The sequence below is a fragment of the Lasioglossum baleicum genome, chromosome 6 (genome assembly GCF_051020765.1).
Source record: "Lasioglossum baleicum chromosome 6, iyLasBale1, whole genome shotgun sequence".
Lineage (NCBI taxonomy): Eukaryota > Metazoa > Arthropoda > Insecta > Hymenoptera > Halictidae > Lasioglossum > Lasioglossum baleicum.
In genome coordinates, this window is record NC_134934.1 from 9,917,193 (window position 1) to 10,840,232 (window position 923,040).

At 41.5% G+C, this 923,040-nt stretch overlaps 95 protein-coding genes, 4 long non-coding RNA genes and 4 other non-coding genes across 248 annotated transcripts; 51 read left to right on the plus strand and 52 right to left on the minus strand.

Moving 5' to 3' along the window:
- Positions 1–6,005: 6,005 nt before the first annotated feature.
- Positions 6,006–26,597, minus strand: Bugz (Bub3 interacting GLEBS and Zinc finger domain protein). Of its 2 annotated transcripts, none has more exons than XR_013009166.1 (6): positions 26,411–26,597; positions 25,116–25,242; positions 24,581–24,945; positions 24,061–24,394; positions 21,786–23,576; positions 6,006–18,377 (listed from the first exon to the last, which is right to left on the minus strand). XR_013009166.1 is itself a non-coding variant. In XM_076426329.1 (6 exons), the coding sequence occupies exons 1-6, from the start codon at positions 26,449–26,451 to the stop codon at positions 18,268–18,270; spliced, it is 1,377 nt and encodes a 458-aa protein (XP_076282444.1). In that variant the 5' UTR covers positions 26,452–26,597; the 3' UTR covers positions 6,006–18,267. The 2 variants fall into 2 exon arrangements, 1 of the variants encoding a protein (XP_076282444.1); XM_076426329.1 differs by having other exon boundaries at positions 23,177–23,576.
- Positions 26,598–27,513: 916 nt separating this feature from the next.
- Positions 27,514–36,004, plus strand: LOC143209993 (inositol hexakisphosphate kinase 1-like). Of its 2 annotated transcripts, none has more exons than XM_076426390.1 (9): positions 27,514–28,002; positions 28,386–28,512; positions 28,896–29,019; positions 29,835–29,914; positions 30,009–30,184; positions 30,411–30,616; positions 30,806–31,084; positions 34,196–34,465; positions 35,406–36,004. In XM_076426390.1, exons 1-9 carry the CDS (start codon positions 27,874–27,876, stop codon positions 35,623–35,625), a joined length of 1,611 nt encoding a protein of 536 aa, XP_076282505.1. In that variant the 5' UTR covers positions 27,514–27,873; the 3' UTR covers positions 35,626–36,004. The 2 variants fall into 2 exon arrangements, with proteins under 2 accessions (XP_076282505.1, XP_076282504.1); XM_076426389.1 differs by having other exon boundaries at positions 27,515–28,002; positions 34,193–34,465.
- Positions 36,005–37,751: 1,747 nt separating this feature from the next.
- LOC143209989 (kinesin-like protein KIF11) lies at positions 37,752–44,645 on the plus strand. Of its 2 annotated transcripts, XM_076426380.1 has the most exons (16): positions 37,752–37,908; positions 37,995–38,145; positions 39,651–39,803; positions 39,880–40,040; positions 40,588–40,737; positions 40,802–41,038; positions 41,137–41,512; positions 41,579–41,850; positions 41,925–42,064; positions 42,124–42,242; positions 42,324–42,665; positions 42,722–42,937; positions 43,003–43,182; positions 43,266–43,488; positions 43,556–44,477; positions 44,562–44,645. In XM_076426380.1, exons 1-15 carry the CDS (start codon positions 37,841–37,843, stop codon positions 43,657–43,659), a joined length of 2,892 nt encoding a protein of 963 aa, XP_076282495.1. In that variant the 5' UTR covers positions 37,752–37,840; the 3' UTR covers positions 43,660–44,477; positions 44,562–44,645. The 2 variants fall into 2 exon arrangements, with proteins under 2 accessions (XP_076282495.1, XP_076282496.1); XM_076426381.1 differs by lacking the exons at positions 37,752–37,908; positions 37,995–38,145; positions 44,562–44,645 and adding an exon at positions 39,098–39,272 and having other exon boundaries at positions 43,556–43,780.
- Positions 44,368–47,639, plus strand: LOC143209992 (myotubularin-related protein 9). Its single transcript, XM_076426388.1, has 8 exons — positions 44,368–44,502; positions 44,585–44,849; positions 44,970–45,135; positions 45,221–45,513; positions 45,624–45,727; positions 46,424–46,728; positions 46,802–47,125; positions 47,236–47,639. Exons 2-8 carry the CDS (start codon positions 44,691–44,693, stop codon positions 47,634–47,636), a joined length of 1,752 nt encoding a protein of 583 aa, XP_076282503.1. The 5' UTR covers positions 44,368–44,502; positions 44,585–44,690; the 3' UTR covers positions 47,637–47,639.
- Positions 47,640–50,268: 2,629 nt separating this feature from the next.
- On the plus strand, positions 50,269–56,570 carry LOC143209991 (uncharacterized). Of its 3 annotated transcripts, none has more exons than XM_076426387.1 (10): positions 50,269–50,491; positions 50,788–51,097; positions 51,166–51,404; positions 51,755–52,106; positions 52,183–52,386; positions 52,459–52,882; positions 52,999–53,085; positions 54,082–54,522; positions 54,569–54,777; positions 55,782–56,570. In XM_076426387.1, exons 2-10 carry the CDS (start codon positions 50,798–50,800, stop codon positions 56,028–56,030), a joined length of 2,505 nt encoding a protein of 834 aa, XP_076282502.1. In that variant the 5' UTR covers positions 50,269–50,491; positions 50,788–50,797; the 3' UTR covers positions 56,031–56,570. The 3 variants fall into 3 exon arrangements, with proteins under 3 accessions (XP_076282502.1, XP_076282500.1, XP_076282501.1); XM_076426385.1 differs by having other exon boundaries at positions 50,270–50,491; positions 52,948–53,085; XM_076426386.1 differs by having other exon boundaries at positions 50,272–50,491; positions 52,948–53,085; positions 54,584–54,777; positions 55,782–56,490.
- A 127-nt stretch (positions 56,571–56,697) lies between these two features.
- On the plus strand, positions 56,698–58,930 carry Dnaaf3 (Dynein axonemal assembly factor 3). The gene is made up of 6 exons (XM_076426391.1): positions 56,698–56,951; positions 57,038–57,227; positions 57,304–57,474; positions 57,532–57,711; positions 58,198–58,432; positions 58,517–58,930. Exons 1-6 carry the CDS (start codon positions 56,705–56,707, stop codon positions 58,814–58,816), a joined length of 1,323 nt encoding a protein of 440 aa, XP_076282506.1. The 5' UTR covers positions 56,698–56,704; the 3' UTR covers positions 58,817–58,930.
- Positions 58,931–59,354: 424 nt separating this feature from the next.
- On the plus strand, positions 59,355–70,264 carry Nsd (Nuclear receptor binding SET domain protein). Of its 4 annotated transcripts, XM_076426378.1 has the most exons (14): positions 59,355–59,985; positions 60,157–60,442; positions 61,812–62,218; positions 62,302–63,016; positions 63,232–63,398; positions 63,490–63,808; positions 64,734–64,956; positions 65,061–65,256; positions 65,608–66,037; positions 66,123–66,378; positions 66,979–67,199; positions 67,447–67,670; positions 69,382–69,460; positions 69,847–69,980. In XM_076426378.1, the coding sequence occupies exons 1-13, from the start codon at positions 59,770–59,772 to the stop codon at positions 69,415–69,417; spliced, it is 3,696 nt and encodes a 1,231-aa protein (XP_076282493.1). In that variant the 5' UTR covers positions 59,355–59,769; the 3' UTR covers positions 69,418–69,460; positions 69,847–69,980. The 4 variants fall into 4 exon arrangements, with proteins under 4 accessions (XP_076282493.1, XP_076282492.1, XP_076282491.1 ...); XM_076426377.1 differs by lacking the exon at positions 69,382–69,460 and having other exon boundaries at positions 59,355–59,917; positions 69,847–70,264; XM_076426376.1 differs by lacking the exon at positions 69,382–69,460 and having other exon boundaries at positions 59,356–59,985; positions 69,847–70,264.
- On the minus strand, positions 69,546–87,306 carry Tmem63 (transmembrane protein 63). Of its 4 annotated transcripts, none has more exons than XM_076426383.1 (12): positions 81,142–81,696; positions 78,896–79,028; positions 78,534–78,751; positions 78,180–78,456; positions 77,456–77,559; positions 76,284–76,476; positions 75,906–76,020; positions 75,571–75,767; positions 75,131–75,457; positions 74,312–74,587; positions 73,611–73,844; positions 69,546–73,162 (listed from the first exon to the last, which is right to left on the minus strand). In XM_076426383.1, exons 1-12 carry the CDS (start codon positions 81,150–81,152, stop codon positions 72,959–72,961), a joined length of 2,289 nt encoding a protein of 762 aa, XP_076282498.1. In that variant the 5' UTR covers positions 81,153–81,696; the 3' UTR covers positions 69,546–72,958. The 4 variants fall into 4 exon arrangements, 2 of the variants coding, with proteins under 2 accessions (XP_076282498.1, XP_076282499.1); XM_076426384.1 differs by lacking the exon at positions 81,142–81,696 and adding an exon at positions 80,469–80,748; XR_013009171.1 differs by lacking the exons at positions 69,546–73,162; positions 73,611–73,844; positions 74,312–74,587; ... (6 more) ...; positions 78,534–78,751; positions 81,142–81,696 and adding exons at positions 81,736–83,399; positions 83,451–83,795; positions 84,184–84,421; positions 84,507–85,187; positions 85,502–87,306 and having other exon boundaries at positions 78,999–79,028.
- On the plus strand, positions 81,291–91,626 carry LOC143209996 (uncharacterized). 3 transcript variants are annotated; one of them, XM_076426395.1, is made up of 7 exons: positions 87,425–88,036; positions 88,132–88,337; positions 89,166–89,464; positions 89,915–90,025; positions 90,112–90,232; positions 90,322–90,481; positions 90,593–91,626. In XM_076426395.1, the coding sequence occupies exons 2-7, from the start codon at positions 88,335–88,337 to the stop codon at positions 90,802–90,804; spliced, it is 906 nt and encodes a 301-aa protein (XP_076282510.1). In that variant the 5' UTR covers positions 87,425–88,036; positions 88,132–88,334; the 3' UTR covers positions 90,805–91,626. The 3 variants fall into 3 exon arrangements, with proteins under 3 accessions (XP_076282507.1, XP_076282510.1, XP_076282508.1); XM_076426393.1 differs by having other exon boundaries at positions 87,425–88,006; XM_076426392.1 differs by lacking the exons at positions 87,425–88,036; positions 88,132–88,337 and adding an exon at positions 81,291–81,359.
- A 23,809-nt stretch (positions 91,627–115,435) lies between these two features.
- LOC143209669 (uncharacterized) lies at positions 115,436–139,327 on the plus strand. Of its 2 annotated transcripts, XR_013009126.1 has the most exons (4): positions 115,436–133,599; positions 136,713–136,798; positions 136,901–137,022; positions 137,147–139,327. XR_013009126.1 is itself a non-coding variant. In XM_076425648.1 (3 exons), the coding sequence occupies exons 1-3, from the start codon at positions 133,167–133,169 to the stop codon at positions 136,946–136,948; spliced, it is 567 nt and encodes a 188-aa protein (XP_076281763.1). In that variant the 5' UTR covers positions 115,436–133,166; the 3' UTR covers positions 136,949–139,327. The 2 variants fall into 2 exon arrangements, 1 of the variants encoding a protein (XP_076281763.1); XM_076425648.1 differs by having other exon boundaries at positions 136,901–139,327.
- Positions 139,328–147,542: 8,215 nt separating this feature from the next.
- On the plus strand, positions 147,543–167,408 carry LOC143209657 (cAMP-dependent protein kinase catalytic subunit PRKX-like). Of its 2 annotated transcripts, XM_076425615.1 has the most exons (10): positions 147,543–148,698; positions 157,324–157,486; positions 157,869–158,132; positions 163,764–164,018; positions 164,107–164,260; positions 164,337–164,414; positions 165,163–165,387; positions 166,149–166,324; positions 166,594–166,697; positions 166,769–167,408. In XM_076425615.1, the coding sequence occupies exons 1-10, from the start codon at positions 148,608–148,610 to the stop codon at positions 166,936–166,938; spliced, it is 1,680 nt and encodes a 559-aa protein (XP_076281730.1). In that variant the 5' UTR covers positions 147,543–148,607; the 3' UTR covers positions 166,939–167,408. The 2 variants fall into 2 exon arrangements, with proteins under 2 accessions (XP_076281730.1, XP_076281731.1); XM_076425616.1 differs by lacking the exons at positions 163,764–164,018; positions 164,107–164,260; positions 164,337–164,414; ... (2 more) ...; positions 166,594–166,697; positions 166,769–167,408 and adding exons at positions 160,039–160,369; positions 161,556–162,478 and having other exon boundaries at positions 147,571–148,698.
- On the minus strand, positions 165,649–172,702 carry LOC143209674 (uncharacterized). Of its 2 annotated transcripts, XR_013009132.1 has the most exons (5): positions 171,946–172,702; positions 171,070–171,229; positions 169,647–170,172; positions 167,817–169,468; positions 165,649–167,274 (listed from the first exon to the last, which is right to left on the minus strand). It is a non-coding gene; the product is annotated as an uncharacterized LOC143209674 (long non-coding RNA). The 2 variants fall into 2 exon arrangements; XR_013009131.1 differs by having other exon boundaries at positions 165,651–167,274; positions 167,817–170,172.
- A 2,201-nt stretch (positions 172,703–174,903) lies between these two features.
- On the minus strand, positions 174,904–188,908 carry LOC143209661 (carbohydrate sulfotransferase 11). Of its 5 annotated transcripts, none has more exons than XM_076425623.1 (5): positions 188,777–188,908; positions 181,718–182,109; positions 180,110–180,397; positions 179,439–179,671; positions 174,904–179,354 (listed from the first exon to the last, which is right to left on the minus strand). In XM_076425623.1, the coding sequence occupies exons 1-5, from the start codon at positions 188,904–188,906 to the stop codon at positions 179,189–179,191; spliced, it is 1,209 nt and encodes a 402-aa protein (XP_076281738.1). In that variant the 5' UTR covers positions 188,907–188,908; the 3' UTR covers positions 174,904–179,188. The 5 variants fall into 5 exon arrangements, with proteins under 5 accessions (XP_076281738.1, XP_076281739.1, XP_076281742.1 ...); XM_076425624.1 differs by lacking the exon at positions 188,777–188,908 and adding an exon at positions 183,218–187,371; XM_076425627.1 differs by lacking the exon at positions 188,777–188,908 and adding an exon at positions 185,130–187,144 and having other exon boundaries at positions 174,905–179,354.
- LOC143209665 (inactive hydroxysteroid dehydrogenase-like protein 1) lies at positions 175,451–192,431 on the plus strand. Of its 6 annotated transcripts, none has more exons than XM_076425636.1 (5): positions 175,451–175,610; positions 189,348–189,508; positions 189,581–189,817; positions 191,080–191,423; positions 192,096–192,431. In XM_076425636.1, the coding sequence occupies exons 2-5, from the start codon at positions 189,352–189,354 to the stop codon at positions 192,303–192,305; spliced, it is 948 nt and encodes a 315-aa protein (XP_076281751.1). In that variant the 5' UTR covers positions 175,451–175,610; positions 189,348–189,351; the 3' UTR covers positions 192,306–192,431. The 6 variants fall into 6 exon arrangements, with proteins under 6 accessions (XP_076281751.1, XP_076281753.1, XP_076281755.1 ...); XM_076425638.1 differs by having other exon boundaries at positions 175,457–175,625; XM_076425640.1 differs by lacking the exon at positions 175,451–175,610 and adding an exon at positions 181,700–181,952.
- Positions 192,432–192,728: 297 nt separating this feature from the next.
- On the plus strand, positions 192,729–200,625 carry Crc (bZIP transcription factor crc). 3 transcript variants are annotated; one of them, XM_076425628.1, is made up of 3 exons: positions 192,729–192,889; positions 193,936–194,250; positions 199,218–200,625. In XM_076425628.1, exons 2-3 carry the CDS (start codon positions 194,031–194,033, stop codon positions 200,084–200,086), a joined length of 1,089 nt encoding a protein of 362 aa, XP_076281743.1. In that variant the 5' UTR covers positions 192,729–192,889; positions 193,936–194,030; the 3' UTR covers positions 200,087–200,625. The 3 variants fall into 3 exon arrangements, with proteins under 3 accessions (XP_076281743.1, XP_076281744.1, XP_076281745.1); XM_076425629.1 differs by lacking the exon at positions 192,729–192,889 and adding an exon at positions 194,322–194,526 and having other exon boundaries at positions 194,116–194,250; XM_076425630.1 differs by lacking the exons at positions 192,729–192,889; positions 193,936–194,250 and adding an exon at positions 194,659–196,427.
- Positions 200,105–207,973, minus strand: LOC143209659 (putative E3 ubiquitin-protein ligase RNF144A). 2 transcript variants are annotated; one of them, XM_076425620.1, is made up of 5 exons: positions 207,813–207,973; positions 205,884–206,453; positions 205,651–205,813; positions 205,240–205,562; positions 200,105–205,133 (listed from the first exon to the last, which is right to left on the minus strand). In XM_076425620.1, exons 1-5 carry the CDS (start codon positions 207,840–207,842, stop codon positions 204,897–204,899), a joined length of 1,323 nt encoding a protein of 440 aa, XP_076281735.1. In that variant the 5' UTR covers positions 207,843–207,973; the 3' UTR covers positions 200,105–204,896. The 2 variants fall into 2 exon arrangements, with proteins under 2 accessions (XP_076281735.1, XP_076281736.1); XM_076425621.1 differs by lacking the exon at positions 207,813–207,973 and adding an exon at positions 207,071–207,805.
- Positions 207,974–208,203: 230 nt separating this feature from the next.
- On the minus strand, positions 208,204–219,360 carry Wde (Fibronectin-III type domain-containing protein windei). Of its 7 annotated transcripts, XM_076425585.1 has the most exons (15): positions 219,128–219,349; positions 215,773–216,103; positions 215,518–215,631; positions 213,679–215,139; positions 212,386–212,750; positions 212,050–212,310; positions 211,636–211,971; positions 211,397–211,547; positions 211,094–211,278; positions 210,927–211,016; positions 210,154–210,211; positions 210,006–210,079; positions 209,821–209,923; positions 209,579–209,748; positions 208,220–209,495 (listed from the first exon to the last, which is right to left on the minus strand). In XM_076425585.1, exons 2-15 carry the CDS (start codon positions 216,023–216,025, stop codon positions 209,400–209,402), a joined length of 3,717 nt encoding a protein of 1,238 aa, XP_076281700.1. In that variant the 5' UTR covers positions 216,026–216,103; positions 219,128–219,349; the 3' UTR covers positions 208,220–209,399. The 7 variants fall into 7 exon arrangements, with proteins under 7 accessions (XP_076281696.1, XP_076281698.1, XP_076281697.1 ...); XM_076425581.1 differs by having other exon boundaries at positions 208,204–209,495; positions 213,679–215,631; positions 219,128–219,360; XM_076425583.1 differs by lacking the exon at positions 219,128–219,349 and adding an exon at positions 216,606–219,102 and having other exon boundaries at positions 208,204–209,495; positions 213,679–215,631.
- Positions 219,361–221,625: 2,265 nt separating this feature from the next.
- On the plus strand, positions 221,626–226,899 carry Cka (Connector of kinase to AP-1). Its single transcript, XM_076425598.1, has 11 exons — positions 221,626–222,189; positions 223,182–223,285; positions 223,374–223,559; positions 223,638–223,830; positions 223,933–224,076; positions 224,162–224,282; positions 224,404–224,540; positions 224,654–224,832; positions 224,916–225,253; positions 225,567–225,878; positions 225,953–226,899. Exons 1-11 carry the CDS (start codon positions 221,923–221,925, stop codon positions 226,120–226,122), a joined length of 2,151 nt encoding a protein of 716 aa, XP_076281713.1. The 5' UTR covers positions 221,626–221,922; the 3' UTR covers positions 226,123–226,899.
- A 155-nt stretch (positions 226,900–227,054) lies between these two features.
- Positions 227,055–230,539, plus strand: Red (LysM peptidoglycan-binding domain-containing protein red). Of its 4 annotated transcripts, XR_013009125.1 has the most exons (6): positions 227,323–227,461; positions 227,676–227,957; positions 228,057–228,203; positions 228,264–228,403; positions 228,481–228,870; positions 228,974–230,539. XR_013009125.1 is itself a non-coding variant. In XM_076425644.1 (5 exons), exons 2-5 carry the CDS (start codon positions 227,781–227,783, stop codon positions 228,719–228,721), a joined length of 705 nt encoding a protein of 234 aa, XP_076281759.1. In that variant the 5' UTR covers positions 227,055–227,316; positions 227,676–227,780; the 3' UTR covers positions 228,722–230,539. The 4 variants fall into 4 exon arrangements, 3 of the variants coding, with proteins under 3 accessions (XP_076281759.1, XP_076281758.1, XP_076281760.1); XM_076425644.1 differs by lacking the exon at positions 227,323–227,461 and adding an exon at positions 227,055–227,316 and having other exon boundaries at positions 228,481–230,539; XM_076425643.1 differs by having other exon boundaries at positions 228,481–230,539.
- A 290-nt stretch (positions 230,540–230,829) lies between these two features.
- LOC143209671 (E3 ubiquitin-protein ligase RNF180-like) lies at positions 230,830–231,466 on the minus strand. The gene is made up of 2 exons (XM_076425651.1): positions 231,278–231,466; positions 230,830–231,120 (listed from the first exon to the last, which is right to left on the minus strand). The coding sequence occupies exons 1-2, from the start codon at positions 231,464–231,466 to the stop codon at positions 230,968–230,970; spliced, it is 342 nt and encodes a 113-aa protein (XP_076281766.1). The 3' UTR covers positions 230,830–230,967.
- Positions 231,182–232,841, minus strand: Bet3 (blocked early in transport 3). Its single transcript, XM_076425649.1, has 3 exons — positions 232,701–232,841; positions 231,975–232,472; positions 231,182–231,469 (listed from the first exon to the last, which is right to left on the minus strand). The coding sequence occupies exons 1-2, from the start codon at positions 232,737–232,739 to the stop codon at positions 231,975–231,977; spliced, it is 537 nt and encodes a 178-aa protein (XP_076281764.1). The 5' UTR covers positions 232,740–232,841; the 3' UTR covers positions 231,182–231,469.
- A 60-nt stretch (positions 232,842–232,901) lies between these two features.
- On the minus strand, positions 232,902–235,336 carry Pdss2 (Decaprenyl diphosphate synthase subunit 2). Its single transcript, XM_076425622.1, has 5 exons — positions 234,569–235,336; positions 234,358–234,486; positions 234,093–234,294; positions 233,423–233,845; positions 232,902–233,345 (listed from the first exon to the last, which is right to left on the minus strand). The coding sequence occupies exons 1-5, from the start codon at positions 234,952–234,954 to the stop codon at positions 233,187–233,189; spliced, it is 1,299 nt and encodes a 432-aa protein (XP_076281737.1). The 5' UTR covers positions 234,955–235,336; the 3' UTR covers positions 232,902–233,186.
- A 1,553-nt stretch (positions 235,337–236,889) lies between these two features.
- On the plus strand, positions 236,890–242,423 carry Abcb7 (ATP binding cassette subfamily B member 7). 2 transcript variants are annotated; one of them, XM_076425597.1, is made up of 12 exons: positions 236,890–237,256; positions 239,060–239,180; positions 239,250–239,311; positions 239,379–239,586; positions 239,668–239,834; positions 240,103–240,381; positions 240,464–240,638; positions 240,716–240,873; positions 240,942–241,105; positions 241,193–241,322; positions 241,405–241,680; positions 242,172–242,423. In XM_076425597.1, the coding sequence occupies exons 1-12, from the start codon at positions 237,080–237,082 to the stop codon at positions 242,421–242,423; spliced, it is 2,169 nt and encodes a 722-aa protein (XP_076281712.1). In that variant the 5' UTR covers positions 236,890–237,079. The 2 variants fall into 2 exon arrangements, with proteins under 2 accessions (XP_076281712.1, XP_076281711.1); XM_076425596.1 differs by having other exon boundaries at positions 236,893–237,256; positions 239,060–239,311.
- On the plus strand, positions 242,308–246,897 carry LOC143209652 (uncharacterized). Of its 3 annotated transcripts, XM_076425592.1 has the most exons (10): positions 242,308–242,449; positions 243,271–243,390; positions 243,591–243,700; positions 243,780–243,931; positions 244,054–244,272; positions 244,350–244,469; positions 244,541–244,776; positions 244,852–244,921; positions 245,005–245,462; positions 245,559–246,897. In XM_076425592.1, the coding sequence occupies exons 2-10, from the start codon at positions 243,329–243,331 to the stop codon at positions 246,685–246,687; spliced, it is 2,556 nt and encodes an 851-aa protein (XP_076281707.1). In that variant the 5' UTR covers positions 242,308–242,449; positions 243,271–243,328; the 3' UTR covers positions 246,688–246,897. The 3 variants fall into 3 exon arrangements, with proteins under 3 accessions (XP_076281707.1, XP_076281708.1, XP_076281710.1); XM_076425593.1 differs by lacking the exons at positions 242,308–242,449; positions 243,271–243,390 and having other exon boundaries at positions 243,785–243,931; XM_076425595.1 differs by lacking the exons at positions 242,308–242,449; positions 243,271–243,390; positions 243,591–243,700 and having other exon boundaries at positions 243,834–243,968.
- A 305-nt stretch (positions 246,898–247,202) lies between these two features.
- On the plus strand, positions 247,203–253,666 carry LOC143209651 (uncharacterized). 2 transcript variants are annotated; one of them, XM_076425591.1, is made up of 7 exons: positions 247,203–247,458; positions 248,382–248,762; positions 248,845–249,227; positions 249,658–249,769; positions 249,837–250,281; positions 250,627–251,570; positions 251,641–251,803. In XM_076425591.1, the coding sequence occupies exons 1-7, from the start codon at positions 247,410–247,412 to the stop codon at positions 251,655–251,657; spliced, it is 2,331 nt and encodes a 776-aa protein (XP_076281706.1). In that variant the 5' UTR covers positions 247,203–247,409; the 3' UTR covers positions 251,658–251,803. The 2 variants fall into 2 exon arrangements, with proteins under 2 accessions (XP_076281706.1, XP_076281705.1); XM_076425590.1 differs by having other exon boundaries at positions 250,627–253,666.
- A 485-nt stretch (positions 253,667–254,151) lies between these two features.
- Positions 254,152–257,396, minus strand: Rasp (protein-cysteine N-palmitoyltransferase Rasp). Of its 2 annotated transcripts, XM_076425619.1 has the most exons (7): positions 256,921–257,378; positions 256,314–256,495; positions 255,810–256,238; positions 255,588–255,728; positions 255,070–255,287; positions 254,648–254,982; positions 254,155–254,477 (listed from the first exon to the last, which is right to left on the minus strand). In XM_076425619.1, exons 1-7 carry the CDS (start codon positions 257,036–257,038, stop codon positions 254,383–254,385), a joined length of 1,518 nt encoding a protein of 505 aa, XP_076281734.1. In that variant the 5' UTR covers positions 257,039–257,378; the 3' UTR covers positions 254,155–254,382. The 2 variants fall into 2 exon arrangements, with proteins under 2 accessions (XP_076281732.1, XP_076281734.1); XM_076425617.1 differs by having other exon boundaries at positions 254,152–254,477; positions 255,810–256,495; positions 256,921–257,396.
- Positions 257,397–257,460: 64 nt separating this feature from the next.
- LOC143209655 (uncharacterized) lies at positions 257,461–272,843 on the minus strand. 13 transcript variants are annotated; one of them, XM_076425602.1, is made up of 10 exons: positions 271,733–271,971; positions 271,290–271,553; positions 270,608–271,197; positions 270,081–270,461; positions 269,738–269,905; positions 268,184–268,379; positions 258,247–258,390; positions 258,019–258,162; positions 257,759–257,939; positions 257,463–257,679 (listed from the first exon to the last, which is right to left on the minus strand). In XM_076425602.1, the coding sequence occupies exons 3-10, from the start codon at positions 271,190–271,192 to the stop codon at positions 257,562–257,564; spliced, it is 1,917 nt and encodes a 638-aa protein (XP_076281717.1). In that variant the 5' UTR covers positions 271,193–271,197; positions 271,290–271,553; positions 271,733–271,971; the 3' UTR covers positions 257,463–257,561. The 13 variants fall into 13 exon arrangements, with proteins under 13 accessions (XP_076281720.1, XP_076281721.1, XP_076281717.1 ...); XM_076425605.1 differs by lacking the exon at positions 271,290–271,553 and having other exon boundaries at positions 257,461–257,679; positions 270,414–270,461; positions 271,733–271,974; XM_076425603.1 differs by lacking the exons at positions 271,290–271,553; positions 271,733–271,971 and adding an exon at positions 272,729–272,843.
- LOC143209673 (uncharacterized) lies at positions 259,726–263,624 on the plus strand. Of its 4 annotated transcripts, none has more exons than XR_013009130.1 (5): positions 259,726–259,968; positions 260,131–260,283; positions 260,790–260,931; positions 261,040–261,651; positions 261,736–263,624. It is a non-coding gene; the product is annotated as an uncharacterized LOC143209673 (long non-coding RNA). The 4 variants fall into 4 exon arrangements; XR_013009129.1 differs by having other exon boundaries at positions 259,783–259,968; positions 261,587–261,651; XR_013009128.1 differs by having other exon boundaries at positions 259,728–259,887; positions 260,131–260,931; positions 261,587–261,651.
- Positions 264,793–265,404, plus strand: LOC143209672 (uncharacterized). The gene is made up of 2 exons (XM_076425652.1): positions 264,793–265,078; positions 265,202–265,404. The coding sequence occupies exons 1-2, from the start codon at positions 264,958–264,960 to the stop codon at positions 265,402–265,404; spliced, it is 324 nt and encodes a 107-aa protein (XP_076281767.1). The 5' UTR covers positions 264,793–264,957.
- On the plus strand, positions 272,630–274,711 carry Spase25 (Signal peptidase complex subunit Spase25). Of its 2 annotated transcripts, none has more exons than XM_076425646.1 (3): positions 272,630–273,375; positions 273,958–274,262; positions 274,344–274,711. In XM_076425646.1, exons 1-3 carry the CDS (start codon positions 273,346–273,348, stop codon positions 274,585–274,587), a joined length of 579 nt encoding a protein of 192 aa, XP_076281761.1. In that variant the 5' UTR covers positions 272,630–273,345; the 3' UTR covers positions 274,588–274,711. The 2 variants fall into 2 exon arrangements, with proteins under 2 accessions (XP_076281761.1, XP_076281762.1); XM_076425647.1 differs by lacking the exon at positions 272,630–273,375 and adding an exon at positions 273,417–273,658.
- Positions 274,702–282,564, minus strand: Smc3 (structural maintenance of chromosomes 3). Its single transcript, XM_076425588.1, has 19 exons — positions 282,406–282,564; positions 281,495–281,570; positions 281,241–281,419; positions 281,010–281,168; positions 280,783–280,942; positions 280,224–280,509; positions 279,986–280,160; positions 279,800–279,913; positions 279,152–279,402; positions 278,937–279,080; positions 278,564–278,875; positions 278,156–278,467; positions 277,878–278,079; positions 277,516–277,806; positions 277,185–277,447; positions 276,934–277,099; positions 276,718–276,856; positions 275,703–275,940; positions 274,702–275,627 (listed from the first exon to the last, which is right to left on the minus strand). Exons 1-19 carry the CDS (start codon positions 282,418–282,420, stop codon positions 275,501–275,503), a joined length of 3,609 nt encoding a protein of 1,202 aa, XP_076281703.1. The 5' UTR covers positions 282,421–282,564; the 3' UTR covers positions 274,702–275,500.
- A 129-nt stretch (positions 282,565–282,693) lies between these two features.
- Positions 282,694–284,430, minus strand: Rpii33 (RNA polymerase III subunit RpII33). Its single transcript, XM_076425641.1, has 5 exons — positions 284,206–284,430; positions 283,751–283,895; positions 283,470–283,677; positions 283,013–283,219; positions 282,694–282,957 (listed from the first exon to the last, which is right to left on the minus strand). Exons 1-5 carry the CDS (start codon positions 284,289–284,291, stop codon positions 282,773–282,775), a joined length of 831 nt encoding a protein of 276 aa, XP_076281756.1. The 5' UTR covers positions 284,292–284,430; the 3' UTR covers positions 282,694–282,772.
- A 625-nt stretch (positions 284,431–285,055) lies between these two features.
- Positions 285,056–344,926, minus strand: LOC143209664 (reticulocalbin-2). Of its 3 annotated transcripts, none has more exons than XM_076425634.1 (5): positions 344,586–344,926; positions 286,808–287,048; positions 286,568–286,715; positions 285,931–286,386; positions 285,056–285,845 (listed from the first exon to the last, which is right to left on the minus strand). In XM_076425634.1, exons 2-5 carry the CDS (start codon positions 287,025–287,027, stop codon positions 285,674–285,676), a joined length of 996 nt encoding a protein of 331 aa, XP_076281749.1. In that variant the 5' UTR covers positions 287,028–287,048; positions 344,586–344,926; the 3' UTR covers positions 285,056–285,673. The 3 variants fall into 3 exon arrangements, with proteins under 3 accessions (XP_076281749.1, XP_076281746.1, XP_076281748.1); XM_076425631.1 differs by lacking the exon at positions 344,586–344,926 and adding an exon at positions 287,562–288,031; XM_076425633.1 differs by lacking the exon at positions 344,586–344,926 and adding an exon at positions 287,299–287,483.
- Positions 290,585–345,894, plus strand: LOC143209656 (uncharacterized). 2 transcript variants are annotated; one of them, XR_013009124.1, is made up of 5 exons: positions 290,585–293,348; positions 335,376–335,586; positions 336,378–336,503; positions 338,729–340,233; positions 340,342–345,894. XR_013009124.1 is itself a non-coding variant. In XM_076425614.1 (4 exons), exons 1-4 carry the CDS (start codon positions 293,319–293,321, stop codon positions 340,084–340,086), a joined length of 1,725 nt encoding a protein of 574 aa, XP_076281729.1. In that variant the 5' UTR covers positions 290,585–293,318; the 3' UTR covers positions 340,087–345,892. The 2 variants fall into 2 exon arrangements, 1 of the variants encoding a protein (XP_076281729.1); XM_076425614.1 differs by having other exon boundaries at positions 338,729–345,892.
- A 32,676-nt stretch (positions 345,895–378,570) lies between these two features.
- LOC143210028 (uncharacterized) lies at positions 378,571–403,182 on the plus strand. Of its 7 annotated transcripts, XM_076426456.1 has the most exons (12): positions 382,872–384,322; positions 385,126–385,236; positions 387,202–387,353; positions 388,144–388,210; positions 389,115–389,359; positions 390,362–390,677; positions 395,647–396,115; positions 398,097–398,402; positions 399,199–399,257; positions 400,473–400,645; positions 401,625–401,787; positions 402,530–402,993. In XM_076426456.1, exons 2-12 carry the CDS (start codon positions 385,138–385,140, stop codon positions 402,584–402,586), a joined length of 2,106 nt encoding a protein of 701 aa, XP_076282571.1. In that variant the 5' UTR covers positions 382,872–384,322; positions 385,126–385,137; the 3' UTR covers positions 402,587–402,993. The 7 variants fall into 7 exon arrangements, 5 of the variants coding, with proteins under 5 accessions (XP_076282570.1, XP_076282569.1, XP_076282571.1 ...); XM_076426457.1 differs by lacking the exon at positions 401,625–401,787 and having other exon boundaries at positions 402,530–403,182; XR_013009177.1 differs by lacking the exons at positions 399,199–399,257; positions 401,625–401,787.
- Positions 378,994–382,728, plus strand: LOC143210032 (gastrulation defective protein 1 homolog). The gene is made up of 2 exons (XM_076426469.1): positions 378,994–380,164; positions 380,533–382,728. Exon 2 carries the CDS (start codon positions 380,546–380,548, stop codon positions 382,535–382,537), a length of 1,992 nt encoding a protein of 663 aa, XP_076282584.1. The 5' UTR covers positions 378,994–380,164; positions 380,533–380,545; the 3' UTR covers positions 382,538–382,728.
- A 4,100-nt stretch (positions 403,183–407,282) lies between the features above and the next one.
- On the plus strand, positions 407,283–457,086 carry LOC143210030 (PDZ and LIM domain protein Zasp). Of its 10 annotated transcripts, none has more exons than XM_076426459.1 (17): positions 407,284–407,855; positions 432,449–432,600; positions 433,470–433,638; positions 434,511–434,647; positions 434,723–434,823; positions 436,569–436,785; positions 438,989–439,174; positions 439,390–439,489; positions 441,417–441,563; positions 443,088–443,141; positions 444,543–444,681; positions 445,576–445,620; positions 451,833–451,983; positions 453,104–453,290; positions 453,501–453,621; positions 453,727–453,842; positions 454,873–457,086. In XM_076426459.1, exons 1-17 carry the CDS (start codon positions 407,751–407,753, stop codon positions 454,948–454,950), a joined length of 2,205 nt encoding a protein of 734 aa, XP_076282574.1. In that variant the 5' UTR covers positions 407,284–407,750; the 3' UTR covers positions 454,951–457,086. The 10 variants fall into 10 exon arrangements, with proteins under 10 accessions (XP_076282578.1, XP_076282574.1, XP_076282576.1 ...); XM_076426460.1 differs by lacking the exon at positions 436,569–436,785 and adding an exon at positions 435,603–435,813 and having other exon boundaries at positions 407,287–407,855; XM_076426466.1 differs by lacking the exon at positions 407,284–407,855 and adding an exon at positions 424,226–424,365.
- Positions 421,020–424,191, minus strand: LOC143210046 (uncharacterized). Its single transcript, XR_013009178.1, has 3 exons — positions 423,840–424,191; positions 423,445–423,773; positions 421,020–423,117 (listed from the first exon to the last, which is right to left on the minus strand). It is a non-coding gene; the product is annotated as an uncharacterized LOC143210046 (long non-coding RNA).
- Positions 436,780–438,995, minus strand: LOC143210044 (uncharacterized). The gene is made up of 2 exons (XM_076426486.1): positions 438,804–438,995; positions 436,780–438,273 (listed from the first exon to the last, which is right to left on the minus strand). The coding sequence occupies exons 1-2, from the start codon at positions 438,853–438,855 to the stop codon at positions 437,687–437,689; spliced, it is 639 nt and encodes a 212-aa protein (XP_076282601.1). The 5' UTR covers positions 438,856–438,995; the 3' UTR covers positions 436,780–437,686.
- A 2,285-nt stretch (positions 457,087–459,371) lies between the features above and the next one.
- On the plus strand, positions 459,372–468,841 carry LOC143210033 (putative tubulin polyglutamylase TTLL2). The gene is made up of 10 exons (XM_076426470.1): positions 459,372–460,569; positions 460,667–460,807; positions 463,130–463,252; positions 463,461–463,564; positions 463,641–463,773; positions 463,850–464,126; positions 464,256–464,458; positions 464,545–464,808; positions 464,879–465,180; positions 465,260–468,841. Exons 2-10 carry the CDS (start codon positions 460,730–460,732, stop codon positions 465,378–465,380), a joined length of 1,605 nt encoding a protein of 534 aa, XP_076282585.1. The 5' UTR covers positions 459,372–460,569; positions 460,667–460,729; the 3' UTR covers positions 465,381–468,841.
- Positions 465,939–468,316, minus strand: Rps4 (ribosomal protein S4). Its single transcript, XM_076426480.1, has 6 exons — positions 468,176–468,316; positions 467,469–467,727; positions 466,876–466,973; positions 466,613–466,784; positions 466,386–466,515; positions 465,939–466,121 (listed from the first exon to the last, which is right to left on the minus strand). The coding sequence occupies exons 1-6, from the start codon at positions 468,176–468,178 to the stop codon at positions 465,995–465,997; spliced, it is 789 nt and encodes a 262-aa protein (XP_076282595.1). The 5' UTR covers positions 468,179–468,316; the 3' UTR covers positions 465,939–465,994.
- Positions 467,300–467,440, minus strand: LOC143210157 (small nucleolar RNA SNORA16B/SNORA16A family). The gene has a single exon (XR_013009197.1). It is a non-coding gene; the product is annotated as a small nucleolar RNA SNORA16B/SNORA16A family (small nucleolar RNA).
- On the minus strand, positions 468,504–470,074 carry Dera (deoxyribose-phosphate aldolase). The gene is made up of 5 exons (XM_076426479.1): positions 469,876–470,074; positions 469,578–469,756; positions 469,342–469,474; positions 468,881–469,260; positions 468,504–468,791 (listed from the first exon to the last, which is right to left on the minus strand). The coding sequence occupies exons 1-5, from the start codon at positions 469,898–469,900 to the stop codon at positions 468,627–468,629; spliced, it is 882 nt and encodes a 293-aa protein (XP_076282594.1). The 5' UTR covers positions 469,901–470,074; the 3' UTR covers positions 468,504–468,626.
- Tfiiealpha (transcription factor IIEalpha) lies at positions 469,714–484,611 on the plus strand. Its single transcript, XM_076426471.1, has 8 exons — positions 469,714–470,012; positions 475,395–475,561; positions 475,658–475,824; positions 476,028–476,156; positions 476,240–476,466; positions 476,543–476,747; positions 476,821–477,049; positions 477,136–484,611. The coding sequence occupies exons 1-8, from the start codon at positions 469,942–469,944 to the stop codon at positions 477,309–477,311; spliced, it is 1,371 nt and encodes a 456-aa protein (XP_076282586.1). The 5' UTR covers positions 469,714–469,941; the 3' UTR covers positions 477,312–484,611.
- Positions 470,378–472,925, minus strand: LOC143210035 (putative ATPase N2B). Of its 2 annotated transcripts, none has more exons than XM_076426475.1 (8): positions 472,722–472,925; positions 472,254–472,629; positions 471,759–471,944; positions 471,443–471,684; positions 471,197–471,365; positions 470,977–471,117; positions 470,779–470,898; positions 470,378–470,706 (listed from the first exon to the last, which is right to left on the minus strand). In XM_076426475.1, exons 2-8 carry the CDS (start codon positions 472,626–472,628, stop codon positions 470,584–470,586), a joined length of 1,356 nt encoding a protein of 451 aa, XP_076282590.1. In that variant the 5' UTR covers position 472,629; positions 472,722–472,925; the 3' UTR covers positions 470,378–470,583. The 2 variants fall into 2 exon arrangements, with proteins under 2 accessions (XP_076282590.1, XP_076282589.1); XM_076426474.1 differs by having other exon boundaries at positions 472,254–472,644; positions 472,722–472,922.
- Positions 473,766–475,055, minus strand: LOC143210043 (rab-like protein 3). Of its 2 annotated transcripts, none has more exons than XM_076426484.1 (5): positions 474,915–475,055; positions 474,443–474,652; positions 474,223–474,356; positions 474,024–474,137; positions 473,766–473,960 (listed from the first exon to the last, which is right to left on the minus strand). In XM_076426484.1, the coding sequence occupies exons 1-5, from the start codon at positions 474,958–474,960 to the stop codon at positions 473,781–473,783; spliced, it is 684 nt and encodes a 227-aa protein (XP_076282599.1). In that variant the 5' UTR covers positions 474,961–475,055; the 3' UTR covers positions 473,766–473,780. The 2 variants fall into 2 exon arrangements, with proteins under 2 accessions (XP_076282599.1, XP_076282598.1); XM_076426483.1 differs by having other exon boundaries at positions 474,208–474,356.
- Positions 477,789–480,441, minus strand: Arr2 (arrestin 2). The gene is made up of 7 exons (XM_076426476.1): positions 480,124–480,441; positions 479,732–479,853; positions 479,343–479,642; positions 478,865–479,092; positions 478,608–478,796; positions 478,364–478,532; positions 477,789–478,277 (listed from the first exon to the last, which is right to left on the minus strand). Exons 1-7 carry the CDS (start codon positions 480,266–480,268, stop codon positions 478,135–478,137), a joined length of 1,296 nt encoding a protein of 431 aa, XP_076282591.1. The 5' UTR covers positions 480,269–480,441; the 3' UTR covers positions 477,789–478,134.
- Positions 482,525–484,532, minus strand: Akirin (akirin). The gene is made up of 5 exons (XM_076426487.1): positions 484,355–484,532; positions 483,260–483,459; positions 482,986–483,148; positions 482,835–482,891; positions 482,525–482,719 (listed from the first exon to the last, which is right to left on the minus strand). The coding sequence occupies exons 1-4, from the start codon at positions 484,530–484,532 to the stop codon at positions 482,881–482,883; spliced, it is 552 nt and encodes a 183-aa protein (XP_076282602.1). The 3' UTR covers positions 482,525–482,719; positions 482,835–482,880.
- A 984-nt stretch (positions 484,612–485,595) lies between the features above and the next one.
- On the plus strand, positions 485,596–488,666 carry LOC143210042 (acyl-protein thioesterase 2-like). 2 transcript variants are annotated; one of them, XM_076426481.1, is made up of 8 exons: positions 485,596–485,909; positions 486,071–486,147; positions 486,454–486,485; positions 486,569–486,634; positions 486,708–486,755; positions 487,526–487,772; positions 487,853–488,017; positions 488,080–488,666. In XM_076426481.1, exons 1-8 carry the CDS (start codon positions 485,846–485,848, stop codon positions 488,131–488,133), a joined length of 753 nt encoding a protein of 250 aa, XP_076282596.1. In that variant the 5' UTR covers positions 485,596–485,845; the 3' UTR covers positions 488,134–488,666. The 2 variants fall into 2 exon arrangements, with proteins under 2 accessions (XP_076282596.1, XP_076282597.1); XM_076426482.1 differs by having other exon boundaries at positions 485,835–485,868.
- A 6-nt stretch (positions 488,667–488,672) lies between these two features.
- Positions 488,673–493,800, minus strand: Pigeon (gamma-secretase activating protein pigeon). Of its 2 annotated transcripts, XM_076426452.1 has the most exons (10): positions 493,287–493,795; positions 493,028–493,164; positions 492,660–492,963; positions 492,328–492,590; positions 490,869–492,025; positions 490,385–490,726; positions 490,107–490,321; positions 489,824–490,027; positions 489,681–489,752; positions 488,673–489,611 (listed from the first exon to the last, which is right to left on the minus strand). In XM_076426452.1, the coding sequence occupies exons 1-10, from the start codon at positions 493,342–493,344 to the stop codon at positions 489,541–489,543; spliced, it is 2,823 nt and encodes a 940-aa protein (XP_076282567.1). In that variant the 5' UTR covers positions 493,345–493,795; the 3' UTR covers positions 488,673–489,540. The 2 variants fall into 2 exon arrangements, with proteins under 2 accessions (XP_076282567.1, XP_076282566.1); XM_076426451.1 differs by having other exon boundaries at positions 488,673–489,752; positions 493,287–493,800.
- Positions 493,801–495,187: 1,387 nt separating this feature from the next.
- Positions 495,188–510,610, plus strand: Hey (Hairy/E(spl)-related with YRPW motif). The gene is made up of 3 exons (XM_076426477.1): positions 495,188–503,590; positions 504,583–504,797; positions 508,515–510,610. The coding sequence occupies exons 1-3, from the start codon at positions 502,986–502,988 to the stop codon at positions 508,949–508,951; spliced, it is 1,257 nt and encodes a 418-aa protein (XP_076282592.1). The 5' UTR covers positions 495,188–502,985; the 3' UTR covers positions 508,952–510,610.
- A 775-nt stretch (positions 510,611–511,385) lies between these two features.
- On the minus strand, positions 511,386–519,637 carry LOC143210038 (uncharacterized). Its single transcript, XM_076426478.1, has 2 exons — positions 517,470–519,637; positions 511,386–513,999 (listed from the first exon to the last, which is right to left on the minus strand). Exons 1-2 carry the CDS (start codon positions 518,097–518,099, stop codon positions 513,745–513,747), a joined length of 885 nt encoding a protein of 294 aa, XP_076282593.1. The 5' UTR covers positions 518,100–519,637; the 3' UTR covers positions 511,386–513,744.
- Positions 519,638–519,675: 38 nt separating this feature from the next.
- LOC143210026 (uncharacterized) lies at positions 519,676–529,863 on the minus strand. The gene is made up of 3 exons (XM_076426450.1): positions 529,662–529,863; positions 529,384–529,593; positions 519,676–528,516 (listed from the first exon to the last, which is right to left on the minus strand). Exons 1-3 carry the CDS (start codon positions 529,759–529,761, stop codon positions 524,618–524,620), a joined length of 4,209 nt encoding a protein of 1,402 aa, XP_076282565.1. The 5' UTR covers positions 529,762–529,863; the 3' UTR covers positions 519,676–524,617.
- A 1,899-nt stretch (positions 529,864–531,762) lies between these two features.
- Positions 531,763–534,785, minus strand: Tram (translocating chain-associated membrane protein 1). Its single transcript, XM_076426512.1, has 7 exons — positions 534,478–534,785; positions 533,731–533,907; positions 533,351–533,466; positions 533,064–533,276; positions 532,867–532,976; positions 532,499–532,786; positions 531,763–532,410 (listed from the first exon to the last, which is right to left on the minus strand). The coding sequence occupies exons 1-7, from the start codon at positions 534,607–534,609 to the stop codon at positions 532,313–532,315; spliced, it is 1,134 nt and encodes a 377-aa protein (XP_076282627.1). The 5' UTR covers positions 534,610–534,785; the 3' UTR covers positions 531,763–532,312.
- A 1,108-nt stretch (positions 534,786–535,893) lies between these two features.
- On the minus strand, positions 535,894–547,921 carry Pfk (ATP-dependent 6-phosphofructokinase). Of its 8 annotated transcripts, XM_076426499.1 has the most exons (18): positions 547,763–547,921; positions 546,247–546,364; positions 546,014–546,165; positions 545,751–545,940; positions 545,233–545,443; positions 543,995–544,103; positions 543,171–543,359; positions 542,904–543,094; positions 542,744–542,819; positions 542,564–542,590; positions 542,433–542,453; positions 542,124–542,225; positions 541,847–542,053; positions 540,891–541,043; positions 540,303–540,627; positions 540,002–540,224; positions 539,403–539,584; positions 535,894–536,482 (listed from the first exon to the last, which is right to left on the minus strand). In XM_076426499.1, exons 2-17 carry the CDS (start codon positions 546,338–546,340, stop codon positions 539,440–539,442), a joined length of 2,415 nt encoding a protein of 804 aa, XP_076282614.1. In that variant the 5' UTR covers positions 546,341–546,364; positions 547,763–547,921; the 3' UTR covers positions 535,894–536,482; positions 539,403–539,439. The 8 variants fall into 8 exon arrangements, with proteins under 8 accessions (XP_076282614.1, XP_076282613.1, XP_076282615.1 ...); XM_076426498.1 differs by having other exon boundaries at positions 535,894–539,584; XM_076426500.1 differs by lacking the exon at positions 543,995–544,103 and adding an exon at positions 544,934–545,042 and having other exon boundaries at positions 535,894–539,584.
- A 5,677-nt stretch (positions 547,922–553,598) lies between these two features.
- 14-3-3zeta (tyrosine 3-monooxygenase/tryptophan 5-monooxygenase activation protein zeta) lies at positions 553,599–583,743 on the minus strand. Of its 3 annotated transcripts, none has more exons than XM_076426533.1 (5): positions 583,586–583,743; positions 562,737–563,044; positions 560,491–560,614; positions 559,039–559,202; positions 553,599–557,346 (listed from the first exon to the last, which is right to left on the minus strand). In XM_076426533.1, exons 2-5 carry the CDS (start codon positions 563,034–563,036, stop codon positions 557,191–557,193), a joined length of 744 nt encoding a protein of 247 aa, XP_076282648.1. In that variant the 5' UTR covers positions 563,037–563,044; positions 583,586–583,743; the 3' UTR covers positions 553,599–557,190. The 3 variants fall into 3 exon arrangements, with proteins under 3 accessions (XP_076282648.1, XP_076282649.1, XP_076282647.1); XM_076426534.1 differs by lacking the exons at positions 559,039–559,202; positions 583,586–583,743 and adding exons at positions 558,608–558,771; positions 569,741–569,998; XM_076426532.1 differs by lacking the exon at positions 583,586–583,743 and adding an exon at positions 569,741–569,989.
- A 298-nt stretch (positions 583,744–584,041) lies between these two features.
- Positions 584,042–585,494, plus strand: Rplp0-like (ribosomal protein LP0-like). Its single transcript, XM_076426535.1, has 4 exons — positions 584,042–584,201; positions 584,558–584,862; positions 584,930–585,166; positions 585,240–585,494. The coding sequence occupies exons 1-4, from the start codon at positions 584,174–584,176 to the stop codon at positions 585,396–585,398; spliced, it is 729 nt and encodes a 242-aa protein (XP_076282650.1). The 5' UTR covers positions 584,042–584,173; the 3' UTR covers positions 585,399–585,494.
- Positions 584,078–634,845, minus strand: Lpin (phosphatidate phosphatase LPIN). Of its 5 annotated transcripts, XR_013009179.1 has the most exons (12): positions 603,578–603,716; positions 596,967–597,829; positions 595,891–596,880; positions 595,524–595,663; positions 595,252–595,451; positions 595,000–595,179; positions 593,787–594,320; positions 593,133–593,464; positions 592,345–592,848; positions 591,467–591,570; positions 590,501–591,072; positions 589,275–589,415 (listed from the first exon to the last, which is right to left on the minus strand). XR_013009179.1 is itself a non-coding variant. In XM_076426489.1 (11 exons), the coding sequence occupies exons 2-11, from the start codon at positions 597,153–597,155 to the stop codon at positions 589,262–589,264; spliced, it is 3,327 nt and encodes a 1,108-aa protein (XP_076282604.1). In that variant the 5' UTR covers positions 597,156–597,829; positions 634,628–634,845; the 3' UTR covers positions 584,078–589,261. The 5 variants fall into 5 exon arrangements, 4 of the variants coding, with proteins under 4 accessions (XP_076282604.1, XP_076282605.1, XP_076282603.1 ...); XM_076426489.1 differs by lacking the exons at positions 590,501–591,072; positions 603,578–603,716 and adding an exon at positions 634,628–634,845 and having other exon boundaries at positions 584,078–589,415; XM_076426490.1 differs by lacking the exon at positions 590,501–591,072 and having other exon boundaries at positions 584,078–589,415; positions 595,000–595,176.
- Positions 602,359–607,068, plus strand: LOC143210061 (uncharacterized). The gene is made up of 2 exons (XM_076426531.1): positions 602,359–603,893; positions 606,722–607,068. Exons 1-2 carry the CDS (start codon positions 603,340–603,342, stop codon positions 606,939–606,941), a joined length of 774 nt encoding a protein of 257 aa, XP_076282646.1. The 5' UTR covers positions 602,359–603,339; the 3' UTR covers positions 606,942–607,068.
- Positions 607,081–617,554, plus strand: LOC143210058 (uncharacterized). 13 transcript variants are annotated; one of them, XM_076426528.1, is made up of 7 exons: positions 607,081–607,320; positions 607,855–608,100; positions 608,827–608,860; positions 609,214–609,358; positions 609,967–610,116; positions 610,214–610,365; positions 610,442–615,229. In XM_076426528.1, exons 4-7 carry the CDS (start codon positions 609,284–609,286, stop codon positions 610,740–610,742), a joined length of 678 nt encoding a protein of 225 aa, XP_076282643.1. In that variant the 5' UTR covers positions 607,081–607,320; positions 607,855–608,100; positions 608,827–608,860; positions 609,214–609,283; the 3' UTR covers positions 610,743–615,229. The 13 variants fall into 13 exon arrangements, with proteins under 13 accessions (XP_076282643.1, XP_076282641.1, XP_076282634.1 ...); XM_076426526.1 differs by lacking the exons at positions 607,855–608,100; positions 610,214–610,365; positions 610,442–615,229 and adding exons at positions 616,109–616,260; positions 616,337–617,184; XM_076426519.1 differs by having other exon boundaries at positions 607,824–608,860.
- On the plus strand, positions 618,679–622,888 carry LOC143210052 (uncharacterized). The gene is made up of 2 exons (XM_076426510.1): positions 618,679–620,328; positions 621,963–622,888. Exons 1-2 carry the CDS (start codon positions 619,656–619,658, stop codon positions 622,802–622,804), a joined length of 1,515 nt encoding a protein of 504 aa, XP_076282625.1. The 5' UTR covers positions 618,679–619,655; the 3' UTR covers positions 622,805–622,888.
- Positions 623,019–634,449, plus strand: LOC143210057 (uncharacterized). The gene is made up of 3 exons (XM_076426516.1): positions 623,019–623,671; positions 625,855–627,791; positions 630,471–634,449. The coding sequence occupies exons 2-3, from the start codon at positions 627,375–627,377 to the stop codon at positions 630,912–630,914; spliced, it is 861 nt and encodes a 286-aa protein (XP_076282631.1). The 5' UTR covers positions 623,019–623,671; positions 625,855–627,374; the 3' UTR covers positions 630,915–634,449.
- Positions 633,958–634,039, plus strand: Trnas-gcu (transfer RNA serine (anticodon GCU)). The gene has a single exon. It is a non-coding gene; the product is annotated as a tRNA-Ser (tRNA).
- Positions 634,846–637,907: 3,062 nt separating the features above from the next.
- Trnak-cuu (transfer RNA lysine (anticodon CUU)) lies at positions 637,908–637,980 on the plus strand. Its single transcript has one exon. It is a non-coding gene; the product is annotated as a tRNA-Lys (tRNA).
- An 821-nt stretch (positions 637,981–638,801) lies between these two features.
- On the minus strand, positions 638,802–638,875 carry Trnan-guu (transfer RNA asparagine (anticodon GUU)). Its single transcript has one exon. It is a non-coding gene; the product is annotated as a tRNA-Asn (tRNA).
- Positions 638,876–647,631: 8,756 nt separating this feature from the next.
- Positions 647,632–663,734, plus strand: LOC143209277 (uncharacterized). Its single transcript, XM_076424691.1, has 26 exons — positions 647,632–647,949; positions 648,049–648,376; positions 649,828–650,334; positions 651,452–651,858; positions 652,018–652,698; positions 652,786–653,191; positions 653,588–654,492; positions 655,016–655,185; positions 655,266–655,485; positions 655,851–656,082; positions 656,486–656,541; positions 656,921–656,990; positions 658,689–658,864; positions 658,974–659,073; positions 659,156–659,284; positions 659,352–659,518; positions 659,593–659,746; positions 659,830–660,235; positions 660,312–660,588; positions 660,658–660,839; positions 661,089–661,536; positions 661,833–662,025; positions 662,102–662,247; positions 662,312–662,435; positions 662,540–662,902; positions 662,973–663,734. Exons 2-26 carry the CDS (start codon positions 648,227–648,229, stop codon positions 663,678–663,680), a joined length of 7,377 nt encoding a protein of 2,458 aa, XP_076280806.1. The 5' UTR covers positions 647,632–647,949; positions 648,049–648,226; the 3' UTR covers positions 663,681–663,734.
- On the minus strand, positions 654,460–658,551 carry LOC143210066 (CXXC motif containing zinc binding protein). Its single transcript, XM_076426538.1, has one exon. The coding sequence runs from the start codon at positions 658,212–658,214 to the stop codon at positions 657,729–657,731; it is 486 nt and encodes a 161-aa protein (XP_076282653.1). The 5' UTR covers positions 658,215–658,551; the 3' UTR covers positions 654,460–657,728.
- A 159-nt stretch (positions 663,735–663,893) lies between the features above and the next one.
- On the minus strand, positions 663,894–666,725 carry Obp11 (odorant binding protein 11). Its single transcript, XM_076426537.1, has 5 exons — positions 665,197–666,725; positions 664,514–664,602; positions 664,230–664,335; positions 664,094–664,158; positions 663,894–664,028 (listed from the first exon to the last, which is right to left on the minus strand). The coding sequence occupies exons 1-5, from the start codon at positions 665,429–665,431 to the stop codon at positions 664,011–664,013; spliced, it is 513 nt and encodes a 170-aa protein (XP_076282652.1). The 5' UTR covers positions 665,432–666,725; the 3' UTR covers positions 663,894–664,010.
- A 150-nt stretch (positions 666,726–666,875) lies between these two features.
- Obp10 (odorant binding protein 10) lies at positions 666,876–670,319 on the minus strand. Of its 3 annotated transcripts, XM_076426540.1 has the most exons (7): positions 670,110–670,319; positions 669,307–669,644; positions 668,544–668,631; positions 668,410–668,462; positions 667,646–667,802; positions 667,178–667,242; positions 666,876–667,101 (listed from the first exon to the last, which is right to left on the minus strand). In XM_076426540.1, exons 2-7 carry the CDS (start codon positions 669,373–669,375, stop codon positions 667,084–667,086), a joined length of 450 nt encoding a protein of 149 aa, XP_076282655.1. In that variant the 5' UTR covers positions 669,376–669,644; positions 670,110–670,319; the 3' UTR covers positions 666,876–667,083. The 3 variants fall into 3 exon arrangements, with proteins under 3 accessions (XP_076282655.1, XP_076282656.1, XP_076282654.1); XM_076426541.1 differs by lacking the exon at positions 670,110–670,319 and having other exon boundaries at positions 667,658–667,802; positions 669,307–669,783; XM_076426539.1 differs by lacking the exon at positions 670,110–670,319 and having other exon boundaries at positions 669,307–669,783.
- A 1,957-nt stretch (positions 670,320–672,276) lies between these two features.
- On the plus strand, positions 672,277–682,833 carry LOC143210050 (uncharacterized). The gene is made up of 10 exons (XM_076426507.1): positions 672,277–672,460; positions 672,531–672,799; positions 672,870–673,284; positions 673,356–673,841; positions 673,933–674,183; positions 674,268–674,515; positions 674,608–678,413; positions 681,197–681,703; positions 681,765–682,377; positions 682,467–682,833. Exons 1-7 carry the CDS (start codon positions 672,347–672,349, stop codon positions 674,928–674,930), a joined length of 2,106 nt encoding a protein of 701 aa, XP_076282622.1. The 5' UTR covers positions 672,277–672,346; the 3' UTR covers positions 674,931–678,413; positions 681,197–681,703; positions 681,765–682,377; positions 682,467–682,833.
- Bcs1 (mitochondrial chaperone BCS1) lies at positions 673,726–678,008 on the minus strand. The gene is made up of 7 exons (XM_076426511.1): positions 677,873–678,008; positions 677,602–677,793; positions 677,338–677,477; positions 677,077–677,271; positions 676,769–677,002; positions 676,138–676,308; positions 673,726–676,040 (listed from the first exon to the last, which is right to left on the minus strand). Exons 1-7 carry the CDS (start codon positions 678,001–678,003, stop codon positions 675,826–675,828), a joined length of 1,278 nt encoding a protein of 425 aa, XP_076282626.1. The 5' UTR covers positions 678,004–678,008; the 3' UTR covers positions 673,726–675,825.
- Positions 682,834–683,829: 996 nt separating the features above from the next.
- LOC143210048 (uncharacterized) lies at positions 683,830–695,535 on the plus strand. Of its 5 annotated transcripts, none has more exons than XM_076426495.1 (16): positions 683,830–683,965; positions 686,051–686,189; positions 686,510–686,536; positions 687,218–687,414; positions 687,484–687,625; positions 688,147–688,243; positions 688,985–689,179; positions 689,349–689,501; positions 689,889–690,168; positions 690,228–690,500; positions 690,560–690,770; positions 690,871–691,055; positions 691,186–691,478; positions 692,302–692,541; positions 693,534–693,716; positions 694,116–695,535. In XM_076426495.1, the coding sequence occupies exons 2-16, from the start codon at positions 686,059–686,061 to the stop codon at positions 694,272–694,274; spliced, it is 2,766 nt and encodes a 921-aa protein (XP_076282610.1). In that variant the 5' UTR covers positions 683,830–683,965; positions 686,051–686,058; the 3' UTR covers positions 694,275–695,535. The 5 variants fall into 5 exon arrangements, with proteins under 5 accessions (XP_076282610.1, XP_076282611.1, XP_076282608.1 ...); XM_076426496.1 differs by having other exon boundaries at positions 683,839–683,974; XM_076426493.1 differs by lacking the exon at positions 683,830–683,965 and adding an exon at positions 684,488–685,155.
- On the minus strand, positions 694,774–697,420 carry Csn6 (COP9 signalosome subunit 6). Of its 2 annotated transcripts, none has more exons than XM_076426514.1 (6): positions 697,206–697,420; positions 696,655–696,918; positions 696,293–696,576; positions 696,056–696,221; positions 695,775–695,968; positions 694,774–695,683 (listed from the first exon to the last, which is right to left on the minus strand). In XM_076426514.1, exons 2-6 carry the CDS (start codon positions 696,887–696,889, stop codon positions 695,540–695,542), a joined length of 1,023 nt encoding a protein of 340 aa, XP_076282629.1. In that variant the 5' UTR covers positions 696,890–696,918; positions 697,206–697,420; the 3' UTR covers positions 694,774–695,539. The 2 variants fall into 2 exon arrangements, with proteins under 2 accessions (XP_076282629.1, XP_076282628.1); XM_076426513.1 differs by having other exon boundaries at positions 697,169–697,420.
- Positions 697,421–697,485: 65 nt separating this feature from the next.
- Positions 697,486–699,829, plus strand: LOC143210069 (uncharacterized). The gene is made up of 2 exons (XR_013009182.1): positions 697,486–697,826; positions 697,880–699,829. It is a non-coding gene; the product is annotated as an uncharacterized LOC143210069 (long non-coding RNA).
- A 2,210-nt stretch (positions 699,830–702,039) lies between these two features.
- On the plus strand, positions 702,040–704,225 carry LOC143210064 (stromal cell-derived factor 2). The gene is made up of 5 exons (XM_076426536.1): positions 702,040–702,962; positions 703,214–703,409; positions 703,482–703,730; positions 703,805–704,005; positions 704,087–704,225. Exons 1-4 carry the CDS (start codon positions 702,887–702,889, stop codon positions 703,971–703,973), a joined length of 690 nt encoding a protein of 229 aa, XP_076282651.1. The 5' UTR covers positions 702,040–702,886; the 3' UTR covers positions 703,974–704,005; positions 704,087–704,225.
- Positions 704,226–704,291: 66 nt separating this feature from the next.
- LOC143210060 (uncharacterized) lies at positions 704,292–706,858 on the minus strand. Its single transcript, XM_076426530.1, has 2 exons — positions 705,645–706,858; positions 704,292–705,528 (listed from the first exon to the last, which is right to left on the minus strand). Exon 2 carries the CDS (start codon positions 705,445–705,447, stop codon positions 704,644–704,646), a length of 804 nt encoding a protein of 267 aa, XP_076282645.1. The 5' UTR covers positions 705,448–705,528; positions 705,645–706,858; the 3' UTR covers positions 704,292–704,643.
- Positions 706,859–707,009: 151 nt separating this feature from the next.
- Naprt (nicotinate phosphoribosyltransferase) lies at positions 707,010–715,566 on the minus strand. 2 transcript variants are annotated; one of them, XM_076426508.1, is made up of 11 exons: positions 714,577–715,556; positions 713,929–714,099; positions 713,610–713,736; positions 713,184–713,395; positions 712,469–712,587; positions 712,197–712,390; positions 710,411–710,596; positions 709,312–709,537; positions 708,527–708,847; positions 708,322–708,450; positions 707,010–708,242 (listed from the first exon to the last, which is right to left on the minus strand). In XM_076426508.1, exons 1-11 carry the CDS (start codon positions 714,644–714,646, stop codon positions 708,165–708,167), a joined length of 1,833 nt encoding a protein of 610 aa, XP_076282623.1. In that variant the 5' UTR covers positions 714,647–715,556; the 3' UTR covers positions 707,010–708,164. The 2 variants fall into 2 exon arrangements, with proteins under 2 accessions (XP_076282623.1, XP_076282624.1); XM_076426509.1 differs by lacking the exon at positions 710,411–710,596 and having other exon boundaries at positions 714,577–715,566.
- A 6,188-nt stretch (positions 715,567–721,754) lies between these two features.
- On the minus strand, positions 721,755–729,029 carry LOC143210133 (uncharacterized). 7 transcript variants are annotated; one of them, XM_076426695.1, is made up of 6 exons: positions 728,894–729,029; positions 728,266–728,770; positions 725,748–725,987; positions 725,450–725,697; positions 724,432–724,815; positions 721,755–724,324 (listed from the first exon to the last, which is right to left on the minus strand). In XM_076426695.1, exons 2-6 carry the CDS (start codon positions 728,338–728,340, stop codon positions 723,979–723,981), a joined length of 1,293 nt encoding a protein of 430 aa, XP_076282810.1. In that variant the 5' UTR covers positions 728,341–728,770; positions 728,894–729,029; the 3' UTR covers positions 721,755–723,978. The 7 variants fall into 7 exon arrangements, with proteins under 7 accessions (XP_076282810.1, XP_076282809.1, XP_076282807.1 ...); XM_076426694.1 differs by lacking the exon at positions 728,894–729,029 and having other exon boundaries at positions 728,266–728,428; positions 728,613–728,806; XM_076426692.1 differs by lacking the exons at positions 728,266–728,770; positions 728,894–729,029 and adding an exon at positions 727,249–728,205 and having other exon boundaries at positions 721,756–724,324.
- On the minus strand, positions 728,945–730,081 carry Bug22 (cilia- and flagella-associated protein 20). The gene is made up of 2 exons (XM_076426699.1): positions 729,460–730,081; positions 728,945–729,396 (listed from the first exon to the last, which is right to left on the minus strand). The coding sequence occupies exons 1-2, from the start codon at positions 729,733–729,735 to the stop codon at positions 729,091–729,093; spliced, it is 582 nt and encodes a 193-aa protein (XP_076282814.1). The 5' UTR covers positions 729,736–730,081; the 3' UTR covers positions 728,945–729,090.
- An 89-nt stretch (positions 730,082–730,170) lies between these two features.
- On the minus strand, positions 730,171–737,829 carry Stau (double-stranded RNA-binding protein Staufen). Its single transcript, XM_076426690.1, has 9 exons — positions 737,641–737,829; positions 737,110–737,184; positions 736,811–737,019; positions 736,194–736,736; positions 735,858–736,066; positions 735,446–735,778; positions 734,859–735,378; positions 734,293–734,501; positions 730,171–734,220 (listed from the first exon to the last, which is right to left on the minus strand). Exons 2-9 carry the CDS (start codon positions 737,160–737,162, stop codon positions 733,966–733,968), a joined length of 2,331 nt encoding a protein of 776 aa, XP_076282805.1. The 5' UTR covers positions 737,163–737,184; positions 737,641–737,829; the 3' UTR covers positions 730,171–733,965.
- Positions 737,830–739,055: 1,226 nt separating this feature from the next.
- Ints6 (integrator complex subunit 6) lies at positions 739,056–748,564 on the minus strand. Of its 2 annotated transcripts, XM_076425310.1 has the most exons (10): positions 748,043–748,105; positions 747,696–747,773; positions 747,058–747,126; positions 746,431–746,670; positions 745,905–746,085; positions 745,093–745,823; positions 744,744–745,019; positions 744,328–744,661; positions 743,410–744,237; positions 739,056–743,307 (listed from the first exon to the last, which is right to left on the minus strand). In XM_076425310.1, the coding sequence occupies exons 3-10, from the start codon at positions 747,103–747,105 to the stop codon at positions 743,099–743,101; spliced, it is 2,847 nt and encodes a 948-aa protein (XP_076281425.1). In that variant the 5' UTR covers positions 747,106–747,126; positions 747,696–747,773; positions 748,043–748,105; the 3' UTR covers positions 739,056–743,098. The 2 variants fall into 2 exon arrangements, with proteins under 2 accessions (XP_076281425.1, XP_076281424.1); XM_076425309.1 differs by lacking the exon at positions 747,058–747,126 and having other exon boundaries at positions 748,043–748,564.
- A 118-nt stretch (positions 748,565–748,682) lies between these two features.
- LOC143209546 (deoxyribodipyrimidine photo-lyase) lies at positions 748,683–753,368 on the plus strand. 3 transcript variants are annotated; one of them, XM_076425330.1, is made up of 8 exons: positions 748,683–748,819; positions 749,083–749,405; positions 751,424–751,551; positions 751,619–751,745; positions 751,867–752,195; positions 752,255–752,805; positions 752,874–753,115; positions 753,202–753,368. In XM_076425330.1, exons 3-8 carry the CDS (start codon positions 751,477–751,479, stop codon positions 753,366–753,368), a joined length of 1,491 nt encoding a protein of 496 aa, XP_076281445.1. In that variant the 5' UTR covers positions 748,683–748,819; positions 749,083–749,405; positions 751,424–751,476. The 3 variants fall into 3 exon arrangements, with proteins under 3 accessions (XP_076281445.1, XP_076281446.1, XP_076281447.1); XM_076425332.1 differs by lacking the exons at positions 748,683–748,819; positions 749,083–749,405 and having other exon boundaries at positions 751,411–751,551; positions 752,255–752,461; positions 752,651–752,805; XM_076425331.1 differs by lacking the exons at positions 748,683–748,819; positions 749,083–749,405 and having other exon boundaries at positions 749,807–751,551; positions 751,623–751,745.
- Positions 752,469–804,286, minus strand: LOC143209541 (uncharacterized). Of its 5 annotated transcripts, none has more exons than XM_076425317.1 (10): positions 804,145–804,286; positions 802,977–803,225; positions 802,372–802,734; positions 801,954–802,293; positions 801,763–801,887; positions 801,631–801,690; positions 762,281–762,486; positions 761,461–761,660; positions 753,923–754,167; positions 752,469–753,838 (listed from the first exon to the last, which is right to left on the minus strand). In XM_076425317.1, exons 2-10 carry the CDS (start codon positions 803,211–803,213, stop codon positions 753,518–753,520), a joined length of 2,097 nt encoding a protein of 698 aa, XP_076281432.1. In that variant the 5' UTR covers positions 803,214–803,225; positions 804,145–804,286; the 3' UTR covers positions 752,469–753,517. The 5 variants fall into 5 exon arrangements, with proteins under 5 accessions (XP_076281432.1, XP_076281429.1, XP_076281433.1 ...); XM_076425314.1 differs by lacking the exon at positions 804,145–804,286 and adding an exon at positions 803,412–803,687; XM_076425318.1 differs by lacking the exon at positions 804,145–804,286 and adding an exon at positions 803,336–803,687.
- Positions 754,477–755,480, plus strand: Kune (claudin). Its single transcript, XM_076425350.1, has 2 exons — positions 754,477–754,641; positions 754,811–755,480. The coding sequence occupies exons 1-2, from the start codon at positions 754,506–754,508 to the stop codon at positions 755,311–755,313; spliced, it is 639 nt and encodes a 212-aa protein (XP_076281465.1). The 5' UTR covers positions 754,477–754,505; the 3' UTR covers positions 755,314–755,480.
- On the plus strand, positions 757,869–759,394 carry Sinu (claudin family member sinuous). The gene is made up of 2 exons (XM_076425347.1): positions 757,869–758,314; positions 758,387–759,394. The coding sequence occupies exons 1-2, from the start codon at positions 758,038–758,040 to the stop codon at positions 758,773–758,775; spliced, it is 666 nt and encodes a 221-aa protein (XP_076281462.1). The 5' UTR covers positions 757,869–758,037; the 3' UTR covers positions 758,776–759,394.
- Pck (Claudin superfamily protein pickel) lies at positions 759,566–761,443 on the plus strand. Its single transcript, XM_076425345.1, has 4 exons — positions 759,566–759,723; positions 759,818–759,884; positions 759,960–760,297; positions 760,737–761,443. Exons 1-4 carry the CDS (start codon positions 759,687–759,689, stop codon positions 760,997–760,999), a joined length of 705 nt encoding a protein of 234 aa, XP_076281460.1. The 5' UTR covers positions 759,566–759,686; the 3' UTR covers positions 761,000–761,443.
- LOC143209545 (uncharacterized) lies at positions 764,349–801,605 on the plus strand. 3 transcript variants are annotated; one of them, XR_013009106.1, is made up of 5 exons: positions 764,349–765,109; positions 777,257–778,404; positions 785,259–785,742; positions 790,280–790,643; positions 795,628–801,605. XR_013009106.1 is itself a non-coding variant. In XM_076425328.1 (4 exons), the coding sequence occupies exons 2-4, from the start codon at positions 777,634–777,636 to the stop codon at positions 790,564–790,566; spliced, it is 1,542 nt and encodes a 513-aa protein (XP_076281443.1). In that variant the 5' UTR covers positions 764,349–765,109; positions 777,257–777,633; the 3' UTR covers positions 790,567–801,605. The 3 variants fall into 3 exon arrangements, 2 of the variants coding, with proteins under 2 accessions (XP_076281443.1, XP_076281444.1); XM_076425328.1 differs by having other exon boundaries at positions 790,280–801,605; XM_076425329.1 differs by having other exon boundaries at positions 764,351–765,109; positions 785,289–785,742; positions 790,280–801,605.
- A 1,295-nt stretch (positions 804,287–805,581) lies between the features above and the next one.
- Positions 805,582–806,797, plus strand: Hacd1 (3-hydroxyacyl-CoA dehydratase 1). Its single transcript, XM_076425346.1, has 5 exons — positions 805,582–805,798; positions 805,878–805,995; positions 806,050–806,282; positions 806,365–806,546; positions 806,630–806,797. The coding sequence occupies exons 1-5, from the start codon at positions 805,728–805,730 to the stop codon at positions 806,707–806,709; spliced, it is 684 nt and encodes a 227-aa protein (XP_076281461.1). The 5' UTR covers positions 805,582–805,727; the 3' UTR covers positions 806,710–806,797.
- A 431-nt stretch (positions 806,798–807,228) lies between these two features.
- Positions 807,229–814,926, plus strand: Sirt2 (Sirtuin 2). 2 transcript variants are annotated; one of them, XM_076425342.1, is made up of 8 exons: positions 807,515–807,529; positions 807,937–807,992; positions 808,552–808,797; positions 808,873–809,229; positions 809,298–809,493; positions 809,566–809,758; positions 809,841–809,933; positions 811,207–814,926. In XM_076425342.1, the coding sequence occupies exons 3-7, from the start codon at positions 808,617–808,619 to the stop codon at positions 809,907–809,909; spliced, it is 996 nt and encodes a 331-aa protein (XP_076281457.1). In that variant the 5' UTR covers positions 807,515–807,529; positions 807,937–807,992; positions 808,552–808,616; the 3' UTR covers positions 809,910–809,933; positions 811,207–814,926. The 2 variants fall into 2 exon arrangements, with proteins under 2 accessions (XP_076281455.1, XP_076281457.1); XM_076425340.1 differs by lacking the exon at positions 807,937–807,992 and having other exon boundaries at positions 807,229–807,529.
- Positions 809,832–816,825, minus strand: LOC143209539 (putative 2-oxoadipate dehydrogenase complex component E1 homolog). Its single transcript, XM_076425311.1, has 12 exons — positions 815,996–816,825; positions 814,294–814,589; positions 813,996–814,215; positions 813,110–813,681; positions 812,670–812,827; positions 812,333–812,600; positions 811,582–811,798; positions 811,080–811,492; positions 810,879–810,999; positions 810,619–810,807; positions 810,457–810,542; positions 809,832–810,379 (listed from the first exon to the last, which is right to left on the minus strand). Exons 1-12 carry the CDS (start codon positions 816,264–816,266, stop codon positions 810,272–810,274), a joined length of 2,919 nt encoding a protein of 972 aa, XP_076281426.1. The 5' UTR covers positions 816,267–816,825; the 3' UTR covers positions 809,832–810,271.
- A 4,610-nt stretch (positions 816,826–821,435) lies between these two features.
- Positions 821,436–828,537, minus strand: LOC143209540 (uncharacterized). The gene is made up of 10 exons (XM_076425312.1): positions 828,084–828,537; positions 825,916–826,332; positions 825,775–825,825; positions 825,636–825,695; positions 825,510–825,572; positions 825,371–825,418; positions 825,044–825,304; positions 824,513–824,837; positions 823,428–823,869; positions 821,436–822,499 (listed from the first exon to the last, which is right to left on the minus strand). The coding sequence occupies exons 1-10, from the start codon at positions 828,379–828,381 to the stop codon at positions 822,266–822,268; spliced, it is 2,199 nt and encodes a 732-aa protein (XP_076281427.1). The 5' UTR covers positions 828,382–828,537; the 3' UTR covers positions 821,436–822,265.
- On the minus strand, positions 828,478–831,019 carry LOC143209559 (uncharacterized). 2 transcript variants are annotated; one of them, XR_013009107.1, is made up of 4 exons: positions 830,543–831,019; positions 829,578–829,864; positions 829,217–829,447; positions 828,478–828,598 (listed from the first exon to the last, which is right to left on the minus strand). XR_013009107.1 is itself a non-coding variant. In XM_076425351.1 (3 exons), exons 1-3 carry the CDS (start codon positions 830,658–830,660, stop codon positions 829,310–829,312), a joined length of 543 nt encoding a protein of 180 aa, XP_076281466.1. In that variant the 5' UTR covers positions 830,661–831,019; the 3' UTR covers positions 828,873–829,309. The 2 variants fall into 2 exon arrangements, 1 of the variants encoding a protein (XP_076281466.1); XM_076425351.1 differs by lacking the exon at positions 828,478–828,598 and having other exon boundaries at positions 828,873–829,447.
- Positions 831,020–831,161: 142 nt separating this feature from the next.
- LOC143209560 (uncharacterized) lies at positions 831,162–836,640 on the minus strand. 4 transcript variants are annotated; one of them, XM_076425354.1, is made up of 2 exons: positions 836,247–836,640; positions 831,162–832,185 (listed from the first exon to the last, which is right to left on the minus strand). In XM_076425354.1, the coding sequence occupies exons 1-2, from the start codon at positions 836,292–836,294 to the stop codon at positions 831,859–831,861; spliced, it is 375 nt and encodes a 124-aa protein (XP_076281469.1). In that variant the 5' UTR covers positions 836,295–836,640; the 3' UTR covers positions 831,162–831,858. The 4 variants fall into 4 exon arrangements, with proteins under 4 accessions (XP_076281469.1, XP_076281468.1, XP_076281467.1 ...); XM_076425353.1 differs by lacking the exon at positions 836,247–836,640 and adding an exon at positions 835,528–836,184; XM_076425352.1 differs by lacking the exon at positions 836,247–836,640 and adding an exon at positions 833,880–835,445.
- Positions 836,641–837,224: 584 nt separating this feature from the next.
- On the minus strand, positions 837,225–838,908 carry LOC143209561 (acylphosphatase-1). Its single transcript, XM_076425356.1, has 4 exons — positions 838,783–838,908; positions 838,683–838,699; positions 837,681–837,790; positions 837,225–837,611 (listed from the first exon to the last, which is right to left on the minus strand). The coding sequence occupies exons 1-4, from the start codon at positions 838,829–838,831 to the stop codon at positions 837,497–837,499; spliced, it is 291 nt and encodes a 96-aa protein (XP_076281471.1). The 5' UTR covers positions 838,832–838,908; the 3' UTR covers positions 837,225–837,496.
- Positions 838,906–872,660, plus strand: LOC143209549 (cell growth regulator with RING finger domain protein 1). 5 transcript variants are annotated; one of them, XM_076425338.1, is made up of 6 exons: positions 838,906–839,048; positions 850,528–850,685; positions 867,494–867,665; positions 868,360–868,501; positions 869,298–869,405; positions 870,306–872,660. In XM_076425338.1, exons 2-6 carry the CDS (start codon positions 850,532–850,534, stop codon positions 870,759–870,761), a joined length of 1,032 nt encoding a protein of 343 aa, XP_076281453.1. In that variant the 5' UTR covers positions 838,906–839,048; positions 850,528–850,531; the 3' UTR covers positions 870,762–872,660. The 5 variants fall into 5 exon arrangements, with proteins under 5 accessions (XP_076281453.1, XP_076281450.1, XP_076281451.1 ...); XM_076425335.1 differs by lacking the exon at positions 838,906–839,048 and adding an exon at positions 839,400–840,575; XM_076425336.1 differs by lacking the exon at positions 838,906–839,048 and adding an exon at positions 839,400–840,575 and having other exon boundaries at positions 868,363–868,501.
- A 1,145-nt stretch (positions 872,661–873,805) lies between these two features.
- Spec2 (CDC42 small effector protein Spec2) lies at positions 873,806–877,236 on the plus strand. 2 transcript variants are annotated; one of them, XM_076425357.1, is made up of 3 exons: positions 873,806–874,427; positions 875,567–875,860; positions 875,934–877,236. In XM_076425357.1, exons 2-3 carry the CDS (start codon positions 875,606–875,608, stop codon positions 875,940–875,942), a joined length of 264 nt encoding a protein of 87 aa, XP_076281472.1. In that variant the 5' UTR covers positions 873,806–874,427; positions 875,567–875,605; the 3' UTR covers positions 875,943–877,236. The 2 variants fall into 2 exon arrangements, with proteins under 2 accessions (XP_076281472.1, XP_076281473.1); XM_076425358.1 differs by lacking the exon at positions 873,806–874,427 and adding an exon at positions 874,467–874,775.
- A 4,207-nt stretch (positions 877,237–881,443) lies between these two features.
- On the minus strand, positions 881,444–889,826 carry LOC143209553 (uncharacterized). The gene is made up of 6 exons (XM_076425344.1): positions 887,829–889,826; positions 883,262–883,487; positions 882,393–882,577; positions 882,000–882,059; positions 881,811–881,914; positions 881,444–881,737 (listed from the first exon to the last, which is right to left on the minus strand). The coding sequence occupies exons 1-6, from the start codon at positions 887,889–887,891 to the stop codon at positions 881,518–881,520; spliced, it is 858 nt and encodes a 285-aa protein (XP_076281459.1). The 5' UTR covers positions 887,892–889,826; the 3' UTR covers positions 881,444–881,517.
- Positions 889,827–890,093: 267 nt separating this feature from the next.
- On the plus strand, positions 890,094–893,383 carry LOC143209548 (tubulin epsilon and delta complex protein 1). 2 transcript variants are annotated; one of them, XM_076425333.1, is made up of 5 exons: positions 890,094–890,733; positions 890,834–890,918; positions 891,002–891,231; positions 891,854–892,291; positions 892,442–893,383. In XM_076425333.1, exons 1-5 carry the CDS (start codon positions 890,614–890,616, stop codon positions 892,778–892,780), a joined length of 1,212 nt encoding a protein of 403 aa, XP_076281448.1. In that variant the 5' UTR covers positions 890,094–890,613; the 3' UTR covers positions 892,781–893,383. The 2 variants fall into 2 exon arrangements, with proteins under 2 accessions (XP_076281448.1, XP_076281449.1); XM_076425334.1 differs by having other exon boundaries at positions 890,099–890,733; positions 891,854–892,195; positions 892,442–893,382.
- A 722-nt stretch (positions 893,384–894,105) lies between these two features.
- On the minus strand, positions 894,106–894,765 carry LOC143209557 (ninjurin-A). The gene has a single exon (XM_076425348.1). It carries the CDS (start codon positions 894,763–894,765, stop codon positions 894,106–894,108), a length of 660 nt encoding a protein of 219 aa, XP_076281463.1.
- A 1,705-nt stretch (positions 894,766–896,470) lies between these two features.
- LOC143209552 (uncharacterized) lies at positions 896,471–897,526 on the plus strand. Its single transcript, XM_076425343.1, is given in 1 exon segment — positions 896,471–897,526. A coding segment is annotated over 1 exon segment (1,056 nt).
- Positions 897,527–897,905: 379 nt separating this feature from the next.
- Positions 897,906–902,035, minus strand: LOC143209564 (potassium/sodium hyperpolarization-activated cyclic nucleotide-gated channel 1). Its single transcript, XM_076425359.1, has 9 exons — positions 901,925–902,035; positions 901,171–901,409; positions 900,399–900,614; positions 900,153–900,315; positions 899,949–900,082; positions 898,900–899,087; positions 898,624–898,829; positions 898,343–898,552; positions 897,906–898,217 (listed from the first exon to the last, which is right to left on the minus strand). The coding sequence occupies exons 1-9, from the start codon at positions 901,973–901,975 to the stop codon at positions 897,906–897,908; spliced, it is 1,719 nt and encodes a 572-aa protein (XP_076281474.1). The 5' UTR covers positions 901,976–902,035.
- Positions 902,036–903,566: 1,531 nt separating this feature from the next.
- LOC143209544 (uncharacterized) lies at positions 903,567–908,954 on the plus strand. The gene is made up of 6 exons (XM_076425326.1): positions 903,567–903,652; positions 903,706–903,775; positions 903,857–904,867; positions 905,049–905,450; positions 905,535–905,678; positions 905,929–908,954. Exons 2-6 carry the CDS (start codon positions 903,728–903,730, stop codon positions 906,160–906,162), a joined length of 1,839 nt encoding a protein of 612 aa, XP_076281441.1. The 5' UTR covers positions 903,567–903,652; positions 903,706–903,727; the 3' UTR covers positions 906,163–908,954.
- LOC143209542 (heat shock factor protein) lies at positions 908,750–921,935 on the minus strand. Of its 7 annotated transcripts, none has more exons than XM_076425320.1 (12): positions 921,687–921,934; positions 920,967–921,075; positions 920,759–920,883; positions 920,365–920,697; positions 919,579–919,661; positions 919,315–919,503; positions 918,632–918,694; positions 917,003–917,566; positions 916,077–916,182; positions 915,576–915,687; positions 915,247–915,491; positions 908,750–911,504 (listed from the first exon to the last, which is right to left on the minus strand). In XM_076425320.1, exons 1-11 carry the CDS (start codon positions 921,789–921,791, stop codon positions 915,262–915,264), a joined length of 2,019 nt encoding a protein of 672 aa, XP_076281435.1. In that variant the 5' UTR covers positions 921,792–921,934; the 3' UTR covers positions 908,750–911,504; positions 915,247–915,261. The 7 variants fall into 7 exon arrangements, with proteins under 7 accessions (XP_076281435.1, XP_076281436.1, XP_076281434.1 ...); XM_076425321.1 differs by having other exon boundaries at positions 908,750–913,623; XM_076425319.1 differs by having other exon boundaries at positions 908,750–913,669.
- Between the last annotated feature and the right edge of the window lie 1,105 nt (positions 921,936–923,040).

Below are 923,040 nucleotides of genomic sequence, written 5' to 3' on the forward strand. Positions count from 1 at the left end.
AACTTATATTATCTTGTAGACGCAAATTCTTCCTTTGAAAAAGGTTCAAAACGGAACCGAAACGTTAGGAAAGAAGAGAAGTTTTTTGCAAAAAATTGTTAGATTTACTAAATGATCGAAACGGTAGCGCCGAAAGCATCATTAAATTAAATATCTAACATTTACGATCGATATTTGAGATTACTTTATATGCAATATAAAGGTTAGAAAACGAACTCTGCCAAAAAAAAATCAATTGTTAAATCAAAAAAATTAACAGTAAATTTTCCATGTACTTCTACTACTTGCATCTATTTCTTTTCTTAATAAATAATTGTAGTGTGCTCCGAATAATACAACAGTATTTTCGAATCATTTAAACAGTTTTGCTATTTTTTCATCGCCATTTTATCTGCTCACTGTTGTCACAGATACATAGAATCCAGAGTCTACTTACAAGTGACAAGGTAAATTCAATTTCAGTGGAGAACGTTGTCACAGTTCCGAACGGCAAAAAAGAAGTAGAACTTGAATACATTATTTCCACGTTCTAATAGCCTTCTTACATTCATTTACATATATTACCTATTACAGTCTTCCTCGTTTACAAATTAAATATATGTATGTAAATACAAACTTTCCAAGGCTTCAATACGATTTTCCTTTAAGGAATTTTTAACTCGACAAATTCCGAGCCTAATGCGAAGTTTAGCATGGATTTGCGACTTAATTTGACATGGATTTGCGACTGGAAACTTTAAACTAGGGGTTGCCAGAAATGTTTTATCCAAATATAGAAGAAGTAGTGAAAACTGCAATTATGTATACAGGGTGTCCCACGCAACTGGAACAGGCTGTACCTCCTAAACGGTCGGAAATAGAGGAAAATGTCATAAGAAAAAGTTGAATGGCATCAGACGGTGTATACTACGAAACTAATTTTATGCACTTTTGTGCATCGGTGCATCAGAAAAATGCAACTGCACTTTTAAAAAAAATGGAAACCTACATTTTTGACTGCACCAATCGATGCAGTTTGTTGTGCTCTACATAAAAGTACTAACATACTTATGCCGTAAACTTATTCGTTAAGAAGTTATCGAAGCTAAAAGTCCTATTTGACGGCATGATAATTTCGGAATGAATTCCACCGATTTTATAGAAACGGTCCACCGTGCGACGATCGAAACGACATGTTTGCGCGCGTGATTAATAAAAACGAGCGTCTCGTTCGCTCGACAATAAGAAATTGTGCAACAAAGGCAGAGAACAGAGCAGCGAATGTCCCACGGGAAACTGCGGGAGAAAAAAGGTAATGCAAAATCTAACGCGAAGTGTGAAGGAAAAGTTAATTGTAAACTGATTTATCAGTATGTTAGTTCACTTCCCTTCAGCGTAAATTTCAAGAGAAAGTTCTGAGAGCCACTGAACCTAAGATTGTATGCAAAATGTAACGGTAGGCGATTGTTCTCCGTGAGATCCTCCTGTTATTTGCTGTACGATCTAAACCATCGGTTCGTGAATCCCGATTCGCGCTCATCAGTCCAAGTAATCGTGTGGTTTACCACTAAAAATAAGTTTCTCAGGCGTTCGGTCATCTCGTAAATAATATGCGATGTTCCCGACACTATCGGTTTCGTTACACGGAAACATATCTCGGGAGATTGTAGATCATTATAAAACAAGTCAAACACGATTTTGAACGGGACTTTTCGAGCTAAACTGTTCTGAAACCAGCCCTTTATGGATCGGATAGCACACGACGTCCTGAAGACGTCCATTTTACGTTTATTTCAGATCTGAAAGTCTTACATCCTCAAATAATCTAGCAGTATTAGCATTATAAGACGAGTCGAACACGATTTTGAACGGGACTTTTCTAGCTAAACAGTTCTGAAACCAGCCCTTTATGGATCGGATAGCACACGACGACGTCTTGGAGACGTCCATTTTACTTTTATTTCAGGTCTGAAAGTCTTACGTCCTCAAATAATCTAGCAGTACAATTAACATTGGTCTTATTTGTTCGAGTTGTAGCGTTTTTTCTTCAATTTCAATTCCAATTTCAACTCCAATTTCAATTTCTAGTTTGTGATTTTAATCGTTATTGTAATTTCATTCTTTTATTACTTTTATTGTGATTTTAATTGCAAGTGTTATTTTTATCACACTTTTTATGTCAATTCCACATCCGTTCTTCTGATAAAGCTACAATATTTTTGTATAATCTATTTTTACTCTTCCCTTCTTTTACTTTAATAAACATTTATGCATCTTTAAGACTTCTTAGATGTACTTTATTAGCTGTGTATACTCTATGCAGATATGCACAAGTTGCATGAGTATTCTCGGATAGCTCACGTCATATTGAAAGACGATATGTGTACGTGTATTGACACAGATAATGGTATAATAAATTCCAATCGTTCATGGAGTAGTTCAAGGTCAATTCCGTGAGTCAGTTCCTGGTAGATTATGATCAGTAGAACCTGAAAAGTTAGTTACAATTAGACTGCAGATGTCTATGCAACTTTACGATATTATACGCTGCTTTATACCATCCGGAATCGAAACTTGTTTACTTCATTCACGTTCTTGAATCCATTTCTAGGCTGACTCGAAACGTTAGATTATAAACCGTGGGTGTTGATACAAAATAAAAATTGTCTGCATCAATTATAAGAGATAAGAGGACAGCATTTTTATAAAATTCGTACATTTTTATTTTTTACGAACAAGCTAAGTTTCTTGTCTAGTTTGATGTAAAATTAAAAAGGTATGTATTGGATAAGACCCCACGGAGGGGTTCCGTAGATCTTTTCACGCTGTTTTCAAATCTGGTCTCAAAATTTGTCTACGACCTCAGGATTTTGTAAGAAATCGATTTTCGTGAACAATCGAATTTTGAAATGAAAATTCGAAAATAAAATTATGATATTTATTCATAGGTTTATTGAAAAACATGATAAGTCGGCCTAAAAATGGCGAGAAGTAATAGAACAGAATGGAAAATATGTTATTGAGCAAGTCTCCATGTATAAATATCCTAATTTTATGTTTGAGTAATAATTTAAAAACGCTACGAACTTTCGTTCGAACCAAATAGTTTAGAAGTAATCTAGGTGGCACACTTAGCTGAACCACCCTGTATTTCTACGAGCAGGTTCGACTTTAGACATCGTAGCGACGAGAAGTATGGTTGCGCGATTTCGAGGTCGATTGGACAGACCATATTATGAGACTTGCTTTCACTTTCGTGATCGCTCCTATCCTAGTCCTAGACGGTTTTGCGTTCAAACACGGAATGCATTATTGTACCGTTCCCTGGTACTATAGTAGAAGGATATCTCGATGGCATCATTACGATCCGAGACGTTATGCCATCAAATTCATTAAATCTTAATGAGTCACAACATCATCTGTTTATGCATGATCTGAATCATTCGTTTCCGCGTTTAGGAGACGGATCGATTCCGTGATTCTCTGATAAAACGTTAGCTTGTCTCGTATTGTAAATTAACAATGGAATATGTTACCTATGGAATAGGTTCCAAATTTCCAAATGGTTACAAATCATATATTTTCTAGTGTTTTTCTCAATCGCAACATCGTGTAAGATAAAGTACAAAAATAAATTGGTCCAATTCGTAACTGTAAACACAGAATAATTGAATGGTGTGATTTTATCTCCAACTGATTAAAATTATTGAGAGGGGAATGCATTTTCATTTGTTGCTTGCTATTAGCCTCAAATTTCTCAAAAACTGTGCGTCTAGGAGAAAAATTAAGGACAGATTCGGAATCAGCGCACAAAACTCTATAAGAATTGCATAGTCAGAATCGAAATCCCAAAAGAAAATTGAAATTTGTTGTTAATAATTATTAGACAATAGAACTATCGCAAAAAGATACCTGAAAATCGTTTATTAAATAATAAGAGAAATTATTGAATTGCAGTTGTCGAAATGAGAAATCTGTTGGTGCCCGATTAAAATTACTATTAAACGATTTGTTAAAAAATAGTTGTAGATCTTAGTTGTAAATCATAGATATTTAAACGACTGTTAAATAAACATCATTAGGTAAAGTGTTAAAAAGCTCGATTAAGAAAATAAAATAATTAGAAACTGAAATTTTTTTCATTGTACGTGGTTTTCAATCATTCTAACACCCGCAATATTGATATAAATACAAAATATATAAATATATAATTCATTAATGAAGGTAAAATTTAATACTCTGCTTATCATATACACTCTAAATACTATGATAATAATAAATAATATTAATTTGTATACATACCTTATTTTCGGCACTTCCTGGCATCTTATCTCTAATCAAACCCAACTGTGCTAACATTGGGATTCAGAAATTTCAATTGGGAGATTTTTATTTTACAGTAAGCAGCATAACTGATTCCACACACTTTAAATCAGAATAACTTTTATATGAATGGACCAAACGACTTGAATTTCTCTGGAAGGCTAGAAGAATTAGTTTAGTAAATGACGTCTAACAAATAAGTTGAAAAATTGCATTTGGTCGGAATTGTGAAAAACAATAGTAAAAATTGATTTAGCTGGTCCAATAACGAAAATTTAAAAAATGCGTTCTGTCAACCGCTATAAATACGCTCTGAAAATTTCATTGAAATTGGTTAATTGGTTCACGAATTATAAACGATCGAAAATGGTAAAACTTGCCACTTTATAGTGCACTAGAAATTACCACTTTTGATCGTTTATAACTCGCAAACCAATTAACTAATTTCAATGAAATTTTCAGAGCTTATATAATTTATGCCAGTCAACAAAACACATGTTTTGAATTTTCGTTATTGGCTCAGCTAAAAAAGTTGTAAAAATCAATTTTTACTATTGTTCTTCACAATTCCGTCCAAATGCATTTTTCCAACATATTTTTTACACATCATTTACTAAACTAATTCTCCTAGCCTCACAGTTGACAACACAATTGAAGTCGTTTGATCCATTCATAAAAAAGTTGTTCTGATTTAAAGTGTGTGGAATCAGTTATGCTCCTTATTGTACGTATATTTTATTTATTTTATATTAGGGTCGAGCACTGGCAATGGAGTAGAAGACTGTCGACTTAAACAAGTGTTCACAGATCGTGACTATAACAATGACAATCTACAATAACGAATTCCTTATTTCTATCTCATAAATAGACTGCGGATCTTAATGCATTTACGAAGAAATTAATTGGATGAAATATAAAACAGTGAGGAATATGAAACATCCAAGAATATTGTTACGTTGTTCTCACCGTAAAAAGACTATGAAGGGGTGAAATTAATTTTTATTTCACTACTGGTGCCCACAATCGATCCACAATATTTTTATTTTGCAAAAAGATCCGCAGTCTACTCATAAACAACTCGAATTGTTAAGCACCAAGTTTTAGCTACCAGCACTCCGTTCACCTAATAACCTTTGCGGCATTCACGATCTGCCTGATCTTTCCACTGAAATATTTGGTCTCTTCTCTTGCACAAACGAAGAATATCGAGAAACATGGTGCTCAACTCGATTCTAATATAGAATTTAAATTAAAATTAAAAAAATAGTAATAAAAGCTTAGTATTGTAGGTATATACATAATATTAAGATTTCATTTTAAATATATGTGAAATTTTTAATTAAATCCCGCATTTTCGAGAACAGAAATAAATATTTTAAAAAGTGTACGAAGAAAAACGTTTATGAAAGTCTTAAATTAATTAATTTTAGATTAGTTAAGAGTACAAAATAGTACAATTCCTTACAAAATACAAAATCGATATAATTGGTGCGACTTATAATTATATCGGCGATCAGATCAAGGGTAATTGTTTAAGAAATACAAAAAAAAAAGATAAGCTTTATCGCGCTTAACATCATCATTTCGAGTTCAATATGCATGTGAAGAATTTGAGAATCACTATAATTCAGGATTGAATAGTTCATCGTGGGACAACTGAACTGAGAATCATCTTAACCGCGATTTAGCTTGACCAAACCAATGTTACTAAACAATTTTTATTTATTGATCGTGTTTCAACAAAGTACAGGTGTAAGTATCACCCTTTCTCATTTTTCTAGGACATTATTGTCCCTTCTGCTCAAGGGCAGTCGGCTGAAAACAACAATGTTGTTGAAGAGTAGAGACTACTGCTAATTTCCTTAAGCGGTCCGCGCAAGAATAAAGTGCGACCTAAAATTAGTGTTTCCAATACTTGCATCATAAAATATCTATTTTCAAATATTACACGTGAAAACTAAAATAGTAGAACACAATTTCACTATCGTTATAATTTATCGCGAACATGATGTCTACTACACGTAATAAAAAAGATTATAAAACCCCCAAGAAAATAAAAACAATACATTATCACGACGATAACTAGCTGCACCAAAAATTATATAAATCTTTAATTGATTTATCATTTTAAAAATAGTATTTACCATTTCTTCGTTTAGCCCTAGAACGACACGGGATTTCAATAATTGTTTTCCAACATGGATTCTGTAATACAGGGTGTCTTAAAAATGTCGGAGGAAGGGGTGGTTCCTTAGGTCATTTGAAGTAACTCTTTCGTTTGCGAACATGTTCCTCGAGTGTTTTTCGTTAATAACTTTTTAACAAAGCATAATTTAATTTGGCTCAACCAGTAATTGTGAAAGGAGTAATTGCAATTACTTAACACGATTACAGTAATTGTAATTGAGTCTAACAATTACTTCAGTGTAATTGTTCTTTTTAACTACTAATTTTTATGTGTTGGACCATTTAACCGTTTTCTTATTGTACTTATAGTCCACTTTTGCACATGTAATTGAAGATGTAAATAAATACTAATGTAATTAATTACTGCCCAACTCTGCCCGATAAGCGTCTTCCCATCAGTGTCGCCAGATCGAGGAAATCGAGGGGAATACACTATCTGATAATACAAGACCAGTCTACGCCATGGGCACCGTGGTCTGCGGTCTTAGTAGGGGACGTTGGAGTGTGCTCATGGTGCTCAAACGGGATAGCGGAAGGGGAAAAGGAAGAGAGGAAAAAACAACCGGTTTCGGTTATTTCTGGCGACACTGCTTCCCATCCCGTCCCAAGCATCATCGGGTTTCGGGACTTCCCGTGATTTCGCACGCCACTACTCTGAACACATTTTTCATAAATCTGCAATTTTAATCCCCCTTTTTCCGATGAAACTAGTATTGTATAATTTACTACATATACAGTCAGGAGCATAACTGATTCCACACATTTTAAACCAGAATAACTTTTATATGAATGGACCAAACGACTTTAATTTCTCTGTAAGGCTAGAAGAATTAGTTTAGTAAATGACGTCTAATAAATAAATTGAAAAAATGCACTTGGACGGAATTGTGAAAAACAATACTAAAAATTGATTTTTACAACTTTTTTAGCTGGTCCAATCACGATAATTCAAAAGATGTGTTTCGTCAACTGGTATAAATTATACACGCTCTGAAAATTTCACTGAAATTGATTAATTGGTTTGCGAGTTATAAATCAAAAGTGGTAATTTCTAGTGCACCATAAAGTGGCAAGTTTTATCATTTCTGATCGTTTATAATACGCAAACCAATTAACCGATTTCAATGAAATTTCCAGAGCGTACATGATTTATACCAGTTGACAAAACACATTTTTAAAATTTTTAAAATCAATTTTTAGTATTATTTTTCACAATTCTGACCAAATGCATTTTTTCAACTTATTCGTTAGACGCAGGGCCGCTCTAAGGGGGGTGGGGGCAACCCGGACATTTGTCCGGGCGCCATTCTGGCTGTAACTGTGAGAAAAATATTTATGTGTTAAATACCCAATAGAAAATTTGCTTTTATTAAAATTTAAATGAAATGATTTTATTTAAGATAAAAAATATGTACCTTTATTTTTTAAATATATATATATTCTTAAGGGTTGGCAATTTGTCTTTTTGTCCGAGGCGACGTAACCGCTAGAGCGGGTGCTGATTAGACGTCATTTACTAAACTAATTCTTCTAGCCTTGCAGAGAAATTGAAGTCGTTTGGTCCGTTCATATAAAAGTTATTCTGATTCAAAGTGTGTGGAATCAATTATGTCCTTACTGTACATGCATACAGAGTGATTTAGCTCTCTAAGGATGCCACCTAAATTACGTGTATAAACTATTTAGTACATGAGAAAATGGTCGAAACGAAACTTGTACATCTTGAAGAGCATCACACAACAGAATAATTAGTTTCTTCTATATTTTGCTTTTCATCGAGATCTAAAAATCAATGTGTAACTCAAGATGTCCTTTGCACCTCAATAAGAAAGTAATATATCAAACAATTAACCATACAATTATCGTTTCAACCATTTCTTCAAATTTCATCGAATAGTTCACGCGTAATTTAGGTGGCACACTTATACAACAATCTCGCCCCGTACATGTATACGTATAAGAAATGATCGTGCCGTTCTAGGGGTAAGACGAACATATGTACAAACGATTCACCATAGAAAAAGTTGTACTGTCAATGGCTTTGCATACAATCGTCTGAAATAAATATACAAAGACTAGAGACAATTCTACAGACAGAATTCCGCGCGTACTAAAATCCTGAAACGATCACCACGAGAAAATAAATAAACACGATCCGTTCGACTGATTGACAGGTAGCACTTAATTCCCGATAGTTCGAGCCGCCGAATTAAAGATATATTAGAATAATAAAAGAGCCACCGCGTTACCGGTTCCTCGAGCAAAGCGACCCCCACGAGCGAATCGTGCATCCGCTGTCACCAAGTGGAAAGACATTATTAGCGTAAGAAGGAACAGGATAATGAAGGGTCCTTGCGCAACGTAAGATACAGATGTATCGATATACACACAGAGCCAGCTAAGCATTCTACGAACGATCGAACTGCCGAACGAGAGCGCCGATATCCGACTGGATGTTCCCCTCTTATGCATCCCGAGGAACTTGAAAAGCCGAACATAACCTCGAAAAAACGATCGAACAACAAGTAACCATACATATATAACACATATATACATGTATATGTATTATATATATAAGTACTTCAGCAAATCAACAGTCCGCGAAACAGTCGGAGAAATTAAAATTGACGCCGGTGATTTCGTTGAAAACAGAATGAATCCTCTCGTTCCAACGTTTCGAACGATCGAGTCGGTTAATACAATTTACCCGCGACTCATTACTCATTACGATTAATATTGTTTCTCGGTCCAGCCACGCGTCCCTGCAGTCAAGGAGTATTAAACTTCCCGATTTTCTCACAGTTTGCTCGCAGAGAGTTTGATCACCGTACTTCCCTGTCGACAAACCGCGCGGCTACAATTTATCGAGAAGGAACGCCGAGTTCCGTGTGTGCATCGAACTTATGGTTGAAAATGTGTCGAAATATTTGATATCCCGTTGGGTTACAGGGGCCAGAATTTATTCGGCCATCGACAGACGAGAAATCGTATCGTCACAGAACCTGAAAAATCGGGAAGCTACCATATACCTCGACCATAGGACGGTAGGTCCAAACAATCGCCTGCCTTCAGGCAAGGGACCGAAAAGGTCCAACAGCGGTCAGAGCTGTGATTGGTTGAAACAATATGTGGCTATCGCCCGTCATTCTGGGAGAACGTACAGTAACATGCAGCCTTGCGCTAAAATATATAATGTATATCAAACCAAGAGAAAAACGAGAATGTAGGAAAAGAATGAAAGTGGTTGACCAACGGACTCCCGCAACGTTCTCGACGACTGGCTAAAACAGTCTACACACACACACACACGGTGCTCAATAACAGTGTACATAGTTGTTCCTTTGATATATAATAATTATTATAGAGAATTGTATGTAACCGACGAACCTTTTCTTCTCGAGCGAGATTTTTCCCAGAACGACAGGCTACGCCCAATCTTTCGAGCTTTCCACAGAACGTCTTTATTCGAAACAAGTTGATAATGTGACACTCAATAAATAACAGAATTTCTACATGTCCAATTCTGCCATCGGATTGTCTTGCCGAATCTCCGAGGAGAACGAGAGGAAAGCTTCGGCGGAGAAATGTCTGCGCCATCTCTGACAATCTCGATGGGTCGAGAAGTGGCTACCTTTCTGCCCCGGATCATTTTCTCACATTCTTTTACTTTTTCGGATCATTTTACAAAGAAGAAACGGATCGCCGTCAATCACGGTGCGTTATGGTGTGCCGACTTCCCTCAGAAAACTGTGACAGATGAGTAGTAATTCTCTGGCCGCCGCCAGACGGCGCATGGATCGTAGGTACCGTGCGCCGCATAGTGTGTAAGTTTGACCTAACTCGATTCAAAATCAAAGAACTTTCGATAGAAATGAGGTAGAGCGATGCATTTTTTTTCAATTAAAGCTGAAACTTTGCAGAATATGGGAAAATAGGGAGATTACGGTACGAACGGTTTTTAACCTTGAGAAAATTCGTTGAACTTGCATAATTTCAAGAGAATGTGGTTTCTCCGTTACCGCGGGCGAAAAAATTTGTTTTTTAACATGCCATATATCATTTCCCGTAGATTTTTTCACGCTGATTTCAAATCTGGTCTCGAAATTTGTATACGATCTCTGGTTTTTTCAAGAAATCGATTTTTGTGACAAGAAATTAATGAAATCATGTTTTCGTTGAAATGATTTCTTGACACAAAAATCGATTTCTTGAAAAAACCAGAGATCGTATACAAATTTCGAGACCAGATTTGAAATCAGCGTAAAAAAATCTACTGGAAATGATATATTGCAAAAATTAAAAAAATTTTTTTCGCCCGTGGTAACGGAGAAACCACATTTTCTTGAAATTGTGCAAGTTCAACGTATTTTCTCAAGGTTAAAAACCGTTCGTACCGTAATCTCCATAATTATCCCATATTCTGCAAAGTTTCAGCTTTAATTTTTTAAAAAATTCATCGCTCTACCTCATTTCTATCGAAAGTTCTTTGATTTTGAATCGAGTTAGGTCAAACTTACCCACTGTGCGCCGCCTGGCGGCGGCCAGAGAATTACTACCCATCCACCACAAAACGTCAACGTTACAAAGACGCTAAGTCGGCACACACCTGTATAATGCACCGTGCATCGTCGAGAAACAATTCGGAGAGCGATCTCCCGCGGTGCGCGAAACAAACGACACGATTCGGAAAGACAACCTCTGAAAATGAAGTATACTCATAACGATGGTGTAGTTTTTTTTAGGTACGTACACGTGTTGTACGGCACGGTATGCTGTTTCATAATTTTTCTCGAAGTACTGGTAGAAGTCGAGTGAAAGAATAGACAAACAGGGTGCCTACTGAGGTAAACCTTCAACGGAGAGAAAGAAGATTCGCACACGTACTTCGTGCGTGCTCTCACGATCGAACGGCTGATTTTAGAACAGTACGATTCGTAAACTCATTTGCGTTTTGTTTTCTTTTTGTTTTTTTTCGTCAAACGAGCACAGAAGGTCTCGTTGACTTTAGTCGCAGCCTCCTCTTGCACCGTCTTCGCCACACTTTCGCAATACGGTAACACGTGCCGACTTCCATTCGTCTGAAAGCATGAAACGTATGAAAAGTTCGAGCTTCGGCGATTGAAATTTCCCGGGAGCAAAATTTCGATCACCGTCCACCTAACGAGATAGTGATTGGTACAAATGTCTTTGCTCTTTCTCTTTTTGTTGTTCTCTCTCTCGTGTCACGTAATTCCTCGCAGACTATATACTTAGGATCGCAATATACATATCAACATGAACAATTACTACGGTCAACTTTTAGCGTCTCATTTTGCTCTATCAATAGACACCCTGAGAAAGAAACAGAACGATAGAAAAAGAAAACGATTTAGAACGACAGTGGAGAAGACGAGAAAGGAGGGGGGAGAAGAGAAGTTGTTCTTTCCAAGGGATGCTGTGGTAGAGTCTTTCTTTCTTTCTTTTTTTTCTTTGTGTATGTCCGATCGTAGAATCCGATTTTTTCGATTGAAAACGTCAAACCGGACGAGCTCACAAGTGTCTTGCCACGCGACAGAGTTAGTCTCGAGTGAAGTTGAACGAAACGACAAACTCCTCGAACGGCAATTGTGCTCCACAATCGGATTAGAAGAAAAAAGGTCGGGCACAGGATAAAGTAAAGAAAATGGCGTGAGTCGAGTGTAGAGAGAGCTGGTGTCAGATTTTGTAAGCACCCTCTGTACTTACCACTCACTCATGCGTCGCCAACATGTTCCTTGCAAAGGAAGAAGGCTTTCTCGGATCGAATCGGTTACTACTGCTTAGCGGCCGACAACAAATAGTCGTTGCAATTCAGATTAAAAGAGATTTCAAGCTACAATCGATTGTGACAGGTCGATCGAACTACGTCGAAGTGCAAATAAAATGATAGAGGTAGACATTGCCGAACAGTGTTCCAATATCGTGCAGCATTTTTCGTACGATGGATGGCCGCTAGAGGCACTGCGCGGAAAAAACAGTAACGTATCTATGAAAAAACTTCAGGACGTGTCCTACATATAAACAAATGCACATGTTATACGTTCATTTTTCAGAATCAAATCATACAAATCTTTTCAAATTCTTTGGGGTGCTCAAGGTACACCATTTTATCGAGGAGCTCACAATACTGAGACTGCAAGCGCCTCTAGCGGCCATCCATCGTACGGAAAATGCTGCACGATATCGGAACACTGTTGCCGAATCATTCGTGGCGCAATTGTAATTCAATCTCATGGTATAATAGCAATAGTTGTCCTTACAAGAAATATTATTCCAGCGAGAAAGTCAAATATATCAAATAAAATCGTTCTTTCTCGATACGGATGAAAAATGTACGTTTGTTAAGTTCTGTATGACGCGTCACACCCTCCGTCTAAATTCGTTGTCAAGAAAGATTGGTCAAATTTCACTTCCTGCGTTCTTATTGCTTGTCATATAAATGCAACGGCGGCACGCTGTTGAAACGTAATCGCATCCTTCGTTTCGTCGAGTAATTCTTGCGTTTTTAGACTATTACGCGCTATGAGCGCTTATTATTGGTACTTTATTATTTATTCTTGCATTTAATGTAACTATGCTACGTTGACTACGCCTAACCTTTCGATCGTAAAAAATCTAACATTATAGAAGATCCTTATCACGTTATAGATAACTTTACGTCGTTTATATGGATAAATGAAAGATTCTTTCTACAACAGAGAAGCACTACGTTCCTCCTCGATATAGTTCGATAGGTTATGATGTAAGACTTACATTCGGAATTGGTAAATTTATATAAAAATGCTAAAAAGTAATAAATTTTTAGCCAATAATTACTCGATATGCTTCTTAAGTTATCAAATACGAACGTTTCAAAAGAATGACTGATCGCGACAATAAAAGTACATACGTTATTCTGTGGACAGAAACATGACTGATGATTATTGTGTATATACGTTATACGTTAATATTAAAGAGGTTAATTGATTGACGTGTTGGGATAGCATATGTCCGAGTAGCAAAATATTAGAACGTTGCACGTCCTCTTCATTGCGATCTAGGGCGGAAAGGTTCGAATTTGCAAGGCCCGAAAGATGTTGGAAGAGTAGCTTTCGCTTTAGGCAATGGCGAAACGCTAAACGCAGCTATCTGTAACGAAGACGAAGCAGTACAGAAATGTTTAGATTCAGGAGTGCGAAGGACCTTCGTGTCTGTAGTTCACGACTCAAATGCATGACAGACTTGAAAGAATTAGACTCTGTGATTTGTGGATCCAGACTTCCGTATTCGTGGGCCAGAACTCGAAGCATTGATGGCAGATAGATTTGTAAATAAAACTCCAGAATGAGAAACTCCTAAACAGAGAAAGCATACCATGAGCATAGTCAGAAGTAAGAGTTATACCAGTTGTTTAAAACATTTGTTATGCATAGAGATATGGTATACTTAAGATCAACCCCCGGAACCTAACCTAACACTATGTCGCTACTCTTATCTTATGAGATTAGACCATAACAATTACATGGGCACGTCTTGGTTCGATGAAACCGTTTTTGAGGTTAACCTGAACTGCAGCAAAGCCATCGCCAAGTATTTGGACGAGAAATTCCCAAATTGCATGTAGGTTGTTTACCCCGGTAATACCCTAAATAGTGCCCTATTGCCGTCTTGCAACTCGGAACCCTCCGGCTGTCCGGGGATTTTGAGAAAAATGAAAAATAGATCAGGTCTGGGACTTCTCGTTTAAACACGTTGCAGCATTTTATAATCGTGAGGATTCAGAGACGCCTGTTTCTTAATAACGGGCCATCCGTAGTGAAATTCTGATTCTAACTCTTATCAAAAGCATACATCTTGACAAAATTGTCCGGAAAATGTATCCAAGAGAAAATACAACTCCTTGAAGAAAAGAAGCGCTCGAAGACGCCGATGGCGGTTCTACTAGTTGAAGGACAAGCGAGAAGTGATATAGAATCATATCTTATTAATATTAACGATATCAATAACCATAAAATGACAAGAAGTTAAATTTCGGTGAATTCGCATTATTTCATTCCTCTATCATTTTGTTTACACCCTCCGTCAGCGAAGCTTCTGGGTTTAGAATCGTTCCATGTGCGAAGTCTAAAATGATGTTTTAGACCTACTGTAAAGCTGAATGCAGCATTCAAAATTTAAATAAACACTTAAAACTATATTTCAGAGGTTCGCCCTGTTTTTCAATTGTAATCGTGTTTCTATTTTTCGTCTGAAAGCTCTTAGTTACGAATTAATGATGTGGCAACATTTAAGTTGGTGCAATAAAATGTTCCTGAACGAAATTCAATTGAAGATGAACTATCCGATTATTTGTGTACCCATTGTTCTGGCCATTACGAGCAACGTGGAAATTTATTCTAATGTGAACTTAAGAAATAATATATAAGACCGTAGTTCACAAAGTACATCTCAGTTAATGTCTGAATCTACAAAAATCCGATGTGCCATTTACCTATTGAAGCGGGCTGACATTTTTCATAGTTAACGATATCTTATCATAATTGCTAACTTAAAACTTTCTCAGATCCAAACTTTTTCGATATTTTTATACAAAAGCGTAATCTATGCATGTAGCAAACGCATGTCTTTTTATATGTTACACATTTCATAGTTTGAATTAAATATCAATGATCGATATACATTTAATAAATATTTCGATTTAAAATCATAAGGAAAATTGCAGAATTGTAATGCCTTTATAAAGGCTGATTATAATTTTTCAATGCATTATCTGTTTTGAACAGGTTCTGCATTAAAGACGTAATAGACAATAAAATAAAAAGATAGATTTGTAAAACAGAATATTGTTTTCTCCACCTAGAATTATTAAAGAGATGATATTTTAAAATCATCAACGTTCGGTATCCATTCAATATACAATTTGTTAAAATATACAATAATTTAGAAGAGTTTTTTGAAGCTTAAGTCGTCATTTCTCAATTATTCCAAAATTATAATTATAATAACATTGATTCTCGCCACGTGGATATAAATTTCGAAAATACATAAACAATTTGAAAAAATTGTGCACGCGTTACACAGTCGAACACGTAACTATTACACAATAATTACGCTGCTGTGATTATGGAAAATAATTCAATGAAATAAACGTATACTGTTTTGTTGAATTTAGAAATATTTAAAGTCACATAAATATATGCATTCAATAAGATAAATATAAAGATACACTTCGAACTTTTTCGTAAAAATACAAATCGATATCTTTGCAGCATTCTGCTCGTATTTAATTTTTGACGACTACAACTTTCAACTAGAAACAAAAGTAAAGTCATGGTTGATTCATACTCGTTAAACTTTTTATTTATACCACTGAAGGAACTGTTCCTTGATGTCTGGATTAGGACTTGAAACAGTGAAGAGACCATTCCACATTATAATAATATAGTTAACAGTAAGTACAGACCATTAAAAACAGGAGAAAGTATATTTTCAACTGGGTATCGTAGCAGGTCGAATGTGTAGCCAATTAATTAATCATCTAATCATTAAGTCCGCATAAAGTTCATGAGAAATTTCTTCCAAACGATTATTTCATCTTACTATACGTTGCTAATACTTGCCCTGGTCTCAGGCTGTTTCTTAGTCTCAATTTCATTGCACCAACGTAACTAATATTACATTCTTGAATAACAAAGTCAGTTGCAATTGATAAACAAGGCAGAATGAAACATACGTTTTCATAGGTTTATTTAGTTGTTTGTATGTGCTGAATCCAGCTTTGACACGACTGCAATTTATTATGTTATATCCTGTACACTTGCTAGAAGAGATATAGTCGAATTTCGCTTACACTCGTTGGCTTCCAAATAGGTTATGTACGATTTCGTGTATAATGAGCACAGGCGTATTTTAGAATCATTCTTCGGTCCACGTAACAGAATTATTAAAGATTTCTCAAAGAGAAGTAAATGACCGTAAATAGTAAAGATACTACAGAAAGATGATGAAAATAGATATTCGTAATTATCTACTGTACAAAAGAATTACTATGCGTCTTATGTTCCAACAATTACCGATAATTTTACGCTTTTTTACAATTTTATTATTACTAGACTGAGAATGTTTCTGCAAAATAAAAATCTTCTGTGTCAATAGCAAGAAATAGAAAACACATAAAAATGTATTTCTTTTCTTACTAACTTTACTGTGGCCAAAATAATTCCCCTACTTATTTTCGTCATAAATGCATAAACAAATCTGCAGTCTAATTATAACAATTAAATCTTGTTTTAAATAAATAAGAAATATTTATGAAATTTCTTGCATAGCATCGAAGTATTTTTTACCCTTAACAAATACATTTTCGAACGCTGTATCATACATGTGTCGCTCAAACTCACTTGCCTGACATTTTTCTAAATTTCCTGTAAACTTTCTGTGCTGTTTAAACGTGCAGTTGCGAGTTCACACTATATCTCTTCTAATTACTCAAAATATGTGTACACATAATGCTCCGGATACTCTCGATGACAACAAGAAGTATCCGAGCACAGTGTACTGCGATCTTTAACATATTATATCTTGTAAGACAAAATATACTCTAAATTTTCGTTGAATAAACGTCCTTTAGTAGGTACGTGGAAATGTAAATTGACCGCGCAAAAGCAAGCCGATTCGATCTGAAGCGTTAACAAAATAAAAGTTGTGACAAACTAACCTGAGGCGACAGAATATTCACACTGCAGCTACCAGTATCAAACATATTTTTCCGTAAAGTAGAATCGAACTTGCCTGTATTCTATCTCATCAAATGTATTGAACATCGATCAAGTGAGCACGGGAGATGTTGAAGCGAATTTCGTTTCCAGCTGCAGTGTGAAGGGCCACCTTTCCGCAATCGCGTCTCTCCAAGAGAACACTGGTGCAGAGGCTGAGAAACAGCGAGTGGAAACGGTCTACCACGAAATAATATAGGACAAAGGTAGATTATTACAAGTGTTCACTCTACTTAAGACTTACCGATCGAAAGATTCACAAACATCTTTCAAGACTGACTCGATATATTTGTATCACAACAAGTAACGTAAAATTCTTAGCGTACGACTTTGCAACAATACACAACGCCTGCATCAGCAGTTTCGCTCGATACAGCCACAATCAACGAGACAATAGTCACGATCGTTGTATAAAACTACAACTTTCAATAGCAGGTACACAGATAATATTAATATTAATTAAAGATCGATAAAAGGGGTCGTAAAACTCGAGATCCCTATTGCACCTTCCGAGCGAACAACAAAATTATCCGTTTCACCGGATGGCGAAACCCCCGAATTGTACGTTGCTCGTCCAGCGTATTGTATCAAACTCCTTTGGGGCGTAAAGGAACTCATTTAGCATGGCTATGTATCTCGTGCATGTAAAAAATCTAATTTCATCGTTTTCGTTTCCGTTTTTTAGGGTCAGCCGATCAAGGAAGGAGAGAACTTTTTAGCCGACCGTTTCCACTGCACCTGGTAAACCCTCTCAGGCATTGACGTGATGTGTTTTGCAATGACATATAATTAAAAAAACAAAGATTTTGCTAACTTCGTGTAAACTTCGTGGGAGAAGATGCGTCAAGTGCAGCCGCGGCCGATCAACGAAGTGTGTCCACGCGAACTAACATGTTTTACGCGTGCTTCTTCCCTCTTCTCAGTCAGGTCCGGACCCTAATAAAATTTAGGGGCGGGCCCAAAGCACGAAGTGCAGTGGCGGGTTGGGCCCGTCCATTGGAGGTGATCATCTGAAGCGTGGGTGCATCATCGGAGCCAACATGGGCGCACCAGGAAAACCCATTGGGGTTGCGAATGCAGGGTGCATCGCGCCCGGTGGTAACGCTCCTATCATACCTGCAAACCACAATACGTCATAAATAAATACACCCGTATAACATTGTCCCTCCAATTTCTCTCCATTGTTTTCTTATTACTTTCTTTTGCTTTTTGTTTTGATCTTTTCCGAACAATCTTTATATATAGTCCTCATATAAATATATATATATACTTACGTCGCAAAGAATGAGATAGTTAAAACATAAACAAATAAAACTCTGAGTGTGTGTGTGTACGTGTATTTCGAATGCATACAATTGCTCTCTCCTGTTTGTTCCCTCTGTCTTCTTGTTTCTCGTGTCACGAGATTTGTGTAAACCCCCCTCGACCCCCACCCGATTTTCATTTCTTTTTCGAGATCGCACGTTGTTCAGTAGATAAGTCGCGAAGATCAACAAACGAGACGTTAGGTTAGAATGTACTGCGAAATCGTTTGCATGTCTTTCAATGCACTCTGGAACTGATCCAGAGAGTCATTCGAAACGGGAAATTGCCTGACAGCCGACCGATGGAGTTTTCGCGAGTGAAGTTTCAAAAGCAAGTGTTCCCTTTTCACAAGAAACCAAGGAGTCGAACTTCTCTATACTATTCCGTTCGTCTACTTATCTGAAGTAGTGACAGGTGATTGAGAAAATAGAAAGAAACGTTATACGATGTGATGTACCCACGGAGCATTATACAGGTGTGCCGACTAACCTTAGAAAACTGTGATAGATGGGTAGTAATTCTCTGGCCGCCGCCAGAAGGCGCATGGCCCAGAGAATTACTTGATTACTACCCATCTATCACAAAACGTCAACGTTACAGAGATGCCAAGTCGGCACACCTGTATAATGCACCGTGGATGTACCTACCCATAAATAAATGAAAGAATAAAATAGTATTCGGTAAAATGTATATTCAAAATGACGTCAAACCTTTTTGAACCGAGCACATGTCGTATCTGCTGGAAGGACGTGCTCTTTTCGAAATCGATGTAATGATAGAGACTCGAGTTTTCCTAGGTCTACAGTATACACCCGCAAGGGTTTTTTTTTATCATTAGCAGCCCACCTACGTTCTATCTAGCAACTTTATCAATGCGAATTGCCAAACTGTAATAAGGTATTGAGCTCAGCATGCAGTGTGCCGCATATGCAATACAGGTCACAACAAACGGACAAAATGTGATATCACACAAAACCTCACACCATACAAAAAAAAAGAAATTCATTCGAGATATATATATGTGTACGTTCTCTCATGATCCAAAAGCAAATCGCTCGGCTGCCAGCCGATCTTCCTAGACATTGTTCCGAAATAACTTTTGAGAGATAAAAACAAAGATACATCGATCGACAACATAAGCCAGGAATACTGTTAGATTCTTTTCTTGTGCATATTCTGATTCCATGTGAATTGCAGAAATAATTACAGAATATTCGATTAAACCTTATTCTGGCATTGTTACTTCGCAGACTGATTGCGATAGCTGATAATTGATTAAGTTAAATTTCGATTGTAATTGTCATTTCCTTGTTTATCAATATATTAAAGTAGATACTTTCTGTGTTAAATATATGCAGTTGGGCAGTATTTAAATACTTCTCGCCTCGGCTCTACCACGCCATCTCTGTACTACGATATGGAGTAACGAATAAACCATTAACCAACCATTAAAATTATTTAAATACCGATTGGAATTAAAGATACTACATACTTTTTATTGGTTATTCGACTTTTATTTAAATAATCTTGTATTCGCCGAGAATGTATTCGATGAATACAAGATTATTTAAATAAAAGTCGAATAAAAGATACTTTTGTATTCGAACCTTCGAATAACGAATACAAATTTTGTATCTTTTATTCGTTATTCGAAATTTGTATTTAAATACAATTTAAAGACAATGTATTTAAATACAATTTCTGCCCAACACTGGATATATGAGACAAAGAAATGATTACTGTTATGCGTCTACGTTAAACGTTCTAGGCTTGTTTACCATGGATTCGCTCAATTTCTTTGGAATCGCGCCTACGACATAAAAGCTTGTCTATGGTGTGAGGACAATACATTACATTTGTTCTTGTTGCAAGTTTCCTTTAATGTTACGATGTATACCGCAAGAAGGACGGCGGCAATGGAAAATAATCCCTTCCCTCTTCCAGTTCTTAGTATTTGTAAGAATTTTTGTAGCACAAGTAATACGTATTTTTGCAAAATCGTCTTAAGGAGTCTCATACACCCAGCACAATCTTCATTGCAGAAAAATAATTTTTTTTACGGAGCACTCGTTACGTGCATCCTGAACTATGTACTTTTATCTATGAATCTTGCGCATTTTCATGAAAAAGACAATTAAATGAAAGACGCAGCTACAAATTTCCTGAAATGAATTTTATAGAAGTGTTCTTTCGTATTTGATTGTTTTATGCGAAATAGAACAAAATGTTCATAGCTTTGAAACTATTAATTTCTAAAACATGCGATTCTTAACCTGAAAATCATTCATTCTTTAATTCAAAAATGCAATAATTTCTTTTTCGAAAATAGACACTTTGATAACTTTATGAACTTTCAAGTAATACATGACAAATATAATTCAAGACTGATCCTACCAACATGCGAACATCTTTCTGGAACGTTGACTTTCCTTTTTATACATTCTGATGTATGAGGCCCATTAACGGAAGTTTAACTTACGAGTTACCATTTGGTAACAATTGAGATGATCAATTCCTAATACAAAGAAGGAAGAGACAGTTCTATTGTTATCAGAGCGATGCAAGATTTCCAAAATGATAAATTTCGAACGACTGTCAGTACCGTGCCCAAAAAGCGGTTTCTCACTACTTGTACCACAACACCAGGATTTCAAGCTATATATATAAGTAATATGAAGAGACAGGATAACACTTTTGGCGAGGTAATGGCGAGTGTACTATAAGAAAAGTATGATTTAGTGGAGAGACAGTGTGTGTAAAGAAGCTAATGAAACGAAAAAGTAAAAAAAGGAATTATATGTACGATAAACCAGCCGAGCGGCCGAAAATCGATTTTCATAGTAGTGGTTTTATCCATTAAGAGATACATACATATATATGTAAACATAGTGTGTGTATATATATGTATATATTATATACGTGTACGTATTTATACGAAATATAATATTATTCATATATACACGCTATATATACATACATATTGGGTTGGCAAATAAGTTCGTTCGGTTTTTTAGGCTGGAATAAATCACAAAAACCGAACGAATTTATTTGCCAAACCCAATACATACATATATGTATAGTATGTGAATATATACGTAAACCTACGTAAAAAGAGAAGAATCGCGAATTATATATATTGCAAATTGAAAAGCAGGCATATTATATGTTTCGCGATCGTTAAAAAAAAATATAAATCTAGCGTAATCGTGCTTCTGGTACCGAGTACTTTAGTTTCGAGAGAAGGCATTTCACGTCCAAAGGGTCGTGATGTGTCCAAAATCAAAGTGTGGCTGTCCGGCGTTGAAGGAATCAGAACAGATGCAATATCGCTGGCCGCTCGACCCACCTGCCCAGTGACAATAATATAAATATACAGAAATTTATATGTATGCGTATATATGTATATATAATATATACATACACACATATAAATATGTGTATTAACGTGACAATGATGATAATAATAATAATAATCATAATCATAATAATAATAATAATCATAATAATAACAGTAATTAATAATTAATAAGAATAATAATAAGTATAACACGATGTGTATATATATATACATTATATATATACACATATATGGGCTGTATATATATATATGTATATATAGGCCACGTCACCGCATGCTAATTGCTAAGGACCAACCTTGTTGCGCTTGTATAAAACACAGTTTTAGTAACCAGACTGGGTTCGTTCGACACTCACCGAGGAGTGACTGGGCACCCTGGAAACGCACCGTTAAAGCATAAACGTACAAAAAACACGCTGTCACAAATTCTGGCATACAGGTGAATCCTGAGCGTGCTAGTATTTGAACAGTCATACTCTCCTTTTTCCCCTTTTTGCTTTCTCTCTCTTCGTACAGTTTCGAGATCTGAATATCTTTTGCGGGCCACATGAAAAACTGATTCTCTTTGATGAAAGTATATCTCTATCGCTCGCAGTCATCCGTATAACTTACGACTAGCCATCGGGGGCAAACCTAATTTTTATTGCCGCAGGAACGGGCAAGGGTTGCTTAGCGAATGGATGAAGTGCAAAGGTATAGTATACTATATGAATGCCGGATGAAAAACATTTCTGTCTCGATGATAGATCTATATCTATACTCTATATTTACGGTAAATGAATCGTATAAAGTTCAAGCTTTCGGATGTTGTTACCACTAAACAAAATATCTGTCCAATTTGGAAACGTTCAAGTCTCTTTACATTAGATCTAACAGAATTATTGTGATATTACAACCGACGAATAAAAATATGCTATGTATGCATTGGCTGTTACCTAATTCCGGCACTTCGATCTTAAAATACACATGTGTATGTGTTCTGAAGCATGAGACACATGTTTTTCTCGAATAGGAAAATAAATATAAAACCGTGAAGCTGTCGAGCTTGAGGAAGCGGAGTAACAATACATTTAAAAAAGCATAATTGAAGTTTCTTTGAAATGCTTCAAATGTTTCTGTATTGAAATACTGTCACGCGAGCATGTATAAAAGTGTTTAGAGTGGCTTAGACACTTATATTCGTATATAAATGGATCATGATGGAATGCTCTCATTGGAATGGGAATAAACACGTAAAATTATAATGACTTACCTGGTGGCAGGCCCATGGGGGGCGGTCGCATCATGTTACCTCCATGAATCAGGGCGGGTGCAGCTAAGGTCATAGTGGGTCGCATGAGTGGTGCCATCAAAGCGACAGAGCTAACAGGCATTGCAGCTGATGCAGGAACCATAACCGCTTGTGGGGGTCTCTGAAATCTCTGCTGTTGTTGAAGAGCATTTAACGCTGCCTGTTGCCTCTGTTGCTGATCCTGAAACGCAGCGGCTGCATTTGCAGCGGCGGCTGCTTGTTGTTGTTGTTGCTGTTGCTGCTGTTGTTGCTGCTGCTGCTGTTGTAACGCAGCAACTTGCTGACTAGCTTCAACCTGTGCATTGCGCGCTTCTTCGCTTTGCCGTCGTTGATATTTTGGAAGTCTTGCTCTAATTTCCTCCTGAAATACAAAATATTTCGTTTATTCGATTTCCAAGTTTCCAAATACAGTAACTCTCTTTCACAGCCGTTGATACAGTTCTACGACGAAGTGGCGAGCTTCTATGCATATCATATTAACAACGATTTTAATTCAATTTAAGAAATGTTCTCGTTTGTATTTATTACGTCCAAATCGTTCTCAATTTGAAACAATAGGTGATGTGATATGAACCGTTTGCTCTCGTAAGGGGTCAGCTGTTCTACCCACGTTATAGCAAACCACCAACGCATAACCTAATTACTGGGGAGTGCAAAAGGTTAACAAACTGAGCCTCGAGATAAGGACAGTCGTAAGTAGAAATTCGGAATTGATGTTGCAGCTCTTATGTCCTTACAATTAAACATGACAATTCAATTAAGACAGTTCAATCAAAGCCGATTTGCATCAGAGTCGCTAACTGTGAAAGAGTAAGACGTGTGTTAGTAGTGACGTGTCAACTCACTAGACTTAGATCCTCTGGTGGATGAATGATTTTAATGGCAGCACTAGTAGTTGCTATAAGATTTACTTTCTGATCATTTCCAATATTATTACTACTGGTGGTATTACTATCAGCATTACTGTAAGCAGGGAATGTTGGTTTAACTGGTCCTATCGATCCACCAGCTACCGATGTGATTGGTTTGAAATCTGTGCCCAAAGGAGAAGTCACAGCTGTGGATGCTGCCGTTGAAACAGCTGCAGCACTTGGAAATAATGGGCGTGACGGTGGAATAGACGCACCTGACACTGGTGGTTGTATACCTGGAGGCATGCTTGGCATACCGGGCATCATGCTACAAAAAAACAAGATATAACTGATTATGTCTACATTTCTATTTTTGTTTCTTCTACTAACAGTAGTACAGTATTGTGTTTGAAAGTTTTAAATTTGTATTTACCTAACTTGCATTAAATTAATATCACAAAAGTTATTTCTTCTTTCACGTTGTCTGCTTTTGGAAGAAAAAAAATATACATACCCAGGTCCCATGAAAGGTGGACCTACAGGACCCATAGGTCCCATCATATGGTGCATGGGTGGTGGGAACTGACCCATTGGTGGCATACCAGGATGAGCTGCCATACCTGGCATTACACCTTGCATCATATTTGAACCAGTCGGCATCGCTCCTGGTGCAGAACCCAACAAACCCTCCGGTTTCGTCTTTTTCCTAACTGGTTCGTCTTCGCCGGAACTTGGCGAACCCGGTCTGCCTCCGTTTCTTTGCCTTTCATGTTCCTTCGCATCGCTCGGCGGTATGCCCTCCATGCCATAAATTTCTATTTCAATATTACTACGATTGGGCAATGAATTTGGAACCTTGTCTATTGCTTCTTTGTGCACCTGAAACATTTTAAAACAATAGTTAATTACGTTTTAGGTTCAACACGTTCCATGCCACGTGTACCACCAGTGGTACACGTTAAACGTGATCTTCAAGTCATAAAAAATAGCTTGGCACGGAACGTGTTAAGTTTAGTATGAAGTTCTTTTCTAACTAAAAAGTTCATTACCTGCATACAGTGTATACTGAGTCCTGGTCCCGTATAAAGCTTTTTATGACAAATATGACACTTGAAGTGTTTCGCTTTTTGGTGTTGAATCAGAATTTTCTCATCCTCAAATTCTCGATTACAGTACCTTTGGAAATTTATGTTAAGGAAACTTACACAATTTAAGAATAGTTTCTATGATACTCCACTTTATGATTGGTGTTATATGGAAACACAAGTAATTTAAAAATGTAGTGTTTGGTAATATAATAACATTTTTACAATAGTATCTTGTGTATACAAAATATAAAATTTATCTTGAGTAAAACATGAATAAAAAGTTATACACGAGATAACATATACAATAATATTAATTAATATGGTTTGTTAACAATGAAAACTACTAAAACTCAATACAAAGGAAAACTATTTATATTGTGTACTCTTTGTGTTAAACAATTCTATATGAACAACATTTAAGCATTATAGATATATCAAAGTCATTCTAGATAAATAAGTATTTGAGTAAGCCATGAAAAGAATGCGTTTAAGATTTTTATAGCTGTATGTATTACTTCTTAATTGAGTAAGCGTAGAAAATTATATGAACTTATTGCAACGTATTTCCATTAAATAATGTAATTTTTATTTGATTTATTTCAATCGAGTGCTCACACTTAGCTAATAAAATGGCTTAATTCTATTATTAATTCCAAGAGAAAAGAATAACTGAGATATTTGACTCTATAAAAGTTACGATGATACATATAATACCATTTGTACTATATACGGTGGATTCATTAGCCTCATAGTAGCGTTGCAAAGGTGTTAAATTGTTTGAAACACGTGAAAAAAGTTTCACTGAACATAATATTAGTAATTTAATATTTTGATACTTTATCGACTAATATTAGTAATCTATTTTAAGAATTCTGGATGTATTTAAAAGATTGCATATTATACAAACAGAAATGATTGGGTTAAAGAATTATGATTTCTAAATAAAGATCTCTTGTAATACCATACAAATTACAGTTGAGTATAGTTACTAACGAAATATTGATTTCCCAAAGAATCAGTCATTCTAGCTCATTCAATACATTTGTCGCGGTTAAAAAAATATATTCCATAATACAATAACGATTTTCAATCCAGAAATAAGATACAGTAATATAGACAATGTAAAACCTACTACGGCACGCAAATATTTTTAAACAAACTACAATAAAATAACAGAAATAATGACCGTGATTTATGTTCTAAAAATACAGTTACGTAAAGTATCCCCAAAAAAAGGGTGTTTTGGAAAAGGATACCAACACCAGGGCCTCGATTGCTTCTTCTTTTTGCGTCCCATTCTGTCTTGACGGCTCTCAACAATTCGAAATCAGCAAAAATATGCCAATTAATAACGTTTTACATCTACGTAATATGAATTGAAGTGGCAACTAGCTGCACCACACACACACACATAAAAACCGATAATGCAAAATGGCGACTGCATCTTTTCCGTATTTGACGGAAGGAGCTATAGCCAATAGTATTGCGTGGAAGTTTCTAAACAGTTTCTAAACTTCAGCAGGGACATTGAAACGTTACTATTGTATTTTGTCATCACTGGCTTGTATCGTCACTTTTCAGGTATCATAGTGCACTCTCTTGTGAAAGAATCTTCTGTGATTCATCGCATATGCGTATCTAATATTTTCGCGTACCCTTATATGTTATTCAATTAAATATTAGTAGCTCTGGTATTAGTAGAATGTGACTATCAACAACTGAAAATAAACCACATCTAAACATCGTGGTCCCAGATAAAGTTTCTTTTTATTATGATCAATCACTTAGGGTTTAGGGCTTATTTCGATGAAAGTGGACTTTCTCTTGTAAGATGATTTTTCGACCACTAGCGATCCCCTACCATCGTGCACATTGTCGCAATTGGCCGAAGAATCATCTTCAAATTAGAGCAGCATATACAAGAGTGCTCACGCCCGGGGGTTCGTAGGAACCTATGTATACCATGGTTCTGTTCCATGCTAAACCTGAGAATGCTCTGTCTCTGTCTATACTGGTCTATACGTCTATACTCTATACTGACAAAAATGGTCGCGTAAAAGTGTGTGTGAGCACTCTCATATCCATATCCTCTCTACATATACATTTTGCCTAACCATCTAGCCATCATCTGGCGCACGAACGGTATTTTAATCGTTGATAGACGTACATATAAATAGGCGATGTTCTTGTACCATTATTTTAAATAAGTGGAAAGTAAAATAGACCAATGAAAGATCGATCTTATGTTCCGCTCTTGCAATGGGGAATGAATAGTATGCTCCAGTATGCTCAAAAAAAAAGGTCCGCGTTTCGATTTATTTTTTAACATATGTTTAGTCGGCGCTTGGACACCAGATGTCGCAATATCCTCATAATTTCCGCAAGTTCCACGCATGTCCTTCGATGCAAGAATTTGCATCCCCAGCCGTTGCAGACAGCTGATCCGATGATATCCTAATGTGCTACACCGCATATTGTTGATTGTGCAAAAGTGTCCAATTGTGAAAAAACATTTTTAACAATACGACGTGTTTTTCACATCCGCCCTTAAAAATTTTATGTTAGTCACCGCATGGTAGAACGCGCGAAAACAATGTATCGCTGAAATCGTTTGTGAACGTTAGATGGATGCGAAACGTATTGAGAAACACAGAAGCAGAAACCTTGTAATTCATTCGTGTCGCTTCGATACTCGTTTATTAGATCACAGTAAGCGGTTATGGTATATTTGTCGGCTGTCTGGGGCATGGGAGAGACTAAATCACAGTGCCATAACACAACAAACAGTTCTTCCTCCTTTCTTCAGGAGAATGACGAAGAAGTCGCGTTGTTACCACTCACGAATCAGGTGAGTATCCGTGCTTCCTGCGCCATTGTTTCAATAAATTTATGCCCCAGATTTTCATCGGTATATTACAGCTGTAATGTTCAATCTATGTTTGTTGTGATCGAGACTTGTATAGTCATCGTTTGATTAAATTACAAATCATACGAATACGTGAGCGTTTAAGTATATCTCGTGACTAAGTTTTTACTGTTATTGCACTTCCAAGAAAAAACGAATTAGCATACTACAAAAGTGAAATCATCACAGATAGATATGCACATGTATAATTACGTTCTTACTTTCTCAAATTCGTTATATTGTAAATACATCAATAGCACATTCACAAGAAACACATTATTTTGCAATACTTATCTTTTTTTTTGCAAAATTCATGTTTCCCATAGGTTGGTGGACATACAAGATTGCTCTTGCTCAACCAGAACACTATTTGTAAACCACTGAACTCCAGGGAACTTGATTTTTATCAAAACATTCCACAAGATATACAAATCTTTGTCCCAAAATTTAAAGGTAAGTTTATTTATAATCATTCCTCCACAACTTTTTTTACAGTTTTTCTTTTATTCTTTTCCTTGTTACCATATGTACTTATACTTAAAAATATATTGAGAAATGATGCAATCTTTATTGATATTTTCATTGTGTTCATAAACTTATTGTTTGATGTATTGGGTTGGTAAATAAAATCTTTTTTTTATACTGTGTTCATATTATGATACTAAAGTAATTGTATATCATTATACATATATATTTCTGATATATTACGAATACAAGACTTTATTTTGACAACCCATTACAATCGATTGCTCTGTCTAAACTGTTTCCACACACACACACAAGGTGGTACAGTTAATATATTTCTGCACTTACTGTTTGTTTCATGAATTTGATAGGTGTTATGCAAACATCCAATAGTGAGGAAGTGAAATTGGAAAAACGATACAGCCCCAGCTTTAGGGAACAAGACAGTAGGCAAGGACATAGTTCAACTAAACGAAAGAGAGACGATGTTCTCAGGTATAATCTTTAGAAAAATTATCAAAATTAATTCAAACACATGGAATATTTTAATCTGTATAGGGACTAAATAATCCTTCGTATCACAGCACATACAGTGACTTCCATTAATATTCGGACGCCCTAAAAAACGCGATAATCTTTTTAATATTGGACTATACGATTCAAACTTTTTTTGGAAGCTAGAGCACTTAGTTCACTACAGGATGTGAAAAGAAATTTTTTCGAAAATTGCGATTGGTCGGAATTGTAGACGAAATACTAAAAGATCCATTTTACACCTTTTTTATGTGGGCCAATATTGAAAATTTAAAAAATACGTTTTGTAGATCTGTTTCAATTAAACATATCCTGAAAATTTCGTCAAAATCGGTCGACGTTGCAATGAGCTACAAGCGTTTAAAGATGGTAAAAATTGCAGATTTTCACGATTTTCGGCCTATAACAGCAGTAAATCTAAGAATTCTTACTTCTTTCAATGACTGTCATTTTTCCCCGCATCAACCGATGAAACTTTCACAATGCATATAACCCACACAGATCTACAAAACATATTTTTCAAAATTTCAATATAGGCCCGCATAAAAAAGTTGTAAAGTGCAACATTTAGTATTTCCTCTACAATTCCGGTCAAATGCAATTTTTGAAAAAATTTCTTTTCACATCCTGTAGTAAACTAATTGCTCTAGCTTTCCAAAAAAGTTCAAATCGCATAGTCCAATATTTGAAAAGTTACGGTGTTTTTAAGAGTGTCCGAATATTAGTGGGAGTCACTGTATACTTGACCGACGAGTCTACCTTTATTCTTCTTTTAGAATGAAAATTCACCGAGAAAACACCTTAGTGGGAATACCAAGGCCAGGAGTGCATTTGGATAACACACCTAATAGACAGTGTATGTACTACATTCCGTACAAGTCAAAAAAGTTTATACATTTGTAATTTGTTGTCTATAAATAGTTATATCATTCGTTTATACCAAACTACAGATTTTCTATTATTGGAGAATATAACATCGCGATATACGCACCCATGTATATTGGATTTGAAAATGGGGACCAGGCAGCACGGCGATGATGCGTCTGCCGAGAAACGCAGCCACCAAATTGCAAAATGTGCTGCCAGCACATCAGCCTCGTTAGGTGTACGATTATGTGGAATGCAGGTTTGTTGGACTATGTACTATTGTTTAATACTCGTAAAGTGTTTGACATACACATGACAAAGTGCTTGGAGAATCTCATATGTTAAAAAGAATGAAGTAAACATATGAGAGTCCTTAATTTGTAACATACAATGAACGTAGTCACTTAGTAGGATGAAAAGTCATGATGTTAGCAATAGTAGGAACAATAATGATGTTCATATAATAAAAGCAAAACTTATTATAGGTGTATCAAGCCGATGCCAGCCACTATATTAAGCGAGATAAGTATTGGGGTAGAGAACTGAACGAAGAAGGTTTCAAAGCAGCATTATACAGCTTCTTCCATAACGGTTATCGTTTGAGAACGTTAGTTATTGAAAAAGTTGTGTCCCAATTGGAACAGTTACGACGCGCGATCGAAAGACAAAGCAGCTATCGATTTTATTCGTGGTAACTACGACTAAATATAAATTATTAGAATAGAATGAAATGATTAAGTGTGTTCTTGTATTTAAAACTTGAAACGTTCGATGCTGACGATGTAAGAGAAGAAGTATTTTTTCATTACTATATAAATATTTGAACAGAAACTCTCACATAAAAGACTGCCATAGCTAATTGTTTTAAATATTTTCTTAGCTCGTTACTAGTTGTATACGAAGGATATCAAATAAATGATTTTTCGGGGCTGAATCATTCGCCGTCCACATTACAAACAGAAGAAGAATCAACCAATTCTAGTTTCGTCGATGACGTTGCTCATAATTCAGAAGTATGCTACGATGCAGATACAAGTAACAGTTCCACAGACTACAATCTTTCAATTCAGGAGGAAATTAGTCAAGCAACTTTACACAAAGGATTTGGTGAAGCAGCCGCAAGAGGGGCCAAGAATACCGCCATTTTCTATCCCGCAAGGTTTGTGATCAGCTATTTTTATTTTGTTTACTGACCGATTGTAGACTTCGTCGATAATTTTCTACAGATAAGGACGAAAACATTGGACGAAAATCGGTCGTTCTGTTTCGATTTGACACATTTTTCGGGAGACAAAGAAAATCTTTAGTCCATATGTAAAAGTATTATCATCCGGTAATGTTACGGTAATGATTCCATCGGTATAATCGATTCAAAATCTTTGAAGTATCAAGTGCCTTTTTCTCGAAAACTAATGGATTCAAATCAAAATTCGATCCAGAGGTTAGGACTATTTAACACATTGACTGCTGAGCGAAATATAAATGTATATATATTTGATAATACTATACTTGAGTTTATATAACTTGGTATTGATTTTCGACTATCGAATAAATGTACAATACTTATTTGTTCATATATGACTCGGCACAGAACGACCCAAATTAAATTCCTATCGTTGTGATGCTGTCGTATTGACCTTGTCAAACCTAACGTGTAGATAAAGTTTTCTAATCTCTTTAGTGTCGCGTCTCTTTTAAAATGGCTGGATGAAAATGACTACATTTGTATCCCATCCTGGTGCCAGAGCGTTAATTTTCTATTACTTTGTTCCGTTATGCGGTCGCTCTTTCATTCACCGATTCATTCATGCACCTAAATCTAATGTATTACAGCATTAGGAATCTAATTACCTTTTTTCTATTATTCAGCAACTGCGATTACATGCATTTCGTGTTCGTTTGTTAACGTCTATAAAATTATCTATCAAATCTATGCGTTCAACCCTTCGATATTTTGAATGAAAACGGGAACAACTGGTGAAGTAGATCTAATCTTTTTTATCATGTCAATGTTTTGACTTCGAGCAAAGTACAGAATCGAGTTTAATTGAAACACACAGTTTCCTATCAATCTTATTTACCGAACGAAAAACAAATTCAACGGAGATCGATAAAACAAAGAGTACACGCGAACCTTTATCGATCGCATCTCTAAATATAACATGCTCTATCAGAACATCGGAGGGTTTACTATGAAAGGTAAAAAAAAGTAAAGTTGTTACAATGATTTTAGTACAATTACCGGCTTATTTCAAACGCTTTTTGTTAACAACTCGGTTTAGAGGAAATATCGCACCCTCAGTACTTTAGCGTACTAACATGAACAAATCTCTATCAGCATTGATGAGTTTGTAAGAGATATTTGTAACAGGTTCTCTGCTGTTTGTAAATCATGTAGCAATGTGTACTTTGCTGGCTCGTAGCGAAACGTTTACGAACAATTAGGTCATCGGGTGCGAAATAAGAAATCTTTTGAGGAATCTCGATCGTTAGATCGCAGGTCGTCTTACGATCCGTCTTCGTACGAAAAGAATGTGTCGAACTCGAACGGTTTCTTGTTTGTTTATAACTGCGGCTGCATGTACCTACAGAAAATTCTTGTCTATCATGTAAACAGATGTTTACCGTAGAGTTCTACATCTGCGTGAAAGAAAAGAGATACGTACACGTATGATTATTTGTAAACATAATCGATTAACTTTGTAAGCTCATACGTAATATTTAAGTTGATACACTAATGAATTGACAGTGCGATGTTTTCCTAGTTTAAGCATGTATATTTCTGTGTACCGTCACTTTTTAGAAAACTGCTCTTTATTACGGCCGAACTATAATAAAGCGCGGCAATACCAGTCCCTAATCGAGCCCGAACAGTTTCTTACTAGGGGAGGATCAGAGCTGAAAGTGGTGGATTTCAAAATCCTTTCGTAGGTATACTGTTGCTCATGCGTAGAGTTACAGCTCTACAAAAGTTACTGGGTGCAAATATTTATGAATTAAGGAGAGAGAAAAAGGTTAATGGGACATTTAAAATTGTTTGGGGCAGTCGAGTCACGAGCGTGAATATAATACACAAATACACGTATACTACACATAGCTATAAGTGCCTAGTTCATTCTCTCCATGAACTCGGAACGATTCGCCTTTTCTTTTCAAATAATTACTGTAGTTTTAACATTACACAACGAATCAAACCAGAGCATACACGACGAACCAAACAAGAGTATACAAGACGTTCAGTAAGTGGTGGATTTCTTATGAAAGAGTGAGTGAGTGAAAGAGAGGGAGAGAGAGAGAGAAAGGAAGAAAATATCAAAATACAGTTTGTTCCGTTAAATATCTTCTTTCTGCTTAATGCACAGCACACGTATCATCTCGTGAGAATAGTAAAAAAAACGAAATGATTTTTGTAATTCTTAGGAAAGACACTATAATACCAGTAATGTCTTTCCTAAGATTGGGAAACGTGCTTAAAAAAAAGACAAATAAATTTTCATCGACATATATGCTTTTGACGAATACAGTAACGTTCGAAACACGATAAAGACTTCTCGTTAAAATAAGGGAAAGTAAATGGAAACGCAGATAAGGCATGTGTATGCATCAGTTTATTATTGTTGTTGAGACAATAAAGCGTTCTGTGATTACAATTTCACGTGCTCGTTCGAGCGATTTTCATGCAACGATGTCACTGTAAATTAGAAACCTTATTTGCAGAAACCCATCATTTACTTTGCATCCTGTATAGAGAGATATAAACGTTTTCTTTTATTCGAAAATATATGTGATCTGCAGGGCCTGCATGCCCGCGCTACGGTTTGGGCAGTTAAAAGGGTTGTTAGTAGATGGTAAGAGGTCATACATTGTACCATGTGGCATCTAAACGACGAAGGTGCGTAAACATTTCATCGCGTGTCACCTCGTGCCGTGCAAAAACTGCAAAAAGAGAAATTCTCGTTGGTCACGGTAAAAAATCGTTTCGAAAGATCAATTTACAGAAATAACCGGTATACTCGCGTAGATCGACGTAAATCTCTAATTTTCGAAATTCTACGCGTCTGTTATCTAAGAGCACAGACGCATCTCCTCGAGAGAAGTTCGAAGACAATTATAGGCCTAACGAAAACGCAAAGATGTGATTTTTTTACGCACCCCCGTATATTTTTAATACATTCTAATTACATATCCTATTCAGTTATCGCAAGTAAGTGAGCAAAGGAACGTTGTTAATAATGATGACTTTTATGTCATGAACTCATAATCATAGCAGCGAGGAGACTGTTTTCGACGAATCTAGCGACAGCTTGATCGACACAGTGCTTCAAACTCCCAGATACGAACAGTGGATGATTTATGGCAGCTCGAACGACGAATTTTGTTTTGAGCAAAGCTCGGATATCGCGGAGGGCACTAGTTCCGACACGGAAGTTAGATCGGATAGCGGACCAAAAAGACAAAGGCACGAAAATCGACTGCTTCGTCTTTACGAGAACGAGGAGAGAGTGGAGGAAGATGTCGAGTGTGACAGCATATCGAACAGGTCAGGGACAGTCCATGTACAAAGTACGGTCTTGATATGCAGTCTTGTTCCGTTATAAGGCGAAGGCTCGGGACCGTCTTTCGCCATATTTTGGGCCAGGGTCTCCCACTTTACTCTTCCCCTCTTCTACGACGCCATACCCCTATTTCTGGCGTGTATCCCCACGATACGAACAATCGTTTATATGACAATCTTTATATGAACAAAACTAATGTAATCATTTTTTCGTTGAAATGATTTGATAACCCACTAGTTTGAAGGTAGTTTTGTTCACAAAAATCGATTTCTTGCAAAATCCTGAGGTCGTAGACGAATTTTGAGACCAGAGTTGAAATCAGCGTGAAAAAATCTACGGGAAATGATGTATAGCATGTTAAAAAAAAATATTTTCCGCGCGTGGTAACGGAGAAACCGCATTTTCTTGAAATTGTGAAAGTTTTTTTTCACAGACGAATTTTCTCAAGGTTAAAAAACGTTCGTACCATAATCTCAGCTTTAATTTTAAAAAAATTTCATCGCTCTACCTCATTTCTATCGAAAGTCCTTTGATTTTGAATCGAGTTTGGTCGAAAGTTCCCACTGTGGCGGCGTTGGTGGGCTTTCTAGGAACGCTGGCGGGGGCTGTCGACTGGTGACCCTCCGCGACGAAGGACACCGGCCCGCCCCGAGTGGAACTTAGCTTCAAACACCGCCGCTTTATATCGGAATAAGACTAAATCTGTCTCCAGACTCCAGATTCCAAAAAAAAGTGGAAGCTTGGACTGGCTTTTATTTAATTTAACAAGACGTGACTTTCGTCATCGATTATAAGAAAAGCTTCTTTTTATTTTCTCTTTAATGCATTAATTAATAATCAACTATATTAGTTTTTTTTATTTTATTCTATATTCTTCTATTGTCGTACATGCTACATTATAACAGTCAACTATTTTATTCATAGGTACTCGTCTTGTTCCTATCGGACTAAAAATAAGCAAAAATCTCAAGAAGCGCTCGTCGACGTAAGAATGATCGATTTCGCTCATACAACTTTCGTACACGGCTCGTCAACCATGGCTTGCAATTCGAACTCAACAGTGCATCAAGGTCCGGATTGCAGTTTTCTGACAGGTCTTGACAGTTTAAAGCGACTTCTCCTGGAAATCCTGACCGAGGGTTGAAGAAGCGCCCGGAGAAGCTCTACATATTCGTATCTAAATGACGAGAAACATTGAATATTGTCTTGATAATAGAGCAACAGACAAAAATAAAAACAAACCACCACCAACCGAAACGATAAAGTGGACAAAGTGTTTCGTTTGTGCCGAGGACACTAACAACGAAATTCTGATCCTAAAACGCGATTGGTTTTTGTGTAACTGATCTGTACATATTTTCACTGTAGTATTTTATGTTGCGGAGTACTATAAGTATGCGAGGTATATATGTATAGAAACATACGATGATATCGTGTACATTTTGTGCGCGAATCGTGTCTTAAGAGTATTGTATGAGATTCCTAAAACAAAAAAAGGAAATATAGAACGAATCTTAAACACATTTCGGCTTTTTCTATTCCACTCATACCAAGAATTGAAACCTTAGATCTAAGTATTACGACTCATATAAGTTTAAAATTTTATTGCATCATGATATCTCGATTCCTATACACCGTCTGTGAACGTAAATACAATACTCATAATACAGATACAAGTACACGAACTACTTCCTAATAAGCTTTCTAAGTCTGGACAACTTAATTGATTGGTCTGCTTAAATGGACTTTAAAAATATAACGACTTAATTGATTTGGTGAGTATCGATTTTGCTTTCTAGCATTCAATATATATTTATCCGGAATAATGTATTCCTGTAAGAATTTGTAAACTTTTAAAAACTTAAAATGAAGGTAAAGGATAGGACTTTATGACAGGAGTATTTAGGATTTAAAAAAAATGTGAAATCATGTCGAATGATTCAGAAACTCCAATCGTTATGCGTCGGCAACTAGATAGACAAACAAGCCAACCAGCGCAGAAGGCTCTGGTTCAAGGATGACGCGGCGCGTACAAATGTTTTCAGTATTCAGCCCAAGTCCGTCTCAGCCCTGGACTCGACGCTTCATCAGGAAGAACGATGGCCAAGGGACGTCTTCACCTATTAGTAAGTACCCAGTCAGCCAGGCCTTTTTCGAGGTTTCGAGGTTGAAAAAATTATTTTGTAATAGCCCAATCCTTCCCGAATAAAACAAAAAAGAATGTAGCTCCATCGGACAAACAGTTCCCGAGATAAAAATTCGTAAGCGAGGTCCGTTTTCGCCGAAATGGGCAAAAATTGAAAACTTTGAAGGCCTGCCATTTCTAAAAAAATTCGAAACCGGCAAAATGATGACTTAAACCCCCCCTAATTTCTCATGGACTACAACATATTTCATTTAGAACAAAATCGACGATGGTGCCTGCAAAAAGTGATCGATTCGGCATGGAATGACCCATGTACTCTAGTACTCTCCTCCTTTTCCCCTTCCACTATCCCATTCCAGCGCCATAAGCACAGTGTCGCCAGATGAGGGGAATCACATAACCCGCAATGATACAGAGAGTATTTCAACGCAAAGAACATTTGGAAAAAGTGTACAGAAAAAAATTTCTTCTATAAAAACGTACACTTTTGTTGTTTATAAAGTCCCAAGAGCCAAATTGCAAAAAAGGGCTCTGTACTGGACCCCGCAACAATGCAGAGAATATTTCAACACAAAGAGCATAAAAAATATTGCTTCTTCGCTAAATGCAGCCCGCCCGCGTGATCAAAAAGATCAAGCTGTTTCATATTCTCTGTCAGTGTCTTTCCTGCGAGAAACATATCTGCTTCTCTGTCTTCTCGAACAACATTTTAACTCTTTGAACAAAAAGGAGAATATAATATAAGATAATTTAAACTATATGTAATTCCTTAGGATATTTGTAACTGTAATTTGGACTATGGGAAGACGGAATTGGAAAATGAAACTGAAATCAAAACAATGTCACTCGAGAATCGAAACATTACTTATTGTTTATATATAATCAAAAATGAAATAAATGAATAATCCAAAAATTATTAAGATTTCCTCCCCTCCTACTCTTATGCTTTCAATATTTATCATTGATATTATTATAACAATTCCATGCATATTTTACGCGACACAAGCGATCTCTGTTGTAAATATCGTGAAGCGGCCAATTTAAACTCCGCGAAAAAACGTTTGTATAAGGCCAGAGAGGTATATGCGCAGGTATATGCTACACGTTAGTAGACCGGAGTTAGAGTTAGAACGTAGTTAGAACGGAGAGTGATTAAGAGTGAAAGTGATTGAGATATAACGAGAGAGTGATTGAAATATTCAATTCCGTGAAGATGAATGATACGCGTAACGGGAAAAAAAGGAGGAAGAAAATGCGTATACAAGTTTTCGTTCGTGTCAGGTAATTGTCCATCAATCTGTTGGCCGTTCACCAGATTTTACTTTAAGATACAGTGTTATTATTAATGTTATTTTGTATCATATTAGACCGATCAACGATGTTGAAAGGGCTGGAAAGTCGGTTACAGTGGTATCGGCTACACTATCCAACAAAGAATTAGTCGTTCGGGAGAAACCGTGCGATAAACGTATGAAGAAATTCGAATTTGACAGAGTATTTGGAGCTTCTTCGAAACAGGTACGCCCGCATGCTTTTGATAATGATATCGTGTGAACATTATTGTTGATGGGTCTAACGATTCCGGAGTTTATGCATTTATAACAAAAATGAGCGCGTACAATTTAAAACGGTGAAAATATTAAAAGACTTTTTCACCACATTAAAATTATTAACGAAGAATATATGTTCGGGATTCAAATCGAGGAGTTTACCGGTCGATTGAGATCCACTGGCAAACGTCCCTCTTTATGGGTTTTCCCTATATGTCTCAGGACGCGTGAAGAACACACGCTGTTTGTTATTATTTTCGACGCCGCGTTCGCGACGGCTCGCTGTTGTGACGTGACTCGTAAGCCACCTCCATTTGAATCGCGAAACAATCGACTCTGCGACAGTGTTGCTAGATGGTACGGGAAAACTCGCGCATGCGCGACGATTCCAGCGTCACTGAAGTACGAAATCGGGCACCTTGGTTGCCCCGCATAGCTTCGCACAATCTTTTCTTCTCGATTTTCAAACATAACGTTTAACATGAGTATGTTATATTAAAATTTGATGTGTATGTACATGTAATATATAAATATATTCTAATTGTATATATACAGTAACGGACAAAAGTTTAAGACCGCTCTAAAGAAAACTTGCCCCACAAGCTACGGACTGTAGAACGCAGATACGTTCCTGGATTCGCCGCGCATGCGGGAGTTTTCCCGTACCATCTAGCAACACTGCTCTGCGATCGATCTGCGCCAATCGCGTAACACCGCGTTCGCCGAATCGGCGTCTTTTGGGGACCACCAGGGCGAAGCGAATTCTCATTCTGATTAATCTGATTCACACATTCGCGCTCATCGCTGTTCGATTACCATTTGTATTTTTTACGCTATTCTCATTCGCTTTTCTGGGACTAGCTCACTTGTTCAGTACATTGCAACAGTGATGCCAGAAATGCGCAACATTTCATGCGCATGCGCGACGATTAGACTCACGAAGTATAGTATGATTCTCGATGAAATGGGGTACCTTGAGCACCCCGCAGAATTTTAAAAAATTTATATGATTTGATTCTGAAAAATGAATGCATAACAAGTGTATTTGTGTATATATTGAAACTCGTAAGACACGTCCTGGAGTCTTTTTGTCCGGTAGAGATTGTTTCAGTATATTCCTGCCAATATAACTGCTTCACCTCATCATAGATACGTTACTGTTTGTCGCGCATTTCTGGCATCACTGAATTGTAATCTCAAATTACAAATATCTTTAATAAAGTGACGTGCGTATTCAAGCGAAATCATTGGAAATCATGCAGTTCTCCGCGAGTTTCATTTACTCTCCGTTCCGTGAACTTCACAACTTCCTCGCGCGTCCAAATCTGGGCGATCCCGGCTGATTCCGATCGTCGGTCGAAGCCGAACAATATAAATTTATATTCAGCAAACTTTTTATTTTGCATAAACATTGATAAACATTCGGAGTCTATTGATGGTATAATACGTCAGTGATTCGTGATAAATCTTCAGATCGAAGTATACAATGCAGTCGTCCGACCATTGCTGGAAGAAGTCTTGGCTGGATATAATTGCACAGTACTTGCTTATGGCCAAACAGGTACTGGAAAGACATTCACCATGGAAACATTCGATAATTCTAATTCAGTGCTAAATTGGCAAGCGGTAAATACAAATGATCCACTGTCTTCCTTTTCATTACAAATTTCTGTAGAACATCTAAATATGTAATGTAATACAGGATACCAATGCTGGGTTTATACCACGCTCTTTAAGTCACTTGTTCGACGAACTTAGTAACTCGAGGGTACAAGAATACTCGGTCAGAGTTAGCTACTTAGAACTCTATAATGAGGAAGTGTATGATCTATTGTCTGCGAACAATAGGGCTGCCAAAATAAGGTAACTCTTTTGGTCGACAAGAAAGTAATTTCGATATTTTAAGGTGAAATAAAACCGAATTTCTTTATTTAAACGATGAACTTTAATCAATAAGATATTTCCTTATCTATCTTTTTGGACAAAAGATTATCGAACAAAAGGGAAAATATCTTATTCATTAAAGTTCATTGCTCGAAGAAAAAATTTGGGCTCTCTATTTCACCATAACACTTTGATCGCCCAGCGTAATTCGGCTAAGTTTCCCGCAGGGCTCAAATCCGACCGTCGGTATACAGACCGTAAACACAGCGAAAAGCGAGAATTCATGTTGTATATCCTATATATAAAATCCTATTTTTAATTAACTCGAACAAGAAAAGCTTCGAGGCCCCCACGGAATCATACCCATCACCCAGATATGGGTGACGTGGCGATCAATATGTTAAAATACCGTAATTACTTTCTTGCCAACCCAATGTATCTATATTTCTATATTTCTATATTTCATCTATATTTCTCAATGCTTTCGCTTGATTAAATACATATATTGTCTGTGGTGTTTCAAAAGGATATACGAAGATTCCACCAAAAAGGGAGCGGTAATAGTAAATGGTTTAGAAGAAGCGACTGTATATAATAAGAGCGATGTATATGCAATCCTTCAAAAAGGATCAGAAAAGCGACAGACAGCAGCTACATTGATGAACACCAATTCGAGGTTTGTATTAGATTTAACTATGTAGAATTTCTGCTTGTCTAATGTTTTCATTGTTTATTTTCAGTCGATCTCATACAATATTTTGCATCACTGTTCACATAAAAGAGAACACCGTTCACGGAGAAGAACTCTTGAAGACAGGGAAATTGAATCTAGTGGATTTAGCAGGTAGTGAAAATATTGCAAAATCCGGAGCCGTGCATAGAAGAGCACGGGAAGCAGGCAACATCAATCAATCACTGTTAACTTTGGGACGAGTGATAACAGCGCTCGTAGAAAATACTTCACATATTCCTTACCGGTACTGCATTCTACTATAGAAACTAGTGGTGTGCAAGATCCTGGGTTGTCCCGAAACCCGAAGCTTGATTGATGATATATATTTCTTGAAATGTGCAGAGAATCAAAGCTGACGCGGCTGCTGCAAGACTCTTTGGGTGGTCGTACAAGGACTTCGATAATCGCTACAGTGTCTCCTGCTAGCGTGAATCTTGAAGAAACATTGTCCACGTTGGACTATGCGCATCGAGCGAAGAATATCACGAACCGGCCAGAGATTAATCAAAAGTTCTCGAAGAAAGCATTGGTTCAACAATATATGGAGGAAATTGAAAAATTGAAAAAAGATTTGTCCGCAACCCGCGATCGCAACGGCACATATTTGGATCCGGAAAATTACAATGAGATGCAGTCGTTGATAGATTTTCAGAACAAAGAGATAGAGGACAAATTAAATCATATTAAAGCGATGGAGAACACTTTGCATTACAAAGAGGTAAATAGAAAAATTAATAATGGTATACCACACAGTATTCTTTGTTCACCATATCAATTACTGCAGAAAATATTTAACGATTTGAAATCGGAAAACTCTGAGCAAGGGAATGAGTTGTTGAATACAAAGATTCAATTGGAAATTATGAGGCACACGTTATTGAATGCAACATCGCGTTTGGCGATCTCGGAACAAGAGAAAGAAGAACAAAAGCACCTTGTGGAGAAACATGCGTCTACCGAAAGTGTCCTTCTATCGCAAGTAGAATCAGTTTTAGAAGTCGTTAACACAGCCGCTACGGATGTGCATAAACTCCACGAGAAAATTTCTCGAAAAACGTAAGTTGCAATTTGAAACTCGGAATGCAAATGACCGTAGTAAGGCATGAAAAATGAATGGCACGTGTTCACAGGGAAATAGGACAACGGAATAGCGCTCTTGGTCAACGAACTAAACGTAATATAAAAGAATGTTGCAGGAAAGTTGAAGCCGATCTTTCAACACATACGAAAAAAATAACACAATTGTGTCAATCTTTGAATTCCTATATTAGTAAGTATTATTTATAATGGAAGGAGGTGCAGCTTGGCATTAATTTTGTCTGTTTTTAGATGAACAAGCACTTTCGCTCGTTGAACACATTGACAAATCTATTCAAGATATTTCCACTAATTTTGTTGATCCAATTACAAATTCGACTGATAAATTAGCACGACACGCAGAAGATTCTGTAAGCGATTAAATAAATGGAATTCACATGTTTTGGATTAGTGAAAATGTGGTTTTTTAGACAATTATGCACTTTTTCCAGCACTCGAGGTACCAGGAATTGTTTAAAAAGGAACTTGAGAATGTGGCTACCATGACCGAGCAGGCGTGTAACATAAACAACGATTGTTCCATCAAAGCAAAGAGATTACAACACGTGATAGACAACCAAATAGCCGAAAACTTGAAAAATTTGGAAACAAGAGTTTCTCAAAAGATCGATAATATAACACAAACTGCTATGAGATTTATGAGTTTAATTTCGCAGGCATCGATGAACGAGCGCGATCTTTTAAATAGAAATATTCAGGATATCAGGACGAATGTTGAAGATATTCGACAAAGTGAAAGTAGCGTTATGCAGATGCGATGTAACTTTGCGAAGGTACGTACTTTATCAAATTGATTAAGTGTTATGTTTTGAATGCTTCAAACTTACAGATGATGGAAGAATTACAAAAGAGCTTCAGTCAGCTGCAAACCGAAGCATCAAAAAATCATTCATCAGTTTGCGATACATTGAGCAACATCGATGAAACGTGTGATATTATAAATTATGAACATTCAAATACATGTAGAGTAAAAGCGGAAAAAGGAAATTGTATACAAGAAAAGTTACAAATAATGAAACAAACGGTCTCGGAAGAAACAGAGAAGGTAATCTGTAGTTAGCTTTGCATTTTTTACTTGGATAATTTCAAACTGTTTTATATAATATATAGATGAGGAGAATATCGCAAGATTCAGTTGCTGATGCCAAGGCGCTCATCAGCGAATTCCAAGCAAGCTTAGAAAATCATTGTGACACGTTCACGAAGTACCAGAATTGCGTGGAACGCAGTATGACAGAGATACAACGCAAAATGAACGAAGATAAAAGTCTCATTCTATCACTAATCAATGTAAGCTTTAACGCTGTATAAATTTAATCTGATCGTACACTACTGTTGTTAATCCTAAATTTTCCATGTTTATAATATTATAGGATGTATTTACGGTAGTTAATAACGCAGGCAATGAACGTACGAGATCCTTAAACAGTTTAAGAACAGCATTCGTAAGGGCTTGCAGCGAAATGAATGAAACACTGAAAACTGGAAATCTAAATTTTGAAGACACAAAAAATCAAATTATTGCGGAGTTGACAGCGATCCGCGATCGAGTTGACAAATTCTTCGTCGAAGATTTGTATCGTGATATTCCTACAGGTACGTCCTCATTTTTTTATTGGTTCACGCTTAAAGGATTATTTATTAATCTGATCGAAAATTACAGGTCAAACTCCCGTGAAGAAAACCTTTCAATACTCTAAAAACCTTGCTAAAACATCTCCACCGGAACGTATACTCCAAAAGTACAGAGAAATGCTCAATGAATAGTACCCGTATAGTAACATTTATTTATTATATTTTTATTAAAATGACTGTATAAAATAGATATAGATGTACTCCATAGAATATATTAGAAATCCCTATAATTGATTAAAGATAGTACAACTTATATCACACCAGTCATCTATGCTTTCTACCGCATCAAAACATTTTTTGCATATCGTTTTCATGTGTTTCAAGCACATCTTTTTGTGACATTTACAACAATCTGATCCAATCAGCTGCGCATTCGTATCTACGCCACCGCATTCCTTCCAGGGAGCTTCTCATCTCATCACGGTATTTACACGTTTCATATTGTAAGTTTTTTGGTGAAAAATAAAGAATATTAGTTACAAGTCCCTGTACATGAATAAAATAAACATTTTTCATATCATAGTAAAAGAGGTGGCGCGAGAATTTAATGCCACCTCCTTTGCTATCATATTCTCCTAGTAAAAAGCCGAAATTTTTCGAAAATAATCGCACTCCCCTCCCCACCAACTCGTCAATTAGAAAGAGAGCGCCTTACGACCACAACAGGCTCTCTCTCACTCTTTATACCCCGGCCGCCATGGCAGGCTTCAACGCAGTCTATTTATCTCCAAGTCTACGATTTGGAGTCAAGTATATACAAGTTCAGAACCATAGACAGAAAATTGCGGTGCACGCACGAGACGTGACGAGACGTCTGCATAAATTTCAAGTCTGTGCTATCAGTGATGTTTGTGTATATAATGTATAATGTATTGTAGTATAGGGTGTATGTGATATGAAGTAAACAAGAACGTGGCGAACGACATTTCTCGTTTTGAGCTAATACCGAAGTATATCTTATTAAAAAGATACATTGTAAAAAGATAATTAAAGAGTCTGTAAGGTTTGCCGTTAATACTTGTACAAATTTACAGTTGTTATATTCCAATTCATCTAGGAAAACTTCTACAATGGCTTTGTGAAACACTCGCATTAGGTTATGCAAAGCTGTCACAACATTTGTACTTCTTTTGAAATCGCCAAGTATCTGATCGAAGTACATAATGGAACAACTTAGTGACTTCATATTAATCCCAAAACTCGATAATGTCATACTAATAGATAAGACTGAAGGAAGTAATAAATCCATTGATGGAACATTGTGTATTAGTATTCATCATCTAATCTGGTCGTCGCGACAAGAGTCGCGACCAGAGCTTTGGGTATAATTTATAAAAAATTATTTAACATATATAATTATGATTATTTGAAATGGAAATTCATCAACTTTAGATAGAAATATTCACAAGATTCTGCAACGATTTTTCTAATATATTTTTTAGCTATTGTATCGAAACATTGATCTTGTAGAGAAAAAATTAAATACTCAAAGCCAGGGTGGAAGTATTACATTAAAATGCAAAGACTTCCGGATTCTTCAACTAGATATTAATTCAGTAGATGATTTAACGAGTGTTGCTTTATCCATAGAAAAATTAACCACCCAAGGTAAAAAAATTTAATTTCTCGTATAATATAAAAATCAATATTTTATTGAAAAACTAGCAACTTTTATATTTTCATTTTATTCCAGAACAAGCTTTACAATATCCTTTTTTCAATAGACCGCAAGCTATCAGTAATATTAATGTACAAATAGAGGATGGATGGACTGCGTTTGCTCCTGTTTCTGAGTGGTCTAAATTATTAACTGCCCATGCGGACGAATGGCGTATTAGTTATTTAAATAAAGAATACAATGTTTGCAATTCTTATCCTTCCGCTGTTATAGTACCTCGTCATGTAGATGATAAAGTTATAATAGCCTCTGCTAATTTTAGAGATGGTGGAAGATTTCCTGTTCTATGTTACAGGCATTCTGGAGGGGTATGATATTAAATAGACAGAGTATTAAAGTTATAAAAAGTAACAAAGTGTAATAAAAAGAAGTATATACATTATATATATATTTAACAAGGTATTAACCAATGTTGCAGAGTATTCTATTGAGAAGTAGCCAACCAATGTGTGGTATTATTGGAAAAAGGTGCAAAGAGGATGAAAGATTATTAAATGCAGTGTTAGGACCAGGTAGACGTGGGTAAATATAGAATTTTTCAATTACATATATAGTAATATACAGGGTTGGTCCACCTAAATACGGCCACCTAAATATCTCTTCCAATTGTAGGGGTACAAAAAATATTTTGTGTACTATTTGAATGGTTTGAAGGAATCATTATATTACAAACAATATTTTTTTCGAAAGGTCATTTTTTTCGGAGTTATTGAGGTCATCGATGTTTTTTGATACATAACTAGATTTTAATTTTAATGCACCGTGTAACTGATCGAAAAATACATTCACATATGTATAATAACATGACCGTCGCCGGCTTGCAACGTCACAAACTTTAATTTTCGAAGATCAAGGTCATTTCAAGGTCACGTTATTGTTATTATACATATCTGAATGTATTTTTCGATCAGTTACCCGATGCAATAAAATAAAAATGTAGTTATGTATCAAAAAACATCGATGACCTTGATAACTCCGAAAAAAATGACCTTCGGAAAAAATATTGTTTGCGATATAATGGTTCCTTCGAACCATTCAAATAGTACACAAAATATTTTTTGCACCCCCACAATTGGAGGAGATATGTAGGTGGCCGTATTTAGGTGGACCACCCTTATAATTTAGAGATATTAATAAATTGGTAAAGCGATTTTTATCAGCAATAGAAAGATTATTTTCAGTCTTAATCCTGTTATTAATATATGCTTTTTCCAATAGTTATATAGTAGATACAAGGTCGGTTAGCCAAGCTCAAAGTTCTAAAGCCAAAGGAGGCGGTACAGAAATTGACGCTGCTTATCCACAATGGCGAAAAGTGCACAAAGCAGTACCACGCCCAAATGATTTAGCAGATAGTTTTTTTAAATTGATAGAAGCTTGTAACGATGTAACATATTCTACTTCTCAGTGGCTCTCGAGACTTGATAACAGTGGATGGTTATCTGCTGTACAAAGTGCTTTAAACGCTGCTTGCGTAACTGCTCAATGTCTTCATCAAGAAATTGCAGCTGTATTAGTTCATGGTACGAGATCTACAAAGATTAATTATGATTCTTGTAGTATTTCTTTTAATTATATTTGTTACATTTTAAACAGGAAATGCTGGTAGAGATTCTACTTTAGTGGTAACGAGTTTAGCTCAAACAATATTAAATCCTGACTGCAGAACAGTGCGCGGTCTTCAGGCTTTAATTGAACGTGAATGGATACAAGCAGGCCATCAATTTTTCAACCGTACACGTCACGGACCGTACTATCCAGCAAATTCGCAAAATTCAGTGCACGGTCCAACATTTCTTCTTTTCCTAGATTGCCTTTACCAGCTACATTATCAATTTCAATTTAGCTTCGAGTACACAGTAGAATTATTAAGTGAATTGTACAACAACGCATATTGTTCCGATTATGGAACATTCCTAGGTATGCATATATCAACACATACATCTCTCTCTCTCTCTCTCTCTTTGTGTGTACATAATATAATTCTACGTTTATGTTTCATTAATAGCTTTTTTTTATTGATATTTCAGGCAATTCAGAAGCAGAAAGAGTGAGTCTTCGACTATCAGAACGTACATGTAGTTTATGGTCATACGTAAATCAACCAGAAGTATTAGAAAAATGGATAAATCCTTTGTACGAGCCAAATCCTGGAGTTATTTGGCCTAGTGTTGCACCGATTAGTATCCAATTATGGAAAGAACTTTACCTTTCTTGCACAAATATTGCTCCGTGGAAAGGTTTACTGCCTTGCATAAAGCAAATAAAACAGAATCATGTAGCAGTAAGGAAAGTTGCCGGTCAATTGCGAATTCAAATCAAACAAGCAATAGAAAAAATGCATTTAGATGCCGACGCAACTTGTGAAGTAGAAACTCAGGATGAACATACCTGCATAGAAGAATTAACTCTAGAATCTCAAAGTACCTGATACTTAGGTTATATATACTGAAAGAAGGTACATTTATGTTATAAGTCGCATTGTCGACCTGACTTTATTTACAATACAAAATCAGTACATTAAAATTCATCTTGTCACACATCACAAATTTAAACAATCTCATTTGCATTTTATATTTCTCAAAATCCTTGAAACATTTTTATGATAATATTGTGTAAATACAAATATATAAATGTAAATATATGTATCTACATATGCCATGTTCCATTACAAATACCATTGTCGTTTAAATTTGTATATAGCCTATATAGCCATATATGTACTGGCACATATTAATCTTCCATTTGTGACATTATTTATTGAGTAATCCTTTGATTAACATAACAGAGTATTGAGAGGGAAAACAAATAAAATCCACGCAATTTCTTTTATTTGAACAGTATTATATTACTATTGGGTTGGCAAATAAGTTCGTTCCGTTTTTTACAATGAAATAAATCACAAAAACCGAACGAACTTATTTGCCAACCCAATACATAAATATTTAAACAAATTTACATAAATAGTTTCATGTTTATTCTCATGTTAGGTTGCTCATATATTTGAATGGTTTTGTTCAAAAACAATAATTTTTGAGAATATATATATATATATGTATATATATATAGATAAAATTTAATTATTATCACAAATATAAAAGACAGAAGATAAATTGGGGAGGGGAGTACGCGTGGCAGGTGTTTCCTTCAGACACAAAAAGACAAACGAGTTCAGCAGCCATTGGTTGAGAAAATGTGTATATCTAAAAATTAGAATGAAATGCCATAAATTTTAAGGTTCAGATTTATATATAAAGAACATAAATATATTAAAATAATTTTAATTTAAGTAACCGCGCTATCGACGTTAGTAGTAAAAGAAAATCCGAAAACTTTGTTACTCAGTGTGTATTCAATATGATAAATATGAAAATTATAACTGAATTTCTATTGTTTACCTTGATGAATCCCGGTGAAATATTTATGACAAAAGGGAGATGTCTTGCCAATTTTTTACGGATTCGAAGAATTTGATTTTGAGTGTCAGTATCCCTGGATGAGTGTAGATCTAGTCACGAATAGAATTAAAAGAACGTGGACTAAATTCAAACCCATCCAGGGCCACTGACCGATTCAGTTTCTTATCCTTTAACTGATGTAGTATAAATTACAAATTATCAAAAATATATGTATTTATATACTCTGACTGAAATTAAATGAGAAAAGTACGAGCTTAGCTACCGACGCTCTCACAAGGTACATAAAACGTAGCGGATTGATGCGCTTGAAAATGGAATTGCAGAAGCGCGGGTAGGGGAATCAGGATCGGGATAAGGGACAGGATTGGTATATAAATACAATGTAAATAGTGTACCTATATAGTACCAGAGAGTATTCTGCAGTGTTCTGATAGTACCTATCCTCTCTGATAATACTCCATAATACCAGAGAGGATAATCTCTGATAATACTCTCTACCCTTCCTATGGAACGAGGGAAAAGACTTTCTCAACGTACCGAAATTATATTATGTTACAAAGAAGTGACAAAGAAGTCATAGCAGTTTATACATCCAAGTTAGCGTCTGTGTGGCACAGTATTTAAAATAATTACGTGTGTTTTTCATAAAATTTTAATTAATTTAAATATCTACGTATGATTCTAAGAGATCTTATAAGAAATTAGTACATTGTTTATTTAGAATAAGAACGAAACTGATGTAAACAATGGCGGTGTATCACGTGATCGTGTTTTGGTTCATTTCGTTCTGCACAGGTGGGTATTTTCGATTCCTTTGAGTAAATGTTCCCCTAACGAAAAACACTATGGCGATGGCATTGGCCGAGCTGGAATCCGTCTGCTGTTGCCGCGCCCTGATTGGTCCGTGTTTTTCTCGTTTTTCCAGGATTGCAAGGGTGCGGGATGCGCGTTCTCATTTCTCGATAATACAAAAATGGGGTTTTTCAATAGTCAAAAACGCTATATAAAAGATTGATCTAGGCCGCTATTGCCCTCAAAAGTCCTATCTTTTCGTTTACGAGGCGTAATTTGCATTATTCGGAAGCATACAACGATGCACATGAGAACATTTTCCTCACAGAAAAAAGTTACTTCAAATGATCTCAGGGATAACCACTGATCACCACTATCAAGGAAGTACAGCATTTTTGGGACATGGATCAGTGATTTGGACATTTGGAGCACATAAAAATGGAAGAGACGGCGTGGTTAAAAACATACAATACATCACGTACAATATGTATATGCATTGGCGCGCGTGGGTGATAGCCCGTCAAAACATAGGATATGGGAGAATTAAACACGAAAATGTTAGTCCATATGGACTGTAGATTTATGATTTCCTGCCCCAAGGCCCCAAGTAGTCCAAGACTCCAACTCGTCCTGGGTAAAAGTGAAATTGGAGTAGCTTGGTCCCCTAATTTGATACGCCATGAATTTCCTTTGAGAACTTTATCTTTATCTCCTCAATTTAGTCTAAATTTTACAGAGATTATATTAGACTGTATTAGACTAAGCAATGAAATTTGAAAATAAATATTGTATTGTTGTATTTGAAATTTTCCTTTCTCCCGTTGGTACTACTGCAGGGAATTGCATATAACGTTATCATAACTAAGTTCGCGCGGTCGCGCAACACTATATATACCTGTACTGTGCTATGCTTACACTAAGCGCTACAAACTTCTGTACTTATGAAAAAGGTGCTTTTCTGCTTGTGCAATGTTTGTTTCGAGGAACATCAATGAAACAGAAGTATTTTGAAAATGCCATATGCATATATTTAAGTAAAACACTAATGGTCGTACGGTGTTACATTTTTTTAAAGGTGCGTATAGTTTCCTCACGGTATTTTGAGAAAACGCATTAATTTAAAATAAAGAAAACTATTGTGATTTTTCTCATCGGAAAGTTCTTCGATCTGTTGGTAATCCAACCGTCGTAGCATTGTCATTATCCGTATTGTTATGACATCTCTAACGAAGTCATAATAAAATTGTGTAACCTCGAAATATTTCGCAGCATTTTTAAGTCATCTATTATAACATCTCTATATAAACGAATCAAATTAGGGTAGAATTTAAGTTATTATGATTTTTCTTCTATTAAAAAATTCATTTTCAGAGTACCAGTTATGAATACAACGATAAGTTCTGTAGAAAGTGGCGGTGATAAACGTCTACCAGAAACAAGTATGCAAAATGTTGCACAAAATCTAACTACGATGCAAAGTGCGCAGAATGTACAAAGTGTTGTGCAAAGTAATATACAAAATATTCAGTCCACGCAAACTATAGTGGGTTCGATTGGAACGCCCAGCAATCATGTAGGTAAATCAATATCGATGGATACAAATCCGAAGTTACCTCTAATGAAACCTGTGGTACCGTCCGGTACCACGTCAACTTCAGAAAGTAATAAAATAACAACAACGGTAAGGAAAATATTTACAAATGTGTATAAATGTTAGATCATAATAAAATGTATTTGTTTGTTTTATAGCTTTGTTCTGTAGGATCCACAGTAAGGATAATCTCTCCAAGCATGTTAAGTACGGTGGAGCGTCAAAATCCACCACCAGCGCAACAGCTGTTACAGCAAACGCAGCAGGTAACGAGTATGCCTGCGACTTATCATGTACCGAGAGGACCAGCTGCGGTAGCTAATATATCTGCTCCGAGATCGACAGTAGCTACTCCTATTGTCAGAGCAAATACAGGACAAACTGTTCCAACAACAAGGTCAGGGTAAATACATATGTACGTGTTGGGTTGGAACGAAAGAGAGAGTTCGTAGCGTTTGTAAATTAAAATTGAAAGCTAAAATTCAGATATTTATTCGTAGATTTATTCAATAACATATTTTCCATTCTGTTCTATTACTTCGTGCCATTTTCGAGGTAATTTCTCGTGTTATTGAACAATTAATTTTATCTGTAACGAATTTTCTTTCCAACCCAATATGTATTAAATAATTTTATGAACATGTCAGCGATACGAAATCTATTACTAAGATTTGAAAAAGTGCCACTTCATTGTAATATATATTTATTATGTAGTGTAACAACGTATTTTATTTGTTACATGTTTAGAATCAATACAACTATCTCGAACCCTCAATGGCAACCTAAAACAACGTCCGTTGTATATGCTCAACCTCAGAGGCATCCTACACCTCCAGTGGGTCGAGTTTCAAGACCGCCGTCCACTGTGTACACCAGTCAACAGCCTCGTTTAATTACGCCAACAGGTCAAGGAAGGTCCGTACAAGCCACAATGGTAACTGGAGTTCCTGGCACTCCCTCCAGATTGATAGCACCTGTTCTTCAAACAAATAATAGTATTACAAGACTGCCCGTCTCGCAAAGTAGACTACCTACACCTCAAGCGACGAATGTATCGCAGACTACGCAATCTGGCAGACCTTCTGCTCAAACTATTCAAGTAAATCATTATACTTATTGACCATTAAGATTACCGAATGACATTTTTCTTTATAAATTCTTTGTAAAAATTATAGCCCAATCAACCAAACAGATCTCTAAGTACTCCCGGTACAGTTAATCGCATAGCTGTGTCAACACCTATGGTTGGAACTGCGAGTAGAATAAGTGGTACAGCTTCGGTAACTGTTCAACCAACAGTGGCGCGACAATTATCGATAAACACAGTGGCTGGGCCATCAGCTGCCACTGTAAGTCGAATTGTCATTCCATCCCAACAAGTAGGTATCGAAAAGCGAGACTGATATCAAATACTTTAATTGACTATTGAATAAAATAAATCTGCACTTCAGGTCCAACAACAACAACAACAACAACCGCAACCGCAACAGCAAGCAACTCCACGTGTAGTTCAAACAGTAACATCTTTATCAAATATCAGTACAGTATCACGAGTAATTACTACAGCAGCAAGTACATCAAATGTAACAAGAATATCACAACCAACGCCAACCACAGTTGCTAGAATTGCTGGGATGTCCCTACATCCTTTGCCTCTAGCACCTGCAAGAGCTACCACCTCCGCGCCTGTTAAAACAGTGCAAGCTCAAAATGTCGGGCCTACTGTTCAGATTAAACCTTCCCAGCAATCTGGCTTACGAGTGTCCTCAGCTAGTAGTACGAACAATAATTCGAACACTATACCTGCTCAACCTGTTCAAGGACAGTATATACATCCACCCCATACCACCACATACTATTCCTTTGAACCGACAGGTAATTTGTGATTGTTGTTTTTGCCTATGCTTTTGAAACAAACTTACATTGATGCTGTTACGTAGGAACATATTCTCAATATCGACAAACACCAGTAAGATTACTTGTTGAACCAGGGTACGATGAACCGCATACCAAGCCAAACGCATCTCCACGACCAAGTATACTTAGAAAAAGGGATCACGATAATTCGCCTGTCAAAGGTACACGAAAATATGAAATTACTAGAGTTGGTCATTCCATGCGAAATCGATCACTTTTTGCAGGCACCATCGTCGATTTTGTTCTAAATGAAATATGTTGTAGTCCATGTGAAATTAGGGGGGGTTTAAGTCATTATTTTGCCGGTTTCGAATTTTTTTTGAAATAGCAGGTCTTCAAAGTTTTCAATTTTTGCCCATTTTGGCGAAAACGGGCCTCACTTATGAATTTTTATCTCGGGAACTGTTTGTCCGATTGAGCTACATTCTTTTTTGTTTTATTCGGAAAGGATTGGGCTAGTACGAAATAATTTTTTCAACCTCGAAAATCAACTTTATAATGTCGAAAAATTTAAACAAATCCTTTTTTTACGTTTTTTTCGATGAAGGGTCGGAGTGATTTAAATTTTGAAAAAATATGGTTACATTCCTTGAAGTTTCCCCTCTAAAATGAGCCCTTTAATATTGTTCTCCATGTACAACATTTTGAAGGGGAAACTTCAAGGAAAATAACCATATTTTTTTCAAAATTTATATCACTCTGGCCTCTTATCGAAAAAAACGTGAAAAAAGAATGTGTTTAAATTTTTCGACATTATAAAGTTGATTTTCGAGGTTGAAAAAATTATTTCGTAATAGCCCAATCTTTTCCGAATAAAACAAAAAAGAATGTAGCTCAATCGGACAAACAGTTCCCGAGATAAAAATTTCTAAGCAAGGCCCGTTTTCGCTGAAATGGGCAAAAATTAAAAAACTTTAAAGACCTGCCATTTCAAAAAAAATTCGAAACCGGCAAAATGCTGACTTAAACCCCCCCTTAATTTCACATGGACTACAGCATATTTCGTTTAGAACAAAATCGACGATGGTGCCTGCAAAAAGTGATCGATTTGGCATGGAATGACCCTAGAATAATTTTTATTTTCTCTTTTCACTGCATTCATCATCTTGCCGGATCTTTTGTAGAAACAGATGACAATTACCATTACATATTTTTAGGTGTTGCAAAGAATTTGGTTCCTGTACTTACATCTTTACCACCTGTTACAACATCCAGCCCTCCTTGTTCGCCAAGGGGAGATCAAGATGGTGGAGGCTGCCAAAGTTCAGGATCTACGACGGTTTCGGCGACATCATCGCCAGGATTGGATGAAGAACCAGAACAGTCTAGAATCCCGATGAATCCAACGGTAGAAATGTCTCCGCGAAAGAAACCTAGAAAACAGCAACTTACCAGTGTAGAATTAACGGAATCACGATGTACAGAAGAAGAAATGCAGTTTATCACGGAAGAAAGAATGAAGAAAGACATTAAAGATGAGCCGAAAGAAAAATCGTCTGATAAAAGACAGATTTCCAGTACGCAACGCGACGTCATCAAATCACCTACACAACAGACGACCGTTACAATACGAACGCGACCTACGCCTAGTTTATTAGGTTTGTAAGGGAGAAGGGTGATACTGTTATGTATGACAAAACATAGTTTTTCTTTTTACAGGACCATCCTGGAAGAATAGATGGAGTAGTAGACTTCATCATTACAGGAGACCAAGCGAAGTCCGACCTCGCGAAGAAAGACGGCCAACTGTTGCAGAGATAGCACAACAAAAACATGTATTACAAAAGCTAAATGGTTGGAAGGTGTATCATCTTACAGCACAGATGGAAGATATTGCTGATCTTGAGAAACAAGTATGTTGAAGTTGATATACACTAGTGTGCAAAAGAAAAAAGCACCCAGTATAATTATAAGATATAATGACAAACAATATCTTTATGTAGAAATTGTATTGTACAATGATTGGTATACAGTGACTCCCACTAATATTCGGACACTCTTAAAAACACCGTAACTTTTCAAATATTGGACTATGCGATTTGAACTTTTTTGGAAAGTTAGAGCAATTAGTTTACGACAGGATGTGAAAAGAAATTTTTTCAAAAATTGCATTTGACCGGAATTGTAGAGGAAATACTAAATGTTGCATTTTACAACTTTTTTATGCGGGCCTATATTGAAATTTTGAAAAATATGTTTTGTAGATCTGTGTGGGTTATACGCATTGTGAAAGTTTCATCGAAATCGGTTGATGCGGGGAAAAATGACAATCATTGAAAGATGTAAGAATTCTTAGATTTACTGCTGATATAGGCCGAAAATCGTGAAAATCTGCAATTTTTACCATCTTTACATTGCAACGTCTACCGATTTTGACGAAATTTTCAGGATATGTTTAATTGAAACAGATCTACAAAACGTATTTTTGAAATTTTCAATATAGGCCCACAGAAAAAAGTTGTAAAATGGATCTTTTAGTATTTTCTCTACAATTCCGACCAATTGCAATTTTCGAAAAAATTTCTTTTCACATCCTGTAGTGAACTAAGTGCTCTAGCCTCCGAAAAAAGTTTGAATCGTATAGTACAATATTAAAAAGATTATCGCGTTTTTTAGAGCGTCCGAATATTAATGGGAGTCACTGTATTGCATTTAAAGTGTTAGATAATCCGCAATAACACATATTCTCAGAACTATTCAATTAAATAGCGGAATCCTTCTTCAAACTTACCGTGTTCCTATTTGCTTTTTTACGCTTTTCTATTAAATATGGCCGGGTGCTTCTTTCTTTCGCACAGCAGTGTATCAGCATTGATAACGATAAAACGATCGATTATAATTCGTTCCGTTTATACAGGTGCATGAGAAATTGAAAACAACATTAACAATGCTCGAATCGCAGCAGAACGTCAGGAATAGACAAGACGATGGGCTCGAACGTGTAAACGAACTAATTAAAGGAAATATGCAACGTAGTAGCTTAATTAGCGAAGGAATGAATGAAGCGCGGACACAGCTTATTGCTATATTCCAACATAAAGGACCTATTACCGATATTTTACAACGATGCGGTAACAAACGGGCTCAAAAGAAGCGAGACAAATGAGCTAGTTTTTAGCGCATTGAAATCAAATTAAAATGAATATGTTTCTAAGAAAAAACCTTGCGGAGACGAGGTTCGGAACAGAATTATTTTTATCTGTGTCACAGAATCTATATTATAGAAGTAAAATAAATGATTTTATAAGTCTATGACACGATTGTCGCTAAACATGTTTATACTTTATTATTATACAAATCTACGACTTTTTATTTTAATATAATACTTCTTCTATTTGTTGAAATGTCCTTTTACATTTTGTCGTGTTATATAAGTGTGTGCGCGTCTGCGTGAATGATGATGCGTATGTGTATATACATATAGACGTTATACGTGTATATACTTTTAAATGTTCTACCACGTAATTGTTAAAAAATACTTCAAGAAGAAAATTATAGAAACGCGTGAAAGTTTTAACATAAGAATGAAATAAACAAAGGTTAATATTCGTACTATAAAATGCAGAATATACGGTTTATTTTATGTACTATTTCGTACATATACGTGTACTATACGACATGGTACCACTACCAGGGAAGAATGTATGTTACCATGGTAACAACATATTCTGAAATCTTTACTTAGTAGAAAGAGTAGTCTTGTAGTCTTGTTTAAAGTTTAAACTTGCAGTATTTACAAAAGATAATAGCTCACTGAAAATTTGTTAATAGTATATCGATATGTGGTGGGGATACAGTCCCGCATTAGACATACAGCTCGAAGTGAATAAACGTGAGATTAACTTTCCAGGTGAAGGTCTCGAAGTATTAATCGTAGGTGCTGGCGATGCAAGACATATTGTGAAGACATTGGCATCATCTTACTTGCACGATCATTGTGCTATTACATATAATGTAATTGAACCAACACTGGAACAAATTGGTAGATCTATTCTCTTATTAAGCACTTGTTTAGATAAAAATCTAGGTATGTATGCAAGATTTTCAAACATAACGAGCTATGATATTCCTTCTTAATGACATTTTTGAATATAAAAATTGGATACACTTAAGGGTTACAAGAAGCAACTCGATATTACTTGGAAATATTTGGCAATACACTTGTAAGACCAGCAACAGCCAAATACTTGGGGAAGCTTTCGAGCACTTTGACAAATATACCAACAGGTACAGTCAATTGTCCATGGTTAAATTTGGAGAAATTTAAACATAAGGATAAAGATCAAATAGAAGGAATTTTCAAGTAAGTTTAATTAAACGAATATAGATTTCTTTAATGCTTTACAAGTTTTATCTTCCTTTGTAATACGTTCTACAAGATTCTGGGAGCGTGCAACATGCGAAAATGTTCCCATTGTGGAATATTGGGATAAAAGAGTTAGAAAGTTGTTAAAAACAAGATATGATTATCGCAACGGTGTTTTCGACTGGGATTATCATATGGTTCTGAAGTCTCGTGATGTCCCAAACTTAACTTTACAAGAATATAGGTAATAAATTTAGTGTAAAATATTGTCTGTCACGTGATTTATTCATTTCAAAACTAGATTCTGGAGAAACAATGGTATTGCATTCACCTGGCTAGAAGGTGAACCTGTTAGAAGCAATCCAACGTTATTGAGTAATATAATACAATACGGACCTGGCTTTGTGCATTATGCTTATTTAGGAGATATAGCAAATGGTCCCTTTTATACGTGGCTCTTGGAAAATTCAAACCACAATCGGTAAGATTTATTCTATATTTTTTGCTACAGTAGCGGACAAAAGTTTAAGACCGCTCTAAAGAAGACGATAATTTTTTTAATATTGTACTATACGATTTGAACTTTTCTGGGAAGCTAGAGCAATTAGTTTACTAAAGGATGTGAAAAGAAATTTTTTCAAAAATTGCAATTGATCGGTATCGTTGAAAAAATACTAACAGTTGAATTTTTAACTTTTTTATGTGGGTCTATATCGAAAATTTAAAAAGTACATTTTGTAGATCTGTGTGAATGAGCTACAAACGTTTAAAGATGGTAAAAATTGCAGATTTTCACGATTTTCGGCGATAAACTAATTGCTCTAGCTTCCCAAAAAAGTTCAAATCGTATAGTACAATATTAAAAAAGTCATCGTCTTCTTTAGAGCGGTCTTAAACTTTTGTCCGCTGCTGTATATGCTAATTTAGTTTTCATTTTATATATTATATTACAAATATTATAATTTAGTAAATACAGAGCAACTGATGTAGCTGAACTGGAAGTAATGAGATGTATTCATGAAATCAAAACGAAAGAACCATTGTGCGAAGAGTTGTTTGCATCGCATAGAGATTCCTCCATTTTAAATGGCACATTAGTAATTGATCCACCTAATAACGAAATGGAACAAGAATCATGGAAAAGAGAAAGAACTAAACAAAACAAGGAAAATATATCTTGGATAGACATTGAGAATCATAAGGTGTTGTATATAATAAAAAAATTTAATAAATGCAGCATACATATATGTATTGTTATTCTTTAAAATTTATAAAATACTTTTTAGGTCGTTTTTCATCCCATAACATCCATAGAGGTATTCAAACACAAAACCGGTTATGCCAACAAGTTAGACTTTTTATGGATAGCACATAATATGTTAAAAGAATTACCTAATCTTACTCCACTGTTAAAAAAAGGAGCAATTGTAGTAATTGAACTGCGAAAATATATGACAGAATTACGAGAGGAAGATTTACAGAATTTCGTGAAAGAAGTGAAGAATAACGCAGACAACTGTGGATTGCGTGAAATTGTTCATATAGATGCTAAAAAGCATTGTATTGCTAAATTTTGCAAAACTTAGACAATCGTAAATATAATAATAAAGTTTCCATCCCTCTCCTTCCCTCTTTCTCTCTTAATCTTCTTCTGTATTTAACACTTTAAACTGTGATTAATAAAACATGCTGTAATTTAATATTATTTGTAAATATTCTTTCAAGTTTGGTATTATAAATATATATAGATAAAGTATATTAAATAGAACGTTACAAACGTTCGTTAAAAATATGTTTATATAACTAAATAATATAAAAATTGTTCGATAATAATCATGCGAATAATTACTTCACATACAATTGCATATTATTTTAGCAATACATAAATAAATGGGTAAATAAACAAATACAATCCAATATTGATGTGCAAGATATGTGTATTCAATTTCGCCCAGAAATAATTTAATATACCATAATGTATTTATAAATTGAATACAATGACACAGTAAATTTTAGATTAATTAAAAAATCTGTGCTACTGAAATAATATATTGAACAATATTGAAATATGTAATATTATTGAGAAAACAAAAATCACCAAACGCTGCTATCATAGTGAAAAATTAAACGCAGCGTGGTTATGAGAATTACCCAAATTCGCGGGAAACGCTTTCGTTCCTGATTGTTCCTGATCAGAGATCTGCTAGGTTCAGTTCTAATTTTTTAATACTAGGTAGTACAATTAAATAATTAACATAAGAAAAGTTATATTTTAATGAGAAGTGCAGTTCAAATAGAATACCACTGTTCCACAGCGGTAACGATACGTGCCGTTTTTCTGTAATATGAAGTAACCCTTGAAAATCGGCCATGGCAGCTATTTTCAGCGATAGTGGAAATTGTTTTCATTGAGTGAGCTCATACAAATACAAGTTCTCAAGTTTATATCGCTCTAGCTGTTGAAGAAGTGTGCAAGGTTTTTTAATATCGAATTATCGCCCATCCTGGATATCGGAAATGTTGAATTAATTAAGAAGCTATGAGCTCTATCAACAGTGTGAACAGTAAGGTGAACGTAATTACTGAATCAAGATTCGACGACTGTAGTAATAATTTGGACGCAACGAGAAACGGTTTCGAGCATGATAAAAAGGACTTCAATACCAAAACTAATACGACTTCATCAGGTAAAAGTCGTTATGGTAGAACCATAAAACCTAAATCTCCCAAAAATGTGGTTGATGATTCTCCAAAGGCATGTTATACTTTTTTAAAATCTATTATCATTTCTCTCGTTATAAGTTTATAAAAGTTCTCAACAAACCATTATGATGTTGAATGTCGTAATATTTCGTATTTTTACGTATACTTTTTACGCGAATGATGCATAAATTATTTATGACGCATAAATATTTATGTATTATAGAGTTCCAAGATGCTGAAAGCACGAAAACATAGGAATTTATCTAATAGTAGCAATGACAGTGTGGATGAAAATAATGCAACCAACGACATGGGCGACACAAGCGATTCTTCCAGTTTAAGCAACAGTTTAAGCACCATTGATGAGCATTCTCCGAAAGCGATCGATACACCTGTAGAATGCAGTTGGATATTGGGCCAACTAGCGTGGGCTCGTGTCGGTAATTTTCCATTTTGGCCTTGTGTAGTAACATTGGATCCAATTTTAAGGGTGTACCATAGACTGAAAGGTAAATCTGCATACTTATTAGGCTGTCGCATATATGCTACTGTGCAAAAGAAAGAAGCACCCGGCCATATTTAATAGAAAAGCGTAAAGAATCAAATAAGAACACGGTAAGTTTTGAAAAAGGATTCCGCTGTTTAATCGAATAGTTCTGAGAATATGTATGTGTTATTGCGGATTATCTAATACTTTAACACTATGATCGCCACGGAATGCTTCCGTGGGGGCCCCGTCACCCAAATATGGGTGATGTTCTTCTTGTTCGAGTTAATTAAGAATATGATCTTATATATAGGATATACAACATGAATTCTCGTTTTTCGCTGTGTTTACGTTCTGTGTACCGACGGTCGGATTTGGGCCCCGTGGGAAACTTAGCCGAATTACGCTGGGCGATCAAAGTGTTAAATGTAATAGATCAATCATTGTACAATATAATTTCTACATAAAGATATTGTTTGTCATTATATCATATAATTATACTGGATGCTTCTTTCTTTTGCACAGTAGCGTACTGCGTAGATTTATTGATAGAAGTACAGCTTGTTAAATCTAGCTGTGCGGCTGAATATCCCCCGCAAGGGGAAATCTCCCCGCTGCGCAATGGTAGGTAGGCGGAACCTCGGAACTGATCGTCACCTGTTAAACGATGCACGTGGCGACAGTTCAGTTAAAAAGTAAAGTGACACAAGTGTATTCACACACAAACATAAACAGTTGTTTTCTATGTTTACTGCTGTAAGAAGTAATGGACAGTACGCACTTTTGACGAGGTGTGGACCTTACCGTTCATATCTTGAATTCTTCTCTCGTCAAGCGCGGTCTCTGTTTTTGTCTGCGCATTCCTAAGTTTTGGTCAACCGCACAGCTAGATTCGACAAGCTGTAATCAATATATTTCACAAGTGAAACTAGACATCGGAATTTAAATTGATGATAGGATTTTAAGGATTAACTTTGTAGCTCAAAGCAATCTGTAATAAATCTACAGACTGTCATAGTAGTTCTTGATCGAAATGCTTTATAACATTTGCATTCTAAAGTTGAACACTTCATATGCAACAACCTAATTCATATAGTTCGTTTAAGTATATTCCATGTTTTTCATTTGATTCTTTAACCTTTAACTACCTGCGCTGGTGTAAAAAGTACACCAATACAATAATATATGTACTGTCCAGAGCACGAGAGAAAACTAGCGGGAGGGGAACGAGGCAAGAGGAATGCAGAGGCAATCTTCTTAGCCCCTTCCCTGCCTGCTAGTTTTCTCTCGTGCTCCGCACAGTACTCAGTCACATAATTATTAAGCATAAAATGAACAATACAATTCAATGCTTATAAAATGTAATAAATATAAGAAATCTGTTTAACCAGCTACTGGTAGATCGCAGATATTAATGGTACACGTTCGATACTTTGGAGATAAAGGACGCCACAGTTGGGTCTCCTCAAATTCTATGATACCATTCACTAATTTTGCTGACTTCAAGAAACTGTCAGAATCGTTGACAGCAGAAGTGAAGAAGAGAGACGCTAAATATGCCGCTGCATTTGTTGTAAAGCCTGGAATTAAATTTAAGTGGGAAAGCGCAATAGAAGAAGCTAATGAGGTTCAAGCGATGAGCAATGAAGACAGGGCTAACATTTTCAAACCGAAAGAGAAAAATACAAAAAGCAGATCTCCAAAATCGATTTTATCAGATGACAAAGATAAAGCTAACAAAAGAAAGTATTCGAATGACTCCAGTGAACCCGACGTTAAACGTGTCAAGCAGGAAAACGTGAGTGTACGAATAAAATTAAGACGGAACGGAACATTTCTATAATGCTACTATTATTATTGTTTAATGTTATGGTATTGCAGGTATACAGGCTAGAAAAAACAGATGGAACGACATCTAAAGCACAGAAGTTCACGGAGAATGGTAAAAGTAATTCTAGACTTAATTCTGATACACCTCCGCTGTCTCCTCTGAGTCAACGAGATTCCAATGACGAAGTTTCCATTGTACAGAAAGTGGAATTTAAGGCGGAAGAGGATGTAGATGGTGTGTTCGATGTTTATTACGAACGGAACAGAGATATGTTGGAAGATGAACATCCTGATGCGTCAGAAGAAGATATAAAAAAATACTTACAGAAAACTTGGGATTCGATGAACGCTTCTTTTCGTAAAAAGTATCGGGCGTACGTAACGTCGGACACTTCTAACGCTCACGTCAAAGAAAATTTGTCGAATCAAGAAGATTTATCGTTGGATATGGAATCGAACACGAAGGAGACTAAAAGGTCCAAGATCAAAGTCGAGAAAGAAGAGATGATTGTGGCAGAAACTAAAAGAAGTAGACCGTACAATCTCTTTAAAGGAATGAAACAGGAAAAGGTTTGTCAAATATGTGAGAAAACTGGGAAGTTGACGAGATGTAAAGGACCTTGTTATTCATATTTCCATTTATCCTGTGTGAAACCTGGCGAATCCAGTCCAGAGCATTCTATCGATGAGAGTACAATGGACGATAAGATTCTTGACGACGTGAAACAAGTGAAACAAAACAATGTAGACGAGGACCAAAGTAGCGGTATTGACATTAGAATGAGAATTATCACTAGACTGCGGATTTTATGCATAAAAAGGATTTACGAGAAGGAACGAAATTTTGTTTCGACCCCAATGTCTTGTAACGGACGCAAACAATCTTCATTTTGCACAAAGATTCGCAGTCTACATGTTACATTTATCGAGTAAATTTCAGTTATTAACATTTAATAACATGAGTGTTCTGTTCAATTTTAGGTAAAACTGACGATCAAGAAGATGAATTATTTAAATGCATAGATTGTTTGTCAGGCGTAGCACCTGCTTGTTTTATATGTAACGAAAGGGAAGGTGACAGAATAAGGTGTACCGTTATTGCCTGTGGGAAACATTATCATTCATCCTGTTTAAGATCGTGGCCGCAGGTAACAACATCAATAACAATTTTACATACTTCTTCCAATATAATTGTACACAATGCATATCCGGTTATGAACACTTTTTACTTGTCATCAGTCTCATTGGCAAGGAGGTCGATTAACTTGTCCGTATCACATGTGTCACACATGCAGTTCGGATAATCCCCAGGATAGTCATTCAAGAACTCCAAATGAAAAGTTGGCACGATGCGTACGATGTCCTTCGTCTTACCATACATCTACTTCTTGCTTGCCTGCTGGTTCGGTAATCTTAACTGGCAGCCAAATAGTATGTCCGAAGCATTATCAAGCACCACATCCACCTGTAAACGCAGCGTGGTGCTTCCTATGCACGAGGGGTGGAAGTCTCATCTGCTGTGACACGTGTCCAACCTCCTTCCACTTAGAGTGCCTGGGTAATTCATTTTATATTTAACAAAAGCAATAGCAATTCTAATTATTAGACTGCAGATCTTTATGCAATTTATGACGTCTGAAAATGTTCGAAAGATGCTGGAATGTAAAATTCGATAGAAAATAAGATTTCATTCAATTCCACTTTTTAAAAATTTCCCTACAAAGATTGGTAATTGCACATAAATATCCGTAGTCTACTAATTATAATGACTATTTATGGAGGTAGAGTATTCTCTCCGTAACTCCGTAAAAAGGAGCGACGCTTATGGAGAGAATACTGCACAGTGTAATAAATAGACACCGGATGTTTATGCAAAATAAAAGGTTTGTGCATCAATTGCAAGATGCAGGAGCTAACGAAAATAAGGAGCTGCAGGAGCTATGAAAATAATATATTAATACTCTTAAAGTCTTTTAATATTTTCACTGTTTCAAATTGCACTTTTGTTATAAATGCATAAAATCCGGAGTCTAGTAACAAATGAAGGAATAACGAATAAAATGTCATCCATTCTTCGTTATTCAAATAGTGCCTAATTCTGGTAGTATTTCACGACGATGGTGATATGATAGCAGCAAACATAGTACAGTAAAGTCGCGATCTAGCTCCCTGAGGATCTCCACGATCACTGTCCCTTCGCCTACCCCTTCCACCGGGGGGTCAAGAAGCTCGAGCTGCCGCGCGGTCCGTGTTTACATGCTGTCCTATTCTATGTTCAGTATCCTTTGTACTTTCGGCACGATCGGCGCGGTCGATGCAGTCATAAAAAGAATAGTTTCCCTACACGATCTCTGTCCCTGTGCTCGGGCTTTAATGTAGTATTTATATTTGAAATAGTAGCGGGTACGTGCGACAGTAATATCGTTAATACATGAATGTATTTACATCAGCTTAACGTGTACTATAAATAACGACAACTTTAGGAATAGATGCGCCTGATGGTGCATTCATCTGTGAAGACTGTGAGACGGGCAGGCTGCCTTTATACGGAGAAATTGTTTGGGTTAAACTCGGTAATTATCGCTGGTGGCCATCCCGTATTTGTTATCCACATCAAATTCCTGAAAATATAGGAGCCATACCCCACAGCCCCGGAAAATTTTGTGTGATGTTTTTAGGATCGAACAATTATTATTGGGTACATAGGTAAGCGTTTTGCGTTTGTCAAAAATCAAAAAACTGATAAAATACTTACAAAATATGATGATCGATCGTTTATATTATGCTTCCGTTATTTCCTTTTTTTTTAGGGGTCGTGCTTTTCTTTATCAAGATGGCGATGCAAATATAAAACCATCAATTGGTAAAAAGAATAACAGAAATGATACTTATCGAAAAGCGCTGGAGGAAGCGAATAATATTCACCAGAGTTTGAAGATTGAAAGGGCTGCTGCTAAAGATCATGGCCCCCGAGGATTGAAACCTCCGCCTTATGTTAAATTGAAAGTAAAGATTCTTTTAAATATTTTTCTGCATGTCAAAAAATAGGCTATTGCACTTCAAGTTACTTTTCTCTGACTTTTACTCTGAAAAATGTTGGCGTTGTCCATCAAACGTATATGCAACTTGTTTTAGCATCTATCGTTCGAGTCTCCGGATGTTTATACAAAATAAAAAGTTTGTGCATCAATTGCGAGACACAGGAGCTAAATATAAATTTATATTCTTCATTAATAATTTTAACGTGGTGAAAATAATATATTAATACTCCTAAAGTCTTTTAATATTTTCACTGTTTTAAATTGCTCTTGCTCGTTTTCGTTATAAATGCATAACTCTATATGTCAACATTTCCAGGTAAACAAACCAGTCGGTAACGTGAAGCCGGCAGAAGTGGAAAGTATCGTCGCTTGCGATTGCAGCGCAGCGTGGGATATTCCGTGCGCGCCTGGAACGGATTGCCTAAATCGAATATTATTAGTTGAATGCAGTCCTGGTATTTGTCCGGCTGGTGTAAAATGTAACAACCAGGCATTCGTGAGAAGACAATATCCTGCCATGGAACCATTTCACACTGCTGCCCGCGGGTGGGGTCTTAGAAGTTTAGAGCACATTAAAGCGGGCCAGTTTGTTATCGAGTATGTAGGCGAAGTTATAGACGAAGCTGAGTACAAACGACGGCTGCATAGGAAAAAAGAATTAAAGAACGAGAATTTTTATTTTTTAACCATAGATAATAATAGAATGATAGATGCTGAGCCAAAGGGGAATTTAAGTCGATTTATGAGTAAGTATCTTGCGTCTTTATTCAAATACATCGATATAGAAAGGATGAATTTATATTTCATACATTTCTCTTTCCGGAATTGTAGATCATTCGTGTTCGCCAAATTGTGAGACTCAGAAATGGACGGTGAACGGAGACACGCGTATAGGTCTGTTTGCGTTATGCGATATAGAACCTGGTGAAGAATTAACTTTTAATTATAATTTAGCTTGCGACGGAGAAACTCGAAAGCCCTGCTTGTGCGGCGCACCGAATTGTAGTGGATTTATAGGTTTGAAAGTACAAAAATCGCAGGCGACAACACCGTCGATACCTCATAAGAAAATCAAGCGTCACAGGAGGTAAATAATACATGTACAGTAGCGGACAAAAGTTTAAGACCGCTCTAAAGAAGACGATAACTTTTTTAATATTGTACTATACGATTTGAACTTTTTTGGGAAGCTAGATCTGTGTGAATTAAACATATTCTGAAAATTTCGTCAAAATCGGTCGACGTTGCAACGAGCTACAAACATTTAAAGATGGTAAAAATTGCAGAGTTTCAAGATTTTCGGCAATAAATCGGACAGATCTACAAAACGTATTTAATCAATTTTCAATATAGGACCACATAAAAAAGTTAAAAATTCAAGTTTTAGTATTTTTTCAACGATTCTGATCGATTGCAATTTTTGAAAAAATTTCTTTTCACATCCTTTAGTAAACTAATTGCTCTAGCTTCCCAAAAAGGTTCAAATGGTATAGTATAATATTAAAAAAGTTATCGTCTTCTTTAGAGCGGTCTTAAGCTTTCACTCGCTACTGTATATTCTCAGAACTATTTAATTAAACAGTCCGTAGTTAAATTGTCCGTAGCGTTAAATATACCCGGTTCCGTTGATCCCGCGCACACAATTCTCCGCTGTCCAATGGTTAATAATCGGAACAATTGTTTGCAGATCAAGGAAACACATGGCATGTTGGGGCTGTGGACAAGAAATCGAGAAGATTGAAGACTATGTGGTTTGCGACCAGAAAACATGTAACAAGAAGTATCATAAAACTTGTGTGGTCATCGACGACGTAGACTCCAGATTCAGTTGTCCTTGGCATCATTGCGCAGAATGCGGACGTAGAACATCTGCACATTGCTCTTTCTGCAGCTCTGCTTTTTGTCAAGGTAGTACATATTTATTATAATATGTAGACTGCGGATGTTTATGCAATTTCCAATTTTTATAGACAAATTTTAAGAAAGTGCAATGAAATAAAATCTTGTTTCTAGTGGGAACAGCCTTTGTAGATCGAAAACAAACAAAAATCGTACTAAATTCTCTAGAATTTTTTGAAAATTCGCAGTCTAATATACTTTTAAGAATCTACTCTTGTCGAGATATAATTAATAATACTATTAATGCTGTTGACAGTGCATTTAGAGGGAAATTTATACGAGTACAGCGAGAAGGGTGGTTTCGTTTGCAAGCTGCATGAAAACACGGACACGCAAAAATCATCCGTCGAGGACGAGAAAGATTATTCGGACGACACCGAAACGGACAGAGAATATTCGTCTACCGGCTCCAGTAGTCCACTGTTGACATTGGAGAAACCTGTGCCCCGAGAACCATCACCAAGAGTTTCCATAGTAGAGGTGAGATGATATCCTGTAGTGAGAGGTATCCGCGTGGCAAGTTATAAGGAAAAACAAGCAATGCAGTGCAGTGCAACTATTTGGATGCCCATCCCAAGCTTTGTTCATTCTAGAATCATTCTTTCTTCCCCTTTAGATCATTTACATTTGACACGTATAGCACGTTTTAGCGATAAATTTGCATTGGTGGTGGTATAGCATGATCAAATTTTACATAGAATATTATGTATCTCGGAATAGTAGAATGTTTGGGGGCTTTTTTTCCCCAATTGCGATAGTTAATCCGTGTAAAGGAGTAGATATGAATTCTCAAAATATATACTCTACACTCTACGGAGACGTATTCCTATTCATTTCCTAATGTATTTAGATTCAAAACACGCAACGTGTATTTCTTTCAATAACACACTCTTTCCTAAATTCTGAAAATTTCGATTGGAAATGACCAGAGTTGGGCAGTATTTAAATACTTCTGTACCACTTGAAATGTAGACGGGCTTGAATTGGGCAAATAGAGTAAATAAAAATTATTTAAATACCTATTGGAATAAGCGATACATAACTTTTGGTAAATATGTTTCTTCTATCGATCGTATTTGCTGATAATAAATTTTTAAATCTTTTCGGCGCAACAGTTCGATCGTTTATTACGAATTATAAAGCAACTTTGCTAATTGTCAAACAAAACTAGGATCGAAACGTTGATTTTGTTTGACAATTAGCGAAGTTGCTTTATAATTCGTGATAAACGATCGAACCGTTGCGCCAAAAACATTTAAAAACTTATTATACATAACTTTTATTCGTTATTCGAAGGTTCGAATAAAAAACTATCTTTCATTCGACGTTTATTTAAATAATTTTGTAAGCGGATGTACTCGAAGCTTCGAATACAATTTGTAACTATTATTCATTGAATACATTCTCGACAAGATTATTTAAATGAAAGTCGAATAAAAGATACTTTTGTATTCGAAGCTTCGAACAACAAATACAAATTTTGTATCTTTTATTCGTTATTCGAAATTTGTATTTAAATACAATTTAACCCTTAAATGCACGATATTTTATTTACAGTTTCTATTTATCAAACATTACTAAAAAAGAGTGTATATTAAGGGAAAAAATCACATCTTTGTGAAAATGTTTTTTTATTACAAAATTTAAAAATTATGTTGCCATATTTGAGGTTAGAAAATCTACGACGCATGAATGGCGCGCATCGTATACAAAATACAAATACAATGTGAGCGGTTTGTTGCCTTGTGACTACAAATGCGTAAAAAGCATCCAAACGTTCCCTACAGTGAATGTAGAGCCAGAAAATCCATTTAAGGGTTAAAGACAATGTATTTAAATACAATTGTATTAATTTTTGCCCATCACTGGAAATGACATTCTACTTATTGAAAGAAATTCAAATTCATTGAAATCGTATTCACTAGTGTAACTGGCTTTAACTCTATTCTACATTGTTAGTAGGCTCTGATTTTAGTTGACGGTGTATTGGGTACATGAATGTTGTTTAATAAGTTAGCGAGACTACTCTACTGCAACAAAATGTGATTATCGATGCACTTCTATACAGACAATATGGCTGTTGATATTCTTCGTTAGTCGATAGTTCTGAAAGAGAAAAAAAACGAGAGATTAATGATAATTCACGTTTCACTATTCTTTTTTTTTTTTAATTATTTTTCATTGTTCCCAGCATCCTCTCCCTGACATTGGCAGTAGTGAGAAGTAGTAGCAAACAAACAAACATGTTCTGTTTAAGTTTATACGTTCAAGTGAGTGTACAAATTTGCTATTACCTATTTGGATTTCTTCTAAAATATATAATAATGTAATTTTAGTAAGAAAAACAAATTTGCTGTTAACAAATTATTTATTTATCGTTTTATTTACTCGTGCAATTTTACAAATGTATCGGTGAGTAAACCATTCTGTTTTGTTTTTTTAACACAATAAATACTTTAAAGTATGCCGTTGTTATAGATACAATTTTTATTATGGGGATTCGCGTAGTTTATTGCACTATAATGCACGCAACTTGGCTGTCAGACAGTTTATCTTCGAATTCGAACAGATATATCTGATTGTTTCCCCGTTATGTTCATGTATCATATATGAATTTTGATGGGGCGATCTTCCTAAACGGTAATGTGACTCGTAGGTTTATCCCAGCAGCGACGAAAGCGAAGAATCTCAAAAGGAGGACGGCGAAGATAATATACAGCCTAAAGATTTGATGCAATGCGAATACGGTACGAAAAGAAAAGCATTGTATCAATTGTCTCCAAGACTGAGAAAGAAGAGAAATCAGGTAGAAGAGTTGAATAATCTTACTTCTAGTCAACTGGAAGCCATAATCGGTGGTAGTTTAATCGAATGAATTCATTTTTTATCACGAAACAGACTCACGTAGTACTGTAAATCATTTTGTAGCTTCCATGAAAGGTCGCAGCGCGAAACGTTGTAAGATAACATTATATGGAATGACACTCATTCCATGTCAAGTAGGTTAAATAATCATTTTTATTGAAATATGACTATCTCATACAGAAAAACAAGTTTAATTTTTTAAATAATAATTGTACTACGTATACTTCTGCGGTAAGCACCATGACAATAGCAGATTGTGTGCTTAATACATTCATCCAGTTACTTGTAACACATTTGTCTGCTTCTCTTTTCGTATAACATCATACCTCGTAGATCAGACCTGATTTTTAAGAGTGATCGAGAATATCTCGAGTACATACATTTTTATTTATCACTTACGCATACATGTTCATGTATAAAACGTAGGAGACGTGTATACATACTCATCAACATTATTTACCTCGTCAGATTGACATGGAATGTTTCTGTTCGTTCGCAGTAATTATGTATTTTAGTTTTCTCAGAGTATGTATGTGCGCGCGTGACTGCGTGTGCCTGGGCGTGTGCGTGTGTGTATTAAAGTATTTAACATTGAAAGGTGTGGCATATTAATTCACTGCCTTGTCTTAGTTTAATTCAAACTCCAGCACGGACGAAGTCTCGAGGGCCCAATGTTTAATTTCGTAATTATTCAGACGCCAATTATGGTAGACCTGGTTTGAAATTGTTCGGTCTCCGTTTACATCCTTATTCCATATAATGTATATGGACAATTCGCATCGATCGAGTGACATTTCCTTCACCGTTGAAGCAATTGTATATCTTTACACACTGCCTTGTACATTTAAAAAACGTTTATATCACGTAGGATATGTTTACTTTTAAGAGTACTCTAGTATTAAGACGTCGAGTAAAAACAATAATCAATATCTAATATTATGCGGTGAGATGACGTTCAATTGTCGTTCGAATTTCGATCGTAAGTTCGTTTGAAAGAATCGTACCTGTTCTTTTTGTCGCGTTAAACCTCGACGATGTGTGTAACGAGTAGAAGAACAGTTACTTTAGAACTTAGAACATCGTTTAATTGTGAATCGAAGTGATATCAATTTGTCAATAGCGTTTCTATCTATGTATTTAAAATCATACATACAAATAAGTGTATCGTTGATGGAGATTCAAGATGAAAGTTTGGTACACCCGAAAAAGAAACTTGGTAGTTATTTACGATAGGGGATTCCTCACCGATTTCAACCTGATCTTGCAATATTTCATTAACGTGTTACCGCTGGACGACTTTGGTTTGCGAGATATTTGCGGAAAATTCTTGGGATGACTATAGGGAACTCTACCTTTTTCCAATAGCTAAATCCCCTCTTTAAGGCGGAGGAGGGGCCCTGCCCCTCCCCAAATCTAACGAGAATTCGTTCAAAATGTTAAACACCGCGGAAAGTTAGATCTATATATGTAGCTATTTGAAAAGAATATTGGTTTAGATATGAGTTAGATTTGGCGTCGGTCTTTCGGACTAACTCAAAGGGCCAGACTGTGATGACTGGAAAAAGAATAATGTAGAGTATACGAGAAGTATTTACGCTGTTGTGTGTAAAAGAAAGAAGCATCCGGCCATATTTAATATAAAAAAGAAATCAGATAAGAACACAGTAAATTTTGAAGAAGGATTCCGCTGTTTAATTGAATAGTTTTGAGAACACGTGTTATTGCGGATTATCTAATACTTTAAATGCAATAAATTAATCATTGTACGATACAATTTCTACATAAAGATATTGTTTCTCATTGTATCTTATAATTTATATTGCTTCTTTCTTTTGCACAGTAGTGTATGTCGTGTTGTTGATCAGAAAACTGACTCTGTGCAGTAGCAACAGGTCGTTGCAAATATCTCGGAAACGGAGATTGTCTGGCAGTAACATGTATGTTCAAAATTATGCCCCGAACAACATATTTCAAGGTCAGAGAAATCGGCAAGAAATCCCCTATCGTAAATAATTAGTAAAAGTTTCTGCAACACAAGCGAAAACTCTATTTACACTACTTGACAGTCTTTATTACATGCTTAGTACGAATTTATTAACTTAAAGTACAGTAAAAAGTTCTTTTAGACAAGTGGACAAAAATGCATATAATGTTCCCATATGGACTGCATTTCTGATTATTTATACAATCGTAACTTTTTGACGTTTCTTTCTTTCTATGTACCTCGCATATTGTGGTATGATATTTGTTGAGATATTTATTTAAAGTATTTTGTTCACGACGAATGACCAAAATCGTTCGAAAATCTGCACTAAAGACGAAACGGTTAATGTAATCCAGCATTAAGTGAACTCGAATTTCGTTCATTAGCAATAACGATGAAATTTTACTTATTTAAAATACGTAGAATCGAATAGACAAAATGATTAGCATTAGAGAAGATACTTTATGTAACAACGGAATAATATAGCTTTTTACGAAAACTTATCTGGTAAATAATAGGAAATTTAAATAGATTTTAATGTCAACCACCATTGTTATCGTTGTTATTATTATGACAATTAAATAATACTTTACTTTACTTTTTCAACTAGTATAAGTACAAATTAGCTAGTATCAAATTACCTTCTTCGCGGCGGGTAATCCAGTCAGAATCTTTTCACATGTTTGTAAACAGAAAATGACATACTGGTGTTTGTACAATTTCCATGTAGATTCATATAACAAGCGAGAGATTCATATAACAAACGAGTACAGTTTCGTTCTTGAACCACGCTTATCGTGTTTTACGTATTCAACATATCACAAAGCATGGAATTTCAATATAAACTAGTTGCAGCATATATTATGTTCCATTGCGATTATATATCAAATTGCTTTAATGCACGCACCAGCTGCAGTAATCATGCTGTCGATTCTCTACTGTAGTCCTGATAAAGCTTCGGACTCTCCTGTAGCGGAGAATCACTGATCCTTATTAAATTAGGCATGTTGTGATCTGAACTTGACCCGGCAGACACAGTTTCTTCTTGAGAAAGTTGTTTGTCGCGCAGCACAGGCGCAACGAAATTTTGTCCACCCGACAAATCTCGCTTTACGGCTTGTGTCTGCGAAAGAAATTTTACGTTCAGCGATACCTCGTAATGTCTCAAGATAAACAAGCGCGACAATAATTGCAATAATTCTCGACCAGTGTTCCGATATCGCGCATCGTTTTTCGTACGATGGATGGCCGCTAGAGGCGCTTGCAGCCTCAGTAACGTAAGCTTCTCGATAAAATGGGGTACCTTGAGCACCCCGCAGAATTTGAAAAGGTTTGTATGATTTGATTCTGAGAAATGAATGTATAACATGTGCATTTCTGTATATTTTGTAACTTGTAGGACACGTCCTGAAGTTTTCTAGTCCGGAACAGATTGTTTCGGTACTTCCGCGCCAATATAACTGTCTCCAGACGCAGGGCGTACGGCTCCACTACCTCGTCATCATAGATACGTTACTGTTTTTTCCGCGCAGCGCTTCTAGCGGCCATCCATCGTACTATATCGACTGTACCTTGGATTTCGACGAAGGCAAAGTGGCCCCCGTCACAAGACCCAAAATGCTTGCTGCAAGACCACTAAGTTGTACAGCAGCTAACGGTGCCAAGCCTCTTCTTACTAGACCTAAAGCCAGTAACGCGGCTTGAGCCAAAATTGGAGCAGCTCCGGTGGCGCTTGCCGCTGCCCCTGCTAACTGGCCTCCGCCAACACTCGGCCCGTACACGAAGCATAAGTTATGCCTATCCACCTATCCATCGTCAAACATAATACACGTATTTAATAACAGCGCATTTGTCTGCCGCCAGAGTTAAGGGTGTAGATCTGGCTCGAGCGAGAGTGCGGTGGCACACTCACACCGCTAGACACTGTATACGTCTCGCTAATGCACATTTGGGGCCCCTACGTAGTCTCAATCGCTAGATAAAAGATCAATCTAGCGCGCGAGATCGCCAAACTGGCCTACTTTTGCGTTTTCGAGGCGTAATTTGCATTATTCGGCAGCATGTAGCGAAGCCGCGAGAAGCATTGAGCGGCGCGACAGTGCTGCCACTGTTTCGTGACGGTGGCAGCACTGTCGCGCCGCTCAATGCTTCTCGCACCCTTGCAATCTCGTGTACGTATACAGTGTCTAGCGGTGTTGAGTGTGCCACCGCACTCTCGCTCGAGCCGGATCTACACCCTTAACGAATTTCAATGCAAAACGTTCAAACATACCAAATGTTTTACTACAAGATATAGCAGCCCAAAAGGAGTAATTAGTGGACAGGCTAAACTGTACACCGTTGTCATTGTAAAAACTAGGACTAACCAGGCATAATGAGCACCCAACGGAAATTCCCATAACACTGCTTTTCTAACGTGTACTCTTTCTGCTCTACTTCGAGCTAGACAGAGTCTGATTGTGTACATTGCTAATTCTGGGAATCTGACCAATTCCAACCCACTTCCAAGTAGGGCCGCAGTAATCACATAATTTACAAACAGAGCGCCCTGTAAACATGAAAGATCTTAAATTAGAACCAAATATACACTACCGTCCATAAGTATTTGACTTGAAATAATGCATCCCAATGTAACTTTTGCCGGGAACGAAACTGATGGACGAAAACCATTTTTATGCAAGATAACGATCCTAAACATAGTGCAAAAGTGTGTCAAAATTATTTAAAGCGATTCTGATTGAGAAACTGTGGGATGAAATGGATCGAAAGTTAAAAATATAGTGTTAAAATCAGAGGAACAATTGTGGACTTGATTAGAAAGTGCTTCAGAAACATTAAGAAAGCTCGTTGCTAGGTTGCCTCGAATTGTAAACACTCAAATCGGAGACAAAATCAAAGAACTTTCCATTGACCTTTACTTCTTTCTTTGCTAGGAAATTTTAATTAATTTTTGTAGACATTACCTAGTGAATAAACTAAAAAAATTCAAGCCACTCAGTTCAATTTTAAAAAAGTTATTAGTTTTTAAAGGGTGTCCACTTAATTTTGTTGAAACGCGTTAAATTGCTTATATAGGTGAACGTAACTGTACCTGATCCGGCAAAAATACACAATCCCATCTGCCTGTATCATTCGCTGGATTTACAGTCCACTCTAAAAATGCCTGGGCACTAGTTAATCCTAAACTAGGTAATATGAGAACCATCAACAGTAACAAAAGTAATGTTTTCGTCATTACTGCCCGATTTAAACTGCTCCTAGTCCAGTGTCTAACTAGTGACTCGCTTCTTGCCACTAATACCGGCATTAAAGCAGCAACACTAATCAGTAGTACAGTTGGAAGGAAAGATGAGAGTACTGGACTTAAGTTCATAATCTCTCCTGTAACTGGTAATTTGTTCACAGAAGATACTATTACCTGAAACCAAACCATTACAATTGTTACATTGCAGTGTCGACAAGCCTGAAACCAGCATTCAATGCACATCCAGACGTTTCACAGTGCTGATACATTGGCTGAAAATTACTTACAGCTGGCGTAGTAAGAAAGAATAGTATAATACCCAGAGCGAAATTGATTAAAACAGCATTCAAATACCAACATGATCTTGGTATACTCAAGTGTTCCCACACAATATCAGATGGCGTTGGTGCATAATCTACAACCCACTTTATGCTAGGTGAAGAGCGCAACTGTTTACGCATCGTTTTAGCCGCGCCAGGTGTACCTTTCAATTGTAATGACCAATGTTACTATACTCTTGTCGTTCCATTAAAAAGAATTAACATGTATGTATAAAATAATTGATTATTTTTATCGCATTGAGAAGCAATACAATTCGCTATTTTTAAAATAAAGTGTATACCTAAAGTCACAAAGGCAATACCCAAAGGTTTCTCCAACGACAACTGTTTCTCCTGTTCAACCAGCGCGGTTAATCTTATTTCTTCGTTCATGTAAAATTTATGAGCCTCGATTTTCTAGAAAAACAAATTTTACTTTTATCCTCAAGTTCATTACTACACTGCGGATCTTTATGCAACATAAAAATGTTCTGCATTGATCGTGGGAACCAGGAATAAAATAAAAATTGATTTGACTTTGTTACATTAAAGACAACATTACGATATTCTTAAATTCTTCTAATCCTCTTTACTGTTTTATATTTCACCCAATCAATTTCTTCATAAATGCATCATTATCCGCAGTCTATTCATTACTATAAATTTAATGAATCGCTTACATATTTGCAGCAGCAACCAATCACTTGGCCACATGAATATGGATACATTGTTAATGGGTCCCTCTTCTTCGCATAATTTTCACAATATAATCGTGCTTGTTCGGCACAATCCCTTTCTACGTTCAACGCCGAAAGTCGCTTGATATCATAAGCCAATTTCACATCTTCGATAGTTAGAGTGGGAAATGCCTCTCTGCAGACAACAATAATAGTATACAGGGTGAGTCTCATAACATGACAATCTCAAATAACTCATAAGTTATTTGTTGTATGAAGAAAATGTTCAAACAAATGTTGCATGGTTCCTAGGGGGAAGGTCACCTTCAGTTTTTTAAATAGAATGCCCAATATCTTTGCTCGAACTCGGTTGAAGCACAAAATTCTGCGTAAAATGTATTGATTTTCATATATTCGGGACTTTCGTTTCGTTTCGGGGCTTCCCGGGATCTCGCACACCACTAACTAACTTCTATTTAGGTATATAAGTACCCAATCAGCAGAGCCTGGCACAGCCTACCACCTGACCCAGCCTGCAGAGCCCCTGACCTGCAGATTACGGGCAAACACAACGCTTGGAGCTGCTCGAGGCCTGTGCGCACCAATGTGCCGCATATCACCTGCAGAAACTCGAGCCCAGGGCCTGCCGGCCGGGCCGGGATTCAGCCTGTTTTTGAGAGGGCAGCACGGTCACACTAATGTGGCCAATCAGGCCGATGCCAGTACATATACAAAACACAAGGCGGGTCGTATGAATGTGGCAGAAGTCGTTAAAGTAAACAAAATAAGGCTTTTGAGGGCGATTGCTGCCTAGATTGATCTTTTATCTGGCGTTTTTGACTACTGAAAAACCCCGTGTTTGTATTTTCACGAAATGAGAACGCAAATCCCGCATCCTTGCAATCTTGCAAATGGGCAGAATACTGGCCCGGCCTGCAGGCCCTGGGCACGAGTTTCTGCAGGTGGTATGCGTACATTGGCGCGCACAGGGGCCCGGCCAAAATCGAGCCGGTATGCTATCTGGGTACATTGACAATATTATTAACGTCTAGGGGCCGCTTAAGAACCATGAATCCTGTTTTCGTACAACAAATAACTTACGAGTTATTTGAGATCGTCACTTTCCATTTGTGGTAATAAATATTGTATTCGTTTTTAAATAAAAATTGACATACTTAAAGTATTCGGTAAGGGTGTCTTCCTTGCATTGATGTTTTGGTATTTCTGTTATCAACAGTGTTCTAGCGGCCAGCTCGCCACCGTGTTTAGCTTCTCGCACCTAAATATGTACCATGTAATTTTTGTTATTCGATTCTTTACAATATACGTATATATTATTATGAAGAATCAATAATTAATTAACCCTCATCCGTTCCTCGTGTTTCAAATGAAACGAAACGATTTATAATTAACTTTGTGAGGATCAAATAATAAATATCTGCACAATGTGTTGCTCGCACATCCGCATTTCTCAGTATCATTCGCACGTGTTCGACTTCACTTTGTTTCAATCTTATCGTTCTTACCTTTATCTCGCTACAAAGAGAAGAACGAAGAGAATACGTATCGACTCTTCTTCTTTTCTCCAAGTTCACGCCAACTTTTGATATTCAAAGCTATAATTGTCGTGTAATTATTACAAAACAATGAATTATCCGTCAAAGGACTTGAAAAACCGTGAAAATGATGTGTGTCAGAATGACACATCAGGGTTTTTTTTTGTAATAAATGTTGTCACATTCTTTCGTCGCATGTTTTGCTATTAACAATGCTAAATATATTTAGTTTATGTTTAAAAAAGCCTACAAATGGCAGAACGACGTCCTCCTTTACATGAAAAATGTGTCGAATTGACACGAGGGACGGATGAGGGTTCAGTTTATATACCTAATATCATACCTTTTTCAAGAAACGCTTCATAATGAAACCACCGACTGGTAAATAAGCCAAAATGAGTATCGAGTGCACCCAAATCCATGCAGATGTTGGATCTAAGTTTGACAATGTTGTGTGACCAAATGATGCGGTATCTCCTTGCAAGTTACCATGAAAATTAATTGGTAATGCTACGCATAAAGCTACGATAACCATCATACCAGTTAAGGCAATTAAATGACGCTCGAATGATATGTACAACAAGCCATCAGGTCCTGCCCGTTTTAATAGCTCTTCATCGCTAAAATCATAATCGAAAAATATCATTTTGAATTAACAACATGTCTGTACACTTTAAACACACTACGTTATACTTACGTCACTCTGAATGCTGTAACTAGCCATGAGAGAAAACCTCTATCTACCTGAGAAAGCTGTGAGTTAACTGAATTTTCTATACATATTACATCTGTGTCTCTACCCTCGTTATCTCCATAAAATAGTTCCATCCACCTCTCGTCTGTTTTGTTGAGTAGCGCGAGGCGTCCATAATTCCATGCCTTCTTGCGTAATAAACCAAACAAAACGACAAGTATCTGTAACAACAACGAGTATTATTAATTTGTTTGATTGAAGTGCCTCATTTTTTATGTCTAATATCATTAACGTACGATAATACTTATATGATAATACTAGACATATAATAATAGATAAACAATGTACATAAATGTAATTCTTACCGCAAATCCAATCAAATTTAGCATCAAATTTTCGGGAATGCCTGCATAAAGATCAGTTATAAGTGTTGTGTTGTGCCTTGGTATTGGAATGCACTTATCTGAATTTGGAGGTGGAGCGTCAGACACGCTAGAGCTGAAATTTCATAAAAATAGTATCATAAGGAGTCCTTATTAAGCCTTAACTGGGCGCATGGGGTCTATTTGACACCGAGTGGTATAAAATAGTACGTAACTTTTTCAGGCGCGCCCAGTTAAGGGTTAAATTTACAGATTTAAAAAGAATCTGCTGTTTAACACAGACCTGGGCAATGCTGGCTCGAAAAACACACGTTGCTGTTTCTCTCCTTCCATAGCAACATGTGTTTTTTGAGCCAGCGTCGCCCAGGTCTGGTTTAACACGTATCGGCTATTCTAAATCTATGTACGAGCACTTACGCAATGTCAATGAAAAAATGATTTTAACATCGGTACGATCTAACGTTTGTGTTTCATATTTTATTTGAATATATAATGAATAAAACAAGATATTGTATTGGCCAATAAATCATATCTGATTTCTTGATAAGAAAATATTTGTTATTTTTAGCCTTTAGTTATTCGCATGGGGTCATGGTAATTAAGTAATGTAAAGAAATAATTAATTAGAACTAAGTTGTTTTATCTTGATTGAAACATTATTATATTGGTAAATATATTTCTTCTATCGATCGTATTTGCTAATAATACATTTTTTAATGTTTTCGGCGCAACGGTTCGATCGTTTATTACGGATTATAATAAACGTAAACGAACTGTTTTGCGCCGAAAACATTTAAAAATTTATTATTATTATGTTGGGGTCCTACAAGAAGCCATACGAGCAATTTTGCATAAATCGAGGTGCGAGTAACTAAAAGGCTATTTGTAATACATAAATATACATAATCTAACAATTGAGATTCTAAATAAATATAATTTAAGGGAACCCTCTCTCTCATTCCATTAGTTTTTATATTTATATTGGTTTGAATATGAACAACAAGATGTATTTTTATGCAATTATACTTTTTTATTATCGCAAAGATAACAATAAAATACAAACAACAAAAACATTGTCTGATATATACACATATATATATATATATATATGAATAAGACTTTGTATTTTATATAATATTTGTTTTGTGTAGAATGTGTCATAATAATGTGTTTCTATACATTCACAAAATAGTTCTTTCAAATTAATTGTCATTCTTACATATGGAAGTAATATTTTTAACTTTCTCTTTGTTTCTCTGACAGTTTTTGTATTTGTAAAAACATGTATGTACAATACGTTTTTAATAATCTTGGATTATTGTCCTAAGTCAACACTGTCAGTCAGTGATACACAGTATAACAACAGTATAAATATGTCAACAAATCAATGTCATTGAAAAATTCATACACATAGTTTCGTATTATAGCAGATCTGTCATCATACGTATTTACATATATTTTAAATTCAACTAAATATTTTGTTTTATTGTTTTATACTCTCATTGATCCATAAGTTTATTTCTGTTGGTAAAAATAACCCTATTACACCACTCACTTTCTTTTATTGCGTATTCTTTTGCAAACATAAGTCTTTTGTTTCGATTAATTTCATCGTCGTCTCATTTATATATAGATTTTCAAATTATTCGCCCATTGTTAGTTTTATATGATTGGAACACAAATCACGGATTTTTCGGAAATAAAATCTTGATAAGAATAATAACAGACACTTCAACGAGTAATCCATTGTAAATTGAAATTTCACCAAACAAAAACAATCTGAACTTTTCTCCTGGAATACTTTGGTTGAATTTAATAAATGCAGTAGATAAGAAAATTCGAAATTGAGAATTTTAGTACATGTATTATTATCGCTGTCCTTTTTTTCTATTACTTGAATAACCATATGCAATGAATGCATAACAATATGTTTTTAGAACTTCTTTGTTTATTCTGCATGTAAATATATTAAAACAGAGTAGAAAGGTCAGATTAAGTTGTATATCGATCAATATCAATGTCCTAATATTCATGCAGCTGACAACGCATACGACGTCAAAACGTCGCCCTTTTTAAGTGTGCTAATTAGGACTGATAAAGACACTAAAATAGTAATTGTGTTCAATACGTGCCACGGGACGAATACCTTTACTATAAAATGCAAATCTACGTATATATTAGTAATAAAACAGTTATTTTTCGAAAAATCGAACATTTCTTATACTTACATGTAATCCATGCTTATGATCTTTATATTAGAACATGACTGTTAGATAAATACAAAGGCACATGTTAGCAACTTCGTCGATTTGACGCATCGTACGCGAATATACTATTGCTTACAAGCACTTGCCAGTGTGCGACTTAGTTAGTCTAACCTAACCTGAGTGCTATGATTACGACGAAAGATAACGCAATCTTAGATCAACCAGGTTTCACCACTGACGTGAGATTTGTTTGTTTACATATTTGAACTGTTTCCATAAGTTAGAACTGATCATTCAAAATACGACTCTTTGAAAAGCATGCGTGATATAGCATTTATAATAAAGAACAAAATGACTTGATAAATATAAATGTTCACGAGCCCGCTCAGACCAGGTGATCATCTTTTGTACACACGTATATATAATCTTCGATTTTTATGAAACTGCATGTGTTTGTAGGACTCGAAAAAAAGAGATGTTGAATTCCTCGATATTAATTAAATTTTTCGAGTTTATAAGGGTCAAAAGTTTAGGAAGAACTTATTGTAGTCCGTTACAAAATGCTAACGCAGAACAAAATTTATCACTCTAAATTTACCGGTAATTAAAATATACCTATTTCTACCGAAACCAGACTCAGACAAAATGACTGGTCTTTATGTTGCCAGATAAGATGTAAGGTGCGCGATAACATTTCATAACAAAAACATCAAAAAATCTATCTAAATATAATCAACGGTTTCAGATATTGCGTATTTTGCAAGATTTCTGGCGCATGCGCGGCGATTTTAGCCTCAGTAAAGTAAAATTCTCGATAAAATGAGGTACCTTGAACACCCGGTAACACTACCTTGTCATCATAATATAGATACGTTACTGTTTTGGACGCGCATGCGCGAGAAATCCTGCACAATATCTCGCCATTCACCAAAGATACTTTTCCACTTGGAAAGGTATCAGTCAAAATGACTGGTATTGGTATAAGTAGCCATGATACGATATTATTTTGATTCTGTATAAATAAAACAAAAAGAAAATTCATTATATTACACCTTTAGTTATCGCTGTAAAAGTCATCACATCATTGCGGAAGAAAAATGTAACATAAAGTAGAAATTTCAGAATGAAATCGTAAAACCAGTCATTTTGACTGGCGTGGTAGATCTACCGTTAAAAAAGTGTCGAATTACTATATTTCAGGCAATTTATTGCTTGCGCAACTCGGTGTGCTACTGCACATGGGCTGCCACATATTCTACCAGAGCGGATATGAGAGCTTACGCCCGAGATTTTCTGCCTTCATTTTTGTCAGTATATGTATATAGACAGAGATAGATTATAGATCATAAATCATAGCCCAATATGTCCTATACCCACTTTTAGCATGCTAAAGATTTATCATAAATCAATAATATATTCCAATACTTTTACAAATTACTATTGCAATAAAAAAAATATTTCGAGATGAAGAAGAATGCCGAGGCAAACAAGTTGTATACAACAATATTTTCAAGCGTATCATTACTAATATTAGTATCTGTGACTAAGCTGCTGTTAATAGGTATTTATTAACTAGTGCTCACTTGAATTAAACACAAAGGAAAACTTATCAGATGCTTCATGGAATCGGTAATCTGCAGCAATAAAAATTTGACAACTGTAAATATGTTTCACAATTAAAAGTTTATAATTCGTAATAAACGATCGAACCGTTGCGCCGAAAACATTAAAAAATTTATTAAAAGTTACACTGTTATGAGTGGTACGTTTAAAATTAAATTTTAAACGTAAATTACGTTGAAAGTGTAATCACTTTGTATGTAATGACTGATATCATATTATACACAAAAAATGTTATCTCTTTGTAAAATGAATTAATCATCTTCGATCAACACCGGTTTTATATCTTACTTGTTGTAATCTATTTATTGAGAAAGTTAATATTAAATCAGCTTTGTTCAGAAATTTCAAGAGAGCTGAAATATCGGTTACTTTTGTTCAAGGAAATAGACGAGAATAGTGCGTAACAATGTACAATAATATTTAATTTGATATATAATACAGAAATTAGAAATTAATTGCTATTAGATACATTTACATTTAATATGTATAAAGCCAGAGTTGGGCAAAATTCGTATTTGTATTTAAATACAAATTTTGCCCAACTCTGTATAAGGCTAACCAAATGTGCATAATTGTATAAAAAGATATTCTGTTTACAGTCCGCTTTTGATATTAAATCAAATAATATTAAATAATATGTATAAAGCCAGAGTTGGGCAAAATTCGTATTTGTATTTAAATACAAATTTTGCCCAACTCTGTATAAGGCTAACCAAATGTACATAATTGTATAAAAAGATATTCTGTTTGCAGTCCGCTTTTGATATTAAATCAAAATACCTCGACGCTTATGATCGTTGATACTGATCAAACGGTTGCAGTTCCCCTGTTGTGATACAATCTAATACCCAAGACTCTTTTAAACCATTTCCATCAATTATAATTTTCGCAGTTTCTGGACGTTCAGTAATATGACCACCTGCAGTTTTTACAAGATCTTTCAACACATTGTGTGGAGGTGTTGTACATTTTCCAATGTACAAATTTCCACAGGCGGCAAACAATTCAGGAACGTACGAAGTTCCGAATAATTGTCTATCCTTACGGTTTTCCTAAAAATATAGTAAAATTTATGTTTTTTACTAAATAGAGGGGAGTTGTTGTTCGCTCGCTTCGCGTCAATAATGTAAATTTCTATTGAAATATTGTTTAAAAGCTGCGACGTTCTACTGAAATATTAATTAAAAGCTACGACGTTCGTTTTTTTGTTGTATTGAAACATGATTCTAAAAGCTTTTCCCGAATTTTCCATTTTTCCGCGATACTTTTCCAATTTTTCTTATCCTATAACCTAGTTCGGACTAATACGAACATTTTAAAAAAATAATTAGCTAAATCGGTCCAGCCGTTCTCAAGTTATGCGCTTACCAACGAACAGTATTTGACTTTTATTTATATAGATAGATATACAACATTGTATGTTTTTATATTTATACGTACCAGTACTGCTTTTGAGAAGTGCGTCAATTCATATCCTTCTGGATTCAACCATGTACTGTTTTCTAACGATTTCAAAACCCATTCAAGGCTGACAAGCCAACAGCCACGTATGATTCCATGTAGCATGTTTATTGTTCGCACACCCGTGGTTACAACATGCGTTGTTCGTTTTGTAACGGTTGATTCAATTTTTGCATGACCCAGAGCTTTCACAACGCTTTTAACGGTATTTTTATCGCTAGACAAAAAAGATGTATGTAACATTTAACGAACATGTGTGAAAAGAGAGTTGCAAAAAAGGTTTGAGGAAAAATGGTTCTTACTCGTTACACAAACCAGTCATGACTAGACTTATTCTTCGTACATTTTTATTTCTTAGTTGTGTCGCGGATCGTTTCTTCAATGATTGAAAATCGTTCAAAGAATTCCTACGTGAAACACGGGTATGCTCCTCGATACAATTGTCTCTACTCTCCTGTAATCTCCTTAAAATATCATCGTTAGCGGTCAATTTTTTAACAACGATCTTTTTACTAATAACTTTCCTAGGTTTTCTTTTCTGTATTTTTTCATCACGGGCAACGGAATTATCATTTTCTAATGCTAACTGATCGCCGCTTTTTCCATCGCTGTGTTCTACACTTCTGCGCTTGCTCACTGCATTCAGTTTATTGTTTGCATCCTGTTTCTTCTTCCTTTTGTTACGTTTCTTTCTTAATATTTGAGGTGGTACATTTTCATTTTCCACCGGGGAAAATGTTAATAATTCCGAAGTTTCGCGTAAAGGCAATAACTTTTTTTTACCCCTTTTTTTCGACGAGATCATCGTAGAATCTTTTGCATCTTGAATTTTTAATTCGCTTTCGTCAGTTGATTCCCTTATAATTATTGATTTTTGTAATTCTGCACAGGGATGCAAAGAGGAATTATCCAATATTATAGATTCACTTCTACTTTTCCCTTTGTCGTATGATTTTCTATGTTCTTTGGGTGTACCTTGTTCCCTATAACATGGAAGATTAAAAAGAATATAACATGATTTGTATATAAAGTCTTTAAAATAGTGCAAGTACTGACTACCCGGGTACAATCATCACAATCATCAGAAACCCTCACAATCGTCAGAAAAATATCTCGTTTCACGATTCACTCGAAATATATATTTTCGTATGATATACTAAAACAATTAAACAATTCATTTCCTGAATTAGATATTCTTGCTTTTAAGTTAAAATACAAATTTCCAGTTGTAAAAAACATATGTAACAGCAAATGTATGTAATAGCTCTACTTTAAAAGGAGAAATATTTATACTCACATAGAAGATAATTTACTGCTAGAAGAATTTACTTCGATAGCATTTCCATTGTTGTTAATAATGCGGGAGCATACTACATTTTGTTTCAATCGAGTTTTTAATAAAACTGAATGAGACGTTGGATAAGGAGTAGCTTCGATATAGCTTCTACTGTCTTGAACTTCATCCGATATTATTTTAATTTTGGAAGCAACATTAGACCGACGATCTCTATATATTGTATCATTTCTCGTTCCTTGAGGTTTTATTAATTCAGTGTTCTCCACTCGAACTGAATTAGTACTATCAACTTTTTCTTCCATATGTCTGCTTTCATTTATCATACTATTCAACTTCGACATACTTCTAGTAATATTATTCTCCCGTGAACATAATTTGTTTGGAGCGTCTAAAGATGTATTCATTTGTAACGAAGTACTAATTGTACTTTGCTTCGTTCCTTCTAAAATTGTTGAGTAAATACCTCTCTCCTGCTTATTTCTTAAGCTCTTATTACTATTTTCCGCTGTAGGTTCTTTACGTTTGGATATATCTATATTTTGATTATCTTTACTCGATCCGTTGATAGATGTGTTTACAGCCAGAGAAGTCTGCGAGGTTCTTGTACGGTGTTCTTCGAAAGTAGTATTTTCTTTGTCGAACTGTGTTTTGCTAGTCTGCTGAACAGCCAAAGAATTTCTCTTATTATTTAATACACATTCTTGTTGAATATGTGTTATTTCCATAGACACTGTATCTTTCTTTGTCATAGAATGGGAAGGTGAATCGTTAATGTCATGGTCTGTTTCTGAATTTGTATCTAACGTTTCATCCTGTATCATTGTAGAACAACCAATAGGTACTGCTATTAATATACTATCATCTTGTGATACATTTAAATTTGGAGGGCATTTATCTTTGGATGTAACAGAACAATTAGTTCTGTTATTAACAGCTGCCAAATTCGAAATATCAACCGTTCGGTTGCTATTAACTGGCGCAGCGATATTGCTATGTATTTTGTTTTTTGTATTCTGCAAGCAGTCTTCGGAATCGAATAATCGTCTTTTATTCAAAGTACATTGTTTCCTTTGTTTCCTAACATTTTTACTTTTGTGTTTATCCTTCGGTGTGCTGTCGATACATTGATCGAGGTTGTTGCTTAGAACCGCTTGAGTTTTAACAGACAGCTCGTTCTGTCTATCGAATATCTGTGTGGTCTTAGCTAAAATAACTTGCTTCAATATTTCACAACTTTTATCTAAACTCACAGCGTCATTTCTTATTCTTTTCAAAGTTGTACTTAGACATTTCAAAGGAACATTCTGATGAGCTACGTCGCTAATATTGTCGACAGACGCCTGTCTATCTCTAAAACTTCTGTATCTTCTGATTCTTTGGGTTCTATTAGAACCGATTGCAGGCGAAGGTACCTTATCGGTACATTCAACGTTTGTTTGCCTGAGCGATCCATTTCCAGAATCTGTTAAATTCGACGAACAACTTAAATTGACAGCTAATGAACTATCCTGATGTCGAAGGCTATCACTTTCATCAGACACGTGTGTTGTTACAATTCTGTGTTTATCCGGATTCATCGTTCACTGCTTTATGAATAATAGTTCGAAGAAAACTTTTCACAATTGAAAACTACATCTACTATGATTTTTAATGTCACATTTTGATAAAATTCTCATTCTGTTAGGAATGGAGTGCATCAAAACATAACGGCGGCTTGGTTGATCACGTGATCGAAATTTCATTGGTCTCACGTGTGTATATGATGAAGTTCGTACATGCAATCTGATTGGTTGTTAGACGCACGTATCTTTGTGATTGGTCGAAGCATTAGCATCAACGAATCAGATTACGCTACAGCCAGAATTCAACAAAGTAAAATTCCCCGTAGGCAGAAAAATGCATTGCATGTTGCCATGTTGCATGCAGTGTTCCGATATGGTCCAAAATTTCTCGCGCATGCGCGGGCAAAACAGTAACGTATCTATGATGACGAGGTAGTGGAGCCCTGCGCTCTGCGCCCTAGGACAGTTATATTGACGCGAAAGTACCGAAACAATCTGCTCCGGACAAAAAAACTTCAGAACGTGTCCTACAAGTTACAAAATATACACAAATACACATGTTATACATTCATTTTTCAGAATCAAATCATACAAATCTTCTAAAATTCTGCGGGGTGCTCAAGGTACCTCATTTTATTGAGAATCTTACTTTACTGAGGCTGAAAGCGCCACCGTCGCGCGAGAAATCTTGGACCATATTGGACCATATTCAACCATTTCAGCCATATTCAACCATATTGGAACTGATTAAAACACTGTCTCTGGCATCACTTTGCATTTTGCACGCACAATCTGTATGGATTTTCAGTCTGTGAATCTGTGAATCGAGTGTCTACCAGTGATAAGATCACCACATTATAATGCACCTTAGACCATATACACGTCGACCATAACCGTGTTAATTTTTATCATTGGAGTCATCGACACACACGAACACAAACAGGTGAAAATACGACCATGCAACTTTCACGCGGTATTTACATCTCGAATAATGCTAATGCAGGCGTTACTGTCACTTTCAAGCCTTATAACTTGAAAAATATTTAAGGAAATAATGTTTTATTATAGCGTTTTGGAACTGCAATTATGATATTATAAACAGAGACTGAGGACTATTGTCGGTGCCATAAATTATTAATTATAATTGTCACTTTCTACGTGTCCATCACCATTGACAATACACATTTGTATTGATCTTCGATATTGATCTCCAATATCGATCTGCACGCGAGCGGAATTTACTACATACTGCTACATACTGACTTGACTGCATGGTAGGTATCCATAGGTAACAGTTAGAGACATTCGAATTTATTAAACAGGCACACAACACACTAAAAGGATTGAACAAAACAGTCACACTAAAAGAAAAGAACTGAAGTAGTACATACGTTAACAGAACTAAATGGAACAGTACAATGATTAAACAGAAATAATAATAACTTTGAACTAAGAATTCAGATACTTCGACTTCTTCACTCACTGAATGCACGTCTCAAACTAATTTGTCGATCATGAAAGAACTAATGAAAACAGCACGTGGAAAATAAGTTTGAACTTTGTTTATAATATTGAGTCTAATCGCAGTAATGTAGTACTGACTCATTCGACGCCACTCAACAGTGGTTGTTAGCTGTTGGCTGTCGGACAACCAACTCATTGTCAGAATAATATCATATAGCACCTTTTTGTGCTATTTGCACATTTATAGCACATTTAAGAAAAGTAGATTGATCTTTAGATCTCCTCCGCTATTCCACCCACGAGAAAACAATTAATACTACGTAATACTATGTGTTTGGTTTGACGTAGCCCGTCAAACCAAACAACTTTTGTACAAACACTTTTTTGACAATGACAATGCCTTCCGAGATATCCTACTGTTCTCACTTAAACAGGACACTCTGTATTATACAAATTACAAAATTACATTTAAAAGAAATATATTCTATTCTATAAACTTCTGTAAACAACCACGTTTACATTAATCAAAGTTAATATAATTAAATATACTACAGAGAGAAGAACTTCATTTCTATTCATTTAAAATCAAAATGAATACATATATGTATCCAATGTTTTTCAATGTTCATATATTTCAGGAGTTTCAACGCCCGAAAAGGGTGATAAAGAGGCCGAAGAAGTACCTTACGACACCTTCAGAGGACGAGCCTCTGCCAAAGAGGTGGATACCGGTCACAGTGGAGGTCGACGAGGAGGTCGACGAGGTGGTTGACGAGGAAGTTGACCACCTCGAAGGGTCGCTCCTCGATATGGAGGGCGAAGAGCCAGAGAGCCCACCACCCACTCCTCACCCCCGCTCCCAAGCCCCTGTACAACCCTGTTCACCTCCCTCGTCGCCTCTTCCCACTGAGGAACTAATCATGCAAATGTGGGAATGGTAATTTGCATATTTAATTTTAAATTCAGAAATAATTATAATTATATATAGCTTGTGTCAAATCTAGCTGTGCGGCTGAATGTCCTCCGCAAGGGGAAATGACCCCGCTGCGCAATGGTAAATAGGTGGAACTTCGCAACGATAGAGAACTGATCGTCATCTGTCAAACGATGCACGTGGCGACAGTTCAGTTAAAAAGTAAAGTGACACAAGTGTATTCACACAAACATATAAACAGTTGTTTTGTATGTTTACTGCTGTAAGAAATAATGGACAGTACGTACTTTTGACGAGGTGTGTACCTTACCGTTCATATGTTGCATCCTTCTCTCGACGAGTGTGGTCTTTGTTTTTGTCTGCGCATTCCTAAGTTTTGGTCAATCGCACAGCCAGATTTGACAAGCTGTACTTATTATATTATATATAGTGTAATGTTTGTTTTTGGTTTAGCATGCAACAGTCCGCTGAACGGGAAAACCGTTATATCGAAAACCAGGAACGACTTCTGCGGAAGCAGGAGCAACTGCAGGAGTCCGTGGCCCGCTTGGACGAGAAGCTGGAGTGAGTATGATGTCATCCTAAGAATTTGTTGAAATGATCTTTAATGGGAAGATGGTTCATTTATTAATTTTCCTTTGCTCCCACAGGGGGCTACGTCGAATTGCAACGGCGGCAGAGCAGTGGGAGCGGCCGAACAACTTACCTCTGCGCTCCATAGAGGATGTAGGCCGTTTTGAGAGTTGTCCTGCAGATGAGTACGACAGTGTCGTAAGTATATATTGTAATACAGATATATAATAAAAGTAAATATATCAAATTTATTAATATACGAACTAATGCTTATTTTCTTTTTTTAGGTTGGGTACCTAGCCCAAGTGGGAGGGCACTCTTTGAGACAGATGGTGAATGCCTCTTTCAAAGAGGTCTTCACCGACAATGTGGCAGCCTCATACACGTGGTCGGGTGCCCATGGGACCCGACCACTGTACCGGACGCGGATAATATACGCCATATATGGTAAGCATTGTACATAATTGATTTAGTTTAATCTCACTATTAATTTTGTGTTTATCTTGATTAATTTATTGTATAGTATTATATTTATCTTGATTTAAATTAATGTTACAGCCGCAGCGAAGCGGAGCAGAGAATTCACCACGACGAAACGGGATTTCGGGAAGACGGCGAGACTGGCGCTTAAAGCGGCGAAGCAGCGGATCCGACAACGGCCTGTGCGTGTAGTACCGCCCATCCCCGCGAAACGCATTAGGAAAACCGAAATTATTACCCGAACAATCGGGGCGAGGGTGCAGGGGAGTCCATTAAAATACGAGTACTAGTTTTTGATATACCAACCAATTTTAACCTTGTTCTTGACATGTTTTGACAAGGTCGTCGTCTTGAATGACCCTGACTTTGGAAAAATTAGCGACAACACGGTTTGTTAAGGAGTTATTAGCGAAAAACACGGACCAATTCAGAGCGCGGCTACAGCAAACGTCCCGCTTAGCGTGGCGTCGCCGTTGGCCAAGCCAGAATCAATCCGCTGTAGCCGCGCTCTGATTGGTCCGTGTTTTTCGTTAATAACTCATAAACAAAGCCGCGGACACCATTTTTGCAAAGGCAAACATCGCATCAAATGATCTTAGTTGAAGGAATTTTGTGACACACTCTATATATTAAAATCGTACCACAATTATACATCCTTAGGTATAGTTATTCCTTTTTCACTTTATCATTATAAGAGGAAAGAAATATTGAAACTATTCTATACAATTTATTTTGCAATACAGTTATAACTAAAACCGATGAAAGAACTTTTAATGTTAGAGATTATATGAAGAAATCACTGTATATATACATTTGTATTGTCACATCAACATAAATATCGTTAAATAAATAAGTTTGGATTACGTAGCAAGTACTAATTTAGTAACTCGTATTTTCAGTTACAATCGGAAAAATGTATAGCAAATATAAAAACTAAATGTACTTGTGGAAGTTTGTTAAAAATATCAACAATGCGAGAAACATGATTGCATAACTATTGAATAACTGCGTAGAAATATCAGATATTATTACATTAAGATTATAAAGTTGATTTGATGTGTAAGATATAAATACAAAATGAAAAACTATTAATATAAAATTATTCGAAATAATTTCAGTGTAATTTTGTAATTAACAAAAATCGTCACACTCTTAACAATAATATAAGTGTACGTGAAGCTGTTTATGCTCGTGAATCTATTACTTTACATTACTGTAGTAAATACTTCATAATTTTTACCATTCAAATACACGCCCCATACACATTTGTAATCTTCAGTAAACCCATTGTAAACCATACCTCCACCATAGCCTACTATTGCCCCTACGTTCCTTTCCAACGCGCCCGCAAGCTACACTCAGACCGTGGATGGTTAAATATTCAATGAAATTGTTATTCAAGGGCTAAAAAAATTGGTGGGTGTATACTGGAGAATCCTCTGTGTCTGTATTGTACAATAAAGATAATTTATTCATGCAAAATGAAAAATATTGGGTATTCATTACAGCAGCAAATGATTCGTGCCGCTTTTCCCATAAGACGCAATGTTAATTCCGGCACGAATTATTTGCGCTTAGTATACGTACTTACAGCGCCATCTAGCGGCAAAACGCTCAAACTGTTAGCCAAATGTTACCGACAGAGACTATATCTCGTCTGTGCTAATTACACCTAAATGCATCAACTATCGGTAAGATCGGGCGCGACACCGAAGTGGAGTTGGTAAATGATGTTTGCGAGCGCAGCATTCTACGTTACCCGAGGATGGCGCAATTGAACATTTTCGAAAAAAGATTTCTTAATATTTTAATTGTCATTTTCTACCTAGGTCTGGGTTAGTTTTGGGTCAGATTTCGATGTGATTATATTTAGTTTTTTATTACACGTAATCCCTGTACGGTAGAAAATGACACTAAAATGAAGACATTCTTTTTCGAGTCGCCAAAAATCAAAAGTCGCAAAGTGAATCTACGTGTAAAATTCTAGCTAAAGAGTAACAGTTATTTCGTAGCTCGCTAAGTAATTTCTCCAAATTTAAATAACAAGTCGCGTAAGATAATTCGGTAACGATTGATAAATATAAATAAATAAATCTCCATTACATAATTGAAACCTGTAAATATCTATTTCAGTTGTCCCCGATATAAATATCATCGCACGCAGGGACATTTGTCCGGGGCGCCATTTTGGCTGTAACTATGAGAAAAATATTGATGCGTTAAATACCCAATTAATAGAAAATTTGCTTTTATTAAAATAAATGCTTTTATTAAAATTTCAATAAAATGATTTTATTTTTATTGTAGATCAAAAATATGTACCTTTATTTAAAAAATATGTACATATTCTTAAGGGGCGGCAATTTGTCTTTTTGTCCGGGGCGACGTAACCGCTAGAGCGGGCGCTGCAGGGTCTCTGTTTATCAGTCGAGTGTATAATAAAGTCAAACTATAGAATCCAATTTCAGAAATCTATCAAAATCTACGTAAATATCCAGTTCAAATTCGTTCTAAAACTGCGCTGATAGACGACTGTTTCTAGGATCTTCGATCTTCCTACAAAAAATCTTTCAAACAAAACAACAAAGAAGTTGCGTGAAACAAGTAATCGCGGGATCGCGGTTGTCGCAAACAGGCGGCGCGAGCGGCCGCGATGGAAACGCGTTAACAAACAGACGAACAGATATGCCTGAGAGTTCTGCGGCCTATTAAATGTAAATGAGAAAAAGTTGAACGAGCGACAAGCGGTGGTCTCGAAATAAAAAGATGCTCGTTGCAGAGATCGCAGGACCGAACCGATTCCTTTTTGAATCGCTCCATTGTCTTATCTGGTTGGCCGGGCGCCGCGCCGGTTGAAAAAGGGTGCGTCGCAAGACGTGAGAAAACGCGTTTCTCGCGGCAGATCGAAGCACTTTTAATTAACAGCGTTATAATCCATTCTCATGTACGGAAAGCCGGTCGTCAGCTGCTCCCCTTGCCCCCGTCCCCGCGGGGTTCGCTCAGTATACCGTGAAAAGGAAGGATACTTAGGAAATCAGCGTTACGAAGTAAACCCAGCAGAGCGTGAACGGGGGGTCCTACGACACAGGATGTTCTCCTACCTTCCGTGTCTTTCGAGCTGGCAGCCCTCCTACCGTAATATCGTCTATTCGTGGAAAGATACTGACAGAGTGCCGTTCCGAACAATGGCGGAAACTTGTAAATACGTGTGAACCCACCGAGAATTCGTCCGACGAGCCGACGACACTGGAAAAGCAATCGTAAACTCTACTTTGCTCGAACAGCTTGGCCGTTCAACCACCCACGAAGCCATATAGGCTTTGCGAATCTATTTCACCCTTTTGCAAATCGATTTCGCCCATTAAGAATATTTAAAATCAATTGTTTTAGACATACGTCTAAAACACGTCTTTCGTTTACTTAATTAGACAGGCGTGAACGGTGTGATTTTATTGCGGGAGAAACATAAGACTATATGTACTCCATATACGCTTAAATATGTATATCTTATCATATAGGTAGGAGTAAAGCAATAAATTTATGAGGTTAAAATTAATAGTATTATAGGTATTTATATGTACTTTCATTTTAAATATTTTAAACGCAGTTTTCATACATCATAAAGTGAATGAATTGGTAATTAATTATTTGATATACATCTTTGATTTACGTTTGATTTTATATTTTTACAAAAATTTACTTGAGAGTACTGTATTTGCAAAAGGGTGAATTTGGAGTACCTTTTGTCAACCCCTATTAGATCACGAAGTTAACCTCCCTTTTTAATTCTCGCACTCTTCTCGGAAATAACTGCACTAAAAATCCTAGCGTAAATAGAGGTCCATTGTCGTTTCACACTGTGAAACAGCCAATTGCAATTCGAATTTAATTTCACAACTTCAAGAAATCCATCGTGCGTCACGAACAGAGAGAAATCAGACATTTCACAGTATGTATCAGTATGTACCGGGAAACTGAAAATGGGCGAACGTTCATCGCGGGGAACCACGAACCACGGTGTATTATAGAGATGTTTGGACTTTTCTCGGAAAGGTGTGATAGATAGAGGTTAGTTGGTTAGTTCGCTGTAGAGAACCAGAGAACTAACCTCTATCTATCACAAAACTTCAACCTTACAGAGGTGCTTAGTCGTAACACCTCTATAAAAATTGATAGAACTTTCCGAATCGAATTTATTGTTGGTGAACACTATAAAAACGACTACAGCAGAACAGTCCAAAGGTGCGAACACACTGGCAAGTAGATTGTGACGTTTTTTGCGGGAGCGACTCTCGTGACATGTGTAAACGTCTCTGAGACAGCGGCCAGCAACAAGTGACAACAAGTTCGACTCACTTGCGACGTTTGCTTTCGAAGAGCCGAGCAATATACATATGTATTTGTAATATCTAAACTGCGGTTTTTAATAAATATTCGCATTGTGTCAGGGCCGGCCTTCTCTATAAAGGGACTTGGGTGCAAGAAACCATTTGGGGCCCCATATATTTTGTAAAGTAAAAAAAAATTTACAAACACGACATACAGGGTGAGTCCGAAGAAACAGATCACCTAAATATCTCCGTTACTTTTCGTTGTACAAAAAAGCTTCTTAGGACAAAGTTTCACTGTTTGAAGGGCCACATGTAACGGTGTAACGGAAAAATTTTCAAGGTCATTTTTTTTTACAAGATATCAAGGTCATCGATATTTTTTTGAATGGAATGAGGTATTTTTTAATACATCAATCGATGCAGCTAGACATACGTTATAAAAAAGTACTAACCCATGTATGTCGAAAAGTTAGTAGTTCAGGAGATATTTAAATTTAAATAACTCTGAAACACCATTACTGTCGTACTAAAACGTTAGCGTTTACTTGCTAGTGTAAATTGAAGAGTTGAAATTGTGAAATTGAAAAATTGACGTTGAAATTGAAAAATTGAAATGGAAGAGTTGAAGGGTTCATATTGAAATTGACGTTGAAATGGAAAAATTGATGTTGAAATTGAAATTGAAGAGTTGAAATTAACGAATTGAAATTGAGAAATTGAAGTTGAAATTGAAAAATTGACGTTGTAATTGAAAAATTGAAATGGAAGAGTTGAAATTGAAAAATTGAAGTTGAAAATGAAATGGGGCCCTGTCAATCGCGGGGCCCTGTCAATCGCGGGGCCCTGTCAATCGCGGGGCCCCGGTTTATAGCATCCGCCGCATCCCCCAGATGGCCGGCCCTGCATCGTGTATCCGAACCTTGACGAAAGCTTTAAAGAATGCGGAAAACGCAGGCAGACGAGAGCATCCTGGTTGAAACTATCAGATTCGGCCTAGTGCGTTTTCCAGGACAGCGGTAAGGTGTTAACCGTCGGAACCGCTCGTCATTTGTTCGCCGTTTAATTGCCATTGGGAAAATCTTAATTAATTAATACAGGAGAATAGACAATCCAGCTGCGTAAAGGTAACAATTACCAGGTTAGAGAGGCGGCAGACACAATGTGTCATTAAATCTGCAGGTTGGCTTTTATTCCGTGATCGTTGAGCTGGTGGTATCTGCGCCGCGTGTAACGGTACCGTCCAAATTAGGCGACCGTTGCGTGGTACCCTCTAACAAACGCCGGTTTTTGTTAATCGGCCGGGTTCTTCCATCGTCAAACCGTGACTTTGCGCGGACACGGTTTGCTGGTGCCCATTACCGGAAACAGTAAATCGTTTCCTCCTAAATTACGGAGGCGAGAAACCACGGGCGAGAAGGCCTCTCGATGCCGAGGGATAGATTACTCGGAAGAATCATTTACGGGCGCGAGCATCGGCCGCTTATGGTAGTCGGGATTACATCGGGGGAAAGAGGGAGGGAGAGGCGATGTATCAACGGCCGTGGATCGTAGACCCGATTAATCCAATATTTCGCTATTACAATTGTAAATTCGTATCTGCGCCGGGAAGAACGCGATCGTCGCGATAATTGGCGCGCACCTCTCCATGCTCGGCGGTGGCATAATGGCGGCGGCGCTTGGAAAAACGAGCGGTCTCGTTGCATAAAGATTGCTGAATAAATATCTAGGAAACGGGTAAGGAGCGAGGGGGCGGGGAGAGTCTGAAGTTGGCCGGACGGACGGAAAAAAAGAGAGGTAGAAGCAAATTAGAACACTTCTTAGGAAAGTGCATGCCGTGACAAAGCCGTGTTCGAGGCACGAGCTATCGCGAGTCGCTTCGGTACCCCCGAGCGGGTACGCGAAAACCAGCTCCTTAGATAGAAGAGGAGGAACATGGCCGATCCGACGCGACGGGAGGAAAAAAAAGGTAGAACGAGGACGGAACGAAGGGGCACGCAGAGACGTGGAAAGGAACAATGACTCGCGGTGGTGCTCCGGCGTTTATAGGGCCGTATCGGCCGACAGTGGGGTGAGTCGAGCTCGTAATTAGTCATAGTGCGATGCGCTAACAGCGGCACTCTGCAAGAGTGAGCCTCGCTCGTTCGTTCCTTCGTGCGCCGCTACGGCTACGGACTAACCTCGGAAGCTCGGCTAAATCATCTATTGGGTGGCGCAAAAGTACGTCTTCGCACACCTATCTGCCGATGCGCGATCCGTGGATCCGTGTACTCGAATCAGGGATTCTAACCCGACGCCTAACCCTAACCCAAACCCGGTTAACCAAGGAAGGTTACTGTAACCCGCTGTAACCCATGACGCGAATATACGGGCACACGTATATCAAAATACACGGATAATACACTTGTACCCGTATATTTCGATACACGTGACCACGTGTATTTCAGTACACGTGTATATCCGTGTATTATCCCCTTGCCGTACCATTTTCTTTACAGTTACAGTGATCAAAACGTTCTTGTCCCCCGAAGTGTCGTAGAAGGGAAAAGAAAATTTATATTTCTTGTATATGGCTACATTTATTTTAATTCTTAAATATTCATTGCTAGACTGCGGATATTTATGCGAGATAAAAATTGTCTGCGTCGATTACAAGCCACGGGAACCAAATAAAAAATTCTTTCTTCTTTTAATTATCTTATTAAGCTGAAACTAATACACCGATGTCCTTAGATCGTTTTAATATGTCCACTGCTTTAAATCGTAAATGTCTGTTTTTCTCATAAATGCATAAAATCCGCAGTCTATTTATTACGAATCAAATTTTATTTCATCTAAAAAGAAACACCTAACAATCATATTTGTTAAAATATTCACGGCGAGTCTGACTCGTTAAAGTACGGCAAGGGGTTGAATAGTATCTCCGGACTTCTGCACGGATTATATTAATTACACGGTGTATTCTTTTAAAACACGTGAAATGGGTATTTCTACTAGTTCACTTGTCGTTCGAAATCTGTAGAAACGAATTTTAGGGTGGTTATTGTAGATCGTAAAGCAAATTTGACAAACTCAATTTATCGACGGAAAAATGAATTTTCAAGCCCGGGGAAGTAATTCCGTCGCCAAATATGGGCGACGAGGCAATCAATCTTGTGAAAGACCATAAGGCAAGTTCTTTACCTTGAAAAATCAAAGTTGTTCTCGCGTTCACCCATTTCTGGAGATTCTTGAATACGCTGCAGGAAGAGTTGTCCGCTGAAGGGGTTGAAGGATTCTGAAGGAAGAAATATATATATACGAATCATTCAAAAATATGCGAGTACAGACAGAACAAGAATATCGATGAAATTAACCCTTTGCACTGCGAGCTGATTGAATGAAGCTGCATTATGAAACTAACAATATAAATATGTTTAGTAATCGATCGAATCTAAACGAATTGGATAATGTCAGCAATATTTGGGATAATTATTATTATTACTGAGGTCCTTTTGTACAAATGTTCACAGTTGTTTAGTAGAACTGATAAAACCAAAAAGAAACATAACAAAAAAGAAATTCTTAACCTAAAATTTACATAAAAAGGGACAAGCGCGAAACTAAACAAATACATCCCATTCAATATGATAATTTAAAATTGAAATAATTTACTAATAATTAAAGTAGAGGGGGGAGAATAATTGAAAGTAAATATAAGATTATTATTAAAGTAATAAAACATATAATATTATTCTAATCCTCTCAAATAATATTAATTCTATATAAATATTCCGTGGTCGATTATACTCTTGTAATCACCATGTTTAATAATGTTGTATAGCAATTTTTAATGGCGTGTCGGAGTCGGCGTACTCGACTGCTAAGGGTTAAGAAAATCTTCGCGACACAATGGATTGTTCCGCGGAAAAGTATTCCCGGAGAACAGTTTTCTTTCACCCAAGTTAACGAGAACGTGCGTCGCGAGGACGTTTCCAGGTTGTTAGAACGCGTAGGAATCGCGACCGACGACCATCCGCGCTATTCTCGGTTCACGTAGACTCAATTATGAGACTCCTAGCGATCCGTTAGTTAGGATAAGCATAAATCAAGCCCCGTTCGCGGCAGATGCGACTGCCGAGGCCCGTTACGCGTGCAGCAAGTCCTTTGATCGAGGTGTTTCGCGACCGAGCATCTGTCGCGACGCGAACCTGTAAAGTGAATTTCAGCTTGCGACATTCGACGGCGCACAGTGGGACTTTTCGTCTAAATCGGGGACAAAATCAAAGAAGTTTCGATAGAAATGAAGTAGAGCGATGAAATTGTTTTTAAATCAAAGCTGAAACTTGGCAGAATATGGGAAAAATAGGAAGATTATGGTACGAACGTTTTTTAACCTTGAGAAAATTCGTTAAACATGTAGAAATCGATTTTGCAATATCCTGAGGCCGTAGACAAATTTTGAGACCAGATTTGAAATCAGCGTGAAAAAGTCCACAGGAAATGAGATGTAGCATGTTAAAAAAGAAATTTTTCCGCACGTGTTATTGAAAAAACTGCAATTTTCTTGAAATTGTGAAAGTTTAACGAATTTTCTCAACGTTAAAAAACGTTCGTACAATAATCTCCCTATTTTCCCATATTCTGTCAAGTTTCAGCTGTAATTTAAAAAAAATTTCATCGCTCTACCTCATTTCTATCGAAAGTTCTTTGATTTTGTCTCCGATTTGGACGAAAGGTCCCACTGTGCGGCGCTTCTACCAAAACTAATGCGCTTTATAAATACATCGAACGCGACTTGCAATGCCGCTCTAACTTTAGTGCGAAATACTCGAATCCATTAGCCGAAACGCGTTCTTTATTTCCCGTTCGCGCTGGGATATAATCTCTATACGCTGTATAGATTAGGTTAACTGTAAAAAGAACGAACGGAACGCATGAACCTTGTGGTAATTTTATGTAACATACTTTTTTTCTTGAGATTATAACGACATAAAATTTCTATTTCACTTCAGTGCGCTACAATTCGGACAGAAAATTTTTTTATTGCATAAAGATCATCTGTCTGGCTGTCCTTAAGGTCTTCACAGTTTTTTATGACTAGACTGCGGATGTTTATGCAGTTTTTAATCGTTGAATCAAATTTCAAGAAAGTGGGAACTAATAAATAATGATAGCAGCCATTGCAGATCTGGAATAAATAAAAATCGTACTCAATTCCGTAGAATCTTATATTCTAGCATTTCTACAAAGTTGTTAGAGGCCATATAAATGCATAAAGATGCGCAGTCTATCACCCTTAGCTTACCGTATCCATTAACCTTTTACACCCCATATAATTAGGGTATCCGTTGTTAGTGGACTGCAACGTGGGCAGTACAGGTGGCCTCTTCGAGGGCAGAGGGGGCTAACGAGGGAATAATATCTCATTCAACCTGCTGTTTAATAAACTTTCGCGAAGTTGCATTCTATCGTCAGCGTCTAATTAAATGTATTGGGTTGGCAACTAAGTTCGTTCGGTTTTTGTGATTTATACCAATGTAAAAAACCGAACGAACTTATTTGCCAACCGAATAATTTCGACGTCTGCGTGTCGTCCTCTATACAGATGTAGATTTCAATTAACTAACCTCGAAGAGCGATTGAGCCGTCGAGGAGGACGTCGCGTTTCCCGAAGAGGAAGTCGTCTGGGAGACGTTGCATTTCCCGACGTTCTTCCCCCGGGTTGGCCACCGGTGGACTTCAAGGACACCCCGTAGACACGCACCTGCAACGCGAAAGACACCACCTCCTTGGCGCGTCGTCTCCGGCCACGGAGGGTTGCAGAGCAGCCGGTGGTTCGTCCGTGCGCGGCAGAATCTGACGAAGGGAAGGTGGTAATCGTGGGGGGAAGGAGAAACAAAGAGGGAGAAAGAGGTGGAGAGTGCTGGTTCGGTTCTTCCCCGGAGAAAAGAAGAAAGATAGAGAGAGAGAGAGAGAGAGAGGGAGATGGAAAAGAGCGGCAGAGCGAAGCCACAGGCGGCCAGCCGTGTCTCCGGCGAACTCGGTCGCGGCAGCTCTCTTGCCAATCCCGGCATTTCCACTTCTATGTGTGTTTATGCACCTCCGACATGCCTGTCGTGTACCCATCGACCATGGGCTCCACTTACGTCGAGCACACATCACGCGCGATGTGTGTTCTCTCTACCAGCGAACAAACGACCGTGCGCGGTGCCGCTGACCTTTTCCTCGCTGCCGCCGATGCCGATGGAAAGCACGCGCGGAAAAATATCCGCTTCCCCGAGACAACGCCGCCCTCGGAAACCTGCGAATATTTCTAAACCGAACCCAGACATCGGGGAACGCGTCCGTTCCCCAGGAAAACGGAACAGTCGCTGATTAACTCCGGGGAAATTCGTTCCACGCGGTGGCCCGGCCTCTTTTCCGACTCGCAGCCCGTTCCACAAAACAGTTTTACTTCGGGGAAACTCCTGCCGTTAGCGCGACTTCGATGCGTTGTAGCGCGTGCGCTTTTTGAAGTGAAACTTCTTTGCCTGAGGGGGCTACAATTTTCTAGCGTTACGGAAGTGACGAAATTTCGCGGATAATTAATCAACGTTTCGATCCTAGTTTGGATCTCTTTCAAGATTTATTTGAATCGCGTCTGTAAATTAAGTATGTTATAGTAATTTTGCAAAAACAGAAATATTGAATGATTGAATGTAAGAAATATTGTTCATAAAGACACACTCACTTGCTTTGGGGAATATCAAATTTATGATAAATGTGCGACACGTGTGTCGCGTGCGTCGTACATGCTTGTTGTCAAGATACTGATGTACGAACGTATTTGAAACCGATCTAGGTTATATCAATCGATGTAAGGCGGTAAATTTGAATGACGCGATTCAAATAAATCTTGAAAAAGATCCAAACTAGGATCGAAACGTTGATTTTGTTTGACGATTAGCAAAGTTGCTTTATAATTCGTAATAAACGATCGAACCGTTGCGCCGAAAACATTTAAAAATTTATTATCAGCAAATACGATCGATAGAAGAAACATATTAACCTGGAATAGTTTGACAAGTAACATTTTCATAATTATAATAATTTATTAACTTTAAAGACTTTTCATTGGTGAACTTTCAAGATTGTAGAATGTAAAATGAAGCCTTGGCTACATTCCCATTTCAGTTTTATGCAGGTTCGATGCTTAAATTGTTAGTTATTAACAAATTTTAGAGAAGTGGTATGTTATGTATGTCTGTCCTTATCGCACAGTTCGGCCCTCCTTGTCTTACGCATTATGGGAACTTCCGAAACAATCAGCCCGCGCAACAATTGTTAATAACTAATTAACCAGAGTTAATTTGTGAACATTTACAATTGGATAACATAGAATTAACCTCCAGCTACTTTCGCATGCAGTTTCTCATCGGATTTTGTTCCGACTGAAAGATTTATAAACAATTATTCAAACCCTTGTTCTAAACTAACCTGAAAAATGTGGACTGATGTCAGGTAAGTAAAAAAACATACGCGTGTGGAAAACCACGCGCGGCAGAAGTGCAACTTCTTGCAGTCTAGTAGTGTTTAGAAGCAAATTAAGATTGGAAATGGTAAATAATCCTAATGAAGCGACGACAAGATCAGAAACAACTCTCGATGCAGTATTTGCAAGACATTTAGAGAAAATTGAATCAAGAATATTTATATCATATTTTAGCTATCACACAAGCCAATTGTTTCAATGATAGAATCGTAGAAAATCATAGAAAAAATAATGAACGATCAAAATTTGCGACGCAAAGAAGGAGGGCGTATAGAAAATGCTATGAACTATGTCTCTTTCTTTCCCATACGCTCTCCTTCCTTGCGTCGTAAATTTTGATCCTTAATTATTTTTTCTATGATTTTCTATGATTCTATCATTGAAACAATTGGCTTGCGATAGCTGCAATATGATATTGTTACGATGAAGTTGCCTTTCTCCTGTGATATTCTGAAGTTATCACAGAGATCGAGTGAAGTCGCCTGTCAGATCGATATTGCGGTATCCGGACAACGAGTTTGTTGATAAGAAGAAGAGAGATGTTAGATCCTCTCGAGTGATTGAGACGAAAGCACACATTATCGATTGTTCTCCTTCTATTGTACATTTAATAAAGTTATAGTTTCGTTTATTATTATTATGTGTTCTCCGGCAAGACCACGCCGAAGCCTTCGCAACATTGGTGTCAGAAGTGGGATTACGGGAGATAGCACCGCAACAACATCCACTTCGGGAGTAGAAGCGATGATGTTGCAGACGCTTTTCGAAGCCCTCCAGAGGAACATTTCGGGGCAGTTTCAAGAGCAGCAGAAGATCTCGGAACAGAGATGGGAACAGGAGAGGACCCGGTTTGAAGAGACGGAAGCAGCAAACAGGGCCGCTCAAGCTGCGAGGGAAGCTGCCTTGGAAGGACGTTTCGGGATCCTGGAGGCTCAGTGTCAGGTGCTCTCGCAAAATCTACACACGCTTGTACAGCCGCGATTAATTAACTCTACCGAGAACCGTGAACCTCAAAATGAAAATATATCTGTTCTTAACGGGTCTACGTTTCCGGTCCTTCCGCTTTCGCAGCAGGATCCTCCGCGCGATACGGTGGGCGGGTTTCGTAGTGTTTCAGAGTTAGGATATACCGTGAAACCGCCTAAATTCGACGGTAAAGCTTCGTGGGAAGAATATCGGATTCAGTTTGACACGATAGCTCGCGCGAATAGATGGGATGAACCGAGGAAAGCTTTGGCCTTAGTTGCATCTTTGGAGGGCCCTGCTCGAGGAGTGTTGACTTCTCTTTCTGTGGATAAACAGAATGACTTCCAGACGATAGTTTCGGCATTAGAGTTCCGTTATGGGATAAAAAATTTTCGAAATTTAAGTTACGTGAAGTTTCAAAATTACAGGCAACGGAAAGGGGAGTCGATTTCTGAGTTGGCGGCAGAAATTGAGAGGCTTGCTCAAGCTGCATTTGACGAATGCCCTTTCGAAAGTAGGGACAAACTCGCGGCCTCTCAATTTGTAGCAGCATTGGCCAACGAGGAGATCAAGCGAATATTGAGACTCGGTGGTTTTACATCTCTGAGGGCAACGGTTATTAGAGCCCTAGAGATTGAAGCTGTTGAGTCCATTACTGAAACCATTCGCAACAATATAAATATTCTTGATTCAATTTTCTCTAAATGTCGTGCAAATACTGCATCGAGACTTGCTTCTGATCTTGTCGTCGCTTCGTTAGGATTATTTACCATTTCCAATCTTAATTTACTTCTAAACACTACTAGACTGCAAGAAGTTTCATTTAATCGTCGAATCTTCACGTCTCCGTTCGTTGAACGAACGGGTGAACAAGTTCGCCGATCTTCTACACGAAACATGCATGAAAATTCGTAATAATTCGACTCGACGATAACTCGTCGAACCACTCGACTCGGGCGTACGCTGTTCGCAGCCCCGGAGATTAAAAAGCGTCGCGCGTTTTTCCGTTCGCGCGAGAGGATCATTTACGAGCCCGTGATGAAGTTGTTCCGTATCTCTGGGGATATCTGCAGCTCCCAGGATCCCTCGGCATATATAGGGTGTCCCAAAATTCGTGAAAATCCCGAAAGGGGGTGGTTCCTGAGACCATTTCAAGCGACATTTTCCTTTGCAAAAATGTTATCCGCGGCTTTGTTTAGGAGTTATTAACGAAAAACACGGACCAATCAGAGCGCGACCTAGACATGAGTTGGGACAGTCGGCCCGGCGCGCCAGCTGTCTATTGGCCGACTGTCCCAACTCATGTCTAGGTCGCGCTCTGATTGGTCCGTGTTTTTCGTTAATAACTCCTAAACAAAGCCGCGGATAACATTTTTGCAAAGGAAAATGTCGCTTGAAATGGTCTCAGGAACCACCCCCTTTCGGGATTTTCACGAATTTTGGGACACCCTGTATTTTCGAAAACGACGCGAGCTTGGCCGGTCGAGTAAAAGAAGAAAGGAAGGTGGAACACCCCGTGACTCGAGCACAGGCCTCGTCGAAGTAATCGGGTATTGCTAGCACGGTTTCCGCGGATGATCAATCGAAAGCATCAAGAGCGAGGAGAGCCGGTTTACTGACAAGATTAAGATACAGCTCGGCCGCAGGCGTAGTAATTTGTAGACGCTTCGGCTGTTGCTAGTATCTGGTAGTTAAGAGGAGATCGAGGTTATACGAGGTTTCATCGGACAAGTGTCCAGGTAGAGAGTTATCGTGAAACGGGCTGCTGAGGATTCGGGACTGAGAATGAGTCCAGGTTCTGGTCGATCGATCCCGAACGAAAACGACGACGTACGGTACCGGGTGAGACAACGGTGTCGAATTGGCTCGGGGAAGAGCCACGGAAGGACAGCGTGTCAAATAAAGCGATTTCTTTCCGGGCCCGCTATCTCATTTCGCAGCTGCGGGCTTCACCTGCGAAACGGTCCGTTGCCTGTAAAGCCATCGGTGCGCGCTCGCTACAGGTCTTACCTGTTGAAGCGAGCCAAACACCGAGCGTCGTCCAACACCTGTTACAGTGGGCCTCCGATGAGTCAGGTTTTCCGTTCGCTGCGGATTCACCGGTGTTGACATTAAACGAACGTATCGTAATCCAAACGGTCTCGCCTCTCCACGGGAAAACGAACGAATTTACAATCCGAATACTCGATTCGATGGTTTGCCTCAAGTGAATTGCTGGAAACGACCGGCAATTCCCGAATCAATGAATTTTCCTTACAGAGACATCAATCTTTTTCTTAACGCCGGATTAAACTTAACACTTTACCTACCGGAAGCCTATTAATAGGATTTTCAATAATTGTGTTGTACCAAAAGAAAGCATAGAAATTTCTTTTACATTGCAATCTCAAATTGAAACTATTAGATGACGTTTATTGTGGGCGACTTGTTAGCTCACAATATGAGAATTGCTGTTGCTGTTGAAGGTTCCATTAAAAAGTGTTTAGTCATGTAACCATAGATTTTTCAAAATCATGCAATAATCACCGGTCGATAATGTGTTAAGTGGCGTTAGTTTTATAAGAACCATTTTTAAGTAGTTCAACGTGGCAAAGACGTTATTTAAAATGTTGTACGGTACCTATAATTCCAACAAGTTCGCAACTATTCCGATCCCAGTTAATGTACCAATAAAATACTGTTCACGCTGGATAAAAAGTTAATTAAAAAATATCAAGTGGCACCAGTTTTATAAGAACTATTTTGAAGTAGTTCAACGTGGCTCAGACATTTTTTAAAATGTTATACGGGGCCCGTGATTCGAGCAGAACCTATCCAAAATGTCCACAACTATTTCGATCCCAGTATAAAATACTGTTCACACTGGATAAACGTTAATTAACGAATATCAAGTAGCGCTAGCTTTATAAGAACCATTTTTAAGTAGTTCAAAGTGGCAAAGACGGTTTTTAAAATGTTATACGGGGCCTGTGATTCGAGCAGAACCTATCCAAAATGTCCACAATTATTTCGATCCCAGTATAAAATACTGTTCACACTGGATAAACGTTAATTAACGAATATCAAGTAGCGCTAGCTTTATAAGAACCATTTTGAAGTAGTTCAAAGTGGCAAAGACGGTTTTTAAAATGTTGTACGGGGCTTGTGTGACTCGAGCAGAACCTATCGAAAAACCACGCGCGGCAGAAGTGAAACTTCTTGCGGTGTAGTAATGTTTAGAAATAAATTAAGATTGGAAATGGTAAATAATCCTAATGAAGCGACGACAAGATCAGGAACAACTCTCGATGCATTCTCGATGAATGAAGAATCTTTATATCATATTTCAGCTATCACAAGCCAATTGTTTCAATGATAGAATCATAGAAAATCATAGAAAAAATAATGAACGATCAAAATTTGCGACGCAAGGAAGGAGAGCGTACGGGAAAGAAAGAGACATAGTTCACATACGCTCTAGTGGCGCTAGTTTTTTTATACAAACCATTTTTAAATAGTTCAACGTTTGGCAAAGACATTTTTAAAAAAGTTGTACGGGGCCCGTGGCTCTTTCGATCCCAGGAAAACTGTAGTTCGTCTCTTCGAATTCGACGCCACGCCAAAAGATAACGAAACAATACGAAGTCAGCTCGAGTGTTTGCGGATTAAGGAATTCCGCAGACTCGGAATCGGCTTTCGTGGGGCCACACGCGAGCATGTTTGCCAAGGGATTCGAGTGGTATCGTTGGGTCAGGGTCGGGGACCATCGCGCGCGATAGCCGACTTCCGTCAGCCCGTACGGTCGACAAAGAGGAATTTGTAATGCGGCGGAAATGTTGTTCCCAGAGGGGTAAAGCTGTAAACGCGGCCCGTCACGTACGTATCGCATCCACAAAGGGAAGTATCCCCTTGGAAACGCATAAATACACGGTGGCCACGGATTCGTCGGGTTCCCGGTGTCCCATCGGGAACGGGACTGCTCGGCGAACAACATCGCGTCGTCGCCGACCGAAATGCGTTAACATTCGGGCCGCGTCTTCTTCCAGGTCATAAAGAAATTACTACGGCTGATCCACAGAGGCTGTCGGTCTCACGACCGGTCACCGCCGCACGATCAGATATTTCCCCTTGAAACGCGGTGAAAATATGTACTTAGTACTTTCATTTTAAAAAATGTATTAATCAGAAAATGGCTACAATGAATATAATTACTGGACTGCGAATCTTCATGCAAAATTAAAATGTTCTGCGTTGATTGTGGGAAGCAGGAGTAAAATAAACATTGATTTCATTCCTCAATTACTTCATGCATGTACAAAGTGTATCAAATTAAGTATTTGACGTACATCTTTATCATTTTTTTACAGAAACTTGAATTCAGATAGCGCAACCAGTAATTTATGGCTAGACCGCGGATTCTATGCATTTATGACAAAAATGGGCACGTACAATTTAAAACAGTGGAGATATTAAAAAGATTTAAGGCCACCAGTGTATTAGTTTCACCTTAATAAGATAATTAAAAGAAGAATGACATTTTTATTTGACTCCTGTGTCTTACAATCAATGCAAACATTTTTTCTTTTGCATAAAGTTCCGCAGTCTAGTTATGGCGGCTGGTGTCAGCCTAGAATCCTACCTAGAATCTTACTAGATTTTGGGTCGAAAATATGGGTCCCGTACTTAACGTTGTTTGACCTTATTTAAGCAAATTGTGGGCTGCGTGAGGGCTCGTTTTAAAGAGGAAGGTTAAACGCAGCGCGCTTTTCTCATCTCATAAGTCAAAAAAGTCTTTTAGAGACAGAAAATGCATTGAAATCTGCGGGGTTTTTTTCCTAGATTTTTTCTCTACTTTGGGCCCTCATATTATTAGTTATTAACATCATCTCGTTAACCTCGTGAGAAAAGCGCGCTGCGTCTAACCTTCCTCTTTCGAATGAGCCCTCACCCAGCCCACAATTTGCTTAAATAAGGTCAAACAACGTTCAGTACGGGACCCATATTTTCGACCCAAAATCTAGTAAGATTCTAGGTATTTTCTAGTTACAAATCGAGCCTATACTAGCCCCTTAAGTACTCCACTGTGCACCATTGAATCTCTGACGAGAACCATGGAAACACGGAGAACACGTGGAAATCCTCCACGAACCGATATTATTTCCAGATAATAGCTGCGTGTGTGCACGGCCGTCGACTCCTAAATTAAACGTGCGAGATCCGGTGGGCCGTTAAGCGTCCCGCGACGTCGACGTGCTACAGTTAATCAGGGGATGAAGGGATCCGGGGTGTCACGGATCCTTATCTGACACCGTCAAGAGTTTCGGCCGCAAAACCGACCGGGTCCAGGGCACTGTTCCGCCGAGTTTCCGTCGGTACCGGTGCACCGGTTACCCGTTTTCGGCGTCGCGGCCACGGAATATCAGATGAGAGATAGTCGTTAGATAAGTGGCCGTCACGGGACCGGGAAACCAGTTTTCGTACGTAACGATTATAGGCGGACGGATGAGTTCACGTGGCACTCGCGAAGATAACTCACCGGACTCAGCCTCTTTCTTTTCTTTTTATCCCGGTGACAGAACGTCCAACGGACCGAGATCCCGTGGGTTGATGTCGCCGCGGACCCGAGCAAACGGACTTCTGTCGTTTCATTCTCGTGGTCGCGACTTATGGTTTAATTCCTCGCGGCCGACGCACAGTGGCCGAGACACCGATGTTTTTGGACAAAAATCTGCCGACAACTCAGGTTTTCATCGATTCAATTGGAATTCTTTTTAAAATGTTCGTAGTGGTCTATACTTTGATGACGTGCTGCGCGAAAATCGTTAACTGTCACAAGAAATCAAGAATCTTTATCTACAAAACCCAATAACTCCGATACTTCATTCGCCCATACCATAAATTTGCATGTCCCAGCTGAGTTGCCGACACTTCTCAAGCCTAAACCCTAAACCGCACAATTTTAAACTGTAAATCTGGCCCTGAGAATTACCAATTGAATAGATTTTAGGGTTAAGAAGTGTCGGCAACTCAGCTGGGACATGCACGAACGATGACCAGCTCGTTCGATGAAAATCTCTGTCCACCAAGCGAAACTTTAATATTAGGAACAGGAAAAAGTCGCTGGGTGCCAGATGTGGTGTGTGGTCGACCAATTCGAAGTGCAATTGAAGTGTGAGCACGTGCGTTGTCTTGATGGAACAGCAATTTCTTTATAAAAACACTGACGTCGCCTGTCACGAACAACTGAGCGTCCAAAATGCCTGAAATTTTTACAGGCTTCATTCAAAGCCAATAGTACCTACAAAGCTAGTACCAGTGACGTAATCTTCATGTTGAGGCCCTAAGTCGAGCAAACTGCGAAGAACGTAGCACCTCTGCTATAACTGTGACTCGGCAGTCCCGCCGCTACGACAGTTACGGAGAGGCTACACGGTACGACTACTTGGAGGCGCAAGCGAATCGTGGGTTAATCGAAACTACTCCTGACGGAAAAACCGGATGAAAGTTGACAAAGCCCCGCGCGCAAAAGTCGCAAGCTCCAGCGTGCACAGAACACGAGCACGATAGACCAGTCGCGAACCTCGTGTTCTTTCTTTTTCGAATCGAATTCGTTTCGCGGCGTCTCGTGTTGCATCCTCGAGCATTAAAGCCGCATTACCCGACTCCCGTGAGTACAGGGACGCTGTCTCGAGAATAGACTCTCGGCGAAGGAGCTTTCTTCGGGGCCGCGCGACACGCCGGGTTCTCGAGGTGGTGGCGCGATGGAAACCAGTTTCTCGTGAAAAGCGACTACGCAGTGTACATGAGTGTACGGAGCGCACAGGCTCCGCTCCGAGGATAAGGAGTATAGGCCAGAAGAAGGAGGACTCGTCCAGACATAATATCGCGTCTCGAATTCCCCTGGTTTTATTTATACCATCATCGCGCCGAGCTCGTCTGCTCTTGTCGCGCGTGCGTTTTCCTCGGTCGCCGAACAGCATATGGCCGGATCGATCAGCCGAGGACCTGTAGCCCGGAACACCTGTCCGAAAAACACGAGGCGCGCGCTCGTAACGTTTACCTCGATGCCCGCGAGATCCGTCGCTTTGGCGAACGGCCAGACCTTTCGACGGTTTTTCCAACCCGGCTGCCGACAGGATAACGTATCGTATCGTATCGTCCCGGTTCGCCGTTTTGGCGATGCTCCAAACACCCGCGGATTCGCGCAAACATCGCGACACCCTTCTTCTTTTGTTTAAGGGCGGTGGGGAAATTAGTCCATTCAATGAATGCTCTTAAGGGGGGTGTAGAGGGAAATGGAAGGAACACAATTTTTAACTTTGGGACTTTGTTTGGATTAGTTACGGGGTAAACATACTAAAAGTCCCTACTCTTAGAAGGTGAGCGGGGTGCAGGAGGACACGCAGAAGGTCCCCTTTTTCGGTTTTTCGCTTATATCTCGGAAACTATGCGTCCAAGCGATAAGACCATTCTATACAAAATTAAAGCAGACAATATGTGCCATAAGATTGACTCTATTCAGTTTTTCGCTAGGACGCATAGTTTCCGAGATATCCGCGCCCAAAGTTCACTAATTGTGCCGAAGAGTTCTTTTTCACAATTAGTGAACTTTGAGCGCGGATATCTCGGAAACTATGCGTCCTAGCAAGAAGACCATTCTATACAAGATTAAAGCTGACAATATGTGCCATAAGATTGACTCTATTCAGTTTTTCGCTAGGACGCATAGTTTCCGAGATATCCGCGCTCAAAGTTCACTAATTGTGCTGAAGAGTTCTTTTTCACAATTAGTGAACTTTGAGCGCGGATATCTCGGAAACTATGCGAGATAGCGAAAAACTGAATCAAATCAATCTTGTGGCACATTTTGTCAGTTTTAATTTTGAATAGAATGGTCTTATCGCTAGGACGCATAGTTTCCGAGATATAAGCAGAAAACCGAAAGAGGGGACCTTCTATGTGCCCTCCTGCACTCCGCTCAACTCCTAGGAGTGGGGACTTTTAGTATGTTTACCTCCTAACTAGTCCAAACAAAGACCCAAAGTTAAAAATTGTGTTCCTTCCATTTCCCCCTACAACTTTTCGTTGACTGGACTAAATGCATTTTACGCACAGCCTCCCCTCCAGATGGCGGTCGGGGGGTAGTGTGGGGCTCACCTTGCCTGAGAAAAACAAGAAATGAAGGCATACCCACTAAAATCCCACCGCCCAGGGGCCCCTTGGCCTCCAGTACTCCAGCCAGAGACTATAAACACTTCCGTTGGCCCGCTTTTCGCAATTCTACACGAAAGTCTGTCCTCCGGAGCCACTCCTGTTCTTTTATACGCTTTTATATCCCGACACCTATCACCTAACAGACTCGGGTTTCCGCGAACGACGACCAGCGTCCTTGACTCATTGTCGATGCAATAACGCGTGTCCAACGACGCCCGACGACGTCAGACCAGAGATAACCCGCTTGTACGTACAACGAATTCGACGCTTTTAATTGCAGGGTGTAACGTTACCCGTGAATCACCGGCACAGCTGCTACGAGGCCGCGACTATTGTTACGATAACACGTGTTGCTCGTGGACAGCACTCCTGATGCGTCAGGTTGTTTAGCCTGCCGTCGCGGGATTGGGAAGGGGTTGAGACTGAATTTGATTTATGTCGCAGTAGCACATTGACAAGAAACCGTTTTTCCGATGCACTTGTTTCCAGGGGATGAATGCTTAGATAAATAAGTGGGCTTTTGTTTGTGCAAGATGAACCATTACAATGGTGTGAATTCTTCTACTAGGTTCTTGAAATTCGATGCTTTTGTGTACTGTTGTTAGACTGAGGATCTGTATGCAAAGTAAATTGCAACAAACTCGAGTGAATTAGAAATTTGTTTTCTTTCTTAGTACATATGTTTAAATTCTTCTGATCTGTTTTGACTGTGTTAAATTACACCTACTCGTGTTTGTCGTAAATGCATAAAATCCGCAGTTCTAGTTATTATTATTATTATTATTATTATATGCGGACCGAGGTCTTTTTATACAAATGTTTACAGCTGTTTACGGTAGAACTGATAAAAACGAAAAGAAACATAACAAAACAAAGTCTCAACCTAAAAATGCTGCACTCTCTCTCGAGCATGATTTCATAAAAGCGCGTTATTGTAATGCGAAGTAGTCGACTGATGCTTTTAAAACGTGTTAAACGCGTCGTTGAAGCCATGTTTGCTTGAGATTGAAAAGTATATTAGCACCCGGAGAAGAACGATGGGACATGATATGAAAGCTGCTATGTACAAGCGAATTACTCGTTCGTCGATATTATAGTGAAATATATTACGATAATATATCAGATCTTAATTAAAACGTCAAATAACCTGAAGAACGACTCGGCAAGGAACGTGTTAAAGCATCGAGTTCAAAAGAACCCAGGCATCGTCGCCGAAGGGTTAATAAATGCAACAGTTCCCGCCTAGTTAGCATAAGATGTACGTTGCAACTACTATCGAGGGGGAAAAAGGTCTAGCAAAATGTCGCTTTCCCAAAGGTGCTGTTAAATTATTCATTCAATCAACAATCGAAGATGATGTAAGTGATCAGTCCCTCGATTTCAATAACCACGGTGGACTCGTGTTGAGACTACCTAGGGTGCGCATCGCAACTGTTGTGGACGCAGCAACCTGTTCTCAGCGTTTCTAGCCGTCCTTTCCAGAATCTCTCGTTTTTCAGATTGACTCTCGGACTGCAATAGGCATGATATAGTCATTCCCATTGATATTCGGACGCTTTAAAAAAAAACGATAACGTTTTTCAGATGTTAGAGCAATTAGTTCACTACACGATGTGAAGAGGTACAGTAAGGAACATAACTTTAGATCAGAACAACTTTTTTATGAATGGACCAAACGATTTCAATTTCTCTGTAAGGCTACAAGAATTAGTTTAGTAAATGATGTGTAAAAAAATATCTTGAAAAAATGTATTTGGACGGAATTGTGAAGAACAATAGTAAAAATTGATTTTCACAACTTTTTTAGCTGGGTCAATAACGAAAATTCAAAAGATGTGTCTGGTCAACTGGTATAATAAATTATATATATACGTTCTGGAAATTTCATTGAAATTGGTTAATTGGTTTGCGAATTATAAACGATCAAAAGTGGTAATTTTTAGTGTACCATAAAGTGGCAAGTTTGACCATTTTTGATCGTTTATAATTCTTAAACCAATTAACCAATTTGTTTATTTCACAATTAATGGAATTATTTATGAGCAAGTATTATAATAAGAATTCTTGTCATTTTTGTAAGGTAACCACGTGCCCGTTTTTTACTTTGTATAGTTTTATATTTATTGTATGATTTTACTTTCAAATGAAGTTTATTTCAACGTCAACCAACGCGACTGTTGCGTGTTCCTTTTATGTATATGTCTGGAAAAGTAACTTATTGACGACAGCATTATGCGATTTTGTTGTGAAAATGTGGTAATTAATTAACGTGCTAGTCGTTCATGGTAAAAAGAACTACAAAATCGAGATAACAATCTTGTAAATGGGAAACGTGAATGACCATAATATGGAAACTTAATCGAATACAGAACTGGGGAAAATAGTATTTTAAATAGTAAATAGTAAATAATCCCATTTATTTTACAGTGTCCGTACAACTTTGAAAATAAAATATTTTATTTGATGCAGTAATGTTTGAAAATAAAATATTTTATTTGTTGCAGTAATTTTTGAAAATAGTATTTGAAAATAGTATTTTATTTTAAGAATATTTTGAAAATATTTGGAGTTTGTCTTCATATTCAATTTCAATTTTAAATATTATTGCTCAAAATAATGGTTCGCATTCAATAGATTTCTGAGTATAAATAGTTTCCTGGTGATAAGATACACTGTATGTTTATCGACAAATCTCAGTAGGTAAATGCTGTGAACTGAAGTGGATATACGCAGTAATAACAGCAACAAAAAAATAAAACGAAAATGTGGCAAATGACATAGTTTCTTATATTAACTACCATTTCTTCTTGAAATTATTGCTAAAATAAGAAATATTAAATAAGTAATGCGATTTCTGAAAGTATTAGGTATATAACGATGCAAAAAATAAAATATTTTGTCTTTCAGATTATGAAAACAGAAACATTTTACTTTGCGTTTCAGATTATTAAAATAGAAATATTTCATTTTGTGGATGAAATTGTTAAAATTGACCTATTTTATTTTGAGGTTCAGATTGTTCAAATAGAAATATTTTATTTCGAGGTTCAGATTGTTCAAATAGAAATATTTTATTACGAGGTTCAGATAGTTAAACTAAAATACTATTTTCTTTAAGCAAAATAAAATCTGAAATATTAAATAGTGTTCGATGCCGTCGCAACCAAAATCGCGATAGTCCAGCGACCAGCTCGGCGAAGATGAGCACCGCTGTTTACGCCGTTTCGGTGTCGCAAATACACCTAGAATATTCGAACGAAGACAACCGTTTAGGTCACTTTTTTTGCGTGACGTTATTATCATAAATCGTGCCCGCGGTTTATATAGTCATTCCGCGAGTGTCTTGTACTCATATCAGGCCTCGCGAGAAACCAAATAAACTAATCGTTGTGAAACATTCAAAAGTGAACTTTTCTTCACAACACGTGGCAACCATCTCGCAGTCTCCTCATCCGAATCCAACCAGCTTCCAACCGAAACAAATAGTATTTCAAATATTTTTTCCGCCAAATAATGCCCACCTCTGAATAAAATACATTGGGTATACAAAATTGCGTTCGTTCAACGTCGCTGCTAAAAAAAAACGGAACTTTCATACGCAACAACGCTAACAATTCGAAGTAACCGAGTTGAAGATTCGGAGTGTCCCGGGTCAATTAAACTCGGAGTATCGTAGTCTCGAGGTGCGACCGATTCCGCGGCCTTCCAATTTCTGGCTTCGGCGTCGCTTCCGCTTTTAGCCGGGCGACGACGACGCCGCGCGACGTCGTTCTGGCGTTTTCGATATAAATCTGTCTCTCCTGCGCGGATGTCCCGTCGGCGAACGCGGACATTCCTGGCGTCGCGATTTAAAGCTGACGACGACGGTTATCCCGCGATCCGAGACCGGGCTTCGGTTTAAGCCTCGCGGTTTAGAGCGGAGGAATTCGAGTCCCAACCATCTGCCCTAGCACCGAGCTCTAGTACTCGGATGCTCGGTTCCCCTTTACCTGCCATTCCCCTTGTCCTCTCCTTCTTCTGGCTCTTCCCGTTCTTATATACCTTCGTCCTGTCTCCTTTCCGCCAGGATTCCCTCTCCTCTCCCTCTCACCTGCGCTCTTTCGTCGCTCCGTTCCCCTGGTATCCTCTCGTCTCTAAGGCCAGCGTTACGGTGCTGAATGTCCGGTTAATGCACCTGCGTACTCCGTGGCTCGCGAGCGGAACACCATGAAGCGGAGAAGACAGAGGAGAAAAGAAGGAACGCGGGGAGAATAGAACGTCGGAGGACAATCAAGGCGCTACACGTCGCTACCGATCACGAGAGGGAACGAGACGCGAATCGAGGAGGGAAACGGAAGAAGGGCGACAGAACCACGTGGACCGGCCCCGAGAGATCAGGGTCCGAACGGGACAGAAGGACAACAGGTCGACATTCATCGGTCGCGCGAAGGTACCGCACAAAAACGAACCTTATTTCTTCCTTTATTAAACTTGTCCACGGTCGGCGTCGTTTCCATCCGCGGCCGGAAATCGGATCTAAAGTATTCTAAAGTCATCTCTATCGGTCGGTACCTGTCCTCTTCTATTAGGTGTACGAATAAGTTCGCTGCCTTCCGAGCATACTTCTGATTTTTATTTATTCCGAAGTAATCGCCTTACTTACTTTCTATACACTTCTCCCAGCTTTCGGGAAGCTGGCGAATCCCGTTCCTATAAAAAGACGGTGGTGTTTCGATTGGATAAACTCATTAACGCTTGTGTGGACCGCCTCGAGAGATCTGAAGTCTCAGCGTGAGCAACACTGAAGTGTTGTAGCGACCGAAAAAGGTGATAATCAGTAAAGAAATGACTTCCAGCGCTGTCATGCAACAAAGTCACTTGCCTAGCTCCACTGCCGGTAAAAGGCCTTTATTATTTATCGTTACCGATTAACGTAAATGTATGCAGCGCGTTTAGTATCACAATCGAATACATGTAAAGGCACCGAACTGATTCGTACACCGAACAACTTCCTGCATTTTTGCTCGGCTACGTGGCGTTCGGTCGAACGCGATAGGCAAAGATTCTTCTGCTAATTCTCGCCGCGCGTCGTCTCCCTCTGTTCCAGCTCCTTCCTATTTCTCTTCCTTCTCCTCCTCTTCTTCTTCTTCTTCTTCTCCTTCCTTCCACCACTACTTCGCCGGCTCCACCGTGCACCAATTCATAAAATCCCTGGAGCGAGCCTAAGCGCTCCACTAACTCCGTCGACGAGTCGCTGACCTCGGGATTCAGCGGTGCGCATCAGCTGCATTTCTCCGTGCACATAGACCAGTCGCGCTGCGATGGTCATGGTAATCTCGAAGGAATAAGGAACGTAGCGCGCGCGCGCGCGCGAGTGCATGAGCACGTCGGCGAAACGACGAGACACGCCACTGAAAAAACGACGAGGAAACAAAAGGACAAACGCGCCGGAAAATTATGAACCCGCTGGGATGCGCCGATCAATCGGCAAGAAAGCACCGGCGCGAGAGCAGGATGATTAGGGAAAATGGCTTCGCAGGCTCGGCGTGCCTGGCATCTTCCTGCCAGGTGACGTTCTCTGCCCGGCACGGGCCTATCTTATCGATTCGCCATGATTTTGCACGGATGAACGACAATCTCTTCGCCGGCCACGCTCGAATCCGATTTTTACCGAGCGTAATGTCCTCTATCTAGATATCGGACCGGGACGGAGTGGGAAACATTTTCCGATTGGATCTGCAACAAATCAACCTTCGATTCGCGACGCCGTAGGGCCCGCTTTAGAACATCATCTGTTGCCTGATGATTAAATCTAATTCGAAGGCTGTTCAAGCACTCCCGAGTCGAATTTCGAAGCTTCGATTTCAGAAACTTCGAAGTTCCGAAGTTTCGAAGTTTCGAAGACTTTCTTTTCATTTAGTCTGCGATATCCGATCTCACCGAATTTAATAAAATTCATTAAATTTTTTTATTATTATTATTATTATATACGGACCGAGGAATTTTGTTTGCAAAGTATTATTTTTTAAGTACATTCGTGATATGATCCCGAAATTTATTAATAGAATGCACTCTTTTAAATTTAATTTAATTACGAAAAATCAAAACAGAAAGTTCAGTGTCAGTCACCGGTGACTGAAAGTTAATATTTTTATTTATAAAAAATCGTGACATGGTATGGTACTCATAAGTTACAACTTCATACGTTTCGAAGACTTTGAAATTTCGAGCACTTGGAAGACTTCGAAGCTTCGGAACTTCGAAACTTCGAAGTTCCCTTCGTTCCTTCGAAAAAGTTACAGCCCTACTTCCGACCCTTCGCCGCGGAACATTTTTATGCAGATATCTTGCAAATTCGAGCGATTCAGAGATAGTAGCCAATTAACGAAGAAAACTTGCCTGTAATTACGATGTCAGTGAGCTCCTGACGGTACGTTGCTGAATAAATTTACCTAATGGATGCTGTTAATCAAGACAAAGGTCGGAGTTGTTCGCACGGCGCGTTTAAATAATAAAGAAACTAAGTGGTTCTAATGCCACTTGCGCAATCTTCAAAAGCTTCCGTTTTCTGGTGGTCAAGCGCGTCTTCTCGCCAGGTAGCAACCGCTTCAATGGCGATTATGTATTTGCTGATCTTCGTGCGTTTATGGCACGTGTCTTCGAAAGTGCAGAGAAAATTTTCTGTTATTCCCGAGTCTTTTAAATGGAGTAGAGTCTGGAATACCTGTCCACTGGATCGAAGTCAATTTCTGTAGCCAGTTATTAGAAACAAGAGGTTCCCCGTCCTGTTTTTGATAATCGAGCGATGGGATCTCGGAGGAACCAAAGCGACGAGGTCAGTGACCAGGACCACGGTCGAGAAACAGTGAAATTGATGAGTAGACTGCGGATTTCACGCACTTATGGCGAAAATGAATAGGTGTAATTTGAAAGAGTGAATTCATTGGAAGAATTAGAAAATACTCTTACATTATTTTCAACCTGTCAAGCATATTACAGTCCTCGACGAAATAATAAGACACTTAGCATATTTTTAAATTTCTTATATTTAAAGGATATATAGCAAAATTAGAGAAAGATATGTATACACGGTCTCACATGAATTCGACAAAAGTATAAGACACTAACAGAAAAATGTTTGATTAAGCAAATAGAAATAAAAAATTAATAGTTTGTGATACCTCCCTCGAATTGAATTACGTCTAGTGATCGCTTTCGGATAGTTTTATAGAACTTTTCGATTCGGTTTTGTTCTAAATGTGTCCAATTGTGATTTATACTTTCTTTTAGTTCATTTACGTTATTATATTGTCTCCCATTCGCGTAGAATCGTCTTGATAAATCTCCCCACACATTTTCTTTAATATTTAAATCGGGAGAACGAGCGAGCCATTCCAAAATATTGATATTTTTTGAAGAGAAGGATTGTTTCACAGATTTTGCAGTATGGATTGCTGCATTATCCTGTTGAAAAATATAGTCACACCGCGTGATACGAGTTGCAGGCTTGTTTAACTGATCTGTTATTACTTTAATATATTTATTACTATTCATCCGACAAAAAATGTGTGCCAAAAAATTCGAAGATACAGATTTGCCAGCATTACTTGCTGAAAATCCACGTCAAACATTTAAAGAACTGTCAATTGAATTAAACGTCGATCGATCTACTGTTGGAAAACGTTTACACGTTATGGGTATGGTTTGTACGCTTTTTTTCAACAAAAACGGGCGGAAACTTATTCCCATACCCAATACATACCCAAAGAAATAAATTTGGTAAATAATTCCTCGGAGAAGTATATCTTTACAGTATATCTTTATATTAGAAAAACTAGTGTAAACCTAGTGTCAAAAAAACGCGAATCAACAGATAAACAGTGTATCATCAATACCAGATTGTAATTGTTAATGAAATTCTAATTAATTCTTCGTAAAAACACATATTAGAATATTCAAAGCTTTTCCCTTGCATGGCTCTTGCAATTAACATGTTGATTTCGCAACATGCAAATAAATTCTGGAAATATTTGTGTAATTAATAGAACACTGGCTGAATATACCACCATCATCTAAAAATCTAGAACAAAATATAGTTGCGGAGTGCACAGATAAATGTTCTCTAAATAAATATTGGATTGGCAAATAAGTTCGTTCGGTTGTTGCGATTTCTTCCACTCTAAAAAATCGAACGAACTTATTTGCCAACCCAATAAATGTTTCATTGATGGCATTATTCATATGAAAATCAGTTTAAAAGTTCTAAACACAGTATCAACAAAGAAAATAAATGTCTATTTCACTCCAGTTCGTTGCATATCTCGCATGAAGATCCTTTGTCTATCGATCGGTAAGAGGCGATGGTTAAACGTCGTTTATTCGTTAATAACCGCGGTGTCGCGTTGCGATTCCTCGTTGGAACGTGAAACAATCTGGTATCGAGGCCGCCAATTACCGGGACAATTAGCGGCGATGTTAATTCGTTGAAACGTGCGAACATCGTTCCCGCGGACCGAGAAGACTCGAGGATGTTGTGCTCCTTTCAGGATGTTTAACGGCGGCGTGCCTCGAATGAAATAATAACAGCGTGGCTCGGACAAAAAGGGGAACGACGTCGTCGGCGGCGGCGGCGGTGGCGTCGGGAATGGTACCTGCGCGCGTCCTGGTACAAATGGGCCGAATGTCGTCGGCGGAGAAGGACACGGTCAGCAGGGTGAATGAAAGAAAAAACCGGGGAATCGTCTGTCGTAATTAGGGCTGTAACTTTTCCGAAGCTTCGAAGTTTCGAAGTTCCGAAGATTTTTGATAAATAAAAATATTAACTTTCAGTCACCGGTGACTGACACTGAACTTTCCGTTTTTGCTTTTTCGTAATTAAATTAAATTTAAAAGAGTGCATTCTATTAATAAATTTCGGGATCATATATCACGAATGTACTTAAAAACTAATACTTTGCAAACAAAATTTTAATGAGTTTTATTAAATTCGGTGAAATCGGATATCGCGGACTAAATGAAAAGAAAGGCAAGACAGGCTTGGCGCTTGACAAAACTCACGTATTCAGTAGGACTGTAACTTTCCTTCGAAACTTCGAAACTTCGAAACTTCGAAACTTCGGAACTTCGAAGCTTCGAAATCTTCGACCTTCGAAGGAAAGTTACAGCCCTAGTCGTAATCCGTGGGCATCGAAAGCCCGAGCTCGGCTAACAAACTCGCGGCGGCCGGTTTTCCGCCGCGGTGTTCCGAAGCCACCGTGTAAATTCTATCAAAGTCTATCCGAGTGTACGCGGCGCGCGGTGCGATCATGCCCCACTCCGTTGCCCGGTTACACGTGAAAAGTCACGCTCTGCTGGATTCGAGTATAGTTAGCTTCTAATACACCGGGTGGCTCGTCCGAATCGTGAAGAATTCTTTCTCGGGACGGCGGAAACCCGGCTGACGGAGGCTCGGCGCGTTACCGTGGCAAAGGAACGGTAAAAAGCCGGCGAGAAGATGCTCGCGAGAGCAGCAGGATCGTTTGGGTTCGCGAACCCGCGAGAGAAGACGATTTCATCAGCCGATCGACATTTTATTGGCGGCGTAAAGCCGCGGGGCCGAGCGTTATTAAATAAACCGTGGAAACGCGTTCCCACGAGGAACGCGGCGCGGCGAGGCCGTTCGACCGGCACCGTACTATGGTTCGGTGCACGTGAAATCGTCGGTGCCGCGTAAATAGTCCGCCATATTAATTCCGGCGGTGCGCGTTCCGAAACGGCAGAGATCCTGTTGCAATTACGGGAATAGGCGCCGAGAGCGCGGATCGCGGGGCCTTTTCGCTTGAGTCCGGGGGACTGAGGCGAGGGTCGGCGTTCTTCGAGCCGTTCGAGAGGAGCCGCAACCCTCGGAATAGCTGCGGGCAGACCTCGGGACGTATTTTCGCGTCGGAGGCTCGTTGCCGGACAAAAGGAGACGTCGCGAACGCACACGGCGCGCAGCGGCTGGCGGCGAAAATCTGGCGTCGGGCCGGTGCCACGTGCCCGGACTCGCATCGGGCGCCGAACATTCGTTTCGATCGTCCGGGGCCCGTTTCACCGGAAAACCAGGGCCCCCTTACTTCTCGATCACTGTGTAAGAGCGTGGACGTGTGAGAGTGTGTACCCTCTACACAGAGAGACTCTCGCTCCGGGTTTCGCTATGCCTTGCTAGCCTATTCGCCCATTCCAAGCCGTGAGTCACACACCACAACACCACATCCAGGTACTCTCTCTCCTCGTCTCTCCCACCTTGATCGTTCCCCTCCGTTTCTCTCTCTCTCTCTCTCTCCCCCTTCCCGGTTCCCTCGGCTTCTCCCATCGGTGGAGACCGTTCCCTTCCCCTGGCCCCCGTGCCTCACCTGTGGCTCGTTCCTGCGGCCGCAGGGGCCGCAGGCTGACTCCCCAGGTCGACTGACTGAGCTGACTGTCTCTACGGCTCGCTGGCTCCGCGTAGCCACCCAGCCGGTCGCGGCCAGCCAGCCACCTTCCTTCTCCTGCGTGTGTACCGCAGGTCGGCTTCGGAGTTTACCTGGCGTTACCTGCCAGCCTGCAGCCTCAGTTCACTCACGTCACTTCGAGCAACCGGTTCGCGGAGTCCTCCCGGCTGCGCTCCTACAACTTTAAAAGCCTTCCTTCTCTCGAACCTGCCTCCTTTTTTCCTTTATAAGCACGTAACCGCTCGTCTGATCTTCTTCCTCTTCTTCCTCGCCAGTCTCTCTCTCTCTGTCTTTGCCGACCCTCTTCGCTTTTCTCCTTCTTCTTCTTCGATATCTTCCTGTTCTTCTTCTTCTACCTCTTCTGTCGCTGCTGCCTTGACTTCTTCCCCGTCTGCTGCCGATTCCAACGCCGCCGCCGCCGCCGCCGCCACCGATGATGCTGCCGATGCTGTTTGCTGCTGGTTCCCCGTATTCGCGTGACGTTTTCATCGACGGAACGATGTAACCCGGCCTCGCGGTCACCGCTACGTAGAATATCACACGGCCGTAGCTGAAAGGAATCGTGCGCCTCTTCGGTCTAGTTGCTAGAGCCTGCTCGAAGCAGAGCTCGAATGTGGACGCTGAAAACCGGGCAACAGTGCAACGTTGATGGGAGTCTCTCGCAAGCCGAAGGTATCACCGCTCCGGTGAGAGAGCGAGAGAAAGACAGAGCGTCAGAGAGAAACAGAGAGAGAGAGAGAGAGAAAGAAAGAGAGAAGGGAAGGGACCGGAGAAGAGGTCGTTACCAATGGCGATCGGTACCGAGAGCATCATCCGAGTCCAACGACACCGGTTCAGGTATCAGGAATTATTCTTCTACAGGTATCGCACAACAATTATTTACTCTTTCCGCCTCGACTAACATTCTTTCGGGTTTGTAGTTCTGTCGGAAATTCTTTCAAAGGTCACTTCGGTGGTATTAGACAGCTCGGATTATTGTAGATCGCTTTCGAAATGCACGCGGTTCGCGATCGGATCGTTATTGCGAGCCGATCGGGGTTCCCATTCCCTCGAAGTGCCGCGCTCGCCGAGTCTAAATGTCGTGAAGTTTTTATCGATAGCGGCGATCACCGCGCCGCGGGTGAAATCTATTTGGTTCGAGGGGGCTGGCTCGAGGGGGGCGCACGATCGGTTCGTTCTCAACGGTTTCTCTTTCTTGTGTGTGCCCAAGATTTTCATCGGGTCACTGTCCTCGCTACGGTCACCGTTATTCCCCGGCTCTCCGACCTCGCCACACGAAAAAACATCGCGCCACGCTCGCCGGATTGCGCAACGACCGTCGATCGGAACGGATTGTTTGCGGAACAGGCCGCGCGCGCGAACTCGTCCCACCACCACACCGACGTTGTTCTCGTTCGTCGAATAATCACCCCGAGTCGTTTCCATCCGTGAAGAGGTTTCGAGAGACGGAGAATCAAACAACGAGTCTCCTCGTCGAGGAAATCGATCGCGACCGGTTATTAGCATACCATCATCGCGCGTTAGCTTTCACGCGGCGCGGTATCCCGGAATGCAGAGAGCAGGCGCGATCTATCGATTTATCAGCCGTTAAGAATTCACCCGCGTAACACGAGCAAGGCAGGCAGCCGCGCGAGCGCGATCACCGAGAACTGTGTCATGATTTAATACGGTTTCGAAAGTCCGCGAGCCAAGCCGGTGTCTCGTATCCAGTGGCTCGAGGCTCGTTCGGAATTTTATTGTTTCCAAGCCGGGGCCTCTCTCGGCTTCCTCTACGTTCCTCCCCCGCCTAATCGTGTCGCCCTTCTGTCTCCGCTGTCTCGCTCCCTACGGCCTAGATACGTCGGTGTCCCTCAAATCTTTCTGTCACCGGGACCCCACCAATTTCTCTCTTTCCCTTTCTCCTTTTTCCTCGACGAATTTTTCCTCGTTCGGCCAACTCTTTTTTCTTCGCCAACCACCGTGTATTGCGATCGATAAACCTCGATAAGATATCGCCTCGAGTGGTGGGAACCCGCGGCCATCTATCCATGTCGGTCCGTTCCTCGCAGAAACGCCTCTCGGGCTCGCGGAAAACGATCGCAACCGAAATCTCTGTGTAATCCGTGCGGCCGATCCGCGGGCGGGTTTCGTAAGCGATTGCGCAACGGTGTTGCACGCGGAAAATAACTACCGGCAAGAAACGCGCTGCAGTTTCGACGAAGGTCAGTAAAAGAAACGGAACGGGGAGCGTGTGTACTATGCGACCGACTCGCGATAAACAGGACGCGTGACGAACTAACGGCCACGCTAACGCAATGACGCCGTGCGATTATTACATGGACGACCACGGCGACGCGCGCCGCGGTTTTTCTGCGGAATCACGTGCCATCGATTCGATTCGAGCGTCTATCGGAAAACGTGCCGGAACGCGCGGCGAATCGCTCGCCACCGGACAGGGGGAGTCCACGATCGACGTACTTCACCCTTTTAAAACGGCGCGGCGCGATTCGGGAACGGTGTTCTACTCGGTTTCGGTTTCCCAAGTAGATAGCAGCTTGCGCTGTGCGTACTGCTTCGAAATTATTAGGAACATGATCGTTTAGAACAGGCCTGGCCAACCTAAATGGTTTCGCGAGCCGCACTTTAGGTAAACATGCTTTTAAAAAATGTAAGACAAGTACAAACATGAAGAAAACTTGATTGTTAGACAACCCGCGGCAGAATGTTTCCGATCGGAGGCATTGATACGGATTTTCGAGGAAACATTCACAATTTAGATGTATAATATATTACTTTATGGAGTTAAAACTGATGGGAAATGAAAAGGGGCTTATTGAAGAACGAAAAACAACAAAATAACATAAGCTTCCATTTATTATAACAAAGAAACGTGGAAATAAACAAAATGTTACAGGGAAGAAAGTTTCCGATTCGATATACACTGTCCAACACCAAAATTGTTGAACAATTACTGTTACATGATTCTTATAGAGTCTTTTGCGCTGATTCCGAATCTGCCCTTAATTTTTTCTCTAGACGCACAGTTTTTGAGGAACTTGATTTTGAAAAAAAACATATTTTTCAACTTTAAGCAAATATTGTGATGTTATTATAAAAGATATTGGATTGTTCGTTGCAGCAAAAGATTCTGTAGACTTTCCTGAATACAGTGATACCCAATATTAATACATTATGAATGTTTAAACATGTTTAAACAATCGTTAAAGATGGAGAGACACCACTTTTGCACTAATTGTTGAAAATATTTTTCAGTTTATCTTAAAAGATAAGGGTCCAGCGTAAAATCTAACTATACCACTCGATAGAGCAGACTTTTATCTTGAGAAGCCACCTAATAAATGGAAGCTAATGTTATTTTGTTGTTTTTCATTCTTCAATAAGCCCCTTTTCTTTTCCCATCAGTTTTAACCCCATAAAGTAATATTTTATACTTCTAAACTGTGAACGTTTTCTCTAAAATCCGTATCAATGCCTCCGATCGGAAACATTCTGCCACGGGGTGTACTATGATTCAATGTAATTAACTATCGAGTCTTAATTAATGAGAAATATTTGCTTATCCTTTTCTTTCACTTAATCTTTGTAAATCTATATTTATGTTCGACGTTGCACATCTTTTGTTAGTTGGTTTTCTAAATTGGCATCGGTTAATGAAGCACGCGATAAACTCTTTGGAAATTTAATGTTGAATATGTGAATCCAAAAGCACTTACAACTCGTTGTGCAAAATATCTCAAGTTGGAATATCTCTCGGATGCAATATATAAGTATTGCAAAAATTAATTATTACTGTGGACGCACAAAAATTTGTTTCATTTCATTGTTGCACGCTGTAACTCAATTATATCGAAGATATCAAATATAGAACTGGAGTTTGTAGTCGCACTTGCGTATTGTAACAATGACTCTTTATTTATTTAATAGTTTTTGAATACATACAACGAGAAACAAAAGTTTCAATAGGAATATAAAATCGCCCGGCGGGCCGCGTATTGGCCAGGCCTGATTTAGAACGCTGAACGAAGTAGAGTTCCCATCGTTAAGGATTAGTAAAGTTGTTTTTTGGATTGCAAGGGTGCGGGATAGATAAAAGACCGATCTAGGCCGAGATCGCCCTCAAAAGTGCTATTTTCTGACGTTTACAAGGCGTAATTGGTTGCAGCTTTATGAAAATTCGCCTTTATGCTTTCGTCTAATGCAAATTACGCCTCTTGAACGTAAAAATAGGACTTTCGAGGACGATCGCGGCCCAGATTAAACTTTAATCCCTATTTGCAATCCTGGAAAAACGAATCTACTCCTCAAAGCATGTATTTCGGGCGTGGGCCGTGTCCTAGAGGAATTATATTTTTCCAAGACTCCCTCATGAAGCTACTTGGGAAAATAATTGCTCCAGGCTCGCGCCCGAAAGCCCGAAATGTCTGATTTCCGCCGAGGAGACTCGTGCAACAGGCTTCCGACGAACACGCGAATCTCCGAAGAATTTTTCTGTAGGATGGAGCTGTCCGCCTCGACAGAGTAGAAACTCGCGTAGCCTGAAAACTTTTCCACCGGCACGGATGAACGGAAAGCCTCGATCCTCCTGGGAACAGGTCGATGGCGCAGGGGTACGAAGTGAAACCGACGACGGTTTTCTACACGACTCCGCGGTATAACCAGTTTCGAACACGTATTTATTACAGCTTTTCCTTATTTGCTTTCAGTCACCGGGAGCTAATCTTCATTATAAACGGCGCGGCCGAGAAACCTAGGTTTTGTCTCCTGCGCGTCTTGCTAGAGAGGCTGCGAAGGCACTGCGCACACACACTCCTCGAAATAATTAGACGATATCGCGGCTAACGAAACGCCGAGTCGGGTCCCGTGCCTCCAGAAAGAAAGGAACAAGAGGCTTCTGGAAGGAATTGCCGGTAATTGCCGGGCATAAATGTCAACGATCGTTGGCGAGTGCCACGAGCGTTCGATTCGGCGACTATTGGAATATGGGTATATAAAACTATTACACTCTTTGTGTGGAAAGAAAACTATTTATTCGAAAACGGTTTATCAGAGACAAACGTCGGGAATGAAAGAAAGAAACGTCGCGAATGAGGAACGCTCAGGTCAAAAAGAGAAAAGCAATGGTCATGGAACAACCGAAGATCGAGGGTCAAGAGCCGATTCTTGATTGATAGATTGATCTTGTTCTTTATTTATGAGATAAATTCCAACAGCGACTGTCCTCGCAGCATAAATATCGACTGGGCTAGTTGAATTTATTGTTTTATTAGGCGAACGTCTCGCAAGAGGTGTCGCTCCGAGATATACAGCGCGGTAAATCATTTTTTACTGGGTTCTACGGTATTCCTGGTCTTTCGGTAATGATATTTGCTCTGATATCGGGATCCAGGCTTCTACGACCCTATGTAACCGGAGAGAAGATACCACTTTTTCTCAAGGTTTCTTTCCAGAAAGTTGAATTGGAAAGTTTAGTGGAATTAGATTATTTCTTAGGAGAAGAAGGAAGTTTTTTTCTTTTTTATTGAGAAAATCTCGTAAGAGATTTGTTACGTTTGGTATAAACAAAACCAAAGTACACAGAGTTTCCTTCTTGTTTCTTCTTGAACGCGCGGGTTACAGATTTTTATGGACGACAGTATACAGATATATGGAGACAGGCTTTGACTTCGGAGGCAGCTGAAGTCTTAACTTGAAGAGATTGTTCAACAGTAATGATTAGACTGCGGAGTTTTATGCATTTATGACAAAAATGGAGACGTACCATTTAAAGCAGTGGACATATTCAAAATATTTAAAAACAATAATGTTTTAGTCTCAGTTTAATAGGATAATTAAAAGAAGAATACAATTTTCAATTGGCTCCTGTGACCTGCAAATCGATGCAAACATTTTTTAGTTTGCATAAAGATCCGCAGTCTAGTAATGATCTTTGAATATCATACATACTACACTCGTCCTTTGGGACGAGTTTCATATATTTGAAATTATATATACACCTAGGGTTGTCAATGATACCGATATGAGCGAGAGAGAGCCAGCGAGATGGTAATGATCGAGAGGATAACATTAAACCAATGAAGCCACGAAAGCATTCGAACGCTCTTTACAACAGAATTACTTTTTTATAATTGTACCAAACGACCTGATTTTTTCTAATCAATTAGAAGCATTGATTTACGAAATGATATGCAAAAAAGATTTTAGGGGCCAAGTCTCCTTCATTAAGAGGCCAAATAAAACTGTTGAACAATCTCTTCAAGTTAAGACTTCAGCTGCCTCTGAAGTCAAAGCCTGTCTCCATACATATGTATACAGTGATTCCCATTAATATTCGGACGCTCTAAAAAACGTGATAATCTTTTTAATATTGGGCTATACGATTCAAACTTTTTTTCGGAAGCTAGAGCACTTGATTCACTACAGAATGTGAAAAGAAATTTTGTTCGGAAATTGCAATTGGTCGGAATTGTAGAGAAAACACTAAAAGCTCCATTTCACAACTTTTTTCTGTGGGCCTATATTGAAAATTTAAAAAATACGTTTTGTAGATCTGTTTCAATTAAACATATCCTGAAAATTTCGTCAAGATCGGTCGACGTTGCAACGAGCTACAAGCGTTTAAAGATGGTAAAAATTGCAGATTTTCACGATTTTCGGCTTATAACAGCAGTCAATCTAAGAATTCTTACATCTTTCAATGACTGTCATTTTTCCCCGCATCAACCGATTTCGATGAAACTTTCACAATGCATATAACCCACACAGATCTACGAAACATATTTTTCAAAATTTCAATATAGGCCCGCATGAAAAAGTTGTAAAATGCAACATTTAGTATTTCCTCTACAATTCCGGTCAAATGGAATTTTTGAAAAAATTTCTTTTCACATCCTGTAATAAACTAATTGCTCTAGCTTTCCGAAAATGTTCAAATCGCATAGTCCAATATTTGAAAAGTTACGGTGTTTTTAAGAGTGTATCTGTATACACTGTCGTTCATAAAAAAATCTGTAACCTGCGCGTTTAAGAAGAAACAAGAAGGGAACTCTGTGTACTTTGGTTATGTTTGTACCAAACGTTGTAATAAATCTCCTACGATCTTTCCTCAATAAAAAAAAAATGGAGCTGTGACGAAAGAATAACAGTGACTATTAAGCCGACGCGGCGGCCGATCAGTTTCGGAGAACTCGTAAAAGAAAACTAGACAAACGTCGAAAAAGGTGGAACCAGAAAAGCGCCGCGTGAAAAGTCGATAACGAGCGACCCACATCGGTGTTCCTCGCTGCGAGGATGATAGCGTCGCCCTTAGCCAATAAAGATAATCCCCGTGACGTTGGCCGCGAAGAAATCCCGGCGTCGCGTCGCTGTTCCACGCCTTCGGCTGTGTGTAATTGCTCGGCTGGTCGTCTAAAGTCTAACTTAAGCCGTGAAACCAAACGACATTGTGTCCTGGGACAGAGTAGAGAGGTGGAGGGGGGGCCTGTTATTTCCATGCCGGCCGCGTGTCCCGATGTTTCGAATAAGGCGTGAGAACCGGAATGATAGCATGACCGGAAGAGCGGCTTGAGAACTCAACTCGGGAGACTTGCAGATAGTCGGTTGAAGAATCGCAGGTATATATACGCGGCGCGCTGAGAAGATTCGAATCGTGAGAACCAGACGGGAAAACGCGCACGCCGCGCGCCGGGTTCCCTTGCATACCAGAGCTCTCTGAGTCTTTCGAACGAATCGGCTACCGAGAGCGGTTTTCCGATCGGATTTTCCTCCTCGACGTCGAGGGAGGACAACAGAACGAGAGAGAGAGAGAGGGAGAGCCGAACAAATAATCCGGGTAATGAGTCTCTGGATGAACCTCTGAACCGTGACGTAATTGATTGTTTAGCGCAATGACAGTGCGCTATCGGATGGCTCTGCCCGAGGCGGAACCGTGGGAAATCGTGATTATGCTTCGTGGAGCGAGCAGAATCTGCGGGGGGAGAACGTGGAAGAAAATGAGAAGCTTTGGGACGAGAAAACGCGGGGGAGCCTGTCTAATTCGGGCCAATCAGGACTCCTGAATGATCCGAGTAAATCGAAAAATCTCTGAACTGAGGTAGAGATGGGAGAGAGAGAGAGAAGGCGCTGGTGGAACGGTGGGAAATCGTTGGAATCGAAGGACAGGCGTGGAGAACGGTCGGCGAGCAAATCGTGGCAGATCCAGCGGACACGGCTTCCGGGAAGGATCGTCGTTCCGTGACGGAAGAGCAAGAAACGGGGAAGAAACCGTCGACATACCCGAGTCATGAATTATCCTCGAAGAATCTCCTTCTTTTCGTCGGGTTCTTGCATACTCGGAGACGTGGTATTCGCAAAGTGCCACAGGTTTTTCAGCCCCGGTTGATTTATAGCTCTCGGACACGGTCAGCGAGTCCGGACGGCTGGGTGTTAACTATAACATTGTATAACCGGCCGTTCACTCGTCGAATGTGATATATATCGGATCCGTCGAACGAAATCGGGAGATCGTCGTGCAAGTCTGGGGATCGGTTCGGGTTTGGATTCTGTAAATGGCACTGGAAGAATTCACGGAGGATTTTAGTAACGGACCCGTGGAGCTCCCGTGTCATACACAGCGTCCGGCCCTGCAACACGATCGAACCGTCCCCGGTTCGCGAACCACAGAGCCATCGGCATCGGTCTGGAAACACGAAACACACCGAAAGGTCGGAGGTGCTAGCGTGATCGACGCGATCCTCCGCGCCGCCGCGTTGCACCGCTCGAGAACGCTTGCCGATTCCGGAAATCACGCTGGCCGAGCATCAACCGCAATCATAAGTACTGCGCACTGGCCTGCGCAAATCTTCAGCGCCGATTCTCCACGTACGTAAACCCACACCAAAGCTCGAACGTGTTCGGGAACGCTCGCGTATTCGGTGAAAGGTAATTTCGAACGAGTACTCGCGGTTTCAGGAAGAAACAGACCATTGTTCGACCCTCTCGGTCCCTCCCGTCGGTTCGACACACTTTTCCTACCTTCTTAACCCTTCGGGGACGACATCGGTACATCGTACCGACTACGGATGGGATCGAGTACCTCGCGAACAGGTTCGAACTAAGATTGATTGAATTCCAACTCTCTATAAGTAAATATGTTTCTTCTATCGATCGTATTTGCTGATAATAAATTTTTAAATGTTTTCGGCGCAAAACGATTCGGCTTTGCTAATTGTCAAACAGAATCAACGTTCCGATCCCAGTTTGGATCTTTTTCAAGATTTGTTTGAATCACGTCTGTAAATTAAATATGTTGTTGTAATTTTGGAAAAAAAACAGAAATATTAAATGATTGATTGTAAGCAAAATTGTTCATAAAGACACACTCTCTATAAGTACTTCAAAAGAGAACAATAACAAGGAAGGACTCCAAGTGTTCGACGTCGATTGTGATAATTATTTGTGAGATGATGGTATATGGATTCCTAATTATGTATGCAAAATATTAGGTGTAGTTAATCAATAGTTTTGAAGATATAATCAATTAAAGTTTCATACCTTCGTAGTTTTCGAAGTTCCATTAGCCGTGTAAGCAGATCGCGTGAATTTCAATTGTTCATATCTTTAAAACTATTGAGTAACTACACGTAATATTTTGCATACATAATTAGAGATCCATATACCAGCATCTCACAAAAAATTATCGAAGTCGGACACTTGGGGTCTTTCCTTCGTGAGAATACTTGAACCTATGCCGGACAGTTTCGAACCTTTTACAAGTACTTTGGTAAACGGAAATAATACTTGCAAGTATGTTCGAATCTTGGTCGAACAGATTCGAAACTTTTATGAGATATCGTACCGGAAATTTCTCTGATTTGACCGCTATTAGCAGATCAGCAGATGCTACGATATAAATATAAAGACAGATTTAAAAATCTATAATAGAATCTCGTATTTGATTTATGTGTTCAAACAGTGTTTCAATTATTTTACAAACCCATTAATGTCGGTATGGGAAGATTGTTTTGTTATACGTCCTATTCGGTATAAGTCCAAATATCAGGAACGGATTAAGGTCGTATACCGGGGTACCACTGTATTTAAATATTGATTATACACGGTCAAATTAATTTTATTAGACACGAGACACTTTCGTAGTTTATCATTTATTTTCTAGAATTTGAACATGGCTATGGAAAATATCAAAGAGTCTGAATCGCCAACAGGATACAGCAACGTCCCCAACATAATGCAACAGAATGTTGCAGGGAGAATTTTTCGAATTTCCGAGTTTCGGATCATTCGCCTGTCACCTCTTTCTATTCGCCAGCTTTGCAGAAAAACGAACGTCCAAGTAAGAAATTCTGAGAGGTGCTGCTAATTCCTTTGTTTATCTAGTCGATTTTAAACGAAGTGGCTGAAGCTTGCTTGGCTTCGATTCACATCTTATCGCCGAAAGACTAACAAAATCATTCCCCCTCGTAGAATTAGACGTTGCTAGATCTACGATCTCCGTCGGCTCCGTCATTAGAAATGCATAGCACGCCTCCGTAATTTACGGAGTCCCTCGCGCAAACGCGCAACGTAATTTATCACCGGTACGGGTCCCAGCAAGTCGAACAGAAAACGCTAGCTCTACCCCGCATCACGGAGTCTCTGCTTTATCGTGTTCCACGTGAACGCATAACATCCGGCCGGCCGATTAACCGTTTTATTGTGCCTCGTGTAACGCCGATCGGAACGACACGGAACCGTGCCAATGGCCGAATGACTTAACGATTCGCGTAACGATCGACGGGATCCACGAGGAATCTGTTCGTCCTCGGCGATAAGGGATCGTTAGGGTATCCGGGGTCCAACGTGGCGCATTCCGGGCCTGCGATAACCGCCGAATCACACAGAATGGTGAATCAGCGAGGCTAGCCGCGTGGCGAATCGTTTTGCCAGGATTGCAAGGATGCGGGATGCGCCTTCTCATTTCTCGATAATACAAAGATGCGGCTTCTAAGTAGTCGAAAAGGCTAGATAAAAGATCAATCCAGGCCGCGATCGCCCTCAAGAGTCGTATCTTTACGTTTAAGACTCGTAATTTGCATTTTTTCATAAAGCTGCGACAGCTACATGCTGCCGAATAATGCAAATTACGCCCGGTAATCGTAAAAATAGGACTTTTCAGGGAAACAGCGGTCTAAATCTTTGAAAACCCGCATCTTTGTATTACCAAGAAATGAGAAGGCGCATCCCGAACCATGGAATTCTGGAAACGAGTCTGCCGCCTTAATGGCCGGGCGAAAAAGCCGGGCAGCTTTTTCGCGATAACGTTTATGTTCACGGTTGATTTCTCGCGAACTCGCGAGCAGTGCACGTGGCGAGTCTGTTCGCGGCCTGGCAACAGCCGAGGCGACCTTCCCCGACGAGGATGCGCACGAGAGCCACACGAGGATGAGGGACAACGGCCCACAGCCGCACATTTGTCGGGCAAAATGTCCGTCCAGGAAGAGGAGAGGCAAGGGCGGAGTGTGACGAGAGAGAGGGAGAGAGAGAGAGAGAGAGGTGCGTACCCAACCGGAAACGAAGCCCGAGCCACGAGAAGAAAGTGTCGGGGAAAAAGGCTGCGACGGGCCCTCGGATCGATTCGCGACGCACAGCCAAGTACGCAACACCTGTCGCGACACGGCACAGGTAAGTGCATTCTTCCTTTCATTGTCACCCCGGAAACCCGGGAAACGACGGGGAATTCGTTTTACAGCATATTTCCACGCGTCATCCCATTACCAGGGACCTTCGCCTCCTGGAGATTAGGGAGAACGCGTGTAATTGTGCCCGATGAATAATGGCTGGGCTCTTTTTTGACTGTGGAGTCTGAACTATTGACACGGTCCACGTAGAACTCGCCGGAAAAGTTGATCGTTCGAACCTGGAAAGTCATCGTGTTCGATGGGGTTTCTATGGTCGTAGAGTTTTGGGGGATAATTAGTCCTGAAAGTGGGGGGTCGTCTACTTTAGTGTGCCACTAAATGTAGGCTGTCGATTAGGGATGGGATCAAGTTCAATATGTACTCACGAATCCGAGTCAAGTTCAATAACCGAGTTTCCATGGGTTTCGATTACTACTTAAGGATGTTCTGGGTATATAAAATTAATGCCATTAATTAATGCGATTACTATAGTTTGGGTTCGATTCACTTCACTGTTTAAGAATTACAGCAACTTAAAGTTTGCACATTTTAACACGTCTTCTCTTCTGGAGAATTCATAAAATTCCACTTGAAACCCTATTCAAACCTTGAAAAAACGCACAACTAGAAACTCCAAAAGAAAATACACTCAAAAACAAAAATATACTCGTGAGTGGCTTTCATTGCCAATATATTGATGGATTTCGAATTTCTTGTACTTTTGCCTCCCATTGTACCTCCAGAACATTCCATTGATCATACTTGAAAAGTATTCATTGTATACAAGTAGTTTATCGATCCTCGGAATAAGTACTTACAAGTTTCGAAAAGATAAGTATCTTGGAAATCAAAACTGCATAGTAGATTTCAAGCACTTTCTTTATTAAATTCGTAACTATTTAAGAATAATATTTCATTTGCAATACTTGGTTTTATCCTATTTCTTTTTTCATCCATGATATTTCTTGCTTTTGAAAAAACTCTTTCTGAAGGTACAGAAAAGTGGCCATTATACAAGGATAGTCACGTGTAATTTTTGATAAAATGAGGTACTTGATTGACTTCCACGTCAAAATAATAACGGGGCTTTTTTGCGTTCTAAATATTGTGATTTTAGATAATTTTCCACTTCTAACACAGCAGTATACGTCGAGTATACCTGTTTGCGAGGTACTTGATCCCATCCCTACTGTCGATCATTTTGATGGACCGAGTTAGGTAAGCAAATGAAATTGATAAAATCTGAACTTGAGGGATAGAAGACCCATCAACGTGGTATTCTAACGGATATAATTCATACTTTTAGCAAATATGTCAAAGTCTTATTGGTATTACCCGGTTTTGTTGAACAATTACTATAGCTTACAGTATTTTACAGACGCAAAATATCTCTTGAAAATGGTCCACGTTTAGATCGAAACGTCGAGAACAATTTAAATTGCAAAATTGATCGAACCTGTAGCGTCGAAATCATTAAATTGTTTATTTGCACTATCTACGATCGACATAAAGGAAAATTCATCATGAATGGCGGAAAATTAATAATTAACGATTAATTGAATGTTGGTAATTTTCTAATCCGTATCCTCCGAATGTTCTAAATTCTCTTTGGAGTAATTAGTTTCGGACTAACTACTAGTCAGTCTCTTTCGAAACGCGTGTCACCGTGTTCAGACCGCTACGAAATTTTAGTTGGTCGGCGGAGAGTATCGCGGACGAATGATAATGCGGACGTTTGATTACCTGTTGCATCACACCTGTTGCTGGCCGTGCTCGGGCCACGTGACGACGACAGTGGCCGTGAAAAGATTTTCTCGATTGTCACAGCTACGCTCGCTGTATCGATCGCGCGTGGTCAAGCATGAACGACCGGAAATGTCGGTGTCAATGTATCGTGCCGGCCCGCCGAAGGCATTAAACAATATACCACGCCGCTCTCTAATTTACATACACGCACGCATCACCAGCCATGGGGGTAAAACGCCGTCGGAACTGTGCGACGCTTCTAATAAAACTTGTTTCTCCATATCGTGAGCCGTGGAACACGATCGCGGTTTCCGTTAGCGGCGAGAAGCGGGCGTCCAGTAAATCAACCATCGCCTATTCCCCATTGATTTTCTAACTTGAACTTGGGGTTGCTTATCTGGCGATGCAGGCGAGGGCATGGTTAACACGAAACGTCCGTGTCGCGGTATCTCCCCCGTCGAATAATTGATACGGTAATATGCTGGTAAGTCCAGCCATCTGTCCGCTGCACGTTTTACACAATTCCGGGGGCCCGCGCCATCTTGATCGTTACAAAACCGAAAGTATCCCATCCGTCTGAATCCGAAAACTGTTCTTTCACCGCCACGCGGGTATAATCCACGTAGAAAGGAGCTAAGAATACGAAATTGTTTAACGCGCGTGTCGGAGTAGCAGCAAACAAGATGGCGTAGATGTTATCCGCGCGTCCACGTCACACTGGCGTTAGTCCAACAACTATTTTTCAATGAATCTTCTGCTTTTTCCTTTCTATAACTAGTTATCGTAATAACGAGAGCTATTTATACTTTGTTTTCGACGTTCGGATAGAACTTTTTCGCCTCCGCGCCCACAAGATGGCCGAACGTCGTGGACAAATAGGAAAGACGGAATATCGGGGACTCGCAGGGACGAATTTTTCAATGAATCTTGTGCTTTTTCCTTTCTATAACTAGTTATCGTAATAACGAGACCTATTTATACTTTGTTTTCGCCGTTCGGATAGAACTTTTTCGCCTCCGCGCCCACAAGATGGCCGAACGTCGTGGATAAATGAGAAAGACGGAATATCGGGGACTCGCAGGGACGGATTTTTCAATGAATCTTCTGCTTTTTCCTTTCTATAACTAGTTATCGTGATAACGAGAGCTATTTAAACTTTGTTTTCGACGTTCGGATAGAACTTTTTCGCCTCCGCGCCCACAAGATGGCGGAACGTCGTAGATAAATAGGAAAGACGGAATATATCTGGGACGGATCTTTGACCCCACCGAGTAAATAATATTTTCGATCCTCGGTGTCGATAAAGCACCTCGCCGTTTGATCGTGCTCGCGCGCGTCCTCCCAGGAATCTCTCGATCTCATTGTTCGTAGCCAGCAGGGCAGAAAGCGGCGCTTCCGGTTTCAAGTTGGCTTGCGCACGACGGACGGACAGGCCTGGTTGCATCCTGACCGTCCAGGTAAACACCTGCGCCATATTTCACGGGTAAAAGGATCAAGGTCGGGAAGGAGCGAACGCCTGTTTCGGGTGTCCGTTACATTCCACTGTGTTTTTTTCGCAGGGGCCGTTCTCCTCCATTGTGAGACCGACGCGGCATAGCCGAGAATAATTGGCCGCGCGGATAACCGAAGGAAACAAGCGAAAATTACGCCTCGGAAAAGGTTTCCCGCGCGCGGTCGCCAGGTACGTAACCACGGGAACATAACTGTTCTCTCTTCTCTTTGCCTGTCTTTCTCTCTGTCTCTCTCTCTCTCCTCGACTAAGCAGGTTTACGGTCAATATAGTCAACGTCAATTATTTTTTACAGGCTCGGGACAGCAGCTCCATTATCCTCCACGGAAAATTGTCGCTCCACCGGAACCGGAAGTCGCCGTGGGACCGCTCGGAGGAAACTTGAAAATATCAAGCGCGAGCGAACAAACTGCGACACGGTCGTTCGTCTCGAATCCCATGGGAACCACTGCTCGACGACACGCACCTAAACGCGCGCGTTTTCCGTTTGCGTGCGAACGACCACGCTGTCGTGTTACTAGAAATTACAAGAAAGTCATTTCGGTATTTTTAGGCGAAATAAAAGCTATTTTGTTATTCAAACAATGAACTTTAATCGATAAGATGTTTTCCGCTTTGTTCGATGATCTTCTGCCACCTTTCTGGAAGGTTTACAACATTCTTCGAATGGTAATTGACCATTTACTGATGACTAGACTGCGGATTTTTATGTAAAATAAAATTTTTATACGTCTATTGCAATCTGTAGGAGCTAAGTAAACATTTATTTTGCTCATTAACAATTTTGATACGGTACTAATAGTATACCTACACTGTTAAATTCTTTTGATCTGTTTATGGTTTAGAATCACACCTACTCATTTTTGCCATAAATGCATAAAATCCGCAGTCTACGGATGACGAAGGAATTATGAAGCTTTAATCAATACTTTACTCGAACTTTTTAATCAATGAGATATTTTCCATTTTGTTCGATGATCTTCTGCCACCTTTCTGGAAGGTTTACAAAATTCTTCGAAGACTAATTGAACGTTCACTGATGACGAAGGGATTATGAAGCTTTAATCAATACTTTACTTGAACTTTGTTCGATGATCTTTTCACCTTCCTGGAAGGTTTACAAAATTCTTCGAATGGTAATTGACCATTTACTGATGACGGGGGAATTATGAAGCAAGCAGAAAGATGGCAAAAGATCGTCGAACAAGATGGAAAACATTTTATTCATTAAAGTTCATTGCTCGAGTAAAAAAATTGGGGTTTCTCATTTCACCGTAAAACACCGTAATTACTTTCTTGCCAACCCAATAGTACATATTCCGTCCCTCGCCGCGTCGGTGACTCGCTCGAAGCGTCACGTCGCTTGCACCGCATTTCCCGCGAACAATAAAATATGGTAGGGCGTAAAATTCCGCGAACCACCGGTTCTCTCTCGACCGGGTCTATCAACCGTTTCATACATATTGCATGGAATTGCAAACGGCCTGTACACGCCTTTGCGACGCCGCCGCTTCGCAGCCTATGAAAATATCGTATGAACGCGGCGTTTAATCGCGAAACGATATCGGACACCGATGATCGAAATTAACTATTCATCGTCTGTTCGCGCCTATCCGCTTCCGAGCACGTGTGCTATCCACACAGGAACCCGCCCATGGCTACAGGATAGTCAGAGTTTTATGAATCACGAGAGCTATCTTGCTGGTGAGTAACGCGTCGCGTCGATACCATGACAATTATGTTAGAGATACAGTATTTCATTGATAATTGTCTCTGACACGGGTCTGTCCAAGGACAATTATCTGCCAGGTATACTATTCTCTGACTTCGTCGCCTAGAAGTGTAAACGTAACTGATCCATAACGAAACTTCTGTATTTTTCATTATTTATTGATGGGACTTTGACTAACATATTCGTGGCATTTTTCTAATGAAAATTATACCAAATATGATATATTTTCAATTGTATTTACTTGTGTAATGGACGATGAAAGTTTTGGACGCGAAGAAGGACAGCGTATGGGAAAGAAAGAGACGCGGAAAGTCGCAGCGCGCCGGCACAGTTCAAAGAACTTTCCATTACGTTGTTCCTCCTTGCGTTCGAAACTTTCATCATCCATTACAAAAGTAAATATCATCGGAATTATATCATGTTTGGTATTGTTTTTATTAGAAAAATGCCACGAATATGTCGGTGAAAGTTCCATAAAAAAATAATGAAAAATAAAGAAGTTTTGTCATTGGATTAGTGTGGTCTCTCACCGATATACCCGAGCCGTATGATATAATACTTCTCGGCGACCGAGAAATCTCGAGCTTGTTGGCCCATCGAGGGGGTACACCCCCCAGGAGTGGGGATAGTTCTGGGCAGAGTTGTGCTAATTCAATTACATTGTAATTCAATTACGTAATTGAATTATATTGTATTTCAATTAATAGTAATTGAATTATATTGTATTTCAATTAATAGAGTAATTGAATTATATTGTATTTCAATTAATAGTAATTGAATTATATTGTATTTCAATTACCAAGTATTTTAATCTCAGATGTGTAATTGATATACAATATAATTGAAATACCATATAATTGAAATACCATATAATTGAAATACCATATAATTGAAATACAATGTATAATTGAAATACAATATAATTGAAATACAATGCATAATTCAAATACAACATAATTCAAATACAGCTTTCCAAATTATAGCCCAGAACTTTGAAAAAGTGCGATATATTTTTATGTTTTTCTTTCATATACTTGTTTAGTGTCTATGCGGCGTAGTTTCTATTCCTCGTCCTCGTTCATACATAGTACGTAACGTTATTTATGTAATTTAATCACGAAGTATTTTATAATTGTACTCCATTGCAATTACGATTGTAATTTACATTGTAATTAATTACAATTACATTGTAATTTAATTGAATGAAGATCTGAATTATAAATTACAATATAACTGAATTACAATGTAATTCAATTACTTTGTAATTATAATTCTGGAGTAATTCAATTGTAATTCTGCACAGCTCTGGTTCTGGGACACTTATCGGCCGGTCTATTTAACACTAAACCTGCCACGAGGGGATAAATGACGCATTTTAGATTTTGTTTTACAATTATTGAAATTAGTCGGTAGGCTTAGCGTTAAACGAACACATTCCGAGAGTAACTTTTAGAACAACCTAATATATTAGTGAACAAGTGAATAAGTGTATCCTCAATACACGTCCCAAACCGTGATCTCCAATGACAATGGAGAAAGGTGTGCGTCAGACGAATCCTTCACCTTTTTATTCCGCCTCGAAGAGCGAGAGAGAAAGGCGGAGAACGTTCCTTTCGAACATATTGTCACGCGCGGCGTATTAACGAGTCATTTGCGCGGCCTTTCACCGACGATTGATCCGAAGAGGAACGATCCTCTCCGATTAAGAAATCGCGCCCGCGCCTAGATCGTTCGGCTGAAAATAACAATCGTCCAGAGAAGCGAGACTCCCTCGAACACACACGATCTCGCCGTGTCCAAACGTTTGCGCTTTGATACGCATCCAGAAGCCGTGGGCGAAACCACGGACGTCATTCGAACTTGCAGCTTCCTCGACGGACCGTCCTTGACGGGCAAGCCGTGTTTCTGCGGGGGCAAATTGTACGCTCTTCCGTCAGTGTCAATGCCGAGACAGCGAGGTATTATTCGTCCCGCTACCGTATTACTCCTCGTGGCCTGGAGATGCGCCGGACAGCCATTTTCTACGAGTAATATGCGACAATCTCGATGTCTTCTTCGAGACGGGACACTCTAGAACGCTCTGTTACTCCGACCTTGCGGATTTCTGCGTTAATCATTCGGATAGGGATCGAGTCTGACAGAGAGCCGACATGTGTATCGAATATTCCTATTCTCTTTCGTTTGCGGCGGAATATATAAAATATTGGGTTGGCAAATAAGTTCGTTCGGTTTTTTAGAGTGGATTAAAACACGAAAACCGAACGAACTTATTTGCCAACCCAATAATATTCGTCCGAGATTATACAATGCAGGGTGAACCACAGGGTCCCATGGAAATCATCGACACAGATTTCTCCGACACGGTTTTCACCGACATTTCATTAATTTTTTATTTATTAATCAATTAATTCAAGAATACTCGGTTTCATATTTCGTTTTTCCACTGATTTTCATTCAATCCACATTAATTAATTAATAAATAAAAAATTAATGAAATGTTGTCGGTGAAAACCGTGTCGGATTATTCTGTTATCAGCAGTCCGATCGAAAATGTATTTATGGCAATTTTTTCGTACAAAAGAAATAAAAAATGCAATTTCTTATGTTATGATCAGACTGCGGATCTTTATGCATTTATGAAGAAATTGGCTGAGTGAAATACATATAAAACAGTAAGAGATATAAAAAATTCAAGAATGTTCTAATGTTGCTTTTAATGTAACAAGGTCGTTAAGGGGATGAAATCAATTTTTATGTTATTCCTGCTTCCCACAATCAATGCAAAGCATTTTTATTTTGCATAAAGATCCGCAGTCTAGTTATGATAGTTACCGAATTCGCCTTGAAATCCTCTAACAGATAGGCGTAGAAAGATGATAGGTGTAATTGCAAAAAATTGAAGGTGACCTTGAGGAATCACGAAAAAGAAGAGTTGATAAAAAATTTGCTATAATCACGTGAAAGAGAGAGAGCTCCCTTGAAACCATGCTATACCTGATAGAAACATTTTCTGCTAATAACAGAGTAATGTCTACTGGTCACGATTCGTGGTTCACCCTGTACTGAATGATCATAAATTTCTAATTAAATAAATCGCTTGGCATGGCACAGCTGCGAAACGATTTGTACGCGAGGGGATGAAGAAAAACGAACGGCGCACATGACGATTTATTTCCGGCGACGTTTTTTACGGAGCAACGTCTATGGACAATAAAGTACGATTCTTCAATGCCGATACGGAACAAGCGACGATAAATAGATTTTTTCGAAATGTTCCTTAAGCGATAGCGAGGGAAGATCACGTGTCCCCACCTTCGCGTCTCTCTAAAGTTAATCTCGAGGCGGATAAATATTGACGTACCGAGCGAAATCAGAGATTGCGTCGGTAAATATATCAACGACTTCGAGTAGTTCGAGTGGACAGGGTATTACGAGTGTCGGACGTCTACAGAGGCGAACAAAGATATCGCGGATTGACTGAAATACGGCTGCAATCACAGTCCGTCCCGCGGTCTTGGGCATTCAAGAAAGATGGTAGACAAGAACCGAAGCAGCGCCCGGCACAGGACTGCGACGATGCAATGTAGATTTTTATTTATTCGAGCTGTTACGATCGACTCATTAACCGTACTCCATCGCGGTCTCTTCTTGCCGATTAAGGGGGTAGACAGTGGCGCGTTACCCTATGGCCAACTTGCAAAAGGGGGAACCAAGCAAAACGGGGCCCCGAACACAAACCGAGATCCAAGATCCAGATTCTACGTTTTTCTCTCATAAAGTTATTTAGTTGGGCTTAGGGGCCCCGAAACTCTATACTTTGCCCAGGGCCCCAACTAGTTATAACGCGCTACTGGTGGCAGACTCGTTTTTCCAGGATCGCAAGGGTGCGGGATGCACCTTCTCATTTCTCGATAATGCAAAGATGGGCTTTTTAAAAGATCAATCTAGGCCGCGATCGCCCTCAGAAGTCCTATTTTACCACGTTTTTATTAGCTCGCTTTCTTGTCTGTCTGTTTGTTTGTTTGTTCGGTACAAATTTTGCAATTGATTTTAAACTAATTTACGTTTATGAGGCGTAATTTGCATTATTTAGGAGCATAAAGCTGCGCGTGTACAGTGGGTGTACAAAGTATTCGTACACCTTTTGAAAACTAATAACTTTTTTTATAATTGTACCAAACGACCTGATTTTGTTTTAATCAATTAGAAGATTTGGTTTACGAAACGATATGCAAACAAGATTTTCCAGAAATTATAATTTACAAGGTTACATGCAAAAATGAAAAAGGGATTTTTTAAAACTTTTTTATTTGGGCCCTCAATGAAAATTTAAAATATACAGGGTAGTACCTGCGATAGTCTGACAAAAAAATATTTCCAACTTTTGTTGGATTGGATTTTCGTTATTAGCCCAGCTAAAAACATTGTAAAAATCAATTTTTACTATTGTTTTTCACAAATCCGTCCAAATGCATTTTTTCAACATATTTTTTTACACATCATTTACTAAAATAATTCTTCTAGCCTTACAGAGAAATTGAAGTCGTTTGGCCCATTCATTAAAAAGTTGTTCTGATTTCAAGTGTATGGAATCCGTTATGCTTCTTACTGTGTGTAGCACTTTTAACTACTGAAAAACCCCATCTTTGTATTATCGAGAAATGAGAAGTATCATCCCGCACCCCCTTGCAATCCTAGAAACGAGCAATCCCCTCTTAACTTTATGAGAGGAATTACGAGCCTTCGCTAGCGGCCGCCGCGGAAATAAAGACTCGCTAGGACGAAGTGACTATTTTCAGGCACTGAAAGTGGAACGGCTCGGAGATGCCGTGGTTTTTTCACACGAACTCGAAAATATTATAGCAGTCGACGTTTGTCTGACTGTGAAAATTATACTATTTTGTACGTTTGATATTCCGAGATTGATATTTGAGCGTCGCCTAGAGATTTCGATAGCACATCATATTCCCCGAATTCCAGTATCAGTCACAATAAAATTAAACTGTAAATCTTACGTCCATTTTAAAGATTTGATATTCTGGAATTAACTTCGATATCTGAATTCTCGGAAACATCAGGATTTTAAAATTGAATCACGAACCTTTCCTCGGTTTGTACATTTGAAATTGTGGGAATGACTTTGACACGTGAGCGTCGCCGACAGTTCTCGACATATCATATATTATTCCTCGAATTTGGGAATTGTCCGGTTCGGTCGCGATTCCAGGATTTGCAAATCGGGTCGGGACTATGTTAAAATTAAATCGTGAACCTTTCCTCGGTTCGTACGTTTGATATTGTGGGAATGACTTTGATATGTGAGCGTCGCCGACAGTTCTCGACATCACATATTTTTCCTCGAATTTGGGAATTGTCCGGTTCCAGGATTCGCGAATCCGCTCGAGACTGTACTAAAATTAAACTGTAGACCTTTCGTCCGTTTTGTAGATTTGATATTCTAGAATCAACTTTGATATTTGAATATTCGGAAACATATTCCGTGAATTTCGAACGTTCTCCGGTATCATGGACCTTTTAGATTTCTGGTTCAGACTTAAAATGAAGCCGCGGATTCTTTACGATCTCGCGCGTTTGACATTTTCGGATTAACTTCGACATTTTGTCAGGTGGAGTTTTCGTGAGCGTTTACCAAACGTTCCCTGTCGTTTACATGATCGATTTATCAGGATTGTAACCGTTCGGTATTTCGACTCGTGACCTATTCGGAGCGATAGACGGCACGTTCGCAAAGAAAACAGCGAGATTTCAGGAAATTGCGTCCAGTTGTTATACGTAAATTCAAGTTTCGATCTTGGCAACGGACGTGTCTACGAAACTGCCTGCCGGAAGCTATTATTTTCATTTTGGCTGCTAATGACCGACCGCTGCGAAGACCGAGACCGCGTCGAGAAACGACGTCCTCTGGACACAATAATACCATCGACGTTGATTAGGTTGTGCAACGGAACGGTCGACCGTTTGTCTCGCGGACGATCAACGATCTAATCAAAATAATAATTGCATAATAGCACGGATTGACGAGCAGTGATCTCGATCCCCCGCGCTTGCTGCCGATAATACGATCCGCGCGCCGGTGTGCCATTATTATTAGAAACGTAAATATTAAAGTACGGGCATCATCGTTATTTATAGCTGTTGCACGATATTCGCAAAGCGAAATACAAGAACTCGCATCCCGCGTCCAGCATCAAGGTTCCTCGACACGGTCCAAGATCGAGGAGATGACGACCCCGGCCATTTAAATCGACACCGAAAACGAAGAATTACGGATCGCGCGTATCGAACATGTTGTCAACAATGCAGGGTGCATTTAACCCTTTGCACTCGAAGCAATTTTAACTCGAAAATCAAGACATTCCTTTCAACCCAGATCATTTTTATTCTATGTAATCTTTTTTACATTGTGCAGATCAAATTTAACCAGTTCTCTCATATAACAGTTGAGCTTTTCACAATTTATAAAAAACAGACGAATTTAATAATATCAAAACTGTTTTGAATAATGGTGTGGCAATTTTTACTGGCGCCTCACACTCGCCATTCGAGTGCAAAGGCTTAACCCTTGCTGTATTTTAACGACTCAGACTCGTCACGAAGATTTTGACAAAGTCTAACAAATATGAATGATGTTGTGTGTGTCTTTTTAGATGAAATAAAATTTGATTCGTTTGTAATCGATATTTAAGCATCAAAATAAATGTAGCCATACAAGAAATATCAATTTTCTTTTCTCTTCTACGACATTTTTGGAGATGAAGAAAATGGTACTTGTCTGACTGAGCATATCAAGAAACAACATTTTCGGAATTATAATGTTAATTTCCTTTAGCTTCTTCTCAAAGCTGTCAACGTCGCATTGAATTAAATATTGTTTACGCACCTTTCTGCTGATGTACATTGTTTTAAAGAACCAGGGCAGATTGCGTAACGTTGATTATGTCTTACAGCGTCTCTTCCAAAAAGGTTGAAACCGAGCGAAAAGTGCCAAGCCAATTTGCCCGAGCCAATTGCTGTAGATGTATTTGGTAATTCGATGCTATTTACAAAGTGTCTCGCAGAGCCATGAGTTTCATTTTTCAGATATAGTCCGAAAGTGCATCTGTAACAGATAAACGAAACTGATGCATTAGTTTGGATCTGTTCGGTGACGTGTCTTGGACCAGATGTGTTTTTGAGAGGATCGGAATTAGGGAGACTTCATTTGGTATTAAGCAGTGTTGGGCAAATTTTATTTGAAATGATAAATAAACGTGTGATTTTAATTGCAAATAATAACTAAACTTTTTATTTAAATGAAAGCAATTTAGGTAATTCCAAAAGTGATCTATTTATTAATTCTTATTTGCATATAAAAGATTATTTATTATTTGGATTGAGGTAGAAATCAAATAAATAATTTTTGGTCTTCGCTTATTTCTTGTATTTTGCTATAGCAACCTTTTCAGGTATACCGCCAATGGGCAGAGCTGGGGAAAATATATTATTTTAAATAGTTCTTATAGTTCTTTCTTCCCTCAATAATTTTGATAGATGAGAAAGCATAAATATATACAACTTCAATTTTCAAAATGTTCCTACAATTTTGAATTTCATCTACTCAATTCTGCTGTAAACGCATGAAGATCCGCAGTCTACGACCGACTGAACATATCCTTAGAATATTTGCGACCTGACTCTTCTCTACCAGGGCCCGCTCTAGCGGTTACGACGCCCCGGGCAAAAAGACACATTGCCGCCCCTTAAGAACAGTGGCGCACCCAGGATTTAAGCACCGAGTTGAACAAAATGACCATTTTCTTTTTTACCACGTTTTTATTAGCTCGCTTTCTTGTTTGTTTGTCTGTTCGGTGGCAAATTTTGCAATTGATTTCAGCAAAAATGTCAACGGTAGCCTGAAATTTTCTATTAATTGAGTATTTAAAACATCAATATTTCTCTCACACTTATACAGCCAAAATGACGCCCCTATATTTCGATATTTTGCCGCCTCGGGCGAATGCCCGGGTTGTCCCCCCTAGAGCGGGCCTTGTCTCCACCCATGACCCAGCGACATCTCCGAAGATTCAAGAGTTCATATCGACAAAGGTCTAGGAGCTGGTTGAGGCTGCTGGAGTGATGCGATAGGTGTGCATCGGTGGCGCGTCGACAGGGAAGTGCATCTGGACAGAGGCCAGGTTCAAAAATACTTGGAATTTCGACGGATCTGCCGATGATCCTCGACCACTTCGCGGCTCCGGTGGCTCTAGCTGCTGCGACTGGTTCCCCACGGGTTCTCACGGGAATGAGAGCCGGTCGGGATCTAATATTCCCGCGGGTTCCGCGAATCATCACTATTTCTGTTGTTGGCAGTGGAGAGCCACGTGTGTCTCTCTCCGGGTCTCGCGACCTGCCACCCTCGTCCGATCGAATAAAGCCCGGCGGCCCGCGTAGTCCACCCACAACCTCCGACTCGTAGGCCTGTGTAAAAATTGCGGGCAACGTCATCGCGTCTCGCTGATTCACGAAATCGAATTCGGGGCCGAGGGCGAATCACGAGTAACCTTCGGACGCGCGCGCGCGAGCGCGGACGTTTCTAACGGGTCCCTCGGCGACGCACGACGACGACAACGAATCGTCCCGTTCGCCTCTCTCGGTTCCCCTGTATTTTTAAATCGCCGGAGACTCGCGAATCTTCCGCGATCGCCGCGCTATAAATCACCGCGGTCTCGCGGCTCGGACGGGGACCTCGAGTTACACGCTCGGTCAGAGTTCTCTCTCCGCGAGACGGAGGAAGCGAGGAGAGCGCGGGTCTGAAAACGCGGCTACTCCGAGAGATGGCCGGGAGAGAGAGAGAGAGCGAGAGACTGTCTGGTGGGAGTGAAACCGCGCGGTGAAAAGGGATGGAGGGGTCAAGGGGGCGAGAGAAGGGGGCGAGAGAAGGATAGACAGCGTTTTGAGACCCCTCGGTGACCAGTTTAGTTCTGCTTGGCATTCGAACCTAACCGCACGAGAGATCATGTGACAGTAGTCACCGAGGATCCTCCGAGCAGATCCAGGATCTCGGGTTCAACCTTGAAGGAGAAACCGGGCGCTATCGGGACGAGATGAACGGACGGTTTTTCCTGTCACGGTGATATCGCTGTCGGATCGTCGCGTTTCCTTCTCGCGACAGTTGTTTCTCCTCGCCGGTGTGATCGATCTCCGAATCTGACGTTTCCGCGCGGCAACGAGCAGGAAGTGCGCCGTAAAAGGTAGCACGGCGAGAGCACAGAGTCTCTCTCTCCTTATTCCGTGATCACCGTCGGGAATGACCGGCTGCGATGCTGCACAGCCGATGCTGGCTCGAAGACACGTTACAGCGCGCAACACGTGCGCTCCGATCTGGATCAACAAACACGACGGCGGCGGTCGCTGCGTGAAAACGTTGCACGTTGTGTAGGTTTTCGCCGGTTGAAACGCAGGAAAGTGTTGCGGGCGGTTCGGCTGCACGCATCGAATGACACTTGTGAAATCGACGCACACATTTCCGCCGGTCGGCGAGCAGAAGGGTCGTTGACAGCGCGGTCGGCTACGCCGACGAAGCGTGTACAACCGGTGCGGTGCCTCGCTGCTGCTCTGCTGTTGTCGTTGCCACATCGTCGCATCGAATCGAATTGTGCCTCGCCTCTCGCCGCACCCCCGGAAGAAGAAGGAGAGTGTTCCAGTTCGAAGGCAGACCGGGTCACCAGGGTTTTCGCGGCCGCTTCCGGTTCTATCTTGGCGGTTGCTCGTTTCGGAACGGGTCCGCGAGGCCTCCTCACGGTGGAACGGAACGGGACGCGTCGGGAAAGGTCGCGAGCAGCCAGATATGAGGTCGTCCCGCCGGTACACGGGCTAAGAATACACCGCGAGAGTGGATCGTTGAACCGGGGCCTTCCTTCCTTTCTTTCCACGTGTCTCGGCGGGCCGAGGGAAATAAATCAGAAACTTTCTCCAAGCTTCGGCCCCCGTCCACTTCGCTCTTCGCCAGTGCTCTTCGTAAACTATGTCGGGAGACACCACGTCCGACGAGGAGGGATCGCAGGAGGACTCGCCGCGCTACGACGTCGACGATCTGGAGATCATCAAGACCATAGGTGAGCACCCTCTCTCTTTCTCTCTCTCTGGAAACCAATCGCTCCGTCTTTCTCTCTCTCTATCTCTCTTTCCGTGTTCGATGACCCGGCTTTCTATTAGCTCCACAAATTGATTTCTTCGCCTCTTCTCTCGGCTCTGTTATTCATTACGGTAGACGTAAAATTACTGTGTATCTACAGGGTGTCCCAGCTAACTTGACCACCTTGAATATCTTTGTTGTTTTTAAAGATACGTCAAATGTCTGCAGGACAAAGTTGAATGGTAAAATGCGGCTCATACGATACCAAAAGGGTTTTTGTTTTTATGTAATTTTTTTTAGGGATATTATGAAGGTCACCTTCATTTTTTTTAATGGAATGAGGTTTTTTTTAATGCAACAATCGATGCAGCTGGACATTCGTTATGAAAAAGTACTAAACTATGTATGTCGAAAAGTTAGTAGTTCAGGAGATATTTCAATTTGGAAAACTATAAAACACCATTACTGTAGTAAATAAACGTTAACGTGTCTTAGTACGAATTAGTTTAGTAAATGACGACTAATAAATAAGTTGAAAAAATGCATTTGGTCGGAATTGTGAAAAACAATACTGAAAATCGATTTTTACAACTTTTTTAGCTGGCTCAATAACGAAAATTTAAAAAATGTGTTTTGTCAACTGGTATAAATTATGTTACGCTCTGATAATCTCATTGAAATTGGTTAATTGGTATTGCCATGAAAGTATTGAAACGTCCTTTAAAACAGAATAACTTTTTTATAATCGTACCAAACGACCTGAGTTTTTACAATCAATTAGAAGCATTGAAAAAAATGAAGAAAGGCATTTTTTAAAACTTTTTTACATGGCCACTTAATGAAGGATGCTTGGCCCCTGAAGTCTTTTTTGCATATCATCTCGTAAACCAATTTCTTCTAATTGATTATAAAAAATCAAGTCATTTGGTACAATTATAAAAAAGTTGTTCTGCTTTAAAGTGTGTGGAATCAGTTATGCTCCTTACTGTATAGTATACAGTCTTTTTAAACAAGTTTTCGGTCGCGGAGTCTACTGTACGTTGTCCCAGAAGTAGTCTTGGCTAGCCAGTAGCCAGCCTTCCTGAAAATAAATTGCTTCAGCGGTTCAGAAGTACGGGACGCGTCAAAATGACGCGTAGCTTCAATTTACGTGATTATTGAGATCCTAGATATATGCATCCATCAGGCATCATTCCTTCGAATCTCTCCGAAAAAATTAAAGAAATTAAAGGAAAGCTGTATTACTTGTGGGACGACCCAATATTTGCAAACAATCGAAATTGCAAGTCGCTTTCTATTGTATACACTACTGTGCAAAAGAAAGAAGCACCCAGTATAACTATAAGATATAATGACAAACAATATCTTTATGTAGAAATTGTATTGTACAATACAAAGATTTATATTGCACTTCGAGTATTAGATTATTGATAATTAAACTACTAAATTAAAGAAGAAAGAAGCACCCAGTATAATTATAAGATATAATCACAAACAATATCTTTATGTAGAAATTGAATTGTACAATGATTGATTTATTGCACTACAAGTATTAAATTATTGATAATTAAGCTACTGAATTAAACAGCGGAATCCTTTCTCAAAACTTGCTGTGTTCTTATCTGATTTTTTACGCTTTTCTATTAAATATGGCCGGGTGCTTCGTTTTCTTTGCACAGCAGTGTATGTTTACTCCGCCTCACAGCCATGTAACGAATCTCCTCTTGAAAGAACTGCTCTTCTTCTATTTCTTCAACGAAACAGCGTTGAAAGCAACGAAACAGCTGATGATCCAAGGAAGCTAAGTCCGAGTAAACTCTATAAGGAAACTTTCCAGCTCAACGAATACACGACTTCCTTGCTTACTTTGCTGATTTATGCAAGCCACTGGAAATTGCTCGTTGGGACGTTTCGAAAGCTACTCTTGCATTTGTCGATATAATTCTCGACAATGTCGAATGTTCTTGAACTGAAGAAAATTTCTAGAAACGTTCTTCAATTAACACTTCACCTACTGGAAGCCTATTTAATACGATTTTTCATCATTGTGCTGTGCCGAAAGAAAGCATAGAAATTTTCTTTTACATTGCAATCTTGAATGAAACTATTAGATGTCGTTATTGAGGGTGACTTGTTAGTTCACAATGAAAGTTGCTGTTGCTGTTGAAAGTTCCATTAAAAAGTGTTTAGCCATGTACCACAGATTTTTCAAAATTATGCAATCATCACCGGTCGGTAATGTGTAACCCTTTGCACTCGAATGGCGAGTCTGAGGCGCCACTAAAAATTGCCGTACCATTATTCGAAACAGTTTTAACATTATTAAATTTGTCTATATTCTATAAATTGTAAAAAGCTCAACTGTTATATATAAGAAAACAGGTTCAATTTGATGTGTACAATGTAAAAAAGATTATATAGTACAAAAATGATGTGGGTTGAAACAAATATCTTGATTTTGGAATTCAAATTGCTTCGAGTGCAAAGGGTTAAATTAGAAAAACAACGCAGAAGCGCAGAAGAAATATACTATCGCTTAGACTACACTTTTCCCCATTTGCAGAATGGTTCGAATTTCGAATAGAATTATAATCGATCAGTTGCGGGAATCGCGAATAAATTTGTACGCTCAATATTTCTCTTGAGGCTGTGTCGTAGCCTCCTCTCGCGATCGGAGTATGGAGGATATTTATTTGTCTTATCTCGATTCGTTTTACCGTTGAGATCGGTTTGATCGACGAGCCACGAGCGGCAAGATTCATTATAAACAACAGTCGATTAAATTTCGCTGGGAATTTCGATTTTTTCAGAGACTTTCTCGTCGGAGGATGGGCGCATTGACAAGCGACGCGTATATGGGTCGCGATGATTTTCAAGGAAAAGTTAATTAGAGACTCGAACGAAAGGGACCGACTCTCCGTACGAGTGTAATTGGAGTAGAAATTTTTTCAAATTATTAGCATCCGATTGAATCCACGAAAGAGAATCGAACGGTACACCGTTGTTCTCGGCTGTTGCGTTCACCTAACTACACTGTCCAACATCTTTGTTCCCTAATTTACTGTTGGCTCCTTCTTTTAGAGTTTTTTGCGCTGATTCCGAATCTGTCCTTAATTTCTAACTAACTACACTGTCCAACACCATTCCCTAATTACTAGACTGCGGATCTTTATGCAAAATAAAAATTTTCTATCTGAATTGCAACAAACTAGAGTGAAATAGAAAGTTATTTTCTTTTTTAATATGTTTAATAGGCTGAAAATAATACAACAGATTTTTATTTTAGTACAGATTTTATTTTAATGCAACAGTTTTCCTGTTTTAGATTACACCTACTCATTTTTGTTATAAATGCATCAAATCCGCAGTCTACTAATTACTGCTGGGTCCTTCCTATAGAGTTTTTTGCGCTGATTCCGAATCTGTCCTTAATTTTTCTCCTATACGCACAGTTTTTGAGGAACATGGCTTGGAAAAAAAAAATTTCAAGAATTCTTTTCTTTAATAAATAATTGTAGTCATGTTGATTATTTATTTATCACTATATATTTTCTATTTAATAACATTATAGCTGACGCCAAGGCGAATCCTATTTACTGTGGTCTTTAAGTTTTGAAATAATGGTGAAATTAGGCGTGAACAGGTAACGCGTCGATCTGGCCCGCTGCGCGACGCTCGCAATCACGGGAAATGAAATTCGGTCGCGAATTGCGCGAAAGATGGAAGAAGAAGACTCGGCAGTTCCCGGGAGAGACCGTAATTCGGTGGAATGAATGTTTCCCACGGCGTAATCTTCTCGTTCTCGAGGAAAATGTCAGAGACGAGCCGAGAGGCGAACTACCCTCGAAGCGGGGAAGTGGGCCACTGGAGAGTGAGAGGCCACCGAGTGTATATTTAACTGCTCGTTAAGTCAGAGTTACACGAGACTCTCGATCAGTAAACTGCAGGTGTTCCGTTGGTGGTTTTTCAAACATTCCGAGGCGTCTTGCGAAATAATTATTTATACGAAACGGCACCGATAAGAGCGCGAACGAAATCAATGCGACAGAGAAAATCGCGAGGAGCCAGAACCACCGATACAAAATTATTAACGGGTTTCCACGATATGTTTCCGAGAGCGTCCCGATTTCCTCAGCTCCGAACACACAACGAGCTGTGCCGTTAATCCGCGAATAATCGGCGATCTTGAGAACACGGACGCAGAAATAAATCTTCGCCGGTGAACGTTGGTCCTTTATCGCTCCGTTTACTCCGGGCTCGCTTAGCTTGGATCCAATCGTAAAACAGCACGGCCGGCGAAGATCGATCAGGACAGATGCGCTCTGCCAGCTTCCTCGAGACGTAAAACAAGTTTTGGATGCGCACCAACATCATCTCGTGTGCCTGCTCGTAAAGAAAAAGTCGAACGATCGAGCAGGAAGCGGCTGGCGATATTCGAGCAGAAGGAACCTTGGCGAAGGGATGAACGAACGGGGTTGAGAGAAATATCGGGTGAACAGGTGTCGATACTCTTCGTCTTCGTCGATCGAGTACTCGTCAGAGTTGGGCATTCATCGATTAAAATTTTAATCATGATTGATTGATTAATGTGTACGATTGAAGAAAGAAATCGCCGAAAAATCGACGATTGATTCAATCGATTGATGAAGTTAATCGTCAATCGTTGAAAAATAGGCGAATGATTCAATCGATTGATGGAGTTAATCGTCAATCTTTGATTAAATGAAGAAATCGTCGAAAAATCGGCGATTGATTCAATCGATTGATGAAGCTAATCGTCAATCGTTGATTAAATGAAGAAATCGTCGAAAAATCGGCGATTGATTCAATCGATTGATGAAGTTAATCGCCTCACGGTCTATCCATAAATTGTAATAAGAAGGAAGAGAGAACGTATCTGATTATTGTCGTGAACTCAATTTGTCAATCCTTCCTTTGGAAAGGTAAAATCGAAGACAGATGGAACAAGATCAACTTTCAAATCCCGTTTCACAGAGACTGCCAGAGGCCACATGTTGGAACGTTTCCAAAAAGTTCTGTAAAAATTGACCAAACCGTATCCACGTGTGTCGTTTCAGTATGTAATTATCGGTGTCCAATTAAAATCGAGATCGGAGATCTGTTTTTTGGGTTAATCTGGACGAAAGAGTCGCTTAGTCGATCGGAAAGACTGGCGGCAGCGCTGACAATCGGCCAATTACGGCCAATTAAAAACTTGTCGGAAGATTTGGTGAAGTTACGAGCTGCTTCCTTTCGAAAGAATGGTCGTGTCGTGACAGTTTAACGATACTGGCGTCGTTAACAGGAAAGAAACCGTGGCTTCCAGACGAAGACGCGGCGAGAAGAAGACCGACGACGTCTGGGACCTTGAGGGGCTCGTAAACGAAGTCGGTTGCAGCAATTACGCAAATTTCGGCCGGCCAGTGGAACGGTTTAAGAACAATTTCAGCCCGGAAACGGCTCCTCGTCGGTTTTATCATTGACACCTGTTCCCCGATCGTCTGGGAAGCGTCGAGCGGCGTTGGCCACGCTCGCTCTCGCGCGATTTCCCTTCCGATTCGGCCGTTGCCAATTTCTGCCGGGAATCACAATGTCGGTATGCGTGTGTGTGTGGACGAGAGATACGGAGAAGGAGGACGATGTCACGTCCCTGATAAAACGCGACGCAACTCAGGGCCAATTTGCCGGTTAAGGCCCGCTACTAACGCAACGGAATTCCGGTTCAGCTGAAACGCGTCCACTCGCGTTTGTTTAACGTGCGACGACTATAATTTTCACCGCGTTTTCTGCTAACATCGAACATGGAGGTGTACCGAAACAAGCATAGAACATTTGTCCATTTTGTATATAAATACTATTGTTGCGAACAAAGAACAGATTTACACGAGGCAGATTTGTTACATCCTTTGCCGATTTTAGAGAAAATCCTGAAAAGTTCGTCAATTACGTTCGAATGAGTGTTTACTAGGGGTGTGCGAGATTCCCGTAAAATATCCGGGATTCCTTTAAGTGTAGTGGGCCTAATTCGGGCGGCGCGGTGCGGCGCCGAACGCGAACTACAAACGGACCCCTCTTAATTGGTCGCGCTACGACGAGCAGAGACCCCAGGCCCCACAGTCACCTGCATTTCGTGGGAAAAGTGCATTAAACAGACCGGACAGATTGCACGCTAGCTAGAGAGAGCGTCGGTAATTAACGATCGCGCCGAGCGATCTGCGACACGCGTGTAACCCCTTTCCTCGGGACGCGTCACGCCGGAACAATTTGCACTTGACTCCGAACGAGACGCCGATCATTGCGTGATCGGAAGTCTGGGATACGAGCCGGTTAATCGGCTCGCTCTCGATTAAATTAACTACCCGATACACTCTACTTCTTTTGAAGAAGCGCGCGCCCCTGTTTCGAGAAACACGGAAACGCTCTGACACTTTGTTCACCCTTTGGACTCGAAGGAGTTTTAATTGAAGACGTTTCTTTCAACTCAGATCATTGTAGTCGTTTTTACATCGTGCCCATTTAATAACTTATTAATAGACTGCGGATTTTATGCATTTATGACCACAATGGGTACATACAATTTAAAACAGTGGAGGCATTAAAAAGATTTAAGGCCACCGGTGTATTAGTTTTACCTGAATAAGGTAATTAAAAGAAGAGTGAAATTTTTATTTGGGTCCTATGTCTTGCAATCAATGCAAACATTTTTTATTTTGCACGAAGATCCGCAGTCTACTTATTAATATTGAAACTGTTTCGGAAAACACGGAAACGGTCTGACACTTTGTTCACCCTTTGGACTTGAAGCAATTTTAAATCGAAAATCAAGACGTTGTTTTCAACCCACATCATGTTCATTGTATGTAGTCTTTTTTACATCGTGTACAATTAATAAATTTATTAATATTAAGACTGTTTCGAAAAACCCGGAAACGCTCCGACACTTTATTCAGCCTTTGGACTCGAAGCAATTTTAATTCGAAAATCAAGACTTTTTTTCAATCCACATCGTGTTCATTCTATGTAGTCTTTTTTACATCGTTTACATTTAATAATTGAATAGTATTAAACCTGTTTCGAATAATGATACAATTTTTCGGTTCGCATTTTGAATAACTAAGTTCCAAACAGGTTTTCATTATGCAATCCATAAAATGAAGGGAAATATGATTTCTCGAGGTCTATGCTCAATAAATTGAACAATCTGTGATCAAAATGATATAGTAGTCGCGATACAGTGAGAACAGGAAAATAGCTGCATAAATTGCAATATCATGCCGTTTATCATGCATAATGTTAATTATTTCTAGGTATTTTGCCAGTGTAGAAGCTAGTTCACCGATTATTAATGTTACCTCGTGTAGCAAAGTAGGATCTAGATCCATTTGATTAAAATTGACGAGCTTTTAAAAGGTCGGAACGTTTAAATACCGATGAAAATTGATCTAACCATGACTGTTATGAAATTGTGAAAAGCGTCTCCACCTCGTAAGAATTAAATAAATACTAACCCCTTGCCCTACGATTTATTTTACGATTTCAGTGATTAGAACCGTTTTTGTAGTTTGTAGTTTCTTGAAAAAGGTGAAAAATATCTATTGTATGCCTACATGTTCTCCAATAACATTAATCCAAAACCAAAATAGAATTTCACATCTCGGTTTAAAGGAAATGAATAATATTCGGACGCTCTAAAAAAGGCGATAAGTTTTTTAAGATTGTACTATACGATTTTAACTTTTTTGGGAAAAAGCTAGAGCAATTAGTTTACTGCAGGCTGTGGAAAGAAACTTTTTCAAAAATTGCAATTGATCGGAATTATCCGCAAAACGTATTTTTTAAATTTCCAATACAGGCCCACATAAAAACGTCGTAAAATGCAACTTTTAGTATTTTTTCTACAATTCCGGTCAATTGCAATTTTTGACAAAATTTCTTTCCACATCCTGTATTAAACTAATTGCTCTAGCTTCCCAAAAAAGTTCAAGTTGTATAGTACAATATTAAAAAGGTGATCGTCTATTTTAGAGCGTCCGAATATTAGTTCGGGTCACTGTACTTGTGTGACAAGAGATATTTATCTTTGTGAATGAGATTACTCTAAAATATTAAACATAGTCAACCTGGAAACATTATCTGATCGAAGAATAGTATCCGCGCGCGACCAGAGCTTTATTTTTCATTTGATAAATAATAATACAGATTGTCCCGCACTCCTGAGGCAAATCAATTTCTACGTACCTGAACGTGTTTCGAGAACGAGAGCAGGATTTCAAACAATGAAATCCAAATCCACATATGGAGTAATAAATTCTTTAAATCGCATTATTGCAATTTTATGCGATTATTTTAATTGCACGTTACAGGCATTCAAAAGAAAACTACGTAATTTTTTCGTTTCGCGCTTGTCCGTTCTTATGTAAATTTTTGGTTAATGCTTTGTTTTTGTTATGTTTCTTTTTGTTTTTATCAGTTCTACTGTAAACAACTGTAAGCATTTGTATAAAAGTATCTCGGTCCGTATATAATAATAATAACAATATTGTAGGGCAAGGGGTTAGAATAAACTCATCGAAATAATAAAACTAACGATACGATACCTTTGCAGGGACCGGAACCTTCGGCAGAGTGGTCCTGTGCAGGCACCAAGGGACGCCATTGGCCCTGAAGATCCTGTCGATGGTGGACGTGATCAGGCTGAAGCAAGTGGAGCACGTGCGCAACGAGATCACTGTGCTGAAAGAAGTAAATCATCCCTTCATCGTGAACATGTACGTGTTGCATCCTCCTTTCTCCAGACTGGAGATCCGATAAACCTTGATTCCGAAAAATTATTCCTCGACGATAAATCGCCGAGATTTCGCCGTGCACCGCGAGAGGAAACGTATATCGACTGTACACGCACGCCTAATTAAGAAAGTGCCGCGTTTCTCGGTCGAACCGAAGAAATTGTAGAAAAGAAAGCGTAACTAAAACCGACGAGAGTGATACTTGCCGATCCAATTGCGAACGATTTGCGTCGTTTGCAATCCGATCAGCAGCTGTCGTAGAGAGAAACCGTCGACGTCGACGTTCCCTTCAAAGCTGAATCGATTCGAAAAATTGTTCGAACAAATCCTCGGACGAATTCAATGAACGTTCGATCGTTTTCAGGCTGTGGAGCGGAAGGGACGAAGCGAGAGTGTACATGCTGCTGGAATTCGTGGCCGGAGGCGAGCTTTTCTCCTACCTGAGGGCAGCTGGTAGATTTTCTGGGCCCACCAGCTGTTTCTATGCCGCGGAGATCGTCTGCGCGTTGGAATACCTTCACAGCAAACACATCGTTTACCGAGATCTAAAGCCCGAGAACCTTCTCCTCGACAGCCAAGGCCACCTAAAAATCACCGACTTCGGCTTCTCCAAGAAGCTCACCGACAGGTATTTAGAACCACGGTGTATTATGTATATGTAGAAGTGTTCGGACTTCCCTCAGAAAAGTGTGACAGATAGAGGTTAGTTCTCTGGTTGCCGCCAGATGGCATATTGGACAGGTTCAAAAAGCTCTTTCATGACATATTCAGCACTCAGTAGAGTGTGCCACTCAATATATATTATTGAGTGGCACATATACCTTAGCATGGGCTACATGGACACGCTGCTACACACAATCTCATTCACACACGTACATGAAAGCTTGAACCTGCCCGATATGTCATCTAGCGACGAACTAACCTCTATCTGTCACAAAACGTCAACCTTATTTACAGAGGTGTGCTCAGTGATGCCAGAAATGCGCAACATTTCACACGCATGCGCGATAAACAGTACCGTATCTATGTAAAGTAGCAGAGCCCTGAGGCAGTTATATTGGCAGGAATGTACCGAAACAATCTGTACCGGACAAAAAGACGTGTACTACGAGTTACAAAATATACACAAATACACTTGTTATACATTCATTTTTTGGAATCAAATCATATAAACTTTTTAAAGTTCTGCGGGGTGCTCAAGGTACCCCATTTCATCGAGGATCTTATTATACTGAGGCTAATCGCCGCGCATGCGCGTGAAATGTTGCGCATTTCTAGCATCACTGCCTATAAGAAGAAGAAGTGCTTATTGTTAGTCGTAACCGTGGGTAGAACTTGGTAGAACTGTAGAACGGAGCACGCGTTCTCTCGGAGACACCTTCCAAAGATGGGGTCCGTCAGTAGTGTAAAGTGCTACATAGATAAAAGATCAATCTAGGTCGCAATCACCCCCAAAAGCCCTATTTTCACGTTTACGAGGCGTAATAGCATTATTTGGCAGCGTAAATTGCATTATTCGGAAACATAAAGGCGTGTAGTTGTTTTCATAAAGCTGCGACAGCTACATGCTGCCGAATAATGCAAATTGCTATAGGCGTGCGGGACCAGGACGGGATTTCCGAATATATTTGGGTTTCTCGTTAACTTTGTAGGATCTCTGATACTGTACGGAATCTTTTAATATTGTTTTTTAGTCTTTATCTATGCTACAAGAGTCTTTTTGAGGGAGACACAGAAGTTTAAATCTTTTATCTAGCGTTTCTCACTACCGCAGAACACCATCACATGCATTATCGAGAAATGAGAAGGCGCATCCCGCACCCTTGCAGTCCTGGAAACGAGTCTACCCCCTTAATAATAGACCACCCCGTTATCTACCGACCTCGCCGTACAGCAGAGAAATTACCATTGTTCGTACTATGGCTACGCGACCGATGTACGCGTTAAAGCGATAACAGGATCGATGTGAACAGGCCAATACATATTTTCTTTACTCCGTCATTACCATTCACCTTGACATTCAACACGGAATGTACAGGGTGTATAATAAGTAATGGTTATCCGTCCTAGGGGTGAACCTCTGCATCGGTGGACCGGTGGACATTTGTAAGAGAAACCGGAGATGTAGATTCATCCCTAGGAGGGAGAACCATTACTTTTTATACACCCTGTACACCGTGCCGACAAGTACGCTGCTCGTACTTGAAATAATAATGCAGCGAACCCGATCGTATCTGTTCGCGTCCGAACGTACGGTTTTATCGTTACTCCCCGCACGACTATTTCTTTGATTGCCAGGAAAAACTTGCCGCATGTCACAATTGCAAAACATTTCAATTGAGCTTCACAGTATAGGATTTACGTCTTTACCAGAAGAAAAGTCATGAAAATAAATTCGAAAGGCTCAAAAAAAGCATTCTTCCTGACAACCACAGATTCAATCGTGTAGAACAGTGTAGAATGAACGTCGATTGTATTATTATAGCGAAAGAAAAATGAATGTTCTGTAGTGTAAAGCATCGTCGTATTCGTAGAACGTGGACGCTGTGCGGAACGCCCGAATATTTGGCGCCGGAGATCATTCAGAGCAAGGGACACAATAAGGCTGTGGATTGGTGGGCTCTAGGAGTCCTTATCTACGAGATGCTGGCTGGGTTCCCGCCATTTTTCGATGATAATCCGTTTGGCATCTATGAGAAAATACTGAGCGGCAGGATAGAGTGGCCGAAACACATGGACCCCATTGCCAAGGACCTAATTAAGAAGCTGCTCGTCGCAGACAGGACCAAGAGGCTGGGTAACATGAGGCAGGGTGCTGACGACGTGAAGAGGCACCGGTGGTTCAAGCTGGTCGAGTGGCCACTGGTAATTTATCAGCTTTATTGTATACAGTAAGAAGCATAACTGATTCCACACACTTTAAATCAGAACAACTTTTTTATAAATGGACTAAACGACTTCAATTTCTCTGTAAGGCTAGAAGAATTAGTTTAGTAAATGACGTCTAATAAATAAGTTGAAAAAATGCATTTGGTCGGAATTGTGACAAACAATACTGAAAATTGATTTTTACAACTTTTTTAAAATGTGTTTTGTCAACTGGTATAAATTATATACGCTCTGAAAATTTCATTGAAATTGGTTAACTGGTTTACGAATTATAAACGATCAAAAACGGTAAAACTCGCCACTTTATGGTACACTAGAAATTACCACTTTTGATCGTTTATAATTCGCAAAACAATCAACCAATGTTCTGAAAATTTCATTCAAATTGGTTAATTGGTTTACGAGTTATAAACGATGAAAAGTGGTAAAAATTCCGAAAATCTAGGAAAATCGCGATTTTTACCACTTTGATCGTTTATAACTCGTAAACCAATTAACCAATTTCAATAAAATTTTCAGAACGTGCTTATATAGTTCATACAAGTTAACCAAACACATCTTTTAAATTTTTGTTATTAGCCCAGCCAGTAAAGCTTTAAAAATCAATGTTTACTATTGTTTTTCACAATTCCGTCCGAATGCATTTTTCCAACATATTTTTTACACATCATTTACTAAACTAATTCCTCTAGCCTTACAAAAAAATTGAAGTTATTTGGTCCATTCACAAAAAAGTTGTTCTGATTTATAGTGTGTGGAATCAGTTATGCTCCTTACTGTATATCGTGGCACGAATGTATGTGTTAATACCATTAAAACTGCTCGAGCTAGAAAGCTGAGGTTTCGACTGCGGATTTTATGCATTCATGACAAAAATGAGTAGGTGCAATTGAAAACAACAAGATTAAAAGAGTTCAACAGTCTCGAAATACTATTTCGACCATATCAAAATTATTAACGAACAAACTAAATATTTACTATGCTCCTGAAGACTGCAGTTGATGTATAAAAATGTTATTTTCCATAAAGATCTGCAGTCCACTGATGTTACGTAAAAATAGTACCTTCCAACATCTACAAAATGGAGAACGATGTCCACAAACACAAATATCTACTTTTAGTAGAAGTACACAATTGTAATTCGCGTTGTTAATGTCAACAGGTAACTCAGAGGGCCCTGAACCCACCGATAAGGCCCCGAATAAAGGCCCCAGGCGATGCAAGCTGTTTCGACGACTACCCAGAAACCGATTGGCGATCGCAGCCTCCATTGCCGCCGGAACAACTAGCGCTGTTTCAAGACTTCTGATGAATCATTAGAAACATTTGTTTCCGACACGGACTACCTGTTGAAAATACTGTAGATCGTCTAAATAGATCGCGTCAACGGCGTCTGTACAAAATGGCGGTCGCGCGTCACTTCTGCGTTCTACTCTGTACATAGTCCTTTTTCTATTTCGTTTTGCGTTATTTATTTGTACGCGACGCGTAGCGTGGGCGCCTCGGTTGTTTTTCTTTCTAATTGTTGAGACGAGATACTGTAAATAAGAATCGAGAACAGGAGCGTGATGGACCGAAGGACAGAACAGGGTTCTATCTCGATGGAGACGTTTGATACGTAATGTTTCTTTCTAATGTCTACGGGACAAAGAGTGTTAACAGATCTATATATATATACATACATATAATATAATTTTGTAAGACACGCGTGTCTAGTATTGTTACAAACGTGTACATGTGATACAGATTGTTAATTAATTAAACCGTGCACTTTTTTCCAATGTCAAGCCTGACGTTCCGTATCGCGATTCGTCGTCGACGGTGAATCACGGAGAATCGATGTTCCTCTTCCCGCTTGCAAAGCCGATAAAAGACTGATAAGATCTGGCCGTGGACGTGCGAGGCGGCTCTGTGATTAATTTTCAAAAGGCCCGTGAATTATTGATACCGAAAACCGGACACGCGACGAGTTCCCGGCAAAACGCGACTTTCTACGCCGAAGGAAGTCAGTTGTCTGGCGATCATCAACTCGGAAGGTTCGATCGCCGGAAACCGTATGCTCGCGATGTAAAGGGCGGTCCCCGAGCTGCGAAGATGCCAAGAAAATTCTCCAGTAAAAATCATCAGTTCGTCCGTAATATCCAGGGCGATTTTAAACGTCGAATCGGCACGACGGTGAACGTCATCGACGTCGAGCCCGCGAAGGAAACCGGTTCCTTGAAGAATGTAGAGACAATTCCCACGAACAGGGACATCCTGAACGACTTCTTGGAGAGCACCTCCATCCACGGTCTACAATACTTCGGGAAAACCGACGTGAAAGTCGGAGTTTTCGGCAAGATCCTATGGACCTTCACCATGCTCGCCGGATTCGCGTGTACGCGACGATTATAATTCGCGAACTCCACGGTTTTCGAGGTTAACGAATAAGCGAGCGTATTCGTTTCAGGTTCCACCGTTATGGTGATACAGTTTCTGAATCGTTACAACGAGAACCCGACCAACACGTTCATTAAATCGTTTGATAACCCGATATTCGAGGCGCCGTTCCCGGCGGTTACGCTGTGCCCGTTGTCGCCGATCCCTTTAGACAGACAGCTGAAGGTCCTCGACGGCATCAACATACCCGCGAACATGTCCATGGAGGCTGTGATGCATCTTCTGAAGTATGTACAGAATCAATGGACACGGGGGTAGACTCGTTTTTCCAGGATTGCAAGAGTGCAGGATGGATGCGCCTTCTCGTTTCTCGATAATGCAAAGATGAAAGATCAATCTAGGCCACGATCGCCCTCAAAAGATCTACGGGGTGTCCCAAAATTCGTTCAACAGCCGAAAATGGGAGGTTCCTGAGATCATTTGAAGCAATATTTTCCTTTGCAAAAATGTTATCCGCGACTTTGTTTAGGAGTTATTAGCGAAAAACACAGACCAATCAGAGCGCGACCTAGACGCGAGTTGCCACTGGTTGCCACAGTCGGCCAATAGACAGTTGGCGCGTCATGACTACTGTGCCAACTCGTGTCTAGGTCGCGCTCTGATTGGTCCGTGTTTCTTGTTAATAACTTCTTAACAAAGCCGCGGATAACATTTTTGCAAAGGAAAATATTGCTTTTGGGACTAATTGGGAATAATGCAAAATTACGCCTCGTAGACGAAAAAATAGGACTTTTGAGGGCAATAGCGCCCTAGATCGATCGTTTATCTAGCGCTTTTGACTACTGAAAACCCCCATTTTTGTATTATCCACAAATGAGAAGGCGAACCCATCACCCTCGCAATCCTAGCAACGAGTCTACCTCCTTAATGAAACTCCTTTAGAAGGTAAAGCAAGATGAAAATGGTGGTATTGATTGTGCTCGACACACAGATACGGTCACTTTATTACGTATCCGTACGCGATGGAAAGTTACGAGGAGGATGAGCTGGCTGAACTATTGAAGGCGAATCATTGGACTATCGCAGACTTCTTAAAGATCGTGGAGCCTTGCGAGGATATTTTCGAGGCGTGCTGGTGGAGCAGCGAAAAAATCGATTGCGGGAAATCGTTAGTGCTCTCTCACAGTTCCTACGGATTCTGTTGCTCCTTTAACTATCTTCTCGAAGAATTCGTGGGCCGCGACAAGCAAGTATCTCCGTCCCCTGTTGTTCTCTTCCTCCTCGAACTTTGCAAGCTTTACAGACATGTCTTATTTTTCTCCGATGACGTTCAGGAATCAGCCAACCCCGAAACCCATTCGATCTGTTGACTATGGGCGCAGGAGCGGTCTAAAAGTTTTAATAAACAGGCGGATACTTAACACCGATGCCGTTACAAACCAGTCGTTCCAATCTGCCAAGTCGATCTCGAACAACGACGGCATAGCGGTACGATGAATATATAATATTCTAACAACTAGAATTATCTCGAAGAAATGGAGAAATTGATTGAGAATTGAAACAGGTACTCATCCATCACAGCCTCGATTTCCCAGGACTCAACACTGATTTGTACATTCTCCAGAAGAACGACGAGTTGCAGGTAACAATAATCGAATTTCCATTTTCATAGTTTCATAGTAAAATTAAGACAAGGGAGAAAATCGTCCTCCTTGTACTTGGTCAAAATAGAATGGGGCCAGCGGCCCCACCGACAATTTTTATTAATATTATGTGGAAAACAATGGCTGTAGGTTAGTTTTAGGTTGAAAGATAACCCTCTAAAATTTTAAGTCGCTAACCCTTCGTATAAGGATGATATGAGGGTAAATACCCTTAACTGTATCATTTTTTTTCTCGGTTGTTAATTAAGATATTCAGATAAAAGAAAAACGAAAATACTCGAACTTACCTCCTTCATATCATACATTTTTTTTAGAGAAACATCATTTAATTTTTTAGGGGTGGGAATTGCAAGCAACCCTTCGACTGACCACTTCCACAAAATTCAAGAACAATGTTCTGTTGCTTATCTAACGTGTAAAAAAGTTTAAAGATGGTCGGATTGGTGGAACATAGTTAAATATTGAAAAACAAATAAAATTACGTCATTGTAATTTTCTATGCGAAAAAAACAAGAAACTTTTGTCTGAAACATCTTTTTCAAGAAATGCCATTTTATGTCCTTTATGTAACCTTCAAAATAAGTCTTGGCGAAATAATTTTGCGATTGTATAAAGTTTCGCGGCCAAGTGATTGCCTCGCGAAGCGGCCGGCTCGTTAGAAAAGAAAGTTCGAGCTTCATATTGAAATAAGTCATGTGACTCCGGACTCTCAAATGTTCTGTATAGATCCACGTGAATCCAACGGTGAGCGGAGCGTCGAAAGACCTGTATCAACGCAGCAGGGAAGGCAAAGTCGTCCCGCTTTGTGTCCGCAACGCCGATGCCCTTGAATACTTCCCCGTCTACACGTACGCGAACTGCTACGCGAACTGCAGAGTGAAGGCGATGATCAAGATCTGCGGATGCCTGCCGTTCATCTACGAACACTTGGTCGCTTACCATCATATCACCGTAAATGCTCCTTCTGAATACAGTATTTTATCGATAAAAGTCCCCAACACGCAGGGTCTTTTACACGCCAGGGATACTAGTTTTACCGAACGCAGAGAAGGACAGCCGAGCTCGAGAAACTTTTTTATTTTCCATTATTTTTTTATGGAACTTTCACCAACATATTCGTGGCATTTTTCTAATGCAAAAGGAGACCAAACACGATATAATTTCAACTGTATTTAGTGGTTTAATCGACGATGAAAGTTTCAGGCGCAAGGAAGGACAGCGTATGTGAAAGAAAGGGACGCAGGGAATCACGTACGCTGTTCTTCCTAGCGTTCAAAACTTTCATCGTCCATTACACAAGTAAATTTCATGGGAATTATATCATATTTGGTATCATTTTGCATGGGAGAAATGCCACGAATATGTTGGTGAAAAACTATTAAAAAATAATGAAAAATACTGAGTGACAAGAAATTTCTTATTATAATTCTATCAAATTGACGAATTTTGAAAAACCAAATAATGACAACCATAACATGGGCCTTTAGTATTCATATATTTATGAAGTTTCGAAATGGCTTCGAATTTCGAAATTTCTTGTCACCCTGTAAAGAAGTATGGGTCATACTTCTCGGCGACCGAGGCCTCTCGAGTTTCATGGCCCCTCAAGAGGGACATTTATCGGCCAGACATTTGGGACATTTATGAATAAAATACTGTATCGTCTCTCCGAACAATTTCCGGATCGCATACAACAGCCGCGCGAATTTCAGCCGTGCGAAATCGAAGGCCTGACCTGCATCCAAAAGAACGCCAAGCAGATAAGTATCATCAGAGACGTTCAGCAGCCGAATTTGACCTGCTCCTGTCAGACGCCCTGCGAGGAAGTCGTTTACACTGGCCTTCCCGTCACGGTCGATCTCACACACTCGCAGGCCGCGACTAGCTAGTGAGTCCACATCAAAAATTACCATTTTCAGGACGATCAAAACATGTCCGAATCAATTTTCAAACGAAAGTCCAGCTGCCCCGAATTTCTATCATTCGCCAAGTTGCCAATCTGAAGTAATTGAGATGAAGTGGACAAGTGGTTCCACAGAAACGACAATACGGTAACCGTTGAAAGACCTTTTTATTGCGGCGCGTTTTACAAATTCAGTTACTGTTCATTCGGCCAGACAATTACGCGATTAGATATCTCCAGTGCATCTGTTTCAGTAAAAACGTGACGAGCGGCGACGCTATTTTGAGAGTGTTCATGCTCTCGCAAGTTTTCGTGACTATGGAGACCGTGTCAGCGGCGGACGAGGTTTATCTGTTGGGTAAAGAACTTTTAAAAACCGTCTCTCGCAAGATTGCAGCTCGACTAGTTTGTTCTGGTTGTTGGTTACAGCGTCGATAGGCGGGATATTCAGCCTGTTCCTGGGCTGCAGTTTCCTCAGTGTTGTGGAGATCCTCTATTACGTCAAGCTGTTCTGCCACGCTGTCTATCTGCGTCGGAAAAAAGAATCGTCCGCGAAGAGCTACGAGGACTACGGGGACACCAGACGGAGTATTTATTAATCGACAGGAAATCAATAGAAACGAGTTTCTCCCACGGATACGCTAAACGTGTTTCCTTTCCCTTCCCTCGCCGCCATTTCAACGACGCGCGACGGCTGGTTCTGTTCTCGCGCGCCGATGGAATCGAATCGGATCGGATCGACCCGTTACACCAGTTCGGGCAATCTATTGTGTAACGCGGCCAGCCGAGAATTCTGGAGCAAATTAGATCTATTTCGATCGATTACTGGAACGCCGCGGAGACGTTCGCATATGTAAAAACATTTAACGGTCCTGTGTTTCCGCTTTGAAGTCCGAGCATCGGCGACTTTCCTTGTCGCCTCGTCACGAGGAGAACTAGAATAAATTTACTAATTTATACTCTAATATATTAAATCTTTCTCGTAAATTTCATAATAAATTTACTAATTTATATTATAATTTAAAATTTTCCCTCAATTTTAAATTTTATAATAGATTTACTAATTTACATTTTAATTTTAACCTCTCCTTTTAAATTGTATAATAAATTTACTAATTTATATTATAATTTAAATTTTCCCTTAATTCTAAATTTTATAATAAATTTAATTTACAATTTTCTCCAAAACGAAGCAAAAACGATCAAATCTCTAAAAGACTTTTTGTCTTAGTTTTTCGGTCCCCTACACGCCCCTGAAGTTTTGCCATTTAACTTCGGGACACCCTGTATATTTAATTATTATACGCAAAATTCTTTTCATGGAAAGAATGTTGTCCATCGCGAATTCTTTTCAAGAGTGTTACATGTCACATTCACGAAATTTTCAGGGACCCGACCCGATCCGACCTCTTCCCGATATTTCGATCACAATATCAATTCAAGTAGAAAAGGTTTTTATTTTTCATTCTTTCCTTACCAATGTAATCCGCGCGTGTACCGAGAAACTGGTTTATGCGTTCATTGCTAACTAGGTGCAGCGTGGGTTTCTTCCGATCGTTTCCGAGACCGGAAACGGACGTTCCTTCCCGCTCAGGATGGCGAAACGACGGGGCCTCACTCGTAACTCTGAATTCTCGGTCGGCCGATCGGCGGCGCCGTTTCTCACAGGAAAATGGAGAACGAATGTAACACTTTGTCGCGGTTTATTTTTAAGCGAGCACAGATATTCAGGGCATTCGGAGTATCAAATAAATCGGTAATCCGATCCCCGGTGTGTACCAGCCACTAGTGGATTACGTAACGGCGAATCTGTTGGTTTTTACGCCGCGTGCAGCAGCGGGACGATAGCGAGATAGAAGCGATCCTCATAACGTCTATTTTCGGGGCTGCTATCGAAAACACCGATTTAGTTCTCCGCGTACGCCGAACGTTGCAAACCGTACACCACCGATCGAAACAGCTGGAGGAGCACCGTCTATTTTCAACGGCACGCCCACGCACTTTCCTCGCGCGATCGGACCCATCGTGTTCGCTCGTCCTCGCGAGACACCTCCATTCGCTTTTTTAACTGGAGACCTTAAATCGTGACCGCGAGAAGCAGTTTTTCAACGCGTTTATGACAGCTTGACGGCCGTGCCCGTTACTTCTGCGAGAAAACGTCCGCGCCAGGCGGTCGGAACGCGACTTTGCGTATTTATGAAAAACGACGCGGCGTCCTTTGATCTTCCGCCGTCCACTCGTCCTGTAACTACTATTATTTTTCATCGTCTTACACGTCGCTCGGCCTCGGTTCTTTTTTGTGCGCACGCTGGCAAAACCGATGATTCGCTCGGCAAATCAGCGGAATCGGTTAGTCGACACAGCTGACTAAAATTGTATTAGCGCTCTACTTACCGGTTGTCACCTTAAAAATCGAAGATTGACGATCTACAATTTTTTTGATGGACTCTTCAATGGCGATGGATAGACAGCAGGGTCTTATACCGACTCTTATCCGCTGTCTCTCTCTAAAGCGTTAATTCGCAAAAGCGAAATCAAGAGTACCAGCAGCTGTTTCCGAAATGAATTGTTTTGCTAGCCTCTCGGGGAACTCGCGTGGCCGCTTACAAGCCGAATCGTTCACAACAAAAGAGCACGTGCTATGTAGGGTAACTGCACCAGTGAATGAACATTTAAAAAATTGTTCAGGAAGATATTTTATTCAAAAGAAAAATATGTGAATTAAAGGAATCTCATATATGCCAAATGGCTCACTATACTTCATTTGTCAAAAATAAATGAACACAAATAAAATGAAATTATTATTATTACATTTCTTTATTAAACGTTAAATAAAAAATATGAAAAATACCAGTCAATGATCACTACATTCTAGTAATTGAACAATGATGGTTCAATGAATGAAGAAAATTACTAAACAATATTCTTCTATTTATTTAACTCTTTAATTACGAAAAATCCCCTAGAATTAATTTTCTTTGGCTCCGTTATCTTTGTTAAAACATTCTGTCTCTTGTACCAAACCGTATCTGGAATCTCTGGCCATTCCCGTACCTTTCCTTTTTCACATTCTACCATTGTTGTCACTTCATGAACACTCTGTTAATTGACTGGGCTCTGAGTGATATCCTGGACCAGTGAATAGACACAACGAATTTTTAACGAAATATTCATTTTATAGCTATTTTTGTGATTTATATTCAATATTTAAACCCTCGTACATCTATTATTGTTAGTAACTTTTATCTCATGCGTAAAAGAAAAGTATAAAAACTCGTGTGTAAAAGAAAAGGTCGTGTACACATACCTTACTAGTTTTAGCTCTGTTGCACACATTCAACGCGCTTGGTGAAAATAGGCCATCTTAGAAACTAATGGTCAATTAACCAATATAAACCAATAGGAATACAGCTACGAAAAAGAGTCATATATTCCAAGAGTCATTATCGCTAGTATGCCGTGCGGCTTAAAGTTTGTTGAAATATACAAAAGCGTTCATTTACTGGTGCCCGTTTATTCACCGCGTGAATAAACCCTACCGCTACGAAAAGCAAGCGATTGTCCACACAGAAAACACGTCGAACTCCGTCGAATTCACAGAATCACGGTACAGGTAGAAAGCAAACAAGCTTCGCCGTTATGCAACCAAGTTGGAAAGCAGCGGAAACGCGGATGTTTGAACGGAGTACACCAGTTTCGTTCATTTCGCAGACTCTTTAATAGAAAACTGTGGAATTAACGCGGACAGATTGAAACGTGAGGAGGAAGAGCCGGCCAAGGTGTGTCCCGAAGACGTCCGTACGTTCGCGTGCTCCTCTCGTGTCTCTTCACTCCTAGAATCAATAAGAATAATTACATTCTCCGACAGCGGTTGACGGTTACCGTCGCGGTGAACGCGAACGCGCGTTTGTCACGGGGATTTCAACGATGAGCGTCGGAATAAGAAGCGACGCGACCCACTATGGGCCAAACCGACGAAATCTGCGGCAAAATCAAAGAACTTTCGATAGAAATGAGATAGAGCGATGAAATTTTTTTTAAATGAAAGCTGAAACACTGCAGAATATGGGATAATTATGGAGATTGTGGTACGAACGTTTTTTAACCTTGAAAGAATTCGTTAAACTTGCACAATTTCAAGAAAATTGTGGTTTCTCCACTATCACGCGCGGAAAAAAATTTTTTTCAACGTGCGATACATCATTTCCCGTAGATTTCTTCACGCTGATTTTAAGTAAACGTTCAAATACTTCATTATGATTATTTTTAATGTGTTTTTATATATGAGAATACAATATTCCTTCAAAAACTAGTGGGTTTACCGAATCATTTCAACGAAAAAATGATTTCGTAAGTTGTGTTCGCAAAAATCGATTTCTTGCAAAATCCTGAGGTCGTGGATAAATTTTGAAACCAGATTTGAAATCAGCGTGAAAAAATCTACGGGAAATGATGTGTCGCATGTTAAAAAAAATTGTTCTCACAATTTTCTTGAAACTGTGCAAGTTTAACGAATTCTTTCAAGGTTAAAAAACGTTCGTACCACAATCTCCATAATTATACCATATTCTGCGAAGTTTCAGCTTTCATTTAAAAAAAATTGCATCGCTCTATCTCGTTTCTGTCGAAAGTTCTTTGATTTTGACGCAGATTTCGTCGGTTTGGCCCGTAGTGCGACACCGAGGAAGCTGTCAGAAAAAGGAGACAGGCGCGCCGAGCCTCGAACGTACCATTTCAAGGAATGTACTCTGAAGTTGTTAAAACAACCCCGCGTAGAGTAGCCAGAGAGAGATCAGCAAAAGGATCAGGATGAAGTACGTGGTGAGGATGTTCCTCGTCTCGTGGGCCGGCTGCGGCATTGCTCGGGGGTCGCGCGGGCGGTTCACGGCACTGCGGGCGACAGAAAAATTTCTGTTTGTAATTACCGGGATTCGATGAATCCTAACTTTGACGAACGACCATCCCGACGAGCATCCTCTACCAACCCTTTGCACTCGGAGCTATTTTACCTCGAAAATGAAACATTTCTTCCGACCCAGACTAATTCAGAATGAAATTGACATAATACCTCGTGGAATATTAGAACGTTTAGCAATTAGTTAGGCCCCAACATATATTTAATCGTGTAAACAATATTTTGAATAATGGCTGAAGTTTAAGTGAATGTTTAAGTGACGATAAAACAGCCTTGAATTGACGGTGTCAAATTGACACAGTGATAAAGAAAATCGATAAAATAACAAATTGATCAGCTAGCATTTTACATCTGAGGTTTTCCGGTCATGTGTGTTCGCATTGAAAAATTCACGAAGTTTCTAAACGAAATTTACCTAGAAACTGTGTGAAATTGAGGGACGGTGAGGGTTGAAATAAACGATAAATAGACTGCGGATTTTATGCATTTATGACAAAAATGAGGAGGTGTAATTTAAAATAGCAAAAACATTAGGATAAACATACTATTTTATTCTTTTCGACCTATTAAACATGGCAGGGAAGAAAATAAATAAATACTTCACTCCAGTTTGTTGCAATTCAGGTAAGAAAATGTTATTTTGCGTAAAGATCCGCAGTCTAATGATAAAGCACACAAGTGCGCTACTCACAGGACAATGGTCGTTCTCCTGGTTAATCAATGTTTCCGTCGTCGAGCGATTTCAACGTATTCGAAGGAAACGATATCGTGAGAGCGTGTAACGATTTGAAGATCGATCGCTTCAAGTCGGCTCGAGGAGATCGAGCAAGCACCGCGCCACTTTGCGTCCGATCTTCGACTAGATCACTCAACGCAGGATCCGCGATGATCCCGAAATTCCTCCAGGAACCCTGTCGGACCCCCACCCGGGCAGTTGTACACACCACGTTGCACCTTCCCTTGTAACTTCTGCTCCAGGATTGGTAGCCCAGGTCCCACCATCGGTCGCTGATGCGAAACCGACAAGTTCCGCCACCTCGGGTTATATTAAGCATCGTGAATGTTGGTTAGAGCTTCGGTGGAAAAAGCAACGCGATCGATCCGCGATCCAACTTGTCGAAAAGACGACCGCGGGTTCAGGGTCGTCGGGCGACGTAAACACTCCGGCGATCTCGCACGAATTGATGGGGTCGCTCCAAGGTTCTCCGTTCTCTTGATGGAAATCAGAAAGGACGATTTTCTGCAGAAGACGTCACTTGCGATCGTGTCTACTCGTCGGAGGATACTGCGTTTCTAGTTTTCAGTTGTGAATCCTGTCGTTGCCAGGAAAAATATTGAATCGCACCCCGGCGAGAACAATGACATAACTCGAGAAATAACGATTTTGAGGTTGAAACAATGATAGATGCGTTTAATTGGCCTCTGCGTGTTAGAGAAGCGTCATATTTCTAACTCCTAATTGAATTGCAACAGGGTAATTACTTTATTTTAGAGCTAGTTCAATCTGTAGTGGCAAGAACAGTGTCACTTTAGAGTTGACATCATTTTTATGTATGTGCCTTTTTTTCGCTTTTTTTACCACGCTTATATTAGTTTGCCGTCTCGACGTTGTCGTTGTTGTATGCGTCAAATCTTGTAATCAAATTTTAAACCACTTCCCGATGATCTAGAGACCTTGAAACCTTAAACATAGCTCAGAACTGGATGACAATGAAGTAAAAAACAAATTTTAAAAGAAACTGTGCGTCCAGGAGAAAGAAAAATTGTAATATTAACCGTCACAACTCGCCGCGCGACGCTCGGCGTGCGTCATCGCGTTCAGCGATCCCCACTCCGCGCGCCAGCGCTCCCCACTCCACTACGCGTTCCCATTCCGACTCATCCCCACTCCACTGACCCATTTCGCACCGAAGGAACTCATTGTCAGTGTGGTGTTCCGTTCATTCAGTTCCATTTCGGACAATTTCGTTATCAAAGACACTTTAAATTTAACATGTACAATCATGATACTTGTATGTTACTATAGGAATAACAATATTTTATGATTCGTAATATGAACCTATATTTTTCAAGCGTGAAACTTTCCATTTCCGAGCGTTCGAATACTTTCGTGACTCACTGTACGTGACATGCGACGCTCTTTCTGACAACCGCAGAATTATACATTTCACAGGATCTGCGTGTTCTCTGAAATTTTGTCACGCATTTTAGAAGGTGAAAGATCACAGGGGAAAATGAAGGGTTGACAATGTTAGTAAACACTAATGATAAGAGATAAGCGCTTCGTAGAAGAACGCGTAATTCTTTAATGCGGAGATTATGTAAAATGATTATGTAAAATGCGGTCTGAAACTATTCAAACTGTTCATACAGCGACGCGGTCGATAAGTAACAAACGAACCGTGCTCTCCAGGACAGCTAATTTAATTATGAAATAACACAGAGCCCATCAATGTCAACGTTAACAGGCCGAAATGGAAAACGCTTCTTATTTTTAAACGAAGATCCTCCAGATCACACCCACGCGACGAATTTGGATCCAAGACAGAATTCACGTGTGGCGCCACGATATTTTTCACGTGACCAAATATAACAGTGGAATTCACTTTTAACAATGGTTGTTCGAAGAATTTAAAAACCCGGTCGAAGCAATGTCAGATCGTTTTGGATCCCTTTGTTAGCGCTCGAGCAATGGACTCTACTGTTGCAATCTCTTACGCATATCCGTTTTTCTGTTTCTAACGATTTATCTGACGATGCTTCCATTTGTATCAACACTCTCCAACAATTAACGTCCAGCATAATTTCACCATTCTTTCTTAACATTTCTTCCGACATAATTCCATTCTTTATGATTTTTGTCATTTGTAACCGACTTCGAAAAAGGAGGAGGTTACTCAATTCAATCTTTTTTTCTGTGTATGTTCATCGATTACACCAATCGGAACGAAATCTTTTGCATCTAGTAGAGTATGTCCCCGGGGTGGTGCCGTGAAAAAAGGATTTTGCATTTTTTTATTCCTTACAATTTTATTTGCGAAAAATGAACTATTTCACCGATTACTCCGAGATGGATGGACCAATCAGGACGAAACCTTCTGCATTTTGTAGGGTATGTCTCCCAGTTGGTCCCTTGAAAACAAATTTTGCATTTTTTCATTCTTTGCGGTTTTTATTGCAGAGGAGGTTGATTGTGCTTTTTAGGCCGAGCGGCCTGGCGTCTCCGCCATAATTTAGGAAAACCCCCCGTGTGGGGTATCGTCGGAAAGGGCGCGACGTACCGTCTTAGAATCGAACGTCGTTTTCAAATTTTTGCGTACTTTCGGGGGCGTGCGCCCTTCGACGCCTCCGAATTCTTCGAAAACGTGTCATAGATTCAGCGCAATCTATTGTAGAACGAATTTTTGTATGCGTGCGACTTAAAATATTTTCCTGCAAGGAATTGATAGAGTTTTTGCGAGTTCCGTTTGACATTTGTATAGAACGATTATTTATTTTTTGCGTGCGAATATTCTCTGTGGAAGAATAGATTTTGATACACTGTAAGTTTCGATTAACATAGTATTTATTCATTGACTCCATTTTGTACATAGCTTGGACGCAGTAAGAAATAAATTAAGAACGGTTTTTGTTGCAAATTAACCAATAAGAACGAAAAACCACCGTATGGTGTTCTACAAATTTTGCTCGTCCCACTAAAAACTGTGAAATAAGAAAATTTTAGAAGAAAAAATTAAACCGCCTTCAATAAAACGCACTAAAAAATTAGATGTTAACCTCATAAAATACTGTAAATGTTTCTTAATTGATTAGATACCAACATATTTAATAATATCGAAATTTCTAGCAGATATTATCTACTGAATAGTGTTATCAGCGTACGATTCATTAAGGTCGTACACTTTAAACTCTGTTCTGATTTGCGGTTCGTTCATCTCAGGACCGTGCTTATAGTGCCCGGTGCCCTCCCTTCCGATTCCAGCATCCAGCTTCACGAATAAGAATCGCGTTTCCAATTCATTTTCTTGTAGGACTAATTGACGATTCCATTTGCACTTTATCTTACTTTTTCATCGAACCATTAGAATATCGAGCAGGTTTTTATGGAACGACGTCAGACAATTATCATATTTTTGTTACTATGTTACTAATATCGTCGTCCCTGGACGAACTCGACGACTAGAACATAAATCTCAGTGAATAGCTGGGGCCACGAAGTCACGGAGGCATGCAGTGATAACCGCGCTTTCCTCGTCGAAAACCAATAGACCCTCGTGTTGAGGACAGTCAAACGTTAGAACTACAAGATCGTCGGGGAAGTGCCTGTAAAATCGACTTTCGTTCAACCAGTTTCCGGTAAGCCTATACTCGGTGGGTATTACCCACGCGGCTATTTCCCCTGTTATTACCGGAACTATAAGAATAGCCATGGTTTACTGTGCCGTATTTCGAACGCGAGCATTCCGACCAGCGATAAATTACGTCCACGACAATGTCTGTAACGTGGGAGGATCGATAGAACGTAGGATCCTCTGCGAAGCAGCGCGCGGTAGTAAATTCATCGTAATTTTGTTATTCCCGTGTAGTGTGTGTTAACGACGTTAGAAAATCTATTAGTACTAAATCTACCGAGCCTCAAAAGTAACAAGATTGATTTTATTTAGACTTTGTGCGGCTCCTATTGTAATACGTGCACTACTAAAGATATCTATACAATCATTTCTCGTGAAATCAGTTCTATTACTTTTCTAATTGTGAAATGGAAAACCTGAAACCGGTCATTTTTACCGGTGTTGGTAGGTTTAGTGTTAAGGTGGTAGTCTCTCTCGTTTTTCCAGTATTGCAAAGGGGCGGGATGCGCTTTCTTATTTCTCGATAATGCAAGGATGGAGTTTTTTAGTAGACATAAGCGGTAGATAAAAGATCAATCTTAACGTGGGAGGATCGATAGAACGGAGGATACTCTGCGAAGCAGCGCGCGGTAGTAAATTGATCGTAATTTTGTTATTCCCGTGTAGTGTGTGTTAACGACGTTAGAAAATCTATTAGCACTAAATCTACCGAGCCTCAAAAGTTACTCTGATTCCCTTATAAAAATGACAAGATTGATTTTATTTACACTTTGTGCGGCTCCTATTGTAATACGTGCACTACTAAAGATATCTATACAATCGTTTCTCATGAAATCAGTTTTATTACGTTTTATACGTTTTCTTCTAATTTTTAGAAAAAATCAATTTTACTTCAATTATCGAATGCCGTATTTTGTCATTGAAATAATGGTCATTGAAAAGCTCCGCGACAGTACGTAAGAGTACGTGTGTCATATTGACACACAGGGACTCTTTCGTAACAAATTCGACTTGCAGTTTTGACATCATTATTTTCCACGAACAATGCTAAGCATATGTGTTTCGCATTAAAAAAATAAAAGTCCCACAGTTTCTCAGTGCTCAGTGTGGTTGGAAGTAAAACGGCCGGCCTTTAGAAGGTGACCGTGTGTCCACTCCGTGAAAATAATGTTTCGCCGCGGACCGGAGTGCATTTCGGGGATGTTTACACGGCCGTATAAATCGAACGTTCGCGAGTCCTTCGATTTGATTGATGGGCCGGTTATTTTGGTCGGCGACGGTACGCGCTTCGAAACGTTTCGCGTTTGATTAGGCCGCGGGAGCGGCTCTTCTCTTCAGCAGACGTGAACGTCGTCCATCATTTCCAGGCCTTCGTCTAATTTTAACGTCCAAAGCAAATATTAGCTGCGATGGACAATGTACGGGATCTGTTTCGTTGCGTAAAGCCACTTCCGCGACGCGTGGCTTTAAACACCTGTAGAGGATCGTGGAGATTCTTGGGTCGGGGTGTTTACTATAAATATAATCGGAAATAACGCACGGGGGATTGCAGAAAATATGTTTTGTTTCTTATTCCAACATTGGATCACACGATATTCGCGTCGATGAGATACAAAGACTCTCTCGATAGAGACGTCACGTCGTCGCGTCCCGCTGGTAACTCGATTGAACCGCATAGACGCGGATTACAAACAGATCAAGGACCATTTAAAGAATACATTATCAAAGGTTTGTACGTGTTCATGGCGCATGGCTGCGCGAATATGGCGAGCTAGCACGATTAACATGCATCTCCGACGAGGCGTCAGACGCATATATTAAAAATATGTAGCGGCACGCATAAATATTGAACACCCGGAGGTCTCGCGGAGTCTGGGAACACCTCCCGCTGACACGAACGGAAACGTTTCTACCCGATTCTACCGGCACGAACGTACTTACAGCTCGTTTTATTTTTGTTCCTGGGTTAGGGTGCAGTTATAATGGAGCGACGAGCATCGATGATAGCGGCGCGGTGAAAAGAAACCAACATACGTGACAACATTTCGACACATACTAAAGAAAAAGTACATATGTATTTTCTTTGTTTTTCTTTTTTTTCACCGCACAGCTCACCTCGCTGCTCCACTATAACTTTACACTTACGTCGGGGTGTACAGGCTACATTTTTAACTCGATGTACAGGGCGAACCACGAATCGTGACCAGTATAGATTATTCTGAAATTATCAGTCCGATCGGAAATGTTTTTATCAAGTACAGCATGGTTTCGACAGAGCTTTCACGTGAATATAACAAATTTTTCGCCAACTCTTCTGTTCCATGATTTCTCAAGGTCACCTTCAATTTTCTGCAGATACTCCTATCATTTTTTACGCCTGTCTGGTAGTGTTAGAGGATTTCAGTGCATTGTTACGACGTCGCGTTCGCAACGTCTCGCAATCGTTAGCCGTAAATCACCTTGCTTTGAATCCCGAAACAATCGATTTGGTAGGCGATCCACGCCAATCGCGCGACACCACATTGGCCGAATCAATGCCTATTTAAGGATCCTCCTTCGTCGGAGGATTCATATCTATGAGTATTCATATCTAAGGATCTATCTTTCTGTATTCTCGCGCCTTATTCTATACCTAAAGATAATAAAGTTATTTGTATTTGTACATTTAAACATGTTTAAACAATCATAATGTATTAATATTTGATATCACTGTACTCGGCAAAGTCTACAGAATCTCTTGCTGTAAAGAACAATTCAATATCTTTCATAATAACACCACAATATTTGTTTAAAGTTGATAAATATGTTTTCTTTTCAAAGTCATGTTTCTCAAAAACTGTGCGTCCAGGCAAAAATTAAGAACAGATTCGGAATCAATGGAACTTTGGTGTTGGACAGTGTAATCAATAAATCTTTTCATTAAATAAGCACTTGCACCTTCCCGCGGAGCACAATTTGAGAAACCCTGGCGTAAAGTATACGTACAAATTTATCAGGATCTATTAAAACGTATGACCATTACTTTCTATACGCCCTGTACAATAAGAATAATAAGAAATACGACGTACCCGAGACGCATTTATACATCATCGGGCTAAACTAGCGTCGCCCAGCTAACTTCTAATTAATCTCGCTTACATTCCAACATTTTCTGCAAATGCATAAAGATCCGCAGCCTACTAATTACGCATCGTTCAACATAAAGGCGATCTCGAAGTAACACGCGCGCGTAGTACGCAGTACGCGCATGTTTGAAAGATCTGTGCGAGGCAGCAGGAAAAAACGATACGACGGGTCGCGACGTTCATTCGACTAACGGCCGGGGCTCGGCGTTTTCCTTATCCTACGGCCTACGGTGTTCTAATGACTCAGAGAACAGACACTTGACGTATCTGCATGTACGACACAAGGGGACCCGTTTGAATAAAAGGCGGGGACGCTTGCTTATCTGTAACAGGGTTTGCGTAACTAACAGATGCCGCTGCCGCGGTAAACACTTACATACATCGATTTCCTATATACAACGATTCGCGTAATTACCATCAGTATTCATTACATCGTAGAGTTCTCAGGAAAACGGAGTCATGCCAGGGAAAATCCGAGCACTTCCTCCAGCGAGTAATCGAACAGCTTTAAGTCTAGTTTGTACATGTTCGCCAGCGTTCGGAGCTGTTTGTACGTCAGCGTCGAGTAGTATCTCTCCAGCTTGCTCGACGTTGGCTCGCTGCTCAGCGGTTTCGCCGGAAAGCTGCAAAAAATCATCGATCTTATTTATTGCAAGACGAAAACGAAGATGTTTCTTATAAGTCTGACAATTTAGGAAGAAACTCACTTGATTTCGACGCCGATTCGTTCCAGAACCTCGGTGGCGTCCTCGACCAAGCTCTCGTACTTGCTAACGAGGTTGTAATTAACTAAGCACGGCTGGCACAGCTCGTAGATCGGATTCCAATGCTCGTTTCGGGTTTCGTTCGACGAATCGTCCGTGACGAACTCGACGAACTCGCGGAATGTAACGTCGTCGCCATTTCTCAAAGACTCCTCGGTTGCGTTCTGCCTGTACCTCTGAAAACAAACTCATCGTTCAAAGTTTGCTCTACAAGTAACGAGAGGAGAACGTCGCACGGTGGGGTATTTGCCCGATTTCAGCGGCCACAGCTAGTTCAAAAGTCGCTCAATATTGAAACTGCTGTGTAACTTTGCTAAAATTTATCCAAATTTGATGAAAAAAACAACCATTTTAAAGCTTGAGATTTCTACTTTTTGTACTGTATGCCGTTTTTACTGAAACGGATGTTTTGAATGCGAAATTTGTCCATGAAGAGGAGCGTATCGGATTGTAAAGTTTGTAGCTATTTTTCAATCAAGAACTGCGGATTATAATCAATATTTTAACGTTGTTCGTCTATTTTATGTACACTACTTCAATTTTTAAAATTGAATTTTGATCGCTGAAATCGGGCAAATACCCCACTGTGCGTCGCGTCGCGTCGGTTCTCTAACCTTGACGATCTTCTTCCCGAAGCGAGACTGAAAGTACATCGAACTCTTCTTGTGTTTCGCCTCGAGCTTGTTCCTGTAGGCGGACAGCAGCCTTTCCAATGGATGCCTGACTACTATCAACTTATCGTATGTCGTTAACATTCGTTCGATCTCGGGCAACGTGTAGTTGCTCAGCCGTTGGAAAGTGCTCTGCGAGTGGGCTTGGTCGGCAGGTATCTCCAAGGGATCGTTGCCTGGCCATTTCCCAGTGGCAACCATCAGAACACGTTTCCAGTTCGTGCAGGCGACCTTACGAATGAACACACGAAAATAAATCTTTTAGTTTTTACTTGACGGCGAGCCCCGTCGCGGCGTTTCGCAAACTAAACGGCGCGTAATCTATGTTTCGATCACCTACTCAGCTGTTGCGAAAACAACTGCAACGGTTCGCTCGATTCTCGGCGTCGATAAAACCCGGGGCGATCGACTTCTGCTCGCTGCACGTTCACAAAGAGTCAAGGACTCGCTTCGGTTCTGATACGCGAGCTAACGCGCTGCTGAATTTTATTGAATTTCCCGAGCAACAGTGACTTTTTATGGAGGTAATCTGATCCGACTGCGACTGTGTCGAATCGAGACGAAGAGACTAATTCGTAGACTGTGGATCTTTATTCATTTAAAAGATGTTGGCAAATTTTAATGAATGAATTAATAACTATTAAAATCATTAAGGGTAGAAGTAATATACAACCTAACAAAAACATCCTGTAAACAGGAGCCATGTTCCTATGGCCGTAAAAACTTGCGAGATCCAACAAAATACGGCCAATTTCGGTCTTCGATACATTGAATTTGGATTTTGTCTTGCAGATTAGAAAAGCATTGTTTTTCTTTGATACCTACTTGGTAATTGATGAAGTTTCAACAAAAATTGATGAAATCCCAACAAAAACATCCTGTAAACAGGAGCCAAATTCGTTAGCTTAGAAATACCTCTTGCAATACTGAAAAAAGCGTTTGTAAAAATTAGTTTAAAAGAACGCTATTTAATTGTTAAAGAGTTACATGGAGTGATAAATTATTCGAACTTGGCCGCTACTGAAACACCTTTTATGGCCATTGGTTTAAAGAATAACGGCCTCTAAAAAACGGCTAAGTTGTTTCGTGCAAAAAGAGGTAGAACTTGGCTGTTTTATATTCATACAAAAAAAAAGATTAATATACATAGAATGGAATGGTCCTGGGTCGAAAGAAATGTTTAATTTCCGAGTTAAAATAGCTCCGAGTGCAAAAGATTAAGAAAAATGGTGTCGTTCAAGTTCCAAAGGCGTTTTCGATCGTGATTCCCGATATTGTCGGCGAAGCAAGATCGATCGGAACGTCCACGGTCAATTTTCAAAAGTCATTATGACGACTTTCGAGGATTGGTCGCAAGCAATTATCTCTCTCCCCTCCTCCTTCGCGGCCGAAAACCGTTGACTTCTGCACTTTCGGCAGTAAAACGCTTAATCGCGACAATTAATCGGCAGTTCCCGACGTGTTCCTTAATTAGAATCGCAGTTTTTATTGCCGTGAAACCGTGGCAGCGAGCTTTCGTTTCTCTGGTTTTCTCGGTTAATCGTGTGGTACCTTGGGCACGTAGCAATAAAGGAGCTCGTGCTGTTCGTCGACGAGAATATTCCTGAAGGATTCCGGGTCCGAGACCTCGTTAGCGGTGTCCAAATCGCCGAGGACCTCCTCGCAGTTATATTGCAACCTCTCCTGCCGTTCGACAAGGGCAGATCTCGCCAGAGCATTCGGCCCTGTCCACGAATACATGAAATTATCCGCCTCGAAGAGTCGCCTCATATCATCGTTCGTCAAGGTACGCTCTCCTACCGCGTTCCCGGTCGCAATAGAGACCGACACGCTGAGGATAAGTAGAACTGTTCCCCGAACACTGCATCCTGTCATCGTCCTTCCTGCCCACCCGGGACATTGAATTATTTTCTTGCTGGGAGACAGTTGTTTACGAACGGTTCCTGCGGGATCAAGAAAAACGTTCAATCAATTGTTGTGTGCCGGATACTTGATACATTTCGTTAGGTACAATTTCTAAACGAAATACGATAGATGTTAGGGTGGATTTATAGTGGAGCTGCGAGCATCGATGATAGCGGCGCGGTGAAAACAAACCAACATTCGTGACAACATTTCGACACATACTAAAGAAAAAGTACGTATGTATTTTCTTTGTTTTTCTTTTTTTTCCCCGCACAGCTCACCTCGCTGCTCCACTGTAAACTTAGTTGTATAAACCAGTGCTCCCCAACCTTTTTATCGCCGCGGACCGATCAACGTTTGATAATTTTGCCACGGCCCGCTGAGCGGGGGGTGGACGTTGATTGTTTATATTTTAGATTGTTTTGATTTAATAATTTTAATTTAATTGTATTTAAATAATTGTATTTAATGTTCCTTGGGCGGCCCGGTTTGATCCACGGGCTGGTACCGGTCCGCGGCCCGGGGGTTGGGGACCACTGGTATAAACTAACAGAAGCCAACTAAACGTACAGAAGCGAATGAGAATGAGAATAAGAATACTCGCGAGGAACCGAATTCAGCGGAAGATATAGGCTTTCTGGTCCTGTAAGGTGGGGGTTGTTATCGTCTAAGGGTCAGTAAGGAATGAATCATGGGGAATGAAGTTCGGGGATCGGTAATAGTAGACAGAATGACGAACTGATGATAGACAAACTGAAACGCTCAGATTACACGAGTGATTACTAATGCTAGAGAAAGTCTTATCGCTGGTATACAACACAATAAAGCATCCACAGTTTGTTCTAAAATAATTCCAATTATCAATCGTAAATGCGTTATGCTTCTTACTGTATCTACATCATTTGTATAACCTATCTCATTTTCTTTACTTCAACAAGCAGTGCTCTATGACCGTATAAACTTGCAGCCATGTTTAATAAATAGACTGCGGATCTCTATGCAAAATAAAAAACATTTGCATTGATTGCTGGACACAGGAACCAAATAAAAATGGTATTCATCTTCTAATAATCCTATTAAGCTGAAACTAATACATCGATGTCCTCAAATACTTTTAACATGTCCACTGCTTTAAATTGTACGTACCCATTTTTGTCATAAATGCATAAAATCCGCAGTCTATTAATAAATAAAGGTCGACCCAACATTCCAGAAAAGTTGCCTCAAAGCTTTAGAAGCGTAAGAACCGATCGATGTCCTTGCTCAGTCCATGGAATCTATCACCATTGCTCGGCTCGATTCGCTATACTGATAATGCCTTGCACACTTGTAAACAAATACCGCCTGGCGTCGGTCGATCAAGATATACACGAGGAAAACTAGTATATTCCACTCTATTTTCCTGGTTGTACGCGTGAAAAACAAGTGTACACGCACACGGTCGATCGTCGTCCATCGATCATTCACGGGGGAAGCCTCTCGATTCACGGTTTTCCATTGACATTAACATAAACAGAGAGCTTTGTAAATCGATTCGATTCGACGGGAGAAATACGAGCGAGCGGGAGAGGTCTCTCAATTAAACGTTTATTGGTGTCAATTCAGTCGGCTGGGTTACGTGTGTGTTTCTGAGTGACACAAATTCGCGGCTGTTGTGGGAAACATTCTCGGAACGATTTGTGAATTAACTGACGGGGAGAGAGGAAGGAAGGGGATCGGACAATCGGATCTTGAGCGGTTGGCTCTCCCGCGAGCGGCGCTAATTAAACGCCTCCGAAGTGGCTTTTAAATGGACGGGGCGCGTTTCGTGCTCGGATATGTAGAACAGACTTTTCTTTTAATAGCCGAGCGCGCTGGACGCCCGATACGCGTTGATTTCAGGTCAACGATTCGAACGGCGAACAGATCGAATGATTTCCAGAAGCGGGGCGATACACAGCGACGCGAGAAAAAAGAAAAAGAACGACGGCGACGACGCACAGTGGGTTGAAATGCGAAAAACGCGGACGAAAATAATTTCTGAAGCTATTTCCAAGTTTAAATTAATAAAAATGGTATCGTTTTATAGATTTTGAGGTGCTGAATTCAAATTAACAATCCGATTTTGTTTAATTCCAAACCCATAAAAGTTATATAAGGTTTTTTAGAAACGGTTTTCTCGAATTGGGACGTATATGTTATTAATTGTTTTATTATTAATAATGGTAGGTATATTTTGAAGCTATTATATACTAAATTCTGTATAATTTACTTGATGTTAATCTTCTGCTTTCAATAGCTGTAGCACTTCTTCGAAATTTTCGGAATATGTTTAATTGACACAGATCTACAAAACGTATATTTTAAATTTTCAATATAGGCCCACATAAAACAGTTAGAAAATCTCATACGTGTAAATCTCATACGTGTATTAAGTTAAAACGTACTAAATGAAACGATATTCGAAAAGATTCAGGAGAAGACAAGCTCATGAATGTTTATTGAACTTCAGCATTTAATTGTGGAATATAGATATGGAATTTTGGAAAATGATGCCTCATTTATCTACTAACAAGTTAATAATACAATTTTACATTTTGTCGTTTAGTCAGAGAAATGACTTTCGTCCGCGTTTCTCGCGTTTCAACCCACTGTGCGACGTTCGATTTCGAGAGAGAAAAAAAGAAGAGTATGGAATTCTACGGCCGTGCAGGAAACGTGACCATGGAGGACCGTGATAACAGTAGTATCACAACACGCGTTGCGAAACCAATAATCCCCTACGCTGATCGTTATACATAGATTGTAGAGGATCCGTATCAAAAAAACTATATGTAATCGCAGTAGCGTTGCTCTGCTACATATTGTATAATATTCTGTAAGCCGTTTCGTAATATGTACCGGGGTCTGCTTGACAAACATATTCGCGCGATAAACATCTCTCGGCGGGATAAAGAACAAGCGTTTGTTGTCGAAACTCACTTGGATTATCTCGGTGGAACGATAGCCCATTAGAAGAGCCGCTTAAACGAGTAAAATCTGCGAACGCGTACGATTACGATACACCGATCGCTGTTACCACGAATCACAGACACTTTTCAACGACGAGGTAGTCCAGCTTCGATTCGGGACCGCTGAATGCTCATCAATGACTCGCTGAATCGGCTCGGGAACATGGTCGATGTGGCCGACCTTGTCCGATCGCTAATGAATGAACAACCTTACAGCACATTAGCGTGCTCCATCGCTCTCCTCCAACGGCGGATCATCCTCGGTAACCTCCCGACCGACGCGTAACCTTCGCCCGGCCAGTATCACTTCTGTCCGGCCGCGAAGAATGGTGTGTATAATACAGTATAATAGGTGTTGGAGAATTCAATTCGCCGGTGACGACGCTACGACAACTGAATCGCGATAGTCGATGCCCGATTACGCAACGCTGGAGGAATTCGCCGGACAATTGACCCGCTCTCTCGCCTGACCCTTGCACTGGAAGAACGTCCGATAAAGAGGGAAGCTAGATATCGATGACGACGCGGAGATCACAATCCCGGAAAAACAATGTCACCGAATACGGTCGTCGGCGACACGCGTGACCAACGGCGCGCGATCGTTCAACCGACCGAGCAAAATCGTGTCCCACTATCCTTGAATCACGGCGAGACGACGGGAAACTCACCTGGCGTGGGCAGCAGCGTCGGACCACGAAGCGGACTGTCAAAATCTACGTGGCATCGGGGCCAGTTCGATGTAATCGTTCACGGTGATCCTCTTCTCACCAGTTCTGGAGTCGATTCGACAGAAGCCAGGTCTCCCAACCCGAAAATAGCCAGGATCGAGAAAATTGCCCGAGATCAGCCGGGTAAATCGGGCACACGCGCACGCTGGCACACGGCTGGAACACCGCCGCGAGTCGATGGGCAGAGTCCGGCTATTGCCTTGTCTCGGGGACCTTCTGACATAAGAATGGAACGTGGTGCCAGTTTGTAGAAGTGAAAGAAGCTGCGCGCGCCACCGGACATTGCATCTTCGTTTCTTCAGCAGGGACTCGCCTCGATCTTCCTTCTCCACCTGTTCCCGCTCCTGAGCTTGCTCGTCCGCGCTCCAAACGCCAGGCGAAATTCGAACAACGACGCCGCCGAACCCGCCCGTCGGGTAACAGACTGGTTTTACATATCGTCCCGAGGTGACATTCCTGAATGACTGATCAGAAAACCGCGGGTACGTCGTGAACCGAGTCATTTTCGGCGCCGAAAACAACTAGCCGAGCCATTAACGCTCTCCGGCACGCAGGAACGACGTGTGTCCTTCGACACCGAGCTGACTCGAATGCGAAAAATAGTTTCGATCGACAGCTTCTCCAACTTGTAGAATTTCGTGTCCCGAACGTGTTGTTTCTATTTTATTTTATTTTCTGCAGTTAAATTACGCTGCTCCTCGTCTTCAAGAAACGAAGAAGAGAGTGTTGTATTCAGAGACTTATATTCGGAGAGCGAATTTCACGCACTCGTTCGTTGCTCCTCCTCTTTTTCTCGCCAAACGATTTGTGAGAATCATCGAATGCTTTACGAGTACAACACCGCAATTTTGCTCGAGCACTCGCAACGTGCGAATCTAACAATGGGAGACTGTTCACTCGAGTTGATCCACTTTCCAAGTTATCGCTAACTTCACCTACGTCATAAGCTGTCCATTGTGCTGAATATTTTTGCGGCGAGATAAACACTGAATTGCGTTGTTTTACTGGATTTTTCCAAACTAGGGACGAACTGCATTCTTTACGGTCTTCTGTTCTGCGACCTTCGGCAATCGGGAAGCTTCTCGCGATTGTATCTCCGAATGTTACGAGGCGAGGGATGGCGGATGAGCGTGGCCGATGTCTGTTTCACCACCGGGTCGCCATTAGATGGAAGTTTGTAAACTAGCCGGTGCCTGTTTCGTCACCGGGTGTCACAGGATGAGTTATTGTGAACTAGCCGATGTTTGTTTCACCGCTGAGTCACCACTAGATAGAAAATCGTAATCTAGCCGATGCCTGTTTCACCATCGGATGTCACAGGATCTCGGTAAGGTATTTGGAAGATCGGATTTCGTCACTCTTTGAAGATTTGTAGATAAAGCGGTGAAGGTTTATCGAAATGAGGGAATTGCTAGCTACCGGAGTTCTGAAGGATGTGGAAATGATATTAAAGATTCTCAGATGTCTTATATCAAAAAGTACAATGTATTCAATAGTACTGATGGTAGGGATTGCAATACCGGACTAAAAATACAATACCGGTATTCGATATTTTTTAAACGTTGTACCGGTATTAGGAATTTTCATGAAGGTACAAAAACACAGTTGTTTAATAGAAAAAAAACATTAACTAATTTATTGACTTCATACTTTTGAAATGTGATTGTAAAAAACATAATGCATCTATTGGACTGTCATTAAGCCTTGAACGTATTTTTCTGCACAAATTTTACCTGCAGTTGAAAATGCTCTTTCCGCATCCACGCTGGTTGGTGGTACTGTTAATAATGAGCGATATACTTTCTCTAAATATTTGCCTCGAGATGTCCTTCATCTTCCAACAACTCGGTCTCTCGTCTGACGGTTTTGGATAAATCTATTTTTTGTATTATTGTTCGTGGCAATTTTTTTACTTATAGCTAATTGTAATTTCTTCTCGGGAGACAATTCTTTTCCGATATTAACATCCACATCATCTTCAACGAATTCTTCTGGATAGGTTTGTGTTTGGTTTTCATAAATGTTTTTGTGGAAATTGACGACGAACTTAATTAAATTTAACCTTGTTAGCTTCTTTTCTTCCTTTCCGTTTCCTTTTTTGAAGTCGTTATAATTATGTAAATACCCTAAAATATTTTCTAGTTCGCTATGCCTTCCCTGTATACGAATTTTCAATGCACTGTATAATTCCTCAGACAGTGGCGTGTCCTAATCTTTAAGTGATAGCAACATAAAATTTATTGCTGCATTCGCTGTTAATAAGTTGGAATCCTTCCGACATAATGCTTCCACAGCCAGCTTTATTGGAATCAGAGCTGATACAGTTTTCGATATTAAATCGAATTCACTATCGGAAAAATTAATTTGTAAATTTAAGTCAATTAATGCTTTCTGAGAATTGGATTTTTAAAAAAAAAATATATTCAGGATATAACGGAGTGTACACTTTCCACCTTTAAATATAAGAAATTTAAAAATATACTAGGTGTGTCTTATTACTATTTCGTCGAGGACTGTATGTACTTTCCCATAAGAGGAAAGCTGTTCATTTGGGCATGTGAGCCTTCTGCATGAACACGTGGTTCCGAGAAAGGAGTAAACGTCACGTAGACAACGCCTCCGTACGTACCAAAGACAGTTCTCCCTAGTTATGAAAGAAATACCTTGAAATTAATGTTGCTTGGTTTGAGGGACCTTTATTTTGGTCGTCCCCGAAACGCATGCAAATCGTTCCACTCGCAATCCCGATTCGGTAATTCCGACCGAACGCGTATCGCCGGAGCTAGCGGAGCTGAAATACGGCAAACTGCCAGAGGATCCTCGGCCAGTGAGTGAAAGCAGTTCGCTGTTTGCTATTAATTAAGGGCGAACGTGCACGAGACGATCGGCAGGGGACAGTTTCGTGCGCGTGTATAAAGAGCCTCATCCGAAACTGCGCTGACCAATTACTTCATAGCTCGCGTGACGACTAGAGAAAGTATCCTTACCTTCGAGCACCATCTGTGCCGTCCGCTTGCCCTGTATGACTTTAGTCTTGCTTTGGCTTTCGTCGGTAGACCATCCCATGAAAACAGACGACGGGCTGGTGAAAATCAAGCGGGCCGAGAGCAAAACCATGAATCGCGCTCTCTCTTGAACATGTGATATTGCGATCTAAAACAACACTGGCAACTGAGACGCGCACCTGTTCACGCATCCCCGAGTGATCCGAAATTACTGAAAGCATCTAAGTAACACATTGTCTCCTTGCTTCGCCTATAGTGGCAGAAAACCGTCTACCGATATGATACCGCATCCGTTGATACAACACTCGTCGCGCAACAACAAAAATCACTCGACGCAACTTTTTCTTGTACGTCTGGTTAACGGTCGAGGATTACCCATTGTTTATCGGGGATTACTATTGAGAGTATTGTTTTTCGCGGAAAATAACCGGCCCGTAATCTCGCGTCCTTCGACCGTTCGTTTGGATAACAGTGCCGGGAAATTCGTTAGCGATAAACCGCGAATACCGTGGAGGTCGTAGGTAAATTCAGAGAAAAGAACTCTTCGTTCTAGAAAAATGGTGCCGCAATTGGCGTTGTGGTTGCTGCTGGCCTTCGTCGTTCTCTGGCTGCTTCAGTACGTCATTAGAATCGCCGAGTCTGTCTGGGAAGTTCTTCTGCCGATCTTTGACAGAACGCCGGTCGACCTGAAAACGAGATTCGGCGAATGGGCTGGTGAGTAACTTCGTCGATAGCTTCGCGAGGTGTCGCGAGGACTCTTTTGAAAGATCGTCGTTGAAATGACAGTGGTGACTGGCTCGACCGACGGAATCGGCAAGGCTTACTCGATAGAATTGGCTAGTCGAGGTGTGAATCTGGTGTTGATCAGCCGAACCTTGGAGAAATTGGAGAGGACCAGGGATGAGATTATGCGGGAGAACCCGGGGATCGAGGTGAAGATCATCGTGGCGGATTTCTGCAAAGGGAGAGAGATCTACGAGAAGCTGAAGGAACAGTTGGAGGACATCCCCGTCGGGATCTTAGGTAATAATTCAGGGTTAGAAGGTTCGTCGACAATCCATTTCACCGACGCTGTTTTTGTCGTCACGTCGAAAGAAAGTTACTGTCGGTCAAATCATGTCTAATGAAAACAGTGTCGGTGAAATGGATCGTCGACGAACCAAGGGCAACCTGTAATTGATGCGCTCTCGGGAAGTGGAACGCGAATGCGTGCGAGAGTGATTACTAGACTGCGGATCTTTATGCAAAATAAAGATATGGTGCATCGATTGTGGGAACCAGTAGTTAAATAAAAATTAATTTCACCTCTTAATAGTCTTTTTACGGTGAGAACAACGTAACAATGTTCTTGGACTTTTCATATCCTTCACTGTTTTATATTTCGTCCAGTTAATTTCTTCATAAATGCATAAAGATCCGCAGTCTAGTGATTACCGTGGGTGAGTTCGAAGTTGAGGGGTTTGAATGGGAAATGCAGGCTGGCGGAGAGTAAGAGGTGTGAATTTGTATTTTCGTTGTGGGTGAGCTCGAAAAGCTGAGGAGTTTGAATGGGAATGCAGGCTAGCGGAGAGTAAGAGGTGTGAATTTGTGTTTTCGTTGAGGATAAGTTCGAAAAGTTGAGGGGTTTGAATGGGAAATGCAGGCTGGCGGAGAGTAAGAGGTGTGAATTTGTATTTTCGTTGTGGGTGAGCTCGAAAAGCTGAGGAGTTTGAATGGGAATGCAGGCTAGCGGAGAGTAAGAGGTGTGAATTTGTGTTTTCGTTGAGGATAAGTTCGAAAAGTTGAGGGGTTTGAATGGGAATTTAGACTAGCGGAGAGTAGGAGGTGTCAATTTGTGTTTTCATTGTGGGTGAGCTCGAAAAGCTGAGGAGTTTGAATGGGAATGCAGGCTAGCGGAGAGTAAGAGGTGTGAATTTGTGTTTTCGTTGTGGGTGAGTTCGAAGTTGAGGGGTTTAAATGGGAATGCAGGCTGGCGGAGAGTAAGAGGTGTCAATTTGTGTTTTCGTTGTGGGTGAGCTCGAAAAGCTGAGGAGTTTGAATGGGAATGCAGGCTGGCGGAGAGTAAGAGGTGTGAATTTGTGTTTTCGTTGAGGATAAGTTCGAAAAGTTGAGGGGTTTCAATGAGAATGCAGGCTGGCTGAGAGTAAGAGGTGTGAATTTGTGTTTACGTTGAGGATAAGTTCGAAAAGTCGAGGAGCTTGAATGAGAATTTAGGCTGGCGGAGGTGTTAGCGCGAGAAAGTGCCGCGACACAAAGTTGATTATCGCCCGGCGTGTAATTTCCAGTGAACAACGTCGGCATGCAGTACAGCTACCCGATGTACCTCGGCGAAGTCCCGGAGAACGATCTGTGGGACATCATCTCGTTAAACGTCGGCGCTACCACGCTGATGACACGGATGCTCATCGGGAAAATGCAAAAACGTGGGAAGGGCGCTATCGTGAACATCTCGTCTGGTTCCGAGCTGCAACCGTTGCCTTTGATGACCGTTTACGCAGCGACGAAAGCGTACGTCGGCAGCTTCACGGAGGCCATCAGAAGCGAGTACTCCAGGTTCGGATTGACAGTGCAACACCTGACGCCGTTCTTCGTCAATACGAAGATGAACGCGTTCAGCAACAAGCTGCAGGTAACACGCGAAGCCTCGCAACTGCGCACCACGTAATTGTCCGCCGCCGGTAATTATTGATTCGCTTGGAGAGTCGGATCGGAATTGAATTAGCAGATGAATTGGGTAAATGGAATGTTGGGCGTTCAAGGCTCCACTTTATATCCTGAAAACATTAAATTTAATGGTTTGAGCGTAAACAAAGGTGTCGGCTACATCGGCAAATATTTATTTTGCGTTAAGCTAGTTACTTTATTGAATGAAAATTGATTTATGTTGGAATAATATAAGGTTAACCCCTTGCCCTACGATTCATTTTACGGTTTCAGCGATCAAAATCTTTTTATAGCTCGTAATTTCCTAAAAAAGGAGAAAATTTATATCTATTGTGCATGCCTACATGTTCTCCAATAACTATACTTTAAAAGGAAATTAATAACATACATATTTATTAGACTCTGTTCTGAATCTTCATCATGAGTCTGACACGATTTTGTTGATTGTAGGGTAAGGGGTCAAGTAGCTCTGTTTCAAGGATTGCAAGGGTGCCGACGCGCCTTCTCATTTCTCGATAATGCATACGATGGGGTTTTTCAGTAGTCAAGAGCGTTAGATAAAAGATTTCTACATATAGCTGTCGCAACTTTATCTCCAGCGCTACATCTCTACTCATAGAATTGACTGTCGTTGCAGGTGTCCAGCATTCTCGTGCCGAACGCAACGACTTATGCGAAAAATGCGATCAACACCCTCGGGAAACTGAACACCAGTACCGGTTATTGGGCCCACGGGATCCAGAAGATCTTCACGTTGAGTGCGCCAGTGCATATCAGAACGAAAGTCGGATTATTCATAAGTCAGGTTTTCAGGAATGATTATCTCACACAAAATAAAAATAATTAAAGAGGTATGTAGACTATGCGTGTATGTGTAACAATTAATAAACATTTTGTCAATACCAAATTATATTATATATTATAAATAATAATATATCTACTAAATGTACAATTAATAAAGTAGTGAACCATTTATTTTTTAAATTCATTCACTTTCCCCTCGACTGGTACACGAAATCGATTCTATATTTAATAAATTGTTTTGCAACAGATTTTCCGATCGACTTCGTGTAAATTTATTTATACAATTCCTGCATAATAGTTCTGATCGTTTCCGTGGTTTTCTCAGCGAGAAAGTAGCACACGAAACGACCGCGATATGCGAGTTACACGCGAATTCCAACTTTCACGGTGTCTGCGCAGAAGATCCGCGAAATCGGCTCGAACTGAGCACCCTTGCGTACGCATTCCCGGATCACGTGACCCGAGCGGTCAAATTCTCGATAGAAGGTGACGCTTATTCTCCATCCATGCTTCGCAAGGGAAAGACGTTGAAATTTTCTACACGTTTCTCACGACGAGCAAGATGAGTCAATAGTCCACGAGCGGCTTGCACACGCAAGTGTGCCGACACAACAATCTAACCATGGAGTAAGTATTGTTCAATAACCTTAAGGGCTGCAAATTGGTTCTTTTCGAATAGCAGAGTGTGTGTGTGTGCACGGTGTCGGGTCTGCCATTTTGTGAATCATCATTCCGCGCTTACGTCCGCGAGTGACGCTATCACCGAACAATGAATTTCGCTACTCATTATACTACGATGCCAGTTTCGCATATTGTTCACGATAACCAAACTTTCGGGACACTCGAACTGCGAATACATTCGACAAATTTCACCAGACGACATGTGTCGGTGTTGCGTCATTATAGGTTGCAGTTTCTCGTGTGAATATTCTCCGCGAACATTGCTATTTACAACGAGATGAATCGCTTGTAAGTTACATAATGTAACTGGAAAACAACGCGCTTATTTGGCTCGCTTTGAAATTTCCGAACAGTTCGTTCCATTCGCAATCTCCGGTTTATGAATTCTATGTGAATAATTCATTTTTCTGATTTGGATGATCGACACGTTGATTAGCAGCCATAGAAATACCTTAACAATTAAGAAATCTAATTGTTAATCACACGACGAAGCGATAGAAGTCGCAATCCTTCTGCTTAACTTAGATATTTTATTTTCGAGCAGTTTATTTCATTCGCCGTCTCCGGTTTATGAATTCTATGTGAATAATTCATTTTTCTGATTTGGATGATCGACACGTTGATTAGCAGCCATAGAAATACCTTAACAATTAAGAAATCTAATTGTTAATCACACAATGAAGTGATAGAAGTCGCAGTCCTTTTGCTTAACTTAGATATTTTATTTTCAAGCAGTTTATTTCATTCGCCGTCTCCGGTTTATGAATTCTATGTGAATAATTCATTTTTCTTCGTTGCATGTTGTTTCCCGGTTAAACGCAGTGTATCGGAGATGCGAATGATCAATATGTTGACTAACAGCCATAGAAATACCTCTATTGTAATCGTTGTTAATCGCACAGTAGTTGATGCATCGAGGATTGGAGATCCTTTCGCTTACACGGCTATTTTGTATTTACATTTGTCTAACTGTAGTTTTTTTGCATTTTCAGAGCCAATATGGCGCTCGCTTCGAGCTACGTCGCACAGACGACACAAATTTCTTTTCATTATTTATTGATACCTCTTGATTGGGACCGTGTCAACAATGTCAGCTGGTCAGGATCAAGGGATGTGGATGTGGAAGCTGGAGCCGGTGTCCCCTAGTGGGACTCTACCGGCTGATGTAGAAGATGACTGGCTTCTATTCGATGATAAGTCTGTAGAGCCTACTAAAAATGTTGAACCTGTTATGTACGAGGAGCACCCCACCCGAGCACAAGTTGCTACGAAACTTTTAGAAGAGTTGGACGAATGGATTAAAGAAGGTGAGCACTTCCAGAATTCTCTAATTAATCGTGTTGATATCTATATATAAATCTTCATGATTTTCTTCAAGGATGAAAATGGATAGTTTTATTGAGTACTGTTGCAAAGAACCGTTCTATCATACAATATTTGTATATAGATATTAAACAAGCTTCTTAACACAGCAAGTAGACGTTAATTCCGGTAGAAAAGCATGCTGGGATTTGCACAAGATCATCGGCAATGTATCAAGGAATTCGCGAAAGGTCACCGCGAATGCAAGAAACATTTATCAGGTGACCTTTCCTATCACAAACTTGCATTACAATCCCAACGCAAATACAAAAAACAGTAACCATTGCAGATTTGTACGTAGGAAGTACAAGATTCGTGGTATAATCGAAAGCAAGTGTTATTTATACAAGAGAGAGAAATAGGTTAAAATTTATTCTATATGTACCATGAGTTTCGCGACGCCCTGTGCAAATCTGTGACGATTTATATGTGTATATAATTTCTGTAGAAGCAGTAAAAACATAGTTGCTAAATTGGTACGATCGCGAGAAGCGTATAAATATTTCCCACTAATCTGTCTCGCGATCTGAAAAGCATTGCGCTCGATTTATATATGAAATAATGTTTGCGATAGGCTTGCAGTTACTCGAACTGCAGTATACGTGCGCACAGGCATCGGAACTGGCTGGGGATTGAAAAGTTTGATGTACTCGCGTTGGCATGATTCTAAGATTATCACCGCTGCATGGCGTCCGAGGCGAAGCAATAGACACTGCGGTCTCGATATATCTTTAAATATCAAACTGCGTAAAAGTAGGCGAACACTTGCGGCTCCGTTCTTACGCATGCATCGATTAAGACAGTGTCCCCCGGGTTTTCGAAGCTCTACATATACGAAAAGGACAGAGGCTAACGTTCAACGCATTTTATCGGACAGCATTCTCGATATACCCGGTATCGCTTTCATTCTTCCCGCTTCCTCCAGCGTGTATCTCATTTTTCTTTCTTCCTCTTTCTTTTTCTGAAAAAGAGAGTGGGACAAACTGGTTAACCTCTATACAAACTGCTTTGGCCGAAGGCCGATAGGGGAATGACGTGTGTTTAGTTGCGTCGGAGTAGGGGCGGCAGAGGGGAAAGTCCAAAGATAAGCAGGAGTGGTCTCTCGGCAGTATTGCAAACTGATCGTACGATTCCGTCGATTAGTCTTCGTCACGAGTCGACTTTCTGACGATACGCGATCGTTTTCCGGGCGCCGTCGCGCATTGTTGTTGTTACAAACGTGGAAATTTATATCTCCTCCGTTCGGCTGATTGTGTCGCGCCGAGTGCCACCAGGGAGTCGTGACTTCGTGGCCCGAACAAATCTGCTAAATGTAGCAGCTAACGAGCGACTTTACTGTGCGTGTCAGTGATCCCGACGCTTGGAAAATATCAAACGAGTCCAGTTGATCTATGGTGAACCGTATGCTGCGTTGTGTTTCGCTACTGTAAACACGGTACCTCCGCCAACGATCTATCGATCGACATTCGGAGCGTAATTTTCGCTCCCCCAACATACGTTAGCGTGTTTACACGTGTCCACGGGAGATCTGTATCGATCACGGGGATCGAAAGCTGCAGCGATCACTTTGGAATTGAACTCTCGCTATATATACCGTTACACGGGAAATATTCTTCGATAGATTGTGAACGATTTGCCGATTGATGTAAAGTGATTGGTGAAGTGCGTAACATTCATGGACGTCTAGTTTGAAATCGAGCCGCGACCAGAGCGAAAGAAAAAAGAAGCGGATCGGAGCAAAGGGGCAATAAAACGATACTGGCATTTTTAAAAGTGTTGCGTGAAAGCGACGAATTGTCTCGATGCCCGAGTGTGCTAATGTTGTATGATAGCATGCAGTTCGCATATCGCTACACGTGGAACCGAGAGATCATTGTCAATTCCCAGAAATTAGTAAAAAGACGTTGAGCCTCGTGTCCGTACCTGGTGGACTTTTGGCTGCTTCACATTGATCATATACACCGTACCCGTGCATCAAGAACATTATTTTCCCCACTTTTCTCTCCGCCTATACATATATATATATTTCTCTTATTATTATATACACATATATTGCTCTTTAAATAAAAAAAGGTTCACGAAAACACGCTACACATGATAATGGCTGCTATATGTTACAGCGGTACGTTTCCTTTCGCTTTACAACAGTTCTTCCCCTCTCTTTCTAGCATTCACTTCGACTGAAAAATATCTTTATTACGCATATCAAAGCACTGTTACCACATTGTTCGCATTATCGTACCGTGTAACTGGATCGCAACGTTACTAAATATATTCCTGTCAAATTATATGCTCGGGTTTAACTTAACTTTTTCCATATATTCGTGCGCGCATTAAAGACTCGATTGCAAGGATGCGGGATGCCCCTTTTCATTCCTCGATAATTCTAAGATGGGGTTTTTCAGGGCCTGTTCTAGGGGGGCAGCCCGGAGATTTGTCCATGACAAAATTGGATGTCGTTACGCCCCGTAAACGTAAAAATAGGTTGACTTTTTATCTAACGCTTTTGACTACTTAAAAACCCCATCTTTGCAGTCCTGGAAAAACGAGTCTACCCACTTAAATTTCCCTCGCGTATCGAAACCAATAGAATACTTGTAATACGTACCAAAAGCTTGAGGGAGGCAGTCCCAAACATTTTCAATTATGTGTACAGGATGTCACAAAATTATGTCGCAGACACCATAGCACGATTCTACACCCCAGATTTAGTCGAAAATGACATGAAGAACCCCCACAAAATTGATCTTAAACGAGAAAAACAAGGTTTAAATATAACAGTTTTTTAGATTCAACACTTTTAATGTTTTTCACGTTCAAGATCAATTTTGCGGGGGGTTCCTCATGCCGTTTTCGACTAAATTGAGGGTGTAGAATCGCGCTACGGTGTCCGCGACATTTATTTTGTGACACCTTGTATATACAATGAATTAAAAATCTGCGGAAAAATTGATTCTAAATATATATATAGCACACAGATTAACGTTTATTGCCCTGCTATTTAGTGAATATACTATTACTGGGAATTCGTAACACACGCTTGCAGATATAATTGTACTATGTACTTATATAAATCTTTATATTTAAAAAAATTCTTATCTAACCCCTTGCCCTCTGCATTTAAATGCAGATAACTTCCATATTTGAAGCCTGATCAAAGTTTCACCGAGAAATAGGTTAGGGGTAGTTTATCAGACATTAAATGTGTAACGTATTGGAACGAAATTGCAATGCATGGAAAAAGTTTTGAAAGAATCGATTATATTTATGTGAAAGATTTGAACATATTTTTATTGAACAATTTTGTTTTTCTAAATTTACGATCTTGTTTTGAATAAAAATTTCGAATTTTACTGCTGTCCGATAACTATAGACAGCGGATCTTTATGCAAAATAAAAATGGAGATTTGTTTTCTTTCTCGATACGTTTACGCGGTTGAAAATAATACAATAGTATTTTGAAATTCTTCTATTTTCAGTTCCACCTTCCGATTTTCGTCAGAAATGCATAAAATCCGCTGTCTACCGATAACCTAAATATCAGACTGTGTTCTAAATAATGTATTATACAAGTATCGATTGCAGCAAGAGTGTTAGTAGCCAAAGAAATTGCAAATCGAGAACTTGTTTTTCTAGTTGAGCTGCTAACGTCCATGAAATTATATATACATCAATGTACCACTCCTACTTATTGTTCATGCGAGACAAGTAAAAGTACTGTTAACTTCTATTCTGATATAAATTGTTCAAAATACAGAAAATCTTATTGATACCGTTTCAATAAAACATGTTCACACACAATCTATAGGATCTACTATAAATATATACAGTGGGTAACGAAAGTATTCGAACGCCTTTTGAAACAGAATAACTTTTTTATAATTGTACCCAACGACCTGATTTTTTATAATCAATTGGAAGCATTGGTTTATGAAATGATATGCAAAAAAGATTTTCCAAAAAATTATAATTTACAAGGTTACGTGCAAAAATAAAAATGGCATTTTTTTAACTTTTTTATTAGGGCCCTTAAAAAATTTTAGAATATATGTGTTGTAGATCTGTGTTAGTTATACACATGCTGAAAATTAACATACACACGTGCTACAAGCGATTAAAAATGTTGAAAATCGTAGTTTTACACGACTTTTGATCAGTTTTCGGCAATAAATCGTGAAAATCTGCCATTTTTACCATCTTTAAACGTTTGTAGCTCATTGCAACGTCGCGTCGACCGATTTTGACGAAATTTTCAGAATATGTTTAATTGACACGGATCTACAAAACGTATTTTTTAAATTTTCAACATAGGCCCACATGAAAAAGTTAAAAATTCAACTTTTAGTATTTTTTCAACAATTCCGATCAATTGCAATTTTTGAAAAAATTTCTTTCCACATCCTTTAGTAAACTAATTGCTCTAGCTTCCCAAGAAAGTTCAAATCCGATAGTGCAATATTTAAAAAGTTATCGTTTTCTTTAGAGCGGTCTTAAACTTTTGTCCGCTGCGTATTTTAAATTTTCATTAAGGGCCGAAATAAAAAAAGTTTTAAAAAATGCCTTTTCTATTTTCGCATGTAACCTCGTAAATTATAATTTTTGGAGAATCTTTTTTGCACATCATTTCATAAACCAATGCTTCTAATTGTTTATAAAAAATCAGATCGTTTGGTACAGTCATAAAAAAGTTATTCTGTTTTAAAGGGCGTTCGAATACTTCCGTTACCCACAGTATATCACTGGAATCTGATAATGTGGTATCAATGTTTTGTTCGATATAAAATCTGAGATCAGTTAATTAATGATCGACGTTTTCCAACGTCGATTGTTCTCTGTACTTCCTTATCTTTTAATACTGAACGACCAATATTTATTTACATTTTTAAAAACAACAAAACTTTCCTTTTTTCAGAACCTTTTTCCGATTGGTTGGAAGAGAAGATAGAATTGCCCATTTTCGAGGAATTACCAGGTCCTGAGAATGTACATCTGAAGCCAACCACGTACAACGAAATTACAAAGATCCCTCAGCAAGATGATACCCAAACGCTGCTGCAAGAGTTCGAAACTGTTCTGGGAGATGTGGAAGCTTGCCATCAAATAGTCCCCACGTCCAGCTCCACGCTAACACCACCACAATCACCACCGCCACTGCCACCGCCGCATAAACCGTTAAGCGTGGACACCCAATTACTCATTACTTTACAACCTGTACAGCCATTATACTCGAATCATCAGTCTATGTACGATGTAGTGGTCCCCGAGGAAAAAACGTACACCAATGAAGTTGTACCTATACAGTGGAATCCAAAAAGTATAGCAATAGATCCGTTGAACACAGACGTCGCGCACGACTTGGCCGTGGTCGATGAATATGTGCGGTTGCAAACCGAAGATATTCCGCCGTCTAGTCCGTGCACCAGTTCAGGTGGTAGTTACACATCGTCGGAAGATTCCGTAGACGATCCAGATTGGATATTTGAAACCGAAAGAAAATGTACAAAACACTCGACAGGCTCCTCGGCCAGGAGCCGCCAGAAACCGTACTCGCGGCCAACCGTGGAGGACAAAAAGGTCCGTAAAAAAGAACAAAACAAGAATGCGGCAACGCGTTACAGGCAGAAGAAAAAACAGGAGATCAAAGAAATATTGGGAGAAGAACAGGAGCTCGCGGATCACAACGACAAACTGAAGAATCAAGTAAAAGACTTGCAGCGAGAGATTGGGTATTTAAAAGGGTTGATGAGAGACTTGTTTAAAGCGAAGGGTCTGATGAAATAATCCGTTCGCCAGCCACCGTTATGTTTAATCGTTTTTATTAAATTTATTAATCATACTTTTTCTCGACACTAACTATTTTACAATGGTCCTAATAATATGTATAGCAATACATAGACTTAGATTACTGATTGTTATTCCCTCTCTCTTCTTTTTTTTTTTATATCTAGCAACGTATCCGAACATAAATCTAAAGTCTATCACAGCTTCTTAGTAGGACTACAGAACTATCATCGTGTAATCCATAAATGTATACGCGCACCATCTCCTGATTTACCGATGGTCCATTTTTTTAAGATCAGCGAGAGTAAGATGCATTAAATCACCAAAGAATTTACGAGGTATGCAGCCCTATGAAACTCTCTGCCGAGTGGAAACTCTTGTTGTTGCTGAGAATTCCGCGTGCGATCTAATGCATCTTAACTGACACAAATTTCTCTTTTCATTCCAAGCAATTCTAACCCAATCAAGTTATAAGTTTTATTACAAAACAAAAATATTGTATTAGAAAAATAATAAATGGGTTATTGTGTAATAAACAACGACGTTATTGTCAGAAACCTCCCTGTTTTTTCGCTCCCTAACAACTTTTTAAAGATCGAAATTGCATCCGTCGTGTGAAACGGTTTTTCTGCGGGAAAGGAAAACCAAACGACTACCCTTAGAAACGACAATTCTGTATAAATTTCTAGTACGAAAAGTATCCCGAATATATTTTCCTTTAATAACAATAAATTACATTTCTTCAACTTTCACCGTTCTATCAGTGGTTCGTCCATGAAAACCGTAAGTATATGCAATCTTTTTACGTTAGTAATAACAGAACCGTGTTTATTACGCAAATCATATGAATTTACAAACCTATTGTTCATTGATAATCTTTATAAAGACTCGCAGTGGATACTAAAATCGTATAAATGATAAAACAATGAAATTTCATGTATGCAAGTTTCAATTCATTTCGTATCCGTGTGAAACTGATTGAATATAATTGCTTACGTTTGCGGAACCTGCGTGATCCGATCGCACATGTGATGTCTCGAAAATATATCGTAGAACATATTGCAGTGGGAAAGTTACGTAATAGAATTTCTGTAACGTTAATTACCTGAAGAACTATCTACTAATTTTACGATAGTGTACAGCTAGGACAATAGCAAATCACTTGCTATCTTAATTTTCTAGTATGACTTTAAACCTGTTATATTTCTTTAAGTTACATGATTACGCATTTTCAAATGACTTCTATGCGTAGATCGCATCAAACAGTTACAAGTATTTACATATACATTCTTATATATGTATAGTTTAAGGATGTGTTATCATCGTACACGTATATATATGCATTTTTGTAAACATATACACAAACGTGCGTACAATGTATGTACATTCACATGTACATATTTACATTATATGAACATATAAATATACATGTGTATATATATACGTATATATATACAACTAAGTCGTTATTTACACACAATTGTTTTGAATAGTACGTGTAATTTAGATACCTGCTCGAAAAACTTATTACGTCTCGTACGGTTTATTTGATTTCTCATTTTTCGTTTTATTACGAGTAAACTATTTAATATGTATCACTCGATTAGACAATTATATATTTATATGTGTATATACGCGTACGCGTACAATCAACGAAAAAATATTTTTGTACCGTTAACATCGAACATGATTTAAGTTTATATGAAGTTTATATTATTTTTTTCTCTCCTTTTCGAATGAAAAAAATACATACAGTGAGTCACAAAATTATTCGCTCACTGAAATAATCAGGCAACGCAGGGTATTTTTGAATTCTTTTATTTGGATATGCATAGCTCAAAGTTGAATTCAACAGAATCGTGAAAAAAAATTGCGGAATTTTCATTTATTATTAGTAGACTGCGGATTTTATGCAGTCATGACAAAAATGGGCACGTACAATTTAAAGCAGTGGACGAATTAAGAAGATTTAAGGACATCAGTGTATTAATTTCAGCTGAATAAGACAATTAAAGGAAGAAAGAAATTTCTATTTGGCTCCTTTGTCTTGCAAACAGTGCAAACATTTTTTATTTGGCATGAAGATCTGCAGTCTAATTATTAGAGAAATATGAGTTTTAAGAAATCTTGACGGTTTTTCACTCCACGAAATTATTTGCTCATTTTATATTAACTATTATTATAACGATATTAACACTTTACCTACCGGGAGCCTGTTAATAGGGTTTTCAATAATTGTGCTGTGCCAAAAGAAAGCATAGAAATTTTCTTTTACGTTGCAATCTTAAATATAACTATTAGATGATGTTATTGAGGGTGACTTGTTAGTTCCCAATGAAAATTGCTGTTGCTATTGAAGGTTCCATTAAAAATCGATTTGGCCGGGCCCCTGTGCGCGCCAATGTGCGCATACCACCTGCCAGTGATGCCAGAATGAGGTTGAAACCAACCTCATTTCCCCCTCCAGGCTCTCCACCTTTATCCCCTTCCACTATCCTATTCCACCGTTCAGTCCCTATCACGCACGCGCAACGTGTCACATATTACTCTGGTCATCAGAGAGGGGGTACTTGTGTTCCCCGCGATTTCTTTTCGATTACCCCTGTCTGGTAACACTGCCACCTGCAGAAACTCGAGCACAGGGCCTGCAAGCCGGCCCGGTATTCTGCCCATTTGCAAGATTGCAAGGATGCGGGATTTGCGTTCTCATTTCGTGAAAATACAAACACGGAGTTTTTCAGTAGTCAAAAACGCCAGATAAAAGATCAATCTAGGCAGTAATCGGCCTCAAAAGTCTTATTTTTTTACTTTAACGACTTCTGCCTCATTCATACGACCCGCTTTGTGTTCTGTATACTGGCATCGGCCTGATTGGCCATATTAGTGCGACCGTGTTGCCCTCTCAAAAACAGGCTGAATCCCGGCCCGGCCTGCAGGCCCTGGGCTCGAGTTTCTGCAGGGGCCCGTCCAAAATCGAGCTGCCTGGGCCTCGAGCAGCTCCAAGCGTTGTTTTTTCTACCCATTGTAACGAATTCTTGAAAATCAAAGAAATAGATGAAAATAGATCCTTGCTGAGCGATTGTTTACGTTATACTGACTCTTTTTAGCAACTATTGGAAACAAATGCCTCTCAGAGTCTCAGAAAAACCGTCAAGATTTCTTAAAACTCATATTTCTCTAATAATAAATAGACAGCGGATCTCTATGCAAAATAAAAATTTTCTACGTGAATTTCAACAATCTGGAGTGAAATAGAAATTTGTTTTCTTTCGTAATATGTTTAATCGGTTAAAACTAACATAACAGTATGTTTAAATTCTTCTAATATTTTCACTGTTTTAAATTACACCTACTCATTTTCGCCATAAATGCATAAAATCCGCTGTCTAATAATAAATGAAAATTTCGCAGTTTTTTTTACGATTCTGTTGAATTCAACTTTTGAGCTATGTATATCCAAATAAAAAATTGAAAAATACCCTGCGTTACCTGATCATTTCGTACATCTTTGCCGCATCAGCGAGTGAGCGAATAATTTTGTGACTAACTGTATATACTTAATTCAGTATAGCGCATGATTATTATCAAAAAATGGTTTGCAGTATTATTTCTTAATTATGTAATTTTATTCATTAAACGTTATATCATACTGCTCTCTTTTCACTATATCCTCGATCTACAGTCTATTACGAATTCGAAAAGTTGAATTTCAATAGCATTACAACATGTACAGAATAATGTTCTTTTAAATGAAGAAGTCATTCATATAATAATTCTACAATTAATAGTAAATATATTAAATATCTATTAAGAATGGAATTTACAAGTATTCTAGATTTTACATTCTTTTTTGCAGATTCCACCGTAGAACTTATACATTCTACTCTCTATTCTTCGTACTTGTCTATAATAATGTACATGTAATATACATGTACACGTAATATACATGTTATAGAACAAGCATTCACAAAGAAAACAGTACGGACAAGTTGTGCTATGCAACCGATTTTGTTAATAATTTTTTCGTCGAAATTGTGCCTCTATCTTGAGGTCTCAGAACAGACATACATATAGATATACATTGTTCAGGCGTAAAAACGAAAAGAACATTAAAAGTACATGAAAATAATGATCGAGTATATAACAATTTTCGTACTATTGCAAAGCAAATTATGTAAGTATAAAAAAAGAGAAACTGTACAGTAAAGAAAAAGAATCATATTTTTTACGTGGCAGTACGTTCAGCGGGGATAGAACTTTCTGGAATGTTGTACGCGAAGTTCGTGAACATTTGCAATTCGGTTGATCGAACGTGTTTAAATGTAAAAATGTGAGTAATGCCTGATCCAACTAGAAGATCATCGTTGCCTTTCAAAATCTACCTTAACGACTCTCGAGAAACAATGAAGTATTAAGTAGCTTTCAGTAAACTTTGTAAGTTTCTTACTTAACGATAATCACGCTATAAATATATATACACCTAGGTGAAAATATTTCTGTAAACTCGAAGTCAACACAGTCGAAGTACCCTTTAATAAAAAAAATAAAGAACAAAACGTAACATCCATAGATAATAGTACAAAAAAGAAGAACGCAAACCCCTCTCACAAAAGTAAAAACGCTTTAAAAATGTATTCGATATATTAAGATATATATATATTATATATATATATTATAGAATTTTTCGATTCAATGTATATCTATTGTATAAGTCGCCGATCACATATTCGCATGTTGAGTAATATAATTTAAAAACTGTTTATCATACTGAAGAGAAACAACAGGAGATATCGGAAAACTTTTAGAGTTTCTATGTTGCGGTATCACCTTCTTCCTGTTCGAGTCTAGAAGAGCCACAAACACGACATTTACAACAGACAATACAAGGCGCAGCCAATAAAAGTAACGGCGATGCAAGAAGCAAGAGTAACCCAAATCCAGCAAAAATTCCAATGACTTGTGTTCTGTGCCAAATGACCGACGCACGCGAATGACCCAATTTATTTTTACATGGTCCTTTGTCGTAATGTCGCAATAAAAAGTCGTCCTGTTGTATTCATATAATTATTGAAATTGAATAAATTTTCCAGAAAGAATAGTTAATATCACTATCATTCTCAATGTATATATATATTGTAAATAATTATACTTACATCTAAGGAAGCTAAACAATACCAGCAAAAAACATGTTTACACCTCTTGCACATCATTTGAGCACATCCTTCGTCCTTTTCAATAGGTACAGAACACATGGGACAGCATTTAATATGGTCACCATCGAATGGTATACCTAATGAAAGATCAGAACAAGGACCGTTGTGCCAAGACTCTCTACATATAGAACAAAAGTCTATAGAGCAATTAGGACAATGAACAGGCCCAACAGCGGTTCCGTTCGAGCCAGGAGCATTTATCGAACATATCGTTTCGCAACCTGCACGTGGACACCAGGCACGTGCTTTATCCATAGACACATCTGTAAGATACAATAATAAAATTGTTAGATTATCTTATCAACACTTATGCACTGATACATAACAACTTGTACGCTCGACGTTACTCACCTCTATTCAATCGAAACTTGTGATGTTTTTCCATAAGTTCCGGAGTAACCAGGCTCGCTATTTCTTTTACAGAAAGTATCGATCCGTGGTCGCATTGCGCGTCGGGACAACTAATTTCGTACGCGCCTTCTTCAATTTCAAACTCGACGTACGCTTTCATACACTATAACACAACAATATATGCAATACAGTCCATTTAATAAACTTTCTAACAGGAGAAGAATAGTACTTACATCTTTACAATAGGAACAACCACAGCCTTCTATTTTAAACGTTTTAGAAAGAGAAATTTCAACAAGACATAATTTACAAAAAAGACATCCGAGCACTTGCTGAGAGCCTGCCGGAACAAAATTGCCCGCGGCCAAACTATAACGTGAACTGGAAGCCAGCGACAACAAACTGGAGCAACGAGAACATACTCGACTGCGATTTATAGGTCTGCCCTCCAAAGCGGAAGTGCTCAAACCTACTGCAGTTTCGCATTTCCTTAATACGCCTGGACCCAAGCTTAACCAGCTACTACCGCGAGCTTCCAAACTTGCGCTGCTCTCGGGTCTAAGTAAAGGTGAATCTACCCCTTTTCCCAATGTTGTTCTTTCCGTCAGGGAAAGATTGACCACGCTCGCCTCTTTGCGTAACAAAGGTAATCTGACTCCGGTTAGTTTATTCGACTTTTCAGCCTTTTTCTGATTGGTAGTAATTTTGGTAGAAGGGTTTACAGATGTCACGGAGCTGGTAGCAGTACCCATATCCATTAGCGGAGCTCGTCGAACGACGAGCGAATGTAGGCTGGGCATCCCCTAATTATCAATCAAAATTTCACCGCCAGTTTCAGACAAAAGCCTATGTTTATCAGGTTTTCCTAAACAGTGCGCAACTGTGCTTGCTATTTAACAAATGACATAGACAAGTCATAAGAACTGGACATGTCACACCCACAAAATGATTTGCCACTGCACAGTTGTATTCATTCATTATGGCATAACTTCCGAATATTTCCTATATTTCGTTCTCTCTTTTTTCATATTATTACGTTTACGACAATTATACCTCGTGTAATTTCAAGGTGATTAGAAACGATATCGATTTCTATTAAACAGTTACGACACAACGTTCACAAAAATATTTGCATTTCAATACGAAACTGTTGACACACACGAGCAGTTCTTTTTACTTTGAATCTTGAAAAATTCATGCTTTTCCAATAGTTGACCGAACAATCGAAATAATAGCGAACAATGTACGAACATGTATGTATATATGTATATGTAACTCGGAACGGATTGTTTAATCGGTAACGGAACAACTGAAAAATATTATATTCGTCGTTCCCGAGCAATATTTATTTATGTTGTGCTTGTCAATCCGTGATATGTCGCGAAAGTAAGAAAATTGCTACGTAATATTTCACACATACTCATTATCCAAAGGAATGTGTATCTATTGACAATTCGATCATTCCGTCGGGATGCGCTTCGATTTTATGCCTCTTTCTTTTGTTTTTCTAATTTCACGGACTGTTCGTGTCCTATGTCACAAAGTGCAGCAAACAGTGTACACAAATTACCGACTAAACTACTTCCGCCCCCACTTTGCTTCACACTTTTTCACAGAGTATCGGAAAAAAAGATTATCACTCTACGTCTGCACGGTGTGTGATATCTTTACAGAAATCGTATTTGTTTTGTGTTTGACATAAATGCACACACGTATCCTTGTGACTCACTAACGCGTATGAGAAACACAGGATAGAGCCAGTCCAGTGACAAATATATTATATACAACATGAAATTCGGAATTGTCACGGATTAAAAATAATTCGAACGCTAGGAAACTTTGTTCTAATAACGGCGAGAGTAAGTAACAATTTTGTATTCATTGGTTATTTTCTATTGCTCGTGCAATGTGCAGGTATCGGGTTTGGAAACAACACGACAACATTTTATTGCTTGTTTATAATGTGTATATATATACTATATGTATATATAGATGTGGTTTTCCCTTTAATTATTCAATATTGTTACCAATGCGATCCATAAATTTAGCAATACAACCGACATTTCGACAGCTATCGCTTTATAAGTCTCCGAGGTTTTGTGCAAATGATATCATTCGTTTAAATAGTTTACAGAATCTGAGGATTATAGAAAATTTCTCACCGGTTCATGTTTTGTGCTTGCTATACACATCGCAATCGCTAAATTAATTATAACGAAATCAAGATTATTAAAACTTCACATATATATGTATGCACAATTCACATTCACAGAATTCGACGTTCCCCGTTGCTGCAGTTATAATACGATGTGTGCACAAAAGAGCGGGAAATTTAATTTTGTACCGCGTTAACGGCGCACTTCTTCATTTATTAAATTGATTAATAATTAGGTATTATTCAGGAATGCAAAAGCAGTTTAATGTTGGTAGAAATCTCGGCGTAGTCGTTCTTGTTAAAATTTTAATAAATTAATCTCTAAACACCGAAAATATGAAGAGTTACATTAGGAATTGTTCTTCGAGAATAATTTATCTAAGAAATGAATAATCACTTTATTATACAATTTTATCACACAAAAATGATTAGTAAAACTTAAAAATATTAGATAATTATGCTACAAATTGTGTATATACTCTGATTACAGATGCTGGAAATCAGAACATACAAATTTTAAATATATACAATCTACTAATTTCATTGCCTTTTTTTTCTTCTTTTGTATAGTTGAATTCTGCGTATAGTGTATATTATCGTTCAACACTTAAAGTTTATTACAATTGTATCAAAAATTGAGCAAATTATGTATCAGCGAGACTCGTCGATCAAAAGAACAAGGAGAGTAAATTAAAGTTAGTGAGAAAGTAAGGAGATATATATATATATATATATACATATATATATAGAGGCGTTATTCGTACGTAACGTAAGGAAGCAGCATTTTATGAACACACTTTTTAATGAATAATATTAATATCAGACTTTCAAGCAATTCCGTATTTGTCTTTAATTGTAGCAGTCTTTACAAGTTGTGAGAATGTGAAAATAATTGCTAAAGAAATTCTTGTTGACTAGAGTATTTTCTGTACTTTCGTACAAACATAGATTTTTTCCCACCACGTTACTGCCATTCGTTAATGTTCTTCGTTTATGTACGTATATATCGTATCGAATACACGAAATTTTAAACATTCATATCGTTATAAGTAATTATTGTATGCTACTGGATGACACGCGAATAATACTTCATGAATCATGGCACGAAATATTTATAAAAATTCGTATATTGCAATTTTCATAAGCGAAACAGAATGGTGAACTATATGTACATTGTCACAAGTAATATTTTTATATATTTTTTCCTTTCTTTTGAGTTTATAAATAAAGGCGTATAAAAAAGGAGCAAGAAAAATATGTTCAGTTACAGTCGCAATAATAATTACTAGTAATTGTAGAACAGTAATCGCTTATAATTAAACAAATACTTACTACTAAACAACAAATTCATTTGCATGTATACTCTATACAACATATACTTCTAAATTACAAATACTTCTTGAATATTTTTTCTTCTTCATTAAATGTATCTTACACATACTAATCGAAAGTTAAATAATACATGTTCGTAAATTAAAAATAATAATTTAGAAGGCAGCATAGAACTTGTTGTTATATGAGTCATGACTTGTTATATTATAGCTGTGCGTTAAAAGTAAGATGGATAACATTAACTTAGTGTTGGTCGTATATTTTATAAAGAAATATTGCCAGGTGTACTATATTGTCCTTTTCGGGAATGTGTGTCAACTGCTCGAACTGCGAAGTAATAATTATTGCCTTCGGAAAACTGTGAAGATAAACGATTGATAATAAACATTATCAATAACAGTGAATACAGTAAACGTAAAAAGTAATAACTATTCTAATTACTTGCGTAAGAGTGCACGCCATGGGCAATGGTAAAGCTCGAACATCTCCTACTTTTTTCCACAACGATGTGGCAGCAGAAATACCGTTAACTTCTTGGTATGCATATAGTTGATAACTAACAATATCTGCATACTTATCAGACAAATTCATATTCCAAGAGAGTACGATACCTACACGATCAACATAAATATTTATGATTCTCGGCATTTTCTTATTGATCCTCTCAATCATTGTTTACGTACCATTGGCGACCTTAGAAATTTTTAGAGACGGAGCCGGTGGCGGGAGTTTCCATGCAGGATTATTCATAGCGTAATTTCGTGTATCGGGTAGAGGAGCTGGATGCTGAAACGCGTCGTAATAAAATGTAACAAATTGATTCGTGTAAATCAAATAAAATCAGCGATCTACAGAAAAAGTACAATACCTTGCTCAATTGTATATTTGAAGGAGCCGCAGTTGTTAGTACTCTGACTGTTCCGTTTGCTACCGTCGATATTCCTGCAAAAGTAAGGTGCAATTCAGCGCTGCTCGCGATTTATAATCGATATTATTATATAATATCATTTACATACCAGTTTTGTACGTCAATGTTGGAAACGAAGTTCTATTACACGAAGTCACCGGCCGTATCTAGAAATACAAAGTCTTGTTATGCGATTACAAAACTATTTTAGGCCTCGTACAGAGTAGAACATTTCGACGAACGGCGATCGGAACGGATTTGTGCTATTTCCAGATTTTCCAAAGAAATACAGAAATTGTTGGCAGTTAATTGAGTTGTAATTTCAGGTCTGTACGAAGCATTTTAAGGACATCAGATTCGAGATTAAATGACTTGAATTTTTGGAGTCGTTATGACATTTCGACGAACGGCGCCACGAACGCCGCCGCGCGCATTTCGGCGCGCACGAACCCGAGCGGGTGGTACTTACAAATCTGTCGGGACGGGAATTTTTCTTGGGATCGGAATCCCGAAAATTCACGGGAAACCCGAATATTCTCGGAAAAAATGTATCGTAGAATCATATAAAGACGAACATTCATCTCCAAAAATTCAAGTCATTTAATCTCGAATCTGATGTCCTTAAAATGCTTCGTACAGACCTGAACATTACAACTCGATAAACTGCCAACATTTTCTGTATTTCTTTGTGTAGTATACGCCGCTGCAGCTCCCATAGTTGTTCGCAAGAAAATCTGGAAATAGCACAAATCCGTTCCGATCGCCGTTCGTCGAAATGTGCGGTTCGCGGCGCTGTTCGTCGAAATGTTCTAGTCTGTACGAGGCCTTACGCGTCGAAACTTTTCCGCTGGTTTGCATAGAAAAATATTGAATTCGTTTTACCGTTGCGGAGTTCGGTGCTATTTGTAATAGTCTTGTCGGGCCTACACCACTTTGCATCACGTACGCTAACCGGGGAGCGTTCATATTATTCTAAAAAAAAAATCAATTTACAACGAACATTCACATCGTACCGATTGTCAATAACCACGTATTATTTGTTTACATACTACTAAGGCAGTAGGTGTCGGTTGGCTAGCAGGTTGTACTACTCTTATACTAGGAGGTTGATTCGTTATAGCTACATTTCCAGGGATTGTTTGGATTACCCTTTGGAAACAGGTTTGTGTTTTTTGTGCTAAACTGATCTGCTGTTCAGTTATTGTGTTTGTAACTACCGGTGTACTGGTAGCACCTGCAAATGATAAAGTTTTTCTTGAAAATATCACGTATACATATTTACGAAACAGTATCATAAGCGTTTAATACTTTTTAATTGATTGTGGTAATTTATTCGGTAATATTTCTTATACCTTTACTTTTCTCTTCTTCGTCCGTCAGATCTATCAGATCATTTGTCCTCGGTTTAGCGATATTCACTGTGGTATTCTGACGACTCAGTTGATTCGAGAACTTCCCGTTTAGAACTATAGTTTGTTGTGGTTGTTGTGGCGGCAGTGGCGACTACAATAAGTATAAAAATAGATGTTTGTGTCACGATATGATTGAAGCGAGATGTACAAGTACAATAACAAACATTGTAAGTACTTACACTGGATATCATTTGTTGAACGTTAGATTGATTCGGTAATTGTAAAGAATGCTGTGCCTCCATCGGCTTAGCTACAACTAAAGCTGCAGGAGTTACGGTAGGCATAATGTTTGGAGATTGAGTATGACTTTGCGATACCGCAACACTCGGAGCCGGTACTGTTTCAATTCGCCTCGGAGGTCTCACTTTCACTCCCCTTCTTGGACTTGTTGAAATGTTAAGAGGAGCTTCGGGGGCAGACGTATTTAACGGAGTACTATTGTTGCTTGGAACGTTCGCCGCGGATTTGATAGCAGCGTTCTGTTGTAATTGCCGCAAACACTGCATTCCATGGTCCTACTCAAGAGTAATAGTTAATCATAATGTCCAGCAATAATTAGAAATCGTGTAAGAAATAATTGTTTTGGTGTATACCGTTATAAAGTTAACTTGTAATCCGACGGATCTATTGATTTTAATCGGCGGGACAGGTTTGTCGTTATTAGCACGCCGATCTGCAGCGTTGCGACTTAAAACCATCTCGAAATCCTTGATTTGCTTGGCCATTTGTTGACATTTTGCGCGCGTTACCTCCTGGTTTCTTTCCGATATACGCGCTTGTTCTCTCAATTTTCCGATTTCGTCGCGCATTGTAATCGTTTCAACAATTTTTTGTATCAGAAGTTCTTCTAGTTCCTTAAAGAATTTATCAGTATAAGAATGTATTCGACTAATATTAGTAACTCTGAAATTCGAATATTTTCAACGTACTTCCTGTTTCAATTTCGGCAATTTCTCCTTGAAATCTCTTTGGAAAAATTTGTTAACATAATCGAGTTGCTTAATATTTTCGGAATCATTCTCTTTCGACGATAATTCGTCGGACAACGAGTCGTTGTTTATTTTGATTTTCTTTACACTACCATTCACTATTATATTATCCAGATCGGAACAGCTACGTTTTAAAGACGGCGGGGATAGAGATCGTGCATCTTGATTTACCTTATGATTAATAATTACAAACTTTTCTGAACTATCGCTAGACTCCAAATCACTGTCGTGATTCAAGAATTTCTTTCGTATGATTTCTTCCGCATTCTTGGCAGTTTTTCTCTTTTGCCTTCCACTTTCTCTAACTGTAACAAAATATCGTAATAGCAACTATATCATTAAAACAAACATTGAATAATTACGATTAAACGACTATAGATCCATACGTGTAAAGAGCAACATAATCTTATCTCCGTAAGAGTCATAGATGCCCAATAACGACGCATAGCACAAATCAACATTTCAGGAAAAAACTTCCATGCATAATCAAAATCCATTAATCACCAATAGAATTTTAGTTATCAAAATTTATTGCCTAAAAAAAAGTGTACTACACTCTCTCTGTGAGAGTGTACACATTCTCAGACATGCATTTTGATTGTCGGTTTGATTTCGTAAATAGTTACAAGTTGAAGGAGTGAGAACAAAAAAAATGAATATGAAAGATTTCTTTAAATTTAACGATATCGTTTGATAATACATTCCAATTTCTTCGACAAATGACAAAGAAGAATTGAATATTAGACTGCAGATTTTATGCATTTATGACAAAAATGGGTACATACAATTTAAAACAGTGGACATGTTAAAAATATTTAAGGGCATCGATGTATTAGTTTCACCTTGATAAGATAATTAAAAGAAGAATGAATTTGTCATTTGGCTCCTGTGTCTTGCAATCAATGCGAACATTTTCTTATTTTTCATAAAGATCTGCATTCTAATTATAATAGAAGAAACATGCAATGTATACTGTATAATATTTGTATGATACAATGTTGAAAGAAGATGCAAAAGAAAGCAAGCTAGCAATATAGAAATAAATCTGAATTCTACAATTCTTAAGATCAGTCATGTAAAGGGCGACGCTGGCTCGAAAAACACATGTTGCTGCTACTCCATTGTCGGAGCGGATGTGGTGGGGACTGTCTTACTGAGCAAGAGAAGGTGAGAAGCAGCAACATGTGTTTCTCGAGCCAGCGTCGCCCAGGTCTGACGTAAAGCATGCCCTACCTTGCTTATCTTCTTCCGAAACAGCTTCTTGTGCTGCCGCGATCATTTTTTTTGTTCGCCTTCTCCTTCTTTGAGTATTTACGGGAACTTCAACCTTTTTCTCACTAACATCACTATCGATTACTTTAGTAGCGAGACCTAATGAATCGTTTCGCAATTCAACGCTAGATAAATCAGTTTCGTCCAATGTGGATACCTTGTTTTCAGTTTGTGCCGAGCAATTTATTATAGGGCTCCCTTTGTTTACAGATTTTACGTTCTCCTCGGTGACGCTATCATTTTGTTCCTGAAGCTTAGTATTACTTAGACGATCATCAGAAACAAGTAGTTCGAGCAATTTAGAATTTGTACTATTATCACTATAATTGAGTCCATCTTTATCACATGTTTCGCCATTAACAAGTGGCTCAACTATTGTATTATTTTCTTTCGCTTCGATTTCCTTATTACCTTCTCTGATATTTCGATCGTCTAGTATAGCATCATCCGTCTTGGGGCTATGAGTTTCAACGATTTCATTCGATTGCGTATCTTGTATAGACGTGTTATTGGTATCCGTTAAAATTTCTTCTTCGTGGCTCGTCACTTCCTCGATTACTATTAATTCATCATTATTTTTTGTACTCTCTTCGAGCGGCTGATTTTCACTTATTTCTATTGTTTCCATAATTTCTATACACTGCTGATTTGCAATAACTTCATTATCCTTCGCTTCACAAGCCTGTTTGGTTTCTTTGCTTTCATCCAGATCTAATTTGGCTGTGGCATTATCCTTTTTATTATTTTCATTATCCGCTTCAATAAATTCTACGTCTTCGTCGTCAGACCAACTTTTACGGCCATCGGTTAATAACTTTGCCAGTATATTAAAATTACTAGAACTCTGTGAACCGTTGCAATCTAACTGTTCGTTACCTGTGTCAGTATTTTCTTTCTTCGCATTACCTTCTTTAGTTTCATTTTGGGGAGTTGTTAAAGGACTTTTAATTTCTTTGTTAGAGGACTCATTTACCATGTCAGTTTTAATAAATACATTATTTTTACATTCCGCATCATTATCTTCCGATTCCGCGTCGTTATTTTTCGATTCCGCATCATTATCTTTAGATTCCGCATCGTTATTTCTAGATTCCGCATCGTTATCTTTCGATTCCGCATCATTATCCTTACATTCCGCATCGGACAGATTTTCCGAATTTCCGTGGGCATTTCTCGTTTCATTTCCCAGCTTCGTAGAATCTTTAACACGATCGTTGTCGGCAACAATTCCTTTCTTTAAATCTCCAATGTTATTATCGTCCGAGATTTCAATCGATGATTTACTCGAATCATCGTTGTTCTGCTCGTTACCGATTGGAGTTTTATCAACTAATTCACGATTTATTTCAATGTCATTTTTAACAGCACGGCTTTCATCCTTGATGCTGGTGTCAGCTTCAGTTCTTGAAGATATGTTTGCATCTGAAGGAGATATAACATTTTGGTAAACATCACTCTTAGCATTAAATCTCTTCGTAGGAGAAGGTTTGAAAGTTCTCATTTCTTCTCTATAATCTTTACACTTGTTAAATGAATTAAACATTCCGTTGCCTCTTCTTTGTTTAAAAGGAACGAATGCATTGTGAAATCTAGTATTGTAATCGTATGGATTTCGAAATTGTCCTCTAGGTGCCGAATACCAATGTCTGACATAAGGAAAATGATAGGGAAACTCATAATTTGGCCATGGATAGCGAGGCATGACATTAATGGACATTAGTGGCCTCGTCAATCCATTTCGATTTCTTTTGGTATCCTTTGCACGACGTGTTAATACTTTGTCACCCATCGAAACATTACCTGAACGAAGTTCCTCTTCCATTCTTTTCCTCGAAGGAGATGTGTCATTCTTCGTTTCATTTTTTTCAGGAACAGCAGAAGCTCGCACATCTTCATTTTTTCCAGATGTAACCTCTGCAATCCAAGTTATCAAAAATAAATGTTTTTCTTATTGTACATATTATATACGATTGGTCGGCGAACTATCACGGAGATGCAATACTACATGTTAACGCTTCTACGTTCTATACGAATGTACAGAATAGCTTAGCTTACCCATTTTCATAATTTCTGGCTTATTTCCTTTTTTGTCTAAGACAGATGTTAAAATGTCATCTGGTTCAGCCTCATCGTCGGAAAATCTTAAACGCATACTATCATCCGACAGATCGTCGTCCACATCGTCACCTCCGTATAATAATTCATCTTCTTTTTCTTTCGATAATTCATCAATATGATGTGCATTGATACAAGACAACGAACGAATAGAATCAGTACTATGTACAGAATCACTTCTTAATGCCTCCATTGTAAAAAAAGGTAAGATATGCAAGAGACAGTGTGTCACAGGTCACCCATTTATCTCCAAAAATTAATATCTTTTGATCTGTAAGTGATCACTATGTATGAGATAATATTATTTCAGAGAATACCGTGTGTTTAAAAATGTTTTCGAATACATTAGTTTCAGATATAGTAAATATGTCAACAACAAATGTCTTCGTTTAATTTTTTAATTGATTAATAGATTTATACATAGTTTGCAAGATTACAAAACATATTTCGTACAGCATCGTGTGTTTGATACAAAAAACTTAAAAATAAAATTAATCTTTTTAAATTAATTGTGTGGGATAACGTTATAAATAAAAGTTTTTTATTACAATACCATGTTTTGATATATTATCATAAAATTTTTGCAGTGTTTTCGAATAAATGATCGAGCGAGAAAAAAAAGAAAAAGGGACACGCTTAGATAAGCTTAATGAAATAAATATTCACTATCAAGAAAAACAAAGCCGCTAAACATTATAAACCTACAGAGCATCCAAATCGATGTAGCTCGCTTGATGTCATAACTCTTTTCATTTAACTAAAATATAACTCACGTAGAAAAGTGATTACGCTGTGCTAACCACAATTTCCGCGTTACGATCTCAGTTACAGAATCAAGTTTTCTTTTTAACATAGATCAAGATAATATACAATTTGGGCCCCTCGATGACGCGCCAACGTGAGTCGTCCCTGGCCCATAAGTACTCAACTAACAAAAATGGCGGACTAAAGTTGTATATCTAAGACAGTTACTGTATTAAGTAACACGTGTATTCCATTGCCGAATCAATGGATATCCAACGTTATTGTTTAAATCAGAAAAATCAACATCAGCTCTTTATTCGTAGCATCATTGAAAAGATATGTCGAGTACGTCGTATCACCAACATATACAAGAAGTGAAAAATTTTGAACGGGATAAAAAATTCAATGAATACCAAATCAAGAATAAATATGCACAACACAAATAGTTCCAATGAACAACCACGTTGAAAAGACTGGAAAAATAAATACAATTTTTACTACACGGAGATTTATGCAAGTTCAGAAAGGCGGGATTCTCGGAGAACTAGTCTATTGAACGAGTACAGCCGAACATAGGCCCCGACATGCGTCCTCACGAAAATCAACGAGTGCACACGACGTCGTCCAATATGGCGGTCGTGATTCGCCCCCAGCTAAACTAATTTACGATATATTCAAGCAAATAAATTCAAATATATAATGCCCCCATGTTAGAAACATTCGCGTCAACAGTAAAACCCTGAATGATAATCTTATCTTTTACTTCAAAGCTAATTCGATACTTGAAATCACAAAAAGGTCACGCTTACTGCTTCCCCCACCTCTGTTCTATCCTTACACTACTCTCCGCTGCTAATATTAACCGCAGTACAGTAGAAATATTAATGTTTTTTCTTACCAATACTAATAGTTGTACCGTTCATTCGTTCGTAATCAAAAAATGAGTAGGTTAGAAACAAAAAATGATTATAAATTTTCGATTCGTATAATTATGTAAATACATTTTTTCTCTGCGACTATTTTTAGCTTTTACATCATATGTCCTTACAATACAAGAATTTTGAACATTTTTGTATATTACTCGATGTGACGTTTGAATGTTGGTAATTTGTTTTTCAAACAAATTGCGCGTGAGAAATTTAAGGAAATGTTCATTAAATATTTTTTTCTAAATTGCAAGAGCTCATATTGAACGTTTGATAAATAGCCCCACCCCTTTTCTTTCTGCGCTAACTGGCAAGGTCAACGTGCGTCACGATGGTAATACAAGATGTTTCTTTTATGAGTGGGAGACTTGTACAACGTACAACTCACAATATCACTCAATACATGAAATTTAAGATATCAAAAATTGATTCTATCGATCATATTCTGATAGATCGTACCACGGATTTTTTGTTAATAATTAGGAAAAAAAATTATTTTGTTGTGTAATTCAAATTAATGGAGTTATGCATTTATACATAATTATTTCCAAAATACAGTACGAAAGGCATTAAATATTTTTTGTTACATTGCATTCCGTGAAATATGTAAGACTCTTTATTATGCAGTAAACTAAGTAACAATAATTCAATTAACGTATATATGTGTGTATGCATATATGTATTTATAGCTAAGACTATATATCACATATCCGAACGTTCTTTTGTTAGTGTTTAACACATGCGCGGTGAATTCTGCTTATGCGCGAATGCATTGCGTGTGGGACTCAAAAACTATTCAACTCTTATTTCGATTACAGAAACAGTATTTTGTACATGAAGTCTAAATATTTATATATTGTTTTGGTTGGAACTACGTGTATACTAAACAAATGCATTAACAACAATTATTTATATCTTCATAAAATTTTTAATTCATAATTTTTCATTTAACCTTATCACGCAAATGTTTACTTTTTTTTATCCGAAGTAAAATCTCATCTACTGTCAAGGACAGTGATCAAAATATTTCCTCTTTAAATAGCCTAGCTATATATTTAATTGTGTGGGCATTATTCAAATTTTTTATTTAACGTTCAAAATATCTTTTCTATCTCTAAGCAATATTAATTTTTCATTTTACGTCGAAATCGAAATAAAATAAATTGAAATTTAATGTTTTAAGTTCGCTTTCATTTTGTATTGCAAGACAACAAAATGGCGCGCGTCAGCTATAGAAAATGGCAGCTTTTCGTATACATAGTAGATGATGTATGTAAAGGCCTTGTTAGTTACATTTGGGACTTTGGGCCCAAAATTTTTATTATGCAAATCACGGCATGTAAACAGGTTTCTGATTTCTACTGTTTTTCTCGTTAATTGACATGCAATGTATTTGACATAAGAGTAATATTATCTTTCGTTCAAAACAATGAAAAATCTCAAATTGTTAACCTTGTTTATCGAACGATTAACGGAGAATCTTTTGGCATCGATTTTTCAGATGATTCCGAGTTACTCGGTTTCACTATTTGAACCTTACTGTAATTCGGAGCAGTACAACAAAATGACCCCACTACTGAAGTGTGACATGTAAATATGTATACACAATTGATGGACTTACGTACAGTTATAATGCAGAAGTTCTTCAATCGGTGATGCACATGTTCTTTGACTTACAAAAATACGTTATATTTGCGATAAATGCCAGAAACGAGGATACACTGTGATACCCGTTCATCGAGTATCTGCAACAGCGCAACCTAAACAAGCGAAGAGCAACGTTGCCACTTTTATTCGTGGCCGTTAGCATACACGGGACATATGGGAAGGGTCAAATTTTGATTTGAACTGGTCGAATTTTGGATTGCACCATCTACCGAGACACGAATTCTACATTAATCTACGGATTATTAATATTATTAAACAGAAAATGGTAAGAATTATCGACCTACATTGATAGTGTGGTTCGCATTTCAGAAATTTCAGTAACGCATGCGCCGTGATGCAAAATACCTTCAGAACTTGTAATATTAGCTGTAATATGCAAAATACTTCTGTGTAAAGTCGAAAATACACTATTTGAGTAAATATATCAACAAGGTGTGACCTCGGTAACAATTTAGCTAACTAATTAACTTTCTTCTATTAAGAATTGCTGCTTTTATTTTTTGTTCTGCGTAAATATATGACGATTACACGACCTTGTCATTTGATCTCTCAAGATTTTTAATAACGTAATATTTACTGTTCATGCTACGAGCAGTTTAGGTTCGGATAATATATATCGTCGAAATGTAGGAGGAAATTATTTATTTAAATATATTTCAAATATTATATTAGCTTCGTATAAAAGATTTTTAAAAATAGCAGCATTGTGAATATATTAAATTGTTATATTATATTAGAAGGATATTTTCTGTATGTGTTTATAGAAAACAGATATTCAAGGATAATAAAAACATACACACACCTCTCATGATAAAGAAAAAAAATCAATTTTCAAAAAACAGATTTTGAAAATCTTGAAAACCCTGAAACGTATTAAAAATACAGAAAATAAAGGTATATTTTATTTGTTATAATTTTATTCGGGTATTTTTTTTTATATATATAGTATGTATAAAACACGTGTAGTTATTTGGATATAACATTTTTATTGTACATATACACATATTAAATACGTGGACGTGGACGTGTATCTTTTTTTAAAATCCTATTCTTTTCACAGATTTTTATAAATACAAGTGTATTCTGTCAAAAGAGATAAGTGCACGTAGATGGCGACACTTACAATACGTCTGTCCACTGCTAAGTATCTACATTGTAGGTACATAATATAAGTACATACAATTTGTATTATTCTAGCATAATACAAAATATATTTATGCCTTTAACAACTTACTAATAGAATAGTTTTGTTTCCTTGAATATAAACGATTGCATTTTCTTATGCTTATAAGGGTTAATCACATAAATTGTTTAAAAATAGATACTACATCTAAGATACTATCCACAAAATGTATTATTAATACCGTCCCGCTTATTGTTTAACATGTAATCATAACAGATCGTGCATATCGTTGAATTTTTAGTTGAAAATCAATCTTACAGAAGTATGAATGCTACATGTTGAGTGGTAAACAGAAGTAAATTATATTTTCAGTATCGGGGTACATCAATGTTTACGAAACAATGTATTCAAAATGTTCAATGAAAATTTGGATTTCATTTTGTAATGCAATGGAGAACAATTTTATGATCTCAGCATAATGGATTAAAAACTATTCATAGAAGTTTGTACTGTATCAATTTCAAGGTAAAGTTTGTATAGGAGTGCAATAGAGAACTCCTTAATACACTTTACATGAATGATGGAAGTAAGTAGGGCTCTGAAGATATGCAAGAAAGGGAATAATACCTATCCGCTACAGTGAAAGCCCTTTTATCTGAAATCCATTTACTGGAACATTTTTGTGACTATCCAAATAAATGAACTCTAAATAGACTATTTTGCTCTAGCCAAGTAGTACAGAGCGTCACTTCAATTACATGAACATCTGATACAAAACGAATACAATCCTAAATTAAAGAAAGAACAAAATGATAAAATCATAAAAGAGAAGATGCAAATACAGGAGAAGGAAGAAACAGAAACAATAAGATAGTGATAATGAATCAATTAGTTTCTAGACTATAAAAATAGCTATAAAATGATTAAAAGTACAACCATGGTTGTGAAGCAGATTTAAGTAATTTTTAAAATTTAGTATAGCTCTAAAACTATCAAATGAAAATAGATAATTCTATGTGTAATTAACAAATCGCATGTTGTGTATATATATATGTATCATTATATATTTTATATCAATTTTTTATGTTGAATAAACAATAAAAAATATATTCATCTTTGTCATCTTATTCTTGAAATAAGTAAAAACCTTAATTTACCATGATTTATCAAATTGAATATTTTCATAAGTCACTCGTAAATTGGTAAATATTGCAATGTTGCTATAATCCGCGGAATGAACTAGATACGTGATTGAATCCACTTATCTGAACGTGAACTTCGGTTATCTGAATGAAAAGTCAGAAGAAGAAGTGGGGGAAATCAGTGGACTCCTATTATATGAACGTCCTAGGTATATAAACTGTTTGTCCCCCGACGGGTTCATATAAATGGAGTTGAAAAGTGTTATTTTAAAAGTGTTGTACAAAGCTTACAAGGTTTCTCGGTGAACAATTAACGAGCGACGAAAGTTTTCCAAATAGTATATCGGTTTTATTGGAATCTAATACGCCCGCATGCGTATTAATTACTTCTTTTCGCGAACTCGATCGAAATACATTATCCGACGGGAGAGCACTCTTTGGGCTCCAGAGGAAAGAAAAGTTGTTGTAATGGCTGCCGTGTCATGAAATGAAGGTACCAGGACGGTTTTGTCGTTCCACGATGGAGGATAACTCCAGTTCTACGTCTCAAAACCATAATGGACAAGAATCTAGTGGTACGAACGCTCCGCTGACAAATAATAAATTTCAAGGGTGTTACAGTGACAGCAATAGCGATGCCAAGGAACAAAAACCACAATACACTATGCCTGGCATTCTACATTTCATTCAGCATGAATGGGCTCGCTTCGAACTTGAAAGATCGCAATGGGAACTTGACAGAGCAGAATTCCAGGTATAATTTTCACCTGTTCTCGAAATCCTTAGGAATACGTTAGCAAATCGAACGGAATACGTTGCCAAATACGTTAGCAAAATCGAACCAATGCAGGTGCTCTTTTATAGAAAAGGATAATTTCTTTATATATCGTGGTAGGGAGTGAGAGGAACTTGTAATTATATTAATTTACATTCATTTCACTGTAAAAAAAACCTGTATAAACTTTATTGTACTCTATTCAGTTTCCTAGTTATATTTCTATTCTTTTGACTCGATTTTTCATCGCTTCTCAATACAGACGTATTTGTGATGTTTGAATTTGGTTGAAGGCTAAACTTGTTTACATTTTTTAACCGTACGTCTGACGAAAGGGCATTACACACAGTTTTAAGTAAATCGTTTGAGACAACACATCGGAGATGAAAGTTTTGTCATAATGAAACCTGTTACAAAGTGCGTTCAAGATGCGATAATTTCCTTATCAAAAAACAGAATTTCAAAGAAGTGGAGTACGAAAAATATGCAGTGTCACGGTCAAGTGTGCAAAGAATTGAAAGAAATAATTTTAGCGAAATATCCAGAAATATCTGGATCGTGCTCGAGTCGACCGAAGGATACAAAATTACGGACGAAGTATTAAGATCGTTTTAACTTATCACTTTTTGTACTGTGCAAAATTGAGTCGTAAAAATAATTGTTTAACTAGAAAACTATTTGTCTCCCTCTAATCCCCTTTCTTCTCATTGTCACTTCATCTATCACAGTGGTGAGCAACCCGCGGCGTATTGTGAGCCAAAAGTGGAAACACAAGACTACCGCAACCGGCAACGAACGCAATATTAAATACTTTGTTGCGTCGCGCTGTGCCAGATTCCGGCGGGCCGCAGGCAGTTTGCTAGCAGGCCAGCGGGTTGCTCATCACTGATCTATCGTATGATGGAAACATTGTCATCGTATAATTGTACTATCTTTCGATCAAATTAATTGCAATACCTATGTATTCATAGGCCAGGATAGCTTTTTTACAAGGAGAAAGGAAAGGACAAGAGAAATTAAAAAATGATCTAGTAAGAAGAATAAAAATGTTAGAATATGCATTGAAACAAGAAAGGTGAGACAATCCTCGTGCATGTACTCGTTACGAACTCTCGTTGCTATTAATTTTCTAACTGTACAAACACGTTTCGCTACTTTTGCAGAGCAAGGTATCACAAGCTGAAATATGGAACTGATTTGGTGATTCAGGGAGACGTAAAGCCTCCTGTTTATGAAGAAGGTGGTAGTACTTGCGTTAACTCCGAAGTTGGAGGAGATGGCGACGGGGAAGCTCCGTTTACTTCAGTCAGCAACATTAGTTGGAGACAAGGTCGCCAAATTTTGAGACAGTAAGCGAATAACATTAGAAATATTGCGTATAACGAGTAGCAGCAACTACATCGCTGTATCTGGAACGTTCATTTCAGATATTTACAAGAGATTGGCTACACCGATACAATAATAGATGTACGATCGAACAGAGTGAGATCTTTACTTGGCTTAAATAATAATACAGACTCGGAAGATATGAATCCTCCTGCTCTAAATGGCAATGAACCATCAAATAAACCAATTCGAATTGAAACCAGCATCCGCAACTTTCCAAAAACAAAAGATGAGGTAAACTCTCTTTTTACAAGAATGGAATTATAGCTTCCGATGATTCTATATCTTTCTGTGTCTAAATTAATTTAATGACACGCATTGCTTGAACATTAACAGACAGAAGAAATAATGGTAGACACAGAAGCAGCTTTTATGGAAAAATTTGAGCTCCTGGCTCGGCAAGAAATGGATATAGAAGAGGAAGAAGGAGATGTAGAGGATGACTCTTACGATACAAACATTGCACTCAAGACAAATAAAGTATTACAGAGTTTTTTTATTCTTATTGTTCTCTAGTGGAAAACTACATGCTCTTTTATTAAAAATATTATATTTATTCTCTCAGTCATCTATGCTGTTAAATGAAGATGTTGATGCAGAGGCCGAAGAAGTACTAAATGAATTAAACCTTCTCACAGAAATCGAAGAATCACCAGCAAGTTCTGTCCATTTAGAAACATATACAAGTAATTATAGTCTCTTGACCTTCGAGTCTTGGCGTCGTTTATATTTTTACTATGCATCTCTAATTCGATAGATGCGTTATTAAAGATAACAACGTAATAATGTAGCAATCTACTTTTCTAGGTGACAGAATCTTCACAGATTTTCAAAAAAGTATACAACCAGATCTAAGGTGTCCAATTAAAGAAGGAGATTCCACATTGGAATTGGGGGAATTAGAACTATTGTGCGTTAACAATGAAGTAGAAACATCATACGATGTGAGCTATACTATTTACCTTTTCGCTTGTTTACTTTATATAATAAATCTACATACATAGAGACATCTCTTGTAGTTTTATTAAGTATTAAGATCAGGTATTTATTTCTATAGATGGTAGCCACGACGAAAGAAAGTTTCAGAAAAACTTGGAACGCAAAATATACGTTACGATCTCACTTCGATGCTGTTCGAGCACTCGTCTTCCATCCCACAGAAGCTGTTCTCATAACCGCAAGCGATGACCATACTCTCAAATTATGGAACCTTCACAAGACTTTACCTGCGAAGAAGTATAATATATGGAATTTCATGTGAATTTGATTTTTTACAACTATATTCGGATAATCTAAACACTTGTTCGTCTGGATTTCAGATCAGCTTCGTTAGATGTCGAACCACTGTATACATTCAGATCGCATACCGGTCCAGTTCTATGTTTAGCTATGTGTAGTACAGGAAATCAATGTTATAGCGGTGGTTTAGACGGTATGATTCATTGTTGGACACTACCATCGGCTAACATAGATCCGTATGATTCCTATGAACCAAGTGTCCTTAGCCAAACATTAAAGGGACACACAAACGCAGTTTGGGGTTTAAGTATGTATCAACCACGGTCGCAATTGTTATCGATTAGCGCCGATGGAACTGTAAAATTATGGAGTCCGCAGAGCAAGTCTCCCCTGCTTCATACATATATCTCTGAACAAGGTGGGCTACCCTTGTTAACATAACAATTTACTCTTTTCACCGAGGTTAACCCCTTGCCCTACAATATCGAGTCAGAGACGTGATTACTCATTTTCTTTAAATCCAAATAAAGTTCTATTTTGGTTTTGTTAATTTACAGCAATTAGAGAACATATAAGCATATACAATAGATATACATTTGCTTCTTTTTTTAAAGGAATTACGAACTACGAAAAAGTTCTGAAATCGTAAAATAAATCGTAGTGCAAGGGATTAAACAACATAATAATATTTTCGAAAAATTGTATGTGTGTATATACGTGTCTCTTTGTAGATGGCATACCAACTTCAGTAGATTTCATTAGAGACGAACCCCATAAGTTAGTGGTAGCTTACGAAGGAGCGTGTGTGGTGTTCGATACAGAGACTGGTGAAAGCGTGGCTCGTCTCGAAGTCAATGAAACAAAAGGTTTCAATCGTGTCGTGGCTCATCCAACATTACCATTAGTCGTTGCTGCACACGAGGATCGACATATTCGATTTTACGATCATCGAACGGCTACTCTTGCTCATGCCATGGTTGCTCATTTGGACGCGGTCACTAGTCTTGCTGTAGATCCTCATGGTTTATATTTACTTTCAGGAAGTGAGTAATCGAAACGTAGAAGATTGTCGGAAAGTGATGATATTTAATACAAACTGGATAATTCATGATTGTAGGTCACGATTGCAGTATAAGATTATGGAATATGGATAATAAGACTTGTGTTCAGGAGATAACAGCACACCGTAAGAAGTTTGACGAAAGTATATTAGACGTAGCATTTCATCCATCGCGACCTTTTATAGCGAGCGCAGGAGCCGATGCTCTTGCCAAAGTGTATGTGTGAGATGTAAATTAAGGTGCACCATTTCTACTATCGACATGCATCGGATGGAACAGATTTTTGTACTCATTCTTTCTAGGTAGTTTTACCTGCACGTGTTACACTTCCAATTTTGTTGTAACTTATATTGCTCTACTTTCTAAAGTATCATCTTAGAGAATACCAGATTCGGGCATATTAGATATATAGCCGTGTTAAACGAAAAGAGATAATGAAATTTGCACATAACCCTTGTCCGCGTAAATTGATGAGAAGGAACAATAAAAATTCGAATATAAAAACGCTGCATATTGATGAGATCTTTATTAAGTAGCTAACATTATTTGGAATAGCGGAAAGGGGCTCCGTCTTGTAGAATATTAGTTAACATAGTTCTGAATAATTAGACAAAGAACAAATACCCCTTTACCCAGAATCCAGGAAGCATACTGCCGCAGTAGCATAATATTTATCCCTATGTTAACTATTTATTACCAATATTACAGTTACTGTTGCACAGCTACTGGAGATTGATACGTATTACGTGAGGATAAAACTTGTCCCGAAATAAAATATATCAATTAGTCTCCCATTACATAATTTTTATACCGCCTTACATATTTATCAAGGTTGGTATATAGTAACAACAGAAAAAAAGCAGCAACAACAACAACAACAATAATAATAATAACCATACATTAAATAATGTAAGACATAATATTAATAACAGTAAATTATAACTGTGTGTTTCTCTGTAATATATTGTATTTAAAAATAGATGAACTGTGTAACGTACTATAATCGGCATGTTTTTATTAAAAATTGAATTCCATTTCTATACATATACATATATTTTCCTTAAACGAGTGAAGATAATCGGGAACTACTTTACAAGAAAGTTCGATATTAAAGATATATTTTATCGCACTCTTTCAAATAGTATATCTATCCACCGCGTTTCTTTCGTGCGATCGCGCGTTATGTAATAAGATTAAGCAATAACGAAGAAAGCGATTGTATTTATTCCTTACGCGTTTGTAAAAGTCTACAGAACCGTTTTGCTTCGATATTGCACGATTCTAAATAGCGCTAAAAACGTGACGTACTGTTTAAATAATTCCTCGAAACTGTGCATTCATATTCAAATAATGTGATAGTATGTTTGCGTGTAACGCCCTTTAACTATCCAATCAAAACGAGGCTGGCACTATCATTCAGGTTAAAGAACATCTATAGACTATTATCACGTTGATTAGTTGAGCAGGCATTCGCAGTGAAATCGCAACAAAAGTTTTCTATTGTGACTAAACCTATGATATTGTAAAATACGATTATTACAAGAAATATAAGTTGAAGTAAATATGTACGTGTCTTCCATTTATTTTCAAACATAATTTTAGTATTTATTTTAGAAAGTGTAATTATAGAATTTGTGAAACATGTAGTTTATACACGGTTAATAACAATCATTCTTCGATTTTCCGCAATGTGTAATAATACTGTAAAGACTGCTCGTAAAAACATTAATGTTTTCAATGTAAATCGCATTACTGACTTTTTCTTAATATGTTTGTCAGGATTTGTGGTTATGTCGCTTCAGTTGCATTTCTCTTTCGCGGATATTAAAAAGTGATATGTTCGTTGAACTTCTTAAACGCCTGCATTATTTCGCAAATTGAAAAATGGAACGAAATGGTGCACGAGAAATGGAAGAACGAATGTGTATAAGGGACAGTGGTAAAACGTTAAAAAAATATGGTAGTACAGTCAAACATGTTATACGAACTGAAAATTTAATAAAGCATGCTGTATCAGCAACCGATACGCTTCAAGGAATTGCTCTAAAATACGGAGTTACAGTATGAATTCATTATATCCTATTCTACAATATTTACTACATGCGATAGTACGAAACCGATGATTTCACTTGTGTATGTTTTATCTTTTTATTCTTCTAGACCGAACAAATAAGAAGGGTCAATAGATTATGGGCCTCCGACAGTTTATTCTTAAGGGAACATTTACTCGTTCCTGTCAATTTGGAAAGTCCTTTGTCGCTAAACATCGATAATACTAACGCAACCGAACAAAATACAGCTCAAAGCGTAAATATCATTTTTATCAAACTAGTCCTAAGGTGTTACTTCGCTTTATATCAAGATCAGATGTACTTTCAGGTTTCTAGTCCATCCTCGATAGCGTCGTCTATAGATGACGATAGTTCGGTTAATGATTTTTTAGCTAAAATGGATTCTTCGATAGCCAATGCTAAAAGGGAAGTAAGACGTACTCAGGGGAGTAGCGAGTAAGTTGTTAAGACGTTCCGTTTATGTGGTATATTAGTTCCTATACTTTTCAAATATACTTTTCGTTGCTCTTTAGATTTTGCGCCGATGGCAACGATACCTGTACACAGCGACATAGAGTGCCTACTAAGTTACGTAATTCCTTTCCTATGTCTTCAAATGCGCATACAATATCCTCTCCGTCGGAACTAGCGAGACCATCATCCTCCAGCGATATGCATAATTTTCCAACTGCTGTGGTTATGACTCAAGGCAGAAAAGTGAAAACATCGCTACAAAGACTTCAACAGCAACAGGACGAAATATTCCAGTTGTAGCGACTAAACGATACTGGACTGTAATATGTTCGAAAATTGACAGTGTCATTAAAGAGCTTGAAGAAATATTTATTGGAATACTGAATAACGTGTTGGAAATAATAGGAGATTATTTCATGTGCAAAAATTGGTTGATCCAGAATTAATATGTAAGTTGTACTCTCAATCCTTCTTATAAACTGTCTAACGTACTTTAACTTCTAACAGAGAACGTTTTGTAAAATGTAACGCTGACAATTTGTATTCTTATAGTCTTCAGACTATCAGCAATGGATCAACTAACTCTCATATTGTCCAAGCATATTTTTGAAATATTTCCACCAGTATTTCTTAGAGGACCATATGTGCCTTTAACCCGAATCAATTGTGCAATAAATCCGACATTATTCTTTTTGTAATGCCTATGAAAGTTTACCTTTTTCATCATTTAGAAAAGTAAATATTTCCCATTCGAAAATGTTTTATGAAAATGCACATGCGGCGATTATTCGTAATTATTAGAATCGAGTACAATGATCTTTCCTTTTTTTTGTTGCTAATATTATGCTATACAGAATGACGCGAACGAACTGTAATTTAATAGATAAATTGTAATCGAACGTTAATACTCTATTATACTTTTCTCTGGTCTTCCTAACAGAATGCTCTTAATATAATTTCACTATATATACCTTATTTTGTTCCTAAAAAACTGAAATACTAATTTAGGCAAATGAATACAACTTCGATATTAAATTACTACTGTTCATGTTAGTAATAATAAAACCATTGAAATTCGTCCACTTAGTTCATCGATACAGAATTTTTATGTAAAACGTATAATATATTCATATGCGAATATTTATAAAGAAAAATATAACGATTCGAACTATTAATTTTGTAATTATATGTTGACGATCGTTACGCAAAATTTAATATATTAGAAAATTTAAAGATGTTGCACAAATCCATTTTTGTGGCATAGATCATAATTCTAAATAATTAAGAAATTGTTTTTTTATAGTAAGAAAATAATCTTTTTATTTTCGAGGCTAATAACAGTCTTTGAACGGTTCAGTTAACTTCGTGAAAAACTTCTGAAAATTTGTCGAATTTTCCGGATCCTAAATTCCTTGTAATTTCTTTCATTTCGAATTATAGAAATTTGCTGTTATTACCGTTAATAAAGATTTTATGCAAGAAAATACAGTACCTGTTAATGTTGTCTATATTTAATATATTTTTCATTGTTATATTGTGAATGTTACTTATTGGTAATACGCATTGTCTGTTTTATTATTGTTATATTCCGTACATTATAGTAATGTACTTACATATTCTTAAGAGCAGCTGAAGCTACCGCAAACAATTGAAAGAATAAGTTCGGTTTAACAAGTAACAAAATTTATTTTTGAATACTTTGAAACGAGAAGCGAAGAAAGGAATTTTAAAAAGTTCATCGTAAATGTATATGCAATATGGTCTAACTTATTTTTTCACTTTGTTATGAATTCATAACAATTCATTCAAGTCAGTTTTAATGCTATGCATTAATAGTTTAATTATAACATATAGATTAAGTAGGAATTCTCTTGCGAATACGATATAAATTACCAATTGTACTTTAGCGTACGGTAGCAACTGTTGTGTACATATATACAATGTACACTGGCAACTTTTATAACCGTTTGCGTTATACGCATGCATTCATATGTGTATATATGATATATATATGAATCATAAATGTATAAAACTTATAAGAAATATTTAAGCTGTTATGGATATGTGTAAAATAAATGTCTATTCATAAAAATATACGTATACGTATGCAATAAACAACTTTTAAAATATAAACACATTGAACAAAAATTGCTGATATAGTTTACAAAAGTCGTGTGAAAAATGTTTGAATTCATGGTACATATATTTATTGTCAAAATGTGTGTTTAATGTTATGCCATTATTGTTGTATTCATATTAAAAATTTTATATAGATCTACACAAACATACACACTCATATATATACATATAAATATATAATATATATATTTCATAAAAGTCTCGCGCAATACGAATAAATGAATATAAAAGATTATAAGAAATAAGCCAATAAACGAAAAACAATTACTATTTCTATTCAATGTTGTGCGAATGTAATATACCTATGATAACTACAATCTTTATTACATTTTTTATGTTATTTATTTATTTTATATATATATATTTGATTCTCACATCTTTCGAACTTTATGTTTTATTATTATTATTCACTTGTGTGAAATGTCTACTTTACTGTTAGTTATTCTAACAGGGAGTGTTATAAATTGACCACAGTTGCATTTTTGTTCATTTACAAAGTTAAACGAACCTATGCGATTATTACAATACGGACAATTTAGTCTACCCTTGGTCCATGATTCCTGTAACAAATGCATATTATATTATGCGGGCTTTTCTTAAGAATTTTCCGAATTGCATATATCATTTTTAATTAATGTACATTTATTCTTTACATAGTGTAGTATATATATATCATATGTTTAAACGAATTGTCATAAATACTCATGTAAATTTTACTTGATTTACAATATCTGCAATCCATTTTGGCATATTTTCTGTAGCTATGTACGAAGAAGATTCTGAATCATTTGTACTGCCACATCCTATATCCGTAGAATTCTGTTTTATTTCACCGTGAGAAGTTAATAGCTGTATTGGTTCTTTGTTGAATAGATCTTTCCTACAATGTTTGCATTTCATTTCCATTATCTGTAAAAATGTTAGAACATTCCCTTACAAAATATATTATCGATGTGATTTGTATTTACAGTGTTTAAAACTTTTCGAGGTTATAAACTTAACCCTACATTATTCGCGTCAACGAGAATATAAATAAATATATGTATTTACACGTGTAACAGAGGTTGAACATATTAATTATAAAAAATTAGACAAGTAGTAGATATTATTACATACTATTTTTTGTACCGTTTGTAATTTACCAAGAAAACATGTACATAAATAAAAAGCAAAATGTAATTCTAACAGAATGACATGAAATCCATATAATTCTCTCTCTCTCTGATATAAATGATAAATATAGTTCTGCGTCACATCATAAAATATGTAGTACATATGTGTACTATTTTAAATGACTATTTCTCTTCAATCTATCAGTCTTATGTACTATTAATCATAGAGATTCAGCCACTTAATTAAATAAAGATGTTTAACTTTACCACAATGGTTTATTATTTGAATACAATAAGCTTACTTAATCTTCTCCCGCTGGAATGGCATCCTCCAGTCTTTTAATGAACTTCACACGCAATTCATTTACATTGTCGTTCTTAAGTTGATCCTGTACAAACCAGCAGGCGATCTCCATTTGTACCATTTCGCAAGCTCCTCTTAAAATTCCGATTAATATATTACAATATTTTAGATTGAAACAATGGTCCGGCAATTCTACAAATTCTGTCAACGGATTCGCTTCGAAACATAAAGAGAATTCATCTCCGGCGGCGCTCCAGTTTGTAATCGTTGGGGTAATACCCAAAAATATTTTGAAGCCAGTTTGTATTTTCTCAGCTGTGTCTCTAAAGTCGTAACATCGACCAGATCCAGTACGAGCTAGGAAATCTTCGATCAAACGAATCCCCATATTGTAGCCCATTCTTTCTAGTTGTTTATTGACGTCTTCTACATTTTCGTAGTCCTTTAACAACTGGGCTACCAATGCGCCATACGTCAACGTGAATAATTCAGAGTTCTGAAATGATTATATTATTTAAAACTTTCGATACAGATGATTATCTATTTTTCAATCAAATCGATACAGTTACACGACCTATTTATGTGCCATCGATTCAACATAACCTTATTCACAATCTCGATAATAACTTTTCGATATTACTGGATGACACACACAGCACAAGTTAGTAATATAAATCTGAACTGAATCGTGGATATTTATAATGTACATTTGTAGTAAACTTACAACTTTCTTTGAGTCCAATTTCGTTCCTGTTCGTGACATGTTTACAAATATGAGTAGCTCACTATACTATAGAGTTGACAGAACAGTATATGTGTTATATATATAGTAGAAACAATTTATCGATCTACAATGCCGATTGATTACGTTGGGTATTATAGTCAAATATATATATATAATATATATAATAATAAAGACAGGTAGTTGTTATGACAATAAAAATTTATTCAAACACCATTTAATATAAAATGTATCACCTTTGTTATTTTCTCATAATATATATCTTATAAATAATTTATGAGTATCCTTGAACAATATTGCAAGACCTCCCATCGTGATTACACAGAAGACTTAATTATTTATGCTTTATTTTATGTATAAACTTTACACGTCCGTGTATGACTAATGATAAAATCGGAAACTTAACATAGGACGGAGTCCTTAAACTGATCTTTGGGCAATTACATGAAGTCTAGATGTTGCGTGTCGTTATTCAGACTCTTCCATGGCTGCTATAATATTGTACAACGCTGTCCTCGCATCGCTTTTCTCGAATACGCTTAAAACTTCCATTGCCCTTTGTGAATGTCGTTTTTGCAATTGCTTTGTCAATTCGACTCCTGGCCCCATCAAGACGATTTTGTATACCTGCATTCAAATTGTTTATAATTATATAATATAATATACAATGTTATCCGATTATTAATATTCATATATATATCTACCTTCTCATAATCTACATCGTTCACAGATTCTAAACCCTTATCAATTTCAGCTAGAATCGATGGGTCGTGTTCGATATGAAACATAACTGGAGCAGAACATAGACTGAACGTTACGCTTTGATCTTTCGTAATAAACGGACTCAAATCCAAATAAGCTTGCCAAGCTAATGCTAAATGTTTTCCAAAGTTGTAACCCTGCTCCTGTATTTCGTCGCTATGTCCAGCCAGTTTCAATGTGCCTTTACATGATTTCCCGAGTAATGCACCGGCGCTTAGTACATTTCTTAAAGTCCATTCCTCCACTGCGTAATCTGCACGATCTTCGGGCGGTAGAGAAGGCAAAGGATTATTCTGGCTATCTCTGCGTCCTATAAATTCCGCTTCGGCCAGGTCTCTTACAGCGCTAGACATTAATTCTACGATCTAAAGAAAATTATGCTATAATAACAAGCTTACACTCTTAAGAATCATAACCAGACTGCATATCTTTATGCATTTATGGCAAAATTGAGTAGATGAAATGTAAAATCGTTGAAAAATTAAAAAAAAATAAAGTTAAGCGAATAAAGTGAACTTCAGTTTAAGTGAAATTAAAATCATTAAGGAAAGAAACAACATTCAATTCAAAGATCCGCAGTCTAATCGTAGCATAAAGTTTTTATGCACATACTTCCTGATTACGTAGATTAGCCAACTCCGCGCAAGAATTAGCTAATAAATAATCTCCGCTTAGCAGCGCAATTTTGTTACCAACATTCATATCGTTCAATTCTGAAGTTTCTAAATTAAGACCGGGTCCTATATTTATTAGTCCTTTATGAACGAGATGACTTGTGCGTATCATTTCAGTGACTTCGGCCAATGCTCGCTGGCTAAAATACGATTCGGTAAGAATTTTCTTCGATTTTGCTTATATTTTATTTTAAACGTCATACCTATGTAATACACCAGCAGCTTTGTCTTCTTCCATGTCATCTACGTTTAAGTGACCAGCAGCTTTTGAAATTAATAATACTATAAGACCCCATGCTTGCATATTATTACGTCCATTAAAGATAACGCTTCTGTTAACAGTTAAGATGTTGTTACGTAAGAAAGAAAGTAAAATTATATTAATGTAGTACATATACATATCTGAAGTCTTACTTGGCTGTCTTTAATAAAGGATGATTCGATCCCACTAATTTTCTCAGATGCAGCGCTACGTTTGCGATTTCATCGCTTAGAAGCCACCGCAAGCTCAAAAATGACGTTGGATATCCAACAATTTTCTCCGCTTCTGAGACAGCTTTGTTCCAGTCGGGCTTTTGGTTCCCAGCAAGTTTAGCTTCTACCTTATTGTATTGTTGTAAACGAAATCTATTTTCTGTACAAGTGTGTATATTTCTGTGTGCTGCACAGTACACCCTGCGATCGGTGCACGAAACAGATCTGGCGATATTTCCATTTTTCAAAAAAGTAAAAGCAATTCTGTTCGTGGACATTTTATACCGTACACACCCGTGGACTATGTTTTCTCGCAACATTAACATTAGTGACGCATGCAACAGGTATAACGTACATGATTGACGTTTCAAAACTTTTACTTTTGACCTTATTTTCGGAAGAAAGCACACGCGATCCAACCTTGATCAAACAGTTATATAGTTCTCCGCGTTATGATGATTCTTGGAAGACGCATTCTCTATTTACTTTATACTATTTGTGCGAAGCTCCATGGTTCATCAATGAAAATGCTATTGCATTTGAACGTGTTTATTTTGGTTGTGTAAAAAATTGAGTGCAATTGAGTGTATCAACATATAGAGTGCTTACGAAGATAATATTGTAGATACATGTATATATATATGTGTAGTTAATCTGTACAATTGTGCGCATTTCTATGATCCTTGATGGGCGCTATCGACTAAAAACTATCGATTTAGTCGATAGTACCCTGCCCTGATAACCAAATTCTCGATTTTTGCCAGGGATTCTCCGCGCGTATTAGTAGCTATTTTTGCCGTCTAATAGCGGAGGGCAATAGCAGAAGGCAAATTGAAGGCAGCCAGCCGGCCGAAGCTGAATTTGTTTAAGAGGGCAGTACCGTCGCGTCTACTGATCTGATTGGCTAATATCGTTTTACAGGGCCGCATCGTCGGCGAGGGTAGTTCGCACTGATGTGGCAGATGTCAGCAGCGAAGTAATCGAGCGCACGAGGAAGAAGATCGATCGACACCAATCGATACGATCAGCGTGTCGTTCGGAATAACGCATACGGTCGTGCGCAGGCGCGGCAGCTCCCCACTACGCACAGATGCACATTTTGTGCACATGCAAATTTTACTTATTCTCATATTTATGTTATTTTTCTTAGACTGCGGATCTTTATGCGAAATAAAAATTGTCCGCATAGATTGCAAGAGATGGAAACTATAAAAATTGCATTGCCATACCATTTTCTCTACAGTTCAATTTCAATTCATTACATTTCGAAATTTATTGAAATGTGTTTATGGAAAAAAAGTGTCGTTCGACGGAAAAGAAAATTTATATTTTTTGTATGACTACTATACACTTATTTTAATGTTTAAATATTAATAATTTTAAATTCAGACTACTCAATATCAGAAGGGATAATAAATGAATGAAGTAGGAAATAATAAATATTATATTTTTTCATTTAGTTTGATTATTTTTCTTTATTAGTCAACTATTAGTCAAATTTTTACAAACCTTGACTTGCGCGAACACAGAAGATGATTTGCAGGACAAATCTGATAAACAGGTTCTGGAAGATCAGCTTTTCTTCGTAACTCCTCCCGTGAATCGCTCGAGTACAGTGCTGCTCTCACCGCATTTCTTCTTGGTTGAAAATGGTTGAAAAGAGGATTGTCTTATTATACAGACCTGCACAGACCTGGGCGACGCTGGCTCGAAAAATACATGTTGCTGTTGCTGCTTCTCACCAAAGAGGACTGAAGAGGACTAATCCCAACTAATCCTGACTAATCCTCTTTGCTTCTCACCTTCTCTTGCTCAGTAACACTCAATTACACTCAGTAAGACAGTTCCAGTCCCCACGTCATCCACTCCGACAAAGGAGTTGCAGGCTGCAACAGGCTGCAACTTGCAGCAACATGTGTTTTTCGAGCCAGCGTCGCCCAGATCTGTTATTATATTCGCCAATCACATCATCACATCAGTACGACTCGACGGTACTGCCCTCTTAAACAAATTCAGCTTCGGCCGGCTGGCTGCCTTCAATTTGCCTTCAATTTGCCTTCAATTTGCCTTCTGCTATTGCCCTCCGCTATTAGACGACAAAAATAGCTACTAATACGCGCGGAGAATCCCAGGCAAAAATCGAGTTAATCCCACCTTGAGCAACTCGAACAATAGCGCAGCTCGGAACGGGCCAATTCTTAGCTCTAGGTAGGATTATCCCTCGGCAGGCCTGGTTATCAGGGTAGCTGTTTATCATGGCTGCCTCCTTAGCGTCAGTAGCGTCACACGGTTTCCATAGCGACGGGGATGAGAATGAATAGCATTACTGCTATAGATATGCACTGATATGCACTCTCGTAGGGTGATAGTAGTGCCCGTACCATGATCCACTAACCTAATTTGTGAATTTCATTTTTATATCTTCATTTGTGAATAAATATTTCTGGTAGAATGTTAAGCATTGTTTCATGCCGTCGCCTACACCGTCTTGGACATAACGAAAGGAAATTTTGGATCAGGTCATATACAACATGCTTATTTAAATCACGAAGACAAAAAATTTGTTCTGAGGGAGGTTTCCTTTGCGTTTCGACATTTAACCCAATATTTTCGCCAGTTGGAGTTAGGGTAATTCTTTTTACATAATTTTATATATATATATATTATTTAAATGTTAATTGTAACAGTGTGATTGACTGTTATCTACTACCTTTAATTATGTCATAATGGCTTTAATAAAAATGTTTCTTATAACGAATGATAACAATCCTTCGTCGTTAACATAGCAAACATAACTGTAATAAAGAATATTTGACAATAGCTAACAAAAAATGATTTATCTTAAGATATCCGTTTAACGCTTCTACAGATATATACGTAATGGGTAGAACGTCAAGAATACGTCGTCAAAAGAAGAGACTAACCGCCAAAGAATTGGCAGACAAAGGAGATAAAAACTTGATACATCTAAAATCTTGGTTATTAACGAATAATTGTCTATCGATCGACCATTTAATTCCGTTCGATTTTCCTATTACCGGTAGAGGGTTAAAAACGTTAAAAGACATTAACATCGACGAACCGCTAATCAGAATACCGTACAAGATGCTAATAACAACTGCTACAGTATATCAAAGCGATATTAATTTTATTTTTTTAAAAGACGAATTGTATAGCGCGCAGTGCATACTATCGGTGTTCCTCTTATACGAATCGCATTTGAATAGTACATCTAAATGGTATTACTATATAAACAGTCTTCCTCAGGTTTTAACGAACCCAGATTTTTGTACACAGAAAGAAAAGAGTTTGTTACCAACAGCTATTATAGATTACATGAACGAACGTCATAAAATTAAAAAAGACTTTCAGTTATTAATTAGGTCAGTAAGCGGTTCGAACAAGACTGGTTACTGTAATCACTGTAATATGGATTTCAAAAAGATATTGACATTCGAAAGATACAAATGGGCATATTACATCGTAAATACAAGAGCTATATATATCGATACAGAAGAGATAGAAACGAAACATGTTACCGTCAATGTAAAACAACCCAATAATTTAGCCTTAGCACCATTTTTAGATCTTTTTAATCACGATATTGATACTACTGTACACGCATCTTTAATTACAGATGAGCAGAAACGAAAATTTTATGAAATTACAACGTTAAAATCATTTGGCAAAGGATCACAAGTTTTTATCAACTACGGGTCACATAATAGCTTGAAATTATATGTTCATTACGGTTTCTTCATACCAAACAATAGATTAGATGAAATTTATTTTAATATTTTTGACGTGCAAGCTTGTTTTAACATTCCCAAGTTCAAATTAGATTTTATTCTGTCCAATAACTTACAAAAAAATATGACATTCACGCGTGAAGGTTTAAATTACAATGCCAGTTGTACGTTATTCATATTAAATACACCATTGCAAAGAGAACAGTGGAATGTAAAGATATATGGTAATTCGTTTACTCCAGTGGAAACTCTTCAGATGTATAATACAGCGGAAAAGATCTTGAATTTAAAAAGGAACGAATTAATAAATCATTTAAGAACAATGCAAAATTATAAGTGCTGTACACAATCTTTTTGTATTGCAATTAATCTTGTGGAGGAATATCTAGGGATATTAACAGAATCAAATAATTACATGTGCATGTTTCGTTAAGAACAGAAATTGAAACCATAAGTCAATGTTACATTATTGAAAATGTATATGATAAATATATGTATTATATTTTGTTTGTAATATTTTAATAAAACATTTTGTTTTCGATTAAATCTTTCTTAATTTTCCACGAGAATCGTTCTAATACAGAAAGTGAAATTTGACTTGTTGCAAGAAGCGACTAATGTGGAAATAATCTTTCGATAAAATCGTATAAACATTCGTTCAAGGTTTGCAAATATTTTACAGTGTTGCAATGGGAACGTTATCGATCGTGCTCAGAAGAAAAAGAGTATAATGCAGTCGAAAACTATTGTACCTCCAGTCAAGTTCCCGCTAGTAATTTCTGGATTTACTGGAGGAAAGTCAGGTCAGCCAAAAAGAGATTGTTTTCATCCAGGTGTATCCAGTTTAAATCGTGATGCTATTGATTTTAAAGATAGGGAACCAGTTACAGCATCGAATATGGTCAAAGCTATGCTTAGATATATTTGGCCGGAAGTAAGTTGTTCGAAATGCGTAACTAACACAGAATTAGAATCAAGATTTACGATACGTGTACTTTTAGGATGATCCAGATATTAGAAACAGGGTGAAAGTAGCTCTTGGTTTACTTGCTGGTGCGAAGATTTTAAACGTTGCTGTGCCATTTATTTTTAAATATGGAATAGACACGCTCAATGCTCAAAGCATAGCAGCAGGCGGCAGTGGTGTTCTGAGTGTAGGAACTGCACCGGAAACAGTGGCAACAGTAGCAACATCATTACTCATAGGATGTATGTATTTTAAATTGGTTTAATTATAATTAAATTATGTATAATTACATGAATAATTAATTCTTTCTGTCAATAAACTAGATGGTATAGCTCGCGCAGGTGCTGCTGGTTTTAGTGAATTACGGAACGCAGTGTTCGCAAAAGTTGCGCAGCATTCTATACGGAAAATAGCCAAAAATGTATTTATGCACTTACATAATTTAGACATGGCTTTTCATCTGTCCAGGCAAACTGGAGCGTTATCGAAGGTAAAGTATTGGTTTTTAACCCTTAGCACTTGGTCCGTGACTCTGAGTTACCGCTAAAAATTGCTGTACTATTATTCAAAATATTGTTTACATTATTATCTAGATTAGTATCTAATCAGTTACTAAACATTTAGGTATTTTACGAGATATTATACCAATTTCATATCAATGAAATTTAAAGAATCATAGGGAATGGGAAGGGTTAACGAATTAACGTATACTAGAAAAGATTATGTATACATATATGTATATGTCTGGTATTTTTCAGACAATAGACAGGGGAAGCCGTGGAATCAATTTTGTTTTAAACGCTATGGTATTTAATATTGTACCCACCGTTTTCGAATTAGGGCTGGTTAGTACGATACTCTATTTCAAATGTGGCGGAGAATATGCAGCTGTTGCAGTAGGCTGCGTTGGCGTCTACGCTCTATTTACATTGGCCGTTACACAATGGCGAACAAAGTTCCGAATTTTTATGAACCAAGCAGAGAACGAAGCAAGCAACAAAGCCATAGATTCGCTTATCAATTACGAAACAGTAAAGGTAAAAGAAGACCATGAAAAAGACCATGTACATGCCGTCGTAATTTTAATACACAACTGAAGAATTGTATTTTCCACCTTAGTATTTCAACAACGAAAAATTTGAAACCGAACGATATGATACATCGTTGAAGAAGTACGAAGCTGCATCCCTTAAAACGAGTACTAGTCTAGCTATGTTAAACTTTGGACAAAACGCTATATTTAGCGGTGCCTTAAGTTTAATCATGGTGTTAACAGCTGAGAATATTGTAAATGGTATGATATTTATCCTTATATTAAATTCTATACACGACATATGGCATGAATAATGATATTATTTCGAACACATCTAGGTACTATGACTGTTGGCGATTTGGTAATGGTCAACGCACTTTTATTCCAATTATCGGTACCATTAGGATTTTTGGGCTCGGTGTATCGTGAAGTTAGACAAGCTCTTATCGACATGCAAACGATGTTTACCTTGATGACAATGGACACAGCCATTAAGGTAGTAATATTTTCTTCTGAAGACATGTATGTTTGATCGTTAATGTGTTTTATAATTTGTTGTATCAGTCCAAGGAGAATGCCATGCGGTTCAATATAACCGCAAAAAACTCGGACATCGAGTTTAAGAATGTTAATTTTCAATACTGCGAAGGCAAGCCTATTTTTAATGATATCAACTTTATCATTCCAAGTGGAAAGAAAATCGCCATTGTTGGAGGATCTGGTTGCGGGTACATTTTTATTATAACACGTAATATCGTTTTGATATAAATGATCACAGATCATAATGTATCTATATATATATATATTTTTTTCAGTAAAACAACAATAGTAAGATTATTATATCGATTCTTTGAACCACAACACGGGGGTGTCTATATCAATGGACACAACATTCAAGATTTAGATTTAGAGACTTTAAGACAATCGATAGCGATAGTACCGCAGGTAATTATATTTTAATGCGAACGAGATCTGCTAACGAACGCGTTCCAGTATAATATTAATCGTTTAAATATAATCATTTTAGGACACAGTCCTTTTCCATGAAAGTATCTATTATAATCTTCGCTATGGGAATTTGAATAAATCGAAAGAAGAAGTTTTCGAGGCTGCCAAAATGGCAAATCTACATGACAACATCCTTAAGTGGCCGAAAGGATACGATACGCCTGTTGGAGAGCGCGGGTTAAAACTAAGTGGGGGCGAGAAACAGCGAGTAGCAATAGCTAGAGCAATTTTAAAAAATAGTCCAATATTAATCTTCGATGAAGCCACGTCGTCGCTAGATTCTATTACGGAACATGTAAGTTTATACAGTAGCGGATAAAAGTTTAAGACCGCTCTAAAGAAGACGATAACTTTTTTAATATTATACTATAAGATTTTCGGCAATAAATCGTGAAAATCTGCAATTTTCACCATCTTTAAATGTTTGTAGCTCATTGCAACGTCGACCGATTTTGACGAAATTTTCAGAATATGTTTAATTGACACAGATCTACAAAACGTATCTTTTAAATTTTCAATGTAGGCCCACATAAAAAATTTTAAAATTCAACTTTTAGTATTTCTCCAACAATTCCGATCAATTGCAATTTTTTAAAAATTTCTTTTCACATCCTTTAGTAAACTAATTGCTCTAGCTTCCCAAAAAAGTTCAAATCGTATAGTACAATATTAAAAAAGTTATCGTCTTCTTTAGAGCGGTCTTAAACTTTCGTTCGTTACTGTATGTCGTAGTATTTCAAATGATTTCGAATACATAATAATATTTATGAAATGCTGTGTTCGTAGAATATTCTTGAAGCATTACGTCGAGCAACAATAGGACGAACATCCATCGTTATAGCGCACCGTTTGTCTACCGTGATGGATTCAGATGAAATTTTTGTGTTAGACAATGGTAAATTGATAGAGAGAGGATCACACGAGTCACTATTAAATGTACCAAACTCTTTCTATAATAAATTGTGGAAAACTCAACATATAGGAATGCTCAAGTCCGATCAAGGAACAGATAATTGTAAAAAAGCTCAAGGAGCTTGAGTCTGAAAAATAGATGTTTTAAACAGGTAACAATATGTGTACAACGTTAAATTGAAAAGTATCATTTCGAAACGATCTAATATAATACATTTAAAATGTATTCGAGTAAAGCCGACTGCCATTTCCTAAGTGAAAACAACGTTATTGTAAAGAATGTGATTCTGTAACACGATAGAAATACACTTGAATGCGAGGATTAGATTAAAAATATATATTTTAATCGAATGGTTAACATTTTCTTTCATTTGTTTGTAATAGTATAGAGAAATTAGTGATTCCAGTATTACAACTTCAGCTGATGTCAGCTAATAAACCATTCGGAATATATGTATTTAGAACTGTTTCATATTTATATTGTTAAAGAAAGTGTATATAACAAATACATGCGCGGTGCGCGTGTTTATTTATATTTGAATAAATTATATAATAAATATTTGTAAAAAGAAGAAACGATGAAATGAATTATACTAATTAAAGTCATTTCGAATGTGAAAATAAAGGGATAATTGAATTGAATTACTCTTTCTCATTAATCTCATTATACATACATACATACGACCTATATATATATGTATATATATCATTTATGAAACGTAGAAGGTAAACCTTGAACATTGTAGAAAATATTTCTAGTTTCACGTATCTTATATTTCGAATTTATTTTCGCAAGAAGCAGAATGCGTAGATCCGAGAATTTCTACAAAATACATATCTGGTTGTAAAGAACATTGATTAATGAAGTGTTTGTGTACATAGATGTTACCTTGGTAACCACATAAAAACAATTATGGAAGCTGAATGGTCTTCAGTAAGTTTTTCACAATACCGTAACAATTTGTTCCTGCAGAAACGTGATTTTTAAAAGCATGAGATGTTAATTGTGATGCAGTGTCCACAATCAGAAAATGCAAACTGAAGTACCTACATTGCCTGTAGTACAGTTAACTGTCAACGCAAACTTTGATAGGTAATCACAGTCATGCTAAACAACTTTAATTTTAGCTCTCCTAAAAATAGTCCCTAATTTTACTACGATTGTATTCGAACAGTAACACGCGTTTCCAAAGAGAATTGCGTAATTTTCACTTGATTTTCGATATTTATTTTTGCACTCTTTATATTTAAATATTTTTCTGTATTATAAATGCTGGATTTTTCAATTTTTAGAAACCAAAATTCTAATCTAAAGAAATCTACCACAGATGTGAAACCTACTTTAATAAACAAAAGTATAGCGTACAGTTTGCCCTGTAAGAAGAGCTTACATCCTTCGATCGGTTTGTATTATAATTATCAGCGAGTACAGTATCGCGCGTCGAAGCGTGATTAAGTAATTTACTGGTTTACTATTCGTAGGACAGCCATACCAAAGTAGCGTTCGACAGAAGACGTCAACAGATCGTACAAAGGTCAATAAAAACAGTATTAAGCAAATAGTTTTGTCCGCAAGAATGTTACGTGTTAAGGAATTACAAAATCAATTAGCTGATGCACATTATCAATTGAATGTAATTATTTCAACTCTTCTATGCAATGAATATAAATGTACTGAAAATCTCTATCCGTTCAGAGTGTATATGTTAATGGCGAATACATTGAGTATAAAAAGATTGTATCTTTCTCTCTATAGGAGTTAGCTAATGAAAATAGACTATTGAAATCATTACAAAAACGACAGGATTCTGCGTTGAAACGTTACGAAGGAACAAATGCAGAATTACCACGGATCATTAATTCGCATCAAGAGGATGTACGGATACTTCAAATTAAATATAAAAAGCTGAAAGCTTTGCATAAAGAAACGTGTCATTTATTGAAAGAGAAAGAAAACGAGCTTCAACAGTTGCAGGTGAAAACACGGATCGTATAAAACACTGTTAAACAGAATCCAACTAAGATTTCGATGATCTCATTTATTATTTACAGACTCAAAACAAACACTTATTACAACTTAGTAAAGATCGTAACTTAGGCGAGAGAGAAAAATTACAATCACAGATTTACGATTTAAATTATAGAATACAACAGCAACAAGATACTATACAGGTAGTTTTAGATCCGAAAGATACTGTCAAATCTTTTGTACTGTATTTACACGAGTTCCATTATTTTTTTAGACGCTACACAGAAAGTTATCTCTCGAAAGTAAAAGTTTCAAGCAGCAATTGTATACGGAAATTTCGAAGAGGAAGGCGACGCAAAAACATTTAGAAGAAACAACAGAAAAATTGAAAAGTTTAGAACATTTGTTAGATAGTAGAGAACGCAAATTATATTGTAACGGACAATTATCATTCCCCACTAAAAGCAGACAATTGGGCACGCAGCTTCCTACTAGTTCAAGAGATATTGGGTATGTAAAACATATATAACATTAAAGTAATTTTTTAAATATAGCTTTTTCAAATGTTACTAATTCGTGTTTTAGCACATCGAATTCGTTAAAGTTGTCGGATCAGCATAAAAATTGGCAAAACAATGTAGAAGAACATAGTTTGGTAACCAAATTAGTCTAAACCAATTTTGTAATGTCTGTAATATATTAAATACTCTATTAACGATATATTTTACTGTTTATTAGCCTGCTCTGAATCCGTCCGATGGAAACGATAAGAACACCAAAGCAGACGAAACAATTGATTTAAACCGATCTCTAAATTCTATGAAGACAGAAACAATGGCTAATTTGGAGCAAATAAGAAAGTATCGTCTCCAAAAGTCTGCGCAGAGAAGAAGTTTGTCGGACGATTTCGAAGAGACGCTCGTGGAATTAAATCAGCCCTCGAACAAAGATTCGAAAAATTCGATGTATTTTAACGACTCAGAAAAATTGGAAGAAAACGATGAAGATGATGAAGGCCAGTTCGAAATAAGCGCGCAAAATTTTCGAAAGATCTATGAAAATCGAAAATGTCGTGCTTTCGACGAACCCTCGAAAACAGATTATTCGTCCGCAAATGACGAAAGCGATGGTGAAAACGACAATTTTAAGAACAATCAGGATGATGTGACCATTAGTCCTAAAGAATCACGTATAAGGTTTGTCATATTTAAACGTTAATCATTTTTTTACAGTTGATATACTGTATAATTGTTACTATTCTTCTATCATAATGTATTTTACGTTAATTACAGATTAAGGAGTAGTAGGGATGAGGTTGCAGGTTTGAAGGAATTATTATTATCTAATAGTAAATACGGAAATAAATTGGATGTTTTAGCAATGGAAAAGGATGATTCTTATAAGGTAGATTTTGAAGCTGACACCGGAGGAAGGAAAGGATCAATTGGGTATTATCTTTCGTCGAATCGATCGAACGGTGCTCTTAAATTAGTTGTAGCTCCAGACGACAATCGAGTTCGTTATAACTCTGACCAAGAATCTGAAAAGCTGACGATCTCTCATTTTTTGAACGAATCGCAGAAGATGTATCAAAATTTAATTAGCGAAATGGGATCACAGGCTGGAAACGTAGAAAATGAAAACTTGTCTGACTCGCAGAATAATATACATATAGATAGCGAACTAGTAGACGACACCAGTTATTCGATAGATAAATTTTCAGAAGATCTACAAGAGCTTATTGTGGAAGAACCTACATTTAAGGAAGAAGCAACGGAAGGAAATATTGCTCACGTTTACGAAAGGGAAGATGAATTACAAGACACAGTATTAATGCAAATGGCTTTGGACAGAGACAACGACAAGATCAAGACATTATTTACATCGGACTCGATATCGCATGTTTCGGAAATTTCTTCTAACGAGCCACAGGATAGGCTTCTCGCGCCAAATTCATGTATCGCGTTAATCAATACAGACAAACAACAAACGTCACGCGTAACGTACGAGGAAGATACAGACGATTGCAACGTAGAAACGAGAAATAAAATAAACAAACAAGAAGTAAACGAAGAGATTAAAGATACTGATATTTCCTTAAGTAATACACGATCGTCAAAATCGGATTCATTTCTCGATGTAATTCATAAAATCAATGTTAATAATATAAACGAGAACGATGCCAAAGTAAAAACAATTAGTTATAATAAAGAGAAGTTATTAGCAACAATGAAGGCTATCGACGACAATGAGAATATAGAATATTTAAATCAAGACTACGAAAAAGATAAAGTCACGAGTAGGAAACAAATAACCGAGAATCTGTTTCGCGGTGTGCCTACGCATATGAAGAAGAAACAAGACATTATAAAAGATATTTTTAATACTGATGGGTTGAAGAATGAACCCGCGGGTAGTTAAATGAATCGTATTAACGTAAAAATTAAAGAATAAAGTAATAACTTCTGTAAAAGAAACAATGAAGAGATAAACTGAGTATATAAACTTAGTATGTACTATATTTTCTTTTCACAGCACAGTAATTAGTGTTGCATATCTCGGAAGCTATAAACTTCTATTTTAATGTAATAAAATATTAAAAAAAGAAAACCAACTACTATAAGATTTTTTACACCTTTTACTTTTAATTTAATTTAGAATATCTAGATCGTAAGTGAAATTACAACCATATTTTTCAGACTACTGATATTAACAATTTTCGCTAACATATAATTACCAATTGAAAATAAAAATTCGCTTTTTTATACGTGATTCTTTTATAGTTTTTGCGAGAGGTCGATCAATTTCAAATTTTGGCGCCTAAAACCAACCACATCGCAAAACTAGCCTCATTCATATATTTAATTACCAGAGTTTACAATTGATATATTATTTACAACATACGCGGATATAACGATTCAGATCTTCTTAAATCAATAAATATAATAAATAAAACTGTATATAGTTTGCATCAGGTTGTAATTTAGAATTTACCTGGAATTTACCGACCGTTCGTTTCACAGATTGGCAATACTGACTCCAGAATTGACAAGAAAGAAGAACAAACAAGGAAGCAACAAGAAGGAACCTGTTGTGCACAGAAGGCAGTGGAATGAAGACACGCCGCGAATGCGAATGCCATAATGAACACCAAAACAAACCATGAATACACTTCTAATTCGTACAATGGAGGTACTCGTTTATTCGTTTTAAATAACAAAAATTTCCGACTTCCTAACAAACTAGCATTACTAAACAAATCTATAGATATTTAAAGATGTTGGAAAGACGAATTGAAAAGCCGTCTGCTGGGCGTCCTTATGGCGTCTGCTAGAATGACGCTTGGAAAATAAGAATTTTTATTCAACACAGAGAACAAATCGAAAGTTATTGTTTCTAAAACATGTTTATTTCTTTTTTTTATGCTTTAATACTGGATCGAATTCCTTAATTATACTTATGAAATCGAAAAATATTCATGTTCCGTAGACTGACTGTCATATGTCATGATGTCAGCAAAGGATCAACATACTTATTGTTGTTGCAAGTTCACTAACACTTGACACAAAAGAAGTATGCATTTTGTACTTCTCGCAAATAAAATGTTGAAAATTACGTATTTCGATGTCTAAATTTTTCTATAGTAATGCCTTTAAGGAATGCTTATTTTATATATATTTTTGTATATGTATATATACGTGTAAATATCTTATGTGTATATATACATATATCTAAATATTTTTCCATCTTTCTGGTAGTTTCGTAATTTCACGCTCGTAAAACTATAAAATTTCCCGAAAATTGGGTTTTATATTTCATCTTAAAATATCAAAATTACTTTCTTGCCATCCCAATATATGTGTAATTCTTTTTTATAAGAGTACAAGTACAGCAGAACTTCGATTATCCGTGCTGATTAGTGGAACATGATTGTTCGGATAATTAATCCTTATGGATTAATATATTAATTATTATTGGTTAACGCAAACTAATTCTTTGTGGAAAGTATTCAGACAATAAAGAATTCGAACATCACAGGCTCGGATAATCGAGGTTCTACTGTATACAGATCTGTTTGTATAATTAATCGTTTAACGACTATACGATCATTTCAGGTATTATGGGAAGCGACAGTCCTGCCGCTTTACTAGATATGCTAGCAGAAGTTGCATCTCAAACATTGCACTCGGAGAAAACGCATAACAAATCATTATTAACAACGCAATGCAAATTGAAAAAAGATTATACACGAAGAAAACCCCAAGAAGTATCTTTTAGCGTGCCTCAGCTTTTGTCTATGCCTGCATCGCAATTAGTGAAACAGTTCTCGATTTTTACGAGCGACGAATTGAAAAGACAATATTCTTATACTTGTGCCTTGGTTGTGGGATGCGGCCAGAAGTACACCAGTTTCGCGAGCGAAGGAAGAGCAAGGATGTCTATTAAAGCGCATTTGGCGGAACATTTGGAATATTTAAAAACGAACAAAGAAACCTGTGAGTAAGCACCAGAAAAATGTATAATTACGCTACAATCATAACGAAAAAGTTGTATATATTTATTCTTGCATATTTGTAGATAAAACTTTTACCGTGAAGTCTGTGAATCATAAAAATAATAAGACAAATTCTCAAAGTAAGAAGAATAGACTACAATCGTCGAGAAAACCGCAGGAGACATTGAACAAGGAGAACAAGAACGTTATCATAGAAAAATCAACGAATTATCTTCGAGACATTCTATTAAACGATTCCAGCTTCAAAGAATTAGATAAAAATAAAAGTTTCGAGAAACTGGATAAATCTAAGAAACTGCATAACGCCGAGCAAAATGACATAGATAAAACAGACTTCAAAGTTTTCGGGGATCACAGTTACTTTGAGCGCTTGAAAGATGAGGATCCTAGCGGTAAGGAAGCAACTCTTGGTAATGTCCTAGAAAACGCAGGAATGGATGAAAATGTAAGCATAAATTGTATCTAAATATACAGGGTGTCCCAGAACAAGTGTCGTTCCTTGAAATGGGAGGTTCCTGAGACCATTCTAAGGGACATTTTCCTTTGCACCAATGTCAACTGCGGCTTTGTTTAGGAGTTATTAACGAAAAACACGGACCAATCAGAGCGCGCCCTGGGCCGCCGCGCCGTCACGATGCGATGTCACGGCGTACCGCGGCACTCGCTTGCCGGCGCGGCTTGGCGCGCCGGGCCAGGGCGCGCTCTGATTGGTCCGTGTTTTTCGTTAATAACTCCTAAACAAAGCCGCAGTTGACATTGGTGCAAAGGAAAATGTCTCTTAGAATGGTCTCAGGAACCTCCCATTTCAAGGAACGACACTTGTTCTGGGACACCCTGTATAATTCGTAAATACTGAAATCAACTGTTCTTCGCAGATTGTACTTATGGTTGTCGGCGCAGATACCGTTCACATGAAGGAGTATTCGCACATCAATCAAAAACTGTCGGAGAAAATCAGTCAAGAACCAGACACCATCTATTTACCTGGTAATTTACGATTTTCCACGATAGTTCTCAAAACTTTCATACATCACACGGCGCCTTTTATTTTCAGACATATCATGGTCAGCCGATAACTGCAACAAAAATTCAGAGATCACAACAACTAAACCTAAAGGGAAAGCAAAGTTTATAGGTACCAGCAAAGAAGAACGGGAAATGGCACTAGCGTTCATGGATCGTATCAAGAAGAAGGGAAACCCAACTGGGAGCAATCTTGAATGTCGAATTTGTAATCCGCCAAGAAGTTTTACAGCACCGACAACTTTGGTATCTCATTATCGGAGTCATGCTGGAATAAAACCATACGAATGTCGTATATGCAGAGCAGTTTTTACGAGAAGGCACAGTTTAAAGTATCACATGCTAATTCATCAAAATCAAACACGATTCACGTGTCATGATTGCGGAAAGAAGTTCAGACATCCGTCGCACTTTAGGGAACATCGACGCCGTCATACTGGAGAAGCACCATTTGGATGTGACGATTGTGGGCAGAGGTAAGTTGATCAGCGACATTTCTAAATGCAAGTCATGATAATCAATTTATTAGACTTCGTTTTAAAGTTCTACTTTTTGTAAATTCACTAGAGGTGTGCAAGAAATTTTCGAGAACCCGTCCCACACCTTTAGAATTCACTAAACATTACAAAATCACTAGACTGCGGATCTTTATGCAAAATAAAAAATGTCTGCATTGATTGCAAGACACAGGAGCGAAATAATAATTTCTTTCTTCTTTGAATTATGTGATTAAGCTGAAACGAATAGCTGATGTCTTTAAATCTTTTTCATATGTGCACTGCTTTAAATCGTGCTTACTAAACTATTCTTTCGTCGAATAGGTTTAAGACCAGAAATACTTACAAACGCCATTTGAAAACAAGACACGGTAAAGTTTTAACAACTACTGGAGAATTATTATATCTCTCCGAAGAAGACTTTCAAAAAGTACGGACTAACAGGAAGAAGAAGAACGATGTAGCCAAGGAACGTGTGGTAGACGAGGCTATAACCGCAGCAAAAACATTAATGGATTATCAAAGCGATAACAATCAATTTCAAAATGTTACGACTGAAAGATATATTATAAATAACGATGCTAACGATAATAACAGAAATTGGGAGTCGAACGATGCAATAAAGCTTATCAAGAACTGTTTTGACACTTACGAGGTTTGCTCGGAATCTCAATTAAATAAGACTGATTCTATAGAGACTGAAATACCTATAGATAATAGAGTTTCTAATAAAGCCGAGGATAGGTTACCGATGGAATACACGGATAAAGTACAAGGGAACTTGCCAGAATTACAAAATGTTTCTTACAATAAGTTAGAAGTAATTAAAGACGATAAATCTGAGTTAATTTATCAGAGCATTAACGAGCCATCGTCATATATTAAAATCGAATATAACAGTTCGATTAATGACGAGAATGAAAATAATACAGAATTTCAAGAAAATTTCGAGTTCGCGGGGAAACAATTTAAAAATCGTATTCAAATAGTAGAGCATAACGAGGAACAATTTTGTAACGGGCTCTTGAGCGAAACTATTGATGAACATTGCAATAGGCATATAATTCTTACCGAAGAAGACGAAGACGATAATAATGTCAACATTCATGATGATAAATCTTACGAAGAAAAACATGAAATTATTTTGGCGAGAGATTTAATAAACACCAACATTCTGCAGCCAGATAATCAAAACGTTAACGAAGCTGCTAAAAATATTTTATTAGAACAGAATGAAGAATCTATACTGAACCAAGATAAAGCAATAGGTAACCATCAAACTATCGTACGAGATTTAATAAAAAGTCGTGTAATTACACCATTGAACAACATTTTTAGAAAGGGTCAGAAACTAATGCATCAAACGAAACAGCGTATATATATTAATAACGAACCATTGACAAGTATAATAGTACAAAATAAATGTGTCAACATTGTTCCGCAATTTCAAGCTTGTCACAATGGGCAAACAAAATCGAAATTGCAGCCGAATCAAAATCGAAAGCTAACGAGTAAACATGTTCAAAAAGTCAATATCAATCAAAACGGAAATGAAAATACCATTTTATTATTGACTAACGACGCTTTACAGAACAACATCCTTAAGATTGAACAAACTAACACTGTCGACAGTTTCGGCGTAAATATTACGAAGAAGTAAGTAAAATTCTTTCGAATAAATTTGAGGAACATCCGATTAAGAGCAATAAACTTTTACAGCTAAAATAACATTTTTATGAAAGTATAGTTATAGCGTGTAAAATATGAGAACAACACTTTGAGGTTTCGACGTGTAAATATTAATAGGAAAAAATATATATTTAATATTTTATACCGTCTCAAAAACGATATCGACCGTATAGATAAAAAAATTCTATAAAATCGAATCCAACAAAATATTTTTTCATGATTTCGATCTTGCAAAATGCACAGTATTAGCATAGCTTTTATATCTAATAAGATCGCAAAAGAAACAAATGAAAATGTTCTAATTTCCATCTTATAAAGTAAGACTATTTTTGCAATGTTCACAATGTGTATCTTTCCCTTTTCTCAAAATATAATATGTTACCGAGCCTCCATATATGTTAGTCATTCCAATTGTTGAAATAGAGAAACACTTTTATTAAATTTCCAATTAGAAATTGTATGTACATATGTGTTACGAAAGTAGGTAATATCACGATGGATCAAGTTTACTTAAACACACATTGTTATAAAACAATTACTTAATAGCAGTAACATTCATTGATGTGCCAAATGTTAATAAACACGGTGCGCAAATTTACAATTCGTTTAACAACAACAAAACTTTAATATTAATACATGTTATTTTATAGATTTATAGGTATATTTCTGCTTCTCTGAAATTTATATAACTTTCAATATTATTTACCATTTATTTAATCATTTTATTGAAATGTGTATTTTCATTCGGCGAAGCTATAAACAACCAAGTTCAGTCCGCTGTGTCTTTATATATATTTAAGAATATCGAAAGCATACTACAACTATTATCTTTTGAAGTTAAAGTACAATTGTTAAACATAGTTAATCAATATATTATTCCTTTCAGGATAATTACAAAATGTCTTCCATAAAAATTAATAGTTTCTTTTCGCGAAAGTATAAATGCAACAAATATAATATAATTTATAAGTAATAATTAATGAACTTTTATAACACATATATTTTGAAAAGTTTAATAAAATATGTTAATATTTTGTTACGATCTACTAGCGATAGTCTGTAAAAATTATTTAAATACAAAGTCTGAACACGTTTCATATAACATTAAATATAGTGCCTCTTTTTCTAATTCGAAAAGTTTCTATTTTTCACTGCTTAAATTTTAAAAAATTCGAAATTAAGGAATTACGAAGTTATACGTAATGAATCGTTTATATTGGTGGCTAAAAGAAATTTATTCTAAAGATTGTGAAAGAAAAGTGTGAGATATCAATCCCAGTAACTATATTTTTTGTACATTTCGCACGAACAATTTTTAAACAAATTAATACTTTCAATATAATCTAAATGAAATTTTAGAAGGTTTATCTTTAATTTAAATATTACGAAGAATACAAGAAGATATATTATACGCTCATGATCTAGTGTATTTAGATTTTAGATACTCCAATATACTTTCTAATCAAAATAAAATTAACTATATTTTTTGTTCAAGTCTCCACTGTAAATAATCATCGGTAGTATGTCTACATACACTGAGTTGTTTATTAGACAGTAGTATAAATTCGAATTGAGATCAACATTCCTAAAGAGAGTACTCCAAAATTTTAAATGCTCTAAAAACGTTATTTATTATAAACTCTTTGTATACAAATTGATATATAGCATAATAATGTTTTTAATTTAATATATATTGTTTCGAAAATACGATGCAAACATTAAAATTATTATGTCACATTAAAAAGTCTCTGCAGAGATAAATTGCTGTAGAACAGTGTATTCAACATTTTTATGTAGCACAAACATTTTGTTACGAACCTAATACGAATAAATAATAAATAATTTAAGAAGATACAATTAGAAGTAAAACCACGGCAATACGAATGTTCTATTAGAACAATAGCTGAAATTGAAACGAAAATTTGTAATACTCGAATGAACAAAATGTATACATTTTTTATATTCCAGTACATATGTAATAACATTCGAACAAGTCAATTTTTTATGTACTGCAGTAAAACAGAAGGACTGTAATAATTGAAAACCTACGATTTCATACATGCATTTGTTCGTTGTAAACTATGACGTGCCTTAGGTACATTGTAAAGCAAATTGCTACATAATATTGTAATAACTATAACTAATATATAAAAAATAATCACACATATACTTTGTACTAAATCTTTTTTTTATTCTAATTTGTAATAAACATAACTTAATTGTAACGATGTTAATGTGAACAATAATTTTAGTTACATATTGTATTTTTATACCCATTTTGTACTTAAAACAATAAAATAGTTCAACATTGCTTGATCTTGTAATCACCCACCCTGTTAAAGTTTTCCAGAACAGAGTTTCTCGTTCGTGCGAGTAATGATTTCCGATTTCTCAGAATTCTCTCGATTCCCAGCTTTTTATATCTATGGAAACTTGGCAGCAGCAGTACAGGAAATAGAGTAAAATAATAGTGGAGTACCACATATCTGCAATCAGTAGTAAGTTTTACTTGATATACAGTCAGCAGCAATATTAAGTGAACACTCTTAAAAATCGCATAACTTTTTAAAAATTGGTCCAAAGGACTTGAATTTTTTAAAGATGTTAGACCGACTAGTTCGCTAGAAGAATAAATAATTTAAAATGAAAACGATACCGTTTAATATCCTATAAACATAGATATGTCCAACTTCCTCGCCGGCGAAGAAATAAAAGTTCGATATTACTGACATTGCCAGCAAGGGACTTGTTAAAACACAATGAACTCTTCGAGCATTTGTTGGCGACATATATCTTTCCCGTATGTTAGCGCAATATTTACTCTTCTCGATTAACTTCATGAAGTTCTCAACGTTCAATCCTACGAAATTCAGGAATGCCCAAATACAAATATTTGTTTGCATTCCGTGCCACACGAAAACGAATGTAAAGCACAGAAATGAAGCAAGCAGCTTATTAAAATTCGATGTTAACAATGGTGTGTACATATATCTGAAAAGCATAATACATTTTCTTTTTACCATCTATTATTTGATCCTAATCATTTGAAGGAAGTACAATATTTTTCATGTAATGTACCTTACAAGAAATTTGTATAAACCCTCGTCAAAATATTTCCACATATCAGAATACAAATGGACTCTCGCCACACATTTTGGCTGGGAAGGAGCTTTAATCCGATCAATTCCACACAAAGAACGATTCAGACCATATACTACAACATATTTAATTAGAAAAAATTGACCCATGCAGTATCCTAATCCATACAAAGCCCATGGATTTAAAGATTCGACAGCCTGGTGTAAAAAGTAGAGAAGAATTACTTCAATTATCTTCCTACATTAAATATGTTTCTTCTTTCGATCGTATTTGCTGATAATAAATTTTTAAATGTTTTCAGCGCAATGGTTCGATCGTTTATTACAGACGCGATTCAAATAAATCTTGAAAAAGATCCAAACTGGGATCGAAACGTTGATTTTGTTTGACAATTAGCAAAGTTGCTTTATAATTCGTAATAAACGATCGAACCGTTGCGCCGAAAACATTTAAAAAATTTATTATCTTCCTACATTTCTGTAAAACAGTTGGTTTACCTTAGGATGATAATGCATTGCGTTAAAATAAAGAAAATGTAAGCAAAAATCAGCAAATAGTATCCAGAACACATATCTCGCTAGATTTAAAAGAAAACATCCGAGTTCGGCTAATTTCCAAGCTTGGAATGGTTTTTTTATCTGCAACAAATTTACACATTATTTATATTAATAAATTTGATTGATAAGCGTGTTTAACAGAGAAAGACACTTTATACGTACAGAATCTATGAATTCATGGTATAAAATCAATGGACCTAAATGTAACGTGGGCAAATATAAGGAGTACGCTAATGCCCACAAAAAATTCCTGAAGAAGTGCGATGTATCGTCGTAATAATTCGCCACGGATATATGTTTGTCTATGCTGCAACTAATGCTTCTTAATTGAATCCAACACATTGTAAGAGTTAGAAGATAATGTTCTTCGTCGCTCAGTTGTAGCATATTTTGAAAAGCGCCGTCAGGAATTTTGAGGAAATGTATTAAGAACAAGAATAATGTATTTATGAGCCATATGATATGGTTCTTGCGTTTATATGTTAGAATATACAATACGCTTGGCTGAATTAGCGTGCATAATGCGCCTGATATACCGATAGAAAAATACAAGAATGAGACAGATGTGAAAATGTACCAGTAGCATAATAGCTGTAAGAATACATTGTTAATTAGTAAATAAGAAAGAAACAGATTAGTGCGCGGAAAAGTATGAATATGTCGAACCATGGTGTTTGGTAAAGCTTTTATGACATGGCTAACGGAGTGATGAAGAAATAACCATGGCATTAATCTGGTTATTAACGGTATCCATGTTTTCCATTCTTGATCGGAAACGTCTTGTTTCCTTCCTAGCCATATCCATCCTTGAGAAAAATCATTGTAGACATCATGATAATCGTTGAAGTCTAAAAGTTACAGACAAAACATTAGACAGTGAAATTCTTATGTTAACACTTTACCTACCGAGAGCCCTATTAATAGAATTTTCAACAATCATTATTAGACTGCGGATCTTTATGCATTTATAGGAAAATTGAGATGAAATTCAAGATTGACGATGTCAATATATGATTTCTCCTCTATTAAAATCATTAAGGGAAGGAATAACATTTAATTTAGTTTCTATTTCTTCCAATCGATGCAGACAATTTTTATTTTGCATGAAGATCCGCAGTTTAATCATTATATTAACAAAGTGAAAAATATTCTTTTAAATCATACGAGAATGAATTCATTAAAGAATACTCAGTTATGGATCATGGATTTTGAAAAACTATTAAATCTCCACTGGTAGGTAATGTGCGGATGATTAATACCTTCCGATTCTTACAAGTACTGAATAAAGATACTTTATAAACGGAATAGAGAACGGCGCCGGTCCAACAGGTAAAGTAAAACAGACTTTCATATTTTGGTAAGCTTGTAGCTCTGTTTATCACTGTCGACATAATTAATTGCAGTTGAATTTGCCGCCTTCTTTCTGTGCACAATCGTCACAGTTTGATCTTCAAATAATTTACGCATCCCAATTCAAATACCTTTAAATTGAATCTATTAGAACTATTTATTCTTCGATCAAATCGAATGTAAAACTGTTTTGAAAAGATTTGCTCTTTTGCTTTGTCTTGCTAAACATGGTTAAACAAAATGGACCAAAGCGGTAGGGGTAACCATGTGTGATCCACAGATCCAGCAATCAGCCATTCCTCGATTGAGGTTAAATTTAAAATTCGAAACGGACTGTTTAACGGTCGAACTGTCATATTCGCATTCGTTTCTTTCCTCAGCATACACAATGAAAAAGACATTCTTTTACATTCTATCGATTGGTAAAATAAAAAATGGTAAACATTATTTCTTCTAATCGTAATTTTATTTTTAGAAGATAAAATATATATTACACATGACATGCGTTAAATGTACATCGACTGTAATGACACACAATTTAAGTATAAAAAATGTCATTCCTTTTTATATATTCACATAAAGAACAATAGGGCAATGGTCGCTACCATATACCTTATCTCTTATAACGTTGTCGCAAACTTTATCTTTAATTCGTTGCGACAGTAAAAAGTAATCCAGTCGCCTAAAGAGGAACAATACAAAAGAAAATTTACATAATTACGTATACAAATTTAATAATTAATTAATTTACGTTTGCTCACCATCCAATATTCTTGCTACGTGCGTTTGCAAAGTACGACCAGAACGTGTAAGCGCCTGTTTTATCCGGATACAGGGCTCTGAACGTATCCACGAATCCTGAATCTAGAAATTCGGTCATACCGTCTCGTTCTTCCTTAGTGAATCCAGCATTTTTTGTATTTGTTTTAGGATTCGTGAGATCTGTGCGCAATCGAATACGAGTTATTTGTTTACCCTATTAGTGTCTAAAGAAATACATTTATGATCAAATATATATTACCTATTTCCAGATGGGCGACATTCATATCACCGCAGATAATCACTGGTTTCTTTTCATCCAGTTTCTCAATGTAGGTCTTAAAAACTTCGTTCCATTTTAATCTTTTTGGTAATGTTACTAACTTCTGACCAGCATTAGGAACGTCTAGGACATCAATTAAACATTGAATATTATAAACATCTATGGAAAAGAACAATCGGGTTGATCCATAATATACGTATAACTTACAAACATTAATAAAAAAGAAGTCTGGATATTCCGCAGTGATCAATCTGCCTTCGCTATCGAATTCCTTGTCATCCAGACCATACTTCACTTCGATCGGCTTCTCTTTTGAATATAACGCCAAGCCACAATACCCAGGTTTCTTACCTATTCGCACGACACGATTAATTCGAATAACTTGTAAATTTCAAATTGATGTATAATAAATTGAAGAAATCATTACTGTCGAGGAAATAACGATGATATCCAGTTAATTTTACTTCATCCGGTATCTTATCTTTATCGCATTTAGTTTCTTGCAACGCAACTATGTCTGCATCTTCTTTTTCGATGTATTTCATTCCATTTTTCTAAGTGAATCATGATATATTAGCATACCGTCAAAGTGTTATTAGCGCTTGAATTGACCAAGCATGGTAAAACTTTTACCTTCAGAACTGCTCTGATTCCAGAAACATTCCAACTAGAAATTTTGAAATTATATTTATTTCCTTCTGCGTTTAATTTTTCGCAATCAAAGTCAATCTCGTCCAAGTTCGATTCAGTCTTATTCATCATCTGCTTCGGCTCTGTTTTAGCACGCTTTGCAACAGGCTCCTCGATATCTGCAGCATTACGTTTAGACCGCTTAGGAGTCTCATCTTGCGGCTTTAACGCTTTGCCTTTCTTTTCCTTAACTTTAGTTTCCGTAGGGTTTGTCTAAATGTAAATAACAACTATTCTTCATTCTCATCGTTGAATATTTAAAAGAATACTCGTTTAAATACAAAATACGAAGTGTAACATTCCACACTGCAATGAAAATGTTAACAACCTGTATCTGTAAAACTGAATATCGTAAATTCACGTTGTTTACGTATGAAAAGTATAACAAACGAATAGAAGGAAATAAATTATATATAAATGACTAACCTTTGGAGCTCTAATTCGTTTTGGCGGCATACCGGTTGCTTTTGTGTATACACTTGAGACGCTTAGAAAAATGAAAATAATTTCATATATATGCTACAATAACAACAGAAATGATTTTTCTCTCAAAACTTTTCCATTCCACTGCTTGTTCGACGATAAAATGGCCTTACTAATTACAAACTCTATAAAGTAAAACTTTATAGACACGTTTGCCGGAGAATTAGCAGTTGCCTGCACGATATTCCGTGAAATTTGAAAACAGCGCCGAACCATAAAGCATCCGCGCAAACACAGATTTATCCCGTGGCAGACAGCATGCGGAGAAATGTAACCGAGTCGGATTATTGATCAACATTTTTCATTGGTACTTCTGTAATTTTCATTCTACTTTAAATTCAACCAAATAACCAATGCTAATCAATTTCGAAATTTATGTACATCAATGAAATATCTCGATTTACGTTTCGTGCTAAAATTTAGTGCGCAATGTATACAGGGTGACCCACGAATCGTGACCAGCAGAGATTACTCTAATGTAGTGATGGGCACTATCGACTAAATTCAACTATCGACTAGTTACTATTTAGTAACTACATACTATCGACTATTTAGTCGATAGTTTTCAGTCGACTGAATTGGCTTATTTGACTGAATTGCGTTATTGGTTCATGTTCATTGCTCTCCATATTCGATGGTTTTCATGACGCTCAGCTTTATTAGAGAGAGAGAGAGGTTCCTAAAATTAAAAATATTTAATGTTATTTTATATTTTACATTTGTCGTAGTAGAAATTAGTAATAAAATTAAATTAAGGTAAAAATTCCAAAATTATAATTAATCTAACCTTAAATGATTATGGTCTCCACTATGAAGTTGACCCAAATTTATATATATATATACATATATTTTAAATGTTGACATTTAAAAAGATCAATTGGTCTAAGTTTTTCGCTGAAAGTCTGTTTCTTCTTTCAGACATAATCTGTCCAGCCTTTGAAAATATTCTCTCCGAGGGTACAGAGGTTGCAGGAATACAAAGATATTTATCTGCTATCTCGAAAAGCTGTGGCATTGTGCAATTATATTTGTTCCAAAATGCGACTGGACAACTCTTAATGTTTTCATATGGTAAATCTATGTATTGACGGATGATGGTTGTTACATTTTCAATATGCGTAGATTGGTTATTTAACTGTGACACTTTTGATACAAAAAAGTTCCAAAATTCATTGTTTTGAGATGGTTCTTCTGCTATGGCTCTATTTGCATTCGTTTCATGACTACTGGCTGTTCTTGCCAAGGAACTTATTTCTTCTTTTAATATATTCTGTGCTGTCTGTGCAATCCTATTGTCTTCAAATACAGCTATTTTAAACCTTGGATCTAATAGTGTGGCTATTAAAGTAATATTATTCTGTTCGATGTAGTTAAATCTTATTTCAATATTATTTAAAATATTATTTTTTAAACGTAGTCCTGCTGTGGTTTCTGGTGTAATCATGTTTATAGCATTTTGAATTCCTCTTATTAAAGGAACAATTTTGGATGCTGTGGGATATTTTTCTGCTGATAAATCAGTTGTAACATATTCTAGTGGTTTCAATAACGGTATGATATCTTCTATGATTTCCCAGTGTTCAGCTGTAAGTGATGTGGGACTTCTGCTTAATGAAACTATGACAGCAGACAAAGGCACTTTTATTGCAAACAGTCTCTCCAGCATCACGAGGCAAGAATTCCAGCGTGTTGCTACATCTTTTTTTATCTTCAGTTCTGGTAAGCCCATTTGCTTTTGCATACTTCTTAATTTCTCTGCTGCTACAACACTTGTTTTAAAGTGCCCAACTAATGAACGGCAGATTTTTAATAAATTTATTATTTCAGTCACACCACTTATGGAATCGTTTACCACTAAATTTAACGTGTGTGCTGTACATGGCAAATGCATATAGCCTAAGTTACGTACAGCTCCTTTAATATTTGCACCATTATCTGTCACGACAGCACAAATTTTATTTGAGATTTGCCATTCCGATAAAATATCTTGAATACAGTGCGCAATATATTGACTTGTGTGGCTATTTGTTAAAAGATTAGTGGCTAATACGTTTGAGCGTAATTTATTTTCAATAAAATAATGTGCAGTGATCGTTAAAAAGGATTGCATATTTAAATTGGTCCAGATATCTGTCGTAATAGAAACATGACTTGTTTTTTTCAAGTTTTCTAAAATTATATTTTTAGTGTCAATGTATAATTGTGGTAAGATGGTCCGTCCCAGTGTTCTTCGACTGGGAAGTTTATATCGTGGTTCAAGCTCCTTAATTAACTCATTAAAGCCTTCGTCTTCTACAATAGTTAGCGGTTGCAAATCTTTACAAATCATGGCTGCCACCAGATTATTTAATTTTGTAATTTTTGTTTGTGATAGATCATTTGAAGTTGTCCTCAATGTTAGCTGCCTTAAATGAACCCGAGACCTCTGCACCATACCTGGTAAGTCTTCATTTTGGATTGCCAAATTTGCATTTGAAGTGAAAGCCACCGATGTAATTCCTTGTGCTTGCGTTGATGTTCCAGGTGTAGCACTTGCAAGTTGATCATCCACGTCTATCGACTCTGCTTCTTCGTGCACGCGACGATCGGCTTCCAGCACTGTGAAATGTTTGCGCTTCAAATGGTCACTTAAATTGGATGTGTTTTTTGCACTTTTGTATTCTCTTTTACATAAGCGACACACGGCACTCGTTGGTGTCTTTTGTTCAAAATATTGCCACACTATTGAGCGCTTTTGTTTATACATATTGTATTATATATACACTATGAAAACTTATGTATACTACTAAACACTATTTTAGAACTCAGAATGTTTCCTCAACACGAGTTTATTTAAGAGAAAACTTGGTGTACGACGCGAGACCAGAGACCAACGACTTGTGACTAAGTGACTCGTCAACGTATAGAAACTCCCGAGGAAAAGGAAAAAATGGAAGAGAGGTGGAAACCCGAATAGTGGGAGGAAAGTAAGGAGAAGAAATTAAGGATAGGAAAGTAAGGAAAATCTAGGAGAAGAGGAAAGACAGGTAAAGACACGTGGAAAGAAGCAATCGCGGAAGGATGCTATAAAAAACGGAAAGAGCAGAGGAAGGCAAGCAGGAGAGGATGTCGTAAAGAAAGGAAACGTTCGCCAGGGCCTGACCGTAAATCTCGAATAGGTTCGAGAGATACCTGGAAGAGACACAGGAGAGGCCGTGGATCTGGTCGCCACATGTATATCAGGACTGACCAGACCCGCGCAGAATGGACAACAATAGGAAAGGAATATGGCAAGGAAATAAGAAGTTTTCTAAAACAGCAGCGTAGGGCAGCGCCAAAAAAGCAGCCACAGTTCATTAAAATTATTCAGGGAGCAGTTTTAAAATTAAAAATGGTTTAAACTATTTGATTTCATAGAAAACCAAGCGTTCGCTTCCTTGCTTGCAAAAGTGTTCGCTGTTGCAGACGCGTTCAAATCTATTTCGTTACTGAACTCGAGTGGTTGAGAAAAATCTCAATCCTTAGCTAGAAAGCCGGTTTATATTGTCAAAGTTATAAGTATATTCACAGTGGTTTCACATCCAAGAAAAGTCGCACGTGAAGATTCTTTCGTTCCACAATATCATATTTCATACCATATAAGTTTTCCTATTTATTATAATTTGGAGAGACTATCTAAAAATATAGTACTTTACAATTTTATATTATTTATAAGTTTATAATTAAACATTAGTGAAACTAATGACTTGGTCGTCTGTGTTACACCTACATTAAATTTCTCAAAGCACTGTAATAATATTGTAAACGCTGGTCTAAAAATATTAGGTTTTATTAAATTTATTGATATGATTGATTTCTTCAATGGATCTATTGATTACTTTAAGAAATTCTTATGTAGGGCACTAAGAAATGTTTAATTTTAAGTTAATGTTTATCTATAATTTCCTCTATTGCGATTAATTTGTTAATACATGCTATGTTACTGTAATTTTTTTATATTTTTATTTGATTTAAGTCTATATATACATATTGGGTTTGTAGCGGCCACCGGCACGTACAATAAAACATTTGGCGTGCAAATGGTCGGGTCGGTTTACGAAGCAAGCGACAATGAAGCTATTTTTAGCGCGTGCAATTTAGATGTTTTATGATATGCATGTCTCGTTACTTAGAATCTTTCGTTGCCGGCCTAAAGGCCTCAATAGCACATAATAAACCCCCGAGTTTCCGAAGGGTCGCGCCGACCAAGATCCGATGGGCCCACACAAGGCCACGGTAAGTATGTATCTCGCGGGCCTGGAAGAAAAATCCGCTATACCTGATCTGTCGAATAAAGTTCCATTCCCACGAACTTGTACTATCATTATTTAGAATACAACAATCCTAGCTTCTTCAGATTTATACATGTATAATAAATAAATAAATAAATAATCCTTTTGGTGTTATCGATATTACATATAATATATAGGATAGGATAAATATAATAATAAAATATCAATTTTGTATTGAATGTAATAAATATTTTATTAACATAAATGAAATGCATAAATCATTCATATTTTCGGAGAATATTTGTAATAATTAATATTTAGTAGTACATACAACAATTGAATTCCGTCAATCTGGCAGTTTTCTCGAAATATCGAATTGTTTATAGGTATAAATTTGCCCGAGACTTCGTGACTTTTATCTTTTTCATGCGAAACACATAACCGAAATTTTAACTCATCAATTTGACTAAAAATCATCGAAAAATAACTAATCACCTGCTTGTTATTTTATCGGTTTTTTACCACTGTGTCAATTTGACACCGAGGGACGGATGGGGTTAATGAATTAATTAATTAATTTGATAATTCAATCAGAGAGGTAACCTCTGGTTTAGTTGGGTTTAGTAAAGCAGTATATATATATATATATATATCAGTGAAAGCAGTCGACTGAAAATAGTAACCTCTACCACTGCGAAATTCAGTCGTTCAGTAAAACAGTCGACTGAAAATAGTAACCCCTACCACTGCGAAATTACTAAAACTAGTCGACTGAAAATAGTAACCCCCACCACTGCGAAATTACTAAAACTAGTCGACTGAAAATAGTAACCCCCACCACTGCGAAATTCAGTCGTTTTACTAAAACTAGTCGACTGAAAATAGTAACCCCCACCACTGCGAAATTCAGTCGATAGTTCAGTAAAACTAGTCGACTGAAAATAGTAACAGCTACTATCGACTAAATCGATAGTTTTTAGTCGATTGCGCCCATCACTACTCTAATGTATTTGCAAAACATTGAAGGTGACCCTGAAAAATTATGAAATAAAAGAATTGATGAAAAATTTGCTATAATCACGTGAAAGCTCTCTTGAAACCATGGTATACCTGATAAAAACATTTTCGATCGGACTGCTAAAAACAGAGTAATCTCTACTGGTCACGTCACGATTCGTGGTTCACTCTGTATATTGAAACAGGAAAAAGATTTCTTTTTTTTTATAAACATGCAATATATTTTAAAATGATATACATTGTATACAATATACAATAGACGATTGTAGACCAAAAATATTTTTATAGAGAAGAGACAATTTTTTCGGGTACATCTTTGCATTTCATTGATTTGTGACGTTCTATTTACGATGCAATTGCGTGACAGTGTTTCAGTGTTTGTACACTACAATATGTTTACATTACCTTGCGAATTGTTGTACAAATATTAATTAACTCATATTCGCAAATAAAATATATATATATAACCAAACAGAATATGTTTAGCAATAAAAAAAGTAATTTACCACCGAGACCCAGTATTCCTAATCCTGAGCATATGTTGGAAGACCTTGATCATGCTGCTGCGGATGATATAGCATTTAAAATAATAAATAAAGGTGTTTAGCAGATTTCACATACTATTCTATGACTTGATTAAAACATTAATTCATGTATATTTGAAATCATAACCTTATCTTGAAGCTGTCATGTTCGCAATATATTTATAAATTTATTTTCAGATGAAGTTACCGGGGAAAATTCAAGCTCGAACTCTTCCGAATCGTATCAGAAAGTGAAAATGTATTTAAACATCAAAGAACAATTACAACGTTTAGAAAGTTCTCTTGAAAAGAAGGAAGAACAATTGAGAACCGATAATGAGGAGATAAAAAGGCTGGCAGATGATATTAAAAAACAAGCACAAGCTGCGTTAATAACATAAAATCTGTTTGTATTTACCAGTTACAGTTTGATTATTTGAACATCGTTTCTTTAAAGAAAAGATTCAATGTAATGCATCTATGTATAATATACATACGAATAAACATTTTGTACAAAATATTTTCACCTACAGGCACATTTTGGGCTTTTAATATGCATATATATACGAGCGACATCGTTCCTAACATAAAATGTCCATACTATAATATTATAATAATATACATTCACTTACAACAAATATAGTAATATACACACAATCAACATTATGGGGAAAATAAATGTTGCATTGTAGTTATTGTTTCCATTGTGTACGTACATGTATGTATATATATGTTCCTTAAACATACCAACAAGCACGATAATTATATAAGTCTATATATAAAAATTATGACAGACTATATTATTGTGCAACACTTCAATTATGACCTGAACGTGTATAAACTTGTAAGTTTGTAATACATATATAAAAAGAGTTTGATATATAAATCTTAAAGAATATCGATTGCAAGGCACTGTAATTGTATCTTGAAATGTGATTGTTAAAAGTCCCTTTTTGCATATTCGATTTTAATTTTCCCCTTCGAAATTTAAATTATTGAGATTCAATTGGATTGAAATATACAGTGTGTGTTCACGATCTCTGTCAAATATCTTATTTTAACGCTTTACCTGTTGAAAGTTAATTAGTCAATGTTTTAATGGCTGAGTTCGTAATCTTTGATTTTAAAAGACCCAGGTAAATTGACTACGTTGCTGGTAGGCAAAGCGTTAAATACGACTTGGTATAATTTTTAACCGACTTCGAAAAAGGAGGAGGATACTTGTTACATTTCTTTTCTACCTTATTCGAAAAGTGTTATTACATAAACGTTTTAATATTGCACATTTGGAATGTTAAAAACATTAGGATATAAAAAAATATGTATATTTTGTGAATGATTTGATGGTTTGCATCATAGCACATGTGATTATCATAATCACATGCTGCTAGAATATTGGAATACCAGAAGTACTTTCACACTTATGATACGAACGTTATTATGCTTAAGCTTTAATAACTATGGCAATAGTCATTGATATGCGTATTTCTTTCAAAATGCCTTAGCGAATACTGTTGTACTTTACTTAAAGAATTATAATGAATAACCAGGGATGCCTACCATGTCAGACCTAACATCATACCTAACTAGTGGATCGTTAAGATAAGCACACCATGTAAAGCCTGGTGGATATCCTGAAAAAAATCATGCAAATATTTCGAATTAGTAACACTAGTTAAGTACTGGAAAGGTTTTAGACAATTATAACGATTATGCGCTTTACAAATAGAGCTTTGCCTACTACGCACACCGAATTCCACTAAATGTGAACGTGTAATGTGAAAAAGCATGGTACCTACTTATACATGAAACACATTTGTTTACATATATAATATATATATGAAGACAAATCGCACGATACTTACACAATACTATTTACTGAATGAGTTTTTTCATGTGCTGACAAAATGTGGTTCAGACATAATATCAAATTGTGTCCTTTTTTGTCCAGCTGCATGCAAGTAACATCTCTGAATTAGTCAATGGTTAGTGACAAATACCTATGTTTTAGAAAAATATACATATACATATATATACTATATACACACGCGCATATAAGGTATATACTCAAGTAAATAAAACGTGATAATATGTTTGTTTTACACAGTAGTTATTGCTTTAATGAAAAGTCTTTCCTTTATAAAAGAATACGATTATCTCCCCCCACCAAAAAAACGTATGTATTATGCACTTATCTTTATTTATAACATATTTAACAGGTAATATAAAAGTGCTTTACATTTCTTTCTTTTTTTTATATAAAAGTAGAACAGCTGTTCAACCCTGTTCACTTGCAGCATTAAGTGTTCTCAAACAGAATATAAAAGTACACAATATATTATTATATTCTTACATAATATATCAATATATTGAATTAGGACGGATTAAGAGATATGTAAATATAATATCGTATGGCATTCATAACATTTTTTACCATTCAATATTTCGCAGAGATTACAAAAGATATAGGAATTTTAAATACCAATACTTTTTTGATTATGAGTTATTTCGAATACGAATGCAGAAATTACTCGTTTCCTCGAAAGAATCGAAACTTGAAATTGCCAACATTGGAACGTTATATATACTATTACATATATGTTATGTGTATATGTAATATCCATTGCTTTTCTTTCTTTTTATTATTACAAAAGCAAATATTCAATAACCTACGAATGTTGTGATATAATTCAGTTTACAAATAATAATAATCATAACGGAATGATTACCGAATCACCTAATTTACCTACAGTAATAAACACGTATAATCTAGCTTTCTCTTATGCCTTAGTTTTAAGATAATGTGCTGCTATACTTGTAAAATGGAGAATATTGCTTACATACGAGTGAAAGCAGAATACAGAGATTGAGCCCAACAAATTTTATGTTGTACGTAACATATAGTAGGCATCTGCCGATTACTGTCGAGCGAGAATACACGTAATCGATCGAAAGAAGAATAAATCTCAAAATAATGTGTCAGGAAATCTGCATCGCACGATTCTCCAAGCGATGCGTAGAGCGAATCATTAAAAGGCCCACGGTAAAAAATGATTGATATTAGGAACATAATCAATTGATACGACAAATTGTTATCACATTATACTTATTAAGTGATCGGCCTTAGTTATTTACCACCAAAGTTTGGTAATACAAAGAACGTACGAAATTTCAACTTGCCTCTAGGCTTGTATTTGAGATGGTCCTCAATGAATTGACAAGGGCAACGGGCGGAGACACAATGACGTGGTGAAACAGAAAGACCCGTGACGTCTCTGTTACGTTCCTGCGAGTCTATAACCAGATCAAGTCTCCGGCGCACAAAGTGATGTGCCCATCGAGATGCATACCTCAGCAACAGCAACTCCGCCCGTTCCTGTCAACACATACCATCATCATTCAGTACCTAGAGCCAAAGTGACGAGAAAACTATAACATCCATATATTACATATGGTGACTCTTATTAATATTCGGACAATCTTAAAAAGATGATCAATTTTTAACATCGGACCATACAACATGGACAATTAGCTTTACACGTTGCTGTGTAAAAAACAGCAAATAAGTTTTTAAAATATTAAGTACCTATTTTTCGATCGCTTAAGTACTTTTTATAGTAGAATTTCTTAAATACCTACGTGTCATTCACCATTTTACAAAAATAGTTAAGATTGCAGTTTGTAACTTTTGAATATTCAAGTACTATATACAGCATGTAAATACTATATGTAATAACATTAAATATTAAAAATATTCTTGCAAAATATACACAGATATGTGTAATTTGTACAATTTCTATACAAATTTCAAATTGTATATTCAATGTTTAGTACTATATTAGTCAACAGAGTAATATAAGCAATATTAAACTTCATTAAAAACTATATAATGTCCGGTATATTCGATACCGATAATCCAAACCACCAATAAAAAGTATGGCTATTAAAATAGTTTACAGTTTAAAAAAAGATTAATAATAAAACGAAGCTTCGATAGCTTGCAAGGACTTATTTCTATTAAAACAAATTTTGATTATTCATCTATTCGTAATGGTACTACCTATGTTGTCTATAATGGTAAATGATCGTTACCGTAAAGAAAGTTTAAGTACTTTGAAAATCTTTTCAATGCTTCATATTTCCTTCGTTCAATTTAGTTTCTATAAAAAGCGATATGAAAATAGCTTCAACAAGCTAGAACGTAAGCTTTGTGTCAAAATAGCTGCATCACAATACTGCTTTCAAGTTTGATAAGCATATAAAACAATTTTAAATGCCTCTATCTTTAAGAAAATTACTCCAACTGGGACAGAAATCTCTGCCTCGAACATGCGGCTTATTACGAAGCCATTCTTCTATATATTGACACGGGCATAAAGCTGACGCTAAGTGGCGAGGTGAAGAAGGATTTCCACCTTCTTCATCGACCGTCCAATCCAATCGTCGACGTAAATAGTCCTTTGCCCAACGTTGCACATAACGGCAGAATACTTGTTCACTCTTATCCTGATAGATTTTATTTTATGTTTTCAGGGAACAAAATAAAATACTATTATAAAAATTTATAAGTAAAACAAGAGATGTTTAATCTTATGAAAAATATAAATGTAGGAGACATCCGTATTTTCGTACTAAATCAATTCTAACGTTATCAAGTTACACTGTTGCGTTAATGGAAATAAAATTCATACGTTTCGCTAGAATTAGTAGTTACCTGGTATAAAAGATGCTTACCTGCTTACGAGAGATTCTGGTAGTCGTGCTGCCTTGTATCACAATGTCGCTATCATCGATATCCATTCGTTGCTGCAATTCTCTTTTACGACGCATTTCTGAATTTCCATCTTCGCCGATCACTCTTCCTTCGCGTTCCTCTCGTTCTATAACTTCTTGCAATTTTTTCTGTTTCAACAGAACGTAACGTGTTGTAAAAATGTTATAGTCCCAACTAGGGAGATAATACTTTCACAAGCTGAGAATTTCAGGTAAATGTAACATGGCTATTACAAAACGTGATCAGCCCTAGAAAATTTAAATCTACGCAAACACACATCGCTAATTGTCTAATAACACTTACGATACAATCTGCGGTATCAAAGTATATGAAGCAGAGATTGACTTTATGACACGAAATCTTCCCTCTATCATCCAATCCAAGCAATATTTTATGTCGAAGTAAATGCTTGTTCACTTGAGCCATACATTTCTCAAGATTATGGTTTAACTTTATCTTGACGAACATGCAAAAGAATATCGCTGCAGCATTGAGGACTAACCACATGACGCCGAGGCCGAATAAAGTAAGACCAGTCACTCCAGAAAATAACAAGCCAAGCAGTACAATAAATGCAGTAAAGATCCAAAGAACAAGAATTCTCTTATAGCATACATTGTACATATTAAAACGTACATCGTTTACAAGCAATTCCATTATGTGTACGTAATCTTCTACAGTAAGCTGTAAAAGATATATAATAATGCTTAGAAATTCAACAGGTTTTCTCGAACTAAAACACTATATCGTAGACTTAAAAACAAAATATACTAACGTTACCGTAATACAATAACATAGTATTGATAAAAATCGGTCGATTAAAAATTTACCGTCAAACCCTGTGCCATTAATTCCTCTGGTACTAATTCTGGCCTAAATTTAGCTGGAGTGATCCATGGCCATCTAGTATTAACTGGTAAAAGAGTAACAATAGTATCGCCGTTGGCGAAACCTTGTCTAATATTTCCGATTGGTGTGCTTATAACGTTGCTCGCGTTGCTTCGGCCATTGGACACATCTCTGAGATCGATAGTCTTCAAAGAAGCACTTTTCGGATCAGAGACTCTTATGTCGGACGGTACATTAAGTTCCGGACTTTCGGATGTAACGGAACGACTTAAACCTGACCTATCTAAGTTAATCTGGACGGATTCTGTTGATATCACAGCACCTCTATATTCGTTACTCTTAGCTTGCGGATTATCTGTTTTCTCGATGGCTTTCCCAATCTTTTCAACGTTCACTGTAACCGATTCAGGCTTTATTACAGCTGGTGTATTAGTTTTAGTTTTCTCTTCTGCATCCCCATTATCTTTAATCGGTGTTTCATCCTCGAATTGGACCCAATTTTTTGTTCTCGAGGATATACTAGGTGAACTTGCTTGCACATTATCGATTGTATCTTGAGAACTCATTTTTACTAAAGGAATAACACAAACAATAAAATTAAATTAGGCACACAAAGTGTAAAACTTCAAAAAAGAAACAAAAAAATTAAGAATTTTAAATTACTTGTCCATCGATGATCACTGTATTTTCATAAATGTTTCTTTATTCTTTATAGCGTGCATTCATATGGATCTATATATTTTCAAACAGTAATTTGAAAAAAAAGGAAGTGGGAGTGTCCATGAGCGTGCAATTACGGTGCAAATAGAATGCACACCAAAACAAAACAATGGATTTCGAAGCTAATAAAAGAGAGGTGGACAAATAAATCGTCTCGCCTTTCGTTCGACAAGTGATATATTATTAATTTCCGCTACATTGTTTAATCTGTAAAGATTGTTGATATACATAGAAAGCACGAAATATGTGCAGAGATTACACTCGTGACCAATATTTATGTTTGATTCCTATTATCGAAGAAACGGAGATAAAAATCGTACGAGATAATAGGAATGCCATATCGACAGCTTTATCCGCGTATAAATACGTAACTGAGATTTTGTTACCTGTTGTGATATGACCTATCTCATATCCGTGAGGTGAAAAGGTGCGTAATGCACGAAATCAAGGTGTGCAGCATTGGGTTGGAAAAAGACGGGTGGGGTAAAGGGTACCTGACGATACCGTAAAATGGTATAGATATATATATATATATATATATATATGTATATGTACTTTTGCCTGTGTTATAATTTACCGCGAATACGTTCATTTAATTGTTCTTTGCATATCTATCATTATTTACGTCCTGTTCATTTACTATGTATAAAGCGATAATCATTGTTCGAACATTAGTGTGTTTTGTTGTATCTAATAGAATCACATACTCTTTTGGTAGTTCCATGTATTTACGTGTGCATCTATCCACTCAGTACAATTACAATTAGACGTACATATTCAAGTAGCTACATATGTCGAGTATAATGTATAGATCTCTGTGTACGTATATGTTAGAGATTTATACATACGAACGTGTATTTACGTTTGAACAATCGTATAATTCCCTCCGCGGCATTATGTTCAATTATGTTTGGCAACCTCTCTAGCGTCACGTTTTCTATCCCCACCATTCCATCGCGCATTCTGCAGTGCGCAGCAGTGATGCCAGAGCTGTGGTACTGTGGTACTAAACCATACCCCCACCATAGCCTACTATTGCCCCTACGTTGTTTTCCAACGCTCCCGCGCGCTACACTCCCAGCGTATCACTCTACTGTATTCGTAGAGGTACGCTGGTGAGTGTAGCGCGCGGGCGCGTTGGAAAACAACGTAGGGGCAATAGTAGGCTATGGTGGGGGTATGGTTTAGTACCACAGTACCACAGCTCTGGCATCACTGGTGCGCAGACCATCGTGTATAATTTGTAAACGAAGAGTTGATGAGCGACAGAAACAGAATCACAAGCAAGCGAGGGATAAACAAGTTGTCGTATATTGTACCAATATATGTAACTTGAAACGTTATATAATATCGAAGCGAAACTGAAATGAACGTTCACTTACATTTACATATATGGCATGATCAGTAGAGATCACTTTTTAGTTCGTGAAGTTGTTGTGTACATTTGGTGCACACTGTGTCTCTTTTTCGCAAGCTCGAAAAAAAAGACAGATGCGTCGGACGTCGGCCAAATCGGCCGATATCGGAATCGGAAATTGGAGCCACTGTGAGCGCGGCCTAAGTGGCTAAGTGTCAGATCGTGAGACACGAAACTCCATACGGTGATTGGTCTATTCCTATGTGATTCCTATATATATCTTGTCTGTGATCTTATGGCAATCTAGATAAGTACACAAAAATCAATTGTAACCAATTGTAACTGAAGAAATAGAGTTTTCAAGAATGGACAGTGTGCAACAATAATTAGGAACACTCTATATAAACATTTACGATTCATTATTCGGTAAATATATAGTAGTACGGTTATAAAATCTTGTGAAATCTTGTGAGCAAATCAGAGCGTACGAGCTCTTACTGCGAGAGTATTCTAAATGATGTATATAGTCGTAGTCTGAAATATTATGAATCAGCCCAAAAGGTTTTAATGATTTTACGTGTACAAAATTGTGTACAGTAAAATAGACATCCACAAGTGTTTAGAAGTGAGGTTGTGTTCAAAATGGGTGCAGATAAAAATCCAGAAAATCTCGTAAGTTGGATAGTATTGATTCAGTGAACGAAATCAATGAATACATACTCGAATAATTCATCAGGAAGTATCAGATTCTATAATACTTGTTATGTTTACGTCAGAAACTGGGATTGTATAGCGTCGCGTATGGTACCGTTAGTTACTTGCTCGAAATTTTATTTTTTAACCGAATTGAAAAGATTTAGTAATTTACTTATTTTAAGCAACATGTAATTTCTTTGAGCTATCTTACTTCGCCTTTTGTCCCTCATAAATTATGGATTTTTCGGAGTTACTGTATGTAAGTACCGGCATTAAATTTCGGCGATTATTCGATATGTTTTCTATAATTTTATAACTTTATTAATTTTTCTAAAATAGGATTAATAAGTAGACTGCGGATGTTTATAAAATTTTCAGTTTTCGTAGAAAAATCTTAAGAAAGTGGTACCAAATAAAATTCTATTTTCATTGATAATAGCATTTGTAGATCGAAAATAAATAAAAAGTCGTTCCTAAATTCTGTTGAATTCGATAAAATTTTTATAAGCCATAAATGCATAAAGATCCGCAGTCTATTAATGAGACTTGACATTGCAGGTGATACAAATTAATAAATGGGATGGTTCTGCAGTGAAGAATGCGTTAGACGATGCAGTTAAAGATGTATTTATTAAGAAATATAATTACGTGGAAAATTTTGGACTATTCGATGGACGGCTGGCTCTTTGTGGAGTCACTGTGATAATGGCACTTATAGCTGTTCTTTGTGATTATCTGTACCCATTCCCTGCGTCTAAACCTGCTTTAGCTATCTGTGTTACATTATATTTTGTTTCAATGGGCATTTTAACATTGTACACAACGTACAAAGAAAAGGGGATATTCGTTGTCGCTATTCAGAGGTAAATGCAGAGGGATTTCATTTGATGTGATGTTACTGTTTCCTGCTAAAGTTATACTAATCGATACTTCTTATCTTTCAGAGATCCAGCTGGTTTTAATCCAGATCTTATTTGGGAGGCCAGTTCCTACTTGAAAAAGTACGACGACAAGTACAATCTGGTATTGTCTGTTAAAAATGGATCCACAGGAGGCATAAACGAAACTAGTATTACAAAATCTGTGGCAAACTTCATCGATGTGAATGGCATCGTCATACCGGAATTAATAGAGAGCACAGTGACGAGTCTACACGACAGTTTGACCAGTCAACGAAAAGAAAAGTAGCAGGAGGAAGTAATGTTCTGGAGTAATTGAATTTCTCATTCTCCCTATAATTTTTTCACATTTTTATGTACTTCTCGTTGGTGTAAATACGACATGAAAAATAAAGTCCAACAATTTAAAATGACGTATGTATTGTTATACGTGTTTAAATACAATAGAAAAAAACAAATATAAACTTTTACATAGCCATTAATAGAATAAAAATTTTCTTCATCCACTTACATCGCTAGTGAATTATTTACATAGCTACTTTATGCTTTTATTCGACGATTTTCCTTTTGACGATGTACAACCGAGAAATATCGGGATTGCAACTAATCGTTGAGAAACGAAATGTTGTTCTTTATGTTCATTAATATTAAATATTTCGCTTTTATACAAGGTCGAAAGAATTTTGTGATTTTAATGTGATAGACTGCGGATTTTATTTTGCGAATTTATTCAAGAACATCAATGTATATATTCAGATAATTAAAAGAAGAAGGAAATTCATATTTGGCTCGTGTGTCCTGTAATCAATGCGAGCATTTTCTTATTTTGCATAAAGATCCGCAGTCTAATGATAAATATACAGTTCTAAAAAAGTTATACTGCGAATGGTCGATAAAAATAATAACTCGGGTAATTTATATGCCGTAGAATCATCAGTTTTCAGAACAATAGCAGCTTCCAGACTGATGATCAATTAATAGACTGCGAATCTTTATGCATTTATGGTACGTTCAATCTTGTATAATACATAAGAATATGCACACGAACAATAAATTGATAGCAACTTTATGTCGTTTCGAACAAAATCTTTTAGGTGCCAAAAAAATGTTCTCCTTATTTTGATTTGTATATAACGTAACTTGTAGAAATCAGTATTCGCATAAAGATCCGCAGTTTAGTTATAAATACTCTATAAGTTATATTAACCGTGTGTCGTGTCATCTTCTACAAAATCGGCCGCGTCTTCTCGCGTTACGCACACGACGTGGGACACTTTATTCCTGAATTTAACACCGTAGAATTTGTTTGCGTGATGTAACAATTCAGGCCTGCAAGAATATTACAAGTTTAAAGCGCGAATAAAAACAATACGCTGCTATCGTATAAGTAGAAATAAAAGTTACCTAAATGTAGTCGTGATGAACTGGGCGTCGGAGCTAAGCTCGTGAATCATATCCGCTACAGCTTTTCTATGTTGCGCGTCCAGGGCTTGATCGATTTCATCAAACAGATAAAACGGTGCCGGATCACATTTTTGGATAGCGAATATCAATGCCAACGCTACCAATGATTTCTGGCCACCAGACAACTGATTCATTTCCCTCATTTCAGCTCTGTGACCGGTGAAAGAAACTCGTATACCTAATGAGACGAAATTTTCACAATTTTCTTTGATTTCTCTAGTCTTAGAGTCATTCCATGCCAAATCGATCAGTTTTTGCAGGCACCATCGTCGATTTTGTTCTAAATGAAATATGTTGTAGTCCATGTGAAATTAGGGGGGGTTTAAGTCACATCATTTTGCCGGTTTCGAATTTTTTTTAGAAATGGCAGGCCTTCGAAGATTTCAATTTTGGCCCATTTTTACGAAAACGGACCTCACTTACGAATTTTTATCTCAGGCACTGTTTGTCCGATTGAGCTACATTTATTGGTTTTATTCGAAAAGGATTGGGCTATTACAAAATAATTTTTTCAACCTCGAAAATCAACTTCATAATGTCGGAAAATTTAAATCACTCTGGCCCCTCACCGAAAAAAACGTAAAAAAAGAATTTGTTTAAATTTTTCGACATTATAAAGTTGATTTTCGAGATTGAACAAATTATTTCGTAATAGCCTAATCCTTTCTGAATAAAACAAAAAAAATGTAGCTCAATCGGATAAACAGTTCCTGAGATAAAATTCGTAAGCGAGGTTCGTTTTCGCTGAAATGGGCAAAAATTGAAAACTTTGAAGGCCTGCCATTTCTAAAAAAATTCGAAACCGGCAAAATGATGACTTAAACCCCCCCTAATTTCACATGGACTACAACATATTTCATTTAGAACAAAATCGACGATGGTGCCTGCAAAAACTGATCGATTTGACCCCCTTAGTCTTACTCTTGTGATATCGATAGCGAACATCGAAACTCACCAACTCCGATAAACCTGTCAGAATCAGCTGATTCTGTCGTTGTGTCATCTCCGTCCTCACCATCGGCTGTTTTCATAACTAATTGTGCATGACCCGTTGGAACAAGCTTCTTGAATACCTCGCTAAAATATTTGCTCACCTGAAAAGAACGGTGTAAACTTGAAATGTAAAAAATCCATGAGAATATACAGGATATGATATCGTTACTCCGCGTACTTGTTTAAAGGTAAATTGTATAGCCTCGCATTTACGCTGTTCCAATACCGACATCAATTCTTTAATTTTTTCATCGCCTCTGTCTAATTCTTCTTTCCTTTTCACCAGTTTCTCTTTTTGATCGCTGAACGACATGAACTGATCCAACGCTTTTTTATTTACATGACTGAAACGGAACGAAATGAGTTGGTCATGTTACATTTTATATATTCATGCGCAGCAATGTTCCTAATCGTTAACGTTTGTTGTACCTGTATTTCTTTAAACGGTTGTTAGCCTTTTCCATTTCTTTGAATAACTGCTTGGTAGACATCGCGCTAAATTGCGAGTATACTTCGTGACTAGGCAACGCTCCGAGTTCTGTGATCTTCTGTGTACATTCCACGATTTTCTGTTGCAAAATATTTAATTTGCTGGCTAACTTTTCCAAGTCTTTAGCATCAGCTTCTATCTTCTCCTGGGCATCTTTTTCCTTGATCTTCCATTTGTCGACTTCTGACGATTCTGCTTTTTGCTAATACAAGAAAAACGATAAATCATCTGTACACTTAAAATATTAATTGCCATAAGCCAGATGTTTACCTTTTTTATAGCACTGGTAACTCGGTCGTTCTGAAGCTTGAAGTCTGAATTCACTTTGACTAGTCTCTTCTCGATGTCTGCTAATTGCGCTTTCGAGGATTCTAATTGTCGTTGTCGATCTTCCACCGATATTTCTTGCAAAGCCTGCACTAATTCGTCTTTCCTTCTTACCAAGTTATTGGTCAACAAGTTCTCCAACTTATTCTTCTCAGCTTCCAGTCTCATACGTTTCGCGAATGCTTCTTTATTGTCTTTCGTTAGTCGTCTTATATCGTCGTTCAAAGTGTCTACCTAGAATATAGCGAGCGATGAGTAAACCGATAGAATCAATTTCGTTATTTCTGTATTTAGACTTTTAATACCTGACACTGGTCGGTAACAGACAATTGTGCCATCAGTTCTTGATGAAGTTCACTTTCCAATCCCTCTTTCGTTGCACGCATGGCTTCTAGACTCGACGTACACTGAGCTAGGCTTCTTTCTTTCGGTGTACGGTATCTTCCTATCGCACTCAATTCCTCTTTCATGAGTCGTATTTCTGCTTTCATTTTGTCGTACACGTCTCTGTGACAAGAAGAACAATGCAATGATCTCTGGAACCGCACTGGTACAACGTAAATCAAAGTAAACAATAGCTTACTTTGCTTTGCTGTTTTTGGTTTCGGTTCTCTGCATTTCGCTAACATAAGAACTAATGTTCTGATCTGCTTTTCTAATCTCGTCTTTAAGGGTGGTCAGTTGGGAATCGAGGGACGTGATTTGCGCCATTAATTCTGATCTAGTCTTCTGTATCTCTAAACGTGACCTCAGCGTATTGAAGTATCCGCCGGTTAACGATCCCTTCGATGATACTTGGTCACCTTCCAGAGTCACGCAATCTAACCCGGAGGTGCGTGCCAAATTCGTCGCAGTCTCTAAGTTACGGCAGATTAATGTTTTTCCAAAAATATATCTAGATTTTTGTAGAGGAAAAATTCAGATTACTACAACGCATTAAACTCGATTACGTACTACTAAGAATTTACATGTTTGATCATTTGTCTTTCACCTCAAAGCTTTGTCGTATTTCTCGTCGTACTCTAATTTTGATATCATAGGCATAGCGTCGCCAGTTTTCGGATAGTCTATATCTTTTACGTGCAGTCGGTTCAAAGGCATAAACGTGACCTCTCCTGGAAGCCGTTGATTGTTCATCTCTTTCAAGATCTTCGTCCCGAATTTATCTGTCTCCACGATATGATGAAACAGTCGATTTCCAGCGGTCACTTCCACAGCCATATAAAAATTCTTCTCGCAACTGAAGTTCTCTATCACAGGCCCGTAATAGCTGCTCACCTCGTGAGCCATGTCCTTACGTGTTCTAGAAATTGAACCGGTCATCAGCGAGGATTTTACTTTCCAAGGAAAATCGCAATAATTACCGAAACGTATCCAGCACTTTTCGCACGCTGTCTCGCCCGTTTAGGATCGGTTTCCCGGCCATGGACCGTAAACTTTGATCCGCCTTCGCCAAATCCTCTTTGAGTCCTGACAAATTAAGTTGCAACACGCTCTCCTGTCGATACCTGCAACACGACAAATATAAATCATAGTTCGCGAAACTTTTATACATGCGAACATTATACAATGAACAAACTGTTCTTTTCGGGTGGCTTGACACTGGTCCTTTGCTTTGGTTAGTTCGTAGTACTGCTTGTTATGCTCATCTATGGATGCTCGTTGCTGCTCCATTTCGCGTGTATGCTCTTCGATCTTCTGCTCTAAAATAACTTGTTTCTCCGCGTCTTTCTTCAAATCCTCGCTGATCTTTCTCTGATGCTCTTCTTTATCTCTAATTTGTTTGGTAAGCTGTTTCAGTTCGTTTTGTATCCACTTGTCTCTCTCGTCCTAGCACGAAGCAAATGTTAAAGAACGAGATCTACAGTGTTTGTCTTCTATTTAAGGGGGTGGACTCGTTTTTCCCAGGATTGCAAGGATGCGGGTTTTTCGGTAGTGAAAAGCGCTAGATAAAGGATTAATCTAGGTCACAATTTCCCTCAAAAGTCCTATTTTTACTTTTACGAGCTGTAATTTGCAATATTCGGCAGCGTTATTTCATAAAACTGCGACAACTACATGCTGCCGAATTTAGTAAACGTAAAATAGGACTTTTAAATCTCATATCTAGCGCTTCTGACTACTAAAAAAACCTCATCTTTGCATTATCGAGAAACGAGAAGGCGTATCCCGCACCCTTGCAATCCTAGAAATGAGTTTACTCCCTTAATAAAGTCATATGGAATACCCTGCTAGTGAATTGACTGCCACGTCCCTGCTTGGCATATAATTCTTTCCGCTTCTGCTCTTTCAATTGTAGTTCGCGCGTGCATTCCTCTTCTACTCGTTTCATTTCCTCATACTATAAATACGTTGTTGACCATTTAATTCTATTATACAAGCCGTAGAAACACGATAGCGACGTACAACTCACTTCTGGTTTCAGTCTCTGCAATTCAGCCTCTCGCCCTTCAATGTTTGCTTTCAATTTCTCCAGCTCCTGTTGAGCACGCTTTCTGCTGTCATTGTCTCCTTTTACTTCTTCCAGTAAATCGTTAATGGTTAGTGTCAATTTTGTTTTCTCTTTGAGTAACTGCTGCTGTTCAGCACTGTGAATCGTATTTTCATAAGCATCGATGATTCAACTACATTACTTCCTTTCTTAATATTACCTGAGTGTATCTCTCTCTTCCTTTGCAGTCTGCACTTCTTTCTTCGCTTCTTTCAGACGTTTCGTTGCAGCTCTCACCATCTCTTGCGCAGTTTTTGCTTCCGCTCCTAAACGAGCTTGTTCAGCTCCGCTGTTTGCTCTGGATTTTTCAAGCTCCTCTAGCTTTCTTTTATTCTCCTTAAGCTCTCGTTCATGAATGGTGTACTCCAAACAACGACGCTGTTTGTCCCAGCATTGATACTCTTTCAGTTCCTCTTTCTCCTCTTCCAATGTCTTTAAACGTTCCTCTGGAATGAAATCGCAACGTAGTCACGTTTCTAAACGTTATTACTAGACTACGGATCTTTATACAAAATAAAAAATGTTTGCATTGATTGCAAGACACAGGAGTGAAATAAGAATTTCTTTCTTCTTTTAGTTATCTGATTAAGCTGAAGCCAATACGCTGATGTCTTTAAATCCTTTTAATATGTCCACTTCTTTAAATTGTGCTTACCCATTTCTGTCATAAATGCATAAAATCCGCAGTCTAGTTATTACACACTTTAATTATGGTTTACCTATTGTCCGTAAAAAGTCTTGAATTTTTTCCAATTTCCCTTCTGTCTCTTTTAAAATAAATTTTGATTCTTCTCTTCTGTCATCGTATACTCTAGTACCAGCTACTTCTCTTAATAATTTAAGTCTCTGAGAATCAGGTGCTGTTGCCATTTGATTGATCTACAGAGTACAATTCATTATATTCTCCGTACTTTTGCACGAATCACAAATCGATTGCAACGCATACCTTTCCTTGTTTTACGATATAATAGGGATTCGATCGTGAAAATCCTGCAGACTCTAGCAAATTCATCACATCGTTTCTAGTTACTATCCTCTTGTTGAGGAAATATTGGTCCTTTTTCGAGCCGATTACTCTTCTCAAGAATACTTCTTCTTTATCGAGCTACAAGAAGCAATTAACATGTAAAACGCAATCGTGAAACATAGAAACAATGTAATTTGGAATATCGTATACCGGTAATCTGCCGTCAGCATTGTCAAATATAATTTCCACATGCGCCGAAATAACTCTTGGTCCTGTACCCTCGTGCAACAATGCCTGTCGCTGTTCTGGTCTGAGATGAGAGAATTCATCGCTCAAAACAAATTGAATCGCGTAAAAGAAGTTACTCTTGCCGGAACCATTTCTGCCCACTGGAAATAAAAAGAAACATACATAAATTTCAATACTTTGTTTGTCGTCAAGTTCAATCGTGTACCCGTACGTACCTACTACATTGTGCCTCGGATCGAAAGGTTCTACGACTGTCTGTTCACGGTATGATTTAAATCCTTGGATAATCACCTAAGCGTAAACAAATGTATTATATACTTTTTACGAGAATTCTTGTAATTTCTACTCTGTCACACTGACACGATGCTATTTACAAGTCGTTATGCCCGTTTGAACTCGCGATACTTGCGCTTCACACCGACCGTATTCGTTCATCTAACATTATAACATTTCATATCATTTGTTCTTTTATAATTTTTCTGTTTTCTTTAAAATATATTTTGTTACTCATACCTATCTCAACATTCTATCGCAATACCTTCGGTTCTATCCTTTCATAACTAGAGTTTACAACATAATTAGACTCCAGATTTATAACAAAAATGAGCAAGTGCAATTTAAAACAGTGAAAATATTAAAAGACTTTAAGAGTATTAATATATTATATCTACCACATATTAAAATTATTAACGAAGACTGTAGATTTACATTTAGCTCCGGTGTCTTGCAATTGATGCACAAACTTTTTATTTTGCATAAACATCCGGAGTCTACAATTAATGATTCGAATTAGGATATGGTCAAATCAGTGAAATAATGATTGCCACATATTTCTAATCTCTTGACTAGCTTTGGCCAACTGGTAGCAACATTTCTACTTAACGCATTTGTGTACAAACTCGCATCGATGTGCAGGTTTGGTTATCATTGATATTCGACTTGTCGTTTCAACGAATAGAAAATGTTACGAACTATCCGTCGATGGCGATGCTTGTTCGCGTTAAACTACAACAACAATAACAACATTCGCTTCTAACGGTAAGCGTCCGTCGAAGAGGAAGTAATGCGGAGCGCGCACAAGATAATCATATCTAATGTTTAAACACTAATCACTAGATTCCAGTACCTGTTTGATGTACATAATGCAGGGGGAATGACACGAGTGTTTCTCGTGCTATCACTTTACGGTAACTCAATCGGAAAAACAACTTCTCAGTCACTGAACAGAACAAAAATATTCAACCAACTTGTTGGCAGAGCGACATTTGTAAAATGTAAAGTAATTCGCAAGACGACAACTAGTAAAATGTCCCTAGATTTGGGCGGGAGACGTAACTCCATATTGCCACTACATCAAAATATAATACTGTGCTTTGAACCTTGAGAAAATGAGGACAAAATAATTACAAAACGGTTATTTCGATGAAAATTTTATTTCACGTAGGATGGATCGGAAATGATTTGATTTTAAAAGCATTAATTCTATACATCGATTAATGATGAATGCTCAAAGCATCGCTTTGAACTTCGTGACTCAGCTGTGTCTGTAAATTAGACAATTTGTTCTTCAACGCTGCGATACCCATCATTACGATGTTTTCAGGCTTCAAGGCACCACTACTTTCAACATTGAAGTAGTATTTGTTCGGCTTTGCTTCCCAGTTGAATGGTGCTTCATCTGAAATGATTCATTAAATAGGCTACTTGGTTTTTTAAAATTTATCGATGCTTACATTGATCTTCTTCTAATTCGCTGTACTCCGATTTCGGCCATTCGTCGGGTTTTGGGAACAGTGTGTGTCTCATAGAATTGTCTGGGTCGTATTCGAAGCTCACTCCAGCAGTTGGATTCCACTTCGCATGCTCCTTTCCAAAGCCTTTCTTCGCGTATGCTCTCAGCCTTAATTCTTGCCCCTTTCGTAGCTTTACTATTAGTATCTCTGCAATGTGAAAAACATATGCACGATATTTATAAAATATTTATCATTATAGTCACATAATTAGACTGTGGATTTCATGCATTCATGACAAACACGGGTAAGCACAATTTAACGCAGTGGACATATTAAACAGATTTAAAGACATCAGCGTAACAGCTTCAGCTTAATCAGATAATCAATGCAAACATTTTTGATTTTGCATGAAGATCCACAGTCTACACATTACTGTTTTATGTACAAAGTCAAAGACCATCTGTTTCTCCGTATTCGCTAGCATCGTCTTCTCTGTGTCTCGACGTAACAGGAAGAACTCGAGCATCACTAGACTTAAAATCTGCCGTAGTTACGTGTCTTGTTTGATCCTCTGAACATTTCACATCGAGAGAAAATTCTACACTGCATTCCGGACAGAAATCCATGCACTGACAATCTCTTGTATATTGTATTCTATCGACAACCTAGACCATTTCAATAGAAAATTAATTTTTTCATTTCTATCGTGTTTAATTGGTCGATTGTTTTGGTGCTTACGTCGTCGCTGATCAAAGGTATCATTCCGATTCTGTGAGCCAAGAATTCGTCGCTTAAAACTGTCGAATTAGCTTCCAACTGGATCCAATCGATAGCCATTGTAGGTGTTTCGGCAATAAATACACGTCTCATACTATTTGCTACGCTGTAATAATATTTCAAGTACTTGTTACGTTTAAACGAAATATCGTCGGCCTCATATGAAAGCTGCCCAAGTCCATTTTTTATGAAAATTGGGTTTTCAGCTTCGCTTTGTTAAGTACTTCAATTTCTACGGTTTGAGTGTTTACTGTCTAAATATAAACATAGTTTGAAAAAAATCTCTGTGTGAAGCAAAATAGTTTCATTTCAAATCGTTCTTTCTTTCGCCTCCTGTAAAATTTACTTATTTGCACTTGGGCAATTCTCATACGAGGCCGACGATATCTTATAAATTACAGTATAACCTCTCATACCTCAATTCGGTGTCCTCAACTTGAAATTTTACATTCTCCTCGGTTAAATCCGTAATGTGAACCGATGGTTGATTAGCGTACGGCATTTTAACGAATTTTTTATATCAAATAAATGGAAAAACGTTGGTTTCGAGGTATATACGAGTATGTCAAACAGTATATGCTGGCTGCCAGTAGAAATCAGTAGAATATTCGTGCAAGGTTATGGCGAATGTAGATTCCTATTTTATCCACTGTGTAAATATTGATGTACATAGTAATTTATTGACATTTTATATATACAGTTTTATTTATTTCATATCTAATCGATGAAAATATAAAGGATATAACAGGATAAGAGATTTACAAGTAGCCTTGAATCATATTAAACACTTTTCTTCAGACCTTTTTTTAATCTCTTTATCCTGTTTATATTCTTAGAAGACTTATTGCTTTTCTTATTTGAATGGCACGAAAATATTTAAGATGTAAAGCATATTTTATTACAAAAATTCATCACAATACACATTGTTCGTCATCGAATACGAAAAGTAGACAAACCTATTTCGAAAAAGTACGTTCTGACTGATTGCTAGAGAATTTCATAGACAAACTGGAAAATACGCGAACATCTTCGAATTTCTATTACGCATTTTATATTATTCTATAATAATTCGAGGAATTTAATTAATCGATTCGCTGTTTAGATAAATTGCAAGGTGAGCTCTCTTCCTCTCTAATAATCGTTACACATACACAAAAATTTAGTGCTAGCGCATGCATACGTATATAATTGTTTACTGAACGATAATCAAAATGAGACAATATGTTTCTGGTAACTTCCATTACTTAGAAGAAATGTAAATTCTACTTGTGCTGAAGCAATGTATCACCGTGTTTATGGCACGAAAGTTTCGTAAAAATTGGAAGACTGGTGAAACTATACTCCGAATATTTTAAATAAGTTTTGTGCGGTTCCGATCGATCGGTAAACTCTCGTTTCCAGGATTGCAAGGGCGCGGGATGCAACTTTTTATTTCTCGATAATGCAAAGATGAGGTTTTAATAGATAAAAGATCAATCTAGGCCGTAATCGCCCTCAAAAGTCCTATTTTTACGTTTACAAAGCGTAATTTACATGAAGCTGCGACAACTACATGCTGCCGAATAATGTTAATTACGGCTCGTAAACGTAAAAATTGAACTTTCGAGGGCGATCGCGGCCTAGATTGATCTTTTATCTAGCGCTATTGGCTACTGAAAAACCCCATCTTTGCATTACCGAGAAACGAGAAGGCGCATCCCGCGTCCTTGCAATCCTGGAAACGAGTCTATCCCTTTAAACACAAATGTACTCTAAATGCAGCATAAATAGGAACACCGAAATATATCATAGCTGAAAGGGCAGCATTCAGAACTACTCAAAATACTTCCATAGACGCAAAATTCTGAAGATGAAGTGTTCGCTAACATGCCTAGCCATCGATTCTCAAAGTTCGTCTTGGAAACGCTCGATATCTTGTAAGTGCTCTCCATAGTCTGTTGCCTCGCTTCCGACAAACGCATCGTGATGCTCCAAGACTTCATCGAAGGATAGTCTATTGTCATGGTCGTCGTCCGATGAAGCAAACAGATGATCCACTTCGTCGTTCGCGATCTCCCTGTAACATTTATGATCCAAGTAGCACGCGCATTGTCCTGAAATGATCAACTGACCGAAACTAAATAGAAGCATCCGAGACTTACTCGTTACTGGGTACTAGCCAAGAAAGTATTTCCTCCGAATCGAGTCTTCCGTCCTTATTTTTGTCGTGCTCGTAATCAAATTTATCCTTTTCTACCAACAACCACTCCTTGTTCTCCGATTTGGCTCTGTTACCGATAAACTCCTGGAAGCTAACGTATCCATCCTTGTCTAAGTCTTTGTCCTCCAAAGCTTGCTTTAGAAGAAGCGGAAACATTCTAGGTGTTTCTTCCGGATGAGTGTAAGCTTTGAACTCTTCCGGATCGAGATACCCATCTTTGTTCATATCGGCAGCATCGTACGTTTGCCTGTCGTCGCTAATTAGCTTAACATCTGCTTCCAAGTCATCCGGATCGGAGCCGTACGTGTCTTGTAAAATTTCATTCCAAGTAACTTTACCGTCTTTGTTCACATCGGTATCTTCCAGTCGATCTTGAGAGCTTTCGTCGGAAAGCATGCTGAAGATAAGATAAACGTATGTTAATTTCTATTTTGGACGAGCTGATTTAAAACATTAAATACATTAGACAAATTTAAAAATACTTTTCTACATCACTCCGGTTTCTTGCAATTCAGGTGGAAAATTTTGATTTTGCATGAAACTCCACAGTCTACTAATGGCGATTCGAATGTACATACCTAAACGATCTCAATATCCACGCTTTCAATTCGTTTCTCTCGATAAACTGGTTATTATTCAAATCCATCTTGGTCAATAGAATTCCCAAGCGTCTTTTGGATTCCTCGATAGGCAGTTTGTCGAACTCCTCTGCCTCTTTCACGCTTCCTGTAAATAAGTACCCGAAACAATATTGTTTACGATACACTGAGGAACCGAAAGGCCTTATTCATTTGTAGATGGTATAGAAAGATAATTACCAAGGATGGCTTCATGGTCGAATTCCTGGTGGTGTTCTCCTCCTGCGTAGTGATCCATATCTCGTGGACTGAATGCACCATCTTCTGTTCTCTCATTGCTGCCGGATTTGTTTTGCTGGTGAGTGTGGATATGCGCGGATGCTGCGTTTCCACGCGAAAAGAATCCGAAGATCGCGATCGAAAACAGCAGAATCTGCACACAAGTTCGCCGCGTATTCATCGTGGCCTCAAGAAGTGATTCCTGCGGAGAGAAACACAAACAGAGCGGTTAACCTCACAACATTAAAGAGTTTGATAGGTCCATCGATCTCCACTGATCTCCACGACGAACACCAAAATGAATTCTATCGACTGCCCGGCGTAGCGTGAAATCGTTCTCGAAACTCGATATATCTTGTAATTTTTCAATTCAAATATATAATTATTCAATTCAAGTTTTCGGAGATATTCGAGAGCACTGTACAGTGATAAATATATTTATAAATACATACTAAATATACACAGTGAAACGTAGATAGGCAAAGTATTGTAAAAATAAGATGCTGCGATAGTTTCGACAACTCGAACAACAGGGCTGATAAATCGTCGAAGTAGCAATAGAGGTAGCACTGCCACTTTTATAAGTGTCGATCGTTCTCAATCGTTCTACATGTTCAAATGTTCGAACAACTGTCCGCAATAGTAACAGACGAGAGGGGTAGAAGGTATTTGCTGTAGGAATGCGTGCCAAGTATCAATAATCGAGTTCACGCACCTGTTTGAAACTGTTCGATTGTTAAAGCCGGTTGATCATCGCGATTACAATGTACACAGTCAGAGAACCAAACCACTGGTGTTGTCGCGTTTGATTATACCAGTGGGTAAAATTGTTGTTTCTCGATCGTCGGCAGACGCAGTTATCCGTCCGACGAGAACGTCACTGTCGGAATATCAGTTTAGCTTTAGCTGGCTTTAGCCTGCTTTAGCTTAGCAGCTGCTGCTCGTGTAAAAAGGCGTCGTGGTAGAAAGACGTTAGCCCGGCGCTCGGCTTCAGCCGCGATCAGTATGTGCAGTCATGACTTTGTTCTAGGGTGCGGGTACAGAAATAGACCAGCCTCACTAACACATGTTCAATTTATTTCTAACTTTAGTGATCGTTTCGACGAGAGAGAAACAGACATTCGCTGAGCAGAGCATAGCTGCGAGAACCTCTGTTCCTTTTTTTGGATTCCCGACAATGCCGGACGACTGACATCGAGGGCAAGTATTTCACGAATTTCAGTCTGTATACGCGGTTTCCTTGAAGCATTGCGGTACACTACCACAAGTTGGCTCCTAACAGCCGCCTTCTATCAACTAATTTTACTCATTGATTTTCTTACGCTAAGAAAATTAATTTATCGAAGGCCGGCTTTCAGAACCTCTGACCTCATCTGTATTTAGGATATTGTTAAATCTTTAACTGAAAACTATGCGCTATTTCCTAAGGGTCCGCAATGAGATATTCCATTAGATTATATCTAAGATTATATCTGTCGCTGGTTAATAGTTAACTATCATTTTTCGAACGGTGGAATTGTTACAAATGGTTGTAAGTTAATTAAATTCCCGCGCGAAATCCATCGACGCGCAGAGCCATCTATCGTCAGATGAAGTAAACGTTTCATTGCACGTCGAACAGTTTCACGCACTTGTTGATAGGTGGCCGACACGATTCAGAATTGCCGCGAAATTCGAATGCGCCGCTAAAGTTTTCGCTTGAAAATCGTAAATATAGCAGCAGATATGGTAACAGATACCGAGGTTTGCAATCGCATTGCAAGCTCGGGCTTTAAATTTCTCGTTAACGGCACACCTGGCCCGCAAACGATGAAATTATGCGGCGATAATTATGATAATGCCACGGGTGGCATACGATCGCACAATTCTTCGTGATCTATCGTCCGAAGCGGTCGTCGATAAGTTATCCCGCAGCTATCGGCCGTGTTTTCGACCTCGAGGGATAAAATCGACGATTCTCTATCCTTCGCTAACAATGCAGAGATCTATTATCGGCCAACGAGCATTGCAACGCGCTCCGTTCGCAACGATAATAATAATCCACCCCCCGCGGTGCTTAACAATTAATTTAGTCGAGCCCGGAAAATTTATTCTGTTCTCGTTATGCTCTCCGACGTGTGTTCCTCCTTTTATGATGCTAATTGTCAGAACGTTATTGTTCGCGGCCCGTAAAACACAATCGAACGATAAAATTTGTTCAACATCCAGCCGAAATATTTCGATCCCCTATACGCACCCCCGGCTTCGCGGTATAACGCGACCGCGCGGTGAAATATCGCGATTTTCCGCCAGCACCGTATTTTTGCGATTTCACGCGGTCGGTTCGTTTCGGAACTTTTATCGTTTCGTCGTTGCTCTTTAATTATATCGCGTTCGCGAAACAAAGCGACGCGCACTGTCTCTCCGGATGGTGTTCCAGCCATCCCCGAACACGGAACACCGTCCTTCTGTTTCTCTTTTTTTTTTGTCTTGCCCGCGACAATCGTATGGAGATTGGTAAAGGGCGGTCGGTCCGAACTGATTGGCGGAACGGAAATCCGACTGTTTAGCATCGGCGACCCGCATCCACAAACTGTCGTCACAGCTCTATCCTCTCGTCTGGGGATCCTAGATCAAAGCGCTACGCCTCGATTTTCTAGAGCTCTTCCAAGAGCTCGCGGAAACACGAGAAATTCAGCTCTCGTTATTTGCTTCTGCAAGGCAGACAATTTTCTCCCGGCTTCCCGCTATGGTTATTCGTTAGCGACCGCGATGCTAGATCAAACAAGCCTTGATGCATCTAGCCTTGATACTACGTCGTTACTAGAGTGCGGATCTTTATGAAAAATCTAGGTGCGCGGTAGTGCACCAGCCAAGTTTTCACACTACCTCTTTTTACACGAAACTACTTAGCCGTTTTTTACAGGCGTGTAATTCAGTACTGGAGGCGGATGGAGAGATGTAATTTTGTACACTTGTTAAATGCTATCATGTCTCGATATTGACTAAACATTAATCTTCCAACATTAGTAGGTTCCGAGATATAGGACTTTAAAAATTGATAAATTTGTCACTGACTGACTGACTGACAGTTCGTCAAAACCTTTTCGGTACTTCCCATTGACCTACAAGCTTGAAATTTGGTACATAGGTCCACCATAACAAACACTCAAAGGAATAATTATCAAAGTTTGAAATTTTACACCTTAAAGGGGTTGTATTGAAAAAGAAACATTACGAAATAGGTACGTAGGATAGAACATAGCAGCATAACATACATAAGTATGCGTTTTATTAACTTCGAAGTCGCAACAAATACTGATGAAAGAAACAATCGCTCTAACGTAAACGAAAGAAACTCCACCGAGCATCGTCTATAGCGGCGCACTATGGGCCGAACCGACGAAATCTGTGTCAAAATCAAAGGGCTTGAAACCAGATTTGAAATCAGCGTGAAAAAATCTACGGGAATTGATTTGTCGCGTGTTAAAAAAACAGTTTTTCCGCGCGTGTTATTGAAAAAACCACAATTTTCTTGAAATTGTGCAAGTTTAACGAATTTTCTCAAGGTTACAAAAACGTACGTACCACAATCTCCACAATTATTTCATATTCTGCAAAGTTTCAGCTTTCATTTAAAAAGAATTTCATCGCTCTATCTCATTTCTATCGAAAGTTCTTTGATTTTGACACAGATTTCGTCGGTTTGGCCCATAGTGTGCCGCACAGTGGGTAAATTTGACCTAACTTGATTCAAAATCAAAGAACTTTCGATAGAAATGAGATAGAGCGATGAATTTTTTTTTAAATGAAAGCTGAAACTTTGCAGAATATGGGAAAAATAAGTAGATTACGGTACGAACGGTTTTTAGCCTTGAGAAAATTCGTTAAACTTGCACAATTTCAAGAAAATGTGGTTTCCCGTAGATTTTCTCACGCTGATTTCAAATCTGGTTTCAAAATTTGTCTACAACCTCAGGATTTGGCAAGAAATCGATTTTCGCGAACACAACTTATGAAATCATTTTTTCGTTGAAATGAATTGGTAACCCAATAACTTCTTTTAATTACCTTATTAAGGTGAAACTAATACAGTGGTGGCCTTAAATCTTTTTAATACCTCCACTGTTTTAAATTGTACGAGCCCATTTTTGTCATAAATACATAAAATCCGCAGTCTAGTCATTACAAATCATTCCGTAACGATTGTGGTGTCACGTCTGCCGACGTGTTGCCATAGGTTATAAGCATAGCCAATAAGAGTAGGATATTGTAACCGTAATTATTAAGAATATTGATTAGTTATAAGTAGTCATACTTCGCTCCGTTCATCAGATTCGATTCTCACCTCATACCATATACCCATTCTTATCTTAACCCTTGTATAATAATCATATGTAGCAGTATCACGTAGCATTCACCGTAATCATTAATCGCGCGCTTCTCATAACATCCATAGCGTTATGTCTAACGAGACATCCGGTAGAAGATAAGACACCTATGTATTCGACCTCACGATCCTAAAAAGAGTTCAGTTAATTCAGTTCAATTCGGACAGCCAGTCTGACACGTTCGTTCAAGACTCCAGCGAGGCTCGCCGCCTCCTGGATGTCCCGGTCCGGACTCCGACGAGTCCTCGCTCTCATCCGCCTTTGAGCGGTCCTGCTATAACACGCGGTTCTAGTTCATTATAATTTCATTTCATACGTTACAAATATATTCCCAGTTATTAATTTAATAAGTGAGTCTCGCTTAGTTCTTCTCCCTACATCCTCGCGCTGGCGATACTTTCCTATTCAATTCGCATTCGTCGTTATCAATTACGAAAACTCGTGCGCATCAACGAACGCGAGACGGAGGACAACAGCGGGGTATCTCCCGTCAATCGAGGATCACCGACGACGTGATCTTCCCAGGACGAGTGAGGATCATCGTCCTTCCTACGACGATCCAGCCTGATTCGACTGCAGCCTTCAGCAAGCAACGGAAGCAGTTCGCATAAAGGAAGCCTGCCTGTCTTCACCGATCGCTATACTCAACTGTCCGATAAGTTGCTAGATATTTCCCTGCGAAGATTCGCGCCGTCTCAGTTATCTCTGTTCTCGTCCGCCGCTTTGGGGCGAATCTACTGTAAGCGTTAAGTAGAATACGCATGTTCGCGAAGGTCGTGGTTCCCAGTCAGACGTCGGACGTAACGTGCCGCGTGGACAAAAGGTTGTATCGCATTTGAGAGCGTCCAGTAAGGGGAATGGGTCGCGGAACGATAGTTTTCGCGAAAGTCAGACTCCGGGATGTAACAGTGGCTAATTGAATAATGATCATCGTACCGATTGCCACCATACGAGCGCAGCTATCGCGGACGGAATTTTTGGGAGCGATTCGCAGGGGAATTTCGTGAGCGTAATACCCAGAGGAGAAGCGGGCGAATTCAATATTCGATTGGGGCTCTAACGAATCAAGATATTTTCGGTTCGGTCGGAATACTCGCGGCGAGAGAAGACGCAGACACTTGTGATTTTGTTCCCGGATCGAAGGGGTGACGCGGATCGGGGCTGAAAGAGGGGGGAGGGAGCGGGAGAAAGGAGAACGCGGGGGATAGAGGAAGGAAGATAGAGTCAGCTAGCAAAGGCGTTTTCTTCTGACATTCAAATGTTCGCCGCGCGGAACGAGAAAAAGGATACGGATAGCGCGGCGCTCGACGGCCGTCTATTCATCGCTCAAAGGGATCATTTATCAACATATTTGATATGCTCCTGGCCGCGTTACACCGGCGCAGGAGCCGTGCCCGGTGGCTTCTCCACCGGGGGCTTCCATAGAAATAATATGCTAATCGCGCGAAGGCGGAGTTTAAAAAGTGCCCCGATAAATTCTCCAGACTTTTCGACGTAATTTCGCCCCTTCGCCGCCTCGAAAGATTCTTTTTGCGCTGTTTCCGACGTCTTAACAGAGACCCATCCCGCGGCTCTCCTTCTTCAACGGTATATCTCAGACGGCGGAATATATTTTTTTGCGGATCCTCGCCGGATGTCGCGACCTGCTTTGCGGGGAAAACGAGTCTAAGCTGACTTCCCTTTCAACCCTCGGCTACCGTTGGAACCGCGGAAAGACGTTTCCTACGCGTTCCACCGACCGACCCCCCCCCCGTACTCCGCTCAACTTTTCACGATTCCCGTTAAAAAGATTTTGCGAAATGCCGAATTCGAATTTCACGGAACTACAAAGTGTACGTTGGTCTCTTCTGTTACGTCCTGAGATGGACGTTTTTAGAGATTTTGAATTGATTACGAATATTCATTTTTCGGATAAAACGCAGTTTCGAACCTACCCGCATTCACCGAAGGATTGTTGGTATATCGTAGAGATCAAAGTTGGGTGTTTATACTTCGGTGGTTGTCGATGATGTCGGCGATCGATGGAGCTGATGATGTCGGCGATCGATGAAGTTGATGATGTTGGTGTATACGCCTTCTAACTTTAATTCGGACTTCGACCGATGACTGGACGTGTCTTCAAGATTTTTGATGTAAATAGACTGATTTTAATTCGAATACTGGCTGATCTACTTCCGACAGCTTTCTCATGTAAAGCTGAACTAACTGACTGACTTCCGACCGAACCTTCTCATGTAAAACTGAACTGCTCCTGACGAGGGCTCGTCCCTTTTATAGTTTTATCTGTCCTTTGTTCTAAGTGTATCTTCGTGGGGAAGGTTTGTTTTTCTCTTCGTAATCGTTTTCTTATCAAATTTGTCGTCTGCATCTTCAGTCGGATGATTAAACCTTGCATCATTCTCTCTCCTAGCTGCATCCCCTGCTCTGCGCATTCTTCCGGAGCGTTCTCACCAGTCTATATTTCGTCTTTACTGCGTTCTCAGTATTGTCGGTGTTTGGTTTCATCCAACAATGTTTCTACAATTATTTTCCTGAACACGTTCGCGTATTATATTTCAGATTATCTCTTGTCGTTCGCAAATATGACACAGTATACGAGGATTCATTATTAATTATAATATCAGATTTCTTTTATTACCCGCGCAAGACTATTAGAGAAGGTATTAAATAAAATTAAGAAATATTTGTATTCACGATTATTTATATCAATTATTACTAAGGGCTGGACACCACCGGACGTGACACTTCAAACGAAACTCACCGACTTCTGTACCCTTCTATAAATAAGACTAAACTATGAAAATCACCAGATGAGACGAGACAATCATTTATGTTCCACTGCTTTGGAAGCGGTACAACACGTGTCAACTTGGCAGAAGATGATTAACACATTACCGACCGGTGATCATTGCATAATTTTGGAAGATCTATGGTACATCGCTAAACACTTTTTAATGGAATCATCAATAGCAACAGCAATTTTAATTGTGAACTAACAAGTTACCCTCAATAACGTCATCTAATAGTTTCATTTAAGATTGCAATGTAAAAGAACATTTCTATGCTTTCTTTTGGCACAGCACAATTATTGAAAATCCTATTAATAGGCTTCCGGTAGGTAAAGTGTTAAAATAGTTCTGTACAAAATCGCGAATGAAAATAAGGAACTTATTGTCGACGACAATAAAAGCAAAGTGAAACGCGCGATGTTCGGCGCTTGTTGCGAAACGGCGTAAGTGATTGACGCGCGACGTTTCAGATCATTTACAAATCCCCTCATCGGCACTTATGCGTGCGGTGACGCATACGCACATATTTATGCACCCCTCCCCTATACATATCGTGCCCTCATACATACATCGGCGATATTAGCCGCAAAGCGGACTACCCCGCTTCCGTTTATTTAAGCCAGCCTCGGTGTCGAGTCGTTACTTACTTAGCGAGACTTATCGCTCATGCTTTCACTCGCCAATCGGAATCTCTCGTGCAAAAATGATCGATATCGAACCTCGAAACACGCAGCATTTTTTTCATTAATTTTTCTAGGTGATTCAAAGTCGAAATAATTCCGCACTTCGAAAGCGAGTTTAGGTTCGCCTCGGCTTCTTTATTCCGGCTTGTATCGTTCAGGATGACGTCGAACTAATCCCTCGGACATTCGGTTCCGAAACGCCACGTCAGCGGGACACTTTCAAGCATATTGAGGCTGGATGGGTAGAGCGCGAGCCCTCTTTCCATATTTATCTTGGCCTTCTTCATTACGGGCCACTTCAGGATCGCCTCGTTTCGCCTTCTTCTTTCCCGTTTTATCGTTCGGTACCTACGGGATTACCGGCCTCTTCTCTTCTCCTCTCCTCGAAGACCGAAGACGCAGATTGCTTCGCGCGGGAGGGGAATTTATGAGCAGTATGATAAAGTCCCCGCTGGCATAATCGAACGTCTTCCACGATTATTTCTTTGCGGGGCGGTCGTAGCAAATCTGCGTGCGGATTTCGCCCGTTTTTACTTCTTCGAGAACTTTCCGCGGGATTCACCGTTATCTCTTATCTTCGAGCAATATCGATTTGCTCTACCGCGTGCAACATCACGCCAACAAATCAATTTTGTACGCTTGAATTAACTACAATAACCTGTTCAACCAAATGAAACGAAAATCTTCAAATATTTATACACCACAAGGCTTCGTCCTGAGAAATTCAGAATCGCTGTCCCATTTTTTTCGGAACTGTAATTTAATTTTTGTACGCGGTCGAAGGAACTTCCTCCCGATTTAAAGATGTCTTTTCGGGGCTCGTTCGTTTTGTACGTTTGTTCAACCAAATGAAACAAAAATCTTCAAATATTTATACACCACAAGGCTTCGTCTTGAGAAATTCAGAATCGCTGTCCCATTTTTTTCGGAACTGTAATTTAATTTTTGTATGCGGTCGAAGGAACTTCCTCCCGACTTAAAGCTGTCTTTTCGGGGCTCGTTCGCCTCGAACGCTCGTTTCTCGGCTCTCTTCTGTTTCATCGTCCTCCCGCGGAGCCGCGGCGGGTGTACGGCGAAATATTTCGAGGCGTTTCGCAAGGATCGCAAGTGTGTTCGACGTTTCCGTGCCGCGCGCGCTCCGGCCAGGGCATACGCCCCGCGATTTAAGTCGTCAACTTTTATGGGGGTAGTTTTGCGCGGTGACGGTCCGCGGCAAGCCACATAAAAGGGGGTGGAAGTTTCTGGTAATATGGCGGCTTCCCGGGGAATATGGCGGCAACTGTATACAAGAGATAGCGACAATATTGAGGAGGCTAGAGAAACCTCGAAGAAAACCAACTGGATTTTCTTCCTGTGCGCGAGCGTCGTCGAGTCGCTGGCCCTCCCACCTCCTTTTTGCAATCTCTTCGACAACGAATATCCCCTCTTCTCCGCGATATCGCGAGGCGACGTTGTTTCGCGATCGAAAATACATTAACGCGCGGCTGGCTATCGACGACTATCCGACTCGAAGTTTTCGCCGTGGAATCGAGTAACAATTTTTTATAGAAACTGTGTTATCCGCTAACTGTTATATTAATGGTGGCTGATGACGCTGAGACTGTGATACTCTGCCACGCGAGCTTCCGAACAAAGAGAACAAAGCTGGTCAAACAAAATGTACAAGGTGTGTTAAAAAATAACGAGAATTTCGTAATTTCGCGGATTGTATTAGTCCGATTCACGTCATTTTTTTTGTTGTTATGTGGGCAAACATGTCTGGAAAGTATTCGATGTTTAGTCTATTGTCAGCTTTCGAGAAAGCTACATGTGTTTCGGTACGATCAGCGATTGTTCGTGGCGAAACAATTCATGGCTTTCGCACCACGATAATGCACCTGCTCGCACTGCGTTGCTCGTTCGTGATTTTTTGGCCAAAAATTGACATTGTAATGATGCTTCAGCCTGCACATTCACCGCGTGACTTTCTTTTTGTTCCCAAGAAGAAGGAAAACGAGAAAGAAGGATCGCTGGAAGAGCTGTAAAAGTAATCCTAACGATCGAAGCGTTTCGGGGATTGGAAGAACGGAGACATGTAACTAAAATATTTCCGAACAATAATAAAACTCCAGTTATTTTTTGAACACACCACGTACATTCTCTAACGAAGATTACGCTGAAAACTGTAGTATTACTGATCGTTCGAAACGTTCTTGTGCTGACGCGACTCGTTCTTCGCGTTGTTAGAAGCTGTCGGACAGAATTGTTTGACGGAGCGACGAGAAGCGAGAAAGGGACGAAATGGTTTTCGTATAATACTGGAAGCGGAGAGGGCAACCGTTTGTTGCATCCGGCGAAAGGCGGTCCAGATTTTCGGATCGGAGAGCCGAGAGAGCGGCTGTCGATCGCCGGATTAAGACGAGGACTGCACTTTGTCCCGTCGCGTCGCGTCGCGTCGCGTCGTTCGGAGGCCGTGCTGATTGCATCTGGCATTTGTGTCACGCCCTTGAGTGCCCAGTCGATATGCCTGGACAAATTGGGAATTGGTATTCCGCTCGTGGCCCCCGCGACCACGGCCAGACGGATTTGCGAAGGAACACCTTAGGCTAAAGGAGGATACCGCGGGAAGGGGGCATCGGGCCGGCTAGCCTGACCCACGAGGTGGATCTACTAAACTTGGTCAAATCGGTTCCCGACGATCACCTCGCACCGGAATACTAAGCTCCGGCAAAAGAGGAGCGTACGTTGCCAAGCGTTCCTTTTCTCTCGATTCGGATCGTTAAACGGCTCACACTGGGACCTTTCGTCCAAATCGGAGACAAAATCAAAGAACTTTCGATAGAAATGAGGTACAGCGATGAAATTTCTTTTAAATTAAAGCTGAAACATTGCAGAATATGGAAAAAATAGGGACATTACGGTAAGAACGTTTTTTAACGTTGAGAAAATTCGTTAGACTTGCACAATTTCGAGAAAATTGTGGTTTTTCCAATACCACGCGCGAAAAAACTTTTTTTTGAACATGCAGTACTTCATTTCCCGTGGATTTTTTTTCACGCTGATTTCAAATCTGGTCTCAAAATTTGTCTACGACCTCAGGATATGGCAAAATCGATTTCTCGAAATTCTACGTGTTTAACGAATTTTCTCAAGGTTAAAAAACGTTCGTACAATAATCTCCCTATTTTTCACATATTCTGTCAAGTTTCAGCTTTAATTTAAAACAAATTTCATCGCTCTACCTCATTTCTATCGAAAGTTCTTTGATTTTGTCTCCGATTTGGACGAAAGGTCCCACTGTGCGGCGGCGGCTACGGGATTTTTCTGACAGTCCCTGGAAGCTCGGCAACACTACGATGTTAATGCGACGCCCGATGTCCTCCTTCGCGCTCTGAAATCATGCCTTCGTAGCGTCACGCGATTCTTGGATCGCTCTTGGATCGCTCTTGGAGCTCCTCATATTTTTTTCGTGGAGTACTTCACTTGTGATTTAAAGTGCACGAATTAAGTCGTAGCCTTTTCTTCACGCGTTTATCGATTATTTAAAAACTGAAACACGTTCTACTATTATTATTTATTTACAGTTTCCATCAATGTCTATGCATTTCCCTCGTTCCACAAGCAGTTAATGAATCCCTAATAGAACGGTTGGAAGACTCGAATTCAAGATAAAGTTACAGTTGATCAATTGCGATAGCCACAAAGTAATATGTTCACTAAATATTGGGTTGGCAAATTATTTCGTTCGGTTTTTTACAGTGGAATAAATCACAAAAACCGAACGAACTTATTTGCCAACCCAATAGTATTCTTCTGGGTTATTCGTGTGCTTTTTCCAAGCAAAAGAAGAACAGCATGCAGGGAAATTGAATGTAGAATCACAAATCGTTTATGTCTGGACTAAATTAATTATGAATCGTTTATGTCTGGAGTAAATTAATGTGTGCAATAGCAACGTGATCAGTAGACTGCGGATCTTTATGCAAAATAAAAAATGTCAGGACATAGGAGCCAAGTAAAAATTGTATTCTTCTGTATCCTATTAAGCTGAAACTAATGCATTGATGTCCTTAAATATTTTTAACATGTCCACTGCTTGAAAATGTACGTGCCCACTTTTGTTATAAACGCATAAAATCCGCGGTCCAGTGACCAGTTTACGTGAACATGATTGATCCCGAAACAGTACAGATTATTTTTGTCCATACAAGCGACTATTTTACATCATCGTGTACACAGAGCATCGAGCGAAACTGATCAGCGCGTTCCGCTCCGCAAGATCGAAACGAAACCGTAGGGCGAGGGATTATCGGATGATCGATCGCCCTCAGATCAACGTCCTTATGTTGTTCTCGTGGATCTTGAGGAAGACATCCTCCAGTTCGCTTCGAGCCGCTTGACTGAAACGCTTCGCTCGAGCTTTTTGTTATCAGCGGGTCGCAGCTCGACGCGGGCTTCACCCCCCCCGCTTCGAGTATCGATATCCCTCGACCGGATTCTGACCCTTTTCGGGAATATGGCTGACCGAGCTACCGGAAGGATCGCCGTGTAAAAACCCGAGCGCCGTATTTCGGGCTGTCGTGTCGCAGGTTCCCCTGGGTTCCCGACACCGTCCTTCGCCGGAACATCCGCGAACACATGCGGCCCGAGCATCGCCACCAACTCGCCGAATCGACGGGGAAATCCCCGAAAATACAGGGGACTTTCCTGCGCGGACTCGTTCCTCAGAAATTGTTCTCAGATAGTGGAATATACGAGCTGGAAATTTTTATCGGCACCCGCAGGTCTGACAAGGACCTCGAGTGTCCGACAAGGTTCTTGAGCGTCTGACTTGCTCATACTATTAGGTTGTTGCATATGAATATGCTCGATTTTTAGCAATGATGCTATTCGATGTATTCTATCTACAAATTGTAAGTTTCTTGATTGTATTACGGTAGAAATACGATATTATGGCCATTCACATTTTTCGTTCTGGTGGCAAGGTCAAGGTTATGTTGTGCAATCCTTTTCTCATCTTTACTTATTTACTTTAGTATATTTCCCGCGAATATTACACTTAACACTTTACCTACCGGCAGCCTATTAATTTTCAATAATTGTGCTGTACCAAAAGAAAGCATAAAAATTGTCTTTTACATCGCAATCTTAAATGAAACTATTAGATGACAAAATTGCTGTTGCTATTGAAGGTTCCATTAAAAAGTGGTTGGCCATGTACCATAGATTTTTCAAAATTATGCAATAATCACCGGTCGGTAATGTGTTAATACGCACTCTTTGTTATTCGAACACTTAAATGTTCGCAGCTCGAGGAATTGAATATGTGGTGTTCATTTCGGTGTTAAGTCGTGTAACGTTGATTGAAAAATAAATCATACGTGCACCGGAAATACGAATAAATATGAAAAATCCCAATGCAAAAGGTTCGACATTTTCTCTGAAAAAATTCCTAAAAATTTGGATAAAAACGGCGCGTCGTAAATAAGAATGCTCCGTTGAAATCAAAGATGGACCATTCTCTGGTGGACATCGCGTCGTTTCGTTCTTCCGAGTCGAGGCGGGCTACCGAATGAAGTGTTAATCGAGGTCGAGTGGTTCCCAAGCCCGTCTCCGCCGGAAACCGGCGATTATTGCGCGACGATTGCGCGTTTCCGGGCCGAGAACAAGCGCAGGGAAGCCGGTCTCCCCGATCGACGCGAGGGAATTATTCTTTCGACCGTACGATCGCCATCCGAGCCACGGCACGGCGCTCGTTTCGGCGCGGGCAAGGGTTGATAATAAATTCAAATTTAGGGGTGCGCGCAATCTGTGATTCAGCGCCATTAAGCACAGGATTCTGTAAAGGACGTCCCCCCTTCCGTCCCGCCACTCGACGCGCACTTTCTCCCAACTTGGCACGTCCGCGAGTGGCCGGGTCTTTAAACTCGCTAAGAGGTGAAAGAGATCGGTTCCCCGACGGAATCGCTCTTCCCCCCCCCCCCGGCCGCATCAATTCGTCCCTTCGGTAATTTTACGACCGCCGCCCGAGAGAGAGAAAGATAAATATCCCCATCGCCACGGTCCGGTCTGTTTTTCTGATCAAATTGAAACGCTTGTCTTCCGTAATCGCGTCGGCAATATGCAAGAGAATGCACAGGGTGCTGACTTGTATCATCTACCTTGATTACCTCGAGCGTCTCACTCGTTTTTGGGAGAGGTCATTAAGGCGGTTCGAACAGCCGAAGGTTGGATACTTTGCGAGGGGACGCTTAGCCTTTTCCAATGAGACGTCCCGCGACTTCTTTTAAATATTTACTGCCAAAGAACTTCCTTATTTATTTATTTATTTATTAAGGTCGCGTCAACAGCTAAGTTATTAGCGACCACGTGTCATGTGAAAGGCTTAATTTTCCTATTTATCGGTTGACACGTGTGGTAGTAAGGTTAGATTTTGTTATAAGCATCAGTAGCTTTTAAGAAGTTCAGAACAGTAACAATGTTTTCTTTTTAATCAAGGCATTCACTTACAAGGAAAGAACCCCAAGTGCCCGACTTCGATTTTGACAATGTTTTGTGAGACGATGGTACATGGATCCCTAGTTATGTATGCAAAATATTAGGTGTAGTTGCTCAATAGTTTTAAAGATATAAACAATTGAAATTCACGCAACCTGCTTACACGGCTAATGGAACTTCGAAACTATTGAGTAAATACACCTAAGATTTTGCATACATAATTAGGGATCCATATACCATCATCTCACAAAAAATTATCAAAATCGAAGTCGGACTATGGCCAGATGACAAGAAGTTCCCCGGAGCATTGTCGCCAGATCAAGACTTGTGTCCCCACTCTACCTTCCCCTTCTATGACGCTATTCGCGGCCTGGTCGCGTGACGCGTTTTATCCCTGGAGAGAGGGTAATTTTCTTCTCCTTAATTTGGGCTCCCTCCCCTTATCTGGTCACGCTGCTGCCAGGGACCTTGTTGTCAATCACCACGATACTTCTGGAAATAATCGATTTGACAAATGAATGGTGCAAACGATATTCGATGTCATAGGTCATAGGTCAATAGATTGGTCGCCATCTTAATCATAAAAATGTACAGCCAAGATACAAACAAGATATCGATGGTCTGGGTCAGGTCTGAACTGTATGGAAGTTGTATACTTGTATGGAAGAAGATGAAACTCTCCGGGTTTCCACCCACGACGGAATAGTAGGAATTCCCGCGCAATACAATTGTTTGTACGTCGCTGAACGACACGTTCCCGTGCAGTATCGTCGTCTGAGAGCCCCGCGAGCCGTTCCGAGCGTCGGAACGATTAAAGGAGGGTATTGCGAAGTTTTTTTTACAGTGGCTGTAAATAGCCGGGAACTGTGTTCGCGCAACGGCGACTGGTTCCGCGGATGCCGTCGATTGCCCGACAAGACGTATGCACGAAAATCCGTCCGTCCCGAATCGACTCGCGCGACGCACGGAGATGTCCTGGTCGTAAAGCACGCGAAATAAAGTCTAGCTAAGTACCTTGGGAACAGAATGCCGAACGATGCTCGCTTTATGGGTAATCGAACCAAGTTTTTAACTGTCTAGAATAGTCTGGGTGCTCCTTTCCGGGACATAAAGCGCCGGGGAATCCCATCGGCACAGAGCAGGACGCGTTTCCTTCTCTCTCTCTCTCTCAGCGCTCTCTCCATCAAGATTAATTAGTAAATACTGCGGATCTTTATGGAAAATAAGAAATACAAGAATCTGGAACGGAGTGTGGAAACTTCTTTCCCTCTTTAACAACTTCGACAGGCTGAAAACAATATTCCGAAATTCTTTCTAATGCAATTAGTTGCACCCACCCATTTTTGCCACGATTGCATAAAAACCAAGGTCTATTAACCCTTAGCGCGCGAACGGCGACTCTAAGGCGCCACTAAAAATTGCTGCACTATTATTTAAAAGAATTTGTGTACCACTAAGCTTGTATCGAAGAAATTGATAGAAATTGCAATTTTCAATTTTCAATTTTCGTAGACAAATTTTAAGAAAGTGGTACCAAATAAAATTCTATTTTCATTGGCAATAGCATTTGTAGATCCGTAATGAATAAATTCTATTGAATTTAATACTCCAGCATTTTTAAACAAATTTTAAAAATGCATAAAGATCTGCAGTCTAGTTATAAGCACGAATAATACTAATAAACTTCGGAAGAAACGTCTTGGATTTTGAAGTTAAAACAGTCTCAAGTGCCAGAGGGTTAAAATAAAATAGCCCTCTCTGGGATTCTTCCTAGTCGTGGTCCCGGAGCAGACTACACGACGACGCGACGATGCGTTGTTTGTTAAGAACGACCATCGAGCATCGAACCCGGCGATAATGAATTCCCGGCGAAATCGCGGACGAGAAAAAGAAGGTTTCCGGGAGGCCTTGATTTATATCGTCTCGATATTTTCCGCAAGTCTCAGTGTTTCTTAATTCGAGGTTGCTCCGCGTGCTCGCCGCGGAGGTAATTCGATTTCCCGGCGAATCGCTCCGAACTAAATCAGAGAGTACAGTCCCCGATGAAACTCGAGCCAGGCTCCGGGGAACGACGATCCTCGTTCTCCCCGGTATTGTCATAATTCCACCAAGATGCATCGCGCATCGGCCCTATCGCGCTCTTCTTCTTCTTCTTCTTCCACGCTGGTTCTCTATCCTCCGATTCGGGAAGACCGATCAAAAACCATTACAATTAAACACAAATTGGCCCAAACGGTGCACGAGAATCAACGAAAACAAATTGCAGAGTTAAAGTGTACCATTAATTAACACGAATGATGATGTGTGTGTATCGTGTTATAAAAATAACAAAATGATCTTTATTATCAAATTTCTAAATGCTTTTGGCGCTACCGTTTCGATCAATTACTGTAATTGATCGAAACGGTAGTAGATATAACTGAAATTATTTCATCTTTATTATAACATATACTGGAATAAAAGAAATGTATTCAATCGATTTCCATGAAAACACTCTTTACAATCTCAACAATTGTAAACTAACAAATCTAAAACCGGTCATTTGATTGGCGGTACATAGTAGGTTTAGTGTTAAACTTGGTCAGCGCCCGCTCTAGCGGTTACGTCGCCCCGGCCAAAAAGACAAATTGCCGCCCCTTAAGAATACATATATATATATATTTTTAAAATAAAGGTACATATTTTTTATTTCCAATAAAAATCAAATCATTTTATTTAAATTTTAATAAAAGCATATATTTAGAAAGAAACATATAACATAACATAAGATTGATAATCAAGCAGTACGAAACAGTAGAAATTAATTAAGAAATATCATTACCTAGCCACAAATTGTTAACCACATAATTTTTTACATTTTTAAATGCTGCTGAAAATGTGTATTATTGCAGAAACAATCAAAATGCCACATTATTTTGAAAATAAAACAAGGTAACATCAACTACGCTTAAATAGTGCAAATATTTTTAGCTTTGAAACATAAACAATATAAATACGCTACGCACTATAAATTTTTAGCGAACGAAAAAATCGACATGTGAAATTTTCTATTAATTTCATTTCTATTAATATTAATTTATTTTTCTCACACTTACAGCCAAAATGGCGCCCCTAGAGCGGGCCCTGATTTGGCGAAGCCTCGTCTTTTGTTTCGTTGCGACGTGTACATCGTACCGAATGAAAAATGCAGCGTCGCAAAATTGCATTGGCAACAAAGGTTGTTAAACGATTGTTTCGAAGAGTTGCGTAGAGCGAGGAAAGTGATTTCTTCGTGTTAGGTGGACCGCGGGACAGATTTCTGCGGTCCTCATTGTCGCGGCTGGCTCGACAATGGTTAATTGCGTAGCGAAGCGCGGGCGTCGAACGAATGCGAGCGCGAACACGCGGATGCGCCGATGCACTCGGCGATTTCATCACCGGACGCGGTCTATCGTCGGTCGTGTCGTTACGTTCGATCGGTTCCGCGGCCGCAGAACGGAGCGGAACAGAGCAGAACGGAGGCGGCTGATAAATCCGACGTTGTTTGCCTCTATAAATCAATTATAATATTTCACGGTTGGGTTCGGGTATCGATTATCGGGAATAAATGCTCGGCGAACTTTCCCACTTGGAGGCCTAAACGGCGCGGCAGCGAATGAATCTCCGATTTCGCGCTTTCGGCCTGCGACGCTGAACGCTCCGGCGCGACGCGGCGTCGAAACAACGCGTGAAATGAATGCGAAACGCGAGCAACGACACACACGGCCGCGGCCGCCACGGGTCCGAAGCGAAACCGGATGCGCGATGCGGTCTATCGTTCCTCATCGTTCCATTCGATCGGCCCGAAGAGCAGAATTCAACGGAGGCGCTGATAAATCCGACGCCGCGCATCCTTCCCCCAATAAATCAATTATAATATTCCACGGTTCGCTTCGAGTATCGGTTATTAGTAAAATCCGTCGTGGCTGCGGAAGGCGGCCATATATTCACGGGTGTTTCTCTCGATTGCAAATTTCCCGTTTCAGACCCCATCCTCTTCCCCTCTCTCTGTTCTCTCCTCGTCCTCCTACACTGATTGTGAGTGCTCTTCCTTCTCGTTCCACGAGTCTTATTCGTTTCCCGCACACTTGTTCGTTTATCGTTTAACGCGTTCGCTGGCGACCCAGCGATCTCCCAAATTCCATAAAGTCGGAGCTACTCTTTCAATGGACGGAGAATTCAAAATGTAACGTGTGCGATGCCGAGCAATATTTCGATCTTCTTGCATCGTGCAGATCCTAAGCAAAGCAGAGAGGATGATTACCATTTTTTTCGATTTTTCCAACATTCTGTATGCAATTTCATCTCAAATAAAGTCGTAAATAGTCATATAGCTCAATTTGTTGCTAATAGAAAACAGAATAAGTATATCATATAAGTTGTCTGAAAACCACGAAGGATCACATAGAACAAGACTTTATAAAACTTATTCTAAGTGGTAAAAAATTGACTTTGATTTTCCCCTTGAGAAAACGAAATGGCATCAAATGACTTTGTCTTTTTTCAAACTGTTAATGTACATCAATCACTTATAGAACTCGGTAGCTTTAACGTGAACTTTGTCCTTCCTCCGCTGCCTCTATCCGTATGTCTTCCCCTGCAACAACATTCCAAGATGGCGTTGAGATCCGCAGTTGCTCTAGTTTGACTCTACTTTCCAAGATTCAAAAGTTACCATGCGACTAGACTCAATTTAACGATGATGAACAATTTACTCAGACGTCAGGGACATACTCAGGGACATCGAACAGACAAATTCTTCGAAAAGGGGCAGCGAATCACAAAAACGAAAGTTACACAGGTGCAGGAAGAGAGAGAGAGAGAGAGAACGTTCGCTTGGCGCGATGGGAAGGAACGCGCGGTGTTTTGATCAGGAGACGCATATATTTTCATATCCGAACGAATAGCACACGGGAATATTGTAATTTGCATCGGAGACGGCGGAAAGAACTAAGTCCTGGGGACAGAGGGGTGCAGATGAAGGGCAGGGGGCAGAGGGCAGGAGGCCAGGCGAGGAAAGCATTGAAATCGGTGGTGTATGCAAATGCGGTGCTGCCGGGGCGCGGTGCGTTCCAAATCTTTAGATCTGGACGAATAACTCGGAGCCAGTCCCTTTCGCTCGGCCATATCGTGGCCGAGACGAACCGGAAGATGATCCAGAATTTCAGACGATACGGATGATCATCGAAACAACGTGACACGCCGGCCATACAACCCACCTTGCGCCGTTCATACTTTACGTCGTCCATGCAATCTTGATTGTTCTTTCACCACACACACACACACAAATACGGATTATCTAAATTAATGATCAAAGGTCTCGATGTGGACCCTTTAATCCGATATTACCCAGTTGTCGTGTGTGGAAATGGCGACCCCGAAACATGAATATCATTGAAACGAACACGAATGAATTGACTAACGCTTTGTACTCGTTTTCAGGATCGCAACGGTGCGGGATTCGCCTGTGGTAAATGAGTGGGTGGAAATGCATATTTGGTTTAATAGTAATTTAATATATTTACTTAACGATTACATGTATGCTAATACAAAATAAAGAATACACTCTCAACGCGTGGCGTCCATAAATAGATCGACTCAAAACATAACCTCCAAGAACAAGCACTCGCTCTATATACTTCTGGCCTCTCACTCACTCACGCGCGCTCACACTTCCATCTATACTCTACATTCACACAACTCTCACACACAATACAAACAATCACCACTCACATCGCCTTCTCGTTTCTCGATAATACAAAAATGCGGTTTTTCAGTAGTCGAAAACGTTAGGCAAAAGATCGATCCAGGCCGCTATCGCCCTCAAAAGTCTTATTTTTTCGTTTACGAGGCGTAATTTGCATTAAAAAATAATTTCAGTTATCGATCGTAAATGTTGAATATCAAATTTATAAATGTGATCGAAACGGTAGCGCCGAAAGCATTTGTAAATTTGGTAATTTGCATTATTTGCTATATGCTGCCTGTCTGCCCCCTTAGCTTCGAAATCAGGATATTTCTTTTGACGTGAAATTGATGTAAAATTAGGAAAAGTGAATTTTTGGAATTTATTGGATACGGGCGAATTTAATATCACAAAAGTTGTTTCGAATAATGGTATTATCATTTTTCAGTGGCGCCTCAGAGCGGCCATTACGAATGGTCGGTAGTTGTCTAATATTAAAGACCGCCAACAAAAAGAATTCGTGGGGGGTGGACTAAGTCGACGTTGAACGCGACCGATGAAATATTCCGAGGCTCAAAGAATCGTCGCTACACCGTCGAAAATCCATTATCGGCGATCCTCTCGCGCCTTTAGCGTGTCGCGTTGGTTGCAATCGGGGGAGATGTGGCTGGATTTATGCGGTTGTCGCATGGAAGCGCGCGCGTTGCACGTCGCGAGGCGTCACGGTAGGCCGCGCATCGCACATCCTGGCGGAAAAATCGGCAAATCCAATAAAGGGTGAATAATGCTGCGCCCAGGCATCGATCAGCCGGTCGGTGAATTCGGTTGAATTCTCCTTGAGTGAGTATACGACGAAGATAAGCCTGCACGAGCGATCTGACTGAACAAAGTTGCAGCGAATAATGCTAGCAGGGCTGAAAGAACAATCAATCCCACTTGTTCCTATTGTTTTATTATCATTACGTTCGTAAAACCTGACCGGGCTGATCCAGCTAATCGCGGAGACGTTAGTTTGCGCACCGATTGATCCTCGAAGGGTTCACGGATGCGCTCCCTTTGTGTGTCTCGCCGATTTATTCCGTAATCGTGGAATGATTCGAGAGATCGCAGAATCCGATCGTGGCTCGCATATTGCGAATCCGGTTAGGTTTCGTCGAGGGAGAAGATCGGATAGGGTGGGCATCATTATGGTCAGAAATAATATTCCCTTAGGGCGACTCGTCCTCGAGTGTCCTCGACACGCTATTACACTCTGTTCTCGGCGATTCTCGAGCAGGAGAATCGCTCGCCCGCGGCAGAACGAATTCGTTCCTCGCGAGCGGACTTCCGGGGCTCGGGATATTCAAAATTTCGAGACTCGCATCGCGCGGTCCACGATGAGGATAGGGATCGTACTCGCTCGGGAGAATAATGTTTCCCACGCGACCGATATCGCCGCTCTCGCGCCGCTAACCCGTTCCTTTTTTCTTCCGCAGCAATATTTAGATAAACCGCGGGCTACGTGCGCGGACTGCGAGCCGACCGCGGATACACACGGGAAACGTTCCGGAACGTTTCATTCCCGATTTCTTTCCCGCCGCGTTTAATCAGTTCCCGGAAAGACACGAACGAAACGTTCGATCTCCCATTAGACTTTGCTTCTAAGAAGCTTCCGTATCTCTGTCAGTTTCAAGGATACAGCTTCGAAGTTCCGGCGGTGTATTTCAGCGAGATTAAAGTGCAAGATCGCGCGAACAAATTTTTTGATTTGCTCAGCCTGTGGCATTAAGAATACCCGTTTTAACAGGGCCGCGTAAAAAGCCCTCCCACCGAAAGAGAGCATCGTCGTCTCCCGAGTGATCGACGATCTAATTATTTTCAGTCTTTCCTCGTTAGCCGGCCCTCCCCCTCGCACGTTCCCCCTTTCCACGGGAAATCGCCCCTTTTGTACCGATGTCGCGTTATCTAAATCGCGACGAATATTTCCGGGGTGGCGCACGCTCGGAGCTCTCGGGGCTCGCCGGTGTTCCCGTTAAAAAGCAACTCGCGTATCAATTTCACGGGACAACGCGGTGCATCGCGGGTAATCCGGCGTGCTGTATCGTCTTTTTGTTCCTGGCCGCTTAATATTGCTTGTCCCGCCGTAATCTCCACCCCCGACACCCTGTTTCCCCAGATCACCGCCCATCGCGTTTCGCTCCACTACCCCTGCCACCCCTTTCGGCCGCAGTAGCGTAGCCTAAAATATTCTCCGCGAGCGCGAGGAGACTTCCTTTCCGTTCGCGAAAACATGCTCCTTTCCGTGGCCGCGGCGCTCGTCGGTCCGATGAAGGGATTTTACAGATTTATAACGAAATCGAGTGGGCGAAATGCAAAACGACTCGCGTAATGCATCTCCCTTTAACACGTTTGCGTGATTAGTATAATTGATAACGCTGTTAGTTCAAGTAACCCAAGTTCTACCGTATCGTCGAACTCGATAACGACAGAAATGAATTTGCGGCGGATTTTATTTGAAGCATTCGCGACCAGTTTGACGTCACCAGAGTCGACGTTACAGGGTTAAGTGTAAAGGAAGAAATTGCGAGGGATAAAATTCCCAGGGAATTATCGAGGGATGGGTTGAAGGAGAGAGCCCCGCAAGGCCGCGCCAATGGCGTTCTTTCGGTGGTTCGCTCGCCATCGCGGAGCGCGGCGTGGTACTTAACGTAAGTACGTCGAGTTCGGCGGAGAAAATAAAGAAACCTCTCGAGTTTTCGCCTCGTCCACCCTTTTTCCAGCTTCCAGCGAGGGTCCTCGGGGCTGTACCGACGCCCGGGACAATGTTATTTTACGGCACGGTGAGTTTGAGCCTCTTTCATCCGGCGACACGGTGCTCGCCGCGCTGCGATTCCGACGGTAATGGTTGGCGTTGTTGGCGGTGGCGGTGGCGGTGGTGGTGGTTTCCTAGCGAACAAACCGCCACACCCTCGCGACTGCTGCCTCCAGTTCGGTTTGGTTCGGTTCGGTTCGCCCTCTGCGCGCCGTTTAATCTGATCAACTACGGATTATATCGGACAGCACCCTGACGAGCGCCACGAGAAAAAATCACGGCGACGACGACGACGCTACGCGACGATCGGACGTCTCCAAGGGGGTTCCCGAGTGCTCCCGTGGACCCTCGATACCCCTCGTACACGGATAAATCACTCCGAGAAATACGAGTGCTCGTGGACCTCGCAACCTCTACAAGACATTGAATTTTATTAATTTAATACGTCCGCTACCAGCATTTTATTCGTTGCTCAGCTCGAGTCTTCAAATTTTTTGTTGAATGCGATGTACCATTATGAAATATTGGAACAATTTAACAGATGATAGTCATGAGTAAGCACAATTTTAAGCAGTGAACATATTAAAAAGATTTAAAGACATCAGCGTATTGGTTTCAGCTTAATCAGATAATTAAAAGAAGAAAGAAATCTTGTGTCTTGCAATCAATGCAGAATAGAAAGTTTAAAAACAAAACAATATTTATTTCAAATATATACAGGGTGCGGCACCGAAATCCGGACAAAATTCAATTTGGACTTCCCGCTGTTCTATACCACTTCGAGAGGTCACGATTGGCGTTCAAATAGCTTGCCGCATGTACTAAACATTCATAACTTTGAAACAGTCTTGGTTTTAACAAAAACCAAGTGCGGAGTATCGAAGAGCCGCGATTATCGAAAGTGTTCGCGATGGGCGCTCGATCGACTGTGTATGATGTCGTCGCGAAGTATAACGAGTCGGAGAAGTCCAACGAAGGTTTTGCAACACCGGCAAGGAAAACTCACTCGAAGGAGCGCGTTGTCAGGACGCCCGAAATCATTCAACGGGCTCAGGAGCTTGATTTTTGAGGATCCAGGGCAGTCGATCCGAAAATTATCGTCGGTTGTCGGTGTGAGGTGAAAAAACTATCTCCGGAAATCGTCTGGAAAGCCGTATTTCGACGTATTTCAGACTTTCGAGAAAGTCTTTTTGCCATAAATGCACAAAATCCAAAGTATAGTCACGACATCTGGACGGTCTGTAAGTACCTGAGGCGACTTCCTCCAAGATTCCAGACGCTTAATAATAATAATCAAAAAGAAGATAGTGATTCGGATGGAAGGAAAACGAAGATTGTTGATATTCATCGGTACATCCGTAGGTTCGTGGAGACGAAGCTCGACGGCCGCGCCTGAGGCCGGCTGGAGCCGTGGAGCCGAAAGTGGAGCACACTCCGGACTCCGGGGGTGGTTTCGGGGGAATCGCAGAAGGATAGAGAAGTCTTGCCTTTTTATTAGATGAAACCGAGTGTGACCAAGCTGTACGTTCAACTTGACTCGGTCACTCGGCTCCTGTCCGAGCGAATAAACGTCTCCGCGCCTTATTCCCGGCGACCGCGTCGTCCCTGGGGCGCTTTTTTACGTCATCGGCCGACCACCCTGCTGTCCCGACACTCCGACACCGTTTCCCACACCGACAACGTGCTCGTCCGGCTTCTCAATTTCATTTCCCGTCCCTTGTATACCTTTGAATTCTGCAGCGGGAGCGCGAATCCACTTTCCACAACCATTTTTCCTCGCTGCGTCCCTTTTGCGATTCGCTTCGCGAGAATTTCGTGCTAATTCGGCACCGATTCTATTTCTAATATTCCTCGGTAAGAGAGAGAGAGAGCATTCTGTTATTAAAAATTAGAAATGAACCAATTTTCTCGAATTATAAAATTTGTTAAAGAGGAAAACACCGAGATTCTCTAGATTTTGTTTCAGCATTTGCGGTTTCTATTCAAGTTTGACAGCACGGCAAAGACAGAGACGATAGTAACAAGGGTAAATTAGTAGATCAGGGCGCGAGATGAGAAAATTCCATATTCGACAATGACAAAAATTCTCCGGGGGGAATCGGGGGCGGTAATAGCCATCGCTCGACGTATACCGTCTCGGCACCTTTCCTACGTCACTTATTGCAGCGGCGATGGCGTCGACGTAACTCGATTTTGCGTTCCATCTGAGACGCTGAAGGTCCCTCCGGCCTGCTCCTCAATAAGGCAATTCGCTGACCCGAATTGACTCCATTGCCATGGAAAGAATGACTTTCCGAGGAGATATTCCGCTGGTTGCCCGTTCTAAAGGGTCCCGCGATGTTCAACGGAGAATCTTCCGCCTTTAACCCTCGTTCGTCCCTCGTTTCTCCAGCTCTCCGTTTACTCCGTCCTGACCAATCCACGCGGCGCTAAACAAATTTTATCGAAAATAAAAAAGAAACAATCGATACTTCGCAGTTTAATTAAACTCTGAATGGAAAAATTGAAGAATGAGCAGAAGGTCAAAATTTATTAGGGAAAAACTGAGCAGATGAAATTTAAAACAGTGAAGAATCGCAAACATTAAGATATCCGTACATTATTTTCAGCTTTAGAAAATGTTTCGAGGTAGCAGGATATTTCTCGATCTTCTCTTCATACAAATAAACAATTTAATGATTTCAACAGCACAGGTTCGATCATTTTCGCAAGACCATCATCAAGAATTTACACCTCTATTGTTCACTTTTAACAGATCGTTAAATTTCGATCGAACCTGTGGCGCCGAATTCATTAAATTGTTTATTTGCACCATCTACGATCGACATAAAGGAAAATTCTCTTCATACACTTTCGCGCACAGCGTTTCAAGAAGCGAGAGAAGAGATTCGCGCTGAAACTAAGACGAGAGTCGGACGAGGGTTAAAAAATGAGAATCGTCGTTCTGGATCGATCGTCGAATCCAGCGGAGACATCCTGCTCCGAGTTCCGTGGACGAGAAAGATCGGTTCTGATTGAATATTCGCGCGAGTCGAGTCAGGGACCGTCGGTTAATCGTTACGATCCTCCGGGGGGTGAATAAATGCTCGTCGATCCAGATTCGGAATTCTTATCTGTCCGCAAAGCTTAATCCTCCGCGGCGAAGTCGCTCGGGCGCTAAAAAGTATTTTACGAGCTGCTTATACGTTTCAGCGGTCACCCTGACACCGAATCCAATTTTCCAGATACGATCTTTAGTGGGGATCAGGTGTCGAAGGTCCGCGCCCCTTTCCAGCCTGGCGTGTTCGCATTGTGCGCCTGTGAAATCATTATGGTCTCCTCGCGTTCCGTGTGTTCTCATACACTCTAACAATGACGGAACAATCACGTTTACCCCGGAAACAATTCTGAGATCATCGAAATATTCATCATCGTTGTCGATCCAGCGTTATCGTTGTTCTTCCGCCATCTTTTTGGCAACTTGGTGGCTAATTACTATAATAGAATGTTATGCATTTATGAAAAATACGTATTGGCACTAAAAAGTATGAAATAATTTCTATTTAATTGATGTGAATACACACGAACTTAAATACAATACAATCTTTTCGGAGGCGGCGCAAAAACTACAAATTTTCCAAACGACTGATGTTGTTAGATTATAATTTCATTGGAATATGATGGACTTGGAAATCAGTAGTTGGGAAGAGAAGATTCATTAATATGTGAAAGCATGTAGAAGAATTTAAGGATTTTCGTTCCAGTGTCGAAAATGTTCAATTTTGCACCGCCTGCGAAAAGATTGTATTGTATTTAAGTTCGTGTGTATTCACATCAATTAAATGGAGATTATTTCATATTTTTTAGTGCATTTTTTCGAAGTCGGTTTAATTTTCTTTTATAAAATTTGTTTATTTCACAGTTATTAGTAGAACGAGCAGAATTTGTAGAAATCATAGGATGGTTTGTCGGTCTTATTGGTTATTTGCAATAAAAACCGCAAGGTTTCAAGGTTTTCAAGGGACCAACCGGGAGACATACCCTACAAAATGCAGAAGGTTACGTCCTGATTCCATTTTTCGCAAATAAAATCGTAAGGAATAAAACAATGCAAACTTTTTTTTCACGGAACCACCCGGGGGACATACTCTGCAAGATGCAAAAGATTTCGTTCCGATTGGTCCATGCATCTCGGTGTAATCGGTGAACATACATAGAAAAAAGCGAAAAAAGCCACATACACATCGAATTGAGTAACCTCCTGCTTTTTCGAAGTCGGTTAAAAACATGATCGCTACGATGGCCGCGAGATTACGTTCGCGGTCCGCCATTTCGGAAAAGTGAGCGGCCACGTTAGTATCTGTCGTTGTATCGCTATATTTTAATATTTCCCGCGTGGCGGCGGCATGGCACGATGTAGCGGCAGGAGTCCTGAAACCGGGGCCAGATAAAATGCTTTACGACGCCGAGGAATTAACCCTTGATTTCCGGGCATTAGTCTCTCTCTCTCCGCGGAGTCTGTCGAGATAAAGGGGTGGCTCCTTCCTTACTATCTCTCCGCGGCATAATGGCCGACGAAGAAGGGCACCGTTCATCGCGAAAGATATAATGGAGCCCGCACCGTGGCTCCTCCACGGCCCCGTACACCCGCGATTTATGGTTTCTTTTATTTAGGGGAATAATAGAGCAAGGTTACCGGCCTGCACGACGCGCTTCGAATCGCCCGCACGACACTCCGCCATTCTGTGATCTACCTTCTTTATTCGCTTCTCGAACAGATTACCCTTTCACGATCCCTCTGTCCCTTCGACCGGCGTTCGGTCACCGTAACCGCAAGAATATCGATGCAACCCTTACGGCTTCTTAGCGAGACTACCGAAGAGAGAAATAAATTCCTACTGGATTCCTACGTCTTGCAATTAATGCACAAACAATTTTTATCTCACATAAAAATGCAGTCCAGAGTTGGGCAGAAATTTGATCGACGATTGATTCCTCTTTTTAATCAACGATTGACGATTAACTTCATCAGTCGTTTTTACTTCTTGAGAAAGAACTTCCTTGTGCTTGCCATCCTTTATTCTTAGAGAGGTTATAAGTGGATCGGATGATAATAACATATCCCGTATAATATCTATTGTATATTTGTCTTTTTGCGGCAACACATTCGGGAGTTTTCAGCTCTTGATTTCCTGAAGACTTTATTATTTGCCTCTTGTGGCTCTTCTGCATACAAACCAATTGGCAGTTCAAATGTAGCAAGTATTTCACTTCCATGTTGCAGTACCTTATGAACTGATCGAGGTAGTTTATACCATGGATAACTTTTTAAGAAGTGTCGGCAACTCAGCTGGAACATGCAAATTCATAGTATGGGCGGATGAAGTATCGGAGTTATTGGGTTTTGTAGATAAGGATCCTTGATTTCTTGTGACAGTTAACGATTTTCGCGCAGTACGTCATCAAAATATAGTCGGTCACGAACATTTTGAAAAAGAATTCCAATTGAATCGATGAAAGACTGAGTTGTCGGCAGATTTTTGTCCAAAAAGATCGGTTTTTCGCCCACTGTGGGTCGCAGGGAGCGGTGGAAGTAGTGTTTTTCGTCGGCGTGCATGTTGGATGCACTTCGACACCTTGCGTTTCTCAGCTCGAGGCGGGCCGAGGAGGAAGAAGCCAGGCAAGGTGTGTTGGTAGAGCGAGGCGTGTGCGAGGCGAGGTTCAGGCTAGGCATAGGCGAGGTAGACAGGGGGTAGGTGTCCGCCGCGTCTGTATCAATATTCATCAGCGTCCTATGTTCGGTTGGCTCAAATTCGTAGGATTAGCCGGAAACTTCGCGCCTCTCCCTCCGGTTCTATATGCAACGCGGTTCCCGTGAACGAACGACGAAGACTATGTCGGAGGGCGCGTACGTCCGAGAGAGAGAGAGAGAGAGAGAGAGAGCCAGCCTGAGAACGATAGGGGGTGGGAGAGAACCGTGGCAGTCGCCGTGATGCTCCACCGCGGGATTCTAATCCGGGTAGGCGGGCGTGTGTGACGTCATATTGCATAACAATTAATCAACGGGCGATAACAGCTAGCCGGGTCGACGGAGTGGGAAGCCCTGATAATCATTTCACCGGGCAGCTTAAAGTGCCACTAGTTAACGCTAAGCCGATTTAAAAGCGATTTAATATCCGGAATATTATACCTAGGTTTCGACCTTTCTCTCTCTCTCTCTCTCTCTCTCTCCTTCTCGTACACACATACTCTCTCTCTCTAGCTCTCTCTCTCTCTCTAGGCCTCTATTTCTCTGGAGCTCGCTAACCCGACAAAGGCGAACGTGCTCGACTAGATCCTCGTCGCGATGCCGCTCTTCTCCAGGGATATGTTTCCTCCTTTTTCCCGCGCGAGAATCCGGGAAGATTGCCTATGGCCGGAAGCCAGAGAGAGTATCCGCTTTTTCCTCTCATCTTCCCCGGGAAGAACCACGGCTAACGCGTGCAACGCCACGCCGAGCCCTACGGCGATCATTATTGTTTACGTGTACAGGGTCTAACTATCGCTTCCAACCAGAGGTGGGCATTTTATTTGGCGAAAAATATATTTGGAATACTATTTAATATTTTACATTTTAGTTTGCTGGAAGAAAATAGTGTTTTAAATAAGATACAGTGACCCCCAGTAATATTCGGACGCTCTAAAAAAATCGATAACTTTGTTAATATTAGACTACGCGATTTGAAATTTTTTGGGTAGCTAGAGACTGCGGATTTGATGCGTTTATGACAAACATGGGTACGTACAATTTAAAACAGTGGAGGTATTAAAAATATTTAAGGCCACCAGCGTACTACTTTCACCTTGACAAGATCATCAGAAGAAGAATGACATTTTTATTTGGCTCCTGTGTCTTGCAATCAATGCAAACATTTTTTATTTTGCATAAAGATCCGCAGTCTAGTTATAATACTCTGAGAAACCGCATAAACTAGTCTATCTTATCGTTAAGAAACGATTTACACTCATAAATGTATTAAATTGGAACCATTATCTTTGTCCTAAAATTGATCTAAAATTGAAATTAAAAATAAAGACAAAATACAAATACTTTCAATATTCCTCAAATAAAATACTATTTTCAAAAAGATTACTGCCTCAAGTAAATCATTTTATTTTCAAAAATTACTGCATCAAATAAAACATTTTATTTTTACAAATTACACAATAAAATATTTTATTTTCAAAGTTGTATGCTTTAAAATAAATATGACTACTTAAAATTCTATTTTCCCCAACTCTGCTTTCAACGAAGTAACTCCGTCCGGACCTGTCAGCTGTTTTAAGTGTTTGCTAGATCTGCCTGGAAGAATGAAGTTACCTTTCGTTCGTGTCTTAACAGTCGACGATGGTTTTAAATGTTTATTGATCTGCCTGGAAGAACGAAGCTACCTTTCGTTCGCGTTTTAACAGTCGACGATGTCGCGCGGCATAAACGGAATGTTGAGCGTAATAGGTTCGGCGTTGAACACGTTAATACGGAAGATACAAGCAGGTCCCGGCGAGCACCTGCAGGTACAGCAACAAGGGGTGTAACGCGCGCTTCTTCCGACACCGCTCCGCTAATAAGCACTGGCACCAGCCACATGCTAATGCATAATACCGATCAAACAACTGTTTAAGCAGCCCCGAGTTAAGTGCGCCCTATTCTTCATTGCACCCGGCCACCCCTGCGACCCCCTCGTCATCGACCAACCGAGGCGGGGTTGTTTTTGTCCCGGGCGTGTCCTGTCGCTCGCGATTCTCCTCACTTTTGAATCCGTTCAACAAGGAAGAACAATCCTGGACGAGAGTTAATGATACGACCGGAATCCTCCCCTAGCTGTCTTTCATTTTGCTCCGGCTTTTTCTTGCCCGAGCAACCCTACGACGAATTGTTAATAAAATTTCTTTCCGTCTGCAGCGAAGAAGTTTCATATACAGAATTTATTACAAGAACAAACTCCGCAGTTACATTATTCTATTAAATGCGATTTATCCTCTCGTGAAATCGAGGAAAAGATATTTTACAAATTCTCAGGAACATCATCCTGCTCGTTATCAATTTTACTACGCGATTTTATTGTTACTCGATTGGAGGCGCAATAAACAGCGCGAGGGAGAATTTGGCGTTACGCCGAATGATAATCGTGCAACATTGGTTCGTCGATGGGACGACGGAAACCAGATAATGCGAACACGCTCTTAGATGCCGAGGTCAATAGTTCGCCGGCGAGACGGACGTATATATCCCATTTTCGTGGGCCGCTGATTGAGGACAGATGCACGAGCAGGGGAAGTGCGCTGCACAGTATGGACGGGGGCACAGTCGATCACAATGACCCCCAGAGAGCGCACAATGGCGCACTGGCTCTCTTCAGCGGGACCATTGCCGACCCGAAAATCACTCGGCTATGACAAAGAGCTGTGTTCGCGCTCCCGCAAATATGTTGTAAATACAGGAATACACCGAGTGTGTCTGCTCGGGGAGAGCACACGCGAAAAACCCCGCTGAACAACCTCCTCTCGACCAAGACACTTCGGAGACGAAAAACGCTTCTTATGCAATCTTGATCTTGCGAAAGATTTCTGCGTCTTTCGCGTTCCTTGGGAGTGTTAGGTCGAAAGGAAAGCTCGCACGAGTTGGAGCATTTATCCTTTGTCAGTTTACTGCAACTGTGTTAAACTGAGACGAAGAGACTGTTAGCAGCCAAATTGTTTTGATACATCTCCGTGTTGCAAACAACCTGAGCTTTCGCATCATGCGAACAGTATTGTGAAAAGATGGCAGGCTAATAGACCATCTGATAATGCTATACGAGCTTTAATGGAAAGCGATCTGCGCCAAGTTATTAAGGAAATACAGTATATGGGGGATAATGGATGGTTCGCAACTCATTTAGTGGATTTACTATACACTTGTGGCAGACTGAAAGTTTTAGATAAAGATCAAATTGAGGTCACGAACCAACTGCATGAATCTCTAATACTAGAATATGGCAATGCACTGATGGAACAACATTCTCTTTGGCAATGTGGCGCGAGTTATTTAATGCACTGTCCTATGGAAGTTTAAGCAAGACTCGAACTGTTGATACAATCGTTGCCGATGGGACCGGAAGCAAGAATAAATAAAATTATATAATAGATATAGCTCGCGATAATGGAATGGACCATATTGTGACTAGCATATGCAAAATCCAAGGAATAAAATGCATAAAACACGACACGCATTTATGGCCATTGGTTTAAAAAATAACGGCCAAGTTTGACTAATTTATCCCTCCATGTAACTCTTTAAAAGTTAAATAGCGTTCTTTTAAACTAATTTTTACAAACGCTTTTTTCAGTATTGCAACAGGTATTTCTAAGCTAACGAACTTGGCCGTATTTCGTTTGATCGCACTACTTTTTACGGCCATGGGAACTTGGCTCCTGTTTACAGGATGTTTTTGTTGGGATTTCATCAATTTTTGTTGAAAATCAAGTAGGTGTCAAAGAAAGAAGATCCTTTTCTAATGTCCAAGACAAGCAGTTTCTTTCGTTTACGTTAGAACGATTGTTTTTTTACCATCAGTATTTGTTGCGACTTAGAAGCTAATAAAACGTATACTTATGTATGTTATGCTGCTATGTTCTATTCTACGTACCTATTTCGTAATGTTTTTTTTTCAATACAACCCCTTTAAAGTGTGAAATTTAAAACTTTGATAATTATTCCTTTGAGTGTTTGTTATGGTGGATCTATGTACCAAATTTCAAGCTTGTAGGTCAATGGGAAGTGCCCAAAAGTTTTTGACGATCTGCCAGTCAGTCAGTCAGTGACAAATTTAGCGATTTTTGAGGTGCTATATCTCGGAACCTACTAATGTTGAAAGATTAATGTTTTGTCAATATAGAGACATGATAGCACTTAACAAGTCTACGAAATTACATCTCTCCATCTGTCTCCAGTGCCGAGTTATAAGCCTCTAAAGAGCGGCTAAATTGTTTCGTGTAAAAGGAGGTAGTGCGAGAACTTGGCTGGAGCACTACCGTGCACCTAGATTTGGTTTCTAATTCTTGCAATCGATGCAGACAATTTTTATTTTGCACAAAGATCCGCAGTCTAGTAATCATCAATACTGGGAAAAATGAAAATTTTGTGCCGATGTGCCTAAGTGAATTATTAGCTTGCAGCATCAGGAATTAAGTGCACAATCCCGAAGTCCATATCGACATTCGTCCTGGCAGGGTTAAAGGAATTTGAGACATTACTTATTATCTTAAAAATGCAATGGTTCGATAAGACGCTCCCGAAATAGCCGGAAAGAGTGTCGGTGCGTTTGGCAAAGCGGATGAATGAAAAAAAACAGGTGATTCGATCGAGCCCCAGTGGCGGCTCGGCTCGGCTCAGCTCGGTATGGCGCTTGTGGTTCGTTTCCATAAAATCTGTTGCTCGCGTTGCCGGCCCGAAATCCTAATTAAACGGCAGATTCGAATTCGCCGGTGGTCCGCGTACAAGCTTAATCCCGGGAAAGCGCCGATAATATCGATCGACGAGAGCCGGCCGAGTTAATTAAATTAAAATACTCGTATAATAGCGCGCCAGATGGCACGGCCAGAGAACATACAACCTGGTATATCGAGTGCTAGTTCAGTTCACCCCATGGACGACCCCCCTCCGCCCCTCGAGCTATAATACGTAACTCGTTTAGACCCGCAGGTTCACGAAAAAGCGAGGAAGGGCGATGCCGTCGCGGGATTTCGCCTGGCCAAATCATTTAAGGGACCCCCTAAGATTGCTTCTTCGCCGGTCTTTCGTCGAAAATCGCGGACACTTTGCCTCCCTGATTTATTTTACGCTTTCACCCTAACCTGTGACCGTTCGCCTTCACACCTTTCCGGAATTCTATTTTATTCTTCAGAGATGATTTTTCACTTTATCGAATGTCGCGAGGTTGTGCGGGGAAGGTGTTCGGTTAAATTTCGGACACAGAGGGCAATCGGATTTCTTTGGTTCGATGAACAACCAGACCAGATTCGAAGGATTTGCGGATTCGAGATGATACGGGCCTGATTACCTATTTACCAATGACAATCGAATGGTTATTTAGTTTCATGGGGTGAGAATCGAACCGCAGTTTAGCATTACGGAGGCCGAAGGCAGGTCGTTAGCGGCGTTGTCGCAACATATGCGCTCGGCAGGCTCCATATGGGCCACCATGGACCCAAATACGAAGCCCCCGGTGCTCTGGAGCACCGTGGCCCCCGCTGTACGGGGATCGATACCGTTTCGGTCTTTAATCGGCCTGCTTTTGCGGCTTTCCGCAATGTTTTCCCGGTAGTTTTATATTCGCTTTTTCCTCGGATCTTATTACGTCAAAAATTAACAATAATTACTTGCGGCTTCATATTTAAATGCTACTTACGCAGCTTCGTCTCTAGACATTGTGCACTTGCCAGCTTACCATTTTATTTAAACAACAAACCGCAGTCTGTTGGTTTCTCGATTGTTAAACTAACAGCACTTTTTCAGAAATGTGTTCTCTGCCCTGTTACAGACTTCTAGAACATTTTTATTTTTATTATATACATATTTCATAACTAGACTGCGGATCTTTATGCTTTTATGGCTTATGAAAATGTTCAAAAAACGCCAGAACATAAGATTTGATAGAATTTTGTACAATTTTTATTTGTTTTAGATCTACGAAGGCTGTTACAATTAAAAATAGGATTTCATATCATTCCAATTTCTTAAAATTTTACTACAAAAATGGGAAAATGCATAAAAACATCCGCAGTCTATTCATAACTTATATTCAAGCTAAAAAAACTGTTGTTCATCTCTTCTCCTTGCACTTGACAACGCGATGACAATTTTTCATGTTAAAGAGAACCTACATGTAAAAATATTTTACAACTTTGTGCATCCACGATTAGAAGTTTTAATGAAGACAACGCGACGACAATTTTTCATTCTAATAAGAACCTACATGTAAAAATATTTTACGACTTTGTGCACCTACGATTAGAAGTTTTAATGAAGACAACGCGACGACAATTTTTCATTCTAATAAGAACCTACATGTAAAAATATTTTACGACTTTGTGCATCCACGATTAGAAGTTTTAATTAAGACAAATGAACGTCCAGTGTGACGCGCAGAAATATTGGAAAATTATTCGACGACGAGCGTAGCGCGGACAAGTCGAGTGGTCTATCAGGTTTCACCGATTCCCATAAGCATTGCGGTCTTCGTCGACTTTAAATGCGACCATATGATGGGGGCGGCGAAAAAAACTCGGTATTTTCTATAACCACCAGCGGGTCGAACGGAAGGCTGTAGGAACAGGGGGCGAAGGGGATCGGTTTTGCGCGCGGCAAGTGCAGGCGATGCGCGCATACACCATGAAGCAGAGGAGACCCCCATAGCGAGAGCTAGCGTACGGGCGCTGAGCAGGTTGACTAGCTTTGTCCGTGCTCGACGATCAGCTCGACGATGGGGTCGGTCCGCGCACAGATGGGCCGCTAATCTCATTGAAAACTCATGAGGACTCTCAGGGTGGGGGTGGACCAAGGGGGAGAGGTGAGCCAAGGGCTGAACCCTGCCCTAGAGAAGTCTCAGCAGAGTCCTCGTATGGGGGCCAAGCACCGTGCCAACCACCATATGTCGTACGTATATGCGCGCGACTATAAACGCGGCCGCGACGAGAATATGTCACTAGATGTTCGACCAGATCCGAGAGAAGCGATCCTGCTACGCCTCGCTCTTACGGGGGTCGTCTGAAAAATGTTTTCAGCCTCGACATGAAGATGACGTTGCTCGTCAAAACCATTCTGGTGCTATTGGGTTGGCAAAAAAGTAATTTCGGTATTTTAAGGATATTCTGGAGGTACAATGGGAGGCAAAAGTACTAGTAATTCGAAATCCATTAATATATCGGCAATGAAAGCCATTCACGAGTATATTTTGCATTAAACTTTCGCGAATACTGTACCCTCTGCAGCTGGGTCCCATGGAAATCACCAACTCCAGATTTGTCCGACAACGCCTTTAACCGACAACGACTTTGTCCGACATTGAATTTGTCCGACAACAAATTGAGACGACCACAGTAATAACCAACAGTAACATTGTTTGACAACAACGTTAGCCAGCTGCGTATTTCTCCTACAAATATTACCTCAGTTAGCGTATTGCTACACAGATGATGTCGACATTTTCTTCTTTAACTATTCAGTGCACTAACACTGTCACTTTCATGTAAAAAATATAATTATTTCACAATAAGAATTGTAGTTCTAACGAATACGTACGATGCGTCTCGGATCTTACTCCGGGAGTACAGCACAACAGTTTGGCCCCTCGGCGGGATGATCCTCGGTTTCGATTACCCATGTCCAGGTCGGCTCGTATACATATTTAAGGTCGCGAGTACCGTTAAGATCATCGTAGCATAACTCCGTGCCGGCTGGCCCTCTCATGCATATTCCTGCGGTTTAACAAACACTCCTTTCGCGGAGACGCGGCCTTTGCGAGAGAGAGAGAGAGAGAGAGAGAGAGAGAGGCGACCGGTGGTCCCAGAGAGCTGGGATACAGACGCTGAAGGAGGGTAAGAGAGAGAGAGAGAATGTAGCGGAACCGGTGAAAGAGAGAAAGAGACCCGGGCACGCACTCGCAGGCATACGGGGTTGCTTTACGAGCGGACAACTAAGGTATGCTGCCGGTTCCACCCCCTGCTACCCCCGGTATAATCGTGGCTCTCGTAACAAACCCGGAGCTGCAACGGGCCACAGGTTTTATACCCCGGCTGCTCCTCCGGTTCCTACGACGAAGTCGCAACCGCGGTTAGAGTCGGACGGTGCATCCACCGTGACCGAGTCCGTCGCACTCGCTGCCCTTACGGAATACGCTGCGCGTAAACTTTCGGAACGCGGCCAGATACTCGGTGCCCGACTCGCTGCTCTCCTCCGGTTTTTCCTTCGAAGCGACCTCCGCTTCGCCCCCGACCCCGCGTCCACGGAAAAATGCAGTGCAAATGTGGAAAAAATAGTAGGAAACAGTAGAAAACGATCATCTACGAAAGCGTCGAGCGAAAAGTTCACTACATACATCGTAACCTCCTCCATCCGCGTCATCATTAGCCGAATATCGGAAGTATGTAATAAGTAGACTGCGGATTTGATGCAATTATGATAAAAATGGGCAAGTATTTAGCGCCTTACATCGATTGATATAACCTAGATCGGTTTCAAACACGTTCGTACATCAGTATCTTGACAACAAGCATGTACGACGCACGCAACATATTTAATGTTTTTAATTTAATATTATAACATATTTAATTTACAGACGCGATTCAAATAAATCTTGAAAAGATCCAAACTGGGATCGAAACGTTGATTTTGTTTGACAATTAGCAAAGTTGCTTTATAATTCGTAATAAACGATCGAACCGTTGCGCCGAAAACATTTAAAAATTTAGTAAAGGGTTAATACGTGAAACAATGAGTGGTGAACAACGACTTGTGGGGCAACCAGCAATTAACAGTCGCTCGAAGGATAAACATCTTCGGAAGGCTCGCGAGGCTGTTCTAGGGTGTTCGCCAGCGCGTATCGATGTTTGCATAAACTCTTCGGAGGCGAAATGGACCGATCAGGTAGAGATAACGCCGACCAGGGGTCCGTCCGGGGGTTGTCTAGCATGATTGCTTCTGACAGCGCAGTTAGGGGCGATGAACGGCCGATTGGCGGATCGAAAGATAGCGAAATTGGATACCTGGCACATATGCTCGGCAACTAGCATCACGAAATATGTTCCTCGAGGTTTAATCGTATTCGTTGCGAGACTACCGAACCCCAGGCCGATCGATTCTTCCTTTGACGGATCGGGAGAAGGAATTCGACGATGCGAATCGAGAATGCCTCGACGATTCTGGAGAACCCAGGTGTCGTCGGTTTTTCCGCGTGCCGGGAATCAAGACTCGGACAAATTACACGCGGGACAGACTTAATCTAGCCCCGGTTTCCTCCAGGGAACGCCGAAAGAGAATCAAAGTCACATCTGTGACGTCTAGAACGATGCCACGGTCGTCCTGGGTCTTTTCTCGCAGCAAGATTGATGACGCCTCCCGCCGCGCTTTATTCACCGTTTCCCGGCATTCTCTCGCTTCCGGCCGTGGAAGATGCGATTTCTCCGTGCAAATGAGACGTCTCCGCCCGGGAATCCAGTTTCGACCTCGTCCGCGCCCTCTGACAAATGCTTCGAGACGCGCGTCGCCCCTCGAACGTTCTCCGTCATTCCTGTCGGATTCGACGCAATTACACCTTTCAACTTCCCGTGGAACCTTCTAAACAATCGATAGATTGTGCAGCATCGGCGCAGCACCGTGGCTGATCAAAGACGAACAGCATCTACTTGACGCCTTGGCTCGAATGTCAGACGTCCGGATCTACTGAAAAGACTTTGGGTCGCGAGGATAACTAGATCTGGTCCAGTCAATGAATGCTCATAAGGGGGGCGTAGAGGGAAATGGAAGGAACACGATTTTTAACTTTCGGATTTTGTTTGGACTAGTTAGGAGGTAAACATACTAAAAGTCCCTACTCCTAGGAGGTGAGCGGGCTACAAGGAGGCACGTAGAAGTCACCTTTTTCGGTTTTCCGCTTATATCTCGGAAACTATGCGTCCTAGCGATAAGACCTTTCTATACGAAATTAAAGCTGACAAAATGTGCTATAAGATTGTTTCCATTCATATTTTCGCTATCTTGCATAGTTTCCGAGATATCCGCGCTCAAAGTTCACTAATTGTGCTGAAGCTAGTCAAGTAAGGCAAAAAACGTGAGGCAAAAATTTCTTTTTCACAATTAGTGAACTTTGAGCGCGGATATCTTGGAAACTATGCGTCCTAGCGATAAGACCATTCCATACAATATTAAAGCTAACAAAATGTTCCACAAGATTGATTCAATTCAGTTTTTCGCTATCTCGCATAGTTTCCGAGATATCCGCGCTCAAAGTTCACTAATTGCGAAAAAGAAATTTTTGCCTTATTTGACTAGCTAACTCTTCAGCACAATTATTAAACTTTGAGCGCGGATATCTCGGAAACTATGCGAGATAGCGAAAAACTGGATTCAATCAATCTTGTGGCACATTTTGTCAGCTTTAATTTTGTATGGAATGGTCTTGTTGCTAGGATGCTCAGTTTCCGAGATATCCGCGCTCAAACTTCACTAATCATGAAAAAGAAATTTTTACCTTACTTAACTCGTTTCAGCACAATTATGTAGTGAACTTTGAGCGCGGATATCTTGGAAACTATGCGAGATAGCGAAAAACTGAGTCGAATCAATCTTGTGGCATATTTTGTCAGCTTTAATATTGTATGGAATGGTATTATCGCTAGGACACATAGTTTCCGAGATATAAGCGGAAAACCTGACTGGTCCAAACAAAGTCCCAAAGTTAAAAATTGTGTTCCTTCCATTTCCCTCGACGCCCCTCTTATGAGCATTCATTGACTGCACTATTGTTGTTCTCGAGCATCTGGATGTCCAATTGTAATCTTGTAATACGTCGCTTTATCATAGCTTTTAACATCAAGCAATACTTTCTCCTCTTCGAAATCAAAGACCCAGTAAGCGGAAAGCCGTTAGGATTTTTCAGTACTGGGTACATAGTATATACCACAAACACTATGATGTCTCAGGACTCACTATAACAGTAGGTATCAATGGCGATAGGCGAAGAGACGACACCAGAATCCTCTTCGAAGAGGTGTAGCAGGCAGCGACGATGAGAATTGGCCTCAGTACGGAGCCCTAAGGGAGACAGGGTGATTCTCGAAAGGTCTCGACGAAGCGTTACCGATACGGTTCCACTTGGCGCGTCAGGAAGCGGCTCCTGGAGGAGGGAAGTCTCCTCTGGTTTCTCTGCGGAGGGTCCTCGGGTCGCGCAGGGTCTGGGCGTCGTCCATCATTCGTCGGAACGACGAAACGCTCGGTAGGTTCGGGTTTTCGTAGCAATGGAAAGAGAGCAAGAGAGACAGAGAGAAAGAGGGAGAAGGGAACGAGTGAGATCTGCATAGCGAGCCGGCATCTCGGGACGAGCGAGCTAAGTGCGGGATTATGCAAAGCAGCGGCCATACAGTATAAAAATACGGAGCGACTCCGCGCCATCTTTTCCGGACCATTCTAATAACTCCCTTCCATCCGCGTTCCTCCGGCTGCCTCCTCAAGCCTCCGACGCCGTTCCACCGATTCTCTCGCAGAGTCTCTTCTCCAGGCTCTCTGTTCGTTCTGCTCGTTCTACTAGTTTCTCCCGTTCCGTGCAACCCCGGGGGAACCCGTGCTCGCGGAACGGTCACCCCCCCGCCCAAGATTTCGGCAAATATAATCGTAAAGCCGTCGACCAGGCCGTCGCGACTACGTGAAAACCGTGGCCCCTGACGCCTCCGACAAGATTCTCTGGCTGGCGCTGCTCCTAGTCTCTCCGACGCTTCCGCCGGAGAGACCTCTTCCTTCTGCGCTCACGGTTTTTGTCGAAAACGATGCTGGAAAATGCTCGACATCTGCCCGGCTCCGACAGACCCAAAATATTAAAGCTGAATACTCCGCCGTGGACTGCAATTACGCGACGCATACGAATTTCCCTTTTGAATCCGCAGTTCGAATTGTTCAGCTTCAATGTATCAGACCTACTGTCATCAACTGATACGTTCTTATCTACTGTATCGGATTTATTTCTGCAAGGACTCTCTCAATACTCGACACTCTTGTAACGTTGCAGAAGGGTTGTCCGCGAGCAGACTGTGGACCTTTACGCTTAATTTTTGGAACAAGTTTATGAAACGTCGGTGTATATATATATAAATCCCATGGCAGAGCTTTATTACACGATGAGTTTCGCTCGGCGATTAAATCGGCGTCAAGCGATCGCTCTTCGGGAGCGCGTCGATGCCAGTCACGCGGATGATTAACGACGCATGAATATTTACGCGTGCCATTAATTTGTGCCGTTCGATTGACGGTTTCACCGCTTGTCGAATCGTGACTCGGGCACCGCGCGTGTTTTACAAATCGACAAGCGAATTGGATCGTTTTCCGAGGGCTGCGAGATTTTCCGCCGGAAAAGCGGATCGGATCGGATCGAAACTGATCCTCTGAGATTCGAGGATCTCGGCAGCAAGGTACCCCGTGGCTGTCGCGCGCGCTTCGACACTTAAATTCCGAAACTTCTCGCCTAGGCGGCTCACGTTTTCCGCTCGCGAGGCGCGAGATAGCGGCGTCCGATAGCGCCCCGGTTGGAAGTCGCATTAATTTCCCTCCCGGTGCTCTTCGAGCAGCTCCCGCTGCCAACCGTGCCCAGCTCCTCTCGCGAGAGAAAGCTAGCGAGAGAGAGAGAGAGAGAGAGAGCTAGCGTAGGGGGCGAGAGAGATATTGGTTCGCCGGGAAACGGGGCAACGGAGACAAGAGAGTGCCACCCTCCCTCCCCGGACGTTTAGGTAAGGTATTCACGTAACACATAAGCAACCGGCGCCACAAGCAGCCCACCGTGTGCACAGAGATAAGAGCGGAAGGTGGCATCTTAGGTGGCACTTCGAATAGAATTAAATTCCCGCAGCAACCGCGACCCGATATCGTCTCCGGATGATATCAACAAACTTCTCCGGCTGGCGTGCACACGAGCAAAGTCGATTCCGAATTCCGCCGCCGCGCTGCTCGAGCCTGCTCCGGATCCTCCACCTCCGAGAGAGCAGGCTCCTTTCGAAGCCAATCGTAATGTATCGCAAGCCAGTTCAGCGAGCGTCCAAGTCACCTTTTCTTCTGGCTTTCGATTTCTTCAGGAAATACAACATTTCAATCGCGCGAGTTTCGTACGAGAAGAAGCTGCTCGAATTTTAGAATTTGGATAGAAGTTTCGTCCAGTAAGAAGATTGTATTTGAATAAAAATCTAATTGCTATAGCAGATTGAACCTTCCACATTGTAACGAAAAAGAAACGGGGCTTGATCGACGTTCAACCAATCGACGATCTTCACACTTTTGATTACAATGAAAGTAGTTCATTTCGGTGTAAATGGGAAAGAAACCCGGAGGAATAAATTGCGCAAGCTTCGTACGAGAAGAAGCTGCTCGAATTTTAGAATTTTCGTCCATTAAGAAGATTGTTTTTGAATAAAAATTTAACTGCTATAGCAGATCGAACCTTCCAGATTGTAACAAAAAAGAATCGGCTCGCGTTGAATCCGTCTGGGATTGATCGACGCCCAACCAAGCTTCTTCACACTTTTGATTACAATAAAAGTGGTTAATTTCGGTGTAAATAGGAAAGAAACCCGGAGGAATAAATTGCGCAAGTTTCGTACGAGAAGAAGCTGCTCGAATTTTAGAATTTTCGTCTATTAAGAAGATTGTTTTTGAATAAAAATCTAATTGCTATAGCAGATCGAACCTTACAGATTGTAACAAAAAAGACTCGGCTCGCGTTGAATCCGTCTGAGATTGATCGACGTCCAACCAAGCTTCTTCACACTTTTGATTACAATAAAAGTAGTTAATTTCGGTGTAAATAGGAAAGAAACCCGGAGGAATAAATATTTCTCCAGACAGCGGAGCGCGGCGCGAAGGAGTAATTAATAAGTTTGCGAGATAAGGATCTATCCGGGCGTACCGGCGCTCGCGCCGTTTTTCGAGGGGTGACTCGAGGAATTAAGACACTCAGAAACATTTGATGGCTCACTTGGTATGCATGGTCTGGGTTATAAGTCAAGGAATTGCTCAAGCGCCCGTAAAATCTAAATCTCTGGCACTCGTCGACGGTGCTATCCCGCGCACACCTACCGCCTCCGCCATCCGCCTCCTTCCATGAAGGATGTATACATCACGCCTGGTTATTTCAAGAATCCTCTGAACTCATCACACGTTCAATTTATCAGCGAGTCGGGTAGACACCGTTCCGCTTTTTCGAGGAGCGGCCAGATTCTTCTGTGAAAATGCTTCTTATTATTAACATACTTTTGAGACTTCGAATCCTTCTGCTGCAGATAGAAAAGTATCTAATTAAACTTCGAATACAAAATACTTTTGTATCTAACTCCTCGAGAAACCAATTACAAATTTTGTATCTATTATTCGTGTTCCGAAATTTGTATCTAATTACATATTTCGCCAAACTCTGCTTGAGATCTATTAAATACTAGAGGGGAGTTGTTGCTCGCTCGTATCGCGAGCTTCGCGAGTAGGGTTGTTGTAGCTCGCTCGCTTTGCGAGCTCGCGAGAAGGTTAGTATGTATAATATAGTGTTATTTATAATGTCGATAATGCAAACAGACGTCGATAATTTAAATTTCTATTGAAATATTGATTAAAAGCTACGACGTTCGTTTTTTTGTTGTATTGAAGTATGATTCTAAAAGCACTCTATTAGTTTTTCCCGAATTTTCCATTTTTCCGTGATACTTTGCCAATTTTTCTTATCCTATAACCTAGTTCGGACTAATACGAACATTTTAAAAATAGAATTAGCCAAATCGGTCCAGCCGTTCTCAAGTGATGCGCTTACCAACGAACAGCATTTGATTTTTATTTATATAGATTATATTTTTGGGGCTGTGGGTTAGAGGCATGCGGTCGTCCGAGGTAATTGTTGCATCTCCCAGATAAGAGGTTCCGGTGTTACAGAGCTCGGACGAAAGCGAGACCGTTCGTTTCTGCTGAGTCTGTGGCGGTGATAAATACGCAGCCGATGCAGCGTTGATGAGAGACGGTCGTTTATCAATCAGCCATTAACGCAGCCCCAGCGTTCCCGTGCAGCTTTAGCAGCTTCGTCGAAAACCTGCTCGCTCCTGCCTCCATATTTCACGGAATCATCGCGATTCTCTTCCGCCGGGGTTCCCCGCGTACTCGATTTTCCATTAAAATCCGACGTCCACATTGGTCGCATACAAGCCCGCCCGTTCGAAGGAAATATTCCACCAACGCGACGCGGATCGGGCGCGGAACAGCGGCGGAATGGCTAGAGGAATAGCGAGAGGTGGCCGACACTCGATAGAGATACGCTCCCCGCTGGCAATGATGGAACTGCCGAACCTTGCTCTGAATCGTAACCTATAATCTGCGGGATTGCGTTTCGTCGGACCGCGAGGGGACCATGAATCGCTCCGACTCGATCCAACGATCTCGCTCGATCTCCGTTAAATCTCGGTTAAATCTCTCTATCCCAGCCAATTAAAATTTCAGCTCGATCCAAGCGTCGCGAGAAGCTTCTCTTCGAAATCCCAAGAACCAAGATGCGTCGCCTTCGGCAAGAGTAAATACCTTCCTTCCGAAATTGGAAGTGTTGGAATGGGGGGATTTCTGAACCCTTCTGTTGTGTTGGTAAGAAAGCAATTTCGGTATTTTAAGGTGAAATACAGCTCAATCTTTTTATTCAACCAATGAACTTTAATCAATAAGATATTTTCCATTTTGTTCGATGATCTTTTGCCAAATAGAATAAACAAGAAAATATCTTATCGATTAAAGTTCGTCGCTTGAATAAAAAAAATTTCTTTCTTGCCAACCCAATATTATAAGCAGTACTTCGCAACAAAATTGTTTCATTACAAAATTGTTCAATTTAATCCAAACGCAGATTCATTCTTTACTCTCAATTGTAATTTTTCCTGTGATTGAAATACAATTGTTCCCTCAATTGAAATATAGAAATCGATTGAACATCCTGAGTTTGTATACGTATGTATGTATATTGCGGGAATTGGATACATCGTGTACCAGCACTGATTCGGGCAATCTTGCGGAAATATTCGCATAATTCACTGTAGCTGCAGGGGTCGGCCAATTCGCTCGAGTCCGAAGCTCTCCGCAAGGTGTCCTTTTGCCGCAGAACGCTCGGTTGTCAGTGTTAACAGCCCTACGCAGGATCCAGTGTCAGTGCTAACAGCTCGCGCGTGTCGGCCACGTGCCGGTCCGCTCGCAACCCTCCGCGCGTTTAACTTGGACGAATTGGGCGCGCCTCTCGCTGCGAAACTGCCCTTTCCAACTTGTAAAATAACAGGCACAGATGCCCGAGAAGTTGTGCAACTTCGGAAAATTCTCACGCGCTCTTTATGTGAAATGAAAATGTTCCGTATCATTTATGAGAACCAGGAGTTAAATAAAAATTCATTTCATCCCTTAATGGCGTTTTTACATTGAACATAACGTTACACCATTGTTAGATTTCTCTAATATTTTATTATTTGATATTTCACCGAGCTAATTTCTTCTTAAATGCATAAAAATCCGCAGTCTACTCATGAGTGTCACCTGGGAGAACAAACTTACAATCCGAAGAGTTCAGATCACTGAACAGATTACATGGAACGTTAACAGAAATGTTTTTGATTTTGGAATTAAAACTGTTCAAGCAGTGGATGGAATTACCAATATTTATAAACGCATATTAGATGCAACACAAACGATGTTCAATTAACGACGTACAAATTTTCCAAACAAAATGCTCCCTCATGAAAGTTCTATTAGATTGAGATGTTTGTATATAGATACGAATGCTCCTCGTTTGAGAATAAAACGAAGCCCAACGATTTCTTCTTGGCAATATTTAAGGGTTGTCCCCGACGCGACGGTGGCTATTGAAATATTTCCAAGAGTTCATTCTGCTGGCTATTTAGAAAGACGATTAAGAAGGGAGGACGGGGGAAGACTCTACGAGTCGAGGTAGATACTCGGCATAAAGTAGAATTAGGGCTCGACGTGTGTCGGCGAGGCGGTTTCGCTGGGACAGGATGCCACGATCGGCAATAAATATGGTTGATAAGCTGGGGATGGTCGGCGCACGATACTGAAGCGTACCGCGGAGTCCTGGCGCGCGACGCGTGTCACCAATAACATCCAAAGCAGACCCTGCGACTTTACGACCGCGAATTAGGATTAGATTCGGCTGCGCTCGCTAGATATCATACGGTTCGTCGGCCGCAGATTCGTTTTGCGAATAACTGTTCCCTGGAGTCCGATTGCAATTTGTTGCGTCGTCGAAAAGAGTGAAGAGATTTTAGCAAGTTACTAGGTTTAACCCTTTCCCCATTGCACACGTACGTGCGAGTATGGTTGCTTGAAAGCATGAGGAATGCTCCACCTTTAACGGCGGCTATTCGTTTTTGTCGTGAACGCGTAACCCAGATGGCCAGGATATCTTGCGCGGAAACAACGACGCCAAATAGAAACAGGATCCAGTTCTTCTTATTTAATGAAACGCACTCCGCGACAAAACGATAAGACACCTCTAGATTTCTAATGTTTCTCAATACCAATGATGTGTACAAAGATTTTGTATATAGATCTGTATAGAGTATCCTCTGTTTAGTAACATACGAAGTAACTGCTATTACTCACGTTGTGTCTCAGGAGTTACATAATGAAAAACCGGTGCGTCAAAACGATAAGACATGGTGAAGAAGAATAGTGATTTAATTACACTGTCCAACACCAAATTTGTTCCACAATTACTGTTGGCTGGTTCTTATAGAGTTTTTTTTTGCGCCGATTCCGAATCTGCCCCTAATTTTTCTCCTAGACGCACAGTTTTTGAGAATTTTTACAGTTTTAAAGAATGGAAATAGTCGTCCAGCTATTCTATGAAGTGAGAACACAAGCACCGGTATCGTCGTTTGTTTGTTCCGGTTAGGCGACTGATAATAATCGAGGCAGCCTCGTCTGTGGTTACCGGCAAGATATGTGGTCCACCTTGCGGACACCTCGTTGCCGGAGAGAAATGAGGCGCGTTAAATCGACCGCGTTGGACAGAAGGTGCCAGCAGATCCGCCAGGGATCATCATTCCTCGGATTATCTTCCTGACGAATTTCCTACGATTTCTCCGTGGCTCGATACGCACCGCGATCTCCTCGAGTCACATACGGCGCCGCTGATCGTCACCCACACTAACCACAGAACGCCTGAACAACATCAACATCCACATACGTATTCACGGAGGCCTAAAAAATGCTCAGGTCCAAGTAATTTATTCAACGAGATGAAAAGATTCTAAAAAAATTTGCTACACTCAACACATTAAATGATAATTCCGTCTACCATTTCTGGGAGACTGGCATTCAAAGTGTTGACGATTGAGCAACCTCTTTTCGATAGTTGTGAATATGTTAATGCCAGTCTGGCACCGTGAAAATGAAGTCTTCGAAGAGCTAGAAACGGTCGTTGTGAAACGGGCAAGGAGTCTAACAGGGAAAATGCAGGGCTGGCCCGTAATGCCGGGGCACCGGACGGTAAAAATAAGGCGGGGTGAATCAGATTGGAGTTGGATGGCGGGGCAATAATTCCCGATATCGCGGAAGAAACGAGAGGAAAAAGGCTGGCCGGGCCGCGGAGCCAATAGGCGATCAATCATAAGCTGGCGATCTATTTCGCCGGGCATGTGAGAGCCGTCGAGTTCTTGCTCCGACTCCGGACAGCCTCCGCAGGCTCCGCAAACCTCCGCGGGGAACGTCCCGAGGTTAAAGGACATTAACTTCTTGATTGAGTCGGCAAAAAGTTGTAATGACTTTTCGATTGGGCTTCGGCTTCCGAGCGTTACCGAGAGTACAACTTTTTCCACCGGTCTCCGGATTATTTCTCAACCGATGGATTAACCCTCTCCTCTCGCATCCTATCGACCACGCTCGGCGTAACAACCTGTAAATGTAGTTGCTGTAGTCGACGATTAATTCTGCAGCATATTTTATGCACATATTGCGTCGTGAAGCGTACGATCAATATTATCGTCAATGTATTGGCACAATAATTGATATTGTACACTAATATTGATCGTCTGTAAATCAAATTGAAAGATCGCGCCATATATCGAGTCAATTAGAAAGTGTTTGATTTTTATTGTACAATCTCGTAAACATTGCCTCGTCTGCGGGTAATATTGCGCAATGTTGGCTCAGTTCTATCTTCACAGTCGCAGAGTGAACATTCAATTTGCAAGTATGGCTACGAAGGAAAAGGAGGAAGAAAGAAAATTCATTTTTGCGAATTTTAAATCTTCGAAAGTGTTTCCAGTAGCTAGATAACGTAGTGTACACAAAAGTTCATCAAATAACGTACCATCTAGTCGCAGAAAGTTCAATTGTCAAAGAAAATCAGTTGGTTCACTTATATTCTTAGATCGCTCGACAAATTTTCATGAGTGTACTCATTTCTTTTTTTAAATCATTCTTTCATACACCTGCGCTTCTTTTTCTCCATTTTTCTGTAAAGCTAAAACTAATGCAATGGCCACAGAACTTGCTTTCTTTTTATTCCACGTGTTAACTGCAGTGTCATCACATTTAAGTATTGTATAAGGTATTATATATGAATTTCATATCCATAAAATCAAAAAAATCATATACAATGGAATTAATCCAGGTCGTAAGAAGAAGTGTATAATGTTCAAGTTAAAATAGCTCCGACTGCGAAGGGTTAAAATGATTAAGAGAAGAAATAAATGTTGTAAAAGCTCCTATATGTTTTAATGAACCCAGACAATTTTTATTAAAAAAATAAATTTTTGTTCCACTTTACTCGGTTGCAATTCAGTTACAACATTTATATTTTGCTAAAAGATCCGCAGTCTGGTAATAAAATAATATATTGGCCGGACCGAGTAGATAGCAAGAAAAGAATTACCATCGGACTCGAGCCGGGTCGATCCTGTTTGCGAGAGTGCATCTCGTATTGTTGTAGGGGCGGTATTCTCGCGATCACCGTTCAGAGAGACAGACAGAGGAATCGAGAGGTACACCGAGGGAAAGAGAACGATTTCCGGAACAGAGCTCGTTGGAAACGAACGTTCGAGGAGACGGGGCGAGAACGATGATCGTTCGCGGGATAATCGTGAGCGGTGGAGGTCCATCAGCGGATTCGACGAGTCTGCCGAACGTCCAATATCCAGGAGGTCGGTCATAAAAAAAAGAAGAGAGAGAGAGAGAGAGAGCGTGGAGGCTGGGGCGCGGGCGTTAAAAATATTCAAGATCGTTTGTCAGGCTGAATTACAGGCTGGACGTGGCGTGGCGTGGCGTGTCCTCGCACCCCCCCCCCGAAACCCCGTTCTACCGAGTCCCAAGTGATAACGGGGTAAAACGGGATCCTGCGGAACGCGATGCGCAACGCCGCGCCGGCGAGAGAACGGAGAGGAGAGGAAAGAGTCGACGGGCGGCTACGACCACGACTACGATGCTCGTCGTCCCGACGACTACGACGACGACGACGACGACGATGATCACGACGACGACGACTACGACGAACGACGGTCCCGGGCACATGTGTCGAACCTGAAATATGTAGGCGTGGTCTGGATGGGACTAGCAGACGCGTCCCGACGACCGAATATGTTCACCCCGTTCGTACGCTCCACCCCCGTCTAACTATGGAACGGCTGCCATTGGCCGGCACCACCCTCGTTGCGCCTCCACCTGCCACACAGAGCTTCCCTCCGCGGTATTCTACCCCTAAATATAGGGGATGCGCGCGGCCAGTTCCTTCATTTGAACGTGGTCCGCCGTCGACGCACGCTGCTACTGCGCCCTCGGCCTCCCTTTTCTCTCTCCTCTCTTTTGCTTTCTCGCTCATTCTCTCTCTCTCACGCTCACTCTGTATCTCTCGCTCCCTCCCTCTCTCTCTCTTGGTCTGTCCTTCTCGCTTTCGCTATCACGATACCCTCGGTGTTTGTTGTGTCGCCGGATTCAGTGGATGGACTCTCGTGCTTCGAGACAGACGTTTGTTCCCCGACGAAATGGAAGAGTGCGAACCGGTTGCTTGAATTCAGCGTGACACTGACTGAGAAGAAGATCCTTCTGCTGGCCGACTGGTCCGGTGAGTACTACTCGAAGATTTACCGTCAGCATGCGCTCGGGACCATCGTTTGACCCATTTTCGTGCCGACCATACATGCGAGAGGTTTAAGATAAATTGTGGATTCTTTATGGAATATAGAAGAAACGTGGGTTGGATTTAATGTTATTGGTACGTTATGTAGAATCTGTTGAAATTATTGGGAGAAGAAATCGATTTTTGTGTTACTCGACTTGCTGTAATTCAGGCCTGGCCAACCCAAATGGTTTCGCGGGCCACTTTGATGACCCGTAACGTTACAGCGGGACGGACTTTAGGTAAACGTGCTTTGAAAAATGTGATACAAATACAAAATGATTAAAACTTTATTGTTATACGTCACATTGTAACAATGACACATGCAAATTTTCATTTACTTAATATATTTGCCACGTTTTTATTAGCTCGCTTTCTTGTTTGTTTGTTCGGTGGCAAATTTTGCAATTGATTTTAAACTAACTTCCTGATGAGCTAGAGACTCAGGTTACATGGCTCAGGTTACATGACAATCGGTTACATGGCTCAGAACTGGATGACAATGCATTATTCAAAAAAACGATATATAACGAGAAACAAACGTTTCAATTGAAATGTAAAATCGTCCGGCGGGCCGCATAATTTAATGCTGCGGCCCGCGGGCCGCGTGTTGGCCAGGCCTGCTGTAATCGGTGCAGACCATTTTATCACGTTTTTATTTGTATTGCATAAAGGTCCGCAGTTTTTAGTGATAGAACGAACTATTGCTGGGAGCTCGAAAGATTGCATAGTGTCTGTTTGGTCCCAAATATTAGCCCCTTGCGCTACAATTTTCCACAGTGGTTACTTTTCTATCGTTTGCAATTTACATGGAGGAACAAGAATATTTACATTGCGTTTCTACATTTTTACGAATATCGAGAGAAGTTGGATTAAAATCTTCGTCACGAGTTCGACTATGTGGTCCAAGGGGTTAAGGACAGTTTGTGTTCAGACACATGGAACAAGCAACCCGCGTTTGTTGAGACTACTTCGCACATTTTTCTACCTCTTCTATGTCAACTTCCGAGCTTCCGAACAATACATATTCTCGTAATTTGTCCCAGAACTACGCGAACAAGATTCCTCAGAGGTTCGGAAGAACTTCGAGGGGCTATTAGAATTTTTTCATCCGGTACCTATCACTTTTGAGAGCTCGGGAGTTAACAATGGGACCTGAGTTTTTGACACTAGGTTTACGGGGCGCGTCAAAATGACGCATTCTAATATTTATAATTTACGATCATTGAGATTGTAAAGATACATCTATAAGGAATTACCGAACAAATCTATTTCTTTAAATATATATTTAAAAAAAAACAATGGCTGAAAATTTGGGTGGACAATTGGATAGACGTTTGTAACAAAAATGAGTGCAATTTGAAATAGTAAAAGAATTTAAAAATTACTGTTACATTATTTTCACCCTATTAAACATATCAACAAAAGAAAATCAGTGCAATTTGAAATAGTAAAAGAATTAAAAATTACTGTTACATTATTGTCACCCTATTAAACGTATCAACAAAAGAAAATGAGTGCAATTTGAGATAGTAAAGGAATTAAAAATTACTGTTACATTATTTTCGCCCTATGAAACATATTGACACTTTACCTACCGGAAGCCTATTAACAGGCTTTGAAACAGTTGTGCTGTACCAAAAGAAAGCATAGAAATTTTCCTTTACATTGCAATCTTAAATGAAAAACTGTTAGATGACGTTATTGAGGATGACTTGTTAGTTCACAACGAAAATTACTGTTGCTATTCAAGATTCCATTAAAAAGTGTTCAGCCATGTACCATAGATTTTTCAAAATTATGCAATAATCGGTCGGTAATGTGTTAAGAAAAAAGATCAGATTCTTCATTACTCCAGTTTGTTGCAAGCAGTTTATCACAGCTAGAAAATTTAATTTCGCTCCTCAAACCTAGTGTTAAAGACGACGAAGACAATCGACCACTTTCCCACAATTTTACCTTCGAGTTCCCAACGAAGAGTGTTCCCTAAATCAGCCGTGAACGTCTGTAAACGCGGGTCGCCAGTGGCGAACTCGTCGGACGAATCCGATTGACCCAATTATCCCGGTGTACAGCGTAGCTGCGACACCTGGTCCGGGTGTACGGGGGCGCGACTCCCATCCATCAGCCCGGTGCCCGGCTAAATTGACCGTCGGCGGTGATTGTCGCAGGTCGATCATCCGGAACGAGCACGATGACAATGGAAGATCGCACGGGTGGCATCGACCGTGCCGCCCCCGCGACGTCCACGACGGCAACCACGGCGCTGACGTCGTCCAGCCCGTCGTCGATCGGCGACGTCACCACGGACGCCTCGTACCCTCTGCAACGAGCCAGCAAACGTACCTTCGACGTGGCGTTCCTGGTCGCCCCGGACGAGAACCTGGCGCGTCGTCAGAGCGAGAAGCTGAGGATGGTTTCGGCGCGAAAAGAGCGTCTGCGAGAAGAGATCCCGCCAGAGAACATCATGGACCACGACAGACTGCCGCAGAACTTAACCATCAAGAGTTACGAGAGCGACAGCGGCGGTTCGGACAGGAGAAGAGCGATGCACTGCACGGAGAACTCGCTCAGTCCTCCGTACATCTCTCCCAGGACCCTAACGCCGACTCTTCCGGGTCTTTCTCCGGAGAACGACGCTCGCAGATACCTCACCAGCTCGCGGCTTCAGAAGACGCCGAGTCCGCCGTCGTTCGCGGCGCATCAAGCACTTCTAGCTAGTTGTCCAGAGTCCGTGGAGCCGGGTCTGACCTGCAACAAGATCTACGACTCGGTGATACCCAGCGAGCGGCATGGCGAGTCCCGCAGCGCGTTCACCAAGGTGAACCTCGCCAGCCAGAGGAACGGCTTCAACGACGACGGACAAACCTCGCCCAGGTCCTCCATCTCCCCGGACGACCGTGCCAGCTACCAAAGCAGCGTCAGTCCTCCAGTTGTACCTCTGACCGCTGCCACCGGATACAAATACGCTCCCTTCCCCGCGAAGATGACGTACCCGTTCCTCGTCAGCCCCGAAGCTGCTCAACCCGGCCTGCTGGAGAACCTCAAGATCCCGCAGATCGCTCAGCCGCCGAAGGTACCCAGCCCCAAGATGGCCAGCTTCCGGCCGGACATGCCACCGGTCTATCCGAATCTCTCCTACAACCCCATCTCCGTTTTCCCGCCGATGGCAGACGCCCTCACCAGGCCGAGATTCCTCGCGACGGCCGCGGGGGTGGCTGGCTTGCTACCACCGTCGTTCGCCGCTCTCACCCTTCCGGCTCAGAACGTCTGCGCCAAGTGCAATCTCTCGTTCCGCATGACGTCGGATTTGGTCTACCACATGCGCTCGCATCACAAGAACGAGAACTCGGCCGAGGCGGCCAGGAGACGCCGCGAGGAGAAGCTCAGGTGTCCCGTCTGCGACGAGAGCTTCCGGGAGAGACACCATCTCACCAGGCACATGACCGCACACCAGGATAAGGAGAGCGACGCCATCGTTGATCAAGTTGAGGTCAAGAGGAGGGCCACCACTGTGCACAGCAAGTGACGAAAGAAAGCGACGGAGGACCCCACGATACTCGCCAGTGGCTACACGTTCGAGAACTGAAGGTCTTCGAGGATTGAAGAGGTCTTTCTTCGGTTTTTTTCTCTTTATCTTGGAGATGGGGTGCGACGGTTTCGGAATATGGCAGCTGTGAGTATCGGTTGTTGAGTTTTATCGAGTATGTTTCGAGTCGGAGGAGCTGTTTTCGAGGATAGACAGGTCTAAGAGGTCCAAGGACTTTAAATTCGTATGTTTTAGTTGGTTCGTTTTTTATGTTCCCGGTGATTTTTATCGCGGAGATCGTTCAGCCGAGGAGAACTTTGAGCAGAGAAACTTTGAGAAGCGGGCTGTGAGCCGGAAGAAGGTTGGGAGACTGTAGTCGATAACACGATAACGTAGTCCACTATCACTAGAGTCCTTGTTGCTGGGTGTCAACCAGTTTTTGCACGCCGTTTTAACGAACGAACTTAATCGATATCGAGAGTAATTAATACGTCATTTACGTGGTATACGTGTACGGTGAGGCGCTAATGTAAGCACTATCATAGGAGATTCTCTCTTACGGTCTGCGATCAGGATATTCCCTCGCTAGTCAATATTAGGTAGGAGACAATTTGTAAATAACTTATCGTAGATTTAAGATCCGGGGAGTTGCCGAGTTTCGACCTGCACCCAGGTTGCACCTAATTCGTAACTAGACTGCGGATATTTATGACAAAAATGAGTAGGTGTGATTCAACACAGGAAAAAGATTAAAAGAGTTTCACCCTATGCACTCGAATGGCGAGTCTGAGGCGCCAGTAAAAATTGCCACACCATTATTCAAAACAGTTTTAATATTATTAAATTCGTCTGTTTTCTATAAATTGTGAAAAGCTCAACTGTTATATATGAGAAAACTGGTTAAATTTGATGTGCACAATGTAAAAAAGATTACACAGGATAAAAATTATCTGGTTTGAAAGAAATGTCTTGATTTTCGAATTAAAATTTCGGTTTAACAATGCCGATATACAATTTTTAACATATAAAATTTTTATTTAGCCCCTAAAGCTTGCAATTGATGTATAGAAATTTTATTGTGCATAAAAATCCGCAGTCTATTGATAACCTAGTCAGACTGAAATCATAATTTACAGTCAATCCTTTCGATAGTACACAGATGCACACTTTCAAAATTCAATAAAATATTTAAAGAGTCGGTGAGGCTAGGATTATGTTTCTTTCTCATGGTACACGGCGGTTCAACCTGGGTGCTTACGCCAAATTAGGCTACTTTACCCTATACCTATACATAATAAAGGATTGTAAATTCGTTCCGCGTGCCGGGAACGTTAACCCCTTGCCCTATTTCGAGATCTATTAAGTATGTGCGTTATTCATTTCTGTTGAACCGAAATCAAATTCTATTTCTCTGTTATCGATGCTTAATCGTTGGTAAAAATAAACGCAGGAGTACGAACAACGTGAATTTCTCTTTTTATGTGGAAAATCAACCCTTTGCCTTATACAGGGTGGTATCTTGAGACAGTCAATTATTACGGAAACCAGCAGGAATATGAAAAGATGTTTTATATAAAATATTCTTCATATGAAGGGGCACATTTAATGGTGCTGTTCAAATTTTTCCACAATGGCCCTTTGAGGGTCAAACGAAGGGCAACTTCATTTTTTCAAATGGAAACCCATATTTTTTATTTCATATTCTTATTCTTCATCGACAAATAATAATATTTCGTATAAAACATTTTTTTCCTGACATTACCATCTTTTAACACCATGATGAATGTTGCAAAGCTTGCATAATGACATACAACGTGTAATTATTGTGAATATTCATCTAGTAGGCGGCAATAACGCCACCTACGATGCTCAATGGACTACACACGTATTCCTGTCACCGCTTACTAGATTTTTATGACTTCAGATCAAACTTAGTATTTTTTGTCATTACAAATATTGGGATATATTCACCACAATTTGTTTAATAAAACCGTGCACGCTAGAAAAAAATGTTTTATACGAAATACTATTATTTTTCGATGTAGAATAACAATATGAAATAAAAAATATGGGTTTCCATTTGAAAAAATGAAGTTGCCCTCCATCTGACCCTTAAAGAGCCACCATGAAAAAATGTGCACAGCGCCATTAAATGTGCCCCTTTCATACGAAGAATATTTTATATAAAACATTTTCTCATATTCCTGCTGGTTTCCGTAATAATTGACTGTCTCAAGATAAATGAACCACGCTGTATAATATCGCGAGTCGGAGAATAAATAAAATTATTTGGGTCAGTTCGCAGCGACCTGATATTTTTGGTTATCGACATTTAACCAGTAGTTTAACTAAATGTATACGCCGAATAGAAATTTACTCTTTTCCGTTAACACGATAAAAAACACAGAGTAGCGAAGGAAAAGCGTAAGGCAAGGGGGTGCGAAAGAGAAGTTCTAATCGTGCAAAGAAGATCGTGTGGTGCAAGAGGTTAAACGATCCCGGTGGTTGTCGAGGGTTGGCTCTCGGACCTTGTTTCACCATGGTGGCAGGTGATTCGGAGGGGTGGCTACGACCAGGTGGGGATTGGGGGTGTAGAAACGGTCTGTACGCAGCGGGGGCGGGAACGTGGCGCGGTGTAAGCCGCGTTTGTTCGTGTGTCGGCGGTGGCACGGCAATAAATAGATCGTAAACCGTACCCCGGGCGAGCACACGAACCGTCGGAGCGCGCATAATGGTAGGAAACAATGAATGCCGTAATCGGAAACAGTGCCGGTTTGTTATCTGCCATTTACACTCCATTTAACTTCAAACAGTGAATCGGCTGGCGCGCATTCGCGTTTTAAATACACGCGACCTCCGGCCACCCCCACCCGGGGCTCCACCCCCGCCGTTTCAACCCTGCGATTCCTGTCGACGTACGGCTTAGCATAGGGTTAACCTGCCCGACCGGCCGGAGTGGCTTAATATTGCCCCGAATTGCTTGACTTATCACCACCAACGCCACCGCCGCTTAATCTCCGCATATTTCCCAGCCCTCGATCGTCTACTTATACTCCCCCACGCACCCTACACCTGCACGCACCTACAGTAAGGAGCATAACTATTCAGTCAGTCTGTTCCTCCCTCTGCTCTAAATTTTTCACTTTGTCTCCATCATCTTTGCGTCTTCCGTGATTTACACTGTTTCTTTGTCTATTCGAGGAACAATAAAGCAAGTAGACCTAACATATTCGGCTAGATTCTTAGCATCATTCAAGATATGCTGGCTCAAATTAATCTAACCTACTCGTAGATTGAGCCACGAATCTCGAATGATTCTTCCGAATGCCCCTTCATCCCCGTAAATAGAGAAACAAGTTATGGAAATCAAATCAAGTAAGAGGCAGATGACCCACTCTCCTGTTTATTCCATTTTGTTTATTCAATATCGTCTCACTATCCTACCTTGCACTTTTCCCATCCTCAGTCCTAATTCCATCTACAGTTTTCCCTCGTTAATGTGGCACGAATTGGGAGGCACAACAATAGCAGTAGACTGCGGATTTGATGCATTTATAACAAAAATGGGTAAGTCTAATTTTAAAAAGATTAGAGGGGAATTTAGAAACACCAATGTATTATTTTCAAACCACTACAATTATTAACCCTTTTAACAACTCGAATGGCGACTATAAGGCGCCAGTAAAAATGGCCACGCCATTATGCAAAACAGTTTTAATATTATTAAATTCGTCTGTTTTCTACAAATTGTGAAAAGCTCTCAACTGTTACATGAGAAAACTGGTTAAATTTCATGTGCACAATGTAAAAAAGATTACACGGAATAAAAATATTCTGGGTAGAAAGAAATGATTTTGAGTTTCGAATTAAAATTGCTTCGACTGCGAAGGATTAAAGAAGGAAAGAATTTTTTCCTTGGCCTGTGTTTTCTAAAATTCACGCAGAAAATGTTTATTTTGCATAAAGATCCGCAGTCTAAATAGCAGACACTGTCTCTAACTCAATCAGGTTGAGCATCATTGAACGCGCTATAGGGTGATAGAATAAAAGAGGCGCTAACGAGAGAAAACCGTCTCAACACTGCAAATCTATAAAATCATCCCATAAGCTGTGCCAAACGAATACTTCCGAAAATATGGTTTGAACAAAGTATTGGCGTTCGTACGCGCGAAGTGCAATAAGTGTGTTAAGTTATAGTGGAGCAGCGAGGTGAGCTGTGCGGTGAAAAAAAAAGAAAAACAAAGAAAATACATATGTACTTTTTCATAAGTATGTGTCGAAACGTTGTCACGAATGTTGGTTTGTTTTCACCGCGCCGCTATCATCGATGCTCGCAGCTCCACTATAAATCCACCCTTAGATCGTAAGATGATTTCTCGATGCGAAGAGTTCGAAGCGATAGGAGCCACGACCGGATAAGATCGATAGGGGGATAGAACTAAAAACTACAGTATTCTGTACAGCAATAATTACCAGTAGCGTGTATATATAATACTTGCCGTCGATCCGCAAGCTTCGGACTTGGTCCAGGAGAGACGTTTAGCGTTGTAAAATCGTTGCTCTCTTAGATTGCTACTTCACGACAACGGACAATGAACAGTAACCGAAGTCCGTGCGATCGCGTTGTTTCACGATCCAAGCGAACGATGTACATTCGCGTTCTAGAATTAAGGACACGCCGTTCTGTTTCGTTTTGTAAGAATTATTTATCGCTCGATGTAAATATCACTCTGTAAATAAGCACTGTATGTATCTGGACTCGTTGTTAACGAATAAAAGGAAAAAGTGTCCGTGAGAACGGCTTTGAAAAACCGTCGAACCAACACCGCACCGATACACCCACTGTCCAGCTCTCCCTCCCTCCTCTTTGGTTTATTCCGTCGTTTCTTCGCGCCCGAGCGGAAAAGAATGATTTAATTCGCTGCGGCGCGGCGCACGGTCGTCCGTTCGTTCGAGGCACGAGTTTTTGCGCGCTGCTCGTTCTCCCCTCTTGTTCCCAATTGTCCCCGTATCATCGGAAGCCGATTACACGGCAATAGATTAATTCCCGGCCACTCGAGCCGACTCCCGTGTCCCGGCGAAACGTTTCTTCTTTACACGGTTCTTTTTCTCGGTTTCGAAGGCAAGAAGAAATCGATCTTTCGCAAGGCGAAAGGTAACGGCGATACGAAAAACTCACGCAGAATCGACTTGTTGAATCGAACAACCGGAAGAGACTCCACGAAGAATTCTTCAATAGGTGCCCGGTGTGTCTACCAGAGAGAAAAATACAGAGAGGAATCCCCTAAACGGGTAACGCTAAGCCGGTCGAAACCGCAGCCAATACGACAAACAATCTCTTACCGCCCTCGTTCCGGCTTAACTCTGCCCCTTAACCCCCCGCAACCCCTCACGGTAAGTGTACTTACCCTCTGCCCGAGGTCCATAAAGATAAATAACACGGAGCAGCCACGCTGGGATCCCCGAGTATAGTTGTATCCCTTATAAAACTAGGAAGAACCCCGTCGGAACTACCCCTCGTCCTCTACCGCCCCTGTCAGCCCTGTGACCTGCTATCCTCTCCCTCATAACGAGTTCAACGCTTCCGTTTCCACTATGGTTTGTCTTGTTATCGTCACCCTTGTCTCGGTATCGAACCTATCCCCTCCTCCTCCTCGTAATTAAAATTCTGAGCGATTAACGTCGTGCCTTACGTCGTCGGAAGGACATAATATTTTTCTGTAATTATTCCGCGAGGAAATCATTTCTTGTCGTTCCTGGAAAAGTGAGTGATATCGTTTTTAATTGATGCCCGAGCCCCAGATTTGAACCTTCAAATTATTGCACCCATTTCTTCATTTTACAAAGTGTGAAATTTTGTCGATCCTGGAAAGTGAGTTCGTTTTTAATTGATGCCCGAGCCCCAGATTTGAACCTTCAAATTATTGCAACCATTTCTTCATTTTACAAAGTGTGAAATTTTGTCGATCCTGGAAAGTGAGTTCGCTTTTAATTGATTTCCGAGCCCCAGATTTTAACCTTCAAATTATTGCACCCATTTCTTCATTTTATAAAGTGTAGAACGTTGTTATTAGTCCTGTAAAACTCGGTGGACAACGTTTGAGAATTCTCTACTGATTTGTTCTTCGATGAACACTGTGGAAAATCAATAGTGAAAACTCTTGACTGCCAAGAAAATTGCATCCAGCGCGTTCATTGTGGTCCGTTAATGTCGTCGAAAGATCGGAACGGGATGATCAGCGCGCGAGACAATGCGATCCCGAGCGATCGAATCTGAACGCGAGGGACGAAAGTGGATTTGAAAGAGAGACGCGGACCATTATGTTTGGTGGTTCGATTTAAAAGGAGCATCGGTCGTCAGGCTGTTTCCCCTTAGCTCTGGACGAGACACGGACTATTCCCACCCTTGTTAGCGATACTTCTCCGTGTCGAATCGCGCGCATGCTTGTTCTGTCAGTGAAATAATGACAATGTCATAGCTCCGGGCCGATTCGCCACGGCGCCCCAGCCACGTGGGCGACGATTGGACGCGGATATGCTAATATGGCGTCCGTTCCGAGACATTAACTTCTCGGTTTGCCGATCCTTGCCAGACGAGTCACGTCTTCGCCGTAGAGCATCGAAGGACGTCGATCACCGGATCCGTTCCCTTCGGCTGTGTATCGACTGCCTCGGTTCAACGGATCGGACGGGACGTGACTCAACCCCTCGAATACTCGTCTCGATACTCGACGTCTCGATTCCCGTTTGCTATAACGATCATCGAACTCTTGAAATATTTTCGGGAGGGTGTTTTTTCGAACTTTTCTGGCCATTCACCTCGTTTTGGAAGTCGAGACTCTGTTTCTGCAAGACGATGTCCTGTTTCCTCAAGTTGATCTTCTACCCCAAAGGAATTTCCTTCAAGTTGATATAATATTAGGCTTGAATAATTTTTTAAAAATACAGTCGCGCGACTTCGCCCTCTTCGAACTGACACTCGGCTTCGTCAAGTTGATTTTCTACTCCAACGTAATTTTCTTCAAGTTGACCCTTCGCTTTAAATCATTTTGGAGATTGAAACTCTGTTGAAACTCTCGTGTAGGAAGATGTTCAGTTTCTTTTCCAGTTAACTCTCTGTCTCGAATACACTCCTCAAAAGAATTAAGGGATCACCTCTGCGAACCCGAAAAATTGCTACTAGTTTACACGATCATAACTCCGGCCAAAATTGCTGTATCGATATCGTTAAACAATGGTTTGAAAGCGTGAAACCTCTAGTTTCAGATGCGCCGTTTCAAATTATTGCTGTGTTGGTTTTTTACAAAGTTATAGCGAGATAAAGACAACATTGACGGATAACAAAAATTTTGTGCAACTTTGCGGTTTCACGCTTTCGAACCATTGTTTAACGATATCGATACAGCAATTTTGGCCGGAGTTATGATCGTGTAAACCAGTAGCAATTTTTCGTGTTCGCAGAGGTGATCTCTTAATTCTTTTGAGGAGTGTAATTTGCTCGAGGATCTTCTGGTAGACATTCCGATCTGAATAATTCGAGTGGTTCGGTGAAAAAGATGTTGGAGAAATAAAAGCGTAAACGAGATTTATTCTGGACAGGCAGACGCACTCCTTCCATCAGCTGGAAAGATGATCCCCGATCAGAGAGAGAGAGAGAGAGTCCCGGTCACCCCGATTCTCGATTAGCCACGGTGCTTCGTCGCGATTATGTAACTTGACTGCGAACACGCAGCTTACATCGGTCTCACGATGATCCCCGTCTCGGGGTTTCGATCTTAACCAGGCGTCGCTAACCGATTTTCACCGTTCGCGATCGCATTTTTCCCCGGGCATATGCTCCGATTCTCCTGGGCGTTGCTTTTTCACACGCTGGAGCTCTGTAATTACGATATTCCCTCGTTGCGAGTGCGTGATTTCCCTGATTCCTGAGCCAGGGATGACACAAAATATACGAAATTCTCCCTTGTTACCATTGTGTGACGTATTGGGATGTTAAGAAAGCAATCTCGGTATTTTAAGGCGAAATAAAACCGAATTTCTTTATTCAAACGATGAACTTGATGAACTTTAATCGATAAAATATTTTCTTATTTATTCTTTTCGGCAAAAGATCATCGAACAAAAGCGAAAATATCTCATTTATCGTAAAATTCATACCTTGGATAAAAAAATTGGACTCTATTTCACTTTAAAATACCGAAATTACTTTCTTGCCAATCCAATAGAAAGAAGAGAGGTAACGAAGCAAGTGATATTTACTATCAGCTGATATCCAGGTGACTCGTGGTCAAAGACAAAGAAAAATCCACGTCTCCGTGTTAATTTTCCACGTTTCCACTTCCTACTGCTCATCGCTACGCAGAAGTCTCATAGCTAGACTGCGGATCTCTATGCAAAATAAAAATCTTCTGCATTAATTATCGGCAGCAGGAATAACACAAAAATGGATTTCATCCCCTAACAATTTTCTCATATTAAAAGCAACAGTACAACATTCTTGAATTTTTTAAATCTTCTGCATTAATTGCGGACAGCAGGAATAACATAAAAATTGATTTCATCCCCTAACGACTTTCCCATATTAAAAGCAACAACACAACATTTTTGAATTTTTTAAATCTTCTACCGTTTCATATTTCACCCAACCAATTTCTTCATAAATGCATAAAGATCCACAGTCTACTCATAGCTAAAGACGGAAAGGAGTCCTGTTGAACTCGCTGTGAGACGACGATGATAGAAAAGAAAGTTCAAGCTCTCACCGCACCGCGATCCAAAAACTCCGCGATTGTCCTGCGAATCGCGAATCGTCGAGAGAAGCCTGTCCGAGCGAGAAAGCGCGTCGTCGTGGTCATCATCGTGGCCAGCATATCGCCGCCATCGCGGAGTCCTTCTGTCCTGTCGCGGCGCTGTAAATCCGCGGCGAGCGGACAGCCGCCGAATCCGAAACGGATACCGCTCGGCGCAACAAAGACCTGTCTGGATGGAAAAAAAAACAAACAAAAAGGGAGGGAGGGATGGAGGGAGAAGGACGAACTATATAAAAAAAAAAACAAAAGCGCTGTCGTGCGGTGCAGAAGCGAGCTGGCCGCGGCTCGAAATAGAAAGGACCGGCCAGGCGGGCAATAATTCGAAACAAAATGTCAAGCGACCGCCATTGTCGGGTGCGGTGGTGCGGTAGGCGCCAACCAACGCCGACGAGAAAATATCGCCGACAGTAAATCAAGGTGCAGAAGAGGACCCACCGCCTTCCACCCCCGTCCTACCCCCAGCCCTCCCTCGTCCTCTCTACGTTCCGTGGCAGATCCCCTCCCAAAGGGCTCTGTTTCATCCCTCTGGGAACGGAGGGACGTTCCCAACGTCCAGCCGCGCGATCGCGTCCACCGACCGCTTCCGTTTCTCGTCACAACTCGTCCAGCAACGCTCCGCCGACGGCTTTTCGCGTCACCGTCAAGGTTGCTTGGTCCACCTTGATGCCCCCAGTCCGTAATCATGTCCGACCACCCTCGCACTTTCGAAAATACCGCCTCGAAAGCAGCTAGACGCTTCGACGTGGCTCCGACCTCTTCGCGTGCGGGTTACAAAATTACTAAACAATATTCTCCTATTTATTTAACTCTTTAATCACAAAAAATCCCCTGGAATTAATTTTCTTTGGCTCCAGTGGACCAGTGAATAGACACAACGAATTTTTAACGAAATATTAATTATTCGCTATTTTTGTGATTTATATATTCAATATTTAAACCCTAGTACATCTATATTGTTAGTAACTTTTATCTCATGTGTAAAAGAAAAGTATAAAAACTCACGTGTAAAAGAAAAGGTCGTGTATACATACCTTACTAGTTTTAGCTCTGTCGCACAAACTCAACGCGCTTGGTGAAAATAGGCCATCTTAGAAACTAATGGTCAATTGACCAATATAAACCAATAGGAATACAGCTACGAAAAACTCATATATTCGATTGGCCCAAGAGTCATTATCGCTAGTATGCCGTGCGGCTTAAAATTGGATGAAATATACAAAAGCGTTCATTTACTGGTGCCCGTTTATTCACTCACAGTTACCCTGCTTTAAAAAATAAATAGGATTATTTACTATTTAAAATATTATAGTATTTACCCCAGCTCTGTGGTGTCGGAAGATACTAAGATGATACCGAGGGTGTAAGTTTAGACAGGGGACGTTCCGCCGTTTGACATTTCGTGAGAGATCGGCGAGAATTTGCGCGCGGCGGAGGGTGGTTCGGGTCAAAGCGAGACGCGTGGTGTCCGACGGTGCGACGAACAGAAAAGTTTTTCACCCTGCTTAAATATGTCCGACCGCAAAGCAATAAAATATCTTTATCTTACTCGTGCCATTACTCCCTTGATTCGGTGGGGTTCAATTTACATTCCTATCAGGGCGTTCGGAAAGATAAGTCCATTTAAATAAATTAGTAATGCTATCTCCTGGCCGAGCCCCGCGCTCCTCGTCTCGCCTCGCCTCTCGCCTCTGCCGGGTGGGGATGGATTTAATAATATTTTATCAATTTTCGCGGCGATTCGTTACGCGGTGACGGCGTTCACCATTGTTCCGTGGCACAATTGCCCGAGTTTTCAACTTTGAACCGCGATGAATCACCTCCCGCGATATTCCTGGGACGATAAGCTTCGGCGGAACGTTCTCGCTGCCTGCGCGAGAACCTTCGACGAATCGAATCTTCCCCCGATTACGTTTCGACGAGCTTTAAAAAACATTCGTTCGACGATGACACAGAGATATGTGTATAGAGAATTTCGAGGATCCCATGGAAATCACCGACACGGTTTTCGCCGACAACATTTCTCCGACTCCAGATTTGTCCGACAATAGTTTTGGCCGACAACGCCTTTAACCGACAACGATTTTGACCGACACGATTTTGTCCGACAACGAATTTGATCCACAACAACTTAAGACAACCACAGTATGTATTATCATACAGTATTATCATACAATATTATCATACTGTGTCTTAAGTCATTGTGGATCAAATTCGTTGTCGATCAAAATCGTTGTCGGTTAAAGGCGTTGTCGGCCAAAGCTATTGTCGGACTAATCTGGAGTCGGAGAAATGTTGTCGGCGAAAACCGTGTCGGAGAAATCTGTGTCGGTGATTTCCATGGGACCCGATTTCGAAAGGCACAGGGTAGACAGAGGGGTGGGATTTTTGAAAACAGATCGGTGGGACGCGGCCGGTCGTCCCCTTTCGGGCTGGCGCGCGGCGCGGCGTGCACACAGGACAATATAATGGGGCATAACAACGGCGTTAACACGCGCTGGTCGACCCCGGACGCGACCCGCGACCCTACCCTGCTGAATTACGCCTCTGATAATTACCAGAAATTAATGCGCCAGCCTTACACCGGTCATCGCGAGCCGCGTCGTTTAACCCGCCTCGCGTTTACCTGCTTTTACGCTGTTAATCGCGACACCTTCCTCGTCCCCTCGATCTCGGCGACCTCGCTGAGCCAACCCTTTCGCCACGTGTCTCGGCGCATCCCCCTACGTCTCCCATATGAAACTAGCATCCCGTAAACGGCTTTGTTCCGACGCGACCAGCTCCTATCGCTTAACGAAATAGAAAAACTATTTGGTTGGGGTATTTGAAATGAACACACACATAATATTTCACTTTAATGTACAGGGTGGTGAACTACAGGTGGGAGAACATTTAAGGGGTGGTTCTTCATGATAATATAAGACGAAAATGAATTCATTAGTTAGTTATTTAAAAATCCGCCTAACATGCGGCAAAGCGACCAATAAAAGTGTACGTTGCGTACGTCATAAAAAGAGGCACACGACAGTGACGTATCAAGTGACCGATGCATGCATACCTTGGGTCTCATTTTGGGCCCCAGCGAGGCGAAAATATTTTATAAATTAATCGTCGGAGACGACGTTGAACCTACCTACTTGTTAAAATCCACAAGGGCATTTCTAATATCCGCTCTATGGAGTGAATTAGAAATTTATTTTCTTCCCTACTATGTTTAGTAGGTTGAAAATATTAGGTCGGAAAGAAAGTTCTTACAGTTTTTGTTATTTTCATTTTATAATAAAGACCGCAAGAACTTTCTTTCCAACCTAATAATATAGTAGTATGTTTAAATTTACTACTATGTTAGTAGGTTAAAAATATTAGGTCGGGGGAAAGAAAGTTCTTACGGTTTTTGTTATTTTCATTTTATAATAGAGACCGCAACAACTTTCTTTCCAACCTAATAATACAGTAGTATGTTTAAATTTTCCCAATATTTCTGCCATTTTAAATTACACCTGCTCATTGCCGTCATAAATGCATAAAATTCGCAGTCTAGTAATCAATATCTAAACATCAAAATAAATGTAGCCATACAAAAAATAATTTTCTTTTCCCTTCCACGACATTTTTCCGCATAAAGACGCGTTCTAATCGCTGTAACCGTAAAATAAAAGGTACGCCAAAGGGTTAACCACGAAACTGCAACCTATGCTCGGGAAGAAGCATATCGAGAAACGAGAGAAGGAAGGAAGGAATCGGAGGGGTGTGGGTCGCGCGTAGGGGATGCTCGTAAAATTGGAAAATTAAAATCGGCGCCGACAACGAAGCGGATCCGCGGCCGATATAGGGGAGGGGGGGGGCGGGCGAGCCGATGGGATGTATTAAAGCTGCGGCCACGGCCACACACCGGCAGATAGGTTAATGTGAATTTATTGCGATCGAGATATCGCGCCGGCCAGAAACCAGAGACGCGTGCTACGCGCGCCGTCAAGCCGATAGCCATTGTATGGCGTTCCCGAAACCGCTCTGAAATCGGCCGAGGAGAGTGCCCACGATCCAACACAGAGGGGGGTGTTAGGACGGGGTTGCTCTGTTTTAAACCAGCCAACCATTTTCCAAGGGACGACGACGCGACGGGAAGAGAGAGAGAGGTTCCTTATCCGGGACGGATCTCGACCGACCGAGCGTGCGGTTTCTTTTCCGGATAAGCGAACGGGAGGCGCCATTTCACGCTGCTGCGCCGTGCAACCTCCACTCTCGATCAAGAGAATACGGTCTTTGTTATCGGGAAAACCGCAAAATTCATCGCATCGTTTTGCGAGGGAGAGCTTCCTCCGCTCGGAGGCTTCGTTATCGAAAAAATTAAGGAGATGCCACAACCCCCTTCGAATTTCAACCCCATCATACTTGACGCGTCATCCACCGACGATTAGACTATCGTTTTCGGTAATCTACTAGACCAGGGGTCGGCAAACTTTTTTTTAGGAACGGCCAGATTTTGTAAAAATTTTAGGCTCGGCGGGCCAAGTATAGCAAACATGAAGATATCAATGGGTAATTTTCTCATAGAGCAAAAAAACGTTCATTGTTTTATATTATGAAGTGATACTTTTACATAATGCTTATAGAAGTTTTATTAGTGAACTTTTAGCGCGGATATCTCGGAAACTATACGAGATAGCGAAAAACTGAATAGAATCAATCTTGTGGCACATTTTGTCAGCTTTATTTTTGTATGGAATGGTCTTATCGCTAGGATGCATAGTTTCCGAGATATCCGCGGAAAACCGAAAAAGGGCACTCCGCTCACCTCCTAGGAGTGGGGACTTTTAGTATGTTTACCTCCTCACTAGTCCAAACAAATACCCAAAGTTAAAAATTGTGTTCCTTCCATTTCCCTCTACAACTTTTCGTTGACTGGACTAAATAGCGCGTAATTTGATTTAATTTTTATGTAAAAAACAATATCATCCCGTGGGCCGGATGAAAAACAAACGTCGGGCCGTAGTTTGCCGACCCCTGTACTAGACGATCGCAACTAGACATTTTCTACGGTTGTCTCTCAACGTTTCACGAGCTCACTGGATTCCTTTTTCGTGAAAACTGCATGTTCCTCGACAGTGGATCTTCATGCAAAGTAAAACCAATTTTTCCGGCATCTATCATCTCCCGAAAACGACGGTACAATAAATGCTGAGTTTATTCAAACTATTAACAGCTCGATAAAGGTTTCTCCGTCTAGGAGAGGTAGTCCCTCAGTGTGTTTTCCGGAGGGTGTTAACGAGATGGAGAGGGGACGGGGAATGGCAGTAAAATTTTATTCGACAAACTCGATGGAATCAATCGCTTTCGCAAGTGTCGGCAAGTGCGTCGCGCGCTCGCGAGCGGAACTTTCGGTGTAAAAACTTGCCGTTCCTTGCGCGACGGTAGATCGTCGCGCGCGTGTGTGTGTGTGTGTGGGCGAGGAGGAAGGGAGAGAGATGGTTGCGATCGGTCCGACCGGAGATCGTTTCCGGTCCCAGGCGTTTCCTCCTCGTCTTAGTCTGTTCGTCTTCTCGAAAACCGCGTCGGCCCGGGGACAGTCCCCGTGACCGTATATCACATTACTTTAATTCATATGGTAATCGCGCGCGCGGCTCCGCCGAAAACTTTCGGAACAATACGAGGGTACAATGCGACGGGGGTGCGTGGAGGGAGGTTTGGCGTGTACGAAGGGCGGGGGAGGGTTACCGGGGACACCCGCGAATGGGGATGGAACGCGAGCGTGAACGGGACGAAACGGGACAAAGAGCAACGAGGACAGTGAGAGGGGTGACGGGGCTGGGGGAGATTCGCAGAAACCCGGTGGAGTTTCGACGAGAACGGTGCGAATGCGATATTGAATTCGCCCCTGGCGACGTGCCTGTTATCGACAATGTCCGACCGCTGGACCGGAAGCCATTTGCTCGCTCTGTGACGAAATTTATGAAAGTTTCGCAGAGCCCGCGTGGTATAATTGCCCGAGCACGCTGCCCCGCCGCGCCGCGCCGTGCTGTTCTCTTCTGTTCTCGTCTGCTCTACACTGACCCCGCGTTGTTCCGCTATGCTCTGTTCCGTTCTGTTCTGTTCCGGGGCAGCGCGAAGGTGGCCGGCTATGCTCGACATGTTCCGCATCCTGTCCGATGCGAACGTTTTGCTGCCTCCACCCGTCGAAGCCAAACGAATTATGATAAACCATCGGCGACGACGAAGTTTCGCAGATTTCTTGCAAAAATCAGCGGTGATTGCGTTCCTGCCAATTCACGGAACTGTCTTGCGTTGCAATTTATGATCGGACAAGAAAAAATCCGACAATAATCGAAACTCCTTCGAGGTTCATAATTTACTACGATAAAGAGAACATTAAATTAAATTAACCCCTTGCCCTACGATTTCAGTGATTGAAACCTTTTTTGTAATTCTTAATTTCCTGAAACAGGAGAAACTTTATCCAATAGCTGTACATTAAACTAACCAAAATAGAATTTTATTTCGATTCAAAGGACATTAATAGTATACAAACAGGATGTTCATTTGAAAACTTTCCAGCCGAATATCTCGAGAAGCATAGAAGATATGAAAAAAGTGTAAAACACGTGTCCAAGGATTTCGAGGGGAAAAGCGGGATCATCAGCTTTTTATTTCGGTGGCGTTTTCAAGGTCATTTGAAGGTCAACCTTGTTTTTTCAAATGGAAACCTACATTTTTTTATTATGGGATCTTATTGTACATAAAAGACCAGCAATTTTCGAAGGATACTCTTTTTTATCCGCGCACTAGTTTCGGAGATATTTAAAGAGAAGTAGAGAGCGAGTCATACCTATACTGCGAGAAAGTTTGTAATTTCTTTATACCTATAACAAATTTTCAAAATGTTCTCCGTGGTTTTCTAAACAATAATACAGACGATTCTCAAATTCTGAACGAACATTTATGAAGGTATCATGTTCAGAATCTTCAACACGAGTCTGACTCGATATTGTAAGGCAAGGGGTTAAACTACAATGAGTTAAACAAAGATACTTGGAACAAAAGGGCGCCGAATGTATATCGGTGGTCAAGCTGTCGAGCAATCGAAGAATCTCAGTGCAGATTCTCGAATGTGCAGCTAGTCGGAGGCCGGGGGTCCTCGAGGGAGCGTTTACCACGGATAATTCATATTTATGGGCGAACGCTTTATCAACCCCACTTGCCTCGTATACATTTAATTGAGACGTCCGTGTCGGAGGCAATAGGGTGCGAACCCCGTTGTCTCAGGGGGTCGAGAGGGAGAGAGAGAGTGAGAGAGAGAGAGAGAGAGAGAGAGAGAGAGAGAGAGAGCAGCACAATGGGCGTTCAACACTCGACGGACGTTCACTCGGTTTCTCTGGACTGTCGCTAACGATCCGCACTGATTCCGTAGACGTTGCTGCGTGTCCGGTTCGATCATTTTCCTCGCTCGTCGCCCGATTCGTCTCGATTCGACTGGACTCGAGCGATTCGCGGCCGATCGGTCATCGCTGTTTCCCCTTCCGTTTGCTTTGCAGCTTCGAACACGTGGGCCGTTGAAACAAGAATGTATACATTCGAAAGGAAGAGTGATTAAGCGTCGCACAAGTTTCATTCATAGTTCACATATGTGTATCATGTTCAACGTGTTATACGTAACTGATGCAGACTGTGGTTGTAGGAAAAAAGTGAACGACATGAATGGTCATGATATTAATCGTATAGAAATTGTTAGCAGACAGCGCAGAAACTTTATTTCTAAAATGTCTCCGAGGAATCAGTTGTAATGGAATTTTAATCGAAACGATTATAGATTAACTTTCAAGATGAAACAGCTGATCCTACAGAGAATTGAGAATTGAGAATTCCTTGAGATTATTCGGAATTGAAACCATGTGGAATGGTCTAACACAAGAAGCTCTATAGCTAAGACAAGTAACAGAAAATTATTTCCTTTGAAATGCAGAACTCACGATATAATACAAAAATTTATTAGAAACAATGTAATCAAAAATTGCAATTTACTTACCACTTGTTCACTTCTAATAAATTGTTAAATTTACAAAATAGATGCATGAAAAAACTACTAAACATTGCTATTAAAAACACATAATTTACGTAGAAGTTTACTTAAGAAAATCTCTGAACTGAATGAAGAGATTCAGTTCTTGATTCCTCAACAAAGATTCTACAAGTTTGAAAGCAAAAAACATTTAAAACTGTTTAAGGAATACAAGAAACAAGGTACATTAAAAGATTTAACAATCTGTGTTAAAAGCGAACAATAGAGTTGTGATCATTCATGATGGTCTTACAGATGACAGCAATGTTTCAGATGCATGATCGAACCTGTGGCGTCGAAATCATGTAATTGTTTATTATCGACTGCCTTAGAATCTCGATTTGCCGATGCACCGAGGAATTCTCGCGGAAAAGTAACAAAGAGAGTGTTCGTCAGCAGGCGTCGAGAGCGGAAACGCGTGCAGGGTGTATCGATTGAATCGTCGCATCGGTTCAATCGGTCTAATAGAAAAGTGATGTGGACCCTAGCCGCTCTCCGGCCGGGAATCTGGAGGCTATGTAATACGTCTTGCGAGTCGCGCAGGGGCGTTTATGAAGTATGGCGATGCGTTTTAGCAGATTGGTGGCGATACCGGGGGGCGAGGTCGCAATAACGCGAGCCGACTCCGAAGAAACGCTGCGCCGGATGTCGGGCCGCGATTCAATTAATATGATTGGAACCGTAGAATATATCGCGCGACTCCGTGCAGGACGATATTCTCCTCCGGTAACGCGCCGTTAACTGGTGGCACCCGAGACGAGTAAATCGTGGGCCGCGTTAATTTCCAGGGCGAAATCTGGGTTCGGGAAGTCTACCTGTCTCCGGGCGGCGGCGGAGGAGTTAGTTTCTATGGCGTGGGCGGTCGTACACAGCGAATAGGAAACTCGTACGGTTAGTCGCGGTGTATCCAGCAACCTACATCGGCGGTTTCCTTCCTGCGGGACCCTTCCTTCTTCTTCGGTAGCCCAATGGAACCAGCTCGCACGAGTGTGACTCGACGAGTCCCAGGAAGCGTGTGCTTTGCTAACGATGACAAATTGCCCCGCTCTAAGACGCCATATTTATGCTAATCTGCACGGGTAGACTGCCTCGAATCCGCTATTCTCCCTTCTCGCGATCCCCCGCCTCTCTCTCTCTCTCTCTTTCCCGAGATACCCGAACGATTCGGGGCGATTCCATTGTCTCTCCCCGATCTCTTCGGCCTTGGCAGCTCGCGGGATCTCCGGCGAAGTTTTCACCAACGTCGCGAGAGCTCTCTGGTTTCTCGGTCTACGTCTAGATCTATATCTTACGAACCCAAAAGTGTCTTCTAAATGTATAACAGTATCGATCACTCCAGCAGGCATGACGTGAAACTAGATGTTGGTAGAAAGAAAGAGTGACGCGAAGAATGGATAAACTCGAAGATCACGAAGTTACATGACGTTCGAAAGAGTATAAAGGACACCAATCCTGCCTTACTGCTGAACAGAACAGACGAGTAAGAATAGGTCGCACAAACTGGACAAACACTCCCACCTCATTACCAAAACCGAAACAGGGCACCTGTGTTACCTGTGACATCCAAAACTCTATCGAACATGTCTTGGTCACCTGTTCAAAGTGCAACGCAGAAAGAGCACAACACAACGTGCGAGGACCGCTGAACATATTGGGTTGGCAAATAAGTTCTCGTTCGGTTTCTGTGATTTATTCCGCTCTAAAAAACCGAACGAACCTATTTGCCAACAATACTACAAGCGGAGGAGACTCCTGCAAAAATGTACTAAACTTCCTGAAAGATATCGGTGCATACAACCAAAAAAAAAAAAAGAAAGAGTGATCTCGGAAAGAAACTCAACCTGGTTGAAGTATTTTGTATAACTCCTACCAATTGCAATCGTAATAAATTTTTGTTCACTTATTCTCTAGCGAACTCTAGCCGGTCTAACATCTTAATGAAATTCAAGTCCTTGGATCTGCATCCGCGCCGGGTACAAATCTACTGGATTACATACCAAATACATCATAATTCGTAGGAACATTTGATCGAACCTGTATCGTCGAAATCATTAAATTGTTTGTTTGCACTATCTACGATCGACATAAAGGAATATTCAACGTGGTTGTTTCGACTCGATCAAAATCGAGCTTTCGAGAGGCTCCAGTTTATCGAGCAGAGTGAACCGGAAATGGTCGAACAGCCACATCTACTTGCCACGCGTCGCGGTTCGAACGCGACAGGAACCGTGCGTGCGTCTCGCGACTTCTTGCCGTGCCAAGAGGATGTTTTGCCGGTCCTCGCCCGTTCCCCGGGTCTAGCGTCGCCTCTCTGCCCTCCTGACACCCCCGCAACAGCCCCCTCGAAGCCCCCCCCGAACATCCCCGACCGCGCTCCCGGAGAATATGGATCGGCCCTGACAATATTGCCGCTGGAACCAGCCCCGTGTCTACCGCGTCGTGATATACGCGGCCGCATTTCATATATTCCATTGTTTCCAAGTTTTCGGATCCATTTGTAAGATTAAATTTGTAATGCGGCCCATCGCCACCCCGCCCCGCCAACTCCCCCGCTCACGCCACCAAAACCACCTCCCCCACCAGCTTTTCTCTCTGCGCGCACATCAGAGCCGACGCATATGGCCGGCCGGCCAATTTCCATCCTGCGATCCGATACCCGTCGCCAATCTGCCCGAACTTTTTCGAAATCGAACTTCTATGGACTCTCCTGTGTGTGTGTGTGTGTGTGGTCACAGAAGATTTCCAAATTCTTCTTAGGACTTCTCGAATGTCTTCGGAACTGTCATACTTCTCTCCTCGCTTCATCAATTGAAGATCTCCGCACGGAAACCGCACTGTTTTTCAGTAAAATTTGACTTGACGAAGTCATTCTCTACATGTGGAGTTAGCTGAACCGTATATTATAATAAAAGTCACACAAAATCTGAATAAATGAACTCGGTGGGTTCAGTGTGTATAGAAATAGCTAACAATTTAGAGAATTAGAATTTATTAGGCTGTTGCAAATGAAATGGCCGTTTTGAATCTTTAACATAAACTTTTATTTTACAAGCTTTATTCATATTCTAGGAATTGAAATAATTTCCATCGACATCAATGCACTTCTTCCATCGTGATACAAGTGCCTGCGTTTCTGGTTGAAATCTGATAAACGCGAGGCAATCAATTCATCAAATGCAGTTTTTACAGCACGTTCTTCTTTGAATATTTTTCCATTCGAAAAGCCATCTAGGTGCTGGAAAAAATGGTAACCAGTAGGTGACAGGTCAGGCGAATAATGAGATTGAGGGAGAACTTCACACTTCAACTCTGCTAATTTTTTTACTGTTTCTTTCGCAATATGTGGCTGAGTATTATCGCGAAGCAATATTACACCACGTCTATTGGCTAATGCCGACTGTTGAACAGCAGTTTTTCGTCCATTATCTCAATTTCCTGACAATGTTTATCAGCAATTATGGTTTCACGTGACCCCCTTTCAGCTATCTGTTTTAAATCTAAATCTTTAATAGCTGCTGGCTTATGATCTCGAGGCTCATTTTCCAGATTTGTATCTCCGGACGACATTTCTCAAACCAACGCCTTATGGTCCGATCACTTGCTATGTATATACCTTCACCGAAAGCGGCATTTATGTTCTTCGCTGCTTCGGACGCGGTATGTCCAAGTTTGAACTCGTACGAGTAAATTATACGAATTTCCTTTTTCTCCATGGTGAACGAAAATCGATTTTGAATCGTGTATACTATACAATATTAATAATCTTATACACGCAAATTCATGTACGAGATATGTACTGTTCAAATTGTACAAATTCAACCTCATCTGGAAGGTTCAAAGGTGAAAAACGGTCATTTCAGTTGCAACAACCTAATAGATCGATAATTCTGGGTCAAAGCGAAACAACTTCTCGCATCATGGGGTCAAAGGAGCAACATTGGGGAACCCTGCTGCCACCAAGATTCGTTGCGCGTCAGTTCCATTCTCGACTACCTAACATCAGAATATGTACAGTAAATTTTCGATAGACGCGAAAATCTATTCACGATAGATGCGAACAAAAATATCCCCTCCAACTTAATACACTGATCTCGGCTCGGTATATCGGTGTGAACTACTACTAACGCGACGCGGAGAGTCGCAGTCGTCGGCACACTTCAAACGCCCGTGAGTCATCATAACGTTACACCAACAGTCTATCTGCTTCATTTTCCATGATTACAGAATTTAGTGGTTTAATTGACGATGAAAGTTTCGGGCGCAAGGAAGGACAGCGTATAGAAAAGAAAGAGACACGGAGAGTCGCAGTCGTCGGCACAGTTCAAAGGCCCGCGCGTGGTCTCGCTTTACACGCGCTGTCCTCCTCTACGTTCGGCTCGGCCTTTGAAGCATTGAAGCTCGAAAAAAGTAGGACCACGATCGAAAGATGCGAAGAAATCCCCCCGATGCGTTCGCATCTATAGAGAATTTACTGTATAATGAATTTTCTGGAGACACATTTGTTCCAGAGTGTCCCAATTTCTATCGAATCCGGTCTCCCCAAAGATGGAACTTTGTCTCCTTTGCACTGGCGTGGTTGTCCGAATCACGCCGTGATATTTTCGTCCGCGAAGACAACAAAATGGAAGCGGGAACGATGAGGACCGATGGGAGATAGAGGTCAGATCGCCGCGGCGTTCATTCTCATCGGCGGTTTCCGTTGGTTCTGGACAGAATCACCAGCGAAACGTCCGTATAACGTATGGCGCATAAGCTGTTCGCGTTAACCGGCCACTTTCAGATTGGATGGCGCGCGGCGCTTCTCGTTTCTCGGCATATGGATTCGTCGCGGATTGACCCGCGGTTTTCATCGCGAAATGGGAATTTCATCTCTATCGGAGCTCGGCTGCCAACCGGGTCCACGCAGAGCGACGGAACTTTCGCCCGATTCATCAGATTTTCGTTCGGCCATCCGATTTCGGCGGATAAAAACAATACATACACTGTCTGTCCAGAAAGTAATGCAATCACATTTTTAAAAACAAGAATCTATTAAACGTGTGGGTACAAACCTCTAAAATTCTTCAAAGTAGGACCCTTGGGCGTCGACACATTTTTTCCAGCGTGATTTCCATGCTTCGACGCGTTGCACGCTTTCAAAATGGCATCCTTTCAGCACATTTTTAAAAAAAGAATCTATTAAACATATGGGTACAAACCTTTAAAATTCTTCAAAGTAGGACCCTTGGGCGTCGACACATTTTTTCCAGCAAGATTTCCATGCTTCGACGCGTGCCACGGTTTCAAAATGGCATCCTTTCGGCACATTTTTAATTCTTGGAAACAAGAAGAAGTCGGCGGGAGACAAGTCAGGACTGTACGAGTGTTGAGGAAGTGTTGCGATGTTATTTTTTGCCAGATATTCACGGACTTGACCCTTCGTTCGAGTCTTTTGAGCACTTCCAACTAAGAAGTACACGTTACTGTTTTTCCCGTAGTCTACGGAAAAGTTTTGGGCATACGAAGCATGGAAATCGCGCTGGAAAAAATATGTCGTCGCCCAAGGGTCCTACTTTGAAGAATTGTAAAGGTTTGTACTCATACGTTCAATAGATTTCTTTTTTTAAATGTGGTTGCACTACTTTCAGGACTTCAGCACTTTCGGACAGACCCTGTATATCCTCTTGTAAAATCAGAAAAGAAGATATGCTCATAGGAGAGCTATAAATCTGTCGAACACCATGCATTACAATTTTCAAGAACGACATGCACCAAATTACTTCGATTTTCTTCAGTGTATTATTCAAAATCGTGGTCGTTGCACGCGCGCGACGCTGACAGCGACAGCGATAACCCTTTGCACTCGAAGCAATTTGAATTTCAAAAATCAAGATATTTGTTCCAACCCCGATCATTTTTGTTCTATGTAATCTTTTTTACATTGTGCGCATAAAATTGAACCTGTTTTTTTATATAACAGTTGAGCTTTTTACAATTTACAGAATACAGACAAATTTAATAATGTTAAAGCTGTTTTGAATAATGATGTGGCAATTTTTAGTGACGCCTCAGGCTCGCCATTCGAGTGCAAAGGGTTAAAAGTCTGGCAGGATTTCCGGTGTACATCGGAGTATCCAGGGAGTTTTCAGGGTGCCGATTACCCATGAAGAAGCTCGCGGGTAGAATCGGTGGCTGGCAATCGTCTACTCGCGGGCCTTTTAGCGATTGCAGCCATGTATCTGACCGGTCGATTGAGTTATCGCGCGATAACTCGACGCCGCCGAGCGGTGCGGAGCGTCCAAGTAATTGAAGGGAAACTTTCTCGCTACCGGTTGCCCGGTGCTCCTCGTCCCTTTCCTCTTCGGAAGACTACATATCCAGAGAAGAACGAAGCGCGTGAAAACGAGGATGAGTAGCAGTGGAAGAAGTTGGAAAGTGTCCGACGGGGAAGTTTGCCGAGGCCGAGCGCGGCACTCTTATTATCGGACCGACACGCCCCGATCCACGCGATCGGCTTTTAATCTTGGATCGCGTCGCGCGGATCCTCGCGAGAGCTCTATTAGCCGGGGGACAGGCGAATAGCCCGTAATTGAAACTCCGTTATCGAGGCCTTCTACGTGATTGCATCGCGCGGCAACCGTTTATCTGACGGGCAAGAAGTTCGCGCGATCTCTCGCGACTCGTCGATCCGATCCGATCGAACAACGTGCGCTTCCGCCTTTTTAGCCGATCCTCTCCCGCGCAGCCCGACCGACTTAATGAAATTGCAGCGGCGGATATCGTTCGATCGGAGACTCGTTCGCAGCCGAACTTATCGGAGAACCGCCTAGGTAGACCGCTCGTAAATTAACCGGGACTTCCAGCCTCGATCGAGATCATCCGAGATCTGGTCGACTCGCGGAACCTCGTCCTGGACCCGGTGTCGCGGCGTTTCCAGATTTCACAATTTCGCAGAACGTTGCCAAACGTGCTCGATATATTATATACATTTACCTACAGGTGGGAGAAAATTTAAGGGGTGGTACTCGACGAAAATGAAGAATAGAAAAATTGCGATTTCAGCTTCGTTATTTAGTTATTAACAATTAAAAATCCGCCTAAAATGCTGCAACACTTCTAACAAAAGTGTACGTTGCGTACGTCACACAGCCGCGCGACAGCCTCGTATCAAGTGACAAACGCATGCATACTTTGGTTCTCATTTGGGGCATCAGCGAGGTGAAAATGTTTAAAAAATCGTTGGACGACACTGAACCTACCTACCCGTTAAAATCCACAAGGGCATTTCTAATATCCGTCCTATGGAATTATCAAGTAGAAGGGGTCAATGCCCTTTCACTTTTAAATTCTTCTCACACATATCCACAAATCTTTATCCTGCACTATAATTGTTCATAACACCGTACTTAGTATATTTACTTATCATTACTATTACAATTTTTTTTTATACATTATACAATACATTGTACAATTTTTTATTACAAAAACTTACTATTTACAATATCATACACACGCACTACGAGTTTACAGAGAGTACAAGTTTACTGAGGGGAATGTGAGGAGAATGTAAAGAACTGGTATAATCCTTTAATCTTGAAACACTGCAGTTTATTGAACTTGATTTACGTCGCGAGACTCGCTCACAGACGGAGCGGACATCTCGAGGTCGTCGTGTGATTTCTGCGAACGGAAATCTTCGACGCGTGCGAGAAGAATCGTTCGTACAAGCTATTCGTTTTATATTAGGTTCGTCTTATATTATCGTCGAGAAACACCCCCTTAAATTTTCTCCCACCTGTACGTAAACACCCTGTATTGGCAGAAGAATGCATTTTAAATCGAGAACAATAATCGCGCGAGATAGAACGCCGCCCACGCTCGAGAAATTGCGAGAACCCGGGGGAGAGACAGTTTCTCGGCCCCCGAGTAGATCTGGTATTTTCGCGGCTGCTTTTTTTCTTTACGACCGAACGACTCGCCGATGGACAAACAAAAGCTTTCAACTATAATTCCCCCGCGATCGATCCCCGGCGCGATCCCGCTTCCATATTTTCGTGCCTGCTCGGCCGCGCGCGGAGGGTCCGCGCCGGATCCATAAGTATTTTCTCAGATTGAAAAGCTTTTCGCATGAAATATGGGTCAGAGATATGGGCTCTCGCAACCCTTCCACGGTTTTAATGGAATTAGTATTTAATACGGAGAGGGGAGACCGTGTTCGCGCGCTGCCGCGCCGTTCAGGGGGAAAAAACTAAGTGGATCGGCCCTGTGTCGGAGGAGAGCAGTCTCGCTCACCGGTGTGTTGCCTACCGGGAAATTTAGTGCTCGTTAGTAGAGGCCTCTCGAATTAAAAGGCCGTGGGATCGGGAACGAAGGAAAAAATACCGTCCCTCGCGATTCCATTTGCCGGCGCGAACCTCCGGAGAGGTTGCGTGACCGGAGACCGAAGGAATTGAGAGTACCCCCTTCGAAACAAAACAACGAGAAGACGAATGGCCGCCTCGCGAAGGGCCAAGCAGACGGTGGAAAAACATTTTAACCGAGATTCATATCGTCGAGTCGTTCGATCCGGTGGCGTTGCGTCGACAAAAGGTGTCGGACGAGAGTTTAGCGGAACGAAGCGGAACGCAACGATCAGCTCCGTCGAGGAGCGCTCATTTCCTCCATATTGGTGGCGACGACGGCCGCGAAACCTCCTCGAACATCGGCGAACTGACGCAAACTGTCTGGCAGCGATTTTAACGCGCACACTTCTGCTCCGCGGTTCGGCCAATAAGCGCAATAAACTCATTCCGCGGTTTACTGCGAATCGCTTTACAGCCGTCTCGGTTACGACACCCGTTCAGCTGTCCCCTCTCTCTCTCTCTCTCCCCGTCCTCGTCTCGCTCTCGCAGCGCGCATTTCACCCTTCGATCGTTTCTTTGTCGTCGAAAGTCCAAGTGGAGCAGGGGGGCGGACAGGAACTAGTTACCGAAACTGCGCTAGTTTAAATTACGAGCTGCGGCGCCTTTGCGATTTATTTTTGAGGGGTGTGTGCCTCCCCGACGATCCCTCTGCCACCCCCCCTCCCCCGCCCGCCTCACTCTATATCCGTGTACCCGTAAAACAACGTCGAGCGACACCTAGACTGCTTTATTTCACGAGCCTCGTTTCGCCGTTCCCGCCCACGCCCCTCCACCTCGGGAGCAGCAAGTTTCTTTCTTCGCGGAACTCCGAACGTTAACGGGGTGAAAAGTTCTCGGGAGCGTTCGAGGAATCTGAGATATTGCCCGCTCATCGTGCAACGATGACATAAAACATTCGCGGGACCGGGACGCTCCTGTTTTATATCGTTACCGGTCGCCCCTGGGGGGCGGGACTCGAGAGCTTCGAGATTTTTCCAACGATTTCCGGCGCAACTTCGACGCCGAGCTTTCCTGTTTCTCCGTGCTTCTTTTTTTTCGTACGTTCCGCGAACGTCCATTTCTTACGTCTTGAGAGTTATGTAAACGTCCAGAGAACGTTCGGCGTGGGGATGTCGGCGCAGGACGTCCCGCTTTTGCAAATGGGACCTCTCTGCGACGTTTACGGAACGTAAATGTGAATTCTGTTCGGCGAAATGTTCAGGTCTGTTCAAAAAAATATAGTCCAGTCAATGAATCATAAGGGAGCAAATGAATCATAAGTAGAGGCAAATGGAAGGAACACAATTTTTAACTTTGGGACTTTGTTTGGACTAGTTAGGAGGTAAACATACTAAAAGTCCCTACTCCTAGGAGGTGAGCCGGGTGCAGGTGGACACGTAGAAGGTCTCCTTTTTCGGTTTTCCGCTTATATCTCGGAAACTATGCGTCCTAGCGATAGGACCATTCTATACGAAATTAAAGCTGACAATACGTGCCATAAGATTGACTCTATTCAGTTTTTCGCTATCTCGCATAGTTTCCGAGATATCCGTTGCTATGACGCGTACGGCATGTTTCAAGTGGCACGAAGGTTTTAAGGATGGTTGACAGTCGATTGAAGTCGATGAGCGTCCTGGACGTTCTTCCACGTCCACTGACGACCCAAACGTCGACAAAATCAACATCCTGGCGCGGGCAAATCGACGTCTGACCATCAGGGAGCTTGCTGAAGAGTGTCAGTTGGATCTTGTCACGAAATTTTGACCGAAAAATTGAAGACGCACCGCGTTGCTGCAAAATTTGTGCTATTCAGCCCTTAGAAATCGTCAGTTTTTGGACAAAAAACCCGATCACTGTTCTTCCGCACCCCCTACTCACTTGACCTTGCTCCTTGCGACATTTTCTTGTTCCCCAAACTCAAAAGACCCTTGAAAGGAAGAAGATTTACCACGATTCCCGAGATTAAGGCAAATGCGACGAAGGAGCTGAAGGATATCACAAAAGAAGCTTACCAGGACTGTTTAAACAAGTAGAAACACCGTTGGGATAAGTGTGTGCGTCGGGGAGGAGAATACTACGAAGGGGATCCAGACATGTAACTTCTAAACAAAGTACATTTTGTTTTATGACGTGAGTCAGCGTATTTTTCGAACAGACCTCGCACGAAGCTTAAGATGTCCTTGCACCATTTGGGTCTTGTCGCTGGAAATCCGGGTGGCGCTTGCGCGATCCTGCAGATCGTCGGGATTCGCTCGAAAATTTCCGCGGAGAGAGAATAAAAAACGAAAAGCGCCTGGCGAACGCACAGGGATCGGTAGCTACGCCCCCGTTCCTCCTATCAATCTCGCCGGGCTCGTTCCCTCTCGCTCGGACATTTACATGGCAATAGCTGATGTACCTACACACCGGGTCGGGCTGTTCCCCGAGGCCAGAATTGAAACCACCTCATTACCAGCCGTTGCTCCCGCGCCGCAAACCCCTCTCGCGCCCACCCCCTTCCTACCCCTGTAGAACATCCAGGCGCGCGCGTGGAAGGGGTTGCGAAACCAGGGGGAGGACGAGGAGAACGCCGCCGGAGTGCGGAGAATCCGTTTTGCGAATATTGGAGGTAATGTCGCGAGCGGTTTTATACAACACCCGTTCCGCCTTTTTCAGAGCTTCCTCCACTCCGACTCCTATCCCTACGGCTACCCGTTTCGCCCCCCGTATTACGGGCCGGCCTGATGAAAAATGGAAATGGCTAGCCTTCGGTCGTACCGTCGACGTCGTTTATATTTAATACGATTCGAGGACCGAGGCTTCTTCCGCGAACAAGGTCTCCGGGACCTTGGCGAGAGAGCTCGTTACCACACGATTCCTCCCCGTCCTCAGCTTCTTTCCAAATACCGAACGGTCTTCGTTCTTGGAACAAATACTGGCCGTTGCTTTGGGACATGCTATCGTCGCAGATGTTCCGTGGCCCTGAATCAGAGATAAAATCACTCAAATAGTTGCTCGAATTGCTTCAGCGTGCTGGACATACACTACCGATCGAAAGTATTAGAATACTTACTTTTTTTCTCTACAAAACGCAGTTGAAGTTGGTAGAGAAAGTATTTAGAAGAAAAGAAATGTTGTCACTTGTATATTATAGCACAATAGAATTTAATTTTATGTACAAATTATGTAATGAAAATGCAATAATACAATATATTAGGTTGGAAAGAAAGTTTTCTTACGGTTTTTATTATAAAGTTAAAATAACAAAAACCGTAAGAACTTTCTTTCCGAACTAATAATTTCTAATCTAGTGGATTTTTCTATCTAAATCCAAGTGAACGAAATCTAGTGAAACGGTCACGGTGCTTGAAAGGATTTCAAGTTTCCCTTTGTTTCTCTTTTCTCAGGTGCTGAGCGAATCCAGAGAATTTTTCGAACGAACATTAATAATAAGATGCTAATAGAATAAAAAACTATAATAGGAAGATTACCACGATTAGTGCAAGCGGTAATATTTAATCACGGTGGATACGTCCATGAATCTCGTATTTAATCTTATAATTGGTCTAATATTGGTAAGTTTCCGTACAGGTAGTTTTTAACTTGAAACGTTAGATATTCCATAAGAAATTTTAGTCACTGTTTTAGATAATTAAACCTTTTAGTGCCGACCTAAGGTTTGGGAGAAAGCTCATAAAAACAATATAAGAATGATATTTACAAAATTGAAGATGGAGCATAGTAAAGTAAAGTGTATTTCAATATTTGTTGAAAATCATACAAATAACATAAATATAAAACATTACGGAAAACAGAAAAATCAATTCTCTCTTACAAACAGTATTTGCACATAAGAAAAATCATCGTTTGATCATAGCTTCGTAAAGATCACGTGGTATGAAGCATAGATATTGCATTTTCAATCATTTGTAACAAAATAACTAAAGGATAATTCCATGATGCACAGCAAGGGTCAGAAGGATTAAAAGTGATTAATTCGTGTAGTTAACAAAAAGTTAAATCCATAAACAATCTCTTATAACGTTTTATAAATTAATTTTGAGATAGAGTTCTCTCGCATTGCGAATAGCAAGCCGCCATCGCACTTTTCGCGAGTGTTGCGAACGACAATATATCGTCGTTCGGCACTAAAAAGGGTTAAGAAACTTTTATGCGTGTTATTACACATTTCGCAAGTGTCCGGATACTTCTGAGTAGTAGTACAGCTTCGTGCATGGTTCTCTAGTGATTATCTCGAGTGACATAAGAGTTCTCGAGCTTCTTTATGCAAGTATGTTTGGCTGGCTTGATCGCACAGCCATCGACTAGAAATTGCGATCGAGTTGAACAATAGCCGAGCGAAGAACCTCCGTCGAAATTCTTAGGGGAAGGTTAACGACCTCCGGCCATAAATGCAAGACGGTCCCCGATGGAGGTTCCACAACGTTAAGACGAGTTATCCGAGGGAATCGTTGTCAGCGTGGCGGTGCCAGAGGCATAGGTGAGCTCCGAACAGAGTCTCTGGGAGCAGATGACACGTTCACCCCGAAAGAGCACGGCGTGGTCGAGATAAGGAAACGACGCTCGTAACACGACCACGAAGATGCCCGCATTTACGAAACACGAACCGGCAGTCGCCTTTACGACGCCGCGATACGGCTGAACGGGGTTGGATGACGCTCCGCGCATAACAACAGCCAGCCGAGAGAGGCTAAGGCGCTGCCCCCTTGCTCGCGCAACGCAAGCCACAACTTTACAAGTTTAATTAAATGTTTGCCGTTACGGTGCCACTAAAGGCCGCCGAAGAAACCACGTCTCCGCCCCTACTCCGGATCTTTCAAGTATTTCCGTCGATCCCTCGATAAAGCTGCCCGCCGGGAACCATTCAACCCCTTCGGGGGCCTCGAACCTCGGGATTCGACATATTACGAATTTACCTTACGGAAATCCACCTTAGTACAGACATTAATGCTGTTGTACTCATCAACTCGTCTGTTCTCCTTGGAACTCGTCTGTCCCATTGAAAGTCTTCATCTAAAGGGTGTCTCAAAACGACAATCTTTTTTGTGGCGAACATTGAGTACTAATCTTTGACAACTGGCATCAGGAAGAATTGAGGTTTAGTCGTGGAGAATTACACGGTCGAGCAACGCACAGAAACTGTGGAAATTCACTACGAAAAATGGTGAAAATTTTGCAGAGACCTTTCTAGCTGGACGAAATTCCAAAAATCGCCTATTTTTCTATATTTATCAATTAATATGTTTACGGTTGTATAAAATATGAATAATCATTAACTTTTTCCGACACAAAACCTAGTTAAGATTCTAGTTTCTTTCTAGTTGCTTCAGTAGGATATACTTCCCCATTAAGTTTCAATATTCAAGGGTTTTAACACGTGGTTATTTTAGATTATATTGGCACAGTTAGTTTTTGTTTATTTGAAAGTTAATTTTGTCCAGCTAACAAAGCCATTCGTCACACTGTGAGACGGTTCGAAAGGTCCGCACGTCTTTTGGTCATCATAACGCACCATCGCGCAACACTGTGGCGCATTTTTGCAGAGAATTTCCACAATTTCTATGCGTTGCTCGATCGTGTAATTCTCTATGACTAAACCTCGATACATACTTCCCGATGCCAATTGTCAAAGATTAGTACTCTATGTCCGTTACAAAAAATATGGAGCGCAATTTAAAATGTCAGGTAATTTTGATCCTACTAAATAATACTGACAAAATGTTGAAAACTACGCAACTCCGTCCAGAATCCATTTTCCCGTGTGCGAAAAGCGTTCCGTCGCTCGCGGAGCCCGCGACAAAGGCGGCTTTCGTCGGCCCCGGTTGAAACTTTGCCGGATCGTGGAACGAATCGTTTAAAAAGTTCCGTATCGTGCTCGTTAATTCCGTTTCCGGCACGCAACACGTATAATCGGTTTCGCTTGGACGCCGATCCGGCCGCGAAACGTACGACCCGAACGCGACTCGTTGATTCCGGCCTCGAAACTCGGAAAAGTTTTCGGGGGAAGGAGTGTGGCGGGTACGCCGCAAGTTTACGTCGCGGACGTATCCACAAGGAAGCGAGAAGTTTCGCCGCGATCGGCTCCGGGAACTTCATTCCGCTTCCGTTCACCGAGAAAGAATGGACCCGCCGTGTCGGGTGCATATTGGTAATCTCGGGCACGGAGAATATTTCTGCCAGAGTTTCCGCGTCCCTCACGTCCCAGCCACCCCTGGCCCCACTCTATCGCGGTCAAGATGGCGGATTCTATACGGTACACTCCGATTTCCATTTGCATATAAATTCCCAGCTCGATCCGGCTCTCAGACACCGCTTCTTCGGCCTGCGTGCATACTCTCTCTCTCTCTCTGCTCGAACAACCGTGTCCCCGTCGATGTCTGTCGATTCTTCGGAATTCTGGATCAGAGGATTTTTGACAAATCATGACGTTTTCACCGAGTTTACGGAAACTCTGCTCGAAGTCGGATTTATCTAGAACGTTCCGTTTCGAGAAATCTTTTCTGCTGGCTTCCATTCTTTGTTCGAAGCGTTTTCTTCTATAAAGATTCGATTTGCAGCGTGTAGCTACACAGTGTAAACGAATGGCTCCGCTGAAAACAGACTTAACCTTTAATTTAATTGGTCTTTGTTTGTTAAAAGTTGAGAATTGTGATCCAATTCAATTTTTAAAATACAGTTCCTCTTCAATCCTCTTCAAGTTCGTATAAAATAAATAATCCTATGTCAATCTTTGATCATGATTACTCTACAATATTAAACACAGTCGACCTGGAAACATTGGTCAGCTTCATTTTTAATTTGATTAATAATACTATTGATTGTCGCTCTCTCCTCATGCAAATCAATATTTCTATGTACCTGAACGTGTTTCGAGATCTAGAGCAGGATTTCAAACACATCAATCCAACTCCACATCGCATTATTGCAAACTCCAACACACTGTATAATAGTATTGATTTTTTTAATGTGTCGTTATCTGATAATACCATACCTGTATTGCAACGTTGATTCTTTTCGTTATTTTATTGTAAACATTTGTGTAAAAGGACTTCGGTCCGTTTATAATAAACATAATAACTAGACTGCGGATCTTTATGCAAAATAGAAAGTGTTCGCGCATCGATCGAAGGATGCAGGAGTCAAACAAAAATTGTATTCTTCTTTTAATTATCCTATCAAGGTGGAACTAATACGTTGATGTCCTTAAATATTTTTAACACGTCAATTGCTTTAAATTGTACGTGCCCATTTTTGTCATAAATGCATAAAATCCGCAGTCTAATAATAACAATTCAGCAACGAAAGGATACTTACACGCAAGAGTTTACGATATAGCGAACGATACAGTGAAAGAGACGATCGAAAAGGATTTCCAGGGGAGTCTAGCATGTTCGCTGCCGTGTAAGGGTATTTTTCGTTAAGAACGGGGTCAGGGTCGTATCGCGATAACGCAGCGAATAGATCTTCCGGAGTGGGGGGGGAGGGGGTGAATCCTCAAGACGTTGCGGGACGGTCAAGATGGCGTCCCGGCGCGCAGTGTGCTCCACCTTATATTAGCATATAAACTCGTAGCCCCCGGCGAGGGCCACTCGCGCTTTGATTTATGTACTAAATATGCCTTGGCCGCGAACCGACCGTGGAACCTGGAAGAGAAACACAGCTTCTCGTTGCCGAGTTGGTCGCGCTGCATTCTTGGAAACATCCCCCATTGTCTCGAGTCTTCCTCTGTTTCTCGGAGAGCACATCCTGCTCGCAAATCTCGCAAAGATCCCGAAAAACGCTTTTGCTCGCGAACCACGAGCGATTCGTATATGTATAATATTCTAGCACGGTTACATTCTTGAATTAACGAAACATCGACGAACTTTTTGTAGTTCGAGCGTCGATCGCGGCCATGCTGCGATCTTGGACGCATTCGCCATTGGCCGGAGGCTTTCTCTGTTTCTCAGACAAGCGGATTCGATTCGCAAATTCTCGCAAAGATCCCGAAAAACGCTTTTGCTCGCGAACCACGAGCGATTCGTATATAATATTCTACACGGTTACATTCTTGAATTGAATTAAGGTGAAACTAGCACACTGGTGGCCTTAAATCTTTTGAATACCTCCACTGTTTCAAATTGTACGTAGCCAATTTTACCATAAACGCATCAAATCCGCAGTTACTCATAACAAAAGCAGAAAATTCTTATTCCACATAAAGATCCGCAGTCTGCTTATAAGTCCATCTGGTTCTGAAAGAGTTAAAATATATAAAATCGCCCGGCGGGCCACGTATACGATCAAGATATTATCTCCTTTGTTATCAGCTTTCGACGAAAGAAAAAGTTGTCGTAAATCGATATAAAAATCATCCCGGTTTCGAGCGGACGAGGTTAAAACGTTAAAAGTATCCAAGATACGTGAGGCGACGGTAAAAACGAAGAGCTACGCGAATGTCAACATTCGACGAAATATCCCGCGACAGGCAGGCAGGCAGGCAGGCCAGAGCTTGGCGGGCCTTGTTGGCAGCGTAATGGAGCACCGTGTATTTAGATTGCGCCCGGTAAATCGAGTTGTCGAGGGAGAGCGGGGAGGGCTACCGGTGCGGCAGACACCGTGAAAGGGAGAAAACGGAGGACGGAGGGGTTGTTTTAACGAAATCGCGTTGATGCCATGCAAATGGCTCGGTAACAGCTTCCGCGGCTTCCTGCGCCCGCCGCCGGACTGCACCGCGGCTTAACTCGATTCCATACATATTTTAACACGACCAAAACCGTAAGAAAATTGCTTGGATATGCATAAACGACTTCGCAAACTAGGTTACACACCGGCGGAGCGCATCACCGCCGGCGAAAATCTCCTCGCTCCCCCCCCCCCCCCCCCCCCCAACCCGGGAGTCAGTTTTCCGACTCGGTCGTTCGTCTGGGAACGCGTCGAAACCCGATGATTGTTTCGCGGTCCATTCGTTTCGAGGTACGGTCCACCTTCGCAGGAGACATTGCCGACAAACTCGCATAATTTTCCGTGGGTTATGGCCCCGATAAAACCGACGCGACCTGCGGAACAATGGCTGGACGCGTCGATTCGCGTCGAACTTACGAGGCAAGGGTCACGGGACAGCACCCGACGACGACGACGACGCTGTAATCCGGACAGATATCGGGCCGCAGCCCGGTAAAACACCTCGCCCCGTGTCCATTACAAATCATCCGAGTGAAATTACAATCCCGGTCGTTCCGATGCATTCTCTGGCGCGCGCGTCCGAGATATTTATTCGCCGACAGGCTCCATCGAACCCCTATTGTCACCTGTCACTCGTGTCCGCGCGGCCAATCACGATCGAACGCTGGCCCGATAGCAAAAACCTCGCGCAATGTTCCGAATGTTTTCGAATTTTTTAACGGTTTCGAGATCCGCGGCCGACCAGCATCGCGACCAGGATCTCTCCAGCCGAAGGATACCCCGGGGGCCCGAAGGAGCGTCCTGGATAAAACGCGACGCGTCGGCCGACGTGCAGCGTGCACATTAAATTATCTATCGCGCAATTATTCATTTATGCTTATTCGCCTTGATACACCCGCGGATCTTGAATTATTACCGGCTTAAACGGACTTTTTAATTCTAACGTATTACCATACTTATCGTACCGTACGAGCGATTCCCTGCTCTACCGCACCGCCTCGCCCCGCCGCGCCTCTGTCGCGCGACTTTTTGCCCGAGGAGACCGGCCACCATGACCACCATTAAAAATATTCGAACCGTTCGGGTCTCGCGAGCAACCGCAAACGTTACTCGCGAGCCGCCCGAGATTTACAAATCGAGTTCGTTTCTCTGAGAAACAGAGAAAGCCTCCGGCCAATGGCGGATGCTTGCAAGATCGCAGCATGGCCGCGATCGACGCTCTAACTATAAAAAGGTTCGTCGGTACTTCGTTAATTCGAGCGAAAGCGTTTTTCGGGATCTTTGCGAGATTTGCCAATCGAATCCGCTTGTCTGAGAAACAGAGGAAGGCTCCGTTTAATGGCGGATGCTTCCAATCGCAGCATGGCCGCGATCGACGCTCTAACTATAAAAGGTTCGTCGGTACATACTGTCGTACCTCGGAAATATGTTCGCGGATTGTTTGCATTTATGATAAAAATGAATAGCCGCAATTTGTCACAGTGTATAAAGATTGAGAGAATTGAATAGCATCAATCTCTATTTATAATTGTATAATTGTTTTAAAAAAGCGGTGGTTGAAGATGCAGAGATCAATCCAGGCCACAATCGTCCTCGAAAGTCCTATTTTTACGTTTACCAGGCGTAATTTGCATTATTCAGCAGCATGTAGCTGTCGCAGCTTTATGAAAATAGCTACATGCGCAGCTGTATGCTTCCGAATAATGCAAATTACGGTGCAGATTACGCCTCGTGAACGTAAAAATAGCACTTTTCAGGGCGATTGCGGCCTCGATTGATCTTCTATCTAGAGTTTTCGACTGCTGAAGAACCCCATCGCACGCATTATCGAGAAATGGGAAGCTTCTTTATGCAAAATAAAAAATGTTTGCATTGATTGCAAGACACAGGAACCAAATAACAATTTCATTCTTCTTTTAATTATCCTATTAAGGTGAATCTAACACACTGGTGGCCTTAAATCTTTCCAATACCTCCGCTGTTTTAAATTGTACGTACCCAATTTTGTCATAAATGCATCAAATCCGCGGTTACTCGTAACAAAAGCAGAAAATTCTTATTCCACATAAAGATCCGCAGTCTGCTTATAAGTCCATCTGGTTCTGAAAGAGTTAAATGATTCGATACATCGATCTCTTGCCCTACAACGCGAAGTCGGGATCGATACGGAACTACAGGTGAAAATACGAGAATACGAACAATAAATATTCCGTTTTGTCGATCGTAACGAATTAATAGAAATCAGTTTATGTTATCGGCGCACAGGTTCGATCCAAAACGAAAACAAAGCAATTTTGCAATTTAAAAGATTTTTCTCAACGTTTCGATCCAAGTATGGATCATATTCAAAAGAATTTTGCGTATGCTATGTGGAAATTGTTTACAAGTGTTTAAAGTTGCAACTGTATTCCATGCTGGCACGAACTAAAACCAGTTTAGTTCGCTAATTGCTTTGTTTTAATTTTGGATCGAACCTGTGCGCCGATAACATAAACTAATTTCTATTATTGCGAACAATATACGGAAACTGCAGACGCCAAAGAAGTCCTGAACGTTGCAAAAATGCGAAGAAACGCACCGTGCATGGATCTCAGAGATCGCAGCAACTTTTTGTAATTTTTTTCGTCGAGAGGAATAAAGGTAAAGGAAGGCTCGCGTCACTTTTTACTAAAAGGCTGATCCCGAATCTTGATGTAGCATCAATTTAGGGGACAGTTTTCGCGGCGGTGATTGATCGAGGAAGGGAGAGAGGAACGAAAGCAAAGGAAATGCATAAACAGAGGCATTCGATGTTCCTCGAACGAGACATCGGATCGAACGCGATACGAAAGTTCGATTGCCCGAGGACTGAAGTCGCGGAGGAATCGCGACCGATCTTGGCCGCAATATTTCCCGTTACAGGGAGACATATGCACGGACAGGGAGAGAGCGAAGGGAACGAACGCGAGATGCAACCCCTCTTTCACCCCCCGTAGCAGAGAGGCACCATGCCAGAAGTTACGACGTTCCCGAACCAGAAGAGAAGGGAACAACAAACCTTGCGGAGTTAGGGAACCAACAGGGAAGAAAGATTGGCGCCGACAGACTTTTGTTTCCGAAGACGCATAAAACTCGTTTTCCTTAGACTACCGCCCAGTGTTCTCCGCCCGCGTTCGCAGACAGTTTTATGTGTCTCACATTAATTTGCATAATCGAATAGAGAAATCTGAATAACGCGTCCCCGCGAGAAGTCGTCTGTCACGCGGCCAGAGCCACCCTTCGGAGATTTCCTCCCTGCGAGAGGGTGCACCTACGGGACCAGCGTACGCCTGATTGCCCAATCGCGGATTCACCGTTCTTTCAGTTCGCCTATTGGCAAACATTGCTGGAATTTTTGAATCGTTTCACGATCAGAATCGCTTTCTGATGAAATCAGAATTTTTTAAGGACGCTGCAAATATTTCAAAGGACACCGTGGATTGGTTACCGTGGCGAACGGTTCCTACATTATCCCTCAGCGATGGGGTAGAAAAGAGATACAGGGTTCTGTCGAATCAGTCAGAGGTAAGTGCAGTTTTTTAGGAAGAGGAATGCTTGTATCACAGCCCCTGTGCCACCGACCAGATACTATTAAAGACTGCCAGCCTTATGGGAGTTTGTGTCACTCGAATATTTCGGTGTTCTCTTACGCCCTCTAAGATATATTCTGACTGGAGTGAGAAACAGAAGGCCATCGACATGATCTCGTCGGTGCAGAAGGCTACTGAGGAGATTCTCGTCGGTGAGAAGGCAAATCGTCACGGAACCATATTGATCATCATGAATTGTTACATTCTGTACCGAGCAGATATTTCAGACGATGTTGGTTTCAATATTAAAAGCAAAACTCAAGGACAAAGAATTCCTAGAAATATATTATTGAAGCATAATTTTTTAGGAAAATCAACAATTCCTATTTCAAATTTTATACGAGACACATCAGTTTGTAATTTCAAAACATTTCATAAACGAGAATTATTACCTTTCACTTTTTTATACATAAATGTCCCAAGAATCGATCTGGACAGAAATATTTTGAAAAGACTTTACTTTTTTGAATAAATTAATGCGTGCGAATGTTCATGGTTTAAAAGTTATTCTATATTTCGAGTTTTATTGTCTATTTTTACGAAAAAATTACATGGCAAGGTGGTCAAGGGAGTGCTCGTTAACATCATTAGAAAAAGGAATTGTTATAAACATTAAACAGCCAGATATAATAAATTTATCTGTGAATTGTATCGAATAAATGAATGCGTGCGAATGTTATGGTTTAAAAGTTATTCCGTATCACGAAAACTATTAGCCACTTTGACTAAAAAATTAGGTGGTCAGATAGCCAAGGGATTGCTTGTGGACATCGCTGTAAAATAGAATTGTGATAAACATTAACCAGCTGGAAATAATAAATTTTTCAATAATTGTCACGGCGATCGACATCGATCGATATTCGGCAGAGTGGGGGCGCCGCTCGAGCTCGGCGAGAGCTCTCCGTCAGTCAGTCAGTCGGGGCGTGGGGACCGGCGTGAGCGGACGTGCTGCGGGACCAGGAGCGCCAGGAGGACCGGAGGAACCAGAGGTGGACCAGAGGTGGACCAGAGGTGAACACCACGGCGATCGACATTGATCGATATTCGGCGGAGTGGGGGGCGCCGCTCGAGCTCGGCGAGAGCTCTCCGTCAGTCAGTCAGTCGGGGCGGGGGGACCGGCGTGAGCGGACGTGCTGCGGGACCAGGAGCGCCAGGAGGACCGGAGGAACCAGAGGTGGACCAGAGGTGAACACCACGGCGATCGACATCGATCGATATTCGGCGGAGTGGGGGGCGCCGCTCGAGCTCGGCGAGAGCTCTCCGTCAGTCAGTCAGTCGGGGCGGGGGGACCGGCGTGAGCGGACGTGCTGCAGGACCAGGAGCGCCAGGAGGACCGGAGGAACCAGAGGTGGACCAGAGGTGGACCAGAGGTGAACACCACGGCGATCGACATTGATCGATATTCCTATACCTATTGTCTTTCACAACATTTTGCAATTTTACCTTCCTTCAGATCAAAATATGTATATGTATTATCCAAGCTGATTTGCCCCGGGCGTGAACAATGTCATATATCGTCTGGTTCTATTTAGGTAAAGAGACGGGCTAGTATTTCGTCGGTGATAATATTATAAGGCAATTACAGAATGGGTAAATACTATATCATTCTTCTTCTACTTGACGAGTATCTCGTCGTTGGTAGAACTTTTAGCGATGTGGTATTTCAGATCACTGTAAGTTCCACGTTATCCCCGCGCCCGGTTACCGGTCCCGCTGAATAACACAGGGGCTGGCAGTCTTTAATAGTATCTCGTCTGTGCCAAAACATCGTCTGAAATATGGCGGAAAATGTAACATTCAATAATAATCGATATGGTTTCGTGATAATTCGCATTCTCACTATGCGCTTACCAACATACAGCATTTGATTTTTATTTATTATATAGATGTATATCTACAATTATCTTTATCAGTACAATATTAATAAACATAAATATGAAATTTTCATAATTAATTGTAATTGAAGTGGAGATGCCATCTGTCGTTCAACTCTAGTGTTTCACCTGTTTAGTGTCAGCAAATCGGCACCAGATGTTGCTGTTGAAATCTACAAAGTTTTTGAGAATTTTGCCACAACGTCGAACGGCGCTGTTTTCAGATATTGCAAAGCAAATAAATCTTGCCGGGACTTGTATCACATGTAATGGCGAAAACGGTAAAAATCATTCGTGCCTATTAATAAGAAAGGGTTACTACCATGCCAGACTGTGCCAGACCAGTGATGGGATTGTTTGTTGTTGGCGCTTTTCGCGTGCATGCGCGAGTTTCGTCAGGGCCGTGTCTACGTCTACGTCCGAAAGTGGGGAAGTACTGGGGGGAAAGTAGTAGGCGGGAAATTAGCAGGGCGACCAAGGTACCCGATCTGACCCGATCTTCGTACTGGCTCTTTGTCTTTCTTCTGTCGCCTGTCTGTCGCTGTCGCTGGTTACTATCGAATTATACGAATAACAGAAACATCTCGAACGGATATTGTGATGAACGTAAATACACTTTAGCTCACTGTAAAATGTCAACACGGCAGAGTGTTGAATTGTACGAACTGATTGGTTGATACTCGAAGTATTATAGCGGACTGAAGTAAACAAGGTAACATAACCTCTATATATGTTTACATGTTGCATTTCTGTTTAGCTATTCTCAGTAAAATATTCAGTAATTCTTTTCTTCTAGATAGAAGTGACCGTATTATCGATAACTAGACTCCGGATGTTTATGCAAAGCAAAAAGTTTCTGCATCAATTGCAAGATGCAGGAGCTATTTAAATATAAATTTACGTTCTTCATTAATAATTTTAATGTGGTGAAAATAATATATTAATACTCGTAAAGTCTTTCAATATTTTCACTGTTTTAAATTGCACTTGCTCATTTTCGTTATAAATGCATAAGATCCGAAGTCTACAGATAACGAACGAAATCATTATGTTTAACATCGTGTTTATAAAACATTGCAGATAACCAGGAAACATGACTACAAAAAAGGTGATAACGTTTGGAAAAATCAGCAAGGATTTAAATCAGCAGCAAGCTTCTCAGAACAGAGAAAATGTGATCTCCGGATTCGGCACATTCGGTAAGAAATTACCAGAATCGAATGTAATCAAGATGAACGAGATCAAGCCGGAGGACGAGGAGGAGACGCATAACTTGAAGGAAATTATGGGAATAACTGGCTTTGGTAAAAAAGCCAAATCGTTTGACGTGCAGGAAATGCTAGACAACATTACGAAAACTATTCACAGCAGCAAAGTGGCTGGCAACAAGAAAGATAAGAAAAGCACAGAAGTTGCAGATAAGTCCACGGAGGAAGAACCTAAGATCGACAACAAAAATGAGGAAGATAGCGAGGATGAGGATGAGGACGAGGATGATTTAATTGGACCTCCGATTCCCACCGATCTTCAAAGCACGCTATCATCGGAGAAAACATCGAAAACTAAGGAAAACGAGGATGAGAGTGACGAAGAAGAGGAGGAGTCCGATACAGAGGAAACTGAGTTACGAGATAAGATTCCATGCAACCACGAAGTAGCGATGACACACGGAACGAAAGCAGTGACAGCTATTGCGGCGGATCCCTCTGGAGCGAGATTGGCATCGGGTTCTATTGATTACGATGTCTGTTTCTGGGACTTTGCTGGTATGGATTCGTCGATGAGGAGTTTCAGAACTTTGCAGCCTTGCGAGAACCATCCTATCAAATGTTTGCAGTATTCTATGACTGGCGACGTGATATTAGTAATTTCAGGTTCGGCGCAAGCGAAAGTTCTGGACCGCGATGGTTTTGAGAAGTGTGAAACGGTGAAAGGTGATCAGTACATAACAGACATGGCACGTACGAAGGGTCACACAGCAGGATTGAACTGTGGCTGTTGGCACCCTTTCACGAAGGAAGAATACATGACCTGTTCGCAAGACAGCACCTGCAGGATATGGATCTTGTACAGGCCACGTGCTCACAAATATCTGATCAAATGCAGGGCGCAGAACGGTGTGAAAACTATTCCAACCACTTGCGGTTACAGTCGCGAGGGCACAGTGGTTGCTTGCGGTTGCGTGGACGGTTCGATACAGATGTGGGATCACAGGAAGAATTTTGTGAATCCGTCGTTAATCCAGAGAAACGCCCACGCGCAAGGTTGCGAGATATCGAGCTTGAGCTTCTCGTATCTTGGACACATGCTGGCAACGAGAAGCTGCGACGATACGCTGAAACTTTGGGACTTGAGAGCGTTCAAATCTCCAGTTTTCTCGGCTGAGAACCTGTACTCTCGCTACGACACGACCGACTGTATGTTCAATCCGGACGACTCGATCGTGATCACTGGAGAGTCGTTGAACAGGGGCCAGAGCACGGGTAGAGTGTTGTTCTACGACACGAAGACGTTCGAGTTGGTCAACGAGATAGACGTGACAAACTCGCACGTGATTAAAACGCTGTGGCACCCGAAGTTGAATCAGGTGTTCGTCGGCTGCGGAAACGGAATCGTGAAAGTCTACTACGACTCGAAGAAGAGTTTGAGGGGAGCGAAACTGTGCGTGGTGAAGACGCACATGAAACAGAAGCATATCGAGGTTATGTCCACGCAGCAGATCATCACGCCGCACGCTCTCCCGCTGTTCAGACAAGACAGACCGAAATCCGTGCGCAAGCAGATGGAGAAGGATCGCTTGGACCCGGTGAAGTCGCGAAGACCGGATCTACCGATCACGTCCGGTCAGGGAGGAAGAGTCGCCTCCTCCGGAGGAACGCTCAGCTCCTATGTAATCCGTAATTTAGGTCTGAGCAAGAGGATAGAGGACGATCAAGATCCTCGAGAGGCGATCCTGAAATACGCTAAAGTGGCCGAAGAGAATCCATACTGGATCGCCCCGGCGTATAAGAAGACACAACCGAAGACGATTTTCCAAGCGGACGAGCAAGACGGTCCGTCCGGAGCGAAGAAACCGAAAACCTGAAGCGTTCGCGCCGAATTGTTTCACTATTTGGGACATTAGGATAATATAGTTCTTAATGGTGTAAATCCGAACGATCTTCTGCTAGAGATAGTTGTCGGAGTATACGTATTCTGTAATACGTGACCGAACATAACGATGCACAGTGTCTATATGCAATTTAATCGTGGAATTACAGAGGAATTATTTAAGACTATGTTCTGGATGCTGTTTATTTGTTCCTTTTACTTGGGCCTAGCAGACTAAGATTGGTCCAGCGGCCCCACCCACAATTTTTATTGATATTATGTGGAAAACAATGGTTTTAGGTTAGCTTTAGGTTGAAAGATAACCCCGTAAAATTTTAAGTCGCTAACCCTTCGTATAAGGATGATATGAGGGTAAATACCCTTAACTGTATCATTTTTTTCCTCGGTTGTTAATTAAGATATTCAGATAAGAAAAAAACGAAAATACTCGAACTTACCTCCTTCATATCATACATTTTTCTCACCATCGTGATCAAATTATTAAGGGTAGAAAAAAATCGTTAAATTTTTTAGGGGTGGGAATTGCAAGCAACCCTTCGAGTGATCACTTCCAAAAAATTCAAGAACAATGTTCTGTTGCTTATCTAACGTATAAAAAAGTTTCAAGATGGTCGGATTGGTGGAACATAGATAAATATTGAAAAACAAATAAAATTACGTCGTTATAATGGTATAATGTACAGTGCAGTGTTTCTTATCAGGATATTAAGTCCCTTCTTGATCAATTATTTCTTTTTAAACGCGACGCGTAACATTACATAATTAGTATATAGTTTTATATGCGGTTATATTATACATATTCCGGGGTTTGTCTCAGACCACCCCTACCACCCATTTATAATCTAGAAAATAGGTTATTTTCAAAAATTCAAAGTGTTTCTTTTATAAATCAGATGCGCTGTATCAAATGGTGATATTTCTAACTTCCGGTTTCGGCCGGAAATAGGTGATTGAGACCGGAAGTTACATTTTTCAAATGGAACGTGATATTTTTTATTACGGATTCGGATTCTATTGCTGCTAGTCCCTTTACAGTTCGAACACGTACGTTTTACGATCGCGGGACAACTTGTTCTCCAGCGTTAGCTAGGGAGAAGGTCGACCCTGTTGGAACATCGTATTACCAATTTTTTGGAAATCAAATAATGTTCTTTTAAATACTTGTCCGCCATGTTGGATCGGACATTCTGGTTTATGAAATTAGTTCGGAATCGGGGTGAACGGCTCCGAAGACTTTCAATCACGAATTATCCATGAAATCCAGGAGCGTCTCGAGGTTTTGGCGATTTGGGACCACTGGTGCGACGGGATGAACGTTGATCGGCGCGGGCAAGAGGCGCGGTATGGCGAAGCGAAACGTATCCGTTGGTAGGACGAGGAGGAAATCGAGGACCCGAATCTAAATAAATCGATCAGTAAATAGATCGAGCCTGCTTCCTGCTGTTTTCCGATTGGATAGCAAAGGGAGCATTAGAGGAGGGTTGCTGGGGGGAGAAGGGGTCGTGTATTTGTGGCGTTCGAGACGGCAGTTGCGATCGCCTTCTGGCAAACTTTATCGTGACACCGTTTCGTGCGTGTTCGAGAGTCGGCCGGTTCGTACGATTGGGTCCGTTTCCGCCGTAACCGATCCGACTCGGTGTTTCGCGCTCGATGATTCTTGTGACACAGTAATTTTTTCCCTCGGTGTGTGCAAATTACCCTGTGCAATTGTCCTGGTGCATCGTTCCCCCGCGACGATCCCTCGCGCCGATACTTACTGGCAAGTAATCAGGAGTAACCGACGGCAAGAGAGAGAGAGAGTAAGAGAAAGAGCAAGAAAGCGAGAGAGATAGAATGAAGTAAAGAGAGAAAGAGATGGATAGAGCCGAAATCATTGAGAAAATTCGCGCACCGCTCGACTATATTCGTTTCGTGCGACGCGTGCGGCCACTTCCGCGTACATACTATGAATTCCTCGCGGCCGCCGCCGCGTACCATCGCCTTTTTGCTCTCGCTTCTCTTTTATGATCTTTTGCCATCGATCCCCTCGATAGAAACAGCGTTCTCGCCGCGATACACCGCAGTCGAGAACCGATCTCCCGAAAAAGCATAGCCCTCGAGTACGAAAAATCTCATTTCGCAAATTCGTCCTTCGTCCGTCGAATTCGAATCACTTCTATTTCCGAGCAGCGTGAAATATAAACTCCTCTCCGAGTGTTATAGCTGCAACGGAATAAAAAAAAAAAGAGTCGGAAGCCGCCGCGCGAGAGAGGCGGATGACCGCGAAATCGCGCGATCCATCGATCGTGCGCCAAGATCGAGGCTCCCGGGTTCGAATAGCGCGGCTCGGGAGCGCCACGCGCGCGGTATTTAGTGCGTTTGTGATTCGAGGAAACACAAGCTCGTAAATAAACCTCGTAACTTAAGCCCGCACCCAATTCCGATTCTCTCGCGTTACATAATCGGTTCGATTCGAATCGAATCGAATCCCCACCGTCGGGATCGCGGATAATCCGCCGGAGATAGAATCGTCGTGACTGTATACGTTACCATGGGCTTTTTCGCGATCATGCGATTTTACAGATGTAGAACACCATGGCTATCAGCATCAAGTTCACGAAATTCGACAACACACCATGGGGATTTCGTTTGGCGGGCGGGAGCGACTTCCCGCAGCCACTGACTGTCATCAGGGTACGTACTTCTCCGTTCATCATCGATCTCACTTTGTTCCGAGTGTATTCTTCATTGATATTTCTGCGATTGTCGGGAAGAACGCCGCATGTCATATACTTTCACTTTCGAGATATGTATTGCCGTTTGAAGTTCTGACCACTAATGCTTTGACATACAGTAGCAGACAGAAGTTTAAGACGACTATCTTTTCAGTAGATTATCGTGTTTTATTAGAGATGTTAAACGTCGAACAATCCTCAATTGTTCTTAATATTTACACATATATCCGCACTCTATCTACAAACAACCTAGAGTCTTTCAAAACATAAACAGCGTTTGGCAAAATGCGCATGAATCTTTCAATGCTGTATTTGCTGCGGACATTAAATTAAAACATACATATTTATGAAAAAAGTCAATAGAAGTAACAATAATTTCTTTAAAATATTCACGTGCATAAGGTATCATAGCCTCTTTCCTAGTGTCCAGATATTGAAACCTGTCCATAATGCCATTAATTTTTCGAATTACATGGTCCTGGACCGTTTCGCGAGAACGATGCCCACACCATTACACAACCACCACCGTGCTTGAGTGTTCCTACGGTGTAGTTTGGATTAAGATCTTCACCTTTGACACTTGCGAGCAATTGGGAACTATTAGACGTTTAGCATCTCTAATAAAATGCGATAATCTACTGGAAAGATAGTCGTCCTAAACGTTTGGCCGCTACTGTAGGACATCAGTTAAATTGCATTATTTTTTTCAGCCTTTCGAATTTGTTTTCATGGCTTTTGTTCTGATACAGACGTAATCCTCTCTATACTATAAATCTGAATTAAATGCATGAACTGAAATTTTTTAAAAATGTGACATGCGGCGTTTTTCACGGCCATATCACAGACATATAACTTAATTAATGCATAAACTCAAATTTTTGAGATTATGACATGTGGCGTTCTTTGTTGTAACCAAAGATTTTCGCGGTGAACACACAGTTTCGAACCTGGATCGTGTTACGACGTCGCAGATACTTTCAAAAACTAACAACACCGCGTTACCCTGACCGGCGGCCGCATGAATGCGCACTAGCTCGGCTGGTTGCATGCTATCCGGGGCCGGTGTCGCATCGGTAAAGTGGGGATTTTTTCGTCTTCTCGTGACAGGCTCTACGTTATCGATTGCGCGAGGTACGCGGGAATTCTTGCGAGATTTTAAACGAGTTTCATAGTTTGAATTTACCCGCGTTTCAAACATACGTTCTACAGACTGTTTCATTAGTTGCGGACATCGACAATTTTATATTCAAAGAAAAACTTTATGTATAATTAAGAGAAACTTGACCATTTTGTTCTGAATACCAAAAAGCAGTAAATTATTAATTTCGAAGATCTATTTTGACCTAGAATTAAATCTCGATTCAATTACCGAATTCATGAGACTGTTTCATTAGTTGCGGGCATCGAAAATTTTATATTCGAAGAAAAACTTTATATAATTTCGTTCTGAATATACCAGAAATCAGTTGATCGTTAATTTCGGAGATCTATTTTGATTTAGAATCAAATCCCGATTTAATTACCGAATTTATGAGACTGTTTCATTCGTTGCGGACATCGAAAATTTTATATTCGAAGAAAAGCTTTATGTATAATTAAAAGAAATTTAAACCTTTCGTTCTGAATACCAAAAAGCGTTAATTTCGAGGATCAATTTTGACCTAGAACCAAAATCCCGATTTAATTACTGAATTTATGAGACTGACAGGACTACAAAAAGTAACTCCAACAAGATAATTGAAAAAATTGTTAAAACTATAATGCCAAGAACGGTGAAAAAACCGAAAAACGAACGAGGGCAATGTGAAGGAGAGAAGACGAAGAAAGACCCATTCAACTATTCCCCGTTGTTTGATCGTTCCAAATAGTTTTTCAATAGTTTACGATGAAACAGCTTCGAACGTAAATGAAACGTGTTTGGCAGGTGACAGAGGGGAGTCTCGCAGAATGCATGGGTTTGAAGGTCGGCGACGTCGTGGTCAGATTAAACGACCAGCCGATCGGCAGCTTGACCCACGGTCAGGCGCACGAAGAGTTGATGCGAGCAGGCAATAATTTCGCTCTGGGTATACAGCGGTGAGTAACTTCGAAACCGCAAACAATGTCCTCGGGAATTCTGAATGATTGTCGAGAGGAGCTACCGGAAGCTGTTCGCCGAATCGATAGTGACGCAACAACAACGACGATCCTCTCGTCCCAATGTCAACGACACGTTGCGCATCGGTCCGCTTGGACCGTGAAGCTTAACTTGAACTACTTTAGCTCGCGAGAGAGAATTTTCTCGGATGATTCACCCGTGCGACTATATCACCAATTTATCTACGACGTCCGTCGTATACGACCGCGGAGCGTCGCAAATATAAAATTCCATCGCGTGTTCTCGACGAATAATTTAACCGATATTCGACCGAGACGACACGCCGGAATATTTCGTTTCCGCGGATTGACGATCTTCGAGAATGTGGTCGCGGTGGCCCTGTACGGCTTCGTATATTATAATAATACGTCGGGGCCAGAGTATCCCGGCGTTACGGGCAACGTGAGGCAACGGGATTGCAACACTTATAAATAGGTGACCCAGAATGAAATCTGTTTATCATTGGTCGGCGATTTTATTGCTGGCATTTACTCGTCGCGCGTTTGTTCCCCGATCCCACTCATTACCGTTTCGCGCGTGAACCGGCTCGTAGTCGGCCAGGCTCGCCGACAAAACCGAGTTAAAATCGTCGTCGCCCGCTCCCAATTCCAAAGTATTCGGCTCTCTCTTCTCCGCGCGAAAACGTAAAAACACGATCGAACGCCAAGGTAAAAGCGAAGTCGCTTCTCCCATCGATTCAGCCATTAATCGACGCGATTCTTGCCGCAGAGAAGGAGATCCACATAAGGCTCTGGAGGGGCTGTCCGACGACAACATCGTCCCGTACAAGATTCCCGTATGTACTCTTTCTCGTCAGCTGTTCGCGCTGTTCGCGCTGTGCTCGTTGCTCGATCCCCTAACTCGACAAACATAAGATTGGAGATCTATCCTCCCTCGCGAGCCGAAAATCACGCAGCTGCGACGAGATCGTTGTTGTCCGATCGCGATAAACAAACAAAGCGGGTCCCGTTCGAATTGACAACACGATCTCATTCGCGCGCGCGCGACGCTCAATTAGGGCAGGGTTTCACAAAAACTTTTTCTGGGATGGAGCACTTGAATTTTGACGGAGACAGCGGATTTGACGCGTTTATGACGAAAATGAGTAGGCGTAATTTCGAACGGTAACTTTGAAAGAGCTGTTATATTATTTTCGAACGGTTAAACGTATTAAAAGAAAGAAAATACATTTCTATTCCGCTCCAGTTTGTTGCAATGCAGGTAGACAATGTTTATTTTGCATAAAGATCCGCTTTCTAATGGCCAGACTGTAAAATAAAAAATGTCTGCAATGATTGCAAGAGACAGGAATCAAATAAAAAATGTCCGCAATGATTGGAAGATACAGGAGCCAAATAAAATTGTTTATTTAGCATAATTTCCTTATTAAGTTGGAACTTAGACACTGGTGTTCTTAAATCTTTTTTATATGGCCACTGCTTTAAGCTGTGCGTGCCCATTTTCGTCACAAATGCATAAAATCCGCGGTCTAGCGATGACACATAATCATGAACGTAATGAATTATTCATACTTGAAATTAATGTAGAAGCTTGATAGTTTCCCGCGAAGCACAGTTCGGTAAACCCTGAATTAGGGCATAGAGTAACGGGTTAAGAATAATCTCGAGCACTCTCGGTCCTTGCCTAGTCGAAACCCAGTTTCGACGAGACCGTTGATGAGCAGCTGGTTCGTTTGTTAGCTAGCGGAACTGCCGCCGGTATTCCCGGAGCAGATCTTGAAGGAGGAGACGGTGATCGAGCAGTACGAGGAGACCACGTACGAGGAGACGACCACGGAGGAAGCCAAGCCAGAAGTGGAACCGCTCCCGGACAAGCCAAAAGACGAGAACAGCGAGATCGTGCCTAATCAGAATCTTACGGACGACGAGATCGCTCAGTTGATTCTCGAGGAAGAGGAGCTTCTCGACGAGAAGGGTGTTTTGGGGTAGAGATCCGTCGTTCCTATCGTTTCCCCTGTTTCACCTTGTTTGTTCACGCTAAAACCGCTTTCACCCGAACGAAACGCTCGAGCTGATCGACCGTGTTCGGTGAATCGATTAACGTTTCATATGTTTGAATCGTTTCATATGCAGTGGGTGTATAAAGTATTCGTACTCCTTTCGAGAATGATTTTTATTTTTATTTTACATTTTGATGAGATTATAACAGAGACGTAGTAAATTTCCGACGGTATTGCGACGTTTCATATCGAAAACAAACGCCGTGGTAAAATGTCAAAAATAAAGGTTCGACGGAGAATCTCGGTGTAACGGTTCTTTCGCTTGGTAAACAAACATTATAGTATGATAATACGTAAATAGTAACTTTTGTAAACACCGCACGGAGCTTTGGTTAGATTCCAACATATTTAATATTGCAAACAATATTTTGAACAATGGGAAACCATTCTTTAGTGGGGACTCTGAGTCACCAGTCGAGTGTAAATTCAATCGAAATCCTTATCTATACAATCATCCAATCCGAAAGCTCGTGTCCGATTCAGAAAATAAAACATAAGCTATTAGGCACGTTTTAAAATAACAGTCTTGTCAATTAATTATACATAAGTACAGTCACACCACCATGTTCTACAAATGTCTTTCAAAGTTCTATAAGCTGCTGGACTCCTTTTTAAAAAACAACTTGAGGTCCCTGAATAGCGAGTACGAACTTCCGCAAGCATTCAAAAACAGAATCCTATTAATTTTTAATAAAAGACAGAAGTGCTTTTCGGTTGAAAAATGTGAAAAACTAAATTATTTCTTTTTCTACTGAACGTCGATCACATTTTTGTTTCCTTTCTAACAGAAATTTGTTCAGAACTGTACCAACTTGTACACCCGCTGTATTCCACAGCATTTCACTTCCAGATGCTCTAACAGGTTTTGCTTGTTTCTATTTGCTTTTTACGATGAATCTGCAACTGATCCGTACGGTCGCGTTCCAGGGTGAACTTCAAGAAGCTGCGGCCGCGTGCGACGGTGTTGAGGCAGTCGAAGGTGATCGAGGAGTTGCAGAACATCGCGACAGCGGAGCCGCCGTTGGTGGAACAGCTGAAACGCACCTCGGTCTTCCTGCAGAAGCCGCAGCGACCGATACCGCAGCCGCGCAAGAAGGAGGAGGATCCGGTCGAGGAGGTCGAGGTCGAGTCCTACCGTGTGGTGATCACGAAGCAGAAGAAGAGGAGCGTGACCGACCGTCTTCTGGAGAAGGGCTTGCTCAAGCCGGAAGAGCGAAAGACCCCGGAGCCCCGGACCCCCGAGGTAATCATGGCCGGTTGCGAAACGGTGGCGCTGATCGAGCAGACGATCGTTCCCGCGAGTTCTCTCGAGGACGAGTCGTGCTCTGCGTGTCCTCTCGAGCAGCTCGAGCAGTTCTCCTCGAAGTCGTTCTCCTCGGCTTCACCGGAATTGGTCGAGTCCGTCGAGCCGGAAGCTCTGGTGGTGTTGTGCTCGGAGGTTGCGCCGGCGCAGCCGTCGAGACGCAGGGAGAACGTGACGATAACACGGCGGCCATCGAGCAAACGAAAGCCGAAGGGGTTCTACACGAGGGGCCACTATTTCCGGCGCTGTCTCTTCGGGAAAAAGAGCCTCTCGGAACCGAGGAGACCGAGCAGAGTCAGGTCCTCGTTGAAAGACTACCCTCCGCGGGACGTTGCGGAGGATGTGTCGGGGGGTTTCGAACAGCTGGAAGATTCGTCGCGCCGCGGTAGCATCGAGAGATCGGCGAGGTACAGGGTGAAGGGTCGTTACCTCGAGACGTACCTGAAGCGCGAGGACAATTGGATGAGGCGGATGGTCGACGGGCTGATCGAGAAGCCGGACAGCTTCTCCTCGAGCAAGCTGTTCGACAGGCTCGTGGCGGGCAAGGAGGTCTCCTGGCGAAGGACCCGCTACGCGGAGAAGATCCTCGCGCGTAGCGTCGCGTTCGTCGCGATTCGTCTTCGCTCGGACGTTCTAGCTTACCTCGAGCGGGGTGGGTCCGTGGATGCTTTGAATCCCAGCTTCGGCCGGATCCGCAAGCGATTTTATCTGAAGGGTCGCTACTTCCAGCGAATCTTCTGGCGGAATGTGGTCCGCTTGATCAACTATCTAAAGGGCGTCTCATCAACGAGAGACTTGCCGCGTCGCGACCGGAGGAGGAGCTCCGCGATGATCAGAATGAAGGGTCGTTACGTGGAGAAGTGTCTGTTCGCACGCGCCGCGACCCGTCCTCCTTCCGTCGCCGTCTCCTCCAAGAGGAAGCTGCTCGCTCGAGCTCGCTACGCCGAGCGCATCCTGAAGAAACACTTCGAGTCGCTCGGCTTGATCGTCGGCTACCTCCGTGCCCAAATCCTCCGAGCTAGTTCCGATTCCTCGCTCGCTTCGCAGCATTCGCGAGACGATCGCGACTCGTTCTCCGAGCTGGTCCGCTCTTCGAAGGATTTCATCTCGACCGAGGTGTTCCATCGCGGCAGCAGGCGTCTCTCGAGATCCTCCTGCCGCAACAGCGTCTCCGAACCGAGCGCGTTCGCTCTTCTACGAGACTTTGTCCTCGATCGCCTACCGAACAAACTCACCGGTCGAACCGTCGAGTCTGCCGCGATCGCCGAGAAGAAAGCCACCAGCCTCGATGTGGACCGCGACGGTCGCAGGTTGTCTTTCGTCCCGACGATCCTCTACGAGGGCCTGACGAACCGCATCGGCGTCGATTTCACCAGGCTGGTGGCGTACGCCTTCGTACCCTGCACCTCCATCATCTTGCTTTACATGTACAAGTGAGGCGCTCTCGATTCTCGCTCGATTCCTGATCGCGTGACCGGTCGCACGGGGAATCCCAGGTTTACCGATCATCCACCAGAGGTGTGCGAGAAGCCGATGGTCGTCGGGACTAAGGCTCTCAGACTTCAGTCATTTCAAATAAAATGATTCATTCGAGGCAGTCATTTTTCTTTTTAAAAAATAGTATTTTATTCGAAGAATATTGAAAGTAACACATCACTCATAAAGGCTCCAGTCTAACTAAGAAAAGCAAATTTTTTTTAGCAATTCCACTTTATTCATCGACGTACTCTCCTTCAAGAGTGATGCATTCGTTCTAACGCTTCTCTAACTTTTCGATGACCTTTACGTAAAACGATTTGTCTTTGCTCTCAAAATAAGCCTCAGTTTCGGCAATCACTTCTTCATTTGAGCGAAATTTCTTCCCCTGGAGCATCTTTTTCATGTCTGCGAAAAGCCAGTAGTCGCTGGGCGCCAAATCTGGACAGTACGGTGGGTGGGGAAGCAATTCAAAGCGTAATTCGTCCAATTTAACCATTGTTTTCGTCGCGCTCCGAATCGTCGACGCGTTGTTGTTTCTGGTCCGGTGTGAGCAAACGCATGCCCAAATTTTCATGTAAAATTGTAAAGGCACTGCCTTCTGATATCTTCAAGATGTCAGCTATCTCACGCAAAATTATTTTGTGGACATTTTTTATGTTTTCCGGAACAACTGCCGATTTTCGGCGACCAGAGCGTTCAGCATCATCGGTGCTTGTACGCGACCGCGTTTAAATTCAGCATACCAGTGAATAATAGTTGATTTCCCTGGTGCAGAGTCCCCGTAATGCTTATCAAGTCACTGTTTGGCTTCAACAGTATTTTTCCCCATCAAAAAACAGTGTTTAATCAACACACGAAATTCCTTTCTATCCATTGTCTTGAAAATTACAAAACTGGGCTCACTAAAACGACTGTAACCTCTAAACTAACGGTCAGAATGCCATGAAATTTTGACACGTACTGTTTGAAGGTTAGTACTACCCGGAAATCACGTGGGTCTGTCAACAATATTGCCATATATGTGTCAGACCGGGGACTTATTGAGTGATGTGTTATTTGTATTTCAATTTATGTTCAATTTAAATTTTTTAAAATTGAAATTATATTTATATCATTGCTGAAAATAATGGTTCGAATTCACAATACATTTGCGAGTGTAAATCGTTTCTTAACGGTAGGATAGACCAAAGAGGATTATAATCTTAAATTATTAGAATCTAATCTTAGAATCTAATCCTCTTTGGGATAGACTGTATATGTTTATGCGGTTTCTCAGAGTATTATAACGATGGAAAAAGTAAAATATTTGATTTCGCGTTTCTGATTGCTAAAATAGAAATATTTTATTTTGTGGATCTTGATTAAAATACTATTGTCTTTGAGCAAAATCAAATCGAAAATATGATATACTATTCGAAATATTTGTTTCGTCAAATAATGCCCACCTCTGGTTGCAGGCTGCCCTCAAACGCATAGGAACGGGGCTGCAAAACGTTGCTCGTTGCTCGTAACGTGTGTTGTTGTTGTATCTTCTTGTTCAGTGTAACCGTTAACGTGTTTACTCGTAGCTAGAGGCAACCGTACTTGCTCCGGGAGCCGAGAGCGAAGGGTGTTTCTTGTTCGTTTCTAACATTAGCAATAACATCGATCCTTCGCGCGGTCCGGCAAGTATGCGTTGTATAATCGTAGCGCAGTAATTCTCATAGCTGACTTGATTCCGCGTCTAGTCTGAACGAGCGCGGAGTAGAACTCCTCGAATTGTCGGATCGATGCATGTACAATGTCTGTCTCTCACACCACGCACACACACTGTCAATGTACGCACACGAATGGATTGTCGAGAAATGAAAAAAAAAGAAAGAAAAAGTACGTAGTACGTTCTGAATAAAATGCATATGTCTGGTTGCATCCAGTGCCACAGAATCTCGATAAACCCCTAAACGACTACCGATCGAAGCTGCTGTTTTGGGACGCAGCTCTTTGGACACGACCATCTATCCCGATATCCCGTCCGATTTTCCGGGAACGAACCCGAATGCACCAGTGAGTATCTCCTTTTCTCATTTTCTGCCTCGAGGAAGTATGTTCGTGGATGTTAACCGGTAGAGTCGATAATTGTCATTTCTATGTCGTGGATAATTCTCTAGAAAGCAACGGAAGTTTGTAACGGGTTGAGTGGGAGTTCGATTCGTTTGGAGCATAGACATATAGAGATAGACTGCGCCGTCTTATGGGCGAGTTGAAGCCCACAATGGCGGCGCGCGGTACAAAGAGTGAGAGAGAGAGCATTAGCCGGGGTCCACAGCGCTCTCTTTCTATATGATGTGTCGACACATCAATTAGAAAGAGAGCGCTATGGACCCCGGCTAATGCTCTCTCTCTCTCGCACGCCGCCATTGTGGGCTTCAGCGCTTCGTTCAGGCCGCGCAGTCTATCTCTATATGTCTATGGTTTGGAGAAAAATCTGATATCGACGAACAAAGGATGGAACGAGAGTTGGATGCTATCTAACAGCGTAACGAAAAGGAAATTAACCTTCAGTTACTGGCACTCGACTGTGTACAGGGCAGAGTTGTGCTAATTCAATTACGTAATTGAATTACATTGTATTTCAATTAATAGTAATTCAATTACGTGTCGCAACTGAATTATCGGGTTGTAACATAAGTTCGTAGGGTTTTTTATTAATACTTTTTATTGAATATTTTGAATTCACCCATGCTCCAAGTTTTTGAGCAAATTCCATTGTTTGAAGGTGGCGAGAGATTGTCATAGCAGTATTGCCCATCTTCTTGGCCAGCTCCATACACGTTTGGAGAAATTTTGTTACACCCTGTACATAAACTAGTTACATGTGGAACTTTATATCGCTCCAACATACATAAATTTTTATCCAATAAAATAATCGACACTATTGTTTATGCTTGAGACAGTAAACTTAAAGTATTCAGATTGCAAACACTGTATGCGAGTAATTAGAAGTTCATGCTGAAGTATTGATGCAACAGGAACAAAATTCGATTTCTCTTTATTAGAAATCTCGATCGTAATCGCCCGCGAAGTGCTCAAGCTATTAATAGATACGTGAATAAAACATGAACGATTGTTTGTGGTTAACCTAAACGAAATGAGCATACCACTCAACCCGTCGCTGGCCGTCCGCCTATATTTGCACTGAAACATCGCTGAAATAGAGAAGACTTTCGACTCGAAGGAAAAGGCAGAGTCTGTTTGAGGTCCTCGTGAGATCTGGACATTACGCGAAGAAGTGATTACCGTGGCCGAGGGCGATGCGATTGTAGGAGAGTCGAAAGCGGAGGTCGAAAAGGAAAGTTTCTGTGTGCATTTCGGTTGGTTCGAACAAACGATGGTCCCGAGAGCTTGGTGTCCACGGTGTTCGTATGTGTTGTAGCGGTTTCTCTGAATTTAGGCGACACCGTCGGCGACGCCGGAGCCTGGTTACCGATCGGATCAAGAGCGCGAGGTCGATTCGCGTCCGCAATCAAAGGCGGAGTCGTTGAAACCGGAGGGCAGTGAAGCTGAGCAGAGCCCGGAAAAGGAGACCGGCGAGCACACGACTCCCGAACCGGAAGCTGTTCGCGACGAGGAGCCGTGCAGCAACCAGCAATCGACGAGGGAGACGGTGATCGACAAGATCGAGAAGGAAATGGCAGACATCGCGTCGAAGGTCGACCGGGAGAAGATCAAGGAGCTGGTCAGCACGGAGATCGACCTTGAAAAACAGCTGGAGAACGTACAACGGCAGCTGCTCTCGTTGAAACAGCTACCGAGCGAGATCGAGAGCCACCTGAGAATCGTCTCCGAGCAACTGCAGAAAATCATGGAACTGAGCGGCGTGCAAAACGGCGCCACCAACGAGAACGCGAAGACCTCGCGAGGTAAGATCACTGGCTAACGTTACATCTCTTCGAGACGTGTACTCGCCGAGGTGCTGGCCTCGATCGGTACGTGCGGCTCTCTACCGCGGGAATATTTTCGAATTTCACAGATTTCGGTTTTTGAACCGGTGCCAAGGATGGCCCGGTCCGCGCGCGTGTCGCAAGCGCCAGCTCTCTATCGATTCTGCGTCGTTCTCGCATTTATAGCCTGCGGTTATATCTCTGTGGTTGTCGGGAACAACATGGCACGTCACATTTTCCATATTTAACTACCAGATTTACCAGGAAACAAGTCGTGAAAGTAAATTCGAAAGGCTGAATGGAGATAATGCAATTTAACCGATGTCCTATGTCATATTTTGTTATCTTTTATCGCGCGTTTTGAACCGCGTCAAAATTGACAGTCGTTCAGGATGAGGCGGCGACCGTGCGGATATGGAGGAGAGGGGCGAAGTTTTAGCTCAGTACGAAGATGAAAATCGCGCGGAAACAGCGCGGATTTGATTTCCTGCGGTTCAGAGTGGGCGGGCTCTAAGTTGTACAATCTCGAAAAACATGAAGTTAACTCTTCTGCCAACAGATGTCGCTATCGACACCTTTAACCATAGACATATAGAGATAGACTGCGCCGTCTTATGGGCGAGTTGAAGCCCACAATGGCGGCGCGCGGTACAAAGAGTGAGAGAGAGAGCATTAGCCGGGGTCCATAGCGCTCTCTTTCTAATTGATGTGTCGACACATCATATAGAAAGAGAGCGCTATGGACCCCGGCTAATGCTCTCTCTCTCTCGCACGCCGCCATTGTGGACTTCAGCGCTTCGTTCAGGCCGCGCAGTCTATCTCTATATGTCTATGCCTTTAACCCAATTAATATTTATTTATTTACTAGTTCGGACTAATACGAACATTTTTCAAAAAGAATTAGCCAAATCGGTCCAGCCGTTCTTAAGTGATGCGCTTACCAACGAACAGCATTTGATTTTTATTTATATAGATTTCTGTTTTTCCATCAAATAAATGACGCTAAGCCGTCGATAGCACAAGAACGATCTGTATCGTGGTCGCAGGGCAAACTTTGCGCTACTAAGTTTGCATCTTATATGAATTACTCAAATGAAGAAAATCATATTTACAAGGTGAACCACGAAACGTGACCTGCAGAGATCACTCCGCTATTAGCAGTCCGATCAAAAATGTTTTTATCAGGTGCAGCATGGTTTCAAGAGAGCTTTCGCGTGTGATTGTAGCAAATTTTTCGTCAACTCTTTTTCTTCGTGATTTTTCAAAGTCGCCACATTTTTTGCAAATGTACACCTATAACTTTTCTACGTCCATTTGTTACAGAATTTCAAGGCGAATTAGGTAAGCATCATAACATAAAAAGATTGCAAAAAGTTGCTTTCTTAATATTTTTCTACGAAAAATTTGCTATAATCACGTGAAAACATTTTCGATCTCTACAGGCAGGGGCTCTCCAGGCTCTAGGGGCGGGCAACCCGGACATTTGTCCGGGGCGCCATTTTGGCTGTAAGTGTGAGAAAAATATTGACGTGTTAAATACTCAATTAATAGAAAATTTGCTTTTATTAAAATTTAAATAAAATTATTAGATTTTTATTGAAAATAAAAAGTATGTACCTTTATTTAAAAAATATATATATTCTCAATGGGCGGCAATTGTGTCTTTTTGTCCGGGGCGACGTAGCCGCTAGAGCGGGCGCTGCTACTGGTCACAATTCGTGGTTAACCCTGTATGTGAAATGAAAATACTCTAGATCGGAAGAAATGATTGATTTCTGAGTTGAAATAGCTTGGAGTGTTGAAAGGGTTGAAGAAGCTTTAAAAAGACGTTGAAAATGATTATTGACGTAAGAATTGAGGGGTAGCGTTGCCACCCTTTTCAGGATTTAGACACGCTTTCCCATGGTTTCGCGATGACGTGATCGACTCGAATGTATGAATGTATTGTTCCGGTGTTTAGAGGCCGAAGAGGAGGCGAAGGAATCGGAGGACGAGCGCGAGCAGGATCACGAGGAGCAGGTGGAGCACGAGGAGGAGACGGAGGAGACCGACTTCACGGAGGACTTCTCGTACACGGCGTACTACGACGAGGAGCATCACGAGCGCGTGGTCGAGCAGACCGTGGAGGAGGACGAGGAGGACACCGAGACGCAGGAGCTCGAGGGTACGCTGTCGGTGAAGAGCGAGGAGGGCAGCAGGGTGAAGAAGTTCGTGGTCTCGTACGAGACGAAAGTTCTCAAGTCGCCGAGCCCGGCTCCGTCTCACGGTAAATCTCTTCTTATCTTTCTTTCGATCGCCGCGCCATGCGCCATGCCGCGCGCCGATTTCTTCTCCGCTCTTCTATGTATACTATATGTATACAGTAAGGAGCATAACTGATTCCACGCACTTTAAATCAGAATAACAATTTCTCTGTAAAGCTAGAAGAATTAGTTTAGTAAATGATGTCTAATAAATAAGTTGAAAAAATGCATTTGGTCGGAATTGTGAAAAACAATACTAAAATTTGATTTTTACAACATTTTTAAAATGTGTTTTGTCAACTGGTATAAATTATATACACTCTGAAAATTTCATTGAAATTGCTTAATTGGTTTACGAGTTATAAACGATCAAAAATGGTAAAACTTGCCACTTTATGGTACACTAGAAATTACCACTTTCGATCGTTTATAATTCGCAAACGAATTAACCAATTTCAATGAAATTTTCAGAGCATATATAATTTATACCAGATGACCAGACACATCCTTTAAATTTTCGTTGTTGGCCCAGCTAAAAAAGTTGTAGAAATCAATTTTTACTGTTGTTCTTCACAATTCCGTCCAAATGCATTTCTCCAACATATTTTTTACACTTCATTTGCTAAACTAATTCTTGTAGCCTTACAGAAAAATTCAAGTCGTTTGGTCCATTCATAAAAAGGTTGTTCTGATTTAAAGTGTGTGTGTGTGTGTTGTGTGTTCGCAACGAGACGGCGGCGCGCGGCGACTCGATCTATCGAGAAAACGGACCGTCTCTATCGCACAGATGATAATTATCGATTGTCGAACAACTTGTAGGAAGTTTCGAACCCGACCCAAATCTCTCGGCAAAAGATCAAGTTATTCAGGAGTTGCAGGTATTCTGGAAACCGATGTGGAATGCGTGATCATCTTGTGTACCCCGTGTCTCTCGTACCGTCCACAGCCCACCCCGTCGATTTACTACGTTTTAATCGCATCGATGTTGCCCCGTGGATTCCTCCGTAATCGTTGCTCGAACCGTACCCCCGATTTCTATTTCTTTCTCTCTCTCTTTTTCTTTATCGCTCCCCAGATATTCTTCGCGAACTCCCATCGTAAGAATTAATAGCCATCCATTAAACGTCCCCGGTGATAACGTGCGCAAACTGTCCGATCCTGGAAACCACCGATCGCTGCCCTTGAGCTCCCCAGTCCTTAACCCTTTGCGGTCCGCCGCGTTCTCGCAGTTTCACTTGACCCACGGCTACATTCGCACACATTCGTACCAGCAGCAGAGTGACACGCGTTGAACGACAGGTCGTCAAAACACTCATTTTCAGGATATGTGTAATTGACAAAGATCTACAAAACTTTTAGTGTTTTTTCAACAATTCCGATCAATTGCAATTTCTGAAAAAATTTCTTTCCACAGCCTGTAGTAAACTAATTGCTCTAGCTTCCTAAAAATGGCGAGTCTGAGGCGCATTATTCAGAACAGTTTTAACATTATTAAATTTGTCTGTATTCTATAAATTGTAAAAAGCTCAACTGTTATATATACAAGAAAACAGGTTCAATCTAATGTGCACAATATAAAAAAGATTACATAGAACAAAAATGATCTGAGTTGAAACAAATATCTCGATTCTGGAATTCTAATTGCTTCGAGTGCAAAGGGTTAAAATCGTATAGTATTGGGTTGGCAAATAATAAGTTCGTTCGGTTTTTGTGATTTATTCCAATGTAAAAAACCGAACGAACTTATTTGCCAACCCAATACAATATTAAAATAGTTATCGTCTTTTTTAGAGCGTCCTTAAACTTGTGTCCACTGCTCTACCTAGTTATTTTGGGGTGTGGGTTTTTATTCCACCTCAAAATACCGAAATTACTTTCTTGCCAAGCCAATAGTTCGCGAAGCGAAAGTATCCGTGTCACGCACGTGTATGCACGCGTACCCTAGGCACGGTGTTGGGATTCTATCCGTTTGCGTTGCAAGGAAAACGCGAATTCCTCTGGTGGTAACCCTCGTCGCGCGAGAATTCCTCGATCCCTCCGCGTGTTGTTCCCCACTGGACCAGGAGTATGACGCTAGATCTGGCATCTTGCAGCAAAGAATGCAGCAGAAAGGAAGGAAATCCTCGCAGGACCTGTGGCCGCAGGCTAAGCAGGTCGAGCTGACTCTGGGCCGCAGATGGAGGTGTCCGAACGATTTCTTCAACGACGAAATGATCGCCGAGGTTCTATCTTCCCAGGCGGAAGTTATTCGAGGCAGAGCCCTAGGGTAAGCTAAACAGTACCACCGTCCCCTAATCGGAATCCGATCCGTGATTCAATTACCTCCTTTCACTCGAAATCAGCCGCGAGCCTTGCCTGAATCATCGCCTGCTTCACCGCGAAGCGATCATTCAGCGAGGCCCGGGAAATTTTCTCATGATTCATCGATGATCGAGCCATGCCACGAATTTCTCGATCCATCTTCCGAAGTCGGACATACTCCGGGAACCGTACAATAGAATGATATAATTAGATTGCCGGATCTTTATGCAGAATCAAAATTGTCTGCATTATTTCTTCCCTTGATGATTTTAACACTTTACCTACCGGACCAAAAGAAAGCATAGAAATGTTCTTTTACATTGCAATCTTCAATGAAAGTATCTGATGACGTTATTGAGGGTGACTTGTTAGTTCACAATGAAAATTGCTGTTGCTATTCAAGGTTCCATTAAAAAGTGTTTAGCCATGAACCATACATTTTCCAAAATTATGCAATAATCACCGATTGGTAATGTGTTAGTATAGGAGGACACCTTCAATTTTTAAAATTTTCCTACAACTTTGAATTTCACCTCCCCAATTTTGCTATAAATACATAAAGATCTGCAGTTTAGTGATAATTAAGTCGGTTATATCAGCGGACTGCGGACTTTATGCGTGTCTGACAAAAATGAATCAAACATTGTTACATTATTTTCAACCTTACAAGATGATTAAAACATCTTCCATCTTCATCCATTCGATCGGCACGATCGATTTCGACAATTCTCATTTCGCATAAACACCCGCAGTCAAGTTATCAGGCGGCCAAGAAAGTTTGCGCCATTTTTTGGCACACAGAAATGTATATTCTCTCGTTTGCTCATCGAAAGCGTCGCTTTTGATTGACTAGCGAACGGTTCGATCGCGTGAAAACTTTCTTGATCGCCCGACATAGTAAAAAAACAACGCTGTGACACGAGCTGATCGATCGATCCGGGCAGAGTGAACTTCAAGAAGTACGAGAAGACCGCCCTGCCGAACTACGACCACCTGATGAACTCGAGCGTGTACAAGATGATTCATAAGATGGACAAGGAGCCGAGGAAAGGAATTCCAGCGAGACCCGCGAAAGTGAACGCCGCGGAGGACATAATCGAGAGGGTCGTACGTATTCGTTCATGTTTATGGTGCCCGCCGTAGGACGTCGCGAATCTAGCTGGACAAAATTATTCTAGCATTAATTACATATTATTAGACTGCGGATCTTTATGCAAAATAAAAATGTTTTGCATTGATTGTGGAAAGCAGGAATAATATAAAAATTTATTTGATCCCTTCACGACTTTGTTACGTTAAAAACAACATTACAGCATTCCTGAATTTTTTAAATCTTTTCCCGTTTTATATTTCACCGAACCAATTTCTTCATAAATGCATAAAGATCCGCAGTCTACATATTATACATTGATTTAATAATTTTTTACAGACGCAATATTATATAAAAATTTTTTCTTGAAAATGGTCTAAAAACAGACCGAAACGTTGAAAATTTTGTGGTAATTTGCAAAATTGCTTAGTTAGTAACATCAGATCGAACCAGTGCGCTGAAAACGTCAATATACTTTCTTAACAAATTGCCGATCGAGATAAAGGAAACAGTTAAACAACAAAAGCTTATTGTCTACCTGCTTTAAAAGCATTTTACAACACTTCTTCGAGTAAATGATCGTTGACCCCTACCAACCGTTTCATTAGAAAGAAGTCCCAATGTGTTTCGCGCTCTTCTGCGAAAATGTGATTTTTTATTTTTGTCCAGCTAGATTCGCGTTCGGCAGCACTGTGCGTCGATCCCGTGAACGGACCGTGAAACATCGTCTCACACCTGTCTCCGCTCGTCTCGTTTCAGAAATCTCCAGCGTTGAGCGTCGCGGACGACAGGAGTACTCGGAGCGTCAGCCATTAAGCCACCCGGAACCCGAACACCACCGACCACAATTCATTCTCCCGATTACCAAAGACAAAACCGAATTGACAAAGAGGAAAAGCCAAACCGAATTGACAAAGAGGAAAAACCAAACCGAATTGACAAAGAGGAAAAACCAAACCGAATTGACAAAGAGGAAAAACCAAGCCAAGAAGCAAACGCAAAAAACGCTTCGAGATCCGTAAGACAAAAGCGATGCGAACTTGTGTGCGCTGCGACCGAGAGCATCGAGCACGAGCGTAACCGTGAATGATTAGGTATGTTGCGTGCCGTATATACATACATACACACGTCTCGAACAGCAAAGCATTGTCCAAATCATTGCGAAGATTAAGCCGTTAATAAAAGGATTGAATCATTTTCGTAATACAGTCTGCTCTTTATCTCTGCCGAGCGCGAAGTCCCTGCTGCGCCTCCAGCGAAACTCTGTTACGTGTACAGAAAGAAATCTGCTGAAATTCGTCAGCATTTACGAACGTTGCTGTATCATTTCCAACATTTTATAACCGATTGACACGTTCGCTACCAGCATTTGTTTCGTTGCTTTCCGTCCTTGTTCGAAAGTTTTATTAAATGCAACGTACCCAATTTTGAATTATTAAAATAGTTTAGCAGAAGAAAGTCACAGATTCTATGAAAATTGTGCATTCTTCTATGATGTGAAACAACGAAGTGCATAAAATTTTGAATTATTAAAACAGTTTAGCAGAAGAAAGTCACAAATTCTATGAAAATTGTGCATTCTTCTATGACGTTAAACAACGAACTGCATACAATTTTGAATTATTAAAACAGTTTAGCAGAAGAAAGTCACGGATTCTCTGAAAATGATGCATTCTACAATGATTTTAAACAACGAAGAGCATAAAATCAATTGTCCTGTTTTTAAGCGAACTGTCAGATTGTGGATGTCGCATATTCGCGACGGTGGTAGCGAACAGGTTAAAGAAGCAAGAACATTCTGTTTGCCTCCGCAGAAGGTTTTCATTGTCCGCTTACGCAGCAGCTACGTTCTTGTTGAAATTCGAAGATCATTGAAATACCGACTGTATTACACGTCGAGGTGAATGGTCCCAAGAGTTAAAAAGTTAAAGAGCGTGGAGCCGACTTTCTTTTCGTACACCTAACAGATTCGAGTTTCAGCGGGAGATCCGCGGGGAATTCTGAATCACAGTGGAAGCGCGCAGTCTCATCTGGGTCACGTTTTCTGGCATCATCCCGTCGACGTAACAAGACAGCCGAATGTAGGATCCTTTCGCGGAAACGGCTACGGATATCCGAGGACGAATCTGCCTCGTGGATGAGTCGCGAGCGTGCTTTCACCTTTCCACAGTTTCCGAGTCGCCACGAACACGGTCTCTCTCTCTAGTCTACGGTGTCCCGTGTAATACCACGGTGCCCGTGTCCCATGTCCCGTGTCTCGTGTTCCGCGCGCGCGTTCCCGGGACAGGCTGAGTCACGTCTGCCTGCTGGCCAAAGAACGTTCTTTCTCTCCTCTCTCTCCCTCTTTCACTCTTCTCCGTCGTCCGAGTCGCGTCGGTTCTCTCGTGCTCTCTCTCTCGCTGCCTCCGAGAACGTGACGTCGGCCCCGAGCAATTTATGTAAAGCATTCTAGGCATGATTCACGAACTAGTTCGCGCCCTCGTGACCGCCACCGGCGCAGAAAATGCAGTCACACCACTCGACACCACGAAAATCTCGGTTCATCCGGTCCGGTGCATCGCCGTGCATCGTATCCTTCCTGCGTCCAGCGTCCGCTAAGAGTCACGGGCCCGCACACGTCCCACCGCAATCGATTAGGGCTGTTGCTTTCCGACGATGGTCGAACATCTTCAAGCTTCTAAGCTGCGAATTTCTGAACAAAGATTTCAGAAACTTCGAAGGTGATGAGTGGACTGCGGATCTTTATGCAAAATAAGAATTGTCTGCATCGATCGCAAGAATTAGGAACCGAATTGAATGTTGTTTCTTCCCTTAATGGGTTGAATAAAGAAGAAATCATATCTCGATATCTTCAATTTTTTAAAGATCCGCAGTCTAGTGATGAGAATCGAGGTTTCAATTCTTGAAACTTCGAAGGTGATGAGTAGACTTCGGATTTTATGCATTTATGGTAAAAATGAATATTCAAAATTACTATTTTGATATTACTTCCGCCTTTTTAACATGATTTCGAAAGAATATACATTTTTATCCAACTTCGGCTTTGTAGATCCGCAGTCTAGTGATGAGAATCGAATTTTCGAAGCTTCGAAATTCGTATCTCTGTGGTAAAGTTATTAGAGGTTTAAAAGAAACGGAGTTTCGAGGCTTCCACCTTCGAAATTTCGCTGCTGAGTTATTATACATTGATACAGTTACAGACACTCCTACATTTCGAAAATGATACGCTACCACAGCTAAAAGATTAATTAAGTTAGAACTTCATCCGATTCGAAGACTTCGCAACTTCGTGCACTTCGAAGAGTCGAAGCTTCGGAAAAACAACAGCCCTACAATCGATCGTAACTCCGTTCTCGACGGGGTGTTAACGGACTCGCGCATCCCACAGCCGAAGAAGAAGAAGAAACTCGGCGGGTCGAACGTCCGCGCCAAGGACACCGCGCGAGCAAGCCGAGCGAGAGCTACCCGCTAATCGATCGATCGTCCTTCCGATCGCGTCGAGAATCGCATGGGCGGATCGAGTATCCAGCAAGGTGCTTTTCTCTTCTCGATGCCAGCTGGAACAGAAAGATCGTCGTCAGATTCAGAAATTTTCGGATTTCCACGTTCAGAGATAATGTGAATTTTACGTGGTGTTACTCCAAAACCTTACTTACTTAAAAACCACACTGTTTATGATCTTAAAGAAGTGTTTTTAGGACGTAAGACTTCAGACCTAAAATTGGTATAAAACTAACGTCTTTAAGACGGTATGTGCTATCTGGAATAGATCCGCAATCTACTTGCGATATGCACTTCTGAAAAACTTTCTGACAAGTGGTTCATTCCGATCGGAAGGAATTCATCTAGGAAAAAAGCCACCCATCCTTGTGTCCGTCATTGGCCAAACATTACCGGTCCCTCTCATCAACCACCAAGTGACCGGGACAGTTTTTAGGAACAACTGGGACAATTTAACCCTTTGCACTCGGAGCTATTTTAACTCGAAAATTAAACATTCTTCGAACTTTCTTCATTTTATGGAAATGAAATTGATGTAATACCTCATACAGTAGTTAAATGTTTAGCAATTGGTTAGGTCCCGACATATTTAATAATGCAAACAATATTACCACGTTTTTATTTTTTGGATAATGACACAGCAATTTTTAGTGGTGCTAAGGGTTAAAACGTTCCATCACATTTCAATGTTTAGAAAATGGGAGTACGTCAAAAAATACGTGGCTGATCAAACTGGGCGAACGGCCATTACGGCGGTAGACTCGTTTCCAGGATTGCAAGGGTGCGGGATTCGCCTTTTCATTTCTCAATAATACAAACACGGTTTTTACGGTAGTAAAAAACGCTAGATAAAAGATCGATCTAGGGCGCTCTATCTCTCTGAAAAATCCTATTTTTTCGTTTACGAGGCGTAATTTGCATTATTCGACATCACGTAGCTATGAAATTAGGTACATGCGCAGTTGTACGCTTCCGAATAATGCAAATTACGCCTCGTAAACGTAGAAACAGGACCTTTCAGGCCGATTGCGGCCTAGATCCATCTTTTCCCGCGCATTTTTAACTACTGAAAACCCCCGTGCTTGTATTACCGAGAAATGATAAGGCGAATTCCGCACCCTTACAATCCTAGAACCCTGTTACCCTGAGTTGGACGACAACTCATTTCACCGACACTGTTTTCATTGACGATTTGACCGTGTTTGTGTCAGCCAAACCGTGTCGATGAAGACATTTGTCGACGATTTGACCGTGTAGATGATAAAAAAAAACTTTTAAAAAAGAAATTAAACCGACTTCGAAAAAACACACTAAAAAGTATAAAATAATTTCCATTTAATATATGTGAATACGCACGAATTTAAATACAATACAATCTTTTCGAAGGCGGCGCAAAATTGAAAATTTTCGACACTGGAAATTACGAAAATCCTTAAATTGTTCTAAATACTAATATATTCATATTTAAATAATAATATATTTGCGCCGCCTCTCCGAAAAGATTGTATTGTATTTAAATTCGTGTGTATTCACATATATTAAATGGAAATTATTTTATACTTTTTAGTACACGATGCAAAAGGTTTCGTTCCGATTGGTCCATCCATCTCGACGTAATCGGTGAACGTACATAGAAAAAAAAAGCGGAAAAAAAGGCACATACAGATCGAATTGAGTAACCTCCTCCTTTTTCGAAGTCGGTTAAAAACACAGTGTCGACGAAAGTTAAATACTATCGGTCCAATCGTTGATGAAAACAGTTGTCGGTGAAATGAGTTGTCGACCAGCCCAGGGTAACCCGTTTTTCGCGACCCCATGGGTTTATTCGCGAGAGGGACAGTTCCCTCTATCCATTAGAAGGGTACCGGTACGTGGGTTCTGGTGGGTCGCGCTTGTTCCACCCACCCTGTCCCCTCCGCGGCGGGATTCCGGATCGCGGTCTCGTTCGTTGCCGCGTGTTATCCCCATCCCCGCCCCATGGCCGTAGCCGCCGCGGTGCAGTCGAATCGGATGGAAGGAAGGAAGGAAGGCAGCAAGGCACCGAAGCAAAGCAGGCAGGCAGGCAGCAGGCAGGCCCCGCTGCCCGACTGACCGTCCTCGACGTCTCGTCGTCTCGTTGTACCTTTACTTCGGTCCGCGCGTTCCTCGAGCACGTACGTGCGCCTCGCCTCGCCTCGCCGCGCTTCGCCTCACGGTGCTCTTCACAGTCGTCGTTCCGCGTTTGGTTCAGTTCGGTTCTAGCTAAACTGCGCGCGATTCCGCCTCCTCGCCCAAGCCAGACGTCAACCGTGACCGACCGGTGCAACCTCCTCGCGACTTTCTCGTCTCCGCTTTTCAGTTGTATCCGCGCCGCCAAATCGCTCGGTTCCGTTTCTCCCTCTCCTACGTTTCGTCGATTATTATTCCTCCGAGCCGCAAGTTTGAACCCGAGAGGAGTCGGTTGTTGATCGTCGACCAGGTGAAACGATAATCAGTGCTAATGGCCCAGCTGATCAGCGTCAAGCTCTCCAGATTCGACGGATCCCCGTGGGGATTCCGCCTCCAGGGCGGAAAGGACTTTGGCACCCCGCTCGTCGTCCAGAAGGTGAGCTCTCGACGATTCCGCTTTGACAGCTTACGCCGAGATCAAAGATCAAACAGTGTCACACACGCACCACATGCTGCTCCACGAAAGTGCTCCTCGTGTTTCGCCGTCGATTATCCGAACGCGGGACTTTCTCGCGGACACGTGGTCCTCGTATCGCCGCGCCGGTTCAACGAAGTTTGCCGATCGCAAAGTGTCTTCCGAAGATCGAGATTCCTAACACAACGATCTTTGTTTTACCCCGAAGTGTGTAAATTATCCTTTTGTAAGTTTTCGCCGCTATTACGCGAGACTTTGACGCGTGTGCTCCGAATAATCAAAGTTCAAACGTTGATGACAGGGCCCGCTAGGAATTTCTCGGATCGTTCGGCGGTTCTCGCTAAGAATTATTTTGGAGAAACCATGGATCCGATCGGCAGAGCTCTGAAGGTGTCTGCGGAGCCGCGGTTACGTAACGGGGAGTAAACGCCAAATTATTTCACGCGCATCGGTAGAAATCGCTGCCAACTACGTGCGAAACGCGCGGCTCGTCGTCGCCGCCGTGTTTTGGCGACGAGGCGCGCTGTAACACGAGAAGCTTTTGGCTGTGCCCTCGGACACCACGGCTTTCGAGAGGATTTTCAAACTTTCTTCGCGCGGGAGGTAACCGCGGATTTTCCCGTCTCGTCGCGCATGAGATGCGCAACCGGTTACGAAATCTCGAGCGCTCTATTACGTCGAATTTCGCGGTCGATGTTTCGCTCTCCTGGCCGTACATCTGTTTTCACTGCCATGTTTATTATTATTCGCCGCGAGAAAGAGGGAGGGAACCACGCGCGGATCTTTCGACCGATGTATTTCAGGGGGTTGGAATGCCTTCAATCGCGTCCGACATAGTAAAACGTTTCTTACATTGTGCTTCTCAGTCGCCTTTTGTCTGTCCCGCGCGATATTTATACCGTTTCTGTAGCTACCTATGTATCTGCACACTGTGCTCCTCTCTTCTCGCTTCTCCGCCAATAACAATAACGAACAAACGCTGGAGCGACAAGTAACAGTAACCTCACAGAGCTAAAAGATCGGTGATTACTAGACCGGGGATTTTCTGCGTTTATGGCGAGATCGAGCACGCGAATCTTCTATACATATTTTATATGGGTCTTCTATATTTGAACTTAATCTTTACGTACCTACAGGAATTTTCAAAAATCTTTGAATAGAAATGTTTAAAATGTGCTGTGTACCTCTTCTACTTGAACTCCTCTGTTTTGAGCCTATCTCATAATTGCAGTTTTCACTACTTCTTCTATATTTGGTTAAAACATTTCTGGCAACCCTAATCTGTTCACACATTGACTGCCGAACAAGCACCCCTAGCAAATCCCTATATAAGATCGAAGTAATACTGTCATCGTGACAAATAGACTGCGGGTTTGTATGCGAAACAAAACTGTTGGATTTACCGACAGTTTCAAAATCGCCTCTACTTTTACAATACCTTCTTAAAATAAGGTATAAGGGCTGTAAGCCAGATGTGTGTGTTGTAAGAGGGTCTTGCCTGGAAAAACCCTTGACGCACCAAGGCCACTAAATAAGACAGAGGCCCATAGATATACTATATAGGACCCCGTTTCCTTTTTCGAGAGTCAAGTATTGCTCAGGTCAGTTTTAGTAAGTCTGCTGCAGATCCTCTTCAAGGAAAGACGTTTCGTTCCGAGCCGTTGAATAAAGTCTTGTTTTTCGAACATTAACTCTGACTTTGTTTAATCAGCACCCCATTCCCAACAAAAACTTGTCCGCAGTAATTGCAAGCAGCTGCACAGCAGATCTGCTTTTTCTTTAATCATTAGACTGCGGGTCTTGATGCAAAATAGATAATGCTTGCATTGGTTGCAAGCAGGGACTATAACTGTCATAACAAAAAAGAAAAATATCGTAGAGTTACAGATAAGGATTATCAGTAAACGAAAATTTTTTCTCTTGTTGATAAATGTTATCGTTGAGAGAAGTTTATTTCGGTCACTCATGATTAGACTGCGGATTTTATGCATTTATGACAAAAATGAGTAGGTGTAATTCTAAACAATAAACAGATTGAATACGGTATACTATTATACGATATACTATTAGTACCGTATCAAAACTGTTAATGAGCAAAATAAATGTTTACTTAGCTCCTACAGATTGCAATTGACGTATAAAAATTTTATTTTGCATAGAAATCCGCAGTCTGCTCATAATAGTTGATGAGAGACATTTATTTCGATCGCTAATGACAGTTATCAATGAGAGAAATTTATTTCGATCGCTCATAATAGTTATTCAACGAAATAAATTTATTTCGATCGTTCATAGCAGTTGTTGGTGAAGGAAATTTGTAATAGTTATCATTCAATAGTACAACATTCAAATGGTAGACAATTTCAATTATTTCATAAATTTTTTATTCGTTAAATTAATTGCTACAATCAAAATTTAATGTGACAAACAAACAGATTCTGTGTTGTTCTTACGGTCTGATGATTCGTCTTGTTGTACGAAACCTTCTCAATGAATTTCACAAGCTTGCTCCATCCGATAAAGAGAAGACAACTCAGTAATTAAATAAGCAACCAAAATGAATTTTCTCATCAATAATTATTATGCACAAGTGAAAAGAAATTCGATCATCAATAACTGTTATGAGCGATCGAAATAAATTTCTCTCATCGTTAACTGTTATGAGCGATCGAAATAAATTTCTCTCGTTGCTAACTGCTTTGAGCAATCGAAACAGTTTTTCCTCTTCGATAACAGGTATCGAGGAGAATCCAATTTCCTGGACACTGATAACTGTTACTTGTAACCAAAAAGTATAAAAATCGATATTTTTCAATAATTTTGTTCTTCGAATAACAATCAACTTTTTATTAATAATTTTTATCGTAGAAAATTTTCGAATAATTGTTATTTTCGGTCCCTGATTGCAAGACACAGGAGCCGAATAAAAATTGGCGTTAAATTTTTTAAACATGTCCACTGCTTGAAATCGTACGTACCCCTTTTTTGTCATAAATGCATAAAATCCGCAGTCTAGTAATCATGTTAGAAAGTCGAAAATAATGTCATACAGCAAAACATGTCTGCATTACTTGCGAGTAGCAGATTTGTTTTTCCTTTGATCATGTTAGTAAGTCGAAAATAATGTGATACACAATTTGTTTCAATCTTTTCGCTGATCTAAATTGCAAAAACGGCATTCGAGGTTCGTTCCAAGCAATTGTATTACTTCTTCATGGAAGAATTGTGTCCCCCGCGTGAACGTGTCAAAGAAAGAAAGGACTTTTTCTCTAGCAATCGACACGGAGAATGTTTGCTTTGCACAAAGATCCGCGGTCCAGCTATTTCGACGATAGTTTCGGGAACACGGAGCGCGCAGCTACGCTCCGAATCTGTTCGGCGCGGCCTCTGCTCGATCGGAGTTTACCTCGCGATCGACCGCCCGAATGGATCCTATCCAGAAACGGCGTCGAACAGTTTTATCCTGCGATCGACGTCTCGAACTTGGCCCTCTTAGCAGCCATGTGCTCCGTTTATTTTACGAGGTCGCGAAGGCTAACGCGACGTCCGGTCGCATTTGCGATCGCGGCCCTCCGGTTTCTCGGAAAGGAGAGAAATACGAGAGTCCTCGGACACGTCAAACGGCTACCACCGGCCAGAGATTACGAATTAATCGCGTGTAATTGCGAGAACCGAGCTCGCGATCTCGACGCCACGTAACCGTCCGGATGATTTATAGATCGCGTCCGCGCGTTTTACCGTCAGCCCCGTAAACATTAATTACATCGTTCGACGCTTATCCGACTTCTTACTTCGAGTTGCCGATTATAGGAGATATCGTTCGAGTGCGGATACCTTTTCAAGACATCTCGTGGTTGCAGTTGTGCGGCGATATCTTGCGTGGGAGAACTCTCTGCGGTCTCTTGTAAACAAGGCGAGTTAGATTAACACTGCAGTGGGAATACGGAAGCAGATTTGAATTATTTTTCAAGTGAAGATTCATGTAACGTCGATCTGTGTCACCGTGTTTACCTGTCAATTTTATAAAAGGGAACGTGCGCACTTCTTCTAGCCTCGTGACGAAGATTTAACCCTTAGCAATCGAGTAGCGAGTCTGAGGCGCCATTAGAAATTGCTGTACCATTATTGAAAATATTGTTTACGTTATTAGATGTGTAGGTATCTAATCAATTACTGAACATTTAAGTATCTCACAAGGTATAATATCAATGTCATATCCGGAGGTGGGTAGTAATCGATTAAAATTTTAATCAAGATTGATTGATTAACGTGTACGATTAAAACAGGTAATCATTGAAAAATGCGGATCTTTATGCAAAATAAAAATTGCTTGCACCAATTGCAAGTGACTGGAGCGACATAAACAGTTTATTCTTACTTTAATCATTTTAACAAGCTGAGGAAAATAGATTTGAACTCTTAAATCATTGTAATCTTTCTACTGTTTTAAATTGTACCCACTCATTTTTCCCATAAATGCATAAAATCCGCAGTCTAGTTATAACAGTTATGGTCCCTGGGTAGGAGAAACCATTTTCGAAAGCCCTGATGCTAGGAGAAATAGAGTATGCGATGCAGATGTGATCGACATACTCGTTTCAAATTTTGTACATTCGAAATGAATCGTGGAATCGATAAGGGACAGTGAAATCGTTGGGATTTGTGAAAAAATCGATGAAGTGCTTTGAGAAGATAGAAAATGAGAGAGGGAGAGAGACAGAACGAGGGAGGGAGGGAGAAGCAGCGACGCGTCGCTGGTAATCCGAGGCAAATTATTTGGGCGTTCTATTTCTAGAAGGTGCCTTTGCGAAACGCGCGAGCCGGGTCGAGTCCCGCTCGCGAAGACAACGACGAAGACGAAGGCACCGTCGACGACCACGACGACGATCACGACCACGACCACGAACCACGACGACGACCGTGTCGTCGGCGGGTTCTAGCTTCCTGGGCCGCGTTGGTCACCGCGAAAATAAAGTTTTCCTCCGCGGAGGGAGCGATCTCGCGTCGATCGATAAAAATACCGATCGACGAGCGCACGTGCTGTTCCATGCCTACGTCGGGTCTGCCTGCCGTTGGGTCGTCGTCGCAGCGACGCGACGGAGAAAAAGAATTAGACTCGGGGCTCGTCGGCTCGTCCTCCACGATTCTCGCGCGCTTTTTTCTCTCCGGACTACGTGAAATTCGAAACGAGCTCCACACTCGCGTCATCTACGAAGCTTATTCTCTCGCGATCGAGTCCTCTCTGGATTTAAAACTAACAGACAACGCCAACCGACTTAGATGTTTATTGCAATGCATAAATAGATCTGGATCACTCTTGTGCAAAATACATTCTTGAAATTCCTCTTTATCTTTCCGATGGTCTCCGCGCGAATTCCAATTTTTACCACGTTTTTATTAGCTCGCTTTCTTGTTTGTTTGTTTGTCTGTTCGGTGGCAAACTTTGCAATTGATTTTAAATTGATCTTTTGGAAAGGGAAAGAATTGATCTCTCTCCGAGGACAATGCCGGCAAGTCGACGAACCAGGGCTAACCCAAAATGTCTGCGCCGATTCCAAGACACAGCGGCTAAATAAAAATTCCCTGCTTCTTCGAAATATTTTATCAAATTGAAACTAATACGTCGACGTTCTTCAATTTTCTTAGATGCGTCCACTGTTTTCAATTGTACTTCTACAATTTTTGTTAGAAATGCACCAAATCCGCAGTCTATTTATGAACAACTGCTAAAACGTTCTCCGCCGAAGGAAGATCCATTCGGAAAGAATTGATCTCTCTCCTAGGACAATGCCGGCAAGTCGCGTTCTCGCACTCGTCGCATAATCGCATAGATTTCCTCTGTTCGCAGTTTGCACTCGATGCACTGGGTGCAACGTGGGCGCGCGTGCTGTTACACGATATTTGGTCGGCCGGACGATGCACGTTATCGCTTCGTGCAAGGACTCGGCATAAATTCTGCGTGTCGTTAGCCGATTACAACGTTACGACGATATGTATACAGTGCGTTTCCATCGTTAGCGGTCGCTTCTCCCGTGTCTAATCGCCGACTAGGATAACGAGCGTAGGATATTCATTAATATTTCCTGTTAGCGGGTTAATTACCGTTCTCGCCCTGCCTATGACCGTGGAATTTCACTTGGAACGAAACGCGATTTTAACGAGGACTGTTCGCGTGTTTCACCAATGATTCGTCAACGTTTCGCCTGCATCGTCGTCGCTGACAATTGTTTAATTATCGGCCGGGTTGACCGAGTTATCCTGCTACATAATACGTTCCTCGCAAGACCTCTCGTTCCTGAATCGTGTTGACGAGATCTCAATCTGCTGTCCGTTGCTGTCCAGCTGAAAAGAAATCGCTCTTTCTATTCCAGTGTTAACTGAACTTTGACATCGATGATTCACGGGAATGAAACATTGTGATAAGTAGACTGCGGCTTTTATGCATTTTTGATAAAAATGGATACATGTAATTTAACGCAGTGGACATGTTGAAAACATTTGAGGACATCAATGTGTTAGCTTCAGCTTAATCGGATAATTAAAAGAAGAATAGAATTGTTATTTGGCTCCTGTGTCCTGCAATCAATGCAAGCATTTTTTATTTTGCATGAAGATCAGCAGTCTAGCGATAAGTTATGCGGATATTTATGCATTTATGGATTATGAAAATGTTGAGCGTTATCAAAGTACATAGCATGTTTCACCTGGCAGAACTGCTTAGATTCTCTGCGATGTCCTGATCGTTTCGTTCCATATTTTCTTTTGTTTTTCTTTTTTGTATGATATAGAGCATCCCTTCCCAATAAGAAATCATATATTCTTTTAGTAATTACTATAATAATAATATATTTAAAAGATAATGCTGTGAATGTTACATGACAGATTTAAAAAGTTTTATATATTTGGCAAAGGATATCTTTTTATTCCGAAAAATTCACAGGCTATAACAAAGAGGAATATTTTCGGTACAATCTCCTTTAAATAACCGTATAAGAATAATTTCCTACTTCGTCTTACTTTACAAGTTATAGTTGTTTACAGTTGACCACGTTGGTTTTTCAAAGGTAAACAACCGCATAAAAATTTATAAAAGTAAGGTAAAAAAAACAAATTACGATGGAAGCAATGAAGAACGATGGCTCCAATAACTTTAAGCTCGCTCAAAATAAAAATTAGGAGTAATACTTTTAATTTATTGTTTAATGTGTAATCTAGTTTTCTTGATAATAACTGTTGCGTTCTATATTTATTTTCTTTTGCTACTATTATTACGGGACAGAGGGAGTATTCGTTTTAGATCTACAAAGGCTGTCCCCATTAAAAATAGTTTTTCATTTCATTCAAACAGCGGATCTTCATGCAAAATAAAAATGTTGTACCTGAATTGCAACAAAATGGAGTGAAACGGGAGCTCATCTCTTTCTTAATGTGTTTACTAGATTGTGAAAAGAAGAAAATGCTTCTAATATTCTTACTGCTTTAAATTACAGCTACTCGTTCTTGTCATAAATGCATAAAGCTCGCAGTCTAGCGATGAAACTGGAATAGACGACGTTCTCAGGCATTGTATCGAGCTTTGATAGCAATGGACAGCAGATTGAGATCTCGTTATTAGCACGATTCCGGGACGATCGAGGAAAATGCAGCAAAGATTGTTTGTTTATCCTCTGCAGCGTCCGCGAGTGGCATAATTGTGCGGGTGCCAGTGTTGAAGCTGAACGTCCAAGGCGACGAATTCGATCTTCGATCCGAGAACTCTTGTCGCGTCGTCCGGTAAACAAGCGGTAGCCCGGTTAATTGGAAAATAAATGAATAAAAGCGTGGTCCCTGGGGGGATGTGACAGTTTCTCGGACCGGCAACAATATTGCGCAACGATTGACGGTAACAGGTAGCCCAACCTCGGTCGAAAATACCTTCGCGTACACCCTGAACCGGCGACTTCCTTCCGATAAAGGTTAACACACGGATGTGGCAACATCTGGGATTCTGCCAGGCGCGTGGGAAGAGAGCGATTTACCGGATCGCCGCTGAAAAATGAAGTATCGCGGCGCGAGAAACGAATCCGAAGTAAATTACACATCATTCCCGCTAAACATAGAAACAAACTTTCGTAAATATCTGTTGGAGGACGGTCTCTATTAAAAGAAGCGTCGTTCCGCCGGGAAATATATGCTATTGCACGTTCGCCCCGTTCCTTTTGTTTCTCTTTTTCTTCTCTTCGCTCGAAACGCGAACGGAGAGGAGAGAGAAAGAGAGAGAGAGAGAGGAGCAGATGGGGGAGGAAGAAGATGGTAACTGCGGCAAGTCGGGTGTCGAGACCGGCGATATTTTCGTCATTATCGAAAATAAGCCGCGCCGCGTCGAGTCACCGTTCGCGAATTCTGTTTATGTCTAGCAGGCCCGATTTCACGCGGCTCCGTTTCGCGTCGCAATGTAATCACGGCTTAAAATCGTTGCCTCGCCGTCCAGCCTGTCCGATGTAAGCCGCGTCCATTCGACGCAAGTTATCGCAACGTTTTAACGGCTAACGCCGTTGCGGTCGGGCTTCTCGGCCACCGAGGAATATCTTCCGATTTACGATAAACCGCACGGTATCGTGTTTCCGCGGCTCCGAGCCCGAATACTCGATCGGTCGTAATTGTTTCGAATTGAACGACAGAAGCTGAGATTAGACTGAGCATGGCCAACGATCGCTAAAAAGCCCTGGAGCACGTCGTCCTAGGACTCTATCTTATTCCTTCTTATCTTGGGCTCCCGAGTGGGCGTGGTTTCGTTGCTCCTGACTTGTACGGGGCCATTGCAGTGCCCCACAGAGCAGTCTACGTCTCTGAGCTTCGGATACTACAATCTTAAAAATGTCGCTGCGACGATCAGCATCATTATCGACTCCGAATTCTTCCCTTTTCAGTAGAAAAAGGGATCTTCTTCCTTGTACAGTGGTTTGAGGGCGTGGTTTCGTTGCTCCTGACTTGAACGGGGCCATTGCAATGCCCCACAGAGCAGCCTACGTCTCTGATCTTCGGATACTACAATCTCAAAAATATCGCTACGACGACCAGCAGAAAAAGGAATCTTCTTCCTTGCACAGTGGTTTGAGTGGGCGTGGCTTCGTTGCTCAGAGTTGAACTCGACTAAAACTCCAGCTCTGAACATCACAGTAACTCCCAACTCTGAATAGTTTCCCTTCTTCAGCGGACTAGTCCTCCTTATTTCGCGTAAAGCGTCCCGAATGGGCGTGGCTTGTTCGCTCCCGATCGTAATAGGCGTGAAATCAGTGGCCCACGGGGTATCATGTGCTCGCATCCGGATTAACTGAGAAGATGTATATCGAACAAAGCGATGAACATGGTCGACAGACGATCGAAACTGCAAATAAGTCTCGCGACGCTTGTTTTGGCGCAACCTGTATTGCGGGAGAGGGTGGCGATAGCTGATTCGAATCCGAATCCGGTGCAGAACGTCGCCGGCTGCAACGTCGTAATTCTGCCGAACGATAGAAAGGAAGCAAAAGGAGGCGAGGGTGCAAGCCACGGTTTCCACGAAGGCTAGATTCGTCGGGGGACTTGTGCATCGAACTCTCTCTCTCTCTCTTTCTCTCTCTCTCTCTCTCGCGCGGGGCCGAATCGCCACGATGCGGTGTAAAACGCGAGCGCAACGGAACCCGATTCAACAACGGCGGAATAACAATTGGCCGACGATGACGAAACAAGCTCGGTTTGTTTAAGATCGCTCGGTCTCGACGGCGAACGCCAGCATCCGCAGCTGCACGCGTTGCTCGCCAAAATACCACGAATACATAGCTTACATAACTCGGAGAGCGGATAGACGCGCCTCGCGACTAGGCGGCTCTCGCTTCGAAATCATTCTATTCAGCCAATAAATCCTCGTATCAATCGGCCGGTGGTTCGTTGACGGTCGCCGAGGAATGCTCTGGCAAACGGATTGCCAACACCTTCCACCGATTCGCTCGCCAATCGCCGATTCCACCTGCGACCGTGTCGCCGCCGACGCTGTTTACTGATTCGACTCGTTACGGTGCGTTTAGACCAATCCAGCGAATACTCGTTCGCTTCCCGCATTGAAAAACGTTTGCACGACGAACCATGAGCGAATAATTCGTTCAGAATCAACGTAAATCAGCATTCGCTCGTTTGGTCCACAGTTGAGACTCTAAAGCTGCGGACTAGGGTGGCTCGTCTTCACATTTCAGAAAAAATTTGATTTCGGTCCGACATTTTTCTCAATTTTCTCGGAAACCGTACGTTTTACGAAAAAAGGTGATAGCACATAAAAGACGCAGCCTGTCCAGATCTACAGATTTTGTCTGACACATTTTTCGACGCGGAAAATAGTTTAGGAGATATTCAAGGAAAACGATTTTATGAGTATTTAGTGAATTCCACCCTAGTGCAGACACGTTATTATACGTGACGCGATATTCGTGGCTCAGACTCTAAGAATGCCTCGCGGAATTACTTGTTTTCGTGGTAATGTGTACCCTGAACCGCACCGTCGTCGAAACTCGTGATCCAGACGCTGTCGCTGATCGACGTGGTCCACAGCTCGATCAAAGTACCGCAGAGATCCTCCGCGAGATAGATCCGGCTGACCTGCAAACAATAGATTCCATTAAATCTTGACACAGTTCCGTCCGCGGCAGATGCGCCGTCGGTCAGAAATACGAGAGCAGGGTTCACGATCAACGAAGACAGAGCTAATATCGTTTTCCAACTAGATCGCCGATCCCCGCGACTTTGCAGCTTATAAAAAGATCCACGGCGGAGAATAGAACGGATCTTTTAGCAGAATCGGCTGCTCCTACACCGGAAGAATCTATTTTACTTTGAATTCTCGGTGCTCGACCACCGTGCGATAGAAGTTTGCGTAAACATCCGCGGTCTTTCGGGCATCGGGCAATTAATCTTATCGGGCCGGTAGTCGCGCGTGAATCGTTCTCGTCTAGTTCTAGCGTGTTGATTTTGTTATATGAGCAGCGACGATGAGAATCGTCTATTTCGTAGTTGGAGAATGATGTTGTTGTTCAAGGGTTGTGCAACTTTCGAAGGTGGAGAGTAAACAGGACAATAAAATCGCGCTTGAGGAAAACTCTGGTCCTCGAACGACCGAGCTCGCTAGCTGAGAAACAGCGGTGGGAACGCGGTCGGAAATTGGGTGGCCGTGGGTGTTTTGGCCTAGATACTTTGGAGATACAAGTTTCGAGGGGCGAAGGGATCGCGGGAAAACCAACCGGTTGCACACGGCACGGCACTCGAATGCGTTTCGACTTTCGGTTCAACTGACAGCACCCCGGCTGTTCCACTTAGATTCCAACGAACTTTTTATCAACGAGGTACATCATGGTGCGTGTGTACTATCAGCTGCTCGATGGTTTTAACCTTGTCTCCGTGTACGGGGTGCGAATGAACCTCAGGGTGACAAAAACGGAAGCAAAAAGTCGACGAATGGAAAATCTCCGAAAATTGTCTAGGAATGTTGTTGTCTGTGATATGTTCCAAATTTTTGCACTTATGTCAAAAATGAGTGGAAACAATGAATATATCAGAAGAATTTAAAACTGCTGTAATATTATTTTCTACCTATTAAACATACTAAGAAAGAGAATAAATTTCTATTTCACTCCAGTTTATCACAATTCAGGTAGAACATTTTTATTTTGCATAAAGACCCGCTGTCTACCTACTTATCATTTAAAAATCGATGAAATAAGAAGAATCAAGTAAGAATGAAATTTTGTAAGATTTTGTGCATTTATGACATAAATGAGTGGGTGCAATTTGAAACAATGAATATATCAGAAGAATTTAAAACTACTGTCATATTAGTTTCAACCTATAAAACGTACTAAGAAAGAGAATAAATTTCTATTTCATTCCAGTTTATCACAATTCAGGCAGAACATTTTTATTTTGCATAAAGATCCGCTGTCTACCTACTTATCATTTAAAAATCGATGAAATAAGAAGACTCAAGTAAGAATCAAATTTCTTCTTTCACTTTGGTCCAAAAGGGATACGAACGATTAAAGTCACTGACCAAGCAAAAGGGGGCCCCGAACACAAACCAAGATCCAAGATCCAAATTCTACGTTTTTCTCGTAAAGTTATTTAGTTGCAGCCCCGAAATTCTACTTTGCCCAAGGCCCCAATTAGTTATAACGCGCTACTGCACAGTACATAAAGAGATATCATTAATTGTATCCTAGAAATTATCGAGTAGCCGCGGCTAATATTTTCGATTTAGCATTATGACTTCGAATTGCGAGTCTCGCCGATACGAGACGATCCCAACCGACCCGTGTCCCATGTCCTGTTTCCGAGCGCGATCGTGCACCTCGAGACCCGGCCGATCCACGAACAGGAGTTTTTCACCGCGACCACCAGTACCAGTTCAATTGTTCGAGCTGTCCGGCTGGAAGGCAACGAAACTCGTTCGCGATATACTTTTTTCTGTCGTTTTGCGCGCAAATGCAAATGCAGTCAAGGCCAGCGCAGCGGCCGGCCGTGCATTCGCGGACACGAGCGGCGACAACCGCCTCGCGATAAAGACGTTCGACGCTTTCGTCTCCTAGCTTCCGAGCTCGAACACTACAAAAATTCCAGTCTACAAAATTTGGTTCTAATATTAACAGCATTAACGCCATTTCATTCCGACGTTCAATGATTTTAGGATAATGATTTGATTGTACTAAATAGAAGCTCGCCGAAGTCTTGCAATTCTTTGAATGTACATTGTCTTGCCGAATTCGGTTCTAATATTATTTCATTCCGACGTTCGATGATTGTAGAATAAAGATTTGATTCTACTAAATGCAAGCACGCCAAAGTTTTGTAATTATTTAAATGTACATTCTCCTGCAGAATTCGGTTCTAATATTATTTCATTCCGACGTTCAATGATTTTAGAATAAAGATTTGATTCTACTAAATATAAGCACGCCAAAGTTTTTTTCATTCTTTAAATGTACATTGTCCTGCAGACTGTTCAGCTATGATGTTACACCGAAATGTGCTTTCTCTAAAGCTAAGATGTCTTTCGAAAGAATAAGAATGCGAATCTGAAGATTTCCGTTTGTTGCCGATGTATACAGTACTTTTATTCACCACCATTGGTGCTATATACGCAGTAGTTTGTAGTGTAATTAAACAATTACTTATCAATTGAAATCGTCTCGATATGCCATATGAGAATAGCAGTACAAAGTCACGTGAGACCGTCAAAGCTAGCTCGATTATATCGCTTGAGAAGAATTTAATAACAGCTGTATCACTGTTTAGAACCAGTGATTACAGTCTATGGAGCTTAGATCGTGATTGTAGATCGACAAACATTTTAACGCGTTCGCTATCAATGCGTCATCGAATGCAACATATCCCCTTGCGGAAAAAACGACATTATCATAGCGAAGATATACATTTTCCGAACAGGACGTCTATTGAACATTCTTCTATCGAATAAACAAACTATTCAGTCGTCCCATACGCGAAGGAAAATCTTCTAATGATAATTTAACACTGAACCTACCGAGCGCTAAGAGCGATTAAAATGTTTTAGCTTACAAAAATGACAAGGCTCTATTTATCAGAGCCTGCGTAGTTGATGTTACCTTGTTTTATTTTCAAAACAATGGCATTTTGATTGTTGCAATAATACACATTTTTAATAGCATTTAAAAATGTAAAAAATTATATGGCTAGGTACAGATATTTCTTAATTAATTTCTACTCTACAGTACAAATACTGCTTCATTGTCAATGTTATGTTATGTTATATGTTTCTTTCTAAATAAATGCTTTTATTACAATTTAAATAAAATTATTTGAGTTTTATTGAAAATAACAAATCTGTACCTTTATTTAAAAATATATATATTCTTAAGGGGCGGCAATTTGTCTTTTTGTCCGGGACGACGTTACCGCTACAGCGGGCGCTGTATTTATGTAGATTTTGTGCAATTTTTATCACAAGATGTGCTTCAATAAAGAAATTTGTCGAATCAATTTACATACTACCCTGTTCAAAAAGTTCCAGGACAGTCTCGTTTACGAGGAACCGTGCAATGCTATTTCTCTTATTTTTATTCTATGTAGTTACTACACCTGTTTAGAAAATATTTGCGTTGCTTACTTCAGGTTAGTCGAATAGTTTTTAAACAGCAGTTGATTTTGCCAATTGAGGTTCGAACGAGCGGCGATTTTCATAATGTTGAAATTCACTGAGCAACGTATCTGCATTAACTTTTGTGCGAAAAACGAAATTAAACTGCGACTTTTCTCTTTTTTCGCGATTAGAACAACGGGGACGTCGATTCCAATCGATCGAGGAGATAAAACAAAATACGCTGAAAGAATTAAATGCCGTCACGGAAATTGAATTTTTGGAATGTTTTGAAGAGTGGAGAAAACCTTGACAAGAATGTATTGATAGCAATGGCGATTATTTTGAGGGTGACAAAATAGAAATTGACAAATAAATGAATACTACGTGTATTATTTGAATTGTTCCGGAACTTTTTGAACAGGGTAGCATAAGCAACTTGATAATTTTAATAATCGTAAGATGAAAGATCTAAAACCGGTCATTCGACCTCGCGGCAAGTGGTAGGTTTAGTGTTAAAGCGTCAAGGAACGAGACAACTGACGAAATGACCTAATATTGGGTTGTCGGGTAAGTCGTGACGTATTTCTGGGTAATTTTCAATCAATAATGTATTGGCCAATCCGTCACGACTTTCCCGACGACCCAATAGAATAAAATCCGGGCGACCGTTCCCTCGGAACAGTGACGCGACCCGATACTCGGAAGTTGCCGGAAGTCGGACGTTACCTAACGCTCGTTTTTTTTTCTCGGATCGAAGACTATCTTTCCGGTGGCCGATCGTTGGTTCGCCGTTGCAAAGAGAATTGCTGCGGAGGCCGAAAGGAAGCCCGGCCCGTGGATATTAATAGAGGCCGAGGCCCGGTGGCGTCCGCCACCGACGAGCTTACACCCGTGGATATAAAAATATCGCTTTTATTTCTCTCCGCGTCCTCCCGACTACCCGTCTTTTTTACCGTTTTCCCGACGCCATGGCTCCCTTTTATTTTACACGATTACTCCTCCTCTCGGCTGCTCTCTCCACTCCTCAAGCGGCGCTGCGTGGAGTCGGCCTCCATCGACGAACCGTTTCTTTTCACGCTTACACGCCAGGACTCTTCTCGCAACCTATCAAACAGAGTTCATTAAAATCCGAGAATAATTCCCTGCTCGCCGAGCAAAACGGTACAAGTCGGAATGATTAGCTGCTACCGCGGAGGAGCGCGTCCAAAGTGCATTACGAGATCGAGTCTTTGATCTTGGACGGGAGACTTGGTAACTAGACTGCGGATTGCATGCATTTGTAACGGAAATGAGCAGGTGCGTTTTAAACCGGTAGAAAGATTGAAACCATTATGGAAACACCAGTGTATAATCGTGAATTTTTGAAAACTACTACAGTAAGAATCGAGCAGGACAATTTTCATGTTGCGAGACAAAAGAGAGTTTACGTACCAGTTTCTAGGGAACTGCTGGCATTTTTGTGGAAGATGCTCCGATTTGCGACACCAAAGAATGCTGGACCGATTCGTGCTTCTAGACGAACTGGTTGAACCCTCCTTGAATCTGTGGAACAGAGTTTATTCGCATTTGAGAATAACGAGCCACAGAAGGTGTAGGTAACACGTTGCGTCGGAACGTTAATGATCGGCGGAGAATGACGCCAAAGAATGAACTCGTTGGAACCTATCTTTGAATCTATGAAGACAAATGGCTTTGTGAAATCCTGAGAAGTGATTCTGTTTTGATTTACCACGCCGAAGGCTGCAGGTTCGTTGCGCAAGCTGTAAAACAGAGAGCATTAAAACTCGAAAACGCGATCGACAAGAGGGCGATAAAGATTGGGAAACCTTAGTTTTGCAATTGGCTAGGGATTCCGGTCGGCTCCGAGATCGTCGAGAGAATAATGCGGTCTCGTTCAGCCACCGCGCGGATGATCCCGTTGGATTCGTGAATATTCCTCCGGACGCTGTCTTATCCGTGTTTCCGCCTCGTTGTCAGCGGAACGGCCGAGAAAAGCCAGACAAGGCGGAGTGAAATTGTATCTCGATGACGAGGTCCGAAGATTTAGGAGCGCCATCGTAAATGCCGATTCGATTTCGGGAATGAGGAGAGGAGGAGAGGGGTCCACGGTGGGAGGCAGTTGCGGGAAATTTGCCAAAAGTCTGACCAGAAATCAGTCTTCCCTGCCGTGTGTTCGGCCGTGTGCTAGAGTAGCGTTTCTCGTGAATCCACGTCGGCGGGTAACACGACACCCCGCAGTCATTCTCGTAATCGCCGAGCCGATTACGACATTATCCGTTATAGTTTGAAGAGCCAAGCGTCACCAAGTGTTTCGCATTCGCGGACACCTCTCCCTCCTCGCCGATTCTTCGCGTAAGTAGACGAATAATGAAAAAGAGGAGCCTATGAAAATAGCTCGGTGGCGCTTGATAGGAGGGCGAACCTGCCGAAGCTGCCCTCCGATCGTTTTTGGATGTGTCACGAATCTCAACGTTTCTACAGGGTGACAAGAAATAACGGAGTTAAACATTTCTTATTACAATTCTGTCAGATCGACGAATTTTGAAAAACCAAATGATAACAACCATGACATAGACCTTTAGTATTCATATATTTAAGAAGTTTCGAAATTGCCACCCTTTGCGCCGATTCAGAGGCTCAAACGTGTTTTGAAATTTTCGGCTATGGGCCGCAGCTCTTCTGGCGTCATTCGGTCCCACACCCGGCGCAGAGATTTTTTCAGCGACTCGAAACTTTTATGGGGCCGAGCACAGGCCCTGGCCTCTAAAGTCGACCAAACGCTGGAGTTCATAGAGTTGAGATCCGGTGAGTACGGCGGCCATTCCGCAGATGTGATGAAACCTGGAAAATAGAATTTGCTACGGTTTTCGTGGATCAAGGGGTCAAAATCAGCTAAGAAGTGTATCGACGGGACATTCTCGAAACCGTCGTACTTCTGTGGGCCCAACAGCACCTCGGCGATCCAGAATGGACGTTACAGCAGGATTCCGCGCCGGCCCACAGGGCAAAAACGACTCAGGAGTGGTGCAAAGCCCATTTTCCAGGTTTCATCACATCCGTGGAATGGCCGCCGTATTCACCGAATCTCAACCCAATGGACTACAGCGTATGGTCGATTTTGGAGGCCAGGGCCTGTGCTCGATCCCATAAAAATTTGGAGTCATTGAAAAAATCTCTGTACCAGGAGTGGGACCGAATGACGCCAGAAGAGCTGCGGCCCATTGCCGAAAATTTCAAGACACGTTTGAGCCTCTATATCGGCGCAAAGGGTGGCCATTTCGAAACTCCTTAAATATATGAATACTAAAGATCCGTGTTATGGTTGTTATTATTTGGTTTTTCAAAATTCGTCAATTTGACAGAATTATAATAAGAAATGATTAACTCCGTTATTTCAAAAATCATCAGGAGAGAGTATATAGTTAGCTAGTTCCGCAGGTTCGCCGATATCAGGGCGGATAGAGAACCACAAGAGCCTGAAGAGGACGGATAAAAACGGTAGCGGCGGTTAGTACTAGTGCCGATAACTGTAATCGACGTCGTTAAAACCGCGCTTCGACGTCGGCGTCATTATCAGTCGACGAAGAGGCGAGGTGAGCTCATTCCCAGCGATTCGTGCGTCGCGTCATCGACCGAAGTGCATCGTCTCGATACACAAGGACTCTTTGTGGCGAACCAAGAGCCGCTCGCGCTCGTCGACGAGCGTCGACGCTACTTCCGGGCCGAGTGTGTGTCATCGGGTCTAATCGGCTGCGCCTCCGGGAATCGAAACCGCTTTCGGGAACATTCGTTCGTTTCCCCGCCAATATCCACTATCCACCGTCGCTTCCACGAAGAAACCTCCGGTACTCCCCCGTTGTCCCATTTCCGTCGAATTCGCGAATCGCCAGACTCGCAACCGGACCCTCTTCTTCGCTTTCGCCCGAAGCCGTTTTCACGATTGCTTCACGGTCGACCGGAGCAGCCAGCGACAGATCGAAATCGCATCGCCACCATCGGAATCCGTACCCGCGCGAAAAATCCTCGAGAGATTCGAGGCGAGAACGCGTCATCGGTATTCAGTGATATTCAGCCTCCCGTAGAAGGAGCTTTACGGCATCGGATATCCTCGCCGAATGCTCCGCGTCGAATCGCGCACGGAATTTGCATCATAGACCCTATACTATCTTTTTTCAAATTCTCAGGATTCGTTTAGATTTCCTAACTCTTCTTTGCCGCTGCCCATGCAGCTTTACAAATGTTCTTTTAACCCATTAAAGTATGACGAGTCAGACTTGCGATGAACACTGCGAAGAAAGTGTACTTTCTTTTTAGATCATCTAGTTTCCACCCCCAACTATGAGGGCTATTTTCACCCACCCAGATAAGGATCATTGCGGATGAGAAAAAATACGTGTCAAATATTTTTCAACGAACTACATATCGCTGCTGCGGAAGTATAATGACACAAACTGCAAAAATTGAAGATTCCGTTTAAATTCTTCTATGAGAATAGTTTATAGATATTGTGGGTTATTATAGCAACTTTTAAGTTATTTCAATGTATAAAATAATAAATACCAGCCTCGATTTATTTATCTAGACTTGCATTTTTGATCCCGCCAACACAATAAAGCCAATTTCACGAAATTTTACAGTTGCGTCATTATACTTCCGGAGCAGCGATATATCCTGTGTAAATGTCTTTACTAGACTCCTCCGGATCTTTATGCAATTATTATGGCTTTTGGAAATTTTCAAACAATTCTAGGATATAAAATATGACAGAATTTAGTACGATTTCAATTTATTTCAGATCTAAAAAAGGCTACTGCCACGGAAAATGAAATTCTAGTTCATTCCACTTCCTCAAAATTCGTCTACAAAACAATTTTATAAAAAAAAATTAAACCAACTTCGACAAAACGCACTAAAAAATATGAAGTAATTGCCATTTAATTCATGTGAATACTCACGAACTTAAACGTGATGATGTTGAAGTAAGATGAGTAAGATGATGCTGAAGAGTTTTAAATCATCTGCGAATAAGAGATACTTCCAATGTTGAAAAATGCTGGTTCAATCATTAATGAACATTATAAATAGTAGAGAACCCAGGTGACAGTTGATCATGTTAGAAAGTCGAAAATAGTGTCATACATAATTTCTTTTAATCTTGCCACTGGTCTAAATTGCAAAAACGGCATTCGAGGTTCGTTCCACGCTAAATAAAAATTTCTTTCTTCTTTTAATTATCGCATTAAGATGAAACTAATATGCCGGTGGCGTTAAATGTTTCAAATATGTCCACTGTTTCAAACTGTGCGTGCCCCTTTTCGTCACAAATGCATAAAACCCGCAGTCTAGTTATTATTACAATGGCCGAAAGTGTTTCCCGGGAGTGAATAGCATTGTACCGGTTAGATGAGCACCTGGCAGGACCACCGCTAAAATCTAGGGCGAAATAGGACCCAGCAGGGGAGAGAGACGCGACAGCAACGAGTACTATCGGTGACTTATTTCCTTCCGAACGCGTTCCCTTTCATTCGGTCCGATTGGAACCGGTGTCACTGACCGAGGCCCGTTCCCTCCGGTCGCGACTCGACTCTGCGCGGCTCGGTCCACGTTTTTCGAGGCTGTATCAACCGAGAAAGAGAGAAAGGGACAGCAAAAGAGAAAGAGAGACAGGGCACGTATGAACGAAGCCTTAAGCCCTCAAAGTGAGAGAAAGAAAAAAGAGCAGAGATGCATTCCAGCATGGAATGTGGGATGGATCCGTCTCTGATAACCCGCCCATTGGAATGCGTACCTCGTACACCTTGGCGTATTCTCCCTCTCGGTTCGACTGCATTCAAGTGCATCTACTTGCGCCCGCGTCACACATATTTCGGCTCTATTTTTAGACGCGTCGTTATTAATAATGCCCGGCAGCTAACTAGCTACCGGACGTGGCTCCACCCGCGTCCTCGAACGTTTCCTAAGCGTGAAAAATCTTCGACGGCCCTCGCAACCACCTACATACCACGTGATCCTCGGAATCAACAATTCTGCCGAGTCGGAAAAGTTATACTACTCGCTATTCGTGACCGATTTATTCTCCCAATGGAACAACCACATTTCCCAGTATCTCGAGAAAGAACAAATCTTTCCACATATTTTCTGCTACCACAAGTACTTGTTTGATTCTCTATCGAAACGTTCTCTGAGATGTTCCAAAAGAAGAATATCCCATGTCAAACATAGTTACATCCGATTAATGATCGACGACGAGAGCGAAGTTTAGAAATTATACCTTATTATTTCATGATTAAACAAATTTGCAATCTTATGGACGATTGGTATTGTCGACCCGCCTGTTTCTGCATTGACAAGGAAATTCCCTGAGAATTAAATCGACAAAGTGGCGATGCACGTGAATAAAAAAAAACAGAGGAATTAATTTCAACCGTAAAAGTGTAATAGAATAATTCATGCGGCAGGGAGACTGCTCATCCATGCAATTTGGATCATTATAGAAACCGCGTTCCAAAAAGTAACACTACCCAACTGATACTCACTGATTCGAATGAAATTTAACCCTTCGCACTCGAAGCAATTTTAATTTTTCTACATTGTGCATATAAAATTTAACCAGTTTTCTCATGTAACAGTTGAGCTTTTCACAATTTATAGAAAACTGTTTTGAATAACGGTGTGGCCATTTTTACTGGCGCCTTACAGTCGCCATAAGAGTGCAAAGGGTTAACGTACTTATCAAACACCGGAAAATATTAAATACGTGTTCTTCTGTTTCGGCAAAATACGCTTTTTAAGGGTAGAAAGCTGTAGGGGTAGCTGTATCCTTTAAGAAATAATTAGCCACAAACGTTTCCATCTCCAGAGGTCGAGGGGTGCTTTCTACCCCTAAAAAAGCGTATTCAGCCGAAACAAAAAAAGCACGTATATAATATTTTTCGGTGTTTAACCCTTTGCACTCGAATGGAGAGTCTGAGGCGCCACTAAAAATTGCCATGCCATTATTTAAAACAGTTTTAACATTATTAAACTTGTCCGTATTCTATAAATTGTAAAAATTTGATGTGCACCATGTAAAAAAGATTAAATACATAGAACAAAAATGATCTGGGTTGAAACAAATATCATGATATTGGAATTCAAATTGCTTCGAGTGCAAAGGGTTAATAAGTACGTTAAATTGCGTTCAGATCAGTGAGTATCAGTCGGATAGTGTTACTTGAAAGAGTATTTTCTACGAAAGCTGTCGCATTATAGGAGGTCAGTCGCGATTCTTGCTTTGTAGAGAATTAATAAGCTCCACAATGATCGCAGCTCCGAAACGCTCCAGAGAAAGATATTTCCAAGCACGTTGTGCCGGCGCGGCGCGTCGGATCGACGGTGTTACAGGTTCTGTCGCGGCTCCGACATAAACGTGCCCTTACGCTATTATTACGCGAGGCGCGCGCCGAACCGCGAGACATCGTGTACTCGCTCGGAACACGCGTACGTCGACGAGTACGCGTGCGAGTACGGGCAGAGAGCAGCGCGTACTCTCGTTCATTCATCGCGGTTCGCAAGCTCGGCTCGGTCAGAGAGCGCGGAATGAAAACGGCCGGCCAGATATGTCATACGCTGAAGACTATACGCGCTGCTGCACCTTGGTGGTGCATAGCGCATTCTATCTCTCGGTCTGAAACCTCACGGTTCGAGGTGTACGAGTCGTCGACGTGCGTGTGGCCGCGCGGCTTGTACGTGTGAGTCGCTTATTTTTAGACCGGTCCAGGACTATTTTTAGAGGCAGGCTTTCACGGTGCCCACCAAGCTTAACCCTGACTTACGTCCTACGTGGTCGCGGACCTAGGGACAGCCCCGTCCTCCGGCTGGTCAGAGGTTCGTTGCTCATCGACCGAATGGGTTCCGAGTTCTCGGATATTTCTGCTGACCGGTGTTCCTAGCCACGGTGTAAACGGTTTGTACAATCGTTTCGTCCTCAAAGGAACAGTAAGAGGTTGTGACGTATCGTTGGGAGATGGCACAGGTGATGCCACGGCGATGCTTCCTATTTCTGGAGGCGGCCGAGCATGCGAATCGAACGGACGACTTACGACTCACCCTTTGTGGCCTGATTCCGCCGACCTGACGGAAATTTACAGCGGCTGATTAATCCTTTGCGGTACTGTGTCTGGTCAGAATCGACATTGCCGTTCGGTTCAGCTAGTGTTGTGTCGATCTCTTGTGCAGAACCGCGGAATTGTAAGTTACGAACTTTGTATGTAAGACCTGCTATGCATGTCTGTTTTTCTGACGTGCGGTACCGGAATTGCGGTCTGAGACACTATGAATTCAATTAGGCGCTGCACGATAGAAAAACGGATGTGTGTAGCGGGCCTTAGACTGGAAATCATTGGAAGTGAAACCGTGCGCCACACTATGGGCCAAACCGACGAAATCTGTGTCGAAATCAAAGAACTTTCAATAGAAATGAGATAGAGGGATGAAATTTTGTTTAAATTAAAGCTGAAACTTGGCAGAATATGGGAAAAATAGGGAGTTTGTGGTAAGAACGTTTTTTAACGTTGAGAAAATTCGTTAAACCTGCACAATTTCAAGAAAATGTGGTTTCTCCGTTACCACGGGCGGAAAACATTTTTTTTTAACATGCTATGTATATATCATTTCCCGTAGATTTTTTCACGCTGATTTCAAATCTGGTCTCAAATTTTGTCTACGACCTCTGGTTTTGTCAAGAAATCGATTTTTGTGACAAGAAATCATTTCAACGAAAACATGATTTCATTAATTTCTTGTCACAAGAATCGATTTCTTGAAAAAATCAGAGGTCGTAGACAAATTTTGAGACCAGATTTGAAATCAACGTGAAAAAATCTACGGGAGATGATATATAGCATGTTAAAAAAAAATGTTTTTCATCCGTGGTAACGGAGGGACCACAATTTTCTCGAAATTGTGCAAGTTTAACGAATTTTCTCAACGTTGAAAAACGTTCTTACCATAATCTCCCTATTTTCCCATATTCTGCAAAGTTTCAGCTTTCATTTAAAAAAAATTCATCGGTCTACCTCAGTCCTATCGAAAGTTCTTTGATTTCGAATCGAGTTAGGTCAAATTTACCCACTGTGCGCCGTCGGAAAATGGTGAAACAAATGCGGACCGCAAGGGATTAAAGCCGGCATTAACCAGACGCTACCCTCTGTCTCCGTAGAGAGAGATCCTCCGTCCTCTGAGAGTTGATAATCGGAAAGGTTTTGGTCCGTGCGCGATCCCGGGGCATCGACCTACATTCCGGCGCGCCAGGCCGCTGGAAAAATGATTCGGCGCCTGTGCACGCTTGTTAGAAGTGGTCGGGGCAGCCGAGCGTGGCTCCCTGTCGTTGGAAATCTCTCCCGATATAAAAATACCGGTAATAAATCACAGGTCGTATTTATAGAAGGGGGCCGAGGCCGGTTCTCGATCTTGCTGGATCTATTAATTGTCCCCGAATCCGTCGGGTAAACCGAGAGGATATACATAAAAGCTGGCATGATCTAGCCGCGGGTGGTTTCCCTTAATGAGTTTTACTCGGCGTTCCCTTTTATCCTGGTTGGTCGGATCGATCGCGGCACTCGCTGGATCGCGGAGAAGAGCCCCCCACCCTGCTCGCCATCGATCTCGCACCGTTTACCAAACATATTAATAGCGTAATTAACCTCGCGCGCAATCACGCGGCTGTAAGTCTGCTAGAGCGCGCGAGGTGTAACGCGCGATAAATTACGATGATTTACGGCGACCCGTTGATCACGCGAAGTAATCCATTTCCTTAATTGCCGGGCGGCGCGGCGCGGCGTCTGTTGCGCGGGGAAAGATCAAGATTCGCGACGCGACAAGTCACACAGCGATCGGCAGCGTCGCGATTCCAATCATCGCGTTCGATTCCTAGATCCCTCGCAATCTGTTGAAAACAATTCATTTTCTCCGTCGGAAATCGATAATAAAATTTACATTTCATGGACTGGTTGAGACGCGAGTTCAGGATCAATTTCGTTTAGCTAGTTTGAACGATCCAGAACGATCGGCGAAGGACAAACGCAGAGGATCGTTCGAGGAAGCAGAAACGATTATATCATTCGCGCGAATGGAGTACAGCATGCTCTAACCTCGAGGTGTAACGCTGCACGCGTACTTAAATATAGTGTCCGAACAGCCTGGACTCTGGAGAGGCGAGGAGTCTTTCCTGGTCGAGCCGCGCGTCCCGCAAAAATAGACGCGCGTCGATGACGGATCCGAACGCTGGTGAATCTTGGATCATCCGGGTCGCACGATCCAATCGTCGACGTTTCTCGCGTCCACGGGAACGCGCAGGAAGCCGTTGCCGAAACGCGACTAGAATTCGGGGATCGTGCGCCGGAATTTCCGAGCGTAATTCGAGCCGCGATCGTTAAGAGGATATTACGCGTTTCAGGTGAACAGCGGCTCACCGGCGGAAGCAGCTGGCTTGAAGGCCGGCGACGCAGTTATCAGGGTGAACAGCACCGAAATGTACAACCTGAGGCACAAGGACGCGCAGGACGTGATCGTCAGAGCCGGCAACAATTTCGAGATCACCGTACAGAGGTAGACACCATTAACATTCCTCCCCCTTTTTGCCCCCGTCGCGACCCTTCGCCTTGACGATTATTAACGAGAAGTATCTCGCGGGGTCTGCGAAATTGAATTTACGGTCGCGATCCTTTCACTCCGACGATTACATCAATGACCTACGGGGAGAGTCTATGAAATTCGATTTATAATATCGCGTCCCATTACCTCGAACGATTATCCAGAATAAACTTGCTCGGTCCCAGAAGAAGACGCCGTTAATAAAGCACGTCGTGACTCTTCACCTTGACGATTGCTAACGAGAAGCGTTGCGGAGGCTGCGAAGTTGAATTCACGGTCGGGACGCTTTCACTCGGCGATTATCGACGAGGACGGCACCGTTTATGAAATTGAATTTAACGTTGCATCCTTCTAAGACTGCAGAGTTTGTAGGATTGATCTACGGTCGTCATCCTTTCATTTCACGGTTGAATTTAACACATTACCGACCGGTGATTATTGCATAATTTTGAAAAATCTATGGTACGTGGCTAAACACTTTTTAATGGAACCTTCAATAGCAGCAGCAATTTTCATTGTGAACTAACAAGTCATCTAAGTTTCATTTAAGATTGCAATGTAATGAATCGGCTCAAAGGGTGGCCACTTCGAAACTTCTTAAATATATGAATACTAAAGGTCTATATGTTATGGTTGTTATTATTTGGTTTTTCAAAATTCATCGATTTGACAGAATTATAAGAAGAAATGTTTAACTCCGTTATTTCTTGTCTGTCACCCAGTACAACTGTAGAGTCTGTAGAGTTTAGTTTACGGTCGCGACCCTTTGACGATTCCCAGCGAATTGAACAGTAATGAAATCGAACTTACCTTTGCGCCGACAGAGGAGGAGGAACATGGAAGCCGCACGTGACGCCTCTGGGCTCCAGCATGCCGTCGCCATCGCCCACCTCGATGGGCAACATTACTCCAGTTACGAAGACGTCGTTGGCAGCGAAGAAACAGGACGGATCGCACATCGGCAGCGGCCACAACTTCAGTCCAAAACCATTCGTTAGTGTCAATTAGCTAAACGGATCGCGTTATCTCAGCCTCGCAAGGAGAGCGCGAGGTCGATGTGTCTCAGATTTGATTGAAATTTTGTCAAGTTATAGATCTCATTCTCCTGTACCTCCTAAACGGTCGGGAATACAGGAAAATGTTATAAGAAAAAGTTGAATGGCATCAGACGGTGCATACCACGCAACTAATTTTATGCACCTTTGTGCATCGGTGCATTAGAAAAATGCAACTGCACTTTTTTCTTAAATGGAAACCTACATTTTTGACTGCACCAATCGATGCAACCCTCTGATTTATAATGGAACATAATGTAGGTATGTAATTCAGTGAACTTTTAGCTTCGACAACTTCTTAACGAATAAGTTTAGGGCATTAGTATGTTAGTGCTTTTATATGTAGAGCACAATAAACTGCATCGATTGGTGCAGTCAAAAATGTAGGTTTCCATTTTAAAAGAAAGTGCAGTCGCATTTTTCTGATGCACCGATGCACAAAAGTGCATAAAATTAGTTGCGTAGTATGCACCGTCTGCGTCTGATGCCATTCAACTTTTTCTTATAACATTTTCCTCTATTCCCGACCGTTTAGGAGGTACAGCATGTTCCAGTTGCGTGGGACACCCAGGAGGACGAGATCTATAATTTTACAAAGTTTCAATCAAATCTGAGACTCATCGACCTTGTGCTCTCCTTGTAAAATCTGAGAGGGATCATTTTTATTTGGTCTTTACATTTACCTAAAAATCAGAAATATTGAGGCTCTAGTCGGTGCAGGAATTTGAGAAAAATCATCCATCGCTATCAGACTTACCGAACGGTACAAATCCTCAGCCAAGGTGTTTTCAAGGATTGCTCTTTTTGCAGCTGAATGGAACGGGCGACGGTTCCATCAAGTCCATCGTGAATAAACAGTACAACAGCCCGGTGGGGATCTACAGCGAGGAAACCATCGCGGAGACGCTCTCCGCGCAGGCGGAGGTCCTGGCTGGAGGTGTCCTCGGGTAAGATCTCTTTTATCTTTGCTACGAACATCGAGAAACATCCTTCGTTAAACTGACATTCTTTATCGATCGCAGGGTGAACTTCAAAAAGAACGAGAAGAACTACAACGCCGAGAACAGCGAGGTGTTCAAGATGGTCCAGGAAGCGGACAAAGAACCAAAGACTCCCGAGCCTGGTTAGTAGCCGATCGAATCGTCAACGAACTTCCACTTGTACATATCTGCAAGGCTGCCTCGGTTACTGTCGCGCGGTGTCCCACATCTTCCTAACATTTAAGGAGTCGGCAGAGCGAGGAAAAGCAAGGGGTGTGCATAATCTTCAACCCCTTGCACTATAAAGCAGATATTAAAAAGATTTGAGGACATCAGAGTATTAGTTTCAGCTCAACAGGATGATTAAGAGAAAAAAGGAATTTTAATTGACCTCCTGTGTCTCGTAATCAATGCAAACATTATAAACCGAGGGGCTCGAAACCAGAAATGAATAGCTAAGAGCATTTTAAAGCAACGAAGCGTCTCTCTAACATCTTCATTCGAGAGTACCGTTACGAAAAAATGATCAAGCCTCCTCCAGACACGGCGCAGTCATTAGAGAGCCCATTAAGAGCCTCCTTGAAATTCTCAGTAGCCAAAGACGGTGGGATTAAAACGCGGCAGTCATCGAGGCAGCATTGTACTCCGTTCAGTGTTTTGCGTAAACGTAGATAAAAGAATCACCGGAGAGTTCTCCTCGCTGTCGGATTCGCTGAAAATTGTAGCACCATCCGAAGGGAACGATCCACAAGAGCGATTCTCGGCCGGAAGCGGTAATTAAGACGCTTAACGGGAGTCTCGATCCGTGAAAAAAGAAATAAACGGCGAGGTGATCGCTCTCCGGTGATTTTTTCCGTGGATCAGCTGGCTCGAAAGACGCCAGTCTGGTGCCAGCCGGTACGATAACTTCTTTGCGAAATAGCGGAGCCCACTGCACAGAGCGGCGTGATTACGCCGTCGTCGCCGGCCCTGGCGGGACTGAGGCCGGTGTCGTCGCCGGAAACCAAGCAGTACCAGCAACACCAACCGCAGCAACAGCAGCAGCAGCAGCAACAACAACAACAGCCCTCGACGCCGCAATCGAGCCTTCCACCTGGACAGAACATTTGTGCCGAATGCGAGAGGCTCATCGTGTAAGTTGACGCGCCGAGCTACCGGAAAAAACCTTCTCGGCCCGTTACCTTGTTTCTTGCAGCCATCGGGAGAGGCACGAGACAGAGAAAACAGGAGCGTTGTTCCTCCGGCTCCTTGAACAGCGACGAGGCGACTCCCTCCTTTGCGCCGCGCGGATCCTTCGGCTCGAATCGGATCGAGAAGATCCATCGGCGAATTTACGATTCTCTGCGTTCTGTAGAATCGCGGGGGTAGTTTAACACTGAACTTATCACTAGGCTGCGGATTTTATGCATTTGTGGCAAAAATGAGTGGTTGCCATTTAAAACAGTAAAAACGTTTGAAGTTTGCAGCTTGTTAAGATTATTAAAATGAGAATTAAACGTCTATCTGCCTCCAGTCTCTTGCAAATGGTGCAGACAATTTTTATTTTGCGTAAAAATCCGCAGTCTACTTATCACAATATCTGCTTGGATGAAAAAATGTATCGAATCCATTTCCATGTATGCAACTTGATAATTTCGATATTTATGAAAGGAAAAATATACAACCGATCGTTTAACCGGCAGTGGTAGGTTTAGTGTTAACCAACGATAAAGATCGGGATGATAAAGGTCCGATTCGACCGAGCGAATCCGCCCGCGCTTAGGACAACAGATGACAAAGACCGTTGTTCCCGTTAGGGGATAGCTGATTGCTCTCTCGCGTCTATTAAATGGTCCCCAGCCGGTGTCCAGTCGAGTCACAGATCGGTTTCTCTACTTCCATGTCGTAGTTCATCCGAGAACAGAGTTTTACTCGTCGGTGAGCCACGCGGTTGGCGGCAGGGCCACCTCGCCGAGGTCACCCACGCCTCTATTCCATGCACTGCACGGCACTCCGGCCTTCCATTCCAATGAAAATTCGTGGATACGTACGCCGCAACGACAGGACTCCTCTCCGTCTTCGGATACGTCGATCGTCCGTTGTAGCAACTGTGACCGAGTGATCGTGTAACTATTTTCTCCACGTGAAATCTGTCTCTCTCTCTCTCTCCGCATATTTTCTCCTGTCGCCGCCACCCCCCACCCAACCAATCTTTTTTTGCACCCCGGTCGTTGATCGACCGAAAATATCTGTAGCTTTTGTCGAGGATTCTATCCGCCGCTTCTGTCAACTGTGTCCGTCGTAAACGAACGTACACCGAAACGATCATCACTGCGTGGCGTGGGAACGAGCTCGCCGCTTCGAGATCTTTAGAACCAGACAATGTTTGCCTTGCCACTGTAACATAGTACAAGTGCAAGGAATTAATGATTAACAAGTACAATTCAGATAGGGTTAAAATTTAAATCACTAAGCCCCATCATCGAAAAAAACGTGAAAAAAGAATTTGTTTAAATTTTTCGACATTATAAACTTGATTGTCGGGGGTTGAAAAAATTATTTTGTAATAGCCCACTCCCTTTCCGAATAAAATAAATAAGTGTAGCTCAATCGGGAAAATAGTTCCCGAGATAAAAATTCGCAAGTGAAGCACGTTTTCGCCGAAATGGGCAAAAATATAAAACTTTGAAGGCCTGCCATTTCTAAAAAAATTCGAAACCGGCGAAATGATGACTTAAACCCACCCTAACTTTACATGGACTACGACATATTTCATTTAGAACAAAATGGTGCCTGCAAAAAGTGATCGATTTGGCATGGAATGACCCGACATTTAATTAGCCCGTCCGACAACGATTAACAATAGTCTGGTTCTCTTCAACACTTTGGCTGGCTCCGAGTGTTGAAGTGTTGAAACTTGAGGGTGATCTCGTTCCCAGTGGAATCGTGGCCGGCTGGATTGCTCGATCGTCGTGGTAGCGCGCATCCCTTGATCGAACGACCGTAGATCGATCGACCGAGTCGGTGTCAGGAGTGCTCTGTCGATCGAGAATGGGGATTGCCGGGTGTGTGTATCTCTGAGCGCGTTGTTGCACGTTTTTCCTGCTGTGTGTTGCGTCGAAGCACCAAACCTCTCTGTCGCCTCTGTCGTCGGTATCGCTTCTTCGGCGAACAAAGACCAACAATCCCGATCCCGAAGAGTGGATCTCGATCATTTCCATCGTCCCGTGCGGGAGCCGTGCGCCGATCATTTTCGCACACGCAACTCGTGCAAGCTTCTTTCTCGCCTATCTCATCCAGCGAGAAGTCTTCTCTCATTCTTTTCATTCTCTCATCTTTAGATCGCATCTTGTATACTATTCGGTGCAGTACTCGTCGAACTCGCTCCGGCAGAAGCGAAACGTAGAACGTGCTTTCGGTGTTGTGACATTTTTGTTCCTTTTTGTTCATTGTTTTTCCAGTATCATTTTTTGTCGTTTTTTGATATTTACATATATATGTATATATGTCGATGTGATTGCTTTTTGTACAACTTTTCCGGACACTGTATTTCTGTGGACACGTTTTTGCACCGTTTTTTTTTCTTTTCATCGCGACGACCATGGTCTTCGTGTCTGAAACGATCAAAGGGAAACAGGGATTACATGCTGAGAACACTTTCGATCAGATCAAACCGCACACCCCTGGGAAAAAGGATTCGATCGAACAAATTGCTTACGAAGGGTTGTCAACTGTGAAAGGGTTGCTCAAAGCAACGCCCGCTCTAGCGGTTCGTTGCCCCGGACAAAAAGACAAATTGCCACCCCTTAAGAATTATATATTTTTTAAATAAAGAGGTACATATTTTCTATTTTCAATAAAAATCTAATCATTATATTTAAATTTTAATAAAAGCAAATTTTCTATTAATTGGGTATTTAACACGTCAATATTTTTCTCACACTTACAGCCAAAATAGCGCCCCCAAATTTTGGCGCCCCGGACAAATGTCCGCGTTGCCCGTCCCTAGAGCGGGCCCTCAAAGCTATTTGTTTAGATCTTTTTCCAATTTTCACATAGTACGAACAGCGAACAGAGCATCGAGATCTTCGATCGAACCGTTCTGCCGGGGGTGTTACATTACACAGCATCGTTTCACGCCCACCTACGCCAAAGTAGCGTGTTCTCGGCCTCCGTCGTCGAGGTGACGAGTTCATCTCTCCAGCGAGCAAATTCTCGAACGCATACGTTGGACGAAACGCTCACGGCACTCTGTCCACTCTGATCGAGCGCGCGAACGAGCGAAAAGACACGGGATACTGAAGATATTCGCTTGTTTCCGGTTCGCAGGGGCGTGTTCGTTAGGATCAAGGAGAAGAACCTGCACGTGGAGTGCTTCAAATGCTCGACCTGCGGCACCTCCCTGAAGAACGTCGGCTACTACAACATCAACAACAAACTGTACTGCGACATTCACGCGAAACTGGTCGCCAGGCAAAACGCACCTGCTGGCATGGTTCCAATCACCGTGCCGCCGTGAGTATTCGAACTTCTCCTACGCCTGAAACAATAATCCCGGTTCGCGAAACCCTAACGAAGATAAGCAAACCGTGGAGAACGTATACACGGACCGTTCAGCTCCTCGGCAATTAAAGACTCGCCGGAAATTCCACGGGAACGGAACGGAACGCGAGAAGAGCGATGGGAATAACGCGTGACAAACACCAATAAAAATCTGATGAAATTTCCAGAGGCGGAAGAGCTCCTGCCAGCACGATTTCCGCTGCGCTCGCGAACGCCCCGCTGTCTCCACCCCTGAGCAACCACGCGTCCTCGCCGCTGCCATTCTCTGTGAGTATCATCAGTGTCCTTACGACCGGATTACAAGTGGGCTCCGCTTTTATCGTGTTCAGCACAGAGCACCGCTCTCACGTTGCCCTTGCCTGAAAATTACCATTGCTATCGTCGAACTGTACAAATTCTATTCGAGTTCAATTACGATTGAACACCTGGTAGAAAAACCGGGTGGGTCCAGGAATTGTGTAATTCTTTAAACCATCAGGAATTATTGAAAGTACAGTGGGTGTACAAAGTATTCGTACACCTTTTAAGAACTAATAACTTTTGTATAATTGTACCGAACGACCTGCTTGCTTATAATCAATTAGAAGCATTGGTTTACGAGATGATATGCAAGAAATATTTTCCGAAAATTATCATATACAAAGTTACGTGCAAAAATAAAAAAATCACATTTTAAAACTTTTTTATTTGGGTCCTTAATGAAAATTTAAAATATATATTTCGAAGATCTGTGTTATTTATGCACAGGCTGAAAATTTCATTGAAATCGATCTCCAGCGGTTAAAAATTGTGGAAATCGTAGTTTTACACGACTTTAGATCAGTTTCTACTTAAAATCCACGTTAATGTCTTTCTTATTTTTGCATGTAACCTTGTAAATCATAATTTTTGGAAAATCTGTTTTGCATATCATCTCGTAAACCAATGCTTCTAATTGATTATAAAAATTCAGGTCGTTTGGTACAATTATAAAAAAGTTATTCTGTTTTAAAGGACGTTCGAATACTTTCGTTGCCCAGTGTATGTAAAACTTCAACGAGTCGAATTTCACTGAAAACATGGACATGCTCGGTTTTTGCACCAAAATCGTCGTTTTCAAGCTTTCCATTTCGAACAACTAATTGGCTGCTTCGAAAAGTATTCGTATGACAAGGAAATTGTAAAGGGAAAGTCATCTTACACAATTTTTCGGCTATTTTTAAAAATTACTATAATCTTGTTCGTAACACAGTTGTTTCAACGAAACTTCGTCAGGCTTCGTACGAGCTCGAAGAGTTCGATTAACTACTTTGATTTAATTTGGTATAAGTCAAAATTAAAAACAAAATGAGTCTATCAGTTATTTCACATCACATTATTTTAAACTAAATGAATTCAATGTAATTTTGACAATATCGTGACAAATGAACCGTTGGACAGTGTATGTTATTTCAACATTATATGGAATTCATTAAGCATTAATATCCTTTTCCTTTAAACATCTTGAAACAAGAAATGTATATGACTTGGACCATTTTCGTATATAATTATAGACGCAATTGAAACAAAGATTAATCGAACTGGAGCAAACAAAGCGAACAAAGAATGCCCACTGACTTACCTTGACTATTCGAATAAATATTACATCATCGGTATCAGTTATACGAGCGTCTTTATAATTAGCTCACCGTACGAATACCTTTCCTCAAACCATACGAACGATCGAGCCGTTCGTTTGCCAAACCGATTGACTCGAGAAAATAAAGAGTGAGAAAATCAATGGAGCAGTATACACGGTTAATCGTTTCCGCACGTGAACGGCTCGATTATAATTAGACTGCGGATTTTATGAATTTATGCAAAAATGGGCACGTACAATTTAAATCAGTGGACGTGTTAAAAATATTTAAGGATGTCAATGTATTAGTTTCAGCTTAGTAGAATAATTAAAAGAAGAATACAATTTTTATTTGGCTCCCGTGTTCTGCAATCAATGCGAACATTTTTTATTTTGCATAAAGATCCGCAGTCTAATTATAATCAACGCGGAAGCTTGTGTGTACTCACGCGAAGTTTAATCCTGAAACGCTGCCGCAAAGTTATCGAGACAAGTTCCACAGCGTGACGCGTGAGAACGAGTAAAAGTATTCGATACATATTATGCGTTAACCCTCGTGTGTGTGTTGCCTCCGCTTTGCACTAATCGCTTTTCCAGGCTTACAATCGCTCGAGTCCAGATTACGGATCCCCGAATCTTCAAGTATCGTCCCCAAATAGGAACGGCTGCATCACGAACGGCGAGTGCCACTGGGAATCGAAAACGTTTACGAGCACGATCACCATACAGACCGGTTGCACAGAGGTTGGCCAAATCGTTTCGTGTTGTAAAAACTTACGGACCTCCGAACCGAACCGAACCGAAACGAAACGAATTCGCCCGCGCGTTGCACCTACATAGACGAGATGTATACATAGATTTTCCATGTCGCATAGCACCGGTGCTTACGTGTCTGGTGGACCGGTTGGCCAATTGATCAGCGACGAGCAATATCGACAGGCATTTAATCTCGTTCGGACACGTCTCGTAACGAGAACGCGGGCTAAACAGATAAACAAACAAATACAGGGTGACAAGAAACAACGGACTTAAACATTTCTTATTATAATTCTGCCAAATTGACGAATTTTGAAAAACAAAATAATAACAACCATAGCATGGACCTTTAGTATTCATATATTTAAGAAGTTTCGAAATGGCCACCCTTTGCGCCGATACAGAGGCTCAAACGTGTCTTGAAATTTTCGGCAATGGGCCGCAGTTCTTCTGGCGTCATTCAGTCCCACTCCTGGTACAGAGATTTTTTCAATGACTCCAAATTTTTATGGGGCCGAGCACAGGCCCTGGCCTCCAAAATCGACCACACGCTGTAGTCCATCGGGTTGAGATTCGGTGAGTACAGCGGCCATTCCACGGATGTGATGAAATCTGGAAAATGGGCTTTGCACCACTCCTGAGTCGTTTTCGCCCTGTGAGCCGGCGCGGAATCCTGCTGTAACGTCCATTCTGGATCGCCGAGGTGCTGTTGGGCCCACAGAAGTACGACGGTTTCGAGAATGTCCGGTCGATACACTTCTTGGTTGATTTTGACCCCTTGATCTACGAAAACCGTAGCAAATCCCATTTTCCAGGTTTCATCACATCTGCGGAATGGCCGCCGTACTCACCGGATCTCAACTCTATGAACTCCAATGTTTGGTCGATTTTGGAGGCCAGGGCCTGTGCTCAGCCCCATAAAAGTTTCGAGTCGCTGAAAAAATCTCTACGCCGGGTGTGGGACCGAATGACGCCAGAAGAGCTGCGGCCCATAGCCGAAAATTTCAAAACACGTTTGAGCCTCTGAATCGGCTCAAAGGGTGGCCATTTCGAAACTTCTTAAATATATGAATACTAAAAGTCCATGTTACGGTTGTTATCATTTGGTTTTTCAAAATTCGTCAATTTGACAGAATTATAATAAGAAATGATTAACTCCGTTATTTCTTGTCACCCTGTAGAAAGAAAGAAAGAGAAGCAAGTTCGAGGAAGACGAAGGGAGGATGATTGCGACAGCGATTCCGATCAGTGTCATCGTTATGATATTCGACCGGGTCGTCCTTCGAATCCGCGGACTTCCTTCTCGCTGACTCGTCGGCAGCAATCGGTCCATCGGCTGGCAATCTTGATCGTCGATCATCTATTTTTCGAACGGTGCGGGATGTGACTAATTAGCCTGGCGCGATCAGGAGCGTGCGTGTTGCTTCGCGGTCGGCTTCTCCCCGAAATCTCTCTCCCCCTTTTTAATTGCCACCGCCACGTGACATCGTTCTGTCGTTTTATGCATTGCAGCCCACCCGCCTTGGCACATCGCCCGTCGAACCACCCAGTTTCCGATCAGTCCAGGTAATGTCCCAACGCGGCCCGGCCCGGTCCGTCTTAAGCTTCTCGCGACTCGAAACCTTACACTCCGTAAGGTACGTCCTTACCGATCCGATGACAATCGCGCGCACCGCGGTCCCGCTGCTTTGAACACCAGACTATGTTCTCCGGAAAAGTATGTTCCATCTCGCGGCCGACTCTATCTGGTCCTCTCCGATCGCCGATCGAAAACCTCCTCCGTCCCGAATCCACGAAAACCGTCGCGATTTCTCGCGGATTGACCAGTGCGCGCGGTATGCTCCAGCTCTCGACGGTGTCAGTGCGCGCATCGAAGCACGATCAAGGCAGCGGAGCGAAGAATCGCCTAGTCTCGAACTAATTCACCGCCTAACGAATATTCGCGTTTTGTGTCTGTGTTTTTTTTTCGTTGTCGGAATGCGATGCACACAGTATGCGTTGTTCTTCTCTTTTTTGTCTTCGATGGTCTCGGTGTCGTCAGGCCCGAGGGCGTTTTCGCATCGCGCGGTTCTCTTTGAAAGACGGACCAGTTTTATAACTGTATCATGAAGCTTAAGGGGGTAGACTCAAGTTTTGCAGGATTGCAAGCGTTCTCATTTCTCGATAATGCAAAGATGGGGGTTTCAGTCACAATCACTATAGCTTACAGTATTTTACAGACGCAAAATTTATCTTGAAGGTGGTCCACATTCGGATCAAAACGTCGAGAACAATTTAACATTGAAAAATCTATGATATGTGGCTAAACACTTTTTAATAGAACCTTCAATAGCAACGGCAATTTTCATTGTGAACTAACAAGTCACCCTCAATAACGTTATCTAATAGTTTCATTTGAGATTGCAATGTAAAAGAAAATTTCTATGCTTTCTGTTGGAACAGCACAATTATAGAAAATCCTATTAATAGTCTTCCGGTAGGTAAAGTGTTAAATTGCAAAATTGATTAATGAGTAACATTTGATCGAACCTGTGGCGCCGAAATCATTAAACTGTTTATTTGCACTATCTACGATCGACATAAAGGAAAATTCATTCGCTATCATGTAGCTACTTTCATAAAGTTGCGACGGCTGCATAAAGCTGCAACTTTGCATTATCGAGAAATGAGAACGCGCATCCCGCGCCCTTTTAATCCTGGAAACGAGTCTACCCTCTTAAGACCGACGTACGGATTCATTTAGCAATTTTTCAAGTACATCTCTTAAAGTCCCTCTGCTGTTTCTAACGTAACAGCTGTTCATTTCATTTACTTGCCAGAAATTGAACAATTGTATGAGGGTTTTGGAACAGCCAAGTCGAAATCGGTTCGTTTGTCGATCGGCCAGCGAAAGCCGAACGATGCGAGAACGCTCGAACGAGACGTCGAGCCTGCAGAGAGTAACCAAGTATCTTGTACCGCACACAGGCGCCAACCTCCAACAACCTGATTGGTCCGAAGCCGTTCGGAGGATCGAGCACTCTGCCATCGAATCTGTCCTCACCTCCTCCGCTGATCAACTCTGGAAGCAGCACTCTGCCGCGACCTCAGAGTCAGACCGTGACTGGTAAGTTCTCCTCACCGCGGAGAGAAACGAATCGCCAACACGGAGAATGCCGCGGATTTTCACCGCGGTTTCCGCTCGTCGAAGTCGAGCTCGGACGTCGATCAAATCGGAAGTTTCTTGCCGATTCGATAATCGTTACATAATCGCGTTATGCAACTTCGTTGACGCGACGAGGATCCGTCTCGGACGCCAGAGGAGTTGTTCCCCGCGAGGAACAAGGTTACCGAATGATTTTTCGAGTCCGACGTCCTACGGTTTCCACTGTTTTCAGGCTTCCCGGCCTGTGGGAAGTAAATCGCTTTTTCAAAGCAATTTGTATTTCACGGGAGTTGTTTGTAGTTTCTACAAGTAGTAACTTCTAGTAGGAGTTTTGAGCGCAAATGCAGCGCGGTGCAGTTGTGTTGCAGTATGCGTTTGCAAGAGAAGAGAAAGATAGATCTTTCAGTAGAGCGTAGACAGTTCACCCTTGATGCACTTCTCCAAAGGCTTCGTCGACGACTTGAATGTTCAGTGCAGCTTCAGGACGATTTCTTTCTCGAGAGGACAGGGCTCGCGCCGAAAGCTTGGTACAGTGAGAACCGTAGGAGTTTAGAGTAAGAGAACCTAGGTAGACCGCCAAAGTAGCATTGTGCCTGGTCTCGGATAGCACGAGATTGGTCGTCGCGACGCGACGCAGCGACCAATCAGCGGGATAATTACGACAGGCACGCCAGTGTCTCTCGGGAAGCAGGAAAGTAGAGAATAAATCCGCGTGCCGGTGACAAGCGCGGAGAGAGCACACGAGTTTTGTCGTGGTATCTAGAGGAACGATCTCCGCTCGATCGTGTAATCCTGACGGCGAGCCAGCCCTATTATCCTTGGCCTGACTTTGCTCTCTTCGATTGTTGCAAATAGGTCTGATCTCCGCCCTGCCAAAGCCAAAAAGCACACCCTTCGCAGGTATGGCGAATAGATTCGTGCCTGTTGACCGAGTTTCGAGCTTTGGCTAATACACGCTCCATTTGGCTTGCGTCCTCGCATACTTTTTTTCTCTTTTCATCTACTCGCACCCCTCTTCGTCATCGATCTCGTTCCCGTTTCACGGTTCACCCATCAAGACATCCAACGAGGACGATCCGATCCGATCCGACGAGACTTTGCCTCAAGTTTGCAAGCTCTCTCTCTCTCTCTCTCTCTCTTTTTCTCTCTGATAATTGATAACGGGACTTGCCACTCTCGCATCATCCGGTCATCGTTCCTCACAACGAGCGACGCGCGACGTGCCGACGGCGGGTTCCGAGAGCTGCGACACACACATTCGCATGTCATTCTCATCATTCTCGATCACGATCGACGCGCGACTCATCGGGGTGATGCACGCTTCGTCGACGATTATATTTATACACCGCGGACGTGTATCGATGATGCGGACCGATCGAAACGAAATTGGGACGATTCTATCGAGACCCGGATAGCGAATGAAACGAGTTGTCCGCGTCGAGAGCTTACGTAACACGCCACAGAGAGAAAAACACTCCGAGTAAAAATACCCGCGCGGCGTGTTTATATTTTCTTCTTTTCCCGCGTTGCTATTTTCTCATTCTCTCTCTTTGTTCATTAGTAGTCGGGCTTTTTCCGAGTTTTCATCGAACGTACGATCGAACACCTGAAACATCACGCTCAATGTTAGCAACGATCTCGGATCTCGCGCGAGCATAAAGCACAGTTGGGAATCTCGAACTCGTGCTACGACCAGCAAAGCATACCTTTCCTGGGTCATAATTTTTTCTTTTCTTATCTTTTTTCAGCCGGTCCATCTTTCAACCCGAAACCCAGACCCTTCTCCCTTACGTTCGCATGAATCGGTAGCTCTCGACTGCGCCGTCGTCGTCGTCCTTGTGCTGACAGCCGAATCGAACGATGTCCGATTATATCTATATTTGATTGACAATTATTATATTCACGGTTCACGATCTTCCCTCTCGCTGTCTCGAACATTGTGATTCGGTGCGCGTACCCACGCGAACCTTCAGCGTTCTTAGAGTCTCTCAGAGTTCCTCCACGCCAGAATTATCTGCCCGCTCGAACCGACCGGTTTCACGTTTCTTTCTCCTCGCAAGAAATTCGCTCGTTTAATCGGCCACCTCGTGCGCCACGTTGCTTCCAATCCGACCGGATAACTTTAAACGCTCCGAGAGATAGGTTCGAACTTTTGTCGAAATACTTTTACAGTGGAAGTTCCACTGATATTTTACGGGCGCATCGATTAGAACTTCTTTATTGCTCGCAATGTCCAGGAAGATGAAGAACAATTTCGGGAAATAGTTCATTCCATGCGAAATCGATCATGGGCCTATGTAAATTTACATAGGCCTGCAAGAAGTGATCGATTTCGCATGGAATGATCAAAGATAATTTGCAAATGTTTAATTATATCTAGCAGTTAAAGGAAAGCAACGACGTATTCCGGTCGTTTCGACCGGACGGTAGTTCCAGCGTAAACGATTATATCCGCTGCAGCCGAATCACGTGTTCCGGGATCGGTAACGTCGTGAACCATATCGACGAGTGTTTCCTCGCAGAGTGTTGAGAAATTTGAAGTGGAATTACGAAATAAAGCGACAGCCAAGCCGAGCAAGCTCTTCGCTCGATACATGTTGTTCCTTCTCTCCAATTTCATGTGACAACCGCGACGCACACGTCTTCAAGTTCCTCCGAAACAGAGATATACATAATCACGAATGAAAACCAAAAGCGAATCCAATCGCTGCCTCCGTCGTTTCTCGCGTTGGAGCTTTCGAGGGGAACTCGGAGTCGAGATGCTAACGCTCGGAGAGCTCGTGGCCAGATTTTCGGGGCTCGAGGACTTTGCGCGTCGATCGGACGCGACGTTTGATCGTTGATCGCGATCAATCACCAAGACAAATGCGACTGCTCACTCGTAACGCTTGCCAACATTGCTAGAAACGCGTTCGTCGATCGACCGTCAACCACGAGCTTCCGCTTCACCGACGCTTTCTGTCCGTTCAGAGCCATCTTACCTTCCGCGACGTTCACCGCCGTTAATCGCTCTCTTTTCTCGTTAAGTTGCGCTTCTTTTCATTTAGGCATCCTGGACGTGCCCGCGACCCACCAGTCTGACAATGAAACATAATTCGCGACAGACGTTAAGCTCGGATCGACGAGACTAAATCTGGGATTAGACGCGAGACGGATCGCGGGCACGAGCCGCTCAATGTGCTTCTTACTCACGGCTGATTTCTTTGTTTTTTTTTTTTCGTTCTTTCTAACTCGCCCCTGTGTACGACCCGAAACACGCCCTGTGTTCTATCAATCGTCGCCTGTCTGTCGTCGAAACGTGTCGCATGCCTTACAAAAATCTTGTTCCGTGTTTCTGTGTTTCTGTGTTCGTTGTACGTTCGATCCCGCTTTCGATCGTGTCCACCGTCTCGCTCTCCCTGTCTCGTCAATCCTTCTCCATCCTTGTTCGACTCACGTCCGAATCCTAGAAAACACGACAGAGACTGTCGAAAAGTCCTATTATTACGAGCTGATCGAGGAGGAGACGAAAACCGATCGGCGAGCCAGCTCGGTCAAGTCGAAGAGCCTCGCGTGGCCACCGGCGAAACCGATCGAGGACATTACCTATCCCACCGCGAGTCCTTTGTACATCGACCCGAATCCCGCGCTCGACAGAAGGGGTAAACCGGCGGTGAGAGAGAAGAAGGCCTGCATCGAGGCCTGCGAGCGGGCGCTGAACAAAAAGAAACGTGCCGAGAGCACAGATCGAGAGGTCGAGAGAGTGACCAGGCATTGGGGTAGCTTCGAATACGACCCGATGGATCGGATCAGCTGTCCGGGGCCAATGTACAGGAAGGTCGAGCTGGTGGAGACCTCCTCGAGCTCCGCCGATCGGCAGTCGAGAACTGAGGCCATCACTTCGAGGCCAAGCTCGACCGACAGCGTCAGAAGATCGTTGACGCCGACGAGGATCACGCAGCCGATTCCGAAGCCGTGGACGGCCACCGTGTCCACGGGCGGCAACCTCTACGAGCAGAGCTACGCGACAGAGCCGACCAAGGTCTGCAAACAGTTCCACCAGAAGGAGATCTGCCAGCGCGAGCGAATATGCGAGAGAAACCAACCGTGCCGCGAGGAGCACCGTTCGTACTCGTCGAAAGTCTGCCGACGGGAACAGACCATCTGCGAGAAGCCTCCGCTGCCGACACAGCCGGCGATCAAGCAGGAGGAGTCCAAGGAGGAGATCACCGAGATCGACAAGGAAGTTACCGACCTCAGATCCGCGGATGAGATCGCGGGAGAGGACGAGGGCGACGAGAAAGGCATCAGCGGGGAGCACGACTTCATCACCGAGACGTCGGAGGAGGACCATGACGGGGTGCACGTGAAGAAGACGATGACCTTCGAGAAGACCGTGGAGCCGAGGAGACCATCACCTGCGAGACCTTGCACTCCCATGATCGAACAGTCCGACGAGAGTTACACTAGAACCACCAAGACCCACGTCGACAGGGAGGTGAAGGAGACCGAGGAGAAGACCGTGGTCGAGTCGAAGGAGGTTGTGACGTCCGCGGTGGACGTGCAGCAGATGCTCGAGAAGGCTAAGCAGGAGGAAGAGGAGAGAAAGAGAGAGGAGGAGGAGGAAGAGAGAAGGAAGCAGGAAGAAGAAGAAAGGAAGAAGCGAGAGGAAGAGGAGAGGAGAAGACGCGAAGAGGAAGAGCGTAGAAGACAAGAAGAAGAAGAACAAAGCAGCAGGCACGTCACCTTCGAGGAGGAGATCGTTGAAGAGGTTCGCGAGCAGCCTCTGGGAAGAACCGTGGTGCGCGAGGAGAGAGTGACGGAAGCGGAGAGCGACACGCCTGGTCGCAAGAAGCTCATCAAGGAGACTTACGAGGAGATCACTGAGGAGGTGCTGGTCCAGGAACGCGTCCGGAGGAAGGACGTTGAGGACGAGCGCAAGAAGAGCCTGCGGGAGCAGGTGGAGGTTCACCAGAGTTTGCGAGACCAGCAAACGTCTAGGTCGAAACAGGTTTGCAACAAGTACGCGGCGACGCCGGAGGTCATGGAGACCAACAAGAAGCACGTGCAGTTCGTGAAGCAGACCGACACGGGTCCGAAACCGATCCCCCATTCCGCCATCCAGAACTCCACGCCTAAAGAGTGGAAGTCCGAAATGGTGAACGCGTTGACCACCGCGCCCGATCGACCGTTCACACCTTGCAGCACGTCCTCCAGCGTGAAGGAGGTGTACACGGAGGAGACTATATACTTGGACCGTAGATGTAGACCGAAGCCTCCGCCGAAGGAGGACGTGAGGCCGATCTCGCCGTTCCAACAGGCGTTGATGATCGCCCCCGAGCGTTCCTACACTCCCCTCAGCAGGGAGATCGGACCGGAAGACAGGAACGTAGGAAGCAGACCCGGGACACCGGCGCTCTACAGCGACAGGGGCAGCGTCTACCTTCCGCCGTCCGATATCCTCTACGGCGAAGGCAGAGCGAGGGATCCGCAACCACCTCCGTCTCCGGTGAAGCCTCGACCTCTGCCGACTCCGCCTCCCGACTTCAAGCTTCGAGACGTCTCGGTGTCGCCTCGGCCGGCAACGCCCAGCAGCAAATGCATCACCGCCGCTCTGAAAAAGCCCGACACCATCCCCATTTACCAAAAGCACCTGGTAGCCACGAGGAAGACCGCGGTGGAGAGTCACACGTACCAGCCGTCCAGCAGAACTCCGACCCCCACACCGGGAAGATGCAAATCCCCAGCTATGGGACCACCCACGCCGCCTCCATGCTACGTGAAGGCGCAGGCCCCTCGGATCAGAGAGGATCCTCCGCCGAAGCGATCCGCCGTGCACTTTCCTACGAAAAAAAGCGTCTCTTATAAGGTCGACGAGGACACCGACGAGGGTCACAGACACGCGGAGTACGCGGCCACCAAAACAGTGGACTTCGACGAGAAACAGACCGACGATATGGACCGCGGACCCACGGACGCGGTCCACGCACAGTTCCAGGAGAAACGGCTGATGACCAGCGAGGAGACGTGCGAGCAGAAGCAGGCGGTGGTCAAGAGATCGCTCGAGGTCGTCGAGGACTTTGAGAGGTGCGAGAAAAGAACTCCGGCGAGGCCGCTGCCGGAGCCCAAAAGGAAACCGGCGGAGAGCGTGTGCGCGATAGGCAGAACCAGTCCGTCGAAGCCCTCGCTCCCTTGCCCTCTATCCTCGAAGACAACCAGCAGCTCGGCACAGCCCGTCTACACCAGCTCGACGGAGGTGCGTCACGTTAGCTACGGCACTCCTCCGGCTTCGAAAACTTGCCCGGAAACCGGGTTGACCGTCTTGCCTTGCAAAGCGCACTCTGACAAGGGCACCAAGGCCGGAGTGGTGGTGGTTCCTTGCGAAGGACCGAACACCTGCTGCAAAAAAGCGGGAGTCTGCGTGGTTCCGACCGCGGATCGCTCCGGAGTGTGCGTGTCTCCTTGCTTCGACGGCCCGGGCACCTGTGGCCAGCCTTCGGGCCAGTGCGGTCGAGAATCCGTCTGCGACTACGAAATCGCCAACTGCCCGGACTCCGGAGTCTGCGTGGCGCCTTGCGAGGACGGCTCCGTCTGCATCGCACCCTGCACCAAGCCCGGTTTACCCCCTTCGCTGAAGAAACTTCCCTTCCCGCAGATCCCGTTCCCCTACGAAGACCCGAATCCAACTCCAGCTCCAGCTCCGGCTTCGGCTCCGGCTTCCTGCTCCCAGAGAAGCTCCTTCGAACCGATCCACAAGCCTCGCACTAACCTGAGTGGGCAGCTCGCGCGACTGACCTGCAAAACTGCCGGCAAAGTACCCACCGTTCAACTGTACAAGCCCCAAGCTCAAGCTCAGGCTCAGCCGCAGTCTCAGTGTCAGGCACTAGCCGACACGTGCAAAACGCAGAGCTGCAGCGAGACCAAAAGCTACTGTTGCAAGACCCAGAGCTCTTCTTACTGCTCCACCCAGACCCGCTGTCAGTCGGGCAGCCAGTGTTCGATCAACACCCGCTGTCAATCCGGGAAGCGATGCGAGACCCAGAATGACTGCCAGGACGGTGTCCACTGTTCTCCCTCTAGAAATACCCAAAGTTTAGTAGACCCACCAAATTTGTCATCCCACCCGGATCTAGGTACCGGTGTCGGTGGCCTCGGCGGTGCCGGGTCCAAGAGCGGAACGTTCGCCGGCAGCAGCGCGCCGAAACGCGGACGAGGCATCCTCAATCAAGCCGGTGGGCCGGGATCGCGAGTGCCCCTCTGCGCTCATTGCAACTCTTACGTCAGGTACTCTACGCCTGTTCCTGTTGTTCGTCCGTTGCTCGCCTGTGTTCTTTTGTTTGCTCGTTGTTCTCTTGTTTAACCGTGTGCCCGTTCCTTTACTTGCTGGTTTGTTTGTTACTCTCGCGATCGCAACTCGTGAGAGCTTCCGGTCAACGTCGTCGGACGAACGACGAGGTGAAAACGGAAGATCGGGACTCTGGCGATCTCGTCCGAGAACTTGCATCGGTTTTGCTCCTGTGTTGTTTTGTTTTTACCGAAATTTACCCGGTAAGCGAACATGCTCGATTTTGGGCGGTAGGCTGTGCCAGCAGAACAACATAATTCCGAATAAGTTTCGGTTTATGCTGGCAGAGTGTGCTGTCCAAAATCGAGCAACTGTCTGCTCGAGCCAGGCCTGGCTGACTGGGTATCCTTCGGCTGTTTTACTGAATTTTCAAAGTACGCATCCGTGTGCTTGATGATTGTTAGGGGAGACCAGAGTGAGTTGATAAAATGCAATTATCCGGATACACACTGTGTATAGCACAATGCATTTATGCATGGATATTCGAGGTTAGTCAATTAAAGAAAGGTATATTGTAGCCTTTTCAACCTGTCCCGGTCTCCCCTACACAGTGACGAGTATACTCGACGAAAGCAGAGTAAGGCATGGTAAGGCACCTGTAAAATTGAAATAGACATTGAAGAAGGAACATCGCCATCCGTTTCCGACGAGTATACTCACCACTAGCATCGAAAGTGCCCACGATAACTGTATGATTTTGTTGCGACGTGATTAACAGTGTTCACTCTTTGCACGATGTTAACAGCTAACGGGGAAAATACTAATCGCAAGTCGAACGGTCTCCTCGTAAAACCAGTCTGCTGTAAAAACGACAAACAGTGCACAAGGTTCGTAATCCAATCGATTTTTCATGGGATATAACGCAAAGCAGAGACACTCGACCGTACTTGCCTGAAGTTTCTTAAGCTAGTCTGCTAAATGTTCACGGAAAGAATATGTTCTGTTGGTTTCCTTTTTTTGTCGATTGTCGTTTTCGTTGTGCTTGGATCTGCTTCACCTCGCCAAATCCGCGTGGAACGACCGCGCGAAAAAGTAATGGCGTTTGTCGCGCGTCCTCAGGGGGCCTTTCATCACCGCTCTGGGACAGATCTGGTGTCCCGAACACTTTGTCTGCGTGAACACGCAATGCCGTCGACCCCTCCAGGACATCGGGTTCGTCGAGGAGAAGGGACAACTCTACTGCGAGTACTGTTTCGAACGTTTCATCGCCCCGAGCTGCAACAAATGCAACAACAAGATCAAAGGCGTGAGTACTCGGTCCGAACACCCGAATCCAAACCGCTAAAATGTTCAGTTTCACCTAGTTTTCCTTTTTAATTCGTGGTATTGTGCGGAATTTTCTCAAACTTCTTTGTCCTTGCTAATTTTCTGAAAGCAGGTGGGAACTTCATTACCAAGTTATCTAACAATTGTCATCGATGTGTTAATAATACCGTTTACATATCCGGTGTTGCAGGACTGCCTGAACGCGATTGGAAAGCACTTCCACCCTGAATGCTTCAAGTGCTCGTATTGCGGCAAACTGTTCGGCAACAGCCCGTTCTTCCTCGAAGAAGGACTGCCTTACTGCGAAGCCGGTTGGTTCGATACCCTAAAACCGAAGACCGAGACTCGTTTCCCCGTCCCCTTAACCGACGTATAATCACGTTTCTTTTCCCCGTTTCTGTTTCATTCGGTTGCAGATTGGAACGAGCTGTTCACGACAAAGTGTTTCGCGTGCGGATTCCCCGTCGAGGCTGGAGATCGCTGGGTAGAGGCCCTGAACAATAATTACCACAGCCAATGCTTCAACTGCACGGTACGCAATTAGTGCGAGAACGCTTCTCGAAATAAACCGATCGATCCGAAACCGGGAAGAAAAGTCGAAGAAACGGCTCGTCGATTCGCCCGATAACCGCCACTGTTTCTTTGACTTTCGTTATTTCATTCTCGACAATTGCTAGTCGTTTTAAATCCTGAGGGTACAGATATAGTGGAGCGGTGAAGATCGAGGATAGCGACACGATAAACACGCGGCAAAATCAAACCAATAATGTAATTAAGACTCTCGCTTCTCATTTCTCGATAATGGGGCTTTTCAGTAGTCGAAACCGCTAGATAAAAGATCAATCTAGCCCTCAAAAGTCCTAGTTTTACGTTTACGTTAATAATAATGCAAATTACGCCTCGTAAACGTAAAAATAGGAAATTTGGGGGCGACTGTGGCCTTTTTTTCAGGGCGGTGGGGAAATGCCGTTACGCACAGCCCCCTAAGATGAAGTTCGGAGTGAAATTCTTTTGTGAGACGATGGTATATGGCTCCCTAATGATGCCCGCAAAATATTAGGTGTAATTGCTCGATAGTTTTAAAGATATAAACAATTAAAATTCACGCAACCTGCGTACACGGCTGATGGAACTTCGAAAACTTGAAAGTTTATTTGTTTATATCTTTGAAACTATTGAGTGACTGCATCTAATATTTTGCAGACATCATTAGGGATTCATATACCATCGTCCTTCCCTTGTTAGATGGAAATTGGGGGAACGGGACTACATCCCTACCCATACCCACTAAAACCCCACCGCCCAGGGCCTACTTTTCGTATTTAGGAGGCTAAATACTTTCGTATTTAGGAGGCGCTGCGGCCTAGATTGATCTTTTATCTAGCGCTGTTGCCTTATTGAGAGCCTTGCAATCCTTGCAATCCTGGAAGCGAGGGGCTACTTTAAAAAATCAAAGGACAGCTGCTCCACTATAATCTCGTACAAAATCCCCGACCATAAGTCCTGTCCGGGAGAAGCATTGCTTGGAGATAGTAGAACAGGTTTCCCGTTCTCTGTTGCAGATGTGCAAGAAGAATCTCGAGGGCCAGAGCTTCTACGCGAAGGGCGGTCGTCCGTTCTGCAAAAATCACGCGCGTTAGAACCGCGACTCGTCGAAGAACCCCGACGCACGACAAGCGAGGGAGACATTCAGGGCAGGGCAGAGAAGGACAGGGTTGGGGGGTTGGGGAACATGGAAGTCGAGAAAACAAGGGAAAAAGCGTTGAAAAAAAAATGTTGCGAAGAATACGCGTACCTTAGCTTAACGAGCACGAGAAATTCTTTCCGCACGATGTTATTTTACCGTGATTTCGTCTTCCTCTTCTTCTTCTTATAATTCTTCGTCTTCTTATTTTCTTCTTGTATTGACTTATTCGATCGACCGGACGTGCGCAACGTCCTCGGAAACGTAAAACAGACAAAAAAATAAAAACAAGCACTAATCCAACGAAAGAGAGATGGCGGCGCCGCGATGTGCGATCGATGGCGAACGATATCAAAACGGGAACGCGGTGTTTATTACGAACGAGTACGCTAATAGAAAACTAATTATCTCTATCGATCGCGGCCCGGACCTGCTCGACCGGACGAGAGAGATCGCGCGGGTAAGGTCGCGGCCGCGAAAAAGAAAAGCTCCTCGAAGTCGGCGACAGTCGTCGATCAACGAATATAGAATATATTAGAATATAGAGAAAGAAGAGAGAGCGGCGTGTCCTTCGAGGATCGCGTTTCCTCGCGATTCCGTGATCGGCCGCCGCTTGCTCGGTGCTCAGGATAATGCCGCTGCTAATCGTTGTGTACCGACAACGTTCGAGGCCGCGAACAAGCGCCGCGGACACCGAGTCGCGCGGGCGACACAAATCGTCGTCGCAAATTATATCGGATCTGTTCCAGTTCTCAGCTGTGCCTGGTATGCGACGCGCGGCTTGTTATCCGACTCCGAGCGTCGGGATATCAGCTGGGAAACGGAACTCTGGAAAGCGTCGACATTCCACGACTAACAAAACCGAAGCAGAAGGGACTCCGCGGCTTCCGGTCTCGAAGACGGACGGGTAGACGCGCGCGGCTAGTACCTACACCTCTCGGATACGCTTCCGAATAGCTTGAAGCGCGGAAAGTCGTATTGCCGTGGACGACGCGTCTGGAAATTCTATAAATTCTGCAAAACGATACAAGGAACGCGGGCACGCTTTCGACTCGCTTGGCTTTGGTCTCGCGGTCGGATCACGCAAAGGTCGCCCGAGCAATTAGTATTACTGGCGTTATCACATATTTCGTAGGGCCAAGGTGCATCCGGAGCGTCGTCACGTAAATGTCGGCCCCGGAAGGTACGAGCGATTCGAACGATAGATTGTCTCTCCGATAGAGAACACGGAGGAATCGGACGCTGGAGAGAGAATCTTTATCTTTGTCGCGTCCATCGCTACCAAAGACGGTCGCCCGTCGAGTCTCTTGTGCTCGGGAGTCGTTAATCGCGGGGATCGTTCGATGCAAGAAACATTGAAAATTCAAATGGGAATGTTGCTAGTCACGATTCGTCGGCTGTACTAATTGACGGATGCCCGACTCGCGGTCGTAGATCGCGTGATTAGACGACGAATAGGTTCCACGTCGACTAACAAGCGTTCCGCGGAGACACTTGTTACCATTATCGAATCGAGGAGCAGACCCCGGGGGGACCCGGGATTCCCTCGTGCATGCGAATTTCGCCGTAAATCATTCGACGCGACCGGAACGGGACGGAACGGAACGGAAGGGAGAACGATTACAACCGGAATCTCGAGATAACGGAGCTCGATTTCTTCTACCCGCGACGAACGTCCGCCGTTCGTCTTCTCCGATCGTTCCACCGGCACGAAACTTCGTCGGGACGACAAGAAGAAGCGTTCCGAAAACGCGGACAGGGGGAACGATTGTATTTTATATATACTCGTCTCTCTAATCTCTCTCTCGTTCTCGGAATACATACTTATGTTATAGACGTAGATTAAAACGCGATTCGAGAGAATCGGCTTCGAGGATCGAGAAACTTGCACTCTTTGATAGCAGTTGCCATATTATTTTAGACAAGGTTACCGATTTCTGTGCCATCTTCGCGGGCTCGTGGCAGACAGCTGCCGTAGAATTCGACATCCGCAAACCCGTAGCGCGAATTCGAACGACTGCTGGCTGAGAACCGCACGAGCCTCTGTATCCGTGTTACGTGTTGCTTACAATAAAATAAAATGTTCATGTAAGTCTCCTTCGCCTCGTGTACTTTTCTCTCCCCCTCTTCGCACCTGGAAAGAAACAAGCCGATTTTATTATTATTATTATTATTATTATTATATACGGACCAACAGGGCCGGCCATCTGAGGGTGCAGCTGATGCTATGCACCGGGGCCCCGCGATTGACGGGGCCCCAACACGATCGAGAACTTAAATAATCTAATTTTTCTGAAGTAATTAATGTATTAGCAAAAACAAAATCACGCATTAAGTCAAAGTGCATTAGTAATATACAGGATGAGTTTCTGTTTCTGAAGAAACAGAACACCTAAATATCTACGTTACTTTTCGTTGTCTTTCCATTTCAACTTCAATTTTAACTCTCCCATATCAACTTCAATTTCAACTCATCCATTTCAATTTCAATTTCAACTCTTCAATTTACACTAGCAAGTAAACGCTAACGTTTTAGTACGACAGTAATGGTGTTTTAGAGTTATTTAAATTGAAATATCTCCTAAACTATTAACTTTTCGACATATATGGGTTAGTAATTTTTTATAACGAATGTCCTGCTGCATCGTTTGATGTATTAAAAAATACCTCATTCCATTTAAAAAAATATCAATGACGAAAGACGACGACAATGATGAAAGCTCTGGTCGCGCGGATACTATTCTTCGATCAGATATAATGTTTCCAAGTTCATATGTTTAATATTTTCGAGTAATCATGATTTAAAATTGACATTGGATTGTTTGTCTTACTGCACATAACCTTAGAAATTTTATTTTTTTGCAAAATAAAACTACTGTTCTGCATCGATCACCGGAATAAATAAAATCCGCAGTAGCAGCGCTTGCTTCGACAACAACGTTCATGGTTTTTCTTTCGGACAGAAGATCGAATCGAGAGAAGCGAGGCGCGAAAACAAAGAACGATTGGTCTCGACGTTTCCGCGGTTAGGTTCCCGAAAGAAAGCGAAGGACTCGAGACACGTGAAGACCAGTGAGTAAACCGGAGGAAGGAAGTGGCTCTCTAGCAAAGGGATGGTTCCATCGATTTGTCATTAAAGTAACCTTGCGGTACCTCCTACCTCCGAAGCTAGACACGCGAAACATTTTTCTGGTGAGTCTTTTTCGCAACGGATACGTCACCGCCGCGGACTTCAATGAACGCTTCTCCGTGTCTATTAATACACCCGCGAGAATAGGTATTCCTAGGCGCGCCGATAGAACCATTTCCGGTTTTTCGACGGGCCACGATATTTCTGAATGACACCGTAAACAAACCACGGCTCGTGGAAAAGTACACAGTGGAGAACGCAACCTAATTGCCGCAGGCTCTCTCTATCGTTCGATTGAACTGAAAAACATTGGGTTGGCAAATAAGTTCGTTCGGTTTTTTACAGTGAAATAAATCACAAAAACCGAACGAATTTGTCAACCCAATAATTTCGATTTTGTCCGATGACGGTGTGTCTTTGGCCCGATGATATCGAGCTGATTTTTAATCCAGTCCAAATCCAGTACAAAGTGTGCTAATGTATTATTATAAGCACATTTCGTTCGTAGATGCTCGGTACAATAAACGTTTGAATATTTCCGCACAGTTATATGCATGAATTTTCCTTTATGTCGATCGTAGATAGTTCAAATAAACAATTTAAATGTTACTCACTAAGCAATTTTGCAATTTAAATTGTTCTCGACGTTTCGATCCAAACGTGGGCCATTCTCAAGAGAAATTTTGCGTCTGTAAAATACTGTAAGCTATAATAATTGTTCAACAAAACCGGGTAATACCAATAATAACTTTGACATACTTGCTAAGTGTAAACGAAGTATATAAATTCAATGATGGAACTTTTGAGAAAACTAATGAACTAATGAACCCCATGCCAGTAGACGTCAATCTGAAACCAAACGTCAAAACAAAGGAACGACGCCTATTGAACGATAGCCAATCAGAACACAGAGATCGATGAGTTCTCAAATCAATATTTGGCGGCAATTATGAATCATGCCGATCCACCATAGCCACTTTACATGTGCTTATAGACCATGCAGATCTTATGGTAAATTAATAATTGACATTCAGAATAAATATGTTTCTTCTATCGATCGTATTTGCTGATAATACATTTTTTAATGTTTTCGGCGCAACGGTTCGATCGTTTATTACGATAACATTTGTAATTTACAGACGCGATTCAAATAAATCTTGAAAAAGATCCAAACTAGGATCGAAACGTTGATTTTGTTTGACAATTAGCAAAGTTGATTTATAATTCGTAATAAACGATCGAGCCGTTGCGCCGAAAACATTAAAAAATTTATTGACATTCAGAATATTCGAACCAAAAATTACATGCAATTGCTCTTGTATGTGAGAGCACTAGGTGTTTAATTCATGGATGAAAAACAAATAATTTATTATGTGGAAACAGTATTTCACAGACGCGAAATGTCTCTCGAAAATGGTCCACATTTAGACCGAAACGTCGAGAACAATTTAAATGGCAAAATTGCTTACTAAATCATTAAATTCTTTATGAGTTATATGTATACATATGCGGAAATTGTTGCCGGTGCACCCTCCGGCCTTTTCTCGAAAGTTGCCTCGCGAGTCTAATTATCGTTTAAATTGATTTTCGAAATGCCGAGTTCGATCGAACGGTTTGGCAAAGAAAATTGAAGGAATTTGAGAGAGACACGGTGTTAATCGGTTCGACCCGCGAACGGCTCGAACACGGTGCTTGGTCGGCGCGGCGCGCGACGCGGCAGTTCGATTACGGTGTTCACTGTGCATCGTTTCCTTGACACGCGTGGTCGTCGGTACGTAGATCTCGCCGTTTAAACTTGAACCGTCGACACTGACACGGTTGTTCGTTGTATATCGGAGCTTTGGCGAACGTAGCGCGCCGCTGGAAAGTCGCGTGCCGGCGATAACGATCTATAAAGGTGTATCACAGCGTTGACAAAGCGAAGCGAAAGCGTGGAGGTACCGAGCCGGCGGCACAGACTTCCGGTGTCCTTGCCGTGGTCGCGGTGTCCACCGAAAGCCCATAAAAGCTGGAAAGCGACGAGGAGATCCGGCACACGGGCAATACCTGCGCACCTGCGACCAGGTCAAAGCGATTGCGTAGACCGAGACGTCCACACCGGTGCACACCAGTGAGAATCGGGCGGCTGGCTCGCTTGCGTGCGGTTCCACCGAAATATTTCACCGACGAAAGGAGAGAACCGCTCTCGTTCGACGGGAATCGTCGTCGCATCGGGCTCGAACAGAAGCCGCCGTGAAACAAATTTGATGGTACCTCGCCGCGAGACAAGGATACGCGAGGACCGCGCGTCCCATCGCCGCAACATTTGAATACCGTTCCACCGATGCCGGGACGCGGAAGTCATTTCCGAACGAGTTTCATGTCCGTTTCACATTCCCCTGAAGTTTCATGAATGGAAAGCTCGAACGATGCGACGATAGGGGATCGCGTTCCGCTTGGAAATAGGTGAGCCGTTCTACGGTGAAATATTCGCGGGCACTTTAGCCTACCGAACGTTCTCCGTTATACTCTGTTATGTACTCTGTTCTCTGATCGACAAAAGCGAGCCGTGTCCACGCTCCGTCCACTGATCGCGCGCCGGAATACCGGAGTACAATGTGTCGGCATGGCAGTGAAATACTTGGACGGGCCCTTCGTCTTCAGACTCAACGACAACGGTGCGGGACCTCATCTGCTCGTTCAGGTACGATCCGCGATTCTTTACTCCGACCGTAACGCTAGTTTTGCGTTCAAGCTGCGGATCTTTATGCAAAATCAAAATGTTTTCCATTGAGCGTGGAAAGCAGGAATTGTTGCATTAAAAGCAGCATTACAACGTTCTTGAATTTTCCAATTTCTTGATGAATGCATAAAGATCCGCAGTCTAATAATAACAGTTACATTCGCCTGTTCGTTTCTCTACATCCTGTCGTACAGTGAGTCTCTGATCGTTCGTCGCAGCTCTAGCATAAATGCTAGAGCGTTAGACTGCGATTCAGACTGCAACTTCCTTACATTTTTGTAATCTCTTCACTATTCCAAATTTCGCCAACCCATTGTTTCCATAAACGGATAAAACTTGCTTCTACATAAACGCGAAAAGGAACAAGCGACACCAAGCGGACTTCCGGCTTTAACGTTTCAACTGGCCCGGCGCAACGTGCCCTTTCAGATTCAGGGACCGCCTCGATCGGTTCCGAAAATAACAGTCGCATCTCTGGTTCCTCGAAGAAAAGATGAAGCGATCACGCGACCCGTTCGGCAAAAAGGGAAGGTGGTTCGTCTGGCAGTTAAAGCGTTAAAGACGCGAGAAAGAAGGAACGACGGGAAACGAGCACGAGCAGCTCGCCGCTCGTAAATATCGGGGATACGTCTTCGTCACGCTTTTATGTCGCTCGGAATTTGTTCGGGGCACGGTTACAAACTTAGCCCGTGTCCTTGAACTGAATACTTTTCAAGGTACGTACGGTGTACATATGCATGTGCATACCTGCAGAGTCTCGGGGCGGGATGCGACGCGCTTTTGCGTGCACCGCTTTTAGAACAGCATCGGAGCGGCTATTAAGTAAGTGCGACATGCAATAATAAAAGGGCAAAGAATAGAGAGCGCGTTCGTGGCGAGGCGCACCCGTAACCGACTCTTCCTGACTCGCACGAACCTACGAGGACGATTCCGCGGAGACGTAACCCTCTCCTCGCGTTATGCAACCGACCCCTCTTGGCTCGGAGACTGGCCTGACGCGCGCGACCCTGTAAAGTGCAGTTCCGACTTAGCAAACATCCAAAAACGATACGAGAGAAAGTTTATCGATCGAGGTCCCTAATTACAATTAAATTCGGCGAATTTCACGATGATCTGTTCAAAGATATTATTATGTAAAAATATTTTGGGAACAGTTCCCCAGAAATTGGGGAACAAGCAGAAATTTTTAAGAAATTTTCCTCAGCTGGAATCTCGCGTTGAACCACCGTGCAACAATAAATTGTGGATCATCCTGTGGTTGATTCTAGCCAGAATAGATATCTATCTAGGCTTCTCGTAAAGAAGATCGGAATCCTCGACGGTATTCGACGCGGTCGCCATCGACACGGTCGCGGAACGTATTACACAATTATTTAGCCGACGATTCTGGGTAAAGGGAGCAGGCTATCGTGATGGCGGAGCTCGTCGATCGTTTCTAATTAGAGTAGGCCAGGCACCCGTAGTTTCGTTAAGCTTCGACGTAGGAACGATAAGACGACGGCGTGTCGGCGGAAGCATCGAACATACGTTAGTTTTCCGGAATCCACGGGAACGCGAACACCAAAACGAAATGATCCGACGGATCGTGTGGTAACACAGGGGTGTAAAATGGTGTCGACGTCCTTCCGCGGCTCGGATCGATCGGCAAGTTTTAAGAAAATGTTGCACTGGCCATTATACGCGGCCGAATAATAAAAGTAGGCTACCGTGACGGCGAACACGGGGATACCGCGCCGAATTTAATTGTAATTAGGGACCTTGACTCGCTTCTGGTGTACCAGAGGCAGCCCTGCTTAATGCTCTAATAACACGACAAATAAATCAAGGGGGTGTTCCCTGCCCGTTCTGCTCGCTCGCGTGCTCCGTCGAGACTGGAAAACGTGGAATGCGTAATATCGAAGCGTTTAATCGGTGCTCTATCGGCGCTCGTCGTCCAATATCGAATGTCACGTGCGCGTCGGCGAGGAGCTTCGCAATTCTTGAATTCTCAAGTCGTATCCTTCTTAACACTTTCAGTGCCACGTCTCTGAAAAATGGGAAACAAAATTGATTATTTCTACTTGAAAAAATCACATGTGTACTTTAAATAGCAAATGAGTATCTGTGCGAAATCCAATGCAAAACGTCCAATAGATTTTTAGAAAAAAATTCTTGAACTTTCTTGCGAAACCTGCCTCGAAAACCAGAATATGCACCCTGTTAGACACGGGCTACCGGCTCGGGCTTCTCGCGACCGATCGAACTAAGGTTGCAGAGTACAAGAATGTCGCATACTTTTCGCAGGTTTGCACGGAACGCGGCTGGCGGGAATACGCTGGCGACAATAATGTATTCAAAGATCGATGGAATTTATGGTGGCGGTCCGGTGGTTTCCCGTCGCCTCATTACAGGCCGTTGCCCTGGCAGGTAATAACGCATCCGGCTCCTCTATTCGCCTGAAATTTATACGAAACTTTATGCACGCGTACCCCTGAACAGGACGCAAGCCGCGTGTAGCTAACTAGCCGGTAGTTTACAAATGATAATGGACGTAAGGTCGCTGTCTCTTACCTTCTAACGATTTCTCATCGTATAAATAAATAATATGCTAACGGAAACGACCGATTTCCCACAGTTCGTCAATAGGATTCCGAAGGGGAGTTCGATCTGCAGAAAGGACAATCTGATCCGCCACCTGAGATGCATGAAGAAGATGCACGGCTCTGTCTACGACTTCAGGTACGGTCTAGAACACGAACGACGACAGCTGGAGCGGGTGTTTGATCGTTATCAAATGTGGAATGCATCGCGTTAGTCCCGCAGGGTACAACTTGCCGTCGGAGTACACGAAATTCGCGGAGGAATGCAATCGTTGCGAGAAGGACGACAGAGTTTGGATCTGCAAGCCGGTCAGTCAGAGCCAGGGTAGAGGGATTTTCCTGTTTCGCGTAAGAACTTTTCGAGATCACCGTAGATCGTCGAAAGAACCAAATTCGAAGCGCAGTCTGTTTCCACGATGTGCAGAAGCTGAGCGATCTGACGTACGACAACACGACGGTGGTGCAAAGGTACATCGAGAATCCTCTCCTGATCGGGGGCTACAAGTTCGATCTGAGGCTGTACGTGTGCGTGCCGTCGTACCGGCCTCTGACCATATATCTCTACAAGGAAGGCTTGACGCGTTTCGCAACGGAGAAGTTCTCGTTGGAGCATCTGAACGATCCCTTCAGACACCTGACCAACTTCTCTTTGAACAAGCTCGGTCCGGGGTACGCGGAGAAAAAGGAGCGCGTCGGTTCTGGTAATAATCGATCGTCTCTCTCTCTCTCTCTCTCTCTCTCTCTCTCTCTCTCTCTCTCCCTCGTAGAATCTCCCGACGAATCTCTGAAAAGAGCGAAAGCAATCAGTGATGGAGTTGAAATCGTTGTAGGCTGTAAATGGACTTTCAGACAGTTGAGGCGGTACTTCGAGCAAGCCGGTTACTGCGATTGGTTCCTCTGGCAAAGGATCGCCTGCTTGGTGAGCCTGACGATACTGAGCCAAGCGGCGGGTATACCGAGATCTTCCAATTGCTTCGAGTTCTTTGGCTTCGACGTGTTGATCGACAAGGATCTGAAACCATGGTTACTCGAGGTTGATGTAATATGTATAGAGCTCTCTCGGCTTGCACGCGAACCAAGACGAATGTTCGTAACGTGGAGGAACCGGCATTCCAACAGGTCAATCTCAGCCCGGCATTAAGCAACGACTGCGAGATCGATTCCGAGGTGAAGAAACCCTTGCTGCACGACTTGTTCGATTTACTGGGTCTTCCGGTATGCAACACTGGACTCTCCCTGTTCACGATATGGTCGACCAGCCGCGGCAACCTCGAGATCGAAGAGTCTTCCAAATTTTCCAAGGGCCGGACCGCGAAGAAGAAGTCCAGAACCGGTCGGGAGACCGACAGTTTCGTCAATCTCTGCACAGATCTTCAACCTACTGTACGTATTGCTAAAAATGAAATAAACAGTTCACTTATTCGTTTACAAAATTTCACCTGCTTATCACCAGCTTAGACAATCAACTCTCCACGATTGTTCGAACTCGTGGGCTCGTTACAACCCTCTGTTAGTGGACAAGTACATTCCTCGCGGTTTCCGCGGCACCAACTCGGAGGACCACGATAAAACTTCGGTCTGGGACAATGGGAAGGACTGGAACACGCCCTGCACGAAGGAAGGTGGATGGGTCCGTATTTATCCGTTGACCAGAGCGAAGCCGAGCGATTCCGCGGACTACGCACCATCCTCGACTAACGAATCCTCGCGGGTCGTCGAGAAAGAAGTGAAAAACACGGTTCTTTGTATACAAAAGTACACTGGCTCTTCTAACGATTCCGTGTTATCGAACGTGCAACAGTCCTATTCTTAATCGCCGATCTTTCTCTTCCAGGTATCTGAAAGCTGCCAAACAAGTACAGAAACAGTCCGAGAAGTACAGAGACGAACAATGCAATGCGATGCTTCGGAACGCACTGGAATTAAATACCGAAATATGGCTGCCAGCAAAGTGATCGTAAAAGATCGTGAAAGATGTTCTTTACCTTTACCGCGGCTTCAAAGCGACGTCTCGTCTCGCACCCAATACGCCCTATTAACACTGTCCGATAAATTTTCACTTTTTCTTTTTGCGTTTTAATAACCAGAGATGAAGAATCATCTATCGGTTAGGTTATTGAAACACAAAATTACCGTTGGACGGTGTAATTCTTATGAAAGCATATTTAACCAGATCGTGATATTTACACCGACGCATTTTGTTTACTATTACGTCGATACTTCTTCGATAGCCAATCGTTAATAATTGTTACAAGCTATTTTTCATATAGCTATCCACTGTACTTTCGCCAGAAAATACGTGGATCATAGGGCGTCTATCGTTTAATACGACCGTTAATGCATCTCGAGTTTCGCCTTTCGAGAAAGAGACCGTAATTAGTCATTTAATGAATGTATTTACGCTAGACACGTTTCGGTCGACGGAACGTTCCCGTTCGACTGTAATGTGGTACCAACAAGAGCGCGTCCTGCGCGAACGCAATAGAAGGACGATGATGATGGAAAAGCAAATCTTTTATTCACCAAGAATTTCTCGGTTTATTGAATGTTTTTTTTTTGAAAATGTACATTAATTCACTCCTTTCGCTGCTAACCTCTTGTCGCGCTCTTCGGCGATCGATAGCTTGACACCCTTGTCCCTTGGTAAGCTAATGTACGGCTTTGTACCCCTGCCGATGATGAACACGTTGTTCAACCTGCGCAGAGTAATTCAGATGTATCAATCTCAAAATGTTCCGACATCTTTCGAATTGTTTCTGTCTCCTAAGTGGGTAATACTGAGAAGCCTACGTGAAGGCAATCAGTGACCAATATGAAGGAATTTCATTTCGGCCAATATTTTGACTATAATGTACAATTTTACGCATCATCATAGCTTCGATTAAGGCCAATACGCGAATCCATTGATGCTATTTCGCAAAATTTTTCGATTACAACGAGTACGAACAATAAAACCATACCTTGTTGCGAAAGTATGTCCTTGCGAATCCTTAATATGACAAATATCGAAGGACCCAGGGTGACGTTCGCGACTGACAACAGTACCGACACGCCCTAAATTTCTTCCGCCAGTGATCATACAGAGATTACCTATTTAAAAGAGCAAAAATGTATGAAATAGGTATATTTTTCAAAAACACATACGAACAGAACAATGTACACATAGAAATAAGGAAACAAGCATTACCCGAATCGAATCTGATCGAGTCCAAAATTTTTCCAGTGGCGATGTCCAAGTGAATGGTGTCGTTAACTTTAATGACCGGGTCCGGATAACGAATGGTCCTTCCGTCGTGTGTCACCAGGAATGGGATACCTTTAGGTCCGGTTTGAACGCGCTTTACTTTACACAGCTTGTACTATAACAGACAATACCGCAGTGTTCAAAGAAAGCGATATATATTTCGCACGGTTCAACTTTATTCTCGTTTTCGTGCCAATGACAAGTACCTTCGCTTCTTCTGCCGTAATTCTGTGGGTGGTGAAACGTCCCTTAACGTCGTAGATCAGCCGGAAGAATTCACCAGTCTTCTTGATAGTGATAACATCTGCAACGATTCGTCGACCTTAGTAATTCTAATACATAGACTCCAGGTTTTATGCATTACTAACAAAAGTGAGCAAGTGCGATTCAAAACAGCAAAAATATTAGAAGACTTTAAGACTTGAATTATTAATGAAGAATGTAAATTTATATTTAGATCCTGCATCTCGCAATTGATGCGCAAACTTTTTATTTTGCATGAACATCCGGAGTCTACTAATATACAAAGCAGTTCGTGAATCGGTTACTGCGATTAATATTTTTCTTTTCCAACGGCATTGAAAATGTAGCAGAATACTAAATGTCTATTGAAACTTGAAATTGTTACATGAATGTGCACTTTCTGGGTAATACAGAAAGAATATAATTACTCGATCTGTGACCTTAGAAAAGAACCGTTACTTGCTATTGGCCAATTTTTGACTGTAATATCTTTTGTTCGAAGATATTGCAGCTTCGACATGGCCATGAATGTAGATAAAACGTATTGTTTGCTTACCCATGAAACCAGCTGGGTAATTGGGGTCCGTACGAACTTTGCCGTCGACTCTGATTAAACGCTGCATCACAATTTTCGTGACTTCGCAGTTGGTCAAGGCGTACTTCAATCTGTTACGGAGGAAAATAACAAGCGGGAGAGATTCCCTGAGCTTGTGGGGTCCGGTGGATGGACGTGGGGCATACACACCCCCTAATTTGTCCAACATCCATGCTTTCGGCGCGTTAAGACGCTTCAAGTGCTTCTTCGGACCTCGTGCCTGGAAATTAATAAGTTAATCACTTTATGTACAATTAGTATTAAACAAACTGAAGTATACATCGACAAATATTCAAACCCGATATTGCAGCTTTTAACCTGTTTTAAGATGTCGCGATGTGTACGCTTAGGTTAAATTATCGTTCACAATGTTATCGTTATTCGATGCGTTGCACGCGATATAAAAAGAATTGTAGTTGCAATTGATATCGGACGCTAGTTTTTTATGGACGAATCGTGTCAACAAATTCCTACAGAGAAACTAACCGTACTCGCACAACCTAACCATAATTTCTTCCGAATGGAAATTCACGGATTCGAAGAAACATATTTGCCGTACTCTTTACTTGAATTGTTACAGTTCACTATTTTATCCAGTACGAAACGATACAGCACTCAAAGGGCTGGATGCAAACGGATTTTCTGTTGACAACGCACAGCGGACTTACCATCTTGGTTTTCTAAACGGAAAAGACACAAACCCGCACGGTTTCTCACCACATCAGGAAGTTGCATGCGACGCCACTGTAGCCAATATGGCGACTGTTGTGTATTGTTACGGATTTGTACTTTCGTGAATAGTTTACGCTGTTCTAAATTATTGCGCTGAATGTTACGCGTATTACGAGAATATCGAAAATATTGTGGAAAATTCTGGAAGCTCAGCTTTTCATTTCAAACAGTTTCAGAAGTTTCGATTGTATCGCGTAATAGAACAATTTTGGAGTTAATTGCTACGTGTTCAAAGAATATATAAATATATACATAGGCGAGGGCTGAAAATATGCAATTTTTTGTTTATTCACGTAAAAATAGTAGAAAAATACAAGTATACGTTCGGAAGAAGTTGACAGCGTATGCAACAAGTATCAGAAATGATACCACGAACGTGAGATAACGTTACATTGAATTTATTGTCTCGACAATGTTGTCTAATAAGCTGGATGCACCGATTCTAAATAAATCCTTCGTTAACCAGTCGTCCCCTAGTTCCGTTCGAACTAACATCATCCACTCCAAAGCTTCTTGCGATGTCTTAATACCTCCGGCCGGTTTGAAGCCAACCTAGGGTCACAGAAATTAATAATAAACATTAAAGATTAATATTGATACTACCTATTTCTTTTTTCTTTACTACAAGCAATTCCTATTACCTTTCTATTTGTTAACGAGTAATAATGTTTAATCGCACGACACATAACTATTCCGACGGGTAAAGTAGCATTGACCGTCTCCTTTCCAGTAGATGTTTTAATGAAATTAGCTCCAGCCATCATTGCTACTATGGAGGCTTTGTACACATTTTCCAAGTTCCCTAATTCTCCTGTGGCAAGTATAACCTTCAGACATATTTTATTGTTGCAAATTGTGGCGAACGATTTCAATTCCTCGTATAACTTTTCCCACTGATGCGTTACAGCCAACGATCGATTGATCACGATATCAATTTCATCGGCACCACCTTCGATGCCTATTTCAACTTCTCTGAGACGCGTCTCTAATGGAAGTTGTCCAGATGGGAAACCTCCACCTACTGTTTATTGAATAATAATTTATTATTTATTATCATTTGATAGATTTAAAGTAGAATTAACGCTATGGAATGATCACTAACCAGTAGCTCTGGAAACCTTATGATCCTTGTCAAGATCTGCCAATGCGGTCAGTGCATCTGGGAGTCTCATGGGAAAAACGCATACAGATGCAGTATGCAAAGACTCTGTGGGTTTACCAAGAGGATTCACAGCCTAAAATCATTTATTAATATTTTGATATAACCACACAATTTAACAAAGCAGGAGAAATACATTAAACTATTTATAATTCTGAATGCAATCCTAGTAGAGTCACCTTTTCGCAGACGGCTTTAACTTTAATTGGCGTATCATCCCCTCCTAACGTAGTTAAGTCTATAAAGCCTATTGCTTTCATCAACCAAGCCAATTTAGTATCTTTTTCCAGTGCATCGAGTTTACTACGTATAGAAGATATTGTTTTATCTAACAATGTTTGGTCAAAGTTCATTGTGGCTAAAAGAAAAGTTGTTAATCATATATAAATGGAGGAGTAATTGAAATATTAATAAATTCTGAAATACATGTATAGTGAAATGTTTGCAATACTGTATGTAGAATATCAAATTGCATACCACTGGCCAGTTCTTGGATATCCATTGTTGTGATGTTATTAAATATATTGTAAAATCTAAGAAAATATGTTATTGTACCTCGACTGCTACTTAACGACGCAAAAATGTGCAAACGTTACGCAAATTGGAAAGAAACGGTAAGTGAACGTGCTAAGAATATCCGTAGAATATCACTCGAAAATAAGAATTGATAACATCGCAATCATGTCGGATTTATTATTTATTTTTACGCGAGATGACGCGAGACGTAGGCTTTATCTGTATATTGTGTATTTGGTCACACGTATGCGTAATACAACGATAAAACACGATAAAATCATGAGAATACATTGAATTTCATTGTAGTTTCAAATTTTTCTATTTTTAATTTAGTACTAACTCAATATCAACGGATTTAGGAAATAATTATTTGTTTTTTAACTCGCATAAAAGTGAGGAGTAAAAATTTCCGATCAAAACTAATTGTATACGAATATATCTTTATTCACGTATTCTTTTTACAATTCCACATTGAAATAAATAAATGTTGCAGCAAAATAAATGATAAAAGACGTTGTATAAATTTTTGGTATCATAACTATTCATTTTCGATCAATATATTTGTCTATATTGAAAAATCGTATTAATAATACTTATATTTTAATGACTTGGACGAACGTAAATACTAGTCAAAAATACTATTGGAATTCGTGCTAATTTGAATTATTATTATCTATGATGTTCCCATTGCTCCCAATATTGTGCAGTTTGCATTTCGGACAGCCGTGATACAGTTCGATCAAAAGCGAAAAGTTCTTCTTCGCCGGTAAAAAGATTAGATTTGTGATCGTCCTGTAAACAAGATAACATCATAGTGTGGATATATACTGTTTGGAAAATAACAACTCAGTTCGCTTGACTTACAGAACCATGAGATATTTTTAAATCATCCATAAGCATTCTTTTCTCATCCGAATATTGGTTGTCACCTTCTGGTACAAAAAGTTTTGTATGAGGTACAGTTGCTGATATAACAACTCTTACCTAGAAAAGAGAAGTTTATTTTTAAAACGAACTGTTATGGCCATGCAATTATATGAACTGATTTGTTGATAATCTTACTTTATTGTCGTATAATGTATCGATTAATGTAATAAATCTTCTAGTTTGAGACTTAAGCCTGAAGTCTAATTGTGGCACATCTCGTATAATAACTGTGTGAAATACTTGACTTAATTCTAGATAATCGCTGGCACCGAGAGGCTACACAGAAATAAATAAAATATAATAAGAAATATTTGATTCTATATCGAATAAGAACAAAGAGATAGTGAAAACCTACTCTATCGCAAAGCTCTTCGAAAGTTGAATCAAGTACTTGACCGCACGTTCTCTCGAAAGCGACGTTACGTCCTCTTATACAAATAACACGGGACCTTACAGTATCATTTTCTTTCGAACATAAGTATTTAAAAACTTTGTCCACGTCGTTTACCGCATCTTTTCCCTTTCTACAAAAATTATTTCATATACATTTTGTCTGCAATAGAATATTTGATCTTATAGTGCGTTTATGAGATAAACGTACATGAAATAAATCTTCTCGTCGCTAAGCCCAGTTTGTAGTCTATAATCTACACCCGAATCTAATGAATTGATGATACAATAATTTTTCAGTATCTGTATAAATGGAAGAAAATTTCCTCTTTGTAATCCGTTCTTATACAAATCGTCCGGTGCTCTGTTACTGGTTGCAATTACGATCACACCGTTGTTGAAAAGCTCGGTGAACAATCTTTTCAATATCATTGCATCTGCAATATCAGTTACCTATATTGTAACAGTTTCATTAATACGTGTCATTCTAAGTCTTTCTTCTACGGTTAGTTGTTCCATAACTGAACCTGAAACTCGTCGAAACAGAGCAGCCACGCTTCTTCTGTAATGCTTCTAGCAACCGGCGGTATAGGATCGAACGGTTGAAGTTTTGTACTATTAAGGTCGCGTACAAAAGTTTTCTTCACCTCGTGTACTTTGACGTGTACATTCGCCATGAAAGCGTGGAAATGTACTCTTTTCTTGTGTTCGATCTGGAACGGCATATTCGAGAGTAGAGCTATATGGTTTGCTTTGGGTTAAAAACGATTATTTTGTGTTGTAGTGCATATGGAAAGCCGCTGTATAAATAATACCTTCCTCATAGACCAAGAGTTTTCTTTATAACATTCCTTCTGATATATATATAAAGTAAACCCTTTGCTTCGTCAATGAATTCTATGTACTACTTGTCTGAACGACTCTGAAAAATATTATGAATTGTTGTATCAGTCGTCTAAAGGCTATAGCATAACAAGGCTCCCCATGTGCATTACTTACTGGTCATGTTTAAAATAAGATACCTGACAGCAATCATAGAAAAGATCCATCAACATTGTTTTACCTCCACCAACTGCCCCATAAAGGTACAATCCTTTAGGAGGCTGCTTCCTCTTCTTACCAAGCCATTTGTCTATTAGACTAGATTCCTCCGGTTTATACCCATTGATTTCTTTGTAAATACCTTGTAAAGTTTCGGCAACTTTCATCTGATGATCATCCTTCATCAATTCTCCGCTGGTTATTTTATTTTGCAATTCAGCGATCGGCCCTCCCTTGCCCAGAATGACATCGTGAGCATATCCATGATTTTGCGTGAATATTACGGGTTGATACCGTATCAGGAAGTTGGAGAGATAGTTTTGTCTCGGAAATTTCTTTGGTATCAGACACGTCATTCTAAAAGAAAACGTCCTGAAGGGAAAAGGTCATGATTTGTCACTTGTGCACGTGTTACTAAATAATTGCCCAATCGACGAAATATAACTCACTGTTTTGCGGAAGATCACACGGCAAATACACTTTTAATTTCGATGAAATTAATCGGAACAATTAACACGTGACCGAATGTACAAATAAAAACGCCCTTACAATTAGACAGTGGCGTATTCAATGAAAAGTCACATTTGACAAACGACCAGGTAACGTGTGTTAACCTTTATATTACGTACGAAAATCGAATATATGTGGCTACCTCAGAATAGAACACGCACACCAGGAAATTTAGAAAGGTAAGTGTAAAGCAAAATGTTCAGATATTATTATCAGAATAATTAAGGGACGTGTTTAAATATATACATATCTAAAGTGTAGATTATTTCATCGTATCGTTTATATTATTCCATTATAACTCATTTGTTTAATATATCTTGCCATTGACGAACAGATATTTCGAACGTAGCGAGAAGCTGTTTTTGAAATTTTTAACTATCGCGCGCTACGCTGTGACGTAATAAAAAAAAATTATTGAGAACCATCTTTCTGCTGCCATGCATTTGCTTGCGCGTAATCCGCTTTGAAAAATTGAAAGAATCATAAACGCACGATTCTACACTACTTCTCAAGGTGTGATGTCGCTTATCGAATCTCCCCGAATCGATATTGTCGATTAATAATTTTGGGTTTCGCTATTTTTAGTGAATATTCCATTTTTTTTATATGCAACGGTAATAAATCAGGAAAGGATTGGTTACACCATCTACGGTGAACTACTAGACAACGGATGTTCCATTTGTTATTTCTAGGTGGCGCCGCTATACTCTTCTGTGTCGCTAACGATATTAGTTTCCTACGTTATCATCTTTTCAATTAAATTTTTCAGATAATTACTTTTCATTTATTATTGTTGAGTGGACTGCGGATGTTTATGTAATTTTCAATTTTTGTAGATAAATTTCAAGAAAGTGGATTAAAAATTTTACTATATTCTGTCGAATTTGATATTCCACTGTATTCCACCCTTTTCTGAAAATTTAAAGATCCGCAGCCTATTTATAAGAAATGGGAATATCGATTAATGTAACAGAAAGTTGTAATTATTTTACAAATGTTTAATCATTGTGATAAATTTTGGTGCTATATTGGGAATTGTATAACGGTGGTCTTCTCTTGTCAGGACTAATTCCTTCTTTCGACGAGTAATAACGTCTTTCGACAACTTTATCAAAAAATCGGCTTAGTTTTACAGACGAACTAGAACCAGCAGCCAATGACCTCACTTGACGACAATCCTACAAGGCGAAACCGCATCATTAGCATCCAACCGCTTTAAGTAAAAAATATAATTGACATACCAAAAATATCTCATCTGCACCACATTCTTCCGCAATAGTCGATGAACGTCTGTGGACGCTTGATCTTACTTCCGCGACCAAGTCCAATTTGGTACCAATGACTAAAATTGGTATCTGCAACAAAAAAAACGTTATTTTTAATGACATTATGCCTTTATGCCTGCTATGAAAATGTTTCTAGTACCTGAGTAGAACCCACAAATTTTTCAGGATCAAAGTCATCGAACGGTTTCACTTTCATGTAATTGCTGTCTTTACTTAAAACTTCTTCCAGCCACTTTTGAAGGTTCTGCTGTGATTTTCTATTTGTTAAATCATGGACCAGTATTATACCTGCATTATGGATAACAATATTTAATTAGTAAGTCCCTAAACCAAGCTTACCATGTAAGTACTTGTAGAACATTTTGAATGTCTACCATTTGTGGGATTATAAAAAACAGATCTTGTATTTTTATGATTTTGACTGCCACCGATATCCCATAATTCAACAAAATATCTTCTCTGATTAGGAGTTCCTTCCTTGTATTCGTGTAATTTAACTTCCACTGAACAGCCTATAGTCCACGAGGGATTAGGAATTGTTTGCTGCTGACATATTAAATGCGTCAGTGATGTTTTTCCAACACCTGAAAATGATAAAATCGAAGGAATGCTTTATACATTCATAAATAAACGCAACAGCCTTAGAACCCGTAAATTTCAATAAAGAAACATAACAAAAGGCAGAATATAGTATCCCACTGGATTGAAACGATAAATTGAATAAAATATTGTTCTGAAATCATGTTATAATACGGATCTTTATTATTGTAATTGTTACAGTATCAATGACAGTACTAATAAATATATGTCAAAGAACAATAGAACTGTTTTGAGTAATATTCTTACCAGAATCACCGACAACGATAATTTTAACTTTATCTATCGCTGCCATTAATAATTTTCTTGAAACCGTAGTCAAAGATGTATTTACTTATTCTACACTTCTACCGTTTGACAGGTAATCATTTGACAATTTTGTATCACGAGTACATAACCTCACAAATAACAGCAGTTATAAACAAGCGTCAGTCAGGACAGTAATATTTTATCGTTCTAAAACGATTGATGAAATTATGAATTCCGCGGCTTTTTTTATTAGTGTTCTTGCGGGAACGCATGTTTAGTATTATGATCTATATTTTAATATACTTTTATCGACACTTGTTTTAAATATTTTCTGAGAAAGATATTATTTATAAAACCTTGAAGGTTAGTACTCCAAATTTATAAATTATATTATTGGTAATATCGCGAGCGCGAGGTACGTTCGTATAAGTAATTAATATTAAATAACACGAACGTTTCAACTCTGTTTACAATCTTCAGCAATTCCAATAATATCTCGCTGTATGTACCAACAAGAAAAATGAGTGGCGAAGAACGACTTGTTACAGAAGTTCCAAGCAGTTTGAAACAATTAGCACGTTTGGTAGTACGTGGATTTTATACAATAGAAGATGCACTGATTGTTGATATGTTAGTCAGAAATCCATGTAAGCCGAAAGTTCAATATATTCTCTACGCATGTTTGTAGTATTGTACGTAAGATCGTATCGTAACTAATAAAATTCTACATTTCACGGAAACAGGTATGAAAGAAGATGATATTTGCGAACTTTTGAAGTTCGAACGTAAAATGTTAAGAGCTAGGATATCCACGTTAAGAAACGATAAATTCATACAAGTTAGATTGAAAATGGAAACTGGTTCGGATGGAAAAGCACAAAAAGTCAACTATTATTTTATAAACTATAAGGTAAGTTTTAATTTTATGCATTTATGACAAAAATCAGTCGGTGTAATTCAAATCAGTAAAAACATTAGAAGAATTTTAAAACACTGTTATGTTATTTTCAACTTATTAAACGTATTAAGAAAGAAAAGAAATGTCTAATTCACTCGATCCGCTGTCTAATTATTATTTACTTATTAAAGAAACTATCATATGTATCTGTTTAGACTTTTGTAAATGTGGTTAAATATAAGCTAGACTTAATGAGGAAGAGGATGGAAACAGAGGAAAGAGATGCTACGAGCAGGGCAAGTTTTAAATGTACAAGTTGTTTAAAAACGTTCACTGACCTAGAGGTAAATGATTGAATCCTACATTGTTTATTGTGCGCATAAAAGAGAAGAGAACAGGAAATATTTATTAATGTAATATAATGTAGGCAGATCAATTGTTTGATATGGCCACTGGTGAATTTAGATGCACCTTTTGTCGCGAAGTAGTGGAAGAAGATCAATCTGCGCTTCCGAAGAAAGATTCAAGGCTTTTGTTAGCCAAGTTTAACGAACAATTAGAGCCCCTTTATATTTTACTACGGGAAGTAGAAGGTATCAAGTTGGCTCCTGAAATATTAGAACCGGAACCAGTCGACATAAACACCATTAAGGGGTTTGTATTTTGTTTGATTATATTGTCTGTTTTATAAAGATATACGTATTGTAGCTAATTTGTAATTTTTCTCTAGTATCGACACAAGAAAATCAAGCAGTCTAAGAGCACCTGGTGAACAATGGTCTGGCGAAGCTACAAGATCAGCAGGATTCATGGTAGAAGATACCAGAGTAGATGTCACAATCGGTGACGAATCCGCCGATGATAATGCGGCGAATAGGAGAAAGGAAAGACCGATTTGGATGATGGAAAGCACAGTTATCAATTCTGATTCACAGGTATACTTCTGATTGTTGTAGCGGTATTTATCTTTTCTTGGAATGCATTGCTAATAGCCTGTCTAATCTCTAGCCGGACGGAATAAACACGCAAGAGAATATACTAGATAAAGCTGCAGCCACTGCCACTAATGCAACCATAACAAATAATAAGCAGGGTGAAGATATTATGTCTGTGTTGTTGGCACATGAAAAGAAAGGAGGAACGAACGCCGCAGCCGCTATTAAGTCTGTGTTGCCTCAAGAATCTAGCGATAGCAGCGATAACGAAGAAGTCGCTGAAATGCAAACGATCGACACAGGTATGTTATAAATATATTTGTTTATATGTTGTCATCAAGTTGGTGTTTTATCAAGGAAGTGAACACACTTTTTAATAATTGTTTAGGAGAAGTGGACACGATGGATTCGGAAGACGATGACCTGGTACCGACGGTGACAGTTGCAGGAAAAACTGTTGCAATCGGAGATGTGAACGACACATTGATCGCAGAGATGACTCCGGTAGAAAAGGAAGCGTACATTCAAGCATATCAAGAATATTATTCTCATATGTATGACTAGACAGAATACAGTCAGTGTTGTTAGGTATTTAATGATGCTATTCAAGACTGAATGGTTACTAAGATCCTTGTAATATTTTGTATAGTCATCAAATATATAATTTTCTGGGATTGGTAAAAGTTGATGTTCTTTTCTCTTGGACAGAGAGTTGGGTATTCGTTGGTTGACACGTATGAAAGTAAAAGAAATGAAGTTCCAGACATCCGCATCTTGCAGTATTTATATTTTTCGTCTAACATATAGATTATAACTCAATAATGTCATCAGTTTGTAATAAATGAACATTTACAGACACGTTATAATCACAATTAGTCAAAATTAATAGCATACATGTCACTTCTGGTAAGGCGGGAAAGTTTAAACTTAGCCGAATATAAAGTATTTATTAAGCTTACTTTGAATTATTATTTTTTTTGTTTGTCTTCACGAGAATTTCTAGCCGACCACCACCATCGGATAGAAATTTCAAGACGGTACACATTTTTTGTTATGGTACTTTTCGCTTTTTTTTGTACTTTTTTTGGGCACACTTTTTTCTCACATTAACATTTATTTACTTCCGCGTGACGCCGCCGCGCGCGCACGTTAATCGGTACAGATATTATATTTACCTGCTGTACCGCTTTATTCATTCTTTGATAGTTCGATGTAACTTACATCAAAAGAATCCTAGAGACGACACGTTCTATTTATATACATTATATTGTACTATCTACTTATTTTAATACAATTCTATTTGATTCTGAATTAAATGTAGACTATATTATCTATTCTAGAATCTAAGATTCTTTTGACGTAAATCATTTGCCTTTTCGAAGATGATCTATTCTGGTTCGTTCAGACGCAGACGGGCAAAGTCTTCGAACACGATATTATCGTCGTCGTCGTTAGAGTAAGAATTCTCGTAACGTGTCCGATCCACGCTCTTGTTCTTCTTCAGTATGGCCCTTTCTTTTTCCGCAGCTCCTGAAGAAACAAAAAAAATATATTACACATTTACAATATAAGCTAAACAATTAGTTTTCATAGTGACATTATTAGTTAGTATTTACCTGGTGCCGGATGCATTAATTTAAGTGGTACATCCGTAACCAGTTCACCACCCAAGGTACCACAGTTCAATTTCACCCTCACAGAGTACGAGATGACAATACCCATAGCTTCGTTAGGAGCTTTACCCTCGGCAACCATAGTCGAAGATGCAAGGTTCACATCGTCGTCCTGAATCAAATAAGGAAGTATAGCGAGAACAATGTAAAGTATAAAGACTTTTTAATAATGTCTCTTTGTCTTTACTTTCAGATGTCCGTCAAGAGCAATGCCACGTCGATCTTTGTTGCTGCTGGCTAATGGCACAAGATAAAACTGTTTCGTGAAAGATGCACCAGGAGTAATTGGACAGCCCTCGCGTGTTTCCAAGCTTGCTACATTCCTGGAGAATTGGGTATTGACCATTGTTACCTCGCAATGTTGAACCACAAACAACTGAAACAATCATAATGATTAAATGCATGACACAGACGATACAGTTTCAAAGCCTACAGATTAAATACCTTGATGTTCTTCACAGCTTTCCGAGAATTATTGGTAACTATGACGGTCGCAGCTACCTTTTCTCCATGATAGTAAATTTCCCTGTCCAGCGTAACTTCGAGATTTAATTTACCCTGAGAGAAAGTGAATCCTTTGGAAACCAGAGAACTGGGTAGTTTACGTCCTCTCGTGGGTGGGGCGTACTGCAATTTTTTTATCGCTAGTGCTACAGATGATCGTTTGTGTCCCTGTTCAAATCATTTTACACTCGGTTTGAATGTTCTGCGATGAATGCGAGTAAATAGGTGATCAGTAGACTGCGAATGTTTATACAATTTTTTTAGGCAAATTTTAAGACAGTGAGATCAAATAAAATGCAATCTTCAGTGGTAATAGCCTTTGTAGATATGAATTTAGTATTTTTTTACAATTTCCAGAAGCCTTAATGCATAAAGATCCGCAGCCTAGCAATCAAATTCGAATAGTTACGCTATGTACCTTGTCTTCTTCGTGTTCGCCGACGTATATTCTGATGGTATATTCTACTCCCAAAGGTTTTCCCATATCGTCGTCGCCGGGTTGCAGTGTGACAGAGCTGGGTGAGCTCTGTGGGAATTGGAATAAGAAAGGATACGCGTTCGCACCGAGTCTCTTCAGGAGACGTTCCTGCACAGGTGTCATGTCTTGTTTCTCTTTTTTAATCGGCACTATTTGCTCGCGGCATAAGACGAGTTCTTTGCTGAATTTGACACCCATGACCTCGTCCTCTTCGCGGCCATAGCGGAAAGTTGTTGTCACCTAAATAATATATAGATAAGTTCGGACTAGCATTAACAGGATTAATTAACTAGGATCAATATTCGAACGAGCAAGACTTCAATTTTTACCTGTCCATAAACCTTCCGTCCTTGAAGATAATCGGTTTCAACAACGACAATGCCATCGATGGGATCTACGCTTTCTAGGTGATCGATGAAATCTCTTTTGCCAAGGTAAACCGTGACTTTTCCTACAATTAGTATGAAGACATAACATTTACGTTTGTCGAAAATTTTCGAGTATTTTAATTAGACAATAACTGACTATGTGCAACTTGAAACTGTAGAAACATTGGAAGAAAATTTGAGAGTATCAATGTATTACAATTATTAATGAAAGAAAGAAATTTTGATTCAGCTCTTGTATCTTGTAATTGATACACGAACTTTTTATTTTGCATAAAGATCCTCTGTGTGTGTCTAATTATAATATATCTTCAACGCTATGTTATTTCGCTTACCATTTGGAGTAGTCTTCTTGTATACCTTGATGGCTACAACGTAAGCCAAAAACAGGAGAGGAAACATTTGGCACTTTTTTTTTGTTCCAATCAAATGAAATAACAGGAGTTTGTTTCCCGCCCAGAAGTGACAGTCTCTTAGCATGAACAGGGAACTTCATATAGTCTCGGAAGGGCTTCTTGAAGCCATACTACTATAATAGCATTATTTTATTACCAGAGTTAGATAATAAGATTAGAACACACATGTAAGTGGTTCGTTACGTGCATCGAAGAGCTGATTCAGTAGCTCGTGCACATTCAACCAGGAAGGTGATTGAAATTCAAAAGTTGTGCGAAATTTTGTTTGTATATTCTTCTTAAGTGCATGGATCGTCGTTTTGTAAATATTTGTAAAAACTGAAGTATTCGTATCACGGGATACTGAAATTATCTCGAAATTCTTCGCAAAAAATGGAGAACGATTTAGTTTACTACTATATGTGTGTCTAAGTACTAAGTATCTATCTATACGCACGCTCAGAGATCAAAATAAAGAAGTACACATGATCAGTCTTAGACTTATATTTATTTCGATAATAAGTGCTTACATAATATAATATGGAGGTATTTTAATTGAAATCAAAATCCCCTGAATGACTGAGGAATCACTTCGGTGTATTTTTCACAAATTTTTTCTTAAATGGTAAACAATAATATCTATTGTTTCTCAAGTAGGTATTACTTATATCTTTAATTAACTAAAGCCACTTGAATTTCTTTCTTCTTTCACATTCAGTAGTCGATAAACACTTGGTATATTATTTACACACTATCGTGCAAACACTATTTAGTAATGTGTTCCCAAAATCGTTCTGGTAACTGAAAGACACCATTTTTGTGAATGAATAAGGCAAATGCTAATGCCCTTCTTCGAAATGTATTTTTTCTTTATAAATGGAGAAACAATCGATTTTCGGATACACGAGTCTCTTAAATATATAGTAATAAAACGAATTTGCAAGACGCCGACACGGCTTCTTCGGATTTAACGTTTCTTGACGTTTATGCGTTTCTTTTTTTCTTTCGATATGAATAATTTCATGCGATAACAAAAAAAAAGAAAAATACATGCAGCAATCGAGAAAACCTGATTCGAATTAAATACAAAACTATTTGGTTTCTTTGAAGTAAAAAAGAAGAGAGAAAAAGACCAAAATTAAACGCAAGAAAAAAACGAGGTACAATATAAAAACGAATGACTATAAACTAAACAATTTTTAAGGTCCGTAACACACAGTTAAGTAATATATACTAGAATTATCGCGATAAATATGTCTAATAATAGGCACAGTTAAAGTGTAGGTATATATATGTTCATTATTTACTGCTTTATTATGCTACAGAATGTCGTTGCTACCAGGGAACAGAAATATTAGCAAAATTTTATGAAATCTTTATTTCAAATACTCATTCTTGACAATAGGTTCGTACAATGCTATATACCATATACGTTCCTGTCCCTTCCTTTACAAATCTTCGTATTTGAATTCTTTAAATAAGAAAAAATTGTACTAAAGAGAAATTTATGATACGTACAAAAGTTTAAATAAATGTCACTTTCTTTTTTATGGCAAACAAATGACGCATGTGAAATTGTTCTTAAGATTTTACAGCTCGATCTCGTTCGATCTCCAGAGAAGTAATCAAGATAGCTTTTTTATATCCGAGTTAAGTTGATCATTTTATTCTGCGAAGTTCGAACACATCAATATTTAGGGGAATGTTGTTCGCAATGGTAGATCGTACATGTACAATGGTAGTCGTACACGTAAACTAAAAAAAAAGAAGAGTTTCATAATTGCAAAAATAAAATTTATCTAAATATGTAGAATGTGCTTGTGTGTTACGATTTACTTTACGGAGTAAAGTATAATTAAAAAAAACCATGGAAACAGCTTTCCCCGGAATAAGGTTTCGTAAAAGCTTTCTTTCCGTACTCGGTGCTTTCTCCCTTGAATACTTGCATGTACATTTCCACATTTCTGCGTTACAAGAGTATTTGTCATTACGTATAGTTGAGCGAAACGTAATACAATCTGTCGTTAGAACAACAAAGAATAATTTATCGTTATTGTTCGATGGTTCGTAAGGCTAATCGATAATTTGCAAGAAATAAACGATCATCCGATTCCAAAGAATTTCGTGTGATGTTACAGAACCCTGGGCAAGTCAAAGACGTTTCTCGGCTCCTTACATCAAGCATGGTTATGCACAGTGTGCAACTTCTATATGTATTAACATTTGTACATAACTAGAATCTCGGTACAGTTCCCTGATACCAGCGCATTTCTAATATCAGCCAGTACAAATATTGTTAGTTCATGTAAATTCAATAGTATACACTGTAGATTTTTTCGTAGTATGATTGCTGTTCTTGCAAACCTACTAAACTTACGTTGCTAATTTTCTTTTTCTTTTTTTTTTCGTTTTTACCAGACAGATTTTTTAGATGTAAATTATAATATGAATTTTCATAAAGACATTTTCTTGAACGAGGCGATGCTGCTTACCTCATTTGAAACTTCAAGCAAAATTTGTCTCACACAGTAGAAATCTACAATAACAAGTCAAACAATACAAAATCGTGTATAACGATAATTAAAGAAACGATCAACTTATTTTAATCTGTAGAAATAAGACAAGCTTGCGCATATATGTGCACATCTCACCTAATATTCTTCACAGAAACATGTTCTTATAAATAAGAATCTTGTTTTAGGATAGATCTAAAACACAGAAATAATCGAAATAAAACAAACGATCTCAAAACACAATCAATCATTTGTCTCGTAAACTATTTTCATGTAGTCGTTCACTTACAACTTGGCGCTGCTGCAGATTCGAATCTCTTCTGTATCTGATCGTAGGTGAATTTGACAAAAGCATCGTATTGCTCGGACAGCTTCATATTTAGAATCTGATCGTATTCTTCTCGAATTTGTGTTTCTTGTTCCTTAAGCATTCTCTCGCAAATCAAGCCAACCTTGAACACAATCGATTACTAGATACAATTTCATATTAACGACATTTACGCTATTAGACAAAATCGCGAAGTACTTGGTATTTATTTATGTCGAATTGTGTTCGTAAATACCTGTCTGAACGTGAATAAGGGTTTTTCCTTTCCACTAGGGCTATAACTATATGAATTTGAACCGCATGCAGATGGGCTTGAAGGACTAGCAGGGCCTTCCATGTCCGAAGAGTCACCGTTATTAGTTTGTGGGCTAAAATGTAATTGTTTGCGTCGATGCAGTCTTCGGATTTCTTCTCTTATATTTGCAGCCATTTTTTCTATGTACAAAACGAAATCGTTATCAATCGGTATATTTTATTTCCTTAGTCATTCCACTTAACCTAGTTGATACGAATTTATAAAGCAGTTACCTAACACGGCATCCAGAACTAATCGAACGTTCAAATTCTGTCATTATAATAAACTCGAAGAATTCAAAACTAACATACACTATAGCATAAATTTGTATGAAAGCAAATTTAAAAACACGATAGGCGTAACGTCGAAAACGGACGCGAACAGGGTGTCTCGGTATAACAATCGAGAGGAAGGGGCTACATAATTCTATGTGAAAAAGAATAATTTTAAAATATATCACGAAATTTTTTTTTCGTAAGCGGATCCGTTCTCAAGGAAATCGAGTTTGAAAAGTTGCGAAGCATGCGTGCTGTTGAATGGGCATCGTCTCGTCATGATTTACTGTATCTATCTACTGGCGTGTGCTTGACAAAATCATTAAATTCAATTATCGTCGAGAGAAAAAGTTCTATTCTATGTTTTCAGTTGAACTTGTCCGATTGAATCCTTTTTCCGGTTACGCTGTAAGTATTGGGGCTCCGTTTGTACAAATAAAAAAGAAGAATAAGTTTGACTCCCCGATGTCCGTTACTACATTACCATATGATTTACGCGTCCCCTCCCCTCCCTCAGCAAAACGCCCTATCTCATCGCATCCCCCCTTTAGAAACGTCGTGAATTCAAGTTTTAAATCGCTGGAATGGCCTCCTAACCACCCCTTCTCTGCCGTCACATTGTAACGAGGAAATAGACAGAAATGAGGGGCGGAAGGGAGGGATGGAGGAAGACAGGGAAAGAAAGAAAGAAAGAAAGAAGGGAAGAGAGAAAAAAGAAGAGGAAGAAAAAGAAAAATGGCCGTGGCGTATAGTTAATTACCAGGCGTCAGTTTGTGAGCTACTTCACCGAAAGGCGAAGGGTTTTGTGGTCTGGAGTTGGCTTGCGTCGATGTACCGGGCGAAACACACATCGGCACGCATCTTCGTCGTTTACTGGGACGACCATGACTATGCACCGGGTCGAACTCCAAAGATCTCTTTAAAGTGGCGCAGGCCATTTCTGCCGTTCACCGTCCTGGCTCACGACTGACACCCACGGATTATTATGGGCTTAGCCCGCGAGCAACGAATGATTATGCCGAAAAATACAGCAAAACCACCGTGTACGCGCACCGCCTGAACAGTTTCTTCGAATGCACTCCGACTGTTCTAGCTTCCTTCGAGCCGATCTCCTCGGATTCCGTTCGACTCGGACAAGGCTGCACCAAAACAAACACTGCGGTAAAACAATATGGCTGGCAACCACGGCACCACAGTTTCACAGTTCGTCAGCTAGGAACGACCACGGAACGAATGTCTCGAGCCCTCAGAACACCATCTTTTCACTGGGCCACCGCTTCTGCATTCCAAAATGTATACGTCGCAGACTCGCCACCGAACACGAGCTTCTCGCTTCTGATTGGTCGAGACGTTGCACGATGGCGAGCCTGTGCATTTCCTTTCTATAACTTGTTTCAGGGAAAATCCTCTGTACCGTCCAATCACTCGACGCACACTATAGAACAGGAGAACATATTTTTCTCTCGTCTCTCATTGGCTAACCACTCGTTACTGCGACAGTGCTGCCTCGCACTTTGCTCGATGACAAAGAAGGATAAACGACAATGCTCTATAACTTGTTTCGCTTTATCATTTGTCTGTCAATACTCTTTTTTACTAGCTCTCGGTTTATTAATTGAGTAAATCTTGCATTGAAACGTAACGCAAAAATACGGGTTCATGCGAATACAAAATAAGTACTACAGGGTTGTTCTATTTCCATCTCACTTGCTCGAATCTTTTTAATTATTTTCAAGGCCTGCGTACTACTCGGTGCGCAATGAACTGTAGTGGGAATAGAAACGCGCGGTTATAGAGGATAATTTTAAGAAGACGCTAAGGGGTATTTATAATTTCGAAATTAAAATATGAAAATCGAGTACCCTTTACACTCCGCAGATAGGATGATTAATGTCAATGAATATTTAAATATTTTCAGGTTGATTAAATATTTACACGTTGTTGTTGCATTAAACATACCTTATCGTGGACGAAATTCAGTGCTCGCACAAGTCTCTGGGTTCTCCTTTCAGAATCGAGAAGTCAGAAATTACAAACGAGAAAGCGATTGAAATTTCGTAGAAATTTGAAAAGTACAATTGCGATAAATCATTATTTAATTCTCTTGAAATCTCTTTAGGTCTCTTAAAATCGTATGATCACCAAGCATCGTTGCGTAAATATCAAATTTCAAGCATTCTTATTAACTTTCTAAATATATAGTTGATTCCACAACTTGTCGTTAGCAGATATTAATATTTCGAATATCATCATGAACCTTTCCACGATAATAAAGTACGTAACACTTAAGGTATTGATGATGAGCAATACTGCAGGTTTGTGCCAAACTATGTAATGTACTTTGAGTTCCCATTTGAAAATACATGTCATTTTGTAAAGCATGCGCACGACTTCCGGCTATTGTATATCTGATGACAGCTTTTTCATTCGGAAATTTTTACTAGAGCATTTAGTTTTTTTGCTTATTTTTGCACAGCCCGTTCGAAAGCACGAGAAATAATGACATCGATGAGTCCTGTTGTAATTGCGGCTACTGCCAAACATACAGCAACGGTAAGAAAAGGAGAATATTTTTCCGCAACGTATTCCTTTTTTGGTTATATCAAGTTGTATTTATTTTTCGAATGATTTTCAATTATGCGTAATTTAATGAGATTCTGTCGCGCTATTGTCATCCAAATATTAAACATATGTTTCGAACTACAATGACTCGTATATTGTAATGCGTTATCTTTATTCATAATATATATAATGAGACATGTTAACCAATCATGTATGTAAAAATCGCTTTCATATAACTAATACGATTTCTTACGTAATTTATTTGCACACTACAATTTCATTATTCCATTGTTGCAGCTGATATTCTTCCATGGGTTGGGCGATACAGGGTGAGATAATGAATTATGCAATGCTATGGCAGTAGTATAATATATGCATTACATGTAAATACAATTTCCATTTGATTTCACAGACATGGCTGGGCCAGTCCGTTGAGTGCCATACGGTCGCCTCATGTTAAAGTAATCTGCCCTACCGCGTATGTATAGTTGTATTAAAAAATAGTTCTATCCTCACCTATTAAATACATAAATGTTGTCTTGTTACGATAGACCTAAGCAGCCAGTGACATTAAACTATGGGTTACAGATGCCTAGTTGGTAAGTGTACAGAATTATCCTAGAAAACGAGTGGCAATGCATTAATGTACAGCCAGTGGCAATAATAAGTGGACACCCTTAAAAATCGCATAACTTTGTAGAAATTGGTCCGAAGAACTTGAATTATTTTCAGATGTTAGACCGGCTGTGGTTCGCTAGAGAATAAGTAAACAAAAATTTATTACGATCGCAATTGGTAGGAATTATACAAACTTTTAAAAAATGATGTTTTGTCAACTTTTTTATCTGGGCCTGTAACGATAATTTAAAAAATGCGTTTTATAGATTTCGGTAACTTATATGCATACTGAAAATTTCATCGAAATCGGTCAACATTGCAATGAGCTACAAACGTTTAGAGATGATCTGCGACTTTCACCCTTAAGCTCTCATCTTTAAACGTATGTGGCTCATTGCAATGTTGACCGATTTCGATGAAATTTTCAGTATGCATATAAGTTACCGAAATCTATAAAACGCATTTTTTAAATTATCGTTACAGGCCCGGATAAAAAAGTTGACAGAACATCATTTTTTAAAATTTTGTATAATTCCTACCAATTGCAATCGTAATAAATTTTTGTTTATTTATTCTCTAGCGAACTAGTCGGTCTAACATCTGAAAAAAATTCAAGTCCTTCGGACCAATTTCTAGAAAGTAATGCGATTTTTAAGGGTGTCCACTTATTATTGCCGCTGACTGTATAATATAAAACACAAGGATTTGCATAGCAACATTGAAAAAAAGATTTATGCATTGAAACATATAGGTTTGATTTGCAAACATTGGATCCGAGTGGCCCAGAGGACACGGCGGGCATAAAAAAAGCTGCAGGGATGGTACACTCGTTAATTGCAGGAGAAGTTGCAGCGGGAATACCTACCAAGCGCATTGTACTTGGTGGTTTTAGTCAAGGCGGTGCTCTAGCTTTATATAGTGCTCTTACATTTCCAGAACCTCTAGCCGGTGTTGTAGCTTTATCGTGTTGGCTTCCTCTTCATCAGAAGTTCCCTGGTGTATGTGGAAGATGTAATGAAAATATAGCATGTGAAATTATAATGTTCACTTACTAATATGAATATTCCGTACTATTCAGGAAGCAGTAGGAAATAAAAATACTCCATTGCTACAGTGTCACGGCGATTGCGATCCAATAGTACCGTACAAGTGGGGACAAATGACTGCGTCTTATCTCAAACAATTTATGACACAAACAGAATTTAAGACATACAGAGGACTAATGCATACATTTTGCGAGGAGGTAGGACATTCTCCGAATTGTTTTACGAAATTGTTGATCGATAATGATTATTATTTTTGCAGGAAACGAGCGATATGAAAAAATTCCTCGAGAAGGTAATACACCCGAACCTCTAAAAAACATATCAATGTTTTAAGTGTTAACTTTGTTACAAACAATGTTTAAGCGTTAACACATTGTGATACGATAAATACAAAGATAGGTAAAATTACTTAAAATCATAAGAAAAGAATACTAGTAACGAACAGTTTGGTGGAACGTTTATTTATTATACGTTTGTTAACGTATATTCCATTGTGGGATTAGCTAATTTAGTTTTAATATCTTTTACCCCAACGTTGCCTGTCTTCGATTTAACAATGAATGTTCATAATTATTGCCAAATGATAATCATTTTTAATTCTTCCATTTTAGAAAACATTCTTGATAGTATATAGAAGCAAATATTTTAATTTATATATTGGGATGTTTTTTTAAGCATTTCGGTATTGTTTGTAATACTTCCATTTAATGTAAGTTACATTTAATGTACAAATGTTACCGCGTACAAAATAATTTCGCAGAAATGTTGTTTAAGAAACTGTAATATGAACAATAACTTTGTGCTTACGATACATAGTTCTGGAATCAATAAACTTTATAATTTTGATGGATGTTATAACTCTGAATATCGATCGCATATTGTTCGAAATAGTTTCATATTCTCTTCGAATCTACATTGAAAATGATGAATGTCATGTTGAAGAAGACTACATACATATAATACAGTGATGGGGAGTATTAAAAACACGCAATTGCTATTCAATCATTTATATTCACATTTACAGAAAGATTAATACTGCTGCACTTTTGTACATATCTTCTGATATGTATTTTCGTAAACAATATAGTATGCGTTCGTGTAAAGACAAAGCAAAGGTACAAATTTCGGAAGTTTGTGGCTTTACAAAATGCGACGAAAGTTAAAACAATTTTAAAATCGTTTAAGTTACACAAATATTGCACATGAAAAATCATTAAAATTATCTACGATTAATATAGATAGAGGTAAATATACATTATAATAAATAATTGTCTCATTGAGGAATTAACAACATCCATACAAAACTATAACAATGTAATAGTAGTAATAATAATAGAATATTCATAGAAACAAGGATACAGCTCTGTTAAATGTACAACAAAATATAAGATACAATTCGTTAAAAATTCCAATTGTACTTAAAACATTCGAAAGCTGGCTTGGCTCACAGTAGACTTGAACTGTTCTAAAGCAGTAGTATAAAAAGAGTCTGTAGTTAAAGTACAAAAACGTGTTTACAATATAGAATTCTTAAGAACGGAACACCTACACATTTAAAAAATACGGATTACGACCACATTCATACATTGGATACCTCGGAAGATAGCAATGGCACTTGATACGTTTAAAACATTACTTGTACTACCATTTTTGATTGTAAAAAAAAGGTTCCAGATTGCTGCGGTACGGTGTAGTTAAAATTCGACTAAACTACAGTTACCTATAAAAAATCTTCTGTAGACGTAACTGTAGCTTCTATAAGTAGTCCAAAATCTAATTCGGCTAAGCTAGCTGTAAAGTAATATTGTTTCACAATGTTAATGTAAAAATCACAAGATAAACTAACATATAAACTCATACCTTTCGCTGTAAGGAGATCGAGGAAGGTATCCAGAGGAGATAAACGATCTGCCGAGGGAAATGCAGCTAAACCTGCAAAGAAAAAGTTTCTTTTGTATATCTACGAGCAAATCTTCTTTCTTGTTTCAAGAATTTATCATTACCATTATGATGATTTTTATGCTGCGACGTTCTACCTCGGTTTTGACTAACTTCGCCAGACAGGATATTCGCGGCGTGTTCGCGAGCTCTTATCATAAAGCTGACTGGGTGCAGCCATTGGTTCAACAGTCTCTTGGCTCGCGATCTTGGTAGTAAAGATAACAAAGTCAATTTACGAACAGCGTTCTCTTTAGTGTCGCTGATGTCTGTAAAATGAAATGTACCGCTATAAATAAAATCCGAGTAATAAACATGCGACTCGAAATGTAAAAGCGATTATTGTACCAGCCATGATGATTTTGGTCACGTCCACTTGCAACTCGAATACCGATCGTTGAATATATTGCAGGAACATCGAGTACTTTAGAGTTCTGTAGCCGAGATAAGTGAAAAACGATGTGAATCCTTGCGGTGCAGGGAACGCTAAGCCTTCTATTGCACACCTGTAGCGTTCCAGTAGTATGAACAATAACCACCGCCTCGCTTCGTCCAGTTGATCCCTAAAAATAAGGATACGACCGGTGCAGTATTTCGGAATGACGCTTATTTACGCTTCATCTTACACTAATATGAAACCCCGCTCCGGTTCAAGTCGGGGATCAACGTTTGCAGCTCTGCACAACATTTGACAAAGAGCTCTGGACGCTTCTAGTTGCGCTGCCACGTGTCTAGTTGCCATAGCATGAACATGTAGCGGTGTACAGGATCCTTGGACATGTATCACGGACGTCTGCGTGCCATGTTTCAGAAGATACATCGACAACTCCCTTAAATTTACGGACACGACGTGTTCCTGCTTCGAAGCTGTACAACTCTCAGTCTCGTTGAACGGCAAACTAGAATCCAACAGCTTGTTGCTGCGACCACCTGTGAGTTCGCCGAGCGACACTGTAGCCACGACCAATCTGCAACATTATTCATTCTAGTCGATTAACGACGTGTACAGGACTTGAAGAAATGATCGGTAAACGTGGAACATAGACATTGTTTGAAGAACATGCGAATCTAGTATTGTTAATCAACGTTAAACACAAAAAATAGCGTTACCCTCCGCTCGGAGACATTGGAGTGCTGGATCTGGACAGTGCTTCGGGTTGGTAACACGCTAAGGAAACTAACAATTTCTCTGCGACTTTGCTCGGCTTGAATCTCGTCTTGTCCCCGTTATTTTTACTCAGTTGATCCCACAATCTAGTCCACAAGTCGCTACGGTAAGGGATCAGCCGTTGCTGGGGCGAAAGCAACATTACCGATGTGTTCCAGAGTTTCTCGTGACTCAGTGTTATGCTTAGATCGTTCACTTTGATCTCGAAACTCGTGTACTCTTCCATAGTCGTGACAGGTAGTAACGCCAGCAAGGGTATAGCGTCGACCAGCAAATTCTTTTGTACCAGCGCGTACGAACCGCCGATAAGAATTTCTTGCATGTATCGTACTATTTCCAACGATCTCGGTTTCTCTGCGATCGAGCACATTAACTCCGAGATAATATCGATGTCGTTTCTGTGGCAGAGAAAGTAATGGAGTATTCCCAGACGCACTTCCAGCGACGCTTCCTTGCGAAATACTTCGACGAGGAAGTCGGAAGGGATTGTTAGTTGTACCAAGTCTAGCGTAGGTAGATCTATTGTTAGTATGTTCGTATTAGGACAAGTGGACGCGTTGCTTCCTTCGAGGGAGGCCGCGTCGTATTTCTTTTTGCCTGCCCCCTTGTTGTTAGGTTTCTCGAATTCGAGCAACGGTACCAAGTAAGAGGAACGCGACGTGATAGAAGTTAACGGGCCGCAAAGTATGTGGCAGCATGGCTCGTGATTCGTTCCGATCTCGAGCAGATGGGTAAATAAACCTTGCACCAGAACGATCATGTGGTGATGCTCGTAGATCGCGAATGTCGGTCTTATGAGTTTAGCCCGCGACCACGGTATGCCTGGTATCACGCAATGAATCACACAGCTGTGATGAAGAAGCGTTACGGAGTATGCAAAGTGCACTGTATTAGATTCACTCAGTGAGTTAAGCACATGCTGTTGCGGCTTTACCGGCCGGTACAGGTAGTGGTGGCAGACACAGACCATTCCTTTCGAATCGGAGACCACGATCAGATCTAACGAACAATCGTGAACTCTCAAAGGTATAACGTCGTCCTCGTAGGTCCCACAGTTCGACGAAGTTGACAGTTGAGGTAGATTCAGCGGTATGTTCAACTGAAATGAAAGGATAGACTCCGTAATATCGTGCACCTATGCGTGGCCTTCGAACAACAACTTCGTCCACCTTGAATGTTTGCGTTACTTGTAATAATATGAAAAAATGATACATGCAAAAGTTGCAAGATACAAAAGGTAGGTATCTCTATCTCCGAAACACCTTCGTACACATAAAAAGTGTTCACATCACAATATTTCCCGCTCTATACTGCATATAATTTCTTCGTATTATTACAAGTAACGGAAACATTCAAGGTGGACAAAATAATCGCCCCACTCTGTGTACACAAATTAGTTACCACTGTTTCGTGCGGCAAATCATCGTGAAATTGGAGACCGCTGAGCGTCGGATTACTTCGAGTACATTTATTCTGTTTCTCTTCCTCGTTTTCGGAAACGACGCTCACCGGCATTCGTCGATGATGTATATGATACAAAACCTGATTCACCATGTCCCATTGAGCCCAAATAAAAGCTTTCACCAGCAGCTCCGATTTCAATTCCTTTATCGTTCGAAGATTCGATTCGGATCCATCGAACAATATACTATATATTATGATACCTGTACAACGATACAATTAATTTTACATTTTAGCAGAAGACGTTCTACTGCGATTAACAAAAAGCTTACATTCTTGATGAATTAATAACAAAAATTTGTCCAGATGTCCGTCATCCTTTTCTCTGTATAAAAACTGTATGCGTACTTGTTTGGTCCTTTTTGTATTTAAATTATGAACTTTCACATTGTCTTCTTGTAATTCGGCGATGTATGCTTCGTAAGTTTCTGCGTCGGCTGACTCTTCTGTTTCCGTCGTAGATTCCACGCTGGAATCTGGACAGACTTTCTGTTTTATCACGTATCCGAAAACCGTTCGACTCTGATTTATCGTTGCTTGGACTATGTTTAACAGTTCGCCGAATCTGTGTAACACCTGGGTCATACGAATACAAGTGATTTCAAATGGATAATCACATTTCTTTATACATTTAACACACCTGTAACTTATCGTTAATCCGGTCGTAATGGCCTACAGCTGTATACGACGTGGATATGTCGTTCTCTACGGTTTCCTCTGTCCATCCAACCAACAGAGATCCATCCTTCTCCTGTCCCAATAATTTCCATTGTTCCGCTACAAATCAATCTTTCGCGTTACAAAGTACATTTCATTTATGATGCATGTAAAAATCAACGTGTCCATCACCTGTTCGTATAACTATACAGAAAAATTATGAAATCTTCGTGTGTACCTACCTGACTGCGCTTTTTCCGGTAAAAGTATGCATAACTTTGCGGCGAGATTTTCCACCATATCTACCGGCGGACTGTTGGTCACTGGCTAATACTTTGCAAGTGTTTTTCTTCGATAACAATACTCGATTGTTTTTGATCTGTCAATAAACATAAATCTTACGTGTAGTTGACATTATCTGACATATCGTCTGCTATATATTATTATGGCCACCACCATAAAATGGATAATTGAGATAGATGTCCGCTACCAGTGAACCTGAGAGTCGTCGGCAGAAAACCAAGAAAAAGATTTATATATGCATTTATAACAAAAACGAGTATATAGGTGTAATTTAAAACATTAAAAACATTAGATAAATGTAAAAATAAATTTCTATATACGTCACTACGGTTTGTTGCAATTCAGGTGGAAAATCTTTATTTTGCATGAAGATCCGCTGTCTAGTGATCACATATTTAATACCATTATTATGTTCTCTGTCTATTTCATCTTTGTTTGGTTTCTTTTTCCTTCGTAATCATTATCATCGAGTGAGATTGTCAATTTTTCAGTTACAATTGATTCTTGCCTTCTTTACGGCAAGATACAATGCAAATTTTGGCAAGAATCATTTGCTCGGTGAGACGTGAGACATTTAGAGTGGTGCTGCCATCTACATTGAATCATTTCATTGGCCCAGACAATAGGCTAACGATCACAACAATGTAAGCTCCTATATAAGTCTATTTTGCACTCTGTCACACTCTGTAGTACCTCGTCTATGGTGCCATCAACATTTCTGCGAGACTTTGAATCCCCTGATATGTATTACGAAAATATAATTTGCAAAGAGGTATCCGACAATCCCCACCATTCTCTGATATTGCAGCAGTCTCCGTTAGATGGCGCGAACATTCCTATTCGTAATTTGACATTTGACCCGTCGGTTATTGTGGCTAGCTGTTTGACCATTTTGCGGAACAAGTGATACCTGCCGCTGTGTACATTGCGGCTTACAGTTAAACCGGTAAGAATCATTCATAATTATAAAACATATCCAATATTCTTTGTGTCTACTACCATAAATATATTTTTTTGTGTACGATATAGATACAGAAATGGCTGCTGAACATTTCTGTATCCCCATACATAATATGTTGTTAACCTTGAAAAACGCCATATTTTACCCTTTTTTTAAATATGCGTCTTTCCTGTCCGATGCATTATTTCCAGTATTTCACCGCTAAATGGTTATAGCGTTTCTGTGTCGGTGAGTCCTGTGCAATTACATAGTTTTTACATATAAAAATAAGTACTCATGCGAGCTAAGAAGTATGAATTGTTTATGCATAGTACGCATACATACAATAAGGAGCATAACTGATTCCACACACTTTAAATCAGAACTTTTTTATGAATGGACCAAACGACTTCAATTTCTCTGTAAGTCTAGAATAATTAGTTTAGTAAATGATGTGTAAAAAATATGTTGAAAAAATGCATTTGGACGGAACCGTGAAAAGCAATAGTAAAAATTGATTTTTACAACTTTTTTAGCTGGCCCAATAACGAAAATTCAAAAGATGTGTCTGGTCAACTGGTATAAATTATATACGCTCTGAAAATTTCATTGAAATTAGTTAATTGCTTTGCGAATTATAAACGATCAAATGTGGTAATTTCTAGTGTACCATAAAGTGGCAAGTTTTACCATTTTTGATCGTTTATAATTCGCAAACCAATTAACCAAGTTTAATGAAAGTTTCAGAGCGTATATAATCTATACCAGTTGACAAAACACATTTCTTAAATTTTCGTTATTCGGCCAGCTAAAAAAAGTTGTAAAAATCAATTTTTAGTATTGTTTTTCACAATTCCGTCCAAATGCATTTTTTCAACTTATTTATTATACGTCATTTGCTAAACTAATTCTTCTAGCCTTACAGAGAAATTGAAGTCGTTTGGTCCATTCATATAAAAGTTATTCTGATTTAAAGTGTGTGGAATCAGTTATGCTCCTCACTGTACACCATGCTCCCCGGCTGATGGATAAACACAGTCCAACCAATGCCGTATTGTCAATAAAGCAGAAGAGCCCGCTTATAGCTCTGCACAGGGCTAAAACGTTAATAAATATAAGAAATGGGGTGGTTATATTGTTGCAAAATTCATATCCAGCTATAATTATAGCATTGTAAGCTAATTATGAGCATTGTAAGTCCATATAAGTATTATTAATTTTGGACTACTGGTTTCTGAGATATCCAAATTTCCCAATTTAAAAAGTGTAACTTTTACGAAGCCAATAACATAATAAAATGAGTAACCAACAAGATCCTGAAAATTTGTGATCTCAGTTAATTCCGCTAAGTCGATGCACTTACTGCCGAAGGAAGAAGAGATCAAAATGATCCAAGGCCATCTCGTCCGACGAGTTTAATCCACTATGGCTGTTATCCCTCGGGATAAGAACCAGAATGCGAATTAACGATACGATGTAGTTACATGTAATCGAGGGAGGGACTCGCACCCCCTCAGACACGGACAATACAAGACATCGATTGGAAAGTGATCGATCAAACGTATCTTAATTCGCACAATGCTGCGTGATGTTGTAAAATTTGAACCTGTGATGGATCGTCGAGTAGCGTCAAAAGAAAGTTAACGAGAAAATGGTCGATCGACCACGTCGACGCTCACCACGAATCGCAAAACGGTTTGAAACCTGCGAACGGTTCCATTCGAATTCGATCGCGAACGCAAAGAAGAAGAAAAGGCGAGGGTTGGCTTTTTTAAGGGGTGGGAGGTTCGCCGAAGCGTTGTTGTCGAAACAGAGGCTGAATGCGTTGGCTTAATGAACCGCGTTTCAGCGGACTCCGTCGAAATGCCCCGACAAACGCGCACGTTCGCATTCATATCTCGGTTCCGGTCCGGCGAGTCGGCCTGACAGCTGTCACCTTTTAAAATCACGCCTAAAAAAATTGTTTAATATACGACTCGGCTGCGGTTCCGTAACAGTTTTGCCACGGCACTTGTCCGGACCGCGGCGAATCGCGACGATTGGGGGGTGATTTTCAAATGGGGCCGTAATTTTAGGGTGCGGCCATTCCCATTCGTCTCCGCGGCCCGTGTGCGTTCATTTAAAATCCGATCGATGTCCTTTTTGAATCGGGCGGTCACCCTCGCGTGACCGCGTTTTCGTTCAGGTGCGGCTTCTTTTTTTTCTCGCGAAATCGGGAAACTGTTCCCCGCCGCGCGTGGGAACTCGACGGAAATAGCCGATATATCCGCATCTAGGTCGGTCAATAACCGATTCCGAAGCGTGACCCCGACCGTGTCGTGGCCGAAGAACCGATCCAGCTTCGAGAAGGTAAACTCGCTTCTCGCCGCGCCGTTTCGATTCCTCCGGCGTTCGTTCGATCAGCTTGTAATCCGAGTACCTTCACGGTAGTTAACCGGAGAGCTAATGCTTTTATCCGCTGGCTGATGGATTAATTGAAAAGGACCGTCCTCGTGCCGGCACAGATGGTGCGCGCGAGACTGTCGACTGTGTGACTCGGCCGATTTCCAAACCTTCGAATCACGGAAGCCGACAAGCTTCACCGCCGTAACGTGCTTCGATCATTTTCGAAAAATCACATATAAAATAGAACGATTTCTTTGTTCCGCGTGCAGCAAACTCGGCGAGGACTCGCCGAGTACAATAATTCTGTGGTAATTTTACGTCGAGTCTGGGATTCGCGGTCGGATTTACGAGCGCAAACAGGAATCGAGCGCACAATGCGGCCGCCGCTATTATCGCCGCGCGTTGACCACTGTAACACGATCGGTGATAAATTCATATTTGGTTGGCGGAGGTCGACGGGCATCGACACCGACTGGGCCGTGTTCCGGTAACGCGATCGCCGATAAATTCATATTTCCGATTGTCCGTTCGACGAGCAACAAATCGTAAAGTACGGGCGCTCGAGGAACGCAGACGGGGCTCCGTGCATATGCGCGTCGAGTCACGGCGAGTCGCGCGCCGAAATCAAGTGTCCCGAACAATATCTGCCAATTATCGAACGATTGTGCCGTGGCGCCAACTGTCAGCGTTGGTCAACTGTTCGATCGGGGGAGTGAGTGACCATCGGCCATCGACCGTCGCTCTCTCGAATCGATGGACAATGCGTGCCCGCAAGGGCACGCAAGGGCGACCCAGTCCCCCGCGATCGAATTCTACTTTTGTTTTCGCAAGAAAGACGTCGAGCTTCTCTTGTTCGCGTTCGCGTCGGCCCACGCGTTCCCGCCTAATCGCGATCCACACGTAATTTTATGCGTGTTTGCTTTGCGTCGGGGTGGGGGCTATATGCATGACCGTCGCTCGTTGTTTGTCCAGAAGATGGGCCGGACAAATCCACTCGACCCCGTACCCGCGTACGTCGATCCCGCTGAAATTATGAATAAATATTTGCCGCGCCGATCGAGGACCTCTTCGTCCGCGTTCCACGCTCGCGAGAAAACTCCGGAAGGATCCTATCATTGGCGGCTCGGAAAATGGTACCTAACGGTCTAAAACACTGCTGTTCAGCTGTCGTCCGTACGGGCACGCTGCATTTTCCCTCTCCGGTTGCAAACAAATCGGTATCCACTTTCAAAAATTATGGAATAATTGACGGTTGGCAAATATGCAACGCGTTAGGCCCGCTACACACAACCGTTTTTCTAACGTGAAACACGTACTATGGATTGAATTACAGTAGTGGACAAACGTTTAAGGACGTTATAAAAAAGACGATAACTACTTTAATATTGTACTATATGATTTGAACTTTTCTGGGAAGCTAGAGCAATTAGTTTGCTACAGGATGTGAGAAGAAATTTTGTCAAAAATTGCAATTGATCGGAATAGAGCGTCCTTAAACTTTTGTCCACTACTGTAGGCGCTGCACGTTTGTTTGAACCGTAGTTGCGGCGACGCACTATGGGCCAAACCGACGAAATCTGTGTAAAAATCAAAGAACTTTCGATAGAAAACAGATGTAAAATATGGGATAATTATGGAGATTGTGGTACGAACGTTTTTTAACCTCGAAAGAATTCGTTAAACTTGCACAATTTCAAGAAAATCGTGGTTTCTCCATAATACCACGCGCGGAAAAACATTTTTTTTAACATGCGACACATCATTTCCCGTAGATATTTTTCACGCTGATTTTAAGTTTAACGAATTCTTTCAAGGTTAAAAAACGTTCGTACCACAATCTCCATAATTATCCCATATTCTGCAAAGTTTCAGCTTTCATTAAAAAAAAATTTCATCGCTCTATCTCATTTCTATCGAAAGTTCTTTGATTTTGACACAGACTTGGTCGGATTGGCCCATAGTGCGACGTCCATGTTGCGTTCAGTATTTACCGTAGTTCCCCAAACAAATGTGCAGCAATTCCGGTAGCGCAGGGTCGCCGCACGTTAGAAAAATGGTTGTGTGTAGCGGGCCGAAGGTCACAGATCTGTGCCAACACCAGAGCTTTGAACAGTAGGAGACACGAGAGAGATAAATACCATTGACCAAAAGAAAGTGTGTCTAGACGACGAGACAGTGGTTTTCGAGTGGAACCGCGCGCTCGTGTCCTAGGTTCGGATCGGCGAAGCACGCGCTCGCACGCGAGCACACGCGAGCACACGCGAGCACCTCGATCCGCGTCGCGCGAGCGGCAAGCGGCAAACGGCACGCGACTTCTGCACGTGAAGTCGCGTGCCCGCCGGAAGCTCTAGACCGGATACTTTGTTCCGACCGACACGGTCCCGCGGAATCGCGTTCACCGATTCTGAGTCACGTTGGCTGCGTTTTCTCAGCGCCTCGAGGGGCGCACACCACCCTCGCGGTTCGAAAATATTGGGTTCGATTTAATTCTCTTGAAAGTTTCTATTGTTACCGTTCCCTTAACCCTTCACTCTCGGTCTCGCAGCATTCTCTGTCGTATTAACGTCGCTTTCAAAGAAAACATTGATTTCCTTATTTAAATGTAAGTTCATAATTCTATGCAAGTTCTTTTATTTATCGCTCTCGCGCTTTCAAGACGCATCTGCAGGATGCTTCGCAAGTAAGTACACTGCGGATTTGATGCATTTGTTAGCCAAACTGATTTAATACGAAACTATGAAGACATTACAAGAATTCAAGAATGCTGTTACATTAGTTAATAAACTTGTTAAAAATTATTTTGCCGAACTGATTTAATACAAAACTACGAAGACATTACAAGAATTCAAGAATGCTGTTACATTACTTTATAGACTCGTTAAAAATTACTTTGCCAAACTGATTCAATAGAAAACTATGATGACATTACAAGAATTCAAGAATGCTGTTACATTATTTTATACACTTGTTAAAGATTATCTTGCCGAACTGATTTAATACAAAACTATGAAGACATTACAAGAATTCAAGAATGCTGTTACATTATTTTATAGACTCGTTAAAAATTATTTTGCCGAACTGATTTAATACAAAACTACGAAGACATTACAAGAATACAAGAATGCTGTTACATTATTTTATAGACTCGTTAAAAATTATTTCGCATAAACATCCGCAGTCTGTCCACAAGACACAATAGTGTTTATAAAATAACTCAATGGAGACACCAGACTTATAGAATACTATGCGAGGAGTTTCCATTGTTTCGTATTCTATGCATCTGTAGAGTCTGTAAGAAGCGGAGGGGAAAGGAAGCAGAAATTAGGGTAAGGTTCGGCGACGGCAGATGCAAAGTTCGATCGAACGTAGCTCTTCCCTCGTGGAATCACGGAAAAAATGATCCTAACCGTGGTACCTGTGGGAACGCGTGGCCCCTTTGTAGGCTAGACGAGATTTGAGAGCAGCCGGAAGTGAGTGCAGGAGAGAGATAGAAACCCTGTAGAGAGATTTAGGGATGCGCCTCTCCGTGGGGTGATGCGAATTATTTGGATCGCACCGGTGCGCGGTGCAACGGTGAATAAGATATTGGCACCGGCCAGGTTCTTCGTACTCATGGCCACGCGATCCACTTTCTTCCCCTGTCCGCTCGCCGTTCTTGTCGGACACGCGTGCCTGGCGTGTGCGGATCCTCTCGCGCGAGGATCGGCCACGCGCCTCCGCAATCCGCTTCATCCACTCCGCGTTATCTCTTTCGCCTCGTCGAACCACTTATCGATACTTTTCGGTAGATTATCGGAGAAAACGGCGTCGATTGCCGAACTCCGGCTGAAGGTGCGAATACACTAACTAACAAGTTAGTCGTCTGCAAGACGAACACGCTTCAGAGTTGCGAGACAATTTATAATTAGTAAACTGCGGGTCTTTATGCATTTATGAAGAAATTGGTTTGTAAACATTCGAGAATGCTGCAATGTTGCTTCTAATGTAACAAAGTCGTTATTCCTGCTTTCCACGATCAATGCAAAATATTTTTCTTTCGTATAAAGATCCGCAGTCTGATGTAATTAGCCAATATATGTATACAGAGGGTGTCCCAGCTAACTTGACCACCTTGAATATCTTTGTTGTTTGTAAAGACACGTCAAATGTCTGAAGGACAAAGTTGAATGGTACAATGGGGCTCCTACGATACCAAAACAATTCTTGTTTTTATCTAATTTTCTTAAGAGATAAGAAGATCACCTTCATTTTTTTTAAATGGAATGATATATTTTTTAATACATCAATCGATGCAGCTGGACATTCGTTATAAAAAAGTACTAACCTATGTATGTCGAAGAGTTGGTAGTTCAGGAAATATTTCAATTTAAATACTAATTTAAGTACTAAGACGTTAGTACGACAGTAATAGTGTTTTAGAGTTATTTTTTCATCAATGATTCGATTTGAAACGGTAGAAATATTAAGAGAATTTCAGAAAATGTCAATACATTGAGTTTTTCCTTCTAAGATTGTCAAAAGAAGAAAGATAGTTGTACGTGGCTGGAAAGATCCTCAGTCTATATGTATAATACAACATTTGCAAACAAGCGTACACGTTTCTGCAAATTCCTAGTGCATTCGCACCGTTAGATTCGAACTCGTAATTGGAGCGATAAAAGGGAAATCTGTTTCCCGTATAAATAAATGAAATATCTAGCTGGTGGGATCGCGGCGCGACGGAAAGTTAACGATACGATTAGTCAGCTCGGTTCCCAGGCGCGGGCGACGATAATCGTGCGAGCGCGTGCTACGTACGATTCCTGTGTGAACTTTATCGTCGCCGAACCCTCCCTGTCTCTCTCTCTCTTTCTCTCGCTCTCGCTGTTCATCGCTCTCTCCCTTTAGACGCCCACCCTTCGTGACCGCGTGAATCGACTTCGAGGGGGGAATAAGGGTGGCGGCCAAGTGATTTCATGGTGGCGCGCGCGTATCAATTTACGGGATCGAGGGACAACGTGGGACCGTTTAGATTTGCTTGGATTTCCGAAACATTTCTCGCGAGCTGCTTGTCTATAAAATAATAAATATGGAAAGACGAAAATGTACGATCGTAGCAGGTACAGATTTCGAGAAGAACCGCTACATACCTCGAGATAGTAGTACGAACTGGTACGACCTCGTCTTTAACCCTCATCCGTCCCAATCTGTGTCAATTTGGCACAGTTTTCCCGGAATAAGTTATACTGCTTTGTTATTTGTTTTCATTTTTTAAATGCGAAACAGATAACCGAGAAGCCTAAGATGTAGAAGTTAACCCATCAAGTTGAGCACAGATCGAGTTCGCGAAATGAGGGACGGACGAGGGTTAAATCTAATCGTCAGAGGCTGTAACTTGCATCGATTGCGAGTTACACAGGTAATCAGGAGAGAGCTGTTTCATTAGATGAAAACAATTTTTCCTTCGCACGAAGACGCGCGGTCCAGCGACAATGAAACCGAATGATCGTGCGAGGAGCCGAGCAGATTTCGGGGATGCGGAAGAGAGAGGAACACCACACACAGGAGGCGAGAGGCTAAGCGCCGCGAACGCGAAACGTTCCCACGATAATCGCCCCTTTGATCGCCCCCTCCCCGTTTCGTCCTGTTTCGGACTAGCCTGCGCTGCCCTCTCAGGGTTATTGCCGGAGCAATAGGGGTGTTCGAGAGTTCGAGGTTGCTTTTCACCTTGGCTCGAGGAGCGAAAGGGAGACGTTGCTCTGCTGCCCCCACCAAACCCGTGTAGCGGAGCAACTCTCTCCCCACTCCGGGCTCGGAGTTCGGGCACGAAACGGGGCACGCGGTCGTGTGTCGTCCCCGGTCCTCCCGCACACGACATACGTCGGCCGCCACGCGACCAGTGCACACTGCACGCTGCACGCCGCACACCGCACTGCACACGCACGCGAGTGCATCTGTAGCAACGAGCAGCAGCAGCAGCAGCCGCCGCACCGAGCAACATCGTCGCTCGCTGCTTCTTCCTCGGCCGCGCGTTTGATCGCACACGCGACCGCGAATGTACTCCGGCACGTGTGAACCCGATCGACTTCCTCGAGTAACAAGTGTCCATCGTCGTGGCCCGCGATCTTATCCGAAGCAGATCATCGAGCAACGATCTTCCGCGATGACGTCTCGCCTTCGAGAATCCGTCGAGTTCGCGCGACCACCCCTGTGCATTTAGTAGCAGAACAATTGGAATTACATTTTGAGAAACTGTCTCCTCCGTCGACTTTTCCCGACCTAAGTGTGTGTGTGCGTGCGTGCTCCTCGCGATAGTGATTCATCAGCGAAGAAAATGTGGAGAGTCGTGGTTGCCCGGTCCGACGAGAACAGCACTCTGCTGTCGTCGGAGATCGCCTCGGGCCCCGTGGCCCCCGGACACATCCCTAGCCTTCCGGGCCCACCCTCCGGCCACCACTGGGGTTATCCGCCTCCGCCGCATCCCTCTTATCAGCCCCAGCATCCCGATATGCGCCACCATCACGACATGAGACCACCCCACGACCTTCGACACCCGAACGGCCCGGACCCCAGAGCACAGGAAGTCAGGCACGACTCGCTCAGGCCCGATCTCAGACATCCCGAGATGCAGAGGCATCAGGAACTCCACAGAGCCGAGATGCAGAGGCATCAGGATATCAGGCATCAAGAGATGACCGCTATGAGGCAGGACATAGCGGCAGAGATGAGACCCGGACACGAGTACGATCTCAAGATCGACGTCGCGGATATCAGAAACCAGGAGCAACCTGGCCAACAACAGCAACAGCAGCAGCAGCAACAACAACAGCAACAGCAGTCGTCGCAACAGGGGCAACCGCATCAGCAGAGGAACCTGAAGAGGGCCATGAGCGACTCCGACTGCGACGACGTCTTTTCGGAAGAGAGCGGCAAAGAACCGTGAGTACACTTGGGAACAATAACGTAGTAACTCGTAGAAGTAACAATTTACGACGACAAAAATGTATACAATAAGATTTTGTTTGATGTTCTGGAAAGAAATGCTTATGAGAAGACTGCTTAATAATTATGAATACCCTAAATGCCTCCACCGGTTTAGATTTTATGTACCCATTTCTGTCATAAATGCATAAAATCCGCAGTCTATTAATAATACTGGTGCAACTAGCTGATATTGGCCGTCCGAAAGATAATTTCACTTTGCACAGGCGCACCTGTGTGTTGCGTTAACAAAAAAAATTCTCACACTACATTGTGGGCTGATTCTTGGAGTACGTTATGATGGTATTTGTCACTAGTTTACAGGAACGTTTTATTTCTATTTTTGTCGTCGTAATTCAAGTATTTGGCCTTATGTGCGACGCTGTGACTTTTTCCACGAGTGTTGGGACACCCAATGGTCCTGCAAGATACAAAATTAATGTATTATAGTAGAACACTTTCCACAAAAAGAAATACAAGTTCGGTCTCAATCAATCCATTCCACTGATTAGCACGGATAATCGAGGTTCCGTATCGCGTTAGTAGAAATAGAAACGTAATCGTTCCACGTATACCGCGACAACCAGAGGCTTTTGCTTGTCCTAATGTTTACAACCGCAGCGGTGCATTTTAATTATTCGATCGAGTCCAACAACATATGTCGTACCGATTCACAATCGTTGAATGTAATTAAAACGCGATTGTGTTCTCCGGGCCGAGACCCTTCTCAACGCCCGGTTGGCGCGCGTCGAGTTCTTTCACCGGAAGTTACAAAATATTCAAATTATGACTCTCGTTGGAAAGCGTCGCGACGAGGACAGACGAGGGAAGATCGAACGAAAGGGGTGGGGAAAGGAGGGGGGAGCGTCGCAGAAATATTTGAAATATTATCTGTCTGTGAGGACGACGACTTACCGACGTCCTTTGTCTTCCGTTTCTGTTCGATATAGTTGCAACTCGCCCGGCGGCGATTCCTGTCAGCACGCGTCGAGGAAGCGGAGGAGAGGGATGATCGAGAAGAAGCGTCGCGACAGGATAAACGCGTCCCTCGGTGAACTGCGGAGATTGGTACCCGCAGCGGCGAGGGATCCGCACAGCGGCAAATTGGAGAAGGCGGAAATCCTGCAGCTGACCGTCGAGCATCTGCGAACGCTTCGAAACAAAGGTGAGTCCTCTAATACTCGCGACATCTTGTAGGTACAGGGTGTAAAAAGTTGCCGCAAAATTGTCCTCGATTTTGAACGTCAAGGTGAAATTTTTTTACTGCATTTTATTCGTCGCGAGGATCAGAAGTGTGGAAGGAACCATGGGCTTTAGCAGACTAAGATTGCGACCGAGATCTCCAGCGACCCCACCCACAATTTTTATTGATATTGTGTGGAAAACAATGGTTTTAGGTTGAAAGATAACCCCCCAAAATTTTAAGTCGCTAACCCTTCGTATAAGGAAGATACGAGGGTAAATACCCTTCTTAACTGTATCATTTTTTTCTCGGTTGTTAATTAGGATATTCAGATAAAAAAAATACGAAAATACTCGAACTTACCTCCTTCACATCATACATTTTTTTCATCTTCGTGATCAAATTATTAAGGGTAGAAAAAAATCATTTAATTTTTAGGGGTGGGAATTGCAAGCAACCCTTCGAGTGACCACTTGCAAAAAATTCAAGAACAATGTTCTGTTGCTTATCTAACATATACTAGGTTGGAAAGAAAGTTCTTGCGGTTTTTATTATAAAATCAAAATAACAAAAACCGTAAGAACTTTCTTTCTGACCTAATAAAATAGTTTCAAGATGGTCGGATTGGGGTGGAACATAGTTAAATATTGAAAAACATTTTGTTGGCTGTATAAGGAATTTTGACTACTTGTTGACGTAAACACAGTTACGACGAGAATGTAAACACACACACACACGGCAATCTACATCAGCGAATTATTAACAATATTCGAGACTGATTAGTGACGTGTTTGCAAAGCAATTGGGCAAAATGGATCGGTTCTTTGGCATAGACTAGAACAAGAAATAGAAGATGAACATATTTTTGAAGACTTAGACGGTAATATTGATCGTGATCAGTTATGTTAAATTTCTGATAAACAACAATACTAACTACTTGCTCTTATTAGAAATGTAAACAAAAATTTTAAGAAAATAAGTAGTACTAATAACTGACTTGTGACTCGGGGTTCTTTTGACATTTTTTATTTTCGTGATGGATCCAATGCAATGCAAAAATTTGACCTTGAAATTCGATGGAAATCGAGGACAATTTTGCGGCAATTTTTTTGACAGATCTTCATCGATCCGAAGACGTAGAATACGCTCTTACACCCTGTACATGCGTTCCTCGCATTTTTCCAACGATCCTATTTCTCTCCGTCGAATTGTCGCGATCCTCGTCGATCGTCGATCATCGACGTCGACCCTCCCCGCAACCGGAAGACACCTGTTGACCGTGGGACGTCGCACGAACCTCGGCGACCGTAAGCGTAACTCGTAGCTCTGCAACCGAACAACCATCTGTCGGGTTTCTTCGGCCCGTAACCATGTCCTCCACCCGTTTCACGCTTTTCCACCCTCATCGTTTAACACACGTCAAGTGCCCGCGTAGTACAGCAATCCTTACTGTCTCCGGTGAACGACGATACTAATTTAGTACACCCTATATTAAACATTGAAAAACTGTGACCTTGCGTTTTGCTTACCGCTCGGGTATATCGAACGGCGTAAGCTGAAAGGTAAACAAAGTGGGCACCGACACTCGACGTGGTAATTACCCGGCTACCTGTACCGCCTGCTTTGTCGGTCTCGTTGACCACCTTTCGGTGGAATGACAACAGCTTCGCGCAAGGTACACACATAGCGTCGGCATCGTATAGAACAATTCTTTTATGAGAATTGAGTTTTCAGTTTTGTCTTGTCAGGTACAGCTTTGTCAAATCTAGCTGTGCGGCCGAATGTCCCCCGCAAGGGGAAATCTTCGTATTTGTTTGCCCATTCCCAGGTTTTGGTCAGCCGCACAGCTAAATTTGACAAGCTGCACTTCAATTTCTACGGTTCGAGGGTAATAGTTCAGCGATACGTTGTCAGGTAACATAGGTATATACCAGAGTTGGGCATTAATCGATTAAATTAATCGTCGAAAAATCGGCGATTGATTCAATCGATTGATTCAATCGTCAATCGTTGATTAAAAAAAGGAATCATCGAAAAAAAACATAAAAGCACGTAAACAGAATTTGTATCATGGACCAAATGACAATACACCTAAGCTCAGTTTACATTTTCTTCAGTATTCATACAGTTCTGATTACGTATTTCATTTCGAAATTTCAGCAGTTAATCATTAATCAATTATCCGATTGACGATTAATAAGTATTTAATCGTTAACCGCAATTTTTTAACGACTAAACGAGGAGATTAATTGTTAATTGCGATTAACGATTGAAATAGAAATTTAGTCGTCAATCGTTGATTAAATTTTTGCCCAACTCTGGTATATACAGTAAGGAGCATATAACTGATTCCACACACTTTAAATCAGAATAACTTTTATATGAATGGACCACACGACTTGAATTTCTCCGGGCAACTGGTCGGTGTGGTGGGAACGCGGTGTCGAATGAGGCATTTAGCCGGTGGACAAAGTGTCCTCGGCAAATAGAAAATACCGCGGGAATCTCCGAACCGTGATCCCGAATAGAATCGAAGCCGGGGAGTGTACCGCTAGTCGAGATATTCCCGGAGGAGGAGCAGGTGCTGGGACCCGAAACGGAGATCCTGTGGGAAGGATAGGAAGTCAACGACTCTTCCGAAGCGGTGTTCCCACGATTGGTGGCAGGCTAGGTGGTGGGGTATCCCGCGCCGAGCTGCACCCTTCGCGAACGAGCCGCCGACTCCCTTGCTCCCTTGCTCTCCCTTGCTCCCTTACTCCCATGCCCACGGCTGGGACAGATGTCGAACTCTGTGGGAAACCGACTCGCGTCCCGTTCCGTTCCGTTCCAATCCGTACCATTCCGTGTTCGTGCGTTTATGCATACAGTATTTGCCGAATCGACCCTCGAGCACCTATCGTCTCGTTTCCACCTTGGATCACCCCGGAGATGCTAGCGATAATTTACCCTTTTAGAGCCGTAAATTACGCTCAAAGATCTTACGATAATCATTTATTAACCATTAATCCCTGTACTAGTCATTAGACTGCGGATCTCGATGCGTTTATAGCAAAATTTAGTAGATGAAATTTAAAATTGTATCGATATATGATTTCTCATCTATTCAAATAATTAAGGGAGGAAATAGCATTCTGCGCTTGGTTCCTCTTTCTTGCAATCGACGCAGGCAATTTTCATCTTGCATAAAGATCCGCAGTCTAGCAATCATTATAGCAATAAAAGGCTTAGAGCCTGGGGTGGAATCTACCAAATTTCACGAGCAGGAGAAACATTTCTGAAACGTATATAAAAAGTATTTCCGAGAAATTACAACTTCCGGAAGCGACCGCAGAGACTTATGTCTACGAAACTAGCCTAGGTAGAACAACAAAGTTCTAAGCAGGAGCAGAACTAGGTAATTTAGGTACCTTAGGTAGTTCTAGGTAACATTGTTCCGCCAAGGATCCAGCGATCCCGAGTGTCGATCGCCGGTTTATTTGCATGAAGCGCGCGGTACGCTATGGGGGTCTAAAGGGAGTTCCCACGCTACTACCTGTCGGATTGGCCGGCTGACAATGCATCGGCAGCCGGCAGCTGGCTGCTAGAGACACCCATCGCCTACTATCCTCGAGGACTTGCTTGTCCTTGCTCAATACTTGTCCCAATACTTGCTCCTCCACCTCGCAGCAAGTCTACTAATAAATCGATTATCTTTTTCAGGACCGGAGGGCTACGACAGCACGAAGTTGGCGATGGACTACCACGCGGTCGGCTGGGGCGAGTGCGCCGCCGAGGTAGGCCGTTATCTCGTCACCATGGAGGGCCTGGACGAGAGGGATCCTCTGAGACTGCGATTGCTCTCGCACCTGCAGAGTTTCCATCGAGAGCATGCTCCAGGCCCTGGCCCTGGCCCTGGAGGTCCCGGGGGACACGGACCTGTCCCCTCCGCCGTTCCTCCGCCGACCTCTTTGACGTCCACGTCGTCGACCAGCAGCTACGAGCCCGCGAGCACCGTCTCCGGAATGCCAACCGGCACCGGAACCATGCCACCCCTCCTCGGAGGCGGTGCTCTGGGATGGAGCCAGTATCCCGGACAGTACCCTCAACAGCAACACGGGAAACCCTACAGACCCTGGGGGGCAGAACTAGCATATTGAAGCGAGGTCCCCATTAACTCTCGCGTTAACCCTTTGCGGATGAACCTGGGCGCAAGATGTGGATGATCGTTCGCAAGGGGTTGATCGAAAGCTGGATCGAAGTACGATCGAGTGGAATAAGCACCGAAGTGTTTTCTCTATGTGTGATACGATTGATAGTCATCCGAGTACCTAATAGCGAAAGATATTATTTATTCTATTACCTTGGCTGGTTTCGCCAGCGATACTGTACAGTGTACATAAATATATATACATATTTTGTTGTAAATAAGAGAGCGACATCGATCATCTGTAACAACGCGAACGATCCACCTGTTACGGAGAGGATTAACGTTTCAACTGCCTTGTCGGTGATATACTATAGTTCACATAATTCTGCATCCAGGAAATTTAATAATTAATTTATACCGTAATGGACGAAGCAAATGCGGGTCAAGAGTTATTGGATGGAAGACGGTTAAAATAGTAATTGTTATTAGCAGACTGCGGATCTTTACGCATTTATAAAGAAACTGGTTGGGTGAAATATAAAACAGCGAATGATTAGAATTAAAATGAACGTAACAAAGTCGTCAAGGGATGAAATCAATTTTTATTTTATCCCTGCTTCCCCGAATCGATGCGGAACATTTTTATTTTGCATAAAGATCCGTCTTCTGTCTCTCGCAGCAACGCAGACAATTCTGCACAAAAATCCGCCGTCTAATCATTATAATTAGACTGCGGATTTTATGCATTTATGACAAAAATGAGTGGGTGTAATTTAAAATAGCAAAAATTATTTTCAACCTACTGAACATAAAAGGGAAGAAAATAAATTTCTATTTCACTCCAGTTTGTTGCAATTCAGGTAAGAAATTTTTATTTTGCACAAAAATCCGCCGTCTAATCATTCCAATAAATGGTCCTCGGAATTTTATGCAGCTATGAAAAAGTTGTCTAGCTTTTCTAAAACTTCTATATGGATGCAGGATGGCAGTGACTTCGATAAAAAAATGATAAAAATCGAAAAAGAGACATCCTACAACGTGCGCGGGTGGACGTTCGAATATTTTTGCATTGATCTTTTGTAACGAAGCGAGAAGAACGACGCAGCATCGCCTGCTTGTCCGTCGTCTTTCAAATAAACACGATTTCATGCGAATTCCGTGTCGGATGACGTACGATGGCGAGAGCCCTCGGGGAGTGCAAGCGTCCCTGTTCCCTCCGGTTCTGGTCCTTAAATCCGGAAGATCCTTAAATCCGTAGCGTTTTCTGAAGCGGTTTGTTCTCATTATCATGCAAAAATCGCGGCTGCAGCAGCCGTGGCGAACAAACAGGACCCGGGGCGGTTCTTTTAGCGTCGCGCGACGCGTCGCGGAACGCGAACCAGTTTAGCCAGTCTCGTTAAACCTCTGGTAAAGAGCCTCCGCGAAACGGGAATACGTTCGGGACAATTAGCAGCCGGCCCTCCTTTTTTTCCACGAATATTCAGAAACCACGGGGAGGCGAGAACTAATTCCCGAGAATAGAAGTATAACGGCCTACGAACACGTGGCCATTGTTCCTAAACGAATTAGCTGCCGCCCCCCTTCGCTCTAGAAACTCCGGCTAATTGGCGCGACGTTCGCCGCGCCTCGTTCCTGACACGTTCCCCGCGAAAATCCGTAAACATTAGTGTTTCCAGTCGTCGTCTTGGATTTTTTCGAAACGTTCACTTCAGAAAGTGTTTTAGAAGAATTTCTTTTCGATCGAAGAATTAGTTTTACGATACTGATGATTATACAGGGTGACAAGAAATAAATGAGTTAATCATTTCTTATTATAATTCTGTCAAATTGACGAATTTTGAAAAACCAAATAATAACAACCATAACATGGACCTTTAGTATTCATATATTTAAGAAGTTTCGAAATGGCCACCCTTTGCGCCGATACAGAGGATCAAACGTGTCTTGAAATATTCGGCAATGGGCCGCAGCTCTTCTGGCGTCATTCGGTCCCACTCCTGGTACAAAGATTTTTTCAATGACTCCAAATTTTTATGGGGCCGAGCATAGGCCCTGGCCTCCAAAATCGACCACACGTAATCGACCTCCAAAATTAAAGCTGACAATATGTGCCACAAGATTGATTCTATTCAGTTTTTCGCTATCTCGCATAGTTTCCGAAATATCCGCGTTCAAAGTTCTCTAATTGTGCTGAAGAGTTCTTTTCCCAATTAGTGAACTTTGTGCGCGGATATCTCGGAAACTATGCGTCCTAGCGATAAGACCATTCTACACAAAATTAAAGCTGACAATATATGCCATAATATTGATTCTATTCAGTTTTTCGCTATCTCGCATAGTTTCCGAGATATCCGCGACTATAGAGGATTTACTGTATTAAAATCGTCGCGCGCAATCGTGATCGATCGAAGTTGCAGAGACAGGTGACACAGGGAAACAGGAAAATCGGTCGATAAAACTATTTTATTCAAGACAATCGCGCATCCATTAGAAAGTCACAGCCTCGTCGGACATACGGTAAGAACGCGATCGAGACGCATCGTTCATCCGTATCCGTGCGCGCTCGCACGCTGCCACGCTTATATACATTCGTGTACATATATACATAGAAATTCTACAGACTATACGTAAGTAAATAGTTTGTAATGTCTCTCCCTCTTCCATTCTCTTTCTCTCTCATTCACAACCGTTCTTTTTTCTTTCTCTCACTCACGCTGTGTTTCTATCGCGTCCTCGACAGGATCGAAAGAGAGACGAATGATACGCTTATCGGTTTGAGCAAAAGTGCAAACGAGACGCGTAAAGTCTCTTCCTCTCCCGTCTTCTCTCTGCTCTCTCTCTCTGTCTCTCGATTCGCGACCGTGGTTGGCTAACTCTAACATCGATTGTGTGCCGAGTATTTCGAGAAGAATCGCTACGGATACATGTATTTGTTAACGTACGAGAGATCTCGGGTCGCGAGTACGTATTGTACGCGGTCTTTTCGTTGTACATTACGAGCTAGATTCGTCGGCGATCAACGCCGGAGGACAGAAGAAACGTTCGTCGTGGTCAAATGACATAGCGTATCGATGCCAGAGCTCGAACGAGAACCATTGTCTATTCAAATATTCGTGTAGACGAACAGGTGTCCACGTATTACATTCTTTTACCTTTGTGCATCTGTTCGGCGGTGACTGAATAGAAGAATCGTTTCTTTGACATCGAAATGATATTCTATTTCGTCGTTGTCAATAGGCTGGAGATCTTTATGCGTTCGTGGCGTGTACACATTTTTAAAATGCAAGAAAAGAAACATTTTTAATGAATAGACAGCGGATCTTTATGCGAAATACAAAGCTTTTACCGAAATTGCAACAAACTGTATTGCAATAAATATAATTCCATTCCACTTTTTGCAGGCACACCATCGTCGATTTTCTTCTAAATGAAATATGTTGTAGTCCATGTGAAATTAGGGGGAGTTTAAGTCATCGTTTTGCCGGTTTCGATTTTTTTCGGAAATGACAGGCCTTCGAGATTTGCAATTTTTGCCCATTTTGGCGAGAACGAGCCTCACTTACGAATTTTTATCTCGGGAACTGTTTGTCCGATTGAGTTACATTTGTTTTTGTTTTGTTCGGAAAGGATTGGGCTGTTACAAAATAATTTTTCCAACCTCGATGATCAACTTTATAATGTCGAAATATTTAAACGAATTCTTTTTTTACATTTTTTTTTATGAGGGGCCAAAGTGATTTTAGTTTTGAAGAGAATATGGTTATGTTAAAAACACATTCAAAAGGCTCAGAAAACAATGCAATTTAAACGGCAATATCTCGAAAGTGAAATTATGCGACGTGCGGCGTTCTTCTATATTTCATTCAGAACAAAATCGACGATGGTGCCTTTAAAAAGTGATCGATTGTGCATGGAATGACCCAAAAATTAATGTTTTAAAAATTACGCCTACTAATTTTTTTATAAATGCATAAAACCCGCTGTCTAATAACAAGAAACATTAATCGCATCTTTGCTGTACCTTTACCACAAGAATGTTTCAATTGATAAATATGTTCTTCAGCTTGGTTTCCATAAAATAATTCATAAAAGTAGGAATTTTCATAAAGATCCTCAGTCTAGTTGTCAGTTTTCTTACTCTCGTAGTAATGGTTTCTATACAATTGTCGTGTAACTAGTTTCGTCAACGTTCGAAGAGACAATGGTCCGCTCGAACTCGAAAGCACGGCGGTCGTACGAGTGCAAGAACGCCCTCGCACGATTGCGCGACTGCACGATCCACGTGCTTCGACAGGGGACGTTTTGTACTGTTGTACGATGCACCTCTGTGGACAGATATCTGGTTCGGTTACGCGAGATATCGGACGTCGACTAACTTTCGTCCGAGTCTACAAATGAGATCAGAAATAAATACTTTGACAGTTCTCGGCGCTCTTTGGTGAAGTTGTTCGCGCGGTTAACGCGAACAGAACCGCCTGACGTGACCGATCAAAGGAAAAGAGAAAGAATAGAATAATTACATCTGAAAGATCTGTCTGGACCGATCCATCTACGATTTGAGCCGATCGCGTCGGGCGATTCGCGGAGGAGTTCGAGAAAACGAACGACAGAACTGCCGAGTCTGTCGAAAAATAAACAGATTCACGAGTACTCTTTGGAACGGATAGCAGGAGGATTCTCGAGGAGGTTCTGGACGCATCGTCGACCCACCGATTCGTCGGTCCGAAGAGGATCGATTCGGACATGATCGTTTCGACGAAAGTCTCGTCGCGAGCCACATGCACGGTACGCTAAACGCTCGCGTTACATGATCATCTCGTTCTCGATGTTCTCGTTCCTCTGGTTCTCCTCGTACTCGTCGCAGTAGCAGCAGGTCGAGATGCAATCCTCCGAATTCTCGGCCACGTAGGTGGTGTAGGTGTCGATGCTTTTCGCGTCCAGCGACGGCAGAGACCACGAGAGAGAGGTCGTCTCGATGTCCGGTATGGCCGAGTGCCAAGAGGTCAAGTTCTGCGACTTTTTCGCATCCCGGCTCCTCGTCGACAGTTTTTTGATCGCCTGTGGACCCGAAAACAACAATGCTCTTTTCACCGATTCAGTCGAAAAGTCCCTCGAGAGTCGCCTCGTCGCGGGAAGATAAAAGGAAAGGAGACGCGCACACGTTGCTCGAAACGATCGACCTAGGACCTCGATTCCAAGTATATACCCGAATCCATTTGGGATCAAAGTAATTCGACGGATAGACAGTTATAGGAAATTTCATTGTTCGACGAACGTGCTTCACCGTTCTGGGAATACGAAGTCGCACCGATAGGTCAGCCCACACGTAAGGCAAACTTCCGTTCATATTTTTCATATGATCAGTTTTATAAAAATAGCTACGAATAATTCGCGTTACCTCGTCGACTGGACAACGAACCCTCCATTAAATATAAAAACCGAATCAACACCGAATATAACTTCTGTATTTCGTTTATCTCGTTTATTTTTGTAAGGCAAAAGATTTTTTATCGTTATCGGTACCGCGAGCCAAATGATTGCTTTCACAGTGTTTATTTTTTAATTATTGAAATTGTGTGAAGATACTTCTATCAGAAATTATTATTATAAAAATTGTGAAAGATCTAAATAAACTTTCACTAAACTTTCAATAAAATTTGACAGTGATTATTTTTTAATTATTGAAATTATGAAGATACTCCTATTAGAAATTATTATTATAAAAATTGTGAAAGATCTAAATAAATTCAGTCATTTTCGTAAAACGATTTTGTACCAGGTACGGTCAGTGTTAAGCGGAAGAAATTTAATTACATTCGTGTTTCAACGAGCGCGGCGTCATCATTTCCACGCACGATAGCTTAATTATCTGGGGTTAAGGGATGACCCGATATTTTCCCCTTCGATCATGCAAAACATTCATATTTTTACAAGGAAGCGAGATACAGTAAGGAGCATAACTGATTCCACACACTTTAAATCAGAATAACTTTTATATGAATGGACCAAACGACTTCGATCTCTCTGTAAGGCTAGAAGAATTAGTTTAGTAAATGATGTGCAAAAAATGTGTTGAAAAAATGCATTTGGACGGAATTGTGAAAAACAATAGTAAAAATTCCAAAGATGTGTCTGGTCAACTGGTATAAATTATACAGGGTGTCCCAGACCACCCGTACCACCCATTTATAATCTCGAAAATAGGTTATTTTCAATAATTCAAAGTGTTTCCTTTATAAATCATATGCGCTCTATCAAATGGTGATATTTTTAACCTTCTGTTTCGGCCGGAAATAGGTGATTGAGACCGGAAGTTACATTTTTCAAATAGAAAATGGTATTTTTTATTACGGATTCGGATTCTATGGGAAAAAAACAAGAAACTTTTGTCCAAAACATTTTTTCAAAAAATGTCATTTTATGTAATCAGTGAAACCGTAAAATCAATCGTGTAGGGCAAAGGGTTAATGATTTTAATCGAGGAGAAATCATATATTGACGTCTTCGATTTCATAAATTTTCCTATAAATGGATAAAGATCCGCAGCCTAGCAATAACATTCGTATGTCCAAAGTCCAAAATAAATAAAAATCGTACTAAATTCTGTTGAATTTGATACTCCAGCATTTTTATAACCCATATATGCATAAAGATCCGCCGTCTACCGATAATCCCCTAAACAAACTACGAATTGCTACTCTCACGACAACAATGCTTTCTCGAAATAAATCAATGCGACGAACACATTGTAAAAAAAGAGTTGGATCGCTTTAGCGAGACATCTGTGAGCTTGCAATACAATTACTGCATAGCACGAAGAGGAGGGCATGGTGAATGTGTTTTTTCGTTCAATACGAATTATGTTGATTCACTGGACAGCTCGCCCTAGTTTCCCCGGAAAATTTCATTTGGCCAGCGTTACAGAAAACCCTTTCGCACCGGAAGAGCGCGCAGTCGGGTCTCTTTCATTTCGCGTGTTTGTCCAGACTGAACGTGTTTCGACGACTGTGTGCCGTGCACGTCGAAGTTACGCGTTCCGAACCCGCTACCGCAACATTCCCGCGAGTCTGAACAGGGGCGGCGGAGGGGTGGTTAAACGAATCGATGTTGAGCGAGGTCACGCCGATCAAAATTACCCGGTCATGAATAGTTGATCGAATTTAAAGAGCGCGACCTGGAGGGCGGAAGGGGGGGGATATGTCGCGACGCCCAACCACGCCAATCGACAAGACAAGATTAACCCTCGGAACCCTGACGTTCATTTTGACCCGGTGCGCCGAACTTTCGCCTCCCTCGCCGCATTTAACGTGCATAACGTCTATAAATGCATCAAATCCGCAGTCCCGTGAGTCATCTTAATTTTCTGGCTGATTCATCGGCTTGCGCGTTGTTGTTATTCCACTGGAAACGCGAAACACCAGAAATACTCTGATCTCCTTTACTCTCGACTTAACGTTGTTTCACCTTATTTGGGCAAATTTTGGGCTGGGTGAGGGCTCATTCTAAAGAGGAAGGTCAGATGCAGTGCGCTCCAGTCATCTCATAAGTCAAAAACGTCTTTTGGAGACAGAAAATGCATTGAAATCTGCGGGTTTTTTTCCTAGATCTTTTCTCTACTTTGGGCCATCATATTATTAGATATAAACATAATCTCGTTAAAATCATGAGAAGAGCGCAGTGCATCTAACCTTCCTGTTTAGAATGAGCCCTCACCCAGTTCAAAATATGCTCGTATAAGGTCAAACAATGTTAAGTTCCGGACCCATTTTTTCGACCCAAAATCTAGTAAGATTCTAGTTATTTTCTAGTTACAATCCGAGGGTGTACTACCCCCTTAACACGGTCGCGGAGAACCGTACCCTCAAGTTTAGCCGCACCTGTTGCCTAACACTCTGCGTAACAACTTTGTCGGCAACGTAAATATCGAAATTTCAACAGGCCCGTACTTTCTCTTCGATGTTACAGTTCCCGCGTATGAGAACGAAGCAAACGGGTCGACGCGGGACCAGAGGAACTATCAAAACCGCGTAAGTCTTTGGTACTCCTCCGCACAAATTCTCCGGGCAAATTCGCAGGTTACAAAAATCGTCGCAAGACTTTCACAATCCGGAATCCAAACTTTTCGTTCGAATAAGTATAACAAAGTCGAAATTTCCGTTCTTCCAGTATCTTGTTTTCTACTGTTTGTTTGTTTCTACCGTTTTTAATCACCACTGTAAATAATCCCCGTAATTGTTCTCGAGGTGTTCGTCGAAGCCCGAGGGTAGCTTTGTCCGGCGAGGGAAGACGCGCGATATTTTCGCGAGAAGCAAATTCTGGGGAAGTCGATTGAAAAATCGTCGATCCTCGTTGGGATACGTCGAGTTGGGTGACGCGGGTGGCCGAGGGAGGGACGGTGTGGCCAGGTAACCGACGCGTTACGGGAGGTTGGAGGCTCGAGTGGAATTGGGTCGACGCGACGTGTGCGCCACGGTAACGAGGGTGCACGAAACGCTGTAGGACGTAGGATAATTGGCCGTCCGTCTTACCCGGAGGAGTCTGCGTCCGGACTTGCTCAGCAATTTCCTCAGCATCTCGAAGGCGAGCGGCTCCTCGCGCTGGCTCCGACGTTCGCGGGGACGTTGGTGGCTGTCCGTGGTTGTTTGTGCCGGGAATCGGCCGGATCCGTGCGTCGTGTCGCGTCGTCGAGCCCCTTCGTCGTTCTCTGGTTCTCGGCTCTGCCAAGAAAATTGAACGCGTCGCGGGATTGATTTTCGTGGCAGCCGCGAATTCTCGCTCGCCGAGGAGGTCGGGTCGAGTCGTGTCGGGTCGGATCGATGCGCACGGGTCGGCGTCACGCGACCAAATACCGCTCGGGAGTACACCGCTGCCCTATTTATCACCTCGGCTGCTGCCCGCCCGGCCTTATCGTAACACGCTACGCGCTGCACGATGCACGATGCACTAGGCACCAGGCACCGATGCGCGCTCCCCTCCCTTCGTCTATCAAGCTTCCACCCCTCGAGGCGTTCTCGCGCATCCACTACCCCACCGTCACCGTTCCATCTTATTCCTCCCCATTCGATCCGATTTCTCGTTTGGCTGACCTCCGATCGACTCGAAATCCTCGTCGTCAAAACCTCCAGATCCTCCCTTCCTTCGTTTTCAACGCCCTGCATGGAAATTGTATCCGATTGGAAGGGTTTTCTGTTCTCGACGGCTTTCACCTTCCTTTCTTAAGCTGTGCTAGATCGCAAACTTGAAAACCGTCCTTCGGTATTTCAACGAATTTGTTCATTTATTTATGTTGAAGTCTTACAAAATCGACTGCGGATCTTTGTGGAACTTGTAGCAAAATTGAGAAGATGAAATTCAAAATCGTTGGAAAACAATAAAAATTGCGGATGTCAATACATACATATATGGTTCCTCCTGTACTAAAATCATCAAGGGAAACCGACAATTTTCATTTTGCATAAAGATCCGCACTCTACTTGTAAAGTTCCATACAATCAGTTATGCAGAAATTGTTGTGCAAGTATTTACAAATTCGAGGGAAAATCTGTGTTCCTTGAAAAACGAATTCGTTAACGAGCGAACGAGTCTTCCGGGAGCGGCGATCGAGATGTTTATCTCGATCTCCGAGGGGTTCGGCTTGAAACTGTTTTCAATGTACGCATGCATAAACGATGAAGCGTATTCGCTGGACATCGGGCTCTGTGATCGATCGGACTAATCTTGGCGGCGAATCGATGAGAATTGAAAGAAACGAGATCTCGCGGCTCCATACGACTCCGCTCTCGAATCGGTCTCTCGTTCACTCTCATTGAAAAATCGGAGCGTGTTGGTCGCGTGTCCATTCGCGGAGAGCGCAAGCGCGTACGCAGGAGTTACGCATTACGCAGCGTGCACAGTGCACGTGCACGCCGTGCGTAACGCGTGTGACCGGAGCTGTTCTCACGCGGCGAACGTCGACGACCGACGACACGCGGCCCCGTAGTAGCCCCGCGTTTCTCTTTCTCGTCTTTCAGGATGGGTGCGTGTCGCCACGTGCCGGCTCTATGCGCCCACGGAAAACTCATAATTGTCATAACATTCGAGCTGCCCTCAACCCTCTTTTTCGCCCCATAGTCGGCCCCACCAAACACCAATACCAGCTACTCGTCTCGAAAGAGCCATTCCACCCCCACCCCAGCTAAGCCGCGCATATTAGGTCGTTAACTAACAAGGGAACATGCTCGAGTTATACACAACCCGGTTTTCATCAAACCTACGCGACGGACAGTTCTTCGGAACACATTCGCACACGCATTTCTTCTAGCGGTCATCGTGTACACGTAAGAGTAATTGATGATGAACCCTTACCCTTAGGCTGTCGGCATTTTTCCACTAAAAACATGATACTCCCACTGTCCCATAATAATAGCAGCAGTTGATGAATTTAATTTGTCCAATTTGTCTAATTAAATATAGAACGCAACATTTATTGTCAAAAAACTAGGTTACATTAAACAATAAATCAAAAATATTACTCCTAGTTTTTATTTTGAGCATTCAGATAGTTTTTCTGGATTTTTCAATAATTTCGTTACTGCATTTTAAACTTGTAGGTAGGATCCCTTGGCTGCGAAGCTTTGCTTTCCCTATATGCGTGAGCTTAGAATTATTGGAGCCATCGTTCTTCATTGCTTCCAACATAACTTGTTCTTTTTTTTTCATTTTACTTTTACAATGGGTTGATATCCACCTGAAATGAAACAATTGATTTCGATCACCGGATGAAATTATTGGGTCGTTCGGAAAGTATTCTCGTTTTTCGTCTAGAAATGACATTGCTTCCATTTGTTATTATGTACTACCCTTATTTGAAATCGCGAAATCGTGGTATATCTTGACAGCTGACATTTCGGACGTAACTTCCTGTCTTGTGCACTGCTTTCTAATCTTACAAGCATTGTTCTTATCATCGCATCAAATATGCAAAATCGAAGTACGCATTTCCAACACCTTTTGCTTCTTTATTACCGCAAGGATAAAACTGCAGTGCACGAGAGAAAAATTTGTGCACTGTTTAAGGAGAGGAAGTACCATCGATTACTATTTTTTTCGCTTTTTTTACAACATTTTCTATGCGGTGCAAATTTTTTATGTCGTGCAAACAAGAAAAGTCATATAACACAATATTCTGTTAATAAAAAACAGAAATTCTCCGGCATGGGATCTTTAAGTTGTCGGAAAAATCGCAAGAGATCATAGAACAAAATGTCATAAAACTTATACATATTATTATATTAAAGAAAAGATGAAAAACGTTCGAAGAGACGCTTGAAAGTAAATAGGCGTGAGTATCGAGCCAAGTGCGACGACCGGCGACGCCGACTGTTCTTGGATTCACGAAATTAAGCGATTCCTGAATGTCGTCACTGGGATTACGTCAGCAAAGGGCAATTCGGCCGATGACGTCAGCGAGGATATGTACCTTGCGTTTAAACTGGTTCGATAGTTCGCCGTGTCCGCACACGAATGCGAGCACAATGCGCAGCGGGTATAACCCCGACGCATACTTTCCTACGATCAGCGAGCATAATCGTAAAAACTTTTCTACGCGATCGAATTTCTAATCTAGAAGGATAGGGTTCAACAAAGAAATTTGCTTTCCACATCCTGAGACGTTCAAGAAAGCATAGAGATCTTTTTCCGGGAACCGTGTCTCTCCGGAAAAATTTCACTGTTCTCCTTTGAAAGAGCGGGTCCCATGGAAATCACCGACACAAATTTCCCCGACAATAACTTTGGCTGACAACGCCTTTAACCGAAAACGATTTTGACCGACAACGAATTTAATTCACAACGACTTGAGACGACCACAGTCTGATAATACTGTATGATAACTAGACAGCGGATCTTTATGCAACATAAAATGTTTACACGTCATTTGCTTGGAAATGAAGCTAAATAAAGATTTATTTCTTACGTAAATAATTTTAATTGATTAAAAATAACGTGGCCATGTGTTCTTACATTTTCTAAATGTTTTCACCGTTTTAAATTTCACTTACTGATTTTTGTCATAAATGCATAAAATCCGCTGTCTAATGATAATACATACTGTGGTCATCTCAAGTCGTTGTGAATCAAATTCGTTGTCGATCAAATTCGTCGTCGGGCAAAATAGTTTTCGGTTAAAGGCGTTGTCGTCCCAAATTATTGTCGGTCAAATCTGGACTCGGTGAAAACCGTGTCGGTGATTTCCATGGGAGTCGGAAGAACGAACCTCCATTGTATCCATTTCAGAAAATGGGAGGCGGACGAGGCCTAACAAGAACTGGACGCAGCGAGCCAGAATAAACTAGGCCCTTGCTTTCGGAAAATAATTTGACTCCGCTTTTTATTCGTTGGTTTTACAAGACGCCCTTGTTCAACGTAATCTCCTAAATACCGGTGCGTGAAGCGTTTCGATTATTGCGGGCTCCGAAACGATCGAACGAAAAGGGAAGAGGGTGAGAGTGACAAGGCAGCGAGAAAGCTTGGACGCATTTAACGCGCGAAACGAGAAACGAGGCCACGATTTGATCGAGTTCGAAGTTTTGCGCGCTGCGGCGATGGGAACGAAAACCTAATCGCTTTCAAGGGAAACAATCGCCGACGGCGATGGAATAACGAGCGACGCGTGCCGATCGCCGCGTGCCCTGTCACGTGTCCACAAATGCTCGTTCAAACATTACCGAGTAGGTGGTGCGCGCGCGGAAATAAGTCTCGCCTAATTGCGACGACCGTTCCATTAGAGATTAAACTTCAAACGAGAGACCCGGCGAAATTCGTTTGGTTAATCGATGCGGTTCGCCGAACACCCGGACAACGGACCCACCCCCTTGCTCCTTGTTCTTTCGCGTGCTACACTAACTTTTTCGCGATTCATTCGTCTTTCAATTTGTCCGATATATCCCTCGTTACATTGCTTCCTCAACGTTCCCTTCGTTTTTCGTAATACGAAAAACATGACTCGATTCGAGAGGGCGTTTCTAAAACTAGCACGTGATTTCCCTCGGGATCGTGCTTCACCAATGTTCAATTATTATCAATACCTCTTTAAACAAAACTTATTACTTTAATCCACTCGTACATTTTTGTCATTGCATCTTCCAAAAATACGAAACAAATGATGAAGAGACAGCGGATTTTACGCGTTTACTGCGAAAACGAGTAGGCACTTTTCAGAAAAGTGAAGCCTTTAGAAAAATTTAAACACTGTTACATTATTTTCCAGAAAGAAAATAAACTTCCACTTCGTTCCAGTTTATTACAATCCACGTAAAACATTTTTATGTTGCACAACAATCCTAATAAAGTCTAATTATGAGATTTGCTCCTTGTTCTTTCGCGCGTAACGCTAGCTTTTCGCGATTCATTCGTCTTTCGACGTTCCTGTTCGGTTTTCGTAGTACGGAAAACATGACTCGATTCGAGAGGGTGTCTCTGCAAAGAGCACGTAAAAAATAAATTATATGTACGTGTTATTTCTAGAATATGTGAACGTCTTAATGGAAAGTATGAAAAAGTTTACATGATGAACATAGTATTATACAGAAAGGAGCCGAGTGGCCCTCGAGCTAAAGAGCGTGGCATTACGCAGCCGTGTACATCGCTTAATAAGTTATTCACCGGGACAAAGCGTCGTTTAGACGTCTAACAAAGTTTCGATCGAAACTGTGCTTGCAGTTCCGTCGGAAAAGTTGAACGATCGCTTGGGAAACGTTGAATAGAGCTAGAGAGGCGAGAAAAGAGCACTGAAAGAGGATAATCCTGCGACGGAGAATCTGTTTGTACGTCGACCGGAGGTCAAAGGTCGCGGTAACAAGGCTGTTCTCGGCCGACTAATCTCGAGCGAGTCTTTTCTTGGTCACGTATCGCGCCGGTCTGCCGCGTGTTGCGTCAATTCTACGCTGGATCTTTCGCAAATATTTGTAAAACCGTCGCGATTTCCGCCACGCGCGGTATTTTCCTCGACGAGCAAAATGGAAAACGAGAGGAGCTCGTCGCAATATCATGGAAACAAATCATCAACGGGGTAGAGAGAGATCATTCGGTGGAATTACGCGGGGCGGAAGACCGTGTTCCGCGTTTTCATCGTCCGATCGTAGGCATATTTACCGGTGACGCACCCTCAGCGCGGAAAAGGGTGGCCGACGTTAATCCGAGTCGAGCGTGGGAAACGCTTAGGACGAAAACTCGCACGCAGAATCTAGTCGATCGGCGTACCACTCTTATCAAAATATGTTTATTCTCGATCGCGTGCAAACAACGAAGCACCGACAAACAAGTAGAAAATAGACTCTCTTAACATATACGGAACAATTGTTTGTAGACGCGCGCTGTTCGCTCGTCGACGCACTTGTTCTACGTCGCGCAAAACAAAACAAGACGAACTGGCGCGCGTCAATGTAATTACAGTCGGTGTACAAAGTATTCGTACATCTTTTAAACACGAATAAATTTTTCAAAATTGGTCTCAGCAGCTCGAGGGAACAGTAAAGACCACGATTTTTTTAATTTTTTATCTGTGCCTGTAATGAAAATTTAATACGTGTATTTTGTAAATCTAAGTAAGTTATATATATGTACAAAGTTTCATTGAAATTGGCTGACGGGTAAAAAAGCTATGGGTATTGCAAGATGTAAAAATCTTTGAATTTACGATTTGCGATTCATTTAAATCGCAGATTCTTACGATCTTTGCTATTTTCAATCAATTATATATTTCGTAACACGTCCTTCATCGATTTCGATGAAACTTGGGACAAGTATATAACTGACTTGGACGTACCAGAGGCGCCTTCTAAATTTTCATTACAGGTACAGATAAAAAATTAAAAAATCGTGACCTTTACTATTTCCTTTGCAATTGCGACCAATAACAATTTTTTAAAAAAGTTATTTACACATTAGCTAGTAAACTAATCCCTCTAACGTCTGAAAAGAAACTCCAGCTGTTGGGTCCAATTTTGAAAATGTAATTCGCTTTTTTAATGTGTACGAATACTTTGTACACCGACTGTAACTAATCGACTCTTGCACGCTCCTTGAGAATGCTGGAAAACACAAACTCTATTTAGAACGATTTAATACTAAAATAACCGAACCCGTCGGAACGACGGCGTTCAACTTCCTATTTTACAATTATCAACATTATAAACAGACTTTTACAATCATTAGAATTACGTTAGAATCTCGCGACTTTTGTGAACGCCGCCTATTTAGCGGCGCAACGACGGAGCATCAAAATGGCCGTCGATGCTGTGCTGTCGAAACACTTCTACGAAGGAACGCGTAAATAATCTGTGGTTACAAGGAGAAACGCCGCGTGTCGCAATTTCCAAAACTTCCAGTTTACGCATTAATTGAGCTTCATCGTGTAAAAAAAGTTACAAAAACAAGTTCGAAAGGCTGAAAAATATAATGCAATTTAACCGATATCCTATTAAAGCATTGGTAATGAAAACTTTAAGCCGCAATATCTCGGAAGTGAAAGAACGCGAGAAATGCGGCGATCTTCCTGACAACCACAGATACATATGTCGACGCTGATCTGTTGACATTAAATAGGCGACGAATTTTACGAGGCGAAACGTGTTGGTCCCCTTCGAGATTCCTGCAAAGATCGACGCGAATTTGTGCGGAGATATCAGTGCTGCGGCGATCAGGGGGAGATCAGAGGATCGTACAGCTTCTTCGGATCGTAGGGAATGGTGCTCATGTTGCCAGGCAGCAGTATCGGCACCATTTTGGCGCGCAGCTCGTACGGCAGGAAGTCGTGGCAGAAGTTATAGAAATCGAAACGGTTGCCTATGATTCCGAGTCGCGCCATCTCCTTCATCAACGCGAAAAGCAGGTCCTTGTACGTCGCGTAGGATTTGCGTTTCGCGATCTCGTCGGACACCTCGGACAAACGTCGAACGAATTTCTCGGACTTCACTCTGGTCTCCAGCTTGTACTTGGGCTCCATTTGTTTCCACAGATATCGATAGAGATGATCGGTGACCCATTTCTTCGGACGCGGGAGTCGAGGCTGTTTGTAGACCACTCCGTTCACCAGGTAAGCCTTGTCCACCTTTTTCGGAACGGGATTCACCTGGTTGGACTTGGCCCGAACTCCTTTGCCCCTGTTCTTCTTCTCTACAACGGGCAGTTTCTCTTCCATCCTCTGGAGTTCCCGTTTCTTCATTTCGTCCAGCTTCTTTCGGATCTCTTGCGCCATTTCGGGATTCGAGAGTGCCTGGCTCGCTGGAATAGCGGTCGCGTTCGTGCCGAAGTAGTCCTCGAGGACCTTCTGTCTCCCCTTCGGAGCCGCGGAACTCCTGGCTTTGTCAGAACCAGGTCTGGGCACAGGCGATGTTTCTCGAGTTTCTACAAGAATCTGGCGTGATCTCCGGCTTTGCAAAGTACCCTCCAATTCGCTGACTTTCGCGACATTCCTGCTGTCTCTTTCCGGCGTTCGAACGTTTTCCGTTTCGGACGTTCTTCGAGCCGCGGAACTTCTGGCTTTATCAGAACCAGGTGTGTCCGAAGGCGGTGATTCTTGAGTTTCTACAAGAATCTGGCGTGATCTCCGGCTTTGCAAAGTACCCTCCAATTCGCTGACTTTCGCGACATTCCTGCTGTCTCTTTCCGGCGTTCGAACGTTTTCCGTTTCGGACGTTCTTCGACCCGCCTCGGACCTCTTGCTTCGTCTTGACGTGGTGTTCCCAAGCTGCTGAGCTGTCCTCGAAGTTACAGCCGATGGCTCCTCCTCGGAGCTCGTACTATCCTCGTCGATGTTTGCTGGACTCGAGCGTTCCTGCGACTCCATCGTTGACTGACTCACTGCAGTCCCTTCCGCCGCAATCTCCTGAGCGCTGCGCGACATTGATCGTTCCCGCGATCTGTCCAAATCTCGGAATTCGCTGTCTTTCACGGCACCCCTGGATTTTCTCCTCGGCGTTCGAACATTTTCCGTTTCGGACGTTCTTCGACCCGCCTCGGACCTCTTGCTTCGTCTTGACGTGGTGTTCCCAAGCTGCTGAGCTGTCCTCGAAGTTACAGCCGATGGCTCCTCCTCGGAGCTCGTTCTGTCCTCGTTGATGTTTGCTGGACTCGAGCGTTCCTGCGATTCCATCGTCGCCTGACTCATTGCAGTCCCTTCCGCCGCAATCTCCTGAGCGCTGCGCGACATCGATCGGTCCAGTGATCTCTTCAAATTTCGGATTTCGCTTTCTTTCATGGCATCCCTGGATTTTCTTTGCGGCGTTCGAACGTTTTCCGTTTCGGACGTTTTTCGAACCGCCTCGGACCTCTTGCTTCGTCTTGGCGTGATGTTTTCAAGCTCGCGCGTCCGCTCGACGTTCGCGGGAGACGAGATCCGCTGCTGAGCCGTGGTGGAACGTTTGCTCTGCCGTCTTAGAGAAGTTCGTGGCGATCGCTCCGCCTCGGAGCTCGTTCTCTCCTCGTTCAAGTTTGCTCGACTCTTGCGTTCTTGTTCGTATGTTCTAACGTTTTCCGTTTCGGACGTTTTTCGAACCGCCTCGGACCTCTTGCTTCGTCTTGGCGTGATGTTTTCAAGCTCGCGCGTCTGTTCGACGGTCGCGGGAGACGAGATCCGCTGCTGAGCCGTGGTCGAACGTTTGCTCTGCCGTCTTAGAGAAGTTCGTTTCGATCCCTCCTCCTCCGAGCTTGTTCTCTCCTCGTTGAAGTTTGCTGAACTCGAGCGTTCTCGTTCGTATGTTCGAACGTTTTCCGTTTCGGACGTTTTTCGAACCGCCTCGGACCTCTTGCTTCGTCTTGGCGTGATATTTCCAAGCTCGCTCGTCTGCTCGACGTTCGTGAGAGACGAGATCCGCTGCTGAGCCGTGGTCGAACGTTTGCTCTGCCGTCTTAGAGAAGTTCGTGGCGATCCCTCCTCCTCGGAGCTCGTTCTCTCCTCGTTCAAGTTTGCTCGACTCGTGCGTTCTTGTTCGTATGTTCGAACGTTTTCCGTTTCGGACGTTTTTCGAACCGCCTCGGACCTCTTGCTTCGTCTTGGCGTGATATTTTCAAGCTCGCGTGTCTGCTCGACGTTCGCGGGAGACGAGATCCGCTGCTGAGCCGTGGTTGAACGTTTGCTCTGCCGCCTTAGAGAAGTTCGTGGCGATAGCTCCGCCTCCGAGCTCGTTCTCTCCTCGTTGAAGTTTGCTGAAGTCGAGCGTTTCTGCGATTTCTTCGTCGGTTGACTCGTTGGATCCTCTTCCGCCGCAATCTCCTGAGCGCTCCGCGATATCGATCGTTTCCGCGACCTGTTCAAATCTGGGAATTCGATGTCGGAAGCGCCGTATGCATTTTCCGCGACAGCCGAATCTTTGTTCCCGACGGAAACCTTTGTTAGGTTCGCGGCAGAGTTCTTCCGACTCTGCTGAGTTGGATAAATCTCCGGCTGTGTCAAAATGTTTTCGCTGGAGATTGTCGATTTGTTCTTCACGCTCAGACTTTTCGATGTCATGGTGAGCAAAGTGACGTCCGAGGCTTTGTCGTCCTCCTCTTCGTCGGAATCGGAGTACAGCTGCGTGCGCAATGTAAGCGACACGCTTCTGTCTTTCTCCTTCCCCGAAACGGACCTTTCACGAGAAGTTTCCACCGCGTCGAAAATTCGATCTTCTGACGGCGATCTAGCGATTTCAACATGAATGTCCGAAACGCTGGGAACCATGTTGTTACGGGTTCTTATTATGTCGACGTCGCTCGAGTTCGAGCTGACCGACAGTTTCAGATCCACGTCCTCGTTGCTCTCTGTGCTGATCACGCTGGGTCTTCTTATTGTTTGCGAACTGTTCCTGTTCTGGGAATGATTCGAGGAAGGTTTCGTAATCGACGAATCGCTGTCGCTGAGTATTCTTTGGAAAAGATTCTCTCTCGGAGTCCTCTGCAGAAATCTCGACTTGGGCTTCGTCGGCTCGCGGAATTCGTAAATCGTATCCGAGGAATATTTCGCAGAGACCCGGTGATCGGCTTTCTCGGTTGGATGCAGCCTCTTGCTCGCATCTTCGAGCTTGCTTTCATCCTCGACGATCCGCGGCTCGGGTTCTTTCGCGCTCTTATCCGCTGCTGCGCTAGCATTAGCAGACGGTCGGTGTGCGGCTTCTTCTATGTCGGTCTGATCCTCCATAAGAATGTTCTCGAACAAATTCTTCTTCGTGTCCTTGTTGTGTCGTCTCAACAACTTTGTCTTCGGTTTCATTTTCTTCAGCAAAGGCTCAGTGTCGCTGTTGCTTCCTTGGGACGCGATACTTCTCTCCAGAGGCGTGCTGGTCGCGTTCGGTAGATGACAGTTCAACAGATCGTTGCTGTGCTCGGCCATTCTTCGCTTTGTGGCGCTGTCCTTGTTCGGTAGTTTCTGAGTAGTCAACGAAAATCTCTGCGCGATGCTGACATCTTTTTCCACCGGAATCAACAATACCTGCGGATCTTTCAAGGCGCTTAAAAACGCGTTCCCATCGACCTTCTTCGCTTCCGGCCGCAGTTGAGGCTTCTTCTTCGCGATCTTGACTTCGTCCTCCGACTCCGATATCCTTGACGCACCATCGTTCGCATCTACCGATATACACACTTCAATATTAACAAAAGCAATAATAGCAACGACTAAATAGGTATAAGGATAGACCTATCGTCCAATGCATTGGGTTGGCAAGAAAGCAATTTCGGTATTTTAAGGAGGAACAGTGTCGCCAGATGAGGTAGAAAGCTTCGAAGGAAAGTTACAGCCCTAGTAGAAACCGGCTTCATTTCCTCTCCTCCTTTTCCCCTTCCCCTATCCCATTCCAGCATCATGCGCACACTCCAACATCCCCCACTAAGACCGTAGATCCACTGTGCCCGTGCCGTGGACTAGTCTGGTCATCGGAGAGGAGGTACATCATCTCACCGTGATTCCCCTCATCTGACGACACTGATTGTGAGGTGAAATAGAGCCCAATTTGTTATGCAAGCAATGAACTGTAATGAAATAGATATTCTCCCTTTTGTTCGATGATCTACTGCCAAAAAGAATCAATAAGAAAATTTAAATACGTTACGCAGCTACACATTTTGAACAACCTTCTCCTTTTCCATGATTCTTTCATTACTAGTTCAAATTCTGGATGACAGCTACAATGCAAAGATTATGCGAATAGAATGAGTTAGGTCGTGGAGGGGGCGGAGAGGGCAAGTCCAACTGATTTCATCCCTTAATGACTTTGTTACAGAAAAAACAACATTACGATATACTTGAATCTTTCTAATCCTTTACTGTTTTAAATTGCACTCGCTCATTTTTGTTATAAATGCATCCAATCCAGAGTCTAGTAATGATCAATGCAATATTCGAGAAGTAATATGTATATTAAGAATGAACTATGTAAAAATTCATACTAGGAACAATTTCATTTAGGATTTTATCTAGCAAACAATCTATCTCACCTTTCTTTGAAAGATCGTTGCCTTTTTGTAGGGATTTCAAATTACGCGGCGTTCCCTCCAAAACCTTCCACCAGCCATCGTCCAGATCATTGTTCGATCCTATAGACGAATTTGAATTCAAACGACGACTTGTTTGATTAAAATTAGCAGAATTGGTGGACCGTGTAACTATCGTATTGTTTTCCAAATGTCTCCACCAATACGGTTGTTCTGAAACAGCGTGTCAAAGTAAATAAACAAATACCTAACCTACATAACCTTTCATGCCGAGCGCGTACCGTCATCAAAAACATTCGTGTCAGGATTCAGCACATTAGAACCACCGCTGCCTCTGCTGTATCTGGAGGAACGTTTGTTTAAACTCTTTCGTTTCGCCATTATATTTAATGAATAATCTTGCAACGTTAAAACACATAACACCGCTGACGTATATGACGTGACGTGGAATAATACGATTATTCTGGATTATTCTCCCCCTTTGCTACCGCCCTGATAACCAAATTCTCGATTTTTGCCAGGGATTCTCCGCGCGTATTAGTAGCTATTTTTGCCGTCTAATAGCGGAGGGCAATAGCAGAAGGCAAATTGAAGGCAGCCAGCCGGCCGAAGCTGAATTTGTTTAAGAGGGCAGTACCGTCGCGTCTACTGATCTGATTGGCTAATATCGTTTTACAGGGCCGCATCGTCGGCGAGGGTAGTTCGCACTGATGTGGCAGATGTCAGCAGCGAAGTAATCGAGCGCACGAGGAAGAAGATCGATCGACACCAATCGATACGATCAGCGTGTCGTTCGGAATAACGCATACGGTCGTGCGCAGGCGCGGCAGCTCCCCACTACGCACAGATGCACATTTTGTGCACATGCAAATTTTACTTATTCTCATATTTATGTTATTTTTCTTAGACTGCGGATCTTTATGCGAAATAAAAATTGTCCGCATAGATTGCAAGAGATGGAAACTATAAAAATTGCATTGCCATACCATTTTCTCTACAGTTCAATTTCAATTCATTACATTTCGAAATTTATTGAAATGTGTTTATGGAAAAAAAGTGTCGTTCGACGGAAAAGAAAATTTATATTTTTTGTATGACTACTATACACTTATTTTAATGTTTAAATATTAATAATTTTAAATTCAGACTACTCAATATCAGAAGGGATAATAAATGAATGAAGTAGGAAATAATAAATATTATATTTTTTCATTTAGTTTGATTATTTTTCTTTATTAGTCAACTATTAGTCAAATTTTTACAAACCTTGACTTGCGCGAACACAGAAGATGATTTGCAGGACAAATCTGATAAACAGGTTCTGGAAGATCAGCTTTTCTTCGTAACTCCTCCCGTGAATCGCTCGAGTACAGTGCTGCTCTCACCGCATTTCTTCTTGGTTGAAAATGGTTGAAAAGAGGATTGTCTTATTATACAGACCTGCACAGACCTGGGCGACGCTGGCTCGAAAAATACATGTTGCTGTTGCTGCTTCTCACCAAAGAGGACTGAAGAGGACTAATCCCAACTAATCCTGACTAATCCTCTTTGCTTCTCACCTTCTCTTGCTCAGTAACACTCAATTACACTCAGTAAGACAGTTCCAGTCCCCACGTCATCCACTCCGACAAAGGAGTTGCAGGCTGCAACAGGCTGCAAATGGCTGCAACTTGCAGCAACATGTGTTTTTCGAGCCAGCGTCGCCCAGATCTGTTATATATTCGCCAATCACATCATCACATCAGTACGACTCGACGGTACTGCCCTCTTAAACAAATTCAGCTTCGGCCGGCTGGCTGCCTTCAATTTGCCTTCAATTTGCCTTCAATTTGCCTTCTGCTATTGCCCTCCGCTATTAGACGGCAAAAATAGCTACTAATACGCGCGGAGAATCCCAGGCAAAAATCGAGTTAATCCCACCTTGAGCAACTCGAACAATAGCGCAGCTCGGAACGGGCCAATTCTTAGCTCTAGGTAGGATTATCCCTCGGCAGGCCTGGTTATCAGGGCGGTAACTATCGATAGTAAAAGTAAATTATCGATATTTTCCGATAGTGAGAACTATCGATAACCATCGATAGTACTTCGATAGTTCTCCACCGCTACTTCCGAATGTCGATCAAATCGGATTATTGAGCTAAAATTTTGCACGGAGGTGTATTTTGCATTAAAAACATGTTCCCAAAGGGATTTTCAATAACCCATAACTAACCCAGACCAAGATAGAACAGACAGACTCTCAATAAGTCTATGCAAGTCTATGTAGTAAATGTTATGTCGATAAGTTAGAAAATTACACTAAAATGATAAGATATTGTTTTTCGAGTCGAGAAAAATCCCTTTGGGAAACATGTTTTTGATACAAAACACAGACTCGAGACGTTTTTCTTTTATTGAAACATATGTGTAATTTATTCTCTTACAAAAATAATTTATATTTTAAATAAAAATGACTTCACCGTTTTAAGTAATTAATATAATTAAATGTTACACATGGTAAATGAATTGTGATTTTGTTCTATGTATTTGATATCTTATGTACTGGTCTTGTTCTCAAATCATTCATTTGTCTATAGTACGCTTTCACATTTTCTACATTGAAAGTCATAGTTACAATGAAGTGCCTGTATTCAACATTATTATTATAGTAATACGTATAATACATTATATACAATATGTTAATGTTTCTTCACCCACGAAGAGAGTAAGTTTTGTCTAATAGTGGATAGGAAAATGAAATTATAGCATTTAATTTAACAATAGTGGAAGGCGACGTTACGAGTACCAGTCTCAGGTAATATCGATAATCGAATCTGTCATATACTTTATATGTGGCAGAGATAAATAAATATTTTGAAAATTCTATTTCTCATTAAATACGAACGATAATCATTATTTTAATCAGCCTTGGATCAACGTTTTTCCTGCGTATTTATTTTGATTTCGTGGAAGAGCGAGATCTCAGATTTTTCTTTGTAGCCTGATCAACTTCTGGTAAATCGTCATCCTCGGACAGTGCAGGTTTCTTTCCTGCAAACAAGACAAAAATACAAATTTTTCATCGGAAACTAGTATTCTTATAGTTTCGCAGTAATTCGATTAGACGAAATTGTCTTACCTTCTTTTTTCTTCGGCTTTTGTTTCGGTTTTGTAACTGCTTGTACAGTGGTTGCGTTTTCCCGAGTACGTTTCAATTGCCTCGTAACATACACGTAAAAAAGGTACGCTTGGAAGACAACGATAAGACCTAAAGCTGGGAATCGTACCAGGGGAATATTAAAGTTTCCAGCTTCGTAATCAAATACATTTTCCACTTGACTTAAACCATACAGGAAAACCAAAATCGCAATGGCAAGTGTTGCAACGCGTACGAAAACGTATATCGAATTCGCAACGAGAAATGTGACTGTAAAAAGAAACAATGAAACGATATTAACGTGTATCTTCTATCGCATACATTGGTTCACGTATCGTTGAGATACTTACGCTTCGTCATCTTCTCCCGTTTACTAACAAAGTGTATGATTCTAGCTCCGTGAAGCATAACATCTCCTACATAGTGCAAAACCAATAATAGTATTCCTACTTGTTGGAAGCTGGAAACATCATACAAATTGTAAGAAATCAATGAAATAACGATGTACAATAGATTAAAAGTAATCTATATAATATCTCAGTTATACTTGAGCATGTAAGCGGCAACGGTGAAGATTAATCCGATGGTTGCTTGCACAACACGTGGCAATATATCTTCTCTCTTCACTCTTTGGAAATACAACTCGGGGTAACAGTGCAGCCAATAAGAAAGTTGACCAACGAAGAATAGTTTAGAAGAGAAGGTTAACAGGATAGGATAAGCTTTCCATAGCGACGTTATGTTCAACAACAGTTCTTCTCTGAAAGAACAAAAGTTTTAATATACATTTAAAGACACAAAGCTGAAGCAGGATTACTGGAGTTAACTTCTCACCTGATAATTATGTCTATGCCCCATATGATGGACAAAGCGTAAAACAAAACTAATTGACTAGATTCGTTGAATTTAGCTAGCTTCACCTTACTGAGGTGTAGACGTTTAGAAATTTTCTGAAATTACCAGAAACGTTACTTGCATTATGTGTGTTTAGAAAGAAAATTGTAAAGTATATTGCGTCACCCGATATATTGTTATTTACGTTATCAATGACAAGAAAATATCAAAGACGATCGAACGACGAGCAAGAAACGAACGTCGAACAGCAGTCTTGTCAAGCCCGTCACCGCGAAACGTTGAAATAAAATTAATTCGTTACCATTTAACTGTTGGCCATCTCTTACAAAATATAACATGAAATAAGGAATGTCGCTTACATCAAACACATATTCCTGGAATACAGCGTGCATTACAATCGTGATCAAAAAGTAGAAGAATACAGCGCAGGCATCTTTCCAACCAGTTGTATACTTAATTGGTGCGGTCGGTTCTTCTATGTCGGATGTGACGTTGTGATGAAGAGCAATAAATGTGTACGCCCATGGCGATGTGGCCTACAAAAAGATACAAGTAAAATGTAAAAATATATCAAAATATAGAAGACATGGAAAGCAGAAATTTGGTACATAGGCAGCTGTTAAGAAATCTCCAAACACTGACTCAAAACACTTTCCTGTAGAAGGGAAAGGAAAATGTTTATTTTTTCTACGGCTACATTTATATTAATGCTTAAATATTGATTACAAACGAATCAAATTTCATCTCATTTAAAAAGAAAGGCATAACATTCATATTTGTTAGACGTTTAAAATCTTCATCGCGAGTGTGACTCGTTAAAATACGGCAAGGGGTTAATGTCACTGCTAAAAAACAACAATCTAATATATACATAGTTAAAAAACGGTGTTTCTTATCGAGTCATCGAACTTATCGCCGTAACGCCGGCGATAGATAGTAACATATGGTGATTCTGCCAACGAAACGCATGCACAGAAAAATGTGTGAAACGTTCACCGTTCGAACGACAACGATGTCGTGCGGTTTAACCGTGTCTCGAATGAAAGAGAAATAATCGCTGAACCCCGAGAAAGCTCTCGTTGATGTTGAAGAAACTGAGCACTGACCTGCACCATTAGACCAGTCACAAAGATCAAAGCCACACACGAAACAATATCTCCATGATTCTGAATGACAAACTCGTGACTGAGTATCGGAGGATTTTTATTCGAGTTCTTACGACCTTTTATCATCACCATGTTTGCAACTAAATGACAGATTAAACTGTACACAGGATCGTCGGTCTACCGCCGGAAAACTATTCGAACCGAGTGACGCGAAGGACTCCACCATCGAACGCGACAATGCCAGTTCTCTCGCTTACACCAACGGACCAACACACAGAACCGGCAACGTATGGAACCGAACTGGCCAACGTAGGACAATGTGGCACTTGTCTATATACTCGTTGGCACCACGTGAATCGAAATAATATCAAACACGCTCCGTAAACTCATCGTAACATGCTTCAACGATTATTCCACGTTTTTATCGCACGGAACGAAAAGTATTATTTTATTTGATACGATAGCGATTATTTTTTCAGCCAGAAATCTCGAGACGTAATCATATATACGTTGTGTTGTCTTCAAGAGCGACAAGGTTACACATTACTACTTACGCGTACATATACCATATACAGGGTGGTCCACCTAAGTATCTCCTCCAGTTGTGGGAGTACAAAAAATATTTTGTGTACTATTTGAATGGTTTGAAGGAACCATTATTATTGCAAACAATATTTTTTCCGAAGGTCATTTTTTTCGGAGTTATCAAGGTCATCGGTGTTTTTTGATACATAACTACATTATTATTTTATTGCACCGTGTAACTGATCAAAAAATACATTCAGATATTTATAAAAACACGACCTCGAAATGACCTTGAGCTTCGAAAATTAAAGCTTTACCTTCAGATCAAGGTCAAGGTCATGTTATTATACATATCTGAACGTATTTTTCGATCAATTACCCGATGCAATAAAATAAAAATGTAGTTGTGTATCAAAAAACATCGATGACCTTGATAACTCTGAAAAAAATATTCCTGCCAGATATTTGGTCCATTGATGTTACACGGTGCAATAAAATAAAAATGTAGTTGTGTATCAAAAAACATCGATGACCTTGATAACTCCGAAAAAAATGACCTTCGGAAAAAATATTGTTTGCAATATAATGGTTCCTTCAAACCATTCAAATAGTACACAAAATATTTTTTTAACCCCCACAATTGGAGGAGATATTTAGGTGGACCACCCTGTGTACAATCATTGGTAGATTCGATACATTTGTATAAATAAATTTAAAAAATTGTTTCTCCATGTGTGTGTATCTACGTGTGTATAGAGTGTTTTGCACTCCAAATTCAGCCTTTTGCAAATCAATGTGAAATTGAGAAACCTGTGAAAGGTTGAAAGTGATTTGCAAAAGGTTGAGTTTGATTTGTAAAAGGTGGAATTTTTGGTTTGCTAAAGGGTGAAGTAATCATAACATACACTTTATTGAGAGCATTAGGTACATTCTCGGTGATCACGATATAGGTATTATATGTATACTTATTACATGCGCTGTTATACGCACCAGTTTCTGAAATTGTGCAATTACCACAAACATTTCGCGAGCGAACTTTGAACTATCGATGAATGAATATAATTACGGTAAATATATATATAGTCATGCGACGACGGTAAAGTGAAAATATACATGTTCAACAATTTGATGTCGGAGTAAAATAACACATCTGTTACGCTATACGTGTTTACGTCACAGACAAACTGTAAATTCATTGATCAACAATGAGTCGAAAATATAATGTATGTATATCTGTAATCGTAAAAATAATATATATGCATATACATACACATCATATATATATATATACTCTTTCACCATTATAATCTTTAGTCGTCTATCGGTTAGTACAATACTAGATTCCAATCGTCGTATAATTAGGCCAAAAAGAAGTTTCTACTTTCCACAGTCGACGGTGCAAACAGGAGATCTTTAAATTTCTATTTGTTCTTGCGATCGTATCTTCACGGAAACACTTTATTCTATAGTAGTTGTCCATCTGGAACGATTACTTAACGTCATTTATTTGCTTCTCAACAACATCTATTAACGTTACAGTATTTTAAACGATTCACAAGATTCTTTTTTTTTTAGCAACGATTTCGTAGAAGCAATTTACATGATCTTTCGTTAGAATATACGTATACGACTTCCTTACACGAATGTATATTTTAGATTACGACTCGACGCTTTGAGATAAGCGTGCACGATTAATATGTGCCGTGAGAGAAAAGTTACCTTTGCGACTCGAATCGATTCGATAATTTCTCTTCTACCGCTACTTATCGTACAATCGAATTGTTACATAAAAATTTAACTAATCACGGTAGATCGGAAGATTGTTCTTTTTTTCTATTTTTCGTCGTTGCTTTGTCGTCGCGCAACCCGTATTTTACATTAAAATTGGACAAACGTTTGTCGATCGCTACGAAACGTTTTCCCGCGTTGTGTTATCGGTAACATCGATTAAGTTTATAAATATAATGTAAATTGACGTGCCTCTCTCTAGAATTTCTGTAGGAATTAATGATAGAATAATCGTAATAATAGTAACGACGATAATAATCATAATAGTAATTAATCACGACGATGACAATGACAATAATAATAATCATAACGATAATAATAATAATCTACTGTTTTAGTATTTATACGACGACTCGTTCTCTCAGATAAATAGAATTAAATCTAAATACTCTTGTGGTCACAAGCCTTAAATCTTAGCAGAAATCTTTTAAATGTTACACGCAACCAGCACGACTCGGGCTTTTGGGCATACCCTTTCGCGTCGTCCGACGTTGCAAATTATGTTTCGAGGTAGACAAGTATATTCTTCTTAATAGCTTTTCGTAGCTATTGGTAAAGCTAAACCAAAGGATAATGTTTTCATCAAAGGAAAATGCCACGTTACGTTTAATTTTATATCTTAGTAGACCACAAATATAGCCTAGTACATTTATCCGCGAGCTAGCGATTCATGAGAGCGGTGTGTATCCGATTTCGTGATTCCATGATTCCTTTTTGTTCTCGTGATTTCGCGTGTGTGCAACTAAACTTTCGAAGCAATGGGAGTAACGCATTCTTATTCTAATCAACTTCGGTCGACGTTCAACATTGCATAAGTAAACCAAAGTGAGTGTGCTAGATATGTCGTTTTGTCGTTCGATTTTCTTTCCAATTGGTTCAACATTCTACACGGCGGATGACGGTGAACACGATGCCAAGTTATGCTAAGCGTTTCGCAGGATTCGGCAACCGCCAAATCTGCGAGTTACTCGACTCGAATATCGTATGGTGATCCTGTAATGTTCTATCTTACATCTTCTTTCGTTACGTATATGTATACCATTCAATCATTATACGTTTTATTCTTGAAACGATGAATATACGGTAATGGCGCATATACGATGCCCACGTTTACTGAACAGCGAATGGCACCCGCTATAACAACTCGACTTTTTCACTGGTATCGATGAACATGCCTTCCTAGGCGTTCTAATAACTCGCTTTGTTTTCTTACACTATTCAGGTATAATAGCTTACCGTTTTCTCTTTTTTCAGGTACTATTTTTGTACCTATTTCTCTCACCTGAGCTTAAACCGCATTTAAAATACATAAATTCGATATTTTCAGTAAAATATATACAGTAGCGGACACAAGTTTAAGACCGCTCTCTAAAGAAGACGATAACTTTTTTAATATTGTACTATACGATTTGAACTTTTTTGCGTAGTTTACTGAAGGCAATTAGTTTACTGAAGGATGTGAAAAGAAATTTTTTCAAAAATTGCAATTCATCGGAATTGTTGAAAAAATACTAAAAGTTGAATTTTTAACTTTTTTATGTGGGCCTATATTGAAAATTTGCAGATCTGTATCAATTAAACATATTCTGAAAATTTCGTCAAAAAGCTACAAACGTTTAAAGATGGTAAAAATTGCAGATTTTCACGATTTATTGCCGAAAATCTCGAAAATCTGCCATCTTCACCATCTTTAAACGTTTGTAGCTCAGTGCAACGTCACCGATTTTCACGAAATTTTCAAAATACGTTCAATTCACACAGATCTACAAAACGTATTTTTAAAATTTTCAATATAGGCCCACATAAAAAAGTTAAAAATTCAACGTTTAGTAGTTTTCAACAATTCCGATCAATTGCAATTTTTGAAAAACTTTCTTTTCACATCCTTTAGCAAACTAATTGCTCTAGCTTCGCAAAGAAGTTCAAATCGTATAGTACAATATTAAAAAAGTTATCGTCTTCTTTAGAGCGGTCTTAAACTTTTGTCCGCTACTGTATATATTAGATTATCGCGTAAGTTCGTGCCCGATTTGAAAATAAAATTCAATGCTTACATTTTACAGAATACAACTTTACTAGTCAATTATACATATAGTCACCATTCTTTTCTAATTATAGAAAATTTAACCATTTTTTAATCTTAATTTAACCAATCTTTAAAATGTAACCATTGAATTTTATTTTCAAATCGGGCAAGAACTTATGCAATCATCTAATATATATATGTATATATATATTAATCTGTATTCTTGTCCATGGCAATGGTGTGTGTAGTAATCTGTCGTTTATTTAGATAGGTCACATTCAGGTTTTCATACGCGCGTCTCTTTATCGATTAAATAAACACGTAGAAGACGACAGGTACACGCATATACATAGTGATTTTTCTTTTTGTCGTTTCCAGTGGTCGATATAATAGGCAACTTATATTAAAATTTGTTTTGTAGAATGTCGCGATTCTACGATACAACTACCTAGCTAGCTTGATCGTTCTTCTCGAAAGTAACAACGTAACATGATTAACATAATGCCATACAATACTGTCATACTCTGCAAAAACATCTACGTTCGTCGTTACGATTAACATTGTACAGTTTATTTCGGAACATTACCTTATACTGTATATTGTGTGATGTGTAATTTGTTGTTTTAGACGAGCGGTGGGTCATTCTCGAGATCCATTTCTTCGACGGTTATGTAAAGTCCCTCCTCCTCGTAGGTGGACTCGTGTTTCGCTAAAACTTTGAGCAACGGCCGCAACTTCATCCACCACTGATACGTTGGAATGCGATGGCTGTGCAATTCAGGAAGTATCGTTCGAGATTTTCAAAGTACAAAATATGGAACAATCGAAATAAATTCTTTTAAGGGGGTAGGACTCGTTTCCAGGATTGCAAGGAATTGCATTGCTTATTTCTTAATAATGCAAAGATGGGGTTTTTCAATCATGAAAAACGCTAGATAAAAGATCAATCTAGTCCTATTTTTACGTTTACCAGGCGCAACTAGCAATATTCGACAGCATGCAGCTGTTGCAGCTTTATGAAAATAGTTGTGCTTCCAAATAATGCAAATTACACCTCGTAAACGTAAAGATAGGACTTCTAAGGGCGATTGCGGCCTAGATTGATCGTTTGATCCTGGAAAAATTTCTGCAAACGAGACTCTACCCGCTTAAACAACAACGTTTCACGTTGTCGCGTGTACTTACTCAAAATCGGTAACTTCAATAAGTTCGGAGAACGGCGTGAATCTGTATTGCCTCCGTACAATACCAATCATCACTGCGGTATCGTTATCCTTAGTTAACGTTTTGCCCTCGCTATTAGTGTGTTTCTTCAACTGTTCGGTGAACCAATCGACCGCTTTGGAACCCATTTTGGTACCCAAGTTACGATCGAACGGAGTTGGCGAGCCACCTTGCTGCATGTGTCCTACAATCGTTATGAAATCGTACGATAAACACCATTCTTATTCGTTCAAACGAAATAAATGAAACCGTTTAAGCGTACCGATAATATTCATTCTACAGCTGAAAAGACCCTTTCCTTCCTCGCTGAAAAGTCTCTGCATGAAATCTGTATTATAGTTCAAATTCGCGTTTTCGTTTCTCAGAATAAGACCTCTTTGTACACCTTCGGACATTTTCGCAGCCATCGCGATCACGTCCTGATTCAAATCTTTGATATTGAACTTTTCCTCGAATATATACGCCGCGTCCGCTCCGCCAGCCAATCCAGCGACAGTTGCCAGATAACCACAATATCCACCCATAGTCTCGATAATAAATACTCGGCGTTTTGTACCCTGCGCCGACTGACGAATTCGATCACAGATCTGAAACCGATATGATACGTGACATGCGACGTTTTTTCTTACGAAAACAGGTGTAAGGCTCCATTACCATTTTCATTTCGGCTATTTGCGTGCAAACGAAGCGATCCAGCACGCGAAACAACGATTCAGGACAGAAATAGACTTATTTATTTATTCGTGGCGCAAAGATTCTGACATAAACTTGACTAAATCGCGTCAAATGAAAATGGTAACGGTGTATCCTTATACCTAGTCGGTTGTCGAACAGTCAGAGTTCTGCTTACCTCCGTAATTTCGTTCAGAGCAGTATCACAGCCTAATGAGAATTCAGTTCCCGGCACGTTATTGCTGATAGTTGCGGGTATCATAGCGATAGGAATTCGGAACTCCTCGAATTTATCCCTGGCTTTGAAGAACGTAAGACCCGTTTGATAACCCTTTCCAACAGAAAGTAAACGATCAGTTCGAGTTTCTTTGAAATGAGCTACTCTTTTCAGTGGCGGATCTAACGGTAAGCGGACTAAGCGGTCGCGTGGGGCCCGGGATACCATAAGACCCCGAATTTTAAAGAAATTTATTTTCTAACAGACGACGCTCGCGCGTGAACACTCACACACCGCTATCAAAATTTTTCTACGACCTCAGGATATTGCAAAATCGATTTCTTGAAATTCTACATGTTTACCGAATTTTCTCAAGGTTAAAAAACGTACGTACCATAATCTCCCTATTTTTCCCATATTCTGCAAAGTTTCAGCTTCAATTTAAAAAAAATTTCATCGCTCTACCTCATTTCTATCGAAGGTTCTTTGATTTTGTCTCCGATTTGGACGAAAGGTCCCACTGTGCGGCGTACTAACCTCTCCGACGGGCAACATGCAGCCGAATATTGCAAAACCGTTGCTCGGAAACATAAAGAAGGACTTTTGAGGCAAACAGCGCTCTAGATTGATCTTTCATATAGCGATTTTGACTACTAAAAAACGCCGTCTTTGCATTATCGAGAAATCAGAAGTGGAATCCCGGACCCTTGCAATCCTCGCGTACGTATACGTAGTCTAGCGGTGTGCAACCGTATGAAATTTTTCATCACTTTCCTTTTTTGTTAATAAGTTTGAGAAGTTTTCTTGTAAGTTGTTGTTGTTCAATTTCTAACTTGAGTTTGAGGGCCCCAAAATTTTTACCGCTTGGGGCCTCTACTTGGCTTGAGCCGCCACTGACTCTTTTTACAAATCGATACCTCGAATCCTCCGATGATAAGTAACGCTTGAATTCCAAATTCCTTCAGTTTTTGAGCAATCTGCGGCAATTGTTCTTCTTTTGGAGGAGCACGTTTTGTTCCTAAGTATGCGCCACCCTGTGCTACCCAGCCGGTGACAGAAGGCCAATCCATTAGTTTGAACTTCCCGGCCATTAGACCAAGTATTCCATCGCAAATGCCATAAACCTAAAGATAATCGCCACAATTGAGACACTATCGCTGGGTGTAATAGGAAATGCTAGTTGTAAAATGATACCTTATCTCCTCTATATATACAATTTCTCACGAAGGAACGTACGGCAGCATTCATACCGCAAGAAGGCGATCCAATATGCATCACGGCTAACGTGTAATGGTCCTGAAACAAACATTCACGAATAAATATCTCGGAGGATCTAATCGTCGCTCCATGCAGCGTGCATACAACAAACGAACACATGTTGTAATTTGATATAACATTTGAAATTCCGTCCGTTCATCGAAACGCTTGTGCTACAAGTTCGAAGAAAAAAAAAACATGAAACATAGCAGTAGAATGATGATTCGAGGCTCTCTTACAACTTACTTGTCCGCACAAAGTGAATTGCTGGTTTAGAAAGAGAAAATGGGGATGTTAGCGAGACTGTGCTACAAGGCATCAAAATACAATACTTAGCAGAAAAATATACATGAAAATTTCTTTCTGAACAAATTTACCTTTGTTAATGCGGGGCCATTACTCTCCTGAAGCAGTATTAAACAACAAATGTAATAAAGGTAAGTCACTGCCTCGATAGAATTGTTAAAATTATCGAACGAAAAACCTTCGCGCATTTCAACTCGGCGAAAGGTTTTAAGCTCGTGGTAATTGTTCGGAATACGCGTTCTATAGCATACCTTGTTGGGATCATAATCCACCGGAGCTTTCAGGCGAGTCAGCATCTTGTATGTTTCCAAGTTACGAGCAAATCCCCTAGGAATAGTTGAGAAATCAATTTAAATGGAACATCTGATAGTTGAAACTGCTTAATACACAACAGTATCAGTTTTGTCTTACTTTCCACGAAGTTGAACAGCTAACTCCCAATTTTTATCGGCCATGGCTTGTGCCACCGCCTTGGTGCGACGAACGCATTCCATTAGCGGTAATCGAACCGATTGATTTCCATCCAACGTGACCACGCACGCTTCTGTTTCCGGTGTAGCTTCCATTAAGGCCATTACAGCTTCTGCGCCCATTCGACAACCCTTTACATTATCGGCATTAAGTTAGTACCATCGTCTTTGGAATTATTATCGATAACAACGACGGAAAATAACTGACCAGAACTCTATCGAAAGCCGATGGATTACCACCTCTTTGAACATGGCCGAGAACAGTAATTCTGGTATCTTGTTGCAGTTTATCGACGACAACTTTATGAACCATTTCCGCGGTAATCGGTTGACCGCTCCTATCCACTGCCCCCTCGGCTACAATAATAATATTCAGACGTTGACCGGTAAGACGTTCCTGAAAAATAAGCATTTCAATTCACAGTACTTGCGCGGAAGTCGCAGCAGCTAATCGTAGGAATAATTTTGTGTTAGAAGTGACTTTCAGATTTCACGGTCAATGTAGAATATTATTGATAGACTGCGGATGTTCATGCGTTCATGAGAAAAATGTACTGTTATATTGTTTCCAACCTATTAAACATTATTGAGAAAGAATATTTCTATTTCAATCGTTCTGCGTAATTATTTTACATAAAGATCCACTGTCTGGTTATTAAACAAAAGAACTGTGTCAGTAGAGTGGCTAATATTAACTAAATCGTGTTATAAAACAACTTGTTACCATTTGTTAGACTTAAAGCTATGTGACTATAATATTGTGCAGAATAAAATGGCGTACGAAGTAAAAGAAGAAACCAAGTGCAATTATGCGAATAAGCTTACCACCAATGCAAATAAAGAATCTGAATGAAAATTAAAAGAGGGACAACCTTCACCGCTCTCGCTCCTAGCTAAATGAATCAAGCATAAATTATCAAAAGAAATCTTTGCTTTGCGTCTGACTGTGCGGAACAGAGTGGGATGTATGTACACAGCTAGTTTTTACTTGAACCGTATGAAAAATAATAAAAAAAAAAATAAATTGCGAACCTGCAACAACTTTTTGCACAGCTTGTTTGGCCAATCCTGTTCGGGTGGCCACTCTGGGATGAATACAAAGTCAGCTTCACAACATATGGCTGCCACTAGAGCCAGGTAACTGTAATCGTATGATAGAAAAGCTAACTAAAAATATTATCAAATGAAAGGGAGATATTATGGAGTCAACAATTTTCAATTTTGATGGATGAAAGACGAGACGGATAAATTTTAAGAGACTTTGAATTACACTTTTTCGTACTCGATGGATTCGCGAACAACTTTTACATAGACAAATGTAATTTAGCTGTTCAGAAACTTAGCATACTTTTCTTTTTCTGGCGAATCTAACTACAAATAGCAAAGGAGCAGACACACGCTTTCGACAAAAAAAATAAGAAGAGAAGATAATGAATTCAAAATGACGTGTAATCAAATCTGGCCATAAAAGAGGTTTTATCAAAGTTAGAAATGTTTGAGATTAAAGATAACATGATTGTTCGAAACGTGCCTGTTGCACAGCTTTGCAAACCTCTTCGACCCAATCACCTGTCGTCGGTGCTTCAGGTATGAAGGTATAGCATGCTTCCGAAGATAAACTCGAGGCTAACGACAGATACCTGAAAGACTCTAGTTTTCATTATCTTTACTTTCATTTAAATGATTACAAAGTTGAAATTTTGTCCACCAAATGGAAAAATTCTCCGAGATAAAAGTCTCGGTCTCAGACTTGGCCATTCGATTCGTTTCAACATAAACGGTAAGAGAAAAACAAAATTAGGAGGAAGTAATGCTGCTTTCCTTTGCGATACCAGAAACAGAAGTAAGCAACCAAAAAAATATAGGGTAAATACATATATATAGATATATATAAATTACTGTATTTGTTAAATTTAGTTAGTGAAAGACAACAGCATGGTAAGAGAACTTGGGATTTCCTAATCAACATGCCTGCTCCAATTTTTTACATAGTTTATCAGGCCAGTCAACAGGCGGTGGTGATTCCGGGCAGAAAACAAAATCTGCTTCTGCAGCTAAAGCACCCACAATGGCCAGATACCTATCCGAAAATTTATCAAACTTGTAAACAATACTAGAGAATTAAGAGTTATGTGCAATTTATTAGAATCTATCTACCCTATTAATTAGTACACTTTCCTTTATCGCTGAAAAATCATTTCTCTTTAAAGATTTTCACGATGTAATATCAAGAGATTAACATAAGAAATTATTTCGTGTCGTTTGCTTACCCACAATGCCGACCCATAACTTCCATAATGAATGTCCTTTGATGAGAGTACGCGGTACTAACGATCGCATCGATGCTTTCGATAATACGATGCAAAGCAGAGTCCGTACCAATGGTCATGTCAGTTCCACAAAAATCGTTATCGATAGAACCGACCAAACCGGCAATGTGCAAGTGTTGATATTTGTCTGCTTGCTCCTTAGTTATCTCACCTGAAGATCAAGGAGGAGCATTAACCCTTTGCACTCGAAGCAATGTGAATTCCAAAATCGAGACATTTGTTTCAACCCAGATCATTTTTGTTCTGTGTAATCTTTTTTACATTGTGCACATCAAATTGAACCTGTTTTCTTATATATGACAGTTGAGCTTTTTACAATTTATAGAATACAGATAAATTTAATAATGTTAAAACTGTTTTGAATAATGGTATGGCAATTTTTAGTGGCGCCTCAGACTCGCTATTCGAGTGCAAAGGGTTAATTATACAGCCGACGTATAAAACCGTAGAATTCTCACCTGCCTCGACCAGTTCTTTCAACAAATCGGCATACTCTTCCTTGAAAAGATTCGCACCGGTAAGAGAACCATCACCACCGATCACAACTAGATTAGTGATACCACGAGTCACTAAATTTTTTGCAGCTCTCCTGCGACCAGCGCGTTCTTTAAATTCCATACATCTCGCGGAACCTATTACCGTGCCACCCTAAAATACATACCGAATGATTACATTATATCTATTGCTTCGAAATCAAGAGGCAAAAGAGAACAATACGTACTCTATGGATGATGCAAGACACTGAGGACCAAGTTGCTTCGACAATGTTATTTCCACCATCTACCATACCTTGGTAGCCTTCCCTAATAAAAAACACTTTACATCCTAGATAAATTCCCATTCTAACGACTGCTCGAACGGCAGCGTTCATTCCTGGAAGAAGATACAATCGAAATATATAGAAATGTATGTAAAATGTACTAAATTCGATCGAATTAACTGAATTATCTTTACCTTGAGAATCACCTCCGCTGGTAAAGACGGCCAGACCTTTACCTTTATGACTACCAGGTTTTATGAACTTTTGCGCGGCTATATCTTCAGACATCTTGACACGTTGATAGATGTCTACCTGCAACGTAAACCGTCTTTAGCATCCAAGCGTTTACATTATATTTGGTAACTTGTCGTTTGCCTGGGTAGGTTCGGCGTGTATGTAATGACTACTGGATTTCTTTGCGCTCTGGATGTATCGTTTGTCTTCTGCGGTCGGTGGAGAGTCAAATAAAGGTCTTGAAAACATCTGATCAAGATATTTGTTACTACAGCAACAAATGTCCAATACATTTGTCATAAATTTAGCTCACTTGTGGAAACACAATGGATAATCGAAAATTCTGGTGGAGTATTTTCTCTTGTAATTCTAATTTAGTAGACGTGTCGACAGAGTCTGTTTCCTTGTCGTCCATCGATAAAGATTTCTTCGACATGTCGACAGATTTTGCATCTCCATCGTCTAAGCGAAAGACCGTGGAACAGGTTTTGGTATATTCATGAATTGTGATCAAACTACAGAAACAGTTTTGTAGTTCATAGGTTACTTGTCAGCGTAGTGGCACAATCGAGATCTACTTTTGCATGTACATTTCTCTCGTCGATGCATGTACACGAGCAATTATCATCTGGATCAGACATTTTTCTAATGGGAAAGTGGACGAAAATTTTAAGGCTAAAGTCCGAAAGTCACAGAAACTACAGATGTCAAAATCTGTATCGCTGACACACGAACGTAGCAACTGATTTACATTGCAACTATTAGTTTGTAATTTTGCACAGTGGTGAAGTCATAGGTTATTCGAGTAACATAAAAATCGAATGTTCATCGATAACGTTCCCGTATGAATACGGTATCTGTCGATAATCGTGCGAACCGATGAGAAACCGAATGTTAAATCTTAAAATAAACTTCTCGATAGCGTAAACTGACACTGGATATCGCGAGCAGAGCGAGAGGAGCATCAATCACGCGGAGGATTATTTTCTCAAAAGGCATTGCAACAGAGGAGTTGTTGTTCGAGCAGTCCTTCATATTTTAAAATAAAATCGCATATGTACGTGCAAAAGAATCAATGGAATCTGGCAGGGTCTCAAAGAGCCGCGCTTCGAAACATCGGAACAACAGCGAATCGCACAGTATATGAGTTGTTATAGATCATTCGAATTACAGCGTTCAAAGAGCGTGCGATGAATTTTTTTGTTGCGGGCACGTTACGTGAAACGAAGCAAGGACTTCGCGTGATTCGCGAAGAAGACAGGCGATTTGACGGGTCAGCGAGGTGTTTTCAACTACGTTTCGCAAACTGTGCGATCCGAAATAGTTAGTCGTTGAAATGTATATACAATGTAACGTCACACTGTCACTGACAATTAGCTAACGCGGATAGAACGAATAGAACGAGATCGTGAATACTTTTCAGGTGAGGGAGGGAGAGAGAGAAAGGAAGATATTCGTGGTGGTTTATAGACTCACCGAGTAAAAATATTAGTTGCGATGGAAATCGAAGGGCGAGCACAATCCTTTCAGTTTTAAAGCGAACGAGGAACCCGCGGTTATCCGGCGAGACGTCAGATACCGCTTTCACGTCCCGTGTCTGACTAAAACTGAAGGTGACCTTTATGTGTGCTTCTGCACACAGCCCCCACCATCGGTATCAGTTGCCTCTCCACACCCCACTCGACGGACAATCAAATTTAGGAAAGGTCTGTAGATGGTGTTAGTGGGACGCTCGACCACCAATAACAAGTCTTCGTCGTTCCCACCGCGTCTCCGGGACTTCTTTCGAATCTTTCAAATCTTCGTTTGCTCGCGAACAATTTTTTTTTCTACTGAATCGCTACGCGCCTTCTTTTTATCGGCTCTATATCTCTATTTATGTCTATATCTAGATCTAGATCTAGGCTAATACATATAAATTAGTTGGTTAGTATGTGTACATATATATTACCTCGGAACTAACGAACGGGCACCGACTTCAATGAAACTTACACTATTATTCCATACTAGGGCTGTTGCTTTCCTTCGAAGTTCGAAGATTTTGAAGCTTCGAAGCCTCGAATTTCTCGGAGCTTCGATTTCATTGTATACAATTTGTAATTTTTAAGAAGGGGGAACCAAATACAATATTATTTTCAGTGGTATGGTGTAGATCTGAAATACATCAAAAGACTAAATTTTGTCCGAAGATATATTCTGACATTTCTTGAAAATTTTTAGAAGCCATAAATGCATAAATATCCGCAGTCTAGTGATGAAGAATCGAATTTTCAAAGCTTCGAAATTCGAACCTTGTGATATGTTCGTGTATTGTATATGCTACATAAACCATACTTGGTTTCAAGTAATAAATAAATAATAATCATACTCCTGGAAATAGCATAGGACGCATTGCATCACGCTAACTTACGAGGTCGGCGGAAAACGGTAGTCCAAGCGTCGGTTCTTGCACATGTTGCCCAAATTGTTGCAGATGCATGGAAATCATGCACGGAAGTAATAAACCGTACTGCAAAACGATCTACGAGAAGACTTTTCTTCAGCTGTGATCCAGCTGCACGAGAAATGCTTCGATCATTTGAATCTGGCACTTACCTGACTCGCACATACGCGTGTTGCTCAACTAGCCCTTGCAAAACTAATTCCTAGATTATACATAATTTATTTACAAATAAATAGGTCAGCGGTTCAGCGAATAATCGATAAATGTATTTAATATACAGAATTAGAATATCAATTGACTTCCTTGCATCCAATTCCTCGTCCTTACATGTTAATTTAATACTACCATTTTGTTTTTCATCACTTATGTAGACATAGCAGCAAGTAAAAAACAGCGATAAAAATAAGTGGGAATAATAGTAATAAATAATAAATAAGAAATAACTATGAAACTCCATTTGAAAACGCTGTGACCCTGTTTGTGCTTGTAGATGATACCGCACCCACGCAATAAAAGTGACACTCAAACTCAAAAATGCAGCATTTGAGAAAAATCAACTTAAAGAATACTATAAAACTTAGATTGAAATAGTTTAAGCTTCTTTTAAATTCCCCCTCAGGTGGATAAATTTCGAGATAGAGATGTGACGCTTTGCGTACATGTTGGGGCACTTCATTCATATTTTTTTTTTTTGACTTGTGGCACTTTTCTTGCGGGGGTGCGATACTATGTACTCGCGTCGCAAACTACTTTGCGGAATTCCTTAACAATTGCAGACGAAAGAACAAAACGGAAGCTGCTTCGAAAGAACTCGTACAAATCCTCGATCCATCTTGCGCAATGATCGCGGAAGGAAGCTTCGGAGATACGTGTCGTTCGTCTCGTAAGTCGTAGCGGATTCAATTCCTAGAAAGTAGCGTCATCGAGAGGCAACAGTCGGGGGCCATTCCACGCGAAGAAAGCCATATGAGAATCGACGCTTCAAATACCTCTGTCCAATACCGTGGTATACGAATCGCTTTTATTTTAATGCGAAATTATGGTATGTGTATACGTAATTCATTCTACTCGTGCCTTCCTTAATTATAATAGGCATCGATAGCAGTTCTTCACGCATTCTTCAATGTATGCTCCATTTACTAACATTTTTTATTTTGCATAAAGATCCGCAGTCTACTTATAATAATACGTGCTTGAATGAAGGAACTCATTTAAGCATTTCCAATGGAATTATCCTTGCTACTTCAATGATTATAAAGTAAAAAATGTGATACCAGTCATTTGACCGAGCGTGGTACGGTCAGTGTTAAACATTAAATGTGTTATCAATTTCTGTCGATTAGGATCAGCTGATGAAAAATCGTATTTTCCTGAAGGGTCGACGACCCAGTAAAATTTTCCAGAAACGTACGCCAGAATATAGGACAGAAGCATCGGTTGAGAAGATCAAGTTTCTCGTCTTCGGTAATAATTGAGCGGTGTCACCCTTCGAGGCAGGAATGACGCATCGCGATCACGTTCGCGTCCGCGCGTGTAAAGTTTTATTATAGCACGGTGAACCGAGTTCGTCGAGGAATTTCATCAGGCATCGTTTCACCGATGTCGAACCGCGTCTCTCGCGTATTTCGGAACGTCGTTTTCGTTCGTCGACGAAATTACGGGTGCACCTTGTAAGTACACAAAGGAACATGGGAGTTCTGAATAGGATAGAAATGTATAATTGTCGATTTAGTATGATACACGATTTCATCATTTCATACGCAATCACGACGCTTCGGCGTCGAATAATTCGCAACTGCCTCGCGCGATTTCGGCGAGCGGAACTCTCTCGTCGCCGAGAGCAAGCGAAATCGGTGCTAAACCGGAAACGAAAGGAACACTTAGAACGCGAAGCAAAAACGATCGCGTTGCGTTTTTACGATCGCGTGTCGTTTATGGACGATGCAACCGACGCGTCTTCTTCGGCTATTAATGTGTGCAGCGGAGAAAATAATCGACGACACCCGATCGAGAATGACAGAACGATAAATATATATAAGAAGTAGTAGATATATACAGGGTGTCTCGCGCAACTGGAACAGGACGTAACTCCTAAACGATTGTGAATAGAAGAAGCTGTTACAGATCAAAGTTAAGGGAGTAGGGATGCGCCTTCTGATTTCTCGATAATAATGTAAAGATGGGGTTTTTCAATAGTCAAATTGGCCAGATAAAAGATCTATCCAGATCGCAATCGCCCTTAAAAGTCCTATTTTAACGTTTACGAGGCGAAATTTTCATTATTCGTAAGCATAAAGCTGCGCATGTAGCTATTTTCATAAGCCGAATAGTGCAAATTACGCCTCGTAAACGTAAAAACAGGATTTTTGAGGGCGATCGCGCCTAGATTGATCTTTAACCCCATCTTTGCATCATCTACCCCTTAAATGGTGGTCGGTGCAGGCGAAAACATAGTCTTCCATTAAAAAAGAAAGAGATCGTTGCATTTTTCTGATGCACCGATGCGCAAAACTGCATAATGATACCATTTAACTAGAATCCATAACAATTCACTTCTATCTCCAACCGTTTAGTAGGTTTTGCCCTTGTTCCAATTGCGTGGAACACCTTGTATATACGTACAATACGATAAAGTAGCATGAACGGTCGCACACAGACAACGCGAGATCGTATACCGGCAACGATAACGCTTCCAAGTAGTAAAACGCGCGTCTCTCAACTCTGCTCCGGATGTTGATCTTCTGTCTTCCGTTGATGTCGATCGTACACCGCAAGGTGTGCAGCATTTCGCGTCCATGTTCGATTTAAAGCCTCAGGCCGCGCGAAGCCTGAACGTTTTGTCAAAATTCTCTTACAGACTTTTGCGAACGGTCTTCGTACTCTAGCTACGAGTATAAATTGTGCAAAAAACGTAGCACGATTAATAGCACGCGGTAGATAGATGGATAAATGGATATAGGGGTTGGGGGAGGTAGGCCCTTCTCGTCCGTGAAGGTACGCACCATACGCGGCACTTCGCATACGCGTGTATAATATCTACAGAATCTGTATGCTTGTGTTCGCGAAACCTGTGCGTGGCGATTCAAACGAATCCGAAGCCCGCGAACGAGCACTCTCGACCGCGATTCGCAGCCCAAACTCCAATCATAAAATCGTGTGCACGAGGACCATCCACGCGAAAGCATCGATTCGCGACGACTTTCACGAAGTTCGGCTGTCGTCGCTCACAGGACCCGGTACCTTCTCACGTTTTCTCAATCAGCGAATTCCGCGAATGTGAACTCCGACAACAGCGATCCCGTGGAAAGCGAAGGCAACCGAGGTGATTACAGTTGTGTGTGTGTTCTCTCTTTGTTTTTTCTTTTTTTTCAGACATTTTATCAGAATTTATTATTTCGTGTAAACGTTTATAATAATTATAATTTACAATTACGATGTTTGATGATAAATACAAATAGAACAACGGAAGATGGGAAGAGGAAACTAGGGAGATTTCAATGGATGAGATGGATACGTGGAAGTGGTGTATGCAGAGGCTAGCTTCGTCGACGAATGGAAAGAAGAGAGAGATGTGAGGGCCAGAGATAAAGAAAGAAAGAAAGAGAGACGCGCGATGAACCGAGGAACATTGCAATTGGAATGAATAATGAGAGGATGTTTTAATATTCGCAGCGTGATTATGAAACAGTTCGTTACGAAACTGTACCGAAAATAATACGAAGACGAAACGAAAAGAAGAAAGTCGGGAGGAGGCAATGGCGCAGGAAGAGATGCGGCGAAAACGCGAGCGAGTTACGGCAAAGAAAGACGTGTTCGTATTGGAGAACTCGCATCGATGAAGCACGCGTCTCGCTCGCGCGTCTAGGTTCTTGGAGTTTCTAACGGGCGGAATATATCTGCGGGAGATGAATAGAGATATTTGATTCAGCGAGAATACGATGGGGATCGTATAAATACAATCGTTTTTGGACCTGCTGCGCGAAAACGAGACCATTCGTCGTAGAAACTGGAACGAGTCGAGTAGAGCTGTCGAGAAAACTACGACCGTAGTTCTCCGACAAAGGAGAGACTCTGCACGCAAAAGGTACCCGGTCCCGCTCAGCCGGCCCATCCCTATGATCATTTCAAAAACTCTCTCTCTCTCTCGCTCTCTCTCTCTCGAGGATCTATTCTCGCAGCCCTTCGTCGTTTCATTCTCACTCGTTTGGTCTCTCTTGCATCGGTAATCGGACAGTCGGCGAGTGTCCGCGATATCATTTTCACGACTACTACCCCTCGGCAACAATCTATTTCGCTCCAAAGTCCCGCGCGAGTCGTTCTCGTTTATCATCATCGTCGCCATCTCATATTATCATTTAGCATCCAACATCGTCTCATTCGCTTTTTTGGTTGGCTTTTTCGTTCGCGATACGACAGAGAAACATGGACACATCGAACGTATAGTTTTTTTACGTCGGGACACGTTTATCCCCACACACACACACGTTTTTTTTTTTTAATATCGATAATCGTTACTTGTTTTGCCATTGTGGGTTTATGTATATTGTTGTGTGGTACACATTTATGGTATTCGGTGTGTGTGTTCTTTGTCTTGTCTCTTGTGGGAAAGTATGTAGGCGCGAGAGAGCTTTCGCGTATGTTACACATACATGCTTAAACGTTATAGAATGCCGCACGAGGCGAAGAGATTTTTGTGCGACACGAGTCGATCGATGTGTTTCTAGCAACGACACAAGGATGAAACGTGAACCGAACCAGAGGCGGACGGTGGATCTCCAAGGACCTCGGAGCCGATTTATTCTTGACCAACGATCGGAAACAGAGTAGCAGCGAAACACGACAAAGCAAAATGAAAACGTGGAGAGAAACTGTTTCATCATTTTCGTTTATTTTGTATATATGTCGTAGTAGAAAAAGAAGTGGAGTCGACTGGTGTGTGTAGTGTCTCTGTCTCTCTGCATGTGTACCTGTATGCTTTCGTGTAGGTGTATACGTGTTTGTGTGTGTACATATATAACATAAAAACAATCGGAATCGTCTGTCTTTAATAGTTTTTTTTATTTAGTCGGAGAAAGCTAACGTTTCTCACATAGAATTTATATGTAAAAACGTAAAAATGACTTTTCACGGCCCTCAAATAATTAGAAGCAATTAGTTCGTACATATATACATATCAATCCGCCCCTGGACCGAATGTATCCGCTGCATTCGGACGCGTCGAATGTTAATTTATATATCGTCGGGTTCTTATATATTTCCATTATCGAAAAATGGGTTACGCTCGTCCTTTGCTTTTCTTTTCTTTTTTCGAGGTTTCGGTCGAGGCAATTGGATCCACCTTTTTACGCGTCTCTGAACAACCTTCTTTTCTTGTGTTTTTTTTTTCGTTCTCTCTTTTACTTTGTTTCTTTACAATCAGTTTCTTTTTTTTTCTCCCCGAGAAACCGGAAGAAGTTCCTTTTTTCGATATATCACAACGATTACATTGAAACGAAAACGCAAAAATAGCGTTAAATAAGTGTGGCGTGTCGTTTCCTCCACGAAGTTCGAATTCAGGAACGTGTTGTCGTTCAAACGCGACGCACGTGCCCGTCAGGCGATCCACGTACAATCGATGAGAATCATGTAAAACAACGAGCACTCGAGAGTTTTTATCGACAATTTCCACGAGATCGATCATGGCCACGGAATGAACGCGCACCGCGCATATATACGCGTACCGTCGCAAAGAGAATTCGAGAAAAGACGATCCTTTGGATTCGTCGCGTTCCCGTTCGTTCTCTTCCGGTACGGCCGACGGGATTTTGATCGTCGTTGGTTGGTCCTGATTGTTTCTCGGACGTTACGCATATGTGCGCGAGAGCGTGGGCGCGATTTAAACACATACACGGGAAGGGACAAGCGGAGAAACGATAGAAAGAAAGAGAGATAGACAAAAACGACGACTGGTGTCCCGGAGAAAGCCAAGGTAAACGAAAAAGATCCGAGCAAACGAGGTGTGTACGAGAGAGTAAGGAAGAATTGGTCGAAGAGATCGTCGTGCGTAAAGAGAATTCGGTTGCTCGAAAGAACGCAAAAGCAGTGTTCCCTTTCCTCTTCGATATTTTATGTATGTTCGTGCATTTGGAAACGGACGGCCGTAACGCGAGGAGGACAGAAAAGTATTCGAGAGAAATCACGACCGGTTCACTCACCTCGGTGTAGCGGAGCGTGATTATACGCGATCGCGATAATCCACGACGACGCAACCTTAACACAACGATTACACGCGTGTCCGGTAAATCGTGTCCGTGTAAAAGAAAATCGAGCGTGTCGACGGTTTCCGAACGATGTGTTTTCGACAAAGCATAAGGGAAACGTAAAATATTCCACCCGTTCTTTCTTTTTGTCAAAACGCAACGCAACAACGGTTCGAATAATAACGGAAGAGAGCGTGCACGGTAAAATACACACATTGAAAGAAATGAGAAAGAAAGTATATATCGTATGTAAAAAGTAATTCACCAGCGATGTTGTTGTTTTTTTTTGGAACTTAATAACTTAATGTATTTTTACTCTCCTTTCTCCTCCTACGTTCTTCCCTTCGTATAATAATATCGTACTTGCTAGACAATGTGAAATTTAATTTAATGACAACTGGATATAATGTAGTTAGTTTTCATGCGTGCTTTTTTTCCCTTTGTCTTCGTTTCTTCTTGAACGTCTGTTTCTTTTTTCTTTTCGTTTCAGCGAAATATTTGTTAGAGCGAACGCTGTCCGAACGAGCGTGCTCCGCCGTCTACGACGGGAAAAGAGCCCTCCTGCTCCCGTTCGCATTCGCGTTTTTTTTCTCATTCTCTGGTTCTCTCGTTCAACGAGGAAACCGCGCGACCCCGAAAGAAGCTATGCACGCGTCCTCGACAGCGGGTCGAACCGATACACGCCCATTATGTTTCGCGGGAAACTTTCTCTTATCAATCTCGTTTTGTCTCGCTCCAGTTCCATTTTCCTCTGGCCGGCGGAGGCACGGTTAGGCGCGTCACCGTCGAGGCCGTCTCTCTTTGTCGTCGTCGCGCGGTTTTCCACGGACAGGTCGGACAGTAATACACGCACAACAGAGTACAAGTGATACATGTTATGTTACGTTTACGTTCTATGCTCCGCGCGAAAGGGGAACGGTTGGAAGAGGAAGCAGCTTGCGCGGGAGGGTCTCCCCGGCCGTGTGTTCGTCGGACAGCGCTCTTATTCAGATGGTAAACAGTGAGCAGATCTGGGAGTGACAGTGGTGTGTCCCGCGGTTTTTTTTAATATTCTTCGCATCCCATGTCTCGTACCGACGCGCGGCGAACGGCGGCATCAAACGCTACCGTTCGATTTTCGCATTGTTTTCTCGATTGTTTTAAAAGTCTCCGCGTAAGTTTCCGGTTCGTTTATCTGTCTCTATCGCTCTCTAGTTTACTTTTAGAACAATTTTCACCGCATCCGAACAAGCTGTCGTACGACGAGACAAAGTTTGCGAAACAATAATACTCTTCCTGTCCATTCCTCTGTTCCATCCACAATTTGCTCCTTCCTATTCTTCCGTACAAACACGAGTCGGTATACTGTTTTTCTTTTCCGGAGAAATTTTGCGCTCGAAATTGGACGATTCTCGCGCGGCTCGACCGTTTTCTTCCATCGTGAATTATCGTACGCAGACAACACACGAGCGACTCTAGAACGGCGTTGGCTTTCAAACGCGATCGTTCTCTCTCCCACACACACGCACACACACTCTTTCTCTCTGCCTCTCTTTTTTTTATCTCCCATACAAATCTCTCTCTTTATCTCTCTCTCCCATTTTCACGTACACCCATAGGTGTACACGCTCTCTCTCTCTCTCTCTCTCGCTCACACACACACTCTCTTACATCCCATCCCTCTTCCTCGATTGGAGACCGAGGAGAGAAGACGGTCGAGAACGCGGGGATCCTCCGTGTTCGAGGTGTCGAACCGGGCGTAACAGCTGTGGCGGTGGCGTCGGCAGCAGTGTGCGGTCGCGTTTAGGACAAAGATGTACTGAAGGTGTTCGAGGGGAGGAAAATCAAGGGAGGAAGGGGTTTCTCGGGTCGATGGTCTCACGACTGTGACAGGAAGAAAGGTAGGAAGGGAAATAAGAAGATGGACAGGTAGGTAGGTAGACAAGTAAGAGAGAAAGGGAGGGTCGATCGATGAGAAGGACATGGGAAAATGAAAAGGAAGGGAAAACGAGAGACAGGACATAGTCGGGAGGAAGGCGGAGGGGGTAGGGAGGCAAGGAGGCGTGGGGCAAGGCAGGAAGGAAGAAGAGGAAACGAGGTGGTACGCGAGGGACGAAAGAGGAGACAGGTAAATGGATAAATCGATCTCAGGTGGATGGATTGGTGAGCACTTCGAGGGACGGGGGGACGATAGAGAATAGGATGTTCTTATTAGGTTTAGAAAGGACTTAAGCTTAGGAAGGTTAGTTGTCGCCACCCTCCTGTTGTTCGTCCGGCTCACCCTGCGTGTCACTGGTCCAAAGGGTGAGGTTGTCGCGGAGAAGTTGCATGATGAGCGTGGAATCTTTGTAGCTGTCTTCGTTAAGTGTGTCCAACTCCGCGATCGCGTCATCGAACGCCTGCAACGGTTCAACAAAACCTCGTTACCACATGTCAACTAGGTGTAACGCACCACTCGAACACACGTCATCACTCTTTCGAGACCAAGCGAATAACACTGTCCAACACCAAATGTGTTCCCTAATTACTAGACTGCGAATCTTCATGCAAAATAAGAAATGTTCGCGTTGATTGCAAGACACAGGAGGCAAATAAAAAATTTTTTATTCGAAAATTTTTATTTCGAAAGCTGAAACTTTGCAGAATATGAGATAATTATGGAGATTGTGGTACAAACGTTTTTTAACCTTGAAAGAACTCGTTAAACTTGCACAATTTCAAGGAAATTGTGGTTTTTCCAATACCACGCGCGGAAAAATAGTTTTTCACCATGCGACACATCATTTCCCGTAGATTTTTCCATGCTGATTGCAAATCTGGTTTCAAAATTTGTCTACGACCTCAGGATTTTGCAAGAAATCGATTTTTGTAAACACAACTTATGAAATCATTTGGTAACCCACTAGTTTGAAGGAATATTGTATTCTCAGTCTATAATCATTGTTTAAACACGTTTAAACAACCATAATGTATTAACATTGGACATCACTGTATTCGGGAAAGTCTACAGAATCTTTTGCTGCAAAGAACAATTCAATATCTTTTATAATAACATCACAATATCTGTTTAAAGTCGAAAACTAGCCATGTTCCTCAAAAACTGTGCGTCTAGGAACAAAATTAAGAACAGACTCCGGAATCAGCGCAAGAACTCTATAAGAAGGACCCAAAACAGTAATTAGGGAACATAAAAGAAGTCGAAATTTGTTGGACAGTGTAATCAATCTCATGCAAAAAGCGGAGAGAAAAGTTTGCAACGCGAGGAAACAAGAGCGATGCAAAAGGAGACTATCATACATACACATATATATCAGACTGTGGATCTTTATGCGAAATAAAACGTCTCTACATCTCAATTATAATAAAAACTAGTTATAACACGATTATCCAGTTCATCACTGCTTTAAATTGAGCGTGCCCACTTTTCTCGTAACGCATAAAATCCTCAGTCTATACATACAATCACAGTGGAGGCATATTATCGTAATAGTCACACCACGCAACAAATGTTAATTCGTTTTTGGTTTGGGTTAGAGGACCGTTCGGTGCAACGGTTGTCTGCACGTAGAATCGTTCTCGGTTGTTATGTGGTTCTCTCGGTTATCGGAAGAAAAAAAACTCAGGCAAAACGTTAAAATCTCCGCGTAACCAAACTCTAACCTGTTTGGCCAGGTGGCAAGCCCTGGCCGGAGAATTAATAATTTCATAGTAAAAAACGGAGAAATTCAGAGCAAGACCGAGCCTGATCGGGTGTGTCGGCTGCATTTTCGACTTCGCTATGTCGAAAGCTTCTTGGTACGCCTTCTGCGAGTCCTCGACAACCGCTGCAATGCAAACGGATAATCCAAATTAACCAGCGCTACATTACTCGTCATAAGGACACATTGAGATTCGAGTCTGGAAAGAAAAGACAGGTGCTGCTAATCTCTGCGAAACGAAAACAAAGCATGTGCTCCACCGTTGTGACCCGAGAGCACTATATTTTTGCCTCCACTGCAGAGCGTTTACCACCATCATCCTCATCATCATCACCGCCACCATCGCGTATCCTTTTGCATCCTCTCGACGCATCAATCTCCGTTAAATTGTACCTGTTTTGCCAGCTGACAGGCCTTGTCTGGTGAGTTGAGGATCTCGTAATAGAAAACGGAGAAGTTGAGGGCGAGACCTAGCCTGATCGGATGAGTAGGCTGCATCTTTGACTTGCTGATTTCAAACGCATCCTGGTATGCCTTCTGGCTGTCGTCTACCACGGCTGCAGATGCGTACACAGTACGTGGAAAATTCGATTATCAAAAAATTATCGTCTCTACCGTCGAATAGACCGACTGTACACGATCGACGCGAAAATCCACCGGGCGAAACGAAGGCTATTGATACAGTGGACGAAATTTCTATAAGAACATCGTAATTTACTGTCAAAAGCTCATTTGTTCGGTAAATTTACGATAGCATAGTGTGAAAGCCTTGGAACACCAATGTATTATTACCGTAAAGTAGCGCATGTAAACAAATTCAAAAGTTCTCGGTGTTGTAAATAAAAATAATTGCCGATTAAGATGGTCAAAACTGCCCTTAGAGGTTTTTCAATGGCTCTTGAACCATTCGAAAGCTGACCGATGAAAACCCATCTGAGTAAAATTTCAGCCCTCTAACTTGCCCGTGAGGGTAGTTATAGGGTAAATTAGATTTCGCGCTTCTCCGCTCATTTCCCGCTCTCGGATGTTTTCTAAAATTCTGAAAAAGATGTGGCACGTGTCGGGTCTTAAGACGCATTTTGTAGAATTTTTTCGGATTTTTTGGTTGCAAACTATGGTTGTGAAAAATGAAAAACACTCAAAACTTCGGAAAAATGAAATTTCGTTATACTTACGTACATTAAGTTGTAATATTTCGTTCGTAACAAAAATAAAGCAGTTTTTTCGAATTTAGAATATTGATTTCTGCTTTTTTATATTCCTCAATTATTTTCTAGCCTCCTTTTAATCATATTATCAAAAATACTTAACTTTTTCGTTCAAAATAGTAGTGTTCTCATAGAAATTTCGTCCATTGTATTCTCCGGGCGCACGATTTTCGGAAAAACGTTCGTTCGAATCCCCGTGACACCGTTAGCATTCCAGGCGGAAGCTGCAGGTATCCGGGCGTAGCGAGCATCACGGAATTTTCCAAATCCATTTAGACTCGACAATGCGACCGAGACGCCTTCGGGCCGAACAGCTGCCGTTGCAGCTGTGCTTCTTCTTTCACGGGGCGCGCAGGTACGACAAAAGTATCGTGCACCTTTGCGACCCAAGAAAGAAGCGCGTCGACCTCGTGCAACATTCTCGGGGACAGGTAAACGCGCGTCTTCCACGAATCACCGATTCCGGAGCGACATGGAACGCGCGCTGCTTCTTTTCCAAAAAATCGATTAGACGAACGTTAGAAAACGTACGTGCTCTCGTACGGAATGAACTTCGAATATGTCTTCACGTTTTACGTTTCCGCGAAACAAACAATCATCTGGAGTATTCATCGAAAAGAATTGGAAAGATGCGTACCGTGTCTGGTTTCTCCAGTGGCGACTTCTGCGAGATACCTGTAGTAGTCGCCCTTCATCTTGAGGTAGAATACTTTGCTCTCGGCACTGCTAGCCTTGGGGATCAGGTACTTATCGAGGAGTTCCTACAACATCAACGACGCAATCAGCAACGGTTTCGAAGTAGTCGTGCTCTCGAACAGGTGGAGATTTACGGTGTTGGAACGTTCGAAACACGCGTCGCGATATATCCAAGCGTAGCTGCTCGACGCAGGCGTGTCGTTTCCTCTTCCGCTTCCCGTCTATTTCCGGACATTCGAACCGTTGCTCGCGCGATACGCTGTTCGCCGCTGTTCGTACGCAACGAAAGACCACGAGGATCAGGATCGACGCGCGAACGCAGTCTCGTCGTGTCTCTCCGAGTAAATAAAGAACGCGTTCGCTTCCCGAAGTGCTTTTGTCGCGCGTTCGACTTGGAATTCGCGTTCGCTGAACGAAAAGGAACGAGCAGAGATGGGCGCGCTCGTAAGACGAGCCGGTAAAGCGCGCTGGTAATTGACCCGCGTGAAATTCAAGCCGGAGGCCGATCTCCGCACTGCCTTCCAGCTCTTCGAATACGCGAACGCGATTCGGAAAGAGATCGCAGGTTACGGTAAGACGAGACAAGCCGGCAACACCCGGGAACCGTGCAATTCCGCCTGTGTTCAGGCTACAACAGCGTCCCTTGCAGGACGATCACTAGACTGCGGATCTTTAGGCAAACACGGGCGAAAATGATAACAACAACTTTCCCCTATCAGGTTTCAAATAAATCCGCGGTCTAGCTTCTGAAAAGACTCGATCCGTTTGCTGTATTTTCTTCTTGACATAGAACGCGTCGACTTCGAGGCAAAGAATGAGTTGAAAGACTGCATTGTGTCGACGAAATGGGGCACACACCTCCCCATGTGTGCCAAGCAGAGGTTAATGACCTTCAAGACATGAAAAACCGCATTCGAGCTGCGTGTATCTCGCGAGCGTTGGCAGCGGTCCTTTGAAAAGGAAGCCGGCCCGCTCGCGTTGAACGGCATGAATCGTTCATTTAAGTTTATTAATAAGCTCGCTACGGTGACTGTGTCACTCGTTAAAGACTTCTGTCGAAACGATCAGCCGTTTCGGCGGAAACGGATCCAGACTTTTGTGATCGTCCTGCCATCGCGCACAGTGTGTCCAAACGGCGAAATCGTGGTCAAAACCTCGAAAATGAACTTTTCGGTGGGGATATAGTCCAGTCGCCACGTACTTTTACCTGGAAAGTATTCCGAACTTAATGAAATTTTGGCACGTCATTTGGGCGTACTTTGGGGAGTCGAATCTGAGTTTTTTCGACCTCGAGGACCCTGTGCTAACTTGGGGAGGGGAAAAAACCACGATTTTTGGTTTTTGGTATTTCGCCTATAACTCAAAAACTATGGGTCCTACGAACTTTTTCTTTTCATTTTTGAAAAGAGTATTAAATTTCCTTCAAATATCCATGCTCCAACGTATTTTTTTACCCAATAGGTGCCGAGAGACAGGTGTTCAAAATTAGGAAATGTTTCTCAAAATGACATTTTGAGCCACATATTGTGACATTTAGCAGGAAATTGCAATTTTTTGGCTCATAATTTTAGTTTTTGAACACATCTACATACAGGGTCATCCGTTTTTAAACGGCCAAACGTTAACCAGCTGTAGAGGACCCCAAATGGAACAACTTTTACCCCTATCGCTTTTTTTTTAATCCGAAGGTCATACAAAAAAGTTTATTTAATAAAAAAAGATGCCCCTACTTATTTTAAACTAAACAAAGGAAAAACCATCAAGATTCATCATTGGAGTCCTGAGATATTTAATTTTATGTAAACTCAGAAAATGATGGTTTTTTGCAATTATCTGGAAATCAAGGCCGAAACAAAAAAAGTGATAGGGGTAAAAGTTGTTCCATTTGGGGTCCTGTACAGCTGGTTAACGTTTGGCCGTTTAAAAACGGATGACCCTGTACACGTCCTCCATATTGGATTCGCCATTTTGTTTTTTAAACCTTTAAGATCAGATTCGTAATCAGCGACCCCAAATACCCCCCATGTACCAATTTCTGTCCAGATTGAAATGAGTTATGAGGTTTTGACCACGATTTCGCCGTTTGGACACACTGTGCACCGGTTGGACTTATCCCAGTAGGGAGATTCGGAGTTTGAAATGGAAAGAATGATCGGAATGGGGTGGTGAGGGGATGATAGTTCTTACCAATACGTCGTAACAGATCTCGCGTAGCTCCTTTTCAACCTTTTCCCGGTACTCCTTGGCCATCTGCTGTTTGCGCTCGGATCCCTCGGTCTTTTGCTCGATGGAGGATATTACTCGCCACGAGCTACGTCTCGCGCCGACGACATTCTTGTACGCTACCGACAGCAGATTCCTCTCTTCGTTCGACAACTCGACTCCCGTTTCGGTGACCGCCTTCATCGCGGCTGCCATATCATCGTACCTTTCCGCCTGTTCGGCGAGCTTCGCGCGCTGTACCAATTCCTCCTTGTCCACGGACATTGTGTTGGCTGGAAAAGACAAAATCGCGAACAGCTGTTTAACAGGAACGGAGAGAGAGAGCAGCGGGGGATATCTGTTGTCGCTCTTCTGTCTCGAGAGTACAACGGCCAAGCGCGCGTGTTCGTCGAGTGTCCGGCAGAGCGACGAACGCGCGCGCGAAATCGTACGTGAGAATAGATTTCGCCGACGCGTTTAGAACAGGATGACGTACTACGCTTGTCGCGTCGAACGAGGCCAGTTACGCTCGCCGAAAAAAAGACGACCATTGGTTCGAGAAACGGGTGCTAGAGCGCCCGCGCAGCATGCTCCAGCCCAACCGATCGAAGCTTTTCACTCCGTCCTTCGTTCCCAACGGCTCGGAACAGATGGCCGCGGCCCCGGTCTTGGCCGACTCCCCGAGAAAACGAAATTCGCGAGATCCTAAAACGGAAGTTGGACAACGGGACGCTTTCACGGGCTTTTCGGCGAGCCGTCCGTGGCATCGACCCAATAAAATATCGTTGGCCTCGAGAGAGGCGTCTTTCGAAAGCGTCGCCAGGTTGTCGAACTCTTTCATCGATCTTCGCGGGCACAGACGGTCTCGTCTCGTCGAGAGTTCGTCGCGGAGCACTCGCCGCCCCGCGCCAGGCAATTAACCGACCAGCGGAGGTGGGATATCTCTTGTCCCTTGTGTATTTGGTAATGTTCTTCGGAAAAATCTCTCTGAATGTCCATTCGCTCGCTAATATAGTCTTACAGTGAGAATTTGTACAAACATGTTGAATACAGAAAGGTTTTAGATGATCTACACATTGTTAACCAACAAGCAAAGGTGGGATATCTCTTGTCCCTTGTGTATTTGTTAATGTTCTTCCGAAAAATCTTACACAATTTCTCTGAATGTCCATTCACTTGCTAATATAGTCTTATAATGAGAATTTGTACAAACATGTTGAATACAGAAAGGTTTTAGATGATCTACACATTGTTAACCGACAAGCAAAGGTGGGATATGTATCTCTTATCCCTTGTGTATTTGTTAATGTTCTTCCCAAAAATCTTGCACAATTTCTCTGGATGTCCATTCACTTGCTAATATATCAATTTGTAGATTTCAATGAGAATTTGTACAAAAATGTTGAGTACAGAAAGGTTTTAAACGATCTACACATTGCGGTTGACTACACAAGGGTTTAGCTTATGCTCCTAAGAGTTAATTCACCTAAGTGCATCCAGACGCACAGCAGGAAGTCACGGCAAATGGAGTATGGATCGCAAAATGCTGTGTCCAGACGCGCTTAGGAGATTCCACCTTAATGAACCGCGATACTAGCGAACAGAGCGAAATAGAATCTACACTTTAATCGTGAGAGCGTTCCCGTTGAAACGGCGAGTAGAGTTACGCTTAGCAGTTGATTATCATAAGCGCCGCTCCCTGGTATCTCATCTCCAATGTATGTAGTACTCGTACCCTAAAGCTGGTATTTCCGAAACGCGTCACACCGCTGCGTTTCGCGATTTAAGCTCCATTCTTCGTAACGATGCGAGCGCATGCGATCAGTCAAACGGAATATAAATCGCATAACGCGGGGCGGTATGACGCGTTTAGAAAATCCCAGCTTAAGTCGCCCGGAATGCCGTGGAATCGTTCGATGATAAAAGCCGTGTCTCGAGAGCGTGATCAATCGCGGACGCGTCCGATTCGAAATAATTCCTGGGATCGATGAACAGTTTTTACGCGTTCCCACCGACGTAACGCGATTCTCTCGCGGTGAGTCACCGGCCGAGCTCTCTCTCTCTTTCCGACAATGGGCAGCGGTCGACCATCGGGCGGCAAAGCACGCGATGCCAGCTCTCGGCTCTTGTCGGTCGAACCAAATCATGTCGATGAAATTTGCGAAACGTCCACCCGCGTTTCGAGAATTGGCTCGGCCCGCGGAATGCGGTAACTATCGGCCGGTTCCGTTCGGACGAGTCAACTTCCGCGACGAGCTTCTAAAATTATCCGAAATTCTACTGCCACCGGGAAGAACGTCGCGCGTCTCGCCGCTCCGTAAAAAAGAGCGCAGCAAGGGAAACGACAAGTTCGCGACAAGTTTGCACACACTTTAAATCAGAACAACTTTCTTATGAATGGAGCAAACAACTTCAATTTCTCTGTAAGGCTAGAAGAATTAGTTTAGTAAATGCATTTGGTTGAGATTGTGAAAAACCATACTAAAAATTGATTTTTACGACTTTTTTAGCTGGCCGAATAACGAAAATTTAAAAAATGTGTTTTGTCAACTGGTATAAATACGCTCTGAAAATTTCATTGAAACTGGTTCGCGAATTATAATCGATCAAAAGTGGTAATTTCTACTGTACCATAAAGTGGCAGATTTTACCATTTTTGATCGTTTATAATTCGTAAACCAATTAACCAATTTCAATGAAATTTTCGGAGCGTATTTATACCAGTTGACAAAACACATTTTTAAAATTTTCGTTATTCCGTCAGCTAAAAAAGTCGTAAAAATCAATTTTTACTATTGTTTTTCACAATTCCGACCAAATGCATTTACTGAACTAATTCTTCTAGCCTTACAGAGAAATAGAAGTCGTTTGCTCCATTCATATAAAAGTTATTCTAGTTCAAAGTGTGTGGAATCAGTCATGCTCCTTACTGTAAATGTGTCGCGGACGCGGATCGATTGCCCGAGAATCCCACGGTGAATCGAACGGAACGAAGAAAGAGGTTAATATTTCTGAACGAGACGCTATACCCGGCGACGCTCGGTGCCCCGAGTCGGACGGAAAACGGGGTTCGAGGCTGCGATCGATATGCGTGCGGTACCACTACTCTCGTAGTGGTTATTTCTTTCGACGAGAGAGACCAGTTGTAACAGAGTTTTACTCGCGCGTTTAGGTCCAAAGAACGCGAATATGCTGATTCTCGATTCCCGTGCAGATGTACTTTCCGCGTTCTGTCTACACATGACGGCAATCAAGTCATATGTTCGTTGAACTTGATACCCGAAACAATTCCCCAAGAAGGAACTTCATTGTTCCTTACGTAGTCAACCAAAATGATTATCTAGAACCTTTCTGTATTTATAGTGTTCGCACATATTCTCATTATAAGACTATCAATTAATACAGGGTGGTCCATTTATCTTGAGACAGTCAATTATTACGGACACCAGCAGAAATATGAAAAAATGTTTCATGTGAAATATTCTTCATATTAAGGGGCACATTTAATGGCGCTGTGCACATTTCTCCATAATGACCCTTTAACGGTCAGATGGAGGGCTTATTCATTTTTTCAAATGGAAATCCATATTTAACTTCCCGATTTATAGGGAAGTTATTGTTTTCTATTTCATATTCTTATTCTACATCGAAAAGCAATAATATTTCGTATAAAACATTTTTCCCTAGCGTGCACGGTTTTATCAAACAAATTGTGGTGAATATCCCAATATTTGTAATACCGAGTTTGATCTGAAAAAAATTCTGAGTCTGATTTGAAGTCATAAAAATCTAGTAAGCTGTGACAGGAGTACGTGTGTAGTACATTGAGCATCGTAGGTGGCGTTATTACCGCCTGCTAGATGAAGATTCACAATACATACACGTTGTATGCCATTATGCAAGCTTTGCAACATTTATCATGGTACCGTTAAAAAATGGTAAGTTCAGGAAAAGAATGTTTTACACGAAATATTATTATATTTCGATGTAGAATAAGAATATGAAATAAAAAACATGGGTTTCCATTTGAAAAATGAAGTTGCCCTTCGTCTGACCCTTAAAGAGCCATTATGGAAAAATGTGCATAGCGCCATTAAATGTGCCCCTTCATATGAAAAATATTTCACATAAAACATTCTTTCATATTCCTGCTGGTTTCCGTAATAATTGACTGTCTCAAGACAAATGGGCCAGCCTATAATATCGAGTAAAGAATGGTCGTATTTCAAAGATTGCAAATTATCTATTTAAATCATAATTACACCTTGTAATATTGTAATACCAGATTGTATGTAATACCAACCTGTAAAATTGCAATATCACAATTGTAAAGTGAAATGGACCCATTTAAGGGTTTAAAAAGTCTTCGATAAAAAAGAAAAAAGAATGGACATTCAGATTAATTTTGTAAGATCCTTTAGACGAAAGAAATGTTAGCAATTTTGACTAGTTCGCGAGCGACGGCCCCGGCCCGAAGCGGAGCCCGACTCTGTGAAATTCCAGCGCGGTTTCGTCGGTCGAGTCAACGCTAATGACGACATCGTGCCGATTACGAACGGCGGCTGTTAACGACGAAAACGAATCGTTATCGACGCGATAGCGTTCGCAATCGCCGATGTTTGCGGCAACGTTACGACGCAACACTCCAAGAGAAAAGACGGAAAATGATTTTGGAATCACCGGCGAAGGAACAGAATCATTTTCCTAGGTTTTTCTATGTCGTACACGTGCGCGGAAGAAAAGTATTTCGAGATTATCTGTTTCGGTCGAGCGTCGCCTAGGCGTTCGCGCGGGCGCGTTGCGATTGGTTGGAGTACTTTGGAGGAAGCGGTGCCCTCGTGGCACGAGGCGTAGCCGTCTCGAAGGAGGCGGCTGTTCCGCCGAGGAATATTCGGAAGCGACCTTTCGTTTTCGAGCGAGACGCGTCCTCGATGAAATTCCGCGGTGTTCCGACTCGAATTTTATCGTTGATTCGCGACGCGTAGATCGCGCGCGATTATAGCGAAGCGAGGAGCGCGTCAACGGGCGGATAAGCGAAAGCGCGAGGCATAGATACAGGCAAACAGAAGGGAAGGTCGGCCGCCGAGGAATATTTGGAAGCGACCTTTCGTTTTCGAGCGAGACGCGCCCTGGATAAAATTCCGCGGTGTTCCGACTCGAATTTTATCGTTGATCCGCGACGCGTAGATCGCGCGCGATTATAGCGAAGCGAGGAGCGCGTCAACGGGCGGATAAGCGAAAGCGCGAGCATAGATATAGGCAAACGGAAGGGAAGGTCGGCCGCCGAGAGAGAATCCTTTGCTCGGTGAAACCCGGACAGAAATATTAAACCGGTAGGTGTATTCGACGTCCTATATTTAATCGCGCGATCACCTGGCTTTGGGTTAGCGAATGCTCTCGGACAGGCGACAGTGTTGCCGGATCCGCGAGAGCACCGACGAGAAACAACATCGCGCGTCGCCGTTGAAATATTTCCGGCGTAGACACGTAGTATATCGCGAGCGGAGCGAAGTCGCGAATGGAACGCGACGTTCGCCGGCCGGTTTTTCTCTCTCTCTCGTCTCGCGGTTTCGTTCGAAACCGCTTCGGAGCCACGGCTAAGATTATTTCGAATGTAATGGCTCCGCGAGCGACGGAGAGCGTCGGCGAGATCTCCAACGCGAATACCTATGATTCACGACGCGACTCGTCTTCCGAGGAATCTCGAGTTGGACCGCGTGCCAAGTTCACCAGCGGAAACCGTACGAACGATCACGCGGCTGGCTGTTACCGGTTATCATCGGAACAGTGACTGCGCGAGATTCGAGCCGAAACGAGCGCGACTAATGTCGTTCTCTCTCTCATGGTCGCGATAATAATATCGTTCGATATTATCGAACGACTATGCGGGTTTATCAAGCGACTGTATCTCGTTGTCACGGCTCTCGATAAATCTCGGTTCGATGACTCGTGCGCGACACAGCCTCTGGCGGATACGATCGCGCCGAGAATCGTTATCGGTTGCGAGAGCTCGTCGAACACGGTCGATAAAAATCACTTTGGGATTTCCAAAAATAGTACGCGAGAAGCTACGGAGCGTAATATGGCCACGACATGGCCGAGGACGCGAGAGGAGCAACGTTTTATCGAACGTGCGCGAGCATGCACGATGGAAAGAGAGGATGGAAAGCCGAAAAAGGAGATCCGAAGCTTCCGCGGATAGGGAACCACGACCTCGTTGCCAGATCGAAGGTTATACGCGGAACACGCCGTCGTCGCCGTATGTCGATCGGTAACGAATTTGAGGTTATGGTCGGGGCACAATCGCGATCACGATTCGAGAGGCAGCCAGACAGAGCGCCACGGCGCTACTTTCACGAAGCGAGAGCGAAATTCCTCGTCTACGCTCTCTCTCTCTCTCTCTCTCTCTCTCTCTCTCTCTCTCTCTCTCCCCCTCTCTCTTTCGGGCTACACGCCCCGTCCTCGAGCTACTCGGTTCCGTGGCGCACGATACGCACACGAGAAACGAGAGAACGACGGAGAGGAACAAAGAAACCGATGCAACGGATCGGTTTTGCTTCCGGCGAGGCTAATCGGCGTCGTCGCAGAGGACCACGCACCGATTTCATTCTTCTACGTCGTAGTCACGCGATACGGCGCGTTGTACAACGTACAAGTTCTCTTCGGATTCCGATGGTTCGATAGGCAGCGCGTTAGGCGGGCAGGTTCTAGCACGTTCTCGAAGAATCTCCGGCTCGGAAATAGGGTAATGCGCAGCGGCATGCATCAACGGAAACGAGAACGAGGTGTTCGGAGAGGAGAGATAATGCAAGAAAGGAAAGGAAACGGGAGGTTACGCGTGCGTCGAGCTATATAACCGAGTTATAGAGACAGAACGGCGACTACGGGAGAGAGAAAGAGAGAGAGAGAGAGAGAGCTAGGCAACTACGGAGCGCCGGGTTTTAGAAAGCAAATAGTAATGCAGGGGCGACGTGACGTCGCAGTCTTACCTATAGTTAAAGTCTTTTGTACAATAAATACTTAAATAAATACACGGTGCGTCTCGGTGCGTATTCCGTGGGGATATCGCGCGGCAAACAGGAGGGGGTCCGAAAAACTGACTAGACTCTCGGTATTGCTAGTGTTTCTTTTGATCCGGGGGGGTAAAGAGCGAGAGCGTATTACGCGGAGAAACTACGCCGGGTCTTTTTCCTCAATCACACTCGGTTACGATACCACACATCCCTCAGTGACCACTCCCGCACAGCGACTGAGCCGGCAACGCTGCTCGTGGTGGGGACTCGGCGTGCCTCGTGCAGGGATTCGGCGGTGCTCGTCCGCTTTCGAGCCCCGTCGGCACGCCTCGGCACGGCTCGGGCCCGAGCCGAGGTATTGATCGGCTCGCCCAGCATGGACGGCTCGGTGAGGTTGGGTGGGGCAGCGGTACGCGACTGTCCCGGGACACCAGAGACATGGAACGCGATGCGCCTCGCCGATCAGCCCCGAACCGATCCGAGCTGATCCGAGCCGCGACGCGCCACCGAACTACCACGCCGTGCTGCGCTGCAGCGCGTCACGACACCCTTCTCTCTCTATCTCTATTCTCTACTATCTTCCATCTTCTATTTTCTACCTGCTATCTGCTATGCGATACATTTTCTCGTTACCGCATTCACCGGCCGTAATCCCATCCCATTTTCTTTTCTCTTTCCGCTCTCCACCCATTTCCATTTCCTCCCCATACCTCTCGTTCGACCAGCTTTCAATTAGGTCCATCCGTCGACGCGTTCAAGACGCTCGAGCTCTCTATCGTCGATCGATAACCGTCCACGAAACGATCGAAATCGGATTGTCAAGGTGACGCATTGTCGCACCGGCACAGCGCACACGTCGATTCGTGTTTACGCCTCGATGAAAATACACCCCACCGCTTGTGTGCGAAGCGTAACACGCGACACGTGTGAAAGAAGACAAATGACGCTGGCTCGTCGCTTAGAACTAATTCCTAGATATCGCGCACGATCGGGCGTATTCTTCGCCGAGAATTTTACTGGCGATTAGCTGATGACCGCGATAAATAAGCAGCTGTACAATCTGCGTATTTCTTTTTCGCAAGGTTGAGACGGTTTCTAGTTTCGTTGGAGGAGAAACGGAAGAAGTTTAAGACAGCAGCTTCGAGCCTCGAACGGTTCTAATAAAGTCGTCGCGGGGTGGCGGAGAGGGCTAAGAGAGAGAGATAAAAGGTAAATAGAAAAAGAGGTAATTATACAAGGCTACAATAGGGGAATCGAGAAGACGAGCGCAGAAGTAGGGGCTGGCTGGTGAGGTTGAAATGAAATATTGATCTGCGGAGGCGCGCGCAACCCCTGCAGCCGACCCGCCCTTCCTTCTTCCTTGGCGGCCATTTTCCGGCTCTCGTACTTTCCTTGGCTCTCTTTCTCTCTTTGTCTTAGTTAGCCCGACGTTTCATCTGCAGAGGCCCCCTTTTCAAATTTCTCGCCTCCCGCGGGCAATCTATTTCACGCACTTCCTTATCTTTTCGAACCCATCGCGCGCGAAACAGGACTGTTTCTGTTTCGCGACGTTTAATCGCCGTTCTGTTTGCTCAAGTGTGGCGCGGAGATGCTCGGCGAACGGGCAAAGATAAGAAGCAATTCCGATCGGGATCCATTACTTTTTCCCTGTCGTCCACGCGTCGATGGTCTCGTTCGTTCTCCAAACCGAGCACGGGAATGCTATACGCGAGCCCCTGGTCAATCGATACGGAGGTATGTCGCGTAACGAACGCGTTCGGCTGTCCCATGCGGCGCTTATTTCCATCGACGAGCGTCGCGATCGAATTCAACCTGTCCGCCGGAGTCGAGGGAGGATTCGCGACGACTACGAATACGGAATGTGTGTCTAGGTTTCCGATGGCTGCGGTAAATTCGATGGGGAAGAACTCCGCCTCGGCCAACCGGTGCCGCATCGTTTGCCAAACGTATTACAATGCAAAATACAGAGCAGCAAACGGACGAAGCGGATTGGCGTGATGCCGCGAGTAGTGTTGCGAAGGCGTTGCATCGCGTCGCGTAATGGTAATCGATAAAGTCGGTCTTACTGGCCAATTTCCGTATTATTCGCGGCAGTTTGCTTCGGGTTCGAGATACGCGCGAGTCAAGCGGGGATCATCGAGCGCGAATTAATTTTCCACGGGGAGCTTTTCAGGCATTCACGATATAGCTCGAGGTTCGCGGGGAAACCGCCGGAAGCGACGGAGAACGCGAGAAGAGGTTGACGACGTCGAGAGTCGCGGTTATCCGGCGATATTTAACGCTCCGTCTCGGGAACGAGCTTGTACGCTAGGTTAGTAACACGTAGATCAATATTAGCTCGCGGTTTGCGCGTGACAGCCCCGTCCCGCTGCTATAGAAAGCCGTTTATTCTCATTTTGTGTCGCGCAAACAGGTTGCGAGCTACAAAAGGCGAACGGTAGCATCTACTCGGAACTACGTGGCTACGTGGCCTGCAACTCGACGCGGCGCCCGCCGACTCGATTCGCCGATAAAGAGACACGTGCTCCGCGGACCGCCATGCCCGATGGAACAACGGATACGTCGCTGCTGTTCGCTAAATTCAAGTACTGGCGATTAGACACCGAGACATGGGCGGCGCGCGTGTGAAAAACGATAAGACGAGGCTGGTCTCTCGCGCGCTACCGTACCAATTTCAATTTGAACGCGTATTATCTTCCCTCTCGCACACGTTCGACGAAAAATAAAGCACGCGCGCGTACTATCGAGCGGCAAGGAAGCGTAACTATTACGACACTGACCTTGCTCGCGCGCGCGGCGAGCCACAGAGCGTCGTGGGGCTGCTCGCAACGATTCGCGAGTTTACCCGAGCCTCGCTCGAAAAAGGTTTTCCCGGCGGTCGCGCGGAGAGGTGGCGCGGATTCGTCGGAATGGAATGGAACGGAACGCATTCAAGGGTATTTCGTTATTGATTTTCAATAGGAAACAAGCACTATTTTTACTTCCGCGCTCGAGAAGATTCGCCGAGCCTCGGGCCGATCGATCGATCGAAAGGGGCCGCCGAGGTGGTTTCGAGAGAGACGACCGCGTCACACCGGCACCGCAGCCGGGAAAACGGTGCCGCCGCTGCCGTTCGTTTCGACCAACGCGCCCCGCGTGCCGAGAAGAACAGCCTGGGCGAAACAGTTTCAAGGCGATACAGGAAGCGTGCGTATCGACGTCGATTAGCTCGCCGGGGACCAGGCCTCCAGGCAAAGGTGTCCGCCGCGAATATCGATCGCACCTTCTGCCTCCCGCGGCCCCGTAGTACCTTGCCTGCACTCCGCATCACCCTGGCCAACCTGGACACGTCCGACCAGCGACGTCGGAACCCTCCAATCGACAGATTATAGAAATTGCGATATCGATCAACGTTCAATTTCTCGACGGCGTTAGGTAGACCTTTCTGGGAAACCGAAAGGGAAGATTCTCCCCTGCAACCTACATTTTCAGTTTACGTAAACGGATCCGGAACCCAGAGCCGGGACGCGTCCTGTCCTATTTCCCGTTCATTGCTGCTTTCGATGAGATGAACGATAAATTGCACTTCGTATTATTATTATTATATACGGACCGAGGTCCCCTTTTATCCAAATTTTTAGAGTTGTTTACAGTGGAACTGATCAAAACAAAAAGAAACATAAAAAAAAGTATACCCGGGTTTTGGAGGTGACATTCGCCCGCGGCGGGATTTTAATCGAGCTTGAACCATTCGATAGCCTATCCAGAAAATTCTTATTGCATAGTAGTCTGCGGATTTGACGCATTCACCGCAAAAAAGCAATAGCTGACATTATCGTATTATTTTCGATTTATCGAAAATATTTCAAGAAGAAACACGTTCCAATTCAGCTTCTGGACATTGCGATTCGGCTGGGCAATTTTTATTTTGCACAAAGATCCGCTGTCTAATTATCAGTTACTTGATAATCAAGTTTGCACCTTACACTATAATTTAGTTCACTACAGAACGAATCGATTGATCAGTCGGTGTTACTACATAGTATTACCGATGGCGGTCGCCGATGTGTTAAGTTCAATAACGGGATTTAACGTTGATTTCGAAGTCGTAGGTTTGAAAACGCATCGAAGAGAATTGATGCGTACAGGTTTGAACAGGAACAGGGTTATCGCGAACGGCGAAACTTCAGTTCGAAGGAAAAAGCGAATCGAGCCTGCTGCGCGGCGAATCCAGGTGCATCGAGGCACGTCCAGGTGTACGGGCGTCTGGACGTCGATCGAATCCTTCTCCCCCGACGACCAAAACTCGCTTGCCTCGTCGTTCTGCGTTTGACACGAGAAACGAGCACTCGAGGATCGATAAAGGGCTGGCTGGTCACGATGGGGAACTGGTTTCCGTGAAACCGTAACGATCCAAACTACAAAGGCAGACCGCGTGCCACAGGTGGCAGTGTAGGGATGGTGTTACGTAGGTGTTACGCGAGAGTGTCATGTATCTCGCAGCCCCTCCCCTTTCTCGCTCTCTTCTCGAGAGTCTTCTTCGCCGTCCAAAGGACCATCGAATTCCAGAAGCTGATTTTTTTTTCAAGTTACGACGCGACGGTCGATCGAAGATGCATCGTAAAATGCACGACAGCTCAGCGCTGCTAAACGCGTCACGGCGCGTGCGGCTCTGCCAATGCCATTCACTCGGTCTCGCCTAATACGCTCTGCCGTTACCACCTACCTATTGCTTTCATTCACCTGCGACGAAATTCTACGCTGATTCGCCACGAAAGAAACCGATAGAGATAGCCTCCTGTAACGCGATTAATAAATTTCTCAGGTTTCGTGCATACAAGACAAACAATCCAATGGCAATCTTTGATCATGATTACTCTAAAATATTCAACATAGTCAACCTGGAAACATTATCTGATCGAAGAATAGTATCCGACCAGAGATTGTGCCGCACTCCTAAGGCAAATCAATGTCTACGTACCTCAACGTGTTTCGAGAACTAGAACAGGATTTTGAATGAAATCCAAATCCACATATGGAGTAATAAATCCTTTGAATCGCACTATTACAAGCTCAAACATACTGTACAATAATATTGATTTTTTTAATGGCACGATACAGGCATTCAAAAGAAAATTACGCAAGAGTATTTGTCAACATCGTACCTGTATTTGTTTAGTTTCGCGCCTGTCCCTTCTTATGTAAATTTTAGGTTAAGACTATTTATTTTGTTATGTTTCTTTTTGTTTTTTTTATCAGTTCTTTTGTAAACAACTGTAAACATTTGCATAAAAGGACCTAGGTCCATATACAATAATAATAATTCGTGTCCCGTTATTACAAACGTAGAGTCAGTAGAAGTCGGATCAAGTTAAGTTCTTCCTTATTGTATGTCAGTGAGTTAAGGTTGTTCTGGAGGTACAACGGGAGACAAAAGTACAAGAAATTCGAAATCCGTCAATATATTGGAAATGAAAACCATTCACGAGTATATTTTGCATTAAAAGAATAGATTGATTTGAAAAGCTTTCGTTTAATTAGTGAATTTCATGTTATATTTATTTTTTAATCATATATTTTTTTATCTAGCGCTTTTGAGAAATGGGAAAGCGCATCCCACACGCTTGCAGTCCTGGAAACGCGAGTCTACTGTTGGATTGTTAGTAACAATGCGTCAGCAAGAAAGCAAGAATGAATTTAGTTGCGTGTGAGAATCACTGGCTTTGACAATAAACCAGATGTCAGCTGACCCATGGGCCTGTGAGCGTTTCGTATACCTAACTGCCAGGATAAGAAACAGAACACAGCCCTAGCCCTGGTCCTTTATCTGAAGTGGACAACGGGTTTTTCCACCGTGGAAATTCCATGTTGCCTTTTCGTTTTCTTTTCGCTTCGAGTATAGCCTTCAACGCGACACGACGTCCTTCCAAGCTCAGTCAAATAAACTAGAGTTTGTAAAGAATATACTGTTTGTAGTTTATTCAACCACCCATTTCCAACATCTACCCCCTTAAATGAAAAGGGCCAAGCAGACTAAGATTGCTCCAGCAGCCCCAACCACAATTTTTATTGATATTATGTGGAAAACAATAGTTTTAGGTTGAAAGATAACCCCCTAAAATTTTAAGTCGCTAACCCTTCGTATAAGGATGATATGAGGGTAAATACCCTCAACTGTATCAGGATATTAAGTCCCTTCTTGATCAATTATTTCTTTCCCGATAAGAAACACTGCACTGTACATTATACCATTATAACGACGTAATTTTATTTGTTTTTCGATACTTAACTATGTTCCACTAATCCGACCATCTTGAAACTTTTTTATATGTTAGATGAGCAACAGAATATTGTTCTTGAATTTTTTGAAAGTGGTCACTCGAAGGGTTGCTTGCAAGTACCACCCCTAAAAAATTAAATGATTTTTTTCTACCCTTAATAATTTGGTCACGATGGTGACAAAAAATGTATGATATGAAGGAGGTAAGTTCGAGTATTTTCGTTTTTTATCCGAATATCTTAATTAACAAACGAGAAAAAAAATGATACAGTTAAGGGTATTTACCCTCATATCATCCTTATACGAAGGGTTAGCGACTTAAATTTTTAGGGGGTTATCTTTCAACCTAAAACTAACCTAAACCATTGTTTTCCACATAATATCAATAAAAATTGTGGATGGGCCGCTGAACCAATCTTAGTCTGCTAGGCCCTTTCTAGTCCCTTTCTAGTTACAATCCGAGGGTATACTACCGCCTTAAATGAAATTTCACAGAAATCAGATTGCAATTTTCGCTTCGCATCTTCGCCTTTGCAATTCCCGAATCCGGTAGCAAATTGCGAGACGACGCAACAAATTATCGACGGTTCAAGCCTTACGGACAGCGCCGCGAATTCGGTGAGTCGAAATGAATCCTTCTATGGCGGCCGCTGGGTCGATTCGTACCCGTAACGTAACCAAGTTCTTTCGTTGTGTGGTTTCGTCCACGGGGGGAGAAAGTTGACAAGGAAATTGATGCGTCGTAGGGCAGCGTGTCCGAGGCAAAAGGCTTCGGGGGACTTACCGGAGGGATATGTTTAGCGCGGCGGTCCTGGACGATTTTTCGACCGCGGAACGCGGCTCTATTTCTTGATCGCAAAAGAGAAGAATCGAAAGGGTGTGTTTCGCGGTCGCGCGATCCCGATGCTTTCGCTTATGTGTCCCCCGAGCCGGCAAAAAGTTGCACGCGAGAAGTATACTGGGTGACAAGAAATAACGGAGTTAAACATTTCTTATTATAATTCTGTCAAATCGACGAATTTTGAAAAACCAAGTGATAACAACCATAACGTATAGACCTTTAGTATTCATATATTTAAGAAGTTTCGAAGTGGCCACCCTTTGAGCCGATTCAGAGGCTCAAACGTGTTTTGAAATTTTCGGCTATGGGCCGCAGCTCTTCTGGCGTCATTCGGTCCCACACCCGGCGCAGAGATTTTTTCAGCGACTCGAAACTTTTATGGTGCCGAGCACAGACCCTGGCCTCCAAAATCGACCAAACGCTGGAGTTCATAGAGTTGAGATCCGGTGAGTACGGCGGCCATTCCGCAGATGTGGTGAAACCTGGAAAATGGGATTTGCTACGGTTTTCGTGGATCAAAGGGTCAAAATCAACCAAGAAGTGTATCGACAGGACATTCTCGAAGCCGTCGTACTTCTGTGGGCCCAACAGCACCTCGGCGATCCGGAATGGACGTTACAGCAGGATTCCGCGCCGGCCCACAGGGCGAAAACGACTCAGGAGTGGTGCAAAGTCCATTTTCCAGGTTTCATCACATCTGTGGAATGGCCGCCGTACTCACCGGATCTCAACCCGATGGACTACAGCGTGTGGTCGATTTTGGAGGTCAGGGCCTGTGCTCGGCCCCATAAAAATTTGGAGTCATTGAAAAAATCTCTGTACCAGGAGTGGGACCGAATGGCGGCAGAAGAGCTGCGGCCCATTGCCGAAAATTTCAAGACACGTTTGAGCCTCTGTATCGGCGCAAAGGGTGGCCATTTCGAAACTTCTTAAATATATGAATACTAAAGGTCCATGTTACGGTTGTTATCACTTGGTTTTTCAAAATTCGTCAATTTGACAGAATTGTAATAAGAAATGATTAACTCCGTTATTTCTTGTCACCCTGTATTTACACGTTGCGAGAGCGTGTGCACACAGGGACACGAGGAGAGCGCGTAATGTTCGTACGCGAAATCGCGCGAGCGACTCGAGTTTGTGCGTCAGCCGTCTTGGAATAGCGACTGATGTCAAGCTGCCTGGTTCGTTGGTCAGACGCGTCACCGCGTCGAGTCGTCGCTGTGCCGTGTAGAATACCGACGGGCACGGGTTGTATAGCAAACAAGGTTCAACCAACCGTCGGGTTCGACTCGACCAACGGGGTGGTTTGTCGAGCGAGCACGTTCAAAGGCAGGAACTTTCATGCGAAGTAACTGCGCGAATGATAAACGCGCGTCCGAGGGAACGGACGGTGGGACGATCGCTGCCGGAATCGTGTCAGCAATTTCCTGGAGGATGCGGTCGCGCAGAAATCAGATCGGGATCAGGTTTTTGGGTCGAAAAACAGCAAAGAGGTCGGAGAGGCGCCAGCCGTCCGACCGAGACGACCTACAACCGTGTCCCGAGACGCCAGCTAGCTGGACACAACAGTATTTTCACATTTCTCGATCTGAACTTGGAGTTGAAACAATATCGACGTTCGTTTCTTTGGTGGTTGTCGTCACAGATGATTTTTACCACGTTTTTATTAGCTCGCTTTCTTGTCTGTCTGTTTGTTTTTATACCGAACGAGCGGCAAGAAAGATTGAACGCGGAAATGGAGAATTATGTCTGGTCGTTTACTCGCGGCGAAGTGCCTCTTTTTTGCAACTCTTTGGATTTTGTCGAGGTGGTGTGCACCGTGTGAAACGCTGCGCGCTCGAGAGGGCGGAACAGCCGTAGCTCCCGCCATTTTGCTTGTTCCTCCCTGTTCGTTCGAAGCGCGTAGAACGCAGGGGGAGAGAATAGCCACCGAAGGAACGAGAGAAAGTGGGAAAAGCTCGTGTCGAAACGGTAAGAAAACCGAATGGAATGGACCGGGTGTGTCGGATGATCCCCCGCTGTAAATCCCTGTTCTCGAATTATCCGAACGACCAATGCTGGGTGTCCTGACGCGATGCTTCGAGAAGCGTGGAAACTTTTCCTCGTCGAAGGCGCAACACGACAGAGATAATTCCGGAGCCGAGGAAACGGTCCACGACATCGCCGCGACCACAGGGAAACGCGAAACAATTGAACGGGACACGCGACGCACAACGCACGGGCGGTGACGTTGTCCCAACCGAGATCTTATTATCGAGGAAAATTCAATTTCCGACATTCGCGTGTACGCGCGCACCAGCACGAACCGCCGAACGGGAAACATACGCGATTTTCGATCGCGGTTGCTAAAAAGATCCGCTCTCGCGCCGTTCCAGTTTCATTGTTCGCGCAATAGTATCGAGACGCACGAACCGTCACGGTTCGTCGTAGAAATCGAAAACGTGCACGGTCACGATTTCCGTGTTGGACGAGTCTAACTGGTTTTCGTACGGCCGTGTTTGAAGTAGTGAAGTAATCGGAATAACTACTCGCACGAGACTTCTTTCGAGTGTACTTCACTTCTTACGATTGGAAACGATTTATTATTATTAGACTGCGGATCTTTATGGAAAATAAAAAGTGTTTGCATTAGTTGCAGGACACAGGAGCCAAATAAAAATTGTATTCTTCTTTTAATTATCCTATTAAGCTGAAACTAATACGTTGATGTCCTTAAATATGTTTAACATGTCCACTGCTTTAAATTGTACGTGTCCATTTTTGTCATAAATGCATAAAATCCGCAGTCTAAGTATTATGCATGAGCCGAATATTATGGCGTGCGTATAGTAAATCTCAGAACAACTTTTTTATGAATGGACCAAACGACTTCAATTTTTCTGTAAGGCTAGAAGAATTAGTTTAGTAAATGACGTCTAATAAATAAGTTCAAAAAATGCATTTGGTTGGGGGGAATTGTGAAAAACAATAGTAAAAATTGATTTTTACAACTTTTCTAGCTGGCCCAATAACGAAAATTCAAAAGATGTGTCTGGTCAAGTGCTATAAATTATATGTATACGCTCTGAAAATTTCATCGAAATTGGTTAATTGGTTTACGAATTATAAACGATTTCACATGGAAGTTCTAGAGTGACAACATTTATATTTTTACAGTAGCGGTATATTGTTATAAGTATTGTTCATGAATTTTTTCAAATTTTTTGGTTTGCTGCGCCGTTGTTAAAAAAAATGAAAACCGATTTTTTCGGTCGTTTTTTCCGCGAAGAACTAAGCTAACCTTAAAATTGTTACGTTCTATTTATTCTGTAAGTCTATCAGGCTCTGATAAACCTTGAGCATTGAATCATTGAGTATGAAATCAACTTAATTAATATTTCTACAGTATAAACATTACATCTAGAAATATCAATCACGTTTCCAACAACTCAGTTGGCTCACTAACATGGAAACGCAACAAGCGTAGACCACTGAATATAGCTACAGAGGGTACAGTATTCGCAAAAGTTTAATCCAAAATATACTGATGAATGGCTTTCATTGCCAATATATCGATAGATTCCGAATTTCTTGTACTTTTGTCTCCCATTGTACCTCCAGAACATCCTTAATGTTATGCATGAAATAATCGTGCATCATGGTTCGTTGTGGCCGGTTGCCGTTAATTCAAGGATAGCTTTGACGCGATGCGGTCAGGAGGTATAGGTCCTTCGTGACTCGTGACGTTCGGACGTCAACGATTCGCGGGCTAATTGGTCGCGAATTCGCAATAGCCGCTTCTAATGGAATCGTAACTCGAACTAAATCTCTCGGTCCGGAGTTTCTGGAAATTCGTGCGGTTAAGGGGAAAATCGGTGTACGAAAAAAATAACGATAGAGAGGGGCTGCGATGTGCACATATACGTATATGGGTATATGTGGGTCTCCGCTGATCGAGAGGTTGTGTTGCGACGAGAGACGAAGCGAGGGGAGGGGCCAGGCAGTTGCGGAGGGGAGCGAGAGGAGGCGAGGAGACACGACCCGACTCGACGCAAATCTATAGTCTTGCGTCATCGATCTTTACACCTTTACGCACGCTAAACTGACAGCGGAACGGAAACACAAAAGCCTAATCTCTCGGTCGTATTTCATAATTCGCGGAAAGCTTGTCACAGAGTGAGTCGGCGAAGCTTATCGAGCGACTACGTGCTCTCCAAGTGTGCTCGCGATTGATTCCCGCCGCAGCCAAAGCTAGTCAATAGTATTTTCTGCGATATTCATCCTGAAAGGAGACACGCGTACGTACATCTACCTGTCGGTGGTTTATTTCAGTAGGGCATCGTTATCTCGTGGGTTGATAGGAAAACCGATGGATAGTCGTCGAAGCGCCACGGAGCCGGCACACAATTCGCTTTTCATTAGAATCGATGAGAGATGGTGGGTTCGTAATAGAAAGCGGAGGTGGTCGATCGGAATGAATCGAGAGAGAGGGCGGCGTGTCGGTTATCGCAACGATTCGCAAACAGCGAGACGCATAAAAGAATGCGGCGCGACCTCTGCGAAAGAAGAAGCAACGCGGCGGCTCGTTACGCAAATATGTACGAGCGACGAGAAACGAGGAACGTCATTGACGTGTCACGAACGAGACGCAGCTCGATCGACCAAACGTGCGAGAGAGCGATCAACGGAAAGACAGAGGAGGGCTACTCTCTCGTCGGCCTTGGCGAAAAGAGTAGACCTCGACAGTTCGAGTTGTTCGATGACCGAGAAAGAGTAGGGGGAAACAGTGAGAAAGGGAGTTCATGGTCCCCCACTGTGCGAACATACGCCTACCTTCCGCTAAAATTCACTATTAACGTTATTCTCGCACTTGATCGCGATTATGTCGGCGGCGATCGCCCGGTGGCGAGGCTCGAGAGATGTCGCGTCGCGAAACTTACGTATCTCGTGTTACAATTTCAAAAAATTTCAGTTTATGCACTAATCGAGGCTTCACAGCAGTGCCGTAACGAGGGTATGAAGCGCCTGTGGCAAGTGTCGAACTTGCGCCTCCTCATAACCCAATAATGACAAAAAAATAAAAAATTTTAATGTAACAAGTTAAATTTTACTAAAAATGCAATATATTAAATACTATTAACCTCATCAAAATGAGTTGCCTGTATATATTGCCCGTATTTGTCAAGGTATTTGTATGAATAAATAATCTACAACCTAAATACGAACAAATTTTTATTCATATTCAATGACGACAAAATAAAAGAAATACAAACCATACAGCGACTCCCACGTAATATTCGGACACTCTTAAAAACACCGTAACTTTTCAAATATTGGACTATGCGATTTGAACTTTTTTGGAAAGCTAGAGCAATTAGTTTACTACACGATGTGAAAAGAAATTTGCTTCATAGTACATGTAGCATTGACGTATCTTGATAGATAAAGGGAAAAAGGGGAAAAGTCGTTGCAACAAATTCGAAAAGCTCGAAAATGCTGTAACACTAAACCTAGCACAGTCAAATGACCGGTTTCATAGTTTCCAATTATCGAAATTATAAAAATTCATTTGCGGAAGATAATGGAATAAATCTCGATAAATTTAGTGTTGCCGTTTCTCTAAGGCAATATTTACCAGACACTTTTAATGCGTGGCAGGTTTAGCGTTGAACAGCTTTCGCAATTTTTGGAAGATCAAACTCGATGTTTACGATAAGGAGAGAGACGACGATCCTACTTATCGACGACGGGTACAACAGAACGAGAGGAGAAAACGAGAATCGCAAAATCGAATGCAGCTTTATAGACTGTAATATACGGATGGTTAGGTCACGAGTCCCGTGGTATTTATCGTGTTGATGGTGTGAACGCGATATCGAAAACACCTCTGATCGGTTCGCTTGTCAAAGGGCGTGTACTCTGTGCCGCAACGCGGAGACACGTTGCTACGATGGAACGCGTCGCGTGTCCCATGGTTTATCGTGATTTCAAGCGTAAGCAGGTCGGATATCGTCCGTGAGAGAACAAGAAGAATCCGCCACACGGTGTGTACGTCTTCGTTCTCTCCGAGCGGTACGACGAATCGTAAGATAAAAAAAAATCAATCGGCAAAATGTCGAACCGATGGTACGCGGCGGCGGCCGTCTTGGTGAATGGTATTATAAAAAATTAGGAGGAAAACGTCGAACACGGGAATAAACGTGAGAGAACAGTAGCCATGCGCGGTATAGGAATTTGCGGAGAAGGGAAAGCGAATCGTTTGAAATATCTTACAGAGCGGACAAATGCGAAATACCATTGCCGGCTATGTAACTAAAATGGCGGCGAGAAAATTGTACGTTTAGGGCTGGCACGTTCGGTCGCGTGCGTTGCGGTCGCCGTACATTTGTACGAGCGGCGAACTTGCCTTTGCACGGTTCGGTATCGCACGGCAACTCGACAAACTTTTTTAAAACGATGATACGTTCGACGAGAACGACCAACCCGATGCGTAGATGCTATTCTAATGTCGAATCGAACAGATTCGATCGCCAGATTTCAACGAAATCAGTCGGTTTTGGCAGGTTATTTCGAGGGACTCGAGACAAGGATCGGTGGAATCGTACGGGCTACGGGGTTCACACAACTCGTCGTCGAATACGTTCCCGTATTAATTGGCGGCTGATATTTTCCGAGCTACCATGTTTGTCAGTTTTCTCAACTCTCGACACAACGTTTACGATTAGAACGAAAAAAGACTCACCTTTGGAGTGCTGTAAGCGGCCTAGAAAATCGAGGCTTCGGCGTATTCAACGGCTCCCGTCCACTACGATCTCACAGAGTGCACTGGCGCAACGAGCGGAAACCGCCATCTTGAACTGCGTTCACTTGACGCTTTCCGCCCATTCAAATAATATTCTCACGTTCCCGCCATTTCTCGAATCTGGTCGCAGCGATCCTTTCAATCTGAATCGTCGCGTTGATATTCGTTATTTTCGAATTACAAATATTATAAACAGTAAACTATGTTCTTAATTCTCGATTAAATAATACGTCCGACCGACATCTTTCGGGCACGGATAGATAAGAATCATAATTACGACATCAAATAGAAATATTCGTTGATATTATAGTGTATATCATGGTATAATTAAAAGAAACACGAATTTCTGTTTTTATTTATACAGAATAATGTTTGAGGAAGACAATTTAGTGGAAATTTGACCGGTGTCTGAGTACACCTCGCACGTAGCCATTTTGTTTGTGCGCGGCTGCTACAGCACATGTTTACCCTGTTTGATAACTTGATTGAATATTTTCTGTGTGAAGTAGACGACACTTTGCCAACAAAATGCCCAAGTCGAAAAGGGATAAGAAAAGTAAGGTTTTTCTACTTTGATATGTAATCTCCTTGTTTATATATTCTTTACATGTGTGAGGTTATCGAGCTAACCTAAATAACAGAACGATGTTTGAAATTTGTTACTTCTAGTGGATAGCGTAAAGTAAATAATCGTTCAATCTCTATTTCACAGTATCTCTTACAAAAACGAGATAAAACCTAATAGAACGATGTTTGAAATTTGTTACTTCTAGTGGATAGTGTAAAGTAATCGTTAAATTTCTATTTCACAGTATCTCTTACAAAAACGAGACAAAACCTAATAGAACGATGTTTGAAATTTGTTACTTCTAGTGGATAGTGTAAAGTAATCGTTCAATTTCTATTTCACAGTATCTCTCACAAAAACGAGCAAGAAAGGTCTCGTGTTGAAGCAACAAATCGTCGAAGATGTTCGAAACTGCGTCGAAAGGTATACAAAAATATTCCTCATATCTGTGGACAACATGCGCAACAACAAGCTGAAAGACTTGAGAGGAGAATGGAAGGACAGTCGATTTTTCTTCGGTAAAAACAAAATCATAGCTTTGGCGTTGGGAAAATCGCCGGAGAACGAAGTTGCTGAAGGGTTGCACAAATTATCTGCAGCGTTACGAGGCCAATGTGGTCTGCTGTTTACGAACAGACCTAAAAAGCAGGTGCGCATTTGATTTTTGCAATTCTATAAGTTAAACTGTCTAATTGACTGATTCCTGTCGCAATTAGGTGTTAGAATGGATGGAATCCTACGAAGAAGCGGACCACGCCAGATCTGGATTTGTGGTGAATGAGACCGTAGTGTTATCCGAAGGACCTATGCCAGAATTTCCACACAGCATAGAGCCTCATTTGAGGCAACTGGGAATGCCTACAGCTTTGCAAAAAGGTGTGGTTACGTTGATCAAAGAATATACTGTTTGTAAGAAAGGTCAAACGTTAACCCCGGAACAAGCAAGAATTTTGGTAAATATTTTCTGTTGCTTTCGTAAATTAAACCAATCATTATTACACAATTTTTCCTTTTTCCTTTTATTAGAAATTACTCGATAGACCATTGGCTACTTTTAAATTGACACCGTTGGGAGTGTTTTCAAAGAAACACGGGTACAAGCAGTTGGTCGAAGACTATCCTAAAGAAAACGAAGTAGAGGAATCTATGGATGTGGAAGAGACCGAAGAAACGGATGACACGTGAGACATGTGTCACCATGATAAACTAAAAATCATGTGAATTTGTATATACATATATAAACTCTGTATATCATGTATAAAAATTAATTTTTCACCCTATAATTTAGCTCTTTAAAGAACATGAAGTTTTCCTCCTTTTTTCTGAAAAACAATCGATACAGATAATGTTACAAGTTGTTTGGGTTTTCTATCAAAAATTTCTGTAATGCTTTTTCTTTTGTAATTTCTGTACTCTCGTCGAAACTCGTGTACCCATAATGTCGATACCGGCATATGTCATTATATTTTGGGTAATTGGAACATTATGGGTGAGCCGTGCACCGATTGCATAAATTTGTTCTAATTATCTTGATCCTTTTATGAGGTTAATTTAAACTGTCTTACCGTTCTACGTGCAGACCGTGTACTATTGGTGTTCGGAAACTTTGCAAAGCCAAGACCGTAAAGCTATATTTAAACTAAATTCCGATAAAATGAGCAGCGCGGCATCTATCAATTTTTCGAAACTATCCGAAAATGAAGAGGATAGGAGTCGTAAGATACAAAAACTGAAGCAAGAGGTACATTACTTTTTGTCGTTACGCGTGATAATTAAAAAGGGGCTCGTTTATGAAAGTTTATATAAATCTCGTTGCAGATTAAAACCCGTTGGCCAAGCAGAACATCGATAAACACGGAGTAATGGAATTATAGAGAAGAGAATCAATAACCTTGCCGATATTCTTGTATCTGTAACGCGGCAAGATAATAAAATGACGTTCCTTTAACGATTATCGTTTCGTCATCATTTCCAGGACTGCAAGGGTGCGGGACACGTCTTCTCATTTCTCGATAATACAAAGATGGGGTTTTTCAGTAGTCAAAAACGCTAGATAAAAGATCGATCTAGGGCGCTGTCTCCCTTTACGTTTACGAGGCGTAATTTGCATTATTCGGAAGCATAAAGCTGCGATTAATTCGTCATTTATTCTTCTGCTGGTTACAAGATATACGACGACTACTACAGATAGGAGTTTAGTTGCATCGTAACAGACAATATTACACCAATTATACAGAAACATGGAAATCACTACGTAGACAAGGTGCTGGCGATTGCACACGATTACCGATACATGAACGCTATGCGCTATTCAACACGAAAACGAAACAATGCATCGAATCGGTCAATTTAACCATTGGGGGGCCACGAGTCATACAATTTATTCGTCGATTCAAGTCTGTTGTCGCGCGAAGCTACTCGATAAATATCTCGTACGTTTAGACAAGCAATTAGGTTGCATTTATTACGAAAGAAGCATTCGAAAATTGATTTTAGCTATTGAATAATTGCCGTTCAAGAACCTGAAGATTTTTAAAGTTTAAGACTCGACTGTATATCATCGATAAAGGTATCAGGAACGATTTCGTACACGATTTCGTTTTACTCGCTTACTCGATAGAACACCTGCGTAAATATATATATATATATATATATTTGCGAAGTGTGTCGCCTGCGCAAGAGCATATAAAATTCCCACTAAAAAAATACGTGTATAAACAAAACTATAGATAGATTCAAATTTATTTGTACTATGTAATATCATGGTTAACAGAATAGATAAAATAATACTAGAAATGAAACATTTTCAATAACTTATAAAATACCGTTTCTTGGTCGTTAGAATTATATACACTCTTTACAAAGCACTAATTAACATACTCTTTAAACCTAAACGGATCGCCCGGGGCAATATTGGAAAAAAAAGACAGCATCGCGATTCTTGTTTCTCAACACTGTTTCGACTCTTTCCAAGGAACCGATCGAGTACGACGGTACAAAGTCGTATCGTCTGATAACATGATTACTGGTACTTTCGTTTGTACGTAAATATAATAATTGTATTGTAGTATATAATAGTTTTCTTCGAGTAGTAACAGTCCGAACGAAACTAAAAATACTATTCGAAACTCTATTCTTCTTTGGTTAAACGTAATTGTACTTTCTGTATCCTTCGATGGTACGAGCTAAAGATATTTATTATTGCAGGGAAAAGAAAGAGCGAACGAAAACGATATAAAGATGGCGTTGCTCTTGCCCATGGGTGTTCTTACTTTTTTTTTTAGTGGTTTTGTTGTAGGAAACTTAGGTCAACTTAATCTATATCCTAATTATATCGACGTGTACCTAGACGATGCATTATGAAAGACAAAGGTGTACGTAATGTGTATCGCAAAAAACGACGACGCGTTCTCGAAGTAATTCAGCGTAGGAAAGTACATCATACCCAGAAGCACAACCGGTTCTCTCCTTCGTGCGAATCACGAGCCCGTTTTTTCTCTAGAAATGAGATCTGATTGACCGTTTTGTTGGACAAGTATACTTGCTATACTTTCACCGAGATATATCACAATACACAAAAACGAGGTAAAGAGTCTAGGATACATATATGGCAATCTCACAGCACGCTAATTCATCAACAGAGATCTCGTATAAAAATAAATAAGGATTTCTTAAACAAAGTGTTCTCGATAAAACTAAAACTAAAAATAGCCATTACAAACTATATTACATACGCGATACGCTAGATCCTCGTGTCACAGAGCAACTATACGATTAAAACATTCTTATCATCGGTGAACTCGGACTAAAAAATGGAACGAAGCTTCTCGAGAAGAGCGAGCGGTAGAAGGGGCTTTCTGTTTTAGCTACAGTGACTCCCATTAATATTCGGACGCTCTAAAAAAAACGATAACCTTCTTAATATTGGACTATACGAATCGAACTTTTTTTCGGAAGCTAGAGCAATCAGTTTACTTACAGGATGTGAAAAGAAACTTTATCGAAAATTGCAATTGGTTGGAATTGTAGAGAAAAACTAAAAGATTCTTTTCACAACTTTTTTATGTGGGCCTATATTGAAAATTTTTAAAATACGTTTTGTAGATCTGTTTCAATTAAACATATCCTGGAAATTTCGTCGAAATCGGTCGACGTTGCAATGAGCTACAAGCGTTTAAAGATGGTAAAAATTGCAGATTAAGAATTTTTACTCTTCCAATATCTGTCATTTCTCCCCGCATCAACCGATTTCGATGAAACTTTCACAATGCATACAACCCACACAGATCTACAAAAGACATTTTTTGAAATTTCAATATAGGCCGGCATAAAAAAAGTTGTAAAATGCAACATTTAGTATTTTCTCTACAATTCTGGCCAAATGTAACTTTTGAAAAAATTTCTTTTCACATCCTGTAGCAAACTAGTTGCTCTAGCTTTCCAAAAAAGTTCAAATCGCATGGTCCAATATTTCAAAAGTTATGGTGTTTTTAAGAGTGTCCGAATATTAGTGGGAGTCACTGTATGTTACGTCGCGGTAAACGCGCCAACAACGTTATCAACGATCGCAAACGAGCGATCCGTTTCGTCAGTATCGAAACGGATGTGTAACAACGAAATCAACCTTTCAACCAAGAAGAAACGTGCCCTGCTCTCTGTACCCCGGTCATTATTCTTACATAATCGAGCGGTCGAGGAGGAAAGTAAACGTTCTTCCGTTCGAATATAATTGGAATGTGATCGAATCGAATAGAATAGAATCGTTAGAGAACAATGGCGAGAGATCGTCGATGTCGCGTTAGCGTTATATTTAGTGTTTTATCATTATTTAGTGTCTTCCGACGAACAGAACACACCGAAACGTTAAGCTTACGATCGCGTAGCAAACACATCGAGAAACAAGTTGCACCAAGCAACAACGCTATAGCCGATTAATATGTGGGAGTATAAAAAGTAGCTAAATACCGACGATCGTTTGTTTTTTTTGTTCTTATTACGAATAGATTATCGTTTTGCGCCGGTGTGAAACCACGTACACACGTTTATCCTTAGTAGACAGTCCGAGTTTGAGCATAAAGTTCCTCCAGCGACGCCAGTTCCGGTATCGGGTCTCGCCAGTACGCGAAATTGCTGAACTCGTCAGCGGCGTCTACCCTCCACGCTGGGAATAAATGGTCGACTATGTAGCTCATGTTCGAGTACCTGAAAAAAATAATGCAAACATACCTTTATAGCGATTTATCATTTTATTCGTTCGTCTGTCTGTCTGTCGGTCCGTCGAAGGTACAGTGACTTCCACTAATATTCGGACATTCTTAAAAACACCATAACCCCTTTTCAATATTAAACTATGCGATTTGAACTTTTTTGGGAAGCTAAAGCAATTAGATTACTATATACAGGATATGAAAAGGAATTTTTCCAAAAATTGCATTTGGTCGGAATTGTAGAGAAAATATTAAAAGTTGCATTTTACAACTTTTTTATAGAGGGTGGTCCACCTAAATATCTCCTCTAATTGTAGGGGTACAACAAATATTTTGTATGCTTGAAAAATACAACTTTTAGCATTTTCTCTGCAATTCCGACAACTTGCAGTTTTCTTCAAAAATTTTTGTCAAGTAGTTTTGTCTGTAGCAAACCAATTGTTCTAGCTTCTCCAAAAATTTCAAGTCGTGTATTTCAATATTAAAAAAGTTATGGTGTTTCTAAGAGTGTCCGAATATTAGTGGGAGTCACTGTATGTACAATGAGAGAAACGATACAGAAGGATCGAGTGAAACGTCGAGCTGTTCGTTAGAGAGATGCTATATCCTTCGTACACTAGGGGAATAAACATCGGATAAAATACACAGAGACAGATATTATCGTAAAAATCGTGATGATGGCGTGGGTCTTGAGATGCGTACGATGGTACAGCCGTTAGAGACTACTGGTTTCCTCCTGTTCGAGAACGATGAACGAAAAAAAACACACATTCATGTGACAGAGGTGTTAATGTCGAAGATTTAGTCTCGAAAAAAATGTATCGTGCACTCGGTGGGAGATACGTGCGATTCTCACGCAATCATGTACTCTGATCGTTTCTTTTTTTTTGTTGATGAATTCTACTTCCAAGAGAGCCTTGAGAGACGGTGAAAGCGACGGCGATCGATCGATTCGATGTGTGCGCGACACTCGGGAAGATGACGACGTTATTCGGACACTGTTGATGATGAGTGGAGTCCGGTGAGAGTTCGTGTAAGTGACAAAAGAAGCGGCTGCAGGACGTAACAACAAGTGCTTACCCTATAAATCGTAAGAAGACAGGTGTGGATGTTGTCGCATAACCAAACACATCATACAACACATGTACTAATGACGTTGACTTGAGAGACGGGACGAGTATAAATTTCAAGATGCCTCGCCACTCGACGAAGTTACGTGCTTTGGTTTTATAAACCCTCCCGCGCGCGCGGACTTTGTTTTCTTCTTTGTAGCGTATCTTTTGCAACAGAGTATCACTCTATGGAACATGTACGTGGACACGAAAGCACACGGAGACTCCTCGAAAGGCGACCGGTTATAAAAACTAGTTTGGAATCTATTTGTGTGTGGTATCGTTGTCTCCACGCTACGTAGAAAATACATTGTTCTATCTAATGGTTCCCGGAATGAGGTAGATAGTTAGCTGTTTCTACGAGACAGATTCCCGGGCCAATGCTGCACGATTAATGCTGCCTCGTGTGGACGTCGTTATCGCAACATGACTAAGTGGATCAACATTATAACACAGTTATGGTTGTGCCGCCATCAGTAGCAGTTTCGTACAGGCAGTGGCGGGAACAACTCATTGACGATATCGCACTGACACGCGTAGCTGGAAACACAGAAATATCCGTCCTATGAGTACATCTTTTTCCCCGAAAGAATCACCGTGTAGATAGTCTTCCCATCGAATTACTAAACTCCTTCGTTTCCGAAAAGTTTTGGTGGAAACGTAAAGAGAGCAGTCGCGCGTCCGGATCTATTCGTCTAGAAATGCGCTAATAGATGCGTTACAGATATGGTGATATACTAATGCGGCGACATGCAGTAATATCGTAGAAAGCATTTAATCGTTAACGTACTACCGAAGAACCGATACTGTCGTAACGCATATCGTTTTCCGGCTGAATATACTTGATCAGACTTTAATCGATCGAACACGAACAGCCGTGAAAAATTGACGAACACGGAGAAAATTCGTTGAAAAGAATAATAGAATTACTTACGAGGATTGGAATGTCTGCGTTAATTCGTGCTTTAATTCACCTCTGTGGTTTATAGTGAATATTCGCATAGTAGGAATTCCGACAGCCCGGTACGCCCATACATCCTGCAAGACGAACGGAAATGAGCAACGAGATTGGTCCTGTTCGCTAATCGTTAGACCGCGGATCTTTACGCAAAGGAAAAATTGTCTGCATAAATTCAATGTTGTTTCTTTCCTTAATGATTTTAATAGACGTGAAATCATATATTGACATCTTCAGATAAGCATGGGCCAGCAGCCCCCGATCCGATTTTCCTGATTCCTGTCTTAAAACATCGTTTTATGTCTAAAAAAACATTGTGTAAAATTTCATGTCTATCCCCACCGAAATTTTTTTAACTATCTTCCCCTGGGTTGACACTTTATTTTTTTTGACACTGTTCCACCAAACGGACACTTCTGAGATTTCTATACAATATTTTAGAATTTTTTGGTAGGTGTCAATCCAGGGGAAGATAGTTAAAAAAATTCCCAAAAAATTAATTAATTATTTTCAACTATAAATCATTAGCAAAAAATTCTGAAAAAAATCTCAAATATAGAGTGTATCTATATCTTTTGTTTGCCGTTCATCCCATGTCGATATCTTTTCTCGTTTCAGAGCAAATTGCATTTAAGTGCGCGAGAATTTACCTCAATATCATCCCTATCGGTGGGGGTAGACATTTTAAATTTTACACAATGTTTTTTTAGACATAAAACGATGTTTTAAGACAGTAATCAGGAAAATCCGGCTATACCCAACAATTTTGGGTATATTTTGCAACAATTTTCTATTACAATTAAATGCATAAAGATCCGCAGTCTGCTGATCACAGAAAAATAACAGTTACATACATTGATTCGATTTCCGTAGCCAGCGTAGAACGGCTTCGAGCCTTCTGGGAACAACGCTTGAATATCGCTAAGGCAGGATATTTTAAACTCTTCGGGTTTCTTCTCGATAACCTCGCGGTGGAATGCTGAAATCAAGCTCGTCGGATTGAGGAGGAGCGGACCCTCGGGTAACGATAGATCGCCCTGCTTGATGCTCGCCAGATATTCCCTGGTGACTCTGGCCTGGCCGATCGCTCTTGCCGAGAGATAGAGCAGCTTATAGCCGTTATTCTTAATTTTCGTGAATAATTGAGCAACTCCCGATTGAGCCCAGTCCTTGCCAACGATCGGCAAAATGTGACCCAGGACATCTGACTTCGTAATAGTCCCGTCGATGTCGGAGATGACGATTTTGTCGTCCCATCTCCATTTGTAAATATGACACTTGCAACGGGTCGTTCCTTGGTAAGCCGTGGTCACGCTGAAAACGACTTCGTTGGCCCCGTATTTTAAATTAAGACTTGCCTGCAAACAACGAACACGTTCGGAATAATAGAGCGTCAGATTTTGGTATCGGCATCGTATTAACACTAACCGTACCGCGACACATTGTTTACTTTTTAATTATTGAAATTATAAAGATGCTTCCATTAGAAATTATGCAATAAATTTCTTTATTCGAGCACGCGTTATTATAAAAATTGTAAGCAATCTAAAAAGATTCAGTCTTGGAATTTTTATAAAACAAAATGTATATATATCCGGTACGATTAGTGTTAAATTGCGGCAATAACAAAAGATACACATACTATTTGGACAGACGACAGTCTCAAAGTTTTACGATACTTGTCGGTGGATTCGTAATAAGGTCTTCGTTCCTTAGGTATTTTAACGCCCTGAGATTTATTCTGATTGCTATCGGAGTCTTCGCTGCCGCTGTAACCTTCGCCCTCCCTTTCCCGGTTTTTCTCGACTTCGACGCAACCTGTCGCGGCTTTGTCGCTTTCTTTCCCCATCTCGATCACGGACACAGCCTCCGTGATTTGATCGACATCTCTAGACGATGTTTCGTCGCCAGGTGTACTCTCCTTGGATTCGATCAATTGCTCCGGTGGTTGTAGAGCGGCTGTTCCTCCGTCGACTGTAATATTTAGGATGAGGCGTATTAATATCAGAGATCCCTATTCAAAACCGCGATCTCTAATCAATAGACTGTGGATCTTTACGCAAAATAAAAAATGTTTGCATTGATTGCAAGACACAGGAGCCAAATAGAAAATTTCCATTTAGCTTAATTTTCTTATTAAGCTGAAAATAATACACTGATGTCCTTAAATCTCTTTTCAACATGCCCATTCTTTTACATTATACGTACCCATTTTTGTCACGAATGCATAAAACCCGCAGTCTACTAATTAACATCGGTATCGTTCGAATTAACAATCGTGATAAAAGCATGTTACCTTGACTAAGCTCTTGAGGCTTTTTCGACGGTTGCGTGGAACGTCTCCACGAGAACCAGGAACTATAACCGCTGCGACTTTCGGGCTTGCCATTGTTTTCTTGCTTCTTTTCTTCGTGCACCGGCAGAGGCATGCATTGGGCGTACAGATTTTTTATTGTAGTTTGCGGTAAGTGTCTTTGGAAAGCAGCGTATGTTATCACAATTGGGCAAGCTGTAGTCCAATTGTAAAACTTTCCATTGATCTTTACGACTAGATTCGGATTCTCGTATAATTTCGGATCGGAGCATATGTCCTCGAACTGGAGCAAGTTCTGATGGAAAGTTTCCTTGGAAGGACCGTTCTCGGAGTCCAAACCGCCGCACAACGATAAGCTGACGTCCATGCTGTTGTCGAATATCGTATGCTTCGGTTCCTCGAAATCGCTGTCCAGCGATTTTGGCCTTCCGATGGCTCCCATTACGCTGTTCGGGCTTTGGGGTAAACTCGGTCCATTGCCCGATTCGGTGTCTTCCTCGTCCACGGCTTTTCTGTCTGGAGAACGACATTATGATCATAATAAGTTCTTTCTCGTTGTATTCAGCAATTTAAGAGGGTCGACTCTCGTTTCCAGGATTGCAATGCTCATTTTTAATCAAATTTCCCATTTTTACGTTTACGAGACGTTTACGAACCTGCGCGTGTAGCTATTTTCATAAGCCGAATAGTGCAAATTACGCATCGTAAACGTAAAAATAGGACTTTTGAGGGCGATTGCGGCATAGATTGATCTTTTATTCAGAGCTGTTGACTACTTAAAAAGCCCATCTTTGCCTTATCGAGAAATGAGAAGGCGCATCTTGCATCCTTGCAATCTTGGGAACGAGTCTACCCCTTAATAAGATAATTAAAAGAAGGAAGACATTTTTATTTGGCTCCTGTGTCTTGCAATCAATGCAAACATTCTTTATGTTGTATAAGGGTCATAGATAAGTTGCATTATTCGGAAGCATAAAGGCGTGTAGCTACTTTCACAAAGCTGCGACAGCTACATGCTGCTGAATAACACAAATTACGCCTCGCAAACGTAAAAATAGGACTTTCGAGGGAGACACCATCGCATAAAAACATTATCGAGAGATGAGAAGGCGCATCTCGTACCCTTGTAACCCTAGAAACGACTCCACCCCCTTAACGTTACATTTGAAACACTCTCGCAGCCAGTGATTTATACCTTTCACGGCAGTCGGGCCTCTGTGAGAAGAAGGGAAGTAGAGCGCCGCGACTTCAAGGTCCAGTTCGTCGGCGTTTATGTCGCGCAAATAAATTCCTTCGGATTCCGGGTTGTGTCTCACGCGAGAAGTCTTCTTCATGAAGGAGAACATTCCGCTGAGCATGGAGCGATGTGCTTCTGCTATAATCAAACCAATTAATTTAGCAAATCGAACAGGAATATGTATAGATAGCTCGAACGTAATTGACTAACTGTTGTTTGGCTGATTAACCGCGTTCGACGAGTTCAATGAATTTCTGTGGGACGCGTGCGCCGTTTCTGTGAGACTCGGCAGCTCGCCCCATTTCCAACTCTGCTGAAGATCCTCTCCTACCGTGTTGTCTTGCGTGATCTTTCGCATTTCGAACTCCGTGTCGGACTGGATCGGCGAACATGGTCTGGAGTCCTGATTCCTGTTCGCATACGATAGTAATTAATGAAAGGGACATTCGTGGTCTCGAGAGAAGCACGATGTTTACGCGTACTTGGTAACCTCGGTGTCACTGAAGAAATGGAAGTCCGTCTCCGGCCGAGTTTCAGACGGCTCTTGCATCGGGGCGGAAGGCTCGGCAGGCGGCGTGCTCTTCTTCTCCATTTCCGGAACCGGGCTCGGTCCCTTCAACATCTTTCATACAATGTTTATATTAATATACCAGTCTCTAGAAGGACAACGTCACCTCCTTGCACTCCAAACAAATTAATTAAAGAATGATAACAGAAAATATATATTTATAAGGGTAGATTGAAGTAGATTGAAGTAATTTTGAATGTGAATGGGCCCGTCCAAACTGGTTCAGGTCCGTACAAAGCATTAGGAGTGCGAAGAGTTGAATTTTATTCCGTGGAACTTACCGGTTCGACGACAGGGTCGTCCTGAATGGACACGTCGTTCTCGCTAACTTCCGTTTGACTGCTGCTGCCGTTGCTAGCCTTCCTGTGGGATCCCTTCTTCCTCATGATGCTCTTCCTTTTCCGCTTCCTTTTCGTGGAATTGTTACTCTTGTTTTCCTCGACCGTTTCATCCTTCGAGTTTTTCTTGCTCAACGACGAGTTCGACTCGTCGCTGGACTTCTCTTTCGCGCTGCTCTGTACGTCGTCCGTGATCGGTCTGAAGTCGTTCTTCACTACGCTAATCTTGCGAATCCTATCCGAGGAAGTCACAGCGACGAACGACTTGGGAGTCGACGCGGTAACTGGACGAGCCTCGACCTCGTTCATACCTTCCATGTCAAAGATTTCTTCAACATTCTTCAGTGACTCTTGCTTCTCCTCTTCCTTGTCTTTCCAGTCGCTCAACAACGCTATCTCAAACTTGTGCCTCTGTTCGACCGGTAACTCTGGGAAGTTTTCCTTGAACAATCTGTCCTTGTCTTCGTTTCCCAGAGCGGAGTATTGTTCACGAATCAACTGCTGTTTTTGAAAGGTGGATATATTGCCAAAATTCTCTTTGAACATCTTGTCTCTTTCCTCCGCTGTCAAAGAAGCTGTTTCGAGCCACTTTTCTCTGCGCTCTGCAGGAAGATCGGAGAACTCTTCGATGAGAAACTGTTCCCGTTGGTCCGGAGGTAAAGCGGACATCTGATCCCACTTCTCTTTCTCTATAGACAGAACCGATTCTAGCAGAATCTTGTCTCTTTGTTCTCGAGGCACTTTGGAGAGAACGTTGAATCTGGATTGCGGGAAACATGCATCGTCTTGAATGGGGCCGCAGGCCAAGTGAGGTGGAATCTCTATGTCGGCTGGAGATCCATCGGAGCCAATTTCTTCCACGAAGAAAGCTTCTCCGGAGTCTCCCAGCTTCATGTGAATCTGCCTCGGTTCTCCGTTGATCTCTATGTCCACCTGCGAATGCATCGGCAAGAGTTACCTGATTGTTCTTCGGAGGAAAACGATTGGAGAGAAGAAGTACGAAGAAATTTGAGACTCACCACTTTCTCCCTGGAGCGGAGAACACCCAGTTTTCCGAAACGCACGTGAAAGGGCGAACAGGTGAACGATCCATCGGGCTGCTCGACGACGACGACGTCGATGGCACCGGTGAGCGTCGCCGCGTTGATTTCATTGTAAAAGTCTCGAAAATTACTAATAAACTTACCAATATAGTTCATGCTATACATGTTTGTACCGACTTTTGATCAGGTTCGTTCTCGAAAAGGGTGCACTCGACGGTGAATTCGACCGCGACGATCGAACAACCACTTTTCAAACGAAATCGACACACGAGACGAAAGACACACGATTCACCGCGTTGTACGTTCCGAGATATTTACTTAACCATGTTGGAGAACCGAATTTCGACGGCATCCAAGTGGTTCCGCGAGGTGCAACGATCGTCGAGGAGAAACTGCGACGAGGAGGCGATCGCTGTCCGATGAACTTTGAAACCGAATTTTCGAGGGCTTCGCGATTAAAGCTATGTCACCGACTCGGAACGGTCGCGAACTGTCAACGAATCGCCGGCGGACTATCGCGAAGAAACACCGAGCGTCGATTTACGACGCGATCACTGTGTTACACTCCGTGGCGTGAGAGTAGACGATCTACGAAGAAAGCGAACCCTCGGTGAGAGGATATTCGCCAGTCGAACCGAAGGGAGAGCGTATCCTTTGTTCCTGGAAGGTTCGCTGAGAAATCCGATCAAGCACCAGCAGACGGTGGTCCAAGTTGACGTTAGAACCGATCACGTGGCCCGTCTCGGCCAATCACAAGCTCGATGCGCGTCGCTCGATAAGACGCGTGCCGTCACGTGACCCAGTCCGATGTTTACCGCGCTCTTCGAAACGCAGCGAACCTGCAAAGTAAACGGTAAATGGTAAACGAATGCCATCGGTCGTAACGCTCAGGAGAAAAACATGAACTTTGTTCCAGCTTTCGGGTGACTCATCGTTTTGTCACTACGTTTTCTGGTATCGGCTTGTTATCGAAGGTTTCCGTACAATGCCAATCGATACGGTTACACAAAAATAAGAGTCATCGTGCGATGTGCACACCGGGTATGTATATACATACGTGTGCGTTGTTCCGCGCAAGCATCGCGACGCACGGTGGACCGGATCGAAGAATTTAGGGACATTTCACCGTAAAGTTGACGTTTTGAAATTGACAACTGATTGTCCTGCTTTGTTACGGTCTGCAGACCTCGAAAATTAAGAAATTAATAAAATTGAATAAATATTTTAGTTACGAACATTTGACATTTGATTATTCAAAATATTGTTTGCGTTATCAATAGACTGTGGATCTTTATGCATTTGTGAAGAAATCGATTGGGTGTAATATAAAACAGTAATAGATTTGAAACATTCAAGAATGTTGTAATGTTGCTTTTAATGTAAGAAAGTCGTTAAGGGATGAAATCAATTTTTATGTTATTCCTGCTTCCCACAATCCATGCAAAAGATTTCTGTGTGTTTTTTATTTTGCGTGAAGATCCGCAGTCTAATTAATAAATATATCGGTATCTAATCAATTGCTAAACATTTAGGTATTGTATGAGGTATTATACCAATTTCATACCCATAAAATTTTTCTTTCTAGATAAATTTCTAGATAAATTTTCCAGTTAAAATAGCTCCGAGTGCAAAGGGTTAAAGTTGAGCGTTATCAAAGTATATTTTCTCTTGTTTTTTTTTTGTATGATATAGAGCATTCCTTCCCAATAAGAAATCATATATTTTTTAGTAATTACTAATAATGAGTAGCTACATAGTAGCAGGTGCATATTTAAACGGGAATTATTGGCGAATGCAGCTGCAAATTATGTTGTAGCGCAAAATTGCGAAGCCTTCAATCAAAATCAACGTTTCATGACATCCGTCATTTGTTTTGATGCATCTTTCAATTGTTAGGTTAACCCAGTGGCGCACCCAGGATGTAATCTTCTAAGAAGTGTCGGCAAGTCAGCTGGGACATGCAAATTTATGGTATGGGCGGATGAAGTATCGGAGTTATTGGGTTTTGTAGATAAGGATTCTTGATTTCTTGCGACAGTTAACGATTTTCGCGCAGCACGTCATCAAAGTATAGTCTTTCACGAACATTTAAAAAAAAATTCCAATTGAATCGATGAAAAACTGAGTTTTGTCGGTAGATTTTTGTCCAAAAAGATCGGTTTCTCGCCCACTGTGGGCCGGTGCAACGATGCCGCGCCGTTTACCCTTCCGGTTTGAATCTGTTTTCAAAGGTTCGCGGAGAAACCGTCCGAGAACGGTACAAAACGAATCCAATTTTAGCGAACGTCACGCGTCGGATTTCAATGCCAGCGAAATCGTACAACCGCGAAATTTCAGCGGAGCTTACCGGTTACGCAAGCTGATCACGGTCGTGTATTAGTAAACCAGAGAAAACGTTTTTTACGATCTGCGGATAAGCGTATCGTTATTCGAGCCAGATATAACCCGTGTGATCGGTTGATAAAAATCGGTTGGTTTTTCCGTAAATCAATAATATTGTATATTACAGATCGAAATTCGATACAGAACGCATTGCACCATAAAAAATCGACGAGATTTACTCGATCGGTTCCGGCCGCGAAGCGTGTTTTATAATTTCAATGTTCGTTAAATAAGAGATCCGAACTGTCGGTCTTACAGCTGCGTGTCGTATAGGTTGCATGTTGGAGAGCAGCGTGGTGCGTGACCGCGCAACCGATCATTCCGTCAAACATAATGAGGCTATTTTCGACTTGAATCCACACAACGACAATTTCGCAGTAGTTCAAAGTACGCCCACTGATCACGATATGCAGCCTGCAAGACCGACTTATATCCGACACTAGGTATAAACCATAATGCATTTCGCAATCGATGATCCTCAAATTCGATCGTTATCTTTAGGTAAATAACGTGCAGATTCATAACAGAGTGCAGAATAAATTTCTTAGAAATCATAAAATTTATTATATATTTAATTTTCGATCGAGAAGAATTCACCTTTATAAATTTCTTAGGTTTTGATCTTACAAGATTAATAATCCTATGTCTATCTTTGATCACGATTACTCCACAACATTAAACGTAGTCAACCTGGAAACAGCTTTATTTTTCCTTTAATTAATAACCATATAATTTGTCCCTCTCTCTCCTTATGCAAATCAATTTTTACGCACCTGAACGTGCTTTGCGATCTCGAGCAGGTTTTCAAACCCTTAAAGCCAGATCTACCTATGGATTAATTAATCCAATAAATCGCATTTCATATTGCAGACTCTAGCACTCTGCATAATCGTATTGATTTTTTCATTGAGTCTTTGCACATGTTTAAAAAACAACTATGTTATTATACGAGTAGTCCTTTATTGTTTTCTATTGTAAACATTTATGTAAGAGGGCTTCGGTCCGTTTATAATCTATCTATATAAATAAAAATCAAATGCTGTTCGTTGGTAAGCGCATCACTTGAGAACGGCTGGACCGATTTGTTTAATTCTTTTTTTAAAATATTCGTATTAGTCCGAACTAGGTTATAGGATAAGAAAAATTGGAAAAGTATCACGGAAAAATGGAAAATTTGGGAAAAACTAAAAGTGCTTTCAGAATCATATTTCAATACAACAAAAAAAACGAACGTCGCAGCTTTTAATCAATATTTCAATCGAACGTCGCAGCTTCTAATCAATATTTGAATAGAAATTTACATTATCGACGTCTGTTTGTAAATAATAACAATAATAACAACGCGTTGAAAAGAGATTTGCTGTACGTTATAAGATATTTGTGGACGTGCTCCTAAACTTTCGAGTGAAGAGATCGTCTTTCCTCGAAGAAAAAATGTCAGCGGACCATTCGGCTGACGAAATTTCCGAGTTTGTTTCGAGCCGACGCGAAAGTGGCTTACGGAATATCGACTTTTTATCGAACCGTTCGATATCCTCCTTATCTTCGAAGCAACGCGACGGTCAGGACAAAGAAAAGTTTGGGAAATTTGCCGGAAGCGGTGACGGCGCGCGATGACTCGGGATTCGAGCTTTGTCGGACGACCATATTTCATCGTGGCGGAAGCGTGCGGTATTTTCGGCCAAAATTTCGAACGAAGACAGAGATTGTTCGACGCGAGAAGATTCGACCTTGCGCGACAGGCCAAACCGCTCGCAAACCCGCCCGATTGGATGAATTTCAAAAAATCTCATCGTCGAGACAACATTCTTCTCTCGCTTTTTCCTCGATCATTTTTTCCTTCTCTTTTGAACGTCTCGCAGGATATTCTGCGAATTTTGATATTCGGGAGAATTAGTTACGCGTACAACAAAAGTCGACTACTTCCTCGCGTGCGTCGCGCCGCGAATTGTCTGGGATTCGGCGAATCGCCAAACGCGATTATCGCTCGAGCCAAGAGAGCCAGCGCGCTGCCTACCGCGAGATCTTCTGCAGAGAAATTCTTCCGGGAATTGGGCTTCGTTATCGTCCACGTTGTCGCCGAGTGACCGATTCGTTGGAAACTCCGAAAGCCTGCGATTCTTTTTGAAATTGCTCGTTCTCGTGCTCTTCGAGAGCTTCCTTCGTGACGCGGAACTTTCAAACGGTAAAAGCTTGTTTACCCGTTGATTCGGCTACGACCTTTCTCTCCTCTCTCCTCTCCTTCTCTCTCTATATCTCTCACCGGTTTCGTCGCTTATCTCGATGGCACGTTTATGCAATTGAAATCGTGCCGAAAGTAATCGAGAGTTTAGGCGGCCGGTAAGGCGAGGTAATAACGAGTTACGGAGTCGAACCGTAATCGGTCGTGCATTTCATCGATCGGAGTCGCGATCGAACGAGAAGCTCGATCGACAAACCTATAAAGAGACTCCGATGTCGGAATCGCTTTTTGAAACGCGTCATCGGACTTACTCATCGTCGACAGGATGACTTACGTCTTTTTACCTAAACATGACGAAGCAGTGGCAAATTTATATTCATTTATGGCCATTCCGGAGTTATAAACCGTATTCTTTATTTGATTTCATATAGATCGAATGAATTTTATATTCCTTTATGGCCATCCCGGAGTAATAAACCGCATTCTTTATTTGATTTCATAGATCGAATAAATTTTATGCAAAATAAGAATGTTCTGCGTTTGTTACAACATACAGAAGCCACTTAGGAACGCTTTAATTTCTAGAATAATTATACTTGGACTCAATAAAGTAATATACATATTGATGCTATTTAATTCTTTGAATGTTTACACTGTGTCAAATTACAGCTGCTCATTTATATTAAACGCGACGAAGCAGTAGCAAATTTATTTTGATTTATGGCCATTCCGGAGTAAAAACGCAGGAGCTAAATATAAATTTATATTCTTCACCAATAATTTTAATGTGGTGAAAATAATACATTAAGTAATACTCTTAAAGTCTTTCAATATTTTCACTGTTTTAAATTGCACTTGCTCATTGTTTTTACAAATGCATAAAATCCGGAGTCCAGCTACAACATATAGGAACAACTGAAAAACGTTTCCATTTCTAGAATAATTTTACTTGATCACACACAATGAAGTACATAATACATATTGATGCAGTTCTTCGAATGTTTCCACTGTGTCAAGAGACGCAGTTGCAAATTTTTCCCGTGAACGCATAAAATCCGCAGTCTAAACATCGCCGTCCTTCCCTACCAGCTATCCGCGGCGGACTTGGATCGCTGAGCAAATCGGTTCGACGATCGGTATGTAATAATCGAGAGAGTCGCGTGTCATCCGTTACATGGTGTTGCGAGACACGCACACGTGCACGTGTACGATTATGCAACGGCACGGCGCGGCGATTTCATCTCGTACTTTTACGTGGACATTTCAAGCTGTGTTCGCCGCGTTTGTTGCTTTCGCTGGGACGGTTCCCGGCGTCGTTTCTAACGTCAAAATGGAAAGCTGTCCGATTCATCCTGGTTTGCGAATTGGTAGTCTCGCGGGGAATGTGTTCAAATGTATGCATCGACGCGAGGAGACAAGATGAGGCGCGATCGATGAGAGAAAGAGAGAGCAACGCGGACGTCCGCGCGAATCCAATTTTGGAATAGCAGCGGCAGGTGCTATATCGTCGGTGTGGACACCGCTTTGTCGTTGAACGAACAAACAACGAGCACGCGCTACACCGACGAGCAACAAACGATTCTCTGGCTTTCCGCCCAGTTTTTACTATTGCTCGACCATGGACTTGACACAGGGTTCGACGAGACGAGCGCGAGAGGATGCACGGTGGATAACAGCTGAGCGGAAATTGCCGTTCGATCTTATTCCTCTTCGAATAAGACGAATAAAAAGAGGAACGAGAGAGAGAGAGAAAGAGATGGAGAGCGAGATAGGCGCGACGATAGAATGAAATTTACGTACGCGAGGCTGTGCCAATCGATGAGCGCGAACAAGGGCAAGGAAATTGCGCAATCGGAATTTCCGTTAACCGCCTCCTGTTTCCTGTTGTCTTTCTGTCAGGACGGTTTTGCACAGGCTGAACATTTGATAATGTTTTCCCGTCCCTCTCGACGTGTTTCACACTCGCAGCCGCTCCTGGCAGAGGCGACAACCGAAAGGGTTGTCGGCGTCTGCCGACACTTACCGTGCGAACCAAAGAGAACGCTGAAAGCTCTGTCCCCTGTCCCGTTCTTGTGCAATCGAAAGCTCCGCGAGGACACAGCGACGCTGGTTCCCGCTTTGGTAAGCGCGATCAAAGTCTGCCGGGCACCGCAGCTTGCGACGACGCGATACGACCAGTCGGATTGCCGCCAAACTTTCGGAATATTCCGTGATTCAGAGCCGCGAAGAAAGTCCCGCGGTGTACCAACACTCTCGCGCGCTTCTCGTACCTCTGCGTCCGCTTCGAACCAACTATCGAGTCCAACTGAGCCGCCGACCAGGGAACCAGTTATACGACGGTATTGTTTATTATCGGCTAGCATACACGCGCGCACACGGGAAAACAGAATTCGCGCCATCGAAGCTGAGACGGAGAAAACGTGCGAGAGCGATGTTTTCGTCGGGAGAAGCGCTCCGATTGGTCGACGTCCCTCAGACCAGAGGCCGAGCCTCCTACTTTTACCATCTGTTCCGAACGTTGGAGAAAGATGGGATGCGACGCGTCTAGTCTTGTCAAGACTTGTTCCGTCTTGTTGCGTAGCGTCGCGGCGGATCGTTGACCCAGATCGACCATCGAGTTAAGGTCGATCTACACTAGAGCTAGACCTCTACCCGAGTATGTGAGATACTCGGATACTCTAGAACCCACGAGACACCCGGGTAGAAGCAAAAGTACCCGGGTACAATCTCGTCAGACAGCCGAGTACCCCGGTATGTACCCAAGTCTTAGAACTTCCTACTGTGTAGAACTATTTATTAGCTGAGCTAGGATGATCACGTAATAAACGATCGAACCGTTGCGCCGAAAACATTTAAAAATTTATTGTCAAAGCATTAGTGTTGAAATCTCTAAACGACAACATCTCGATGGTGAATGTACACGTGTGTAATGCGATGTTCTTCCTGACAACCACAGAATCGACTCCAGATTGCGTTCTTCCCGGAATCGGTTCTCCTCTTCAAGGACTTCGAGTCGATGTTGTGGTCGAGAATCGGTATCCTCGTTCCGGTCCCCTCGTTCGTCAATGGCCTCTACCATTCGTTGAATAGTAGACGGCCTCCGCGATGAGAAACGCGTTACAATGTCGAGGTTAAACCGCCTACGGAACCTTCAGGACCGACGTTCTCTCCTAACGGGTCCACTGGCATGAAACCGAGTAAACAATCTTGTTTGCTAGTGTTATCAGCACCTTCGTCCGAGATGGAGCATGCGGACGCGATTACAACAGGCCCGTTGCGAAACTCGCCTCTTCTCGAAAGCCCAAAACACTATTGTTGACCCTAGTTTCCCCAACGCAACTCGTCCCTCCGTGACAAATTGACGCAACGCTAGACGAAGATGGACGATTCGATTTGCGAGCTGACACAAGGATGTCAGTAGAAACGATAAGCCGAGTCTGTCTATATTTATCACTCCTCGAGTGTCCGAGTCGCTTTCTGGGTTCTTGCGACAACGAAAAGTCGGAGGAACTGTGGGAAAACCGTGGGAACTGTTTGTTGTATTCCGTTAGTTAGTATTTTATTTATAAGATAGGGCGAGATATTGACACATGTGTTTGCAATGAAACTGTTCACACGAAATACATACATACTGCTCGGACCGCCACTGACCGACACCGACTCGAAATTTTCAAGACAGGCCCGCATAAAACAGTTGCAAACAACAACTTTTAGCATTTTCTTTGTACTTCGGACCAATTGGAATTTCCTCAAAATTCCTTCGTTTTAATAATTCAAAGAACGTGTACTGCGGCACTAATAATTTACTGGGAAATGTTTACTTACAGAATTAAAGGAACACTGAATTGTAGTTATGAATTACCAATCTTTGAACTCCTGCAATTTCATGTAACACATTATTACAGAATTCTACACGTGCGAATTTTAATGGAATCTTTGAATAAAGTCCAATATACTCTCCACCGACTTTCCTCTTCTTCAAAAAATCGGATGCACCTAAATGCGATCTCATTTTTCACGTCTGTCGCTTCAGCTTTCTCTTCGTCAAAACGACATCCAGTCAACCTCGCCAGTGACCATCCCTTTTTTCACTAACAACTTTCACTTTTCCTCCCCTACGACTGCCCTACCTAAGATCATTCTTTCTTTCATTTTTACCGCGTTTTTATTAGCTCGCTTTCTTGTCTGTCTCTCTGTCCGTTTGTTCGGTACAAATTGTGCAATTGATTTTAAACTAACCTCCCGATGAGCTAGAGACTTGTTCCTGATCAATGATCTTTGGCAACTTCTACAAAACAATCCGATCGTTTATTACGAATTATAAAGCAACTTTGCTAATTGTCAAACAAAATCAACGTTTCGATCCTAGTTTGGATCTTTCTCAAGATTTATTTGAATCGCGTCTGTAAATTAAATATGTTATAGTAATTTTGAAAAAACAGAAATATTGAAAGATTTAATGTAAGAAATATTGCTAATGCTTTGACATAGGACGTCGGTAAAATAAATTTTTCACGACTTTTTTCCTGGTAAATAGGTAAATCCTGTAAAACTGAAATTTTCTGAAATTGTGGCAATGCGACGTCTTTTCCCGCAACCACAGAATTCGAATCGATAGCCTCGCGCCAGGCGAATGCGAAGGCGGTGCGCAGCGGCGATCGAAAACAGCAACCGTTCTTCGAATCGAAGATGTAACTCTACCCTTGTTATTGACTAAATAAGAAACGCGCAAGACGCGCGTGTCGCATTACCTATATAACCAGTGACAGGCGAAAACAAACGGAACAACAGCAATGCAAATCGTTTGATCTATTTGTTTACACCAACTCCCACCCGGTAATGTTCTCGTGATCGTTGTTTTCCCGAGTCGTAAATAGGTTACGCGATGCGTAAAAGCGACGCTCGCGCGAATGTCGTTAACGTAGAACGGTGGATCAGCTTAGCCGTCGTCGATCCGTCACCGTGAGGGCACCACACTGCCAACCCTGCTCTCTTGTTTGCGTCGATAAAGCTGATCAATCACCAGCGAACGCGTCGCGGATCTCGGCGGTTCGTGTCCGCGTTTCCCTTTTCGAGTCGTGTGCCTCTCGAAAGCAAAAGCTCCATCCTTGTAGAGCGTAGGCACCTCTCGTTACCCGTGACTGAAATCGAAATTTCTGGTCTCTAGGTCGCAGCGCGAAAGGGAACTCGTTTCGCGAGCGTTCAACCCTGAACGAAAGCGACAGCGAGCGGATCGGAGAGTCGTAAAACCGCGGTCGCTCAACTTCCTCTTCGAGGAGACTCTTCGGCCGCTGCTTCAACGGTTCCTACCAGACCAACGATCTCTTTTCTCCTCTGATTCCCGTGATAGATATCAGCCTATCGACGCACAGCGCCGCGTCATTTGACCCGAAAAGTGTCATCGTATTACGAAATCAATGTCATTTTCTGCATGAATGGTTAATAAACGTTGTAGATTTATGATAAATAAAAGAAAATGGTTTGTTAATAAAACTCCTCGACTAGAACTTTGGCCACAAAGTAAGAGAAGTGCGTTACAAGTTACAAGTTATATGATTCGTCGGAAGTCTGACAACTTGTGATAGACAGAACTTCGAAAGAGTGAGGTGTTAGCTGAGCTGAGGTTTCTACTAAAAAAGCTGGGTTCAGTCTTTTGCGCGAACTTCTATACAGTAGTTTCTTAAAGGGAGAGATAGATGACTACGGTGAGGTGTCATAGTGCTGATTTTTGTGTGACTAAGGGTAGTGACCGGTCGACTCTCCAAGGTGAGGTGAAGGTCACCTTGATTTTTTAAAATGGAAACACCTACTTTCGGTATCATGAATCGATAGACTATCGAATTCTGAGTAAAAATGTATTGACCTCCATATGTCCTAAATCTAATAGTTAACGAGATATTATAGAAACAATTTTCTTTCTTCTTTGGATGATATATCTCGTTAACACTTTACCTACCGGAAGCATATTAATAGGATTATCAATAATTGTGCTGTACCGAAAGAAAGCATAGAAATTATCTTTTACATTGCAATCTTAAATGAAACTCTTAGATGACGTTATTGAGGGTGACTTGCTAGTTCACCATAAAAATTGCTGTTGTTATTGAAGGTTATATTAAAAAGTGTTTAGCCATGTAGCATAGATTTTTCAAAATTATGCAATAATCACCGGTCAGTAATGTGTTAACTATTAGATTTAGGACATATGGAGGTCAATACATTTTCATGATACAGAAAGTAGATGTTGTTTTCATTTTAAAAAAATCAAGGTGACCTTCACATCTCACCTTGGATTTTTAGTCGACCATCGCCAGTATCGCCACTGTTGACAATCTTGCAAAACCAACATATAACTGAATAAACCTCTTGACATTTTTTTGCTAAACTGTTGTACTCGACGCTGAAACCCGGAAGACTTGTTCCTTGCTTCACCGTATCACGAAAAGAAAATCAGTGTCGTGGATTATCCGGAAGTGTTCCGTCGGGTCTGCTGCGACCCAACGTAATTCGCCTCGACCGATTTTGGCCGTTGATCGACTTTGAAAGGTCATCAATCCAAACTTATCTTTTGTGCTCATGTGGTGAATGTCAAATTTGGAACAACATAATCCATCACGGTCGATGCACGAGATAACAATTGATCGAAAATAAGATGGCGCATTTGTCTGAAATCGACGTCTTTCGAAGTAAACCGGAAAATCTTCGAGAAAATTGACGCGTCTTTTAAAAATAAGATACTATATCATACTATTATCATTATCTTGCATTTAAATGTAAAGTTTGCATTTATCGTAGACGGGACACTATTTTTTTGAGTTTCAAAGCTCCGCGTCTCTTTCTTCCCCATACGCTGTCCTTCCTTACTCCTGAAACGTTCATCGTCAATTAAACCACTACATACAATTGAAATTATATCGTGTCTGGTCTTATTTTAATCAGAAAAATGCCACAAATATATTGGCGAAAGTTTCATAAAAAGATAAGTAATAATAAAAAAGATTTTATATTGGTTTTACATTGTGAGGACGCACGGACCTTTGAACTGTGCCGACAACTGCGACTCTCCGCGTAGCATTAGTAGCGGTTCACACCGATATAGCCGAGCCAAGATCAAACTACTACAGTGGAGAGGATATTTTTTATTAACGTTTATCGTTTACAGCCTTTTTGCGTTCATAGAGGATTTACGTTCATATTGTAGATACTATTTTAAAACAATGGCCGATTTTCTTAACATCGGTTTCCTAACATTCCTGTGCGTTACCGTGCTAGGTGTTCTGGAAGCGAGAGCCAACACACTCGTGCCGTAAGCATTCTGTTCTCTTCCTGACAGAAAAACCGGAAAAAAGTCGATTTCTACATTTTTGCGTATGTCATAAAATTTTTGTTGTCCGTCGCAATTAGAGGTCTGAAGAATACGGCTACAATGTTGTTTTTTCTATTTGTACAACCGTCAAGTAGTAAACTTCATCGAAAGTCGAGCGATTTTAAGGCGCGCTTTTGTCCGTTCATTGACGAATCCATCGACCTACCTTTTTATGACCTTGAGCCCATAAATAACGCTACAATATTTTTTTCCGGTTTTTCTGCCGAATACCCCACAGTGGGACGTTTCCGCGGATTCGCGGATCAACGAAATCACGATCGACTCGTTTGCAGAGACCAGGAATTGAAGCTGAGGAATAATGATGGACGGGATGTCAATATCAACGCCGTCTTCGACGATGTGATGCCTGTGATAAAAGACCTTATCATAAAGAAAGGGCTGGATCCTCTGAAAATGCGTGACGTCCAAAAGGAGCTGGTAAAACTTTCCTTTGGGTCCTATGTTATTATTAGACTGCGGATTTTATGCATTTATGACACAAATGGGTACGTACAATTTAAAACAGTGGATCTAATAAAAAGATTTAAGGCCACCAGTGTGTAAGTTTCGCGTTAATAAGATGATTAAAAGAAGAAAGAAATTTTTATTTGACACCTGTGTCTTGCAATCAATGCAGACATTTTTTATTTTGCATAAAGATCCGCAGTCTAGTTATTATCGTCTCGATAATTTCCGTCTGACTTATTGTTAGCTGTATATGTTGAAGATGTGTGAAAGATATCAATGATGCCATCCGCGGATACCGATTGATTATGAATTGTAAATTAGCTACTGATATAAGAATATTACATACGCTCTCGTTCTGTCACTAATTGTAAGAATTGTGTTGAGCGGACAACTTCACAAGAAGTTGTTGTAGGTACTTCTTGTAGATGTATTAGTCTTTCTGTTGATTCTATTGTAGTAGCTGTTCATTTCATTTAATAGTTAGAAACCGTTTAATTTCGATACTCAGGATCAAGATAGGGTTCCGGAGGAGGATTTGTATATCTTCGGAAACGAAAAAATTCGTTGATCTGTTCCAGCACGGAATACTCGACAAGAGCGGCGTGCTCAACCTGAGCCACGGTTGGGCGCAAGGACTGTCACAGCTGAAGCGCAGCGGTGACGTGGTTGTATCTTACAAAGATAAAATAGTAACTTTGGACGCGATGGTGGGATTAGATTTGATCGATGTAAGACGCTCTCCACCTGCTTCATCGATTTCTCGCCAGATACACTGTCGATAAGAACGCCAACTTGATCGGCATCTCGGTTTCTCCGATGTTTCAGGTCGGCTACGATTACAAGTTCAAGTACTCGATCATCTCGCGATCAGGGGCCTTAAATGCCCGTTTGTCCGACACGAAGGTGCGAGTGGTGCTGAAGGTAGATCTGAAGCATTACAGGCTCAGTCTGGTATCGTTCCAGACTACCTCTGTCCGGTAATTATTGTCCGAGAATTTATCGTGTAATTCCATTCGGCTTTGTGATTTTCAATTGCATTCTCTCGCGTTTTAGTAAGATAGATGCGAACCTCCAAGGTGGCGCAGTTGATAAGATCCTGAGCGCCGCGACCAACACTTTCATCGGATCATTCAGGAGACAGATAATCGAAACGGTGGAGAATAGAGGTTCCGAGATAAGCCGCGAGTACCTGGAGAGGATCAATGAGAAAATCCCCAGGCCCGATGGTACTCCTCAGCTGTTGGAGTTGGAGGACAGCGCGGTGGTCCGCAATAACAACGACTGGGAGAACATGGTGGACAACATACCAACTCACGTCAAATTTTCTTTTTTCTTTTTTCAATTATTTATTTAAGGTCGCATCAACATCTAGGTCATTAGCGACCACAAGAATTACGACATGTGAAATACAAATCTGGATTCTTAAACTTAGAATTAATTAGAAGTACATTGTGAGAAAAATCAATTAGTAGCTATTATACATATATAATGATTGCATAGTGTGGTACAAATTGATGGATTTTAGAAATGTTATGACTTGGTTGATATTCTTATAAACATTAAGGCATTCACTTAAATTGTTAGGGATAGCAAAGCGACGTCTTTGGAAGGTGAAAAGGGGACAGTACAATATAAGATGTTCAATCGAAAGTATAGTATTGCATCGAGTACACATGGGAGGGGGATCTTTCAAAATTCTATATAAGTGAGTTAGGTTAGTATGTCCTATACGAAGTCGTGTGAGAACTACCTGATCTCTTCTGTTAGTAACCTGGGGACATTCATTATTTAGGAGGTCTTGCCTTACCAAGGATAGATTAGAGGGAGGGGAACCAGTCGATCTCGCATTCCATTCAACTCTAATTTCTCTTTTAATTTGTTTTACCATATCTCTGTGCGAAGAAAAACATTCTGTTGACGTTTCTTTAGAAGCCTCTTTAGCCGCGGCATCAGCTATTTCGTTTCCCGATATCCCTACGTGAGAGGGGATCCAGGAAAAAATGAATATGTGTACTTTGTTATTGATTTGAGCTTCAATTAAGACATTGAAGATGTGAATGATAATGGGGTCTTGTTTTTCTGGATAGGATAGACTCTCAAAGTACACTGGCGGAATCGGTGAATATTATAAAGTTGGAGTCTTGAGAAGAGATAATAGATTGAACAGCACGTAATATGGCATAGGCTTCACAGAAAAAAAACAGAACAGGAGTCATGAAGTTTAAATAATTTACGACAATTAGGGAATATAACAGAACATCCACATCCATCGTTAGATTTGGAGCCATGAGTAAAAACATGAATATGATCAGGATATTTTTGGGTAACCTCGTGGAAGATATTTTGGAATATAATGGGGTTAGAGTGATATCCTTCTGGAATTCGCATAAGGATGAATCGATTTTTGAAGGGGTGAGAGACCAAGGAGAGGAGGAATATCTTGTATGCTTGAATTTTCAGTACATTCGATGTTTGTTGTGCTTACGGTGCAATTTTTGGCCAAGTGGCCCGACTGTTCACAGTTGAAACACATGACAGCATCTGAAGATAAATATATCCAGAAGGTTGTGTCGTCGAAAACTATCTGTAGTGACTCGGGTAGTTTATTTACATCGTCAGGGTGAATGAAGATTTGACGCCGAAAGCTCATGATATGAGCAAAGCCAGCTTCGGAAAGGCCTGCACGTAGGAAAGTCATTTTTGAACCCAATCTAATGTTCATCTTTGAAAGCTGATCCTCCAGAACGTTGTGTGGAATAATGGGGCACACATTAGATAATATAATCCTCTTGAATTTGGAGATTAGCGGGCGGATTTGTAATGTCTTATTGTTGATAAGAATTACTTCGTTTGATTCCGTGAGTTTGTTGGCTATAGCCGTATTGGCCAGATACATACAGATTCTGTTCAATGATATTTTAGACACAAATCTGATGTCAGAAGAATTAATCAGTGAATTAACCGCTTTAACATAATCCTTGATGGGTACACCTTCTAAGGCGTCAATGACGATGGCTTGTTCTTTTGTTTCTGTAGAGTTGAATACGTTGGTTTTGAAGATTCCATCTGACTCCTGTAGTCAGAAGTCATTGGAGATGGAAAGGGGTGCATATTGCACCCTTTGGTAAGACGGAAGACAATAGAAAGATACAATATATATCACTGTTTAACTGAAGTATACATGATCATCTACACTGTACAGTATAAACTCGCGAACACGTAGACGTTCACACAAGAGCCTCATCGTAAACGTAAACACGTCCTATCACTTCGGCGGTCAAACCGCGAATCTGTAGACAATCTTGCAAAACCAACATATAACTGAATAAACCTCTTGACATTTTTTTGCTAAACTCTTGTACTCGACGCTGAAACCCGGAACACTTGTTCCTTGCTTCACCGTATCACGAAAAGAAAATCAGTGTCGTGGATTATCCGGAAGTGTTCCGTCGGGTCTGCTGCGACCCAACGTAATTCGCCTCGACCGATCTGGCCGTTGATCGACTTTGAAAGGTCATCGATCCAAACTTATCTTTTGTGCTCATGTGGTGAATGTCAAATTTGGAACAACATAATCCATCACGGTCGATGCACGAGATAACAATTGATCGAAAATAAGATGGCGCATTTGTCTGAAATCGACGTCTTTCGAAGTAAACCGGAAAATCTTCGAGAAAATTGATGCGTCTTTTAAAAATAAGATACTATATCATACTATTATCATTATCTTGCATTTAAATGTAAAGTTTGCATTTATCGTAGACGGGACACTATTTTTTTGAGTTTCAAAGCTCCGCGTCTCTTTCTTCCCCATACGCTGTCCTTCCTTACTCCTGAAACGTTCATCGTCAATTAAACCACTACATACAATTGAAATTATATCGTGTCTGGTCTTATTTTAATCAGAAAAATGCCACAAATATATTGGCGAAAGTTTCATAAAAAGATAAGTAATAATAAAAAAGATTTTATATTGGTTTTACATTGTGAGGACGCACGGACCTTTGAACTGTGCCGACAACTGCGACTCTCCGCGTAGCATTAGTAGCGGTTCACACCGATATAGTCGAGCCGAGATCAAACTACTACAGTGGAGAGGATATTTTTTATTAACGTTTATCGTTTACAGCCTTTTTGCGTTCATAGACGATTTACGTTCATATTGTAGATACTATTTTAAAATACGATACTATCATTTTATAAATAAGCATCTATTATTCTATCGATTATCCGAACGGGTAAAAACACAGCGGAACAATCGTTCGAATACCACACGATAGCGTTCGCGTCTTCTTTGTTGCAAGTGTGTTTCAATTATCCTATAATTAAAAGATTTCCACAAATAGAGAACAATCTTCGGACAGGAAATAATCGTTCGCAATGCTGCCCATCGACAGGTGCTCCGCGTATCTCTGATTGAGAAAAAATAGTCCGTATCGCTTGTATCATGTTATGTTCGATTTGTTAAATACGATAATAAGGGTACAAATAGATATTTGCGATAAGATCACACGAGATAATTGAGCGGCGTGTCAATAAAACTGGGGATGATGAGACGACCTGGTAGTAGTAGATGGTTGGAAGTGGATCGTTCGCAACTCGCCTGGCTGTTTCAAGAAATACACAATGGCCGATTTTCTTAACATCGGTTTCCTAACATTCCTGTGCGTTACCGCGCTAAGTGTTCTGGAAGCGAGAGCCAACACACTCGTGCCGTAAGCATTCTGTTCTCTTCCTGACAGAAGAACCGGAAAAAAGTCGATTTCTACATTTTTGCGTATGTGTCATAAAATTTTTGTTTTCCGTCGTAAACTTCTTCTTACTATCGAATACGTCGCGCGTCTCTGTGACCAGTATCGAAAAGGAAAAGTCGATCACTTGTCGACATACGAGGAAGTGCAGTGGGATTCATCCAATTACTATCACATCAATCTGTAATTCGTTCTTTATTGTAAAAGACTAAAACACTCTTACTTGAGTCTAAACAGTTCAGTTGGTTTTTGTACAAGTTCGTTGATAAGTGACGAACCCAAGTTGGGAATTAAAGTTATTATATTATTAAGTGACTTGTTCTCCCTTCTTGTCCGAAATATTTGGTCGTAAACTTCTTCTTAAACAGTCTCTAAAACAGCGTTCGTTCATTAGCGATTTTCAAGTGTTTTAAGAAAATTGTGTAAATTCTTGTATTACAAAGGTTCTCAGGTAGGTGTACAGAGCACTTTCGCACAGATTTCATTTTGTGTTTTCATCTAAATTAGTATAGTTATTAAGATTTGAACATTACCAATCATTCTGTGATTAGAAAAATTTATTGACGATTTTGTTATGGTATTGAGCTAAATTGAGCACTCTTTCTTGTACCATTACGTTCGATAAAGGTTTGTGATCATAGTCCAATAAGAATTGGTTCCGGATTGAAGAGTTATAACTAATTTAAGTAGAAATGAGCATCGAAAGTCGCAGCGTATCGCGTAGTACGCCTGTACGCCGAACTCTCACGTTCGAACGCATTCGCTCGGTCCTCCACGAGATCTTATGAGGAAATTGTTTAGATTATGGGATGCTGCAGATAAGCCTTCAACTAAATTGTCTCCTTGCAGTCAGTACATATTCAGTTGAAACAGTGCCACCAGAGAGTGTCTATTACTCTCTTTTATGTTATATTCTAGTTTTTTTTTTAGTTTTTTACAGTTCTAATTTTATTTAGTCTTTATACATAGTCTTGATTTAAAGTTCGGTTTATATTTAGCTCGCTACCTTATTTACTTAGTTAATTGTTTAAGATCACCAGTTCAATTCGTACTCGAGTGTAAGAAAATCAATAGTGAAAATTTAAAGATTTCTTAAAATGTACATTTTGCTTATTAAAAAGTTACGTGATCTACGTATTTAGTATTCGCGGATCAACGAAATCACGTTCGACTCGTTTTCAGAGACCAGGAATTGAAGCTGAGGAATAATGGTGGACTGGATGCCAATATCAACGACATCTTCGACGATGTGATGCCTGTGATAAAAGACCTTATCATAAAGAATGGGTTGGACCCTCTGAAAATGGGTGACGTCCAAAAGGAGCTGGTAAAACTTTCTTTGAGCCCTATGTTATTGCCGTCTCGATAATTTCCGTCTGACTTATTGTTAGCTGTATATATTGAAGATTAAAGATATCAATGATGCCATCCGCGGATACCGATTGATTATGAATTGTAAATTAGCTACTGATATAAGAATATTACATACGCTCCCGTTCTGTCACTAATTGTAAGAATTGTGTAGAGCGGACAACTTCACAAGAAGTTGTTGTAGGTACTTCTTGTAGATGTATTAGTCTTTCTGTTGATTCTATTGATAGTAGCTGTTCATTTCATTTAATCGTTAGAAACTGTTTAATTTCGATACTCAGGATCAAGATAGGGTTCCGAAGAAGGATTTGTACATTTTCGGAAACGAAAGAATTCGTTGATCTGTTCCAGCACGGAATACTCGGCATGAGCGGCGTGCTCAACTTGAGCCACGGTTGGGCGCAAGGACTGTCACAGCTGAAGCGCAGCGGCGACGTGGTTGTATCTTACAAGAATAAAACAATAAGTTTGGACGCGCTGCTGGGATTAGATCTGATCGATGTAAGACGCTCTCCACCTGCTTCATCGATTTCTCGCCAGATACACTGTCGATAAGAACGCCAACTTGATCGACATCTCGGTTTCTCCGATGTTTCAGGTCGGCTACGATTACAAGTTCAAGTACTCGATCATCTCGCGATCGGGGGCCTTAAATGCCCGTTTGTCCGACACGAAGCTGCGAGTGGTGCTGAAGGCAGATCTGAAGCATTACAGGCTCAGTCTGGTGTCGTTCCAGACTACCTCTGTCCGGTAATTATTGTCCGAGAATTTATCGTGTAATTCCATTCGGCTTTGTGATTTTCAATTGCATTCTCTCGCGTTTTAGTGAGATAAATGTGCAGCTCCAAGGTGGCGCAGTTGATAAGATCCTGAGCGCCGCGATCAACACTTTCATCGGATCATTCAGGAGACAGATAATCGAAACGGTGGAGAATAGAGGTTCCGAGATAATCCGCGAGTACCTGGAGAGGATCAACGAGAAAATCCCCAGGCCCGATGGTACTCCTCAGCTGTTGGACTTGGAGGACAGCGCGGTGGTCCGCAATAATAACGAGTGGGAGAACATGGTGGACAACATACCGACTTACATCAAATTTGTGATCGTATAGAAATCGCGTCGAACAGGCTGAGATATGGTACACGGCAGAAAATGAACAACTTCTGAACTAATCCGTTTTTCACCTAAACCCTCCAATGCAATTCTGTTAAGCAAAAAAGCAATTTGCTTAAATCTAGTATCATACAATTACTGTCCAACTTTTATTTGGAAACTGCGAAAACAGTACTTTACTATTTATACGATGTATGCTTAAGAAATAAGACTTCGCTTGCCATTTCTTATACCGAAATCGTATTAGTTCATCACACGCGAATTGCGGAAATAGTGATATTTTCACTCTGGCGCACCCTTTAAGTCTAGTATCGTATAATTACTGTCCAACTTTTGTTTGGAAACTCCAAAAACAGAGAGTATTTTGCTATTCCTACAATGTATGCTTAAGAAATAAGACTCCTCTTGCCATTTCTTATACCGAAATCGTATCAGTCCATCACACGCAAATTGCGGAAATCTTAGATAAATCACTATGACTATACATATATGTACATTCCTCCTGAGAGGTTCAAAACGATCGTGCGTATTTGCGACGGACCTGCTGAGACAGCAGCTTAAAACGTAAACCAATAATGAATTCCCGGTTAACGCTTAGAGAGCACGTTATTATTATTTGGCCGAGAGCATTCCATGGGAAAACGGGTGGAAAAGTAAACGAGCAAATTCTCGTTTGCATCGACGATCCGCGCGTGGTACCCGGCTATCGATCGCATTGCACCCTACGCCCTACGACGACCTACACCTATAGACCTATACCATATACACACACATACACACACCCTACAATGCGCTTCCTGTTATTTTGCGAATGCGCGAATGGATTGCGACGGGGAGGTAATCAGGATCCGAGTTGGACAAGAGATGCGAGTAGACTCGAGGACTCTGGCAAGGATGAGTTCTGGGTCGTTGGTCGGATCGTGGTTGGCACAGGTCGAGCAGGAGTCATTTCAAATGACTGGAAAACAACGAAAAAAATATCTCAGCCCCCTCTGTATTAGCTCAGGGATGTCACCGATTCTTTTTTCCTTTTTTTTATTCATTCTTCACATTTAGGAAGATTCTCTCTATAAATAAGTACTCACTTCAGAAGGTACTAATGTATTGGGTTGGCAAATAAGTTCGTTCGGTTTTTTAGAGTGGAATATAAATCACAAAAACCGAACGAACTTATTTTCCAACCCAATATGTATGTAAAAGGTTTTTCAATAAGGACACAACAACTTTAAGTTTAAATAAAACACAGAAGAATTGAAATATCGGGCTGAAATTTATTAGAGTTGTAGTACACATGTGACAATTATGTGTGGAATTCGATGTCGTTCATATGACCTCCACGGGCACGACGGCAGCAATCGATTCTTTGAAGCCAATTTTCAACTACTCTTCCACACATATCAGCCGGAATGTTGGTAATTTCGTGTTCAATATTGTTCCTGAGATCGTCTAACGCTGTTGGATTTTTTCTTGTGGGGTTACCTTAAGTCGAAAGTTTACACCAACCATCCAACTCTAATAAATTTCAGCCCGATATTTCAATTCTTCTGTGTTTTATTTAAACTTAAAGTTGTTATGTCCTTATTGAAAAACCCTACATATAGCAACATTAGAATTATACAGTTATGGCTTTTTGGCCAGAGGGGTGGCGTAGGCCTATCCCTTGTAATTTTCGATGGTATTGTACGGAATACGTTAGTGCAGTTCACAGCCGCAAATATTTGGTTTTGGATTCTGGCTCCCGAAAATGTTCCTGGCAAAATAGGAACTCGCGTTGTTATTTTTATCCTTAATTTTAAGTCCAGGTTCTCGTCGAGTCCTATTGGAGTTAGCAGGTACGCCCAGGAGCCCCGCATATCCCCACCTTCCCCTCCAGGGGAGCAGGGGAACCGTAATGAGTGTTTACCAGAACGTTAATAAAAAAGGTCGCGCAGGAGTCGAGTGACGATGCGGGCGCGTTAGTTAGGCCAGGAGCGAATCGGATCGAATCGACTGGAGCCGAGGCGGGTCGGGCTGCGTCGAGCGGTGCCGAGCCGAGCCGAAAACGCTCGAGTTAGCCGTTCAACGATCATCCCAGCCCGCTCCGCGTTGCAACGCGTTGCAAGCCTCAATCAGCAGCATTGAAACAGCATTGCGTCGTTCCGCGTGTGATTCCGAAGCGAACGGAGGTGGCGGCGAGAGGTCCGCTCGTGGAAAGGACCGGTCTCTATCCTTAAATCCGTAAATTGAGATGCCGTGGACGGATCCTTGCAGTTCTTCTAGATTCCCTCGAGCAGCGAAGCAACCGCCAGCGCAGCGCGATAAGAAAAAAAGAGGGAGAGATCGCGAGCGATAGGAGCTGTCGCGGCGCTGCGTGAAGCGATGTGAAGCGGTACGGAGCGGCACGGAGCGGCGCGGAGCGGAACGGTTCGGAGCGGAGCGATGCAGAGCGGAGCGGCGCGGTTACGAGCCGCGAGGAGACGTTGGCTCTCGGCTCGGCTCGGCTCCGCTCGACTCGGCTCGGCTCGGCTTCGGTTTCGAAGAAGCGATCGCGAAGCGAGCAGCAGGGAAGCCCGGTGCGGATCGCAAGCGGTGACGAGCGGTGACGAGCGGTGGCGTGCGGGTCGAGCCGAGCTGGGCCGAGCGGAGCCGAAGCCGAAGCTGAAACCGTGGCCGCAAAAGTGAAGGAAGGCAGGAGAACTCGAGCTCGCTCGCCGTGGTAACCCCGACGAGCAAGCGGACAGCCGAAAAGGTGCGCGTGTCGTCTAGTAATAATCCAGGCTGGTGTCTAATCGGCACGGCGACGGGATCGTGGGACAACCACGGCGACTGCGGCGACTGCGACGACGACGACGACGACGCCGCGACGGGACGACCACGGGCCGAGCGGAAAGCAAGACCGAGGCCGAAAACGTAGCACCGAGGCCGAGAAACTGATACCGCGGCAAACGTCGAGACCGAATTCGAATCCGACTCCGAATCCGACTGCGGATCCGAGTTGATCGTTTGAAGCGGGTGCGCGTCTTCCCGGCTGGACGCGCGCGTGTACCGGCCGTGTATGGACGGCGGCACGCGTGCACGAGTCGAGGAGGAAAAAGCCCTGGATTCGTCTCGTTTGCGATCCTCTGCTCGGCTCGGCTTCGCGAGCTCCTCCTCGGCCGGCAGCTCTCGTATCGCCAGGCGCAAGAGGAAGAAGAGGAGGCGACAGCAGCGACGAAACAGTACCGTCGACGACGAGGACGAGCTGGTCGTCGTCGTTGCCGGCGGCGGCGGCGATAGCGCCGAAACAACCACCGACGCGATTCCCCCGTTCGAACAACTATCGCAGCAACAGCAGGAACAACAACAGCAGCAACAACAACTTCTACCGGGAGAAGACGCTGCGATCCCGATCGAGGAACCGAGCAACAGGCAACCCTCGAAAAATCGGTCCTCGCACAACACCAACGAGTCTCAACGAATCGTATCCAGAGGAGGAAGCGGCTCGCGCGCGGCTGCCTCCTCCCTCAGCTCCGGCATCACGCTTCTCAACCGCCGAGCCGCCAACAAGCGATCGTCCAGGAGATGCAACGCGAGCGCCCGTAGGAACGCGATGACGATGGATCTCCAGAGACTGATCACCGAGGTGCACGCCAGGCCCGCGATCTGGGACCAGAAGAACGTCAACTACCACAATCGCGACGTCATCCTGAAGATGTGGCGGGAGATCGCGAGGGCTTGCGAGGTCTCCAGTGAGTACACTCCGCGCGCCTCGCTTCTCATTCTTCTCTCGCTTCTCTCTGCTCTCTTCTTTCGCAGAGCGAGCTATATGCGCCTGCGTCGAGAGAGCTGTTCTCTCTCTCTCTCTCTCTCTCTCACTTGCGCGTTCGCTTTTCTATCCCTCTCAGTTTTTTACGGATACGCGTTTACTCCCCCCTATATCGCGAGCCCCTACCGGCTTGACAGGCGGCGATGCACACGCCCGTGTCTCCCCTCTTTTTCTCCGACTTTGATCGATCTCCTCCCCCCGCTCGAATCGACTCTGCCTGAGTCGACAATCGAGTCAGGTCGAATCGAGTCGTTCGAATGCCGATTCCCGGCGCGCTAGCAGTCGCGACATCGATAACAGGCGCCGAAAGCATCGCCGCCGCCGCTGGTTTGGTTAGCGTTCCGCGCGAGGTCGCGCACCGTCCTGCTCGATTCCGCGGAATATAGAAAAACCTGCTGCTCGGTCGAGATCGGTTTTGTTTTTCTTCTCCGTCGCGCGTCGACTCGAGGAGGAAGACGGAGAAAAAATGTTGCGTTGGTCCAGGGGTCGGCAAACTACGGCCCGCCGCTTGTTTTTCATCCGGCCCGCGGAATGATATTGTTTTTCACATGAAAATTAAATCAAATTACGCGGCTATTACGCAACGACCAATAGTTGAGTTGAAATTTTGTGAATAATTATCGCGAGTGGTGCTATTGTCGTATTCTCTCGTTTGTCTTTGTTTTTAAAAGAACTCCCATAGCTCAGTCAACGAAAAGTTGTAGAGGGAAATGGAAGGAACACAATTTTTAACTTTGGGTCTTTGTTTGGACTAGTTAGGAGGTAAACATACTAAAAGTCCCCACTCCTAGGAGGTGAGCGGGCTGCAGGGGGGCACGTAGAAGGTCCCCTTTTTCGGTTTTCCGCTTATATCTGGGAAACTATGCTAGATAGCGGAAAACTGAATCGAATCAGTCTTGTGGTACATTTTGTCAGCTTTAATTTTGTATAGAATGGTCTTATCGGTAGGACGCATAGTTTCCGAGATATAAGCGTAAAACCGAAAAAGGGGTCCTGCTACCTGCCCCCCTGCAGCCCGCTCATCTCCTAGGAGTGGGGACTTTTAGTATGTTTACCTCCTAACTAGTCGAAACAAAGACTCAAAGTTAAAAATTGCGTTCCTTCCATTTCCCTCTACAACTTTTCGTTGACTGGACTACCATTGATATCTTCATGTTTGCTACTTGGCCCGTCACGAGGCAAAATTTTTACAATCTGGCCCTTTCTAAAAACAGTTTGCCGACCCCTGCGTTAGTCGAAAGCGATCGAGAACGAGCGGCAGAGCAGAGGGAACGCGCGCGCGGAAACGCCTGCGCATCGGCCGCGAAATGAAAACTGGGCACGGGCACTTGTTCGATCGATAGATGTTAGCGGGACGCGAGAGCTCGCGACTACTCGGCGGCCGTGGCGCGCGTGGGTCGTGGGAACGAGAGACGAGACGAGACACGACGAGTAATCGAATTAGACGCGCACAAATGGAAGGGGGCAGGGCCGCTGCTGCGAGAAGTTTGCCCGTTGTTGTCGAATGAGAAGGTATAGATATGGATTAACGGGTGGTTATCGTTTGTTGGTTTGCAGCGGACGTCGCGAAATCGAAATGGAAACACTTGCGGGACAACTTTCGCAACGAACTGAAGAAGACTTACCGAGGGAAATGCGAGGGTGGCGGCGTCGAGCACGATTCCAAGTGGGTTTGGTTCAAGAGTCTGTTCTTTTTGCGGGATCAAATGAACTCCCGGGTGATCGGTTGCGCCCTTTCGCAGAACTGCTCGGCGGTGCTTCGATCCTCGCCGGAAGGGACACAGATCGAGCCGCAGATCGACATTCTCGAGGGCCACGAGGAGACCCGGTTCGACGACCTGGACGGCGACTCTTGCCAGTCCCTGCTGTCGAACGACGACGGTCTTCATCACGTGATGCCGCCGCCGAAATTGAACAAGATCGGCCGGAAGAGGAGCCTGATGGACGTGATCGACAACGATTACTGCGAGGTCGATCGGAAACGGTACGAGCACCTGCAGAAGAGACTGACGGTCTCGCAGGAGGAGGAGTTCGACGACACCTACCACTTCCTGATGAGCGTTCGGAATCCGCTCAAGAGTCTGTCGCTCGACCGGCAGATGTTCGTCAGGCTGAAAATCCAGGAGCTCGTCTACAACGAGATCAACTCGCAGAACCAGCAGAACCGAACGATCTACGAGAGCTCGCAGGACGTGAAACCCCTGAGAGGATCAGGCCCCGCCGGTGGGACCGGAGCGGGTCCTGGACCCGGGCCTGGCGGAGGGGGAAACGGGAATCCTGGGATATCCGTCGACGGACCCGAACAGTCGGGGACCGGCGATCATTCTTCCCATTACCCTGCGTCGATGCTACAAAATTCCGCGACAGAGGGCTCCGCGCACGATGCCTTCTTTGGTTAATTTAATCGACATTCGACTCTAAGCCGTAAGAATTATTATATAATTTTATTAATAGAAAATAAACGAACGTATTTTTTCAGTAAATCGCTCGTCTGCAACGTTTCCCCCTCCCTCCCCCATCTCCTGCGACCGAACCTATCGAGAAAAATGTTGTTTGGCACGACGATTATCTTGCTACAGGTCAAACGGTGGTGTCGAGTTCGAAAAATACACGAATTTGACAATGAAAGTTTCAACCATCGTACGCGATACGCCTCCTCGTGCCAAACAACGTTCGTGGAAACGTTCTTCGGGGAGAACCTTCTGTAGATAGTCGCGGGCAATCGTCTCGATTCCGTTCTCCTCGGGTAAACAACCCCGCGTTATCGTTTCTCCGCGCCGACAGTCTTGCAACAGTTGCAACGTCTCCGGTATCGCGGCTTCGCTACCGATGATTTCTCGAAAGGAGTCCGACGATAGAGATACTCGCGAACAAAGTTGGGTTGTTCGGTTCTGCTCGATACCAGTGTCTACACCGGCCTGTCGTTCTCCAACCGTACGCAACGAGGAAGCGAGCCGAGTTTCGATCCGATAGACAGGATAGACCGAACACGAGGCAAACTGTCGCGTGACGCGTACATCGCGCACAGTTTATATGTATTTGAGTATATACTCCCCGTAGTACAGCTCGAGACAATGGAAGGGTTTGTGGCGCGTGCACGGTGCGTCCGTCAGGATGCATATTCAACCGATATTTCTGTACAGGGGCAGTATTGTGCGCTCCGCGGCGAGATAAAGTCGTTGAAACGGAGTTTGCACCAGTTCTCCTGGGTGTTTGCCAACCGCTCGTACGTCGCGGTTATTGGATATCGAAGAAACGACTGACAGGTCCGTCCGTTTTGAATTTAATTAAACCAGGTTATTGGGTATGCGAGAGATCGCGCGACGCGAAACGGTTTTAAAACGAAGTTGGTGGATCTGCACGGTGTGTCGGCCACCGAACCGTTCTTATCGAGTCGAGCGCGATAACGTCGCGGGGACTGATCGATCGGCCGATTAGAACCCATCGAGCGATTACACGAGCAGCCAGGCGGTTCGGCGCATCTTCGAGAACCGGAAGACCGCGCGCCCCATCTCGATTTTCCTTTTTCTTGGCCGTTCTCCTGCTTTCCACGGTTCGTTCGCGAAATAACGAGGTAACTTTTCGTTCGCATAGAAAAGCCGGCCGTCGTCTAGACGGGATGCGCTATACTAGCACGGTATATTGCACCGGTTGAATAGCTTGTTCGAAAGTCTGCTTGGTAGTCGACTCGACGGACCACTTGGTTTTTCCATACAAAGAGGATTAGCATCGGTCCTCTTACTCTTTTCTCCTCCGTGTCCTCCCGCTTCTCTCTCGGTTTGCTCTCACTCTCTCTCTCTCTCTCTCTCTTTCTTTTCCGTTCGCCTTATCCGGCTCACTCCTGCAAATGCACCGTTTCCATTTTCGTCTTATTGTTTGCCAACGAGCCATACCTACGCGATTCTCTCGTCGTCGTTGTTGTCATCGTTGTCTGCACATCTCGTTCGCGTTACTTCTCCCATGTCACGCACGCGTTTCGAAACATCCGCGGAGAACTGGCAGACTCGAATACAAGGGACAGGAATTTCCTTCGATCGAGAACCTCCTTTCAATTCGCCGCCGTCTCTATTCGCGTAATCCCTCGTAATCCGAGGCTTCGCGTTCGATATCGGTCCCGGAACAAACCGTCTAGGCTAAATTGAAAAGTACAAAGTACTTGGCTGGCTCGAGAATACAAAGGAGCCGACCGACCACCCTCGAAACCGCGGAAATTCATTTTTTACGAATCTTCCGCGGTGTCAGACTCCGCGCCGGTCGACGGAGAACAGAGAACGAGTCGTTTCGCGGCTGACACTCGCGAGACTGACGACGCGAGAGCGAGCGAGCGGAATCGCTGCTCGTCGAACGGAGAGAGCAAGCAACAGATCCGTACAGAGAAACAGAAACGAGACTCGAGACTCGACGACAGGTTTTGCCTCGCGACTACGCGTCGCTGAGATTCTCTCGAAACTCTGGAGCGGAGCTTCGCCGTGATCTGTACTCGAGTCGAACTGTACCACAAGGAAGATCGTTCAGCGTTATCGACATCTTATGGCAACCTTGCTTAAATTCATCAGCATCTTTTCGCTCGTTTTCTTTTTTTGTTTGTTTCTTTCGGCTGGAGGAACCACTGAAGAGTTGAAAAGGTTGATGCACAGGGTTCTCCGAGAAACGTTCGATGTTCTGGAGGTACAATGAGAGACAAAAGTAGAAGAAATTCGAAATCCATCAATATATTGGCAATGGAAGCCATTCACGAGTATATTTTGTATACTTTTTTTTTACTCTATACATTTTTTGCTCTGTAACTGTTTAGTGAATCCTAATAAATTTTGAACATAATTAATTACATCATTTTTACTATATATAAAAAAAAACTGGAGTTTCTAGTTGCGTTTTTTCGAGGTTTAAATAGGGTTTGAAGTGGAATTTTATGAATTCTCCATAAGAAGACGTGTTAAAATGTGCAAACTTTAAGTTGCTATAATTCTTAGACGGTGCAGTGAATCGAACATCCAAACTTTGGTAATTACATTAATTTAGTAAGAATTATATCTTGTCAAATTTTCAAAAATTTTGTTGCGTTTTTATATACCTCCAGAACATCCTTAAAAAGACGGTGCGTAGAGTAGAGTCGGGTCGAGTTGCGCCAAACGAATTCGGCGCGCGCGAACGGGTGCCTTATAAGGGGACGTTCTCTCGGCTCGTTCCCGAAATTTCGTAATTCCTGCTGAAACGAAGAAGTTCGTGATTCGAGAACCACAGTATTGGTTGACGAACAGTTAGAAATGTTGCCTTTTTTCAATCATTAAGATACCAATTCCCAACATATATCCATAAATAAGAAAACGAAAAATCAATTTGGAATATAATAATAAACAGGTTTTAGTTGTATTGGTTGGATAAATTTCTAATTAATTAACCAACTACTGGATATTCGTCGGAAAATTGTCATAATTTTTTGTCGTAGGTCCTATACTGGAAGTTGTAGACAAAACTACCAGCCATATCCCAACCAACTCCCAACCGTTGGCCTTGTTGACGAACCATAAATGTTACCACAGGGAACTCTTTTTATACACGTGTATGCGTTTTAAAATTTTCTGTGAAACCGTCAGTTGTTTTGCTGGCAGGTTAATGACCGTTGCGTCGAACTACGGTAGGGGTGTAGTGGTCGCGTCGCGTCGGTGTGAACCACGTGCCTCGACCGACCTCGCGGCGCGAATGTGCTTGTTTGGATTTCTTTGTATTATCTCGTCGTTCGCATTGTCCGCAACCAGGGACTTAATGTCCGCAACATGTGTAATTTGTATTTGATCGGACCGTGAGCTTTCGAGCATAAACGGTCGACGATCTCACGGCAGTTCGACGAAAACGGTGACGCGGATCAAGACTTAGGCCCCGTTCAGACACGGCGGAAACCGCGCGATTTCTGTTTTTGATTGTTTGACCGCGCGGATGCGTGTGAACGAATCCATATACGCTAATGTAAATAAGGTCAGCGCGGAAGAAAACAGTCAAAATATTGAAGCGCGTTTGCCAGAGTATCGCGTGCGCGCTAGTGCTGTTCGATATACCCCAGATGTACTCCAGTAGCATTTATGGTTGCGATATGGACGGTGTTCTTGCTTCCAAATCCCAACAACAAAACCCAAAGCACAAGGCAGCTTTACAACCACGGGTCGGAATGAACCCAAGTCCCGCAAGAATCGAGGGTTAATTTTCACGCGGAGGAAAGAACAAGTGCGCCAGGTGGAAGCCTCCCGAGTACCGTCAAGCAACGACACTCCTCAACCGTGTGATGAAACGTGTTTGCGCGGTCACGTTGGCTGAAGAAACCGTGTGCATCGCGCGGGGTTCGTTGCGACAGAGGAAAAGCTGGAAAGCACGAAAGTTTGTACAAACGTGGGGAGTGGTCGGCGGGTCGCATCGTATCGACGATGGTCGACCATCGCTTCGGCGCGATGGAATCAGCGAAATATTCTGGCCGCGCGCGACGAAACTCTCGCGGATCCACGTTTTGTTCGGTTGGCCTGGGTAGAGTGTAGAGTAGAGAGTGAGCGAGCGAGCGATTGAAGAGAGCGACGAAGCGACGAAGAGCGTCGAGCGTTGGCTGCGCAAGCACCGACAAACCTAGTTCGACGTTGGAGAGATCTGGCAACATGGTTTGAGCAAACGCGTAGCATTCTCAAAGGCACGCGTGTACGCGACCGATCGCTGTCGGAGTTCGGAGTCGGAGGCAGTGGCTCTTCGTCGGTCGTCGAGCGTGGTCATTCACGGTGCGTTCGTGTTCGTATCGCTTGGTCGATTCCAACGGCAATTCCTGTTGGTGCAACGCTCGGTTCGACTCGGTTCGACTCGGTTTGGTTCGTATATGCTGGTAGGTTGGTAGGCCGTTCCATCGTAGCTTGTGACTCTCTCGGCCTCGAGCTGGACGCGGTTAGGCGGCGAAAAAGGATCGTGGCGTCGAATCGGTGGATAGCGAGCAGAATGGCGAGCCCGGATTTGGTCGGCTACACGCACGACTTTCTCACCGAGTTCATTCAACTGTACCGCAGTTTCCCCTGCTTGTGGCAGGTCAGGTACAAGGGGTACAAGGACAGATTGCTGCGGAATCGCGCGTACGACGCCCTCGTCCACAAGCTCAGAGAGGTGAACCCGGTCGCGGACAAAGAGACCGTCATTCGGAAGATCAACACTCTCCGGACAGCGTTCAGGCGAGAGTACAAAAAGGTCCGGAGCTCCCAGAGGATGGTCAGCAACCCGCGTCTCCGGTACAGGTCGTCCTTGTGGTACTACGATATTCTCAAGTTCGTCGCCGAGCAAAACGAGGGACCTCCGACGGAGGACGACCTGGACATGATTAAGAACCCAACGGTCACCAGCGATGGCTATAACGAACCGATGGTACGATCTCGCGAGACTATTTGCCCCGCTAGACACCTCATACTAAATCGATCGAAACGGCGAAGCGCGAGGCTGCTTTCGCACACGAGTTTTCTCGAAGCAACGTCAGCCAACGCGACGCATCGTCGTCGTTAACGATACATCTTCGATACGGCATACGACCGACTCCCTTTCTCTCTTTCTCCCACCGTCGCCGCGTTTTCCTCTCTCTCTCTCCCCCTTCCCCACTTCTCTCTCTCTCTCTCGCTCCCTCTTTCTCTGGTTCTCCTTGCTCTCCTCCACGCCCGTTCCCTCTGCCGCGCGCGTTCTCCCTCTCTCTTTCTCTTCGAAGACCTTTATCGATCCGAAACCTGGTCGTCGAGCCGTACGCGTTGCAGGAAATTACGCTCAAATCGGAAACCGAACAAAGACGCTCGCTTTTAGCCTGGATTCCGCGGCGCGAGAACGATGCGTCCGCGTAATCGAGTTCTCTCGAGTCTCGAGGCATCATTTCGGCGGCGAGAAAAGGAAATGCGATGCGATGCAACGCTGCTTCGGCGCGGAGCGGCGTGGCATGGCGCCGTATGGCGTGGCGACAAGCGATGCGACGAGAGACGACACGACACGTTGTGCCTTGCCTTGAACGGCCGATAGCAAATGCTCCGTTCGCGCCGCACAGTCTAACGAGTCAATGGGATTTCAAGAGACAAGCATATTTCGGGCTTTCACGGTCGATTCGAACGTCAAACGCATTTCAACGAGCTAGAACATTCTCAAATCTTTCTTTGTGGACAACCGTTGTAGGCATCACGCGATCGCTAGAAATATTAGGGGAATTAAAATGACCTATTTCCTATAAGAACGATCAAAGTACCGCGCTTTCGATTCTTAATCCCATGAATATCTTCGTCGTTTGAAACCTTTTAGGAAGAAGATCGAATTTATATTTATGATATCAATTATTTCAGAAATTTCTTATTCGTAAAATTAATTGTTACAATCAGAATTTAATGTGGCAAACAAACAGATTTTGCGTTGTTCTTGTGGTCTGTTGATTCGTCTTGTTGTACGACACCTTCTCAATTGAAAATGAACAAGTGAAAAGAAATTCGATCGTCGATAACTGTTATGAGCAATCCAAATAGTTCTTCTTCATCGATAACAGTTATCGAGGAGGATCCAATTTTTGGACACTAATAACTGTTACTCGTAACCAAAAAGTATAAAAATCGATATTTCTTAATCATTTTGATCTTCGAATTTTTTTCCTTTATATTTTGTGTACATAATCTTAAATTTCTATAATGATGAACGTTTTATTCATGATTTTTATCGTAGAAAATTTTCTCTAATGACTAATTGAATGTGTTTAACCTGGAGCCTCGCGAAAGATCGAAGGAGATAAAATGATTTTTGTGAAATCGCAAGGTGGTTGAGGGTTGCTCTAGGAATTCCTTTCTTAGTAGGAGATTCGGTTGAATGGACGGTATTGTGAGAATGATATTAATTTATTATCGAAAGTATATCTCGATTGAGTAGTCCAAATATATTCTCAGATAATTACAGCAAACGAAATGAATTGGATACACGCATACGTTTATTACGTAGTATCTTATAACAAAGCGAGAGTATTGTTAACGGTATCGCGGAATCGGTAAGATTTTGAACATCGAAATTAAATGCACTGAATCGAAAATGATCGGAGACTAAATCTTATGCCTCGCTAGATCTAACGCGTGCTATTCGTTCTACGTATAATAAACGACTCGCTGTTCCGCGATAACGTTCTGCCACAAGCGTTGCAGACTAGATGACGTCACAGGTCACCTGTACGACTCCCGGATTTGCCCGTTCGCTCAGATTCAAAACATTTTCATCGGCTGAACGTACAAGGTGCTTTTTTTCAATAACCGATTTTCAGCTCCCAAGGATTCCGTGTCGAAACCGTTACGGCCGTGTCACACAAGTACGCAGTGTGTCTAACAGAATGGGTGTCTGGAAGAAGGGCCTGCGTCAGGTTTTTTAAATTTTATAGGAGTGCAACTTTCGAACTAGAGCGTGAATTGCAAAAATAAAAACCAGCTGAAAAATGACGCAGGCCCTTCTTCCATTGGGAAAAGCCTGAGCACTGAATTGCTGATCTACAAAATTTAAAAAACCTGACATATATATAGATCCTTCCACCAAACACCCATTTAATTATCGAGTGCAATCGAGTGGATTTTTATTTTGGTTTAAAGGAATTTAATTACGTACTTCGTTCTCATCGATCACCCACGCCACAAATAGGGTTGCCAGAAATGTTTTATCCAAATATAGAAGAAGTAGTGAAAACTGCAATTATGTATACAGTACGAGATAGGCTCAAAATATAGGAGTTCAAGTAAAAGAGGTACACAGCACATTTTAGACTTTTTTATTCAAAGATTTTTGAAAATTCAAACATGATATAGGAGATCAAGTTCAAATATAGAAGATACATATCAAATATAGCAGATCTGGCAACCCTAGCCACAAATAACATATGTATAAATAGAATTCGATGTGAAATATCGTTCGCGACCCCTCAGAGGGGTCAGTCGAACGCAGGGTTAACGCAACCGAGAAAAGTTTACCGAACACCGACGGGAAAAGTTTGACTTTTCATTTTTCCCACGTGATGTGCCCGCGCCAGTCTCAACTTTAATTGTTCTCTTGTAGTTTGTTCAAGCCGAGGTGGACAAGATCGAACCACCATCACCGGTGCCATCGCGGGAAGCCAGTCCGGAACCGACCTTCCAACCGGTGATTCTAGAGACGGAAGGATCGTACGCGAGGAGGATCTCGTCGTCCGTGTCCGGGGTGGACGTGTTCAAGAGGAAACTGCAGCAAGACAACTACCCCGCCGATCGTTCGACGAAGGAGCCTACCACCCGCGAGGTTTCCCCGAGACCGTTCGCCACCTGCGTCACCGACGACGAGTTCGACACGTTTGGACGCTACGTCGCCAACAAATTGAGGAAGTCGATGCCTCGGCAGAGTATCATCGCCGAGAAGATGATCGCCGATGTTCTATTAAGAGCGAACCTCGGCACCTTGGACGAAACCACGTCCCTCACAGAGAAAGTACCTTCTCGTTGCTTTCTTGTGATGGGCGATCGCTGAACAATCCGCTCCGATCGGTTTCCACGCCAATGTATACTTATTTCACCGCGGATTTCGTGTTTGGCGGCGCGGCGGCTGCGGAGTGTGCGAGATAGGGTGGAAGGAAAGGGAGCGTTTCGCCCTGGGCACGCTAGATGACTCGTCACTGAGGCTATCTAGCGGGTTAGATGTATAATATTATACTTAATAAATAATACAGGATTATATTGAAATTCTTTAAAGCTAACAACCGTAGTCCCGTTGAAAGCACCGGTTCTCGTTAGATCACCGAAGTTAAACAACGTGGAACGTGAACGGCACTAGGAGGGTGACCGTCTGGTCAAAAACCGGAAAGTGACCCACCCGGGGTGTTTTTCACGTGTTGTTGGCAAAAGGTGGTTCGGAACCCACCATAAACAGTAGGTCCCGCTGAAAAGGCGATGGTGAGAGTGGAAAGAGGAAGAGGATTGGTAAATGAATTTGAAACCCTGAGGGGACCAAATATCATGTCCAATAATATTGAATAGCTCCAATATTGAAATTCTTTAAATGTTTTTACAAGCGTGTAAGGGTGCATTTATAGTGGAGCGGCGAGCATCGATGATAGCGGCGCGATGCGGTGAAAAGAAACCAGCATTCGTGACAACATCTCGACACATACTAAAGAAAAAGTACATATGTATTTTTATTGTTTTTCTTTTTTTTTCACCGCACAGCTCACCTCTGCATACTGAGGCAGGGTCCACTGGATGACCCGTCAGTGGCAAACCCTGCTTCGCACACTTGTAAAAACGTTTAAAGAATTTCGAAATAATCCTGCATCATTTTCAATCGTATAAAATATGATTCGGAAGCGAAACAAACGTCTACGTAGCTCTCGAGGCTTGTAACTAGTACAGGCACGTTTTATTTTGCAGAAAAATCCGCAGTCTACATACCGCATCCCTGCAAGAAAAGTGACGCAAGTCAAAAAATGGCAACTTTGAGAGGTTATGTCACTGAAAAATATGTACAAGTTTTATAGTATTCTTCAAGATGATTTTTCTCTAATGCTGCATTTTTGAGTTGTGTCACTTTTCTTGCGGGGGTGCGATATTATCGATTCACTCCGTTATTTTTTCTCTCTCTCTCTGTCATTGTTCCTTGTTTATCGCCCGCGCGAGCCTTATATTGTTCCTAACAGGGCTCAAAATCTGTTGTGTCGTATAACATCGACGACTACCAAAACTTTCAACTATTATAAGTTTTGGTTACGGTTCCAATTTCGATTGTGACGCGGTTCCAGAACAAACTCTTGTATCGACTTACTGTAAATGTACACGTTTTTTGCTAGGTCGTTATACATATAAGAAGGAAAGTTTATACATATGTTATGGGTTTTTAATAAAGCTAATAAACAAACAAATGGCATATTTTTCGTGTTCACTCTCATTGTTGTTCGGCGTTAAAAGTATATAAACGAATCTTCGTCTTGTTTTCTAGGTCGAATATTATCCTGTGCTTTCCTGCGCGTTCGAAGGAATCGGTAGAGTATTAACTCTTTGCACTCGAAGCAATTTGAATTCCAAAATCAAGATATTTGTTTTAACCCAGAGGATTTTTGTTGCGTGTAATCTTTTTTACATTGTGCACATCAAATTGAACCTGTTTTCTTACACATATAATAGTTGAGCTTTTTACAATTTATAGAATACAGACAAAAGTAATGTTAAAACTGTTTTGAATAATGGTATGGCAATTTTTAGTGGCGCCTCAGACTCGCCATTCGAGTGCAAAGGGTTAAATTATTTATAGTGTCCGACTTCATTGACGAGCAGTGAGAACAAAAACGGGAACCGTAACCTAAACAGACGATATATTAGATTCTTTGTTTTGTTGAACAATTACTACAGTTTACAGTATTTTACAGACGCGAAATTTCTCTTGAAAATGGTCCACATTTGGATCGAAACGTTGAGAACAATTTAAATTGCAAAATTGCTCGTGGCGCCGAAATCATTAAATTGTTTATTTGATATATTAGAATTCGGAATGAAGATTCTTCGTAACCTTTATCTAACAGCTGCATCTTTATGAAACAAACGCATATGCATAAAATGAGCATAGGTGCAGGTATTGGTTTGGTGTAGCTATAGAAATAGGCGTAGGAGCCATGTTTGGAACTTGGAGCTCGTGCGGCATCGAAATCGACGTGATGCAAGAAAGGCGCAACAAAATCCACTTTGCGCGAACTCGTGCGCAACTACGGTCGAGTGCAGGTCGCAGTGCGGACGAACGGAAACTGGCGATCAGCCAATCAAAGCAACCTTTCCTCCATCTCCGTGTCTATGGACAACCGATGAACCACATCGAACACGTTTCTTTCCCGATGTAGCAGCTGCCATCGTTAATCTATCCAAAACCGAACATCGCTCTCGTTCTCGAACGAAACCGATCGAACGACGCAACACGTACGCAACACCGTTCGAATCTGCGAACTTCATTTTCGGTTCGTCGAGAAAGTTCCCGTCAAGATTTTGCGTAACGCGAAATTCCAGCCCCTATCTCCGCCGTAAATCGCTCGAAACTTTTGCAATAACGGTTTCGTCGGTTTAATCGACCGGCCGGCGCTTATTACGCTGAAAGCGATTTATGACGGAAAAAACGGGTCCCCGATCTTTGTTCACGCGGTTCTTTTCTTTCCGAGCTCTTCGAAAAAGTTTCATCCCCTTTCCCCTTCCACGAGGGAAGCTTATCTGTTGCTACTTGCAAGCACACACACACACAGACGCGCGCGCGCGCGATCAAGCATGTAAAACGTCGGTCGGTCGAAATAAACATCGATATCGAAATATGTAAAACGTTTTCTCGCTGCAACGCTATCGCGTTTAAAATACCACGCCATCGTTCTTCTTCCTCCGTGACACGTTATTCTTCATGTTGGCGTTTCCACGTCGAACCGCGACGATACCGTTCGCGAGCAAAACATTCATCGTTTTTCCTGCTCGACGAATAACGACTAATCGTTCCATCGATTCACGAGCCAATAATGTGTACCGTATATTTGGATCCAGATCCAGCCGAAGACGAGGTGGCCGAGTGGTTAAGGCGTTGGACTGCTAATCCAATGTGCTCTGCACGCGTGGGTTCGAATCCCATCCTCGTCGATCCACTTTTTTTTCGTTCTGCCTCGAAATTCGAACGAAAGATTTCTCGGTACATATGTATGTACCTTTTTACCATCGCATTCAAAAATGGGTCCCATGGAAATCATCGACACAGATTTCTCCGACACGGTGTTCACCGACATTTCATTAATTTTCGATTTTAGATTTGGCACGAAGTTGGATCGACAGAAATTTAATCAAACAGAAATGTTCGATCTTGCAAGTACTGTAATTACCTGCGGACTTGACGTATTTACGACAGAAATGGGCACGTGGACGAATTACGTAGATTTAAGGACATCAGTGTATACATTTCACCTTAATAAGACAATTAAAAGCAGAAAGAAATTTCAATGCAAACCTTTTTTAATTTTGCGAACGATCTTTTCGTGTCCTCTCGAGCGGGACATCCGAATTGTTGGTTAGGTTGTGTACAGTGTACATTGCCCTGTTCATTTGTTAGAGGGAGCAGTCGAGTGGGATGCAGTGGGATGGGTTAATAATTCTAGTTTTACAAACAGCAGCGAGGCCGGTCAAAGCTAAGGAGGAGATATCTCGAAAATTGCTAAATATTTCGGAATTACTTACGTCGGTGATCGGCAACGAAGAGATCCTACGAGCAGAATGATACTTTTCTTCGGAGAAGTCCATTTTTTCTTCGTTTGTCGCATCCTCGGGATTGCACGCGTTTCAAAATCGATGGGTGGCCACGATCGTTCGATTCTTCAATTTTCTTTGTTCGTAGACGCGAGAAGCAAGGAATTCGCGATACGTGCAAGTACGCGGACACGCGAATGTACGCGACTGCACCGGTCAAATAAACTCTCAGAGTGAACGGTGCCTGAATGTATGTAGGGGAAACGTTCGAGAGAACGCGAAAGATTTACGACCCTACCCAACCCAATCCGATCCCGATTCCGATTCCGATCTTGTCTCTGAATGATCGTACCGATTGGACCGTGGACCACGCCGCGCTTACACACTTCGAACGATCTACTTTTTCCATTCTCTCAGGCACGACAAGATTCAAGCTGCTATCAACAGCAGTTTCCCCTTTAAAAATGTATCACAGTTTAGGGGCACTTTGCGAACGCGCAGCTCTTGGCTGTGCTCTCGGACAGAAAGCTTCGTAAACTACGCGATTGCTTTAAAAATAAAATAGCTCCGCGTCGCGGTACGTCCTCGCGCCACGCCGCACAACGATACAGAGCCCGCTTTTTGTAGCCCAAATTCAATTTTTCGACTTTCAAATTACAACCAAATTTTCGTTCCTCGCAAATAAGAACCCTTTGAAACCTCGAAATTCAAGATATTATTCCTTAGACACAATATGGTAAAATGAAAATTTGTGCTGTATGTATTTTCATATATGAGAGCAGGCTATATTTCAATTATTTAATTGTAATATAAACATGTTTGAATCAATGTACGAAGAATATGAAGTTAAGTATAATGTAAACTTTAAGTAGAGTTTTTAAAAAATGCTTAAAAATTTGATTTTTCTGAACGCTTAAACTTAGACTTGTCGTAGCAGTTAATTTGGTAAAAATGGGCTGCTCTTTTCCTTGCCTTTCTCCTATAAATTTTCACCTTTTCCTATAAATAATAAACAAATAGACGCTAGCCCTCCGAACGGGCCCGACCACTGGCGATATACGCATATACGTGAAAAGGTTGCTATAGCAGCTATCCTATCGTTCTGCATAGCTGTAGTCGTGTGTGTGTGACCGCTTCGACCAATAGAAGGCACCTCCTTCCAAGCTAACCAATCGGCCGCGCATTCCTGCCAGCCAGGGACCTTTTTGTCAGCACTCAACCGTACTTGTGGTGCCACCTAGCGGTTCCGCTCAGTGGTGAGATATTGTGCAAGGTTTCTTGCGCATGGCGGCGATTTTAGCATCTCATATAGCAAATAGTTAGCAAATTTAGCAAAAGCTATATTATATTAGCAAATATAGCAAATAGATTTAGCATTTTAGCAAATTGGGGTACCTTGAACACCCCGTAAAATATTGGCACTTTGTTTGCTGTTTGGACGCGCATGCGCGAGAAATCTTGTACAATATCTCACTTGCTCACCACTATCCCACTCCCACTCACTCCCACTGTCTCCGCTCGGTAGGGAGTGCACGTGCACGTGCACGACCGTTACTGTCACTACCGGACACTACACACAACATGGCGGCGCTAACTTGTAAAAAATACTGGACATTGTTCACCTTTAAACAAGGATGCAGGACCGAAATTTGGATTTCTCTCATCTTCTCGTCCAAATGTGCTGGATAACATAGGACAAAGGTAAACATTTATAGGATGAAGGCACAAATTTCTGGCTACGCAAGGAAACGTTTACCTAAACAAATAACTTGTCTCATATCAGTATTTAAATAATGCAAGTACATTAATTTTTAAATGTTTAGCAATCCCGAAAATGCCGATATCAGTGAAATTTAATAAAAATTATAATTGGAACACCATTTAAAAATGAACATTTTGTGAATATGATGATTATTTTTAACATTTTGTGAATATGGTGATAAAATCAATTCAATTAGATTCGTGGTTTTTCACCCTTGTGTAGTTAACCATTTGCTGCATTTCGTTCAAGAACTTGTTAATGAATGTCCATTCTTTGCTCGCTAATATATTAATTTATAGCCTTAAAATGAGAATTTCTGAAAATATGCTAAATACAAAAGGTTTGTGAAAATATGCTAAATACGAACGGTTATAAATAAACTGCGGATCTTTATGCAAAACAAAAACGTTCTATATTTATTGTGGGTAGCAGGAATAAAATAGAAATGGATTTTATCCCTTAATGACTTCGTTATAGTAAAAACAACAATACAGTATTCTTGAATTTTTCTAATCTTTTACTGATTACTTTTACTGATTTACTAATATTTCACCCAACCAATTTTTTCATAAATGCATAAAGATCCGCCGTCTAGTTATAAATAATCTATACATTTTGTTCGGCTACAAAAGGGTTAATTGATGTGGTTTTCAGGTAGGCTTGGCAACAATGTTGTTCCCAGGACAGTTTGGTCATCAAGGGTTAAGGTTAAATGGATCCTTGTCGTACACGAGCAAGGACTTACCGCACGATTTCGAGAATAGTTTATGCAAAAGGTACTTTTTTACGACTGACGAAAGACAGCAAGCATCGAGGAACGCGGAATCGCTTCGAATCACGAGCGAAAGGGAAAATGGCGTGTCGTTGTACCAACGCGACGCATCGCATTACGAACGAAAACCTGCCCGAAAGAGGCGAGAACAATGTGTCGTAACATTTTCTCTGCCGACGAAATACACTTCGCACGCGGCAAAACTGTATTTGTTACCCCGACACCTACGGACTCTCGCCACGAAACGATCGTTTGCATTTCTTTGTTTTTTTTTTCGTCACTGATCCGTGATGTTTGTTGGCAACAAATTAATATTGTTTAAAAAAGTAGAAGCATGAACGATATCTTCCTCTCTTTGCTTTGCAAGGCATCGTTGTAAACATGCAAATGTTTATGTAATATTTAAGTTATATCGATGATAGTAGTCTAAATTTGTCTCCCGGATCGATAAAATCAGGTAAAATTGTTTACTATCGTCTCGAATATGAATATACTATATACAGATGACTAATTACTTCTTTTGTTTTTAGATAGATCGATAACAAACACTATCGAACAACTACGGATATTTTTGTTCTGGACAGATCCGGAGATACGGATTGTTATATTGAACAGAATATATATCCGGCTCGTTAGCTTCTATTGTTAACGCAATCGCAATTATAGCATAATTCCGTTTAATTATATCGCCGAAGACTCTACGGTGAAATGTAAAAATTGAAGTAGAAAGCTCGTACGCCCGGCTAGCTCAGTCGGTAGAGCATGAGACTCTTAATCTCAGGGTCGTGGGTTCGAGCCCCACGTTGGGCGATTTCTTTTTATTTTTTCTCGTTTTTATTATTACTCCGTTATTTCTAACGATACATTGAGTACGGAGATCCCTATCTCACGTGTAGTCGATGAATCTGGATCTCACTCCGTGTAATTTTTAGTATCCGTTTATTTCTGTTTCACAGGTATACACAGTATACACCGTTCGGCACGTTCGAGTCCGGCGGCACATGCATTTATGTTTTTCGACTGATGTTTGAAGTGAGACGTAAGCGAGACAGCAATAAATTCGACGGTAAATTGTTCGACGTTATTTCACCGCGTAGAATACACGAATATCTGTGAAATTAAAATACACGGGCAGCCCTGTATTTTATATTACATGGATGAATATCCGGATTCGTTTATTACACGTGTACAGACGTATTTGCGTACACGTGAAATAGGGACGTCTAGTGTACATGGATAGCAGTGAGCCTGGTCGTGAAATCAACTAATCTAATAGTCGCACTTACATTTTATAACGTCGAACAATTTACCGTGAATTTACGTGAACAATTTACCTCTCTTGCGTCTCACTTTTAACATGAACGGTCGGAAAGAATTCGATCAAAAATCCTAAACGCAGTCGCCGGTCTCGAACGTTTGCACAGATTCTTAATTCCTTAGTATTTACATACACGGTACACGTGCTACGGGTACACGCTCAAAACCGCGATCTCTAGCTGAGAGAGTACGGCTCGAAAAAGAAAATATAAAAAAGAACGCGGACGAGAGACTCGAGCGTAGTGTTTTCTAACTCGATCGACAGGTTCGTCGTCCTCGTAGCGTTCTGATCGAAGGGGTTGACAAAAGATATTCGCCCCCGGGTGGGCTCGAACCACCAACCTTTCGGTTAACAGCCGAACGCGCTAGCCGATTGCGCCACGGAGGCACACGTCCCATCGGCTTTTTGTCGCGAAATTTCTTGGCAACCGAGACAACGCCGGAACAAATCGGTTTTCGCGAGCAACTTACCAGCAAAAATTGACCATCACGGGAAGAACGAATCATCTTCCGTGTACCGATGAGACAGCGACGGTGGGGAGGTTTAGATTAGCTGGTGGTGGAGACGATGGTGGGTTGGTCCGTCGTAGAAACGGCTCGATAACGCTCGCTGCAATTACAAGCTTCGCGATTCATCGCGCGTAGTTTTCAAGGTTCGAGCGGTATCGAGTCAACGGACTGATAACGCGTTATCAGTGGCGCGCGGGTCTCGCGAAAATATTTTCCTCGTCGGCAACGAAAACGACCGAAACGAGGCGAGAGATGGATGATTCTACCGATTTCTAGTGAACCCTCCTATAACGCGGTACTCTTGTATGCAACTCTGACAATGTGTTTCTTGTAATGCGGTACGAATGATTTTATGTATGTTTTATACTTGTTTATACTTGAATGTTTTATACTTTTCAACTTGCAATTATTGAAATTATGAAGTTGCTTGCATGGAAATTGATTCGACGAACTTCTTTATCCAAGCACATTCAAGCCTCGTCATTTTTTGTAAACTAAAACATTTCAATAGCTTTGAGGTTTAGTGTTAATCTGATTTCTACTAATTCTGAGTTCCTATACAGGGTGTCCCGAATTTAAATGGCAAAATTTCAGGAGCGTGTAGGGGACCGAAAAACCAAGACAAAAAGTCTTTTAGGGATTTGCTCGTTTTTGCTTCGTTTTGGAGAAAATCCCAAACAAGAAACAAAACAAGTTTTCATTTTTGTACTTATTTATTTAATTTTATTTACGTTATCATCTATTTTATGTAGATATTGTTCAAAATTTTGCCCTCTTGCAGCAACGCAAGCATTATATCTAGCACTGACTCGATAAATTGCAGCTAAACATTGTTCTGGCGATATTTGGTGTACTGTATCTACGAAAGTTTATTCGGTGCCAATTAAGAGACCGAATCATAGATGCAGTGCACCAAATATTACCAGAACAATGTTTAGCTGCAATTTATCAAGTCAGAGTGCTAGATGTAATGCCTGCATTGCTGCAAGAGGGCAACATTTTGAACAATATCTACACTAAATATATGATAACGTAAATAAATAAGTACAAAAATGAAAACTTGTTTTGTTTCTTGTTTGGGATTTTCTCCAAAACGAAGCAAAAACGAGCAAATCTCTAAAAGACTTTCTGTCTTAGTTTTTCGCTCCCGAAGTTTTGCCATTTAAATCCGGGACACCCTGTACAACGCGGTACGAATTAACCAGGTAATAGGAGGGTTGACTTTGTGTACCGAGGAGCGGGCGCAGGAAATCTCGCTACCGGGCAGATCGCGGCAGTACATACTCGGAAGGGCGAGTCGCACTCGAATCGAAAGACCGCGCGCAAAAGTAGGAGCCGAATCTCGGTGGGTTTCGCGTTTCACGGTGAATTACGCGACGATGCTCGTTTAAGCGAATTCGAACGATTGCGCGCGGGGGTCGAGAGTGTTCCCTCGAGGGGCTTGTGCACTCGCTACCCGACAGCGACAGCCCTACGCTACAGCTCGTCGAGACCGAAGAATGGAAGAAAGAAGACGCACACGACCAGCGGCAAGAAAAAACAGAACGCAGGGGTGGCGTGGGAGTGCCGGTGGTAAACGGTAAACGGTGCGGCGGCGTTTGCGAACGCGCAAATCATTCGAAGGGGGTAAACTGGCTAGGGCGCGGCCTCCAAAGGACATGTTACCCTCTTCTTTTCTCGACCGAGAACCGCAGCCGCACACCGTGTAAATCTTTCGACGAGACAACGACAAGTTTCTCCAACTCAACGATAACAAACTCGCGGGAACAGACTCGAAATCGATCGGTGGGTACCTTAAAGAAAGGATCGAAACTAGGGATGCGATCAAGTACTTCGCAAATAGGTTAGAATTTTGATTGATTGAATTCGAACTCTCTATAACTACTTCGAGAGATTAATAGAAATAGTACTCCAAAGTATACTCGAACCTATGGCAGATAGTTTCGAACCTTTTACAAAGTACCTTGGTGAATGGAAGTACAGGGTGACAAGAAATAACGGAGTTAAACATTTCTTATTATAATTCTGTCAAATCGACGAATTTTGAAAAACCAAATGGTAACAACCATAACGTAGACCTTTAGTATTCATATATTTAAGAAGTTTCGAAGTGGCCACCCTTTGAGCCGATTCAGAGGCTCAAACGTGTTTTGAAATGTTCGGCTGTGGGCCTCAGCTCTTCTGAGACCCAATATTAAAAAAGTTATGGTGTTTTAAATAGTGTCCGAATATTAGTGGGAGTCGCTGTATTTCTAAGCCAACGAACTTGGCCGTATTTTGTTTGATCTCACAACTTTTTACTGCCATAGGAACTTGGCTCCTGTTTACAGGATGTTTTTGTCGGGATTGAATTTGATCCCATCCCTAATCGAAACTGTCGCGCGAAGGAAAAGGGTTCCCGTTAGTCGTTGAGCTCGTTCGACCGTGTCAGGACAAAACGCTTACGCGAATGGACGTTACGGTGCGTTAACGAACCGTGCGTCGTCTCGACGAGCGTTCGCACCGATAGATCGCCCGTACGCGTGTACGCTTCTACGCTTCTGCGTGCGGTACGGAGCCGCGCGAGTCCCGGTGCTTAGGGCAGCCGGCGCGGCGCCCTCGCCGACGATCACCGTTTGCAAATACGCAGAAACCGGTCTTGGAAAGCCACGGGAGAAAAAAAGAAGGACGACAAGGATGCCAGGCAGAGTCAATTAACCGTTAAACGCGGCAACAAGCTCTTCGAAACTGTGCGAAGATAACGCGCCGACCGGCCAGACAGTTATCGCTCTTCGCACCGCATTCGACCACGCTGAATTCGTTAACGAGAGGATGTCGCGAACGTGATTTCACCACGGCCCAATTGCTCCGCCGCTGGTTTTCTACCTATCGGAATAACGAATTCTGTGGCAAGCTTGTGATTCGATTACGCCGTCTTGTTGCGTCGAGTCTAGACGAGTCGCGAAGGATCGGATCGAAGTCGAAGACGAAGAAGCCCTCGGTGGCGGCATTCGAACGAGTAAATACAACAAGTAAGAGCATTTGCGGGACGGAATCGAAGGGCAGAAGGGCGAAGATCACGGCTGAGGCTAGATTAGAGCGGGCAACCCTCGGCGAAAGGGTGCGCGGCACTAGGTTGGTTGCAACGTAAGCCGGTGCCCGGAATTGCCAAACCAAATAGAAAGGATCCATGGACGTCGTAAAATTGATATTTACTCTGGCAGGCATCCAGAGTCGAAAAGGTTGCCAACTCAGCTACGGATAATACCCGGTGCTGGGCGAGATACGTACGTAATTATCGTCTCCGCGGAGTTACGTTTTTTTTTCTCTACCCCGAGTTTTCATTCTTCCAGCGGCATCGGGGTCGAGAGATTAAAGGAGGCTCGCGAGCCCGAGGTCGGGAGAACTGGAGAGTAACAGAGAGAGAGAGAGAGATCGACCGAAATTGACTCGGGCGTCGAAAGTCAGACATTCGAATAACCTGGCCGAATGGCAAAGTCGAGCATGCAGGCCCAGGAGGCATTCATTTCAGCGATCGATGATTTTTCGTTTTGTTCGCGCCGTGCAGCCCCTAAAGCTATTCATTCGGAGAGCACATAAAGGCCCAAGGGCTCCGATACGTTTTCCACGTTTCGTTGCTCCTGCTGCGAGCCGTTCTTCGCGGATTCGCGTTCTTCTGTGTATTGTCTCGATTCCGGGTCGCGAGATTCACGATTCTTTCGATCGAATCGGACGACCTCGCGGACATCGAGAGGGATCCCGCGAATTTAGCTATGCCTGCGAGGAGACACCAATATTCCAGTCGCCAGGTCGAACAAAGGACGTCTACCTGGAAAGTATCCCGCACTTAATGAAATTTTGGCACGTCATTTGGGGGTACTCTGGGGAGTCGAATCTGAGTTTTCGACCTCGAGGACCCTGTGCTAACTTGGGGAGGGGGAAAAAACCACGATTTTTGTTACCCGTTTTTGGTATTTCGCCTATAACTCAAAAACTATGGGTCCTACGAACTTTTTCTTTTCATTTCTGAAAAGAGCATTAAATTTCCTTCAAATTTCAATAGTCCAACGTATTTTTTTTTTGACCCAATAGGTACCGAGAGACGGGCGTTCAAAATGTAGGAAATGTTTCTCAAAATGACAAATTGAGCTACACATTGTGACATTTAGCAGGAAATTGCACGTTTTCGGCTCATGATTTTAGTTTTTCAACACATCTACATATAATCTACATACTATGTATTGTACTTACATTGTGAGGCTCAATTTGTCATTTTGAGAAACATTTCCTAATTTCGAACACCTGTCTCTCGGTACCTATTGGGTCAAAAAATACATTGGAATAGTGAAATTTGAAGGAAATTTAATGCTCTTTTCAAAAATGAAACAAAAAAGTTCGTAGAGCCCATAGTTTTTGAGTTATAGACGAAATACCAAAAACAGGTAACAAAAATCGTGGTTTTTCCCCCTCCCCAAGTTAGCACAGGGTCCTCGAGGTCGAAAACTCAGATTCGACTCCCCAGAGTACCCCCAAATGACCTGCCAAAATTTCATTAACTTCGGAATACTTTCCAGGTAAAAGTACCTGGCGACTGGACTACAAGGAAATTGGCGCGAACTCGCCGACTCGCCGGACGTTTCGGAGTCGCGTGGCCGATCTCGCCGTCGACGGTGGAACAAGCAGCTATCGCGGATCGATCGGAGCGCTCGCGACGATTCACATCGGTCGTTGTCGTCGTTGCCGCTTCCGAGAAGCTATAGGCCACGGGCTGTACGAGCTCTGGCTATGGGAAAAGCGTTTGCCGCGGCGAGATCCTCTCTCCATTACTCGGCGTTGTTCGCCGAGAGATGGAAAAACCGATGCTTCGGACAGCAGGGTGGTCTATCGGCAGAGCGGCGGTGAGTATGGGCATCCCGTGTCGATACTCTCTTGCATCGGGATACGTCGCATCGGCCGGAAGCAGAACAGAGGGTAGAAAAGGGAAGAGAAGAGAGTGTGGAACAGAGCAGCAGAGAAGAGAGAAGAGAGAAGAGAGAAGCGAAGTGTAGCGAGCGGAGAATGGAGAATGGAGAGGAGAGAATAGGTTGGATGGTAGGGGAAGCACCCTTTTCTGATACGGCCCTGTAACGTGTCCGCCCAATAAGGGTGCGTATTCGACGGCGCTCAGTCTCGGTCGAACAGCCGGTCGGGTAGGGTCGGTCGGTCGGTTTCTCCGTTCGCTCGCTCCTTGATTTCGCTCGGAAAGTCTCGCGTGCCGGCACTCGACACACCGCACACGGCGCGAGAACCGGAACGAGAGCGCGAGCGGTGCGCGTTAACATTCCAGGGGTGCCTGTTCGCGTCGATCACGTTCGGTCGTTTGATTCACGTTGGCGACGACGACGCTGGAGCGAGATCGCCGGAGTCCATTTAACGCGAGAACCGCTCGAAACCGATGGGGGATGACGTTCGATGGACAAAAAGGTAAGGAAGGGTGGCCCGCTCCACCCCTCGCCAATCTTGCACCTACCCCGAACGCGTCTCTCGACCCATGGCAGCATGCGCTCCGCTCCGCTCCGGCAATCGTCGCGAAAACGTGTGACAATCGCGCGACGTTTCTCGGAAAGATGCGTTCCATCGGCGCCTCGGCTACGCCCGATTCGATACCGCGATTTCGCTTCTAGTCGCGCGATTCCGGTTCGCCGACGAGCGATCTATTCGCGAAACACAGTGTCGTACGAGATACCTGGCGAGGTACGCGTGAGAAAAAGACGTGGGTCGCGAGACCGCGACGCGACGCGCGATAGTTCGCGAGGAGCGAGGCGCCAGCCGAGAGCCAACTAACAGCGACGGTCCGACCGTGGACATAACCGTTGCATAACCTAGAAGCTTTCGAATTTACACTTGCCGGCCGCCGTCCAACCGGTTGGAAAATGAAACGCGAAAGTGCAAGGTTCGTCGCCGGGAACGGTTTACAGCCACGAACGAGTGCGATCATCCTTCGCGGATTGCTGCTAGAAAGCGACGAGGCGAGGTGAGACGAACGCCGGTCGCCGGTCGCACCGGTGACATCGACACGAGTCTGCGGCACTTGTTCGATCTGTGGCGTCTAGTGAAGTCTAGTCGGTCATCGTCGAACCAGTTGCGACGAAACGGTTGCCGCGCCGAACCGTGCCGCGTGCAGATGCGAACGGGCGGCGAGGAGACGGAGGAGGGAGTGTCCTCCACGCGACGGTTTATCAGTTCGGTTTCGTTGTTGAGAATCGACGATCCTTTTCCGCGAGCCGAGAAAGGTACACTACGATCGCTTGATTGACAAGATAAATAAAAGAACAAAGCGTGCGAACGGTTCGACCGTCGCGTCGCGTCGATTCGTCGAAGACCCGCCGTACTCGGAAATCAAAGCCGGCGAACGAAAGAATGCAAACGTCGGTCCATTGCCCCATCGGCCCGTCGTAACTCGACCCGCCTACTCGCGTTCGTCGCCGGATCGAGCGATATCGCGATCGAGCCGGTTCGCTCCTGGAATCCTCGTCCACCCTGCCGGCAGGCGTTTTCTTTTTCGCAGCAGCGAAGAATCGCCGTTTTATCGCACGCAACGAGAACTCTCGAAAAACCCAGCACCGATTCGATTACGTTCGGCAGCGATGCGTGCTACCTCGGAGGTGTACGGTCGAATTGGCCGGACGAGGAGAGGGTGCGTCGACAGCCGGAGCAAGGGCTGACGCCTTTTGCCATTTCCCTCGGACCGGACGGGATACGCGGCGTATCCCGATTAATTTTTCATTTAAATTCCTAAGAGAGACTCTCGTTGGCGCGGCGACCGTGACCGACCGCGAATCCGCGCTAAACGCGTCCCTGTCGGGTCGCGTTCGAGGTCGCCGAGATTTTCTCAGCGATCGCGTCTCGCGGACGACACCGTTTTTGGCCAAAGGCCAGACTATCTTCCTCGACGTTTCTCGCGTTCCTTCCGAACCTATGAAAATTTCACGGATCAATCCCGATTCCGTTTCGTTTCGCCGGAACCGACCGAAATAACCGCGCCGCGTCGATCTCTTTTCTCGTAGATGGCTCGAGCAGGGAAATTGCCCGCCGAGGAACGAACCTTCTTATCTTTCGACCTACAACTGACCAAACCAACGATCCACGGCTGCTTTCCCCTTATCGCCAACGCTTTAGATCGCGTAAGTTGATTCTTATCAACTCGCAATCGGCGAGAAGTCTTCATGCACGGAACTCGAGAGCTTATCCGCAGCACGATCGATAGCGGTATCTAAGATTTTTATAAAAATCGAACGAACGCAAAGCGATCGCGAGACTACGAGCAAGGTACCTTGGAAGCGGAGCGTGATTTCTAATTTTGTTCGACGGTCGACGCGACCGAGGCTGCGTTCCGCGGTAAAACGAGGACGGACCGTCGCGTCGCGCTCGCTGGAACGGTCGTGAGGGCTCAAGGAATTCCAGTTGAAAATATGACCGTGAAAACCGCGTTGGACCGCGCGAATCTCGAGTCGATGTGATTCTTCGATCGGGATCGGCGTTGAATCGAATACAGTGGGTGTACAAAGTACTCGTCACCTTTCTGTGCCTGTAATGAAAAGGGCCTAGCCGATTAAGATGGTCAAAACTGCCCTTAGAGGTTTTTCAATGGCTCTTGAACCATTCGAAAGCTGACTAATAAAAACCCATCTGAGTACAATTTCAGCCCTATAGCTTGCCCGTGAGGGTAGTTACAGGGTAAATTAGATTTCGCGCTTCTCCGCTCATTTTCCGCTCTCGGATGTTTTCTAAAATTCTGAAAAAAAAGTATGCAAAATATACTCGTGAATGGCTTCCATTGCCAATATATTGATGGATTTCGAATTTCTTGTACTTTTGTTTCCCATTGCACCTTAAGAACATCCTTAAGCTGTTCTCGGTCCGATTTTGAACAAGTTATTCGTCTTTTAAAGCTGTACTTTGTACACCCACTGTAGACGTCGATCGTGGATCGTTGGATCGCGGCGAATCGATCGATCCCACCGGTGGATCCCAGGCTCGCCTGGGGGCGAGAGCTCGGATAGTTGCCATGACGACGACACCGCGGGCCACGAGCCGCGGCTACCGTCAGCGGTGCTCGATCGAACCCTTTCGCCACCCCTAACCACGTGGTGGCTAACACCTCTCCTTTCCCTTTCTCTCCAACCCTCTCTTTCTGTTTCTCTTTGCCTCTGTTTCCTCGCCACTTTTCATTTGCATTCCCGAGCCAGCGTAGTCCTTTCTCCCGCGAGGTTCCACCGAAGAGAGCTGGAGGTTTCTCGCACCCTCGGACACCTTGGATCACGGCGATAATCGATACCCCCCGACGGTCGTCGTGACTCGGCCTCTAAAACCGTAACGCGAGCGAATTAGCTCGAGGCCGAGTTCGAGCGGGTTGTGTTGCAAAGCCCGTTGTTCGAATCCTCCTAACTCGAACGGTTCGGGATTTCCCGCGGCTTTTTTCCGTCTCTTTGGTTTTATCGTTTCAGAGAAAAAGCAGTTGCTGGCTCGCCGACGAGCATACGCGTTTCCGTTTATCTCGTCTGCTGGTTTGCCGGTAGCCGGCGGCGATCCGCCGCGGGTCTGCCGACAAGATCTGGGTCGAGGGGAGAGCTGACAGAAAGCTGGCGCAGGTACGAGGGTCGGAACGTCAAGAGCGCGAAAACGTCGCGGCCTTTTCACCTTCCATAAAATATGAAAGCACTGCGAGCGTCTTCAACGTCTCTCTTTTCCTTTCCTCCCTCAGTCTCGTCTCGTCGAACCGCGAGCCCGAATTGAAGTCGAAATTCAAATAATTTCAGAGCGAAAGGACGTCCGAGTACAGTTCGCTCGTCTCGAGACACCGAACGCGTACCGTGGATTTAAGAGAAGCCGGAAATTATAACAGCGGTTGAAGGGGACGGTGCGGTCGGGGGCAGAGCAGCGTTGATTTCACCGTCGGAAGTCCCTCGGGTGTTTCAGTCCCCGGAAATAGAGGTGCCAGCCCGCAGTGGTTGCGCCGCGGCTCGACTCGATGCGAAACGACGAAACTACGACGAGCAAACGGCTAACGAGTTCGGTACTCGCGTGTTTCAGATCCTGCGACGGTCTGCGTCGGCGAGGAACGCCGGGAAGCGAAGAGGTGCCGCAACGATTCTCGACGTTAGTCGACGGAGAAGAAGCGACCGCGCGTCGAGACTAATCGGCGAGCCTCCGATTCTCCTATTCGGAATTTTCAGCTCGTCGCCGTGTCAGCGGTTGAACAGCGTGCATCATGTTCGGGACGAAACTGCGCACGTGGATGGAGGCGCACATCGTCCGATCGAAGAAGAAAAAGGATCGAAAGAAAGGGGACAAAGGGTTCGACTCGAACTGCAACTCCCCGAGGAATCGGAGCGCCAACAGATCCCCTTGCTTGCACCAGGTGAGCTCCCGAGAACCGAGTTCCGTTCCATACAGCAGGCCTGGACAACTCTGGCTCGCGTTGATGTGGCTACTTCTCCTCGTCGCCACGTCCACTCCGACTCTTCCTTCAGCAACAAGCACCAAGACGCTGCAACGACGCTTTATTAGGTTTAGTCGAAAATGACGTAAGGAAACTCTCGCAAAATTGACCTTGAACGTGAAACACAAGGTAAATCATGAGTAGACTGCGGATTTTATGCATTTATAACAAAAATCTGCACGCACAATTTAAACTAAATTTAATTTCAGCTTGATAGGATAATTAAAAGAAGAATGCAAGTTTTATTTGGCTCCTGTGTCCTGCAATCAATGCCATTATTTTTTATTTTGCATAAAGATCCGCTGTCTAATCATGAGGAACAACTTTGTGAGAGGAATAGGTCGCAACTTAACCGTGAACTCTTCAAAAATGATGTTGAAGTTCGTGACTCCTCTGTCTATGTATAATAGTCTTTCATTTCATAGTTCATAGCAATAAGTTGACTCGTTTTTAAAAATTAAAGCTGAAACATGGCAGAATACGGGAAAAATAGGGAGATTATGGTACGAACGTTTTATAACCTTGAGAAAATTCGTTAAACTTTCACAATTTTAAGAAAATTGCGGTTTTTTCAATACTACGTGCGGAGAAAATTTTTTTTTTAACATGCTACACATCATCTCCTGTAGATTTTTTCACGCTGATTTCAAATCTGGTCTCAAAATTTGTCTATGACCTCAGGATTTTGCAAGAAATGTAGCATGTTAAAAAAAATTTTTCTCCGCGCGTGGTATTGAAGAAACCGTAATTTTCTTGAAATTGTGAAAGTTTAACGAATTTTCTCAAGGTTATAAAACATTCGTACCATAATCTCCCTATTTCCCGCATATTCTGCCATGTTTCAGCTTTAATTTAAAAAAATTTCATCGCTCTACCCCATTTCTATCGAAAGTTCTTTGATTTTGTATCCGATTCGGACGAAAGGTCCCACTGTGCGTCGCTTCAAGCAAGGATCTTGTGTATGCAACTTGCCGGTGCAGCGTCGTGGGGTTCGTGCTGAAGGAAGAGTCACAGCCACATCTGCGAGCCAGCGTTTCCCAGGCCTGGGCTACGGTTTCCGATTTTCTTTGTCGACCGCGTCGTCTGTCACGAGAAGGGAGAATGGGTAGACGAGCGGTCGAGAGAAGAAGGAGTCGCGTCTTACTCCTCGTCTTGTTCTTCGTTCGAGCGGCACGGTCGTTTCCCTCGCATCCAATTAGACCTCGACGTCGTCGACGACAACAACAACCACGCTCTTCTCCTTCACGGTGTCTTTTGCCCCTCTCGCGGACAAGTTGACTCGAAAATCGCGTCGTCGGAACCGTCTGACGCCGTCGACGACTACAGGAAAAATGAACGTTCTTAAATATTTCATTTCGATGTACATGCAGGTACATCCGGCGGAGTCGCCGGAGAAAACAGTGGACGGAATCCGATTGCACGGGGGCGGAAGCTACGCAACCGCTTCGGCCTCTTCCGGTACGTCCGCCGGCACCGGCAGCGTAAATCTCTCCTCTCCGGAGAGCGCTTACAGCACCGGATACTCGACGGACGGCACTTCGCCCGGAGCCAGCTTCCCGCCGGAGTATTACATCAACATCAGGACCGGTACGCACTACTTTCAGAGCAACGGGAATAACGTCAGACCGAAGAAATCTGCGGGCGCGGGAGAGCTCCCAGCTGGCTGCACGCTCGGCTCCAGCACCGGCTCCGGTTCTGGTTCCGGTTCCGGTCTTGGTCTTGGTCCCGGTCCCGTTCCTGTTCCTGGTCCCGGCACAGGCCCCGGCGCTGCTCTTCTCGCCGGACATGGGATCCTCGAGGCGGCAGCTTGCCTCGCGAGCATGACCAAGAACGATAATCGATCGAGGGACGGCCGGGGGACTAACGCTCCGAACAAGGCACGTACCCACTAGAGATCCTTATTTCACGCGTATATACACTACCGCTCGAGAGCATCCGGACACTTGCTAAATGTGCACTGACGAAAATCGATCTTTATTACTTTCTTTCATTCGCTCTGCACCTTAGAAATGAAACAAAGTGAAACTTGAAATCCTTTCAAGCACCGAGACCGCGTTCCACTAGATTTCGTATTTGTGAATAGAAATTATATTATTGCATTTTGATTACACATACATACAGGGTATCCCAGCTAACTTGACCACCCGGAATATCTTTGTCGTCTTTAAAGATACGTCAAATGTCTGAAGGACAAAGTTGAATGGTATAATGGGGCTCATACGATACCAAAAAAATTTTCGTTTTTATGTAATTCTTTTTTGAGAATGAATTTTTTTTAATGGAATGAGGTATTTTTTATACCATAGATCGATAGTGTATCAAATTCTGAGTGTAAAAGTGTTGACCTTCATATGTCCTAAACCTAATAGTTAACGAGATAATATTCAAAGAAGAAAGAAAATTGTTTCGATAATATCTCGTAAACTATCAGATACATGTATGATCATGTAAACTAGTAGCAATTTTTCGGGTTCGCAGAGGTGATCCCTTAATTCTTTTGAGCAGTGTATATAATTTGTACAAAGAAATAAATTCTATTGTGCTACGATACCACGATAAATACTTTTCCTACTAACTTATTAAACTACTTTTTGTAGAGAGTAAGGAATTGTCCGGTTACTTCTGAGCGGTAGTGTAAATACACGTGTATTTCATTAGTACACGTTCAAAACCGCGATCTCTAGTACCGTGCAGAGCACGAAAGAATTATACCGGGAAGGGAACGTGGAAAGAGGAACGGAAAGTACATCTGAGTGGTCAGACTTGCCCCGTTCCCTTCCCGCTCCAATTCTTCCGTGCTCCGCGCAGTACCTGCCGCAATCTTGACGCGATTCGATCCCGCCCTTCCTTTTCACCTCGATCCCATTGGGTCTCCGATGATTCGCGCGTTCTACACCGAGAGCCACGTACAGACATTGTGAGGTAGATTGCAAGAGACGTGTCTGGCGTGTCTGGACATAGCTTAACCTTTCGCGGGCTTTTCCGAACGAACAGATTAGCGAACGTCTGGGAAGCGAGGAATCTAAGGAAGAACAGTCGCAACGAGCACGCGCGCCCCAGGACAGGTATCACCGGCGAACCGAGTCGTTCTCCGGCGACTCGTCGAAGAGCAACTTGGCGGTGCCGTCCTCGATTCCGCCGCCGTTGGTGGTCTCGCCCTCGGCCCAGTCGCCCCGGGAACGGTCCCGGATCCGCACAAATCCTTGGCTCTCGGCGAACTCGTCCGGATCCAGCAACGCCGGCTTCAAGTCCCGGCTGAATCTAGACGACACGAGCACCGGCTCGGCTCTCAAGCTCACCGAATCCTCCGGGAGCGCGAGCGACGTGAACGTCAACTGCTCGCGAGAGGCTCGAGCCAAACGAGAGTTGAAGCAGGAGAGCCTCAGCGCCGGACGCAGCCCGTTAGTAGACACACAGTTTCTCTCTGGATCTTTAGTTTACCTTTCGACCGTGTTTATCCACGTTCGCCCCAGAGGGAAACGCGAACGACCATTCTCGCTCGATTTCGCGTTTCCCTTTGGCCCCTCACGCCGAAGCTAATCAGCAGTTTCCTCGCGTAGCATAAACCAAAACTGGAGAATCGCCTCGGGCCTGGAGATTCGATCGAAAATGGCACTGTCGATGCAACGGCGCAGCAACAGCAGCAGCAGTAGCACCAGAAGCAGCACGAGCAGCAGCAGTCACAGCACCAACGGGAACAGCGGGTGCAGCCGAAGCGGCGACAGCAGCGACTGCAACGGCAACGAGCACGTTGAGAACGAGATGGGGAATCCGACTGGGAAGGGACATAGGCAGGGTCATGGTCATGGTCGCGGGAATCGAAATTGCAACAGGTCACCCGCGTCGTCGGTGACGCGGAGCGCCAGGTCCTCCGAGGACGACATCACGTTGAACGAGATGATGGGCAAGTTCGACGAGAGTTACGTGTACGAGAAGGAGACGGACATCTTGTCCGACAGCGACCCGACCGATTGCGAGGACTGCATAGACTCGCTGTCCGACGTCGAGGCTGCACGCGTCGTCGCCGAGGACAACGACCCGCTGGAGAACACCGAGTTCGATTACATCGACAACGGCTCGTTCCTCGACCTCGACAACCTCGACTGTTCCGGTCGGTTCCCGAACACCGGTCACTGCACGTACTTCGCGTTCACCGGCGAGCTAGCCAGGCGAAGCGGCAAGCTGCGGGAATCGTTGACCAAACGCAGGAGCAAGGAGGACGCCAGCACCGTTCTTCAGAGGTAATAGCCCTGTTGTTCGCGGGCATCGCCCAGCCGCGCAATGCTTTAACGAAATATATCCGGCGAACGATTCCTGTCTGTTCGCAGAATGGCCAGCGCGAAGAACGTCTCGGTGAAGAGACCGGTAGCGAGCGCTCGTCACGCGAAGAAGTCCGAGGAGAAACAACAGCAGAGCGAGAAACGCAAGAAGCGGACCTCGCAGCGGCGAAAGTCCACCACGGCGGACAGGTGCGACGACGAGACGGCCAATCTGAACCGCGCTCTGCTCGAGAGAATGCTGCTGAAGAACTCGGGCTTCAATCAGCAAGGCAGCAGAAGCGTCGGTGGCACCCCTATTTGCCTGCGACGCAAGAAGCACGACGTCAACAAGAACCTGTCGCCGATCAGGCTGAACGCCGCGGAAAGGTCCTCCGTTCACCCTGTCGGGATCGGTGTTGGCGTCGGCGTCGGCGGTGGCGTCGACCTCGAGACCGTCAAGAGGCGCTCGAACTCGGTAAGCGTGCGCTTCCGCGACTCTGGCTCGCTCTTTCTTCCTCTCTGGTTCGCTCGTTTGTTCGTTCTTCGCGATGGTAACTCTGTCCTAGGGCTGTTGCTTCTCCGAAGCCTCGGAGTCTTCGAGTCGTATGAAGTTGTACTGATATAAACATCATGAAATGCCCGACTTCAATCGTTTAGGAGATGTAGGAGTGTCCAATCACTATTTACGATCACTGTAATTGTGTCAAATGTAACATAACAGCGAAATTTCGTAGTTCAAAGCTTCGAAACTTGAAAATCGTCGACCTTCGAAGTGAAGTAACAGCCCTACTCCGTCCTCGTTTCACTGTCACCGAGCGACAGCGATGTCGACGTCGAATCTCTGTCCAACGTTTTCCCTGTTTCCAAAAAGGTGAGCTACGTGAACGGGAACATTGTCGGCCGGAGGATCGCGTCGTCAGGCAGCGCCTACATGACCGCCTTCGCCTCCGAGATCGCGTTGATCGAAGCGGACAAGGAGGCGGACAAAAAGTGTCGCGAGCTAATCCTCGAGGCGGAGAACATTCTGGTGACGATGCAGAAGAGTCAGAACGGCGGGTTGCAGTTGCCGGTGGTACCGTCGCCGTCGCGCAAGTTCCACAACGGCTTGGCCAACAAGCGCGTCGAGCTGATCAAGAACACCGAGCTGAACATCGAGCTCGCTCTCTCCAAGAGCAGGAACTCGCAGCCCGAGTTGCAGAGCGGCAGCATCCGGGATCTGGAGCACACCAGCCCCAAGAGACAGTTCACGCAACCCTGTTCACCGATCCGCCGGTTCGTCGAACGGAACGGACCGGCGACGAACGAGCTCCGCGGATCGTTCAGGCAAGAGACGCCGCTCAAGTATTTCGCCGGCGACTCTCCCATCGCGGCGAGAAGGACGCCGCCGTTGCACTCGCCCGGGAAACCTCTGTTTCGATCGGTCCGTCGCGAGTCCGACCCGGAACCCGTACCGAACCTAGATCGACGACCGGAATTGGAATCGGAAGCGGAGAGGCACTCGCAGATGGAGGACAACGAGACGTTGGGACCACCGTCTCTCGACTGCAACGGCGTCCGGCGAATCTCGTCGAACTCGGAACCGACCACGATCCATGCCGACGTTCGCTCGCAAAATCGGCCTCGCCCGGCCTTCCCTTGCGCGAGGAGGAACGAAGCGGACGGAACGGACTCCCACGCGACCAAATTGCCCGCCAAAGAGGAGTTCATCCTTTCTAGTTCCTCGGATTCCGAGGAGAGGTGCGACGTTCGGAGAAGGCCGACTCTGATGACGTTCAGGTTAGTCGTCGGTGATAATATGATTGCGGATGAACTTCTAAATGGTTGGATAATTTAAAAAATTGAAGATGTCAATACAGGGTGAACCACGAATCGTGACCACTAGAGATTACTCTGTTATTAGCAGTCCGATCGAAAATGTTTTTACCACATATAACATGGTTTCAAGAGAGCTTTCACGTGATTATAGAAAATTTTTCATAAACTCTTTTTCTTTCATGATTTTTCAAGGTCACCTTCAATTCTTGCAAATACACCTGGAATTTCTTTACGCCTATTTGTTAGAGGATTTCAAGACGAATTCGGTAAGTATCATAGCATAAAAAAGGGCCTAGCAGACTAACAATCTACAGACTATAATCACGTGAGAACTCTCTTGAGACCATTCTTTACCTTATAACAACTCTGTAATCTCTACTGGTCACGATTCGAGGTTCACCCTAGAGGTAGGAAGAAATAACATTCGATGCAGACAATTTTTATTTTGCATAAAGCTATTTCTACCTGCCATTTCTTGCGTCAGGTCGGTCGACATGGGCCCTACGAAAGAAGGATCCTTCTACTGTCCGCAAAGCGAGCCGGTCAAGAGAAAAGTGTACGCGGGTAGCACCACGTACGGTCGGATACAGAAAACCTTGGGGGAACATGTGGCCCTGCGGAATTCGGACGGAGACACCGCGACCGATGACACCGGTGAGTAAACCCAACCACCTCGACCCGATTCCCCTTCATCGCTCTCGAATCGGTAACAGTTTCTACTCGCTCTATCGCAGACGACTCCAGGAGATCGTTGAAGGAGAAGGTTGCCCAGCTTCGGCGAGAACGGTTGGTCACCGTGGACGCTCACGACTCGCACATCCTTCAACAGCAAATGTCGCAGCTCCGAAAGCAGATGCTGATGCACACGATAGAGGGGTTAAAGCGAAGCTTGGAGGACCAGTCGGCGACACTGAAACAGACTTGTTTGGAGCCGGTGTTGTCCGACCAGTTGCCGTGAACCAAGCACCGAAGGAACGATGTTCTTGTCTCGCGTTGCGCGTCACCCGTCGAGAGGGAAATCGCGGTCGCTGTTTAAAACGCCTCCGCAAATCGCGCCGTTTCTACCAAAGTATCGGAATTCGACGCGCCGGGACGATTCTCGGTCTACTCGATTTCCCAGGGAAATCCCCTTAGGAAGCAATCGATAAACGATATTCTATTTTTCTGCCTGCGTCTACACAGTAAGAGAATCAAAATTAAGAACGTTGCATATTTTCTGGGCATTGTTCTCTCGCGTGGTTTCGTTCGACGCGCGGAAACTGTTGAGCGTGTCGCGAGAATTCCGCGCGGTTCCCGGTCTCCGCTCTCCTCGAGCTCAGACTTCAGACGAGCGATCCAAAGACCGTGAACGCGCGTTACACATGTATTTTTCACGCAGGGCCAAGAGTGCACGCGCGCACGTTCGACGGTTCGACGCGTGTCCACTCGCAATTCGCAATGTTCCTATTTCTACGCGGAATCCGTACCTCCGGAACGGAGAAGCTTGAGAGCAACGGACTAAAGGCGAATCGTTGTAGTCGGTTCTGCCGGCGGAACGATCATTTCCCGTTAGTATACCAAAGATAATCTTAGTCTTAGCACGGTAGCACGGTAGGACCGTTTAGTTGAACCAACGCTGAGAAGCGGAGAATACGCATTCGTAACAAAGAAAAATTAGTGAACCTTGTTAGAATCATTTCCTTCGAATTTCTTCGTAGAGAAATTCGACGACACAGCCGAGTCGGACAGAGGGTGAGAAAGAGAGATCCTGAGATCGCGATATACGTTCGAGGTGTTCGATCGCGACGACACTCTCGCGAGAATAGACTGAGATTGGATTGCCGACTGTTGTCTCGTTAGACTTCCACGTTCCCCAATTATTCTCGCGTGACGTTCTCACGCGATTTATACATACGTTAATAGCTCTTTCGGAAACAGCAAATAGTAATACGCACACGATATTTATTTGTGTTAGATGTTAGAGGCCGTAGTAACGGAAGTATTAGACAATGATAGCGATAGCGACGACTAGTAACTGCTAGGTAGCCGATTACCGATTTATAGAGTTTCGTGATATATCGTTTTTCTCCGAGTCGTCCCTTGTGATTTATTTCCGCGTTTCGTTGGAAACTGTGATCGCAACGTCTTCGGCCAATTTTAGATGATACGTACGGGTAGCGTATGCATCGCGCGGTGAAACGCGACGACGCTACAACGCCATAATGCGCCGGAAACGGCTTCCCTTCCGTCTCAACGGTGGCGCGGCTCAGGTGAATTCGTTCGCAAACTTTTTATACTCGATGCGTGTATATGTACAGATTTAGTTTTTCGATCGAACACGAGCATCTACGTTTTTATTATTACTGTCTGTGATTGCGAATCACGATTATCGCGGTTTCTATTATTTTAGTCGATCAACTGTTGTAATCGAGACATTCCGAAGGCGTAGAAGCACGAAAGAAGAGAAGAAAAGAAGAAAAGTAAGACAAGAGGGAAATGCGTAGCCAGGCTACGCGATGCGGTTTCGTCCAAAGTCTTCTGGTGACTCGTTGAATCGTCGAAACCCTCGAGATCCAATCGACGAGAAAAACACGCTTCAGCTTTTCTTCCCTGCCGAGAAATAAATGCTAGTCACCTGGTTGATCATTCGTACGGGCAGGTAATAAGGGTGTACGATCGGCGGCAACTTGGAGCGAATTTGGCGGAGGCGCGAAATTATTGTTGCAAATTTTCTGTCTACCAAACCATTTACGAAATTAAATGGTCTTTTTTTATATGATTATGAATAAATTATATTACGTCGTTGGAAACGTTCCTCGCATTTATCATTCTCCATTCAGAAACGAACAGGAAACCGTCAGCGGCGCCATGTGTGGTAAAACTGGCGAAGCTTGTCCCGAATTAGCTCCGAAATTAATCAGTGGCTCTATCCTCCATTTCGATCGTATCTGATAGATATTCGAGAATAATTATTATTTGATGATTGTAATCACTTTTTATTTTCTGCGGTACAGGAAAATGTAGGTTCCTTATTAAATCTGTATGACAACTTACCATATCGTTGCTAATACTATTATTATTACACGGATAATAGAATATACATAGAATATACATTATAGGATATGTATTACGCGAAAACGATTGTATAATACAAGTAGCGGCTGCTTTAGATCCGAAGCCAGACGGTTCCTCCAAAAACGAAAGATTCATTCTCCTTGTTATTTGATTCTCGCAAACCTATGCTCGATTTCATAAATCCATATGGATTTGTCGATCTTCTGACAATATTCGCCCCATTCGCCTTCCGTCAAATCCACGTCCGAGAATTCTGTACCGTTGTCGATGGTTTTAACGGTCCATCCTAATCGCGGCGAAAAATCACAAGGTTCGAGACCTCGACAGTCGAACACCGCTATAGATTGAAAGCCGTCCTGATCGCGCGCGACAAACGGTTTCACTAAATCTTCCAAAATCGTTATAGAGTTCTCGCGCGAGCACAGTTTGCATTTGCTCACGTAGTGACTGATGCCGTGTCCTTTCGGTGCTGAAACAGTCTCGCTCAAAGACATATAATTCCATTTGTCAGATTCTTCGCGACAATTCGAGCAAACTAACTTCATATACCAACGAAAATCGGGACCAGAAGGTCTCAGCTCTGCCACGTTTTCCATTGTAACTTTGATTTGCAACGCTATCTTTACCATTTCGTTGCCGGTTCCTTTTTATATGCTCTATACTCTATTTATACGATAATTTCTAGGTCTGTCTGTCTCCAGTCTCCAGTCGATGACAGCGTACCGTTGATACGAGGTTATGTTGATCGATTCCTCTTGTAAATTACCGGAGCCGATCGATGAAACTCGCAAAGCGTTCACTCGTATCGATTACCGTCGAATAGAATCAATAGAATTGAATAGAATTCCGAATACGTATATTCAAGAGATAAACAACAAAACAGCGTAAATAGAAGCGCACGCGCGCAGATATATTTACATTCCATAGATTAGGCGCAACAATGGTGAACTGTCACGTTCATATCTTTTCTGGCCAATATTTTACCATCTTATACAATTACCGACTTGGGTCGTTGGCGTGACCGTCGCGTCGTCGCGTGTCGTGTCACTAGAAGATGTTTTACCGTTTTAGCGTAATCACTGTTGATCACTGTTCTTCGATAGGCATGGAAGTACATTGAAGTACAATCCGAAAACACGAACATGAAATCTATGATTGATCTCTTCGTATTTTACGTGTGCGCGTCGATAGCGTTTTGCAATGCTCAAGATATTCTAGGATGCGGAGGATTTTTGAAAAGCCATGCTAACATCGATTTTGCAAAAGTCCAAGTGAAACTGTAAGTACTGACACCTATCATTGAACCCATTCCAAAGTTTAGCTTCACTTACGATTCACGTGTTGGTTCGTTCACCAAATTATTGACATAAACTTTCCCTTCGAATTAGATACACGAAAGCAGGAAGTCTCAAGGATGCTACGGAATGCGCACCAAACAACGGATACTATTTCCTTCCTTTGTACGATAAAGGAGAATACGTGTTGAAGGTAACGCAAAGATTATTTCTAATATGCTAATGGTTCAGAATTTTCTCGACTTGTATTCATTATATACGACGAAAAATGTTAGGTAGATCCACCAAGAGGATGGAGCTTCGAACCTATGGAAGTCTTATTAAACGTGGACGGGACGACCGATGCTTGCAGTCAGGGAAAAGATATAAATTTTATCTTCAAAGGATTTGGCATCACGGGCAGGGTAAATTAACAATGTAAATTGTATCTTGTATTCAAGGCACGGTTTAGAAACTTGTACGTGCCGCTAGGTTACCGCTGTGGGGTCGGACTTAGGACCGAAAGGTGTTGCCATCGCGTTGTACAAAGAAGGCAGCGAACAAGTTCCCACGGAGAGAACGGTCACTGCGGAAGGGGGAACGTTTTACTTTACGCCGATTCAACCTGGAAAATACGTGCTGGTTGCGTCTCATCCAACGTGAGTGTCGACTCTCTTGGATACAATCGAGCTCTGGTGTCTGTTTTACACGATGACTTGCTTCTTTTCTCCAGATGGGCAATGGGAAAGGATACCGTTAGAGTAACAGTGCAGGAAGGTAACATGGAACTCGAGGACAACAGCTTGGTAGTTTTTGGATACGACGTGAGTGGTCGGGTAACGAGCGAGGAGGAACCAGTCGGTGGTGTGACCTTTCTACTCATCGGAGTAAGAACTTAAGATTATCTTTATCATCCACGATCGCCAATTGTTCAATCGATCGATTCTGATCGCATTTCTCTTTTGCTTAGAATGGCGTAGCAAAGAATTGTGCCACCACGGACATAAGTCCAGAACTCCGGTCGAAAAAGCCGATTTGTCACGTCGTCTCGGACAAAACCGGGAAATTTCTGTTCCCGAGCGTGTCGCCCGGAGAATATAAATTGGTCCCGTATTATGCCGGTGGCCAGACCAAATTCGACGTTCAACCAGCCGAGCTGTCGTTCAAAGTGAATCATAACAGCGTCGTGTTACGGCCAGGCTTCAAGGTAACCGGTTTCACAGTGAGCGGATTCGTTCGCATCGCGAGCGATGGTGATCCGTTGCCAGGCGCAAAAATATTTCTGTCGCAAAAGGAAGTCGCAGTGACGGATGCCGCTGGAAAATACGTGCTAGACAATATGAAAGCTGGACAGTATTCGCTGAAAGCCGAAGCCGGTATACACGCTGTTTTACTATTTGCGATTTGTCTCCAATTCACCATGCCTTGACCGTCTCTCTCAATTCCTTTCAGACAATGTTCTTTTCACCGAGAGGTTGGTCAAGATCTCCCCGAGTTCCTCGGAACTCGCAGTGTTGACACCGTCAGCCTACAAAGTTTGTGGAAAGGTGACTTTATCGGCGAAAGGAACGTTGCATCATCGGAAGGTTTCCGCGCAGAACACCGCCAACACTTTTACCAAGGAGATCGAAATGAATCCAAAAACCGGAGAGTTCTGCATCTATCTCTCGCCCGATCAATACCTGTTGAACGTCGTTGTCACGCCGGAAGAAATGGAGAAGGGCTTGCAGTAAGTTTTTCGGATCGCGTCACTCGTATTTTATTTCCGATTTCTTTACTTTTATTGCGAAACATTCAGATTCTTCCCGCTGCAACAGACGATCGACGTGTCGTCTCGACCGGTGAACGACGTCAACTTTCTGCAGTTGAAGGCAACGTTGTCGGGCACGGTGAAATGTCTGTCGGGAACCGACTGCAGTCAGGCATTCGTCACTCTAAAAGTGCTCGATGGGATCACCATAAAAACGATACAGGCGAAGGGTGATTACTTTGAATTTCTATAAGCGCGAGAATTATGTCATTTGGTCTCTCTGTCAAAGTACTTTTCTACTAGAGATCTCTATTTTCTACGTAGCTTCTGCGATAACAAGACCGCGCGGCGACCGATCTGGAAACAGAGTATGGCGAAAAAGAAACAGTTCGCGGCTGCTCTTGTTATCGCAGCAATACATGTTCGATCCGTTCTACGCTACTTTCTCTTTGCCTGTGAAGTCGTCTTTCATTTGACAGATGGCCAGTATCGATTCACGGACGTGCTGCCCGGCCATTACGAGGTGCTCATCGACAACGACGTGTTCTGCTGGGAAAATCCTAGCTACAGGATCTCGGTGATCTCTGAACGAGCAGAGGTACCCGGTTTCGTTCAGACTGGATTCTCCGTTACTTTCATTTCTTCTCACGACACGACGGTATTATACTCGGAGCTCGGCGACACGACGAAACTAACGTTGGTCTTAAACAAAGGAAGCACGAAGCATTGCGTATCGAAGCCGGGCATGTATTCGTTCACTCCGAAAGGCTGCCACGTTTACGAACGATCGACGTACACTTGGGACACCAGCAGCCTCTCACCTATTTTATTGCAGTCGTCCGAGCATAGTCACAAAGGAAGCGTCAAAAGCGTTTCTTCGTTGGATGGAATCAAAGTCAGCATCGAAACTCCCGGCGACGTTCTTACGTAAGCATACGTGACCGTAATGTGCAGAGACTTTGGCTTCGTGTCTGTGCGGACAGTATAAATTAACCTTTACGAGCAATCATAATCATAACTAGACTCCGGAGCAAGTGCAATTTAAAACAGAGAAGATATTAAAGGAGACTTTAAGAGTATTAATATATTATTTTCACCACATTCAAATTATTAATGAAGAATATACATTTATATTCAGCTCCCGAGTCTTGCAATTGATGCACAAACTTTTCACTTTTGCATAAACATATCCGGAATCTAATCTCGAACACGTCGGTTCACAGGTTGGGTCCCCTGAAGCCCGTGAAAGAGGAACAGTTCTACAAGTACGAGTTCGAGTTCAACGCAAAGACCGACAATGTCTACACGATAACACCGTTGTCGGATATTCTATTGTTTAGTCCTCCGTCGTTGAAAGTGTTGGCTGTAAACGATTGCCAAAACGATGTTGCCTCGTTCATCGGCGAGATGGGAATGGTAAGCTAGCGATTCGCACGATTCGCTGTCCTCTGCCAGAAGGATTCTCTAAAGCGTTCACACACGTGTCCCTTAGATCATCGCTGGCAAGACCAATCCTCCGTTAGAGGGTGTCACCATCCAAATATTTGGAAACGACAAAACTTCACCGATCCATACGCTAGTCACGCAAAGCGACGGGGCGTACACCGTCGGCCCGTTGGATAAGAAAATAGATTACAGGTAAAACGCGTTTACTCGCTTAATCGTATCGGTTCGAATTAATCGCGGTCTCTTTTTCGATCAGTGTCACGGCAGAGAAAGAGGGATACGTGATCACAGGACCGGACTCCAACGGAGTATTTCTGGCACACAAGTTGGCCGAAATAATCGTGCAGGTCTCCGATCAAGCCGACAACGTTTCGCTGCAGGTACGTCGAAAAATTTTACAGCGGAGAACAGTTTATTATTTATAATGTATTTTATAATGTAAGAGAAAACCAGTCTCGAACAGTACAGTTATCTTGCTCCGCAGGGTGTTCTCCTCTCGTTTTCCGGCGGCCAAAGTTACCGGAAGAACAGCGTGACCGGCGAGGATGGAAGATTGGTGTTTAACTCTTTGTCTCCGGGAGAGTACTACCTGCGTCCGATGATGAAGGAGTATCGTTTCGATCCGCCGTCGAAGATGATTAAGGTGATGGAGGGCGCGACCCTGAAGGTTGAGCTGTACGGGAAACGAGTCGCGTTCAGCGCTTACGGATCCGTAACGTCTCTGAACGGGAAACCGGAAGCCGGCCTATTAATGGAGGTGCAAGGTCAGGCCGACTGCGGTAATCTTCAAGAAGAAACGACCACCGAGGAGAACGGAAATTTCCGTATCAGAGGACTTCAACCGAGGGTGAGCAATTTTCGAACGTACCTTTTCACGAGATATAGATTCTCGCCTCTGACCGAAACAATTTCCGCAGTGCACCTATGTGTTTCGACTGAAACCGAACGCGGAAGCGAACGCACACATCCAACGCACCAGTCCCGAGTCCATACCGGTGCAGATTTCGCAGGACATTCACGGTCTTCGTTTGATCGCGTTCCATCCGATATCGCGCACCGACGTTTCCGTGCACGTTGTATCCGTGCAGCCGGAACATTATCGCACGCTGAAAGTCAAGCTGTGCCGGGAGGACATGCCCGACTCGCCGATCCACACCAGCAAACCAGAGATACAGCAGCTGACCAAGATCGGCAGCAATTACAACGTCGGGTTCCTCGTGCATCTACCACCGTTGCAGACCGACGGCAGAAAGTACTTCGTGCAGCTCGAGTCGTCGCTCTCCGAGACGATGCACAAGTATCGCACTCGGCCGTTCTACTTCGAAGCGAACTCGTCGTTCAAACACGTCAAGCTGACGTTCAACGCCGAACGGAAGATCGACCAGAACGAGTTGAGCCAAACGTCCGTGATCGTGTTGCCGTTTATAATGCTAGTCGCGTTTGCGTTTCTCAACCGCGAAAAGATCTGGACGTGGCTGAGCTCGACGATCGAGAGGCGATCGAAACCGAGCGCCAGCTCGAGAACCCCCATACAAGCTGTTCCTATCGATCCCAGAGCGGACGACATCATCGTCGAACAAATTATGAACATTAACAAGAAAAAGACCAAGCCGCGCAAGACGTAATTGGTCCCCCACCGGCGCTATTCTTTCTTTCTTTCCTTTCTACTGTTAACATTCTCAACGACGGTATTCACGCAACGTTTCCATACATTGTATATATCGCATTTCTAACAGAGAACGAATTATCGGGGCTCAGTCCTCACCGAATTACCAGTACAACTACAATCGTTCTTCGTAGGTTACCGTTATTTTATTCCACGCGAAGAGCCAATACAAATGCGTCTTTGTATAGTTTTTAATCGATCGTTGATTAAATGTTGAAACGTTGCTACGCTAATTTCTTTCGAACCGTCTCCACGATGATCCAGACTTGCTCGGAACGATTTCGATCGTTTACGGAGCTAGAAAGGCCTATTGAATGAAAAGAAACGTGATAGAAATCGTCGAGATTTATCAGGTTACGTTTTCTAACTTACCATGGGATTCACTTCGTACGTGCACTTCGCGAAATTATATGCCTTCTCGCAATTATCTTTCCCAGCTAGAAGTCAATAAGGTAAGTTAATCCGTAGAACAGTCTACAGAACAGAAACTAGTTGTACAGATACTCACTTGTTTCGGTGCAACTGTCGATCATTGTATTGTAGATGCCTTTGTACGTAGGTGGTATTGTCGCTTTCAGTAGTTTATATTTGATCTCACCAGTCTTCTTGTCCATCTGTCGAACAGGAAGAAAGAAATCGGTGTTGTCGGAAAGAGAATAATCAATTAATAAAGACCGAATTTCTTCGGCAGCCTCGGGGTCTCGAGGGATGCTTGTTGATTTTCAAGGACAAGTCGAATGTACAACTTGAAATATTCTTTACGTTTTCTCAATACTTTTCTGACAACTTTACCATGCCAAAGTTTTCCATAACGCATTTGAAGTAGCACTTCAACCCCTCGTCGTCCGGGAACTCTCCGAATTCGGTATCATCGACAGCTCCTGAAATCGAGTAATTTCAACTACACTCCTCAAAAGAATTAAGGGATCACTCTCTGCGAACCCGAAAAATTGGTCCCACTTTACGTGATCATAACTCCGTCAAAAATTGCCGTATCGATATCGTTAAACAATGGTTTGAAAGTCTGAAACCTCTAGTTGCAAATGCTCTGTTTCAAACTGTTGCTATGTTAGTTTTTTAGAAAGTTATAGCGAGATGAAGACAACATTGACGGTTAACAAAAATTTTGTGCAACTTTGGAACATCACACGGGGAGCAACAATTTTTTTTGATAAATCGCGTTAATATCATTTGGAAGGGCTATCTTTCCTGTGTAAATTGTGTGGTTGTTGAATATTGTGCGATTTTTTTTATTCGAGTTATTCAACATTGAAGTAAATATGGGCTTTAGTTAACAAGTTAACTATCTTCCCCTGGATTGACACCTACCAAAAAATTCTAAAATATTGCTATGATGCTAAACTATTTTGTATAAAAATCTAAGAAGTGTCCGTTTGGTGGAACAGTGTAAAAAAAATAAAGTATGCCGATTTAATCGCGTGATAGAAGGGTTGACTGTAAATAAGAAGGCTTACGAATGGTAGTTTTAGTTTCCTTGATGCATCGTTTTCTAATGGGAGCCGTCGTTTCCTTGAATTGCTCCAGATCGGTCTGTAGTTTGAACGAACAATTATCGCGAGCATCTCGAGATCGAGAAAAGAACTGTTTACTGCATGCTGCAGTTGAACTTACCTTATATGCGTGGACGTCACCGAATAGAAAGATCAGGATGCACGATAAAATCAAACAGACCTCTGTTACGACTTTCATATTCGAAGCGACCGAACAAAAACAGTTTTTGTGAGACAAGAAATCAACCGGCGGAGACTGAACGAATTATGCGCGTCTCTTGCATCGGCGTGTCGAATATGTACGCAGATTTTAGCGATAAGTGGAAAATAATAATCGGTTATCGAGACGGAAACCCAAGTCGATTTTCTTGATAACAGAATGAGGATAATTGTCGACGTAAATGACCACGATTCACTAATCGAAACGTTTAGCCAACTTCCTCTTCGCGTGCCGTTTGCCGTTTATTAAAAGTCGCGATTACCCGTCTAATTACTCGGTTGGCGCTTTAAAAGACTTTGTATCGAATTACGGCGTCGTACAAAATGATAGGTAAACTGAAGACTAAGAACGATTGCGCTGCATCCAGAAAAGACACTTCAAGTATCTTCTTTTAAATAATAATCCCGGAAGAAGTTGTTCGATACAAAGCTGTTATTATTGGACAGCGGATCTTTACGCAAAATAAAAGTTTTCTACCTGAATTGCAACAAACTGGAGCGGAATAGAGGTTTAACAGGCTGAGAATAATATAACAGTATTTTCAGGTTCTTCTAATGAGAGACCAGAATTACTTCCCTCAATTCTAAACTTGAAATTTCCCTCGATTTAAACTTGCGATTTCCCTCGATGTAAACTTGAAATTTCCCTCGATGTAAACTTGAAATTTCCCTCTATTCAAACTTGAAATTTCCCCTTTAATTAAACTTGAAATTCCCCCAATTTAAACTTGAAATTTCCCTCGATTTAAACTTGAAATTCCCCCCAATTTATACTTGAAATTTCCCTCAATTTAATCTAGAAATTTCCCTCAATTTAATCTAGAAATTACCCCCGATTTAAACTTGAATTCTGCGTTACTGTACTTTGTAATTGTCAAGTTCTTCTAATGTTGTTACCGTTTCAAATTACACCTACTCATTTTTGTCAAAAAAATGCAGAAAACTCGCTGTCTAGTTATATTATCATTGAAATATATTTGAAATTGAAACAACAATAGATCGTGGGTAGTTGTTCGCAATGAGTGTTTGACGCTGCATCGATTACGACGACGAGTCCCGAGGATAAATTGCTCTCCTCTGCTTTGGATTGCTTTGCTACGCGCCGCATCGTGCCACCTTACGCTTCACGCCGCTCGTCGATCGAGATTGGGATCAGGATCAAGCCACGAGCCACGAGTTCTCGCTTGAATGCGCGACCCACCCTCGAGTAATTTACACGCGTAGATACGCGATTAATCAATCAACGAATCGCAGTAACCCGCTCGTTCTATTTCTAAAGCGCGGTCACGTTCGTACACGACCTCGATCGACAATTGGAGCAGTCCATCCAGCGTCGGAAGTTTTGATCAATTCGACGCTTAGGCGATCAAACCTTGAAATTTTCGACTCGACTCGGCTAGACTCTCAAAGATCGTACACGCTGATAAAATTCAGACTTTTCTTTTATTATGATCACGTACGAAACGGTTATGGGATTACATGGAAACGGCTGTAGTTTCGCCAGACGATAAAATGGAAAACGAGCCGCCAGGTCGTCGAGTGGCAACGCGTCGGACGAATGCGACCACGAAATAGCTCCTCCAAGTTCGCGTCCTCCTGGGGCTTTTCTTCTCCCATTTCGCGCGGAATTCGTTAAAACAGGTAGTAAGTCTGAAAAAGGATCGATTTTCTTGTCAACAATGCTGGATCGACGGGCTACAAGTACGAAGAAAAGAACACCACTCACCCGTGGAGATAATGCAGCGTAACATTTGTTGAACGCGTACGCATATTCGCAGTTGTCTCCTTCCGCTGGGAAAAAATGATCGTTCAAAATTAGCGCGCTGCGCTCCAACCGAACTCGATCGATCGCGTCTAATCAGAAGCTTTAATAAGCGTTTAACAAGCAATTGCATAATATAAACAACTCTTCTATTTGCATTATTATTAGTAGCGAAGCTCACCGATAAATAACTAAATATAACTAAAAGTAGGCCCTGTCCCTTTTCACGCGGTAGTCTCGTCGATTTTTATTCAAATTTACACGAACGAATGAAACATCGATTGATTAAAAACGCATTATTTTTCTTTGTTTCCCTCAATGAACAATACCCGTCCACCGTGCGGAAAAAGATTCAGGTGTAGTAGCATAGCCTCTGGCAAACTTTGCGAGAAATTTTTGAGAATAGAAAAATATCAAATACACGGTAGATACCATAATATTTACCGAGCCCCTTGCACGTCCTGATCGCTCCTTGGACTTCCGTTCTGTAGGCTGGTATTCTGTGGAAAAACGTGAGCATACCGTTTAAACTGAGGTCCCTCTTGTCGTCGACCAGACCGAATTGCTCCCAGAGGCAGTACATGTAACACTGCGCCGTAACAAAAAAAAAGAACAACAAATTGATCAGCTTTCTATCCAGCGTGAACCGATTCCATCGCCGCGGCAATGGAGCTTCAAAACTGTTCCAATATTGTCGTAACTGTCTCCACCCGAAACATCCAGTTGTAACAGTTACTTTACGGAACCGTTTCAACCCTTCGCACTCCGAACTATTTTTCAATTTTGTTGCCGGCAATTCCCTACTATTAGTTTCATTTGAAATTTACTTCAAAGGACTGTTTTATTAATTGTTGTAATTTATATTTCTTTTTAACTACAGAATAAGACGATTAAATAAATAAAGGAAGAACCAAATGCATATAAAAATCCCTTTTTATTTACATTTCTCTAATATCTTATGTAAATTTTGGGTTAAGACTTATTTTTTTGTTATGTTTCTTTTTGTTTTTATCAGTTATATTGTAAAAGACTGTATAAATTTGTATAAAAGGACCTCGGTCCGTATACTATAATAATAATAATAATAATAATAATAATAATAATAATAATAATAATAATATCGAGTCGCAAAGAAGTGCAAAGGGTTCACCTTGCCGCTGAGTCGAAAGATGGTTGGCAAAAGCATTTCTGCTTACCTTGAGTGGTCGCGATTCAGGCCATTTCCCATTCCTAACCGCCTCGATATCCACTGAAACGGAAACGATATCAAATTTGTTCGATTGTCGCGCGTCAGATAGAATGGAATCTAATAAAATCGGATCGTGAATACCTGTAGCCACATCAGTCTGCGTTTGGCAAGCGTTCACTACGCTTGCCGCTTTCGCGATCATCTTGTCGGAGACGAAGCTCGGCCGCTTCTACAAAATACCCTCGATTTTAAACAAAATCGTATCCGATCGATCTCTCTCTCTCTCTCTCTCATCGTCAGTTTCCGATTTTTCGCGCGCCATTTTCGACATTCCGAATCGTTCGAATAACCCGCGAGATCGGCATCGACTCTGACCTCCTCGACCTATATCGATTATTCTTCTGCGCTCGATAGCTACCTGATGAATGGCGGCAAGCCATTGGAAATAATCGCCTAATCGATTAAGATATACCTAAATTGTTGTATATTTTGTCGATAAATAAAGCGATAATCTAAAACAGAAATTATTCACGATTTGTAATGACTTGTGTAGTCAACAAAGTACTGTATTTCTTTCAACAATTTCTTAATGATCCTCTAAAAAATATTACAAAACTCCTCTGAATGTCCACTACTTACTCGCTAATATATATATATATATTAATGTACAGTGTTATAATGAGAATTTTTTAAATAATCTATACAATTTTGACTCCACAAGTGAATCACAGGAGAATCAACTGAAAATGCGTGTGAACGTGTCTCGGCTTTAAATTCCGAAATTTGATTTTTCCAGCGAACTACCGTCTCGCACGTGAGTGGTAGGAGAAAACGAAGATAGGAGAAGAAGAGACGAGAGAAGATTTCGACCGAACAGGTGAGAAACGTTGTTGCATATACGTACCCCGCAATGAACGATTCCCGGCTGGCCCAAGTACAGAGCTAGCAGAGGGAGAATTACCAAGAGCCTCATGACTAGCGCTCGATCGCGTTGTCCTGTTCCGTTCTCGTCGAGGCCGACGAGCGATCGATCCCCGGTTGGAAAACGCGATATCGGATAGGAATAGGAAGCCAGGAAGGATTCGCGACCGCGCGCAGGGCGAGATCTGACTGGAGGTGGTCAGGAGGAACGGCGAACGGTTTTTTTCGGATTCCGCTGTGATCTCTACACGCAGAAAAGGCAGCACTTATTCGATTGGTTCCGGGCTCTGGATTCCGGGTCCGAACGGGGGTGGTGCTCTGCTGGAAAAGCGAGTGGCGCGCGTTACACGGTGTCGGATTCAGAGTCGAAGAGCTACTCTCGGCTGGGAAACGGGAAACGGCAAACGCGAGGGCGCGACTGAATCAAATCCGCTCGAAGCACCGCGGCAAACCAGACAATCCAGACCTGCACACAGATGTACGGCAACCGTCGACACGTGTAGAGCTCTCGACACCAATTCGAATCGAAAATTTCACGATTTGCCTCCGCTCGATCAACGCCACCGAGCAATCGAGCCCCGCGCGACGATCTTATCCTACTTGTTGCCCCGTGTTTCGCCTTTCGCGGTGTCGGACATTGGACGTAGGATGGACGAAGCTTTTGTTTCTAGGCCAGGGTGCATAAACGTGTCTAAACGTAGATTTGATTGGCGGATGTTACGGCAGCTCGCGACGTACGACAGTTACGAGACCCGGCAACCCTCTACACACCCTCCTGTCTCCTACCTCGTCCGTACTCCATAGTCGGCCGGCCGATTCAAGTGCCTTGTTCCGTTGACATTAATGTCGCGACGCGTAGGACAACTACGGTCACAGGACGACCATAACCTCGTTCTCCACCGATGATTGCCAAAAACTATTCCCGAACCCCAAGTCAATCTCGAAGCTTTTCAAGCTATTGAAATTTTGGTTAACCCTTGTCTGGCTCGATGAACGCAGGTCCATTCGAACTCATTTGTATACATACATACATATACTTACACAGGGCCGTGCTGTGCTATGATACAGAGAAGCAGCCGCATCAGGCGGCTCTGTATGGGGCCGGCGCGGCGTAAGCAACAAAATCAAAATATATATATGTACAATTTGTATCATTCAATAATTAAACATCTTTACGCAAGAGGAGAATAAGTTTGAAATAAACTTCTCTCAATTATATTCTGGACATTAATTCTCTTAAATCTCCCTTATGAACGATCCACGTTTCTGGAAACCCGTAACGAACATGGTCAAAACGCACAAGGAGGTATATATGACAATATATTGTATATAAACTCTAGAAAATTATTGCACTATACAGTCTCCATAGTCAATATATCTACGGTCGAAAATGAATCGGATATAAATACAAATAATCTTTAGGAAGAATTACATGATACTATATGCCGAATGCTACCATAGTTAGTATATAAAAATACTACCATCGGAACGTGTTAAAGAAAAAACATTAAGGGGAGGCATTTCGAAGACTTGGCCCTGTATTAAAAGATATTTTTGTTTGTGAATCAACACGTGTATAGCATAACATTGCCCCATATCACTTAAAATTACAATATACATAAACAGTTTGACTTCAGGTACGTTTACATGTCAACCCATGCAAGGAATTTAACGATACGGGCCGAAGAATCCTTTATCCGACTTTATCGTTTCAAGAAACGAATCAAATCGTTTTTGAAATGAACGCGGCTCCATCGACTTCGTAAAAGCGGGAAAAATTCATATACATATAGGACGACACCAGGCAGATTGTATCTGTATAAATAAGTACGAACACGAGTACAGTCATCTTTTAAAACTATTGACCAGCTTTTCGCATCGATCGTGTTGAAATTCAAATTGCCAAATCAAACTCGCAACAGATATCGATTTGCAGGATCGACATTTGAGAAAAGAAATTCGTCGAAGTCGAAACGAATGACCAAACGAAATGGTCTTCACTCGACATAACCTCAATTGTACTTTTCAATGATACATGTGTATTTAAAAATAGAGTAAATAGAATGAGATTCACTATCCGTGAACAACAAATGGCTGTTATTTCGAACGAATGCGCGATGTACTCGTACGATAATATATTTCGTATATTCGTTCGCGATCCCGCCTCTTCCCTGCAAAGTCGATTTCGCAGATACTTTGATAGATACTTTGTAAATACACATACATGTATCTATACGTACGGTCGACGACATGGTACAGTCAACCGAATTAAAATTGACGACACCGAAACGTCGTCTCAATACATTTCGGCAGGTACTGTTTCGAATTGAAACAAAGTATCTTTACGATTCGACGATGTTTTCGTCGAATGTTTTTTTATCGTAGAAAAATTGCTTGACAGCAACGTCTACGAGGATACGAAAAGTTTGTCGAGAAACAAACGGTGGACAAAAGAATTTCGACGGACTGTACAGCCGAAGTTGTATTGACTACAGTATTTTCCTCGAACAAGAGCATTTCGCGCAAAACGATTCTTGTAAGGTGTTTCGTGGGTGAAAATATGACATCGCATTCGTTCGTTTGAACGAAAATCGAACGATTCACCGGCGAGGAAATCCTCTGAAGTGAAAGTTCCGACGAAAACCGAGCACGACAATCGAGGCAATTAAATTCCATCGACGCCAAGATCCACGGTTTGTCCTAAAGGCTATCTCAACACGGCATAAAATGTCAAAAACGAAGAAGAAACAATATTGCTTGAAAAGCGTTTGCGATTCTCAGTGAAACCTCGATTATCGAATAGGATGATTTGGTGGGTCGTTCCGGTACGAAGATTCCGCGATAGACGGAAAGTATGATGACATGAGAGTAATGAAAATTTTGAGAAACTTTCTGATAGAGTACTGGCATTGTCACGTGGTCTGTTCTTTTTATACGTCAGTTTTCGCGTAGAATTTCAAATCGTTCACGATTCCGTTTGGTCGTTCTTCCATCTCGGTAAGTCGATTTATAGTTGAGCAGAGATGGGGAAAACGAGAGGAGTGCACGAAACAACGCCAGAATTAAGAAATCGTATGGTGGGAATGTATGAGGCTGGTTTAGGTTTACGGGAAATTGCGGCAGCGGTAAATTGTTCAGTGAGTGTATTCTAAAGATTGTCAATTAATATATTTACCACTTTCGCTGTCAACTTGTCTTACGTTTCAGCAACGTACCGTGAAGAGGTGGTTGAACAGATTCGACAAAGAAGGCACTGTGGAAACACGAGAACGTTGCGGACGAAAACGAGCTACAACGTCTGAACAAGACGAAGCGATAGTGAAATTGGCTACGCAGACACCGATAACAGCCGCAAAGGCTGTTCTCCCTGCGCTGGGACTTACCTGTTCTGTAGACACCATAAGGGAACGGTTACACAAAGCCGGAATACACAACTGGAGTCCATCGCGAAAATACATGCAAAGAATTCCCCTTGGGTATATTTTGCAACCTTATTTGATATTTGATCGGCGTAGATTTTCTACTAATTAATGTCTGCGTTTGCAGGGACACGGGTGGTACAGCTATTCAACAGCCTGTGTGGAGGCCCACCGGAACACAATTGGGAAAGAAAAAGTCTTCCAAAGATTCTAGTAGAAACGATAAGAGCGGCACCGTTAAAAAGAAGAGTTCCTCTCGGAAAATCAGGGACAAAGACGTGTACATTGGAGATGTAACGCTAATAGAAAATGCAAAGGAACCAACCGAACCGCAGCAATTTGTATTCGCGCAAGAGAATGCTTCTCAACCGCAAGCCAACGATATGCAAGCACCGTCCCACCCTTTACCTCCGAGTCAAACGGAATTTGGTAATCCATTGAGTTTGGTTCAACAGCCGCAGCCTGTTTACCAGCATTCCGGTTTAAATATCTCGCAAAGTTGGCCATTAGATTTAGTACAGGGAACACACCATTATCCGCAGGTCCGTAATTTGTGTCTGTCACCTCTTACATACAATACACGTATTATTATCGGACCTTTTCGAATGTTTAGAGTCAACCCGACGCGATACCTCATGAACAATCGTTGCCGCAGCAGCTTCAAGAACTGCGCACTCGACAAGAACAGCAACACCATATGCAACAAGTGCAACAGACGATATCGGACGAATCGCATAATCTGGATCATCGACAGCTTGACGTGGTACGTCGAGTCCAACAGCAGCAACAACAACAACATCAGGATCATTTACATACGCAACTAGTTCATTCGCAAAGTAATCCAAACCTGAATTCTGATAGTTCTAATACTTGTGGTTCTCAAGATAGCGATCAGTCTTCTGGCGGGGAACCGAATCATAGCCAGAAGAAACATTCGTCGAGAAATGGTAACGAGAAAAGCGATTTACAGAAAAAGAAAAAGAAAGGCGGGAAAGCGAAAGGAACATTGGAAACCAGCGTCGAAATTCGAAATCGTATGATCGGCATGTCCGAGGCTGGCTTGTCCACGTTGTCTATCGCGCTCGCAATCGACAGATCGGTAAGAAGGAACATGTTCGTCTTGCTGGATTCTCACGTATTTAAGACCGTCGTGGATAGTAGCCGTATACGCAATGCTCATTATTAAATAGGAACGTACCGTTAAAAGATGGTTAGAACGTTGGCACAAAGAAGGGAATGTACAAACGAAGGAAAGAAAGGGTCGACGTCGAATTACAACCAAAGAACAAGACGAAGCTATCGTTGCGATGGCTACTCAGCAGCCTTTGACCGCAGCCAAACACGTTGCGCCCGCTCTCGGATTAAAATGTAGTGTAGACACTATCAGAGAGAGGCTTCACAAGGCTGGTATCCATAGTTGGAAGCTTGGAAAGAAACAGGGGTCGGTGGTGCACACGAAATTATACCGTACGAGCGTATACTTCAATCGAAATCGATGATCGAAAGCATTTAATTGTTGTTTCAGGGAAGGCAACGCTGTTCACACGGTACATCTCTGGCAACCCAGTGGAAATCGACCAAACAAACCGAAAATTCCCGGCGAAAGGAAAAAGAAGTCGACCGGTAATAAAAAGCGCGATCAAACGTCGAGCAACACGCAAAAAAGAATATCCACCAAGAAGAAAAAGATTGATTGCGCTACGACAAAAATGATTGCACCGCCAGCGAATATAGTACCGGAACAACCTTTACCTTTTCATAATCCGACGACAAGTAAGCTAAAATTGCCCGATCTTCCTTGAATTTGATACAACGATTCTTTGGGAAGAAAGGCGAGTGAATAACTTTGGAAATCCACTGTTCAGTGGCGAACTATGTTTCAGGCCCTAATATATTGCAACCTGTTCACAATATCCCTGCACCTGGTCCTGCGCTTGTTCAATCGCAACCTCCGCCGCCACCAGGTGGACCACACCCGTCTGCACCTCAAACGATACAGCCGATGGGTCCTATGATGCAGCAAAGACCGGATTGTCGGCTAGCACCGAGTATCGTGCCACCAGTTTCCGGACAAGGGAATGCAGGAGTCGCTTATGCATCCTGTATGGTCGGAAGCAACAATCACGCTGGACACGGTATGGAACAACCGGATCCCTTGAACTACGAGCCGTACATATGGAGTTTTTAAGTATCGAGGACGGGGAGAATCAACGTTAACAAAGATCAGTTGAGTGGAAACGTTTGCATTCGGACAGAAGTGACTAAGCAATTTTGCTCTACAGTTTCAAATGTAGTAGCATTCGTTGACCTGCTAAATCGAATCACTTGATGCAAACTGCGAACCTGCGATCACAGATGCATGATAATTTTTGAATATTTCGTTTTGTTCCGATCAAATGAAATGTGCGAGTTGTAAACATATAATACGGTAAGGAAACGACGCAAAGATCGTATTAATATATTTTTTATGAATTCAAATTACGTTACATCAACGTAGTTCAACGGAGATAAATCGTTTACGAAATAAAGTATATCTTTATTTTGCCGTTTTATTCAATCAAAGCACGTCGATTCAAACAAATTTGAATGAATTCAAATGAACGTGAGAAATTATGTACATAGATACATAGATATAAATAAATATATATGCAGTCAAGGATATATATTACCGAGAATAAAAAACAAATTATACAATGTTTATTTTGCTATCATGTATTTTGTCTTCGGATCGTCACCGTCACGAATATAATAATGTCAATGGTAACGTGATAATTAAAGTAAACAAATGCGAAACCAACAAATTTTGTACGACATCTCTATTAAGTTTATATTATATAGAAATTTAAAATATGGAAAACCATGACTGAACAAATATGCTTGAACGGCATCATTAATACAAACATGTGGCTCCAAGTAGTCTGTAAATTTTACCACTCTTTTGTTTTTCTCTACCGTTGTTTACATACAAACAGGCGAACAGTTTTATTCGATCCAGTTTGTTCCCCAGTTTCATGCTGAACTCAAACCCCAATAATGCTAATCTCATCATAGTCGTAATCATTGTACCGACCAAATTGACTCCATCACGTGAGTTCCCATATATGTGAAATATTCTTTAACATGTCGTGTGGATCGTTTTTGTAGAACATGAAAAATCCTTGAATTTGTGCAGGGCTAACGTTTCTCTTTTGCGATAGTATATCTTCGCTGAATCTCTTGGCAAGTTCACTCGCCTGGTTCACGTTGTTTTTATAAAATCTTAAAAACATTTGTTCCACTTGTGTAGTGGTGCACCAACCTGAAAGCAAATGCACAGTTAGTATACGTTGCTACAAGTAAACTTGTATTTACTTGTCCCCTTCGAATATAACAACGCTTCTGCTTTATACTCGTACCTATGTATTCTTTTACGTCCACCCGTCCTGGTCTAACTAATGCAGGATCTAATCTTTCCAAATAATTGGTCGTCATAAATAGAATTCTTGCCTCCGTGGAAGCAACGCCATCCAGACAATTTAATAAACCACTGAACGTTACTCTGTTCAAACCGTCGTACGCAGCTTTAACTGCAATGAAAATACATTGAAAACGATGAGACACGTCCAGAAGATGAGTGCATTAGCTTTAGGAGGTAGACTCTCGTTTCCAGGATTGCAAGGGTGCGGAATGCGCCTTCCTATTTCTCGATAATGCAATGATGGGGTTTTCCAGTGGTCAAAAGCGCTGGATGAAAGATGAAACACGGCCTCAATCGCCCACAAAAGTATATTTTTACGTTTACGAGGCGTAATTTGCATTATTTGGCAGCGTAATTCGCTCGCATACCCACCTACCCCTAGTAATTTGTATTATTCGGAAGCATAAAGCTGCAACAGCTACATGCTGCCAAATAACGCAAATTACGCCTCGTAAACGTAAACATAGCTTTTGACTACTGAAAAACCCCATGTTTGCATTAACGAGAAATGAGAAGGCGGATTGGAAACATCCTGGAAACGAGTCTATCCTCTTAAGTTTACATCTTACCCGCTTTACTCTCTTCTCTACTAGCAAATGCAGCGTCAATATCTTCTAAAAGTATAATAGATTGTTGAGGAGCCATAGCAAGCAGATGATTTAATCTGTCATCCGTTAAACCTCGCTCCGACAGATTTAAAACGCAAATTCCGTGTTCCAATTCACCGGCTAATGCGGTAATGAATGAGGATTTCCCGCAACCAGGAGGGCCGTGCAATAAATATCCTCGCCGATATGGAATGCCTATAAAATTAACGAACAGATATTACTTCTCTTATCTGCAACTCTCTCTTTACGTTCTATCATTGGTGACATACCACGATCGCTGTACCACGCAGAATTATTTATAAATTCGCGACAGTCGTTCAGTATTTTATCGGCGATACCAACATCTAACACAACCGAATCTATTGGTCTTCTTTTCTTCGGATGTCCAAATGGTCTCCATTCATTTCCCAAAGCAGTATACATTATTGTCTTGCCTTCGTGTTGTTTCAAAGCCATTTGTCTTGCTGCGATGGACAAGTTTCAAGTTAAACTCTGTTAAATCGTGATTACACGTACACAAGCAATCTTACCCTCTTCCAAAATATTGAAATATATGTTTCTGTCTCTCCCGAACGCTGTCAATTGTACAGTTTCCCATGGTATGCCCATTTGTATATCTAATGTCTGTTGCTCTCTTGTACGTTCTATTTTTATCCAATTCCCTTTGTACCTGCGAGTTTCAAAACAAAAATTATAAACATCCACTCTCCATAAATCATCGAATAGATGGTTGCGATCTCATATTTGTCATTGTGAAACGAGCTATCAAAACAATAAGTACTCTTATTTCTAACCTAATGAAATGAGTTCCAATACTTGGTATGAAATCATATCTAGTTTTTATGTGACCTGTATCTCTTTGCTCGAAACTTGTTTCAACCGAGAGGTGTTGAGTTTCTCTTGCACCCTTATACGTGATCCATTGCAACACCCACTGGTAGCTTTTGTCGCGACACGGAACCTCCAAAGTGATCATGTAATGTCGCCTAAATTCGACAACCATAAAATTAAGACATTTCAAATCAAAAAGTATTTGTTTATACATAATTGTCAGACGAACATTACCTAAAGAATATCATTCCCGCTTGCATTCCTTTACGCAACAGAGCTGCTCCGGCTCCTAACCCAAAGAGACCAAAGCCAGCTCCAAAATAAGGATTGTCAGACAATGTCTGTACATATTCCACTATAGTCATGATGAAGCGATGCTTGTTCTTCGGAGCACAATTAATAATAAATTCATTCGATTATCATTATTTCGTTGCTGACAAAGTTTCCAATAACACTGCTCTCTCTACTCTCTATACCACTCTATACTCTGTACCACTCTGTACGCTCTGTAGAACTATAGAATGTGTAAATAGAACTACCGATACCGATAGTACCGGTACCTGGTACCGACCATACCGACCGGGCACAACGCAACGCACAACAGACTGAAGACTGGACTGGAGTCTGGAGATATATGTGGACTGTGGACCGTGACCGTGATGGACCGTCGGACCACGTCGGACCGTGACCGTGACCCACCGTGACCACTGGTGACCACTCTCATTCACTCTCATTCTCATTTCCTCTTTGATAGTATATGTATCAGTGCTCCCAGGTCAGTAATTCTTTCTTTGAGCTTCTTGTGATTATTAACACTCTTTATATTTGATAGATCAGTAATTTCCTTTAAACCAAGATCACTTTCTTGTTAATAAGTTACAACAGAATCTGAATTTATTTCATTAGGTGACATTTTTAACCTCACTATTATTACATTTCACATCTTCGATTATTAAGTTAGTGTTCATCGATATATCTTAAAACAATTTTTCTTGACATGATTTTTAGAACTGTAGAGACTCAGATTTATGATTCTTGAGTGTGGCAAGTATAAATGACTCGAGAGACTTTGTTCAACATAAATACATAGATAGATTCAAACTGATAAGGCCATATATTTACATAATGTCAGCGAATAATTCTGAACGAAATGAAAATGTTAAATTTTTATTGCATTGTGCTAAGTTTGATGACCTTAAAAGGGTTAAGCTTTTTATTGAAGAGAAAAATGTAGATGTAGACTCAACTGATGAGATTGGACGTACAGCGCTGCATAAGGCTGCTTGCGAGGGGAATAATAAAATTGTAGAGTACCTTTTATCAAAAGGTGCAAACGTGGATCGTAAAACTGAATGTGATGAGCCAGAGTTATCTGGCATAACGCCTTTGGTTTACGCAGTAAAGAATGGACATGTAGATGTTGCTAAAACTCTCATTGAACACAGTGCCAGCATCGATGTTGTAGTAAATGATTGTACCCTCTTAGATCTTGCTATACTAACAGATAATCCCTCGATGATAGACCTAGTGTTAAATCTTGGTGCTGGTATCGGTGAAATTTCTTGCGAAGATATGACACCGTTAGCGATTGCATTAGGAAAAGATAAGTATAAAAGTGCAAGGTTTTTGTTGGAGAAAGGTGCGGATTATAGAAAGTATTGTACCGATGGTGCTTCCCCTTTGTTTTACGCTGTACAAGAAGAAGAAGGCAGTACAGGTACAGAGCTATTATTGAAACATATAGAGGCGAAAGAAGGAAAAGAGGGAGTATCGGAGTATGTAAATTATAATGGTGGCGGAATGGAGCGTACTGCGTTACATATGGCATGTTTTTGTAAAAACTATCAGGTAGTTAAGCTACTTCTGGAGTATGGAGCGAATCTTAATGTAAAGGATAAGGATGGTTTTGTACCATTACACTTGGCTGTATTATCGGACGATCCTCGTATCATAGATATATTGTTAAAACATGGTGCCAGCGTCGATGAATATCATTCTAACGATAGAACATCATTGATGATTGCTCTAGGAAAAGGTAAATTTAGGAGCGCACGATTTTTGATAGAAAAAGGGGCAGATTATAGAAAGTATACTAGTCATGGTGAAAGTGCTCTAATCTATGCCATCCATGAAGAAAAGGGTAACGAGTTTACGCAATTTTTATTGAAACATATTGAAGCAAAAGAAGGAAGCGCAAGCTTGTTAGAGTATATAAATTATAATGGTGCTAGTATGGGACGTACTGCGCTACACGCCGCTTGTTATAATAAAAATTATTCTATGGTTAAGCTTCTCTTAGAGCATGGAGCAGATCATAGGATAAAGGATGAAGAAGGTTTTACACCTTATGATCTTGTAATAGGGATTTCAAGCGTTTGTAATCAAATAAGATCGTTGCTTCAGTCATATGGAGAAAAAGGGTGCGATAAATAAATAGTGGGATATAACGGCACTATTTAATAAATATTTGATAGAATTAATAAATTAAGATTAAAGCTCTCTTTTACAATGCTGTTAATAGGATCAGTGACGCACCCAGGATTTAATCTTGGGGGGGAGGGGCCGAGTTGAACGGATAAAATTTTGTGATCTGGTGCAAGAATTGCCAATGTACAGTAGCGCGTTATAACTAGTTGGGGCCCTCAGCAGCAAATGTACTGGGGGGGCCCCAGGTTTTGTGTGATAATAAAATAAAAAAACACAATGAATGACCTTTTCTTTTTTTGTTCGGGGCCCTGGGTATTTGCCCAAGTTGCCCATAGAGCAGCGGTTTCCAACCTTTTAGCTACTACGCCTCCCTGAAAAAAGTTTTTTTTCCGCGCCTCCCTATTTATACTCGAATTTGTACTGTTACGCTACGATATGAAGTAACGCGCCACTGCCATGTTCAGTTTATCAACCAAAAATCATCGAAATCGGTGAGGAAGCAGCTGTTCTATAGTTTGACCAATTTTCCAGTGTTCTATTTCTTTTTTTCTTGGGGTGCGCCACTGAATAGGATTGCAGCTATATATTGCATAGAAAAACTTATACAAGATACTACGCCCTTTTATTATTTTTATTTTATTATTTTATTTTACGTTGCTTCTTGTTATTACTTCTATAAACTTGTTGTTATAAACTGCTATGGTTATTAAGCGATCTACGCCCTGATCCACTGGTACTACATATTCTCAAAAATGATCAATACTCATTAAAAAATATTGATGGATTTCAATTGTCCAGAACTCCGTATCGAGGGACAGGCATCAAATATGCGGTCATGGACACCCGGCTAAATTTTAAAAGATTCGATAAAGGAGACTGTTTTCGTTATGTTATATTCGTTATAGATAGTGTAGATATTTTAATCTTGTTTTAATTTAATTCAATTCGTGTTTCCCCCTGTTAATTTAAGAAAAAATTGTAACCCTTATTTCTGTTAAAACCTGCATTGTATTTCGTTTAGTTGTGTGCTTAATCGGGATGCTTAATCGTCAGAATGGCCGAACTATAGAGTTGAAGTACGGGTGGTGTATATGCATGTATGAGTGTATTAACAGACAACCCTATATATAGGTAAATTTATAAAAGTATAAAATCAGAAAGAACAGAACAATTGTAAAATTACAATCGCCAATGAATTGTGAAAAGAACGTTTGGTGTCCGGGTGCCCAATCGTCAGCCAACTTGGCCAACAGTGGATCAAATAGCTGGGCTGCCTTGGAGACCACACTGCGCTTGGTTGAAGATTCATGGTTGAAATGCGGTGCCTGTAATAGAGAACTGGAAAGCTGTCATCGTCTATCCATGTTTTCGGCTCCTTCTGATGGTTTCTGCTTGTGGTGGACTGGGTAGCTGTGCCTTGGAGCACTTGCTGAGTGACATGATGCAAGTCGGCTACATGGGAGGCCCAGTTGCGACGAAATGGTTCTCGCACTCTTGCTCGTTTGCGGTCCATGATGAAGCAGTGTCCGGAAGATCCTCCTGCTCCCCGAATCTCCGCACAAGTGAACTCAGTGCACCTGGGCGTGCAGGGAACTGGACGCTGATCCTGCCATCCCAGTGATGATCTAGCCACAGGTGGTAAGTTGACCAACAGGCTGGTTTAAAGCGCCTTTTCTAATTTCCTCCTTGATAATCGCAGGGTACACGTCAGCGCCTATCAAGACTTCGTTTGGCGTCCCACTTGCTGGAGAGGGATCGGTCAACTGCAGCCCCTGCAAATGTTCCCAGTCGCAATGCAGTCCGGTGTGGCCATGAGTGTATGCAGTGTGTTTGGAGAGGATGACTGTTCTGACCTTGATTGAGTCATCCACCCTGTTGGCAGAGATGCCTAGCGTCACTTTTCCTCGTGCTCTGACGAGATGTTGTCCTCTGACTCCAAAGATGTCCACTGCAGAGGCTGTCCTAGGTAGCTGAAACCGCTGAGCTAACCCTTTGCTCGTCCTCGTAATCTCTGATCCTTGGTCAATGAGCGCTTGGACTGTGTGGCGTCTGCCGAAACGAGCTGTAACATGGATTATCGCTGTTGCTAGTAATACGTCACCAGACACAATTGCGACAATCCTACGTGTTGGGCTGTCTTCGAATACGTGGATCTGTCCTTGAATGCGTCATGGAACGTCGTATGATGTCTTTCTTGATGGACAAGCAACAGTGGTGTGTCTGCCTAGGCAATTGCTGCACAATTGATGCTTCTCAACGGTTTTCCTCCGCTCTTCCTATGGAATCCCTTTGTATGATGGACAATGCATAAGGTAGTGTTCTTTGGAGCACATCACACAAACAATCTCATGTTCTTCCCTTTCTGCGTGATTAATTCTGACCATACTTGTTGGTGTTTTAGCTTTGGAGTGACCTGGACCTGTTTTGGGGAATCTGGATTGGTTCCGACTGGTGCCTTGGATCAGATCCGTGGATGATGTACCCAGTGCAGCATCTGGAGCCTCTTAATCAAGAAATCTTTCAAGATCGCAAAGGAAGGTGGATCAGTGCTGAAATAAATTTACGATGGAATAAACGAACCAGTCTTCTGTTTTATCAATTGGCCGTCCTAAAACTTCCAGCGTATTGACCACCGTGGAGACTCCGTTTTGGATTTCGGTCATTTCCTGCACCGAGCTCTCTCTCTCTCATTTTAGGAAGCGCTGCCAATTCGGGATACGTTAGAATGTCATGATTCTTTTGAAATAAAGACAATTGTTTTCCAAAAATGTCATTGTTTTTTATTTTTATGCTCATGTGCTAATGCTAAATTAAGTCTGTTTCAGATCATTTGAGATCAGAAAGAACGCCTTCAATGCATTTGTTCGGTGATGTAGGTATGTAGAAAGTCTGGAACCACCACCGAAGAGTATTCCGTCGGTAGTGGAACTTATAGCGATGTGGTATTTCAGATCACTGTAAGTTCCACGTTATCCCCGTGTCCAGTTGCCTATGTCGCTGAATGGCACAGGGGCTAGCAGTCTCGTCGGTGACCATTCTATACCTCATCCATATCCGTTGCGTCGCGTTGGTCGGATTTCTGCGGACAGGTGTAATTCAACCGGAAGCGACGAGGACGCGCAGGGGCACGCGCGGCTAATGTAAAAGCGTCGCGGCGACGCTCAGCGACGCTCTAGGCTCTACCTACGGAACATTGGAATCGCGAGAGACGTTTCCTCGGAAAAATTCTATATAGGGCTTGGCAGGGCGCCGGCGCCGCTCTATAAATAGCGTGGAGAACGCCAAGCGGAGGGTTGCGGTTCGTGGACAAAGTATGTATCGGGAAAGGCAGCAATCGGGTGCGCGCGACGACCACGGTACCAGTTAACGTTGGTAGATTTCGCCGCTTCTCGCCGCTTTTCACCGCTTCTCACCACCTACTTCGACGAACCGTGAATTCGACTCGGTTGTTGGTCCGGGTCTGAGACATCGCGTGCCGATCAATTTCGACGCGTTTGCGACAGCTGTTTGAGCGGGCCGAGCTAAAACGTGTCTTGCTCCAACGTTTTTCACCGTTTCTCGTGTCGCGTACACATTCTCTCGAGTTATCGGCGTTTAGGGGTGATCAAACGTTATCTCCCGGAGGAACCGACGCCACCGAAACATTCCAAAAGAAAGATCTCCTCTCGCCGGTGCGATTGATCGTCCATGCCGGTGTTTTCGCATGGTCCCCGTATATGTAGTCGGCGAGAACTCCACGAGTGATTTCGAGGAACGGCGTGGAACGTGTAGCGGCTTGCGGCGTGTGCAACGTGCGGTTTACAGCATGTCCGTTGACGCAATGGCATACTTTAAGATGTGACTCCTTCGTTCACGCTTCGATCACGTCAGCTGATCGACAACGTGTATCGAACAAATTAGGTGATTACGGTAATTCTGCTTTAAATCAACCGTAACCATTCTCTCTCTCTCTCTCTCTCTCTCTCTTTCACTCGCCCCATCTCACTTTCGTCCCCTCCTCCTTTCACCTATATATAATATGTCACGGTTACGTTATTATACATATATAATCGCCACTAAATTTGGTAAATGTGACAAATTATTGAATATTTATCAAGCTAACCGGCGAGTTTATATAATTTCCAACTCGTAATGGCTAATGTGATACATATCTTGACTGATTCAGCCAGTAGAATACAGCGCAGTTCTCGAATATATTTACTGAATAGTCAGAAGGATATTTTTTTGTTGAACAGTACTATTATAATTTACAATTAAAAATTCGATAAATGGTTAGGTCTGGGTTCATTCAATAATTTATCACGTTTACCAAATTTAGCGGTGATTATTGTATAATAACCGGCAATTATTCCATTTACTGTAACATATATATATCTTTCTCGCCTACCATTTCCCTTTTCGCCGAACGTTCGGTTTTCTAGCCGGCTGCTTACAGACGAACTAATTATACTCTCTCCTCGTGTCGAGAGGTTACTAACCAGATCGGACAACCCCTTCTGACAGGCGCACGAGCGGATTTGTTTTACGAGCTGCGCGGGGTCCCTAGACTCTGCGCTCATTCGCGCGCCTCTTCGTTCTTTCGAAAATACGATATCGGATCATCGACAACGTCAATCGATCCGCTTCGATGAGCGTCACGGGACGCGAATTATGAAACTGCGTTGTTATTTTTTTTCTTTCCATTCGAACGCCAACTTGAACAAAGATAACGATCGCCCGTCGAGCATTCGACCGCGAGCAGATACGAGAGATCGTCCAAAGTATATCATATGTATTTTTACGCGAAGGATAAAAGGTATATCGAGTTACGCGGCCCGTGAGACCTCGTTTCATTTTATAAGCATGGAAGGCGTATATTTTTACGCAACAATTCGTGCGGACGAGTACGCGCACCCTCCTCGTTGTCGATTCATCTCGAGTTTAGAAAGGATAAGGTCGAAAGGACGCGCGGGCATATTCGCTACTGTAAACAACACGTTGCGCCGTACTCGTCCGCCGTTACCGGTGTTCGAATAATATGTTACTATTGCTAACGAAGAGATGCATCGCATGTGTACAGCAGACACCTAATAATAACGCATACCACGATGGTAGGTAGTCAACCGGGTACCCATTTAGTACTGTATTTCCGTCAACAATTTGTTATTGTTCCTCTAAAAGATATTAGGTTGTCCCAAAAGTTTCTTCCGCATTGTGTTCCTTTAATGTAGCTAAATAAATACAAACAATACGATAATCTTTATGTTAATATTTTAGTACTTCTTAATATGAATTTGCATTATGTGCATGCATCGAAAAACAACTTTTGGGACAACCTAATATTTATTTAGCAATATTAAAGAAAGGCATTGCGGAAGGAACTTTTGGGACAACCTAATATTACAAAATTTCTCTGAATGTCCTCTGAATGTCTGAATTCTTTACCCGCTAATATATTCATTTATAGTCTTCTAATGAGAATTTCAACCTATAAATTTTGCTTGACCACATAAGGGTTAGAAAAGTCCGCAAAATTTCACACAACGTGATTGGGATCGAGATCGAGATCGATGTAGAATTTGCACAACAAGTGTCCGCAAGTTGGTCGGTGTACCGTACTCTCCCCACCCACGTAGCTATCTCCGCATGGTGTGCAGATCTCGTCGAGATGGGCCTGCTGCCAAAAAGATTTCCTGCACGTTTGAAATTCGGTTCGTCGACTGGCGATCTATTTAGTTGAGCGCGAGACGAGACGAGACGAAACAAGACGAGGAGAGACGAGAGCCGAGCTGCGGCAGTGTATTTATGCCGTTTGCGTGAAACAACGAACACGTTGCCCCGGCTAGCTCGTGCTCGTTGCTCGTTGCTGGCGAGTAAATCGGTGTGCGCGCGACACGAACGAAAATAGGACGCGCCATGCCGATCGCTCGAAGGATAATCGTCGCGTTTCATCTGACCCCGCAGTTTCACAAATATTAATCGTTACGTTTCTCGTGGACGGTGAAGCGGCGAATATGGCTCTGGTGATGCTACCCTGCGACCTGCCATGGTGGCCGGCCGTGGTCAAGCAACTGGATCGCGCGGCCGCTGCCACAAACTCGGAGAATCTCGTCGAGGCGATGCAGCGTTTACACGACATGTGCAAGTAAGTATATTGGTTGATATGTGCGTATCTAGTCGAAGATATAGCGGACGGAAACGCGTGGTGGCTCTGCGTGCCAATGCCCTGGCCCCGTTATGACTTACGAGCAACTAAGCCACGCCTACTTGCAAGTTCCCCAACAACTCGCGAACATTCGAAAAATTGTGGAACTTTGGGCCCACTCGTAGAACGTCTTTTTTCACTGTCCAAACTTGATCTTTAAAGTCTTATTCGACGTCGATAGAAAAAAGGTTGTGGAATTAAATTCGTGACAGTATCGATCATTAATGAACTCGATTTTTCTGTCGCATGCTGTTGAAAAGACGCGAGGAACAGTGCTCGCTGAAAAGGTATTCGATCAAGATTGTCTTCAACTATTAATAAGAAGTAAAAGATGTGTACCCCTTGCGAATGATTCTACGCGGCAGACCCTTGCACAGAATAAGAGCAAACCACATCCACTATGTGTTCTGTGTTTCACATTGTACATATGTACATACAGACATCATTGTCCCTCCGTTGTAACGACCGTGCGATCGCTGATCGTTTCGATAGTGATTAGACTGCGGATCTTTATGCGTTTATGGGTTCAGAAAGTATTCAAAAAATGCTGGAATATAAAATTCCACAAAATTTTGTACGATTTTGATTGATTTCAGATCTACAAAGACTACTGACAAATAACATTTCACTTGATTCCACCAGTGATGCCAGAATGAGCTCCAAACGGAGCTCATGTACTCTCCTCCTTACCCCTTCCACTATTCCATTCCAGCACCGTGCGCAGGCACACACTCCACGGTCTCCATCGCGCACATGCAACGTGTCTCCCATTCGCCCCACTCATTTCCCGTCATCAGAGAGGGGGCACATCATTTCACCGTGACTCCCCTCATCTGGCATCACTGGATTCCACTGTCTTGAAGTTTGCCTACGAAAATTGAAAATTGCATAAACATCCGCAGTCTAACAATGATAGAACGAGCGAAAGCGTAATTCGAGGAGACCCCATAATCGCTTGGGTGTTTCAGCATAAGTCTCGATCCCGAGGAGGACTCGCAAGATCCCGAGCTATTCTCCGAACTGATCTCGTTCCTCGAGAACGATCTCGACTCGGCGGAGCGGGACCACGTGCTCGCGAAGACGATACCGCGGATGGTGGATCGAGCGAAAGCGTTGAGGAGCTGCAAACCACCGCAAGGCTTGCACTTCAGTCTTCAGCAACAAGGTAAACAAGGCGTCCCAGAAACGCAGAAAAGTACATAAATAGGTAAACACGGAAATACACGTGTCGCAGGTGACAGCGTCGAGTACAGCTACGGCTTCGTCTCCTCTTTGATCGCGAACGCGTTCTTCTCCACGTATCCGAAGAGAACCACGAAGACACACCCAACCTTGCGCGACTTCAACTTCACCAACTTCTTCAAGCATCTTCGGAAGTAAGCTACTCGCGCAACTTACGAATTTAAACAATTAGTAGACTGAGGATCTTGATGCATTTTCAGGAAAATTGAGTAGATGAAATTCGATATTGAAGATGTCAATTTCTCCTTTATTCAAATCATTAAGGATACGGGTTCGAATAATGATATTATATGCTGCCGAATAATGAAAATTACGCCTCGAAAATGGAAAACTAGGCCATTTTAGAAATCATCCGCAATTGGTGGGTCTTTTATCCAGCGATTGTGACTACGTAGGGGCCCCAAATGTGCATTAGCGAGACGTAGTTTGTTATTTACGGAACCCTTGCAACCTCATGTACGTATACAGTGTCTAGCGATGTGTGAGTGTGCCACCACATTCTCGCTTGACCAAGGTCAAATTCGGACTTCAATTTAGTTCCTATTCCTTCCGATCGATGCAGACAATTTTCATTTAGCATAAAGATCCGCAGTCTAAAGATGAGAAATATAAAAATCTCGGTCAAAGAAGGAAGAATAATTCGAATGGTTTCCAGTAACGGGCAGAAAGCTAAGCTGAGAAGTCTGTTTCACTATTACGACTACCTGGAAACGGAGAACGCGTTGGACGGTAAATTGGTGATCTCCAGACAGGTAGGCTACATCTCCGTTGGTCCTGTTCACGGTGTATTATAGAGGTGTTCAAGACTTCCTTCAGAAAAGTGTGATAGATAGAGAGGTTAGTTTGAGAAAGCCCGATATGCCATCTAGCGCCGAACTAACCTCTATCCAGTGATGCCAGATGAGGGGAATCACGGTGAAATGATGTACTCCCTCTCTGATGGCGGGGAATGAGTGGGGCGAATGGCAGACACGTTGAACGTGCGCGATGGAGACCGTGGAGTGTGCGCCTGCGCACGGTGCTGGAATGGAATAGTGGAAGGGGTAGGAGGAGAGTACATGAGCGCTGTTCGGCGCTCATTCTGGCTTCACTGCCTCCACTGCCTCTATCCACTGATGCCAAGGCTGTGGTACTTGGTGGTACTGTGGTACTAAACCATACCCCCACCATAGCCTACTATTGCCCCTCCGTTGGTTTCCAACGCGCCCGCGCGCTACACTCACCAGCGTACCTCTACGGATACAGTAGAGTGATACGCTGGTGAGTGTAGCGCGCGGGCGCGTTGGAAAACAACGTAGGGGCAATAGTAGGCTATGGTGGGGGTATAGTTTAGTACCACAGTACCACAGCCTTGGCATCAGTGCCTCTATCTATCACAAAACGTCAACCTTACAGAGGTGCTTAGTCGTAACACCTCCATAATACACCGGTGTCCTGTTGGACCGTCGAACGAGCAGCGTGACACTGTATAAAACGAGATCTTAATACGCCAGGTGATGACGTCCAAGCAATGGCTAACCATCGAGGACTGGCTGGAGAGTAACGTACCCCTTTGTCCGCTGATGATAAGGCACGAGGGCCGATTGGAGAGGGTGGAACCGGAAACGAAAGTATTGCGCGTTTGCTTCGCGAGCGCGAAGTTTGGCGGCGGCGTGCTTGACGGTGATGTTACGCAAGAAACTGTACATGTAAATAATTGAAGGCAACCGCGTGACGAGCCTAACTCGGATCGTAAACCGCGGTTTATCGTATCGTGTCGTAACGTATCGTATCGTATCGTTTGTATAAGATGGGAACAGAACGCGACCGCGAGCATCCCGGGAACATTTCAATAATCGTCTCTCTGTTGCGTTTTAGATAGCGACCCATCCTGAGATGCTCGCAGCGATACTGTCTGTCGAGGCTCTAGAAGACAACGAAGCCCTGATAGTCGAAGGCGTTAGGCACGTGTCTCGAATAAACGATCCTCGCAACAGAGCAACGTTCGAAGCTCTGCCGAAACCGAACGTAGTGAGTAGCTATATACGGTGGAGCAGCCAGGGCTGGATTAAGCCCCGTAGCAGAAGTAGCAAATGCTACGGGCCCCGCTCCATACAAAAAGGAGCCCCGCACACGGGCGCTTCATCGAACAGGCGCCAAAACATGAACGATATTTTTGCTAAATAAAAAACGTCATTCATCGTGTCTGTTTAAAAAGGTGCACTACATCTGCACGCAATCGGCTCTGATACAAAGCCTAGGGCCTCGTGATAACATTTGCTACGGGCCCCGCGCAGGCTTAATCCGGCACTGAGAGCAGCCGAGGCCGGACTCGGTTCATTACGAGATCACGAAATCACCGGATTACAACATTACGAGCTACAACAAACTTTGCTCGATTTTCGTTGAACGCGACAGGTTACGGTTTGCTGCATCGATCCGGAGGACTACTCGACGTTGCCCCTGGCGCAGTTCGAAGAGGACAACGTGCTGCGAGAAATGAACAAATCGTTGCTAGGATTTCGTCAGAGATACGTGCCGAGCAGTCCGACGGATCCCGTCGGTAGATCGGAAATGGATCCGGACGGTGCTCTAAGCTCTCGCAGACTGTCGCCGATCGGAGAAAGCTTCAGCAGCACTCCGCCGGAAACGGACGCCGACGACAAGCCAGCGTCCACGAAACACGACTCGAAACAAGGTACTGAAATAAGAAAAACCGAATGAAATCGAATCGATGATCGCGCGACGGTCTTTCAGGGAAGTCCGAACGGAGCAAGTACGAGGATAATGCGTCGACGGAGGCTCACGGTAGGCCGAACGGAAAGTCCGTGAGATCGTCGAGCCCTCACAAACCGTGTAAAGAAACGAGCTGCGCAAGTAGAAGAAATCGGTTCATAGTTCTCGGCTCGAGCGGCGAAGTTTTACCGGTGACACGGAAATCGCTCGGTCAGATGTCGGTTTACAGCAGCTGCAACAGTCAGAGCACAGACAGCTTCCACAGTGCGAAAGACACGATAGAGGAAGACCCTGGTAGGTGATTCTCGAGACAGTGGCGTTTTAACGAGTTAATTCGCTGTAACCGTGTTTAGAGGAGGAAGAACAAAGGTTGAGCAAGCGGTACAGCAGCCAGTTGGACACGCCGGAGAGGAGAGGGACGTTCGCCCAGCGTTTGAGGGAAGCTTTGAAACGCGAGAGCACAGCTACCGGTGGTGCTGCCTCCTCGAACACGTCGTCCGGAGAGAGTAGCTACGCAGTAGGGATAAGCGTGTCCGGAAGTCACGTTTACGATCAAGATATCAAGTAAGCGAGTCTCTTTCTCTTCTGTTTTCCTTGCTGCAGGTGTTTGAATGCGTGTGTACGCTCGAAGAGTGGCCGATACTTTGAAAGGAACATGTTTCAGAGTGAAAAGGGGTGGCTCGAGAGGTTTCGTTCTCAGAGACGAAACCGTCGACGAAGAGTTTCTGAAGGAATCGTTGGAAGCGGAGCAAAAATGGCTGGGCCGATTCCGACAGAATCAATCGGCGCTTCAGCGGAGAGACACGAGCGCTAGTAGTAGATACAGTTTCAGTACCGAATACAATTCTGGCAAGTATTACGAAACGCACCACTCTGCGTTCGTTGAATAATATATGTATATATATATATATATATATATATCTTTCGTCACTGTCTAAATATAACAAAGTAAAACCGACTTGACTCTTCGTGCGTTCAGATTTTTGTTCGGAGCTCGAGGAAGTATACGAGCAACTAGCAAAATGGTTAGAGGATCCCATAGCGGCGGACGAATCGCGTGAATTAGACGCGAGGGACAGGGCGGTAGTTAGATTCGCGGGCTCGTTGTTAAAGAGAGCTCTCAGCGAATCGTTTGCTGGCGTCCCGGTACAGGAGGGTGAACCTCAACCCCTCATTGATTCAGTCGACGTAAATCAAAGGCACAAGTTAGCTTTGGCCGTGAGAAGTTTGAGTTTAGAGCTAGCCCGTCAAAAAAATAGGAGACAGCAATCAGTAAGAAACAAGTTGCTTTTTTTTCCTCAGTCGAGATCACATCCGATCGGTATACGATATAGTCCAGTCAACGAAAAGTTGTAGAGGGAAATGGAAGGAACACAATTTTTAACTTTGGGTCTTTGTTTGGACTAGTTACGAGGTAAACGTACTAAAAGTCCCCACTTCTACGAGGTGAGCGAAGTGCAGGAGGCCACACAGAAGGTCTCCTTTTTCGGTTTTCCGCTTATATCTCGGAAACTATGCGTCCTAGCGAAGAACTGAATGGAGTCAATCTTATGGCACATATTGTCAGCTTTAATTTTGTATGGAATGGTCTTATCGCTAGGACATATAGTTTCCGAGATATAAGCGGAAAACCGAAAAAGGGGACCTTATACGTGCCCCCCCTGCAACCCACTCACCTCCTAGGAGTAGGGACTTTTAGTATGTTTACCTCGTAACTAGTCCAAACAAAGTCCCAAAGTTAAAAATTGTGTTCCTTCCATTTCCCTCTACCACCCCCCTTATGAGCATTCATTGACTGGACTAATAACATTGTCGAATCGAAAAGATACTCGCGCGTCTACACGCACACACACAATCATATACCCCATATACGTCCACGTTCACACACGCGCGCACATGCACACGCAACACGCACCCGTACACATCCAACGAATCGAATACATTCACGTTTATCGTAACGATTCTTTTATTTTGAACCGATCGCGTCGTCGAAGAATGAGAGACAAACTGAAAAACTAATGCTGTATCCCAGATACATACATATCATTTTCTTCTCGTGCGTAGCCAAGTCTCATCAGATCATTAAAATACGCAGGTCTCAGAACCCGAAGACGTAGAGTATTACGAAGACGCTTTAAGTAATCGTACGATGTCGAAAGAAGTAAAGGATATCCAACGTAAAAAGCTTAGAGCGGTAACGTTCACGTCCGAGGTTTTTCAAACATTGGTCGATGACGAGACTACCGTGTATCTGTCTAATCCTGTTTCTTTAAGTACATCTGGACCCATAAAGGATAAACTTGCGCAAGAATTCGAATCGCATGTTACACTTGACGTGAGCAAACTTTCTGTTACACATGTATACGTAAACTCTTGTTCCGTAAATGTTAACGCATGAACCGATTCCAATCTGTCACCAAAGATCGTTTACTCTCTCTCCACTCCTCTCCCTTACGCAGCTGTGCTTATCAAAACTAAATTTCCAAACGCTCGTCTTGTATACGATTGGTTGACACAGTGTTGGGCAAAAATTGTATTTAAATACAAATTTCGATAAAGAATAAAAGATACAATTTTTGTATTCGTTATTCGAAGGTTCGAATACAAAAATATCTTTTATTCGACTTTTATTTAAATAATCTTGTATTCACCGAGAATGTACTCGATGAATAATACTTACAAATTATATTCGAAGTGGATGTATTCGTAACTTCGAATACAATTTCCAACTATTATTCATCGAATACATTCTCGGCGAATACAAAATTATTTAAATAAAAGTCGAATAACGAATAAAAGTTATGTATCGTTTATTCCAATCGGTATTTAAATAATTTTAATGGTTGGTTAATGCTTTATTCGTTACTCCATATCGTATGTACAGAGATGGCGTTGTAGAGCCGAGGCGAAAAGTATTCAAATACTGCCCAACTCTGGGTTGACACGAAACGAAATAGAAATTTGGTAATTTCTGCACGCTAACCGACCACCATTCGCTGCTGCATGTCAGATAACAAGAATAGTTGTGTCTCTAACCGGAGGTATTGCTTTAGACACGTACGTGCGTACACCTCTAATGATTAATGATTTGTCTCTCATTCTATTTGATGATTGTCTTTTACTTTTCTCACTTTGAATTGACGTGTAACATTTCCATACTTTCCAAAGTAACATTGCCCGAGAATACTCGTCGAGAATACTCGTTTTCTATGGTTGCTAAAATTGTATTCTTTTTTTTTTCTTCTTGTTATTAGTTTGCGTTTTTGCGGGACGAACGAATTACTTGTCGATCATGTGCGCTTGAAATTGACCAACACGATTTTTTAGATACCAAGAGACAGTAGTCCGCAATCCGGCGGACTGTTATCTGTCGTGACTGGAAATTGGGGATGCGGATCTCGATTAAAAGGGGACCCACAATTGAAGCTTGTTATTCAGTGGCTCGCCGCTTCTTTGGCAGGCGTGCCGAAATTGATTTACTACACCGCGGGAAATCCTAAGTTATCGAAGGTAACGGACCCCTATTTTCCCTTCTACCTATCTACATACCTATGTACTACAGTAAAGTCGCGATCTAGCTCTCATCGCCTGTTTCGTGCAGGGACAGAGATCGTGTAGGGAAACTATTTTGTTATGATTGAGTCGACCGCGCCGAAAGTACAGCATGTAAACACGGACCACGCTCGGGAGGCCTCTCTCTCTCTGGGCCTCTCGCGGGGAGGCCCCCAGTGAAAGGGGTAGGCAAAAAAAAATTCTAGGCACATTGTAGCACAGGGGTAGGCAAAGAGACAGTGATCGTGGAGATCCTCAGGGAGCTAGATCGCAACTTTACTGTACCTAGCATATACATACGTATGTATTCGGAGACAGAGAAAGATTTTGGTGATCGAACAGAGAACGATTCTTCAGTTAGATACCGTGAGCAGGGTTCTAATGGACAGACACTGGTCGGTCGGCGATCTGGCTGCTGCCACCTTGAGATTTTCTTTGCAAATCATGGAGGAAAGAATGGAGGGAAGAAACACGTTGTTCGAGGAAATAATCGGTATGGACAAACCGAGTCCTTAGCCCGACTCGATGCTGTCCGTTCTGGTTGACATTCTGGCTACCATGATCGAAGACAGCCTGGTGTGAACGTCTGAAACGATTTTTGCCAGAAATGAAGAAACACGACAACGCCTCGGCGACCTCTACTCCTACCCCCTATTCCCCCGCCCGTGTACAGGTACCCTCTTTTACGTGATCTAAGAGGTAAAAGTTATATGCCAACGACGATGGGTCAGGTGAAACGTTTCCAGGGGATCGTACTTACGTACAAGAACCGTTGCAGAAACCTTATATATATGATTTTCCAACATTTTTACGAACAAATTCTGGGGAAGCATCGCGATCTCTGTGGATTTCAAATGTTTCATATCAATGCAATATCAAACGAAACCGCACAAATTCAGAGTGTACAAAGAGAAATACTTCAAATACAAGTGAGAACTTAAAAACCGTTTTTTAGGTGAACAAAGTCAAAAAGAATTGTTATTACAGGTTGTACGGGAGACAACTGTGTTATAGAATTTTTCTGGTGTATATTGTCATTGTTGTCCTAACAGTATTTATAGAGATTTAATAGTCTATTCACGGGGAAAGTCAATTCAGAATTTTATGTTCTTACGTATAGGATACGTAACTTGATACGGTTACCTGCAATAACTAACGAGGCACAATATATTACACTATATTTTGTACAGTATAATATTTAAAGTGGTTGTATGTGTCGGAGATCAAAGCGTCTGTATTTCTATGTAATAACATCATAGATTTTTAGGAGAAGATTTTTAGTCGTATTTTATAGGCTGCTTTTTTATATCAAATATAATTTATACAAAACGATCATGTAAATAATAAGAATGAAATATATGTAATGAGAAAGTAACGTGACCTGCAAGACAATACAAGTTTCCAAATCTCGACAAATGCGAAGTCTGATATGTCGGATATAATATAACATACTGAAATACAGTAAAATAAAATACAAATACAAAAAAAATAAAACGAAACAAACGCATCAACGTATCAATCGTAACGTGTCTTCCGCTATTGTAGAACAATGACAATATAGTTTAGCTGTTTGTCAGGTGTTAACCAGTACAAAATGATTCAACTGATTTCTCGAACTTTATTTTATATAAGAGAGGCAATATATCAATTATGGAATTCAAATTACTCACCAATGACAAGCTTTACCGGGTTCGATTCTTCGTATTCCGAAAATATTTACTACAACTGTAAGGAGTAAAGAAAGACAATTGTAAAAAAAAACAATGGCTTCTATTCACTCATCACAAAAAGTGACATCGTAAACGACGGCCCGCGGCACCTTGTCTATCGTACAAAATATTGAATTTATTAACAAACTGATTAATATTGTTGCAATCTTTCGTTATGATGCCAAGGTAAGTCATCAGGCCAAAATCGTTGCATTGCTGAAACGAGAATCAACGATACGTTGCGTTAGATGCGTAAACAAGGAATCGTTACGCGAAGTGTAAGTATAAACGACAAAAGAGAACGTACATTATAAAAATCAGCTTTGAATTTTGGATTATTTAGAACTGGTAATCGATGTCCCAGAGAACAGGCGGCTCTCAGCACTTCGTGATTTCCCTTTATTTCGCCGGTCTGTACCGCCTGTACATACTTCAATACCAATTTGACCCGCGAGTGCAGCATCTTTATAGCGCTGTGCTGTGCAGTTAGATGTTCCGCAACTGTGGACGAGTTCACCAAAAAGTTATTCTTCCGATCGCTTCACACCATAAAAATGGAAAGAACGAAATAAAGCTGTGCAATATTACCCAATGAACTTTCTGCTTGATCGTTACTGCACATTCTCGCTACGTGATCGACGCCGATTCTTTCTGCCTCTTCAGTTGCCAGTGTATAAGTTAACGGGACAAATAACATAGTAGCTTCCCCATTAACTAAATCAATTACCGATTCATACATAGAGACGGACAATTGCTGTAAGATACATAATGAAATATTATACCCCGTTAAATAAGAAACAAAACAAAAGTATCAGCTATACGTACATCTGTATTTTTTGGTCTGGGATCGAGTTTCAATAATACAGGGCTCTCGTTGATTTCGCAAAGCTGTTTATGCACTCTAATGTCCCTTTCGTTGGGCATGTCTCCCGTCGTGTACCATCCCAAGAAATCCATTTCGCTAAATACTTGCTTAAACTGCTCTTCTTTGGTATTATAGTAATCTCTGTCGATTATAACATCGTCTCCGATGCATGTGAACATAAGCTCAAAGGAATTCATGATTTCTATGTTACGTCCTTTCTGTTTACCAATCAATGCGCCATATACTGCGAGTACAAAGGTGTGGGAACAAACACAAAACCGAGGCTTCTAAAATTCTTACGAGAGAACATTTAAAAATTTACCTAATTGATCCGTTCCTTCTTGGGCACGAAGTCTGGTCCAATGTTCGCTGACATTCATTATAACCAATGGATGAAGGCTAATCGATACAGATCCAACGGTGCCTGAAGATGCCATCACTTTAATAGCGCTCGAAGGATTAGTCGAAGTTGTACCAGAATTTTTCTCCGCATTGTCATCATCGACTTCCATCGGGGTCTCTGACGGAGCTGCTGCATTGTTTTCGTCGACTTCCATACTGTTTAAATAATGTCTGCTTTCGTACTCTACAAATTGGAACACGTGTGAATCCGTTAGTGCATGTTCAAAGGACAAAAGAAATTCAATTGAAATAATTCTGTGTGCTATGTGAAAAAATCAGAATAATAGATTTCGAGGTCGTGACGACACAGTTGACGGAAATTTATTAGGAAAATTGTATTGTACGTTTCTAGAATCCAATAAAATAACATTTCTCCGAACAAATTTACGAATGATTTATTTTGACTGTTCGGTAGTCCTAGAATTAATTCTTACAAGAGATAAATCCTTCTGCTACGATGCTACAACGTACTTGTTGAATAACACGACTATCCAACGTGAAATTCTAGCTCGAAGTCATACTACGTCTATAGTACTAATAGTACGTTTCTTTTGTTCGCCAGTGTGTTCGGTCGAATATGTACACTGACACACTCGAAAATGTCAAATTTATGTTATGTGATACGATTCGAGCGACCCGTTCTCCCGTTGTTGCTCTGCAACAGAACTTCATGAAATACATGAATACAGACACACATAGAGTGTAAAACTATGCTATTATGGCGACAGTCATTGACAGCTCACCGCCACCGCCAGGGTATCGCCACTCTAATAGGAGAACTGTTAGCACGAATTTAGTACTATAACACGAAATAAAGATGTCACTACTTGCAGGAGTAATTCTCAAACAGTCCGCCAGATGGAATTGATGCCAGTATTTTGGTGCACGTTGTAAACAGTTGTAAACAAAAATATACGGTTTCAATGTATTAGGTTGGAGAATCTTATTATTCCGGTCGAATAAAATTCTGGAGCCTGGAGGTGACAAACTCGTTGAATGCCGTTTCAGCATCTCTCTGGGATTTGAAGCATTTCTCACGCAAGAAGTTGTCGAGATGCTTAAAAAAGTGGTAATCGGTGGGCGAGAGATCTGGTGAGTATGGTGGATGAGATAGTTTCGTAGCCTAATTCGTTCAACTTTTGAAGGGTCGGCCGGGCGTTGTCGTGGAGAAGGATAGGACCATTTCTGCTGACCAGTGCTGGACACAAACCTTGAAGTTTCTTGTGCATTTCGTCGATTTGGTGGTGGTACTTTTCAGCTGTAATGGTTTCACCAGGATTCAGGAAGCTGTGGTGAATCAAACCGGCCACAGACCACCAAACTATCACCATGACCTTCTTTTGGTGCAACTGTGGCTTTGGTAAGTGTTTTGAATCTTCGTCGTAGTCTAGCCACTGAGCCGATCGTTGATTGCGCAAAGGAAGGGCAGATGACCCTCGCTTTCTGCGATATGCGATATGTTATGCGATATGCGATGTGTGTTGTATGATCTCGATGTATGTTCTGCGATATGCGATGTATGTTGTATGATCTCGATGTATGTTCTGCGATATGCGATGTATGTTATACGATGTTGATGTGTGTTACGAGATATACGATGTGTGTGATGTGTGTTATACGATCTCGATGTGTGTTACGATATATACGATGTGTGTTACGCATCTACACACATCTTATATCTCGTAACACACATCACAGACATCGTATATGTCGTAATACACATCGTACATCTCGTAACACACATCGTACATCTCGTAACACACATCTTATATCTCGTGTTATACGATCTCGATGTATGTTGTGCGAGTTGCGATGTGTGTTGTACGTCTCGATGTGTGTTACGAGATATACGATGTGTGTTACGAGATATACGATGTGTGTGATGTGTGTTATACGATCTCGATGTGTGTTACGATATATACGATGTGTGTTACGCATCTACACACATCTTATATCTCGTAACACACATCACAGACATCGTATATGTCGTAATACACATCGTACATCTCGTAACACACATCGTACATCTCGTAACACACATCTTATATCTCGTGTTATACGATCTCGATGTATGTTGTGCGAGTTGCGATGTGTGTTGTACGTCTCGATGTGTGTTACGAGATATACGATGTGTGTTACGAGATATACGATGTGTGTGATGTGTGTTATACGATCTCGATGTGTGTTACGATATATACGATGTGTGTTACGCATCTACACACATCTTATATCTCGTAACACACATCACAGACATCGTATATGTCGTAACACACATCGTACATCTCGTAACACACATCTTATATCTCGTGTTATACGATCTCGATGTATGTTGTGCGAGTTGCGATGTGTGTTGTACGTCTCGATGTGTGTTACGAGATGTACGATGTGTGTTACGAGATATACGATGTGTGTGATGTGTGTTATACGATCTCGATGTGTGTTACGAAATGTAAGATGTGTGTTACGAGATGTACGATGTGTGTTACGAGATATACGATGTGTGTGATGTGTGTTATACGATCTCGATGTGTGTTACGATATATACGATGTGTGTTACGCATCCACACACATCTTATATCTCGTAACACACATCGTATATATCGTAACACACATCGTATATATCGTAACACACATCACACACATCGTACATCTCGTAACACACATCTTATATCTCGTGTTATACGATCTCGATGTATGTTCTGCGAGTTGCGATGTGTGTTGTACGATCTCGATGTGTGTAACGAGATGTACGATGTGTGTTACGAGATATAAGATGTGTGTTACGAGATGTACGATGTGTGTTACGAGATATACGATGTGTGTTACGAGATATATGATGTGGGTGATGTGTGTTACACGATCTCGATGTGTGTTACGATATATACGATGTGTGTTACGCATCCACGCACATCTTATATCTCGTAACACACATCGTATATATCGTAACACACATCACACACATCGTACATCTCGTAACACACATCTTATATCTCGTGTTATACGATCTCGATGTATGTTCTGCGAGTTGCGATGTGTGTTGTACGATCTCGATGTGTGTTACGAGATATACGATATGTGTGGATGTGTGTTATACATTGTTTTGCTTTTTATTGAGCCAGTTCATTGTTAATTGCTGTGATATGCATTTGATGTATTCTCATTGTGAAAAAGTTTGTAAATAATGTTTAATTTGCAATATTTGTAATGAAACAGTGTTATCGCGCTTGATAATATGGTTTGAATTTATTAATAAGTAGAAAATTGTACATATACTTTTTGTAAGTGTTACAATATTCAATATACTGAATTTAAAATGTATTAAAATGTTTTAATTTGTTTTATTTTCAAATAAAAATTATAAATTAGCAAGGAATGGGTAGTATGGATTTAAAATTCCCGCGTTTACCCGTTAGTTATGTAACACGAAATTCAGATGGCGTTCGATTTCCGTGCTAACAGAAAAATACATTGAGTGGCGATACCCTGGCCACCGCTCCTGAACACGCCATCTAGATATAACTAGGCTAAGCAAATGTTACTAGTCATAGAATAGTTATTTTTTAAAATTTAGAGTGACGCTCTCCGCCAATCAGATGCGATCACGAAAATCACGAATCACCGTGATCTAATCACGAGTAGAGATGGCGTTCAAAATCACTCACGGTGATTTATCACAGTGATCGCAAAATCACGATCACGCTCGTGATTGTTTCACGATCACAACTGTAATTTTAACTTTTTTATCTCGAGTCATAGTACTTCTTCATGTTTGAATTAAAAAATGGTATTATTTATGTAATTAGTAGAAAAGTATAGACAATTTCTTATTTAAATACCAATACCAGACAATATATACGTTACTTAATATGATAATTCGATTATTTCGCGATCACGACTTTGATCCTAACCCTAACTTTTTTATATAACCCTAAATATATTTACTAATTTTTTATATTTTTGTTTCAATTTAAACTGTACTATATTTGTGTTAAATTTTTATACATTTGTATATCTTTTACATATACAATATACCACACAATGTAAAACGTTCCTTAAAGTTTAAAGTTTGAAAAAATTTTAAAACTGAACTTTCTTTTACAATTCACAGTCATTAGTTATTACTAATTATTAATTTATTCAATATTCTTCATTGTTTAATATACTTTTTGCCTTTATGCGATATAACTTATATTTTTGTTTTTATTTTTTGTTATGTAAAATGTCCCGAGAACATAGACTTCTATATAGAGTGACCAAGAACAGTTATGTTCCTATGCTCTCCACCAATCAGTAGCGATCACGAAAAATCACGAATCACTGTGAAAAAACACCGTGATTTAGAACGAACGTGATCGAATCACAAGTGATTCGGAATGAGCAGTTCATCCCATCTCTAATTGGTCTGGTATTGGCCACGTGACAACGACGACACTGACGGTGACGGTGACGGCAGTCTACTTAGTTTCAAATATGTAATTATAGATAACCGTGTAAATATTTCCATATGATGCACGCGTATGGCACTCTTACTACAGAGTAAAAGTAAAGAATGCACAGTCGTTATATACATATATAGTAATTTATTATATATAACGCGCATGGGTAAGTATCAAGAAAATGCTGGTTCGATTCGAATCTACTGATTAACGTAGTTCAATTGACTGCCTTCACGCGGAAGTGACAGAAATTACGATTGGTAGGGTAGCGTTATTTTATTACGTGTCATGTACGCAAATCTGCTTTTACCGATTGCTTGAGGATTACAAGGCAAAGTCCTGAAATTCTTTCGTATTTATTTAAACGAGTCGTTAAAGGTATTCAGATTTACCATCCAATTTATAGGCTATAAAATACACGAGTTTATTATTATCTGTTATTACTCTCTTATCTGAAAGCTCCTGTACTTTGGCTGTGTTTAAAACTGTCATAAACATATGCATTGTAGAAATGGTCATGTAGTTAACTATATTATTCGATACGATAATATATCTTTACGAGAAACTCGAATTTTTTGATTGTGTGATTTATAAAGAAATCTTTTTATCTTTAACAATATGCATGCTCCAACAAAATCATGTTACCGATATAATGTGTACATTATATTTTACCATTTACAGCAAAAAGATGCGTCAACTGAAGGGAAAGACGAAAGAAACAAACAAACAGAAAAAAGAGAGAAAAAAGGAATTTCTAGAGAACAAACAGCGTGTCTTCACAGTGGTGTTACCCACGATCACTGCCATATTCGTTGTAATAGCAGCGTATGTTTATGTTAAGACCCGTCCAAAACTTGTTGAGTATTAATCAGAGTATTGTTCGTCGTTATTGGTCGTTCCTACATGATACAAAGTGTATTCTGAGAATGCTTGGGGACAGTTCCTTCATACACATTTGTACAATTAAATTGAAATTATTTAAATGACAAGGCAGGTTTTTATGCCTGTACAGAGAAAGCATTTCATTCCTATAGTTCAACAATCAAATATACATGTTACGCGTTAATTGTATAACTTTTGACAAAATATTTTTCGCTCTGAAAGTTGTGTAATATTGGAGCATAAATATCAATTAAGGGAATATCGGATATAAGGTTTTATTATACAGATGAAAGGTTGGGGGATACTTGTATTGTTATTATAAAATCTGTCTATATATCGAGGTAGTTATTTTTTGAATCGATATATTCAACAGTATCTACCACACATTTCTCAAGTGCAATTTTATAAAATAACAATTCACCGAACGGTCTATGGATCATTCGGATATCGAACACGATTCCAAGTTTGTTATTGCATTTTTTAGTGTAACAGATACATGCTTTTTCCATATAAATTGTTCCGTGTAGATTAATAAAACGCCTATATAGTAATTTTATCATTTTTTTAAAAATAAAATGAAAAATATTGTTTTATAAAATATTTACAAAATAAATATGAATATAACATAATCTGTGAACATGTATTGAATTTCTTAAATATTCCTTCGACAAAAAAATTCTTAAACAAAGTTTACACATAATTGGGAATTGGGAACCACTGACAGTCACATCATCTCACCAATAGGAGGCTAACACGTATATAGATGTACACGTGTATCGAACATTCGATTTGTGTTCCTCCGAGAGTGAAACATTTCGTTATCGGTTGAAGAAAATGAACAATTATTTAATCAATTTTCCGTTTGTAATTCTAACAATAGTCGCAGCATTATGGACAAGTTCCGTCAGAGGTAAATGAATATGCTTTCGTCATCCATCGGCTACATGCGAAATGTCAATGTCAATCTATAATACGTGTACTTGAAATATCATTATTTTTCCAATTAACTTGAATCTATCGATACGCTTCGTTCTCTCACCAAGTATGTCTGTAGGAATATTACGATATCTTATTAATGTCATTAATATCTTTTATGTTAACCTATCGTTTCTTGACAAATGTTACGTCTCGATGTATTAATGTTGTATTTATTGGAAATAGCTAAAGGAACACAGTATGTGACCTGCGGTTCTGCGTTAAAACTATTAAATGTAGACTACAAAGTCACATTACATACTCACGATATAAAATATGGAAGTGGCAGTGGTCAACAATCGGTAACGGGTTTGTCAACAAAAGAGACTGGAAACTCGTACTGGCTTGTTAAAGGGTCGACGAATAAACAATGCACTAGAGGGTACGTGACATTGTTGCAGCAATGAAATATACGATGCTTCGATTTTTCATTGATACGACTCATTTTCAACAGCGAGCCTGTCAAGTGCGGAGATATCATAAGACTGGAGCACACAGGTACGAAAAAGAATCTTCATTCTCACAGTGTTAGCTCACCTCTTAGCGGTAAACAAGAAATATCTGCTTACGGAGATAGTAACGGAGAAGGAGACAATGGAGATAATTGGACTTTAATATGCGACGATGAATCTTCGAGAAGGGATGAAAACGAATTATGGAGAAGGGACTCTCGTGTTATGTTAAAACATGTAGATACGACTGCGTAAGTTAGACTATAATATTCCAAGTATCTTGAAAGTATTTCCAAGTACAGATAAAATTGTCTCTATTTTATAGGTATTTAGCAGTGAGCGGAAGAGTGTATGGCCACCCGATTAGCGGTCAAAGCGAAGTAGTAGGTGAACTTTCTGCGACTAGTCCCCATTTTCAGTGGATATCGACGGAAGGAGTATTCATTCATCCTCATAACTTTGAGGCTCTACATTCCGCGCATACAGAATTATAAAATGTATTTCGTTAGAATGACAATTTTTAATGGTAAATAACATTCTAAATAATTTCACCAAATATTGCAGAAGCTAGACAAATATGTCAACAAACTTTTGAATTTGTTTCCAGATCAGTATCTGATTGTTCTGTATTTCTCTGAGGAAAGATTTTCCTGACACACGTTTCAATTGATTTTGTAAATTGCGGAACTAATAGAAAAATTATATTCTTCCATTACAACTGTAACCGATAAGAACAAATTTAGGAAACATAAAACATAGCATTATTCATTCATCTCGTGATCTACGTAAACGCCAAATAATCGACAATTATACTTTTAATATTATGTACTTTTATTACGAGTAAGATTGTAACGAGTAAAGGATAAAGTTACTTTATTGCACAAGAATTTTCTTTATAGTTTTGTCCGCACACTTTTGCGAAGAGTGCAGTACGGTTTCGTTTATGTAAATGTATTAAACCTATGCGATATTTATTACAATATAATACAATTTGAGATAATTAAAAAAGTGTGTTTCATTTTAGCTGTGTATATATATACATGTGCTTACAAAAAACGTAGAAACATACATTTATGGCTAGTGCTTCTTGCAACTGCACAGGAACAACTCTTCGGTGCTTTCATCTTTCGTTGCATTTCCATGCACAAACTATTAGTGATGTACTTAAACTTGTTTCAGTTGGTATTTTCCATTTAAATCTCTAGTTCCTATGAGACCGTTATATGGGAAAATAATGTTCGAAAGACCGTAACTACCGAAAATTTCGTTCAGACTTTGTTTCCCTGATATACTCGAGTATCCTTGTTTACCGGTTGTGCAACTGTGCAATTTCCATGTTGCGTACACCAAACAAACACACGAAACGGTAACTGATATATCGAACATAGTTACGAATAGTATATAACTGTTTTCTCTGGAATATAATAATTTGACCAACGCGACAGGAAAACAAAAGTTCAAAAATATATTGAAAGAGTCTGTATCCGTTCTAATTACACGATTCATATTCTCGTACAAGTATGGCCCCAGTGAGCATAACGAATATATGCACGTTAAGGACGCATAAAAACAAAATAATATGAAATTTCCAATATTCTGTCGTAGTATGCAAGCACCTAAGAAAAAACAATGGTGATCTCGGAAATGAAAACATTTTCTACAGAAAATACAGTGGTGAGTTGGTTTGCAGGTATACTTATTGCATTTCTCGCAGTACCATTTGTATTCTGTGTTATTTGCTACTTTGCTATATATTGATTTCCTTCCCATCGTCGTCACTTCCATAATTTTTGCCTTACGACCAATATTGTACACAGAGTACCAATTCAAATATGCTTGAATGCAAAAGAATATAAAGACTGGGGTAATTCGTCCATTAACGTACGTGGTTAGGACAATAACAGCTAAACTATAAAATAGAGTAATAAACGGGCAAGACTTCGCAATAAATTGGGGAACTGTTTTCATATTTTACACATTTGCAATGACTAGACGCTTTAAATGGATACTTGAAATCTGTATAATTATAATTAACTTTGATTACTTGTCCTGCAAAGAAGAAATGTACATGCGATTTTCCCATCGTTTGCATTAAACTATTATTATTATTATTATTAGAGTTTAGAGGACAATACGAAGATATGTATGTACTTGGATCAACTGACCTTGATTATAACCCCTCCAATTTCACCGGAGCTATGCCTCTATTTAAACAAAATTACATGTCAATGTATGTAATTTTTCTTTTTCGCAATACAGCATTGACTAACGTATCGGTATTATGCCATTTTGTTAATTTTTCTATATGCTATGTCTTGTGTCTTTCGCTCGGAATTATTGACTCGCGCGGGCGATTTTCGAAGGCTACGCCCCCATGACCCATGACTCGAATCTTCTCAGGTGCGTATCATAGGCGCTAGTCGTGGCGCATTAGATTAGGGTGACACCCGTATCATTAATGGGTTATTCCATGACAAATTGATCACTTTTTGCAGGCACCATCGTCGATTTTGTTCTAAATGAAATATGTTGTAGTCCATGTGAAATTAGGAGGGGTTTAAGTCATCATTTTGCCGGTGTCGAATTTCTTTAGAAACGGCAGGCCTTTAAAGTTTTCAATTTTTACCCATTTTGGCGAAAACGGGCCTCAATTACGAATTTTTATCTCAGGAACTGTTCGTCCGATTGCGCTACATTTTTTTTTGTTTTATTCGGAAAGGATTGGGCTATTACAAAATAATTTGTTCAATCTTGAAAATCAACTTTATAATGTCGAAAAATTTAAACAAATTCTTTTTTTACGTTTTTTTTCGATGAGGGGCCAGAGTGATTTAAATTTTGAAAAAAATATGGTTATATTTCTTGATGTTTCCCCTTTAAAATGAGTCCTTGAAAAAGATGGAGCAACAAAAATTAGCGTCACGTTGTCTACATATATCGCTGGTCGCTAAAAAAAAGAATTTGTTTAAATTTTTCGACATTATAAAGTTGATTTTCGAGGTTGAAAAAATTATTTTGTAATAGCCCAATCCTTTCCGAATAAAGCAAACAAAATGTAGCTCAATCGGACGAACAATTCCTGAGATAAAAATTCGTAACTGAGGCCCGTTTTCGCCAAAATGGGCAAAAATTGAAAACTTTAAAGGACTGCCATTTCAAAAAAATTTCGAAACCGGCAAACTGATGACTTAAACCCCCCCTAATTTCACATGGACTACAACATATCTCATTTAGAACAAAATCGACGATGGTGCCTGCAAAAAGTGATCGATTTGACATGGAATGACCCTAATATATATTCTGTATATAATCGCTAATCTGCCGACCGCAAAGGGTTTGAAAACTCTTTTCACGAAAACGTACAAAATTGCCGTATCTTTTATGAACTGGAACGGAACGTAATGTTGTTATAAAAAAAAAAAATAATTTATAATTTATATATTTATAACAGATTTCGCGTGTTGTGTAACTCATAAAATATATACATACACATAAATTATGCTTATATTGTACATATAAATCATACTCCATTTATTTTACTATAAAAACAATTATCTTTTATTGGTGTATCCCTTTACATTAAATTGTTCTAATGTGGAAAAACAGTAGATCTACCGATGCATGTACAGTAAAATTTCTGTGTAAAAATCTATCATCATTCAATACTAACTTATTATGTATATGTATTTCTAAAGTACATATATCAATACAACTCTATACAGTACAAAAAACAAGATCAAATTATATGTAAACACATCCAAAAGAAAATGTAATCTAAACAGTGAAAAGTTCAATGAACTTCGCGACATTTTTGGTCGATATCGAATGAACTGCTCTACAACAAGTACCGTATATCAAATACGTTTTTGTTCGTAATATATATTTCTTTACATATTTATACATCTTAAGATTCTATGTAAATTTTATTATGCGCGAAATTTGTACGTTCTTCGTAACGATAGGTTGGACTCAGAACTTTTTCTTGTTTGTTTGCTTATGAACATGGTGTGTAACCAGTAGGTTGCGGTCATAAATATTTAGACACTTATTTTACAAAATTATTTTTCTAGTATCATTTCGATCTCACTAAAAAGCACAACTTATTCTTAATAGAAATCCTGGAAAATGACCATCTTCTATAAACAAACAAAAACAATATAAAAAAAGAAAACCATGTAAAGACCGACGGTTATTTACACCTTATTTACAATTACCGGTTGTAGATTCTTTTGCTTTGTATGTACATGTAATATTCTTCTTTCTCTTTTTATCCGAAAAGTAATTCTACGTAAATAATTGTGCATGGCTAATTCGTGTTCACCCGTTTCGCATCTCTTTAAAAGTCAAATGTGATACTGCTTTTGATAAATACTGAATGTTCACAGTATGTTCCATACAATCGCAACGATTTCTAAAGATAATCTATCATATGCTTATAAAACTATGTAAACATATAGTAGGATGATTTGCACAAGTTATCAAAATATACTACTATAGTCGAACGATGGTTACACAAGTAGATGTTCTTCAAACAGTGTAAAAAATAAACTTTTGAAACCCTCGATATAATATGTCGTATAGGCCATCAGAATACACGGTTTAATTCTTGCGTTTAACAACTATGATTTTCTTTCTTTCTTTCTTTCTTTTTGTAACCAGTTTGCAATAGTGACCTAGTCATAGCTTCACGAGAGCTCACCGATCGGTGCATTTTGAAGCCATAAATCGTGTATGAAATTATATAAATCATCACTGACTGCGACCTAAATAAACGTTATTTATATAGATGGATATATTTTGAATAGATGGATATATCGAATTGAAAGTATTATTAGTACTCACTTTGTATGGTGTAGGGTTTAAATTCCTTCTGTGATCATTCCTCAGCGTTTTCAACGACTCCTGAACTCTATTTCGTACTTCATGCAATGTTGGTAATGGTTGACATAATTTACCATTCTTCCAATATACCTGTACAATATCGTAATAATTGTAAATACTTGTATTTTTCTTGTTTTTTAAAATGACAATGCTATCATGAATGTACCTTATGCAAAGATTCCACTCGTGTTGGAATAACGTACGCTCTTTTCGATTCTTGAAACGGATGTCTACAAAGAACTTTCTGCTTTACTTGTGGAACTTCTTCGGTAGACCTTTGCAAGAGATCGATCAAAGCATATCCATCCGTTCCGTACAATCTAAACGCATCTTTCTTCCCTGGTATCGTTACTTTACCAACTTCTTGACTGAGCTTCATTCTAGGCTGATTATTGATTTCAACCATTTTATAAACACAACCCAATGCTGGCTGTCGTTGACACGTTACCAAGTGCGTACCAATTCCAAAACAATCAATCTTGTGACTCTACGAAAACGAAAGATCTTTACTTAAGAAAAAATCAACATACAATGTTTTATTATTAGACTGCTGATCTTTGTGCATTTATAAGAAATATGCTCGAATTTTTATTTATTCCAGAACTACAAAGTGAGGCTGTAACTTTCCTTCGAAGGTCGAAGAATTCGAAGCTTCAATTTCAGAAACTTCGAAGTATCGAAGGAAAGTTACAGCCCTACTGAATATGTGAATTTTGTCAAGCGCCAAGCCTGTCTTGCCTTTCTTTTCATTTAGACCGCGATATCCGATTTCACCGAATTTAATAAAACTCATTAAAATTTTGTTTGCAAAGTATTATTTTTTAAGTACATTCGTGATATGATCCCGAAATTTATTAGTAGAATGCAATCTTTTAAATTTAATTCAATTACGAAAAGTCCAAACGGAAAGTTAGTATTTTTATTTATCAAAAATCTTATAGATCTATTTACCTGCTCATTTAAACTGAGAATAGTCTCCTCGTTGATATCGTTTGACGCGCAAATCATCAACTTTGCGAACCAAGGTATGTTATATTTGATCGCAATTCTTTCGAATATGTCTCGGGCAGCGTTACTCAAGTATGCCAAGTCACCACTATCAATTCTGATGCCGATCGCTTTGTAACCCAAATCATTCAGTGCTAATGCCACAGCACAGAAGTTTAGCAGACCACTCCTAAATATAATATTTTGATATTAACGCTATTATCGATTACGTACACTTAGACATTATACTTAGACATATATATTGCTATAAATTAAAGATCAATTATTTCGTAATATTTTTCATAGTTCCATCTACGAGAATATGTATTCTACTATTACAAAACACACAACACACACACATCATATGAAAGGTATCAACGATAAACTACGGAAACTCTACGCAAAATGAAAAATAAGTCCAGTATTACTCTAGCCAACTAAAATATGACAGGAATGAGCGTAGAACATGCAGTACCATTGATTAAGTGTAAATGCGGATGTATCTGATTACTTTATGTTTGTACAGCACAATTACTTTGAACAGAACACGTATCAACCGACGTTACATGCATACTATTTAGAACTTGTAAGTAGAATTCCAACTTTGCATTGTTTTATCAACATTTTTTTTAACTACAAGGCATGATTTATCATATATTCTTTTCCAGAGTAAGTACATTAAATTCATAACTATTCGGTTAAATGGCTGAATTGGGAAGGGTACTATATAAGGTCGTACATTCAAAACAAAGGTGACATCAAACTTGCCTTGTTCCGTCTTAGTTATTTCATGCTACAAACAAGAGATCTCGGAATATAGACTTGCCCGCTTTACAGAATGATTTTTCTCGTTTTGTACATGAATCGAATGAAATTTGACTGACAATAACTGCACGTATAGACATGTTTAAACCCGATGAAATGAACATTGAGCCTAACAAAGAAAGTTACAATCTTTCTACATTGCGACTGGTAATGTAAACGATTAACTTATATATTTTGTAGATTAAAAAAAATGATGATTTATATCCTGCAAAGCAGACGGAGAGGATAAAAATCGTACCTCACATAGAGCTCACCCAATTCGCCTCGTCTTAAAAAGTCATTCTTGTGATGCGAAGTCGGTTCTGATAAAATCGGATTGTTCCCGACGCCGTTTTGGGCATGTGAATTGGACCCATTTGTTAGACGTTTATTCTTTACATTTAGGCTGGTTATACGTGCCTGTCTCTTGGCCGTGGTTTCGATGCTATAAACACACACCTGTTATGGTACAGTGTGTATATGTTTCATCATGCCTGCTTTATGAATGTGTAATTAGAATTACTAATGCATGTGGCGAACCCGATTGAACATACTTGTTTCTTTTTTTTTCAATAGAAATCACGTTTATACCGAGATATAATACCTGTAATATTTAGTAACTTGTACACGATATTTAGCAGCTGTTGTCGCATACACGTAATGCGATATAACTGTGCAAAATTTGTTTGATAATTATACAACAGAAACACAGATCGTATCTAAAAATATATCATAAAGTAGATTCTTTTCGAAAATACTTTCTCTCTTTCGAGTCTTTGTAGTCGAGTTTCAAATGGAATACAAACAATAAGAACGATTAAGAAACATTTATACGACAATCTTTGTCTTCCGTTTAAACGAGAATATTGAGAAATTCAGGCAATCTTTTGTTTGAACTACTTTTATGTTCATGCACACTACGTAAGTAGACAGCAATGTAAGACAATGTTAAGGGGGCCTTTTCCAGCAGACGACGCTCGCGCGTGAACACTCGCACACAGTGTGGCCAGATTGAGGTTGAAACGAACCTCATTCCCTCTCCAGGCTCTCCACCTTTATCCCCTTCCATTATCCTATTTCACCGTTCAGTCCCTATCCCGCACGCGCAACGTGTCTTCCATTCGTCTCACTCTGCCTCACTCTGTACTCTGTTCTCGTCGCGCAACGTGTCACATATTACTCTGGTCATCAGAGAGAGGGTACTTGTATTCCCCTCGATTCCTTTTCGATTACCCCTGTCTGGTAACACTGCTCACACACCGCTAGACCATGTATACGTACGCGAGGATTGCAAGGGTCCGAGATTCCACGTCTAATTTCTCGATAATGCAAAGACGGGGCTTTTTAGTAGCCAAAATCGCTAGATGAAAGATCAATCTAGTACGCTGTTTGCCTCAAAAGTCGTTCTTTTACGTTTCCGAGCAAGGTTTTGCAATATTTGGCTGCATGCTGCCCGTCGAAGAGGCTAGTACGCCGCGCCGGCGTGACTGCAGCGCCATCTGACTTTTGAGGCAAACAGCGCACTAGATTGATCTTTCATCTAGCGATTTTGACTACTGAAAAACTTCGTCTTTGCATTATCGAGAAATCAGAAGTGGAATCCCGGACCCTTGCAATCCTCGCGTACGTATACGTGGTCCAGCGGTGTGTGAGTGTTCACGCGCGAGCGTCGTCTGCTGGAAAAGGCCCCCTTAACGTTTGTATAATAGATGGCGAAAGATTTCAAATAAAACCGATGCTAAATTTAGCTTAATTAGACTATGCGTAGTTACTATACCCAGTACAGAAATATGGCAGTGCACATTTAAGTACGACTCTCAAAAGTATATACGTGCAAGTGTTCAAACACAGATATGCATACCTAACGGTAGGAAGAAAGATTGCCCATGTGTAGAATGAAATCAAAACACAGTATATCTACTTACACGTACCAAATATACAAAAGAAAGTTATTAATAAAACAAACGAGAAAGAAAATGTATGAAGTAAAGATATGAGATAAATGATGAACGAAATAAGAACGAAGTAAGCGTTAGTGTTCATACCTTTTCACGTCATACGTGTCTACGAGAGCAACAAATCGTTGCGGGAAAGCAATAGCGTAACTAATCAAAGCAGCTAATTCTCCACTAGAGGCCTCAGAAACTAGTGTCCCTACATCAGCTGCAATCGAATCCTGATGTTTGTAGGCTAATTCGAGAAGATCGTAAACCTCTCCCGTCTCTTTATGCGCTAAAGTCTGAAAAAGAAACACGATTGATTAGCATGAAAGATTTATAAACGTATCTACAAACGTATTAAATAATCATTGACTTACTCGTTCTTGCAAGTCATCGATGCCAATAAAAGATGTAATATATGCATGCGCGTGCGTTCCACTCACGGGAATATCGTAAAGCTTTCCAGCTAATACGTTACTGGTACCATCAAAACCACCTAGAAAAATCATTCAAACCAAATTGGTAAAAATAGTAACTATTTAAACAATCTACGAACTATAACTATTGCTATTCAAAGTTTACAATTACATTTCCGTCAATGAACAAATGCACGTACACGGTTTACTTAGTTTTATTCGAAAAAGTAACATAAAAAGCATATGCTTGAATTGTTAGTCATTGCCATGGCGAGCAGCCATGGTTGTCATAGAATGGTACCGGTCATTGATTTTTATTCGAAGAAATATATATATATATATATGTTTATGTATATTTGTTTAAAGCAGTATCAATAAATGGTACCATTCTGTAACATTGTATATGGTATATAATTATAATAATAATAATAAATAGGCTGCAGATCTTTATGCAAAATAAAAATGTTTTGCATCGATTGTGGAAAGCAGGAATAATATAAAAATTGATATCATCCCTTAACGACTTTGTTACAGCTTTGTTCAAATCTTTTCTCTCTTTATATTTCACCCGACCAACTTCTTCATAAACGAATAAAGATCCATAGTCTAATAATTAATAATTTAGGTGTGCGGTAAGACGACCAATTATTAATGGAAAATGTTAGGAAATATTTACCCATATAACTGTATTTGGATGCGCTCAATCCACCGTCAGGACCCTGAGCTCTTCGAAGGCCAAACTCTAACAATGTTATATTTTTCCCAGCAACCATACGGTATCTGGCTGCATTAGTTGCCATTAAACTTGCATAGTTTACTAAGGTTAACAGTGTTGTTTCCAAAAGCTGAACCATTATTAATGGACCTTCTACTCTTAGTAATGGTATTCTGCGTAACATATCAATTTGCATTGAGGTTTTAACTTATTACAGTTTGACGTTTCATCAAATATGTAATGTCGATAAGCATTCGAACATTAACTCTAAACTGCTGCCTTAAGAGCAAGAAAAATTTCCCTAAACGATGACAATGATGACGATGATTAACAGAACTGAATGATATCTGCGACGACGCATACATGTTCCATAGTATTTCTACCAACCTGGGAAAAGCAACCGAGCCTTCTTCCATTGCGTATATCGTCACGTCTTTGGGCGTCAGATCTTTCAGGTAGTCGAAAAACCTTTGATCCACCGACGACGGCATAGTAGACTTCAGGTACTTAATATCTGTAAAATTAACAGCTAGAGTAAATACCTAAACTATCGAATAGTATGCGTATCACTAGACAGCGGATTGTTATGCAAAATAAAAATTGTTTGCATCGATTGCAAGAAATAGAAACCAAATTAAATGTTATTTCTTCCCTTAATGATTTCAAATAAATGCACGAAGACCGATATGTACACATTAATGCTTACCGCTTGAAGAATAATTAAACTTCTCCAAAAACTTAATACATTCTTCCAATCCAGCAAAGATGGTAAATTCTCCTTGAAACGGATTCTTACGAAAGTATAAATCAAACACCGCATGATCGTTCACCTTCCCGCTTTTCCAATAGGCGTATGCCATAGTAATTTGATATAAATCTGAAATAAAATAATCATACGTTCAAATATCAATATAAAATACATTTGATTCGAGTTACTCCCGAATGTTTACATCAACAAGAACACGAAGTTACATTGTTTCGAATGACAATGTACAAAAATGCAAAAAGGAACAAGCTAAATAGTGTTCAATTATCCGAGACAACAAGTTTGTATTTAAATACATAGTATGTATTCGATTATTGAATGGGTTGAACGTTCCAGCATCGTTGATAAAATAAAAGAAACATGTAAATATGTGTTCTCTTTTTCGAAAAAGAAAAAAAAATTTCTGCACCGAATTCGCGTAGACACGCATAGTTCGCGTGGCTAATATTTTGAAACGTCACTATTATGTTACATCACTGTTGCGATATCAACAAAGAGATAAGCGACGAAATTAAAATCGAGTCGGTTGTTTTGAGGTTACTTTTCGCGGTTAGTTGATTAAATCGTATAAATTCCCAATCGAAATACCTGTCAATAACGGTTGCACCACGCATGTTTGACGGGAATGACACCACGATTTGCCCTCGTTGTCTGACATTTTCCGCGAAATCTCTGTTCAGCAGTTCGGCTCGAGAACGGGGAATATTGAAAATGAAAATAAAAGTGATTGAAAGGAAAGAGTGATTCCTTATCCTAGAACGAGGAACGGCCCACAGCACAACACAACAAGCACCGTTACCGACGAACTAACATGTTTCAACGGTGAACATCGTATTATATGACTACGACTACGGGTATCTCTCCGTTCCGTGTGGTTCCGTGCCTCCGTCCGTGCACTCTCTCAGAATCGATAGAAACGTTTGAAGGACGTTACGAACGACGCGACCTGTTATTCGCCATTTCCACCAATAGCAAAGCTTCCTCTTAAAAAATAACTAGGAATCGGGTTATCTATTTCGTTCGAACACGTGAGCGCGTGGAAAGCGTTACGATTTTTGCTACTATAACTATACCGTGGCCCGCGGCCCGCACTGACTACTGTAACTTGCGATTTTCGCGTGTCCCACCCTACCGATTCATCAAAAGTTTTCAATTAAAAATGAATTCTCACGGAGAAAGACGGAACGGTAATTTTCCACTCGATCCAATCGATCCGAGCGATTACTACTGTGACGTGTATATATACCGTGCGAATTTGAAATTGATACAACGAATTCTCAATGATCAGAAAACAAGATCTGTCGCCGTTGAATCTACAAGCGTACACGCGTACACGTGTTAGGTATGTACAGAGATTTCCTCTCTGGTATGTATATATGCATACCGCGGAACTGTTGTGACATTATTTTTCGGATACAACATTCCAAATCAGAATTATTCTGACGTTTTGCTTATGCAGATATCGTATGCTGGTTTTTAACATCGACATTTTTAAATGTTCGTTGACATTCTCCCAGCAATTCTAGCATATAATCATGTAGTAACCATATACATATATACATATGCGTATACATTTCATGATCGTCAGCAGTAAACTTTTGATCCAAACAAATGATAGATACAGTTTTTTGCAGTACGTCAGCGGAGATATAGTATCTCCGGGGATACACAATGTCAAGTCAATTGCTGAAATAAATGAATCAAGATCCACAGTCTACAAATAAGATTTAAAATTGGTCATTGCGGTAAACGAAACTTTTTATTTACCGTTGTTACTCGTATCTTAGTAAAATATATACCATGCTCTTTTTTCGTAAGACTGTCCTCCCTCTTATGCCGACATACTCCAAATAAATGTATTGTTACATATACGTATATGTATAAAGTTTTTCGATTCGATTTCTTCCGGAGATATAGAATTGTGTGAAAACGATGCCGCAAAACGGAAGGTACAATTATAGTTTGAAAGGGTCGCTTGGCGGTCGGGTGAATCCTTCGATTAAACATAATGTATCGTTAGGGGCAACATGTCCGTGTACCGACGACCTTGCCGTAATGATACGGCATTGCAGCTATGTTCTTCTTCTTCTTTGGGCGAGGACGCGACCGCGTGAAACTTTTCAAACCACGGAGAATTAACAGAAGTTTATAACTCGCGTGCCGCCGTTATATACACTTATATGATGCAACTCCTTCAAGTTGCAAAGACTCCTTTTCCGCGCCCATCAATTTCATCGCTCGATTCAGCCGCGTCGATTGCGCAACGCAACACCGCGATTTCTCTACGCGGAAACCGTATTCTTTCGATTTCGGCCGAATTTTTCGTTTTCGTTCTTGTTCTAGTTATTACATGTAATATGTATTATATGCAATATATGTGTAATATTATATATTATTATACTTTATTATATAATTATTCTTTATAAAAAAAATGTTCTGCATTGATTGTGGGAAACAGGGATACATTAAAAACAACATCACGATATATTCTGAAATTTTTCTAGTTCTTTACTGTTTTATATTTCACCCAACCAATTTCTTCATAAATGCATGCATAAAGATCCGCAGTCTAATAATAAGCGAAAGGATCGGTTTGCTTGAAATTCTCACTTACACCACTTTCATAATTACCGGAACATACATATGAAATTGTTTATTTAATAAAAATTGTTGGAATCGAGTAAATCGAGTAAAATACAGTTCCGTCCTTTGTACAAGACGATATACAGAAACTAATATGTATACAGGGTGAGTCACCTAACGTTTGCACCTCAAATATCTTTGTTGTTTCTAAAGATACGTAAAACATGGTAAGGACAAAGTTGAATGGTACAATGGGGCTGACACGATGCCAAAACAAAATTTTGTTTTTATGTCATTTATTTAGAGATATCAAGGTCACTTTCATTTTTTTAAATGGAATGAGGTATTTCTTAATACATCAATCGATGCAGCTGGACATTCGTTATAAAAAAGTACTAACCTATGAATGTCGAAAAGTTAGTAGTTCAGGAGATATTTCAATTCAAATAACTCTAAAACGTTACACAACGCTAACGTCGTATGTAGTACGACAGTAATGGTGTTTTAGAGTTATTTGAATTGAAATATCTCCTGAACTACTAACTTTTCGACATACATAGGTTAGTACTTTTTATGACGAATCTCCAGCTGCATCGATTGATGTATTAAAAAATACCTCATTCCATTTAAAAAAATGAAGGTGACCTTCATATCTCTAGAATAAATTACATAAAAACAAAAATTTTTTTGGTATCGTATAAGTATTAATTGTCCTTCAGACATTTGACGTATCCTTAAAAACAACAAAGATATTTGAGCTGGCAAAATGTGGCGCCCCACCCTATATATTAGTTGCTTTAGATGCTTGATCATTCTAATGTTAACCAGTCCGACTGGTCAACCTGCTTTGAACCGAAAGCAACGCTTCTGTCTAGCATGCTCCAGTCTATTTTCGTTTGATTCGGTTTACGGGGGCCGGACTCGTTAGTTCATTTTCATTTCATTCACTTTAATGCGGAAGAGAGTCGAAGGAGCAAATTACACCAGCATGACAAATGCCCCCGTTTTCCTTTCATGGTTCGCGCATATTTTGCTCTTGTTGTGAGAGTCAAAGCCAGAGAGTCAGAGTCAGAATCAAGGACTTCCATTGAGCCGCGGTTCAACACGAACAACAATAACGTACGATATATTATGAACCGCGGTTTTACGTAATAGTACGTGGCTCTGGTGAATTTATCGAAATTGCGGAATCTGTCAATGAAATATTTCTGATACGATTGTTTGATTTACTGAGATCCAAAAATGCAGCCCCCATATTTTCTAGATAAACATTTGGGTCAATATCCAGCCTTCGCAATGACCATGCTCGATAAGTCGGCAATCGTTGAACCGGGATGTCGTCGATGCCAAACATTTCGCGTAATTTTCAAGACCGACGCGACGCAATATATTCAAACTGAATCAGAATACGTGAACGGAATCCCTCTGTTATCTGTATAAACACGTATATATGTATATGTATAGTTGGTCCGATTACATTGTGATTCACTGCTACGCTGCTCCAGTTAATTGCGCTATCATCATATTAAGAAGAATTACTATTATCATATTTCTTCGAGGCGAGGCAAAGCGAGACAACTTTAACGCGAGACTGCCACGCCGGAGGAAATATACATACTGGGTATATATTCTTTAATTGGATAAAACGGTTAACAAGAGGCACCAGTCAACGGACATAATATACAGTGACTCCCACTAATATTCGGACACTCTTAGAAACACCATAACTTTTGTAATATTGTAATATACGACTTGAAATTTTTGGAGAAGTTAGATCAATTGGTTTGCTACAGAACGTGACAAAAATTTTTGAAAAAAACTGCAAGTTGTCGGAATTGCAGAGAAAATACTAAAAGTTGTATTTTTCAACTTTTTTATGTGGGCTTATATGGAAAATTTAAGAATATGTTTAACCGATTTAGATGAAATTTTCAGCATGTGTATAACTAACATAGATCTACAAAACATATATTTTAAATTTTCATTAAGGGCCCTAATAAAAAAATTTAAAAAATTCCTTTTTTATTTTTGCATGTAACTTTGTAAATTATAATTTTTTGGAAAATCTTTTTTGCATATCATTTCATAAACCAGTGCTTCTAATTGATTATAAAAAATCAGGTCGTTTGTTACAATTATAAAAAAGTTATTCTGTTTTAAAGGGCGTTCGAATACTTTCGTGAGCTACTGCGTATATCCGACACATTTTGTACCCGGGTATCTCATATACTCGGGTAAAGGTTGAAATGATCGTGATCATGGAGAAAAAGTATATAGAATCGGACAGTGATCTTGTTAGAATAGCTTTTGCCCCCTGCAATCTACAATCTATGCTCTAAGATCTACATTCCACAACGTATCTTTGCGTTCGTGTCTTTTAGTTGTTTACTTAAAATAGTTCAGAACAATTACGAAGAAAAAGAATTCACAGGCAATCTATTCCGAGCACTGACTCATGATTCCCGCGAGTTATACATATGTATACGTATTATACATATATGTGCACGTATCCTCGGATATTTTTCTAGAACTAAACGTTAGGGATCATTGCGGAAAGCGTATAGCATGGGATGGAGGGAGAGTAATATTTATCGATAGCCTTATCGATGAAAAAAACGAAACTGGTTCCGTCCCCTCGTAGAACAATGGAACGAATATTTATAGCTCGAAGGAAAGTTTTGTCGTCAAAAGATTATGAATTTTTGATGTTCACGCAACGGGAGGGAAAAAAAGGGTAGCGCGATCAATGGTAATTAATTGTCTAGAGCAGCCGCGTTGTCAGTCGCGACGTAAGGTCGATCGACGAAACGGGACAGGATGGGACGATTACAGGTGAGAACGGGCTTTTTATACAATTATCTTTATTAAGTGTCACAATTGATATTACCGATAACTCATACCTTGACTCTACAAGTAATTATCCAGTACTTGGCTGCCGAAATACGCTAAGTTAGTTCACTTGGTTACTGGCACTTCTGAGATATTGTTTAATCGCTAGTTAGATGCTAAACAACTCCGGTACGTGGACTTTAGATAAAATGGTTCGAACCCAATTTTCTCGCTCCTTGCGGCCAGGGACTGAGCAAATCATTTGGCAATTTTGAATCGAATAGTACATAGCCGAGAAACGTATATGTATAATCGACAATTTCTTCGGCGAACACGTTTGCCGAGAAGATAAATAATAACAAACTCTATACTATTCTCTGTAGTTGATCGATAGGAGGGTGAACGCTTTTTGAGCTAAGAACATGAGCGGGCGAATGCCCGCAACAAACACACGGACGGGAGTAATACAAACAGTGAGTCCCCGTCTGTGGGTGGGCAGTAAGATAGAGGTCCTAAGTAGACGTGTGGTTTTTTTGGTGGGTATTAGTCCAGTCAATGAATGCTCATAAGGGGGGTGTAGAGGGAAATGGAAGGAACACAATTTTCAACTTTGGGACTTTGTGTGGACTAGTTAGGAGGTAAACATACTAAAAGTCCCTACTCCTAGGAGGTGAGCGGGGTAGAAGGTCCCCTTTATTAGTTTTGCGCTTATATGTAGGAAACTATGTGTCCGAGCGATAAGACCATTCTATACAAAATTAAAGCTGATAAAATGTGCCACAAGATTGATGCTATTCAGTTTTTCGCTACCTCGCATAGTTTCCGAGATATCCGCCCTCAAAGTTCACTAATTGTGAAAAAGAAATTTTTGCCTCGCGTTTTTTGCCTTACTTGAATGGCTAACTCTTCAGCACAATTAGTGAACTTTGAGCGCGGATATCTCGTATACTATGCGAGATAGCGAAAAACTGAATCCAATCAATCTTGTGGCACATTTTGTCAGCTTTAATTTTGTATAGGATGGTCTTATCGCTAGGACACATAGTTTTCGAGATATAAGCGGAAAACCGAAAAAGGGGACCTTCTGCGTGCCCCCCTGCACCCCGCTCACCTCCTAGGAGTGGGGACTTTTAATATGTTTACCTCCTGGGAGTGGGGACTTTTAATATGTTTACCTCCTGGGAGTGGGGACTTTTCATATGTTTACCTCCTAACTAGTCCAAACAAAGACCCAAAGTTAAAAATTGTGTTCCTTCCATTTCCCTCTACAACTTTTCGTTGCCTGGACTCGTTGGGGACACCGAAATATTATATATGTCCCCCGAGCAGGGTTGCCATATTCTAGTCTCGCCAGGCCCCTTACCCTTCCGCCCCTCGCCCAGCTGCGAGTACGGTACGCGTACGGTACGTGTACGGTACGCGTCAGCGTTAGTGGGAAGAGAGGGGGGAAGCAAAGGCGGACTTTTAGCTGCGCAGCTGTGCGAGGGGCGGAAGGGTAAGGGGCCTGGCGAGACTAGAATATGGCCCCCCTGCCCCCGAGTCCCACTCTACCCCTTCTGGGTGTACATAAACGTATTTTTTCCACGCGTCTGTAATCTAAAAAAGAAAAGGAGGGTGAACGCTTTGGAAGCAACGAGTTTGGCAGTTTCAGAGATAATCAGTTTGTGAATTTCGAAGAATTTGCTCAACCCTGTACAAAGAATCGGATGGAAAAATTGAGCTTCCTGTTTTCTTTCCTTTAGAAAAATCGATCGTTCTCGCGAATACACGGTCGGTCGTTGATTTCCGCCTGTGTTGCTTCGCGACCGGGGCAAGCGTCCTCAAAAAACGTAATCGCAAAATATACGATTGTGTTTCTAACAAGCTAGGGCGACTCGTGGAAGCTACGCGGTTGCTCGACGATCAAATATTTATCGGTTATTGTTAAACGCTTCGATGTGTCGTTCAGCTATATAATAGTTTCTCGTATCTCGCGGAATCGGAGCTAAGAAGATGTTTGGTCCATTGAATTCTCGAGATATCGTCGAGGCGAAAGCTTGGTCACCCTACTATCGCTAATGTAGCAACGTGGTTACACAACATTTTCTCGCCGTTAAATGCTATTTACTCGCGCTTACTCGCTCACTCATTCGCTCACACGCTTACTTGATGACTAGTCTCTATCAGGCTTGCCATATTCCGCGCGTGCCAGGCCCCTTACCGCTGCGCCCCTCGCCACGGTACTAAGCTGAGCCCGCCCCACTCTTCCCACTACACTGACGCGTACCGCGTGGAGCAAGCTAAGTTAGCGGTACGCGTCAGTGTTAGTGGGAAGAGTGGGGCGGGCTCAGCGTAGTACCGTGGCGAGGGGCGCAGCGGTAAGGGGCCTGGCACGCGCGGAATATGGCAAGCCTGGTCTCTATTCTCCTATTCGTCTACTCGACCGTTTGCTGACCGGGGGACTGCGAATCTCGATTTGTTCATTGTATTACGGATTTTTTTTCGGTCACGATATATTGGTCAGAACGAAAGTTATACTAATTGTAACCCTACGCTACAGAATCCGCAGTCTACTTGTCAGCAATCGCTTCACCGATCCGTCCGAATATTTCTGCGATTTCGGATTCCGTCGTCCCGGCCTATGTGACGCACGAACTGCGTACAAATATGTGGATTTACGTTATGTATACGGAAGCACGGTCTACGATTCTCTACGAATTACACGGCTCCACTAAAACTTATCTAGATCATCCTAAAAACTACTCAGACTTCAGTTAACATTTACTTTAATCGTTACAGACCTGTTTAAAAGAATAACATTGTGGATCGTTCGTAACACGTCGTCTACGGCCACTACGGTTTTCGTTTTACACGTTTGTTTAGCTCATCGTTTAATACTGCATCTGAATAAACTAGATTCTTCATCTTTCGTGACGATACGGCCATTGATATTTCGTATACTATCCTTATATTTATAATGTTATTACCCTAATTTGACACAGAATTTTCGTATACAGTCTTAACGTTACTCAATGATGGTGCTCGTTTTATCGTGCTAAAAATATCCCTCGAACTACGAACTTTCCCTCGCACAGAAGAGCTTACCCTCCCCCTCCCCCTTTCCCCAATATCTTCGTTTTTCCTTGGATTTTTCTTTGGTCACCGTCTTCTCGTATAATGTAGCCTTATGAAGTATACTCTCGCTGTTACACAGCAATGCTTTGTATGGACAAAATAACGCGCTTTCTTTTAGAACGTTCGACGTCACTCAAATCCGTTCACGTGTGTGTTCTGTATATGTATATATACGTGTGCGCGCGAATGCGCGTAGATGTACGCGTGTATATAATTCTTTCGTGTATGCGTATGAGTGTGCGTGTGTAGACATTTTAATGTCTTTCTTTAATAACGATAAGATAAAATTCCTCCCTTTCTCGTCGACTAAACTATCGATTAAACGTAAAATGATTGAACGTTAAACCTTTGTACCTTTTCTCCGTTAATCGATATCGAGTACATGCCGCTCAAACATGTTACGCATAATGTCTAAACAATTTACGACCTCGAGAACTAATAACTAATCGGAGAACACAAACGTTGAGCGCGAAACGATTCGTAATTAATTGTGCCATCGCTACTCTACGATACTCGCGATTCCGATCCACTCTGTGAATACTCTCAACCCATTGGAACACGGATCAATTTTCGTACATCAAAGATACCGCCGATTTATAAAAAATCACAGTTTTATTCCGCCAAGTTTCTTTCGACAACTTTTATACTCGGTACTCTTCTACTTCAACTGATAAAAGATATCGCTTCTGGCCTTAATATTTACTATATATTTCATCGTGTTCGTTATCAATGAGTCAACGTATTCTAATTCAAGACGATTCAAATAATACTGTATAGGTATATTCATACGTATATATCGTGTGTATATACTGTTAATGCTGTTATCGTTTATCGTATTATACAATAATTGTTGTTTCCATTTAGATATTAAACTTTCGTAGAATCTTTCTCTAAGAAATGGTACCGAGAGCGGTGTCTAATTCGAATTTCTATCCTACGGGGTAGAGAAGAAAATGTGTACACGGTAAATATAGATAAACCAGTAAAAAATACAAATTTCTTATCTCAACTAGAGTGTTTTAAACCTATTGTTATTATCACTTGTACTATGTACGTACGAGTTATAAAATAATCATCACTAAATTCATCAACAACAATGGAAATGTATGTCCAGCAACATCGACAAGATAAAAAATTACGAAAAATATATATACATATGTATATATGTATACATGTACATATGTATATATGTATATATATTTTCCCGTTGCTATTTCCGTATAAAGAAAACCTAGTCACGGCTCAAGAACAAACAACTGAGTGCCTGTTGCTAACGATAACGTATCTAACGCTAATCGTAAACGATTCAACGAAAATATAGAAAATTTGTTGTTGCCTCTCGTGTGTTAGCACCATTATAATATTCAAAACTAAAGCTCATTCGTTCAGTTACACCTAGACACGACCGTTCCCTAAATGATATACGCCTCTCTAAAACCATTCCTCGTACTGGTTACCCATGGTTCATCTCATTAAATCCGCTGCTCTTTGTCTGTCTCGATGCACCTCTCGAGGATGCATCCTTTTACGGTGTGAAAAACAGTTACCTGAACTCGCGAAAGCTTTCGGACAGTAGGGACATTGATAAGGCCTTGCACCTGTATGCTGGTTTATGTGAAACTTCAAATCCTGATTTCTTTTGAACGTTTTGTCGCAGAGAGGACACGCGTGCGGTCTCAGATCCGAGTGCGTGATACTGTGGGCACGCAGCGTTGAATTCGTCGGATAAACTCTCCCGCAAACGTTACATGGAAACTGTATACCCCCGTGGTACTCCTTGTGTCTGAACAAATTCGACTGTGTCTTAAAGCTGTAAACATTGCCGAGAAAAACAAAATAGAAACATAAACACCACCATTACCAGAACTTTGCACGATTATACAATAGGCTGTTTCTAATAATTTGATTGTCACTTACATTCTACCACATATGTCGCAACCGTACTTTCCCTTAGGCCGATGAGTCTCCAAATGTACTTTTAGATTACCCTTGGTAGAAATTTTTTTACTACAAATTGGACAGACAAAGTTCCCTGATGAATTGTTATCGGTATTCATGTGAAGCACGCCGTTCGTGGAGTAGACTTGCTGCGATCTTAAGATAGGCTTTCCATCGGCTCGCTTATCTTTAGGCAAGTGAGACCACAGATGATTTTGCAGACCAATCTGCGATATAAACGATCGGGAACATATCGTGCATTCGTAAGGCTTAGACGGCGCATTGGAAATCAGTTCCTCGTCGTCTACTTGCGCCCTATCGTCGTTGTTCTCTTCTTCTTTCTCTTTCTTTATGTCTTCAGTTCTGCGAACATATACGCGACAGTTTATAAATACGCGAGTGTACCTTTAAACGTCTATACAGTATACGAGGGTAGTCCCAGAAGTACCCGACCTAACAAAGTAAACACAAAAAATTTGGGAAAAAACAACTTCATTTCTCAACGTAGTCTCCTTTTAGCTCGATACACTTTTCCCAGCGATGTTCAATAGCTTCGATACCCTGTTTATAGTGAGACCCATCGAGCTCCTCAAAATAGCCATCAACCGCAGACTCCACCTCTTCATCGTTGGCAAATCTTTTACCACCGAGCCATTTTTTCAAGTTTGGAAAGAAAACATAGTCTGAGGGGGCTAAATCTGGCAAATAGGGTGCGCAAGGAAGCAATTCGAACTTTAACTCATTGATTTTGGCCACCACGATACCGGATGTGTGAACTGGTGCATTGTCCTGATGGAACAACACTTTCTTTCTCGCTAAATGCTATTGGTGGCTGTGAAACAAATACTAAACAACGCAGCGTCTTCAGACTTCAAACTTAAGCTTTATAAAGATTGTACTTTTGGCTATAGTAAGTTTTCAAATAACAACTGCCAGCTATATGTCAAGGTCGGGTACTTCTGGGACTACCCTCGTAGCATTAGAGAAGTAATCTTACTTGTTCGTTAAGGATAACGGTTCCAGGGAATCGACGCTTGTTATTTTGTCTTCGGTGTCTGATGTCTCTGAAGTTTCAGACTCCGACTGTTCCATACCGTATTGTAAAAATAACATCGGATCTACTTTCACTTCCATCTCCTCCATACTTGGCGTTTGACATTTGTCTTCTTGCGACATTAATTCCGATGGCCCCAATGGCTCGCCTTCGGCCAAAATTTCTATCGCACCCTGCAAGGAAACATCGGTCTAATGTAATTCAATAAAATGACTTTCGACGAAGAATATTCGCTGTTTACTTTTGTCAATATCGTATGCAGCAATCCCCGATCTTCCACCTTTCTTGTTTCGTCTTGCGTGTCTTTAATGCTCTCTGCATCCACATCCTGCGCAACATTTGTATTGTCCATACTACTGTATAATTGCAACCTTAATTTCTCCTGGGTTCTATACGCCATCATCGCGAAGCGATGAATACTCTCTATTCTCTTGATGCACGTAACACACACCATTTTTGAAAATTTATCTTCCGAAGACACCTATAATAAAATTTATATTATTAACGCAGGGCAGACGAGACAATGGAAAATAGTCATAACAAGTGAGAATGCAAAACTTCAAAGCAACGTTGCTAGAAAAATCATTCATTGTTTGTCAACATTATTCAACAAAAGATTTTCAATTTTTTCGTGAAATTCTTTGTTGTCATTAAATTAAAATATTAACCTTACGATTCAAATGAAAGTTAACATTTCTCTATCTCGAAAAATTTTCTGCTTCCAAAAATATATAATTATATATTATTGTTAATCGTATATGTTAAACATTTCGCCCATCATGTCATTCAAGAAACGTCAGACATTATTTGTAAGCGTTTCGTGTATCGAATTATACTTTATAGACGCTCGAGTCTATGCGTGTATAGTATCCATGTGTATGTAAATGCACGTGTATGTGTGTATATATATATATATATATATATATATGTATATCATATACAGTATACTTATTGTAATCAATAAAATGCTAATTTTTAACACTTTTATATTCGTAACAAAATGGATCCCTCCAGGCCATCCCTTACGAATATACGATATATTATATATCAGTTAATAAAAATATACCCGCACGCGTTTCGATCGAATTAATTATCGTTTAATTGCACCGACGAGAAAAATTGTCTTTGCACGTCTATCTACTTTGCTTGAAATATGTCGATCGTTGCACCATATTCGTTTCTGTACTTAAAAACCACGAATATTAATTAAATTGAATGTTTAATAAAATATTTTAGTTCCTCATAAATATTCATCGTACAGATGTATTGATTAATTAATTAGTTACATTTCGTTTCAGTGAGATTTTTCATTGTACTACCAGCAGAAGATTATCTGACAAGTCGATTCATTTTTGGAATTGGTCAAAAAATTAGTAAAACGATGTATCACAGCGAATCTGTACATTTATTTCGTAGACTAAAGTGGTTTACTTAGAAAAAAATAACAAAACGGTTAATCTAATATTATAAATAAATAGCATTGAAGACCGTTTTCAATTTGGATGAATATACGCATTTACTACACACACGTTAATTCACGTGTACGTGAATTATGGGGGTACGAGGGGGGTCGAGCAGGTCAGAGATCACAGATCAGAGATCAGAGATCACAGAGAGGGTCCCATTGAGATTTTGAAAAAAAAGTGCACACTGCACACACAAACTAGGTTCGACTGTATCCATGCAAGGCGCGCATACAACGGCGATCGTGGTAAATTCGCATGGAGCGCGGTCAGACTCACCAAGATGTACAGATATTTTCGTATTTTGGTCTGCAGGTAGTGCCGTCTACCATCCTCGGCGAAAATGTGGACCCCGTCGTTTCTTGGTATGTCACTAGCACAAATTCGACAGTGGAGCTCGTCCTCCCGATCGCGTTCGAAATCGCGACCCGCCGTACCCATTTCAAAATGAAACGAGAAAGAAAAAACGAGTCGACGAGCTATCACCCACGTGAAGGATGGAACCCACGTTTTATTCGCACAACGAATATACGTATCTCGATGCCGGAGCACGAATTTCAAAAAAATACTACCAATTACAGTGGAAACGGTTGTTTCACGCCTCTTTCTTCACAACGTTAATTTCATTGCTCATTGTTATATTTTTCTCCCCCCCTTTCCCTGTCCCGTTTATCTTAACACCTCAATGAAAAACGTCCGAAACCTCCGACAATAAAACTTTTCACCGATGCATCTTTACGATGTGCCAGCGTGTCCAAGAGGGTTGATTATTCTAACGATTTTTTTTTACTTATGAGTCCCCCGGATTGGGTGAGATTACTCTGGCACAACGTTGACGCTTTAAAAACGACGTCGGCGCCGGGCGTCGGCGTCTCTCTCCCGAAACGAGTGCTCAATACAAAATATATAATAGCATTCGTCGATTTGAAAAACATATGTATATAACCAATTGTTTTATTTATGGATTCCGGCCGTATTAAACGATATCACCGTTACAGGTTGTTCAAGCGAGCCTTTTATATTGTTTCCTAGCTGTTTACGCGTTAATTAATGTTACCTCGTTAAATAGTTCGGTTCTCATTTCTAAAATACTACCCCTCGTCACAAATAAAGAATAAAATGTATCAGCGCGGTACTCTTAATTGGTCCGCCATCTTCTTTCACCCATTCGTTTGTATTTTTTCATTTTCCACCGCGGGAAGAGATACGATTTATCTTGCGGCTGGCGAATCGATGCCACGGTAAGCTTATCGCACTAGGAGTACATATAGATCGATAGATTTTCTACAAACTTACCGGATATCGTAAAAAATAGAACGAATTTTTCCAAACTTTCCCGCCATTTTTCATGCCTTGTATTACTACGCGCATGTGGAGAGAGGGATGATTGTGAACGTTTTTGTCGGTGTGGAAAATAGTTCCAGGTACTTGCGAACGAACAGCCTCCCCCTTGGATATGCTACGGCCCCATTTTAAAAAAATCAATACTTAATAATTAGCAATTAATACATTCTTTCGGTATATAGTGATATCTTATCTTATCAAGTTTTTAACTGTTCGTATATGTGCTCTGTGGACTTTTAGCATTCAATTTTATATGCATCTTTAGAAATCAATTATCTATTCAAGTAAATTTTACTCACGCGGAAAGTCACTTTTGCATTACGATCAACCCTTTTTAACTGTGAAAAAATCCGAATTGTAGTTTTTTTCCGAAGGTTAACGATGTGTCGTACGATTGAAATAATTTCTCGTTTCGGGATTTTTTGTAGAAATAGTCGTTTAGCCTGTATCAGTGTTACTATTAAAATAAAAATACAGTAAACAGTATAGCTAAATAAATATGTATATTCTGTACGAATGCCAAAAGAATTAAATCTTCGAGAGAGAATATATTTCATAAAATCTAAAGAATTATCCTTACAAATATTGTTGCAGCGAGTGTAGTAAATGTTTTGTGCAATAAATATATAGCTTGTCAAAGTACAAAGTATATATTTATTCGGTCAATGTGAACTATAAATTCAAATCACAAATACGATTGGTTTATAAATATCGATTGTGTGTTCTAGTTCTTCCTTCGGATGCCTCGTGAAAAATTATAGATGCGCTCTGGATTATTTAACATTTCGCTTTATTCTGTATCGGTAAGAATAATTTAAATTCTGCAGGTAATTCATCTTCCGAATACAGTCTATCCGAAAAGTATACTCTTCTTATTCTACAATTGGCATGGATTTGAATTCTCAACGTTTCCACATAGTTAGTTCCGTACGCGCGTCTCGTGAAGTCTGCTAAATTGAATTGAATTTGATTCCATCCGTCGTCCAGTCTCATCGGCATAGTGCAAATAAATGGTTTAACTCTGGTCGTAGACTGATAATTGCTAGCTCGGAATCTACGGCGTACATTCTTATCGTCGATCACCTACAATAAATTGATTTGAAGAAACCTGGTGGAACTGTAATCGCTTAATTTTTCGTGTCTTACCTGAACTTCGAATGTAAAATACTTTTTCAGATTTTTAATGATCATCACTAAAAATGGCAATTTGATACCCAATGTTTTTCTGGGATCTGCCGGGCAAGTAATGTAAGTGGTGCTGACATTACTACCCAATATTTCTAGCACTAAACTTTGTATATCATTATCGGTAATTCGCTTTATATGTCCATTCCTTACTTTCTTGTCCCAAATCTGTAACGGCTTGCTACCGATGCTGTACAAGATCGATAAAAATCCACTTTGGAATGTATTCTTAAACATGTTCCTCTATTTCGTTCACGAACGTTGCTTTTCCCCAAATTATTCCTTTGATTCTATTCGAATTGAAGAGATACGTTTTCCAAGTTCAAGAAATTTTGTGCGCTCCGTGGTATTTACAACTTAACCTCCCTTCATTTTACAACGCTAACACTTATCGAAAAGTTACACATTTCGAATCATTTCGATAGCCGGAACAATGAATCTATATCGCGTTCAACGTTGCTTCTCAAACGCGAACATCGTCATTGTAACTTATCATTTTCTTTCAGAAAATTTAACTCTCCGAAATAACTTTACCGATGAACATAACCTATAACATATCTGTTTGATCAATGTTGCCGTAGGACTCGCCGACGACATCGAAAATCGATTGTTCTCTCGATTCTTTATGAATATGCATCGTGGATTTTAAATCAATAAAAATTCGTCAACACGAACGTTTTTACAATCATTTATTCATGTCAAATACAAACCGATAAAGTTTAAATAAGCGGTTGTAGATGTCTACGTATATTAAACCATCATTTCTCTCTTTTTTAAAACGGGGTTAACGATTCCTTGGCAATAAAAAACTTTATCAGTGTAAAATTTTTACTGTCATATAATGCTACCGTTTTATTCATTTCTGTAATATCGTTATCTTGCTTTCTTTTGTATTCGACGTTACTGAAAATCACATGTTGCGACTGTGCCTCTCAAGGAATGAATAAGAAAAACTAAATAAAAATCGATTGACTCGGAACAAGTATTGCTTTCATTTTTAAAGATACTAATGTATTGTATAATTCTTCGCTAAAGAAACTTCTCGTTAATTTTGCTGAAACAATTTCTTTGCTATTAAATTTTCCACTTTCACTAAAAACCAGTAAACTTCTATGGTTCGTATGAAAATGATAATTCTTGAAACCGGAAACGAAATATACATTATCGTTATTAATTCGTATTTTATAATACGATTACAAGTAAGCGTACAATGTTTGGCGTCGATATCACGACTGCCCGACAGTTACAGGTTGAACAGAAAGAAAAAGAAAACAGAATTGAAACATTTATGATACGAAACGTTTCGAGTGTGACAGTTTATTTCTAATGTATCTGCAACGTTTTTCGAAATCGGCTTCATCCTTCATATTCCTTCGACATAGTTCCACTTCGTACACCTTAGTAATTAATACTTTATTCGCTTATTATTACAACTAACTATTGTATTATAGTTTACGCGGATAAAATAGGTCCTGCAACGGGGGATGGGGATGGGATAGGGACGAGGTAAGGTTAGGGGGTACGCTTTACGCAGGATTCACGTTTCATCTATGGTCGTTGTCATCCGCTTGAAATCTAACCAGACGAAAGAAAAAAGACGCGCACGCGAAATCGTCGCCTTCTCTTTTCTTTTCGTCTCATGTTGTAACAGTGAATCCCACGGGAAGAAGGAAGGCCCGTTCTATGAAGCGATATCTCGGAAAAAGGAACATTCATTAACTCGTCCTCGAGCGATCTATTTATATAAATAATTTTGCAAGTTTTCGCGCGCAAGGAAAACATTGTTTCATAAATAATGTACCTATATGCGACGCAACGAGTTCGAAAAGAAAGGACCCTTGTAAAAAAGAAAGAAAAATGGTGGAAACGAAGTTAACGGCAGTTTTCTAATCCGAATCCGAACTTGCTCGTCGCACAAGTGACGTTAGTTCACTCGTACTCTGAAAACTAGAATTCTCGTTTACACAATGGGTCGTTTAATATTTTGGAACTCCACAAAAATTCTCTCGATTCGTCTTCATATAGATTGATATATGGAGGAGCTGCGTTGCAGATCATAAAAGAAGAACCGATCATGAACAAACATCATGGAGGAACTCCGCAATTGAATAATACCGTTGCTTTCTCCCTTTTTGTTCTGTTTTCGCTACCGTCGAACAACATTCGAGTAACTCCCTGGGAATAATGAATGTAAGATAAGTCTTCGGCACGAACCGGAACATCGTATTCCTCATTGTTAGACAAAGATACGAACAAGCTTGATCTCTCGACGTTATCTTCATTCATTATTGCATCTTTTTATTTCTTTTCTTTTTTTATTCGTCGTCGCCTCAGCATCGTTACAAATTATTCTTGGCAATAAGACAAAATTTATGACGCTTTAAGAGTATATCGTTACGCTGCATAGCGAAATGTACCTTTTTCGTTCGCGATCGTGATGTAACGAGACAAATTTTGAATTATTACCATTTCCTACTACAATTTCCGATACATCCAGAATCGATTCAAGTTCCCATAGTGGATAACGGATGTATGAAAATTTGAATGTCCTTTACTTCTCAATACCTCGCGGAACACGAATACTATAACCCCAGAGTGCTTCTAGGCCCCACAAAAAAGCAAATTGGGGCGATCATATATGAATATATCACATTACCTTTCTTCAATCCTACAAAACTGAACAGAAAAACGTGTGCAGAGTTTGTCGAGCATGGTGAAGAGTCTCCAATCAATTGCCAAAGGCTCGGCAAGTCTTTGCGATTAAAACGAAAACAGGAATGAGAGTGTTTTCGTCATTCGATTGGAGACACTTGAAACGCGTTAACTCTCCGACATGTTCTAAATTGGATTTCCGTATCGAAGACGCGCGCGCTTCGTGTTACATGGATCGTCGGATGCGAAAATTCGAAATAACCGTGCATCAGAGAGAACCCCGTTTCGTTCAACGAAACGGAATCGAAATTTGGCCAAATTCATCTATCGTTTTCCAATTTCCTTTAGGACCTAACGTACACGAAGATCCACGAACCAAATTGTGGTGTTTCACTGATTCGAATGCGCTGACATCAGGTAATAAGACATAACAGACACGTTAACGTGTCGCCGGAAGAATGAGAAAGCTAAGGATTAAATAGAGAAATTAAGAGATGGCCGCATTTCATCTCAGATTTCAATATTTTTTTCTCGCTTAAATGTTTCTACGATGTTCTCATGATCATAAACCACGACTCTCTGGAGAATGACCATTTTTTTCATTCGGTTTATGACGTCTATGTGACGACTCGTGTGTTACCGATTGTGGTCCTATCAATGAAATTGTTATAATAAATATAGTAGAATCGACGAACACTGTTAGGATCACAATCTTGATCAAGCACCAATAAGAATTCTTATGTTTCTCTCTCTCTTTCTCTCGGTACTATAGTTCCCTAAGCATAGAAAAAAACTGTAATATAAATGAAACCATTCGATACGTAATCGCTTCGTATCGAATGTAAATCCTACGCCTTAGTACCATTGAAGTTTCAAGATGATCGCAAGAGTCTATCGAGGAGGCTGCTGCGAACGATCGTTTTCGCTCGTTCGTAAAACAAATGGCATTTTCGCATGCTGCCTTTCCCTCTCCTTCGCCCCTCTCGTTAATAACTCGAGTGGTTATTGGTGCTTGAGCAATTTTCTTGACGCAATTAAGGCACTGCAAAAGACTGATCCTCCGTAAAAAGCTACTGATCTTCCAAATACGCAGGCCGTTGTGTTAAAAGACGCAATGGCGTAATATGCGAAGACCGAGTAATCGGTGATTCAATGTTTGAAGTTATCGTGTAATAAGGCCCAGAGAGACTGACCGAGAAGTATGATTTTCCCGTCGATTAGTAAATACATGAATAAAAAGCGAAACGTATCGTCTATGTGATACTACATACAAAAATATAATTTAGGAAGACTACGTAAAAAGCAACAGTGCACACCAATTAAAAAAGAAAACAAACATATGCAATCCTGATTATATGAAACTAGCAATATATTATTATAATTAATAATAATAATAATAATAGTAATAATAAAATAATGACGATGATAATGGTGATAATGATGACGATGACGACGACAACGGCTATGATAATAATAATAATAAATGTAATGAAACACTTAAATATGCTTGCGTGTATCCTGTATGTATACATAGGTCTATACACGTCCGTGTAGTAAATAAAAGAAAATCAAATCGTTATTCTTAAAGAGTTCCACGATATAATTCAAAGAGTCAAGGTTTAATATTAACACTTGATATTAATGTTAAACCTACAATTAAATCACTCGCTTTCTTTTAACGATCATTTTTTCAAAACGTGCCTTCTTCTATATCCATAACTTCGTGAAATATTCCTAAATTAGCTTTCCTTTGCAATGCCTTAAAACGGCAATGTAAATTAAAGTTACATTAGATAAGCCTTAAACGCTATATGATTACTTGTCGATAGTTCCATCCATTATATTGTTTTTAACTTGAATGCTAATATGTATTCCGTCCCCGGACGCACCTTTATCCTTTTTTGTTTGCGAATTCGATGCATTGTCAAGACCCAGCTTGCTTAAAGTGCGTAAAGCTTTCAATGCTGCTTGATTACGGCTCGCGTTCCTTGTCGGCCCGTTGCCGTGGCAAACTTGCGGCGGGTCTGTATTCAACGTCACCAGTGACAGATATTCTTTATTTACCGCACCCTGAAAGGTTTAAATAATATATTAATCACACACACACACACACATGTTCATGCACATGGACCTACATACTACCTTGGGAAAATCATTGAATTCCACGCTGAAGTTGAACAATTGAGAGAGATATTTCAGTTGGTCTTTAGGAGAAACTGTGGCTGGATTTTGTTGCTGTTGTCCTCGCAGTTCTTCGGCAACAATTTGTACACTAGGCCCGCTACCTAATTTCGATTCTTGACCTCCATCCACCAACAAAAGTCCGGGTACTAGCTGACGTCCGATAGTTCCTGATCACAATTGACGATGGTTTTTCAAAACACTCGCGTACAACGGACAACGAAGAACGAACAACGAATAACGTACACTAGGCATGTCCAAACCGATTTCAGCGAGTACAGAGCTAAGACTGATATTTCATTCATTCATTTTTATTACGCGATCCCTACTCCATTGTATCGTAATACTCGTAACATAATATTGGGATGGCAAATAAATTCGTTCGGTTTTTTACATTGGAATAAATCACAAAAACCGAACGAACTTAGTTGCCAACCCAATACTGTTACCCCGTGTTAGGTTCTGACAGCTCTTGTGGTCGCGAGAGTCGCGCTTGGCCATGCCTGGTTTTACAATTTATGCCTCACCTCCGACTGGATGTGATGGGGTTTCATTGATCTGTTCGTCTTCCAAGAAAGTCACTTTCCTAGGCTTCGATTCGGTGGCCTCGCTCTCCCCTGTTTTTATCGATGGCTTTGTGGGCTGCGGTTTACTGTAACCTAACTGAGCCAAAAGAGCTTCCGCAGCGGCTCTCTTGGCCAGTTTTTTATTAGGACCCATTCCCTGAGCGGAATGCTGACCCATAGTAACTTCCATGACGAATTCCCTTCGCCTTGGCCCACCCTTCTCTTCGATTAAATTATAGACAGGTTCTTTCTCTCGTTTAGCTTGCTGTATTTGAACCAATCGCGAGATCGGATTCACTTTTTCCGCAGCTTCGGACTCGGAACGCGGCTCTTGATAAACTTTTATTAAGTTCCGTGATTTTTTCTTCGTCGTTGCGGATTTGCGTTTGACTCGCATCGGACGATTCTGTATAGTTTCCGGCAACGGAGGCAAACGATTCAATTCTTCCAGCATGAACTCCGCCGCATGTCTTTTCGACACCTAAACGATAGATTTCACAGTTTAAAATTGATCGTTTACTCTTGAATGTTCTACGCGTGAGACTTACTTTCTTCGAAGGTCCTTCTCCGAAGGTAACTTTATCGCCGATGGTGCATTGCGTTTTAAATGTCCGAATGTGAGGCTTACCGATCTCAGACACAACTTCGAAACTAACGGGTAAACTGCGTTTCAATGCCCTCTCGTGAACCAACGATACTGGACTTTTTAATTCGGCAATGGGATCTTTAGCATCGCCTAATGTACCGTTCTCGCCTGTGTTACAAGTATTTGCTACTTCAGGTAATGGTAGTTGGCGCAATTGTTCTAGAGCTTTGCTTGCCGCATCGTGTCGTGCTGCTTGACCTGTTAGACCCCTACCAATGAATTCGCGTTCTCCTACCTGTAAATTTGTACAAGTTTAATATGTGTTTGGTGTATTTGTATCGGATCGTTTCCGTAAGACTGAAGTATGTGATTACTTTTAAAGATACAAAATACAGTTGAGGTTCCGCGTGGAAGCCACGATTATACGTAGGAAAACGAGGATTAAATATTCGGGGAAAGTGTCCTAGACCATGCGTAACATATTGCTGTAACCCTGCCGGGGGAGCTTGTCTAATGGTGTAAACAGTCGGTTCTCCTCTCTTCATGGCCAAAGCATTTAACTCGACGGTTGGAGGTAAGTTCCCTGCAAAAGAATTTTCTGTAGGTGTTGAAATCGTTCGCGTCAGTGCTGTCCATAGTTGAAACGATTTACAGCACCGCGAGTCGCGTTTCACTCTGGATTTTGTAAAAAAAAGTAACTATGCAACTACCAGAACCACTGAACCATTTTTCTGGATGTGCTACTCTCATCGCCTTTGTCGGTTTCGGTGGAGGCCGTTGATACCAGGTCTTGGTTAACGCTTCGGTCGCAGCACTATGCTGAGCTTTCTTTATACTAGGACCTTCGGCGATGTATTCCTCTTGTCCGAGTTTCAGGGTTACCGTGAATCGTTTCTTGTGCGCTGGTCCTTGTTCGTTAGTCAACCTATATTGGTGCTGAATCTTATTAAAACGTGCTAACTCATTCAATAAGCACATCGGTGTTTTTTCTTTCATGTTTGCCAAAGCTGGATCGATCACGTTCACATGATTTTGGGTAGGTGAACTCTGATCTCTGGACTCTCCGTTGTTGGTTTCGTTCGTAACCGGTTTAGATTGATCTATGGATTGCGCTAGTTGCACGTGTTGCTGCGAAGATGGATTTTGTTGAGTGTTTTGTTGCTGCGAATATTGCGGCGGTTGTACGTTTGGATTTTGTAGAGTCACAGAGACAGTGTTCGCTTGGTCTTTTAAGCTGACGCTAACCATGGTGCCTGAAAACCAGTACAATTGTATCGACGGAAACATTGTTTATGTAGAACGTAGAGAATTCAAGTTGAAATAGTACCGCTCGTATTGTGTGCATTCATGCCCATCAACATCGGTTGTCGTGGATTTCCGTGTGGCGGTCCAGGATGTTGTATGTGATGAATATGTTGTTGATGGGGGGGCATGGACAGTATTTGTTGATGTGGATTCCGATGCGGTAACGGATGCTGAGGCTGGTGTAGAGGGGCCATATTAGCCTGCTGCATAGGACGCATCGGACCTCCCATTCTGGAAAACAAAATGGAGTTTCCGATAGAATTCGATAGAAAAATGCATACCGGTCGAGAGCTGAGTGTGGCGAGACGAACGATTACAAACCTATTATGATCTCTGAGTTGGTTTTGCATTGTATGATGTTGGTGACGTATCATCGTATAAAAAATTATGCAGAACCTACGATAAAGTGAAACAATATTAGATAGACTGCGGACACAAAATGAAGATGACATAAAAAGGACACAACATATACGAATTAACACTTACACGCGAAGTTTAAATATTGACTTACAGGCACTAACGACAATCGGAGATTAACGATAATGATTCAAATGGAACGTACTTATCCGTTGAAAGACAAACCCGATTACTTAACGTAAATTAATATAGTACAACGATCGCGATTTCACAATTCGAAAGACGGTATACTGAGTTTCGAATCTATTTGACAGTATCAGTGAACACATGCATTATTTAGGTTGCAACGAGAACTGAAGAAATTTCTCAGCAGTCGAGAAATACAACGACGTTGACTAAATGAAATACATTTCTATTCTTCGAACGAATCAGTCAATAGACAATGGGCTTGGCCCGGCTATTTGGCAGTGTAACTATGCGGTCGAATTTTCTTACCGAAGTTTGCTCTATTTCACGAAAATTATCAAGTTATCCAACAGTGAAATTTCCAGCGAAACAGATCTGCCACTTAGAGGAACACTGCCAGGCCCTTTACACGGCTATTGGCAAACAGTAAAGAAAAATCGTCTGTAGACTAAAATGCGGCCATTTTGATGTGAGCCTCTCGGCCACCGTCTCTCACCCCTTCCAAGGGACATCTTATACTTTCCGATTTTTTTAAAAGTCCACAGTATCGATTCCTATATCGATACTCTCGATTATTTAAATCAAGAATATGCGCTTTTATATATTGCATGCGTTCTTTTCAAATATATATAATTATGAAATATATCGGTAAATTATATTTATGTAAATTAAATTTCGTTATTATCATTATATGTTCTTGAATAAACTTGAAAAATATATGTATGTGTGTGTGTGTGTGATAAATGCTGCTCTTCAAAATTGAATGTCGAATGACAGAAATATTTACGATACATCTTATTTTCGTACGGTTGAAATCAAATTTAATTATGCACCAATTTCTTTTGAATCGTTATAGCTAATAACAGATTGTAAAAGTTTAATGAAAAGTCAATACGTTAAAACTTGAAGGTAAAGACTATTTCATATGTAAGTACATTTCGCGGTCATTTGAAGATTATATGTATATGTAGAACTCATACTTACAGAACTCACACATCGATTGAGTTCTCGATATGAAAATATCAATATTTTCTTATAAACATTACTTGAATAGTAATAGTTCTTATATTTATATATATAAATATTGAATCGATAACTGGTTCAGAGCATTCTTCATATCACTATCATTATCGCCCCATTATACTTAAACTTGACCAACTTAAATACATGGTCGTATTACAAATTCTTTTCATAAATTATCTGTATGTATGTAGTAGATAAATAGCTGTCGTAACAATTATGCTTTGCATTATAGAAAATTGTATGGTTTGTTCAAACTATGAATACAAGACTTAAAATCTGATTGACATTTTTGGTATGAGAATTGTTATTGATTGTCTTTTATGTTGTACGAGATTAATTAATGTGTTTCCCTTCTTTTTTATACGATGAGATTATCGTCAATGTTCTTTCTTTATATCGGAATTGATGGAAAATTAAATAATAATTAAAACCAAGGTAATACGGATGAACATAACCCATAAATATAGTTCTGGCTTTGTGCCGAATAAATTATCTATTAAGGTTTCAATATTTCGTAATAGAAACGTAGTTAATCTCTACCTATTATTGGAAAGAAAGAAATGTTTGAATGAGTTTGAACAAATATCGAATTTATGTTTACATGTCCTGCATGTCTTTCATCGATACTCGTTTACTCCAATGTGTGAATAATTATTAGGAGCATAATAATGCAGGGAGATATCCAACTATAAAATGGTGTGTCAATTGTGTTTTCATTTATTTTTTTTTTAAAGCTTATCTGCTATTTCGTTTTAAAATATAAACGTAAAAATGGAACAATCATTTCAATATGAATTTCCTTAGTAGTAACCATCGATACGTATCTATTTACAGTGGTATATGTACAATAACGCACACGATAGCAATATAGGTACAATAAAAGAATAACCGATTAAATGTACTTCGAACAATATGACGTATGTAACACCGGTATAACAGATGACAATTTAAAATTGAATTTGAAAACAAGACGCTTGCTGAAACAGAATTGTATTTCTAATTTATCGGAGTATAGGGTACAGAGAAAACTTTCAACGCATTAACTAATGATTGTATCGTGTGAAAACTTATGGCTCAAATTTGTCTCCGCGTGAAAAAGTACTAAATACGTAGAATTTCTTTATGAAGAAAAACTACACCGATTCGATAAAAAGTATTACACGTAGAGTGCCCTATTCTCCTCACACTTTTTTTGGCAACTATATTTCCGATCGACTTAAGGGAATAAGTAGCAATACAGTAAAAAAATTACAGTTGATCTAACAAAAGTTTGATAATCGTGTTACTTATTCCATCATATTTTTCTTTCTTATTATCTATTAATTCATCGTAGAATCGCACTTTGTGTTATGTTCATTCAACTTTCTTATTAATTTCTCTTTGGAGCCAATAAGCGTCTAGCTTCATTGTCTCGGAGACTCGGCTAAGCTCCGTTATTATAAAATAATTTGTTAAATGTTTAACGATTTCAATTCAATAAATACTATTCGATATACAATTTCACTACTAGATTTACAAAGAACAGAATATATGTACATATACATATATATATATGTACACATGTATATATATGGATATATGTATATATGTTACGGTAAATGTAATAAATTGGTGATTATGTATAATAAGTTATTATGCATAATCATCAGTGGTGATTGTGATTATATATAATAACCAGCAAACTTAGTGGTGATCATACAGTGGGTAACGAAAGTATTCCAACGCCCTTTAAAACAATAACTTTCGTATAATTGTACCAAACGACCTGATGTTTTTATAATCAATTAGAAGCATTGGTTTACGAAATGATTTACTACGAAATGATTTACAAGGTTACATGCAAAGATAAAAAAGACATTTTCTGAAACTTTTTTATTATGACCTTTAAAGAAAATTTAAAATATATGTTTTGTAGATCCATGTTGAAAACATAAAAATCGTGAAAATCGTAGTTTTACACGACTTTTGATCAGTTTCTGCTTAAAATCCACAAAATCGTGCATCTTTCGACACGTGTGGTTTTTCCCTGCCTGAACCGATTTCGATGAAATTTTCAACAAGCGTACAACTAACATAGATCTACAAAACATATATCTTAAATTGTTATTAAGGGCCCGAATAAAAATGTTTTAAAAAATGCCTTTTTCATTTATGCATGTAATCTTGTAAATGATAATCTTTTGGAAAATCTTTTCTGCATATCATTTCATAAATCGATGCTTCTAATTGATTATAAAAACTCAGGTCGCGTTTCGTAGAATTATAAAAAAGTTATTCTGTTTTAAAGGGCGTTCGAATACTTTCGTTACCCGCTGTATATAATAACCGCTTATTATGCATAATCACCGGATTAATCACGTTTACCGTGTGTGTTTAGTGTCCCCGTAAAAAAAGGTTCAGGATGATTATCTTACTTGAACATTGTTTAAATATAAAGAGGCTACGGGTGATCACGAGTTTTGATATAAAAATGCGTCAACAGGAGAATCAGGTGACGCTTGAGAGATCAGTTCCATGAAACACTGATGCTAGAAAGTCTTTAGAGACAGCCCCTTTATATTTAAATTTGATTAATTTATAATCTAATGGTAAAGATGATATGTGACAATTTATTATCGGTATGCTGGCCCAAAGCTTCCTTTCTATTTATAGAAAAACGATAATAAAGTGAACGAAGAACAGATGGAATATGCTTTGGCGAACATGTGTGTAAATCGTACACAACAATATGTTTATGATCCGTTTAATTGATACACGCGTAAGATAATCTTCCTGATCGTTGAATTTAGGACAGTCTACATAATATTTGGTCAAATCACTATCACTCCTTATAGATAGTAACAAGTGACTTTGACATTACTATTTAATTATATAAATCATTGCTATTACTGTATACTTTCTTTCAACCCATTTCCATCCAACATCGAGCAACAAATGATTGTCTTTTAAAAGTTGTGCACAGAGTAAACATATATAATTTGTTATTAACCACATCACTGTAAATTTATCCAAGTGAAATCATGCAATTCATTATCGTACACGTAACTTGTAAAAGTATAATAATATATAACGCGAATTCTTCGACGAAACGATTTAAAAATGATTCGAATGTAAAAACCGTGGATGTTGAAATGGGTTGAAAATAAATATAATCTTCTTTCATACTAATTTCCAATAGCATTAGGCACTGTCAACCCTTCATTGAAGATTCTTCAATAAGTTAGAATTCTATAAGGTAACGTTGAATATAAAAATTAGCTTTCAATTGTTATGATAGTTATCGTACGTTAAAAGCCAATATATGTCATCGAATGTGTTCATCGAATTCCGTGAAAGAAGATTCATTACGACAAAAACAGTTCTATTTTCCAGGGTATTTTAATTTAGCGAATTACATGATAAAATATATAGCATATGTGTTCTTCCTACTTACAAAATGTAAATTTTTACAATCCTTCTTTTAAAACAAAAGATATGTATTCAACTTCTAAAGATTCGCACCGAAGCGCCTTCTCATTTGATCATAGAAAGTAAGACTTCAATTTGGCTTTATACTATTAACAACATATATAACAAAATGTACAGAGCGTATCATGCGTCGATAAACTTATATCTCTTGATTTATGTCCTAGATCACAATAACGTGTGTACGCCAAAACTTTTACAAAAGGAAAACATAGTACGAGGCGTGGTCGAAGAAAATACATTGTCGATGTGGTTCACTGTCTGTACTTTTTAAGCATCAAGATACTCGATTGTGCAGCTGGTAGAATTGTGCTATTCGCTTAATATTGTACTTTCTCAGGGCACTATATACCTCTAAATTTCCTTAAAAAGTAGACAAACTTGGAAGTTAGACTATAATTGCTAATTATTACACAACAAATACACTTCGAAATTAAAGAACGTCGCGGATGCCTGCATCCGAGACTCAAAGAGTTTCTACGAGTCACATCCCCAATGAAAAAACAGTCAGATGTTATTTTTTATAAACGGCGTACTGTGTGTTCGTTACTAGAATTAATTACAATTATTTAAAAACTGTAGCGTCTCACGGCGTACAGTAACAATGTAATAATAATAATAATAATAATAATGATCATGATAATAATAATAGTAGAAGTAGTAGTAATAGCACTAATAGTAGTGGTGGTGGTAGTAGTAGTAATAGTAGTAGTAGTAGTTATAATAAGAATTATTATTAAATTTTCGATTAAAATGTTGGACAATTCGGTGAGAAAGCTCAAAATGTATAATTTCGAATATTTCGTGAACGAATCCAAGTAATTCTGTCGCGTAGCAAAGAATAATAAGACTCAAATTCGTTTACAACGTTATTGAATCAATGATGACAAGACTTTTATTGTCGTTAACGCATATAGTCGATTGAAGAACATATTTCTACCAACTGTACAGTCACAAAAGAGAAGAGACGAAACGAAAACCAAAGAAAAAAGAGCATGAGAGAGAGTCATATCTCCTTGGTTGACATCCAAAATGCTATTTTGCTTTCGTTAGATTTTATCAATTATTATCACTTCGCGCGTGCCTTGGCAACATACACCCTTAAACGCTAAACACGCTTATCGCTTTTACAGATGTACGACTTGCTTGATGGGCTACCTTTGTGTCCCGATTCGAGACACGTTTTCCCCGTGTATCGTTCGCTCGATTCCGTTAAATAGTCTGTTCAAGTTTTTTCATTCTTTTTACTCGAATAATGCCCACATTATGCAATCGACCCTTAACTTATTTTTGTGGCACCATTGTGATTCACCTTGTGGTTTACAGTCCAGCTATCCTCTTGTACAGTTTTCAAATATTCTTCCAGCAACGATGCCAGATTACGTCTTTTAAATCGTAACGATTCTTTCACGATATCTCGCAAAAACGCAAGTCGTATATCTAAAGTCCCTTGGATTTGGTGTAAGTGTGAAAATAGTGTCGCGTAATCTGAAACAAAATCACCGAGCAATTACTAATGCTGATCGTTTCTTCTTTTTTTTTTTTGAGCGCGAGAAAACTACGATAAAGATCGAATTGATATGAACTTACTTGTACCTCTTCTTCGTACTTCTTTATATACAAGCTCTCGCACGGACAAATTATGTTTCCTAATGTCTTCCAATTCTTTTTTCGTCAAAACTTTGTCTTTCTCAACCTTTGGTTCGCGCTGCTTTTCCTCGACGTGATTCGTCAACCTGTCTTCGACCGAATTCTCGAGTTTCACACTGTTTTCAACGCAATCGTTCAGAGGTAGAATATTACACTCGTGTTTAACGTTCTCCGTCTTCTCCAGTTTGATTTCGTTCTTGGGTGCGTCAATATTGTTAACCACCGGCATCAGAGTCGGTGGAGTGTCCATATGGTTGTTGATGTGTTCCACCGGGATTGGTTCGAATACCGGTATCGTGGGCATCTCTGCAAGGCCGTTTACCAATTTCTCCGGTGAATTGACCGTTGATGCATTCGGTATACTTGATATACTCGACATACTCGATAAACTCGATATACTGGATATACTGGATATACTCGATATAGTCGATATACTCGACGCGATCGAGGAGTTCACTGTGCTCGGCGGAGTTTGATTCAAATCGGCGGCAGCTGGGGTCACTTGGTTCTTGGTGTCGTCTACCCAAGGAATCGGCGAGCTCGGAGTAGAATTGGTCGGTGTGTATGACGGTCTCCGTACGACAACGTCCTTGGGAATTGGACCCGGCTTTCGTTTATTTGGTGGCGGTTTCGAAGCTAGCGATCCTCCTCCATCCGAAGTTGGCAGCGTACGTTTCATACCGCCTTTGGAAGTCGAAGACGTCGCTCCAACCATATCGATATCCGCTTCGTCTACCATCATTCTTTTATCTATCTTGAAAGGATTACCTGGAAATCAACAACAAGCCGATTAAAATTTTTCTGAATTGCCTGTTCGCTGACGAAAAGTTTGTTTCGTCTCTTAGTTCGAGCACTTACCAAACATATGCTGCCTCACGGGAACACTCTCGATCTCTCTTAAAGGCGGAGTCATCCGCTTCAAGTATTCCTGATAATTTCCCATTTGTGCTAGGGGCATAGAATGAACGTAATCGTCATCGAGCAGTTTTGTGTGTAGCAATCCGGGTTGTAAAAAGTTGGCACGCATTCTGACCACTTGATCTAAAAGGGATTTCCGAGGAACGTCGAACGCGTTCCGATAACTCTGCGCACCTCGCTGTTGATTTCGAACTAGTCCAACCACGAAACCACCGAACTCGTTCAATTGATCCCTCAGCCCTGTAAACTTATCCTGCAGTAACGGATGCGAAACCTATCCGTGATGAAACATTCATAATTAGTATTTATATTATACGAAAGAGTCGAAGAGTCAAAATCATTTTCCACATAGTTACCAAATCTTTCTTCAGCGGAGTTCTTGGAATAACTCTTACTCCATCCGTTATCGTCGTTGTACTACCGTTTACTAGATTCTTCGTCATATTAGCAGCAGCGAGTTGTTTGGACAGAACCTCGTTGCAAAGTCTATCGAATTCGATTTTCGCTTGATTTTTCAGTCGCTTTAAATAATTCAAAACGCTGTACGACAAAGAATTATCCATATTATCCGGAATTAATGTTTGCGCTAATGGTGCCGGTGCACCCATTCTAGTTAAAGCCCTCCTGAGAGACTGTAATCAAAACATACACAGTCAGAAAAATTCATACAGTCATATAAAACATAGAAATCAATAAATCGCGTACCGCTGCATAGTAAGTCGGCATGGTTCTCATGTAATTCTGAAACTGCGTTCTCCATTCGTTGGTTGGTTTCAATCTGTGAACTTTGAACAACTCCTCTAACAAAGGCAACAGCACTGGATAATTATAGGGCATCACAAACAAATTCACGCACGTCAAGTTCGTGCTTGCTTTCAAGTATCCAAACGGATGACCCACGTCGCTAGTTTTATACGAATTCGCTACAAAAACTTGCCAACAAATCGTTGGCTGTTTTCTGGCTAAAATGTATTGCGTTAACGGACTCGGCTCTAACTCGTATTTATCGAATGGAAGATTTTCTATCACCATCGGCTCTTGGCTAGTGCAAGTAAATTTTACGTTTGGATGCGCCGATCTAGGTGGCAGAGAACTAGCACTCAGATCAGGCCAGAAACTTTCGGGAATCGGCCAAAATCCGACTGCGAAACCTTTCTGCGCCGATCGCGGAACATAAATGAGTCTTCTACAAGAATGCCATAACGTGTTTCCAGGAGGTACCAACGAATTAGGCGGATACTGTGCTCGATTTCCGTTTGTCGCGTTATTCTCCTCTTCGTTCTCTTCGTCGTCCGCGTGTTGCGCTTCGTTCGTCAAAGGTGGAGGATCTGGTCCGATCTTCTCGAAGTTGATCACCACACCGGATTGAACCTTTTGTACCAAGGAGTCTATGCACTGCATCATCATTCGAAACGATGTTATACAATACGAACGACCTGTAAAGGAATATTCCATTTCTTAATTACCGTTCACGGTAAGATATATCGCATTCCGTTAGTGAAATATGTTACTCGTACCTCCGGTAACTTCGCACATAGCATCTATAGGAGACGCGTCGCTCGCAACTAATCCCGTATCTCTGTCAACAGCTGGCGTTCCAGAGAGCCGTAATACCAAAGAAAATAACCTTTGGTCCCATCTGAATGGCTCCTTTGTCAGCTCGGACCCAGGGATAGGAGAATGCATGGGCAATGTGAACTGTTAAGAAAAATTCGAGCGATTACCAAATGCTTTCCAATGAACTTGGCAAATTTACATTTCAAGGGGATAAACTCGTTTCTCCGGGATTGCAAGGCGCCTTCTCATTGCTCGGTAATGCAAAGATGGGGTTTTTATTTATTTTATTATTTCTACATTTACGAGGCGTAATTTGCATTATTCGACAACATGCAGTTGTTGCATGCTTCCAAGTAATGCAAATTACGCTGCCTAAGTAGATTGATCTTTTATCTAGCGCTTTTGACTACTGAAAAATCCCATATTTCCATTATTGAGAAATAAGAAAACCGAGTCTACCCTCTTAGCTGCCCGTTAAATACTTACATCCTGGTTTACTCCGCTGTTAGTCGTATATTTTCCTCCATCCGTGATGACAACGATTACCGAGGGCTCCAAGTAAAATGGGCATCTTCCTTGACCGTACGTGTCTATACCAGTCTGCATACGGTTTATATTCAGAACATCTAAAGCATGTTTTAAAGCGGCGCCTAGTGTTGTTAGTCCGACACATTGTAAATTCTTAAGCTCGTTCATAAACGTCGCTAAGTTTTCTTTCCAGCCAGCCTGGAATAAAAAGGAATATATTTTTGGTCGGTCAAGCGCACGTTTTGGAAATGACTCGACCGTAAGAACTGTAAAATTTGTTATCGAGAGAATCGAACGAGAAAATGATGATAAGGCTAATGGATCAAGAAAGAGTTAAGTTTAGTTCTGTCACTGAAGTTTGTGAAATAATGGAGGAACAAGAAAGACCACTACGCGACATTAGACATTAAGACAATGAAGAATAGCCATGAAAAGTTTTTCGCAGGCTTCATCGTCTATTGCGTCAACAATATCATTTAGTTTACTATCTTCGGCTTCCCATGATGATTCTTTATTGTTTCAGGGCCCGGTGTCGCGTAGATTCTCTTTCCACTTCCCTTACCATTATTAAACAGGCGACAGTACCTTAATCCTTATAATATTATTCAACCATGACCCCTTCTTGAGCCACATGCCTGATCACCGTACTCGGTCCTGAAAAATGAAAATAGATTAGAGAGATATGCTGTGAAATATTTTCAATAGAAATAATTACAAGCGCTTCTAAAGAGAGGATAAAGTTACTCGATAACGCGTGACTAGCACGTGCGTATCAGTTTTGTAAATTAAACATGCTAAATCAAATTACATCGGAGCTTCGGACCAATTCTTTAACCTCGTTTCAAATGTACCAATTGTATATCAGTTGCTTTCGCGTGACCACGTTCATCCCTAACGTAACTATACTCCTACAATCATAACAATGTAAATACATACTACACAGTCCATACGATATCTTCCGAATCGAATGATGGACTAATGTTTAAAGTAATCTACATACCATTTCTATTTAAGAAGCATAGCTTGTCTAAGTCTGTAGCTAACATAACATAATGTGTGCGTATGCATGCGCTTGTGAGCGCGCGCGCGCGCGTGTATCCGTGTATCTGTGATGGAAAGGGAGAGAGACAGAAAATATCACGGAAAGGATAAGAAAGAAAAGGAGGAAAACTGCGAAAGGTGTGAAAAGACAAAGATAAAGTGAAATGCGAAGGGAAACATACCTTGATGTTCTGAGGCGGATCTTCGAAGGTCAGTAGCATGTAACGATCCCCACGGCTTTCCGGCGATCTCTGTCTCACCTGAAAAAAGAAAGATCGAAAGGCTAAGAAGAAGGTTGACGACGAGGTAACCGATGCAAGTCAGAACACAGTTATCCACGTTGCTCTCTCCGCGACGAGGATGGCACGAGTCGACAACGACAACAACGACAACGGCAATTACAACGATCACGATCACGATCACGATCACGATCACAACCACGTCCACAACCACGACCACGACAACACCGATAACTCGGCCTAACCCACGACCGGGAGACAGAGCCGGGAAAGCTGTGTGACTGGCGTACCTTGACGAAAGTCTCCACGGCGCTCTTGGCTACGTCCAAAAGCGTGGGTCGCCCGCCCAAATATGCCCTCTGATTCATGGAGGCCGACGTGTCGATCAAAAAGACTATTATGGTCATCTTCGCGAGGCGAACCCGCTCGTTCTCTCGAGGTCGTAACTGCGGCCCGAGACCTCCCGTAGTCAGAACTAGCTAGCTAACAGCCCTACGACGGCGTGGCGCATAGCTGCTTCGACCATTGAACGCTCTCCCGAATACGCTCTCCGAAAAACTTCTTTTATCGTAACGGCGCCCGCTTCGCTCTTACTCTCTTTCGATCTCTTTCTCTTTCTTTTCGTATATATCTCTCTCTTTCTCTCTTCCTATATATACATATGCGCAAGTATATGCCTATATATGTATGTATATATATATATATGTATATATCTGCGTGTGTGAGTGCGTATCTGTATGTCTGCAGAGAGAGAGAGCGCGTGTATATACATACATGTAATTAGTACATATGTGTATATATGTGTGTATATGTTGCGTGTATATATTTATATACATATATAAATATACGTATGAATATATATATATACATATATATATATATATATAAATATATGTATGAGAACGACTCTTTTTCTCTTTCCTTCTACACCGAACCGAATCTACTGTTACTACTGTCGCGAAGCTCTGGTGTTCGAATGTGGCTGGTGTAGAGCAGCGCAGGATAGCAGCTGAAAGGCAGCCACGAGCCACGAGATCGCGGAATCGTCGCGAGTCGGAGTCAGACAGGTCCGTATGCCAGCCTGCCAGCCTGTCCGCTTCTTCTTTTCGTCCGCTCCCCTCTCTTCACTTTGTATTCCAGCCCTTCCTTTATCTTTCTTTTCTCTCTCTTACGTGCCGCGAATATCTTCTATCTCTCTCTCTCCTTTACAATCTCTGTCCTCCTTGATCTTCCATCTCTTTCCTTACCATCTTGTTTCCCTCCCTCTTTCTCTCTCTCTCTCTGTCTGTCTTTGTTTCTCTCACTAGTCCCCTCTCTTTCTTCGTTGCAGCGCAGCGGGTGCAAAACTCGACCTTCTCTCTCCGGTGTCTAGCTCGTCTCTGCTCGTCTCTGTTGACGATACTCTCGTTCTGCTCGTGGTTGCACTGCGTCGCGAAACACGTGACCAACAGACACCTCTTCCCATTGGCGATCCCCCCACCTCGACACAATTTTTGTCATTGCTCGTCCGAAAAGCATCGCACATATTTCTGCGTTGTGTGAGTGCGTCAAGTGCGTGTCACGAGCTGTTTACACTGAAACCGAACCGAATGGCTACTCCGTTTCGTTGATACGTTCGTGTGGTCGGGCCTCGATCACCCTTTATGAAATTACGTTAGAATCCGATATTTCTTTTTGAACATATTTAGTTGATTTCCTACCTGGACGCTTATAATACTCGTATCTCGAAAAGCAATGTCGGTGGTAACGATTTACGGTCTAAAAAAGTTATCGGGACTACAAAATGGATGCACACACATACTAAATATGAATACATACTTAATGACTCGATTACACAGTGGTCCTGATCTTAAATTGAACTTCACGCTTTATACATACACTGTGTTAATAATTATACGTTTTCTATCCGCGGTTGTAATTATTCAATAATTATAAATTCATTGTTATTTCGAAGAAGAAACTGAAAGTATCGAAGTATACATACATTGTCGTAACAGTTATCTATTTATTAGTACTAAAAACTTAAGTGTACGACGCTATAATTAGTTTAAATTATTATTGGACGCTGCTATATGTATTCACTTTATCATGAATAAAAGACGGATATGTTATTTAAACTTGTTATTTTGCTGATTTTATTGTCGAATCAAATTTACATAACCTTCATTGTGAGAAGTGATATGTATGTATTTTGTGTCGCGTTAATTGAAAGCGATGCTTGCACAGAAAATGAGAAAATATTTCAATAATTCGTAATCTATTTATCCGATTGTGTTAACAAGATTTTATGGTATCTTGAGCACGCGTTTCTCTGTTATCTTGTTATACCATTACTATCTTATTGTATATATACAGATTGCATATTTTTATAATGTATGTAACTGCAAAATATTACCACAATTAATTGTTACAGTTTCATTGAGAAGCATTATGGGATGAATGTATATCCTTGGCCGATTAATTGATCTCATTATGTATTCTTTTTATAAAAATGATATCAATAAGAAGATTTATGGAAATAACCAATGAAAAAATTTCGTGACAATTATGATTTTGAATTCTAAACCGACCACGTTCGAATGAACAGTTTACATATATGTACTGAGACTATTTACATTCAAAGATATATACGTAATGAGTAAATATATAGCTTACTTTGAAATCTAAACAGTTTTCTGTTACATTTTCATAAACAACAATGTATGGCGTTTTTAGAATCATATCGATTATAAAATTACGCTTCAATGGCGTTACACGTTGCCATGCTTTTACATAGCTAACATTTGGTTTTTTACACGGGATAATAGGTACGATGAAAAATAAGTACGCGTCGCCATCTGTGTGAGAATGTTTAAAACAACCGGTTAAATAGTTTCGCAATATTGTTGCAAGATGGCACCACCATTTTGTTTTTCGACAGAATCTGACAGAACCACGTGGAACCATGACAGAACGGACAGAACACAGAACTATAACCTCCAAGGATTCGAGGGACTTCCTTGACTTGACAACAGATTTCTATTTATATATTATTTCTATTAAATTATAAACTACAACTTATTTCTATAAGTTCAATAAACAATGCGATAAATAAGAGATTATGACATATTTATACACTTATGAAATGCTATTACATATTTGGTATTTACTAACAGATGCAATTCTAGATCACACATTCTAGGATCTACAACAATGTATTGCGCAATACGATTGAATACGATTCAGAATCAGTGATGCCAGAAATGCGCAACATTTCACATGCATGCGCGACAAACAGTACCGTATCTTTGTGAGGTAGCAGTGGGTAGCAGAGCCCTGAGGCAGTTATATTGGCAAGAATGTATCGAAACAATCTGTACCGGACAAAAAGAGTCCAGAACGTGTACTACGAGTTACAAAATATACACAAATACACATGTTATATGTACATTCATTTTTCAGATTCAAATAATACCAATTTTTTAAAATTCTGCGGGTTGCTCGAAGTACCCCATTTCATCGAGATTCTCATAATACTGATTGTGAGCCTAATCGCTGCGCATGCGCGTGAAATGTTGCGCATTTCTGGCATCACTGTTCAGAACCACAAGTTGCGTCTATTTTATGCGCAATTCAAATATATAAGCAATAGGAGTGAATACCTTGAGTCATAAGTTATAGTTTAATTACAGTTTCATATTGTATATTGTAAAGTATTGTAGACGATACAAATTACTATTAAAATATGGATGAATCGAGGCCGCCGAAGCGAAAGAAATCATCGGATCTGATAGACGAGTTTATAAACAACAGAAACAATGTACAATCGGTTTCTCATTATAAATCGTCACATTTCCTTTTTTGTTTGATGTTTGAAATTTTTCCAGACAGCTGAATCTATCAGCACATTTAATTTCAACAAGAAACGTGTTCGTTTATTGAGCAAATTAAACGATGTTAAAGATGATTGTAAAGGAATATTGTACTGGATGTTCCGTGACATTAGAGTACAAGGTATTTTCTAATATATATTATATTATTGTCCGCAATGCATATATATACATACATATAAACATATATAAACGTACATATAAGTAGACTTTGAATTATTAAGAATAATCTTGTATCTTTCAAGATAATTGGGCTCTACTCTTCGCCCAAAGGACTGCTTTAAAAAATAAGCTACCTCTTCACGTATGTTTCTGTTTAATGTCAAACTTCTTGGAAGCTTCGATGCGACATTATAAATTTCTGTTACAAGGATTACAAGAAGTCGAAGAAGAATGTAAGACGTTAAATATAAATTTTCATCTACTGCATGGAGACCCAAACGACAGCATTGTTAAATTTGTAAAAACACATAAGATCGGGGCTGTAATCGCAGATTTTTGCCCATTGAAGTTACCTCTATCATGGATCGATAACGTACAAAATAAGCTACCAGAAGATGTGCCGTTTTGTCAAGTAAGTTCATCTATTCGATAATAAAACAAAACAACTTGCAAATTCGTTTGTTCTCCAAGGTGGACGCACACAATATTGTGCCCTGTTGGGAAGCTTCGCAAAAGCAGGAGTTTGCAGCTAGAACGATTAGAAATAAAATCAATACGAAATTGAACGAATTTTTAACAGAATTTCCGCCTGTTGTAAATCACCCGTATTCGTCGAACGAAAAATTTGTAGAAAACAATTGGAAAATGGCTCTGGAGGACACAGAAGTGGATAGAACAGTAGGTGAAATTTCATGGGCAATGCCAGGATATAAAAATGGTATTAAAGAGCTGGATAGTTTTTTACAAAATCGCTTAAAGACGTATGCGACCGAGCGTAACGATCCTCTATCGAATACCACTAGCAATTTGTCTCCTTGGTTTCATTTTGGCATGATATCGGTACAGCGTTGTATTTTGGAAATACAGGCATATAAACGAGTCTATCCAAAGTCGGTTGAATCCTTTATGGAGGAAGCTATTGTACGGCGAGAACTTAGCGATAATTTTTGTTTTTACAACAAAAACTATGATCTTCTCGAAGGCGCTCATGCATGGTCTATGGAAACGTTAAATAAACATCGGTAGCCTTTTTTATTTATGTCATTATAAATTGCCTCTATATTTTATTATCAATACGCTTTATATACAGGAAAGATAAAAGAAAATATATTTATTCTTTACACGAATTGGAAAACTCTAAAACCCATGATGATTTATGGAATGCTTGTCAAAATCAAATGGTAACGACAGGAAAAATGCATGGATTTTTGAGAATGTACTGGGCAAAGAAAATATTAGAATGGACCAAAACACCCGAAGATGCGTTAGAATGGGCCAATTATTTAAATAATAAATACAGTATAGATGGCTGTGATCCTAATGGCTATGTAGGCGAGTGTTATGATCGTGTCATATTTATAATACTATATATTTCTTTAATGTAGCACTGTAATCAAACTATGTGTTTATTTTTATAGGTTGCGCATGGTCAATATGCGGCATTCATGACCATGGTTGGACAGAAAGAGATATATTTGGGAAAATAAGGTACATGAACTATGAGGGATGCAAACGAAAATTCAACGTCAAAGAATTTGTCTCTCTGTGGGAGAAGAAGGAAACTGACATGGACGTATCCAAATAAGAAAATTAAGAGTCAAATCTGTGAAATGCGATATTAGAAGAAAGTATATAGTAGATGCAATTTAGATTCTAAAATCTTATTGAAATAATTCGCGCAGTTCTGTTATTATCCAAATAGATTTAGTATATCGTACACTGTTTTCGCGTTGTTTAACGATTAAGTTTGTTAATATTTTCGGCGTCGTTGCATAGCAATGAAAGCGAAGCAGGAACTGCATCTAGCGATGTCAAAGAAAGCGCGGCAGCCTTTAAGGTCAAAGAAAGACAATCGGTCTCGATCATATTTTTATGAATCCCATAAATCATTCCTGCTGTAAGACAATCGCCGCAGCCACTCACGTTAAACGTTTCGTTCGAATCTTCAAAAGTGTAGGACAATGGTGGATACAAGCGCGAAGTGATCGTGCTATTTACAGTCAGTTTACCCTCTTTATCGTAGAAAGTATCACTTCCCAAAGCTTTGCGAACGACCTGTAACGAAAGGAAATTACATGTTAATCAAAGTATGAGATTCTAACAGTTGAAGAAAGTATTTACATATATACAATGATTTACCAATACTCCTTGAGATCCTAATGTACTTATTATTACCGGAACAAATTTAGCAACCTGCTCCGCGATCGCTTTTACTTCTTCTAAATCTATACTCGACTTGTCTTCAGGCACCGATACACCAAGATACTTTGCAATTGCTTTTAGCTCATTTCTGTTCGGAGATATGAAATGAAGTACATTCTTCCATTGTGTTTCCGCTTCAAATATTTTTGTTGCTTTCTTCACGTCCGTAGGCTCGTACCACACTGGAAGAATAATTTAACGTTATCGTATTACAATGTATATCTGTAGAATCAAATATATTATTGTTTCTGTTCGAAGTCGACAATGTATGAAATATTTCAAATAAACCGCTAAAACGACAGGCACGGAGCGCTGGGAAAGCGATAGAAAAGTGTCATGAGAACGGCCCTCTATTAACACTCTGTTTCATGGAGAAGATGTATAGGATATTACTGTGTGTGTACATTACACATTTCTGCCTAACCACACGCTGCAGCAGTCGGAAATAAAAATTGTTGCTTTGGTAAATCTGTTAATAAACCAACAACAAAGTAATAGGCATATATTAATAGGCAAAATAATGGGAAAAACTAGAAACGGAAAGGCTGCTGCAATATGCACCGCAGTAGCATTTGCTTTAGTAGTGATTGCATTTACCACACCCAATTGGCTTGAAACAGACGGAAAATTGGAAAATCCGAAGTTTATAAAAATCGGTAATTTCATATTCAATGTTTTCGTTACTGGCAAGGTGGCTGTGCATTTTTATATTTCGATTTACGACGTTGATCGATCGTCAATTGTTTCGATCACAGCTACAAATTTTCAATAGAATTCCACCTGCGTTTTCGTCGTTAGATTATAATCAATTATTTTCTTCCATAGGTTTATGGCAGGTGTGTTTCCAAGGATTCGAGCATCCACATCATTTGTACGATACGAAATTTTATGGCTGCTGGTGGGTGTTCGAGGAAGAGTACTACATAATCCACGACATTCTTCTGCCACCGTTTTTCGTGGCGACACAGTTTTTCTTCACGTTGTGTCTAACTTTACTATTAATAGGAAGTTTCCTAACGACATTGTACGCATGTTGTTCGCGACAGCACGACAAGTACCAGTTACTTTTGTGGACAACTGGTGGGAATTTATTGTTAGGTGGAATATGCGGCATTATAGCTGTTATTATATTTGGTGCCCGAGGAGACGGCAGAGATTGGATGCCCAATTGGGAGCACAACGAGATCAGTTGGTCCTACGCATTAGCTGTGATCGGTAGTTTCCTTTTAGTTCTCGCCGGTGTCCTCTTCTTGATCGAAGGGCGCAGACATAAGAAGAAGCAAGAGCAAATATTAAACGAAGAACAAAAGACGCATACAACCATCTAATCGCAATCTCTACAAAATCGAAACACGAATCTACTAAGTTATTTAAAGCAATGGAAAACCATACACACGACTCTATTGAGTTCAAGCACACGGTTTACGTAGAATCGTTTCTAGTAAGCTCAGTGCAAACGTTTTTTTTTAAAGACTATTATATATTTTTACACTTATACTCATTATTTTGATAAGTATTATTTCGACTGCATGCAAACCGCCCATCTTACACTTATGTATGCAGTAATAGTATTGATATTAGAACAGCCTAAAAGTCAAGAAAGATATTTTATATACCCTTGTAACGTTTTAACACAAGTATATATTATGCATTTATTACTTGTTTTTGTAGAATAAATTAACGCTACAAATCCGTCCATAGGAATAAGGAATCTTATGCAAGGAGACTAAGAGTCTGTAAATAGTAACGATATTAAACGTATATAATTGAAACCATAGCATGGTCTAAATCCAAATAAATATTGTATATTTGTTGTAATTTTTTACATCAGAAAAATGTATGAAAAGTTGAAGCAATAAAATAATTTGTTTTAAATTTTTCTATTTCGCCATTCTTTCTGAATCACATTTATATTTATATATGTCCCGTTGTAATTAAGAAATCAATAGCATTTCTGGGGAAGAATAATTAAGTTGCAAAGGGTAGAACACGGTCAAGCTGTGACCCATTTTACTATCGGGGGGAAATAATTCAACGTGAGTTACGACTAAGATTGCGTGCACGAAGATCGACGTCAGGTGTAAGTCGTTGACCTAGTTTAGCTCCTATTTTAATCAGCGACTTCTACAATTTCGTACACTATGTCGTTCGCACCTGGAAAGCATTTGTTTTACACCTATCGACAGTTATCAACGCTGTCGTAAAATATTAAAGCTCGAGTGTAATTTACATAACCGCGTGTGGCATGTGTGTGTGGCGTGTGGTTACACGCATATGTATATTGTTTTTAATATGTGTATATATGTACCACGAACTATTTCATAATACGCGAATCTATTTAGTTTCAGGGACGTAAAAAAACAATTCTCTGTGATATTATACGGCAAAATAACATGAGTCCTGTATTTTTAAAGCTTCCGAATAAACATATATGTAAAACTGAATTTTACGATGTCTTTTCCTGTTCAAACGAATAAGACAAATATTTCTTTTCGAAGTTTCATCAAAATCAATCGAGAGGAATTACAATTCTCACGGGAATTCCGATAAAAAAATTGATGTTCCTCAACGTACGATCATTTTACAATGCTTCGTGAAAAAAAGAGAAACTGCAAAGAGCGTACACAGATATAAATATGAATGCCGTTGAAAAGATGGAATACAAAACGCGAAGAGAAAACTCTGAGTATAAGTCATGATTCCGTCTTCTGTCATCGTAGTTTTTATTCCTTTAATGATATGCAGGAAGTCGAGGCGTCACTTATGAACTAATTGTATAAGTAAGTCATGTGAATTGCATCTGAATGAATCACGAGCAGAACGACAGTAAAAGTGACGCGCATTCCAAGAAACTAAAGATCTACAAGGATGGGTGTGTAGGTCGAGTAACGAATTATCCGGACATTTCTTTCTTTGAACATTTTTGTCTGCAATTTTTCTGGATCTGGATACTGGCTAACAGAACATTAAAAAAATTTCGAATTTAGGTGAAACGTCGATGATATAATATAGGACATGGGCGTTCTCATTTTAGGTAGATGTTCAATTTCAAATTCGAAGAAAGAAACAGTACGTGTACGTTCAATTAAATAATTAATTCATTGAAAATACAGTATTTTCAATTTATCATTTACATTTTTTATGAATGGACCAAACGACTTCAATTTCTCTGTAAGGCTATAGATGAAGGATTAGTTTAGTAAATGACACGTCTAATAATTTTTATCACTTTTGATCGTTTAGAATTCGCAAACCAATTAACCATAATTCCATGAAATGTTCAGAATTTATATAATTTATACGAGTTTACAAAACACGTCTTTGAAATTTTTGTTATTGGCCCAGCTAAAAAAGTCGTAAAAATCAATTTTTATTGTTTTTCACAATTCCGACTAAATGTATTTTTTCTAATCCTTCTAGCTGGCCTAACAGAGAAATTGGAGTCGTTTGGTCCATTCATAGAAAAGTTATTCTGATTTAAAGTGTGTGTGATCAATACACGGCGAATTTTATCCACTTATGACGAAAATGAGTAGGTTTAATTCGAAACAGTGAAAACATTAGAAGAATTTAAAAATACTGTTATATTATATACGATCTATTATTCATAGTAAGAAAGAAAATAAATTTTTGTCACACCAGTCGATTGCAAATCAAGTAGAAAATTTTTATTCTGCATAAAGATCCGCCGTCTGGTGATCAATTAAAGTGCGTAACTGTATATGAAAAAACAAGTGGAAAAATCTATTTAGAACATAATTAAAAATCGTATTTTCTTTTGAAAAGAATATTTTCTACGAGAGATTGAGAACCGTTTGTTGGTAGTTGCATATTGGTACATACTACCTGCTGGTAGTTTGTGCTCGTGGGATACTCATGGTTTTACAAGGTTAGGTTAGGTGCTATGCTACACGGCCAGCACACAACATAACGTGTAGGGTGTGGTTTAATACCGTGGGATCTCTGCTGGATCGTTAGATTCGAAGCGTTCGTTTCTCGTACACTCTGTTCTGCGTCGTGATCTCCATCGTTCGCTGAACGATTCCTTCACGATGAAGAAGAGAAGCTTTTCCGGCAATATCGGAGTCGGTGTTTACATCGTTGCATTCATCTGCGTTTGCGTCGCGTTCGGTACACCAGCATGGTTAGTCAGCGATACTCGAATCACTGGCGCGAAACTCGACAAATTGGGTCTTTGGACCCATTGTTTTCGGTCTCTTCCGAATCCTCAGGAAATGGACGCGCCCAGGCGTTTCTTCGTCGGTTGCAGATGGGTCTACGATCCTTTCACCGCAGGATACTCTGACATTCGTGGCTTTCTACTACCTCGTAAGTTTCTCTTTTTTTTATCTTGTAATTTTCCTATTCTCTTATTTTATCGTTACACTTTTTTTGTTACAGCATTCATGATAGCAACACAGTTCTTCTTCACCGTGTGTTTCCTGTTGACTTTAGCATCGTTGGTGTTGATATTGTTGTTCACTTTATGTTGCGATCCAGAGCAAAAAAGATACATACAACTTATTTTTTTGATTGGATGCTTATTGCTGGCCGGTGGTATTAGCGGTGGATTGGCAGTGATTATATTCGCCTGCCTTGGAAATACAGATGGTTGGATGCCCGGACACGCTAACAATTTCTTCGGTTGGTCCTTTATTATGGCAGCTGTGGGTAGCGTACTGACTATAGTAGCAGGTGTACTTTTTCTTGTGGAGACAACCGTACAACGTAAGAAGAGGGCATACTTGAAAGAATCTCAAACAAGATTCGAGCTAGAATCTCGTACATGAGCAGGGACATTTTTCTTGTAAAAGACTCGCACGTCACGTTTAGTACCAAAATATTGTAATATTATTCCGTCCAGCATGTTTTCAATAGTATGTAGAATTATATATGATAGATGTTAAGGTAGAATTGCTGCTACTTTCAGTACAAAGTATGATACGACGCAAGATTTGTATTTTTGTACAATGTTTTATACATACGGGATATGTAAAAGTATTTTCTATAGAGGGGTATACTCATTTTGTTACTGTTTTCTTTCTTTTCTTTTTGTTGTGCATTAACATTCTCGGAAGTTAATAGTACAGTGAAGAAAAAAGAAGAGTAATACTTTTCTTTCTACGGAAAATGCTTGACGAGGAGGAGAATAATCTCGGACGTAATCGATAAACGGTATTCTGTTTTTCTTGAATTTCTTTTTATACACAGGACACATAGGCTGTTGAATTCTGAATTATTTTATAGCGTAAACGTTCACTGCCATCGGTGAATTTATGTATATTAAATAATGAATTTGCTACGAAATCCGTCCTTAGATAGGTACAGAATTATTATAATGTTCCAAGTAATTCGAATGGAGCAATTAATATAACTTTTTGTATTATATTTTTACTTCAATAAAGACGTAATTAAATGTACAAAGGGATTTGTTGTCGTTCATTTTATATTGTTCTCGACCAAATGATTTTTTCGAGAAATTTTAGTCAATGTATTCCAATCTCAATTTGAACAGAAATAATTTCACAGTTACAGGCAGTCGCTTTATCGACGTCCATTAATTTCGTTGGTTGGCAACAGTGCAAGAGGTGTGGCAGTGTGGGTTAGATCGAATTTAGTTTTCCCGTAAGTTTATAAACAAAGAGTTTGTTAATTGTGATCAGTTCCGAATTTTCCTACCAGCAAACTCGAATAATCGACAATGCCTGTCGAAAAGCAGGAATATCACCGCGCGTCAAGTAAGCAGCATTAAGTCGTTTAATTTTAATAGCTGTCTTCATTAAAATGAAGCATCCTTAACCTCTATTAACTGTCGAATATGTTATATTTCAGACGCGGTAGTATTTGGTGGACTGGTCACGTACATCGCTGGTCTATTATTGGTAATGGCATTTACAAGGTAATCGTTTTCTCGAAATGGGAATCATTTATGTATCGAATCGCTTGATTAGCTACTTAACCGACTTACTTTCAGTCCCTACTGGATCGAATCGTATCAAGAAACGTTCAGTAGTTTCAAGCACATGGGATTGTGGGAATATTGTTTCAAAGAATTCCGGTATCCGTACTATCAATTCGACAAACAGTTTGACGGATGCCACCACATTTTCTCAGAGGAATATTATGTAATCCGAGAGTGGCTACTGCCGGTATGGCTTTTGGTAGTGCAAACGTTTGTCACCGTTGCTCTTTTACTTTCGTTCGCTGCTCAAGTTATGATCGCATTAACATTAGTACGTTGGCCGTTGAGGTTTGTATTGAATAACGAATGGATACTCTCCGCATCTGCTTTTCTGTGCTGCGCTGGTGCAGGTAAATATCCCACTTTCGACGGAACTTTACGTTTAGCTTGTTACTATTACACTGTCCAACAATTTCGATTTTCTTCGAATTGTTCTTCACAGCAAAAGATTCTGTAGACTTTCCCGAACACAGTAATATCCAATATTAATACATTATGAATGTTTAAACAATCATTAAAGACGGAGAGACACCATTTTCGCACCAATTTTTGGGGATATTGTTCAGTTTATCTGAAAAAATAAGGGTCCAGCGTGAAATCGAACTATGTCACGCGGTAGAGCAGACTTTAATCTCGAGAAACCCTGCTTTGAAAGCAAAATATCTCAAAAACTGTGCGTCTAGGGGAAAGATTAATGATGAATGGTGAAAGTCGAAACGTTTTTTGGCTGTTGGACAGTGTTGTTATTGTTTGGTACGCGACTTATGTTTGCGACTTTGAACGTTTCAGGTACCCTACTGTTTCTGGCGGTGTCGATATTCGGCGGACAATGCTGGCGCAGAGACTGGTTAATGTACCCGAATTTCAATCATTTATCCTGGTCGTACGCGTTAGCCGTCGTTTCGTTCATGTTTCATTGGCTGGCCGCATTTTTCTTGTACCTGGATGCCACATCCGGTCACAGCATGCGCAGACAATCTCGCAATTTGGTGATGCAGATGCAGCCTAATCCGCAAACGCATCAAGGGTTGCAAAGAGGCGGATACATATAATCGAATCTGTCTATCGTAGAACCTATACTCGTATACGAGTTCTGCACAAGCTCGAGCGAACCACAATACCAGATCTGCTTTCAGAGTTCAGAGCTTTCACACGACTATGGCGTACAATCGATTACGCGCGTGTGTTTTACTATTTAAAGATGTTTAACTCCGTCCATTTTTTAAGAGATTTATGTAGTTAGAGTAAGGAAACTGTTTATACATATTTATATTATAGTTTTGTACATGCAATTAGAAAGAAAGATGTTACAGAGACAAATGAATTTCTATCTCCGTAAGATAAGTATCTCTGTTGCCTGTTAACCGTTCTGCAGCGTATAATTCTTTAACATTTGCGAATTTGTTAACATCAAGACCGTTGGATATCAAATTGTCTGTCGTGTATTGAGAAGATAACCATCGACGTGAATAACATTCGTACAAACAAACTAAGAAGAGTTCTTATCACTGACCTGGAATTTTTGAGTCGGTGGCTAGATCCAGAACGTATTTGATAGTGTTCAGAGGTAGATTACCATCGAGAACGATGAAGCTGGCATTCTCCAAGTGCGATCGATGCTTTTTCACCACGTCAGGAGTGATACTGGCGAAGATGTCCATTTCACCGACTCCGAAATGGCACTCGCCTTTGCCATCGATTATCACGGTGCATCTTGAATTAGAAAATGAAAAGAAATATATTGTATATATGTATATTTATCTGGAAGGTATACAAGTTTCTGGATTTTCATGGATAGTTTGTTTTGTCGGAGACGAAGAACGCATCTGGTTCGTTCGGAGTACGGGAAAAGTATTGCTAATAAAAATCGGTGACAAATGGTCTCGAGTGGTTGTCCACGAGGTCAACGGTTATTCCGTTTTGCTCGGTAGCCAATAGCCATTAACGCCAACGATGGGCTTTTACTGTCCCTGGACTTACTACCGCGGAAGAGTCCTTTCTCTTGAACCGTAAGCCGTAAATGAACCTTGAATCCCCAGAGAACCCGGACTGCCTCTTTTAATCTCTAATGGTTTATTCGTGGCTCTCCGCGGGATTTCATCGTCGATGCTACTCGAGGGCTGCGGATATAACTCGATCGTGTCCTTTGCGAATCTTTCGTTGTTTCGTTTCTGCGGTAATGTTGGATCGTCGTTACGGGATCCTGACAACGTCTCGATAGGTAATATAGATCTTGAAACCCTTGTATTTTCTTATTTTGTCGAAAACATTCGAAACAAACTAATTTAACGTAACTGAACGAACATTTGTTACGGGGAGAGAGCTGCACGTACCTAGCCGTGGTCATGTTCGACAACTGTTCGACGGTCCAGCCCCCATCTCCGAGACTTTTAATTATAGCTTCGCCAGGCTGGTCGTTGCCAACGACGGATATTAACCGCGTGGCGTTCAGACCAAGGTTGATCAAGGCGTTGGCGATATTTCGTCCGACCCCGCCGCAACTTTCTCGGCTTCTACCGGCATGCGTTCTACCGTCGTCCTGAAAGAATACGTCGATTATTGATCCGGGATATGGAAAAGATGCGCCGCTCTAATCACGCGCGACCAACACCAACGTTTCTACGATCGATCGATCGTCGTCGTCGTCGAGTGTCCGCCCGAAATGGTAAGCGATGTTCGATTGATTGACAATACAAGAAAGAAATCACGGCGAATCTCTCGCGTTTTAAATTGCGCGCGCCACACAGACAGCTAGTTATTTTTAAGATAATAATCGATCAGACTTCTCTGTCTCTCGGGGTGTTCCTCTCTCCCCTCTCCCCCCACGGTCTGTCTCTTTTCTTTTTTTGCACACCAATTGCTGTGTGCAGTTGTATCGATACCGGTTATTTCCGTTGAATAGCGCGCCGCCTACTTGAATCCTAACGTTTTCGATTATTTTCGACTGTGGATAGGAATTATAAAATCGTCGTGGTCGCGGTCGTTCTCGACTACATATATCTGTAACACGTGCCGCCTCGAGGACATCACGTTCGAAGGATTAATTTCCCACCCCAGGCCACCCCCGTTCCAGCCATCCGCCCCTGCAGGCTCCTACCGGTCCCGGCCCGTCCCCGTCCACCCGTTGTTCAACGCCGAGAATAAATACACGGGAGAAACGTGAATTTTTCAAGGAGATACACGAACGACGGGTCTTTCTTTCGCGCTCCAACGGCAACGATTCAATTACGAGACAAACATGTCCCCGTAGGTACTCGCAGAGTCATTCAGCAGAAGTCTGGCACTCGGTTGCTGGCGGGAGGGGGAGTAGTGCGACCCCTTTATCGCGCAAACTCCCTTTCTTCCCTCCTGTTTCTCACTTTTCCATTTTCCTCTTCCGCACCGCTCCGTTCCTTTCGGCCAATCCCGTGTCATTTTTCTTTCCCGAGTCGCTCTCCTCGTCCTCATCGTTACTCCCCTCGCCCACGCCGATACTTTCCCCGCCCCCACCCCGCTCCCTCGTTCGTCTTTCCTCCGTATTCGGAGTTTCTCGACGATTTAAAACGTATACTTTCATTTTTCCTCCACGATCTTATCTTAGCCGAACGCCAACGTTTCGTGAAACGATCTCTGCCGGGTCTCGTGGCTATTTGCAAAAGGTAACTTTCATCCCCTCTCAGCTTCCTCGCTCGTTCTGCTCCGTCACGTACAACTTTCTCTTTCCGTATTTTCTACGCGATACATACGTTTCCTTTTCTCCTCTGCTGTCTTTCAACGATTCCTTCCTCTCCTCGTTTTCATCCCCCTCTCTTTTCCTACTGTTGTTCGGTACGTCCTGCGAATTATCGCTTCTCCAACCCCCTCGACGGACTTTGTTCCCACTATCCTCCAGCCTCTAAGAACGCCCCGTCTCTCTTCGAAGCGACTTATCTCTCTCCTCTTTTTTATCCCGATCCAACAACGAGCTTCCCTTAATTCGCCCCGTCCATCCTCCCGGCCAGCTTGTCCCCGCTCTCGACACTTCCTGGCTTCGTTTCCTCTTTCGATCCCTCTGTCGAGCCTTCTCCTTTCCTCTTTCTCCGTACAACTCTCAGATTCCCCGAGTTATCTCCTTCCTCTCTCTCCCACTCGGTGGGACTCGCTCGCGCGCGCGAACCACCCCGGACTCGGAAGCCTCCCCTTGCCTGGTTCGCGAGCTTCCGCCACGTTGCTCGGCTGTCTCCGTCTTCGTCTCGCGCGTTCATCCCCTCCAGATCTCCTCACGGCTAGAGTTCGTTCTCTCTCTCTCGGATAGAGTCTTCCACCCTCTGCGCTCCGAAACCTCTCTCTCTCTCTCTCTGACATTCTCTTCGTCCCTGCTCCCTCCGTAGCGGCGCGGTGGAGCCCGGTGGTCGCGCTGTCTGTCGCCGACAGTGTGTAAGCGCGCGACTCAGTCCGGTTGCCTACCTCGGGCGCTGTTGACAGCCAGGTCGCCTGTGACCGCGCGCGCGCCCCACGCCAACCCTTTTTCCCGATGCCAGCTGCGTTACCGTCTTCTCCACAGTGCTAGCCCGAGAGAGAGAGAGAGAGAGAGCACATTCTCCGCGGGCGCTAGTCGGGTAGTCGGGTAGTTGGGTAGCGCGCGTAACCGGACGCCGAGTATCGCGAATCGGCGGCTGCTGGTCTCGGTAGCAGCCCGACACACCGCGTCGAATCCCGTCGAATAGAGAACGCGCGCGGTGCGGTGTTGTTTGTTCGTTATGCGATACGGGTGTCGTCGCGACGACATCACCGGGATCGTCTCGATCGAGTTGAAGCCCGAGCCGGAGACTAGCCAAGGCCGTTCCTCCACGAAGACGAACATGACGAACGAGCGTGGAACGAGGAATCGCGCGAGATCATGCTGGTGAACGGGCCTGCCGCGAGAACCCGTGGCAAACGACGAAGAAAACACACGAGCTGGCATGAACGGCCAGGAGGACAGTCCTTCCGACGACGCTCGCGGCTATGGTCATAGACGACGCGACCCGACGACGACCACCGTTCAGACCGCGACCGTGCCTGTCTTCTCGCTCGAGACTCTACGCTCGCGCGGACTATTAGCTTCTCTGGCTCCCGCTCGAGATATTTGTGTTCTACGCGACGATGTGCGTGCCCGATTGACGGTGTACCGAGACCTCGAGAGAGCCCGCGTCGCCTGAAAGGTCAGTACAACGAGCCGCCGATGTCCTCGACATCCCGTCGACATCCCATCGTGTCGACCTCGTCGGATTCCATGGGATGGCCGAGTGTGTCACGTGCGCGTACGCCAACCATCGACGACGCTAACGAAATATTTTTCTTCTATCCGCGAGAGAGGAGGGGAGGGGGTGCCTCTCGCTAGACCTCTGCGGGGATAGTTTTCCTCCGGAGAGCCTGTGCCATCATCGTGATCTCTCTGTTGGTGGTTTCCGGTGGGTTCCGGAGATACTGGGTTCTTCTTCGGCGTTCGAACGTTCGAACGACGTCGAGTCTACGAGTGACGCGACGAGAGAGACCCGATCGCGTCGGCCAGGCTCTCCCAGCGAATATCGGCGAGGCCGAGGTCGATGCCGAAGTCGATGTCGAAGTCGAAGCATCGCCGCGAGGCGAGGTCGTGACAGTGCTAGCGAGCCAGCAACGGCGGTGAAATAAATCCACGGGATGAGAAACGAGGCCGAAGGAAAGCGACAATAAATTCGTTCGGGAAGGTCGGGAGGAGGATTGCATAACGTCCACCCCTCCCGGCGCCCTGCGCCACCCTTCCACCCACTCGCTTTCTTTCTCTCTCTCTCTCTCTCTCCCCCTCTCTATCTCTCTTTGTTCCTTCGTTCGTTCGTCTCTCGTTTCCCCTCCGTCAGCCAGTACCCCTTGAAACGGTAACAAACATTCGCGCCGATAGCTAATTAAAAGCGTACGAAGCGCGCGCCGTGGGCTGCATTTCATTTTTCCAGAAACCCCCAGAGAGAAAACAATTCCTCGTTACGATCTTTGCGCGAGCAAACTCCAATTGTATCTTCTGCATTTGAATTCGACCTAGAATTCGGTCGAATTTTCGAGAGCGACCTCGCGCTTATACCTTTCGGTTATCGTTCTCGCCGTTGCTTTTACTCAGGTTTGTCAGAAATTTCGAACTCTACGTAATTATGTTGATAACGACACGCGGTATCTCACCGACCCATTCGTTTTCCGACGTATCGCGTCTTTCATTTTCTACATTTCTAGGTGCACGGTAGTGCACCAGCCAAGTTCTCGCACTACCTCCTTTTACACGAAACAACTCAGCCGGTTTTTTTTAGAGGCGTATAACTCGGCACTGGAGGCAGATGGAGAGATGTAATTTTGTACAATTGTTAAATGCTATCATGTCTCGATATTGACAAAATATTAGTCTTCCAACATTAGTAGGTTCCGAGATATAGGACCTCAAAAATCGCTAAATTTGTCGCTGACTGACTGACTGACAGATCATCAAAACCTTTTGGGTACTTCCCATTGACGTAGACGCTTGAAATTTGGTACATAGGTCCACCATAACAAACACTCGAAGGAATAATTATCAAAGTTTGAAATTTTACACCTTAAAGGGGTTGTATTGAACAAAAAACATTACGAAATAGGTACGTAGGATAGAACATAGCAGCATAACATACATAAGTATACGTTTCATTAGCTTCGAAATCGCAACAAATACTGATGAAAAAGACAATCGCTCTAAAGTATAAACAAAAGAAACTGCACCGAGCATCGTCTATAGCGGCGGGGGGCAAACGGATCCGAGCGTCGCCGGCAAAGTGTTAATCTTCGATACATTGAATTTGGATTTTGTCTTGCAGATTAGAAAAGGATTTTTTTTCTTTGATACCTACTTGATAATTGATGAAATTTCAACAAAAATTGATGAAATCCCAACAAAATCATCCTGCAAACAGGAGCCAAGTTCCTGTGGCCGTAAAAAGTTGTGAGATCAAACAAAATACGGCCAAGTCCATCAGCTTAGAAATACCTCTTGCAATACTGAAAAAAGCGTTTGTAAAAATTAGTTTAAAAGAACACTATTTAATTTTTAAAGAGTTATACATGGAGGGCTAAATTATTCAACACTTGGCCGTTACTTTTTAAACCAATGGCCATAAAAGGTGTTAAGTAGCGGCCAAGTTTGAATAATTTAGCCCTTCATGTAACTCTTTAAAAATTAAATAGCGTCCTTTTGAACTGATTTTTATCATACTTTGTGTGCGGCTGCTATTGTAACACGTGTTCTACGATGAAAGATATCTATACAATAACATTTGGTTTTTTAAAGAAGCGACAAGTCCCGGAATCTACTCCGGCGTCTCTCTTTCTTTGCCACCATCCGTTTTCGTCTTTCCTGCTCTGCTCTCGTCTCGCGTTACCGGAGGTATTTAATTAGAAGAGACCGCGACCTATTCTCCCTATTCACTCCGCGAAAGCATCCGTGGAGGCATTCGCGGAGGTATTCGCGGTGTCGTTTAATTCACCGGACAAGGTCAACCTCCTTTGTCGCCGGTCGCGTCCGTTTTTCTTTTCTCCGGACCAGAAAAGGAGAACCGAACTCGTCCGGAGGAGAAATTAATTCTCCTTTGGTCTTTTACATCGGTATTGCACGAACCTGGACGTTGACCGGGACCGTTGGCGGGACGTACGCGATTGAGACGAATGATTAATAATACGTTTCCCCAGAATTTCAAGCAATTAGTTTAAAATTTCTTCTGTTATAAAATTAGTGTCGCAATAGATAGAAAAATTTATATTAAATTTTTCTATCTATTCCGACACTAATTTTTAAATTGCTTAAAATTTTCGGGAAAAATATTAGTAATCGTTTAATTGGATTCGGTATTTTATGGAGAACCAGGGGAAAATGATTTTCTCCTTTTCAGTGCATTTTAATATAAGCGTGGTTTTTAAAAAGTTTTTTTCTATATTTTATTTGCGCCTGGTAAAGATAAAAATAGGACTTGAGGACGGTTGCGGCCTAAAACCCCATCTTTGCATTGTGAATTATTTGTATTAGAAATGAGAAGGCGCATCACCCTTCCAATCCTGGAAAAACGAGTCTACCCCTTAAGTAAACGCGTGTGTCCTGTCGTTGTTCGATTCCTGACCGGGGTCGTACCAACAAGATTCTCCCCTATCAAGTGAGAAGCTAACTCTGCTAGGGTCGAGGGGAGCTCGACAACTCTCCTCCGCTGGTCGCAACGATCCTCGGACACCGACCATTTTTCTCGCAATCTCCCCTGGATGTCGTATGCCATACGCGATAGCGAGACCTCGTGGAACAAGCCGGGAACCTGTGGAAAAGCCTCGACACCTCGCGACACCTGTGTATCGCGATCGACCTCCAGATATCGAGGTCTTCTTCGACGAGGATATTCACAGATATTCGAATCGTTTCATGATCGGCAATCCTGTAAAGACCTTCGGCAAAATTCGATCTTTTCAAAGATGCTTCGACATCAACTTTTCTGACGCGCGTACTCTTTGCTCTTGCTTAATCCCGCATGTCATGATTAGACTACGGATCTTTATGCGTTTACAGCTAAATTGAGCAGATGAAATTCGAAATTGTTGGAAGATTATCAAAATTCAAGATGTCAATATATGATTTCAACTCTATTAAAATTATTAAGGAAAGAAATACCATTCTATCTTGTGTCTCTTTCAATAGATTCAGACAATTTTGATTTTCCATAAAGATCCGCAGTCTAATCATGATCTATGGATCGAACGTTGTTCGTGTCGATCGCGAGGAGCGGAACTTGAATCGTCCTCTTGGCTAAACGTAGAAACATCGAGCGCGAGAATGAACGAATGTCTGCATCGTGACTCGTGTAAGGGTAGCGCGTCGGAAACGGAAACGGAAACGGAAACGAAGAAAAGGGATAAACGGTAGATAATTTGGACCGGTTTCTAGCCGCGCGTTTCTCCTCGTATGCGGGTGCGAGCGAAAGCAGCGCGGAGGACTTAAACGATCGATGGACCCTTAATTTCGTTCCGTGTTTCGTTACACTGCACCACTCGCCGGTGCACAACATCGAACAGCGAGAGTGCACTTCGCCGCTGCAGATAGTCAACAGCACTTGCAACGTGTGCGCGGAGCAGTAGTGGCGTTCCCGCTTCGGCTCGGATCTCGCGAATCTATCGACGTCGAGGTCTCTCTCTCTCTCTCTCTCTCTTTTTCTCTCGTTCCATATGTGTGTGTGTTTCCCTATTCTTCCTTGCTACCACCCTCGTCGGGGGCTGTTTACCCTCTTTCTTTCGATGCAGGCTTCAGCGAACGTGTGCGGATTTCAGAATTCGGTACATACGCACCCGATACACATGCTCCTTTCTCGCACATTTCCGGTTCCAGTAATTGTGGTACAATTAAATCGAACATTCTGTACATTTATTTGGTTACTCGGATCTGCTCGACGGAGTCCCGCGAAGCAAACCCCGCGCGCGGAACTGGAAATGTAGAAATTCGGAGGAAACTCACTGAATAACGAATAAAGAGTTCGAGTCACGAAATAAATGAATGGGTGTCTGGATATAGGCTCTATGTTTCTTAAACGTGAATTGCAATAATAAAAACCAGTTGAAAATGATATAAACCTTGTTCCATTGCAAAAAGACTGAAAGGTGAGACTTTTTTAACGGTTGCCTTATAAAAATTACATCACAGAATTTATATAGATTTTCTGTGAGTTTATTATAATTAGACTGCGGATCTTTATGCAAAATAAAAATGTTTTGCATTGATTGTGGGAAGCAGGGATAACACAAAAATTTATTTCATCCCTTGACAACTTTGTTATATTAAAAGCAACAATACAATATTCTTGAATTTTTTTAAATCTTTTACTGTCTCATATTTCACCCAACAAATTTCTTCATAAATGCATAAAGATCCGCAGTCTAATTATAATACGTGTTTGGATATAATAATTTCAATAATTGTGAAGTAAAAAACCAGGATCCGGTCATTTGATCGGCGGTGGTAGGTTTACACAGTGGTGGTAGCAACACAAAAGTGGTTTTTCTAAAAATCACACATTCAAACGTCGAAGCTGGCCAAAAGAAACGCGAACGAGAACAGAGCACGTGTTTCTCGGGGTTCGTGAGCGCTACCGAAAACGTATATGTACTTAACTCGGGGAGACCGTTTCCCGCGCAACAACAATTGGAATAGTTGGTAGTTGGTACGGATATTAGTTGGTCGGTTACGTAAGCGGCAGCCTGCAGACCGTCGCGTCGCGCCGGCCGACCAACGTGTTAGCGTCAACGTATTTTTAGTGGAGCCGAAGAAAGATGGCAGGCGCCATTCTACCCTCGAAGGGCTTACAGCTTACGGCTTACGACTCACGGCTTACGCCAGGGTTTCGCGAAGGATATTCTACTCTCCGACTTTCGAGCTTAGGCTGAAGTTGTATACGCCATCGAATGTAAATGAATCGATCGTTAAGGGGGGTCCTCGTTTCGAACGATTCAAAAATTGAACCGGTGAAATTACCGAATATTGGTAAAATATTAGCTGTGCGAATAAGTTCCTTCCCTTTATTTTTTTCTGCGATCATAACTTTTGACCGAATTCGAATTACTTCCCGATTTTGGTGTCATCTGAAAGAGCGTTCTTTTAGTTTTATGAAGAGTCGTGATCGTTCGGGTGCACCGAGAAAGTTTGATGACAGGGAGTTGGAGGAACTGCTCAACGAAAATCCGATCCAGACGCAAGAAGAATTGGCAGAAAGATTGGGGATCGCCAGATAAGATTTTATTACAATTTACGTACGTAAAATGTAGTAAAATATTGAATTTGGAACAAAAAGGGAAAGAACTTGTTTGCACACCTAATATTTAAATTATTTTTTCAATAATTCAATCCCTAAAGTTGCAGACAAATAATGTAATTGCTACATGATAAAATATTAGTGTATATCTTTAATTCTTCCCAGCACTCAAGACTTTGATACATAAACTACTTCTCCAAGCAATATACTTATTTTTTAGTATTTAAAAAATCTTCGTCCTCAAAGGGTTGAACATTTACACTTCAAGAGCACGAAAGTAAATTGATTTCTGGATCGTTGCAACCGAGAAAACCCCGTAAGGGAACCGTGACGTTACGTAAGGGGTCGGCAAAGGGTGTGTACTTTATACTGGAGACGCGATTCGATCGAGAAAATGTAAATCGACGGGATTCCTTTGGAATCGGGACTACAGGAGTAACCGAACTCGGTTCGTGGTCCGTCGATAAAACGATTTAGGCGAATCCTTGTTTAGGAGACGGTTCCGAGGGTCGAGACCAGAAACCGAAACACAATGTTTCCAGCAGATTTCGGACGAACCTCGCGAGTCTCATTAAAGGTGGGATCTCCTAAGCGCGTTTCGCGATCCATAAACCAGTTATATTATCGCAGCTGTCTGCTGTGTGTCCAGACGCGCTTTTCGATGCATCGAAGCGGTTACTTCCCAGAAGGCGAGCTCGTCTTGCCTCGCGTTGCCTCGAACAGTTTCTCCGGCTTCGTTTACAAGCGGCGCAGACCCATTCGGAGGTTTATCGGCCAGACGACCAGCAAATTGCAGCCCGCAAACGAGACAGAGCACCTCCTCTCTCGCCGGGGTCTGGCTTTAATGGCAATTTTGCGCCAAGTATTATTCCCTCGCGCAAGGCCGAGAAACATTCGCGCGTTCCAAGCTGCTTGTACAGCTGTGAAAGATTGCCTCGGATAATTATTACCGTAACTGCTCCGTGTGCTCCGAATCTTTTCTTCCAAAGATTTTTCGGTTGTTTATTTGTTCGTTCGACTTACCCTCGGCCTATGCACGACGAACGGAGGATTAGTTCGAACCGACGCGTTCGGTCGGTACCGTTTCCAATTTCCCGGCGACTCACCGATCCAAAATAAGAAAAGTTACCGAGAAAAACTGGTTCTAACTCGACAATTAAACAGTTCTTCCGACCTAGAATAATTCCATTCTGTATAATTTCTTTCATTTTATGGATATGAAATTGATACAACACCTCGGACAATACTTAAATGTTTAGTAATTGATAAGAACCAACATATTTAATCATCTAACTAAAGAATAGCAATTCTAATGGTGACTCTGAGGCACAACCCGAGTGCCCTAAGGGTTCAAAATCAGTGCCGTAACGCGGGTATGGCGAAAGAGGCGTCCGCCACGGGCGCAACTGGGGTTGTGGCGCAAAACAAAGAATACCGACCCTGTTGAGGGTCGCTTGGACGCTTTTCAAATCTTGCAAAAAAATGACGAACTCTCATTACAAAACACATATCCAAATCTAGACGTAGAATTAAGGATTTTCATAATGCCTGTAACAACAGCTTCCTGCAAACGTTCGTGTAGCAAATTAAAAATTGTAAAGTCGTACCTTCGTTCTTCTATTGGACAAGAGTGATTAACAAACATGTCTATAATATCAATTGAAAAAGATGTTGCCAAAGCATTAAATGATGACGATATAATAGATGTATTTGCAAATAAAAAAAACGAGAAAAATTACTTTATAAAATATATGCTGAACTGTTTTATATTCTTATTATATTATTTTAACACATATCTATGTTTTGTATTTCTTTTATTTTGTCTTCATTGAATATGAATAAAAATTTCTTGTTATTTAGGTTATAGATTATTTACTCATACAAATACCTTGACAAATACATTATTGTATATACAGGCGATTCATTTTGATGAAGTTAATAGTATTTAATATATTGCATTTAGTAAAATTTAACTTGTTACATTAAAATTTTTAATGTTTTTGTCATTATTGGGTTACGGAGAGGCGCAAGTTAGACACTTGCGTATCATACCCTCGTTACGGCACTGTTAAAAATAACGTCCCCCGTGGAGCGGGAGGAAAGCGCACGGTGCGGTAGCGTTCCGTTTGAAAAATTCAGCATCGCGGTTCCCCGGTGCGTCGCGAAAGCGAAAACACACATCTAGGCCCCCTTGCGATTCGAAAGCGTGATCGAAAGCTTCGCGGAAACGTCCTCGCGCGACCCAATTCCATCCGAACGAGGGAACGACGACGGACCGAGTCGACAGTGTACAGGATGTCCGTGAAAAAATAAGTCTGACATGCAGAACGAAGTTTTCTCGTACGAGGCCTCGTTTCCGAGAAGTCTAAAAATTCGTCGAGCACCGACGCCGATTTCCTCGGAAGCTTTTCTTCCCGTAAAAAAATGCCCAGCGCGGGACATTCTCTGTATACCGTGCACGCGTCGGTAAATAAGCCGCGGAAGTCCGTAGGAAATTTGCATAATCGTTCAACGTAATCAACCGTCTCGCGGTTTCTCGTGGTTTCTCGTGGTTTCTCGCTAACCCGGCAAGTATTTTCATTCGATTTGCGTACTCCGTTGAACGCGGTCGGACACCCCGGCCGGTTCCACGCTCGCTGCGGGCTCGCGACGATAACAAACGCACTGGCATTTAGGGGAATCGAGGGTGGACGGACGCGGACTTTACAAATACCGAGCGCGTGCCACAGAGGGGCGATAATATATATTTTTTAAAATGCTAATTTCAACCGAACGGAGCGATAAGAAATGAACTGAGCCGAGCAACGGGGCAGGTTCTCTCTGTAATCGATTTCAAAATTTGGTTGCTATCCGTCGAGAGTGTCTCGGTTTCGTCGGTGCGAGTCGACCGCAGAGTTGGGCAAAATATGTAATTAGATACAAATTTCGGATCGCGAATAATAGATACAAAATCTGTAATTAGTTACTCGAAGATTTAGATACAAAAGTATCTTGTATCCGACGTTTAATTAGATACTTTTGTATCCGAAGCAGAAGGATCCGAAGCTACGGATACATTTGTAAACTAGTTTCTGTATCTAATTCAAAGATCCTTTCGGATCCTTCAAGATCCTTTTGACCAGCTCGAAGCTTGAATGAACACGTTCCGAGGCCCGAGGGTAGGGCCCCGAGGCCTGAGCCCAGAACACAATAGCAGTACAAGCAGATACAAGATACTTTTGGATCCGAACCTTAAGAGAGAGAGAGAGAGAGATCACGAATTGTTAGTTACGTATCTTTTAGTTGGATCCGGATTTAGATACTTTTGTACTTAAATACTGGCCAACTCTGGTAGACTGGTACCCTGGGTTCCGTTCACGGTTTCCTCTCGACGTAGGAGGGAACGCGGAACTAGCCTCGGCTCGGCGATCGATAACAGAATCGCCTATCACACGCCAGAACTCGGGAGGAAGTACAGGGTGTCGCAAAAATATGCTGCCGATCGAAACGCACGGTCTACGGGAATCTAAAGCTCCTTTGCCGTTTTGTGACACGGAACTTGCTTGTCGAGATGTCGGCTATTAAAAGTTGCCGGTTCTTAGGGTGTCGCAGCAGGTTGCCTCTCCTCAGGGGAAAATCGATTAATAACCGTAGCAGTTGAAGAAGCGACGTAAAACAATTAAACAAAAGGGGAAAACTCCCTGGTTGAAGCTGCCGAATTGCTACCGACTAGCAATTTCCACCCGCTGCCATAGCGATCCGGGCGCCAATCTAGCACTTGATCTGGTAAAAAATTACTTGTTAGTTCCTCAATATTTAGCAATGCCGAAAACGTCGATATCAATGAAATTTAATAAAAATTATAACCAGAACAAGTATTTAAACATGAGTATTCTGTGAATATGACTGTTGATCGAAAAATTACTAATTTTCTTTTGCGAACACTGCCGAACCTATTCAATATTTCTAACAACTCGATGTTAGTACTATGGAATTTTTTGATTCGTACGCGCGTCACGAATTTTTCTCGAGTCCCATACTTTTGATTCAGCTTGTACAATTTTACGGGGCACACGCTACACGCTACGCGATCTGTTTCGTGCCGTTTCTTGCCGTTTCGTGCCGTTTCGCGTGATCTATCACAGCGAGCGATAATAATTACCGCTCTGCGTATATGCGACGTCGTGTGCCAGCGTTTACCGAGAAACCGCGTTCTTGATTCGCTCGATTCGAAGTGACCGTAGTTTTTCAGATGTTACTGCTCGCCGAGAAACAAAAAATTTTTGTTAGATTGTTTTGTCGCCGGGTCAACTCGGTGTTGATGCTTTATACCTTGTTACCGGTATCGTGCAAAGTTCCTTGCCAGAGTTCAGATTCGTTCGACCGCGTTGGAAAACACAGGAAACGAATCGGTTTCCAAAAGCGGAGACAGCACGCGAGGCTGGTTACACTCGCGAATGCCGCCGGGTTAAAGACGGACTAATGACCGCGTTAAACTTTCATCGATCGGAGACACCGAGTCGAGGTCTCGGTTCGATCGGGTTCCAATCAGTCCCGGACATTACGAATTCATAAATCCGCACTCCAAACGTCGGCGACGCGACACGTTCTCGCGATCGTTCGATCTCTACGCGGAAGGAGATATGCGACATGCCGCAGAAGGTACATGTACATACCAGAGATTCCTATTTCACGTGTAGCAAACGAATCTGGATTTCAATCCTTGTAACGTGTTAAGGTGGTAGACTTGTTTCTAAGATTGCATGGGTGCGGGATGCGCCTTCTCATTTCTCGGTAATGCAAAGATGGGATTTCTCAGTAGTTAAAAACGCTAGATAAAAGATCAATCTTGGCCGCGATCGCCCTCAAAAGTCTTACTTTTACGTTTACGAGACGTAATTTGCATTATTCGGCAGCATATAGCTGTCGCAGCTTTATGAAAATAGCTACATGCGCAGTGCGCAGCTTTATTCTTCCGAATAATGTAAATTACAAAATAATTCCAATTATCGATCGTAAATGTTATCAAATTTGAAAATGCTTTCGGCGCTACCGTCTCTATCAATTAATATAATATAGCAATTTTGCAAAAGATTTACTCCTTTCCTGACGTTTTGGTTCTGTTTTGAACCTTTATCAAAGGTGGAAATCTGCTTCTAAACAAAAAATATATATATGTAAATATAATTATATGTGTAAATTACGCCTTGTAAACGTAAAAACAGGACTTTTGAGGGCGATTGTGGTGGCGGTTCAAGTCGAGTGGAGGCCTTGAGCGGTAAAAATTTTGGTCTTTTACATAAAAAAACAAGTTTTAGTCTTGGCAGCCTATAACGTTCGTGGTATGAAAAAAGCATAATTCACAATTGAAAATTGGAGAAGTTGTTCCAATCGTTTGTAAATGAATTGAATTCTTTTAAATTATCTTTTTCAATCGAATTGTTTTTGACTCTCTCAAACGAAAAACATGAACGCATCAGTCGCCGGACTCGAAAGTGCCGAATGGATCTGTATTCACGGATCCATCTTCGCGAATCTGTATTCATAGATAGAGGGGTAGAAACAGATGTTTAGTGAGCTCTCTCTCTCTCTCTCTCTGCTCGGACAGCAGGCTCCATTTACTCTGACCGATCTTATCGCGTCGTCCCTGATCAATCCATTAACCGGCGACGACGAAGTCGCCAGAGCCACTCGACTTCCTCTAAATTGTGCGCACAGGGAGTAGCAAATGGATTCGTATTGAAACGACCGACGCGGTGCGACGTGTCCAACGTCGAACGTCGAACGCCGGATGCGTTCATACCGAGCTGCTAATTGCGCGCGAACGCTGCCCCCCGAAGTGGTTCGTAGCCCTGGGTCAGGGCAACGAGCACATCCAATTTCCCTTGGAGCAAAAACCGAAGGCAAACAATGTCGAACGGCGTCTCGTCTCGCATTCTCTCTCCCTTTCTCCGTGCACCGTACCCCAAGGAGGCGTAGCTTCGTTTTCGACGTTAGCGTCCCACGGGGGGCAGTCCGTATGCTTAGACGCTGCCTATTTCGCAGCGAGTCACGTGGAAAGGAGGTTGATCGCGCGCTGGGTAATATTATCCACTACACCTGTCACTGGCAATGCAACAAGAATGGCGAAAAGGAGGTTGAACCGAAGTAGGTGTCGCGTGGTCTGGTCGGACAGCAAAGTACTCCCGATACGAATCGAGACCAGTCGAAATTCGCTGCATTTCGTTTCGATATTGTCTCTGTCGCGAAATCGTTCAACCGCGTCGATACCCTCGAAACGAAACGCTTCGCCCGTGCGGATCACTAGAGATCACGGTTTTGGACGTGTATTGAGGATACATGTATTCACGTGTTCATACTTCTTTATACACGGATACACGGGTACTGAAGTAAACGTGTACACGTGTATTCTCAATACACGTGAAATGGGTGTCTCTAGTTAGAACCGAAGAGCGACGATCTAGCGGAAACTGTTCTTCTCGCGAATCCGCCGCGACAAAATTGGATTTCCAGATCGGGACTGAAAACAGCGTGTAATCGTTCGATTCGTTTGCTTCTTAGGAGCGGACGCTTCGTGACCAGGAGCAGCGGTAACGTCGAAGCAGAAGGAAGGGCAAGGTGCCGGGGCAATCGCAACGAGGCAGGAGAACAGGAAGAGGAAGAGGGAGAGGAAGAGAGGAAGAGGAAGAGAAAGAGAAAGAGGACGCTGCAGCTAGGTTCGCTCGCTGGTATGAGAAGAGAATCGGTGTCGAGGTTGGTGATGCGGTTCGCGTGACGATCGCCGGTTCTCCGACGAGATCTCGTCGAAATCTGTTTGAAATCTCGTCTGGTCCGCGGTGACACGGTTCTCGCTTCGATTCGAGCCTGAGCCGAGCCGAACCGAGCCGGAGCGTTAATCCTTAGGACGGGGACACGGGCACCAAGGGAGGCAAGATAGTATGACGGTGATGCTGCTGCAACGTTCGGTCACCCCGCAGTCGACGCACAGCCAAAAGACAGCGAACAAGGACTGCAGCACGAAACCGCCCCTCTTGTTCCTTCTGGACGACCGTCAGGAGTACCGACATTCCACGGACAACAACATCGCTACCCCGATCATCGCAGCAACCAATCGAAACATTCACAACCCAAACCACAACAACAACAACAACAACATCATCATAACGAACGACATCGGCCGCAACAATAATATCTACAACAACTTTGTTCTGGAGAGAGACGACAGGGACGACAGAGAAGACAGAGGAAACGGTTATTCCTCGTTCGGCCCCCACGAGGCGGCGTCGTCGGTGACGTCGACGACGTCCCATAGACGCGCCGACTGTGGCCAGGACGTCGCGATGCGATATTACCGGCTCTGGATCTATACCTGTAACTTGGTGCTGCTCGGTAGCGCGCTCGGTTTCGCCGCCGCGGTCTCGCGAACGCTCTTATTCACCGGCGATCCACGACGATACGTGGTCCCAGGGGTGCCACGCGCGTTCGACCCGACGGCGCTCTACGCTTATCTCGCCCTGGCCACGCAGCTCGGGCTTGTCCAGCTCCTGGGTTGCATCGCTGCAAGAAGGCTCAGCGCTAGGCTGCTCAACGCTTATTGGATACTACTTCTGGCCCTGCTGTTCGGCGACGCGGTCATCGGGGTTGCCTGGGTCTTCCGGTTCGAGAGGATGCTCGCCGAGCTCAGGCCGAACCTCAGGCAACGGCTTCAGGTCGGTTAGCTCCTTCCTGGTCTCCCCACATCCCGACATCCCAATGTTCCGCAAACTAGAGGTCGTCGTTTTCAACGTGTACTGAAATACACGTGTACACGTGGTACGCGAACCGTCTACTACGAATTTAACTCGGCGTTGATAAGGTATTATAGAAATAAATACCTTTTTCATAAATATAAGATTAGGTATTGCTCAAGAGGCTTGTAATTTATCAGAGTAAAAACGCAGATCCACGAAATTGAATTTTTATTAACAACTTAACAACTGTCACGCGTTGTTACAATGTTACGATCAATCTAAAATCTCTGGGGTCTGTGAGACCCCACCTAACTAACGCCGGGTTAAGGATCCGTGAATTCGAATCCCTCAATTTTTACTACACGGTTCACGTACCACGTGCATTTCTCTACACGTGAAATAGGCAGCTCTACTAGAAAACACCTTGATATTTTTGCTTCTGCTCCGAACCATCGATTCACGAGGGATCAAAGTTTCGCGAATTTTTGCAGGTTCCCGGTAGAATCATCGGCTAACTATTCTTTTCCGGTTCTTCCTCGGTACGCGGCAGAGTTTCCCTGCGTTCTTCGCTTCTAGTTTCAGCGTTCTCCGAGGTCGGTGTGTTCTCTCGTCGTTAGGGCACGGTTTATCGATCTTTCCTCAGCCGCATCGCCGTCTCCGTCGTCGTCGTGTCGCAGAACCGACCGCGAGACCTTGTCTTAGCCTTGCCAATGAAACCGATCGGTAAATCGAATTCGTCGTGTCCGAGTTGCCGTTCCGCTTTCGACGCGGTCAAAGACCGGGGCCTGATTTTCGGGAATCGATTTCGTGCGGATAGCGATTTCCCGTAGCTGGCAAGATCGAGAAAGAAATGGCACTTGTTTGTCCACGCTCTGGATGTTCTCACATATTTTTAGCAAGCTCCTTCGATCCTGTCGGCTAGATCCGAGCTCAGATCGGTTGGGTAAGAGCCCGTTCAGACACGGCGGAAACCGCGCGATTTTTATTTCTGATTGTTCGACCGCGCGGATGCGTGTGAACGAATCCATATACGCTAATGTAAATAAGGTCCGCGCGGTCGAAAACGCGCGGATTCCGCCGTGTCTGAACGGGGTCTTACTCTCGTCTTTGGATTGTTCGGTTCGTGGTCGTTGTAAAAGCTGTCTGTCTGCCTCGGTTAAACTTCACGCGGTAACAAACGATCGACCAACGTGCTCGAAGCCTCGAGGCAACGGAAAAAACTTGGGGATCGAGTATCGACGAATGGGGGCGACTTTAGGTTGGGGCTTGCGGAGGTAGCCCTCTCGGGAATCGGAGAGACGGAGCGGTAGAAGGAAACCGATTGGAGCGGAAACAAGCAGAAAGAACCGGAAAGGAGCGGGAGGAAGTAAAAGGCGGCGATTTCGGCGACGTTTGCGTCTCCGATCAATCGCGGACGCACCTTAAACAGATTTCGTACGGCCGCTTCCCTGGCTGAAATTCGGTGGGAATGATACGCTCCCCCGCCGCGATACGCATCAATATGTAACCCGGCTGGAAATTTGCTTAGGGGCTCCGACTGGCGAAGATACGGAAGATTTAGCATCTCCTTCGCGGTAAGAAGACGATTTTTCTTGCCAGAGGGAAAATAGATTGGCGCGAGTCGTGCGTAGCAGAAATCTTCCGCCCGGCGAGCTAATTTAGGGTAGAATACCGGAGAATGCCGTAGAATAGCAAATAGGGGAGAATAGGAAAACCCTGCGCTTCTTCTTTTTTTGTTAATCAACCGGTATTTAGGAGGAAACCTGGATCGTTTCGCGGAATTCAATAAGGGGGATCTATACCCTCGGATTGTAACTAGAAAGGAACTAGAATCTTACTAGAGAAAGCAAGCAACTCCATGTTTATCAATGTTACCAAACATTTTTTCTGCGCAGAGGTTGATAACATTGATAAATACCCCAAAACCTGAGAGTATAGTTCCCAAAAATTGATAACTTCCCGTCACGTGTCGATCGATGCCGAAAGTCTTTCCAAAAGCTTTGGATCGCGATCCACGAGATTCGGCGAACGGTCAACGGAACGGTCGATCGAAACGCGATTCAACCGTCGGCCGAGTTGTCGGAGACTTCGCGCGAGTTTAAATGCCAAGCGGTTTAACAACGGGAAAAGTTACGCGTCGCGAACTTGCCAGGAAATACGTAAATATCTGCATTCTCGTTTATAAATAGCCGGCACAGCTATGCCGACTACGGCACGAATATTATTCATACCATGTCGTGCAAACTATAGCTGTTCGCGTCGGTCGGTCAGCCAACCAGAGCTCGGCGAGGCCGTTCAAATTATTATGAGATTGAAAATTGCGGAGATCCAGACCTATTCAAACGCTTATCCGTTCGATCGGGGATCGTTGCGGCGCGGTGCATCGAGACGGATCCGTGTCCGCGACAGAACCAATTCCGTTCTCGCGTTCTTACGAGACACCGGGTAAGCCGGAAATTCCTCGAAACCGATCGAGAAATCTCCGACCCCCGGAGGATCACTCGAAGATCCACTTCACTGCGCGAGCCGACTCAACGTAAACCTCGTGTTCCCCAATCCTCGAATTAAATAGATTCGCTAGGAATCTCTGTCTAGATCAGGGTTCCCCAAATTGTGCTCCGCGAAAACAGTATTAATAACAATAACGAGGTTTTTTTTCCTACATTTTGACTATAATAATTTTACGTATGAATTTTACTAAGATTTATTGATTATCTCCGTCAAAATTGAAAGACCCTTAAAGTGCTCCGTCAGAGAAAAAGTTTGGGAAACCCTGTTCTTACGAAAATCTGTCAATTAACAACGGAAGCAATTATCGGCGCTGGCTTCGATCGGTACCGTTCCCTTCAAAGAAAACTAGCTGCGGTCAACTCGGTAGATATTTCGCTGGAGGTTTTTCGTCTCTGGAACGAGCGTGTCGGGAAATGGAATTTTCTCGGGAGAGCGGTCGCGACCGCGGCAGGGAAGAAGCTAAAACGACGCGTAAAAACGAGGCGACCCTTTTTCACGGAGTTCTCGAATCGGCGGAGCGCGCGATGAAAAGTTGTCGAACAGCGAGAAGCTCGAAAACACGGTCCCGTTTACGATACGGCAGCGTTTCTCCGGGGCGAACCCGATCGGACACGTACTAATACAAGCTAATAGAAGTTGGACGCGGTCCACGGTTCCCCCCGGAATCGCGACACGAACCTGCCCTTTTTGCTGGTCGATACTCCATTGAATGTTACCCCGCGATAAGACCGACCACGCCTCCACGATTCTTCCTAGCTTCAACTCCAACGGAAACTGATTTCTCTTCTCTCCTATTCTCTCCTTTCTACGACTCGAGTCGACTCTGCTCTGCTCTGCTTTGCTTTGCTCTGCTCCCTACTTATTGGATCGTTACGTGAGCGACGCGGTGACTTTTTTCCCCTCTGAATTTCATTTTCCGAGGAGACGTGCAAACAGGGCAAACTTGAACACGTTGTCGTCCCGTCCGGCTAAAACCACGCGTTACCACTAGACGCGGGATCAAGTTCTCACTCGAATGACGCACGGCGGGCCAAACTGACGGGTTCTGTTTCAGAATCAAACAACTTTCGATAGAACTGAGATAGAGCGATGATTTTTTCCAAAATCCTGAGGCAGTGGACAAATTTCGCGACCGGATTTGAGATCAGCGTGGCAAAATCTACGGAAAATGATGTATAAACTGCGGATCGCTATGCAAAATAAAACTTTTCTTCATGAATTACAAGATTCTGGAATCAAATAAAAGTTGATTGCTTCCTTTAATACTGTTAACAGGAGGAAATTAATATGTCCATACTTTTAGATTCTTTAAATCTTCCTACCGTTTAAGATTGCGGCTGTTCATTTTTGTTATAAATGCGTAAAATCCGCAGTCTAATGATGTATAGCGTGTCAAGAGAAAAATCAATTGTACTTGGAATTCTGCAAGTTTAATACAGATTTTCAAAGTGAAAAAGTATCATGAATATTTCGGCTTTAATTCAAAAAACAAATCATCGTTCCATCTCAGTTCTATCGACAGTTGTTTCATTTTGACAAAGAATTCATCAGTTTGGCCCACTGCGTGGCGCGCATCGTACGCTTCGCTCGATCGCAACGATCACAGAGCTTCGAGCAAACAGGAAATCGTTAACGGATTTCGCTAGATGCGATTTCCTTCGTATTTGAGTTTGGCGTTGAACGCGGAAGCGTATCGATACGTGGTAGAACGGGAAACTCGTCGAGGATCAACGATCGCCTCGAAATTGTTGGTTTGGATGCGGCTCGAGCGCATCTTGAAAGCGATCTCGAGGCTCGAGCCTCCTTTCGCCTCGAGTTCCAACAAAGATCGAAGAAGCGTCGCGACGCGACGCTGCGACTTGGAAGCCGACGCGGAACTTTGATTGAGCAGCCTCGTAAATAATTCCGAGCTACCGTAAACGCTCGGGTATAATGTATCCAAGCCTCGACCATGCTCCGAGCGTGTGCAAAGTCGCCTCTACGATCGTGTTTCTTTTTATCCGCGCGCGCCCGTCGTCGTTCGTTTCCCTATTTCGAGGAGAACGAAAAGACGAAACGGAATCAGCTATAAATCGAAAACGGTGTCGGAGGAGCGATGTGCTCGATCGAACTTGGCTCGGTTCGCGTCGACTCGATGCATGGCATTTCGACACAAGATTTGCGGTCCGCGGTCGCGGTCGCAATCACAATCGCGCTTCGTCGCGTCATTACCGTTTTGGCGATTGCCAAAACGAGCCACTTATTTCGCGTTTAACGACGCACAGGACCGAACCGAATCGCTTCGCCTTGTATAGCGCCGTTACATAGACGCGACAGCTCGGTTTCTAGCGACTCCACGCGATTCCGACGTTGTGCGGATCGACACTCTTCTCGAACGATCGATTCATCGATCGCGTGATTTCCAGCCTACCCTCAGTGGTCCACTCTTTTCCCCATATTAGAACAACATGGAGCTTTCCATGGAAATGATGTATAGCATGTCAAAAAAGAACATTTTTTTGGCGCGTGATATTGGATAAAAAACAATTTTCTTGAAATTGTGCAATTTTAACGATTTTTTTTCAAGGTTAAAAAACGTTGATACCATAAACTCTCTATTTTTCCGACAGTCTGCAATGTTTCAGCTTCACTTTAAAAAAAAAAATCATCGCTCTATCTCATTTTTATCGAAAGTTTTTTGATTTTGACACAGAATCCATCGGTTCGTCCCACTATGGCGTCCTAGCGGCGCCGCTCGAGTGCAAAGGGTTAAACTTCCAAATATGTAGTCCTAAAATCTTCGCGAACTGCTACATATATCGCCATCCGGACCACTGTGCACCGCGCGAGTCGATCGACGCGTCCGGAATTTCGAGTAATCCGATAACCCCGACCGATAACAAATAACAACGAGCTACATTTTATTCCGGCGGGGCGGAGCGTGCGAATAATTCCCCTCGGAATAGGGAATATTATTCTTGTGACAGGTTTCGAGGTAATATCCGGGGCTATCGGCCATTTCGAAAGTTCTTTGTTCGAACATGAAGGATGACGGTCGTCCAAGGGTTTGTCAGGCTCCCCCGCAACCCTTGATCGCGGATCGCGTCGCGCGTCGGGGTGAGGCGAAGCCGAGGCGAGGTGAGGCATAGAAATCAGTGTCAGGGAGATTACAATGGCAACCTTTGGCCCGTTTCACCTCGTTCCTCTTCCCGTATCCGCAGTCATTATTCTTAGCCTCGTTCTTATCTGGGTCGATCGCATAATCGACGGAAAATGTGCGTGCTCCCGGAGCCTCCCACCCTCCGGATAATCGACCCGAATGTAGGACCGTAGGGTCGTGTCTAGTTCGTTTCTCCGCGGTCGTCGTCGCGATCGTAAAACCTTTCGATCCCGTCGTAACTCATCGGTGGACTGCGGAGCTTTATGCGTTTATGTGGACGAATTAAGAAGATTTAAGGACATCGGTGTATGAATTTCAGCGTAATGTAGCAATTAAAACAAGAAAGAAATTTCGATTTGTCTCCTATATATCTTGCAATCTATGCAAAATAAAACGAGGATTCGAAAACTCGGCGGTAGCTACGCGACTGCGTTGTCAGCTTTTGGCTGGACGATCGGAGACGTCTCTAAAGTTCTTCGATAAAATAGCGTTGCTTCTTATATCTTCTTAATCTTTTCATTTCCTTAGACTGGGTTAGTTTAACTGTTGTGTAGTCAACCGGGTACCCGGGTACCTATTTACTGTATTTCTTTCAACAATTTCTCTGAATATCAAATTTCTAAATGCTTTCGGCGCTACCGTTCCGATCAATTACTAATATAACCTTTGATGAAGGTTCAAAACGGAACCGAAACGGCAGGAAAGAAATAAAATTTTGCAAAATTGCTATAGTAGTAATTGATCGAAACGGTAGCGCCGAAAGCATTTAGAAATTTGATATTCAACATTTACGATCGATAACTGAAATTGTTTCTCTGAATGTCCATTCTTTACTCGCTAATATATTAATTGATAGTCTTACAACGAGAATTTATACTGAGAATTATGTTAAATACAGAAAAGTTTTAAATAATCCATACATTTCGGTTGACTACACAAGGGTTAAAAGGGTGAAGAACCAAACGGGGCTCTTTCGTGGACAAAGTAAAAGTGTCCTCCCGCGGTCGAGGATGGATTCAGGGGAAAGAGGCGAATGTGCGACGAGGCGCGAGGGTAAAAGGTAGAAGGAAGCGCGTGGTCGCGTGGTGTGGCACGACGCGACGTTTCCTTAAATCAATAATGTTTCAAAGTGGAAATTCTTCCCAGTTCCTCGACACTGTGCTCTCTCTCTCTCTCTGGCCAGGATATTTATAGCGATGTATTTGCGGCGCAGACCGAATACGGCAGAGATCTGCGGTTCAGCGAGCAGTGGGACCGTTTGCAGAAGGAATTCGCGTGCTGCGGGGTGATCGGTCCCAGGGACTTTGGCGGAGCCGGAAACTCACGGCCCTGGCCTCAGACTTGTTGCGGGCCCACCGGAAACGCGACCGACACCTGCCAGCAACCGTACGCCAGGGGCTGCGACGAATCCCTGATCAGATGGCTCCGGAAAACCGCGGACTTGCTGTTCGTCCTCGGGTTCTGCGTGATCGCGTTTGCCAAGCTCTGTTTCCTCGGGATCCTGCGCTACGAGATCAGGGAGATGATACAGAAGATACGACTGCTCCGGGAACCACCCCCGTCCGCTACCACCCTCGCTCAATGCTCGTCGCAGGTCACGCCGGAAGCGATCAACAACGGGAACGTCGTTCGACGGACCACCCTGCCCAACGCTCTTACTCCTTCCGGTAGGTCCACGCTCTCTACTAACATTTTTTCGTTTGACGCTTCGTTTTCGAGACAATCCAGAGTGGTGTCTCTCCGTCCTTAATGATCGTTTAAACATGTTTAAACAATCATAATGTATTAATATTGCATATCGCTGTATTCGGGAAAGTCTAAGGAATCTTTTGCTGTAAAGATCAATTCAATATCTTTCATAATAACATCACAATATTTGTTCGAAGTTGAAAAATATTATACAATATACAAATGTCTCAAAAACTGTGCGTCTAGGAGAAAAATCAAAGACAGATTCGGAATCAGCTCAGAAAACTCTATAAGAATTGCATAGTGAGAATCGAAATCCTTTTTGGCTGTTGGACAGTGATATTAGTTGATTATTGCCCTACTCTGCTGTATATATAACTTGGACATTTTTTGAGAAGTTGGAGCAATTAGTTTTACCGCAAAACGTGAAAGAAAATGTTTGAAAAAATTGCAATTGGCGGGAATTACAGAGAAAATACTGGTTGTTGTTTACAACCTTCTTATGGGGGCCTATATTGAAAAGTTGAAAGATACATTTTGTAGATCTGTGTCAATTATAAGAATTACTCGTAGGCCTTTCCGAAAAAAAGAGGGACGACAGTGATTAGTATTTTTTTCGAGTTCGCCGCGCTTGTACTCGGTTTATCGCTCGGACAACCCGCCCGGGCCAATTAGAATTCGCGAGATTACTTCGGAAGTAGAGCAAACGAGCTGCCCGCCCCTCCAGCCGATAAACATATTTTTCTCCGCGGGATCGCGTGACGGAACGACGATCGGCCTGATCGAGATTCTTCAACTGCAATCAGCCGGCGCGCATTCGCTGTTGTGCAATTGGCATTATCCTTGGCCGATCTAGGTATCGCAGATGACTCGCGCGGGATTCCCGAACAACCGATTTTCGAAACTGTTCTCCTAGGATTTTGTTGACCGCGTTTTTCCTAAACCCTTTGCCCGTTGAGACAGTCTTCAAGATCGTACGCGATCGGCGATTGGAATGTCGACCGTTCTATTCGCTCGTTCTCTTTTGTATTTGTTCGATTTTGATAAACAGTACTGTCGAACATTCTTTTCGCTCGTTCTCTTCTGTATTTGTTCGATTTTGATAAACAGTAATGTCGCACATTCTTTTCGCTCGTTCTCTTTTGAACTCGCGAAAAAAGGGAAGCTTGCTCGAAGATCGCCGGTGTAATTATCCTCGGGCGAGATTCTCTTCAACACTGTTGAAATACGAGTCGTTCCACGGCGGAAGCAAGCGGAAGCCGTAGAACGATAAAGCGTACGACACGAGGTAATTGGTTTTTCCGCGTTTACGTTATTTCCCGTTTAACTCTGCTCGTTGATCCGATCTTTTCGCCTTGATTGTGCGAGCGTTATCGACTGCGAAGCCGGTAAACTGCGACAGAAAGGACTAAGAAAGAATGCTAGTCGAGGTCGACCTTAATCAACGTTTATCGAACGACGTCTATCCGCGACGAAGGCGCGTGCACGCCAGAAATCTCCTGATTACGGGGCAGAACTGTCTCGTCTCGTTCAGTCCCGTCCCGTCTCGACTAAGCGCGACAAAAAGCTATTTTCCGTGTCACCCTTTCCACGAGGTCTCCAGAACAAAGTTCGCGAACCAGTTCGCCTACACCGTATTCCTTCCTTCTTCTCCCTTTCGAGGTATGCCTTTCACCGTTCGCGTTTCAATCTAGGCCTCAATCGCCCTAAAAAGTACCATTTTTTCGTTTACGAGGCGTAATTTGCATTATTCGGCATTGTATGCTTCCGAATCGATCTTTCATTCCAGCGTTTTTGACTACTGAAAATCCCCATTTTTGTATTATCGGGAAATGAGAACGCGAATCCCGCACCCTAGCAATCCTGGAAAAAGCAGTTCACTCCCTTAAGCCCATAAATAACGCTAGAATAGTTTCTTCCGACTTTTCGGGCAAAATACTCCACCGAATCGGTCGTCGAATTCAATGGAATTTTTCGAAATCGCTACGATGCATCGGGTGATTCCCGATGTCGGAGAGCTTCGCATTATCGACCCCGTTGCCCCGTCCTCGTTCCCGAAAACTGCTAATTATTCGCCGAGTTCTCGGTGGGTCGGAATTGTTACGGTTTTTATCGGCGAGTGAGAAGCGAGGAGGAGCCCGGCAGCTCGTAAAAATGAACGATCGCCTCGTTCTATCTCGTGACTCTGTCGGCACCTCGTTAGGAACATTTCCACTGGCACCGTCTTGGCTCGAAATCGTTGATTCCGTGAGAAACGGGAAAGCGAATTCGGGATTCGTGAAAATCTTCATCCACGCCCGTAAACGACGAAACAGCTTTTTGTCCGATCGAATGTATCAACACACGACTATGTAGACCAGCGGTTTCCCCAGCGGTTTTAATAGAAAATTAATGTTCATGATATCTACAAATAAATAAACTTCACATCGTAACGTAACAGTACAAATTCGGATATTGTATAGGGAGGCGCGGAAAAAGATTCTTTTTAGGGAGACGTAATAGCATAAAGGTTGGAAACCGCTGATGTAGCCGCCACCGATGTGTTAGCCATTCGATTAGAATTACGAGCCATACGGAGATTAACGACGAACGATTGTGAGTAGCTAACAGAGTTGTAGATTTACATTGTGGTACACGCGTCGGTGCTCGAGTTCTGAACGGGAAATTTTACTCCGACCACGGTCACAATAGTACTGCGGTCGTCGCCTCGGTTTTTCATAAATGGTTAAGGGTGGATTTAATGAATTAACAATAAATTAACAAAGTTTTATAACAATGGATATAAGGTATTCTTTCATATTTTGCAACTTCAAATTTATGATCCAAGTGGGCATGTCCCTTTAAATTCCGTTTGTCTCGAGGCACGCACACGATTATGGTTCTGTCTCATCGACACCCCTAGGACGGATGACCATTAATTTTTTATACACCCTGTACTTATTCGGTTGATTCGGATCCAAACGATAACTTTCGGCGTGTTGCGTGTCGCGCGTTTACGAATACGAGGAAGATATTTACCGAAGAGTATCTGGCCTCGTTTATCTGCTCGAAAATATGACCTTTGTAGTTGCGCGGGTGGCTCGTAACCTCTGCTCAACTTAGAATTCCGCTATCGTTCCTGTAATTATGGTTTGCCGGCAGACGCGCGACGATGAGCGGGGGGCCAGTCCGTGGCCCTAACGCGGGTCGAGCCGAGTTGTGGCGGAGTGCTAAATACTTATTATCCGCGAGCACGCAACGTCCCAGTTCTTCGACGCTAATTGGAACCGAGCTAACCAGCCACGGGTTTTCGTTAAAATACCGAGCACTGATTTGCGGACCGAGATCGCGAAACGCCACGGGATTTCCGTTTTGGCTCGCAACCCTTCCATGTTTCCGTTTGTCTCTCTCTCTCGAGCTTTCGACTCGAGCGTCGTTCCATCCCTCGCAACGGCCGATTTACTCGAAACCATAACTTGCTTCGCGATCCCAGCGGACGCGTGCATAATTCCGCTGACCAACAAACATCTGCCGCGCATTCCGATAACCAATCGGCGATTCCCTGAAGATCGTCGAGCGCGAAGGCAAATTTCATTCTCGGATCCTTGATCTCTAAAATAAATCGAGAGACATCTGAAATTGGCGAGTTTATGGTGTCCCTTACAATCGAAAGTACACGTTTCTAACAAAATTGAGATTGCTCGTTCATGATCAAAGCCGGAAAACTAGTAATGTGGGTTAAGAAGGGTTAAGAAGTGTCGGCAACTCAGCTGGGACACGTAAATTTATGGTATGGGCGGATGAAGTATCGGAGTTATTGGGTTTTGTAGATAAGGATTCTTGATTTCTTGTGACAGTTAACGATTTTCGCGCGGCACGTCATCAAAGTATAGTTCTTCACGAACATTTAAAAAAAAATTCCAATCGAATCGATGAAAAACTGAGTCGCGGGCAGATTTTTGTCCAAAAAGATCGGTTTCTCGCCCACTGTGCGCCGGGGCAACAAGGTTGATTCTAGGGTCCCCATCGAACGAGAAACGAGGGGAACTATGAAGATATCTATCCGTCGTCCATTTGCCCAAGTGTTTGCATAGAAAGCAAAGTCCGAGAATCCCGCGGAGATTGTGGAGAAGGCACTCTGATCCCTCTTTCAAAAATATCTAATCTCACTCGAAGGTGGGCGTCTAATATCGAGCGCGACGCTGCGCTGAAATCTTTCGTGTGCATGTACGATCGTTGTCTCGATTTATTTATTCAGTATTTGTTGGTATAACATTTTCCAAATACTAATGAAGTGAAATGAATACGAACGGTAGATGCTAAATCCTAATCTTACATTTCTCGAGGAAGAAATAAAAGACCGTATGAAAAAGCTAAAATCGGGACGTTGCGTTGGTCGAAGATGAAACCGTCCGTTTCGAACGGACGTGGTTGTTCGATATAGATCTATAAATAAAAAATAATGCACGGTTGATGATTCGTAATCCATCGATTGCGTAGCGCCGATACTTTTCTACGTATTCCGGCTGGTTTCAGGGAACGCGTCGTTCCTGCTGCAAACGGAGGACTGTAGCGCGGGTCGGCACCTCCTGCTGTCGAATACTCTGCAGGACGGGGGTGCGGACAGCGACACGAACAGTCATTCCGGACTGATCGTCGAGGAGACGACGCTGACGTCGGCGAGCCACAACTGCAACGCCCGGGAGAAGAGCAACGGGAACAACAACTACGAAATGCGGGAGTTCAACAGGAGGCTGCTGCTGTCGAACGGCGGCAGCCCCGTCATGGGGATAACGACGGCCGGTCAGGGCAGGCGCACCTGACTATGGAAGTGGTTGCGAAACACCTCGAACCGTCTCCTCTACAGGAGCAACCGGTCCGCTGAGATCACCGTGTATAAGTAAGCTCCGCTCGCGTGCGCTGCCCTACAATCTACGCCCTATATGCCCCACACACCATATTTCGTTTATGGTTTATCGCTTGTCACGAAACCTAAGCGTACCACACATCCCCTACCAACTCCCTGCCACGAAAAACGACGCGAGCCGCTCCTCGGATTCCTTTACAAGCTGGACCGGAACTGGGTCAACCCGAGCCACCTTGAAACCGCTCCACCCGGGCCAGGGATGCCGCCACCTGACTCCCGATTCCCGGATAAGGTCTAGCAAACTTCTACAGCAGTCCCTACTCTGTCTCCGTCGGTCAAACTCCGAAAAAGCACGCGACTTCACCAACTCTCTGTCGAAATTGAAATCTGAAAGACGCTATTCACATTTTTCGGAACAATCCTGCTTCCTCGAAGCGAGAGAACGTTCGGACGAAAGCTTCGGAGCGAGAGGAATTCGAACGTCGACCAGTTTCGGAGACACGGTCTGGCCCAGTTTCGCGAAACCTTTCGTACACGGGGTGTTCACGTTGTCCGTACGTCGACGTTCCCGTGCCACCGATCTTTGGTTCCTTCGGGATTGCCTAGCGGGTCACTCTCCGAACTCCGACGAGAGCGGGAGCAACCAGGTTGCACCAATCGGACCGTAGATAAGACACGGAGTGCTCTGCCGATTTGGATCGAATTGTTCGAAGGAAGAACGTCGAGTGCCGGTAATCTCAACGCCCCGTGTACAGTATACGGTGTACGATAGATCGGATCAGAAAAACATTTTTCAGGAAATCGACAACGCCCCATACGGGGAAAATTTTTCAGAATATCAAAATCGAGTACGCAACCTGAAGGGATCACCGCCCAGCTTTGGGATTGGAATTTGGCGTCGAACCACAACTTTCCCCGTGTGGGGCGTTCTCGATTTCGCGAAAAAAGTATTCTTTCCAATCCGGTCTAGTATACAATGTACAGCAGGGAGTTTCAACTTGATCCCCTTTCATTAGTATAAAACCTCTTGCCACTATACATACGCACAGCCTTAGAGTTGGTGGGCGGCAGAAGTGGCACGAGAACAGGGACGAAGTTCTACGGCAACGAAGAAGTCGAAGAGTGGGGGAAGTATCTAAGCTCGCGCGAGCCACATGTTGGAACTCCCTGATTCACAGTGTATACCGTGGGTTACCCTGGGTTGGTCGACAACTCATTTGACCGACACTGTTTTCATCAACGATTGGACCGACGCGACAGTAACTTTCGTCGCCACTATGTTTTCATCTACACGGTCAAATCATCGACTTATGTCTTCATTGACACGGTTTGGCCGACATTAACACGGTCAAATCGTCAATGAAGACAGTGTCGGTGAAATGAGTTGTCGACCAACCCAGGGTAACCCGTATGCTGTATGCCGTCGGCGAGCTTTGCGAGACGAAGGACCAAACCCACGGACGACAGGCAGATAACGGTAGCGAGAATCCGGCAACCGGACGTTTCGTAATCGAACAAACTGAACAAGTCCGAGCGGACGAGAATACAATAATTAGATGGTAGTGTACAGAGAAAAAAACTAAAGAGATATACAATACGTACATCCACGTAAAGACTCGCACACGCATACCCATACGCATAATAGACGAACGGACGTAATAGACAGACGACTTTTTCAATCGAGACGATCGGAAGCGCTCATCATTCCTGAGAAGACAATACACGCGCTCGTAGAAACGGTAGACTAGCCGAAAACGAACGAAAGAGGACACGTTTGAGCTATTGATTTTTCCAATATCCGCGATCGTGTTCCGGTTTCGCAGGTGCATGCACTGATTCCCCATCGAATCCGCAGAGGGGTTCGTGTTCGATTGCTCGGTTCGTTTCTCCCTGTTTCTTTGGCCGTTCGAGTAGAGAGTCGCGAGTCGCGGCAACTTCTTTCTTAGCCTCTCGACCTCTCTCGGCCTATACGCGCGATTCGAACGACCACGCGAAAACCCGGGATATAATCGACGCGGGAAAACAAAGGGAAGAAAAGAAACAAGAGCAAAGACTCGTCTTTCGGAGAGTCTCGACAGCTTCGATCGACCCGACGAGCAATTAACGCGCCGCGTTCCAACACCTTTCCCGTTCGTTTTTTTCCCCCCTTCTCGAACGAAGGCGCGACGCAACGCGAAAGCATCCTCGAGCAGAGAAAAACACTCGACCAAACGCTCGAATCGCGCGCGCACGGCGGCTACGCGTAGCTTTCCCTCCGAATGCAATCACCGAGCATCGAGCACACTCGAGATCAGACCCTCCGGCCAGGCTACCGAAGACGAGGCGTCGTTCATATTTTTCTATTCAAACCCCGTCCCGTAACACCCTGCTCTCCTACCACTAAATACCGTTGATACCGTCGACGAGGAACCTCGGGAATCCTAAAGCCCAGCGATCTCGAAATCCATTGTCTCTGCCGAACCGAGGCGCAGTGGTCCGGACGGCCGACCTGCCAGTTCATTAACAGGGCAGAAGAATGATCTTCATTTTTAAAAAATGTAGTAGAAACTTGTGTTCACAGAATGTTCATTTTCAAATGTTCGCTCTAATTAAATTAGAAGACTAAGATTGGTCCAGCGGCCCCACCCACAATTTTTATTGATATCATGTGGAAAACAATTGTTTTAGGTTAGTTTTAGGTTGAAAGATAACCCCCTAAAATTTTAAGTCGCTAACCCTTCGTATAAGGATGATATGAGGGTAAATACCCTTAACTGTATCATTTTTTTTCTCGGTTATTAATTAAGATACTCAGATGAAAAAAAAAACGAAAATAGAATCCGAATCCGTAATAAAAAATGTCATGTTCCATTTGAAAAATGTAACTTCCGGTCTCAATCACCTATTTCCGGCCGAAACCGGAAGTTAAAAATATCACCATTTGATGCAGCGCATCTGATTTATAAAATAAACACTTTCAATGATTGAAAATAACCTGTTTTCTAAATTATAAATGGGTGGTAGGGGTGGTCTGAGACACCCTGTATATGTACATATAATATAACCGCATATAAAATTATACACTACTTATGTAATGTTATGCGTCGCGTTTAAAAAGATATAAGTGATCAAGAAGGGACTTAATATTCTGATAAGAAACACTGCACTGTACATTATACCATTATAACGACGTACTTTTATTTGTTTTTCGAAATTTAACTATGTTCCACTAATCCGACCATCTTGAAACTTTATTATACGTTAGATAAGCAACAGAACATTGTTCTTGAATTTTTTGGAAGTGGTCACTCGAAGGGTTGCTTGCAATTCCCACCCGTAAAAAGTTAAATGATTTTTTTCTACCCTTAATAATTTGATCACGATGGTGAAAAAAATGTATGATATGAAGAAGGTCAGTTCGAGTATTTTCGTCTTTTTTTTAATCTGAATATCTTAATTAAGAACCGAGAAAAAAAATGATACAGTTAAGGGTACTTACCCTCGTATCATCCTTATACGAAGGGTTAGCGACTTAAAATTTTAGGGGTTATCTTTCAACCTAAAACCATTGTTTTCGCCGCTGGACCAATCTTAGTTAGTCTGCTAGGCACTTTCATTGCTAAACATTTCGAAAGCAATGCAGATGCATTAAATGCCGATATGATAATGAACTGCTAGAGCCTCGGGAAATTTCGTAATTTTCTTGGCTCCTCGAGATTCCTCGTAAACGCTACATACAGGATCGCGGTCTATCGTTTTCCTATAGGCGCAACGATCGATTGCCGTGCACACGCTCGCGGATTTCAATTAGGAAGAGAAGATCGAATGGAGGACCGCCTCGGAAATCGTCGGACGGCATGCCGGTCCTTAGATTTCCTCGGGCCGGATACAGAGTACATACTCGTGCTCGATCGTCGAACGGTCGACTATTTTCGAGAACGCGAAAGGCAAGCGCGCGTCGTCGATGTTCCTAAAACCCGACATAGGGAGCGACTTAATCCAGAAAAGTAAACTAGAAAATCGCAATTGAACAACGTTTTTTAACGCAGTGTATTTCCGGTAACAGGTTAATCGCGACTCTAGTACCTTCTTTTTGTTGGAAGCATGCTCGTATCAGGATCCGGCCTGGCGCGACATTCAGGGTAGCTTCGGAGCTCGACATTCCAAAGGAACCCCAGAAATTCGAGTTCTCCGGAAGGGCACCGTTGAGAAAACTTCTTGCGGGCCCAGGCCGCGCATTCGCACCATCGAATTTTGGTAAAACGATCGAAATTCGGTGTTCGTTCGGATAATAATGATTGATTTCCATCGAGCTGGTTCGTCCGTCTATCGGGGGAGTCGGTTCAACGACACCGAGCGAAATTCTCGGTAAACTCGATTACGTAGCTCCGTTTCAGCTGTATTTTTAGAGCGACGATTTTGATTGACGCTTGGACGTTTCGTTAGCGTCGGCCGCGTAGAACCGTAGATAATCTCGTTCCGAGGATAGCAGACAGGATTTCTATTAGGTATTTATATCGCGCGCGAGAGAGAGGATAGAATCGATAGAAATAGCTCTCACCAGGACTCGGAACGCGAAAACTAATGAAAAGGAAGACTGCAGCCGCCGAACAAGTTAGACGTTAGACTATCGTAAAACGAGACCAAGTCGCAACTCGCGAGACAAGACCCGACACGCGCGGCGGCTTATAAATAACGAAAGACCAAATCAAAACGTAGAGAATACCGTTCTTTTCCGCGAAACAGGACGAGGGGTGGTTTCTAAAGCTTTTTCAGAGATCGTTCCCGAACCCCTTCGAGCAGCCCGTAACGAACGGACGTTGGCGAACGTTGCGCGCGTTGCAGGAAAAGTGTATCGAAATTTCCGCCGATTCGACGTTGCATTCTTTCCGCTCGTTCTCCGCAAAGAACCACCCCTGGTTCGCAAAGAGCCGCGAGCACGCGCGACCATAACTTTCTCCCGTTCGCTGATTTTTTAAAACTCTGTCAACGAGAGCGTGGCTCGACGTTTATTCAAACTGTGCCGAATATTTTCCAGGTATAAAGTTGACCGTACAATTTACCACATCCACACAGTACACTTTTCCTGCGACAACGCGGTTCGCAGCGAGTGCAAGATCTGCGCGACGCGACCCGGGCCGAGCCGAGCCGAGCCGATTACCAACGCTAATCAGTGACGGGAGTGACGGGAGTGACGAACAACGAGCCATTTCGGTAAATCAAGACGTCGACCAACGATAGAAAACGCAACATTGTGAACACACACGGTGCGGAAAAGTGGTATGAAGGTCTCGAGTTTTATCGGGAATGGGGCCGACTGCGAGCACGGCCGGTGCACCTACTCCACGAACCGAACGGAACTTGAATGAAACGAGAAATCACGGACGCGCGTTCTCTTTCTATCAGGTCGTTGCATATGAAATGTCCGATTTTTAACAGTGACGTTACAACAACTGCAACTATCTCTTATTGATCAAAGAATCACACGTTTATTGTTTCTTCATTCACAAGACTGTTATCTCTATTCTGTAGTTCCTTTTACTATCAACGAACAGTGCGTCGATTAGTACATAAACAGAGAGAGTAGTAGAGCTTGTTCTTACTTTAATCATTTTAACAAACTTCTAACTAACGATCAAATCGTTGTAACCTTTTAACTGTTTTTTTGTAACTGTTTTAAATTGCACCCACTCATTTTTGCACAAAATCCGCAGTCGATTGGTTAGTCGCCATATTTGTTTCGACACGTACAAGAAGAGCACGCGACAATCGCACCGATTGACAAGCAAAAATTGATCAAACCTATTTAAAAGGACATTTATACGTGTAAATTAAAATTGAAGATAGGATCGTAAGCTTTGTACCCCAAAGTGACGTACAATGAAATCGGACATTTCATATGCATCAATCTAATCTTTTTCTCGCGCGTCTCCTCGTCGTTTCTCCTCGCCTCGTGCGCGAGCATTCTCGAAATCGATTACTTTTTTCGATTCGTTTCTAGCCTACAAGTATCCTACACGCGCGGACACCGTTTCATCTCGAACCCTGTTCGTTCTCCATCGAAGGCGAAGTATGGCGAGGAGAGACGAGACGAGTCGGGGTGGTTTCGGGCTCGGAGCCGTTGTAATACTGATTTTGATGCGAGTCACGCGAGTACGTAGTATGTCACAGTACAATGTAACTATCGTTGCCGATCAGATAATCCGTAACACAGAGTCGGACACCGTTCAAGTAGAGTTTGATCAAAAGCAAAGATACCGGGATCGGATCTTTGCTGAAATATCCGATCCATCGTACAGGCTGATCCAACAGTAGAAAAACCACGTTGGCAAGCCATCTCGTTGCAAACCGTAGGCAGCAACGAAATACATACTCTCGTAACTTCTTTTTTTATTCTATCGAGCGACCACACATTTTTCGAGCAACCGTGCGTTTCTTTCTACTATTTCCGAGCTGCGAGATCGAACCATCGCATCGCGTCGATCGCCGGTAAAGGCGTAGCAGCGTTTCCAGTATAGTTTAGAAAAGTAAGGAGGCAAATGAACAAGAACGAAAAAATAGACTAGCCACGCGACGAGACATCGGCATCCAACCGTAAATGGGTAAACGGGATTGGAAACGCGAAAGGGAAAAGCGACTCCGCGGCGTTCCACTTTCCGGAAAAAGCGTTTTCGTTCGCGCAGCGACAAACTCGAGGCTGTTATTTATACAGGCGTGTTGCTCGCGATGAAACTTTCACGAACGATATCGGGCAGATATATCAAAAGGTTAATCGTCGATCGTCACGCGAGCGTTTTACCTGACCGTCCTGGCCGTGCCGCGTTTCGCGGTTCGCGTTTCTGGCGCGTAAGTACGCGGCTAGCAACACTGTGACGAGCGACAAACGTGGTCATCCTTCGAACTTTCGAACGAACCGGATAGCTAAGAACGCGCGACAACGATCACCGATGAACGATAGTTACGGCGGACTGTGCCGGTGTACTACTGCCAAAATGATTTTCGCGTTCGGGAATACGTTTTCTTTTCCGTCGAGAAGAGTATCGGACGTCCACGCTTTTCTCTCGAGAATCCGTCGGCATGTTATTATGCTTCCAAATTAGCGAAAAAGCGAACAATAAGTAGATAGCGGGTAGTATAGCCTCGGATTGGAGCTAGAAAGGGACTAGAATCTTACTAGAAACAAGTCTCTAGCTCATCAGGAAGTTAGTTTAAAATCAATTGCAAAGTTTGCCACCGAACAGACAAACAAACAAGAAAGCGAGCTAATAAAAACGTGGTAAAATGGGTCGAAACATGGGTTTGCGCGCTTCGGTTGTTAGACCTTATTTGAGTATATTTTGGGCTGGGTGAGGGCTCGTTCCAAAGAGGAAGGTTCATCACACTGCGCTCTGGTCATGATTTTAACGAGATTATGTTTATACCTAATAATATGAGGGCCCAAAGTAGAGTAAAAATTTAGGAAACAAACCCGCAGATTGCAATGCATTTTTCTGTCTCTGAAAGACTTTTTGACTGCTGTGATGACCAGAGCGCACTGCGTTGAACCTTCCTCTTTAGAATAAGCCCTCGTCCAGCCGAAAATCTGCTCAAATAAGGTCAAACAACCGAAGCGCGCAAACCCATATTTCGACCGAAAATCTAGTAAGATTCTAATTGCTTTCTAGTTAAAATCCGAAAAAGACTACCGCCTTAAGTTTGTTTTAAAGTTGCCATCGAGAAATCCGCATAAACATCCGCAGTTCGGTCGCGACGCGCATCAGGGAACAGGAACGGGAAACAGCATACATGGCGGTCCGACGGTTTCAGACGTCAGAAAAGATATAATAATATGGTAAATCTATAGACGGAGAGACGGGGGCGTAAGAAAAATTCCGAGATAGTTCTTTTTATATAAACGGATATACGCGCAGCGCGAGTAGTCTGTATTGATCAGTGCTGTTAAAACTGTAAGTCGTGCGAGTACGAGATACGATACTCAAAGTAATTGGCTTCCTAGCTAGGATTAATCGAGTCTATAGGATTATACGTTCTACCAACGCAATGATAATGGACACACTGTATTAGTAGACTGTATATAGCGGTGTATGGTAGAGAGTACAAGTTTAAGTCGTCGATCGTCTGCTTAAGAAAAAAGCCGTCAGAAACCGAAGAAAAAACTATTTGCGTTTAGTCAAAAATCAAAGAACTTTCGATAGAAATGAGATGGAGCGATGAAATTTTTTTTTAATGAAAGCTGAAACTTTCCAGAATATGGGATAATTATGGAGATTGTGGTACGAACGTTTTTTAACCTTGAAAGAATTCGTTAAACTTGCACGATTTCAAGAAAATCGTGGTTTCTCCAATACCACGCGCGGAAAAATTTTTTTTTAACACGCGACACATCATTTCCCGTAGATTTTTTCACACTGATTTCAAATCTGGTTTCAAAATTTGTCTACGACCTCAGGATTTTGCAAGAAATCGATTTTTGCGAACACAACTTATGAAATCATTTTTTCGTTGAAATGATTTGGTAACCCACTAGTTTGAAGGAATATTGTATCCTCATATATAAAACACATTAAAAGTAATCATAATGAAGTGTTTGAACGTTTACTTAAAATCAGCGTGAAAAAATCTACGGGAAATGATGTGTCGCATGTTAAAAAAACATTTTTTTCCGCGCGTGGTATTGGCAAAACCACAATTTTCTTGAAATTGTGCAAGTTTACCGAATTCTTTCAAGGTTAAAAAACGTTCGTACCACAATCTCCATAATTATCCCATATTCTGCGAAGTTTCAGCTTTGATTTAAAAAAAATTCATCGCTCTATCTCATTTCTATCGAAAGTTCTTTGATTTTGACACAGATTTCGTCGGTTTGGCCCATAGTGCGCCCTAGCGAGTAACCGCGGACTAACAACGTGTTTGATTAACAGATTAACAGTAATATCAGTCTGGACAACAGGGTATCATTAGCACATTCGTACATTGAGACGCGCAGATGTCATCCTTCTAACGTCGAGTCCTATATTTTCTTCTGTTCATCGTTTTGAATTTCCTTTGATTTTCGTTCAATGCCGCCGTATAAATTTTGTCGTGCAGTGCCGGAGCAGTTTAGTTCCCCGAGTAGGTCCGTGTAGTTTCGTGTACGTCAAGGGTTCTTTCTTAATCAGGCCATCGAATTATCGTTAAATGTACTAAGCTAAACTAATTATATGAAAAGCTTACACCTCGCAGACATACAGCCTCTGCCACTAAATGTATATATGTAAGGGACATTATACACCCGTACTCGTGTAGTGTACAGGGTGAACCGGCCGACTCGAGCACCTTGAACGTCCCGCTGATTCTCGACGATGGGAACAACGAATCTCGGAGGAAAACACGATTTCGCTCGAACGGATCGATATCGCTAATGAGCTAACGATTCTTCTCAAGGTCATCTACATCTCTTTCTCCCTCTCTCATCGAGACTACATATTTTTACCGTCGTGACGCGATGGTCGAGGTCAAGACCGATCCAACGACCTACGACGACGCGCCCTATTTTTGTTTCGATCTTTTTAAACTGAACCGAAGAGACGTTGACCTTCGTTCGACCTTCGCGATGCCGTAGACCCAGGCCCACCTTTAGATAGTTTCGATTCGAATATTTTCCTCTTCGTTTTTCACCGAGATTCGTTTGTCTGTCGTCGAAAAAGAACGGAACATTTCGGATGCCAGAATCGGCTGGTACATTCTGTGCACGCATATATTGTATGTATATGTGTATGTATATGTACATGTATATGTATAACGAGAGGTAGCGTAAATTGATTTTGAACTGATCATTTTAGATGGCAGCTACCATACCGTTACCGCAAGCCACCCAGAAGCGAAACAGTCTATACATGCCACCTTTTCGATTAGACATTAAATTAAGCTATTAACTTTCGCCTGTTACGGAACACATTACAAACCAGCCGCGCGCGTTCCATTATCTTATGGATTCCTTCTGGACTTTCGTTGAGTTCGTCCGTACGGTTTGTTTACACGGTTTCGGCTTCGTCGAATCCTCGCGTGACGTATATATATAATTGTATAGCGAACGAAAGACTTCGTAATCTCTATGTTCCCACTCGCTCGGGGTACCTACCCTGAATCCCCGAACAACTATACGATCCCCATAATCGAGAGGAAAGCTTCGAAACGTTCAAATGTGTAGCAAATTTGTAACTAATTGATATTTAAGTGTAATACCGTATGTAATACCGAGAAGAATGGACGAGAGGGAGCTTTGAATAGTGCCTGCTTAATGAAGACAAAATGAAACAACACGAACAACCCGATTTACTGTAATCTGTAAATGGTTAGACAAGGTATATCGTACGTTGTTTCGTACAACTCTAAATTCTATAGGACTACCGTAGGCCAAGTATGGGAAAAAGTGTTCTTGTATAGGGATGTGTTCGTTACGTTCGTTATACGATGATTACGCGTATCCTCGTGCACAACGAAACACGCTTATCTCGAGTTACCTCCACCGAAATTTCCCATTCTTCGACCCTTCAGTGAACTTTTAAAACGGACCTCTAACGCGCGACAGCGCGATTCAACCATTTCGATGAATAAAAATCAATTTCAGATATAGTTATAGTGAAAATACGCAGGAATGCAGTCGAAGGTAACTTTCCTTTTCGTCTGGGCAATTCTAAACGACAATGAAAAACTTGACAGTCCACTTAACGGTTAATTCTCCGAATCCAAGATCCGTTTCGAAATTATTTGTTCCCGCGTTCTTTTGGTTTCGCCAATCCCGCGATCAATACCGAACCGACACGTATACGTTGCGTTTGATCATGTTTTGCCGCACTCGCGTGTTCTATTGTTACATCATGCCACTCTTCCCCATACTGTACTATGAGTTCATGTTATTCGATATTCTTAAATGTACATAAAACCTATGTGGTCGTAACTGTATGTACATACTGTTAAACGTTCTATTACTCCTCTGAAATATGAATACAAGGAAAAATTGGTTATTTAGTATAATTCTGTGTCGACGCTTTTTACTTACTCTTATCACCGATTCCTTCACCTGCAGAACAGTATCCATTACGGCCCCACCAATCACCACCTACGGATAATTGCGCCATTAATTGATGAGAACGAGGATTTGCGTATTTTTGTTTCGTTAGTTTCGACTTACTGGATTTTCTTTCGGTTTGAGCATGCAATGAAGCACCGAGCTGTTCCAGCAATGTTGATTCTTCTCAGCAAACTTTACTGCTATTTCCGCTGCCGTGCTCGCATTATTTTCTATGAGCGCCATATCTACGGAAAAGTTTTCTAGCGAGTTGCTTCAAACTTCGAACGCAAAGGAAGCTTGCCTATACTTACTGGCCTGCAATGATTGACCATGCGTAATTTTGTTTACTTCTTCCAACAAATATGGAGTTACGTTCTTTCCATTTATGCCTTTGTGTTTCGCAGCTTCTAGAGCTTTGCCTATAGCTGATTCCATTTCCTTCGGATCCAGCGCGTGTTGTTCGGGTATAGGAACAACAAACAGTAGTCCCGTTCGAAGACCCAGTTCCATTTGAGCCTTCAGAATGTCTGCAGCTTCCTTCGAAGTAGAGATTCTATGAGGGGTTTTAGTTTCCTGAAGAGTCTCCCTACAGTAAAACGCTGGAAAGCGATCTGTCTCGCCTATCTTTATCACCGGAACTCCTTGAGTTTCCTACAAAAAAGTACAAACCTGCGTGAAACTTTTAACAACGCACATCTGTCTTCTATTTGCCCGAAGAGACATACAAACCAGATATTCCAATGTTTTTTCAATGTCTAAAATAGATTTAACTCCTGAACATACAACAGCCACAGGAGTGCGTCCAAGTTCTAACAAGTCTGTGCTGATATCTAACGTTGATTCTGCACCACGGTGAACACCGCCGATTCCTCCTGTTGCCATTATAGGTATACCAGATAAATTTGCCAACAACATGGTGGCGCTAACAGTTGTTCCCCCATTGAGCTTCTGAGAGATAATCGCAGATAGGTCTCTGCGAGAACATTTAATAGATTCCTTGGAATTTGATTTAGCTAGGGCTTCTAATTGCTCTAGATTTAATCCTACATGGACCTGTCCTTTTAAAATTGCTATGGTCGCCGGTATAGCACCCTATAAGAAGAATACAAACCGGGAAATGTAAGAAATTGATAACTAGACAGCAGATTTTATGCATTTATGATGAAAATCAGCAGGTGATTTTAGGTAATTTAAAACATTAGACGGATTTAAAAGTACTGTTATATTATTTTCAACCCATGGAACATATTAAGAGTGTTGCAAATCAGGTGGAAGTCGTTTATTTTGCATAAAGATCTGCTGTCATAAATGCATTATAATTTCAAATCATTTACTTTTGATCTAACAGCATTCTCAACTTTGATAGCAGTTTGGAGATTATAGGGATAAGGCATTCCATGTGTAATGATGGTAGACTCTAGGGCAACGATCGGTTGTCCATTTCTTTTCGCTGTTTCTACATCTTGCCCGTAAATATATTTACTGCTGCCGGTACTCGATGGACGATTATTCGTCGGATTGGACCACTTTAATCGCCCAAAGAATCTTCGGTAAAAATTTGTCCACTGCATCTTCTAAATAGTCTGTAAAACATTCGACTGTTGATGCCGATCCGATTTATCACAGGCGGGGAAATCCCAAATGAACAACCATAGTCATGGTGGCTGGCGCTAATACCGTGGGAATTCGATACCTATTTATACCGCCTCAACAGATTATTGAACTTGTTGTTAGATGATTTAAAAATTTAAAAGTCACGCCTGGCTAACCTTTCTCGATCTTCTAAATATTCCTTCGGCGAACTTTAAAATGGGCTTGAAACATGCCGAGTCGGTAACCGAAAATAAATTTTGCTTCGTAGCATCAGGGCATCAGGAACAATCAGGAACGACAGCAAGATAATGTTGTCGGAGATTTTCAAATAATTATATGTACATTAAATGATTATCGATACTAGTTTGAATGAAGCTGCGACGACCCCGATAATTAACTCCAGGAAATTAATTGTGGTAAGTATATTACCCCCAGGTAGCTAAATATGACATGACAAAAAAGGGGCAGAGTCTGCTGGCAAATTCGCGGCAGACGTGGACCAAAATCTGCCATCATGGTTACGCCATCTAGCGACGATTTTAGTGGGGGGGGGGGGGGGAACGCAGAAGTATAGAATTATATTTTAAATGAGTTGAAATTAAGTTTAAATTAATTGAAATCGTAGTTAGAGTATGCTTGCGAGCCAATAAAATTGTCGCCATAGATGGCGTAACACTCTTTGATGGCAGATTTTGGCAAATCTGTCGGCAGATTGGCGAACATGGCGAAACAGGTGGATACGTAATCGATGTTACCGTTGAGCGGTCGTCTGCTAATTTGCTGGCAGTTCGCTTACTGTGCTTACGAAGCGTTTGAAAAAGTGGCTTAATTTTTAATAGAATTTACTTAATTTATATACGTTCTATACTATACGTACATAAAAATTGTACGAGTTTTAGTAATTATTACCTTTTTATTCAACTCGAAGCCTTTCGTATAGTTATAAATATGTAGCTCTCTCCCGAAATGGATTATTTAAATCTATAGTTCGAATTTAATTACAGTGACTTCTAACTGAATAGCATGAATAGTAAACACCTAACGTCATGTTTAACATATTATAAAACACCTAGCGTGGTGTGCCATTGATGCATTGACATATCTGCGTACGCATATTGAACTTTGATCCAAAAAACCAGGAGCGTACATAGTCGAAAGAAAAATGTGTCGCTGAAATAAATCACGATAATAAACTGACAGTGTACAATGAAAAATATGCTTGGAAATACATATTGTACATATTAAATGAAATGTATAATAAAAATCTGATGATCTATCATTACGGTACGTATATCAGAAAGGATATACGCATATATGCATATACACCCCGACGGCACACCGGCTCGGTTTCAGCCTGGCCCCTGTGCACAAAAGGGCGCGTTTTCCGCCTGCCGAGGGCTCGAGCCCAGGGCCTGCCGGCCGGGCTAGGATTCAGCCGATTTGCAAGATTGCAAGGGTGCGGGATTCGCGTTCTCATTGCGTGATAATACAAACACGGGTTTTTTCAGTAGTCAAAAACGCCAAATAAAGGTCAATCTAGGCAGCAATCGCCCTCAAAGGTCTTATTTATTAACTTATTATACTTTTGTCGGTAACAAGGGAGACTGCTACGCATTTGCAAAGTACTGCCACATTGATGCGACCCGCCCTGTGTCGCGCATGCGCGAGAAAAGTTGGGCCCAATCGAAGCACTGATTGGCCACATTAGTGTGATACCGTGCTGCCCTCTCAAAAACAGGCTGAATCCCAGCCCGGCCGTCAGGCTCTGGGCTCGAGCCCCCGGCAGGTGAAAATCGCGCCCTTTTGTGCACAGGGGCCAGGCTAAATCGTCCTGATTTGGTCTCAACGCTGAGCCAAGCATTGCGTTAGCCCGTAACGTGTCGGGCTGGGGCTCGGCTAGCTGGGTCCGGCGGTGGGCTCGGGCAGACTGTGCTGTCGGGGCATATATGCTGTTGTATAAGCTTTTAATACATTGCACTCGTTTCCTTCTATTTCTGATCATTTTTTGCTAATTCACATACCGATCGACACATACGTAAATTTATTCGCTGCTATGCGCTTGTTTTCTTCAGTTGAATGACTTTGAGAATAACGTGTGGCGGAAGTCAGCAAAAAGTTCAAGGTAACGATGCACGTGGCGAGGATACGAATACGTCATCGAAGAGTGCCGTTTATAATGTACAAAACTTACTCGGCATTCGATAATTTGCATAATAAAACAATAGAATATAAATATTCTCAAATGAATTTCAAGAAAACACGCGTACATAGATATACATATGTATGTACCTGTGTATACTTTAGCACCACTGTGCCCCGCGAAGTAATTGCTACGTTCCTGTACAATGTAGAAAGTATTATATAGAAGCGTACCGCATATGATTTCCCCAGTTGCGTGGTAGGATTATGAAGGCAAAAGGTCTTCGTTCGTAAGTAGTGTTTACAGATATTGTTCGAAACTATTATCTCGGCGATTCATTAAAAATAGAAATATGAAATCGAAGAAATCCAGTTCTGTTGGGACACTCTATCTGAAAACATATAATCTCACGCTAGTTTTCGGGTAAGTAGCTACTGTAGATAAAAACGCTCGATGTTACAATTTTAAATAAATTAATCGTTCGAATAAAATGTTGTTGCAGATGGTCTTACATACTTGTCAAATTTTTGCAAAATGATTTTTCGTCCACCGTTGAAGCAAATTTGTGGCAGAACCTTAAATGGCCTGTTATTATTTTTCAACATGCAGCTTTGCTGGAGGTAAGAGATCGATTCGGAGAATTTGAATTTTATAATTAATTAACATTTTTACAGATAATACATGCGATAGTGGGATTAGTTAAATCGAATCCTATGCTCACGCTGTTCCAAGTTACCAGTCGAATTTTGATAGTAGATGGTGTATTGTTAGCAATACCTTACAGCGAAATATCTACCACTGGATTATTTTTGGCACTGTTAGCATGGTCGATAACAGAAATAATAAGATATTTGTATTACTTTATGAATCTCAATAATTATGTACCGCATGTACTCGTATGGTTAAGGTATGTTATTAAGAAGATTGCCTCCAAATCTTTCGAGCTAATAAGACTATCGAAATGTCAATGGTTACATATTAATTTGCAGGTACACATTGTTCATTGGATTATATCCGATCGGTGTATCTGGAGAATTATTGTGCGCATACGCAGCTAGCCACTACGCCAAATCACATCCAGAATTCTGGAGTTACGCCTTACCTAACTCTTGGAACTTTGCATTTAGTTATCACTATTTGCTTTTGATAGTCATGCTCACATACATTCCTAGTGAGTTGCCAAAATATTATGCATACAGCTGCGACACCGATACTATATTACATATATTTAATTACTATTTCTTTATGTTACAGTTTTCCCGCAACTATATCTTCATATGTTCTCACAAAGGCGTAAAATTTTGGGAACAGACTCGCTTAAAAAAGCTCAGTAATATTGCGTATAGAAGTAAGGTTTGTATTTGGTATTAACGGTGTCTTTATACCTTCTTACATTGACAATACATGTTTCAGTTTATAAAACCAGAGTTACATTTATTTCCCTTGCGACGAAACGAACTATTCATTGACAAAGTTGTCGAAATTGAATTTTTCAATTCGTGACTCGACAAATGTAAAACGCGGGTTATGATCTATGTAATACAAATCCATATTCATTTTCATTCACAATGATGTGAAAAAAATTGAATACCTAATGTATATATACATATGTAAGTACGTGTCGTTGCCGACGAAAACAATTAATTAAAGAAAAATCTTTATGGATCATTTCTCCGTCTTAAATTCATGAAAATTTAAAAAGTATATAATCGAAATCCAAACTGCCGAACCGAGAGAAAGCTGCCTAGTCGCGCAATCTGATTGGTTGACGCTACCGTTCCGACCAATAGCGAAAATAGGAAGATACTTTACATGTGCGTGACAACCAATCGTATTCGCTTTCTTTTCGCGGGTCTTCTCTTTTCGGTCCTGTAATAAATACATAAATACTTACAGATTTTGTGAAACACTTACGATCCTTATCGTTTATCGACTTCAAGTTAACCGTGTAATAAACCGTTACAATTGTTCGTGTGAATGAACAATTAATCGATCGTTATTCCGGTTATTCCAGTGCTACGGTCATAATTATTAGCGAAAAATAAAATTGAAACTGTTCAAAGGGGTCTGAAGGGGTCGTTACCAGTCGTTACAGTTTGTTACAGTCGTTACAGTTCGACAACATGTCCGAGCGCAACGATGATACAGAAAATGGTAATATTTTGAACTGTCAATCAATCGTAAAAACAAAATTCGATTTTTCTTTGACTTTACTCGCGTTCTAACTTTCTCATCGCAAATTGATACGATAGTGATACTTATCTCTTTTATTCTCTTCGAAACTTCCACATAAGTGTCAACGAAATGGTATACTCGATCGTGATCACGTAGCATCGAACATCAATTTCTCGACAGATATTAAATTACAAAGTTGTTGATTGCAGAGATTCGATGTTCTTAGAAAGTATTTTTATCTTTCGGTTGCAACGTGTAGATTTGTTCGCGTTAACAAGGTGAAATGTGTGAATCATGTTCTCCTTATCTGTCATCCATGGAGATCGCAAGTTTTATTAATTAAATAATACGATTAAGTGAATTAAGACATTGTGTACTGTTCGAAGATATTCAGTCCTAATTTACGGGCACTTTGTTCGCGAATAAACAAAAGGATTTTGAGGTAATTATCGAGTCACGTGTACAACTTTAATGGAGTACGTTTTGTTATAAAATTTCGACATATGTTTGCAGCACGCCAATGTTCCCACAAATCACATTTCCTTTAATCAGTCGTCTACAACAATTATTTGGCCATCAACTCTGGCCAAAGCATCTGTTCGCATATTATCGTTCGAGTCAGTAAAGCATTTTCTGTCATTCAAATTGCCTACTCGAATGTACTTTTTCATTAGTATTTTCATTATCTTCATAGGTTATCAATCGTTTGTGACATTTCTCAATTGTATCCAATCCAAATCATAGCTTCAGTTTTATACTGCATAAGAGCATGACATAGTTATGTCTGTGGTTGTCAGAGAAAACGCAGTGTGTCACAATTTCAAAAAATTCGAGTTTATGCATTAATAGTATACATGGGATTTACGCATTTACCAGAAAAATAGTCGTGAAAATAAATTCGAAAGATTCACAGTGTTTTTCCTGACAACCACAGATATATTATAGCACAAATGATTATTGTTTAACATTGTTCTACTTGTTCTCGCACTGGAATTACATAGAGAAGAAATTAAATGAGGAGGCAAAAGACAGTTCTTCGACACGGGAAAAGGTAGAAGACTCCGACATGGAAATGATTCGAGAATATTTAGGACAGATGCTGTTAAGGTTTTTCGATTCACCGCCGTGCGATGGACAGTCCCAGAAAAAGGTTCTTCGCGAGCTCAGCATAGATGGGATAGTAGACTATATCAAGGAAAACGATGACATAAAAATTGTCACGATGGCTGGAGCTGGTATATCCACGTGTAAGTATCCGATGCTTTACGTTAGAACTGTTGGATGATATTTGTACTATATACAGAGTTACGTTGTATTCGCAGCTGCGGGTATTCCTGATTTTCGATCGCCGTCTAGCGGGCTGTATCACAACTTAAAGAAATACAACTTACCTTACCCTCAAGCTATTTTCGAAGTCAGTTATTTTATGGAGAACCCAGAGCCGTTTTTCACGCTTGCGAAAGAATTATTGCCCGAAGGCTTCAAGCCGACCCCGTGCCACTATTTTATACGACTCCTGTGGCAGAAAGGATTACTCTTAAGGCACTACACGCAAAATATCGATACATTGGAAAGGATCGCAGGCTTGCCCCCAGAAAAATTGGTCGAAGCGCATGGAACTTTTCATACCGGACAATGTCTCAAGTGCAAAACAACGTATACTTTGCCATGGATGAAAAGTAAGTTTGTCGAATTATTTACTTATCGCATAACGTATAGTATCCTGAAACTAAAAATTTCCTTTCAGAGAAGATTATGGAAGACACTGTACCAAAGTGTGAGAAATGCAACGAGGGTGTAGTGAAACCGGATGTTGTATTCTTCGGGGAATTGTTGTCGCAACGTTTCGATCACCTTATCGAACAGGATTTTCCGCAAGCGGATCTACTGATAATAATGGGATCCAGTTTGGTTGTTCAACCGTTTGCATCCTTGGTAGACAGGTAAACGATAAAAAATTAGAAAGTCGTATCACGAGAACTCGTATTTAAATTGCTATTTCTTTTCGCTTCAAGAGTACGATCTACCTGTCCACGTTTACTCATTAATAAAGAAAAAGTGGGCATGCAAGATCGTTTGTCACGATTCCTGGGACTACGACAGGGATTTGTCTTCGATACGAAAGATTCTCACTGTGGACGCGACGTTGCCTGGTTAGGCGATTGCGATACCGGTTGCAGAATGTTAGCAGAAAAACTGGGCTGGGGGGTACGTTCTTCCTTTTGAATTGTTTCTTCATGCAACCCGGAAAAATCTGCAAATTTGATTCGAACCGATCGTTTCTTTCCAGGACGAATTGACAGATCTTGTAAAAAAGGAACACGAACGATTGGATGCTGAAAATGCTAAGAAGGATTAACTATATTAATAATATTTTTGCGAGGTAAACTTGTTTATTAACGCAATCGATATTTAAGTTCGCCACTGTTTTTTTATAAAGAAAAACTTATTTAGCAAACGAGATTATCTGTTAAAGTAATTGTATAAATGTTATTTATACGATAGAAGATTTCATACGATGATTACGGAGAAATACGCTTTCGCTTACGTCCGCTCGACGGAATTCTGTAGATAAATTATAGCGATAAAAGCATAATTTTCTAATGTATATTTGAACGTGTAATTTATTATTTGAATGTGATCGTGACAGTTGAACCGGGTGTACAAATAAAATAGAAGACTATGAAACTCTAAGAACGTTTCCGATTGAACGTAGCAGAATCATTTCATTCTAAAAGGCTTGCTGATAACTTCCTCAGCTTCCTGCTGATGCACCTGCCCTTCGCCGACAGCTGGGGCAGCCATAGGTTTGCGACCGCAATATTGTAACTAGAAACGATAATACTTGTCTCGTAGGAATATTTGTCCTCGGTGAAATCATTTAAATAAATTTTTCTTTAACTTACACGTCTGCCGCATAAATTCTCGAAACGAGGCTTCACAAAGCTCCACGGCCCCATATTTTGTGGCTCTTCTTGGCTCCATACGAAAGCTGACGCACAAATATATTTTTATTCAATTTTCAGGACTTTCATTGTCATATAACTCTGCGCAGTCGTTTTACTCACTTTTTGCGTTTGCATATCTGTCGAGCTGTTGCAATAATTCATGAACTGGAAAGGGGCACAAAGTCTCCAATCTAACGATGGCTACGTTCTTCTGTCCCGTGGTATCTCTATAATGATCGAGAGCATAAAAATGTTTTCCACTTGCTAGAATGATTTTGTCCACGCCTGCTTCCGCCGCTTTCTCATCTCCTGTTAGCACATTACTCGTGTCGTCAAAACGAAAATGAAAACAATTATCCTAGTAATATTGTTTCGCATACCTATGACATTCGTGAACCTGGTTCGTGGGCCCATTTCTTGTAACGACGACGTCGCGGCATTCAGACGTAACAATGTTTTCGGAGCCACAACGATCAAAGGTTTTCGGAAGTTTCTAACCATCTGAAACGGCAGAAGTTTAAAAAAGAAGCAAAGCAGTGTTTGTGAAATGTTTATTCGGAACACAAGAATCATCCTCGCACTTGTCTCCTGAGTAAGTGAAAATACTGCGCCGGGGTTGTAGGGTTCACGACATGCATGTTCACGTCATCTCCATCCGGTTTGTTCTCGTTGCTATCGGTGAGTTGTAAAAACCTCTCTATTCTACAGGAGCTGTGTTCGGGGCCAGCGCCGTCGTAGCCATGCGGTAGAAGAACGGTCAAACCGCTGCTCAACATCCATTTCGCTTCGCCGCTAGTCAGAAAGGTGTCGATCACGATCTGTGCTCCATTGAAGAAATCACCGAACTGTGCTTCCCAGATGGTTAAGGTTGTCGGTAGAGCTATGCTCATTCCGTACTCGTAGCCCAGAACCGCTTCTTCCGACAGAATGCTGTTAGCCAATTCCAACTTACCCGTTTGACCTTCGATCATCGAGTTTAGCGGGATCTGTATGTCTGGAATAATGTGTCAAACGAAGTAGTATGATCACGATAAAGTAAATATCAATGATCCGACCGATTCGGGAATACCGATGTCCGCTTACTTCCGGTTGCTTGATCGACGAACATAGCGTGCCTATGGGAGAATGTTCCTCGGCCCACGTCTTGCCCGCTTATTCTGACATTGTAGCCTTGGTACAACAGACTTCCGATGGCCAATGCTTCGCCGGTGGCCCAGTCCAGACGACCTTGCCCATGGTCGTCGGTTACCTTTTTCAGTCTAGCTTGAACGTGGCTCTTTGCTAATTGCGGATGGATCGTCTATACAGAGAAACGTATAATCGATATTAAATGGAATATCAGGATTTAGCGTCTACAATATTCCTTTGGATGATATGCAAGCCTCGGGGGTATGGAGTCTCAGAAATTGTAGAGGTACTACATACTTTCTTTGACGTGTGCCAAACATAGAGAAGAACAGCGCGTAAACGACAAAGAGGAACTGAGCGTCGAGGCAGCCGGCGCAGTTCAAAAGGCTGCGTATCGATTACAATGTCAATGCAATTAGAATTTTGATCGCTGAACGTCTCTGGACGTCTCTTTCTTTTCACATGCTGTCTTCCTTTGCGTTCGAAACCTCCATCGCTTATTAAACAAGTAAATATAACGGCAATTCGTGGAAAATTTCACGAATCCGCTGGTAAAGGTTTCGTAACGAAGAAAGTTTCATAATTGCATTGGTATTGCCTCACCGAGCTCGGATCGTGTCTCTTTGTAGCGCGATCGACGAAAGTCACATCGTCCGAAGGAACACTGTACATAGTACGGTTAACGCACTATTCTCTTGCTTCTCACCGAATCGTCGTCGACTCGGACACTCTTCTCGGCGATGAATCTCAACAGACCCAGGTCGACGCCTGTGTCCCACTGAGTCACGCTTGCCTCAACTTGCTGCATTCCCTTCCAGAAACCTGCGAAGCTCGCGGACTCTGGTACGTAAGCGTCCACCTGTTTCAGGGCTTGGTTCAACCAAGCGCTGTGATCGTCGATCGTGCGCTTAGCTTCCTCCAGGGTAAAAATGTTAGACTTTACCAGTGTATCTAAGTAACGATCCGGTACCGATCTATGTGAAAACAAAGGTAGACTCACTCTTTCATTTTTCAGACGCGCAACGAGTTTTATAAACACCTACGGACGGTTCTGTATAATTTGATAGACAACGGGGTTCGTGAACGTTGGATCGTCCAGTTCGTTGTGACCCCATCTTCTGAAGCAATTCAGGTCCACGAAGACGTCCTTCCTGAACTTCCGTTGGTACTTGAATGCGAGTCTAGTTGCTCGGACGACCATCTACGGCACGGTGTTTCGATAGTTCAGCGACTAATCGTTCTCGGACAGAGTGTATTGAGGGTGTAGATTTCTCATTCCTCGATAATGCAAAGATGGGGCTTTTTAGCAGCCAAAAGCGCTAGGTAAAAGATCAATCTAGGCCGCAATCGCCCTCAAAAGTCCCATTTTTACGTTTACGAGGCGTAATTTGTGCATTATTCGGAAACATAAAGCTGCGCATGCAGTAGAAAAGTCTACACCCTTAACGCCAAAACTAGAAACAGACAGTAACGCGACGTATACCTCGGGATCGTCTCCGTTGACGTGGATCACCGGAGCGGAGATCATCTTTGCCAGGTCCGTGCAGTATCTCGACGACCTGCCGATGGAAGCCGGCGTGGTGAATCCCAGTTGATTGTTCACGACCAAGTGAATCGTTCCACCTATTTCGAAGTGCGGGGCCTGGGACAAAGCCAAGCATTCTTGGTTGACGCCTTGGCCAGCGTAAGCGGCATCCCCGTGAACCTGAATGTTCAACGCTTTGTCGCTCCACCGGGCGTTCTCGTCTTCGCTGTAAGCTCCATCTTGGATGGCCTGCATCGCTCCTCGCGTCTTCCCCATAGAGACGGGATTCACGACCTCCAAGTGGGAAGGATTCCTCAGCGTCGATACGTGAAGGCTCTTCCCTTCGATGTCCAGCTCGGTGGAGGACACCAAGTGACTGATCACGTCGCCAGTTGCTCTCGTTCCATCCGGAAACTCGGAGAGTCCTCGGAGCTTGCGGAACAACTTTTCCGGTGGAAGATTTAACATACCGGTGAGCAAGTTGAGTCGACCACGGTGCGGCATACAGAGGACAACGTACGTCAAGTCGTCTGGAAACAGATGGATCGGTTTTGCGGACGTTGAACAATCTTGTCAACCGTTTGCCCTGTACTCTCTATAATATCGAGACACCGAATTAAATTCTATGTCTCTATTATCGATATTTACTCGTTAGCGAAAGCGTAGAAGTACTATATAAATTTTCTTTTTCTTCTAGAAGATTGTAAGAGCGACGAAAAAGTTCTAATCGTTGTAGACGTAAAGAAAATCGTAGCACTGGTGTCTGCACAATATCTTCTACCGTTTGTAATCGAAAGGTGACCGTACAGGACTTACAATTAGCCGCTTATATATAGCCGATTACCGTTTGCGCACAGTTTAAAAAACTCGTGGAAAAACGCCATCATAGCCTCGGCGCCTTCGCCTCCGTATCTTTTTAGGCTGACGAACTTGATGGCTAGGAAGTTGTCGAATGCTTGGCTTTTCAGCATCTCTTTAGCGATAGCCACTCTCGTTCGATCCGCGATGGGATCGACCGTGCACCGTTCCGCGGTTTCCGCGAACCATTCCCTCTCCTCCTCGGTCTGCGTAAGCGTTCAAAACGATCAGATCCTTTTGCAGCTGTTATCATAGACTTATTATATGTAGTAAGCGATCGATACCTCTAAATGGCTAAACTCGAGACCTATAGAACCGCTGTAGATCTTACGGAGGAGCTCCAAGGCTTCCTCCACCGTTCCCTCCTTTTTATTCGCCGTTAGGATCCCTTCGAAAAAGACTTTGTCCGTTAAACGTAATCCAAACCTTTCGGGATTCAATTCCGCGAGCGGAGTTGGCTTCTTCGGAGAGAGAGAGACGGGATCTACGTTGGCTTGTTTGTGACCGAATTCTCTGTACGCGGTGACCAATCTGTAGAAGTTGCTGTTCTTCGATCGCGACTCCAGGTATTCTTTCGGCACTGTAAACGGAGAAAATATCGTACGGTATTTTCTATAAAGAGTTCTGTCAGCGATGTTGCGTAATAACTGAAACATCGCATTCGCTATCTCACAGCAGTTCTTAATTAGTGGACTAAGTCTTTAACCCGACAGCGCACTTTCTATTTTTGCACTCGACGATAACGGGAATCGTATCGCGATCACCCGATACAAAAGCATCTTCGGTGTAACAAAAATCTGCGAATCAAGTGCTTGAAAAGCTCTAATTGATTCGGAATCAATAGAACAAAATAGATGTTGTATCGCATGTATCGATCACTTTCAAATAAATATTCTATTTTTAGTCAGAAACATGAATACTGGGGTGTATCTCGGTCGTTCGATCAATTAAAAGAAAGGAATTTCGCTGAGATTCAGAATGTCGGTTTAAATTAGCCGCGCATACGCTCGCCATCGCCCGTTCGATAATCGCTTCTATGTATTCGATAATCGAACTCGAACAGTTGCGCGAGACGAACCAGTGGATAGTTGCGTTTTCGTTGTGCTGCAACTTTTTATCTTTTATCGCGTGTTCAAAATTAAAAGTGCTATCAGTGGTATCAGCATTTTTGGCCGGGCTTTCGTGTTCGGGGGATGCCTGTCCACGGCCGAACATTTTCCGTCAAGGTAAGAACGCTTTACGGTAGAAAGTCGCATCTTTGCGTTACTTGTTTGAAAACATTCACGCGAAGGACGTATTTAATGTATAGACAACGGATTTGATGAATTTATGACTAACATTGATAGGTGCAATTTAAGACAGTAAAAATATTAACCATATTAACACTTTACCTACCGGAAGCCTATTACTAGGCTTTGAAATAGTTGTGCTGTGCCAAAAGAAAGCATAGAAATTTTCTTTTACATTGCAATCTTAAATGAAATTGTTAGATGATGTTATTGAGGATGACTAGTTAGTTTTCAACGAAAATTGCTGTTGCTATTGAAGGTTCCATTAAAAAGTGTTTAGCCATGTACCACAGATTTTTCAAAATTATGCAATAATCATCGGTCGGTAATGTGTTAAGAAAGATCCGCTGTCTATTAATGTATAATATAAGGCAGCCATCTACGCACCGCGCTGGAAAACTTCGTTTACGACGTAAATAGAAAATAAAAAACACCTTTGTCCAATCCCAAATTTTGTAAACATTTGCTCTGAAATTATTGAGAGGAAGAAGCTAGTGCGGGGGTATCGTGTCACCGTATACTGTCCGACAGGTTTAAACGGGTTAATAAACGAATTAGCTGGTATTTAGTTACACGTAATTTAATTCCATGTAATTTAGTTCCATGTAATTGCGAACTTACGTAAACACGATCCCAGCGGATAGAACTACTTCGAATATATCGATATTCGTGTATTTGCAATCTATATGGAAAATACCTTGAAATTCTGGTGAAACCCGCGACTTGTATCCGTACACACCGCGCTCGCTGTGATAAGCGCGAGCATAGATCCTCTGTCGATAAGGGAATAAACATTCCGAGCTCGGATAACCGCTTGTCCACCGAGTCCATCGAAATAGTGGATGCTTTCGAGCGTTCCGGAGGATCGAACAGGCGTGCATTCTCCTTGCAAAAACTCTGGGATCAACTGAGCCGACTAACTGAACAACGTCCGTTATCACTATGCCGCATTTGCCCGCGGTTCGCATGCTGTTCCTATCGCCACTCCCCACCACCCCTCGCTGGCTCTTGCCCTCCCCTTCTGCCGTTCGTAGGTCTTATTATTCGTCGTTATCTGTTTATTCGAGATTGGCCTGGCCAATATGCAATACATATCGGATCAGATCGGTTCGACGCGTAGCGTTGCACGTAAGTATGAATATTTTTATGGGGCGCAACAAGCAGACGCCGCACAGTGGGGTATTTAACCCTAAAAGTCGGAAAAAAGTCGATTTCGAAATTTTGCGTTAGTCGTAAAATTTTGACGACTTTTACCGATGTAGTTCAAGGTCTGCGGAATAAGACTTCAGTCACCGACGAGATAATATTAAAGACTGCCAGCCCCTGTCCTATTCAGCAGGACCAGTAAGCGGGCGCGTGCGGACGCGACCGGGCGCGGGGATAACGTGGAACTTACAGTGATCTGAAATAGCTGGAAATAGCACATCGCTAAAAGTTGTACCACCGACGAGATACTCGTCAAGTATTAGAAGAAGAATGAGATATAGTATAGAATGCTCACATTACCCATTCTGTAATTGCCTTATAATACTATCACCGACGAAATACTATCTCGTCTCTTTACCTAAATAGAACCAGACGATATATGACATTGTTCACGCCCTGGGCAAATCAGCTTGGATAATACATATATTCTGATCTGAATGAAGGTGAAATTGCAAAATGTTATGGAGGACAATAGGTATAGGGATAGAATTTATTGAAAAATCAACATATTTATTAAATGTGCAGCTATTAGCTCGATATTATCCTTTATTCATAAGACACTAAAAGTTCTTACGAATAGAGGATAATACCGATTGCCCAGGTCTCACCACGAGGAGGTTGCTGCACAAGAGACCCGAAAGGGAGTCAGAACGAATGCAATATTCCTTCTGGATCCCTTTCTTACAACGACAGACTTAATACTAAATTACGCAAGTATGTCGAGTAATTATCGCGGGGCAAAAGGTGTGAATCGGAGAAGAAGTCTCCGATCCACGGGGGATTAAAGGCAAATCAGGCAGAAGGCTCTGATTCTTTCAAAGTGAGAAACAAGAGCGAACCAGAGCAGAAGGCTCTAGTTCGAAGGTGACGCAGCGCGTACAATGTTTGCAGTGCAGCCCCGGTCAGAGCCGATACCCGACGTGTCCTCACCAAGAGGAATCGACAGTGAGAAGTGTTCAAACGTAGAACCATCTCTCTGTCAACTACCTGCCACCAGGCAACGCAATGCATTGAGGTAACGTGGGTAGGATGACGAACAGAGAATTTCTCTGCCAACTACCTGCCACCAGGCAACGCAAAGCGTTGAGGTGACTCGGGTAGGATTACGAACAGAAAGAATGGCAATACGAGTGAACAGGTCTCAATGAACCACCCCTCTCAATGTATCGACGCCGAATACCGGCTCCAACCGGTCTGGTACATACAAGCAAGGTCCGACACAGCAGAAGGCTGTGTCGGAGTCAAAAATACGAGTCGAGTAAAGTGACGTTATTGCAATAATTACTCGACATATTTACAACAAAGATATACGAGCTTAAAAATTACCGCACGCACGCACGCACGCAATTAATTATTGGCATTGGTATCATACTGATTCATTGTTATGGTAATTCTATACTGATATACAGATATAGTGATATGCGATATACTGCTAAACTGATATGCTGATACCTTTGTATCCTGATATCCTGATAACTAGATATGCATATGTATATGGTATTACAGATTTAGAGATTAAACCAAAAACGTTAAATCGAGCAAATAATACCAATGCCAATAATTACTACAATATTATGGGTATATACAGATGGGCATAGTACAAGCTTTTAAAAATTAACGCACGCAAGCCGAGCAATTATTGGGGACCAAACAACTAAATCGCAAAAGGGGAAGAATCAAAGCAGAAGGCTTTGATTCGCAAATAAGAAACATGAGCCTGAGCAGAAGGCTCAGGTTCGGGGGTGACGTTAAGACAATAATTGCTCGGCAAATAAAACTAACTTAAAAATACGCCGCAGACTTCTTGGTTTGTCCTCTTCTTGGTGTGTCCTCTTCTTGGTATGACTTCTTCTTGGTGTATTCTAGCTGAAACAGACTAATAATATAGTTAGACATAACAATACATAATCCTGCACACGAGTGCAAACCTAATACCCGCTCACGAGAGCAAACCTAGAACCAGTTCACGAGAACCAAACTAACCCCGCACACGAGTGCGAATCTAACCAGCTCACGAGAGCCAAATTAACCCCGCACACGAGTGCGAATCTAACCAGCTCACGAGAGCCAACCTAACACCAGCTCACGAGAGCCAAACTAACCCCGCACACGGGTGCGGCCTATAGGCGATTCGGGTACCCCGGGGACGCGACACCCCGTACTCACTCACGGCCCCATCCGTGAGTGAGCCCCTGGGGGACCTCCGATCGGAGGAATGCCAAGTTCAAACAAGATGAGAAAATTTGTAGGAAGAGGGACTTGTGAAACACGACATATTTACAACGATGATATACAATCTTAATATATAGATCGTATATAACTAACTTCAAAATACACTGTAGTCTTCTTCCTCTTCGTTGATGTGTCCTCTTCATTTGGTGTGTCGTCTTTGTTAGCAGCGGGCTGTTGTAATCTAGCTGAAACAGACTAATCGTATCTAGAAACAATGCAGTTGAATACGGAATTAAATTAAATAAATGAGTACGAATACAACCAATGCAGCAGCTCACAAGAGCAATTATAAACCTGCACATGAGTGCGAATACAATCAGAGAACCAGCTCATGAGAGCAATTGTAATCCCGCACAGAAGTGCGAATACAATCAGAGAACCAGCTCATGAGAGCAATTGTAACCCCGCACAGAAGTGCGAGTGCAACCAGCGAACCAATTCACAAGAACAATTGTAATCGTGCACATGAGTGCGAATACAATCAGAGAAACAGCTCATGAGAGCAATTGTAACCCCGCACAGAAGTGCGAATACAATCAGAGAACCAGCTCATGAGAGCAATTGTAACCCCGCACAGAAGTGCGAGTGCAACCAGCGAACCAATTCACAAGAACAATTGTAATCGTGCACATGAGTGCGAATACAATCAGAGAAACAGCTCATGAGAGCAATTGTAACCCCGCACAGAAGTGCGAATACAATCAGAGAACCAGCTCATGAGAGCAACTGTAACCCCGCACAGAAGTGCGAGTGCAACCAGCGAACCAATTCACAAGAACAATTGTAATCGTGCACATGAGTGCGAATACAATCAGAGAACCAGCTCATGAGAGCAGTTGTAACCCCGCACAGAAGTGCGAATACAACCAGCGAAACAGCTCGTGAGAATAACTATAACCCCGCACACGAGTGCGAAAACAACCAACAAAGCAGCTCACAAGAGCAATTATAATCCTGCATACGAGTGGGACGCTCAAAATGTAATTTTTATAAAGAATGAAGTTGATAAATTTGAAGAAGACTCAATAGTCTTCATTGAAAGTCTCGATGAAAATTTCAAAAGTATGAAGGACGAGTTTAAAAAGACAAAGGAAGTTTTGAAAAATATTAGTAATCAAACTTACCGTTGTTCCTTGAATTGACAGTTGAAGGTAGGCCAGGGTAACTGTAGATGACCTGTAGTCCACCTCTGGTCCCTCCGGTTCTCCTGGCGCTCCTGGTCCCGCAGTACGTCCGCTCACGCCGGTCCCCCCGCCCCGACTGACTGACTGACGGAGAGCTCTCGCCCAGCCGCCGAGCTCCAGCGGCGCCCCCCACTCCGCCGAGCTCGAGCGGCGCCCCCCACTCTGCCGAATATCGATCGATGTCGATCGCCCCATGACAATTATTGATAAATTTATTATTTCCAGCTGGTTAATGTTTATAACAATTCTATTTTACAGCGATGTCCACAAGCAATCCCTTGGCTAGCTGACCACCTAATTTTTTAGTCAAAGTGGCTAATAGTTTTCGTGATACGTAATAACTTTTAAACCATAACATTCGCACGCATTAATTTATTCGATACAATTCACAGATAAATTTATTATATCTGGCTGTTTAATGTTTATAACAATTCCTTTTTCTAACCATGTTAACGAGCACTCCCTTGACCACCTTGCCATCTAAATTTTTCGTAAAAATAGACAATAAAACTCGAAATATAGAATAACTTTTAAACCATGAACATTCGCACGCATTAATTTATTCAAAAAAGTAAAGTCTTTTCAAAATATTTCTGTCCAGATCGATTCTTGGAACATTTATGTATAAAAAAGTGAAAGGTAATAATTCTCGTTTATGAAATGTTTTGAAATTACAAACTGAGGTGTCTCGTATAAAATTTGAAATAGGAATTGTTGATTTTCCTAAAAAATTATGCTTCAATAATATATTTCTAGGAATTCTTTGTCCTTGAGTTATGCGTTTAATATTGAAACCAACATCGCGTCTGAAATATCTGCTCGGTACAGAATGTGACAATTTATGATGATCAATATGGTTCCGTGACGATTTGCCTTCTCACCGACGAGAATCTCCTCAGTAGCCTTCTGCTCCGACGAGGTCATGTCGATGGCCTTCTGTTTTTTACTCCAGCCTGAATACATCCTAGAGGGCGTAAGAAAACATCGTAGTATTCGAGTGACGCGATATTCTATAAGGCTAGCAGTCTTTAATAGTATCTGGTCGGTGCTTAGATTCTAGAGTGACATTAAATAGAAAAAAATGTTGTGAAAATTTTCAAAAATCCTTGAGACAATCATCATTTTAGTCAAAAAAGAACCTATTCCCAAAATTTCATCAAATTCTGAACACGGACGTAAACGGAAACACAGCCACGATTTTTATTTATTTCAGATCTAAAGATGCTACCACCACCGAAAACAAGATTTCATTTAATTCCTCTTCCTTAAAATTTGTCTGCAGAAATTGAAAATTGCATAAACATCCGCAATCTAGTCTATCTATTATATATAAATAAAAATCAAATGCTGTTCGTTGGTAAGCGCATCACTTGAGAACGGCTGGACCGATTTGGCTAATTCTTTTTTTAAAATGTTCGTATTAGTCCGAACTAGGTTATAGGATAAGAAAAATTGGAAAAGCATCACGGAAAAATGGAAAATTCGGGAAAAACTAAAAGTGCTTTTAGAATCATATTTCAATGCAACAAAAAAACGAACGTCGTAGCTTTTAATCAACATTTCAATAGAACGTCGCAGCTTTTAATCAACATTTCAATAGAAATTTACATTATCGACGTCTGCTTGCATTATCGATATTATGAACATTCGCCAGTTAGTTAATTTCGATTACAATTTATTTCGTTACGTACGCAAATAACCCTCTCACGAGCTCGCAAAACGAGCGAGCTACGACTACCCTTTAGTTATTAATATTTGAACATAATTAACAATTCTGTAAGTTCTTTTTGTTTGCGATCATAGTGCAAAACGAATAGTCCCAGATTTGCACAGATTGAAGATTTATAACTATTCTAAAAGTGGAAATGAGCATCAACAGTCGCAGCTTGTTGCATTGTCGGTGACCGTTCAGGTAACGGAGTTTATTGGAAAAAAGCGTACAAGGAGTATTTGCGGTTTCTCTGCGAGCAGTCCGTGTCTCGGACACTTGCATATATACAGACTTACAATTATAATTTCAACGAATACGGTATTCGCTGCAAGAATCTGAAAATCTCGGGACCGAAATTCCACGTTCGTATATTTATCACATGCCCCGAACGACCGCTACCACGCTTCCATTATTTTAATTGAATAGATCGTAATCGAAGATAAAAGCAACGAGTGGTCGATCGTGGTGATCGTAGATTAGATAAAAAAAACTGAAAAGTCGCAACCGTTTCTAGCACACAATACATTAGAAAGTTTCGAGCTCCGAAAATATGCTAGGAGCGTTTCCTTCGCCTCGCGTTCGTTGAAATCGCGAATTCGTTCTCGAGCGAACGGTTGAGTTCTGTCAACAGGAGTTATATCTCGGGATACGCTGTTCCCACGAGGTCGTTGCCCCTGTACCTAAACTTGTGCGTGACGATGTTGAACTTTGTCCCACCGAGGGACACCGGGCAATTGCCGTCTGGACGCGCGTAGAAGCAGACCGTGTATAGTGCCATCTCCAGCTCCGGCGAAGTGCCAACGAACAACGTGGTCACGGGTTTGTCGTGGCCGCTGTACTTGGTTCTTATCTTCAGGATATAGCCTTTCTGTAAAATCGAAAGATCGTTTGTCGTTAGCTACTCGAGACTCCACCTCGCGAATTTGTTAAATGCGAATTTCGTCGATGGTTATGTCTGGACTGCGGATTTTATGCATTTATGTCGAAAATAAGTAGGTGCAGTGTAAAACAAGAGACAGATTCAATGAATTTAAGAGCTTCAATGTATCAGTATCAGCTTATTATAATTATTAAAGGCACGAAGGCTCCAGTTCATCGTAATCGATGGAAACCATTTTTATTTTGCATAAAAGTCCGCAGTCTAGTTATGTCGCATAGCAAATCGAAGTTGTGGAAGGTGTAGAAATAAATTTCGACATTCCCCTTTTCTCTTACATTCTCTTGACATTTTCTTTGACATTCTCTTTTGCCCCCTTTTCATTAAAGTAAAGGATCAATGAGGAATAACGAATAAAGTCATTGACAATTAGGACGACAGTGAGCAAATTCACTCTAGATTGAAAAATCACGGCGTGAATGAAGTTAAAGTCACGCAGACTGCGGATCTTTATGCGAAATTGAAATTGTCTGCATCGATTGCAAAAAATAGAAACTAAATTGAATATTATTTCTTTCCTTGATGACTTCAAAGAGGGGAAATCGTATAATGACATCTTCAATTTTTAAAACTTTTCAACAACTTTGAATTTCATCTACTCGATCTTGCTATAGATTCATACAGATCCGCAGTCCAGTGATAAATCATATAGTGATAAATAAATAAGGGTACCTAACAGCAGAGTTGGGCAAAAATTTAATCAACGATTGACGACTAACTTCATCAATCGATTGAATCAATCGCCGATTTTTCGGCGATTTCTTTTTTTAATCGTACACATTAATCAATCAATTATGATTAAAACTTTAATCGATTAATGCCCAACTCTGCCTAGCAGGTACCCTTCGAGTAAACTCACATCCGCCAGGTCAACTTTCTTCAAGTACCCGTTGTAGTCTACCTTCCCGCTGGCCTCCTCCTTGCTATAATAAATCCAATTGTGCAAACCGACCACTTCGATGCCGGTCTGGCCGTTCTTCAGTTCCGCCATGAACACGTGCTCGAATCCCGAGCTGCCGATCTTGCCTTGTCCCCGGGAGAACAGGTTGAACCATATCTTCCTCAAGGTGTCCTTGTACTCGTAGTAATCTTTCCTGATTTGCCCTTTGTCCGCGAGGAATCTCATTGCAGCTGACATAACGTTCGTGCTGAGCATCGTGTCTACCAGGAGACTCTCCTCTTGCCTCTGCAACGGGCTTATATGCTCGTTCACGTTCGTGTCCGGTTGGTAATTATCGTAGATCGTTATTATTTTCTGGATCGTGGGACCTTGGTAGGCTTCCGGGTTCACCGAGAATAACCTGGAATAACAAGATCACCTTTTCAATCCTTATTTGTCCTCTTTTCGGTTGCTACTCGAGGACACGTCGATCCGATGATCCGATGTCGCTCTTTGTCAGCCATATCGCAGCCCGGCAAGAAAATAGTGACATAACTAAAAAATACAGTATTCTCACACCAAAATCTCCGTCGACATCAACTCTAAGTTCCTGCCACTACAGATATGAACTGGCTCAAAAAGAAAACTAGTCAATTAGAGTTTTTCTAGCATGTACTGGCAAACTAAACGCATCTATCACTGTTCCAACTTCAAAATCGTTATAAAATAATTCCAATTATCGATCGTAAATGTTATCAAATACATAGATAAAGTTATTATAGCAAGTACGTATCAAAACCAAGTTTGATCAATTTCATTGCATATTATTGAAAATTATATTTACCTATATATTTTTCGTTTAGAAGCAAATTTCCACCTTTGATAAAGGTTCAAAACAGAACCGAAACGTCAGGAAAGGAGTAAATCTTTTGCAAAATTGCTATATTATATTAATTGATCGAACCGGTAGCGGCGAAAGCATTTTCAAAATCGTTATTTTTTGAATCGTGTCATTGTTCTTGCCGAGCTGCGACATGTCGTTGAACAAATCGAAGGAAACTCACGGTTGAGACGCGTCGTCGGTGGTGCTGCTGCTGGACGTCTGCTTCTGAACGTTCAGAGTTATGTGTCTGTTCGCGTTGTTGTTGTCCTTGATGAACAGAGCCTCGGAGAGCTTCTCCAGGTCCTCGTCGGTGATAGTGTTACCCTTGCTGTAGGTAGGGTTGCTCGAATAAGTTGTAGGAGTGCTGGTCTTGCCTCCTAGGGCACCGGCAGCTATCGCGCCGCCTGCTATCGCACCACCCGCGAGCGCTCCACCCGCGATCGCGCCTCCGGAAGGCCTGGTCTGTCCGGGTTGGCTGGGTGTTTGCGGTCTGGGCTGGGCTTGTCCTATTAACGAATCGCTCGATTGAATTTCAACAGATATTAGGTTGTTGCATACGAATGTCCGATTTTAGAATGCGCAACTCTTGCAAATCGTTTCGTTACTGTCTATTGGTTTATTATATAAAACTTTAAGGCAGAAAGATAATCCTTCACAACCAAACGTACATACCACGACCGGTCAAATGACCGGTGCTAGATCGTTTATTTACCTGGTTGATTCGGATAAGTGGGTTGCCTCGTGGAAGGAGTCGGGGAGTTGGGCCTGCTGCCACCGCCGGCTACGTCCGCCCAAGTTTTTCCAGATGTTCCGGGACTTCCAGGCCTGGAAGCTGGTGGTGGAGTGGTGCTGCTAGGTTTCAGACTGCCCACGTGCAACGTCGACACCTGATTGCCTCCGGATCCGGGTTGGTTCGGTGATGGCTGCGGCTGTGGTTGTCCTGGTAACGTGGCTGGTCTCCCAAATGGCGATCCTTCAACATCGGATACAACGAGTTACAGTTTACCATCTCGATGGGGTTACGAACAATCTCGCTCACCTGGTGGAGAGGACGATGGACTCCCAGGCACGGAGGAGGGTCTAGAACCTGGAACAAAATACAGAATATTTCTCACAACCTCTGTCTGAATGCTTCGTATGCATTCTATTTGAAAAATCAAGAGAGAAGCGGATAAAACCTGGTGATTGCGGCGCAGGTTGCTGAGGCTGAGGTCGTGGCGCGGGAGTGACTGGAGCAGCACCTGAAACAACGCGACGATTCGCGTGTCATCTTTATTCCGATCAACTAGCGGAGCTGCGTATACCTGGAGTCTGAGGTTGGAGGGGCGTGGCTCCTGGAGATGCGTTCGGCCTCGATCCAGGTCCTTTGAAAGAAAACAAAGTCACTTATCGATCCGTCGAACTTCACTCGACGTCAAGGACCAAGAATTTACACGTAAATACCTGGCGTTTGAGGTCTTGTCGCGGTACCGGGCAGGGGCGCTGGTCCAGAGGCTAAACATTCGGAGAATCATTGGTTTTTTTTCGAACAATAAAGAATCTGGACAACTTTACGAGTTGTTTGGATCGTATCGAGTGAATTACCTCCGGAAGAGAGCGCTGGTCCTTGGTTGGGCGTCTTCGGCGGTTGTTTTCCGGGTTCTCCGACACCGGCCAGGTCCGCGGCCCATTCCCTGTAGCCTTGACCGGAGTTCCCGCCGGTTCCGGGTCTCGCAGGCCTGGACCCGCCGATGTCGAGGCCAACTTCCGTTCCCGGGGCCGGTTTGCCGGGTTTCGCGTTGTTTCTGATATTCTGTCCGTTCGAATTGACGCCGATCGCTAGACCAGGATCTCCGGCACCTATCACGACCGAGCCGACGTTGTTCGGAACGCTCGACGGTTTTCCGTCCGGTTTGCCGGCTGGTTTGCTGGTTGTTGGCTTCGCGGTTGTGCTAGAGGGTGTCTCGGTGGTCGTCGTCGTCTTGTCCTTTTTCCAGAACTTCCATCCTGCTTCGACATCGGCTAGAAAAAAAGTCGACGTCGTTCGTATCGGAGGTTCAGAGAATGGGCTGCCGTGTTCCGGATAGCTCGGAGGACTCGAAAGGTTTCCTGATTTATCACTAAACCTACTAGCACCGGTCAAATCACCGGTTCCAGACTTTTTATGTCATAAGTAGACTGCGGATCTTTATACATTTATAGGAAAATTGAGTAGACGAAATTCCAAATTGTAGGAATATCTTGAAATATGAAGACGTCGATATATGATTCCTCATTTATTAAAATTATTAACCTTCCGTCGGGCGCAACCGATCTGACAGGCACAGCGCGATCATTTAGGTACCTCGAAAGCAGTCAACCCCACCCTTGGGGAGGGCCCAAAAGGGCGGCCCTACGAGTATCGATCTCACCAAGTGTACTATTTCCCTAACTGCAGTTGTATAAATGAACTTAATTAGGCGTTTATCATGTTTTTTGAATGTGGGCCCGCCAAGCACATTGCGCCCGACGGAAAGTTAAGGGAGGAAATAGTGTTCTATTTGGTTTCTGTTTCTTGCAATCGACGCAGACAATTTTTATTTCGCATAAAGATCCGCGGTCTAGATGACTATTGAAATTATAAAGATGTTTTCGTGGTAAATAATGAAATGAATATATTTAGTGGCGCAGATATTCTATAATGTGAACCACACAAAGTTCAAATAAATCTAAGCTTGTTATTTTTATAAGGCAACGTGTACCGGCTACTTGTACAGCTCGGTAGGTTTAGCGTTAATACGCTTTTCGAGGGTTCGGAGGGTCCCGAGACTATCTCTTTTCCGATCGACGTCGTTGATTAACGTCCTCGTGCTCTCGCGATCTTAAATTCAAATTACGTTGATGGCAGCAATAGCGGCCATGATGGTAGAGATCTTCCCACGGGCACTTCGGCCGTGGAAATTTCCATGGGAAACACTGGTCTCCTTGATCCTTCCGGGCATCTGGTAATCGGGCCGAGCGATAAACTGCCCGACTGTTGCTCAGTGAATGGACGAAACAAAAAATATTGCATCGACCGCATCGTGTTGCGCCAAGTTTCTCTTCGGAAACTTCTAGCTATTCCAAGAACTCTCTCTCTCTCTCCCTCTTTCTAGTTTACGATCGTATCGGTGGAACGTATGTATGTAGTTATGCTTGAACTCGCGATAACCTTGATAATAAGCGGAAAAACAGGAGCGATCGGAGAGAAATATGTTAGAATCGCTTGCGAACATTCTGGAGCAGATAACGCGCGTCCAAACATTTTTTTCTGCCGTTCGTAATTTTACGTAATATCGCGTCGAATGTTATGATAAATTCGCGAAGGAAGGATCGTGTCGACGGTGGGAAAACCGGCCGACCGGTAATCTTCCTTTCACTTCGGCGATTTTCCTGTTGGAAACGTCCTGTCGCGAACGAGACCGATGCGAGCAACGTAGAACGTATGCGAATAGAAAAATGAAAGTTAATTGGGTGACACACTGTACGGCGCACGGATAAAGAGAACAAATGGTAATCGGTTGTCCCGAGTTAACCTGCTCAAGGACGAATCGTCTGACACGCGGTCGGAGGTATCGAAAACTTTCTTTCGCTTTGTATGTTCGGCTCTTAGATTCCGAATGAGCGTTCGAACGCGTCGCGAGGCAAGCCAGTTTTTAAAATGGAGGAAAAATTGAAACGTCCGGGTTTGTTTACGCGACCGTCGACCTTCGATGGAACGCAGATATCGGGTTAATCCGGTAGCGTCGACTTACCAACGATGAGTGACAGCGCGAGCAGCGCGAGGAACACGGTCGCGCCTTTGATTCTCATGATCGACGATGCTTCCAGCCGAGATGCAGGATTTTCGTTCGATGCTGATCGATCGTCGCCGCGTCTGTAGTCTATATCTATAGAAGTTGGATAGAGGAACGCGTTGACGCGACGCGCGACTAAAGACTGAAGCCTCGGCCGGCTCTCGATTCGATTCGATCCGATTCCGTTCCGTTTCGTTCCGTTCGGTTCGCCCCCGCCGCGTCGGTCGCACTTTCCTCCTGCCTTCTTGTTTCTCATTGGCAAACGTGCTCGCGACCCTGGTCCGGCTAAGGTCTTTGCACGGTCACGAGACGCAGCGTCCAAGATCTTTTTGAAAGGATGATGTCAGCCGGCGCGGCGCGGCAGGCAATCTTGCATTCAAACGAGTTGGGTCACGTCCGACGTGCTCGCTCGTAAGACCCGGTTAATGCGATGCTCTCGTCGCTCGTATATTTCTCGGTTCGTACCTGGACATCTACGAGGAACCTTGATGGGAAATATTGGCTTGGCAAGAAAGCCATTTCGGTATTTTAAGGAGGTAGACTCGTTTCCGGGATCGCAATGGTGCGCGATATGTATAATGAAAGATCAATCTAGGTCGCAATCGCCCCCTTTCCTATTTTTACGTTTACAAGGCGAAATTCGCATTATTCCGCGCCCTTGCGACTCTGAGAACGATTCCACTTCCTTAAAAAGCCACCAGAAAGATGGCAAAAGACTCCATTGTTTAAAGTTCATTGCTCGAATCAAAAATCTCGCTTTCATTTCACCTTAAAATACCGATATTACTTTCTCACCAACCCAATATTTGGTTCCACGAGATCTCGGGTCAAATAGAGGCTCGAAGGCAGCCAGATCGGAAGTTTGACTGCAGCTTGGCGTAATCGTGGAACGAATGATGCAGCGTTCGATCGTTTGTTCCTCGAATTGAAACGTTTCTATTGCAAGTTGCGCAACTTCGACAACTACGGCGCAAATGACTCGAGGCTTCGTGCACTGTATCCCCGATTGGTAATTAGCAGAACGGTTTCTTTATTGACGAATAATCGACGCGCGACATCCTTACATTTTTCCAATGCTTATATATACATACAATATTTACACGTGTCAGCGTTGCACGACGATCGGGAAAGTTTAAGAGCTCGTTCCGTTCCAAGAACGAGTTCGCCGAGCTCGTTGCTCGGCTTCAACTTCCGATTAGGGGAAAATAGATTGCTATCCATAGGAGGAACAAGACCATCAGGAGCAGCATCAGCTTCGACCGGAAAGAGTCCCAACCGATCAGTATGTACTTCGGCCTCTGATGTTCGTTCCGCGGGTCGGACTGAAACGAAGGTCGATCGAGTTTAGACAAATTTCCGGATCAAATATTTTCGGTACAGTTTCTTTAGACAACGACTCGTAGCGAACGCGATCGATTCCCTGGATATTGAAGCGATTAGAAATCGAATTACATCGTCGTCGTTGTCATCGTCGTCGTAGACTTGTTCGTTTGCCCGCAGGCTCTGCGTGCTCAGGTTCTTCCGCATTTGCGTGGATTTGTCCCGAGTAGTGTTCCGGCTGCTCCGATTCGACTTGTTCTTGCTCGATTGAATCCTCGAGGGTCCCGGTGCGTCGAACGCGGCCAATCCTATCGCCACGGTCGCCGAGGCTTTGGCTAGCGCTTTGCTCTTCGCATCCTCGACGGCTCCTTTGCGAGTCGGTCCGCTTATCGCTACGCTCTCTGTCGCAGCATCGTCCCCTGTTTGCACCGATTGTGTGTACAAATTCATTTTGCTTTGTACTTTACGTAACGAGAACGTGTTCTACGGTTCGATGATCATTTTGCTCAAGGAAGGAAAGGTCGTCATTCCATTAGAGGCGCCTGTCCATGCCAAATCGATCACTTTTTTAATGAAATATGTTGTAGTCCATGTGAAATTAGGGCGGTTCATCATTTTGCCGGTTTCGAATTTAATTGACCTTCGAAATTTGCAATGTTTGCTCATTCTGGCGAAAACGGGCCTCGCTTACGAATTTTTATCTCAGGAACTGTTCGTCCGATCGAGCTACATTTGTTTTTTGTTTTATACCGGAAGGATTGGGCTATTACAAAAGAATTTTTTTTTCTACAAAATATCGAAACCTGCAAAATGATGACTAAAACCCCCCTAATTCCACATGGACTACAACATACATATTTTATTTAGAACAAAGTCGACGATGTTGCCTGCAAAAAGTGATCAATTTGGCAGAGTGTTTCACGGATGCACAAATGAAGAAAACAATACTGAAGCCTTGTTCTTCAGACCTTTAACTACGTCGGACAGCAAAAATTGTACGACTTACTTTTGAAATTGACTTTCCTCCGACACTTGGGCCAAATAGTATTTGGTAAATACCCCACTGTGCGTCGTTTGCGTTAAGATTCCGATCTTACCTTTCCCGGGCTCCCTCCGTTCAGGATCGCGTACCCGAGACAAAAAGCTCTGCAAGTACCGCGCAATCTTCTCCCTTTCCTGCTTCAGATTGCTGACTCGGTGTTTCCTTCGAAGCATCTACCGCGAGACCCGGCTTTTCCGCGTGATCTTCCGCTTTGTTCAAAGATCGTCGTATCGGAGATCCCTCGCACTGGAAGAGATGCGTGAGTCGTATAACCGCTCAATTCGTTTCGATCGAGCTTCATCGAAACTCACATTCTCCTCACCTTTTTTTTTGGTTATACCGAGAGACCGTGCATCCCTCGCAACATCCTCGGCATCGCACGAAACGTCTCACTGTATAGTTTTACAGAGTAAAATCCCGTTTCCGAGTGAAGCACAGGCAACGCGCTGTCTCGTTCGAAGAAATTAAATCGTCCATCAAACTTTCACGGATCCAAAGGAAACGCGGCTCGTCTCATTGATCAGAGCGTCATATATTCGTGGTTAACAAAACCGGCGAATTTCAAGGCTGTCCGATGCAAATGTAGCTGGATCGAGGGATCGATCGTGAAAGAAACATTCGAAGAACCTTCGTGAAGTTGGTTTCGGGTCTGGAAATCATCTTATAGAATCACGTTTCTCCAGACTCTTGCGATTTATTCGAGTATTAACAAACAATGGATAAAAAACGTTCTACCGATTACAAGATTAGCAACACTATTCGGATGGTCGAACGCAGTGACGTAATGCGTGTACGCGAAGCTGTCGGAATCGTCGTCGGTTGAAACGGAAAAAGCGTTTTTACATTTTTTCACGCGCGCGACCAGAAGGATCTGTGGTCGATAGCTCGCGACTTTTCCGCGGAATTTCGTCGGCGATTCGGCATATCTTTCCGCTCGTGCGCGCGTGCAAATAGACGTGATGAAACGTTCCTGGCGTTTCGTCATTTCTCGCGACCATTATCGGAAGCGCGCTTTCGGTAGCAGACAAGAAGGAAGCGTAAACGACGAAGACCGGACAATTTTCTAGTATGTACTTAGGCAGTTCCGCTTAACAACGCTGTCTATCGGCACTCGACTATTTGCCAAGATAACGAAACGCTTCGACAGTTTATTTTCTTCGTGGAACGGCGACCTCTGCACCACGTGGACTCTGGATTGTAAATCGTAGTCCCGGATCGGACTCTCCGTACACGGTGGGTCACAATCACGAAATCACTGACAGGAGGAATACTGACACCGACGCGCGACGCCTCGCAATTCGTAATTAGTAATTTTGCGGAGAGTTCGGCGAAGCTTTCCGAATTGGTTCGAAACTTCGTGGCGCGCCCAGTTCACAGAATTCGATACTGCGTGAGGAACGTGTACACGATCACCCAGAGGACGAGAGCTACGATCACCGAGATGAGGAAGACGGTCTTGAGGAAGTGCCACGGGCTCTCCAGTCGGGACTCCGATCGGCCGGACCAGCTCTTACAGCCTCTGTTCCTGCAAGGGATGCTGCCCGGCTGCACCTGTTGCGCGTGCTGCAACGACGCCAGTTTTCCCGTCGAGGTGGCGGCATTGTTAGTGGGCAGCGTGGTCTTCACCTCGGCCAACTCGGTCTCCTCCGCTCCTCTCGTCTCCGTCTTGGTCAGCTCGAACCGCGACAGACTCTCCATCTGCAAAAACGTTTCGAGTATCGTCGATTGCCGTATAAATGACGCGTGTCGAGGACGGGACCACGCACGACCCTTATCGTCGCGCGAACGACTAGCCGACAGAGACCTCTGGCTATTCACGCTCGGATAGTTACGAGGAGTCAAAACAGAGAGATAAGGACTTGTTTGTTTGACGCAGGTCCGCAGTCGTTTCCTCGAGAACACCATTTTCGTTTCGTTAACGCGATGAACGGCCGATTTCTTACCAACATTCCGACGCACGAGGAACGACGAGAATCAATGTTGGCGAACCAACACCGATAAAACGCCGCGAGGAACGTTCATTTATTCATTTGGTAGTATAATGACCGAAAAAGTTGGCGCGACGAGTGTTCAGGTGTTTCCGAAGACGAAAACAGACGATAACCGGATAGGATGTATATCTGTCTCGCGTGGTTTGCCCGCGATGGCCAACCCGCGGCTTCTGGTCGAGTCAAGCCGCAGCTTCCTCCTTAACCACGCAATCTTATCGACGTGATAAAACGAAAGCACGAAATCGTTGCGCGCCTTTTAAAGAAATTTCTATCGGGAGCACCACCGATGCAACTTGGACTACGAGCTCTTTGCCGTAGGAGTGTCACGGATCGCACTGCGAACAAAGTTTCGGGGCTAATGACGCTAGAGATAGGAAAGGTCTTGCGACAGAAGGCTGTCCGCTTCGCTTTCTCCGATTAGAACGTTCCTTCTTTGCCCCAGATAGACTCTAGACTCGGTCGGAGCCAGTGCAATACCCTGCAACAGATTTTCGGTTGCGCGCGACACATGCTGGCCGTCTCGCTTGCTTGGATGCGTTTCGAATTGTTCCAGCGACAACCTTAGGCTAGCGATGACCTTCAATAGATTTTGACAACGACAATACATAATTAAAACATCTTCTTACATCACGCCTTTATTTTTAGTCACAGCCTGACGTATTCAGGGTAACCTGGCAACTAGTTTTTCGAATGATTGTTTTGTAGATATGTTTCGTCTATCGATCGTATTTGCTGATGATAAATTTTTAAATGTTTTCGGCGCAACGGGTCGATCGTTTATTACGAATTATAAAGCAACTTTGCTAATTGTCAAACAAAATCAATCGTCTACTATTCGACCAGCGTTTGTCTCGCGAACGGTGAATTTATCCGCGGAGGAGGTGTTTAAACTGTATCTTTCGGTTGTAGTCTTTTACAAGACTCGACGAACTTTCTCCTTAGTCGTTTTGCCCGTTTACTTGTCGTTTACGAAAGAATCGGTAACTTTGCATACAGCCTGGCACCGCGAACGATTTCAAGTACTCGCGACTCGCAAACTACAGGAATCCTGTCCGTACATTTAATATTCGGCGTTGCATCCTCGAGTATACGTAGTTCTCCATGGAATCGCAGGAGAAAGCGAGTCTCCCGAATCTCGACTTAGAAGAAGCAAATCTGACCGATGCGACGCGCGACGTATCGGAGCTGGCAGCGCGCGATCCGGCGGATCTGGCACAAGAGATCGCGTCGGAAATTGACCGGGTCAACGATTCGTGAACCCTCCGTCCGATTTGATCGCGAGGGTCGGCCGACCCTGCTCCGACGTCTACTTATGTATAATTTCCGCGTGGTACGGCGAAGGGGGCCCATGGGAGCTTCGTTTGAAAAAGCACTGGTCGTAAACAGACTGGAGAAGCGTACTTGTTTCTGGAGGGACGGTTCTTCTCGTTGCGCATAGTTTTCTACGCGGATTTCCTTGGAGGCGTTGTCCTCTTGATCACCAAGTGGCCCGATCTTACGATCTCGGAATTTCGGCCAGTCTGGTCTTCCTGAACCAACTATGATTAGTTTATCGCGGGAGCATCGAGGCCCGAAAGCGAATGAACGTTTAATCATCCAGTCATCTACTCGTGCAGTCGTTGCGCTCGGCCGACAAGTTCATCGGCGGCGCTCGGTTGCTTCCGGTTTGGACACCGCGGAGATCGTTCCTTGACACTACGAACTACGAGGTGAAAACGATCCACAGAGGGAGCCTACATCACGGGAAGGTTGTAGTTTACTGGAACGCGATGCCGTGCGGACTGACCGGCTGACCGATTACGGCTTTAGTTACGGCGCGGCTCGCAACGGGTTGATAGGCGACGAACGACGAGCGACCAACGACGAATGACGAACGACAAACGACAGACCGCGGCCGTGATTCGTTGGCCAACGACAATCGAGGCACATTATCCCAGACCTTATCAACCTCGGCACCTGATCTTCCGTTATCTCGGTTCTCTTCTTCGAGCGATGCCGTCGATCGATCGCGATCCATCGCAATCCTCGAGTCGAGACGTTCGCGCGTCAACGCCAGAGTTGGGCAGTAATTAATTACACGAGTATTTAACCCGGCGTTAGTTAGGTGGGGTCTCACAGAGACTCCAGAGATTTTAGATTGATCGTAACATTGTAACAACGCGTGACAGTTGTTAAGTATTTTTCAATAATAAAAATTTAATTTGGTGGATCTGCGTTTTACTCTGATACATTACAAGCCTTTTAAGCATGTACCTAATCTTATATTTATGAAAAAGGTATTTATTTCTATAACACAATATATTATTTCGGGGGGTCTGTGAGACCCCACCTAATTACCATTTACGATACATTTTCCCACCTTACCAACGCCGGGTTAATTACATCTTCAATTACATGTGCAAACGTGGACTATAATTACAATAAGAAAACGGTGAAATGGTCCAAAACATAAAAGTTAGTGGTTTAAAAGAACAATTACGCTGAAGTAATTGTTAGACTCAATTACAATTACTGTAATCGTGTTAAGTAATTGCAATTACCAATTACAATGACATGTAATTGGTAAGTAATTGTAATTGAAATTACATTTTGCCCAACTCTGTTGGCAAGTAATTGTAATTGTAATCGAAATTACATTTTGCCCAACTCTGGTGAACGCGAACAGTTGCAATTGCCGAGGAAGTAAAGAAAATCGGGAAATATACATACATCTGTGGTTGTAATTAGAACACTGCATGGCATAGATTGTACTATTACTTTCTTTCGAGATATAAGTATCGAGGTGTATGAATTGCACATAGGACAACAGTTAAATTGCATTATTTTTTCGAGCCTTCCGAATTTCTTTTCACGACTCTATTTTCCGATAAATATGTAAATCCCATATACTCTAAAGCTCAATCAATATGTAAACTGGAATTTTTTGAGATTGTGACCCGCGGCGTTTTTCCTTACAGCCACGGATATAATTATTGGCCGAGCGGATGCGCCGGCGCAACAGGTTTCAAGGATGCGACCGACTCTCCGGAAGGATCGTAGATAAGAGTACCTTGCGCAATCCGCCGAGGCTGATGTTTCGCGTCACTCCGAAGGTGTCCATTCGTGCTGGAAAATCCTACGCCAGGTAGACTCCTAGGGAAGCTCGGCGAATCGATCGTACCGGTCGAAATTTAACCCCATGGGCCGTGGGGCCGCGGGGCCGGGAGCAAATCGGCTGAAGTCGGTCGCGAAATAAACGAGCTCGCAGAATCCGCTCGATTTTCATGACCATTTTTGTTTTCTCGGAGATTGCAGTGGATTGCAGCGCGAGAAATCTGCGGGATCGAACAGCAACCGCGGTATCTCGGTCGAGAAGCGAAAGTATCGATGGATTCTCGTCGAACGTGTCGAGGAATGAAAGTTGTTGCCTTATCGGAGACCGCCAAGGCTACCGATACGGATGCCGATGGTTATGCACTGTGCGTCCGCGAAAAGTAACTGCGGGTGACAATATACGTTCGACGGAGGCGTTCGCGTAATTCGTAATTCGTTTCTCCCGAGGAACGGAGGGAACGAGCGCTCATTATCCGTCGTTATCTACGATCATCCGAGACGCGCGAGGTCACGCCAACGCGATGCAAAGAAGCGCGTCGACCGAAACGCGACAGTTCCAAAACATTCGCCATATTTCGCGACGCATAATTCACCATATAGGTACGCAGCCGTTCAAATGCAAAACTCGCCGTTACGACGAGCGACTCGCGAACGACTCTCCGCGCTGAAAATTACCTGCTGCGGGTGCCACGTGTGCTGGAAAAAATTCTTGAAGCACCTCATGATGGACGGACCGCTTTCTTCGACTTCGGTGATCACCGCATCATGGTCGAAATACTTTCTTCTCAAATTGATTTTTCGATTTAACGCGCCCGTTTCATCGTAGTTCTCGTTGATGATTCCCTCTCGCTGACGTGAACGTCTTTTGCCAGGATGCTGGCACGCGAAACCGTGATAAAATCGATTCGACGAAGTCGGAGATGAACACCTTGTCGATTGGCTCTACGATGACGAACATCGACAGAGCCGCACGCAGCTGCAGGTTGCGTCGATGTCCGAATCGCGAATCGCCAGGCGAAAGTTTTGAAGCGTGCGCCACGGTGCACGCTCGACAACTAATCAAACTCGAAGTCCGATCGCGGCGGGACTCAAGACCGTCCCGTCTCCGATCTCCGTGAACGCTACCTGCTCGTACCTGTACTCTGTAAGTGCCTGTACCTGTCCGCGCATCACGCTTGGCTTGTCGTTCGTTCGCGTAAAGCCGTAAATAAATTAACAGATTGACGCCGACGCGACACGTCGCGTTGTCTCTTCCGAATTATCAAGAATTATTTCGATCCGATCAAATACCTGTTTTCGCGAAAGAAATAGCAATTGGCGGACGAAACGTATAAACAGATATTTGAACAGACCCGTATTTGCAGATTATTTAACTTAGGAGCTATCCTAGTGGTACATTCACCGGGAAAGTTCAAACGCGGCGTTAGTTTGAAATTTGAATAGTCGATCGGGGACCTATAGTCTTCGAGATCTATAGTCTTTCGAGATAAGTATTTCACTCTCGGGAGTCGGCATACGCAGAGGTCGAGATCCGATCGCTTGACATTTGGGAAGACGGTAACCGCATTCTACGCGGAGAGCTGTAAAATAATAGGGTATCGGGATGTCAAAATTGTTCGGTGACAAATGCCACGGCGAACCGTGGATACGCGCTATGATCGAGCAGTCTTTATTGCAACAAAGATTTGTGCATACACCTTCCTCTAACTTTTAATTACTCGCATATAGTACTTATAATCTCACAACTTGAAATTTGGAGCTTTAAACATGAACAAAGATGTCGACTATACTAGCAAATATCTAATATAAATATGTAACCAGTTATGTGGAGAATGATGTGCGAATAACTGAAGGTTAAATCTTCGTTTTAGATCGTATCGCTATAAATTAAATAACTTCTCGTTCGTCGACGATCGAGTAAATCGTTATTTCCTGATTTCGAAATTCGAGAACGTAGATTTCGCTATCTCCTGCTCGTTTCGGAATTCCGCTTTGTCTATGGCCGACTCGGGACTTCCGGTATAGCGAAGCCAATGTTTCCTGGAAAAGAAGAGCGTGCGTTTCTTTAAACGTTTCGCACGTTATATTTTATCCGAAGCATGTACTTACATTTCATCGATTTTGTCCTTTTGTCCTTCGAGACGACCCACCACGGTTCCCTGACTCGTGTTCATGCACCATCCTTTCAAACCCAACTCTTTGCCGCGTTTCTGGGTATACTGAGTTCGTCGCCAAACAATACGTCATTTAAATGTTATGATATTTCGTCGCGGATAGCCAATTACAGAGATCCACACACACACACACAATTGCCGGTATGTACAATTAAAAAACTATTCGATTGAATTTCTGATTGACTTCGATCGCGGTATCAGAAATATTAATTAAAAGCTACGACGTTCGTTTTTTTGTTGTATTGAAATATGATTCTAAAAGCACTTTTAGTTTTTCCCGAATTTTCCATTTTTCCGTGATACTTTTCCAATTTTTCTTATCCTATAACCTAGTTCGGACTAATACGAACATTTTAAAAAAAGAATTAGCCAAATCGGTCCAGCCGTTCTCAAGTGATGCGCTTACCAACGAACAGCATTTGATTTTTATTATATAGATATAGAAGAAGAAGAAGATAATTTGATCGAACCGTTGCCCGTCGTGCTGAAAAAAATATTACTATTCCAAGTTTGTTCAAACAAAATTTACGATCGATAAAAATCCCTCCTTGATTTTGACAATGTCGTGAAAAATGAACCGTTGGACAGTGCTTGTTATTTCAACATTATCTTAATTGAGAACCATTGATACATTTAGTGATATTTCGTCGGTATTTCAGACCGTCGATGCATAATTATCAAAATCACCAACAAGATACTGTTAAACACTGCCAGCCTCATTGCCTATGTCGCCGAATACCATTCACAGTCAGTAAATACCACAAAGATTGGCTGTTTTTAATAGTACCTCGTCGGTGTAGAAGTATTCACTACAGAGTTACGTCGGCGTTTGTCAGATGTCGCTTCTATTCCGAGTAAAGCTCTCGTTTGGAACTGGTATTCTGCGTAGATTTATCTACATACATACTCTCGTCGCTCGACAATACACGTTACTCACCTTCCTAAAGAAGACACCTACGTCGGAAACAAATTCTCGCTATTAGAATCGTCGTGTACGCCAGTGTACGCGGTGCAACAAACTAGTCTCACTTAAATACCTTGCACTCTCCCGAATACTTCGAAGTCGACGCCGATCAATTGCGACATATTTTCCAATCCGTATAATCACGGTATTTAACACCGATGTTGGGACCACGAGCTCGACGGAGATCAATTTCCTAATTACTGTAAGGTTGGAATATCAACGGGAAAAAACGAACCTGCGTCGTTGATGTGTGAAACAAAAGTCAACTAGATGTCGCCATGCGAGGTTATATCAACTGTTCCGGTTAGTTAATACCGGTATCCTTGGAAACTATTTTCGGTACGTTTCAAAGAGAATTATACACTCGATTTAAGTTCGTCGCAGGCTCGTCATGAGCGGTGTACGTGCTGGTGTCCGCGTTCGTATCGCTTCGGATCTGTCCCCGAAAAAGGAAACCCTTTTGACGGGTGCAAAAATGTACGGTTGAACAACGAGGCTCGCACGAGTGACCCAATTTTATGGGTTCCTTGCAAAATTCGCTGTACCGATGCTCCGTAGAACACGATACAAATATCATGATCGCCTGTTCGTTTCCGGTAAACATAATAATATCCCTCAAAAGATCAAACATGATAAATTGTACAAAATGAAAATACGTACAACAATTGTTGTTCGAGTCGAGAAGACACGCAGTGCGCAGAGTTCGCGGCGCGACGTGCGGCGCACCGATTTAAAAATAAATCATCTGTGTCTAACAAACAAGGTGCTAATGCGTCGACCGGCTTGGTAATTAATCGTATCGGTAATTATATGCGGGGATAGTCACGTAGGGAATCGTTGAACAATTACTCCGAATTTGAAAATCAAATTCCGTCGTCGTCGACACATATATCTCTCTAATCGCGGTTACGTGTATCGGTGCGGGGATTTGCGGTCGCGCGGGCGCGGGAGCGCGCAGGTATTGGTCGATGTTCGGAAGCGCGCGCACGAGAGTGCCAGCAAAAAAAAGTCGCGAAGTACAGAGGCGTATAAGTCGTCCCCACCGTGGCCACCACGGCCAGTCAGTCTCAAGCAGTCTCAAGCCACGGCAAATACGCGTTCTAGGTGTTGTTTGTGCGCTTGACTCGCTGGTTACACGCGAGAGATTTCCAGTTCGCGGGTATATAAACAATTGTTCGGTCGTCTGTGGTGGATCGAACGGGAAACGAATTAGGGTGGTTCTCTGTGGCGGGTTACAGCTGATGCGTCGATCGCTATGCTGGACGATCGCGTTCGATCGGACGCTGGCTCTGTCGAGAGAGATACGCTCGTGACGTTTGATCGATGATCGAATCGCTCGACGAGAAGAGAAGAACGTCGTCGCTCCGCGGGTTCCAGTGTACGCGAACGGTAAAGGCGAAGGAAAAGGCAACGCCAACAACGCACACGGTTGTCGGTCGATGAGGTTAGGGTGGCGTACTGTTCGCTCGACGAAAACACGGATACGCGATGCGGCTCTGACAGTCGTGATCGTCGCATCGTTGACAGCTTGTCCACAGACAGAACGGTGTGTGCAGTGGTTGAGGGTGACACGGCCGGCGGCCGCGGCTCTTTGACAGCGCACCGTTACAAGTGAGGTTAAAACCACCACCGCGGCAGCTGGTGCATTGTTGTGTGCGTGCCTCGCGCGCGTGCGCGTACGTGTACGTGTACGCGGCGTGTAAACACATATACGTGGACCCGTGGACGTGCTGTGCACGGAGAGGACAACACACGGCTCTCGAATACGATGACGGCGATGTTAGTGTCCGTGGCGGAGCTGTCGAACATTTTCTTCGTTCTCGCGGTGTCGATATGCTTCTGCGGAGTTTTCTTATTCATCATCAGGTACTAATCTCTCCTGTCACCTATGCGACGCGACTCATTTTTATACCGTACTCGCTGGATCCGAATCGCGGATCTTTATGCAAATTCGCGGTTCTATCAATCGGCTTGTAAAAACGTTCTCTCGATCGTACATACAGTCGGTGTACAAAGTATTCGTACATCTTTTAAAAACGAATAAGTTTTTCAAAATTGCTCTCTCAGCAGCGTGAGTTTTTTTGAGACATTAGAAGGGTTAGATTACTAGCTGATGTGTAAATAATTTTTTTTTTGTAATTGTTGTTGGTCGCAATTACGAACGGAACAGTAAAGACCACGATTTTTATCTGTGGCTGTAATGAAAATTTAATACATGTATTTTTTAAATCTAAGTAAGTTATATACATATATATGTACAAAGTTTCATTGAAATTGGTTGACGGATAAAGAAGCAACGGGCATTGTAAGATGTAGAAATCTTTGAATTTACGTTTAGCGATTCATTTAAATCGCAGATTCTTACGATTTTTGCTATTTTCAATCAATTATATATTTCGTGACATCCTTGATCGATTTCGATGAAACTTTGTACATACAAGTATATAACTGACTTACAATTGGACCTACCAGAGTCGTCTTCTAAATTTTCATTACAGGTACAGATAAAAAATTTAAAAATCGTGGCCTTTATTTCCTTCGCAATTGCAACCAATAACAATTAAAAAAAAAAGTTATTTACACATTAGCTAGTAAACTAATCCTTCTAACGTCTCTGAAAAGAAAATCAAACTGTTGGGTCCAATTTTGAAAAAGTAATTCGTTTTTTTAATGTGTACGAATACTTTGTACACCGACTGTATGTATGTAGGTTGTTATTGAAACCAACGACTTTAACGGGGGTTCCGAGCGCGTCAGAAAATGTCGTCCGAGTGAAACTTTGCGATTGTTTGCTCGCCCATGTCCGCCATAATTGCATTAAATTGTTGGCTATAATTGGCGAACATTTGCATCGATACAAAAAAGGTTAATAGACGGAACGAAAGAAATCCAGATAAAAATATGGATCTGTCGGAATAGGTTAACGTTCAAATAATACAATTTACATTTCTCAATGTTTTCTGTTTGAAAGGGATCCGGAGACTTTGTTGACGCAAATGGAATCGTAAAAGCCCCAAGTTCCGGCGGTTTGCGTTTTCGTTTTCGTTCTCGTTTCAGCGTATTACTTTCCGAGAACAAGCGATAAAACCCGACCGGTTTACTTTAGCAATAGTTGGTGACCCAGTGGCTATGACCACAACTGCGTAGTTTTCGCGATCGCGAATATGTACTCTTTTCCGTCGCTTACTCGATTTGTTGTTATTTCGATCATCACGGAGGCGCACAATGGGACCTTTCGTCCAAATCGGAGACGAAATCAAAGAACTTTCGATAGAAATGAGGTAGAGCGATGAAATTTTTTAAAAATTAAAGCTGAATCTTTGCAGAATATGGGAAAAATAGGGAGATTATGGTACGAATGTTTTTTAACGTTGAGAAAATTCGTTAAACTTGCACAATTTCAAGAAAATTGTGGTTTTTCCAATACCACGCGCGGAAAAAAATTTTTTTTAACATGCGACATATCGTTTCTCGTAGATTTTTTCACGCCGATCTCAAATCTGGTTTCAAAATTTGTCTACGACCTGAGGATATTGCAAAATCGATTTCATGAAATTCTAAATGTTTAACGAATTTTCTCAAGGTTAAAAAACGTTCGTCCCATAATCTCCCTATTTTTCCCATATTCTGCAATGTTTCAGCTTTAATTTAAAAAAAATTTCATCGCTCTACCTCATTTCTATCGAAAGATCTTTGATTTTGTCTCCGATTTGGACGAAAGGTCCCACTGTGAGGCGCACGTGCCCACACTTTTTCTATATCAATTGATTTTTCTCCTGGCGAGAAAATGTAATGTCATCCATGCGTACGTACGCTGTTATCGTCTTCGCAAGCAGATTCCGAAAGGTCGACGACATCCGGTTAAAAAAAGACTTTGTACACAGTTCCGACGAAGTCGTTAGTTACTTCTTTTTGCAAACACACTGGTCAGGTGAAGTAATAAATAATCTTTTTTTCCGGAAACAAACCCCTATAAATGCCAGCGGATCCTTGTGAATATGTAATGACAAATGCGCAGCTGAGATATATGTAGTTGTCGTTTAGTTGACGGTGATACTGGATAATGATGATTATCGATGATAATTGATACTTTTTTCTTACTAATAAATAAAATATGTCTTATAAATGGTTCGGTGTCGAGAGTAGAACGACCATGCACCGTCGCGACGTTCGAAATAGGTCGATGTACGGTTGGATGTTTCATCTCGAAAAAAGAGAGAGAAAGATAGAGACATTAGATTATATACATATATCTCTGTGTGCAACGGATCCTATTTTTCCGATTACGAGCCGTAATTTGCATTATTCGGCAGCATGTAGCTATGAAAATAGTTGCATCCGCAGTTTTATGCTTCCGAATAATGCAAATTACGCCTCGTAAACGAAAAAATAGGATTTTTGAGGGAGTTAGTGCCCTAGATCTTTTTGTCGGGTCGGGAAATTTGTTCGGGTTCGGGTCGGGGTCCCGAAATTTTGCAATATGTATTGGGGTACTCGAAGTTAAAGTTGGGGGCAAGTCTGTGATTAAAGCAGCGATAAATAACTTAACTCTGTGCATATTAACCCCCTGCACTCCGTTTTCGCCGATGATGCGATATTTGAATATGAACTTCAAATCCACTGACGCTGCTACAGCGACACGACTGTTTTGCTTACTGATATAATGCTGGAGTTGTTGGTGTATTATATGAATCACGAGGCTAGAGTGCTAAGGGTAAAGATATCCAATCATATCGTGTATAATAATATTTCGATTTGTAGTGAACTCCGTTTACTAAACGCTGATTGGACGATTTCGAATTTCGAAATGAAATACGTAATCAGAACTGTATGAATACTGAAAAAAAATGTAAACCTAGTTTAGGTGTATTGTCATTTGGTCCATAATACAAATTGTGTTTACGTGCTTTTATGTATTTTTTCGATGTTTCCATTTTTTAATCAACGATTGACGATTAACTTCATCAATCGATTGAATCAATCGCCGATTTTTCGACAATTTCCTTTTTTAATCGTATACATTAATCAATCAATCATGATTAAAATTTTATTAATCGATTAATGCCCAACTCTGCCTTGGAACCATTCATCGTGTCGCGTAGCTCTATCTTGAGGTTAGTCTCGCGACAATTTAACTGCGCCGCGCGAAATACTTCGCGAGTCAACAACAATATTTATGCGAAAGATTAGCGGCGCGTAGAGGAGCGCTCGCTCGGTTTTATCCCCGTTCGTCGATTGCATAATAGCCGGCGATGCTGCAACACGGGCTCCCGTCGCGCCCGTTCAATTTTTTCTCCGCCATCTTTCCCAACCGTGTTTCCGACTAAAAAATATGGGCTCGATCTACCGCTTCTAGAGAAGAGATCGGATCTTGCTGTAGGTCGTTCTGTGGATTAACCGTTTACATATTCGACGAGCGTAGATCGGACACGGCCGATAAGCCCTCCTTGTTTCTCCGACGAGGTTAGAGGAAAACCACTGTCCCCTCGATTTGCCACGTCTGAGATCTAGACCCAGACCTTGACCTTATTTCGTCGAAGCCAGAGAGTAACGTGTTCGATGCTCGTCGAGGCAATGTCCAGAGATCTTCGGAAAACGGGAAATCAGTTGTGTCCAGTTGTGGGAAACCACGCGAGACCTAGAGATCGCGGAGGGATCTACATTCGCGAATGGCCGAGGAGCAAGGGATCGAGTCACCGTTTATGAAAGGTAGCGTTTATCTTCAAGGACCGATCGTGCGGCTTTATTTATAACACTCAAAACTAGTATTTAAACATAATTATCGATCCGTTCAGGAATAAAAGTCTTGCGTTGAGCACACGACGGCGGAACGCTCGTATTTTTCTTGAATCGTGATTCTTGGCGTGGAATCGTTCTCAAGGTCGGCGAGTCCTACTCGAAGGATCGGTTTATCGCATTGCTCGGGTCACGATCGCGACGGAAAATCGATTAGTTCGGTACCATTGCGCGCGGCGAAGTATGTAGTTTCTCAAGGTTCGCGAGGTGGTTGTTGTTTCATCTTTGCCGGTAGATCCTAGTAGCATTTATGGTTGGGATTTTGTTGGATCTTTTGGTCGATATCGTTCGTCGTTCTGAAACCTTGCAACGAGATGGGTATCCGGGAACAATTTTCACGGACGTCGACTCCTGATTCGATCCTGTTGGACGTTGCGTGCAAGCTTTCGAAATATTCTTCTCGGTTTCCTATGTTCGTGTCGCGCTAGGGACGCGATGCATCTACGAGCGGCGCACAGTGGGCTAAACCGACGAAATCTGTGTCAAAATCCAAGAACTTTCGATAGAAATAAGATAGAGCGATGAAATTTTTTAAAAATAAAAGCTGAAACTTTGCAGAATATGGGATAATTATGGAGATTGTGGTAAGAACGTTTTTTAACGTTGAGACAATTCGTTAAACTTGCACAACTTCAAGAAAATTGTGGTTTTTCCAATACCACGCGCGGAAAAATTTTTCTTTTAACATGCGACACATCGTTTCTCGTAGATTTTTTCACGCCGATTTCAAATCTGGTTTCAAAATTTGTCTACGACCTGAGGATATTGCAAAATCGATTTCTTGAAATTCTACATGTTTAACGAATTTTCTCAAGGTTAAAAAACGTTCGTACCATAATCTCCCTATTTTTCCCATAGTCTGCAAAGTTTCAGCTGTAATTTTAAAAAAATTTCATCACTCTACCTCATTTCTATCGAAAGTTCTTTGGTTTTGACACAGATTTCGTCGGTTGGCGCACAGTGGAAAATTTGGACCATACTCGCATCACTTCCGACAAATTTCAATGCTTAATGGATACACGAATGGGAAAATGAATGATGGGAGATTGTTCCTCGGACATTCAACTAACTTACAATTTATGTAAAATTTTTTAAATTGAATTTTGACCCGCTGAAATCAGGCAAATACCCCACTGTGCGGCGCTCGCGTTTCCTCCAGCTTGACTTGTCGATCGTTGCTCGTCGGACGTCGCGACGCGCTTCACCGGTTTCATTGCTCTGACGTATCACGAGTCGCGTACAATTCTATCAAGTGGAACAACGATCGACGCTTCTGACACGTACGGCGTGGACGTTTATCTTCGTTCCGGGAATACTCCAGTAGAAGATTCGTGGGTAAAAGCTGTTCGTATGCAGCGAAGATTCCGAAGAGCGCGTTGTCGATATAAATGCCGTTATCGAGTTCCTTTGCGTTCGCGACAAACAGCGAAACTTCTGCGAGGTTCTCGGACGTTCTCGCTAAACTCTATCGCAACCAAAAATCGTTCGGCCGCTCTCCTCTGCGGATTCTTTTTCGACCTTGAGCCGCGTAAAACGAACAGAACGATGTTGCAACGAGGACGCACCATTTTTCTCCGCTTCCACGATCTTTGTTCGATCGACGAGTTGTTCGTCGTGTAGTCCTTGAAGCGATTCGTTTTCTCTCGATGCCTCAAAAACACGTTAAACTCTACTCCCCGCTCATCGGTTATTCCCGTGGAGCCGGTTCGGGGCCACCAATTGTGCCCCGGAGAGCGTTACCTCGACTCCGTGGAAAGCCGGAGCATCCATGCCTCCACGGTAGAATTTATGGTTGTAGGCTTATGTATCTAGTAGCCCAGATCGTTGTATCTACGTGTAAGACACCGCTGTAGGTTTGACGGTAGGGCATCAGCTTACTACTCTGGCGGTCTGTAGTCCGACGTGCTAATTAACTTTGTTTTATCCCATTTCTCCCGTGACGATACATTGTTTATGATTCGACTGCGAATGTTTACGCATTTATGAGAAAAATGAGTAGATGTAATCTATCTTCTATCTTCTATATGTATAAATAAAAATCAAATGCTGTTCGTTGGTAAGCGCATCACTTGAGAACGGCTGGACCGATTTGGCTAATTCTTCTTTTAAAATGTTCGTATTAGTCCGAACTAGGTTATATAAAATTCGGGGAAAACTAAAAGTGCTTCTAGAATCATATTTCAATACAACAGAAATATGAACGTCGTAGCTTTTAATCAATATTTCAATAGAAATTTACATAATCGACGTCTGTTTTCATTATCGACATTATAAACATTCGCAATAAAATGCGCACCACTAAAAGCGAGCGAGCAACAACTCCCCTCTAGTTTAAAATAGTACATTGTACATATTAGAAGAATTTAATATGATACTGTTATATTATTTCCAACCTATCAGACATATGTATGTATTCAGAAAGAAAACAAATTTCTATTTGAATTAATCACAAATCATGTGATATCTCATTTTTTTTTTAAATGGACTCGCACCACTTTCAAAATAAACGGTCCATATATTGAAATCTCCAATTTTTTAAATTTTCCAACAATTTTCAATTGAATCTACTCAATTTTACTATAAATGCATAAAGATCCGCAGTGTAATTAATGACGTTGGCCCTTCGTTGGTGAAGCTCTCGACAAGCTGTTGGCAAGGAACAATCGATTCGGCGTGGAACGATCTGTCGAGAAATTTTCCGTGGTCGGTTCGCCGGCAATTAACGCCTTGATGTCAGCGTCGCGCGTCGGTGTTGGCGAAGGGTTCTCGGGAAGCATGAACGCGCACCGCCAATTGTCTTCGATTGAACGAGGCCAGGAGAGCCAGGAGAGGAGACTCTCTCGCCCCCTTCCACTTGCACACTTCCCACTTCCCATTTGCGATTCTAGAAAACAATTGACCGTATTTACTTGTTCGTCGGCCGAACGAAGATACCGAGTAGTCTCTGCGAGAGAATTCACCGGACTTCCGTGAATTTGATGGTTCGAAGTAGGTACGAGTACATTGGATCTGTGATACTAGCGAAATAGAGTCTATACTTTTTAGAGATCGTGGTTTTGAACAAGTGTATGTATAATATGAAGTGTACAAATGAGTTCTCGGCCTTTTCTCGTCAAATTCAATATTTTCTTACATAAAACACAAGCATGTTTTAATCGGGAAAGTAGTCTCCATTTGCTTCTACACGCTTCTTCCACTTCTCGGACAGACGACGAATCCCTTGGTGAAAAAAAAGATGGCGGTTTTGACTCTCGGTTTTGATTCTTTTTTTGCATAAAGATCCGCAGTCTACATATGAAATAGGGATCTAGTATTTTTATAGTGGAAGCGTTCGCGTTGAAGCGGCGCACAGTAGGCAATTTGGACGAAACCCGCTTCAAACTCAAAGAACTTTCGATAGAAAGGAGGTAGAGCGATGAAATTTTTTTTAAATTAATGCTGAAACTTTGCGGAATGTGGGAAAATAGGGAGATTATGGTACGAACGTTTTTTAACCTTGAGAAAATTCGTTAAACTTGCACAATTTCACGAAAATTGTGGTTTTTCCAACAGCACTCGCGGAAAATTTTTTTTTTAACGTGCCACACATCATTTCCCGTACATTTTTCATGCTGATCTCAAATCTGGTCTGAAAATTTGTCTACGACCTCAGGATTTTGCAAAAAATCGATTTCTTGAAATTCTACATGTTTAACGAATTTTCTCACCGTTAAAAAACGTTCGTACCATAATCTCGCTATTTTCCCCACATTCTGCAAAAGTTTCAGCTTTAATTTTTTAAAAATTCTTTGATTTTGAAGCGGGTTTCGTCCAAATTGCCCACTGTGCGGCGAGTAGAGCGTCGCAATAATGTTCTCGTACCCTAACCGCACGTTGAACGGAGATTTGACCGTCAGCACATCGCCGGTACACGCGTGAGTCGCATGGATCGGTCGGGAGATTGAACGGCTATTCGCTAGAATTAATTCGAGAAGAAAGCGGTTGCGATCGGTCAGTACAGAAACCAAACTGTCCATGGGAGAGGAATCTCTTCCGTGATGTTGGCTGTGAATGTGGTCACCGGTATCAAGGTCAACGACAGGCCCGAATCGTTCGAAAACGTTGAAGGCGCTTAACGGAATCTCCGCTTATGCGGATATCGAGATTCTCTTATATTCGATGGGAGAAAGCCGGCTAAATGTGGACTAAAAAACCATAATCGTGCGCGCAGATCCCGTTTCGTCCTCGAAACGAGTCCACGGAGTAGTATTCGGTGTTGCGCCGGCCGAGGAAGGTACAGTTATATCTTTCCTTCGGCGAGCTCGAGTCGAGTCATCGAGTAACGTTGGATTCGTAGCATCGCCAGCGCGCCGTGTTCTTTCATTTGATTTGATTTGATTCGAGCCAAGCGTATCGTCCTTTCGCATTCTCTTCGCTCGACCGTAGATTCTGTTGAAACGGATGGATGTTCGAGGGACATTTTCCTTTTTTCCCTGGTCTCTGGTCGGCGAGAGCCAACGAGAAAGTTGCAAAAATGCGGGGGAGTCGGACAGAGAGGCTTGCAATCTTACGGTCGATGGCTGATCGGCCGTGGCCGCGGGGTTATTGGCACATTGGAGGTCGACGAAGCTCGCGGTCGTTCGCACCTCGGTTCGTTCGAAAGGACGAACAACGCGAACTCGGAGCCTCTGCTCCTCGATCGGCCGTTTGTCCCCGCTGGACATTTATCGGACGCGTCCGTTTCGAATGAAACGAGAATTTAATCGTTGCTTCGCCGCCGTCGTGTATCGGAAAAAGGGCTAAGAATTTTCCATCGTCGAACGATCACTTCGCCTTGCCAACGAGGAGACGCGGTGGTATTTAATGAAACATTTTTTCGGTAGCAGACAACAGGATTTTGCGTGAATGTTTTAATTTCGTTGTGACTCGCGCCCGCCCGTTCGACGGAGCGAATAACAACGATATGTAAATTACCGTGCCGGTTTCAGAACAAGAATACATATGTCAGAATAAATAGATTCGGCTTATTAGCGCCGCCTATCGCACTCGCAATCTTGAAAACGAAAACGAGCGCAGCGAACGAGACGCGGTTTCGCCGGCTTCCTTACGAAATCCGTTTGAACAACAACAAGGACCGGCGCCTCCAGTCGAGACACCGTGTGTACAGAGATTCTTGAAATCAGTGATTTCACCGCGAACTTTCGCAATTCGTACGAACCTAGATCCTTCTGTCGAGAATGAAATCGGTGCAGAGATTTCGCGAAATTCGAGCAAATTTTCCGTTCTAGACGCTCCGAATTATGTTGTCTGTCCGGCAGCTAATCGGTTTTCGTGCGCCGCATGCCTGCACGCCGGATATTCTCGCTTGTTCAAATTACGCGAACGAACGTCACGCTATTCCAGGTAATTAGGTGATTTATTGATCCGAGAATGATTCATTCGAACGTCGAACGAGACGGAAAAAGACGAGAATAAAAACACTTTGAATATTTAGATCCGTCGGTAGATCACGTTGAATAATTAATTGGCTCGACTGTTGGCCGAGGTAATCGTGCTATCCAATTTATACTTTATTAGCGCATCCGGCTCGGAGTTCCCCGTCGGTTTTCAAACTTGTCGGATTCGCCTTTGACCAATTGAACGGACGGACAATAACTTCGTGCAACCGGGACGGTTTATCGGGCCGCGTTATCCGAACGAATTCCTAACGACTTCGAGTGAAAACAAGTCTCTAGCTCATCAGGAAGTTAGTTTAAAATCAGTTGCAAAATTTGCCACCGAACAGACAGACAAACAAACAAACAAGAAAGCTAGCTAATAAAAACGTGGTAATATCGAGCGAAATTCCAACGATTCGTCGTTGGCATCCGTTCGAAATAAATAAAGCTGTTCGATTTCGTCGAACGAACGGTAAGAATTGATCTCCTCCTCGGATTGTCGCGATAGTTCTCGGGCGCGCGAGGAGCATAAGCACGCCGTTGCGCCGACTATTTTTAAGCCAGAGTGGATCGATTAAAAAGAAAGATACAATTGCTTTGCGCAGGAACATGATCGTACTTCGTATTCACGGCGACGAATTGATGTTCGGCGGCAGTGGAACCGTAATGACACACTCGCCACGTATACCTCAGATGGAGATGATGAAGGTCCACATTCCGTTCACCTTCAAGCTTCACGAAAGTTTCAAGAGCACTTACGCCGGTGAGTTCACGACAACCAGCCCTATTCTTTTCGCTTCTCTTTTCCTTCTTGCGCTTCAACTTTCCTTTCTCTTTCGATTATACATTATCGATACGTGGCAAAAAAGTGGCGAACGATTCGTCGGTGTGTTCTCCACCGTCGCGTGTGTGTCGCATACTGCTCGAATTCGCATCAACCGAAGATATAACACGGAAAGTTAACGAGGTGTGGGTTAGCTCCTCCTCCTCCCCCTCCCTCCGTCGGGTGTAATTAGCTCCGAAATATTACCCCCCGGGGGGCAATCCAAAAGCCGTCCGTTGGTCGCGCCTGTCGCAGAGAGAGAGAGAGAGCCCCGTAACTCGCCGTAATTCGAATCTATTCACGGGTTTTGTCCATCGAAGCGTTCGAGCTGCTTTATAAATAAAACATGCTCGATTCGAACGCGGCTCGAAGATCGCGCCGATCTTGAATTATTTATGCGCGACGAAGAAAAAAGCATCCTCTATTAACCTTCCTCTGCCCGACGCGACGCGACGGTTCATCGCCCTTTACTTTTCGTTATTAGCTCCTCCGATTAAAAGAAAAACCCGACTCGTCGTTAAGATTTCCTCGAGGTTTCCTGGTCACCGGTTGCATCTGTAGCGACGATTCGTCAACGATCGCGGGTTTCTACAGCTGCTCCTCGAGGATACGCGAGGTTCGGTTTCGTAAGCTCCCGGTGGAGCAGATTAATTAACTTGAAGGAACAGAGCCCGTACGCTGCTCGACCGGACCGAAAGTAGGTTACAGACACGCAGCTAAAGGAAAAAAGATGACGCCCCTTCCTCTTCGATCCCCCACCTCTTCTCCCGTCGCTCTCTCTCTCTCTCTCTCTCTCTCTCTCTCTCTCTCTCTCTCTCTCTCTCTCTCTCTCTCTCTCTCTCTCTCTCTCTCTCTCTCTCTCTCTCTCTCTTTCTCTCTCTGTTCAAGCCTCTCGATCGGTATGCAGGTGTGAAGCCACCTGTAGTTACGAAACGCGTTACCTTGACCGCTTGGCCAGGTCATCGTGAGTCATTTAACCCGGGGAGACGGCGATCGACGCCGGCCACCGTATCGTTTTTCTCGATTCGCTCCCATTCCCTTCGATTCCTGCCTCCGATCGATCTGAACGATTTTAGCAACGTTCTTCGTATGCGTCGCGCGCCACACGAGAATCACGGTACGTACACACACGAACGTATAACCGCCGCGGACAACAGATGCTCTTTGCCCTGGAAACGTTCCGATTCCCCCCCTCGCCGAGTGCCACGCTTCGTGGCAAATAACCTCGGCGAAAGAAAAGACCTTTCCTGTTGTGCGATTTGCGAGGTGAACGTCCACGGAAGACTATCTCGCCTTGCGTGGGCGCGGTCTCGACGCTGTCGATCTTGCCGAGAGCAATGGAAGATCCCGTGGAACGCTTACGGCGGTGGCATTAGCGATCATCTCGGTTGTCGACGACGCGGGACAGTATTGTACAGGGTGGCAAGAAATAACGGAGTTAAACATTTCTTATTACAATTCTGTCAAATCGACGAATTTTGAAAAACCAAATGATAACAACCATAACATAGACCTTTAGTATTCATATATTTAAGAAGTTTCGTCGATTTTTGAGGCCAGCGCCTGTGCTCGGCCCCACAAAAATTTGGAGTCATTGAAAAAATCTCTGTACCAGGAGTGGGACCGAATGACGCCAGAAGAGCTGCGGCCCATTGACGACAATTTCAAGACACGTTTGAGCCTCTGTATCGGCGCAAAGGGTGGCCATTTCGAAACTTCTTAAATATATGAATACTAAAGGTCCATGTTATGGTTGTTATTATTTGGTTTTTCAAAATTCGTCAATTTGACAGAATTATAATAAGAAATGATTAACTCCGATATTTCTTGTCACCCTGTAATAGCTCGAATAATTTCCGTGGAGAAACTTGTTTGTTCGTTCAATTAGCCCCGCGGGATCGCCTTTATTCGAGCGATTGCGAATAGAAAAACAGAGCAAAAGAGAGAGAGAGAGAGAGAGAGAGAGATCGTGTACGTAGACGAGCCCGCCAGCTTCGAAATTCCATGTTCGAGATCTCTTCGCGTGAAAAGTGAAATCTGAACGTGGACGTTCGATTGCATCGTGTAGAGTGTAGGGTACATACACGATTCTTGAGAGGATTCGGAGAATTTAGTTGTCCAGCCGCCGCTACGTTCGGTTCGGTAACCGAGCTCTCGGCCACGGGGATTTTGAACGCACGCTGAAAAGTAAACGCGTGTGTCGCCTTGAGCTAGAAATCGATGACGCACCACCACCGGGCTATACGCGTTCATCCCGCTCGCAAACGGTTCTATTCATTCTATTCATCTCGATCCCGAGCCTTTCGAGCCACTCTCGGGGCCACTCTCGTTTCTCGACGGGCGCGCGCGCGTTACCCGGTGATTTTCTCCTTCTCGTCGAAGGTCTCGCGAAACGATCAAAAGTTCATCGGTGTCCATGAAAAGCCTGTTACCGACGGCCCGCAACCTGTATCTGGCACTCGTGTAGCCGGATCGGGGTTTCGCTAATGCTCCCGAACTTGTCTTAAGGTACGTGTCCATCTGAGAGTAAAATTATCGCGAGTCAGTCTCGAGAGTCGAATGGTATCGGGACGCGTTCAATTTCTCCCTTAGTGAGCAACGTCGAGCTATTTATACGAAACTGCCATTACACTTATACAGTAAATCCTCTATAAACGGAAAAAAATATCCCCTCCACGGTAGTAATCTGATCTCGGCTCGGGTATATCGGTGTGAACCACTACTAACGCGACGTGGGGAGTCGCAGTCGTCGGCACAGTTCAAAGGCTCGTGCGTCCTCACAATGTAACACCAATATTAAACCTTTTTTATTATTGTTTACTTTTTTATGAAACTTTCACCAATATATTTGTGGCATTTTTCTGATTAAAATAAGACTAAACACGATATAATTTCAACGGTATTTAGTGGTTTAATTGACGATGAACGCTTCGAGCGCAAGGAAGGACAGCGCATGGGAAAGAAAGTCACGCGCTGTCCTTCTCTACGCTCGGCTTGGCCTTTCAAGCTCAAAAAAACAGACAGACAGACAGACAAGAAAGCGAGCTAATAAAAACGTGGTAAAAATAGTGTCCCTCTACGATCGATGCAAACGAACCTCCCCGAGGCTTTCGCGTCGATAGAGGATTTACTGTACATGAAACAGATGTCAGAGAATCCTCAATTTGCATAAAATCCGCAGTCTACTTATAATTATCGAAATTCATCTGAGAGCTACACGCATGAAGTTCAAATAGACACATACTCGGAGGACTTTCCGAGAGTTGATTCTCAAGTCAATCTCCGAGAGTAACAAATCTTTGAAGTATGTACACTTTCAAATGGACACGCAAATATACATAGAGCATCTTTAAGTCTGTTTCTCGTTACATTCGCTAAAGATGGCTGGCGGAACAAACGATACCAGCAAATGCGTCGAATACATACATCGATACGCGCGTCGAAGTTGAAAGATATCGATAAGACTGGAAAGGGAGAGAGAGAGAGAGAGACAGAGAAAATTCGTCACGGATCGACAAACATCGGTATCGAGGTCTACGTTATCGATGCGCGTAGACGACTCGGTTCGCGGCTATCTGTCGATGATGTTTTATCGTTATCGATTTTCCTTAAAGTAGCTTCGAGAAACTAATCTCTCCCCGACTGCAAAATGCTTCGAAGAAACTGTGCACACGAGTCCACGCGATATCGCAACTCTTCGAAAAGGAAAGTCCCTCTTGGAGAGAATCGAGAGGGAGGGAAACGAGCGGAGATGCCGAAACGTCGCGCGTCGCTCGTCGCTCGTTTCCACGACGTCTATTATTCTACCGTTTGCTCCTTGGACCCACTCAAAATAGAAAATAAATCTGATCCGCGTCGCCGGAGAAAGTTGAACGTTCGAAGCATCCTCGAACGCAATCGGTAAACTCTATGGACCAACGAAATCGATAAATAAAAAAAAAGAGATTGACCCATCTTCTCTGCACTTACGATTACACGTACAGTTACTCGAATTAATATTCGGACACTCTAGAAAAGACTATCACTTTTTTAATGTTGTATCATACGATTTGTACAATTTTTTGGGAGGCTAGAGTAATTAGTTTACTACAGGATGTGAACAAAATATTTTTTCAAAGATAGCAATTGATCGGAATTGTAGAAAAAATACTAAACCTTTTTATGTGGGCCTATATTGAAAATTTAAAGAATACGTTTCGTAGATCTGTGTCAATTAAACATATTCTGAAAATTTCATCAAAATCGGTCGACGTTGCAATGAGCTACAAACGTTTAAACGTGATAAAAATTGCCTTTATCGAAAGTTCTTTGATTTTGAATCGAGTCTGGTCCAAATTTTCCACTGTGCGCCGACGCGACGCACAGTGGGCCAAACCGACGAAATCTGTGTCAAAATCAAAGAACTTTCGATAGAAAGAATGAGGTAGAGCGATGAGAACCGATTTTTTAAAAAATTAAAGCTAAAACTTTGCAGAATATGGGAAAACTAGGGAGATTATGGTACGAACGTTTTTTAACCTTGAGAAAAATCGTTAAACATGTAGAATTTCAAGAAATCGATATTGCAATATCCTGAGAACAAAATCCACGAGAAGTGATGTGTCGCATTTTAAAAAAAAATTTTTCCGCGCATAGCATTGGAAAAACCACACAATTTTCTTGAAGTTGTGCAAGTTTAACGAATTCTTTCAAGGTTAAAAATCGTTCGCACCACAATCTCCATGATTATCCCATATTCTGCAAAGTTTCAGCTTTTATTTACGAAAATTTCATCGCTCTATCTCATTTCTATCGAAAGTTCTTTGATTTTGACACAGATTTCGTCGGTTTGGCCCACTGTGCGGCGCGGAGACCAGCGGGCGCTTATCTTCGCCGCGGTTTCATCTAATATGTACCGAGAATTTCTGCATCGTTCGACGAAAGTTGATACGATGCTACAACTCGAACGACGCAGAAATTCGCGTCGTAGTATGAAACCGTGGCGAAGATAAGCCCGCGATGGATCGCGGCGGAGGCGTTGTTCGCCTCGGTCTCTTGCTGCATAATTGATACATGTGGGTAACAGCTAACAGCGCTAGCCCAACGGACGCAGCTCGACGCGACGCGACGCGTTGCAAGATAAGGTTAGCCGAGACAAGACAAGGGCAGACCGTTTTCGAATTCCAGGCCCGTAGCCAAAGGTGGCCATGTACAAAACCGTGAGGGTCGATAGCAGAGTTTAGTCTCGCTGATCGAGGACGCCGCGCCGTTCTCCTGCTGGAACACGTCGCACTGGCCGAGCCGCTTACGTAATTTTCGTGACAATAGGTTGAAACAATTTCCACCTGGTAAAGCTCAAAGTAACAACAAAGATTTAGCTTTTCTCGGAGCCCATCTCATGTAGGGATACTCGGGTAATGAAATGGCGGACGCTGCCGTCAAGGAGGTCTTTAACAGGGCTTCGGAGTCGGTAGACAAAATTCTCAACTCTCCGACTGCAACTCCTCCTTTTTTTTTACCTCCGATTCCGAAACCGACTCTGACTCTCCAAATTGAACAAATATGTACTCAGAATAATTAAGAGTTCTAATAAAACTGAATAAATAGTTGAAATATTGTATTAAAGTCTAAGAATATGGAACGGATAACTCTGATACAACACAATACGACTGTTACTTTCTCACTTTCAGGAAATAGTTAGGAAATACCACTACCATAATTTTAACTATTTCTCCTCTACATAATGCCGAGGTATACATACAATACGTCTATACTGTAGATCGAATATTAGCAATTTATTTATGTATACATAAATCTATTAACCCTTTGCACTCGAATGGCGACTGTATGGCGCCAGTAAAAATGGCCACACCATAATTCGAATCAGTTTCAATATTATTAAATTCGTCTGTTTTCTGTAAATTTTGAGAAGCTCAACTGTTACATGTGTGTGAGAAAACTGGTTAAATTTCATGTGCACAATGTAAAAAAGATTACATTGAATAAAAATGTTCTGGGTCGAAAGAAATGATTTTGGGTTTCGAATTAAAATTGCTTCGAGTGCAAAGGGTTAATGATTTATAAACAAAAGAGCCAGAGTTGGAGTCGGAGTCGATATATTTTTTTCCGATTCTGACTCCTAGATCGATCTTTTATCTAGCGTTTTTGACCGCTGGAAATCCCCATTTTCGTATTATCGGGAAATGAGAACGCGAATCCCGCACCCTTGCAATCCTGGAGAAAGGAGTCTACCTCCTTAAGACCCCATTCAGACACGGCGGACCTTATTTACATTAGCGTACATGGATTCGTTCACACGCATCCGCGCGGTCGAACAATCAAAAACAAAAATCGCGCGGTTTCCGCCGTGTCGGAACGGGCTTTAAGAATGATTGCCCCCTGCTTGTTAACAGTAGAGACCAGGTTAGTTCTCACTCGACTTCGTAGTGGTCATGTTAACCTAACCCACTACAAATACCCAAGTACAAATTCTAGTGGTCGATAATGACGTAGACGTTGATACGACCTGAATAAATAAATTACAAATGAAGTTTCAACCTGGTCGTATCCGATAAGAGTGTTTGTCGATAAGCCCAGCGGTCGCCTGGGTGTCGCGCGTTTCCAGCATGTCACCCGCGAAAAGTCAAATGCGATGTTTCTTCGATCGTTGTCACCTGTTCGCGACGTACACTTCGAAGAGTTTCAAATGCAGTCCCAGTCCTCGGTCAAATGCAGTTCTTGTTTTATTTTTAAGAAAGTTATCAACAACGAGAAAGCTCTAGTCCTCGTAGCTTTCATCGCGAAAAAAATCGTAGAGCAACCGGTTGTCCCGTCGATGTTACCCAATTCGCGATTTGACTCGATTAATTCTGGTTCCTAAATATAAACGAGAAGAAGAAAGTGAAAACAATATTTCAAGCCGGCGTGGCGTCGAATATAGCAGCGTTCCGGTACGACTTCTGGACCTGTGATTTTTAAATTCAAGGACAGCGCCAAGAGCGAATTGAAAATGTCAAATGCTTGCATAAAATACGTGGGGCCGGAGGGGATGGTAGCTCGAACGGGTCAAGTTCATCGTTTGCTTCCAAAAGTTTGCTCGACGTAAAGCGGCACAGAGAAACGTCTCGACGACAAGCAGAATCGAAAGCTCTCTCTCTCGCTCTCTCTCTCTCTCTCTCTCTCTCTCTCTCTCTCTTTCTCTCTCGTCGACGGTTGTCTGCATTCCACTGTGGAAATACACCGCGTGTTCCTCGCGACTCGCGACGAGGATTCCGGCTAAAGAGTCGACTAGGCATTGTGTAACGCGTAATCGCGATTGGATCGGTAGGGAAGAGGAGCCGAGCTTGTGGTCCAAGTTACGAAAGGGGTAAGCCAACCGGTGACGCAACGTCGCGAATCGATTGCGACATTCCTTCCACCGCACCGGAGAAATAAATCTCGATCGTTGGAACGATACGGCCGCTCCTCTCCCCGTTTTGCAAACGACGTTTTACCTGTTTTCCCTCTTTCATTTCGCTTCGGACGCTGACCTAACCGCTGCACGGTGGGGTCGCAGCACCGAAAACAAAAATTGACAATGACAACAATGACTGCAAATTTTTATGGGGCCGAGCGCAGGCCCTGGCCTCCAAAATCGACGAAACTTCTTAAATATATGAATACTAAAGGTCTATGTTATGGTTGTTATCATTTGGTTTTTCAAAATTCGTCGATTTGACAGAATTATAATAAGAAATGTTTAACTCCGTTATTTCTTGTCACCCTGTATGTACTTGCATAAACATCCGCGGTCTAATAACATGTATGCAACAAGTTTTTAGTTGTAGCAACGTTTCTATCGTCTGCAAGACGTACAATATTTAAATGTTGGTAAACATTGGTTGGGCCAATGTAGTATTATCATACGTAAATTTGTTGCTAATTAACCACGTATGATAATTGCAGGCCCAACGTTGGATATTCGATAGGTTTCCAAACAGTTAGCCAACCATAAATGCTACTATGTACTATGTACATAGGTACACATATATGTATATCCCCTGCCCTAGACGACAGACCCGCTGATTCCGTATTTGAATTTTCATGCGAAAACCCGTTTCGAATTACGGCACCTGCGGTGATTTTAGTTCAGAGGGTCAAAGCCATACGTTTCACTGGGATGTACGCGTCGGATTCGAAAGGGTTAACACTTGAAACGCGTATGAGCCGCTTAGCGTAACATCCTGTCGAATAGGCTTGTTGCGGCGACGAGTCGGATGGCGCAATCGCGACGCGCTGGTAAAAAGAGAAAAGAGCAAAGAGCATTATTTTTTCTGCTCGTGTCTCCGACCAATTGCGCGAAATTAGCCCGACGACTGCAATTACATCTCCCTCTCTTTCTCGTTCTCGCTACGGGTCCCTCCGTCGCTGCCTCCTACTTTCATTCTGGTTCCCGTAACGCGTAATGGCCAGTTTCATTGTTGGGAAAGAACTGGATTGTTCCGGTGACATGGTTGTCTGGAAATAAACAGTCCGGCCGGTTTTTCTGCCCTTTGGACTAAGTAAAAGCAACCTAATTGAGCGGCTTTCGGATCGGTCTCGTTGTCTCGGGGTCCCGTTCCCTACGTTCCGCCAAGTGATCGCTCTTTGCCTCTAATTACAACACCGTTCCAGTTTTTTATTTTTTAATCATTTATTCATACAAGTTGCATCAGCATCTAGGTCATTAGCGACCACTAGAATTTATACATGTGAATACAAGCGACGTGTTTGAGAGGAGAAGAGGGGCCAGTGCAGGATAATGTGTTCAACCGAGAGTGTTTATCCATTTAGTTCTGCATCGAGAGCGATCTCGTCGCCATTCCCGATTTCGATGCACCCAAGACAGAGTCCCCGAATCCTGCGGGACCCGATATAAATTCAAGGCGAATAATTATTAACTAGTTTTCATTGAGGCGCCGATCCGCATTTATATTTAAATGTCGCCCTCGAGATTTCGATTGCACAATTCCGTGCACAGCGACCTTCCTCTCGTGGAAAGTAGCCGATCTTTTCGCGACATGACGCCGCGCGTTGCTTCGACGAAAAATAAACGTCGGAGAAATTTCCGCAAACTTGTTCGAAAGACAATGACCGATTCGAAAAGCGGCACGGCGTCATCGAGCATACGCAGAAATCATTCTTGCGGCTAGGCAAACACTTTCGGAAAGATACTTGCACAAGCACGACCGATCTTCGCGGCGAAAATCGTTTAACGTCGTGCACATATGCACATGTGCAGCTACGCGCTCGCTGTTGCAATTTGCACCGCGGGAACCGTGCCGCACGTGCTAACAAACACCTATTTTTACGTCGATTCTCCCTTCCTCTTGCCTCGTTCGATCTAAGACTTCCCACCGAGATCGCTATAAATATTTCTATCCGTCGCATCACGTCGCGTCGCGTCGTCGCGCGTCACTCGCATCCGCTCGAAATCGAACGATCGATCGACTTTTTCTCTCACCGAAGGACGATGCGATTCGCTTCCGTTCTCCGACGCTCTTGGAACAAATCGATGTCTAGTTCAGAGCTGGGCATTAATCGATTGAAATTTTAAACGAGATTGATTGATTGATGCGTACGATTGAAAAAGGTAGTCATTGGAAAATCGACGACTGATTCAATCAAATTTTTCAATGGAATAAAAAAAGAAATCGTCGAAAAATCGGAGACTCGGAAAATTGGATTCAATCGATGATTAAAACAAGAAGACATTAAAAAAAAACGTAAAAGCACGTAAACATAGTTTATACAATGATTATACAATGATAATACACCTAAACTCAGTTTACATTTTTCTCAGTACATATTCATATAGTTTTGATTCCGTATTTCATTTCTAAATTTCAGCAGTGAATCATTAATCAATTATCCGATTGACGATTACAATTGAAAGGAACGTTAATCGCAATTAATGACTAAACTAGGAGATTAATTGTTGATTGCGATTAACGATTGAAGTAGAAATTTATTCGTTAATCGTTGATCAAACTTTTGCCCAACTCTGGTCTAGTTTCCCAATTGAGTCGTTAACGAAACGATCAACCGCCTTTCGAATTTCCAAAGATATCGCGGATAGGCGCGGTTAATGCACCTGTCGGAATTTGTAAAATTTTGAAATCGAAGATGCCGGTGTACCGATCCGCGGCTCGGCGCGTAGCAACACGGAGGTCCGCGATTCGGCAACAATTCATGGAACGGGAGTAGCGAAATATTTAAAAGCATTGCGAAGTCGGGCCTCCTATTGCGGGCTCCACCGGCGTGGCTCGTTACCGCGATCTTTGCGATTTGAAAGAATCGTGAAACTCGCTGGAAGGACAATATTTGGCCCGAAAAGTCGGAAAAAAGTCGGGCTCAAGAATAAGGCTTCTATTTCATCGAAATGAATCAAAAGCAAAGTGAAAATGCATTTTTGATTTCATAATGTTGTATATAGCTGACGTTAAGACTTTATTTTATGACCTTGAACCCATAAATAATGCCAGAATATTTTTTTCCAATTTTTGGAAACAGAACCTGAACCATAGTCCTGCGTTGGAACCAAACATTTCCAGTACGTCGTTTCTCGACTGCGTTTACAGGTAATTACTAGACACAGCGGATCTTTATACAAAATACAATTTTCCTACCTGAATTACAACAAACCGGAGTGACATAGAAATTGACTCTCTCTCTCTCTCTCTCGATATGTTTAATAGGTTGAAAATAATACGAAAGTATTTTTTAATTCTTTTAGTGGTTTCTAATGTTTTAAATTGCCCATTTTTCTCATAAATGCGTAAATTTCGCTGTCATGTAATTACAGCAACGCGCGTTTCGGGTGTGAAAGATGGTACACAAGACAAGCAAGATTGTGTTCTGTCGTTTCGAGTCAAATATTGATTGTCGAGCGCGAGAAAGCTGCGAAAACCACAAAACGTGTTCGCGTATGGTTCGTACACAATGGAAAATAATTTCGGCGAAAAGATTCGTATCTTCCGCGTTCTTTCTCGTTTCGACGAACTCCGTGGAGTCTCTTTCGACAATGTCGAACCGACAACAACGTTCTACGCCCATGGAATAACTGTTCCGGCCCGGCCACTCGGGAAACCCACTTTTCTCGCAGCATGGCTGAATTCCTAACGAGATAAATCGCATGGTACTCCTTGAGAGAGCGAAGGGATCTTTAGTACATAAATCGAAAAGTAAATACCGATCGACTCGGTGCAACAAATAGTTTTCAAACCGAAATGACTTCCCGCGGGAAGGCTTTGCCTCTTAGAATCCCCTGAAGAGGATGAGATCGATGGAGGGCCGCTCGAAACTACTTTTCCGTGCTCTTGATCGAACGGTGTCCTGTAATCGACGCAAACGAAACCGGATCGAGCGAGTCCAGTCTCGATTCGATCGACCGCAGCAATTAATCGGACTGGCCGAGATATTGGCGGCATTTAGGCTAGAATTTTCCAGGTGCGTGCCGGCACTAATAGCCTCTGGTTTCGAGTCTGGATCCGAGATCGATTTCGCGTTCTCCGGTCGGGAAACCTGGCGGATTTCGACACCGTGACGCGACACTTCAAGGCTACAAGGCCTAAGAAACTGTTACATGTTCGAACATTCGCCGGTCTCCAATGTCCGTTCGCCTGTCGCCGGTCGCCAACATTTTGGAACGCTCGACTCTCCGCGTTGACGATCGATCGATCGTGCCGGGTGAACCGAGTGAACGGAGTAGAGTCGCAGCATCTCGCGAAGGGAGAAAATACACCGGTGTGCCTGACAAAGTGCCCGCTCGGTAGGATCGCTGCCTACGTGACTCTCGGTTCGTAGAGATCAAGCCGAATCAAGGCCGCAGCGAACGGCATCGCGCCACCGCACCGCACCGTGTGTGCACGCCATTCCTATATCGATCTCCATCTCCAGCCGCCGCGGCTCTTTCCTTCTCCTTTTTTCTCCTTTTCTCCCTCTGCTTCTTCTCGCCTCCTCTTGATTCTTTTCCTATCTCGCGAGATCACCCGGTCCTTCTGCGATCGATTCTCTCCTCCAACAACCAACTTGTTTTTACTACCCAATTTGGATCGCTCGAGTTCTCCTAAACAAATTCCGAACAGTTTTATAGGAACAGCATTTGCGCATTCCTGCGCGAATTTGCTCGAGCTTTCTCCGACGAAGCATATCGGACAAATTGAACAAAGAATCTCGGAATTAACACTAGAACTGCCGAGCACTACACGCGATTGACGAAAAACTGCGTTTATTTAGATCTCGTACCAGTTTTGTTTAAATATGTACGCCGATAGAGAAGTAAAAACATTTCTCGGTAAAACATATTTATAATTTTACTATTTCTAAAAGAACAAGTCAGGAGCAAGGCATTTTGACTGATCTGGTAATTCTAATGTTAAGGCGATAGACTCGTTTCCAGGATCGCAAGGGTGCGGGATTCGCCTTCTCGTTTTTCGATAAAACAAAAATGGGGTTTTTCAGTAGTCGAAAAGTCTAGATAAAGGATCGCTTCAGAGCGCTATCTACCTCAGAAGTCCTATTTTTTCGTTTATGAAACATAATTTGCATTATTCGACAGCGTGTAGCTATTTTCATAGCTATATGCGCAGTTGTATGCTTCCGAATAATGCAACTTACGCCTCGTAAACGAAAAAATAGGACTTTTGAGGGCGATAGCGTCCTAAATCTAGCGTTTTTGACTACTGAATTCTTTGTATTATCGAGAAATGAGAAGGCGAATCCCGCACCCCTGCAATCCTGGAAAAAGGAGTCTAGTCCCAAAACTTCTCCACCAAACACAAATCCTTCAGGATACTTTGATTAGCAAAGCGAAAAGTCCGAAGGAAAAGCATCTGAACGCGCAAAATCTTCCATTACCCTTTTCCCTTCACTTAGCGCTTCCCTTCGCTAATTCGTTTGTTCGGGTTCTCGTTGGACCTCGACCTTTGGCATTTCCCCGATAGCGAGCATCGACGAGAATCGATACGTTATCAGGAGGAAGAATCGCGTGGACATGGCCGGTTGTTTACACGGCTATCAGAGGTTCGACGGCGGCTGCGTTGAGTCACGTTTGCGCGGACGGAAGAAACCAGAACAGAAGGAGAAGGAAAGAGAAACAGGAGGATGTGAGTAGGATGACGCGGAGGTGACGAACTGGCAAAAGGTGGACGCCTCGAATGTCGCTCGAACGGATTGGGACTAGGGACTCGGAACAAAGGAGAATTGGTGGCGGCTGTGTCATCAAAGTTACAGGAGTCATCGGAGTCGCTGGAACACCGAAAGAAAGAGAAAAACAGGTCGGGAAATTCTGGCGACCATTGATGTCGGACGTCGCGCGTCGGTGCGGCGCGTGATCGATCGTCGTTTCATCGCATTTTGTCGCATTTCGTCGCATTTGGTTTGCGTGGAATCGTTACACTGTCGCGGGGCATCCAAATACGAATGAAATCTCGTCACGGTGAACGAGAGGCGAGCTTCGATTCAAGGATGCTGCCAGAGGATCGAGTTTTTCCTCCGTATTCATTACCGAAGGTGATTCTCGAGCGACAGAATGCAATTTGATTGCGCGCGACAATTCGGTTTCCGCTAGAAAATCAAAGACAAAGAAAATACAAGGTGACAAGAAATAACCAAGTTAATCATTTCTTATTATAATTCTGTCAAATCGGCGAATTTTGAAAAAACCAAATAATAACAACCATAACATGGACCTTTAGTATTCATATACTTTGGGTTTTTCCGACGCGACGAGCGTAAAGAGGTCCTTTATCCGCGTTTCCATATTTGAGAGATCGGTGTGCGGCGCTGGCTCTTACGATGAATTACTCGTAACGGATATTAATCGTCCATTGTGAGTGAAAAATGTGTCTGAATATTCATCGACCGAGCGACATGCAATTTGACGCGACAGTGATATAAGTTTTCAGTTCTCTTTGGTGTCGGTGTCGGTGACGGTGACTACTCGAACCGGACACTCGTCGCGACCTTCGTTGTTTCTTTCGATCGCGAGAAGCGTAACGCGAACAGAAGGAACGGCAATTTCTCAATTTCCTCGACGCTCCCGGAGCGTTTCGAATTGCTCTCGGACTCGACTCGACTCGACTAGTTGCCTAGTTCCTTGTTACGCGAAAGAACTTTTTCTCGCGGGCATACGCGAAACGGTCTCGTTTCGACGAGCGGTTGGTGCAATCGGGCGAATGGATCAGTCGGCCGGCCCGGATTATGCAACGATATTTGATAATCGAGTGTTCCGCGCAGTTGCCCCGACCCTTTCTGAAATATCGGGTAACATTCCTCCTTCTTCACCTTGTTCATCGATCTCATTCGAGCTTACCGGATTTATCGGGATATACAACGAGTTTCTTCAAATTTCATAGGATTTGCTTTTATCCGATCAGATGACGCTGGATTCTCCATTGAATTTCTTTCGGATCCTGTTCGATGGAGATCCATTGGATTTGTTCTTGGCGTTTCGGTTGAAAAAAATATATGAAAGACTTTTCAAAAACCACGTTTATATTAAAATGCACCAAAAAGGAGAAAACAATGTTTTTCCTGGTTCTGCATAAAATACCGAATCCAGTGAAATGACTAATAATATTTTTCCCCAAAATTTTATGCTAGTTCAAAATTTCAGCAAGATTGGACAATGGGAAGAGTTTTAAAATTCGATTACAAGATTTGACGCGTACAACAACAACAAAAATACTAATAGGATTAAGTGCGACGTAAAATAACCAATAAAAAAAGAAACATGGCAAGTTAATATAAGCGTGGTAATAAAAAATAGGTCAACTAACGGATTATGGAGCAGGTTTCCGTATAACCTATACATAGATGCCAAAGTATAGGTACCCCTCGTTATCCTCGTTATCGTGCCGCGGTCGCGGATGCAGTATCGGAGGAGTCGAGTCTGCTTCTCGATTTGTACCGCGTAGCGAGCAAGTACAGAGCGACTATGTACAGTACACTATGCAGTTGTTGCACTCCGTCTATCCTTTCACCGAACCGTTCGATACGCACGATCGTTGCTCCGTTCAGGACCATGTTCGATTGCCCTACGGATCGTGCTGTTGTTCGATTCGATTCGTTTCGTCTTGGTTATGCACGAGTGTTTAAGAAAAAGAAAAATTGAAGGAGAATGTTGGACACTCTACAAAAGATTAACACATAAGAAAAATCTATTTTCATTTCGAAGTTATTATGTGGAAAGTGGAGTGCAAGTAACCGAAGGTTAAATCTCGTTGAAGAAATTGCATATCGATGTATGTATTCGTTATTGACGGACAGCAAACGACATTCGTGCATTCGAAATTGAGTTCTGCAGACTGAAAGCGACGGCAGACAGTTAGGGATCGTGTATACCGTATGCGCATGAATTACCGGTGTTATTGTTAAACGGTATGCGCGATCAATTACAAAACCTGAATAGCTGATCATAAATTATCATAGCCGCGGCGCTCTCGTTACTTCTTTAAATAACAATTATGAAACCGTCGTTAACCCCGACACGTTCGAGGTTGCTCGGGCTTCGGTCAAGTTCCTGTCGGCTTATGAAAATCGAGTTGACCGTCGATCGGATTTATCGACGAATCCGATTACGTTGCGATTTCCTGTCACCGGCAATGATCGATGCGTCACTGCGCTCGTCGAAATATCATTTCCATCGTCCGGTTTCTCGCCAAATTTCGGCGATGGCGGGATAGCAATCTACAGAACGTTTGTTTCAACTTCAACACTAGGTTTACGGATTTTATAAACGTAACAAGATTGTGTCTATCCAAATTTTTAGCCATTTTTCCAATAATATGTACCCAAAGGAATAAATTTGGTAAATAATTCCTCAGGCAAGCATGTTTTTTTAATAATTGCGAATTAAGAATATTAGAACCCGTCATTTTGACGAGTATTCTAATCAATTCGTTCCGCGCATCAAACAATGAAATAAATGAACGACTGAATCCACTGCAGCTATCGCGCTGAACGATCCGTTTGCCGAACGGCGAACGGACGATTGGGCATTGGGCATTGGGCATGGGCGCTGCATAAACTAAACGCATAGCACAGCTTTCACTTTCGTTTAGACAGGGCGAGCATGATCCCGAGACGGTCTTCTGGGCCGCCAGAATTTTCAAAAGCGGCGGAACTTCTTCTGGTCCATTCCCCATTGATCGTCATTGAACTGACCTTGCGAACATCCAAAGAACGCTGAAATTTAAGCGAATCGAGCACGTGTCCCGTACACGTGCCACGATGATTTTCGATAAAAGATGAATTGCCTACTTCAGAATAATGGGTAGACACCGGGCCGATTATCCTGAAAGCCGTTTCGAAACCGTAATGGTCTCCTCCAAGGAATAGACCGCTTATCCGTCAAGAAAGCGCGACGAGATCGTTGACAAACGTTGCGGAGCGTTGGTCCGTCATCGATTATCCGACCTTTTCGCAGGAAAACGAGATGCATGCTACGCGACGAAAACTGGAGGAAACCGAAGGAAACGTGTCGCGGTCGCTCCTCTCGCGCATGACCTGGAAACCTCCTTGGCTCGCGGAGATATCTCTCCCGTGACCAGACGAGAGGAAAAAAAAGTCGAAAGCGGGCTTGTTGTTTCGTAACGATTTTCGACGTTCGAAACACGCGGTATGTTTCGATCGCGAACGCTGTTTATTCTCCTGCTGTATCGGAATTTGATCCTCTTACACGCGGCGAATCGTTAATCGTTTGTTCGAGAATTGACCAGCCGAATTACCGTCGAATTTTCTGTTCGCAGAGGTTGAGTGCGAGGTGTCGAGTCAAGTGGAGTATTCTCTACAAGCGATCTGGGGCGTGAGCATAAGAGAGCTTCACCTGGCGCTTTGGAAGCCCTGGAGCACCCTCCGAGACGCGTCCTTGAACGGCACTCTTCTTCAAGGCCACGCGCAGTACCTCACGCCACCGCAAACGTATCCTTTCGAAAATATGTATACCATTGACAACGGTACCAGCAACCAGTGCTCGACAAATTTCAAGCACAATATTGTTTGCAATATCGATTTCAGCTCTCGAGACGATCGCGAAAAATCTTTGTGCCGAACAACCGAATTTTCCAACTATTATAGAACCGGAAAAAATCGGAATGGGAACCGTAACGGATGGTACATACTTGCAAATGTCGGTTCTTCGTAATTGTTTCAACCGTCGGACAACGAACGATTTTTATAACTGTACATGTAATTGACAATTTGCTTCCTAAATGTCCATCAACATCGAAGCTGAAAAAATGAATGTTTGTCCACAAAAACTATAGTTAATATAAATTCACATAGACAATTGGGATGCGGTATTTTTCAGCTAAAAATTGCATCTCTTCATCGAGGTGTCCCGATCACCCTATTCAATATTTCTTCTGCCTGCTGTAAAAATCGTCCGTCGTCCGAGAGTTAATTGCCATAAATCGAGTACTGAAATGACAATTTGGATGTTGCGGATCAAGTCCTTCGCGGAAACGGGAACGAAGGTTTGCGTCCTCGTAAACCAATTTGAAACTCGGTTGCCATGAAGGAGCTGTAAATCCATCGAGTTCGCAATCGCGATTCTGCGATCGATGTTCAAAGTCAACGAGATATATCGGTTATTCTCCTTGACCAAGATGTGCAGTAGACAACCGCACGGCGAGGAAACGCTCAGATTGTCGCTTCCGGCGCCAGAGCTGGAACTGGGGACACCTCCGCGTCTCTGTTACCCTCTGGTGATCTTCCTGACCCGTCGCGACAACGGGGATCCGCATCCTGACGAAACCGTGAGTATCTTTTCAACCGAACATAGCAACGATCTGAACAGAAACGAACGAACGAATGTATGAATGAATGTATGTCTTATCCAGCTATGGATCATTGGCTAGCAACCGGTGATTTTTAATTAGTCGAGTGATTGCGCGGAACACGAGAGTGGAGTGTGTCCTAGATAGCGGTCATTGGTAGCCGTTGCCTACGCTAACATTCTAGAGTCCTTTTGATCGGTTCCCCGTCGTCGAACCTCTGGCCTGCGGTTCCTTTTCACGATCGACTCCCTGTCCAACCTGTTGACTTCGCTCGTTTTCATTCGATTCGAGAGAGGATCGATGTTTCACCTGTTTAAGGGGGTAGACTCGTTTCCAGGATTGCAAGGGCAGTGGTAAAAAGCGCCAAATTTTACTATTTTACAAAAGTCCTATTTTTACGTTTACAAGGCGTAATTTGCATTAATCGGAAGCATAAAGCTGCGACAGCAAATTACGCCTCGTAAACGTGAAAATAACAATTTCGAGGGCGATTGCGTCCTAGATTGAGATTTTATCTAGCGCTGTTGACTACTTAAACACCCCGTATTTGCATTATCGAGAAATGAGAAGGCGCATCCCGCACCCTTGCGATCTTGGGAACGAGAGTCTACCCCTTTAACACTTGTGTAGCCAACCGAATAGTCATTGGATTTCTTTCAAGAAAAAAAGTTTAATACTAAAGGTTTTAACATTAGCAATACATTTTTGGTTGGCTATATAAGGTTTAACCGGAACAAGTGAGACCTAGAATTAACGATTTTGTTGTTCGAAAAAGGTGGCACTGGTGAACGTGGTCCACATCAAGGATAGCGTTTGCACCCTGCCGACTTCGATCCTGGCGCAGTATCTGAAGCAAGCGAACGGCCAGTTGTCCTGCCTCAAGGTGAGAGTCCAAAGAGACGAATAAAACGAGGTACAGTAATCCCGCGATCTAAGCCGATTCTCGATTCGAACGTAGAAAAGTAAGTACGTAAGTAACCTTTTCTCACTAAAATGACAACAAACACGATACAATTTGGCTCGCATTTACGTCATACAAGAAGAAAATTGAAAATAAAAAAGTTAGCATCGCATTGGTGTTTTAAACGATACAATAAGTTCTTCATTTCTGCCGACCGCCGCACTATGGGCCAAATCGACGAAATCTGTGCCACATCAAAGAACTTTCGATAGAAATGAGATAGAGCGATGAATTTTTTTTTAAATGAAAGCTGAAACTTTGCAGAATATGGGATAATTATGGAGATTGTGGTACGAACGTTTCTTAACCATGAAAGAAGTCGTTAAACTTGCACAATTTTCTTGAAATTTTCTTGAAATCTTCCCGACGTTACAAAACGTTCTTACCATAATCTCCCTATTTTTCCCATATTCTGCAAAGTTTCAGCTTTAATTTTTTAAAAATTTCATCGCTCTACCTCATTGCTATCGAAAGTTCTTTGATTTTGAATCGAGTTTCGACCAAATTTCCCACTGTGCGGCGTTAACGCGTGCCTGGGACGAGATTACGGTGGAAGAGTGCGCGACCATATCATCGAACACAATTTTAGAAAGCTGATCCGTAAATGTATCGAATCGAAAGTAGGCAATTTTGAACATTTGTTGTAAATGTTTTAGGTTCATTTCATTGTTAATGAATCAATAAAACTGATTATTCGGTCAAGTTTTATGCTGCTGAAATGCTTTAAAAAATTCCGGCAACTTTTCAGCCACCCTGTATAGAAAGGTGATGTTGTAAAAGAAGAACTAGAACTAAAACTAACACGGTTTATCCCGATTTCAGCAACTGTATCTGGCGACGGGCAACTCGACCAACTACGACGAAGGAGATGTGTCCTCGGGTTTGGGCTCGGCCCTGGCGCTTGCGGAGCCGTGCAACAACAGCGGGGGTGCGGCGAGGGGTGCGCTGGTCGCTTCCGGTACCGGCGATCCGGAGGGTTCGCTCTGGAACACAGCAGGGGAGCAGCTCTGCGTTGTCTGCCAGTATTTCCCCCTTTCCCGAGCCTTGCTGCCCTGCAGACACACCTGCATCTGCGCCTCCTGCTTCGGCAAGTTGGACCGGTGTCCCATGTGCAGGAGCCCGATCAAGAGCTACTTTTGCATCCGAGGCGAAGAGTACATGCCCCTCGAGACGGAGATCAACCCGTGCAAGCAGAGACAATCGAGTAATCACGGGCCCACTCATTGGCTGCACGATTGGAACGACAGACTTACCGATTTCCTGGGGTTTGCACGATAGGACCGCCTTCGTTCCGTCCCGAGCCGAATAACAAGACTCACCATGTTCCGTGTTTCGTGTTCCGTGTCCCCTCTGGCCGAGGGACCAAGGTTCTCTAGGCGTAGTAGCGTTGGCAACGATAGAAACGCGTTTCTGCGAGCAGGAATCGTTATCTGTTAGAGTAACGGACGATTGAGAAGCATTCGAACCGCGCCGTCGTTGAAATTTCGGGCACCCGGCGAGAACGGGTTCCCAAGAAAATTTCCAAATCGGAAATTCGGTGTCGGTGAACTCAACGGATTCTCAACGACACGAAAAGCAAACGCTTCTGAGATCACCTATGGAGTAACTTTGAAATTTTTACCGAGTAACGTTGTATAAATAATACGTAAGATGTACATATACAAGATAACGGATAGGACGTGTCCGATTCTACGATTGTAACTAACGAATAAGTTATTGATATTATTTCATACGAACACACACAAGTTTATTCGATAGATCTAGAGACGTTAGTTCTGATATGCATGCCTCTAAAAGTATTTCCCCAGTCCTCTATTCTCTCACACTCCTGTTATTCCTCGCTCTCTGTCTCTACTACGTCTATCGTCTATCTCTCTCTCCATCCGCTCGATTTTTCTACCTGTAACGGATCAACAAGCGGTCCGAAGGGAAAATCCTCTTTTGTTTCCTTTGTAATTGCTCTGCCGTCCATGAGCAGCGCGATGGAGCCACTTTCGCGAGGTTCTTTCTCGAAAGGAAAAAACAACACGGGGTTCAGTCGGAAATAGGAACGACGAACGTTCGCTGGCAAATTAATTTAAGAGAAGGACGTTGCGCGTCTCAACGTTAGAAACTGTAAACTGTAAATACACAGACTGTGATAATTGTAATAACATCTATTATGTACCAGACACACCACGGAAAACAATCGGAGCAACGCGAGAAAGAATATCGGTCTCGCGTTTCACCGTTAAACGCGTATGTACACGTTGTCGAGCCTTTTTCCGGATATCTTCCAGAGATATGCGTTCAATGGAAAAGCACGGTATATCGTTCTCCTGCTTCCGGACGATTCTAACGAGAACAAGAGTTTTAAGCACGTCACGATAATCGTGTTCTATACGCGGACACCGTTCGGAAAGAGTTGAGAGTTTTTAATCATTCGCGTTTCGAATATCAAACCGAGAATGTCAAAAGATTCGAATTTAATACTTGAAGAGTTTAAACGAAAGTTAGACTTAAGCGGTCCTCGACTTTTCCATTTTCGTTCTATTCGTTTGGAGTTGTATATATATACATATATATCACTAGACAGCGGATCTTTCTGCAAAATACACATTTTAGAAATTGATTTTCTTTCGAAACGATGTAACAGCATTTTTAAATTCTTCTAGTGTTTTTAGTGCTTTAAAATGCATCTACTCATTTTTGCAACAAATACATAAAATCCGCTGTCTATATATCAATCTCTCTTTTCTCTATTTCTCTATCTCTGTCTCAGTCTCTTTTTTGTGATAAGCAGTCCGCGAATTTTTATGCGAACGTAGCTGAAATGGAAAAGATGGTTACGTGAAATTCGCGGACGCGGAGGAAATCGAATAAACGAATGCTTCGGTGATTCTTATCGCTCACAGCGCGACGGTGTCGCGCGTCGTTAACGGTAGGGATCATTGAAACGCCTCGTGTGGCGCAGTTACAAGCCCCGACGCGTGTACGAGTAGGGGAGTACAATGAAACTATACGGCTAATTCAAGAGTAAAAGGCCTCTGAAGTCAATGTTATTATAGTCGACGATCTTAACATCCTAATTTATATTTGATTCAACAAGTATGGAGTTTCGACGACGAAACGATGTCTGTATGTGAGAACCTGTATATAATTTATTTAATAAAGCGTATTCATGCTGTTACACCGTGTCGTGCACGCGTACACAGGCGTTGTCGTTTAAAAAGCTACGAACGAAACGCGCAAGATTCATTCAATTTCTCGTTCCGTTTCTACTGCGACTTTATAATGTCCATCCACTGAAAATTGCACGATTTATTTCACCGGACAGTACAACCCCCGCCCCTGGAATTATACAAATATATAAACGATTTTTATCGTTGAATCATTTTACCGTTTCAAATTAGATCCACTCATTTTTCAAGTAAATCTGTAAAATCCACCGAATTTGGCTCGGATAAGGAGTTACAATGGAAGAATGTGTACACGCAGTGCACATAACTTGGTTCCTATTTATAATTTTTCAGTGATATCGTTTAGACAACTATGTATATATGAAACTATACCTGTGACTAGTATCAAACAATTAATTAAATATCTTTACATTGGACTTGACAAAGTTGATGGTAATTAGAAAAATGCATATAAACTGTATCGTATTTAACAACAATACGACATTTGACAATTTAAATTAATATCCTGTAAAAGTTATATATGCTAGTTTAATTCCGGCTAAAATTTACATGCGCTGCTTTATGCTTCCGAATTATACAAATGACGCCTCGTAAACGTAAAAATAGGACTTTTGAAGGCGATCGCGGTCTAGATTGATCTTTTATACTGCGCTTTTGACTACTGAAACTCCCCATCTTTGCACGATGAAAAAATGAGCGCCCTTGCAATCCTAAAAACGAGTCTACTGCTCTGCCGGTAACATTTGGCTAAGAGTTTGAGCGTTCTGCCGCTAGATGGCGCTGTAAGTACGTATACGAAGCGCAAATAATTCGTGCCGGAATTAACATTGCGTCTTATGAGAAAAGCGGCACGGATCATTTGCTGCTGTAATGAATATCCAATATTTTTCATTTTGCATGAATAAATTATCTTTATTGTACAATACAGACACAGAGGATTCTCCAGTATACATCCACCAATTTTTTTAGCCCTTGAATAACAATTTCATTGAATATTTAACCATCCACGCGTTGGATGCAGTTGGATGGTTGGAGTGGAACAGGCTCTTTGTGTCCAAAGATCCGAGCGTCTATAGATCGGTGATTTTCGAGTGAGCTCGACTTTCCTCGGGTGCGCTCGGTCTCTAGCAATACACGACGGTACATATCAGACGGTATGTCGGTCTGTATTCTGTATACGTATTTACGTACACTATAGATACACTATACATACATACTGTATACACGTATTTCACTGTGTACAACTCAGATGACCGTTGATCACGTTGACATTCCACTCTGTGCTTTTATATACGAATTCAAATTTTTTCTTGTGCATCGTACGAAATTTCTCCGCAGATAAAAGATCAGTTATTTAGAATCGATTCTCGTTCTATTCTCTGGCAAGTGATGTCGCCGAAAGCAAGAAGGTGAGCGACACGCACGGTCCGTGCGATCCAAGACGATTCGATGAGCGAAAATAAGGACGCGGATCCGCGTGTCTCGTGAAAATCACTATAAAACTGTGCTGTGAACCGGTGCTGTATTGTTTCGGTTCCCTTTGTCCGTCGCGGAAACTCGGTTGTTTTCGTTCACGTCGGAGCCTTCACCTCTGCGATGGTTTACCGCAAGTAGAAGGATATACACGAGCCAGTTTTGGATGTCCTTTTCAGGCACGTGTACACTCATCGATCAAAGGGGAATGTTTGTTTTGCTTTTCGCTGGCTTCGAGTCCCGAGCTATTGCAAAGGTTAGACCGAACAACAGCACGATCACTTGATGAGAGGTGAGTGTGCGCTCCTTGTTTTTCTATCAGCTTTCACGTCTGACTCATTCGCGCGGTGATAACACCCGGTGTAAATTCGATCCGCCGAAATAACCCATTTCAATATTCTTCGAACATCTAACGTGCTATTTTCGAACGTTAAACATTGTTACAATTGTTGTCGCGCCAGTGTTTTCCGGGATAAATCGATTCAACGTTGAAACTGTTTAGTCAACCGCAATCTATTTACACGAGTCGAAATGTTCGCGTAAAATTTAGTTTTCATCGTGTGAATTATCGTTGCCGTGCGTTATACATATTTAAATATATTGGCTGACAAAAGAAAGACGCTGTCGAATATATTTAAAAGTAACTTGATCTACATACATAATTTTGTTATCTCTTCATGTAATAAAATGTAATTTGTTAAGCTTCTCGATCAGTTTACCATCTTTTACATTTAATCAAGATCGAACTTCTCTGTACACTTATTTAGGCTGACAAGAAAGTAAAGACATGAACTTGATCCAGTTTTGTTATCTTTTAATATAATTTGTTAAGCTTCTCGACTCGTTCACATTTAATCAAGATCAAACCTCTTTGTACACTTAATCGAGTTTTGTTATCTTCTCATATAATTTCAATTAAAATCAAACTTTTCTGTACACGGTGACAAGAAAGATGCTGTCAAATATAAAAGTAACTTGATCTAGTTTTATTACCTTTTCATATAATTTGTTAAGCTTCTCGACTCGTTCACATTTAATCAAGATCAAACTTCTCTGTGCCATCAACTTTTGAGGAAATATGACAAGTATACACATTCTTAAACGAACAGCTCACATCAAACACATGTACATTCTTAACACTTTGATCGCCCAGCGTAATTCGGCTAAGTTTCCCGCAGGGCCCAAATCCGACCGTCGGTACACAGAACGTAAACACAACGAAAAGCAAGAATTCATGTTGTATATCCTATATATAAAATCCTATTTTTAATTAACTCGAACAAGAAGAGCGTCACCCATATTTGGGTGACGGGGCCTCCACGGAAGCATACCCATCACCCAGATATGGGTGACGCGGCGATCAACGTGTTAAAAGAACTTTGTCTAAATTGAGACGCCATTGGTAACGAACTATGTGGTTCTCTATTTCAGGTGTTAAGCAATAAATAGCTACAAATAATAAGATAAGCAATGGCTGGCAGCGGAGAACTTTGGGTGCAATGTTTTACCTGTTGCTTGACGCAACAAGGGCCGAGGACACGCAACGGGAGGCAAAGGTCGCACCAGAGATTAAGGATAGACCGCAGTATGATAGGGGTGCCCACAAATTTTAGACACACCGGTCACATAAGCAGTGGAGATGTGGATATGACCAGCGCGCAATTGTCTAATATTCAGGCGCAGATGCAGATGAAAGGAGGCTATGACAACGCGTACGGAGTTAAGGTATCATAATTTCAGTTCTTCCGGTAGAGATTATAACAATGAAAATTGTATTCAAACGAACATTTCGTTTCAGGCATGTTGAAAATAATCGCTCAACGCATTTAGACTGACTTGGAAAACAATCTTGCAACGGAACTGTAAAATCGACTCTGTTTTTAATGCCAATTGTTCCTTGCATCGAAATGAACGTACATGCAGCCTGTACGCACAGATATGTTCGGAAGAGGTCTCGGTTTAAAATGAAATCCAATTTACAAAGACCAAACGCAAAACAGAATCCACATTCGCAAGTTGCTTAGCTGTCCAGAGACCGTATTAAAAATTTGCATTTAACGACAAGTTACATTTAACTACTAGTTACGCTTTTACGATAAAGACTGGATGCTCGATAGGAACAGAAACTGCCACATTATACACACAAGTTTTGGAGGTGCATTACCATTTTGTTTCTCTTTTTTTAGTAACTTGGAATTATTCTTCCATTTAAAATAGTCGGTGTTCATTGATATACACATTTATAATATTATGCTAGATGTTATATCGAGCGTTACTCGTATTTACATGATTTTGTTTTTGACTAAATGACTCTTTGCAGTAGTGAATCTGTCATTAATTAACGCCAGATACCGTTCTTATATTTCCTAGCGTGGATAGAAGTACTTCACAGTTACGTAGTGCTTTTGTAAAAAGATAAAGAACAAACGAAGAAAGAATGTATTTTGCATGGTTCACCTGTGCCAATTAATGGATAAATATTTTAGCATATATACGGTGAACGCCAATGTTCACAAAGCACGGCCCATTTTTCCTACTTCCGTATTTCACCCCGAAAACGGGGCGCGTCAACCTACATTAGGTAATTTTTGGAACTTAGATGTGTCGAAAAGAAAAAGTCGAGAGAGAAAAAATTATTTATACGTATTTCTCCTAGTCTATAATCATTTTACTACAAATCGTGAATTATCATAGCTATTGTTTGTCATACTTTATTCATACGACTTGTGATCTCTCGGAGGTGTATTCATGGACCAGTGACAAATGTATGGGGACAGAAGAGGCGAGGGGAGGTAGGAATCCTTTGCTAATTTTTTACTATAAAATTTCAATTCTGGGTCACTTTGCACGTAAAGATAAATGTATATTAGCTCAACTTCGAAAGTATGCCTACACCCTCGAGTTCCGATCGTCTTCTGTGTATACATCGTAAATATTTATTTAGACTTTTGGTACTTTTGGAAAAGAAAATTGTAAAGAAAACTTTGATAAATGTACAAGCACTTGATATGGGACTATAAAAAGAAAATGTGCGTCGAAACAAAAGATAGTTCTAAGTATTGTATTTAATTATGTAAGAATAAATTTGTATACTTGTGCAATTATAGGTTTCATTAGCTTGGTTCACCAATAACGAGTGCAACAACGTTTTGTTTTAATGCTACAGAACGCGTTTATTTATTGTTGTGTCATCTACAACGCGTAAGAGTATTCATCGATATAGTTAAACGTAAGATACAAAAGAAATAGTATTTTTAAACTGTACATTGTTACATCGATGACTATAATATCACATAATATCCACGTGGATATAGCTTCACGTTCATTTCAGAGACTCGCCCCATCCTCCTCGAACAAAGTATTGCTTAAAGCTCTCTCTCTCTCCAGTTAAAACATTCGTTCAAGAATATTCGCAACAAAAAGAATATTCTGCACAATAAAACATACGTACATTCGCCTAGTGATAATCGTACTAATATCAAACATATCGCATACGTACATGGACGATGATATACGTACGCTTCCTGCCTTATATTTTAAGCATTCATTCGTCATGGATAAATCGAAGAAACGCCTGCGGGTCTTTAGTATGCGTCTTCTACACCGCACAATGGGCTAAACCGACGAAATCTGTATGAAAATCAAAGAACTTTCGATAGAAATGAGATAGAGCGATGAAATTTTTTAAAAATAAAAGCTGAAACTTTGCAGAATATGGGATAATTATGGAGATTGTGGTACGAACGTTTTTTAACGTTGAGAAAATTCGTTAAACTGGCACAATTTCGAAAAAATTGTGGTTTTTCCAAACCACGCGCGGAAAAAATTTTTTGAACACGCTGTACTTCATTTCCCGTAGATTTTTTCACGCTAATTTCAAATCTGGTCTCAAAATTTTTCTACGACCTCAGGATATTGCAAAATCGATTTCTTGAAATTCTACATGTTTAAAGAATTTTCTCAAGGTTAAAAAACGTTCGTACCATAATCTCCCTAGTTTTTCCATATTCTGCAAAGTTTCAGCTTTAATTTAAAAAAAAAATTTCATCGCTCTACCTCATTCTTTCTATCGAAAGGTCTTTCTTTCTATCAAAGATTTTGACACAGATTTCGTCGGTTTAGCCCACTGTGCGCCGCCTAACTAAGCTAGCAGACTATTTCAAGCACAATCGTTCTCTCTCTATATATATTTATGTTATATACAGGGTGTCCCAAAACTCGTGAAAATCCCGAAAGGGGGTGGTCCCTGAGAACATTCTAAGAGACATTTTCCTTTGCACCAATGTCAACTGCGGCTTCGTTTAGGAGTTATTAACGAAAAACACGGACCAATCAGAGCGCGTCCTGGCCCGCCGCGCCGGCAAGCGAGTGTCGGTGGTACGCCGTGACATCGCAACGAACAAGAGTTTCTCGATAATGTGAATCCTCTCCGATTTCGATGAGCTTTGGATACGTTGTCCAGACCATGATTCTGAACAACATTTCTCTTTAGACTTTTTGGCGATCGGCTTTAGTTTACGAGATAATCGTAAAAAAAGAGAAGAAGCAGAAACTGATTGAATTAAAAACTCACGTATTCAGCCGTAAATCCATTTGCTGCTTCGAAATGTGTGTCACTGGGTCACTCGGTGACGAACTGCACAGATGTCTTCAGGTACACGGCAGTACCGAAAGCCAAGGGACGTACGGCCAGGTCGACGAACTGCACAGCCGGTGGTAGAAGGCCTAAGGGATGCGCGGTCAAGTCGACGATCCAGAATTTAACTTTCACTTTCGAATCGATAAATAATTCGTATGTTTATTTTACACAGATGCCTTGAAATTTTTCCACACTCACAATCACTGTTCACATTTGTCAACACATAGTTATGCACTAATAATAATTGCCATATCCCTTGTACTGCTGCACAAATCACAACAATCAGGTAATGCAATCACTAGACTGCGGATTTCATGCATTTGTAGCAAACATGAGTAGGTGCATTTTAATACAGTAGAGAGATTAAAATAATTTCAAAACACCAATGTATTATTTTCAAATTCTTAAAATGATCACAGTAAGAATCAAATATCTGTCTGGCTCCTGTCCCTTGTAATAGCGGCAGCCAACATTCATTTTGCATAAAGATTCGCAGTCTAGTGATTAGTTTAAATATCACAGTAAAAAAAACAGCTAATACATAGCAACCGTTAGCTTTGAATTTACAAGTCTTTGGAGATATTCTCTCTACCGCGGCTCGAACGACACTGATTTTCCGCAAGATTTTTCTAAAGAATTTAGGAAGGGCATTTAGAGTGTCGAAATTCGAAATGCACGCTGTAGCACGAGAACGACGGGACGGTTGGACGAAAAACAGGATACGAGAAGGACCGCTTTAAGACTTATGACAATCACATGTTTAGGTTTTCCTGTAGATTGGTACGCAGAGTCGATGGGTAACCGTTCGAAAACGTCGTCTGTCCTTCTTTTAGAAAGTTTCTTAAGGAAGATATAGGACAATAGGGATGCTACGCTGACCTGACATTTTTACCCCTTGCTGGGTAAAAGGACGGATGACGTTTTCGAACCCATCGACTCTACGTACCAACCTGCAGGAAAAACTAAACATGTGATTGTCATAAGTCTTAAAGCGGTCCTTCTCGTATCCTGTTTTTCGTCCAACCGTCTCGTCGTTCTCGTGCTACAGCGTGCATTTCGAATTTCGACACTCTAAATGCCCTTCCTAAATTCTTTAGAAAAATCTTGCGGAAAATCAGTGTCGTTCGAGCCGCGGTAGAGAGAATATCTCCAAAGACTTGTAAATTCAAAGCTAACGGTTGCTATGTATTAGCTGTTTTTTTGACTGTGATATTTAAACTAATCACTAGACTGCGAATCTTTATGCAAAATGAATGTTGGCTGCCGCTATTACAAGGGACAGGGGAGCCAGACAGATATTTGATTCTTACTGTGATCATTTTAAGAAGTTGAAAATAATACTATGGTGCTTTGAAATTATTTTAATCTCTCTACTGTATTAAAATGCACCTACTCATGTTTGCTACAAATGCATGAAATCCGCAGTCTAGTGATTGCATTACCTGATTGTTGTGATTTGTGCAGCAGTACAAGGGATATGGCAATTATTATTAGTGCATAACTATGTGTTGACAAATGTGAACAGTGATTGTGAGTGTGGAAAAATTTCAAGGCATCTGTGTAAAATAAACATACGAATTATTTATCGATTCGAAAGTGAAAGTTAAATTCTGGATCGTCGACTTGACCGCGCATCCCTTAGGCCTTCTACCACCGGCTGTGCAGCTCGTCGACCTGGCCGTACGTCCCTTGGCTTTCGGTACTGCCGTGTACCTGAAGACATCTGTGCAGTTCGTCACCGAGTGACCCAGTGACACACATTTCGAAGCAGCAAATGGATTTACGGCTGAATACGTGAGTTTTTAATTCAATCAGTTTCTGCTTCTTCTCTTTTTTTACGATTATCTCGTAAACTAAAGCCGATTGCCAAAAAGTCTAAAGAGAAATGTTGTTCAGAATCATGGTCTTGACAACGTATCCAAAGCGCATCGAAATCGGAGAGGAGATAGATCAGATAGTACATCGATCGATTTACAATTACAAGTTACTTATCTCGTAAACTAAAGCCGATCGCCAAAAAGTCTAAAGAGAAATGTTGTTCAGAATCATGGTCTTGACAACATATCCAAAGCTCATCAAAATCGGAGAGGGTTCACATTATCGAGAAACTCTTGTTCGTTGCGATGTCGCGGCGTACCACCGACACTCGCTTGCCGGCGCGGCGTGGCGCGCCGGGCCAGGGCGCGCTCTGATTGGTCCGTGTTTTTCGTTAATAACTCCTAAACAAAGCCGCAGTTGACATTGGTGCAAAGGAAAATGTCTCTTAGAATGGTCTCAGGAACCACCCCCTTTCGGGATTTTCACGAATTTTGGGACACCCTGTATATTGTATTAAAAATTGAAACACAAAGTAACGGATGGATGCATCAGCCAGGTATTTATCTCGAGTCCCGAACTATATAAAAAGATAGGAAGAAAGCATCTTGATATTTACTTAGATAGATCTCGATAGATACTTGGAAATCAGTACATTTTCCTGTGCGTTCCAAGAATCTAGTATCGGAAGAAGTTGTACTCGAATCAATGAAATGTTTCTGTCAATTTCCCATTAACGATGCAAAGGTGCTCTAAATGCTAGTGATGTGCGAGATCCCGAGAATTCCCGAAACCCGATGCTCGAGACGGGATGGGAATACGGTTAGAAGTAGTGCACAAAATGTCCCACAGAGGAAGAGTATTAGAATTCGACATAATAAATATTGTGGAGTTCATTTTCCCATACGCGTGGCAATAAGCGTCGGTGTTACTTCCGTGTTTTTTTTGCGCCGAATCCTGTTCTTGGTGTCAGACCTCCAGTGAACGCGAGGTGGCAGCAGCAGCTCGATGGAAACTTGAAAGTGTCCAGGACTAGCGTGTCGTTCGGTAGCACTGCCACAAGTTGTCGATAAGCGTACTTTTGCCTGCAGCTCGTTTTGTAGCCCGCACCAGGTGCGTTCACCATACTGCACGCAGCGTTTTCGTTGCTGCAAAACGATTCACGAATCATTAGAAATATACTCAAGGTGTTCTACTCGTGATTGCGGTTTAGATACCTACCTACACTTCTCGACTCGTATACCCTGCTTGAAGTTCTCCTGGTTCGCAATGTATTTCCATTCGTTATCCTTGTTCATGGCCGCTTGAACATATATAACTTGCTCCTGAAACGATAGGTGTTTATTAAACCGGTTAGTTTTCCCCCAACAAACAATTTTTATAAGATCCCAAGTACACGTGTATACTTACGGTAGACACGCAGAGAGGCACATCGTCGCCCGTGTCGAATCTCTGCACTATGTCCGACACCTATTCGGATCAAGTTAGAGAATGTTAAAAATGTCAATTTACAATAAACAAAAAATATGTACACGTATTATCTCGTTAACACTAACCGTACCGGGTACAAAATGTGTTGGATATATTGTATATTGTTTTATAAAAATGTGACAAGACTGAATTTATTTAGACTTGACACAATTTTTATAACGATACGTGCTTGAACGAAGAAATTTATTGAATAATTCTTAATGGAAGCACATCTTTACAATTTCAATAATTAGAAAATATAAAAAATGTGAAAGCGGTCATTTATTACCGGTCGTGGTACGGTTATAGTGTGTTAATAATTTATCTACAAACCTCGTCAACAACTGCCAGATATTTCAGGCTTTCGTTTCGTTTTAATGCTTCGTTTACTGTTTGTTCTGGATAACTGGCCACTGTCTCGCAGTATGTAGACCCCTTGCAGACAGGTACCCGTTGCATAGGTGTCATGTCTTCGTCGGGAAATACAATTGTCGCGTCCGCCTGCATGTCTCGGAAATCTGTGGAAACAAATATTCACGATAAAAGGATAATAAGATAAACGATAAAAAAGAAAATATATCCCATATTTTATACATTTTAATTATTATTCTTATATTTTCTAATTTTTTAAATTTAAGTGTTGCAATTGTTTTTTTAATTTGGCTCCTAGAGCTGTCCATAATCGTCCCACACAATATCTCAATCTATTTTTTCCAACAAGTATAATATGGCTACATCTAATCAAAATAAAACAATCAAATCAAACTGGAAGCTTGTATGTATTTTGCATTCAAATATTATCGTATAATAACTACATCTAATCAAAATAAAATAATCAAATCAAGCTGGAAGTTTGTATCTATTTTTTAATTGCCATTTTGTTGAAGATAAGTAAGCGTCCGGCAGCGCCCGCTCTAGCGGTTACGTCGCCCCGGACAAAAAGACAGGTTGCTATATATTTTTAAATAAAGGTACATATTTTTTATCTTCAATAAAAATCGAATCATTTTATTTAAATCTTAATAAAAGCAAATTTTCTACTAATTGGCTATTGAACACATCAATATTTTTCTCAGTTACAGCCAAAATGGCGCCCCTAAATTTTCGCGCCCCGCACAAATGTCGCCCCCCCCCCCTCCTAGAGCGGGCCCTGTGTCCGGTGATTTATATAGACGGGAGTGTATAATTCTTCGTTTACCAACCTATAAAACTTCTAGGCGAGGTTCTCGACAACGTCTTCACAATACCCCTACGGTCTCTGATCTGTTCTCCGCCATTGTTGGACCATTCTTCGGAATCGGGTAGGTCGCTTTCCACGGAAGCTCGGGTAGCCTCGAGGTTCGCCGATTTCTCGCTGGTGCGAAGAAATTGAACGGTGTCCCTTGTTCCGTCGGCGTGATGCGGTAACGCGTCAGTATTATGGATGGTCTGTAAAATGTAAATGTCTGGTCAAGGTACGTCATTTTGAAAAAAGTCTGCGTTAATCCGAAGTACCGTTAGCGTTCGAATTACCATCGCGCAAACTCAAGTACATATATACCAGAGTTGGGCAGTAATGAATTCTTTTGTAATCGATTATTTAATGTAATCATAGTAACTGTAATCATTAATCAGTCAATCACCGTTGAAATAATTCAGTAATCATGATTACCTTCAGTACCTTTTAAATCATTCAATGATTAATTTATATTTTATATAGATCTGTATTGTTTATCTGTACGTTGAAAATTGTATAACTTGTCTTATGTGTACGTTTATAAAGTTCTTCGCATCATCGTAATCGCCTAGTGCTGTACGATTTAAAAGTAGATGTTATTGTTGATGTTTGCTCTATTTAGCTATCTATAATGTCTATAAAATAAAAAAGCAAAGTACACTAATAATAAATAGGTAGCTTGTTCTAAGGATTTTCTACGTAAAACTATGTAAAAACTATGTACATATACTATATACATTTCTAAAAAAATGTTCACAGTATTTTTACTACAGCAAAAGTACAGATTAATTCATAATAAAAAATGTAATAGTTTCATTTCAGCTTCTTATTCCTTCCTTATTCATTAATCAATGAATTACCGATTATTTAATAATCAGTAGCCACTAATATTGATCGTAAAATTACGATCATTAATCATTAATCGGACTTACGTTTTGCCAACTCTGGTAGTTAATATGTTTCTTTAGCAAAACGAAAACTACCGTTACCAACTAACAATAAGTACCTGACGCACACTCGCTCGCGTAGATCAACAAATACACATTATCCTTTCCATTCGATGATTGACGCGAGTATTAATAGTTCTGTTATGTATACAGCGTGCTAGAAACCTGTATCATCAGTTTTAATTTTTGCGTGAATGGTCGTAAAAGGCCGACCACGGGATCAGCAATGTCCCACGCTAGATATCTTACTTTTTTCGTGTTTTTCTCGACAGATTATATTCTACTACAAGTATACGGAATACGGAACAAGTATTAATCGCGGTACGAAATGTCGTGTGTACATTGCAATTAATCTTCCGCAACAGTGTAAGTGCAAGTACGAATCATGTTCGCTTATCTTTCACGCTGAATCTTCACGGTTTACGAAACATCGCGTAGGGCGTAGGACAATCAAAAAGCACACTGTTGTTGTGAATCTTCCGTAAAAAACTGTTTACGAACAGAACAGAGTGGTTGCATATTTTATTCAAGATCAATGAAAGATTAGGATTAGAGGATCGAGAGAGAGAGATTGCATCGCTCGAGCTGCCGGATCAAGATAAATCTTTTACGAGTTTCTTCACTATCCGAAGAGAATAATTGATACCGACTCGTTTATTCCGTTCTTTGATTCAGAGGTTCCCAGTCGTGTTTATGCAAGTTCTCATCTTTCTCATGTATTCGATATCGAAGTTTCGAAACCATTGAGAATTCCTGCGTTAAAATATTCATCGACGTACATACATCTCAAGTCATACTCGAAAGTTTCCGGCAGATACGTTGTTCATTCTTGGCAGTAAAATAACGCGCAGAAATCACGCTCTGTACATTATGCTTGTGATAAACGCGAAGACAGTCCGTTTAAGAAAATAAGGGTATGCCGGCAGCAAGACGCTCATCTTTCTTTGGTTTCACAATAGGAAGTAGGATATAGGACATAGGATAATGCGTTCAGGAAGACCTCTATCTACATATATTCTTCGATTCTAAGAAAATTGTTAACAACTTCCTTAAAACACCGATGTCAGCCCGGAGAAACCCTATTTGCGAAATTGGGAATCGTGAATATCAGCCGGGACCGTCGCGTCGTTTCCTGAATAGAATTAATCGGGTAACGGTTTGATTAGTCACGACTTCGTTTCGTCTATATAGCATAATGTTATATGAGATGGACTGCGAATGTTTATGCAGTTTTCAATTCAACCACAAATATATTTTCAAATACAAACCTATTTTCATTGGTAATAACTAGATTGCGGATTTTTATGCATTTATGAAGAAATTAACTGGATGAAATGTAAAACAGTGAAAAATATAAAACAAATCCGAGAATATTGTTACGTTGCTCTCAACATGAAAGGATTATTATTAAGGGGAAATTCATTTTTATCTAACTACATATGTATACTGGTTCCCCAATCGATGCATAATATTTTTATTTTGCATAAAGATTCGCAGTCTAGTAGCAACATTTCTAGGTCCAAACTAAATGAAAATAGTACTAAATTTTGACGAATTTTTGATGCTCCAGCATTTTTTGAAAAGGTTTATAAACCATAAATGCATAAAGATCCGCAATCTATATAGTTATATGGGTTTCAGCACGTAAAGTATTTTTACAGAAGCGATATTGACTTCCACTCGAATTCATCAAACACTTCACAGAAAAAGTTGACGATATTAACCGTTCAACTTCACATAAATAAATCCATCTCGGCCCGCGAAATACAGTTACGCGACGATAACAGGTCTCATATTACGTAAATATGACCGGCCGGCTGCTAATTGTAGACTATACTGTGCGTTAACTATTTAATATATTATAGAGTAGTACATATCGCGATTCAGTTTGTACGTCGCGAACGTGTTTCGTAGTTGGATGTTATTTGATTCGTTGTAGCACGTGTATTTCCGATAGCTTTGTACTGCACAACTGTTCACAAAACATAGACATATAGAGATAGACTGCGCCGTCTTATGGGCGAGTTGAAGCCCACAATGGCGGCGCGCGGTACAAAGAGTGAGAGAGAGAGCATTAGCCGGGGTCCATAGCGCTCTCTTTCTATATGATGTGTCGACACATCAATTAGAAAGAGAGCGCTATGGACCCCGGCTAATGCTCTCTCTCTCTCGCACGCCGCCATTGTGGGCTTCAGCGCTTCGTTCAGGCCGCGCAGTCTATCTCTATATGTCTATGTCACAAAAGAAACATTTTGTACCTGAATTGCAACAAACTGAAGTGAGGTACAAAACTATTTTCTTCGTGAAAATAACAGAACAGTACTTTTAAATTCTTCCAATGTTTTCACAGTTTTGAATGACATCTTTTCATTTTTGTCATAAATGCATCAAATCTGCTGTTTAGTGATGTGTAAATGAAATTACGTGAAGTTGAATCTTCGATTATTGCTTTCAACTAAGCATATGGAACAACAAGAAATAGACAAATAACAGAAGACAAGTTAGTATAGAGGCACATCGAACAAGTCGTAGAAAATATTTTCAACGAGGACCGTACAATATCATTTTTTGGTGTCGAGTTCAGTCGAGTTCCGTTGATCATTGGCTACAGCAACAACACGATTGCCGAAGGGGCACAACTCTCCTGTACTGGTGTTCAAAATGATAAAACACCTCATGGTTTTTAGCAATGAACATTCATTCGTACGTACATTATATACACGTAGAAAGTGAATATACAACAAAATAAGGTACCAACTTTTATATAATATACTAAAAATTAAATATCTCGTTCAAACCATTTATTATTTCTACAAAAATTGACTTTTAGTATGGGCAAAATGATAAGGCACTTTGAATATGAAATAAGAAAAGTATTAGAATTCAACAAAATTACACAATTTTTGGCAGTTTTAGTAATGCGTGGACTGCCCTTTACGCTGTACCACTGCAATCATTCTTCTTGGTAAACTTCTATATGTATAGATTTTTTTGTATCTTCTAAAAGTGTCTTCAATAAAAATATCTTTAAGCTTCTAAAATTGCTGATTTCCATTCGGATACTGTACTGTACTGCTTTCCACCTTCGTATAATATTCTTGACAGTCTTCCCCAAACGTTCTCGATAATGTTTAGGTCAGCAGACCTCGCAGGCCAATTAATAACCTTTAAACTTTTCCGCTTCAATTTGTTCTTTAATTAAATTTAAGTAGCCAGCAAACCAAACCAAACCAATACGGCCTTGAATAAATTTTATTTCCATTTTTCCTCTATAGCCGATTCCTCCTCATATCATTTCTGTACCGCCACCACATTGTCGACGACTCGAAACCCTTTGTTCCTTTCTTAAATCATGGAAATAGTACTTGTATCCATCTGAACCATGCAAATTTAGTTTCTTCCCATCCGTAAATATAATTCGTTTCCGTGAGATTTCACGGCATATGTATATGTATATGAAATTTCGTGTGTGTACAGCAGCGCCTTATCATTACGTCCACCAGTGTATAGTGTATCTCAGGCCAACCGACCAACTCGTTCGCACACGACACGAATCGCGCAGCATTTTCGATTAAAGCTAATAAAAACTTTTCATTTATTACTTACCAATAAGATGAAAAGGCAGACTCTGAACAGTATCAAGTTCGGGCCGCGGTAGACTCGTTCCATTTTCGGCAGATGTAATGTAACAACGCTGTCAGTCTATGTAGGAATCGTGATAGAGCCTGTTGGTTCTCGGTGACACGTGAACACACACACAGTGTCTCGAGAGGAAGCGGTATTTTTCACTGTCGGTGTGTTTAGAGACCACGAGTATCGCGCGTTGCCTGCGTCTGTCGGCGATTTTCAACGGACAGCAAGACTCGCGAATAAATTCTCCGATTTTTCCCTGACTCTGAGAGATACACTGTTCGCTATCGAAAAAGTACACGCGATACGAGACACTAAATAGAAGTGGCGGCTCGTAACTAGCAAACCGGTGTAAAATAGAAGCAAGTGTTCAAGACAGCGCGGTAGACTCGATTGTCGACAGATCGCTCAACGATCCTGCACGTCCAAGCGATCGCTCACGATTGACCTGTTCTGTTCAGTGCTGCCAGATGGTTGTGAGATCGCAACCAGGTACTCTCCTACTTTTCCCCTTCCACTATCCTATTCCATCGCTTTAGGATTGAGTGGGGCAAATGGGAGACACATTGCGCGTGCGCGATGGGGACGCAACGATGACAGATGAGATGACATGACATTTCGCAGGTTTTAGGTTATTGCCGCGTATCGTATCGTACTCGTGTACATATACGTACTTAATGAAATAAATCATATGGTTCGTTCTAAATAGACATTGTAAACATTCTTTATTATATAATAAATAAAATGAATTGTAACATGTGGGAGTTTCAGTCGTGAAGCGAAGTATGAATGCTTTCTTTTATATGTACAATTGAAAAAATTTTGAAATCTGTATGTATGTAGTACTGAGTTACATTCCAGTAAAATCAATAAATCATAATATATTTTAACACTGTTAACCCTCATACGCTTCTCAAAAATAGTTGCATAAAAGAGACTGGGATAATAAATTCACTCATTTTTCTTCTACACGATAAATTGACAAATTACGTTTTATTTGTAACGTTATATTTTAAAGAAATACAACTCACAACATAGACATAAAGGGATCAATAATTACATAGTATGTGAAATAAGTAAATGGGTGAATTTTACGCGGCAATAACCTAAAACCTGCGAAATGTCATGCCATTGTTGCGTCCCCATCGCGCACGCGCAACGTGTCTCCCATTTGCCTCACTCAATCCCCGTCGCACACGCGCAACGTGTCACATATTACTCTGGTCATCAGAGAGGGGGTACCTCATATCGGCGTGATTCCCCTCATCTGGCAGCACTGGTTCTGTTCCTGCTGCGGCCTGCTGCGTGTACCGCGCAACACGGTACCAGTTGTCTTAACCGAACCCCCTCTACAGCCCCTTAATCGCGCGCCGTACCTCAGGGAACCGAACAAACCGATAGGGGGAGGATTCCTCGTGGGATGGCTACTGGTTACGGTTACGTGGTTACCTCGCCGGCATGGGTTATGGTTAGGTATTGGGTTTCGGTGCGCCGTACAGTGGGCCCAAACGCCAATCTAGCTGATAAAAAATCATAGTCTTCAAACGCGGCGTCCTATTGCAACTTGTATGGAGTCGTTGTAACCGGGAGACTACATTCTTTAAATTTATTGGTAATTTGGACCACAAAAAAATTTTTTTATTTTTTTATTATTTTTTATTATTTTTTAATTTTATGACCTGTACATTGATTAAACATTTTTTACTCCTCTCAGTCAGTACTATGAACCACAAAAATCTTAAACCCTCTTTATGAGTGATCGCAAACTATTCACAAACTTTAAAGTTACATTAAACAATTTCTGGCAAGTTCTGGCAGCTGATTTTTACAAGAATTAAAGAACAGAGTCTACATTACGAAATCAAACAGGAAATTCGATCAATACGCGTCAATTTGGTTACTTACATTCGAAGAACTGAAATGCATGAAGTAAAAAATAGTCTACCTTTGAACACAGGTATGTATTTGGAAAATTCATTAACTTTTGCAAATTTTGTAATTACAGAATGAAAGTACGTACTTTCTTCTACAAACCCCATGAAAGGCAAAATATTCGCATTTAATATTAACGTTTACCAGTAGCAAAAACACTGACCGTTCTGGGGGACTTTAAAGGCCTCAGCGACTACAGACTTTTGCGTAAATATTACCCTATATAAAAAATCTTCAGAGCAAAACAGAATATAATTTAAAGATCTACAGGGATTTAAGAATGGAAACAAATAAAAAAGTAAGTAATAGTATGTGATTGGAAATACGACTTTTTATCAGCTAGATTGGCGTTTGGGCCCACTGTGCGCCGCGCCGCGCCGCGCGGTTGGGTAAAACGATCCGATGAACTTTGTGTAAAAATCAAAGAACTTTCGATAGAAATGAGTAGACTGTGGATCTTTCTGCAAAATACAAAGTTTCTGCATCAATTGCAAGACGCAGGAGCTAAATATAAATTTATATTCTTCATTAATAATTTTAATGTGATGAAAATGATATATATTAATATGTACTACTCTGGAAAGCAGAAATAATGGAAAAATTGATGTAATCCCTTAACGACTTTGTTACATTAAAAACAACATTACACTATTCTTGAATTTTTGAAATCTTTTCCCGTTTATGTAAAATAAAAAGTTTGTGTATTTATTGGAAGACGCAGGAAACCGCGCCCGTAGGAAAAACGCGCGAAATCGGTTGCGCGTTTGAAACTGTTTGAAACTCGAAGGTGCGGTAACGTGAGGTTCGATCATTCGATTCGAATCGCATAATGTCCGATATAAAAAGTGTTTTATCTTTGCTATGCCAGCATTTGAAACTGTCGATCAACGTTACAATGAAACCGGAATATTTCAGACTAGCAAAATTTGATGACACTCCGGAAAATGTTGTAAATATTTGCGGGCGGTGTTACATAACCTCTATGCGCACCGCTGTGCGTATGTGAACAGTCGACAGAATATTAATTGATGATTTATTTTCTGTAATAGGGCGAGACATTCTGGGAAGCGTTGAATATCTTGAGTTACCGTGTTGTACAAGAAAAGCAAATCGAAGTCAACTTTCAACATTATGGTAGATTCTTTTGATCTAGTATTTTCAATCTAAATATGTAAGAAACTCTTGCGTATATTTGTTAAGACCGAGCATATTTTTAGATACAGTGTGGGCTACCAAATTGTATTTTGCGTATCTACAGTATCCTTCCATCGAGTTTTACGCTGCTAGCAAGCACGATAAAAACAGCAGACAATTATTATTAGCGTTAGCTTGGCTTCTTGGAACTCAAGATGCTTTAGATACTACGATTCGTGTGAATCTATCGAATAGCGTTCTTGGAAAGGAATGTTCAAAGTCGAACGATTCAGAAGCAGTCTACAATTTAAATGTAATTGAAATTTAATTAGTAATTAGAGAAGAGATAACGAGGGTAGTCCCAGAAGTATCCGACCTAACGAAGAAAACACAAAAAAGTTGGGAAAAAATATCTTTATTTCTCAACGTAGTCTCCTTTTAGCTCGATACACTTTTCCTAGTGATGTTCAATAGCTTCGATACCCTGTTTATAGTGAGATCCGTCGAGCTTCTCAAAATAGCAATAAACCGCAGACTCCACCTCTTCATTGTTGGCAAATCTTTTACCACCTTTTACCTTTACCACATTTTTTCAAGTTTGGAAAGAGAAAATAGTTTGAGGGGGCTAAATCTGGCGAATAGGGTGCGCGAGGAAGCAATTCGAACTTTAACTCATTGATTTCGGCCACCGTGATACCGGATGTGTGAACTGGTGCATTGTCCTGACGGAACAACACTTTCTTTCTCGCTAAATGCTATTGGTGGCTGTCAAACAAGTACTAAACAACGTAGCGTCTTCAGACTTCAAACTTAAGCTTTATAAAGATTGTACTTTTGGCTATAGTAACTTTTCAAATAACAACCGCCAGTTATATGTCAAGGTTGGGTACTTCTGGGACTACCATCGTATATCCAAGAAATGATACGCTTTTCAGGAAAAAGAAATAGAGCAAGCCGTGCCGAAAACAACGGTTGCTCAGTTGAACAGTATGGTACATTTACATGGTAAAGTGAATTACAATATCAGAGAGATATACAATCTCGTTTCTGAGAGAGCTAATTTAATAAGCAAAGTTCATGCTGCAACTATGAAAGTCAGTGGTCTCCCTCATTTGAGCGTATCTGAACTGGCTCTAATCAAACGTATTGCGACTGCTGATAAAAGTGAGCTATCCCGGAACGATAAGAAATACATACAGGAATTATTAGCTGCTGGGAATTTACTGGATGCGCATGCTAAATGGCGAAGGAAAGAACATATTTTCTTCGAATGGATGGTAGATATTCGAATAGATGTTTTATCCGGAGGTATAGTAATGGCTAGACTGCGGACCTTTATGCAAAATAAAAACTGTCACTATCAATTGCAAGACGTAAGCATCAAATAGAAATTCCTTTCTTGCTTCGACGACTTCGAAAGGTTGAAAATTGCATATCGACACCTTCCAAGTTTTCTAATCTTTCTAGCATACTGATTCCGCAGTCTGGTAATGGCATAGTAATAGTGAAACCAAAATTTTCAGGTGACGGTAGTGCAAGAACACAAAAAGCATTCGAGTTCCAGTTCGCTCGACATAAACTGGAATGAAATTTTCAATTTCATATCCGTGTTGCACCGAGTAATGCAAGGAAGATTCGAAGCTTTATCTTGCCAAGAGAACCATGGCTGTAGTAATCAGACTTTCGAAAGTGTGTCGCGGTTAATGAGGACTGAAATGGGCCGCGATATAATGGAGAATCGATTGACAGAGATGTCAGCGGAATTGGAGAAAGAAACGAGAAATCTGTCGGAAAGCAAGGAAAAGTTATCCGACGAGTTGAGGAAACTTTTACATTTAATTCCTTCTTGTATACAACTTTGACATTTTATAACAAAATAAAAAAGGGAAGCGCAAACGTACGCCCGAACACAGCGGTATCTTACAACTAAGGAACTCTTGGTCGAGTCTTGAGAGGATAGACTCGTTTCCGGGTTTGCAAGGGTTCTCGTTTCCCAATAATGCAAAGATGGTTTTTCGGTAGTCAAAGGCGATAAATAAAAGATCAATCTAAGCCACGATCGCCCTCAAAGGTAATTTGCATTATTCCACAGCGTAATTTGAATTATTCGGAAGCTTATACAGCTGCGCATGTAGCTAGTTTCATAAAGCTGCGACAGCTACATGCTGCCGAATAATGCAAATTGCTCCTCGCAAACGTAAAAATAGGATTTTTGAGGGCGATCGCGGCCTAAATTGATCTTATATCTAGCGCTTTTGACTACTGCAAAACCCCATCCTTGCTATATCGAGAAGTGAGAAGGCGCATCCCGCACCCTCGCAATCCTGGAAACGAGTCTACCCTTGAGCTATGTCAAAACATTGCGAGGCAGCTCCGCGAGGCTGTGGCACAAGTACTAAATCCAACTACATACCACGATCGGAGACACTCTAGTCCAGGCTTGCCATATTCCGCGCGTGCCAGGCCCCTTACCGCTGCGCCCCTCGCCCATCTGCTGGGCTAAGCCCGCCTGGCTTGCCCCACTTCTCGCCAGTGGGAGCAGGTAGGGAACCTAACGGGCGTTCTTTTGTTCCGCGCGACGCCACGGACGGCTTGGCTTGGGTGAAAGTGAAGTCTTTATGGGACACCCGTTAGCTTGCTCAACGCGCACGCGTGGCGACGAGTGGGGCAAGCCAGGCGGGCTTAGCCCAGCAGATGGGCGAGGGGCGCAGCGGTAAGGGGCCTGGCACGCGCGGAATATTGCAAGCCTGCTCTAGTCCAGGGGTTTCCAACCTTTAAAGAATTTTTTTCCGCGCCTCCCTACCTTCTATATTTTTAATAGATACAATAAAATAGACACGTTTTAAAAACTGTTGAGTTTTATTTATTTTTAGATATGATGGTATGAAAGTTAATTTTTTATTAAAAAATTTAGACGCGCTTCCCAGGTTGGAAACCGCTGCTCTAGTCGGCGCAATCGAAGCAGTTGTCGTTATAGATTTCAACGGACTCGCATTGTCTGGACATAACTGTGGTTGCAAAGAAAAACGCCGCAAGCCACAATTTCGAAAAATTTGAGTTCACGCATTAATCGAGCCTCGTAGGGTTGACATATTTACCAGGAAAAGAGTCACGAAAACAAATTCGAAAGGCTCGAAAAGTGAATGTATGTGACATGCGGCGTTCTTCCCGACGACAACAGATAAGTTTACGTCGTGGAAAGAGCTACCGAAACACCATCCACCACGCCGAACGACGAGATAAACACATTGAGAATGGTCACTAGAAATATGCCGATCACTGTCCAATTATTCGCTCGTTCAGCTTTACACATTTGAGCGGTGTCTTTCACGTTGTATCTGCTGTTCCAGATCAGACCGATTCCCACTGCGATCTGAAGAAATAGACTGGCGCCTATCATGACCAACGACGGATAGAAGTACGGATGTCCTCCGTCGGTCTGTAGAACGTAACGCAATTGATTGGCGTTCGCGGACAGGAGAGCCAGGTCCATCATCCCTTGGGCTAGCGTCTTTTTGTGCTGGTAAATGTTGACGTCGGGAGTGGGCTGGAGCGGAGGCACCATCGGGAAAAATGGCAGCGGCGTCCGAGGATCCTCTGGCAGCAAGCCATCGTCTATCCCTCGGTGATCGAACCCGATCGGTGGTTTTCCTTCCGGCTCGAGATCGTCGATTTCCGGTCCAGAAGTTGGCCGAGGGTTGTTCGTGTTGTCTGTCTCCAACAAAGAACCCAGTCGAGGTCTAATAGTAACGGCTTCCAGTTCCTTGGACGTCAACGGTTGAGACACCTCGTCCGTGAGATCATCCATGTACAGAATCTCATCACCGTTGTGCTTCAAAAGATCCATATTTTGTTCTTCAGACCTTCCGGCCGTTGTCCAATCTTGCTGTTTGTTCAGTTAAGCGAGACGGAACGGAACTCGATATACTTTTATCAGTGTACAGGAAACGTGCGGTTTCGAAGGTCCAACATTAGAGCAAACAGCTTTCAGATTCACCGTTACCGTTTCCGTTCTAACAACGGAACGAGATGGAAATTTGTTTAGATCGTCTTTGAATAACAATGCGATGCTCGGCAACACGCGGTAACGCGCGCCCGCGCGTGTATGCGATAGCCAGAAGCTGTTATGCTGGCGCGTTACTGCCGCCGCGCTCGAACCAAACAGATCTGCTGGCCTGCGAACTTACTTCCATTCACTCGATCGAAACGAGCTGATTCACGATCGCGTTCGTGATGTCATCGTTAGAACGTCACGGTTCCCTTCAATTTTGGATTTACCAGCCTCGTCAAAGCCATTATTTCCTCTTGCGCGATGTTACGTTGTATCTGGCACGTTCGTTCGGATTCATTAAGCGAGTCATTAAGCGGCGTCTCTCGAAATGGGCTTCCACTATTAATCACCGAGCACAACAATTCTTTATCACGAGCGAACTGTATCCCCGAGCGGGGCGCACTGATTTGTACGAAACGCGGGACGAACGCATTTGTTGGAACTATAACGATTGATCGCGACGAGAGTCGCTGGAATGTAGAAGACTATCAGGACACTGCCGTTAGTTACGTGCTACCGACACGTGTTTCCCGAAGTAGGTGAAAACGACGTTCTCTCTCACATGTTGCCTCGAGAGTCAAGGCTTTTATGCGACCGAGTGGTAGGGGAGTGGCATTGCTCCAACGAAACCTTGCAAGATCGTCAATATACTATAAATAATATGTAGTAACAGTGATTCGTGGAATCAGCGAAACAACATATGTACGATGGCGTGCAGAGTATAGTTTTATCCGACGAAGCAAAGAGGTGTTCTTTGTATCGGAGAAGGTCATGAGGACAAAGATTTCTGTCGGCGCGGTACCGCGAGAATCTCGTTCGCAGAAACATTCTGCGAAGAATCATAAAGCACCGAATTCGTGATACCACGTACAGCGTACAGGATATCCCAAACGAGTTCTTCGTTGTACTTTCCCGTAGTCGTCATTGACTCGGAGCACGTTTTGCCGTCGCTCCGCTCCTCTGTCTCGGTTGTGACGCGGTTGCGCAACCATACTGGGAGCCGCAGACTGCATTCGGACGTTTCCTGCCTGTGAATCTCTGTTTGGGGAACCACTCGTGTCTGTCTCTCTATTTCTATTTTCGTACGAGGAAACGAAAATCGTGCGAACCAGCACCGTGAATCAGCGGTGGAAAAATACATAGTTTCTCGGGCTCGATCGATGAAACGTGCGACGGTAACACGCCGTGACATCTTGAAGAAGTACATAGATGACGCTAAACGATCGAAGCGGTCAGAATATGAGAACGTTCGAATCGTCTGTGAATTATTGGGACGAGACCGCTTCTCCGTAGTTCTCTGCGTATAACTATATGTATGCAGAATCACGGTATCGAACTAGCCCGTCGTCAAGTAAACAACCGTTTCTGTTAGCCGAGATTTCAGAGGCAAACGGCATTCCTGCAGTGGCGTTCGAAACGCGTACAGTGGTCTAACACGTTCCGCGCAAAGCTGTTCGGCATCGTCGACCTTGAAAAACTAATATGAAAGAACTCTGAGATAATGAAGACTCAGAAGTGTTGCGTCCATTGCCCAGGGAAGCTGGTAACTTCGTCGTCGGCCAATGAGTTTCACGAATGCTGCCAGCCCAAGTACGTCACCGGGAACCTGAGAATACCTTCCTTAACCGAGCACGTTTCGGACTGCCCGAAGAGGAGAGAGACCGAGAAAGATCCCGAAGAGGACTCGCCGAAGGGAATCGATGATCGACGACCACCTTGCTACGAGCACTTCGCCTTGGCGAAAAAATTACACGCGGAGAACTTGGACCATCAGCCTCTGCCGGACAAGGTCGACGACCTCGTGTTCAAGAACATGGGCCCGGAGAGGTCCTGACGACGTTCGAGCGGAAGGCGCTGCAACCGCGAAGATCGAGCGAGCGGATCTGCCAAAGCGTACGGGCCGGTTTTAGGTTGCAAGGAGCCGAAGACGAAGATGGACTTGGCGATTTGTTGGGAAACCCCGATAGATCCGGTGTACGAACCGCGCAGACCCAGCCACATCGACGGCTCGGAGGGTGGGCTAGCTCCAGCCATCTTCACGTTGGTTCACCGAACTCCGAGCTCGACGAGTTCTCTTCGCTCGGTTCAAGTTGCCGCGAAAAACGACGAGCGTCGCGAGAACAGTTGCTCGAGGAGTAGAGGAGAGGTCGACGGCAAAGGAAGACGTTGTTGCGACTGTCTCTGCGAGAGACTCGATGGAGTCAGTATATCAAAAAGGAAGGAAGAAGAGGAACGAAGTCCACATCCTCGAAGAGCTCGTTTTAGGAAGTGCGTCGCCTGCGAGCCAAGAAATTTCGCGGACGACCCTAGACTGATCAAGTCGGCCGTAGGTTTGGCTCTAGGTATCGAAAAGAGGGAAGATCAAAGGAAGAAAGCCACGGTACCGAGACCCAGGACTCCTTTCGCCAAGCGGTCCTTCCGTATCGATACATTGGCTCCTCCGTTCAGCGTAGTAAACGGCTGTAGAAGTGCCGACTACCCGGAACACTGGAGACTCATGTCGGTTTATCAACAATCTTACCGGAACCCGCAGAAACGGAGAAATTATCGTTGTTAGTTATTCATTGTTGCAACATATTAGGTATTAGGTCAAGTAGCGGATAGACGCATCGAATCAATAAACCGTCTAGATTCTAGAGTCTAGAGGCGCGTCTCCTCCCTCTCCATTACAGATGAGAGAACAGTATATTCATTTTCGGAAGAAGAAAAGCGTCGGCGAAATGAGAAAGACAAGGATGGTGAGGATGCTGTTAATTACTTGCTTATAGTTATGTGAATTGTTACTCAACCTAATAATGTTGTATTGTCTAGGAGTAGAATAGAATCTGTTCTGTTGACGTAGTTTTTTAACAATCGACATTCGTAAGAACTATGAAACAATTGCAAACTGGTGCAGCGATGGCCGTAAAAAACGAATAGGAGATAGTGTTCGTTCGTTATTCGTGGTCCGGAATGTTGACATGTTTTCGATGGCGCTTGATGCTGCTTATATTGATGTATTGAAGCCTGATGGTGTTATCCAGATCGCAAGCATCTTCCAGACCCGGGCCTTCCTCCAAGTTCTGGAGGGCTACGTTTTGTAAACGGTTCAACAGATCCGGATATCTGGATATGTACCGGCGGAAGTCGTCACGTTCCAACACGCAGATCTCGCAGGTCTCCACCGCTATCACGGTAGCGATCCTCAATTCGCTCTCCATCACCAATGCGATCTCCCCGAAGTAGCTTCCGTCCTCCAGATGGCAGACCTTCCGATATCGGTAATCGAATGCATACAAGATGATTTTCGAGTAGCCACGTACATATATATATGGTTTGCTCGGCAAATTCGCGTCGAAAGCGAAGCCGAACGAAATCGTTAGAATAACGTTACTTCTTTTCCCGTAGCAGTGTAAACCGCTACCGTGCCGGAAGTGATGAAATAGAGGGACTCGCCGCGCGTGCCAGCCTTAACGATCTTATCACCGCTCATATAGATCTCCGAGCGCAACGCGCTGGTCAACTGCGCGATCACGCTCTCGGGCAGATGCTGGAACAGTTTCACGTTGCTGACTAGGCTCAGATAATTGTGCAAAATCAACTCCTGAAAATAGCGGAGGATCCAAAATTAAGTTCAATATGATTGGGAATAGAGGAGATCTAACAACTGAGCACCTCTCTCAAGTAGGGCGACACCTCCTCTATAATCTTTTTATTCCTTTCGAAGCGTTTCTTGTTCCGGTACCTGTAGTATACTAGCAAACGACGTTGCAGAGCTTGTGGGAGCTCCTTGTATCGCATGTATTCTTGTAACTGCTGTATAATCTTCAGGTGACGCTTGATCGTTATGTGGAATGTCGTCAGCAAATGTGAGAATTGGGCTGCGGAACGATTGCTGTTATACAACGCGTACTATACGAAGCGAATGCGGATCGACAGAGTTGCGCTCACTTATCAAATACACGAAACCGATAAACCCGATTATAGTCAGGACCAAGTTCAACACCATATCTTCCGGTGTCTTCATGTCCAGATAATGCGCGGAACGAACCAACGCGGTGATCGCGCGGTTCAAGCACACAAGATATTTCTCCGTCTTGGTTTTCTTGGTCCGGAAAAATTCTGAATTGATCCAAGATCTGAAATAGCAGGCTCGCTACTAGCACATATACAATACAGTACCCTCTCAGTATAACACTCTCCAGCATATGCAGGGTCTGTCCGGAAAGTAATGCGACCACATTTTTTTTTGTTAAATCTATTGAACATATGAGTACAAACCTTTAAAATTCTTCAAAGTAGGATCCTTGGGCGTCGACACATTTTTTCTAGAGCGATTTCCATGCTTCGTATCCTCCCTGGAAGGCGTTATCTGGAGCCTCTCGAAGTACCCTCGTCGCAGCCTTGTCGAGCACTTCCAACCAACACTTTTCGGTAGATTACGGGGAAAACAGTAAACGGTATTTCTTCTTGATTCCAAAAATTAAAAATGTACTAAAAGGATGCCATTCTGAAAGCGTGGAACGCGTCAAAGAGGCTGTGTCGAGGGTACTACGAGAGGTTCCAAAAAACGCCTTCCAGGGAGCATACGAAGCATGGAAATCGCGCTGGAAAAAATATGTCGACGCCCAAGGATCCTACTTTGAAGAACTTTAAAGGTTTGTACCCATATGTTTAATAGATTTTTTTTTTAAATTTGATTGCATTACTTTCCGGACAGACCCTATATAACGATACTCTTACATATATGCATGTAATTCCGAGTTTCTTATGACATGGTACGAATTAATTGCGTTACAGGAACACCGTGTCAATCTCGGTCTTCTAAAAACTAAAGGACCTAGCCGATTAAGATGGTCAAAACTGTCCTTAGTGGTTTTTCAATGAATGGTTTTCGAATGGTCATTGAAAAACCTCTACGGGCAGTTTTCACAATCGGCTAGGCCGATTTCTGACGTGATGTACGTGTTGGGCAGTTAAGTGCAATCAACGATACCAACTGGCTGCTCAAGGTGCCCAGATATTCCACGCTAATGGGAACGTAGTACTGGAAGCAAGCGGCCCAATGTATACTCAACCCGACGATCATGATCGTTTCCACGATCTTGAACGCTTGATAGCTTAACCGGTACACCTGAAACCGAGTGTTATCGTGATTTTCAAGTTGTCCGTTCAACGCCGTCTACATACACCGCTAAACTAACACCATGGAGTCGACGGGAGTAGACGACCACGTTGCGGATTCGTAAGAACTTCATCATGTTCAGAGTGGTGCAGTACCACATCCACTGAGGTCGAATCACGTTCCCGAAGCTTATTGGTAGACTCGTCAACATGTCTATTAGGAAATAACTCTTGAGATACTTTCTGCACACAAACGAAGAAGAAATTTGGAACGATGCGTTGTTTATGTTAATTACGTTTTCAGTCTCGCAGAAACATGAACGTACAACGCTACTATCTTGGGATCCAGGACTATAACTTTCGTCCGATAGTCGTAATAGCCCGTGAAGAACCACAGCACAATGTCGCACCAAAACACAACGTTTATCGTATCGATAATCTTGCGCCATTCATTGTGTATCTGGAAGTAAAATGAGATCGACACAGGCGTCACCAAAAGAGCTACAATCGTGAACACCGTCATGAACTGTTCCCAGAATATGCTGCAAAAGATAGTGCAAATGGGTGTTACTGAACAGTAACAATGTTAGAAGACGGCTACTTTTGTAATGACATATGTTATATCAGTAGACTGCGAATCTTTGTGCAAATTCAAAACTGTCTGCATCGATTGCAAGAAATAGAACTCAAACTGCGAATGTTATTTCTTCCCTTAATGATTTTAATAGAGGAGAAATAATAGATTGACATCTTCAATATTTTAAATTATCCAACGATTTTGAATTTTATCAACTCAATTTTCCTATAAATGCATGAAGATCCGCAGTCTATATACAGGACGAGGCACCTAACACTTACACCGAAAATATCTCCGTTGTTTTTAATAATACAAGAAAATGTTTGGTTCGATGTAAATTCGGTTTAAATGGAACGACGTATTTTGATTCGTGTAACGTTATAGCTATTGAAAAGACAAATTCAACCATGTTTAATATGTTGACCTTCAAGTGACCTTCGAAGGAGTTATTCTTCATAAAGCAGGTGCCTCACCCTGTATATGACTTATCTAATACAATAGTTCGGTAAAATTGGATACACCTGAACGAACTGAAAGGGTGAATCATATAGGGATGGGATTTCACGTGTCTCGCGATCTCGTAATTCACTGCGGTCGTGCTTTTTAAGCTCCAGTGCGTCAAGTGATGTTCCCGCGATAAAATTCGTTTTCGTAAGAACCATCGAGCTACTTTCGCTCGAACCGAGTTGCCCTTTATTATGTCTTCTACGTGGTCATCCTCTTTCGGTTGTTCGCAAACATGTTGGAGCACCGGTGAACGCTGTGTCGAGGAAAAACGGGAAATTTTCGATTATTTTTCGAGTTCTTCAACACAGGAATGCCTGTAGAATAACTGATACGAAACAAAAACATTTTTCAGTGTATTTTGTAATTGATTTTTAATTATGTAGATATCGTGATTTGGAAAAATGAATTTCCGATATGCCTCAATTTAAAGTAGGGTATTAAATTGAGCGATTCGGAGGAATTCTTACACTTATTGCTTGCGATTAAAAAAACGAGTCGTCCGAAATCACGATTGATTCCACCAATTGATTAAACTCGTTGCGTTTATCACTAGACTGCGGATTTTATGCAATTATGGCAAAAATGGGTGGGTACAATTAAAATAGATATTCTCAACGTATTAAAATGATTAAAGGATGAAAGAATTTTTTACGTGGCCTCTCCTTCTTAAGATTAATGCATAAAATGTTTATTTCGCATGAAGATCCGCAGTCTATTTATCACTGATTATAAATAACAATTGTTGTCCAACTTCATTGCGAGACTCACTTCGACATTTGGCGCCTCTGAAAAATGAGGCACGTAAGCCATTAAATCCATGGTTCTTTAAATCGTGTATTCGACGAATTAATTCTCAACGAAGCAAATAATTCGTTTATAGCATGCACAACACATGAAATGTGGATAAAGTTAGAAAGAAAAAAATAATGAAAATCGACTATCGCGAAACATTGTACGTATTAACGCGCTTCGATCAATTGTTTTTAAATCTTTGATAATATATGAATGTTATATGCATGAATGCCTGATACATGATACTTGTTTTTGTCGAGAGTGGCGTGTTAATTTACGTATCTTTTTATTTTTGCTGACTCAACGATATTATATAATAAATAGACTGCGGATGTTCGTGCAATTTTCAATTTTCGTAGACTTCTAAGAAAGTGGAATCAAATAAACTGTTATTTTCAGTGGTAGTAGCCTTTGTAGATCTGAAATGAATAAAAATGGTACTAAATTCTATTCTAAATTTTATATTCTAGCATTTTTTGAACATTCTCAGATGCCATAAATGCATAAAGATCCGCAGTCTAGTAAATAGTACATTGCATATATCGAACAACTCGCGTCAGTCGCGTCCAGTTGCGTCTCATCGAAGAAACACGTGACTCACGTAAAATCAGCTGTAAGCAGCACAGCTGATTTTACGTGATGGGGAATTTCGTATTTTTTGGATCAAGTGAATCCTCTCTTCTGACGTTCCGACTCCAAATTTGTCCTGCCTCTGAAAATAGCCTTCCACTTGTAACCGATGTTGTTTGACACTGATAAACAGTATTCAACAGTATTCAAGTAAAATTGCCAATGTAACAGAGATTTTTCAAAATAACTAGTTATTAGTTACTTTTTCCCCATCACTACAGCTGACTGCTGCAGTCTACAGCTGAGCGATGTTCTGAATGTCGCGTAAACGTTTCACGCGAACACACGGATTTTTAATCCGTACTTCCTGCTGTCGACGCTTACGGGATTAACGAATCATTCCACGACGCTATATTTTATTGCGTTTATGTTATGCCGATAACGTCCGATAACAACGCTTGTGTGCGAAACATGACAGATTTTGAAAGTATTCAGTTACCCGTAGACGTAAGTTTTTAACTGTCACGATACGTATTTTGTGTTTTTATCATCCTACAACATCATTTTCTCGAATCGTTTCATTATTTCTGATCTACCTACTCCTGTTCTACGGACGGGAATTTTTACACAATGACTCGATAACCTTAACCTAACAATAATATATTTATCTGATAAGTAAACTGCGGATCTTTATGCCAAATAAGAATTGTCTGCATCGATTGCAAGGGATAGAAACTAAATTGCATGTTATTTCTTCCCTTAGTGGTTTTAATAGAGGAGAAATCATATATTGACATCTCCAATTTGAAAAATTTTCCAACAATTTGGAATTTCACATAAAGATCCGCAGTCTACTGACAAGATAGAGAATGACACAGTAATGCACAACTCAAAGCATTTCGCTCGTCAGTGCTAAATGTTCTATCTTAATTGTTTCATTTGTTGCTATCATTCTTTGTTAATGTACAATGTTGCTTTTAGACGATTATACACATATTGTCGTATCTGTCTACGTCCGACAGGATGTCAGCGAGACTAGTCTGCCATGCTTGGAGAGAAGCATCGCTCGCCATGAAATTTGTGGATCAAGAAGCGCTGGTCCTTGGCCGACCTCCCGCAGACAATCTCAGTCAAGTAATGGAGGTACTCCAGCAATCTACACGACCATTTTATCACTTTGTTTTTAGAGAAGTGGAGTTGAAGAGGAGTATGCCGGTGTGGGACCATTATGGACCTTACATGAAGAGTCTTGTACTGGTACGACGCGTAATTTCTGTCGAATATCGTCAGAAAAGAATTGCCTTATAATTATGTTCACTTTTTATCTTCTTTTCGTAGGTGTGCTGTGATCTAAACGAGAAGATGCTCGTACAAATTCTGAAATGCTGTAGTTCTTTAAGAGTATTACGTATAAATGCCTGCAGAGAATGCCTGATGTCCGGCAAACTTTTGGAGGATGAGAACGACATAAAAGAGCTCTCGGAGACGTTTAAAAACCTGCGAGAACTTAGTCTCGATTACAATAGATTCTTAAGCGATCTTCTATTTGCTAGATTAGTTTCTTGTTGCTCGAACGTGGAGTCTTTGAATCTCACGGGTTGCCAAATGTCTTTCCACAGCGGATTATACAGAAAGTTTTATCCCCAGAACTGTAAACAGCTACCACAAGCGTCCAGCTTTGTTCTGACATTTTTGAATACGTTGCATTATTTGAAACGACAAGCTCACAGATTGAAGCATTTGAATTTTGGGTACACTCTGATCGACGGAGCGGCCTTGACTACTTTGGCAGCTTTGGAGGGTTTGAAACTGGAGTCGATGATACTGCAAGGTTGCTATCACTTGACTATCGACGGCATCCGAGGTCTTACTCAATATCAAACATGCCTGAAAGTCCTTGATATTAGTTTCTGCGTGCGAATCACGGACGCCAGCTTGCTTTGTATCTGCAAGAACCTACCGAAGCTAGAAACGTTCAAGATAAAAAGGTGTCGCGCGGTCACCGACAACGGAGTAAAGTACATTCGGCTACTGAAAAACCTGAAGGAACTCGACATCTCGGAGATGGAACAACTTACCGGGGACTGCATAACTCGTGGACTTTGTTCGAGTCGCTGTATGGACGACAAACTCGAGGAAAACATTGAACTGGCGAACGTAAATCATAGATCTACCGGTGAGGATTATGACGAGGGAAAGACTGTACAAAAGAAAAACATGCAGATACTCTATGCGAACGCGTTGCACCTGCAGGAAGAATCGATCGAGTGCATATCCAGGTCGTTTCCTAATTTGAGAGTACTCGAGCTCAGTTATTGCTTTAGCGGTGTTACAGATAGAACGATACAGGTGTGTGTAACTATTCTTTTGCTTTATGTCTTTTATAATTTCGTATTTAGAATTTTAGAAAGAACTGATTGTTTTCGTACACTTTCAGAAGTTACTAAAAGTTCAAATAGCCGGTGTAAATTCACATAAATGTATTTTGGTGTCAGTGTGGTGCATATAAAAGTAAGTTTATCTTTTATAGATGATATTCAAGGAGCTTGTACATTTGGAAACATTAAAAATAAGCCATTGCGATAAGGTCAGTGACGCCGGCTTGACGGGTATGGGCGCCGGTAGCAACGAATGCGTCGAAAACATACAGGTTGTATATAAGCCAGAATTTACAGAAACCAGATTAAGAATTAGCCTAAGGTCGAGGGCCGAGGAAGAGATAGTACGCGACGCGGATCGAAAGCGAGAAGTGATGAAACTCTGCGAAAACGTATCCAGACCGTTGGACATCAAATCCCTGTTCTCGTTGAACAGGCTGAAACACCTTCGAGAATTAGACCTTTCCGGCTGCAATCGAATCACCGATGTCAGCTTAAAGCATGCGTTTGCATTCCCAGAATTGAAAATCTTAAACCTGAGCCAGTGCCAGCAGGTAGCTAGAAATTTCAATTCAGTCGAGCTGACATACAATTTAGTATATTAATCTTTCCTCCAACCGAGTAAAACTGTGTTACAGGTGACGCACGTAGGATTAGATTATTTATCGAGGAATAATCCAGCAATCGAAGACCTGAACCTGAATCAGTGTCACAATATATCGGATATTGGGATATTGTATCTGGTACAACGGCTACACAGATTGAAACGGCTTCTCATACAGGTGACAACTTGTATAAAACTCGGACAAATACTTTTTGCAAAGCTATTTTTAGTACAGCTTGTCAAATCTAGCTGTGCCTACACATTTTTGTCATAAATGCATAAAATCCGCTGTATAGTGATCAGAATCGACCTTGAACTCTAGTGTCCCCGATTACACCGAACATTTGATGTGATTTTGAAGTTGAAGGTCGATTCACTATCATTTAACGTGACTTTTCACCTCTAATAAGGAATTGTTGGATTTGCAGGCATGCTCGCAGCTCACAAATCGTACTCTCGACTCTATTAAAGTGTACTGCAAGAGTCTTCATTATTTGGACACTCGTTATTGTCGCGGAATGACAGTGGCAGGTCTCGAAAGTTTGACGCACCTGTACGTCGACTGCAACAAACACATGGAGGATCTTGATATTGTCTCGGCTGGAAACGAGGCACTTCCACCACCAGCACCGCCTTTGCCATCGCTACCTTCTTTACCATAGAGACGACTTCAATATCTGCTTTCGCATTTCAAAGACAGGGTAAGAGAAAACTGAAGTGAAGTATTATTTAATGAGGTAGAACTCGTTTCTAGGGTTGCGAGGATTCTCACTTCTCGATAATGCAAAGGATGGGGTTTCTCAGTAATCAAAAGCGCTAGATAAAAGATCAATCTAGGCCACAATCGTCCTCGAAAGTCCTATTTCTGCGTAGTGACGGCTCGAGTCAAGTGGAGGCCCCAAGTGATACAAATTTTGGGAACCTCAAACTCAAGCTAGAGATAGAAGTTGGAAGAAAACTCTCATGAACTTATTAACAAAAAAGCGGGGACCCACGCGGTCGCTTAGTCCACTTGCCGTTAAACCCGCCACTGTTTCTACGTTTACGAGGCGTAATTTGTATTATTCGGCAGCATGTAAGTACCCAGTCAGCCAGGCCTGCCTCGAGCAGAAATCGAGCCCAGCCTGGCGAGCAGGTAACGGACATTATACTGGCTGAACGTCGCTCGAAGCTGTTCGAAGCATAGGATGCTCGAATTGCTCGATTTTGGACGGGTATCTGCGCGCGCATAAGCCGGGCAGAAGCTGTTTTATTGGGTAGCTGTCGCAGCTTTATGAAAACGTGTGCAGCTTCATGCGTCCGAATAATGTAAATTAGGACTTTTGAGGGCGATCGCGGCCTTGATTGATCTTTTATCTAGCGCTTTTGACTACCGAAAGACCCCATCTTTGCATGATCGAGAAATGAGAAAGCGCATCCCGCACTTTTGCAATCCTGGAAACGAGAGAGAGAGAATATTTCAGGATGGATTGGATGGGGTTGTAAAATGTGCATAGCATAACGTTTTGTACCGTCCATCCAGAAACCGCGTACATATGTATATATGTATTCTGTGTATGGACTTAGAGCCGATCAAAAGAGATATTGAAAAAGATACGGTATCATCTTATCTATGTCTATTTCCGTGGAGAAGGATTTTAGCTCGAATATTATTCACACACACAACTAGAATCAATATTTTATAATTATTACCGAATGGCGCAAAGCAAGCCAGTTTTTTCACATTTTTCAACTTGAAACGTTAATAATCATGATAATATTTAACGTTATACACAAAGCAATTGTATATAGGGTTGTATAAATGAAGAATCGCGAGGTTGAGAGAATATTTATGTGAACATGTTTATAATTGCGTGTAAAAGAGGATAAACGGATATTGAAAATGCGTATTATGTCAAGTTTTTGGCAACGATTATGACGCTTTAATAGAGAGATAGTTATATATATATAATAACATTAATTAAAACTTGTGTAATTTAAACAAGTATTTATTGATTACTGATTAATATACAAACTAAAAGGTAATTTTAAATGTATGCGTTTATAAAGCGTCGGGTGATAATGTGATTTTGATTGTGTGCAATAAATGAGCCAAAAAGAAATTACTTAAGTAACAAAAAACATAACTAATAAGATCTATTCGATAAGGATGTTACAAAGTTATTTTTCGATTTTCGGACGAGTTTCTTTCGCGTCCGGTGTTACACTTTTTAAATTAATGTTGATACTATCGTAATACCATTCTATAACGTATCTCTATATAATTTTCAACTTTACTTGTGTGTTAAAAATCCATAGCTATGACAATGGTATATGTACTTGCAACGCAGATGTCATACAAAATTAAAAGAGTTATGCTTAAACTAAAAAGTGATTGAACGAGACAACTCCGCTTCTATTATATGTTTAAAAATATGTAGCTGGGATAATTTCTGTTGAGGATGCTCTTCGGAGCAGACGAAAGGAAACGTTTGAACGAGATCTTCGAATAAAGATTAATTCCACGAGACATAGTACAAAGTATATAACACGAGCGATCGTTGTATTAGAGGTAGACTCCAAATATTTTTGCTGCCACTTGAATCGACATTGAACTTAATAAATTTTCATACGTAGCGTAAGATCCGTTTTTTGAAAGCTTATAAAATAAATTACATACTACAACATTCGAGATACTATAGTTGAAACAAAATACGAAATAGCTTGTCTCGACAAATCGTTGAAATGAATGTTTTCACACGTTGGTGATGTGTAGACTGCGGATTTTATGCATTTATGAGGAAAATTAGTAAATTTAAATATACTGTTATATTATCTTCAGCTTACTAAACATAATTGGGAAGGAAATAAGTTTCTATTTCATTCCAGTTTGTTGCAATTCAGATAAGCAATTTTTATTTTGCATAAAGATCCGCAGTCTGGTGATGTATAATATAATCGTTAAGACACGTATTATGGTATATACTTAATTTATTTTAGTCGTGCGAGACTCGAGTACTTTTAAATAACCGCAATTGTAATATAAAGCTTTATTTATCGAAATCGTATATGTACCATTATATACAGAATATTGCTCATGTGATATATTGAGGAAAAATGGTTGATATCAGGATGTATAGTTGCAGTCACAATGTTATGTAAACAATTTCTAAATTTTATTTAAAAACAAACAAGTTTTTAACATTGTTTTGAATGGTAGTTAAAAGTCTATTTGTGTCGAATAAAGTAATTTTCCATAAAGATTACAGATTTAAGGATACATCGTTATACTCTCTTTAATCGATCGTTTTTCTCCTTGAATGTATTTGTATTTATCGTGACAGTATTTGTTGTTATTAGAAGGAAGAATAAAGTCAATTTTCCATTCGTGATACAGTAAAAGTAAGCGTGAATATATGTATATCGATTTGTCCAAGGTGGATTTGTAGGCAAATAAAGACAGATGGTGAACGTTTATCAATATTTCTGTTCCCCTCCAGTTTTGCACCGATGCTCGCACACACGACCTAAACAGGCTTCTTTAATTCTATTTTAATCAGTATCTTCTTTATAATTAGTAGCAAAACACACAAATTCGTAAAGAATAGTCGACGAATCATCGTTCGTTCATCACCCATTAGAACCTATCCTTCTGTACAAAATGTTTAATGTATCACAAAATCTGATGCCTACAAGCAGTGTAGTATCAACTATACTTTTGCACAGGATACACGTTCTTTTGATTTTACTTGATCGCAACTTTTATACGAATTGGTCTTCTACGAACGAAGGAATCGCTCTACGCTTACAGAAATCATTGATCGGATGCCACGTGTAACTTGCGTATAATATCTAGCTGGTTCAAGAAATCATTCAAGATATATCTCAAATGAAACAGCTTCATATTTTCGATAGCATTGAAAAATATATGTACTCTATAGAAGATCAAGATCAGTAACAACATTTTTTTCTCTCGTTTTATACAGCCATTTAGAACAAAAATAAGTAAGTCTGTGATCTATTTTCTATCGTTGAGTTGAAATCTTCTAACAAACACTGAACGAGTAAGTGATAAAGTTGGAGCGAATGCATAGAGAAGTAATCTGAACTATAACTGCGAACTAAAATTAAAAAACTACAACTGAGAGATTGATTTTGAAAATTGAGAAAGAGGTAAAATACATACAATAAGAAATGTATGGTTGACACTTCACTGTATATGGAATTACGTAACATATACCAAGGTTTCTATGAATTCGTAACATAATACTAATACGTTCTCTCGGTTGTCTGTTAATTAGTGATAAGTATACATACGATACAATAATCTGATCCTATTATCTCTTGATACATAGAAACACAAAATGGTCAACCTATATACAGTGACTCCCATTAATATTCGGACGCTCTAAAAAAGACGATAACTTTTTTAATATTGTACTATACGATTTGAACTTTCTTTGGAAGCTAAAGCAATTAGTTTACTACAGGATGTGAAAATAGATTTTGTCAAAAATTGCATTTGGTCGGAATTGTAGAGAATATACTTAAAGTTGCATTTTACAACTTTTTTATGCGGGCCTATATTGAAATTTTAAAAAATACGTTTTGTAGATCTGTGTCAATTAAATGCACTGTGAAAGTTTCATAGAAATCGGTTGAATCCTTAGAATTACTGGAGTTGGAGGCCGAAAATCGTGAAAAACTGCAATTTTTACCATCTTTAGACGTTTGTAGATCATTACAACGCGTCGACCGATTTTCATGAAATTCTATGAAATATAAGCCCACATAAAAAAGTTAAAAAACACAACTTTTAGTATTTTCTCTGCAATTCCGACAACTTGCCGTTTCTTCCAAAAATTTCTGTCACGTTGTGTAGCAAACCAATTATTCTAACATCTCCAAAATTTTCAAATCGTACATTCCAATATTTAAAAAGTTATGGTCTTTTTAAGAGTGTCGGAATATTAGTGGGAGTCACTGTATGTTAAAGGTTCAAGGCTAAGATTTCAGTGTTGAACATAAATATATATTCGTTTTATTCTCGGTGCAACAAAATATCTTATGATTATCGTGAAAAATAGTTAGATACTCTACACATTTAGTACTATCAATACTGGTACGCTATGTCAGTTGTTTAATGGTAGCCATCGATATTTCATAGAACTGTATATTCATCTACTTACACAATTTACTATAGAACGTGAATAGATAAGTGTTCAATGATATTACAAACAAAATAGAATAGTACATTTCGTTCGAGGAATTCGAAATTAAACTAAAGTGGATATGCTGATAGAAATGTTTAAACAAAGAGACACTGAAATCTTATCTTGTTATCACGTTTTCTTAGTTAAACCTTGTACCACAGCAAAGTAATGATTATCAAAGTATAATGACACGTTAAACAAATATTTTAACACGCTGTTCTCTCTCTCCCCTTTTTATATATATATATATATATGTATATATATATTTATTCATTTATATGTTTTGATATATATACATACACACATATGGACTTATATGTATATATACGTATCGCACCGTATTTTATTTAGTTTCTAACAGTGTGTTCTAGACACACACTCTATGTAAAAAATGTTAATTCTTTTCTGCCAGCGGATATTCATAGAAAATATCCTGTGTCGACTCGTTATCGATGATCGTGAGTTATTCGCGTGATTATATACAAATCAGTGAAATCGGGGAATCGTTTCCTCTTTAGTTGCATATATAGATATAATGCATTTTCTCATATTATCCGCTATTTCGTAGAGACAGATTTGAGAATGAGTTTAGTGTCACTAGCTCTCGAGAAACGTGACAACGTACAATCTCGGTTCGAGAGAATTCTTCTTCCTGAAGAAATTCTGTGCACGCCTCGATTGTTTCCTTTTCTTTTTTTCTGTTCGCGTTCTAAAACTTGTCACAGGGCTCTCATATCACTCATAGTTACTCTGAATTAAAACGAAGGCATTACCAACGAAGTAATTAAAAATCCAGCAGTCTTCCTCCAAGGCTAAAATAAAAAAGCAATTATATAGATGCGTGAATTGTCAAGCGGAGCGTGATAAGTAACGTTGCTCTCGGTCTATTTATGGCGGACAGCTTTCTTGCGAGACTCTTTTGTTCGCTTGATTTCCCACAAAAAGAAAGTTCAGATTATCATTCGAATATGGCCAATGAGATCCGTCCCGTGGATTTTAATTAATTCTTTTTACTTGATAAAAGGTTCATAAATTGTACAATCGAACACACGTAGCTTCTAATAGAAAAATTTATAATGTATCGTTTCCGTGTATACATTCCTTTTTTTCTAATCCGAAAGAGACTCTTTCCGTCCCGTCTCACGTACAAAATACCTTTAAAAAGTATACGTTCGTACTCTTTGACAGTGACTGTACAGTTTAGGACTTCGTCAACTTGTGGACCAATTGTTTACTTATCTACTACCCCTGGCAAAAAGTACTTGATCGGTCAAGCTCAAGGTCAGCTAGAAAATCATTGAATTTTCAATGTAGAAAATGTTCTCGCCCAGAGTACGGAAACAGAATGATATATCTCTCAGTCGTCTATTATAGAAACAAAATATTAATGTAAAAATTAAAACTCTTGTTTATTAACAGTGTACAAAATTAAACAGTTCAACATTAACTCGAGGCAACACTTAATCGTTGTTCTCTTTAAACTATTAAAAAAAAGTTCCATATCACATTGGTTACGTGCTACTTAGATTGTACTTTCTTTTTCAAATAATTCGTACAATACATTTTTGCTTGAGCAAATAATTTCTGCTTATAGTGATCGCGTTTACAGTTTTGTTTGAACACTTTCTACCGGGGGTAGCATGTCGACTAAAACATGTTTATATACATTTATTTCTGCGGTCTTATGAATTGTCTTGGACAAAATCAGCAGAGAGCAAAACATATTAAGTATATTTTGGCGGATGATTCCTGACACAGGAAAATATATAAGGTACGTGTTCTCGCATGCTGTACGCGTTCACTTAATATGCTTTTCCACATTCCTATAGTTCCTTAATCGAAATTTCAATAATGATAGTAAAATACTTAACTTAACACAATCGTAACGGTCTCAATGAAACAAAATCTTAATACGTTTTTACAATATCGAGACGAGTTTTATATACGTATATATCCATGATATATACCATTGTGTACGTGCGCGCGCGCGTGTATATGTGTGTGTGTATTTATAAATAAAAAAGAATAATAAATAGTTTTATGAATAGACAATGGCTATACACTTTACAATGAGTCGACGTTCACAGATGCATGAATGTCCGTGTGTGTTTATCTTAAGAGAAAACGTCTTTCGCACACATATTTCCTTCTTTTTCATATAAAAATACAAACTCACGCATTGGCGTTTCTTCCTTTCTTTTATAGTTATACGAATCCTTGATCTACAAGAATAACTGTTTAAATTGTCCACGTATACGACAAGAAAAGTACACTTCTTATTCAGAGTACAGTACAAAAAATACGAATTTCGTATATACTTTTTCAAGTTATTCACAGGACCCAAGTGGTCGAACTCAAATCCTCGTAAATAATGAGATCATCAGAGATTACAGTTGGCTCTAAGCATACGTTATTGTTTCTTTTTGCATTTGTTATTTAACCGAGACAAGTGTACAACAATTGCTTAGACTGTTCACACGTTATCGAAAGAAGCGGAAACTTTAGATAAACTTTAACAGCGAACAGATTGTACGCACTTGTAGGAACTTTAATGTTTGGACCGTATGATTAACAAAAGACATTCTTAGGCACGTTTTAAGCTGTCAATTATTATAATAGAATGTGATTGAAGTGCGTATCGGTAACAAGTACTGCGTGATGTCAATAAAACGAATCACAAACAAACAACGATTCATATCAGTTCATAGCAGCAAATCCAGAGGATTTTATGCGCTGGTTTTCTTTTGATCATTTTCTCGGTATATCCTCCGGAAATGGACCCGCATTGATTCAGAGACACCGCATTCTCTCCTCCAGTATAGGGTACAGTTTTGCCGACAAGCTCGTTGCTTATTTGGTCATCGAAATACACACCCGGACAGAGAAAGAGAGAGAGCATGTTCGTGATGATCCGTCGAGTAATAAAACATACTGAAACCAAAGTATTCGGACGCAACAGTGTGTGTGTGATCTGAACCTGCAAAAAAATCTATCCTAAGACAATTTCTTTTCGTTGAAAGGAGGATCAATATCTCGGCGAGAAAACAATCTTTTGTGAGATCACACTTAAATTCGTTAATGGTGTTGCATTTAATTCACCATGTAATATAAAAGAATTATCAAACGTTAATAACTTCACCCGACAATGTAAAGGCAACGCTTATCGATCTGTGCAATAGAAAGAGTATATGTAGTAATGTTTCGAGTCAATTTCACCGTAAAAGATTCTTCAAACATTTGCCATATCGGTATCTTTCCTGTTATCTGCTCTCCACTTTCGTCAGACTTATACAAATTATGCGTATAGGTCACACTACTATTACGCGCGACGGTAATAAAAATATACATATATATATACTCGTTTAAAAAAATATCTGTGACCTTAAGATCTCGAAAAATGTGACCTCGAAAAAATCTTTTTCTTTTTGCTTACCACAATATTTGCACGTTCAAACCTTATTACGATTTCCTCTGGCGTTTTATTCTATTATCGATAGACTGCGGATCTTTATGCAAAATTAAAATTTTCTTCGTCAATTAAAAGACGCGGGAGCCGTATAAAAATTTCTTCCTATCTTTAGCAATTGTGTATAAACAGACGACACTCGCGCGCAGTGGCGCACCCAGGATGTAATCTTGGGGGGGGGGGGGGCCGAGTTGAACCCAGCCCTAGGTTTTGCGTGATGACCTTTTTTTTAAGCCAAAATATCTATCATCGGTACCCAGGGCTATTCAGCGATTTTAATTTTGGAAGCTGAACATTTTTTTCTTGGTGGGGGACTTGGCCACCTGGCTCCCCCCTGGGTGCGCCACTGCTCGCGCGTGAATGTGTGGTACACTCACACACCGCTAGACCACGTATACGTACGCGAAGATTGCAAGGGTCCGGGAATCCACTTCTGATTTCTCGATAATGTAAAATCGCTAGATGAAAGGTCAATCTAGGTCGCTGTTTGCCTCAAAAGGCCTTCTTTTATGTTTCCGAGCAATGGTTTTGCAGTATTCGGCTGCATGTTGCCCGTCAGATGGCGCTGCAATCACGCCGGCGTACTAGTCTCTCCGACGGGCAACATGCAGCCGAATATTGCAAAACCATCGCTCGGAAACGTAAAAGAAGGCCTTTTGAGGCAAACAGCGACCTAGATTGATCTTTCATCCAGCGATTTTAACTACTAAAAAACCCCGTCTTTGCATTATCGAGAAATCAGAAGTGGATTCCCGGACCCTTGCAATCCTCGCGTACGTATACGTGGTCTAGCGGTGTGTGAGTGTACCACAAATTCACGTGCAAGTGTCGTCTGCTAGAAGGGGCCCATTTTTGACATAGATGCATAAAATCCGCAGTGTAATTATGAAAAATAAGCGAGATAAGCGAGAAGAACATCCTAATAATACATACTAGTACATATATTACACATTACACTATATAATCGGAAAATAGTAACAGGCAAATAACAGAGAAGATTCCCATATTGTTACTCCGTATAGTTATTTTATGTAAAGAGTTGAAACGCTTCTCTTCTAGTCTAGCCGAAAGGAAATCAAGTAACTCACCATTGGAGTAAGAGTTTATGATGAAGTGTCAACATCGTTTGTTAAAGATTCGAGTAGCGAAGCTTTGTTATCTTCCAATTCTAAAGGATCTGAACCGTAAAGACTGTTTGTCGTAACGTCGCATGCTGTACTGGTTGCAGGTGATGTGGCATCCAAGAACATGTCGTCGTCAAAATCCAACAAGTTTTGCGTTGGATTGTATGTCATAAGTTCACCGCCGACTGTTCCGTTAACATTATCTGCAACTGCAACAAGAAAATAGCTTTTTTTTTAAAAAAGAAGCAAAGTTATTTACTGCTTATATGGAAAATAATAGTTGAAGATTTTACAGTTAGCATGGTCGTCGTCATCTTTCTCCGAATGTGGGTTCAATTCTGGATTAATGGGCAAACTAAACGACATTGGATCGTCTACTCCGAACAACTGCAAATGCACAGAATTCTAAGAGAATCGAATAAAACAAACACTTAAAGAATAGAAAACCATTTATCAAAGTTGAACAGTAATTAAAGATATATCGGAAACATATGTAATTGATAATTAGACTGCGGATCTCTATGCATTTATGGTTTATGAAAATTTCCATAAAATGCCAGAGTATAAAATTTAATAGAATTGAATACGATTTTTAATTATTTCAGACTTGCAGAGACTACTGACCACTGAAAATAAGATTTTATTTGATGTTCCACTGTGTGTGTGTGTGTTTTAAAATTCGTCTACAAAAATTGCAAATTGCATAAACATCCGCAGTCTATTGATAATCATCGGTTGCACTAAGCGCTGTCCAACTTTGCTGCTTAACGATCGAATAGAAATGAACTACTTACACCGAGAAGCGTGTTTGCATCGATACTGTAACCCTCACCACGGAGGATATCACGTAAATTGTCCAAATCTGTCTGCATTGATTCCAGATGATTATCCATATCCTCCCTATAGACAATTGTTTAAAGTGGATCAAACATGCATAACAAAACTACAATTTCGCACAAGTTTATCCATATTTGAATGGATGAACAAGGGAAACGTTGAAAAGCCTTTTCCTGAAAAGTACAATCTTTCTATTTGGTCAAACGATAGCGCGAGCAGTCTTACGTAAAGCATTTATTCAGTTTCGAAGAATACTATTTCTGATTGCTGCTCGCGCTATCATTCCATTGGAGAAGTTTCTGTGCACAAAAAGAAGTTTTCTTCAATTAAAAATATTATATGTTACCTCTGTGTCGAAGGTACACGAAATAAATTTCACGGCGGAGTGACGGCAAAATTTAACATGTATGTACACATAAAAAATCTGATGGATAATTTCATTAGTCCAACAAAAGATTGTTCTAAACAAAATGAATTGAATATAGGCTTTGTTTTTTTCTTTACTTAGAAATCAAAATCGAATACCAAGTTTTCTTAAACGAGATTGCAAAATTAATTGTAAGATTTTGAGATTGTAAAATAGCTATGAAGCTAGGAAAACGTTATCAAGAAATACTGGTTTGCGTCGTCCTGCGCGAGACACATCGTAAGATTTCTAAATAGACGAAAGACGAACGATTTAGAAGCTCCTATGAAAAATCGTCTCGCATTATTGTTAGTAGGGCGTGTACACCGTTAAAATTAATTCATGATTGCTCGAATATGTTAAAAAAGATAGAAATATTAGTTGGCTCCCACCTCTATGTCTTTCGATTAAGAATTTCCATTAAAGGTAAAGGAAATTCATTGGACTTTATTTAGCCATGGTCTGTGTTGAACTTACATTGATCCTAACCTGTAAGCAGCATCAGGCGAGCCAGAGATATTCACGCAGCTCAAAGATAAATGATTACTTGTGCCTGCTCCGTTGGAGTAGGCATTCTCTTTTTCCAGTGATCTCTCGGCACCGTTCACGCGTGCAACTCTCTGGTTGCCATGCTTGCCGATTCCATCAACGTTATTCAGCTGATCGAATGTATCATTGGTTCCGCTGGTTTTTAAATTTCCTTTGTTGTCACCGTACTCTATCAGCTCGTTAATCTCCACGTTCTCGTTCTCGTTGCTCTCTATGTTCTCCTCACTGATGATTTCCGGTACTATCAGAATGTCCTGCAGTTTCACCAAATTCGAAGCATTCTCCTGAACATCTTCCTCGATGTCCCCAGCTGTTTCCAGATCGAGTTCAGGTTCCGCATCGGTTCCTTTAGTCATATTAGCTGCCATAGCTGCGAGTTTAGGACTGCGTGTAGTCGCTATAGGCACTGGCTTAGGCACCAATTTATTTTCCAGTATAGAGATGGTCACCGGCGATTCTTCAAGTGGCATTTCAAGCATATGTGTTTCTTCCCTAAAATAGTGAAACAAGATGTGTTGCCATTCTTCGTCATCTTCGGCTAGATTGCTGTAGCCATAATCTGCTTTTTAATAGGCCTTATTTACTTCAAAAGCTGTAATATTTGCTTTTGAGCGATTCTTGACTACTATTCTCATCGATGGAAGTATTGCAAGAGCATACACAGAAACATATGAAGCATCATAGAAAAAAAACACATGCTCTCTAAATTTGTACAGTGAAATATGTATACAAACTGTTAAAATGCTATTCAGCCTGTAATGAATAGTAATAAAAAATCTGTATGCGCAAGCTATAGAAACAAAGAGGAGAAAGTATTCTTACAGCAAACTGAAGGAAATTCAAGAATATTGTCCGATTCTCTTTCGAAAATCTGTCTCGACTTGAACTCTTTAGTTTCTAGGTAATTGAAACAAAAATATTATCGAACATTCGAAAAATGATTTGCCACATATGTATCAGCTAAACGACGTGAGTACAAATGACAAGTGCGTAAGGAAACATTCCACATAATATATCTTGTGCAAAAATTGAACTCCAACATTCCATGCATATATATTTATGTAGATGAAAAGAAGAAAACAAAATATTAGAAAGATAGAGCGACTTTTACACTAATACTTGATATATTCTATTCAGAGGCATAGATAAAACGTAAACCACAAGATATCGGCAATGATGCAAGTAAACAATGATACGGAGCAACTCAACCAAGGATTAACCAAGAATTCTCTCATGAATATAAATATTCTAGAAACGATCTTTTCGTTTACGCTTTCAATTTTGTTCGAGTTTTATCGACACAACAGAATTAGAACTGCCAGTAATTCGAAAAGCAACTACTACAAGTTGAAAAAGAATAGCCAAACTAAGAGAAATATCATTTCGGTATATAAATCGAATCGAGGAATGCTTCTAAGAGAAATATTATCGCAATGTTGCTACATGTTCATGCAAAACAATAGAACCAAACAAAATTGCGATACTGCTGAATGTAAATATTCTAGGAAAGAAAATAGAACACCAACACCAAAATGACGACAAGAGAAAAATGTTAACCTCGGTTCCTCTCCATTCTTCGTTGATGGGATCAAAATTTTGACAGGCACCTTGTTTTTCCTCCTGGTAATATTTAAATTGTGGTGATATGAGTGTCACTGAGATCTAGTTAACGTTACGAGCAATATGAAATAAGTTTCATTCATGAGAATTCTCTGCTTTTCTGCTTCGAACAAATATAATCCCGTAGGTAGTTCTGTCCACAATATGGTATGAAAAACACCAACAATTTATGCCCCTGTGTCTTCCGTAAGAAGTACATAAAGCAAAATTTCTTTTCAATTGAATTCGGTTAATTATGCAACATTTCATGCACGGAAAGTGTATATCGGTACAAACAGACAAAACTTTTGTTATCATTTGATTCTTCTACCGCTGTTTGAATTTCAATGTAAGATAAAGCACAAATGAAAACGTAAAAATGTTACTGAACAGAGTGATAAATGTTGAAATTTTGTTTGTGTTCACTGTGCAAAACTCCATCATGTTGAAATATCAAAATTGAAAGATTGTACATGACTCAGTTGTATACATATAATATACGCTGTATTATATACATCTATATTCAACTATACATACATATATATCTACATACACACATGTATACATATCGTATATATGTTTGTATAGGTATATATACATATGTAGATATGTATATGTATGTATCGCTTAGCTTAACTTACTTTTTTTTACCCTTACATCCACGTTTCTTCAATCGAGCATCAATGTCTTGTGGATTGACCAGTATGTCAGCTTGGAACTGCATAGAATCGTCGACTAAGTGAACAGTTTCCATATTGCCTGCGTCTATTATCGATGCAGAATTATGTTCTGGACTTTGTATCGCTGGATTTGAATCTCCTTCTAGCATTCTGAAGGGCGAAAATTCATATGTAACTTACAACGTTGTATAAAATGTTCCATACTATAATATTCTGTCAACGTACTCTGCAACAATGTAATCTGAATCTAAATCTGGGTCAGACGCATCGAGCTCGTGAATTACTGGCCCTGTAGGCGACGCTTGTGCCTAAAGAAATATTAAGATAGAAGTTACACGAACCTGGCTTATAATTAGACAGCGGATTTTACATACAAAACAGTAAAAACAATAGAAGAATTTATAAAGAGAGTTACATTATTGTCAACCTATTAAACATATGAACACATTACCGACCGGTGATTATTGCATAACTTTGAAAAATCTATGGTACATGGCTAAACACTTTTTAATGACTAACAAGTCATCTTCAATAACGTCATCTAATGGTTTCATTTAAGATTGCAATGTAAAAGAAAATTTCTATGCTTTCTTTTGGTACAGCACAATTATTGAAAATCCTATTAACCCTTTGCACTCGAATGGTGAGTCTGAGGCGCCACTGAAAATTGCCATACCATTATTCAAAACAGTTTTAACATTATTAAAGTCTGTATTCTATAAATTGTAAAAAGCTCAACTGTTATATATAAGAAAACAGGTTCAATTTGATGTGCACAATGTAAAAAAGATTATATAGGACAAAAATGATCTGGGTTGAAACAAATATCTTGATTTTGGAAATTCAAATTGTTCGAGTGCAAAGGGTGAATAGACTTCCGGTATAGGAAAAGTGTTAAGAAAGAACATCAATTTCTATTTCACTCCGGTTTGTTGCAATTCGGGTAGAAAATTTGTATCGTGCATAAAGATTTGCTGGCCACTTATAATTGTCAGGACTATACGTTTCTACCTTGGACATCTTGCTCTGTTTACGTTGACGGTTCGAGTCGTCTATCATCAATGGATATCTCCTTTTAACAGAGATACCTCCGCTCCTCGACGGTTGTACCAGAGTGACTAAGAAATGTATGAGCTTATTCACGATTTGCTGTTGTTTCAGATGCTTTTGCCTGAGCATCGCTAGCTCCCTCCACAATGCTTCGTTCTCTCTCTTCATGGCTCCGAGTCTCGAGTCTAAATGTTCTTGACGACCCCTCATACTCCTGACTTCCGTCAGCATTTTATTCATTAATTCTGGTTTAATAGGTGTAAGAGCTGGATCTTGTCCTTTGCTCGATGCGATCTGTACAAAGTCAGGTGGAACATTGAAAAATTGACAAACAGAATATTAGCGAAATACGTACTTTTCTCTTAATGTGTTCTACAAGATACGGGTGTCCTTTGCAAAAGAACTGATGCGCAAACTCCATTTCATCTCTGTCGCATTTTAAACCACCTAATTCTACAGAGACCTTCTTGTGGAAACCATCTGAAATAAATAAACGAGAATTTCAGAAAATATGAAAAGAAATGTTCGTAATCACATCGGAGATCTGTTTTGTAGTTACTTACACATATTTAACTGGCGAACAAAGCTGGCCATATTATTATGTTTATAATAATGTGGCAACAATTCCCTGGCAAATTGTGCCTGGTTTCTAATGAAAAAACTTCTTCCATTCTGAAAAGAAGCAACAAAGTTCCGTTAACGTTTCGTCGATCTATAACGAAAGAACCATTGGAGTTGCATCAGTGTTCGATGCTACCGTTCGTTCGATTGAAAAAGGATAAAATTATATGGTTAAGAACAAAAACATTGCAACAGACCATTGCTATTTTATAATTATGTAAAATTTCAAATTCGTTGGTCCTCTACACGGAAGATGATTCGCGCGTGAAAGAGTTAATAAAGATTTCTGAAAAATGATAAAATAGGGACTGGGAGAATTGATAGTTGTCAAAATAATGTAATTTATTACATACGTGTGTATATGTACGCGTATACATGTATATATATATGTATGTATATACATATGATGGCGCAACTAAGTACAGAATAAATTACACCGACAGTGTACATGCAAAATATAGGTTGTGTACGTAAAAATGTGTACCGCGGGGGTCAACGTTTCTCATACGTTTCCGCCGGTTTCTCAGACGATGTTAACATTATATAGAAACCTATTCTGATCGTAGAAGAGGCAAATGAATCGGGGACGAGTACGACTATTTGCACGTTTAGTGCTTATAACGTAAAAGGCACTTGGAAGGAACAACAAAATAAGTACTCACGGGTGACCAACAAATAAGGTCGTCGGTTTCGGGATCCTCGACCAGCTTCCAGAGCTTGGCAAGAAACGCCGGCACGGTAGTACCTAATTCTGGGATCGTGTGCATCGCGGTGTCAATAATTCCCTTTGGTCTGCGATAGTTCCTCGGCTTTTTTCACGAACAGATCACAAGAAAAATCCTTCACATCTCACGACAATGGCTGATCGCTGACGATGTTATTCTGCTAGTAGCACTGACAGGTGGGGAGAGGCGGGGAATGATTGGCCATATGTAGCATTTCCATTTCGAGTAACGATGAAACCACCGCCAGGCGTAGGGCATTCGTCATTGGTCCTTTCTTCGGGAGACATGTTATCGACCAATGAGAATGGATTTACAAGTTTTCATGAGAACTGAGATTAATGCATTGCATATATCGCATATATAGGGTGTTTCACAAAGAGTGTCAGAAAAAGAAAGTAATGATTCCGCATCTTGTTCCTTTATCGATTTATTTTCTAGTTGTGAACTGATATTATCTCGTCGGCGGTTCACGGTTGGTTCTGGGTTCATTCTGGGTTAGATGCAGTTAGATGTGGATATGATTATGTTTATTGAACGTAAACCCGGTAAGGTAGAAAATAACGCTAAAATCTGTTTGACCGACTTTCGGAAATTTACCTACTCTTTAAAGATACCATTTTGCTTACGTGTTTCCACGCTAGATGGCTATACCGTTGCTTTGAGTGGGTAGAGTTTGGTATGGTTTGGTAGAGTTGTCTTCCATCAGGTAAAGAATAATTGAAGTTGATTGAAGTTGAAACGTTCCCTTGATTTCCGTGTCGCAGGATGAAATATGTGAGGAATGATCCAGAGGGATTCTCCCGTATGATCCAGTGCGAGTTTCGCGCTCGAAGCTTTCCTGTTCGGTGAGTAAAAAATGTTTTTGCAACAGTTTGCTGGAAACAAAAGTAACGAAGCTTTGCCCTACTGCATATGTGCCCACAGCTACGAAAGTGGTCTATATAAATATATTTCTTCTCTCGAGATATCTGCATTTATGCATTTATGAGATTTGATGCATTTATAGCTAAAACGGGTGGATGTAATTCCAAACAGTGGAAGGATTAAAAGGATCTGCGAATACAGACGCATTGTTTATAATTAACCCGAAGAATGTTTACTTTGCATGTAGATACGCAGTCCAGTAATGAGATTAACGAGAAGGTTTAGCATCTGCCGACAAACGGTCTGGAAATGATCGTCAAGCGTGCGAAGGGTTAAACTTTTCTCGCTCGCGCGATAAACATCGCAGTAAGTGTTTGTTTCGCGAGTTTCGGGCACCGTAGAGATCGTAGAATGGAAATGATCTGCG

Coding starts and splice junctions, on each gene's coding strand:
- Bugz (XM_076426329.1), bottom strand. CDS start 26,451: ATGGGACGCAAAAAGAAGAAGCAATCGAGGCCCTGGTGTTG. Junction 24,946..25,115: donor TCAGTATACACTGTATGCAG/GTAATGAACTTT, acceptor AAAATGTTTCAG/GTGCACAAAGAAGCAATAGA. Junction 24,395..24,580: donor CCACCTTTCATGGGACCTGG/GTATGTATATTT, acceptor GTTTTTTTGTAG/CATGATGCCCGGTATGCCAA.
- LOC143209993 (XM_076426389.1), top strand. CDS start 27,874: ATGGTATATTTGTCGGCTGTCTGGGGCATGGGAGAGACTAAATCACAG. Junction 30,617..30,805: donor AGCTATCGATTTTATTCGTG/GTAACTACGACT, acceptor ATATTTTCTTAG/CTCGTTACTAGTTGTATACG. Junction 34,466..35,405: donor TGTGACAGCATATCGAACAG/GTCAGGGACAGT, acceptor TTTTATTCATAG/GTACTCGTCTTGTTCCTATC.
- LOC143209989 (XM_076426380.1), top strand. CDS start 37,841: ATGAATGATACGCGTAACGGGAAAAAAAGGAGGAAGAAAATGCGTATA. Junction 41,851..41,924: donor GAGAAAATTTCTCGAAAAAC/GTAAGTTGCAAT, acceptor ACGTGTTCACAG/GGAAATAGGACAACGGAATA. Junction 42,666..42,721: donor TGCGATGTAACTTTGCGAAG/GTACGTACTTTA, acceptor TCAAACTTACAG/ATGATGGAAGAATTACAAAA.
- LOC143209992 (XM_076426388.1), top strand. CDS start 44,691: ATGGAACAACTTAGTGACTTCATATTAATCCCAAAACTCGATAATGTC. Junction 45,514..45,623: donor GTTACAGGCATTCTGGAGGG/GTATGATATTAA, acceptor CCAATGTTGCAG/AGTATTCTATTGAGAAGTAG. Junction 47,126..47,235: donor CGATTATGGAACATTCCTAG/GTATGCATATAT, acceptor TTGATATTTCAG/GCAATTCAGAAGCAGAAAGA.
- LOC143209991 (XM_076426385.1), top strand. CDS start 50,798: ATGAATACAACGATAAGTTCTGTAGAAAGTGGCGGTGATAAACGTCTA. Junction 52,387..52,458: donor TTGTCATTCCATCCCAACAA/GTAGGTATCGAA, acceptor TCTGCACTTCAG/GTCCAACAACAACAACAACA. Junction 54,778..55,781: donor TTGCTGATCTTGAGAAACAA/GTATGTTGAAGT, acceptor CCGTTTATACAG/GTGCATGAGAAATTGAAAAC.
- Dnaaf3 (XM_076426391.1), top strand. CDS start 56,705: ATGTGGTGGGGATACAGTCCCGCATTAGACATACAGCTCGAAGTGAAT. Junction 56,952..57,037: donor TTGTTTAGATAAAAATCTAG/GTATGTATGCAA, acceptor GATACACTTAAG/GGTTACAAGAAGCAACTCGA. Junction 57,712..58,197: donor GAAAATTCAAACCACAATCG/GTAAGATTTATT, acceptor ATTATAATTTAG/TAAATACAGAGCAACTGATG.
- Nsd (XM_076426376.1), top strand. CDS start 59,770: ATGAGCTCTATCAACAGTGTGAACAGTAAGGTGAACGTAATTACTGAA. Junction 62,219..62,301: donor AACGTGTCAAGCAGGAAAAC/GTGAGTGTACGA, acceptor ATGGTATTGCAG/GTATACAGGCTAGAAAAAAC. Junction 63,809..64,733: donor CTTCCACTTAGAGTGCCTGG/GTAATTCATTTT, acceptor CGACAACTTTAG/GAATAGATGCGCCTGATGGT.
- Tmem63 (XM_076426383.1), bottom strand. Junction 78,752..78,895: donor TAAATTTGATTGGATTTGCG/GTAAGAATTACA, acceptor TTGTTGTTACAG/ATACTTGTCGTTTTGTTTGG. Junction 74,588..75,130: donor GTGTATTTTTGCCGGATCAG/GTACAGTTACGT, acceptor TCATGTTTACAG/GGCGCTCTGTTTGTAAATTA.
- LOC143209996 (XM_076426392.1), top strand. CDS start 81,306: ATGATTACGACGAAAGATAACGCAATCTTAGATCAACCAGGTTTCACC. Junction 81,360..89,165: donor AACCAGGTTTCACCACTGAC/GTGAGATTTGTT, acceptor CATATATTTCAG/GAGTTTCAACGCCCGAAAAG. Junction 90,482..90,592: donor GATAATATACGCCATATATG/GTAAGCATTGTA, acceptor TTAATGTTACAG/CCGCAGCGAAGCGGAGCAGA.
- LOC143209669 (XM_076425648.1), top strand. CDS start 133,167: ATGGAATTCTGGAAACGAGTCTGCCGCCTTAATGGCCGGGCGAAAAAG. Junction 133,600..136,712: donor CCTGTCGCGACACGGCACAG/GTAAGTGCATTC, acceptor CATTGTTCGTAG/CCAGCAGGGCAGAAAGCGGC. Junction 136,799..136,900: donor GTTGCATCCTGACCGTCCAG/GTAAACACCTGC, acceptor TTTTTTTCGCAG/GGGCCGTTCTCCTCCATTGT.
- LOC143209657 (XM_076425615.1), top strand. CDS start 148,608: ATGTCGGGAGACACCACGTCCGACGAGGAGGGATCGCAGGAGGACTCG. Junction 157,487..157,868: donor CATCCCTTCATCGTGAACAT/GTACGTGTTGCA, acceptor GATCGTTTTCAG/GCTGTGGAGCGGAAGGGACG. Junction 164,261..164,336: donor CGAACAACGACGGCATAGCG/GTACGATGAATA, acceptor GAATTGAAACAG/GTACTCATCCATCACAGCCT.
- LOC143209665 (XM_076425635.1), top strand. CDS start 187,082: ATGCCTGTTTCACCATCGGATGTCACAGGATCTCG. Junction 187,117..189,347: donor TCGGATGTCACAGGATCTCG/GTAAGGTATTTG, acceptor TCTTCGTTCTAG/AAAAATGGTGCCGCAATTGG. Junction 191,424..192,095: donor CGTTCAGCAACAAGCTGCAG/GTAACACGCGAA, acceptor CTGTCGTTGCAG/GTGTCCAGCATTCTCGTGCC.
- LOC143209661 (XM_076425623.1), bottom strand. CDS start 188,906: ATGGTTTTGCTCTCGGCCCGCTTGATTTTCACCAGCCCGTCGTCTGTT. Junction 182,110..188,776: donor GGCACAGATGGTGCTCGAAG/GTAAGGATACTT, acceptor TTGATCCCGCAG/GAACCGTTCGTAAACAACTG. Junction 179,355..179,438: donor CGAATCGGCGTCGAAATCAA/GTGAGTTTCTTC, acceptor GATTTTTTGCAG/CTTTCCGGCGAAACCGCTGA.
- Crc (XM_076425628.1), top strand. CDS start 194,031: ATGTCAGCTGGTCAGGATCAAGGGATGTGGATGTGGAAGCTGGAGCCG. Junction 194,251..199,217: donor GGACGAATGGATTAAAGAAG/GTGAGCACTTCC, acceptor TCCTTTTTTCAG/AACCTTTTTCCGATTGGTTG.
- LOC143209659 (XM_076425620.1), bottom strand. CDS start 207,842: ATGTGTATAGCAAGCACAAAACATGAACCG. Junction 205,563..205,650: donor CAAGTTTCGATTGAATAGAG/GTGAGTAACGTC, acceptor TGTATCTTACAG/ATGTGTCTATGGATAAAGCA. Junction 205,134..205,239: donor ATTGTTTAGCTTCCTTAGAT/GTAAGTATAATT, acceptor TGAATACAACAG/GACGACTTTTTATTGCGACA.
- Wde (XM_076425581.1), bottom strand. CDS start 216,025: ATGGAGGCATTAAGAAGTGATTCTGTACATAGTACTGATTCTATTCGT. Junction 210,080..210,153: donor AACATTGACGTACAAAACTG/GTATGTAAATGA, acceptor TTACTTTTGCAG/GAATATCGACGGTAGCAAAC. Junction 209,496..209,578: donor TGGCGTGCACTCTTACGCAA/GTAATTAGAATA, acceptor TTATCTTCACAG/TTTTCCGAAGGCAATAATTA.
- Cka (XM_076425598.1), top strand. CDS start 221,923: ATGAAGGTACCAGGACGGTTTTGTCGTTCCACGATGGAGGATAACTCC. Junction 223,286..223,373: donor TATGCATTGAAACAAGAAAG/GTGAGACAATCC, acceptor CTACTTTTGCAG/AGCAAGGTATCACAAGCTGA. Junction 223,560..223,637: donor GGTCGCCAAATTTTGAGACA/GTAAGCGAATAA, acceptor CGTTCATTTCAG/ATATTTACAAGAGATTGGCT.
- Red (XM_076425644.1), top strand. CDS start 227,781: ATGGAACGAAATGGTGCACGAGAAATGGAAGAACGAATGTGTATAAGG. Junction 227,958..228,056: donor CTCTAAAATACGGAGTTACA/GTATGAATTCAT, acceptor TTATTCTTCTAG/ACCGAACAAATAAGAAGGGT. Junction 228,204..228,263: donor AACAAAATACAGCTCAAAGC/GTAAATATCATT, acceptor TATCAAGATCAG/ATGTACTTTCAGGTTTCTAG.
- LOC143209671 (XM_076425651.1), bottom strand. CDS start 231,466: ATGGAAATGAAATGCAAACATTGTAGGAAAGATCTATTCAACAAAGAA. Junction 231,121..231,277: donor TTGCAGATATTGTAAATCAA/GTAAAATTTACA, acceptor CATTTGTTACAG/GAATCATGGACCAAGGGTAG.
- Bet3 (XM_076425649.1), bottom strand. CDS start 232,739: ATGTCACGAACAGGAACGAAATTGGACTCAAAGAAAGTT. Junction 232,473..232,700: donor AATTGGACTCAAAGAAAGTT/GTAAGTTTACTA, acceptor TAATCATTTCAG/AACTCTGAATTATTCACGTT.
- Pdss2 (XM_076425622.1), bottom strand. CDS start 234,954: ATGTTAATGTTGCGAGAAAACATAGTCCACGGGTGTGTACGGTATAAA. Junction 234,487..234,568: donor CCTTTATTAAAGACAGCCAA/GTAAGACTTCAG, acceptor AACTGTTAACAG/AAGCGTTATCTTTAATGGAC. Junction 234,295..234,357: donor GCTGCTGGTGTATTACATAG/GTATGACGTTTA, acceptor ATCGTATTTTAG/CCAGCGAGCATTGGCCGAAG.
- Abcb7 (XM_076425596.1), top strand. CDS start 237,080: ATGTTAAGCATTGTTTCATGCCGTCGCCTACACCGTCTTGGACATAAC. Junction 239,835..240,102: donor AAACTGGAGCGTTATCGAAG/GTAAAGTATTGG, acceptor GGTATTTTTCAG/ACAATAGACAGGGGAAGCCG. Junction 241,106..241,192: donor GTTGGAGGATCTGGTTGCGG/GTACATTTTTAT, acceptor TATTTTTTTCAG/TAAAACAACAATAGTAAGAT.
- LOC143209652 (XM_076425592.1), top strand. CDS start 243,329: ATGCAAACTGAAGTACCTACATTGCCTGTAGTACAGTTAACTGTCAAC. Junction 243,391..243,590: donor GTCAACGCAAACTTTGATAG/GTAATCACAGTC, acceptor TTCAATTTTTAG/AAACCAAAATTCTAATCTAA. Junction 244,777..244,851: donor ACTAGTTCAAGAGATATTGG/GTATGTAAAACA, acceptor TTCGTGTTTTAG/CACATCGAATTCGTTAAAGT.
- LOC143209651 (XM_076425590.1), top strand. CDS start 247,410: ATGAACACCAAAACAAACCATGAATACACTTCTAATTCGTACAATGGA. Junction 248,763..248,844: donor AAAAACGAACAAAGAAACCT/GTGAGTAAGCAC, acceptor GCATATTTGTAG/ATAAAACTTTTACCGTGAAG. Junction 249,770..249,836: donor AGACACCATCTATTTACCTG/GTAATTTACGAT, acceptor TTTTATTTTCAG/ACATATCATGGTCAGCCGAT.
- Rasp (XM_076425617.1), bottom strand. CDS start 257,038: ATGTCGACAGTGATAAACAGAGCTACAAGCTTACCAAAATATGAAAGT. Junction 254,983..255,069: donor TTATACAAATTTCTTGTAAG/GTACATTACATG, acceptor TATGCTTTTCAG/ATATATGTACACACCATTGT. Junction 254,478..254,647: donor TGTTTATAGGATATTAAACG/GTATCGTTTTCA, acceptor TACTGATTGCAG/ATATGTGGTACTCCACTATT.
- LOC143209672 (XM_076425652.1), top strand. CDS start 264,958: ATGTTTAGCAATAAAAAAAGTAATTTACCACCGAGACCCAGTATTCCT. Junction 265,079..265,201: donor ATTTAAAATAATAAATAAAG/GTGTTTAGCAGA, acceptor ATTTATTTTCAG/ATGAAGTTACCGGGGAAAAT.
- LOC143209655 (XM_076425603.1), bottom strand. CDS start 271,192: ATGAGTTCTCAAGATACAATCGATAATGTGCAAGCAAGTTCACCTAGT. Junction 268,380..269,737: donor CCAGAATCTCTCGTAAGCAG/GTAAGCATCTTT, acceptor ATGTGTTGACAG/GAACGGGCGGAGTTGCTGTT. Junction 257,940..258,018: donor TGTCGCCCATCTGGAAATAG/GTAATATATATT, acceptor GATTGCGCACAG/ATCTCACGAATCCTAAAACA.
- Spase25 (XM_076425646.1), top strand. CDS start 273,346: ATGGGTGCAGATAAAAATCCAGAAAATCTC. Junction 273,376..273,957: donor ATAAAAATCCAGAAAATCTC/GTAAGTTGGATA, acceptor TTGACATTGCAG/GTGATACAAATTAATAAATG. Junction 274,263..274,343: donor TTCGTTGTCGCTATTCAGAG/GTAAATGCAGAG, acceptor CTTATCTTTCAG/AGATCCAGCTGGTTTTAATC.
- Smc3 (XM_076425588.1), bottom strand. Junction 278,468..278,563: donor AAATACGACAAAGCTTTGAG/GTGAAAGACAAA, acceptor ACAAAAATCTAG/ATATATTTTTGGAAAAACAT. Junction 275,941..276,717: donor TGACAGGTTTATCGGAGTTG/GTGAGTTTCGAT, acceptor TCGTCTCATTAG/GTATACGAGTTTCTTTCACC.
- Rpii33 (XM_076425641.1), bottom strand. CDS start 284,291: ATGCCGTACGCTAATCAACCATCGGTTCACATTACGGATTTAACCGAG. Junction 283,896..284,205: donor GTTGAGGACACCGAATTGAG/GTATGAGAGGTT, acceptor ATATTATTACAG/CGTAGCAAATAGTATGAGAC. Junction 283,678..283,750: donor TACCTTTGATCAGCGACGAC/GTAAGCACCAAA, acceptor GAAATGGTCTAG/GTTGTCGATAGAATACAATA.
- LOC143209664 (XM_076425634.1), bottom strand. CDS start 287,027: ATGAATACGCGGCGAACTTGTGTGCAGATTCTGCTGTTTTCGATCGCG. Junction 286,387..286,567: donor TGGATATTGAGATCGTTTAG/GTATGTACATTC, acceptor TCTTATCTTCAG/CATGCTTTCCGACGAAAGCT. Junction 285,846..285,930: donor TGGCTAGTACCCAGTAACGA/GTAAGTCTCGGA, acceptor TAAATGTTACAG/GGAGATCGCGAACGACGAAG.
- LOC143209656 (XM_076425614.1), top strand. CDS start 293,319: ATGACTGGACGTGTCTTCAAGATTTTTGAT. Junction 293,349..335,375: donor GTGTCTTCAAGATTTTTGAT/GTAAATAGACTG, acceptor GTATTGTTGTAG/GGGCGGTATTCTCGCGATCA. Junction 335,587..336,377: donor GAACGTCCAATATCCAGGAG/GTCGGTCATAAA, acceptor CGCCGGATTCAG/TGGATGGACTCTCGTGCTTC.
- LOC143210032 (XM_076426469.1), top strand. CDS start 380,546: ATGACTACAAAAAAGGTGATAACGTTTGGAAAAATCAGCAAGGATTTA.
- LOC143210028 (XM_076426455.1), top strand. CDS start 385,138: ATGGCTATCAGCATCAAGTTCACGAAATTCGACAACACACCATGGGGA. Junction 387,354..388,143: donor TTCGCTCTGGGTATACAGCG/GTGAGTAACTTC, acceptor TTCTTGCCGCAG/AGAAGGAGATCCACATAAGG. Junction 388,211..389,114: donor TCGTCCCGTACAAGATTCCC/GTATGTACTCTT, acceptor TTCGTTTGTTAG/CTAGCGGAACTGCCGCCGGT.
- LOC143210030 (XM_076426459.1), top strand. CDS start 407,751: ATGGCCCAGCTGATCAGCGTCAAGCTCTCCAGATTCGACGGATCCCCG. Junction 433,639..434,510: donor ACTTCAGTCCAAAACCATTC/GTTAGTGTCAAT, acceptor CTCTTTTTGCAG/CTGAATGGAACGGGCGACGG. Junction 453,622..453,726: donor ACTGCCTTACTGCGAAGCCG/GTTGGTTCGATA, acceptor ATTCGGTTGCAG/ATTGGAACGAGCTGTTCACG.
- LOC143210044 (XM_076426486.1), bottom strand. CDS start 438,855: ATGAACTCGTCACCTCGACGACGGAGGCCGAGAACACGCTACTTTGGC. Junction 438,274..438,803: donor AACACGCTACTTTGGCGTAG/GTGGGCGTGAAA, acceptor TGATCGTTTCAG/ACACGAAGACCATGGTCGTC.
- LOC143210033 (XM_076426470.1), top strand. CDS start 460,730: ATGGCAGTGAAATACTTGGACGGGCCCTTCGTCTTCAGACTCAACGAC. Junction 460,808..463,129: donor GACCTCATCTGCTCGTTCAG/GTACGATCCGCG, acceptor TACTTTTCGCAG/GTTTGCACGGAACGCGGCTG. Junction 465,181..465,259: donor ACGGTTCTTTGTATACAAAA/GTACACTGGCTC, acceptor TTTCTCTTCCAG/GTATCTGAAAGCTGCCAAAC.
- Rps4 (XM_076426480.1), bottom strand. Junction 466,974..467,468: donor TTACCCAGCTGGTTTCATGG/GTAAGCAAACAA, acceptor GAATCGTTGCAG/ATGTTATCACTATCAAGAAG. Junction 466,785..466,875: donor TTACGGCAGAAGAAGCGAAG/GTACTTGTCATT, acceptor TGTCTGTTATAG/TACAAGCTGTGTAAAGTAAA.
- Dera (XM_076426479.1), bottom strand. CDS start 469,900: ATGGATATCCAAGAACTGGCCAGTG. Junction 469,757..469,875: donor TATCCAAGAACTGGCCAGTG/GTATGCAATTTG, acceptor CTTTTCTTTTAG/CCACAATGAACTTTGACCAA. Junction 468,792..468,880: donor ACTCGTTAACAAATAGAAAG/GTAATAGGAATT, acceptor CTGTGACCCTAG/GTTGGCTTCAAACCGGCCGG.
- Tfiiealpha (XM_076426471.1), top strand. CDS start 469,942: ATGTTATTGTACCTCGACTGCTACTTAACGACGCAAAAATGTGCAAAC. Junction 475,562..475,657: donor TATGTTAGTCAGAAATCCAT/GTAAGCCGAAAG, acceptor TCACGGAAACAG/GTATGAAAGAAGATGATATT. Junction 476,157..476,239: donor AAACGTTCACTGACCTAGAG/GTAAATGATTGA, acceptor AATATAATGTAG/GCAGATCAATTGTTTGATAT.
- LOC143210035 (XM_076426475.1), bottom strand. CDS start 472,628: ATGACGTGTCTGATACCAAAGAAATTTCCGAGACAAAACTATCTCTCC. Junction 471,685..471,758: donor TCTGTTTCGACGAGTTTCAG/GTTCAGTTATGG, acceptor GTTACAATATAG/GTAACTGATATTGCAGATGC. Junction 471,366..471,442: donor GACGAGAAGATTTATTTCAT/GTACGTTTATCT, acceptor TAATTTTTGTAG/AAAGGGAAAAGATGCGGTAA.
- LOC143210043 (XM_076426483.1), bottom strand. CDS start 474,960: ATGGCAGCGATAGATAAAGTTAAAATTATCGTTGTCGGTGATTCTG. Junction 474,653..474,914: donor TATCGTTGTCGGTGATTCTG/GTAAGAATATTA, acceptor TATCATTTTCAG/GTGTTGGAAAAACATCACTG. Junction 474,138..474,207: donor AATTTGTGGGTTCTACTCAG/GTACTAGAAACA, acceptor TTTTTGTTGCAG/ATACCAATTTTAGTCATTGG.
- Arr2 (XM_076426476.1), bottom strand. CDS start 480,268: ATGCTAAGAGACTGTCACTTCTGGGCGGGAAACAAACTCCTGTTATTT. Junction 479,093..479,342: donor GCGAACACGAAGAAGACAAG/GTACATAGCGTA, acceptor TGATTTGAACAG/GGACACAAACGATCATCTGT. Junction 478,278..478,363: donor ATTAATGCATCCGGCACCAG/GTAAATACTAAC, acceptor TTGTTTCTTCAG/GAGCTGCGGAAAAAGAAAGG.
- Akirin (XM_076426487.1), bottom strand. CDS start 484,532: ATGGCCTGCGCCACTTTAAAGAGATCTTTGGAGTTCGACCCGGTGCAT. Junction 483,460..484,354: donor AGCTCACAAACTGACGCCTG/GTAATTAACTAT, acceptor TTTTGTACATAG/AAAAAATGGCTGCAAATATA. Junction 483,149..483,259: donor CCTTATTCACGTTCAGACAG/GTATTTACGAAC, acceptor ATTGTGTTCAAG/GTTGGCTTGATTTGCGAGAG.
- LOC143210042 (XM_076426481.1), top strand. CDS start 485,846: ATGAACCTTTCCACGATAATAAAGTACGTAACACTTAAGGTATTGATG. Junction 486,486..486,568: donor CATGGGTTGGGCGATACAGG/GTGAGATAATGA, acceptor TTGATTTCACAG/ACATGGCTGGGCCAGTCCGT. Junction 486,635..486,707: donor AAAGTAATCTGCCCTACCGC/GTATGTATAGTT, acceptor TTGTTACGATAG/ACCTAAGCAGCCAGTGACAT.
- Pigeon (XM_076426451.1), bottom strand. CDS start 493,344: ATGGTGGAAAATCTCGCCGCAAAGTTATGCATACTTTTACCGGAAAAA. Junction 492,591..492,659: donor GTTATTAATTCATCAAGAAT/GTAAGCTTTTTG, acceptor ATCGTTGTACAG/GTATCATAATATATAGTATA. Junction 490,322..490,384: donor GAGCGGGGTTTCATATTAGT/GTAAGATGAAGC, acceptor CCTTATTTTTAG/GGATCAACTGGACGAAGCGA.
- Hey (XM_076426477.1), top strand. CDS start 502,986: ATGTGGAGAGTCGTGGTTGCCCGGTCCGACGAGAACAGCACTCTGCTG. Junction 503,591..504,582: donor GAAGAGAGCGGCAAAGAACC/GTGAGTACACTT, acceptor TGTTCGATATAG/TTGCAACTCGCCCGGCGGCG. Junction 504,798..508,514: donor GCGAACGCTTCGAAACAAAG/GTGAGTCCTCTA, acceptor TATCTTTTTCAG/GACCGGAGGGCTACGACAGC.
- LOC143210038 (XM_076426478.1), bottom strand. CDS start 518,099: ATGCAGGGCGTTGAAAACGAAGGAAGGGAGGATCTGGAGGTTTTGACG. Junction 514,000..517,469: donor CCGGACGCAGACTCCTCCGG/GTAAGACGGACG, acceptor TCGGGTCCACAG/GCGATCAAAAAACTGTCGAC.
- LOC143210026 (XM_076426450.1), bottom strand. CDS start 529,761: ATGGCGAAACGAAAGAGTTTAAACAAACGTTCCTCCAGATACAGCAGA. Junction 529,594..529,661: donor CACGAATGTTTTTGATGACG/GTACGCGCTCGG, acceptor ACGCTGTTTCAG/AACAACCGTATTGGTGGAGA. Junction 528,517..529,383: donor CAACGATCTTTCAAAGAAAG/GTGAGATAGATT, acceptor GTATATCGGTAG/ATGCGAACGATGGTGCGTCA.
- Tram (XM_076426512.1), bottom strand. CDS start 534,609: ATGGTGATGATAAAAGGTCGTAAGAACTCGAATAAAAATCCTCCGATA. Junction 533,277..533,350: donor GGCATAGACATAATTATCAG/GTGAGAAGTTAA, acceptor TTGTTCTTTCAG/AGAAGAACTGTTGTTGAACA. Junction 532,977..533,063: donor GTTGCCGCTTACATGCTCAA/GTATAACTGAGA, acceptor TGATGTTTCCAG/CTTCCAACAAGTAGGAATAC.
- Pfk (XM_076426499.1), bottom strand. CDS start 546,340: ATGTCTGAAGATATAGCCGCGCAAAAGTTCATAAAACCTGGTAGTCAT. Junction 545,444..545,750: donor GAAAGAACTGGTCGAGGCAG/GTGAGAATTCTA, acceptor CTTGATCTTCAG/GTGAGATAACTAAGGAGCAA. Junction 543,360..543,994: donor TGTGCAAAAAGTTGTTGCAG/GTTCGCAATTTA, acceptor CTTATTTTTCAG/GAACGTCTTACCGGTCAACG.
- 14-3-3zeta (XM_076426533.1), bottom strand. CDS start 563,036: ATGTCCGTGGACAAGGAGGAATTGGTACAGCGCGCGAAGCTCGCCGAA. Junction 560,615..562,736: donor AGATCTGTTACGACGTATTG/GTAAGAACTATC, acceptor TTGATGTTGTAG/GAACTCCTCGATAAGTACCT. Junction 559,203..560,490: donor CACTGGAGAAACCAGACACG/GTACGCATCTTT, acceptor ACGCATCTGCAG/CCGTGGTAGACGACAGCCAG.
- Rplp0-like (XM_076426535.1), top strand. CDS start 584,174: ATGCCCAAGTCGAAAAGGGATAAGAAAA. Junction 584,202..584,557: donor GTCGAAAAGGGATAAGAAAA/GTAAGGTTTTTC, acceptor TCTATTTCACAG/TATCTCTCACAAAAACGAGC. Junction 584,863..584,929: donor CGAACAGACCTAAAAAGCAG/GTGCGCATTTGA, acceptor TGTCGCAATTAG/GTGTTAGAATGGATGGAATC.
- Lpin (XM_076426489.1), bottom strand. CDS start 597,155: ATGTATAGCATGAACTATATTGGTAAGTTTATTAGTAATTTTCGAGAC. Junction 595,452..595,523: donor AGTGACACCGAGGTTACCAA/GTACGCGTAAAC, acceptor GTATGCGAACAG/GAATCAGGACTCCAGACCAT. Junction 593,465..593,786: donor GCCTCAAGAGCTTAGTCAAG/GTAACATGCTTT, acceptor TAAATATTACAG/TCGACGGAGGAACAGCCGCT.
- LOC143210061 (XM_076426531.1), top strand. CDS start 603,340: ATGAAATTTACGTACGCGAGGCTGTGCCAATCGATGAGCGCGAACAAG. Junction 603,894..606,721: donor AGGGAACCAGTTATACGACG/GTATTGTTTATT, acceptor TCTGGTCTCTAG/GTCGCAGCGCGAAAGGGAAC.
- LOC143210058 (XM_076426517.1), top strand. CDS start 607,251: ATGACTACGGTGAGGTGTCATAGTGCTGATTTTTGTGTGACTAAGGGT. Junction 608,861..609,213: donor AGAGCCAACACACTCGTGCC/GTAAGCATTCTG, acceptor ACTCGTTTGCAG/AGACCAGGAATTGAAGCTGA. Junction 610,366..610,441: donor TTCCAGACTACCTCTGTCCG/GTAATTATTGTC, acceptor CTCGCGTTTTAG/TAAGATAGATGCGAACCTCC.
- LOC143210052 (XM_076426510.1), top strand. CDS start 619,656: ATGGACGGCGGCACGCGTGCACGAGTCGAGGAGGAAAAAGCCCTGGAT. Junction 620,329..621,962: donor GAGGGCTTGCGAGGTCTCCA/GTGAGTACACTC, acceptor GTTGGTTTGCAG/CGGACGTCGCGAAATCGAAA.
- LOC143210057 (XM_076426516.1), top strand. CDS start 627,375: ATGGCGAGCCCGGATTTGGTCGGCTACACGCACGACTTTCTCACCGAG. Junction 627,792..630,470: donor ATGGCTATAACGAACCGATG/GTACGATCTCGC, acceptor GTTCTCTTGTAG/TTTGTTCAAGCCGAGGTGGA.
- LOC143209277 (XM_076424691.1), top strand. CDS start 648,227: ATGTTCGGGACGAAACTGCGCACGTGGATGGAGGCGCACATCGTCCGA. Junction 659,285..659,351: donor GATTTGGCATCACGGGCAGG/GTAAATTAACAA, acceptor ACGTGCCGCTAG/GTTACCGCTGTGGGGTCGGA. Junction 662,903..662,972: donor TCAGAGGACTTCAACCGAGG/GTGAGCAATTTT, acceptor CAATTTCCGCAG/TGCACCTATGTGTTTCGACT.
- LOC143210066 (XM_076426538.1), bottom strand. CDS start 658,214: ATGGTAAAGATAGCGTTGCAAATCAAAGTTACAATGGAAAACGTGGCA.
- Obp11 (XM_076426537.1), bottom strand. CDS start 665,431: ATGAAAGTCGTAACAGAGGTCTGTTTGATTTTATCGTGCATCCTGATC. Junction 664,603..665,196: donor GGAAACTAAAACTACCATTC/GTAAGCCTTCTT, acceptor ACTCGATTTCAG/GAGCTGTCGATGATACCGAA. Junction 664,336..664,513: donor TTATGGAAAACTTTGGCATG/GTAAAGTTGTCA, acceptor CCTGTTCGACAG/ATGGACAAGAAGACTGGTGA.
- Obp10 (XM_076426540.1), bottom strand. CDS start 669,375: ATGAGGCTCTTGGTAATTCTCCCTCTGCTAGCTCTGTACTTGGGCCAG. Junction 668,632..669,306: donor CGGGAATCGTTCATTGCGGG/GTACGTATATGC, acceptor GGTATTTTGTAG/AAGCGGCCGAGCTTCGTCTC. Junction 667,243..667,645: donor GGGGCTCGGTAAATATTATG/GTATCTACCGTG, acceptor ATTTTTTCCCAG/CGGAAGGAGACAACTGCGAA.
- LOC143210050 (XM_076426507.1), top strand. CDS start 672,347: ATGGGGAAAACGAGAGGAGTGCACGAAACAACGCCAGAATTAAGAAAT. Junction 672,461..672,530: donor CGGCAGCGGTAAATTGTTCA/GTGAGTGTATTC, acceptor CTTACGTTTCAG/CAACGTACCGTGAAGAGGTG. Junction 673,842..673,932: donor CGCTCGCAATCGACAGATCG/GTAAGAAGGAAC, acceptor ATTATTAAATAG/GAACGTACCGTTAAAAGATG.
- Bcs1 (XM_076426511.1), bottom strand. CDS start 678,003: ATGACTATAGTGGAATATGTACAGACATTGTCTGACAATCCTTATTTT. Junction 677,478..677,601: donor ATTGGAACTCATTTCATTAG/GTTAGAAATAAG, acceptor TGAAACTCGCAG/GTACAAAGGGAATTGGATAA. Junction 677,272..677,337: donor TTTCAATATTTTGGAAGAGG/GTAAGATTGCTT, acceptor TGTCCATCGCAG/CAAGACAAATGGCTTTGAAA.
- LOC143210048 (XM_076426493.1), top strand. CDS start 685,083: ATGTTACTATTGCTAACGAAGAGATGCATCGCATGTGTACAGCAGACA. Junction 686,190..686,509: donor CGTTTACACGACATGTGCAA/GTAAGTATATTG, acceptor GCTGTTGAAAAG/ACGCGAGGAACAGTGCTCGC. Junction 689,502..689,888: donor CTCTGCCGAAACCGAACGTA/GTGAGTAGCTAT, acceptor TGAACGCGACAG/GTTACGGTTTGCTGCATCGA.
- Csn6 (XM_076426514.1), bottom strand. CDS start 696,889: ATGGAAGTCGACGAAAACAATGCAGCAGCTCCGTCAGAGACCCCGATG. Junction 696,222..696,292: donor CCAGACCAAAAAATACAGAT/GTACGTATAGCT, acceptor TGTATCTTACAG/CAATTGTCCGTCTCTATGTA. Junction 695,969..696,055: donor TCAAGCAGAAAGTTCATTGG/GTAATATTGCAC, acceptor ACTCGTCCACAG/TTGCGGAACATCTAACTGCA.
- LOC143210064 (XM_076426536.1), top strand. CDS start 702,887: ATGAACAATTATTTAATCAATTTTCCGTTTGTAATTCTAACAATAGTC. Junction 702,963..703,213: donor ATGGACAAGTTCCGTCAGAG/GTAAATGAATAT, acceptor TATTGGAAATAG/CTAAAGGAACACAGTATGTG. Junction 703,731..703,804: donor AAACATGTAGATACGACTGC/GTAAGTTAGACT, acceptor TCTATTTTATAG/GTATTTAGCAGTGAGCGGAA.
- LOC143210060 (XM_076426530.1), bottom strand. CDS start 705,447: ATGAAAACAGTTCCCCAATTTATTGCGAAGTCTTGCCCGTTTATTACT.
- Naprt (XM_076426508.1), bottom strand. CDS start 714,646: ATGTCAGACAACGAGGGCAAATCGTGGTGTCATTCCCGTCAAACATGC. Junction 713,396..713,609: donor GGCTCGGTTGCTTTTCCCAG/GTTGGTAGAAAT, acceptor TATGTTACGCAG/AATACCATTACTAAGAGTAG. Junction 708,451..708,526: donor GAGTGGAATCTTTGCATAAG/GTACATTCATGA, acceptor GATATTGTACAG/GTATATTGGAAGAATGGTAA.
- LOC143210133 (XM_076426692.1), bottom strand. CDS start 727,410: ATGGGTACGGCGGGTCGCGATTTCGAACGCGATCGGGAGGACGAGCTC. Junction 724,816..725,449: donor CCGTTATCCTTAACGAACAA/GTAAGATTACTT, acceptor ATATGTTCGCAG/AACTGAAGACATAAAGAAAG. Junction 724,325..724,431: donor TGCGACATATGTGGTAGAAT/GTAAGTGACAAT, acceptor CAATGTTTACAG/CTTTAAGACACAGTCGAATT.
- Bug22 (XM_076426699.1), bottom strand. CDS start 729,735: ATGTTTAAGAATACATTCCAAAGTGGATTTTTATCGATCTTGTACAGC. Junction 729,397..729,459: donor ATTTTACATTCGAAGTTCAG/GTAAGACACGAA, acceptor AATTTATTGTAG/GTGATCGACGATAAGAATGT.
- Stau (XM_076426690.1), bottom strand. CDS start 737,162: ATGATACGTCACCAACATCATACAATGCAAAACCAACTCAGAGATCAT. Junction 736,067..736,193: donor AAAATGGTTCAGTGGTTCTG/GTAGTTGCATAG, acceptor ATTCTTTTGCAG/GGAACTTACCTCCAACCGTC. Junction 735,779..735,857: donor TGTATTTTGTATCTTTAAAA/GTAATCACATAC, acceptor ACAAATTTACAG/GTAGGAGAACGCGAATTCAT.
- Ints6 (XM_076425309.1), bottom strand. CDS start 748,159: ATGACCATAATAGTCTTTTTGATCGACACGTCGGCCTCCATGAATCAG. Junction 745,824..745,904: donor TATGTGCGAAGTTACCGGAG/GTACGAGTAACA, acceptor ATTCCTTTACAG/GTCGTTCGTATTGTATAACA. Junction 745,020..745,092: donor TGCCGACTTACTATGCAGCG/GTACGCGATTTA, acceptor TTTTGATTACAG/TCTCTCAGGAGGGCTTTAAC.
- LOC143209546 (XM_076425330.1), top strand. CDS start 751,477: ATGGATGAATCGAGGCCGCCGAAGCGAAAGAAATCATCGGATCTGATA. Junction 751,746..751,866: donor CCGTGACATTAGAGTACAAG/GTATTTTCTAAT, acceptor GTATCTTTCAAG/ATAATTGGGCTCTACTCTTC. Junction 753,116..753,201: donor TGATCCTAATGGCTATGTAG/GCGAGTGTTATG, acceptor TTATTTTTATAG/GTTGCGCATGGTCAATATGC.
- Kune (XM_076425350.1), top strand. CDS start 754,506: ATGGGAAAAACTAGAAACGGAAAGGCTGCTGCAATATGCACCGCAGTA. Junction 754,642..754,810: donor TCCGAAGTTTATAAAAATCG/GTAATTTCATAT, acceptor TTTCTTCCATAG/GTTTATGGCAGGTGTGTTTC.
- Sinu (XM_076425347.1), top strand. CDS start 758,038: ATGAAGAAGAGAAGCTTTTCCGGCAATATCGGAGTCGGTGTTTACATC. Junction 758,315..758,386: donor TCGTGGCTTTCTACTACCTC/GTAAGTTTCTCT, acceptor TTTTTGTTACAG/CATTCATGATAGCAACACAG.
- Pck (XM_076425345.1), top strand. CDS start 759,687: ATGCCTGTCGAAAAGCAGGAATATCACCGCGCGTCAA. Junction 759,885..759,959: donor TTGGTAATGGCATTTACAAG/GTAATCGTTTTC, acceptor ACTTACTTTCAG/TCCCTACTGGATCGAATCGT. Junction 760,298..760,736: donor TCTGTGCTGCGCTGGTGCAG/GTAAATATCCCA, acceptor TGAACGTTTCAG/GTACCCTACTGTTTCTGGCG.
- LOC143209545 (XM_076425328.1), top strand. CDS start 777,634: ATGACGGTGATGCTGCTGCAACGTTCGGTCACCCCGCAGTCGACGCAC. Junction 778,405..785,258: donor ACCTCAGGCAACGGCTTCAG/GTCGGTTAGCTC, acceptor CTCTCTGGCCAG/GATATTTATAGCGATGTATT. Junction 785,743..790,279: donor CAACGCTCTTACTCCTTCCG/GTAGGTCCACGC, acceptor GGCTGGTTTCAG/GGAACGCGTCGTTCCTGCTG.
- LOC143209541 (XM_076425317.1), bottom strand. CDS start 803,213: ATGCAGTGGACAAATTTTTACCGAAGATTCTTTGGGCGATTAAAGTGG. Junction 802,735..802,976: donor AGAATGCTGTTAGATCAAAA/GTAAATGATTTG, acceptor TTCTTCTTATAG/GGTGCTATACCGGCGACCAT. Junction 801,691..801,762: donor TCAAACCGAAAGAAAATCCA/GTAAGTCGAAAC, acceptor AATTATCCGTAG/GTGGTGATTGGTGGGGCCGT.
- Hacd1 (XM_076425346.1), top strand. CDS start 805,728: ATGAAATCGAAGAAATCCAGTTCTGTTGGGACACTCTATCTGAAAACA. Junction 805,799..805,877: donor AATCTCACGCTAGTTTTCGG/GTAAGTAGCTAC, acceptor ATGTTGTTGCAG/ATGGTCTTACATACTTGTCA. Junction 805,996..806,049: donor AACATGCAGCTTTGCTGGAG/GTAAGAGATCGA, acceptor ACATTTTTACAG/ATAATACATGCGATAGTGGG.
- Sirt2 (XM_076425340.1), top strand. CDS start 807,499: ATGTCCGAGCGCAACGATGATACAGAAAATG. Junction 807,530..808,551: donor CAACGATGATACAGAAAATG/GTAATATTTTGA, acceptor GGAATTACATAG/AGAAGAAATTAAATGAGGAG. Junction 809,759..809,840: donor CAGAAAAACTGGGCTGGGGG/GTACGTTCTTCC, acceptor GTTTCTTTCCAG/GACGAATTGACAGATCTTGT.
- LOC143209539 (XM_076425311.1), bottom strand. CDS start 816,266: ATGCGAACCGCGGGCAAATGCGGCATAGTGATAACGGACGTTGTTCAG. Junction 811,493..811,581: donor CGTCGATCAAGCAACCGGAA/GTAAGCGGACAT, acceptor ACATTATTCCAG/ACATACAGATCCCGCTAAAC. Junction 811,000..811,079: donor TTCACTTACTCAGGAGACAA/GTGCGAGGATGA, acceptor CTGCCGTTTCAG/ATGGTTAGAAACTTCCGAAA.
- LOC143209540 (XM_076425312.1), bottom strand. CDS start 828,381: ATGAGAAACAAGAAGGCAGGAGGAAAGTGCGACCGACGCGGCGGGGGC. Junction 825,696..825,774: donor GACAAGACCTCAAACGCCAG/GTATTTACGTGT, acceptor TTTCTTTCAAAG/GACCTGGATCGAGGCCGAAC. Junction 825,419..825,509: donor ACCTGCGCCGCAATCACCAG/GTTTTATCCGCT, acceptor ATTTTGTTCCAG/GTTCTAGACCCTCCTCCGTG.
- LOC143209559 (XM_076425351.1), bottom strand. CDS start 830,660: ATGCTTCGAAGGAAACACCGAGTCAGCAATCTGAAGCAGGAAAGGGAG. Junction 829,865..830,542: donor ACGGAGGGAGCCCGGGAAAG/GTAAGATCGGAA, acceptor CGGTGCAAACAG/GGGACGATGCTGCGACAGAG. Junction 829,448..829,577: donor ACGATGACAACGACGACGAT/GTAATTCGATTT, acceptor CCTTCGTTTCAG/TCCGACCCGCGGAACGAACA.
- LOC143209560 (XM_076425352.1), bottom strand. CDS start 834,074: ATGATTAAACGTTCATTCGCTTTCGGGCCTCGATGCTCCCGCGATAAA. Junction 832,186..833,879: donor AACCGTCCCTCCAGAAACAA/GTACGCTTCTCC, acceptor ACGTTTTTGCAG/ATGGAGAGTCTGTCGCGGTT.
- LOC143209561 (XM_076425356.1), bottom strand. CDS start 838,831: ATGTCGCAATTGATCGGCGTCGACTTCGAAGTATTCGGGAGAGTGCAA. Junction 837,612..837,680: donor AAGGACAAAATCGATGAAAT/GTAAGTACATGC, acceptor CTTCTTTTCCAG/GAAACATTGGCTTCGCTATA.
- LOC143209549 (XM_076425335.1), top strand. CDS start 840,478: ATGACGGCGATGTTAGTGTCCGTGGCGGAGCTGTCGAACATTTTCTTC. Junction 850,686..867,493: donor TTTCAAGAGCACTTACGCCG/GTGAGTTCACGA, acceptor TTCTGTTCGCAG/AGGTTGAGTGCGAGGTGTCG. Junction 867,666..868,359: donor TACCTCACGCCACCGCAAAC/GTATCCTTTCGA, acceptor CAAGATGTGCAG/TAGACAACCGCACGGCGAGG.
- Spec2 (XM_076425357.1), top strand. CDS start 875,606: ATGGCTGGCAGCGGAGAACTTTGGGTGCAATGTTTTACCTGTTGCTTG.
- LOC143209553 (XM_076425344.1), bottom strand. CDS start 887,891: ATGGAACGAGTCTACCGCGGCCCGAACTTGATACTGTTCAGAGTCTGC. Junction 882,578..883,261: donor CTCGCCTAGAAGTTTTATAG/GTTGGTAAACGA, acceptor TTGTTTCCACAG/ATTTCCGAGACATGCAGGCG. Junction 881,915..881,999: donor TGCCTCTCTGCGTGTCTACC/GTAAGTATACAC, acceptor CTATCGTTTCAG/GAGCAAGTTATATATGTTCA.
- LOC143209548 (XM_076425333.1), top strand. CDS start 890,614: ATGTCCGATATAAAAAGTGTTTTATCTTTGCTATGCCAGCATTTGAAA. Junction 891,232..891,853: donor AAGCAGTCTACAATTTAAAT/GTAATTGAAATT, acceptor TACGCTTTTCAG/GAAAAAGAAATAGAGCAAGC. Junction 892,292..892,441: donor GTCACTATCAATTGCAAGAC/GTAAGCATCAAA, acceptor CAAAATTTTCAG/GTGACGGTAGTGCAAGAACA.
- LOC143209557 (XM_076425348.1), bottom strand. CDS start 894,765: ATGGATCTTTTGAAGCACAACGGTGATGAGATTCTGTACATGGATGAT.
- LOC143209564 (XM_076425359.1), bottom strand. CDS start 901,975: ATGGATTTAATGGCTTACGTGCCTCATTTTTCAGAGGCGCCAAATGTC. Junction 900,615..901,170: donor CACCCTTTCAGTTCGTTCAG/GTGTATCCAATT, acceptor TATCTTTTGCAG/CATATTCTGGGAACAGTTCA. Junction 898,553..898,623: donor TGTCGCCCTACTTGAGAGAG/GTGCTCAGTTGT, acceptor CGCTATTTTCAG/GAGTTGATTTTGCACAATTA.
- LOC143209544 (XM_076425326.1), top strand. CDS start 903,728: ATGCCGGTGTGGGACCATTATGGACCTTACATGAAGAGTCTTGTACTG. Junction 903,776..903,856: donor ACATGAAGAGTCTTGTACTG/GTACGACGCGTA, acceptor TTCTTTTCGTAG/GTGTGCTGTGATCTAAACGA. Junction 905,679..905,928: donor TGAAACGGCTTCTCATACAG/GTGACAACTTGT, acceptor TTGGATTTGCAG/GCATGCTCGCAGCTCACAAA.
- LOC143209542 (XM_076425320.1), bottom strand. CDS start 921,791: ATGCACACGATCCCAGAATTAGGTACTACCGTGCCGGCGTTTCTTGCC. Junction 917,567..918,631: donor AAGAATGGAGAGGAACCGAG/GTTAACATTTTT, acceptor TCACTATTTTAG/GGAAGAAACACATATGCTTG. Junction 915,688..916,076: donor ATGCAAACACGCTTCTCGGT/GTAAGTAGTTCA, acceptor CGATTCTCTTAG/AATTCTGTGCATTTGCAGTT.